This window comes from Anomalospiza imberbis, chromosome 1, assembly GCF_031753505.1.
Source record: "Anomalospiza imberbis isolate Cuckoo-Finch-1a 21T00152 chromosome 1, ASM3175350v1, whole genome shotgun sequence".
Taxonomy (NCBI): domain Eukaryota; kingdom Metazoa; phylum Chordata; class Aves; order Passeriformes; family Viduidae; genus Anomalospiza; species Anomalospiza imberbis.
Window position 1 is genome coordinate 16,052,468 of NC_089681.1, and position 1,153,433 is coordinate 17,205,900.

Sequence of the window (1,153,433 nt, forward strand, 5' to 3'; positions counted from 1 at the left end):
AAAAACATAATCATTATATATATAAGAAGCCAAGTAAATGAGAAATTATCGCAATACTAAAGTATTTTTTTTTCTGATTCAGAACAACCTTGTAATATTTACATTCTTATGTTACTATCATCACTACTATTTTTAGAACCAGAACTTTCACAGTGCAAATTTCATGGTTTTCATCATGATGGATTTAGTTTAAGTTCACTATTTGGTCAAAGCAACCAAAATGGAAAGGCATACCAATGAACATTGAAGGAAATAATGAAAAGTTTACATGATAGTAGTAAAATCTATAAATCTGTGACCTGAATATGTCTTAAGTAGCCAGATTTTCTCTTCATAAACCTGCACACTCAGGATTAAGTCCTGCAGCAGTAACATCACAAGTATATTAAAAATTAAATTCAATCTGAAGTGTTGCAGGAATGTTTTGGATCTCTGGCTTATCACCGTGATAAGGATGTATTTATATGTGTTCATGCTTCTTGAAGAGGTACATGAAAAGTGAGGGAAGACATGTCCTTGCCTTAGAAAGCCACCAAGGACTGAGAAAGCCCTGGATAATGTGATTTGGTGAAGGAGCATCCTTGCATAGTCCTGAAGCCAGCCTCTGAAATAATGGAAGATCTTGCCAACCTATGGGGCCTTAACAGAATGTGCTGCTACTCAGAAAGATTATTAAAGTTGAAATGATTTGGTTATGGTATGACTACCTGGTATGATATAGGTAGGCAGGAGATATTGCGTGTTAACCCTTTGTTAACTTACAGCAGGAAAGTCAATAATTTATAAGCATAAGCTTTAGCCAGAAATTGTATTTCAGTCAATGTTCTTTGTTATCATCCATTTCTGATGGTTTGCATTATTTTCCCCCAAGAAAACCCTTATTAGAACCAGTCCCAAAAGGCAAGGGTAACTTAACTTCTTCTTAATAGATTCCTTGCGGTGGATTAAAGTGAAGAAGCATTGAATGATCAATGTTTGTAAATATTTATAGGGTTTATTTTAGAATTGGTTACAAAAGAAAGCAGATACATAACCATTTTGGGGTTTATTATCTATATTAATGTAGAAATAGACTAATATAAGAATAACACTTAGGAAAACACATAAGGAAAAGACAGAGAAAACATAAACATTGAAAGATATATACAGTCACCACCCCTAGGATCCAGTGGCAAATCTTGATTGTAGCAATTTTGATTTTCATTGGCCAAAGTGACTCTTGATCAATCAACAGTAGAAAAATTCAATAATTTCATTAATTATATACACTCAGGTTTAGGTGGAAACACCCAGTACTTCCTACCCTGAGGTGGGAAGTTTTACTCTGGATGATCCAATGCTGTGAGTCACAGGATACTCTTAGGAGTCTTTGATGGTCTAAGTCCCTAGAGCTGCCTGGTAGGTCAGTGCAGTTGAGTCTATTATCACCCATTATGGTGTGTCAGCAGAGATGAATACTGTCAAGCTACCTGTGAATGTCCTAGTATGTCCCAGCAGGAGAGTTATCACAGCTGAGTTCATATGTGTAAGGACAAAAAGACAGTACCAGCCTCACAGGATTTGCCTCATTCCTAATCTCAGTCAATACCGGCTGTAGCCTGAGGTGGGACTGTGCTTGCCCTCTGCACCTGGGCAGTTTCTTTACACATCAGCAGCTTGTCTCCTGGATGTTAAGGCCATCAGCATTCCAATCTCTCTTCCAGTATCACCTGTGGATACATTCTTCTCCCCAGACCTGGGATGATTGGACAATAACACCTGCTTTATCTCAAGTTCCCGTCAGAGTCCAAATTCCAGTTAATTGGCCTGTTTAGGGAGGGGTGGACTTCAGTAGTCACAGATGAACAGTAGTCACAGTAGAACAGCTGCTTCTTTGCAGTTTTCCATACTGGGAAAAAGTCCACAATTTTACCAATGTTTAAGCCATTAACTATTTCAGTGTCTCACAACCAAGATACATGGAACAACTTGCCAGAACTACGTTTGCCTGTGCCAAGAATTCTCACATCTTTACCTGTGCTTGTTTCACTGCAATACTCACATAAAATCTAGAAACTTTTAATAATAAAACCAGCTGAGTTGGGCTTATTATTTTATTTATAAATTGTTTTAAAAATTTTGCACCTAACTTATCATTATAACTAAATACTAGTACTATAGTCACTATCATCTCTTCTTTTTCCTTCTTGGGTTCAAAGGGCACATTTTTCAAATTAGATGTTAATTCCTAATGAAAGCTTTCCTTCATATGCAGAGGACTACTGTCTGTAAAGGGATTTTATGTTTATTAAATACATTCATTTGAGGTCACAGATGCGGGGTCTCTCTGTGTTTTCCCATTCCCAGGGCAGCTCCGGCACCTAGAGCAGTACCATCTCCCACCGGGACCCGGGATCGCTGCGTGTATCTGGACTTGGCTCCGTGCTGCAGTCCGGGTGGGTGTGCCAGCGGGTTCCTCACCACTACGAGTGAGAGACACCTGTAAAGAGTGAAGGAATGTCCGGATTCCCCACGCGTGGAAGGCTGAAAGTCTTTTATTGCCACAGGGAGCTGTGCCAAGGCACCGCAACCCGCTCCTAGCTTGCGCGTGAGGAAACATGGCCTCGGGCACTCTGAAGCACGGGATTATATAGGGGAGAGAGCGAGGAGAGCAGGGACCCTCCTGCCTAATGAGGGCAGGCACCGTGGCGATGATGTGGACCATGGCGCCCAACAGGGATACGACCGGGGCAGACCCTGGGCTCTGGGGTGGACGGGGGATGGGAATTCAGAGTGAGGGGCATTGAATCCTCCGGGCAGGACGGGGAGTGGTCACAGCAGAAGCTCTAGCAGCCAGGACCCAGAGTGAACCGCTGCGGGGTGGGGGGAAAGGGAACAGACACAGGGGGTGTGCGGGGTTACACAGAATACGGCTAGCTAAAAGATCAGAACCCCTAACCTAAACCCCAAACCGTGATGCAACACACAGATTTCCTTGTGAATAGCTAAATGACACTAATGTCCTAGTGCTTCATGAGTTCACAGAGCTTCTAGTTCTATATAATTTCCCTCTATTTCCCCAGAACTGGGAAGGCAAAATAAAAACTGATGTGGGATAAATCAGGAGATAAAGAACCCAACTTTATAAATAAATTAGCATTAAAAACAGCTTAGAGTTCCAAATTTCAGCAGAGGTAAACAAAGAACACGAGAAATAGCTCATTGTAATGAAAATATTTTGCAACTTTTACTGTATCATAATGTTCACTTCCAGCTGCATGGCTACAATAGAAGTCTTCATCTTCAAAGGGTGCTGGATAAACATAAGCTATATGTTTAAATGCCAAAGCAAGTCTTTCAGAATCAAAGAGTAAAGAAGAGATTTATGAATGTATTTTTTTGTGTAATGCTCATTCAATGCTGATTCCAGAAAAATGTTCTAGATGCTTTTACAGACAGTATCTACTCTGTCCATTACCAAAGATCTTGCTTTGGCATTAAAATTTAATATTGTCATAAATAATTTTTGTACTATATTTATTTATGATGTGTCAGTGCTAAAGCTATTCAAATAATAAAGATCATTTTCATAAAAAGGATCGATAACTTACTTTGGTTAAAGTCTCAAAAGTACATCTATAAACCCTCAACTTACAGGAGCCTCACTTTCTCATCCTTCTATCCTTCACAGGATGACACCACTTAAGACAATTTCCTGATAACTTTGTGTGTATTCTTCTCAAAGAGGCCAACCATTCTTTTGCCAAAATCCTACTCACCTTTATCTATTTCCAGGTAGTCCTTCCTCTGAGATGAAAGTATTGCTTACTTCCACAGTGAAACAATGTATATATAATTTACAGCACTTTCTACACTACATTTCCAGTAATTTAGTTGACCTATAAAGTCTTTTTCTAGACCTTCCTGGATTTTTATGACTGTATAAATATATTCATACCCTAGCATCTATATAAGGAAGCTCTGCAGACAGGGATAAATCTTAAATTCTGATTCTGTCTGCATCTTGGTGTCAACCTCAGCAGCTTTTGAAGGCAGTTGCCAGAGTAAGAGATCCATATGTCAGGCTTTTCCCTGAAAGTAGTTGTTCTTGTTCAAGTCTAACTCATGTAGGATGCATTAGATTCACTGTTGATATGAAAATCAATTGCTGCTTGGACCCACTTCTCGTGTGCTGATCTGCATGCACAGATCAGCCATTTACTCATCACTTGCCGAAATCAATAGCTTGTTGCCTGAAAATAATAATTTAAAAAGCACATCAGATTGCCAGTACAAGGAGAAAGGTTCACAAATCTGCTTCTGAAAATGGGGCAGCTGCTTTCATCTTTACCCCCCTCTCACTCCTTCTCCAATCTAGCAGGACCGAACGCAGAGCAGGTAATTGGGTTAAACATAGTCAGATCAGCATCTTCTGTGCCTAACAGAAATCAAACTAAATTCTTTTCTACAGAAGTGTTTGAACCATGTGTTATTCTAACTGACCAACAGAAAACTTCAATGATAATAAAAAGTTTACCATGTGCACTGATGTTATTATATGATATAAACAGACATATGTGCTAAATAACAATGAAATTAGGGGAAACCTGCTTTTTTTCCATTTTAAGGACATAATTGAAAGAAATATGTATCTTATATGCCACATAGGGGCAGCAGTCTCTGACCATATACCATTAAATCTTTGAATCTTCATATTTAAAGCTGTCAGTCAGACATAGGATATGGAAGCATACTTGCAGAAAGGCTGAATTTTCACAAAGAATCTTGGAAAAAATTAGGTCTTGATTCATTGAGGTAGAAATTAAGTAAAGTGACAGTAGAATCATATTTTATGTTAAAAAGTTTGGCTAGACTTTTCAGTACATGTTACAGAGAAAAGAAATGTCTTGAAACATGAATATAGTAAAGCTTTACATAGCTTACCATGTTCATGATAGCTGGAGGCCAAATAACTTCTATGTTACCAAGTTCCTAGCACATGCATTTATTTATACACACATACATGGACACATATATACATGCAGGTGTGTTTGTATTTTTCTAAGGTCTAAACACAGATAACACCCTTTTAGAGAAGATCTGCTTTCCACCAAATAAAGTTACAGAAATGTATGAACAGAGTAGATTTTAGTCTTATGGTCAAATTCTTTGATACCTAACAAACTGGTGCCTAATTAATTTGGGAGCACAGATCCCTTTTGTTTAACCCAAAATTAGTAGAATTTCACAAAGAAACCACTGTCAGGAAGCAGAGATATGACTCAAGCTTAACTATAAACAGGAAAAAAATGAGTGAAAAGGATGGCTGTCTGGGGAAAAAAAAAGAAAGATGTAGAAAAGTTAAAAAAAGTCAAATAAACAGGAAGGTTGCAGATAAGTGTTTCAAAAGTTCATTGACGGGAAAACAAACCTTGCAAAAATAATTGTAATAATTCTTGAAATAATATCAACTTAAAATTTCAGACAGGACAAATTTGAATATTTGAATAGTTTGATTCTCTGAGTTGTCATGTATCTATTAATGATTCATTCCCCACCCCACTTTCACACCACCCCCCCAAAAAAAATCTCTTGAGATATTTCAAAATAAGTCAAATAAGTCTAGATACTTATGAAAGTCTTTGTCATACTTTTGCATTTTCTAGGTGAGTTACGGTGTCAGACCTCCAAATAACAGTTTTAAATTGATTACTCTTACAGTAAGTTCAATGATAACAGATAAAAGAAATCTCTCCTATCTCTCCAGCCTAAAAAATGGAATATTTTTACATGGTGTACTTAGTATTCCAAATTTGTGTATCTTCTGATACATGGACTGACCAAATGTTAAAGTGAGTGACAAAGTTATTTTCTTAAGTTTTATCTACTACCACAGTGAAGTCTTAGAAATGTATGCAAATAGATAAAGTAAAAGTAATTCATTGCAAACACAAAAATCATCTTTCTCTTTAAAGAAAGACTGCTGAAATTAATATATCTTTTGTTCCTGTACTTCTCCATAGGTAGCTATGAGCATTCAGCTCATTATAATACATGACTTTGGTTCAGATAAGGGGCAGATTGTGGTGTGTGATGGGTAACAATGTGTGACATAAGAGCAAAGTGAACAGAGGTCAGTAATTTATCTGTGAAACACTCATATTTGCAAATCAAAATATCTCATGGTCTTCTTTTAGAAGTGGAAAATAGAAGATAGAAAAGTATTTCAAATCAGGATCCTGGCCGTGAATTCTTATCCAAAAAGCTTATTTTTAAAATGCTTCCTAGTAATATATGAGAGGGATTGATGCTCTGAGCTTGAGATGCAGTGCTTGTAAACATCGCCACCAACTCTGTTAATTTGGTGTGGAAACTCTCTGGTCACCCTTAGTCTGAGAAGAGTGGGATTTTGTGTGCTGGTAATATAATGTTAATGCTTTTCATTTGCTTGTGAAAAATTTTCAGTTTATTCACACACTTGTCTACTACCTTGTTTATTTTTTTAATTTAAAAAAATCATAATGTTGCAGAATACATATTTGGACAATTTTTTGGAATTGTCTCAAGCCTACATATAGGACAGAGGTTTCTCTAAAATAAAAACCATAGAGTAAACTTTCTTCACTGTTCTTTTGAAACATTTTGAAGAAGTATTATCTCTAGAAACAACTGTATTGATCAAAAATATAAAGTTCTTATATGTCCTTTTCTAGTTTTTGGTCCTATTTGCTTTTATCTACTTAGACATATTCAGTCTTTCTCTCTCAGCTTCAAAGTAGAAAGAGAAACTACAGTCAAAGACAGTATCTGGAAAACCATTCCATTTCCTGCTAATGAAGATAAAAGAAGTACTTCTGAATTATATTGGAATAAAACATAAAGTCTCCAGTAGAATATTATTGCTAAGGGTCAACTCATGGCAGTTGGAATGTGTGTTTAGATCAAGATAATTAGCGTAATGAAAAGCGTATCAATACATATATGTATATACATATATGCACATTTTTATTATCTATTTCTAGCTTACTAAAGTGACGTTTAATAAATTTTCATTATAAGATGATTAATTTTAAAATGTATTTTTCATAGATTAATATAATAGGAAAATTGCTCTGTCTAATGCATAAAACAAATCACTGACCAGCCAAAAAAAATCCTCACAAAACATACAAAAAAAGGAGTTTCAAGACAATAATTAGGAAAGGGGGAAATGGTATAAACCCACAAACCATTAAGAAGAAAGAGAATACAATGCTTCTTCAGTTCAGATTTTTCTCATCAGAGCCTGACACACATGACCACCTTGAGTGGAGGCAAAGAGCCACCAAGGACTGCAGTCAAAAATGCTCAATAAATGGAATCAGCTGTGGGATGTCTTGTTTTTACATCTAAAATAGTGTATGATTCCTAAAGAGTAATAATTTTTTTTTTTCCTACTGGTAGTGATTATGTTCAATAGAAGCAGGAACTATGAAACTGCGAAAGTGTGCTGCTTAGGAATTAATTCAATTAAGTTTAGGTATAAATTGGTCTGATTTGTCAGTCTTCTAAACATTCCAATCCAAATTACCTCTAATTTCTTAACTGGCATATTGATAAATATGTATGTATGAAAACATTCATTTACTTGCAATAATGGGGAGGTAAATATTAGTACAGAGGAGCTTGATTAGAGAAAACCAGACTGACTTAGTGTGTAAAATAATTTTTTTCATTTTATCATTTTTCTGTGGTGGTTTATATTCTTGGAATAGGTTCCTAAACTAATGCATGTCTAACACCTTTCCTACATCCTATTAAACATTATTAAATAATACAAGCCTAAATCACCTGAATTAACTTCTGTAATACTTAATTTCTGGATATAGAAAAAAAAAGTTATACATTAAGAAAAAATAAAGAAACAATCAGAAAACACATTATTTTGTGTAGATTCCCATTCACTGTAACTGACTAGCTCATAAACCTTCATCTCTTTCTTTCTCACATTCTACACTGAATGCTTGCTAATCCTCTACAATTGTGTATAAATGATGGTTGATTCTGCCATAGTATCTACTCCACTGGGAGAAAATATAAATCCATTCTGATTTCTTTTCTGGCCCTTTTCACCTGAGTTAGATTTATGAGTTCTATTGTAGATAGCTGTGATCCTTTCTTATACCTATGTGCCGGAAAACTAAAAGTTTTCCTGAATCTAAGTGATTGCCCATCATGCTAGATTTATACAGATATCAAATTAATATAGAAATATTAATTCTATAAAATGGTGAGGTTGAAAACTAAATGACTATCTGCAAAGGGTGTTTTTTTTACAGATCCTTTAGATTAATGCAGTCTATTGTACAGAAATTCAGAAAGTTTTTTTTTACAGTAGATTAAAATGTTCTGTTATCACTTTATCCTGAGTTTCCATTTTCTGTTCTTCTGATAAATTTTTACTTCTTTCTTGATTAAATTGGTATTTCTAGTAGAAATATTCTCATCCAAAGCCAAAATCTGCAGTATCACATGTCCTTTGCAACCTTATTAAACATGACCTCAGTAAAACTAAATCAAACACAGTTCAAATATATTCTTTACTTTTTGGTTAAATTCTCAGTTCATCCCTCTTGGTGAAAAAGAAAAAAAAAGAGAAAAAGAAAAACCTGAACCATTTCACTATTTCATTGAATGATGATGTCAAAAGCTGATCAATTAATTATAACAGCTGACTAACTTAGAAAAGATTACTATATATATTGGGAGTGCCTGGCAAGGTTTAGGTGGCAGGGGGACTAAAGGGGTGACTTCTGTGAGAAGCTGCTAGAAGCCTGCCCTGTGTACTACAGAGCCAATACCAGCAGCTCCAAGAAACACTGGCCACTGGCCTAGGCTGAGTACATTGGCCACAGTGGTAGTAGAACCTCTGGGATGTATTTAAGAAGGAGGGGGGAAAGGGGAACAAACAAACAAACACCGCAACGTAAACAAGCTTGCACAAAAGTACTTGCAGCCCCAGGAGGAGTGAGAATATGTGAGGGAAACAATTCTGCAGACACCGATACCAGTGAAGAAGGAAGGGGAGAAGGTGCTCCAGGTCTCAGAGCAGACATTCTCCTGCAGCCCATCATGAAGACTATGGTCTTGGAGCTTAATAATGGAGCAGATACCCATAGAGGAGGCCACAACAGAACAGACGGATATGTCCAAAGGAGGCTGTGACACTCAGAGACTCCTGGCAAGATACATAGACCCATGGAGAGAAGAGCTCACACTGCAGCAAGTTCCTGGCAGGACTTGTGACCCCATTGGGGAACCACATTGGAGCATCCTGTTCCTGAAGAAATACACTCTGTAGAAAGAACCCATGCTGAAGCAGATTGTAAAGAACTGCAGCTTATGGCAAGGACTCATGCTGGAGATATTTGTAGAAGACTGTCTCCCATGGGAGGGACTCTGTGCTGGAGCAGGGGAATAGTGTGAAGATTCCTTCTGCTGAGGAGGAAGTAGTGGCAAACACAAGATGTGATGAACTGACTGCAACCCCAGTCCTTGTCTTCATGTGCTGCTGGGCCAGAAGGATGTAGGAAACTTGAAAATAAAGCCAAAGAAGAAGTGAGAGGTCAGAGGAAGGAGTTTGACAACAAATGAAATTAATTTCCCCAAGCAAAGTCTTTTTTGCCTGTAATTGCTGAGTGATGTCTCCTTGCCCTTATCTGGACCCTCAAGCCTTTCTTTATATCTTCTCTCCCCCATCTAGTTGAGGAGAGGAGTGATAGAGTGGCTTTGATGGATACCTTGCATTCAGCCAGTGTCAACCCTCCACACCAAAATTTCCAATTGCAAGCACAGTAAATCAGTGAGGAATTGATGTCTCATATTTTAGCTTCTCTGTCATTTCCAACATAGGGTTAAAATTTAAAGCTAACCATGACAAGGTATTTTGGATTCTGGAAAGTGATAAAAATACTCTTTGCATTTTGCTGCACCACAATTTTAGGTATTTGCCTTCTAAATGTAATCCACTATGCCTATTAAACATGCTAACTCCACATCTAAAGCCCAGAAGCACGTAAATGCATTAAGAAAATTGAATTGCCAGAAAGGCCTTATTGAATGGAAGATGCCTGAAGTAGCCAGAAAAATTGCTGAGGACCAAGGCCGATGTAAATTTTGCTGCGCTTCAAAGTTTGTACTACAGAAATATACCTTTTCTCATTTTGTTTACACCTTTTTGGAACTAGGGGCAGAAGACCTTATTTTACAACAGAGAGATGGAAAAACTGGTACTATCTCATTTGCTGTGCCCTGTTAATCTGTATCTGAACACTCACCCAAACCTGGTTTCAGGTGCCAACAACACCCTGATGAAATGAAAGTCACATCCACTATTCAACAGAAGCCTGACCTAGCTTCAGTGGTGTAGATCACTCCAGACTGCTTAAGATGATCCATCTTCTGTAATATAATTAAATAGCTACAGGAAAGTGTTACACTGGAGACGCTCTTTACTCAATGAGTAACTGGTGGAGTTACCATCCCTGGAGGTGTTTAAGGAAATTTAGTGTCATCAGTTGTGGCATAAATGCACTTAGTGCTTTTAGTGCATTTAGTGCATTAGTTGACATGGAGGTATTTGTTCACAAGTTGGACTTGATGATCGTGGGGTTTTTTCCAACTTAATTGATTCTGTGATTCAGTGGCTTGACCCCCAAATGGGCCAGAATCACTAATGATCTTTATGTCAATTTTTAGTCATGAGAGTGAAAATTAATGTCAAACATCCTTTGAAATAAGAGAGAGCATGTTTGTTAGCTATAAAGTTCAAGTAGACCCTGGGCAGTGATTGATAGGCATATTTTGTAAATTGTAGCACATATATAAAACTGTAGATATGTTAAAATTGAAGAGGTATTGTGAATATGATTTGTTATATAATTTATATTTCATTAAAATAAAATTTGATACAGATTGAAGAAAATTTACAGGGAGATTTTTTGATTTATTAAGTCTAACTGAATGAATTAAAGGACAGGCTAACATGGGTGACACTATGAGTTTTTACTACCGGTCAGCTGAGCAGGAAGAAGTCAATTAGGCTTTTTACAGACATCTGGATGTAGCCTCATGACCACAGGCCCTAGTTCTCATGGAACGCTTCAGCCACCCTGATATCTGCTGGAAAGACATCATAGCTGAACACACACAGTCCAGAGGGTCCCTGTAGAGCACTGATGACAGCTTGACACATGTGGCAAAGGAGCCAACAGGGACAAATGTGCTCTTGGACCTTGTACTAACAAAGAAGGACTGGCTGGGGATGTGAAGGTTGCAGGGCAGCCTTGGTTGCAGTGACCATGAGATAGTAGAGTTTAGGATCCTACATGGAGGAAGCAGGGCAATTAGGTAGGACTGCAACCCTGGACTTCAAGACAAGTAACTTTGTCCTCTTATGGGACCTATTTGGAGAAATCCAATGGGATAGGTCTCTACAAGGCAGGGGAGTCCACAAAAGCTGTTTAATGCCCAAGCATCACTTCCTCCAAGCTTAAGATCAGTGCATCCCTATCAGTAAGAAATCAAGCAAAAAGGGAAGAAGACCTGCATGGATAAGCAAAGAGCTTCTGACAAAACTCAGATAGAAGAAGAAAATGTATGGAATGTAGAAAAAGAGACAGCCAACTTGGAAGGAATATAGAAACACTATCAAAGCTTGCAGAGATTCAATGTGAAAGATGGATAAGGTCCACCTCTTTTATAAGAAAGGGCTGAGGGAGCTGGCCCTGTTTACCCCGGAGAAGAAATTATTTTGAAGGGATCTTATCAATGCTTACAAATATTTTAAGGGTGCATGTCAGGAGAATGGGGCCTCTTTTCAGTGATGCACAGCAACAGGACAAGAGTCATCAAGCCCAACTGAACACAGGAAGTTCTATCTGAATGTGATGGAAAACTTGTTTGTTTTGAGAGTGACTGAACACCGGAACAGACTGTCCAGAGAGGTTAAAAAGTCTCCTTCTCTGGAGGTACTCAAACCTGGGCATCATCCTGTGCAACATGCTCTTGTGGACCATGCTTTTGATGCCTTAGGTTTTAGCTTTTATATTTTTCAGATTCTGTACTGCTTTAGTGTATAGTTCTGAGCTTCATATTAAGGGATGGTAAGCTCTCTTCACAGAATAGCTAGACAAAACAATTCCCTTTCTAGCTTGGGACCAAGGACAACTGATCCAAATTTCAGGCCCAATATCATAAACAATATGGACTGAAGAGAGAAAAACAAGAAGGATGGGACTTCATAACCTAAAGCTGTAACTGGACAATTAGCTCCAGTATTCTGATGGACCAGAACTTATAAAAGTGAAAGACCTTATGACCAGTCGTCCATTTTTTGTGACCATTTTGGTTCATCTCGGGTGTAGCCCTGGCTGGGCTCTTGTGCTGCCCAAGGTGTATCAATTGAGGCCTTTTAATTAATACATACTTTATTCTTTAGCTCCGTCTAGTCTCTTTTCTAGGTCAGCCTTGACAAGGCATCACTTTAACAGCAGGGTGGGACTAGATGATCTCCAGAGATCTGCCAAACCCAACCATTCTGTGATTCTGTAATTCTGTGACTAATGGAAAGAAAATAAAATATTTACTGTCCAGCAACTAATTACTTGGGTAAGGGAGGAAAGCAGATAGTAGATCCATAATTTATGCTACCTGGTTTATCTATGACAAATGAAAGCTTTAAATCTTTAGAGGAGTAAGATGGACATATTTCCTGTAGTTTCAGTAGAAATCTTCCAGCACTATGTATGTACTGTGCTTTTATTTCTAATAGATAAAGTGTAGTGCATGCTTAGAAGAATTCCAGAGAATTTTGTTCTTGATGTTATAAATTAAATCCAGAGTAACTCCTCAAAAGCTGATGATACTTGGCATCTGTGTCTTACCAGGCAAGTGCAGCAAGCCACGGTTTTATGAAAATAAATAGTAAGTGGAACTCGGTATCAATATCGTTGGGAGAAAGTGCAATACAAATGTTTTCACAAAACTGTATGCAGTCTTAGCAAGAAAATGACTAACTTTAACCACATTTTTGAAAGAGTTATTAAATTGGGGGAAAAGTCAGAATAAGTAGTCCAGAATTAAAACATCATGTAGGAATTTATGTATAGAAGAAAAAGTGATTATTTTTTCAAGATGGACTTGAATAAGCAGTGGAATGAATTCAGACTGTAATACAATAAACATGTACAAAGTAGATGTTACAGTTTTAACTATAAGATTTTTGCAGTGTAAACATCTAAAATTTACTTATGTTCATCAGCTGGGTAAAATGCAGAGTTTAATAACCAAAGTTTTCTATTTTGGATTGCCGGCATGATTGGTTGTTTTACCCTTCAGGTAAAAGTGTGGAAAGGTACGAAACTGACATAGTCAAGACCTCTAAGTTGTTCCTAAAATATCTCTTTCTTTGTTTCTCCCTCCCACCCTGTAATCCTGAAAAGAATGTAATATAAACTGTTCAACTTGATCTCATCAAACCGGTTGAATTTTGTGATTTTGCCATGTTTTAAACTTGCTACAATTAAAAAAATGTGTGTAATTTTGTTTGTGTGTGTGTGAAATTCAAAGACCATTAAGTGATACAGGATTTTATATTCCTTGAGTTTTCTAACTTCATAATTTTGATTATTACACATTATCATTATGAGCTGAGTGAGCAATTGCAGCATATGGTCAGCCCTTGATGCAGATCTGCTCTAGTTAATGTTTATGTTTTACAATTTCTGAATCAATAAAAGTAAATAAAAGAAAATGCAACAACCACAAAACCATAAAGTATCTTCATTATTTTTACATTCATTTTCTGAAACTTTTCTAGAAAGTGAACTTTTTCAATCATTCAGTCCCTAATGTAATGTAAAACCAATGAGTACATTGACATCAAGTGAGCATTTAATTTCTCAGAAGCATGGTAGACTGGTTTGCAATTGTGAAGGCTTAGCAAGCTCACCTGGCAAACGTGTTCTTCTTTGAATAGTTAGAACAGCTTAAACTGTCCAAAATCACACACCAATGGAGAGATTAGCAATGTTGGTGTCTGTCATTTTCAAATATTCATTAAATCTATTAAAAGCTTTTCAGTCTTATTCACTCTGGAAATGTTGCTTGTTTTCCTCTAGATTATACAAACAATGTTCTGCCATACTAATTGGAACAAAATAGGATATTTGCTGAATCTCCTTCTACTATAAAATTGCAAAGACTCCGGATATTACTCAAGCACCAAAATGTTGATAGAAAATGCCTGATACACATCTATCATTCATTCTGAAGTAGATGGACTGACTGATAATTTTTAACCAATGTAACATTTTGAGATATCAGAGTTCAATAGGATTTGGAAATATATTAAAACAGTAAAAATCCAGATATACTGGTCTCATATCAGATCCATACCAGCTAGGCAGGATTAGGATGAAATTTATATAAATAAACAAAACAAGTAACCTACCACCCTTGAGAGTCTTGGTGTCAGGCTGCTTGAGGTCAGACAGTGTACATTACATACCTAGAGTTAAAAATATCTGTATATCTCTTTGCAGATAATAAAACCTCATCCTTGCTATTTTTTCATCTTCTATGATTTAAAATAGAACAAGTGGGGTTTATTTCTCATGCATTTTCCTGGAGGTATATATATTACACATTTGCAATTAACATCAGAGAATCTGGAGATACTAATATTGTAAAAAAAAGAAATTATTTGTGAAACCTTATAAATATATTAATGCTTTCTCAAGTATTGTTAGCATTAAATAGCAAAATTCAATGAGTAAGACTCAAGATAAAATAGTTTAGCTTAATGGATATTCTCATACGAACAAGTATTGATGTGTTTATTTTAGGTGGTAGAAGCTGTTACATTTTGTCTTTTTGACAGAAATTTTGGTTTGATTGTATTCATAAAACAAGTCTAAACTATCTTTCAAGTCTGAAAACTCAGCCAGCTACTGACATATCATTACAGATAAAATAATGAGATTACTGCTATTGATACTCTCATACTCAATTAAAACATTCTTCTTCCCTGTCTATTTTCTGCTTGTGAGAGAGAGCTCTGGAATTCTTCTGAGGATAATCCCAGACTCTGACATCTGACTTCTTATGTCCATATATTACCTAAGAAAATGATGACTATTTAGTGTTGCAGATGAAATCGAGCCTCAAATGAAAGGCAAAATTCTTTAAGGCAAAAACACACTGGTGTATGTATGATGATAGAATAAAATTCTGGTTTATATTAAGGCAAATTTAAAAAAAGGGTATTTATCTCACTGCAAAGGACATGTACAGGCAAATTAATAACTTCAAATTTAAAACTAAACTTCCATTATTTCAGTATCTTGTTCTGCCTCACATTTAGAATTAGACTTGCATCCAAATACAATTTGGGTTTTCAATATGAGATGTGAATTAGCTCTGGAAGTTGGGGGGATATGGCTAGTGATGCTCTGGCTGCCCCCTAGCCCATCTCTCTCTACTTGGGATGGCAAGACAGTCCTGGCTGCCAGACACAGCCCCACTGCCCCAGGGGAGCCCCCCCTCCCCAGGGGCTGAGGACACTCGAGCCCATGTGCCCTGACACACCTGCACCTTGACATCTGCCTTGACTAAAGTTTCACAGTTCAAACACCTAAATGCATATCAGTAGAGTATAAAATGTTTATTATTATTATTAATTTACATTCATCCCATAAATGTCATGTAAGCTTTATGGAACAGATAAAAACACATGGTCCATGAAATGAAAAGCTCACCATCTAATTTTAGAGAAGAGAGAGCCAGAGTAAGCAAATAAGTCATACTGCTGAAGAGAGTCATCAGAAAAGGTTTCCAGCTGCAAAAAAAAAGGTAAGCTGGTGTGTAGCAGCACATGTAGGCTAGGAAAATGACAATATGAATTTCCTTAAGCTGAAAAGGTATACTGCCTAAGGCTCAATAGGAATAAAAAAAATACATTTTCATGTGTTGGCACTGAAATCAAGCAAATGATTCTTTGTATGGGAACATCGTGCATAAAAATAGGATTAAGGGAATACTGATTGTATCATTCTGACTTCATAAATGTGCGAATTAATAATAAAATGCAGCAATTTTATTTTAACAGAAAACACACTGTGAGAATACATGGAGTTCATTTCAGACAAATCCATTGGAGGAAATATGAAAATCTTACACTACTGGCTCTTGCTAGGCACCTACATAATGCCAGATTTTTCATATCACACATTAAATAGTCTTTGGCAGCTCATACTAGGCAGTGTTATTAATGAAAAACTGTTTTAAAAAATTGGCAGCAATGGTGTGAAAATGAAACTAATGATAATGGTGTGCTGTGGGAATTATTTCAAAACTGACAGAATTATATTTGTTTCATTAACAGAGAGTAATTTTAAAAGGTAAAAATACACAAGAAACATTTCTTGAAATAAACTGATCCAGTAACCAATTAGATGTGACAACAACTTCCTGTAAATTTGTAGTTTGATAGATACTCTGTATTGAGCAACCTATAAAAATATGACATGGACTAAAGCAGTTGGATGATTTCCAGTAGCTATTCCAATTTTCCAAACACTTTTCTTAATGCAGACGGTCCCTTAGCCTTATTCAGACTGTCTTTGATTTCTTCTGTACATCATATAAGCATCAAGCTCAGTACATGCTTCAGGACAGAGATCAAAGTTCTAATTCTTTGGAAAAATCTATGGACTTGCTTATATTTATGCACTGAGGGTAGTATGTCTGTGCTTTATGGGTAGTACTCAGTGCATGAGGAGCAGATTTAATGTTTACAGTAATGGTGCAAAGCAAAGCAAAAACAACACCAAGGAATACTGAAAGCAGAGATGTTAAAGACAGGAGGGGCCATCCAACCTGTCAATTTTTCACTGCATGTTGCCCACTCTGGCCATTTCTTATAGGTTTTCTGTTTTAACAGGTAACTGTAGTTTTTCTTTCAGATCTTTATCAGATCAGATAATTTTCCAGTAATAGAAATCATTATCTTCTTGAATCTTTGCCACTATTAACTTTAGCATTTGTATCTCAATAAAGTATACATTGTATCTTAATAAAATACTTATCAGAGTATTCCTGATTATTGTCTGGAATATCACCCAGCTCATGGATCGTTTTAGCCACATCTCAGCTGTGAAGTTCAGACTTGCCATAGGCCCAGGAATAGAAAACAGTCTTTTTCAAACTTGGAGCTGCTGTGGATGTTGAATGTAGTGTTTCCTATCTCTTTTTGTTATGGGAATGTGTTGCAGTGGAGTATCTTCTGCAGTCTTCTTCCTGGGGGGAGAAACCTGAAGTTAATCATCCACGAGTGCTCCAAATGAAACTTTCTGCTCTTGAAGTTGCTCAATTTCTCATGTTATCTACCACATCCCTGTTACCACATTGCTGCCAGCCTGCCCACAGCTGCAAGGGGGAGCAGAGCAGCTCCTTCTGTTGCTGATGCTGCAGGAAACAACCTTCATTCAACATCTGCTTGATCTTCTGCCCGGCCAACTGCAGCCACAGCTCTTCCCAAGTCCTGCAACACTGAATTGCATGGAAGATTTTGCTCTGTGTTTGATGGGTTGATGATATATGTTTCACCCATGTTTTGTTCTATGTCTGAAGAGACTTTATTACATTTTTTACTGTGCCTCATGGTTTTTATGTTCCTTATGATATTTTGTGCTGTCCAGATGATGTCCAGATGACTTGAATCCAGCACAGTTCTCATGTGCAGCGCTGAAGACCTACAGTATAAATCATGACTCCTGGTGGTTTCTAAAAGATACTAAGTCCTATAAAGGCTATAAAGGGATAATTTAGGACATGTCCATTTGGCCATCTAATTTTTACTGAAATAATCCATATATAACACAGGTTTTAAGATGCAGACTGTACAAACAATACATGTTTGTAAGAGGAGTTTTGTCCTTCTCTAACATGATAATAATTCAAGCTAAATGGTATGAACTCCTGAAGAATAGGCAGGTATAAAAAAAGGGGGGCTGTTACATACTGTGAGCATGTTAGTCTTTTCCTTTAAATGACATGCATCAAATTCTCAAACATCATTTTACCATTATGTTCTAGGTCTCCAGAAAGACAATGACTTACAGTGGGATTGCTGACAAATAGATTAGTTCTAACTGTATTGGCATAACAACTAGATGTCTCTTTAATTATTTTTGTAGCTTATAGCGAATTCTTAGAAGTTTCAGGTTTTCACATTTCCAATAAAAAGTGAAGTGGACATATTAAATACCTAAATATTTTCCATTACAGAGGCTAATACTGTTTATTTATGAACACTTTTGTTGATTTATGATATGATGATATTTTGTTGATTTATCATGTGTTGTAAGGAGCTTATATTCATCTGATAGATAAAAATTAGAGGCTAAAGGATTTTACAGCATACCTTGAAAATGTGCTTAAGCCTAATAGCAGAAATGAAACATTATCTCAAGTACAACCTCAATAATGAAGGATGAGACATTAATATTACATACAATATTCAGTAATATATTTGGTAGCCCTTCCTTACTTTTTTAAGAACCAGTATTTTGACAGTGCCGTTGTATTTTAACTTCTGTGGAAACAGACTCTCAAATAACATCCTTCTAAACTTATAAACCATGCTAGGAGATGGAACCACTCTGCCCACATGTAGAATCTCAAAGGTTATGTGGTGCCACTGTTATATTCTGTCTAAGAGATTTTACTAAGGGGAGCTAAATTCTGATTAGTTTTGGCTTCTCAGTGGTCTCACAGAGATTGCAGAAATGCAATTTCAGGTGAAAAAAAGCATGGTGAGATGTATCAAGGTTCATATCTAAAATACAATTCTACATTATATATATAAAAGAAAAATGGGAAAAATAAATAAAAAGCAATCTGTTCTGAAACTACCACAGCTCAAGAGTAGCTGAAGATTTATTGACACCTCCCTACAGGAGAACATACTAGAGAAGCTCACATGCAGAGGACACAGTATCCCTCATGCCCTCATTTTTGTTTTCCAGCATACCAATAGTATTGCCAAGACATTGAGAACCATCTATGGTCTAAGAATCTAAAAGATTATAAATCAAGGAACTAACTCATTTGCTTAAAAGTTGAGTCTGTCACATCTCATTTCACATAATACAGAGTCACAGAATTGTTTAAGTTGGAAAAGACCTCCAAGAACATTGAATCAAACCTTTGACTGATCACCACCTTGTCAGCTACACCATGGCACTAAGTGCCACTTCCAGTCATTTTTTAAGACTTCTGGGTATGGTGACTCCTCCACCTCCCTGGGAATTCTGTTCCAATGCTTTAAAAACACTTTCTTAATATCCAGTTTAAACCTCCCCTGGCACAACTTAAGGCCATTTCTTCTTGTCTTATCACTTGTTATTTGGGAGAAGAGACCAACCCCCATCTCACTATAACCTCCTGTCAGGGAACTACAGAGACCAATAAAGTGGTCTCATAAGACTTACTGTTATGATCTGTGGGCATGATGTTCATTGTAAGTTCTCATCAGGCTGAACAAAGACACCCAACCATGTGTCAGAGAACTCTTGCACTTTTGTTGTATAGTAATTTTACCTCTGGCAAATAGCCTACTATGAAGCCTCAAAGGGGTTGGCTAACAAGCCATTAAATTCTCAATACCCTTTTTTAAAAAGTGTAGACTAACAAGCCCTTAGATTCTGTATAGTACATTTCTGTAAGTTCTCAACTCCCACAACACCACTTCTCAAAGGTGTTGGTTGACAAGCTGCAATGAACCACCAAAGGTGCTGGCTAAGAAACCACAACACACCAATACTCAAAGGTGTTGGCTAACAAGCCACAACACATTTTTAGAAGCTCTCCACTTCCAGAAAAAAATTCAGTACAGAGTATGGGGTAGAATACAGCAGCTGTATTTTGGACAGTCAAAGAAACAGAAGAGAGAAATAAAGCCAGAAAAAGGAGAGAGAGAAGAAAGAATATCACCAGTACTTAGATATCACATTCATCCTGCTGTGAGCATGGTCCTGAGCTGGGGTGAAAGAGAGGGAAAAGAGAGCGAGGGGTCCTAATCCTCTTCCTGTTATAGTTAAATCGGTGCTTACCTATTATGTAAACTAGACTTTTTCTGCTTTTTGCTCACATATGCTCAATCAGCCCTCCTCCAGCAAGTGAGTTGGGGTATGGAACATGATTGAGCACAAGTCTCAAGGTAGAACAGGAAGCTGTTCAAAACAGCACTTCTCCACTTCCATGGGATCCCCTCTTCCGATCACATTTTTGCTGTTGTAACAGACAGAATGTTAGAAACAAAACATGCTTGGGTCTGGTCCTTCCCACTTACCTTCTAGACTAGTCACCACCTTCATTGTGCTTCTCTGGACATGCCCCAGCACTTCAATGTCTTTTTTGAAATGAAAGTAGACAACAGTACTCAAGGTGTGGCTTTGTATGGGGGAACAATCACTGCCCTGGTTCTGCTGGCCACACTGTTTCTGATACAGGCCAGGACACCACTGGCTTTCTTAACCACCTGGGCCCACCACTGGCTCATGTTCAGTCACTGTCAACCAGCACCCCAGGTCGTTTTCTGCTGAAAAGCTTTCCAGCTACTCTTCCCTCAACCTATAGCTCTTCATGGTGTTGTTGTGACCTAAGTGCAGGACCTGGCAATTTGCCTTGCAAATCTTCATACTGTTGACCTCAGTCAGCTGATCCCATATGTTAAAGGGAGACATAGGGGCACTGTATATCGAAACAGGTTAGCCATTCCACTCAGATTCAGTCACTCTTCTCCACTACCTTTAGCATTCCAGATATTAACTCTTACCAGGGTTAAAAATATGTCTGTATATCTATTTTTCATTTTTCTAATTTTAACCTTGGGCTCTTTCACTTGATTAAACTGACAATTTACAGTAAGGTATTTCCTTGCTACATATGTGTTAGCTGCTCGGACTACTGAATAAATTTCTGTTCAAGAAAATAAATGGATTGATTTCTTATATTTGTGTTAGAAATTATGTTTCCACAACCAAATCCTTGATGTTGCAGTTTTCTGCATCTATAACATTATTAAAAATTTTGCCAAATATGGGCATTAGAACAAGACTGTTGCAGTATACTCTCACACAAGCATTGTTTTACCTATAATACTTTTTAGCTACCAAAAGAAGATGTGGAGAGTTTCCTTGGTCTGTATTTTTCATGAGCTGGACATCAGTATAAGAAAGGATAAACTATCTGGTTTACTTACAGGGTACCAGGTAGCTTCTATCTGCTACTTTTTAAATTATTTTAAGATTGCTTTTGTCATGGTTATTTCTGAGAGAAAAATAGACTTGTCTTTGCAGAGTAACCTGAGAGAAAGAGCAACTTACCTGTTGGAATTTTACTTTGAACTGAAATAGGTTAAAGTAGATTTCAGTTCAATTTTTGTCAAGAGGGAGTTTTTTAGATTTCTAAAATCATATTCAAAGCATTTCTTTTGTCATAATATGTAACTAAAGTTGTAAGCCTAAATTCAATTCTATCTTATTTCTTTTTCTCTTATTCTATACTCTAAATGTCATTCATCTAAATGCGAGCTTCAGAAGAAGCTTATTAAAAACTTTATCAAAATGTAATACCCATTGCAGAAAAGAGATGGACTACATCTCTCAAGGAAGAGCATTCATCAGAAAGTTTTAAAATGAAAGGCAGGTTTCTAGTATCTTTCAAACATATAAAACAAAGGTAAAAGTAAATGTATGCACATTAACTGTTTTCTTTTAAAAATATATTCACATTTTGAATATTTGAAATAAATATAAAATATGACACATAATATGGTAGAAAATTTACCTTTAAAACAAAATCTTTTTCACTTCACTGCAATATTTTTCACTAAAGAGCAAACTCAAATATTGCCAGAAAGGCATACAATGGAATAGAGTTTACATGAGAAAACAAATAGCAATGAGTATGCTAAATAATTATTGGAATATAATCTCTTACTACAATTCTCCAATACTTCTGCCAACACCACACATGTATTTTAAAGTTAACTCAAAGTGGCACAAGCAAGTTATGTTCAGTATTAAAATATTGCATAAACCTATAGATTTGCCTCTATTCTTCCACAACTATACCTAAAGGTATCATTGCCTGATTGGCTAGCCATTTAATGATGGTTTGTGGTAAGCTCCCTCTAATGCACACCTAGCACAGCAAATTTGATGTGGTACCTCCCTCCTAAACCTCATCACCAAACTGCCTGTGGGCATCTGATGATGGAAAGTAACTGTACAACAGGGCATACGAACAGTGTGAAAAATATTTAATTACTTTTATTTTTCACCTTTATGTACTAGATATGTGAAGTAGAGGGTGATTTATACAACAGAAATAACCAACAGCAAAAGAACTGCTATAATGTTTCTCTTTCTTATTTTTTCTTTTAATAAAGATGGGTATGTGATTCAGCTAAATGTTAGGCACATGAGGTAAGAAAGAAAAATAATGCAATAAAAGCCAAGGAGAACAGGAAGAAGATGTGCCATTTCAGAAGGCTCTCCTGATGTGAAGATACTTTGTAAGGGATAGTGATCATGGACTGTATTCACTACATTCATAAAGTTGTAAAATCATTGCCTTTGGTTAAAATGCAAATTTAATAAAAATTATTGAAAGTAATTATTTAAATAAAGGAGAAGATATTTAAAAAAACATAATTCCAAATAACACTCTGACTGCTCAAATTTTGGACCAGTGAAAATATCATCCTCTAATTTCATTTTGAGTTTTAAGGAAGAGAAAAAAAGAAAGGACAAGATTGGGCAAGAGAGAAGAAGGGGTAAGAATTGGCAAAAGAGGAGAATATAAAAACACACAAACTTGTGAGTCTGTCTCAGATTTCAAGACCTGTTTAATTGTTAGTAGAATATATATCTCTGAATTTGATATATTTACAAGATATGAGTTTTGATTCAAGGAAAGTTAAATGCAAAAACTGCATGCAGAAATACTGAAAAGCCATCAATAATTCCAGTGCAAAGCAAGAACTGAAAATATTTTATTTTTCTGTAATATATTTAAGGTTTAATAGGACTATCATATAAATGTGTGAGCTACAGGCTGTTTTACCATTTTGAAATATAAGTCTGATTATAAATGGTGGAAAATCTCATAGCAGTAACTTGCAACATTCTTTAAAATGCATGTAAAGGCATCAAATCCCACTGCGCCTTGCTAATAAGTCGTTCATACTCTAAGGGTACGTGCAGGTATAGAATTCAAGTTTTTTTCCTGAATATTAAATAATTGTTAAACATATTTTTACAGACAAAGGAAATTCACCATGTGTTTCTGAATTGCCAAGCATTATATTAATATTCAATTTGTGAGTTGCTGTGTAGAAAGAATGACTTGCTACAGGCTTAAAATGCTAAATGCATGTCTCAATTTACTGTAACTGCATACTAAAAGTACTTCTCTGTCATACATTGGAAAGAGAAGAGTTCAACAGCTGTTGTAATGTAGGAAAAGTCCAAGTGCAAGGTACTTGTTTTGAGTTCTTAGAATCAACTGAAGTCACAAGCACACTAAAGGAAGAGGGAAAATCCTTTGCCTACATGAATATATAGTACTTTTGTTCTTAAAACTATATATTTTCTAGGCTTTTGCATTAATCAGTACTTTAAAGGATATCTGTTAGAGTTGAGTGAACTGTTTGGGTTGAATTAAAGCTGATTTGAACATTTTGCCATGACTTGCACTTTTTGAACCATACGTGGTAGCATTGAAATATGCTTGGCCACAGACTTCTTTGTGTTCTACCTGGGGAAAACAGAAGAAAACTAGAGTCTTCCTAGTATGCTGAGTCCATTCAGGTGAATTCAAATGAGATCATATGAGCTCAAAAGATGCTCGGGGCAACCATAAGCAAAGATATTCCCTGTGATGCCAAAAGAGCACAACCATGAACTGGGAGGCATGCCCAAATTTCATGCAGGTCATGTGCAAATCATAAGCAAAGTCTGATTAGTCTACTTCATAATCAGCATTATCCTTGCAGGTTGTCATTATGTAAGTATCATAGTAATGTTAGTGACAATGTTATTACCTTCCATGCCACTCTAATTGACTCTGAAGTTTACAGCACACTCATCAGTGCATTGCACAATTCTATTCAAATATTAAGGAAGACTTTAAAAATTTTATTTTCTTCCAAGAAAAGAAGAATGCAAAAGCCTGAATAAAACTAGTATTTTATTTCTTTGGAGGTAGCTTGTCTCTTTCTTTGCAGTTCCATCTAAAAAGAAGCATATAGCTGCCTTGCCTTAGGAAGCATCAAGAAAAGATATTATTCTCTCACAAAGGCATGATTTCCTCCCTATTCTCTCATTACTCCCAGAGGTTAGCAATTTGTTACTAGCGCTGAACAATGCCAAATGCTGTCTCAGCAACACTGAACACCACATGGAACTTGGAGGGAAGGAGAGAGGAAAAATCATGGTTCCAGTTTTCCTTTTGTTCAGTTTCCTTACAGATACAAAGATTAATCAAGTGCTAACTCTGCCCTTGCTCTGCTCAGATTAGTTGTTGCTGCAAAGTTTGAAATTTTATTTCTCAGCATAAAAAAGGATAATAGTCTGAGATTCAGAATAGATGCTGAATTAATAATTCTCAATACATTTAGGATAAATGCTCTACCATAGAATTCTTCTACCTTAATTCATATTACTTCTATATTTATTGAAATTTCTGTAAATGAGAAAAAATTTTATTTGTAGTTGCTTGTTTGGGGAATATGAGTGATTCATCCCCTCCCCTCCCCTCTTTTTCTATTATTTGAGGTTGAGGTTGGGTTGGTTTTTTTTTTGTGGATTCTGGGAGGTTTTGTTTGATTTGTTGGTTTTGTTTTGGGTTTTGTTTGTTTTTTCCAATGATAGATGTGTGACGTGGTCACTTTTGTAGGTAACATTTCAAAGAAATATTAGCTATGGTATATAACTACATTTTAAACTTTATGGTTAAATTTTACAATTATTTATTTTTATAATGATAGATCTGAAAGAGAGACCAAGAATTTCAATTAAAGTAATTGTAAGTACAGAAAACTTCTTATGAATAGTATATTGAATTCCTTTGGGAAAGAAAAAAAAAGTGTTAAATAGGTTCATGTTTATAGTCTTGGCCAAATAATAAAAATGGGAAAATTGACCAATGCCCCAGAGTGCTCTGCTGCCATGCAGGAGGATCATGACAGCCTGGAGAGATGGGCTGAGAGGAACATTTTGAAGCTCATCAAAGGCACTGGCAAGGTCCTGCACAGGTGGCAATAGCTCCATGCCCCAGTACAGGCTGGGACTGACCCACTGGTGACCATCTCTGTGAAAAAGGACCTCAGAGTCCTGGTGGACAACACACTGTCCGTGAGTCAGCAGTATCCTTGCAGCCAAGAAGGCAATGGTATCCTGAGCTGCATTAGGAAGAGCATTCCAGAGGTTGATCCTGCACCTCTTTTTAGCCCTGGTTTGCCATACCAGGATTGGCTGGGGTCACTTGTCTTGTTCAGCCTGGAGAAGAGACTGAGTGGAAAACTCATTGCAGTTACAACTTCCTCATGAAGGGAAGAAGAGGGGCAGGCACTGATCTCTTCTATGTGGTGACCAGTAACTGGACCTGACGGAGCATCCTGAAACTGAGGGGAAATTTAGATTTAGAGGGGAGATTTAGATATTCTGAAAAGAGTCTTCACCCAGAAAGTGGTTGGGCACTAGAACAGACTCCCCAAGGAAGTGGTCACAGCACCAAGCCTGACAGAATTCAAGAAGCATTTGAAGAATGCTCTCTGGCACATGGTGTGATTCTTGATGTGGTGCTGTGGAGGGCCAGAAGATGAACTTCAGTGATTCTTGTGGATCCCTTCCAACTCAGGATATTCTACAGTTCTATAATAAAATGGAGTGAAAGGCTGTGCAAGCAGCAACGGACTTGGCCTGTGCAAAGCAGTAGATCTAGCTAATACCTTTCAAAGATCTGTGTGATGAGCGTAAACTGGAGTCTGAAAGTCAAGATTAATTTTGCTCAATGATTCTACCAACAATAAATACACCAGTAAATATTTAGTTGAGTCCTGTTGTTTATATGACCAGAATAGAATACAATTCATTTGCCTACACATATATTGACATCACAATACTGACACAGCAAGAAAGATGTCGATGTTGATCACTAAACCAGTAGATATGAGCCTGAACACACGAGAGATTTAGACCATAGGGGAAACATTGCCTTTTATGTTTTTCCAATCAGCCTAGTTAATCTACTTTCTTCTTGTTTAGGAACAGATCCAAAGAGTTACCACGGTAAGTTTTAGAAAGCATGACTTTTAAATACAATCTTCTCTTTTTACAAAATGTGTGAAATCATTGGACTATTCTAAGAGCATATAAGAACAGGGCTGTGCTCTAGGCTTTAGAAATGTTCCAGTGGAATAACACTCTCAATTTTCAGTCCAGGTTTTAGTGACAAGTGATTAAACCATGAGAAAATAGCCTTCTTCTGAAACATCACTGCCCGAAAATATATTATTTGTTATGATTAATGCAGTGAAGTGTGAGCTGTAAGAGGCCCAATTCAGTTGTGTGCATTCAGAGAACCATCATTACTGTAATATATTAAAAGATTTAAGCTGACACTGAAGAATGACTGTGAGTTACAGAGGAAAGGATCTCTGAGAAGTCTTTTATACAAACAGGAGAACTAAATGCTTTTTCTGAAAGATGTTCCTTTGAGCCATACTGAACATAGATCTGTGCACCAGAGTATATTGCACAGAAGTTCCACAGACGAGCAGCTGTGGCAGAAGACTTCAGAGGAATTCAGTTTCCTTTTTCTTTACAATGAAATGTAATGTAAAGAGTTGTCAGCTTAAAAACTTTTTAGGTGTAAATGTCAAAGAGTTGTCAGCTTAAAAACTTTTTAGGTGCTACAAAATTACATAATACCAGTAATTTAAGTACATTTAGAAGGGATATTTTGTCCATTTGCTGTTCCTATACTATCATTGATATAGGCAAACCTATCAGGTTTAAACCAGAATTATTTTAAAATAAGGAATTACAAACATTAATAATATTTTTTAGAATTCTCTGATATGAATCAGAGTATTTCATTCTCACTTCTATAGTTGTAGGGGAAAACACATAAATCATAATTTATGCTGACAGCCAGACAACAGCCTTTGAACAGGTTAGTTTTATAAAACCATCAAAACACTGCTGAATTTCATTGCACATAGGTCTCAACACTTTCAGTTTCTAAAGGATTAATTTTCTCCTAAGTCTAGTTTTTCTATAAGCAATTTTAGAAAGGCCTAAAAAATGAAACAAAACTTAAGTTTTAAATTTATTCTCTCAATGACCCTGTCGTTTTTGTTATGTTTAAACAACACTTTAAACAACAGTATGGTGTCTGGGATGGAGATAACTTTCTTTATAGCAGCCTGTATGGTGCAGTGTTTTGAATTTGTGAGTAAAACAGTGTTGCTAACACATCTGTTTTGTCACTATTAATGAGCATTATAATGTCAAGGTTTTCTCTGTTTCTCACTTTGCCTCTGTACCAAGCAAATAGGCCAGGAGTGGGCAAGAAGGAGTGCGAAGGGACACAGGAGGGACATCTCATCCTAAACAGTCAAAGGGATATTCCAGGCCATGTGATGTCATGCTCAGCAATTAAAAAAAAAAAAAAGAAAAAAAAAAAGAAAAAAAGAAAAAAAAGAATAAAAATAAGAAGAAAAAGAAGTAGGGATCATTCATTCAGTGATTCAGTGTAGCTGCATTTCACAGACAGATTGTAGATCAATCTGCTAATGGCAGATAGCTACTTCCTTTGGACCATTTTTATGGTTTGGCTGTTGGTGGGTTTGGTTTATTTTTGTTTTTTTTCAGGGAGCTGGGGGTGATTTGTCTCCCTTTCTTTTGTTTACCAAACTGTCTTTACTTCAACGCATGAGTTTTCTTGGTTTTAGTCTACCTATTCACTTCTCAATGCAGAAGTGGGGGAAAATGAGTGAGTGGATGTGTGGGTGCTTAGCTACCATTCAGTCAGCCTACTGTAACTCCTGAAGTGTTTGTCAGGGTTGCAAGCATGAGACTGGACTGCTGACCTGACCTTGGGCTGAAGTTAACTAAGCAGGATGTGATAAAGTACCAGAAAAATCGCCAGACATGACAAATAGCAGTCTGAGAATCAGTCAGGTGTTAAAGACAGTGCCACGAAGCAGAGATGCAGCTCAAGAGTGCTTAAAGACAGAAAGAGGAAGGGCCTGAGCCTCATTGATCCTTTCAGGGAGTACTGAGTCCCGCTGGGAGTATGTTAGCCCAAGGTCAGCACTGCCAGGATAACTAACAGTAATGCTATGCACCTCTGTCACCCATGTGGTAATAGCAAAAATACGAAATTGAATATGGATATAATGGTGCTGGGATTGAAAGATAAAAAAATAAATAAGGGCAGATTCTTTATATGAGGGTGTATGAGTGGTAAAAAAAGGGTCAAGAACCAGAAAAAACAATTATGATTTACAATTTATGTAAATCATGTCATCTGCACTGTACAGAGATTCTTGACAGGCAGCCCTGTGTTTGATGATACAGGCTGTGATGGACTAAATCTATAGGAACATAATGTGACCCCTATAATGGGAGAAGTGGAGATCCACAAGGGTGATATGGCTGTGAAGCTTAGAGAATAACTCAAAGAAGATAACTTTATCTCAAAACAAAGAAGGAGGTTGTTTTAGTAAAATAGCTATCAAGGTGAGTGTTTCAGCTGGTGTAAATGTTTCTCCTTGAGTTCATTAAATGAGTGTGAAGTGTGATGCTCCCTCAAGAATATTGTGTAGAAAACTCCGTGTCTCCTGACTGCAAAATCAAGTCAAACACCTGTGTTCTCATCAGAACAGGCTTGTTGTTCTGCTGCAGGCTTTGTTGGTCAGATCAGGGTTGCTCATCAGGGATGTCCAAAAAGCCCCACTCCCAGCCTTTACTTCACCTTATAGTTGGGCTTTTTTGCCCTGTTTCTTTCTCACAGATAAACAATTTACCTCCAATATGGCAAAACTTTTTTGCCATTTATTCCAGTTTCACTGATTTTACATACCCGGTTTAATTTTGGCCTTAGACAGCAAACCCTTGGTGAGCCAGCAGCATATGTTCCACTATTTTTTTTTTTTTGTCTTCTTCGTCTTATATTCAGCTCCTGATACTACCACAACTTCCGTAGTTTCTGCCTTTCCAGTCTTAGTAGCTTAGGCCCTGGTTAGATAGGGCAGCTATTTTTCCCCTTATGTTTTCTGCAGGATACAGAAAATTCTCATCTTGAAACCCTAAGATGGAATTCTGTGGAAATCTACTCGTGACAGGTCACCAGTCTAATGTCACCCAATTCACTGTAATCCATTGTGCCCAACCTGTGAGCCAGCTGTCCTCCCATCTCATTATGCATTTTTGCAATTGTGTGCTAGACATTTGAATATAAAGAACAGTGAACTTCTAAGTGTGCTTTGTGTGATGCTGGCAGGCACAGATGGCATTTTCCATAGGTTTAGTATATTCCAAGAGTCCTGCATGTCTAGCTCCTTACTCGGTGATTTTTATTTTGACTAGATGACCTATTAAAGAGGGAATGCCTGCTATCACATTGAAATTGTGTCCCATTGCTGTGAAACAGCAATTCAGAATATAAGGCAGTAAAGAAAAGCACTCAAAGCTTTATATTTTGCAAGTTAAAATAAAAATTCTGTTTATTTGTATTTATTGCCGTTACTAATCATAACTTCAGATCAGAATTCCATTGTTCAATAAATAACTATAAATAACAATGCTTCCTTACTTTTTCTGAAAAGTGTTCACCTTTAACAATGACAAAAATATCATCTGTCAATCACAGACATACTGGTTGGAAGGTGAAAAATTACTTGTTTAGTTTCTTTCTTTGCTAATTGTTTTATGTTCTTTTTATAGCTTTTTTTTGTTTGTTTTCTTTACATATATTTGCAAGGCTGATGAAGCAATTAACTAGATAGGACAGAGGCTAATTTCTCTAAATTACTCCTGAGGGACCACAGAATCCTGTAAAATCAGCTATAAACTGAAAAATCAGCTTTCATGAGATGCGAGTGAGTATTGAAAAATCACTGGAAATTAGTCCTGAAAAAATATTAGCATAGTAGGACAATAAGAAAAAGCTGAGAAGTAAACTAAAAGTCTAGGGAGAAGAAAGTAAGTTTTTACTTTAGTGGAGGTTACTTTTTGTAGTGGCGCGTTTCAAGGGGGGGCCCCCCTAAGCTGTGAGTTCGCTGGTATCAGCAGGCAGGCAAGGAGACTCCACACGGCTTCTGAGGGTGCTCATCAGATGAGGGTTTATTGGGTGTCCTACCTCTGGGAGGCAGCATGGTTTCTGAGTGGGGTGGGGGGAAGGGGGAGAGAGAGGGAAAGGGGAGGGGGAGAGAGTGGAAAGAGGAGGGGGAGAGAGCACCGGGCAGGAGAGCCGGCGAAGAGAAAGAGAGAACCGTCCCCCCGGCACACTTAACAGGGAGATTCAAAGTGGCGCGGAACAGATTGGACCAATAGGATTACAGACACAGGATACTGCAGGGGAGGATCACAGGCTTGGAATAAACCATACATTTTTGAGGGGTGAGACAGAGCATACCATTTAACTAAAATATAACACCACAACTTATGTGGGATATGATGAACTTTTTCTTGTGAATTGCAGCTATAAGAAAAAACTGAGCTATTGCTCAGACAGCAATAGCTGTCTTGCAGTGATAGTGATGACAGCAGGTGATTTTTTTTCTTAAAGAAACAGCTACAGAGAAGAGTTAGTGTGAAGCATAAATAGCAACTTCTCTCCATAGTCACTGAAATTAAAAAGGTAGGTAAAAGACCATGTTAGTTGATAGATGAGTTTTGTGTTAAACAGCACATTAGCACAGATCAAATAAGTCAAGGAGCTTATTAAAATATTACTCAAGAAGGTATATTAATAAACTTGAATATTATGCTAAAATCTTTTTGGAGCTGGATGAAATTTCACCTTCTCTGTATCACAAATTGGAATAAAAATGTGAAATTTCAATATTTTTTTAAAAAAGTATTATTGTATATGACATTTTGTCTTGACAAAACACTTGTTTGGCAAGGTCAAAAAATCTTGTCTAGATAAGATGAAAAAGTTTTACTTCAGTAGTATAATTTAGAAAATATTATACAGTAGTCTAAATACCAGTGCAAATATTATTGAGTTGTACAGTCATAAATGTTAAAAGATGTCCAGCACCAGTCCCGATACCGATTCTTGATGAACACCACTCATCATTGCTCTGCACTTGGACGTCAAGCCATTGACAGCAATTCTATGAATGCAACCCTTCATCCTATTCCTTATCCATTGAGTGGTCCACCTGTTAATCACAGAATCACTAAGTTGGAATAGACCTTCAAGATCATTAAATCCAACCCAGCCCTAACACCTTGTCGTGGTTTGACATGGAAGTGATTTTTTTTTTTCAGGAAGTTGGGTCAAACCAATCAGTGGTCAAGTTTGGATATTGGCACCTGAAGTGACCACTGAAGATAGGGATACGCCTCTGAGAACACAGGGGGTTAAAAGCAAGAACTCCCAAGAGCTCGCTCTCTTTTGGTTCTGGTCAAGGTGCTGTGCAGACCTCCCCTGCCCAGCCATGGGGCTGGGTGGGGGAGGGGAAGCCATGAGGCCTGGTCGAGGTGAGCCGAGGGGTAGAAGGACTGGAACCGAGACAGCTCCTGTGGACGGAAGGGTGGATAGAAGCGGAGATGTCTTTGTCATCCCCCCCCAGAGGGAAGAGACAGAGAGTCCGGACGGCACCTTTAACTTTGCTGGCGCCGAGGAGAAGGAGGGGGGGGGGAAGGCGCCCAGCCTTGGCCTTGGGAATCGGCTGCTGGGCAGAGATATCAGCCGTCCAGGGAGTCTGAGCTTTTAACCCTTTCCTGAGAAATGAAGGCTTTGTAAAATATTACTCCTCCTTGATTTGAAGTAGAAGAGATACAGTCTGGGATCCGAGATGATGGAAGAAGAAATTCTCGAGTTGGAAGGAGATGATGGAGTGGCTTGTGGCTGGACTTCTCTTGTTAGCCATAGACTGAACCAAATTCTCCTAACAGAAGCTGCAATTAGGGTGGTGCGTTGGTGTGCCAGGAGACCTGTTTCAGTGATTACCAGCAGAGGAGTAGAGAGGAGGTGTGGAGAAGCCCTCTATCTTCAAGGAAGAAGAAGAGGAGAAGAAGACCTCTGTTCTTGGACCCTCAGCCCCAGGGGAAAATGGGGGGGACTGTAGTCCCAAAATGAGAAACTGAACTGTTGTCTCTTTTGGTTCATGGCAAAGCATCCTTAAAGGAGCCCTATGAGCAGTCTGTCCATGCACGGTGGTGAGAGCACTGTGACATGGAAAGGAGAGTGTCACCATGGCAAATTTTCTCCGGGCAGTTGCCATGTGTGACATGGAAACACAAGGGTGGCAATTGTGTTTCCTGGGGGGGGGGGGTCTGTGGCACAGGAGAGACTCCTGTCTCCCTTGAAAGACTGAGTATTTGAATATCTGAAGGGGAGCAACTTGATCAAGATCCTGGGTGGTGTCTCACTGTTAAGTTTGTTTAGAAATTAGGTGGGAGGAGGAGGGGTGTTTTAGAAAGTCTTCATCCAGGATTTAGTGTTCGTAGTTTTTACAGTAGTAGTAGTTTAATAAAATTCTTTTCTTTGTTACTAAGATGGGCCTGCTCTGCTCTGTTCCTGATCACATCTCACAGCAATTATTTTAAAAAGTGTATTTTCATGGGGGCGCTGGCATCGCGCCAGTGTCAAACCATGACACACCTCAACTAAACCATGGCATTGAGTGCCATATCCAGTCTTTTTTTAAACAAATTCAGGGATGGTGACTTCCACCACTTCCCTGGGCAGAACATTCCAGTACTTTATCACTCCTTCCATTAAAAACTTTTTGCTAATATCCAACCTATATTTCCCTTGACACAGCTTAAGACTGTGTCCTCTGGTTCTGTCAGCTGTTGCCTGGAAAAGAGACTAACTCCCACCTGACTACAACCACCTTTCAGGGAGTTGGAGAGAGTGATAAGGTCACCTCCGAGTATCCTTTTCTCCAGGTTAAACAACTCCAGCTCCCTCAGTTGTTCCTCACAGGGCTTGTGTTCCAAGGCCCTCACCAGCCTCGTTGCCCTCCTCTAGACATGTTCAAGCATCTCAATGTCCTTCTTAAACTGAGGGGCCCAGAACTGGACACAGCACTCAAGGTGTGACCTCATCAGTGCCGAGTACAGGGGAAGGGTGACCTCCCTGGTCCTGCTGGCCACACTATTCCTGATACAGGTTAGGATTCCATTGGCCTTCTTGGCCACCAGGGCACACTACTGGCTCATGTTCAGTTGGCTGTCGACCAGTACTCCCAGGTCCCTTTCCACCTGGGCACTGTCCAGCCACACCGTCCCCAGCCTATAATGCTGCATGGAGTTATTGTGGCCAAAGTTCAGGACTTGGCACTTGGACTTATTAAACTTCATCCTATTGAACTCTGCTGATCCATCCGACCATTCCACGTCTCTCTGCAGAGCCCTTCTACCTTCCAACAGATCGACACACGCTCCCAGCTTAGTGTCATCCACAAATATACCAATGAAAGACTCAATACTCTCATCATGTGGTCAATAAAAACGTTGAACAGAACTGGCCCAGCACAGACCCCTGAGGGACACCACTGGTGACTGGCTGCCAGCTGGATGCAGCACCGTTCACCACCATGTCTGTCCAATTTAGAGACAAAGATGTCACGCAGGAGAGCATCAAATGCTCTGCACAAGTCCATGGAGATGACATCAGTTGCTCTTCCCTTATACACCAACACTGTAATCCTATCATAGGAAGGTCCAAATTTGTCAGGAAAGATTTGCCATGAGTGAAGCCATTCTGCCTGTCAACAGCCAAATTCCAGATTTTCCATGTGCCTTAGCATAATTTCCAAAAGGACCTGCTCCATGACCTTCCCAGGCACAGAAGTGAGACTGTAGCTCCCCAAAGCTCACTTTTTAAAACTAGTGGTTACTTTTACAGTGTTTATCCTTCCCTCTTTTCAATTTGAAATGTTTTGACATTACTGAGGCTGTTACAAAAATTCTGCCTATTTGTTTTGCAGTTTGGACGTGTGGGAGAGAATCTCTCAGAGTACAATATAATAGTGAGAAAATAAATGTCCTAGAAAAGGTATCAGCTAACAAGTCAGCTAACAAACTTTTATCAAAAGTTTTAAACAGTGACATGGCAATTTCTATCAAAGTTATCAAATTAGAAGTGCAAGTGTTTAGCATTATCAAGTGTTGATATTAATAGCTAGAAGTGATCTTTTAGGGATTAAATAATAAGTTGTGTTATAATTAAGGAGAGGGAAATTGGGTAAATTTGGGAAAGTAAAGCAGTATGGTGATCCAGTAGGAAATGTCACCACTTAAATAAAATTTCTTTCTCTTCTCTATTTAGACAATAAAATTTACTAATGAAGTTTCACAGAAAGGAGCAAAAAAATAAAACTGTGGTGTTTCAACAATTATGTTATCCAAATCATTGCAGATGAGCTATGGATCATCAATTAACTTTAATTTTTAGCCTAATTATGACAGTTCATGTGAGGAGAATGGCTAGTGCAGTGGATTGGGAAAGGAAGCATTTCTTGATTAAGTCATATCTGAAGAGGCAAATCAAACATAAAGATCTAAATCAATGAAATAATTCAGTCTCTTTTAAAAACTTGAGTCACCAGTTCTTAGATGAGTCATCATTGTTTTTAACATTAATATAGCTTCATAGATGTGCATAAGACTTACAGTGTTCATTTAGAAAAATATTGTTTCATCATCATGCTCCTAGTTTCCAAAATGTCTGCATTCTAATCAACCTTGACCAGATAAATTAATAAAATGTTTCTCAGAAATATTAAGAAAACACAATTATTCTTGGTTGGTAATAAAACAGTTAGGAAATCAGAAGTGCCTTTGGTATGACCAAAACATTTCTGGAAATTAAAAAAAAGGCTAACAAAACTCAACTTTACAATCCATTTACAGGACAGCAGTATCATTCTAGCAGAAGAGAGACAATTTATTATGATCAACAGTGATCCATGTCTATATGTTATCCTTTCCACACATATCTTTGAACTCATATACTGAACACAAGTGAAATAAAATATTTTCAATTAAAAATACAGATAAGAAACTTGGTTGAACACAGATGGTTGAAATTTTAACTTACATATTGTGTGAAAAGAATAGGAAATATAAAAATTGAGGTGTACCTATTGTTAATGCACTCTACTGCTAGAAAGACCACCTGACTCTATAGGCACTGGTCACAAGGTAACTAAGACTGCTCTCTGTTTAATGGGTAGATAACCTTCCTCCAGACAGAAGTAGGAACAATCTTAAAAATATTCTTAGCAAGGAGTATTACACATATACTAAATGAAGAGATTCTGTAAAAAAGCGCTAAATTAAAAACTAGAGAAATTTTATTAGGACACTACAATGTCCATTTAAAAAGTAAAAACAGTGAGTCAGATTAAAAACATGGACAGATAAAAGGAATTCATCTTAGAAAATGCAAATTGATGTAGTTGATTGAAAAAAAAAAAGTGATACCAAAGCAATAACTGTACCATCTCAACAGACAACCCCGTAAGAATATTTTCCTTCAAAAAATAAGAATTTTTTCATGAAAGATGCCTTAAATTGGTATTCAAGGGGAGGATTGAGACTAGCTGTGCTTTCAGTTCTGCTGACTGACACACATATATTTGACAAGGCATTGATTCTAGTAATTCCTTTTCACCCCAGAGACAGTCATAGAAATATATCCTTGTCCTTAGGAATGACGTTCCAGTCTAGAAATTCACCAGAAGATTTTGGTCTGACAGTGAGACCTGAGGCACATACTTTGTGAAGAAAGGAAGAGATATTTACAAAATAGTTTATTCTCACTAAATTTCTAAAACATAGGCTTTAAAAATTTAGAATTCTTTGTTGTTTTAGAAGCCAGTGTTAAGCAGGAGGTGGCAGAAGTTTTGGCTAAAAGCATTGGCTGTCTTGGAACCCAGTTATAGATGTACTAAAAGATCCTCTGTACTTTCTGTCCAGTAACTCCTTTTCTATCTTGAACTGGACATCCCAAAAGTGGAGACAGTACTTCTGATGCAGTCTCACCTGGGTAGAATAAAGGGGCATGTAACGTCCCTCAACCTTGTGGCCACACTCTTCCTAATGCACTCCAACATTCAGCCACAGAACTTCTTGCTGCTGTCACTGTCTGCCTCACTGACTGAGTTTGTTCTCCTGAATTGCCTTTCTCTGTAATCATAAATGTCAACTAGATTAATCTTCTTGATCATGTTGTCAATATGCTTTAGTTTTGAAAGGCTGATACTTTAAAAAATGTTCTTTGATTCATTAACTTTAATTTGAAAGGCAATAGATGACATACCAGACTTCTAGTACCTGAAGGAAATCTACAAGAAAGATGGAGAGAGACTTTTGACAATGGCATATAGAGACTGGCCAACAGGGGATGGCTTCAAATGGAAAGAGAATAAGTTTAGGTTAGATGTTAGGAATATATTTTTTGCTGTGAGAGTAGTAAGGCACTGGAAGATGTTTCCCAGAGAGGTTGTGGAGCCTCCTTTCTTGGAGACATCAAAAGTCCCTGGACAAAATCCTGAGTAATCCACTCCAGGGGGCCCTACCTGAGCAAGTTCTGTGGTTCTATGACCATGGTTTTCAAAAAGCAAAAATTCCATCAATTTGCAACTAAAAGTATTGTTACTGTCTATTTACATATGTATTTTGAGAAACCAGCTTACCATTAAATCACTTTGTAAGCAATATATTGAATCCAGTCCATTCATTCTGCAGAAAGATGGGCAATTCACATATATATGTCGAGTCTTAATGTCGAGTCTTACTCAATACATTTCTGACATTGATTGTAAGTTTTCAAATTTTATGTGGATTTATTTCTATTTTGGTAGGTGAATTTCACTTCTACTAGGAAGAATGACTAGGGTTACGAAAATCTTGTAGGTAGTTTGTGTCCAATTCAGTATAGTGGTGCAGAGGATGCAAGCTTCTAAATGTATTAATAATTTCAAAAGAACAAGTGCATCCACAAGGAGCAAGTACTATGTCTATAATTAACTTTAAAACAAATTCACATACTTTTTCATTTTCCTTTGGTCATGTAAGCTACATCTCTTGTAAACTCAAGCAATTTTCTTAAAAACTATATGAGCTAGCAATTAAGGCAAAAGACTTCTGTTGATACAGCATTCCAGACAGCAATTCAAGTCAGTTCCCTTTACAAGCAGTAACAACAATCTCTCTCTCTTTGTTGCATTTTCAGCTACAATTGCACTTGAAAAATATCCCTAACTTACTACTGTGAATTGTTGTAGGTTGGGTTGGTTTAGTCAGGAGGTTAATTTATGTTACTTAGGTACGTTCCTTGTACACCCCTATCTTCCCCTCACCGTGGTTTGCTCCAAGTTGTTTACCCCAAGATTTTCCGCTGCTCGGACCCACAGTTACCTGTCAATCTTCTCACTCATCCCGGGTTTATCCTTATTTGGTTCTGTCAGTCAAGGGTTGTTCACTCCCTATTGAGTGACAATCATGCAACCACTCCCATCTTCTTCATGAAAGTTCTGTATCAATCACCCCACCTTAGCCTTTCTATTTGTCCCAGAACGCTGTACCCACCTCTGTTATATCACCATTGGTTGTGAAACCCTATCTCAGTTGTCCCCAATTGGGTGAGACAGGTTTCTGTTGCATCCTGGGTTTGGGTTCAAATTATGGGTTTGCCGGTTCTGTGTACCCTCGTGCACCTCCCGGGTTTTCCCCCAACATGGTTGGCTCCAAGCTGCCTGCCATTGAAGTTTCCCCGGTCACTTTTGTAACCTCTCCAAATCTAATCCTGAGGTTTCCATGCCCGTCACCCTGTTCTCGCAGCTCCACTCGCCCCAAAGCCCCGTGTCCACCCCACCATGTTCCCGTTGGTCACTGTAGTACACGTCATCACCACGACATCTGTATCCATTGGGCGGAAGGACTCCCGATCTGCCCTGTCCCACCCCTATATCTTCACACTCCACTGCATGCTCGGGGCCATTTTCGTCCGTGCGATGTTGGGAGCGGGCTGCAGCTTTTCCACCGCAGCTCTCGCAGCCAATAAAGCATCCAGCCACCACGCGGACAGATTTGGACGAATTCCCTGTCTCTTTGTTTCTTCCCTCGCACCGATGGTGAAGCGCGGCCAGCAGCCCACCCTGGAGCACGGCAGCAGAAGCACCTGGGAATTGCGGCGAGCCCCGGCCCTGACCAGAAGCTGAGACGCCCAAGCCAGGCACTCAAGAGCTGACCAGGGCCAAAAAAAGCAACGCACAGCAGTGAGTGGCGACCAACGCTGGGGCTATGGCCAGCGCAAAGCCGCGGAGCAGGAAGAGAGTCACCACAGAGCACCTGGGAGCCACGCAGAGAGAGCACTGCCGCCGTGAAGCCATGCCGCCGACCAGCGAGTGCCGCTGCTGAGATGAGCGAGCGCGATCCGTGCAGAAAACTGCCGCCACCACCGCAGGGTCGCGATCTGTGACATAAAAGTGCTCCATGCTGGACTGAAAACAAGAGCAAGAGTCCGCTCGAAGTAAGTCAGTGACGTCTCTGCCACCCACAGGAAAACATGCTGTGTTTTCCCGCGTGGGACTGGAAGCACAACCATTCATGGCCAAGGAAAGCCAAAGAATGGACACTTCCTGGGAAAGAAGACCCTGATAGCATCTTTTATTTGCGAAGATTCCGGTTTGGTGAGTGTTTAGCGGCTTTTTGTCTGTATGATTCAGCCTGAAGGTCCAAGTGAAATGTTAGCTTTTTTTGTATAGAAGCTTAGGTAAATGAAAGAAATCTTTAAAAATTATGTGTGTCATGACTATAACAAAACACTTTTTGGCACATTGAATTTCTATTGCTATATATATCCTGTGTATAGGTGAATTTGCCTTACATTACGCATGATTTTCAGTTAAGTCTTTGGATTTTATCACTGTTGTCACATAAAAAAGTTCCTAAGAAAATCACCTAGACGTAAGAGTCTAATTTATGTAGTTTATGTTCTTGGCTGCATTCTGTATTATTGCAAGGCTAAAAGAGGAGAAAAAAGAGAATATAAATGTCACAACCTGAGTCTGAGACCAGGCTCCTGAGAGCTTTCTTAGGTCTTCAAATTTAGACATAGTGAATGTTGTTAGAGAACAAGCCAGCCATGTATATCCAACATCACTGTGTTGTTTTATATCTGGAAGAGCTAGATTTGGGAAAAACATATTCAGTGTTTACATTTTCAGGTATGGGCCAAATGGGTTGCAGAAGACTGACATATTCCCCAAAATCCTGTACAGAAATGTAAACTCCTCAGGAACTGACCAAACACAAATTTTGGAGTAGAAAAAGTATCAAGTGGATGCTTAATCATCCCATGACATGGCAAAAATTATAGAAAGATAGAAATTAAAAAGAGAATAACTGAAGTAAAGAGGGGAAAAAAGGAAAAGGGAATAAATTAAATAATGAAAAATATCAGACTTGTAGTCCCTAAATTTGTGTTTCACTGCACATGATGTGAATTTGGTTTTTTTTAAGTCAGAAATATCTATGCACTATAAATTTAACTAACTCATTTTATAGTGGGTTGTTTGATATCTGACCTGATGCAGATGTTACCTGCAAAGTAAAAGACTCAATGAATTTGCACAGCTCTGTGCAAAAATGAGTTTTCGCTTTGTCCCAATGCTTCAGAAGCAAACACATATCATCATTTCATCCCTTTAGTACTGAGAAAAAAATACTACATTGAGCATTCCTATTATACCCAAAGAAGTTAAAATAAACTCCACCTTTCAGGAAAATATTAATTGAAGAAAGTGAGAGTATAGTGATCATTCTTTAATTTAGAAAGTGTAGTACTAGAATTCTGAGTACTTTACAAAAAAAATATTGTGGGATAGTCACACTGCAAAGAAATTAAATATATTTTAACTCAAATAATTAAATTCCTGTGAATTACTTGTAAAAGGAGTACCCAGCAAATTTTCCCTCATGATTAATATTTGTACATGCAAATAGAACTAGTAAGACATGTCTAGAATATCTGAAAGTATTAGGCAGAGGGAGTTTTTTCTGACTAGCTATTTCTCCAGGGTTCAGTGTGAGCCTCATTTCCTCATTAAAATTGTTAGGTTCTAGTTAAACAACTTTACATTTGCTTTCTTAAAACCCTTCCATTTTTTTTCTGAATTCTGGAAAGCAAATACCATGTTTATGCTAAAAGATAATCTTGATGGGTTATTTAAATTTTGCCCCCCAAAGTGTACCTCCTTACAAAAAAAATCAGTTCTTATGCTAGATGTTGAATTCTACATGGTTTAGAAAATAGTTTCTGTGGTGTACTCTATGATTTACTGACTCAGAGTTTGAAATTCCTGCAAGGCACAAATCCATATCATGTTTACAAAATAAATTACTAACATTCCCCAAACTATGATGACAATCTCTTAATAGCATTGTATTATAATTAGCTGGGTGTAATGAATCTGAAGTATTAATTCTCATTAATTAGCCAAAAAATTTAGCTAGGTTTTAACTTTAAATTCTATTTTTAGCATGTTAATGATTTTAGTTAAAAACTCATGGTTACAAATGCAAATATATCAAACAGTATGAAAACCCATCTCTACCTTTTGATGATATTTCTCTTATTTGTCTCCATATGAATGATTCATTAATTGTAACGCACATACCTGTGGCAGTTTTGGTTCCAATGGATCCTCATCTTTACAAAATTGTTTGAAATTCTTAACCTACTTTATTTCAGTAACACCATGCAAATTTACTGATGTCAAATCATATTAAATCACAGTAGGCAAAGTCATAAGCATATTATATCATCAGCTAATATGTTTAATTTGAAATAGCTTCAGTTTGCAATTTGTCAGTTGAGGTTTTACATGAGTTCTTTGTGGAGCAGGAGTTTGACATTGAGTTATGCTTGTACATTGTGTAGTAATGTAAAATGTTCAGAGCGTTTTTCTCCATTTCAGGCAACTGTCCATGATGTATCTATTGACACTGATGTTCTAATACAGATCATTCCTGCCAGACATTTTAATCCTATCTGCCTGAAAAAACATTTAAGTATACATCTATACTGGCTCATACTACAATCATTACAAGGGTGAGAACTTGTAACAATGTGCTGTAGCCCAAGCATTATGTGTTAGTCATCAGCTTTGATCAATGTTTTGGAGCTTCACTGCTGATGGAAGGGATAAAAAGCAATTATATAGCATTACCACTGAGGTGCTATTCCAACTTCATAATAGTTTTCATTCTTTTTCTTCTTTTGCTCTAGAAATTAAGTTTTATGATATTTAATATCCTTCTACATTTTCTCAATCACTCTTTTCTCCTTCAGTTACAAATTGTCAATAACAATGCCTTAGTTACTTAATGCAAATGTAAAATATCTATATAAGTTATAGAAGACAGGTACATGCTTCAAAATGGTGAGGACATTTTTATTTCTTTGTAAGGACACCCATATCCTTCTCCTCAGGGCTACTGTCAATCTCTGTCCAACCTGTATTTTTGTTTTGGATTGTCCTAGCTGCAGAATCTTGCACTTAGCCTTGTTGAGCATCATGAGATTTGCACAAGCCCATCTGGATGGCATCCCCTTCCTCCAGAGTGTTGGCCACACCCCACGGCTTGGTGTTGTCGCTAAACTTGCTGAGTGTGCACTGGATCCCACTGTCCATGTCACCAACAAAGATGTTAAACAGCGCTGGCCCAATACCCGCCCTTGAGGAATGCCCTTGGAACATGCTTAAGTATTCTTTATTCTGCAGCTTTAGGATGTGGCTATCTTTACCTTATTGTTTTGATTACTGTTTTGTATTACATGCAGCAATCATAGGGTTTTTTTAGTTTTCTTTTCAGTGTATTCTGCAATCTATCATAGTTTCAAACATCCTTTCCCTTTTAAATTATTTATTTTTCCAGAAATATTGACAATCACACCACAGTCTCTGTCAAGCACTGTGAGATTTGGTACTGTGAAATCCCTTTTTCCCCCACCCCAATCCTGCCCATAAAAGTGAATGAAAAGATAGGCATGACTTCTGTGATGAACTTCACCTTATCAATAGGAGAAACTAAATTTATAAATGTACTATAACAGATATAATATTGTTAGGTATCTAAGGTCAAGGCTGACCATTACTAAAGACTCAACTCTTAACATTGCTAAAAAGATATATCAATTAGGAGTACCCCATTATCCTGACCATATCTAAATCAATAGATTTAGTTCAGGCCAACTCTTCAAACAGTATGACAAATCACTCCAACTGTGTTTCAAAAACGAGTGTATATTTCTAAGAGACTTGGGACTTTTTTCTGCTCAGAATTAGATGTAGGGGTTTTCCTTGTAACCTAGATCCTCTGGATGTTCTCTGTGCTATGTCCCCCAGAGCAGAGAGGTGTCTCATGGGAAACAATCATAGACTTTAGGAGAAAATACAATTTCCAATATCCAAGCAGTCTTTATTACTCGACTGTATCATCATATATTTTATGTCCTGCTTTATGTCTCCTAAGATGTAAGGAAGGTGAATCTATTGTGAAAAGAAAAATCTCAAGCTCAAGCATTAGATTAGAACCTATATTCTGTAGTTGCTTTGAAAAGATTAACATGATTTAAACATACACATCTGTTGGGTTCCATGTTTTCTTTAGGAAGGAATATAGGATTCAGAAGCAAGACTTAGAGGAAGTGATTTCTTCTTCAAAGCATATGTACATTTATAGTAAATCCAAGAGAAGAAAACAAATCGAAAAAGGGATTTTCTAAAGCATTACTTGATATAAATACTTTGGAAAAAATGTAAAGAAAATCCATCCCAAAAACGGGATATACTATTTTTAAAATTAATCCACTCAGAATTGAAACCCATTATTTGCATAATTTCATACATATTTCCTGGATTTGAATGTAGTAAGAATGAGGAATTTCTGCCCTATTTAAAAGAGATTTAGTTGCTGACAGGAATCAAGTACAAAAATGCAAGAATGCCCAGATCATGGAAATGATGTAACAGAAAAATTAAAATGTTAAGAAAAGTGGTTTGCATCATGGACTTAGAACTAATTTTTAAAGACGAGGTTAATCAATAAGATAACCAATGAGAAAAAGATCAGGTGGGATATCCTTTAAAATGGTAAAATTTTACTGTTCACATGTTCCATATTAAAAACAAGTGAGAGTAATGAAATCACATAAGAAAAAATCAGTTTGAAATAACAATATATACAGTATTAAGAATATTATATCATTGTATTAAAAAATAAAAAAAAACAGGGATGGATTTCAAACAAGAGTACATTTGTTTCTGAAATGGAACCAATATTACTGAAAATATCACAGGAAACCAGCAGGTATACATATGTGTTTAAAAAGTACAACTTCACTTTAAAGATTCAATTTATCAGTGAAATTCAGTAGAGGATCATTGGAAGGAGTTAAGAAGATGAATTAAATTTCTGAAATTCATGTGTGTTAATAGACAATATAAGAAAGGTTTAAGTAACATTGTTAGGTTTTTCTAATATATACAAAATCTCCTTATGACAGTTATGATTTCTAAAACATTTTAGCTGAGATATCAAGCTTAATAAATTTGTGCGAGCATAAGAATAGCTGTTATATTCCTATTTAATTTACATTAAAATGTAGCTTTTATACATCTTTCTTTGTATCCCTACGTGTTAAATAATTTTAAACAATAATTTAAATTACATTTTATTATTGATACAAGCAATGATTTTCCATCAGAAGTGCATTGTTAATACATCTTTGTATTTCTAATCTTACTCTCTGATAGTTATACATTTGCTAACCTTAGTGAGTGAAAATGTCAATTTAAACAATTTTGTTCAAATGAAGAATGGTAGCTAGTAATTGCTGAATGAAATTAACTACTATTTTAAAACTTGGGGTTTGTTTTGAGGTATAATAATAACATCACTACTCTTTTAGAACAAATGGATTAGGTTTTTAGGTTTTGCATGTTATGAAGTGTATTTTTAAACAGTAAAGATACAAACCACAATTTTTAATTTATTCTTAAACTCATGTCCTTTTAATACTTATTCCATAATGTCTATCCAAGTTAAGAATGGGAAAGAAAGAACTTGGAATAAAGGCAACTGGATGCCTCTGGAAGGAAAATGCCAAATTATAACAAACCTCTCCAAATTCCACCAGCTGCTGCTACTTCATTGGGAATGCTCTTGCTCTAGGGAAGAGGTGTTGCCAGCCATATCTGGAAAAGGCTGAAGGAACAGAGAAACAACATTTTGTAGCAATTCATTGTTGCTAACCAGTAGGTCTTAATTTTATAACTTCCACTCTTTGAAATTCAAAGAATACAAGAAATAAATCTGTTATCCATGTATGCCAATACCATACATGAATGAAAACCTCCATTTTGTTACAATACAGTTGGGAAAGTGTTGTCATACAAGTCCAGCTACATAGTGTCCTAAGAGTAATTTCCTGTCAGAGTATAGATGAGATATTGTGGGTGATAAATTGTAGTCAGCCCCTTAAACCAAACTGCAATTCTTATTCTATGGATAAATACCCAACCTTTGAGTTTATTATCTGACACTGCACATAGGAACAACTCAGACAACACTACCAACACATTTTTAATTGAAAGCCTCCAGAGGAATGAAATAAACTTATACATGGAAACAACACAGTGGAAATCTACTAATTTCTTATTTCAAATCTCTTGACTGTTTAGTCTTAAGGCTTCATATTCCACAGCTGTCGGTAGAATTATAAGTATATTGGTAGTCTAGATAAATCAGATTAATGAAGAGATAAGCCCTATGAAAGAAACAGTTTCTATATATTTGTCTAAAAAATATTTTTTAGACTCCAAATGCATCTACCAACTTCTGCAGCTTGTACAGTGAATATTAATAAAACTGAATACTCATATGTTTTTGTACTGGATATACTGTGCAGGGGAGTTTCATTTGGGTCTACAAGTCTTTAGACAAAAGTGTCATCTTTTAATAACTTAATGTCTTTCCATTTTTTAAGTGGTATTTAAAAAGGATATAAAGGTCCTTGAACATGTCCAGATAAAGGCAACCAAGCTGGTGAAAGGGCTGGTAGGCATATCCTGTCAGGAGCAGCTGAGGACTTTGGGCTTGTCTGGTTTAAAGAAAAGGAAGCTGAAAGATGAGCTCATCATTTGCTACAGGTTCCTGAGGAGGTAAAATGGAGAGGGAGAGGCAGACCTCTTTTCCCTGATATCCAGAGACAGGTGTGTGGAAACAGTTCAAAGCTGCATCAGAGAAGGTTCAGACTTGATGTGTGGAAATCTTTCTTTACTGAGATGATCGTCAAATACTGGGAAGGGCATCGCAGAGAGGTGATCAGTGCCTGTTCGTTCTCAAAAGGCATTTGTGCAATGTCCATAATAACATGCTTTAGCTTTTGGTCAGTACTGAAGTGGTCAGGTAGAAGGACTAGAAAATCATTGTTGTCACTTCCAACTGAAACTATTCTATTCTATTCTATTTTTGAGATAAATGTGCAGTTTTTTAGATTCAGAAAAAGTCTTAAATGAATACTCACATGTAAACTCAAAGGTTCAAACCTGGAGTAATGCAAAAAATCTGTTATCAATTCTTTCATTCAGGTATTCATTAAGACTTCTCGTAAATCTAGAGGCTTGACTAAAAAAATCTTTTAAATTTTGACCCTGGCTAATCTTCCCTGTTAGAAGAGTGGACATGTTATTTTCTTGAATTTTAGCTGGAGATTTTGGCCTGGGTCACAAGGTTCTGACACAAGTGTTAGAACAGCCTCAGTTTGTAAGTTATGCATCTTCTGACATATGGTAGGATCCACAAGGAGAGAAATGTGTTCTTGTGACAGCTACAAGTTAACCATATAATCTTCCCAGACAATCTAAATTTTCTTTATGCAGTCAAATTATACAGTCTGTTCTATGGTCAAATATCCTGAAAACACTTTTCCCATGTTGCTCTCTGGAATATTATGGGTCAAGGTTCATTAGATTACAATGGCCTTCCCTCATTGACATTTGATCACTGGGCTTCATCACAGTCACTGCATTAATGCTTCCTCTCTAAAGGACTGTTGGCATTTTGTGAGATGTTAAGAAATTCTTCTTATTGATAATCCTTTGTTCTTGATATAGCTGTTGCAATAGGAATTATCTAAAGAAAATTAGCTGGTTGATAAAATTTTATACTGTCCTAGTAGCAATTATGACACTTTGATTTTCTTCTTTTTATCAAAGACAAAACTTGCAGATTTAGAAAAATTCTTTAGTGAATGGTCCTGTATAATCTTACTTTTTTACCTTCTCTAAACTGATTTTAAACAAAGGGTAGTGTTTTGTTTATGATTTGTATAGCGCTTTCATTTGCTTTTCTTTTTATGCCTCCCTATGTTTCTGCAGAGTTACAACCTTGATTTATAGCTGGTTTGCCTTGATTAAGTCTTTTTAATATTCTAGAAAGTGTGGTCCCAGAGCTCAGACATTTTTTTTACGGTAGGAATTTGCCAGCTCAAATTCTCCTTTTTTTATTGCATTCTGTTTTAAACACTTGCTTCTGGGAAATGCTTGGATGCTTTTAAGCAAACTTCATCACATAAAAGACATTTGTAGTAAAAAGAGTGACTTGTCTCAGCAGGAAATGCAATTTTCAAAGACATCAACCATAGGAGATGTCCACATTCAACTATGTATTATGACAAAGAATTTGGTTTCTAGCAGCAGGAGTATCTCTGAGCTGAAAGAAATCACAATGCTCTTTGAAACTGGAGAATATGCAATCTGTCCTGTGCTGAAGACATATTTAAGAAGTGATTAGGCTTCTTTGTATAAACGGGTAGTTGAAACAATGGCTTCCATCACACAAAAGGTGAAGCATGTGAAGGTCATCAAAAGCTAAGTATATGGAATAAAAACTGGTTTCTGTAGAATGTAATAAAAATAATGGATATGGATATGTCTGAATGTGGGAGCAATGCTAATAGCAGTAAGAGAAGAAAAATAAGATGAAAAAATGCACAGTGTTCTGGGTGGAAATACATTTGGGTTGCAATCCAGGAAGGTTATTTTGCTTCCCTTTATGTTAATAATCAGAAAAACTGGATTTTTTAACATTTTATGCATATAACAAGAACTCTGCCAAACATACTTCATCACTAGTTTCTTCCTTTCTTCAAAGGGGCTTTAGAGCTGACATTCATAGTAATTAGTTCAGTTGATTAGAGAATTATGCTAATAAAGCCAAGGCTGTGGATTCAATCCATGTGTAGGCCATTCTCTTATGGCTTATGGACTCAGTATTCTTGTGGTCCCTTCCATCTCAGAATATTCCCTAATTTTAAGGAATTCAGCTGAGTGAGGTGCTGTACTAGCTCACAGACTGCTGAACTACTGCTCCTTTGGTTTAATTGTTAGGGATTCCCACTCTGCATGATTTATCCCACACCAAACCTCAACCTCCTAGACATTGCCTCAGTGTGGCTCAGGAGAATAATGGGCCAGAGCATAGGCAGCATGAATGAAGATACCTGTTTTTTACCCTGGAAGAGAATATAATCATATGGAGGATCATTTGTTCTCTATCAAGCAAGAGGGCCTTTTACTTACTGGAAGAGACATAAATGATGAGTCTTCTTATAAGTCACCTGGAATCTGACATTATGTTAGGTGCAAGGTTGATGTTGCACAATGCCAACCAGTTATAGCTTTAACACTTTGTCTTTTCAAAACTGTTAATACTGCATATTTAATGTATAGAAATATTTTTTTTTAAGTTTCAAATAATAACTGGCTTATTACAGAATCACAGAATCATGGAATATGCAAGTTGGAAGAGACTCACAAGGATTATTGAGTCCAACTCTTAACCCTGCACAGGACCCTCCCCAAGAGTTATACCATGTGCTTGAGAGCATTGTCCAAATGTTTCTTGAACTCTGTCAGGCTTCAGGATCACTGTGGCTGAGGCAGCAGCCAATCTCCACTCATTGATGAGATCCTCTCTGTTCACCAGCAGTAGATCAAGGAGGGCATATTTTCAAGTGGTCTCCTTTAGAATCTGTTCCATAACATTGTCATCCAGGTCTTAGGAATCTTCTGGTGGAGGTTGTACCAGCTGTGTGATGCTCTCAGTTAATTTCTGGCAAGTTAAAGTCCTCCATAAGGACAAGGGCAGTTGACTTGGAAGTGTCCCTTAGTTCCTCAAAGAATAAATTCACCAGCACCATTATCCTGGCTGGGAGGACCACATCAGACTCCTACAATGGCATCTACATTACTTATTTGCCCCTTGATTCTCACACAGACACTCTCAATTGTGCCATTGCCAACTGTGAGCTCCATACATTCAAACACTTCTGTTATGTACAATGACAACCCTCAACCTCTTCTGCCCTACCTGTCCCTCCTGAAGAGCCTTTAACCATCTAACAGGGCACTCCAGTCACAGGACTCATCCCACCAGGTTTAGCTTATACCAGTAATGTCAAATCTCTGGTCCTGGGACAAAGCCTGAAGCTCCTCCTGCTTATTCCTCATGCTATGTGCAATAGTGTAGAAACATTTCAGGTGTGGTGCATTGGCACTAACACCTCATGAAGCAGACTGAGAGATCCTATGAGTGCTCATTTTCTCAAGTTCTGGCACACCATACCATCACTCATCACTGTTCATACTGGGATTGTCACTTTTCCCCTTTTAAATCAACTTTTAAATGAATACTTCTGAGGATGACTGTTGCATCACGGTTTGGGGTTTAGGTTAGGGGTTCTGATATGTTAGCTAGCCATGATCTGTGTATCCCCATGCACCCCCTGTGTCTGTTCCCCTTTCCCCCCCCTGCAGCTGTTCACTCCGGATCCCTGGCTGTTAGAGCTTTCGCTGTAACTGCTGTGACCACTCCCCGTCCTGCCCGGAGGGTTCAGTGCCCCTCACTCTGAATTCCCCATCCCCCGTCCGCCCCAGAGCCCAGGGTCCGCCCTGGTCGCATCCCCGTTGGGCGCCGTGGTCCATGTCATTGCCATCGCGCCTGCCCCTATTGGGTGGGAGGGTCCCTGATCTCCTCGCCCCGCCCCCGATATAATCCCACGCCTCGGCCTCGGAGTGCCCGACGCCGTTCTTCCTCACGCGTGAGCTGGAAGTGGGTCGCGGTGCCTCAGCGCAGCTCCCCATGACAATAAAGGACTTTCAGCCTTCCACGTGTGGGGAATCTGGACGTTCCTTCACTCTTTACTGGTGTGTCTCGCTCGTAGTGGCGAGGAATCTGCTGGCACCCCCACCCGGACATCGGCACGGAGCTGAGTCCGGAAACACGCGGCGATCCTGGGTCCTGGAGAGAGACGGTACTGCTCTAGATGCCGGAGCTGCCTGGGGACCGGGAAAACACAGTGAGACACCGCAGACTGTGTTGTTTATCCACATTTTTTCAAGATCTATTACATCAGCATTTCATTTCTAGGTTTACAGAAGTTTAAAATAAAAAAATAAAAAAAGAAAAATAGCAAGCAAGTTTTTTACTTTTTCTGTGTGTGTGAATTCAGTTGACCTCAAAATAGTCTCATATTTACAATAAGGTTGGTTTATGCTGTAGTACTACTACACTGTAGTATTCCTGAAATAAATCAAATCAGTCTTCATTTATAGCAATCAATGTATTGGATTTAAACTTATATTCAGAATGCAGCCCCCTTTGTTCCAAAGAGGTCCCAAACTGTGACTGTGGAGATATCATGCTTAGTCCTACCTTACAATATTAATTCAATCATCTTTCTTGGTTTTGTCCTGGTGTAAGAGTCTAATAATTACATTCACATTTTAGTCTAACCTGTCACTACCAATATTTATCCTGACATAAATATTAAATACTTTGGTACCCAAAATATTTTTGACTGGCCATTTTCCAGTGGGAAAAAAGTATAGATCCCAACCTGAAGAATGCAGAGAAAAGAATGATATCCCAGAAGAGCAAACTAAAAAAAGGCAGTAAGTTCTTGCCCAGCTTTTCCTAAAATTAAGTTTTTTGAATGTCCCTTGCTACATTCATCACTCTGCTATATATAGAGCTGCCTTGCAATGAGGTTTTCTTAGCTGGATGACCAGAAGGGTACAGCCATCCCAGTAAAGCTTCATATATCAAAAATTCTAGTGATGACTGCAGTAAAACTTGGAAATCCAGTTAAATATATTTTACACATATCTCATATAGTGACAACCAAAGTTCTCATAAGGCGTTGACATAAAAGCAGAGAACACAAAAAATTGTTGATCTTCAAACCAAGTAGTCAGTGCCTGGCATCACAATAAATCCATTGTTTTCCAGAAATGCTCATTTGTAGCAATGTATCTGAACAACTTAGAATAAAGGGTGCACCAGACATTTCGCTTGTAACTGTTCTTATCAGGATTTTCTCAGGGCCCCCTGGAATTCATCAAGGTTTCTAAGACATAAACTGTGCTAAAATAAGAAAGAAGAAGCTGAGGAACAAAATTCCAAGACCACAAGAACTTGATAACAGGAGGCAGCAAAGCAACTGGACTGTAAGCAATCACATATTCCGAGAAGTGCATGCAAAAAACCTGGACAAGCAAAGGCACCAAAAAGAAATGCATGATCAGGTGTGCAGTAGAGTTAGAATGTACAAATAAGTGCATAATGTAAACAATAAATGACTTTTGCTTAATCATACTGGTTAGCTGTCCAGGAGTCCTAAATTTCCCACACTTGTTAGAGTTTCTACGTGCACATTTGTCCTGTGTTTTGTGGATAGAATTAAAACTCAGCCATTTCTACTGGTCACATGGAGAAAAATGTAAAGTACAAATATATCCCCACCAGAAATAGAGGAGGCCTAGTCAAATCAGCCTCTTGTCCAACCAGTTATCCTCATTATCAGTTTACTTTCGTGTACAACTCTCTAAGTATTATATCCTGCTAGTCTTCCTGGTTATTTAATTTTAAGTCAGATCCATGAAGTTGATGTAATTGATGAAAACAGATAGAAATGGCTAGAAGGCAAATAAGATAGTAGAGGTAGTGATTTTTCTTTCTCATTCTTCATTAGATTACTACACAACATCTAATCACAAAGAAGGGATAGACTTATGAAGTTCCATGCAAGATTTAAAACACATCATGTGTAACAGTGTTTCTTTCTCTCTCATTTTTTCTCTGACAATGAAGTTCAGAGAAATGACACATCTCTGACCCTACAGGAATCCAGGAGATCAGAGAGGCAACTGAAGACAACCTATGACATTGGCAAGATGAACTCTTTAGACAGGAGCTCTGTTAAATTGGAAGACAGTACTGTTTCTTTTAAGCATATTCTTAATTTAAACAGATGTCCTTTAAATAATTGACAAACAATCTTTGAATTTGTATAATAAGGGAATACATACAAGCAGGAGGTATTGTGATGGAAATTAATAGAAAATGTCATGCAGTTCAGCATCTTACACAGAACAAGTTATGACAAACTAAAAATTCTTGCAGCCTGCCACACAAACCAGGCAATAAGGAGAGATTCAAAATAATTACACTTATTTGATATTAAATATGACATCACATTGTGTCTCTTGTCTGACAGCTAAGGTTCTGAGCATCTGATTAAGGCCTCTGAAAAAGTCCAGAGAACGTAGATCCCTGGAAAAGAGAATTCCAGATTTACATTAATGTGTTAGCCAGGGGCATCTGCAGTTCAGTCAGCATTACCATTCTGGAGCAAGAGCTGCAAGCACCTTGGCTACTTTTATTTTTACATGGGGCTTTTTATTAAATTAATAGAGTCACTAAACATTTCTGTGTTTCAGTTCTGCTGTTACCTTCTGACAGAGTCTACAGAGAATTTCAAATTCCCAAGAGGGTTTTGATATTGCCTGGACCTACTCAAAATATATTGAATTATTGAATTATATTGAACAAAAAAAAGCACATTAGGTATTGTTTGTTTCATTAACATTACAGGCTAGCAAAATTCTAGCCTATATACAGACTTTAAAACAGTGCATAAATTTTGGAGACTGGACTTCAAATGTCATTCATTTGTTAAAGTGTCTCCCTTCCTTAATATATAGCAAGTGTGTAGTTTTCACTTCTTACATGAATCTTCTAAACATATAAGCCTTTTAAACATATAAGCCTGCTTTCCTTCCTTCCTTCTTTCCTTCCTTCCTTCCTGGCAAGGAATATTGAAGAAATAAGCAAAAGACTAGCTCCTTAGCTCAATGACTACTCCTTAATTCCTTTTGGAGTGGTTTAGTATATAATTGGTTTAGTTTCTGACACGTCACTGACTAAAATGGATGCTTAGTTATGGATTCAGGATCAGAATGTAAATATATATCTCTAGAAAAGTGTCATAAATATTATTATATAGACCTAGGTTGGTACTTCTTCACAATTCTATTGCACTTATTGCCTCTGACTATCACATCTTTAGGTATTAATTGTCCCAAGCAAAATCCAACAGAGTTTTTTTGTCATTCTTATTTTTTTCTTTTTTTTGTCTTCTCTTGGAAAAAGCATTTTTTGGAGGGGCAAGAATTTCAGGTGAATAGGAAATTATAGGTAGAATTTCTGATGAGTAACTGGTGCAGTGTCACGAATCAGATTGCTGGAACACTGAATCACCTTTCCCTGCACCTCTCTCCATCCTTCAGATGCTTCAATTATCTAAACAGCAAACACTGTGAATCACTCAGTCATAGGCAAATAGGCATTTTAGGAATGCCCATATTAGTATTCTTTACATAGGGATTGTATTGACAGTAATAGATTTATTTCGGTCACAATCAAATATGTAAAAAAATTGTATGGATATAGCTGAGCATAACATTTCAAGAAAATGCAGACAGTACCAAAGATCAAGACAGTATCAAAATCAGAACTGATATTTGAAAACTAAACTGAGCTTGTCAGATAAAGCAGTGACAGGCATCTTTAAGAGACTTGTGTTTAGATGCTAAGAATTCCGATCACTTAGCATTTGGAAGAAGTTCCTGAATTGTTCCTGATACAGCAACTCCAACAAGAAAAAAACGTGTTGGAAGAGGTTACAAAGAAATAATTAAGAGATATAATGTGAAGGAAATACACTAAAAACTAGGTGGAGAAATGTAAACCTACACACACACGCATACACACTAATGTGCTCATCAATCCTTGTAAAGTCTTAGTGTAACATCAAATAGAATGAATGTTGTATGAAGGAATTTCTAGGTCCAGTTTTCAAATACAGATTTCTAAATATAACTTCTTAACTGTTTATTTAGGCATCAACCACATATGTTGGTCATAAATTAGTACTGACTAGCTAAAACATATATTTGGATACCTAAAAAAAAACCCAAACCCAACACCTCCTCCCCCCTTCGCAAGGAATATTTGAAAATCAACAATAAAGAATTATAGGAATTCAATGTCATAAAAATGTAAACAAAGTACGATCTGGATTTTATTAAATTATGCTTAAAATAAAATACAGCTATTAGGAGATTACATTAGAAGGTGTCAGTAAGAGCATTGACCAAGAATATCTCACCCACTCTCATTCCTTCTAATTATCTTAAGGTCACTTAAAGAAAATAAAGAAAAAATATGAACATGAAGGAACCCTATGAATTTTAGACATTAACAGAGTGTCTTATGCAAGAAGTATTTGTAAAAGTGTATTGAAAGGTTAATATATCATAATAAGGTTTTACAAAAAAGAAACCCTAAGGCAAAACTAAATATGATTGCTGATCTGGCTTAAAACAGAGCAGAAAAACTGACCTAACTAAAGCTGCACCTCTTCCCCTGCCCCTTTCCAATAACAGAGGAAATACTAGGACAGATCTCAAGTTGGAATCACAATTTTACTAAAAAACTGACAATAAACACAAAAATATTAATAAAAGAGGGTACAAAAGAGGGAGTGCTCTACCCACAAGAGGGTATTAACCAGCTAACAAACAAAACCACTTCTGAGAGAGAGGGGGAAAAGAGAGGAAGAGCCTGGCATTGTTTTCTAGACAAAGACAAAATGCCTGTCCCCACTCTACCCATCACATGGCACCCGGGAAAACAAGGTCAGGTCGCCGGACAGGCTCTTCCCGCTCACCTTCCTCTCCCCAGTCCGCTATCACTGGCAACCAGGGGCAGAACAGAAGCTGGACAGCTGGTTCGAATAAGGAGTATTGCTGCCGAGCTGCTCGCTTTGTGCTGCCCGGCAGGGCTCGGGTCCCCGGCTGGGGCTGGGGCTGGGGCTGCTCCAGCCTGTGGTGAGTGGCTTTGTCCCAGCGCTGAGCAGCCAGGCAGTCCCGATCCTGGCCTGCCACAGACCTCCCACAAAAAGAGCCGAACAAATAGATGGAGACCCTTCCAGCAGCCCCCGGCTCTTCCTGCTGAAACCACGGCCCCACTGCGACGTGTGTGATATGGAATTAAACAGGGCTAGAAATCCTACCCCTCTTTCCCCCTGTAACAGGGAGAACTGCAATAGCCCTTCACCTTTTGAGATTATCAGATGGTTTTATGTATTGGATTTATTATTATTTTTCTCAAAGTCATAGCTATTGTGAAAAGCTTCTATTTTGTCATCTTTGAGGAACTTCACTTGGCTGAGAAAATTGTTTTTGCAGTGCAAAGGTTTCATCTCTGCATCTCTGCAAAAGTTTTTGACTTTATCTAGTGCATGATCAATAAGACAAGAATTAAAAGACACTACCATTTCTAAACTCAATCAATTGTGTACTATAGCATTAAAGATTAGTCTCAATCTCATCTTAAAGTGTTCCAGATATATCCATTTAGAGTATATTTAATTTTATAAATGATGCTCTAATTATGTATATAAATTCCAATGAAGCAGAATTGTAAGCACCTAGAATGTTGCGTCAGCAAGGGCATCATGTATTTGAAAAAACAATACGTGACACATCTGGCTGAGTTACAATACCAATATCACTTAAAAGATCTTGAAACAGTGCAGAATTCATAGCATCTCGTCACAGCCCCAAAGTCATTAAGAGCATCACCTGGGGCCTTCAGCCACCCTTGCACACAGACTTAGGACATAATTTCATCTCAGCTTTGGGGCCATCACAGCTCCCCAAACAAGACTGCAGAAGCACCAGTCTGCAGCCCAGTCCTAGTCCCCTGGCTATATCCCCCAGTACTATGATTTGGCTTGCCTTGATTTCTTCTCCTTCTGCTCCCAGGTGAGATCTTGGAAGGTCTCTGAACCTGGTTCATTGCTTGTTCTACTGATGGACCCTGTCCCCTGTAGTCAGCTCTGCCCCTGTGTTCAGGCCTAGCAGGATTTCCCCCCACCATCAGCAGGTAAATGTCCTGCCAGAGCTAGCCTTGGCTCCCAAATTCCCATCCCTTCAAGTATAGCTGTCCCTCACTGCTCTGTGGCATTCCACTCTTAAAAAATCTTTACCTTTATGTAGTCTGAATTCCTCTAGTTTTAGATTTTTGATAGCAGTTTTCATTGTGCTACAGCCAGCTAAGCCATCTTCTTTTCTGTTGCAAGCAACTACAGATCCAATGTTTGTTTTTACTACTTCCCTTAAGTAATAATGCAGAGGTAGATAAATAAAAATTGGTCAGTTTTGTTCCCCTTATGTGTCTGTTTTTATTGAAAAAGCATGCCATGATACAGATTTTGTGGTACAATCTGAAACAAAATGTTGGGAATGTTACTAAGAATTGAATTTTGCTTATGGCTATAGATGAGTAAGCAGGATTGTTTGAAGACTTTCCTACTTCTGAAAACTATTCTTTTCCAATGACACTGTAAGGATGGAAAACACTGTTGGTTCTGCTACTGCTATAGACAAAGGGAGTTAGTGACACACAAATGCTACACTTTGGAATCTGTACTAAGCTAGAAACTAAAGTATGGTGCTAGAGGGCACAGACTTGCTAGAAACATCACATTTTTGCATGAGGCACAGAAACATTAAATCAATGATTGTGAAAGTCTCAGCTTTGTCCAGACATGAACAGCATTAAAAAAACCCTTTGGAAACCCTTTACCTTCTTATATTGGAAATATCCATTTCCATCTTTTTGCTAGGGTTCTGAAGTCCTGGAATATTTAGATGACATCTTTCTTAAGTAAATTTCTAATCTTGCTTAAGACCATTACTTAAGATTGCCTTACAACTCTCTCTCTGGTACTGAGCCCTTTGTTACAACCCAAAATAAGTCATATATGTTCAGTACAGAGATAAGGAACCTCTCATAATTGAGCCATGCAGGTGTAAAATTTCTTCTGTGCATTCATGAGTATTTTCTCTGCAGTGTAACAATACAAGTGTGTTCCTCATGCAAGTGAGGACCCAAGTCCATATGTGGGTCCTTTATTTAATCAAATTATAATTTTTTTTCTACAGAAAATGTTCTAGTCCCGTGAGGGGACTGTGGACTCCCAAATGTGGGACTGTAGGGAGACAGTAGAAACCAAATCATGGAAAGCCTTGGCAGTACCCTGCAGGCATGCTACTACACCTGGCAAAAACAGCACTGAAGTTTTTACAGTAGGGATGAACAATGAGATAGACCAATTTGTCATACTACAAATCATCTTAGGAAAAAGCTATGCTGGAGACCTGTCCGCAGATTAGACAGCACAGAAATGGTGACAGAATTAAAAAAGAAAAAAAAAAAAGTGTTGAGAAATAGTAGTTTCACATTAAATTAAATAAATTGAAAGGGGAAAAAAGCATCAAGCTTCACTTTTGTTATCTGTAACTAAGCTTTCTGCTATGTATAATCATCAGCATCATGACAGTCATAATGGAAAGAGGCAGGTGAAAGGGATCAGTGAACTGATAGAAAAAAGTTATTGTAATAGCATGCTAACAAATGGTCATCAGCCTTCCTGCTGCTTTATATTGCATCATTAACATAATTGAAAATAATTTGGGAAAATTATTTTACAAAATGATTTCTAAAAATTTGCTTAAATATGTCCAGTAAGGACAGAACTCTTCTCCATTTGAAATCACTCATGGCAGGAAGAGGAAATGATCTGTTTATTTTAACCAGAGACACTGGTCAGAATCATACCTCTGTAAAGTCAATAGAAACACTTGTTATTTGGCATTATTTTTGCTAAATCATCTGGCTTCATTGCTTAGAAGTTGTCAGGAGAGCCCTCCTTGGGATATTTTCAAAACATAAGTTGTATTTCAACTGACAGTTGATGTTAGTCTACATATAGCTACTATTTTTTGCTCTGAAGATTTGTCTATAGCCTGGTAAAAATTGAGAAAATTTATCCTTTTCTTCCATTCCTAACTCTCCCCTTTATGTTTCAATTGCCAGTCATCTTTATCCTCATGTAATCTAATACATTAATGTAATTAACTTAAATGTACCATATATTTGGATTGAAATTTCCTCTTCTTGACTTTAGAGAAGTGGAAAGATTTTCTTGTTCAACCCTTATATTCTTTCTCTCTTCCCCCTTGCAAGCTATTTTATTTATATAGGAGTTATTACCTTCTACAAACTCTCACTTTTATCCATAGAAATCAGTGGCTTTTACAAAAGCAGCATCTAAAATTAGAACACTTGGTTACAACTACCTTCTGCAGATCAAATGAAAAACACCAACTATATTTGTTCGTGACCATTAGTACTCTCCTGCTGATCAAATCATTGTGTATTTTTGCCTGCATTCACAGGGTGTCCTTTTAAAATAATACAATTTAAAGAAATAAAGTTTTAAAATTTTTGGATTTCCAATATGATTTCACTTTGTTAATTATTTCCATGGGGAAAGACAATATTTTAAATAATGGAAAGATAGTGATGAGCCTGAATTAAAAATGCATGTCAGAGATCCATTTTCCAATAAGTTCTTTGTATTATTTCTTAAGAAATAATTCAAGAATTCTTAATATACTGTAGATATTGTGAATGTTATACATTTCTTGTAAATAATGTAATGATAAGCAAGAACTAATTAGATCTACTAACATGGCTTTACTTCTTTTTCTCTTATTATTGACATAATTTTCCTGTAATTATAGAAAACAAACAAAATTACCAGTGTAAATAAATAGGGAAATTTATATAAAGATTCAGAATTATTAAGCTAATGCAAATTTTTTAAAATTATGCAAATTTCAGGCATTTCAAAGGAGAAAATAAATAAATACAAAATCTAGCCAAAATTTTCAAAGGATTGTCACACTAACAGTGTGGAATTTTCCATTAAACACATACAAACAATTTGATTTCAAATACAAAGTGCAAAGTTATTTAATAGGAGGACTGTCCTCTTCTACTGCCCTCAGTAATGAATAGACTTCAGCAGAAGAAATTAATTTCTTTATTTAAGAGAAACAATGTTATCAGTTAATACTATGTTGTGAAGTTGCATCATAACATAGTTTTTTTTGAGGATGGGACTTCACATATAGAAATGTTTAACCATGGAGAACATTTATGTTATGTGACGTTGTGGTACAGATGCACAGTATGTAGTTAAAAATGAGAAATAAATCCTTTATCTGGACGCTTATACTGCTGTTCTACTTTCAATTACAGGTTTAACTGAAGAATTTCTTTCCCTTTTTTTTTTTAATAGTTTAAATACGATACAAACAACACCTACTTCAATCAAAATTGAAGCCAAGGTTTATGTTCCAGAAGATCAAACCGACCCCTTGGCAGCCAGTGTTATGAACCTTGATGTCACAGTTTGCATCTTGGGATTTGGCTTTGGTTTTAACAGTCTTGACATTTCTGACATCCAGTGACATTCAGCAGGACTTCACTGAATTATATCAGAAACGAAACTATAACTAAAACTAAGAACACATGCCAATCCTTAACTGCCTGTTTTACCAGTTCACCTTTACATGGATTTTGACAGTAAAACAGCAGTAGTTGAATATGGCCCCTGATGCAAACACCATTGCATTGGGTTTGCATAGCAAAGTTTTGTTAGTGGGGCTACAGGGGTGGCTTCTGTAAAGGCTGCTGGAAGCTTCCCTTGGGTCTGACAGGGTCGGTGCCAGTTCTGCTGGCCAAGGCTGAGCCTATCAATGACAGTATTAGACCTCAGGAATAATGTATTTAAGAAGGGAAGGAAAAAGCTGTGGAAAAACAGGAGTAAGAATATGTAAGGGAAACAACTCTACACACATTGAGGTCAGTGACAAAAGAGTGGAAGCAGGTGCTCCAGGTGCCAGAGCATTCATTCCCCTGCAGTCCCTGAAGGATCCCACACTGGAACAGGTGGATGTGTCCATCCCACAGATGTGCTGTGAGACTTTCTGATGTGTTTATTTGTACAATATAGTTCACTGATTCGCTAGTTTTATAGGAAACAAGTGAACTAATTCTGAAAGCAATTTGGATATCTTTGTGTTTGGACTAAATGATATTGTGATTTTTTTGTTGGATCCAACTAAAATCTTTGAAGGGTTAAATTCAGAGGGTATGGTAATCACCATAACAGCTACTAATTTTTGGTCACCCTAAAACTTGTTTTCATTTCTACTGTTCTTGTTATTTTATGACTAAGACTATTAAAAAAACTGCCAAGAATAAAATTAACAAAAACCAGAACACTAGCTAAGAACATCAATACCTACAGCTTCAATATTTAGATATATAAGAATATAATTAAACACTTCATTCCTCAGAACTTCATAAGCACACCCATTTCATCACCATTAGCCATTTCTTATCTTCATATTTCCCCCACGGTACCTTTGTGCTAAACCCCCATGTATGTGTGAATAAGTTTCACAAAATGACTGGAACAAAGAATTGACTTGAAAAATAACACAGCAAAATGCAATTAGTCTCCACAGAATTTATCCAGCTTTTCAGTTTGTGCAATTTATAGTTAGTTCCATGCTATAAAGCCCAAGAAATCCCAAAATACCATATAATAAAGGCATTAGAGAACTTTTATGTGCAACATGAGCCCATGTTTTCTCAGATGAATAAAGGATTTGAGTTTATATCCTCCATGTTTCATCTAAATATTCTTTTCTTCCCTAGAGTAGGTGATTGGTACAAATTCTTCTCAGAAACATTTTACTAAATATTTTTTCTCTGATTGCTTTTGTTTTTTACTAAACCCCTGACTCTTTAAAGGAGTCTACCTCTGGAGAAAAGAGATTAGGCCAACCCCAAAATAATCTCTTTTCCCAATAAAAACAATGAAGACAGCAGCATTCACAATCAATATAGTTCTTCTGAAAGCAATAAGTTTTCTTTTTTGTTTATTTTGTTTTGGTAATTGTTATACATGTATAATATGCAGTCACGTCAGAGAAATTTTTTTGTCATAATCTTGCCACCAAGAATTGCTCTCTGTGATAAATGTAAAGATGTGCTATACTTTTTCCAGTAGTTATCTTTACTGAATTATTCTGAGTATTTTAGGGAAAATATTGATTGCTGAAAATCTATACTGCTATTAAGAGACTGCAACGAAAACTGAAACTTCTTATGCTGAAATGTTTATTCTACTGAAGTGGTGTCTGTATAAAGTAAACAAGTTTTCATCCCCGCATTATTTTAAATAGTTTTATTGCCATTGTAAGATAAGCCACTCAAATCAGATATAAATAAACTGGTTTACCTCTGAGTGAATTAAAATAGCAATTATGCAAAAAAGCAAACAGGAATAAAAATCAGAAAGCTCAGCCAGACCACTATTTTTTTCCTCAAGGACACAAATGTGTCAAGGACACAATATGCCCCTGAGGGGTATATCAAGTTCACATGCAGTAGAAAAATACCCTTTTTCTTACCAGTATTACACATGAGATTGATTTAAAGATTCATATTCCCATGTTACAGGTTGCTGGATTGGGTAGCCTGATGGAGATGAGGCTGCTGTGCTCCCTGTTTCCAGAGAAAAGGCTCATCACACAATCCCCAATAGGAACACACACACTCACGCTGCACTCACAGCCTGCTACATGAACAGCCTGTCACATGTACACACATCCAGCATGCACACAGCTGGCTGCACAGACAACACAGAGGGAAAACTTTGCCTTACCAGCACCTATGCAAATGTACAGCATTCACACAAATATGAACAGCACAGATGGCTTGATCCTTTTCCTCCACAGGAGCAGGGTTAGGAAAGTCTGTTGGTAGGATGATGAAACCCAAAGAAGTCACTGACTGGGAAAAGGCAATATGTCTTTACTAATGCCAGATCACCTGATCACCTTCTACAGGAAAAGAGCATATTCTGTCAACATGAGCAGAGCACTTGTTTACTTGGACTTCAGCAAATCATTCAACACCATTTCCCACAGCCTTTTCCTGGACAAACTGCCAAGGCACAGCTTGGATAGGTGGTCTGTTATTTGGATATGGAATTGCCTGACAGGCTGCACTCAGTGGATGGTTGGTGATCAAAGGTTTTCTCTCAGGCTGGCAGCCTGTCTCCAGTGAGATCCCCCAGGGATCAATAATGCTAATCAAAAATGGGCCCCATAATGTTAAGTATCTTCATAAATTATCTTGATGATGGGATTGAAAGCAACCTCAGCAAGTTTGCTGATGACACTAGACTGGTGGAGAGGCAGACTGTGAGAAGGAAGAGACATCTTACAAAGAGATCTGGGCAGGCTGGAGGAGCAAGCTAGAAAGAACTGTTTGAGGTTAACTAAAACACCTGCAAGATTCTGCTCCTGGGATGACAGAACTAAAGAGCCCAGAACAGGCCATCATCTGTGTAGCTGGGGAGCAGTGTCACTGAAAGGCACCTGAGGGTTTTGGTGGACAAGAAGCTGACTGTGAGCCAGCAGTGTGTGGCTGCAACAGTGAAAGCAAAATGGATCCTGGGTTCCATCTGCAGAAACATTATTAGCAGTGATAGAGATGTGATCATCCCACTTTACCCAGAATTTTTAAGGCCACACTTGAAGTACTCTGCCCATTTTTGGCACGTGACATTTAAAAGAATATGTGGACAGACTGAGAAGAATTCAATGGAGTGTCACCATTAAGATCAAAGGCACTGGAGAAGCAGCCTTAAGAGGAACCAACTGAAGAAGCTAGGGCTTTTTCCCTGGAAAGAGAAGGCTTGTGGAAACCTCATAACACTATTCCTGTACTTAAAGGACAGTTACACAGAGGGATGTCACTCTTCATGACAGAAACCACATGAAAAAATCCATGCCCAGTGGGTACAAGTTGCAGAACAAGACCAATTTAATCTTGATACAAGAAAAAATTTTTTTCAGTGAGAACAGGCAGTGACTAGAACAACCTCCCCAGAGACATGGTAGAGTCCCCATCATTGGACTTTTACAAGACACGATTAAGAGGATGCTAGATAATCTCATCTAGGCTGGGGAAATGTCATATAATTATGTCAAAAATTTCACTATGAATATCCTGAAAAGCAATACTTTCAAGTGTGAGAAACAGAAACCAATTGCATTGTTAGCATTTTTGTGGGAAAGATACCTTGAAATAAAAGTTATTTGTATTATATATTTGTTTTATTTTATTTCTCATAATATTGGAAATTTGATCATGTTTATTCATTCGTATATATCACATCATGCTAGATTACATTTTAATATTGTTTATATATTATTCTGATTTTAATTTATTTATAGCAGGAAAAAATACTATGTATTAAAACTATTGGAGACTTCTGATGAAAATGTTGCTTACAAATTGGAATATTGATATGACTCTTCTAAGCAGTTTGAATGGTACCATATATGTTGACATGTGAAGTAAATACTGTATTGACTTCTTGCTGACATCCCTGACTGCTCAGGATTAATGAGTAACTGCTTTATAAAACTATTTTCTGAGAAATAACAAAAGCTACTTAATATTAAGCTACTGCAAAAACATGAGAATCGTCCAGATAATCTTTCCAAGCCATCAAAAGCTTCATTTGTTACTAATAAAAAAAATGACAAATAAACTGTTTCCCAGATCTATAAAGAACTTTTAGTGAAATTAAAACTGAAACGGAACTGAGTGCTTGATATCTTGATAAACCGATTTTCCTCAATGCTTTAGCCCAGTGGATTGTTAGGAAATTAAAAGATTGGGAAATATATTTAAGGTATGTAAAAAAATATGAAAGCATTCAATAACCAAAAGTATTTTTAGATGATTAGCTGCCCAATTTAAGTCTAGGCACAAGAAAGAGATGGGAACATACAGAGACCAGCTTTGTATAGCTCTCCTAGTATGGCTCAGTTTTATCGAATAGTGTTTCCTTAGAATGTCTCTGCTCCCTAGCCATGCCAGGGTAAGTCTAAGTTGTCCTCCCACTGGAAATGTGAAAATATGTATCTGAGTATGTGGACAGTAAAGGAGCCAGTACATACCCTGAGAGGAGTGGTAGGGAACCAAGGCAGCCAGGCTCACTGGGTCAGTATTGACTCAGCTTCCTACCCACTGCAGGAAAAGGTTATGTCCCCATGGTAGCTCTCCTTCCAATAGGCAAAGCCCAATGGTTTCATTAAATATGAAATTGTCAGATAATCTAACTTTTAGGTGAACCTAATGCCATCTTTATGCTAAGCCACTCCAAAAAACTTGAGACAAGCTTTATTAGAAACTGAGCTTTATGCAGATACATTCTTGACATGTCAGCTGTCCTCTGCAGTTGGCTGTCCCGAGTTTCTGGATCAATATGGTATCATACCAGTGATATTCATCAAAAGATTAAGAGCCTCTGAGGAAAAAAATTACCACATTTTACAGTGTTAACAGCTATTGCATATGTATAATGTAATATATGAGTATTCTGGATTAATATACAGTTTTGCAGAAAACTAGACTACCCAGCAGAAAGTAATAACAACAGATGCAGAGAATGAATTTAGTCACGAACTGCAGAACATGGGAATTTAAATCCAGCTTCAGTTGAAAGATCTCAAAAAACCTTAAGGACCTATTAACTATGGATTTAATACTTATGCCTACATATTTTTCTTTCTAAGTAGGACATTTTTTTTCTCTCTGTAAAGCATAACTTGATACTCATGGAACACTGTGGCTTTACACAACATGTGAAATTTTAATGACAAAAACACAATTCACAAATTAGACATCTATGCAGATGTACATGATTTATGCATTGAATTATTTCTGTGTTACACAGAAAGGACAAGCAGGTCCTTTTGACCCAAATTTGACTTTGATTTTGCTGTTTTAGCCATGACCTAATTTAGAGCTGTCTCAAGCATGTTTATAAAATGCTCAGCATTTAGACCATATGGTGTAGTTAGAGGCACAGAGCATCATTTGAACCTTCCCTAGAATTAAACTTAAAACTCTTTGTAGTGTTAACATTAAAACCTAACTTTTTAATTTAGCAAATACTATACAACATAGATGTAATCCTAAAAGCACAGAAATCCACCATTAAATCTTCATATTCCCTGAAAAACAGTCCATCACTTTCTGATGTCTATAAATAGCATTGTTCATGAAAACACAAGACTGATGCTTCTTAATTTATGTCTCAGTAATTAACTATACATATAACTAATATATGATTCTGCCTTTGACCTAGGAATTGCCTGCAAGTACTAAATCACATTGTCTTTAACCAACAATTAGATGTGTTTACAAAAACTCCAGAAAGTAATGCATTTAACTGCAAATAATCCCATTGATACTCTGTTATCAGCATAAGCAAATAGACAAATAAAACCTGTAGGCTAAAACATTGCCACCTATTCTTGCATCAATTTATATATGCTAAGGAAAGAAGTCACACAGGCAGGCATCTCAAGAGATTATCCAATCTTTCCAGCTGCCTCTGGCAGGACATTCTGTTCTATTATGTATAGACTCTATAGATTTAAATTTGTGAGATGCTTTTTATTCCACTGTTGAAGATCTAGTGAGAAGAATCCAACTCATTTCTAAGCAGGATTTTTTAGTGCTTTGTTTTATTTACTTATTCCTGCAGACCCCCATTTTTTTGGCAGTGAAGTCAAGACTACAACAGACACAATTTCCTGGCCAGACTTGCTGGAATTCCACCCTCAAGCTTTTTCATTCAAACATTTGCTTTTTTTTCTCAGCTTTCTTAGTACTACCATGAGGCACAATGTTACAAGACTTTAAAAGCTAAGTTATATGACTCTACTACTTCTGTTCTGTGAGGGCTATTATCCTATTGCAGCAGTAAATCAGAGTGTTTTGAGGTGGTTTGTTACTGATAAACCTTTTTTTTGGCTATTGCTCTGCTCTTTCTTATTTGCAGTTACTCCAGGTTTGTTAGATTATTTTTTCCAGTTACTATTTAGAAATTAATATTAAAAGATGCACAGTTCCACAGCTCCTCCTTCTCTGTATTTTCTTTAAATGTGGCACAGTGATTACCTTTTTGATTTGTAAATTCTCAAAATAACTACTATTTGTGGTCTGATTTCACCAGTCAAACCTTTAACTACATAGACTAAAAGACATCACTCTTACAATATGAAAATCTAACTATGTATAAGTAGTCTCTAACCTATTCTTGATTTATTGAAGGCTGAAATCTTTCTTTGCTCATTTTAACTACATTTATTTCTAGGCTACAGCTGATATTTTAGTCAAGAATTCTAAAAAAAATAACTTAGCACGTTGACCTTCTTATCATCATCTGCCAACATTTTCCTACTCTCTTAGGATAGCGGACCCAGTATCAGTAAACCAACTTTTTCATTCTCTTCATAACTTCTTGTTATTGCAGTCAGTTAACAGTCAACCCAGTGATCTATTACTATATTTTTGGGAGGGTTTAATTAATTTGATGACACGTAAATGTCTATTATGACTTCACTTTGCTGTACAGGTAATATAACAAATCTGATACTCCTAGAATGCAATTCAGCATATACTGAACTGCAGCAGAGAGTGAATAGCAGTTTTCTTCTACTGCCAGGAAGAGTGCTTAGAATTACCAGCTCCTATGCAAAAGTCTTTACTGTGTATATCTGTAGTTATGTGAGATTTCTCACAACAAGCCTAATTCATGTGATCTCTCAGATTTACTGATCTGTGGGGACTTCTATAATGTCAATGTTCCTTTTGTCCTGAATCATTACCCAGAACATTTCCAAGAGCATCATTTAAAGTTTTAGTGTAAGAATTTTTTCTTTATGTTAGAATGCTGAGTTAGTCCCTCTTCTGCTGCCTTTCTATTCTAGCAAACCATACCCCTCTCTTGAGCACAAGGGCACACTGCTGGCTCATGGACAGCCTGTTGTCCACCTTCACAAAACTGCTTTCTAGCAAGTCTTTCTTCCAGTCTCCTGATTGTGGCATCCCGGATTTGGGTGTAGCTTAGGGGTTCTAATCTGTGTTTGCTAGCCAAGCTCTGTGTACCCCGCGCACCCTCTGTGTTTGTCCCCAACCTGCGGCAGTCTGCTCCAAGTTTCTCACTGTTGGAGCTTCAGCCTGTCACTCCTGTAACCACTCCCCGTCCCGTCCAGAGACTTTGGAGTCTGTCATCCCAATCCCGCAACCCCGTTTGCCCCAGTGCCCGGGGTCCGCCCCTGTCGTATCCCTGTTGGTTCCCGTGGTCCTCGTCATCGCCACAGCGCCTGTCACCATTGGGCGGGAGGGCTTCTGCTCTTCTCAACCCGCCCCTGATAAAACCCCGCGCCTCCCGAAACTCGGGGTCATATTCCCCCACGCGGGCACTGGAGGCGGGTCACGACCTGTCCACTCCAGCTCTCCACAGTCATTAAAAGACTTTCAGTCTCCCTCGTGGGTGAATTGGACATTCCTTCGCTTCTTCGCCAAAGTCCCTTGCTTTGGGGGGTCGAAACCACGGCCAGCCCGCCTGGACGGCGGAACAGAGCCACGTCCGGGAAAAGCAGCAAAACCTGGGTCCCGAAGAGAGACGGTGCCACTCCAGGCACCAGAGCTGCCTGGGGGCCAGGGAAAAGAACAGAACGTCGCACCTGATCACCATGAGCCTTCCAAAATAATCATGAGTGGCATAGCTACAGTGTCTGCCAGCTTTCACAACACTCATGGATGTATCCTGCCAAGGCCCATGAACTCAGGGCCCAAAGAAAGGACAAAAATATAATATAAAATTATAAAAATAAACTAACCCAATTAGCTGTCCAATTTAAGACTAGGCACAATAAAGAGATGGTAACATACAGAAACCAGCTTAGTATAGCCCCCCTAGTACGCCTCAGTTTTATTGAATAGTGTTTTCTTAGACTATCTCTGCTCTCTAGGCATGCCAGGGTCAGTCTAGGTTGTCTAACTTTAACTCAACTTTGTATCGATAAAATAGTTAGCAAATGCACTACATCATCTTTGCAGGTTTTGTACTTTTAATTCTTCACTGATAAATATTTTCTAAACAAGTATCCTTTCCACATTTTATTTACCCTAGCATTTGCCCTTTCATATTTTCACTCATGATTAATGAATGGTTACTGAATGCTTAGTGTCATAAAATAATTGTTGGTGGTTAGTTGCCATAGAAATGAGAAATACATCTATGCAGGTTTATCCCCAGCCTCTGCAAAAAACTAAACATGGGAGGAAAAACCCAAGCCTTATTCTGTTCCTTCTTAGAAAATCAATATTTTTAATGATTTTTCGGTGTCTGCACAAAATCTTACTAGTTTTCTTCCTAAAGCTGCTTAGAAAAATGGATTTTTAAAATTTTATTAGAACAAATCTCTGTTACTTATGACTTCAGTGGAAAATTCTATGATACCTTATTTGGATAATGAATACAAAATATTAATTTGTTTTTTCCATTGGAAAAATCCCACAAACAAATGGAGTTCTAAAGAAAGATCTTGGTAAAAAAATAGCCTGAAGTACAAAGAAAGTATGAGTTTTAAGTTCTTCCCAGTGTCCCGTTAACTGCTTTCATATGCGTTGAAGCAGCAAAGGATGCATGACTGAAGTTTTGGTTAAAATGAATTCATTATCTGTGGTACATTAAGTATCACATTGCCCTATTCAAATTATGCAGATAATTTTATATGTTCCATACCTAAACCCTATGAATTCTAACTAACAGAGATTATGTTTGCACTGGCACAAATGAATACTACCTATAGATCTTGCCCTTTTCCAGTCAACACAAATTGCTACAGATTTTCTTCCCTTCATTATTATGTTAGAATTAAATATCGACTAAAGTTACATTAAATATCTGAGGTGACACATCTAAAAAATAATTGAAAATAGAGTTCAAAATTTTGGGAAACAATAGAAAACCTTTTTGTTTGTTTGTTTGTTCGTTTAATCCTGAACCCTCTTCATAACGTAACTTCAAAGAACATTTGCAGGCACGATATTTCCCTTTGAAATGACCTGTTGCTCACAACTCCAAATGAAAATCTTGATTGCATACATTACTTCAGTTGCTGTCATATACATGTTCTGGTTTGAAAGCAAAACCAGTGAGAGACTCCAAGTCAGAAATACAATTTATTAGGAAAAGGAAAAAAGAAAACAAAATACATGCAATAATACAAAAGGAAAACCACTGACAGAGTCAGAATACAACCTGACACCCTTTTGGTCAGGGTGTTGGTAGCAGTCCAAATTGGAATGGCTGCAGTCCTCTTGGAGTGGCAGATGTGGTTCTGTTGGAGCAGCAATCCTGTAGAAGGGCGTAGTCTTCCTCTGAAGATCTAGTCAAAAGACTCAGCTGTTCCTCTGGGAATCCAGTGGAAAAGGCTGAGTCTGGTGTTCCAAAAGCTCAGACTATATCCAGTTTAGGAATATTTGGCTCCTCCCTCTGGGTGAAGCATCTCACAATGGGATGTTATAGTTCTTATCAGTCATGCAGTGACATTCAATAGCCTATTATCAGCAGATGTCTCCCTGGAGGGAGGATTGGTTGTGGAAGACATAAGAAAAACTGCCCACTTAACAGAAGACAACTGCCATACAGATGGCAAATAGAATACATCTTGCCTTGCAATCTGGGACAATACATGAACATATGCATTTCTCTCTTTTTGTATTGTACTTGGTATACTACTGGATTTCTATAGGGAGAGAAATGCTCTTGACTTGTTTCCAAAAATATTTTAACACACTTTGGGAAATCTGCTGGTAATGTAAATCTTACAGGGCTCACGAGATCACTGCTGAAAATTTTCTTAAATTTCAAACTGAAATGGTCATTAGGCAGACATTTATTATGTTTATATTGCAAACTTATACAGGAACCTTTACACAAGGTCTTTGCACAAAAATGCTTCAACTTTGGCAGCAGATTAATTTTTCTGATGAGAGTTGAGATTTCTCACTGCATTTTATAACACATTTGTATTATTTCAACATCTCAGTAGAAAGGTGTCATGTGACAGTAGCTAAGAGTCTTAATGCATTGCAAATGTCAATGCTTATTAGATTCTTTTTGATAATTTACTCTTCTCTGATGTGTAGAGCAGGTATATATACATACAGAGACCAAAGAATATAAAAATATTTAAATTTTGCTGCAATTTACATAGACATTCAAATTTTCTAATACTTAAATTTTTTTATGCACCTTCATAACTGTGAATGAAGGAAAGAATGACGGGCAGAGATTACCTGAAAAGACTCTCACATTTTTTGATCTTCCCTTGGAAAATGTGGTATATGTGGTAGTAATACATTTCCAGGGAGAGAGCAGGAAAAACTGAACCAAATGAAAATGTAAGCTAACATTTCTCTTCTTGAAACAAACAAAAAAATCAAGATGCTGAGAAGAATTAATATGGACAGAGTGATAGCAATGAAAACTTATATAAATATTTCTCCTTTATCTCCCTTATTTGCCTTATCTTTGCCATCTCCTGCAAAGGAATGTTATAAAGTTGGGGAAGACTTTGCATTCCTATTAAACTCCCAGTCTTTAAAGGAAGGTAGTTTAGTGTGTGGTTCCAGCCAGGACAGGGTTAATTTTTCAGTAGCCAGAATGCTATCCCCACCTCTGTTATGTTCCCATAGGTTGCCGTGGTACGCGTCATGCCCCTGTCGTCTGTCCCCATTGGGCGAGGGGGGGCTTCCGCCCCTGTCTGCTCGACCCCTATTTAACCCCATGTTCCCTTTGTCCAATTCACCATTTTGCCCACGTGCACACCTGGGAACGCTGCTGAGACCACCACAGCAGCAATGCAGGAAATAAACAGTTCTCAGGCGCGGGGCAGGTTGTGCCTTCTCTCTCCCTTCGCCTCCTCTCAGCGTGTGGCTACGAAAGCGGCCAACCCACGCAGAGGCTCAGCCCTAGAGCTCCGCACCACACGGCAGCCCTGGTCTCGCTGAAAAGCAGCGTGCCTAGCCGGGCACCTAGGCTGCCTGGGACCGGGGCAAAGAAAAACCTAACGCCGCACCCAGTATATATATAATTTATATAACAACATAAGTAGTATAACACTGTAATATAATAGCACAATAATGTGTATAGGAATCTTCTGATATTGCTGTGATATTGATATCTGTTTAGCTTTTGACCATGTACTGATATGAGGGACAACTTAGTTGCTTTCTGGATGAAACTAAGTGTATATATCCATGCATATATCTTGCCAAAATAAATTCTTGTTCCACTAAGATTTAGCAGTAGTAACACACAGTGATTAAAAAAAAAAAAAAAAACCTGTATAAGTTTGCAATTACTGGACACTCTGTGAAAAAGGATTTTTCATTACTTGTTTACTGTTAGTCTCTTTCATCCCCAGAGATGAAACAAGATGGTTCTGTTTCCTTGGTACAAAAACATGTCTGTTCTTCTTTCAGGACTAGAGAACAGCTTCCCAGGCAAAATGTCAAACATTCTTGGAATAACATGTATTGAGAAATTTGCTACCTCAGTCATAAATATCTGCTCCAAACAAGTGCTGCTAGACTCCTCCTGAAGGGTCTACCCAGAAGCAAAGAGTACAGAAGTGTTTTCCTTTGCTATTTTTCAAACCTTTTAAAGTCAAAGACTAAAACAAACATTAGCATGCTAATGTAGCTGCTAGATTGGCAGTTAGTTTTCGGCACCATCTTGCTACTCTTATTTCATTATCCCAACTGACATTTTATTCACTTAGTCACAATTACACTGCAGGAAAAGTGTAACTGTGCTAACTTGGAATGGAAAGACATAGAGCATCATACATTTCCACCTATTAACAATCAACAGTTGTTGGCTTTTCCCACAATGTTTAATGCAAAAAACTTTAATTCCTAAATTGTATAATATGCTTAGTCTTTACAACATTTGCATATTGAAATGGATGGAAAATAAGAATAATGAACCATGCTGGGAAATCTGAATATAAAGAATAAGGAAAAAAAAATGCTTAAACTTCTTTAGTCTTTTAATCATTTCAGGATATGGCTTCTGTATAAAATGTTTTGCTGGTGACAATATATTTAATTATGTAGGTTTCAGTAGACATTTAGACATGTCCAGATTAGACTTCAAAAACTTTCCATTAGAATGCAAAACCTCAATTCATCCCATGATTATAGTTTTTTGTCATTTTTGGAGATATATTTCCATTTAGCCCTTTCTCAGCTTTTTCAAGGTTCCTTTCTGCATAGTCTCCAATATAATTTTCAACTTTTAATTTCTAAATTTTTCTGCATATTGATACCCAGTTTTCATTTAAAATTAACTTTAGAAGCCAAAGAGTACTGTTTCTTTCCTATTGATCCAAAACTAGAACCAAAGCAAACATAATGACAGTAAGAAGAATGTGAATGAATAAAAAAACCACAACCAAACCAAAATGAAAACAAACCTCCCCACAACTTGAAGAGGGTTTTTTCCCCAAACAGAATATTCAGTCAGTTCATCCCATTTCGTTCAGATTGTATTACCTAAATCTTCTGGCAATTTGAAACTGTCAGCCATTGCACATTTTCTGCGCATAACTTTAGATTACCTACTCACAATCCATAAAATGATAATGACTCTTAAGAATGTGGACTCTTTTCTCCTCCTTGCATTAGATATGTACTTCTTAGAACCAAAACTGTATTTTCAACCCTTCAGTAAATGACCTGTTTGCTGGGCTCCCACAGCTTCTACTTATGTGAAGGTTAGTTACCCTTTACATTGTCCTATTTCTTTCTGCAATACATTTACATGGCAAAGCTACAACTTTATGATCATTAATAGCAGTTACAACTACGCAAGCTAACGTAATTACAATAAAATTGTATGCTTCAGGGCATAAACTGATAATCTGTGGGAGTCATGAAACAACTTTTCGTCTCTCATTATGACAATAAACAATGGACAGGTGCTTTATGGTGGTTTTTGCTGTCATTTGAAGCATCAAGTACAGGCAACTACTTATGGAATCAGAATGCCAGAGTAGGTTTAATAAGTCAGTAATCCAACATTACCTCTTTTATAGTCTGATAAAATCTCACCCATTATGTCTCTTACTGTAACAAATAACATTGATATTAGAATGAATACAGAGGTAATTTTTATTCTGTCCTTCCTATGCCAAAAGTATTCCTTAGTGTTTCCACTGGCAAGGTTGATATTTTCAAAAACAGGGGTTTTTTTGTTGTTAGTTTTTGTTTGTTGTGGTGTTATATTTTAGTTAAATGGTATGCTCTCTCACCCCTCAAAAATGTATGGTTTATTCCAAGCCTGTGATCCTCCCCTGCAGTATCCTGTGTCTGTAATCCCATTGGCCCAATCTATTCCGCGCCCACTTTGAATCTCCCTGTTCAGTGTGCCGGGGGACGGTTCTCTCTCTCTCTTCGCCAGCTCTCCTGGCTGGTGCCGGCTCAGCCCCGCTCTCCCCCTCCCCTTTCTCCCCTCACTCACCCTTCCCCCCCCTCTCCCTCAGAAACCATGCTGCCTCCCGGGGGTAGGACCCCCAATAAACCTCATCTAATGAGCACCTCAGAAGCCGTGTGGAGTCTCCTTGCCTGCCTGCTGCCACCAGAGAACTCACAGCCTGGGCCCCCCCCCCCCAGGGACACCCCCGGGGGGTCCCCCCATGAAACGCACCATGACAGTTTGGGGTTTTTTTGTTTGGAATTTTTTTTTTTTAATAAGTTAATTCCAAGTGAATAGTTCTGAAAGAAAATCTTAAAATGAAAGGTGAAAAGTTGCTGGGAGGCAATGAAACTAAGAATGTTAACTGTGCATGATAAGTTTGTCAAATTGACTCCCAAAAATGTGCTCCAAAGCCATGCTTTCCTTTATTCCATTTCCCTTAGAATACAGGGAGAGAGTAAGCAAGAAACAAAAGTAGACAAAACTTTTTAAAAAAATTTATTATAGAAACCATGACAAAATGAGAGTGTAATACAATATACACATCCTTGATGAACTACTCCAGTTTTTTGGAGGATCTGTTTCCGGTGACAATGGATGATTTTGGACAACTGGGAAAATAAAATTAAAACTTTTTGCAATTATAAAATTATTTATTTTTATTCCTTCTAAATTATTATCCTACAACATTACTTCACTGCTTTGATCAAATGGTCAGTGAAATAAAAAATTAAGTTCAAATCAGTAGATTTTCTTCTTAGAATTAACATTGTTAACTTGATATCCAGACAGGATTTTTCAAATCATTAACTACATTTTCCTGGTATCCTCAATAGTGTACTTTCCCTTGGGATAAATGCCTCGTTGTCTTTATTACTGACAGAAGAATCAGATTAGAATCACTGGGCTACAGTTAACCTTTGGAGATATTTCCATAGATTCTTAATTTTGTTGTTGAAATCGGGTGAAGTAAATTCTGATTCTGTATATGAAACACGGAAAATTTTATTATTAGAAAATAAATCACATTATTATTGCATGTGGATCCATAATAAAACAGTTCTAGTCTCGGAGGAGGAGATTATCAGGAAACTGTTACCTTGGCTCCCCAGCAGCTTTATCTAGTAGCGAAACTATCCAGTACCAGACCATTTACCTCTCTCCCATCCAGAAAATTGTTCTCATATCACAGTTTGATATTTAGTTCCCAAATGAGGAATATATTCAGTCAACTTCTCTCAGGTCTCTTGAGAGTGCCATCATCATTCTCTGTCTTCAACATGTTATAATTTCAATTTCAGGTAATGCTTGAAAGAAAAGATAAAATGAGAGTTTGCTTAATTTCACTGACCTATCTAAGCACTCAGATCTCAAATTTCTGTGATACATTAACCATATTATTGCTATCAAGGTTATCTCTAACAGCCCTTTCCAATCCACATTTTTTTTCCATGTCAGGCTGCCTGCATGAAAAAATTCAAGCTTGCAGAAGGTATTAGTGCTTTTAAAAATGAGATTAATTCCTGGTTAAAAACCTGCACAAATGAAGCCTTCTTGATAGCTCTATTTTATGCTCCTCTCACATAAAGAGAAGACAGGTTTCTTTCTTTCTGAATCTCTGTACATCTGTATTTTCATTAAATTATTTAGGCAAACAAAAGCCTCTTGGTCATTTTCCCAGTGGACCCACTAATAGGAATAGTTGTTCTTCAAAACCTGAGAACAAAGATATGGTTAATTCATAATCTTGTACCCTCAAATATCTGTACCTTAGTCAAATCAAGAATTTGCTCTAATGTGTCTATAATTTGGCATACCCAATCCACAGAACCCAAATCTGAAACATTGTATATTTATAAAATCCGGTTTGCTATTATTCTGTGAAAAGAAAATCTACTTTTTTTATAGACAAGCTTTGAAAAAATCACAATGTGCTCACTAGTACTGAACAAAAGAGAAGGATTTAATTACCAAAACATTTAAATAAATTTCCAAATTCTGGACAGGGTGAAGGCATTTACTTTTGGTAGGGTCTCATACAGATATTTTTAGGCTGCAATTTTCATGAAGATTCTGTGTATCTATGTATAAAAGAATAATATTCAGTTTAATTTGGGGGTGTAGAATTTTTACTGCATCTAAATCTATTCACTTGATCTTCATTTACTCAGCTTGAAGTTGAAGCAGAATCCTGATTAAGTTTTCACAACTAAATTACAAACATAAATCTGAACAGACTCTAAATTCAGGACCAGACTTTGTGGCTTAGGTATATTATTGTTTTAAAAACCAGCAGGAATTATTTTCAGAACAGAGAACATAGAAACACATTATCTATCTGAGTCAGTTATTCCTTGAAGAAATATTTTATAATAAAAAATCCCTTCAGAATAATATCTGAGAGATCAGATAGAAGAACACATAAAGATTCTCTTTTGCATGTTGCTTAATTACCCCTGATTCACACAAGAAAAGTTAACTATTCCCTTTAGGATGTGATGTGCAATGCGAGCTATGCTAATCATGAAGGCTACTGGTGCTGATTTTTAAGGCATGACTACAAATTTTTTTCTGAATTCAAAAAAGCTGAAATTGAAATCATATGCATCTTGGATCTCTAAAGGTTTAACAATGAGTTAATTTGGTTAGAAGGCATTGCTACCCACTTTAAATTTTCAGTTACATTTTTTTTTAAGTCAAAGTATGTGTACCTTGCAAGTCCACCTTGAGGAGACTGCACAACTACCTTATCTATAAATTCATAAAGATGCTTATAGATTTGTCATTATATGTATTTTTACAACATTTATTGGTGCATAGGTGTCCTGACTGTTTTCAGTCCCAGTGAACACTAACTGATTTCAGTCCCAGTGAACACTAATAGCACCTTATATCTGGCACTCTGATAAATTTAGAGGTCAAATACCTCCCCAGAAAGGTTCCATCATTTCAAAGGAAAATGAGAAAAGGAGCAATGCTGTAAGCAGTTGAGCTATAACTCAAATAGAAACTACTGTCAATCTTGCTTTGGATTAAAGAGAAATTTCTTTGCCAAAGACAAGAGCTGGAAAACTGTAATTGTTAGAGAAATTACAATATATATTATGCATTGGTGGTTTGATATGAATACTTCAAGAAGTAAAAACTGACTCTAAGGTACTCAAATCTTTGCAATAAGAAATTGTATTTGCCTGGAGAGTTTGTGTAGTCTCCCTCACTGGAGATAATCAAGAACCATTCAGACACAGTCCTGTGCAGTATGAGCTGGAATGAGCTTGCTTGTGCAGGGAAGTTGGACCAGATGACCCACTGTGCTCCCTTCCAACCTCACTCCTTCTGTGATTCGGTGGTTTTTGCAAGAAGTTTCTAATGAACAGATACAAAGGCTTTTGCAATTCAGGGAGAAAAACAATAAATAAAGAAAGGTTTAAGACATTGGCAGAATCATGCGTGTATAAATAAAAGCTATTCAGAAGAAAAATTATCCCATGCAGTTGAAGTAAAAAATGGCAAATGCCATTTCCAACATAAAATGGATGCACTAAAATATACAGCAGATATTTTATTGAAAAAAATTTTACATTCTGCGCAGTTTTTAATTTGTATATTGCAATTTATTGATAGTTGAAGTTACTATGCCTGGGAACTGGCCCACTGACTTTCCATGCATTACTACAGTATAAGCAGTACAACCAAGTCAGGAAATGGAGTCTTCTGGAATTCACATAACAGGCTGAGGAGCTATGGAGGGACCCAGCTGCCAGTGCAATATTAATCATCAACATTTTTCTTTCATTTTTACCCTGGTGTATCCTGTAAAATAAAAAACAAAAAACAATTGCAATTTTTTAAAATCTGCTCCTTTCTACTTCATAGAAGTCTTGTGGTTAGATAATAGGCATCAGACATAAATTTAATAGGAAACAGGCTAGACTTATTCAGTTAATCTGATTTTACTGTTGTTATTCTCAATCTTTTCTCTGTGTGGCACAGAAAGAAATAATATAAGAATAAAGTTGTTCTTGTTCAGTGTAGTATCCTCTAAAATAGAAATAAATTCCTCAATGTTACCTCATTACAAATGATTATTATTCTCAAACAGTAAATGGACTTGATATCAGATCTCTTTTTAAATGTATATCTTATCATTGCATCATCATGCAAAATATCATTAACATTAAGATTTTTAGCATCTGTCATTCAAATGTAATATAGATTGTTGCATTTAAATGAAATAGAATTTCAGTATTTTGTCACGTATGAAAGGAAACCACTCACCAAATGTTCAAATCTGCACATTTTTACTTGATTTTCGATGGGTATGCATTGATGCATTTTTGTGTATTTATTCAAATACTTGTATATCTTCTGCACTAAAAGTTGATTCTATATTAACTACAAAAAGTACAGACCTTTTACTAAGGAAATCAGTCCTATGGAAATTATCAAATCTTCATATTATGTTTTTTCATTTTGTATTTTAAATAAATAAAAAATACAATAACTTTTATACCAAAAGATTTCTTTTTCCTACAAAAATCAACAAAATCAGCAAGAGGAAATTAACACCCTACTCTCTTCTACTATCAGAAGTATATTCTGAAATAAAATATTCTACCTCTAGCACCGTGTCATCAGTTTTCTGTAAGTGGGTATATTTAATAGATAGATTTAATTAATTTGAAATCAATGAATGTATTCTTATTTTCTTTAGCCACTTTGTGTAAGGCCCAAAACCATTTGTTTCTACCATTTCACTTTTTTGTACATTTAACATATCCAGTTTACCTTTAGAACTGTTGCATCCTGGGTTTGGGTTCAAATTATGGGTTTTTTCTTTGTTAGTTTTCCAGTTCTCTTGTGTATCCCCCGGGTTTTCCCCTACTCCTGTAGTTTCCGTGCCCGTCTCCCCGTTCTCGTGGTCCCACTCACCCCAAAGTCTCGTGTCCACCCCTGCCGTGTTCCCATTGGTCTCTGTAGTACACGTCATCACCACGATGTCTGTATCCATTGGGCGGGAGGGCTCCCCGTCCACCCTGTCCCTTCCCTATTTGATCCCACTCCTCTGAATGCTTGAGGCCATTTGTGTCCGTGCGAAGCTGGGAGCGGCTGCAGCTTTTCCACCGCAGCTCTCGCAGCCAATAAAGCATCCAGCCGCCACGCGGACGGATTTGGATGAATTCCCTGCCTCTTTGTTTCTTTCCTCGCACCGACGAAAGCGAGGCGCGAGGAAAGAAACGCGAAGCGCGGCCAGCAGCCCACCCCGGAGCGCGGCAGCAAAAGCGCCCGGAAACTGCGGCAAGCCCTGGCCCCGACGAAAAGCTGAGACGCCCAAGCCGGGCGTTTGAGAGCTGACCAGGGCCGAGAAAAGCAAAGAGCAGCCGCGAGTGGCGAGCAGCCACAAGAACATAATTGATTGCAACTAATATTAGCCTTTTAAAGTGTTAGGTACTTAGGAGGCCTCTGTGGTCACTTAAGACACCTGCCCAGGATATACATTGCAGAAAGGTTAGCTGTGCTTGTCTCTTCCTCCTAAATACCAATGAGGCCTAGATAGGTATGTCACTAGATTTGTGGCAAGTAAACATTTCTAAATGGATCCCAATCTGTTTATTTTAGAGGTTTCTGCATATTTTGAAATTACATATCCAGAGCCCCTAAACAGACAGCCCAAATTTCATATCTCCATAGTAAATTGTACATTGATGATAGATAGCACTGAACTATTGAATAGGTAACCTGCAGTACATGCTAAAAAAAGTATCTTATTTTTCCTAAAGATGGTCTTTTGATTAACATGCTAGACAGAGACTCAAGCAATCCTTACATTCACATACAACTTCACTGAACAGGAAGAGCCTTTTGTCAGTCCTTAAAGAATTGTTTTAAAAGAATTTCCCTTCCCTCTTTCCAATTCTTTTAACACAGACCTCTTTACAAATTCAAATCCTTTGGCTTGTGGCATTTTTATTAGTGCCTATTAAATTAGAACCAATCACACTTGGTAATATATTATCATGCATGGTTATATTGACATGTTCTCTGGTTTTTCAGATATAATTTCAAAATTATGTTAAAATATCTACATTTATTCATTAAAATTAGGATAGAAGTCATCTTTTATACCACATATGTTCTATTATTAAAGCACACAGCTAATAGCTAATGCTCTGCAATTCTGTAACAATACATGTCTTTTTTTTTTTTTTTTTTTTTTTTTTTTTCCAGAGTGGTAAAGATTAACACCATTTTTTTCCTGGAACCAGACTAGCAAGTGCAAATGATGTATGAAATGAAAAAAAAATTCCAGTCCAATGTGTAGACAGAATATGAACAATGTTAGGCATTCTTAAACATTCTTAGACATCCACAAAAAAAAAAAAGTGTGGAGGGAAAAAAAAATATAATAAGCCAGAACACTTAAAGAGACAACAAAAGCACATTGTAGTCACAGAAAAAGACTCTTATTAACCTCTGTAGACTTTGAATGTAGTGATTCTAGATGGCTTCTTTGAAAGGGTATCTTTTCTTTATCCCTTCTGTCAGACTTCTTTCTTTGAATCTTTAAAGCTTCTTGCAGTCATACAGCTCTAATACCAATGTTCCTTTAGACCCTGTATTCCAAATCACCTTCAACTGGAATATATATACAAGAAATTTCATAGAAAAATGACATAATCATAGAAAAGTCCAGGTTAGAAGGGAGCTCTGGGATCAGATGTTCATCTTTCTGTTGTAAGGAGGCATTAAATTAGACTCGACATGGCTCTGTCAAGACTATCTTGAATATTTCCAGCAAAGAAATTGAAGTACTCCTGTGGGCAACTTATTGCAATATTTTGTTATTCCCATGGACATGATTATGTTTCTTATATCCAAATGGGATTTCCCCCTGAATAAACTCATGCATATAGTCCTGCTACCATATATTCTTGCGAAGGAAATATCCCCATCTTTACAATAATGGTGTTGGAAAGCAGTGATTAGACTCACACATGTCCATCAGCAACCTCCTCTCATAAGGAATGAAGCTACTTTCTTCAACATTTTCATGCATCAAATTCTTCAGTCCTTTAATCATCAGAGGGGTGGGGCTCCATTGGGCCCTTTCCAATATTACAGTTTTTCCTCTTATTTGAGCTGGGGGAAGCCACAGCTAGACACATTTTTCCAGGTTTTGCCTATGATGTTCCAAGTAGAGTGGACTAACTGCACACCTTTATCTTGTGGATTTTTTCTTACAGGCGCAGCACAGGTTTGCCTTCCTTGCTGCCCTTCCACACTTCTAATTAATGTTCATTTTGCTGTCCAAAGAAGCACTTCAGCAGAACTATATCTCAACCTGTATTTCCTTTGGGGACTATTCTCCTGTGCAGTACTTTCCATATACCATTGTTAAACCTCATAACATTATTTCTATCTCAATCTTCCAGCCCATTGCAGTGTCTCCATGCAGTGGCTTGTCTTTGCAGTGTATCTACCTCCCCTCGCAATCTGATGATGCCTGCAGTCTTTTTTAGGAGGCATAGAGTCCTGTAATCCAGCTATTTTACAAGGATTTTGAATAGCATTGGACCCAGTATTTATCCTTTTATGGGGAAAAAACCTTTTCTGAAAATGCTGGTTTTTTCACAGCATGAGGATCAAAGAAAGCAGAAACCATTTTCTTCTGATGGAATGATGTCTAAACACAAAGTCCAGAGGCATGAATGAGTACATCTACATTATACATCTTGTGTGTTAGAGAGGGATCTTTGGTGGCAATTTGTTTGTATCCATGCTCATAGGCCTGCACCATGTGCCCGAGGGCACCACTGATATGCTCAGAACAGTTTCACTACCAGCAGAAACAGAGCCAAAGCCACAGAGCAGTCCCTTAAAGCACCTCACTTGACCCATGGATGAAAGGTTCTCCAGCTGCTCTTTCCATGTGTGCATGGCTTGTGCACCAGGATCTTATGCAAAATTTGTTGCTAATAACTACATGATGGTCCTGGAACCATAGCAGACCATGTTAAATCAAGTGTTTGACCTTCCTTCCCTGCACTGCACCTGACAATATTGTATATGCATCCACAAAAGACTACTGGATTCACTGTAATTTGATTGGGCTGAAAACACCTAGAGTAATCCTGACTAAAAATCAGGAAGTCTTTATTTTTTCTTGTCTTAGATTCTTCTGCATAAAATACCTACTATTTTCTCCGGTAGATGAATTGTAAACCATTGTAGCTCTGAAAATATGATGCTGCTGTCCACACTGCCTAACTCTTCAGGGCCTCAGGAGTAAAAATTGCCCAACTGATCTTGGCCTGCCTAGAGGTAAAACTTGCTTGATTCACTGCAACAACTAGGTTGAATACTATCTAACTCAATCTAGCTCTAGTTGAATTTTCTGCTATTATTACACCTCTTCTTATAATAATTTCTTAAAAATTTGTGTAACAAATAGATCTTCATAGCAAGTAGGTGGTTTTTTTATAACCCTAGAATAAAAGTGAAATGCAGAAAATGGCAAGTGTGAGATGTTAGCAGAGGCTTTGAAAATGGGGACACTACCTGAGCCTTCAAGTATATAACATCTAAAAAATTATCAAATCCTGGTCAACAATGTAATACAGTCCTTGAATAATTTCCTTCAAGAAACAGTTAAAAGACTTGCACCCTGTGTGAAGGTACCTCACTAGACCCATAAAATTAGCTCAGATCTCATATTCTCAATTTCTTAGGTTTGCTCTGTGGCAGAGTGCACTAGAAATCAAGAAAGCACTTTAAGGCTTTGGATCTTGAGTAATTTGAATCATAGAGCGTTTGAGCTGGAAAAGACCTTTGATGGTCATTTAATCCAATGCCCCTGCAATAACAAGGAACATCTCCCACTAGATCAGATTGTTCAGAGCTCCATCTACACTGATATTGAATGTTGCCAAGGATGGCCATCTGCTTCCTCCCTGGGCAAACTCTTCTGGTGTTTTACTGTACTCATGATAAAAAATTTCTTGCTTCTATCTAATCTGAATCTACCCTCTTTCAGTAGAAAACCATTATCCCTGTCATATGGCAACAGGCCCTACTGAAAACTCTGTCCTCATGTTTCTTATAACCCCCTTTTAAGTACAGAAAAGATAAAATATGGTCTCCTCTCCTCCGTCCCCTCTCCTCTCCTTGCTTCCCATTTTCTCAATGGGAGACACAGCTGGGGCTCACAGCTGGGGCTCACAGCTTGGAGCACCAGCTGTCTCAACCTTTCCTCACAGGAGAGCTGATCAGAATCCTCTTCATGGGCCTCCTCTGGTCCCACTCCAACAGGTCCATTTTTTCCTGTACTGACAAGTCCAAAGCTGGAGTCTCAGAACAGCAGACTAGAAGGGGCAGAATCCCCTCCCTAGGCCTGCTGCCCTGTCTGCTTTTGATGCAGCCCAGGGCACGTTTAGCTTTCTGGCCTGTGAGTGCACATTGCCAGCTCATGTCCAGCCTCCCATCCAGCTGGGATGGGCAGCTGGTCCCAAGTCCTTCTGGGCAGGGCTGCTCTCCATCTGTATTGATACCTGGAGTTGTCCTGACCCAGGTGTAGCACCTTGGACTTGGCCTTGTTGACCCTCATGGTTCACATGGATCCACTTCTCCACCTTATAACAACACAAAGATATCATGTGGTTATAAGGAACTCAAAAAAACTATAAAAAAATTCTCAGCTTTGACAACATCCTACTATCACAATTTTTCTTTAATATATTCCAATTAAAATACTGGTGAACTGTAGATCTGTGGCTAAAAGGTTAAAGATACAGGAGATGAAAGAGTTTCACAGGGAGACATCAAGGCTACCCTCTCTTTTACTTGGAACAGCATAATTTCAGTATGCATCAAAATTTGGACTATTCATAACATTTTTTCATGGTATTCAGTATGACTGGCAAAAGAAAAAGTGGTGTGATAGCTAACATCAAAAATTTTTGCAGATTAGATCACAACTAGTGTACAATATGAAAAGTTCACTCCAAAAATGAAAATATTAATCTCATCCTTGAGGTTGTAATGATGTAGATAAAAGGTTCATGTGGTTACACCAATACCTTTATTTTTTCAAGATAGTAATATTTCTCTTTAGAAAAAATTATTTCACTGTACATTTTAATATTATATATGTATATGATGATATACCTCTCCCATGAGTGGTTTTCAGCTGTCATTTAATGTCAGATCAAGTGAAATCCAGTTCCAAATTAAAACATTTATTCTTTTGCTCTCTAATGTAGATTGGTTTATATCACAAATGACAGTCAATGTTATATTATTATACTATATATATGATAGTCAATATTAACAGTATATTTTATAAAATCTTAAGATGTTACTGGTTTTTTATTATTTACTTCATAAACCATGTGCACATCTTCCAGACAGGTATTTTGTGAATACCTTCTACTTGAATGGTGCAATAATAAGAGGCAACCAGGTGATGGGAATATTTTTTCTATATGATTGCAAGTTAGAAGTAAGATACCTCTTGACAAACAGGGACTCAAATAAAGGACTGATTGTTTATTGCATAAAAAAATTGTTTGATTTCTCTCCAATTATATTTTGGTTATTTAAACATTTACAATACAACTTTAACAACTTTTAGCACATTGTGAATTCAAAATAATATTATGTAAAATAAAGATGTGGATCTGCTCTATATCACTGAGCGCTTTAGGCTGACTACTTTTTCTGTCAGTTTGGATTGTAGTTTAACAACTTTTATTTTGTTAAGCAAACTTAGTTGACAAAGGTACACAATAAACTTAGAATTCTGGGATTCTAGTCTTAAAAGAAAAATTGCATCCAATTTTATTGATGCATATTATGGCTTGCAATCTTCCAAAATTGGAAATATATGAAAAATCATCCTTCTAATTCTTATTACAGTCAGAGCTTGTATGTCCAGACTTCTACAGGGGGTACCATACCTTTCTATCATTTAAACTGTAAAAGAATACCATTGAAAAGTTTAAAAAAGAGGACTAAATCAACAAATAATAACAAATGATAATGCAAATTTTAATTCAGAAGTTATCATTTTCAAAAATTATGATTAGAGTCAAGTTCCTAAGTTTATGTTTAAGAGCAATTAAATCACAGGAACATTCTAACAATTTTATTTTCAGGAGCCTTTGTCACTTCAATCAGTGCAGAAAAAAAGATTAATTTATACATATTTTAAGATTTTTTTTTTACTTGGTGAACATGTTAAAGGATCAATGCATAAAATGCGTAAAAATTGATTTTTTCCCCCTGTACATCTTTTGTGCAAGGTGTTTCATTTTTCAAAGCTAGTGGGTTAATTTAAGTAACTTAGAATATTATTTTTAAATTTTATTTTATTTATTATTTATAGCTACTTTTCCTACCTTGGTTATAGAAAAGGCTGTGACATGACAGGGATTTCTCCTGCCTGTATTTCAAGTGTCAAGGAGCCTCCAAATCCAGCATATGGCCTTCCCTTTGTAGTACCAGCTGTGTTGGTAGGAATTCTGGGGAGCTGTGGAAATGCCAGGTGAAGGAACTGCATAAAAATAATTTGGAGAGAAAAAAAAAAGTGAAACAAAAAGTATTTTTCCCCCTAATCCTTCCCCAGGGATAATTGTATCAGCGGAATCAACTGGGGCAGGGCAACTGAAATGGCAGCAATGGAACTAGGTAAAGAATCCACATCAATCCATTTCATGACTGTAAAAAGTTCAGCCCTTTGTGGCAGCCAGTTGATTGCATTTTTCCCTTGATATTTGAAACTTATAGTATAGTTTGAAATATACTATACTATAAGTGTTACCTGGGCTAAGTAATAGCTGTTAATTCAACCTTTCATACTGAAGTGCCATTCAGGTTGGTGCCAGTAAATGCCATATGGGTACATTAAGGATTATGGCACTGGCCTGTCTTCCATTTGTTCACAAACTGTTCAGTCAGCTGACATTTCTGCCATATAAATTACTCTGAATCTCAGGAGTTTGTTTGGTTTTCATTTACAAAACACATTCAAGTAGATACATCCAAGGCAAACAAAATTAAAAGTTAACATGAAAAAGTCAGTGAATCATTTACTTTACTGACTCAGCAGCACTTGAGATAGTAAACATTAGTATTAAAATGGAATAGCACTAGTAGTCCTCAAGTAGGATAAGAGAGCTACCTACTTATTTCAAATAATGCATTACCTTATCATGCTCCACCCAAAGAAGGGGAATGCTTGAAAAGGACTCCTCCAGACTCACAGGAAAAAGGAAACAATGTTTACTCTGAAAAGGAGCTTTGAAGAATGAGACTTATTAAGATATGGATGGTAGAATCTAAAAAATTTCAAAAGTTTTTTATCATAGAAGAATGAAACATTTCAAATTTTCCTAATGCTTTTGATTATTTTGCCTCCGTGGCAGAGGACATATGAATTTAAACAGGTAACTAACTTTTATTGATCTGACACTGAGAGGAAATACTCAATGCTTACCTCTTGCAGTTACTGGTGATTTAATAAGAGTTTGGTGGAAGATTTCAAAGCGCTTCCCATAACCAATAGCTTAGCTTTACTCTGCTGCCTCATCGAATTGATTATCTGTTTCACTTTATACAATTTTATCCCATAAAGGACAACAAGGCAAACATAATTTTTTCAATGATTCTTTGTTCCTCTCACAAGCTAAAAAAAAACTAAAAAAACCAATCCTGGTCCCACCCTTAAGGATTGGGCCATTCAGATTTACTTCTGCTGGATATTGTTGACAATTTACGGTGAATGAACCATCATTAGAGGTACATTCCTGTTGGTTTAATATGAACTCTGTTTCCTAAAGCCCTGATCAGTTATTAATCAGTTTCCTGTAATCTTGAAAAATGAATTTGTATGAATCAGAGCCACAAGGAGAGGAGGGTGAGAAGGACAAAAAAGGCAATTTGGCAAGCAAAAAAGGGCAAAGAAGAAGGAAGATGAAGGACTGTAATCATCTGGGAAATAAACATTAGCAATAAATGGAAAATGCTGGTAGCAGAAAAATATTATTAGAAATTTTCTATCAAATAAATGGTTTTTATGAATTTATTATTAAGGTTATTATTTACTGTAGAAATTAAAAATTAGTGAAAATATTCCAGAAGCATCTCAGTGACAATGATGTAGTGAAAGGATATAAATCAGAAGGAAGCAAGGAAGGATGAAGGGGATGCAAAAATTGCTTTAATGATAAACTTCAATTTAAGAATAAACTTCAATTTGTTGGTGAAATAAATTATCTGGGTTATCTGTCACAGCAGATGACTCAAGAAGTAGAAGGGTTTTCATAGTTAAATGCTCTGATCTGCGGCATTGTGTTCTTTTCCCCAGCCCCCGGGCAGCTCTGCTGCCTGGAGCGGCACTGCCTCTCTCTGTGACTTGGGTTTGCCGCTTTTCCCGGACGTGGCTCCATTCTGTGGTTCGGGCAGGGCTGGCCACGGTTTCGACCCCCATGTGTGAGGGACTTTGGCGAAGAAGCGAAGGAATGTCCAATTCACCCACGAGGGAGGCTGAAAGCATTTTAATGGCCGCGGAGAGCTGTGGCAGAGAGGTTGCGACCCGCCTCCAGCGCCCGTGTGGGGGAATGTGGCCCCGAGTTTCAGGAGGCGCAGGGTTTTATCAGGGGTGGGGTGAGAAGAGCAGAAGCTCTCCTGCCCAATGGTGACAGGCGCTGTGGCGATGACGAGGACCATGGCGACCAATGGGGACATGACAGGGGACGACCCTGGGCTCTGGGGCAAATGGGGTTGCGGGATCGAGATGACAGACTCCGAAATCTCTGGACGGGACGGGGAGTGGTTACAGGAGTGACGGGCTGAAGCTCCAACAGTGAGAGACTCGGAGCGGACTGCCACAGGGGGGTGAGAAACACGGGGGGTGCACGGGGGTACACGGAGCTTGGCTAGCTAACACAGATTAGAACCCCTGATTTACACCCAAATGCGGGATGCCACACTGATCTGATGAATACAGAAGAGAGAGGACATGAAGAAAAAAAAAAACAAACCAGAGATCTTTTGACCAGCTTTGAAACCTGTTCATGTGTCGTATTAGGCAATCAATGTCATTGTAGCAATACAAACATGAAAATTAATAGGTTAAATTACAGAGAGCATTGTACTTTCTTTTCCTAAAATGACAGAAAAAAAATCTAAATTACAGTTCAAGTTGTAAATCAGGAGAATTTATGCCTTTGAATAGGTTAAAATATGGGAACATGGAAATTAACAAAGTTCCAAAATATTAAAAGGATAAATTACATTAAATTTTATAGGGTTTTCAATAAGATGTTGAAAATATTAGTTTTTCTGGCACATTTGGCGTAAGATTTATCATTTTATTTTTCTACCATCACAGGATGGATAATACTCTTTTGCCATTATTAAATAGCATGGATTTCTATATCACTTGCAAAGCCCATATTTGTGGGCCTGGATCAAATGTACTTGCCATTTAAAGCCTGGGTTGATGAGTTTGGGGACAAGGATATAAGACATATTTATGTATCAGCAAATCCTGTTGCAGATTTCCTTATACTTCTTTTGTTTCATTTCAATTTATAATTGCTTTACTTTGGAAATTAAAAGGATTTTTAAATTTTTTATTATTTGAAGGTAGTAAGAAGAGTCTGCTTATGATGTAAATTACATCTTTCTCATAGAAGTAGGAGCAACGGAACACATTAAACTGCTGCATTCAATTTATTAGTACAATTTATTTGCTTTCTTTTTCTAAGCAACAGATGCAAGGGACAGTTGAGTTTATAAGGAATCACTCACAGTTTCTCTTTGTCCTGGAACACAACAATGAGGCTGAACTTGAGTTTGAAGATCTAACTAACTTCCAGCTTCTCTTGATAAATGCACTGTTACAGAATACAGTGCAGAATACTGTTACAGCAGGAGGTGAGCTAAACCACCAGACATGAAAAACAGATTTGAAGGAGGAAGAAAAACCAAATCCTTCTAGTTCACAGAGGCATTAGTTAATTAGAGAAGTTCTAGGATTCCTCTGAAACCTTGCATGTAAGCTAGAACAAGCTGAATCTTCAGCAAAGGAATCCTCCAGGACAGGCAGAGGGGAGGGGAGTTTGATGTTCTCTAGTCTTGTGGTATGCATTGCCTGTAGTGTCTCATAAAGTCCTCTTAGCAGTGCTCCTACTTAATTCTTCACTCATATGATATCTCTATCAGTTCTTCATTAGGAGATGCAAAGCATAGTCATCTATAATTCACTTATTTCCCTTTTATCACCCACAGTCTCCTCATTTCTCAGGGAGTTTGCTACAGTGCCAGAGGCAAAGCACTCCAAATCCAGTGCAGGTCCTTTCTACACATTTAGGCCTTATCCTGGATGAGCACTAGTAAAAGCAGTAAAACATTTGCAAAAGCAAACCTCATTGTATTCAAAATAAAGTTATGATTCAGTCCATTTTTAGCTCTTCAGAAATTACCTCATAGAAGAAATTAAAAGACACACAAATTAAAAAAAAAATCTATACCGGAGATCTTTCTCTCTCTAAAGCACCGTAAGAAAAACTGACAGCTGAAGGGAAATACATTCTTATCAGTGGTCACTGGGGAAATCCAGACAAGGTTTCAGAAAAGGAAACAATATCTTTTTAGCTGTCATAAATAAACTTCCTTAGAAAGAGTTTAAAACAGAGAATCCAAGTGACTTTAAGAAATATTTTAGTTGGTTTATGGGTAGCAAGAGATGAAATAGAAAATGATGATTATTACATCACTGAAAAAGACAAGTTTGCTGAGACAGATACCCTTTCTGATCTTTAAAGTGTTCTCTGTTAGTATATACTGGAGTAAAATTATGGAATTGATAAAATAAGCTGCTTTATCCAAATGACTCATCACTTCATATTTTTTATTTGTTTTTAAAGATTTTTTCCTTTGCTTTTTAGAAGATGGATGATCTATTAAAATTTATTGATATATTTATTTTTATTAATTTATACAAATTTAATATCAAAGACCATGTGAATTGGTTAAGAAGCAATGCCATTTTCAGTATAGATTTTCTTCGTGTTTAACACTAGCAAAACATGCTGTGCTGGGAATGGAAGATAGGAAGCTTCTGGTGAGCTACAATACAATGATTGATTATACTTATCTAAAGTGAACACAATTTACCTGCCATGCTAAGATTATTTACTTTATTATTTACTTAGTATTTTTTGTTGATCAAAACTGCTGGCAGTAATTGCTGTCAATACACAAACCCATTGCTTAAATCTCAAAACCTAAACACTGTATTTCTATGTCATTATTGGACAAAAAATGAGTACACAGAAGCTTGGTAAGTTCAAAAGAGAAAAAGACCCCGTTTTATTCAAATATCTGGTATTTATAGAATTCCAAAGGTGACTGTGAATTGGAGAATGGAATTACCACCTCTCCAACGACACTGGTCCAAAGATAAATCAATCATTTCTCTCCACCCACAGAGAAACATGTAAACTATTCTATTTATACATGAAATTGTGTGGGAACTCTGACTCTCAAATATGTAAACATTATCAGAAGGCTAAAGAAGTTTTATGAGAACTTTAAAGCTTTCAAAAGAACTATAAAAGAAAATTACACTTTAAAAATCAGGGCAACATTTCTGATCACAATTTTATCACCAATGTGAGTTTTTCTATACTGAATTTATGCTTACATCTCTACAATAATTTCTATTTTGGAGAATGAAGTTCATTTCTTTTTGAAGATTTCAGAGATTATAAATTAGAAAAGATACTTCCTTAAATTTCTAACAGGAACAATTGAGTAAATGAGTAAGATGGCTATTGAGTCAGTATGAATCTCCTTGATCATATGCAACAAAAAACCTAAACAGCAACATAGGGCCTCAAGTTTTTATTCTGCTACTTGAGTGTGTCAGAAGTAATTAGTTGTAGGAACGTTGTTGTGTTGTTGGGCCTCCCCCCCTGGTTGGGGTGGCCCGGAAAGGTGGAGGTTGTCTGGCTAATTGGCTTCTTGCCACTGCCCACTCGGGGAGGCCAGTTGTAGGAACTCACCCCTGGTTGGAGTGAGCTGAAAAGGTGGAAAAGTCTCTCCTCCAACCTGTGTCTCCAAAGAAAGACTCAGTAGTCTTCAGTCGTCCGGTCTCAAGGTAGTTTATTGTATGCTATCTAAAAGATAGCATACAATAAAAGATTTTCTCCCTGAGCTGCTGCAGTCTGTTCAGCAGTCAGGCAAGGGCACACTTCGACACCCAGGGGGCTGGTGCCCTCTTTTATATCATACATTATGCATTAGATGTTTATAGTTTCTCCCCAATGCCTATCACCTATATTGAATAGTGACTTTCTACTCTAAATCAATCTGTGAATGCCAACATCACCAAGAACATGGAGGAAGAAGAAGGAAAGAGGACAGGGCACACCCAAGTCCCTCCATCTTAGAACTTCTGACTCCCATGTACAAAACTCAGATCCCCCTGTACAGCACTCAATAATTCTTCCTTTCACTTTGTGACTACTTCTACTATAATATCTAAACTTTTGTGATTTCTTGTTCTTCCTGCAAGGTTGGTAAATTGTTCCATGGATCAGGTTCAAAGCCACAGGAGTCTGTGGCTGCATTCCAGGGTCTCAGATGCTTTTGACCTGGGCCTGGAACATCCAAGAGTGTCCAAGAGACATTCTGGGTTCTGACAATTAGTTACACAGCCCTGCAGTGGTTTTTGCATCCTAAGACTATTCAATTATTAAGGAACATGCTATTGCTGTGTTTTAGAAAGTTATTGAAGTCTTAAAAACAAAAATACATTCATTCAAGAACCACCAGTGAGAAGGGACCATAATCTGGTAAATAAAGAGAAAATTAATTGTATAGAAAATTCCAATGATCTTCCTTTCTCTATTTTCTTATTCCCAAATAGACAATTCTACATACTTTATTTAATAGAATCATGGAATCATTTAAGTTGGAAAAGACCACTAAGATCATCAAGTCTGATCTTTGGCTGAACACCACCATGCCAAATAATCCTTTAGATGCAGCTAACTAACAGGGCATTTCAAATTCCACAATATTCCATGTCTCATCACAGCAGTACTGTGTAGTGGACAGCATCATGTTATTCTGTTTGCAGACAAAGAGATTATTGTGGTTTTACCCCAGGGGGCAGCTCAGTTCCCCTGACGGAATGGAGGAGAGAATCAGAAGAGTAAAAGTGATAAAATGCATTGAGATAGGGACAATTTAATAGGAAAACCAGAAGGTGCATGTGTAAGCAAAGCAAAACAGGGAATTCATTCACCACTTCCAAATGAACAAGAAGGTGCCCAGGAAAGTAGGGCTCCAGTATGCATAATGGTGACCTGAAAGACAAACACCATCACTCCAAAAGCCCCCCCTTCACTCCTTCTTCCCCAGTTCTATGTGCTGAGCACAATGCCATATGGTCTGGAATATCTCTTGGGTCAGTAGAGACCAGTTATCCTGGCTGTGTCCCCCTCCACAGCTTCCTGTGTTCACCCAGAACCCTCTCTGGTGGGGTGGTTGAGAAGCAGAAAAGGCCTTAGTTCTGTGTAAGCACTGCTCAGCAATAATGAAAAAAATCCCCATTTTATCAACACTGTTTTCAACACAAATCCAAAATGCAGCCCCATACCAGGTACTATGAAGAAAAGTAACTCTATCCCACAAGAGAGATAAAAAGATAAGTGTTTTATTGCATGTCAGAAAAGACAGCTATAATATTTAAGACTCTGAAATTTGCTATTCCAAATGCTACATTTCTATTCAGTAAGACTTTATAAATTTAAAGCCTAACTTTTAAATGAAAATGTTTTTTTTTCAATTCAGCATTGTTCCAGAAAAAAAGAAATTATACCAAAGCTTAATTTGCTTATCAACATATGCATAAAGACTAGTATTTTAATTTTAAAGGAAGAACTATGTCTTCTTTTCATTCTCTTCAATAATCGTCATCATCATCAATGTCATCATAGTATTTTGTTCTGTTACTGATTGTATAGTTTTTACAGGCTGCTTGAGGAATTCCCCTGTAAATATTCCCCAATATTTCATGCCCTGTGAAATACATAAAAAACCTGTTCACTCAAAACTGAAAAATAAGAATTCAACCTGTATTAAGAAAAAAAGGAAAGGAAAAAAATGCTACTGTATAGAGCAAAGCAGAATAATGAAAAGATAAACGGTTTAAATTACAAAACACCTATCAAAAAGAAGAAAACACTTCAACAAAAGTAGATGTGAGAATGTAGACATTTTAAAAGAATTTCACTTGGTGGAATTTTGCTATTGTGAAAATAAATATAAAATGCAAAATGAGCTTTATTTACTTTCCTTTAGCATTGAATCACCATTGAAAAGCAGATTTGAAAATACAATTTGAAAACAAAGTTATATGCTAAACATCAAATAACCTTAGTACCATGATCAAAAACTATAAAATCCCTGCAGACAAAAAGTAAAAAAACAAAGGTGTCAAGAGATAGGAATGAGAGATAAGGTAGTCTGGAGATTTTGATAACAGAATAAGCACTGCAGAGCATAGAAAGCCAGTGCACCATTACAGGAACAAGATTCAAAGAAATAAAGGAGTATTTCCAAAAGGAAAGAGGGAAAGTTTGTATGTTTTACACTATAACATGGATTATAAAATACATTAACAATAGTAGTAGATAGTTATATCAACAAAACTCAGTCCAGTTCCTTTTTCTCTTTTTTTTTCTTGTAAATATAATAATTATTCAAAATCCAAGTTTTGAATGCTTGGCTGTTATAGATAAGTCATAGCTAAACTCAGACATGCAGACAGAACACCTTAATCAGCATTCAGACTGTTGTACATTTTGTAGCCTCTTTGAAGATAAGCAAACATGGTATTTGAGAGCCGTCTATCTGGAATCCAGCATGAAATCTTCACAGAGAAAAAAAATCACTAAAAAAGAATACACAAGAAGAAACACACCCCCTCCCTTCCCAATAAATAATTCAGACAATAAAATCCTAGGCAGACAAAACACCATAATTTATCCTGCTTCTACTAAAGATCCCTGGGTACATACTTTTTTTATAGCTTTGTCCTAACAGGATATTGAAATTATTTTCTGATTTTGGTATGACTGACCTTTTGGAGTCTTCAAAGCTGCCATATTTTAGTCCTACTCCTTACAAGTAATTGTTTCTTTCTTCATCCATAAAGGAAATAGACTCTTGAAAAGCTTGGATTTACCCCTTACTTAAATGCCTAAATTGGACATGTAATTAATTAATTAGTAGTCATTTCAATTATACTAAATACTGCTCACTGCATTAATCATAATGTTCATATTAGTCCTTACAGATTAGACGACAGAACTAGGAGGCATAGAAATTTGAGCAGGTTTCAGATCTCTCACAGAGTGAATTTAGATACCAAGGGCAGGTTAAATGTGAGCCCCCAAACACACAGGAAAAAGAAAAGGCATTAAATGAGTCCAGATTTTGACTTTGTGCCACTATGAAAATTTTTCATCTGTTCTTTGTTTCTCCATATTATTCATTCACCAGATCTCAGCTGAGGAACCAAGTCGACTTTTGGAAGGATGCTTTCAGGAATTTTGTGTATTAGTTGAGACTTTTCCCAACTACTTTTGTGATTATGTTTCTGCTTACAAAGGTAAATATGACAAAGTCAGTTGATAAGAATGCTTTAAAAAGGTGTCATTTATGACCTTCCAACTTCCACAACAATGCCACAACAGACTAGCTTTAAAATAAGGCAGAGCAAAAACATAAAATGGAATGTGGAAATCAGTTCTCTAGATGTTTGAATTCAAAGTACATAAAACTAGATCCCAAAAACTAATGAATACTAATTTCTTCACTGGAAAGTAGTAAATTAGGACTAAATCTTTCTCCTTTTTGCAGATTTTAGAAAGACAGTGATAAATCTTCTTGCGATATTGAGCACTGATAAAACCCAGAATAATCACTTAAAAGGTCTATTCTAATAACTTATCAATGCTTTCTTTTCCTTGTGTGAAAAAAATGAGTGTTTTATTAGAGTTCTTGTCCTGGGCATAAAAAGTACACATTTTATTTGAGAATCCAAGAACTTAGTCAATTAAAATCCTTTTAACAGTCTATTCAAAATATGGCACATACAAAAATAAAATAGAGCGTCATAGCAAGCCTTCAGAGTGCAAAGGTGTCTTCGAGCAGCTTGGCTCTGTCAGTTGGCGTACCCTTGGTTGTCTATGTGTCCTTTTGTTCAGTGATTCCTGATTATTCAGGCTTTCTATGCCCCTTGTTAACTTTAACACAGATTTTATCTTGAACAATACCTGGCGTGATTTGTGAACTACCATTTTTAGCTCTGTAGCTCAGTAAAAATTCTGTTGATATTGTTAGTAACAGGCTGTGTAATGACTTAGTTGGGACCTCCAGACTGACTTACAAAGTCTATTTTGTCTGAATTTGCTTCATCCTACCTGGAAATTTGGTTTTATTTGATTTCTTTGTAACAGCAACTCTTCCAATGACAGGGGCTATAGCAAATTTGGTTTATTTTCACTTATATTTGTAAAGTGTAGCTGTACTTTTTATATAGAGAGAAGTACAAAAGTGGGGGTGGCAAAGAGACAGAACACAGGCTCCAGACCTCGGGGCTATAAACAACTCAAATAAATGCAGACATAAGAGTTGGTTTTGGGGTTTGTTCATAAAGAGAACAAAGGAAACCTAAACTCTCTCTCTCTCTCTCTCTCTCTCTCTCTCTCTCTCTCTATATATATATATATATATATATATATATATATATAATGCACCATATGTATGAAATGGTTACAGACCACAGGAGAGAGATCAAACTGCAAAGTGGGTTAACAAGGGCATAAAAATAGCCCTAAATAAATTCAGGAGAGAGAAGGAGGAAGAAATCATCATAATTAACACCATACTCCTCCATATGAAAGGACTTAGGATGCTGGCAACTTGCAATACCCCAATTATATTGAAGCCATTTACCTCAGGATACAGAGAAACAGTGAAAAGATAGTCAAAACTCAGAAAAAATGGGTTAGGCACCAGGATGTGTGCATAATAACTTCGACAGTATTCTAAAAGATTATTTTTTTTATAATGGCATTAATCCTTATTTTCTTACTCTGCAATAACTGAATCTGATAAGAAATGAAATGAAATGAAATGAAATAGAATAAATAAAATAAAATAAATAAAATAAAATAAAAAATCTTTGAATAGACTGTTAAGATTTCAACTGTATGAAAAGCAAATTATTGGCTACATATATTAAGTGTTTACCCATAATAAGATACCCCTAATAAGATTTCAGTACTAGAAAGTAGCCTCTGGTATCATTCTGTGTCCACTCATCCATACCATATTTTTTTCAGAGACAATTTAATCCACACAGAATAACTACATCTTCTCACTATAGGCTAAAGCAAAAAAATTCAGTTACCTGATAACTAAACAACTGCTAATATATCTAAAAGGAGACAAGTACAATCATGCTGAGTCTCCAAAACTTGTAACCCTTCTACCTGTAGTGGAAATAATTACAGAAGATTGAATAAAGTGAAAAAAAACACAGGAGAGCTGGATTAGAAAAGTAATTGATAAGGAGAAATAGGAGAAAAGGAGTAAAAGGTGCAAGGGATAGGTGTGCTGTGAGGGTGAGATGAAGAAGCAGTGAAGAGCCTTGTCAGTGGTTCTGGTACTGAAAGGACTGGTATTAGTGCACTGCACCCAGCACCATGTCAAATACCACTGCAAATGCCAGGGAGGAAGAGGGCATCATTCTTCATTCTGAATTTGCAATCATCACATGGGGTGTCATCAAGTGCTATATTCATAATTGTCACCTTTGCCAGTTTAGGAACACTTACCATTAATTTGCCTACTTACTTGTTTTAGATAAAAGATTTTGTTACTTGTTTTAGATTTAAGATCTACTTGTCAAAAGAAAAGCTAGTCCCAGCTAAAATTAGATTGGGATTTTAATTCTTTTATCCTCAAGTGTGTAAGGTTTCTTAGACCAATGTTTAGGTTAAAATGTATTCCTTGCCTCTCTCCAGAAGATTGGAATCATGATAAATGAACTGAAATAACTAAATGGCAAGGTCACCAGTTATTCCTTAGTTATATGAAACATGCTGATTCACCAAAGGCTATAGAAAATGAGTAGATTTATTCTAATACATATATTTCAAGGATAAAATATAACTAAATAAATTCTAGTAATTCCTGCACTTTTAAAGTGTAGCTCAATATACAGAAGAGCTCTTAGTTAACAGTGGGAGCTAAGCCCCACTGGAATTCTTTTCAATTCCACTGAAGAGACATATAGTTCTTGGTAATGATAAATCATTTCATATCTACTCAGAAAAACTTCACAACCTTTTCTAAATTAATTTTTAAAATCAATATAAAAAGCCAGCTGTAGATCCAAATACTGGAAATGATGTGTCACCAGAAAAGAAAGTTAATGAAGATAAGATACCACTAAAAGGATTCAAGGTGTTAGAGGCTCCAGCTTGACATCATCCAGACTTACATCAGATTTTTATCAGCTCAGGTTCTGACCATGAACTTAAAAACAACCCAGGGCCAGATGCAGCCCACCTACCACAGGAAAGTGGTTTCCTAGCTCCAGCAGGACCTCCTAATGGGGCAGCCAGACTATTTTCACAGCTTCCCCAAAAAGATCTTCTGGAGAAGTTACTTTTCTCCACAAACATATTTCTGTACCTGCATTTCAGAAGGCTGTATCAACGAACAAACCAAGCAAGAGAAAACATGAGTCACATCAAAATACTCTTTTAGGAAAATTGCGTCAAGTACTTTTTTGATCAAACAAGACCAGTGGAAAAAATATAACAATTCTTTCACAGAGCAGTCCTGCAGTAATAGGACGTTAAGTACTGAAAGTAACAGAATTGAGATATTAAGTCTTTCCTGCCCAGAGCAGCCTTAAACCCATAGCTCTGCTTTCTGAGAAAATGTCTGAATTTACAAACTGCAGAGCCTGGGGCTGAGCAGTTAGCCTTCCTGATAGAAAGGGAATAAGCAAAAAGAAGACTGATGGCTTCCATATGACAAGGCCTCTTCTGAGATTTAAGATTTTTCTTTTTTCTGACCAACATTCCAAAGGGTAATCATGCATTTTCTCCAATTAACTTTAAACATGAAGTTCATAAACAATCTTTGACATAGAGTTCAGGCTCTCAATCCCTCCAACCTCCACACCCACCTTGCTGAGTAAAACACAGTAAGAAATACATGTTGGGAAGTATCAAATCAGATAGAATAGCATGATCAAGGGCAGATTAAGAGCTTCCCATTATAGGATTTTCTCCCAGGTGACACTGTTCATTGGATTTTTTGTCTCAAATTCACAAATTTCACTGCTTAGCACGTTTTTTAAAATATTGATCATATTGGTTAAGCCTTTTTTTTTCTTGACTGTAATAATAATATATCTGATTATAAATAAAACTTATATAGACATTATCCCTTTTATTTGGATTTTAGCTTTCGTGGGGGTTAGGGTTTTTTTAGTGGTTTTGGTTGTTTATTTGGACTTTTTTTGCAGCATTCCCTATAATTTTAAGAACTTATTTTGGCATATGTGAGTACATTTATAAAATGTATATTTTGTATAGAGAAACATTATATTAAAGTTAGACAACATTTCTTCATTATCAGTTAAAGGAGCTGTAGTATGTAGGCATATTTCAATGCGTAATATGCTTAGATTCCAATAGTCTTCTCACAATATAAGATTTTAAACAAACTTTTCCATACTATACCATGCACTCTATAAATGATATACAATATATATTCATAATATATATGTTTTTTCACATAACTGGGATATGCACAATGCATTATATTATTTTTTTATTCTTTGAACTTCTTTTGCACTTAAAGCCATGAATTTAATTATCTTCTATCCTAGATATGAAAATTAATTGAATATCCCAAACTCATAACAAAGTTTTGGTGGAGGCTTTTGAGTCTGATTTTGCATTTTTTAGGTGGTTTCTTGGTTACATCAAGGTAATTTAATTCTGTTCCTATTAGAACTGGCTATACTTCTGAATCAGCATTATCTTAAAAAGTTGCAAATAGTCAGTTTGTAACTATGACTTCATTCATAACCCTGGTTTTCCTGGTTTGAATAAAGAAACTCTCAAACCAATGTAGGAAATAACTGGCATAATTTCAAATACTTGCCTTGACCCATTCAGTTGAACAGGATATATCTAACGTCCATAACCCAGCCACATGTTATATCCTGTGAGCTATGGGTTTCTCTCCATGATCTAGTCATCACATTCCACTGATCAGGAAAAAAGACTGAGAAAAGCAAGACAAACCAGTCAAAGCAAAATCCAAAGGTCAAAGCTATTTTGTGATTAAGATTCCTTTAATGTGGGAAGACAAAATAATGGGAAGATTTGACCTGAATGTTTTCAGTTATGAAAACATATTAAGGTATTCCAAGGTTTTATTCAGCTTCACTGTTTCATGATCTTGAATTTTTTTGTTCTGAAATTAAATATTTGTCTTGGTTACATTTTACAGAAAATCAGTCTGCTTCTCAGGAGGTCTCTTGTCTTCACAAACTTGTATTTTCTAATAGAGTACATTTTATTGTTATACCAGTGTCTGCTTATAATACTTGTGTCTACCAATTCTAATGATAAATGTATATCTGAATGATGGGTTTGAAAGGTCCTGAAGGAACAGAGCTAAAAAACCCCTATCTTTAGAGTTAGAAACATAAACAAAGAATCCCTACTGCAAGCCTTTTAGACAATAGAAAGGAAAATAAGAAATAAGTAAACTAATAGTTACTCTAAATTATTGTTTTATATGCAGTGTGACAGTTACTCTTGTAACCCTGGTGTAAGTCTTCAGCATTTCAAGACAATCTTATTAGACTGTATGATAGAAATCTGTGTGCAAATAGACAAAACTCTGATAATCTAATACAAACTCCCCATTTCAATGAAGAAGATTTCAACATGTGTAAGAAAATGAAAGATTTATTATTATAAAGGCCCTCACAGCAAAAAATTTCTGATTCCAGCTATATTCAACTCTAAATCAAATTCTTAAATTCAGTCGATGGATTGAATATTCTAGGATAATATCTGAAAAGCCAGATTAAATACTCAATGACTTCTACTTACTCCAGTATCTTTTTGCAAACTAATGTCTTTATCAAGCTATATTAAATGGTGAGCAGCTCTTCTTGTGGTGGTCTGCTAAAACAGATTGTTTCCTCTTCTAATTAGAGTTTCATTTACATGAAGAGTATCTTTGATTAGAAGCATTTACATCTTATTTTTTACCATGGCCTTCTGTGAAATTATAACCATTTTCATAGCAATAATTTGAGATCTCACAAACAGAAGATTATTGATTCAAGTAGAGACAATAAGCATATAAGTTCCTGTTTTCATTCAAGGTTGTTGGCCATATGGAAAAAAAGAAAATGGGTTACATAAAACTGCACAGCAACAGCAGATACTGCAGTGAGACTGATGTTTATCTGCAGAGCAGGTGTCACTACTTTTAGCCCCTCACACAAACATACTGGTAGGTGTTTCAGCCTTGTTTTGGAGAAGCATATCCAAGGGAGTGTATGAAGGTTGTTGACTTACTTTGTTCAACAAGAAAGGGTGACACAGAAGCCAGTTATTGTGTGAGAACAACAGTTTCTTCTGAAAAACATTTGATGAATCACTGTGTAGCCTGAGAAAAGTGGAGATAATATAATTTATTTTTTATTTGCAAATTCTAATTCGCAGGAACAAATGAACACTCTGTAGCACTCTTTAGACAATGTTTTTTTGATGAACAATGTAAACATTCTTTAATGTCCTTTTTAAAAAAACTTGTTACTTCCTGTAGCGTTATTAAGCAGTGTAAGTATAAATAGGATCTTTTTTTTCGAACAGGTCATCTGTTCAGCCTGAATTTGTAATCATCTGTGGTAATATAAATTGTTTGTTTAGCTTATAGTTTTGAACTCTTAAACATTTTGCACTGTTGGAAAATATTTTTATTGTAGTGCCTTGTAGTATTCTTGAATTTTAAGACCTTTCTGATCAAACCTTTTCATTAATTTTGTTTACTCTTGAGGTCATCTGTTATGAAAAAGATTGTTTTCTTTAAGTTCACAAGGAGTAGACAGTGGATTAAAAATATAAATTATTTTATCAAAGGTCTTAAAGTATCAAATTGTATCAAATGCATAGCATTATTACCATTTATAAACCATATGATTTTCACAAAAACTAATCCTGTAACTAATTTAATACAGACCTACATTCATTTGTACTTAGAATTATAAAATTGTAGAATTGCTTAGGTTGGAAAAGATCTCTAAGATCATTGAGTCCAACCATTTATGTAGACAAGTACTCCAAATCTACCTCTAAACCATGTCCTTAAACACCACATCTACACATCTTTAAATACCTCCAGGGGTGGTGGCACAATCACTTCTCTGGGCTGCCTCTTCAAATGTTTTAACAATCCTTTCAGCTGAGAAACTTTTCCCAATATCTGAATTAAACCTCCCCTGGTGCAATTTGAGGCCATTTCTTCTTGTCTTGTTGCTTATTATTTTGAAGACTGATCCCCACCTGGCTACAGCCTTCTCTCAGGAAGTTGTAGAGATCTCCCCTGTGTCTTCTTTTCTCCAGACTAAACAATCCTAGCTCCATCAGCAGCTCCTCATCAGACTGCTCCAGACCTTCCACCAGCTTTGTTGCCTTTCTTTAGACACACTTCAGCCCCTCAATGTCTTTCATGTAGTGAGGGGCACAAAACTGATTTGTGTTCCTATTTAAAAAGTACTTATTCCCATCAGAATTACAGATCCATCACATCTCTTAAAAATGCTACTGCCCATGGTGGGCCAATCTGTAAAAGCTTTTAAGTGCGGAGTATTTCCTGTTCATGGAAACATAGGGGCACAGAATGAAAAGCTAATGATTTACAGCAGCTTTACAAGTCGCTGTTCATGAGGTGAGTTACAATTGCCCATATGTGCACACTTATCTCACCCTATCTTCTGAGGTAAAATGCATTAGTTTAAAGCAATTTCATGGGGGTATAAATTTTACCTTATCTTTTGGCAAGGTTAAGATGACATGTAGCCCATTGCAGTGATATAGCATCTGTCTGCTGACTTGTTGGAAGGCTGTAACTCAGTCTGGATTGATCCAGACAAAGCTCTTAGACTATCAGCTTGACTTCTGTAAAAGGTAATTTTTATTGATCTCAGTGATTGCATAACGATAAATCATCTCTTTAAAAAAGAAATCCAGACTTTATTCAAAGAGTCAGAAAGAGGAAGCTTTAACATTTGTGAGAGACTGGAGAAAATTATTACTGGCTCTAAATAACTGAAATGTGAGTTGGGGGGTAGCAGTGCAAGTTCTGTGAAAGTAGGACATGCCCTGCTCCACACCATATCCCCCTGGAGCCTCTAGCCCAGCCCAGAAGTGTCAATTGCTGGCACACCTGGCACATGGGACACAATGTCCCCACCCCACCCCTGCAGCCCTAGCTGAGCCCCAGAGTGGCCACATGACTGGAAGCCCCACCTGGGTGGAGGTGGCAAACAATAGGCCAGAGCAGATAAAACTCATTGCCCTGAGACACACATGGTTGTATCCCTATTGTACTTGGATTTTATGGCATCTGAAACCACACCAGGATCCAAGACACTAACTGTTTCTTGCTTTCCCCTCTTTCCTTTTCTCTCTTTATCTTCTTTCCTATTCCTAATTTGCTCGTCTTGAAATATAGGTAATTTAAGGTTGGATGAGTAGAGTTTGCTAAGCCTATTCTCAGAGAAACACTTTATTTTGTTTGAATGGGGATTTTTAAAGTTTTGCCAAATTTCTGATCTTCTGAAGTTTGCCAGCAAAGTTTGGTTTTTTAACCTCCTGAGAATGTTGTTGCATTTCTCCCATGCACCCACCGCAGGGACCTCAAGATCCTTTTAAATAAACTTGCCAAGTGAACACTGGGGCTCCACACCATTTTCTACTTGATTTAACTGCATCTTGCCTTCATCAAAAAATATACCTTTTATTTCTAATTTCACTAGATTTTATAATTTCTAGCTATGACTCCCTTTATACCTGTTTCAAGCAGGTTAAAAAAAAAGAAAACAAAAAAACACAAAAAAACAAAAATTCACCAGAATTTTCTGTACATTGAGATATTTATACATTTTTTGCAGTTTCTTTGAAGATTGCCTCGTGATACATGTAATTTCTATAATAGCACCAGCTTCAGCAAAGGAAATCACTTTCACAAACATTTTTAAATTCATTTTTCAAACCTGCATTTGTGAGACACATCTTCAGCTCTCTTCATCACTGCCCAGATGGATAGGAGGCAAAGTTTAGTACTATGTGGGGGTGACCAAATTGAGTATTCCACACCCATCTAAGTTACCTTAATGGACTGTCTCTTTGGGGCAGCAGGCAGAAGCAGAATTCTTCACTGGCCAGATTGAGGAGAGGTGGCTCCTGCTGGAATCACACTGTGGTGTTGGGAGAGCCCTGCCCACACCAACACCCCGCTGCTGCAGCAATACCGGCACCGCTTCGCTGGCCGCTGCTGCAGCGATAGCTGCACCGCTTCTCTGGCCGTTGCTGCAGCGATAACTGCACTGCTTCTCTGGCCATTGCTGCAGCAATACCTGCGCTGCTTTGCTGGCTGCTGCTGCGCTGGGCTGTAACACCAGCGCCTGGGCAGAGTAAATCCCTTCAGACAGAATAGCCTTCTTTGGCCTCCCAGCCACATGGAAATTTTGGTTTTGGCTGAGATGTGGGGGACCAGGTGGTGTTTTGCCTTTGCTGGTTTTGTGGGTAAAACGTTTTTCTCTGTACTGTTTGTGAGTTTTGCTTCAGTAAAAATGTGACTAACATTTTTAACCTCTCACAGTCTTGTTTTATTTGGTTCCCTCTATGGATGGGGCTTGAGCAGACTTAACTTTTCTCCAGTGAGTTTTTAATACCAGTACAATCATCAATACATATTTTTGAGTTGTTACTACTGATGATAAACATCAGTCTAAACACAGCTTCCCAGTTCAATAGCGAAGATAGACATCTATGAATAGTTTTTCCAGTATATTTGTAAAATGAGAGATTTTCCACAAATACAGGAATGTAACAACACAATTTACTTTTTTTCCTGTCTTCATTTTTTCCTGGTTTCCTACTTTTGGAATTAAGAGGATCTTGTTATATTCTGCTTAAAAGCAGATTATGGATGCAGTTACTGGTGAAACCGTATGGAAATATATCTTCCATTACTTTTATCAGCTGCATCTGGTAAATCAAATATAAATTTTCATATTCCATAAAAATAAAAATAACACAGATATTTATCAGTCTAGGCACACCAATTAACTTTTCATTTTCCCAGATTTTTCTTAAAATTTTCTAGTCTACTTTTATTTTTAGTCCAGTATCTTACAATCATCAGAATAATCAGATTTTTATACCTAAATTCCCTATACAAACAAAGGAGTGAGAATATGAACTTGTAAGCAATATTACAATGTTCCTGAATAAAGTACCATGAAATTCCTTCAGCTTGAATAAGAATATCTTAATTTCTTTGTGAGATTCCACAGGGTAAAATAGGAGTTTCTACAGTAAATTGAAGACAGTAAGAAAGCACATAGCACATAAAAATATGGTTCTAATGATAATCAAGCCATATATGAGTTCAGAGAACTGCTTGTTTGAAGACTGTAATCAAAGAACAACTGTTGTTCTCTCCTACAGCCGGCTTTTCCAGGTAGTTAAAGGTCTTGTTAATCCTCACTTAATATCCTGTGCTTATTACGACTGTCTCCTCTCAGGCTGGTAGGAATGGGCTGAGAATGCATTAATGCCATGTTACCTTTTTTTCCATTGTACAATGAACAATTACATACAGCTCAGTAAATGTTCATCTACTTAATTAAAGTGTATTCTGGCACATATTGAAGAAAGCATGATGTGAGACATGAAACCTATGTTCCTAGAGCAAAAGAACAAATGTACAACATGTAAGATAACAAGTTTTTCTTGCTGTGATGAGATGCAATGAAATCTAACATCAATGTCTTCAAGATAAAGAGTTAACTAAATATAAGTTATGTTTTTCCGTTGCTCTGGACAATGACCAGTAAAAAAATCTGTAGCATCAGAGTGCCACTTTATCAACTTGAGAACTTTCAGAGCTCTATTGAATATTTAAAATTTAGATTATTTTATAATTTAGATACTGGATCTAGCCATGATTTGTTTTATAATAAAGTAAATTATTTAAAAGAAAGTCTAGAGTTTTCAAAACAAATTGATGCTTTGGAAAACTGCCTTGCCTTCCAGTGTCAAGAGACTTATGTAAAGACAAGTGTCACTAGAGAAAGAATGTTGTAAACCACTAGGGTTTTAAAAATTTTAAGTTTTTCAGGCATCACACTGAATAAAGCAACAAAAAAATGTTAGCTCTTCTCCTTATTAAATCCTGTCATATTTTCAAGAACTGTGACAAAACACATAATAGTGTTATTCTATAAAACATCTGCACACCTAAATATTGTCATCACATATCTGCATTAAATACTAAGATAACGGGCCTCTAAAGATTCTACAGAGAGATTGATGACCTACAAGTAAGGTGCTAACTATGTGATATTAAAGGGATGCATTTTTTCAGAAATTGGGAACTGTTGGTTGAAATTGTTTCTGAATAATTGGAAAGCAGTGAACTATCTATCCCTAATGCTATTCAAATAAATTGATTTAATTGACATTCATGATATACACTAGTTTCAGCAGAAAGCTGAGCACATACTTATGTGACCTATTGAGTTGAACAAGATTATTCAGCACAACACAAATGCTACTTAGCAGATGACAGAATTCGCCATTTTGTAAGACAGTGAACAACTATAATATTGGAGCATTAGTAGTCCTGTTAAATGAAAACAATTTACAGGTACTCTGAAGAACAGGTTATGAAAGTTGTCTAAGAGATTTTACTTTGTGTTTCTCCAAAACATAGATGCCTCAGAAAAAATAAAAAAGCATCATTAGGTGTAAATAGAATCTTTAGTACAATATATCTTGCACAAATATCAAATTTTATGCTTGGAAGAAATTATTCCGCAATAAATTAAAATGAAACATAAAAGACAATATTTTCTAAACAACTAAAAAACCCATCTCAAATATTTTAACATTTTCTGTGTATTTAGAGGTCCTGTAATTTTTTAGTATTTCAAAAATTTTTCAGTTTAGAGGCTGTAGTAAAGAAAAAAAATCCTAATATTAGTGTCCATGGGAATATGGTATTTAGTTCTTTTGCATTTTTACATATTATTTCTAAAAATTAATAGCCTTTCTTAAAAGTTTCAGTTATTCACATAGCCCTTATACAAATATCCAATTGATTAGCCAAGCTACCCAAGAGGAAGCAATAATGATGAACAGGAAATAATTAAACAATAACACATGGAGCATTAATTTGGTCATCTGAACTGTGTCACTAGAGGACACAAGGAAAAACAATGCACCGCAGCTCTGGTCACGATGAAGAGACTAATTTATTTTTCCTGACTCCAATCATTTATAGTTCTCAAAAGGTGCCAGTGGATTGGAGGGTGAACGTGCCACCTCTCCAATGATGCTGGACAAACTACCAGTCTATCAAATTTCTCCGCCTCTATGAAAGAATGCAAAACAATAGGTTGTTTACAGAAAGTTGCGTGAGAAAGTTCTCTACAAGAATGTAAACTCAGAAGGCTTTAGAAAATCCTAAGAAATCAGGGTGACAGAACTGTTCAGCAGAAAGATGAAGGAAAAGACATTCAGTGAAATCAGGCTATTTAAGTAAATAATCCTCAAACACAGGTTACAGGAGTGGGTTTTTTCCTCTCCACATAACAATTTATTCTCTTTTACTTAGGAATTTTTTTTAAACATAACTATTAACCTTGATAAAAATAAAATTATAGGCATACTTAAAAGTCTTTATACAGAGACTGTATATTGATTCAATTCACAGAACAGCCTGATAGCAAACAGACTGCAAAGGTAGCTCGTGCCATGCTTAAATTTTTAATATCCTTAGAGCTTCTGGACCTCTAATTACAGTACTGCTGCCTGAATTTCTGAAAAAGAAGTTACTTATTTAAAGGTTGTCCCTACAAGTACACTGTGTTGCATCAGACGTATTAGCTGTATGGATCATATCCTCATGGACTAGAAGATCTTTTAATTTAAAGTTACTGGCTACTTTTAAAGTCCTTTAAACAAATAATAATTTATGATACTCTTTTTTATGCAGGTTGGTCTACTGATTCCATAAACTACTCTCTAAGATCTGGCTAAGCAAGTCTTCAAGAAAAGAGAAAGGAGGTATATTTCCACAGTCTTTAAGACTGCTGTTGAATTAAGCATGTTCCAGCAGAAAAGAAGTAGATAATATAATGGTTGAAGACATCCCTATTCAGGGAGTTTTGTGATTCTCCAGAAAGAAAAGTTAATGTTCCTCTTGATTTTTTATGAAGTAGATATCTTCTTTTACTAGAATGCATGTATGCATATACATGTGTACAGTTTAGTGTATCTGATATCAAACACTTGACCTACACAAATTACAGATGCAAGAAGAAAAGTAAGCAATCAGTTGATTAGTTTCACATGTTGAATGTGTGCAAGGAAATCACATATATCTCAGTTTCCTTAAAAGGCTCAAAATACTTCAGTGAAATTTGTATCATATTCAGTAACTTTTGAAAAAACCTGCCAGGTATTATGCAGTAAATTTCTTTAGTTAAAGAAGTTAAACTTAATAAAAAGAAACAGCCATCTGATAAAAAGTCATATTGATGGCTCTATGGTTTCTGTCTGATAACACTTAAGAATGCAACCTATGCACTCCTTACAAACATTCTATCATGCTTCAGCTAACAGTACTATGAGCCCAGAGGATAACTTCATTAGGTATCCATCTAGAATTATTTCCAGATAAAATGTATTGATCCATGGAAGATGTACTCCTAGAAAATACACAGTTGGCTGGGCTGCCCATACTCAGTATGCTAATTAATATTTTCTTTCCTCTAACTTTGTCAATCTCTGTGTTTGTACTCTCCAGAGAAAGAAAAGAAGTCAGTTGGCAGTTTGAGTCAGAAATATAAATCAAGTGGATGTCAAAAAATTCAAAAAGCATCTTCAAACTATTTTAAAGGATCACTTTATATTCCAGATTTTTGATGAGTGATTCATATTTTTAAGTTGAGCAACAAAAATCCATCATCTTTGCAAAAGGAAGTCTTTGAGCTCCTAGATGAAATTTCTCATTGAAGAAATACTTTGCACTTAAAGGCCTCGGAAACTTAGATGTTACTTCTTCTTAAACACTTTCCTAAGATGAAAGCTTAGGCTTTGTACCACCTAGTTATATAAAAAAAAAATTAAAAATCACATGAGAAATGTATCAAATCAAAGCAAGTATGTTGTCTGCCCAACAAAACTATTCTACATCTCTTGCATTTGTAGTCACAGGGTGCTACTGAAGATACAGATGATGTTTTACAAAAGAAATACAATATTTTAGGGTTTAAATAAAATCCTAAAAACTTTAAACATAATTGGACATAATATTGTTCTTATTAGCTCAGAACTGGCAGTTTGCTTACCAGATTTGGACCTGCAATTAATTTATTTAATGTATATAACATGGGAAAATCCATTCTAAAAGGAAAGGGAATGTTAAGATTGTTCGGTACTATGCAATGATTTTATGTTTCTGTTTTCTGCTTTTTTTGTGGTCTTTTCTGTTTTCATTCTCCAATATCATTTTCCTTAGGCCTTTCTTTTGATCCTGTTAACTAACCCTGAACAGCTCTATGACAACCTTACCTCTTTGTAGAACTCTAGAAAGTTAAACAAAGTCTTTATGGGCCTACAAATTGGTTAAGTGTTTAGTTTACTAAAGTTTAGCAACCATTTCTTTCATTTATCTTTTCCAATTGCAGTCACTTTTTCAAAAAAAATAAAACTGGGGAGTTTTCCTGCTCTGTTTTAAGACAAAGAACATTTGTATGATTTTGATAAGGCCTTTAGGTACAATTGTAAGATTAACAACATAATTCACAATAACAGAAAGATATTAAGCATATCACCTTAAATAATATTTGCGTATTTTCCTCTACTTTCAGTTAATGGACTTCATATACAGTGTCAAGCAAAATTCACTCTGTATTCTGCAAGACAAAGATAATTTATTTACTTACCAGAGAAAAATGATGAAGTAAACTACTCAAATCATAACAATAGGTGATGAGAAAGGAGCTATTGCTCTGCATTTTAGATGGCATGCTGTGGTATGGGATACTGTGTATTTTTTAAAAAAGGGATATGTCTTGCACTCTTGTTGCTAAAATGAAGCAGGTACAAATAAACAAAATAAACAAAATCCTTGGACCTAAGTAGTATTTTATGATGAATGATCAAATGGATCTTGCATAAATGTCTTCTCTCAAGGATATATATACTTACAGCTATGTACTTATGTATGTAGACACATAAACCTTAATAAGTTGACCTACACACATAGTAATGGAAATAGCCCTTTTGCCATTACAGACCTTAAAGCTTTGTAGGCATATTTCAATGAATTTGTGTAATTAGCTGTTAAATCTCATTAAAAAGCCCCCATTGTTATTCTGAAGGCTTTACAATGGAATTCTGGTTCCATTCTAGCAATAACACTGGGCTGTTTAGTAAGTGATATTTTTAGGAAAGGAGAGAGGATGAGTCTTCCCTCAGGGTATTAATGATGAAAGAGCTCTAAAATGCCCAGTTATTATAATCACTTTAGCATCAGCAGGTAGAATCTATCCCACATAGGAAAAAAAAAGAAGAACAGAAAGTATTAATTTGATTATGTGGCTCTCAGATTCTCTGAGAGAGTTTTTCAAATTGTTCCATCTCCTTAAAGAAATTCACACATTTCATTAGATTGTTGCTGTAACTGTAACCCATTTAAAAAGCTCAGCTATTGCAAATGACAGACATTTTACCTTTATTTCAGTAATATTTTACCTTTAACCTCTGAATTATTTCTTTATTTTGCAACAGTTAGGTCTCAGAACAAATATGTCTGTATTCTTTTATATAGTTTCTTAGTTTAACCTTATAAAGATAATTATATATTTCCAACGACTAGTGAATAGGAGCCTCTTTAGTATTTTAGATGTTGTTCCTTAAACTCTGAAAAAGCTCACACTTTGCTGGCATTCATTACCTGATACAATATTAGGTCTATTTTTAATTAAAAGTCAGTGGAACCACAAACCACTCTGCCTTCTGAAAACTAGTAGATTTCTCTGAATTCTCAATCATTACTTCTGCTAAAAGAACATATCAACCAATTTCTGTTCAGGAAAAGAGCAAAGAGGTATCACTAAATATATACTTAAAGAAAACTCTATTGAACTCACTTTGCTTTCTTCCACAGTTATGCTCTTCTGAAACACATTTGTTTGTGCTCAATTAGCAACATTACCCACAACTACTATTCTTACACAATATATCATCTGAATCCTAAACTGTGAACTTAGCCTATTGAGTAAGTCTGTGTTACACCAGATGAATTGTTCCAAAAAATACTGATTGTAGTAAAACACCAGTGTTTTTATGCACACATTGTAACATAAAAATCTCTATAGCTAACACGGTCATGTGAAAATTTAAGAGCAATATAAGAATTTGAAATATGCCTTACTGAAAACTTTGATAGGTGTTGTGTTTTAACCACTAATGGCAATTTAGCCCCACACAGCTGCTGCCTCCATGGTGGAGTGGGGGAGATAATTGGAAGGGTAAAAGTAAGAAAGCTCACTTTTAAGTAAGATAAAGACAGTTTAAGAGGTAAAGCAAAAGCCATGCACAAAAGCCAAGGAAAGCAAGAAATTAATTCACCACTTCCCATGGGCAGCCCCAGGAGAGAAGAGCTCCATCATGAGTACCAGTGACTCAGTAAGACAAATGCCATCACTCTGAATGTCTCGCACCTCCTGCTTCTTTCCTCAGCTTTCTATGCTGAGCATGATGCTGTATGTTATGGAATACCCTTTTGTTCATTTGGGCTCAGCTGTCCTGGCTGTATCTCCTCCCATCTTCTTGTGCACCCCCAGCCTCCTTGCTGGTGGGATGGGTTGAGAAGCAGAAAAGGCTTTGGTGCTGTGTAAGCACTGCTCAGCAATAATGAAGACATTCCTGAATTATCAACACTGTTTCATCTGAAGCTGCCCTGGAGCTCCTTTGAAACATTCCCAGGTGTCCTGTCACTGGGTATCAAAGGGAAGAAGAACTCAGCATCTCCCTCTCCACTTCCCTTCTTAAGGAAGCTGCAGAGAGCAACAAGGTCACCTTTCAGCCTTGTCCTCTACAAGCTGGGCAAACCCAGTGTCCTCAGTCACTTCCCAGAAGACATGCTTACCAGCCCCTCCACAAGCCTACTTACCCTCATTTGGATGTGTTCAAGTACCTTAGCATCCCTTTTTATTGTGGAGTGCAATGTATGAGATTGCACTCCCTATAGTATGGGAATGCAATTAGTACAGCTACAACTATTTCAGTGTGCGTTGTGTCAGAATTCCTTTGCCTTTTATGGCCCTCTGCAGAGAGCAAAGAATGGTCTTAAAATACACTGGCTAGGACTTCATTTTCAAAGCATATGTTTTAGCTCATAAATTCTAAATTGTTTGAAATCCTTGCTGCTTAAAGTTGGTCTTTTTTCTCAAAACCCTCTGGATAGTGGCCACTCATGGCAAGGGAATTAACCTTTAGCCTCGCTGTACCTGCTGACATATCAGATCTATGTTTGGACACATGTAAGAGCCCATCTCATCACACTCATCTTGTAACAAAATGTTGAGATTCTTTAACTGAATACACATAGTTTGATTGTTTTCTCCACTTATTGAACTGTTTTGAAAATGTATTACTGTGTATGTACTAGAAGATTGTTTTATTTACTTTTATTAATTGAAAGGAAATAAACCAAAAAAATTCCTTTGTATCTGAAAAATTCATCAGTTAATTTCATCACACCAAGATTCTCAAGGTTCCAGGTGAGCATGTAAAAAACAAAATCTTCTGTCCTGTTCTGAAGATATCTTAAAGGTGCATAAGGACTCTTACAGAAAAGTAGATGTCTTTCAGTGCCAGGTGACCATCTTGCCAGCCACCTCCTCACCCTCATCAGTATTATCAATGAGAACCCTACTCTTCACTAAATGTCTTCAGAATTTCTTTAAAATTTAGCAATCTTTATGCACACTTCTGGGGAATAAAGAACATCCTCACTAACCACATCACACTGACCACCACTGTTTCATCTGTTGTAGATTTCTCAGTGTTTGGGCTGATTTGGCACTTTTCCCAATAAAACTTCCAAATGGTAGCTCACTAATGTCAGCTGTGGTTATTTTCTTTCCTGGGGAGAAACACCCATTTTTAAAGTGACTAGACTGACATCAGCAGTGGCATGTTCAGAGTCCACCCACACAGTGGGTTCTTACCCAGCCAGTGGAAGTCTGGATCCATAGGCTATAGTCACGTGGAACTGGACTCTAGCTGGCTACTAATGGGTGTTGGTATCCTTAATATATCTCAGGTGCCACCCTTCATGATGTGATGTTATCAAATGTAGGTAACAGTGAAGTTCTTGCTCAGGTCTTCTGAATTTAGATTGAAGAAAACTATAGTTCAAGAAATATGTTTCCTTGTCTACTTCATAACCTGGATTTCATGGCATCCATGAGACAAAAAAAGAAAGCTGTATCTCCACCTTTTGTAGTGGGAGCAAGCTCTGCACTTCCTTCAGCTCCATTTCCCAGGTGTTCTTACTCATGCAAAACAGCCTGAGCTTGGATGGGCTCCAGGCTTGCTGCACAATCGGGAACTGCCACTTTCCAGCTCTCTCTGCATGCAGTACAAGCACGGGGCAGGCAAGACAGTACTTCTCATGCATCACTGGCCGAGACGCACAGCAGAGCAAGTTTTGAAGGCAAAATGTAGGCTTGTTACCAGTATGTGTCATACTTTCAAAAACACCCCAGAAAACCACACATCTCCTCAGTCTGACTATGGTTAGTCCTGGTCATCATTCTTCAAGTTTCCACTTCTTGGGAAACAGGACCAATAGGTCTTATCTTGCTGCTGCATTTTGCTGCTCTGCGACTTGCCTTTGTCAGACTGCAAGAGATATTTTTTTCCAAGCAAAACTGAAGAATGAATCAGCCTGCTCTTGGCTACATCACCTTGTGTTAATGCTAATGAGCATCGGTTCTGAAACAGATTTAGAAAAATAAGATAAAAGAAATAAAATAAAGTTTCCACTTGTAATCTTTGTGATATGTGTCCTTGAAAATTTTTTTGGAGCTCAAAAACCCTGGCATTTCAGACAATTAATAATCTCTTCATCATTTGACTTATGGTGAGCTCAGGGAATAGGATGGGATAACATAGAACAGAATAGAATAGGCTATGCTATATAATGCCTATGGTAATACATGACAATCTAAGACCTAGGTATGAGGGGCCCACCCAGGAGCAAAGGTATTTGCAGTGCAGATCCCACCAAGGAGACAAGATCAGAGACAGGTACACATACAGCATACTTCCAGCAGGGACTGAAACATTCCTGTATTGTCAACACTGGTTTTAGCACAAATCCAAAACACAGCCCCTAACAAGCTACCATGAAGAAAATTAACTCTATGCCAGACAAAAACAGCACAATAGGGAATGATTGTTGGTTTATAATATCCCTTTGAAAATACATCTTATTTTCACATTGTACTGAAAGTATTCAGAATACTTTTTCTCATTAACTGCATTTCTGCTAGCATTAACAATATTTATAGTAAGAACACTATATAAGCATAAATTGTATTTGTACTTGCATTTCCTTCATCAATTTTTCAGTGTTTTGTCAAGCCATAATAAATCATGCTGAAATTCTGTTTTCTGTGACAGTCTCTGAGGACAAATCTAGTGAGAAACACACCTATCATCAAGCTGGAGACAGCAGGTGAAACACACTTTTGACCATTTTGTTTGAGTTCTAGTTCTTCTTTGTGTAGTTGTGGAAAGAAAAAAAATGCACATTCACTGTCCCCTGTGGAGCTCAATATATAGAAAAAGATTCAGCAACACTTGCTCTTTTTTTTTGGCATATAGTATGTTTGTACAGGATAGATGTGTTAGACAGGAGATTAAAAAAAAATCACACTCCACAAAACAAAACAAAACTTTTATAATTCAAAAATGTCTAGGGCAATAAGAAATTATAGTATGACATGAAGTTTTTGTCTGCCAGTATTCCAGAGTTTAAGAAGTTGGGATATATACAGGTTCAGAAGACAACACATCATGAAATAAAGTGCCATGATCTGGTGAGCCTGTTCCAGTGCCCAACCACCCTCTGGGTGACAAACTTTTTTCTAATATCCAACCTAATCACCACAGACACGGCATCATGCTGTTTCCTTAGGTACTATCACTGCTCACCAGAGAGAAGAGATTGATGCTTTCTCCTTTTCTTCCACTGGTGAGAAAGCTGCAGAATCCTCTGAGGTCTTGGTCTCCTCCAGGCTAACAGACCAAATGGCCTCAGCCACTCCTCATATAGCTTCTCCTCAAGGCTCTTTACCATCTTTGCTGCTCCCCTTTGTGTGTTCTCTAACATCTTAATATCGCTCTTATATACCAAAAACTGCAGACAATATTCGAGGTGAGGCTGCCCCAGTGCAGAGCAGAGCAGGACAATCTGCTCCCTTGCCCAGCTGGTAATGCTGTGCCTGATGCCCCCCAGGACAGGGTTGGCCCTCCTGGCTGCCAGGGCACTGCTGGCTCATGGACAAGTTGCCATTGACCAGGACCCCCAGGTCCCTTTCCATGGTGCTGCTCCCCAATCACCCATACCCCAGTCTGTCTGTACATCCAGGGATGCCCCACCACAGGTGCAGAATCCAGCACTTGCCCTTAGACTTCACATGATTGGTGATTGCCCAGTCCTCTAATTTGTTGAGGTCTCTTTGCCTTTGAGGGAGTCAACAGCTTCTCCTAATTTTGTATCATTGGCAAACTTACTTATGACAGAGTAAGATTTATTTTGATTGTCCTTTAAAATATTTAGTACAAAAAATATTTTTCTATTCTTTTTTGTTTAAAAATACGATTAAACATATTATGAAAAAGACCAGCAAGTTAGGATCTACCTTCTTTGTCTCTGCTGGGATCATATTGATTTATGCTAGTTATCTATATCTTAACTAAATTAGAATGATACCATCTTAAATTAAGAATGTACATTTCTTTGTATGCTTTGAAACCTTGCAGTAAGTAGCAACTATGAGTTGAATATGGAGCATCTAGGTTTTTATAATCTCAATATGTGAATGCTACAGGACAAACACATGTTCCTATGTCAAAAGAGAGCTTACGAGTATCAACTCATGTTGAAAAGTCTGTCAATTATGAGAGAAAATTAAAAACCCAGAGTACTAACACTTTCTATTAATTACTGAAGAATAACTTTGTATAGAATAGTAAAAGAATCCTTTACATAAAAGATACTAGTTATGCAACACATTGTGTAGAAATACTGTGATATCAAAGAAGGTTTGAAGACAACTTACTAGTCTATTTTTAATTTTCTGTATATATTTTGCCCTGTTGATTTTTTTCCTGACAATTTCTTAGGGGAAAAAAAAGTAATTTTCCTTTAATTTTTAGCTATGGTACATTGAGCTGTAGTATACAAAAATGTGTGAAAATTTAAACTCTGTTTTAAGGTCCTTGAACATCATAACTTACTTCAGAAAACTTGACTGAAATCTGAGTCCGTGCCTATAATACATTTGAGTACTCATGTCATAGAAATAATTGTTTCTGTGGCTTTTATTTCTTAGACATATGCTCAGGTAAATTATTCCATAGTAGTCACCTCCTATTAAAATCTACACTTAGGGATTGCAAGTACTGGATAATTTGATTTTTTTATTACATATAAATGTTTTCATTATTTCGCTATTTTAAGAAACTCTCCCTAATGAGCATCAGTCTCACACTTGAGGAAAAAAGATATGTATCTCTAAGGTTTACAGTGTTGGCTTCAGGCTTTTAAAGCAGATTACTTTTTTTAAGTCCCTTGTGAAAGCCCTTTCCTTTCCCCCCCCCCCCATTTTTCTTTAAACCGTTTGAAGATAATTTAGTGTTGATGAAAAGATGCATTGTGATAGTAATGGAAAGTGGGTTTCTTCTATGCTTAGAGCAAGTATACAAAGAGACTAAAATAAAGTAAAATTTAAGGCAATTAATTTACCCAATGAACTCATATCATATGTCAGCATTTAATGATTTAAATGATGCTCATTTAAAGTTTTCCCTTTCTTCTTACTTTTTTTTTCCCCAAATATGGAAGTAAAAAGATCTGTTGATAATTAGACTCCACAGGTCCTAGCATTTATGCATCTAACAACATCTACTTCAAATCCACTGAGGGGTTTATGATCCCTTTCAATTTGACATTACCTTTAAATTTCCTGGTAAACCAACCATCAGAATGGCTAGATTCACACCAGTAGAACCTTCAGAAACATATTGCTGATAATGTTTGCAACCAGTCCAAAACTGGCTTCCAATTGAAAATGTATGTCTTTGTTTTTCTTTCCCCTGCTAACCCAAAACAGCAAATTCTGCATTTTCCTTGCTGTGGTCTTCCTACTTTTCACTGAGCATCACAATCAGACACAAAAGGCTTTGCATGGATTCATTAAGGTGCTAAAAGCTGTTCCAGCTCCAAACTGGAAGGCAAGGAATCATTGTGAAAAGATACAACAGCATGAAATTCTCATTCATCAATCTACAGAGTGATACAGAGCCATTCCATGATTACTATCTGTGGACCTAAAGTTGAACCAGAGAAAAGATATACCCTACACAGCATCCTTAATATAACCTGTTTGATGCTGTCTCTATAATGATAGCAAAGTTAATTAATTCCTTGCTCAAAGGCAAAATGGGGTCAAATCAAGAGAGGAAATAATTAACAAACCAAAACCCTCCACCAGAATTAAATCTCACCTTCAGTCTTTTCTAGAAAAAACATATATTAGTAGAAGACTATGTACTCCTTAGTGAGCACTGTAACAACTTTTTCTGCTATTCAGATCCCTTATTTTCCTCATATGAATTTATTAAATTATTTTCTTACCTTGTTTGTTAGTTTTTTCATTCTCTATCCTGTGTGTCAATGCTGCACACCACAGGAGTGGCAGCAAATGGAGGAGGGGATGTAGGTCACAATGTCCACAGATAAATGTCCCAACAACTAGAGAGACTGTGTTTATCTTTCCCCAGGGAATGTAATCCTGAATGTTATGTATGTGTGTGTGCTTGCATGTGCGTGTGTGTGTGTGTGTGTGTGTGTGTGTGTCTGTGTGTGTGATTTCTTAGCAAATGTTTGAGTCCTTTGTGTGTGTGTGAGTGTGTGAGAGTGTGTGTGAGTCCATGTGTTCACACATGGACTCTCTGGTAGACAGGCTCAGCCTCACTAGCTGCCAGACCTGCAGACAGGAACAGCAACAGCAACAGCAGAAGCCATGGAAGTGGGATGGAGAAACCCCTGGGTTCCTAGGCTGCATATGAGAGGGCTTCAGCAACTGAAAAGAAGAAACCCTGGCCGTGGAATCCACAGATTTTAACAACTCATAACTTGCTAAACATTTTGACTTTTACCACCTTTGAATTAAATATGCTAGTTTTGATTTGATTTGCTTTGAACAGCTTTTACACAGATCCATTAAAAATACAAAACAACATTATTTTCATCTGTTTGACTAATATCTTTTTCACAGGAACACAGCATCTGATGTAGAAGATCAGAGGTCCATTTAATCTAATTTTCAAACACTTTGTGCAGTGAGATGCTATGAAAGCTGTCATGTTCAATGGTTCTGCTAACAAACCTCTCATTTTAGAAATTATTAAATTATGGATCTAGGATTCTCTGAAGACTGGTAAGAATAGAAAATTCAGCACTGAGCATGGGACAAGTAGAGTGTCCTTCTTAGTAAGCAAGTATCCACAAGCTGAACAGCTGCTGCTTCAATGAATGTTACCAGCAAAAAAAGAATTCCCGGGTCCTTAGTGACAGCATGGAGAAGAGGCGACAGCAGCAATGAAGAGTCTGGGTGAGAAAGAAGAGAAGGTACAAACTGAGACCTGGGGGATCCAGCAGTGGAAACAAAATCTGCAGAAGATGAGTTGGCTGAAAGACAAAACACAGTGCTTCTTCTCCAATGGCCAGTGCTTCAATGTTCCATTTTTAGGTCATTGCAATTGAACATGTGTCTATATATGTATGTGGACATATACAATATATGTATGTGTATCTATTTTTTAGTTAATTAAGAGAATGCTATATAGGCTTTAGAAGACTGACAAATCAGGTCAGTTTTAAGCTTTAAATGCAAACATTACTAAATTTATTTATTAACAACATATTTTGTGCTAATAATTAGTTTTTCCATATTACCAATCACTGCAATGTACACAAAACTGTCAGTCAGTAACTAATATGCTCTTAATACTAACATGCTAATATAACTATGAATATGCTACTCATTAATATGTATATAATTTATTATGAGTATACAATACCAAGGATTTAATGATGACACTGTTGGCTATGGTCGTTATTGGTTCCCAGTTGCTGAGATTAAGATGATTAAGACCAAGAGACTTTGATGAGAGAATTTATAACTGAACGGCATTAATCTTATGTCTTCTATATATTTTCACTGTGTCTAATGTTTCTAGGCTATTTGGTTCTCCCAAGAGGAAGCAGGCTCTCAACTGCTTCTAAAACTGCTACTATTGTTTGGTTTTTTTTTTTTTTTTCTCATTTTGTAAGTCATGCTTCTTGAGTATTCCCCAAATCATCCTGTATGCAATAAATCTTTGTCCCTTTGATGATCACAGTCCTCATATACTTTGTGAAGCGGTTATGCACAGTTTGGCCATCACAGCACTAACCAATACATAGTATTAATGCCTTATTTTAGTGCATTTTAACACCTTTACACTTGAGTTCAGGATAAATTAATACAGATTACAGCATTTGCAGTTTCTCATTGACATAGGCCTCTGCTTTGGCTACAAGGTATCTGGCACCAAGATAAGCTATTTAAACCCTAAGCTCAAAGTCTTTGCTCCAGGCAAAACACACAAAGAGACCTGGGCATTCAATAATCAGATGTACAACTGTCCTCTGACTAGAGAGTTTCCAGAATTACCAATTATAGAATGATGAAAAAATGCATCAAGAGTTTACACATCTGATTCTCATCCAAAGGGAAATTATTTTATTATGAGGATTATCAGCCTAGAATTCTCTCATGGACCTTGGTTCCTAAACAATTTCTTTAAGAAACATAGATGAGTCATTTATTTCAAAGGATGCCTGAAAGGGATTCTGCTTAGCAAAAAAATCTCAGGAGTAGGCAGCTTGCCAGGATTTGGGAGTCAGACTGGATGCTTAGCATAGGAGACAGACTACCTAGAAAGTATGGACACTGATCAAAGGAGAAAAGCATGCTTAGTCCCCTTGAGAAAGCCTCATGAATAAGTATTAGATTATTAATTCACTTAAGAGAATAGAAACATGTGTCTAGTCCTAGTAAGTATGACATAAAAATCTTACTAAATAGTCATTGCAGAAAGTAAAATTTAGTAAGTTCCAACTTTTTCACTGTATTCAGAAATATTTTCTCATCTCCTATATTTTTTCCATTCTATAGTCATGCTATTTCCCCTAAATTCTATATGTAATGTTGTGGGCCTCACATGAGTCAGTGGCAGCTCCCAGTTTGGTATCATCAGCAAACCTTCAAAGGGTGTATTCAACTCCTGCACCCAGATCATTGATAAAAATATTGAACAGAACTGGCCCTAGATTTAAAGCCTGAAGGACACGTGGTACAGCCAGATGTAGCCCCACTCACTGCAACCTGTTCAGCCAGTTCTTCATTCAGGTCACCATTGCACTTGCTCATCCTACAGGTGGACAAGTGGTTGAGAAAGATGCTGTGAGAGACAGTATCAAAAAGCCTCACTGAAATCCAGAAAAACTACTTCCATGCTTTCCTTTAATCCACTATGTGGGTGACCTTAATCAGAAAGATACTAATTAAGGTAGGGCTTTCCCTTTTTAAACCCAAGTTTAATGTGCCTGATGATCGCATTGTTCTGTAAATGATTTTCAATACCACCCAGTATAATCTTCTCCATAATATTTCCAGGACTTGAGGTTAGATTTACATGTCTGCAGTTCCCTGGGTCTTCCCTCACACCCTTTTTGTAGACTGGAATAACACTGGACAGCTTTCTATCAGCAGGGACCTCACTGAACTTCCAAGACATTTGGTAGATGATCAAGAGGGGTCCTTCCATAACATCCACTCCTTCAGTATTCTGGGTCAAATCCCATCAGGCTCCTGCACTTACAGACATTCAACTGATACAACTGCTCCCTTAAAACTTCAGTGTCCTCCACTGGAAAGTCATTGTTTCTGTAGCTGTTGTCCTCCAACTCAGAGGACCAAGCAGCCCAAGGGCTTACCAGTATTATGAAAGACTGAGGCAAAAAGCCCCCAACATTGAATGCCTCCACCTTTTCTTCACCCTTATTTGTCAGGTGACAATCAAGTATCAATCAAACATTTTCCTTAGACCTCTCTTGGTATTAGTATATTTCAAAATGTCTCTTTTGTTTCTGGACATAACACTGGCCAGTTTCAACTATAACTGAGCTTGCCCCTTTTTCTCTCTGCATCTGTTAACTACATCTCTGTAATCTCCCTGTGAAGCCTAACCTTGTTTACAGAGATCATACAATTTCTTTTTCCTCTTGATCTCCAAGAGGAGTTCTCTGTTTAGGCAAGTTAGTCTTCTATGCCACCTGCTTGCCTTGTGATACTCTCTATTAATGATACTGAAAAATTATAAAGTTCCTATGGTGCTGTGGCGTGGTTTTTGCTTTAAGTTTGTGTTTGCCTACTATTCTCCTCCCTAATTTCCTTCCCTCCTGAGCTGCCAATTTCCCCAAGCCCTTCCCTAACTTCCTCCCTCGCAAGTTGTCAATCCTCCCTATCCCTACCCCCTTTTCCAGAGTGTTCCTTGTCTATCCTGTAGTATTTGATACCCCATTTGTTTCTTTGTATTATCCCACTCCCTTGCTCTCCCTGAGAGGTTTATAGAATGTTAGTCCTGCACTAGACTCCTCCCCTGCCATGCCCTCACTGGTTGGTTGCCCTATAAAAACCTCTGCAAACCTCCTAAGTTTGGTCTTGGGGTCCCAGGTCATGGACTTAATAAATCCATCCAGTTCTACCCCAAGACCCGTGTCATTGTTATCTGTTCCTGCACCGAACCAAGCGATAACTGGGAATACCAGAGCTCATGGGGGGAAGGTCATGCCCCTGCTGTTGCTGCCCAGCATGCCACGATAGCACACTGCGACAGATGGTAGCAGAGAATGGTTTCCTCCTTCGTCTTTTAAAACAAATGGGCAAATCTGTGGGGGCACCCGCCTCACTGAAGAAGAGGGGAAAGGAACACCAACGACAAAGATCAGCGAGCTCTGCTTTGGATTCTAAGAGGAGCTGAGTGGCAAATTTGAGGCTCCGGGACTCTCGTCCTTGCCAACGTGCTCTCCACCCCCAACTTTCTTCTTTTGCCATCAGGTGCCTTGAGGAGGTGGACTTACACAAAGGACAGAGAGAGAAGGCTTGTTGGACAGCTCACACTAAGCTGAGTCAGGGCCCTGAGCAGTGAGAGGGAAGACCCCAGAATCTCTGCGGGGCAAGGTGTTCGCACTGGGACGAGCACACCAGGGGCTGACAGTGGCCACGCTCAAGGCCCCAGGGATGGGCCTTGAAGCACCAGGAACACCCAGGTCCCTGGCGGTGACAAGCTGAGAAAGAAAAAGTCCCCATTTAATTGCAATTCCACCGCGGAAGCCGGCTCCTGAACTGGCTAAGGAGAACGACTCCGGGCCGGCACTGCCTGATAAGAAGCTGATCTGAGGCGATTTCCACCGTCACTCCCTTGAATCCTCAAGGTGAATGGCCAGAAACACGCCTTCACCCGCGCTCCAAGGGTAAGTGCACCAAAGCAGGGCATATCCCCGGTGGGTGGATTTAGTCTCCAAGAGCTGGTGGCCAAGCTTGTGGAGACCACAGGTACTCTCCACTTCTCCAGCATCGGGGCTCTTCCCCAAAATGTTGGAACATTCCCTGAGGGTACCCTCCACTTATCAGGAGAGTGCCTTTTCTTTTCTCTCTTACCCAAAGCTGGGCTCTCCCCAAAAAAGCTGGGGCATCCCATGAGGGCTGAGAGAGTAGAAAAACCAAGAATGGGACAAAAAATTTCCACCAAATGATGGCACATTCATAAGTATAGGGGAGAATTTAATACTAAAAAGGCCCCCGACATCCACACACACTATTGAGATCTTGTTGTGGCGGGCCCCTCCCCTGTAAGTTCCTCTGTGGTTTCTGTGAAGCCCCCCATACCCTCTGTCCCTCGGACTTCCCAAAAACCTTCCCTATCCTCCCTTGGAGATGGTGTTGGCCACGCCATCCCAAGTGCCCTGCTGGACACTGCTCAGGACGTACGAGGGAACTGCAGTATACCCAGCCCACCCTTTCCAAGATGGCGATGGCCACACCGCTTGGAGCTCACTTTCTCGCCATAGCCCTTCTTTTCTGGCCCCAAACTTACCGCCAGCCCTGCCCCTTCCGCAGAGGCCACTACTCAAATTCCATGTAGGCCAGTCCCCTTTGTCGGAAGGCGAAACTGGACCACCCCCTACTCCTTCCTCTGACTCTTTCTCTGATGGGAGGTCCCATCTTTGGGAGATCCCTCCCCTGTTTGGGGGGGACTACTTCGGAGGAAGGTGGAGCCAGAAACCCAGACCGGGAAGTCGCTATTTTGTTTCCCCCCAAGATGGTTGAGCCCAGGTCAATCACTTCACCGATACCCCATACTACTTGTGGCAGTCACCAATGTGATCATTGTTTTTCCTGAGAATTAAATCAAATTCAGATTCAATTAGCATTCAGTTTTTGGAAGGATCTTCTGAAAGGTCTTGAGTCTTCAACGCCTCTCCGAAAACCCCTCCGGATCATAGACTTGCAAGCTGCAGCAGTTGCAATAAATAATCAAGTAAAAAAGAAACAAAAGGAAAATAAAAAGTAACAGTCAAAATAAAATTACTTCTTGGAACTGCAGAGATGACTGCTCAAGTTCCCTATCCATTTCCCTAACTATACCCTACCTGATATTCCTTTTGATTCCTATATTACTGCCATTTAGTATTATAAGTAGAAATTAAATATTGATTTATTAATCAACTCCCCACATTTCAAACCAGGTTTTTTGTACTATGCAATTGTCCTTTATGTTCTAGACAATTTTGAAATAATTTATTTGTTATGTATTATAGAAGGAAGAGCCACCCAATCAAGTTAATGCCCACCGTTTCCATGTAGCCATCAGGTGAAAAATAAAATTAGTAAAACTACATCACCCTTCAGTGACCATGTCTTGCAAGATGATTGGCCCCCATGAAGTACTTTGTGTTCTCTTTGGTAACTTGTCAAGCCCCTGAAATCCCAATACCCCAAATTCCGCTGTGCTTCATACATCAGATCCACTTGCTCTTCATGAGGACTTTGTGCATTTTATATTTCGTGAAGAAGATTTTTATCCTATACGTTGTAGCAATAATAAGTTTATCCTTTTCCTGATAATTTCTGAATCTTCTCTGTTGTTTTAGTAAATTGTTATATGTTGTGAAAGAATAGTATCTGTTATGTGGAATTTGCTGTATCTGTTATATGAATGTTGTATTGTCATACACCCATACCCTTCATCAATTTGTTTGAACACACGGGCTCTCCCCTCTCTTTATTTTAAAAGAAAAGGAGGAGATGCTGTGGCGTGGTTTTTGCTTTAAGTTTGTGTTTGCCCACTATTCTCCCTAATCTCCTTCCCTCCTGAGCTGCCAATCTCCCCAAGCCCTTCCCTAACTTCCTCCCTCCCAAGCTGTCAATCCTCCCTATCCCTACCCCTTTTTCCAGAGTGTTCCTTGCCTAGTGTAGCAGTGCGTATCGGGGTGGGGGGGGGCCCCCTAAGGTGTGAGTTCGCCGGTAACAGCAGGCAGGCAAGGAGACTCCACACGGCTTCTGAGGTGCTCATTAGATGAGGGTTTATTGCGGGTCCTACCCCCGGGAGGCAGCATGGTTTCTGAGGGAGAGGGGGGGAAAGGGGAGTGACGGGGGAAAGGGGAGGGGGAGAGAGGAGCTGAGCGGGCACCGGCCAGGAGAGCTGGAGAAGAGAGAGAGAGAGAACCGTCCCCCGGCACACTGAACAGGGAGATTCAAAGTGGGCGCGGAACAGATTGGGCCAGTGGGGTTACAGACACAGGATTCTGCAGGGGAGGATCACAGGCTTGGAATAAACCATACATTTTCAAGGGGTGAGACACAGCATACCATTTAACTAAATTATAACACACAAGTCTATCTTGTAGTATTCGATACCCCATTTGTTACTTTATATTATCCCACTCCCCTGCTCTCCCTGAGAGGTTTATAGAATGTTAGTCCTGCACTAGACTCCTCCCCTGCCATGCCCTCATCGGTTGGTTGCCCTATACCACTCCCCCTATAAAAACCTCTGCAAACCCCCTAAGTTTGGTCTTGGGGTCCCAGGTCATGGACCTAATAAATCCATCCAGTTCTACCCCAAGACCCGTGTCATTGTTATCTGTTCCTGCACCGGACCAAGTGATAACTGGGAATACCAGAGCTCATGGGGGGAAGGTCGTGCCCCTGCTGTAACTGCCCAGCACGCCCTGACAGCGCACTGCGATACTATGGTATATTTTATAGTGTGCTATTTATTTTCCATCTGATTCTAGGCATACTCCAACATTTTAATGTGACGAAACCAAATTAATTAAGTAGTCTTTCAAATATTCAACATTATTTCCAACATATTTTATTGAAATAACACAGAAATATTTACAGTTAAATTTAACTTTTTCCATTTAATGATTGTAGAGAATATTATTTTACAGTCACCTGAGTTAATTGCCAATTTTTCAATATATTCAATATCTAAGGATGTCATTATTTTCTTTACTTGTATCCCTTCAATGTTTCTAGTGCAATTTTTTCTCATTTAGTATAAAATACTTGTATACCATTAAATGGATCTCTAAAATACCTCTGCCAGAGGGCATTGAGATTTCAGCCAAAAAACTACTTGCTTATAAATGAAACAATGAGATGCATATAGTCATACATTCAGCAGTCTTATTTTTCTTTGTTTCTATAATAATGACAAACACATATACAGATAGACAATATGCCTGAAATAAAAATGTAACTGATTACTCTTTCAGAACTGTAGCTAACACTTTAGTGGGAACCTGGAAATCTCAAAGCAGTAAACATATATCAGTATGGAAAATAAAAAATTAGTGCCTCTATATATTAATACTATACTTTATTGAAGTACTTTATTTTTAATAACTTTTATTTTGAATAACTGAATTTGGAGGACTCAAAAAATTATTTCATTCATGAGAATGGGTAATATAATACATTCTATATTTTTATGTTAAAAAAAAGTAATTACAGAATAGTTATAGAATCAAAACTAGTGCACACATCATGTCAACAAATTTTGCTACTAATGAAACCAATAAATAGGTAAGAAAAAGCATATTCAAATGCATCAAACTACATTAACTATAGATGTATAGGACTGAAAAGCATAGCCCACCACCTGAAACACAGTCTAGGGCACCAATCAGCAAACTGTCAACAGATTCCCTCTATCTTCTTCTCTCTCAATTTTTGCACATTTGTTCCTACCCAAACTGGCTTGATCCTCCATCTGCCCACATTTGGTTTCATAGTAAGTCTTCCACCACCCCAGCATGCTCTTTCCCTGTATCCCATAATAAGCCCTGTCCCCCAGGGCAGGGATCCCTCAGCCTGTGTGTTGTCCTGGAGGGTGATCCCCAGAAATCCAGGGATCCCCAGGGACTTGTGGTGCTTTGTCGCACCTGGGGCTGATGCTCTCCCAGGACAGCCCTGAGGAGCTCTGGGCAAGGGCTCGTGACTTCATGCTCCTCTGTGAGGAGGAAGGTAAGCTTTTTATCACATCCCTTAACACAGGTCAGCTCAGATCTGCATTTCAAGCTGCACAAAAAATTACAGCATCACCACATCAACACTCATTACTTTTAGCTCATCATTCTCCAAGTGACGTGATGCTCATATAGAGAACAAAGCAAGAGAAGAGCTGCTTGTGAAATGCTATTTAAAATCAGCACCGATATACTCTTCACTGTAATACTGCACTCAGCTAAAAAGGGGAAGGGATTGAAACATTATAAATCATTTTAGAATGGAGTACAGAGAGAAATAGATAGCAAAAGGGTCTAGCTATGTTCATGCATACCAAGTATCTAGCTGAAACAAAATAGCTTGATACTAGTCCAATATTCTTTCCCACACACTTTTTTTGACCCTCCCTCAGCTTCTGATCAATGTCTAACATTAAATAATATTAAGGTCTGAAATATTTTACTAGGCTGCCTTGAACACTGCGACAAATTAATAATGCAGTTGTGAATCAAAATTAAATCTTAGCTGTTTGTCAGATACCCCTTAAGTTCGTGTTTTGCCTGCCTTTTCTTCAAGATTAGTAATTACAAACGCTACCAGAATTTCCTAAGCTAACTGTAACTTTAAAATCTCAGCATATGGCATCTAAAAGTCATCAGTATATGTTCGCTGTGTGTCCAGAAATATGTCTCTAAACTAGGTTATCAATTGTCTGTAATGTCAACAGACTTTATATTCTTAAGTGTTTATTAAAGAATATATGGCAGGTAGAAGGCCTGTCTTCTTTCTAGCTACAAATTACTTAAAAATGTTCTTTATGTAATTTTTAGTCTGAAATTAGAGTCAGGGTTACCAATATTTTATGGGGCTTAGGTTATGTACAGCTCCATGCACAGAATTCTGGTTCAAGCCAAGGAGAATCCTTCATGAAGAATAGCAGAGAAACAGAATTTGTTTCTCTTCTCTGGCATATGCCAGAATATTTATATCCATAACTTCTGCAAGTATTATCAAGAATAATGAATAATTTTATAACTATAGTGCTTATCTTTCCTGAAACTTCAAGAACCATACAAGGACATTGAAAACATTACAAAAGATAATACAGGAAAAAAAAAAAAAAAAACAAAAAAAACCAAAACCAAAAACAGTCACAGAAATAATTAAAGCAAAACCTGAGATGCAAGAAAACATTTTGTATAAACAATTCTTTTCACCCCACCAGCTAACAAATAGAAGTTTACAGAGAAAATCTACGCTCGCCAGTGGAATGCATTTCAGATTTGATCAATGAAGAATGATTGTACATACACTGCATTTCATTATTACTGAATTGCAGTAAATAACTGACATATTTAATATACCTTAACTATATCTCAATCCAATGCAAACAGAAAAGTGGAATTTGGAAGGACAGTTTAACATCCTCCCACCAGCTCACAAACTTCATTACCTACACAATACACTAAATAAACATAATATTTTTCTTTCTGTTTCAGCACCTCACTACCCTTTCCTGATTTCTTTTCCTCTACATAATGCAGTAGTACTATTATGACAGAAGGATAATATTTGATGAAATTCTGGATAATTCTCTTTTGCTTATTACATTAGTGACAAAGCATAGCAATTTCCTAGCACACTTTTTTCCCCTGCAATATTTACCTTTTCTTCTCTTTTGTTCTACTGACACCGTGTGCAGTAATTTCCTATTATGGAAAATCCCTTTTTTATGTCCATGGTATACAAACCTCAAGGTGATAATCTGTCTTGAAGTATATATTAAATAATTTTATTTGGTGTAATGATCATATTAAATGTATTTTCTAAACTTTCAACATTCAAGTGTCCCTTGGAAAGCTTCCACTGCACAATGCTGTACTGTATCACATTCATGTGGGAGCTATCACATTGCTGTTATACTCTCTTTTACTTTGTATCTCCACAAAAGCAGTGCATTGGGCAGAATAAACATTGGCATTTTTGGTCACGGACTAAAAGTCCTAAATTATTGGAGCTAAGGCGTAATACGGCTAGTGTTCAAATGGGCATCTGAACAGAAATCAGTCCATTAGTCAAGACAGGGGGATCAAGATATAAATTCTGCCAAAGCTAATGACATTGCACATATTATGTAAAAAGTAATTCTGCCTGTGTAAAGAATTCAGACACTTCTGCTTTTTACATACCCTATAAGATTCCCAAATCATCCAACTCTGCTGACAAGAGATGGCAGAACATTACAGTAGTGACGGCTTTTGCTGAGAATGCCCATTGTCTAAATCTCAGACAAACACAACTACACACCAACATCCTCTTGACTGATCATGACCGATAAAATGCAATACAATAAATTGAGTCACTAAGATAAGAAAAATCTTGTAGCAGTAGAACAAAACTAATTCCTTGGATTCCACTTGAGAACTAAGTGATTTATGGTATAACATCTAAATCAGGAAACATTGCATAAAAGAGAATTGCATTCTCTTGTCTGCAAACAGATTTCACATGTGGCCTCTAGCAGAATACAAGGGACATTTAACAGGGAGTTAACAAAATCACAGCTAATTCTGATACTGAAACCTATGAACTCCATCTCCCTGTGCACAGTGTATCTGAAGGAAATACTCTTTGTTTTTTAAGTCAGAAATGTAGTGGGTACTCTTGAATATTGCTGCTAATTAGTTTTCTTGAACAGAGATATTCTGTGTCAGAGGCAGCTTAGAACCTTACTTGTGAAAGCTTAAGTAGTCAAGAAGAGGTCAGTGATACTGCACTTTCCCCTCCAGCTGTCTCCATCACTATATTTGCTTTAATGCATCTTTTCATTGTTTGGGTTGTACTATACTTAATCTTCACACTATGACTGTATCCTGTACTGTGAATATGAAGCAGTAACAGCAGCACATCGTAGTATCCCAATATTTGTGGAATGATCTCAATGCACTTTTTCTATCAAAAATTCATTATCTGTTTCATGCAGTAAAATTATTCTAGTCTGAGTGAAGTGGGGGTGGCACAACAGTGTGCCTCTTTGTGACCTCCCCTGAAGGACACCAACACATGTTCAGAAGCCTAAGTGAGGAAATGGAAGTTTACAGCATATTTGTAATATTCTCCTACTGTTTTCAAGAATGTTAGGTCTCACTGATAAACATGCAGTCTGGGTTCTGGGTCAGAGTTTGGACCAACAATCATACGTGTGTTTATAACCACATGGCCTAAGTTATGGGAATACTGAATATTCTGCATTCGGTCAGGATTTTCAAAAGAATTATATGATATCAGTGAATGATTTTTTGTATCCCAAGTCAAACACTCATTTTGAAATATCACTGCCTATATGCTTTGCACATGCCTACATATGCTGTCTGTGCTTGCAAGCATTGTGCACTGCATTATTCACAGCATTATTTGTCACAGAAGACCCCACTGCATTTTTTAAAGCAAAGCAATCAGTCTATCCAGAATTAGAGGGAAGTTACCTGGAAGCAAAACGTAGGAGCTATTTAACAAAATACAGCTGCCTCACACAAAAGTATATGACAGTGAATGAAGAGTAACAAATGCAACTGAAAATGTAGAAGGAATTCGTAATGTAATTATAAAACTTAAATTTGATTTGCCTTGGCAAAGTGAGCAGGGAAATGTGAACAGGGAAAATGTGAATACCAATAGTAACACGTTATTCTGTAGAACTATTTTGGTGTATTTACTTCTTGGAGCTTCAGAAGCAAGAGTGCCTGCTTATAGATAGTGTAACTAAGGCATCACAGCCTGTCAGGTCTGTGATACAAGTTTTCCACTAGCAATGCTGATATTCATGTGCCTGACAAATCAGAGAGTTAAGTATCTGCCCATTTCTGATTTCAGCACATTTTAAAATTCTTGGGAGTATTTAATCATAGTGATTGACTTAATGGGCCTTGCCAAGTCACTTTCATCCTTGACTGATACCCAAATGATCAATAAGCTTGACCATGCCAAAAGTGAAAGGAGAGAAAAGAAAGAGAAAAAAAAGAGGGTGGGAAAGAAAAATAATAAAGATGAAAACATAAAACACAAAGGGAGGAAGAAAAACAGAATAAAGAAGCACGAGAAAGAAAAAGAGAAAGAATGGAAGAAGGGAAGGAAAGAAAGAAGAAATTGAGGGGAGAAAGGAGAGAAGGAGGGGAGAGACAGATAGGAAGGAAAATAAGATGGAGGAGGAGGAGGACACATTAGGAGCATGAAACATACAGCATAATCTACAACTTGAACCCAGAATCACACAAAAGGTTATGGGATGCTAGTATTGAACAACAAATCAATCACAAGAAAAACGCAACATCACAGGGCTGGAGTGTTGGGGTGGGGGGCGAACTATAAAGAAATTCCAGTCCATCTCTAGCATTAATACTACCAAATGTGCCTAACATTTGCCTTAGTAGCTGAAGTGCTATTTTTAAAATGCATCTAAATTACTTGAAAACCTAAGGGTCATTGAAAATTAGTAGGAATTTCAACACAAAAAAAATCTTTGGTTCCTTTTGTAACTGTAAGCAATTCTTCATTCATGTTGAACATCTAACTGATGAACCAAAAGTTCATTTTCAGAAGCAATACAGATAACTTGCAGCAAAAATCTTGCTGGATATCAAAAAGATGTGACTTCTAATGACATTAATGTAAGACCTCTAAATAAGTTAGGTATTGAAGTACTGAGCAATGCAATGCATGAATTAGAAATAACAAGCCTGTACCTTCAGTATCTATTTCTTATCCTCTACAACTGATAAAGTATTTATCCCAAGAGATTTTGAATTTCAGAACCAGAAAGTGTTCTTGGGGGAATAAAGGCAGAATTTTATTCTGAGGACACACACCCCAAAATATGAATACTTGAGTTGTGTCCATCTATGCTGTTCTGAAAGCACAGGTCTCCAGTTTTGAATTTCTCTTGAAAAAATGGATTCCAGTTACATGCATAAATGTAAATACATGTATATAGTAAAGAGAGAAATTCTATAATTAATAAATACAGTTGACAGGTTTAGAGCAGAGTAATTTTCACCTATCCCACTTTAGCTAAAACAAGAACCACTTGTTTTAAAATTTTTGAAAATTTTAAATGAAATTTTGTCATAACACTGATCCTACCATGGCACTGCCCTTAACCAACACTAGGCTCACATAATTTCTGCCATCACATTCTTGTGTCACTGCAGAAGAAGCAAAAAAGCCTACCAAGTTTCAATTACAGCAGTCACACTTCAGGACTTATGTGTCAACAAGAGAAAGCTGTGGATGGTACACAGGACTGTGAAATATATACCTTGGCTTCTCCCCAATCAGCCAACATGTATGGATCCAATGGGGCTGGCTAGTGTCAGCACTTGTAGCTGAAGTATTCTTTCCTCATGCATGAGAGCTATAGAGGCGAGTACAGCCAGCCATATGCAGAGCCATTCTCTGAATTGCTGCTGGCCTCACTGAAAGAGGGTTTGGTTTTAAGTACAGGTGGAAGAAAGGCACATACTGCTCACCCTGACACCCACATGGGAGCAGAATTACAGCCATGCAAACCTCCTCTTTTACACTGTCCTCTGGAAGTAAAAGGTGAATCGTTGCCTTTCCAGATTTCTTCAATACTATTATCTATGGTGTTGTGGTACTATTACATAGATCGTGTCTATATACAAATATGCGGTCATACAAATTCATACATGCACCTACACCTATATAGAAAGCCTCAGTTCACATTCAAAGTCCCTAACCAAGATAGATCTTTCCAAAAATGCACTTCATGCATGTAAGACATGCCCCCGCACAGTTCAACACAGGGAAATGCAAACCCCTCTGTGAACACACCTGCAAAGATCCAGGCTTTGTTACTGGCTGCCAAAATTTCCCAGCTCACACACCCATGTCCATCTGCATCGGCACTTCAGATTATGCATTTACACAGCTCATGCATTTAATGCATGTGCACACATGCACCATATGCACATCCAGGCAACAACTTTTACACACAAAGCTGTATGAATTAACAGCTGTGTGAACAAACCTGTGTGCACACACATGCAAGACAAAAGCACATCAGAGGCACACATGCTGACATGTAAGAACACATTCACACAAATACACGTACACAAAACACACACATACGCAGAGGCACAGGAAAGAATCCAGGCACACTCACACAAACACAGAAGTGTGCACATATGCACAAAACACGTGTGCACACACACCCGCACTGAACCACACAAGCACTAGCACACACATGCACATGCACACACACCACACGCGTGCACACGTGCACTCACATTCAACACGGCAGCACATACAAGCACGCACAGACACACACGTGCAAGCGCACTCACAAGCACACGCGCACCCAAACACACACTCCGCCCCCAAGAGAAACCGCCCAGGCACGCACTGCGGGGCCCGACACACGCGCGTAGCCCTTACGCGCAGAAATGCACCCCCACCGCCCCCGCACACCTGGGACAACACCCCCGCACCCACCCACGTGCGCGCCTCCGCACGCCTCCGCACCGCAGGCGGTGCCTGCCCGCCCCCTCCACAAGCTTCCCGCAGCGGAAGAACCGCGCAGCTTGCGCGGTGGTTGGCCGGGCAGAGGAGGGCAGCCCCAGGCCCGGGTCCGAGTCCCCCAGGCCGGGGCAGTGCCGTTCCCGCAGCCCCCTCGCTCCCCCGGCCGGACCCCCCCAGCGCAGCGCCCCCGCCCCCGCGGAGCGGCGCGGCCCCGGCGGCGCGGCGGCGCGGCCGGTAGGTGGCGCCAGCGCTCTTCCTGGCGGAGCCGCGGCCGCACCGCCCCCGCTCCCGCTCCCGCTCCTCTCCTCGCCCGGCCCGGCCCGGCCCGGCCCGGCCCGCTGGGAACCACCGCCCGCCGGGCCCCGGCCCCCGCCCGACGCGGCAAGGGGCCCCCTCAGGTGCGCGCACGGGGAGCAGGGCTGCGCCCGTCGCTTCCCTACGCCCGGCCTGTAATTAATGTCCCCGCGCAGAGCAATCAGCCTGCGCATCCCCGGGGGCCGCGCACGCTGCCGCGGGGTGTGTGCCCGAAGGCGCGGGCGAGCCGGTGTGTGCGAGCCGGTGTGGCGATGGCAGCCCCGAGCACCGCACGTGCGTGGTTAATAACGAGGCTGTGATTGCTGCCGCGAGCGGCGGCGGGATGGGCGAGCCCCGCCGCGCCGGCCGCCCCAGGCTCCGCCGGGCGGCGGGGGGATCCCGCCACTCCGTTATCTCCCGAGCCGGTCTCCCAGGCAGAACTGATCCTCTTGAGGGAACAAGGGGGTGGTGGGAGAGTCTCAATTGCAAATACTGTTTGGAGTTTATTGGAGAGAGCGTCTGAGCGTTGAGGTGCTCTCCCGTGGCTCCCGGTGGATGCTGTGAGGAGGCAGGATTGTGGTGGGTTTCGGCTGTGCAGGGAATTGGGGTAGCGGGGGGGGGGGTGGGGGGAGGAAAAGACACGATCGAGAGTAGCTGAGACTTTGTGCCCCCGTTGGAGAGATGGTTGAGTCCTCGTCAAGGTTGCTGTGGTATCCCAGAAACACCATTCACTCCGAGCTGTGACCGCGCACCATCAACAGCAACAACTCCGCTGCGCCTGGCCGAGGAATAGGAATTAGGAGCTCTCAAGAATAATATGAAAGGGATCTGCAGAGGGGAAATCCGTGCAAAGGAATCGAAATTAGCAGACTTTTGGGAAAGGGGATGTACTAAATGTGGCCGGCTGGACTTCATCCTGGTGAAGAAAATGGAGATTAAAAGTGGATTTACATTTTGGAACCTCGTCTTTTTATTGATGGTTTCGTGTGTGAAAGGTAGGGTAGTATTTGAGTGGTATATTTTTAGGGGTCCATTTGCTTTCTGTCAGGGCGTTGCAAGCTCTCGCCTTGTATCAAGGTGTATTTCAAAATATATTTATCTCTTATTTTATATTTTTGCCCTTGGTACTTTGCAATGGAAATATATAAACGATTGCTAAGGCGGGGAGGAAAGAAGGAGTTGATTCAGAGCTCTCTTCGGAGATAGGAAATGTATTTGCTTGCCAGAGCTGGCGTTCAATGCAGTGACTGAGCTGGGGCTCAATAAATATTCTTGCAGTATGCTCAGACGGAGACGTGAGTTGGTTCATATAGCCTCTAACTAGTGTATATTCAAACAAATCCCACTGGTTCACTTTTTTAAGGTGACGATGATGTTAGTGCCGGGTGTGTGGGGGGATTACCTACAATTCTGGTTTTCGGTCGAGCAGCGGGATCTTTGCGGGAATGCCTGTATCGATGCACTTATTAGTTTAACCCGTTGCGTGGGGAAAGTTACGGAGGAGCCCAGCGTACGCGGAGCCGTCTCACAGCCCGAAATGCTCTTCACGCTCAGCTGTCTGTACGCCTGCAGGGCTCCCAGGCTGTCGGAAAGGTGCGTTGGTAATTCAGCCTTGGTCTGTCGCTGGGTGCAAAGACCGACAGATCGACACCTTTTCTCTTCCCTCCCTTGGTCCCTTTGCTCTGATGTATGTGAGGGAGTTTGGGTGGTGGTTTTTGTCTCTATTTTTTTTCCCGAGGCAGGGGTTATTTTGCTTTCTTCTTTCTTCTGTGTTCATGAAAGGAGGGCAAAAAGGAAATGTCTAGTTAGCGGCATACATATCTTCACTAAGTCTGTGCTTGCAGACAGTTAAGGGGAATGCTACACACAGAAAGAAGAAATATGTGGCTTGAATAATGTGCACCTGCAGAATTACACAGGCATCGCTAAACAGTGAAGTGCCGATCCCATCACGCGTGCCTTCAGTAAAAGGATCTATTCTGCTAGTCCCCACAGTCGGCTGCCTACCCGAAATAATCTCCCCTTGTTTGTGGCCAGTGATTAATATCCGATTAATCACCCTTTTATCCCCCTCCTCATCCTCATCCCTCCTCCCCGCCACACTCATACACTCCCAGAATATTTAGTAGACATTATCGATCCTCTCCGAGTTTTTAGACTTGGTTATCGCCTACAGAGGTTGCCTGCACGGGTGGGAAGGAGGTGTCTTGTGGGGGTGGCATTCACAGGCGTGCCTTCCTGAGCTGGCGCTGGCTCGGATGAAACAGTTTATTGTAGAGCTTTGCAGCTGCTTTTCCCCCCATTTGCATCGCGTTGAAAAAGACAATTCGCGTTTCACGGGGAGGGTCTGGAGGGCTGTTACCTCATCCCGCGTTATCCTGACGCGGGGTATCCAAGGGGCTTGCCTGCAACGTTTATGCACATTGTAATTAAAGGCAGCCTTTCTGTGTTCGCATCTATTGAAGGGAGCCGCTCCCGGCGCTCTGCCCCGGTCTGGAGACGATTTGCTGGCAGCACCGACCCGGGCCTTTGGGGGGCATTTCTTTTCCCTGGTTCGGCCTTCTGCCATTAGCGCGTTCTCGGTGCCGGGTGCCAGGGTTCGCCAGTCCCGGTCTGGACGCCGGCCAGGCGCGCCGTGCGCCGCGCGGGGCCCCGCGGGGGCGAGCGGGGGCTCTGGCGCGGCTCCGAGGCGGCTGCGTGGTGAGCGCGAGTCGCGGGGCGGCAGCATCCGACCGAGGGACGCGCTGGCGCGGCCGCGCAGCGGAGCGGCTTCCCCAGCACCTGTTGAGAGCCGCCGCTTGCCCTTGGGGGTGGGGTAAGGAAAAAACGCTGGGCAGAGAGGACAAAAGCTGCGATGAAGCACCAGAAATAGCCCAAGAAACAGGGGGAAAAAAGGGCTTTGCAAAACTAGCCGTTTCTCCTTCTTCCCATTGTTAGGGCCTAAACTTCCCCGGTGCCGACCCTGTCAGTTTCCATAGACTTCCTTTGGACTGGGGCGGTTCACCCAGAAAGTGCCGACCCCGGAGGTGAGATTTTACATTCTGGATGTGGGTTCCTTTAGGCAGCCATGCCTTACAGAGCTGGCTTACACTCACTGCAGCACTGCATCTATTCTGGACGTTTATTTTAATTCTCTCTCCACTCCTGTGAATGAAAGCATTTTAATTCGATTTACATTCCCATTATGTCAACACAGCTCCTGCTCCCAGAAAGCAGAGGCAAAGGATGAATGAATACCTGCCCACGTAAAACATTCCAGATGTTGGGAGCAAGATGACTCCCCGGATCGTACATCTGCTCTACCATTGCCTTGCAAGGCCTTTTTACTCCACCCCATCTCTGTAAGCTCTAGCCCATACCCTTCGTTGCTAAAACACTTCTACTGAACAGTCCAGCACCACATCATAACACCCAAACTGTTGCTGTTATTCCTGTCATCCAGACCACTTCCACAGCTTTGCTTGATATCTTACTCTCAGGCTTTTCCAATTTTTTTGTCATTGTCCTGTCATCATCTCCCCATTCTTGATCCACAGCTCTCCCATCATTACAGGTGTCGAACTATCCCAGGATGCTTAAGGAACCATGCTCACATCTGGATAATTAGGCTTTCCATGGATATATTAATATGGACAAAACAAATCCTTTGTGTTTATCTATAAATTCATGACTCTTTGGAACCTTCAACTTGAAAGGGGTTAGAAAAGGGAGAAAAAAGCAGGAGAAGGTGGAAGAAAGGAAATTGTCAGAACTGCTGAGGAAGGGGTGATAGGAAGAGCTAAGTAAAGAGGAATGGTTCCTTTTTCAATGAAAATCTTGCTTATACAATATCCTCTTTATGCCATAGAACCATTTCCAACAAAAATCTTCCTTCAATAGGCATGGAGTAAAAAAGCAAAGAAATTACATCACTGACAACTGAGTGGCATGAAAGGCATTAAAACAAACAAACACATCCACGATCCAGCCTTTAGAAAAGGCCACGCAGAGTGATTCCTGATCTGTTACAGGGGGTGATGAATCCTGTGCTCTTCCCTTTAGATGAACGAGGCACCCAGGAAAGCTCCCTCCCCTCACACCATGGGAGAAACAAGAAGCACCATTGAGGCAAGGGAGATACAAACCAAGTTTAGAGGAGTAGGGAATGGAAAACTCCAGTGTCCAACTCCCTTACAGAAAGTGGGGAAGAGGGCATAAAAGAGAGGGAAAAATTAGGCAGCATCTGTGAGCTTTGCCTCCTGGGATTTAGGAGAGAACTTGCACGCCTTCGGTTTGGCACCTCCTTCCACAAAAAAAAAAAAAAAAACAAAAAAAAAAAAAAAAAACAAAAAAAAAAAAAAAAAAAAAACTTGCGATCTGTTAGTGGACGCAAATCTGAGAGGAAATCAAGCAAAATGACCAGATTCCACAAGATTCCTCCATCTCTTCTATTTGGCTGTCTCTCCGAGAGAGAGCACCAAGGTCGACTTTTGTCTGCCTGGCTAAAATGAAGCTTTGCCGCTGCTGTTGTTCCTCTGTTCCCTTCTTGCAGTTGTGACAAGCGGAACAAGGGCAGCTTTTAAAATGAAAGGGAGATGAAGCACTGAGATTTTAAACGGCTCATTGACAAGAGAAGTGATGAGAAAATGAAAAGCATTTCCATTTCCAGTGATGGGTACGTGGCATGTGGGAGTATTTATCAGGGACAAAGCGTGCCCTGCTTCTTTTAACCATCTCTGCAATCTCCCTTTTCCCTCATTCCAACCTCAATCCCGCTCCCTTCATGCTCTGCCAGCTCCTCCCCACAGCTTCCTTGCCAGTCACTTGATTTATGGTGTTCCTGACGATGGGTATGGGATTACTGGTGGATGGCTTTCCTCAGTGAGGCACGGGTGGGCGCAGCGAGATGCTGGCTCTGTCCCCGAGGCGGGAATGGTCGGGAGAGTAACAGCAGGTTTAGGTTTCCTCATACCCAGATGGTAATGCCGGTGCTGCATCTTTGTGTGCATGTGTGTGTGTGTGTGTGTTGTGTTAGTTCGTATGTTTATGTGTATGTACTCATGCAGGAGGGCAGGGACACATTGACTGGAGCAGGGACAGCGTCGTCCTTCCTTTCCAACTCCTCCACACCCGCTCACCTCCTCTAGGGTGCCTTTTTGCCGTAAGCCCCCGCAGGTGACACAGGGCTGGCTGTGCTCAGCGGGCTGCGCACCGCGACTCGCCGTTTTTTCAAGCTACGCAGTTCTTCTGGGTTGCAGGCAAAGTTACCCTCTCTCACCCCCGCCTTACTCAGGACTAAAACACGGCATGGCTGTGCCCCCGCTTAGCGTTCGGCTTCTCCGCCTCCTCTCCTGCAGGGAAGCTGTGAAGAAGCACCCGACCCCTCCCAGCAGCACCAGCAGGGACTGTTTCTCCTTTCCCTGCCGATGCCACTCGGGACTCGCAAAGGGCCCAGGAGAGCCTCACCTTCGCTTTCCTCTTTTTCCTTGTGAGAGGCAGCAGCCTAAAGGCGGAGCCGGCTCGGAGGGCGGCTGCCCGCCGGCAGCCTCCACCCGCGCCCGGCATCGGCACCGGCCCCCGCAGCCGCCTGCGGTGTCCACACCTCCGGGCAGTCCTTCTGACAGTCTTCCGCCCTTTGCCTTTGCTTACTTTATCTCGGTCACTCCTGCACGTCTTCGGCTGACAAGTCTAAGGCAGCTCTAGGGTGGTCGGTTGATTGGTTTGTTCGACTGACGCACAGCAATAGCCCCTCACTCCCTAAGCACAACCAGCCCGTTCCTCTGCAAGAGGCTAAGCACTCCAGGCAGCCATACAGGATGGAGAGGGACAGGCTGTACCTTCAACTCCATTATCAGCATCTCAATTTGCAAGCCCCACTGCATGAGACCTAAGGAATTCTGTGGATGTGCTTCAAAATTCCTCCTTTTCCAAGATTCCTGTGCAGAAACATAGCAGAAGCTTGTAGTCTACCGGTGATTTTTTGCTTGTTTTTTTTTTTTTTGTATTTGGGGGCGGGAGGGGGGAGGATGTTTTTGAGCAAAAAGTCTAGCAGGATGATTGCCCATCTAGCTTAGTGCCCTTTATCTCCAACCATCACAATTAGCAGCAGGCTAGTGAAAGATTGGAGAAACACAGCAAGTGGAGTGACTAGCACGTCCTGGATTTCAGCAGCCAACAGCTTTGGAGCTCCTATACAAGCTGCTTTTGAAACATCACATTTGGAAAGGCATGGACTGGCCTGTGTTCCTCTCATTTGTCCGTTGTCTTTCATTCTGCTGCCTTTTTCCCTTGCTTTGCCCTGCCTTGCCTTGCCTTCCTTCCCTGTTCCATACCATGGCATTCATATAAATCCTGAATTCTTTACGTTCTTCATCTGGCTGAAAGCACTGGCTTGTCTGAACATTTGTGATAAAATCGGTTGTCGTTGACGTGGTGTGAAGGTCTACCCACAAAATCTGAGGTTTGAAACCATTGAATGCACATGTATCTAGTAACAAGAAAGAAAATCACATACTTGTTCAGGGAAGTTTGAAAAAGTTTTAAAATATCCTGTGGGGATGGTTCAATTTGCCTGATTGTAGCAACTTCTCAGAGAAAATGTTCTGAAGAATAAGACAGCCTTGCGCTGCAGCTTTTTTTAAAAAAATTACTGTCTTAGACATTGTCTGATTTTCAGAGGTATTGAGCATTTACAATTTCAGGTGGCTCTAGTAAGAGTCTGGGGAATATGTTAGCACCTCTGAAGCAAGGCCAAATGAGTCCATCGTTGTGATACTGAGACACAGAGAAACAGTATAAGTAAAAAAAAAATCTATAAAATAAATTAAAATTATATATAAAATTTTAATTGTACAGAATCTGATAAATTGGAATGGCAGGAATAAGAAAAGCTTTATGATCTGCTGTAAAATTAGTTGGTTTTGTTTTTTTTTTTTTTTCCACTTATAGGAAACTTAAATTCTAATTCCATGGGGCTGTGATATCTCAGCTTCACCTACTTGCTGATTCGTATCATTCTGCTTGTCTTTCTGACCTTAATGGTTAAGCTTGGAAGGATAGAACAAAGCCTTTGAGGGAAATTAGCTTACCAGTTACTACAAAGCAATTTCCAGGAAAGAGCAGTCAGAGAACAGACAGCTTGGTCTAATCTGTTGGGTTGTTTCCTTAAACTCTTATATTTTTAAGACAGTTCTTACTTTGTGAGATATTTGAAGAAGCAATTTTTAAGTCACAAATCAGAGACACATCTGATAAACACAATTATTGCAAGGTTTAAAACCTTAAATAATAATTTTGTTTATGTAATTTCCATGCTAGAATTTATTGCAAAAATCCAGAACTTTAACAAGATTTAGACACATGCCTTTTAATCAACTTTACAGAAGAATGTTTCCTTGTCAATGAAATGGTACAATTTCTTTACAAAAAAAGGATAACATTTGTCTTTATCTAAAATTCAAGGGACAATATTTGGCAATTATCTTAGGCCTAAATAGAACAGGGTGTGACATGTAATGTGCCAGTTTTAACACTCCTTTAAAAAAAAAAAAAACAAACTAATAGTAGAAAATGTTGAAGGTCTCCTTCCCAATATCCAGCTTATCTTCTGTTAAGTAGAATGGAGAAGGATATTGGTCTCTAGGGAGGATTATTTAAAATACACATATACACACAGACATACCATTTACATTTGTACTTGTTTACATTCAGTTGTTTACCTTTCCTGGTCAGATTTACAATCATTGCTGCAGTGCTTTGTTCTCACAGAACGTGTAAGATTTAGTATGGCTTCATAATTTCAGCATTACAGATGCTTAGTACTGTTGTAAATGTCAAAGATGGAAATACTGGGAGTTCATCATGTCCTTTCCAGGGTCTGAAATCTTAGTTGGGTAAGTTTATAGATTTAGGAACAGTGTTACTCAGAAAGGGTGAGCCCCAGGGTACTGGCAAATGACAAACAAGGGATTCCATCAGGGCTGGTCCTCTTATAGAACTCTGTCGTTGAAAAACAGGATGGGATGCAGCCAGCACAAACACAGAGAGGTGGACTGCCCATTTTCCCTTGGATTCTACAAAATGCTTCATAGCATCATGTGTCATATTTGCATTGTATCATAGAAATAAGGAAAATAACTGTAACTTAACCACAGAAGCATTCCTGGGGTGATGAATTCTCATTGCCCAAGGCCTGTAAATAGCACAGACTATCTTTGCAATAGAACTGAAAGAATTTGGAGGCTTGGGGCAGAATGACTGAGTTGATTACTTGGATTATACTGCTATTGAATCACTATTTCTGACCTTGAATTCTATTCCGTCTGTTTTCCCTATTTACATATCTTATTAGCCTTATGCATGTAACTCATTTGATTTAATTCTCATGGAAATATGTACACATATATGTTTACACATGCAGATATAATATGCATGTGTAGAAATTATATCTACATATTTGATTATGTTGTAAAGAAATTCAACAGACTGCATTGTTACCTTACAAAGGCACAGGTAACAACTTGAAACTTATGTGCTTCCTAAGTTATCTATTACTTCTTAATTTATTGTGTATTCCTAATCTCAGAAGGAAGTTCCACTATAATACATAATTGATTTCACTAACAAAAGAAGAGTGATAGTAATGATAGCTAGGAGTACTTGTTAGGAGGAAAGCTTGATGAAAAGAAAAAGCACTAGTTACTAAAACCAGTAATTAAAAACTTAAATTAAGAATTGACCATCATATTTATTCCTAGTGATTTAGGGTTTTTTTACCAAATATAGTTTCTATAAACTGTTTTTAGTAGATTGAAAACCCCTAATCACCTTTCAAGTATACAGAAAACGAACATTTCTATGCTATTTTCTGGTTTATTTTAATACTGGTATTATCATTTGAAGAGACTGACATATCTCAGAGGTGGCTGTATTTCAGTGGCAGTTAAAATGAACCCTCTGCCATCATTATCTCCTCATAGAGCCGTTTTCAAACCCAGCAAGCGGATACCTGCAGGTGTAGTTTGGAGTCCTTAGTGAAAATGAACCACATAAATGCAAAGTACACATATTCTCATTGAACATAGTGTTGAGATGGAACTACTTGAATTACAAAACCTTTCCTCCACTATTTAATCTGGCCCAGAACAAAAACTTCACAGGCTGCTATAGTTAGCTTTCTTGGTTGCTGTGCAGTTTTTCTGGGAACCAAAGCTTAGTCTAATTAAAAATATTCTTTTAAAAGCCTATACTAAAAGTTGCATATTTGCTTCTTTGTATGAGTTTTGATCCAAAGATAAATAGAAGTTATAAAACAGGATGTAAAATGAACCTCTAAACTGTCGTTTGAGCCCATTGAAGGCAAAATGAGAGTCCAGAATAGGATCTCTGAGAGTAGATTTTCCTGTTTCTTTTTGTACTGGGTTTTGAATTACAATGTTCTGTACATATATTTTGTTTGACTCATAAATATTAATTATAAAAGAAGTCATGTATTTCACAATATATGCTAGATATTTTAATTAGAAGTGAACTTTGGAAAACTCTTATGGCATTGTCGACCTAAGGATTACACAAGTAAATTGTTTATGATTAAGGGAAAATAAATTATATATTTGGATACAGTAGGAAAATGCTCTTTCCACATTTCATTGATGGTCACATCAGTTCTCAGGATGAGTCCACTGGATTCAGTGTAATGATAGTATTCTAATATAATGTCAAGTGTAGTCCTTAGAACTCCAGAATAGTCCTCTTTTTTGTCAGAAATGGTTAATTTCAGCAATGTTTTAACCTAGTTTCGAGATTTCACATTAATTTTTTTGTTTTCCAGTAAAGCATTTTGGAATTTGCACAATGCTGCTAATGGCTGCAGAGGAACTAGGAGGACTTAAGAAAATAGATTGCAGTTTAAAATGCTTCAAATTTAATTATAAATTCAACTTGGTTTTACTTGTATCAGGTTATCATATATTCCACTATGGAGTTACATTTGAAAATGCTGAATTAGCTAGTAAAACCATAACACAAAAATCGGAAAGTTAGTTTTATTGTATCTTTTTTCTAACACATTCTTTGTATTTGCCACTGCCTTAGTTTAAAGACATTTAATATGCTGAGTCAAAATCAAAAGAACTGAAATATAGTGGAAAACAAAAGTTCAAATCCTGACTTTTGGTAAGCCCACATGGTTAAACAAAGATTAGGAGAAGAAAATAATAGGTCTTTGGCCACCTCACATAATCATGTCTGTTGGCTTTGTGGTAACAGATGCTTTTTTCTTGCATCTTCAGGGGCATGCAGGAACACAGACACACCAGCACTCCTGGTAGCAGGCATCTGTAAGTGTGTCCTCTATTAGGAAGAATTCTGCCTAATTCATGATTATGCTCTCATCTTCTGTTATTTCCCTTGAATACGTCTCTGCTGACACTTCAATTATATGACTCCTACTGACTTGAGCAATGCTTGTTGCAGAATTGGGAGGGTTGGCAAGGACCTCAAAGACCATCAAGTCCAACTGTTAACCCAGCAGTGCTGAGTGATGAGTGCTATGCATGACATGGCAGTTTTAATGGCCACAAGAGAAGAAATGCATATATTTATTAACTCATAATAAAAGGGCAATCTTTGCATCAATATAGTGCTCACAAAAGTTCTCATCTGATTAAAGAGTTTTTATTGATATAATATACTGAAGTATATTGGCATTTGCACTGTCAGCAGTGGAAAGTTGTACCAATCAACCATGTAAGACTCAGTCTTTTTGAAAACGTACTGACAAACTTTTGATTCACAAAGCTACTTATCTAATATAGAAATGAGCAACAGAATCATGTTTAATATAGAACAAATTCAATGGCATTGCTGACTCCTGCATGCCTACCTCCATAACTTTCCTAAGGATATGCTTCAAAATTCCTAAATTTTTCTAGTACTACAATTGCAATCCATTGAAACATGTGTGAGTTTACACAATATTTTCAGCTACTTTTAAATTAGACTACCCATAAAAAACCCTACCATTCTCCTAAGCTCTATCCATATATTTTTACTACACTCAAATCCAGCTCATCAACTAGCTCCTGTAATTTTTCTGAATTTATTCAGCCTCCTCTGCACTTCTGGGCTCCCTTCCCAAATTCTCTTCCCACTCCACAAGTACCGCTGGAGAAGTCCCAATAACATAAAGCCTGCAGAAAAATATAGAAAGTTCTCTTCAATTTCCATGTAATTTGTAAAGTCCTTTTTTGGCCCAAAGTAATAATCATGTAAGGGTAATAAGCTAGGAAATGAAATATCCTCCCAGCCTTAGAGTCATAGATTAGACTTACTAACTTTTTCAGGAAGTTCTTTGAATTTTATATCATCTTCAGGAAAGCAAGATTGGAAGAGTGGTTTTTCAGTTATATTTATTTTCATTCTTAAGTATCTTTTGCCTGTTTACCTGATTATTGTTTGGTAACCAAAATAATTAATACCCATTTACCCCAAAAGAAAACTTCAAAACACATTATTAAAAAAAGTCCAAAATTTGATAGTGAGATATTCTTACACTCACTTGTGTATAAATGAACAGTATAGAATCAGATAGTTAAAATTGGAACACTTGATATATTTTTGAAATCCAAAATATATATTTTGGTTTTTCAAGCTATAATGTATACAGTTAAACTGTCCATGTGACGTGGTAAATGAAATTTTACAGATCTAATTTTACTCATGTTAATCTTTTACTAATATCATCATTCTGGGATGACCACAACTGACTTATTGGGATTATATGGATTGTATACATAATATTGTAGAATAGTAAAATAATTAAATAGAAAAGGAAAAAAAATCACATACGGTACAACAGGGCTAGATTTATAGGGATGCTGTCACACGCTTGTTCCCATTGACTTTGTGTATTCTAATGAAGTCAGGAGAGTTTGCTGTGTATCTGACTTGTGAAAGGTGCTGTTCCAAATTGCTCCTTTTGGGGTCTCCTGTATTCGTCCCCTCTTTGAAATCCATTGACAGCTGAGTTAACACAAATCTAAGAGTCAGAGTGTGCCACAGATACCAGCTAAGGAGAGAATCTGCTCATCAGAACCACTGTAATTATTAAGGAAACATGAATTACCTCCTGGAATTTACGATAAATCTGAGGTAACTATATGGAAAATGGATAGTTTATTTTAGCATATTGTATGCAATACCATGAGCATTGAATCATCACTTCTGAAAACATAACTGCATTGCAATGTTGAGGTGTTTTCTGAAGAACTTTTTCTTAATTCTTTTGAGTTTTAACATTTTGCATTATTAAGCTAGTACAAAGTGTCCTGTAGGTAAACATCCTCTGGCCAAACTAATATGGATATATTTATTTGATCAACTGTTTCTACTCATCTACTTCCTCCAAGCTTCATGTGTACAAAATTTATTTCCACTATCTCTTTTGTATCATACCTTTTTTGTGCTTTTAATTCAGATTGCTCTGGGCAAGGTTCCTATTCTTTGTCTGGCACACTTGGATGATTGTGTACTTTTTGAGGTTTTATCTTTGATTTTTCCTCTTTTCCCATCTCCTTACAGTATTAAAAATATGTCCATTATCTACTTGAATGTCTGTATTTTACAGTCTTAGTGTCTTTTTTTTCCTACGTGACAATACTATTTTTAAATTTCTTTTCTATTGATGGCTCAATTAATGTTCCTAACAGTGTTTGTATTTCACACTGCTTGGTGGCTCTAAGTCTTCCCATTCAAAGCTTCTTACTTCTCAAGTGAGAAGTGTACTTTTGAAAAGAGTAATCATCCATTCAATTATAACCTTATTGAAATATTTACCAGTAGATTATTTTAGAGCTTGTCCTCACTGAACTGAAGATTTGTTATTGACTTTTAGCAGAACAGAGTAGATTGATGCAAAAAACCAAAATACTCATTTCAATACAGAGGAGTTTATTTAGGAAGTGACAGCTCTACAAAACTGTTTATATCTTGCATGGGACTGAACTGATGAAACTGAAAAGCTGTAACAGTTGAACTCCACCAGATTTTTTTTGCCAGTACCCTAAAATGGTAGTAGAACAACGTGGGTAAGTTCTTGACACTCTCAAAAACCTTACAGGCTTTGGTCCATTCCTGTTTAGTCTTATGAGAGTAGTTAAGTGAGTCAACAAAAACAATGATGAGATGATTAATATCAGGTTTTATTATAGTTTTCAAATCCTATTCTAATTAATCATTCATTTATAAAGATGGCAGGAGTAAGGTTACAGTTGCAAGATGACCAAAAATCTAAAATCCTTTTTAAAGTAAATAATATCAAAATTTTAGAAGACAATGAATTGACAGTTTATTAACCAATCACTTTTTTTTTTTAACTAATTTGGCAGAAACACATGAGGAGCCCTGAGAGTTTAAAGTTTCTGGCTGATCTCTAAATCTAAAACAGCTGAGCAGATTTAAATATTTTGTGTAAACAAATTTGCATCCAGGCTACTAATCTGCATGCCAGCTTTCAGCTTGACATTTTCTGAAATGATGGAAAAATGCTAAGCCCTTAATACTAAATGGAGTTCATAATGGAAATGCTGACAGACCCTTAATTACCTGTATTGTGATTCTGCTGAAAGCTTCTTTATTTGTCTAATCTTTCACAATGCAGTTAAATATATAAATTCTTGGAAGGAGGAAAAAAAGGAAATTTGTCTTGGAAATACTAAACTGTAGCAATGCTATATTTTCTTCCAGACATCCACTTATGGAGGCAGCAGTTACAAAAAAATTATTTGAAGAAAAATATAGCATTATCTGTGCAAATGCAAAGGCAGCCAGTGATGCTTAAAAGTTTAACTTAACTTCCATTTTTCAATCTTTTTGAGTCACCTTTCTGGCAAAGTATGATTAAACAGATACAATCAGCCATTTTTAAGATGATAATGGGGTATTATCACAGAAGAAATTTCTTATTGACTTGACATGGTAAAAAAATCACAACCAACAAAACATATCCAATTTATCGTTCCACTGCCCTAATACTGTGTACTTAAGATTAACTCTTCCTCATTGAATGGAGGAGGAAGCAGAGGATAATATGAGAGAAAGGCCATTGTCTGGACACTAATTTACAAATTCTGTAATGTAGAAACTCCACTATCTGCCAACTTTAGAATAGAGTCTTTAAGATTCTCTAGAAGAGATTTTTTTCAATTTTTTTTTTTTTTTTTAATTCCCACCATGAAAATCTTCCCCCGTTTGTCCAGGCTATAACCACCTGAAAAACTAGACAGCATTTGCTCTGCAGAGATTTCTTAGGGTGGATGACTCAGACATGCTATCCTTGCTCCTGCTCCACACAATATCTGTGCTCCAGCCAGGGCACACAGCTATGCCTGTAGAACAGCTTTCACACATGACAGTGGTCCTTCAAGGAAACAGAATATCCTCTAGCATTTTTGCCTTTGTGGTTTTCTGGGTGAATGATATCTATTTATCCAAGGTTCCCACAGCAACAACTGACAAAGCTCAAAGAAAATATTCTGAATGAAAATGAGAAACATACCGTTCTGATACCTTCTTTCCAGACTGCCGCCTTCTCCAAAAAGACACCTGGAATTTTAATTTTTCCTTATGAAGAAACTACTTCAGTCCCAAGATCAGCTATTTGCCCATCTCTGTATCTTCTTTAATATCATTCTGCCTTTCTTGACATAAGGAGATTAGAACTCCGGACAGTGCTCAAGATAGGGGTGCATCAGTGTTTTTTGTAGGGAATAGATTTCACTCTCTTTGTCTTACTCTTTCTGATTGTGGAAGTGCCATGGAACATGAAGTCAATAATTCCAAAGAAATTTCAGTGGTGTGCCTGAGGTCAAAACTTCGAGTTCCAAGTTCTGCATCATGCAGGTATCATTTAGTTATATTTCCCTATATGCATATTAATCTCTAAAACTTGTCTACTTCTGCGTTTGCACACCTATTGATTTTGTGAAGACATTCTGGAATACCTTGACATTAGTGCATAATTTGATTACCCAAAACATCTTAGCATCTCCAGTCTAGCAAATTTCCCTGCTTACTCCTTACTCTGTTGAGGATAGAGATGTGAGGAAAGCTCATCACATCACTTATCTGAAAATGGCAACTCCACTTTTAATTCATCATCTAAGCAAGTGATCATCACCTATTCTGTGTTTTATATTTTAACATCTTTAAGTTCATAAAAGGATCTTTCCATCTGTCCTGTGGTAAACTATTTTTAATAGCTTTTGATGGTGAGCCTTGTCAAGAGATTTTTGCATGTTCACAATAACTAAACTTAAAAAGATTATTTTTTCTGATTAATGGACCTATACCCAGAATTCCCTTCTCTGGTGTGACAGCTTTAACCAAAGGCCAAAAAGCACAGGAGAAGAGCTGCCCGTATATGTTGTCTTCTCTGTTACCCAGAAGAACCATAAATATTTTCTAAATCTGGGCACTTTTCATAGTACTTTTGAGGTACAATGAGTCTGTTTAGTACTTTAATAGCTGACTTAAAAATATAGTACTGGAGTTGCAGAAAATGATTCTGTTTCTGTTGGAAGCATTTTCTAGAATTTGAACTAAATTACTATTCCAAGCAAAATGTTAGAGACACTGAGCTCTTGCAATTGTCATGTTTCAGATGAGATGTTGCTGGCATGTCTGGTCCTGAAAGATTGCATGGTATTTTTCACAGAAGATTGTTATTAGCCTTCATCTGCTGGCTGAATTCCAATTTGGATAATTACAGTCTGCTATCTAAATTCTCTAAGCAGAGTGTGTTAAATAACCTTCTACACTTTCTTTTCTAATCTTCTGAGAAGCATTTCTGAGAATTATTAAATAATAGATCTATTTAATCTAAAAGGCAGCTGCTTCTAAATGCAAGGGGAAAGTAACTGTTTTAGAAGGTGTGTTGACTCTCAGTGCTCAGTGATAAATTACACAGCAACACTGGTGTAGGAAATGCTTCTTAGCACTGTACAAAAAACTAAGGAAACTACCTCCTTAACAAAATTGTTGTAATTTAATTAAGAGTTCATGGAAACATTTTAGATAAACAATACAATATGGTCTTCCAAGATGAGAAGTACAAGCCTGGAGAAATTGACATAGAACGTTCTGGAAAAGTTACAAGTTATTGAAGGTTTAAATAAAGATTTCTTATTCAAGATGAAGGATTAATACACACAACTGTAGTACACAGGAGAAAATAGAAAAGTGCAAAGCTGTGCAAAGCTTTGAACTTCCTCAGATATGAAAAAATCAAAGGGAGAAAATGGGTCAGTTGGACCAGTCATGAAGTCAAGTCCCAGATTTGAAATAAATAGATGAAAATGAAATATTTCAAATGTAGTTGAGTACATTTTGCTGATTACTAGTTCAGTTGTTTGTTTCAACATATGAGAAAAGAAGGGAAGGGGATTCAGTATTAATCACAATTGCTTGACATGTTTTTGAACATATGTAATTATTGGACTAGTTTCAGGATAATTTGTTAAGCTTCAGCTCATTGGTCAATCAAAAGTGGTGCTTGCTTTTCCCTTTTAACCTCATGGTAAGTAGCAGCATTCAGCAAAGTAAAAAAGAGACAGGAAGCAAAGAGATGCCAAAGAAACATCTTGACTCGAAAGATATTCTCATATTCACTATCTCCATCTTTCCTTGGGACTTGTTGACACAGACATGTTAAACTAGAAGAAACCCTCTCCTGTACCATTTCTTCCAAACCTATTTACCTCTCACAGAATGCCCTTTATCAAGCCCAAAGATTTTTACTCTCCATGAAGAAAAGATGACAGTTTCAACATTTTTGCTCATGATTGTTCCACCCTGCATTTTGAAAGCTCTGTACAGGTTCACGGTAAAACTTTTTTGGGGCCGTTTTATAGAGAACAACACTACCACATAATAATTCTATGACTCCTGTTACTGTTTGGCATTATTTTAGTTCAAGAAAAAAACATCATATCCACTTGTATGCTTAAACTATTCTAAGCTCAGTCCAATCTATTTAAAAAAGCACAATAACAAGATCATTATATGTAATGTTATGTTCAAATTAGGTATTCACCAGGTTGATTCATGTCTGGATGGAATAGAAGCAGAGGTTGTTTACAGCCCTTTGAGAAACCATTTAAATCTGGTTCTAAGAAAACTCTGTTATTACAGTGCAGGTGGTTGAGTTGATTGCAATCTTGAAGATTAAGGATATCTCTATTTCTATGATGTTACAGAAACACAGAGAACTTTTTGGCCCGATTGTCACTATGATTTACTGTTGCCAAAAACTGCATTAACTGCATAACTGCTATTTTGGAGCCTCCTCAGTACAAAATTTTCATTAGCTTAGTTTTTTGCATGAATACAAAATTAGTAAATATGAGTGTAATATAATAAGCACAGTTCCAAACCAAGTAGCAGTATTCTTAAGGTAATGATCAGGAGAAAAATGGAATGATTTTATTTCTCTGTTAAACAGCTTCATTATCTGTTGGTTAGTGAAACTTCAGGTACTTTGGTGTGCAATTTAACACTACATTGCCAGAAAACTCAGTATATATATTGCAGTACGAAATGCACTTTGAAGTCTTCTGTTCTTTATACTTCTGTAAGAAATTGGCTTCAAGGGAATTGCTACTATCCTTTGCTAGAGAAAAACCAAAAATAAAATCTTGAAGTTAGTGGGTCAAATATCATCTGCTTTAATTACTTTAAACAGATGGAAACCATGAATAATTATTCATAAAAGCCTTTTTATATGCTTTTTCAAGGCGTACTATTGCAAGATTTTTTTTCAGTTACATAAATAGCAAAGTGAAAAAGAGCAAGTAATATCACCTCATATCTGCACATTAAGAAACAGCAATAAGTGGTTTGTTTTCTAAATGCTCTGAGAAGTTGCATGGGTCCAAATCCATTCCAGACAGCAGAAAAAAAAATCTAATGTTTGAAATCAAACTTGATTGAAGGATTTATTTCCAAGCTTCTAATTATTTCTTCATTTTTATCATTGGGTTTCACTAATGCATGGTGCTAAGAGGGCAACTGGGAATTAGTTTCTGGGAATTAGATTTTTCACTAGGAGAAGAAAACACACCTCTTTTTAGATAAACTTTCAGATAAGCCTTGATTTCTACCAAAGAAAACTGTGCAACATTTTCAAAATTCACAGAGTAAGAGTTCATTCATATATGAAAGATTTTTTTCCTGATGATTACCCCGCTTTCATAATTGTATAACATTTCAATTTGCATTTATATATGTATTATTTTTGATTTTTGGCTCATTAACATACCATGTTTTGCATCTAAAAATCAAACATTTTCCTGCTGACTAGTGGAGTAAATATTCTTATATAAAATGTTGAAACATATAAAAAATTAAAACCATGGCCAAACAACTGTGTCACCATGGCTATTTAGACTGACACATCTGCTCAGTTTCCCACACTTCTGAGCTTGGTGGCTGTCTGTATCAGCTTCTGAAAATTTCTCCATGTCCATTCTTACAATTCAGGTAATACCACAGTATAAAATAACTTACAGAGTTACAAGTGCTGAAATAATTTACTTCATACAGTCCATCAGCACATTTCAACTAAGAGGAAGCAGGTTTTTGAATTGCTGTTACACAACTACAAAATAGACATATGAGAATGTCTGCTTCCTCTTGTCCTCACTTATGGCTATGAATTCAGTCCTCTGTAAGAGTGTAGTTTTCTTATTTATTTTTATTTTTTACTATATTTCTGGAAGTTCCTAAAAAAAGAGTTTGAATTTCAGAAAATGGAACAAAAAAGGGAGGATTCCTCAAGTGCCTCTCATTCTACAGATTTCAAAGACTAAAATAAAAATTTGAGAAAATAAGTTTTATATTTGCAAAAATAATAAGCAAAAGCAATTGTTTATTGTTTCTGCACTTTAATAAGAATGCACTGTACATTTCTAGTTAGCTTCAAATAAATTACAAATTATGGTTTTGCCTTTGATATATTATTTTTCCTTCCCAAGACAATTCAACACCTGTTATCAAAACTGGGTAGGAAACCTCACCAAAATTAATTTTTTGTTACTCTGCATTATAAACATTTTGGCAGGTTTTTCGTTGGTTGGTTGGTTGGTTGTTCTGCTCTTATTTGAGAAGTAGTCTAGGGGTTCTTTTTTGTCTCATCATTACAAGATTTCACAAACTTTCCATATTGGGAGTGAGAAATAAGGAATAAAAAGAGCCAAACAATCCTTGTGAGAGCATTTAGGACAACATGTTCTGGTTTGACTCCACAGATGCTGCTATATAGACACTTAAAGGGCAATTTAAATTTCAGTGTGTTGTACACTTTGTGGTCCTTTGCATTAAAAGTTGTGACTTCCATGTAAGCATTACTCAATAGGAAGCCATACAATTGTTTTAGGTATCTCCTAGTGTTTTCTCTGCCCAGCTGGGAGGTTTATCTGCCACTGAGGCAGCCTAGCTGCTCACCTGTACAGAGCAAGAGGACCTGCAGGAAGCACTGGATGCTCCTCCACAGAGCAGAAAGCAGCCATGGAGACTGGAACATCCTCTGTGCTAACTAGGCTGTTTCCCAACCTATTATAATAATTTCACACCACATTATACTGTGAGTCTTAAATGATTGAATGTCTCCTTTGAACATTCAAAGGTTCCCTACTCTACTAGCTCACTGTTATCGCTTTCTCCATTGCCTTGTGGCAAATTAGTTGAATGTACTGTAAGAAAAGGGAGATCATCAGCATCTTATTTGCATACAAACTTCATATTATTTTCAAATTATCTTCTTTAAGCTTCTCATTTTCCTAGGATGTTTTATCCTGCCTGTATGAAGTTTGCTCATTATGTATGCACTCTTCTGTTAGTGTTTTGTTGCATAACATAACAGATTTTCCTTTCCACCTTTATTCTCTCCCTGGATATAAGTGCTAAATTACACAATGGTAGGAACATCAGCAATTCTTCACAATTAAGTTTTTACTGATTTATACCAAGCTAGTCAGAAGAGTTAGGACAAAAATTATACAAAATTAAAAAAAAAAATAAACTCTTCACTTTCTCACAGCATAAGAAATGCTTGGATGGCTTGAATATTCCTATAATTGTCACTTTGCCTAAGACTTACAGAAAATTTCTCAGGCTCATGATGCCTTAGGCAGCAACCCCTATGCTTTCCCCTCCCACAGAAAAGAAAAAAAGGCTTGCTTACCCTACAGTCTTCATGGGTGTCTTTGGCTCATGCCAGTAATTCTATTGTTTTTGTGTTGTATGAAAAACTTGTATTTTGAGGGACACATACTTTGAGGGATAAGGGAATGGGAGGTGATTTTTCTAAGAGGAACATGTTGAAAACAAGTTAATCTACGTACAGTTACCAGTGCTTTCACTGTTGACAATGTCTGAACTGCAGACATGCTGAGATGTAATGGGGAATCACAGCTTCAGGGAGCCATCTGTGGATCTCAATGCAAAATCATTCAACCCAGTGAAGTTAAAGCAGAAGCAGATCTATTTGAATTTTTTTTCTTCATCTGGAAATAGACTTTCTAAGGAGGATTACAGGAGAATTAATAGAGTTCATCTCTACCTTATTTCTTCTTTGTCTTGACCAAACTCGTTTATGCAATGATCTGGTTTTCATGCAGTACATAATATTAGCATTGTACCTCTCATTGTGAAAATGTTAATGTAATTCCTAAAAGAAATTTTCATTTCAGCTTTTGAAACATAGGGAAATGTGTAATTAATACATTCCTTAACTTTTATATTCTGGAGTTCACTCCCTGAAAAATATCTCAGGTGCTATTAATATTGCTAAAGGGAAGTGTCAGAACCTTACTGTGTTAGGACTGAGGAAAAGTAAAATGTTTTTTGAGGCAGAATTCTGTCCATTGCTTCCTATCTCTCATGACAAATTAACAAGGACCTAAAGTATGTACAGAATTAAATGAAATACTTATTTTATGAAATTGTTATTTGCCTCATATTCTACATATGGTAAGAACTTTAAAGTGATAAAAAATATAATTAAATAAAAGATTCCATGGCAAGTCTTTAAAAAAAAGTGTCTCACAAAGATGGCCATACATACCACACTGTTTCTGGATTTCATGTAGTTCCTTTCACTGTCAAGTACTGAACCAAACATCACTATACTTAGCATTGCAAAGTTCATAGGGCCTGTCGCTGACTTCAAAGGCTTTCAGGTCCATAGCAAAACACACATCACAGATGTGAATAGTGAAACATATGTAAATCCATCACTAATTACTTAGACCTATAAAAAGACAAAGATATTTCCTTTTCATTGCTAAAAAGGAGTTAAAATGTATGATCATATAATCATGGTTTGACATCCAAAATAAACCACAAACATTCTATGTTTGAAGTCATGGAAAGGAAAATAGATGTGTAGGGGAGAAAGTGGCACCCAGGCAGATTATCTGCCCAGTGATTTGATTATTTTTATTCCAAAATACAAGTTCTCTCTGCTACTGATTAGGAACAGCATGTTTAAAAGCTGCAGTTCATGTGGTGTCAGCTAAATATTGTCACTGTTTTGAGATGTGAGTAAAGAAACATTATCTTTCACATAATGCTGGTTTTCTAATAATCTCTGGCAGTTAACTTTTTCTTCAAGGATTTTAATAATACTGCTTAGATGTATAAAAATGCAATAGTCATTTCTAGTAATTGAATGTTGAAGTATGTTTGAAAACTTTTAAGCTGGTTATGAGGGTTTTAACTGCTCATTTTTCCAGTCTTTGTCAATACATTAACTGTTACATAAATATATACTATTAGTGGGATGTAACATTTGGTGGTAATTAAGACTCAGCTCCAATTTTCTTTGTGATCTTTCCTCATTGTATTCTCTATTTCAAAGTGATTTATTAAAACTGAGATTATTTTTTAGATCCACTCTCTTTCCTAATAAGAGTTGCCTTACCTTACCCATTTCAAGTGGAATTGTTTTACTTACATACCAAAAGCGGATTTCTCCATTTCAGGATAACAGCCTTACTGACAAAGCAACAGTGACACAATGATGCTGTTGTGAGAAGTCCTGGTCCAAAAGACCTCTAAGATAATATGAAGTGTTAGTAAAATACAAATGCAGTGTTTGTGAAGCAGAACCAGTAAGAAGAAAAAAAGAATATTTCCACAAAACTTTCTAAAGGTAGCTGATCCAGAACAGATTGGTTAGATATAGTCTGTCATGTTGCAAGAGTTTTTATGACTTTTTAAACTCGCTCATGCATTGCATTTTTTATTATCTTCTATCATACAGTTTATTAACAGTGATTTCATCAGTACAATAATTCCATGCAAAATCTTCAGTCATTATCAGTGCCATGCAATAAATTCACACCTGTTTCAATGGTCATTTGAAGTGTTCTTTTGATCTGACCAGTAGTTATAGAGGAAAGAAGATGGCCAACTCAGGACAAACAAACAGAACGGCAGAGGCAAAGATATGCTTCAAAATTGAACACATACATATATTGGCCTTTAATGAAAAATACCTTTGTTACTACAGAATAGTTGATAGATAAATAGTGCATCAAAATGAAAGGAGAAATGGAAAATACCTGGAGCTGAAGTGTTAGTCTAAGGTGTGAATGCAAGTAAATTGGTATAAAGTACCGGTGATTAGAACAGTGAGCATACAAGATAATTTAATATCTTGGTTGAAAGTTCAGTTTCTTTTTTGTTTTTCAGTCTCTGTGATTCTTTCAACTCCTCTCAAGTTTCTGTTCACACCTTTTTTTCAATGCACTTAACCTTTTTTGTTGCAGTCTTTAAAGCACCTTTAATTCTGCAGTGTCATTTCTGGTACAGGCTGGGCACTACTGTCTGCAGTTTTCTAGGTACTACTGCATGATTAATATTATGCAATGACATTTTTTAATGATCTGTCTTGCATATTGATATACTATCCCATGCTTTAATATATAGCAGTGTTATAATCTTTAATGCATGTTTCCTTCTACCAATGCCGTAAGGGAATACTATTACCTGTTACCTTGCTTGCAGATAGAAAATCTTTCTGCAAGTCAGTTATGGGCCAGATTTGTTCAGGATATTTAGGTACCTAATGATCCAGGCAAGTTCCTAGCGGAACTGACAGAAGCCTAAATGTGCAAGACCCATTATTTCAATAGGTATTAGGCACTACATTTTTCAAAGTCACGCTGTGCCCTATCTGGAAAATACCTTTTAAAAATCTTAAAGAATTAAAAAAATGTCCCAAGTGGCTTCCCAAAGTTACAGAAGTCTTTTGTCAAGTAGAAAGCTGAAGCCATGTCTCCTGATTCCAGGACATCTCTGTTAACAGTGATCCATGAAAAATCCTCTCATTTTCCATGAGTAAACATAAAATACTAACCATGTTTGTACTAGGAACATTGTCCAAGGGGGTTTTTATAAAATTGTAAATTGCTATTTTTTTCTAATAAGATGTTAGGTTTTATGCTACTTTTCAGTACTGATCTGCCTTACATATTAAATAATCAGCCTAGTGCTATAATTCATAAAATAGAAGAGACACAAGTCTTTAATTGCTAGGCATTACTTTCTCTCACAAACATTAAAATTTGAGCAGACATATAAACTGATATGCAGTCAAAGCCATTGGAAAGGGACACATATACAATGAATGCATATGAGAATTATTAGTGTTGACTAAAATATACAAATAACTGTACTTCCACAATATATATGCAGGATCTGGTAAATGAGACTAGTAAAAAAAGGAATTAATGTAGAGGTTTTTAGCATGTATTAGGAATGATTTCTTTTGAGATGTTTCTTTGCTACAATTTCTCCAAACCTGGTACATATCTGGCAGCTGGTGAACTGAAAGCACTGCATTTTATAGTGATTAGCACCATCTCACTGTTTCTTTGTGCTCCCTAGTCTGCACATTCTTGTGCTGTCTAGTCTGCATGCACTTGCATTATTCTGGATTCTGTTTAGTCTGCAGTCTTCTCAAACTGAAATTGGTGTCTTTCCTGTCTCAGGGCAGTATGTAGCACAACATGCACCTTGCATATGTGAGTATTTTGGAAATATTGTCACAAAATAATGGCTGAAACTATGCATGTAGATGATTCAGTGGGTCTAATTATTGACTGCTTATCGCTTTTGAAAGGAAGAGTTGTTATGAAATACAACAAAATCATAATTTTGCATTTCCAATGACAATAGCAATTTATCTCCATTTTTCAAAGACATTAATGGCAAAAGGATGTTCATGGAGATAAAAGATCAAACCTCATCTCTGTGGAGTTCTTGGCCTGTAAATAAACTGGACTTCAAAAGTTTTTAATCTCTTAAGCATGTTTCAGTAGACTGATTAATGATTAATCAAAATGCATGTAACAATAACCTAATTATCTTCAAAGTTATTTTGGTTTTTGTTGGGATTTATTAATGATATTAAAGTCCAAAATAGAAAATATTTCTTTTGAATGTCACAAAAAACTTCTTACTTTAACTGGAATTTTTTCACATTAAATCAATATCAATTTTCAATGAAGAAAAATTTGGTGGTTTCTTGAAGGTTTTTATTTTTAAGCATGAATTTAGAAAAATGTATTTTCACATTATATGCTACATATGCAGTAAACATATGCCTACCAGCCTATAAATATTTTTATTTCTCAAATATGCATTTTGAAGGTCTGCATTCTTGTCCATATTCCATTTAATAAAAGTGGAACACATCTTTGCCAAACATTAATGATAATTTTGATATATACACACCAAACTTCCATCCCTGGATTGCAGAAAAATGCAACTAGCTACAAAATATGCTGAAAGATACAGAAATCTCAGAAAAAAAAATGGGCCAAATGTTCTTTACCCCGTTGGTATCCATTCCAATATGTATGTAAAGAGGCCAACCAAACAGTCGGTATGGAATTCACTCTTGTAATAAAGTATATACTAAAGTATTTATTATTACTATGCTTCTCCATTACATTGATATTGTTTAGTTATGTCTGTAAAATGCTAATTATTTTTTAGCTCCATTCTTACATTGTTCTTATAAAAATTTTAGAGTGAGAAAAGGGGTTACAAGGCTGTAGAAAATCAGACCAGGTGCAAAGTAACAAAGAATTAGGTTCTGGTATTTATCTTGCACTTTTATTTAGTGGTGTCTCAGTTGTATGTAAATGTTCTATCTTGCTATGTATTTGCTATATCTGTGACAAGTTCAAATAATATAAACTTTAAATTATCTTTTTTTTTTTCCTGAAGTTTGGAGAGCTTTGTCCATGTTTGCTATAGTTGTATTGGCCAACAGCTATTATTAACACTCAAGGCAGATAATTCTACTTATGATTTAATAGTCATCTTTAGGTTTGGTGTATAACTCATGAGACACAGAAAGAAAATTTATTTAGGTAATTATTAGTGCTTGAACCAAGGACATTTTCTGGCTTGTATTCTTGATCTTCCTTTTGTGTCCAAATGTATAATTGTTTTCTTTTTTTTTCCCCTGTACTTTTTTTGACAAATCGCAATAGAGTGATTACAAATGAAGGACTGGAGAATGTCCAAAAATCATAGTCTTGTGTTTAGGAAAATATAGGAGACAAGTGAATTGCTTCATGAAGAATCAACATTTTCTGAACCAGGAAGAAGACTCTAGTTATAAGCTTCATTGTAGCGTTTCTACTTTTTTTTTTTTTCTATTTGGGAGGTTTTTGAGACTAGGAAGTTTCAAACTGAAACTGCCACAACTACAAAGAGAAACAGAGCGTTACATTAAATTGAAGTATTTTGAGTAAAATTGTGACTCTATTAATGTTTTATAAAAATCACAGAATCATCAAGGTTGTAAAAGACCTTCAAGATCATCTAGTCCATCTATCCAGCACCATCAAAATAACCCCTAAGCCATATTCACAAGTGATATATCCAGACCCCTCTTGAACACTTCCAGAGACAGTGACTTCACATCACCTCCCTGGGCAACTTCTTCCAGTGCCTAACTACTAATTCAGTGATTTATTTTTTCTAATAACTAATCTGAGCCTCCCCTGGTACAACTTAAGGCTCTCTCCTCTCCCTCTTTCGCTTGAGACATGCCAGAAGAGAACAAATCCCTACTTCAGTACAACCTCCTTTCAGGTTGTTGTACAGAGCAATGAGGTGTCCTAAGGTCTCCAGACAAAACTATTCCAATTCCCTTAGCCTGCTAAGATGTTTTCTAGACCTTTCACCATCTTTGTTGCCCCTTTTTGGACACAAAAGATCAGTACAGACTAGAGACCTAGTCTATGAGATATATTTTGAGAACGCCTACTAGATGTTCTGAAGGCAGGAGAAAAAGGATGGCCTTAGTCCACGGTAAGTAGCGGAGAACTTCTCATTGTGTCAACTCCATCATACTAAACCCCAAGCTTTTAAGTTTATTCTGTCTTTGTTGTTTTGAGGTTTTTTAATGGTGCCAAACAGACTTTGAATGTTTCACATTCAAAATGCTCAAATCTTCAGAGGCACTTCAATGCCAGTTCCAGTTGCTTCAGTAGCTTTGAAGTAATTTATTTAATCCTTACCTTAGCACAGAACCTCTCTATGACTAACATTTTCTAAAAATCCTGTACCCAAAAGGCATATTTGGATAACATCAACAGTTATCCAGTGGACAGAACAAATCATGAACATGATTTACTACATATCTTTATGTATGGATTCATCACTATATGTTTGGGAGATCTGTGGGTGGAAAAATATTAAAAAATGTTTTATTAAGATCTTTTACTAAGTCAAAATAGCATGTAGTAGTGATACATATTAATAATTATGTAAAGTAGTTGAATTTAAATACCTTGGCTTAAATTTCTTACACCGGAATTTTTTTAAATAACAAGGATTAAACAACTATTGCCAAATAATGAATGGTTTGTTGAAAGAATTGCATTTAGTTATGGGTTTTGGCTGTTTGCTGGATGTGTATTTAAAGACGTGTATGTATCTTGTCTTCCTGTGGATGTTTATTCCTTCCTTCCCTCTGGTTTTGTAAATTCCCAAAATATGAATGCTTCAGAAGTAATTCACTGGCTGTGCATGAAGCAGCTATGTGTGAAAACACAGTAACTACTCTGTTTCTCATAGCTGAGTTCAAGCCAGTGCAACTCTTTGTGCTGTTAGGGATTAAACATTCTCTATTTTGTGCTACAATGTCTGCAAAAAAAACTTGGCATGCACATGGACCTTGTTTGTCATCTATATTGCTGGGAAAGGGAACTGCTTTCATTTACTGTACAGGACTGCTGAAACTAAACCAGCTGGACCTCTGTTTTGGTGTGAGTTTGTTGTTTGGGATTTTTTGTTGGTTTGTTTGTTTGATTGTCTCTTTTTAAGAGCAAATGTTCACAGCAATATTACTAAAATATTTCAGTATTCAAGAAATAGTAGATATGGTTACTACTCTGTTGTCAGTGCATTTTGATAATGGGAAGTCAGTCTCTCAGCTCATTACTCTGCTGCTCTTGTCAGGCTTCTGATATTATTTATCCTGCATTTGATAATTCATCCTCATATAGCTGACTTTTCTAAAATCCTTGTTTGTGGGTCTAAAATGTGTGAGATGAATTCAGCATATGAATTCTGAATTGCATCAATTTCATCATCTATAAACAATCTTTTTAGTAGCGTCACATAGATTTTCTTATGTAAAGATTCTAATGCATAGTTTATAATAAAATAAATGCTCAAACCTTTATGTACATTTTGATAATTCATTCATGCAGCTTCACTTTTTTTGAAAAATTTGTAAGCAGAAAAAATTCCTTTTCATTCCCTAAAAGTAAATAGGGACCAAATAATATTTGCAAAGGATTCTATGATTATGAGCCAAAATGTTAGGGAAAAGATGAAATATCCATTATGCAGCATAACACCTCGCTGAATGTTCTTACTTCTATGTCTGATTCTGCACACAAAAGTTTAATTTAATTTACAGTGAAATAATCCTACTAACTCTTTCCTGTTCTCTTCCTGTTGATCTAAATGGCAAAATTCCCACAGGACTTGAAGAACCAGACAAATTTCTTAATATGAAAAGTTAATTGTGTGGCTAGATTCAATTAGACGGGTATCATAGAACAAACAGCATTTACTTGCTCCTTTCTTGTTCCCTTAATACTGTTGCATTCCCTCCTTCACATCCAGAGGCCATCTAAAAAAAAGCATGTTGTAAGCTAGAACAGAGCTGTTCTACTCCTGTCTCTGTGTGTCTTGTGTTTAACTTAGGTAAAAGCTTAGATTGCCTCAAGCCTTTTTTTTTTTCCCTACAATTCAATGGTCCTTTCATCCAGATTTTATAGATTTCACAGAGATCACCTGACAGTCTGTGCATCTACTTTTACCAAGCACTTAAAAAGCAGTAAAAGGTACATGCAATGTATGCATATGTACAGGATTGGTTTTCTCTTCAGAAATTAACCAACATAATAAACAATAGTACTGACAGAAAAAAAAGCATTGAGTAAGAATATTTTTCATATACCCATCAATTATACAACTATAAATCTGAAGTGATGTTTTAATTATTGTACCATTGAACATTTCAGTGTTACATGCAAGAGCATATTTCCCAGAATATTTTAGAGCAAAAGCAATTCCATCTGAAAAAAAAAATCCAATTTATTGTCTTCTTATTTTTTAGAAGATTATTTTCAAAGCTTATTATGTAAAGTGGAGATATAAAAAGCCACTTGAAAGTACAAACAAACAAGCAGGGAGGAGAAAAGCAAAGGAAAGCAAGGAAAATCAGAGTAAACAATTATTAACCCTTTACAGCAATACCTTGCTCCTATTTGGCAGCAGAAAATGTCTTCAATAGCCTTACATATAAAGCTGAACTTTCATTAAAATAAATAATGGTTCAGCACATACTTAAAATTAGGCAATTGAATTTATGTACTTCCTTGAATTGCAGACATTTTTTCTACTTTTTCCAGAAGTTTCTTAGTTACTATCATATGAAACATCTCTGTGCAACCAAGAGCTTTTTCTTCTCATGTGGTATTAAAAAAAAACCTGTGGTGGGTTCACCCCTGGTTGGAAAGCAGGTGCCCATTAAAGCTGCTCTATCACTCCTCTCTCTGACTGGCAGGGGGGAGAAAATATAAAAAAAGGCGCATGGGTTGAGATCAAGGCAGGGAGAGATCACTCACCAGTTACTATCATAGGCAAAACAGATTCGACTTAGGGAGGATGACGAGTGGGGCCTATGGTCAGTTCATCACATGTCTCTGCCAATCCTTCATCCTCAAGAGGAGGACTCCTCACACTCTTGCTCTGCTTCAGTGTGGAATCCCTTCCATGGGAGACAGACCTCAAAAACTCCTCTGATGTATGTCACTCACATGGGATGCAGTTCTTCACAAACTGCTTCAGTGTAAGTCCCCTCCAGAGTCACAAGTCCAGCCAGGAATCCTTCTCCAGGGTGGGCTTCTCTCTCCATAAGACCACAGGTCCTGCCTGGAGCCTTCCTACAGAGTCCTACCATCTTTCAGGCACATCCACCTACTCCAGCACTGGGTCTTCCATGGGCTGCAGGTGATTATTTTCTTCACAATGGCCCTCCATGAGCTGCAGGGAACAGCCTGTCTCATAGAGTCTAAGAATCATAGAATAGTTTGGGTTGGAAGGGATCTTAAACATCATTTGGTTCCAAACCCCCTCTGCTATGGACAAGGACACTTTCCACTAGACCAGGTTGCTCAGAGCCCCATTCAGGCTGGCCTTGAACACCACCAGGTATGGGGTATCCACATCTCTGGGACGTGTGTTCCAGTGTCTCATCACTCTTACTGTGAAGAAATATCTAATCTAAACCTACACTTTTTCTGTTTAAAGCCATATCCTATTATCCTATCACCACATGCTCTGGCAAGAAGTCCCTGTTCAGGCTTCTTGTGGGGTCCCTGACAGTACTGGGAGACTGCTTTAACGTGAGCTACAGGCTGTGGAATCCCAGCTCTCTCTGCCCCTCTTCATAGGAGAAGCATTCCAGCCCGCTGATCATCTCAATGGCCATCCTCTGAACTCTCTCTTTTTATACTGGGGACCCCAGAGCTGGATGCAGTACAAATGAAGTCTCAAAAGAGCAGACAAGAGTAGGAAGATTACCTCTGTGGATCTGCTGGTCATGTTCCTTTTGATTCAGGACACAGTTGACTTTCTGGGTTGCAGGTACTCATTGCCAGCTCATGTTGAGCTTCTCATCTGCCAACACCCCTGTAGCAGCAGCTCTCTGGCCACAGACTTTCCCAGGCATTTTCCCAGGGAAGGCTGTGAGAAGATCAGAGGAAAGAATGAGAAACAATTCTTATCTCCCCTTGTTGCACCTGCTGTTGTGCACATGTGGAATGTGTAGTGGAGATTTGTTTACCAAAGGGTGATTTCTTAATTAGACATTGGGTGGTGTTTGGATTGATTGACCAATTAGGTCAAAGCTGCATCAGACTGGCTGTAAGGGTTACTGAGTTTCTTAATTAATATAGTATAATATAGTATAGGATGATATAATAAAGCAATTGATCAGCCTTCTGCAATCATGGAGTCAATGCTAATTATTACCCGGCTGAGGACCAGCGGCAACACACCACCACATGTGGCTTCTCCTCAGGGCTGCTCTTAATACATTCTCTGCCCAGCCTGTATTTGTGCTTGGGATTGTCTTGATCCAGGGGAAACACCTTGTCTATGGTCTTGTTGAACTTCATGTGGTTCACAAGAACCCACCTCTCAAACCTGTCCAGGTTCTGCTGGATGGTATCCCTTCCCTCCAGAGTGTTGACCAGACCACACAGCTTGGTGTTGTCAGCAAACTTGCTGAGAGTGTAGTGGGTCTCATGCCCATGTCACTGACAAAGATGTTGAAGAGCACCAGTCCCAATACTGACCCCTGAGGACGAACACTCATTACAGGTCTCCACTTGGACAGTGAGCCATTGACAAAAGTTCTTTGAATGTGACCATCTTCCCAATTCCTTATCCACTGAGTGGCCCACCCACCAAATCCCTGCCTCTCCAATTCAGAGGCAAGGAAATTGTGCAGGACAGTGTCAAATTCTCTGTTCAAGTCCAGATAGATGATGGCACTTGTTCTTCCCTTACCCATCAACACTATAGTCCTGTCATAGAAGGCTATCAAAATTTTTTGGCACAATTTGCCCTTAGTAAAGCCATGTTAGATGTTGGTGGTCACCAGTCATCTACTTATTTACTTTTGCATAGCTTCCAGCAGGTTCTGCTCTGTGGTCTTGTCAAGCACAGGGGTAAGATTGACCAGCCTGTAGTTTCCTGGGTCTTCCTTATTGCCTTTTTGAAAATGGGAGTTTTGTTTCCATTTTTCCAGTTAGTGGGAAACTCGCTTTTTCACTATGCTGGATAGTGGCTTAGCAATTTTAACTGCCCATTCCCACAGGACCTTCAATGCATCTCATCATGTCCCATGGACTTGTGCATCTTCAGGTTCCTTAGGTGGTTTTGTACTTGATCTTCTCATACACTGGACATTTATTTGTTCTCCCAGTCACTTCCTTTGCCTTTTGTGACTTGGGTGTTGTGTCTGGAGCACTTGCCACTGAAGACTGATACAGAAAAGTTGAGTACTTCAGCCTTCTCCGTATTCTGGGTAACCAGGTCTGCTGTGTCCTTCCACAAAGGGCATACATTTCCCCCACTCTTTCTTTCACTGCTGACATACCTGTAGAAGCTTTTCTTCTAGTCCTTTACATCCCTGGCCAGATTTTTGTCAAGGCTGTAGCTTTCCTAACCTGATCATTTGCTGCTCAATTTCTCTGTATTCCTTCTAGGCTACCTGTCCTTGCTTCTATTCCATATCTTCTTGTATTTCAGTTTGTCCGGGAACTCCTTGCTCATCCTTGCAAGCCTCTGACTTGCTCTTTGTTGGAATGCATAATTCCTGAGATTTAAGGAGGTGATCCTTGAATATTAACCAATTTCCTTGGGCCATCTTGCCTCCAGGGCTTTATACCATAGTACTCTACCAAGCAGATCCCTGAAGAAGCCAAGGTTTTCTTCCAGAAGTCCAAGGGTGAGCTTGCTGCACATCCTGCTCAATGCCCTAAGGATCTGAAACTCTACCAATTCATGGCCAGTGCAGCCAAGGCTTCACATTCCTCACAACCTGGACCTTCACATTGCCGGCCAGCCCCTCCCACCTTTTTGCTGAGAACAAGGTCAAGCACAGCACCTCTCTTTGCTGGTTCCTCTATCCCTTGGAGAAAGTAGTTACCATCAATGCATTCCAGGAACCTCCTGGACTGCTTATGTCCTACTGTGTTGTCCCTTCAACAGGCATCTGTGGTTGAAGTCTTCCATGACAACCAGGACTTGTGAATGTAAGGCTGTTCCATTTATCTGTAGAGGGCCTCATACATTCAGTCTTCCTGGTTGCATGGCCTGTAGCAGACCCTTGTGACTATGTCGCCTTCCCTTGCCCTTCCTTTTATTCTGATGATCCGCAGGCTGTTGGTATGTTCCTCAATCATTCTCAAGCAGACCTCCATGAGCTCCAGCTGGTCTTTGACAAAAAGGACGACACCCCATCTTTGACTCCTCTACCTGTCTTTCCTTGTATCCTTTCATTTCAACACACCATTCATAGGAAACACCCATCCCACCAGGTCTGCATGTCATACAAGTAAGATCACATCCCTGTAGGCATGCGCACATCTCTAACTCCCTTTGTTAATTCCCCATGCTGCTTGTGCTTGCATAGAGGCATTTGAGTTGGAGCCCCAGTGAAGCTGCCCTACGGTCTGGAGTTTCTTTGTGCTGCTCTTCAGGTGCTCTCCTGCTGACCTGCAGTCCCTCTCCAAGCTCTGGGTATCTCTTGCTGGCATTGGCATCAAACTGGTAGGGATGGGATGGACTGAGGTTCCCTTTCAACTGGCAACTTCCATTGTTCCAACTTCCATAGTCCAACTGACTAATTAGAACAAAATCTAACAATTCATTTCACTGAAAACAGCCAAAAAGGGTGTCTGAAGAAGGCATGATACCTGCTTATGTAAACAAGCTAGTTTATAGTCTACAGAGTTAGGGTTTTTTTTCTAAAAATTGAAGAATTATTTTCTTTGTGGACACAATATCAATATGTAGATATTGTTCTGCCTTTTTAAGGTGTGTACATTTTAGCTTAGCATAATATAGGGGGTAAGATTTTGAAAGCCCTTAGTATTGACCTAATCTTGTTATCATTTAATGTACTTATAGTGGCTGTAAAAGAAGGGATTTCTGTCAGGCCTGAGTGCTACTGCAAATCCTATCCATTATTTTTAGGTGTACTTATGCATTTTGTGTTGTTTTATGAATACAAAATCTCATATAAAAAACTTAATGGAAAGATTCATGACTTATGAGTTAGACATTTCATTAATGCCAACAGTGAGTGACAAGAAACTGCATCTTTAGACAAGCACTTCAGTACTGAAAGTGCCACCTATCCATTTCAGTTAGAATTGCCTATACTGAATGAGGATAAATAAGTTGATACGGTTTTGAGAGACTGACAGGAAAGATCCTTGATTGTCACAAAATGTAGGCTTGATCTAATAATTGTTTTTATAATCAGTTTCTTATGCAGATATAATTTTTAGTTTAATATAATGCAATTTAATTGAATTATTAATAAAAAATTACAGTTTTTAAAAAATTAAACACTTTATAGTGTAATTTAAATGAGTAATTTAAATAAGTAATTTTCAAGTAAAGGTATAGAACTGTTAAAACTCTTAATCAGACATAGACCACTATATTTTCTTTGTGAATTTTTATGCTGTATCCTCTGATCAGCATTTGGAATGAGTTCATTAAAAAGTATATTATGCAATTTGAATTGGAAAACTCTTCAACTGCATAAAAATATCACTGTTGTACCTATTAGAGGTTGTCTGGATTTATCTATCTCTAATTTAAATTTCATTCCACTGTCCACTGGTCTGTCAGTCAGATTTACTTCTCTTCCCTCTCCCAGTGAAAGTACTTGAACAACATGAATGACACATAACTTGGTCTTTTATAAAAAAGAACATTTATATTGTTACAAAAATTTTGGCATGGAGGAGCTCTTGATCAGATTTCTTTAGAATTTTCAACATTTTGAGATATTTCAAAATCATAAACACCAGAGACCCTGAAAGTCTTGAGAGTTCAAGTGTTCAGGGAATACTGAGAATGACAACAAGTGCAGAGAGGGAGTAAAGATGGCGAGCTGCCTGTACATTCTACATTTGCAATTTTCCTGAAAATTGTCAGCAGGATTCTTAATGAAAAAGGCCCTTTTAGAATTAATTCCATCTTAGTGCTCTTCTTGTGCTTTTTGATAGTGAATGCCTACTTTGTTTCAGCCCTTTTTTTATCCCGTTTGTGTCATACTTTATATAATCTAATAAAACATTGAGAGTATCCACTGCACTAAATTGATTCACACAGCCAATATTGCTGTTGCTGACAGGACTCATATAAGGAAGGATGGGCCTGGGAGGTGGCCACTTCAGGTCATACTAATGTGGGTAGGATTGAGAAGTTTAAATTGCTGCTTTTATGTAGAAAAACAGAAGCATGTAGCTTCCAGAAAAGTCAGTCTCTTTTAAGCTGTAGAACTCACTTATTTATTCCTGGTTTTGTTTAATTCTCTGTTTCTGTGCTTCTTTCTGTTTGTGCTTCTCTTTATCCCCTTTTCTCAAGAGGTATTTAGAGCTCTTCTCACCTTTCTTGGATATTTTCTATACACAGCAGACATTTATTTCAGAGTGTTTATACAAATTTCCAAAGGTGAAGATACTTAGCTTTGGCTTAAATCTGTGTTGTAGAAGTGACTCTTCCAATGACAACTGTGGAGCAACTACATGCAGAATTCCTTGTGTGTGTGTGTGCTGGGGCAACTGTCAATGGTAGAAAGGGAAAGCTGCAGGAATAGGAGAATTAAAATGGAGCTTTCAGATTTGATCTAGATAAGAAATCCTTACCTAATCATTTTTTTTCTGTTTTATTAAAAAAAAAAAATTCTATTTATTCTTATTTGGAAACTGAATAAATAAGAAGAGGATACACTAACAACTGTCATGTGGGTAGAATAATATAGAAATAATTCTGATTATCAGTATCAACTTGGAAGTCTAGATAAAAAGAGTGAAAAACTAGGACTTTTCAAAATAATAGGCAAATTTTTATTAGATATAAATCGGAATAAAAATTTAAAAAACCTTGTGCAAAATCCAGGTCAGTTATGGTGTGATAATAAGGAAAGCTGAGGTAAGAAAAAGGAAACCAAGAATAGTGGGCCCTGCATTAAATTAATGCTTTCCCCCAGTGGAAATGGTTATTAATCTTTCTCTCTTAGAAATATAAACGTTCTTCACATTTCACCAATCCACTAGCTCTGTTTTATGGCCCAGATATTTGTCTTATTAGTTTGTCAGGTATGTAATGGTGCTGCAAGCAGTACACGTATCACTTGCTAAGGTCAATGACATTGCTAATTTATTCTTACTTCAGGAATCCATCAATGACCAGCTTAATTTATTGCATGTTGGTTTCTGCTACTGAAATATACTAATTTGCAGTATGGAAATGTAGCATTGTTTCCAGGACCCATCAAATTTACAATTAAAAATATGTTGCAATTTAAGTGGCATTGATTTAAACACTTTATTTTAGCTGTCCCATTTGAAAAAAAAGTTACCTATGTCTAATTCTAATTAAAAATTTTTCAATAGTTTAACTAAATAACATGTTGAATACTAAAATTATTTTTTAAATGGATGGTAAATCATTACATCTATAAAATTCACTTGCATTTATAATAATCTTCAATGATATTTACTTGACAATAAGGTTTCAAATATGCTCTAAAGATATCCACTTGTGTCTACTTTTAGCTGTTCCTTTGGTTACCTAATCACTGTGATTTATTTCCATGAAACTTCTAGTGTTTTTAAGTCATAAAAGGAAACAAAGGGTCCTTTCAATGTTGGAATGACTTCATCGTCATGCAGGTAGCCTTTATGTTTCTGACTGCCAATGTATACTGTACCAGCACTAAAGTGACTATGTTGTATATTTCAGAAGGTTGTTACTGTTGCTGCAACTTATTTCACCTCTATTATGGAAATTTATTAATGCCATTAAGAGAACATTGTTCTGGATTCAGTTAATCTTCAGCCTGGAAAAAAATGCTGCAACTTTACACATAGTGGTATCCTTGACACAGCTGCAGAGCTGATATAGGTTAATGTAATTGTTTGTGTGCAAGACCCTTGGTATTGACCTGAGAGACATCAAATTCTGCATTTTCTAACACTCATATAAATCAGGACTAGGTCCATTGATTTCAATTACTCAGTATTTACAGTGAAATGAAACTGAGAACATAATTTACCTGATATATCTAAATTTAACCTTGACACAAACTCTCACAGTCCCTATTTACTTGAATGAAGCAGTTAGAGAATTCCAGAACTGTATTGTAAGTGGAAAATAATGATATCCCAAATAGGTAAAAGTTAGAAAAAGTAGCTGAACAGCCATTAAAATTTAGTGAAATCACAATTTTATCTTTCCTTCTGTCCACAAAAATATCATCTGCTTTTAATTTCATAATTTCTTATCAGATGTAGCTGTATTTACAGTACAGTCTGGATTACTCTTTATTTTGTCTTCATGAAGAACTATTCTCAATTATGTACTTTTGCATCCAGTTTCTGCTACTTAACTCCCTGAAAACAGAAGAAGTAACCCTCCCGTCTCTTAGAAGAGATTGAAAATTCATCTAAACCAGAAAGCAATTATTCTTAACATGGATTTTTAGTATTTATAGTGAGCATTGGTTAATCTAAGCCTTAAAAAATACAAAGAAAAACTGAGATTAGGAAGATATGTTAAAATGCAGCTTCAGGTTTATACACAATGTGTACAAAACACAACTATTGTTGTCTTTCACCCTGTTTTGGAGACTAAAAATAAGGATTTATCAGGTTTTTATATCTAACAAGGCTATAATTACTAGTCCTATAAAATGTTAAGGTTTTTCCAATGAAAGAATCCATATTCTTGCTTATGCCTGCAAAGAACTGTGCAGATAATAGTGATCTATAAATTATGATATTGTATATCCCTTGTGCCTCAACTTTGACTGTTTCAGCTGACTAAAACTGAAAGTATATTTTGAAGTCTACAGTATTCTCCATATAAATTATTTTTATAGCTTTTGTTTTCAAAATTTATTCTGTGTTCCATAAATAAAAATTCCTCTTGATATGGACATAATGATGTTTGCTAACATTACGTATATGTGGTTAATATTTTCCCATTTTCTGTAGCTGTTTTTAAACTGTATTCCCTGTCCAGAATATAACAAAAGATGATAGCATGAAGTACCTATCTGGGTCATCACAATTAAATTGTATAGAAATAGATAAAAGAAAACTTTAAAGAAAATTGGTTCCTTTCCTCTGCAGAGACTTGTTCCTCCAGGGTTTCCTAAGGATGGGCATCTTTTATCTTTAAAACCAGGCGCTGTACTGGAACTATGTTTCAGAATAAAAATATTTTTGTACAGTAAATACATTTTGCAAAACTGAGTACTGTAGCTGTCATATTCATCAGGAAAATCTCAGCATAGAAAGCTATTTCTTTGACTTTGAGCCTACACGTACATTCACACACATCCTTCTGACTGGCAGATAAAAACTTGTGCTGGTCAAGCTGGCTCAGGTTTTGGGGTTTTTTAGCCTCTCCCTCATGCACATAGGAATAAACCTCAACTATTTAATTTTTCATAAAAAAGAATGTATTTTTTGCTATAATAATCCTCTTTAAAGTAAAAATCTGTAACTGTAAGATTTTAAAGATAGAGAGGTGACAGAAAACACAAACGTGCATCTAGTAATATCTATAGTGCTTAAATCATTAATTTACAGCTCCCTCTGCATCAGTAGAACCCTAACCCTCAGTTCAAAGATCACTAAATTTTATGTAGACATAAGAAGCAAGTGGTAGAAAACTCAAAACTCATATTTAATTCTTAGTTTGAGGCTGAATGACCTGTTCTTTTATTTAGACATCATGGTATCAAAAATCACTGAGCTCTTTCATTGATTTTTATGTGGTACTGATAAGCATTTGCACTGGTAATAACATTGCAGTCCCTTTTATGTGGCCACAGAAGTGCTTCCTCTTTAAGAGTCAGGTATTTAATCTTGAAGAAATATATTCTGTATATCCTGATGTTGTGAATTTGACCTTATAAAACCATATCAAATTAAGATTAATTAAATTTGAACATTTATATCTACTCAGTACCTTAAAAGTTTAAAATAGTCCCTTCTGCCTGCCTCAGATTTCACCATCTTCCTGTGGTGAGCAAGTTGAACAAAATTCCCAACATTTTACAAGGCTTCTTGAATAAGGAGGGGCTGTAAAATCAGAACAAAAAATTGGTACAGGACTTCAGAGGATGCTAGATTGCTTTCTCATATGAATAATTCTGCTAGTAGGATGCTGTTTTCAGGACTGAATGAAGATAACAGAAGTACTTAATTGCCCTTCTAGTTTATAGGTGATATGTAGATAACAGCTAATCTGTACCACATACCTATATGTACTAATCTCATAATGCTTTGCTTTGTAAATTTTACTAGCTAAACTTGAGGCTGAAATATGACACTGTTTGATAATGCATTGTTTTCACCCTCTGTGAAGTAATGCAATATCAGAAATCTAATGCCATCAAACCCTCATAATGGAAATTTCCAAGAAAATTAATTCCAGATGTACTCACACCTCAAAACTAGATGAATTTTGATGGGAAATGAAAATGAACATATTAGAACTGAATAGATTTTTGACATGCCACCAAACTTGGAAAGTAACAAAACCCTGAGAAGAAAACTGAGAAACAATACTGGGGGAATATATAGTTACAGTGGAAAAGTTTTCAGAGTTTCACAGCAAGGTTATAAGCTAAGGAGTGTCACAGGCACATTCTTTTCTCTCTCAGGATTTTTTCATAGAGGAGCACAGAGGAAAGAAAGAGAAAATTTATATTTCTGCTCCTTGTTTTTCTCATGTGGAATGTGTTTGGAGAATTGTTAGCAGGGGTGATTGCTTGATTGGATTCTGGTGAGGGTTGTTTGAGCCTGATGGCCAGTCAGATCCACCTGTGGCTGGACTCTCCAGAGAGGGTCACGAGTTGTAAGTGAGTTAGATATGGTAGTTAGGAAAAGTAGGTATGTAGTTTTAGTATCTCCTTTAAATAGTATATTAATGTATTTTAGAATAGTTATAATAAAGAAATCATTCAGCCTTCTGAACTGGAGTCAGACATAATCATTTATTCCCACCGGGTTCACCTGCATTTACAATAAAGGAGCATTTTCATTATTCATCCACAAGGCCAATGATTAGGGATAAGTAGCATTCACACTACTGCTCAGCCTGAAGATAATGTTGCAAAGAATTATCTCATGAGTATCTACTATATATGTAAGGGGAAGGTCTATTGCACACAAAATCTTGAAGCAATCTACAAAGTAAGCATTTAATTACTAGAGAGTTAAAATAGATGAAAGTGAATGCAGAAGGAATACATAGGTCAAAATGCTACACTGCAAGATACTTCTGCTTCTCTTTCATCACCATAGAATTTGTTTTTCATCTACTGCAATTTATGTCTCAGTGTGATAACCACTCAGAGCAACAATCCACAGCTTAGGTATTTCCCTCAGTGATTGTAATGCCCACCCTCATCAAGCACTTAGTATCATCACATGGAAGAATGAACTGGTTCATAAACTATGGAAAATAGTGTGTCTCTAATGTATGCAGTCAGGACCTGTGGGATACAGATGTTCCGCTGCTTAAACTACAGTGCCCTAACAGCATATGTTGGGTACAGGCAGGGAAAATTAATCTTAATTAGAGAAAGAGTTTAAAAAATTGCTATATACTCACTGCCTCCAACTTTGATTTGAAATAATTTGAGTCTTTAAAAAGGAAAATTAGGAAATAAAAATATAATATCATGTCCTCATTTATTAAGGAAGTAGAGGGGAAAATATCTAAAATATGTAGTTCATGTATCCATGAGCCCTCTTGATGTTTTTAGTATTTCTTCCTTGACCTGCTCTCCTTTACATATTTTTTGTATTTCTTCTTGATTAGTTTCCATGAAACAGATGTTTTCAATGCAAAGCAATGCTCTCATCCAAAATCATTTGGACTATTAGAAAAAATAAACCAGAAAAAAAAAAGATAGCAAAATAAGAGCAAATTAGCACTTTTAAATAGTTTCAGTTTAACATGAGTATAATTAAAAGAAATCTTATCAATTCAGCAGTAGCAAGCAACAGAATTGTTTATTGTGGTGGTTTGAATCTGGCTGGGCGCCAGGTACCCACCAAAGCCACTCTATCACTCCTCTTGCAACTGGACAGGGGTGAAAAAATACAATGAAAGACTGGTGGGTTGAGATGAGGGCAGGAGAGGTCACCCACTGATTACCATCACAGGCAAAACAGACTTGAATTAGGGAAATTAGTTAAATTTATTACCAAAAAAAAAATCAGAGCAGGATAATGAGAAGTAAAGTAAATCTTAAAAAACACCTTCCTTCCAGCCATCCCTATTTCCCAGATCTACCTTCTCCCCCTCAGCAGCACAGACAGACAGAGATGGGAGTTATAGTCAGTTCATCACAGGCTGTTCCTCCTCAGGGAGAGTCCTTGCCCTGCTCCAGCCTGAATATGTCTCCCACGGGAGACAGTTCATGAACTTGTCAAAAATGAGTCCTTCCCATGGGACGCAGTTCTTCATTAACTGCTCTGTGGGGTGCAGTCTTTCAGGAACAGGTTTCTTCAACATCAGTCCCCCACAGGGTCATAATTCCTACCTGCAGTTCTGCTCCAGTGTGGGCTTTTCTCTTCACGATTCTCCAGATCCCTGCCAGGAGCCTGCTCCAGCATGGGCTTCCCACGGGGTCACAGCCTTTTTTGGGTGCATCCACCAGCTCCAGTGTAGGTTCCTCCAGGGGCTGCAGGTGGATCTCTGCTGCCCCGTGCCCTCCGAGGGCTGCAGGGACACAGCAGTCTCACCACAGGCTTCAGGGGAATCTCAGCTCTGGTGCCTAAATCACTTCCTCCCCCCTCCTTCCTCACTAACCCTCATTTCTCTCATATACATCACTCTTATTCTGCAATTATTTATGTGCAATATTTTTTTCCCTTCTTAAATATGCTGCTTCAGAAACATTGTTACCATCTGTGATGGGCTCAGCCTTGGCCAGTGATGGGTTGTTCCTGGAGCCGGCTGACGTTGGCTCTGTCAGACACAGGGGGAGCTTCCAGCAGCTTCCCACTGAAGTCAGCTCTGCAGGCCCCCAACCTCCACCAAAACCTTGCCATGCAAACCCAGTACACTTATTAGGGAAAGGGATTATGGTGATCCATGGAAAGAATGGAAAGTATTTGTTTACATATAGAGTAAATTATTACTATGATACATCATATGTTTTGTTCCTCTACTTTCCTTAAGAACTGTGTTTTGGTTTGCTTTTATTATCCCAACTTACACAAGTAATTTCTGTTGAGATTTTTTAAAACTTGCTTTTCGTAGTATCAATGAGTTCATATACATCACATCTTTACTGAATGCTTGTCTTATCTTTAAATTGGATGTTCTCTTCTCCCCTCTAAAACTGCAGGGAAATAAAATCCTTGAGAAATATTAAGCATAAAAGAGCATGACTCAAGTTCATAAATTTCCAAGGAATTTGACTGCAGAATATGCCAAGGAAGTTTTACTGCATGCTACCTTGTTTCATTCTCTTTTCCAAGAATTTAATTTACTGACTAATATATCATGCGTATAGGCCAATCTAAGTTTTACTGTGCTTCTTTTTTAGGGACGTAATAGCAATGTGAGGAAAATTATCATTTTTAACAAATGTATGATTTTCAAATGCAAAAAACATATGTGTAATATTACTCATGCCCCAGTCTATATTAATGGTGCTAAGAAAGCTTTTATTATTTTCCCATGATAAAAAAAGCTGAGATAAGAACATAAATTACCACTTACTAAGAAAACACTTACTGTAAAAACATAAATTGCTTTAAAGGAATCCATGCAAGGCCCATTAAAGGAATTGACTTTGTTGCCTGATGCACACCTGAGGGGATGAATACATTTATGGGAACTTTTTATGCAAAATGTTTGCTTTTGAACCATGTGTTGTTATTAAATCACTAGTAGCAGAGGATTCATAAACCTGGGAAGGGTAGTTAGTAGCCATTTTTTCTTCTGTACTGAAGCTGGTGAGAGTCTAATACTAGTGCTTTCAGTCTTTCTTAAGTTATTTCCTTCAATTTTTCAGGAAAGGTTGTGATTTAAAAACACCCTCATTAAATAAAACTCTGTGTTTTCTTATGTTTGTGAGAAGTTGTCAATGTCTGTAAACTGATGTGCTGATTTTTCTCTTGTGTTTTTTGGTACCTGCTAGAGCTAATGGATGCATGGTTTCATTCAACAGCTCTGCATGTGTTGGAGATTTTCTACCTCTTCCTGGTCTTGTTTTGCATTTTGATGCCTATGAAAATAATACATACATAGTGTCATGTTCTTTATTCTATTCACAGTGTTCCAATTTCTTCCTACACTGTCCTCATCACAATTTTGGTATGTTATACAGGAAGAAAAATAACAAGTACCACTCTGCTAGTATTTACTCTGATTTCATCAAATTTGCTGAGGGTATAATCTATACAATCATCCAGATAATTAATGAAGATATTAAAGAGAATTGGGCTCAGAATTGACCCCTGGGGTGCATCACCAGTTACTGTACTCTAAGTACTCTAAATTCATGCCACTGATCACCACCCTCTGGGTCCAGCCATCCAATTCACCTCACTCTCTGCTCATCTTACCCCTACTTCATCAACAGCTCTGTGAGGACTGGGAGACATCACTCGGGGAAAAAGAAGGATTTCAGGAGAACCTTAGGATGGAAAGATTGTCCTGCAGAAAATGCAGTCACTATATCTTAATTCATAATGCATGAAGTAAAAAATAAAGAGTAATGACTGTTATGACCCATCAGTGAAAAAAATGGAAAAACATTAGAAACCTTTTATCTCTACTGGAGGTCTGTTTAAGAACTATAATGGGAACTTTTTACATTCCAGTAATTTTCAGATACACAGAGTTTTTTTACTAGTTTCTTTTTGAAAATTGTTGCTAACTGTAGTCAAATTATCCAAATTCCACAGTCTTTCAGGAAAGCATTAAAAAAATACTGTTCAAGGTATCAAAATAATAAAAAGCCCCTAAATTAAATTTAATTTTTTTTAGAATCTAAATTTATAAATTGCTTAACAAAAATTAAAATCTAAATCTGTTAACTAAATAGTAATGTATTTTTTAAGAACCATAGTAGTCTGTGAATGGTATAATGTTTTTTGAGGGAAAGGTCTTTGATGTCGCTTGTTCTTTCTTTGTACATTTATATTTCTTTCTAATGTTTCTGGAATTTGTCAGTGAGTAGATAATAGATGATAAAGAAATTTTAAGGTTTAATAGAAAGATAGTAAACACCTTGTAGTAAATATTAGCATCTTAAGCCAAGTTGTGTGTGAGTATCTTTTTGCACTCTATCACAATCCAGAAGCAGGAGCATGTTCTGTATTTTTTGGACTCCCTCTGCTAGTTTTATACCGAGAAGCTAAACACGACAGATGCAAAACAGAGAAAAGATACCCAAGTCTGTATGAATACAGTTAAAAATACCCAGACATCTTTAATTTATGGAATCCCAAGCAGATGGTAAAATATGTTTACTGAACTCTTGTCTCTTTTTCTCTAAAGAACCAGAAGCTTTAAATATCACATCATGTTTCAGAATTTGGCAGGGAGGAGGGAGGACATGAGTTTTCTCTGTTTTTTTTTTTTTTTTTTTTTTTTTTTTTTTTTTTTTTTTTTCCGAGTCCTAATAAGATGTTCTTAAATTTGGAACACTGTTAAGATTTTTGATAGCTACAAATCTGACTGAAATTATTTCTTTGAAATCTTTATGTGAAAAATTTACTTTTAAAAATTATATAAAAGAAAAAAAATATTTTCTTGCTATTTTCAGTGTCTGTACTACAATTTGATTTAGGAATTATAATTTAACACTGTCAGAATTAGGCTGCTTTGAAGGCCAAATTTACAATTAAATTATATAGTTTTTATTCTTGCATAACAGGATTAGAATAAGATAATTTCATTATTTTTTCACATAGGGCAATGTGGTGTTTGTCTGAAACACATATTCGAGGTAGACATTCATTCCTGCACTGAGAGAACAAAAGACTTGAGTCCTGCAGTCACTTACTGAGGATCATCTTAGAACATTCCTTTCTTTTTATTTCCTTCAGTTCATTCCAGTCAAGATGGTTTATTTCATTTTTATTGTTTTTATTTCTTTTCTTGTGTAGATTCTTGATCATAATTCAGTTTCAGAAGTTGAATAACATTAATTTAAGTGATTAAAGGAAGAGTAGTAGGAGAGAATCAGAACTATTGTTACCTCATTATCAGTAGGTGATATCAGATGCCAAATATTGGTTGCCTTTTGTACATCCATGTGGCTCCTTGTAAGGTTGTTGTTCCAGAAATGTTTTCTAATATTCCTGTCTGAGGACTTTACAATAGTAATGATCTACATACCTAGATAATTATTAATAATTATACTGAGATTTTGTGTCCTCCCAGGTAGTTGTGTACTTCTTTTGAATTTTTCTGAAAATGATGTAATATTCATGAGTTATTTGATATTCAGCAGTTCCAAATTATTCACATTTTTTATTTCCACAAGCTTCAAGATAATGGAGAACGCATTGTTGGACTTCCATATGAGGTTGTTGCTGTTTGAAAAGTGGTTAGATGCAATATGTATGAAAAGCTGTGTGTACAGCCTGTGTGAATCTATCTGAGAAGATAAAGTTACAGTCTAGATCTTCTGAATATTTCTTCACAAAAGTGACTGTGAGAGCTTCCTTAGAAACCTGTCTAAACCAGAACAGCAGAGACCAAGCTGTGTGGCTGGGCAACGTGAAGGAAGGAAACAGCAGGCAGTTTCTCAGGAGACCATTCTTCAGGATTATTTCTCTGAATAAATACCTGAAGCTCAGTTTCCAAATGAAAGAAGGAAAATGGATTTTTGCATGCTACATTTTTATGAGATTTTTAATGGATTTTGAAGGAACAGGCAACCCGCATGTGTAGCAGAAGTAGAGTACTGCTGTCATTACCTATGTTTCCAGGACTCAAAGTGAAATTCCTGTCCTTTGTAGCCCACCTTTCAAAAATTTTGTGGGTATTACCGAATTTAGATTTTTCTTCTATCCCTGAAGATAGATAGTATCATGAAAACCAACAGGAGAAAGTATTGTCATGCAAATAACTTTGTATTCTGAGTGTGCTGAATGAGAGCTATAGTAGCAATTCAGGGATGACTAAGTCTCAAAGTTGGAGTAAGGAATGTGTGTGCATGTGCATACATGCGTACATATCCCATTTTACATGTTGAAAAGTATTAGGAACTGTATGAAAGCTGAATTTGATCTACCTCAATCTGCAGGTTATCCATTCAGCAAGTTTAATCTCAATAAAGAAGAAGAGTATGTTTAAATATGTAGCAACATGGAATCGAATTTGACAGCAGAGAAGAAAACTGTAGTTTGGGGAATGAGGTACAATAATATGTAGAAGTGGGAATATGCACTTTTTTGATGGAGACACATGCATTTCAATATATGCTTTAATATATACATTATTGTGATCTGTTTAAAGACTTCATTTTTTTTCTTATGCCTTCCTAAAATTTACATTTCTTTGATTCCACAAATTTTTAATAATAATTTGTTTATTAATCATTATATTGATTCTTTAGAAAGTTTTCTGACCTTCTGACAGCCTACAGTAACATCAGATATAAACATAGGGTATAAACATAGGGTTATAAATAATATTTGACATTATTGACATATGTAATTTAATTTATTCCTTTAAAAATGTCCTCAAATGCTGACATTCTAAGCTTTTGAAACATGAATGCTGCTCTGTGAAAACTTGTACATAATGTTTTTGGAGAAAGTGAAGGTGTGAAGAATGAACATTTAAAAGGAAATTTGAAAACAGTTTTCCTGAAAAATTAGGTTGTGAGTATGGTATTAATTGTCCTCTTGAATGTTCCATTAAGCATAAGGGTGAGAATTCACATCTTTTATTTGCTTTAAGAACTTTTAGTACCCTTTTGTGATTGCTAGTTAAAAGCGTTTGAACTGCACACGCAATTAAATATTTTTAAAATTAGCAGTTCTGGAACTCCAATCTTTATTCTCAAAAATGTCTAGAACTAAATGTCAAGAACTTGACTATAAAGAAAGGTAGGAGTATGAGAACTGGAGTTATGAAAAGTATGTCTTTAGCTGTGTCCACTTTTAACAAAGATATCAAAAGCTAATTTCCTCCATTTCATCCAGTGAATTATAAGACAAGTGAGCCTTTTATTAAGGCAGTGACCTTAATGAAAAAAGGTAAACAAATACTTTACAGCCTAGCAGGTATCACTGCCTTGGTGATTTTAGGATATGGAAATGTTGTGGTTAAGCAATCTGCATCTTAGTCTTTCTGGAGGAACCAAAACACTTACATGTGGTTATGAATTACTTCATAGCAAAGCTCTGTTTTGTTATAATCAGGGTGGGGAAATAAGCTGGTCAGATGCCTTGTCCCTGGCTTGCCTATACCTTGCATGCAGGTTTTGACCAGAACTGCTGGAATTCCTTTCAAATTAGTTAAAATTATAATCATTTCCTTTATGAGCAGTTTACCTGTACAGTCAGATAAGTTATGGATTCTCTTATTTGGTTTTGGATGCATCAGTTTGTAAATCTGACGTATCTATTCTAGGCACATCCTCTTTCTACTCCTGAGAGTACAGAAGGTAGACTTGTAATATCTATCTGAATACATTTTCTAAAGCTTTTTTTTTTTCCTTCTTCAACCTTGTTTCTTAACCCACAAGTCTTCAACAAGCCAAGAAAAGGGATCTAGTCAACTACTTATCTTCTTTACTTAATGGTACCTGGTTGTTGCTGAAAATAGTGCCATAAGGGGAAAGGAAGGAAGCACCCTCTGCAACCTGATGATCTGAGAGATAAAAAAAAATCACTTAAACATTTTCTGATTTTCCCATGAAAGAAGCACTATCAAAATGGGACAAAATATCAAAGCAGTGGAAGAAAAATAGTAAAATGATAAAAATAGAACTCTGTTATGAATAGAATGTCTAAATATTTATGTGCGGACAATGATTAAAACTTGTACACATGTAAGCCTGTACAGTGCACTTCAAGATCAAGATGGTAGATATTCTAAATCTCATCTATGTAGGACGAAGCTCCTTCCAAATGCTGACTTTGTCTTTAAAACCCCATTTCTGTATCAGTTCCGAAATAATAATACTAATTAAATGTGTTCCTTTTGCTTCTCTGATGATTTTTAAGACAAAAAACTAATTTCAAATCTACCTTGTAATTAAGTGCATTAAGCATTGTTATACAGTATTTACACTATATTAGGGGAATTGCAATTTTTTGGTTCCTAATTTATTTCTTTAAATTGTTATTATATCAAAGCCTGCACTAAGGAGTCTTTTCTTGATGTGAAAAATTCTTTCTATATAAACATGTATTTATGTTCATATGAGTATATAGCCATAGCCTTCAGTGCAGATGTAGTTTGGATAGCAAGGGATGCAACATCAAATAATCATTATTTTCTGTTACATTAATGTAAATTCAGCAACTATATATCAATTTCTTTGCTTAAATTATCTGAGAGACTTTTGGAGGGAAGATGAAAAAAGGAGGTGATCAGGACTTCTTGAAGTCAGTCCAAAGTAATTTCAAAGAGGAAAAACATGATGTGCAACTCGTCAGAGAATCTGGGCCATAATTACCAGGCGTACATCACACCTGACTGATCTGATTTTCTTGTATGATAAAATGACTGGGTATGAAGATGGGGAGAGAGCAGTGGATGTCACTGACTATAGCAAAACCTGTAATACTCTCAGCCACATTAAACATTACTGTCTGGATCGGTGGAAAATCAGATGGGTAAAAAGTGTTTGGATGGCTGGACTCTGAGAACAGTGGTTAGTGGGTTAAACAGTGCAGAGGCTGATAACAAGGTCAGTGTCTTGGGCCTGTCTTATTTTCCACCTTTATCTATGACTGGAAGAAAGTTGTGGCATTTCTAGGAGACACCAAAGAGGGAGGAAAATAAATGTAAAAATCAATACTTAGTAAAATCTCCTTTAAAGTACTGTAATTCACTACAAAAACTAAATAACTTAGGATATATTAGAGAAAGTAAAGTGAATTAATCTGCATGTGAGATTACTTCATTAATCTATTATAAAATACAGCAAATTCAGAAAGATACAGAATCTACAGAAAGATAAGCATAGTACATCTACAACTCATAGGTCATTCTCTGTGTCATTTCATTTAATAAGAATGTAGGAGATATCTCTTTCTAGAACTCAATTTTAAATGATCATGTTTTGGAAATGTAAATAGGACCTAAATAAATCTGTTCCAAATACGTAGGTAATGATCTGAATATATGACTTAAATTTCCATTTTGGGAACACTCAGAATTTCACACTGAATTTGTAGATAACATTCTAAAAATGGCTCGTTTTTCTCTACTTTTTTTTTTTTTAATAATTATTTTCGTATTTACCATGTGAAATCCATATCTGTCTTTTACACATTTAACAGCACAAGTGCTGCTAATGCAGCCCTTGTTTTAAAAACCTTATAAACTATTATGAACCAAAACTGCTTCTGATTAATCTCACTCAGTGCATAGTCTTTCAGTGGAACATTTCAGCATGAAAGCTTTTTTAATGTGTGAGAAAACTAAAGCAAGGTATGATATCACAGCAGATATGACACAATTAGTGATTATAGAGATTGCTAGATTTGAGGCTTAATCTATTATGCTCTTATAAGGTAATACAAAATTAAATAACTTTTTTTTTCTTGAATGCCAATGTATCATAAGTTAATTTTGGATCTTTTTGCTAAGTTTTATGCATAATATGGGCATAAAGCTATATTTCTCCACTATGATTTGGGTTTTATTGCCATAAAACATTCAGATTTGACTTCACATGGAGTTAGTAACATTGGTGCCAGTTCTTGGTAAAATTAGATGGTACCATATAATTTCCCATAAAGTATTTTGTAGGTTATATTATCATTACAAATGCAGGTGAACTGAAGTAGCTTAGAGACTGCATGCATTACTATAAAGTTAAGCTGCTTGTAAAATTGTCTGTAAAAACACCGAAAGAAGAAGGAATAAAGACCTGCAAGTAGACTTCCCCAGGCATAATAGCAAAAGATCTTTCAGTTCATAATTCAGCACTTTTTTTTAATAGAAAAAGTGTGCTTCATTTCTATTTTAATTAGAAATGTAACAGTCAATGAAATAGAGATCGAGGTGCTGGAGAACCAAATGAAAGCTCCTATTTTCCTTTTCCTTATTTTCCTATCTTATTCTTCCTCTTATGTTCTTATTTTCAGCTCAGCTTCTTTTTCTCCAAATGGGAATACTATTGGAAATGTAGGTTTTACAGGATGTTCAGGAAAAATAACATCCTGTCCAGTTTTTGTTATAAGTAATTAAAAACCCAGTACAGATTCAAATGAACCAAGTGCTATTTGTCTATTTGTATAAATTACTGATAGAGATTGTTTTTAAGATCATGTTGCCCATGGTTAAAGTATCTTCCTGTCTTTCAGTTTTCTAGATCTTTTTACACAAATTCTCTTGACTGAAGAGTAAGCTGAAAATACTGATAAACCCTCCAAAGCTGACAGCTCTTCTCCCCACTTTGTGCATGAAGTACAGGACAGAGACATTTGAGCTCCTGGGATGCCACAGAGGTTGCATAGCAACGGATGCGAGAGGCAGCTCATCTCTGCTGACTGTCAGACTCCCAGGACAGCAGAAAAAGTATTTCAGTGATTGCAACCTCAGATCTTTTAGGCTCTTTAACCTTTTGTGTTTAAAAGAAAGAACTATTTTTAAACAGCACTGGATAAGCATACATAGCTTTTTAGGTTCCACCAAGACAAGGAGAGTTAAACGGAATATTAATATAACTTTTCAAAAAAGCTTTTTATTCTTCCTTGTACTTTCAGATAATAAAGCTACAGATGGGACAAAAATGTTAAAGGAAAATAACATAATCTCCTGTCCCTTGGCAAAATGGTGCTACAATTAATTTTTTGTCAATGATTGAAAACCAATAATTTTTGTATTTTTCTGCATCAATGAATCTTTTGTTGTGTAGTGAGATCAGTCAGAGATGCATGACATGCATAGAATAATGAAAGGGTTGGAAAGGACTGACACTTAAACGTGACAATGTAATGGTTGCATTTGGGACAAATAGCACTGGTCACTAGGTAGGCAGCACTTAGAATTCTTAATATTCCTAATATTTTTGTTTCAGGATTTTCATGTTTTACAAAGTAGAAGTTGGATTTTGCAAATTACTTTCATTTCTTTAGAAAGAAAATGTGAATCCCAGTAACATTTCACACATCTATAACAGTTTCTTTAAAAGATTATAAAGCCCCTTAACAAGCAACTGATCCAAGGTCCCAGAGGCTGAGTTTTCAGGAGACTGAGACTTACAGTTCTGATGGAAGTTGGCAGTACAGTGCTTTTGAACTTGTATGAACTCATGAAATGTTACAGACTGCTAAATAGTGTGAAAAATGAGATGGCTTCAAATACAAACCTTGTAATTATTTTTGGATTTGAAGGCTATGTGAATCAATTCCTCTCCTGTAAACCGTATTAGCTAATCTAGCAGGGATATTTTTTGGTGAAGACATGTTTATTGTTTTGGTAGCCGATACTTGTAGAAGGGTTGCTCTATCTGAGGCACAAGAACAGACACTGTATTTCAGTAGTGAAATGGTCTCTGCCATTTCACGTGTAGGCTTTTTCTAATCTTTTCATATTGTTTTACTATCAGATTAAAAAAAAAAAACAAAAACAAATTCTGGATGTTCATGCCTGATCTTTGCTTAAGAAGAATGTCATGCAATTCAAGACATGGCCAATTTGTTATAATCCCTGTCAACCAAAGGCTGGCCCAAGTGGGAATGTTATCTCCATGGCTGAAAATGACAGGTTTTGAACTGAGCAGACACAATTAGTGTCCTCATATCCCAAGATGAGAAAATTAATTTCCATGCCTGTAAGCAAAAGTGCCAAGTATTGCAAGTGCCCCAATGTGCAAGGACTCCAAGGCATCCTTAGACAGATAAACAAAGCCTGGGATGCATTACATTAGCTGCTAAATAGATGGAGTGCAACACAATAGTAACAATCTTGCCCACATAATGATATCATATATTTTTAAAGAACTATATTAGATAACATACATAAAAAGCTAATTAAGAGAAGTGTCATTCACAAATGATTTTGAAGTAAATATTGTGATTTCAGAGCCTGCGTCCATTTTGGAAAGGAACAAAACATTGGAACCTTCAGTTTTTCATAAAATTAACTGAATAAACTAAACTAACATTACTAACTAATTTCTCTTGTTTAAAAAATGTGAAGTACAGTTCATATTGACCTATGACATTGAATATAAAAATAGCTATACTATTTTAAACATAAAAAAATTTTGGTAAAGCTGACCATTTGATTGTTGTTGATTATTGCCAATATGACTTACCATATAAAAAAACCCAAAACAACAAATAAAAAAACCCAAACAACCAAACAAACAACCCACAAAAACCCCAAGAAAATAAACAAAAAGAAACAAAAAACCCCCACACAAAAACTCCAAAACAAAACAGAAAACCACCAAAAGTCACCCACCTTGGTTCACATTAAAAAGAAGTTAAGATTTCTTAATATTTTAGTGTAAGTCTTGAAGATTATTGAATTTTTAATATTAAAGTTGTGCTCACAAAAATTTATCCATAAAAAATAAGGTTACTTACATGTTTATGGACGTGGATTTTTTGAGGTTTACAATAGTATCTTTCCTAGCATCAGATAAATTAGCAGCAGTGACCTTTAATATTTGGCAGTAGTACCTTCTTCTTAAACAGTACTGGAGGAAATGAAAGACATGAAAAAATACTTAGCTTGTGCTTTGTGGAACTAACAATTTAAATATCTAAGCCTGAGGGACAGTTTTATTTTTAATAACCTATTTCTGTAAATGGGATGCATAGTCACAAAAATTTATTTAAGACCACAACATGGTACAAAAAGTGATGGAATAAGAACTGAGAGTAAACTTTAAAGAAATCTCAGCAATTTACTTGTTATTAAGTTCTTTCAGTCATAGAAATTTTCTCCTATACTCAGTGCTCTCCTTTTCTAATCCTTGTTTGTAGTCATAGCACTTACCATATTCTTGCCTTTCTTAACTTGTTTTCATATTTATGCTTTCTCTCCACTTCTGCAATTGCTAAGAATTTTATAAAAGCACATTCACACAAACAGAAGTATGTAACTAGCACGAAATTAACTGTACATGCAGTATGAATTGTACAAGTAAATACTCACGTTTTCTAGCATTGAATGACTAGAATAATTGTGAAAATAATATAGTTTTTTTCTGCCTCTAATATTTCAAGTAGAAAAGACTAAAATGCAGCTTTTGTTTTCCTTTTCATTTTTCTCTTAAATTTATCTTTCACATAGATGTAAGATATATGACTTGTTCTTAAAAATACTTGAAATATGTAAAGTCTGCCCATGTAAAGTCAAACCTCCAATGATTTCAGTGGAAGTGCTCAATATGATTAGGAAAAGGAGAATTATGGATCCAAACTGAACACCCTTTTCATACAAATCCCTGTTTATTATTTTCTAACATTTGCTGTATATGACAGCTTACTTTATATTATTTCAACATATCTAAGCTTGCAAATTAAAGAACCTATAGTATCAGAGCAGTTTTGAAACCTCTATGTGCATTTCCAGATAAAGTTTGGTTTTCAGTTTTAAAAATATACTAGAGAAAGTAATATGTAGCACAGGGTAGCTGCACAAAATTTTCATAAATGGGTTTTCAATAATTGTTTGAATTAAGTTCATGGTACTCTGCCTTCAAAGAAAAATCAGAAGAAAATGCTGATGTTTTCACTATTATGAAGTACTAAAATGAAAACTTTTTATAGGCTTCTAGTTGAAACCCCACAGTCATTTTTCTCAGACTCTTTCTGTAAAATTAAGGCAAGGATCCAGTACAGATAGATAGTGATGCTTGCAAGTGCGCAGTAACAACATCCTTCTCTATTGTTTAGCAGTTCCTACCTCTGAAGTGCTCTTTTCCTCTTGTCCCTTGCTACATGACATGAAAGTTCATCATCTGCACTTGCCTAGAACTCAAAAGTAGAATCTACATATAGAAACTTCTGTCTGGAGATATTTTGACCTCTGATGTAATGCTGATTTTTCCTTGGCTGACTAGTCCAGCTCTTTATTGTTACTAAATCTATTTACTCCCAGAGCTGGGTTTGAGGTCCATCAATAACATTATTTTTCTTAGTAAATACAAAAGAGAAGGAATGAGGTGAGGGCTCTTATTGGTAGAAGGCTACAAGGAACACATCTGTCCCAAAAAAATTTGTATTACACAGTGTGGGTTATTGAAGTTTTACAGCCATGATCATTTATTAAATTAAATTCTGATCAGGAAAGTTACTCTGATAGAAATTGGACAGAAGGGGAGATAAAAATAATTCTGGTATTTTAGACCCCGTTAACTTTTCCACATGACTGATTCAGATTTTTTGGAATTTCCATAATTCTGTGACAGAAATAAATAGTATTCTAGCTTCTGGAAAACTTAGAGATTGGCCCATTATGAGTGGCTAAATGTGCATCATTTGGCTGACATACAATCCTATGGATGCTAGAAGTTACAGATGTCCGCTAGTGTGCTTGTGACAAGCATTACTGATGCTACTGCGCAGCGTGGGTGTGCAGAGGAAGGTGAGAGCATCCTTCGCTGGGAGCCAGCGCGGTTCTGCATCTGTGCCGCGCCCCCGAGAGCCACCAGATGGAGCGTGTCACTTACCGGGGAACGCGGCTCCTCGCAGCTCCTCCAGCACAGCTGGCACCGGACCCTCCAGCACAGCAGTTACACTTCGCCTTTTAAGCAGAAAATTTTAAATTCAAATGTGAAGCGACTGTGATGCAAAACTTCTTACATTTCGAAATATTATTTGTATAACATTATTGCTAAATGTGAATTCATCAAGTATACTTTCTGTACATTCCCAAAATTTTATCTGGTTTATGTAAATGTTATGCAAACATCTAGTCCCTTGCAAAAATCTGTCTTTCTGTCTTTCAATTATACTGCATCTTTTCTGAAAGGACCTTTCCCCCGCCCCTCTCCCTAATTTACATCATTTTAATTGTCCTCTAGTCATAGCCTTTTGTACTCTTGATTATTTTAGGATAGATCTTCCATGTGCCATCTAGCAGAAATTATGGTTTATCTAATTTCTAGAGCCTAAAATAGGCTTCACCTTTAATATAGAGCTAGGGTTAAACAGTATGATGAGTAAAATTTAATCTTCATTTCTCTATTTGTGCCACATATAATTTTACAATTAATTTGTGCTTTAAAATATGAATCACACTGTGAATCCCCCAGTAGCTAGTCTAAAAAACTCAGACATCAAGAATCCAGCAACCCCTTGCCATCCCTACCTCCCCTCCCCACTGCAAAGCAATCTCTCAATGGAGAGTAGCTGACTGGGACCTCTAACTTGTTGGTCATACACTAATGTAAAAACAAAATTGTGATGCTACTCTATCTTGATATGTGTTTGAATTCTTATGAAGAAACATCCGTTATAATCATAGTATTAAAAAAAAATCCTTCAGAAATGCAAAGGCTACTTTCTACTTTTAAATTGAAAGTAAGCTTAAAAATTTTCATGCAGTTGTGGGATATTTTGGTTTTGTTTGAGGGGTGGTGTTTCATTTCATTTGGGAGAGGAAAAATTAGGTTTTCAAAAATTAGAAACATAGACTTTGTTTTTCCCCTCCCTATTTGGATTTATATCTCCTGGGCCTGTTTAAACTTAGGGAATTATCAGAAAACATAAAAGTGCTTAATGGCATTAACCCCATAACACTCCACAAAGAATAAAAACCCCTTCCAAACAAAGTCTGGATATTTTTAGACTAGTCATTTTTCAAAGACAAAGGTACCTTTCATTCTTAACATTTATAATGATAGAAGGAATCATGTTAATATATAACTTTCCTTATCTGACTAATATTAATTTTATCTGAAGGAATGCTTCTGTGAATAAATGTCATATGCAAGGCTGAACAGAAACATTTTTGCAATATGATTTTTATCATGTCAGATATTATTTTGTCTCTAATACATAGTTTTCTACTGACATTTTTTGTATAACTTACTGCATTCCCTGTTCTTACAATTTGAATTCATAAAACCAAAACTTGGATGTTTTATCTCAAAAATATTTTTAAAATTAACAGTGATAACAAAACAATGTTAACAAAATGTAAAGCTTAATACCATTCAGATCTCTGAAAAGATTTTCACAATCAGATTTGAATTAAAATGCTGTATCTTCTCTTGAGTAAAATTTAATCAAAAGAGTAATAGCATAAGAAAAATATATGATTAATAACAACGATGATATCTATTGTTTTTTTTGTAGGAAGATATGAGTTCATGTCTTTTTCATGGTTCATTGGTGGAATTATTACTTGGAGGAAAACCAAAACAAATGTTCCTATTCTGCAGGAGTTACTATACAATTGTTTTCCTCTCTCTTTAAAACCAGAGAAGGAGTTGTAAAAAGGCAATGCTGACAGCAGATTCAAAAATCAGTTCAAAGTTATTCATACAGAAAAGGTCAAAACTTACCCAGATATCAAGATAAGCATTTTTGAAAAAATAATTTATTAGAAATCTCCAAGATTTTATAGAAAGGGATAAAGTTGTTAAAACATTTTCTCCTACATGTTTATGAGAATCTGGACGAAGTCAGACATATAAGTCTTCCTGTTATTTCAGCCAATATAAGAAGTTTTTCCCCAATTCTTTATTTCCTTTGATGTCTTAGAGGCCATCAGTGAGAGCCTCTGCTGTTTGGTTGGGAGGATTGTATGCAATAGTAAGGAAAAGAGAAGGCAGCTCTTTGTGTATAGAATAAAGTTATCTAAAAAAATATAGCAGAATATTTATTAAGAAAAGGAAATCTGAAAAAAGTAGGAATGCAGATCTTAAAATAGCAATGGCAGCCATCAAATGAGTCTGTAATCTGGCATAATGGTGTGGTATCACACACATAGAGAGAAGAAATATAAGATTAACATATATAAATTGATATTTTATTTCATTATCTTTCATTGAATTGATTAACAATATACAGTGATTCAGAGACTTTGACGGAGTCACAATAGTTGTGTTTCATGTATTATTTAGACTGTATAATTTCATGCTCACTATCATTGTGTAATTGCAAAAGGAAAGAATAATTCATAGAAAGTTTTATTCTAGAGTGCTTTGTGATGGAGCTACACCTGCCAGTCTGCAGCTTCAGTTAGGTTTTATAGGATGCTCTAGGTTTAGGAAAGGAATAGATTTCTGAAGAAAGGGCTTTGGTATCTTTTTTAATCCAAGAAAAATTAGAGATATCTTATAAAACTAGAGAAATTATACCAGAAAATTCAGTGGCTGTAATTTTGTAATCACATGATATATTGATAGGCAATAGCATTTGGACCATGACTGCTTGCATGCCTATGTAATGTAATTGTGGGAACTATTTTCTATCCATTGAGATAGCTAATCTTGCATTTTTATTAAATTCATGTGCTAAGTCTTTTCTTGCATGAACAACTTCTACAAAACACTGGTTAAACAGAACTTTACAATGTATAATTATCTTCTTTTAACATTTAAGGAGTAGGCAAAATAATAATTTCAGAGCATCTTTTCTGAACTTTCTGACCTATCATTTAAGCACTCCATCATTTTATATACCCCATTCTTATTTATCTCTTTTAAATTGCTTCCTTTCATTAATTTTCACAGTATCTCTGCACATATTTTTTTTTCTTATAATTTCTGTATTATTTCTGAAGAGAAATGAATGTAATTGATCAGTTATCAGCTGTCTTATATCAGTGTAACCTTTTGGGCTTCACTGGATTTATTCCAATATGTATCAGAAGAAGATGTGATTTAGTACTTCAGAGGAAGAATTTTCAGGTGCATTAATTAAAAATAAAAGCATTAAATGAATTTTGTGTTTTCACACACAAATTAAAAAAATATTTTAGATCACTGTTTCAGTGTAATTAAGATTTTATTCAGATAATCAAAATTATGTCCAGTTAAACCAGTTAATTTTCATTCAGAAGTGTGCTAAATCATATCAAGCTATGTTCCTTTTCATCCTCTTTCATTTTCTCAAATACATTTTTGTGGTTCTTACAAACATCCTCCTGACTTTTTCCATCCTCCATCTCTCAAATTATTTCATCTCTGTGAAATTCTGATATCACTTCCTTTGTCCTTTTCAAAAATCAGTATCCATTTAAATTAAAAAGAGCTGTGGTACAGCATTCTTTCTCTCCTCTATTACACTCCACACAACTTACAGCCTGATGCAAGTAGGTATTAGATACACCAACTTTTGAAGGTATCTGTATTCATACAAATTTAGAATACAGAAATGAAATTCGATTTTTGCTTTGTTTATAGATGGTATAAACTCCTAATAAAGGATAGGCAAAGAAAGAAAGGCAATGGTGTAGCTCTTTATATTTAGAAGAGTTTCAGTTTTCTAGAGTTTGATGCTGCTGATGATAGGTTTGAGTGCTTCTAGGTAGGAATCAAGAGAAGACCAAGAAAGCAAGATAACAAGGCAGGAGGCTGTTATTGACCACACATCAGGATGAAGGGATGGATGAAATATTCTATAAGCAGATGGGAGAACTATCATGATTACTAGCTCTTGTGGGGGGCCTCCACTTTCCAGAAGTCTGCTGGAAATAAAATACAGCAGAAAGAAAGCAGCCTAGGAGATTCCTCATATCTGTGGAAGATAACTTCCTGAACAGTTGTTGAGGGAGACAGCTAGGGAAGGAACCTGTTTAAGAATGAAGAATTTCTGGGAGTTGTGATGGCTGCAGACCAACTTGGACATAGTGATCACAAAATGACAATTTACGGTTCCCAGAGATGATAAGAGTGGGCCTGATAGAACTGTTACCTTGGACCTCAGAAAAGCAGACGCTGGCCTGTTTGAGAGACCAGTTGACAGAGTCCTTTGGGGTGTAGTCCTGAAGGGCAAAGGAGTCCAGGAACACTTGACATTCTTCAATGAGGAAATTCTAATTACAGGAGCAGGCTGTCCCCATTCAATGAAAGACAAACTGGAGGGCAAGACCATTCTAGATGAACAAAGAGCTTTGTTTAGAACTCAGGAATCAAAGGAGAGTTTATGACCTTTGGAAGAAGGGACAGACAACTCAGGAAGATGTCAAGGATGTTGTGAGTTTATGCAGGGAGAAAATTAGAAGGGCAAAAGCCCAACTAAAACTTAACCCAAGTACTGTTGTAAACTACAATAAATCTGTTTCTAAAAAAACACAGTAGCAAAAAAAGAAGGGCTAAGGAGAATCTCCATCCTCTTTTGGATCTGGAGAAAAGCCTAGTGACAAAAGATGAGGAAAAAACTGATGTAGGTAATGACTTCTTTGCCTCGGTCTTTAATAGTAGGACCGGTTCTTCTCTGGTTATCAGACACTGGAGCTGGAAGACAGGGATGGGGAGCAGAATGAAGCCCCTATAATCCAAGAGGAAATGATCAGTAATGTGCTACACTACAGCAAAATATGAAATCTATCTACAAGAAGGGTCAAAAGGAAGATTCAGAAAAGAATAGGCCTGTCAGTCTGACCTCTGAGACAGGGAAGGTCCTGGAGCAGATCAAGTTTAGTGTCATGACACAGCTTGTCAGAGGATGAGGCCCAGTCAGTGGGGGTTTATGAAAGGCAGCTCCTGCTTGACAAACTTGACCTCCTTCTGTGACAGGATCACCTGCTTTGTGAATGAGAGAAAGGTTGTGCACATGTCTACCTGGACTTAAGTAAAAAACATTTAACAATAGTTTCCCACATAATTCTCCTGGAGAAACTGTTTGTTCATGGCTTGGATGGGTGCACTCTAAACAACTGTATCTATGTCTGGGTTCAGACGGTGGTGGTGAAAGAAGTTAAATCTAGCTGATGGCAAGTTGTAAGTGGTGTTCCCCAGGGCTCAGTATTGGGGCCAGTTCTGTTTAGTATCTCAATGATTTGGCGGATTGAGTGATCTTTTAGTCAGTTTGAAGATGACACCAAGTTGGGTGGGAGTGATGATGATAAGGAGGGTCGGGAGGTTCTGCAAGGGATCTGTACAAGCTGGATCAAGGTCAATGCCAATTGTATCATATTCATCATGGCCAAGTGTCATATCCTGCACTTGGGTCACAACAAACCCATGCAGTGCTGCAGGTTTTGGACAGAGCATCTTGAAAGTTGCCCAGCAGTAAAGAATCTGGGACTAAACATGATCCACCTTGTACTCAGGTGGCCAAGAAGGCCAACAGCGTCCTGGCTTGTACGAGAAATAGTGTGGCCACTGGTACTAAGACAGTGATGATGCTCCTGTGCTCAGCACTGGTGAGGCCACACCTCCAATCCTGTGTCCAATTTTTGTCCTCTCACTGCAAGAATGATAATGAGGCACTGGAGTGTGTCTAAGGAAGGGAAATAGAGCTGCTGAGGGAGCTGAGAGTGTTTAGTCTGGAGAAAAGGAGGGTCAGGGGTGACCTTATCACTCTTTACAACTACCTGAAAGGAGGATATAGTGAGGTGAGAGTGAGTTTCTTCTTCCAAGCAACAATTGATAGGAGAATACAAAATGGCCTCATCTTGTGTCAGGGAAGGTTTAGATGAAATATAAGGGAAAGGCTTTTTCCCCAAAAAGGTTGTCAAGCATTGGAAGAAGCTGCTCAGAGAATTTGTGGAGTCAACATCCTGGGAGATACATAAAAGATGTGTAGATGTGGTGGTAGATGTGATGTTTAAGGACATAGCTTAGTGGTGGACTTGGCAGTGCTGTTTTGGACTTAATGATCTGACAGGTCTTTTCCAACCTAAATGATTCTCTGTTTCTAGATGCCACCATAATAAACATGATGAAACATGTACTTCTATTCACCTCCTTACTAGCGTCCGTACCATTGTATTATCTTTCACTGTCATGTGCCAATTAATTTATGGTCTTGCAAGGCTTTTGTAAAGGACTTTATCCTAAGCTTTTTGGACATTCAGATAAGTCATACCTGCTCTTTCTCCACTGTGACACTTCTTTGAAGACTGCCATCTTCAAACACAATTTTTCTCCATTTTTTAAATTTTTTTTTTACTGTCTGGATTGTGGTCTTCTGAATGTCATGATTTTCATTATTGCTTTTCTCAGTTTTCCAAAATCCCGTGTATGAATGGCCCTTTAGATACCAGTTTTGCTTCGTAGTCTTGTTGAAATTATAGTGCTATCTAATTCATTGCATCTTAAATGTCTTTTGAATGTCATTTGAAAAAAAATAGCAGAGAATTTTATACCAATCTTACTGCAAAAGAAATAAACTGAATAATGTATCATTTTTCTTTTCTTTTCCTGAAGGCAGAGGAGTGGAGTGAGGGGCATGAAAGTTACCCATTGAGCATTTTTTGAGTAGGTGTCTTCCAAATCTAATGTAAATGTTCTACTTGCTAATCAAGTCCCTATAGCCAGACTGTGTAAGACTGCAACACATGCAGTTCTGCTGTCTTGTTTGAACTGTATTTTAGCTTCAATAATAAACAAATATCATGAATTTTGTAGTGTAATAAAGGAGGAAAAATAATATGGCAGAAAATAAAAGTGCATCTCATTTGGAGGTGCTTTGTGATTTCGCAGGTAGGAATTCTTTCCTTTCCTTTCTCTTGGAGAATTTTTTTGTCTAATGAGTCATTTACAGCTGTTTGAAGGGCAGTGAACTTTATAGATATCATTGTGCTGTAGTATCTTTTCTTCTCTGTTTTTGTTTTTTTCCCTAAGGCAAGGTGGCAATGATTATCTTAGTTCGAAGTCAATGTTGCTATGTCATGCTGTTATCAGTTAGGTCTGATCCTTATGAATTAATAATAATGATCTATAAACTCCTTCGTCTTAACTTTTTATATAAATGTTTTGCCATGTAGAATCCAAAGGAACGTTAAGTTAGAGAAAATTAAAGAGAAAAGTGACCACGAATGTCATAATTTATGAACTCAGTAACAGCTCAGTGTAAATCTTTAAGAGTTCTTTCATCTCTCTTGAGCTCATTAGCTGTAAAAATCTTCCTGATTCTGGGTCAGTCATTGAAGTGTAAAACTCTCAGGGATGTGATTATATTTACCTGTTGTTAAGACAATTTTTTTTACATCCAAGGACTGATGAGAAGGGTAACTGTAGCTAATGCTTCTGCTTAGGCATTATGGAAATCTTGTAACTCAGCTAGATGGAATATTCCAGTATGTTTCTCGACATTATCTCAATGTCATGTTCCCCTGTAGCAGGTAATGCAAGCCACAGAAAGGTTACTAGCTTAAGTAGGCAATAAATTCCCATAAAACTAAATTTAAAAGGCAGATTAAGAGAAGTCTTCTCTTGTATGTTTTAAAAGAATTGCTGTTGACAATCATTAATGTTTTCTATCTCATTCCTAAAACTACTTATCTCTACTTTTTTTTCCATTTCCACAGTAATAGGAAAATTAGAGAAGTAGTATTTAAACAAATTGTTCAAAAATACAGCATACAATTTATTACAATGAAGACTTGTTTGAGAAAAGAATTCATGCAGAAGCTAGAAGAAAATACTGAAAATAAAAATTGAATAGCTGATTACAACAAAAATGTGATGAAACAAAATAAAGTAGTAAATATAAAAACATAGTATTACCAAGATGTCAAAACATTGTCCATCATACACTGATACAAATATATCAATCTTTACAATTTTTTTTCCTTATATGGGAATTTTAGTATTTGGTGTCCTAAATTAAATTAACTTTAAACATAAAGATAGAAATAAACTGTCAATAAGTAATAAAATTTTAATTAATTTTTTTTTCTTATATCATTCATAGTATAGTAAGGTAACTGGAACAGAATATTTGTACTTAAATGTTCATCAAAAAATACATTTCATAAATTGCACAAAGTGGGTGCTAGGTTATTTCAAAAATTGAGGTGAATTTAGTCCAGGGCTTAACATTTCGAAGGAAATCAGCTAAGCAGGCTGGAATTATCTGGTATTTTTTCCAAAGCACGGGTTTTGTATAATTTTAGAGCCATCAATCTTTATGGATTTTAAATTAAAATAAAATCAATATCGTGTCTCTTTATAAAACTAGAATCTTTAATTGATTGTGAATTGTAAGAAACAAGTTGTTTTGATTTATTCCTGCTCACATGAAAAAAATCAATTTAGAATTTCAAAGAGGCATGGAAAATTTTAAATAGATTATTTCAATTATTCTTGCTGTTTATTAGTCTGTGTGGGGTCATTAACCCTATGAACATTTAGGATTACAAATTTACACAAGGAAAATATTAAACAAATCTTGAGGAAAAGCTGAATAGAATGTTTCATGTTGAGAGTTTGCATAATTGTTTTGCTGAACAAGACCATCTAGGAAGGTGTTATCCATAATTATTGATAAATTGGTTTTGACAAAGCATTGTTAATGAGAATAAACACAGATTTTTATGTGGTGTTGATAAAGTACAAAGAAAGTAAGTAAGTTAAATCTTCAGATTTTCTCCATGCTAAATATAATTTTGCAATATGCCTCAGTGTTGTTCAACTGTATGTTTTATTAGATAGAAAAGGTTGGAGTTAATTGTTTTAAAAATCCCACTGGACTATAGGGATTTTTGAGTGCAAGTGAAGAATTTTTGTGAGGTTGTTTTGTGAACAGAATCACAAAGTATCAAAAGGATCTACACAACCTGTCCCATGCTTTCTAAATGAAATCTAAAAATATATTGACTTTTTAATGTAAATAAATAGTCTTATTCTTATCAGGAACAGCCTTATTCTCAGCATTTATGAATATTTCGTACACACATTTTTGGTATCTAATCTTCTATTTCAAATTAAAGCTAATGGGTTAGTTTCATTTGGTGGCTAATATGTTAAGACCAGTGGCACTTAAAAAATTAAATCACAATTAAAATTGATTCTGTTCTCTCCTTTTGTTCTTATAACATTTATCAGACAAAGATAGATGCAATGCACTCTAGTGTTACTCTTTTAAAAGCTAAAAACTTAGAATGGTGATTTGTTTTTTTTTTCTGAAGTACTGAGAAATCCTCTCTGAAGTTTCTTATTGCACATTTGATGAACTTTCAGAGAGCTTTAATGAACTTATAAGCTTTGAAAAAAGTAGCAGAATCTGTGCATGGAGATATCTGTTCTTTAAATGGAGACCCTCTCAGCTTTCTGGTGAGTTCTGAGTTACTCTATTAATCAACTCAAATCAGTGTTTAACCTTGATATAGCAGCTCATATTACATATTCAAAAAGTCTTTCCAGTATTAATGACCGCAGTGTCTTATTGGGACACAATTTTTTATAGCCCAGCAATCAGGATTTTTGAATGCACTGAGCAGCAGTGGTATTCCCATCCCTGCAGTGTCAATCATACAGAGTTTGCCACCATAATTCAACAGTCAGTACATTCTTTACACCCAAGAAGTGCTATTTTTTAGAAGTTGGGTTGCATTGTCTTCAGCATATTATAGTGTGTTAATACCCTAGTCACATCCCTCAAATTACAACAAAGTAATTAAGAGAAGCATAAAAATATAATTATGTTTTGTTTGAAAATTCTGTCATTTCCATGCAGACTAGGTAAAATACTGGATGTGGATTTCATTTTTGCTTTATTGCACTGATAGCATAATCACATAGTCCTAATTATAGAGAGAGTAAATAAGAGAGGAAAGAATATACCACCCCCTAATCCTAAAGAAATTTCTTCTGGCACACTAAGGACTAATTAAAATTCATTATTGCATCACATTTTGCACCAATACAGAAGGTTTGTAACAAAAACCTGTGTGGGAAGGAAGGAGTCAATGGGTTACTGTTAGGATATTTTTCTGTGAGTATTATTCTTTCTCTCTAGCACTTTTTCAAATGCTTCAGATTGTTACCATAAAGCTGTTGCTGTTGGTCACTGGTGTAATGTGGGCTGGGAAGCTCTCCAGCATGGAGTATTCATTTGCAACACTTGCAGAGCTAATACAGTTTTGAATTTCTCTTGAAGAGCTGGTTAAGCTGTATTGCTATTATGCACTGTTTTCTTCATTGCCATGTCTCCATCAACTCCAACTTGCACACAGAAAGATCTGATTTAGCATTTGAGACAGAGGCAGAGAGCAGTTGAGCAGCCTACTTACCTCCTGCACTTGGATCTGGGGGAGAAACTGTTACATAGAGTTGAAACAAACCAGCTTGACGGTCCTGCCATTACCAAGATGTGATGGCTTCAGTTATTACTGTCAGAACATGCTGACAGATTTCACATTGCTGTGCTGGCCATGTTGCATTCTTCTGCACATTCTACAGTGATGGCACCAACAATGGCAATGGCTATGCTGTAATGTGTGAGTAGGAAATGGAGACCAGACATTGAGCATGCACTGCTCAGGTACCTGGCCCTCATCTCTTTCAGAAAAGGCAGAGGAAAAGAAAACACTGTGGCTCCCTTACAGGCAAAATTACAAGTATATATTGAGGTTTATAAGCAACTGTCCACTTTTCCATTAATTTACTCCTGTCCTTGTCTTGCTTAAGAAGAAAAAAGGCAGTAATATAATAATTGGAAAGGACTCAAGAATAGATGTATCTTTGGCAGGATTCTCTCACTTGATCTTAGGCACCTGTGGAACAAGTGTCTAAGATGACCTAGATATTTAAATTTCTGTTATAGCCAACAGAATGGAGTCAGTTTATTTGATTGCAGTCTGATATACAGGACTAATCATCACTAAATCTATTGTCCAGGACTTTACTTATAATAACAGGAGCCTTCCTGTTAGGACATTGTAAACACCCACATTTAATCAAATTGTGCTCTTTATATCTCATTTTTAAGCAGACGAGAGAAGAATAAATGTCAGTACTGGAACATAAAGATGACTTAAGCCCCTGGACTGAATTCAGTAGCTCAAGGACTCTGGATACACTGGCAGAAAAGTTACTGACATGCAGTTAAGGCTGAAAAATAAATCTGTTTTTACAGAAACACAATTTGCAAATTTGGATTCAATCCTAAGGAACATATTTAATGAAAACTAAGACACTCTAGAAGATACAAGCATGAAGCTGACTTGCAATTAACCTGTGTCAAATACTCTGTGGGACACATAAATTGGGAGAACACGGAGATTCAGGACTTGAAATTGAGTTTAGTATACCCCAGTAATTACTGTGAACAGCTAGCTATTACATGGGATGTCACTCTTAGTTAGACCAGAAGTTCATATTGGCATGAAGAAACCCTAATAAAAAAATGTATTTGGATATACATTGAAAGAGATTTTGATTGAACAATTTTTTATTATAAGGAAGGGGAAAAAAGAGATAAATAGTTATACTCAAACATTCCAATCAATTCTGTTTCCAACTGCACCAACTATCTCTGAAGAGAGCGTCCCACAAGGTGGTCACATCTCCTCTGAGACAGGTACTTTGATACAATCAAAGGTTTTTCACTCTGTTGCAGTCTTTTACCATGCCCCACTTTTCTGGTATTTTTTTTACCAAAAATCATTCCAAATTCCACTTCTACGCCACACACAGGGCGAGACTGAGATGGATCATTTCCTCATCACAAGGATCATTGTGGGTTATTAAAAATAATATTTAATTCCCTAGACAAGTATTATAGCTATGCTTCCTTCCTTCCCTCCCTCCGTCCCTCCCTCCCATATATACAGAAATCAAATATTTTAAAAATATTCCCATGAAAAAGACTGTCTCTGTATTCATATTTGCTCTTTTATAAGCAGACATTTGGCTTTGCTACAAAAAAGTAGAGAATCAGTAACTAAAAATAACATATCTTTGGTTTAGGGAAAGAAAACAGCATAAAAAAGAGGTGAGGTCCCTAATATTTATACTAAGAGGATCCACTGCTTATTTTTTAATGCCAAAATATAAATCAAAGTAAAAAAAAAGTGCATCCCTCTTGAAAATTTTTGTTAGGTAAGACACTGCTATTATCTGATATTTAATAAAGAGAATATGACCTGAGAAAGACACGAAGGTTTCTCTCCTCCTTGTTTTCAGTTGAACAAGCTTTAGTACTCTATTGAGATTCTTTACTACTGGGGATATTTCAATGCAGTACAATTTGTTTCAAAGTAATAGCTTTCCTGTTGGAGCTAGTTTGTCATGTCAGAGGGGATGATTATTCATGATAAGCCACTGGCAATATTACCAGCAATTTTTAAAAAATGTAGGGTACTGATTAATTTCAGAAATATTAGCTACTGAAAGCAGACATCAGTACTGCAGAATGGATGAGGCACTTGGAGTAACAGTTGCCAAAAGGTGAAATAAGCTAAAACTTGGGAACACATCAATTACAGATATAAAGTCACACAATTTAATAGAAAATTATGTGTTTTGCCTACTTGATCAGAAAAAACCACTGGGCCCTGCTGAGTATTAATGATAGGGAGGGAGGAACTGAATATACGAGACTTGGGCTATTGTACAACAAATTTTCATTAAGTCTCAAGAAATAATTAGTGCTTTTTTTTTTTTTTTTTTTTTTTTTTTTTTGTGCTTATAGAAGCTGAAACCCAAGAAGGAAGACTCAGTCACATCTGCATTTTTCCCATGCACAAATTGTTGGCATAGGAGTAGTTATGTAATAGTATTTAAGAGGCATTAGTGAATACATTATGCCTAGCATATTAGTAAAATATGTCCAAATTCCAATCAGCAGATATGGCAGAAAGTAAGTAACATGCCAGACTCCTTTGTCCCATACAAATGAACATGTAGACATTTTGCTAACAGTATCTCAGCATTTGCAATAATTTTTTTTTTTTTTTTAAATAAAATGGTGTAGCTGTCCTCTAAAACAATTTTACATTCCAAGTATGTTATCCAAGTCAGAACTGCTTACCTAAATATTTCTTCTTCCTATTTCTGTTACTTCTGTGCTGGGCTTGGTTTTTGCTTGTTTCTCTGCTATTTTCAATGGAGAAGGGAAGAGGGGACGCCATTGGTGCTGTTAAATATTTACTCCTCTTTCCTATTTCTACAAATGGTCACAGTGTAGCTTCAAGTTTTATCAAAGCAGGTAGAGAGATAATTATTCTTTTCTTGATGGTGATGACTCTACATGGGGATGTTTATCTCATATAGTGGGCTGGAAACATCAGGTGGGGTAGATGAATCAGTTCATGTTTTCTCTCTGTACCTCAAAGTCATAGTAAGGGCAGCTGGCCAGGGGTACTTCTCATCAGCTGATGTTTAAAACCTGGCTGTTCACACCAGCTCCTAACGTTTTGCCATAATATGCTGTTTTCCTCCTCAGCAACTCAGGGTATGAAGTTCACCTATCTGCCTCTATAGTGAAGCAGGTTTTCTCTGGAAAGAACCAGAATAAATATATAGAGTATTAGCAACATCTTCAGTAGTCCTGTGATTACTGGGACCCAAATAAAATCTGAAACAACACTCAATTGTATTGCTCAGCTCTGTAACATTTTAGCATTCTTATCTCTACTAAATAGTGTAAAAAAATCAAGAAGCTATCAGTGCCAGACAGTTGGACACATTTGTACACCTTTTCCTGTAAACAGTTTAACGTATTTTCTAGAATTTTTTTCGTGACTTTGAAGTGCTTTCTATTGTATGGAGAAATAAACCTCTGATTTATTTTTTAGAAAACTATTTTATTTTTTAAATACTGCATATTTTAAAGTCAAACCCTCCGGGGATGATGTTTGCTTTCTAAATGGAAATAATGAGAATATATATATAAAATATATATTAGAGAATATAGACATTAGATAATATAATTATAGAAACAATATTGATAATACTGAAGTTATTGTTTGCATGATATCAACAAATTAAGTACCATTAAAAATCTTAAAATGTCAGATATTACTAACAATCTTACTAAGACTGTTAGTAAAATCTTAAAATCTTACTAAGCTCAGATATTGCTAACTAGATGTAGCTAACAGTGGTCTTTATCTTTTGATCTTTCCTTAGCTTAAACTGTCTCAACAGACTACTGAAATTTAGATTCTGGCATATGAAAAAATATACACACATACACACACATGTATATATATGTATATATTTATGACACATACAAGTACATGGTAAAGGAGTTTATCCTTTGACCTCCTGCAAATTCAGACATGTATAATGTGAATAAATTCAAAGTTAAAAATTCAATAGAACTGACAATATCTAAAAAAATATTTTTGGATTCAGACACCTGAAATGATTTAAAAAAATCATAGCAGTAGATTTTTAAATGAGAAAAAAATAATTTTTAAATATATTAAATGGCTGCTTCAATCAAAATTTAGAAATTTTAAGTGTAAAAGACAGAATTAATTTCTGTTTATAAAAGGTGTTTAAATTTTTCCAAAATGTTAAAATGGTGCTCCCTTCATTTTAAGAACTGAGAGAAAGTGTCCCATAATGTCAAATTCTTCATGAGAAGTTCTCCTGATCTCCTTGCATTCAGTTGACCCTTATGTAGTCTGTGTCTCTTTGAAGTGGTTTTGGGATTTTCTCCCACTATTATGTGATCTAGAAAATGAAAAGAAGAAAACCCCTGGAGTATATCAAAGAGTATAGCTGGATTTTCCTGCTGCTGCTTCCTTTAATTCTCAACACAACTTTAATTTTTCTACCCTCAGATTAGGTTATTGTAGAGTACATGGAGTGCATTTGGTACAATGGTACAAATCTTACAGTAATGGCATCGCAGAGTAGCTATTGACATAAGTTTTATATATGCCTCACTGTGAAAGCTGATATTTCACTGAAGAAGGTAATGTTTCAGAAGCATGAAACACCAGGTAATTATTTCTTAAGTATTTAGCAGAGTCTCAGAGGTCTGAATTTTCATATGATCTAAAGTAGGAATACCTTTATTTTTTAAAAATTATATATTTTTAAGGTCATCCCTGTGAGTGAATGAGGAGAATTTCTAGGTTTTTTTTTGTCTAAAGTAAACTGAGCTGCCACAGAAGTCTGTCTTTCACTTTTTGGATTAAGGAAACAGAATATAGGAAAACTTTCTTTGGTAGTATTCAGTAAACACTGTTCAATTTCGATTGGCAGAAACTTAGCCTTAATTTTGTCCTGATTTTCCAAGCCCTGAGTCTTCAAAATATTTTCTAGTCTTGCTGAAGTCATTTCAAAGCAGAACTGTATTTATTTCATAGTGCTTATTTCCTATCTGAATGTTTACTAGAAATTTTATCCTTATTTTGACTTTTTTTACCCCTTCTCCATACTCCTGTTTTGAGTTTGACTAAATCTATGATGTTTTAGAAGGTTTATGGGGACTCTTTTTTTCTTTCTCTAAATCTATATATGAATATCAGCAGATTACTTAGATTTATAATAATTTTTTCTGTCACTTACCTGAAACAACTGCAAGATTTCCAACACCAGAGGAAATATACTGTCCTTCCCTTCCCTTCCCTTCCCTTCCCTTCCCTTCCCTTCCCTTCCCTTCCCTTCCCTTCCCTTCCCTTCCCTTCCCTTCCCTTCCCTTCCCTTCCCTTCCCTTCCCTTCCCTTCCCTTCCCTTCCCTTCCCTTCCCTTCCCTTCCCTTCCCTTCCCTTCCCTTCCCTTCCCTTCCCTTCCCTTCCCTTCCCTTCCCTTCCCTTCCCTTCCCTCCTTTCCTTTCTTCTCTTTACTAGATGATATCTCTGTATAAATCTCTTTGCAGTGGTCCATACCCCAGATCTGAAATTTTAATAAACCAGGTATATAATGTCAGAGGTTTACTGTCTATGCCAATGGGCTTTAAATTTAGGGAATTAGACTCAGCATTATATTGTCTGTTTTCCTGTCACATTACAATTAATTTGAAAACTAAATAATGCTATGGGACTTTTGAACTGTAAAAGTGTAGCACTAAATCTTTCTTAATTTCCTCAGAAGTTACTTTTGTTTCAAACATTATTTCGTAAAGGGTATTTCCACTATTGCCAAGAACAAAGACTCTTCAAACACCTTATTGACTGTTTCCCTTGATTAAGAATTTTCTTATTTACCAATTTTACATTTGTTAAATTTACATTTGTTAAATTGTACATTTGTTAAAATATTTTTAATTAATTATTCTGATATGGAAAACTCAATTTACTCATTATATTTTTGCAAATAAAATTTCTCCAAGCCCTGTTACCTATTTATATCCTGGAGACCCAAAGACCTGTACATTTAAGCAAAGTAAATTATAAACCACTTTAGAAGCAGTTTGACCTGCTACTGCAGTGGTTGTATCTTACAATTTTCTTCATGAGGTTCTCATGAAAAAAGCTGGCTACTTATCAGCATGTTTTAATAAAATTAAAATTTTACTCTAAGGTATTTTATTTACAAATCAGTTAGGAAATCTCTGCAAATTAAGATTTAATTTCTAAAAGAACATAACACTTTAAAATATATTACCAGTACATAGTATTCTGTGAGTGGTCTTTCCTGTAATTTTGACTTGCTGGGAGATGGTTCTAGGCTACCTTTACAAATATCACATTTTGATTATGAAATTAACAGTTTCACAGATCACACATATGAATTAAAAAAACCAGCAAGTAAAGAGCATTAAAATCTTTGGATATGTGTTTGGCTTTGCAGAGAAAGAAACAGTGAAAAGGAAACGTAAAATAAATATATTTCTTTCAACAACTTATCTTTGCAATGGAATCCCTGTTTCTGTCTTTTCTACAGAGTAAATTTCCTATGTTATTAAACCCAAAATTTGTATGAATTAATTTTCAGATATGCCTTTGATATAGTGTTCTCTTTAGGGCTGCTGGGAAGATTCTTGATACAATTTCTGATTGTATGATGGTTACTTTCCACTTTTCAAGTGGAAGAATTGCAGGAAGAGCAGGTAGATGAAGAAAGAGTGTAAACTTAGAATACTAATGAAGACACTTCACAGTTCTCCTAAAATAAGGAAGTCATAGCTCATAATGTTTATTCTTAAACACAGGAATGAGAAGCAGGATGGCCAAATGCCACCGAGATGAGAAATTCCATTATTTGAAATCAAAATTATCTTTAAAAAACCCCTCAAAACTCTTTAATATCTATCTAAATTCTCCCCAAGCATAAAAAATATGATTGCCCCACAATTCTGTAGTGCTCATATCCATGAAGAGTATTAAATATGGCAGGATTTCAATCCCAGAGAGTATTTTTAAATTGTTTTGTGATGAGATTCCAAATGTCTTTTCTTGTTTTTATGTCTGGTTCTATTGCCAAGATGCTTTTCACATCTGAGAGATTACCCTTATCTGGCTGTTGTTTTGGAACAGATGATCCCTTGTCTACAAGGCATTAAGGTATTATGTGAGGACTAGGAGAGAAGTATTGAAATATCCTTAGAAGGAAAGTTAATTACATACTGGGGTTAAAATCCTGGGTGTATTTCAGCTGACTTTGTTGAAACCAGACTTTTACCTGTAGTGGTGCTACCAATGTAATTTAAATAGAAGCAGAAGACTATTCCATGTCAGACAGTTATGTGTAAACCAAAGTAATTAAATGCCTAAAGGTGAGTTGAAACCCCCTCTATTTTTCTGTGAAGGTAATAATCTTCTACTGAATGACTTAGAGATTTCTAGATTTATGTTTCATCTTTTTTAAAATTCCTCAATGACTGACAACACTATTGAAGCTAAACCTTCTTTGTTTTCAATTATAAGAAATGACAGTTTTCTGTTGTAGAATGAGAAATATAAACAATGACAATAAATCTTTATTTCCATACATGTAATAAAAATGGTATGGGTACTTTTGTTACATGAGATCCAATTTCTTATTTTGCTACCTTTCCAATTTAAGCCTCCTGCTGCTCAGAATGTATTCCATGTCAACATGAGTAGTCCTAATGTTTCCTAGATCTTACGTTTCTTCAAAGAAGTAACACACTCAAGGTTGACAGGAGAGAAAAGAAACTTTTTTCTTCTAGTGGTTTTCACAACTAAAACAAGAGGAAGACAAGATTAAAAAATATTTCTAAATGTGTTCCAGAAAATGTGTCTGTAACAGAGATAAGAAATTACTCTCTGGAGGAAAAACAGTACCTCCAGAAAGTGTTTCAAATGTGGTGATAATATACAGTGTTTGTTTCCTTTTTACTGGTATTCTGTACCAGTTCCACTGATTAAGTCAAAGAGTTTACAGCCAACCCTACCAAAAGATTGGAAAAGTCATTTTGGTACCTTGTTATAGCTTATGCAAGGGCAAGACAATCTATCTTACTCAATTATTTACCAAAATTTTTTTTTCTCATAGCCTTAAAATTATACAAATCACAGATAAAAGTTAAACTTCTTTTGAAAATTTCATGGTGTCTAAACTTCGTAATGTCCCAATTTCCAATAGGTTGTGCAGAGAATAGGCATCAGAACATCTTGCTTGAGAAAGCAAATGCTTTTAAGAAAAAATTGAAATAAAATGGTTATTTAGTTAAAAAATTGTCAGTTACTTCAAACTCCTAAGAGCTGATTTTTAGAGAGGTTCTTCAATGTTCTTTGTGTACTTCACAAACACAATATTTTAGTGAGTTTTTGGTTTTTTTTGCAATAAGGCTTTATGAAGCAGGTCTGAGATTTCCTGGGGCTAAAGAAAAGATTCTTAAATCAAGGAAATTTGCATTATATGTCAAAACCCCCAAGAATTATTTACAAAAATAGAAAGTAAAAAACAACCCAAAAAGATAGATAATACCAAGACAGAAGAAGTTGTAACCGTGAGAGCTGGAGTGGTTTAGGTTCCAGGGACACCTTACAGAAGCCTTCCAGGACCTAAAGGAAGTCTACAAGAAAGCTTGAGCAGGATTTTCTTGAAGGATATGTATTAATAGGACAAAGGGAAATGGCTTTAAACTGATAGACGATTAGATATTAAGAAGAAATTCTTTGCTGTGAGGGTGGTGAGACACTGGAATAGAGTCCCCCAACTTGTGGGTTTTCCATGACTGTAGTGTTCAAGGCCAGATTGGGCAATCTGGTCTAAAGGAAGGTGTCCCTGCCCACAGCAAGGGTTTAGAAATATATGATCTTTAATGTCCCTTCCAACCCAGACTATTTGATGATTCCAAGTTTTTATTACTTTTGGAAATTAAAACATAAGACAGTAGCAATTACATATGGTCAGGCAAAATATTAAATGTAGACTTTTCTCAGCTGGTAGAGAGCTCGTTATTAAAGCTGCAATTGGAGCTGAGGTAGAAGTGAGAATTACTTGAAATACAGAACATCAAGTTAAACACACAGAGATTTATAGGAATGCAAGATAGTCTTTTCTGAAATAGCAGGAGCTCTAAGGCCTTGTGGCTTGCATGGTGTCCTGGTTTAGAGCAAATATGGGAGAGAACCTCCAAATGGGGTTTCTCTAGAAAGCAGATTCAAGCAGCCCTTCCCCCAACTGGTTTGGGAAAATATTTCCTTGGAGAAAAGTGGAAAAAACTCTTTATTTAACAGGTAAAGCATTCACCAGCACCAAAAAAAAAAAAAAAAAAGGAAAAAATACTATAAAACCTCTTGCTACTTCAAAAGACAGACAAACACAAAAAGTCCCCTGGTGGGCTGTAGCTCAGCTCACCCAGTCTGTTCTCAGTCCCTCGGGCACTGGAAATGCCACGGCCCAGGCCTGGCCCAGTGGGCCACCGGTGAGAGCATCCGGTGCTCTTCTGGGTTTAGTCCAGAGCAGGTTTAAACAGGTCCAAAGAAAAAGAAAAAACACAGTCCAGGGAACTTCTCTGCCTCAGCTAGCTAAAATCTAACTAAAAGCAAAGGAGAGCTCTGTCCTGCTGTGTGTCCATCCGCTGACAACACCGTCCAGGAGCAGGAATGTGGAGAAGTGAATGCAGTGTTTGAAAACAAACTCCGCACTTCTTCTCTCCCCTGCTTTGCTCTCAGAACCAGTCTTAATGGTGCAAAACTTATTTCTGGGCTAAACAGACAAATGGAGATACGAGCATCATAAAGTCACCTCAGGACACGTGGATCCCTACTCCACTGAGAGCTGCTACCCAGGTGCAGTGTATTTCTGTCCTGGAGTGCTGTGGTGCAGGGCTGCTGCTTGCATGTACACCCGTCTGCCAGCACAGGGGAAACCAGAGAGCTGTGAAGGAAGAGGAGGCTGTAATGTTCTGGTAGGAAGGGACACCAGTGAGTGTCCTTAACAGTGTCCTAGGGTGTCTCAAACCGGGACAGTCAACAGTCTTTTCATATGAAAACACATTAGGATAAGAAAGAAACTTGCAAGCTGCTGGACACTTGGTGTAGGGAGACAAAAATGTGGAGGGTAGGAAGGAACTAAGTCCAGTACATTAAATGAGATTATTACCTTTTATATTTGTACTCATGTGAAAATGTCAATAAAACTATCTTATTGGAAGTTAAAGTTAGTGAAAGGAGGCTCACTTTATGCAGAAAAGAGGCATAATGAGAATGGAAAAGCATAAATTAAAGAGAATTAAGACATGATGAAAAATAATAAAAAGGTAAATTCCAAACACACTTCAAAGTAAAATGCAGTCATCACATCTGATGAGAGCATCCTATTCTCAGTTTTATAAATGGTCTTAAAGATCTGGGAGTGAGGCATGTCAGGACAATTAATGTTCAGGTAGAAATATATAATAGAATATTAGAAATCAATATTGAGTATATATTTTCCAAAACTAGATAAGACTGATTGCAGAAGAAAAGGATTCACACCAGAGGGATGAGTTCACATCACTCTGAAATCTATCTCCGTTGAACTCCAGTAGGTTCTTTGAAGTGTTAACAAAAAGAATGAACATAGAGGAAGCACAAAATCTAAGGTGATGATAATATAAGTTAACAGAAAAAGAATCTAGAAAAACAGAAAAGAATTAGCAGAACAGTTTGTACTGATTTATGGTCAGCATGAAAAATAACTACTCTTTGCTGCCAAATACAATCAGATCATCAAATACCACAAACAGAAAAAGGTGTTGCAGAAACATGTGATGAGCATGAGGAGAGATAAATAAATAAAGTAGATGTAATCTGAATAGAACTACCATTGAGGGGGACAAGAATAATTTTGCCAATAGGTATATTGCACACAATAAAGGAACATGAACATGGAAGACATGGCTAAGGAATACTTTAAGATAGGACTGACTATGTTTTAAGATAGGTGCAAGTGAAAGAAATGAAACATCACATTATCAGAAAAGATATTGAAAGAAAATGCAGCATATGAACAAATCATCTTCCATTTCCCTGGTTTTCTCTTAAAATAAGAGAATATTAAAAACTTAATTAAAAGGAAATACACAAGCAACTTAGAAATGTACAAGTGTGTTAATCAATGCAGACAGTATAATTATGTTAACAACTATTATTAAAGAACACACTAAACAGGGAAATTAAATGAAAGGTGTGGCATACTTGGAAGGTGAAAGGTGTAGAAATATGTTATTAAACAGTATAATTGAATGGTCAAGAGGAAGAGAAAAAGCCAAAGACAATCTTGTTGAGTACTGAATGAGTGTAATTATGGGACATTCAAGGGCAAGGGGTATGGACATGATGTAAGAAATACTTGCTTTTTTAGAAGGCAATGAATGTTGAATAAATGGATTAACTGTTGTTACTGATGCTCACAATAATCCAACAATGAATCAAAGGATGACTGAAATCAGGAAGAGGAGCTATGTTTTCTGATTTCAATAACTTTTTATCCATGTAAAATTGATGAGAATTAAACATCTGAATTTGAAAATCTGGTAGAAAACAATGCAACAGAAACTTTGAATCATACTAGCTATTAAGAGAATCTCATAAGTGGTGTTGTTCATCTTCATACTTATTTCATCAAGAATTTTTCTTTTCTAGTCTAACTTCAAGCTTTTCAAAATTCTTTATGGTGTGCTTTGAATAAAACCGTCCCTTTAATGAAAAGCAGTTTGAAAGTAAATTCTGCTTGGAATGCTGGTTCTGAAATCTAAATGAAAAAGATCACAGTATATACTACTAGTTATTTCAGCATGAATTTTACCTCTTGAAAATAAACGTCATGTTTTCCACATTTGATCAGACTAGTCAGTTAATGCACGCTGTCTATTCTGATCATACCCAGGTTGGACTGCCAAGGTGAAGAGCATCACAGAATGAATTAACATATGAAAGCAGAGATTAAAGTGCATGTTGTGCACATGCACTGTTGGCATGATTTTTTATTTTACAGACTAAAAGAGTAGACCTATCAAAATCAAACTTCACTGTTGGTTGTTTGGATTTTTTTTCCATTCTTGGAATTAAAAATGTGTCTTCTGACACGTGCATAGCTGTGCTACATTCTGCTAGTCATCTCTGAGAAACATCCAAGTTATATCATCTTGCAGCATATGAATAATTATCTTTTGTTACAGTTTGAATATGGAATAAAAGGAGCAATTGGAACTTTTATATATCATGGATGTTTACATTTCATATTTCTGTATGAATAGGACTAATTATTGGATTGAGTATGAAGCATTACACTTCTTAATAAGTAGCATGTTATCTCACAAGACTCTGTTCCCTTATAATTGTGGCTCTAGGGTTTTTTGGTTGGTGGTTTTTTATGGGATTTTTTTGGTTGTGTTTTTGTTTTGTTTTAGTTTTTGGTGTTTTTTTTTTTTTAATAATTTTATTTTGGTAACAGTAGACCTTTTATAGATCAGTTTTTCTTTGTAGCTTGTATTGAATTGGAAGAATAGTCCATATGTAATTGAAAGTTTTCATGAAATAGGTACAGCAACAAAGGTTCTGAATTACAGAGCAGGATTATGATCTTGAGTCAAAGTTCATACTATGCTTTCCACACTTGGTCTGGAGAGATGGATGAAAAATTAACATTGTATGCTATTTAATTTTCAAGTCTCTAAGTTTTTTTTTTTCTCTAACTCTATTGAAATAGGCCTCAGCAAGAGATTTCTAGGAAAAGCTAGATTAATAAATGTGTGCACACAGCTATTTAAAAAGACACATTACAGTGATTGTATTTGGTAGTAAGTGTTAAATTTCTAGGATGTAGATCTTATGAGTAAATAGTTTGATTTTCCAAAATATCTTGTGCAAAATTGCATTCCAAAATGCTAAACAAAACAGCTGAGCCTAAATAATAAATAATAACACATAAAGAGGATTTAAAAATAGTTCACATATATGAGGGAGATGCAGAAAGAGATAAATAAAACAGACTCCTAGTAATGAAGTTTGTGCAGGCACTGATATGAGAATGAATTCTCTAAGGCAACTTGTGATAGAAGGCAAAATTTGCTATACATGTCAAATGAGGTAAACAAAACTCTAATTACTTTCTAAGAGTATGTTCCCTTCCCTTTTTGTCCCATATATCTATGATACATGGATAATTGTATTTAAAAAGCAGTCATACGCCAGAAAAGGCACCTTTTCTCACCATTATAAATATATATGAAAAAGCCGACATAAAAAAAAATGTACATGCTACTCTTCTGTTGTCAAGAAAACACAAATAACAATACACAGTGTAAAATCTCAAGAAATTTCTGCTTAGTACTTCAGGGAAAGAGGCCTCTGTACATTTAAATGCTCAACATGAAGACAAGCTTGTGAATGTGCCATGAAGAAGATGATTTAACAAGCTCAAATATATACATGTTTGTATAATTTAAGAGTTGGCGTTTGGTTTGTTTGTTTGTAGTTTGTTATGAAATGTACATCATGTTGCTGTGAAAGAGCAACTCAGTGCTTTGTGCTTTTTCTCAGATGAAATCCCTCCACTAGTAGAGGAGGCTTGCTCTGAGCATTCCTGGGGAAGAGAAGCTTCAGGAGGCCAAAAGGCAAAGCAGGAAAGCTGATCTAATATTTAAGGTATAAGAGAGCAGAAAGCCTTGAGAGGGGATGTAGACCTACATTCAGACTACAAAGCTGGTGGAAAATAAAAAATATTCTGAAGTCCCAAAAGAGTTAAGAACTGCCATAACTGAGAATTTGAAATTGAAAAAAAAGTATAGAAATGACCTGCCCTATCAGCACACAGTGACTTGGGAAAGGCCTTTTTATAATTATTCTTGTTCTCTTATTTTTCCCAGGAAATGGATTTTCTATATAAAAAGGAAATGTGTTATAGTCCAAAAATAGTTAGGGTTATGATGTAGGGGTAATTTCTGACATTTAAGAAGGTTCATTTTAAAAAGGATCTATCTGCAGAACAACTTTTCAGCACTGTACTGAATTTGGCTGGGATAGTCTAAATTTTCTTTGTGGTAGATCCTATGGTCTTATGTTTTAGATTTGTGACCAAAACAATGCTGAACATTTTATCAGTGCCTACACACCATCCAGGCTTCCTCCACTTCTCCTACTTCTGGGAATGAGCAAGAAGGTGGGAGGAGACACAGATGGGGCATAGATAACACCAACTAACAAAAGGGATATTCTAGAACATATAGCAGCATGCTCAGTGGTAAAAGCAAGGAAAAGAAGGAGGAAGGTACCACACTTATGGAATGAAGGAGGAAGGGACCATGTTCAGGGTTATGGTGTTTGTCTTCCCATGTAACCATTAGGCCTGATGTGGGCCTGCTTTCCTGGAGGTGGCTGAACATCTGCCTGCCAAAGCAGCCAATGAATTCCTTCATCTGCTTTGATGCATGCACAGCTTTTGCTGTACCTATTAAGCTGTCTTTTTATCAAACCACAAGTTTTCTTACTGTTACTTTTCTTTCTTTCCTCCATCCCACTATGGATGAATGGAGGGGGGATGTGAATGTGCTGTGTGAGGGACCAGCTCTGGGGCCCTACCTGATTACTGCAGTTAAACAACATCCACATAGGGTCAGTCAAAACATGTAAACCATTAATATTTACATGAGATGATATAATGATGCAACAGATGGCTATTTCAGATTGAGCCCTTAAGGACAGAGTTTTCATAACCCAGAATTATTGATTGGGAAAAGCTTCTTCATAATAAATAGACTTTCAGACTTTTCCAGAGCCAAAATACATGGAGGAAAAGCACAAGGTTAATAGGTTTCACCTGTATCAGACCTGTATCCAAAGAGACTTATTTAACCATTAGACAAAAAAAAAGGGAGTTGCTATGAATACTTTGCTTCATAAGCAAACAAATTTAGTCATAGATGTTGTTATATTTAGTATCAAAGATGCTACCATATGTCTTTAGATAAACAGTATGGAAAACACATTTGTTAGGTAGGTGGGATTGTTTTGCATTAAGTGGCCAGCATTTGTGTAAAGACCATGGGCTTTACCTTTCTAAATGCAGTAGTTGCTAAAAAATATTTTGATATTTTTTCAGAAATCATGAATTCTAGAGATGTATTCTATTACAGGTTGATATAAAAAAATGTATTACTAACTTTTTTTTCCTTGGTATTTTTTTAGGATTTATTTATACCTGTGGTGGAACTTTAAAAGGACTCAATGGCACTATAGAAAGTCCTGGCTTCCCATATGGATATCCAAATGGTGCAAACTGTACCTGGGTTATAATAGCAGAAGAAAGAAACAGAATACAGATCGTCTTTCAATCTTTTGCTTTAGAAGAAGAATATGATTATTTGTCATTATATGATGGGCATCCTCACCCTGCAAACTTTAGGACAAGGTAAAGAATAAATATTATTAAAATCTCACTTATAGCAATAAATAAAAAGTATATGAAAAAATAGTTAAAGCTAATGTTTTAAAACTATGGATTCTTTCTTAGTCTTTAAGAAAGAAGGTGTGCCTCCTTTAATTTAACAGGTGTCAAAATGTACATCATGCTTTAATTCTAGTTAAAGTAACTGCTGAAATTAATCTAGCCCTCATAAAATTAGTCTCAACAAAATGTAATTAATGAAGAAGCATACGAGCATGGATAAATTTAATGTAAAGTGAATATGAAATTTTGGAGGTTTTAATTTGCATGATCCAGTGGAAAGCAGTGGAACTTTTGTAATTTTTACAACAGGAGGTTTTTTATAGAGATCAGGAAAAAAATTAATTAAGGGAGACTAGGTAATTTTTTGTGTGTGTGTGTTTGTATATGAACATCTTCTGACAAAAAGGGTTTACAAAAGTGAAAAATTCCATTTTAGATATTAAGAGTGTGATGTGCCACAGAACATTTTCTATCAAAGCCTACTTCAGAGTCTTAACCCAGATGTTCAGTTCTGGAAGGCTGAGGTTTATGGCATATGTAAAAATTCTACAATACCAATAGATATATTACTCATACATTTGTTAGTTATCTTTGCTATCATCTAACTTGACATCTGTAAGTCAGTTTGTCATCTACCTAGACTACTGAGAGGCCTTTGGCATTGCCACACAACATCTTTGTTATTAAAAGGGAGAAATTTGTATTTGATTGGGTGGACTGTTTGTTGAATAACACAGTGGCCATGTGGCCACATCCAAAATGTTGCAGTCAACAGCTTGAAGTCCAATTAGAAAGCAGCAACAAGTGGCATCCCTCAGCGGTCTGTATTCAGACAAATACTATTCAATATCTCTGTTAATGATGTGGACAATAGAAATGATTGAAGCCTCAGCAAGCTTGCAGATGGCACCGAGATGACTGGTGCAGTTGATTTGCTTGAGGGGAGGGATACTATCCAGAGGGACATCAGCAGGCTGGAGGAGTGGGCCAGTGAGATGAAGCTAAATGTAGCATCCTGGTCAATTCTCAGTATCCATACTGACTAGTGGATCAATTGAATTTAGAACAGTCCCGCAGAGAAAGACTTGGTGATATTAGTAGATGAAAAATTGGATGTGAACCCGTAACATAGATGAGGACTGGAGCACCTCCCCTACAAAGACAGGCTGAGAAAGATGGGGCTGTTCACCCTGGAGAAGAGAAAGTTTTGTGGAGACTTGCAACCTCGAAGTATCTGAAGGGGGTCTACAGGGAAGTTGGAGAGGGACTCTTCATCAGGAACCGTAGTGATAAGTCAAGGAGGAATGGATGCAAATTTAAAGAGGGGAAATTCAGGTTAGATTTTAGGAAGAAATTTTTTACTGTGAGAATAGTTAGACACTGGAACAGCTTGTGGATGCTCCAGCCCCGGCAGTGTTCAAAGACAGTTGGATAAGACCTTGAGCAACCTGGTCTACTGGGAGGTTTCCCTGGGGGCATTGGGACTAAATTATCTTAAAGGTCCATTCCAACCCCTTAAAAGTCTATGGATCTATAATAAGGTTGGATATGAGGAAGAAATCCTGTGTAAAGAATGCAGTAAGATCCTGGAACAAGTTGCCCAGAAAAGCCTTGGCTTTGTGTAACCAGAAAGATGACCCTTCCCATGACAGTGGGGTTGGAACTAGGGGATCTTCCAAACCAAGCCATTCCATGATATTATCCTGTGATAAAGAATATAGTACCTACTCCTATTCAGGGAACATCCAGTTTCATTCTACTTTCCATAATGCTGCTCAAAGAAAGGGATGTATTTTCATAATATTTTATTGTAAGTGTTGATACACTGGTCGTGGTTTTTTTTAAACTCTTGCATAACAATCTGGCATCTGATCACTAAAAGGAATATGTAACTTGGTACTACAAGGAAATTAGAAAAGTAAAATTCTACATCTCAAATTTGTGCAGGATATAAATTTGTTTAAATGGTTAACAGTCAACAGTTGCAGAGAGATGCATCTCTAATGAAATTGTTTTCCTTTGTACTTCTGTGTTTTCATTTCTGTTTCATGAGTGCTTGAATGCAATTTTGATATCAGCTGCAGGAAAGAGGGAATCCACAGATAAAGGATTTCAGAGCTGTCATCCACAAGTTTTTCTCCTTTCTATTCACTCCTCAAAAGATAAAACTGAGATTTTCTCAAATGTTGGAGCCCGAAAAGGCCCTTACTGTCAGTCAGAACTTTGGTGGTGAATCTACTCTAAACTGTAATCTCAAGGAGTATGTGAACAATGTTCTGCTCAAATGCAAAGAATAAAACTGTGATTCCAGTTAGGAACCAATGGTCCTCACTGAGTTACAGTTTAAATAAACATGAGGAAAAGCAGATGAAGATAGTTAGCAGGCTAAAAGGAAAATGAAAATAATATCTTGTAAAGGCAAAACTATTTTTCTTTATGCCTTGTTCAAGCTGCTGAAATGGTTTATATATATTTGTGTGAACACATACATTCATGTATATGCATGTGTATCGATGCATAAATATATAGATAGCTATGCACTTATATGTGTGCAAGATTCTTTTGAAATTAAATGAAATTTTCAATGCTGGAGCTTTAGAATACGGGGTTTTTTAATATCTTAGAAGAAAGTCAAAGAAACCTGTCATGTTTAAATGTTTCAGTATTGTATATTTAGGATGCCATTAGATTCTGGTGAAGAACAGTGTAAGAAGTTATGTGGAAGAGAAAAGAATCAGTCAGTACTTAAAAAGGAAAAGGTGAGTAAGCCTCAATATAGGGCTTGAAATAGACTACTTTTGCAAGACTTAAAAGATCTATCCAGAGTGTGGGTGTGGAAGAATAGTACACATTTGTTTGAGTGGAGAATTGGCTATAAAATTAATAAAGCATGACAGTAAAATTACTGAAGCTTTACTAAACCTTTCATAATGACATTTTGTAGTAATTAGTGAGGTGATGTTTCCTTAAGTTTTCTTTTTTACAAATAAGTGAAGTTGTACTGAGGTACAGTTGCTTTGGGAAACTAGCCTTCTAGCGTAAAAATGTATTTTGATATTTTACTTAGTGGCATTAATGAAAGTGTAATCAGATTTCACTTTTCACATTCCCTTTAATTTTGTAACAGGCAAAAATATTTTCAGGTGACTACATATATGTATTTGAAAAAATACATAACTATACAGCTAAAAAAATTGACTTGGATAGACAAGACCACTACTGTATTTTACTTTAATATTTTGCCATAACTGTCTATATGAATGAAATTATTTTGCAGTTCAACTATTTGTGAAGCTCATCACCTTTGACTCCCTCCTCATCCAGTTTTGTATTTTGTCTAATTGGTCACCACAGAATTAAATCTTATTGAAATTGCGTTACATGTCTTCAGCAAATGCTTAACAGCTTTTAACTGATTTACCTGGCACTTAAATGGCAGCTAAACAATAATAAATGGAAAAGAAGCATGTGAGGTATGACCACTATGGAAAGTGTAGTCAGTATTTCACTTGCATCTTTGTGTTACTGTGTATGCTTGATTTAGTTTATTTCACATTATACTCTTTTCTTCAAACTATAAATACATAAAAAAGCTCTGAGCTTTATGCAATTTTTTCATAAATCATATTCATATACATTTTTAGTTAATCACCTAAAAAAAAGTTTGTTTTCGGAAACACAGTTTTGCTTCCTGTATTTGAAACAAGCTTTTGGCAAATTTTCATAATTGGGAGTATTTCTGGGTCATCTCACTGTCTATTTTTAGAGCTTTCTTGTTGCCTCCCCAATGCATATTTGTGATTCTTGTCTACCCTTTCTTTCACATTTATACAATTAGTTCCCCTCAAAATAAAAAAAAATAAAAACTCCTGTTCCATTTTTTTCCAAATTTCCATCTTTCTCATTGTTTTTGTGTGGCACAAGAAGAATAATTTTCAGCTATGCTTATATTATGTTTTCAATTTTCTGAGTGCCCAGCTTGAGAAAAAAGGGGGTTTTTTGCACTAGTAATAAGAAATCCTATGCTTTAATGAAATTAGCAGAAGGTATGCTTAAACCAATAAAACATCACATAAATCAACTGCTTTGCAAAGCCAGTAGGAGTCATCTGATGATACCTTTTGCATGTTACGAAAATAGTCTGTAGTGCAACTTGTAAGTAATTCACTGTACTAGCCTAATCTATTTTAGCTGCTCCACATAGGCACAAGGCAGGAGCCAAGGAGACCCTGCTCATGTGCAGCCTGGCAGGGGCTGAGCAGGGAGGGCAGAGCAGGGACTCTGACAGGACCCAGCACAGCCCCTGCACAGCCTGAGCCAGGTCTGGGGTCCCTCCAGACAGTGCAGCTGTGAGCAGAAAGACACAGGGCTCCCCACAGAGGAGGGTTGAGGGGCTCATGCAGGAGGCAGGGATGGGGACAGAGGATGGGGATCCTGCAGCAGGATGCTTCAGGGTGGGTTGAAGCAGAGGCCCAGGGACCATGGACTGTGGTGGGTGGCAGTGCCACCAGCTGAGGCTTGTCAGAGCCAGGAAGGGTTATTGGTTTTCTCTGAGTCCTGACTCTGCATAAAAGAATCCAGGAGAAAAGTATTTAAGACTTGCCTATAAAGCAAAAGGTATGGACCTAACTATAGGAATTCTTCTTTGTGTACTTCCCTTGTCAGTCCCTGGAAAGTCACATGGAAACCATTATTAGTTTTAAAGCACACACTCTGTGGCAGTGATATGGTGCATATGTAGGTGGATGACTGAAGGGCAATATGAACTCTGACATTTCCTTGCAATTATTTTACTTTGCAACCTGGATAAAAGCTTGTTTTCTTATTTCTTTTTAAAAGACATTGCTGAGCATATGACATAATATGTTGTTAGTAAATATCAAAAAGCATGTTGGTATTTTTCCTTTTTTTTTTTTTAAATTAAGGAGTTAGATGCATATAATTAAATACTGAATTGAATATTGAATTTGAAAAGAGGTGTCGTACTCAGCAGTTGTCTAAAACTCGTTTTTTTTCTCTAATTAGCTACCCCAGCTTGCAGTGTAGTATTCAAAATAGCTTTAAATATTTGAACAATAATGTAACTATATACCCAAACTCTGTTTGCAGTTCCAAGGAAATATATTTCCAAATTTACTATTACTTAACCAGTTAATTAATTTAACCAGTACATTTATTTGCCAGTTAAATATTCATGACAAAATTAACATTGCGTTGAAATCAATGAAATAAATTCAGATCTAGTTTAGACTGAGAAATAAAATGCATCCCTTCTGCAATTGTACTTGGCTAAATTGAAGCATTTAATCCAGTATATTTCTGTCTCTGTGTGTTGATTAAAATAGTCTTTCATATCTTTATGCCCAGAAAGCCATTTTTAGTAACTGAAACTATATATTTTACAAAGTTAAAAATAAAATTATTTAGAAAATTATTAGCCTACCATAATGTTGCAGTAAAAATCATCATAAAATTCCATCATGTGTGTCTTCATAAGGACAGACATCGTACAGAAGTTTGGAAAGCTCTGCTATTATAAAAATGGTATAATCATTTGTGATTCATTTGTTTATATAAGTGAAAAGGACTATGAATATGTTTTTTTTAAAAAAATATAAGTGGAGTTGTGAGAAACTACCACAAAATGGAATTTTTGATCACTGAGTAAATATCTATATTTTAAATATATATTTTTTCATTGTATTGAGAGCCTGCAAGATCAGCATCTATCTGCAGAGATATTTTTAAATGTTGATAATATCTCTGTGTCCAAAGATTTAATTATATTAAAATCTTTTCTCTTGTGTCTTGTGGTTAATTTTCTCTCAGGAACTTTAATGGAAGGAAGATTTAAACATAGTGTTTAAAAGGGGAGTTAATAGTTATAGTTTTTAATCTCTTGTATTTAAGCAAGATAAATCATCCTTTCATCTACACTCCCTGCTGAGGCCACCAAGAATTAAATGTACAGGTTACCTGATCAGTGCTGCTGAGCTGAATAGGATAAATTAACTGAAATTACTGGAGACATCTGCTACCTTTCCTCTGTTGGTGCATTGCTCTCCGAAAACATCTGACTCCCTGATTATGCCTACATTTTTAACATTTACTCCCCTTACAGAGAAAACAACATTTTCAGTAGATTAATAAGTAGATCTTTAAAATTTCAGCATGCTCCTAACGTTAAATATAATTTGGTATTGGCTCTTCACTCAAGTACTTCCAAAGGTTTTACTGTGGTAGTTAACCAACAGACTCATACTGACTGTAAAATTAAAATCAATTTCTTTGTTCCAGCTTTGGCAAAGCAGAGAAAAAGATGAGTGAAAAAATATGTAAAATTGCAATTAATTATTAATATTTATGCATATTAAATACTGTTACAATTGCAGGTAGGTGAATTGTCTGTTTACTTGGCTCTGGGGCAAGGTGATGGTAACTAAGAAGGGGATGGAAAGCCATCAAAGATACCAGAACAAGAAGCCAAACTGGCTTGTCTTACTATGCATAGGAGTTAGACCTGTCTGAGTGGTCTACAGGACCACACAAAGAGCAGAATAAGTGCTTTCCCAACCTGGTGAGAGAACACTCATCTGGGTGAGCTAAGCACTCCACCAGAATTTGCTCCTGGCCTGAAAACCTTCTCAGATATCTGTCTCTCCATAATAAATGTGCCAGGTATTACTGACAACATGAGCAAAAACTGTGTTTTAGCTCAAAACCAGTTACAAATCTAAGGTATATTGTCTCTGAATAATTTACATTATTATTATTATTATTATTATTATTATTATTATTATTATTACTATTATTATTTTAGAGCTTTGAAATCATAGAATTATCCATCCTTTTCTCTACATCTAAACTTTAATTGAAAACCATTCAGGACATTGGATGAACAAAACCAAATCAAAACAAAATCACCAACAAAATCCAAAGCAAAATCAAGAATACTTTCCTAATTTCATGTTTTTACTTAAAAAATAAATAGCACTAAGTTAAATGCTAACAATGCCCAGTTTTAAAAGGGGGAAAATATGTTTTTGGAAGACTAGATTTTGCCTTTAAAACTTTCCATTTTTAAAGTGAAAGAATTACAATTTACATCTTTCATGTGCTAAATTGTCAAATTTATCTTACAAAACTTGGATGAAGAAAGGCTAGCAAAAGAATAATTGTTGTCACTAGCAGAACCTTCCAGTGTCCTCCTTTAGTAATTCTGCTTGCTTTTGCATTTCTTATTCTGACTCATTTATGTTTCTTCTTTCAGTAGATATCAGTCTGTGTAACACAGGCAGCTATTAGATTATTCTGTTAACATTGTTCTATCAACTACTACCACCCTGGTGGCCCCAGTAAGCATTTTTTTCTGACCCTGACCCTTTCCTTCTCCTGGTCATTAGAAATTTATCCATATTTCTTTATGAACATTTATATGTATCGTGGATCCTTTACTATCTCCCAGCCAAACTCCTTATCTTACTTTTTTTGGAAACAATTAGGCTATTATGTATTTTTATATATTCACTATATATTATTATTGGAGCAAGTGTTCCACTCTTTCTCATACTGATTCTCATCAAAACCAAAAGTCAAAAAAAGGCCCACATTTTTGCCTTGCTTTTGCCTCCTTCTTTCTCCATTTCTGCTATGTCAGGGTTTCCACTTCTAGAATTTCCTGACTTTAGGACTTGTTTTACTTGCTCTGTCTTTTCCCATTTCCTCTTCCTTTAGGTGATCTACAGTACTACTACAAGATGTAGTGCAGGGTGCAGGGTGCCCAGAGCTAGAGCCAATGTCTTGTCTGGGCAAAATACCATGAAGGTGTGTTGACTCTCCTTCCTGAATACAAATTTTATTGTATGTAGATCCATTTTACTTCTTGTATGTGTATCCTTTTTTGTCTTTGTAAGTTGTTTCTCATATGAACAATTCCTTCTTAAACCATATAAAGACCCTTTCAGAGTATTTTATCAGTTCATTTAGATTATTGCCATTTTAAATAGCAGATGGAGTATCTAACTCCAAGTTAATTCTGTACTTTACATCTACTAATATAACAGGTGCTCAAGTTAGCAGAGTACTAATAAATAAAGAAAAATGTCAGTTCTGTGAGGTTCTAGATTAAATCTGTCAGAGACAAGCTCTCTGACATTTAGCTTATTAGGGCTTTAAGACATGTCAGAGTGGAATATTTGCAGTCTTTATTCACCACTAACGTTGACAATTAAAACTTACAGAGCTTTCTTTTTCACTCTCCTGTTTACCTCTTTTCAGATATTGATGTAGACCAGGACTTGTTGATAGGGAGACAATTAATCATTGTACCTCAAAAAGTACTGTACCTCAAAAAGTTTCCAGTATTGAACTATACCTCAAAAAGTTTCCATTATCAACCGTAGCTCTGATTTCTTTCAGCGCAGACTGTTTATTATGCCCTAAGAATACACATTTTTCTTCTTTCACCACGGTTCGCTTCCTGACCAAATTTTCAACTAGAGGAGATACTGTCAGCTGATTAGGATCAAATTAGGGATTCTCCATTTTGGAAACAACTTCAAGTCTCTTATCACAGTGATTTTTATTTCAGCTACTTTGTTGTTTAGATTTCTCCATTATTTGCCTGGAAAGCGAAGAGAGAAAGGAATTTTATTTGAGAATTTAGGGACTAGTGAACAAAACCAACTGCATTATATTCTCCTGTCACAAAGAAAGTGAAAATAAAAAAGGTATAAATCCTAGACAAAGACCAATGAGTAGATAAGGGTACAGAAAGCAACAGGAACAAATACCAAAGGAGATGAAGGAGAGGACAAAGGGCATTAAAAAAGGAAAGAAGGAACCAGCAATCAAAGTGGAAAACTATGAGATAAGTAACAGAACTAAATGATTCTTACTAGGAAAATTTTCACTGCACAAACAACCAAAATAAATCCTGCAAAATAAAGAAATACAGTGTGAACAGAAGATATTTGGAATCTTGAACTGAAAATTGGTAGGGACACAGCAAAAAATACAGCAAAACTTGTAGATAAGCGAAACAGATAATTGAAAGAAATGCAGCAGAATCAAATGTATTGGTAAAAGGATATTCAGCTCTGAGATGGATTCTGAGTAGACAAAACATTTAAACAGAGAGGGTTTATTTAAATCTGAAAAGTTTGCTTTATGAAAAAAATACATTGAAGCAATAAAATTTTTGGCAGTCTGCTTATAAATGCAAAGCTGAAAGAACATATCAATTGTTTTATACTCTTAGGAATATTTTTATATGATGTTAAAAGTCTAGACACTGACAGAGAGAGAAAGGTAGATAATTAAACTGATAAAAGAATGTGCTTGTCTGGACAAGGTGTCACTTGTCACTTGAATTTATGCTGACATTACTACGAAGAAGCCAAGGTTTTTGCTGGTTTTGAAAAAAATAGTTAGCCAGAAAGGAAATCTAAAGTTGAGTGGTAAGGATTTAAAAACCAAACCCAAAACCAAACCAAGCCAAACTAAATGAAACCCAAGCAACCAACTAAAATTTCAGCTTTATTTGTAGGTGGAGATAACTTTCTAGTTAACTGACCGTTGAAGAGACTTTCCCATTATCAGCTTTCCATAGGATATCTTTCTCTGAACTGGATGGACAGTTTGGCTGCTTTGAATTGACTGATGGATATTGGACTAGCTTGTTTACTTCTCATATAATGCAAGAAAAACCTCTTTTACAGCCTCTGAGATTTATTATTTGTCTTCTTTGGGTAAACATCTTTGGGTAACTAATTTAAACTGGTAACCACCTATATATGAAGAGTGCAGTTGCCAGTTTTATAGTGAGATGAGTATGCTCATTTCTGAGAAACAAAAACTTTACTTATTCACTTTTTTTGTGTGTTCTAAATTGCTTCATGGCATTTGAAACAATCTAGGAAGAAAAGTTGACTTTTGTTTTGGAGGTCCTTTATACACAGTAACACAGCCTACCAGCGCTCTCTGTGGCCATTAGTTTTTCACCTATTTTTCAGTTATAAAAAGGAAAAGAATGATCACAATAATAGTCTTGTCCCAGAAAGTTATAGTTTTTGGGAAAGTATCATTCTGTTACAGGGTTGTCTAACTGTTAGACCTGTTTACATGACAGAAAGGTAACTCTTAAACCAGCTATTAAATTCACCTTGTATTGTTGCAGTTGTCAGCATCAACAAAAATACCTTATAAAGTTGATAATTGAATCAGAATATATCTGGAACAACCATATATTGTTACTAAACTAAACTCTGTGCAATTTGTTACTGTATGAATTCAATATTTCTATTATCTTTGAAGAAAGGCATTCTATTTTACTGGTATGTCTGAAGAAAGCCTAAAGAATCCTTTGAGGTTTTGTGCAAATATATCTTTGTGTGTGTGTATTTACATATACACTAATTAGAGAGAACATCAGGCATATGGCTTTACCTGGAGAACTTTTCTCTCTGTCTCTATAAGTCTTGTATTACATTGTGATTGTGATACCTTATTGCTGAAAAGTGACTCCTATAGATTATGTTACATTGCACAGTTTGAAGTGAATGTTTTATCATTCAAATTGTTTTGATGCCTGGAACTTAAGAACAAATAAATTTCAATAATATACTGTAAATCTCTGAATATGTTGATATGGATGAGAGACTGCCTACCAAAAAAACCCGAACCAAAAAAAAAACTCAGAACCCCCACCCCCAAACACAAACACCACAAAAAACAACAACAAAAAAAAGCCAAAAAGCAAAAAAAAAAAAAAATAAATAAAACCAAACCTCCCAGAGATCCTTTCTAAGGGTTAGTAGCATAAAAAAATTATCTCCAAATCTGATGTCAGTTCTCCTGTAGTCAGAGCAAGTTTTTAGGACCTAAATGTAGTAACACAGATAGTTATGCAGAAATGCCTTTTCCATTAGGATTTACAAATTCAACCATTAAATTATATGCTTTTCTTATATGGTCCAATATGCATCTATCTTGCACTGTAAAGTATACATTTTACCCATCTAGTTTTTGAGATGTATGAAAAAATAACTTCTATACATCTGTAACATACCTACAAAGGACTGACATAATTTTCCTCATTAAATGTTGCTGCCTAATAATATGAAACAAGCTGTGCATGGAAATGAATGTGTATTGTATCTAGTTTTAAACAATATTAGAAGTTCCTTTAAGGTAAAGTAGATTTGCTTTTCTTGCTGACACCTTTCATATATCTGCCATGATAAAATTATATTAGTAGAGTAAGTTTAACTGAGATTTTCTAATACTATAAAAGAGGAATCTTTCCTTGGACAAATGCTGTTCATTCTATACTGTGATTTGAAAGAAACCAATAAGGCCTTCCATTGCTCAAGTCTGCAGGTGGAGATTTCTCTAACACTTTTTTACAAGGTGATTAAGGCTGTTGATTAGAGAGCATCTCTAGAGTAAACAGCATCTATATAGAAAGAACTGAGCTCATATATTTTGTGGAATATTGGGTACTGGAAAAAGTGAAATGAAGAGGGCCGAGTGTGATGATGTATATGATCTAGCAAATGATCCATACAAAAATGAGGAATGTTTTAGTGAGATCTCACATTAGTGAGATATGAAAGTAATGAGAGGAGATGCAGTGAAGGGCATAGCAGACCCATGTACTCCTAAAGGGAACTGTCAACAAAATGTCAACATCATGAGTGGTGAAAACAACTGTTATTGTATTTTTTTTTTTTGTACTGTAGATTTTCATATATTGCAGTATCTCTGTTGTCATTTAGAAAGTAGTTGTCCACAATTCCAAAAAGATTCATACAGTTTGAAGGAAACAGTAATTACTAAAGGACATAATTTTCAAACAGAAACCCCTGACACATATTTTCTACCATGGCAAAATCTGGAATTTATTCAAAGTAATGTTTGGAGTTTTTTCCTAATTTGAAGATAAATAATTTCTTAGGTTACTGCCTTTATTACATAGTACTTGATAATCCACCTCTATAAATATAATCTGGATGAAAAAAGCACACTGACATGCTAATCATGGTAATTCATTTCATAGCCATTTGAATACTGCTGATTGAAAAAATATTTTTTGCCTAGTTGCATTGTAAGCCTGATATACCAGATCATGTGAAAAAGAATCATGGCTCTAATTGTTTCTATTAATTATTTTCTCAGTGATTTCAAATTAATATTGGAAGTGAAAATATATTTAAATATAGAATTGAAAAAATACTTTAAAAAGTCCTTCATGTCCACAAACACACACACAAAAAAATTACAAATCAATTAAACATCTTGACTTTCCAAAATCCAAAGAAACGTAAAAAATAATATTATCCACTACATAAATAATTTAAAGTTTTTTCCCCAAATGAAAGACTATATTAAATATTACAAAAAAGTACTGTTTCCACATATAAATACAATGGACAAGTCTCATTATCTGTATGTATGTTATAAATTCTACAATTCTGGTTATAGGGAAGGAAAAATTAAAATTAAAATGGAACTATCTTGCTTTTCTGATGTTAAAAAACAAACTATGGATTTGACTATGGTTTTGCATGAAAAATAAGTAATGAATGTATTTGCAACTTCCTCTTTTCATGATATTACTTTTACTATCAAACTATTTTCTAAAGTTTCTCTCTTATTTCATTCCATTTCACCCTCCTCTGTAAAATTATTTTACCCATTTCTATCCTACCTTTCTAAGACCACCTTAATTAATCGTCACATAATCTTCTTTTCTGACAATCATTTCCCGTTGGCAGTTCTCTCTGTGAATAATTTTTTTAACAACACCTTTTTTTCCCAGGATTTCAACTAATTCACTAAAATTACAAAATTACAAAAATCCCTCAACTACAAAAACTCTAGACCAGTTTCTTATTCTTTCATAGTGTTTGCACCTGTAATTAGAAATATGCTGGTAGGCTTTCAGCTTTGGGCATATTGAAAGTTAGAATTGCATTCAACATGATTCAATTTTATGTAGAGTTTTTAAACCTTTTCTCTTCCCCTGTCTTTTGGGTGAAGTAGATTTAATCTTTCTGTATCTCAGGTTTTCTTGATGGCTGTCTAGGGAAATTAAGTCTTGTTTGTTTGGATTTTTTCCCAGTCTATTATTGGACATAGGATTTTGTCTAAACATTTTGTTATATAGAACTGCACTATGCTATCGATCAATATGCTGTAACACCAGGTTTCATTATTATGCTAATGTGTTTCAGATATATATGGTTCTTAACACTGTTTTATGAGGTGCAGCTGTAAGAAATTTTTTAGCTGATAGTAAGCCATGAAGAAGTCAAATGAGAAACATGAATTGCTTAAAAAAATAATGATAAGCTTCAGCACACAAACAGATTTATTTATTGTGCTCTATATTTGGCTGGGATTTTTTAGTAAAAAATATGTTTTCTTAAACAAAGTGGTTTTTTTAGATTGGTATTTAGAGTAGGGCCCAGTTACTCTTGATATTGAATTAAAAGATAAACATTTCAAGAAGTGTTCAAAGCAAGGCCAACTTTGAATGTCCTAAAACCCCTATTCACTTTATGCCTTGTTAAATGGGTTATTAGAGGAATAATTTTGAACTGATTTCTCACTTTGTATTATGTGATGCTGTGGTTTGAAAAAGTTGCATGTAGCATTTTTTTAAAGCATAGATCCATAAAATACAAGGAAAATGGAAAAGTTTTAAACTTTCTACGCAGGCCTTTTATTGTCTTTATCAGATACAGTACTAAAAAGTAACAACTCTAACTCTTTATTTTGATATGGAATGTGGGTAGCCAACTCTTCTTCTTTGTGAGATATCCTGTGTGCAGTAACAACTGTTTCCTTTTAAAAGTCTTGTTTACTTCACTATCTGATTCTGTTAATGTCAGTTAACATGACTCTGATTTGGAATCAAGATAGCACAGACAACCTATCCTTTGATGATTGCAAAACAGATCAGCTAAGTGGACTCATATTTCTATTATAACTTTATTTTTATTTATGCCATTTATTAAAAGGCAAATGCTAGCTGCAAACCTGTCAGTCCAATAATTATTTACAGATGTTCATTTTATGTGCCTGTAGCTATTATCCACTCCTAAATACAAACACTAGTTGCATTTTCTTGTCTGATTTCAGCAAAAGTAACAGAATCTTTTAAAATCTCTTTTCTGAAACTATTATAGTATTTCTTTGTCCCTTTTGGAAATATTGCATCTATGTTCAATCAGTTATTAGAAGATTATGAAAAGTGGAGGTTAGAGTAAGGTACCTGACACATTTCTGTAATATTTTCTATGTTTTCCAAGTCCAAATTTTTAATTTAGATTTTTTTTCCCTTTAAAGTGGGACCTTATCTTCTATTTTAAACTCAAGTATTCTTTCCTTAAAAAATGCTTTTCATTTTCCTGCTATAAGTTTTTCTACAGTATTTCATATGTAGTAATAAATATAAAATTAATAATTTACCTTCTAGGAGAATGAAAATTATGTGTTTTTATTATTTATGGTTATATAGAATAGAAATTGTACTTATGTAATAGGTACGTTACTTTAAACCCTTTATTTCACCACATTTGTAAAGACCAATATAGGGTCACATTTCTGGTTTGATAGGATAAAAAGCACCTCAAGTGCCACAACCATTTTTCCTAGATCTGTCTTTTGCAGAATTTTGGATGTGTAAATGTAAAATATTTTCCATTATAACCTGTTTTTCTTTTCTTCTAATTTGTGTTTAATTTGATTTTCTGTTTTGTTACTTTTTACCTACCCAAACCCCAAGGGCATTTCAGAGAAATTCAGAGCTCAGTTTCTTATCCCAGTAGTCAAAAAGAAAGACTTTATTCACACTTATTTCCTCTCTGCAGTGGATTCCGGCTCTGCCTTAAAACATCATAGGCTCCAGACCTCTAAGTATAAAGATAGACATACCCAGTGTTGGAGGAGAGACACCTTTACTCTAGCACCTTCTCTTCCCTCTCTTGCTTTTTCCGGCATGCTCTCCTTATATGTTCTCCTCTAAAGTGAACAGGGGCCTGTGAGAAAAGTAAGTTGTTTCTGACTCAGTGAAAGTTTTCTGAAAGGAAATGAATGAAATAAAATCCATGGAGTTTTTTGTTTGCTTGGTTTTTTTTAGATATCGCAGCTAATTTAGCTGATGAATTGGTTGGTTTAATTCTATTTGTTGCCATTACTCTGTTTTAAAATACTGAATTTTTCATATTAAAAGCATAGATTCTGAAATATATGCATATAGATGGTCCTTTTTTACATGGCCTGCTACTACAAATTTATCTCTATACCAGAACAGAAATAAAGAGTGTGGTGATAATGTCACAAACCTTTTGCTCATGGATGAATTCCAAAGTGATACAGAATATTTAGTTTAAGTTGAAGCTCTTCTGGAAGTTCCTGGCACCTACAATGGTGAGAAGCAAAATATGGCATCTCTCCTTTCCATATTGTGCTATTTTCACACATTAAGGCAAAGTTACAAAAGATAGTCCAACTCATCTAAGAGCTTGTTGTCACTCACAGGAGCAAGCCCATCTCCTGTGTCCCTCTGACTTTGGTTGTGTGATACTTCTCTTTTTTCCATTGGCTCTAGCACTCATCAGGCATACCACTTTGAGGTTATTCTTCCCTTTGCTAACTGAATTGACTCAGGTTTATTTTTAAAGCAATAGTTCTTCATCAGGGTGGTTAAATAAATTCATAGAGAAGGGTGCAAATGACTAGAACCAGTGTGAAGTCAGTGTTAAAACTCTGGGAAAATTGGAAGGAGCAGGTTCCTCTCCTTTGGTGCTTTGAAAGCTCCAAGATCTGCTAAAATGTACCATAGATCTTCACTTAGCTTTAAGATGAGGACAGTAAACTATATTGTCACAATGTTCCGGATGTCCAAGGTTAAAGATATGTACTGTTTGCTTAATTTTTTCCTTTTATAATTCTAGTTACTTCAAGGACCTAGGATGCTTTCAAAATATTGTCTTGATATGTTTTTTTCTTAAGAGTTTTTCTCTCCAAGAAGCTAGCAAATACACATCCTACAGATTTTTAAATACTATATGTATGGTACTGCAATATCTGATTCTTCTTATCATTTGAAGTTATTCTTGATAGTTTTATGTCCTAAAACATATTGAATGCTTTAGGAAAGAGAATTATTTATAAAATCTGTTTCATTTCTGATGATAGAAAAATGTTATATAGAGAGTTATATAAGAAAAGTTTTACACTGATAATGGATGATGGCAGGTTTTAGAAACATGTTTTTTACAGAATATAATGATCATACCAGAACCTGATGAGTACTTTATTGTTTAGTTCAAAGCAGCTGTTCAATTAACAAAGTACAGCCTTGACCTATGATCATTATTTTAAAATAATAGATTGCATGAGCAGTTTTGCATTTTGACAGGGAAAGATTATCATTTGACAAAAAATAAATTAGTTCATAAATCATATGTCAATTTGTTAATGACTTGTTGAACAAAGCATATTTTTATTACTATTTTTAATGAGAGTAAAACTTGAATCTATTTGACCACTTCTGCTCAATCAAGTTTGTCTTGTTTCATAGACTATTAAATTCTGTTTATTTATTTTAAACCAGTTTAAAAGACATATAAATATTGTAGGAGTTACTCCTATTAATATTTTAATTGGAATACTCTTAAGTAAGCCTTTAAATTTCTTACTTTCTTTCTGATTCAATGGCTAAGCAACTGTTTCTTTAGAGAGAAATTTGAAAGACCAAAGATAAGCTGAATTTTATCAAGATGTTGCAGTCCTATCTTGCAATACTCTCAACTGCAATTCAATACCTTTATTACCTTCTAAACATGTACTGATGAATGCACACAAGCACATCCAAAAACATAAACCCTAAAGAGAATTGAACTTAATTGTCTATTACTCATTAGATAAGTGTTATCCTTTTTTAACACATTCCTGAGATTTAAAACATATTTGTTCTGAATTGATGTGTAAGAAAAACATTAGAGGTTGTGCTGGGTTGACTTTGGCTGGCTGCCAGATGCCCATCAGGCACTCCATCACTCCCCTTCAACAGCAGGACAGCAAGAGAAAATAAGATGAAAAAATTCTTGGATCAAGACAAAGACAAGGAGATCTTACCTTTACACTAGAACCCAATGTACACATGATATTTACACATTACAGAGACTCAGTTTAATTCACTGCCTAAAAATTGATTGATATCTTGAATTATGGGATTTTCATATCCCATGAATCGCTTTAGCAATTCTATCAGTGATATATTGTTGAACTCTCAATTTACTGGTTAGTTACATGTCTAATCCTTATCTGAATGCTTTTAAACCTTTGGATTAATTGAACAACTAGTTCAACAAGGTGATTGAATTTCATCTTACCAGTTTTAGTTTGACACTTTTCAGTTGGATTAATAAGTGTGCATATATAACAAGTGAGTGACTGATCACCATCATGGGTGATTGTGTGATCCAAATATCAGAATTCTTTTGGAGTCTATTTGATCTTCACTTGGATTAGCTACTAATGTTTGCAGACTTTTTGACCCTTGTGATTTTTTGAACTTGCTATTAGGGTATGGTTTTTTCTGCTCAAAGCTCAAAAAGGCATGATTGCATAGGTGGGTGCATAAAACATGAATGTGAGAAAAGGCCAAAGCCTTTGGAAGCCTATGGAAGAGTTAATGGGAGATTAGTTTTACTCTGGCAGTTGGAAGAGGCATCAGGAAGATATAATCATGGAAACACTGTTGATGCTATCATCAGATTACATACACAATTCTCAAATCTTCAGAAACTTAATTTCATATCTAAGATGTAAACAGTGTTATTTATCTTGAAGAAATATTGTGGAGTACTAATATTAAAATATTGTCTTTTTTAAAAAAATGTAAAACTACTTTTCATTCCAGAAAAGCATTTATTTTCTATCTAGAAAAGGAAAAAAAATTAAAAGTAACTAAGAAAACCCACCCCAGACATATACTATAAACTAAGGAAAGAAGGATGCTTTCGTGTGCAAGTAGAATCATGGAACCATTGTGTTCCCTTGGGTCCTGTCACTGGTCACCACAGAAAGAGACCAGGGTCTGCCCCTCCTCTTCCTCTCATGAGGAAGTTGTAGACTGTCATGAGATCTCCCCTCAGTCTCCTCTTCTCCAGGCTGAACAGACCAAGTGATCTCAGTCTCTCCCCATATGGCCTCTCCTCAAGACCCTTCAACATCTTTGCTTCCCTCCTTTAGATGCTCTGTCTAGTAGATTTATATCCTTCTTCTATTGTGGTCCCCAAAACTGCACATGGTACTCAAACTGAGGCCACACCAGTGCACAATAATGTGGGACAATCTACTCCCTCAACTGGCAATCAATGCAGTACGAGATCCACTTTGTAAATCTACTTGATGTAGAAATACTTTTGTAAAATTTATATAATAAATAAATAGTGGTAGTATTAACAAAGACTTGGGATTTTTTCCCTGCCCCCAGTTAGAGGTTCCAGGGACACCTTATTGTGATTTTTCAATACTTAAGGGAGGCTTTTAAGAAAGACAGGAACAGACTCTCAGTAGGGCCTGTACTGATAGTACAAAGGTTAATGGATTTAAACTAAAAGAGGTTAGATTCAGACTAGATATAATGAAGACATTTTTTACAGTGAGGGTGGTGAAACAGTGGGCTAGATTGCCCAGAGAAGTGGTAGATGTCCCATCCCTGGAAATATTCAAGGTAAGGTTGGATGGGGCTCTGAGCATCATCCTCTAGTTGAATATGTCCCTGCTTATCACAAAGGACTTGGACTAGATGACCCTTGCAGGTGCCTTACAACCCAAAGGTTTCTATGCTCCTATGACTTTATTTATCATAAGGATTGTGAAAAAGAATTCTCTACAGAGATTAGGGCTTTTAAAATAAGCATTTATCCTGGTATCCAATTCTTTGTACCTGTTCAATCACTGGAAGAACAGCACTTTCTGACTTTGGTATGTGCCATCAGACTCAGCATGTTAGAATTTCAGGGTTTTCTCTCATGTGGTATTTGTGATCGCTTATGTCTGTTACTTAGATCAGGTGACAGAGTCTATTATCACACAGAATAATTTAAATCTGATATACTGTGTCTCTTGAACAGTTAAGGATTGGATCTGATTGCCCAGAAGGCTGAGACACCTCCTTCTTTGCAGATTTTCAGGACCTAACTGTATAAAACCCTGAACAAACTGTTTTGACCTCAGACCTGCCACTGCTGAGTTTGATATCCTCTTATCTAGTGCTGTGAAATTAATATTTTTATATCCAAGCAATATTTTTACAGTAAATTTCACATATATTTTTCATATTTTCAACATGAGAACTTTTCTATTTATTTATTTGGGATGATGAATGTAATTTTGGTAATGTGAAAGGGAAAAATATAACAGGAATGAAAAAAAATCTCCTTTCTTTTGTGGCATTCATGGTACTTTACAGTGGATATGGAGACAGAAAAAAATGCTGAAATCATTAGAGTTGCATCTCAAGCACTAGGCTGTGGAATTTGATATAGAAATCCAATAGCATGAGATGTACTTCAAACTGAATTATCTGTATGCATTTGTGTATGGAATATGGATTTCTGAGATAGAGAGAAGCACAGGTAAATATGTTCTGGACCACTTTAAAGGTTTTGTTCAAAAGCAAAGATATTTGCAGTTAACACTTATAGGTGACTTTACTTTTAAAAATAATTTATTGATTACTCTTTCATATACTTAAAAGCATTGTTGATATTTAAATAATGTATTTAATAACATAGAAGATATTTTGTTTCATCATTTTTCTGTAGTGAAATACATAACTTAGTTTTTAAAAGCATATTACATTACCTTGCTTTTCTTAGCTTTTCTGTTGACTGCCATTTATAGATGACTGCTATTGCTCCTTAAATAGTTTTCAGAGCTTTTGAAACTTTCTACTGGTAGATGCTCATTTTGCTGTTTAGAGATTAGACATTCTGTTGTGGTTTAACCCCAGCTGGCAGCTAAGCACCACACAGCCACTCCCTTATTCCCCCACCAGTGGGAAGAGGAAGAGAAATGGAAAAGTAAAAGTGATAAAACTCATAGTCGGCGACAAAGACAGTTTATTAGGGAAATCCAAAGCCACACACACGTGCAAAGCAAAACAAGGACTTAATTCACCCTCAGGCAGGCAGTCAGGCATTCAGCCACCTCCAGGAGAACAGGGTCCCATGAGGAGTAATGGTGACTTGGGAAGACAAATGCCATCATTCCAAACATCTCTCCTTCCTTCTTCTTCCCTAACTTCATATGATGAGCAAGACACCATGTGGTTTGGGATATCCCTCGGGTCGTTTGGAGTCAGCTGTCCTGGCTGTGTTTCCTCCCGGCTTCCCATTCACCCCCAGCCCACTCGCCAGGCTGGCAGTGCAGGAAGCAGCAAAGGCACTGCCCAGCAGGAACAAAATCATCCCTGTATTATCATACTGTGTTCAGCACAAACACAAAACATAGCCCATATTAATCAGTGTGAAGAGAATTAACTCTGCCTCAGTCAAAATAAGCACCGGTGCTTACATATCTGATGAATTATTATGTAAGTGACACAGAAAAAAAAAAATATCACAGAATAGACTGAAAGAGAAAGATGCTAGATTTTGCATTCCCATTGAAGAGGGCAACCAACATAATTAACAACCAAAATATGGGATGTCAAATTTGATACATTCAACATTTAAAACCCATACTTTATTAAGTAATCATATATTTTCTTTAATATCTTGGTATTAAAAATAAGAAAATGGCATGACATGTAGAAATAAGGGGATCTGGTCCTCAGAACCAAATATTTGATGAGTATTAGATGAAAATAAAATTGCATATAGAAAAAAATACTGAAGAATATTGTTATTTTAGTTGAGTAGATGCTGGCCACAGCAAATGCAGCAGCAAATTGGGTGAGAAGATCATGCTTTTATCTTAGAGAATGCAAAGAAGCAAACCCTTTTTTTTATTATTTTTTTTAATAATAATTAGAGCTAGTAGGAAAATGTCAAACAAGTATCTGGCAGGCAAAAGATCTCACTAAATTTGAAATTGAATCAGTATAGCATCAGGCTAGTCAGATGTTAAATCTAATCATCTGCTACTTAGAAAATTAATAGAAGTTTGTATGCATACAAAATCACACAGACAGGACTCCAGCAGCTAATAATGGATTCATCAGTATGTGGTCCAACAAACCAAGCCCCAGCAGTACCTAACTAAATTCAAGATGTATTTATTTGCTAAGTATTGACTGGTACTGTCTGCATAAATAACAGATAGCAAGTTACTGGACATACCAGCAAATAAAATGACTGGTAGAAAGATTATAGCTAGCTTAAAAAAACACTGATGATGAAGCTTAATTTGTATATGTGCTATGGATTTTAGAATAATATTTTCTGAAGATTATCAACTTAAATATGTATCATTAAAACCAAAATTTCTTAGTGGAAGGAAAATAAAAGTTACATTCATATAAAAGAAAAAAAATAGAAATATTTTATCTGTTATTTGAAAATATCAGATATTTCAGTTTCCTGTAAACTGCTAACAATAAAATTTCTGTTATCTTCAGAAAGTTTTCCTTTACTTGTGGGGAAGATTCTCAATGAAATTATACAACAATTTATTTTACCTACTTTTATTTTATACTTAGGATGTTGCTTATTATGCATATTCTTTTTCAGAATCTATCTTCTCCTTTTTACAAGAATAAACAGTTATTTGAAGATCAAACTAACAGTGAGAATGTATAGGCTTTGATACTCTTTTTAATTTTACAGTCAAAGTTACAATAACTTTGCATGTTAACATGTTTTATGTTTCTGCATCATTCTACATAAATTAGGGACAAACATTTCTTTCACCTTTCAGATTAGATTAAACTCTTCCTGCTGTAAAATTTCTGTGACCGAATAAAAAATTTATTGAGATTAAGTGAGACTGCTATTCACTTAAAAAAACTTTTTGGGTGAATTTCTTCAGATTATATCCAATCTAAGTGGAAATATTCCTGAGGAACTATATTTTCTTTGGAAATGATTAAGACACTGTAGAAAAGCTAAAATATTGTGAACCTAAAAGAAAACAAAACAATACAAAGAGCCGTTAAAATACATGTAAAAAAAACCATAAAATTTATAAGCATAATCAATGTCAAACAGCAAACATCTAAGACACACAAGCAAAGAGGAAACACAGTCATCTTATTTGTCACATCACAGTCTCAAGTAAACAATTTATCTAGGAGCACTTTTGTATGACTAATCAAGATTTCTTTCCATAATTTTACCTTTGCAATTATGAAATGATTGCTCTATTTACATTCTGAAGCTGAGAGCTGGTCTTCCTCAAGGGCTGATGAGTTTAAAGTTCAGCATGCAGCTTAAAGTGATATATGATTTAAATTTTATTACAAGGACCAGAGTAAAAGCAGAAAACAAATGATTGAACAAACTGCAGAAATTTCCAGTCAGAACTCTAAAGTCTTGGAAACCACAAATCTGAGATGATTTGTAATTTTAAAATTATGTCATATGTGATTGAGAAGAGATGGTGTGAGAGATTAAAATAGAGAGATTATAATTACTCTTGGAGTAGTAATGTTTTAAAATATACTTAGAAAATGAAAACAGATTCAACTGTTTAATATAGGTGCCTTCTTCTTTTTGAATCTATAGCATGTGACAGAATCAGGAAGAAGAGACACAGGGACACAATCTTTAAATTACATGTTTGAAAGAAAGTAATTATGTAATTTTCAATCATTTATAATGCCAAAAAGTATTACTACAAATTTAGGTTCAAACATTATCTCTACTGCCCAGAATTTATTTATTGTATTTTAATTATTATTGAAATAATATTTAGAAATTCCTGTGTACATAAGACAATGTTTTGTTTCAGACTCCATTTGACTTTTTCCATTACTGAAGAAATAAATGAGGATGGCATCAGAAAACACATAAGACACAGATTCCTTCAAAACTAGTCTCTCACCTGTAAAAAGACATCCTTTAGCCACTTTATTTGTACTTCAAGAAATTGTATGCACTTGCACCCTGAGTACTTAGAGACATCTGAGGACTCAAACAAAATCTGTCTTATTTCACCAAGAAGTCTTAACAAATAAAAATATAGTGCTTACTATAACAGCTATTATTACTAATCTGCCTACAATATTACTAATACTCATACTCAAAGCAACTAATTATTAAAAAATATGCAGTTAAAATTGTACAGAATTCCACTAGAATCTACCTTTTTTTTTTTTCCGGTGGTGGTCTGTGGTACTTTTTATGTCCATTTGGATCCTAAGCCACTTTGGTTTTCCTTGGGAGGATAAATATGACACCATGGGGTAGTTATGGCAAACAACCAGCAAGATTAATTATTTATCACAGAGTATGATGGTGATGATTTTCTTCTCCTCAGTCTTGGGTCTACATGGAGTAATTTAATCACATATCTTGTATGTCCTTTTCTCTGGTTCCAAAGCAATGGGTGTTTCTGTTCTCCATTCTTATCCTCTGAGATGATTGTAAAAACCATTCCAGATTCATGTTACTGAAACTACATAGCATTGTAGTTTTGCATGCAAGTAATATATAAATTCTGAATACATATTTTGTCTCCAAATGACATCTTTAATTTCACTATATCTACTACTGGAGTTTTAGAATTTCTATATACAATAAATTTTTCAATACCTGGTCTTTCTGACATGGAAAAGTTGAATAAATAAAAATACCTCTTAACCTTTTCCTATGCTCCCAGAAACATCTGTAGCCTTGCACTACGTACATAATGTGTCCATTTCCTGTGGGTGTTAGGTGCCTGGCAAACTTGTTAGACACACCAGGAAGAAAAAAGCAAATATTTTAATTCATATGCAGTGTATTCATTTACAAATTTATATCATTGTTCTCTGTTTGATAACACTCTGTAGCTAAACTGCATCATCAAAATCAAATACTCAAGCAGAAGGTCACAATAGAAAAGCTGGGTTTTTAAGAGTTGAAACAGAAAAAAATAGACATTGTCTTTTAGTTCCCATGGTTTCCCATTGCTACCCAAGCCAGTACAAGGTACTTATAGGATCTCTTAATGAGGTCTGAGAACACTTCAAAAATCAAAAAGGGAAAGAAGAAAAGGAACAGATAATCCCACCAGAAAAAAAAAAAAAAAAAAAGGAGAAAGCACATCTGCCATATATATTTTTTTCTGCCAAAGTAGTAGACTATAAAGGAATGATTGAAGAGCCTAGCAAAAGATGTAGGCACGTCTTGCCTGGCCTCCATCTCTCCAGAAGCATATGGATCTCATGGTGGTACAATGTCATACCTACCAACTCTGTGATGATGTTTCAAATCTAAAACAGCAATAGAGAGTCACCTGAGTAACTCCATTAGGTATTTTAAATTTGAAAAAGTTGATACAAATGAAATGAGATATGCAAATGCAATGTAAGATGGAAAATTGTTGTAGATAAAAAAAACTTCAGCTACTAGAGGAAATTTAAATTTTAGATGTGCTAATATGCGTATGAAATCTGCTTAACGAGATGACTGCTTATTTTGCATAATTTTTCCACCTAAAGTTTCAATTTTACCAGAGTACTGAGTTAGACATTTAATTGTCTAACATTTAGTTGGACATTGAGACTGATCTGAATAAGTGACAATCAGATCTATGCCCATATATTATCTTACAGGTATTTTATTGTTTACTTGCCATCTCTGTCCTGCAGTTATGATGAGCTTGTTATGTTTCATTTTACAATGCAATGAAAACTATTGTAGCTTGTAAATGAAGTTTGTAAGTTTGTAGATTTTAACATACAAATAAGACCAAAGCTCTGAGGTCAATATCCTTTTGTACCTAATGAATAATACTCAAGTATTCAATATGGATTACATTAAAGTTCTTTCTAAAATCTGTAATATTTTACTGAGTGATGTTTGCATGTTGAATTTTTACTTACCAAAATTTTTGATTAATTTTGCATCCACTGAACCAGAAATATCACCTTTGAATTTCCTCATATCAATTTAAGTGTAGCAACCAAATTAAAGAAACAAGCTTATTCTTTTTGACTAAATGCAACATAATGATGGTTTTAAAAGGCCTACTGCTGAAAGCTAAATGGTATCCAACAGCTCTTATAATGATCTCTTTTGCATCAGGAGCTGTAATATTTACTATGCTAGTAACATATGTGTTCATTTTAAAAATCCATTACCCATCTTTGGGATAACTGTGTATTTCTTTTTTGCTGGGTATATGTTTATACCCAGAATTCATTTAAATCATTGAGTACTTATATAGATAGCAGGTAAACCTACTGTGAGTTTCATTCTAATTATTTGTTTGGTATTACATTAGGCCAGCTTATTTTAAAGTATTGATGCTAACCAACGAATTTAGTTATTTATTTATTAATGACCAATCTATTAGAAAAAGTGCAGATACTGACTTATTAAAAAAATTATGCATATGCCTGTTTAGGAGATGTGAGCATTTTATTTCCTTTTTTTATTAATAGAACAAAAATATACCCTCCTCATCAAATAAAAAATGCAATTCCTAAATCATAAATATTCTGTACATAATTATCCATCTTTTCATAATAACATAAGTTCTTTATTCTTGTTTTAATGATATTATTCATGAAGATACCAATAACAAAACAAAGAACAGCTTTCTAAGTACACCCTCTAAGGACCTGCTGCATATATATATGTGAATATATACTTCTTTAGGGGCCTTTCCTTCTTTTTTTTCACGTTTTTAATTTTTATGGTTATGTGATGTGAGTACTATTATCATTTGGCTTTCATATCTGTCATGACTGTAACATGGCATAAATTGACTAGTGTACTGAGGAGGTTTTTTTTTTAAATTTTGTGTCATTTTCCAAAGATTGCTTAAGAAAAAACTAATTGCTTAAGAACAATTATCAATATAATACCCTTCAATTTGCAGAATCTGTTAAGGACACCAAGTACATAGAGATCAAAGAAAAGCATAAAACTTTTTATGATCCCCACAGCAAATAATCTTCATGATGAATTACTGGTACACTATATAGAACTCAGTTAAAGGTGTCTTAAAGCTAAAAATAAGTAAAATGTTAAATAAATGCTAATATTGCAATTTAGTATTTTTTAGCAAATCATTTCCTGACCTTTTGAATTCTAGGCTTCTCATCACTCTATATCCTTCTCTGAATGAGACTAGAAATGCTGATAATGGCAGGACATAACTTATCAGTTGAGTTGTAATTTCAGAAGACTGAGACTGAATTTCAGAATAAGCAGCAGTAAATGTATTAAAAAGTCAGTAAACGCCATTGGTGTTTGTTCCTACATCAAGAAAAATCAAAAATATATCATCTCTTCCAGCAAAATTATCAGAGTTTACATATTTCCTGAGGTGTGCTAAAGACCACCCTATATAGCTGTATATATATATGGCTGTATTAAAAAAAAACCTAACCAAAACAAAAAACTAAACCAAACACAAAAAATCCTAGCAAACAAAAAATCACCGTGAATTTGTTCTAACAATGAAAAGGGAAAATGTAAATCTTGAGTAACCCAGATTAACTCTGCTTTTAACCCACATTGCACAGTAGGTTGAACTATGTGGCTTCTACGGGTCCCTTTTGACCTACATTTTTCTGTTGATCTAAATTCAAAGTAAAATGTAAAATAAGGGCTTATCTAAAAAACACATGAAAATAATTTTTTTCTCAATCATTAATAAAGTATATCATCCCATCTGCTACACAATTCACCACACATGGCTAAGTGGATTCCAAAGGTATGTCTAGATTTCACTGGTGTGTGTACACAGCTGAATTCTTCAGCTTGTTCTTTACACATTTTTTACTGTTAAATATTATGGGCTTTGTTGGTCTGATATGAACCCTGATGAGGTTATTCTCCTAAAACTGAGGAAGATAAGAGTTGTCATATGTACATCAAATGAGCATGTAGAAATTCGTATCAGCAGAGCTTATCAACAGTACTGAGTACACAAAAATTTTTCCTTTATTTGTATCTCAAATGCAGTGGTTTTAATATAACAAAACAAAACCTCACATACAAATGACAAAACTTCAAACCTTAATGACCTAGTAATTCCTTTCAAGAGAGCTTTTTGTATGGATTTATTATTTCACAATGACTCTGCTCTTCAAGTTGAAATTAAAAATTTCTTCTCTGAGGCCAAAGTGCACAGTTTAAATAATACTAAATTCCCTCATTAAAGTGAATCATGGTCCTGTTCTTTCATCATACTAGTGTGGAAAAAATCAGCTACTACAAATTTTAGCAGAAACCTGTGTCAGACATATAGTGCAATAAATTTTTGAACATAACCCCAAAGAGTCTAAATTGTCCGGTGTATTGTGATTTCTTTGGTTGTTTTATTTTTTCAGCTACTGATAATCTCAACTGTTTTTAAGTCCAGTTTCTACATCTTACTATCATCTATACTAACTATAGTGTCCATCAAAGACAATCAAATTTGCTATTAATTCCTCATTTACTATATAAAATAATTTTTTCAAGTAATGCAAGCTACATATTTTTAAGACAGTTGTCCTTTCCATGATTAAATATAATTGGGAACAGCCATCTGTCCCACACAGTTTTATTTTCCAGACAACTAACCATGAATTGTGCTTTTTTGTTTCTTAGGTTAACAGGATTTCATCTTCCTCCACCTGTGACTAGTACAAAATCTGTATTTTCACTGCGCTTGACAAGTGACTTTGCAGTTAGTGCTCACGGGTTTAAAGTTTACTATGAAGGTAAGATATTCTTTACAAAATATTCTGGGTTTTTTCTCTCTGATCTCTATACATAAAAAAACGAATCATCCCACAGAAATATACAAAAATACACATATATAACCTTATCCAAGTTACTATATTTGCTTTTCACGTAATCATTCACAGATACAAAGTAATATCTCAAGCCAAAATATTTAGAACTCTACAATCTATTGTCCCATCCAGACACAAATACTTTATGATCTCTAACAAGTTATTTTAATTCGGAAAAACTAAATTGTTATTGAGCAACTGTTATTGTTCTGGTCCTTCTGACACATGTTTATTCAAATTGATGTCAATTACTAGTTAGTCTTGAATTTCACTGGATAGTGGCATCTGCAAATTTTATGGATGGAAGCCTTCTTATATGTTTGCGCAGGAGAAATGCTGACTTGGGTCTCTGAATTGACATAAGGCTATTTCTATATTGCAGTTTTCACAATTGTCTTTAGTTTTCACACAGACACCAAAGTTAATGAGCTGGAACATGTATTCCTGAAGTCCAGAAGTTCATAGTATTGCATATATATACATTCCAGGAAGGATCTTGTTTATGATCAAGTTCAGTATAGTAGTATTTGAAGAGTTGGTTTATATCATGCATTCATTTTTAAACCCATTTCTTGGTACCAGGGACTAGGAACTCTAACAAGTTTTTATAAAATATAAACAGAAACCGTTGTTTGTCTATTTTTCTTTGCTATAGTGTTTTGTGTTTGGGGTTTTTCATTTTTGGATTCCCTGCCCCCCCCCCCCCCCCCCCCCCCCCAACCCCACTTTTTTTAAGGACACTTGGTGTAAAGGCACTTGATTTTTCTATTCCCATGCAGTATGTCTGTCTGCAAAGTCGCAGCTATAGTAAACTGCCTGGAGCAGTTCTGAGGCCATTGTTGTGCCCTACTTGGTCCCACCTGCAACAGAAACTAATCTCTGAGAAAGTAACCTGATGAGTAACACTTTGATAGCTAGGAAACTATACAAAAATTGGTAATGCAATGAGGGTTGCTGTAAAAATACAGTCCAGAATCACTCTTTAGTAAAATGTCTTCAGCTGTTGATATTATTTACCTTCAGGTATGATGCATTAGAATTCTATTTCATAGAGAAATTCCCTCGTATATACCAAGATATGAAATGAAAAACATAAAATAATTTTTAGGTCCTTCTTGTTCCTTGAGTTATTAGGCAAAATAGCTGAAATGATTAAACACTATATTTTTTTTGGGGGGGGGGTTGCACATAAAAGAGAAATTCAGGCTATATGTAAATGGTTTTATCTAAATTATAGCTACTCGGCAGTCTGTTAATTTTTCAAGCATTTGGTAACTCCATTAATCAGCAGCATAATTTAAACTGTTATATTAAAATGCACTATGAAACTCCTATGGATTTTTAATTATGCAAATTATATGCTTCTCATGCATTAATTGAATTAATTATATATGGTATCATCTGTCCTTATAAACAATTTACTGAAAGATTTTGCACTGCTAATGCTAACATACAACATACTATGCCTCTCAGTTATGATAGAGAATTACTAAGACTAAATTGGAAGATCAGCTATAGACTTCAGCTTGCAGATATGACTAACCCCTCACATAGTTCCCTTCTAGGTGAAAATAACATGCTTGAGCCCCTAGGTCAATATGAAGTCTGGGGAAATTTTATCTACAACCACAGCAATCAGCATTTTAGAACAAAACATAAACTTATTGCCTTGAACTTGATGCTCATCTATTTTGAAACTGATGTTTTAGTCTGTGAAATTAGGAATTTTCAAAAAAGTTAGGCTGGATACCAGAGTTTTAGTTCAATGGAGTCTCCCTTACCACAGCCAGACCTACAGTTTTAAGACCTGAATCAAGGTAACTTCATTCAGTCAGAGAATTTTTCTTTGAATACTTGTTTTTTTCTGACTTCATATGAAGCTATCCTCTTTATACCTAGATAGCAAAGAAATGAAAACTCATTAAATTACATTACATTCATTTAATGCCTCTTTCCTTGATGTGAGGAAATAGATGTATTTAAATGATAATCACATCAGGACAATTTCCATTTCTGTTCTTGTACTCTTTGTGAACATGTATAACCCTGCAATCAACATTTTAGGATCTGGTTCTGCCTAGTATCCAGTTTTCAATAATTTTGATTGCCCAGTAGCTCCTTTTTAGCTTCTTGATGAAACGTCTGCATACTTAGTACCCTTAAATATCAGGCCTCATAATTTAAAGCTTCATTATGGATATGTAATTTGAAATTTAAGATAGAAATGATTAGCAGCCTGTCATTGCAATAAAGCAAAATGATAGAGGTAGCATGAGAGGATAGGATGAGAAGTAGTGACATACATCTGAAGGGATTAGATCCAGTTGTAATTTGAAAAAGAAGGAACATACCTTTCGTAATCAGAGATAATTTAAAACACTTTTGAGATGCCTTGAAATAGATTACATAGGTAGATGGTTACATGGAATCCATTACTGTTCACTGTTTAGAAAAAAAAACATAAAATAAACAAAGCCTCCAAACATCTATTTTAGTGACTTCTCATCCTCTTGACAAATTTGCAGTTGAGCTGAAAGCTGACAAGAAACTCCAGAGTAACTGACAGAATCTGTGGGAAATATGAATCTATGGTATAATTTCTTGATCATAACAGGAACATATTTGTTTAGATAAAAATGTTGATTAAAAGATATAAAATTGCATCATTAATAGAAAGATTATTCTGAGCCGCCATATGTAAGCCACTCCAATTGCATTCAGTCAAACCAAGTGCTCTATAGACCAGAAAATATCAACTCTGGCCTGCTAAACATCAATATCATATGCCTCAGACTGCAATCTGTGTCATTCCATTCTTCTCTCTTTCTTTCTCTTCTTCTTACCCCCTTTTTCATTCCTCTATATAAAGTGGCATATTTGAGTTATCTTTGGTACCAATACACCCAAACTTCTTCATGCTCAGCTTCTTCATTATTCAGAAAAGAATACATCTGATAAACATACCTCTCTATATAGCACAATACCGCTGAAGAAAAATTACTTCATGAGAGAAAACTGGAACAGATTACTCAAAAGCAATAGACTTCATTTACAGTGACAACAGAAAATGGTGAGGCACACTAAAAATCAAGGAGGAATTTTAAAAATACCCTGGAACTAATTTTATCACTGTCTAGTAGTACAGCATTGCTGGTTGGAGTGAGAACTCGGAAGTTCTAAGTCTGCTGATTCTGTGCCTGTTTATTTTTTCTGGTGAAGTTTCTGGAGAGGTTTTTTAGTAGCTTTCAGGCTCTCTACAACATGTATAGCTATTCACATCTGGAGAAGGAATGCTATACTTAATCTCCCATTTGATAATTTAGGCTAAGTACAGTGTAGCTGTGCCCTTTATTTTATTTCTTGTGGGATAATTTGTTTTTGGAATAGAAGAGTTTGATGCACTTTCCCATTTCCTGTTGTCCTAAGATACATAAGCAGCTTTATTCACTGAGAGTTTGGGAGGGGAAATACAGCTGCTGAGAAAGAAAGCAGCATAGCAGCTTGGCTGCACAGCAAAGGGAATTCAGTTGACCTAGTCCTGCATTGAACAGTGCTTCCTTCTGTTCTCACTGTGGTATTTCACAGCTCTTAAACAGGTAGCTGACATTGCTAAAATCATTGAATTAATTAAGAAATGGACTGCTAGAATTTATGGCAGTCCTTTTTCAACTTAAATATGATAGACATTTTTGTGCTATTCTATTGGCCATGGCAAAGAATAGAAAAAATTAATATATAGAATTTCTCTTATAGTGAAAACTCTGAATGCTCAGGAGTGAATTGTAAATATTTATAATAGTGGTATGAAACACTTTATCTGGTTTGTACTGCTGCACATAATTTTAAAGCTGAGTTATAAAACTGAATTATTAGACACCATATAAGTAATGAAATGGTCTTAATATTTGTACTGGACTGCTGCAATGGAGCTCAGAAATTCTGCTGAAATGTTTTTGAGAGGGATCTGAGAGCAATGTTAAAAAATTTAAGAATGATCACAGCTTTATCAATAATGGGAGGTCGGGAAGCAAATAAGGGAGCAGATGGTGTTTATTAACAGAATAGGATTTCCATCTAGTGATTTCTGTGGATTTATTATGCATTTCTTTCAGCAATATTAAGAAAAACTGGTAGCTGATGTACAGCATTATTGAAGCATGTAGATAAGAAATACTAATAGGATTTGAATATGCCAGGATGTGGATGCTAAAAATAATTTTGGCTGTTGGTATAATGCTAGAGAATGTGAACAAATAAGATAACCAATTTTTAGCTCTTCTGCATTTCAGAATTGTGGCTAAATATAATCTAAATCCTGAATTCAGGTAAGATTAATGAAGTCCTAGCTATATAAAGCTAATAATATCACTGCTAGCTTAATATAAAATTTAAAGGAGTACTAATGAATTATTGTTTGATGTTGGAGTGCTCTCTACAAGAAATCCACTAAAAAATTGTTTGCCAGGTTGGAGTTGTAAAGACACCAAATTCAAGCTGTAAGTTTGTCACCAAGCTGATACCTGATGGATACTCTAGGCTCTTTGTTGCTGTTCACATTTTGCCATAACTGCTGTGGGTGTGGCTAGTCTCTGTCATTGCATTGCTTCAACTGCCCCTTAATAAAAATTGAATTAAATTGAAGGGAGGAAAGGAGGGGAGGGGAGGGAAGGCAAGGCAAGGCAAGGCAGGATATTATTAAATTGCATAAATAAATGCATTTAGATGAAACATACTATATCTAACAAAGCGACATGCTAGACATAAGCTAATATATATTGTCTATTTTTACTTCTATTCAACATGTTGGATAATAAGAAGAAAAAATAAAAGGTGCCTGGAGTTTCTGTATTTTTTCTGAATGTATGAATATCTGCCAAATTGTCTAGGAAGTCCCAGAAAATTGTCTAACAAATCCTTTTTGTCCTGGAATACTAGATTGGATGGAAAACATCCCATTAATTCCTCTTTATAAACTTGTTTCTGCTAAAGATTTTTATGCTGTTCCTAATGCTAGATGCATAGTAAAGATGTAGCATAGAATTCCTTATGAGATCAAAACCAGGTTACCATGGTGCTTATACCTAGTTTACCTATATGCTGTACTAGTACCATCATTCTTGTATAAGTCCAGAGGAAGTAGAGAAAAAAAATAGCTCTGTGGTCTTAATCTGGTTAATTTTTATCACTTCACACTATTTTCTTGATACCACAACCATTGATTTGGCTAAAGAATAACTTCTGGAAACAAAGTTAGCTCCTGAAGACATCAAGCTTTAAGAAAACTTTCTTTGATCCCACTGATCACTCTGCCTCACTTAGAAGTAAGACTTTTTAATTCTGATTTTTGAACTTCCAGCTACTGGCTTTTGTTCTGCTTTTATCTGCTAAATTATAGAGCCCTTATTATTAGCATCTGTGAGTTCTTATGGACGTTCTTAAGTACTGCAATAAAATCACAGACTTCAGAGTACTCTTTCTCTTTAATATGGGCTTTTGAAGTATTAACATAAAGTAATTTTCCAAATAATGAATTATTTTCTGTCATTCTTCTGCATTTTCATCATTTTGTTACAGCTGTGTGAAAAAAGGCTCTGATCAATACACTTGTCTGGCTGAGGCCTGCACCTGATCACCATAACCTTTCCTATGCTCCTATTAAATCTTTTTTTAACTTTCAGAGCAATCTCTATCTGTCGTGCATGTCTGAGGGTTGAAAGGGCTGAGTGGCAGCTACTGGAGCCAGGCTGGGGATGTAGGAAACCCTGGCCTGGTACCAGCTGCTGTGGAGACTGGGGTCTCTGTGCCAGTTACTGGAGTGGGTGGGGATCAGCTGCCACTCACTGGGGTGGGAATGGTGTGTGTCCCAAAAAACAGCTATCAGGAGGCACCTGCATGAGCGAAGCAAAGGAGAGGCTCTGTGCAAGTGCTTGGAGGAAGCCGTGTGACAGGTGCTGAGGCAGTGTGATGACAACTGTCTTCAGCTTCTCCACACTGGGTGTGCATGGGTCACTCACCGGCACACTTCCATCTGGACTAACCAGCAGGAAGGAGGTTCTGGATCGAGCATGAGGTATCAGGAGGATGGGGAGTCCATGTTGGACAAGTATGCCAGTTCTGCGTGTTTACTAGTAAGCATCAAGCTGGACCAGCCAGTGATGAGGGGACTCCTTGGGCCAGTAAGAGAGTCTGGAATCTGGGTGAGGTTGCCAGGCAGGCAGAGGGATAATGCTGGTACTTGTGGGACCCGTGAATGTACATGTGTCCGTGCAGTTGGGTAATTCTGTGTGTGTGCCTGCATGAATGGCCTCCTGTGTCTGCCAGACAAAGAGTGGGTTTGGCCACTGGTGCTCATGTTCAGGGGGTGCTGGCAAAGCAGTGTCTTGCCTGTGGCAGTCTGCAGCCCATCCTGTTGATATCTTCTGAGTGTCTGTGTGTTTCTCTGGGGTACTTAGCAGTGAAACTGGCTAAATCCACATATGGGAAAGCAACAAGAAAGTCTATTGACTTGAGTTACATCCCCAGGCCACAAGCGGTCCCAGGTCTGGGCTCCTGTGTCCAGGCAAGGAAATGACCAGATTTCAGAGCTGCTGGAAGCAGTGGCCAGTTGCTGCTGAAAGCAGTGGCAACTTACTAAATCCCTTCAGATAATTAAATATAATTTGCGTTCACCAAGCACAGTTTGCCCCTGGGAAGTCTGTGCTAACTACTCCCAATTAGAGTCATTCTTTAGGTGATGGAAAATGGATTAAAAAAATGTGCTCTTAAGACTACTTCCAGGAATTGAGGGAAGGATTATTTGTTTATAGTGCCTGTAGTGATCCCTCTTGCTTTCATTAGGACAAGTGTATCACTAGTCATGAAGGACTACTGCTGAATGCTGTAATTTTCCATGGATTATAGACAGCAGCTTTTCAGTCAGAGTGGGACAGCTCTTCTGGTACCCTTGGGTGAATCTGTGAATTGAATATATCCAACTTTTCAATGTAAACCCAGAACCAATTACCTCTCTACTTCCCAACTGGATGGATACATGAACAGGTTACTCCTTATGAAGAGCGATGCACACAAGGCATGGAGTTCTTTGGCCTCTTTTGTAAAATTTAAACCCCTGAATGCAGGGGCGATCTTACATAGGGCAAAAGTAAAAGATGAAAGGTACTCTTCTCCTTGGGACTAAAATCTTGTTTATTTAAGAACCACCTTGGATCCAGGTGATGCCTCAGGAGGTAACAGAGGCTGAGGCAACTGGTGGCGTCCAGAAGAGAAAAAAGACCAAAGGTGTCGTCCAGGGGGTGTTTGAGCCCAGAGAAAAGGAGGGGGGGCAGAGCTGAAGGGCCACATCCATTGGGATACAGGTGAGGGGAGGGAGAGGGAAGGGGCAGACTAGGGAGAGACCACCACACCTGAGGCTTACAGGGGAGGGGGAGGAGACCATGTGATACCAAACAACCAGTGCAAAACAGCAACTAAATAAACTATTCAGTGCAATGCGACACTTTTTCACATTGAATATTATTGTCTTTGCCACCTGGTGAATCTGCAATTTTCCCCATCCTTTTTTTGCCACTAGCATACTTGTCGAGTCCCTTTGTAAAATCCATGAAACTCCTCCCTAGTGTTAATGCCCCCTTGGACTTTGACCTTGGTTTTGTTCCAAAGTGCCATTTCTATACACCTTTCTTTCTATCCACCCTTTTTCCCTTTTTTATTTGTCGGTACTTCTTTGCATTTTAGTTCATTAAGAAGCTCCCTTGTTATCCTCATGAGTCATTTGCCAAAGTTCACTTCCCCTTAAAATAGTTGGGTTGTCATTTTAAAAAATCAGCCATCTCTCTGACTGCACTTCCTCCCCATAATTGCTTCCCAGGAGATTCTGTCTAACAGTTCCCCAAATAAATCCAAATATGATATCTTAAAGTCTAGTGTCCCAATTTTAGTACTTACTTCTCAGCCTTCCTTCTAAACCTGGGCTCAGTTTTCTTTTACTCTGTAGTTAGGTCCCTGTCCCCTGAAAGGAGTGTTTTTAAAGGCCCTCCTTCTGAGTTAAAAATGTCTACATACAATAAATTTCTTATTTGTGTTGATCAGGCAGTTTCATTTCTTCCCAGCAGTCCTACTTCGTTTTCAGATGAGGTACTATGATTATGAAGCCCAAACCTCTGGAGACAACAGTTCAACAAGGCATTGTTCTGCTGAATGCACTTGCAGCCGAAGCTTTTCTCCTAATCAGAAGGACTGAAAGAGATACCAACACCTTAAGGGATCACATGCGTTCGTTCTTCCCTCAGAATCCCATATCCACCTTAGATCAGCTTAAGGTTACCCTTGGCCGTGTTATTATCACTCAGATGAGTGAATAGCATAAAGTAGTGGTTGTGAGGCTGAAAAAAGAGCAATTGCTCTGTAAAATTATATGCCTGTGCTCCAGGCAAGGAGTACACAGTCCAAGACTAGAGGCTTGTCTTGCAAGCAGGGGACTGTGTCATGCAGCAGGGAGTATCTGACCACTAGAAGCTCTCAAAGGCTCATTATAGATGGCTGTGTCACTTTATTATCAGTACTCAAAAAGTACAGTTAAAGATTGTTTCTGCTGCCAAATATTTGTCATCCTATTTTTTGAGAGAATATGTCATAAATTCATCTAAATAAACTTGTCATTCTCTTCCCTGTTCTTTTGTTTGAAAAATAACATATAATTTTTAGGAAAAAAGCTGATGCACATGTGCTTGATTATAGATCTAGTGTTTTATTCTACCATAATTAGCAGTTAGACTTTAGTGGTTGTTGAATGCTAAATTTTCTTTGATAAATCTAAAAAAAAAAAAAAAAAGTTGATTGATTAGAGAGCCACAGAACATGCATGATATTGTTCCAGACAAAATGAATAGAAATATATTTATTTGTTTTAACTTTTGCAAAAAAAGAAAAAGTCATCCTTTGAAAGTTAAAAACCAATGAATAACATATCATTTCTTTTGCCTTGAGAAAAGCTTAATTATTGGGACAAAAAGAGATGTCTCTCCCTTACTCCGGTAAAAATCCACTTACTATTTCAATGTCCTGTTTAATTTATTTCTTTCAGAATAATGTTGTTAAATAAGCCATATTTGTCAACGTATGGTAGTGCAATTTATCATTTTGATACATGCCTTATATTGGAACTTAACTAAGACAGTGATTAATTTGAAGTCTTAATTATATGTCAGCCTTACTTTAGCAGTTTTTTTCTTATATTTTCAATATCATTTTTCATTTAAAGAATAATTGAATATATACTGCAAGTCTTTAAAGAAACTTCCCAAGAGAGTCCAAGGTTTTCTTGGTGAAGTTTTATTCTGTAGCTACTGGAATTTTAGGATAAGTACAGTACCCTGACAAAAGCAGATCTTAAGGTAATCTAATTTAAGGTTCACATTTTGATCCCATGTCTAGACAAGCAGTGATAACTATAATCCAATATAGCTGAAACAGTATTCTGCGGAAACCAGTATGTTCTGCTCATTAAAGTACCTAATTAAATGCAGCTCCATGTTTATAAGCAGGTGCTTCCTTCAAGTTTTAAGTTACAGCTCAATGAAATTTTGAAATAGTAATTCACAATAGCAAACTTTGAAATATCCATACAATTAATAAAAATGAAACTACTGCTAAGTACCACTTAACACTCAGAACTACATGGCTTAATTCTTCAATCTGCATTTGGTTTTTGATAGCATTTTGTCTTTAATTTGTGATAGCTTTGACAGAACTTCTGTAGCAATATTATCAAAATATAGAGATCTGCAAGAACAGGTTCAGTATGCCAGCATGCAATCTTAAAAACTCTTCAAAAGACAGGAGCTCTGCAGATGGAGAAATTTATTTATGAAAAGAACATAATACAAAATAGTACAGACCTGTAACCTAAAAAACTCATTTTGTCATCTTAACAGATTTTCAAATTTGCAAGTTTTTCACATGAGTTAAATTTCTATTTTATATTTGGATACTTAGATCTATAAAAGATAGTGATACTGTTGAGCACAAATTATGTGGCATGTAAAATTCTTGGCATTGGTGAAATTTAATCATCCAGTTATGTAAGTCACTAACATCATTCTGAACAATACCAGTATAATCATTTAGTGGTGATTACAACAAGTTTTATTTTAACATGAAGAGAAAAGCAATTGCTTACTCAGCAATGGAATTCTCTGCCTAATAAAATTAAATTAAATTTGTTAGAAGTGTATTTTGAAAGATATTTACTTTTTGATCAGCTCTTAGCAGAGAATTTCCGAATAGCCTATGAGGCCATCCAAGCAAACTCGGTGCAAATGTAGAGAGCTTTGATATGGGTGGATAATAATACTGTGAACTAGATGGTCAGTCAAATGCCTTAAAATTTGAAAAAAATAGTTTAAATGATTGAAAGTAATTTATAATTAAACTATATTTATATATATATGAAATAATTAAATAAAAGTAAATAGTAATCTTCTCTCTAGAAGAGCCTTTCTCCTTTGAAACCCTGAATATCATAAAGAAAAAGTCATTCCTTTGCCAGGTGACAAAAATCAACTAAAATTTCATGGACCACCAGTGGTATGTTACAGCTAAAAATTATTTAGCTAAAATAAATACTATAGATGTATTTGGAAAGATCACAAAACATTCATAAAATTTTAAAAATTCTTTTTAAAATTTCAAAGCTAACCTATTTTTCTAAACATATTTAATCTAAGAAAAAAATCATAGTAAATTCTTGATTTTGGATAAGTTGATGAATTTGTGACTAAGTCTTGATAAGTTTTTTAATAAAATCCTAGAAGATCACATACTAAAAACCCATTAGTACATTACATGTAGAGTGTAACGTGTAAAAAGAATTTTCTGAAAATAATAACAGTGGAATAATTAAAGGAAAACCCATTAAAGTATCAGCTGAAGTTTTGGTGCAGAATTCTTATGCCTTCTTTTATGTTGTTTTAAATTTTACATTTTGCTACTATAAAATAGCATCTGAAGTGTGTATTGAGACAACGAAGAAACCTGACATCAGAAAACAATCCTACTGCTTTCATATAAAAAAAAAAATTAGAAGACTAGGAGACATCCTTATATATTTTTTGCATGATTAAAGAAGAAATAAAAATATTAGAATGACAAAAGATTTTTTTTAAATTTAATTTAGCATTAATGTTCTACACTTACTCTTTTGTCAGAGTGCTTCTAAGCAATGTGTTCTTAGTTCTTTTAGGACCAGATACCATTGCCACTTGCAGCATTAAATTCCCAGTCTCTCTAAAGATATAATCAATATGGATGCACTTAGAGCCAGTTGTAGAGCTGATTTTGTGATGAAATATGCATCCTATGGGAAATTATTTGAAATCACAGGGTAAGAAAATGCTCCTAAATGATGGCTTCTCAACATGAAGTCTGGGTCTGAACTGATGATGTAGAAATAAAAGTCTGTGCTAAATGCCTATTCTTCTCAGCACCCTGTCATTCCAGATTACTAGTTAATAGTAAGTAGACAGATGACAAGAATAAGATGTTTATAGGCAAATATTTTTGTTAAATAACAACTTGCTGTGTCATCTTTAATTACAGTGCAGCACTACACAGTTCTGTACTTGTCACAGGTGCTCACATTGCAAGAAATAAGAATGTGCTATTCTGGGCATGAGGCATGTTCATTTGGAAAAAACTTTATTCTTCCACCCAGAATTCTGCTACTGTCACACTTAAAATACATTCCAGCTTCACATATTATTGAGATGAAATACAGATACCTCATCTAGTTCCAATCCCCAGGCATGGGCAGGGACACCTTCCACTAGACTAGATTTGTCAGAACTCCATCGAATCTGACATTAAACACTTCCGAGGATGTGGCATTCACAACTTCTCTGGTCAGCATGTTCCAGTGACTCACCACCCTCACAGCAAAGAATTTTTCACAGAATCACAGACTACTCTGGGCTGTAAAGGACTCACAAGGACTATTGAATCCAACTCTTAAGTGAATGACCCATACCAGGATCAAGCCTGTGATCTTGGCATTATTAGCACCATGCTCTTTGTCATAAAATCTAATCTAAACCCACAATTTGAGTCGCTTCTTCTTTGTCATTTAAGTACATTTATTTATTTACTATTCATAGGATGCATCTTAAATGCAGCATAAAATAACATTTAATAAAACCAGGGAAAATTGCTCAAAACCAAGGAGTTAATTAGAAAAGAAAACAAAAGAAGAAATTCTTCAAAGATTAAAATGAAAAAGGAAACAGAACCTAAGCATTGATAAAACAGATTTTGTTATAACTGCAAAGTGAAAGGAAGACAGGATAACATGCATGCCTCACTTTATTGTTGGTGGACAACAAATTTCAATTTTGACCAATGGACCAAGACAAATAAGCACAGTACTAGAGAAGTTTTCAGGTGGGTTACCATCAGCCTGGTGAGATTAAGTCAGAACTAGAGAGCAGAAAAAGGAATTGAAAAAGCAGTGAAAAGAAAATTATTTTAATTTGATTATCTAATGTCACTATTGCTTTTGAGGTCCTACAGACTTCATCTGATTCCTATTGTCATGTTTCTTTCTCCCTCTCTGCTCAGCAGGCTATGTAGGGAGCAATCTCAGGGAAATAATATGGATGAAATCCCAGGGCAATAATATGGATGAAAACAAATTTTGTTGCATCTGTATTATTCCCTCATCCTTTTCTCTGCTCTAGCCTGCTGTATGGTTTAAAAAAACCAGTAGGAACTCAAGCAACCAAAGTCATAAATGAGATACACACAACTGATGGTGTGAGAAAACATAGCTCCATTGACAACAGCACATTTACTTTAATTTAAAACATTGCATCATTATCAAATTGCATCTTGATGCAACATGTGTAATGCCGAGTGACAGTAGGAGGTTGTAACAGTCTTAGAGCTGTAAATTGACCCACTAATTATCTGCATTTCAGTGCTTAAAACCTGCTGACAAACTTACTCACACCAAACTAATGCTTGGTGCTTAGAAGAAAATGCATCACTGTATTTTGCATTCTCAATATTGTTTTGAGTTGAAAAGGCTCCAAGAAGCAAGTTTGTCATGTTTGTTTTTGGGTCTTTCATGACAGGATTACACAGCATGTCTGTTATATTCGCTTGAATACAGTTTAATCACTATGCAGACTTGAAATGATAGATTAAAAATGAAAAAAATAAAGTCCCAAAGATTAAATTTGTATTACAGATTGAAAATAGTTACAAAAAGAGAAACTTAAGAATTTGAAATCTTAACACTGATTTTCCTTCTGAACTGCTTCAATTTTCCTTGAGATTGAGATCTCTTTTTTCCAGCCTCTCATCTGGAACTCCTTTGGTTTTAAGTTTGGCTTTTCCATGTGAGATATTTCAAAGTACACTTTCACTACTCACTTCTATGGGATAGAGTTATTTGTCTTCTTCTGTTTCTATATTTTAGAACTTAAATCAAGTTTATTTGATAGATAGAATATCATGAAGTGTCCATGAAAATCATTATATGCATCAGTCTTCACTGCCATTACAACTTATAGCAAAAATGCAAAAGAAGGAAAAAGGATACTGCCCTGTTTTCTGGCATTGGTATCCTTTCTAAGGAGTTTTTTTTTAAACTTTCATTTTAATGGCATTGTTTCTATAGCTCTCTCCTTTAATCCCAGCACACTAACTTGTAAGAGGCATTTTTAAAGATTGCTGCATCTGTTTATAACTGTTATCATGTGTGAGGGATTAGGTGGTCAGGATTCACTACCCAAGTCTCCAACACACATTACAGTACTTACGTCAATATCCTGTACTGTCATTGCAGACATCCTGTACCGCAGAGGGTAGAGGTAAACAATTCCAGAGTACTATGCCCTTTGTTGTCCTTACTACTGGCTATAAAGTAAGCATAAATGACTTGTAGGTGTGTAGGTAAGTCATACCTAGCCACACTGCAAGACATAGTTTTTATTCCTCATTGTCATGATCACACATATTTGAGTATTACTGTATTTCACCCCATTCCCCAGAAATATTAATCAGTTTTACACTATTTTCACATAGGTGCATGTGACACGGTAAAAAAACATAAGTACTTGTAACATTATTGCTGTTACTGCCTTTGGGTCACAGATGAGCATTGCAGTGTCTCCTAGGGCAGCTGGGACTTGCAACTCGAGGGAGTGCTGAAAGGCTGCAGCAGTATTTCAATTAAATTCATCCTGTCCTCATTAGTGCACTAAAGTCAAAACCTCCTCCATACTGCTACCCTCAACCAACCTGTCTGATCATTTCACCTGGTATTTGCTAGTGGATTTTTGTCTGTATGCAAGAAAGGCAAGAGTAGCTTTCAATCTCTTTCTGAATTAGTCTGCTTCTTTGAAAGTCTGAAGCTAGGAAACTTATTCATAGAATTTACTTGGATTTGATCTGTATTTAATGTTATGATCTACAGATCTGGACTAAATATGTGCTTCTCTGTTCCTGATCAAAATTAGAACTTCATTACAGTTCATCTTATCTGTTAACCCTTTTTTGTCTTTGAGAATAACTAAATTAATTTCATTTCATTTACCACAGGAACTACACAGAATTCTAAGGATGGCTATCAACTGATTTTACTTTAGGAACAAGATGAAGGAACTAATTAGTTGTAACAGATAGGGCATCAATTGAAAGTCACCTGTTTTTTATTCTGTGGCAACAATTCAGTCTCTTTGTTTGGTATACAGAAGAAATGTATATATCCTTATATAACCACATATTAAAGCAGTAGATTTGTTAAAGGGCAATATCATTACAGTTTTGAAACAAATGAAAAGATTTATTTCAAGGCTTGTGCTACAAACCCTTGTCTTTCTGGTAAATATTGTAAGATAAATCTAGTGCTGATTTTCTTATTACAGAGAATGTCACTTTCAGGATAAAAAAGCACCAATAGCTTTTCTGTGATTCCAGTCAGACTCCTTTGAATATTTTCCTTTCTTTAGACCCTCACAGATAAGCTATATTCTTTTTTAAAAGAAAATATATCAGGAGCTCCTGTTCATGTCATTCATTTGGGCCTAAAATCATCTTTTCTCTTACTGGGTTGTTTTGGAAAAACATTAATAGAAAATTCTTTTCTTGTAACAGGATAAACATAAGCTTCAACTATTTGTTACACGATTCAACAGTGCACCCAGGAAGCACTGGCAGTTAATAGTATACTGGGCTGCATCAATGCAAGTGCAGTCAATAAAACAGGGAAAGCAAATTTTTCCACAGCTTTTAAATCTGGAATATGGCATTCATTTTTGGATCCTCAGTGTAAGAAAGATGCTGATACATTGCAGAAAGTTCAGGGAAGGGTCACCATGGAGCACTCACCCTTCAAGGACAGATGGAGGGAGATGTGCTTCTTCAGCCTGGAGAAGAGTTTCTGGGGACAGGGAGGTGTCACAGCATTCTTCAAATGCTTGTGGAGTATTAGAGAGAGCTTAGAGAGAAGGGTCTTCATTGATGTGAATGGAAAGACACACATATTTACCAAAATTGTCTAGAGTGGTTGTGAAATCTCCCATTTGAGATCTATTTTTTCTAGTTGACCCTGCTTTGAGCAGGAGGTTGGACTAGAGCTCTCCTGAAATTTCTCCAACCTGAATTATTTTATGATTCTATACTGAGGAACCCATAGAAAGTAACCAAGAGTAATAATTTTAATTTTGTAGTTTAATATGAACATTGAATGTGCATTCCTGAAGGATTTATTTCCCTGCAAATACAGACAGCTTTTGAAGTTGGCTTGACATAGATCCAGTTAAATGTAATTTTATTGTCAGAGAAAAGCAAAGGCTGGACAAAGAACCAGGGTCACTGGGTCAGTTTCACACAGACTGTGCTCTCTTCAAGGGGACATAGTCCCACAGGGGCTCAACATGGGTAGCAGAGCCAGGGGCTGGTAACAGGGTGAGGGCCAGGCTGGAGATAAAGTACCAACAGAGAGCTCCTTACAGAGCTAAGCCCACTACATCACAGGGCCAAGGCAACTGTGCAGCAGATATCTGAAGGCTGGCTGGAAGGCACTGATGGATCTAGACTGGGATGAAGTGGGACTCCTGAGCCCATGGAAATGCACATCCCAGTAGATGCTGATCAAGTTCTATTGCTGCCTTCATTGCCTTGGCATTTAATCTCCCTCAGGTTATTGAAGATATTTTTACTTTGTGTAGATATATTTTCCTTTTTTTTTTTTTTAACTGTGATAGCTGCAAGTGCACAGATCCTGCAGTTTTACTACATATCTTGAAATCTGTAAATAAGTAGACATGCTCTGTTAATCTTTACTACATTATTCATTCTTTATATTTCTGAATTGACAGGTCAGAAATACCATCATGTCAAATTCCACAGGACAATAATTTTAACTTTTATAACAAGGTGACTTCTACCTCCAAAATAGCTCTGAAGGCATGATATAAGTGTTTACAACACTAAATTTAGTTTATCTTAGAGAATTTTTTTTGGACTTTAAATCATCTTCTGAAAAGGAAATATTTTTCCATTGATTTTCTGGAAAGCATTTTGAGAACTTAATTTTGAGAACTAAAATAGGAACCTAACACCATGAGGATCTTGATAGTAAGAAGGCTCCACAGAGGAATCTGGGTAGCCTGGATTGATGGGCTGACACCAGTTATATGAGGCTCCACACTGGGGTCTTGCCCTTGGCTTAAAAAAATCCCCTGCCCCACTAGAGGTTTGGGGCAGAATGTCCAGAAGGCTACTGGGTGGAAAATGACTTGGAGGTGTTGGTCAACAGCCATCTGAACATGAGCCAGCATGTGCCCAGGTGGCCCAAAAGTGCAGTGACATCCTGGCTTCTGTCAGGAGTAATGTGGACAGCAGGACCAGGGCAGTGAATGCCTGATACTGAGCACAAACAAAACCAATCATTGATATTGATAGTGAATTTTCTTTCTTTTCAAAGTGCAATTTTACCACTTTGTTATCTGGTGAAATGAACTTAAGTGAATTATATTTTGGATATTGTAAAAGTGTCATAAATTTACATGTTATATTTGAAAGTTGCGTAAAACACATTTCCTACCCCTGGAAGGTTTGCAACTTGAATGTATCACAGACTATAAAATGGACAAGACAAAGGGCTGAGAGAGTGTATTTCTACTTTAAGTTTATAAACTTAGATTAAATGTCTAAATTACATTGCCAATACAGAATACCTTTGGAATGTTCATTACTCCTGGACCAGCATTAGAAAGTAAATTAATTAAATTTCATTAACTAAAGCTGCATAAACTCAATGCAGCAAATTATTTGCATACTTTTTAGCTAATTTTTCTGGCCAACAACCAGCTCTGAAAAAAATTAAATGTGGTTAAGTGGTTATCGCTATCAATAAGGACTTGTGCCTTTTTCTGTGTAAACACTATTATTGCTACCCTGTGGCACATTAGCACTTTAAATAGATGACTCATTCTTTTAACTTTTCTAGAAGTGTTCATCTACTTCAACAAATCATTGAGAGCTTATTAGCAGAACTTATTTGTCTGTGACTTGTTTTGTAAACTGCAGTAATTTAAAAAGTAAAAGAAAAAAAAGCAAAAGTAGTATGTATTTACAATAGTCCTAAAATTAAAGATTTTTTGATATTAACTTTTTTATTTTCTCTTCTTTCTTGTTTGTTTGTTTGTTTCCTTTAATAACGGTAACCATTCTGTCATTTACTAGGAGTTATGTGATCATTGACTTTTTTCAAGTGAAAAAAGTGAAAAAATCTCTGTAACTCATAGTACTATCATTAGAAATTCCACTGTAATATTAGAAAGACCAAATTTGCAAGAGCATGGTTTCACATCCTGAACCAGAAAAGAGGTTGTCAGAAAGATTGAAATATGACAAAAGGAAACAATCAATATCTGGCCTTATCAAAGAGCCTCAGCTAGGGAGAAAATAAATGGTCATAGATCTGAGACTTTATGGAAAAACTGAGCAGTTCAAGAAAGATAATTGGATTATTGTGAACCTGAAAGTGTGTTGAAAAGATAATAGGAATGGAAGTTTTCAAATTGTAGGAAAAAAATCTTCAGTTGATTTGTTGATATTTTAAACAGAAAAGAGGAATTTAAATCTTAGATGAGTAACTAATTTTCCTAATAAGGCTCAATCTTACACTAACATATGGAAAAGTCAAAATAATTTCTCATATAGAAGAACCAGATGCAGTAGGTTAATAGCTTTGCAATCTGAAAAAGATACCTGTCAGCAGGTTGGGAAACCCTTGTATTGATTAGAAAACCTCTTCTTAAAGAGAAGATCTAAATTTAAATTGCCACCCTGCTTGCAAATTCAGCTAAATTTGAAATGGGCACTTATTCAAGGTCTAGATTCTGTGAACCTGTTAATTAACAGATAATCTGTAGTGGTTGTCTCAGTCTAGATGGTTGCAGCTGTTCCACTTGTATGGACAAATAGGTATTTCTTTCATTAGGGATTTCAATCTCTTTTATTCCAGGTGATTATTTGGAGGAGCTCACTTTCTCAGCAAAATTCCATAACCCAGTTAGATATTACTGGGTTCTTTTTCAGCTTTATATAAAATGAGGAAAGTTTTTTTCTCATTCAAAAATTTGGCATTAATAACATTATTTTTTGCACAATTTTTTTGTGTCTGTTCTTCTGAGTTTGTTGTGAAGAACTCTAATAATTTTAAAAATATGTAGTTAAATGTCTGACAGAAAAGTATCAATTTATATGATCTGAGTAGTATTAAAACAGAAGAATTAAACACTTCATATATTTCAAACATTTAGATAATATTTGTAAGAAAATGCTCTTTGTTACATGAAAACTTTTTTTGTAGTGCAGTAAAAAACACAATTATATTGTAAAAAATCTTCTTGCCCAACTTAAACATAATTCCTTAAAACAAAAACATTTAAAAATATTGTCCTATTAGGGATTATATTAACAAAGGAATATGAACATAAAAATCATAGTAAGAAGGAGATGAAGATAAAGAAATAAAATTAAATCTTTACATTTCTAAATTAATTCTGTTGTATAGTATTATGATCTATTGATTATGGTTCTTTCCTGTATGAAAGAACCATAATCAATATGTATTGGTATGGTATAATTCACATTATTGAAATACAATTTTTATACTATTATATATTTATATTAATGTATTTTTCTTTCATTCAAAAAGCCAAGTACCACTTTAAATACCCTGGTTTCTTATAGCAAGGACAAAGCAAGATTCAGAAGTTGTGTGGAGTACCAGACCTTATAATGAAAAAAAAAAAAAAAAATCTGGATTAGTAGACTTGTTCTTATTTGCCATACAGCCTTACTGGTACGATTTGTGAATGGGGGGGGCCTGGTGGTGATTTCCAGTAAAGTTCCTGGCCTGTTAAGGAGCAGCAAAACACTAATGAACTTGAAGGCTTTTCTCATCCCCAGAACTCTACCAGCACCTTACTAAAGAACTCTTTGTCAGTACAAATGTCTCCTGATGTATGTTTTTTTTATTCTTTGCATAAAAGAGCTCTATATAATTTTATTGAAAAGTAAAGGAAAAAAAAGCACAGTCTAATTAACCATAATAAGATATTATTTGCAATTTGGAAGTAGCTAAATTAAACCAACCTTAGTGCCTCTTACTGCAGACCAGTCCAGGGGCTTACAGAATATTTGTGGGGACTGGAGACTGTGGTTCAGTAGCAGCATGATGTGGACTGAATCAGTGCTCATCACTGTTCAGGACTTAATCCTGAGAGTGCTAAAGTGCTACAGGCAAGGCAACAGCTGCCAGCACTTCTACCCAGTGCACTGTAACTTTCTCCCCTACTTTTGTTATGAACATAACTTTATTGTAATGTCTTTAGCCTGCAAACCAGGGAAAAAACTCCTAAATGCTACTATATCATATGAAGTTATTTCAGAAACATAAACAATATTGCACTTTAATTCTGCTACAAATGCAGTATTTAGATATTTTTAATCAAGAGCATAGTATTCTATTCAAGTACTTAACAGACCCATATTTCTATATGTTTTAGTTTAAATAAAATAATCATTTGTTCACAGAATTTCACTGTGGTGATAGAAATTGCTCTTTCATTATCTTTGTAGGTATTCAATTAAGCATTCAATGTTGAAGCAGTTTTTAATCAGCTAATGAAAGTAAACTTTAATAAAGCACCTTTTTTCAAATTGAATGCTTACTGCATTATTATATTCCATTCTTGCAAAATTCAATTAACCCTTCATGTGTTCTCTTTAATGTATTTATGTATTTTACTTGAATTCTCCTCTCCTGCAATTTAGTGAATAAATAGGAAAAGCAAAAGTGAACAAATAGCATTTAGCTGTACTAAGAAATGAAATGTTAAAGATGAGAAAACTAAATAATCACTAAAGCTCATATGGAAAGCTCACTATTGAAGCTAAAATTTTGTAAGATTAGGGGAAAAAAAAGGACTCCATATCTATAGTCACACTTTCCCCTATCACAAGTCTTTAAAAGATCCGGGACACCATAGGATTTCATTTCAGAAACAATGATATTTTAAAAATAATCTCTACAGGGTCCATAACTGCAGCATGTCTGTCATAGAAAATCTAGAGGATTCTAGGTCACTTCTCTGCTGTGAACTGTTGAACAAAAGCTTTGAATTAAAAATGCAATTTGTCAGCATTTCTACTGCCTGCAACGTAATGAGAGCAGCAAAATTTATAAAATACTTTTAAAATTGTGAAGGAGAAACCATTCAAGCCCTTTCAAGTTTCAAGTGTCAAGAGTTCCAGGCCTTCAGCTCCAGGGAAGAAACCTGTATTTTTAATTCTATAATGTACTTGTGTGGATGGCAGATGATCTGTGATATCTGGGAGCATTTGCTTAAGATGAAAAACACCAAAAGAAGTGGTCTTGTAAAAGAGACAGGAGAGTGAGCTAGGAGTAGTCTTTAAAATCCTAATTTTACCAGCTTCTTTTTTAATTACCATTTTTTCTCCAGCTTGCATTTGACATATGTACAAAAATCAAAATACAAAAACTAGCATGTAAAGTTAATGACAACACTCACACCTCTTACCAGTTTGTTCTTGCCCAACTGCTATTTCTGTGAAAAGCAGGCTTTGAGCTGTATCTGCCCTTCTTATCATTAATGCTGGCAGAGTCTGCTTTACATCGCATGGAGCACTTGGAGTAGCAAATGAGATGCATCAACTAAAGCTTTCTAATACCATGGCAAGGTAGAAATGTAAATATAGTCTCTGTACAAAGCAATCTCCCTTTCTGGAAAAGTGGTTTATTTTGGATATACATAGCTGGGAGAGTCTCTTTTTGAAGTGACAAGGAAGAAATTCTTCTTACAATAGTCAATGACAAAGATGGACACTTTGATAAGACAGTATTAATACAACCTTAGGCAAGATGGGGAAGTGGTATTTGATAGTTCATTAGAAAAATATGTCAGATAAAGCTGAAACATGACATGCTACTTATATTCTGTTTGCCCTGCTTCTGGATTGCAGGATTTTTTTGTTATGTCTAGACACCATTAATATTTGGACTGTGGTTTCCAGCATAGTTTCCCACAAAGCCTACCTGAAGGCAAAGATAAAATCTACCATTTAATTTGGAATAAATGACTGCAAGATGACCAAATTATACTTTTTTTTTGGAATGAAAATTATGTCAGAATATTCAGCAGTCAGTATCATGAAAAGAAACTTTTGCATCTAAAATTCAAAACTTCAGTGCTTTCACAGAATGCCAAAAGCAAGAAAATATCCCCTAATAAAAACTTGCTGTTTTACAGTGCTCCAAAGGGCCACAGGACTTCTTGCCCTTGGTTTATTTGTACAGCTCCCTGTTACATTAATGTGAATTGTATGGGTGAATTCAAGGCATGGTTATAGCCTAATTATGCTGACATTTGCACAGTGTATAACTTTTGCTGCAAAGAAACCACACCACTACAGTTATTTAAATGTATGTAAAAAATAAGTACATATATAAAGTAGAAACAAGTATTCTGCATGTAATTCAGCTCTTTACAGGAAAGGGTATGCAAAACAAGCTAGATCACATTTCTTGCTTCTTCCAGAATTCAGCTTCAATTTTTTGTTCTTTAAATATAACAGAAACAGATAATATATAAGGCAAATATTGTATTTTGTATGTTTCTAGAAAAGTTGTTATTATTAGTTTTATTATTTTTTTCATAATTTTGTTGGGGTTTTATTCATCGTGAATCAATAATTTCTTATTTTTGTATATGTTAAAAATTCATGCTTGTGCACTGAAATCAACAAGGTTTTTCCACCTTTATTAAAAGGCAGTTGTGTCAAAGACCCGTATTGATTTTGGCCTCTGAAGTCCCTATTCATGTAATGATTCTGCATATGTCTTTTGGTGTTTATAAATCCATTAAATATATTCTTTCTAGACATCCAGCTCTGACCTCTCTGTCAAAAATTATGAAGTTCAAAATGAATTTTTATACATGGCAAATAAAGTCAACTTCCAACAGGTGTATCTGGTGAAGACAGAGACTGTTTACCTATTTCCACAGGACACAGTACAGCTGCTTTTAATTTATTGTATATTAAACAGAAAATCCTATCTGCACTATCTCCGGTAGTTAGTAGTAGTAGTGGTTGTAGTATATCCGTACTAGTTATTCTCATCGACTCAATAATTTTGAGTGGAAGATATCTAATCTATTCTGCTATGTGTGTAGCTAGAGCAGTTTCTCTAACTTTACCTGTAAGCAATTTAAAACCTGCAGTATATGCAGAAAAACGTAATGTGTAACTACAGTGTTACTTGTGGGAATAAAGGACAAAATAACATGGACAAGACTTACTTTTTATATTCTAGTTTAGGCAAATTATGTTAAGGACTGTTATTACAGAATTGCTTACAGGCTGGGTTAGTCTTTTTTATTCACAGTCATTAATTAACAATATTGATGTCAGGAGGTGAGCTAATCACTGTTCTTTTTCTATAAGTGACAGGAAATAAAGCATGAGCCACCTAACTTGGTATAACAATAATGCCATTCATTAAGCTGATTAACTGTTCTTTAAAGATGCTGCTTACAACTAATTATAAATGGAATGCAGATGAACAGTTCATAAGTAACTACACTATATATGTCTGCATTTATTATAATCATCTGTTGTCCTGGAAAGTCTATTTTTTGAATCCTGTTGCTGTATTTTTTTTTTAGCTTAACTTTATTTTGCTTTCACACAAAAACAACATTTCCTATCACAAAACAATGATGACTAATGAATAGGACTATGGAGTAGGAGAAGCTTTTTCACCTGTTGTGCTGTCTGTCTGTTGAGCAGGACTACTATCAGCTTTATTAATCAGGACTTGGAAACAAACTTGAATTAAAGAGAACTCAGGTTGCATGGTCACCTTTGACTATGCTGAAATAACTGAATACAGTTATTTCAGCATAGTCAAAGGTGACCATGCAACCTGAGTTCTTGCCTTGTACCAGCCTTTACAAAGGGTTCTTTAGGGTTAGCCATGTTCCTCAAGTGACTTGTTTGTCATCTCTGTAACTCAGGTCATGCTTGCACAGTAAACGTCCAGAAGTGTAAATTAAAAAAAAAAAAAAAAAAAAAAAAATCACAGTGAAAGAAATAAAAACTCTGAGCAGGGATTTCACCTAAAAGTTCTTTAACATTTAAACTAGGGGAGAACTTTTTGGCTTACCATAACCATAGAAAATAATTATAAATGGTTTAGGCTTCTTTTGCAAATAATATGCCTGTGTTAGTGTTCACTGCACTCTGGGCTTTTTCCAAACCTGACGCATTCTTTAGTGTTTCTACTCTCTGATACTTTGTGATATTTGAAAGGATGTGTAGTGTGGTACTTGAAGGAAAAAAATAACAATTTGTTTATTTTAAACAACTTGGTTTTTGGTCGTGGGAAATCTTATTGTGTAACAGGAGTGTTGTTTTTATTTCTTGGTCTGATAAAACTGGTTCTGGAAGCATTCTGGATAGTCTTAGGCATTTAAAGTTCTGAATTTATATGTCAGTGGGTATAAGATTAAAAAAAAAATTAGTTTTATAGTTTTGAGTGGTAGAAATCTTTCTTGGTAATGTCTTTTTGTAATTTTTTTTTAAATGGAGGATCTGGATATAAATGTTGATGTAATTTAGAAAATTAAAATTTAGCAAAGCATCCGGAATTTATATGTTCAATAAATAGTTGGGAAAGAGTAATTTTTTAATTCAAATAAAAACAAGCAAACAAACAAACACCCAAAAAATACAAAACAAAAAAACAAATAAACAAATAAACAAAAAACCCAAAAACCCAAAACAAGTACTAAGTCAGAAAATTTTATGTTTTCTTAATCTTAGGAAGAAAATGCCCAACTCCATACTTTTTCTATTTCAATTGTCTGTAAAGTTGTGTAGAAACCGAAATGGTCTTATTAGAGTCTAATGAAAGAGATAAATACCATGTCTCCTAATTTAAGACATCTATGGTGTACATATAATCTAGGCACTGTATGTTTTTTTTTTTAAGTTGGAGGAAAAAGAGGTGTGCTTCAAGAATGCAATTTATCCAGTCTCTGTACTCATCTACATTAGGAAGGCAAAGTCCTCCCCCAGCATCTTTCATCAGCCCCAGCAGCAGTCTTGCTGCCACACAGATTTTATTTCCCATCCAAATGGTGTCAACACAAATAAATACAAGTATGTCTTCCCTCCATATGGAGTGCTTGTCCCTCAAAATTTCCATTGTTCTGGAAATTTAATTTCAAATTTTTGCTATAGGGGCCTTCCTTCTGCTTAACACTGCTATTAACAGTGATTCCCAGAGCCTCCTACATAGAGTCTTGCTCAGGGAATGCATTTTCTTCATCCAATCACATCTGCCACTTGCAACTGCATCAAAGTTAAAGATAAAACAATGATCTCAGCTTGAGCTTTGTAAGAATAGTTCCACGGTTTTAATTAACAAGGAACCTGATTAGAGCAGATGGAAAGACATTTATGCAGCACTGACTGAATCACTGCAGTTGTATACACAGTGGTAAACTAAATTTCTATAGGGTTGGTCTAGATCAACCCTAGTAGGTGATCATCTCTGCTATTTAACTGTAACAATATTTATTCCCTAACATTTTTTTCCATTTCTGTAAATTAGTGCCCTGATACAATTCAAAGGCATGATGGAGGGGACTTCATGTGTGGATGAGTCTGTCATAGTTTAGGAAAATACTAGAACATAAGGATTTTCACTATGGCTTTCAGGGGTAGAGAATGGTTGTTGACCCATTTCTTTACTAACATATATGTAGCCCCAATCTCCCACTTGACAAACGTATAAAAATCATTTGCTTTGCATGGCTTTACCAGCTAACAAATTCTGTATATTCCCATGGCAAATACCCATATCTGGGAACTGTCTTTCCTTGGTATTAACTTTTTTATTGTGTAAGACATGGAAATAAGACATGGAATGCAGCTTTTTAGATTTTTTGCCTTGGAAGATGGATGTTTAAAATCTAGATAAAGCAACAGAGAATTTCAACAATCATTGGATTTATTCTCAAAACCATTTCAAAAATTATTAGTTAGGGATTTCTAAATTATGGCAAAAGAAAAGGATAGTCACTTTTATCATGGTTTGGTAGCATTGGAAAAAACAATCATTCCAAGGCACATATTCTTGGAGATGAAATAAATTGTTATTTATCTTCAGATGGAGGGCTTTTATTAATTACTTTCATGATTTAGAAACAGTCCTTAAGAAGCTAGGAAAGCTGCATCTTTATGCTGGAAAATGGGAGCAGATACATGTCCAGCTAAAAAGCAGAGTCATGTTAAAAAAGAAAAAAAAAAAAACAAAAAAAATGTTTAGGTGTATGGTAGTTTTGCTTCCTGATTGATGATTGAAGTTAATTAATATGCTTGTAGGTCATTAGGAAACTTTGCTTTGTCTGTAAAGTTTCACATGTTATACATCAAACAGAAGAGAACAAACAATTGCTGGCATAGTATCACAAATCAATTGAATGCTGCTTAGCAATTTTCATTTCACGCAAATCACCACTACTAGTAAATGAATTATGTTAAGATAACCATAATTGTTTAATAAATAAGGGCTTAAATTTCAAAATTTGTGTTGTTATGTATAAAGCTACCAGATGGCATCTTAAAATACATCGAAATCTGTTGATCTGAGGTTTAGAAACTCCAAGTTTTAGGATGTTCATGACATGTCACTTCTAACCTTAAACTCTGATTTCTCAAGTCATTCATGAGATGACTGTTCTGGCAGACATATAAAAAGAAATGAACTAAAAAACATAAAGAGGTAAATGAATGGGATGAGGGCAAATTATATTCTAACTGTAGAGAAATAACTGAATATTATATTAAGCTACTAGCTTCTTTTAGTCTGTAAAATATATCAGGCTAAATCTGGTTTAATTTGAAATTGATATAAATGCAAAATACTTTACAAGTTAGTGATGCTGTTGATATTAATTTAACCTATGCCTTGGGGCAATTGCCCCAGTTTGAAATCAATACATCTGCATAATTTCAAATTTATGGCAGCATTGATGAGATCTTTGCTTTGCTGTTCAACATTATGATTAATATGAATAATATGAAGCATATAGCAATCAAAATCCTGAAATATATAAAGATCTGCATGATCACTAATATTGCAAACCTCTGGCATTGCAGAAAATAAAAAAAAAAAAAAAATAAAAAAAAAAAAGGAAGTTTGCACATTAGGACACCATGGCTCCACTTCCAAAGATATATTTTATCATGAAAACATCACAGAATACCAACAAATATAAGCAACTTATAATAAATATAAGCAAATATAAGCAACATCCTCTGCTTCTTGTGATAAAGAGTATATTGTCACTCCTTTCACTCCTACATTCACGGAAACTGGACCCTGACTTCCACTTTCCTGCCTGTGAGAGTATTTTACCACCTGTCTGTGTAGTAGAATTAGTTGATCATTTAAAACAAGGCCCAGTGTTAATTAACATCAAAGAAAAAATAGAGGAAGACAGACATGAAGGTTATAGTGATAAAGAAATTTTCAGTTCTGCTGCTCCTGTAACAGACCCTCTTCTGTTTTGATCCTATTTACTATGCTGGGGACATGGAAGTATGTGCATTTTGTAATTGAAATAGTCCCTACGTTAAAAAAAAAAAAAAAAAAAAAACAAAACAAAAAAACAACATTTTATGCCCTCAAAATCTCTTGCTGTCACCTGTAGAAGCTTCATGTCTGTGGCAGCAGGATGGGTAGCAAGTTGCAATGAACAGCATGGCCTGATGATAATGAGAGAGCTACAGCAAGCCTTTGTATGTCTCAATTTATATGCAAAATCTCTATATTCTCTAGATTGCTGCTCAAAGACCTATTTGCAATAGTTCTATTCAGCTGCAATTTTTTCCTTAGAGATAGCACTAAATTATGGGATTGCTAAATTAGTGGTATAATCAGAAAAATAGAGGTAGAATACAGATTCCAAGGAAACCTTCAAAAATGTCATGATACCTTCATGCAAATACCAATATTAAATCCTTTATCCCAGCCAATTATAGTATGAGTAATTCATTCTGCTGAACTATTTTGAAATGAAAGATATTTTCAAATCCAAGACACAATGCCCTGATTATGTTCTTCATTTTAAATAGGATGTTTTATCTCGGATCTCAAGATATTACCCTGAGTAATGACATTTTGGAAACAGACAAGTGAGGAAAAATGGGATTTATCAGCTTCATAAAAAAACATTTATGTAATTACTTAATCCAAAACAGTATCAACAGCATAACCATATGCTATCATGTGTTTTCAAAAGAGAAATTGAATTACATTTCCAGAATAACAAGGTTGTAGGTTTTTACCAGGAAAGATTTCTGAAAGCAAGACTGTTGGAAGTAAAAAAATAAACAGACTAAACCCCAAGCTAACTCTGAACTGAGGAAAAAGTATCTCTGAATTTTAGGAAAATGTACTATTAATACAAATACCAAAGCACCTTTAGCAAAGTAAAAGCTAATTAATTTCACCAGGTAAACATTATTCAAATTAAAACCATCTCAAAATAGTGTGACTTCAATCAAAATAGTAATCTCTTTAAGAAATAGTCAAGGACAGATAAGAAGTATTTAAGGCAAAGAAAAAGTTTGAGGTAATAATATATAAATGCCTGAAACATACAATGATAAAGTTCTTTAATAATACAGCTCTTATCTGAATATGTTTCATGCATATGATATGTTTAAATGATTAAGTGAATCTACTTGCCATGGTGTGACATGTTTACAACAAAACTTCATGTAATGCTCCTTTAGAACTGACTTTAAAAGTGAATCTTCTTTAAATTGTGTCCAGGTTATTTATAGTTTCTATATGTAACATTTTGCTTCAGAAATAGCTTTCCTTTGAAATATTGCAGAGTGGATTACTTACCATTATGTAGATGTATTTAATAAAAGGGTGTCATATTTTCTGTTGTTTATAATGTTAAACTTTATGTTTAAAGTGAATTTTTCCCATTTTCCAAAATTTAATTTCTGGGAGGAAGTATTTTCTTCCTGTCTGAAAAACTTGAAATACTTTGTAAGTTTTCTACATTTAAGAAGATCTTGAAACTTTAATAAGGTAAACTTTGTGGATGTTATTACCTTGTCTAATTATGGCTATCACACAGAAAAACTGCAGAGGCCAAGTTCAGTGGGACTGTCTGGGCAACCTCTCAGGGACTGTGGTTCTGGAAAGGCCACTTACCAGAAAGGACTATATCTGTTCAAAACCTTTGGGGTAAAATTTCTGCACTTTAATGTTAAGGCTCCTCACTGATTCCTCAAGCTCAGTTAGACCAAACACTGGGAGTGAGATGAGGGGCCTTCCTCTCCTCTGATCCCAAGGATTCTGCTGCTGACACCAAGGACCCATGAGACACTGCAAGGCCTACGCCTGTTCTAAATGTTAGGAGGTACATTTGGATTGAAGGAGGATGCAACTGAAGAAACTCCTTGCTCTCTCTTACAAAAACTGGAATATGATCAGCATAATGAGAAGGAATGAAATAATAGGCTACATTTGACAGATTTTTTTTTCCCAAGCAATCACAACCTCTTTGTGCTTTGCATATCTTAAAAATAATTTGTCCTTTCATATATTTTTTTTTCTTAGAAAATGATGAAATTCGTGCCTAACATCTAACATTTATAACTGAATAAAAATTTCAGTTTTCTTCCAGTAATTTTGGTTTTCAGCTATAAAATCATTGGATTTTATAGCAGAGTTTCAAAAGCATGTGGGTAATGTCTGTTATCTACTTATAGTATGATTAGCATTACAGATCTTAATTAGTCATTAAATAAGCAGCATCATTCTTGAGCAACTAAAATAAGAAAAGTATTTTAGGAAAAAATCCACTATATGAGCCTTCTAGACATTCTGGTAATTATGCCACCATTTTCTACTGTATATCTTGAAAACTTGACTCATATGATTTAAAATCCTCTAAAATGACCTGGGGCTAGTGTGGAGTTGATACAGAAAACAGATAACCAAAAAGAATAATATCAGAAAGAGCTGATATGAGCATATAGATATATGGATTTACTTCACAAACTAGTGGGGTTTTTCTTATTCTTCTTACAGAGGTTATATTTTCAGAAGAAAATTCTAGATGGTTAATGTTCAAAAGGAAAGCTTGTGCTGTGAAGCATGTCTTATATATTCCACATACTAGGTACATACTTGTTAAGGGTAGGGAGATATTTAAATGAAAATACTATTTCTTAAACTGGAAGCAATGAGGATCCCCTGAATTAAAGAATTTTACTGTGTATAAATTTGAAAAAGTTATTAATTGCATTGTCCAGTTAAGATTATGTAATTATCAATAGGTCATTTAAATTGATCTGGGATTAGTTAGGACTAAAATATATAGAATGGATCCATTATTGATCATAAATGGATGGCATTCAGGAAAGGATTTCACCAGGAACTGATGTGATGTATTTTGATTTCTTGAATTCAATACGTGGACTGAGATGCATTTGAGGTTGCCTTGACATCTGTTTCTAAACCCTTGTAAAAAAATTACCCTTTATTACAATACTGTGGTGAAAAAGGACACTTCATTGCTGTGTGATGCTCTGACATGGACAAATTCAAAACAGTTGTAGTTATAAACAATAACTAGCATTTCTGGACACTGATAATACTTGGAACTTGAGTTTTGGCTATGAGCCAAAGGACTGAAATGCTGAAAAGAGCACTCATTTTGGAAGAGCAAGCAAGAATATTTGATGTTGCAGTCAAACTCTTGAGGTGTTCTGGGGATTGTTTTCCTTTTATACCATCAGTAGCAGAGTGAACTCAGTAAACATTGAAGTAGAAAGCAGTGCAGAGAGATGAATGTACTTTTCCAAGGAAAGATATTATACTAGTTTTGCTTTGCATAACCAAAAGTACACTTGACCCATCTATTTTCAGGAACAAACTATGTCTGAGAAATTTTCTATCATCTCTACGATTTAAATAAGTTTCTAAATACAAACTCAGTATACATATGCATAGAACTATAGACAATAATAAAAGAGTTTTATTCCTTTATTCAGCCACAATAATTTTCATCACCAAGTACAGTAAGTCCTCATTCATCGGCAGCTTGATATCTAATCACATATTTAAGCTTTTGTTCAAACACAACTAAATAAATTAACAATTTTAATAGCTAAATAGTTCCATAAATTGTAATTTTGTTGAAAAATTACTTATATCAGCACTGTAGCAATGCAATGAAACAGCTGCTAAGGAATGTTTGTAATTTCTGATTTTATTAAACCACTTTGTTTCCAAATATCTTTTATTTCACAAAAGCAAATGAAAAATTTTAAACAAATAATAATTTTTATTCTTTACTCTCAATCTAATTTTTGATGTTACAGAGTAATGCACCAGAATTACCAGTGAAGCTTTCTCAACTTTATTAAAAACCGCTCCTTAAAACTGTGAATGAAGTTGGATCACAATACAAATTTGACATGCCAATCTAAAATTTATCTCCAGTTTGTAAATTTGATTAATTTAGGTATTGTTACCTTTTTAAAATAGCACTGTTGACTACTAGTCAACTCTACCATAACTGTAGACTTTATACTTAAATCCCCTTGTAAATATAACATAGGAAAGCAGAAATATGCAGACGCATTGCAGTTGAGATTATACGTTTTTTCTTATGTCTCAGCATATTCCCAGTATCTTTTTGCAAAAGCTGCTAATGTAAGAGAAGGTAGAGCATTGCATTAAATAAGTGAGAGATTTAAAATGGAATAAACTACTTGGAGAAAAAAAGAGAGACACAAAAGTATAATCAAAAGTTTCACCTTATATATGCATACAGATCTTTTATAATAAGAGTTAATAACTCAATTTTCTTAATATAAAAAATATGTAGAGGGAAGAAAATATGTTATAATGAAGCCATGTTTGATTTTCCTTGAAATAAGGTAGATACTCCAGAAATCACATCACCACTGTGGTCCTGTCTATGTAGTGTCATATGTCTTTTAGTAAATATTGAATTAATTTATAAAGAATAATTGTTTTTCAGGACTTCCAGATGTTATCCCCAAATAGCAATCTTATTACAGCAAAACATATTACAGCAGAATGTTGGACTGAGCATTCAGGGTGCTGAGACACAAATAAGAAGTCTGGACATCTGTAAATTTCCTTGCACCTGACTCAACTTTATTTTTTTTTAAATTATTTTTAATTTTCCTTATAGCCTTCTGTTTACATTTGGCCAATACATTAATTCAGATAACATCTGATAACCAAGTAAATGTTAATAGCAAAAGTGCTTCAATTGCTACAAATGTGTCTAAAGAAAGATTTTCCCTGAATGAAAACCCGTCTTTTTAAACTTGTTGAGAAAAAAATTAAATTGCATTTTTCTCTGCATTTTTCTTGTTCACCTTTACTTTGCAGGGGAAATAAGAGGAAAAACCTGAAATGTTCATCAGTTTGGAACTCTGTGTCCAAAAAAAAAAAAATAGAAAATTAACTGAAAATAGGGGGTATTTAACTGTCAATTGACTTTGGCAATTTTTTGCTCCTTACACATTAATGTAGAACTCTGTATCACGTGACTGAGCATGTCAGATATAGATCAGAGGATAGATTTCTGCGTATTCCCTACCATTTCACACTGTGTTAACAGCCTACTTGTATAACATATATTTCTTTGACGCTGTTTAGCTCTTCTAACACACCAATCTGTCACTCTTTAAAGAAGTTTTGCAAAGATCTCTGTAAGATATATGATCTTTCAGTGAGTTAGCACCACAACGAACACTTCATAAGCTCTGTCAAACAGAGATTTGTGCAGTACTGCAGCAGGCTTTTCCTAGAACATTTTTCTTTTTCTCAATAAAATCAGAAAGTATTGAAAGTATTTAAAAGTAGAAGCTGACAGGGTGTTGTTCAAGCCATTTTTCAATACTGAAATACCAGTAAGTTCAGAGGCATGACTGTCACAGCTGTTTCAGTGTTAACCTGTCATGTAGAGATAGCCAGAGAAATGGTGAACTACACAGATGTTTAATGTGAAGTTAATTCAAATCTTGAGTTATTTTAATGATAATTCTTTCTCTCCTCTCAAATTATGACCACTTCTACTCAATCTAGTAACAAATTACTCAAGAGAGGAATGACCTACAGAAGGTAACATGAAGGGGTAGGAATAAAAGCAGTTTTTATTCTGGCTACCAATATGAAGGCTGTCTATGTTAATTCTAGCTTATATTAGTTACAAAAGGAGACTTTGAGGAAAGAAAGTTTACATATTTATGTTACATGAATTACTCAGCTGTTGCTCTCCATGATTACATCTATAAAAGTAGATTAAATACCTTTTACTACTTGTGTATAAAACCAGCTATTTTAAAGCAGGAAAAGCAAAGCAAGTTGTTGATCTCTGATCCTACAAGACTCAGATTTGTAGAAACTGCAGATAACACTTTTGATATTAAAATGTCTGGGGAAAAAAATCTATACCCGTAATAGTCCATAGCCCAGAATCAATAGTGTCCTTAATCGTTCACATTGATATGTTATTTACCTTTTCACAATTAAAAAGAGAAAAAAATCTTGATTAACCACTTTTCCTCAAGATCCACGAAAGAGAGCTTATAGAAATCAGTGCCCACTATGCTAAGTGATACTTGCTTATGGAAGAATGTTGGTACATCAATCAGCTTGAAAGTTCTTTCTTTCTTCAGACATTTGAAATAATTTCTGCATAACAAAATCATGTTTCATCAAAGAATACACTACTTTCACTCTCCCATGCTTCAGAATTCTGAAAATGTTTTTCCAAGTGTTCCAGGGAACTTGAGAACTTGCCTTCAGCATAAGGCAAAGCACACAAATTTTGAGACTCGAGAGATGTTCTCTAAGAACTGTTCCCGAAGCCCATGCAACGAAGGTGATAATAGAATGCTGAACACCAACACGAGGAAGAAATTCTTTACTGTGAGGGTGGTGAGACACTGGAACAGGTTACCCAGAGAAGTAATGGATGACCCAGTCTTGGCAGAGCTCAAGGCCGGGTTGGATGGGGTTTTGAGCAACCTGGTCTACTGGAAGATGTCCCTCCCCGTGTTAGGGGTGTTGGAACTCGATCTTTAAGGTCCAGCCAAATCACTCTCTGATTCTGTGATACTAATGTTAATTCCTGCAAGAGGAAAATTATAGCATAATGCTGAAATAAAATAACAATTAGAGTTGATTGCTTCTCAAGTGAAGGACATCTGAATATTCTTACTGAAAGTGAAAAGGAAATTTGGAATAGGCAGGAAAAAGCAGATTAAAATTTTTTCTGTTTGCAGTATAATGTACCTTTTCTCCCATGGGAAAAGATGACTTTTGGAAGGTAAAATATTGTGGGTGCACATCTCAGCACTGATTCATAAAACAACATTTTTATGGAATATAAGTTATTCAAAGGTTTTGTGGTTGGTCTTGATGAGTGGCCTGTGGCAGATGTTTATTCACATTGCTATCCATTAATTTGATCACACTGTCTTTCTTGGTTAAGTAATCATCATGTAAATTGGACAAGATCAGTAATGTTCTATTATGAAATGGAGTCAATAAGCCATAATGCATTTTAGTCCTGTAAAATTATCAGGGCAAGTACCATTAAAAGCAGAATAATGCAAATACCCCTGATCTAGTATTTTTAAATGTTCTCTCATCTGGACATTTTTAATGAAACAATCATATTACACCTGAGATGAGCATTAGCCAGAGAGACCTTGTCTAGTAAATAGGAGTTCATTAGGTAGCCTTCTGCTTTAGACCTTGAATGTATGATTGTGCTAGAAAAATGAGAATAGCACTTTATTATGCAAGGTTTTGGATGTATTTTTGAGTTGTATTATAAGCACTTAAAAAATGATCAAAATAAAGGAGCTTTACTACTATTAGTTCCACAGTTTTAACCATAAATTTTCTCTTGCTTAATGTATCAACACTGTTTTCAGCCATATTCTGAATGCATGATCTTTGATACAGTCTGATGTAAGCAAGCAAGATTACATTTCCATCCTAATCTAGAGTGGAGATTTTATTTCAGTATTTTGATAAAAAATATTTTCGTAAAGAGTAAGATGTTGTATTTTAGAAATAAAAACATTTAGCTCACAATTTTTCTACATTACCACGAATTTGCTTTATTCAGAGTATGAATAAATATTAATGACAGATATATAATTTAATAAAATATGTCTACCTGAATTAACTGTATGATGGCCATATATAGCCTGAAAGATATGCTGGTGCACCATGGAGCATTCACAAAAATACTTTAAATGGAAGCTTGGAGTAAGGGTTTTAAATTTCAGTTGATGTTCTGAGACCTTGAGACATACAAGGATAAAGAGTTTGTGTCTTCTAAAAAAAAAGATTTGTTGTAAAAAAAAAGAACATTCAGAAAATTTGTCCAGTTTTGGCTCAACGAGGGCACTGCTCAACCACCATGTATCCTACCTACTGAGCAAAATTCTCAACCCACCAACTGAGATGCAATATAGAATATATAAAAGACCTCTGAAGAGTTGGGCAATGTCCTCATGACATCCCAGAAAGCTGATTATGACCCTTCGCCATCAAATAAAGTAAATTTCTTAATTCTATTAAGAAATGGTGTGCTGCAAAAACAACTCTGATACATATTTTGGAGAGAACAATGATTTAATCTTCTAAAGGAAAATTCTAAACTATAAGACTTTCTAAATTAAAATTAAATTACAGAGCTAAAGCCATCTTTCTTTTCTCAAATTTTATTCTTTTCCTTCTTCTTCTAAACCAGAAGCATTTAGAACATAAACGCAGGAATGTAGGTCTAAACTTGTTGACATGTCTCCTGTAAACAATGTTACAGGTTTTTCATACCAAAAGCAATGGTGGAAACCAGACTGAAATTTCACTGTAAGAGACAACATGGCATTTGAGTAAAAGAAGCAGGCAGTCAATGAAGTGATCCAATTGCCCCAAAGTTTGGACTTCTAATAAGGCACTACAGTGTCTCCTAATAGTAATTCTACACATAAACAACCACAGATACATACAAAGCATATGAAATCTATATGAGAAATTGAAATATTCTTACCTCTGAGATATATACAAAAGGAAGTGCTTGTTACTCTACCAGATCATACACTAGCTGTGAATGTTTCAGATGCCACCTAGTGCCCAGTTCTCATGTGTCAAAGTTCCCTTCAGGAGAAAACTGGTTTTCTTTGTGTCCTTTCATGCCACCGTCCAACAACATGTCTATGACATCCCATATCCACATCTTATGCTTTAAATTCCACGTTTAAACTCTGAGTGAGTCACAGTAATAGAAATAACTTTCTCTCTCTCTCTTTTTTTTTTTTAATTAAAAAAAAAAAAAAAAAAAATTGAAAAGTTCAACATACCATGAGTTCTGCCTTCATGTTAGGACACAGTTTGTAAAGAAGGCCTGTAGCAGGGAAACCTTGACTAATAAGTCAGACATGAAGCATGATTGATTAGCCATGTGGTTGTATCCTCAGGCTACACATTGGTCAGTTCAGATGAGCTTGGCCAACAGGAAGGTCAAAGAGAAGTTACATTCTTTTTAAGGTTAGTCAGTCTCTAATTTACAATAATTTAAACCATAAATCTTTCAGATTATCATTACAGATGAAGAGTCAATACATTAAATAGAAATGTCTATCAGTGCTCACTGAAACTTCTATTTCTTCTTTTTTTTCTTTAGAAGTCCCAGTACTTTTACATTAAATGTGCCATTTTATCCTGTTCTCTGATTTCAGAATTTCTATAATCTTGAATGTAAAAATGATGCATCTTCCTAGTATTTTTGTTACACCTTGGAACAAAAAATGGAACCCTAATTTCAGTAGGAAACTAAATATGCTAGTACATCAAATATATAAAATTCATTACATTTATTTGACATATTTATCTATTATTGTTTGTAAAATTTATGTGGAAATGCTGCCTATATAATAACACATAACTTGTTTGTGCCATGACATCCTCCTTCAGTGACTAAACTGTTTTTTTTTCTGAATTAGTTAGCTTTTTACATTTTTTGTTTTTGTAAATTATTTTGGTTACTGTCCAGGTAAGAACAGCCAGTGATCAACAATGCAACATTTGTATTACCTAACACAAGGTAAAATCAGATGAAGCATTTAGGCTAAGTTGGAATGAAAAGAGGTAATGCAATGAGATAGTTGTTGCCATTATATTTCAGAAATTGAAAATTAAATTCTTTTATAATTATAAAAGACTTACTAAGAAATATATATTGCAGAAGGATTATCAATAAAGTATAAATTTTAGGATTATTTTTACTTTAGATTGTCCTGGGTTCTGAAATTATCTTTTTTTGGTAATTTCAACAGCGTCTTCCCAGCTGCCTCCAGAATACAGCCATATTAAAAAAAGTACTCAGAAAACACTGCAGTCTAAATAGAACAATCCGTATTAGGCACATACATAGCCATATCTACACAGCCTTTGCATGGCAGGCAGGGTGCATCTGTCTGGACTTCATCCACCTGAGAAGCTGAACAACCATCACATGTGGCAGATTCAGTATCTCAGGACTCAAGTTATACTGATTTGGTTGAATAGCTTCATAACAGAGTGGATGCAGCAATCTCTGTGCTACTTGCATTGATACTCTACATCCAGGCCAAAACCTCATGTAGTTTCCAATGGTCTTCCTCAGTCCATGCACTATGTGCATCTACTTTCCAGCCATACTCAGGATTTAATTGGTGCCCTCAGCAGCTGTGCAGGAATTTATTGCAGCTAGAGCTCTATTTCACTATAAAAGTGGAATTTGGTAAAGGCAAGTAAGCGTGGCTGGTGCTGTGAAGTGTATAGCTTTGCTAGCTACCTGGTACTTGCCTGCTTGTCATTCCCTTCAGGTAGCACTTCAGAAGTGTGTCTGATGGGGAAGCATCAGATTTAACCATATCTACTGAAGAATGTAGTCATCTTTCTTTTGCTTTCACTTGGGCCCAGGTTATGCTGCCCTGTGGTTAAATTAGTGACTGCCATTATTTTTTTGGCACAGTCCTTCAGCTGTAGTGCTGTTCTGCATCTGCAGCTGATTTAAGCAGATATCCTGAACACTGTATTGCATGTGAAGGGAATACATTGCAAACCCTGGACATTTTTCATGCTCACTGTATTAATGTGACTACACTATTGTAATTATCCCTTGCTTCCCTCACATATCCTGGAGGGTTTTTTTTTCTGTGCTTCTTCTCGCTGTTCCCTTGCTTGTAGAAGAATTATGTTAATGCAGTTCTAACTTAATGCTTAAACAATTTTGTCCCTATTAAAATAGCATATGACTTTATGCTATAAATAGAAACATTCTTGTCTTACTGGCAAGGAAGACAAATCCAGCAATTGTTTCAATGTACTTAGAAACAAAATCAAATTCAGTATTAAAAATCTACATTGAAAATTCCCTCAAGACAGGGTCCTCTGTCATTTTTTTGACATGAAAATAATCTCAAAGGGAACAAAAAACCAAAATTATGTCATTCATTAAAGAATAGGTAAGAAACTGCAATGTAATTAGCTGTATTATCTTTAGTGAACAGTAGAGACCCTCAGTGAGGTTACTATTGCAGATATATTAATCAAGAAAGAGCAATTAGAACAGGAAAAGAAAAAATGTTTTTTTCCTTTGGGGAAAAAAAAACCAACCCAAAACTCCTCGCACTTTCTTTTGCTTGACTATTTATAGTTAGACACCAGAATAAGACAGTCTCTTTTGACCGATCCACAAAAAAATGCAGAAATTAAAAGAACTTCAGAGAAGTTTAGATTGTTAGACAAACAGTTTCTGTCATTGTTGTAAACAAAAGTGAATTTCCGAATAGTGACTGTTCATTCTTTGCTTACATCTTAAGGTAACAGATTTGTTGGAATCAAGGGATAACCATTTTTGCTGTTGGACTTCTACAAAGGAAAGACCTGGATTTTGGGGGAGGGAATTTTTAAAATTCAATAACTATTTTAATATATCTGTGCTGTTTATGATAGATTTTTCAAAGCATTCATTTATAATGTGTCTTTATTCTCTGAATCTTACATTTTTGTGCAGTTAAATTGACATTTCGTTATTAAGTTTTTCATTTTTTTCCTTCACTGCACTTATATTGGCTACTCCAAATTTTTCTTGTGTTTTCGTTCGTTCTGTAATCTCAAGTGAAACATGCATGTATATGTATATTTCAATATGTGTGTAGAAAGACAACAGTATTCCTATACTCATCAGTTAATTCTTCTAGATCCTATTAGATTTGAATCTAGACCATGCTTACTCATATATTCAGAGCAATGTGAATGAGGACAGAATAGAAAGTAAGCAAAATAAGCAAAATATTATGAGTTAGAAGCTATGTATCTAAGTTACTTTTTTAGTTTATAAAACCTTTAGAAAACAATGGACAACTAAAATAAACTATTATAAGATCCAATATAGATGAAATTTTGGACAAGGTAATTTCAGGCTACTTGTTATTTTTACTAAGACATCGCCTGTCCTAGTATTTGGGACCTTTAGAATGTATAGCTCTCCCTATAGCCACACACATACTACATGCAGCACTTGTGGAATCAGCCTTGAGTCTTCAATACCAAAGTGTTCTTGCTTGTCTGTAAGCCAAAGTACATATTTCCAAGGGATATCAATGTACAGACATATTCTAGTGTTTCTAGTACACCATGTCCTGTCTCTAATGACAGCTGGAGTGGCCCCTAGAATAATATATTCATACTCATGTTTGCATGGCAGAGGAATTGCAGTTTGGGGTAGCAGACACAAGTGAACAGTCTAGGACTGGTATCACTCCCATAGGGGAAGATCTCAGACCGGGAGCGTAGGGATACCAGGAGTATTTAATTCATCATCATAGTGATTTGCAATAGCTGCAACAAAACCAATGAAAATATATGGATCAACCCTTTAAAACAGAAAAATTATTTATATTCCAAATGTTATAATAAAATAGTATGTGAACGAGATTAGTATTCATAACTAAGCTTAATATAATGCAGTGCTATGACAAATGTCTTCATTGCTGGGATATGAGAAAATACTCATTTTGTATATTTAGACAATAATTATAAATTTCATGGGTAAACATTTTAGGAAGGATAATGTTGGTCTTGATTTCATAAATGTCATAACAGAAAAAACCCCAAACACTCCTGACTTAAAATCTGAATAAAAAGCAAGTAAATTTGAAATTTCCATATCTAGTTTTGATTTGTTTCCTCCTAGATGAATGTTGACAAAAATATTCTAAATTTCTTCTAGCCTTGTTTTTTGAAAAAAAAAAAAAAGTCAGAAATAAATTTTATTTAATGTTATTTAATTTGAATATCTTGTTAATTAGCATCTATAAGGAGCTGAATTTCTTCTCATTAAAGTCTTTAAAGGAGTGGGTCCACTCCTGCTAAGCAAAACTCTCCCAGATATATTTTACCCATAATTTTTTAACAGAATTTATAGTGATGTTAATAAGAACTAATTCTATAGAAACTTATTGAACAGCATTGAAGGATATTGCAAGCTTCATGTTCTAACATTATGTTAAAAATAAGAGGACAAATATCTTCATATATACCTTGTTTACAAAATTAAATCTAGGACAAAGAAAATTCCTTCTTGGAGAGAGATTGAAACAATTGGGGCAGCGTGCTTTGAAAAGGAGATGAGAAATAATGCACAAAAATGAAAAAAAGTGAGAAGGTGTAAAAAAATTCAAATATGCTTATTTTCAGACTACATGAACAAGGAGAAGTTCAACCAAACTACAAGACAGCAAATTTAAAAGGAAATATTTTCTACCCTTCCTATCATTAGTGATTATCAAAATGTCACTGAAGACAAGAATATGTGCAGAGCTGAATAAAAATTACAATTTAATTTGGCAATTCCTGTGTTCCCTGACAGATGACAATCTAAGGGTAACAATCTGTAGCTTTAAATGTCAGGGAGTTTGTAGTACAGTGTTGCATTCTGTTTGAAAATAGATACTACCTATCAAAGAAGACAAATGCAGTTACTTGGTAAATTATCTCCCTCTCATCCCTGAATAAGGCACTTGTAGATGTTCAAAACGAAAATATTCACAGAATAAATTAATATACTTAAAAGTGTACAATTTATTTTTTTTACTTTCTTATCTAGAATCAGGAACAAAGTGGCTTGAAGGGTTAGAAGTAGTTGCATACTCCCAGGCCACTTTTTCATAAAGTTAAAAAGTTAATGAAAAATGCCAAGAATTCCTTTTAGATGAGTCGAATAGTATTGCAACCGTAAAATTAGTTTTATTTTAGAAGAAGGGTGATTTTTAATTAGTTCTTTAAAATATAATGTAATTTCACAAGAATAAATTGTCTTCTGTGGGTAATTCTTGGTGAGACAGCAGTAAAAGTAAAGGAAGCAATTTTAGGTAGTGACATTGCTAATCTTTATATTTTTTATTTCAAAGGACAAGGAATCTTTCTGTGACCTTTTTATAAAGCCCTAAGAGATACAGGCTTCTGAAAGACTTCATCTTCTGGGAGAAGTTGAAAATGAAAACACTGTCTATAGGCAGAGTTTTCAAGTTAATATAATATGATTCCTATCATAACCAAGATGCCAAATAACAAATTGAGTAGCCTTGAAAGCTGTTAGAGGATGTAAAAGAAATTATTTTGCACAAATCTGCAGGAGATGCTGTAGTGTTGCCTTCTTTGTAGAGATTGCAAACAGATTGGTGGGTAGTGGAATGTTTCAGTACAGAACATTTCAGTAAAAGAGTGATACCAATATCAGTTCTTTAGGTGAGCTTTCAAGTGACCAAGGTGAGATAGGCTACTTTCTTACTTCTGTGTTGTTTCATGGGGCAAGGTAATAAAAGTCAAATCAAAATCCACAGTTTATTACATAAGAGAAAGCAGGAAATAGCAGCAATGAGAGCAGCAACTAATGTGCATATTTTATTTAACATATTCACATCAGAACATGATTGGTAAATAAAATCTTGCAAATAAACTCATTGTTAGCATATATTTTACATATAGTGTTTATATATGTATGGACATGTAGTATAAAATGTATTTATGAATATAGTGGATTCTGCCTTTTAATAACTGTTACATACTATTTTTTCATGGCTGGTATCACAAATCTAGTAGAATTTCCTAGTTCTTGATAGTTCTGGGCATTGAAGTTTGAGAATGTAATGAATTTTGGGAGACATACTGATTGTTTTAATAAGCATTTATATATTTTTTATTAAATTGAAACTTATAACAGCTTAGATATTTAAATATGTTGTGCACATACTACTGAGCAAATCAGGGCTACTGAAGAATGTTTTAGTCACACGGAATTCAGGAAAAGAAATCAAAACAATACATACATAACCCCTTCTTGTTCCATCATTTTCCTTTTTAGATTAGGGGAATTTTATATGAATCCAAATACAGGTTTACCTGATTTCCCTCTTCCCCATTAGCATTAGGCTGGTAAGTATACTTGAGCTTTGAAGAGGTCAGGATGAGATTATGAAACATCTTTTGTTCACACTTGCAAAAATATCTATGTTTTAATGTCCATTAACTAAAGGAAATTGGTAGTAAATGACTGAAAATGTTGTAATCAAGCTATTTATGACGGTGAAACACCAGTCAAAAGGGTACACAGTCAAAAGAGTACCAGCTACTGAAACTGAACTCTAATTCATCTCAGAGATCAGACTAAGAGCAGCCATGAGTAATTTTGGATTCTCAGTGCTTTAAAGCTCTGCATTATAGAAGTTATCAGACCTGTGGTATTTCACATGATTAGGTTAACTAATTCTTTGCTCAGAAATCAGTTACCCACCTTATCTCATCCATTTTTCTCATTATCTAAAATCTGTTAAATCATTAAATAGCTTCCTGATCATGCTCAGGCTTATGCTTGTTACAATTTCCTCTTGTCTTGATTAATTTAATTTTTTCTTCCAAATTTTGTTCAATTTGAATCTGATGTTCTTTCATGTTTGTATTACAATTTTGTTTGGTTTTTTTTTTTCATTTGTATAACTTGAAAGTCAGAAATATATCAAGATGCTTTGTTTCCTGTTCGTATGTAATTTTATGTATTTGTATGATATTCATATGTAATTGATACAAAATAAATCATTCTTTTGTATCAATTTAATTTAAAATTACATTAATATATTGATAGCTGGAGCTTAAGTAAAGCCTCATGCTTATTTTCATCTGCCTTTGGATATGTGGGTACTTAAGCAAATGTTAAATAGACTAAGTCAGCAATGGATTTTCAGTGTTGAGATTTGTATAATATCCATGAAAACACTCTCTGTCCAAAGACACCCTGTGTTCTATACTCTTAAGCAAAATAAAACATTTAATTAGAACAACATTTTAAGTATAAAAACATTTTAAGTCATAAATACGTATCTTTTCCAGAATTACAGAGTAGTTCCTGTGGCAATCCAGGAGTTCCACCAAAGGGTATCTTGTATGGTCAAAGATTTGATGTTGGTGACAAAATCCGATACAGCTGTGTAACTGGATATATTTTGGATGGACACCCACAGCTTACTTGCATAGCCAGCTCTGTCAATACAGCATCGTGGGACTTCCCTGTTCCTATCTGTAGAGGTAAGAGAAATCCTAATGTTCTTGAATATATACATTAGTATTAACAAATTTACATCTCTATATTAATAATTAAGTTTTAAACTACGATTAAATAACCCTTCTTTTGAATATTTTGATCTCTTGCTCATATATATATGATGTATCTCAGCATATATATCTACTAAATTTTAGGTCAATATTCTACTAAAATTATAGTTATCATTTATTTAAAAATATATGTTATGTAATAAGAACTAGAAACCTAGTAATAAGTAGAATATAAATGTCTGTGTACAACATACTTGCAACTATGGGAATGTAGATTTGGGATCTATTAGTGCTTCCTAAGAACTGACTTTTTGTTTCGTAGCAATGGCTATTGAGTAGACAGAAATATGAAACTGCCAAAACAATTGAGTTACAGGGTCTTACCTCATTGTCAGTCAGGCTTGATTATCTTAAGATTTCTATATAGGATATTCCTTATATTCTAACAAGTATTGTAGGTCAAATCCTTTTCCCTTGCTCTAATTGGAAATATAGTAGTGGTAGGGAACCTGTATTACAGATAAATCTTATTTTCTGAGGGAAATATTGTTAAAGATAAATAATGTTTGCAGAGCAGCAAAAGAAGGTTATGCTGATAAAATGAAGGCACTATCACTACTATACGCAACCAAAGACAATATGTCAGGTAACCTTGGGATCAGTTTCTAGATTCACAGGTTAATTTTACAAAATGCAACTTATATACTTGTCTAATATATTGATGAAATATTGCAGAGTCTACAAACAATTCCTGCTGAAATTACCCTTCTAATAAGTACAGATTGGTTAAAACATGGTTAACCAGCAGTGCAAATAATTGATTATGTATGAGAAGAGTGTGTCACTGGAAATACAGTACTTTCATTTCCAGTTCCTGGATTAGAACTATTTAATATGCTTATTGATGGTCTTGAAAAAATTACAAACTTATTTTTAATAATACTATTTTTCAGTAAAAATATTTATAACTTCTGCATCTTCTACTCCTACTTCCCAAAAAAATGCTAGCTAATAATGAAGAAGATATAAAATCAAGGCATATATCCAAATTTTGTTTCTGGAGGTGAGAATGCAAAAGATATGATGAGAATATGTTTGCTTGCAAAAGAGTTATATTTGTCAAATATATCAAAGCCTATTATATTTGTCAAATCAAAGCCTAATGGACTCCATTGCTCAAATTTTCAATCTGCCAATTTTGAAATGAATGGCATAAAAATTGTATTCTTGAATGAGTTACACATTTTTCTTTTTGATACAGCATTTTTCAGGACATCTTTGGAAATATTTTGGTTTTGTTCCAAGGGAAGATAAAAATATACTGTGTAAATTTGAACTTGTATGATAAACTCCCAAAATAGCCCTGTGGTTAGACATTACTAGTTTGTAAAAAGAAGACTACTACATGAGAATATGAAATCCAGGTTTTTTTAACTCACAATTAGAGAGGTCACTATCTGCACAGTGTCATTTCTTGAGGCAAAATAAAGTTTAAAAATTTGAAAGAATTCAGAAAAAGAGGAAACAAGTTCTGTTAGGTTTCAAAACTGTCATTTTGTCTAGAGACCGAAGGACAAACTTTTCCATGTACGTGAAAGAAGATTAAGGCAAAGGCTTGATTCACTGCAGAAACTCATGCAGAAGAAAAGCATTTTTCTTGAGAAGATAATTCTTTAATGAATAGCAGTGAGGAATTTAATGGGTAAACGTTTGATGAACAAAAATTAAAAAAAAAAAAAAGGTACATATTTTAATAGTGGTGGTTACAAATTACTGAAACATAACCTAAGAATGTGGCAGATTCTTGATTTAAGTCTTAACATTATGGCTTAAAGCCTTAATGCATAAATTGCTGAAAAGGTATTTTTGGACCATGTCCAATAAAAGAAAAAGAACAAATTATTTCCAAGAATTTCTTCTGTGAGTCAATGTTTTATATTAGAAACATCTAACTTTACATATAAAATGGACCCTTGTGATTCCATTCAAATGAATCTCTCCTAATTTTGCCTAATACAATTATCCAACACAGAATTCTGCAAAAGGTTGCTAAAGATGATTAAAGACTAATGAGCTTCTTATCTCTTTCTCACTCTTTGACATGGAGACTCTGATTAAACACTCATCCTTAAAGATTTCCTTTGATAAATGTCTTATTGTTTCCTACCAATGGTCATTACATCTAACACAGAGGATTCTGACACAAGCAAGAAAAACCCTAAAAAGAAAACAAAAGTATATTTTGTTCAATATTAATTTAAGGGTTGTTTATTTGCTTGTTTGTTTTTACATTTCAGAAAAAAATTAAATTTGAGGCACACTTAGAAATCAGCAGACATAAGATCACAGATGTCTGTAGACCAGCTGTGTGTAAATATCATTCTCATCTGCCTCTTCTACTTCAGAACAAATAAATTTGAGGAGTTTTTTTTTTTAATTTTTATTTTAGATCATTCCTCTTATATTGCCTTCACTTTAAATAAAGAGATGAGGAAGAGGTCATACTTGTGCTTCAGCATTATGATTATTATGGACTGATGCTTCAAAATGGGGAATTTCATTGAAAACAACAGTGTTTTGTAGTGTCACAAGCATATATACAGGACACCCTACTAAATGTTTTAATTTTTATTTGTTAAACTATAAATAATTTCCATTTTTAGAGTTATTCCATTTTTAGAGTTATATATTTTTGGGCCAAATTTTATTCAAAAAGAAAAGAGTTATTCCTCAAATAGGTTCTTATTCCTTTACTTGTCTCCATAGGATTTTATTGAAAAATCAGCAGACATATTTAATGATTGCTTTATTTCATATTGTCTTTCTAACTGAACATTGTTTGAATGCACAAAAATTTTCACCTGTATGTTTTGGTATTCATTAAAATATTGTTAGTTTCTTAGATTTATTAGAAGTGATAAAAGTACCTTAATTATAAAAAAGCTAAATTGTATTTATTTTTTTGGTCAACTACATGGTGTAGTTGCTCTCTATATGAGACAACACTTGAAATGTACTGACATCTGCCTTGGGGTGGATGACGAGGGAGTTGAGGGTTTATGGGCTCAGATCTAAGAGTGGATTAATAAAGGTGACCCGTCTGTGGGTGCTTACTACAGGCTACCTGCTCAGGTGAAAGAGGAAGATGAGGCTTTCTCCAGGCAGCTTGAAGCAGCCTCCAAGTCATAGGCTCTGGTTCTTGTGAGGGACTTTATCTGCCATGCCATCTGTTGGAGAAGCATCACAGCAAAGCACAAATAGTCTATGGAGTTCCTTTGAAAACATTGATTACAATTTCCTGTCACAGGTAGTAGAGAATCCCACAGGGAATGGTGATCTGCTCAACCTCATTAACAGCATCTCCTTTCTGGAGATGTGAAGGTTGGGGGCAGCCTTGGCTGCAGCGACCATCAAAATTTGGAGCTATGTATCAGGAAAGGAAGAGCAAGTAAGACTACAACCATGGACTTTAGGAGAGCTGATGTTACCAGCTTCAGGGATGTTCTTGGAAGAATCCCATGATAAAAAGCACCACAGGGAAATGGGGTCCAAGAGAGTTGGTTGATATCCAAAGTTGACTTCCTGCAAAACCAGTAATGCTGCATATCAGTGAGGAAGAAATCAGGCAAAGGGGGAAAGAGACCTGCATGGATGAACAAAAAACTTCTGTTATTACTCAAGCATAAGCAGGAAATATGCAGGAGTTAGAAGCAGCATCAAGCCACATGGAATGAATATAGAGATTGTCAGAGTAAGTAGAAATGGGATCAGGAAGGCCAAAGCCATCTGCACTTAAATCTGGCCAAGATGTCCAGGACAACAAGAAGGGCTTCTTAAAATACATCAATAACAGAAAAAAAAAAAAAAAAAAAAAAAAAAAGGATAATGTGGGCCCATTAGTAAATGGAGGGGGACCCTGGTAACAGGGGATGCAGAGAAGGCAGACTTATCAAATGCCTTCTTTGCATCAATCTTCATTGACGTGATCAACCCTCAGGGTTCTCTGACACAGACCAGGGTAAAGGAGTCTTGGAAAGAAGACTTTTCCTCGGTGAAGGAGGATTGGGTTAGATAACACCTAAGCAAACTTGACATCCACAAGGCCATGGGCTCTGGCAGGATGTGTCCATGAGAGAGCTTCTGGACACCATAGTGAGGTCACTCACAGTCATCTTTGCAAGGTCAGGGTGATCAGGAGAGGTGCCTGGGGACTGGATAAAAGCAAATCTCACCCTGGTCTTCAAAAAGGGCAAGAAGAAGGACACGGGGAACTATTGGCCAGTCAGCCTCACTTCAATCCCTGGGAAGGTGATGGAGCACCTCATTCTGAAGACCATCTGTACCCATATGGAAGACAAGAAGTATTAGATTAGAAGTATTCAGCATGGATTCGCTAAAGGTAAATCAGGCTTGACCAAACAGATTGTCTTCTACAGTGAAACAACTACCTGGATCAATAAGGGGAGAGCAGTGGATATTGTCTACCTTGGCTTCAACAAGGCTTTTGACACTGTCTCTCAAAAAATCCTGATAGACAAAATCAGGAGCTGTTGACTGGATGAGTGGACAGAGCTAGATTAAAATCTGGCTGAATAGCAGGACTGTAATCAGTGGCATGGGGCTTGTCACTAATGGTTGTCACTTGGGTTGGAGGTTTGTCACTAGCAGCGTCCTCCAAGGTCCCATACTGGGCCCAGTATTGTTTAACTTGCTCATCAATGACTTGAACAAAAGGGCCGATGCCTCCTCAGCAGGTTCACTGATGACACAAAGTTGGGAGGAGTGGCTGATACCTGAGTGCTGTGAGCTTCAGAAAGACCATGACAGGCTGGAAAGATGGACAGGGAAGAACTGCCTGAAATTCAACAAAGGCAGGTACAGTCCTGCACCTGGAGAAGAATAACCCCATGGACCAGCCCAGGCTGGGGACTGATCTGGAAATCAGCTCTGTGGAGAAAGACCTGGGGGTCCTGGTGGATGCAATCCTGTGCCATGTGCTCTAGCTGACCCAGCCTGAGTAGCAAGTTTGGATCAGATCACCCTCTGTGTTGCCTTCCAAACTTAGCAGTTCTGTGATTCTTTGAATTATACTGTGCACAATCCATGACAAATTTTTAAATAAAGCCTTCTCCCCTGAAAAATTAATTTTGATAAGGTTGTTTTTAATAATGAAATGTGACAGAAGCTTATTTATATCACCTATTCCTGAGCTAATGTTGCAGCTTGCAGTTTCTCCATAATGCAGCGAGCTAGAAACAATTTACTGAGGGTAATAAATAATGCTCCATTTGTATATAATATTTTCATTCTATAAAGATTATAAGAATTCGACACTTTAATAATCAAATAAGTAATCTGACTTTAATGTCTTCTAAAAATGTCTTATTCCATGCTAAAATAGGTGTTGTAAGATTCTCCATTCTAAAATTTATTTTTTTAGAATTCAGAAATTTCAAGTGCAGAATACACTGTATTCCTAGATGTTCTAATAAAATATTTTGACTATTGCCTATACATTATTATATACTATATATTATATTATATTATATGCTATATATTATATTAATAATATATATTATTATATATACTATTTATTCCAAATGAACTGAATTGAGATACTTATAAGCTCTTATTTTTAAAAGTGATCTAACACATGTCAAAATTGAATTAGAATATTCAGCTCACTATTTAAATATTTTGCCATTTCCTCTATGCAGAACCCACTGGACTGAAAAATTTGTTAATTGCAAGTCACTGGTATAATTGTGTAAGTACACAGATACATGACTATACATATTTCAACTCCATGAGGTAAGTTTTAGGTCAGATACAACAGAGAGTAGCTTCAAATTAAATTAAAGTGTCTTGTGGACCTTCCAATACACTTATATTTAATGGTTGTGTTTGTTTATATATGGCATAGAATAGTGAGGAATTTTGAAAAGAAAAAACTATAATGAAACTTTACATAATTACCAAGAAATAATCATATAGCAGTGTAAGCATTTCACAGACAGATATATTTGGTTGCAGATGGATTTATGATTTTATGAAATCATGTCAAATAGAACCTAGTAATATAAACAGAAAATAAGATGACTGCTTTTATATCTTTATTATAAGCTGGTCTTTTTAGGCTGTGTAAAGAACAAAGCAGGATATAAAGTACTGCACTTGATGCCATGTAATGCATTAACTATTGGAAGTGACAATATACACAGAAGAAAATAGAGTGCACTAACTTGAAAGCAGGAATAAATTACATCTCACAGGGAACAAGCTGTTTTCTGCCTGAAGCGAGTTCTTATACACAAATAGTCATTCTTGCTTATTCTTGGGAAAAGCTGTAGTATAGCTGTGTGAGTCTGGATAAGAAACATCTTGGATTATTTGAGAAAATTGAAAAGAAAATAAAAAATATTTTCTAGAATGATGTATTTATACATCATTCAATTATATAAGAGTAGTTTTCCAGAGCTTTTCTGCAGATCCCTTTTGGGACATAAGTAATCAGTGGCTTAGAATGGTTAACACTCTTATGTGTGGTATTTGAAAAAAATATAAATGCCAATGCTGCTACCTAGAATTAGAGACATTAACTAAGATTCTTTGGGAGGTGGATATGATGAAAAAGATCTACTATTTTATTGAAATAGTAGAATAATGTTTGGTTGTTTTCAAGTACCATGCTGTGTGCTTTCAAGCAGGGCAGAGATGATCTCCAAAATAATACCCAGAATGACATTTTAAGTAACAAAATATACAATACCTTTTGTTGCTTTGAATTTTTGCAATAAAAGAGCTTTGTGAGTTCTTTATTTTCGACTTCTTTAAAATGTGTAATTTTTTATACCAATAGAATCAAACTTTTCCATTTATGAAAAGCATTGAAATTGCTCCCTTCTGTACCCTACCTCACTTATATTTTCTCATTATATTAGTGTTATTCTCAGGATACTCACTATTCTTACTGATACTCACTATCAGGGAAATAATGCACAGTCTGCTTGTGTGCAAAAAAAAAAAAAAAAAAAACTGATCCTGAAGAATAGAGAATCCCCATGTAATTTTTATTGTGTGACCAGAACCATGGATTTCTTATCATTGCAAATAGTGGTAAAACTTTGCTGAGTTATGTGAAACTATTTTAAGTCGTTACTTATGTGTTGTAAATCAGGAATTTGTACAGAAATAGAAATGCTTACCGCATTAGAATTACCATATATTCCTAACACTAATGGTGAAATATTCTAGTTTTACTGTATTAATAATAAAAGCAATATTAGTGCTACTGATATATATAGTGTCTGTTAAATGCATTCCTAACTCACTGAAAATATACCAGCAATAATAATGATCTAACACTGTACATGCTCCTTAAGCAGGCAACACTACTTACGAGAGTTCCAATTGGGTTTAATACAATCAATTCACGTCTAGACTCTGTGCTTCTTCATTTATGATAATGGTGGTCAAATAACAAAGTCCTTAAGATGGATGGAGAACTTCTCCCATGTGAAAATTTATGGCATGCAGTGATGTGCTACCATAGTAGCAATGATACTTGAAAAAAATTACAACTTTTCAGAAAGCTATCTGACTTCGGAAACTTTTTTAACAGAAAATAATTAATTTTTCTTAGCTTCATTTTTTAATCAGGATTTACATTTTCAAAGCTTTGAATATCTTAAAATGTTCTTCTTACTTGTCCTTCCTTTAAAAATGTATACCTCCACATAAGAATATTAATCAGAACATCATAATCATAATTCTATTTGGTTAATGTACTTTGGCTTTGCATATCTTTATGTGATTTCGATAATTCCTATCAGTAGTGAAGATAGTTCTCCTAAGATCCATTAGAAACTTGTATTAGCAGTGGAGTAACCTTCAGGTGGTGTGATATCATCCATAATGAAAAGGTATATGCATCAAAGTAATTTAAACTCATCAGTGCAGTAACCATGTTAATTTGGAAAACAAGCCTCTTGCCCTACATCTCCAAACAGTGTACAGAGGACTGAGGAAAGAAGCCAAAATTAACTCTTTCAAAATAAATTAAATTCTGCCTATAGAAGAAAGAAAGTATATGTAATTATTCCAGGAAGAGAATGTTTGTGAAAAATTGTAGTTAACACCAAAGTAAGGAAAAGACAGACATAGCAATGCCTTATCTTGCTACTTTTCACAGAAAAAGTACCAATAAGATAAAATTTAATTACAAAAGATTGTTATAACAATTGATAAAGGCAATGAAGAGGAAAAAAGAAAGCTCAGATTTTAAATTCAAATAATCTAACCCAATACTGAACACCATAAAACTGCTTGAATACTAAAATCTTCATTCCTACCACTTTAAAGATGGGAATTAGGACTTCTTACACAAGTGGGTGGAAGTACGTTGGGTGCTTTATGAAAAGCTTGAAACACTGTTTTCATCTCCTCTTTTCTTAAAGTTTTTCTTAATAAAAGAAAAAGGACATAGAAATTGTGCTAATTGTTAATGTTAACATATACTATTGAAATTATGGTGTGAAATTTTCACTGAGGACAATATAACAGTCAGAATTATACCTGAAACTGAAAGGGATAAGGCTTATTCTGAAGAATCAAAATGAGTGAATGGGAAGAAGGAACCTGGAAAAGTAAAATATTGGTTTAACATGATGATTAGCATCAAAGCACCATACTAGAATTATCAGTTACAACAAAGACTCAGTCTTTCACATCTGATTTAAAACTAATACCTTTATTTGTTAGAAACACCTAAAGACTGTTCTAAGAGGATGGGTGTTAAATGTATAACTAGCTTAATCCCAGTTTGGGCTAGTAAATTCTGCTTTTGAAAGGTAATTGTTTCCCTTCAACACCCTTCTGTTCTTCTATGGTTCATTTTCTAGATGGCATTCTTGGATAAATCCTTTGTAGTTATCAATTAGCAGAAATAATATTTGTAAAATAATTTGAGATACTTTGAAAATAATTACTGGTAAATCCCAGGTTCATTAACTCAATTTACTAAACTGCTTAATCTAAAACCTTCGGCTGCCATAGGCTTCTAAACAGACTAGTACATTTTCCTAACATTATTGAAATTATGGCTTAATATACCTTTCAATATTGCTCAATTTCTGCCTAAAACGAGAATTTGCCTGGATATAAATGGGAATTGTATGAATATTGTTCAGTATTTTGGTATAATTTTGCAAATTCTGATTTATAACTAAGTTTTAATTACACCTGAAATGCAGAAGTCATAGCAAATAAGTTTCCTGGGGAGTATTTAAAGCCCTTCAAATACTTCGTCAAGAGAATAACTGATGGCCAGTAGTGTATTTTGCAGGTGAAAGATTTCATTGCTAAAATTCTAGCATGACATTTTAGCATTCCTTAAGACTACATCTGTCTAAGACTGCATCTTTCTTAGCCTAAAGATTGATTCACCTATGGATCATCAATCTTCATCTTAAGCATTAATGAATCTTGTTCTCATAATTAGAGGAAGTGTTGCTGGTTTATTTAAATATTAAGACATCACTTTTGGTTTCTTGTGGGATGGTTTTCAAAACTGTAGCTTGTTTTAAGTTCCAATATTTACAATTGTACACTGATGAAGTAATCTGAAGATGATGTAGTTGTGTTACTAAAATAAATTTGAAATTCCACAAAATTTATTCATCTTTTCATTCAACTCTGCAAATTCAGAGGCTAAAATAAATTTGCCTTAAATCTTGACTCTGGAAGGGCATTTAAATTTAATTTTTGCTACATGTATATGAAAGATTCCATCAGCAAAGATTTAATTTCTCACAGAACTACTGTAATGAACATAAGGGTAAACAGTGTGTTTTGTTCATTCATTCATCTTGTATGTTGGCTTTCTGAGTTTTGTTCAGGATTAAACCTTTGATGGTAGATCTGTACAAGTGTAGCACATAAAATTTCTTTTGCATTTCTGTTAACCAGTAGCGGTAACCTTATCTCAGCTGCACAAAACAGTTCATGCATAAAAGTTCTCTTTGTGCTACATCATCAAGTTAATTCTGGGTTCTTTTAAGGCAAACTGAGAGGAGGTAAAAATTTTAATTGTGAGAATTTAGGATCATTAGCTGCCTCATCAGTTTAACCTTCCTAAACCAAATACACTTAACATTGGCTGGTATTTTGCAGTTCAGAGAAAGAACTGGAGTGGTGTGCAACCACCACTTCCTGGTGTGCAGTTATGCATCAATTCTCCCCATGCCACAGTTCCCTCACCTTTCATTTTGAAGATTTAGTATCATATCACAATATTATATATTTGACATAATCACAGCATCATCAAGGTTGGAAGAGACCTTCAAGGTTATCTAGTCCAACCATCAACCAAGCAGCACCATAACCACCCCTAAACCATACCCCCACGTGCCACATCAAGATGCCTCTTGAACACTTCCTGAGATGGTGCTTCCATCGCCTCCCTGGGAAATTTGTTCAAATGCCTAACCACTCTTTCAGCAGTTTTTTCCTAATATCTAATCTGAGCTTTCTCTGGCACAACTTCAGGCCATTTCCTTTAGAGATGTGACGGAAGAGACAAACGCCCATATTTTGCACTTTTTTTCTTAAATAATTGTATGTAAATTTAAATTTTTGTATATATCTTAGAACATGTAAAAACTTTATAACAAATAGCAAAAAAAAAAAAAATAGTCTTTTTTTTGATGCCTGCTAGTTCCCAGTTTTGTCATCTTTAGAAAACCATGAGGAAAACAGATTTTTTTCAATATCAATACTTACATAATCAAGTTGAAAAGAAAATAATTTTAAACTAAGATCAATGGGAAACGGACATTTTGACCCACATTTAGGTCAGGTAGCAGTGGACAGGGGTCATAAACAAAGGATGCAGAATGATGGGCACATGGGTGACATCAGAAGTGATAAGGCAAGGTGAAAGCGTATCTGCCTCAGGTCAGCCTAGGACCCAAGCAGGAGTCACAGAAGAGCGACACTGTTGGAATAATTGAGATAGCAGGACAGCTCACATGGCTGGAGTGTAACAAAGGATGTATGCAAACTTCTCAGAAGACAGAGATGCCGAATGGATTGGTGGAGAGTTTGTGGATCAGGATCAGAGAACAATCAAGGAACTCATATTGTCAATCTGTTACACACCAGTGGATAAGGGTGAGTAAAGGTGCGAAGTGCTCTTTAAAGAGCTCAAGGAAGCCTCTAATTCACACACTGTAGTTCTCATACACATTAACCTTCCTGTTTCTTGTTGAAAAGGCAATAGGGAAGGATGAAAACTATAAGGATTTCAGAAGATCTTAATTAATTCATACCTGCATTCCACTGCAAGATTTATTCCCACTAGATAATTGTCCATACAGTTTTTAAAAACCTTCCCGTTTTTCAAAGACAGTGGTTTTCTATATTTTGTATTTAATATTATTAGAAAGAATTTTTATAATTTACTCCACATGTATTTTTCCCATTAAAATGTACACCTACTATCTTCCACCTCCCCCTTCCCTCCCCCCCATATATACTTTTGCACCTATGCACATTAGAAACCAATTCTTTTCTTATCTTTACAACTTCCTATTATATACTTCGTTTTAGTCTTCTTTAACTACTATAATACTAATGCTTTCTTACTTCTCAACTCATGAGACCACTAGTAATGTTTGCTAATTTCCTCTTGATTTTTTTTAAAATTTATCTATGCTTTCTTTTGAAGTATTGGACCCTGATTAGCAAAGACTAGCTAAGAAGTTTTGTGCTTCATGGATCGCAGCTCATAGTTACAGCATGCTCTTTCTGGTCTCTGGATGTGTCCAGTTATTCACCCAGTTAATCTGTGAGAGTAATTTTAATTCTTGCCCCACTTTTTAGATATTGTCCTGGTTTTAATGAAAAATATTTAGGTTTTAGTTTTCTTGTTGATTGGTTGGGTTTGGTTGTTTTTTGTTTTTTTTTTTTTTTCAAAACATTAGTTGTTGAATTCCAGCTAGATAGGCAAGGCTTTTATCCTTCTGTTTTGTACATGGAATAAAGCACTTTTGGTTAGGCAAAAATTAAAGTGCTTCAGTAGACAAAGTTGGCCTAAGTCCCAGAATAATATGGTGTTTATTTACTGCAATCTATAAATCTCTAGGGCTGGCCAAAAATGTGGTGTCAAATTCCCATTTTCTAACTATCTGAAGTAAAAAGCAAAGTGCATGCATCTATAGGAAAAATGCTGTGATTTAACTCTTCATTTACTCTTATTTCATTTAATACAAATACTGAAAAAGCAGTATTTGGAGATTCAGTCCTCATGCATTTTTGAGCACCAAGTGAAAATGCTGAGGTAGTTACTTCATGTCAAACTGAAAGACTGATGAAAATTTTTTTTCTACATTTGTTTATCTGAACATGACTTAAAAAGCAGAGGTTTATTAGTAACAATAATGATTGAAACATCTTGAGCAAACATTCAGGAATTTTGTTTTAATTGGAGATGAAAGCTCAGAAGTTTCTGTCATTTATCCAAGTCATGTGGATATTATCCATACACCAAGGATTTATAAAGTGTTCGGTTTCCACTAGGAACACCAAAGACTGAAGTCAAATTTTGTAATCATTAACAAACACTAGGCTTCCACCACCTAAGTAAATCAAAACAAAGTGACTGATACATACTGAGCTAGGGTTTATCACCTATGAACGGCACAGCAAATGGATTAAGAGCACTCCTTCAATGAAGGGAGAAAGCAGAGGAATGGAGAGCACAATAATCAATAGCTGGCTCTCTGGATTCTCAAGACAATAATGATAGGTTTTTCTCTTTCTTAATTCTCTGATAGAGAAGACAGTTCTTTCCAGATAACATACAGTTATGCATTAGTCATAGTATAAGATTAATAACTGCAGAAGAAGAATAATAGCTGCATTTTAAATACAGCTAAGTCAGCAAAGTAACTTGCCAACCATTTGCTCTTTCTAAATGTTCCAGGCACCCACAGTAGGTCCAGTTATTCTTTATGTCTAAGTGCATGGTGACTCCAATATCCTCTTTTGCAGGTAACTGTAGCTGCTCAAGTAAGCTTGAACTGTGCAAGAAAAAGAATTCTATATAACAGCTATAAGTGTGTCTGAGGAAAAATTCCTACTATTTAAAGAGACCTCTTAAAAGAGACTTTCATGTCCCATTTTGCAAATTTATGACTTGCTTTCTGAGTCTGTAAACTCTTGCCTTAAATTAAATGCAGCGTCATATGTCTCACACAGTTTGATGGCACTTTTGGGAATTGTTTTTCATGTTATTGCAGATTTAACATTTGATCACAGTCTTGAGCAGTTTTTTGTCTTTTTTTTTTTTTTTTTTTTTTAATAAATAGAGATGTACTCAACTATAATCAGAAAATAAAATATAGGTTCAACATATGGTAAATATGCTCATGGTTCCTTTCAGTTATCTCATGGTTCCTTTCAGTTATCTTTTCTTCTGACAATCCTATATCAGTAGAACAAGGTCCTCCCCTTTTGATCCTGTTTCATCTGGAGCTGTCTGGAGGAGTGGCTGGGTATTCCAGTCATGTATCGTTGACACAGTAAGGCATGTTTCATTTCACTTTCTAATGGCCTTATAATTATTAGATGAAAGATATAAATATAAATTAGATATTTTCATTAAATATGTGAGACACAACCTGATTACTATAATTTTGTTCTTTTTACTTCTGTAGGTACCAATTAAAAGGCATTTCCTTCTCTGTGCTAAGGATAATTCTCTTAAATTTAAACCAAGAAGTCCCTCCCAAATTCCTTTATTGATTCAGCTGTTTGCACACGATATACTCAGTTCATTAGCAAAATAGAGAAAAACCACCAACCATCTTAATGATTTTTGCATTATTTTTCTCCACTTCACTCCCAATAGTGACACATTTTTCTGTTTGTCCAAAAACCCTTAGTAAACCAGGTGTTTATTTTCACATACGTACTAATTTCCAACTGTTATTTTAAGAAGTGTAGCTATCAAAGAGACCAGAGTGCAATGTATACCATGCTCTTGGACATAGTATACCATGCTCCTTGGACTGAATTTCAAACATTTCAGGAAGGCAATTTAACCATTCATTTTGTGTAAGAATAAAGAAACTTCATCTAAGATTGAGATCTTCTACACTTTGAAAAGTTTATTGTAGTATTCAATGGCTTTTCTGTGGTGAACCTATCCATTCATAATTTCCTAAAAGTACAGGTGCTGAAGACATTTGTAAGCAAGTTATTTATATTCATCAGTGAGAATTTTTCCCTACACTCCTAATTATTTTTATTTGGAAATTAAAGTACCATATTACATTTAAACAATGTAGTGGGTAAGTGTATGAATTTAGATTTCCATGAAGTTTAACTATGCAAGTAGTCTCCTTGGACAGACATTGAGTTTAGTATCTGTTCTAGTAGCATTAAAAAGCTAAAAAGTAACTAAGGAAATCAGTTTCATATATCTTATAGTCTGAGAACCATAGCAGGAATGTATTTTTTTAGCCAAATCTTTTCTACATTTTTATGGGTATTTTATGGGTATTTTAAATTTTTTTTTAAAGTAAGGTGATATTTTTATGGTTATTTTAAAAATTTTTTTAAAGTAAGGTGATATTAAAAATCTTGAATACTTAATGAATTTTTTCTCTCATTTTTAAAACAAGAAAAAATGTAATTAGTTCAGTGATGTTGAATGAATTTACATTGTAAATATATATTAATAGATTTCTAGATTATAACTGCCATATTTTGGAGCATTTGTTGAAGCACATGAATTTTTTCAGGGGTTTTGGAGGTTTCCATATCAGTCAGGCTATCCACTGAATATGCTGTTTACTAAGTTATATTTAGCTGGTCTTTCAGTGTTCTATTACTGTTAAAAACAGCATTAGCATGTTTCAAACATGATATCTGACTTTTCTTCTGAATAGTGACTCTCCTTAAAGTAATCATATCTCTGTGTAAGGGAATATTCATGTTCTTGCCATGCCAAGCTTCCTGGTAACCTTTAGTTTTGACGGTTAATTTTTCTGCATAATTATTTACCAAGCGTATTTTTAATAGTACATAAGCTATGAGAACATTATGTAAAAATCTGCAGTTACAGATCAGATAAAAACAGCATAAGGTGAAATTTCCATATAACAGATACGTTGGGAGGGTAAGGAGAGATTATTTGGAATATCACTTTTCCTTGCCTCAATGCATTGACACAGTATTTGGAACAGAGATTTATCCTTCTGATCTATCCTGAAAGAAACCTCTATGAGTACCTAGGTATCATAAAGCCTTGCTGTCTGTGCCCCTCTACCACCTCCCTGGGAAGCTTATTCCAAAACTTGACAACCACTTGCATGAAGAAATTTTTCCTAATAGCCAATCTAAACCTCTTCTGCTGTAACTTGGAACAATTTCCTCTTGTCCCATCTCTTGTTACCCGGGAGAAGAGACCAACAGCCACCTCTCTACCACTTCTTTTCAGGCAACTGTAGAGAGTGACGCCTCCCTGGAGCCTCCTTTGCTCCAGGCTAAACACCCCGAGCTCTCTCAGCTGCTCCTTATCAGGCTTGTGCTTCAGTCCCTTCACCAGCCCTTCTCCGGACAGACTCCAACCTCTCACTGTCTTTATTACAGTGGGAGGCCCAGAACTTAACAACACAGGATTCAAGGTGTGGCCTCAGCAGAGCTGAGTGCAGAGGTACAATCACTGCCCTGGCCCTGCTGACCACACAATCACTGACACAGGTCAGACTGTCATTGACCTTCTTGGCCACCTGGACTCACTGCTAGATCATGTTCAGCCATTGTCCAACCAACATCCCCAGGTCCTTTTCCACCAGGAACCTTTACAGTCACTTCCCCAAGTTCCAGTGAACTGAATGGTGATAGTAAGAGGCAAAAAAGAATAACAGAGGAAATGGGAAAGATGAAGGGATTCAAAGGATTATGCTACAACAGAGATATTGTGCTCCTGGGAAGGGTAATATATATGCTATTTTGGTAAACAAAGCCTTTTTCTAGGAAGACTTTCCTTTTTAGCATAAATCTATATTAATTTTGTATGTTGGATGCATGGTCCCGTTTTCCATCCTACCTTTTACAGAACTCCTAAGATGATTCTGGAAAAGAGTATGTAAATCCAGGATGATATGAATCTGCACATAAATCTGTCTTTCAGAAGTGTAGTTTTCAAGCATTCATTCTGTCAAATTTCTGCTTCTCAACTGTGGGGGTATCCACAATAAATGCAATAAATTGCTTTAATTATCATAAGCTAATGTTGCTTTACAAACAATATTTCTTCAATAGCAGTAATCTAATTCTTAAGATTCCAGATATAATTTCTAAGTTTGATCAGTCAGGGAAATGATTTTACAGTTTTTCCAGGCTCTGTTTACTGGAAAAGCTACAAGGTAATCTGGTTTTTCAGTATCTTCTTCAGTCTGTGATAGCACATTGTTGTTTACATGCCTTGTTTCTCCATTATGAATACTACTGCTCACCACCTAGAACCTTAGATAAATTGCTTGACCAAAGGTTCATATGGGCATAGAAGAGTCAGAAATATGTGTCATGTATCATGAATTGCTAAGTCTGACACCGCATGTTAATTCTGTTTGTTTTGTACTGTTACATATAGCCTTACAACCATTCTAATTTCAAGTATCTTTGGATTATATTTGCTTGTGTCTCATGTCTACCCTGCTATTTGTGAGACTACCTGCCATTTTGAACAAGGATGTTATAATGATCTTGTTATTAGCCAAATAATTTCCTCTCAGACATAATTCCAATGCTGCATATTATCCGCTTTGTGCCAGCACTCTGGGAATGTTTTACAGACAATAGTGATTTCGTAGCCCTCTAGTCCAAGAATAAATTAATGCATAATCTGCACAATGTCAGCACAGGAGCTGGCAGGCTTAGTAGATTCTACTGCATTTCAGCCATTTTCTGGCTAGGGTAGTACATAGAAGGTTCAATTAAGAGATTTTCTAAATACGTACAAATTATTACACTAAAAGCTCCCTTTTCCATCATCCCCAGTATCTGATTCTTCCAATCTTTCTAAAGATCTAACTTTTTTTCTTAATTTTTGTACAATAATTTGCATGACAGTCTGAAAGATCCATGGTCCAAAGCAAGAAGCTGCTGGCAATCAATATTTAGATACTTGCTTGCCATCAATATTTAGACACACTTGAAGAATAGCTTGAAATTTATAGGCAACTCTCGCATGCTAAGAGAACACATTTATTTCTGGACACTGATCAGGTATCTCTATTTGGTAAAGCTTTCAGTTTGTGGATAAATATTACGCACATTTATAAAAAATATATAAAAAGTGAAGATAAAAATAAGAGCATTAAAATCCTACAAACAAACAAACATCATGAAGTTAATGATGTCTGTCATAACTTGCACATTTAGGAAAGAATATGGAATTTTGGGACAAAAATGCATTTGTTCCTCTCCCTGTCATCTATTTAGGGAGTTCTGATGGCATACCATTCATGTCTAATTATAACATTTGTCATAGCTACCTCCAAAGATTTCATCTTGTTAAACTACCATTTCATCTTTGTATCAAAATCTAAAGCAAACCCAAATAGCAAATGAAGAAAAAATGAACTGATTAAGTGTTGCATCCCACACAGACACTTCTAGTAGCTATGTAAACAGTCAACACACAATTTTCAAGGTCTCATAACAGCCCCTGCCCAGAGGCTGCAAACCTCAGTGAAATCTATTTTGTAACTACAGATTAGAAACTCTGAAAAAAAATGACAGTATTTAATGTGAACAAATATTTGACAAGCAAAATAGGCCTATGCATACTGAAGCCTTATGGAGAATCTGAAAATGAGGAGCCTCTAAAGACTGCTTTGCAGAGCTGGCTGATGAGGACAAGTATGAAAGTTCATCTAAGAATAAGTGATGCACAGGCAACCCCAAAGAAAGAAAGAAAGAAAGGAACTCAGGACAGCCCTGTTTCAAGGCACAGGCCTCAGACATCTAATTGCAAGTACCTGGAGAGGTGGTATGTGCTATGTTTCAGACTCAAATCCACTGACAGTGATTTTAGGTTCAGTGTGTATGATGCAGTGTTTACCATGCAGGAAGTAAATCTAAAATTTTGTACATGCATATGTGTATATGCAGATTATTTCTTCTACTAAATATTCAGACAGGTGAAAGAGAGTATTCTCACTGAGGTTCTATTAAAAAAAAAAAAAGCTGCAGTTTTTGCATAGATTGTATTGATACCAAATGTGTCAGATGGCTGGGTGCAATTCAGCTTGAATAGATTTAGGAGGTTTCTACAGGGTCACTTGGAACATTTTATATTCTATTGCTTCTTAAAAATTCGATTGCTTTAAATATTACTTGATTTCTTATTTTTTAATATACTTACATATATTTTAATATAATTAAAATGTGAGAGAGTAGAGTTAGTGTAAGTCAACAAAAAACATTATCTTGTCCTTCTGTGTAGCGTACTTTCATTTTGTATTGTTCTTCTTTTCATGAAATTTATCCTGTGTCCTTTGGCAATATATGTGTGGTATTAAGTGAAGATCTATACTTGAAAAATAAAACAAGTTGTTGCTAAACAATTAGGAAGTATTATGTGATCACCAGTTCCCTAGAGGAGTCTATCCAGCACACTGGCAGGGTTTCCATGGAAACAAGACATTATTAAAGACTCCAAAAAGTCCTGTCTTTTTCTGGTTTGTCCCCTTTTCTAAGTAGTTTGTGTTGTGCATAAGCATTTCATTTCAAATTGTGCATTAAATGAAAGCATTTAATCCCCTAATTAAATGGAATTTATTCCTTTCTATAATAAGCTCTGAAATTCTGTGAATCTTGAGCTGCTGTCCTAATTTTTTTAGGCAGTTTTACATTAAGAGGATATGTTTATTCATTTACTGAGAGTGAATGAGAAATGTGACCTAGACTGCTATTTTTCTGTCATGCTTATTTTTTCTAGTAGCTTTAAGAAAAAAGAAAAAAAGAAAAAAGAAAAGCAAGAGGAATGTGGTAGGGACTTGTGACTTACATCAGCCTAGTAACTTGCTTCCTCCATATCTGAATTTCCATAGCTCTTAAAGAATAGCAGCACTTAGAGGGTGGGGGTTCTTTCTTGGACTGAAATGTTTGCATTTAAACATTTCCTCTGGGCTCGGAACTGTGTATGCAATTGAGATGTTCGTTGACAACTGCAGAGAAATCATATTGCAAAAATACAATGTTTCAATGAGAAAACATTTTAATGAAATTCATTTAACAGGACAGCAGTAAATATGTTGTTACATCTATCTTGGTAATGGAAATGAAACTGTGTTATCTTACTAATAGAAGTATCATGTTCTCTTCTTAGATCTTTGAGAAACAGAGCTTAAGTAAGACTGGTTTGGTTTTTTCTCCATTTCTCAAATGTCCCTTTCTTCTCATGACAATTCATTTTCATATTATATGTCTACTAGACATTAAAACCACATAACATTTTAAATTCATTTTGTGGCAGTTCTCAAAATTTTTAGTATTTAGGAATACTGTTAGATGACCAAAGAGTTAATCAGCCTTCTGTACTATCAACTTAAATGAAGTTACAAAGCAGAATGGTGTTTAGCTAGATTTGGAATAGACAGGATGAGAGGGATTCCTCCAAGCATCTTCAATATAGACATTTACACGTTCACTATATTTCTTATGTTCTCTGCTAAAAGAAATCATGATATCATGTAGGTTGGAAGGGGCCTCAGCAGGCCTTCTGTCCACAGCAAAGTCAACTACAGTAATTTGCTTGGGCCTATGTCTACTCTCAGTATCTTCAAAGATGGAGATACTGTCTCCAGAGACTGTCTCTGGGCCCCAGTTCCAGTGTCTGACCTCAATCATGGAAAATTCCTTTTACCTTACATTGAACCTGAATTTCACATATTTCATTTTATGTTCATTCTCTCTTGTACTTTTTGCTATTTACCTTTTAGAAGAAACTGGCTCCATGTTCTCAGTACCTTCCCATTAGGAACTAGAAGACAATAGTAAGGTGCCTCATATATTTTCTTTCCTCCAACCTGAACATACCTATTTTTTTTAGCTTCTTCTCTAGTCATATGCTCCAGCTCCCAAATCATTGTGTCAACCTTTGACTTGACTTAGTCCAGTATACCTTTGTCTTTCCTGTTGTGTTGGGCTGACCTTGGCTCTATCACTCTCCCTTCTCATCTGGGCAGGTGAGAGGAAATCTGAAAAAAAGCTTATGGATCTGGACAAGAACAAGGAGAGATCACTCAGGATTACTGTCACTGGCAAAACGGCCTCAGTTTGGGGAAATTACTTTATTACCAATGAAATCCAAGTAGGATAATGAGAAATAAAATCAAATATTAAAACACTTTCCCTCCACCCATCACTTCTTCCTGGACCTATCTTTAATCAAGATTTTTTCTACCTCCTCCACCAAAACAGAGCAGGGATGACACAGAATGGGGGTCAATGCCAGTTCATCGCACATTGTCTCTGCCATTCCTTCCTCCTCATGGGCAGGACTCCTCAGACTCTTCCTCTGCTCCAGGGTGAGGTCCCTACTTCAGTACTGTTCCCATGGGGCCAAGTCTCCTGCAGGTGCATGCACCTGCTGCAGTATGAAGTACTCCAGAGGCTGCAGGTGAGTATCTGCTCCATTGTGGACTTCCATGAGTCCAGCCTGCCTGATCATGGTCTTCACCATGGATTGCAGGGGAGTTCTGCTGTGGTGTCTGAAGCACTTTCTCCCCCTCCTTTTTCACTGGCCTTGGTGTGTCCAGGGCCATTTCCCTCATGGTTTCATACCTCTCTCCAGCTAAAATTGCAGTTTTTATGCCTTTCTTGAATACATTATCCCAAAGGTCCTGTCGCTGTCACTGTCACTCATGGGCTCAACCTTGACCAGCTGTGGGTGCATCTTGGCGCCAGCAGGCATCGGCTCTGTCAGATACATGGGAAGCTTCCAGGAGCTTCTCCCAGAAGCCACCCTTGTAGCCCACCTTGTTCTAAAACCTTGTCATTCAGACCCTTTACACTCATACTTGTCTTTTTATATGATGCACTGTAAAAGTGTCTATTTCTCATAAATGATTACAAAAGAGAGTAAGGTGACTAGCTCAAATACAGAAGTCTAATGCTTATGTATATGAAAATTAGGTGAGATTTCCAGTTCCATATATTAAGTGAATCCTGCAAATGCAAAGCAAAAGAAATTGCTGGCAAAACCTGTCCTGAAGTATCAGACTATGAATAGGAATTATGAGAGAACACAAGATACAGCAAGCAAGAAGATTCTGAGAAATGGAACAGGCAATTTTGAAACTGCTAATGGAAAAAAAAAATCACCACAATTCAAAGATGGAACAGAAGATAAAATAATGAGTAAGAATTATACAGTGATTATTGGGTATTGTTAAAGGACCAAATGAGAAGGTCACATCTGGGGGAATGGAGAGGGTGCACAAAGGAATATAAATATATACAACTGGAAACAAATTTTTCCAGGGCAACAACAAGTTGTATGTTTCCTTGAATCTATATGAAACTGTTTTGAGAAATAAACAACCAAACTTTTGAATATGAACTAGTCTGTATTTTATTTTTTCTTTTTTTTCTTTCCTTGTCAAATAACATATGATCATATTTAGAGGCTGCTGGTCTTCATTTATCAATAACCACTGTACTGTGTTCTGCCAAAAATGGTACATTTCCCTTTGCAGAAAAGAGATGAAGATTTTTAATGTGTCAGGAGGACAAATATGAACATTATCTTGAACACATATTAACAGATTGAATGGCAAGTAATCTAATTGAATCAAAGAAGCAAGGAAAAGATTCATTCATTACAGCACAGAATTTTCTCAAAAAAAAACTTAAAAAAAAGATAAACTTCATAAATCTACTGCATTTTTAATGACTGTTATATATTTGCTTAAAAAAATCTAACTGTAGTCTTATAAATTTTTCATACAGGTACTTCAAATAATAAAGATATGAGTACTGAATACATTATTTTTACATATAAAACACATTTATTAATAAAGTACATAAATATGTATTTATATAAACACTATAATGAAGTGACCTGCTGGATGTATCTATGGTCTTGTGATATTATTTTTGAGGTAATTTACTTTAATAATATTTTTGAAATTGTATACTACAGGCTGAGAACTGTACTTTTGATTTTCTACAAGTTTTAATATTTCAAAAGTGTAACTTTCTGATCTTAATTTTTGATAATTTCTGCAGAAGTATAGGGAATTTCTTCATTAGAGAGTAGAGTAGGAAGTAAATAGAACATGGCTTCAAAAATAATAGCAATTTTTGTAAGCTTTCAGTACCTAGAAGGAGACTACTAAAAGAAAGATAGAGAGAGGATTTCCACAAGGGAGTGTAGTGGTAGGACAATAGGGGATGACATTAAGCTGAAGAAGGATAGGCTTAGATGAGATATTAGGAAGAAATTCTTTACTGTGAGGGTGGTGAGGCACTGCAACAGGTTGCCCAGAGAAGTTGTGGATGTCCTATCCTTAGAGGTATATAAGCCCAGGTTGGAAGGTGTCCCTGCTCATGGCAGGGGGCTGGAACTAGATTATCTTTAAGGTCTCTTCAAATCCTATGATTCTATGATTGATCCTCATTTGGCTGAGGTTAATGTAGATGCAGAGAAATATAATCACTTTTGGAAACAACATCAGTTTAGAATATATGAAAAAAGCAATTAATAGAGTCACAGGTATCAAGGGTTTTTTTAACATTTAAAATCTAAAGTAAGAAAATTACTTAGCTATCTTCAGGCTCTTATCTAACCCTTCAAAAACAAGAAAAGAAAAAAAAAATAAGGTGAAAAATCTTTATTTTCTGTGGAGGTCAGCTGTAACAAAATTATTGGCTTTCTAGTCCTTTCCCTTCTGTGAATTTTCATTGTCTAATAATATGATTGTATTTGCTCTCCAGTGTGTGAATTTTGGAAAGGGATTAGCAATTTACAATTATCTAGTTGCCTATTTTCATCAAAATTTTAGCAGTGTTTTTCAGAATGTGTCACTACTGCTAAATTTGTTAAAAGCTCAGCTATAGATTTAAGAGGTGCTGGAGAAGGAAGAAGACAAACTGAAATTCTTAGTGATTGTATTGTCAATTCAGCATCAAGTTTCAACAGAGCAATTCAGGGCTTCTTTTGCATTTTGCTATAAAAGTAATCATGTGCACTGTGTTCTCCTAAGCATAATGGTCAATTTATATGACAATAATTTATTCTGTTGTTGAATTATTTAACTTTCAGGTAGTCTATGCCATAATGTAAGGAATGCATTTTTCTTTGATTCTAACTTTTACACTCTCATGAAAATATGAAAATAGCACATTATGCATTTTATTACTGTATTATTACATTGTGTGCTTTAAGAATTGTCACTTGATGCAAGTACTTTTGCAGCCAATTAATTGTATGAGGTTCCTCAGACAATTTGTATTTTCTTGTTGATTTTCTTTGCTGTTACTTCACTGAAGGTGCCCAGACACATGAACGGTATTTGCCTTGTGTCAGCATGACATTAAAAGCCAGCTCATTTCAGAATTAATGATTTAAAATTATTTTGATAGAAATTTAATCTGTTGAACTCAGATTTTTTCCTCATGTTATCTCTAAATACCTTCTTTTACTGTGTAAAAATATTGCTTTTGTAAATCCTGTGTAACGCCATTGGTTCGGATGGAATTGCAAATCTATCCATCAGTAAACATAGCATCGCACCATCTTCATAAACAATGTGATCTACCAAGTATTGGATGAGAGGTGTTACAAATGAATCTATATAAATATGTCCACATGCATTTATCAGAGTGTTGGGTTATGAAAATATACCTTTGACAGCCATTCTCATATAATGGACAGGACAGAAGTTAGTAGTTACTGGTGCTTATCTTACCTTGCAGGTTTTTTATAGGGATGCTCCTATGAGCAGCTACAAACATCCTTGTCCCTTTGGTGAATCATTCACATACTTCTCAAAGCCCCTTGTGTATTGTGTCTCTCTGTGGTGATACAATATCACAAAAATGCTTAGGTACTACTTGGTTGTGCTGTTACATTGGCTACACAGTTCCAGTGCATTTACTCTGGGGATCAAGGTAAGCAAATAATTTTATCTTGATTAGTGCACTTTAATTTATGGTCGTAATAGACCTCAGCTCAAGCTATGGGAGTCAGAGTATAAAGTTGGTTATATTGAGACAAGATGTTCATACTGATTCCCTTTTGATATTTATTTTGTCTAGGCACTTCGATAGCATGATTCCATTGTAATATGATATTTCATTTTCAACATGCTACCAATAAATATTTATCACAAATAATATCAGGACACTGATTTTAATTGTCTTTATCAGGAGAGAAGTTTGACAGCAACCATATGTATTAATTTTTTATTTTTTTTCAAACCCTGGGAAAGTTTTAAACTTAATAAGATAGAGTGTACTTCACAAGAATTTATAAAACAAAATACTTCCATGTCTTGTATTTTGGAGGTATCCCTGCCAGTGGTAGAGGGGATGCAACTATATGATGATCAAGGCCCCTTCCAACCAAAACAATTACTGGATTCTATATCTTGCTAGAGTGTTAATAGGGGAATAAAAGATGAATATAGCAATAAAAAGAAGCTTTTTCAGAATTCAGAATTCTGATTTCAGCAAGGTGGTCTACTACAAGGTCTGTCATCAGGGACTTCAGAGTTTTAATTTTGAGATTGCTGCCTCTCTAAATACCTGCTCTTCAACTCAGCTCTGTTTCATTTTGGGAAGTCTCTGAAACAGCTGTAGTCACACAGAGTGCTGCGACTCTTAATAACAACAAACATATTGCAACTGATTTCAAAACAGTACTAGAAAGATGTATGGGTTGTTTTTAATTTATGATTAGCTCAGATCTGCTATCATTGCTTTTTTCACAAGGTCATTATTACAAGTTTGTGCATATTTTTTAGGTCCTGGCAATTGAATCTTTGAAGTTTTCAAAAGCTGAGACCAAGATAATGAAAACAAAGAGATGAATGTTTGGACCATGATTCGAATAATGTTTTAAATCTGAAGTAGTAAAATGGACCCCGACCTGAGATTTTAAGTTGACTATTAGTCATGCATTATGATTTTCCAGGAAAAAAATCTATAATGACTTCTGCCACACATCTTTAATGCTTTGGATTTCTATCATAAACCAGAATGGCTCCAAAGATGCCATGACTACCTGTTGACTCGATGATGTGTGAAATAAGAAGGATGCATATTGTAGGCCTCAATGGCTCTAAATGCAAGGTTTTTTAGAAGAACTGTTCTGTATAACTTTTTTGATTAATGTTGAAGGGACAAAAAGCACAGATATTAAAAAACATCTATGTGTATGTATATATATTCACTGTGAAATTTTTCATGGGGGGAAAGGAATACCAAAAAATGTACTTGCCAGAGCTCAATCTTTTAGGTAGAAAATCAGAGGAAAAAGGTGTGACAGGATAAATATTTTACCTTACTCACACTGTGGTACATTGTGATTACCACTCCAGAGTGGATGTTGGCTACATCCTCAGAAGTCAGTGTTCCTTCCAGCCACCCTCAATGCTGGTGTTCATGCGGGGACTGGGCTTCAACGCACAGCAGTTCCACTGTGGGCACTTTTCTTCTATGTGATTTCATATGGGTGACTTAAAACATTTCCAGCGCATCTCTACAGGCAAGGGTCTTTGTAGGAAATCAGATCAGTCCACAACCACCCATGTTATGCACCTTTTCTCTGTTTTCTGGTATTGATCCGACAGTTGTTGATCTGTGGCTAATGTCAAGACTCATGACACTAAATTTGTGTTTACAGTATTGTCCTGGGTTGACTGTATGATGCCTTTATCCCCAGTCATCTGTTCGGTTTATGCTGTACTCCAGTAAAGTACTCCAGGTGTAAGGGAACTGTCACTGTCTGGACTTTATGCTGCTTCTTGCATTTCATGACCCTTCATGCATTTCACCTCCCAGGTCTTCAGTCACTTTTCAACACACATCACAGACTTGTCATCTACCTCATACTTTATCAGTTTGTCTATGAGAGTGTTACTGGCTAAAGTGAAGAAGATATATTCAACTTCTACTTGAAAAACTTTGTTCATCACTCAAGCACAGCACTGAAATTCCTATTTCTAAATGCTTCTGTGGTGTAAAAATCTTTTCCTTCCAGTTCTGATTTTAGTTTTCCAAATTTGAATGTCTCTGTGAACTTTTCAAATGCAGGCAGACTTAAGTTTGATAAATTTTGGCAAATAAGATAACAGCTGCCAAAGCAGTCATAAATTGGCTGAGAAAATGTCTTCACAAGAGGTTAAGTCCTGCTCCTCTCTTCTGGTGAAGCAGTAGTCACAGTTCACATTCAGGAGTGCTGAATTCTAAAGTCTCTGCATAATTAAGCCACTACAGAAATCTTGACTCTGAAATCTTAAAAACATTTTTTCATCATTTAGGTATTTTGTGATGCAATAAACATAAATTCTTGTAGAAATGTAACTTTGCAGAAGTAAAAAGATCACAACTATGCCACAGAAAATGAGCTTCTTATTTTGCATGGTGCTTAGTAAGAATACAGACTGTTGTTTAGAGGTTTTACAAAAATGAGTATATGGAATCGCACTTTTTATAAAAAATTTTTAATGAACATTTGCATTTTTCTTCAGTTCATACAAGTAAATTATTTAAAGCTACATTCTCCTTGCAATCCAGTTGTCATTAGAACAGAAGGTTCAAAGGACTAGACAATGAAAGTTATGATAGCCTCTTATGCCTCTAAAATCCTATACTGAATGTAATACAGGAAATTAGTGTGAAATCTTGCTTGATGGTTTAGACACTGAAGTGGTCTCATTCCAACATTTTTAAAGCTAAGATAAAAATAACTGAAGATGTACCCATTGAAATCCATTCTCCATTGAACTGTGCAAAACTTAAAATAGTGCACCTGTTCTGAGGAAAAAAAAATACAAATTTTAATCAGGTCAAGAAAGTTGAAAATAAAACAAAGGAAGTATTCTTTTTCCCATGGTCTTGCTCTAGGTGTTCTACTCAGTTATGTGCAGGAAAATTTAAAAAATAGTAAGTGAATTCAAACAATACAAGTTCTTAACTGTTTTAGTTTTTCAATTTTCTTGGATGTTATTTTTCCTTTCTCTCTCTAAGCTATCGTAAGAGAACTATATTGAATGATAGGAGAACTTATTTGTGGACCACAAGAGGTTATCAAATCTAACAGACCTCTCAAGTCTGACTTTAAAGACAGTTATATTTTCTGTGGGTCTTATGTAGCTCATAAGCTTTTGAAAAATTTAAAGGCTGCATTCCACAGCCTCTCCAAGTAAACATAATCTTCAAGGACATAGCATGCATCAACACAGTCTTCTTCACCAGCTACAGGGGAACTTTTGCACTTGTAGCCTATAATACCTTCTTCTTCTTCACTGGACTTGGTGTCTTGTGGCAAGCACATTTCTCTCTCTCTCAGGATTTTTCATTGAGGTACACAGAGAGAAGTGAAAGAGAAAACAATTTCTATTTCTGCTCCTTGTTTTTCTCTTGTGGAATGTGTTTGGAGAATTGTTTACCTAGAGCGAATGCCTGGTTGGATCACGGTGGATTGTTTGGGCCTGATGGCCAATCAGATCCACCTGTGTCTGGACTCTCGAGAACAGGGTGACGAGTTGGGAGTGAGTTAGATATGATAGTTAGAGAGAGTAGCATGTAGTTTTTAGTATCCTGTTCTATATAGTATATTAATGTATTATAGCATAATTATAATAAAGAAATCATTCAGCCTTCTGAACTGGAGTTAGAAATCATCATCATTCCCACTGGGTTCGCTGACATCAACAACAGTGTCTTTAGGTTTGCATCTTTTATTTTTCTTACACCTCTCTCTCTCTGTCTCTCTCTCTCCCTTTCTGCTGCTGCACAGCATTTTCCCCTCTTCTTAAATATGTTACCACAGAGGCACCACCAATATTGTTAATTGCCTCAGCTTTACTCAGTGGTGGAGCTCCATCTTGAAGTATCCTGAACTGGCTCCATGGGGACAGCCCCTGACATCTACAGAGGCCACTCCTGCAGCCCCCGATACCAAAACCTTGTCACACTAACCCAGTACAATCTTTATTTGTGCAAGCTTTTTTCTTGGTGGCTTTCGTATCCTGCCTGCTACACTCATCTCTTGAGAAGGTCCTTCAAACTAAGAGGTGGAAACTGATCCCAAAGGAAGCGCTAACTCTTCCTCTCTGCAGGCACTGTCTGTCAGATGACGCTGGGTGCTCAGGTTAGGATTCAGCCTTCTCCCTGACTCTACCACCAAATGATTTTCACAGAACAGAAACAAACTTCTTTTATACAGTAAAATATCAACTGATAAATAAAACAAATGCCAATTCAACTACTTAGTTACTCGTTTGGAGCGAGTGGATGTGTGGTGCTTTGTTGCCAGCTGGATTAAAACACAACATTGCCATTATTTCATACATTTCCATAAATATTTGTTTTTAAATTTTAGTAATTTAATTATAATTTTTTGTGGTTCACAGGCAAAACTGCAAAACCAGGTGTAAAAATCAGCCATTTCCAAGTTCATACTTTGATACAGTTTCTCTCAAGAAATAAAAAAACACCAACAAAAGCCATGAGATCCCTAGTAATTTCTAAAATCTCAAGTATTATGTTATTTATTATCTTTCACATTTTTCATGCTTGGTTTAAAGACAAGACAAATTTTAAAGACAAAATTACATTTATAAATCATAGTAAAAACCATTCTTCCTTGTAGATATTAAAAATAATGAGAAAGAAAAAATAGTTGAATTTCAAGTTGATGAATTGATGTATTTATTTCTAGGGTTTTTTTTCCCTTTTCTTTGTTGAAGCAATCAATTAAAGTAATTTCTGCTTTCCTTTGCATTCCATTTTTAATGAATTCACTCTTATGTCTTCTGCTCCTCAGCAACTCAAACAGTAAATATCGGGGTTGAGAACCATGAAATCTAAATTAATATCTTGATGCTGCAGAGCTTCTAAGCTTTATTGTTTCACAGAGCAATAGGAAATAGTTTGATCATCAAGAAATATTGATATATTTTTCTGTTGTGTTTATATTCATACAAGGCCTGCCCACACATTTTAATTTAAATTATCTTGGTTTGTAAGCAATGAAAGCACTTAAATTTTCCAAAAGTTCATTTGATGTGAGAAAAAAGTGTAATTTATTTTTTTGTTGGAAGACAGCAGTAAAGGCACGGTTGACTGATATGTAGACTGGTTTATGTAGACTGGTTATTCTTGTTTAAAAAATTAAAAAAAAATTCTATGTACATTTTTAACTAAATATATAGGTAAGAGTTCAGGAGACTGCATCCTTTGGGGTTTTTTTTGTTTTGTTTTTGTTTGTTTTGGGTTTTTGTTTGTTTGTGTTTTGTTTTGGTTTGGTTTGGTAAAAAAACCAAAGTATTGGCTTTATGTGCCAAGACTTTACTTGTGTTTAAATCTTTCCTTCCTTTTTTATAGAATAAACAGCGATAACTGAGACCTCTCTGCACCATTTTCTAGAAAAAAGTTACTTTTCTTATCAGTATAGAAGAGTCCAACTTGCCTAAATCAAATCCAAAACATGACATTCCCTTGGAGAAAGAAGGGACAACTCTGAGGATATCATTGAAGTTTATTTTATTGGCAGGTACACATAAACGTTTAGTTACTGATTAGGAATTGGTGAAAAAGAAAAAAATCTTAGAGCACTTCTAGAACAGAGATTTCCTCTGCTTTCATCTGGTCTCCCTCTGTCCCTTCCCCTCGCTCCTGCCACACTTCACCTTCTGCCGGCCATCGACTGGCGGCGAGGGGACAGCGCCCACAGCTCCCCTTTTTCCCTCATCCTTTGCTGTGTCCTCATTGATTCTTGTCCTCCCCTGCTGCCCTTGGTGCCCGCCCGGCCCCTCTGTGCCTTCCCTGCTGCCCTTGGTGCCGGCTGTGCCTCTCCTGCCAGCCTTGGTGCCATTGGTGCCCTGCTGTGCCTCCCCTGCCACCCTTGGTGCCATTGGTGCCACTGGTAGCCTGCAGCCCCCAGCATGGCCAGGCCGCGGTGCCGGTTGGGCAGTGCCGGGTCCGGGCAGTGCGTGGCTGCCTTCCTCACGGGTCAGCCCACACTGCCCAATCCAGGCCTCCAGGCAGGCACCGGCTGTGTGGAAAAACTGTAGTGTTTTTCCCCTGGCACAGGTGGTTTTTGTGGTTCTATCTCAGCAGTGGTAGGTGGAAAGGCAATTTATTCCGTTTAACCTAGGTTCAAGCACCATTTAAACTCCTCACCTCTTTAGCTACAGATGCATTATTTCATTTTTTAATTTTTTTCTGGCTGTCAAATATATATAAATTTTACTGGTATACAGCACAAAAGTGCAAAGTGAGAGATTTGAGGATCTGAATCATGTCAATTTATAGTCATCACTGGGTTTATTCAGAATTTAAAATCTGTGAGTTTTACAAATCAATACAGACAATAAGACTTCCGTTTGTCCTCAAGAATTGTTTTATATCCCTCTACTCAAAAGCTGGATGAAATTTATGTAAGTCAAAAATGAAAAATCTTGAGCAAAGCTGTCCTGAAAAGTTTTCAGTTGATACATGTTTTTCAGTCTTTATATTTCAATTTCTGAAATCTGTAATGTTATTCTTTGTGCATAAATAATGAGGAAAGGCTGAAATATTTTCATTGCTATAGATTTGTAGAAAAAGCCATCATGTAAATGTTTCTCAGATATTATATATTTATATATCTCTCTTGCATTATATTTTGGAGTTTCTATAATGTATCAGAATATTGTATAAAATAAATATAATATATACATTATATTAAAGAAACTGATCTCTATACTTTACAGATCCATTCTTTTAATCTCTGACTCTAAACATCATCTTATTGACACCAAATTGAAGAGCTAGTTTTTATTTAGCAGAGCAAGATCTTGCTAATCTAATGAGGAGGTCTTTGACCCAGGTCCACTGGGTTTTTGTGGTTGGTTACCAAAGCTTGAAGGTTTATTGAGGATCAGACAGAGTGCGCACAGAACAGACTGATGAGGGATTTTCTTGCACTCTTTTTGATGAAGGTGGGTGACCAGAAACAGCTCTGCAGTGTCTGTATGCAAGCAAATGTGGCATGGGAAGCCCAAGAATTGCAACTTCACATGCAGTCAGAGATCAATGACAATATTAAAATCACAGAGCCACAGCAAAACAGTTGGCACTGTTGGAATTCTGCTATAGACATATACAGATTCTCCAAGAAAAGTGGGCAGGAAACAAAAGTAGTAAGTGTTTGTGCGAAGGAGTAAGCAGAAGCAACTGGCATTGCCTATAGAGCTTCCTAAAGATATTTTTGTTCCTATGTGATCTATTACTGCACTCATTAGCGAGTTTCATTATCAGACTGTAATACTACAGACTTTAAAACTGAGTTTAACTTTTTAAGGTGCTTCTCACTTTAGACTTTAGACTATATAGTTTCTACTCTGCTGATTGTAGCACAGCCAGTGAAGCAACAGAATAAAAAACTAAATCAAAGCTGGGAGTTTTTTTGTGAAGGCAGTATAGGATGTGCAGAAAATTTAACTGTTTAGTTTGCTATAAATATCAAGATGGATAAGATGATGTGTGTGATATATTGTGTACCAGACTAAAGCTTGATCTAGCATGCAATCTCATTGAATTCTCAATGAAATCCACAAATTTGCATGTCCTATAAATCACTGATGACATTGTCTGTCTTTGATCATCCATTTTACAGAAATTTTCAGTTCAATATTTATGTAACATTATTGTGAATATCACTGAATTCCTCAAGAATAAGCAGAAAATTAAATAAGATATCACTAGAGAAATATATTTTCAAAATTTATTATGAAAAATGAACAGCGAAAAGCAAACCAGGAAAAAAAAAAGATAAAACTTTATGACATCAGATTTCACTTGAGATTATTTGAACTTGTAAGCATCTCACTTTTTTTTTTTTCTGATGGGCATTTAATCATAAGACTGTAAAAACAAAAAAAGAATAGAGATAAAAAACTGCAGGTATCTATGAAAATAAATAGAAACAGTCTATGCCCACAAAAAGAAAAATGAAAACCAAACCCCCAAAACATTACTTTCATAATCATCACTCATCATATCAGTGATACTCCCTCTGCACAAGATCCCTTATGAATATTCAAACAGAGATCTTAATTTGAATTCATAATACCTTGAAAAGCTTTTTAATTCCAAGTCCCCTCTTGCATATCACTTTGAAAAATCTTCCCCTTTCAGCATATGGTTAAGATCAGAGAAATATGTTAGGAAAAATGACATCTTGGCAGTAAGTGAATTTTTTGCATTTATGCCTTCATATTACATTTGCAAGATTGTTATTAGATAAAATTTCCCAGTACATGACCAATTCAATTTAATTTGAAAGTATGAAGTATGAATTTTAAAAGTAGATCTTGAAAAAAAATCTGTATTAGCTATGTATTTGTAATTGAACAATGTCAGACGCTATCAAGTCTTAACTGAAGTGTTTCTTACAATTTCTGTGAATGTTTTTCTTCATATTTGGTAACTAGAAATTAAAAGGATAGGGATGCACACAATTCTTTCAAGGAATTTAGGTGCTTTACTGCTGTTTAGCTGATACATTTTGACTGTAGTGATTGTAGTGTGTATTGGGTGTGGAAACATGCAGCACATACGCATAGAACTTAACTACATCCTTAAATCCTCTTGATGACCCACAAACAGATAAATACATTCTCATGAGCTACTATCTTCCATCCTTTCACAAGCAGGTATTATTTTCCCATTTCATGGACTTCATCCTCCCCTCCAGATGCTCAAAAATAGGTTAAGATTTGGGATCTATTCATAAGGATGGGTGCCTATGACAGGAGAAGCAGCACACTTGATGATTGGGCACCAGCACCAGCCAGATCCAGGTCACTGCCACACTGTCCTTGATCCTCACAAAATTCACTCTTCATTGGTTCATGTTTTGCTCCCTGCAACATACAACTTGCACCACAGATTATTTCTCCCCAAGATTAAATGTCCTTGAGGCACACACACAGGTTCCCCCATCCCGCTGCTTTAGCTACCAAGTATACAGTGGTCCTTGAGCAAAGACAATCCCATGAAAGGGCTTATCTTTTCCCATGGAAACAGGGGGTTAGGCACTTCCTACCTTGGTAGTTTCTTAGAGGTAATTCAGAAAGTTACAGAAAGGCAGGGAAAGAGATTATTGTGGATCTGTACCAAAATCACAGCAAAGCTTATCTTTCCTCTTTTCCTTGTTCACATCTCCTTACTGGGCTTGTTGCACATTGATGAAGATCAGCCACTGTAACTCTTCCTAAATTTTCCCGCACCAGTTATTCTTTTATTTGCAACATTTCGTAGCTGACATCTAAGAAATTATGCTGCTTCAATTGTGATAGAAATAGGGGTGCTAAAAGCAGGTTGCACAAGATACAATTACTACATTTTCTTTTATTCATCAGGGTATTGTGCTCTATGAATTTAGTGATAGAACTCCTGTCAACAGTGTTTGTCAATTTACTTGAGAATCAAAATCATTTTTTGCACTGTCTTCACAACTTAAGACACCAAACATTTGCATTGGCATAATGCTTTTTCAGTCTTCTCACAGATAGGAGCTTTTATCTATGGGGATCTGATTGAAAGACATCAGCGTGCTTTTGGTTATATATGCAACACTTAAATGTAGATGATAATTGTATTTGTAGCAAATTTGCTACATGAATCAGAATAGAAACCATGATGATTTGTTTGGGCCATTTTGCAGATGGTAGCAAAAATCACACTTTGGAAAAATTCCTAAACAGCTGTGGCTCAGAATAAATGGCACACACATTGACATTGTTTATATTTTTAAACAGTGCCACACTAATTTTTTAAGTTTTGGTATCCTATATCAATTTTATTAGTAAACAGTTTGTTATATTTCTAGGAACTAAGATATGTTTCTCAGTAATTCACTTGTGAAAAGCAGAGCATGAGTTCTGCAATACAGTAAGAAGGTTTCCTACTGTAAACTAGCAATTTAAAATTATTTTTCTGAATGTTTGCAATGTTGCAATGCAGGAAAACATAATATTGTTATTTATTTATATATATTTATTATTCCTTTCACAGTATGGGGCCAGAACCTGTGATGTGATGAGGTTTCTCAGTTTTATTATATTTAGTGTATTCAAAGGGCTTTGCCTAATTAGTAAGAATAAATTTAAGATATGGTTTTACTTTGTGTTTGGTTTTTTTTTAATCTGGCCATTGCATAATTTAGCAGAACTTTTAAAAGACACAACCTGGTATTTTAAACTCATAAACTGCTGTAAGAAAGAGTCATGAATTTTTTTCTTTCGGTTAGAAGTGAGCCATTATGTGTGTCAGAATTCTTTAAACTTTTTGTTCTGAGATCCTATACTCCTTAAAGTTGGTTTTTTTTCTATCTTTATCAGTCATTTTTCATCAGTATTGACTGGATTTTCAGACTCTGGGGCAAGTTTTATTCATACTCGCACTCTAATTGAGCAAAAAAAATCTTCAAATATTCTTCAAACATTTAGGTAATAAACTGAATAAGTAATGCAATATGATATTTTCATTCAAGTTATTAGAAAGATATTTCCATCTTTGAAAGAAAAAACACTAAATTTACAATTAATTTTGTTAGCTCACAAAAATAATTTTAACAGATCCTCAAAAATAATTTTTGAGTTATTAGGCATCTATATACTATTAATAAATAAGATACAGAACATCAATCATTTGAGAATTGTTTCATCATAGAATAAGTTATTTTAGGACTGATTTTGTGAATATCCAATGTTTGGTATATCCAGCATAAGCTCACATGCTAAAAAACAGAGTAATTTTGGTTTCAGTCACCATAAAAAAAAATCATTGTGATAATTGGTGAAATAGCTTCACTGTTCACAGTTTCATATGACATGAAAAATGTATTCCTATAGTAAAATAGTAAATATTTGATCTATTAAAACTTATTACACTGATGTAAACATCTTCATTGTGAAAGCATCTTGCATCTGACATTAAGAAATCTCTCGTGAATGGCTTTGGTTTAAAAACTGATCAGCTGTTTGAAAATGAGAAAATGATTTCTCAAGAATAAAACTAATGATTAGATACTCAGTAAAATAAAATACGACAATACAGTTATTATATAATGGGTAAGATTTTCATGCTTCTTTTCTCAGTATAATGTGACTGCTGCACTTCACATGTGAGACTGTTTATTATAGGGATTAAACTCAACTTGATTCATGGAAACATTTTTGGTTAAAGAAAAAGAAGAAATAGTGCCATTTTTGCATGCTGTTGTAAATTGACCGAAGCTATGCTAATCAAGATTTATAATTATTAATAAATAATAGATTATAAAAATATGTGCTGGCACAAGTATAATCATCCTTAAGTAATTGGTAACTTGAAGCAATTACTTTTTTAACACCTTAATTTTGCAGCATCATTCCAAGTCAAACATGTTAAAAACTTTTAAGCAATTGTTCACCTAAACACTAATGAATTTCTATTCTCAGCAAAAAAGCGTACATTTTTATGGGGTAATTTTAATTTTTTTTTTTTTTTTTTTTTTTTTTTACAGCTGAGGATGCTTGTGGAGGAACTATGAGAGGATCGAGTGGAATAATCTCGAGCCCCAACTTTCCTAATGAATATCATAATAATGCAGATTGCACATGGACAATTGTGGCAGAGCCTGGTGATACTATCTCACTCATATTTACAGATTTCCAAATGGAAGAAAAATATGATTATTTGGAAATAGAAGGTTCTGAACCACCTACCATAGGGTAAGTCAAATATTGTAATTGTAATGTGATAAAGAAGATGATGAAATGTGAAAATGCAACTTTTTGTTACTTTTCCTTTTGTGAATATGTAGTCTTGCTTAAAAAAAAAACCCTTCCCAGTAATAATTGTGAACATGGCATAAATGTTGATATTCCAATTGCAGCTGTAAAATGGTTTTTAAATATATTCCAAATATGTAGCATCAAGATGAGGGGCACTGTAGACTCATTTGCCTCATTGTCTATGCATCTAACAATTTAACCACTATTATATTAAGAAAATATATATTTAGAAACAGAATGGATTGGACTGTTGTACTGGTAATGATTGGTGAAGCCTTCAGACAGATTCATAATGTCAGAAAGTGAATAGCATGGAGGCTTTCAGCACAGAGCTAGGGGGAATTAGCATTGGCCACACCTGTTGGTCATGGGTTGTCTCTGGAGGAGTTTCTGTGCAGAGTACTGTATGCATGGTATCCAAATAATGTGAGTATGGTTGGTGATATGCTTACCTAGAAATATCCATCCTGATCTGTGAGATAAAACACCTTTAGCTGAGTAGTTGCAATACTTTTTGGCTCTGGTTTTACTCCAAACATAGCACCTTTAACGAGAATTTATGTCTGTTTTTTTGTTTGTTGACTTAGCAGTAGTAACAGTATTTTTGCTAGTCTGATTTTTGTAATTATTAATCTCAGTGTAGATGTGTTATGCAGATGTTGTAACACAAGCACAAGAAATAAAATAGTAAATAACCTCTTTCAAGATCAGATTCAGTTAAATAGGAAAAATAAATTTTATACATTAAATATACATTCTGTGGCTTTGTGATCTGGTAGTTTTATGGTAACACGGCATCACACTACTCAAGAAACATGTCAATATGACAAATCATTTTGTTTTTTTTATTGGTTTAAATAGGCTGCTGATTCACAGAAAGGGAGTTGTATACAAACCCATAAATCACAGTTATGGTCTCCAGTAAAATTTTAATCTCTTAACTGGCTCATAAAGCTTTCTGGAGGTTCTCTGTGACAGAGGCATGTGAACAACAGGTGATACAAATGGTTGGCTAGATACATTAAGGTCAGTATAGTCTTGTTTTCTTCATATCAGTATAAATCCCCTCCAAATGTAACAGGGACCAAATAAAATGGTTTTGATTTCAGAATAAGAAAATATCTAAAATTAGGTAATTATATTGTTTTAAAAGCATCGGACTAAATTTCTTTAAGTGTTGCATATAAATAATATATTTTTATTCCTTCAGAGTGTAATAAAAGTCAAAGATTTAGCAAATAGTGTTTTCTAATTTGAATTAATTTATACTGCCACCTACATAGTTAATTACCTGTATTAGAATATTTCTTAATTGCCATTGAGTTTTTCAAGCTCTTAAACGGAAGTCTTTTGAACTACCTGTCAGTTAAAATAAATTTTAAATAATAATTTATAATAATTAGTGAGATAACACCAATGTCACACACATTATGAATCACTTGAATAGCCAAATGTGTATTAGATTTTTCTTGAATATGTTTTATTTATTCATTTATGAGCTTCAAACAATGATTTCAGTTTTTGTTCTATAAATACAAGGCTGTATTCAAATGATATAATAAGATTATATATGGAAATTCCCATTATGTGTTTACTAAACATAAAAATTGACGATGCTAATTTAATAATTGCTCATGTAGAGAAACAGACTGAGAGCATATTCTTTTTTAGCTTGTCATTTATATTCCTTAAATAGGACTGATGTGTTCAATTGCAGAAAAGTATCCTCCCATATGTTGGGAAAAACAGCTTGGAAAGCTTAATTAACAGCAATTAGTTAATTCGATTTAGAGTGGAAATACTATATATGCCCTTAGACTATAGCTAATCTAAAACTAAACCCTGGTTCTTTATCTTTCATTCTGGAAAAAATACTTATCTAATTTTCAAAATTACAAAAAACTTACTGGTTGCTCCAGATAATAAGTATTATAAAATAATGTCTCAGAAAATTTGATGCTTTATATGACTATTACACCTATTGATTAAAAAAAAAAAAACAAAAAAACCCTCAAACTTTTCTTCTGCACATCTGCTGTGTAAAAAAAATATCTCTACTTTTTATTTTTAACTGAAATAAAGAGCCAGATTATGCATCAAGTGGACAGGCTGGTGTTATCCATAAGACAAGACTTGGAATTTTTTATGAAGTGTTAACTCTCTGTAGTTTTGTAGTCAGTTGTTATAATATTTCAGATATGGCAGTCTTTTCTCTCAAGAAAATCTTGATAAGCCATTTTCATTTAAATAGCAGTAAAAAGTTTTGTAGATTCCCTTCCAAGTTCTTGTTGTCATGTTGCTAATTCTAACATTTGCCAGCTTGAGTTGAATTATGGCATTTCTTAAACTTTGGAAACTGAAGGAAAATTATTTGTTTGAGGAAATTATTTTCCCCGTTTTTTTCAATAAAACAAAAAATTGAAAGTAAATAAGATCTAGTGAAATGTTCCTTTTGGTCTACCAAAAGCCAAAACAATACACATTGACAGCTGTTCTTCCTCTGTATTTGGAGAACTTGGCTGTTAATTAGCATTTCCTGTCTCTTAATCCCATTTTATTAGTGCTATGAAAGAACAAAATGATAAACAGAACCTGTAAGAAATATTTGTGAAGAATATACTAACTAATATGCTAGTATACTAATATACTAACTAATAGTGGTAATTAAAGTGAGGGTGAGCAGGCAGATAATATCTGCTATGGAAAAGGGTATCATCTGGGATTGGGTTTTTTTAATGTGGAAAATGCAGTTATCCATGTTAGATAAGTATATGGTCACTTTTATTGCCAATTTGGTTACAATAAAAATTAGCCTTTAGGAGGCATTTAAAAATTAAGTGTACTGTCATGACAATTAATCTTCAACAGACACATGCATTAATAAAACAGATTCTCAATCAGATATTTTTAAAAAAGTGATTTTTTTATTTATCTAGAGCCCAAACAGGTTAGATTTGTTTTCAGTCAGTGTACTTGATTAAATAATGCTCATATCAAAGGCTACAGAGGAAAACCTCTGCCTGACATAAATATGGCAGCACAGGGATGAAAATCACACCTCAGTAGTACAAGTGTCAATGAAAGTAATAATATGTTGAAGGAAAAAAAAGCAAAACAGACATGACAAGAAGCAGAGGTTCTCATAACAAGAGATTAAAATAGGAGTAAAAAAAATTCTGCCTCAGGCCCAGCATTTATTTTCTTGAAAAATCAGTTCAACTGAGAGAGTGACAAGTATAACAGTCTATTTTTTAGTAATGAAGCCTGTTGGCTTGCTTTAGATAATTATTACTGTTCTCTCACTAATAAAAAGTTTTTAAATCTATGCTTAATGCTCAGAGGAAGGACTCAGGAAGGTAAGGTTTAGGAGTAATATGAATTTTATAAGTATGCTAAGAGCCCCAGATGAAAAAGTTTGTAATCTGATAATGGTTGAATTTAAATATAAATAATAGTAGCAAAATTGATACTGCTTATCATAGGAAAAATTATTTCAGAAGAATGTTATGGTTGTAGCCAAATAGGTAGAAAATTTTATTCAATTAATAGAGCAAACAAAGTACAGTCATAAAAAACTCCTGTAATTGTCAGAGTATTTGTTTACTGATAGTGGATATAATTAATTTTTACTGGATTTAATTGCAAAAACAAAACAAAAAAAAAACAAACACACACACAAAAACAAACAAACAAACAAACAAAAACCATAAAAAAAGGAAAAAAGTCACTGAAAATAATTGCCAAGTTTTGGGGTGCCTAAATCCTTTTCTTCTTCTTAAACAGGGAACAGAAGGTAACAGAGATAATGCTTAACTGTGGGACAGGGAGAGCAGAAAATCAGGAATAGAAGGAATACCAATGCTAAAAATATTATCTGGTTTGAGCCTTTGATAATCCATCCATTGTGTGTCATCATTTTTATCTTTTTCTGAAGGACTGAGAACAAAAATGAAGTTCTTTGCTTTCTTGGAAACAAAAGCTTTCCATAGAAACCAGGTATTTCTGTCCTTTACTGTTTGCTTCTGTGATTTATTTTTTTGCTTGGTAATTCAGCATTCCACCTGTGGTATTTCCATGAGGTCATTTGGAGCCCTCCAAGAAGCACAATGCATTCTGTAATGTGTAGGGTTCAGGTACAATGAGTGTTTAGGAGGGGAATTTGTTACAGAGACTGTGGAGGTTAATTACATGTTTTTCATTGCTCTATTGTGTGATTCTATTTAGCAATCATCATCTGAAAAGGACTTTGAAACTGGTTTTACATCTGGTACTCTCAAATTCCTACTGAAACTGAGAAAGATTTGAATGTAAAAGAGGAATAAGATATCAAGTCATATGTTTAACAGTAGAGGCAGAGGCTTTTCTTGTTATTTTGTACTATTTGTTCTTGTGTGTTTTTGAAGAAATAGAAGGCTCTTCCATAGTGAGTACCCTGTTTTGTTGGAGTTTTCTGCATTAATTTCTCAGGTTTTAGTTTAAAGTGCAGTGACAAACATGCCTCAAATTTTGTAGGCAGAATAGACACATATAAACATGAGTTACATGATGAAAATCTGTCACTTAAGGATAGAAACCTTGAAGTCTATGCTTCTTATAAAAGTTCCTTTGTGGCATTTTGATTTAGTGCTTGGTAAGAGGAGAATATGATTTCTAGAAATTGTCATATCCATGGAAATAGAAATCAACCAAAGGTGTACATCCAGAGTTTAATCCTGGAATTCAACATGTTATGTATGTGTCCACATAACTGGTTGTAAAGAAACACCAGGCAGAATGAAAAAACCTTATAAGCAGAATAGTTCCACATGGAACTCAGGAGCTGACTTGTTCAATCTACTGCTGAAAGCAGACTCAGCTTTTAGGTGAGGCAAGGTTTCCCCAGCGTTTATCCAAACATGGAGTCTAAACAATCTGTGTGGATAATCTTAATTTCCTGATTGTCCTCATGGGAAGAAAAGCTTTTCCATTTTTTCCTAATTTAGAAATCATTATTTTTCGTCAGAATCAACACACAAGAATGTATTATTACCTGTTGGAACACAGGGCACAGGGAATATTTCGCTGCCTGTCCTGAGGGGTCCTGGCTTCCAAGGAAGCAATGCCTTTAACCTTCACCCATGGAGAGGGCTTCCAAGACTTTGGGATGGCTTGGAGTCTACAAGTGTGTAAAATAGATAATAGAGAATAGTGTAGTTTGTCACAGGGTGAGAAATTTGGGGTTTTGGGGTTTTAGTATAAAGGCAGATAGGAGACAAGATGGAGGGTCTTGGGTGTTGTCTGAGCTGCTTCTTCTTCTTCATCTACTCCATTTTCTGCAGTGTTGGTTGCACAGGGTGATTGGCTGTGGGAAGCCGCAGTGCAGAGGTTATGTGGACAGACAAAGGATCAATTATTGGTAGAAAGGTAGAAATAAAGTACGTTTTAAGAGTTAATTAGATAAAACAGCTATAAGAGACCTTGAAACTGTACATCTTGTGACCATTTTTGCTGTACTTTCTTGCTCGCTAAGTCTGCTGCAGATGGCATGCCAAACTTCTGATAAGATAAAAATAAACAGCAACTTGAAGACCGAAAAAAGTCCCATGCATCTCTCAATCCTGGCACAGAACTGTTAAAAAGAGGTTTTCCCTCATCAGGGGAGTCTTAGGGGCCCTGAGGGGCCGCACAACTCTGCCCCGGTGTCAGTGTAACTCAACTAAGAAAAAATTGTGCCAGGAGTCCCTTGAGGCAGAGCCAGGAGCAAGCAAATTCCTCTGGAGGTGAACAACTTGGCTATTGAAAACCTAAAGAGGTTTCCCCCATTGGGGTCCCCAAGGGGCCGCACAATTACCAATTATCTGTTTGAGGTCCAAACATCTCCTGCGTTCTCTTTCTTCCTTATGGATAGGCAGTGGTATGACCTTTCTCCTGTGCAGGTTGGCTGATATGGCCAATCCTAGCTCATGGGTTGAAGATCTTCCTTCATCAGGGTCAAGTTGTCCTATTCATCTTACAGGGATATGTACATGACTAGAGACATGATTTGTCCTGTCTTCCTCTAGAATACTAAATGCTAAAGCTTATCGGCACACGTGATTTATAACTACATAATGGAGCCAAGCCTCAGTGAGAAAACTATGTGTTAAATTCCAGCATGTACTTGCATCAGACAAGGAATGAGGTGCAGGCACAGAATCCCCTTGGCTCACTGTGATACAGATGAACAATTTACATGGCCACTGTGATGCCGCTTTTGAAAAAAAAAAACATATCCCCACTTCTATTTCTGACTCATCCCTTACCTTGTGGTAGCTCAGGCATTTACCCAGTCACAGAGGAACTGCACCAGGAAGTGATACAGTTAAAACCATGCCTTTTTCCCCTGTGTTATTGAACAGGAAATACAAAAGTTGAAGACAGCAGTGAGGCACATAGCGGGGGGAATATTGTTTCTTCAAGGAACAGAATAACTTTATTGTCAAAATAAAGCCTGAACTGTTGTCTTCTCAGTTGTATGTTGAATAACAGTTCCCATGCAAAGATCTACTTTTTTTTTTCCACCTTTAACAGTAGACTCAGAAACTTCACAGAGTTATTGTATTTTTTTAATATATTTTATACTGTATCCTTAATTTAATGCATTCTTGTGATGGTACAAAATATTTTATTTTGATTAATGTACACAATGTCAGGAAGACAGTACTTGGTTGATGCTGTTGCAAAAGGTGGTTAAAAGCACCTATTTTAAGGAAACTTTTCTGAAGTTGCTCCTGATTTCTTACACTTTCTATGTTCAGGAGTGCTGCAAATGGAAATATTTGTAAGCCTTCTCTGAAGTCACATGTTTTCATTATTCTGATAGTATTTTTTAATATGCATGAAGTTATTCTCATCTGGAGTCAGTTATTCAGCAGTTATCAAATGAGCAGTTATACATTGGATGGGCTTTTTATGCATATTCTGCTCAACAGAGATAGGATTATATTATTTCACAAAGCCTTATCAACATTTAGAAACGAATTGAAAAACAGTTCTCTCGAATCTTTATATGCAACAGTACTCTGGTTTTCCCACATCCCTCTTAGACAAAGACTACTGCTTTTGTGCTTCCATGGGTCACTTTAATCCACCTTTGATGAAACAGACAAAATGCTTCCAGTGTGGTTTATTTGTAACTCTGCTTTGTAGAAACCAGGTAAGTAATAGTCTAGTCCTGGGGGATTTTGCTAATGAATACTTAAAAAGTGTAACAAAAAGAAAGAAAAGTAGCAAAGAAAATCGTAAGTCTCTTACAGCAGATTTAGGGAATAAAATGGATGTAGGAAGATGGCTGGATGATTTAACAGGGAGCACTTTCAGTGTGCTTACTCCAGCAGAATACTGCACTTGGTTTGACATGGTCATTCGCTATAGTCACAGGATGGCATTTCTGGAGTAGTAAGGGAGACATTGCTCTTGTCTTGACTGAAACATCAGTGACTGAACTCATAACTAAGTTTTATGCTGCATGAGCTGTATAGTGGGGGAAAGTGTATTAGGATAGCATAAATCTCAAAACAAGGCAGGGAAAAAACATAACAACCAACCCAAACCCCAAAGAACAACTAAACTGCAGAATGTATAATTGTTTAATTCCAAAGCAATTAAAAATTCACATTTTCTTAGAGTATGTTCTGAGTCTTTGCCATGTTTACTATATTTGGCAAAGTAAGTGGCATGTTGTGGGTGAACAGTAATACCTAAAGAGATAATCCCAAATCACTCTCATTTCTAGATTCTGAATTAAAAAATTTAGTATGTTTTGTACATTGAGTAAACTACATGCATTCATAATTCCATCTTTTATGTCTCAGGTTAAAATAGCTAAAAGTATGATATTTTGAATACATGAATGAGATCCTTTGCGTTCATTAATAAATTCTGACAAAATAAAGCATTATTTATGTGGGCCCTATAGGCCCATATAAATAATATAACTTCACAATAAATAATCATAACTTCACAAACTGATGCTTCTTTTTGTGATTGTCCATCTGTTTTGCCTGTGAATATCAAATTAGGATACATAGGGTGCAAATTTACTTGTAAAATGAACAAGTGAGTAAAACAAACAATTAAGCATTCTTTGAATCTGTTAATACAATTCCATTATATTAAGGATCAACACAAGGTCAAACTAGTGTCAGAACATTTTTTTTATAATTACTTGCCATCCAGTATGTAGGTGACTAGTGACAATCCACAACTTTCTGGCCATTTTTACTGACTAACAGTCAGTAAGAAATGAAAATAAACCAGTCATGTACATTTACTGTAAGTTTATTTCTTTTGCATACAGTAGGTCATGAAAAATTTCACTCTTAGCATGGTCACACCCTAAGACATGTTTGATCTGGTGCTGGGTGATATAATTTAGTGGTTTAGGGATTAGAGTGGTAGTGCTGGGTTGATGGTTGGATTTGATGATCTTAAAGGTCTCTCAACCTTGATAATTCTCTAATTAAGTGATGTCACCTGACATTATCTAATGTTTAATAATAATAAATGATGACACATAAACTATACTTTCAATGGCAGCTTTATTTGGTTTTCTTGTGAGGCTTTTTCATAGTCAACTACTTTTCTATACTCTACTAAAAAGCTTATTAATGAAGATATATCTTGATCAAGTGAACTCGATTCTTCTTTCTTTGCTAAGTAAACTTTTTGGATATTTCTGTATGAGTCCATAAGTAAGTTGTTGGCAGCTTCACATCTCTCTCCATCAGCCTTTTTGGTGTCCAGACTAGTGTCTTTGAACCTGCAGAAAAATTGCCTACTACATAGTACATACTCTTTCTTCCTGAAGCATATAGCACAGGTTTTGACATCTTTCATGTGGATATATTGCACTGCTGCAGAAATTCTTTTCACCATTATTTTTTATGTCAGAGGACAAACTTAAACCATCATCTCTATTTTCTGAGCAAGAATGTGCTGTCCTGGATGTCCTAAGGGAAGTTAAAGGTAAGGTGAAGGACTGTTTGTATAAGGCTTATTTTCTGTTTAGTAACTGACACTATGCCTTTCAAGAAAAAGTATCAAAACAATTCTGAACTGAAGCTTCCAACTTTTTAATTAAACTTTCCAATCCTGTATAACTTATAGAATATGAGATTCAATCCCAAAATGCATGCATCTTTGCTTGTTTGTGTTTTGATTTTTTTGAGGTATGTGTTTTCCATGGAGTTAATTATAAAAGGGGAATTCTGTAATAAGGTAGAATTAAGGAATTGCTTCAGTGTTGAATGCAATTTAAAGCAGAGTTCAGCTCCTGTGGGAGAGAAATGAGAGATAATTACGACAGAAGCAAAGGATAACAGTCCTTAGAGTATTTTTTTTTTCATTTAGCTTGATTTACAATTAATCTACTAGCAAGACCTTCCATCAGCTGTTAATGGATTTAATCCAGGTAGCTGAAAGTTACATTTATAGTGAAAATTTCACTAACTATGAAGCTACAGCTTTGCTAGATGAGCTGGAAATTATTTTTATTACCATACTGTGTGCATCAGGCATATAAAGACATAAATTGGAGTGTTACAGAAATGTTGCCATTCCATCTGGTTTTGGTGATTTTGAACACAGGTTCCCCAAAACTGTGAAGCAGAGCAGCACATTTTATTATTCAGTTCTATAACAATTCCATAGAAATAAAGCTTAAATTGTTAAACTTGTAATTTCAAGTATGTGTTGATGTTTTAAAAGTCTGATCTATGTAATATGACTTTTCCTGTTAGTTTGTGAAAAGGTTGCTACTGATACATGAAAAGGGTAAAAAACGGACCTGGAGGTTTCCATAGCCCAGTCCAGTTTACACAGTCGAGTCCAGATTACTTTGCAAATTATCTTCTATTCTTGGTCTCTGATTTTCCTTTGGGAAAAAGAAAACATGGGACATAGATTTAAACTTTAGTGGTTCAGAATACATCAGGAGTATCTGTTGTGGTGCTCAGGTTAAAAACCATTTTATACAACCAACTGGGTCATTCAAGAGAATATATAATTTTTCCCATGAAAAAAATCTAGGGACAAACACTGCGAACCGAAGTTTGCAACTAAACCTGAGAGAAATCAGTTTAATGTAAGATGCCACTGGGGAGAACAGTATTGAGCCAGATAAGTAATTGTGGGTTTTTTTGGTGCTAAATCAAATAGAGAAAAAAAGAAGGTACTGTATAAAACATCAAGTATATATGTTTGTCTGCACTGATCTAAGCAAAATAAAAGTGATATATCCTGTGGTATTATATTTTAATATATATCCAAATTAAAAAAAAAAAAAAAAGAAAGAAAAAACTAGTGCTGCCAACATTGAATGTTGAAGTAGAAGAGCAAGGCATTCTTTGTATTCTGAAAAACTGAAAAAATAGCTACATGTAATAGACTATTTGATGAAAAGGATGATTTAATTCATCTGGAAATTGGTTGAAAGAGCAGAATGGCCTTATAAAGGCATACTAAGATGTTTCATTTTTATGCAAAAAAAAGTATTTGTCTAAAAATATGAAGGATTAAGGCAATTTGAACACAATTTCATTACTGTTTATGGGTAAATAGACATCAATACTAGGGAGAAGGATATCAGGCATTAAAAAACTTACCAAAACAGCTTCAAAAAAAAGGGGTTAACATAATCCACAGGAGATCTGGCAGTAAGTGGAAGTGAATAAATCAAGTACATAATAACAGGCTATCCTATTTCAAAAGAAAGATATAGATCATTATAAGAGACCTTTAAAGCTCCTGGTGCAGTCATAAAGGTATACAGAGCAGAAAGAAATTTTGCAAAAGGTGAGAAAAGAACCACATGACTAATGAATAAAAGCATAAAATACTAAGAAGCTTTGACAATACAGTAAGAAAGGCTATCACAGTTGCTGAATTACAATTACCAAAGGATATAAAAGACAATGATGGAGAAAGTTTGTAACTACATTACAAGTAATGAGAAAACAAGAAAAATTGGTTCCTCAGTGAAACAAAAGCTGCTGGTATTTTCATGTCTTTGTCAGGTTAGAGAAAAAGATCTTCAGTTTTTTTTACACTACTTTTCCGAGGACAGCTTGCCTCCTCATTTACACAAGCTGCAGGGGAAACTTCTCCAACGTCCAGGGCACCAGCTCCCTCTCTTTTTTCTGTGCCTTGGTGTCTGCAGAGCTGTTTTTCTCACATATTCTCAATGCTTTCTTCCAACTCCAATTCTGCAGCAGTTTCCCCCTCTTCTAAATATGTTATCCTTGTTGGGATCCATCCCCGTACAGGCTACCAATTGTTGGCGCCGGTGCTTGGCACCAATCAACGGTGGATGGAAACTGACTGTCATCACCAGTTTATCTTACTGTAAAACTTTCAAACCTTCACTCTGTGAGTTCTCATGGGCAGCTCCTTGCAGAACTGACTCCTTTTTTCTTTCCTCCGCATAGCTGGCTGACTTCTCCCTGTCCCTGTCATGACTACCTAACCTTTTCTGTCCCTAGCAGCACACACTAACCCTTACTGTCCCAATCACCTGACCCTTACTCCACAGCACAGCCAACTGACTCCAACTACTCCTCAACCAGCTAACCCACTCTTTTATAACACCCATCCTTATTGGACCATCCTTTTTGGATACTGCTGTGACCTATTAAAGGCAAGGCTGCTCCTACTATTTGGTAATTATTACAGCTGCAACTCCTCAGGGGTGAGATTGTCATCAGCACTAGCTCTCTTCTCTCAAAATCCATCCTCCTACATATCCTAGAGGTGTTACCACTGTTGCTGGTGGGTTTGTCCTTGACCCTCAGTGGATCCATTTGGCAGCCAACTGGCATGTGTTCTGGCGGACATAGGGCAAGCTCCTAGCACTTCTCACAGAAGCCACTCCTTCTACCAAAACCTTGCCACTCAAACTCAGTCCAATCCTCCAAGTTTCACAATTTCTGTTATGAAAACCTCCTTTGACAAGATCCCCAAAGGGAATTTAGATTACTAAATCTCACCTATTCATATAAATAGAAACAGATAATGTGTTCTTAATGGTTCACTATAGAGGTTCTTTTATTAGGAACCATCAAACAAGAAATTAGGGTCTAAAATCTTGTAAAGTGTAAAAGTAATTTCTGTCAAAATGAGGTGTTCTGCATGCATGCTGATATAACTTGCCCAATCCTCTTCTTCCTTTTTAATTATTATCTAATAGGGCTAAATGTAAACTATCATGACCCTTATTACTCAGATAATTTCAAAGCTTTGGTCCTTAGTTTTAAAGGAATTTTGTTGCTTATATGTCTATGAAGTAAAAGTGATGGAGGTGTATGATATCCACATTTAATTTTATCATAACTTCTTAAAAATCTCCATACAGAAAAAAATGAGAAGTGTTTCCCTAAATACAATCAGACAACTTTTGAATATGAAGGTTACAAATACAGTAAAGAGAGGTATGATCAAGTACACAGAATAACAGTAAATTCACAGTGTTGTTTAAAGGACATAAATTTCATAGAAAGCAGTTTTAATGATTAGACCAGTTTAATTGGGAGATTTGAAATCTATTTCTATGGAGAAACAACAGGAGCAAGACAGGGATAACTGAGAGCCAAGAGGGACTCTACACAGGCCACATTTCACAGAATTCACAGAATGTCTGGGTTGGAAGAGACCTTCAAGATCTTCGAGTCCAACCCATGCCTTAGCACCTCAACTAGATCATGGCATCGAGTGCCATATCCAGTCTTTTATTAAACACATCCAGGGACGGTGATTCCACCACCTCCCCAGGCAGTCCATTCCAGTACTTTATCACCCTTTCTGTAAAAAACTTTTTCCTAATATCCAACCTATATTTCCCATGACGCAGCTTGAGACTGTGTCCTCTTGTTCTGTCAGTTGCTGCCTGGTGAAAGAGGTCAACCCCCACCTGACTACAGCTACCCTTCAGGAAGTTGCAGAGAGCGATAAAATCACCTCTGAGTCTCCTCCAGGATAAACAACCCCAGCTCCCTCAGTCATTCCTCATAGGGTTTGTGTTCCAAGCCCTTCACCAGCCTCGTTGCCCTCCTCTGAACGTGCTCAAGCACCTCAACGTCCTTCTTAAACTGAGGGGCCCAGAACTGGACACAGTACTCAAGGTGTGACCTCACCAGTGCCGAGTACAGGGGAAGAATGACCTCCCTGCTCCTGCTGGCCACACTATTCTTGATACAGGCCAGGATGCTGTTGGCCTTCTTGGCCACCTGGGCACACTGCTGGCTCATATTCAGCCGACTGTCTACCAGTACCCCCAGGTCCCTTTCCGCCTGGGCACTGTCCAGCCACACCGTCCCCAGCCTATAACTCTGCAGGGGGTTATTGTGGCCAAAATGCAGGACCCGGCACTTGGACTTAATAAACTTCATCCCATTGGACTCTTCCCATCCATCCAACCGATCCAGGTCTCTCTGCAGAGCCCTTCTTCCTTCCGATAAATCGATACAAGTTCCCAGCTTAGTGTCATCTGCAAATTTACTGATGAAAGACTCAATCCCCTCATCCATGTCATCAATAAAAATATTGAACAGAATTGGTCCCAGCACAGACCCCTGGGGGACACCACTGGTGACTGGCCGCCAGCTGGATGCAGCACCGTTCACCACCACTCTCTGGGCCCGGCCACCCAGCCAGTTCCTAACCCAGCAGAGAGTGCTCCTGTCCAAGCCATGTACTGCCAGCTTTTCCAGGAGTATGCTGTGGGAGACAGTGTCAAAGGCCTTGCTGAAGTCCAAATAGGCAACCCCTTCCTGCATCCACCAGGCAGGTGACCTGGTCATAAAAGGAGATCAGGTTGGTCAAACATGACCTACCCCTCCTAAACCCGAGCTGGCTGGGTCTGATAACCTGGCCATCCTGTAAATTCTGTGTGATGACACTCAGTACAAGCTGTTCCATTACCTTACCAGGTACTGAGGTCAGGCTAACTGGCCTATAGTAACCAGGGTCCTCCTTCCTACCCTTTTTGTAAATGGGTGTCATATTGGCCAGCTTCCACTCCTCTGGAACCTCACCAGTGAGACCAGGACTGTTGGTGAATGATGGAGAGTGACTTCACAAACTCATCTGCCAGCTCCCTCATCACCCTGGGATGGATCCCATCTGGTCCCATAGATTTATGAATATCCAAGCATCCCAGCAGATCTCTGACTGCCTGCTCCTGGATAATAGGGGGACCATTCTGTTCGCTGATGCTATTAACCAACCCAAGAGAACAGTTGTCCTGAGGACAAGCCATCTTTTCGCTAAAGACTGAGGCAAAGAAGGCATTAAGTACTTCTGCCTTCTCCTTATCTACAGATACTAAGTTCCCTCCCTCATCCAATAAAGAACAAAGGTTGGTCTTACCCTTCCTTTTACCATTTATATATTTGTAAAAACATTTTTTATTATCCTTTATGGAATCCACCATCTTAAATTCAAGCTGAGCTTTAGCCTCCCTAATTATTTTTCTACATGCTCTAGCAGCCCTCTTAAATACTTCCTGAGAAACCTGACCGTTCTTCCAGAGATGATACATCCTTTTTTTATTTCTAAGTTCCTCCAATACCTCCTTGCCCATCCAGGCTGGACGTTTACCTCGTCGACTCATCTTTCAGCACACAGGAATAGTCTGTTCCTGTGCCCTCAAGAGCTCTGTTTTGAAGTATGCCCACCCTTCCTGAACTCCCTTGTTTTTAAGGGCTGCTTCCCATGGGACTCTCTGAATAAGTCTCCTAAACAGGCCAAAGTCTGCCCTCTGGAAGTCCAATGCAAGAATCTTATTAATGCTCCTGCTGATATCACCAATTATTGAGAACTCTATTATTTCATGAACACACTGCCCCAAGCGGCCTCCAACCACCACATCTCCCACGAGCCCTTCTCTATTAGCAAACAACAAGTCTAACATAGTCCCTCCCCCGGTAGGCTCACCCACCAGTTGCAACAAAAAGTTGTCGTCTATACATTCTAAAAATTTCCTGGACTGCTTCTTATCTGCTGTATTGAGTTCCCAGCAGATGTCTGGCAGGTCGAAGTCACCTACAAGAACAAGGGCTGATGATCCTGAAATATTGTCTAGTTGCTTATAAAATAAGTTGTCCACCTCTTCTTCCTGGTTGGGTGGACGGTAACAGACTCCCAGCAGGATGTCAGCCTTGTTGGCCTTCCCCTTAATTCTTACCTATAGACATTCAACTTCATCTTCATTAGTTTCAATACCTATGGTGTCAAAAGCCTCCCTAATATAAAGGGCCACCCCTTCTCCTCTTTTCCCTTTCCCGTCTCTTCTGAAGAGCTTGTAACCATCCAATGCAGTGCTCCAGCCATGTGAGTCATCCACCACGTTTCAGTGATGGCAACTACATCATAGCTTCACTGCTGCACCATGACCTCCAGCTCTTCTTGTTTGTTGCCCTTGCTGCATGCATTGGTATACATGCACCTCAGCTGGGCTACTGATTTTACCCCTAATTCAGGCTTACTGCCCTTGGGCCTGCTTTCCTGTTCACTCACCCATGATATGCAGTCCTCCAGAGGCTGAACCCAGGGACTTAGAGTCAGGTAACAGCCTCCAATGTGTTAAGTGATAAGCCAGGTCCAGAATCCCTTCAGGACCCCAGTCAAACAGAGATAGCCAAGGATAGACTGAAGCAGCCTTAGGCTGAGCTAGAATGGGTTTCTAGGGTCCAAGGCAGAAACTTAACAGAATCCCCAGGCAGACCTAGCCAAAGTCAAGAGGGTACCCTTACAGCCCAGGCAGTTTCTGATTTTTTCTTAGATTTTTGTGGTGGAGATCAAAATATTGTCTATGTGTTAGAAATTTATAAGTTATTATTATTATTATCATCATCCTCATTATGTAAAGAATGCTACAGTTTCTTGGTATTTGTTCAACACTTTGAAATGAAAGTTGCATAAAATTATTAAGAAATTTCTTATCTTTAGATATATTGAAGAAGGGGGAAAAGTCACAACAGATAAATGTAATCAATTAAAAAATTTAAATATCTAATGTGATAAATCCAGTAGAATTAGAAGGAGACAGAGTGTTGGATATATAGAAGAAAGTTCTTCAACAATATATAGATGAACAAAATATTAATTCACCTTCCATAGAAGGTGAAAGATAAGGTGAATGGTTCTGTGAGTAATCAGCATGGATTCCTTGACTACAATTATATTTAAACTATGCAGAAAAATGAGTCTTTCCTGGCAGATTTTGCTATCTATCTTCATACATTTTCAAAGAGGAGAAACAGGAGGAAGAAAGAGGAAGTGAAGTCTCAGAAAAAGATCACCTGTAGTTTGAATTGAAATGTTTAATGTTTATCCTCTTAATTTGTATTGATGAGTTGTTCTTTAAAGGCATTTCAGGACTGTCTTATTATCACCCTTAAAAGATGAAATAATATAACTGACTCAGACTTAAATGACAGCATTTTAAATTTTTATTCTAATGTTAAGGAACAACTCTTTTAAGATACATTTGCATTTTGCATATCTAAATATGAGCAATTAGAGTGGCAGATACTCAGGAAAACTCAGAGTCAATAAGTAGTTTTTCTTATAAGACCCATGGGGTTCTTAATTTTTCTGCAGAGTGGGAGTAATTTGACTAATATTTTAAACTTTATCACCATCCAGAGATGCATGCCAATTTCCCTTCATGCACTACAGAAAATATAATTAGAGTCTTTTACCAGTTTGACCACTGCATACCTATATGAGGCGTTCATTTTAACTACTTTTGTCACATGAAATACTAAGGATTATGGGAAGAATTTAAGTGAGAAATAGCTTTATGGATAAGTACTCTTTGCTTCCTATTTCTAGTGCCTCCAATTTCTTTAGTGTGCATCGGGCCATATTGATAGCAACTAATAAGTCAGCAAACACGACTTTTGCCTTATCACTGGGAAGTGGCCGCAGGCCTTGTGTGGCCATGTATTGATCTTACAGCTGGACTCTCTTAGGACTCTTCTGAAGTGTCTTGACCTGAACTGTTTTTATCTTTTCTTTGTCTACTCTTCAAGTGACTATATGAGTATCATGTATACTAAAGGTTTGACAACCCTAGCCAGTTCCTGTGCAATGCATGTTTGGCCTCTATGATAACTGGATCATGAGAAGGCTGGGAACCAATGAGAAAAAACAAAGATTCTGTTTAGGAAGCATCAGATAGCCCAAGGATGACTCAAGACTGAGGAAGGAGAGTGGTATGATGATGCCAGGATACACTGGTCATAGAATCATGGAGTGGTGTGGGTTGAAAGGACCCTAACAATGGTCTAGTTCCAACCTCTCTGCTGTGGGCACAGACACCATCTGCTAGACCAGGTTACTTGCAGCCCCATCCAGCCTGGCCATGAGCAGTCTCAAGGTTTGGGAATACACAGCTTCTGGTAACATAGTCCAATGCCTCACCATCCTTACAGTAAAAAATTTCTTCCTAATATCTTATCTTAACCCATTCTCTTTTAGTTTAATGCCACTTTCCTTGTCCTATTACTACATGACCTAGTCAAAATTCTTTTCAAGCTTTCTTGTAGGTTCCCCTCAGGTACAGAAAGGCCACAGTCAAGTCACCCGGGAGCCATTCCTTCTACAAGCTGAGAAATATCAATTCTCTCAGTCATTCCTCATCCCTCTAATCATTTTCATGGACCCCCTCTGTAGTCCATAAGATTTATGTCCTCCTTGTGGTGGGCACTCCAGAGCTGGATGCAGTATTCCAGGTGGGGCCTCACCAGAGAGCACTAGAGGGGCAGAATGACTCACAATAAAAAATTTTCCCTTCTATTTAGGAAAGAATGAATGCTGATCTCAGGATACAGAGGGACACTTAAAAATTGGACATGACACCTGAGGGAAGAAATAGATGTTAGAAAATTTTCTTTAAATAAATAAGTTACTGATAGTATTAATGAGACTTTTCCATATTTAGACTGTTAGTCTGTTAAAGCATTAATTGGACTAATAATAATTTTGACATGGGGCTCTTCTTTTCTATCTCAAGATTTTCTGTGTAACAAATACTATTGCAGAACATCAAATTGTAGGGCAAGTGTAATATTTTTGAGTATTTTGTTTCATTCATTTATTGACACTTACCAGAAGACTCAAGAACAAGCTTCCTTCTCCTATTCAGGCAATACTTGTAAGTATAAAAATTTCTTATATAGAATTGAAAAGAAAACAGCCAGTTCAGAAATTGAGCATGACAACATTTTAAGAGAGGTAAATGATATAAGCTTCTCACAGGTAATAGTCCCAGTTATTCAGTTTGACTGTTACCTAAAGAAGTATTGGTCACATACAAGTTGTATTCAATTTAGTTTTATTTAGATTAGCTGTGAAAGTAAGGGGAAGAAATGTGCAGGATTCCACGGAAAAGGCTCAGATGATCACATTCATTTTTATACCTGTCCAGGGTCCTTCACTCTCCAGCCAAGGCCCTCAGATTTGGGATTCTTGATGGAGACAGTTTGATTTAATATGTGCAGGAAAAAAACATCCTGGGACAGTTCTTGGTGTCCACCTTATCATAGCTTCTGGGCCAGCAGGATCAGTGCCTTTGTGTGAGGCACTGCAAAGCCTGCACCAGGTGGGCCTGTATCTTCTCAGTGGTGCATCCACGCTCGTCTGCCTCTGCTCTTAATTGACTGCCCTGAGCTTGGTGTCACCAATTACACCAATGAGCTTCTTGTGAAACTTGTCACAGCTTGTGTGGTACAAACACCCATGTATTAACCACCATGTACAGCCCAGGTGAAGTTAATATGTATTTATATTATTTCTATAATCTGCTCAGGGAAATTGAGTTGTGAGTGCAGGGTCACTTTGTACACCAGGTATTTGCATCACATTTATGAAAAGTTACTCCTTCTAGGACCCTGACATCTATATGAAAATCAGAAGCTTTTGCTAGGCCTGCAGGCAATCAGGATGCACCACTGTCCATCAGTGTTATTTTCTTATGTCACAAAGACAAGATTACATGTATCATGAGCTAACAGTTGTGTGTTTAGAAGGCTCCTTTCCTCATACTTTATTATTCTGTCAAGTGAAGAGATTAGTTGGAAAACTTTGACATAGGAACATCTGGCTTTATAGGATGCAATCAACTTCTGAATTTAAAAAGTATTTCTTAATCTTGACACTTTTCAACATTTCATATCCACAGTACTATAAACTTCCATTAATCATCACTTGGACCTTTATTAAGTCCTTGATGATCATACACAGGCTTCTCATGAAGCTGCTTTATATGACAGTAATTCTACTCTAAAATTGAACTTTTTCCAGCATTGCAAAGGCAAGAAAAAGCTTTCATATATTTCAACACTGACATTTTTAAAACAAAGACATTTTTTTCAGTCTTTCAGACACCATAATGTACTTGACAAAAAGAATCAAAGGGTGAATTATTTTTATCCATCTAGATGAATAAATCTAAAATTAATCAATAGATTATTAAAGTACTTTACAGAACAAGTATTTTTTTCAAGGTTAAATAATGTAGAACTTTTTTCCTACTCCTCCCAAATACTCACTTATTTAAGTTTTCATTTTTTTGTTTAATAAATCAGAAATAAGTGGTTGCAGTGAAGTTTCAACCTAAACCCTTAGTTTAGTTCTAAATAGCTCATGAGTCTAAATTTGAAGAGTGGCAATTTACTGTTCTAAAAATAAAAACCTGCTTTTTGTCATTCATTTGGCTGCAGTTCTTAAATACAGAAACAACAATTAATATAATATCAAACTTGTGAGTGTTCTCATTCTCAGATACATAAAATGCTCAGTCCTGCTATCAATATTACAGGGACTGACCATAAGAATTAGGTCTTTTACTAACTTCGTAACCACTTAAAACTTGGGTTCTATGTTGCCCTCAGAATTCTAGTAGAGTGGTAGATTTTTGGGCATTTTTCCTTTACTTTTCTAATGAATATTTACCATTGAGAAGGAGCTTGTTTTAGGAAGATACTTTTTTTCCTTTCCTCTTTAAAGACTGAATTATGACTGTTTAATTTCTCATTAGAATGATGTGTTCTGTCATTTGGTATGACTGGTCAATGGATTGTGGCAATGCAGAAGAATAACTTAATCCTCCTCTTCTTTTGTTTTCTTCATGTATATGCTTGTTTTATTTCCAAGTTAATATTTTCCTGTGTTGTTTTTATTTTCATCATTTGAAGTCTCATCTGGGAAACTGCTTAATTTGATATTGTAATTACCTTTCAAATTAATCTCTTTTCTGTAGCCAGTCTATCTCACAAGATGGACAATTCCTCAATCATGCAGGGAAATAATGACTTGAATGTACTGACACAAGAGCAGCCCTGATGCTACCCATCAGCAGTTTGAGTTTCACACATACAATTAAATGAAAAACTCAATTTACATTAAAGTTCTATAGCTACTGTCACAGAGATGTCTCATTTAGTCTTTTTCTGAAATACAGATATACTAATATTTTAAATGTTAGTACTGCAAAAATGTAAGCTACAATTAAAACTCTAGGGAAATCACAGCTCTTAAAATACTTACTTTATGTTGGAAATTCTTCACAGAAGCAAAATTTGCAGGCAATTATCCATTTTGTTGACTTTTGTTGTTATCCAAAGATAACTGAAAATGCCTATTGGCATTTAATATTTATGTGATATCTTGAAAAAGATTTAAATCCTGAGTTATCAGTTTAGACAGCAATAGATTTTGTAAGAAACATAAGAAGTTGGTGGAGCTTTCTTTGCTTTTTGACAGTGTAGGTCAGAGAAGTGTCCTTGCTCTGAACTGATTTAATATAATTTGGACAGAACATTTCCAGGAAAAAAAAAAAAGGCCAGTAACCATAGCTGTCATGCAACAGGCACTCACATCTATAATGAATGCCATTAAGACCCATTAAACTCATCAGTGAAATTGGAAACATAAAAAAAATATTGATATGCCTAGTCATACAGAATACTTACTCTTGTAGTGCTTGACCAAAGAGTTAGGTTAGTGTCTGAACTTCAGTGTAAACATCATACAAACTGACTTGGTGCAACAGGAGAGATATGTTAACTTAATCATTAAATCCTTCAGGATCTTTCAGATTGAGTAATATATTAAATATTGAGTTGACATCAGCTTTGCTTCTCTAGTGTGCAACTGCTTGTTTTAAACAGATATGGATTTATTAGATGAGAGACCTGAGTTTTAATCTGGTGCCCTTAAATCTGCATTGTCGGTTGGATCCTTTGCAAAAGATGTTTATTATGAATCTTGTAATGTGAGGTGTTGCTTTATGGGGTCAAGGCAGTCATGAAGAACAAAAGAAAGGGTCCCAGAAGTCTTTGGTAATTAGTATATGTTGTATACAAATAGAGACACAATAAGCTGTATGTTGCTACTTCAAATCTATGCTTAATACAAGTACTGCCTAATTTAAGCATAATTTCACCAAACCAGATAGGTCATTGATCAGATACCGTTCTTTTGAGTATGTCTTTCCTCTTCTTTCAAGGGACAGGTGGCTACTTTGTCCTTTACTGTATTATGCTGTATAAGTATTAAGCCCCAATAGCACATATACGAACATGCATTGGCCTTATCAAAATGTGTGATAGTTTGCCCTTTTTTAATCAAAGCTTTATATACAGTAGTTTTATTTCAACATGCAAATAATACCAGCAAGAAAGAATGCACACAGCTGCAATTTGCATCAAAACAAGCACTTGGGATTTTGTAGTGCATATATATGAGTAATGAGATCTATGTATGCACTTAGTCATGCTTAGATGTAAATCTTTGTCAGCCTAAGGCTTTGGTACAATTAGAAAAGAGTTTCAGCACTGTTTATAGGTGTGGTATCAACCTAATTTTTTTCTTTTAATTAATTCCATTTCTGCGAATCTGGCATATGAGGAAATGTAGAAACTATATGCTTCATTAAGAAGTTTTGGGGAAAGTTTGCTGTGTATTTTTTAAAGAAAAGCAAAACATTTTTCTCTTTGGAATATTTTTGGACATATTGAATGACTAAATTAAGGACTACATTACATCATAATAATCAGTGTATTGACAATTGTGACAATCAGTGACAATATGTTTGTAAGAACTGTCATTTTAGATGACTTTTAGAAATTAAAGCTAAAGTCTGGTAGATGAGCAAGAAGGGAATGTTTAAATTACTTGCCAAGATTATAGCTATCTGACAGTGTACATTTCAAATGTTAAAGTAAATGTATACTGTTCCTTTTCTGGAAGAAATAGAGGATGTGCACTATGCTATTAAAAAAAGAAAACACACCAACTCTGAATTCCATTTTGCAACATAAGGTGGGAATTATGTGTTAGAATTCTGAGGGCAAATAAAATACTAATTGACTTCACTGGATCAGAATTAGCCTAAAACAGGTGATTTTTTAAAAATTACTACCTAAATAGTGTATAAAGGAAGGGAGTAGAGGCATATTGTTGTAATGAAGTGCAAGAATGAAATTTTGACTCTCAAAAATGTTAGTCCCTTATTTCTTCTGTAAACCGTGGTTTACACACAAATTAAGTGCATAGATAGGAACTTCCCTGACATATCTACATGCAGTCTTACACTTCCATTAATCCCTTGTTTAGCAACAAAGGTGCATTGTTTCAGAAAGCACTTACTTTTTCAAATACATTTTGCAGTAGTCAATACTGTTGACTGCACATAGGGGTAAGTTACTTTATATCTCTGGTTCACAGCCAAGATTCTCCATGAACATTTCTAAGAGTTTATGAAAGACATCTGCAGAAGGGCAGCCTACCCTCTGTTGACTGAAATTTACTATGCAGGATTCTGGGCAGCTTGAGAGGGAGCTACATCTTTTGAATTATAAAAGAACATGAGACAGCTGTGTTTCCATTATGGAAGATATGGTGTTCTACTTTGAACTTTAGGAAAATATTGTAGATGATGCAGCATAACTATGCTTGGAATAGTAACAGACACAGAAGTAGGTTGGGCTGCCAATGTATTATTGTAATGGTGAACAGCTTTATAATTTGCTGAGAAGATAAATTGAGATGAGAAAAGGGACACTTAGATCCACAGAATCAATTTTTGTTAGTTTGCAAATCTACTTTCTGGGAAGAATCCCATAGAACCCTTAAACTGCAAAAATCAGATTGCAGGAACTGTGAATTTAATTAGAAGTCAGCATAGAATTAAGGATAGATATATTCATAAATACCTGATTTGATAGGTAAGCTAGATTTTTAGCTATCTTAGAAAGAAAAAATTAGTCTTTTCCTGGGAACACATTTAAATGTCTAGGGTAATATTTTCTCATGGCTTAGACAATAAACTTGCAATTTATTTTTCACATAGTTTTGTAATTATTGAAGAGAAACCTTCTTATAGGCAGGATATATATAAGTCAAAATACATGTTAGGAAATGTGTTTTACAGCCTTATTTTATTTCAATTGTTTAGTAAGATCTCTTCCACTAATAGGTTTATTCTAAAATATGCAAGCAGTGAAAGGTTGTTACCTCTATCTCTATATTGCCTAATAATTATTTATAGAGTGAGAATTTAAATAAAATAAATATTTTCTCTTGCATTATTAGGTAATATTATTGTAGAGAGAAATACCTGTACTGAAAAGGATATCCTAACCCCTACCTTCCAAAACAAAAGCTGCAAATTATAGTATACTTCTTACATTTGTAGCAAAAAATTTGTAGCAATTAAAGCCACTTTATGACTGTTAGAAAGTGTGTTTCATTCTAAAATTCACAAGGAAAATGCAGAAATATTGCATGTTTCCTAATTGAAAGATGTAGGCTTCTGCCTCTAAGGCTTTATATATATGCCAGTGCATATAACTTTAATTTGTACAGGGCAATGTGCCTTCACCACTTCCTGTTGCAGTCTAATAGCACTATTTTTTTTTTTTTTTTTTTTTTTTAACTTCGTCATCTGGATTTCTTGGATTTAGAATTTGAAGTCAATTTCATAAGCTTAAAAAACTTAGATTCTCTGTGTCGTTCAACTGAAATGAATTGTGTGAGCTAATATGTTAATATGTTTCCACGGTATAAAAACATTCTTTTGCAAGTATGTGAAGGAGTTTTAATAGGCCGTGGTGTCAGTCAAGCCTTTTGTCAATTATATCAGTGCCTGAGGGAACAAGGGTGCCAGTACAGCTTCAGAAATTTGGAAAGTTTTTTTAAGCATGTTTTGTTTTGAGGTGAAGTGGGCGGGAAAAGATGAACACAACCTCTAAACTGTTATTATTTCAAAAGTCTCCCTCACAGAATAGTGCCTATACAAAATTATTAGGTATTTATTTAAGCAAGGCTTCGTGTTTTATTTCACTTAAAAAATCACTTCAGAATTGTTTTATTATGAATAAAGTTTTTCTCAAAATAAAACAGGAATCCATTATGTCTGAACATAAAATGGCATACTTCTTGGCTAGTATTTTATTTTAACTACAGGAAGAGTTCTGTTTATAACTAAATGGAAGAGCATAGATAATATGTTGACATTCTGAAGGTGTGACTTGTCTTTCTGGTTTTGGTGAGAAATATATATTTTGAATTACTGGCTTGATGGAAGAATTTTCTCTCTGAACTTTATTCACCTTCTTTATAACAAGACATCTAATTTAAAAATAAAATAACAAAAACACCCAACACATAAAAAAAAAAAAAAAAAAAAACACAACCCACAAACCAAAAAAACCACTAAAATCCCCAAACAAAAAAGAACTTAAATTCAGACTTTCATAATGAGCCAGTCAAGATGAAGGATACTATAATTGGAGCAATATCCTTATGCTCCAAACAAACAGAAGAGAGACCATTTTGATTGATCTATTTATGGAATATGGTGAATGATTACTTTTGTATCACTTCCTTTTATTCTCAACTCTTCACTTATTTAACTGTCTTTTGAAGTGTCTTTCTTGCTTTTGCTCTTCTTGTTCTCTCCCCTTACAATTGTTTGGGGCAGGGAAGGGAAAGAGTAAGCAGCTGTGTGGTGCTTGACTGCTAGCTGGGGTCAATCCACTAGAATTCCCTACTCTTCTTGTACATCTAATAACTAATTTTCAAATCCACACAAGTGATGGAATATTTCTTTTATCTTTATACTCTGAAAATAGAAAATTACTTACTCTTGGAAAATAGATGTCTATTTTATCATTTTAGATGGTGGTTTGCATAAACTAAGCTCTCTTCTTCCATATCTTGAAGGTGAAAGTCACAATGTACAAACCTTTCCCTGGTGCCCAGAGCAGTGTTCTGTATAGCCCATTATCTGACCTGTGTTGACACAAATTCTTTCTAGCCTGAGTGCCATGTACTTCTATCTTTACAGTGCTGTGCCTGACTAATAACATGGTTGTGTGTTACTGGCTTAGCACTGATTTGTATCCCATCACTTGGTTGGCATAGTGTACAATTTTGTCTGTTCATACTTGGTAATATGCTACTAACCAATAAATAAAAAGTCCCACAGAGGGCATATCAATGAATGCTAGTTTGAATATAAAAATTTTCCTGATAATATTGAAATCCTTTATTAATATGTTTTATTTATTTGTTTTATTTCAGGCTCTCTGGAATGAATATACCTCCTCCAGTTATAAGCAACAAAAACTGGCTCAGACTACATTTTGTAACAGACAGCAATCACCGATACCGTGGATTTAGTGCCCACTACCAAGGTACATTTAAATAAATAAATTTTAATTGTGGCTGTATTTGTTAGAAAAAATAGTGCCTGAAGTTTTAGGAAATGGGAAGGGTTACTTAAAAAAAAAAGCGCTTCATAAAAGTATTGTTGGTTTTTCAAACTGCTATATCAAATTACAATCTGTTAGAATATGGGTGGTGTATTATCTAGTATATCTATATTCAGTTACCAAAAAATATTACGGGAGATACCTGCTTTACTTTAACCTATTCAAGTACTTAGCTTTTAAAATGGTCCTAATATTCTGAAAAATACTGTGGAACAGTAACAGAGAGAATGTCTTTATCATTAAATTATGGGAATGACTCTATAGTTGCATTAGTCGTATTTGTAAAGGAGTAAGTTTCTGTTTACTAAAGTAGCATTTAAGCACTATTACTTTTTACTACGTTTTGGAATGCTTTGCATCATTAAAGGTTTAAATAACCAGAAAGATTCTTACCCATAGTTTTTATGAACAAACATTTATTTTGAGTAAGAGTCAAAGCATCTGAAGCATAATTTTGGGAAAGTCACTGTTTGAAACAAGGACATTCTAATGATGAAGTGCTAATGAAAACTAAATGTCAATAGTGCAAGGTAATACCATAAATAATATTTTTCAATATCCACAGTGTATCAATGGATCTTCAGGGAACAGTAACTTCTTGTTGTGTTTTTGTACTTTTTCCATTTATCTGATGAAAAACAAATCATGGCATTCCTATCAGGATCTAGTTCAAGAACTTATTTTACAGTTTCTTATAGAAAATCTAGCATAGGAAGAAGTTAGTATAAAGTTAGTTAGTTATAAAGTTTTGCAGAGTCTGATAAAATTAGTCAAATAATGCAAAAATTGCAATTATCAAAAGCCTATGATTAATGTTTATAATTTGATCTTTGATATTAGCAAGTTTTACAGCTCTATGTGCTTGCCTCAGATAGTATATTCTAAACAAGAACAGAAAAAATTGAATACCATTTTCAGTAGGTATTTTATATCTTTATTTGGACTTCCTGAGTTCATAGATGTTCTGGAATGTGTATTCTGAATGAATTTATATGAAAGAAGCTTTCTTAATATAGCTTCAGGGCTGCTATAATGAAAACACTTTTATGAAAACACTGACTCATTTTTTGCATGATACCTTTAATACCACATATGATAAACCAAACTCTTTACTAAGTTGCTGGCTTATGGGACTGTAAAAAGATAGGAAGTAGGAATTCTCTGTAATAAATCTATCTCACAATTGAGAAAACCTGTGATAACTACTTTGGTGGTTTAAGTGAAGCGTTGTGGATTGTTGAACTGTTTCTTTTGAGCTAGTGAGAAAAGAAGAACAAACCATGTCTCATGGTAAACATACATGCATTCCTGCCAAACATATGAGGTAATAGCTAATGAAAGATAATAGGTTTATGTTTATTTTTAAAAATATGTTTCATCCAAGACCCATAAAACGTGCGAGTTGGTAGGTGTAAGAGATTTGAATGTGCTGTGTGTCTTCTATTTCTCCTTACTGTCTTAGAATGTAGTGATTAAATAATAGTGGTTTCACTATTTTTGTTTGCTTATTTAATATTTAATTGTGTATTGCTGAATGTATGTTAAAGTGGACTAAATACCAAGTTGTTAAATGCTGCAACAGCCCACCATACTCAAAATGAAGAAAATGTCTTTTAAACTCTAAAATAAATGTAGGCAGTAAAAAAATTCAGCATGTAAAAGAATTAAATGTGCATACTCAAGCCTATATGATCAATAAAAAATAACTTTGATAGTAGAAAATAGAAAAACACATGGTCAGATAATAGGGAATGTGTATTTTCTGGTAGGTTAATGGTAGACTAAAGGAGAGAGTGTAAGGAAATTAAATAAATATCATAGAATCAAAGAATGGTTTAGGTTGGAAGGGACCTTTAAGATCATCTAGCTCCAACCCCTGTGCCATGAGTAGGGAAACTTCCACTAGACCAGGTTTCTCAAACTCTGCCATGAACACTTCTATGGATGGGATATATTCAAAACCTTCCAACATTTAGAAAATAAACATTAAATATATAAAACAAAATATTTCAGTTTTTTGAGAACTGTAACCTTAATTTTTTCAGTTAGAGATAACTTTAAGCCTTTTTGTAATGACAATTTTCAAACTTTAATTTCACTTTTTTTCTGACATGAGTTTTCTGAAAATCAGATAGCTGATAAAAATTTTAAAGTATTGCAAAATTTAATGTAGTACAAGGACTTGATTTATTTTCAAGAGGTTTTTTCTGCATTACTTTTGAGAGGGAATATGTTAATTCTTTCAATAGCTTTTTTTATCAGAGTGCTACACAGTAGTAGCTGTGTTAAAACCTTGGTCCTTCCCGTGCTTAATTGATGTAGATTGACTGTATCTTCTTTCTGAGTCCCTGAAACATAGTATTTGCTACATATTACCACTATAAACAGAATTACTAATTTCTTAGTACTTCCTCCAGTTTAAGTTTCTTTATCCTATTATTACATATTTTTAAGGTCCTGGACGTCAAATTCTGAACTTCAGAACACTGCATAATTTTAGTCTGTCACTGTGTGGCACTGCAGTACCCTTTTCAACTAATCACTCCCTTGGTTTACTAATTTTGTTTGCACTAGTGCACATTTTGTTAGTGTATTTGGGTCATGGTTTAACCCTAAGTAGCAATGAGGCCCTCTCACCACCACTAACTCACTCACTCACTCACTCCATCCTCAGAGTACTGTGGCAGCAGCTTTCTGGCCACAGAGAGCAACAGACAACTTTCCCAGGAATTGTCCTGGGGAAGACTCTGAGAATCAAAGAAAAAATGATAAACAATTCTTATCTTCACTTGCTGCACCTGTTGTTGTGATCATGTGGAATGTGTTATGGAGATTTGTTTACCAAAGGGTGATTTCTTAATTGGACACTGGTGATGGTGTTTGGATTCAAGGACCAATTGGGTCCATCTATATCGTGACTGCTTGTAAGGGCGATGGGTTTCTTCATAAGTATAGTATAATAAAGTGATTGATCAGCCTTCTGAGAATCATGGAGTCAATGCTAATTACTACCCGGCTGGGGGCATGCAATGACAGAGTACAATAGGGCAGAAAATAGGAAGAACAAGAGTGAAAAATTTCATGCTTGGAATGAAGATGTGGCAAATCACTCAACTACTGTCCTGGAAAAAATGGCCTTATTATAAAAACTTTAATGACAATTTTGGGTGTTGGAAAATAAAGACAAATAGTAAAGAAATGATGAATAACTCCTTTACTCTCCTCTTTTGAAAGCTTAACTTCATTCCAAACACATTCCCTTCCTCTATTCTACCACAGATTACTCTTTGGCTCTTTGGTGATGTGATAGCCAGTGCAGAGGGTTCAGGTCAAAGTGGAAGAGTTCATTTCTGCTGTTCCTTACTTCTCACTCTTTTCTTCTGCCATTTCTTCCCTCTTACTCATTTCTTCTGCCTTGATGTGCATTGACCATGGACCATTGCCTCTTAGGGGAAGCACCTGCTTCTGTATGGGTTATCCATGAAGTACAACCCCTTTGAGGGTATTACTAGCTCTGGAATGGAGCATGCATGCTCTAATCTTGTTCCTTTCCCTCAGTGTTTATTGCCTTATCTTAAATACATCTTCATAGAAATGTCACAAATTCTACTGATGGACTAAGTCTGTCCTGTGGGTGTCTATTGTGGCCAGTTGTGACCAGCATGGGACAGCTTAGTGCCTGCTGAAGGGAGATGTGATATGTTCAGCCCTATACCCCTCTGCTACCAAAACCCTGGCATTTATACTAATTACAGTCTTATTCCCTTCTATTCTCTTAAGTTTGTGAAAACTGTTTTTTAAGATTCTTTTTCATAAGGCAGACTCACCTAGCTGAGCTTCAGTGTAATACCTAAAGCTATTGTGGCCTAGACATTTGAAAAGAAGACTAAAAGTGATGCACTGCAAAGTCAAAATATAGTTGCCTATGGAAAAAAACCCACAACAATGAAAAAATAGAAAACTTAGGGCATTACATAATTTTTTCTAAACACACTTTTAATGTAATTAAATATATTTTCCTAATTTTCTGTTTAAGACCTTGCAAATAGGCCTTTAAGGCCTTTAAAGTTTTTTTTTTTAATTGACTTATACAGAAAAAATGAAATCTGATGAGGTACATGAAACTGGGAAGCTCTCAGCTTCGTTGAGGTACACAGTCATGTGAATTATGTGTATTACTTTCTTTTAAAAGGCAATTTTATTCATGAAAGGTATTCATTTATACAATATTTAAAAGACATTGGTAAACAATAACCAATGTGGTTAGAAGAGAGATTTCAATAAGAAATTTCATTTAGAGGAGAATCAAAATATTTCCCTACCTAGGCTGTGGTGTCATAACCCACATATTCTTGCTTGTCTGGTCATCTGTGTTTCAGCACTTCTTTCTATTCACTGAGAGTTCGTTGCCTTGATACTTTCTCTTCTTGTTGCCTTGTTAGAACTCCCTTTGAATCAGAAACTGTTAGCTGAAGTAGAACAAAAGCTTCTTTGGATCTTCTTGAAGCAGCTGCTTTACTGTTTCTTGGCTCCAGTAATACTCTTCTGCTGTTTCTAAAATTAGTTGTGCTCTTTTGTTATTTCCATTTCCAGTTTCTTTTGGTTGCTGCTTTCTTTTGGTTACTTTTAGCACTCCATAATTTATGTATGAATCCATAATATTATCTAAGTGGACAGAAGGGATTAAGTATTGATCAGATTCCCTCTCAGTCTTCTCTAAACTAAACAGTTCTAGCTCCTGCAGTCTCTTCTCATAAGAGGAATGCTCCAGGCCCCTCATCATCTATTTTGCCCTCCACTGCACCCTCTCCAGTAGCTCCTTGTCTTGTACTGAGGAGCCCAGATCTGGACACAACAGTCCAGCTGTAGCTGCACTAGGGCCAAGTAGAGGGGGAGGATCACCTCTCTCGATCTGCTGATCACACTCTTCCTGTTGAATGGCAGCCCAGCCTTCAGGTGTATCAGTCACTCCTTCCAGTTTTATATCATCAGCGAACTTGCTGAGGGTACATTCAATCCCTTCATCCAGGTCATTAAAAAGCTAGTTGAATAGGATTGGACCCAATATCGATCCCTGGGATTCATCACTGAGTATAGACTTCCAAGTGGATTTTACTCTGCTGATCATGACCCTCTGAGTGGCAATTCAGCCTGTTCTTGATCCATCTCACTGACGTAATGTATTCATTCACCTAACCTGATTCATCTAACACACATTTCCTGAGTTTACCTGCTAGGATGTTACGTATGATAGTGTCAAATTAACGTGTTTTTAGATTTGCCAATATATTTTTTCCTGTAGAAGTTTTCTTTGTCAGCATTTCTCTGTGCAACATAAAAGTGAGAAAGATACTTGTAGTAACCAAGCTTTTATGGATATTAGGAACAATTTTGGCTATTGAACAAGAACACTATCATTTTTATCATTGTATTGTGGTGCAAAATTGCCTGAAATGCTCACTAAGGCAATGCATATGTAATTCTTCTTAAAATGATTTTGAAATTTTAGTGTGTAAGCATTTACCTTAGGACATATTGAAATTGTTGTCTAATGGATCACTGGGGTCCTCTCATAGGGAAGATTTTCCTCAGGCAAAGCTCTTGTTTTGCACTGGATGTCACTTCTTAGCTTAAAAGTTTACTTACTGCCCACTTGATGCTGACAGCACACAATGTTCTGCAGGAATAGCTTTATCTCTCTAAATTCTAAGTGGATTTTGAATCTGTTTTTATACTGAAGAAACCTTTTTCCTTGCCAGAGAACTGTTTTCATCTCACTTAGGTCCTGACCTTTCTTTAAAAGTATTATTTTTGAGTCTGTCCTGACCTTTTAGATAAAACCAAAACATAAAAGACGGTATGGTTTCCTTTGTAAATCATTCTACTTTGCTTTGCTTTATAATTAAGATTTATTCTGCTTAGAGATTAACTATTTATTCTGAGTGAGAAATAAGGAGAAAATAACACTTCTTGTTAAATTAAATGTATTGCTTTTTTCATAGGCATCATATTTTTCATGGTGAATAAGAGACAAACACAGGTCAACAGCTCCCTGAAGGCTGGTGAGCTCAGAGATCAGGGTTGAGGCCAGCAGTACAGGGCTTTTCAGCCAGTGTTGGTCCCCCTGCCCCCAGCCAGGGAGTAAAGCAGGCTTTGGGCACATCAGGAGGCAGACCAAACCCTGGGCATTGGGCATCTCCATGGAAAAGAGGACAGGCCAAGGCCAGGCAGGGACATTAGCCCCATGGCTAGGTAGAGCAGTAATAGGGGAAGAGGGGGACAAGCACTTCTGTGGCATCACTGGGGGAGGGACTCATGGCTTTAGACTTGGGGCCCTGGACCCATAGGCATGGGTGGGGAGAGGCACCGGGAAGGCTGGCCAGTCCTGTCTAGGCCCATTAGAGCCCTAGGAGTCCCGACAATCATTAGAGAGTACTTCAGTGGTGTGGGGTACATAGAAAAATGGTGTATGTTTGGTATACAGAACTTCAGACCAGAAGTTAGTTGGGTTGTAATGCACTTATGTAATATTACGTTAGCCAGATAATCTTGTTATTGCCAAAAGGAACAGAATTTATTGTTATTCTAATTAATATTATAATGATCTGATAGTTTGAATTATCAAATATAGAAAAGCATAAATGATAATAATACACTTATAAAAGTTAAGAACTGCCTTTCTACTTTCACTTGTAATTCTTTTGTCTTATTTTTACCCTTTTCTCTGTGCTCCTGGGTAGGGATTACAACCAATTAAGAGCATCCAAGGATCTGTTAGGAGAAGTTTGACACTCTTGGACATGAAGTGAGCCTCCTCTTTGGTCTTGGAGTTGAATTATTCATTTTTTTTAATATATTTTCTTAACATAGTCTGCTTCTTTCTCATTGTCCTTTACTAAAATCTGAAAGTTGCACATTAGCCTCCCTCAGACTCTCTAAGTATGTTTCTTGCTATGCAAGACCTATGTAACTTTATCAGATCATTACTGTATGCAGTAGTATCAGAGCACAATATTTCTGAAATGCCACCAGCTCAAGAAATATTCACTTGACACCTATGAATTATCAAAAAATAGTGAAAACAAACTCAGGCCAAGGCAAGCCTACATGATGTCAACATAAATTCTGTGGCCTTGTATTACTAATGGGAAAATTGTACTTACAGGCTGTGTTCTCTATGAATTTTGTGTGACATAAGTAAGATAAATGAAAAAAAATTATGCTAAATAATTAAGATTTGTATTCAAGATACCTTTTCTGCAACCTTGTCTTTACCATTTGCCAAGTAAATAAACAAACTTTCTAAGAACTTTATATAATTTATAACAAGCACTAATCAGTTTAGAAACATGCGATAATTAAAAAATATATTACATATATTAGCTATTAAAATAATCTTCTGTATTAAAATAATAATCTGTAATGAAGGTTACTATATCGGATAATTTATTATTTTAAATTTGTTTAGCAATCTCTAGTAATAAGTTCAAGTCAAATAGCTTATTGATGCTTTAGACTGGATTTAGAATAGAAAATGTGGGCATTAGCCTGCTTAGGGCAGATATTAGACACTCAAGAGCAGTGGTACAAAGATTTTTGTCATTGAGAATAAGTGAAAGACATTATTACTGGGTTTAAGATTCATTATTTTCCCATGTATCTGAACTTTACTGAAAATATTAAAACTATGACTGTCAGTCATATCAATATATAATTCGAGCTTTAGCAAGTATTGTTCTATCTGAAACTGTATATTTGATTTATAAAAACCAATTTGCTTGCTAATAATAATGAACACCTTTGTCTTGGTTTGAAAAGATTGGTGTCTGCTAAGGAAGGCAGGAATCTCCCTTGAAATGGAGAATGTAAACCCCCTCCCTCTCAATTATTAAATTTTGAAATTAAGGGGTTCTCAGGCAAAGATATGGGACTAGGAATGACAGTTCTTTATTGGGGAAAAAATAAAAATAAAATAAAAATGCACTAATACAAAACAACACTGAAAGAGTCAAATATGACCTGACACCCTGTTGCTCAGGTTGTTGGTAGCAGTCCAATTAAATGGTGGCTGCAATGCTCCTGGAGTGACAGATGTGGTTCTGTTGAAGCAGTAATCCTATAGAAGGGTGTAGTTTTCCTCTGAAGGTCCAGTGAGTCTGGTCTTCCTCCAGGAATCCAGTGGAAAAGAAAGCTGCTCCTCTGGTAATCTACAGGAGGAAAAGACTGCCTGTGGTTTTCCAAATGTCAGATTATACCCAAATAGGAATGCCTGGCTCCTCCCCCTGGTCAGAGCATCTCACAATGCGATGATGTAATTTTATCAGTCATGCAGTGAGACACATGGCCCATTAACAAAAGATGTTTCCTGGAGAGAAAATTGGTTGTGGAAGAGATAAAGAAAACTGCCCAATTAACAGAAGATAACTGCCCCATCTCTAACAGTTGGCAATACAATAAACAACCCCATTTGTAACCTAAGACAACGCATTAGGCAACTAACATAAATATTAGAAGGAAGGTGAGAATTTAATTTTAGATTTATCTTTTTCTTAAGTGATTGCTATATACATTTTAGTGTACATGGTCTGTATAGTAATTTTCTTTCAGATTTGCTTATTTGATGCTATCCTATCCTTGAAAAAGGAAAATAACATTCTTGCGCTATGATTCACAGAGTCAAATTAGAAAGAAAATAAATCTGTAAGACAATATTTGCAAGGTTTTTTACTTTATAAATTCAATAAAGCTACTCTTTTTAGGGCCAATAGATGTGATTGCTTTCCGTTCCCAGCATTATATTGCTCATTTCATCAATTCCTACAAGATTATTGAGAGTCTTGGAGAATTTTTAAGTTGTATTGTTCGGGGTTTTCTTTGTATGATTATGTTTGATTATACAGATCTGTGTTACATTGATGCATATCTCTTTTGAAAAGAAAGCTAAGTATGATTTTGAAATTAATTATTTTGTATTTTGAATAACTGCTTTCTCATTTGCTAACATTCATTTGTGTTAAGTTTTGTTGTTTTTTTATTTTTCTTAAAAGTAACAGGCCTGTCATGTCAAAAAGTACTTTCTCACTTTAAGTAAACCGACTGAAATAACATTATCCATATGTGAGCTTATGTTGGAATTTTCATATTCTTTTCTATTCAACAAACATATATTGCTGTAATAAATTCTATTATTTGGAAAAATATATATGTGTGTATATATATATATATATATACACACACATATATATATATATATATATATATGTAGTAGCTCTGTCTATGTCCTGATTTTTGTAGAAAAGAAATAAGTAATGTTAGAGATGTCTGGCATTTTGTCTGAATTTTCAGATTTCCAAATGTAATCAGTTTGATAAAATTAAGATGCATAAATTTACCATATTTTCAGTATCTACCTAAAAAATGTAAAGTGACCTTAAATTTACCAAGGCATATGGAAGATCATCGAGACATGCATTTGTGTCTACTGAAGTATGACATACCTCCTGCATCTCTGATAATTTCTGGGTGATGCTTGTGATTTTCGGAGTGTTTTGGTATATGTCTTACTATAGCAATTGATTAAATTTAAAACTTTACATAAACAATAGAGAAAAAGAGAAAAAAGAGATATCAATAAGGAGGTTGAAAAGAGAGAGCGGAAAAAAAGAGAAGCTGGAAAAACAATTGTAAGAGAATGCAATAATGCAAAAAGGTAAATTCTGGTACCAAAAGGAAATAAAAATGAAATTTTCACTCTAGTCCCACAAATGTGGACAACATCAAAACAAAAGGAACCAAAAGGATTTTTTTAAACTTCTGGCTAGATAGATTTTGCAGTTTTTGCTGTCTGTATAAATCATTGCCTGTTTGAATTAAGTCTAGAAATTGGATTTGAACCCTATCTTTTTCAGTCATGTATTTCTTTAGAACCACAGTTTAATTGTATTTCTATAAAACCACATTTTCATTTATTTTCTGAACAGCTGTGAGATGAAAATAGATTTTGCAGAAGAATATTTTATGGCAGCCATTAATACTGATTTTGTGTTCTAAAATCTATGTTTATGTATCTGTTTCTTTTATTTTCTATTACAATTTGATCCTAAGATCAAGGTAAAGATACTAGAAATTTTTGAAGAATAACTTAAGTGATTTTTAAAAATAGTATGTCTGGAATTACATATGTTAAAAGAGTCAAATAAGCTGCTATATCTACACAAACTTGAACATTCCTTTAACAGATCCAGACTATATTCTCCTAATTGGGTTTCTAACTTTACTGGAAATTTTTTGCAAGCATCAGATATTTAATGACAGAGAAAATTAAAGAGAACAGGTAATTAAGATAGTAAAAAAAAGTGTCTTCTTAATAGAATGCAGGGGTCACTCCAAAATTAGTTAAGTATAGGAAGGTTTTAAGTGAGGAAGCTAAATAAGCCTTGACTAAAAGTCCTTGAACATCTCCAAGAAGAATGAAGATGGAATATAGTTATTACTCTTTTTAAAAATTCTGTTTATAATTGTAACTCTCTTTTTTCCTTTAATGAGGTATGAATTTATTTTTTTGTTTGACTGTTTACACTTTTTTCTCAATTAGCCATTGCAAAATAATTGACTGGCCTCTTGCTAATAAGATACACAGGAAAAGTCCCAGGCTGGCCTCATGGCAGTCACCTTATTAACACTTAGCAGTAGTAGTCTGAGTGCCATTTAGGGTCATCTGCATTAAGGATCTTTAGCTTTATTTGGGAGTGTGTTCCTGAATCATATGTGCCACAAGACCTAATAAAGTCCTGTACCTTTATTCGTCCTGAATAAATAAGATAGTGAATATTCCAATTTGCTTTAACATTTTGAACTCAACATGGTTTTAGGAATCAGCAAAAAAAAAAATCTCATGAATTAGAATAGCTGTTGGATGGTACCCTTAGGTCCCATTTGGTCTCATGAGCAATTTGCATGTTTTTATCTGTTCTTCAACTACTGAAGTTAAAAAAATTAAATTTAGAAAATAGTCAAAAATGGGGCAGACTTTCTACCTAGAGTCCAATAACAAGTGGAGCACTACAAGTGTCTGTTCTGGTACAAGTGTCTGTTCTGGTACAAGTTCTCTTCAACATGTTTATCAATGAGCTTCAGTCAATGACAGAGAGCAGTCTTTTTGGATTTGCACATGCCACCACAATTTCAGTCATTATAGTCAATGACCAACAATCAAAATAGCTGAGGACAGGGTTGCCACAGGGACACAGACAAGCTGAAGGAATGAGCCAACAGGAATCCTATGAAACTCAACAAGGGTCAGTGTAAAGTTCTGTAGCTGGATAAGGAAGAACCCTCGGCAACAGGAGTGTCTGATAGCAAACCACTCTGCTGAATCAGCCCTGTGTGTTGTGGCAGACAGCAAACTGAGTATGACAGCAGCGTGCCCTGGGAAGAAAGAAGGCCGACAGCATCCTGAGTTATATTAATAAGAATGTGGTCAGTAGATTCAAAGGGAAGGATTTTTGTCTTTGTCTTAACTCTTCTGTGACCAAAGCTGGAATAATGCCTCAAGATTTGGGCTTCATGACAGGGAAGATGAGTTTTTCACTGAAGCAAGTTCAGTGGAGGGTCACCAAGATGACTGGGGGCTGGAGCACTTACCCTGTGAGGGAAGACTGAGCAACCTGAGCTTTTTCAACCTGGAGAAGAGGAAAGCTTTCCAAAGTCAGAGTCCTTTAAAAAAAAAATCATTTTCAACAAGCATTTTCATTCTGTTAGATACCATTTTCTGCCTTATTTTTATTTCTGCTGAATGCTTCTCAGAGTGGGCAAAGCTATTTATTATTTCCCTGGATTATTCCCTAAGGAATTACTCATAAAAAGTTAGTGTACTAGATTAAATATTAATTGAACTTCCACTATGAGTTTATCTGGGGTAAGTTTCCTTTGGCATCATATTTACAAGAGGAACCCTGTGTATACTTGCAGCATATTGCATATGCAAAGTGTGTGCATCTAGCACAGATTCATAATCTATTTTTGGAGCTTTGTTTCAGGCAAATGTCAAAGGCTCTTGCCTCTTTTCTTTACTAAAAATGATCCTGGAATCAAGAGCAACTTCCACTCCTATATAAATAGAAAGGCTTATGGGTCTCCCATATGTTTGCATTATCCCAAGTTTTAACAGTTGCAACACTCTTGAGTGGTGTCTTGTTAAGATTAGTTTTCTGAACTGAATTTCTCTGTAGATCATCAACTTGATCTTTTTTCACTTCTATATAGCTACAAGTTTTTAAGTGTAAATACCGTTTTGAATCTTTCCTGGTGTAAGCGGGCTAATTTGACACATTAAAGGCCCTCAGTTTTACTGACTTTCATCTGTTCTCCTTCCACAGAGACTTAGAAAAATGCTGGTCCTGTCTAGTAAGTCTCAGAGTGATTTAGTGTGAGCTGGTCAGGTTTTCTTTCTTTGTGAACCCATGCCCTAAACAGCCATTATACTTTTTGACCCCATGTCCTTACTGCTTCCTCATATGATTCATCCTGTCAGTTCCTCAAACTTCACATCTTCTCAGTGGCTGATTGTGAATTCAAAGTGATGCTCTGCCTCTGAGTTGACTTCAGTTGGCTGCAAAATTTTGGTTGAAGCTTTTCCCAAAAAGCAGAGCTCAGTCTTCTTTTTTTCCTTTTTGTGCCATTTATCATTAAAAGTTTTTCTTCCCTTTTTTCCTTTTAAATTTTTTTAAACTAGAGTATTAAAGTAAAATAATATTTCTTTATCACATAGAAAAATACAATTTTTAAAATAATCTCTTTGACAAACCGAAATGTCAGATGTGATTGCAGAAGACTGAAGTGGAGAGTATGTTAAAATGTCCTTTCAACAGATGTGTTTCAATTAATCTAAGACCCTTTTTATAAAATAAATACACCAAAATTCATACTTTTGCAGATTACAAATGCTGTTTATGGAAAACATTGATTCATCTACTTTGTGTGGTAGCTGATACTTACAAGATTGCTTATACATAACAATATTTTTCTCTCAAAATCTTCCACATAAATCAAGTTATATTGTTTAACTTTACTGATCTTCTGCATGAGTTCTTCAGCGTAAATCAATGTGGAAGCCTAACAACTTTCTGTTCGAAAATTGCCTCTGTATCAAAGCAGTACTTTCCAGTGTGTAAGCTTTGTAGCTTTAAGCTTAATTTTTCTTGTTTTTTTCTTTTGAGATGAACTTTTTTTTAAGTTGTTCTCATTTAAAGTTCTATGCCTATTTAAATAAATAGGATAGATGATGCCATTTGATGGAGATTTTGAATATAGTTTTGCTTTGACCTTGATATTGGAAACAGGTGAATGCCTGTTCTTGTAAATTTGCATGCATGATAAAGATATGTTCACATAGACTTTGTTTTAATAGCAGTGGTTATTTAACATACATTGTTTTCTTTGTTTTAAACAACAATTTTCTGTTTCAAAATATCTCTTGGCCATGCATTTGTGTTTTCTGTGTTTTAAACTTGATACCAATCTGTCAAAAATTGTTGTATACTGAATCATAAGTAGTCCAGACTTTTGATATTATGCATATTGTGACAATTTTCTTATTTTATTGTGAAATAAAGAATATAACATGTCTAGATCTATTTTAGTTACTTATGCCACTGCAATAAGGATAGCAAGTAGTTTTTGGTTTGGTCTTTGACATATAAACCTGGAGTCTTACATGGCGCTTCTAAGGTTTTTTAGTTTTGCAGGGGAAACCACCACTATGATTTACAAGTGCTATACTACAGAAAAGATGTTAAGACATTAAATGTCAGATAGCAAAAATAATATGCACCCATATCAGCTTTATTTTTTGTCTTTATAAAGCTAACATATCCTCTTATCTTAGTATTTTAATAGTATGATAAAATTAACTATTTTTAGCCTAAAATTTCTGCAGTAAACAAGAGACTTTATTAGCAAGACTATTTCTGATATGAGGATCTCTTCCATTAATTTATACAGAACATTTGAGAATTCTGTCAAGAGATCTGATATACCTTGTGCCTTAAATATACTATATAATGCTTAATTCCTCTGTGAGTCTTATTTCCATTTTCTAGTGGACAGATTTTTCTAAAAGTGTGGAAACTCTTGTTGCTTTCCATCCTGACATCACCCACGACATTTAAAAGACAAGTCTCAAAGTATGAGAGGAGAACACAGAATCAAAAAGAGAAGTGTGGAATATTATTGTTTGAATGACTGTTCAAGGTCCCCTAAGCATTATGATGGAATAAAAAAGCCATGTTTTAAAGATACTAGCAAAACATAGTATAGTTCATGTTACATCAGCTTTGTTTATGCTATTTTTTATGGTCAATTTTGTTATTCATTGCCCAGTCATTTGTTTGTTCCAGTCAAGATGGAGTTTCTACTGTGTTAAGATGTTCTAAATGCTCACAGGTGAGAGAATTGGCTTCCAATCATTTGCAACCAAATATGTGGGATGGGGAAGGATGAAAATATTAATAAAATATTGAAAAATTTGCTATATATTTTAAATACTCGAGAACTTAAAAGTGCTAACAATGTTTTCACAGGCAGGGTATGGACAATTTTCTTAGCTTATCAAACATTTTGTGTGTGAGGGTTTTTAGTAAAATAATCTGGTCTATTACATAAATAAAGCAGCAAAAAGAAAATATGAAGTCTTTTTACCATCTTAAGTATAAATAATAATACTGACAAGTTTTGTTTAAATGGGTACCTCTTATTATTCATCTACACTTGGCCTCGTGTCAAGTCCAAATGGGCTTTAGAGCCCTGTCAAGCTTTGATGAAGAGAATGAGCATATCTGGCAGCCTTATTAATAGCTGGATTAGTACCTTATGGTAGCTTTTTCTGCCACTTAGGTTACTACAAAATGCTGCCACTTCACTCCTGAATAGGATGGTTGCCACTTTTTGAAGTGTGGGGCCCCTATCAATAGTATAGCTGTATATTTTGATCTAGCCATGCTGATTCAGGACTGAACATGCAGAGGTGGAAATTATGTGTTGTCATTATGAGTGGTAAAAAAGTTTAAGTTTTGAGGACATTTAAAACTTAACATGTATTATCACTATTATTACAAAATGTTCACTAGCATTAAACAATGTTCTGATTGCTTCAATTTTTTAAATAAAGCCTATTGACTTTCCTCTTTTCATGTCAGTTGTCTTTACTATGTTAATCAGAGGGAAATTTAATCTTTTCGATTGATCAAGAAAACACAATTCAAAAGAAAAAGTTAGCATCCAGTACTACTGTGTGTCCCACAGGTTCTTCTACTTTCATCAAAACTGCCTCCACTGGTGAGTTAGAGGAGCATATTGCAGCCACTACTGGTGCCATTACTGTTGCTAGCACATCTGCTGATGTTGCTGTATCCAGTGCAGTGACCACCTGTAGACAATCTGCTGAAGGAGAACGAGTACAAGCGGTGAATATAAGAAAATCAGTTCTGGAGTCGGCCACGTACAAGGGAACGCTCTCTCTTCATCAAGCAAATTTACAAAGCACAAGACGACGACCAAGAAATGCTGAACAGATAGAAAGAACTAAAGACCTTGCAGTTGTTACTCATAGAGGTATTGGATATTATTTTACTTGTGCCCATGTAGTTATGAAATAATATTTTGTATAGATTAAAAATGAAAGTTCAGGTATCCATTTAGGAAATGTAATTGAACAAAATGGTAAGGGGATTAAATCTGTCTAACTTTGAGTTCTAGTAGGGCAGTCAGATGGAAAAACGAAATTAGTAATAATGTTGTCTTGGTTATTTAGATTGATTTGATTTATAAAAAGACAAAATGTATGTATAAGGAATTTTCTTTTGATGTGACTTTATAGCTTGCATCATTATATTTCACAATAAAGCCTAGTGTAAGAGATATCTGATGAAAGTTTAGAGAATTGAGGTTAGACTATTAATCTATTCTGCATATGTGATTAGATGTAAATAACCATAGCATTAAGAATGTACTTTATAAATAGCTACTGTTCTAAACTAGTAGGTGATGCAGTTGTATTCACCTCCCATCTGGTTGAATCTTCAGCAAAAATTTTGTTTTTTAAAACATCTGTACATATTCATTCTATCAAACATGAAATCAATGATCAAAGTAACATTTAGAACACTAGGATATTCAGCAAATATCAAAGTGTTAAAGCTAAAAATCTCATCTATTTTTACATTGAGATCATCTAATCTGCATGCTAAAATATTCATAATGAACAACATTTGGAGTATAAAACTAGCATTGTTTGCTGTGTTAAAAATAAATATCTATATCTGAAACATGAAGCTGACAAAAAGAAATGCTGGAATGTCTTAATTTAACCAGCAGATATTCAGAAAAAATTTGCATGTGGTGTGTTTTTAAACATGCACAATTTCAGGAAAGGATCTGCTTAATTTTTCAGGCTAATGTTGTTGAAGAAAATTTATTTTATATTTTGAATTTTTATTATGTGTTTCATGTTAATCAATTGTACATGAAAAATTATAAAAACAAATATATTGATAAGAAGCACCTTTTATAGCCCAAGCAATTTACAGAAGTCTTATTCTATGATTGATATTTTGTACAGACAGTTTTATTTGGAATCTGTTGTCTTACTGGATAGTCACCTAGTGTTAGTTATTGTAGCTTCCTTTGCTAACACCTTTTGAAACAGGAGAGCTGCAGTTCTTCAGAATTTTAAAATATATCATTAAATAGAACAAATGAAAAACAAACACTGTCTTTGGTTTGCATCTAAAATAGAAATCATTAATAGATGTTTGTGTTTCATTTGTATTAATTTCAGTGGAGATCTGAAGTATTTTCTTGTTATTGACTGATATAAATTAATCAACAGTTTGGTTTGTACTAGTTGTGTGGCTGTGCACTCACTTCACAATGTCTTTGGTCAAGTTAAAAAAAAGGGCTTATTTTCAGTTATGAGGGAGAATACAAGGATCTGTAATAACATCTTCTAATTTAAAGATGTAAGAATGTACTACTTTGGCAGTTAAATATGGCAGTAATTGTGATACACATAAAGTGTTTTTCCCTTGCCTCTCTGGAATCATTACACTGCAGTGTCTCTCCACTGTTTTCTCAGTGCTCTTTTCTTCTCTGACCTATTCCTTAGTACAAGACATAGGTACAGCATGTACTTCTAAATTATTTTATTAAAATAAAGTGTTAAACATTAGATTATAAAAAAAGAATAATTTAGACATCAAGATACTGCTACAATAATGTTATGGTGCTAATTTTTCACATATAAAATTAGTACTACTACTAAATTAGTACTAGGTACCAAAAGGTATGACATCCCACAAACAACTGAAACCAGACTTGTATAGACCTTAGTGGAGAAGAAGGCCATGCGTAGTTCCATGTCCATTTTATTCCCTCATGCAACACTGAAAGTCTTGCTTTGGCTAGCACTCATTATGCAAAAAACTTAAATTTTTTACTGTGTCTCTTACTCATGGAACAGTATATGTGTGCATGCTATTAAAGGATATTCCTATACTGAGTAAAAATTTACCATTTTTACTCAGCAAACACCAATATTTAATAACGGCCATTAAAACATATCAAATGACCTTGAATAAATAACCTATAATTTTCTTCCATGTAATAATCCCTACTAAAAAGACACAGACATATTCTGAAGGAATTTTTATGAATATGAGATAATTGTTAATTGACTTGAAGGAATTTTTATCACAGAGGAATTTTCCAGAGGTATTTCTATAGAATTTCCTGTAGGCTATTATTGAAGTATTTTAACCTCTCTTGGACAATGCATTATGCACATAAGTCTAAAAACTCTGCATATTAAATAACTATGGAACTATATGACCTATATAGGAATTTTATATTAATTACTTTTAAAATTATTTCTCTATTTAATAGATATTCAAAATTAGTTTTTGCTTTGGATTTTTTTTGCTGTTTTTACTTTAGGAATTACACTCCCAAGTTATGCAAATTAAATAATAATTGAGAAGACAAAATTTAATATACTAAATATAGTTACTAAAACTTACTATATGTAAGTGTGAATATTTAAAATTGTAAAAATTTATTGTACGTATAGACCTAACTGTAGGCTTTTTTGAGAATATTACCAGTAAGACCCAAATAGTGCAGTTTTATGATACATTATCATAGATGCAAAATTATAACTGCAGAAAAAGAGTAGTACTGTTAGCCTTTCATGAGATTGTTCTGTGAATAATGTGTTTCAGAGTGAGTAGACAATAACAATACTCTATTGTTTTGTAAAAGTTTTTGTAAGTTTATGCATGAACAAGATCTATCAAGAGAACTGGAGATTTATATATACCCAAAATTCAATTGCTAGCTGTAAATTGCTGTAATATATACTCTACTAGGATCTCAATAATAATTTAAGTTGTGTCAAAAGCTGACTGATTATTATCTTCTCTAAGCTCATTAGCTGGAAAAAGGAACTTTAGGTGCATTTGGTGAAATAATTTCCTTAAAGTTAGGGAAACACAAGTATTATTTTACAAGGCAGTAATGAGATCTCTTGAAGAATACTGTACATGATTATAGTTTCTTCATCAACAAGAATTCACACTGAATCAGATAAATAAAGGTACTATAATGGTGTCACATTTCCCTGATCATCCATCCTTACAAAATAAAATGTAAGACGGGATGAAAGTATCAATTTTGAAGTGAACGTCAGTATGTAGAGAACTTAAGTAATGACAAGTTAGTATGTAATATATAAATATTTTTATTAGGGAGGTGAGTAAGAAGGGTTCTTGTTATTGGAACACTGAAACCTTTTAGAAGGAGGGAGTAGATGAAGGATGAGAAGCTTACTTTGAAGATGCACCTTGACAGGCTAATGAAAAATATATTTAGATAGGATAGCTGGTAGTGAAAAGCCGCACCCAACCCAAGGACTTGGGTCCTTAGCTCTAATGAAACCAAGTGGTTAAATTCAGGAAAGTTTGTTTCCTCAATTCAAAAGAAGAGGGGAGAAAAAGGAGATCCCTAACCCCTTTCATTCAGTTAAACCTAGGAACTTCAAATGCTGAGATTTAGTAGAAATTATTTTGAATGCTACAATCACAGTTTCTAGTATGATCTGTATTTCTCAGATGTGAAAACCAGAAGACAATGAAACATGATAGAAACATGATAGAAACATAATATTTCCAAGTATTTTTTTTATGGTTTTTGTTTGTTTGGGGTTTTTGTTTTGTTTTGGTTTGGTTTTAGTTTTTGGGGTTTTTTCCCTCTTTAAATATTTAAGAATTGTTGGCTTCATCATGACTAAAGAATAGAGGATAATCGGACATATTTTTTCTTACTGCTATTTTTGTTTCATACGGTGAATTCAGAGTTTAGCAATGCTTTTCGTTCTATTGAATTGTTCAATAGGTTGTATCAACTACATATGTTACTTATTAAGGTTTTAGAATTTTTATTTGTGTATATGAATACATCATGAGAGATATTTTAGAACATTTTCTTGTGAGAGCTTATATAGCATACTTTTACTATTTAAAGATATGTTAAGAGGCATACGGGCAAATGTTAAAAGGCATTTGTACTGTGTGTTTAATAATATGACTTAAATTTTGGTCAGCCTTGAAGTGGTCAAGCAGTTCCATATTGATTGTTGTTGGTCCCTTACAACTATCCTATAATTTCTATTCTATTCTATTCTATTCTATTCTATTCTATTCTCAACATTCATTTTAATATGGAAATACATGTACACATAATTAAATGCCCTTGAGAAACAAATGAGTACCAGATGCAAACACTGGAAAAGACCTCTAGTACAGTTTTTAAGTTATAAATTAAATTTAGAAAAAATAAACAGTCGGAGAGATACAGTAGTTGAAGGAAAAAAAAATTGCTTAGCAGACTCAGGATCAAATAGTGCCAGGAAGTCTTAATGATTCTAGTCATCATGTAGCAGTTCACAAATGTCTCAGTGCTCTTCTTAGTAAAATAATTTCAAGAGAACTCTGGATTCCAAAAAAATTTTATGACTCCAAATTTCTCTTTTTAAAGAAATGCCATTAAGCATTTATGCATTTTTATATATTCTCATACATATATCCTCAGTTTGAAGAAATATATATTTTTGATAATTCTACTTTTTTGTTTTACAACATTTTAGAATTCTATTGATATCTCCATTCTTTATCTTTCTTTATGTTTTTATTACTTTTTTGTGAGCCTTTATAATTTCTCTGTCATTTCCCCTTTCTTCTATAAGAGTACTTGCCTTATGCTTTTTGATATCTGGCTTAATGTAGTATCTTAGTAATGACCAGGAAAAATGAATCAGGGAGAAAAAATCTTTCTACTGGGTGTTCCCAATTAAACCAGCATTTCTTTATCCTCCTGTCCTACAGGAGAATTTATGACAGTAGAAAGCAAGAAGATTTTAAGATTTGTTAAAGGAAATCAAATGATATGCTAATGAAACTTTTGAGAACAAAAGAATGCTATGAGAAAATTATTTGTCATTAAAAATATATTCTGATAAAAGTGTATGACAGATCATTACTTTGTGATTTTTTCAATATAAAACTTCTAAGGATATATTAGAAGGTATATATTCACGTATTTTATTTTTTTGAGGTTTCTTAGAAGCAGGAAGAAGAAATGAGGAGTAAAGATGGAGAGGGTTTTTAAAGAGCTGTTAAATATTTTTAAGTCTAGTAGGTAATATATCTGCATACGTCTTCAGGGTTTTTGGTTTCTTTGTTTTTGTTAGTGAAACCCAGAACTACAAAGATGGGAGTCTGAAGAAAGTAAATGTGTTTGGCAGTAAGATTTCTAAAATTATTTGTATATAAAAAAAGCTTGTATATAAGAGGTCCTAGAAAATTTTAAAAGTTTCAAGAAATAAGCATAACATAAATGTAATCTAGCACTCAAGCATTTAATCACGGAATTACATCTGTTTAATATTTTATTATACTTTTGGAAATGCTTATTTAATATGTGCAACAAATCACAAAGACATGTTCTTTTTGGTGGATGAGCTCTATAATGAATGGGTCGTTACTGTCAAGACTTTTGTTAGACAAAAAGTGATAATAATATCCTAAACTTTTTGATGTGTTCCCACTTGGAAAGTAGAAAGGAGATAATTTTTTCATCCAACAGTCAAGTCTGGAGTGATTAGAAGGAAGAAAGGGAAAAATTAAATCAGTCATACTGATTTTAATGAATAAGTTGTTTTAATTGAATTATTGCCTCTTATACATCCTTGTCCATTTTCTTCTCAGAACTATTTTTTCCTATTCATATTTTTTGCACTTCCTGCAGTTCTTAATTGTTTTTCACTACATTATCAATGTTTACTTCTATAATTGATATTTGTCTGATTTTTTGTGTCATTACTTTCCCTTGGTATTTCAGGTTTTCATCTTTTGACCACAAATTGTTGGTATAAATTAGAAGTATTTTAGTTAGAATATTAAAAAAAGTAGTGAAGTTATAATTTAATATTAGAAAGCACATATTAGATGTATTTCCTTTTAAATTTTTTTCTCCAATTAGGGAAATTTTATATGCATGTAATATAGTAGAAAAATTGCAATTTTTATAATTTTAAATTAGTAATACAGCAATTTAATGCAGTGTAATACAGCAAAATAATGCAGTGTAGTAATGCAGTAGTTTCAGTAATTTGAAATATAAATCTTCTATACAATTTGATTTTGCCAGGGTACTTTAGAATTTAAATGGGAGAGGAATTTGGAGAAATGGGTGGAGTGGGTGGATAGTAAATAAAAAACTAAGATAGCTCATGTAAAAAGTGAAAAATTAATTAGTATGAAAAGTGTGTGTTTCACCACTTTGTAGTCTTTTCCTCATCTGTATGGCTCTTCAATTTTAAGAAATTGTTAACCCATACAGTTCATGCTGTACTACAAAAACGGATGAAAATTCATGTTCTCTCATGCTGACTTTCAAGGTGCAGAAAGGTTCTAGAAGATAGTGCTACCTCAATTGGTGTGTTGGGTTACAGTGAAGGTCTTCGGGTAATCATTAAGTTTTGAGATTTTTTTAGTGGTGATCTCTAAGATACCTGGATATTTAACACTTGCATTGTTAGAATTTGGAAATTATGAAGTTAGTTGTATCACATGGATAGAGAATATGATGTAAATGCAAAAAAAAATCCCTCCAAACAAATTTTTTTCTCCCACTTCAGAAGGCATTTGAAAATTTAATTCCTCTTTATTTCCCACAGTATTATGCTTTTGCATCAGTAATTTAAGTAGTGCTGTATATACAATCTTGAAATAATGGCTTTGATGATGTTATCATATTGTTCTCCATGTTCGTTAGCTGGGAGATAGTGAATATAAAGTAAAAGTAGTTCTGGAGAAGGGAAGGGCTGTTTCCATTGTTCTGTATAGTTACTTGAAATAATGCAACCTGAGTGCCTGCTTTACACAGAACAGTGGTGGTTTAGTCCTTAGCATTTAAAATATTGTTTATATTTGATTTGAAAATTTACAAAATATAGAAAGGACAAGCTGGATACTTCTGTAACATAAATGACGTTGCATAACCAAAAGAAAGATGTGAATTTGTGGGTTGACAGTGTTTTAAATAAATATCCTTCAAATGGCTATATACACTGATGCTTCCATATTGTAGAAGCAGATTTTCCTTTTTGAATTTTTTTCTCATTTGGTCCTCAGGACACACTTTGTCAATGAAGTTAGAACTGTGTCAACTGAACAATCTACATTCACAATGAATTTTGTTTCTAGTGTTTAAGAGCGTGCTGTACTTTAGGTTGTTATTCAAATTTTACATCTAAGTGGATTTTTTTAATGAAATCTATGCTTAAAACTCCTTTACTTGAGGCCCTTTTTTAATGCATTGCCTATCCTGAAGTATAAAATGCTGGAATTGTCAGTCTTAATCCTCTCTTACAAGTGTCTGTATGTAGCATGTCTGCATATATTGCATACATGCAAATAAGAATTTGGATAAATATACATAATTGCACAGACTTTTTAATAAAGAAAAGAAAAAAGAAAATATTTTAGTCTCTATGTGTGCCTAAAATTTTGCCTGTAAATATTAGAATCTTCATTATCTTACATGAGAGAACATTTTTGTTAAAAACTTCAAGAAAATATTTCTGAACACATTTCACTTTAAATTGGCTGCTTGAAAAGTGTGCATGTCTCTGGTGTGCCTATTGACTGAATATTAGCTCACACATCTGTAATGAAAAAAAAATCTTACCTTTATTACTGGGACTTCCCTCCTTAATAAAGCATTCAGATCCATTTTCCCTCTTTACAGAAAATATTGGGCCTTCTAACCTTAGAAAAAGTTACAGAGAGAGATTGAGGGGGAGAGAAAGGTGGAACTTTTCAGTCTGAAGAAGTGAAGGTTTTGTGGGGACTTTGGAGCACTTTCAATTCCTTAAAGAGGACCTACAAGAGAGCTCTAGAGGGACTTTTCACATGAGCAGGTAGTGATAGGACAAGGGGGGTTGGCTTTAAGATCAAGGAGGGTAGTTTTAGATTAGATATTTAGATGTTATTTACCTTGAGGGTGGTGAGGTACTAGAACAGGTACTTGGTACTAGATGCTCCTTAGGTCCCTTCCAACCCAAACCATTCTATAATTCTATAATAACAATAATTCTGTATTTGTATTAAAGAAACTTGAACTAGGAAAAAAACATGAGCTTGAGCAGAAATCCCAAGGTGGATGCCTAAATTATTTTCAGGGTTTTGACATAATCTCTGATTTGGTTTCACAGAGTTCTGATGCTACTCACAATGCTTCATCCAGTCATGTGATCAAAAATAGATTTAGGATTGTCAGAGATTTATTCATATAGCAGATGTGCACCAGTGTTCCTTCTTCTCCAAAAATAAACAATAGAAATAAACAATCCTGCTGTTATTATAAATTTAAAACCAACCAACCAACCTAGAAGCCATATACATTTAAAGTATCATTAAAAAAATTAAGCCTCTCATTGCATTATAACACTGGAAAGATGGTTTTGTCATATAGGTTTTTATAAATTTAGATTATTTATAGAATATACTTTTGTCTTACCACTACCTTTTTATTATATTTGTATGTCTCCACAGGAGTATCCTACTTCAATGGTATAATCTATTCTCTTGGCTCTTGTCTGTTCAAATATATGAGAACATACTAATCTGACTGTATTTAAATATTTGTACTCTTGTTACTTCTGGACACTTTTTCTTGAGATAAATGGGCATATAATTTCATTTAATGCAAAAATAGATATTTTAACTGATCTCCTAAAGTGTCTGCTTTTCTTTGTGGATGGGCTTAGATGTGTACAACTATACAGTTTGCTGTCATTAATCCATCCTCTGAGACTTCTGAAAAGCGAAATCTGCTTTCAGTTCTTACTGTCATGTGTTTGACATGCAAAAGAATCCTTATTTTGCCAGGTATAAAATCATCTATTTATTGAATAGGGGAATATTTTTGTGATGGTGGGGTTATTTTTATATATGTTCATGCATTTGCAGCCCAACACATAGTTTAGAGTCGGCATGTTTGCCATATAAATTTCTATAACTACTCCTTCACAGTGTATTCAGAAACTACTGTTCAGTAAATCAACATACAAACCCCAATTAAGAGTAAAATTCTTCTCTTGTAAAGGTGCTTTAGAGAACTGGAATTGCTTGCTTTCCTAGTAGTATTTAATAGACATGGCAAAGTGATGCAAATGATTATAAGAATCTTTGACTGATTTCACTGTGGTCACTAAGACACTCTTTTAACTATTTTCAGTTCCATTTTAGATCTTGTGAACTCTTCCTGTGTACATAAACTAGGGATATGCCATGTACATATTTCAGAATCAGTAGAAAAAAAAATGAAAAAAGAAATACAGGACAGTCTTCTTTCTTAGTGTGTGGTTTTGATGACTTCTGAAAGTAAAGGACAAACATATCTCTAATGTGAACATTTAAACTCATTCCAGCATCTGTGCTCGTATATTCAAGACCACTCCCATCTTGCTTAGGTGCTGGAAGAATAACTAAGCCTATCTTCTGATTCATGAGGAGTTATTTTATACTGATCCTCACAGAGAGCCAAAAGAGGGTTAGAGTTATAGTCCAACCTGCCTATTTACATAGAAATAACATTTTAGAAAGCTCAGACTATGACAAGAGAGCATTGCTGTTATTCCAGTATTGTTCTGCTCTGTGAAGGTAGAGTTCTTGGGTCTATGATTTCCCCTGAGAATAAAATTGCTTATGGACTTCAATTAATTTGGAGAGGGGGAGGGTCTTCTCCTATTAAGAGTAAAAAAACCCCAAAATCTAGAACTTTGTGGTAACATATATGTTTTAGTTCTGCAAATAATGTATTTCTCAGAATAATTATGAATGCTTATATGTTACATTATAATAATACACAAGTAAATTTACTTTTTGCCTTTTGAGATAATAGTGTTTCTGTATTTATTAGAAAATTCAATCTCTTTAATCAGAAGTATAAAAATATTTATTAACACATCCTGTATCTATCCTATAAATTGTCTTTCCTCGTAGAATGCTCTTTCTTCTGTATCTGGTTCTTCTCTTGTGCTTAGTAATGATACTTTTATTTATAAAAATATGTCAATAATATTTTGCTACTGTGGTATTTATATCCAATGTAAAGGTTCTTTGAATATCCATTGATTTTCTGTAAGAAGTAATGGGTATGAAAAATTATTTGATGAGGTACAGTGTATCTACTTAGGTTAAGTTCTCCTAGGCGTAGCTCCTTTAATTTATGCTGTCTTCATCAGCAATATTTGCTTGTAGCCAAGATAAAACATCTTATATAGTTCTTAAAAAATACCTAGTGGCTGTATCGGCTACAAAGCCACTTAAGTATATTGTACATAGAGTCAGCTTAGAATTTACAATTTTTAAGCAGGTCTATTTTAATGTATAATTCACTGCTTACAGGCCAAGACTATTATTGATGAGGCATTTAGTTTAATGACTGAAAAGGAAAGTTTCTTGTAGTGTGTTTGCTTATTCTTGATTACATTTTTTATATATTCTAAGTTTTGGGTTTATTCTCTTTTTATTAGTTGTTTTCTTTCAAAGATCTATTGAGGCCACAAGGTTTGCCTGGATTAACTTTTTATATCCAGCCCACAGAAGGACTTTTACAGAAACAGATGAGCTCTGGGCTTAATGGAGAGGTGGGAGACAGGTACCTTCCATACCACATTTTGCAAATAACACTTTTCAAGCTAGAAGGAAGACCAGCTCCAGAACCAACAGCAGAACAGCAGACTATATTTTATTTTCTACATTCAAATACCTTTTTTCTTCCTTTTTTTTTTTCTTACCACAGAAGAAACAGATATTTTAGAGCAAACATATTTATAATTCTTTTCATTTTCCAAGTTCCATAAATGTGTGACAGTGTTTTCCACAATTATGTGGTGCATGGAAATAAACACTTTTGGCCATATTTTTAAAATTATTATTTATGAATAAGAAAAATTAAATTTTTTCCTTTGTCAGGTATACAAATTGGTCTCAATATTTATTTTTGTAAATTGTTTATCACCAAAGGTGCGAAAATCTGAATTTGTGAGGTAGCCAGTACTCTAATTTGTATATACTTCCATGATAAAATTTGTCAAGTGAAATATTTTAGATTGTATTGCCTGATACATGTTTTTGTTTTTGTTTTTGTTTCAACTAGTGAAAAAGGCCATAGATTTTAAATCTAGAGGATTTAAATTGTTTCCAGGGAAAGACAACAGCAACAAGTTTTCTATCTGTGAGTGTACTCCTTTTTGTTACTTTTTTCTAGTGCAAGAGTGAAGTTTGTGGTGTGCTGTTTGTGTGTAATTATTTATGTATTCTGATAATAGAACTGGTTTATCCAGTCTGCATGGTGAATTTTTAAGTATGGTTCTACTCCAAAGACAGCCTTTCTATAAATCTGGCATTGTATAAAGACTTGTTATTTTGTCAATAATTTCACAATAAATTTACAGTATTTGAAAGGAAACAAATATTCAACCTTCTAGGTATCTAGCTGTAAATTTAGCTGTGAGTAGGAGACCAATTTTTTAAATTGTACATTAGAAGTAGTATCAAATGCCTTGCAAACTAAAGCAAATCCTAATTTACAGGTGCACAACCACAATGAGGTCATTTAAAAAAATTTAAAAATTCATTAAGTTTGACATTTTAGCATATGTACTAGGAGTAGCTTTAAAAATTCTGGAGTTGTTTGGTGCCTTCAATTTTAGCTACAGAAATTAGAAACTCAAAGTGTTTGACATCTCAGTGGACAAAGTCCTGATTAAATCATGAGGAGTCAGGCAATTTTTTATCATGAATTAAACAGGTGTGTATCTAAATACATTGAAAGAATACTTTTGAAAAATAGTGTGCCATTTTTATAGAGGCCTTTTTGGAATGGAACCACATTTTATATATGTAAAAGTCAATAAAATGGACTAAATGTTTAGCATATGTTGGATTGCACTACCTTTCATTATTCTTCACAGGACTGAAAGGATTTGGTTTTGAAGCTCCCTAGGCTGGACATGTTTAAATTAATTATTTGTTTATATTAACAGTGATGGAGTCAGTTTCCAGAACTTAGCAACATTAGCACATGTTTTTATTTTCAGTGTTAGATTTTAAACTGTCAAGGTATTATTTTTTTAGACAAAAATATCTCCAAGCAGCATGATCCTTTACCATTCACCAAGTCAGAAAAATAGAGCAAAACACACTTCTGTTCAATTTTTGTAATGTCATGTATTACCATATTCAACTTCTTTGTAAACTGCATCACCTAAATAGATCTGTAAGACATTTCTGATTTACTTGAAAACTTTGTATCAAGATATTTAAAAAAAATATTCTCTTTATACCTATTGGGTGAGTGGAAAACAGACTGATTATGCAGAAGATGTAACAGTAAGATAATTATAGTAGTGTTTATAAAGTACATCAATGAGGTCTCTGTCTAATGGCCCATCTGTGAGTCTGTACTTACAAATAATAATACAATAATAATACAATGGATGATAAAAGATATTATTTTGCACTAATCATTATATTTTCCACTATATGAACTTTAATAGGAATTCCATATTTATAATGAAGTACCAGATACTCATGATATCCAAGGCTGATTGTTATGAAATTAGTGATGACATTTATCAACATATTTTTGAAGGTCTTTAGATAATTTCATGTTATGATATTCTGTGTGAAGCTGGAAACTTATTTATCTTTTTTGTTATTGATAATGCAGAATAGATTACATATATGAGTCAATAATAAGTGAAGGTGAAAACCATGGTGATTTGTACCTTTAGTGATCATAATCTTTTCATAAATAGATAACTAAGGTTTTATATTTTATTGTAGCATTTGATTCTCTAGTCACTTTGGTAGTCAAGAATGTTGAAGAAAGAGTATTTCATAAGAAGCTTATGTATTTGGCTGTTGAGAAGACAATTTTCTCAATGTGGCCTCAGCTGGGTCTAGTGTCATTGCATTACAATCACAGATAGCATCCTTTAAGAAAAACAATGACCAACATTCAACTGTTAGTGAAAATCAGGATAACTGAATATCTGTTTTACATTATGCCTTTTATTGGCAATGTCTTTAGAAATTTTTGTCTAGCATTCTCATATGTATGTCTTTCATTATTTTGCATCTCTTTTTTTTTTTTTTTTTTTTTTTTTTTAATGTATCCGTTGTATAATATTCAATACTAATGCACAGGTGATTTGCACAGAATAAAGCTAGAAGATATTTGATATGGTGATACACTTTGAAACAAGTATGCATCAGCTTCAGTTTAGAAGTGTTGACACTGACAAATTAGTTACTTGGCAGACCTAATTCAATCTTCATTAGAACTGTGAACTTTCTTGATTGCAATTTCATGACCAGATCATGAATGAATGCTTTCCCTAGATGCATTTAATTTACTACAGGAAACCCTTTAATTGCATACTGCGCATAAGCATCTGGGGTGTAAAACAAAAATATATGGACAGATATCTGTGGAATTACATAGGGCTGTAGACTGAAAAGTCAGGCATTATGTCTATAAAAGTAACATCAATAGAAAAATCCTAACTGTGAAATTACTTTTCACTAGGCACTTTACAGAAACCAAAATGGGTTTAAGATTGTGTAAATGTATTTTGGAATTGGGATCAATTTAGAAATCAATGTCTACCTATAAAATTTTCCTCTGTATTTTTATTGCAGTATGTATCTTATTTTTTAAAAAATTAATTATTTCATTGGTTTTCTGTTACATAAACCTTTATATTTTTGTTTACGAGTACTGACAATTCCATATATTATAATTTAAAATTATATCCATAGAGTGTTTCTGGGAATGAAACTTTCTAAGGAAGGTGTCCAAAATCAATAGGATTTTCAAGCTTCCATTTCTGGTAGAAATCAAAATGTATAATAGCTCTTGTGTCTTGCAATCCAGCAGAATATTCTTTTTGTATGAATATTTGCTCTATTACCTATGTATGGGGAAAAATAATGTACAAAAATAAAATAATTATTTGAATTATTCAAGCATGAACTATAATAGAGATAAGAGTATTTAAACACTATTTTTTACAGTAAAAATCTCTTCGGTATGCATTGATATACAATGGATGGCCAAATGGCACCATTATAATTTCTATACTATTATTATGAGACATGATGAATAATTTTTTAACTATAGTTTTAATATATATTTAATGTCAGAAAAGTTTGAATGTTTTCTATATATATATGCAGGCTACTTTTGATGATTCTGAGTTTCTCACGTTTCAAAATGAAGCACCCGCTATTTCAACGAGAGCGTTAATTCTAAATGCTTATCCAACAAGATGGCTTTGCTAAGTGAAGTCTGTGGAATGGTAGTTGTCAGAGAAATATATATATTTCAACACTAGCATGAACATGGGTTTCTGTAGCTAGCATGCTTTTGTCACATGTGCATCTATTGGAGAAGACTGAAATCTGAAACCAGGAGGAAGATTCCTCCTGGCCCAAAAGTCCCCTGAACATATAAATACAGAGATTGCCTTGGAGTGTTTTTAGAGCAACAGGTGTCTTGGGACAGAGGAGAGTAAATACTGTAGTTCCAGCTGACAAGCACTGAGCTTGATAGGTTTTTTGAGCAGTGTGCTGTGTTGAAATGTTTTCTGTTTAAGCCTGTACATTTGCCTTTGGCCTTTGGCTTCCTCAGGGGTACCAAACCAATTCTTCTGTTTCTGTGTACGTAAGAAGACAAATTTCAAGGAAGAGAAACCCTCAAGGATTCTGAATTATATTCCTCTTCATTAAAAGCTGAAAGTTAATGAACAGCCTTTAAAAGTATAGATAGAATCTACTTTTTTTTTTAACCAGCAGTGTGGTTGCCCTAATTATATGCAAACTTTTTCCATAAAGGGAAGTAAAATTCTAATACTGCAATTCCATTGGTCTAGTTCATCAGTAATATAGATGAATAAAGATTAAAATATTTTTCTGATTAATCCAAATTACTTGGCCTCATGTCAACTTTTTTTTTTTTTAATTTTTTCTGTCAAGCCATGAATTTATCATGTATCAAGTAATAGCAGACTAACATCCTTTACTAATTTTCCAGTTTTGTGATTAGGTGATTGAATATACTGAGATATGATTAGATTGTTACATACAAATTTCTGGAAAAATACAGAGAGTAGTTCATAGGAATTTTCTTTCTGAAGATACATTTTAGTTTACTCTAAGATAAATGTATGCAAATCAAACTGGCATTTTGAGTTTATCTTCATATCACCATATATTGGATATATATACATTTTCAATACTGATGGAAACAATTCTCTCAGCAGGAGTTTACGCATTCAAGTTTTACTGTAATTCAAGGAGAAAAGGTCAGCTCTTAGTGGAGATTCCATTTATTAGCGTATGTTCAGAATAAAATCTTACAGCCCTAAACCTGATGAACATTCCTTTAAATGTTAATGTTTCTAAAAAAATAATAATAACATTTCCATATGGATTCAATAATATTGTAAGTAAACAAAATAGCTGATTATACATCTGATAAAAAACTTATTTTTTTGGAAAAAAAAAAAAAGCAGAAAATACATTCTTTGTTAATCACAGGGAGGACAAACTTACATATTGAAACCAGAGTTTATATGGGTGATCATATTCTGTAGAAAATCTGTTTTAAAAGACCTAAAAAGAAAGGAATATACTCTCATATTTTTTAATTGCTTACTTCTGTATTTTCTAAAAACTTTGTTCCTTTATCTCTTTTTTTTGTTTATTTTGTTGTTGCTTGTTTTTGTTCTTTTTTTCCAGTAAATGAGGGAGGTATTAAACAGGCATCCAATTTGTGTCCAGATCCTGGAGAACCAGAAAATGGAAAACGGATAGGCTCAGATTTTAGGTAAAATATAAATTCTACTATCGTATGATTTCTCTAATACTGAACTTGGAAAATGAATATGTTGAAAATGTATTTGTGTTGCTGAGTACTTTTTCAAAATGGACTTTTTTACTAAAAAGTGCAATATAATTCTGTATAAAATTATGTAATGCTATATAGCATGCACCTAATATGCAAAAAGATAAAATACTTACCTAGGAGAAATCATATATCTCTGAAAAGCTGACAAAAATAGGATTGAAGGTAAGTTTATGATATTTTCTCATGTAAATACTGTGTTAGATTTATAAATATTGAGCAGACATATTGTACTGGAGGTTTTTGCAAGGGACAAAGCAAAACTGAATATAATACAAGAAGAACAACCTCAGAGAAGAAATTTCAGATCTTACAGAAATATTCATTCAGTCTAATAGAGAAATTACAGTCCCTGCAGTATGTTTTTCAGGAACCCAGAAATTTATACATGCAGATGTATTTCCCTAGTAGTCCTCACACTGGCCTAGAACTCTTAATCCAGACCATTTTTTATTAATTTTTCTTCTATTCATAGCTATCTTTCAAATTCCTTATCTTGTAGATAAAAAAGGCTTTCAGTACTCTTTCAAAATATTCTGTGTTGTTTTATCAGTTAACTAGACTCCTTATTCAGTATCACCAGTGGTTGATGAGTAGAGACACACATAATTTCTGAAAATGTTTTGGATTATTTTAATCTCTTTTCTGAGTTTCTGATTTTTTTTCCTTTTCAATTGTTGAACACTTATTTAAAAGGGTTAGCATGCATATTATTTTATATTTGACATACAAAGACACTTCAGACTGTATAAAAAAATTCAAATCTTTGTTATTGTTTCACATCATATGCTAATTTCACATTATATTTAAAAAACATGAAACATCATAATAATGAAAGAAAAAAGACAGAAAGAAGTAGAAGGGTGATAATTTTAAAATTATTTGGTTTTATTACATTCAAGTTTGTTTTCTATAAATTTTGTATTGTACATATCACATAGCACAGTTTTAAGCATTTGAAGAAAACTCTTAGAGTAATCTGGATGCACAAAGATTTTACAAAATTATGATATTTCATTATTTTACATAACTTCTTGTACCTTTTTATGTGTGTGTTTTGTCTTTTCTGCTTGTAATCAAGCAGAAGACAAGATTGAATATTACATCCTAGGTAAATATGCTAGCTAGAAAACAGTTATTACAATTTCTCAATTTTTCATAAGTCTCTTTATTTCTATAGTTTTGAGAAAAGCAAAAGTTAAATGTGCATCAATATATATAATACAAATAATTTTATATTTATATAAATATAAAATTATAACTAATTTTATAAAAATGCAAATTCTAATGTTAGCTTTCAAAATAAAAAGTTTATATTTTCTGAGAAATAAAAAAAAGCTGTATTTAACTGTCATACTTTCTAGAATCATTACTTTGGATGGTATTTTGTATTTTAACTTCAAAAATATGGCTTGAGAGCCACAGCATTTGACAGACAACCTGCCAGTTCTTTTCTAGTGCTCTCTCTGCAAGTGATCATGAAAAGACCTACATACAATGATTATTCTAGTTAGACGTATGTGAGGGCAGTACCTCGAAAAAGATATGATGATGATCATGCTCTCATTTTTCTTTTTAGACCAAAATGTTAAGATTTCGGTTAGCATTATTTTTAACTGTACACTTGGATGATGTATCAGGCTTTCTTATTTCAAATGCATTGATGAGAAAATGAAAGGAGAAGGCATTCAAATTACTGAACAATACTATAAAAGATAAACAAGTACCAGAGTCAATATATTTTCCAGTGTTTCTTTTCCCTAATTTCTCATTAATCTTGGTGGCATTTTTTTCTCTTAGAAAAAAAAAAATTCCCCAATAATCTTCATGGATTTATACTTGTAAAAACAGCACTGGTGCATATTAGTAAAATATGTGCATTTAGCTCAAATTGAAAGCTTCATACATTGATAAAAGTATTACAGGGAACAAAAGACTAAAAATATTCAGCAGAATTAATTAAATTCATGTTTAAATTAACCTGGTTTCAATTCCTGCCATTATGATAATGGTTGTTCAGTTGCTTCATAGGCATCCAAAGTAAGAATGTTAGAAATTATTATTGTGTTACATTTAGTTAAAAACATGTAGTACCATAGAAAATCTTTTCCATTCTGGCCTATGCCTGGGAGATAGAAAAATAGCACACTTTCACCTTTTCTTTCTCGAAGTCACTCTCTGTAATGAAGGAAATAGCTTTACTTTAAGCTTGCCTCTTTTTTCCTTCCTGAAAGGAAGGTACAATTCCAATGCCTTCATTTGAAAACACAATATTTTGAAGAAGGGTTTTGTTCTATCTCTACTAAGATCAATCAAAATTTGATTTCTGTACAATTTAATATATTTTAGAGAAGAGCATGTTCTTGTCACATCTCCTTAACTTTCTTCAAATGTGAAAAGCACTAGAAGCATTGTATTGCATTTTTACTTTTGTTCTGATTACGAACACTACGTGCTCTCATCACATTAGTTTCCTCTTACATGGTTCTTACACAGATTTACAAATTCGGTAATTCAAGCTCTTAGATAAACTGAAGCATTCCATGACATTATTTGGGGCCTGTAATTCCATATTTACCTTTTTGAATATTTTTTCTAACACTGAAATTCCCCAAAGCTGTATTTTGGTGTATTAAAGGCATTGTTTCTGATTCTAGATGCATATTTGAGCATAAAAGGTTTTGCAAATTGAAATAAAGTCAAGATGACTTACTTACAGCTGCAAGCTTTTCCTGTACTGAAAAAAACATTCTACTTCAGAAAGAAAACTTCCCTTCCCTAGGAGTTTCTTAAAATTTCAGACACCCTAGCGATTATTCAGCTGGAATTTGCAATTTTACTTTACTTGTCAACCACTAAAATAGATCTTTTTAAATTTAATAATAAATCTTTCTCACGTGTCCAGTTTCAGATTGAATGCCACTATGTAAAAATATAAGATGTAATAGATCAAGAGAAAAAGTCTTCACATGGGCTTGTTTCTCTTTTTCTTTATTTCTAGTGGAATAAACACATCCATATTCATATCCTGAGTTATCCTTGAACAGGTGTTTTATTATGAGACAACCATGTTCTTTCAGCACCATCTCCAAGTTCTATCTTCATGACATGAATGAACGTGCCCATCTCTATCCCTCTACCTCTGTAGTGTGGTCCCACTAGGATTTAAAGATGAGATTCTGATCAAACCTGTAGCGTAACAAAGCAGTCAATACTGTTGGACAAAAATGCTGATGCAGTCTTAAAAATATATATTCTACTGATAGAAGGAAGACTATGAAGTTTATGATAAGTACAGTTCATTTTACCAACAGGTTGACTTACAGTATAACTAATGATAATATATTTCATTTTATATAATAAATTAATTTGTAGTCATTTTATTTGGAAGAATGAAGTTCAGCATTAATTGACTAGATTGACTAGACATTTCACACTAGATTTTCCTTAAATCTTCTCTGAATCACCTATCCTTCTCTGCAGATATGCAAGGTGAGCTTCTAAACTCAGACACTTGAAGCTAAACATCCTGAAAAATAAACAAAACTTGGTTTGCAGTGTGAGATATGAGGCCAGTTTATGGGGGATCTGTGCACCTATCACTTTTTAACAGTTAAATGGTTCCTTTGTCAAGGACAAGTGTGATAGTACAAGCTTTGTGAGAAAAGATGACGCTTTTTTTTTTAAGTTGACTTACCAATGACCTCCATAGTGTCAGGAAATCCTCTGAAACTGAAATTTAGTCATCAGTTTAGTTTTTTCAGCATACAGTAAGGATTTTTCTTGGTCAGAAATTTGGAAGATTTAAATATTCTAACATTATATAATAGAATCATAGCCTTTTGTAGTAATATTTCCAAGTAATGTACAAACTGATCTGTGAAAATGTTCCTGTGGATGTTCTAGACAGAGATGCTGTGACTTAGCTCAGCTCTGACTGTGACTCAAAGACAACAGTTGAACCTATCTGTAGCTTGCACATAAAAATTATGGATCAGTAGTGTGTAGAAAGTTGCTAGGTTAAAAAAAAATTACTGTTAATAATCTTGAAAACTTATATGTCTTTCTTTTGCTGCAGGTGGAAGAAATAATATATGTGCTGATTGTTTCTTTATGCTAGGACTAAAATATATGACATTGCTAAATTTACAATTTGATAGAGATGGACTTTAAGAACTGATTAGTTATTTTTGGCTGTAAATTTTCTTCTATGGCTAAAAATGATGTCCTCTCTCAAATTTGTTTAGTTGCAGGCATGAACTGAACAGGTTAATATATCAGAAAGATGGTTTTGATTCCTTGCATAATTAATTATTTTTCAACAATAATTTTTAAAACTTATCAAATAATGGAGGAATATAACCTAAAATGAAGTAGTTTGCTACACAAATGCCAACTATTAAAATAACACTATTCAGTAAAACTTCCTATGAAGTTAAAAATTTTAAACTTGTTCTTTCTCATCCTTTAAAGGTTCTATAGTTCATTTTTGGACTCCTTACTGCTGTTAGTTTCTGTTGTTTAAAGAGGAATCACAAATTTGAGGCAAATGGTGCAAATGTTAAAAACAGATACTAAATTAAAATTTTGTCAAACTTGTATACTAACTTCCTTATTTGTTATTTATTTATACATTTTCCCCAATAAAAATATATCCAGATTTTGGGGTTTTTTATGAAAATGCAAACCTAATGGCAATCATCTTTTGTCAGATTACAAACATAAATTTGCAGATAAAGTTACTGAGAGTCAGGTCAAGCATTCATTTTTCAAGTTATGAAGTGCCTTAGCACATTATGTTTTATATACAAAAGTTTTGCATTATTCAGGACAAATTAAGCAGTTTATATGAGTCATAGAAATATTGATTGGAAGGGTCCTTCAGAGGGCATCCAGTCCCTCCTCCTGCCTAATGCAGGACTAGTCAGATCAGCACTAGCTTTGTTTAGACAATCCTGAAAACTCCCAGGATTAAAGATTTCACAAGAGTTTGTGTATGCTGTTCCACCTCTGCCCTCCTTTACTGAAATTTCTTGTAAAGTGAAATCTGAGTCTTCCAAACCATCCCTTGTATATTAGATGGCACATTTAGAAAAGTTTGGCCTCATTATCTTTGTAATGGTTCCTGAAATTGTTATGTCCTGCTATTAGGTAGTACCTTAGCTTTCTCTTTGCTTTCTCTAATTAAGCCTAGCTGACTTAACTTTTTACTGTAGTTCATGTGCTTTAAGCCTCTGACTGATCTCCAAATTCTTGAGTTTTTACCAATATTTCTCTTGAAGTGGGAGCCAAAACATTAGGCTTAATATTGCAGATACAGCTTCACCAGCTGAGTAGCAATTTCACTTGATCTGCTGCCACCACTTCTAGTATGGATAAGTAAATATTTTGTTCTATTCAGGATGAGAACATGTTACTGATCAATAGTGCAGAACATTGTACCTCTACTTGTTGAGTTTCATGAGGTTTCTGTTTGCCCAGTGCTAGATTTTGCCGGGCTTCTGGATTGAAGGTCTGATCTTCAGTGTGTCAGCTACTTCTCCTACTTTAGTTTGATCCATAAATTCTGTCTCCCCATCAGGGTTGAGGATGAAAATATCAGACAGCATCAGACCTTATGTTGATTTCCTAATGCTTAGATTATTACTGTCCAGCAGCTGAATATGAAGCGATTGAGTCCTACTCTTTAAGCACAGCTGCCAGGCCGATTTTGAATATGTATTGATTCAGTGTGTATTTTGTCAGCTCTCAAAACACACTGCTGTAAAAGGTGCTCTCAGAAATGTTGCTGATGTTGAGCGCTGTTACACTGAGCACTGCTACATCTGCCACTGGGCTATGTAGCCAGTCATTTTGTCATAGAAGACAATCAAGTTGATCAAATACAACTCAACTTCGGTAAATTTGTGTATGTGCTCTTGATTTCCAGTTCATGCTTTACTAGACCACATGTTCTTTCCAGAGATCAATGTAAGATTCCTAGCATCTCCTTGCCATTTTAAAAGTTCATGTAATGTTAGCCTTTCTACAATCAGTCAGTACATCTCATCAAAGTTTTTTATAGATGATGCCCACCTTGCACAGACTCAGAGAGATTTTTCAGCAGCCTTTGGAGAAAAATGTCTGGCCACCTGCCCTTGAATACAGCTGCCTACTTTTACCTGTTTTTTCCGAGTATTGGCTGTCCCTCTTCTTCACAAATTATGTTGGTACATACAGATACCTAGGAGCACATCTACTGTAGAAATTGCTGCAGAAAAGGCTTTTAGTGCTTTTGCCTTTTCCATATTGGATTTCAGCACCACAAGATTGCTTCATCCATTTACAAATGAACCCAAACTGTATACGAACTTGCTTTTGTGACTAATATACCCAAATAAGCATTTTTGCTTAACAGTGTGCCTTACTAGTCTTAGCTTTAGCTAAGGTCTCATTCAAAAGTCTAATTTAGTCACGCAGGGACTACTAAATTAGTAGTCCAGTTCAGAAAGTTCATTAATCATAAATGACCAGAAAAGTTCTCTTTATAGAGGACTATAAATGGTTCCTGTATTCTAAAGATTTTCTCTAAGCATTAACTTTTCATCACTTTCAGTGTTAACATACTGAATTCAATGGCCATAGACTGCATCCACAAACAATTTTTTATGAATATATTCTGATTCTGAAATTTTATAAGATTTTCATTCTATCATTGAGATTTTTTTTGTGATGTATATCTATGTTGTATACCACAATGAACAACTTCATAATTATATCATGCTTCAGTTCTCTTGAGATTTACAAAGCAGAAATAGTTTGCTTTTAGAGGTCCTCATCTGGTAAGCAGTTTGGACCAAATGTAAGTTAGGACATAAAACTTTCTTTATTTTTTCACACTTTTTTTGGTCATTTGTTCCCACAATCTGTTTTCGGACTACTCTGACAGTTTTCTCTAAAATAATACCTGTCCACAGTTCAGAGGTTCCCCTAAAACCAACTTCCACGATTTGATTTTCTGACTCCACAATTTTTAGTTCTCTAACATACCGGAAGGCTGGGATCAGATCTATCACATGTCCTCCTACAGTAGCTCTGGATATGTAATAGATGTCATCAATTTTATCCTATCAAGGTTCTGTCTTTGTCCTATAACACAATCCTTCCATCATCTGAGATCCTGTCAAAGAAAAAGAAAATAGAAAATAAAAACTTAAAATCCTACTGAAATTGTTGCTATGTCACCACACCACACAAACCCTCATCAAACCCTTGGCCTATCCTTTATTTAATTTTGTCTTAGAGCTAATAATTATTTCCTGGTAATTTGCATGTCCTCTTTGAATTTTCATCATATTCACCTCATGGGCCTCATGCACCTGCCAATGGAGGGAAGTGACACTTTGCCCTTTTGTACTCAAGTAATCAAACTGTTTTTAGAGAAAGTTGAATTTCTAACTGAATAATTCTAGCTCACAGATTAAAGGTATTGGAAAAATAATATTGTCATCAGAAACAAGAAAAATCTCTCCTTCGATCACTGTGTGGGCCATTCACTCAAGAGTTGGACTCCATGATCCTTGTGGGTACCTTCCAGCTCAAAATATTCTGTGATACCAGATTATTCTATGTTTCTCTGATACTAGAAAATTTGGAAATAATTGAAAAAAAAATCCATTTTTAGGACTGGAGTGTACAGATAGATAATGACAGCAAAATATATAAAAATGGTAATCTTGACTATGCTTTTAAGCTCCTGAGAGACACATTTTCTTAAAATTTTCTTGACAAGCACTCTATTATTGCCTTTTTTTAGTTTATCTTCTATAGGAAATAATCTCCTGCTCTTCCTTTTTCTTTCTTAGACTGGTACTTTATCATCTGCTTATCTAATTGCCCTTAGTAGGTCTCACTCACACAGCATACAAGATTTTGTAAATTATACAGTCCCACTCTGAGTCCAGTCATATGCTTTTAGTCATATACTATTAAATATCAGTTTAATATCAAAACTGATTTGGACAAGTAAAGTGGACCTCATAATGTGAATGTTATTTATACTTTTGTAGGTGATAGAAATAATTATCATGCTTGTACAATCTTTATAATCATTCAGACCTCTGGGATTTTTGCCTGTTACAGTTTTTTTTCTTTACCAAGAGTTTAATTTTATTTGTAAATGGTGTACTTCCTGCTCAGCATTTCCTCTTTAAATCAGTCCATGGCTAGTTAAAGGAAATATATTTCCATGTTATTTTTCTTCAAGTGTTCCTTTTTTTTCCTAATAATAAAGATGCTCAGATTTTCTCAACATGACTTTCTGAAGCAAATAATTATGAAAATCTAATCTTGAGAAAGATATTCTTGTCTTCCCAATTGCTACCTTTTGAACTTTCCTAACCATATAGTTCCTGTAGCAGCTGTGCATAATTTTTTAAATTAGTTATAGACAATCTTTGTGTTTCACAGTTTTGAAATATCCTCCAACTCTATGATCTGCCTGGTGGGTCTTCTTCCTCAGTTGCCTATAAAAGCCTTTTATCCTTACATTTCAAGGGCCTTTACATTTTGTTTCCTTTTATTTTTTTCAGTTTTTCAGTTTTATATCTCCTTTTTTGGTGGATTCTGCAGCTATTCTTTATCCCACTATTTCACAAACATTTTTACTCAAACAGGAACTGTTTTGGAACAGTTTATAGAGCTGTTACCCACTGTTAAATCCTCCTTTTCTGAGATGTCTGTTCAGGTGACTGCATCATTCACGTCCGCATTTTCTCAGTAACTATGTCTCTGTAAGGCCCAGGTACTTCCCAGATTTCATCAGCTATTTTGTGCTGACACCATTCCTTTTAAAATATCTAACATTTCTAACTCCCATAAATTAATTTTTGTTCTAATAAGTATCAATCTTTTTTAGTAGTTTTTTCATCATAGATGCATTTGAATAGATTACCTGACAAAAGTTATTCTCTGAAATGTGTGCTCAGCCTTTTTATTTTTCTCTCTGCCTTTGTGAACTGAAGAATTGCAATACTAAAATGTCCATAAGGAAAGAAAAACAGGCCTCATTCTTTGCAAGCCAAACCCTTCAGAGAAAAATTAATTTTAGTATGTCTTTTGGCAAAAATGAATGTCATATCTTGTGGGACCAAACTCAGATTTGAAGATTGGGTCAAGCAAAGTGTCAAGTAAATATTGAACCATTTTTTTTACTAGTATGTAACGTATCAAAGACAGGGAAATGTCATCCATCCAAGGAGGGTCAGATAACTACAGTGTTATACAGGAAGTCTGCTATAACAAACTCTTGGGGGTACTGCACATTTAATCTTAAAATACCCAGAGAACTACATTCACTGTGTAGCCAAGATCTTCTAAGTCATGTGTATAGCATGACTTATTTATTTATAAATAATAACATATTTATTTATAAAATAAAACATTTTACACTTTGCAGCTGTGACAGCAAAGCCTTTAAAGACAGCAGACTGAAATTATGAAGTGTGAGGTACTGATATCAGAGAAAGGCCTGATGTATTGGCTATTTTCAGCTATAATCAGGATTTGAAACCATAATGATATTTAAAGGAAAAAAACTTATCTCAAGAATATACATTTATGTAATCAACCAACCAAAAAAAAAAACAAACAAAAAAAAAAAACCAACCAAACAAAAACCAAACCCAACAAACTAAAAACAAACAAGCAACAAAACAAAACAAACAACCAAAAATGTTTTTCTGGACTTCTTGTTTTTTCCTGAGCTGTTTCCAGCACCAGATGTCAGCTTTATATGAAAAAGTACAAAACCTTTTCAAGCCAGCATTATAACTTAATAAATAATTACAGCTAAACACCTACAAATATGCTTTTAGAAATCTTTTATTTTCTTCTATTAATGTGAGAAACATATGCTGGTTAAATGAGCAAATCCTCATATTGTAGTAACTTTCATTTCTTGTAACTTATCTAGTAGATGTTGCATTCAAAATCTTGTTGCTGGCAAGAGTAGAGAGATCACTTCTATGACTTCACTACAAGATTAATTAAGACCTTAACCTACTAATCAAAATATAAAACATTGCTATAACTAGTATTTTTACAATAATACAAAATAATGTAGTATACTCTTATTAATAATAAACTACTTTTTAAATACAAGAATATAATTAATATCTAGCCCTTTTTCTCTGGAATTGTGCTCCCCCTTCCAATGCCCTCCACTTCTAAAGTCAAAAGCGCCACATTTCCTCGAGAACAATCAGGGGTGCAAGATATTCACAGCATATTATTTATATCCTGAAGTTTTCACTGAGAGAAATGAAATATTTTTATTGGGAATTTCTCTTTAACTCTTGTAGTTGACCTTTGAACTTTTCCTCTAGGTGACTCCCTTATATCACTTTTGCATTCTTTCCTAGTTTCAATTTACATAAATAACTACTTTTAGTTACACAAGGTCTAGGTTTATTAAATTTTTACTGTATGGAGGTCTGAAGTTAGGTTAGAAAATAGTCAGTTTACCTCCAAATGACTGTTAAAAGAGGTAAATCAGCTCCAGCCAAAGTAGGCCCAGAGAGGGCTGAACATTGTGCACTACCAGGGTAGTCCATAGCCTTCAGCCTTTTACTATTGAGAGCAGAAATTTCTGGATTACATATTGGTATTTTTTGTCAAGACCATCATATCTAAAGGAATGGGAACAATGGACTGCTATCTATTTGTTAAAAAATGCTTCTTTTTATGTCATTGTTTGATTTTAGCTTGGGAGCAACAGTACAGTTCTCCTGTGATGAAGATTATGTGCTACAAGGTTCCAAAAGTATCACCTGTCAGAGGATAGCTGAAGTTTTTGCTGCATGGAGTGATCATAGACCTGTGTGTAAAGGTAAACAGAAATTCTTACCCTCACAGTGATTATTCTATTTGGCATCTATCTATTGTTTGATAGCCAATCCTATTAAATTTTTTGTAAGTACCTGAAATTTTAATCCTAGTGTCCCCACTTTCTTCATAAAAAAGGATTCTCCTATGCTGTTTTGTTTAACACAAACTTTGTATTTCAGTATGCTCGTTTAACTAAGCAATTTACATTATAAACTTTGATTTATAAGGAGCTGACACAAACCTATCACATGCTAATTATTAGAACTTATCAACATGGATATCAAAATTGCAGTGATTTAATATAAAACCAGTAGTTCATGAATCTTCCTCATTACGCATTTTATAAGCAGATAAGAAATTCTTGAATTTATAAGAGGTAAGTAGTGGAGAAGTAAGTCTACACCTGGTTTTGACCCTGAGCAAATGGATAAAGGGCAAAAAATTCAGTGAAAGAAGAAAATCACAAAGAAATTTTACTGAAAATATTTGACGACCTAATACAACAGCATGTAATGTGATGAATACCTGAATCAAGGAATTAAAGTATTAGTGTGTAGTTACAGATCAGATATTAATATATAATGAAAATATTAATGTGCACAAATACACAGAAAATTGTCCTAATCACTACAGGGGTTTTTTCTGTATTTCAAACTTAAAGTACTGGAAGCAAGTGTCTGATAGGAATATTTAAAATCAGTATAAATAATAGAAATTATTGTGGGGGTCAAAGACTTAGATTTCATTCCACTATAGAATGGCATGGTTTCTTTTGAGGCCTTCACTAGAGGCTACACCAAGAAAAGGCAGCAAACAGAGCTCATAACTCTTCTGCAGCACACAGGCATAGGAGCTGTGCTTTACATCCCAACTCTGCCCCAAAGGATGGACTCACACGTTCAGATGGAGCAGCAAATTGTCTAGAACAGTCACTGTTTTTCCCCTTCTGACTTACTTCCCACACACAGATACAAGCTGCAAGGAGACATAAAATTTCTTATCAAATATATAGACAAAAACGCTTGGCATTAGTGACACTCGTGACCCTAATGTCTTCAGCTACTGATCCTAAATGAGGAGCCCTCCTCTCACCTCTCTACCCTCTACTTCTTTCCAAGCATCTGGTATGACTTTGAACACACTCATCACTAGAGTATTGTTTCTCTGAGGGTGGTGCAAAAATTATTTCTAGAAGCTAATGTGAGGGAAGGAACAAGTTTTCATCCAGCTGCAGCTGAATCTTCCTGTGTTCAGTATTGATCAAATAAACATGCTTTGTGAAAGTGCAATGCAACTCTGGGATCATTTTTTTTTATTCAATTATGCAAGATGGTCTGTCATAATACAGTGGAAGACATAGTTCTTTAGCTTTTGCAGTTTATGTGGTGTCATGATAATCACTGGAGAAATAGGATAGGCTCATGTTTAGTTGAGGTTTCTAGTCAGTTTTACATCTTCATACAGGAAAAGTTAACCAGTAGAGCATTCAGCAAAGATCTCAATATCAAGGAAAGAACAATAAAAGTGTTATTGACTTAAGAGACTAGGAATTTAGTACCATTTGGCACTAGGAATTTGAAAGTGTCATTTGAAAGCACAAAGGACACAGTTTATATCCTTTGTATTATTTGTGACAGAGATGCAAGCTACGTAATTAAGAATATGGGGTTTTTTTTACCTGATATGCTATTGTAAATACACATACAGAATTTGATTTGAAAATAAATACCCTTTGTAACATTTAGAAATAGGTAACACTGCTTTGTGTTAATCTAACTTTTACAAGCTTCCTTTAAACTTTTCAGTGCTTCGGTCATTGTTTCAATAGGTTGTACAGGGGTTATAAGAGAAAAAATGCTGACATGCCATACACCAACACATATGCACAAAAAACCCCACATATGCACACTGATAAAGGTGATCCTTTTTTTTTTTTCTACTATTTAGATTTGTGTTTCAAGACATTAGTGAAGGCGGCATAAGTTAGTCCTTGAATAATTTTAAAAATAACTAAGGCAGTTTCTGTTCCTGTAGTTACTGTTTTTCTTCGAAATACTTTCAACTTTTTTTAAGATTATAAGTTTAGACACAAGAGAAGGTCGATTTTATTTTGTCACAAAAATTCTCTTGTAAGAAGCGGTTCTGGTTTTGTTCAATGGTATTTTAATTCTTCATATCTTAATTATAGTAAGAGATCAGTTTATGAATCTGCTACATGTATTTTCTATATGAATTAAAAAGTTAACTTTCTTTTTGCAGTCAAAACTTGTGGGTCCAATCTTCAGGGACCTGGAGGCACTTTTGCATCACCCAATTTTCCATTTCAATATGACAGCAATGCTCAATGTGTGTGGGTCATCACAGCTATCAACACTAATAAGGTAAGTTTAATATTCTGGCTAGTCTTTAAAAACAACCCAAAACAAAACCCCTCCCCCCACCCACCCCTCCAACCCTAAACCAACCAAACAGAAGCACACATAGACCATAACATTTTTCACTTATACGATTTACCTTTACAGTCCAGGTTTTGTACTAGGCACATTTCAGATATTTTTAAGAAATGTCTGAGACCAGATGAGCATGGGCAGATGTTAAAACCTCTTGTTTCCCCCAAAATATTTTTAGTTTTTGTATGCCTAGTGGATGCTCTCATGTTTTTTATGTCATTCTCTAACTTAATTGCCAGAAGCAACTCTTCAATGGTATGAGGCAATTTCATGGGCCCACTAGTTCTGTGTTATAAGCAGAAGGGCTACTTTGTGTATGTTTATATCATATTTGCCCTTCTACTGTATGAGAAATCACTGAAGTTCTTGAATTCACTTCCCCTTTGTGAGGAACTGTTCTGAAGATGTTTATTCTATTGTCTGAAACACTGTATTAAAATCCTATGTACTTTATACCTACGCTTTAAAGCCAAAGTACTGAGAGCTCTGATAATGTCAGATGAGTCAAAGTAGAGCAATTAAGCTAAGTTATGACACCAGTTGTCTTTAATTTCAAGAATTAAACACCTGGAAGCAATGGCTATATTCTATTTCCAGGTGTATCATTTTGTGTGAGCTGAGTGTAATGGACTTGTTTAGATGTAATAAAACATGAATTAGATGTGCAGCTCAGAAATGTTTTATAAGAGACTATCATCATCTGTGCTTGCTGGTACAGGGATATATTTTACCTCTAAATTTTGTTTTATATTGCCATCTGCATCACACTCCATTAACTGATCAGACAGGCCTATAAGGCTCATTCCTTTGCACCTGAATTCATCAGAGGACTCAGTGAAAATCTGACTATTTTTAAAATTTCAAAAACCATTTAGCTACACTGGTTTATTTTTCACTCTAATTTTGCAAAGTCCTGGATCGAAGCCATCCTTATGTTCTACTTTGGGAAAATAAAAAAGGATAATTATATAACTGATTAGAATTTGATAATGAAAATTATAAATTTGTTTGGGAATAAGGTAATTTGTTTGTTTGATCCTTGTTCCAAGGACTGCTAATCAGATTTATCTAATTTATAAGTCATAAAAAAGTGTCAAGAGTCCTTGAAAAATTATTCAGTCTCTGTTCCACAGATGGGCAAAAAGTTCAAAATTAGAATTTAAGATTTCTCATTCCAAAGAATTTTCATATTTTTATTTCTTTAATTAAAAACTATTTGTGAGCAAGATGAAATCTGTATACATATCTAGAATTTCTGAAAGTTTTGTCAAATGTGTCAGCCGAGAGAATTTAGTATTTCCTATTTGAGGGAATGAAGCACAGCTACAACACTTCGTACAAGTTCTGTAAATGGCCTGAAAATCTCCACTGAGCAGTTGAATGAACTTAAGACCCATAAGGCCACATTTTGCATAACATGATTTCCTTTCTTAAATGCACCAAGGGCATGTCTACATTAAAAAAGAGAAAAAGACAAATAAGATTTTAGACATTCTACCACTGGCAGAAGCAAATCCTTGAGCACATAAACTGGTACGTATTTACTGACAAGTCACAGGTGACTGCAGGTTTAAGATATTAATGACTTGGAGATTGTTAAGGATGATTACACTCCACTGGTGGTATTCACGTCTTAATGCTGCCTTCCTTCTCCCTCCCTGCCAATTCATGAGATGGTGGCACAGTGTTAGCTCAAAACCTCAGAACTTTATTTTTACCAAAATTATTTTTATGGGAATATTTAAAAACATAAGTCTTATTTTCCTTTGAAATTTCCGCTTTCTGCATTCATAGAACTGCAGAAAATTAATTGAACAAATGCTTTGTCTCTGTGTCAGCGTGGTTGACAGAGTTACAGAATGACTGAGGTTGGAACAAACCTCTGGAAATCTTATAGTTAAAGTCCACTGCTCAAGCAGAGCTGCCTAGGGGCAGCTGCCCAGACTTGAATATCTCAGAAGATGGTGACCCCATAACCTCTCTAGACAATCAGAGCTAGTGCTCAGTCACCCCCACAGGGAAAAACTGCTTCCTGATGTTCAGAAAGAACCTCCTGTTTTTTAGTCTGTGCCCATTGCCTCCAGTCCTGTCACTGGTCATCACTGGAAAGAGTTTGGTTTCATCTTCTTTACATCCTCCCATCAGGAGTTTATAGACATTGAGATTCAGTGATCCTCTTCTTCTTTAGAGTAAGCAAGCTCACCTATCTCAACCTTATATGAAAGAAGTTCCAATCCCTTAATCTTTTTAGTGCCCCTTCACTGCACTCTCTCTAGTAGCTTCCTATTTTGCTTGCACTGGGCAGGAGCAGTTGTTTTCCTTTTTCTCAAAACATTTGAAAGAACAAGTTATTCCACATATAAAAATTCCAATTCTAATGAAAATGGCCCTCTCTTTAGTCAGAGATCATGCCTGCTATAGTTCAAATAAAATGTGCTTAAGTGTTACACTACACTGATATTTTTTTCTTAAACTGTAAATACTGCAGAATAGCATATAACCATATAAAAACTGTCCTAGTACCTGAATTATAACATCATATAAGAATACACAGTTTTAATATTTGGGGATGAATCAGAATTCTTAGGTTTAACCTCTGCTGGCTCAGTAAAATACTTCAGTATATGCATGCTTCAGTTTGATTTGATTAGTACATGTATTTTGATTTTATTTACAAAGCAGAGTTTCAGTAGCAGGGATGGCTGTAGGAGTGACTTTTCTAGGAAGAGATCAGAAGTTGCCCCCATATCAGACTGAGGCAGTTCTAGCTAACTCCAAGACAGATCCACTACAGGACACAGCTGAGCAAATCAGACAAGCTGGTGGCATCTCTGTGATAACTTATTTGAGTAAGGGCAAAAAAAGCTGTACAATAGCAGCTGAAGGACATGAATAAGAATATGCAAGAGAAATAACCTCACAGACACTACAGGCAGAGCAGAAGGAGTGGAAGAAGGTGCTTGGTGTGCTGGATCAGAGGTTCCCCTGAAGCCTCTGTAGAGTGCTATTGATGCAGGTTGTCCCCTACAGCTCATACAGGTCCTTGCTGGTGTGATCCACCTGTGGTGTGTGCTGGACATGTGTCTGAAGGAAGCTGTCACCCTGTGGAGAGCCCAAGGAGGAGCAGGTTTCTGGCAGGACCTGTGACTCCTTGGGAGGATCATACTGAAACAGATTTTGAAGAACTGTAGCCTTGTGAGAGAGACCCATATTGGAGAAGGATGTGAAGAACTATTTCTTGTGGGAGGACTCTAACTCTGGAGCAGGGAAAGAGCATGAGGAGGAAGGAGCTGCACAGATGAAGTGTTACAAACTGACTGCAGCCCCCATTTCGTGTTCCCCTTTGCCACTTTGGGAGAGAGGAGGGGGCAGAAGAGTCAGGAACAAAGAAGTGAATTTGAGCTCATGAAGAAAGGGGTTAGGATGATGGTGGGTTTAGTTTTGTTCCTATTTGTCTCTTTCCTACTCTATTTTTAATTGTCAGTAAATAAAACTAATTTTCCTTAGATTGAATTTGTTTTGCTCATGACACTAATTAGTGAGCAATCTCCCTGTCCCTATCTTGACCCATGGGCTTTTTCATCCAGTTTTCTCATTCTGTGCTGCTGAGGAGTAGTGATGGAGTGACTTGGTGAGCATCTGACAGCCAGCCAAAGTTAAATTAGCGCACCTTGCATATTTATCTGTCATCTCAAATATTTAAATACTCTGAAGATATAGTGTGAAAACAATAATTAAGAACAGGGTGCTCATTTAAAATTAAATATGAACATTAAGATAAGGCCATAACAAGGAATGCCTGTTTGTTAGTGGTACATTAGTATTATATCAGTAATAAGAATGCAAAGAAGTAATGTTAGGTTAAGCAAGTAATTTTATTTCAAAATATAAGTTGGACACTGTTTCTGAACTTCTGTAATATACCACTGAAATTACTGTACTCTGAGTTGTATTCATCATGGGCAGATTGTAGTGCTAGGATCTATATTATAATAGCTTCAATATTACGCAGAAAATACTGTTCTTTGTATGGTATTGGTTGGATTAATTATAGTTCTTTCATATTGCAATGAAATGCAGATACACAGGAATTATGTAGTTTTTAAACTAAGGAAAGGTTTACAATGTTATGTGGAACAATATTCAGATATGTTTATAGTTTTCAGAAAAGGTGTCTAGCACTGAATATAAGAACATTAACTTGTTGAGGTTAAAAGAAAAAAGAGATCTTTTCACAAGTTAGATCAATTTCTTTTTATGATATATTGAGGAACTTCCATGTATAAAGTCTTTGCTTATATAAACAGTGGTTTCATGTCTTTAGTTTTGGTTCATGCTAATGTTGCCTTACTGTTCTGAACACAATATTTCTGGCCTTGTATGACTGCTAGAAGGCATACTAATTGGGAGAAATAGTGGGCAAAACAAGTATTAAACCATGTTATGAGGTAGAATGAGAGTGGAGAATTTGTATCATAATTGTAGCAAAGGGTCCAGGGGTGGATTTTTTGTTATTTGTCCTTTTGTTCTGTGTTGTGAAAATGTTGTTTTTGGATTTGATGTAGGAAACTTTTTTTGTTCTATTTAGTTTAGTTGGGGTTATTTTTGTTGTTCTGAGTGAAGATTGTACATTGACTGTGGATTTTAATGGTAGTTTGTGCCTTGAAATCAAAAACCTCATTGATGTATAAATGAAGATTTGTCATTAAGAGTTTTTTATGATGACTACAACAAATAAGGTGATGGTATTGATTATATAATGACAATATTTACAATATTCTACACCACAGCTGTAAGAACCACTATGACTTCATGATCTTGGTATTTCAGGGCGTCTACTTGTTGCATCATTTGCAACAAAATAGCTCAGGAACTGAGAATCTTTTAAGGGAGAACTCAATATATGAAAGAACCTGAAAGGCTCTTTAACTCTAGTGTAAATGGCTTTATCCAGGACTGAATCTAGCTAATTTTCTCCCGAACTCATTTCAGAAATAAGTTTGATAACAGAACCATATAGTTGAATGAAATGTTTTCCCAGTCAGTTATCTGCCTCCTTTGCTTTATACTGTATTACAGTTGGTCTCTTGCCTCAGACAATTAGATATACTGTTCATGCCCAAGCTTTGTTGACAGTGGAGTAGGGCCATAACTAAAAACCTCAAACATGGCCAGAGATAACAGTGACATGATTACGACTGAAAGTAGAATAAAAATTGCTTGTGAAAAGTAAGTCATGTGGATGTAGTAAAAAATAAAACTCATTGATGAAGGTGCACTGACACATCTGATCTTATCAGTGAGATCCCCATATTTTCGTTGTGCATGTTTTTTACATTCTTATTCTTATATTAGGATCCTGTTCTCTGGAGCTGATCTGTTTAAGACAAAACAACTATTTTTTCAATAATTAATATTATGATTAGAATATTTATAATCTATGATGTATGAGGCTCTGAATAATGACTCAGTGGAGAAAGAAATATGGGCAATTGACACATAATTTTACAACAGTGAAATATCTATGGCTGCCTGTACGGTATCACACCAATATATTCTTTAAACCTTCTTGATGCCTTGTACCTTGCTTTGTTGCCCTCTTATTAGGGAAGGTTGAAATTCTCTGTGAAGATCAGTACCTGCACATGTACTGCTTCTCCAACAGTATATGATAGAGGAAATCATGGACAGTTTTCCCATTTCTGGGTTGTCTTAACATGTTTTCCATATAGTGTTTGATATACACCAATGAAGTGATTGTTGCCACTTTCATCCATGGCTACTCTGGAATCAACAAAAGCTTTGTTGATCAAAAATAGCAAAGTTGTAGGTACAGGGATCTACCTGAAAGAACATTAATAATCATACCTTTATGTGGAACTCTGAAGAAGCAACAAAATTTAAACTTCTTTACTTGTCTTCAATTGCGTTGCACATATTATTAATCCTTGGGTGCCTTGAAAAAGCTCTTGTGAGTATCTGAACAGAAATGAGAACAAGAATTCCTCAGTCTGGACTCCATTTCATTACATCTCTCACATTTAGTATGGGAAATGATACCTGAATATCTTCTGGGATATTGCATAAACTCATCAGTTAGGTTCTGGACCACGCTATGTATTGCCAGTAATTTATTCTGACATTAGGTAATGGGATAATGTTATGTTTATATTTTGAGTAGTAAACCTTTGTATTTTCAAGATTTAATTCCCATCTCCTCTCCAATGCATTTTTTGTACTTCTTTTCTCCTAAAAGATTAAAACCTATTTTCCATTCATTGTTTTATTAAAAAAAAAAAAAGAAAAGAAAACCAAAAAAAAAAAAAAGTAAGGGAGGACTACAAAATGATGAATTTTAAATTTAATGCCAGGCTAAAATACCAGTGAAATCTGAATTAGGGCTAAAGTTAACCAGAGTTCAAGTCTTATGGATTATACTTGCTGATTTTTTTCTAACCCAGAGTGACAGAAACACTGTGGAAAATGTCAGTGCTAGAATGGCAGACTTTCTGACAGATCTCAACCACATTCACACCACATATCATTCATCACCAAGCATCAAGAAGGAGAAAAATAAGCAAAAGCGTTCCTTAAAAAACCAAAATAATCAAGCTTTTTTTTTTTTTTTTAGAATTGTAAGAAGAAATTAAATATGGTGAGCTAACTGCTAAATTTAGGTGGATCAGAAAACTAGTTCCTGGTTCTGTTAATTTTATATGACAGGAATTTTTTAAAGAAAATTTTACCTGTATGTTATCTTTTGTCATCACCACATTCTATCTTGAATGCATTTCAATCATAAAAGTTGCCTTACTGCTTATATAAATACATTCTTTAAAATTAATTCTTTAGAATATAGGTTTTTGAAAGTTTGACAGTGTTCACATTCTTATCCTCTTATCTATCAAATTTTGAAATAATTTTAAAATTAAGAATGACATGCTTAAGAGTTGGGAGATAGCTGACTTTTGATTTTGGCTTTAGGGTTTTTTTTACTTATTATGTTCGCTAAGGTTTTTTGGTTTTTGGGGGTGTTTTTTTTTTTGTTGGGTTTTTATGTGGATGCCAATTGTCTATTAGGAAATGTATAATCTGAATTTTGTTGAAATGGCGAGCTTACTGAAAATTTATAACATCTGTTTCCAATAGCTTTAGTCCATTACTTTCTAAGAAACTGTTGAAATACTTCAAAGTATGTGGGAAACTCCTCACATTACATTTTCTGCAAGTGTGGAGAACTATACTGAAAGAATATATTGCAATTATTACCGAAATAATACTAAATATTAAATATGGTTGTCATTTAATTACTTTGTATTAAAATAATGTTTTTTAAAAATATGTTTTTACATTCAATTCTTCCCTTCCTCCTTCCTCATGTCATTAAGATGCTGTTTTCTTCCTGCAAAAAAAATAAATCTTTCAATTTCTGAGCTTTTTTGCTTTTAGACTAAGACAAAAATAAGCAAAAAAATTTCACCAAACGCTGAATATTTGTGGTTAATTTTCTACATCTGTGTTATTTTGTTAACCATGTCAAAACTGTCAGTGGAACATTTTCTAAGCTTGCTGGTAAGCCCAAACCCAGTTGCCATCCATATTTAATCAGGTTAACAGCATAAATCTCAAGCAGGCAAGGTGCTTCAGCATGAATACAAAGACCCATTTAATGAGGTTTCTTTTGTTCAGGTCTGTTGGAACAAAGCACACTGAACCTCTTTTTTTGCAAGCAAATGCCTCAAACTTGGATTTCCTAAGCCTAGTGTGAAGCTGTACTATGGGTGTTACAGTCAGTGAAATTATTAAAAAAGTGTGAGTATTCATAAACTCACTCTAAACTTACATTTTTACCCATAATTTTGTTCTTCATCCATTCAGATTAAAAAGGCTACTCTTTTATTTATCAATATTAGATAACACATTTTTATCTTATATGAAACCAGAAAGTGTAAATATATTTTGGTTCTGTTCAGAACATAATAAATTTCTCTGGAGTGTTGGCTACATTATTCTTCTATATTGTTCATGTTCATTTTGATCCAGTTAAAATATCTGAGTCACTTATATACTACAGTGAAAAAGTCTTAGAAATACATGTGAACGGAGGGGAGATTCTTTCAGCAGAATAAGAGCACAGTAGGGAATACAGCTATTCCTAGGACAGGAAGCTAACAGGTTTGGCTGTGAGGGAGCAGACTAAGTTGTTAAATAAAAGAATTTGGAGTCAGGAAGTATGTGCATTTGTAGAGGGATAAATTACTTGTCATTCCATCCTGAAATTTTCCTATAGGTCTTCATTATGAAAGGAGGACAAGTTCATTATCTTAATTATTTTTTTCCTGCCATGTCTGTGACTATAGGAGTGATGTTTCACACTCTGAAAATATGAGTGACCATATAGAATGGGTGAGATTGTGCTTATTGCAATATCTACAGCAAAAGCAATTATATCTCTTTGAGCCATTAGCAATATTAGATTCTAGTTGTTGCCTGTATTTACTATACATGGAGCTATTAACTCCACCTTTTGATAAAACCTTTTGTAAAATTAAATGTCAAATTTGAATTTTATTTCTGTTTGACTTTCTATAAGTTCCGAAATTGGGCCTCAGTTACGTCTCCCACCAATTCTAAATGCAAACATTTTTCTTACTTTTACTTATCATGAATATCCACACCCAAGCTAGAACTTTTAAAAAGATATATGTATATGACTAAGGGACTTTGATAACAAATTTCCAGGGCTTGCACTGTGAGCATTTGAGATCTTTCAGTCTTTTTTGTTTGATGAATTTTTGGCACAGAACTTGTCACTTTTCTCCATGGTTGAGTTCACTTGGTTGCTCTTGTGAGTGCTCTTTACAGGAAATTGTTCTGCTCAATATATACCGGTTTTTTTTTTTTTTAATATTAGGCTGGGAAATAGAGCTGATAGTAGTTTGCTTGCTTGTTTCTGTTTTCTATGAAGGGACTCCTTCAAAGGGTTGTGGTACCATTCTACGGTGTGCTAATCTTGGCTGCCAGATACCCTCCAGGCTGATCTGTAATGCTTCCTCCTCAACAGGACAGGGGCAGAAAATATGAAGAAAAAGCTCACAGATGAAGATGAGAACAGGGAGATCACTTACTAGTTACTCTCATATGCAAAGCAGATTCAGCTTGGAGAAATTAATAAAATTAACTGCCAATTAAATCAGCATAGAATAGTTAAAATAAGAAAAAAATCTAAATCAGCACCTTCCGCTCACCATACGCTATCTCTGCTCCCAAAATCTTACCTTGTAAACCCAATACACATTTGGAGTGGAACCTGAAGGCTTGCACTGAGACTTAAGTCACAGTATGATTCCCATGTTTCCATCGCTTTCAGGATGTGTGGCTGCCCATCAGGTTAGGCTGACACCAGTTAGTGACCTCTATGCTTTCTTTTGGAACAGATGGCTTACCCTCTGTGGGATTAAAAAGTGCAGATTTCTATGCTGGGTGCAAGGATATCCTTCTTAGCAATTACTGAAAGGAAGAATCAAAACAGAGGCAAGTTAATTTGAAGTCCTCAGGCCCTTCTTACGATTGCAATAATTTCCCTATTTGAGAAAAAAGGTTTTTTCTCTTTGTGAACTCTGACACTGAGCTTAGCTTTGTGAGGGAAAGATGAGTGTGATTTTTTCATTGTGTTTCACTAATATAAATTAGTTGATTTATTTTTTCCTGCTTATACCTGTTACTATCTCTTTATAAAGGTCCTGGCTAGTCATACTGCCTTTCAGGCTATCTAGAACATCTTCATCTCAGTATCTGTGAAAGTAAAAAAAAAAAAAAAAAAAAAAAAAAAAAAGAAAAAAAAAAAAGGAAAAGAAGAAAAATTCTGCAATTCTGCAATGCAGCTTTCCAGCTGGCCTCCACTATGTATTGGTATGTGGCGTAGTTCCTGCCCGGAGACTTGATTTTGCACTTCCTTTTGTTGAACTTTGTGAGGTTCTTAATAGTCAATTTTTCCAGCCTGTTGATGTCCTTCTTCATGGCAGCATGACCCTCTGGCCTATTTACTGCTCATTCCTTCTCACTGTTGTGCAAACTTGCTGAGAGTGCAGTCTGCCCCGTCACCTAGATAACCTATAAAGATGCTAAAGAAGACTTGTCCCAGTATTGACCCCTATGAGTTATTGCCCCCTAACAAGATTTTGTGTCACTGATAGCCATCCTCTCAGCCCAGAGTTTCACCCTGTTTTCAATCCACCTTGCTGTCTGTTGAGCCCACACATCAACAGTTTGTCTGTTAATACTGTGACAATGCCAAAGGCCTACCTGAAGCCCAGGTGGAAAATATCCACTGCTTTTCTTTTGGCCATCAGGCAAGTCATTTAATTAAAGAAATCTATCAAAGTTTGTCAAGCATGACTTCCCCTTGGTAAAGCCATGCTGACTACTCCTGATGATTTTCTTGTCCTTAATTTTCCAGGATTAGCTGCTCCATGGTAGCAGTAATATTAAATAAAATTATACCTAGTATAAATAATTTAAATAATATGATAGCTTAGTCTTATAATAAATGGTTGATTAAATATATTTTACTTCTGAAACTATTCTTCTATAATCAAATGTATGATAACACAATTATTTTGATGGAGGGACCTGTGATTCTATGGAAAATTATGGCAATAAACCCGATCAATCAGACAGAGGCATTTGCTTAGCTTCTACCATCAGACATAAATGTCCATTGTTTACTTACTCTGAAGTATTCAGACATCCTCAGCACAAAAGCAATTAACAATCCTGAGGGCAGATGAGGACACTCAGATACAAACCGGATGTGTTTTCTTCTCCTTGCCTAATTTCACTTCTTCAAGTAACAAAGGCAACCAGACATCATTAAGAGTCTTTAGGTAGCTTTTTTCTCGCTAGAGTAACAGTGAAAAATGGAGAAAATGGGTATCTTGTGAATATTTTTCAGTGAGGTGGATTTCTTTGGTGTTGTTCTTATAATATGTAACTGCAAAAGAACAAATTAAATTATTGTTATGTTACACAACAGTCTTAGATATTACATTCTTGGAAGGATGTTTTAATTATATTTATTCCTTAATATTATCTAATATATAACTCATTTAAGCTGTATCTTAGCTTAATGCTTTACTACCCTTGTAAGGAGAAAAGATTCATTACATCTACAGAAATTTCATCATTGTTTTACTGGTAGAATGCCACATTTTATGGAGTGAAAATGTTTCTATACATCTGAAAATATTTTTAGTTACATTTGCATTGGAAGACTCAGGATAACAGATGCATAAGTACATGCAATTTTGTATCTTTACTCTTTCCCTTCAGAAGCATCTCTGAGGAACATATACTTGCCTCTGTTACACACCATTCTTCTTTGGATGGTTTGAAATTATTAAAAGTTGAGTATTCACCTGGAACACTACCGTCCTTGTAAAACCTTCAGGGAGGTAATTTCATCAGGAACTAGATACACATATTGAACAACTGTCTGGAAAATCTGTTGTCTGGAACACATCCTTCTGAGCATGCTCTCTCTGAAAAGCTGCAGGAAGTTCTCAAAGTAGTCATTAACTATTCAATAAAACCTTTTGCCATTTTACATCTGAGCTGATGTTTTGCCCAAGGTGTGGGTTCTAAAGGATATATTCCAAAGCACCAAAAAAAGGTACACCTACAGAAATTTGTTAGAAATTAGATCTCTGCTCCCAATGATTCCTTTGAAAAATTTCCTAAAAAATAATTGAAAACCAAAGTACCTAATTAGAATTTTCAGAAAATTATTTCCAAATAGGACTTTTCTTTTTCCCTGTAGAGACTGGATAATATTTTTTAGTTTTACTGCCTCTTATTACTATTTCTGTCTAGATTTCTAATTTCAATTTAAATCAGGCATTTAGACTTGTTAATTGTTTTTGGGTTAAGAAATAGCAAGAGCAGCCAGGATGTAGAGAGACTTTTGCCTTCTGTTTAGCTACTTCTTAATTTTATTTTTTTTTTAGGTAATAGTGCACAGGTCATCATATTTTATTTTTAATTAAAAAAAACAACAGGTACAGGTTTTTATAAAGTGTGTATATGTAGGAAGAGAAAATACAAAATTCCTTTTTCCTCACAGTAGTATATAGGGATGTATTTAATAATGTTGTCTGGAACAAAATTCAAGATATTATTGGCCTATATCAGAACAATTGTAGCAGTCTGACACCTGCTGAATTTATCAAAATGCTGTTATAAAGGCACAAAACTTTTTGAGACTACTGAGTATCTCTTTCTAAAAAATAAAATATAGTTATTAATATATCACTTAATTTTAAGATATTCTTCTCAGTTCTGAAGCGATACAGATGCATATCTGATATCATTAGCTGACTCATTATGTGTGAAATGATAGCTCAAGAATGGTGGCAAACTGTCTCAGATGGAATCTTTGAAATTTTCTTCTGCCTTCCAGAACCAACTTCTGGTAGTATAATCCTTTTATCAAGGATCTTATAGCTCAGACATATTATTGATGAATATTTTTGTTCATAATATTGTTCCCTGATGTTATACCTTGCTATTTGAAAATATTTTGTGGTCCCTCATTTTTTTATATTCAGCTTTGAAAGAGACTGTGGGGCAGTGGATAAATGCAATAAATGCATAAATATATTATAGCATGATCAATGTTTGTATACATCAATAAAACCCATGGATCTTATTTCATTCATATTAATGTTTTAGTCTTGCTCTGGGAAACTGGAAAAACAGACTTTACTGGAATGTATAGATCAAGAAAAATACTTGTTCCTACACTTCTGATTGCTATGCATCTACTAACGAGATCAATAGCACACTTTAGTAGTGCTAGTCTGATTTAAAAATATGTAGAATAAAGTAATAAATCATCACAGTTTTCCTGGAAGTGTTTATTCTTATGAACAACAGACTAAAAAGGTTAACTCTAAGGTTTTACTCTAATAATAAAATTATTCAAGGATACTACCCAACTTTGGATAGCCATTTATAGATTTTTCAGAAAAACTAAAAAAGATGCTGTTAGATTACTGGTAAAAGCAGATTTTTGGGAAAGTTTATTAAAAAAATTAAGTTATTTACTCATCTTACCCAATTTTCAGTTTTTGTTTTGAAAGGTCCCATTCCATCACAATCAACTTTAAATGCTGATATCATAAAAAAAACTTTTCAGTATTCTAAAGGGAATAGTCAATATTATGAGCACCGCAAATACGACTGACTTTGGGTGTGATCTAACTAAAGCTGACATTGTAAAACAAGGACTCTGAAAACACGGCCTTAAGTCTACTTATTCTCTTGCCCGCTGGCATATTTGGAAGGATTTGAAGTACATTTTGTATTGTACATTGTGTATGTACTTTGCATGTCAAAGGATGAATTTCCAAGTAGTATACAGGGGTATTTTTTCAGCAGGAATATGTAAAAGCTTGTATAGTCCATGTGTAATAAATTAGCTTCCTGTTGGATATTGACAGCTCTGCTGTTTCTATATATTGCTTTTGCTCAATCTGTGCAAATTCCCTTAAACCTAAATATCTTCAATATCAGCTGACAAGCACATTTGTTAAATAAATGACAAGTTTACTTTACCAATTCCAAAGTTTGTGCTGTAATCATGTAAGGTTATGTTAAACCTAAGTTAGAAATGGGTTGTGTATTAACTGTTACATACAGCTCATTTACCTTTTAATGACCTGGAGTTATGAAATACTTCATTGATACTATAGAATGTTTAGAGTAGGCCTTAGCAACTGGTTTTAACACTCTTCAAGCAGGGGTATGCATGGCAAACAAAATGATTTACTGTCTCACTAATATTTTGCTTTTTACTGTACATAAAATATGCTTCTATTTGGTCCATGCTGTTTCTGATTTTAATTTACTAGTGTCAATTTTGCACAAAGATGAAGCATTTTCTAATTTTCAGTTGAATCAGAAACTTTTAAGAGACAATCCAGGTAATAGACTCACAAGAATAAGATTATCAAATGTTAATATTTCAAATTACGTATAGTCGGTTCCTATAACATATTTTTTTAATATAATCCCACATTTTTGAAGTTGTTAATGACATTATTGCTTCTTATAGTCTTAAAAATGTGACTGTTTCACAGAATAAGATACAAGAAAAATGCAGACTATGCTATGCTCATGTGACTTTACAGTTTTCAATGTCCTACCTATCCCATTATCACAGTTTTAAGTGAGTTACAAAGAAAGTGAGACAAAAATCTTGTAATTAAACATCCTTCTCTGAAAAATATTAATGGAGAAAAAAATATATAAACTTTTTAAATGTACATCTCTTTTAATTAAAAACAGAAAATAGCTCTGTTTATCATAGAAAAGAATTTCAGATTGTAGAAAACTGAGAGATTATATCAGAGCAGCCAGATTAGAACCGAGTCATCAATAATTTGGAGATTCACTACAGACAAGTGGAAAGATTGAAGCTGAAGCCTATGCTTTGAACAAAAAAATCAGTTGAGTGAAATATGTGTCAGCCTTAAATGTAGTTATGGATTTCAGTTTAAATTCTATGTCTAGTGTTACAAATTTTGTGGCTAGAGCAGCACAAAATACCCAGAATATTTTTTTAGACTAAGAAGATTAAGAAGATTTATGTGTGGTTTTCTCCTCTTTACTCAATTAGAACAAATCAGCTGCTTGCCTACACAATTTTCAATATCCTTTCCATCTGCGCTCTCTTAACTCTCTGTACTTGACTGCAGTCGCTGGAGTATGGCACACATACATGTGCACACATATACATGCACACACAGGCATTTATACATGTGAATGTGCCAAACTAGCTGTTCTTCAGTGTACTTATATCACCACTTACACCTGTAAAGGAAAGTGTTTCTCCTCCCTTTGGAACAAATTGCAGTCCTTGGAACATGCATCAGTTTTCCAGCTTGCCTGTACTGGCTTTCGCTCATAGAAGCACATCCTTCAATTACCAGAAACCAGGTGTAACAAAAGAACAGGAGCTTTCAAGGACATGATAATAATACATCAGAATGGCATCCACATCTTTAAACACAAATGCTCTCCATTCTCAATTATAACTGTAATAAAAGATTATTTATTACAGTATTAAAATTCCTACATATAAGTATTCTGTCATTTTTATCCATATGAAATTTTGAGGAACTATACATGAGTGGAAATAATGTGCTGCTTTTTCTTTTCTTTTCTTTTCTCTTTTCTTTTCTTTTTCTTTTTCTTTTATTTTCTTTTTTTCTTTTCTTTTCTTTTCTTTTCTTTTCTTTTCTTTTCTTTTCTTTTCTTTTCTTTTCTTTTTTTCTTTTCTTTTCTTTTCTTCTTTTCTTTTCTTTTCTTTTCTTTTCTTTTCTTTTCTTTTCTTTTCTTTTCTTTTCTTTTCTTTTCTTTTCTTTTTTTCTTTTCTTTTCTTTTCTTTTCTTTTCTTTTCTTTTCTTTTCTTTTCTTTTCTTTTCTTTTCTTTTCTTTTCTTTTCTTTTCTTTTCTTTTTTTCTTTTCTCTTTTCTTTTCTTTTCTTTTCTTTTCTTTTCTTTTCTTTTCTTTTCTTTTCGTTTCGTTTCTTTTCGTTTCTTTTTTTTTTATTTTCGTTTCTTTTCGTTTCTTTTTTCTTTTCTTTTCTTTTTTTCTTTCTTTTCTTTTCTCTCTTCTCTTCTCTTCTCTTCTCTTCTCTTCTCTTCTCTTCTCTTCTCTTCATTTTCTTTTCTTTTCTCTTCTTTTCTCTTCTCTTCTTTTTCATTATTTTCTTAAAAATTTGCTGAAATTTTTATCCTTCAGCAGAAATATGCATAGAGCAATTTAATTTAAAAGATATTAAAAGTATCCATGATTCTGATAGTTGTATTTTACTCAACTTCATGAATTAAGAGAATTACTTTTACTTTTCATGCCTCTTTATCCTACTTGAGACAGATTATACATGTCAGTATTTAATTGTATTCTTCACCTCCACTGCAATTATTCAATGATGTACAATTATTTAGTTGCTATTTGTAGACAGTGGTACTGCACATAATGCAATTAGTTATTTTGCCTTTTGAGTATATTCTAATCAAAATGTAATGTGATTACCCATAACTGTAATAAACATGTAACAACTACATAAATAAGTGAAATCATGGTGCTTTAAGGAGGTCAGCAGAGTGATGATGCCTAAAGGGTTATTATAATTCACACTTCATGAATCAAAACCTTGGGGTTAATTACACTAATTTATTGTGAAATATGCTAAACTTACATGCAATTATTAATTGGAAGATTGCTTTTATTTACTGCTGAAAAGCTTAATTAACAGACTCATCTCTCAAGTGCATTTTTTTATTTCTAAAATATATTCATTTATTTTATTTTGTAGGTTATTCAGATAAATTTTGAAGAATTTGATCTGGAGATTGGCTATGACACACTGACAATTGGTGATGGAGGAGAAGTGGGTGACCCTAAAACTGTACTTCAAGTGTAAGTCTTTTGCATTTAAAGTTTATATACATTGAAGAATGTCATTAATGTGTTTTGATGAGACTAAATAATTATTCGAATCAGATAAATCTGAACAAAAACTAAGTGAGCTCCTAAAATTGCTAGAGGTGAAAGTTTAAATATATTGCTATATATTTACTGTTCTGAAGTCAGAAAGAGATGACTTAGACATCACAAAAGAAAAAGATGAACTCAAATCAGAAGTTTGAAAGGTGTGGTGTGGACACATATTTAGATAGGTAAATTTTAGGAACTATTTTGCTTCCTTTTTGCTCAAATTAAAAATGTATAAGAACATAATTGAAAATAGATATATGGACAACTTGTGCACAAATTTTACAGTCCCCTAGCAAGGTTAGCATGACAAACGATGTACTATAGTGTCTTGACCTTAATTTTCTGTTTGACTGCCATGGATAACTCAGAAGAGCAAGTTAACATAGTGAAGAAAATTACTACAGAGAAAGCCTAAATAGGTTGTTACCTAAACTACATTTTGCAAACCAGCACCGAGTATTGAATAGATTTTTATCATTCATGTACATTTTTCTAGAATGGTTGAGCCCAGATATATAATATTCTTAGCAATCATAGGCTAACTTTAAATCCATATTTCTCATATACTTAGCTTGTGGCAATAATACTAACAATTGTCTCAAGAAGAAAAATCCTGAATTCTATTAGTTTGTAAAATTTTCAAGACAGTGTTCAGTGATTCTGTTTGTTCCACTGTGACTTGAAAATATGCAGAACTCTGTAATTAGTCCTTATAATGAATCATTTTATATAACTCTAGTTCTAGTCTGAATAAATCAGTCATTTAGGAGAAATTAATGTCTTTTAAAGTACATTGCATTTACTTTTTCAAATCTGAGTCAATTTTATTTTTTAAAAAAAGTGATTTAATGCTTGAAAACCGTAATTTGCCTGTAAGGGATTATCTGCTATTTGGAAAATATTTTTAAAGGCCAAAAATAATATTTAGCTTTTGATTTTAAATAAACTGACCTTTCAGCAAACACCTGATGTTATAATTAGTTCAAATGAGTTAATAATTGAAAAACAGATAAGAATATGATACAAGTTTAGTACAAAATATATTTAATCATAAAACAAAATAATAAAAAAATTAGGATTCTTTAGAATTATATTCCCTGCAGCATATTTATTGGAAATGTATTAAAAAAAATTACATATTGCAGTTTTCCATTATTCACCATAAGAATGATATAATGAATTAGTTTCATTTAAGCACACTAAACCCAAGCTTTGCCTCTTTTTCTGTCCAAATTTTACCTCAATCATATTAGTAATTGCAAAACTTCAAACAGAACATACATTTTTACAAAGATTTACAGATATTTCAAATAAATTACCCTTTAGATTTATCCTCCAGAGGATAGATTATCTGGCCTTCTATTTTTAATTGGTTTTGTAATCATTCTGTCCTTTCTGTTTTGTTCTATTTTGTTTAATATCTTTATTAATGATCTGGACAAGGGGTATGAGTGCACCCTCAGTCAGTTTGCAGATGACACCAAGTTGGACAGGAGTGTCCATCTGCTGGAGGGTAAACACAGAGCTGAAGCTCAGGGATCTGTAGTTCCCTGGATCGATCTTCCTTTCTCTCAGGAGTGATGTTTTCCTCCTTCCTTCTTGCAACCATGTGACTGCCATGACTTTTCCAGTGATGGAGAGTGACGTGGAAACAACATCATCTAGTTTCCTTATGATCCTGGGATCCATGTCATTGGGCCCCTATGACTTGTGACTTTTCAGTTTCATCGAGTGTTCTTGAACCTGCTCTGTGCTTACAGTGTGAGTGACTGCTCTCCCACAAATCCCATGCAGAGGATTGAGGACTTGAGAGAAACCTGACAGCCAGTGAAGACTGAGGCAAAGAACTCTCTGAAGTACCTCAGCCTTCTCCATATCTGTCGTCAGCAGTTCTCCCCTCTCACTTATAAGGATAAAGACTCTCTTTGGCTTTTTTTTTTTTGTCAGGATTGGACATTGCTCCAATGTCAAGTACTGGAAGAGACTGCCCAAGGTGGTGTTGCAGGCAGCATCCCTGAAGGTGTTCAGATGTGTAGATGTGATGTATAAGGACATGGTTTAGTGGTGGACTCGGCAGTGTTGGTTTAACCATTGTACTTGATGATCTTACAGGTCTTTTCCAACCTAAGTATCTGATTTCAGGATTATTATTCATGAAAAGTCCAGCATCTGGCCAGGTATTTATGGTGCAATTGCTTTAGGATAATGCAGTCTCTTTATGGATTGCAGATGAGTTAATTGCTACCACTAATAAATTTCAGACGTGTGGATGTACTGTTATTTCTACTTTTTTAGCAGTAGTAATCATTAAAAAAAATATTGCTGATAATGCTATAATTCAGTTTCAGCTATTCTTAAATTCCTAAACTATATGGAGTATGCTCTCATGTGGAAAGAACCTTTATTAAGTGCCAATTTATAAATTCTTATTAAAGTTTAACTAAAGTATTGTTACTAAATTACAGTAATGCATTAAGTCAAAATGCAATAATATTTTATATTTTGAATAACATGGTAGAACAGTCTGCCCAGATTGTATTTCATTGAAGATGTTAGCATTTCATAAAAGCATTTCTGATGATGTACCTTAGGCTGGGGAGAAATGATGGAATTACACTATTAAAATTGCCATAAATATAAAGAATCCTGAGTATTTTTTAAATTAAAAAAGTTAATTATAATTTTGGAGTGTTAACATACAATAAGAGAATCTGTTCTGTAAATAACTAGGTAAATAATTTAAAAGAATTATTACTATTAAGATCCTGGAAAAGCAAAAAATGCCCCATTAATTTATGGCGGTTTAATATTAAGTAACATTATACAATAAGCCACAATAAGTATAATTTTTGTTTACCCATAGAATCATTATCCTGTGATCAGAAGTATCAATGGTAAAGTTATGAGGGTTAAAATGCATAAAAAAATTACACAGAAGATGGAAGATAATTAAGTACTGTAAAAACCATGTAAATCTTTTCTTCTGTGAGCCATGCAGACTTTGTCTGAGATATGATGCATAGCTAATAAATCAGCTGTTGTATCATTTAATTTTTGGGTTTTAAATTTTAAAATAATTATCTTTCCCCTGGAAAATTGCTAAAGAACATTGGTTTAAATATGTCTCGTTTATGTGTTAATAATGTGAAAACATTTATCTTCCAATTTATCAGGGTTAATCAAGAAACTTATCCAAGTGTTTAATCTGCTAGTTTTACTGGGCACTGCTTGATAGGAAGGTTGAGAAACAAAAACGGAAGTTAAGTGGCATTTCAATAGAATTAGGCTTCCTAAATTGGTAATTGCAGTCCTGATTATTCCTATTCTGCTGATGTTAATCACAGAAGGAGCTAAACTCCAAAGCATTTTCAGTACTTGCCAATAAGTTTCCCTGGGTGCCTGTGATTCTGAGCCTGTATATCCATGCACCCAGCAATGTGACAGTCTGCTTCAGCCTGGTAAGCCTGGCACCCAAGTGAACTTAAACATGATTGCTATAATATTTTTAGTGTGTTTGAAAAGATGACTGATATGGCAGCATTCTTAGTGCTTTCCTATGAAACTAAAATCCAAGGTGGAGCAGTGTTAAGTGTTATTACCAAGGGATAGAAGGGAAGAGGGAAAATAAATGGTGATTCCATACATCAGTCACAGCACTTTTTCAGGGTGTTTGGAAGTTTGCTTTCAGCAGCTTGGTCTGACAATTACTGTGGGCGACTTTTAATGCAATATCCATCTAGGCACTGGTTCCTGTAACATACCTTTTGAAAATCCAGTATAAAAATTATGAAATCCAATCTTTTAGTATGCTTGCTGTGTTGGGTGTGCATGTGTCCAATCTCATATTTCAGGTTGTCTTCAGCAAATGGAGAGTGTCACAATCTTCTGAATGTCCTCAAACCCAGTCTTCAGTATACTCTCTCAGGGGGAGAATATATGTCACTAGGACGTGGGAGGAGTAGTTCTGGAGTTGTAGAGGAAGAAGTGGAAAACACCCTGCTGAGTGTTGTAACTGTTAAGCTGTTTAATAAAAAGGGAGACATCATAATCACATACTTCCATTTCTACTGCTGTCAGTGTTCACTACTCCACTCTTAAAAGGGAACATGTACTTCCAGAAGAGGAATCTAGGTACTGAATCCAGGGTAGAGGAACCTACATAAACCTCCAGAAGGACAGAAAGAATAATTCTCCACTGCAGACTTTTATTATTTTCTTAAACATCTTCCTTCATATAATATAATAATGTTTTTTCTTTTCTGGATCTTATTGCTCTGTGGCCCATTCCTCATTGTTTTACACGGATTTCTAAGGAGTTAAAAAATAGATCAACAAGTGATTTTTGTGTTCTCTTGATTTATTCTTTTTCCTTTTACAAAAATGCATTTTCAATTTTTTTCCCTCCTGTAGTATTTAATTGGAAAGTATTTCTTGTAAAAACTATGGATGAAAAAAGGTATTTATAATTCAGATAATGGAAATGGTGAACATTGTGATGGAGGTTTATCACAGAAATTATTCTGTCTGACACAACAGAGAGATTAATATTCTCAATGCCCTTAACATTCAAAATACATACTGTCAGTCACCAGTGACAATTACAAAACTCTGTTAGCCATTACATCAGTGTGGTTTCTCAGAAACATCCTGTTAATCTACTAATTTGGCAAAGACTGAACTCACTGAAGACACTTTCCTTTAGTGCAGGAATGAGCAGTTAATATGTTATTTTGGCCAGGCATTTACTTGTTCAGTTCTGGCAAGAGTCTTTCTAGTAGCTCCATCTGTGAACACAGATGTGGGAAACAGACATGATTTTTTTTTTCCCCACAGCAGACTATTTAATACAGAAGGAAGCTAAAAAATAACAGAGGGAAGAACTAAAATTAACTGTAAAATACTTTCAAAATAGTCTATTTTAAGTTTCAGCTAGCTTTAAAGAATGGTTAGAAGTTAAAAAATGAACAATTTTCACTGCTATACTGTATTGTGCTTGTGATCCACTTTACAAGAATGAAAAATATCTAGAAACTTTTCAGCATTTCATTTCAGATAATAAACTATAACCAAATTTGAGACAAAATTTTGGGAAGAAAATGCAATATAATATAAAACTGCAGCTTTCACAACATTTCCTTATTGCTACCACACTCTTCATTCAGCAAATAGAATCAACATTTAGAATTGTGCTGATTTACAAATTTTTGCAAACAATATTAAAATTAAAATTAAAAAAAAGAAAGAAAATGAAGTTTACTTCTTTCTATTAATCAGCACCCTGTAACAGTAGAAGGTTTTAAAGTTGTGATATTTGTTACTTTTCTTAATGAAGGAATAGACAACAGCTGATTCTTGTCAGGCTGTTCTTCCTTTGTTGTAGAAGAGGTGATGAGAGCTGGTGAGAGAGTGCAGGGAAAACATAAGCCTTCATAATAATGCTGCTACTTAAAAATAACAACTTTCTTTTAAATATGAAAGGCATATATTTCAAAGTGGGTAGTTGCATAGTAGAAAAATCAAAGAATCACTCTAATGCCTCATTATGGGCTTCTAATGCCATTGATATTCCTTCATGTACCTGAGTAATGGACACTGGATTGTCAGATAAGGATTAGGGATTTCTTTCTGGAGTAGCAACTGAAAGAGAGATGAAGTATTTCAATACAACATAAACAGTAGTTGCATGTGTTTATAGAATGCTATCAGATTTCCAGTCAGTGGAAATGTGAGAGCTTTCTTGGCTGGCCAGCCAGTAAATAACTACTTTAGTGTGTGCTGAATGCAATGAATTTAAAAGTAAATATTAAAAAAATGCTTGGCAGATATTTAGATTTCTTACGAAAAGAAAAAAAAAATCTCCTTACTTAATGCTTACTGGCTTTACAGAAATTTTCTTCTATCTGTAGGTTAACCGGGAGCTTTGTACCAGACTTAATTGTGAGCATGAGCAATCAGATGTGGTTGCATCTTCAAACGGATGAAAGTGTGGGCTCAATTGGTTTCAAGGTTAACTACAAAGGTAATGACATCACTGGAAGCAAATGTAATGGTGTACCAAAAATTAGGACAATATTATGGAATGTTTTTCTTTCATATTAATGAGTGCATGCATTCTATTTCCAGTTCTGTCAGTTTTAAAAAGGAAAAAAAAAAAAAAAAAAGTTACTTTAAAGGTGTTATGTTGCATGAAACTGCACACATTTTGTTTGATGTTTTGTTACAGCAATGGACTTTTGGCATATAACTTTACCCTTATTTTCTATTATTTACTATTGACAACTATTAAAGTGAAATAGTTCTTTGATTATTTAAAGATGAATGAGTAAAAGAAAATTGAATAGTTCCTACATTCATTTGAAAATTAATGCCTATCATAGCATCACTGCAAGGGAATAACTTGAATTGCTGCTAAGTTTTGAGCCAAGACAAAGAAAAGATTAATAATGTTGTATTTTATGGTCTTAACATGCATAATGCACTATATAAACAATCTGTTGCTATTTGATACTTCTGGAATGACATACAGTTTTTTATAGACTATGAACAGAAAAATCAAAAAAAAGCTAAAGTGCAGCATATATATACATACAGACACATTTCTGTATTATTAAAGATTAGGGTTATTTTAATATTACTTTTAACATAGATATATGTCTTTCTTACAAAAACTTTATTAATTGCATGGTTTCTGTCTAGCACAAAAAAAAACCCAGATAATAGAAAGTATGTTTATTCATCAGAAAATGAGAGAGGAGAGGCAAAAGTTAAACCAGTGACTGTGTGTATTAGAAATGGAGCGGATGTTGCTGAGAATCAGCAGTAAGTGAATGAGCATATTGTGAATAAACCTGCACAATATTTTTTTTTTCCCATAACTTTCCCATAATGTAAAGTAAAGCTCCATAGTGGTATGGTACAAGTGCACTTGTGCACTCTTGATATTCATATCTAGTGGACTAAGATAGGAAGATCTTAGTACTTTGCTGCATGGTAATCATTAAGACCTAAGATTTCCACATTCAGAGTACTGAAAGAGGCAAGAGAATGATTAGTATAAGCAAGTTTAATAATTTTTTAATACAGCAAAACTAGAACCGTATTTGAGTGGAAAAGGATGAGTTTTAGATCTGAACTCTTACTTGCAGTGGTCAAGTTGTCAATTCTTTTATTTACATAATTCTTTCCTGATAAAATAATTTTACTTGCAATAGTTTTAGTTTGAAGAAGACAGAGGATTACTGTCTATTCTTATATGCTATGTATTCTTTTATTCATTAGCTACATTTATTCTTAGAAGCTATAGTTCTGCAAGAATAAAATTAGTTGAATATGAATAGGTAGAAGGGTACTGAAAGGGTGAACATTCACAACAGCATCTCCATATAATCAACCTCGTGATTGTATGCCCAGATATCAAATCTATTTCTCTCTTGCCCTACAATGGTAATTTATGTTAGTTCACTAAATAGCACTTGAATGCAGCAAACACACAATGAATAGGTGCTCTGTGGTGTGGTTGTGGGAGGGGATTGCCTTTTTTTTCTCTTTTTATTTTGGTTTGAGTTTATTTTGTGGGATTCTCCACCACCCCTTTGCCGCCAATCCAGAGTGTGGGATAATTTTTTTATCTAAGTTGCCTTCGTTTTGATCCCTAAGAGGATGTGTTCATTAGACATCTCAGAAATTGGGCAATGGTCATAAAATAAAATGGAATGAGTATCAAAGGCAAGTCATGTCTTAAGGGGTTGCTATTTCTGTTTTTTTAAAAACCATCTTAAGGACTTTCTAGTAACGATGGCAGGTACTGAAAACAGATGCATAAATGGATAGTATTTTGGATTAGCAACTGTTCTGCAATTTAAGTTTTGAAATTTATTATTGGAAGTTGAGAGAAAGTACAATGAGGTAAACTTAGTATTTGCACTAGAACAATGCATTCAGGGCTGTGACATAACACTGAATTATTTACTAGAATCAAAAAATTGCAAAGACTTCTCCCTTTTTAGAGAATTTTTAGAAATACTTAAGAGAATGATGATTTCTAGAAGTCAGGGTCAAAGGAAATTTCAGTTTAGGTTATTTCATGAATTCTTTAGAATGTATGCTTAACTTGCTTGTTCATCTCTTGCCTAGATCAAATGTATTACTTTAACTTGACCTCTTCCACCTCACAAATTCACTTAGCCAGCTATGGCTGATACTCTATTTATTTTTACATGTATTTATTATGTGTTTAAGACTTGTCAATTTATGCTTACATGACAGGCACAATTACATTAGCATTATACATTAGATCCATTGATTTTCAAACTGAATCTTCTTCTGATCATTCCCACTGCCCTTGATTAGTTTTCATCATGGAGCAATCTTGAAAGGCATAAATTACATTAGTTTGAGGTAATTCATAAGATGCGATTGAATAGCATCAAGAATAGCATTCATTTGGTGCTCCAGCTGCTAAGGGGCATTTTTCAGGAACTTGTAAAGCTTTTTTCAAAGTAAAACCACTAAAACACAATGAAATGCATATAGATAATACGGGTACTTTATTGTTTCACTTTACTGATCTGCTTATGCTGGAGTTAATTACTTGATATTGTACTTGATAACAGTACTTACTAACACTAAAATAATTTACTACTAAAAGGTTTTGATGCCTGAATATCTGCTTCTGTGCTTCTCAGACTCAACTTACTAGATGTAGTGGAGATATCCATGCCTCATCCCATCAAAATTCACAAAGACATTCTTAAATTTAAGTGACATTTGCATCTGATTCTGCCAGGCATTTTGAAGATCATTCCAATTCCTACATGGAATATGAAGAACAAAAGACTATGGGATGTCATCATCCAGTGCCCTACTGTCCCCCAAAATGGTATACTTGCTTACAGTGCAAGATGGAAGGACACCTCCTTTCTGACTGGAATAGAACTGAATATGCCACTTAATTTTAGTGATAGAAATAGACAAATTAATTTTTAAATACATCTATATTTATCAGTTTTTAGCTGAGTAATTATTTTATGTTATTACAAGAACTAATAGATGATCCTCTTTTATGTATCTGCCATTTGAGAAAATCTAGGAAGATTTTGTGAAATTTTGTTTATGTCAACATTGACATGTTGCACATGGAGTTATTTTATGGTTTTTAATAGCTTGATAGCATTATAAATATTTAAATATTAAAAAATAAATATTTGTGAGACTATTTAAAAGTAAATATATATTCATCATTGTTTTGAAATCCCTTTTCCAGTATCCCATAAAATAACATTACTTTAAAAGGTAGAATAATTATTATAGAGATTAGACAGGACAGAAATACAAGCACTGCCTAACTGTAGATACTATTTTATCTGTTATCCACTAAAATATTAACTGTTTTGGGTCTGTTTCATGCTTCAAATATATATGTAGCATTATTAAGTAAAAACACGGAATATTTAGAAATGGTAAGTGAATTATTTTCACATCATAATTTTAGAGATCATTTGAAAACCTTTCTTTAGAAATGAGATCAGACTTTGGTGGTTGTGTAATTACCAAGTAAAACAAATAAATAGTGGATTATTTTCAGACTTCCCATATCATTACCATGAAAAGAAACCACAAATTAATAGTCCTAAATGTAGAGGGGTTTCATGAATGCTTAGGATCATTCAATATTTCAGGAAATGGTGTCATATTGTCAAAGTAGCTCTTCTATTCTCAAAGCCATGGTGAAGAGGAAAGAAGTATCTAGCAAAACAGTAGCAGTAGAGAAACAATCTCCAACATACTCAAACATTGGAACTGCATGGTTTTCATCTATAATTGAATAAAAATCAGTTGCACAAAATCTGAGACAAACAAATCTATGGCAGAGCCTTAGAAAGAAACCCATTTTTCTGAGATAAGATTTTGCAAAATTGTGAATTTATTTTGATTCACAAAAAACTTTTATAATCTAGCAATTGAATATTATAGTTCCTGGAAAATTATATATTAGAATATAAAGTGTAATAGCTTTCATACACGCTTGTCTCTTTTTGTAACTTTGGTCATGTAAGATTAAATACAAGATATTATGTATATAGTCTTCCAACATAAACCGGATGACAAAATTTTTTGGGATTAACAAATACTGTAAATAGTAATGGTGTAAATTTGTAGGAAAAGATGCTGTGGATAATTAAATCAGTAATGTAAACATAGTAAAAATTGGCTTCATCAGCATTATGTGAGAAAGCTGAACTTCTCTTTAGGTCAGATTTGAGTCTCCTGAAACAGACAAAACTAACCTCAGGACTGTCTTCTTCTCTTAGGTCCTGATATCACACCCTCAGTTTCTGTGCTGTGGCCAAATCTGAGGGAAATTTTTCTCTGTTGGTATAGCTTTTATTTTTAACTCTACTTCTTAAAAACTCTTAAATCAGCAGGTTCTCCTGATAGTTCTGCCTCCTATTAGGACAAAAGCTGTTTATTCATACATCAGACATACTCCAATCTAATTGCATAAGAAAATAAAGTTAAAGAAGGTTGCATTGACTAAAGTGCAATGATTGGTTTAAGTAGAGGACTATTTAAGATGCCAAGCTAAATAGCAGTGTTGGTAAAAAGTGAATTTGAAGCAAAGTAGACTTGCTTGTTCACTTGTCCACAATGATGATCTAACTTTAGGATATGGGATTTACACTCTGACATCCAGTATTTCAGAAGATTTCTTTTTGCTTAAAGCATGACATTCATCTTTGCTTCAAGCACTATGGCTTGTACCTGAGTTCTTGTGATACTAGTGAAGCCCGGGGCAGCTGTCTGGAGTTTGTGATCCACATTTCATCTTCTTTTCCTAGCAGTAAGCACTGAGTTTCAGACACATCTGAGGTTTTTTGTCGCAGATGGCACAGAGATATTTTTCCATGACTAACTGCCCAACAGCGATTGTTTTTCTATTGGTGACAGAATATTGAATTATCTGAATCCATTGTTAGTCCCCCATGTCTAGAAACATGAATTTCAAATGTGTGAAATAAGAAACATTTGCCATAACACAGACTTCAGGAAGGTCTCATTTTGACAAACTGTTAAAGTAGCTTATCTATGAAACATATGCCTTTATGTTCATTCTACCAAGAGAAAAATATAGCTTTAATTCTTGCTGTTATTATTGGCTAATTAAAAAAAAAAACAAAACAAAAAAAAAAACCACCTCTAAACCTCAATAAGACTATGGACAGTTTCATTGTGTAGTTTTGGGTTTCACAAGACAGTTGTGTTTCTTTAGTTAAATACTATGAAATTCCCCTTTTGTGAGGATGGGGAAAGTAAAGCTTTCCTGCTTTCTGCACATCAAAATCAAGAATTAAATCTATGACACATTTCTACTTTCTGAAGTGTTCAATTTTATAAATATATATAAGTATATCCTCTTGTGGTATTTTCACTGTTCTGATGATTTCTGTTGCCTTTCTAGCCACTCTTCTCTGTATTTCTCATCATGTGCTTGTTCTCTTTGTGTGTTTTGTGGTGCATTAACTAGACAGGATCATATTAATTACTTATTTAATTGGATTCTAGCCCCAGTTCTATTCCTTGTGCATCATAACTTTGTTTTGCAGAAAGAATGACATGCAGAAATTCACTCTAATGGTGAAAATCCACGCAAATTATTTTAATCCATGTAAATCTCATGATTAGTTCAAATTCTTAAATGAAAATACTGCTTTGTATTTTTTTAAAAAATTAAAATCTTACTTTGATGAAACACTACTTACCAACAGTTTACTAATATAGGAAAAAATTCTCTGTACTGATTCCATTTCTGCTGAAAGTTGATGCAAGTTTTAAAATTCAAGATCATTTCTATTTCAGATATTTCTTGAACATATTGAGGAAAAGTGTATCCATTTCAGAAATTTGGGGCAGTTCCCCTTGTTGACTTAATGCCAAGATAGTAATTGGTTTTGTATTTTACTCTTGTGTTCTTCCTGCTTCATTGGCCACAATTCACCACTGACGTTTTCTGACCCTACTCAGTCAGCATTATCCAAATATGTTAATAATATTTTTATCTAATTTTCAAACAATGCATTCAACATAAAATTTCCTGTTTGTAATCCCCAGATTACAAGATTATGAGAACAGTTGTAAAGAAGCATAATAAAGATTAATTTAAATTGGTGCAACATAAGGAAAAAAGAGCAATATCCAAATATGTTAATAATATTTTTATCTAATTTTCAAACAATGCATTCAACATAAAATTTCCTGTTTGTAATCCCCAGATTACAAGATTATGAGAACAGTTGTAAAGAAGCATAATAAAGATTAATTTAAATGGGTGCAACATAAGGAAAAAAGAGCAAGCAATTATGTAGTGATACTTCTACAAAATGTTTTCTTACTCCCTAACAGTTTATGGCATAGATACTTCCTAAATCCAGTGTATTTAGAGTAAGTAAAACTTGATGGATTTTTTCATTCCTTATTTCATCAGTTTTTTTCCTCTCAAGCTCACATATAATTTTAGTATTCTAAATATTTTTTGGCAAGGACATTTCAGTGAAGAAGTATTTCCTTCTGTTCAGTGTAGTTTTACTAGCTTTATCTGACGCCTTTTCATTTTTTTTCCTAGAAAATACAATGTATTTAATCTTCCACTTTACTGCTTATTCGGTTTAGCAGGACCTTTATTTCTTCGCAGGTAACTGTCCTTATTACTGTTGTGTGCAAGCTATCATCAGCAATCTTTGTCATTTCACTGCTTGCCTTGTTTTCCATCTTTTAATATATTGTCAGACAAAACGTTTAACTACTCTTACATCTGCTGGACAGGCAACATGGCAAAGCAGAAACAACCTAGGAGGATCCTGGAAAGTCTTGATGGCAGATTTCTGACACAGGTACTGGAAGACCCCACAAGGAATGGTGTACTGCTCGACCTCATAATAATGAGCTAGGAAGGCCTTTTTTGGTGATATGAAGGTTGGGAGCAGCCTTGGCTGTAGTGACCATGATATTGTGAAGTTCAATATTGTGTGAGGAGGAGCCAGAGCAGCAAGTCAAATTACAGCCATTGACTTCAGGAGAGATGACTTCAGTCTTTTTGGAGATGTTCCTTGAAGAATCCCACAGAAAAAAGCACTACAGGGAAATGGGGTCCAAGAGAGCTGGTTGATATCCAAAGATCACTTCCAACACTGCACAAGAACGATACATCCTAACAAGTAAGAAATCAGACAGAAGGGACAAGAGATGTGTGTGAATAAATCAAGAACTCTTGTAATTACTCAAAGATAAACAGGAAATACACAGGAGATAAAAGCAGGGATGGAAGTGGCCTCTTGTAATGAATATAGAGAGATTGTCAGAATAAGTAGAAATGAAACCAGGAAGGCTAATTAAATTAATCTGCAATTAAATCTGGCCAAGGGTGTCCAGGACAACAAGAAGAGCGTCTTAAAATAATAACAGAAAAAAAAAAAAAAAAAAAAAAAAAAAAAAAAGGATAATGTGGACCCATTATTAAATGGAGGGGGACCCTGGTAACAGGGGATGCAGAGAAGGCAGAGTTATCAAATGCCTTCTTTGTATTAATCTTCATTGATGTGATCAACCCTCAGGGTTCTCTGACACAGACCAGGGTAAAAGAGTCTTGGAAAGAAGACTTTTCCTCGGTGAAGGAGGATTGGGTTAGATAACACCTAAGCAAACTTGACATCCACAAGGCCATGGGCTCTGGCAGGATGTGTCCATGAGAGAGCTTCTGGACACCATAGTGAGGTCACTCACAGTCATCTTTGCAAGGTCAGGGTGATCAGGAGAGGTGCCTGGGGACTGGATAAAAGCAAATCTCACCCTGGTCTTCAAAAAGGGCAAGAAGAAGGACACGGGGAACTATTGGCCAGTCAGCCTCACTGCAATCCCTGGGAAGGTGATGGAGCACCTCATTCTGAAGACCATCTGTACCCATATGGAAGAAAAGAAGTATTAGATTAGAAGTATTCAGCATGGATTCGCTAAAGGTAAATCAGGCTTGACCAAACAGATTGCCTTCTACAGTGAAACAACTACCTGGATCAATAAGGGGAGAGCAGTGGATATTGTCTACCTTGGCTTCAACAAGGCTTTTGACACTGTCTCTCAAAAAATCCTGATAGACAAAATCAGGAACTGTTGACTAGATGAATGGGCAGTGAGGTGGATTGAGAACTGGTTGAATGGCAGATCCCAGAGGGACATAATCAGTGACAGCCTAGTTGAAGGTTTTTTCACTAATGGTGTCCTCCAAGGTTCCATACTGGGCCCAGTATCATTTAACTTATTGGTCGATGACTTGGATGAAGGGCCAGATGCCTCTTCGGCAAGTTCACTGATGACACAAAGCTGGGAGCAGTGGCCAACAACCCAGAGGGCTGTCCAGGCCTTCAGAAGGACCTTAAGAGGTTGGAGAGATGGGCAGAGAAGAGTTTGAAGTTCAACAAAGGCAAGTGCAGGGTCCTGCACATGGGGAAAAATAACCCCATGGACCGGTACAGTCATAGGGCTGACCTGCTGGGAAGCAGCTCTGTGGAGAAGGACCTGGGGGTCCTGCTGGAAAATAAATTGACCATGAGCCCAGCAGTGTGCCTGTGTGGCCAAGAAGGCCAATGGTGTTTTGGAGTACATTAGGAAGAATATTGCCATCAGATCAGCAGAGGTGATCTGCCCCTTTACTCAGCCCTAGTGAGGCACATCTGGAGTGCTTTGTCCAGTTTGGGAATCCTTAGTGAAAAAGAGACATGGAGCTCCTGAAGCGAGTTCAGTGGAGGGCAAAATAGTTAATTAAGGGCCTGGAGCATCTCTTTTATGAGGAAAGACTGAAGGAGCTGGGCTTGTTTAATCTTGAGAAAAGATCTTGGAGAGGGGATCTCATCAATGTCTATAAGTATTTGAAGGGAGGGTGTCAGAGGATGGATCCAGGCTCTACTTGGTGGTGCCAAGCAATGGGACAAGAGGCAATGAGCAAGAACTGGTGTACAGGAAGTTCCACCTGAACATGAGAAAGAACTTCTTTAACGTGCAGTGACCACGCACTGGAATCTCCCTCACTGGAAATATTCAAGAGCTGGAAATATTCAATATATAGACATTCTCCTGGGCATTGTGCTCTGGGATGACCCTGCTTGGCAGGGAGGTTGGACCAGATGACTCACAGTGCTCCCTTCCAGCCTTACCCATTCTGTGACTGTGAAACAGTTTAGATACTGAAGAAGTCCATTAGTGACTTCTCTCCTCTGGCAGAACTGAGCATTTATTTTACCATCAACTAACTATATTTTAAGTAGACATGCAGGAAAAAAGCCTGTCATTTTATGAGAGAGTTCATAATATCTGTAAGAACCTTCCATTTGGGCTTCTTCAAATGCCCTTTTAGAACTGCAAATAGTATACCTAAACTGAATTTCTCTCATCTCTATGCAAGCTAATCTTTCTGGAAAGCAGTAGTGGATTTATAATGCAGGATTTTGCTCTAAAGAAACCATGATGGTTTGTGGATGTAATTTTTATCCATGTGTCAGCTAAATTACAGCTTAATTATAATTTCTACACTCTTGTTACATCTCAGGTTTACATCTCTGTACTTTCCAGATGTCCTTTGGAACTCTTTCTGAAAATAGAAATTGTATTTGCATCTCTGTCCTACAGTACTAAAATCACCTTAATAAATTGGACATTTCTTAGGCTTTTCAACCTGCAATTTAAGTCACAACCCAAGTTCTTCTCATAGAATCATGGGTATAGAAAAATTACATATGTTTTCTGCTATTGCTTTATGGCAGCTAAGCAAGTTGGAAATTTTTGTTCTCTCTGAGGGAGTACCTGTCTTATTTAATTACTAGTTTTTGGTAGTTTTGGGGTTTAAGAGAAGGCTGTTTACAAATGATCATGTGTTGTTCCCTAGAAAATAAGTTCTTCCAAAACTTTGATGCATACCTTCAGAGCAAGTTTTGTGGTGTATTTTTGGTTTAGGGTTTTTTTGTTTGTTTGTTTTGGGGGTTTTTTGTTTGTTTTTAGAGGGTTTTGTTTGTTTTTTAATCGTTGTTTTTCATTTTGCTTGCTTTGTTGTTGTTATTACGATATTAGTTTTTAATTACTAATTTCTTCCAACAAGTTTTTAACATTTCAATCTTCAATAGTTCATCTTCATTATTAGAAAAGTTCATGTTTGTTGTACTGCTGAAAAAAAGAATTTCCTATCTTTATCAGGATATAGGTTTTGCCTTTGGGTTTGAATAAAAAGACTACTGTTGCTCTACTAGCCATTTTCTACCCTTAATCAAGAGACTGTGTGTAATTTGTTTGTGTACATGTGTATTTAAACATACACAAATGTACTTTTAATCCACCAAATAGTCAAATGTTACTATGTAATTTGTAATTTTTCAATATTAAAAATTATATTCTTATTTAATAAATTTTATAGGGATAAATATAAATCAATGTTGCATCAGATGTGATCTTTCATAATACTTTAAGTGGTACTTCTGATATTTAAAGCCTATGCAGGTTACATTATAAAGAAGGTCTTTTAAATATTGTGTAGTAGAGGGTTAAAAAATTAAAACATTTTATGCAGCCACTAGAATTTAGTTTCTCAATAAATTTTTATCAGTATTTCTTGTAAGTCTCTTTCAAAACAAATATATTGGTCTCAGGTCATTTAAAACTAACAAGCTGTGTCTCTAAAAGTCGTTGCATCAGAATCTATTTTTATGGGGGTTTTTTGGATGTCTTTTAAAATAATTTCTGGAAGGGGTATCTTTTTGGTATTGAGAAACTTTCATTTTTCTGTTAACGTTCCTAGATTGGTGAAAATAGGTCTTTGGTCTAAAAGCAAGTTCTTAGATAACGAAATTGTATGCTGTTTCTCAATTTCACCTCTCTATGTCCCAAAAGATTTATTTACTGGTGCTCTTTGCATATAATTTTCTCTTTGAATGTTGAGTTTTAAATCTGATTTGGCTATTGGACTAGGTGATTTCGGGTTGGACTAGGCCATCTTCAGAGATCTCTTCCTACCCTAATTATTCTGATTCTCTGTGTTAGTGCTGTTTAATATTGTATTCTCCAATTTGATTTAAAAATTAGGTTTTTTTTTTTTTCAACAAGTCAATTTAATATTCATAATTGTGCTTAATTTTGTTTGGTTTAAAGGAAGGTAGCATATGACTTAGGATCCTTTTCTACAATTCCCCTGTTGTCAGTGGAGAACTGGTCAGACAAGTTTTTATTTGAAGGTGACTCCCAGGACTTTTTAATTTTGTTCAATAAAATTGTAGGTCATTCTTTCTGCTTTATAATATTTAATTAAAAACATTTATCAATTCAACCTTTTGTGATAGTGTTATTCATAAAGAAGCAGAAGGATTTTCACTGCTCTGACCTTAGTCTGTTGGGCAATTTGAATACATTTCATGTAGAAAGGTCATCTTTTGCTTTGTCCCTAAGTATTAGCTACTACTTAAACCAGGACACCAGGCAAATGGCTGTTACTCTAATTTGTTGTCTGCAGCATTTTGGTGTGTATTTAACTGCAATCAGTTTCGTTGTCTTCTGCATTAAGCATGTATGTTATAAGAGAGTAACTGTTTGTCTTTGATTTGGGAGTAAAAAATATATTCAAACAGTTTAAGTTAGAATTTTTTTAAAAACATTTTTGAGCCTTATCTCTGTAACTGAAAGCAAAAGCAAATACAAAAAAAAAAAGCAATTCATGCTTTTTTGAAGATTCTCCTGGGCAAAGGGTAGAATTTAAAAGCCCAACATGATATAATAGCAGTTAGGATATCTTGACCTGAAGAGCTCTAAAAAGTGGCAGGAATATAGAATTCTTTGTCCAAACTTAATACCTTTCTTATATCTGAGTGAATCTACCTCCTTATCTGCAGTACATGATTTTTGTGTTCTCCACCAACTGGCCATGGTTCCTGACTTCAAACCTCTTTTATCCACACATTTTACAACACTGAGAATTTGCCATGCCTGATTAGTCCATGCCTTTTACTACACTTGAATTTGAGTTGATGGAGGCTCCCCTTCTGGCTGCACTGCATCAATTTCCTTGCAGTGGTGAAGGCCTGTGTGTGGCAATCTCTGGAGATGTCAGCTTTCAAAACACTAAGATGCATTTCCTGCTACATCAGCCTGTGAAAGGGTGACAGAAGTAAGATTTCCATCTGTTTATCTACTGAAGTAACAGCATGGCATAGTAGTTGCTTAAATTTCTTCATCTGTTAGCATTGCATGGAACAGAGGGCTGAAAATGCATATTGCTTGGGTGAAGAGGGAAGCAAGTTGCTTTGTTCTGTATATTTCAGTATGTCAGGTAGCTGCAAGCAGGTCAGCACTACATTTAGAATAGAGTCAGAACATAAAGTGTATGTATGTATAGATTCTTTTCAAAAATTTTCCATATGACACATTCAAAAGAATAAGTACAACTGATTAAGATGCTACACTTTTCTAACTTGGAATTCTGGATTTTCCATATTGCTGAGCATATGTCCTGAGAATATTATTTTTTTCACTTCTTTTTCCTCCAAGTCAGTAATTAATTTCTGTGAGGGCTATTATGCTAGAAGACAATTACATCAGCAGGCCTTTTCATCATATACTTCATAGTCTGAGAAATTTCTATTAATTACTTGTATTAGAGTTTATCTTGCATTTATTGCTGGCATTTATTTCAGTTTGCTGTTGATTGGCATTTTCTGTAACATTTCCAGAGAAAATGCCTACAAGCTATAATGCTTTAATGCTATAATGATTTGCCTGTTTATATTTGACTATTGCAGTTAACCCCAGCAGGCACCTAAATCCCACATGGCCACGTGCTTGTACCCCTTGCAGCAGGATGGGGTGCAGAATCCAAACAGAAAAACTGAGAAAACTCATGGACTGAGACAGAGTTTAATAAGTAAATCAAAAGTTGCACATGCAAGCAAAACTAGGCAAGGCACTCATTTTCCTTTTCCTGCTGTCAGGCAGATGTTTAGCAACATTATTCATAATGGTTACTTTGGAATGCAAATTCTGTGTCTCTGAAGGTCCCTGTGTCCCTCCTTCTCCCAGCTCTTATTGCTGAGCATGACATCAAATGGTATGGGCTACCCCTTGGGTCAGCTGGGATCAGCTGTTCTGGTTGTGACCCCTCCTGCTTGTGCTACCACAGCCCCTCACTATGAGGGTGCTGAGGAATACCCAAGGCCTAGATTTGGTGCAAGCATTGAGCAGCAGCAGGTAAAACATCAATGTCTCATCAATGCTATTTTCATCGCAAATCCAAAACAGCACCACGAACCTCTGGGAAGAAAACTACCCCTTACTCCAGGCAAAACTATTACACCAGCTTACTTCCAAAGATGGTACACAGATAGTGCACTAATCATGAAATTACCTTGCATTAAATTCATTTATTATTTTTCTGAACTGATGAGCCTGTACTTTCATAGTAATTGGTGTTATTGGCAAACTTTTACTAAGTTTTCATCATTTTTTTTGGTGCTGAAGCAACAGTTTACTAAAATCTAGTTTCTTTGCCACAGGGGACATTACGTGAATTTATGTTTGATATTATTTTTTTTAATATTTTTTTTTTTTTTAATTTTAGTTTTTTTTAAATTGAGAATTATATGAAAGACTATACAAAGATAGCTTTAACTTAAAAGAAGCCTTATTTACGGTGATAATTCATATTGGCTATCTAAAATATATGCTGAACAACCCCTTTCATCATTATATTTAATGTAAGAAATGGAAAATAAATAAAAATCCATAATAATGCTTTTTCTTCTTTCCCCTTTCTTTTAGCCCTGTGTGGTGTATTTCTATGCCTAAAGTATTTAATGTTGTCATTATCACATTACTGTGTTTTAGTATCTGACCATATCTTTTATCATTTGCAATTCATGGTTTCTCCAGATGTTGAAGAAAAGTCCTTCCATTTACACAAAAAGGTCTACTTGCCAGGGCCACTATGTTATCTCCTTTAATCTCACCTTCTCTCCTACTCCTTTTCACTATCTCTTTCCATCACATTCTTCTCTCCTTTTCTTTTCCTTTTCTCCTCTCCCTTTCCTCTAGGCTGAAATATTTTTCCTTTTGAAACTCTTGCAAATCATGTAAAAAGTGATCTGCTAAGCTGAAGTAGCACAAGATGAGAGTAGCTGATCTGAAATTCCTTGTAACTTCAGGAATATTCATGAAGTCTGATTGAACACCTGAGGAAGTGAGTGGCAGAGAAACCCTAGGAAGACCCAAGGTGATATACCTAGGCAAATGTTACGGTTTTCCAAGAAAAAAAGCTGTGGAGTTTAGTGTTTCTGATGCAGTCTTTGGTCCCATTCACTCTAAAATACAGTGAATAATCAGAATTAATTTTAATTTCTAGAACCTCTAAGTTAAAGTGAAAGAAAAAGTAAAAGGAGGGTAAAAAAAATTTATCCTGTGATCTCCATGATAGCTTCCTTTTATTACTCTATTTTTAACTTCAGGTATCACAAACCTCAGGTTCAATAGAATTGTCAGCATTTATACACTATGTAATTCTGGAAATAATCTGGGAAACAAATTTTTTTGCTTTTTTTAATCAGTAAAAAATTAGGATTTTGAAATATAATCTTGCACTTCTTTTTATGTCATTCCTCTAACAATTATTTTCAGCTTTTTCTTGTTCTAATTTACTTATCATAATACTGACAATAAAAACATTTTATATAAATCCATTGCCCATTGGAGACAGTTTTCTGTGGTTTAGTTTTGTCACATTGAGAACTACCAGGAAAATACCTAGTCCTTTATGGTTTGTAACAATCAGAGTTCTATATTTTTCCTTTACCATGATAAAAAAAAAATTAGACTCCCTGAAGTTGGATCAGCTTTCAATATAAAAAAAAAAAAATGCACATAGAGAAATGTTTTTGCAGTTGAATAATCCAACACGTATGTGCAATTTCAATTATTTCACCTACATGAAAGTACAGCTGCATTGTGAAAGTAAAACTGAACAAAGTTGTAGTTCTATGGTGAAAACTTTAATGATGCTGATTGACAGGTGATGGAGACAGCTAATGAAAGAAGACCACAGCTAACTTCTCAGCAAAACTGAGTTTTGGGATGCTGTTTTGAACTACTTATAACTGGGGCTTAGGAGAAAAGCACTTGAAATTAAAATTACTTGGAAATTTGAAATAGTTTCAAGAAACTTCAGTGATACAGAAAGGAATTTAAGGTCTTTGTTTCAATTTCTGCAGATAATAGGATTTTTTTTTCTTTTTAAATGGAACTGGAAATGGTAGCCGATTTGGGTTGGTTTTTTTAATAATTAACTAATATGGAAAAACATATAAAACCATAGAGTATAATATCAATTAAATTTGCATTTTAAACTCATAGGGAAAATATAGAGATAAGAGGATGTGCCTCTAAACTAACAAATCTTGATTGCTGCTTTTGTTAGTCACTTAAGACTATTAAGTTGAACTGTTTGGATTGTTACAGAGACCCATTTGTGAAGAAAATGAACTTTACTAAATAGGTGTCATGACCAATATTTTAATTAAATGGTAATTAAAGCAATATCATGACAACTTTCTCTGAGTATTAATGTAAATTATTGAACAAATACAGAAGTTAACCTGATGAAATTAATTAGATGACATGAAACAAATGAGTTCACAAGTCAGCCTTGGAAAGTGCTTTTAGTAGGCAGTTAATAATAATGGAAATTAGAAGGTCTGTTAATGATGATATTTAAAAGTCAACTGAATTCTTGGAAGCAGGGAAACAAACTGACATTATTCCAAATTTAAAGAAGGAATTTCAAAAATTTTTACTTGGTGAAATTTTGAGCAGCTTGTTTCTAAAATCATGGGGCTTGCAATTCTTCCTCTTTGAGGAGGCATTCCAGGGAGGTGATCTGAAGACTGTCTCATCTAAGATGATGAGGGCTGTGTCATCCAGACAAAGGAAGGGATAAAGAGCAACTTGCACTTCAGTGGAGTGATACATTCAGTATAAGCATAAGCAAAAGGGAACACAATATAAAAAGAACTAAGAATTTCTTCTTTGTCTAATTCATGTTTTAAGTCTAGCATTCAGATTGTCTAATTAACACAGAGGAACTTTATTAATAATACAGATAGGATGCTACATAACTTTTCTAGTATCTGCTTCTTTTCCCTGGATTTAAGTTCACCTTCGCAAATGTTTTTGTGCCCTAACATTAATATTTGCCTTCCACTTGCAGAGGGCAGTGGGGAGGAACATTCTACAGTTTATCAGCATCCTGACTTCAGTGCTTGGAGGAGTAGGAGGATCCTAGTGGGATTCCCTTCTCCTGTGGGTCTCCTTAGGCAACTATCCTTACATACTACTTTAAACAGCCAGCTTGTTTGTGGTTGGGGCTTTTGTGTTGTTGGATTCTTTTTATTTCTTTTTTGATTCCCAGTTACTGTTTTGAATTTGCAGAATCCACTTTGCACCCCTATTTCCACAACCAGCAAGGGCTGTGGAATATTATACAGTGTCTACCCCCATTAATCAGTGCTTCCCTGCACATGACTGGCACAAAAGCTCAGACAGGATAAGTAATAGGTCACACCATGACCAAACAGCTTCTGTTTTGGCTCAAACCAGTTTAAAAGCAGCTCTGGCCAAGGCAAACCCAGCCAGACACTGAACCCTGCCATGGCAGGTCTTTGCAACACTAGTGGCAATTTAATGTTAATAGGATAGTAACCACACTATATAACCTGCCTAAAAAAAACTTTAAATGCTTTTAAGACTTGGCCTTCAGAATCCAGAGTTCTCTCCAGTCTATTGTCTATGCATTGCAAACAAGTAGTCCACATATAATTTATGTATATATATAGTGGCTGTGTATTAAAAATTGTGAAACATATAGGTGTCTGAATTAATTCTATGGAGAAAAATGATGTTAAATGTATTCTTCAGTCTAAGGGGATAAAAAAAAGTAATCACCATCTCACATATGATGAGTTAGGGATAAGGGAAAAGCCAGACAAGTCGTAAAGTTCACTATAATTAAAGAAATTACTGCTTTTATAGACCAGAATTACAGTAAATACCTACAGGTGCACAGAGAAAATGGTTGCCTTAACAACTAGGAATTTCAAAAGGGGGAAGAAATTGTCCTTGACTTTCTGAAAAAGAGTGAATTATAGAAAAATTTTAATATTTTGGTAGTAGCATTGTCAGTGGTAACAAAAGAAAAAAATAAAAAAGACTTTGCAGTTTAAAATTTTGGCTAAATTGAGGGGAAAACAAAATGTGATGGCCTTAATTGTGAGTGACAAAAATGGAGTTCACTATTGAATAGAATTACTTTCTTGTTGGTAAGACCTCGAGGCTGTCACCAATTTATTATTTATTACATACAACCATGAATTTTTTAGAATTCTGTCCTGCAATTACTTAAAACAGATATGAATGTAATTAGCTGTAGGTTATGCACATAGCTGCAATAATAAATCTTATCATAAGCCTAACTGTAAGAAGTATGAAAAAAAAAAACCTTGGAGCATAAGTGTTATGGTTGCTTTCTGCATGATATTGCAGATAATATTTAGGTTAAAAAATGACTTCATATCTGATGATAGAAACCATTGAGCAATATGGCTACCTAAAGATACTGCATTGCAATATTTGTTTATTCAAGTGTACTGTGCTAATATAATTTTCTCCTCAAATTGGTTATTTTTCTCCCTATACTTAACCTCTTAAATGTATAGTAAGAAACAGATAAATTAAATCAAAAACAATCCTGAAAATGTACATTGTGTTAGTGTACTTATAATCTGGGAAAATGCCTTATACTTGGATGGTAGTGAATACACTATGTATTCAGTTAACATGGCAATTACTACTGTTGACTTTTTATTTCAACCTAAAGGACACCTGTAATCTGACAGTGCAGCCGCAGGCTTCATAAAATGAAAGCACAGACACAGTGTAATAAATAACATTTGGCATAGTGGTATGGTGCATTATTTCCTGCTTTAGCATTGCATTAAAAAAGACTAAAAGCTGCACATGACAGAATTTAAGCCCTGGGCATAGTTTTTTCTCAAAATAAAAAAGTGTCTCTAAAATATTACAACCAAGAAATAAGAATAATCTAAAAGCTTCAAGGCACCTTTTCTACAAATCTGTAGAAACCAACTCTCTTCATCTAGTGTGACATATGTACTGTAATATATGGCATGCCAAGTCAATTAAATCGTTAATTGTTTTTAAGAAAAACAGATGGTGGGTCAAATTTTATTCACTTTCAACAATTTTAGGTCCCACACCTATTGGTGACATGCTCATATTACCCAGCAGGGAGTTGAGAAAAGATTGTCAATGCCTTTTTCAAACTGCCTGCTTTTCCTCCCTACTTCCACCCTTATTTTAAGGAGTATTTAAAACTGGTTTTATTTTGTGGGTTTTTATACAAGTATCCTGGGATTTTTTTTCTGTTTATCTATTCAAAATGCAGCTAGGTTAGAAATAATCATATAGAGTAGTGACTGGAAGTTTTCTAGTTCTGATCTCTTCAACCAGTTATTAAGGATTATAAAATTAATTTGCTTTAACATGGCCTTATTACCCAACTTCCTGGTCCTGGATATATTTTCTCCATGATTTTTATAGTTTATTTTCAAGTGTTTTTTGCAATAATTTTACAATGGCTATATTTTGGATATCTGGCTAGACATGTGAACCATAATTAAAATCATTGCATTTGTGGCGTCTTCAATTTTTAAGGGTTTTGTTCTGTTCTCTTAGTAGTAACCAGTTATTACCTTCCATGCCAGGACAACATTTTCTTAGAATAGAATCATCAAGGTTGGAAGAGACATTCAAGATCACCCAATTCAACTGTTCACTCAGCACTACCATTGCAAACACTAAACTACCAAACCAGATCATCCAGTGCCAGATCCAGACACGTCTTAGACATCCCCAGGGATGGTGACTCCACCACCTCCCTGGGCAGCCTATTCCTGTTACCTATTACCTATTACCTGTGGTAAGCCTGACAACCCTAACAATGATTTTTTTTTTCTAATAGCTACTCTGAATCTCTGCTATCTCAGCTTAAGACAATTTCCTCTGGTCCTGTCACTGCAGACACAGCAGAAGTGACTGGCCCCACCACACTACACCCTCCTTTCACGTACTTGCAGAGAGTGATGAGGTCCCTCCTGAGCATCCTCTTGAGATTAAACAAAAACAAGTCCCTCAGCCATTCCTGCTAAGGCATATTTCCTAGACCTTACAAGAGCTCTGTTGCCTTTTTCTGGACACACTCCAGCACCCTATTGTCCTTTTTAAAATGAGTGGCCCAGACCTGAATGCTGTACTTGCAGTGAGGCCTCACCAATGCTGAGTACAGTTCTTCCTGAAGATGCCCTTTTTTTCATAGGTAAGTCTACTAAAGCAGAACTGTCTGTTAGCTAAATTCTGGATTAAATACTTTCATTTAAATATTAGTCTAATAAGACTTGAAATTGGAAAAGTCTTATATTCTGTCAGGATGAAGCTTTGTGCAGGTAATGTATGGACAGCCAGCACAAAACTAGCTTATTCCTTTTGTCTCTGTGCTTAGCAAGCCAGAACTAACCTGACCAAAAGGATCACTATCAATTTGCTGGCCCTACACTGGGCTTCTCCCTGGGGGCTCCCCTGATGGGGGAAGCCCTCCTGGAGCAGTTCTGTGTCAGGAACAAGAGACGCATTTTTTTGGTTTTCATGGTCTTCAGCTTCTTATTTATTGTTATCTTATCAAAACTTCAGCAGCTGTCTGCACCAGATTTTGCATGCAGGAAAATAGCAGAAAAATGGCTCCAGATGTAGAGTTTCAAGGTCTTCTAAGGCTGAACTAAAGCTAAACTACCAAATTAAGAAACGACACCTAGATTATTTTCTCTTTTAACCCAATAACTGATCCCTCAAGGCCTGAAATATGGACTTTTCTGTCCAATTACAAGATACCATCCAAACCTATGAACAAGAAGGAAGAAGAAGGTGGAAAAAAAACAACCTGCCTCCACCCTAAAACCTCCATCTTGCCTAATATTTATTACTATATTCTAAAAACCTAAACTCTAAGTTTTCCACCCTGTAATATTACACACTTCTAACCAACTACACACCCGTAATCCCAGTGCTATTAATCAATTTTGGAAGTCTTCTCCACAGCCTCAGGTCAAATGCAGTGCTCTCTTGTGAGTCTGTGCCTTTCAGCACAGAAAGTTTAAAATTCTCCGCACCCAGGATTCCAATAGATCACCATTCCAGTCTTCCTCAGTGACTGTAAGCTTCCTGTTTCCAGTGAGACCAATACTACTGAAAAACTCAACACCGCATCTTTATTTTAAAATATGAGGTTTAGCTATACCTTTCATTTGCCAACTGGGGAGGGGTGTGGGGAGGGAAGCTCAGACTTAGTAATTCAAAAAGATAAAAAAATCTAAAGATTTAGGTTTTGCCCAAATTAGGCTATTCTTAAGACATTTGGAGAGACACAACAATAAGATAAATAATTACCTAAGATAATTTTGTTTCAATAGAATTCTGGTTGGCTTTATGCCCATGGAAAATTTGGTCATAAGGTCAGCACTGTTATCTCTAGTTTTCAATCGTTAACGCAGTCAAAATTAAATCTACTCTTTTGATGATAAAGGGGGTAATTATTGTCATCTATGATGTGCATCTGTTTACAAAAATTCATTTCCCCACTTTTTCTACTAGTTATGATATTTCTGAAAAATCACATTTATTGTAAATAGGGAAGATTTCTTGTTGCTTGCTGACACATTAGTTATTTTATTTTTCTGGAGCATTTCAAGTAGTATTCTTGCCAGACTTAAATGCTCATTTTATAAAATTGTCAGAATTCTAGGATGTGGTTGAACCCTAGACTGATGTATTGGAGGGAGGTAAAGAAGATCAAGAAGATTTTGGTACTGTGTTGTGACCCAAGCAGATAGTGAAGATGAATCATAGCAACATGGCGTGATCAGGGCCCAGTGCAGCTGCAATTTCACATTACTCCTGTACCTCTTCCACCATTATTAAACTACCAGTCATATACTTGAAGTACTCAAGAAATTAATGTGGTTCAATAATGTTAGGTTTTGTTGTCACAGAAACCTCTTTTAATGAGCAGATTGCTTTAGTGTATTTCAAGTATAAATTTACTTTTTATCCAAGTTTCTTTTGTTCAGTGAAATGCATGTATACATACAGTTTCCATATGAGATAACTGCTTCAGTCACTTGACTAAAGGATAAAATGAGGTAGCTGTTTTGTTGGGTTTTTCTTAGATCCTTTTCAGCTTTTTATGGCAACTTATCTTCAGAATTTTTCTGTGAAAGAAAATATTTCATGGCAGATATTACGTTTTAGAGAAATAATGAACATTTGACATAAGACCTAATTTCAAATTCCTGTAATTTCATTAAAACTATTGGTAGAAAGTGAGGGTCAGTGTGAAGGAGAGTTGACTACTCTTAAAGCAATGGAGTTGGTTTGAACAATCAAATTTAGATCTTGAGCAGTTTCATAGAACTGTCTGTTGAGAAGCAGGGGTGGCACCTCAGAGTAAAACACAACCTCTCAAAATAGGCAAAACAGTTTCCAGCTGTAGAACACAAACAGTCCCAAATTTGATTCCTTTCTCTCCATAGAGGTTCCCTTCAACAAAGGACATTTCTTATTTCTTTTGTCAACTTCATTAAAACACTCGTCTTCACAAAGGGAATGGAATTATGTCTTGCAGAATTTGTAAGTGGCATTGAGACCAACTTATGATAATATTATGTATTTCCTTCTCTCACTCTTTCATTTTCTATTTCTTTAGTTCATTTTCAGGCTTCCATTGGATGACAGTGGACATATACATGGTATATTCTTAGTCCCTAAACCCATGGTAAACCCAGTTTACACTTTACCTCCTGGGCCAGTGAATGTAATTCAATGAGACTTAGGAATCCCCATTTAACTTCTATATCTAGAAATTATAGGGAGCTGTCACTAATATCACTAATCTTAATAGAATGTTATAAAGTGCAACTTAAATGCAATACTCAGCACTTGATGTTTTCTGGCTGGTTTTAAATATGTTATTTTGGTTGTATGCATGAGTTCCAAATCACTAGAAACAGTAAAGGCACTTAAAGGAATTCCAAGGGATGCAAGGAAGTCTAAATTATCTGAATTTAAATATCTTTATTGGTGGTCATGAGGGGAGTAGTTTTGTTTGTAAGCTGAAGAGGAGCACGTGCTATTTGTTGGAATTCATTGTTTTATATGCTTTTCCCTACTTTGTCTTTGAGGTCATTGTCTGCTTTTAATTTCCTTGTCATGACTCCATAACTGTCACAAATGTTAATGATCTTGAAATTGCAGGAATGATGTAGAGATAATTATGTCACACTTTTTTTCCGCCCTGATTCTTACTGTAGGTCCAAATAATTTTGTGTTCTGTGGTAGCTCAAGAATTAGGCACACAATTTTAATTTCATTTTTGTTTTGAAAAATGCATGATCCATGATTTTGCAGTTCTAGAAAATGAAGGAGGTTTGCAGGGTGCATAATTTCCAAAGTACCTCACATGTCCTTCTTATAAAGTAATCTACTTAATCTACTTACCTTACATGGAAACATGGGAAAGTTAAAAAATGTGGTGGCTCTCTAACAGGTCTTAGTTGTGGTAACAGTCTTGCTTACCAACTTTATTGCAAAATTTGGATTCTCTGAAAAAAAATATTAACAACTGGATTCTGCCTATCATTGAAAAGCAACATTTATTTTATTTTTAGTCAGTCTGTGTTCAAATGGTGGTCGATGAGGGAGATTTTGTCCTATTGTAGTAAATTTTTTATACATGACTGAAGAGTCTGTCTATATTACATTATGCACATCAATAAATATCACAGTCATTTAAAAATTCCTGACAGCTCAAGTTAAAGTTAAAATAAATATTCTGGCAGTAATTTTGGTATCTACTTTCTCCCCATAAACTATTGTTATGATCCAATTAGTGAGAGATGCTTCTGCCCAAACTGAGGTGCCAATAAGACCAAATGCTGAAGTCAAAGTACAGAAAATAGTTGCCATCCATGGATCCAGCAGCATCCTTTCTTCACCCTGGGCTTTTCAGTGGTGGGGTTCCCAGAGTTGTTCTTCTGGGGGTACCACCTTTATACAGTCCAAGTTCCAGGTATACTGTGAGATTAGCTTACTTGGTGCTAATAATGCCAAGGTTGTAGATTCAATATCTGTACGTGCCATTCACTGAAGAGTTGGAGTCAATGATCCTTGTGGCCTCTTTCAACTCAGGATATTCTTTGATTCTCTGTATGAGCTGTTATTTCTTTCCCACCATTTGCCACAGTGGGAATTTTTGCCTGGATACATTAACCAGGATGTATTAACCAGACACCTCTGTCGGGCCTGGAATAAGCATCTTCCTGTTACAAATTTCTCCCTTCTGGTCTCATCACAAGTTCCTGCTGTGATGGCTTATTTTATGGCAAGTTCCTTCTGTGGCCTTCACAGTGTTTTGAGAGAGGCAACTGTGCTCTTTAAGTCCTTAGAACTAATAAAAAGAACAATATCTTAATTGGTAATATCCTGCCACATAACAAAAAATATGACTACAAAATCTAAGCAGACCTTATCTGATAACTGCTCATCTTTTTCTGATATTTCAAATCTTTAAGCCTTAGTTTTGATAGAGATATTTGAATAGGTTTGCCATAAAAAAGCACAGGGAAACCCCAAAAATTGATTTTATCTAAACGTTATTCCTTTGCAGACCTTAACTAGATGTGTGACTAATACCTAACATAAGCATACACAAACCTAATTGAATAACAGTGTTTTGAAAGCAAGACCATTTCTTCATTAGATAACTGTCACCAAAAATTTCTATTTTTAAACCTAAGTGAGATTGGCTTTGTGCTCCTTCTCTTAAAATTCAAACATTTTAGATTTGTTTCTGATATAGAATTATCTCTTTCATGATTTAAAAAAAATCCTATTTCTGTTTAGAAAATTAAACTCAAATGTAATTAATATTTTAAATTCTGACAGAGTCCATAATTACAGCTTTGATGTATTTAAAGTGACCTCTTCATTTTAGTAAAGAGATAACTCATATACCCAGTCCTATTTAATAAATCAGAGCTGTTTCTGTAGAAAGAAAAGCACGAATCTGAAACCTCTTTATTCTCTCAAGACTTCTATGTTATTTTGGCACCTGAATGGGTGATGTTTGAGTGATGCACCAGCACAGGTCACAGTGATCTTGTTCCACTGTGCTGGAATTAGGATTTCTCCACAACCTGTTTATCATTAGACCTCTGACTCAGTCTGTGCTGTTTTCAAGAACTACTAGTGAAATACAGTGTGATAGAGGTGAAAAGTTTATTTAAACAATATGTGATATTTCTGTCTTTACTTAACCTACCTATGGAGTGGATGGAAATAAAAAAAAAAAAAAAAACAAAAAACGGTGGATGGGTTTTATAGAAGGCAGTCTTTTTGCAAAGCTGATTTTTCAAAAATTAAGAAGTGTCAGTGTGTAAGTTATTCATGAAAGCTTAATTCAGTCTCTGTGCACAAATTCATTAGCATAGTCTTTAATTACACAGTCACACAGTATTTCCCTCAGGCTCCCTGCGTCCTTCATTGCATTGGATGAATGGTGTCTTGAGTATGTGGCAGCTGTTTAATATTTTTAAGTTCATCATTCAAGTGTTGGCCTTTGCCTTATTTACTGCACACTCTTTTGAAGCCTGAAATAGGTACACTATTATTTTCTATCAGTTTAAACATATATATGATCTTATTTTTTAACAACAATTATAATAATTGCAAAAATTGCCATAATTTCTTCTCCACTTCTAGAGAAAAAAGATATTATCCTAGTGTTATATGTGGAGAAAATGGGATAAGAATAAATCAGAATTAGTGGCAAAACTCCTGTTATAGCTTCTTATTGCACGATGGCTTTATTGCTGATAACCAAACTGCAATATTAGGTGATGCCTTTTATCTCTCATGTACTTTCCTGCTATTTTTTTATTGCTCAGGCAACAGGATCTCAACCTAGACAAAAATTAAATACACATGAGAGATGACCACATGTTAAAATTGTGGTTTTTCTTTCTTTCCAGGCTTATACATTAGTTATTATTATCCTTTTATTAGTGTTATCATTTATATCACATCACAGCCTTCAACTTCTTAGATTCTTCTCATCACAATTTTAACTGCAACAGTGTGCTTTTGTCTCCATGTGTCTAGAAGGACATTTTATTAGTTAGTTTCTCTTCCCTGCAGAAAATAGATCAAAAATTTTCATGTCAAGTTGATTTAAAAGCATAGTCTAACTTTTTGAACAAGAGTAACAGATATACATAAAACTGTGTTCATCCATAAAACATGTATTTAAGCCACATTTTCCCTACAATAATCCTTTATGTCTTTTTTTTTGTTATACAGATTTAATACCTAACTGTCAGTATACTGATCTGCCTGCTGAGCAGTAACCTTTAGAGCCAAAGGAATTCTGCTTTCTTTGTATTGTATGTATCTGTTAGTTTGCCTATATGCTTATTTCTCAGACCAAGCTTACAGTTACTTAATCAAGGAGTAACACATTGTCCTAATAGCTCCTGATAGCTCCTCCAAAATTAGTTGTCCTTCAGGTGTTTTTCAATAACTCCCAGAACAGTCTTCTCCATAATTTTACCAGGCACTGAAGTGAGATTGACAGTAGCTTCCAGGGTTTTCCTTCTTGCCTTTCTTGAAAACTGGGATGCATTAGCCAGCTTCCAGTCAACTCTTACCTCTCCAGATTCCTAAGAAGATTCAAAAAATCACTTAGAGAGGTTTCCCCATGACATTAGTCAGTTCTTTGCATGCTCTCAGATGAATCCAGCTGGGATCTAGATGAAGCAGCAGATCCCACACAAGTTTGGATTTTGCTGGGAGTTTATCATACTTGCAGTCAAGTTCCTCCAGCTCAGGGCAATGGGAACCCCATAGCCCATAATCAGTGTTTAAGGCTGAAGCAAAGAAAACATTGACTATCTCTGTCTTGTCTGTGTCCCTGTTTTTAGGTGATCCTCATGCTGTAACAGGATGATGTTATTTTTCACTGCCTTTTGCTATCAATGAGTTTTAAAAAGCTCTTTTAGCTGTCCCACATAATTCTGGACGGATTCAACTCTAATTGAGCTCTGGCAACATTAATTTTCTCCCTGCAGTGAAGAGTAGTCTTTCTGTATTCCTTCTATGTCACTAGACCTTGCTTTCACAGGCAATACACTTTATCTTTTTCACCTGAACCCCAGAAGATCCCTGTTCAACCAAGTCAGCCCTCTGCCTTGCCTGCTTGACATTTTGTAATTGCCTGGTCCTGTGCACTAAGGAGGTGGCATTTAAAAAGTGACCAGCTGATGAATCTCAGCATTTTCAAAAGTGTCTGCTCTTCTTTTGTCCAGAGGTGACGTTTTCCTGACAGTTCTCCTCCTGTCACTGGAGATTATAAACCCAACTGCTTTATTATTCCTATAGTGAATATGCTCATCAATCACAACTTGACCCATGAGCCTGTTATGATCCCACTTCTGACTCTAAAACAATGTTAGGATAAGAGTATTAAGAGATGCCTCTGCCCGAATTAAGGTGCAAATAAGACGATATGCCAAAATCAATAGTACGGATTTTATTTAACAGTAAATGTGAGGTGGCAAGATAGATAGGAAGAGAAGAAAGGAAAGGGGGAGAGGGGAAAGGAAAGGGTAGGGGGAAGAGGAGTGGAGGACAGAGTTGGGGGGAGGGAGGGAGGGAGGGAGGGAGGAGAGAATAGAGGTAGAGAGTGTATAAACAACAGATATCACCACCTGGATTCCTGCAACGTCTCATCAGCCCTTCTTCTTCTGGTCCTCTCAATGGGAAGGGGAGGAAGGAGGGAGAGGCACTTTTATACAGTCTGAGTCTCAGGTATCCACAGAGTGAAAATCCTGTTCCCACAGCTTGGGCTAATGTGTATAAGGACTTGCTTACTTTCTCACAGTTTGCCGTGGTGGGAATTTTTGTCCAGACAAAAACATCTGCCTCAAATCTGCCTCACCAGGCCTGGCATCTTCCCGTCGTTGCCATCTGTGCTTTTCCCACAGTCTGCACAGTAGAATTTTGTCCTGTGTGCTAATTCCAATCCTTCACCTCTGTTAGGTCTGGTATTAATGCCATCCTGTTTTCCATCTGTGCTTTAATTCCTGTATGGTGGCTTATCTTATGGAGACGTCCTTCTTTGACAGTACTTGAGACAGTTCATTGTGCTCTTTAAATCTTTACAGAGCCCCTCTCTATTAACAAGCAACAAATCAAACAGAACATTTTTCCCGGTCATTTCCTTTAGTACCTGAATCAAGAAATTATCAACCAGGTGTTCTTCTGGACCTGTTTCTATCAGCTGTGTAATGTTCACAGTTAATATCTGGCAAGTTGAAGTCCCTGACTTCAGTTTGGTTGGAGAGACAGCCTTGATGCTGTATCAGGACCTCTTAGGAGTAGCCAAAACACTGGTGTGTCATCAACATATTCTAGCAACCAATACAAAGCACAGCCCTATGAGATCTGCTGTGGGGAAAGGTGACTCCATTCCAGCCATACCCAATACACTTTGCACTGCCTACTGTTGGTGTAGAAAGTCTGTCTTGCACTTTTTTCTCCTGAGATTTTTCCATGTCAACACTAAGATTAGTTTATTCTGCTGCACTAGAAAACAGCTTGTCCTGAAGTTACATTCTTAGACAATTCTCTTTGGAGTATGTGCACCAAAGTGATAGCTAAGAGAGAATTTAATTCCTTCCTGGAAGAGAAATATACAGGAAAAGGTTTCATTGTTCTGAAAAGCATGAGCTCATTGGGGAAGCAAATCATTTTCTGGTTCTTGTCTTACATTATAAAAACCAAACCATACTGTTGCTGATTATTAATCACTGCAGGTGAAATCATGTAACACTTTTTTTTCTTCTGGAAAAAAAAAGTTTTAAAATCCTCTGCAGTCTTCTAGCACTTAGTGAATATTACAGAAGCCTAGCCTAAAATTTGCTTGACAACCTTTGTATTAATTTAGGATAAAGGATGACTATGTTTATTTTACTTTGTGCTGTGAGCATCTCCAGAAATATTTTATCACAACATGCACACCTTTAATTTTAGTTTAGTGTTAGCATTCTTTTACTGTTTTTCCTAATGTCCCTATGCTGACCTTCAGCAGCCTAACTTCATTGTAACTCAAGTTTTAAGGTTGGATATAAATATTATTCACCTTTTTAAATTATTTGGTACATTTTATAAACAATTTCTAACATAAGAATATTTCTTGACTTACTATTTTTTTTCTAGTGGAGGAAGAAATTCTTACGTGTAATTTAACAAGAAGCCTATGACACTACAGAATACCAACTTGTAGTGAATGTCTTTGAAGACATTTTCTCTGAGTTTTTGTTTCTTAAGCTTTCTTTCAAATGTCTTGTGAGGTTTTCAATCTCTGTGTTAGCTTAAAAGTAGCATAGTGACATTTTTGCAGGAACAACTTATTATCAGGAAACTGTCCAGTACTAAGGAGGTGATCTTTGAATCATTGAAACTATGGGCTCTTTTGAATACAATACATAGAAGAGTGGACTATAGCATAGCAGATGATGTAGTGACAAAACTACTACTTCTGACCATTTATGGTAGGGCAATAATCAAATGTTTCATGATAAAATTTTCCTATTATGCTAGTTAAAAACTTTTCCTAAATATGATAGTGTAAAGGAGCAGATTGTAAAGGCAGTTCAAGCTATAGGTCTTGCATGAGATTGGAAAGTAAACAGCAATTTTTATCAGCTTCAGGCTGAACATTGAGTTCTGACAATGAGGGTAATTGCTGGATAATTGTTGTTTAGTTCTAAGAGTTTGTTGATTTGCTGAGGCCCAGGTGTATTTTATTTGCTGGCATCTGACTGAGTAATAAATCTATAATTATCTCCATCTACTTTGTGGGGAAAAATGCTGTACTCATAGTGTTACAGTGGATGTGGCCCAAGGTGTTTGAGATTGTTAGGCTACCTTGCCAGGAAATCATGCTCTTTGAGTCAGAAACAGTAAACAAGAAGCTATAGTTGCTCTCTTGACTCATAATATTAATCACTGTTTCAAAATCAATGAAGCTTCTGAGAAAGATAACAGATTTCTAAGTACTGTTTATATTCACTTTTTTCACTTCATCATCTGTATTTTATTTTCGTAAGTACATGAAAATGGTAATAGGCAGTGTAAAGTAAACTTTATGCTTATCAGGCTATTCATGCTGTCATTTGCTTGAATCCTTTCCATTCAGCTATTAAGTGATGTATGCACAATTTGAATAAAAATTATTGCATCTTCAAGTGCTTTGACATAACTCCTTTAAATACATTTTTTTTAAATAACATAGAATGGTTTAGCTTGATATTTCCTGAATTACATGAACTGTATTTTCTCTTTCTTATCATATTTAATGGAAATGCCATTAACAGAGACTATGAAAAATGAGGTCATTAGACCTAAAACAAAGACGTTGTATTGTGTATCAAACAAAATTAAAATGTTAATGAACTATTATAGTTGAATATGTTTTGAATCAGTCTGAATCAGTCCTTTTGTTTGTGATCCTAATTTCTCTTATATTTCTGTTTCAATAAATAACATTACTATTTATATTCAAAGTTGTATAAGCTGTCAGTAAGGTTTAGTACAGCAAGGGGGTGGACATGAGAAAGAAAAAACAACAGGAAGAAGAAATGAGGTGCTTGTACATTTTTTACATGGTTATGTTCAGTGTCCTGTAGTTGATCTAAAGCTTATAGTTTAGAAAATCATTAAATGATCCATTAAGTATCATTATAATTTAGAAGCCACACTTTTAGTTTCAGTCATTATTGATTTTTATCTTTAAAAATTTGATATTAATCTGGATGTACATGCAACTTGGAATGCTACACTTTCCTCTCTTGCTCTTTAGGTATTTCTTAGTCTTTTATTTCATGCGCAAATATACAGTTAAAGCAGATCACATGCAACTTATAGATAAATTTATTTCAATACATGGACTGAAAAATTTACTCTCATCATCACATTGACATTTTTCCAATATTTTAATATTACAGATTGGACACACAATCACAATAGTAATCTTCCTGGTGTAGATGGGAAGTTCCTGTTTAAATTTTAGTTATTATTCTCCCATCCATATGCAAATAAACTCTTTTCTCTAATTTGTATATTTTATATTTTAACCATAATAGAGAGTGAAACAATAAAACATATTATTGGCAAAACCAATTCATTACTTTGAAGTTGAATCATAATTTCCTAAGTAAGATATGGACTAGTTTAATTATTCTTTACAGTTTAGAAACTCTGAATTTTAACTGTTTTTTTTTTTGACTGAAGTTATCTGTACTCAATAGCAATCTCACTTGAAGTGCTTATGAGTAAATTCGAGCAAAACACTTAGCAGCTTTATATACCATGATTATAAACCCAAAAAAACCCAATAACCTTTTTGATAAGTTCTAACTTTCTTGCGCATTGAATCGGTGACCTTAAATTTGGCAAGGGGATATCTAATCAGATTCAGTTGGTAAAATTCTGATTTGCATAGGCTTACTCACTTGTTTAAGAGGATTTAGCTTACAGAACCTGAAATCCCCAAGAGCTTAGTCTGAGCTGCAGTCTTATCAGAGCTCCTAGAAAGGTTTCTCTCTCTTATTATTACTTTCTTTTTCTGGGGGTAGGGAGTGCGAGAGCATTCCATTTCTAACTTGAAAAAAGTCTACATTTGATAGCCGGGTTTAGATGAAATTTATATGCATCTTTGTGCTTGATAACCTCGGCTGACTGCAGTATGTCCACAAAGTCGCTCCCACTCTCCCTCCTCAGCAGAACAAGGGAAGAAAATAAGACAAAAAAACTCATGGGTTGAGATGAGAATGGGAGATAACTTACCAGTAATTGTCATAAACAAACAGACTCAACTAAAAGAAGCATAATTTGATTTATTGCCAAATAAAAACAAACTAGGATAGTGCAAAGTTAAAACAAAACTAAAAAAATTTTCTCCACCTCATTTTTTTCCCCAGACTCCATTCCTTTATTCCAACCTCTTCTAACTTTTCCTTCACCTGAGCAGTAACAGTGGATTGGAAATGGGGAATGGGATTTGTGGCCAGTTGGTCTTTGGTCTTTGACACTTGGACATTTGGTCTTTGACACTCCTTCCTCCTCATGCTCTTCCCCTGATTCAGTATGGAGTCCTTTGCCTCATCTGTAGTTCTTTTAGAGCTGCTCTAGCATTCATCCTTTCCATGGGGTGTGGTCCTTCAGGAATGGACTGCTCCACTAGTTGCAGGTCCTTTCAGGGCTTATCCACTTGCTGCAATGTGGGGTCATCCACAGGCTCCAGCAGAGACCTCCATGCGCTGCAGGCAGCCAGCCTCCTTCCCTGTGACCTTCACCATGGGCTGCAGGAGAATGTCTGCTCTGACACCTGGAGCACCTCTTCTCCTCCTTCTCTGACCTTCATGTCTGAAGGGCTGTTTCTCACATATTTTTATTGATCTTCTGTCACAGTTGCTTTGCAGCATTTTTTTACTCTTTCTTAAATGTTATCACAAGGGCACCACTATTGTTTCTGGTGGGTTCCACTTTGACCAGACGTAGGTCCTTCTTGGAGCTGGCTCTGCCCAATATGGGAGAAGCCTCTTCTCACAGAGGTCACTTCTGCAGACCCCTGACTACCAAAACCTTGTAGTCTAAGCCCAGTATAAATGTATTAAATGACTTTTGGAGAAAACCCTGCTTTGTGTTCATAGACTTGATCTGGGAACTCTTTTGTGTGTGTGTGTTTGCCAGAGAACAGTATTTGTTCTGTGTTTTGGGATTGGGGGTTTTTCTGTGTTTGGTTTTAGTCTGTTGTAGCCTCCTTTCGGAAAGATATAGTTGCCTGGTCTCAGAAGGGAATAACTGATCAAATTAGAAAGAATCAGATTGATGGATCATTGGACCAGAAGCTTGGGAAAGAAAACAAGCCACATAAATAAGTCTTGGTAACTGTTTCTATAGAGACTTTCCTTTTTGTTCTGTTCTATGACCTGAAAAAGGCAAAAACGAGGTAGAACTAATTGTCTTACATCTTGACTAGATGTTTAGCTCAGCAAAACTGAAAATCGTTTAAGTGACAATAAAGTTGCTACCAAATTAAAACCTTGGTAGTGATGTATAGTGACATGTATATTCAGAACATGGAACAATTATGAAAGGTATCAGAGGACAAATTTATTGATTGACATTAAAGAAGTGTTGCAGAGCTGGTGCAGGTTACCTTGATCAATAGATTTGAAAGGTTCAACAGATAACATACTAGCTGCAAACAGATTCAATGTTGACACAGACTAACTCTGTATGTATAATGGATACATTCTTGATATCAGCTTCAACAGAAAGAAGTCCAACAGGTTTGGACTTCTATCTGCACACATTTACCATTAAAGATTAAAAAGAAGAGCACTATTTATGACAAAAGGATCAAAATTATCTGTACAATGCTGACTCCCATATTGCCAGAAAAATATTCCTTGAATTATTTCATTTTCATTTATATGTTCCTCGAAAGCATACTGAGAGTTGGAGATAAAGCTATTTAATCCAGTGAAACATTTTATTTTCCTAAAGATTTTCTAAAGTGGAGTGAAAGGCCTTAGTCAAATCATCAATGACACAAATGAGATTCCTGTTACTGATATTATTAAAACAGGGTATTGCATGTTCTTATCATAACCTAGAATACTTCGTAAACATCAAAGAAACACATTTTCTACAGCTCAATTTCTTTAGAATGATTAACAAGATGCTTACATTCTATTTAGTCTATGGAAGAAAACCAGTCTTATTTTAAAATGAGAAAGGCCCCACCACTTAAATAAAGATGATTCAGACACAGAAATTATAGAATTTGTGTAACTGCTAATAAATGGATTTCACTCTTAATGCTACCTTGAAAATTATTTCAGACATTTCTGAATATGGTGATTACCCATTCACATTGTTTTTTCCTTTTGACAGGTCAAGCAGTAATCGCTGGTCTAAGGGATGGTCCATGTATTTGCATTAAAAGTGTTCATGTAAAGGATTGCAGACTTAGATAAAATTCCTTACTATTATTTTTCCATTTATTCTTCCTTGAGAGTGCCTAGTGTCTATAGTTCCATAAAGAAAGAGAATAATGTAGTTTAGTAGTTGTCTACTAGTAGTTGTCTACTAATGTAGTTTAGTAGTTGTCTGCTACTAAAAGTCATACTAAGGGAGAACTGCTGAAATTCATAGATATTCTCTTTCTTTAACAAAACTACTTCATTTTTTTGAGGTTTAACTATGTGATATAGCACACCAGAATATCTAACTGCATTTTAAGTTTTAAATTTAAAAAGTTACATGAAATGTTCTTCAAATTATTAAGTGATCCATCTTTGGTCCAGCTAACGTCATGTGCATTGAGGAAAAGTCATCCTAAATTAGTTAACTATGCCCCAATGTAGTTGCTCCAGATTGAAGGAGCTGCATAATGAAAGCAAATATAATATGCCTCCTTCCATCCCATTGTCTAGGTTCTTGGTAGAGGGAGATTAGCTGAAGAAGAAAGGTGTGTTTGATTAAAAGCTATAGTGTTTGGGAAGCAAAGGGGATTGAATAGGCAGACAGGAATGTAAAGATACATATACACACTGCAGTTTCAGAAGAACACAATGTCTCTCTCGACATGCATCTTCACATCAAAATTATACTGAAACAAAGCAAGTATTACCTCAATATGACTGAAGGAGAAAGATCATACTGACAGGGTTTGGCACAGTATAGTTATGAAGGTAACAGAAATCTCTTGAAGCAGCATAGGTGAAATACAAACATTGTCGCTAATTCTCACAACTTTAACTGAAATTCTTTACGTGATAAAATACTAGCTGTTTTTGCAAGCAAATCTGGAATTAGCAAGATACTGTGATTTAGCAGCATTTCAACAGAAATTTAGGAAATACCCCAGTTTTTGTTATTTTTTTATATGAATGAGACATCTTGTGATTAAATTGTGTGGATAGAGTTCTACAAAACAGTTCATTTTCTAAACCTAAAATAAGAGAGTAACTTATTTGATTGGAGGTGTGGTTATTATTTAAAACCGCACAGGTCTCATTCATTAGCCAGGTCATCTTATTTCTGGGTGACTAGTAAATAACTCAACTTTAGATATGGAACATATTCCTGAATAGGAAGAGAAGGAATATGCGTATCCATAAAGCCTATAAGTACCTAAAATATATGACAGAATGTAGTTATTAAATATATTATGCGAGTAGTAGAAAACTTCAGATAAATTATGGAATAAAAATCATGTTGATATATCTGGTGTCCCTCTGAAAAATCTATTGTCATAAAGAGGCTGTAACTTGTTTTCTATATACTAGAAATATTGAGTGTTTGTGATATACATAAAATATTTCTTTTAACAGTGTCTGACATTGTTTTCTTACTTCATTCTCAGAGGATTTTCATCTGACTTTCCTAAGAGTGTTGTTAGAAAAATTATCCTTCTTTAATTAATTATCCCTAATTTTTTCTTTGTGAAATTTTTACATTCTGGCTCATCAATTTATATTATCAAGAAATGAGAAGTACCCCGACAATTGGCACAATTCAGGAAGGGCAAGGAATGTTATCACCACCTACATAGTAGGGAAAGAATAACTCTTTTTTTATTGATTTCTTTTCTCCCCAAAGAATTTGAGCAGAATAGAACTGACCCTATACCCTTGAATGGCTGTTCTGTATAGCACATTATAGCCTAAACATCTCATGAATTCATATAAGGAAAATATTGTAGTCTTAAATCCTCCTCATCATCTCCTTTCCTCCCTTTGCATACCTGTTTCTTCTGTAGAGGGACTCAGGAGCACAGAGAAGGTGCTGGAACACTGCAATGAATATCTCATCTGGAGCAGTTAGGCACAGATGGATTTTTCTTATAGTTAGGCTATAGGCATCATTCATTTCTGTTTGTATTTAAAAACAATGCAAGATTAATTCCCTATCTTTACACTTGCCAATTGCTAAAAAAATAACCCCACTACAGATTAGACAAGATTCTTCTTTCTTATCTTTTAGACAAATAAGGAAGGAAAAAAGACAATAAATATCAAATAAATATAAAACCAATTCTGGTCAGAACTGAGGGTGAGAAAATCACACTAGCTGTCCTGGGTAAAAATAGTGGTTAACATGAAAAATATTTTTTATATATCTGGATTTCCCAAGATATGGAATCTGATAAAAATCTGATAATTAGAAGGAAGTAAGGGTATTGATAACCTTTAAAATGCAACTGAAAATCACATGGAAATAGACATTTTATTCTCTCACAAATGAACTTCCATCCTTTGTTTATAAAAATACTCACACTTTAACAGTAATAAGTAATACACAAAACTATCTCTTTTATTTGAAGATACATACAAATATTATAATATTTAGGAGAAGGACTGTTAGGTGATTCAAATCTGTTCATTTACAGATACCTAAACCCTATTAAAAATAAGTGTAACCAATCTCCAATTATTACCATGTAAATTGGTTAAGAATCATCTAAGACTGCTGAAATTGGTCCAAAATTGTTTGTCGGCTATACTATTTAAGATTATGTTTTTTTGAGTATACATACTATGAAGACACACGGTATAATTTACATTCTTTATTATCCTGGTTTACACTGATAAATGTATATGCTCTTCATTCATAAATTATTAGTTTTTATTTTCCCAATTTCTGATTTTTCTGTGGATTTTCTCCTTAATATTTAAGTTTGAATTTTCAGGATAAGATAGATGATTGATTCTGTCTGAATGTCAGGTGCCCACCAAAGTGGCTCTATCACTCTGCTCCTCAGGAGGAGGGGGGAGATTAATTATTAAGAAAGGTTTACACATCAAGATAAGACCACAGTTACCAGTCACCGTGGGATGAAAATAGTCTTGACTTGGGGAAATCAATTTAATTTGCTACCAATCAAAATCAGAGTAGGATAATGAGAAATAAAGAACTAAATCTTTAAACACTTTGCCGCGCCGCTCTGCACCACCCCCCCTCCCCCCGCACCCCCCTCTGACTCCTCCCTTCTTGGTCTTTACTTTATTCCAGAATTGTCTCTCTTCTCCCTCTCAGTGGCACAGGAGGACAGGGAATGGGGACTGGTCAGTTCATCACATGCTGTCTCCGCTGTTGCATCCTCTTCATGGGGAAGGACTCCTCACACTTTTCCTCTGCTCCAGCATGAGGTCCCTCCCATGGGGGGCAGCAGTCTACCACAAACTTCTCCAACGTGGGCTCTTCCCACAGGCTGCAGTTCATTTCAATGTGCTCCACCATGAGTTCCTTTCATGGGCACAGTCCTTCCACTATCAAAACCTTGGCACACAAACGTAAAGGTGATTATACTAACACTGGCTCCTTGGCCTTTGCAAAAAAAGTTACACCAATTGCCTTCCTTATTTGAGATATTCAAGAACGGTCTGGACACAATCCTGAGCAACATATCTGGGATGACCCTCCTTGAGCAGGGATGTTAGGCCAGATGATTCACTGTGCTCCCTTCCAGCCTTACCTATTCTGTGATTCTGTGAAATATATGATGGTATATTTTTCTAAATTTTTGAATAAGAAAATCCTGCATTGGGAACATAAGCACAACAATTTCACAACTAAGTTAGTTATATGTATTCAGTAATGTGTATATAAATTGTACATACATACCATGGTATTTCAAAGTGGGATTATATAAATTTTTAACGCATTATCTTGCAAAATGTCAGTGTGTCAATATATGGTGGGGAATGCTTATAGCTTTTGCATAAAGAATTCCAATACCAAACAGCAAGTTTTATCTTTTTTGAATTACATACTTGAACTTTCTTTTCACATACTAGTATTTAGCTCATCCAGTATTCTTTGTTTCAAAAAATACTATATAATGAATTCAAAAGCTCTTTTACTAATGACTAAACAAATCTAGTTGTGTGTCATGATGCAGTCAGTAAAACAAATAATGAGCATTATTCTGAGATGTTGTTAAAGAATGTTTGATCTTGCTTGGTGTATCCCTGAAAGACTACAGATTTAAAATCTCTGCTGAAGTGATAACAAGTCTTCAGTATTGCACTTTTCCAGTGTGCACCAGTGATCTCTTTTCTTTGAAAATTGTTTTCCTTATAGGAATCACATTCTTATCTTTTATTTATTCTTGAGTTACAGGAACTCAATAGAGTTATAGACAAGTTACCTCTTCAAACCCTAACTCCAGTGCATTTCTGTCAAAATGCATTTGTGTAGTAAGTGACCATTTATTTTCCCCAAGGCCACCTTTAGTCACCTCCAAAACGGGCTTGTCCTTCATACAAAGAGAAGGGTAAGAGAAAAAACCCATTCCTATCTTGCTATACTAGGGGCTATTGTAGCCTGGGGCTCTCCCTTCAGTACATCACTGGTTAGAAATCTGCAAAATCTTTCAATGAGATATACAAAAAGAGTGTAAGGATAATTTAAAATGAAAGGAAATGGTTATCTTAACTTTCTTTATATTATTCTTTTACTTTTCCCTTAACCTGATATGTTTTCTAGATATTTCTTGTTAGAATACTTTGGCAATTATTAACTTAACTCAGTGCTGTGAAACTGCTAACTGTATAGATTTTTTTAGGACAATTGCTTTTTTCAAACTTAGTATCCTAAATAGTTTCAACAGGAGTTTATCTTTTAATAAAAAGATTACTTTCTAACATCACAAGAAATCATCCCTCCTTTTACTGTTAATGTCCTTCTTTGTGAAATAGTTTCTGAAAACAAAAATGGATTTTCTTTTCTATCTCAAAAAACTTAAAACACAAAATAATATGCCCAATTCATTGTTAACACTTTTAACACATTTTATTTATGAGTAGAGGTTATTTTCCCTCTTTATAAGGCTACAAAAGAAAAAAAAGGACTATTTACCAGAGATAATATTAGCATAAGATGTTGTTTTTTTCCTTAGGCACAAATAGCAATACTTATCTTTTGTATCACAGTGGTAGTTATCACAGGAAAACAAATATCCATCCTAGCCATCTCTTTATAGCTAACATGAAGTACAAATCTCAAAAAGCAGAATGAATCATAAAAGAGAACAAAAACCAATACGTAACACTACAAAGTAACCAAAATGTAAAATAAAATACAAAAATGTGCCTAACCAACAAATTTACTTTTGCCTTTTCAAGGTAGCTGATATATATAATAAATGTATTCCAAATGCCTATACTAATATACTATAGAAATAAAATATACTCTATAACAATTTCTGCTGTGAATTGCACCTTTTTTTCGCATCTGCATTACATGAAAGAGAGCATTATAATTACTAATATTTTAGTCCAACAAATACACTAAGCAGTGGACTCTCACATGCAGTTTTATTGATAGGCATTCAAGTTATATTTCAGAAGAGTAGCCCATATACATTCTCTTTCTCTTCACTATTTGGTTCCTCACACTGAAATTTCCAATTTTGTAGTTGTGGAGCTTTTTATGTTTATTTATGGCATTATTAATTAAGCTGTCTGAAAATTTACTGTTTGTCTGCTAATCATAAAACAACAGTGAATTATTTCTATTTATCATGAATGAATTATTTAAAATGAGGGACTAGTATGAGTTTTTCAAAAAGAGAGTCTCTGTCAGGCTCTGAACTAAATTCTTAGGAATTTTTGAAACAAAATGTGTATTGCAGGGAAACTGAAACACAAGTGGTAGAACTAGCAGTAAAAATGTGATTTTAATTTAATCCTTAGTGAATTAAAATAAATATAAATTTAAATAAATAACAATACACTTTCCTAAAATCATGCTATTTAAAATGTGATTATCTAACAAAAGCCCAGGAAGCAGCTTGGCTTTTTCCTCTCTGTTTTAAAGGAATTTAATTTACATTCTCTAAAGAAATCTAAGAAGTATTTGCACTTCAATTAAAAAAACAAAAAAAAGCCCAAACAACTAAACAGCAACAAAACCCCAAACAAAACAGAAAATCAAGCCAAATCATTTCTGCTCCTATGGAAAACTAAGTAATGACCAAAATAGTCTGTTTCAAATTCAGAGATGAACTGATGCTAATACAAAATTTAGAAAGTGTATAAAAGTGTTGCAAGCAATGCATCCAGGAAAGTTTTAAAAGTAATTAAGGAAATACTTGCTATAAATTTAAATTAATACAAATGGGGTTTAGGGATGGTTTAATTAATTTAAATCCATTATTCATGCAACATTTTGTTCAACTTTGTTTATGAAAGCAAATTCAGCATAAGGCTATGGATGTAATCTCTCAAATACAGCAATCACATAGAATTTTTTTTTTCCAACTAGGTCCTGTGAATTATTTTACTCTGCCTAATAATTTTTGAATGCAAAACCAGTTCCTTTAAGTCCTAAAAGGGATAATTTTGGTCAGCTACATATATTTACAAATTTGAGAAAAAAGCATGGAATCTCTTGCCCAGCTACATCAGAATAGAAGCCCCAAAAGAGACTAAATTGAAGTAGGTATAAATACATTTACTGTCCAGTATATACTGTTTGAGAAAACTACAGTAAGTTACATGATGTAGTCACTTGCTGGAGAACTAGCTTATAGAATACATTTGTTTATAGAATGTTTTCCCAAATGAAATATGAAATGACGTAGAAAATTAGGATAGTATTTATCTACCAGGACAGCCGAGGAAAACTTTATATTTCTTTGGCAGTTAAATACTGAGCAGTTCTGTAGGCTTGACATTAACAGCCCCATGAAAATTGAAGACAGGAGAGTGAGTTTGTGTGTTCTTTGGGATAGCTTATGTTGTTTCCTCAGGAAAGCTGTAACTTGTTTTTTTTGAGGTCTATGATCTCATGATAAATTGAACCTGGTTTTATCCTTTTATAATAACAAATTATATCAATCCTTTCCTATAACTCTTTGGAAAAACATACAAATAAACAAAAAAAGAAATGTTCTTGGTTTTTTGAGCTTTTTATTTGATGGTTTTCTTTTGTTGTTTTTGTTTTCTTTATCCAAATAGAATAATAAGGCCTTTCAAAATTCTGTGGAGTATTTTTTTAAATAATCTTGAACTCTTTTTCAGTTTTTCATTAAAATGGAATGTTCTTTATTTGCTTCATGTCACATTTTAATTGTATTTAGAATGTTAATATCTGAAAGCTTTGAAAAATCAAGTGTATGCTGCTAAAAATATTACCCTAGAAGAATTTTTTGAGTGAAAATCAAAACACTTGTTATTCTGTTTTTACCGTGTACTCTAACAATCATATATGGAAATGTGAGAAAAAGAGAAAAAGCTTCAAGACCTTTAAAGAGAAAACCTCAAACTATGGTACAGAGATGTTTGTTGCTGTCATTACATGTTCATTTTTAGAAGATTCTTCCGTGCCTGTAACCAATGAAAGTTCAAAACAGGAGCAGCTTGAATATCATAGCTCAAATATTTTTAGAAATAGTAATCATTCAGATTCCTTGCAGTTAAGACTACTGAGGTAAAACATTATTTGACTATAGAGAAATTATTTTTTGCATATGATTACACAATGTATGTGTATAAAAATTGTATATATATTTATGTCTAGCCTCATTTTTATTATGGGCAATTCTTTTGGTACCACCACTCCCTTATATGCCATGTCATTGTCACCTCAATTTGAACTGTATTGCAACATGGACAGTATTTACACACTGGGGAGCTGGTCTCTGTCTCTACTTTTAAGACTTCATGTTCTACTAGCAGTACTTTACTTAATGATATTACTGTTTAAAATTTTATGAAATTAAATAGGGTATAAATATTTTTTCTCATATCCTTTAATTGTCAAGTATTTTATAAACACAAAGAATTTTGATTTTTCTAGTCCCTTGGTTAACTGTAGCCAATAACTAAGCACAGCACAACACTCACTCATTCCCCCTGGTGGGTTTACTAATGCAAAATTACCTTCCTAAGAACCTGGGGTATAGAATCAGACTCCGTGGTGCATTTTGAAATCTGTTCTTATGTAGATGATTTTAATTTACTTAGAATTTTCTACCTGTCAGCATATACATGCAGCAAGTTTGTTTTATTCTTCTATAAATATATTCCTTATTTATTTCAACAGAAATTGAAAAAGAAAGCTGTGGGGATCCTGGAACACCATTGTATGGTATTAGAGAAGGGGACGGATTTTCTAATCGTGATGTTTTAAGGTTTGAGTGTCAGTTTGGATTTGAATTAATTGGAGAGAAATCTATCATTTGCCAAGAAAACAACCAGTGGTCTGCAAACATACCAATCTGTATTTGTATGTACCAAATATTTTCTTCTTTTTATTTTTAATACATTGTGATAAGCTTTACTTTTAGGTAATTATTTGTGTGATTGATTTCAGAGTTAGTAAAATGCTATTAACTCTCCTGACTGGATGAATTTACTTCTTCTTGGCAGGTTTGCATAATGGATATGCTCAAAGAACAGGTTCTAAAACTGCTAAAACTGTTTTTCTCTTATACCAACTCTTAAAGCAATTCTCTTTATGTGCTTTGATAAAGAATTTTATTATTAGCTTTTTTGGGTAGGATTCTGTTGATTTTATTATATAAATTAGATATGATACAATTTTGATAGCTAGTCTTATAAATTAATATATTTCCTCAGATTAGAAGTTGCTGAATTGAAATCAAGAGTTTAAATTATTTACCTTTCCCCCATGTATTTTATATAAATACCTATTAGCACTTAAATTATCATAAATATTTATAGTTCTCTTCCAGTAGCATTATATAGCATAAGTAAAACAGTTGCACTATACAGCATAAGTTGTATTATATAGTGCAGGTATATACAGTGTTGTGATACTTATTTGTGGCAACACCATTCTTAACTTTTCCACTAAATAGTATGGATCAAATATATTCAGAGAGCAATTGGTTGCTTTCATCTCTGCAACTCAATTTAATATGGCTCAGCTGAATTTATTGAATATAATATGTTATCCTGATAACAACAAAACATCTTGTCTCTTTGAGGCTTCTTAATTTCTTGAGCCTCTGTGTGAACAACAAATGATAAGGGCACTATTGACTTTCTGCCCCTTTAATGTGCTCAGTGGGAGGTCTGCTCATCTAAGCAGTTCCTTACAAGAGAAAATAAGTGGTGCCAAGTGATTGTTATCAAGGGTAAATTGTAAGGTTTGCCATGGATTTCCAATGCAAAAAATATGTTCTTTATTTCTTGTGGGCTCTGCTTGAGAGGTAGTTTTATTGAGAGGAAGGGAATATGAAGATTGAAAAAACAACCTTCTTTCCAGATTCACATATCACCACAAATAATAGATTATTCAGTTGAGGTACTCAGCAAGTTTTAAGATTTCTTGCAAAAAACTTAGCACTAAACCAGTCCTTATTGAAGTGTTTTATTCCATTATCTAATTTATCTCTTCCTTTTTTGGCAGTTCCTTGTCTTTCCAATTTCACTGCACCGATGGGAACAGTTCTTTCACCTGATTATCCAGAGGGATATGGGAATAATTTAAACTGTATCTGGACAATAATTTCAGACCCTGGGAGTCGAATTCATCTCTCCTTTAATGACTTTGACTTGGAATCTCAGTTTGACTTCCTTGCAGTTAAAGATGGCGACTCTGTAGATTCCCCCATAATTGGAACGTTTACTGGTGCTGAAGTTCCTTCCCATCTTACCAGTAATGGTCATATTTTGCGTCTGGAATTTCAAGCTGACCATTCAATGTCAGGACGTGGATTTAACATCACTTATAACAGTGAGTAATCGTAGTTTTTTGTGTGTGTGTCTTTGTTTTCAACATACAATCTAAGAAATAGGTTTAAGTATTTAAAAATTATGCTCTGGCAATACAGCTTCAAGTAAATCCTATATACCTAAAAATTCCTAATATAGATGTTTGGATATTGTTCAAATACTGTGCTAGGGCTGAAAATACATGTATTCTTCTCATTTATGGTTTTAGAGGTCATTGTGATAGTAGTGTTTGGCAGACTGACAAATCAGGCTAGTTCCAAATTGTATAGTAGGACTTTACTAAATTTTCTGACAATGCAATGCTACATAATATTAATCACCATTACTGCCTGTACAAAACTCTTTTTGAAAACTCATATGTTCAGCTATGAACATATGTAATATCCTGGAGCTGATGGCTGCAATCTTTGCTAGCTCCTAGTCACTGCAGTTCCGTGAGTAGCTGTAGGAGCTCTTTGATCAGTCAAACCACAATAGACTTTCTTTTTATTTTTTTGCTGTTTTACCTTCCTTACGTACTGACCACATAATAATAATTGAAGGTTATATCAAATATCCTCTCCACTACTAAATACCATTAGCATTTATTCACCTTTTTGCTGCCCAAACTGTTACATTTCTTCTGAAATACATATGAAGAGCTGCCTACCTTGCATTGGTAGCAAGTAATTTGGTATTTATTCCACACTAAAATCCAGACAGAATATAATCCCAGATAGTGAGGACATGGTGATGCAAGGCCATAGCATGAATAATTGCAAGATATGCTGTGAAACTTTCCTGGGAACTTATGCAAAATAAAATTTTGCCACTCCAGCAGTATCCTGAAGTATTAGACTTGCTGCTGTGTGTAAAGTGTGATAGGAAAAAGACAGCATCTAGTAGGGGGTACCCTTCAACCAGAGCTTCTCCACCTCATCAATCCCCTCACATCTGGATATTTAGATTTCTTTCCTTTTCTTTATTTCTGGTGGTAAGGATAGCAGAGTTTTCCATGCCAACAGATAGAAAAAAAAAAAAAGGAAAATACAATAAATATTTTGATATTTCCAAAATGTGATGTCATGTGCAATTAGTCCCATTTCTGTCTTTCTCCCTGACATGAGAGTATATATAATTCCAGAGGCTTACTTGAGATGTAAGAGAATATACAACAGCATGATTCGAAGGAGAGCATATCTCCCTCCCTGTGTTACCTGCTAGACTGTATGAAACATGTGTTATCTACTGGACTGTATGAAAAAAATACTTTGTTGTTAAGGTGTTTTTACTCTTAAAAAACCTAAACTAACCCTTAAATCAAATTGGAAATGAGAGATTAAGTGAGGTTGGTCATTCTGAGACCCAGGCTTCACATTTTTCTCAAACAAATGTTAACAGCTAATATTATTTTCATAAAAATCCAAGGACTGAATTCCCCTGTGCTTTTCTCACATCATCTTTCACCTCTCCATCTTTATTTTTTTCTCTTTTTATTTTTGTTTTGGTTTAGGTTGTCATTCTTTCGGAAAATTATTTATTAAGATCTACATTAAACATTTCCTATCTCTCAATAGGAAAGAGATAAACTGACACCAGATTGTTCTGCAAACATTATTTTTCTGATATTGTCTTACATTTCTGCTCTCAGCCATCTGATTCCTCCTCAGATCATTTGTCACAAATGTAGAATGTAAGCATGAAGAACATGTGGTATCTTCTTACTGATTTTTATAGGGACAGTCATTGCAAACTAACCTTTGACTGGTAGCTACATATCTCTGTACTGCAACTAAATATTGGAAAGTCAGGGGTTATTCAGGGCTACTGAAATATGAAATCACTTATAAGGAACATGAGATACTGAATCCATATTTCTTTACAGAAGTTTTAACATTTGCTCTTTATTTTCTTTTGTCTCATGTCCTTTTAACATTTATAATGGTTCTCTTTACTTTAAAGTTTCATTGTGGTGTGATCAATGCTGTCAAACCTAAATCTAGTGATATGAAAACCAAAATCAGTTATTGGATGATCTAAGGTAGTCTTCTAAGATGAAAATTAGGGCTATGTATAATTGGATTTTCTCAAGTCATCCCATTTCCCACAAGTATAACTAAATATAGGTCAGTTCATGTAGAATTTATCATGAAAATGAAAGATGGAGAAGATTAGCATGGAATCTCCGTATGTTTAGTTCATATTTTGAAATGAATTAATCAAATACTCTCAATACTTCAGATCTAACATTTCAGTGACATAGACATGTTAGTTATCAGACAAATTCAGCTTCTTTAAAAAATTTGCAGACTTCTTTGAGCATGTAGTAGTTTGATCATGTAATTTAAATTATGCACTAATAGTATCAAGTGATACCGTTTTAATTTTAAAAAGAAGCAACAATCCAATATTAACTTTTACCTGTTGTATATTGAAACCAATTAACTCTGTAAAGAATTTAAAATGTTTTACATATTTGAGCAGTTTAATGCATTTGTTTTTATTTATTTTCATGGGTGTGTTTGTGTATGTGTTTGTTAAACTCTGTAGCTAAAATCTACTTACAGAAACAACAATACCTCAAAATAATGTCCCTACTATTTCTTCAGTAAAGACAGGTGCAATCTGATAAATTACAGAAGTAATCTTTCATATTAAATAAAGGCCAAAAGAGACGATAAGAAAGGAGTGAATAGAAATTTAGTCTGTCTTAGCATTTGTAAACCCAAAGTTAATTAAAAATATCTGTTTTCTGATAACACTCCAGTTGATATATTCCAAAGCTGTCAGTCTCTTTTTGCCCCTTTCAAGAGTAAAAACAGTATATCACAGAAAGAGTATGTCTTGATCAATCTTTTCTAATAAGAATGTAGGCTAGCAATGTAAATAACTTCATTGAGGTTTTTGAGGTGCAGAATGGAGAATAAAACTGAGTTTTACATAAACTGATTATTTAATAGTATTTCTCTGAAACTATTTTAATGCCATATGTTTTTATTACAGAAACATGTGTGGTCTCAGATAATTACTCTCCTTCCAGTAAAATTGAACATAAATCTAAATTTTGTTGGAATTAACCAAAAATTAGATTTCAGGTGTGTCATCTTTGAGTTATTACACTAAGTCTAACAAAGATTTCCTATTTAATTAAATTTCGGGACTATATCATAGAAATATGTGACCTGAAAATGGATGCTACAGAGAATGCTCCAATAAGCAAAGGAATAGGAACTGAAAGGCTGTGATTTTCTGCTTGGATAAGGAGGCAGAAAAGTGTTTCACTAGGTGCAGCAAAACACAGGGACATAGCAACCTAAAAATGCATTGGTTTAAGTTGCTATGGAAATGCATACTTACACCTGATTCCTTGTTTCCCCTTTATATCCCAAATACAAGAGCTGTTAATGATATTTCTTGTGCCTGTGAAGATATTTATAAAGTCAGTCGTCCCCTAATCCTGCCAGTAATAAGCTATATGCATTGAACTACTCAGTTCAAGGGAAAGTACGAGCCTTTTATCATATTTATGACTCTTTTATGAATGGTTCCCACTTTATCTTTGTTTAATTATAGAGAACAGAGCTAGACATAGTATTGAATATAGTCACATAAATTACAAGGAATAAATGTATATAGACTCTTTGCTTCAGTATAGATTTCCTAGCTTAGGTTAGAACAGACAAAATGCACATTTAAAGTTGTCATGGTTTGACACTGGCGCGATGCCAGCGCCTCCATGAAAATGTACTTTTTAAAATAATTGCTGTGAGATGTGATCAGGAACAGAGCAGAGCAGGCCCAAACTTAGTAACCAAGGAAAGAACTTTATTAAACTACTACTACTAGAAAAACTTCAAACACTAAATCCTGGATGAAGACTTTCTAAAACACCCCTCCTCCTCCCACCTAATTTCTAAACAAACTTAACAGTGAGACACTACCCAGGATCCTGATCAAGTTGCTACCCTTCAGATATTCAAATACTCAATCTTTCAAGGGAGACAGGAGTCTCTCCTGTGCCACATACCCCCCCCCCAGGAAACACAATTGCCACCCTTGTGTTTCCATGTCACATATGGCAACCGCCCGGAGAAAATCTGCCATGGTGACACTCTCCTTTCCATGTCACAGTGCTCTCACCACCGTGCATGGACAGACTGCTCACAGGGCTCTTTTAAGGATGCTTTGCCATGGACCAAAAGAGACAACAGTTCAGTTTCTCATTTTGGGACTACAGTCCCCCCCATTTTCCCTTGGGGCTGAGGGTCCAAGAACAGAGGTCTTCTGCTCCTCTTCTTCTTCCTTGAAGATAGAGGGCTTCTCCACACCTTCTCTCTACTCCTCTGCTGGTAATCACTGAAACAGGTCTCCTGGCACACCAACGCACCACCCTAAGTGCAGCTTCTGTTAGGAGAATTTGGTTCAGTCTATGGCTAACAAGAAAAGTCCAGCCACAAGCCACTCCATCATCTCCTTCCAACTTGAGAATTTCTTCTTCCATCATCTCGGATCCCAGACTGTCTCTCTTCTACTTCAAATCAAGGAGGAGTAATATTTTACAAAGCCTTCATTTCTCAGGAAAGGGTTAAAAGCTCAGACTCCCTGGACGGCTGATATCTCTGCCCAGCAGCCGATTCCCAAGGCCAAGGCTGGGCGCCTTCCCCCCCCCCCCCCCTTCTCCTCCGCGCCGGCAAAGTTACAGGTGCCGTCCGGACTCTCTATCTCTTCCCTCTTGGGGGGAGGGAATGACAAAAACATCTCCGCTTCTTTCCACCCTTCCGTCCACAGGAGCTGGCTCGATTCCAGTCCTTCTACCCCTCGGCTCACCTCGACCAGGCCTCATGGCTCCCCCTCCCCCACCCAGCCCCATGGCTGGGCAGGGGAGGTCTGCACAGCACCTTGACCGGAACCAAAGAGAGCGAGCTCTTGGGAGTTCTTGCTTTTAACCCCCTGTGTTCTCAGAGGCGTATCCCTATCTTCAGTGGTCACTTCAGGTGCCAATATCCAAACTTGACCACTGATTGGTTTGACCCAACTTCCTGAAAAAAAAAATCACTTCCATGTCAAACCACGACACTAGTGCAGTGTGACAACTGAAGCCATGTGAGAGAGAATGCATATTCACCTCTCCTGACAAGGGAGTTAATTCAGAGGAAACTCAAAAGTTGCTAGGTCCTCCATGGGCAGGCATTCCACAAACCAGACTCATGCTAACCTTCCTTTGAGCTGAGGTTGATGAGTATTTTGAGGTGGAATCATCTTCCAGATTGCTTGATTTATGCTTGCTGTAGACTTCTTTGAGCTGTTCCTCATTGACTGGGGTATAGGAAGTGCTGGACAAATATCTTTGAATAAGTTTGAATGACCTGCTGTTTCTTATTATGGATATATTTTTGTTACTGTTTTTATTGCAGCTGTTTTATTGTGCTAGCAAAAGTCTGATGAATTACATAGCAGCCTGACAAAGGTCAAACTATAGGCTTCTGATATCAGCCTAATTACTCCAGTCATTTTAGCTCAGTGGACCAAGACATCAAGGCCTCTTATATCAGCCTAATTACTCCAAGATATTTCAGTCAGTGGACAATCCCAGATGATGTGTTTATATCTAAAAACTGATTTAGTGTGGTTTATTGCTGTGTTAGAGTATCTTCATCACAGCATGTTTTTCCTGCCATGCTCCTGTTAAGACTTTTTCAGTCTCAGTACTTCTCAAGCTAGAACTCTTCAGAGTATAGTGTACTAGAAAGAAGTAGGAGCTTACATGTGATGGTACTGAAAAAGCTGCCACTTGTTTACACAGCTTTAAATAGACTTTCACAATAGTTTTTAGTAGGAAATATATTGCTATTATTTTATATTCCCTTAACTTTTGTTTTTTCTCTGATATTTTCTTCTGAAAGTGTTCTCTTTACTTCAAAGCTATTGCTATACTTATCAGCTGAAACTCTTAGTAGGGCAATCCACCAAAACAATTAACTGCGCCAGTGGACCGCTACTTTCTAGTCCTATTTGTAAAGACTTTTCAAAGCTGTGATGAGTTGTGATTAGCTAGATACCTGCCTTCCTATCTCATGAGATCTCTGCAGCCCCTTCCCTTCTCGTTTTTTTTTTTTTGTTGTTGTTGTTGTTGTTGTTGTTGTTGTTGTTGTTGTTGTTGTGGGTTTTTTTGTTGTAGTTGTTTTTTAATATAAAATGCATATTTTAATATCCTTCTGAGTTTACAGCGAAATATCACCATTGCCCTAATCTGTATTTCCTGACATTCCAGATCTATATTTCCTGACATTTTTCCAGATATCGCTTTATATACCTGTACAGTCATGACAGTTGATGAAGATAAATGCCAAGAAAACTGTATCTCCTCTTTACATGTTCATAAGGAACTTTTCTGTTGTTTCTTGATTTGTTGATAATAAGTAAAATATTAATTAATCATATACCCATGTGTTCTTTTTCTTTTCGGCCTAAGGCTAGTATTTAATATTACAGCTCCACCATGAAGCTTTTTAGAAGTATCAGCAGATGAAATTTGGCTTATTGAATAATATAACTGTAGCCAGGCTAAGCTACAAGTGACTACTGTTGGTGGGACAGATTGTCTTTCACTATCTTGCCTCCCAAAGTCATTCTATGCAGTAAAATTGATCACATAGGAGCAGCAGTGACAGCATTTCCTGAGCTGAAATATAGAACAATGAATTGATTTTTCAACCTTAATAAACTGGTGTCACACACAAGCAAGCTAAACCTGGAGTCAACATTTATCTACATTTATAAATAACAATATTGAAAATCTATCTCTGGGTTGTCTGAAAGTAGTAAGAAAAACAGACAATCAATGCCTACACTAAAAGTGATGACTGTGAACAAAGAATTGGAAAAGTTTTTATAACTCCTCTGAAAAAGTATGAGATTGCATCACTTTTTAATGCAATCTTGGAATGGTATACAATTATTCAATGAAAGCACTATTTTCATTTCCAATATATATGGCATTGCCCAAGTCAAAATGTCGATAAATGCATGCTTTCTCTTGTCTGTTATAATGATTTAAAATACCTCTGCAATGGAGCATCTGAGAAATCTTTCTAGTAACTTATTGGAATATTACTTTTTTAAAATAATTCATTAGGGCATTTGTATATGTTTTGTCCAGCAGACACATTAGTAAAACTACTGGGGAAAAAAGTGAAAATGTGCTTTTTAAGGACTTAGTAATTTCTGATGTCTCCACATGTAAACACATTTACAAAGATACAATTTGCAGTCATCATACATAAGGAAGGTGGATATTTGTTCTCACTGAAAAATCAATATTTAAAAAAAATAGAAGATGAATGTGCAGTATTATTCATCAATAAAACAAAATACAATAACTAACTACTACATAATATTTAATGATAATGTTTTAAATATTACTTTGGTAATTTCTGTTAGGAACAAGGTCTTTCTTTTCCAAAAGTAAGGTATATTCTGTGGTAAAAGACATGAGCAGTCTTTGTCATAGTATCTACATGTATACAGGGAAATTAATTTTTTTCAATTTATCCAGACCTTTCTTTGGCCAACATAACCCTTTTTTTCACTGTTCACCAGCTCTCAATACAGGAAACAAAATTAACTATGGTAGGATCAAGCCCATGAAGGTCAGCATGGCTGAAATGGTGTGATGGTGAATTACATGTACAAAAGATGAGTAAAGTTTTTGTATCATAGACAGATGCTTGCCCTGCCATTCTGAAGGAACATTCTGTCCCATTTTAACATTAAATAGGATGAGTGTTGTTGGAAAAGGAGAATTTAGCCATTACTGAAATCTGCCAGCAACAAGCTGTCCAAGCTGAGATCCATGCTGGTATTACTTCATATTTTAAGCAATTATTTATACTGCTTTGCATTTTCTGCTGTTGAGCAAGTTCTTGTTTCTTATTTTTCCCATCAGTTTCCTAATATAAATTGTTTATTCTTACTAGTGAACAAAATCTTAAAAATGTCATCTTCCTTGCAAGAGTTCTATATCCTCTACCACTTTTCTTTTTTTCTCTTAAAAAGCATTTGGACATAATGAGTGCCCAGATCCCGGAGTGCCAATCAATGCTCGGCGTTTTGGTGATAACTTTCAGCTGGGGAGCTCAATTTCAGTTATATGTGAAGAAGGATTTATTAAAACACAAGGAACTGAAACAATTACTTGTATGCTGGTGGATGGAAAAGTAATGTGGAGTGGACCTATTCCTAAGTGTGGAGGTATGTATAACATTTCTTTCTAAATCAGGAGAACTTGATGTAATGCATTTCAAATTTTCACCAAATGAAGTTGAGATTCTTGCAAATGAATAGCACAAAGCTTCTGTTATTGCTGATACAGTATTAGATTAGAATGAAGACGTTGATCTCTTCTAGGTCTTTGGCTATGGTATTTAAAACTGTTTAAGATGCTTTAGCTCTCTGTTGCAGTACTTGTTTTTCTTCTATCCACAGTGACTCTAGGCTGGGGAAGACTCTCTTAGCAATTGATTTTTCTTTTTTATAGAAATTAAGTCCTTCCATACATAGCAACCTAAAACCACAGTGTTAAGCATATTTCCTTTGACTTGTTTATTCTACATGACACTAAAATATAATCTTTGCTTCATAACTTGTCTATATTCTAGGATATTTGTACCTAAAGGAGGAAAATTAATTCAGCTTGTTTGTAATGAAAAAAAAAATCAATGATAATATAATCTCTGGTTTGTTAGCTTTTACTTTAAACAACAGTTTAGTTCTTATTTTCACTATGTAACTGCCTTTCTGACAAAATTTGAACAATTTTAACACATTAGTGCAACTGCTTATAATATGCTTTGCATCCATGTTTACTTCTTGTGATGAATGATTATTGTTTCATAGATATAAGGTATGTCAGTTCCACTAGACAGGATAGGCCATAATACCTTTTCTTTATTATAAGGCTCATGGATCTGTACAACATTGCTAATAAAATATAAGGTTGTACTTTCAATGTTACATAAGAATCTTAAATTACTGGGAATATTTTTAAGTGTCAGTCCATGCACAATGATAATATGATCCACAGGTGGTCCGAGACTCTGAGTAGAAAATATGCTGGAATCCTAAAGTTTGAGACACAGGTATATTTGAATTAGAGGGTTTTTATCAGCTGTAGAATTAGATATATTTTTTTAAATTTATAATAAAATTAGACGGGAAATGAAAGTATTTTTAAATTAAAAATTAAATTTGGTCGTTAGGGTGTTCAGAAGTTTTATTGATTATGTACACATTTGTCTCTAAAACAGAGTTGGTTGATACATGCTCTACATATACCTCATGATTTCATTGTCATATATATCAACTCAAAGGCATAAGCTCCACATACTGACTAGGAATGTGACTGCTGTGCAGTTTTCCCTACAGTTCAGAAATTTCAGAAATTACAGGATTATATTTAATAATCTGCTGCAGATGAACAGGGTCAACATACTAGTTTTTCAGGGCAATCCTGGCTAGCCTCTGCTGGGACTTCCTTCCAGCCTTTCCCACAGCCCAGGATTCTGTTCCAGCTCAGACAGTCACTTCGTTGTCACCAAACCCCTTCCTGTAACCAATCCAGTCCTGTTCAGCTTTCTCAGGTGGAATTGGACATGTCTGTGAAGGCACTAACTCTATGTGTGTGTGTGTATGTGCATGTGCACAAGTGAGCATCCCCAGTTCCTGGCTTCTTTTCTTTAGTGTAGGGGTCCTCCTTTTGCTGCTCTCTGATGATTTTGAGTTTGGGATTCCTGTTCTCATGCCTTTCATCTTTCCTGTGTGAGGGTTATAAGGAGGATTTTCCTATTATCTGTTCTAATATTGTGCTGTCGTACCCATGCAGAAGCTCTAACCTTGGTCTTCCTGCACAACTCTCATAAGTCTCAATATCATGCCATTCTGTAGCATTAGTGATAAGCTCTTCAAAAAACATTTCTAAAACTATGCATCTACAAGACGTTTAGTGATTTTGTGAATAGCCTGTTATCCTAAAGGCTTTTTTCATGCTCACATACAAAAATTTCCTGTTTCAACCCATGGACCTTGCTATACATAGAAATAAATACAAATGACTTTGTGAGAATTCTTAGATCAGACTAAGATTGTCTTTTACTATTTGACATAGGCCTGTGTTTGATAAAGTGATTCTGCTTGATGACCACCTCTAGCTGTGTTATATTTCTAGAGTTTCATTTTGAGCAAATGAACATTGGGTATGAATATGTCAGACATCCATTAAACAGGACTATAAGAATGAAGAGGGGATTAGAATCGGTGTAAAAAATGGTTAGAGAAACAATCCTTTGGCATGATGACTGGAAAGTTTTATTTTCTAAAAACAAGGGTTTTTAAGATAAGCCCAGTAGCTTAGCTATTCTGAAGGAAAGTACTCCTGGGTTTAGGAAATCAGCATGTAATGGTGAAAGTCAAACAAAAAAAAAAATCAATTAAATATTTATCTGCAAGAGCCATAATGAGAGGACAGATAAGAAACATTTTCTTCAAGGAAAACTGGCAGCAAAACTCTCCTAAGTAAAATCGAGAAACTATTCCAAATTAAGCAATCTTACAGTGTGCATTATTTTTAATGCACTATTCATAGCAATATTTTTGTAATAGAGGTTTGGAGCTTTTTGTATTTTAAATGCAATCACTGTCATGAAAATTTGGTGAGAATATGGAACTTTGTACAAGTTTAGTAATATTGTGTTGTAACTATGGAGTGTACTGGCTAAAAATAAGGCCATCTGGTTCCTATTCTTGTCAATTTAGTTTGTAGTTTATAAGCTCCATATGTATTATGAATATTTTAAAGTGCTTATATACAATAAAATATAGAGATTATGAATGCTCTAGAGTTAACCTTCTGGTTGTTGAGGTAAATATGAGTTTAAATAATTATTGTTTGACTGGTACTCTTTACTGAAGGCAGTATAAAAAAAGACTCTAAGCTAAAAGGTGAGAAACGCCCACTTTAAATCCATCAGTGAGTAAAAAAAGAAGTATACATCAGCATATTTAGAAGTGTTTGCAACATATCAAATTTTGAAGTCTATAACTTGTAGAAACCTTTTCTTTTCCCTACACAGCAGGGAAAGATGGTGCATTAAGTCCTTAAAACAAAAAAATAAATAAACCAAAACAAACCTATTTACAGTAATTCATCATTTTAATATAGGACCTTGGTATTCTCCTGAGAAAAATGAAGATCAGACAAATGTGTAATAATTCATGGTTTTCAACATGAAGTCGTGTCAAAGACAGCAAAATTAATCAATTTTTTTGTAATGGAGAAGCTCAGAATAATATAGGCAATTATATGTACTGTTCTACTTTGTCAAAATGAGCAACAAAAATGTTTTGCAGGCCTGCTAGGTAAAATAACTGCAAACAGAAATTTAATAAATAGCCATGTTTTTGTCAGAAAATATTGTATATTTTACACTATTTTTAGTAGAGACACTAGCTTGTCAATGGCACAGTAAGACCTTTCCAACTTCTTTGAGATATACAGTGATATGCATTGTTAGCTGTGACCCTAAATATGAAGTAGATTTTTTTTTTTTTTTGAGTAGCCTTGTATGCATAAAGGCCACTGAAACTCTGTGGTGCAACCTTCTCTTCCTGCAAAGTAATATGCTTCTGCTCTCTGTCTAAATGGAAAAGGTCTTGGGTGTCCAGGTGGACACCAAGAATGTGTCCTTTATGCAAAGAAGGTCAGTGGTATCCTGGGATGGATAAGGCAAACTGTTGAGCAGGCTGAAGCAGGTTATCTTTCCCCTCTACATGAGTACTTCTTGCAGAAGTATATATTGCAATATTTATATGTATTTTCCAATTAAAAAATACCAAATAATATTTTAAGAATGGTAAGTATGTCTTTTTCATGAATGAGGACTTTGAGCTGCTAACATGTCAAGCAAAATATATGTGGTATGACAGTGCATTCCATGATGTCAAACTTAAAATATCAGTTCACTGATTTCTATCTTTAAACTCAGCTGAAAATTTAGCAAGTTTTTCAAGTCTCTCTGCCCACAGTTAACAGCAAAAATAATGCTACTTTGTAGAGACTGTGTTTTGTTATGTTCTTTAATGAAGAAAATGTATTATACACATAAGAACACAGTAGGGAAAAAAACCTTTTTCAGAATTATTGAACTGTTTATTTCATCTTTTTAAAGTCTTAATTCAGTTAACTCCATCTAATTCTGAACACCACAGAGCCTGTCAGCTTTGAAGCGACTGCATCTTCCTGCAACTGGATTTTCAATATTTGTTCATTCTAATTGTCCTGCATTGAAATTGGTAAATATGAATTGCACCTAATAAATCTGTACTATTTACCTTTCTCTTTGTTTCATTTTTAGCTCCATGTGGTGGGCATTTTTCATCTCCAAGTGGAGTAATCCTCTCTCCAGGCTGGCCAGGGTATTATAAAGATTCCTTGAATTGTGAGTGGGTGATAGAAGCTGAACCTGGACACTCTATCAAAATTACATTTGAAAGGTCTTGGCTAATGCTTTTCTTACTTCATGTTTTCCAGTTTTTACCAGGAAACAAGAGTTATTAGCTTTATCATAACATTCATTTGCATTATCTGTAAAAACAAGCAATTGTTTTATCACGTAGGACTTTTGTAAACTCCTTCAGAGCACAGATATTATCTTCATGTGCTAAAAAGCTTTTGAAATTTCTACCCTCTTACCTGTATTTAAGCCTGTCTAGCCCAGTAAAAAATGTTATCTGTTTTTAAATATTAGCATGTTTCACTTGCTTTTAACTATATTGCTATGATGAATTATAATTGCTAAGTTCTTTTTGTTCCTCTCAAAATCACATAATCTTCAACTCTGAAAATCTCAATCAGCTGTGAAAACTAAACTAAATGTAGTCATAATTTTCCCCACTCTGAATATTTAATTATCATATCAAATGAACTACAGTTGTGAAAGGACTGTGTGCTCTCAGGATGGAATTCCAGTGTTCCCAAATTACTGCAGCGTTCCACTTTTCCTAGACAGATGTCTGTTACTAAGGTCCCTTCTTTATTCAAATGATTGAAATGTGCTGAAGCACCTTACATTTCTCATGGTAGCAAAATTTTGGCATTTAATTTGAAATTTTTATCAGAAAACAGGACAAAAAAATGCAATAAAGAATGCTATTCTTATTTTTTAGATGATTTTTAATTGTAAATATTAAAAAAATTAGTTGACAATCCAGTAAAAAAGTGACATTGATGATGAAAATTTTAGTGTAGAAATATCATACAAATACTTTTCAGTTAATATTTATGCAACATGTTTTGACTAGGCCTGCTCATTATAAAATAGTATATGCAAGTAATACTAATATTACTGATAAAATCTGACACTCTCTTTCATACAGTTTTTGTTTGTAATACAGAATACCTTGTCATAAAATTGCACAACCTCCTTTACTCTTGTAAGAAATATCAAAAAGAACAAGATGTGGTCTCTTTGGATCACAGAGAAAGCCTGTATCCTCTTTATGACACCTGTTTTTCCCATCGCTGCTCATTTTTGACACTCTTGTCATTTGTCAGAAATTGGTCTGGTATGCATATTGCTCACATGCAGCCATCCAGAGAGGTCCTACTTGCAGATACACGTGTACTCTTTTGTATCTCTGTGCAGAAATATACTTAAAAATACATCTATGTATGTTCACACAGATGCACTTAAATATAAATAGTTACATGTCTGGATGCAAAGAAAAAGTTATTCTATAAATTAAATGCTGGAATAAAACTTTATAGTTTAATGAAAGGAAACATTTTGTAAGTTACTGCTATGTTATTTACTTAGACATTATTTTTCACATAGTTTAAGTTTGCCTTCTGAGTAATTTATGCATTAGCTTTTTAAAGACTCATTCTAGTCTTGGTTACCCTTGTTCTGCTGCTTCTGCTTGCAAATTTTCAGCTGCACTTTCTTAAGAGAAAAGGAAAATTTTGCTGAAATACACAGTTTTAAAACTATAGCCAAATGGCTTTCCTATATGATTAAAAAAAAACCCTAATATTTTGCCCATTTCTTTGCCTTTTAACTTGGTTCTGAGAAACACACATACTCTTTCTAGCCTTTATTGGTGCAAATACCAAAACTTCTACAATACGTGTGGTTGTTTGAAAGATTTTGTATTTCTTGGTCAGGGATAAATATTTATAATAGATGTCTATTACTTTTAAATGATTTTTGGATTTTCTAAGTTTACCACTTGCAGGGTAGTTTCCCTTTAATCTTCCTACTTCTCTCTTCCTATATCTTCTCTCTTACATAATCTTCCTACTTCCTGTATCTTCTCTCTTATAACATTGGATAAGAGCGAGGTGCTGCATTCCATGACTGTATGCTAAAGAATTCTTGTGCCTAGAAGACAGAGACATGAGAAAAGAAGGAGATCTACAGACAAATAAAAATAACTATTAACTTTTGTGCTTTTGGCATGCCAAAAATAACTTTTTCATGTATTGTTATATGATTGTGCATGTATTTTTTAAAATAATTATTCCTGTTCCACAAGCATAGCTAAGATAGATGATCTGTTGATATTTTGTTATAAATCAGTATCTTTTTAGGCTCAATTGAAATGATAGAAGTGAGAAATGGCAATGCCATTCTTGATTGTAATGAAGTGTTTACCATGAAGCCTAATTATGAGTATTTAAATGTGAGAGATGCTGATAGAAAACTACTGATTGGAGTACTAGTCACGTTTGTTTATTGAGCATTTACTATGCAACAGGAAATCCTGACACTGCAATGAGTTGATAAGGGTGTCTCTTAGAAACAAAGACGTCTGTTATAAATATCCAGGCACCCTCATCTATTCAAATAAGGCCTCTTAATAAAAGTCTATGTGGGATCTCCTGTGCTAAAACTTTTTTCACTTCTGTCTGCTGGTGAGTCCTCCATAAGATTAGATGTCACATGGCAATTAAGACATCCATGTCAATTTAACAACAGTGATCATTTAAGTAGGAAAGAACATTGGAAGGGTCTTGCATGAGTGCAGGGTATTTCTTATTCAGTTTTCTAAAAGCCACTACTGTTTTGTTACACCAGAGGGAAAAAAAGTACGTAAATATAGCAGATATGTTGAGCAAGCATCAAGGGAAAAGATATTAAAGGAAAAATTGATATAAGCGTGAGATTTATAAATTAAATTGACTGGTTTTTGAGCTAAATGACCAAGAAAAAGCATTGAACATAATGCCCTCTTCAAATTTGTTTCAGTTCATCTCACTTAAAAAATAGTTCTAACATTTTCTTTCATGGCTGATTATTAATTATTTTCATCTTCATATTTTTCATATTTGTGGTGGTGCATATAGTCTAAGTAGTTTTGAGAGGATTTCCTTTATGTCTTTGGAGATTCAACTTAATTTCAACTTGACTTGAGTGGCCTGGTAGTTGCATTACATTTGTAAGATCCACAGCTTTTTACACCTTCTTTCTCAAGTATGCTTTTCATGTAGGTGCTAAGAAAGCTGAGCAAGACTAAATGATCTGTTTCCAAAATTTCTTCTGCGTTGCATGGATTGCTGGAAAAAAAAAAAAAAGTATTGGAAAGAGCAAGTTATTGCCTAGCAGCTTTTCAGCAGGATGTGATTGCGAGTTACTGGGGGAGCTGAAAAAAACCCAAATTTTCAGTTTTACTGCTTCTAGGATTATCCCAATTTTTCTACCACTTCATTTCTGTAACTCCCTCTTACTTTACTTATGTGCTCTTTTATACATTATTAAGTGGGAGCAGTATATCAATAAAAAAAGAAAATACATGTTTTGTAGGTTTAATTTGTCTTCTTGTCTTTTGCCAGAATCCTTTTGGCTCAGAGTCATGGGACATAAATACTGAAATATCGAGTTACTCAGTACATTGACTTTACTAGCACAGTTTTTTGAATGGATTTCACAAAGCTGAATTAGGTGTCTAAGTAAATCAAAGCGAGAATTAAGACTATCTGAGGATCATTGTAAAATCCTGCTGTTAATTGTTGCTTTTTAATTCTGGAAAGGTTTTTCAGTAATCCATCAGAGTCCATTATAAAGCATTATGACTTATCTAAAGTCTGTTATAGCAAGAAAGAGATAAACCACTGTCAAAACACCAACAGGTGTTTGGAATTGTTGATACCATCTAAAACAAGACAGACAAGGAGATGCTTAGCAGCACTATCACACTCAGTTTTTCCTTGCTAGGGAGAGCACCCATACTGTATTTAAACAGGCATTTTGTTTTCTAGTGCTTTCTAAAAAGGATTTTTAGTTGTGGGTTTTTCTTCAAATAACTTCTGTCTCTACTTTGGACTGAGTCTCAGCTGGCAGAAAGCCACTGGAGTCAAGAGTCAAGTAATTCTATCCCTGCTTATAGATGATTGTAAGTTAGGAACTCAAGAGTATGAGCCATTGATGACACATTGATGATACCTTGATATTTTTTCCAATTTCATCAACTTGCCCACCATATAATTTAATTAATTAATCAAAAAGGAAAAATAATATTATTATAAAATAGCATATGCAAGTAATATTAATATTTATAGCAAACTGTTTGTAGCATTTGTTTCCTGCTATACAAACCAGCTCAAGGAGTTTAAATTTATTTCTTATCTTTTTAAGCAACTAACTTGAAATGTTATTATTGTGTAAATTATATAGGATAATTAATATTATTTCAATGGTATTGAAAAATAGATATGTGGAGAAAAATTGTTTTCAGGACAGGTGCATAGTTTAAAACATATGGGTTTATTGAATTTGTTTTAACTGTCTCTTAAATTTGTGCCTCTGTGTGTTTTCACAATTCCAGATTTCAGACTGAACTCAATTATGATGTTTTGGAAATTCATGATGGACCAAACCTATTATCTCCACTTCTGGGTTCTTACAATGGTACACAGGTCCCACAGTTTCTGTTTAGCAGTAGCAATTTCATGTATCTTCTCTTTACAACTGATAACAGTCGTTCTAATAATGGATTCAAAATTCACTATGAAAGTAAGTACTTCTGTGAAGTATGTACTTCTGTGTTGTATTATTTGATCTCCCCTCCCCCTCAATGCTTACCCTATTCCAATACAGATGTCATCTTTGCTAAATTCCTGTTATTTCCCAATCTGAGAAAGATTCAGTAATGTTAAACTGCAAAAGGGATGACTACTAATTTTCTTTATATTTAATGTCATTGATGTACTGCTCTGAAATTTAAAATCAAAAGATGAGAATGAGAAGCAAATGCCTTTCATCTGGAGGCTGCTTTTATGTCTTAATATAATATTTTATACAATGCATTTTTGTGACTGTAAAATGGCATGAGATCAGGAAGATTATGAAAATCTAAGAATAAAACTGAATTAGTGTTCTGGTTCTGCAGCTCTAACTGAAGGTACGGGAAAGTGCAGTTTACATAATGACCTGAAAATCAAGAAATGGAATTGGTTGATTAGGGATCTTTAGCATACTAAGAACCTGCCTATATGATTTTTTTTTCTGACACAGAAATACTCTTTTGTCCTTATTATAGTCATATAAACTCTGTTGCAGAAAGTATCTGTAAGATTTCATACTTCATGAATTATTAAAATTCATATGTTGAAATACTATAATTCAATTTACATTTTGTCTTTCTAAATATAACTTCTGTTGTGATAATTCCTACTGGTATGATAAATAATAATTTTGCTATAATCATTATCTTATTTACTTAGTAGGGGTCATTGGCATGTTGCTTGTACTTCACTTCTACTTGTTGGAATTACCACCAAAAATTTCTGGATGTTCTTAATTTTTAACATTATTTTTTGCAATTTTCATTATTCCCATCCATTATAAGGATACTAAAAGGAATATGCATAGGGGAGATACTGCCAGATAAAATTTGGATTGATTTGAACTCCAACAAATGTTAAATTCAGGCTGTTTATTGAAAAAGTCTCTTATTATACCAAAATTATTGCCTGTCATAGTATTCAGCCACAAACGTCTATTTTGTATAATCTTCTGCATTATGAAAAATGATGATTTTTTTAGGTTTTCATCCATTCTGAGGTTTGAAGGAAGGCTCTCCTAACACATTAGGAAAACTAGATTAAGACTGCCAACCAGAAAACTAAATTTGTAGAAAGACTGTATAATGTTAAATAGTAGAAATGATACTATGTGAATGTGAAGAGCAAAAAGAGAAAATATGCACTTTTTGCAAATAATAAACAGTTTCAATTAAAGAAAGTTGGAAAGATAACCTGAAAAAAAATCCTTTATAAATAAATCCTTGAATTTCATTATAAAATTGTATTTTTGGTGAAACTGATCCACACCCCAGAGTTCTCTACACTAGTGGAGAAAAAAAGCTAAATTTATACTATCAGAGAGCATGGAAAATACATATTCTTATCACTTGTACACAAACAATATTCAGTATTTTCTGTTTAATAGCTCCTTAATACACAGAAGTCTAGTATTCATTTTATTTTTACTTAATTCTTACTGGTTTCTCATCTTGCATTATCCAGTACAATCCAGTTCTGTTTTCCTTTTCGGGAACACAAATAATAACAATCAATGGTCTTCCATTCATCATTTCTTCTCCCTTCAAATATTGTATTGAAAGCTAAGAGCTTTTATATATTCGTAACTTTTATGCTAATTATATATTTCCACAATTAATTTTCTTGTAATGAAGGATATTTTATGACTTCTGTGTAGGATTAAAAGGAATAACACCCATTAAAATATTCTAGTAATTTATTAACTTTAGCATTATCTGCAGAGGGTTGGAGTTTTATCATTACTAATTTTTAATGAACTTCTTTATATGAGCTTTATAAATGAACATCTCACTGGGAAATAATCTAAAAGGTTTAATTTTTTAGTACACATTGAATTCCCTTTATCAAGTCAACTTCTCTATTCTTTTCTGCTATTCTTTATCTTCTCAATGTCTCATATATCAAATAACACTAGGTATGTGTATGATTTATGTAAATAATTGATCTATGCAAATATTTTAAATATTTAAATATTTAAAATATATAAATATCAGAAGAAATGTAAACAATTTCAGCTATGCTAGCAAATTTTGATCAGGAAAAAATAAAGGCTGAAAATCAGAATTTTAAGTGATCATCAAAGCTTTTTAATATCAGCATCAGGTACAAAATAATTTAATGTCTCTAAGACAGGATCAAACTAAATATCTTGTAAATGATGGGATATTTTTCTCTGCAACAATGTCAGAATTCAAACTGTGATCAGTCTTTTAATGGTAACACAGAGAAGAATAGTGGAAAGATAATTCACTGTAAGTGTGAGATTATGAAGCCTTCACCTCACAACCATCACAACCAATTACTTAAATTAATTTTAAAAAATCTAAAGGTCCTCTGTTTAATTACTTTATTTTCCTTTTGTTTTTAAATTTTTTTTTAATCTAGGTGTAACTGTTAATACTTACTCTTGCTTGGATCCTGGCATACCAGTGCATGGACGTCGTTATGGACATGACTTTTCTATAGGTTCCACTGTCTCATTTAGTTGTGATCCAGGTTATAGGCTCAGTCATGAGGAGCCTTTACTATGTGAAAAAAATCACTGGTGGAGTCACCCACTCCCAACTTGTGATGGTAAGGATGAAAAGATTTAATACAGAGTACTTTAAGATGTACAAGTTTTGTCAAACTATTATTAGTCAAAATGAGTTAAATGCCAGGGCCTGTAAAACCTATATTTTTAGGAAAGAAAAAGAATAGTTAGAGGATATAAGTGCCATATATCTCTGTGATGAGACATATGAAACAGAGAATATAGAGTAATTTAATCCTGCAGATTACTGAAGGTGTGTCTACCTGAATTTATGTAACTGTGAACTAACTGATTTCAAACTTTGTGTATATCTGGTTGTAAAGCACTTATTGCAGCTTAAAGATATCTGTGGTTGGGTATCCATCTATGGACACAGATTGCTGACATAAAAACCATGAAATTAAGTTTATTTGCACCTGACTCAAAAACTTCATTTTCTCCCGTTTCATGATGATCACTCTGTTTATAGCTTTTTAACAGAACTTCACACCCTTCAATCATTGTGGAAATTTATTAGGACCACATTATGTCTGGTGATTATTCAATCAGACCACCATATCATTAAATCTAAAAAATTATCTAACATTTTCAATCATCTCTTGTAAGCTGATTTGTTAATTTTAATGCTTTCCCAGTTGGAGTAATATCAATTATATGTAATATTAAGGAAGTAGATTGTAATGTTCATTCAGTTACATTATTTGAGATATGTACTTCTTAAAAGTTTCCCTCCTTGCAGCATGGTGCATGTTTTTGGATATTAAAAATGCTTTCAGGAGTAATATAACCATTTAATTCTAAGTTAGTATTTAACCAAAGAAAGTATCTGGGCTTTTATGAGCTACAGAATGTACATGATACTGTATTTTTTCTAATATGGTTCTGAGTGTCTCAGGACACTAATTTTGAAAGAAAGATCTGAAAGAAGACTGATGAAGAAGCTCATTGAATCATGTGTGATTTGCCATATGGAAGACTATTCATTCCCACTGCACTACTTTCTTTAGAAAATGGTAGGGACTTCTTTGGCCTTCAGATTGTTTAGTTCAGAAATACTTTGAGATTTTATATTCAGGAAGTTGAAGGTGTCAGTATATGATAATACTCAAAATCTGTGGTAGTAGAAAGGGACGTGAATAATCAATTTGCTGAAAACGGCCCTCTGCAGTTCTCCACAACCATTTTCTGAAAGATTCTACATCTCAGTCAGGTTCTTGCAATGAAGAATTTCAGGGCTCCCACAGTTTGCAGTCAAGGGGACAATATTTGTTGAATAGGCCACAAAACTAGGATATGTTTTCTAATGGTGATAGGCACTAGATGGTAACCATGTAAAACAAGCAAATAAGCATACTCCCTATGAATACTGTGCTGTGTTGTGAAATGAACTTACTTATTGTGATCACTTTCTCCCTAAATATGCTGAACTAGTATGCAATTCATTAGGTAAATGAGGTATTTTTTCTCCAGAGCACATTGCTAAATGGTGATTTTCCATTCAATAAATATGTTGTAAAGGTAGGATTGAGTACATTTATTCTACTAAATGTAATCAGTTTATGGTTGATGCAATTTTAATTTCATTGCTGAATTTCTTTTCTGGTGGAATGTTTTTTAAAACAATCCAGAGTCCTTGCACTCCAGGCAAAAACAGACATTTGCTAAATGGGCTGTTCTTTGCATAAATTACACGTATGGGTTTGTATTAATCATACCACTAATAAACACATCAGTCACTATTACTGTGCATTCAGAATGTTACTCTGATGGTTTCGGAAGAGCCAAATTCTTTTTGATAACTGCATCTCTTTTTTTATAATTACATTGTGTAATGATGTGGAGATGGACCATGGTAATTGTGCAGATAGGTCATGGCAACTCATGAGTGGGTGTGGTTTGGAGAAGTGACTATAAGAGGAAAAATTTTAGACTTCTTAAAGCAAGTTCCTGTTCAAAGTAGAACATGGTGTTGACTAAAATTCGATTCTCTTAAAGAGTGTAAACTAAATTATTCATTATGTGTTTGATGTTGCACAGATAAACATCACCAAAAAAAGAGCTAAAATGGATGGCTACGAGATTTGCTGAGGAAACACTGCTTGTATTGCATCTGTACCGTTCCCATCTACTAACTACATATGATTAACTCAACCTGTGTATCTGGAAAGCCTTGAATTCTTAACTGTAATCACCACCCAGTGCTTTACTAAAAAGACCAAATTATATATTAAAATGTCCTTTCTACATGAATACTAAAAAAGAATTTTGCTTTTAAGCTTTGAACATATGTGAGGAACCCTATTCTACCCATTATATTAATTAATGTAGTAATCCCATCAAAAATTACAGGAAGATGAATGTAAAAGTTAGATATCTACTTAAGAGTGTAAAGTGCTCTTTATTACCTTCATCATAACATTAAACTGAATGCTAATAGGTAATTCTTATTCATTATTTGAATTAAAAATAAATATTGTCATTCCCCCAATCTTAATTTAATTAAGAAAATCAATAAATAGAATGAAAATAATTCAAGCAAGATAATAAATCAATAATGTTTATATTGGAAACTCCTAGATGTCCAAATGAATTCACAAATATGACTTATACAGTACATGAGGAACGTATTCAGGGAATAATGCAGAGGTGTTATGTCCTTTCTGTTGACATCTCTGAAATAAAAATAACAATTCCATCAAAACACAGCTGTTAAAAAACCTGCTTCAAATACTCAGTGAAGTAGAGGCTAGAATTAGAAATGGAGAGCATATCTGGTCTATGTAGATTTAAATGAGAAGGTCAAAATGCAAGTTTATATTGTGAGTAATCTAGGCTACACTAGTTTATATTAAATTAATCTCTTGTGTAATGTAACTCGAGTCCAAGGTTTATTTCTTGAAGCTGAGTATGTTAATTTGATGTCCATATACTTATTTATTTACCCCTACTGAACTACATCCCATTTTAAGATACATTACACTTTCTATAACTAGGGAAGACAAAGGCTGAAGTTACTTGGTCTGTGAAGCACAGTATAAAAGATTCAAACTCTAATTCACTGTTTCAATAATTTTAAAGTCTATTTGATATACCACTTTTATTATCCAATTGCACAATAAATGAAAATCATCTCAGAATTACATTTTTAGTTGGAAATTTGAGTCAATTAAAGAAATGAATGTAATGAGGCCTCTGTGTATGCACACATATATAATTGTATTTAGACTTATATATAGACAAACATATTTCCATATAAGTAGATTTTTCTTTTTTTTTCTGCAGTCCTTTCTAAACTAGCATATATTAATAGTCTTCTTTGATGATGCTTCAAATCTAAAGCTAATTGTTATTACTAATCAGTTATAATTGTGTGTTTTCTCTTCCCATTACTTCTGAAAACCAAATAGTTTTCAATTATGTGTACTTACAACAAATTGAACTTCTGAAAAAAAGTTGAATTTTTTTTTTCTGAAAGCTTTTCTTCTTCTTAAGAGTATTTTATCTTTCCTAAGAAAATTGAGATACATCATTTTATGTTAGTGTCTGAGTTTCAGGTGGTGATCTATGGGTAGTCTCTTGAAAAATCTTTACATAAGAAAATAATAGGTGATACCATTTGAAAATGTGAAAAATTCTAATTTCACAAATATCACCATTGTCAATCAGGCTAAAAAGTAAAACACTTTGTTTTGGTTTTTTTTTAATTAATTTCTATTGAACACTCTATGTTGAAATATGTCAAAAATGCATTTATATATATATCTGTATCTATTAATCTATACATATTTTCTCTTGATTTACTAAATATTTAATGCATTTTCTTCATATTTTCTGTTCTTTTTGGATATGGGGACTGTTATGATCTCATTTAAACCCAGACAATCAAAGAAAGTGAAGTCTCTGTGTATAAGCAGGAAAGAACTTTGAAGGTTCAAAATATACCCAAAAATTAGATAGAAACCAAATGAGGTTAGAGGCTGGTGCCAAAAAATTGATATGTTTTATTTAACAGTAAAAGAAGTAAAGGGAAGGAAGGAAGGAAGGAAGGAAGGAAGGAAGGAAGGAAGGAAGGAAGGAAGGAAGGAAGGAAGGAAGGAAGGAAGGAAGGAAGGAAGGAAGGAAGGAAGGAAGGAAGGAAGGAAGGAAGGAAGGAAGGAAGGAAGGAAGGAAGGAAGGAAGGAAGGAAGGAAGGAAGGAAGGAAGGAAGGAAGGAAGGAAGGAAGGAAGGAAGGAAGGAAGGAAGGAAGGAAGGAAGGAAGGAAGGAAGGAAGGAAGGAAGGAAGGGAGGAAGGGAGGAAGGAAAGGGAAAGGGAAAGGGAAAGGGAAAGGGAAAGGGAAAGGGAAAGGGAAAGGGAAAGGGAAAGGGAAAGGGAAGGAAAGGAAAGGAAAGGAAAGGAAAGGAAAGGAAAGGAAAGGAAAGGAAAGGAAAGGAAAGGAAAGGAAAGGAAAGGAAAGGAAAGGAAAGGAAAGGAAAGGAAAGGAAAGGAAAGGAAAGGAAAGGAAAGGAAAGGAAAGGAAAGGAAAGGAAAGGAAAGGAGGGAGGGGGGGGAGGGGGGGAAGGGAGGGAGGGAGCCACCACACACCGCTGCATGCCAAGCTGAAGAGTGCAGAATTCCGTGGGCTAATCTACTCTTTGGGCAGATGGGAACACCCTGTGCCTCCATTGCAGCCCACCAATTTGACACTGTCCCTTTGCAACACTGAGGGTCTGTTGCATCACCTCTGGCGCTCTGCTGCAGGGTCTGGGGACCCCTTTGGGGGGCCCTTTGATGGGCCGTGTCACCCCCTCTGCTGTGGATAAGTTTTTCCCTGGGTGAAGGACCCCTCAGCTGGGCTCCTCTGCACAGCGGAGGGTGGGTGGTCACTGCCTCTGACCAGAGGCTTTTCCAACACACAGCCAAAGCCTCTCCCCCACCCTTTGCTGTGAGGGTCTGTGAGAACATGGCAGCTGATAGCCCTGGGACTGTGGTCTCCACCCTGAAGGTACCAGGCTTGTGCTTTGTGAATGTCCCCAGCCAACCCTGAGCTGTTACTTCAACTTCTCTTCATCAGTGAACAGTGAAAGGCCTCTCAGAGCCCCGTTCAGGGTGTGGTGATCTTCTCTGCAGCTTTTGTAATTTAGTTTTAAAAGTCCTTCATGAAAATGTTTAAATCATAAACTATAATATTTCAATCATAAACTAGAATATTTCAGTCTCTGACAGGGACCCCCTTCCTCCCATATCCAGATTACTAGACATTTCATATCACTATACCCTTCATAACTTTGAGACTGACTTGTATCACATCAAAACAAACTAGTTTTAAATAGATAGTAAATTGTATTTGTAGATGTCAGGTGACAGCAAACATAATTAGTGGTTGTTGAATTTTCCTGATGGTTATAAAAAGCAAAATTTAAGAGTTTTCTGTGAATAACTGTTAAACTAGCTATACAGGATGATCCTGTGCAGGAAGAGAAAATACAAACTGACTTCCTACAGTAAAAATATAAACATGCTAAAACCTGAACAGAGGGCATGTGGGAATAAAATGGAAAACACAAACAAATACAAAAAAACCATGTCATTATCTAATGTGAAGTGTCCTAGAAATATGTTTCTGTAGCATAGCTGCTGTGACAAGACAGCTAAGTGCTTGCAATTGTTAATGCAGGGTCATAGAAATAGAAAACATATCTTATTGAAGTAGATTAAAAAAAAAAAACCTGTCTCATTACTGATCCAAAATCATAGATTCTTACACGGCTTGCTAGCCTTCCCAAGTGAGACCCCAAGAGGGAATACAACATAATGACAGTTTAGCAGAAGATCAAATGGGTAAAAATAGTCTATGAATAAATTTAGGCTGGAACTTATAAGGCTATTCCTAGTATTGTAAGATGATTTCCTATAACAGTTTTATAGTAGCATGAAATATGGTCTGAAATGGAAATTTGCTATGAATGACAAAAGTCAAGTTTTTTTATTAAAGTTATTAATGTATTTTTAGGATGAAGCATGGCCTGCATGTCTCCCACTGAGACATGAGTAGACCTGACTAAAGATTCTGAAATTATTTGGGCCAAAAATTATTTTCAAGATATATATTGGAACATTTTCTAAGCTAGGCTTGCTTGTTGTCACTTTTTTTTTTTTTTTGATTGATCATGTTACTGAGCAAAATGAATGCAGTTGCAACAAAACAGAGTGTAAATAATCAACCCAATATTGTAAGAATTTATTTCAGCAGAACATCTGAACCATGCTCCACTATTAAATTGGAATCCTCATTCATAGTTATCCAAAACTTGCTTCTTAAATTATTACATCATTTCTGATCACCACAGTGTATACTTCCAGATACCTATCTGTATTTCATATAGTCACTTTTATATTTTGTTCTCTTTACTTTTTGTTCTTTTATTCTTATCGTTGTTGTTGTTTTGTATTTTTAAAATTTTGTTTTTATTTTGATTCTCACTATTTGGAAAACAGTAATGTAGGCATGTCTTGATTCAACTTCTCTGATTGCATAAAAAATTTAATTAGTGTGTTAACATAATGTTCCATTTTTCACATTAGAAATCAAAAGTAGTGCTTCAGTTATTTTCTTAAGTACTCATTCTACTTTTACTCTTTCCTAGCTTCTATCTTGGTATAATCAGATAAAGTGAAGGAAACGTAGATTTTGGAAATACGTGTGTTTATCCTTTGCTGTTCTTATTTTTATGTGCTTCTGTTTTCCTTTGCACTCTGAAAAACAGTCAGATACTAGTAGTGATATTACATGCTTGGGCTGTTAGCCATCTTATCAGGACCAGTTGCACATCCACTATTTCAGATTTGTCAGTTTGGCTTTATTTTCTAAAAGGCTGCTCCCTTGATGCCTTTTTCTGCCATCTGCTAGCCTTCATAGACTTACACTGAAGGCCTGATGACATGCCATAGATGTTTTGTCACTATTTGCATTCCTGAAATGTTTTCCAAACACCCCCTGTAAAATAGATTATTTGGTCTATAGCCTATGATTATAAAAACTGACTGTATTTTTTTATTTAATGGATGAAGTAAATAGTTACCATCAGGAGCTCCAATAATATGCTGTCACAGCCTTGGCTGTATTTTGCTAATGTGTAAATATAGCAAGATCGGATGATAAGGTGGCAGTATTTGCCTTCACTGTCTCTTCATCAGAGAAGTTAGGAGGAAAATTAATATGGAAGGAGGTTATTTGCCTGTGGCAACACTGGAGAGATTGGGCAAATGTAGTCCTAGAATGTCTTATTTCAGCCTGTGGTACGGGATTTGCAAATTTCCATCTTACAATTAGGCCAACAAAGGCTAGAAAGTTGGCAGGAGAAGTAGCACATACAAAGCAATCATGAGGCTATCCAGACAAGTAAGCATGTTTAAAACAAAAAATATAGTTAGAATGACCAAACAAATTTTAGCTAGTCAAGATAGGACAGTCTTCATCCTAGTATATAGGATGAAATTCCATTTCTGATTTATAAAAAAAGTCTTATTAAATGTATACTTCTTTTAGTACCCTGAACACAATGATGATATGCAGTGCCATAACTGCATTATGAAAAACAATTGATCTTTATGAGAACATCCCACAGTGCTTCTGAAATGTCTGGAAAATGCATGTATTTCATTGACACAAGTGTCTGCTTAGGTACAGGGTGAGATTGAAGGTACATTCTGGATATTCTCTTGATTCCCTCTCTGTTGTGTCCTCAAATCAGTTATGAATTTACATCTACAAGCAGAAAATTGTGACATGTCCGTATATTCATTCTCAAATATACAACATTAACAGCAAAGGCATAATGAGTGTAACTTCAACCATTTACTCCATCAAAGTGTAGCAGAAAATGCCATAAACAGCATAAATATCAAGATATAGCAGAAGAAGCAGCATGATGCAGCAAATTACTAGCACATACTGAAAGGCCAAACTTCTCCCCCCTTTACGAGTCACGCTGTTGAGTGCTGCATGAGGAGTTGCTACAGATGTTACAGGAGGGGTAGGAGCAGGTTAAACAAGGTAGGGCAGGTGGGACAGCATCTCTTAGAAAGTTGGCATTGCTCCTCCAACCTTTGACAGGCATTGCTCCTCCAACTTTCTCTCACCCTCACTGCTGTGGCAGCAGGGTGGGAAGCACAGGCATGAGCAAGAAATAGTTGAGTGACCGCTTATAGAACAAGAAGAGGGTTTGATATTTGTATCAACTGGAGTTACAGACAAATAGCTGCCATTTACATCTCTCCAAAAGTACCTTTGAAGACCTTTAACATCTCCTAAAAATAAGAGAAGAATTTGGGTTTATTACTTTGGAAGGGCTGCTTTTATGGACAGCTGCAATCAACTGCTGGAACGGTCTAGATTATTTGACCTGTAACTTGTCACAATAGTTCACTGTTTTTGTTCTAAAATGTTTTCTGCAAAATAATTTTGGTAATGCATATAATGAGGCTAAGGAAAATAAAAGGAATAGATGCTTTCAACCTTGAGGAAAAACAAAATAGAACTACTCATTTGTTTTATAATTTGTTTTATAATTTTTTTTATAATGTATGCCCTTCTGAGATAATCTATATTCAGAGAACTCTGATGTAATAACTTGGTACTGAACTTTAATAAATGTTATTGATATATGATAATTCTAAAATGCAAGACTCTTCCTTGCTAAAAATTCCTTGATTAATGTTGTATTTCAAAAACCCTGAAACAGAAAATCATTGAGCTGTATATTTTTGCCAGTGTTCTAATGACTAAATTTTTGTATTTTGTATTAATTCAAGCTGTAATTTAATTATTGTATTTCTCAATTACCAATTACTTTTAAAGTTGCTAATGAAACTATAGAAATGCTTATTCTTATATTGGAATCTGTCATTAGCACTATCATAGATATAAACACATAACTAATAATAATAATAGTATTCACAAAACCATGTCAACCTTCCTTGCACAAATATTTTAAGTAAATAATTCTTCAATAGCCACGATCCACCATTTTGACTCTCCAGCCTTGGCTTCTGTTTAAGTGATATTGTCTGGCTCTCTATCATCTGCCTTCATCTCTCTGCTGAATTTAACAGTTTTCACAGAGGCTCCAGAAACCTAAAAAAACAGCTAATGAAACTTGATTTTGATTTTCTTATGCATATTAAACACAAATTAATTAAGAATTTTAGCATTTCTTTTTTGTATGAAAATGGCCTGTAGTCATAACTGAAATTGCTACATCATTTGAGTAGCTACTTTTAAGTAATTTTAAAGGCAGAAATTTTTAGGTTTATTTTTTCACATTTTCTCTTATCTGTATGGTTTATGTTATTATTATTATTATTATTGTTATTGTTATTGTTATTGTTATTAATTTCTTTGTTTCTAGCTTTATGTGGTGGAGATGTTAGAGGACCTAGTGGAACAATTTTATCCCCCGGTTATCCTGACCTATATCCAAATTCACTGAATTGCACGTGGACTGTGGATGTTACCCATGGAAAAGGTAAATAAATCCTTTTCTCTTTTTCCACTTTTTTTTTTTTTTTATCTATAAGCCCAGTATTCTCTTCTCTAGAAGGAGACCTAGGTTAGTACCAAAGCACTTGGATTTGCATTGCTGATTTTTGGGTTTGTTTCATTTTCTTGTAGTAATTCCTAGAATCTCAGAACTGGACTAGGCCCTTATACTTCCCACAGAATGAAAAGTCAGTGAGAAACAATTATATAATGGCTGATCACAGAAGCTGAAGGACAAAAGGCTTTTAAAGAAGAGGTGGTTATTTCTTGAAGTTAGATTTCAGGAAAAAGATGTAAAGCTGATTTTAACTCTTCTCTGAGAGGTTAAATAATGCTTAGGACACAAATGGAAGCTGGTATTTCCAGGGAGCAAAGTTCCCTAGAAATAATGTGTTCTAGTTGCTTTCAAATAAAGGTTTTGGTACTAGATGAGCTGGATCATACTTTTAGGTTTTTGTTGGTATTTTATATTAAATTTGAGAGTGACTCTTTTACTATTGGTGGAAAGAGCTAGAGAGGTATAAGACAATGTTAAGGGAAGGAGACAGAAATAGATGTCATAAGAGAAATTGAATACTAAGAGAATAAGCTGGTAAGAACACAAAAAGGACAATTATATTGTAACACTGGAAAGAACACAGAAAAAGAAATGAAAAGCAGAAAAATGAAGGCAAGTTCAATTCTGAATTTCATCAATGTTCTCTGTTAGGGCATGAAAAATGTGACAAAGTATGCTGATGATGTATTCCTCTAAGAAAGAGTTATTGATAACGTAAAAATAAGACTTCAGACACAGGGAATTGTGCTGATCTGTGATCCCCTTACTCTATTTCGTACAAGTAGTGTGATAGTTTCTCATCAAGACGTTAAATCACTCTGACTGGTTTTCCCACTTTAAACTCCTTAAAGCATTAAAGTGGTAAAGAGTGTCTCTCAAAATTATTGCTCCAGCTTTTCCATACTCTCTCTTATTACCAAGTGATGCCTTTGTGTCAGTGTAATTTGATTCTAAATATCCACAATGAAAAAGCCTCCTGAACCTACTGATGCTACACCACATGCTACATTTGCCTTTGTTACCTCTAGGTATGATACATGGCTTTTGGAGTTGTGGGAATATAAGAGACTGTGTATCTTTTGCTCTTCTGGATAAGCAAGAAAGACAAATAGAAAGTGCAAAGAAACTGTTAGACCTGTAGTCATTTATCTTGCAATCTGTCTGAGAAGTCATTGGATAACAGCACAAGCTTTATAATCTGAGAATTGAAGGCAAGTAGCAGAGATGGATAAGGGTTTAGCTTCATGGAGTAATACATGACAGAAAATTATGCAAATTCTACAGTAAAAATGAGGTCAGTTTAAGCTACATTTTTAAGGATTCTTGAAAGACATTTTATTAACACTATCCGTTCTCTTAAATTAAAAATAAGATTATGAAGAAAAGTACTTGGGAAGTTTTGTGAAGTTTTGGTTTTTTTTTTTTTTTTTTTTTAATTTCCTTTTTGGAAAATGAAGCACCTTTTTTGTGATTTATATTTTTCTTAGAACTTCATCTAGAGAAATACTTAAAATTTTGGATAAATAAAAGCTGAAATTCTTGATGTTACAATATTTTACATGAACCTGTTGAGAAAATCCACTATATATAATGAGACTCCTGAGAAAATAAATTTGCAGAAATAAAATATACAGGGGAAGACATACAAATACAATACAATACAATAGTACAAATATGCATATTTATAAGCACATATACACTGATACATATATACACACATATTTATAGGCTCACATTCTTGTTTGATTCAATGTCGTGCAATGTTACAGTCTTGGGGCAAAGTAGCTGGAAAGCTGCTCAGTGGAGAAAGACCTGAGCATGCTGGTTGACAGCTGCTGAACATGATCCAGCAGTAAGCCCAGGTGGCTAAGAAGGCCAAAGGCATCCTGGCCTGTATCAGAAATGGTGTGGCCAGCAGGACCAGGGCAGTGATTGTATCTCTGTACTCAGCATTGGTGGTCCTGTGTCCAGTTCTGGGTACTTCAGTACAAGAAAGACATTGAGGTGCTGGAGCATGTCCAAAGATTGGACATTACGAGAAAATTTCTTCATGGAAGGAGTTATCAGTCATTGAAACAGGCTGCCCAGGGAAGTGTCATCCCTGGAGCTATTTAAAAAACATGGTGATGTAGCACTTAAGGACATGGTTTAGTTGTGGACTTGGTAGTGCTGGATTAGTGGTTGGACTCAATGATCATAGAGGTCTTATCCAAACTAAATGACTTATGATTCTGTAATTTTTATATTGTTGTATGGAAATGTTATTTAGAAAAAAAATTAAGCATTAATGCAATGTCACAATTTGACTTGCTGCTCAAAGAGCTGCTGGAAAAAGTGTAGAGTGGGTTTGCTCTGGATAGGAAATAGTGTGTGAAATCGTCATATTTTGTACTTGTTGGCAAAAGGCTATTAATTCCTTAAGCTCTTCCTGATGTACTGCATGAGGAAGATAGCTGTCCTTTTATGATAATAAGTCACAAGCTTACTCAATTTAAATTTCTAACAGTTAAGTTGTATGTCACAGCGAACTAGTAAATTAGGACACTTCTGTATTTATTGGAAAAATGCATGTATCTTCAGGATATGAGTCACTGTACCTTGAAAAGGTATCTAAATCAGATGGAATGAACTATCCTCTGAAGGTACCTGTTCATCTCCATCCATCATGTAATGTCCAGTGGGTTAATATAGTCCCCAGTTGAAGTGTCTGTGGGGAGACTGAGTGACTAAGGTTTACATAGTTACCATTTAGAAAAATTAATCCCATACATATAAATGGGTTATTTTAATGAGAGGGAGAAATAAACTTTGTTCTGGATATCTCATTTTCTGCTCTATTTTATGGCTAGTATAATTTCAACTTCAGAAACCCAAGGAGTATCTTCTACTGGCTACTAACTAGTGAGATGGTTTTAACTTTAGATTATTTGGGCCTTTTTTCTACAAAGTTTTGTGGTTTCATGTCAGATTGCCAATAAAAAGTATATAACTCATAGCTCCAGAATGCTGTGAGGTAATTTCTAATACACATATCTTTATGTTATAACTTCATACTGCTATTAAATAAAAATAGGTAATTAAATGCATATATTTTGTTATGATGTATATTTTATGTCTGTATATGTTGAATTGCTAGGAAAAACAGTTTCTGTGTTTATATATACTGTTTTAAATAACAATATTGCAATATAAATATATGTGGTTTTAATTTTACTCTTCAAGTGGACCTAATTTTTATAATTAATTTTTCATTTGTGTTCTTGTGGACCAGCATTATGATTCTTGAGTTTCTTTTACAACTTGATATAATTTTCTTTCATATTTTTTAATTTATTAACTAGAGAATTGAACATTTATCTTAAATATAGTTAATATGTCTATTAATTACTATTATGAAGAGAAAAGGAAGCACCAATTGACAGTAATTATTGCACTTTGTCTGTGACTAGAATGCAATTTAAATATATGGAGAAATGAAATTTGTAGAGTATCAGTGGTATGTTTCAAAAGTTCTATTATGAGATCAGTTAATTAACCCATCCCCCAACAGTCTGGATTGTAACACAGAAAAGGAACATTTTACAATGGGATGTCTTCCTATCTTCATTTCAAATTTTAAATATTCCCCTTATAAAGAAAGGTGCATGTGAGGCAGAATGAGAAGGAATCTACCTGAACATATCTTTTAAAATTCTTCCCTGGAGAAGACACAATCTGTCACACAGCACTTATTAATGTGATTAGAATATTTTCTGAAGAAAACCAAATTGTACAGCTACTGCTGTAATATACCTTGGGGTTTTGCTAAGAAATGTCATGGCAATCTGGAAAATTGATTGAAACATTCCCTTGAGTTAAACCTTGAGTGTGATGTTTGAACAATACTCAGTGAAGCTCAACTATGATTCACAGGAATTTCATTATTTTGGGTTACTGCCATAACATTTTCTTCGGCATTTCTGAATTTGTTGTTTCAGTATACATGCATGCATAAAAAAGGCCAAAATTAAATTGGAGTGCAGTCAATGCAAAAAATATGAGCTGAAATTCAGTCTTATTTTGTATATATATCACACGGGTTTTTTTAAGAGCTCTTTTCATGTGAAATAAACACTACATCCAATATTAACTAAGTTTAAAAAAAACACAGACATTTAAGAATTTATTAATTCCAAAGCTAAATTTATATACATTAGTTCAAAAGATATGCAACCCAATCTCAATTCCAGAATTCTATGTGTGATTTTTACCAATTTATTTTCACAAAAGCTGGGAGAATAACTAGAATGATCAAAATAGATGAATGGCTTTGTTAATGTAATTAGCAAACGAAGAATTTTTAAAAGCAAGAATAATTTTTTTTAATTATTTATTTTTACCATAAGCATAAAATAAAATCTCATCCACTAATTTCTATATCAGTGCTACTAAGCAAGAATGTATTTTTCTAGATTCAGAGGGAGTATGCGATATGCGTAGAGTTTTAAGAAAAGAAGGAGGTATCTACTTGAAAAAGCTGAATGGTTCTCCAGTGTCTTTAAAGGGAAGTAAAATATAGAGGTCTCCAAGATCCAAGGTTTTTCTCTGATTGCTTCCATCTGTAAGTCCAGCTGATGGCAAGACTAAGAATGTATTCCAAAGATGCCACTATGTATGGCTGTTCACACAGATTAACAAGGATAGAGGCAAATGTCTTATTGGTCCACATAGAAACACCAGCAGCACTGAAACAGACATGAACACCACAGGCAACCAAATCCTATATCTCCATCCAGGCTGGGGGGAAAAGGAGTCTGTTAGAAGTGGCACTCATACATGCATGTGCTCCCCCAACCTTCCATACTGTGACCCAGAAGCTGGACTCCAGGTTCTACTCCTACTAGGTTCTGCTTGGGCTGTGACCAATGGCCCTTTTTCCAGTTGTCCTCTGATCTCATCCTGCTCCCCAGACAGTCCATACTAATGTTCACTAATGGTCATCCGTGTGCTCACTCTCTGGACAGGAGAGGCATTTGCACACTAGTCAGGAGTAGAGTTTTAAAATAATAGAGGAGAGGTTGCACTGGTTAGGTGCACTGGTTAGGTTAGGTGAAGGGATTAGAGAGCCTTAACTCTCTCTCTTTTCTGACACATTTTTCACTCTTACCTGGCATGATCCCTTCTCTTGTCTTCTTTGTCCCAAAACATCTCACGAAATGTTTTATGGTCTCTAACTACCATTTAAAAAAAACCTCATCTTCAGTTTTACTTGATCTCACAAATTCCCTCAAGTACTCCAGAGTAAATTTCAAATTTTCACGAGACCCAAGATAAAATTCCCCCATTATCATCAATTACTAAGATGTAACTGCTTTAAGATTACAGTAACACATTTAATTTACCATCAGACAGGAACATAAGAATTCTGGTCTTTGTTAGTAACTCCACTTAATCCTGCTCATTAAAGCTTATGTGTGTGTGTATACCATTCATTACTTCTCTTGTTTCCTGTCTTTGCTTCCTATACTGAAAAGTCCTTTACCAGGTTCATAAACCAAGTGTCCTTGCATTCCAGATACCCATACAAGCTGTATTTCTTAGGTGTGATTGAGTTGTATTAACATGAATGTTTAATGCTACTCAGGCAACCTCAGAAATATTATAAACAAACAAACAAACAAAAAACAATAACAGACAATTGTACTGAGAACTTCTAAAGCTGCACTTGAGGTCTAGAACAGTTAACCTACAACATCTCAAGGGGCACTATATTTCTTTATTTAGATAGCTTAGTCAAGCAGAGTATATCTAGTTTGGATTTTATTACCCTGTTTGGGAAATTTGGGGCTGGTGTTGGCAGGAGTAGGGCAAGTGGTGCAGTGTTCGGTCTGCAGGAAGGGGAACTATTTGCTTTTTAATTAAATTATGTTTACTATTAAAAATCTATTGGCCATGAGAGTACCCAAAGGTCATTACTATTCATCTGCTATGTTAATTTGCAATCACATGAATGGATCATCCTAAGTACATCATCAGATATATTTGAAGAGACTGAATTATTGGTTTATAACTTACATGATAAAACTGGAAATAGTATTACATTAGAGGTACCTGTAATCACTTAAGCTAGCTAATGGATGCTTCTCTTTATTTTTCTTGGCTTTTCTGCACATTCTACCAAAAGATCATGCTCTAACCCTTAGTTAAAAATGCAGAAGTAATTTAATTTTCTGTCTTGATCTTTAAGTCTTTTTATTGCTACTGTATTTCAGGAGATATCTTCCTTTCTAGATGTGCGATTTATAAGTGATGATTGGCAAAAAAAAATTGTACTGTTTACATATGTCACATCTTAAGAGACCTCCCCTTTTTTGGGAAGAATTTGTGATGTTACTTAGGTGTTATTAGAATTTAATATCATATATTTTATAATTTTTTCTTTCACTGGTGCTACTCAAGGATACTGGTGATTGTAAGAAATAAGGCTTACCTTTTTTATTCTGCCGTTAACTGTTTGTAGTTTTGAATATACATAGTATGTAATTGGATTTTACACAAAAATGGAAGCATTTATCTTTAAATTCTATAAATCAGATGTTCATATTTTGCAGCTAAAGGCAAAAGTTAAATATAGTGTCAAAACAAAACCTACTGCAAAGATATTTTAATTCCAAAATCAAGACAGATACTAATTTTGAGAAAAATTGGATTTTCATTTTCCAAATGATGATTCATAATGTGATGCATGAATTTTAACCTTGGCTTAGTTACATGGATGTTAATAGGGTGACATGTAAATATAGTTCTACTTTTTCTAATAGGTGTGCAATTCACCTTCTACACATTTCATTTGGAGGATCATCATGACTACTTACTAATAACAGAGAATGGCAGCTTCACACAGCCATTGGCACGTCTGACTGGCTCAGAGCTTCCTTCACCAATCAATGCTGGTCTCTATGGAAATTTTAGAGCTCAGCTGCGGTTTATTTCGGATTTTTCAATATCATATGAAGGATTTAATATTTCTTTCTCTGGTAAGGAAATACCTGTAATATCTGGCTCCTGAAAACGTTGCTGTTTTGTGTTTTTTCCTATATGCTATATAAATAAAAAAAGAATTGAAATTATTTTGATGAATATATATACTGAAAAATTATATTATATAGTTTTTTCCTAAGCACAATAATTTCAAAGCAAGTGAGCCTCTGTGCCTCTGTAAAGGACACATTTGTGCTACAAGATAAATAAGATGGCAGTAAACTTTAAGACACATTATAAAGTGAGGGGAGGAAACAGACTTAGTCTAATTTCAGTAACTGAAATTCCAGAGGAGCTGATTTTCAACTATTTAGTTTTTGTTGTGCCATTTTTAAATTTTGTTTTATTTAATGGAGTTTTTTATGCCTCTTACAAGAATGATAAATCATGTGGTGTCACGCATCTTTAAAACATTGTGAATGTATTAATTTGCCTTACTTTCAACATAATCTAATTATAAATTTAACATTCACACAATAATTTTGTTTTAAAATCTGATGCCTGTATTGATATTCAGGTGGAAATATACAGAAATTACTAGATTGCAAGATTACATATATTACTGGTAGAGAACGAGTTCTCATAAAATCTGACTTGCTTTTGTTGGCAGAGTATAATCTTGAACCTTGTGAAGATCCTGGGATCCCACAATTTGGTAGTAGAATAGGATTTAATTTTGGCGTTGGAGATATTCTGACATTCTCCTGTTCATCTGGATATCGTTTAGAAGGAGCTTCAGAGGTTATTTGTCTTGGTGGTGGACGACGAGTATGGAGTGCACCTCTGCCAAGGTGTGTGGGTACGTGGTCAGCTGCTTTCATTTGCTTGTATGTGTAGTCATTGTCCATAGACTTGCAGATTCGAAGCATGGAAAAGCATGGTACTACACCTCTTTTTAATGTACTCTCATATTTTCCACATCTCCTTAGTCATTTTTTAACCTTTTTAAAATATATTTGGTATTATAAGTGGACTTCATAGTCTATACTTGAAAGCAATTCAAATTGAGGGCACAATGATTACTCTTCTTATTTGGATTAATAGGTTAGGAAAACTGGGTATAAATCAGCATTTGCCAGTTCAAATGTCAGGTAATTGTTGTTTTTTTGTTTTTTGTTTTTTTTTGTCAATGCAAGCTTCCAAGTGATAACTGTATTATAAAATTGTAGTTAGATCACTTAGACCAGATTTGTTTCATTAAACTAAGTCCATTTATAGGAGTACAGTCAACCTGGACATCTATGTAAGAACCATATCTTCAAAATATCCTTAGAACAGTTATTCTAGCTTTTAAACAATAGCTAAGATAATTCAGAAGAAATACTTTCTGATGATTGCTACCTAACACTCTCCACTCACTGTAGAAGTAGCCTATATATGTAGATTTGATGAGAAATTTAGCTTTAAATGGCTAAAGAATGCCGATTGAGCTGAATGCTTCCTAAATTATTTGATTTTCAGTCCTGTTGAGAGCTGTTAAAACAATAAGGTCTCTGAAAAGCAGGATAGTTGCAAAAGTGTCTGCATTATTTTTATTTAAGGGTATATATTGCTGAAATTTATTAATGAGTATGTACTATATGGAAAGTTTTATACATGAAAACATCTGCATTCATGTGCATTTAAAATATTTTTTCATACTAAATTGTATGTTAGTAGAACATAAGTGTCTTTCAGATGTTGATTGCATAGTAACTATGGATTATGTTTTTCCTCTTATTTGTTGTTAAAAATCAACATTTTGATTTTGTTTGTTGTTGATACAGGTTCAACACGTACAGATTTGTTGAACCTGTATCAACATTTTTAGGTTCAAACCACTCCTATGTTTACATCAGTATAAGGAAAATTATGAATTTAGTTTATGCATTAGCAACATTTATATATGTTCCTATAGAAGAGATAGTTTAGAAACTGAGTCAGATCTATGGATGAATAAAAGTTCTTTTTGTGTTGAGGTTGATGCATTTTTAACAAGAAGAATAAAAATGAATGCGTGCACAGTCAAGAAGATAGGTTGAATTTCAGAAATAAATTTCAGGAATGGCTAATAAAAAAAGAATTAGTAAATTGTCAGCAAAAAGAATCTTTCACAGCAGCATAAATGTAAAAAAAATCCTATATAGCTATCAAGACGGAAAAATAATGTTTCTGTTTGTTTGTTGGGGGGAAAGAGAAAAGCTGTAATAAAAGGAATAAATTATATTCTAGTCAACATGTTTTCTTCTTGCTTTTGAAAATGAAAGATAGTCTCAACTAGAATGGCTTAATTAGCCATTTTCACTCTTTAAGTATCCAGTCTTTGTCAGTCTTGTGCTTAATTTATGTGTCATAGTAATGAAATTCAAACAAGACAAGAGTAGAAATTCCTGTCGTCCACTTATATTGGACTCAAATTTTATGTATTAGTACTGTTGCTCATGTTTGGCATTTTTTCTCAAAATGATTAATGAGAAAATGCTTCTGACACAATGTGCACTTTCACATACAAGCAATATCAGTTGGGAAGTAACCACTGCTCATAATATTTGTGTTCAGTTTGTCAACACAAGAATAAAATGCAAGGAAGACAGGTAAAGTAGAAGTTTGGTGGAAGACCAAGCATCCCTGTCTGGATACAACAAAGGCTAGTGTGTTGGGTTTTGAAACAGAGTAGTCAGTCATAATCAATTCTAAACCAAATAATTTGCCAGAAAATTAGCAGCTGTCTTTCCTTTTCTTAATTAGAAGATGGATAAATACTTGTAATTTATTAATTAATGTTATTATTCAATCTGTAAAAATAGTATTTTTAAAAATTGACTTAAGAAATGAAATTTTGAAATTAGGAATTATTAAATGAAAAATTAATTTTCAAATAGCAAACAAATATATTTTTACTGAATTTTTAAGGTTGAATTTCTCATATGATGGTGTTATCTCAATTCAGTAGGGCTTGATATTGTGCTGAAACAATTTTTATAATAATATTTTTCTAAAAAAGCATAAAGATTTCTCATTTTTCTGTTCACAATATGATGTGGCACTTCTTGGGAAAAATGTCTGTAGTCACTCATAGGGCAAGCATAGCCGGTAGCTGAAGCAACGTGGTAGCCAAAACTTTGGTGTGTAATCTACTCTGTGTTGGCTAACAAAACTAAAACACACTCTATGAGTTATTACAAAGTAACTGCCACACAGCAAACTGAACAAGCTGTTAATAAATGGGTGTACCTAATGATGACAGAAAAAAAGGCCACAATCTTGAAATTGCTTCCTTTGAAATTTTCTATGGATGGTGAAGAAAGACTCTTTTTGACTCTAAATAATATATTCTTTTTAAAAAATTCCTACAGTAAGTATGAATATGTGTTCACTTTTGACTTTATAAAAAGCAAAATCTAAGCTCTGAGTGGTCCTGAGGAGCTGCATCCCGAGTGGGTTCAGTTAAGGGTTTTAATAAATGTTAGTTAGATCGGTTCTATGTACCCCTATTTTACCCTCATAGTGGTTCGCTCCTAGCTGTCTGCTACAGGAGCTTACATATGTCAATCTTGTAATCACTCCCTTCTTCTCCTCGGAAAGTTCTGCATCAATCACCCCACCTCTGTAACCCCATTTGTCCCAGAACCCTGTACACACCCCTATTATGTTCCCATAGGTTGCCATGGTCCGTGTCACTCCCCTGCTGTCTGTCCCCATTGGGCGAGGGAGGCTTCAGCCCCTGTCGGCCTGCCCCCTATTTTATCCCCGGTTCCCTGTGCCCCAGCGCCATTTTGTCTGGGAGGGCTTGAGAACAGCTGCATTGTCCACCGCTGCAGCCATGCAGGAATAAAGAGTTCTCAGCAACGTGGACAGAGTGCACCATTCTCTCTGACCCTTTATCTTGCCTCAGCGTCTGGCTACGGCATGGCAGACCCACGTGGAGGCTCAGCCCTAGTGCTCTGCACAAATGTGGCGGCCCCGGTCTCGCTGAGAGCAGCGCGCTAGCCGGGCACCCCCAGTTGCCCAGGACTGGGGCGAAGAAAAGCCGAATGCCGCACTAAGGAATCAACATTTTCCACAATATACTAGGGGTTTGTCTCCAGCTTGTAATACAGAGCAGAGAAATGGTCTTAAGTTTGTGAATAAGGAGCTGCTTTTACAGGGTTGTAGTGCCTCTAAAATGTTCTGATGCATTTGGAGCTCAGACATCTTTGCCTAGTTCTCTTTATAATTTTCAATTCCATAGATAGCTTACAAGAATTTTTCTGTAACTGTGTTACAGATAGGAAAAAACAAGAGCAATTATTATTGCTTTAAAAGGAAAAATAATGACATAGATAAAATTAAACTTTTCTAATCATCAATAATAGAAGGAAGATAATTAACAATCTTTTAGAGCACTGTCATTCCTTAGTTTCATGATTTATTTTCATGCTATACTCAAGTGATAACCAAATGCAGTGTTCATATTCAGCACACATATTTCTTTCTTAGAATTGCTTTTCTTTTCAGTGAAATGTGGAAAGTTCTTTCTATTATACCAGGATTTCTTATGTCTTTTTTTTTTTTCTTTCACCTGCCCTTTTCTAGTTTGTCTTTTTATTCCTTATAAGGCTATTCAATAGCCATATTGTATTACCTTTCATTATAATTGTCATGTTTGAATTTATAGACCCTAATTGTTTCTATGTCTGCGTAAAATAATCTGTGTCTTCATAGCTTCCCAACCGTGTCAAGTCTTTTTCTTTGGCTTTCTTAGGGCCATACGGTTTCTTTCCAGACTGCTAAACCTTCACTAGAAGACATTGACTTTAAAACTTTTTTCTCCTCTGCTACTTTCACTTTTTCTGTTCATTCTTCTCAGTATGTCCTAAACAGTCTCTAATTCTGGATTTCTAAGGAACTATGCCCCTTGAAACTATAAAAAGCAGACAAAAAGACATAAAATATCTACAGACAAACTCATTAATTTCTGCCATATTGCATACTTTTCAGATAATATTGTACATTAATTTTTTCCATCAGAGATTTTTTGCCAAGGTATTCACTGATGCAGCTTCTTTGCCAAGCTTTAGTTAAGGTGCTTTTCAAAGAACATTGATAACAGACATTTAAGAAATGTCTGAAAGGTTATATTGTATGAAAGGAAAATAATTTCAGCATTGACTGGATATGCATAAATATGGAACCAAGAAAAGGAAGGTGCTACCACAAATACATATGTAGTTTCCTTATTAGAAGAACTATTAGTTACCCTCTGTGCATCTTATTCTATATCCCATTAATCTTACTCCATCTACATGGCTCTATCCATTTCGATGCATACAAAATATTCAAGATAAAGATTGGTTTTAATATATTTTGCTTCAAAAAAATGTCCTTTTGCTACTTTTGAGATTTCTTTTAATATGTGGAATGTTTAGGCAGCATGAATTCTGAGTTTAAGGATTGTGATATCCACTTGTAAATGTCATTTATTCATCTCAGAACAAATGAATCTTAAACTTTCTTCTGTTCATCAGAAGTAATTTTATTCCCTTTTATATTTCTTCTGTCAGGTGTGAAAATGTTATATGTCTATTATTTTCTTTAGGGATAGGATTCCTGTAAAAAGCAAAACACAGTCATTGAGGTCTCACCATATGTTAGTATAATAGCATTATAATGTGATAAGACATTTTTTTAATATTTATGTATTTTTAGATTTTGCATCAAATTTTAACTGTTCCTGTTCCCCATGTGGAAATTTTTACTAAGTTCCAAAAGTTCCAGGACTTCCTGAGTTATTTTGTGGAGGTTTTTTTTTGGTTGTTCATGTTTTTGGGATATTTTTGTTAGTGTTGGGTTTTTTTATCAGACTATTAAATTAGTTTAAAGGAAAATCAGGCGCATTGGTCGTTTAAAATCTTCTAATATAGAACGTGGGTTTTTTAATACAATTTGCCTTGTTAAAATTAATTTAAAAGCTCATTTGTCATGCTATTTCTTCATCCTCCTTTGGCTGATTGCAATTCAGGAGAATATTATTTAATGTATATGGGACTCTTACCCATTCTTGTCAGCCAGAGCGATCAGTTATGAAAAATAACATTAATAATGTAAGAAATTCTTTCTAAGAAAGATTTATTTTGTATTTGGCCATTGGCCATTTGGCCATTGATGTAGAAATATCTTTTTGTAAAATTATTTTTGGGTCATAAATACAGGATCATCCCAGATCTGGAAATATTATTTTTCATTATAAGATAAATAATGTAGTCATAAACCAGCCAAAGTATAATGAAAATAAGTTTAATACACACCCACATGAATCTTTTGATGTTCAGATCAAATAGGAAGTAGATAACCTGTATTGCAGATACATAATAAGAAATTTCTGTTAATCATTTTTGTCTATATGAAAGGAAGTCTTGTATTTTGGAACAATGTAAAATAAAAGTAAACCCCACTATTCTTACTGATGGAAGAAGACAATGTTCTTTTTACTTTTTTCATCAGCATAGGGTTCCCTATATTTAACCTGTCAGAATATAAAAACTACCTGGAAAACTTATGATAACCTTATGATTCATGCTATTCACAGAAAGAAAGCTTTAGCAACAACCTAATCCTTTCAGAATTTTTGTGCTATTGTCTATTTTGCTGCTGTTTTGACAAGAAACTATTTTCTGGTTTCTGCCAGCCTTCAGTTGAAGAGGTAGAATGTCTGAAGACAAATGGCTTTATAAGAAACTCTTTGTTGAGCATGGAATTTAGATACAGTTTCTGAAGCAACTGTTTATTTACAATCTAGTACAAAGTTGTATAGAGATAAAATACTTTTTGGAATGTTTCTGCGTACTTGCCCAGTCAAGCTGTTGCAATACACAATCTCCTAACCAAGAGATACCATCTTTTCAAAACACAGGACTCCTAGATGTAGCTCTTATATTTTGATTCTAAAGGATTGTATTGAAGAAATCAATTTCCCTCTGTCTGAATTTTGATCTGTAGGAGCACATAGTGTGTTTTTGATTCATAATTATATATGGCAAGAATTTAATCAGCTAAATTGTGAGAAATGTTGCAATATTCTCCTTTTTATTTTAAGCCTTTCAATTAATTGAAGAATTGAATTCAAATGGTTAAGTTACCCAAATAGATGTATTTCATTCCTTGGTTACAATCACAATGACATTTCACTTGCTTACAAAATTTAAATGCATTATTAAACAGCAGTTAAAATTCATCTGTTTCATTATGGAAAGGTGCAATGAACACACATTCATAACCAAAAGCATCACAGTCTTTTACTGTAATTATCTTGTTAAAGAAGTTTTTACTTTTCATTATTTTTCTTTTGATTTTTTTGGGTTTTTTTCCCTTTTTAATACTGAAATGAATCTATTATTTCTGCCACAGTCTGGAAACAGTAATTTACTTCAGTAATTTATTTACTGTTACATCCTTCTACTTTATATTAGGCTGAATTAAAGTCTTTGTGAAAATATATGTGGATGTGGAATATTTTTCCTATTTTTTTTCATACAAGAAAAGTGTGTAGGGCAGGGTCTAAGTTTCAGCTGAAACAAATAGATTTTTTTTTAAAAACCCAAAATTTATTAATAAAGCACCCTGATTTTTATCTCTGTTGAACAGGGAATATTATTAAAATGAAACATTAATACAGTAACAAAATATTTGTAAATTCTGATAACAGTTTTACGTATGATTTAAAGAATGGATACAAACTCTCGGATCCACTGTAATTTTTCCTTTACTTCTCAAGTACTGTTTTGTCACCTCTTTTCTATGTTTCCCTGTTGTACGTTGGGTTGGTTTAGTTAGGTATTTTAATGATAGAACTATCTATCCTGTAGTTTGGAACACCTTGCAATATTAATTGTGGACTTTCCCAGTTCGATTTAGCACTTGTTTCAAAATATAATCCTAACTCTGTTTTTTGTCTGAGCATACGTTTGATGCTTTGTGGTTAGTTGTTCTGTTGTGGTTTTTTAAGCCATAAGTTACACTGACAGGAGGCAAGGAGAGAAGCCAGGAACTAACTGTTGATTTTATAAGAATTCTGCTGAGAAGTGTGCAAAAGAAGCAACTGGAGGACTGTGTGCCTCCATGGAACTGTGATCATGCTATGGGAAAAATTGTATTATACTGTGGTTTTTGGCACTGCTTTTACTAAACTAGCTTTCTTGTCTGCTAACACAAGATACAAAGAATCACAGAATGGTTTGGGTTGGAAGGAACCTTTGAAGATCATGTGATACATCCATTTGCCATAGGCAGGAACATTTTTTAATCAATCATGTTGCTCAAGTCCCATTCAACCTGGCTTTGGACAGTTCCAGGGATGGGACATCCACAACTTGGAACACAATATGATTTCTTTAAATTCAGAAAATCATATTGATAAATACGATGACATGAAACACAATGACAAGATTGCACCCTTCTTCTTAACAGAAAACTTAGCATGATTGTAAAACACTAGTTAAAATTGTCTTAACAGTTAGCTTACTGCTGTGTTCAGATTTTTAAAAATTGCTTTGAATTACAGTTCTTACATAGCCCAGAGTTGTTGGATCAACTTAATACCATAATTACCTTGTGCCTTTTGGCTTTTATATCCCTCTGGATTGGGAAAAGAGATCTCACAATCCTAAAATTACAATCATCTTACTCCTTTCTTTTGTAATTCAAAGTGACCTGTGCATCTTTGAAATAGCAAATACCCATTTATTTCAGAGTGCAATAAAAGGATAGCTGTGATCATGTGGAATAGAAGGTTTTCCACTTCTGCCTGGATTGTGTGTATCCAGCTGTTCCAGGACAAAATAATGTCACCTGAATTATTTGGGTACTTGTTCTATATCACTGAATTAGATGTAGTCATCAAGCATTTGTTCTTTGATCTGTGCCTGATGTGGCTTTCTGTGCAATTTCTGCTTTAGCTGCATACAGAAAGGGTAGTTTATCAAGTTGTTTTTTTTTGTCATTGCTGTCTTTTAATTTCATGTACAAAATATATATTTCAATATCCTGAATATTGCTCAAACAAGTTTGCGGTGGAAATTATAAAAATGTTAATAACAAATAAAAGCTTTCAGAATAGACACCATAGTTTGCCTAAACCTCTTTCCAAACCATTAAGATTACCACATGGTTTTGCACAACAACATTACTTATTCAAAGAAATTATAAATAAACAGTTAAATTCCCAGGTTAAAATAAATTAGATGCATTCTCATGAGGGTAAAATAAGTGGCAAGACTATTGAAATAATCCTAAAAACAAACATAAACTCAGAAAATTTAGTGTTACAGTTAAATTTAAAATTAATCTAAATTTGTTTAAAAGACAGGAAATACTCCTGTACTTCATTATAATAGCTGCATAGCAAGATTAAATAAAAAGGGAAGCAAAAAACTGTAATCATTTTTCAGTGTCTATTTAAAATATGTGGTAAATAAATGCTAAAAATTACTTACTTAAAATTATGTATATAGTCCAATATATGATAGGAAGTGAAAGTTAGTTTATAATGCCTTATGAAGCATTGCCACAAGTGTTTATGTGTCTAGGGTTTTTGGGTGAATAAATCTTTGATTATAAGGTTTACTTCTTGAAATAATAACTGTATTACTTGAAAATAACTAAATTAATTATTTTCTCCCCTCAGAGTTATGTTTATCTTCTTTTTTTGTTATTGAAATTTTTTTTTCTATATTTTTCTGGTAGCTATAACATAATATTTTACTACTGTAATTTACACCATTGAGTATGTTGATTATCTTTGCTAAAAAATACCACAGGAAAAAAAATCTTTATTTCATTAATCTATGTGAAAATGTATGTATCTATATATATATATATATATATATTTATTTATTCATGTGTGTGTAAATACTCATGTATATTTATAGAATTCTTATACTTTCATTTAATTTGCACATCTTTATGAATTTCAGTATTGAAGAAATTGAAACAAATACAAAAAATTCAAGGAAGATCCTATAAAATAATATGATTATGAAATGTGTCATTTATATGATTTTAACTCTCAGTGGTTTTTGATATACTTTTACTAAAGTATTGCAATTTAGAACTATTTTTGTAGCCTCCAATCACTGTCATGATCATGTACTTAAAACTGGATTTTAGATATTAATAAACCTTAATAATGTTGAACTAGGTTACATTAACATTAGCATTATCACCATTACTAAAATATTTATGTGTTCTATTAAAGCATGCCTTAATTTTTTTCTTTTAATTGCAGCTGAATGTGGAGCCTTCACGACAAACAATGAAGGAATCTTACTGTCCCCCAATTATCCTCTTAACTATGAAAACAACCATGAATGTATTTATAGCATTCAGGTACAAGCAGGGAAAGGAATCAATATTTCTGCCAGAACATTTCACTTAGCCCAAGGAGATGTTCTTAAGGTATGTAATCATGTAACTTATTTGTTATTCCTGAACTTCTAGTACCTCCCATCATTGAGGTTTATCTGTAATAGTATAGTACCACGTAAGTGGATATAAAACATCTCTTACAAAAAAACTTTCTAAACTGGTTCCATTATTAAGAAGCTAAAAATTAGGCACCCTCAGGCGTTCCTAAAGCCTGTTTTTAACACATGTTTTTCTGATCAGAGATAATTAAAAAAGAGCTTGAAAAAATGAATCAAATGTTGCCTTAATTGTTGTTTGTATTGTATTTTTAGTGTTAAATATTCATCAATTACATCTTTGGATTTGTTAACTTCCAAAGTATCTTCATAACTTGAGCTGCAATCTCAATATAATGAAACATAAAACCCATAACTTTAATTTAACACAATCTAAATACTGCCTTTTGTACATAAGTTTTCCACTTTAAATTACTTTAATTTGGTGTGCATGGAAAAAAAAAAAAGCAACAAAAGGGAAAAAAGGATACCACAACCTACCAGAGTTTTAAACAGTGATTTCCCCCATCTTTGATTTGTTCATAGATTTTATTATTTTACTCTAAAAAGTACAGCTCCAGATACATGTGTTACTTAGCCATCTACACATTTAAAACTGATGTTGATCAGGGTGTCTTTTCTCATAAACCATCTGCAATAGCACACCAATAAAATCTGATATCTGTGATTAAATAATTGTCCAATTGTTCAGAATATGTAATTTAATTAAATTTGCCTCTGTGAAATCAAAGGAACAAATGGTACCATGCCAATCATGTTTGATTTTAAAAAGTTTTTCTGCCATATTCTTATTACTTATGTAATAAGTACTCTGTACTTATTCAATGAGAAAGATTATGAAAATATGTATTCCTAAGAAACAACTCTGATTCACACTGGAGTTTATTTCATCTAAGTGTAACCATCTGTGCATTAGGGTGGGATTTCTGTCCTTAGTTGTCAGACGCAAGCATTTCCAAAATGGGCTAATTATATGTACAGTACAAGCAGACCTAAACCAATAATGTAAAATGAAATTCAGTATCAAAAAGAAAAAGGAAATCAGATTATTTTATAAAAAATACTATGCTCTTCTTAAAGCAAAACAGAAGCAAAGAAAAATGAACCCAATGGTACTAGATACCCAGAATGCATAAGTGTGTTTATTTTATATTAAAATTGTTGCTTATTTGAGAACCAAGTGGATGCCCTTTAAGTGTTACATTAATTCATTTTGAAAGATTTAATTTGAAAGCTCTGTAGTATTTATTATAATTTAAGTAGTATGGGAAAAAACCTCAAACCAACCAATGAACCAGTTGTTCAAGTAACTGCTAGCCAATAAAAGCATATGGATGGATTTTTCTCAAGATTTTTTAGGTTGAAACCATTCAACTCTATTATCTTAATTTAAAATACATACCACTGTGGGAATGGAGATACAGTTATGTACAGTTAGGTAAATATAAATGAATATAAAAATAAAACAATTCAACTTTTTTTCTTCTTTTTCTGATCTATTAATTTATAAATTTTTAAGGGCCATTTGAACCATATGCACTTCAGATGTTTAACTAGACAATCTTAACTCAGAGACTTAGAGAAAAAAATTCTGCTTTAATACTGCTACTCAAGTAATGTGAAATTAAAAGCAATGCAAAATAAATTATAAATACACAAAGGCCAGCACTCAGCTGTAAATGTCAGTGGCAGAAATATTTGCTGTATATTGCAGGTGTATTTTTTAAATGAAACTAGTGTTGTGCAATTAGAGTGTTTTTCAAGTCAGCAGCCTTGAATTATAATGAGCTGAAATTCCTCCCTATTAAAAAAATCCAAAACAAACTCTAATAGGTATTCTTGATTATGACTGTCACTTTTTTTTAGTCTATCTGACATCATAGCAAGACAGAGGCACTCAGCCTTAACAATTGTGGGAAGAAATATCTGTGGAACTCATTGGGTCTTTTCCTATCTCCTTTCTTAGATGAAATTCTCACAAACTGTCTTAATTCTATCACACTCTTTTTTCAGTGTTCATTTGATAAAGAAAAATTCTTCAGGAAACGCATTACCAGTCACACATTCCAAATCTTTTCTCCCAGAATCAATTCTGCAGTTGTCTGTTGATCCCTTTCTATGATCTTATTCTACTCTGAAAAAGGAAATATTTGACTGCTTTGCTGATTGTGGAGAATAACCTTTTGGGTATAGGAGTAGGACATTAGGGTTAAATCTTAGTTTTAAATTAATCATTGTCTTCAAAACAGCCAAGTGACACATAGTGAATACAGAGTTCCCTGTCAGCTGTGAAAGAGGGAGGGTATAGTAGTCACCATTTTAAAGTCAAGATACTTAAAACACCAGCTTCTAGAGACGTCTTCCTTCCCCCAAACACAAATGAAGCAACTCCATAATATTTCATAGTTAAAACTCAGGTTTTTAGTGACAACCTTTGCTTGGATAATCCATGTCTTTTCATCAAAAGCTAGAGATGAAAATGCTGGCAAGGAAGTTAGTAATGTACTTTGTGTTACTTTTTCTTGCAGCTAGGATTTTTAGATCACTAGAGATATGCAGCTAAAAATTCATTCAAAGTCTGAAAAGACTGAGTAGTCTAATAAAATTTTGACAAGTTCTTTAATGAAGCCATGAGGTCTGCTGCTTCACATGTGAGTTAACTGCCCATGGATGATGTTTGTATCTGACAAGCATTGTGATTTAAACAATGAAATGGCTGTAACTGGGAATGCAGCCTTAGAGTGAAATAGCATATTTAACACAAGTAAATCACCACCCTTACTATTACTTCAGGGGCAGAGAAGGAGGAGTTTCCCTTTTGTCAGTTCTGAACTGGTATAAAACAGAGGTTTCAGAGCATATAATTTGTTTTTCATTTGTTTCATTTATTATGTAATTCTCTTGTTCTCCTTCCAATGTAGCTACTCTGGGTACCTACATTAATGGTGTAGTTCTTTTTTAGTTTAACGACAAACTGTAACAAATATATAAATAGCTCTACTTTTTTTGTGTATGTGTGTGTGTAGGGATATAACCTGCTCTTGAAAGTGCCATATATTGTTCTTATATTTATGAAAGTTATATGAAGACATATGGAGAATTTAGGTTCTGTACAATCGCTACATGCCAATCCATTTAATATTAATCTCAGAAACTCTGTAACACTTGCTTCCTTCTTTGCAATTGTACTGATAATTGAGTTTGTGCACTATATTTCTGTAATTCAATATTTTTAGAGTAAACTACCTATGTGAGAGGCAAAGATAAATAATGTATTTTTTCCCAAGTATAAAAATATTTCTACCTGTATTTTTTCCCTGCTTTTATCTCCATCCACCTATTTTGCTCATAAACTCTCTAGTCTCTGCTAGCTGTAAGCAAGTCCTTGAGATATACACAGAGTTATCATTGTTCTGCTTCCCTGAATAGTCCATTGATAGTAGTGAACGTGTTATTTGTGTTGAAAACTGTTGAGTGTAAAAAATATTCATTTATATCAAGGCTATTTTAACATACTTTTTAATTTACAGGTGAAAAGGACCTTTATTAAAATTGAAACTTGTACATGGCTAATATAATTGGTTTCTTTATTTTAAGTAGATTTCAGCATAAATAAAAAAGTACCTGTGCATGGTACCAATTAATGCATAGTTTTCTGGTAATGTTTAAATTAAAAAAACAAAACAAAACAAAACAAAACAAAACAAACTACCTCCAAAAATTCTGCAGACATATTTCATTTAATAAACCTAAAACAAAAGAGAGGAACACTGACTATGAAAAGGATCTTTTTTCTCTTTTGTAGCAGACTGTGTGCTTGGCTTTTTGTAGCATGAGAAATGATACCAAGTGGTAGGTGGTATTGCATCTCTATGGAAAAAAAAATTATGTAATAATTATTTTTAATAACATTATAAAGCAATCTTTTTTTTTCCCTTTTACTAAAGCACTCACTGCAGCAACAGGCAGGTAACAGAGTGTCAGCAAACAGAACTGGCACTCAGGGTTCTCTTCGGCTGTGCTTGGCTCAGCTCTGTTTGTGCTCCTGCCAAATACAGAGGATTCAGTTTTTACTGCATTTGTTCATTGTCTCCTTTGTGGGCCAGATTTTAAATGTGTGCACATGATTCAGTTTTTGAGGGGTTTGGGCAAAGACTTTGAAGGGATGTGATATTCGGACCTTTTTGCTAATTTATTGCTTAAAAATCTTCATGTTTATAATAATAATACTTTTAGCAATATCATCCTGAATATGACTGAGAAAAAGGTAATAAATGTTGGGGACAAACCCCCCACCCCCTCATCCTCCCAAACATATGGACCCTTTACTGTCTTTATATTAGTGCTTCTATTCACATGTGATATACATTTGACAGGGCGTTGACAGCCTCAGTTCTGAGCTGCTGATTTTATGTTATTTCTTCTCTTTATAAAGAAACAGATCTTCGTATCCATATGCCTTTTATGTTTCAATGGAAAATCTCAAAAATAGCTTGATTAAAATGCACAAATTTTATACATTCACTCATGATACTCCCTTGCTAAAATTTTATATAGTTAAATAAATTGGCAGAAAAAAGGGCATTAATTTCCATTTAAAATTTGTTGATAGTGGAGCCACTTAAGAGATGAGCAAGTTTTATTCGCCCTCTGATTGTAAATGTGAACAACACTTCCTTCAAAAATTGAATATAGCATCTATTAGTTCAAATATTTAGGTAGAGTGTTTGCTATTATCATCTTTCTCTATAACATTTTAGCATATTATTGTGGTATGAAGGACATGAATACAATTTTATGTGCCTTTTTTTTCCTTTATGAATTAATAATTTAAAAGATTGAGCTGTTAAATACCTAATAAAGATGGACCTCTGTTTTCTAAATAGTTTGTTACTGGCATATCAAGCATTATCCAGTCATGAATCAATTACCTTTGAATTAATGTTACAGGATGACTTTAAGAAAAATATATCCAACTGAATAATATTTTTATAATGATTATTCTTGGACTTTAGCAACCAAGTGACTTAAATCTAGATGTGCTGGCAAGGCCTATAAGAAAGTATATTAATATATTTAAAATAAGCTAATTGCGCTGCCTTAATTCACATATAATATTGCCCTCCGAAAAAATTATGAAGCTGAATTACTAACTCATTCTAATTATTGAGCTCCCACCTAGTTTCACAAGGTTAAAAAGAAAATGTTGGTTCTGCAAATCTCAGAAGGGTCTGCTACCACTTTATTGGCAAGGTAAATGGTATCATTTAAATGATTCTATAAATTTCCTTTTTTTTCTCCCATTAACTCAAATGAAGCAGAGAAATGAAAATATGACCTAAATTGAGGGTTACTACAAAACATGCATTCATTTATTGTCCTAAGGGAGACCACAGTATCTTAGGAAGGGGGATACTTTGAATGTCTGAAAGACAGCAACCAAAAGAAAAAAATAATTCAGTTTAGTGTTTAGATGAATCACAATCCTGCCTCAACCAAATGCAGTTCTCCTACTCAAATGAATCTGTTTCAGAAGTGTTAGATCCTTTAAATTCTCTTCCTTCATAGAAATTACATAGGTTTAAAAATATTATACAGTGTGACAGCTGGTTAGCCCATGAAATAGAATTAATATTAACTAATGAGAGATGTCAGTGGACTAATGTGAAAGATTTAATATGGTAGGACATCTAACAAAATTGGCAATAAAGTGTGTGGGGGGTAGTTCTAACATAAAGAAAATTGGTATCATGACACGGCTTATTTGAAGTTCTGGTGAAATGTTGAAAATAGTTGGTATAACTTCTTACCAGCTTCCTTTGGTTAAGTATTAGTGATACACACATAGCAGGAAATGGTTTACTCTTATATAGCTTTTAAAAATAGAATAAATCGTGAACCTAGTTTATTATTAATTATAAGTAGATTCAAACTGGGTTTTGCTTAAGTTTGTCATGGTGTAAATTCTCTGCTGGATAGCAGTAATTGTGAAAAGGGTATTTTTCCATTCAGTTGCTAAAACAAAACTAAGTGCATTTCAGAATTAATTTTCTGGATTGGGTGGGTTTTTTTGTTTGATTTTTGTTTTGTTTAGGTTTTGGTTTTGTTTGTCTTGTTTTGGGGTTAGTTTTGGGGATTTTTTTCTTTTTATGGCTTGATTACTGATCTCACTATAGTTTAAATGAGTTTCTGAAAAAGATGAGACATCTATTTTAATACGGCTTTATATATATTGAAATTATTTTTTGGTTGATATGCATTAATGGCACTTTTTTCTCCTTCTCTGATTTCTTACATTTAGTCCATATGAGGACATAAGCTTTTAAATTTAAGTTCACTTGGACTTTATTTGCTTGGGTCACTAAAAACAAAGGAATTATATGAAGTCATGTTGTGCATCTTAAACTCCTGTACAATTTTACTTATTACAGATAGCTAGAAATCACTTATTTTTTTATTTCATCATATCATTAAATGTAAAATCTTTGTTATTACTAGAGACATGAGGATTTCTGGAAAATAGGAATTAGGTGTGTAACTCATTCTTACAGATAGGGAACAGGCATCATAATACTTCACATTTACTTTGTTGCCTTACTTCTATTGCTGGTATATTTGCTATGATTTCATTCTGGTGAAGACTTCTGTCTAAAAATGCAAACTTTGTAATTAATAGAATTAAAATAGAATTTAGAACTGCATACAATTCGGTACCTTTTAATAAGGCTTTACAATTTCCCCTTACTGCAATTTGAAAATTATTCAGAGGTGAATTTACTGATTTGCAAGTGAAATTTTTCATAAACCACATGAATCAAAGTTTTAGTTATTTTAGAAGTCCCTAAATAAATCCTACAGGAAATAATGTTTGGGTGAGTAATTATAATTGATAATTATAGGAATTAAATTATGAAATTATTTAATTAAATTATAGAAAGTTTTGTTAGGAATTACAGGAATACAACAACCAGTGGTGTTTTAAAGCAAACAGATTTGTAGGGAAATTTCCTGAGAATTATTAAAAGATTGTTCTATATATTTGGTATTCTGATAAATGGAAAAGAACAACACTTGAAGAAAAATAAATATTAAAAATGCAGTACTATGATTTACATATAGATTGCAATACTCTTTCAGCTTACAGAAGCAGTGGTTAAATTTATTTCCTAATCTTCTTTTACTTCACAGTTGTATTTTAACCTGTCTTCAAAGCATAAAAAGCCACCTCAGGTTTATTTAAGGGGCTGAAGTTGGGGATATGTAAGATTTTCTGTTGTGCCACCTCAGACTAGAGGCAGATACACATTATAGGTGCTTGCTGATAGGTTGTGATCAGCATTACAATACTGACAGTGAGAGAAAACACAGAGATCTATACAATCTGAGCTGATATGGAACTTCTACCCCCTTCTATTGTTGTGTATAAAAAGAATTGACGTATTTTAAACTGCATTTGAAAATTCACCCCACCTAATTCGGCTTAAGTCAAGAGAGGCAAATAGCATATATAAATAGTACTTCAGGTTGACTGGCAATGGATCTCCCTTGAGAGAGCTGTTCTTCCTCTTAATGCAGATGTACAGAATTGTTTTGTAAATAAAATATATCTTCTTTTCTTTCTTCATAACTGTAAAACTCACATTTTTTTACAGATCTATGATGGCAAAGACAACACTGCTCACCTGCTGGGAGCATATACTGGGGCATCATTAAGAGGCCTGACACTAAGTAGCACTTCAAATCATTTATGGCTGGAATTTAACTCAGACATGGAGGGCACTGATGAAGGTTTTCAGCTTGTGTATACCAGTAAGTATTTGAGAAAATGGTAGAAATAGATTTATACTTTTAAAGGAATGAAAATTCTTCACTCATAGGATGAAAATGCAGTTAAATGACAATTATGGAAGAAATTAACAGCAAATTACTCATCAAAATAATATACTTTCATTGCTGTAACCCAAAAAACCCAAGACACATAGCATACTGAAACCTGGCTTTGACATTTAATCTGATACATAAATCACTGTCGTTTTTCTAGAGGGGTATTTTTCTATTTTGGAGAGCATAAGAAAAAACAGGTTAAGTTTAAGTTAATTGTTTTAGCACATAAAAATACTGAAGTATGTAAGTAGTTTGTAAATGTAAATGGAGTTTGTAAATGTAAGAAATGTAATCATAAAGCATTTCTTCATGAAGATAAGTCATAAGTAAGGAAATTCTCCTTTTTAAGACTCATCTCTGATATTTACTTTGCTTTGGTTTCTGAGCTTGGATTATTGTTTAGAATAACCTAATTTGGAACCAAAATGGTAAAGAAAAGTTCCTAACAAAAACCTTTATATGGACTTAAACTATGAAGATGAGGAAAGGAAAAAATATTTCTGATCTCCGGCTTAGAGGGTATACAGAAGAAGCTACAAACATCTACGTTATCAAGTGTAATTTTCTGAAAATTGTAGCACATGACTATTGACATGTAGTCTATATGACTTTTTAAATGTGTAATTTTTTTGCCATCATTGAATTATTATGTAGAACTAATTTTTATCAAGCAGGACAGTGTTATAAGGTAATTCGGCAATGCAGCTATGAACATATTTTCTTTGTCCTTGTACTCAAATCATTCATTTTTCACCTGTTCAAAAACTGTTCATTTAAAAGCTCAACATAATGTTTTTAAAACTAATTCTAATAAAAAATAGCATAATTCTTGCAATATGAAAGGAAAATACTTCAAGATAATAAAAGAGTATGTAATTATTTTTCAGATGAAAGTTGCATAATTATACTTTGTAATAGCATGTGATAGAATAGGACTGTACCCCATGATTAAAGATAGGATGTTCAGTACTGTATTACTATGCAAGTGTCAAGGAATTTAATTTTTCATATTTTTATAGGTAGAACCAAGCCCAACACTTGAACCGTATCAATAACATTTCCTGTCTTTTGAGACATTCATATTACAGTACACTTTCCTAGCCTGAAGAATTCTTAGCCTGAACAGTGATGAATCTTCTTTTGTTGATACTGGTAGAATTTGAAGAAAAAAATTAAGTCCAGAAGAAGGTAACAGAGATGATCAGAGGCCTGGAGCACCTCTTCTATGAAGAAAGGCTGAGAGATTTGGGGCTCTTCAGCCTGGAAAAACAAAGGCTCTGGGGAGACCTTTTAGGATCTTCCAGAGCCTAAAGAGAGCCTACAAGAAAGATGGAGAGGGACTCTTTACAAGGATATGTGATAACAGGATGAGGGTACTGGCCTTAAACGGAAAGAGGGCACATTTAGATTGGATACAAGGAAGAGCTCAGTCTGAGCTCTGTCTGGGTGGATCCATAAGCCAGGAGAGATGGTGCAGACCTCCCAGTCAGAGCTGCAGCCTTAGCTCAGAGGAGTGCCCACCAGTCTGCCTTGAGGGTCAGGTTGGATGAACACCCTTCAGCTGTGCAGATGGTCAAAACCATGGCCTGTTTGCTGAGTTATGAGGAGTTCAAGTCTCTCTACTGGGCCCGTGGAAGCTTCACCCTTCAAAGAGGTGTTCTCCCTGTATGCTGTCCCCCACAAACTGCCCCATCATACCCTGGCTGAGGCACCATGCCCTCTGCCTGCTCTGGTCACAAGCAGTTAGGGCAGCAAGGATGCTACTAGTTCCCATGGTTAGACAATGGAGTGACATGTTCACTCTCAAAAGGGTGATCAGTTAAAAAGTTGCCTTTGGTTCTATGTCTGTAAGGAGGCTATCCAGAAATGAGGACATATCAGGGATCAAGGCAGATTTGAACGTCTTTTCACAGTGTGGTCAGAATTCTTCTTAGAAGACAGGTAATTCTAACTGATCAAAAAGTGTCCAGACCAGCATTGTCAAAAAATGGTTCTTCATCTGGGACTCACTTTAATGTCTTTCAGAGCTTCTGTAGCACACAATGCACTAACAAACAATAGTTTAGGAGTGAGAAGGGTTCAGCTTAGAGGTTGTGGAGGCTGAGACATGTTCAGTCACACATGAAATGAGCTGAAGGAAGAACCAGAAAGATATGGCATTTGATATACTTCTTTTTTTTCGGTATTTTTTCCTGAGCAGCCTTATCCAACATTTACGATGCATTTACAAGTATTTTGTCTGTAAAATACAAGAACATTTTTTTTCAGTAAGTAATGGTAATGCAACATCTGAGGAGAGATTGTTAAGGGCTACCAACTGTTGACCAGATGGACAAATACTGTGTGAATGATTTGTTGAACAAAGCAGACATAAAAACCCCTTCATTTCCTCACATATTAGCTATGTATAGGAATAGCAATCTGATACAAAGGCTCTTTTTTTTGCCTATACACATTCTAAGCCACATGATATTGGTAAAATTATTTCGTTTGAAACAAAGTGAGATTTCAAGTTGCTTCTCGGTTAATATTAGAAAACTTGATTTGCAATAGAAAATTTTTCTCCCAAATTGTAGTTTGTTTCCCCATAAATTAGTTATACCTCCCTGTTTCCATGTAATGCGTTGTTTTGTTTTCTTCTTGCTTCATGTCTCTTAACTCTCAAAAATGTCCAAGTTGTTTGGTTTGAGTTCTCTCCATCATCATTATCATTGATTCCTTAATGCAGTTCTTAAATTTATGAACTACTGAACAAAAAATTAGGATAGGCATTGATGAAAATAGCAGTTTTTCCTTGGTGCCACAGGTGCTATTGTGGTGCTCTTGTTACAATGCAAAATAATGAGAAATCTGCTGTTGTTTTGTTTATGAGCCTTTAAATGTCTATTCACAAGTAAGTGGACAGTCCTTTTAGCTTCCAGTTTATAATTTATCATAAAATTTAAAAGCTTATTGATATTGATAATTGTTTTTTTCTGCATTTAATTGAATTCTTAGGAAAATTGAATTTATGACACAGCTTGGTCATGCTCTGGAAAAGGTGTGTAGGCAGTTATCCTACTTAGACTGCTTAATAACAGAGAAAAAAATCTTAAAGATGTTATTATTTGTAGTTTGAAAATGATTGATTTCTGCTGAAAACCAGAAAATCTGAATTTCGTTAATATATTTATGTGTTTGAATCTGTAAATACAGCATTTTATTCCTCACACAGGTTTTGAGCTGTCACATTGTGAGGACCCTGGTGTGCCACAATTTGGATATAAAATCAGTGACCAAGGTCATTTTGCTGGAAGTACAATAATTTATGGATGCAATCCAGGTTACACTCTCCATGGAAGTAGCCTTCTTAAGTGTATGACTGGGGAAAGAAGGGCATGGGACTATCCTCTACCATCCTGCATTGGTATAACACTCTTCCATTTGTTTACTTCTTTACTTATTTTTTGAATGCAAGAAAGAAAAAATATTATAAGGATTGTTAGATCTATGTAAAATCTGATGTGTATGATCTGATATGATCTGATATGTGTAGAGATCTATTTACACAGGCACTTATAGTTTTCTCTGCATGTATCTCATCTAAGTCTATCTAAGTAGTATTGCCTTTTTAGGTTAAAAAAAGATAGCAATTCTTAAACATTTGTGCACATTGAAAGGCCTAATACATGCAAATCTAGTTAATGTCAGCAAATAAACAACATAAAAAGTTTAATCTGAAAGAGATTGTAAAACTAGTATTTTTTTACTTATATATAAATATCAATAAGATATAAAAATCTCCTATATTTATGTGGAATAGATTAAATAAAATAAAACAATTAAGATATGAAGAGATAGAAAGTTATTTTGTATTTTTGTAATTTCTGTTTCTTTACAATATTACTATAACTTCCTAAGTTTTGCAGCTACCTACAGGCTCAATTGTTCACATAGAAAAGTGATAAGAAGACAAGACTTAAATATTATTGTAGTTTTCTTTTTCATCTTCATTTAGAAGAAATTGGGATTGAGTAAGCAGGTGAAGCAAGGGGTGAAATGCTTATATGTGAGCCCTTATATGCTGTTTTTAATATTATGGCATATGGTCAGTTTAATTGTGTAACCTGTTCAACAAAAGAGTAGATCTATAAATTGATTGCTGGATGATTAGCTGTAAGATCATTCCACAATGTTGTTTTTCATTAGCTGAATGTGGAGGGCGGTTTAAAGGAGAGTCATCAGGAAGAATCTTGTCTCCTGGCTATCCTTTTCCCTATGACAACAATCTGCGTTGCATGTGGGTGATTGAAGTAGACCCAGGAAATATTGTAAGGTAATGAAAATAAATATTAACATTTTAACAATTTTTTTACTATAATAACTAAATCTTAGAGCTGTTATAACCAAATCACTCTCTAGAGAGGAGGAAAAAAAAGGGATTTTGGGTTTAAAACTTAAGATGCAGATTACAGGTTTTGGTATTTTAAGTTTGGGTTGAAACTGTTGATTTTTTAATAAGCATTATCCAAAGAAGACTGAGCTTTAAAATTAGTTATAATTTTGTGAAATGCTGGAGGCGGGAGAACTCTTTAGTGAAAGACTATATTAAAAAAATGCAAACCAACAAAACAACACAACCTGCATTTTCACAGTCCTTTTAAGTTAATTTGTTTTGATGGGAATGTGATTTATAATAGTGTTCTAGAAAAACTGAAACTCTCTTCTGAAAAGATTGTGTAGGTACTTATAGATTATTTGAATGGCTAAAGTAATATATTACTTTATGGCGGACAAATTAAAATGTTCTAAGGTTCTTTTCTTTCAAATTAATTTTTGCATTGGGTTCTCATGCATTCAAAGATAAATGTATGAAACATTATAAAAAAAATTGCCCTTTGAAGTTAAATTTTATTTGCTTTTTTCTGTTGCTCGTTTAGTTTTGTTGTTAAAATTATGTTGTTGAGTAATATTAAAGCTGCCAATAAAATCATTATTTTCTTTCAGCCTCCAGTTTCTTGCTTTTGATACTGAGGCATCCCATGACATTCTTCGAGTTTGGGATGGTCCACCTGAGAATGAGATGTTGCTCAAAGAAATTAGTGGCTCACTTATTCCTGAAGGCATTCACAGTACACTCAACATAGTAACTATCCAGTTTGACACAGATTTTTATATCAGTAAATCTGGATTCGCCATACAGTTTTCAAGTAAGTTGATTAATTTATTTTTTAATTTATTTTATAAGATAATTCACTCACAGATAATTGTTGTGCTGGAAACACTTGAAATCAGTGACATTTCTGTTTTAAAGGAAAGAATTGGCACAGACTTGAAGATTTGTTGTAAAGCTGCATTTTTATCTTAAAGAAACAAACAAAACCAATAAAATATCATATTCTTTGCGAGTTTTGGTTTTCAAGGGCAGCTGGGGCAGTGCAAGAATTCTTATAACTATGATTAGTGTTTTTCACAAAGGAGGTGATGTAGGCATGTTAAAATCTCCATCCTTTTCTAATCAGTAAGAGTTTCTGCTTTTAGAGACATCTGTGGGGAGTTTTCATTTCTTTTGTGATTGTATGGGATGAAACAGAAAATAGCTCCACAGGAACAGCAATGTCCTTCTCCCTTTTGCCTTCTAGTGTTATATCATCTTATTACAGGCAGCAGGATGACAAATCTAAGCAGTAGCCTAACTGTTATTAAATTCCTTTAGACATTTTTTTGCTGAAACAGAAGAAATCACTGAGCCAGGTCCATTTTGACCTTCTTTTTCCTCTGGTCAGTGCAATTTACATATATTTTTTCAAGATTAGCAAGATCTAGTCTAATATAATTTTGTGTAGTGGTAGCAACATTTCTAACATGGGTTGACACAGAGACTCAATGTTAACACTATTTACCTCACTGTGCTTCCTGTGCTTGGTAGTTGTATTAGCCCTTGTTTTCCCCTACTCTTATTCTTTCCATGTGTATGACAAATACATGTATGTGCATACAGTAATTTAACGGAAGAATAAATTGTGTAAATGAGAGTACGAAGTGAAAGATATTTTATTTGTAGTAAAAGAGTGCTTCTGCTCCAACAGCTTATTTTTGAAGCCATGAATAGAGGTTTTAATCCCTTGGCTCCAAGGTATTTTTGCCATTTTACAACCTTCCAGAGCCTGTTTGGGAGATTCTCACACGTGTATTTCCATTCTCAGACATGCTTTTATATTTAATGTTGAAGCCAGAGAGGAAGACCATTATGCACTGGACTTATTTAGGCAGTCATTAAAGATGAGTGGAAAAATAGATTGACGCAGAATAAGAATGGAGTTACAAGGAAAAATGGATAGTACATGGGACTAAAGTTATAGAACAGCTACTGATGCAGTTGCAGTGATTTATGTGAAAAGAGGGTTTAGAAATTTATCTGATAGGCTTTTTATTTGTTTCTCCATGCTTTTGCAGTCTGTTGAGTTCTAATGACACTAAAGAATCCATGAGCTCAGCATTTCTCTTTGTCTTTAGTCCACATTGTCAAAATCAGAGTGATCCTTCTCAAATTGTTGATGTGGCACAGTTTGGGTGTATATTGTCAGTAGAATAACAAATTTTTTTTCCCCCTATATAAAGACTTTAAAAGTAATGTGCAAATAGCTACACAACCTGAATAACACAATTGCTCTATGGACATATTATTTCACTAATCAATAAAATGTATTTCAGGAGATGGAGGAAAGAAAAGGACAATTCTTTGCAACATTGTTCTAAGTATTCATATACTTTCTTTGAGTACATAATATTGTCTGAGTGAAACAGATGGTGTCTTCATACTCTAACTAAACTGTAATTAACCAACAGAAAGTTCACATAAGGGAGGTAACTACTTTTACTTTCCTCTTGCCTTTTCATGAAGTAAAAGTATTGAACTGCATTATCAGCCCTTTTACCTCATGAGGAATGTTATTCAATGACAACATATACTTTACGTTCAAACCCTTTTAAGACTTTGAGTGCTTTATTTTCTTCTCTATTATATTCTTACCCTTTAAAGAAAAAATGTGTTTCCAAAAATGGGCTAAACCTTCCTGTTAGTTCCTTACAGTTTTTTATTTCATTTTGTTAATTTTTCTTACACAATTTTGCATCTGTCATTTAATGAGTAATCATTTTCACCATTGATAATGTTGTATAATTTAAATTTGACTCCTCTATAAGCCATCCAATATGATCAGAAAAACAATTTTTATCTGGAGATACAAAAGGCAGGTGAGATAGCATCCTTCATCGAATTAAAAGGGGAAGAGTGGATGGGAAAACCTAAAGAAGATGAAATGTTATATAAAAAGTAGAAAGAAAATTATATTTAATTAGTAATATGTATTACAGCAGGTAATATTAGAATTGTTTCTATCTAGGGCTGCCCAAAGCAATCATTTAAAAGTCATGGAAGCTGTTATTAATTTTGTAAAATTTAGAGAATCTGAAAGGAAAAAGTTTCACAATGAGATTTTTCTTGCCCATTATGTCAATTAGTCTATTTTGTTTCTTTTTGTTAGCTTGCCTTTTTTGTGGAGGAAAAAAAATGAAAAAAAATTTTTTTTAGTTTTTTCTACTACTGAAATAGTAGAACTATTTTGATGGTTTAAACATTCATAATCTCTTTCTGTAAGAAAATAATCACAGAATCATTGAATGGTCTGTCTTGGAAGGAATCTTAAAGACCATCCAGTTCCAACCCTCTTGCCATGGGCTGGGACACCTTTCCCTAGAACAGGTTGCTCTGAGCTCCATCCAGCCTGGCTTTGAACACTGCCAGTTATGGGTCACCCACAATTTCTCTGGGCAGCCTGCTCCAATGCCTTGCCACACTCATAGTAAAGAATTTCTTCCTAATATGTAATTCAAACCTACTCTGTTTCAGTTTGACCCTTGTCCTGCCACTCCATGCCCTTGTTTGTGTTTCACGTGGGCTTCTTTCAAGTACTGAAGTCCACAACTAGGACTCCCTGTAGCCTTCTCTTTTCCAGATTGAACAATCCCAATTCTCTGAGCCTTTCCTCACAGGAGGGGTGCCTTATCTCTCTAATCATCTTGGTGGCCTCCTCAGGACTCACTCCAACAGGCTGATGTCCTTGGGGACCATGAAGATTGATGTAATACTCCAGCTGGGGTCTCACAAGATCAGAGTAGAGGGGCAAGAAATTATTTATTTTATGCTGAACTAAGGAATACTGGAGACTTTTTTATGGTTGACAAGGACAAGTTTTTAAATTTAACAAAATTGTACATTACTATGAGAGGAAGAAATAAAAGTGATGAATTTCGGATGAAATAAGGGAACTCAACCTGATTGTTCTTCACTACTTTTCACCAATTATCAAGGCCTAGTGAAAGTACAGCTTTTTATACATCTAATGTAAACAAAGAAATAAATGACTTCACAAGTCATCACTAGGCAGAGCAGAATTTTGGTCTAATATTTCTTATATGTGTCTTTATGTCTTTCATTCTTGTATTGAACCTCTGCAAATGACCATGAGAGTATCTCTTAATTTAAACATTACAACTTTTCAGTTTCTGCAGTCTTCTTTGAGACTTCAGTGAAGTAACATGGTAGAAAACAGAGCCCACAAATCCTGAAAATAAAAGTAGCAAAAGATGTATAATAAAGCAGAATATTTCAAAAACTTCATATATATGGGTAAAAGGAAAATAAGAACCTCTGGTGATTCAACAGTAAGACAAAAATATGAGGATTTTGGAACATGTCTAAATGGGTTGTGAATAATGCAGCTATAGAACAGATACCAGAGGTCTGTCCTCAAAAAAGTGTGGAAAGTTGACAACAGACCAGAAGCAATATGCAAATAGTAAATACCTGTTACAGCATATTTTCTCTCAACTGACAGAGACAGAGCATGAAGACCCCAGTACATACTGGAAAAACATCAATTAAATCAGCAGTAATTTCATTGGAACAGTAAATTCTGCACAAAATAGAAAACTAAACTTTAAAGAGAAGTTAAGGAGAAAGTGAAGGGAGCAATCATGTATTTGCCAGAGACATGACCTGTATTTCTCAGGGTCAGACCAAAATATTAGGCACAGGAAAACATTTTTATCAGTTGATATCACTTCATGTCACCAAGATGAAAGTAGTAGCTGTGAAAAAAAGACTGAGAACTGAAAGCAGTTGAGTAAGAAAACTAAAATGTAAATAATCTGCTGATAATAATTGTGTGCATGTTTAAAATAATATTTTAAATCACTTTAATATGTCTGAAGTGTGTAATATTAGATCAGATCCCAATGAAGTTAATCAGATCCTTTCCACAGATTTCAATGGCTTTTGATTTTGGTATTACAGGAAAGTTTTCTCTCTGCTAACTTTAGCATTTCAGGTGCCATTTAGCTTTCATGCAGAAAGGAAGGATCTATATTCATCTTTAGTAGGCCATTATTTCACCACTAATAGCTGCACTACTGAATCACTCAGCATTATAGAATACATTCTGCTCAGATCTCAGAGTGCAGTCACATTTCTGACTAATTAAACATCCCAGAGGATAGAGCGTTTTTGAGCATTATAAGGCAGACAGTGCAGAACTAAACTGTAAATATTTTTTGAGTATTGGGAAGGTTTTGTAAATAGATGCTCTAGCAGTATTTCTTATATAACAGGATATGCCTTTAAATGCTTGGATTTACTGTCAAACTGCAGCTAGTTGCTCCTTCTTATTTTAAGACTGGAAGAATAGTCCTTTGGAGTTACTTGGCTCTATATAGAAAAAGCCTAGAACACTTAAGGCAGATACCTGCTTGCATGGCTTAAGTCTGACAATATTAATTTCCAGTCTAGAATTATAATGCATCGTATTGCTTACATTGATTACTGCAATGATTAAATGCTTGCAAGTCAAATTTCTGTATTTATGATTTATAGCCAAAATGTCTTCTAAATGTTTTGTGTTCAATTTTTTTTTTTTTCATTGTTGTCTTTTTCTTCTTCTTGTTTTTTGGTGGGATTTCTTATGTTCAAAGACAGACCTATTAGCCACAGTCACATTTAGGAAGATTCTTGTGATGATGAACACCCTCCTGTATTTCTATTTTTTCCTATTCTTCATCTTTCCAGTAACAAAACTCTCTATTTCTGACATATTTACCCTGAAGGTGATTAACAAATGCATATGGGGAATTTTGCAGGTTTCTTTCTCAGAATGCTTTTTCCTGTCACTGCTGGTATAGGGATCACTTCCTGATATAACGTTTTCATTTTTCTGAAGTCACTAGCATAGGGTTTATTCTTTCTTGTGTCGATTCCATAGCAGAAAGAAGTTTTAATCTAAAATATTTTCACACTCTGGTTTGCTGATTTCTTTCAACTTCGAGCAGAATCCTTTGGATTTATAAATTTCAGGATCATTACTTTCCTATCAGAAATATCTGTGGATATGCACATTTGTAAATTCAGCTCAGTGATTTTGTTTTAGTTTTGTAGGGGGTGGTATTGGTGTGTGTTTTCTTGTTTAGTTTGGGATTTTTTTTTTTCTTTGATTTTGGGGGTGGGGGTGGGTTTGCTTTGTTTTTAGCATCAAGAGGCTTAAAAAGAAAGAAACCATTTAATAGATTTTTTTCCTTCTATCTGTTGTTGTCTTTCTTTTAATAAGCAGATATTAGTAAAATGAATGACTATTTATGTCTTTCAATGTCAAAAATGGCATTCCTGTCACAATTTTAAAAATGACAATAATTTCTTAGTAGCTGTCATCTCTTACTTCAGTAGCATAGAGGGCATGTGCATTTTATGCAGGCAAATGCTATGAGTGCTTCCATGTAAAATGCCATGGAGATGAGTTGCAGCTAGAGAGACCTGGAGTTATAGTATTAATAAGTGAAAGCTGAAAGGAAATATAAAAAAAATTGGTGACATTATAAGTAATTTTAACTTTATAAATAAACAAATCCTCCTCTCCACCATGTCACCATAAAAGTAACTTATTTTAATTACATTTGAGATTGAAATGCCTGATTTTTAAACCCCGTGCAATATAGTTTGTGCAATCCCTTTTGATTTGTATGAATAGAAAGTCTACTCACCTGTCCTAAATTTGCATATGAAAAGTTGACTTTGTCTGACTTGTGACATGGCATTTCAGAGAGATCAAGCTGTTACAGTTCCAAATTTAAATGTTATGAGTCTCAGACTCATATTTTAATTTCATATTTCAATTTTATATGTGGGAAAGCTATTCTTTGAATCTGAAAAATCTGATGCTATGTTTTCTGTTAAAGAATAATAAAATTCAACACTCTGCTTTAAGTTTCTCAGAGAAAACTTTCAGTTCCAATGGGTTATTTTATTTGCAGAAAAAGTCCATTACAGATATTTATAATTGTGTATACAGCAAAGTAAATTTGGAAGTGCAAAACTATACTTGTGTGGTTCTTAATATTATAAATAAAATTTCTTTTCTATTTCAGAAAAGGTTCTCTAACTTCCTTATTTTTAATTTCTTTGGTTAATCCAATCTCTTTTATTGAAATCTTTTAGGTCAACTATTGATCAAAATAGAGCATGAGACAGAAAAATATTTATGTAGTAATACAAGTCCTTGAAATTATTTCAACTAAGATACTTTGAAGATTTAATTAATAGCACGTATTTTATTTTCTGTTTTGTATTAGTCACTAACAATTTGTCAAAATTATACAAGTTAATCTATTTTGTGTGCCAGATAATTTCCTAATATTTAGGTGTGACACCAACAGAAGAGCATTACAATTTGGTCTATATCCACATTTACAATTATATGATTTTACTCAAAGTATCAAATCATAGAATGAGGATATGAGGAAGCCGTATGATCAAATAACCTATGCTTAATAATATAGTTTTTCTCTTTATGCTCCTTTGGGACCAAAATTATGTGACTCCATTGACTGTATAAGGAGTATAATCTCAATTAAGCTAATACTACCAATAAATGGACAAAACTGCATGGGACCAAGACTTATCATATTTTGCCTTCTATGTACAGAGAAAAATAGCTCAAACCACTTGTGAAGATTTCACCATGGAAATTAGTCTCTGCATTCATATGCTAAATTGATTATTCATCAGTCCTTATTTGCAGTCTTATATAGAACATCAGGCACAATACTGTGGGACTGACAAATCCATCATTCGAGGTTTACGTGATTTATTTTTACAAAACTGCACACGAGTGACAGGTTGCACATCTTTAAATGTACATGGAGTTCATCTTCTTAAAATAAGTTCTGTACCTAGGAGAATAGTATATTGAGCTTTTTTTGCAGAATTCTCCAGAATGGTATTTTGCTAAGTATTTGATAAAAAAGAAGAAAAGTGTGGAATTGCCATTCAACCACATGACTGGGGAAGACATTTTCCAATGGGAGATAAATTAGATGCCATAGTTATTCTGTCTTCTGTAGTCACTGAGAAATTCTGGTTTTCATTCATTCTAGTTAATGCTACTTTGGAGATAGATATTCTATTAATCATTTTCAGTATCATTAGTCTCCTTTGTTTATCATTCATGTGCCATCCTTTACAGATACGTGCACATGCACATGTGATGGGATCTTTTCTGCAAGTACAGGTACATCTTCAGGACTGTTACCTTTTTTCTCCATTCAGCTTAGAGTACAGGAGGGACAACTATTTTGGGACTTCTGTTTCTCCAAGGTCTTACTCTCTTCTCCTTTGAACATCTCTCTTTTTTAGTCAATGAGTGTAAGAAAAGTGCACATTCTATTGTTTACAACACACGTCAAAGGAAAGGAAAGTGTTTTGGAGGTTTTATTGCAAGCTTGTAATTGACTGAACATCACAGAAATGTATCTAGAGAGAAGTAATATTTTGAGAGAATGGCATATATATATATATATATATATATATATATATATAAAATAATTAATGTTGAAAAAGCCTTCTAAGATCATCAAGTCCAACCATTAGTGTAGTACAAACATCGTGCTACAATGGAGTTGACTTCAAGTTTGTCAGCTTATTGTCTGTTCTATTTTCCTTCTTACCCAATTTCTGGCCAGGAATAGCCATTTTGGAGCACAGTAAGATAAAAGAGAGATTTTTGCTGCTATTTTTTTGTCAAGCAAATTATATTTTTTCTTAACAGCATTCCAGTAATCTGCCTGATCTCATAATTGACAGATGGAGAAATGAATGTTTGTCTTTCAGTCCTATGTGTATGAATGTGGAAAAAATTATTTGTGGGCTGGTGTCTTTAATTACAGGCTGGACATATTCTGATATACAGTATGAGATAAAATTCATTTGCATAGATGAATTTTAAAATCTTGCTAAATATATAAATATAGAATCTTTATTCTTATTAATATTCTATTGTTGTTTTGGTAAGATGTAATCTGTATAGTGCTAAAGAAGACAGAAGCTATTCTTTGACACTGTTCTTCAAATTTACTAAGTGACTACAGTATAATACATTTTTCAACAGAAAAGCATCATTGCCTTAGCAAAGAGCAGGGTAATGACACTCAAGTGTATGGACAGAATATTACCAAATGATGAGGCAAATTCTACATCAATGTCAAACTTATCAGTTATAGTACACCCTATCCACCCTTCCCCAACCCAACCCAAGCAAACAAATCAAACAAATTATTGGAAAAATTTAACAAAAGTAAAAAATTCAGACAGATGAAAGATTTGGCCATATCTTTAAGAACTATCAAAATATTCTTGGTGTTTTGAAACTATAAATCTATAATGTATATATACAATTCGAGAAACTAAAAGGCAAAATAAAAAATTTACCTTTAACATAGGAACAATCTACCCCTCTCTACAGAAGATTTCAGTTAAAAGACAAGGTAAACGAGAAGTGTTGTTCTCTGTTGTACAACCATATCCTTAACAGTTGCAACAAAGCAGGTTGCACACTATTCTGAAGACCAACAAATGAAAGACACATATTTTACCTCAAATCATCTTGATTAATCTTTTAATAGAAATGCTATTAAGAACTGAATTACCATTAGTAAGATTTTTCACTGCATGAGCAGCCCTTTTGTGTAGTCCAAGGTTCTCATAATTTCTTCTTTTTGAGAAGCTACTTCCATCTCACCGTAATCATATGTACACATAAACGAATACGCGGTCTGACAAAGTATAAAAATCTTAAAGGAACCAAAAGGTTCCAAAAACCCCAAGCCCTAAACATGCAATCTAAATAAAATTCAGATTTGAAAACACTTCTTCTCAGCTGGAATGCATTGCCAGCATGATTAGATATTGTCATAGTGTCCATTTTCTCCTGAGTTTCAGAAAAATATCTGAAACCGTATGTCAATTTATTTATTTGGGCCTGAGTTTCATACTCATTGCCAAAGCTCTGAGCAAATATTTAAGAAATAATACCTGTTCCAAACTGGAGAGTTCATATTAATGAAAAAAGATTATTACCTATGAACTGGAGATAAAATAGCCCTTAAGGTTTCCAATAAGACACGGTAAGAGAAGTGTAGTGCTTTGGATGGTTTTAACAACTAGTATAAACTGACAAAACAAAAGCAATAAGAAAAAGTAAAATTATGTTATCTCATTAAACCAAGGTCAGTTATCTCGCTAAGAACTACAGTGTATCTAGTAGTATGACCCATAACTTTTCCTTTCTGATAACCTATTATCCAAGCTTATCTGATAGTAAAATCAGATAAAGACCCTTAAGAAAAAGCTTCACGTCCACTGTTGCCCTCTTCCTCCATTTGCCATCCTCCACCTGCCCCCTCAAAGAAGAGACTATACCAGGTTACAGAATAAACAAGAGTTTTAAAACAAGTTCAGTTGATGTCTGACATGGGGTCAAGCTGGTGAGGAAACTTTTTCTGACCTTGAGTGTGGGGTGTGTAGCTGTGAAGAAGTCTTGGCCCAAGCTTTGGTTGTGCAAGTGTGACTGCCAGAGTTAGTCCAGGATGGTTGGATGGGGAAGTTTCCTTAACACAGAGACCTGCCTATACAACCAAGAAAATTGTAGAAGTGCAAGATGTTAAACTTCTTTGTTGGAGGGATGTGTTGTCCCCAGTGAAATTCTCATTCTATTATTTATTCCTAATATTTTCCCATTTTAATCTTCAAACAAAAAGTGACAAACTTAGAGAGAATCCATGAAGTCATGCAAAATCAACAAATGGAGTGTATGGTTAGAATTTACTTAAGAATTACAATGACCATGCTTCTAAATCTCTGTTAGATCTACAGCAGAAAGAAAAGTAAAAAATAGATTAAAGAAATGCTATCAGCAGTGCTTCTGTTGGTAGAAGACCAAAAAAACACTGTAGATAATTTATTCTTTCTTTTTCAGGAAAAGTTATATAGAAGGCTGGATTTGAGATAGTAAATACCAGGCTTACCTGGTTCTCAAACAGCATTAGAGATTCGGGGAGACTGCAGTGCCCACGTGGGTAAAGGTATTATGTGGGTTCTGAGACAGCTTGAATTTTGAAGGTGCAGTCAGGCTTGGTTCAGGCTGATGCTTTGAAAGGATTGCTTTGAAAGACCAGCAATACTATAAAGCCTTTAATTAAGGTGATAGGAGTTTGGAAGAATATGTTGGTTTAAATAAGTTTATTATAATATTTTGGACATGATTTGTGTTATGAGGAGCTTGAAATTTGGAAGGCTTGAAGCTGCTGACATGATTGTGGGCTCTGGGGAAAGAAAAAAAAAAAGGAGGAAAAAACGGAAAAAAAAAAGAAAAGTTTTTTTTTCCCCCTTAATTCTCCAGGTTTGGGATTCAGACTCTTTGATAATATTGGACTTGGCATTAGGACATCAAATTTACAAATCACTGTTAACACCAAGAAATCTCAAGACATTTATTATATTGTTTCCAGCATCAATGGAGTCTCTTATAACCTTGTCCCACTTTTAATGCTATGTTTCAAGGTATCTTTCCTGCATGAAAATAGAGCTGTCCTTTTAGAACATTTCAGCCACCTGTTAAATTGCTGGGGCTTATGAACTACCAGAAACTTTTTGACCCTGGTAGTAACTTATTGCTTTTGTAGCAGGAATAATCAATTTAGAGCATTTAATTACCTGATTTAGGGATTAAATATATATTTTTGCCTTATTATTAAAAAGATGTATCAAAAAATTTTATACCCCACATAAAGGACAATTGTAGATAGATCTGTGTTGACATCTTTTCAGGGTATGACTGAATGCTGGTTTAATGGCTTCTGTGGCTCTGTAGGAGCACAGTATTGTACTGCTCATAAAGAGATGATTTGCATCATCTCTACTCCTCCACTGCTCAAAACATGAATCTGTTTATATGAATGCTCTGAGGAAAAATTCAAACAAGTTTTGGGGGAAACAGAAATGAATTTTTAGCATGATTTGGCTGCTAAGATTCTTAACAAGATTCTGCCCCACTTCATTCAAGTCACCTAGCAGGAACTGTTTAAAATAAACAACTTTCCAGAATAAATACTTCTGCCTATGCAGTGGCACTTGTTTTCTGGAGGATTGGTGATCTCATATTCAAAGTCTGATTTAGAGAATATGGTTATATGGCTATCTGAGATACTAAGTCTCACTTGTGGGTCCTTCAGTTCTTTCTGTATTAGCATATCACACAGAACTTAGAGGAGCTGATACATGGATTGAAACAGCTGGTACTGCACCACTGCTGGCAACGCTGTTCAGAGATATTCTTAGTTCAGAGTCATTCTAGCGTAGTTCAGTACTGTATCTTCAAATTTAGCTTCATCCAAATGCAAACAACTCATCTGCTCCAAAACCACGCCCCATTTCAAAACAAAACACAATCTGGAGTTTTATTTTAAAAACATATTCAGCTCAGAAGTGTGTAATAATTATGTTGAAACATTTTCTGTCACTCAGACCATATAGAGAGACATACAAGCTCCGTATATCTAATATATTCACTAATCTCTCACCTAGTGAACTGTTTGAGCATGAGCTGCATTCATCTCCATCCTGGAATTTTTGGTCAAGAATTGTATCTTAATTATTTATCTAGCCCAAATGGTTTGACTGATTGCATGTGATTGCTCTAAACTAGCAGTGCTGAGAGAAAAAATGAAATAGGTTTCTGCATTTCTCTCCCTTCATTAGGGCAAAAAAGCTGTCAGATGATCACTCACAGGTTTGTGCTACACAGAGTCACTCTTGCACCTGTTAATAGACACATCTGAGATTTGTCCATTTCCCATAAAAATGTATTTAATAGGAATTTAATGGATTACATTCACAAATCACAGCTTACTAGTTATTCAAGACAGTATTTCCTAAACTCTGAGTTTCCAATTATTGAAATAGAATAAAACATGAGGTGTTCTTTCCGTACTTTATCAACTCTAATATGTCACAAAGAACTTCAGTACTTATACATGAACTTATGGGGAACTGTGATAGCCCACTCTTTATTTTGCAGAAAGCTTTCAAGATTGCATTGCAGGTAAACTATCAAAGGCATCAGGAACTTTATAATTCCCAAATTTTTGCTTACCCACAAATTTTCATGGGGAATGATGAAGGCAGTGATTGAGGTATACAACATGATATTGAATATATAACAGGAAGGAAAAAAATATTGTACTGGAATATAGAGTTCATAAACAGTATTGACACTTAAAAAGGAAAAAAATATGCTGATGGTAGGTAATGAAAATAAATATTAAAAAAAATAACAGATTAAAAAGGCAAACAGAGTTGAGAATGCAGGGAAGAATATGCAGATAGCCTCTCTGAAATAAAAAGCCTGCAAACATACATAGCTTTTAACAGTAGTAATGATGGGCTAGAGTCAGGCACATGAAAAAACCCTTATGGCTACAGTACACATGACAGAAAGCTGTGATTAAGAAATTCAGTTTGAATATATAGGGAATATATGTTGACTCTCCAGAAATGCATTAATTCTAAAATTACAAGCAGTATTGAGATATTCTTTCTCCGGTCTCCTTCTTATATAGCTATTTTTTTAATTTTCCCCTCAAAAAAAAAGATATTTATGTGTTTGAGGATTCTTATTCTGACAAATTTATTTCTAAAAAAAAAATCCACCTCCTCTTTGAGGTAAATATATGACAAAAAACAAGTAAAAATAGAATTTACTAACAGATTTATTCTTAAAATAGAGATTACACTTTTAATATAAATTATTAATACAGCATTTCTATCTCAATTAAAAAAAAATCATGTGTTTCCTTCTGTTCCAGTGAATGAGGACATTAAGTGCTGAGCTTGAGTAAAAGTTTCTCCCTCGTGATACTGATTGTAGAGGGAATCTGGGGAATAAGCTTATTAATAAGACACCTAACTTTTGCATGGCCAACATTAAGTTAAATTAATCCCACTCCTAATTAAGAAAGTTGATTTAGGCATGTGCTTACAAAGCAAGATATGTGCTGTTCAGAAATACCATGAAGGAATAATTTATTTATGTGTTAATCTCCCTGTAGTTGTGGAACTCAGGATACCTTCTCCTGGTTTATTCTCTTTAAAATGAATTAGACGGGAAAAAAAAAGAAAATTAAGGAAACAGTCATTTTTAGGAATTCTGTAATGCTCACTTATTTCCACCACAAAGTATGGTGACATTCAAGAAAAACAAATAACCAAACCAACATGCATATATATATATATATATATATATATGTGTATATATGTGTGCATAACAGCTGAAATTTAGTATCTAAATCTCTCAGCTCTAGTTGTTGGAATGCTCCATGGAGGTATGTGTATACATTGAAATGAAGATGAAAGACAGAAAACACTGGAGTTCTTGCTTTCAAGTAAAAAAGTAGATTGTTATATAGATACAAATTAAAAATTTAGAGCAAATGATATTTCAAAACCTTGTATATATATTTGAATCGTCCAGCATGCATACCTATCTAAGACTATTACCTATTTTTACCCTACCACATCTCCAAAGGCTGTGTGAAAAATTGTACTAAGTGCTCCAAGTCAGTAGCTTTATAGCTCTGCAGTGTGCTTTCACTAAATGTTTGATTATCCTGATGATGATATTTAGGATAATGTCATGCAACTATGTGAATAAATATATATTAAGAAATGAATAAAGTGAAGAAATAAGTGAATAAATGACATATCATGTAGTAGCTGTATTATAAAGGTTTTTTTCTCTCTTCTTTTAAGTAGCACTTTAAAGAGAAGATAGAAGCAAAATTTCCCAAAGATTTTAGGAAAATCTAGCCTAATAAATGATTATTTATTTATGATAAAGCAAACTATATTCAGTACTTTTAATGGCATGCTGCATTCTTTCCCTTTCTTACAACCTGTTCATTCAGAATAAATTTTTTATCAGCCTGTTGACAAGCTTACCCCGTCTGTCAAACCAGTTCATAAACCCTTCTGTTAGATTTCATATTTTTAATAGACCCTTTCAAAATGCTGAACAAACTCTGGGAAAAAAAAAAAAGAATTGGACTTCTAGAAATCATCTACTTAAAATTCTAAAACCCACATGATGACATAGTGGGAACAGAGAAGCTCTCTTTTGCATTTTAGTGTTATAATGCAAAAAACAGTCTTAAAACAGTGGTTTTATTTTAAAATTAGATCTGTGTGTATTTAGTGTGAATTTGCAAAGTTTAAAAATATTCATGGAATAATTAAAGTTGGAAAGTACCTCTGAAAGCCTCTAGTCCAATTGCCTGGTCACAAACCAGTCAAACAGATAACAATTACTCTGTAAAAAAAAATAAAATGTTTGACCACACTTGAAGTGAAACAGTGTTTTCCTTTATACATCTGGAGTTTTGCTTGTTGCATGTTCTGATTGCTATCTCTGTGCTTTTGCTACACACATGCTTTCTAGAAAAGCTTTTGTCTTCTCTATTCCTTTTCTGTACAGCTGCTTTATGGTAAATTGTTTCTTGGGATTCATTTGTCCCGAATGAATTTCCTTTTTAGAACCTCCTGAAGTTTCTCTCAGGCTTTTTCTCCAGCCTACTGAGACCTTCCTAAATAGCATCACTGCACTAGAGCATATTAACTGATCAGCCAGTCTCTATAAACTTGCCAAAAGCTAACTTTGTCTCATTGTTCCCATCATTAATAAATATTGAAGTCAACAACCACCCCTGAGGAACACTGCTGCTAATCAGCTCCTGCCTAGGTTTCAGATCAGGGACACTCTTTGAACCTGGCACACCAACCTGTTTTCCATCCATTTCATACTCCATTTATCCAATCCATGCTTCATCAATTTGGCTACAAAGCCAAAAGACCAGGAGGTGGGTTGAGCAAGCGTGCAGCCATGCAAGATGACTGTGCTACACAAGGCAAATAAGGGTAAGGTGATAAGATTGCAGAGATCTTATAAAATTAATTTGCATAAATATTAATAAGTGATTAAAAAACTCAAAGAGATTGTATCAGAAATTCCTTCACGACCCCTTTATGTCTTTTTCAGCCATATCAAATTTTTTTAAAGAATGATGCAATCTAGTAAGAGCAATATGATGAAAAGACAATAACAAGTTTCATGCCAACATTCTCTCTTTGGCCCTTTAAGATCAATTGCAAATTCTGAGTAAGAATCAGCCCCCATTCTTCTGGAATTGCATGTTTTAGATAAAGCAGAGAGCTTCTTTTCTTGTTTATGGAAAAATTCAAGGCAGATAATATTAAAGTGAGCAGAACACAGCAAATTTAGTAATTTCATATTTTTGTACTATTTTTTCTAAATTTAAACCCAGTAGCATATTTAAAGCTACAAACAGGAGTCATGGTAGTGTCTAAAGTAGAAGTTTTAAAAAATTGTGTGACAATATAAAAAATAATTATCTTTCTTTTATTATGAAACATTTAAAAGAAATATATATTTAATCTTTGAGGACTAAGAAGGAAAATTTTCCCCTTACTTCTGTTCATACTTGATTTTTGTGAGTATTTATTTGTGTGCATTTTTTTCCTATAGTCAGTCCTTCCTGTGTTTGAAGCACTGTAAATCCCAATAACTGTAGAGCACCAATTATATCTTTATTGAGTACGTCTTGGAAAGGAAAGTCCTTGGAGGTTTTTTTTTTTTTTTTGTAGAGAAATACAGTTTAGACCAAAATTTGCTCTTAAAAAACATTGTAAATAGAAAACCCAGACACATTTTGGATTAATAGATTGCTGTCTGCTGGTATTACCTTCCCAGAAAGAGGGCATCTGAATTAAATCTCAGTACTGCCACTTTGTGTTTATGTTACACATGTTGCTGAGCTCAGTGGGACTAGTTCCACAGGCAAGTCTGACATTTGGTATTTATTTGTAATACATATAGCATGTTTCAGTTCCATAATGTTAGTAGGAAATAATATTTACTCTAAATAAATATTGATGTACTTACTTTTTGCTTAAGTTTTCATATTTTTGTCCATAATAAATTTTATTATGTCGATCAAGAGGAAAATATCTTTAAATTTTTTATGCTTTTTTGTAATATTTGTAATTGTATTTTATCTTAATAATAATCCATACTTATGCATTATATATAGCTCTACATTCTCTACTAAATCCATGTGTATTTTTTGTAGTGATTCCTTTATTATTACTACAAAAGTCTAGTGTTATAGATAGTAGATGTAGGCATGCAAGGGTATAGATATGAGTGATCAATGAAATTCACTTCCAAGGTCACCTAAATGTTACACAATAGATATATTTATGAACTATAGAACTGGGGAGAATTGAAGATATGGGCAAGTAAACCTTAACTGGAAAACCTGAAGACCTTAATCTGCTTTTAATTTTATTCATACTAAAAATTGCTCTAAGTTAAAAGTACTAAATGTCCAGGGTAATAGGAAATCTCCTCCTTTCCTTTTTGCATACTGCAGTGCTTCACAGAATTAAAAAAATAACTAAAAGAAAAATTAGGCACTTTTAATAACTGAAGGAGATTGAAAATTTAATAGGATAAAAGCAGCAGATTGTCAAATGATTTCTAAACATTTTTAAGTTATTAGAAATTTTTGAATTTGCAGAGCTTCCTGATTAGAAAAATGTAACAAAATAAAAAAATATTGAAAAGTGGGTTTTGTTTCAAAAATTTATTTACATTTTTTTCACTGTGCTGCTAGGTTCTGTAGCCACTGCCTGTCGTGATCCTGGTGTCCCCATGAATGGAACTAGAAATGGTGATGGAAGAGAACCTGGAGACACTGTCATTTTTCAGTGTGACCCTGGCTATGAACTTCAAGGAGATGAGAGAATAACCTGCATTCAGGTAGAAAACCGGTACTTCTGGCAGCCAAACCCACCAGTCTGTATAGGTATGCAGAAAAAAAATTAAATAATGCTCTCCTTAAACCAGAAAACTTTATGTAATTAATTACACTGTTCTAGGAACTTGTTTAAAGAAAATACATGTACTGCATATCTTAAAAATTATTTTACATCAATCTCTGATAGTTATAACCAAAATCTTTCCTCTGTAGTTGTTAGTATAATAGTTCTTATCCTCTTCCACTCAGGGACATCTCATTTAAAATTTAATTATCTTGGACAGAGAAAACAAGTCAGTGCCAATGACTATAATCCTTGGTAGTGTATTCTTGGACAAACATTGCGGGGAGGAACTTGACAGAGATTAAAACTACAAGGAGGACTGTGCAGCTTTCAAATACTCTCATTTAGTAAACTTGACTTGACCATAGCTGTTACAAATAAAATCTGCATTCTATTTGCATTTCCTCTGCATGCATACCATCTACCTTGTTCATGCATATCTGCAGACAGGTGTTTGCAAACACTACAGTACTGACTTGGTGTCTTGGCTATTCTACTTAATGTGTTAAAGTATTATTTTCTCTGTTCTTACTCTCCTTACTATGCCTTTGTGGGTCATGTGAGTTTATGGGCTTGAAGACAAGAACCGTCTAGACTATTTTCTGTAAGACTGCAGTAAAGAAACATTTATTGCTCATCTCTTATAATTCTTAGATGTGAAAATATGCATATTATAGTAATGGCAACTGAACATCTGTAGATATCCAAGTGAAAAAGTAAAAGGAATTCAAGGGCTCTGGGCCCTAAACTTAAAATATTCTTCTATCATGCTGGCCTTATTTGATATTGCTGTTTTTAAAATATATATCTCAACTGAAAAATAATTGCCCTATTATAAAGCAGTACTAGCAGTTTTAATCACTATCGATTGTGAGTTGATGATATTACAAAATAGATTAAATGTAGGTGTAGGTGCTCAACTGACATTCTGTCCGTGGCACATATTAAATATGCATCCACTTGTTTTTTTAGTTGCATGCATCCATTTATCTAATACTGGTAAGTTCCACACTTAATGAAAAACACCTACTGTACACAGAGTAGTAAGAATGCTTATTATGATGATTTATTTGTCCAAATGTCAAGCATGAAGTTATTCTCTATTGATTTCCTATAATTATACATTCTTGGGGAATATGAACTGATAATAGACTAGAGTGTGTAAACCTTGCCTTGGAGTTAAGGGATTTCAAAATTATGTTGTAGCTCAGTACACCTTGAAGTTCATTGACTTTTTTTTCTAATAACTTGTAATATATTTTTCTCATAACTAGTAATATGTAAATCCAAACTGTGCAATACTTACCTCACACATAACTTCAACATCATCATTGTTTATCAAAGTTTTAGAAAAAAACAAATATAATTTTGATGAAAGAATGAGAGGCAGGATTAATTCCAAAGGTGTATAGTTGTACCATGTTCTAGATCTATTTTATTAGTTCTTTACACATCAAAGTGTCTTTTCGAACCTCTTAATTATTAATGCTCAAAACTAGGTAAATGTACTTTTTAATTGTTCTTACTTGTGGGAGTGCCTTGTTTTTTTTAATACCCTTAGTCTTGTCTTGCAAAATTTTAAGAACATCTTCCTTTCAAAGGTAGTAGCAATGGGAAAATAACAAAGAATTAAATAATGATTCATGTATTTGAATGATAGATAGTAATTAGAAGTTCTTCTATACTAAAGGTATTCTGAGAAACTATAAATTTGAGAGCATGTTTCTGCCAAAAAGACAATCCTTTGGTTTATGTCTGTGCTGCACAAAATAGCTCCATGTTTTCCATTCCAAATATTTTCTGGATCCAATATTGCTTAGATACCAGAATCTTAAGTGACTCTTTTTGCTTAGTTTTCTCAGAGATGACATTAAAAATTCTAGTATTCAAAAGTAGATTTTAGGATTCAAGTTAACCATACATTTAGGAAAAGTATACACTGTCTCCCAGAGGTTTCAGACTTTCTTCAGAAATTCATATGTCAATTTTTTTTTTCTTTTGGCTTGATTTTGCTTGTTTCTACTGTTTTGATTCAGGCAAGGTCTTGTTTTTCATATTTATATCTATAAAAAAGGTTTTATTGTAAACACTTAATTCCAGTGATAATTTCTATTCAAAATAAAATAACACAATGATCCTTTATTTAATGTGTTGGGGTTTAAAAAAAAAGGAAATAAAAAATAAATTAAACCATACATTCTGTTTCATTTCTTAAGAAGTAATTAAATAAATAAATACATAAATAAATGTCTTGGGTTGATAATGAAGTGAGTTTTCTTGGGAAGTTATAGTCAAACTAATTAGTGGTTAGATTTGAATATTGACACTTGGTGTGACTACTGAAGACAGTGGACATGCTTTTGAGAATACAGAGGGTTAAAAGTAGAGAACGCTTAGGGGAGCACTCTCTTTTTTTCTGGTCACTGAAGAGTGCAGACTTCCCTTGCTCAGCCACAGGCTGGGTGGGGGAGGGGAAGCCATGCAGCTTGAGAGGTAGGCCAGGGGGTGAAGGGGTTCAAACCTGGCCAGCCCTTGTGGACAGAAGGGTGGAGAAAACCTGAGATGAATTTGTTCCCCCCCGCCCTCCTAAAGGGAGAGAGAGAGACAGAGAGGTTGTGCCACCTGGAAATTTGATCTCATGTGCTGACAGTATGCTGGTAGAGGAGAAAGAGAAGGTGGGGGAAGGTGCCCAGCCTTGGGAGCTCTGGGCAGACAAGATTTCAATCGTCCTGGGAGCCCGAGACTTTTAACCCCTTCTTAGATAAAGAAAGCTTTGTGAAACATTAATCCTCCTTGATCTGAAAGAGAAAAGAGACAGCCTAAGACCTGAGATATTAGAAGAAAAAATCCTAGGTTGGAGGAAATTATAGAGTAACCTTAGCTAAACTTTTCTTGTATAGCCATAGACTAAACCAATTTCTCCTGCAACAGAGACTACATTTTTAGAGGGATGCAATGACTTGAGCCAAGAGAGTGGCCTGCTTCAGTGAGTGACGTCATGTGCAAGAGTTGAGTGAACAGAGAAAAGTTGAAGAAGGTGTAGTAATGCCCTCTCTTCAGGGAAAAAGATCTCTGTTTTCAGGACCCTCGGCCCCAGGGGAGGAGAAAATGGGGGGGACTGTTGTCTCGAAATAAGAAACTGTTATTCTTTAGTACTTAGCAAAGCATCCTTAAAGGAACCCTATGAGCAGTCTCAGTCCATGCACAGTGGTGAGAGCACTGTACATGGAAGGAAGATGTCATGATAGCAGATTTTCTCCAGGTGGTACCATGTCTGACACACAAACACAAGAAGTTACAATTGTGTTTCCTAGGGGAGTCTATAGTACAAGAGAAACTCCTCTCTCTCTTAATAGACTAAAAATTAATTATCTGAGGAGTAGTAACTTAATCGAAAAACCAGAGTTTTTGTCTCACTATGTTTTATTAAAAATTAAGTGGGGGTCGGAGGAATGTTTTAGAAAGTTTTCATTCTAAATTCTGTGTGTTCCTTTTATTATAGTTGTAAGTTAATAAAGTTTCTTTCTTTATTTCTAAGCTTGAGCCTGCTCTGCTCTATTTCTAGTCACATCTCACAGCGCTCATTTAAGAAAAATACATTTTCACGAGTACATTGGCATTGCGCCAGCATCAACCCATGACAACAAATAAATAAATAAAAGCCAAAAAGCTGTGCAATAAGATTTTGTTGCCTCCTAGAGAAAATAGTTTGTAAATAAAAACCTCCCCAACCTATACTTCCTTATATAGAAATAATAAATGCTGAGATCATCACAGAGATAGTAAGGCTCAGTGCTTGCTTACCACTGTGTCTACACAGAGGTTTATATAGACAGGCTCACATAACCTACATCTAATTTTTACTGCATAACACATAAAAAATATATTTTTCATAGTGTTTTGACATTTGCCTTTCTTTCTAGATGAGCTGTTATATTTGTTCAGTCTTACCTCATGTCTAATACTGTCAAAAGTGTTCTTTAAACTTTGTTTTCAGAGCTGGTCTGTCCTCAGTTAAAAATAGTGTTATGGCAATAATACCTTTCTACACATTAAATTCAGAAAATTATGGATTCTGAAACACATAAGAATTTAATTAAAACACTCAGAGACAGAAAGTCTATGACTAAGTTTAGAGAAGATAGTAAACTGGAAAAGGAAACAATCTAATAACATTTTTCACTAGGTTATGTTAACATTCTCAACTTACTATCTTATGAATTGAAAATTAAAATAATCTGAAACCATTCTATCTGAAGAAAATTCTGTCTGGGAGATATTTTGCAAAGTTGAAGATTATATTTTTTATTATTTTTTTTACTGCTGTTAAAGGCATGACTTGAAATAAAATATATTGTGGCTGTCTGTCTAGCTTAGTATACTTTCCATTTATTCCCTTTTTGATTATTAACAGACCTTGGGAAGAATTAAATGGAAACACTGTAAACAGCAAAGGTAACTGCTGATGTGTGTAAAGAAAGAATAGATATATAAGAAAGAAGTTACTAATATGAAAATATTCTATCAGTGAACTAACAGGGAACTAAACTAAATCAAGACCTCAGGAAAATATCATGAACGCAGACTTTGGCAGAATTCAGTCTGAAACAAGGACATAGCATTTAACTTCCTTGTATCATTATATGACAGGTCAGAGTACTTCAAAAATATCATCAGACTCCTACTGTTTAGTGGTCATTTCAATGAAGTCTGGTTACAGTAAATAACCTAAATATCCTCTCTGGTATTCTTCACTATTTCATTCCTAGGATATACAGAGACTGCAAACTAAACCATTAAAGTACATGAAAAAGAGGAATGTACAGGGTTATATTGAAGAACATTAGTTCCAGCTGATGAGCAGCCTTTACATTCCATACAACCTAACAGTTCCTTTTTTACAGAAACTTTTACTTCAACAAGGTTTCAGAAAGTTACACTGAGCTACTGTACAATTAATAGATGTGTATTGTTTTGTAAAAATTTAATTTTACTCATTTTGGAATTGTGACAAAGGAACATTCAACAGCATATGATTTTAATTAGAAATAATAAGAATTTTAATTTTTTGAAGATAGAAAAATTGCAATTATTATCCGTATTGTAAAACTAAGTAAATGTTTCACACAAAATGAAATTTCTCCTGTCTGTTCCCTTGTAGTTAATGGAACTTTATCTATCAACTGAAAATATCTGGGAAAATGTTATTGTGATAAAAATTGTATTTGTCACTTGTCGAAAAAAAGCAAAACAAATTATGCTAGGTCTGGAATATATATTTTATGAACTTGCTAGTACTATTAATTTGTGGTATTATTGTGTAACTAAAACCATCCCAATGTCTGCCGTTTCCACTTCTGTTTTTACACAAAATGATGATTTTATGATTCATCATCAATTTTAATACTGAAATGTAAATGAAGATTCTAAATTTTGGTGTTTTGTTTTGTTTTGAGTTAATTTTGCTATTCATTACTCCCTTTTAATTTAAATAAATATGTAAAATGTAGAAAGACTATAATCATATATACTGCAAGTGTGGATATGTTAATATACTTAAGTATTCTACTTGCTTTACTTGAATTCATAAATGACCTGTGATTTAATTCATAAAATCATGGATTCACAGAGTGATTTGGGTTGGACCACCTAATTCTCACCCTCCTGCTGTGTCAGGGGCACTTTCCATTAGACCAAATTACTCAAAGCCCCATCCAGCCTGACCTTGAACATAAGGGATAGCCATCCAAAAATTCCATGGACAACCTGCTTCAACCTCTTCTCACCACCCTCCCAGTAAAAAATTTCCTCCTAAAACCTGATCTAAATGTACTTTTAAGTTTAAAACACTTCCCCCTTATCCTGCTACTGAATGACCTTGTGATAAATTCCCCTCCAGTTCTCTTGTAGGCCCTCTTTAGGCACTGAAAAGCACCATAAGTTCTCCTGGAGCTTTGTCTTCTCCAGGCAGAGCAATCCCAACTCTCTCAGATTGCTTTCATAGGAGAGGTGTTCTATCTTGCTGATCATCCCTCCTTTGGACTCTCTCCAAAGGGTCGATGTCTTTCTTGTGTTGGATGCCCCAGAGCTGGATGCAGTATTTCTCATGATATTTGGAAATACTCTGTAAATTTCCCAGTAGGTTGAATTATACACGTACATATCATCTTTATCTGTACAAATCCTCGAGTACAATCACACAGCACATACAGAACAACCAGAGGATCAGGCCCAGACAACATTGGCTTATGAAATGTAGGTTCTGCATGAGCAGCCAGATCTCCTTGTATAACAAGGTCAACTGTTTGGAGGGTGTTAACTATCCAGCATTTGGTAAAGTGTTTGACACTATTTCCTACATCATTCTCATGGAGAAACCGAGCGTTCATAGGTTGGACAAGTAAACTCTTCACTGGATAGCTACTGACTGGATGGCTGGACCCAGAGAGTCAGGGTGAATGGAGTTGCATCCAGTTAGTGGCCAGTCACCTGTGGTGTTCCCCAGGGCTCATTACTGGGACCAGTCCTCTTTAATGTCTTCATTGATGATCTGGATGAGGCGATTGAGCGCAGTCTCAGTTTTCAGGTGTCACTAAGTTGTGCTGGAGTGTTGAGCTGCTGGAGGGTAGGAAAGCTCTGCAGCAGGATTTGGAGAGGCTGGATCAATGGGCCAAGGCCACTGCTACAGGGTTCAATGAGGTGAAGTGATGAATCCTCCGCTACACTATATAGCACTCCAGGCTTGGGGGATGAATGGCTGGGAAGCTGCCCAGTGGGAAAGGACCTGGGGGCATTGGTAGACAGGTGGCCAAACACGAGCCAGTGTGTGCCCAGAGGCCAAGAAATCCAATGGTATCCTGGCTTGTATCAGCAAGGTATGGCCAGTATGACCAGGGCAGTGATCATCCCCCTGTTCTTGGTACTGGTGACATTGAGGTGTTGTCATAACTCTCTCTACACAGAGCAGCAGGCACAACTTTCCCAGCCATTCTCCTGGGGAAGCTTGTGAGAAGATCAGAGAAAAGAATGAGAAACAATAAGTATTGTATAGTATAGTAATATAATAAAACAATTAATCAACCCTCTAAAATCATAAAGTCAATACTAATTATTACCCAACAGAAACCATACTACGATATTGAGGTAACAGAATGAGTCCAGAGAAGGGCAACAAAACTGGTGAAGGGTCCAGATCAAGCTTTATGAAGATCACCTGAGGAAGCTGACGTTGTATAGCCTAGAGGAAAGGAGGCTCTGGGAAGACATTCTTGGTCTCTACAAGCTCCTGAAATGAAGTTGTGTTGAGGGTGGTGTTCATTTCTTCACCCAAGGAACAAATGACAGGATGAGAGGAAATGGCCTCAATTTGCACCATGGGAGGTTTAGATGGGCTATAAGGACAGATTTCTTCACCACCCGTAGGGTTATCAAGCATTGGTACAGGTTGACCAGGGAAGCAGCTTAGTCCCTGACCCTGGAGGTATTTAAAACGTGTAGATGTGACACTTAGGGACATGGTTTGGTGGTGGATTTGGCAGTGTTCGGTTTATGGTTGCACTCAATGATCTATATGATTTTATCAGAGATTTAAATAACCTCAGAGCTTACAGAATATCTGTTGCAGAAGACCTGAGTAATCAATTACCTTCCTAGGCCTAGATCATCACTTAGAAGAATTAAAACTTTGAAAATTATAAATCTTTATAAGTCTTATCTGGAACCTTTTAAATAACATTAAAAGTTCTTTCAAAAAAGATCCTTAAAAAGCTGATTATTTTCTTGTTGCTGCATGAAGTCTCTCATAAGGAACGCTGAAGAACAAAATTTAATTATATCTTCCTTCTTTTTTACTCTTTATTTTTTCTGGACTGAAACCCCACAAAATTTGGGAACCTCAAAATCACATAGAAAAATGTGGGGTTTTTTATTCTGATTGTGCTTAAAGCTATTTTATTTATCTCTGAGTTTGAAAAGTGCAATTATCTGAATATTTTTTAAAATTTAATTTATATTATATCCATCTTGATCCGAACTACAAATCACTGTTATCTGGTGAAAAGGCAGATAATTGCATTACCAATGTAAGTATCATGTTACATAGCCTAATGAGGTTCTTTCAGAACACCTTTAACTAACAGTAGAAAAAGGAAAGCTTATCCAGTCAAGTCTTTTTATGTGTGCAGCCAGAGCATTTTTCAAGTTCACAGTATATTCAGAAAAGCCTTGAAATGATGCTATGCAAGCAAAAGGACAGATTTCAAAACTAAGTGTTCCACATAGTAGTATTAGTATTTGTCTAAGGCAAAATGTGAATATATTTTTGTTTGTTTCTATTAAAGCTTTGTAAATACCTGACTTGTTTAACTTTTGGAGGACACTAAAGGTCAGTGAACAGATTGCTGCTACTTGCTTCTTTGTCTCTTACCTTCTTTCCTCAAGTTCAATCTATTTTTATTCACAGCTCCCTGTGGAGGAAACCTGACTGGCTCATCAGGTTTTATACTTTCACCAAACTTCCCTCATCCTTACCCCCACAGCAGAGATTGTGACTGGACTATCAATGTTAATAGTGATTATGTTATATCATTAGCATTTATCAGGTAAGCTTCCTTAAATTTTTAAAATCATGTTTATAATTTTATTATTGGCTTTATTATTATAACTTTATTATTGTTCAGATCTCTCACAATATATGAGTACTTAATATCACTATCAAAAGTATTAGTAATCATTATCTTTGTTAACAGTTGCAATAAATACGTCAGAGTCATCAATACACATACAGGTGGAGCTTGCAAACTCTTTGCTGTTTCCTTAAAAGCATTCTGTTTGCACTGGCTAATGTTGAGGTAGATGATGCTCAATTTAACTAAGATTCATTTCCTGAGAAGGTAGCATGGAGTAACTCACTGAAATTTCTGCAAACCAGGATGGTCTTTAATGATGAAAACTATTGATTCATCGATTTGTACGTGGCACCTGCTATTTAGACAATATTTCAAAAGTAGAATTTAAATTTAGTTTTATTACTCCATATAATTTTAGGATACTCAAAATACTTCCTGATGTTCTGGCTATTGAATGGAATTGTTCTAGAGTTTTATCACAACAGAAGACTAAATTGAGCTTAATAGAATTCACAAAATAAATTTTGCTTCCTGCACTGTATGTAACACATGGTGTAAATTAACATATTTGTTATGTGTGAAAATTATGCATTCCAACTAGGAAATATGTAACAAACAAGGTAAAAATGGTAATTATGATGTCCCATCAAATTTAAGTTCTCCTTATGCTGGGTGTTCTATAATAGTGTCTATATTGTTCATATCAGTGATGACTTCTTTAGAGAGGTAGGTCATACAGTTGTCTGTTCTTGGTGCTCAGTTACATAGTATGTGTTTTTATGAATCCATCTTAAGGAAATTAATTGCATAATTATATTTACATAATTAACAGTATAAATTTTTTGTTGGTGATTTCAGAATGTTGTAAGTTGGTAAGGAAACTCTATTGTGTACTAGTACTTCTTTTGTTGATTTGACTTAATATCATGAGTTCAATATATTTAAGAATATTCTGCTTTTTATATTCTGCATTTAGATATGAGATCCTCCATCACAGAATTTAAAAAATATATATTTTTCAGTGTGACTCCATATACTATGAACAGTTTATAGATCCCAAATACTGCCAAGTTCTCAAAGTATGATCTGTTGCTATGAATCTTTGATAGAAACTCAGAAGCTTAGTCCTGGTCAAAGTAGATTGCATCTTTACTGAGAATTGCCTCATTTATGACACACAGACTGATCTAGAGTGAGAAACACTGAATACTCCACTAAGTACTGTATAATAGTCTTTTGATTGGAACTTACTCCAGCTAAACCTTTTAAACTCAAGATGAACTATGGCACTTTAATAATCAAAGCTGTTGACATTTTACTTTTGCATTTCTTTTATAAGGAAAAAAAATTGAAATAATCCGAAACTTAAAAGGGGAGCTCTATCAGGTCTTCAATGCCTACATTTATTTCAGTGAGGGGCTACTGTCATGTAGAAACATAATAGTATGGATTTTCATTCTCTTACTAACTACCTTTTTAGAAAACTTTCTTTCTGTATGGGGACAATCTTACAAGTGAAACTGGTTAAATCTCTGCCCTTAACTAAAATTAAGTTTGAATTTAACTAACTGAGTTATTTAACAAACTATAATGTAGTAAGAAGAAAATGGGAGGTTTCAATACTTCATCTTTTTATTCAAATTGATCATAGACAAAATGCTTCTTGCTCTAAGAGATATGGGAAGATCATCCTCTGGCTGTCAGAAAGAGTTTAGTCTGGTTGGAAGCTGAGTGAATTATATCACAAAGCATTTCTGCCAAGGGTTCCAATAGATCTAGGTTATTTATTTTCCTAAGTCTTTAGAATTATGTTGTTATTATTTTCTCTATTTAAAAAGCTTTCCTTTTTTATGGCTAGCAGGAATTTATTGTTTCTGAGGTGTGAACCAAAAGATATAGTATTTCTGTGTTTTCTTATAAAACACTTCTACAAATCATTTTTTTTTCTGACAGTTGAGGGATTTTTTTTCCTTTTATTAAAACAGTGATAGTAAATTTTGAATTTAAGTTAATAAGTGTGAAAATGTTAGACAAAGCATATTCCATCTGATGTTTCTCTTTTTTGTTTTCTAGCTTCAGTATAGAACCAAATTATGATTTTCTTTATATCTACGATGGGCCAGACAGTAATAGCCCACTGATTGGGAGCTTTCAAGACAGCAAACTGCCAGAGAGGATAGAGAGCAGTTCAAATACCATGCACCTGGCTTTTCGGAGTGATGGATCTGTTAGTTTTACTGGATTCCACCTGGAATACAAAGGTAAATATAATTATTTTTCTCTATATTTACAAAGATCAATGCAAGAGTACAAATTCTGGCTTAATGTCTCATAATTTTCCGCCTGGTAATGTTTTTGTTTTGCCTGAGAATATGATAATGGAAATTTTCTAATCATGCAAGCACAATGTTATAAGATTGCTAACCTAAAATAAAGTTTCTAGTATGACTTCATTTACCTGTAATGTTGAATGTATGATTCCTTTCAGTGTTTGAAGCAGGCTTACAGGAAGGCTGGGCAGGCATTTTTCATGAAGGCATGTAGTGATAGGACAAGGGGGAATGGCCTTATGCTGAAGGAGGTCAGATTTAGATTAGATATGAAGAAGAAATTCTTAATATTGTGAGGGTCATGAGGCACTGGAACAAGATGCCCAGAGAGACTGTGGACTCTCGATCCCTAGAGGTTTTAAAAACCAGGATGGATGCAGCTCTGAGCAACCTGGTCTATTGGAAGCTCTGAGCAAACTGGTCTTCCTTGCTCATGGCAGGCGCATTTGGAGGTAGATGATCTTTAATGACTCTTGCAACATAAATAGTTCTACGAGTCTGTCATTCTATGAAGAAATAGGAGACAGCAGTTTACAGGTGTCAAAAATAATGTTGCAGTGGCATGACTTAACAGCATCTATCTATCTATATATATATATATATAGATAGATATATATGTTTTATCCAGAATTTAATTTTTTTTTATTTTACATAGAATGTCATGTTGATTTAGGTGCATTTAAGGTCTTGTTAGATGAAATGACATGCTAGAATCTAGGAGTCCTATATTGAAAATAAAACACTATTTTGGCTAGACCTTTATATGATAGACCACAGTAGAGCTGTCCACCAGTCTCAGATCTGCCTGAGGTCATAGCACTGTAAACAAGAAAATGTAGACTTGTAGATACATTATCAATATGAGTTTTCATTACTGCTTCTGCATGGCTTGAGAAACAGAAACATTTGCTATTAAATGAATATGAAAATATTCTGTAAAGACAACCAGAAAGAAAATAGGGGTGATATAGACCTCCTTGGTCTTATTTTCTTCTCCATTTATTCTGAGAGCAGTTAGTAAGTGCAAAGCTATAGAATGGAAAGAATAATGTATTTATTGCTTCGTAAAGCCCGTGAGGCCTCCATATACTTTCCTACAGTCATTGTGTCCTACAGATGGCAAGGAAGTTGTCTCCACAGTATGAGCTAGTGCTGAAAAGTTGAAAGTAGGTCTCAACCATGTTGATGGTATGCCCAGATGTATGAAGTGTTTCAGTTCACTTATGTATATTTGTTCAACTAAATTGAAAAATAATAAATGCAGATGAACTGCTACAGGGAGTGATTCAATATCACAGAACTTCTGAATAACATAAAAATAAATTATTTTTAAAAAGGCAAGTCTTTTTTTATGTGCTGTTGAATTAAGCCTTGTGTCACAGAATCAAAGTGTTTCTCCTTTCCACCAATCCAAGTGTGAAGGATATTTGTGGATGTGACAGTTAGGTCAGAGAGCAAGAAAACTAGATAAGTTTTCCCAGAATTGGCTTGTGAGACTTTAGGGAGTTGAAGATAAACAATGATAGCTTGTTATTATAAACAGGTGTTGTTTTCCTACTCTCTGTTTTCCTGTTTTTCTCAAAGATTGTTTATAAAAAAGGTGTTTCGTTAATTAGCCAATCCAGTGAAATGTATTGATTAATTGACCAATCTGGTCTGTTTGTATCAGAGCAATGTATAAAAGAATTTCGAAGTAAAGCGAGATGCTGTGCAAACCAGCCTTCTGGTGAGTCTGTGTCATTTCTTACTCAACAGTGACAGATATTTATTAGGAAGACAGTCTCTTCTCATGCTGCTTTGCTGGGAAGGAGTCTGGGGAAGCAGAAGAACCTGGGAGGGAGTACAGCCACAACAGCTGACCCCATCTTTCCAACATTATATTCTGGCCTGGGGGAGCCTACTTAGGTGCTGGCTGGGCATCAGTCAGTTGGTCATGAGCAATTATTTTTCATTTACATATCTTGTTATTCTGGGGTTTTATGTCCATCTCTTTGTTTAAATTTTCCTTCCATTACAATTTATTATTGTTTCTATTATTGTTATTATTAATATTGTTACATTTTATTGAAACTATAAAACCATTCTTATTTCAATCTACAAATTATCTCAATTTAACCTTTCTAGCTCTCTCCCCATACTACTGTCATCCCACTGAATGAGTAGTTGCGTGGCCCTTGGTTGCTGACTGGGGCTAAAACTCAACAGTCCTTTTTAGCAAGTTGACTGGAGGTCTGACCACAGTGTTTTTAAGCAAATTTGTTTTAATTATGCATTATGTTAATTCAATAATCACTGGTCACAATTTTGATTTATTTGGAGTCAGAGTTGTCATGCTTGTTCTGAGAATTGGGTTCTGTAACAACTTAATTTCTCTGTATGTTCTTTTGTTACCTCGGGACTGGATTAAGGATATAATTTTGATGGACTGTGTAACTGGCTCAAAATATGATAAAATAATTCCTGTTTGTGAGACTAATATTGTATTTTTACTCAGTTTGGTTGTTATATATGTACTTTTATGAAACCACCTCTTGAAAACTATTAACAATCACAGCTTTTATCTTTTCTCGTCAGAGACCCAATCTATGGGGCAGATGAGGAGGAACACTTGCCCCACTCCTTCATCTTTTCTTTCACTTTCACCTTTTTATTCTCCTCCAGGCGAATTTTAATAGCTCTTGAGAATTTTGAATATCCTTGAGATGTTCAAAGTAGCATATTCATATTGCTATGTCTCCTGTATGTGTTTCAGGTTTTGCTTGGGGTTAAACAATTATTTAAGAATACTGCCTAGAGATCTGCCCTGATAAGTTACAGAGTACATGGGAATGGGTGGGCAAGTACCAAGGACAGTGGGTACCTCCAATGTTTTGGTAGTTCAGCCCTGAATAAGTGTAGAATGCTGAAAAACTACTAAAATATTTGAGGAAAGTTGTGGATGTGACAGTCTGAGAGAGAAAGTCTCAGAGAGAGTCTCAGTCTCAGAGAGAGAAAGCCAGATAAACTTTCCCAGGAATTGTTCTGGGGAGTTTTGAGAAGGCTGAGAGAAAGAATTAAAACAATCTTGCAGCTGATGTTTTGAACAGTTGTTTTCTCATAAGATATTTACCAAAGGGTGTCTTCTTAATTAGCCAGTGGTAAAATGGGGTGTTGATTAAATGACCAGTCAGGTCCACCTGTATCAGAACTATGTATAAAAGAATCAGTTTCTAATAAACTCGGATTAGCTTTCTAAGACCTAGAGTCTATGTGTCTCCTCATTCCTGTTCCTGACTCAATGGTGACAGAAAGTATCTTGTCACACTAGCAATTCCAGAAATACACAAATCATTGTAATGTGCTGGGACCTTGCCAAGGCCTACTAAGCCCTATTCAACATAATTCACTATCCTCAAGGGGGAGAGGTCTCTGGATCTGACAACAAAACGACAGGAGCTCTGGCTACTCCAGCTGCCATGATAGGTCTTGCAACTGAACCAGAGGAACAACCCATGCTGGTATCAGTCGCCCCTACACAAAAACAGAAATATTGGATGCAAACAGCAGCTTGTTTTGTAAGGAAAGAAACTCCTACTAAGAAGGAAAAGGAGGAGGAAGTGTTTGAAGAGGGCTACTCTGAAGGGCCATTACAAAATGAGGAGGAAGAGGAAGAACTCATAAAAAAGTCAGTGACCATACAATCAGCTTGGCTGCACCAATACAATACCATACAATTGGCTGCACCAAAGCTGGGTTAACAGGGTCAGTAATCTGGAATTGGAGGGAAAAGCCCAGCACCTTTCTAGAATCCCTTTTCTAGGGAAGGGAGCATTGATAAACTGATTGAAAATGGGGCACAAGCCCTCAGCCTCTGAAGGTGATGTCTTCCAGGCATAAGGAAAAGGTATCCCTTCTAAGATGTTATAATCCATTGAGGCAAATGGACCCCTATGAGGAGAGTTATCCAGTACCTGAAGGAATTAGCTATGCTGCAGGTGATTTATGATGACCTTGATACTGAGCAGTATCAAGGATCCAGAAGTCCAGTGAAAATGATCCACATGCTGTAAGTTTTTACAGAGCACATCAAATGTCACCTCATTGGAAGAAAGACCTAGGAAGATAGGGAGGGACAATCAGTGGATAAACTGGACACGGAGAGAACATGAGAAAGTGAGAGAGAATATAACGCTCAATCCTAGAGACATGGGAATGTGAGTTGCAAGGAAAAAAATCACAAAGTGAGTTTTTCCAGTAAAATGGCCACTCCAGTTTCCAGCAGGATGGGGGAAATAATAAAAAGAATATAAGCAAGAAAACTCATGGGTTGAGATAAAGGCAGTTTAATACAGAAAGCAAGAGCCATGCACACATGCAGAGGAAAATAAGGAATTCATTTCCATGGGCAGGCAGATGTTCAGCCATCTCCTCTAAAGCAGCTCTCCATCACATGTAATGATGACTAGGGAAGACAAATGCATAACTTCAAATGTCCCTCCTTTCCTTCTTCTTCCCCAAAATTTATATCCTGGGCATGGTATCATATGATATGGACACCATACCATATGGTAGGATCCAACTTTGGTCATTTGGCATCAGCTGTCCCAACTGGGTTTGTTCCAACTACCAAAGGAGGGAGAGTTCCAAGGGCATGTTGAAAAGGCTGAGCCAAAGTCTTATCAGGTGCTCATAGAGATAAGATGAGAGCTAATGGACTGACAAATTGACATAACAGAAATTTCAATTACATATTAAGAAAAAATTAATCTCTCTGATAGTCAAACGCTGGAACTGCTTTCCTTTCGATGATGGCATCGGAATCCTTCAAAATCATAACTGGACTGTGAAAAGGCTTAAGTAACCTAATCAAATTGGCCCTGATTTGCATGGGAGTTGTACTACATCACTTTCAAGCTAAATTTTTCTGATTTGATGAACATAAACTTTTCATACAAAACTGTAACTGATGCAGTTCTGCCTTATATGTACACTAATACTATTTAAAGTGACAGTGTACTCAAATTATAGTTCATTGGTGGACCCTGTTTTTCAGATACAAATCTCAGACTGAACCATGTCCCAGGTCTGATCTGTAGCCACGTGGTTGAGTTTTATTCTCATTCTCTCTCCCTCATTTCTATGTTATAATGGAGGAAAAGCTTATTAGTTCTATTAAGTATTCTGGAGAATAATTATTGAATGCTTGCTATAGTTTGGTATGTCTGTAATATTATCTTCAAGAAGTTTATTATGCCTTTATTATCTTTGAAACTTAGGCAAGGAGTGGTAAGTCATCACATTCTGAAAAAAGCACTTGCTTCTCTTGGGTTTCAATACAGTTTTCCACGCACTGAGATACTAGTTTTCAGGAGGATTTTGGCATCATTACACTATGTTATTCAACAGAGAATTTCTTGTTGCATTTGAGATTGAAACAGCATGTGTCACTGTTTTCAGCCTGTATTTCAGAACCTTACTTGATCCATTGTGTGACAATATTGTCAGGGAAGTAAATGCTGGTTTCTTTAAAGCTTGTTGCAAAATTTTGTTATGTACAGAAAGAACTGGAACCTGGTATGAACAGCCAAGAGTATAATGTTACTGTAACCCAGATCTGAACTGCCTAATGAAAAAAATTATTTCCTGCCTACTTATTTCAGAAAATAATTTTTAAAATGCTCCAACTGAAAAAAAAATCTTTGTAATAATACAGCATTTTCTCCGATGTTCTGCTAAATCTGTCACTGTCCTTATGTGTTTTTAACTTAATGATACTAATATTCTTAGTTAAAAAAGGCAAAGGGCTGCAGGGGTAATCAATGTCTTGTGTTCCTCAGTTGGAACAACATGACATCAGTGGTGAAGAGCTTTCCCTCCTGTCCCCTGGGAGCACTTAAAAATTTGCTGAAGCAGTTTACTTACTTGGTCTTTTTTTCACTGGTTCTCAGCTAAATCTGAAGAATTCTTTTGCCTAATTTGATTAGTTCTTTATACATTGTAACATATTCTACTAACTTTTTCTACAAGTTCACTTAGCAGCTCCTTCGGATTTGCAGAAATATTTTTAAGGTGCTTAGTATTTCAGGCTTTATTTTTCAGAACTGGTATTAAGAAACTATTTCTATAGTGACATTGTTACTGTTTAGTCAGCAATTTCAGGAGAGTGTCACAACTATAATTTTGGGGAAAAGAAAATTACAGGGTGGTATTTTTTCCCTAGAGGTAATTTGTGCTGTGACAGATCCTTCTTTTCTCAATTTTTGATTTATGCACCCGACATAACGGATTACTTTATTTTTTCTCTCTTTATTTTTTTCATCTAGTGCTAATATCTGCTTTATCTGTGTACCTTCTAGAGTACCTTTGAAATATTTTGAATTATTTTTGTCATAAACTCAAGAATGATGATCTCACAAAAGAAATTATGAATCAATACAGTTATATCAATATTGGTTCAATAACAGGAAAAATGTTATTGTATTGATTTTCTAAAATATTGGTTATAATCCTAAATAAATTTATTCTTTTTTCCCCTAAGTTTGATCATTTTAGAGTTGAAAGAGTTTGAAATTTGCCCTAAGACCTGCCATACTTCTCAAATGAATGTGTGGATGGTTTACTCAATAATTATTAATATCTGTGTGATATCTTATAGACTTTCTACTAAATTGCATCTTTTGACTTTTCATTGTCCATCCAAATTTTTGAATGAGAGTTAAATAAGTTTTAGACTACACAGTACTACTACCTATATGAATCAATGTGAATACCTAATACTTGTTCTTAATGATTAAAATGTATTGTAATTATTATTTGTTACTGTGTTGTTCTTCATATCAGAACCATGCTCTGTAGATTATATATGCAAATCATAATAAATTTTTAAACACATTAGGAGATCTTGACATTCTTTTGAAAGATGTGAAGTTGAAAATTCAAAAGAATTATTCTGTGTTTACTTCTTCAAATGTAACCATGATGTAATTATTTATCTCCTCTCAGAAATACTACAACATAAAAGTGGCCTTAAGGGATGTACTTAGTTCATTAGCTTGGCTCAAGTAGTGACCAATAGTTTATGTGTGGCCAAACTATATAAAAGTCAAATCAATAATAATTGTTCCTGCTTATCTATAATTTTTCAGAAATTTTAGTTTAGGTACTGACAGGATCAGATAAAGCATCTTTTTATATAAAACTCTTAAAAAGACTTCCAGGAAGTTCAAAGCTCATATAGTTTTTTGGCAACCATACCTACTTGTAGCAGAAAGTTCCACAGTGCAAATATGCCTGGTAAATAAACATTTTTTTGATGTATTTGAAAGCTGGTGCTGGTCTTGTAGAAAATTAAGAAGTGTTCTCTTTTGATTTTCTCCACAACACCCTTAAATCTTGAAGAAAGTCTGAAATTTCCATCTTCTGCTTGATAAAATATATTATTGCAGACTCCATCCTGCACAGCATAAAATAATCTGCTTTACTCCAGCTTCCACATAATATATTTATTCTTTTTTCCTTAAAGGAAATTACACTTTTCCCTAAATGTTTTACTTTTCTCACCTTCTGCATAATAATGCTGTTAATTAGAAGTGTTGAGTAATTATTTTTGTTCAATGTGTTACTGGACATTGCTATTCACATTAAAGAAGTAAAAGGGAAGCAAATATAAAAGTGTATGCATATATTTAAATTTATTTCAATAATTTGAAACTAATAGATATAAATGATAAAACATGAGATACATTTAGGGAATATTTTTATATTTTTTAGTCCACTGAGGGATAAATATGTATATGAAAATATATACCATCATATAATATATGTGTATATATATATATATATTAAAAAAAACCCGTCATCTTAAGTTTATTAATTTTGAAGACATTCTGGTTTGCATACTTCTTATTTTGCAACTGTTATGTTGGTTTCCTCTATTTACCAGTTTTCACACCACAGATTTTAAAACTAGGATGTGCCTTATCTACTGACAGAAAGATGTCTAACTACATAATTTTATCATTGATCAGAATGAATTCTGGAAAAAAATGGAGCACTATAGGAATTATCTTAAAAAAAGGACAGAAGACATAGTTTCTGTCATTATATAGTAATTTGTACAGTTGTTAAAGTGAAGTAGAGAAGACATTTGATGGAAAGTCTTCTTAAAAAAAACCCAGGTTCTACAGGGTGCTCAAAGAAGGCCGCAAAAGAATTCCAGGAAATATTCAGATTATATTTGGTTTTATTTGTTTTTATTTATTCATTTTGGATTATATTTAGAATTATATTCTCATTTGTTTCCTCTACAGCAAAACTTCGTGAGTCTTGTTTTGATCCTGGAAATATAATGAATGGAACCAGACTTGGAATGGATTATAAACTGGGTTCCACTGTTACATATTACTGCGATGCAGGATATGTTCTTCAGGGATACTCTTCACTAACATGTATCATGGGAGATGATGGAAGACCTGGATGGAACAGAGCCCTGCCCAGCTGCCATGGTAAGATCAGTTTTTAATTAATTTTAGTTGCCATTGTCATTACTCTTGCTTTGTAATAGGGAAGAAACACGTGAAAAATTTGAGGTGATTTTAATAATATTCTCTTTCAGGAAAAAAAACCTTTCCAATGATATATGTAATAAAATACATGTGACAACTCAGGAAACTATTGATTCCTGTTTTTATTAACATTGGATAAATAGTGTTGTTCTTTTGAATAGAGCTTAGTAGCATTGTCATTTTCCATGTCAACATATGTTCTTGAATTAACTTACGGCAGAGTATAGAGATATATACTATATATATATATTTAAATACAACAGTAAGTATACTTTGGAAGTCATAATACATGTTTGTTTCTTTTGGTTTTTACTGGTTTTGAAAGCATGCAGATAAAATATTTTGTATATACCACATTACAAGATTTAAATTCTTGGGCGTGTGGAAAAGTTAAGCCTTGAAATGCAGGAAATATCCAATTATTCAAACTTTTACAGATATGAAGTCTGCTCATTTCAAGATTCTTCTGACTTTAGTTGTATGACCATTGACAATCTCAAGCATCAGCATTTTCAGATTTACACTCTAAGAAAAGATTAAACTTTATTTTACTGATTTCTTAACAGAAAATGATAGCCACTTCCAAATTTAATTTTGTGAAAAATCACATATTCTGTAAGACTTAGCACAAAACCTCTCCCATGTATGCAGATATTAATATAAGAAAAATAGCATTTGCTTCTTAAGTTAAAATAAAATCCAATTATTATGTTACTTTCCATTCCTTTTCACATTTTGAAGACAAAATACCTGTTAAATCCATTTCCAATTTGAACAAACTTAGATTTTAAATAGAATATGGATTTTCTCTGTTGTGTACTTAAATTTCTATTGCAAAGTGGATGGTAGAGTACCAGCAAAACCAACAAAAAAAATTTCAAATCTCAAGAATATCCAATATTATAATCATTTGAAGAAGTTCATTATTTTCATTATTTACCAAAACCATCATAGCACTGCATTCAAAAACTCAGTGGCCTCAAAATGGGACACCAGCCCTTGCAAATGTTTGGAAGTGTGTTCAAACTTCTAAAATCTCTGCATTAGAAGTCAAATATTTTTCATCATTTTAAAATGAGGAATGAATGTTGTTTTTTAGTGAGGAGATGGTGAGGAAGGTTGTTGCATACAATAGGGGAAAGATTCCCTTGTTTTGGAAAAACTTTTTGATAGGTAATGAAAATTAAAAAATACTTTATTGATGTAATAATTGTGTCTATTAGTGTCACTTATAATCTACTTAGCAATCTTCCAGTGCTGTCTGTTGTAACTTTCAGTAAAGGGAGAGTATTTTGCTTGGAAGTACTGCGATTGTAATAAATGGAGAAAAATAAATTTTATTGTAAAAGAAGTAGTGGATGTCTGTCACTGATTCCAGCTGGATCATCCTCTTTCCTGGATGAGCAAGGCCCTATTTAAAACATGAAAAACACCATACTTTAGGATATGATGACACAGAATAGATGTTTTCACTTGTTTTTCTTTTATTACTTTTTCCTCCAGAGTCAATGGAGTTTTGTAGCTATGTTGCTGGGGTATATTATGTTATATTTTGACCACATTATCAATGCTTTCCACTTTTGTATGATTTATCTCAAGAAAAACAGGACTTTTATATAGATATAAGAAAGATCATATCAGTTAATTAGCTTTCAGTTACAGAGCTAGCAGAAACAATTTGAGAGCTGAATTTAGCTCCTGAAAACCAGTCTCACCTACACAATAAAATTTGCATAGTAGAAATCAGATTCCTCCATTCTGCAGTTTGTATTTTTGCAGGTGCTTTGAAACTGATAGAGTTACAATTAAATATGATATAAAATACCGCCTCAGTGTATATGGGGGGTTTATAGTAAGACAATTAGTTGCAAAAAAAAAAAAAAAAATTGAACAGATGCTAAGATTATCTAGGCTAATGTTCTAAGGTATTCGGTATTTCACTATGGATGTTTAGAACAGGATGTAATGAACCTATGAGGATGTTCATTATTAGTATGACAGAGACAATGATGAATGATTTTTTTTCAGTTTCAGCAACTGTAGGTAGTTTTAAATTTTTCGTAGCAAAAAACAGCAAAAATAGAATAGTAAAAAACCCAGTAATGGGAAATCATATTAATAACTGAATGTGAAAATCTTGTTCCTACCAGAGAAATAATTTATTGATCACTAAAACATTTTACTACATTTCATTTCAGTTGAATCCTTGGAAATATTTGAATCCAAGCTTCAAAATAACTCCATCTGTAAGATATGTCTAACAATATCCAATATTTTCTCAACTGCCTATAAGAATATGCCTATGCTTATGATTTATTCACTTTTTTATTTGGTAGCAAAACCAATTCAGCATATTATTTCAGTTTCTTTTGATCTGATGGCAATTTGAGGCAGCTCAGATCAGGTTTATATCTGAAAACTTTTAGGATAGAAAAGAGATATGCACAGAATAACATAATCTTACTGCTTATTGTTTTGTAATATAGGAAGTGCTGACAACTTTTTCATAAATAATTCAACATTGTTTACTTAATCAGAGGCTTTATAGCTCATATTTTTATGCACTTTTTACATGCTGACCATACAAAGAGCTGTTATTTAAATCTATTTCAGAATTTGAATGAGGAATGAGTTGGGCAACTGCACAAGCCAGACTATTCCTGTTAATGAAGGAATATTCAGCAGTTGATGAAGCTGAATGTTACTGTTAATGAGATGCTCTGTGACTCCGTGTTTTATAGTTCTAAAGTAACGGTCGGTTTAGCCAATTAAGTAGCATGCTTTACTTAAAATTGTCATATGTGGACTATTTACAAAGTATTTCTCACTTTCTTTTTGTCCAGAACATCATGTTTGTTTTGTAGAATCACATAAACAATGACCCAAGTACTTAGAAGTAGAATTGAAAACAGTTAGGATTTTGCTTTGAATACAAAAATGATATTTAAATTCTAAATACTCTGAAAGGTTAATTCTTAATAGACAAACTTGAAAAAATGATTGAAAGTATTTCGAAAAAATAGGAAGGATTTTATTTTATTGTCATTGAACTATCTTCTGAATTTTTATTCCCAAGCTTCCACTTCCCATTTTTTACAAATTTATGTACATTGCTTTACCATTCCAAGCTTTCCTTCCATATAGTCAGTAAAGAGAGACAGCCTTCTTAAAAGGTCGTCAAGGGGGATTCAAAGAGATGGTTAAGAAGGTATATTTTTCCATTTGCATCTGGGCTGCATTAACAGGATTTAATCTGCTTGCATGTTCAGTAGACTATGATTTAGAACAGCAGCACAGGAAATACTAGATCTAGTGAAATATCTGAATATGTTCTGTGGAAGCAATACTGTTTGCACTAAAAGCATACAACTCTATTTTGGGGGGATGGATGTGTTAAAATTTAGCTGTTAGATTTCTGAGTAATTGAAGAAGTAGGCATCTAAGTCTGAGTGTACCTTAACCTATAAACCTCACCCTACAGACCCTTTTCTGTATGAGCACACTCATTATTCCTCATCCATGCAAAGGAGACCATTGTACACTAAGAACTATCAAGTCAAAAAGCCAAAATGAGAAAATTTAGCTTCCACGTAGAGGAATTTGCAGTAACTGACAAGGGATTTAGTTATCAGTATATACTTCTCAGAGATTGCGGTCTATTTTCTGCTGATGTGTGACTGATTCTTTACTGTAAATTACACAAATAATTTTGTAAATAGGAAATGAAACTAATATCTTTCTTTATGGCTATTCAGACAGCTGGTATTTTGCTGAAAACCCCACAGTTTTTTTAAAAATGTGATTGAGCATTTCTTACAGATGTTCTCTTCATATCAGAAAAAGTTTGAAAGATTTATTGGAATTAGCTATAAGTATTAATTCTGGAAAGATCGGAAAGCAAAAATAAATACAGACACATGCTTATATTCACAGCAAGAACTACTCTGTCTGACCTTTTGCATATACATTTGGAATTCATATTATGGTTTTACAAAGTCCATTGAATAATAAATGTTTTATGTAATTATTCCAGGCTTTCATTTAAGCAGTAATAATATAATGGTAAGTAAAGTATTAGGAAGGAAGAAAGTTGTTAATTACAATGATCTTATTAAAATCAACTGCCAGAGAATCCTAATTCCCAATGAATTTAAGGGATTAGTTAAGTGGAGTGCATCATAAAGCCAGGTATTTCCTCTTCTGTTGAACTAAATCTGCAGCCAAATTTTGGGAACAGAGTTTAATGAAGGAAATGTTAAAAGAAGGAGAAATATTTTAAGCTATATAAAACTGGGGTTTTTTCATCTTTAATTTTTTTACACTCTTTGCTATAAAATAAATTATTTGAAATCAAGCATATCTATTCAAACCATAATTTTAAATATGTTTGCCTGTATGCAACTGTTAGTTTGAAACAACATCATGAATTAGCCGGGAAAATGTAACAGCAACTTTAATAGTTTTGAAAGCAATGTATTAATTATAAAATATGTAAATTAATTAGCAGAGTTTCTAATTTGTTTGGCTATAAAAGTATACAGAAAGTACCAATGAAAATACAGAATAAATTATGTGATTTTTTTTTTCTGCTTTAGAATATTAAAAACTGGCACTTGTTTGTGTGCTTTGAATGTGTATATTTTCCTGTAGAAGATTGAAAAAACATTACGTTAAAAAAAATCTTTCATCATGTATTTTGAGGTGCAGAGAAAAATTGTTTTTAGCACTAGTTTACATAAATATATGCTTGTTCCTGTATGTAGTGTTAGAACCATAGGTGCATATTTTTCTTTGAAGACTTTTTTAAACAGACAAGGTGACTTCAGGGTATTCTGTTCTCAGAAGGAAAAACATATCTCTACCATTTAGTCACACAGAGAAGCAAATATTTATTTTCCAAAGTCTGCAAGACCCTGAATTAGGACAGGATTATGTTGTATCAGTTAATAATCATGGTAAATTAATTAATTAATAACTGGAATTAAAGAAACTGATCCAGTCATCTGCACTGGCTATAGCTGACAAACACGCATATTGCAATGTTGCTTTCTTTTCCCCTGGCCCCCAGGCAGCTCTGGTGCCTGGAGCAGCACTGCCTCTCTCTGGGACTTGGGTCTCGCCGTTTTTCCCAGACGCAGCTTCCTTCCATGGTCCAGGCGAGGATGGCCGTGGTTTCTGCCGCCGCGAGTGAGGGACTTTGACAAAGAAGCGAAGGAATTGTCCAATTCACCCACGAGGGAGGCTGAAAGTCTTTTAATGGCTGCGGGAGCTGCGGCGGAGAGGTTGTGACCCGCCTCCAGCACCCACGTGGGGGAATGTGGCCCTGAGTTTCGGGAGGTGTCACAGTGCGCTGTATTGTTCTGGGCAGCGACAGCAGGGACACGACTTTCCCTCCGTGAGCTCTGCTATTCCCAGTTATTGCTAGGTCCAACGCAGGAACAGATAACGACGACACGGGACCTGGGGTAAAACTGGATGGGTTTATTAGGTCCACAACCTGGGACCTCAAGAAAAAGCCCAGGGAGTCTGCAGAGGTTTTTATAGGGGGAGTGGTATAGGGCAACCAGCCAATGAGGGCATGGCAGGGGAGGAATCTAGGGCAGGACTAACATTCTATAAACCTATGAGGGAGAGCAGGGGAGGGGGATAATACAAAGAAACAAATGGGGTATCGAATACTACAGGATAGACAAGTAACACTCTGGAAACGGGTAGGGATAGGGAGGATTGATAACTTGGGAGGGAAGAATTTAGGGAAGAGAATAATGGGCAAACAGAAACTTAAAGCAAAAACCACACCACAGCAGGGAGGCGTGGGATTTTATTGGGGGCAGGGCGAGGAGATCAGAAGCCCTCCTGCCCAATGGGGACAGGCGCTGTGGCGATGACGAGGACCGCGGCGACCAACAGGGACGTGACGGGGCAGACACCAGGCTCTGGGGCGAACAAGGTTGCAGGATCGGGATGACAGCCACCGAAGTCTCCGGACTGGACAGGGACTGGTTACAGGAGTGACGAGCTGAAGCTCCAACAGTGAGAGACTCAGAGCAAACCCCCGGGGTGGGGGGAGAAACAGGGGGATGCGCAGGGGTACACAGAGCTTGGCTAGCTAACACAGACTGGAACCCCTAATCTACGTCCAAACCCGGGATGCCACAGCATATTTCTACCTTAACCTCAGGCAGCAGTCAGAACGTCCTCACTCTTGCTAAATAAGACCTCAGTAATGAACTGGAAGAAGATTTATTATGTGGAATATGCTGGTGGTTACATCCATAAGACTCATATTTCATTGCTTGCACAAGTTTTGTCATCTCCATTTTGTCTGTAACAGTGGAGACTGGGGGATGGATGGTTCTGGGCAGCAGAAGAAACCTGCAATTGAGAGACTGCATTTTTTTAAAATTGAATTCTATTTTGTTTTCCTTCTTGACTGGGCTACATAAAGCATTTTGCCAACATACTATAGGAATGTAGACAAGGACATTGTCTAGCATAAAGAGGATAGCTCCCTTTTATAGATCCCACATCTCTTGACATTTAACTCAGAAGCTGCTTGTGTAATAACTTTTTTTCCTGGTGTTGCACTCTTATGAAGGAACAGCGTCTTCCACAACAAAATTGAACTCCTATTTTTGAGGTTGTTGCTGGAATCTTTTCGTGATATATTTATCTTTTATACCATAAAGAGTAATTGTGTTTTAAGAAGTTAATATTAAGCATCACAACACCATGCATATACAATTGTGTATTCCATCTATTGCAGAAATAGTTTTGTTGCTATAAATTTAAAAGGTTACAATTTCTTCCCTGTTGTACTGCATATTTTACATGTTTCTTTTATTTTGTTAATCCATTACTGACTTAAATGGTAGTTTAAACCTTTATTAGGTGACATGCTAGGAAATACACTGATTTCGTTTTTGGTTGAATTTTTATAAAACAAGTATTTTTTGACATTAAGCTATATTTATATTTGCAATTGAGAGCAAATATAAGTAAAGTGATATTTTAATTATTTTCAGTTCAAATGCTGGTGATTCAGTTACTATCTTCTATTTCAGTGTAAGATAAATGTATAGAATGAATAGAGAAACAGCTGGCCTAAAACAGAGCAAATTTTTGCAATGGGAGTAAATGTGACAATAATATGCTCAAAATATATCTGAAGTGTCTGTAATGAATTCAATTTGGACACCCTGGGAGGAAAGAAAAAGGAATTTTTTTTTTTTTTTACTTTGTATGGGGAATAATATCAAACTAGGGAAGGTCATTGAAATAGATTTGAAGACAACAGCAGAAAGGTAAGTATTTACTGTTGACTTGAAATCATGCAAAAACACCATCTTAGAGTATTGCCAATCAGAATAAAAATTTAAATGGATCACCAAAAGAGGTGATGAAACAACACAGTTAAGGGATCAAATAGATATTAGGATATGTATTTCAGGAAAATGAAATCCTGTTTAAAAGAAGGTAGTAGTAAGTGTGGCCAACAGGGTTTTGAGAAAAAAAATTAAAATCTAATTTAAACATTAATACAGTTTTGCATAGATTAAAAAAGTAGAAACTTACTAAACAGTTAACAACAGGTCAAGGCCAAAATATATTCAAAGACAATGTTATTGAGGGGAAGGAAAAAAAAATCCTTATATATTATGTTATATTTCTTCTATTACCTTACTGAGGTCACAGGATAGGTAGTGCATTGGAACCATTCCTTTGGTTTGAAGGAACCAAGTCAAAATAAGGAAAATCAATAAACAGAAGCAAGTTGCTAGGATAAGGCAGTCTGTTCTGTGTAGTTCTGAAAGAGATAGATATGAAGCATTTGAAGTGCAAATGTTGACCTTGAGGTTAAGTTAGCCTTTCTGTCGAAGCAGTGGGAGGTGATGAACCTGTCAGAAATCTTCCTTGATGATCAGCTGGCCAGTTTTCACAGAAAATTGGTAGAGATTAGTTAAAAAAAAATAGAGCTAGGAGACACATTATTCAACAAGCTGAAGAAAAATCAGTATAACTTTTGAAGAGGGATGTGAATCTTTTTGGGATGTCTTAGAGCTCAGCAAGCATATAGGTGAAATTAAAAATACTTGATACCATATAATTGAATTTATAAGGATGTTTGGCAGTGTTTCATGAAAAAATATTATCTTTTAAGGGAAAGTAATACAATGCATTAGGATAATATTTGATTACAAGGTAAGAAATGAAAGGTATTCATGTGATGTCCAGTTTTAAGTTGTCTAGAAAATCAGTAAAGGAAGGCTACCACAAAGATCTCATACATATTTTTCCTATGAATTGTGTAACATTTGTGTTATTCCAATACAAATTCACATAAAATTGAGAGGACAAAGTACTCATTATCACAAAATTATATAGTATAATCATACCTAGAATCAAATGCACGGAGTAAAAAGTACAACAATTTCACTTCTGTTAAATGCAGATAAAATGCTTACATAAGAAATAACCTTAAGTATATGCATGTGACGATAATTAGATTTTGGTTGTGAAGTAGCACAATATCACAGAATGAGTAAGGTTGTAGGTGACCACAGTGGGTCACCTAGTCCAACCTCCCTGCTCAAGCAGGCTCATTTCAGAGCACGTGGCACAGAATTGTCCAGATGGTTCTTGAATATCTCCGATGAGCAAAACTCTGCAAGCTCTCTGGGCAGTGACCTGAAAGTCAGAAGTTCTTCCTCATATTCAGGTGGAACTTCCAGTGCATCAGTTTCTGCCCATTGTCTCTTGTCTTATTCCTTGGCACCACCAATAAGAGCCTGAATTTATCCTCTGTCACCCTCCCTTCAGGTACTGATAGAAATTAATGTGGTTCCCTCTCAGTCGTCTCTTCTCAAAGCCGAATAAGCCCAGTTCCCTCATCCTGTCCTTATAAGAGAAATGCTTCAGTCCAAGATAAATTACCTTGAAATCATTTTTACTAGTCTTTTGCAGCGTAGAAAAATTCTATCAGAATTATATTTAAGGATATTTTTCCGTCACAGAACATGCTAGCCCATAAGATATACTCTGATGAGGCAGTGTTAACAAAAAAATAAACAAATATAACATGAAAGTCATATTTACTTCTTGCCTACAGATATAGCAGAGTCTATTTCTCAGCATTTATAGTTCAAGGAAAAATAGAATTGGAGTTTTTATATATAGTCCTTATTACAGCAAAATAAAAAAGTCTTACATTTTTGAGAAATGTAACTAAAAATCATTCCAATAATGAGAAATAGATCTGTACCTTATGCAGTATTCAACTTGGTGATTTGAAATGTAGTAAATAAGATTCTCTGAATTGCTGATCCCTAGAAATCCCAGCAACATGTGTGAAAGTTTCCCAGACACAGAAGTTTCATGAGTATTTTTTCTTTCTTTGTCTTCTGCATGTTTTAAATGTCAATTCTGTATTATTTAATTTCATATTTTCAATTGGTATTTGTTCTCATAGCTGTTAATTGACCAGTTATTTTGACTATTGTTCCATTTTATAGTTCTTTCTGACCCTACTTTTCCTTCCTGTGTTTCAGGAGTCCCTGTTCCCAACTTTCTTGATTAGTTTTATTGACTTCTAATCTGAATGTGTCTTTAATTATGGATAGTGTATTGTTTCAGTCTTTTTTTTTTTTTTCATTTCATTACCTTCTTTTTCATTTTCTTTAGTTCATTCTACTTTAGTGAGTTTGAAAAGTGGGAATTTCTGTCTTTTTAAAGTTAATTTAAAATTCTGTGTGGCAAACCTAAAAAGCAGTGATGGAAAAGAAAGCTGAGATTGAGAGGATTACAATGACTTCAGTGAATTTATCATTAACTGTCAGATCTCAAATTTAGAATTACAATCATTAACTGTTCCTGTAGTTTCCTTTTAAACTGCTGATGCACACGCACCCAAAATATTTAAAATCACTTGGGAAAAAAGTGATCATCATTTGGAAACCTAAAGTGTCATTCTAGTATTGTAATATTATTTGCAGATGATTCAAGAAAAAGCTGATTCTTTGTTCCAGCTGTGATTACCTGCTAGTTCTTAAAAACTCATTTGGGTAAAAGAATATTCTAGAGACATGCAACTAGGCAGTATACAACAGCATAAAGGGTTTTGAATGGGCAATATACTCATTACAGAATCACAGAATCACAGAATCACGAGGTTGGAAGAGATCTTCAGGGTAATCGAGCCCAACCCAGCCCTAACACTTCATCTAAACCATGGCATCTAGTGCCATATCCAGTCTTTTTTAAACACATCCTGGAATGGTGACTCCACCTCTCCCTGGGCAATGCATTCCAATACTTTTTCACCCTTTCTGTAAAAAACTTTTTCCTAATATCCAACTTAAATTTCTCTTGGTGCAGCTTAAGACTCTGTCCTCTGGTTCTGTCAGTTGTTGTCTGGAGAGACTAACCTCCGCCTGACTACAACCACTTTACAAGAATTTGAAGAGAGTAATAAGGTCACCCCTGAGTCTCCTTTTCTCCAGGCTAAACAACCCCAGCTCCCTCAGTCATTCCTCACAGGGCTTGTGTTCCAAGCCCCTCACCAGCCTCGTTGCCCTCCTCTGGACATGCTCAAGCATCTCAGCGTCCTTCCTAAACTGAGGGGCCCAGAACTGGACACAGCACTCAAGGTGTGACCTCATCAGTGCCAAGTACAGGAGAAAAATTACCTCCCTGCTCCTGCTGGCCACACTATTCCTGATACAGGCCAGGATGCCGTTGGCTTTCTTGGCCACCAGGGCACACTGCTGGCTCACGTTCAGTCGGCTGTCGATCAGTACCCCCAGCTTCTTTTCCATCCGAGCACTGTCCAGCCACACTGTCCCCAGCCTATAACATTGCAGGGGGTTATTGTGGCCAAAATGTAGGACTCGACACTTCAACTTATTAATCTTCATCCCATTGGACTTTGCCCATCCATCCAATCATCTCTCTGCAGAGCCCTCTTATATTCCAACAGATCAACACAAGCTTCCAGTTTAGTGTCATCTGCAAATTTACCAGTGAAAGACTCAATACTCTCAACCATGTGGTCAATAAAAATATTGAACAGAACTGGCCCCAGCACAGACCCCTGAGGGACACCACTTGTGACTGTCCCTAGCTGGATGCAGCACCGTTCACCACCACTCTCTGGCCATCCAACAAGTTCCTAACCCAGCAGAGAGTGCTCCTGTCCAAACCATGGGCTGCCAGCTTTCCCAGGAATGTGCTGTGGGAGACAATGTCAAAGGCCTTGCTGAAGTCCAAATAGACAACATCCACATCCTTTCCTGCATCCACCAGGCGGGTCATTTGGTCACAAAAGGAGACTGGGTTGGTCAAACACGACCTACCCCTCCTAAACCCGAGCTGGCTGGGTCTGATACCCTGGCCATCCTGTAAGGGCGGTGTTATAACACTCAATATAAACCGTTCCATAACCTTACCGGGTACTGAGGTCAGGCTAACTGGCTTATAATTACCAGGATCCTCCTTCCCACCCTTTTTGTGAATGGGTGTCACATTGGCCAGCTTCCACTCCTCTAGACCTCACCAGTGAGGCAGGATTGTTTGTAAATGATGAAGAGTAACTTCGCAAGCTCATCTGCCAGCTCCCTCATCACCCTGGGATGGATCCCATCTGGTCCCATAGTTATAAATATCCAAGCAGCTCAGCAGTTCTCTGAGTGCCCCCTCCTGGATAACAGGGGGACCATTCTGCTCCCTGACACCATCTACCAACCCAAGAGAACAGTTGTCCTGAGGACAAGCAGACTTCCCACTAAAAACTGAGGCAAAGAAGGTGTTAAAGCACTTCACCTTCTCCTCATCTGCAGTTACCAAGTTCCCTTCCACATCCAGTAGAGAGCAAAGGTTTGTCTTACCCTTCCTTTTACCATTAAAATATTTGTAAAAACAATTTTTATTATCCTTTACAAAAGTTGCCAAATTAAGCTCAAACTGAGCTTTGACCTCCCTAATTTTTTTTTCCTACATACTTCCTGAGAAACCTGACTCTCCTTCCAAAGATGATACATCCTCTTTTTACTCTTAAGTTCCTTCAAATTTAGAGCCTCCTTAGCCCTAAAATGGTGAAAGTCCTATTACCAAAACAGGATTCAGGAGCTGATTTCACTTATGAGCTCTATAGTAATAAGTAGATTCTTTGTTCTGTGAAGTTTGAAATGAACTCATAAAGTTACTGAGTTCTGAGAAAGCTCATAATTTAACTTTCATCCTAACATTTTTTACATTTCTTCTGCTTAGAAGCACTCATCATGCTCTTCATCACATAATAGAAATTATTCTTAAACCAAATAAGTAAAGAAATGTCATTTAGATATGAAGAGTGCACAGATGAACAAATAATAAATAGGCTATATGACCTTCAAAAAGAAAAAAAAAAATTTCATTGGAAGGGATGATTATTTCTTGTGAAGAGATCTGTAAATCCTTACACATTTTTGATTCTTATTTTCTGATGCATCAATCTCTCAAATCTGCTATTGTAGCTAAAATGTGTTAAGCTTTGTTAATCTCTGATTTATTTTTACTTCTACACATCTGTCATATAATGCTCTTTTCCTCTTGCTATCTTAATATACTTGAAAGACTCTGAAATGGTCTTCCCCAGAAGACTGCCAATTTTCTTTTCTCTTCCTTTTTATTCATTTAGTATGTTGGCAGTTAAATTGTTTTAAAATCATTGTTCATTTTCCCTCAGATGTTCCTTAAATATCACGTCAAGTCTGCTGCAGGCAGTTGACTTGAAAAGCATGTTCAAACTCTTATTTAGTAACTTTCTTTCAGCTGCGGAAACTATAACACTGGTGTGCTCTTTGAAAGGAATGAAGCTGTGCTGAGGCATAGGCTGACTGCAGAGACCTATTCCACCTCCATTTATTATAAGCAGAGAATGTTTCACTACAAAGATCTTTATTCTAGCACAAAAGATGTTAGAAAATGTTTTCTATTATTTGATGGCTCCCTTCTCAGAGCCTGCTACTTTAATTCCATTTTATTGGCAAAAGAAAACAAAACATTAAATGAAAGAACACAACATTATTAAGTGAGTGTTTATGCAGTGAGATACTCCTGGAAAAATATCACACGGTATTGTACTGGTTTTATCAACTGGAGCAGTGAGAAACATGAACAAGAGGAACTCCAGCTCCCATGGGAGCAGCAAGACAGGGAGAACTCAAATCCCACCCCTTGCTCTAGAGGCAAGCAACGTAAGAAGTTTTCATCATCTGCACAAAATTCCTTCATAACAAAAATATTAATGCATTAAACATCACTTGAGATTCTAGAAGACTATACCAGATTGGAAATTAATTTAATCCACTGCTCCCTGTTGAAGAAAGCTTTATTTCAGGAAGCTATTTCTTGCAGTATTAGCAGAAAAAATGAAGAATTAAGAATAATAATTGTCTTCAATTTAGTTATTTTAAATTCAAAATTTACTAATGCATTTGTTAAACAAGGATTTAAAAATTCCTACAATTTAGGATTAATTTTAATCTGATTATTTTTAGTTTTATTTATTAACTATTAATATATTAACAATACTTATTTGTTTACTTATTTGGTATCTGATTATGCTATGGAATATTTTGACATTTACATGCCACAGGCCTTGATAATAAATAATTCATGATGTGTAGCTCTACCCTGACATTTAAAAATGTAATCATTATGTAGAATTAGATTTTGGATTATAAAATTGGAAATCTGAATCTTCAAATCTCCTTTAATATTCCCTCTAGGGCTTTGACAATTGAAATAGGAACACACAATTTTTCATTTTTGCTTGTTCACTTTACTGCTCATCTAGAATGGACTTGAATTTAGTCAGATAGGGCAGAAACCAATTAATTGCAGCTAATTGCATTTGTTCAGAAAAATATAGGAAAAATAAATAAAGAAGAAATAATTTTGCAAACTGATAATATTTTGGATATATGAATAACAGCAATATTATGAAAGAACTATCAGAGGTGAATCTATTCTACAACACAAAAAAATGTAGGATTTTTGCCCTACCACATCTCAATTTCTATTAAAAAATTAATGTCACACTTTTCTCACACTTGGCTAAAATTATTAAATTTAGTAAAATAATTTTGAGCAACATATGATTTCAGCACTTGAGAAAACTGTATGGAATTTTTGAAAACTCTATGCATCACAGTTCCTTAAGGAAAAACTGAAAAGAACTGATATTTATAATTAATCATTAAACTGGGAGCAAACATTGTTTCTAAAGTTAGGATTCCCCTGAATATAGAAGTGTATCTCATAATTGTCTGTATAAAATCTGTATAAAACCATCTAGGTTTTTTTAAAAATATTTCAAGAAACAGAAACTGAATGTACAAAGTTATTTGGCTTATTTGGCTTTAGTAGTAAAATTTGATGAACTGTTAAATAAATTTACAGAGGAATAATTTTATAGTGTGTTTAATTGCATTTTATGTATTTATATAAACTTTATGTATTAACCTCAAAAGCACTGCTAAATTTTCTGCTGCTTCTCTTTATTTAAAAGAAAGTGGCACTTTTCTCTTGAAATGTACTTCTTAAAACATATCTAATTGTGTTTCTCTGCTAATTATCTGCTATACAGATTCTAATCTCTTTGATTTTCTTCTCACAAGACATATTTTACTGATTATACATCTTTTAGAAAACTTGGAATATAGTTGTAGGTTCTCGGGGATTTTTTTTTAGGAATTGCCATTAGGTGTTCTCCCATTTTGTACTTTTTTATTCATAATCTTTTTTCTTTATGAGTTCCCCTTCTAGAAAATATTAAAAAAACCCATCATGCTATAGCAGCTGATTTGTGGGTTTAGCACTGCCAGCACTAAAGATATCAAACAAACTTCCTTGCCATCTTAGAATCAATTAATATGGATAAATCCATAACCAATTATAATAAATACAGTCTCTTGTCTACTTTGATATCCTTAACCCATTGTGACTGATATATATATATCTCTTTCTTCCAGGAATCACAAAAAAATTAATAACTTCCCAAAAGTATTTATGAGAATATCTAAGATTATTTTATTATACTAGAATTGCTGGCAATTATTTCTCTAATCTTTATCTTAATCTTAAATGGAACAAAAATGTTACTTTCTGTGTCTACATTAAGCCTAGCTTAGATATATCTTTCTCTACAGCAATGTTTCATTGAAACTCAAAATCTATCTTTTATCATTTAAGTTTTTCTGCAGCAGTTGCTAGCTGCTTTTGATCTTGTGTTTCTACAATTGCTAATACTTTTTTTAAGTTGCTACTTAGAATTTCTCTTTTTGGGGGGCTTTTGGTTTGGGTTTGGTTTTTCTTTCTCTTTATTGTTTTGTTTTGGGGGTTTTGTTTGTTTGCTTTTAAATAATGCCATTATTTCCCCATTTTCTGTTAATGATTCAGGGCCTGCTTTAGTAAATTTCTAAATTGCCAGCTTCTACTGGCCTGTTTTAACTAATTACATTCAAATACTTTTACATATTTCTCAGTTTCTCAGTTTCATTTTTTACATCAGTTTTGATTGCATAATTCTGTTGTGAAGACTGAAGAGACTACAGTATGGAAATCTATATTCTTCATTATATTTTTTTTCTTTCATACTGCTTTACAGCATTATGATGTTGCACTGTCTCTCTTCTCTGTATTTTTGGTGTCTTTTTATTTCTAATGTGCTTGCCACAATAATGTATTTCTGCTTTTCCAAGTAGCAATTAAAACATACATTTCTATATCAGATTGTCTTTTACATATTCATTGTATTATCAAAGCAGCTTTAGGTTCTTCATCAGCTTCACATTTACATACTGATATCCACAATAAAGATATCTGTAATTTAGAAATTTGGAATAAATGTCTACCACTTTTTTATGTTAGAATGTCGTTCGTATTAAAATTATTTTATAAGGTGATATATCAGTCACTGTATTAGTTTTCTTTTTACTTATAACCTCTACAAGAAATCATTGCCACTGAAAATCTCTTAATTGGACTACAAAGGATAAATAGAATTATATTGTATTACATAAGCCCAGGAAAAAAAGCATCCAATGATTTAATATATGTGAAAGTTTGGGCTAGTATACAGTTCATTTTCTTCACAGTAGCTATTAGGAACTGGATTTTTGCTGGTTTGATAATACCAGGGGGTTTTCATTACTGCTGAGCAGTGTTTACACAGAGTCAAAGCCTTTGACGCTCCTCATACCATCCCACCAGTGAACAGCCTGGTGAGGCATAGGAAGCTGGGAGGGAACACAGCTGAGACAGCTGATCCCAAATGACCAAAGGGACATTCGGTACGTGGCATCATGTTCAGCAGTAATATAGGGGGAAGGCTGGCCTGGGGCCACTGATGAGTAACTAGCAAGGTATCGGTTGCTTGATGGTGAGCAAATGTTTCCATTGGCGTTACTTGTCTTTCATGGGTTACAGTCCTCTTTTATTTTCCTTTTCTTTACTATTTCCACTTTTATTCTTTCTATTCTCTCACTCCCCTGCAAGGAGAGATGAGCAAGCAGGACTGTGTGGTATTTAGTTTACAGCTGGGGTTAAACCACAATAATATATTAAATTTTATAAGCATAAATCATGTTACTAAATATTTTTTTTCTGAGCCTACTTATTTAGATGAATTGAGTACTAGGTATCTTTGACTGGATTTTGATACAGTGATGCATTAGATAAAAAGTCAGTATACCATTACCAGTTCTTCAAGGTATTTTTTGCCTCCTTTTCCAGACTGCATACACAGTTCTTATTTTTTGATTGTATTTGTAGCTATGTAATCAAATTTATCTCCATGCCATAAAGCCATACTGTGCCATTCATTTTTAAGTAGTGTTCCCCATTGATTCCATTGAGAACTGCAGCTTAAAAATGGATGGTGCAACATGGCACTTAAATCTGCAAATACAATTAAATTATATTAGATCTTAGCTGTAGGAGCAAGAAAGTAGGTGATCTGAAAGCAAGAGTAGGAATTAAAAACTTCAAGCTGCATTAAAAAAAACTTGATAGCAAAAATATTAATTTTTAAAGAAAATTAAGATATTTGAAATTGTTTCTCATGCTTAGGTAGTCCATTCTTCACTTTTTTATTACTAAACATTCACCTTGTGCATTATTTCTTTTGGTTAAACTGCAAGGCCGGATGAAAAACATATGAGCAATAAGCACATGATTGGGGCTTTTAATACTGTATTGTTTAGCTGGAGGCACAGAAAATTTGACTTTATAGCAGTTGTTAGGCATAGATTATAAGAACCTATTGTTCTGCTGGGTGATTTTCCCTCTGTGGTTTTCAACTATATTTCTTTTACAACTACTGAAATTTGAAAAAAGATGTCATTCTGATGGTAATGCAGTTTATATTGCATTCTCTATTTACTAATACACTGCCATAATTAGGTAGAATGTAGTTCTTTGACAAAGGTGAATGAATGCTAATGATCAAGGTGGGTAATCTTCGAGCTAAAATGCTTGCCAATTTACATACAGAATGGGACATGCTCTTATTTTTTGATAGAGTTTGTCAAGGGCTACAGGGGATGCTATTTTACAAAGCAAGATACAATTAGGTTCAGCACACACAGGAATTTTTTCCATTAATGCTAAAAATGTTTCAAGGAAATAGTGAGCAATGCATCAACACACTGATCTTTATCACATTCTTACCATAATCAAGTCCCTTGCTCTCCCACTGGTGTTCCATGGCTGACCCTGGAAAGCAGGACAAGGGCAGCATACTGCATAACATTTGGTGAATGAACTAGAATAAGATAGATCATAAATAACTACATAAGGGAATACAGTGTTTCAGAATCTAAGCAAACATTATTAAAAAATAATGAAATACTTTTGGAGAATTACATTAGAAAATATCAGTTGCCCCTGGAAAGTTTTTTTGTTTTTGCTGGTTGTATGGTTGGTTTATTTTATTCTGCAAGATGTTTTACATTCCCAGGGGAATGGTTCTTAGCATTTGTTGCATTTTTTGTCTGTTTTAACAAAGGGTAAAATCTCTTCTCCTTGAAAATTTTTAGCATTTTAAATTTAACATTTCCCAAAATGCAAGGAAGGAAATACAGTCTGTGAGCTCTCTAAGTTTACTAAAATACCAAGCAAACCTCTTCCTCCTCCCTGACACATTCAGAAATGTCTTAGAGGACCGTCCGGTTACTATAAGAGTTAAATTATTCACTACCTGATGATTTACAAAATTTAGCATTTTCTCAGCTTGTAAAGATCAACTAGATGCTTATGTCTTGAGCCAGCTTCCCTTTATACTAGTTGTTTTTGAGACACGGGAATGTGAATTCTTGTGAAGAAAAAAGAGTCATTGCAGAAGCAGTTGGAAAATAAGGGACATAATAAGGGGAAAAGTAAACTCAGAAAAGGCTGAGTGAAAAAATCCAGAATGAGAAGACAAAGGAAAGAAATTCAAGGAAAGAAATATTTAACACAGGTATTAAGATCTTACTGCTGATTGTATGTTGCATATGCCAGAGTGACAAATAGTTCATGTCTAACTCCAGTCTGTACTGAGCACATTGTAGCAAAGGCTGCAGACAACTCTTGTTTAAAGACCTTGTACCTATCACTGGAAATCCTGCTTCTGACTCGTACTGTGTCTCTTCTCCCCTTGTGTGAACAGATATATGCCAGCCACTCTTGTATGAACATATGTATCCCTGTTATAAATCCAGTGCAGATATATGTTACTTTCATGGGATTCATTATGTGGGAAAAATGTTTAGATGTTTCAGACAAAGTGTCATATAAATATTTTAATTATCAGCTGTAAAAGATAATGGTATTTTCATCACCCTTTTGAGAGTTGGAAACTCTCTATTTTAACCATAGTTCAGTATTAATGAGAACTCTCAGATTTTTGAAGGTGCTAGACATTTTTTTTCTTAATTTACAAAAATTTTTTGGTTTAACGACTTTTAGAGATCTATAAGCTTTTTTCAATTAAAGTATTTTGTGACTTTTCTTTAATCAGCAGTCATAATACTACCTTGCAAGTATCATGATATATTTTATCTAGATCTGTATGTAGATACATATATTTTGCTCTGGTTTAAGCATACTAGTGTAAGAACCCTTTTTTACAATTAATATAATGCCTTTACTAATTGTATAACCTGTAAGAATAGAAAAGAAACAGGGTATATGAAAATCTTTATTTTTCTTTATAAGTAAAGGTACATTATATGCTGAGGACTATATTTAGCGCTTAATTTTAAGTACTGCTTTTATGTACAATTACTTCAAATTTCATTAAGGGTGAAATTATGTTCTTTTTTGTGTCAATGCTATTGACTTTAGTGGAATTGTAGTTTTACCTTAAATTTACACATTATTTATATCTGCTGATTAGGAAGGTGCAATAATGATGTGAGTTCTAGAGTGGGACAGTGGTATTGGTGATTGTAGCTTAACTGTTCAACTCACAAACAGTAAAGAGGGAAATGGAGTTGGGGATGATTTTTTTTGACAATCTTATTTTTCTTATTTTAATGCTTTTGTTGCTTATATTCTTCCATATTCACTTCTGTTTAATCCAAAATCTGGAATAGAAAATCTTGAGTATTTACAAGCTGGTAAACAGATCTGTTTTTATCACAAAGATTTGCCACATTTCAATAGTGAAGTTTTTTTACTTCGTGTTTTTCCAGTGGAAAATAAGTCTCTGCAAATGAGACTCAGCCAAGACACTCACTGCTTCTTGAAAAAGTCCCAGTAGTTCTATTATCTAAATATGTTTTCACAAGAGATCATGAATTTCTAATATTTCACATGGTGGTGGATTGAGGGAAGGCATTGAGATTACTCTTTTAGCCACAGAGGGCAATATTCTGTGTACAAATAGAAGTCAGTGCTTACTCCATGTGTCAGGGTGTGTGCCCATCCGCTCGCTGTACTGCACCTCACCAAGCTCTCATCCTGATCTGGGTCCAGATGGATTTGCTTAGCTCCAGTATATATGGAGCATGTGTGTGCATGTGCCACATCTACCACATGCGTACACATGTGCACAAGCAAAAGTCAAGACCCTTCTGTTGACATATTTCAAATACCGTGACTTTCACGATGATCCATTAAATAATTTCCAAATTGCCTATGCAAACTGGAGCAATAGGTGCCATCTGCTCCTCTTTCAGGTACACAACCTGCCAAACTCTAAAGTTACACCATACTGAAAGGAATCCATGCTAATGCAAATTGCATAAACCTGTTCTCAAAGTGTTGGGGCCTTAACTCGCTACATTTTAAAGATGTGTTCTTTTCATGGTATACTCCACCAAAGTTTTTGTGTAAATTAACTAAAAGTAGTGTTAAAATATGTAATTTGTAGCTACACTAATAAATATCTTGAATTTAGTATGACAGGTACTGAGATAAAATCTTCTGAAATAGTACTAAGAAAACCATCTTTTTCTTATTTAATACAATTAATGAAGTATTAATGTTTTGAGAGAATACCACAAAAAAACCCCAGATGTGCTTAGCAAATGAAACATTGAGTACTACTTCATTTATAAATTAATGTCTTAACAGGAAATAAATTTGTTAAATAGATAAGTTAACACTAAACTCATTAAAAATGTTTTATAGTCTAAAAGTGAAAAATTATTCTAAAGAGATGCCATAGTCTTGAAAAGAGATTAGGGTTAAATCTAAATTAAACCCCTAAATTACAAAGTCTCTGTGACAAGCAGATAATAGACATAGGAAACCACTAACATTGAATAATGTTTCACATAATTGCGCTTGTACATCTGATGAAAAAAAAGAAATAACACAGTTTATTGCTTGACATTTTTGAATAATGCCAAATGATAAGTTTTGTTATAAACCTTAGAAAAATACATTGTTGTGATAAAAAGCATTTGTATCTATCTTCCATTTGATCAAGTATTATGGCTGTGGTAGCATAAACATGATGTTTCTGTGATAAAGAAAAGTATGTGCTCATAACTTTTTATATATAAAGTTATAAATAATTGAGATATAAGTAAGTGGTACATCATGTTCAGTCAAGAAAACCTGACTTTCTTATATCAGTAGTTGTAGACATTATTTTGCATGATGAGTGTATTGGGATGAGTAAGAATTTACTAGTGTGCAGAAGGGCTGTATAATCTTAACATAGTATAAAGCATCATAGGAATGAGTAATAGTTTTGTATGCTGTAAATAATAGCATACTGCATATAAACCATATGATTACTTTTATTAAGATGGTTTATAAATTTTAAAGAAAAAATAATTGATCTGGAAAACTGCAGAGTGCCATCAATTTTCATTTGATATATGAGAAAATTGCACATACTCGGTATGTCACAGGATGTACAAATTCAATCCAGAGTAGAAGTGTAATAAAATTTCCTGTAATATCATATACCAACATACAACAAATGCACTTGCCTGGGGACTCTGCATTGCTCTGCTTTGTAACACAATTTAAACTGATTTTTTAATGATATTACATTTTTAAAAACCAATTATCTTCACTTTCTAGCACCCTGTGGAAGCCGATCAACAGGCTCTGAAGGGACTGTATTATCACCAAATTACCCCAAGAATTACAGTGTTGGTCACAATTGTATTTACTCTATCACTGTTCCTAAGGAATTTGGTAAGTAGGTCTGGTCTCATTCATATCTTTTTATTGCTTGGATACTTTCAACAATTCTGGATGATTTGTATGATTGCTTTTACACAACATTATTAATGTGAATAAGCTGTTTTAAGCTGATACTTCTATTAACACTTTTATCATATTATAGTGCATTATTTTCTCAAAGCACTTATGTTTGCCTTTATCTTTTGAAATTAGTGTTCAGTATTTTTGTCTCACTGTGATAACTAGCATGTAACTTAGAATACTGCTATGCTACTAACCAAATATATTTGTGGTACCACTTCAGGTTTCTTTTCACCCAGGTCATGTGCCTATGTTCTAGAAATTGAAGCATAGTTCCAGTAAGTCAATGTAAATAGGGGAAGCAATGTTTATCTTAAATATTTGATAGTGTTGCTCTTTTGCCCCTTGGCTTCTCTGCATCATGAGGCAATGTCATAGTCTTTATGGACAAATGAAATTAGAGCAGCGGGTGTCTACTTGGGTTTTGTAGATTCTCTGATCCTCCATCAAAACTCTACTCCCATACTAACATTTTTTCTGTTGATTAGACAAATATTTTAATGGTGTCTTCTGTCCCATACAAAGACAGCTTAACCTCCCTGGATTTATGAATTATTCTATCTCACTTTATTACTAAATGTCTATGATAACAGCTGATGGGTTTTTTGTTCACTTTGACTTTATGGTGAGCAGTATGCCACATATTGAATATCCTTTAAGCTTTAAATATCCATGCTGTAGATTTATGCTTGGATAAACAGGACTTCATTATGACCCCCAGCTCACATTTCAGTTTGTCAAATAACAGGTGCCTGGGGATGGGGATGGGTATTTCTTAACCTTCCTTCATGTTGATTCTGCAAACATCTTAGCCAAATTAAAGACAGTGCTTCAGCTGCTTTGTGTCCATCTGCCATACTCCTGATATCTGAACTCCCTTAATATCCAATTAGCTTTTTCTTGATTATAGTGTAGAGGTGCATAGACTACTACAAAATATATAGTTTTTTTAAAGTATTGTCTCCTAAGTCATGCCAATTTCTCCTTATTCCAAAAATATGAAGAAAAAAGTAAACAGATGTGCATAATTCTTGATTTATTTCTAGCTATTATAAACATGGATGTTTGACACTGCTGTTTTTAGATAAACTGTAAAGTTTATATCCTCCCATTTTCATCAAATCTAAAGTTACTAATTTAATATCATTATAGTGGTACTTCTTAGTTTATGAAACAGATGTCATAATGTAAAGCCTTAAAATTACTACAATAAAGGATTCAAAATGTGTAGTTTTGTGATTTCCAGATTTCCCAAAACAGCACATGGAAATGGGGAAAAATCCCACTGCTCTGCATAGTTATTTGGAATAATTTGAGAAATACTGGTTTTCTTACACACTGAACATTATTCCTTAAAAAACAGTATTAAGGAATTCTGTTTAACTGTTTCACAGTGATTAGACAAAAAAATCACTGGTGCAAAAAAAAAAGGTTTAAATATGTTTAATCTTAGCATACAAGGATTCATTGACATATTGTGGAATATAAATATTATAGAATACCTAAAATTTTTGTTTGTCCTACCTTTGGATTGACCTTTACATTTTTCTTGTATTTAAATAGTGTATTTTGACAATTAGTTCAGGTACCTGTAGAATATATCATGGATGATATTTGATCCACTTTTTTGAATGCAGAAAAAAAAAGTGTGTTGAAAGAAAAAGGTATCTGGTAATAACCACTCAAAATTAGGATGACATGACACATTGAAACAAGCGCCAAAACAGATATTTCCATTTTCACTGTTTTTTTTCCAGTGATACTCATACTCATACTCATAGGAAGCAGAATTCCTCGCACCCAGAAGCTCACATTTTAAAATCTGAGTCTTTGTTTAAATTGTACACTGGTGTGCAATTTTTTTTTGTAAGTTATTAATATAGATTTTTTTCCTGACTTGGACTCTTTCTGTAATCTATCCTTACAAAAATTATTCCAGGAAAAACCATTAAGAAAGGTAAAGTAATTTTGACAATTGATTTAACTGCAGTTTTTTACATATGATGTAATTATTTATCTCAGTCTGAAATTTTACAGTAATGAATCTTTTTTATCTAATAGCTTTTACCTCTCACTCATCAAAATTTGGTAAGTACAGTTTCAGAGAAGAATAGCCATAAAATTGCAATGCTGAGGTCTTTCAGATCAATTTTAGTGAGTAGAATCTTTGTTCCTGTAACCCTGTTGTTTTGAGTCCTGATAGAAGATATTACATTAAGAGTCTTCACTTGCAATTCTTGTTATGTAGGGATCACTCACTGACAAATAGTCACAAAAAATCTGGCCTTTGTGGAAAAAGACACCAGATTTCATATTTAATTCACTTGGTAATGCACACCACATCATGTAGATTTGACAGAGATTACTCACAACAAAAAAGAGTCAAAATAACCTTTTTGAGAATGAAGGGGTGTGGAAAACAGGACTCCTGTGCGACTAACCAATATGATTGAACAGAAGCCATTTATTGTTTACATTACGCACTTACTGAGAGATTCCACAACTACTGCACACGTTGATCGCACATTTCTTGATTGGTGCCTCTATCTTGTCCACGCCTTCTGCACGGACTCTCCAGACTATGTGATATGTTACAGCCCAGGTGGCTCACAGCCCTCTGTTACTCAGTTATTGCAGTCTTGATATTCTGTTTCTCAGCCTCTTCTTTCTTATTTTAGGACAGTTTATGTCTTTGTAACCTTGATGCATTCCAGAGGGCTCTGATAAGAAGAACTACAAGCAGTATGTCTGGTGCACAATGTAGTCTAAGTTGTTCAGATACTTTGCTACAAAGGGGTACTCCAGCAAAGCTGGTAACATATGATAATTTGATTCTCCTAAAGAAAACAGCAACAATCTGTCATCTTCTATGTGGCTCCAACTTTCATTGTGAAATACAGCAATGAAATATTTGCTGAATGGAAGCTCTTCAAGAACTCTTTTTGGAATCCAATACAGTATATGAGAACTTAAAACAAAGAAGAGTTAGAGAAAAAATACTGAAAACCTGGTCAATAGAGACAAAACCCACAAACAATGTAATATCATATTCAGTGTGTAGAAGGGAACTCATTGGCCTGGATTAGTTTTTGATGGACTGAAAAGAAAACCTATTTCATCTGCAGCATCTCAAGTTCTCGAGTCAAAAATTCTGTGGAAAAGTAATTTCAGTGTGGACTTTTTCCCAGTGTTTCATTATTCTGTCATGCAGAATCACAGTTACAATATTTCATACCATGACAGGTTTAAGCTACAAGATAAATGATTCACAAAAGCACACAGTGTGCCACAGGCAAAATCTTCTGTAAACATGGAAAACTCAGCTTCTTTGACACTCTCCCACTGATATTTTAAAGTGGTGTAATGACTGTTAATTGTTCAATCCTGAAATACAGCTTTGGTTTCATTTAAAATGCAGATGTTTCAGACTTTATTTTCCCTGATGAACATGACCTAATTTGTATGCTCTGCTCTCTATTATGGTGTCATCTATACTTCTTTTTAAATTAATATTTTTAACAGTAAAATAGATTTGATATCAGCTGGCCTCAGCAAATGGCTTTCCTTTTTGTTAGAGCAAAAAGATCAATTGAACATACACAGTAAGGTATGTAAGTGTGGTCTTGAGCTATGCTATCAGATAATAAATATATTTTCTCAGTTGCCATCAAAAATTATGAAATTTAAAGCAGAACTATCTATTCCTACCTAGAAGCTAAAACATTAATTGGGAAAATGTCTAGTTTCCATGGAATCATTCACATTACACCTAAAGACAAATATAATTTTAAAATTTCAATAAATTTATTGATACGAATGATATTTTGGGACAAGACTTAGAATTATGGCAATGAAGGTAGATCCAGTTTCCTTACTGTAAACAGGGAAATTTGATTCCACTATTCTCTTCAATTCCCAAATAACTGGCTTATATTCATAGACACATTTATGCCATTTTCAGCTTTTGCTTATGTCTTGAATTTCTAGGAGATAGACCTGAGTTATTCCATATTAGAAACACAGGAAAGAAAGAAGAAGAACCGAATAGCTGAACTTTGGGATTATTGTTAATTATTTTTATTAATAATATCCTTAAAAAAAATTACCAATTACTGGAAGGTAAACCTACAGATTTTATTCTGCCAGTGAAGATACACTGATACAGTGAAAATATACTGAGCAAACAATGGTGTTATCATACGTTGCCCTGCTACAGTCATATGTTTTCTGTTAGGCAGCTCACTGCATCTACAATTGTTAGACACCTTAACAGTCGTGTCACAGTAAAGTTATTTCAGTATTGTTTGACTTGATTACAAACTCAATTTACATTTGGAAAGAAAAAGATAGGTAAGGACAGATCATAAGGAGCAGAATGTGCCAAATGGCAACCTCACATCAAGAGGGAATGAAAACCAAAATTGTATTTATGATACTACTTAGCTGAATTACAGTAAAACATCTCTTTTAATATCTTGAATCCATCATCACTGCTGTGTACATCTTAATATAATTTAAGAATTGTAAAAGATGCATATAGACTGATATTTTTAAAATGTGGAGGATTTAACTCTCCATCTTAAATAAAACCAGATGGGAATGTCTGGCTAAATAGCTAGAGTCAATATTTTTAAGCATAAATGAAACAATTATTGAATTAAGCAATACTTTGCTGAAATGGAGATAGAAAAGAAAGAATATTATCTAAAATATCAAAATGCCACCATAGGCAGGAATCTGATTTTGCTTCTACCCTCTTTTTATACAAGCAACCACTTCCAAGTCTGTGAGACTGCACTGTTCAAACAATGATTACTTGTCAACAAGATGGAGCAAAGCCACAAAGACTGCTCCAAATGCTTGAGTGTCCAACTGTATAAAGGTTCAAGACACTAATTTCAGAAGACAGAGACAGTGATCCAGCTTGTGCCCTGTATTTTATAAAAATTCAGTCAACTCACCTTTCCTTCCCAAAAAGAAAATGACTTAAAATCAAAATTACTTCCAAGAAAAGGGACCATTTATTTATTTATCTTTTTTAAAATGTAGCCATAAAACTGTTTTTAAGGAAAAAAAATTATATTTTTGTATTTGTTCAATTTTTTTTTCATAAAAACATAAAAAACTGTCAGAGGGCACTCCATATAAAAACTAAAAATATTTTAAAGACATGTATCACTTAATCCAGAAATTTAACAGAATCCAATTTAGTTGAATAATTCAGTTTTCTGGTTTGTTTTCTCAGCTTTCTAAAGTATAAAGTGAGCATCATGGAATACTGAGAATGTACATAAAAATATTTATTGTGAACAATAGGAAGAAGTACCTGCTGTATAAGTAATACCAATAGTTGATAGAAAATTAATACCTCATCCTTTTTTCTTGGTATTCTTTTAACTCTGTTGCCATGTTGTCATTTTTGTTAACACCATTCTGTTACTGCAATATTTTCAAAGGATCTTATATTAGTTAGATTAGAATGATTCTTAGTAAATTCTTGATACTGAGCTTCAAGAGCTCAGCATTAAAAATTTTATGGCAAATTCTTCAATTTTCTCCAGTAAGCTTCATTCAAAAGTACATAAGCAGGAGTTTAATCTGTGATAGACTTTAGAAACTTTGGCCAGAACTGAGAGATTGTTGTGCAAAGGATATCAGGCAGACACAGAAGTACCTTTCATGCCAGAAATAATAAGCTTAATAAAGGTAATATTTATATGTAATATTTAATTACAATTGCTGAAGTAATTATTTTAAATGAATTAATGAAAATGAGTGTTTCAGTATGGAAACATTCACAAGATTGGTATAAATGCAGCTTTATGTTAGTTTAGCTCATTGCAAGAATATTCTTTGAATTTGAAAATTCTCTGAGTGGACTTAACATGATAGGTATATGTCTTTTCATTTGACTCTTTTTCAAATTTAATTTTGAGAGTTAATGAAGAGCACAGAAGAGGGTTAAGCATGGAGTCAGGTTGCTTAGGGCCAGAAAAAATGTAGATTGTGTGCACTGTGCTTGAAACAACTTAATGCACCTTCCTACCACAATAGAAATTGAATATTCTCAATGTTCATTCAATGTGCATTGAATGACTATGAATTTTTTTCCACTATTATTTTGACTAAATATGATAAACGAACAATTTTTCTGAAATTTACAATGCATAAAATTAACCATACAAAGACATGGTTCATTTCTTCCTTAAGGATTGTATACCTATATAATGAATACAGTAAAAATTGGTACAATCTGACTCTTTGTATTCTGCGCAATTTAGCAAGCAAAGAATGTACTGGTGTTGAGCCAAAAATAAAAAGCTTAGAAGTCTATCTTTTATATACTAAATGGACATGAAAATCCTAATGAAAAAAAAAAAATCTTCATCCATAAATGTAAATTCTGGACTTTTGGAGTTAGATACAGTGACAGGATTTGTGTTTTAATCTGCATAATCCAAGTGGGGATGATCTAAATCTGTGAATGTCTTCAAGTGCTACCCTTAAACACTGCAGATTTATGTGTACATTAATTTTGGGTTTGAATGCAAAGCAAATACGTGTGTATACATGTAATTGAATCTTATGCTGGAATACATTTCCTCTTGTTTTAGTTATACACCTAATTAAATAGATATCTAATCTAAGCCGTTCAGATCCTTGCTCTAATCAACAAATAGGAATATATATTCCCGTGGTGTGATTCAACCCATCTAAAACATCTATCTGCAATTTTTGTAAGAACAGAATTTATTTGTAATTTAAAAGAAACAGCACAGCCTTATTTTATCAGATTTGTTCTGGCAGCTATGAAGGGTTAAATGAATTAGAGAACATTGCATATGTGATCTCTATCCATCCTGCAGTCACACTGCACACACATAACTTCATGATTTTATCTTATGCGTATGTGATCAAGCTGGCAGTTTCTGATATGTTTCATTGAGCAGTCAGTTAGTGTCTTGGGATTGGTCGATTCAAATTCAAGCTATTCTTAGTGATTCCTTGCCCTCAAATGTTTTAAACCTAATGGTGCAGGTGAACAAAATGTGTGTCTTATTATTAAGTGTATATTTGACAATAATATTTCTCCTTCTTAGAGTGTTGTTGGACACAATAAGAATTTCAGGTGATGGACTGCATTATGTTAGTTTTTCTGCAGGTACAGGAAGCCATGCCCTATAGCCTGATTTCAGAATGAATACCTAATGGTTTATGTTTCCACCTGAAAAAGGAAAATGAAAGGCAGGATTGATTATATGCTGGAAAAAATTTTTGTTGAGGTTCTGGGAGGGACATTAGTGAGTATTAAGTATTATCTTTTACAGAATATATAATATTTGTACCTTAAAGTTCTATTTAAAATATAAATATTTTCAGAATTTGGTATAAAAATAGTTATAGTACAAGAATTTAAGTTAAATGCACAAAATGTGAATTTTTTTTATTCTTTAATGTAAGAATTTATTACTTTGATGAATATTTTGCTACTTTTAACAAGGTTGTGCCAAATATTTTTATTTTTCCTTGTATTTCAAACACAAATACTGACTACTTTTATTTAAATAGGAATAGTCCAGTGGCAAAATATTGTCTATCAAACATACCTGATAGATAGTGAATATGCTTTTTTATCATAATTTCAAGTATACATGGATTACTGTGCTACAGGCTTTCAATAGAATAGCTAGAGCTTGCAGCCTAAGATTTTTTGAAGAATAGAGGTGAGAATTAGTTGTATAACTATTAACTTCTGGTTTGCTTTTCTAATTCAAGGACAAGTTTGTGTCATTATGATGATAACAATATAAATTACACAAGTACCAGAAGGTCATTTTGCATCACTTTCCACTTAACTATGAATCTCCTAGGTTCTGAGAGGAAGAACTAGATGGTTTTATGTACTCAAACTCACAGCTGGGGAGTACTTCATTCATTGGTTCAGTGCTTACCATGCTTGCCAAGTGAGCAGATGCCCATAAAAAAGTCACCATTGGGTGACATTTAATAGACCTCAAACTATTCAATGTATTTTTGAAATGAAATTTAAAGAATTTAGTCACTTCATATGATCTGAAGTCAGTTTTTCTGTGCTGTTTTTAGATTTTTTTCAATAAAATTGATTAGTTTTGGCTCAAATATTAATGATGTGTTTGAATATAATAATGACCAATTAAATACAGACGACAAAATAGCTTAAGCTATTGAGTTTGACTATAAACATATGGCACCAATAGAGCTGTCTTTTTAATGCCCTAAACCCAAAGTCAAATAAGACCACATCTGTGGTCTTCAAAGAAATTCACAGTTCCCCAATAAGTAAAATAATTTGACTGTAATGTGATTGAATTGATGAAAGATTTCTAAAGACTTTTTCTTGGTTTTTTTTTATTTTTAATTTTCTAAGCACTGTGACTCCAGCTGCTCCAAATATTTAATCATCAAATCTTGTTCACAGAAAAGGCTGTTATTAAAATAGCTGAAATTAGTCTGGGTTTCTGGTTATTCAAAATATTGGAGGAAAGACTACATTGCAATCATTGCTTAAAGCTTTTCAACACATGTTACTGTCCCATGGAGGAGACTAAATGGTAACGTATTCTGAACAATTCTGGTTTCTGTTGGATTTACTTCTTAGGACAAGATTGCAGTACTTTGGAAAGTTGAAAGCAAAATCTTGAATCTCCATTTGTTAGGAAATCTTATCACAAAGTTATATTAGTAATGAAGGTGTCATTTTTACTGTTAATCTCTGCATGAGTAAAAAAGCTGCTTTCTCAGTCTTTAAGCCTGCCCAGCTGCGGTGACCAGGCCTTTCTTTCCCTTGGGGTTTGTGTTTTTTTGGTTTTAGTAGTTTGGGGGTTTTTGCTATGTTTCTCCCCTTTTACTGGATTTTCCTATTTTGTAGCTCCAAAAATGAGTAGGAAAATCATCCTAACAGAACAACTGCAGAAATGCCCCTCCCTGATGCATGTTTCACTTGTTGGTAGTAAGAGACAGTGAGATCTGGACAGAGATACCATGAAAGTTAGTGTGACCATAGCCAAATTTCCATCCTGAAATATTCTGATATATTTCAGGAAAGGAGCTCATTAGGATCACACTAGGATCAAGAAACTGCAAAAATTTCTCTTACAAAACATCTGCTTGTTAAATGGTTCACTGTTAGGCCCTGTTTACATACTTGTAATCCATATTTCTTACTTTTCCTCTTCATTATATTCCTTTGGATATAAGCCAGTTCTCTCTCAAGTAAGATTACCTATATTGACTCAAATATTTGTGTTCACCACTGTGTACACAGATACAAACTTCAAAGATATGGGATTTCTCTCAGCGATTTCTATTTAATTTCCTTTGTTTAGAAAACAAATAAAAAGGTCTTTGCAGTCCCCACTATATTTTGCTTTGTGTTTCTTCCATATGTATTCCTGACTGCAGAATGGGCTGATTATTCCACTTGCTTAGAAACAGAATCCCTGAACAATCTGTTTTACCGGAAAAAGGGGAGGGGGGTATTAGCCACTTGCTGTCTGTATCCAGTTGTTTATTTATAGTGATTTTTGAAGACATTTTCTAATCGAATTTTAGGTAGAGATGAATTGCATCTGCTCTGATAACATGAGTAAATTTCAGGAAAATGTGAATAAATTCTCTAAGGGGGAAAAAATTTGGAAGTCGGTAGTTGCCCATATTTTGAGGCAAAAAATAATCCTGTCTATAAGAGTTTAGAACTTGAGGTGTACTTTGGGAAGTCATTGAAAGACTGTCCAAATATGGCTATTTGGTGAGATTAAATTATTTTCAGTTGTTACTTAGTGAAGATGTTGAATTTCTGGTTTTGGAGGCCATCACGGAAACAACTGAAGGATGAAAGTCCTATTGTTTCTGAGAGGTAGCACCTAGTGTATGTCAGTAAGGCAGGAAAATGGAGGAGGACCATATAATTTGATCATTACAAGGGATGAATAGCGAAAGAAGAAATGGGAAGAGTAGGAAAAGTAGTGTGCATATATATCTATCTATATATGTATGGACACATATACTTGTACACATACCTATATTTTGTGAAAGTGTAAAGCCACCCTGAAACGAACACTTGGCTAATGAGTCTTGCCCAGCTCTAACTGATTATGTGAGAGTTGCATGAGAAGAAAAAGGCAAACATAAACATTGTTATTGACATGGGGTGAGACCATGCAAGAGCACTGGTCTGATAAAGTGCGTGTACCACATCTATCCAGGTTTTGTAAATGTTTGGGATGATGCCAGAGCAATGTGATTCTTTTTTTGTGACTATCACACCTCAAGTTCCACTCTAACAGTGTATGTATTATATGTAACTTTGGATTAAATATTCTGTTTTTGCTTTAATACTTGAGGCTTGGAGAGACCTATCATTTTAAGATACATGTAATGGTAAGCATCCACTTGCGCTATTTAGAAATTATAATAGACAATCAGAAATAGGCTTCTAAAAAGCCTGTGTTTTGTAAGGTTGCTCATTATTGAATCACCAAGTCAAACTTTTGTTTCTCCAAGCCATCTGTTCCTCCTGTTCTCATCCTCCTTTCTCCCATTCCCATTTTCTATAAAGGACTGTAGATCCTGAAATGACAAGCTGATTGTTATGCAAGATTTGCTTTCTCCAAAAACAAAAAAGTTTCTCATTTAGGTCTTGAAACCCTCCCTAGACTCAGGCAGACTGGCAACACATCTGTTGCCAGACTGGTAACTCATAAGTGGTTCTATTCACTATAAGGATCATATTTATGAAGTCCTGCTTCTCGTATTTTCTGCCATCAAATGGCTGGAATATTTTCACTTTGATGGTTTTGACTATGAAGGATTATTTCAATGTTTTCTCTCTTTGTTTTTAATTTTTTTTTGTGTTCCACTGGGAGTTCTATTGGGTTTGCCTACTAATGAAAAGAAAAATAATTACTGAAATATTAATTTCATCCATATGATTCAGTGTGAGTTTGCGGGCCCCACATCGAGCAACTCCTTGAGGGCTCCCCTGGCAGAGGGAAACCCTCTTGAAGCAGTTCTTTGTTAGGAAAAGCAGACGCATGTTGTATGCCAGGTTGGTTCAGTTAGGGGTCTTAATAAATGTTACTTAGGTTGGTTCTCTGTACCCCTATTTTCCCCTCAAAATGGTTTGCTCCAAGCTGTCTGCTACAGGAGCTTTTACCTGTCAATCTAGTAACCACTCCTCTTCTTCCTCACAGAAAGTTCTGTGTCAGTCACCCCACCTCTGCATTCCCATTTGTCCCAGAACCCTGTACCCACCTCTGTTATGTTCCCATAGGTTGCCGTGGTTCACATCACTCCCTTGTCGTCTGTCCCCATTGGGCGAGGGGGGCTTCCATCCCTGTCCACCCGCCCCTGTATAACTCAATGCTTTCTTTGTTCAAACCGCCATTTTGTCCTCACACGCGACCTAGGAAGAGCTGCTTTGACCACTGCTGCAGCCAAGTGGGAAATAAACAGTTCTCAGCCACGCAGGGCAAAGTGTGCCTTCTCTCTCCCTTTATCTCCTCTCAGCATGAGGCTACGAAGGCAGCAAACCCACGTGGAGGCTCAGCTTTAGAGCTCTGCACACACGGCAGCCCCGGTCTTACCGAAAAGCAGCATGCCTAGCCGGGAACCCCAGCTGTCCAGGACTGGGGCAGAGAAAAACCAAAGCTGCAGATGCACAGGACTTTTTTGGTTTTCAGGTTCTTGTTTTATTGTTATCTTATCAAGACTTCAGCACACTGTCTGCACTCAGACTTTACATGCATGAAAACAGCACAAAATGGCTAACCAACTCATGCCACAAGGTCTTTTTAAGTCTAATCTAAAACTAAACTACCCAATTAAGAAGTGACACATAGATTATTTCCCTTTCTAACCCAATAACTGACCCCTAAAGGCCTGCAATGTTTATTTTTCTGCCCAATTACACGATACCACCAAAACTCAAGAAAAAGAAAGAAGAAGAAGAAAAAAGAAAGGAATTAGAGACAACACCCTGCATCCTCCATATTGCATCTATCTACAAAATGCTAAAAATCCTAAAATCTAAATTTCTCACCCATGTGACATACTAAACTACTCTCTACAATCCCTACAATCTGTTTCACCCTTTTGTGGTCTCTAGTTTACTTTGAGGCTTAAGAGGCATGCTCCATGAATGAGGGTCAAAGTCAGTATTTTCCTGGGAGTCACAGCACCCCAGAGCAGACAGGGGGATATCCCCCTTGCCCTGGGTTTCCACAATTCAGTAAACTGAAGTGATAATTTGCTTCAGAAGAATGAAGTGATTAATCATCTGATCTAAAAATTAACATTTACTAGTAGGATGATAAAAGATAATTATTTTTTGTAGAAAGCTGTTGTACTTTTAATTAGTAGCTTAAATTAGCTGAGAGATGACTGAAGAAACAGAGCTTTTTCAAAGGGACTTTGCCATTAAATCTAGAACCCTTATTACATAATTATTAGTATGGTTTGAATTAAACCTCCTATATTAATAAAGTTATTTTTTATTTTGGCATAATAGTGTTCTATTGTTGCATTCTTATTATTATTACTATTGTTACTCCAGAGTTTAAATTGTTTATTCCTTCTACTATGTATATTACTAAGACATTAGTCTCCCTGTGGTCCCTCCATAAGCATTAGAGACAGACTTAAAAACAAATTTATCAAAGGAAGACCAGCCTTCAAATTTGGGCACCTTATTTAAATACCTTATTTACCCATTTCATGGTCCCTTGCTGCATTTTTTAAAAATAATTTTCTTACATTAAAAAGTCAGTTCTTCCCAGAACTATAATAAAGGGGTTTGAAAAATACAATTAATTTGAACTTCATGTAATTTGTGTTTCTATAGATAATAGTTTTATGAATTATTTTGTTATTACCATCACAAGAGTTATCAACAAAAACAATTTTTCTAGATCTGTTATATCTTTGGATATCCCTTCTGTTATATACAGGCTACTGTTAAGATCTACGGAAAAAAAAACAATAAAGTTGCAGATCTTTCCTATTACAGATCTTTTCTATTACAGAGACTGTAATAGAAAAATTAGCAATAAACAAAATTCAGATGTTTTACTTCTACCAGTTTTTTTCTTTTCAGAAAATCTTACTTAGACAGTCAGATGCTATCAAAGTGTGATTGTGGTTTGTTTTCTAAAAGCATGTAAGCAATTGTGTAAGAACACAATGAAGCAGGATTGGAAAATGCTGCCCATGTTCAAGATTACCAAGATATTCACATTTCTGTGGTTCAGAACACTTTTGTAGTAGCAGGGTGATGGCCTCCTTACTGAATGCATCGTCTAACCTCTTCCACTCATTTTTCTCAATATAATGGACCAATGAAGTGATGGATCATGCAATGTGCACAGCTGGTCTCAGAATGTTATTATCTGAGTAGTACCTTCTTCATGATAAAGTACATGTCACTAGTTGTTAGCTGTACAGTCTTGGATTCTTTCCCTTTTCACACACTATTTTGTAAGAGACTAAAGAAAAAAAATCTTTAGGTTACAATCACTGGGCCCAAGTGAAAAGCATTCCACCTAATTGTCTTTTCCCTTTCAGATAATCCTAAATACTTGCACATCATAACAGTCTTTTATTTAGAAGAAGAAAAATAATATCATTAATTATACTTTCAATTTTTTTTTTCACTACTGTATTGCTCACTGATGTACTTTCAGAGAAGTGAACGCATAATTTTGTCTCCCTTGCTATTCCCCTTAGAGTAGATTTGAAGCCAGAAGTGTAAACTGTACAAAACAGTTAATTTCAAATTAGCAGCTTGGTCCACAGATTTGACTACTGCCTTGGTAAAATAATCTCAGAAAACACAGCCTGTGCAAAGTAGATGTGAAGCATAATTCTCACATTCTTCTGTTTTTATTTAGGTTTACAGCATTAATCACTGATGGATTTGTTAGGCATTATCATAGATTTAAAATGTGTTGTGTTATGTATCACAAAAATACCTAATTAAAAAACATTTGTCGTGACCAAAGACCTACTTTAGTTTTTAAGAAAGACTACATATGGGACTGACATAATGTAGGAAAATGTCTACACACCTTCATTAAAGCTTTTCAGTAGGATGTTTTGAAACTAGTATACTTTTATATCGAGCAATATATTGCCTTATTTATTAGTAGGTTTTCTCCATGCAGCTTTTATTCAAATTAAATTTCTAATTCTCAATCTAGTCAGTGCTACAGGTCTGTTAACTCACTCTCAGTCTATTAAATAAAATATAATTACTGCCTAGGGCCAGCTGTATTTTTTTTTTTTTGTCAAACTGTTCTACTTCAGCTGCATAATTACTTCAACCCTCTTTCCCTAGTTTAGAAACTACATTGGCAACATATGAGAGGTATATTTTTCATGCAAGACATTGAGAATGACATTATTTTAAAAATTAAAAAAAAAAAAAAAAAAAAAAAAAAAGGAAGTCAAGCAAGTTTCACAGTGTCGTGATTTGGGAAATTTGGTCCAATTTAGTGCTTCCACTAAAACCATACCACCACCTGCTACTGCATCCCCCTTCCTTCTTGTGGGTGACTGGAGATAAGAACTGGAGGCTCAATAGATCATGGTTTGAGATAAGAACAATTTACTGTAAACAACAATGAGATAAGAATAAGATCAGTAACAGAAACAGTATTAATGACAGGGGGCATAAGAAAAAAAACAATTCACATGGAAAAGAAGCCAGATGATAATAAACAGTACCAGATGGCTCTCTCTGCCAGGCTTGCTGGACCTGAAGGAACCCCCTCTCCTCAAAGAGCCTTCCTTCCCTCCAACCCCTGACAATCACATGAGGTGGTAAAGAAAAACCTCCTGTCCTGGCCATGCCCCTCCCAGCGACTGCAAAATGTAATCCTGTCCAGAACAGATGGGAACAGAGGCCTTTTTTCTTTTTAAATGTGGTGTTACATTTCCTTCCACTAGCAATAATATTAAATAATAAGGCACAAAAGCCATCTATGTTTAGGTAGGTAAGGCAAAATGTGATTAATTCAACATCTCAGATATAAAATAATAAATCTGAACAGTATTAAAGGAGTTAAAATTATAAGATACAAATTTTTTTGTTCATAGGGATAAATAAATCTGTGTTACCTTTTTAAATGAATTATAATAATAGGTGTTTAATTTCAGTTGAGTAAAATCAAAACAAATCAATATAGAGAAAAGAAAGTTGTGTAGTTTGATGCTTCCTTCAGATTTCTGTGATAGCAGATGTACACAATAGTAATTTTTAGGTTATTGCAAATAATATACTCTGTGATTAATAATATAATATAAAATAACATTATATAACTAGCAATAAATAAAAAATACTGTTTTAACTGTTTTCCCTCTACTATTGTGTTGCAGATCCTGAAAGAGCTCTACATGTATGCATGATGATTCAGGTCAGGAGAGAGGGATGTGAGTTGCAGGAAGGGAGAAGAAGAGAGGCAGAGGTTTGAAGCCAGAGGAGAACGATAATTTATGTAGTGTAATAAACTCTGCTGATTTTAGGAGAAAGCAGAAAATGTGTTAATTAGGAGAGTTCACTCCTTTTCCAGCTCCAGGAAAACTCCTAAATCTCACATTTTATTGTGGAATTATGCTCATTTGTGGGGAAATATGCATGTAAGCTTTTTTCCTGTGCAGTTTGACATCACTTCCTCATGCTGAGCTTCTAGTGTTAATAACTGCCCCATCTTCTGTCTCCAAATATATTCCTATTGTCTTTTTATACAGTCAGATAAATATTTCCTTTTTTCAAACATGAGAAATCAGCAGATGCCATCTCCTTCCTCTCTCAGCCTGAAAATGCAGGAATATAGTAACAGGACAGAGGACAAATCATCATGTTTCTGTTCAACATTTCCTTTGTAGAATTACAACAAAGGAAGAACAGCAGAGCTTGCAGCTTGCAGCTCAGTCTAGATCTGTGTGCTCTGGTTTTTTGAGATCACAGAATGGAACAGCTATTTTCTTCACCTTCGTCTGTGAGAGGAAAATAGCACATGTGAGCTTTAAGAACTAGAACTCTTTCTTGCCCTTCCTTACCTCTTCCTTGTTTGCAGAGAAAATAATTTATTCTGCCTTTTCCTCCCTAATCATCTGGATATCATGCCAGGAAATGTAGGATTCCATTTGCCATCTCCAGCTGAGACTACCAAAGGAGCACCAATAACAGATAATTCAGTAAAGGCTTTTTCCCCAGACCTTAATGAGAGTCTCCACAGAGATTAGGGCTAGACAGTAGTGTAAGTCACAAACATTGGGAAGAAATAGTATATATTCAAATTAATTCACCATATTCAAGTACAGCTAACTGGCACATCTTTGTGAGGTTTGGAAAGCCTCCATGACTTTTCTGTTAATCAGTCATAATAATTTGCTAATAACAGTAAATGTGTGCTATACATATGATGTTGAAATAGAATTCTGTTATTTTTGAGGACTTTTGTAGGTTTGTCTTGTATAGTCATACTTCTTTACACTGGGAAATTTGTATAAAGTTTCTGTACTAATCTACAGTTCAGTTACTATAGAAAATGCATATATATATATATTTATTTGTCATATATATATATATATATATATATATATGAGGGGATCCTTTTACCTATTGGCAGCTTTAGCAACTTTTCAGTTATATAATTATTCTCTTTATTTTAAATCTGATTATTTTTTGTAACATTAATATATCGGCTCAATTTAGTTTCATTGCTCAGTCACTCAGCACCTCTCTGTCCTTAACTCATGCCAGTAAGAATATCCCTTTCAGTGGTTTACACATAAACCCCTCTCTAGCCTTATTTTGACATCCAGTCTGTAGTGCACCCAAGAGGCTCATACAGGTGGAATAATTTTTACTTCTTCCAAGATCAGGAACACTAGACAGCTGCTTTATTCTGTTGCTTTGAAATGAATCAAGATTTACACAACAGGATACTATTAGCAGAGACTCTACTTTGTATTCACAAACAATTAATAATTTTCTTGTTACAGCATATGATAAGTGTCAACAATTACAGAGAAATGTAATGATCACTAAAGATCACTGTTACAGACACAGACTAAACTGAATGTATTAGCAATAACTGGCAGACAACCAAATGTTTGGAAATGTAAGAGGAGGAACATTTTTTTTTAAATGAGACCTCTGCTACTATTTTCATTTAGAAATGATAGCAGCAGTGCTAACTCAGACATAGTCAGTGTTATGTCAAACTTAAGTATTACACTGAATAGTAAAAGATTAGATCTTCTAATTATTTATGTGAGCTGGTCAAAATTAATTTAGGTTTCCTTACTGAGAACAATACTCCTACCCATGAATTCTGCAAGATCATCTCTTTTGGGTGTCATCTTTCAATCTTTTCCTTCAAAAACCTTCTCAGAGATTATTGAACTACTTCACTTCAAAAATCCCAACAAACACTCAGATTATTTTGCAGATTTACTGGACATTTTTCTGATGGGCAGAAAGGGCAAATATCTGTTTATTTGGTGTCTACACGAATATAAGTTACTTTTAAAATAGTGAGTCAGTCTGTCATTTGTATTTCTAGTTCAATGCATCACAGTGTATTGCTGATTCATCCTAAATACAAAGGAAAATGTAATCAATTTTTTCTTATCTGCTGTTTGTTACGAAGCTGAATACTTAAATAAAGGGAGGCATTTAAAGAGAAAGTCTATGTTCCAATAAGAGGGGCAGATATAAATTGCAACAGTAGGTAGACTCTGACTTTTTTAACATTATAGTAAAAGTAATTTTTCTGCTTTTTTTCATAGATTAAGACAGCAAAGGGTCATAACAAGCCTTTGTAGTAGATAATCTCTGAGTTTATTAAATGCAATTTCCATTATTAAACTATGTTATGCAAAACTCTTGGCTTGCAGAACTACTTCATATATAATGTATGGACCTTTAAAATATTTCTAGATGTAGATATTCTGCTATTCATTTATGCATTTTATTTATTTCAAGGCTACTCCGTGGCTGGTTTGAAATGTCTTGAAAGTGACATCCAAAGGAAATTGTAGAAGTGAAAAATTCAAAAAAGTTCAATTTTTCACAAAAAAAAAACAAAACACAAAAAAAAAACCAAAAAAAAAAAGAAAAAACAACCAAACCAAACCAAACCAAACTAAAATACTCTTTTCTGCCCTCCTCTTCCTAAAAAAAGTAATTTAAAAAAATCTGTAATTCTTGCAAAGAAAACTAGTTGAAAGTGATTGTAATCATACTAGGGTAGTCAAATCTTAATGCAGGTGTCTATTTTGTGAAGATGCCATCTCTTATGAGAATGGGCACAAGGTTTTTGCTATCAGTTGATCATTTGATTGATGACACTAACAAGGTCAACCGCAAGGACTTGCTGAGCCTTTCTCATTGAGAGAAAACACCACACAGTAGTTTCCTGCTTCCTCGAGTTATGCCTGAATCCTGTTTAATTAAAGCATAGATTTTCTCCTTTGTCATTTATCATTTGTTCATGGCTGGCTGACCATGAACCACCACTTCGCACAGTGAATGGGATTTCCAGACTTGGGAGTTAAGATGCATGAGAAATTTGCATTTCTTCTTTCTTAGTGCACACTTGTTATCCTTAATCACCAAAGAGACTATCTCTCTAGTGAGAGAATTCTCTGTTTTTAAAAGAAGTTTCTAAAAAATGTGGACTTCTTCCTCTTTTTTATTTTCTTCCCCAAAAAAGAATTAAATATGGTATAGTAATTCCTTTATAAGCATTCATAAGAAAAAAAAAAAAAAGCTAGATCATAAGCAAAGAGAGCATATCATCAGTGGGCCAGACAGATTTTTATGGGGTTTTTTCTTTGTGAAATAAAATATTTATAATTTATTTGTTCATGTTGTGAACAAAACTCTATTTTGGAAATATTATTTGGACTGATTACAGAATTTTTTTTTTGAAACTATGAAAAGTTAACTTCTACAGAGTAACCTCAAATTCTGAGAAATACCTCTAGCTCTAAAATTAGACCTATTTTATACCACAAGTGGTAGACAGCTGAACACCTTAATTTTTCATTCACAGTTAGAAGAAACCTGTTTTTTAGAGGAAGTTATCTAAACTACTATTTTAAAGCACAATTTTAAATTCTCATTCTTAACAAATAAGTTAATTTATCTGGGTCTTTTGATTGTTGGGATTGCTCAGTTCTTCCAACTAAGTTGGTGCTAGAAAAACAGTGAAGTTATTGTAGAAAATAATGGCCATGATATAGATCATGTATGTCTTTTCCAGACTGAAATAGATTCTGACTGGAGACATATATATGGAGAAAATAATGGCCATGATATAGATCATGTATGTCTTTTCCAGACTGAAATAGATTCTGACTGGAGACATATTACAAACTGTAAAGGTAATTTGGGTTCTATTATAGTTAATATTGCTGATTTTCATATTTCTTTGTCAATTACTAAGACCTATCACTATAAATGCTAATTCGGCCTTTAAACAAATACCTAAAGTCTCACCAGCAGGACTTATATGAATTGCACATTTCAGTTTCTGTAATAACAATGCTTAAACCATGTTAGTCCTTCTGGTGGTTATTTTTTAAGGCATGTGAATTACAACAGTAGTGGACTTGATTTTACACTAAAGCTTACTGATTTTAATAAATCATTAGGCACACAAAATATCCCTAAGAAGGGAAAACTCAGGGTGAAGAATTATATTATCATCTTATTCCATTATTATCCATGTAAGTTTGTAAGAGCATTTCTTTAGATCCCCTAGATGGCATAATATATAAAATAAATATATTTTATCCAGGTAAATACTGCTTGATCAGTACTAGCATTAATGGCAATTACATGCTACATGTTTGAATTTTGAGTTAGGTTTAAGTCTTTACTGGGTCAGTGTTGTGGGTTGATCTTGGCTGGATGTCAGGTCTCACCAAGCCACTCTATAAGTTTCCTTCCCAGCAGGGCAAGGAAGAGAGAACAAGATGGAAAACAACTAGCAGGTTTAAAGCAAAAAAAAGTCAAGCAAAACTTTGTGTCTGCAGCAAAGGGGACAGTTAATCTCTACTTCCCATCAGAGAGCAATGTTCAGACACTTCCCAGGAAGCAGGGCCTCAGCACATATAGTGGTGGCTCCAGAAGGCAAACACTGTAGGATAAAAAATACTCCTCATTCCTCCTCTCTCCCTTAACTTCTGTATCTGTGCTGCCATCATAGGGTATGTAATATCTCTTTGGTTAATTTGGGTCAGCTGTCCTGGTTCTGTCTCCTCCCCCAGGATCTTGCCCACTCCCAGCCCTTGTTAACCACTGGTGTGTTATCAACACCCTTCCAGCTACCAATGCAAAGCACAACACTGTGAGGGCTGCTAAAGAAAAATGAACTCTATCTCAGTCAGACCCAATACAGTCAGATATGTGAACAATTGAGGGGTCTCTTTTGGAAGTATCTGATTGTACATGGCCCTGGAGAGATGAGAAGTCCAGGAAATACATTTCCTTTCAGGGATGACTGCTTCAAGAAAGTAGTGGTCCATGTCAATGATCAGACTAACAAATGTGGCAAAGACCCTGCACAGATGAACAAGGAGCTGCTGATAAACTTGAACATAAAAAAAAAAAAAAAAGAAAAATTCAAGAGGTTGAAACAAGGTCAGATGTTCAAGAAGGAATACAAACACTTGAAATACATTTAAAAGATGGAGTTAAGAAAGTCAAAATCCATATAGAATTGAATCTGGGGTGAAGTGTCTGAATAAAAATGATTCAGAGAAACATGAACTAATAAATTTCTTCTTAACTACAGTCTTGAACAATCCTAGAACCCTGAGATCAGCAGAAAAGTCTAGAGTAAGGATGACTTAGAGGAGGACTAGGTGATGGAGCACTTGGACAAACTGGGCAAACCCATGGGACATGATGGAGTGCATGGGAGGCCAGTTACCCTTGGAAGGTTGTGGCAGCTGAGGGAGGTTCCCAAGGGCTGGAAAGACAACAACATTCCTATCTTCAGGAAGAGCAAGGAGAAGGATTGAGTGAACTAAAAGCTAGTTGGTCTCACCTCTGTACCTGGGAAGGTGATAGAGAAAATAGTCCTGGTCACCTTCTGCAAATATTGGACATGACCAAGATGATTAAAAGTAGAGAGTTGTCACTGTTCAGCCAAGGGAAAGAAAGGCAAGTCAAGGCAAGGCAAGGGATAAAAACTGTAAGGGAGGCAGGATGCTGGGTCAGGTTGCTCAAAGAGGTTGTGGGTTCTCCATCCTCACAGAAATTCAAAACCTGATTATACATGGACCAGAGCAATCTAAATGGCCATTCTGTCTGAAAAAGGAGTGTACTAGATAATTGGTGAAGGCTTCTAGTCTCAGTTATTTTCTAATTTTGTGATAGGAATTATTCTGAGAACATTGTTCATAATATAATACTATTTAAATTATACCAGTATTTTATTTTAAACAGGCAGATGTAAATTCTATACATGTTTATTTCTTACTCTAAAAATGAAACTAAAATTTCTTTGATGAAATTTTTAACTAGCAAAGTATTTTGGGCAATTCCATCTGTTGTTAGCTACTTTCCAAACTCATTGAAAGTGTCCACATGTTACAGTGATGAAGGCCACAGAAACATCTAGATATTTAGATGCATGGAAAGTCTGCTCATCTAGCTCTTGCCTGTTTAAGAGGGAGCTTTCTTGTGCTGTCATAATTTGAATTAATGGATTCCCTCACTATCCTAAATTATTGGCAGCATTAACATAATCATTTACCAGGGATTTTCAAACTTAAAAAAATCACACAAATGGAAATGTAAAAAAAAACCTTAAAAATGTACTTTGTTTATTTTTTAAGAAATACATAAATCAGTAATTATCAAAATTTCGAGAGAAAGTGTTTTTTGAAAAACCTTGCATTGTTTATCTGGCAAAATAAAAGACAACTACATGTATAAGCAAAATGTTAAACTACAAAACACAGGGAAAAATGTATTTTATTTTAAATAGAATTGTAACAAAGCATTGAAGGCCAAGATGAACATAAATTCAGAAATAATATGCATCCCAACATTAGATGTCAAGTTTGGACAGATGACTTTCAGTTGACAGGGGATAGCAGAAGATTAAGTCATTATTCAGAGAATGCTTATCCATTCATCATTAGAGAAAAAAAAAATCCCACCCAAATTCTTCAATTGAAGTGATTTGATCTTTATTTGAGCTGGATAATAGTTTTCAATGATTTGTTTCCCAAGGGCAGACTGTACTGTATGCTTACATAATATTTTATCAATGTTTCTTAATTTAAAATGTCATGTTTCTCATGACATTATGTCAATTAGTCAGGCATCAGTCACTATACATTTCAACATTTTGCAGTTTAATTAATAAAAAGCAAGTATCCTGGCACACAAAAAGGAAGGAACAGGGTCTAGATTATTTCTTCCCCAGTGGCTGCAGCATAGTCCTGCTTAATTTCAGAAAGCAGCTTGACTCATTTAAATTGCTCATAAAGGGCTCAAAACCACTTGACCTTTCTGCTGTTCCATGTTAACCCCTTTCTGACAGTAATTCCTCTTTGTCACTTCTTTTGATGTCTCAGCCACCTCAAATCTCTGTTAAATATATTTTATCTTAAGTCAATGAAAACTTTTGGTTATGCTCTTATATTTTTGTCTATATTTTATTAAGAAATGCACAAATGATAATGAAAAAAACCCAGTTACCAAAAATTATATGTGGACCTTTCTCTTTCCAAAGTGGCTGATTTTAGATCATGTATTAGTTCACTTTCTTCAGTGTCATACTTTTAGATCAAAGGGTTCACAGGACAAAACTAGAGGCAAAACCAATATTGAAATACTTACAAAACATACAAAAATATCTTGGAATTTGACTCACTATATGGTGAAATTGTGGATAAATATTTTATGTATTTATTTTATAACACATTAAATACAAATATAGCTTAACAATATCATTTTTACAATTTTCCCAGGATACAGCTCTTGATAACAGCTATGTGTGCTTGTTGCATGAGCCTCAGCCTTGCCTGAATTTTCTATACATAGTTTGAAACTTAATTCAAAATGGGAAATAGCAGTGGAAGTCACAAGGAACTTTTCTTCTCTCAATGGCAAAATGAAATTCATAGAGTATGAAAAAAGATTTCTTAAAGTCAAAACGTGACAGAAACAATTCACTGGATTACAAGCTTGTTAGTTGTCTTTAACAACACCAAGAAAAGACTTGAATCCAGATAAATATTATTTTGAAAATAAGCAGAACTATGAAAAACATCAATTATTAATTTTCTGGAAATTGAAGGAGAAATTATGACGATAATTCAGCATCTCTCTTACAGTTCCTCTTAAAATATGGACAAGAATCTTTGGAAGTGTCTCAAAAAAAACTTTTGTTTCAAATTTTCATAAATATAACATTCAGTCTTTTTCTTCAAAAAAAGGCTTTTAAAAACTAAAACAAATATATGATGAGATCATGAGTAAGGAACATGGATCTGCCTTTAAAAAAAAAATCAGTCAAAAAAGTCTTCAAAAATTTGAAGATAATGCAGTTTTAAAGTACAATTTTTAAAGCTTTAAGTGTGTAAAATTTCTTGAAAGAATTGGAGGCGAGAGCTTCATCTTCTATAACTAAAACTACCAAATGAAGATACTGCATAACTTTTGGCAGGCAAAGAGGACCTAGTAGGAGCACACTGGAATATTTATTCCAAAATGTCTAACCTGGAAAATGAATAATAAATGCTTCAGTTTCTCTTTTTAGGTGTTCCAGTACCTAAAAATCTCTTACTGCTTCCACCTTTATATATGTATAGTTCCTAAGTAATTTTCCCCTTCACTGCTTACAGTGTTGGATATAAATGTTTTCTAGGTACTAGGGGCAGAACTAACCCAAAAATCTCTTTTTTTTTTTTCACTAATTACTTGTATTGAAAGGGAAAACACCTGTAATTCAAATGGGTTGTGCAAACCTTTTAACTTAAGTGCATAAATAAATCTTGCATTGAATTGCTCTACTAGAATGACTTTAAAAATAAAGATGTTTGTGATTCAGTAGATGTATTCTAAAATACTTTTGTAAACAAGAAGTATTTGTTGCCTTCAATCAGTTGCTCCTTTATTTCACAAAAGCAAACATATATGGAATGTTGATATTCTTAAAAAAAGGAAACATTCCAAGGTAAGTAAAAGTTACAGAGGGTTATCAACAAAAATTATTAATAAAGCTATAATAATATGCCTGGAATTAAAAAGGAGAAAATTGCACTGAGAACTTAGATGTGTGGTGGAGGGCACAGAATTTGAATGTAGAAAAGAATTCAACATCAGTAAAGTTTTTTTGTTCCATAATTACTAGCATATTTTAATGATTATATGTATATGTATGGCTTCTGTACCTTCATCGTCTCTTTTAGATGTATTTTCATCCTTTTACTGCTGTAATGGTATGAAAAATAACCTATATTCAGCACCAGGACAGGTGATGTAGTTATTTTTAAAACATACCTTAATATATATTTTGTTCTTTCTCTTTTTTTCCCCCTTTCTTTTTGAATTCCATGTGTTTGGCTTTTTTCTTTTACTTATTTATTTTTTTGTCTTTGCTACTGGTGCCTCTTCCTTCTTTTCCTTTCTATTTGTTCAGTTGTTTTTGGCCAGTTTGTGTTTTTCCAGACATCACTCCATGACGTTGTTGAAGTATATGATGGCCCAGCTCTACAGTCATCTTTGTTATCCTCTCTCTCAGGATCTCATTCAGGTATCATTTAAGAGGACTATCAGTATATCGTTATTTACTTATTTTTTGAATCAAGAAATAAAATGTAGTCAAAAAAAAGAGAGAAAAAGGATTGTTGTATTTGCTTAAATTAATCTCAGGTAAATATGTCAAATACACATTTTGAACTAAAGGCTTCAAAATATTTGCATTGATGAATGAAATGAGATAAAATCACTTTTTTTTTTTTCTTTTTATATTTAGCTAATATTGTCAGTATTTGTGACTTCTTACTCTGTGCCTTTATGGCTTTATCTAGCAAGTAATTTGAAATAAGTAGTAGACATTTTAAAGGGCAAGCAGGGCATATTTGTACCAAAATAAAATTAAATACATTAGTTACATGTTGAGTCTATTTTAAGAGGTAGGGGGGGTTAGGATTTTTGTTTGTTTGTTTGCTTGTTTCTTTGTTTTTCCATTTTCGTTTAGGTTTTCTGTGTTATTTTGGGGAGTATATGTGTTGTGGTGTGGGTATTTGTTGTTGTTATCGTTGTTGCTGTTGGTTTGTTTGCTTGGTTTAGGTTTTTTTTTGGGAGGGATTGTTTATTTTTGGTAAAGGAAAAAAGCAAGATGAGTTTAAACTCCCCTTTCCTAGAATGACATAATACCGTCAACATAAAATATTAAAAGTGCATATGTCTTGCAAAATTTACTGAAGCAGAACAAGGTTTGGAGAGTATTATTTCTAGTTGCAAAGATTTTGACAGGTGTTTTCTTTAGTAAAAAGTGGCAATGATAACTTTGTAATTTCATTGTTTGAGTAGGTGAATCCCTTCCATTGAGCTCGGGGAACCAGATCACAGTCAGATTTACCTCAGTTGGACCAGTAACAGCTAAAGGATTTCATTTTGTTTATCAAGGTGAGACGACCTAGAGAAATGTGAATTCTGTTCATCATAGTGGTTTGTAAATCATCAGAGAGAAACAGACTGAGAATGAAGAGGAAACTGATAGCCTTTTAACAATAGAAAATGTGTCACTATTTCTACATGTTTTAAAAAATGTTTTAAACTGTTATTTTATCTTTATTTTAAAGATGAGATCAAATATTTAAGAAACATAAGAGGGGTTCCAGATTTAAGAAGATACTTATACAAAACTGCTGGTTTTGTTTGCTAATCTGATTGACAAATGTTAGATCCATCTGGGTTCTCTAACTGGTTTATCTCTCAATTTAAATATGAATGGCTGTAAATGTTATTTCCTGTGGGTTAAAAATGATCTTACTGTTATTAAGATATTTTTCTTGGCTTACATTATTTGCCTTTTTATGGGTCAAATGGGAAATTTTTATATACCAACACTTGCAACAGTAATTCACTCTTTCATTGCATGTAAATCCTCATCTGACAGTCAGAACACACATTTAAAAATCCACATGAATAAATGTAAATATCTGACACAAAATGTTATTTTGAAACCCTGTATTAGTTGAGTATCTCATGGTAGTATTTCTTATAAGTGTCATTTTAGAAAGGTTTCTGTGTGGATTTTATGCATTACTTCCAATCTTGGCAAGGATATCAGTGCTATGCTCTCCTAAATAGTAACTCAGCCATCAAAAGTAAGCAATCTCTATTGTGAAGATTCATTTGAGGATTATGGAAATGTTCCCAGCTGGGAAATAGCTGAAAGTTTCTTCCAGATATTTTAAATATTTATGGTTCAATATCTGTATTCCCTCACCAAATCCAAAATTAAGAATCCACAATTGTTTGTATGTTCACAGCTGTTCCAAGAACAAGTGCAACACAGTGTAGCTCTGTGCCTGAACCAAGATTTGGAAAAAGGATTGGAAATGAATTTGCAGTTGGTTCACTTGTTCTTTTTGAGTGCAATCCAGGCTATATCCTCCACGGGTCAACAGCAATTCGATGTGATACAGTACCAAATGCATTGGCACAATGGAATGATTCACTCCCTACATGCATTGGTGAGTTCCTAAGGCTTTTTAACATAAATAATTACTGCCTAAAGTGTAGACTATTCTCCTGTTGAATATGCTTATTCTTTGTCATTGGTATAATATTTTATTCTTACTTACTTTAATTTACTTTCTTTTTTATTCAAGGTTAAGTTTTATTCTCCTTTCTATTCTAACCTTTCTATTCTATTTCTATTCTAACCTTGCTGTAAGCTTTCAAAAGTTTCATGAACATGCTCTTCTGCCATAATTTATGTGATAGCTTCTCTTACATTAACATCCCTGGAAGTTCCTGGATGTCCCTCTTTAATCAAGAATCAGATATGTTAGTTTGTGCCCTGACTTCTTGCAAGACTAAGATGCTTTTACACTGCAGATCTCTAACAAGATATCGCAAGCTATTAGGAAGAACAGTACTATATTAAACATTTAGAAATAGCTACATTAATATTTTGTTACTTGTCAGGGAAAGGCCGGTAGCTTTTCAGATGAGAAAACATATTTTTTCTGGTTCTAGTCACTTTGAGATTAAATTCTCAAAATTAAATTCTTAAATTGAGGTGCATCCATTAATATTTATAAATTGACTTGGACCAACTGGAATTCTAGTAATTGTAATGAAATTCCCCACTTTACTTTTCCTGATAGGAAAGATAATTTTTTATAAAAAATATCATAACCCATTGCAAAAATGGCATTATGATACTGACTCCAGCAGAGTACCTAAACAGAGGTTTAGGTGAGCAGATGAAAAGAAAACAAAGAATGTATTTTCAGTAGGCTGATGTTTCATCTGCCATGCTAACTAACTGATGGTGCCTGGTAGAATATGAGTGGTTTTTAGTAAATTAAAAGATTATGTCCAAAATACCAAAATCCTGATAGAGATCAAGGCTAAGTACCAGTGGGGTACTATTGATAAAATATGATTAATCAAGTTTTAAACAAATATTGTTGATTTAGACTGTTTCAGGCTTAGCAGTAGAACCACAATTTATATATCAATAAGAAGGTGAAGTATATAGATGTACCTCATTTAGTCTCATAGATTACAATTTAATCAGTACAATTGTACTACTTTTCCCCTTGGATTATATTCCCTTTGTTTTTTCAGTTATAACAACTTGACAAAGTTTTGAAGTCTTTCTTTTGGACAATGATCACAATATATTATTGTTATTTTAGTACATGATTTAGTCTATTAAGAGAAAGCTACCTGTCTCTAGACTAGCTAAATTGTGGAAGGGTTACAGGCCACCTTCTGTGTGATAATTCCTGTGTCAGTAAAGGTGATAAAATACCTATGAGATGAAAATTGCATTAAACTATACCAATTTAATAATTGAAGCGGTAGACATGACCATATTAAATTGCCTTAATTCTGGTGAATGTTTTAGTATTACATATTCAGATAATAGACATATAATCATTTAATCATAGAATCATTAAGGTCAGAAAAGACATTCAAGATCATCGAGTTCAACCTTTGATCAAACCCCACCGTGTCATCTACAGCACAGCACAAGGTGCCACATCCAGTCTTTTCTGGGACACTTACAGGGATGGTGATTCCACCACTTCCCTGGGAAGCATATTTGAATGCTTAACCACCCCTCCTTTGAAGAACTTCACCTGATGTCCTGTCTGAAACTCCCCTGGCAGAGTCTAAGGCAATGTCCTCTTGCCTTACTTGAATGGGAGAAGAACCCCACCCCACCTGGCTACAACCTCCTTTCAGATTGTAGTGTGATAAAATCTCTCTGAGCCTTCTTTAATCCAGGCTGAACAGCCCCAGCTCCTGCAGCCACTCTGATAATGTACTCTCTAGAGCCTTTGCCAGCTTTGTTGCCCCTCTCTGGACTCACTCCAGCACTTCAACGTCTTTTTTTGTAGTGAGGGGCCCAAAAATTAACACAATACTCAAGGTGCAGCCTGGCATCAACCATTCCATCTGTTCATCCTTTTATGAGTAATTGTTTAAAAACTTTAAGTGGCACTAGCTTTTAATTTATCCATGTAGTTCCAAACCAATTCGATTAATTTTATGTCATGCAATATGTAGCTACAATATTTATTATTAAGGTAAGTTGCATCCTATCTATTTTCTAAATCCTTATATTTGCAGCTCCTGAAATCCCTTCAGAACTTAGTGGTGTTGCATAGAAGTGATACATTAGCTTTTAATGGACTTGATAAACCATCTCATCAATCTTTTCCTTCAACTTCTAAAATACCAACAGAATATCTGTATGCAGATTAAGATGTAATATTATTTGTCTCTGTTACAGCCTCTAATGATGTAGACAAGATGTATTCAAGTTGAACATTCAAAAGAGAAACTTGATGGTACTTAATGTGCCTATACTATTTCATGCATAACACTTTTATTAATCCGTGAACAGATGTGATGAATGTAGTCTTGCAAGGATCTTGTAAATTCTTTACTGGTGCAGTAGATGCACAGACTGTGCTGAAATAACTCACACAAGCACAGAACAATCAAGGAGTTGAGACTGGTGTTATTAATTATTTAGAGGAGCAATAATAGAAAGAAAGAATGAAAGAACATTAAAAAGAAAGAAGAAAGATGGTTCCCTTTTTTTGTGACATTTTTATCTTTTATAGTAATACAATACATAGCTTTTCATACTTCAATCTAAGCCTTAAAAAATACTTTATTTTTGTAAGATTACCAGGAGACAATAGAATGGATTTCACTCTGTAAAGGTCAAATAAACAAGGGGAATATTAGCATGATTCTGTCAGGTAAGAAACTGACATAATTCTAATTTTCTTCTACTCCTTTTTTGGTCAGTTAAAAGAAGAGTTTTGAGATATATAATTTTATTTTCCTGAGGCATATTATGTATTTTTTAATGTAGCATCAATTAAAAATGTTTTCAGCCATAGTATAAGCTTTTATAAAATGTCTTCTCACTTCTGAAGCTTCATACTTCTTTTCTTCCCTTATGCATATCCTTTCAGTGCCCTGTGGTGGTATTTTAACAAAGCGCAAAGGGACCATTTTATCTCCTGGTTATCCTGAGCCTTATGACAACAATCTGAATTGTGTGTGGAAGATCACAGTACCAGAGGGAGCTGGGATTCAAGTAAGTTTACATGCTATTTGCTTGCTATCATCATATTTAGAACTGCTTTTCCTGACGCAAAAGATGAAAAGATCATTTATCTGTACAATTTTTCTATCTCATCAATGATTCTGAAAATTGACTTTATTGCACATCTTTTTAATTATGTCATGATTGAAAGTTATAAGATTTTTAAAAATCTTAAAATATGTACTTGTAGCCTTTTACTTAGAAGAATATCACAATAACTTCCAAATGTATTTCGATAGATCAGTGACTCCTTATAAGCCAAGGGAAATGGAGACCCTTCCTAGTAATTCTTTTTTGCTCTCCCCAGATTTATATCTCTCCTTTAACACAGTGAAATTAGGAGAGTTGCTTTCGAGGACAAGTTATATATGTTCTCCTAGAAACTCTGCTATTTACTCTTTGTTTATGGAAGTTCACAGTGATGTAAAGATGCTTCATTATGTTTCAACATGAGATGGGAATTTATTCTTTTAAATAGTTTCAGAGTTATTGCTTAGTTACATAGATTAAGAGCCTCGTAGAACACATAGTAGGAAAGTATCCATTAAGCTTAGTCATGCATATCTCTAGAGTTCACTAAAGAAACAGAAATCTGGTTATTGCACAGGCAGTTGAATTTAGTAAATTAGAACTTCTAAGTATCATCTGAACAAATTCCTAACAAAACGCATATCAAGAAATAATGATAACAAGTTTTCTGTCTATCCTAGTTCAAAATATAACTGCTGTAGAAAACAAATAAAGGGCTCAGTTTATGTAGGTAAAGACTTAACAAAGAAAATCAGAAAAAATCTTGACAGTGCTTTAAAGCCTTTAAATAAATTTCATTACAGAACTTTTAATAATATTTAATAGCCTAAAGAGTTGACTAAGACAGCTCACAGTTAGGATACTTTGTTCTTTGCATTTCTTATACTAGGATGATAGTTCAGAGGATTTAAATTAGGCAGTAACTGTCCTCCTGACTTAGGCCATCACTGTTGCTTTTTGAAAGTGCTTATCTCTTATCACAGGCTGCATTTTTCAAAATCATTAATGAGGTGATTAAATTACTAACTCTGATTTCAATTTAGGTGTTTAATCTTCATGATACTCTTTTGCCCCAGAGTTGTAATAAACAAATAAATATATTTACTGTCTCCAAGTATCTAAAGCATGCTAACAGTGAGGCCCTCTTCACTGATTCACTTAAGAAAAAGAAATCCATTGGCTACAGTATCTGACCGATTCCAACAAAAATAGGTATAGTATTTGAGGTCCCCATCCAAGAAATAGGTAGCCAAACTGAATATTTATTTTAGGTAGAACAAGGTCCAAGTCATATATTTCACATAGAAAAATTACTTCATTACTTGGTTTTACTGGAACTGGTGTTTGTTTCTTCTTCTGAAACTATTCCATTCTGGGAAAAAAAAAATGAGGAAAAAGAAACATTATTCTCTAACTTAATGACTAAGGCACCCCTTTTTGATGGTTGTTGGGGTTTCATCATGCCTCTTTCTTTTTTAAAGCTTTTCAGTAAACAGTTGAAACAAACAAAAAGCTAACACCAGAAACTCTCCCCTACTAATCAGAAACAAGAAGCTGATATTTCTCTACTTTGTAAGGTGTGATTTCACTATATGAGAACAGTATAGCCTCCCTCTTGCAGTTTATGTCCTTGCCACTTTACATCTCCATATGAGTGGAAGAATGTTTTCACCTCTGGAAGAAAGGAAGTGACTATTCTGCCTTTTGTTTGTAGCATGCTAGTGACTACTCCTCCTCAGGAGATGAGTTGGTAATGAAGGTAATCAAACACAGCAGTTTTCTCTTACCTGGAGGCAGAATTTAAAATGGCAAAATAGATGAAGCATCATGCATCCCTGTGGGACTAGTTTAGTCTTGGAGAAAATAAAGAGAAAAAACATGCATGTATTGAAAATACCATGTTTCATCTTCTCCTCAATGTACTCCAAACAAGAGAATCATATTCTATATCTATCTGATTTTCATGGCTGTGACTCTTGACAGAGGTAATATGTGGTTATCACTAAGGGTTTGAATATAGTTTGAATTGGCAATCAAATAAAAAATAGTTGCCATTTTATTTACTTAATGATGATTTTCCATTCTCTTTGACAAGGGGAGCAAGACAACTTTTCATGACTGAGAGTGACAGAGGCTACAAGGCTACAATTTAGAGTCATCTTTGAGCTTGAATAAAGAGAGGAATAAGTTTATGTTCTTTGTCTTACATTTTTCTTCATAGGTGCAAGTGGTGAGTTTTGCCACAGAACACAACTGGGATTCCTTAGACTTTTATGATGGTGCTGACAACAATGCCCCAAGGCTTGGAAGTTATTCAGGTGACTGAGAAGATTTTACAATAAATGATTCACAGATTCAACTCTTTACTGTAAACATGCAGCTCTTTCTATGTGTGTAAGCATGCTTGAGCATGGTATGTATATTTGTTTCTCCTATAATAAGCAACAGGTATTATTAGTTCTTTTTTAATAAGCCATCACTTAGGAAACTTTCATAAGCCTGTATATTTTAAAATGTTAGAAATGAAATAACACTCAGAGGCTTCCAAACTAGACCTCCCTTAATCCAAATTTTTTCTTACACTTGTAGTAGGATCCGAAAAACAGACCTCAAAAATAGGTATCGCTTGATATTGTACATGAAAAAAGAATGCATTCTTTATCTTTGTTTTAGACAAAGAAGACAGTTCTTTTTGCCTTACTTTTTCTTGTTTTCTTTTCTTTTCTTTCATTATACTAAATATATGTGTATGTTAAGAGACCAGAGGCAATCATATTATCTTGGCTTGTGCTGAAACACAAATAAATAGTCCATCACATTTATAAGAACAGTCCAGCAACATATTTTCAGAGCTGCTTGATATATGTGACTGTTATGTTTAGAATCATTCTGGTGACAGGATTTGCTCTTGCTTTTAAAAAGACCCTAGTGAATATTTCTCCTTTTGTGGGTAAAAGCAAATAATATAAATTTATATTAGCTTTTCCTTGTCTATTGTTCATGTGTCTGATATTGTGGTGCACTGAAAATGTAATAAAACTTTTAGAGGGAAGGTATTTTATAGCATCCATGATGACAGAAAATAAGGAATTGTTTATGTGACCTATCTCCTGCTCCCACCCTCTCCCCTGTTCCCTCTTTCTCTTTTTCTCTCCTTAACTCTGTTTATATACACACACAGACATCACACCCTTATGTCTGCATTTATGTCACTTTCTGTGCATTTCAATAATATTTTGAATTCTCTTTTCAGGAACAACCATACCTCCACTTCTAAATAGCACATCAAATAATCTGTACCTCAATTTTCAGTCTGATATCAGTGTTTCAGCTGCTGGATTTCACCTTGAGTATACAGGTAATTCAGAAATATTAAATTAATAAAGAACACTTGCTGGTTTCAGACATCAGTTCTGTCTAAATTATATAATAGAGGAATATTTAGTCCTATTGCACATAATGAGCTACATACTGTAACTTGAAAGTCATTAGTAAAATCCTCATTTATATCCAAGTGATGAAATTCAGGCCTGAAGACTGTACTGTGAGCACTGAGGAAATTTAGTTTGTCTTGCTTTCATCTTTAAATTACTTTTGCTCTCTGAAAAACTTTCTGAACCTACAGCAGACAGAAATAAATGCAGATTGCTCATGTGGTAATCCTAATCCATTGTGTCCAGTGCAGCCCTGGTCTCTTCCCACAGATGCCAGCCCTGCAGCTCCACGCCCCACCACTCCTTGCCAAAATCTACAAATTATGCTCAATACAAATAACATATGTACTATACACTATGTATGTGTAGGATACAAATACTAGTCACCCTTGGCAAAGAGGAGAGAAGGAATAATCTGAAAATAGCAGTTGTGCATATTAAGTGAGAAATGCCTGCAGGTTGGTGAGAACACTGAATTATTTCAAATAGTTATTATTATTGCTGAGTACTCCACCAGTGGAAAAGGCTGTAGTTATAAACATGCTTTTTGTCTGAATGACTTTGTCTCAGATGACTGACAGGAATTCTGGCAATCACCAGCTGTGTGGTTCCTTCTGCTTATATTGGTTCTGGTGTCTGATCTGCATAATTGTGTCACAGTTATTTCTTGTCAGTTTTTACCACACGCAAATCCCATGCTCTGGTTGTCTGACTAGCCAGCTGGAGAACACAGCCTTGCAAAATTACTGCCTGATCGCTTGTCTATAACTAAACATTAATTATAGGTAGAATTATCCTGCCATTTCCTTGAAATGCGGATAGTCTCTCAGCTGCTCACAACTTCAGATGAGAAAAAACGTCAGGAAGTTATGAAAATGAAATAAAATTAGTCTGAATCCAGTGAAAGTGAAAATGCACCTTTGTACTCCCACATGTCCAAATAATATGTGTAATATAATGCCCATGTACAACTTCCACCTTTAAAAAAATATATTAACCATACACTATTTAAAGTGTTGGTCCATGTCAAAAACAATAACCAAATACGTGTGTATGGATTTATAAAGGGATGTAGGTGTGAATCTGAACAAAAGCAATGTTTTCTGTCTGAGTGTATAAACCCAAAGTATATTTGGGTTGAAAATCTGTGATTCAGGAAATAATACTGATGTTTCTCAGTAGATATCCCATTAACCAGTAGTTCAGTGAAATATGCTGCTTTGCAAGATAAATGATTAATTTACTTTTCTTGTGCAAGTGATAGAGATATGTGATTAAAACATTATTCAGTCTCTTGTGATTTAATTCAGACAGCAACTAAGCACCATAAAGCTACTTGCACACTTCCCTCCCCTTGCTCCCAAGTAGGATGGGGAACAGATTTGGAAAAAAGTCAAATTTGTGGGTTGAGATAAAAACAGTTTAAAAGAACAGAAAAGGAAGGGGAAATAATAATAATATGAAAATAAAACAAATAATAATAATGAAATAAAATATACAAAACAGATGAAGCACAATGCAGTTGCTCACCACCCACTGATACCCAGCCAGTTCACAAGCAAAAGTCCCCAGCCAGTTTTCCCCTTAGTTTATATGCTGAGTATGGGCTCATATTCTATGGAACTTGTTCAGTTGGGGTCAGCTGTCCTGAAACCTTATAGTTAGTTGCTTAATGTAGATTTCAAGTCCTAGGCACCAGCTGTTTCACTCCTTGAATCCATGACTCTTACTCCTCCACTCTTCTCCAAGAAAGACATAGTCTCTATTACCTGTGAAAGATTTATGATTTTTTTCCCATCTGTTGTTCAATTGTTTTTCAAGAAGAGACTATAGAAAATTCTGCATTAATCTGAATGATGAAATTGGTATGGGAGATTAAGCTAAGGGACCACACTTTGTCATCATTGCTAGAAGAAAGACAACAGAAGCTGTACCTTGTCTATCTGTTGGATTTTTGTCTCTTGCATTTTTCTACAACAAATAGGATGTTTGCTTGCAATTCCAGAACTCACAAAACTGCTGTATTTATGAAGAAATTTCTCTAGAAAGAAGGAGATGCAGAGTTGCTCTCTTCAATTGTCCTAGACATATCTGACTCTTAGACAGCACTTCCTGCACTAAAATCTGTGATTATGTTTACAAAGATAGTTAGTAAATGGAAAGTAATGGCCAAATTTTAATGCCAGGGTTTCATAAATTTATTTCATTTAATTGGAGCACATGCTGGCCAGGGACATCATGAGGAGTCAGCTAAATTAAAGTCTTGGTCTTTGAAGTATTGGTGCATGATTCTCATGCAAAATCCCATCAGAGTGGAAAACTTATATCAAGCATTTTTCAGGTGAGCTTGCCATACAGATTGGTTTTGTCCAATTTGTAGTTCATCTTCCAAGTTTATTTCACCTATTCTAGGAGACACAAGCCTGAGGGGAAGTCCGCCCCATTTGCCAAAATGATTACTTTTTCATTTCAGCAATAGATTTCTCTGAGAAGGTTTCATTCTGTTTCATTTCCAATATCTCTTTTCATCCATCTCTCATGAATTGTTTTTTGTCCTGTCTGCTAGGGATTATCTTTTGAGCTTATAAAAAAAAAAAAAAAAAAAGTGAATATAAAAGAAAATAAAAGGAACTTTATTTGTTGAAGAAATATTTTGACACAAGTAAATTATATTTTGACATAAAGAATTAAGTGTTCAAGTGTAATAGTGTTCTTATCTCTAATGTGTTTTTTTCTATCATATTTTTACTTCTCTGTTGAATTCTTTAATTGTTATTTTATCCATAACATTAATTTTCTGTATTCCCTTGAATATCTTAAATACAAAAATATATTGCATTGAAAATACATTATATCACCTAAACTTTTCTAACTAAGAATGCCACAGAATGGTTTGTTAAACACTTTCATAATGTTTATATGATTTTACACCACTATAACAGTTTTGATTTATTGCTCATTTTCTCTAACTAAGGTTTTGTATTATTGAAAATCTTATTGGTATGTTTTTGAGTTGAGCATCATAGGAGCTTCTGAAGAAGGGCAAGACAGCATCAAATGCTTCTTTTTGTTTATACACAATTATTCTTATCTGAAAAGTAGAAGATACTGAAAGTATGTTTTCAATTAATGCCTACGTTAAAACCTCTTTTTATTGCCATTGGCTATGAAAGTTCAATAATTTAGCACATTTTACTGTGAGAGTAGTACAAGGTAGTTCAAGAAAGTATTCATACACCACAAATAAATCAGTAATGAACAGACTGCAGTTTATTAATATATTTATGAGTACAGTTATGACCTGAATAAATATCATGACACTCCAAAGACACAAGTTCTTAACTAATCTTCAGCTGAGAAGATGTCAAAATTTGTTTCAGTTTCTTGAAAGGTATTGTAGATGTTCAGACTGTATTTTTTTTACCAAATATTATTTTATTAATTAAAGTGAGAGACAATAGGATGAATACCTGTGAATGTGGTTTGGGCTGCTAAGGTAGCCTGAGAAGGGCATTTAGATGAACTCATTTAACTTTGCATGGCCTGAGTATTCACACAGTTACGCATTTCAGCTGAAGGTTCAGTAACTGGAAACTAAAACCTGCTAATTCTTAGTTTAACTGTTCAAAACAGATTATAAGCAATCATCTATGTGAGCCAAGAACACTTGTTATTTTGCATTTGTGCATTGCACATTAACTGGATCACACTCTAGATGTCTGAAATGTAAAAAGAGGATCTAAGTACAACAGTCACTTCCAAAACAGGTTCTTTGATCTTCTCTAGACAACAGAAAATAGAATTTGAAAACTAAAAATTTTCTTTAACTTTCATCTGTCATACTGTATAAAAATGCACTATTTTAAGATGGTAGTTTTTACTTAGGGAGAATCTTACATGAAGTGATCAGTTACTTTAGTAAGTTTTAAAACATGCAGATTTTGATAGTGTTCTGAGGTAGTAAGTGGCCATAATTGAATCCCACAACATTTCTCTATTATCCTGTGTACTGATGATTAGTGGTGTAATAGTCCTTACTGCACAAGTAGGACAAGTAGGCTGTGATTCATACAGGAGGCAAAGAAAACAATTCTTTTGATTATACTTTCTTACATTCCTGGACATTCCTGGGTAGATGCAAGGAAAAAAATTTCTCATTTTGATGATCATGAAGAAAAGTGTGTGGTATCTTGGCAAACAAGCTTCCATTGTAATCAGAAATTCAAAATATTAGTGTTTATATCTCTATAGATACTTCTTTAAACATAGCAGATTAGATGAAGTCTGATGCAAATATTTATTCTCTGTGTGTGTGTGTTTGTGTGTGTGTGTGTGTATGTGTAAATGAATGAAGGAGTTGAGTCAGACCTGTGGAGGATGGAATGCCGGAGAGCACTTTTACTTTGCACTGTTCTTCCAGTGTTTTGCAGTTGGTGTGGTGTTGGCCAGCCTCCCCTAGAACACATGCTGGATGAAGCATAGTGGAGGTGTTCCCAGTCTGAATGATGAAGGCTGTAATTAGGAGTGAGACTGGAGGTAGAAAATAATAAGTCTGTGCCAGGAGATAGTGGAATTTTAGAACTGAGAGTGCAGGTTGGGAATTGTTTGTTGTCACACTGATCCTTTTCCTTTACTCGGGAAAGAAGATTTTTTTTTCCTTATACACAGTTGTTTTGAAATAATATGCGACTTGTCCACAGATAACTGCTGATTCCCAAAAGCATCCTAAAGCTTATCAGTGTGCCTATGTGCACTGTACACAGTAATTTTATGTTCATTAGAATGACTAAACGTCTTTATTTTTCTCAGCTATAGGTTTGGACTCTTGTCCTGAACCGCAGACCCCAAGTAATGGGATCAAAATTGGAGACAGATACATGGTTGGAGACGTGGTGTCTTTCCAGTGTGACCAGGGTTATTCACTGCAGGTAAGCCAAGTCTCCTATTTCAAATGGTGCCTTTCAATTCTTTAACATGGCTATGTTTGGGTCTGTCAGTGCAAAATGGATGCTGGACTCTTCAGGAATTGTGTACACATGATAATTTTACAGGACTGTTTGCTTTTCTTCTAGATAGTAAATTAGAAACTATCCAAATATTCCAACAGAAGTGTATGGCTTGGTGCTTCTTCTGCATTAGTGATTATAGGTTGTTATCTATTATTGATAGCGTCTTTGATAATTATAGCTGAACCATTATGGCAAAATTAAGTTATAATCACGTGATGAACAATTAACAGTATTTCTGTATGCACAGGAGGAAAAAAGAGAGTAAAGAGGGGTACTAAGAATAAAAATAGGGAAAGAAATAATTTCTTGTCTTAGTAAATCAGATAGTGTCAGTTGTTTCCTTTCAGCAATTTCTTGGGGTTTTTTCTCCAAAATGTTTATCAAATAAGGGCGCATTTTTGCCAAGTAAATTTGCAGTGTCCTTGCACTAGCAAAAGGTATATCCAGGGGAAATGCAGTGATTTTAAAAAACTAGTAGGAACCTGTTTGCTTTTAGGAAAGAAGTAGAAAATATTTTCAAAAGCTTCTACAGTTATGCCATAGAATCAGATCCAAAACCAATAATTGTTTTTACTTGAGACTCCCCAAAAACAGTTTGCAGATTCTACAGTCTTCTATTATTTAGCTCTTTGAGAGCCAAAAGGACAGAAAATGACTACATTACCCAAGCACTGCAAAAATTAAAGTCTTATAGGGAGAAAATAATTTCTATATAACAGCACATTATAAATTGCTAATGGAGTTATGGATACTTTTGGAGCAAAATAGCAAAAGATGCCAGAATGAGCAAAATGCCATTAATATCAGTCTCACCTATAACATGTGTTGATGTCAGACTAAATTAAGTTTTAAAAATGCTAATAATTTCAAACATTTATTTTACATAATATTATGAAAACCTAGATACTGGGTTTATATGTGCTGCATCAAAAATAGAAATTGAATTATATTATTTGACAAAAAAAAAGGCCTAGTTTATGTATAGTGATTGAAACAAAGTAGTCTTGTCTGCTTCCAGATTTCAGCCGCTGTTTGGATTTGGGACCTGTATCCCAATTTCTCCTTCAAGATAGAATTCCTAGTCACGCCTGCAGATTTCTAGCATTTCAAGAATAGATGAAACACATGTTCTGTGATTGCAGCTCTGAGAATGACTATTGAAGTTTTCTTCTTATGTTGCCTGGTTTTAACTGGCCACTCTTGGAAACAGCCTGAGAAATATTTCTTGCTTCTTTGCTTTAACTCCCACCTTAAATACAAGTGGATGTGAACAGATAAGCCACAGTAAATGCCTGAAATAAAGAAAATAAAAAATATAGAAAATAAAGCATTTAAGAGCATAGACTGTGCAAACACACATGTAAAGTTTCTTCCCACCATACAGTTTTTCTGACATATGCAGTCTGACTAGATGGTTTTGGAAGATATCCCAAGTACAGTTTTCTCTTAAGATTTTCCATTTTTGTTTGCTTTCTCTGGAAGACAATTAGAATTACATGAGGCCGATGAACAACACAGAGGGTCTGTCTATGATGAGTTTAAGATGCAAAGTCAGCACTTACATAATTTATATAGTATGTATAGTTTAATCATGTTGAACAAATGATGGACATCCATACTATGCAAACATTGCTTCAGTTAGACCTGTAGTTTCCAGACCCTTGTTTTATACTGAAACAAGCATAAGATTCAGCTGGATTCTGTGATACGGTAAGAAATAATATTAATGGCATAGACACCATCATGTAGTGAGCTACCAGTCACAATCTTCTCTGCTGTATTGAAGGCATGATACAATTCAGTGTACAATGTAAATATTCTACCTTTTTGTTTTTGTGTATTTTGATGATTTTTTAAATTATACATTCTTTTTGTTGAATACTAATGTGCTGTATACTGTATATTTTTATATTAATTAGCAAATATTGTGTCATTTTAGGGACATTCACATATCACTTGTATGCCTGGACCAGTAAGAAGATGGAATTATCCCATTCCAATATGTTTAGGTATGTTCAGCTTACATAATTTTTCTTAAATATGCCAGAATGAGGAAACCAGAAAACTCAAAAATAATAGACACATGTAGTGGAAAGAACTGGGTAAACTGGAGGAACTTAATTAATGTGAAAATGGTCAAATTAAATTAGAGATTTTCAAAGGCTGCTGCACACTAAGGTTGGCAAATCTTTTCTGAAATGTCTAAGCAGTAAAAGAAATACACATAGTCCCTTTCAGCCCAAACTATTCTATGATCTGAATCTATATGTTCTAGTCGGATAGATCATCAATCCATTATCAGGAATGACACCTCCAGAGACCCTTGCAACACGGCTAATTTATTTAGGACTCATTTCCCCTGAAGTGTTGTAGCGGCGCGTCTCGGGGAGGAGGGTGACGCACCCCCCGGGGGTGTCCCCGGGGGAGCCCCCCCAGGCTGTGAGTTCTCTGGTAGCAGCAGGCAGGCAAGGAGACTCCACACGGCTTCTGAGGTCCTCATTAGATGAGGGTTTAGTGGGGGTCCTACCCCCGGGAGGCAGCATGGTTTCTGAGGGAGAGGGGGAGAAAGGGGAGTGAAGGGGGGAAAGGGGAGGGGGAGAGAGGGGCTGAGCCAGCACCAGCCAGGAGAGCTGGCGAAGAGAGAGAGAGAACGGCCCCCCCGGCACACTGAACAGGGAGATTCAAAGTGGGCGCAGAACAGATTGGGCCAATGGGATTACAGACACAGGATAATGCAGGGGAGGATCACAGGCTTGGAATAAACCATACATTTTTGAGGGGTGAGACAGAGCATAGCATTTAACTAAAATATAACACCACATAGAGTATGGCAATTGTAGAAGATACTAAAATTAGAATAGTATTACATTTTCATCTCTAATTAATTCAGCATAAGTATGTCTACCCAATTTCAGAAGATACATTATTTTTCAAGTTAAATTATATATATGTCCATAATATTATTGGTAAAAACACTGAAAACCTGTCAGAAACCGAAATGAAACCTGTGAAGTGTGTTTAAATATACTCTTTATATCATAAATAAATGTGAGGAATGTGAAACTCTTTCTAGTTGTAATCTCTTTCACTGCATAGAAATGCCTTTTTGTTTGGATTCTCTTAGCACTAAAAGTTATCAGGATTTGTAATCTTGAATGTATGGAAAGCAGGATGCTGTAGATCTCATTAAAGATTTTTTTTTTTTGCTTTGCTTTTCTTCAAGGCAGTTAACATATATCCTCTTCAGCTGCCTCACATAATCCTGTTCTTAATACTCTAGTGTTTTAAAAACCTCTTGTGAGGTACTGAGCCCCCTCAGCTTAGAATTTATAAATATTCAACAAGGTTGAGATATTTGTAAGAATTTTTTAAGGAGCTGGTCTTCAGTTTTTGTCATTATGCATTAACATATGGTTAGGAAGTGTGATATTATAATTGCACTGCTCTTGGAAAATTCTGAAGATAAAGATGCTGTGCTGAAATTTTAGAGGTTTTTTCATATATTTTTCCTTTTTTTTTTTTTTTGTAAGTAATGATTTTTACTTGTGTTTCAAATGCTGTAGTAAATTTTATTTGGACAAAACTTCTAAACAAAATTCTATTTATCAGAATTACCACCTTTAAATGTAATATGGATGCCTAAGTAATTTTATTTACTGTTATCATGCCTGAAAACAAAAATAAAATTTAAATATGAATTTAGCTTAATTTCTGGAAGTATCTGTATGTTTACTTCTCTAAGCTTGTTTATCTCATTTTTAGAACAAAAGGATACAAATGCAGTTTTTAAAAGGTGTCTTGAATAGCTTTCAATACAAAGTCTTGTTATAATGTATTATGTTATATTATTAAGATTCTGCTTTACAAACATGCCCAGTTGTCTCAGTGCTGCTGTAAGCTGGTGTGTGCTGCTTGCATCTCACAAGGACAGTTCTTGCAAACAGATTGCAGAGTGAGCGTTGGGGAAATGACACTGGTGGAAGCATAAGCCTCATGAGGAGTGGCTGAGCGAGATGGGGATGTTTAGCCAGGAGAAAAGGACGCTCAGGGGAGACTTTATCTCTCTCTACAGCTCCCTGAAAGGAGGCTGTAGCCAGGTGGGATTGGTCTCTTCTCCCAGGCAGCCACTGACAGGATGAGAGTGCATAGCGTCAAGATGCACCTGGGGAGGTTCAGGTTGGACATCAGGAAGAATCTCTTAATGGGAAAGGTGGTCAGGAATTTCAGATCATTTCTTCACAGAATGGGCTGCCCAGGAATATGGTGGAGTCACTACCCCTGTGGGTGTTCAGGAAGTGGCTGGATGTGGAATTTAGTGCCATAGTCTAATGAGCAAGGTGATGATCAGTCAGAGGTTGGAGTCAATAATATTGGTGGTCTTTTCCAACCTAAATGATTCTGAGATTCTGTAATCTGTTCTATTTTGGGTGCATGTATCCCCCAAGTTAAAATCTACTCAATTCAGATACAAGTTTGCAAGGTACCTACCTGTAAATTAATTTCTAACAGATATTTAGTGGTAAAGATATGTTTGTGTATTTGTTTAAACATAACCCTAGGTATTATTATATTAATAATGCTCTAAGGATCTTCAATGTTATGGATTAATCTTTTGCTCATTTCACTCCTCTGAAATTTTTGTTTTGTTTTGTTTTGTTTTGTTTTGTTTTGTTTTTAGCACAATGTGGTGGTGGCATGTCGGACTTCAGTGGAGTGATTCTCAGTCCGGGGTTTCCTGGTAACTATCCTAGCAGTTTGGATTGCACATGGACAATAAAACTGCCTATTGGGTTTGGTATGTGTTGTTTTATGGATTTAAAATTGCTTGTTTATGGGTGTAAAACACTGAACATAGATTTTAAAATATCGCTGTTCTTTATGCCAGCAAAAAACCAAAAGTAATTATAATTCATTTGAAAAAGTTAACAAAGTCTTAAAAGAAAGATTTAAAATAGAAAAGCTACAAATTTCTTGGGTTTTCATTTAATATATGTCAAAACTTTCTGATAAAGACAAAATTGTTTGATAAAGACAAAATTAGAATTCAGCACAATTTTCTAACTTTACAAGACTGATTTCTATTTTTGTGAAATCATAAACCCAACAAAAAAATAGCTTTCATGAGTATTTCACACCAAGTCAATTTAGAAGTTAAAGCTACATTTTAATTAAGCATTAATTTATCATTAAGCTTCTTTGTATATCCTGGGTGAAACTCATAGCAGCATAGAAATGTAGAAGCCTCCCACTTAAAGCTTTCAAACTTCCCACTCAGAGTAGAATTGTCAGAAACACTGGATCAATCCCACGACTGGTGCAACTGTCTTACTGGGGCTGCTAGTCACCTAATAAAACCCCAGCCTGTAACAGATAAGGATGTTGTACTCCAGATGTAGAATTTTGCACCTCTTCTTGTGCAAACCTTTAAGAAGCATTTATTTACTGTCCATAAGTTTTTTAGTGTTCTTCAGACAAAAATTGTGCCATTTAATATATCATCCATAAGCCATCCATAGTTTAGTATCCTCCACACGTTTGTTGAGGATGCATTCTCATTTTCTAAGTCTCTTCTGATGGCATAAACCAGGGTAAGCTACCATAGCAACCCACAGAAACATGTGCTTGTTACTGGCTGCCAACCATTGAATGGCTGATTATCACCCTTGGAGCCTCAAAGTTATGCTAATTTTTAACTGACTTCCTTTCCATTCATCAAGCTCATATATGTTCATCTTTCAGATGAGAACGTTATAGACCGAGTCAAAAGCCATAGTAGGGTGAAAGTATATTATATACACTTTTCTCCCTTTGTCAGTTTAATAATAGAAGGCTACAATGGTTGATTAACTGTTATTTTCTGTTAGAAAATCCATAATTAATGCTCCTAAGTGTCTTTTTGTCTCTTATATGTTTGGAAATTGCCTCCAAAAAAGCCAGTTCCATATTTTTTCCAAGGACTGCAGCGAACCTGTAGTTGCCATTTCTCAGGTCCTTTTTATTGTCTTAAAGACGAGTATATATTCAGACTTTTTCAAGTCACTAGAACTTCTCTTATTTCACTAAGGTTTTGTATAGGTACTATCTGCATTTTAATTACATTGGCTAACACCTTGAGCGACTTTGGGGAATCCTATGCATATTTTATTGTGAAATCTTTATTTGAAGCTAGCCAGTAGAGTTATCCTATCTAATTTTTTAACACGTGGCACTTTTTTAAGGAGCATGTACACTTGGATTTTTTTTTTCTTAATATGCTAGTTTAATATGTTGGTTTTCTTAGACAGGCCTTGTTGTTTTTTATTTTATACTTGCCCTCTTCTGCCATATTCTTGATGATACAGAATCTCTGGGTCTTCCAGGATGAGTGTGACATTTCAAATAGCATTCTCTTTTGCATACGTTCAGATTCTTTCCCTCCTCTTTTTAAAATCAATTCTGTGGTATTTTTGATTAGAAATCCCATGAGCCTAGTTAACTTATGATTTATATGAAAGCCAATTGTTCTGCATGGGTTGTTTATATTGAAAAATATTAAATGTTCTATAAAATTAATTTAACCAAATTTATCTGGGGGAAATTCATTATATTAAAATAGGGATTTCTATATAGAACCCAATTTGTTTATTTTCATTTTGTTCAAAACACACAAGATTACAGTCAATAATTGATTATTTTTTTGAGTTAGCATTTTATAGAAATAACATTGACACTTTAACTCTGCCACTACCTGAATTTTTAGATAGCCTGATGGGACAATTTGTAGTTCCTCATTGTGAGTCACAGTCCTGTCTAGAATCACAAATAGATTTCTGCTTCTTATGTTATCAAAAAAATTATAGCAGTAGTAGGCGCATTATTTCTGGATCAAATCCACAGGAAAAAAGAATATGCAGTGATATAAGGGAACAGAATATTTTGACAGATGATTCCAAAGACATTTGCTAATAAAGAAGAAATAAAAATCTGAAATATTTCTTAAATTTCAAATTTAATAACATGGTATGTTCACCTGCTTTCAGAACCTGCTGTCTTTTTATCCCAAATACATTGGCATCTGCCTCTTCCCTCACTTTACTGCTATCCTGTCTCTCTTCCTGTACTGACTCCTTACTCCGTTTTCTTTGCTTGCATTCTGCCAGGCTTATGTGTCCAATAACTCTAACTTAACTCTTCAGACTGCTATTTACACACTATGTTATTAACAAATTTTTTAGTTTGACTTCCATTAGGCAGGAGACTCAACTACTGAAACATTTTCTTGGATAAGTAAGTTTAACTACCAAAATCAATAGTTCTGAACTGCTTTGTACCAACTGAAGTTTATTCACTGGATTTATGAACTGTTTTCCAGTTCATGTATAGGAAAATGAAATTATTCAGTCTCTACTAGAAAACTAGGGAATGCACAGATTGAAATATGCTTGATGTTTTTTACCTTTTTTGAGATATGTTTGAAATTAAATTGAATATTAAAATAAAATTTCACTGAAAAAAAAAATTATATTGTAAGAAGTGATGGCTAAAACTGGTTTTAGTGATGCTGTGACTCTGATCTAATGGAAACACATCCAGCTCTTCTGTGGAGTAAATAGAAAAAACTCAAAAATACCATCATGGGAACCTTTCATATACTTTCATTTGTTTAACTCTTTTTAGGAAGACTTTCTCGCAGTTATAAGTTACATAGCATATGCTTCTCCACTGTATATTAGCTAATGGTGTAATGTTTTTACCAAGGACACTGTGCATATATAAATATATTAGCTACTCTTTCAAGCAGGATGTCCAAACTGCAAAAAGGCATAGAAAAAAAAAAATCTGTCTAACAAGCTGAAGTCTCAGACAAATAAAGGCAGGTACTACTGGCAGAGCAATGGATAAATACTTTTGAAGATTCATATGGTTCAGAAACTTGAAGAGAAAGACAGCGCAATACAGAGAGCAGGATGATTTGTGAAAATATATTTCTACTTTTGTATCAAAGAAAGTTGGTGAAAGAGGAAAGAACTGACAGCAAGATCATATGAGCTGGCCATTATTAATGATGGCTTAAAATTTGGAAAAGTGTATGGTTCACAGGATCAAATGAAAGGCCAAAATATCATGACAGAGAAAGAGCAAAGATTGAATACAGCTTGATTCTCTATATATGAAATATTTGGAAGGCTGACAAAGTCAAAGAATGACACTTAAAAAGCTTTCTTATCACTTATAGACTCTCTTTAGATAAAGCAAGACAGAAATTATCAGGGTAAGTGTAATTTAATTATGCAGCTAACTTGCATATAAAATGTTTCATGCTTCAGAAAATCTTTCATAAACTTTGCATGGTATCTGGGGAAAAGTTCTAAAAGACAGTGAGAAACACTATTTAGGTATTACAGTTCAGGAGTTACAGAACTATTCACGACTTTCAATAATTTATCTGACATTATATCTTTTACTTTCAGTTTTACATGAGATTGTATTTTGTCTGGATCTATTGCAACTGTGGCATGATAATGCAGTAGTTTCATTAGAAAGATGACTGAGTCCTACTGGAGTTTCTGGCAAAAACAATCAGCACAAAGTTTTTCTTGGTTGTAACTTAGATAGAAATATGTTATAAACAGGAAAATGTTTAAGAGCCCTGTAACTATTCAGTGCATAGAATTTTCTACTCATGCTGCATAATTTTTGTAATCCATCACCTGGTTAGGAGAGATAACTTTCTAATGGATAGTCAGCTGCCTTCCTATTCCTTAATGAACCAAATAATCAGAAATTGCTGTCACCATAACTATTATAGACCAGAGTGAGTGTGTGGAGCACTCGCATGTGTTCCCCATGCACTCTGCTTTCACAAGTCCTTGCGGTACCAGCAGAGGTTCTGCCTGCCTGGTACCCTGAGCTGGATCCGAGGCCTTTCTGCTCACCACCTACTCCAATTTAAAGTTTTCTGGCAGATGTGCAGCCCCACACACGTCAGGACTGCGAAATACACAGATGCTTGCCAGGTAGCACCTGGTTGTTTTCTGCAATTATCAGTGTAAGATATACACACTTTATTTTCCCTCCTGGTTTTGGTTCTAGTGGTGTTTATTTACTGACAATGTTTTTCAGGTGTCCATTTGCAATTTTTGAATTTCTCAACGGAGACCATACACGATTACTTAGAAGTTAGGAGTGGATCTACAGAAACTAGCACTGTTATTGGGAGACTAAGTGGCCCTCAGCTACCAGCCTCTCTGTTCAGCACAACTCATGAAACCAGCCTATACTTTCACAGTGATTACTCACAGAACAAACAAGGATTTCATATTGTATATCAAGGTGAGATTTGGACATTATTATGAGAGAACAAGGTGGCTATTAAAGATTTTATGGGGTTTTGAGGATTTCTAAAAATAAATATGAAAGGTTTTATGTGCTTCAGTGCCAAGCTTTAAACATTGAGATAAAACAGAAGATTGAAGAAAGTTAAGATGAAAAAAACAATTAATTGCATATTTTTTCTTTAAAATCAGGTCAAATGTCAGCAAACAGATAATTACCAATATCTGAAGCTGACTGGCATATTAATTTACATTGCATGCTTTTACAAAAGAAACACCTCTATTCAATGTTTAGAAGCATACTGGAATTTTAATTTTGTGTAATGAGTTCTGGAAGATATACTTCTAAAAACTGTTTTGTATTACTGGATGGATGTAGGTTTGTGCAAATTAATGCCAACCCAAAAATCTCCAAATCCATTTTATTTCCTAGTTCACCATTTCCCTGAAGGTTCTTGTTCTTTTGTACCCAAGTAGGTCATGCTGAGCTGGTGAAGATCATGAGATCATAGTTCTATTTATAGAATTGCATTTTCATTTAAAAGGGATTAGATCACCACTGTTCGTGAAAAAAGGTTAAATGTGTATTTTAAAGTAGACCTGTTTTCATTATATGAATAACACCTAAGAGTGATTTATAGAGATTTTGCATTAGAGCAGTCCCCTATTATTCTTTTAATAGTAACAAGTCCAAATTGACTTGAACTCTGTGTAACATTCTGGAAGTGAGCCACTTTAAAAATAATTACCTTTTGAAGAAAAAGTCAATTTGTGGCCTAAAGTGCTAAGGACAGTAAAAACCTAAGACCATATACTATTAATAGTAACAGTAATAATTTTGGAGATCCTGTCATTTGTTAAAACACTGGTAAGTTCTTTTCTTTTTTTCTGTCTGGTTTTAACCACAGAAGACAGAACTGATTCTTTCAAACATATACAACATGATATTACAGAATCACAAAATCACAGAATAATGAGGTTGGAAGGGACCTCTAGGATCAAGTTCAACCTATGCCTTAACATCTCAACTAGACTATAGCACCAAGTTCCATGTCCAGTCTCTTAAACACATCCAGAGATGGTGATTCTACCACCTCTCTGGGAAGACAATTCCAATATTTTATTATTCTTTTGGTGAAAAGTTTTTTCCTAATATCCAACCTATCCAACCTTCCCTGATGTAATTTGAGACTGTGTCCTCTTGTTCTGTCAGTTGCTGCCTGGAGAAAGAGACCGACCCCCACCTGTCTACAACCTCCCTTCAGGAAGTTGTAAAGAGCAATAAGGTCACCTCTAAGCCTCCTTTTCTCTAGGCTAAACAACTCCAGTTCCTTCAAACGTTGCTCATAGGGTTTGTATTCCAAGCTCCTCACCAGCTTTGTTGCCCTCCTCTGGACACGCTCAAGCATCTCAACGTCCTTCTTAAACTGAGGGGCCAGAACTGGACACAGCACTCAAGATGTGATCTCACCAAAGCTGAGTACAGAGGAAGAATGACTCCCTGCTCCTGCTGGTCACACAATTCCTAGTGCAGGCCAGGATGCCATTGGCTTTCTTGGCCACCAGGGCACATTGCTGGCTCATATTCAATCGGCTGTCAAACAGGACCCCCAGGTCCCTTTCCACCTGAACACTGTCCAGCCACACTGTCCCCAGCTTGTAACATTGGAGGGGATTTTTGTGGCCAAAATTCTTATACTTCAGACAGTACACAGCTTATTTGTTCTCACATTGGTAATAAGAAGACAATGCTTCAAATCTTCTTGGAAAAAATCACCAAGATGTGTGAGAAAAGCTTGTTTTCAAATTTGTTCACTATAAAGTTCACAAACTTGTTCACTATAAAGTCTTTGATATTCTAGTTCAATATAGAGCCTTTTAGTTCTTCTGGAGAAAATAAATAAAAGTATAGACATATTTATTTCTCTTTTTCCTTAAACAAAAAAATGTCAAACCTGACAACTCCTATTAGATCAGAAAAACACTTAATCTATCTCAGAATAGTATCTTCAAACAGCAAAAATAAATGTTATTTAGCAGCACAAAAGCGTAGCTAGTTTCACCATACTTCTCCAGGTGTAAAATTTGATCACCACCATAAAGGAACTTTAGTTCCCAACATATGGGCTGTCCATGACTTTTAATTTTATTCTAATTAAAATCTATTATTTTTGAGACAATCAGAATTTTTATTTTACTGATTTTTCCACCATTACTATTATTTATTTCAGCATATCAGCTACAAAGCTGTCCTGATCCTCGACCATTTCGTAATGGTTTTGTTATTGGAAGTGACTTTACTGTGGGACAAACTATTTCATTTGAGTGTTTTCCTGGCTACACACTGATTGGAAATTCAGCTCTGACTTGTCTTCATGGCATCAGCCGCAATTGGAATCATCCTCTCCCCAGATGTGAAGGTATGTTCCAAGTGATCTATAAAACCTTCATCATTAGAAATTCTTCCTAAGACTGTTAACTGAAGTAATTTCAGATTTTTGATTTACAGTGGCCCGTATTTTTAGAGTGTGGTCTTTGCAAAGGAAGTATTCGATTTTGCCCATTAAAATTTTAGCAGAGAAGCTGAAATGTTTTATGATATGAAATCTCTGAAAGCTTATCCTAGATAATAAGTTTATTTTTGGAAGGTTAAGCTTTAATTCTGGAATGTGGAGACCCATGCTGCTTTTAAACTAGGTGAGGCAACACAGTAAAAACTGTGGACTAAATTAAGAAAAAAGGATTCAGAAGTTGAATTTACCAATTCTGGCCACTTATAATCTTTCTTATCAGTTAGAAAGAAATATTAAAGTTGGTCTATAATGAAATTGTCCTCCAGCCAGTGCTCCATGAAATCGTTTGTACATGTGTTTTTTCTGAATGGGATTTTTTTTTTTAATTACTTTTTTTTAACCTTTTACATTTGTTTTTTTCACTTGTGCTTGAAATAAAAAAGAAGATTCAAGGAACTGTGACTTGCACACAGCTATAATTTTAAGGAGACATTCAAGCTATAATTTTAAGGAGAATTACTGTGATGGTTCTGTAGAAGTGTTTATCTCTTCCCTAGCTATGCTGAAAGGAACCTGTCTCTAAGCAGCAGGCCAAAGAATGTCAGTCCTCCACTTAAAGGCTTAGTTTCCCTCTATATTGAATGGTGAAAAAGCATTGAGAATGGGATCCTCATGATCATGTAAGAGAGAAATGCCCGAATAAAAACCCCCATCAACAACACAACAGAACCTCATCCCCAAAAAACCTACAAAGCCAAATGCATCCACCCAAATAGAAAATAAAAAGCTCCCCTGTTTTCTGGATTTTTTCATTATATCGTGCACCATATACCCAAATTTAGATACTTAAATGAGAAGCCTCATTATTCAAAATTCCTGCTGGACTCAAATGAGCCTTAGGAATTTCGGGGGGATGTGGTAGCTAAATTAGGACCTAACTGGTACTGAATTCAGAAGGGGAAGCCTTATAATATAAAAGACAGATGACACCTACATTGTCTGCTTTTTTTGAAAAGGGAAGAAGTTAATTCATTATACTTAAGTTTCTCCACCTATTTTCTGGATCTTGTGGAATAGTAATGCTTTCATAGTTCATGTCATACCTGCTAAGCACTTAACTTTTCCTGTTAGTTCTAGCTGTATTTTCTGTGCCCCAAAATCAAAACAATTTATTGAATGCAGGGATTCTGTTTCTTTGAAATACCTTATTGAAGGCAATAATTTAATTTGCAAATTCTAAGATGTCCAAAGCATGTTGTTTCTCTGAGTATCAATTTTGATGAAGTTCCTGAACAGTAGGTGAATGTTCTTTGTTTCTACTTAATTTCATATGAAAAATGAAGATAAAAAAAAATCTACCACCTTGATAATAGAGATCTAAGATGCATGTTTGCTGCATGATTACAGACTGTCAACACTACTCAGCTCCTAGACAAATTTCTTAAATTACATGGGGTTTTGTGCTGATACTTACTGTGGTATTTTTAATAAAGGGTTTGTGACATTTTGATATGCTACAGATATTTTTGAGGTTTTTTGTTTGTTTGTTTGTTTGTTTGTTTTTTTGTTTTATTGTTGCAGGAAAATGATAATGAGTTATCTTCTAGTTTCACTCAGTTTTATTTAAGATAAAAGATTTTGTTCAAAAGCATTAACATGAAGTTGGCTTTTTTGTGTATGCCTAGTACTAGAAATACGCAGCATGTCTTAAATTTGTATTTACTTTAATGTCTTTATTGTAAGACAAGATATACCAAGGCTTTTTTAATTCCTCAGACTTCTTGAAGCAGACAGTTTGAATTAAATATGACTAAACCTGCTTCTGTTTAAACAGTTTTGTTCTCTTCTTGCATACCCATGCACCTAATATGTGCTCAGCATCATCTAACACTCTCTCACCCTTCTTAACTCATCTCCCTTGCTTTAACGTGTTTGGATTCTGTTCCCTCTCCTTTTCCTAGTCTTGTTCTCTGACAGCCATCAGACCATGTCTTCACTCCCCTAAGAGCTGATTGCAAAACCATTTCTGTCTGTACTACTCAAACCCCCTTGGGCTTTTAAGGTTAAAGCTGAAGAAAAGCAGTGCCCAAGCTGTTGAGTCTGAATGGTTGAAGTGTCACTGTGCATCACTTCTTACCCTACAGTTCAGCACGAAAGTTTATAAACATACACCATAACATATGCTTTTGCTAAATACAAACAATGCATAATTCCTATATGTTAAACCTATATGTCAAAACTGCTCTGGTTAAAGATTTTTAAACATATTTTAGAAAATCTGTGTTGCCATACCATGCACCTTGTGGGGTGGAGTGGGCAAAATAAATGTATGCAAACTAAAGCAAATTATACAATTTTAAGCTTTGCTTACTTTTCCAGAGCTAAGTTTGTATAACATTTCTCTTCTGTAATAACTGGGTGGTGTCATATTCAACATACATCTGAAATCTTTATGCAGAAAATAATCTAGTTTGGACTAATAGTTTTCCAGAAATACAGTTAGGAAAGTCCAGAATCTGTATGGTCACTCTTGCACTGTATGATGTCTAAAATTAGCACTCTTGGACATGAATTACAGAAAGGACTCTTACTTTATGTACCAGAATTTATATCCATGAATGCAAAATTGCTATTCATACTGTTGGACACAATGTTTTAATTTTGAAGTTCCCCTCTAATCTTCACCTACCCCTCAAACTTGTATGTGTCTTCTTTCATGTGTTAATTTTTTTGGCTGTCTTCTTGTGACCATACATGAAAACAATTAGTGTGATTTGTTGCTAATTTGTAGCTGGAGGTTACACAAATCCCTAACAAAGTAATTTTCAATTGGGCAGGGAAATTCCCCCTATATGTATATATATTTCTTTAATTTCACTTCTGATAGTATTTGTTACATTAGAATTATTATTTTTTTTACTTTTATATTTGACAAATACTGTCAAAATATACTTCTGACGCTGCACAAAGCTGAATAAATCTGTTTTCTTTGCACAGGAATGGTCATATGCAATGAAGTTTAATGTACCAAATGTGTTCAAAACTAGAGCTTTTATATATTCTAAGTAGAATGCAAGAAGCATTTACTGGCTATTTTCAAAGAGTGTCTTTTTTATAGCTCTGTGTGGAGGAAACATAACTGCAATGAATGGCACCATATACTCTCCAGGATACCCTGATGAGTATCCAAATTTTCAAGACTGCTTCTGGCTTGTAAGAGTACCACCTGGGAACGGAATTTACATCAATTTCACAGTTCTCCAAACAGAGCCAATATATGATTTCATAACTGTCTGGTAAGAAAACACTTTTGGATTTTGTTTAATCTTCATGTAGCACTATATAACCAAATATGAATTTAAAAGATTTGGGATTTTCCCCTTGAAACTTGGTGTTCTCTCTAGGAGAAATGACTGAGTTGCACCAATCCATGTTTTCCAATGGACCATTCTCTAGATAACCCTGGACAAGAAATCAAAAACAATAATAGTGTTTCTCAGTTTGTCAACAAAGAAAAGCATACAGAGGTATGCTATAATAGCTCATCAAAAATCAAGAGAAATAACACTTAAGAAAGGAGCGATAAGGAGTTTAGATGAATGTATTAGTGTTTTAGAAAAGGACTACTAGAAATTAAAGTAGGGCAACACTTCATTCATTTCTTCCAAGCTGGTTTCTTTTATTCTCAAAAGTACATCAAATGAGAGACTCTTTTTGTATTCGGCTGTGAAAAAATCAATTAAGCTAACAATAACTGTAAACAAATTCTATTCTCTGTGTACTTGGATCCACCCACATCTGTCATGGCTCTGCATGATGACTCTCAGCAGCAGCCTATCACATTAATCCCTCTACCACATATTTCAAGACATTTAATGGCTTTAGTCCTCATTTGTACACATGTGTAAAAAATGTATTATATACATGATGGCTATTTAATTATGTAGCCTATACCATTTCTGAGATACTTTTTATTTATAGTGCAGATCAAAAATTTCATAGCAGTTTCCAATGCAAAAAACCCTTATTTGATTCGCAATTCAAATGCTTCCAAACATACAATTTCCCTGATAAAAAAGAAGGGAAAGGTTCAATGTGCCATAAATTGGACAAACATATTGCTACAAAATTTTCAAAATAAAATATATCCATATTTTTATTTTGATTTTTTAAATTTATTATGCTAATAACTATTGAAAAAATAACTTTAAATTAAAACATCTAATGCTTACTATTTGACAATTCTAATCTGGAAGGAAGCAAGGATGAACATTTAATACTCTTGTATCTGTGCTGTTCCACTGTTGTTTAGTACTAAATTTGTTTCAATTTTTCTATTGAAATGAGTATTTCAATAGAAATACTCTACTCCAGAATACTACTACTCCATAAGGTAGTAATGATCTTTCGAGCATTACATGTATTGTCTAAATCATAATAAATAGTACAAAATAATATCAGTACATTCATATGAAGAAGGATTCAAGAAATTTATCAGCTGCATATCATACTCAGTTTTGGTTAAAGCTACCAATAATTATATTAATTCCTACCTGTAGTGGTAAACCATGACACTATCTGAGTCAAAAAATTTATAAAATTCATAACACAGCAGCACATTGATTGAGAAAACTTTGAATCACTCATAAAAACAAAACTTTAAATCAGTTCTTATCTAGCCATACATACTATAAACTATAAATAATAACATTAAAACTGTTAATTAGGCGGGAAAACCTACGTTAAAAAATGCTGTCAACAGAGCATATCTAAAAGTAACTTAGAATAAGAATTGCAAATAAAATGTTCATTTATTAATGTCAACATCCAGGTTTCAAGGGGAATCTTGTATTCAGTAGTCTGTGAGCATTTTGGGTTTATTTTTGCTAAAGCCAATATTCATTCTTGTCTTTTTAATTTATGTTATTAATTAATTATAACAGCACTATTTATCTCTTAAATTTCCTAGAAATTATCAGATTCGAAAAACTGGAGGACACGAGCAGTTATTAGTTTTATATTTTTTCTGATAGCCATATTTGAAAGCATAGATACAAAAATGTGATCAGAGGTTGTATGGCAAGTAGATGAAGTACAATCACAAAGTCCGTAATTTTGAGTTGGCTGAAATTTTTATTAGAAAATAAGAATTTGACTTTCAATAGGTGGTTGAATTAGTATTCAGTCTACATACAGGAAGGTCTTCAGCGCTTGTGTCTGTTTTATCTTATTTTAGTTGTATCATGCCTTTTAGCCTAATCTAGGGAAAATTTACTGCAATCACTTAAAATTTGGAGAAATCATATTAATTTTTTGAAGCAAAGAAATAAAGAAAATAAACAAAAAATTTATTCTGTTTGTTTTTCTTAGGGATGGACCAGACCAAACTTCCCCTCAAATTGGACAATTTAGTGGCAACACTGCACTAGAATCAGTCTATAGCACTTCCAATCAGATTCTGATAAAGTTTCACAGTGACTTTACTACCAGTGGCTTCTTTGTACTTAGTTATCATGGTAAGTGTGACAAATGAAACTTTTTCACTGTTTTTACTGGTCACTGTAGGAAGACAAGGCATAAAAAAAATCAGTTGTTTTTTCTAAGAAGAGTTGCTATTATTAATATGATTGACCGCTACTAGGGTAATGTAAACATATGAAAGACTAACATGAATGATGAAAATAAGTTATTTTCTTGACCAGATATTAAAACTTACTATTATTCAAGCAAAAATAAAAAGATTGCACTATGATGAGACATGAACAAAGAAGGCAGCATCAAGACCCTAAAGTTCAAGGTGCACATAGTTTTACTTTTTACAATGCTTCTAAAAAGCATTTGAAACCTAAGTGTTTTGGGGGAACATTAAATTTCTTTTTGACATTTGCATATTTTGGAGTAAGTTTTCTTTTTGTAGAGATGCCAGTAATAGTGAACTATACCTATGATATGTTCTTTACTACACTATATAGTTCAATGATAGTGAGCTAAATAATGTAGTTAATGTTAATTAACTTGAATTAAATACTGATTGAATGAAAATGTGTATAAATTAATTCACTGAATTCTACCTCATTTTGTAGTCATCCAGACCCTCTGTGTCCAAGTGTCTTGTACATTTCTATAATTACAAGGAAACAGATTGAGAAGTAAGGGTGGGTTTAGGTGCTTTGTGAATGCCCATTGGATTGAACATCCTAGGAAACACGAACAGACTACATCCTGTTTTCTGGATCCTGGTCCAGTTTTGTGACTAGAAGACTTTGGTTTTGACTTATTAAAGACAGTGGTGAATATAGATAGACAGAATTGATGGGATTAAAGGAGCTTTAAGCTAAGCAAAACAAAACAGAAAAATACATAAAGTCTATAATGAAAAAAAAAACCATGAGCAATTGATTGTGGCGTAGAGACCCCAGCAGGGCTAGGCAGAGAGGAATCAGAATTTCCATTCCAAATCTTGGCATCTATATTGCATATAACAAATTGCAAAGGACAAAATGACATTTTGTATTAATTAATGAATCCATATATATCTACTAATATGTCAATATATGACCAAACATATGCTAAAATGCTTATGGAATCATAGAATTATTCAGATTGGAAAAGACCTTTTAGATCATCAAGTCCGACTATGAACCCAAGACTGCCAATTCTACCACTAAACCATGTTGATAATTAGCACATTACATGTCTTGTAAATACTTCCAGGGATGGTGACTCCACCTCTTCCCTGGACAGCCTGTTCCAGTGCTTGGCAACCCTTTCGGTTAACACATTTTTAGTAATATCCAATCTCATATGGAGTAACTTGAGGCTATTTCTTCTGGTTTAGTAATTTGCTAGTATTAAAGTGTTTCTAAAGATCTCCTCTTACTTGTTTCTTTTGTTGTGAAAATTGTCATACACATGTGTGGGCCCTAATGCGCAATAAAGATGCAAACTGAGCAGCACAAAGATTACTTATAAAGAAACTTAAAACTATTTTTGTACTAATGCTGTCAAGATAAATAAATCTCTCTGTATCTTTGAGTCCGTGATCATATCTGAACAAAAATTATAGTAATAAAGGAAAGGCAGTCAAGGAGTCAAATGAATGCAAGGAGTAAAATTTATTTAAAATAAATAATTTTCTATTAAAATTAATGATACTCCTGATACCCTAAAATGAGAGACATTTGAGATAAATTGTAGGAGTTCTTTATTAAATCAATTTTTAATTATGTTCATGATTTTTATTATTATTTTTCTTAAGATATAAACAGCACAGCTGTTTCATGTTTAATTGGTGTGTTTTATTGGTTTGGCTTTCTGACTGACTGATTTAAGTAGATCTTCATTACCTGACTGCAGAAAAGGAGTGTAATAAGAAGATATCAAATAAGGGTGACTCATTAGTAACAAAAGGTCTTATTTACAGTATAAATTTTGTGATTTTCAAAAGTTTGACCAATTAGAGTACTAAAGGATCCAATCACATGAAGCAACCAAGAATGTGTATTACTGAAGCTGAACTGTCATCTGCTATAAATAGATGGTATTTTGTGCTGAAGAGAAATGCTATAAACCAATGCTGTATGAAAATGTAATATTAATGAAAACCAAGCGTACTTCATCCTGAACGTACACTTTAACACAGGGAAGACTCCACTGTAGGTAAAAAATATGTCAAAGTGATTTCTTTTGTCAGATTTATGTCCTGATTGTATTAAGATCAGGTTGTATTTTGTCTGTCTCCAAACATGGGCCCATTTTCATTGGATCTCTGGGGGAAAAAAAATCAGTCTATACCACTTCTACATACACTTCCTATTTATTTTTAATTTATTTGATGTGGTTACCTTGCCTGGCTGCTGCATCATGTGCTAAATCTCAGAACATTATTTCGTGTCAAACTTCAAATGAAAATTTTGAAAGCAGGATTATTCTCTGATACTATCTACAGGTTATGTGTACTCCACAACTGTTTATTTATTAGGAAATTTCACATTCAAAATGCTTCTGTCCATTAGTTATGCCTCTGTGTAGAATCTTCGGGATTCCAAAACTTGTATTTATTGCAAAATTTCAAAAGTGGATGAGTTCAAAAGTAAAATTGTATCATGAAAAGAAAACCATGCAAAGCAATGATTGAAAATGCAAAAATATTTTTGACTGGAATTGCTCAAGTGATAAAATTGGCAACCACTTCTAAACTTCTTATGTTATTTATAAAGAAGATTTCACCACTAAAACTAAATAGCTAATTGAGAATGCAGACACAATGTCCAATGTTTTCATTTCCTTTATTTTGATTGTTTTGAAAGTTTCAATATAAATTGAGTTTTTATGTTTATTCCGCTAATGTGGATATTAAATCTGTTATTTCATGGCTATGATAACTATGTTTGAGAATGTCAACTGTGCTTTGTTCCTGTTTATAGCCTATCAGCTCCGTGTCTGCCAGCCTCCAGCAAATATACCAAATGCTGAAATTCTAGCTGAGGATGACGAATTTGAAATAGGTAATATTAAAACAAAATAAAATAAAAGCACACAATTTGTTTACGAAATAAACTTACTGTGCACAGGGTGCTTTTCAGAATGGAAATCGTATTTGTAATATTTTAGATTTTTATTTGAAAATACATTTTTTAAGAAATCATTCCTCTTCCTTAAGCATCCTGAATCCCATCCATGTTTCAGAGATAACACATAAGTAATACAATAACTCTTTGTAATTGACCTAATTTCAAGATACATTTTTCATAGTATTTAATATAAAACATTATTTTACACTGAAACAAACAAACAAAACCCATAAGAAAACATGTAGAAAATGGTATATTCTGTGCTAGAATTAAGATTCTGTGACCTAAAAAGTAAAATCAAATTTGTAAAAGTTATGAGGATCAGAGAAGGGGATGACATTGACTTTCTGAGACATGTTAATAATATTACTTAGCCACCTATACTTCAAAGAAATATCATTTATGATCTGATTTCAGATGTCTGGTGAGCTAGTTTGGCTCATGTGATGGCAAAGAAAATAATTTTTTTAGTATATGCACCAATATATGATGAGTTATATGGTCACAAAGGCAAATTACTTTTTTTTTTTTCTCTGTACTATGGGCCAAAGAGAACTGCTGGGATATGCAGTTTTTTACTTTTATTGGTATATAAAATTGTATGAATTTTTGGTTTCTTAATTAAAAAATGGAAATGTCTTCTTTTCAAGTGTCAGATCTCGATAGCATCAACAAATCCATTTGCTATTTAATTTTTTTTCCCTCAGGATTGTATGAATTACTGACTTGATCTTAGACCTTTATTTCGTTCCATAATGGTTATCCTATAAATTATATTGCTTAAAGCTCTGTGGACATTTGGTTCACATAGCATTAGTCAAACCCAGACAACTTAGCAAACTATCTAATAAATAATGTGGTAGAGAGGAGTGATAGATGCAGCACAGTGTGCAACACAAAGCTCATTTACCACATTTCTTAGACTAATCAAAGCTGTTTATGCCAGAGGTCATTTAGCCCATTGTATAATATGATGGTAAGAAACTTCATTAATCAATAATGTTTTCAAAGCTAAAAGTCCCAGTTAATTGCTGTTTAATGTTTCTTTTGTTTGTGTGTTTTGCCCTGTGTTGTTTTTCTGAACAGGAGACATAATAAGGTACCAGTGTCAACCAGGCTTTACACTGGTTGGTAACGAGATTCTGACATGCCGACTAGGGGAAAGACTTCAGATGGATGGAGCACCACCTACTTGTCAAGGTTTTTTTTCCTTTTTATTTTCTTGCTGCCAGACCAGTTCAGTAGTGATTCCTTAAATAACTGCTACATCTCTTTACATAAGACAGCATACTGAAACAATTTCAGACTTTTGATAATTTATCACAATATATCACTCTTTGTTTTGTTTTGTATATGTCAGATATTAATGCAAAATAATTAGTAATCTTTTAATAAACTTCACAAGTAAAAAAAGGCTGCTACTCTACTTTGTGAAAATAATTTCATAATTCCTTTTTTTTTTCAGGGAGTCTGTTAAATAATGAGACTCATTTTCTCTACAGCATAATAGTATGAAAATTTATGTGGGAATTTTCAAAAACACTAAATTAACTTAGCATGGATTTGGGTGAACAAGCTCACAAAATAATTTTTCAGTGAAGTTTTATGTACTTGCATTTTTTATTCAATGTATTCTAAAAAATTATGTTTTCTGCGTGTGTGTTTGCACGTTTTTGTTCACTTTTTCTCTTATTGAGAACTGCAAACAGAGAGATAATGCCATCTCATTGCTAAGGTCAAAACGATTACAGTCCTGCCAGCCACTAACATCACATTTTAAACGAGTCTTTATTAAGCTGAAATTTGATATGTTAAGGTAGAATAGAATATAATTTTTCTTTCATACCAAAGTGCTTAGGGAACAAATAAACATCAGCCTTGCACATGTTTCATTAAAAAATGGAATCTCTTTGTGATTCTAGTGATGGGCATGAGTTTATGTTCTCTTACTAATTCTTGCATTTTTATCTGGAAGGATAAATAAGGACCTAGAGTTATAAACATGTATGATAAAGCTTTTTCAAGAAAAAAATATCAAACCAAAACACCACAGCCTCATAAAAGTATAAATTATGTAAACAAAAGCCATTTTGAATACTGCTAGTTTCTGTGATATTCCTTTGTTATCCATCTGTTCCTGAGCTTAATATTCTAACATCTACCGCAGGATTAAAATACTTTACCAAATCAGTCACAATAAGTGTGTTTGATTTACGTTTGTATTATACGAAAAATACTGCCATCTGGTTTTTTCTACCAATCTGACATTTTGGTGTGTCCTTCTCCAGTAATTTTAATGCATTAACATATCCATTAAACAATCATGATGAAAGATTTATTGGGCAAAATAAATTAATTTTGAATAAATCTACTAAATTTACAAGTAAATCTTTGGTATTTTACTGTTTCTTAGCATTTTCTAAAATTACAAAATGGTGCACAATATAGATGTTAAGAAATTAAACATCAGTATATTAATTTTTAGGACTTTATTATTACTATAATATTCACCTAAGCTTTCAGCTGAGAATTAAAAAAAATGTTATGTAAATATACTTTTGCTTTCTTTCCTGGAAAGCTGGAAGGGTCTACACTTACAACTGAATAAGCTGTTTTCCCCTGATTTTATGGATGAAAATATGCTGAAGTCAAAATCATTCACAGCACTATGTGTGGTTCTTAAAAGTTCAAAATGAAATTGAAATGTGAGCTTCATAAGAACTTTTACACTGATAATTTCTGAAAATCCAGACATTTAGTTAGATACAAATGTGTCTAGAAATAGCTTCCAACAGCCCAATTTAAATTTAAATCCTAACTTGGCAGATGTATAGCATTTAATAGGTGGAAAGCCATAGTAACCTCCAGGCATTGCTTTAAATGTTAAAATGATGTAATATTAGATAGGGAAAATGGAGACATATGTGCTGATCCTGAAATGTTCTCTCAGTGCATGTTGCTGAAGGCATATTTGTATTCAATGCAAGATCCAAGACAAAATCTCAAGAATGATGACTTCATTTACCATAGCTAATCTTTTATCTGCCAGATATGAATGCTAAACATTGGTTTCAATGCTAAATATTAATTCAGTGCTCTAATAATTTCTGTTTAAAGCAGAATGAAATTAACATGGTCTTCAGAGTTAGATTCAGAAAATTAAAAAAAAATTTGCAAAAGAATTTGTCAAATTGTGTTAAAAATGACCAGTCCTATTGGCAACCTAGAAAAAAAAGGTAGCATATTTTCTTTTATCTTTATTAATCTGATATTTAAATTTGAGGATCACAATATATCTTACATTTCAGTAATGAAAGATGAATAGAGAGCTTTGTGGAATCTAAAGGCAGCAAAAATACATGCCAAAAAAATTCTTTCATGATTTTACTATATCGCATTTGTCTATGAGTAAGCTACCATACTTCATTGTGCAGAGTATAACACACTACAAAGGAGTCACTTTCAAGGAAAAGTCTCAGTTCTTCTGTTGGTTCATATTAATATTAGTTTATGAATTCTTTTCACTGGGTAGAGCATTTTTTTTTTAACTTAATACTGTTAATTCCTGATGCTTTAATCTTGCGCACATGTTATATGCTTTAGCCAGTATAGTGGCATTCAGATTAATTTTTCTTTAATTTTTGACTTGAAATTAATTGATACCTACATTCAAAATTAATCCATAAGTAAATCTGAAGAATGCTGCTGAGCAAAATTTAAGTAACATAAGACTACTATCAGTCTTGAATCCAATACATTGCAGTAAATATATACTAGATAAATTAGGAATTCCTAAAAAAAAAAATTGACGCAAACTATATTTAATATTTATTTGGTAATTTTAGTTATTACATGTTAGTTTACATCATATTTAGAACTGTTGAAAACTATGTCACTTTTTTCCTCAATTTTTCTTCTGTGTGTGCCAGTTGATTGAGCATTTCTTAAAATTCTTGTAGATTTCCTTTAGATGTGAAAATACTAAATTCCACTAGTTTAGCCTATTTCTATCATCTTACTTAGTTAAAATAGAGTATTTTCCTAACAGAGCATGGGACTTAGCCTTTAATTTTCTTTCAAATTTGCTTCTACTTACAGGATAAAATGAAAATTTCAGAGTAAGAAGATTCAAACTATATTTTGCATCATAATAAGGGGACGCTGAGAATATTCTTTAATTGTATCTCTTACCTGTATACATTTTATGTATACAGAGATACATTTTTTCTGATTCACGTGAAACTTAGCTACTCAATTCTCAAGGGAATCTGTTCAACAGAAACAGTCTTTAAATTCTCTATACAATTCCTGAAGGTTCTTTAGCTGAAAAGCCTGAAATTAAGGACAGTTGGTAAGGCAAAACCAGCTGCAGATGAATGTAGCCAGATTACTGTTATGCTCTTCCTGCCACATATTTTTTTATAAATATATGTCTCTATGTACGTATAAAGCTGAGAGGATTACTTAATTTTCTTGAGATATGTGTCACAAGTGGTACAGCACTGTAATTTGACAGCCAGATTTGGGCCATATGAGATTTGTTAAGTGGGATGGAGGTGCTGTATTCAATCTCTTCTTGAGTAATTGAAACAAACACAGGACATGAGAAACAACTTTTGAAGTTTAGCAACTAGATGGTAATTTGCAACCGATATATAAATATTTTTTAAAATATGTGGGCAGATACAGTTTGTCAAGATCAGTTTGGATGAGTTTGCGGAGGGTTGGACTAGATGATCTTCAAAAGTCACTTCCAACCCAAATATTATATGATTCTTACAAAGTTTTTTATGAAGATAAATACTCTTTTCTGCTTTCCTATGTTCTTTATCTCTCTTTTTAATACAATTACTTTTTCAACATAAAACCTGATTCTTATAATTAATGAGACAAGGTTATTTCCAGCGTTCTTGAGAAAACTAAGATCCTTTTATTTTTCTTGTGTAACTCAGGACTAACTCATTTTCATGTAGGAGTTAGTTGTCAGTATAAAAAGATTTCAAAGCTCCTGTTTAGCAGTGTTAGGTTCTGAATGTACTGAAGGCATTTGATCATATATCATGAGGCAAACATATTTTTTTAAAAAAACTTCCAATAACATGATAATGCTAACTGTTTCTATTTAATGAGATGGTTATTCTTGTAGACCTAGTGAATCCAAATAAATTCAAATTTAAATCCCTTCATCATATTTTAATGAACCATGTTGCTCAATTTAAAGAAATAGAATGAATTATGCAGTTCTTTATAATTCAGGAAAATCTCATCAATCACATGCAATAGAAATAATAGCCTTTAGATTTTTTTGCCAATTTTTCTGTTTCACAGTGCTCTGTCCAGCCAACGAAATGCGTCTGGATTCAACAGGCGTAATACTGAGCCCTGGATATCCTGACAGCTACCCAAACCTCCAGATGTGTGCATGGACCATTACTGTGGAAAAGGGTTATAATATCAGCATGTTCTTTGAATTCTTCCAGACAGAAAAGGAATTTGATATACTTGAGGTTTTTGATGGTAACTATAGAATACATAACTTTGGATGATACCTTTTCTATATCATTGTTTTTTATATTGCTTCTGTCTAATTACTATTTTTTATGCATATCATAATTTTTCAGTATAAAAAAATCTTAGGCCATTCTTTTGATTTGTTATGCTAAAAAGAACTGTTGGATTACTTTATTTTAAAATTGCACTTCATACTGAGAAATAATTTTTTTTGAGCAAATATATCACTTCCAGTTATAATGTATTTCAATTTTTTAATTCAAATTATTCTGCCATTTGCTTGAAGATTGTTTTGCATATATGTTGTGTTCATATGTTTTATTGTATGTTATTTTATACTTTGTAACTACTTCTTCCCTTGTTTTTTTTTTCCTTCCTTTGTACCAAGGACCAAATAGTCATAGCCCATTGCTCATATCTCTCAGTGGGGACTATTCATCTTCTCTAAATATTACCAGCAATGGCCATGAAGTATTTCTCCGGTGGTCAGCAGATCATGGCACCAATAAAAAAGGTTTCAGGATAAGATATATAGGTATGCAAATGTGACTTTTTATAATATGCATAAAATTTTAATGTGCAACAATTTGTTTATGTGAAAAGGGTAATATAAGCTATGTTTGGCATCCTTAATTATCAAACTGAAAGGAAATCCAATCTGTTCTATATATATGAATCTAATGACCCTTATCTTGTGAGGAAAAAAATCCCCACACATGTGCTCTGAAGAGAATTAATAAAAGACAGGGCTTTAAATGGCATAAGCCTGTACTAAAGAGAAAAGAAGCAGCTTTCCCCTTCTACTTCCCATTCATTCGCACTTCGGTGCCTCTTCACACTAGGGTGTTTTTCTAACAAGATCTTCATGCTATTCATCATTAAGAATTTTGGTGGGACAGGGAAAAGCATTGCAACGAGGCAGGAGTTAACAGCTAGAAAGCAGAAAAATATGAGACCCTGAAGGGTTGAGCTCTTTAATTTAAGGTTCAACACAAGCAGCAATCAACATTAAAAGAAATAAATTAGTATGTAAAAAAGCCGGTATTTTATGTGTTATTAATTCAAATTAGCATATTTATAAATAGTGTGTGGAAATGGTACCTGACAAAGTCAGATTTTAGTAAAATTGCTTTTACAGAATTATTATATAATATTTATTTTACTGGAAAATATTTAATTAGTTAAGCTAAAGTATATTTGTTGCAATTTACAGCAATTGCACAAAATCTATATTTGAATTTTTTGATGATGACCAAAGATATGAAATACACAAAAAGAAGAATACTGGGAATAGTATCTGTAGATATTAGAGAAGTTATTGGCATAAAAGCTGTTTCATTTCACCAGGTGGATAAAGAAATAAAGAATAAGTATAAAATTCTTCCTGCTGAGTTTTTTTTTTTTTGGTTTTCCTCAGTTTTTGGCTACTTCACAATTGGTGAAAAATAATTACAATCATATATACCACAAAAGTGTATCAGTTCCATCTTTCCCTTTAGGAGAGGACAGTTTTCTCAAACAAAATGTTTGTTGTTCATTAGGTAAAATTCACTGTTTACTAGGCATAAAATAATATATGCTATCGATTTTCATTTCCTGTAGTCCATTTTGGATCTGTTAAAAGAGAAAGAAGAGAAAATTCTTCAAAGTCTTTCCTTACAGGCAGTGAGAGAACTGTTGAGAGGCAGACAGGAAATATTTTCTTGTGATCGGTTTCACATAGCAAATACTGGTATGTCACTGTATCTTTGGTTCTTTCAAAAAGTGTAAGTCAGGAGACATTTAGTGTAAGGAAGAAAATACTTTCATAGTATGTGGTCTGAAAGATATATCAGTAGTTCGAATTCTGCTCTTTGCTTTAGTATGTTTAATAAATATTTTCTGTAAACAAACAGCTATATGACTCCATTCTGGTCAGAGGAAGCTTTCACGTGAGAAAAACATTGACCTGAAGTAACTCATGAGATATGGAAAAGTTTAAAGAGCAACTGAAGCAGCAGTTCTCTATTTTCCTGAGAAAACAAAAATCAAGTTATCAACCTATCTTCAAAGCATAAAAGAAGCACCTGGAAACAAACTTCCAGCACATTTTTCTTTCCTACAAAAAGGGAAAACAGCCTCTATGGCTAGCAACTATTAATCAAATTAATCAGAGACCAAATTAAACTTTTACACAATCAAAATTCATCTTAAAGTGGTTATCAGCTTACAAGAGCCTTCTGGTCCACTCCTATGACGAGATAGCCAAACCTAAGTTACTTGGTACTCAATAAACAAGAGTGATAATGGAGACATAATAAGTAACCAGTATTTAATGTCAGAGTTGTTACGTACATAAATAATTTCAGATTATAATAACTGTAATTCTTAGATATATTTTTTGCTCTCATACTGAGTTATGATTTTTTTTCATAACCTCTAGATAAGAATTCTCTAAGACTTAATGTGTTCTAAATAAATCAAAAACTAATAGCAGATTCGGTATTTTTGCCATGGATTTATGGTGATAGTCATAAATATCATTAAAATCTATTTTTAATGTTTTACTTCAGTTCAGTGTATCACAGAACTTAAATGAAAGAACTTATTTAGGACCAGAAAAAAGGACTATTTAAAAAGAGTTATGTTCAGGATGCACTAGTTGTTTCCTTCTTTCTAAAATTTATATACTACTGAAATGTATACAATTGCAAAAAATTTCATCATAAACTAAAGTTCAGTAGTTATTTGATTTAAAAAGAAGATGGTAAAAAAACCCCAAACCTCAAAGTTATAGCCAATTATAAAAGTGTTCTATCACTCTGGTTTTTTGGAGTCTACTGAAACCTGAATCTTGTAAATAGATGTCGTGGTTTGACATGGAAGTGATTTTTTTCAGGAAGTTGAGTCAAACCAATCAGTGGTCAAGTTTGGATATTGGCACCTGAAGTGACCACTGAAGATAGGGATACGCCTCTGAGAACACAGGGGGTTAAAAGCAAGAACTCCCAAGAGCTCGCTCTCTTTGGTTCTGGACAGGGTGCTGTGCAGACCTCCCCTGCCCAGCCATGGGGCTGGGTGGGGGAGGGGAAGCCATGAGGCCTGGTCGAGGTGAGCTGAGGGGTAGAAGGACTGGAACCGAGCCAGCTCCTGTGGACGGAAGGGTGGAGAGAAGCGGAGATGTCTTTGTCATCCCCCCACAGAGGGAAGAGACAGAGAGTCCGGACGGCACCTTTAACTTTGCCAGCGCGGAGGAGAAGGAGGAGGGGGGGGAAGGCGCCCAGTCTTGGCCTTGGGAATCGGCTGCTGGGCAGAGATATCAGCCGTCCAGGGAGTCTGAGCTTTTAACCCTTTCCTGAGAAATGAAGGCTTTGTAAAATATTACTCCTTCTTGATTTGAAGTAGAAGAGAGACAGTCTGGGATCCGAGATGATGGAAGAAGAAATTCTCAAGTTGGAAGGAGATGATGGAGTGGCTTGTGGCTGGACTTTTCTTGTTAGCCATAGACTGAACCAAATTCTCCTAACAGAAGCTGCACTTAGGGTGGTGCGTTGGTGTGCCAGGAGACCTGTTTCAGTGATTACCAGCAGAGGAGTAGAGGGAAGGTGTGGAGAAGCCCTCTATCTTCAAGGAAGAAGAAGAGGAGCAGAAGACCTCTGTTCTTGGACCCTCAGCCCCAGGGGAAAATGGGGGGGACTGTAGTCCCAAAATGAGAAACTGAACTGTTGTCTCTTTTGGTCCATGGCAAAGCATCCTTAAAAGAGCCCTGTGAGCAGTCTGTCCATGCACGGTGGTGAGAGCACTGTGACATGGAAAGGAGAGTGTCACCATGGCAGATTTTCTCCGGGCGGTTGCCATGTGTGACATGGAAACACAAGGGTGGCAATTGTGTTTCCTGGGGAGTCTGTGGCACAAGAGAGACTCCTGTCTCCCTTGAAAGATTGAGTATTTGAATATCTGAAGGGTAGCAACTTGATCAGGATCCTGGGTGGTGTCTCACTGTTGAGTTTGTTTAGAAATTAGGTGGGAAGAGGAGGGGTGTTTTGGAAAGTCTTCATCCAGGACTTAGTGTTTGTAGTTTTTATAGTAGAAGTAGTTTAATAAAGTTCTTTACTTTGTTACTAAGCTTGGGCCTGCTCTGCTCTGTTCCTGATCACATCTCACAGCAATTATTTAAAAAGGTACATTTTCATGGAGGTGCTGGCATCGCGCCAGTGTCAAACCATGACAATAGATTATAAAGCTCTATTTTTATCACCTTTATATTTTGTAAAATTGGTCAATGCATGCATTATTTTACATAAATTACAACTTTTAGCAATATTTTCTCAGTGTCCAATCAGATGTTCACTGAGTTCAACAAGAATTTCTCAAGAATTGCTATGTGAATTATGAATACATATTTTATTCCTTTAATGTTTATGTTTAAAGCTCTCTACTGCAGCACCCCAGAGTCGCCCCCGCACGGTTTCATTGTCAGTCAGACAGGTGGACAGCTCAACAGCATGGTCCGCTGGGCTTGCGACCGCGGCTTTCGGCTCATTGGGAAAAGCACTGCCGTGTGCAGGAAGTCTCCATATGGGTATTACTCATGGGATGTTCCAGTTCCAGCTTGTCAAGGTAAATTCTTTGGGTAAAAAAAATACACTCAAAGAAACTTTCTTTTTCTTTATCTAATGTAAGCCATCGGTTTTCTGACTTAAAATGAATAGAAGGGAAATGTTTTGCCGTCATACTTCTGTGCTAAAATTTTTCAACCTCATAAAAACAAATGCATTTTTAAGAAACAGTATTTAAAGAGGAGGAAATAAGACTGACATACAAATACCACTGCTTTAACATTTAGTGAAGAATATTTAAGAACTTCATTTTGGTCCAATAATAATTTCTGAAATTTCACATAACTCTTCAAAATTCTGGTGCTCTTTGAGAACTAATATGATTAAGGTTTTCCAAGGACTGTGTATATTTTTAATGTATATCTTTTGAACTGGAACTATGTTCCGAAGTTTGTGAAAAAGGAATATATTTTAATGTTTCAGTTTGATTAACAATGTTGTCCAAGCTGACATATAGTGACCAAACATTTCTATGATAAATCTATTTTTAGGGAATTTTGGATATTTCCTATTTGTCATTTTTTTTCCTGTCAAAGTATCTGATGTGGCAAGAACTTTTCCTGATTATTTTTACATTTTCCCCTAACTAAAAAGTAATTGTCATAGAATCATACAAGGGTTTTCTTGGAAGAGACCTTAAAGATATAGTTCCAATCCCCCTGAGATGGGCAGGAACACTGTTCACTCGACCTGGTTGCTTAAAGCCAGTCCAACCTAGCCTTGAACACTTCCAGGGATAGAGCATCCACAACTTCTCTGGGCAACTTTTCTGTGCAAGTTTCCACAAATGTGAAATTCAGCTCAAAGCTGCTGTAAACTAAAATGTCATTGGGTGACCTTTGGGAGATCTTTTATTTATTTAAAAGTTTGTTATCAAGCCTTGATGGTTTGCATCTTGTTTCTTAAAAATGTAGGGTTAAGGGACAGCTATATTTTTCTTGTGCCACAAGACTGACTGTTAACATGAATAATATGACTCAGAATTTATCAAGTCATTAAAGGAGATTTTTTTAATAATGAAGGAATAATTAATTTCAATTGTAGATATAGAACATCTCAGGTTGCAGCTAGAATGTATCTATTTTACTGACTGGTAATAGAGACGGGATGTGAATTATGTGCGTTATGTGAATAAGCAATATTGTAGAATTTGTTGGTGCTTTGGATTTTAATCAACACTGTTTACATGTTACAATTTTTTTGAAAGTGGATATTAATTTTATGCACTGCTGAATACTGGCCCTCATGCAACCCAATGGGCATTGTTCAGGCAACTCTTGAAATTGTCTCAAAGCTCTTATTATCATTAACGTGCTTCTGAAGGAATAGGTAAAGCTAGGCCAGTTATGCAGTGAAGAGTGTTACTTGGTTATACAAGCATATAGTTATCATCTTGGAATGGATAGATTTGCCTAATCTGCAATCCAAGATATTGAGGAATTTAAGAAGTAATAAACATGGTCACATGTTTTCATTCCAGTGTCATATAAATTGTTTCTTTCTTTGGTGATGACAAGTGAAATAGTAGTTTTATCAGATGTTCAGTAAAAGATGGAAGGAGAACATTTCTGTTTAATTAACTTGTTACTTTTTATCTCTCTGGGGTCATGTTCTCATACCCTCTAAAGCTTTGAATTCAAATATAGTTTCTTGGGGTCTTCAATTTCTTAATCAAGGTTTTCTTATTTTTTTCTAAATATGTGTTTGTCTCTACTTGCCAATAGATACTGTGACAGTTATTTGGTATATGTTCTTATGGTTGCCAAGACAGGGTGACAGCAAATTAGAAATAGTTTTCTGTGATCTTTTCAGCTAAATGTGTCTGTACTATGGTTTTTCTTTTTCTTAAATTTCCATGTCATATGCAAAGTTTTTTTTTCTGGCAATGCAAGCATATTTTAACATTGATTCTTGCACCTCTGTTCTGCAAGTTGTTATAGGATTGGTGCTTTACCTGTGTCTTAGCTGTGATTATTAGCTTTGGTACTGTGCCACATAGTTGTTATATTGCTTATGAAGCAAATCAGTTTTATGTTAGATCAGCTCCCAGCAGGGGCAAAAATAGATTGCACTCTTTTTTTCCCCAAGTATTTATACATAGTCTGAGAGGATTAACCTTCCTGTGTGGGCAAGATAGATACTTTCTTAGGGCTCAAGATTTGACTTCAAAGTAAGGTACTTCAGACTTAAATGTCTAAGCCCTTTTTTTCTTTTTTTTTTTTTGGGGGGGGGATCTGACCTACATTAGATATATGGTTTCAGAATGTAGAAAAGGATTAGTTTTTATTTTTAGCCCCAAAACAGACAGAGAATTTATTAGAACCACATCTTCTCTTGGTAAATTATTTTTGTTAAAGAAAATAAATAAAATAGTAGCTTATACTTTTTTTTGCAGTTTTCAACTTTCTTCTCTAAGAGATAGAGGAGCCAGCAAGGAGAGGTGGTGCTATGCTGGATCTTTTTCTCAGCAACAGGCAGGGGCTGATGAGGAATATAAAGCTCAAGGGTGCAGTGACTATGAAATTCTAGGATACAAAATCCTTAGAGAAGAGAGAAGGGTGGATGCTAGCTAGCCTTGACTTCAGAAGAGCAGAATTTGACCACTTCAGGGATTTGCTTGGTAGAGTACCATGGATTAAAGCTCTAGATTTATGGCTTTATAGACAAAGATAACTGGTTAATAGTCAAAGGATTGCTTCTTCCAAGCTCAGAAATGTTGCATTCTCAGAAATGTTGTAAAAGAGAAAATCGGGTAGAAACTTCAGGACACCTGCCTGGATAGCAAGGAGCTCCCGGACAAAACAAAATACAAAAACTAAGCCTAGAGAGGGTGGAAGTGAGATCAGGCATCCTGGGAGGAATACAGAGAAGTTGTCCAAGCAGCTGTGGGTAAGGTTAGGAAAGCTAAAGCCTTGATAAAATAAACCTGTCCATGTTTGTCAAGGGCAACAAAACCAGCTCCTAAAGATACATTGGTGATAAAATGAAGACTAGGCAAACTGTGGGCCCTGTCCAGAAGGATACAGGAGACCTGATTATCTGGGACATGGAGAAAGCTGAGGTACTCAGCAGTGGTTTTGACTCAGTCTTCGCTGACAAGTGCTTCAGTCTCTTTTCACAAGTCACAGATGACAAAGATGAGGACTAAAAGAAGCCTACAGGAAACCTGGAGAGGGACTTTTCACAAGGGTATGCAGCAATAGGATAGTGGGAATGGCTTTAAAATTAAAGAGGATCAGTTCACATTACACATCAGGAGGGAATTCCTTACTGTGAAGGTGGTGGGGCACTGGAACAGGTTGCCCAGAGGAGCTGTAGATGCCCCATCCCTGGAAGTGTTCAAGTCCAGGCTGGACTGGACTTTAAGCCCAGTAAATGTAGTAAATGATGTACCTGCCCATTTTAGAGGGATTGGAACTAGATCTTTAAGACCCCTTTCACCCCAGGCTCTTTATGATTCTATGATTCAATATTTTCAAAAGGGTATTTTCCTTCTGCTTTCCAAGTAGAAAATATAGAATATTGAAAGGTCATTTCATTATAATTTTATTATCATTTTATTTATTTTATTTTAGTGCTTTTCCAGAGGTTACAAAAAACAACTGATGGAAGAAATCTGAACATAAATCATATGACACAGAAACACAGAAAGAGTGTTTCTCAGACTGGTGCCTTACTGATTCAACCATGCTGGTCATATTTTTTCCAGATATTTTCTGTTTCCTTTTCTTTATTATCATCTGCATTTTGAATTCTTAGCTGCAGAGTTATGAACCAATGTTCGTATTTTTTACTTTCTCTATCAAAATGCAAAAGCTTCATTGGACTCAGTTCCCTAAAATTTTAAGAAAATTTATTTCCATGCTTAAAACACACATTGATGAGTTAAAAATTAATTTTTATGAATTTAAGACTAGTGATTTTGCAATGCATAAGCTCTCTGAGGTCAGTGGAAACTTATATTGAAGACATAAAATCTTTGTCTTTCTCTCTACTCAGCAATATCTTGTGGAATTCCTAAAGCTCCCCTAAATGGTGGAATATTAACTACAGATTACTTGGTTGGCACCCGCGTTACTTATTTTTGCAATGATGGATACAGGCTATCAGCCAAAGAGCTTACTACTGCTGTCTGCCAGCCCGATGGTACCTGGAGCAATCACAATAAAACACCTCGCTGTGTAGGTGAGTAACATGTAAAAAGTCTCTGGTGAGTAAAAACCTGTCTATACATTTTGTTATTTATCTCTGGCACAAATCTTCACATGACTTAAACTTTCATATTCAGGTAACTTTGATCTATTAATTATTTGCTGGTATTAAATTCTTATGAAATACATATATGAAGTATATGTAATTAAGACATGCCAAAACTTAACAGCATAAGCAGAATAAATATGCTAGAGCTTATAGAATACAATCAAACTAATAATTAATTTACAGTTCAAAGCTAATGATTGCAGAGGTTTTCTACAAAAGTCATCTCTTCAGCAATAGCTGCATAATTCATGCACTGTTAGCAAACATTTTTTACTATCCAGAATTGCAAAACCTGTGATAATTGTTAGAAACTGCTGCTTATTATTTATATTCATCCCATTATAGTCCTACACCATCTAAACTTGGGGGAACATCACTACAGGGAAAATGCATTTAATTCCCAAAATGAAGTGGATATCAGCAGTTGCAAATGGGATATGAAAACCCAGGTGATTGTAAGAGAGATATGGGGTTGTCAGTTTCTCATGCACATTAGGATTTGGTTTATCTCACCCAATTAATTTTGGAAATGAAAGTAAATTAAGACTGGAGTGTTTTTAAAGGATTTCCCCTTTCTCCTTTTTTTTTTCTTCTTGTTCTTGAAAATTTCATTCTGCCATGAATTTTTCTCTTTCCAAAGAACCAATGAAAATAGAAAAAAACAAAGTGGGAAAAATTGTTATGCTTCTTATACTATTTTTTTATTCTATTAGTGTTGTAGAGAGTTTTTGTTCCATTTCTGGAGGAAGAACACTTAGAATTAAGAAATTAGACAAAAATATATAGCTGTTGAAAAAACAACCTGTATATGGATATTATTTCTTCTGTGACCAGCGTGCAGCCTCTCAAAGAACTCTTTCATATTGAGTTTACTTGTGAAGAAAAATAATTTCTCCATTTAAATGCACTTAAAATTTTAGTAAAGATTCTGGTGCCTGATATAAAATGTCGCAGAAGGTCCACGTACAGTGAATTCAGCTATGGTATAGCTCCTATCTACACCAACTGCATCACTCTGCATACACAATCCCTTCTGTTTCTGGATGATTATTAATTCAATGAGACAACTCATACCCTCTAGCACAGGCAATTTCAAGTACAGCCTTAGTTTTCAAAGATTATGGCAGTCACTGACATAATCTTTAACACTGTATCACTGTTAAAATACATTTTTGATTAATAATGATATAGATTTTCCCAATTTGCCTGTACTAAGCCACCAATATCTATGTCTTTTTGTTATTTTGGAAGTTGTTACATGTCCGAGCATCAATTCTTTTACCCTGGAACATGGAAGATGGAGAATAGTAAATGGTTCACACTATGAGTATAAAACAAAAGTAGTTTTCAGCTGTGATCCTGGGTATTATGGTTTGGGACCAGCATCTATTGAATGTCTTGCTAATGGCACCTGGAGCTGGAGAAATGAGCGGCCTTACTGCCAAAGTGAGTACATCTTTTATCTGCATCTGCTGTACAGATTTCAGGAAAAAATACTTTACTGGGTGAACTAGAAATTAACTATTTAAGTATTCAAAACCATAAATTAGAAGAAGTGTTTCTTGGCTGGAATTCCAGAGTATCCTAAAGATTGTTATTTACAAATATAATACATTAGATTTAGTGAGAAGGACATACCTGTAGGCACACTTCTGGAGTTTAAAGGTCCCTAAATTTATAAAGGTACAAAGAAAATATTTTCCTATATGTTTATTTTAGATGAGGAATGCTGTAAAGTCTTGAAAAATGCAAAACCTTTGTATCCTGTCTGCACACTTGATAAATAAAATAATCTCTCCTTTCAGGTAGTTACCATGTAGTGTGCATTTGCACATATCTACATCATTCCTTCATTAGCTGGTATGCTGGTAACCTGAAATAGTTAATTAAAAAAAAAAATTAGTATTCAGATATTTAAATCAGCTAAAGATGTGGCTATAATTTTGTTTCCCTCCCATACTGCCATGAAAAGCACATTTCTTTATAAATTTACATTTAGACATCTCTTTTTCAAAACTGTGGGGTTTTGGTTACACTTTGAAACTGCAAAACTCTTTCTCTTTATGGAACAAGGTGTGACGTACGCTCTGACACAGTGGGATACAGCTATGCTTTTGGTTCCTATATCAAAAATGTGTGTATCTGCATGTTTTTGTATAAATACAAAAATACCTAAAAAAGCCTGTAGATAAACTAGATAACTGTAGCTTAAAATACATTTCTAATTTATTGACAATATATATAAAAAAAGAGGTTTAAAAATGCATTTTCAAACAAAGATTAGTTATACTGGAAATTAACCTTAATTTTGAGTTCTTTATAATTGGAAATCTAATATATAATTTAGAGAAGTTTTAAAAGCTAATTGCAATATTTAATCTCTCTAGTGTTAAAAATATGGTGTAATAATATAATATGGTGTAAATAAAAAAATATGGTGTAAAAATATGGTGTATGTGTCTGTATCTATATCTCTGTGTATATTCTACATACTAAATTTGTATTTGTATATTTTTTTACTTTAAAAGACAAATTTCTTTTAGCTATGTTTTGAGAAGATTTGTTTGAAATATTATGGCTTATTTTCTCCTGGGCATAAAGTGTGTTACCTAATTTCAGCCTCTTATTTACTACTAATAAAATGGTTTTGTTAATTATCAAAAGAAAATTGACAGAGCAAAATATTATTTTGTTTGAAAAGATGATTTCAATTGTAAATAAATAGCAGTAAATTCCATCAATATCATTCTCTCTTTATAAAAATGTAATGTGTGAATGCATTTCATTATGATATAGAAGACTAAAATGGCCCCTTACCAAATAAGCATAAATAAATCTAATAGCAATTATGATGTTCCAGTATGCAGAATGTACTTGATAAAACCAAGGTAATTAAACAGCATTCAATAATGTTCTGAGTGGCTTTTTTAACTTTGCAGAAATTATTTCCATTGTTCTTTCCCCTCTCTTAAGTATCATTTTTGGGGAAGGAATAGTTTTTGTTTGCAGGTTTTTAATCTATGATTTCTACAGATTTCTCCAAAATACTTGAAGGTATGAAAATTATTTATCTGATTGACTGGTTGATAAGTATTGTTGGTTGATAGGAAATATTGTATGGGTGTTTGTGATTCTCAGCTGTACACTTATGTTTTGTTTTTGCTTTGCCATGAAGTTATTTCCTGTGGAGAACTTCCTACACCTCCAAATGGGAATAAGATTGGAACTCAGATCACATATGGATCTACAGCTATATTTACTTGTGATTCAGGATACATGCTAGTTGGCTCTGCAGTGAGGGAATGTCTGTCGTCTGGACTCTGGAGAGGAATTGAGACCAGATGTTTAGGTATGGATATTACTGTCATGACTTGTCAATTTTCTTTCTCTCTAGGAGGCAAAAGTCCTTTTCTATTAGCAGATACATTGAAGAGAGATCTGCATGTGTGTGGCTGGGCTGCATTGTTTTTCTCATCAAACTAGAACTATTTTTATATTTTCAAATATTTTATTATCTTTGCAACTTGCAAAATCTGTGTTACTGTATTTTTGTATATGTCTTTAAAGTACAACTATACATAAGCAGCAAGACAGATTGATTCCATGTGTGCCAGCTCTAATAAATATCTTCAGTAAAATATCTGCATAGTAAGTCTGAACTAAGTGGTTGTGTCATAGAATTAAACTGTATTCTTGAAAAGATACAGAAGGAGACAAAAAAAATTGTGGAAACTTTGACAGGACCAGTGAAGCCTTATTTATGAGAGAAAGCCACTATCCAGATGCTTTTTACAGAATTTGAGACCCTTTATTTGTACAAGGTTAGGCATCTTCTCTTATTTAATATACTCAGACATTATTGCCTGAATTATTTATAATAAAATGAACACATAAAACAATTTCAGGGCTTTTTCTGATTCATTATCATGTATACCTTGAGCTGGGTTATTGTATTTACTGTAGAGACATAGGTTTTAACTCTATATTTAACCAAAATTTTAATTTCAGTTGAAATCAAAAGTATATTAGTATTCTGATTTAGAATGAAATATATAAGTCATATTGTATCTCATTTGTAGAAGCATGGATATATAACAGAATATCCTTAAAATGATACGCTCAGAAAACTGAACTAGCATATACATTAAATATAGGGGTTTGTTGCAATACATCTTTGTACAGATTGTACATTCACCTTTTTAAACTACTTTTAATCCTAAGTAATTTTTCTTCTGTAAAACAGCATTATTTGCTAATATTCACTTAAGTGAATGACTCATGAATGAGCAAAAGTGTTGCTTATCAGGCTACAAGTCTGCAGCTGGAATGTTCCCTGACATACAGCAGAGAGGGATAGAGGCTTTGTTTATGTTTCATTTTAACAATGGAAACCCTTGATATTCTTCATCTTCCAAATTGTCAGCAATCACAAGATGTTCTAAATCTAAATTTTTGAAGCATCATACTATGCGCGTAATCAAAATTTTCTGCTTTTTTCTTGTTTGCCTGTTTGTTTGTTTTTATTTTTACTGATTTTTCTGCAAAAGTTACAGCTGATAAGTTTAGAGAAATGTAAAAATTTTCTTCAGAGAAATAATAATATAAAAACAGACAAATTGGATGCTATTTGTGAATAGCACGTTGGAAAAATATTTGCATTTAAGAATTTTGCCAAAATAACTTCATGCCAAGTGAAGATCAGCACAGAATGAATTGAATTTCTCCTACATTTGCCTGTAGAAATAAAATTGTAATATAATTTAATAATAATAACAGATTACATAATCTTTACTTGCAACTTAAAAGAGGACTGATACTTCTCGAAAGAGATTCATTGTTATTCAGTTCATACACTATAATGTCCAGTACCAATAAAAAGTTAAGAAAACAACTATATAACTAGAGGACAAAAACAGTAATCTAAACCAAACCTATAGTATCAGACTGATAGTACTGTAGTAAATCTTATAATGCATATCTTTAAAGGTTTATTATGGCAAATTGTTGAAGACAGCATGAAAACAGTATTACTCAGAAAAATTAGAATATACATCATATACAGCACACAAAAAATATATACCTTGCTTAAAAGAAAAAAAGAAAAGCTAGTGACAGACTAAATTTATAAAAGGGAGTTATGGCTGTCATAATTTCTCTTGCAACAACGCTGCCTACTGTGTAATATCATTGCGCAGGAATGAGCGCCCTGCAGACTCTGAATGACTCTGTTCAGTTCTTGTTTCTTCCATAATAAATTTGAGATTTAAGACAGAGGGATGAGATCAGCTAATGGCAAATCAGAAACAATAAATATTTTTAAGAAAGTTGTTGTAAGAAAGTGGAGGAAATGGAGGAAATTAAAGTGTTAGAATGTGGGAGAAAGGAGATCAAATACATCAGGAAGACCTACAGGGTGGTTATTTTAATGGTTCAAGAAATTAATTTTTGTGCAACTTATCAGTCATATTCACTATCTTCTTCTAATGTTTTCATGCTCTCAATTGTAAACATTTTTACAACTGAGCCTTTCCAGTTTTACTTTCTGAAAAACGTGGTTGTTCTTGGACTGAAGTGATTACCGATGTATTTCTGGTTTTAGTTTTGAAGATGCCCTTAGGAATACACATAGATGATATACATTAAATCCTACAGGATAAAATAATATCCTTTTCATGTATTTTGTTTAAAAATGCACTTATTTTTTTGAAAGTGCTACTGAAATAATTACATTTAATTGTTGTATTTGATAGCCTGATTTTAACTCCAGGTATGTATAATTTTAAAATGTTATGAAAGCTAAAACAAACAAGAATCTAAATATCTGCAGTAGAACTTTAAAGTAGTTTGTGGTGAAACTAATCAGATATAGATGAGAATTAGAAATGAGGTAAGCTTTAAATCACCAGAAGTATTGCCTAAACTCCAAGTTATGTTATTCCATGACATTGTGAACAATAGTGCATGGTTTTGATGACAGCCATACTAGTGTGAGAATTTGATGATAGGTTTCTCAGCTCTTTTTTGTCTTTTCTCATTCTGACTTCTTTTATTAAAGGATGGATAATTTATAGATAATGAATACATTGCAAAAACCAGAACACTTAACCCAACTGCCTTCCTTTCTCAATCCCACTTTTTTTTTTCTTTAAATAACACCTAAATGACAAAGTAGTACTTAATGAGTAATCACATCATTATAATAGTAGGAAATTGATTTCTTGGTCCTTATTCTCCATAGCTGATGAGAAGAAACAATGTTCAAATTGAAAAAACAAATGAAACAAAACAGAGTAGAGCTTCTGAAGTTATTCTGTTGTCAAAGTTTAAAAAATTAAATGTTTCAGGACATCTTATTGTGAAAAAATCACATTAGTCTTTTAGAATAAAATAACAAGCAAAGACTAAAATCACGACAGGTGTGTCTCCTAGGTTACAAACTGTCTCTCCCTATTTATTATGCTGGATCTTTTTCTGTTTTGGTAACTCTGAAATTGTCTATGTAATAAATCATGAGAAACATTGGAATAGATTTTTACTGAATATCCTACTTTTAAAAAGAGACCGACAAATCTGTGATTTTGTTATACATTTTTTTCTTGGAGAAATACTGAAATATTCAACAAGAACTTGATTATTCTTTTGTCTGTTTGCATGAAAACGTTGTATATTTACAGTATTTACAGATTACATATTAACAGTTTTGTTTTATTTGGTTATTTGCATATTTTGCATTATTTCCTTTATTAATGGCATTGATTTTGTTTGCTTTAATTTAAGTTCAGGAATAACATTGATCATAAAAACATATCATACTTTGATTTTTTTTAGTGTATTTATTTTAATGCCTGTAATCAGGTATTTAGTAAATTGGGCATTTCCTAGAGTAGAAGTAAATTGTGCCTACTTTAATAACTCTATAGTACTTTCAGATAAACTTTGGAATTAACTAGTATATGAATGGTGAAAAGCATTTCCTAAGATTTCTATCATACAGATTTTTCTTTCCCTATTTTCAGAACATTACTGAGTATTTTTTGCCTTTTAAAATGTTTTATGTAATATTTTGGTTAACATTTTAGACAACTTAGTCCAAAACAGTTGACAAAGTAAAACAGAGAAAAGTATAGCATGCTTTGAAAAGTCTTAATGTTAGATACAGTTCTTCTTATATATAATGGAGCAGCTTTTTTCTTAGATTATTACAAAGAATTCTGCTTTCTTCCTAGGCCCGTACTCATTTTTAATGTAATGTACAAAATTCCATACTTCTCTTTGGGGGTTATCTAACTGAGCTTCTCTCATTTGTGCTAGTTACATGACTGATAGTAATTTTAAATGTTGTTTAGACATCTCATCAATGAAAACTACATGAAAAGACAGCAAAAAATATGATTTTCAACCAATACTTTAACTCAGAGCAAAGATATTTTATGCACATTTCTCTCTTTTGCTTACTGTTGAGCTAACTCCAGGTTTTCATATTTCTTGGAATATTTCATATATCTATCCCCTTCATCTGAACTGTAAAACACCTAATACTTGTTTCTTAATTCCTTCTTCTTTTTCAGTTCCTCATTACATCTAAACATCCTGATAAAACTGATCTATTGATATTCGCTCCCTTGTTTACCAAAAGTCATTACTGTTATTTCATATGGGATAGAATCAGCAACTTCTGGAAAAATAGTTTTGTTCTCTTCTACATATTAATATTAAATCTCAAATAAAGATAAATGATGAAATATGATTAAATTTTTAAAGGTCTGTAAGATTTCATATTTTGTTGTAAATTGTGACATGATTAAATGATGTTAATTCAGTTCATTTGGAGAGCACCTTTATAAAGTGTCCCTATGAATTAAAATGCAAAAATGAAGAATGAAGTTTATTTGACTAATAAGGCATAAGGAAGTGTGCTTCCCATATATGGCTAATACTAGAGGAGCTTTCAGTAAAGGCAGATGGATAGGAGAAAAGAGCTGTTTAGGTTAGTGTGTACATTAAATGTCAACATTTTCACTTCCCAAACAATAATATCAGGACTACCATTCATCTCTTCCCCTAAAAGAAAGGCTACACTTCGCATACTGTGTCTTTGTCTGAATTAAAAAATAATCCATCAGACTGAGCAGATCATGAAACAAATAATTGATTTGGAATTATCTACATTTGCATTATATATGGTTCAGAGAAATTTCTGTGGACTATATCTGGTCGAGTCCTCTGGGCTAAATGCCAACATTACTTATATGATTCTAAGTTGTCAAAAAGATCTGTCAGTAATTTTTTCTCCAAAGGGAGATGAAACATGTTTTGTGCGCCTAGTTGAACTTCTTAGTGTGCTTCCTCTGCAAGGAAGCTAATTTGTTCATAGTAAAACCACTCAGCACATTTAAAAGAAGGAAGATCTGAACCGAAGGCCTAATATGAACACAAGCTTTGATTTATTAGCTGGGGAATATTTATCCCAGTTTTACTCAACTCTTTTTTCATATAAAAATACTGCTTTAAAATGATAATGAGTCATTGTTGGCAGCCTGTTACTTGTAAAGGAAAAACCAGTTATCCATCAACTCTGAGAACAATGTTGTCCATGGAGTTAAAAAAATAGCAGACATACCATCTGGGGCAAAGCAATCATGTAAGCTAACAGCAAAGAAAGTTTAGTGCATTAACCTATCAGTGATTTTTTTAATATTTTCTCAATAAGCCTTCAGCCACTGGAAGTTTTTTGTGTCTATGTAACCTCTGAAGTGTACCCTCTCTGCCACTATTTTCATACTTGAAACTTCTGGAAAAATATGTATGCAACTGCCTTCTTCATCTTCACTGTTTTTAAATCTCTTTTTTAAACTCTTGGTATTTCATTTAAGGGGGATTTTGTATCTCCAGTGTTACTGAATTAATATATCTGGAGTTAGCCAGTTAGCCATATGCTTCTCTATGTTCTTCAGTACTACTATGTAATAATAACTAGACTTTCAAATTAGGTGTATGATGTTTCATCTTTAAAGAATTATTCAGCTGTTTCAAGGAATTCAGCAGAGAATTTCCCTCTGTGGGCCATGGATTAAAAAATATTTAAAATAACTTTACCATTCATCCTGAACAGTTTTAGTACAGGTTAAACAGCTGTCAAAATGAAACTCTTCTGAAAATAGCAAGAGAAATGCCCCAAGCCCTGTTTTGTCCAGAGCTGTGCCTTTTTATATCTTTTTATGAAATGCAAGCCCTGTAAAGAAGAAAAAAAAGACAGGAAATTATTCTTCCCTTTTCAGCTGAGGTAATCTTGACAGGTTAATTAACTTTGTTGAATAATAAATAACATAAATCTCTGTTTTCAATAATACATGTGTATGCACATTTGTTTCACTACTGTGCTCATTTTTGACACTACTGACAACTAAAGTAAGTATAGGCATGTTTTTTGCCATTTAATGTAAAGATTCTGTATTCATTTATTCCTGTTCTCATAGAACAACCTGCAGAAAAGAAATCTCATTTACAGCTATGGTTTGAAAGGTTCTGACACTAAGTTATTATGCTCATTCCTCATTGCTAGAACAGGATTTTATGTCAAATTAGGTAATTTATTTGGTGGTAATAGGTTATTCATATCCTTCATTCCCAATCTTTGACTAATTTTGTTTTTAATAATATTTCATTGAATTATTCTTCTCAAGTTTTGCTATACTGGAAATTAAGATTGTTATATTTCTTATTTTTCCTCTCAAATCTGCTACTCAGTAAAACCTTCACTTAGCCTCTTTTAATACTTTTTCTTTTTTTGTAATTTTCACTTGTCTTTGCAAAAGTGGTATCTTTTGATTCAGTATTACAAGTTACAGGTTACATTAAGACCCATGGGTCTCATCTGGATTCATAGAACTGCTACAAAAATCTTTTACATCTATATCAAAGAAAAAATGGAACTACAACTGGTCTTAGGGTACAGCACAAAAATAGAAATATTGACAATGGACAAAGATGTAATAAAAACAGTCTAGAATAGCTTAGCCTAACGTAGTCTATAATCCTAATTTAGTGGGAAGTCAGCTATTTACTACCAGGATATTAGAATATATTTATTTGTCACAAAGCCCTTATAATAAGAGTTTAAATGAAAGTCCTGAGAAACAATTACCATCAGAATTGATAATAAAAAATGCTAGAATATACAGCAATAATATTAGCATATCTTTAATCTATAATTAATATCTTGGAATTGTTTTCTTAGCTTAATAGAAAAATATTAAAGGTAAGAATTCTACTAAAATTCATGAGAAAAATAAATAACCTTACTATTAAAAGAAATGCAACAAACCCAGAATAGAATTGAAGTAATAATTGCTCTTCCAAACACAAGTGTTGATAGTGATAGAGGTTATTTGTTGGTTTGAGAGATGTTTTGCTTTTTCTTCCTCTATGTTTTCTTTTCTCTCTCTTGACATTGGAGAAGTAATGATAGCAGTTATTATAAGCTGAGGTCTTAATTTCCTCTGGCAGAGAACATCTCTACGGCTGTGTAAACTAGAGTGGGAAAATAAAGCAAAAAATATAAGTTCTGGAAAATATTAATGAGCCTCTAAATTTTTGGATCCTATGGAATTTACTCATCTGCATGAGTCAGTGGAAATTCCAGTAAAGTTCTCCAATATTGTCTTAACAGGAACTATATACACCATTATTTAGACTTTTCATAGCAAACATAGTAAACTTCTTACCACATGCACCTACATGACAGTTGTCAGGTATGTTTTTTTGAAAATAAAACAAATAATGCTGAACCCATAATTTTAGGGTGTTAGATTGTTTTGGTTTTGGGGGTTTTTTTTCCTCTTTCTTTTGTTTGGTTTGGTTTTAATGCTTTTTTATATATCACTCAGTCATACTTCCTCTGGAAAGCAGAGTAAAAACTAGCAAAAAATCCCGCAAATTCCCAAGTTTTGTTTGTTTGTTTGTTTGTTTGAATCTCTTTTTTAGATTTGAGATAAAAAATGTGTCACGAGTCTGGTATATCCTGTTTTTAAATCATATTTACTTAACACTTTCACTGATTGATTTAGAATTCTGTTATGACAGAAGTACAGTTTTATAATACAGCATTATAATATTCTTCATTAATTCAGCTTTATTTCTCAGTTTAAAAATGTTACATAGGGATAGAAGTAGTCTCTACTGATTTAAAAATATGTTTCATTACTAGTATTGGGAAGTTCACAATTGGTCATGCAATATAGTTAGTGCTCCAAAGATATAATTGTTATACAGAGTGAGAACAAATAATCAAGACAGAGAGTTTTGAAGTAACAGACTCATAGAATAGCCTAAATTGGAAGGGAATTTGAAAAATTATCTGATCCAACATTTCTTGGCAAAGGGAGCTGAGATGGGATTACCTAGCAACCTGTTTAATCTCATTTTGCAAACATCCAGGGATGTAGACTCCCATCACATCTCTGAATAGATTGTTGCAGGGAATGCTTGTTTTTACTGTCAAAAGAATTCTTTCTTATGTCACAATGAAACCTTTCCCAGTGCAGCTTGCACCCACTGCTCTTCATCCACTCTGTGTTACTCCATGTGAAGAGAGAGCCTCCATTATTTCCATAGCCACTCTCTAAGTACTGGAATTCTGTGATGAGCCCCCCTCTGCTTGAGCCTTCTCTTCTTCAAGAACTAATGCCTTCAGCCTTTCCACATAGGAGAGATTTTTCAGCCTTTGATTATTTTCACGACCTGCCTTTGCAGTCTGTCTGAATCTTTCTGTATCTTTCATGGGCAGCCTGGCAAGATCTGAGTAGAGTGTGATGATCACATCTCTACGACTGCTAATTATTCTGCAGAAGCAGCCCAGGATCCATGTTGCAGCCACACACTGCTGACTCACAGTCAGCTTCTTGTCCACCAAGACCCTCAGGTGCCTTTCAGTGACACTGCTCCTCAGCCACACAGATCGTGGCCTGTTTTGGGCTCTTTGGTTCTATCATCCCAGGAGCAGAATCTTGCAGGTGTTTTTGTTAACCTCAAACAGTTCTTTCTAGCTTGCTCCTCCAGCCTGCCCAGGTCTCTCTCATATGTCTGCCTCACCACCAGTCTGGTGTCATCAGCAAACTTGGTGAGGCTGCTTTCAATTCCATCACCCAGATAATTTATGAAGATATTCAGTGTCATCAGGCCCATTACTGATCCTTAGGGAACCCTGTTGTGATAGATTTCCAGCCTGAGTGCAAACCATTGATCACCACCCTTTTAGTGAAGCCTGTTAACCCATTCTCTACCCACCTTGAAGACCACCCATCCAATCTGTATCTTGCCCTTTTTGTGCAGGAAAAGGCTGTGGGAAATGGTGTTGAATACTTTGCTGAATTTCAGGTAAGCAACATCCACTACCCCTCTCCTTGTATATAGTAGATGTTGAAGAAATTCAAAAGAAAATAAGAAAATAAAGAAACAAAGGATCTCAAAAGGCAAAAGAAATGAAGACTAGGTTTTAGAAGTTTGAGAGGTTTATGACAAAGAAAGGAAGTAGGGTAAGAGGATGGGATTTTTAAATGACTAAATTTCTGGAGCAAGACTGGAACATTGCTGCAAGACATACAGATGATTTGTAATAAATTTTCACCTGTTAAAATTGTATGGGTTTTGTAAAGTCCATACACAGTTGCTGAAACTGCACTATGATCTCAGTTACCTCATGTTGAATTGCTTCAGTTTTACTCTTTCTGCACAGGAAACAGAGATTGACCTTTCTGGTGAAGTATTCTGCTTCCACTCTGCCATAAAGCAATGCTAAATTCTTAATTAAGAACCAAACCGTATATTTTAATTAAATGAAACTAGAAAAATATTTCCTTGAGCATGATCTGAATCATTGCAGACTGTGTGATTGCACTTTTGATAGAAACTAGACTTTTACAGTTTAGTTTTCATTTCTCATCTGGTTAGTCCTGTTTATAGTCAGAAATATGATAGGATAGGGAAATTAGTTCCTTTGGATCGTGTTCAAAATAGTCTACTACATGCTGAATGGATTATGAATTTCTTGGAAAATCAAGAAATACTCTGACAAAAATTTTTAAACATGTTATGCCATCTTATCCTGGAAAACATAAAATTCATGTATGCCCTTTTTTACATAAGACTGAAGGAAACAGGGAGGGAACAAAGAGGGGATAATATAGCCTTGAACAGTACCAGATTTGGACTCCTGCTAACTACACAGAAGTCAAATTGCAGTCATCAATCTAATATATGAGGAGGTCCATATACTACTAATACTGAATTGGTGAATTGGTAAATTCTGATAGTTTTATCATGATCCGTAAAATGAAATGCAACACAAAACTAAAGTTGTAAGAAAATGTAAGATTTTTTTTTTTTTTTAATTTCTAACCTCAAATGAATGAGGCAATATGCAGAAAAATACACCAGGGTATTAGAAGCACTTAAAATTTCAATGGAAAAATAGTCCAAACAATATGTCCAAACTATGTCTTTTCTTATTAGCAATCCCATGCTTTGGAAATTTGTTTGTGGGGGGCTGTTTGAGGAAAATTAGAAGACAAAAGGAGAGCAGAGGAGTTTGGCTGGCTGGTATTTTTTTGGTTTTTTCCCTAAAAAGTACTAGCTGAAACACTGCTCTTTTTCTTTTTCTTTTTCTTTTTCTTTTCTTTTTCTTTTTCTTTTTCTTTTTCTTTTTCTTTTTCTTTTTCTTTTTCTTTTTCTTTTTCTTTTTCTTTTTCTTTTTCTTTTTTTTCTTTTTCTTTTTTTCTTTTTCTTTTTCTTTTTCTTTTTCTTTTTCTTTTTCTTTTTCTTTTTTTTTCTTTTTCTTTTTCTTTTTCTTTTTCTTTTTCTTTTTCTTTTTCTTTTTCTTTTTCTTTTTCTTTTTCTTTTTCTTTTTCTTTTTCTTTTTCTTTTTCTTTTTCTTTTTCTTTTTTTCTTTTTCTTTTTCTTTTTTTTCTTTTTCTTTTTCTTTTTCTTTTTCTTTTTCTTTTTCTTTTTTTTTCTTTTTCTTTTTCTTTTTCTTTTTCTTTTTCTTTTTCTTTTTCTTTTTTTTCTTTTTCTTTTTCTTTTTCTTTTTCTTTTTCTTTTTCTTTTTCTTTTTCTTTTTCTTTTTCTTTTTCTTTTTCTTTTTCTTTTTCTTTTTCTTTTTCTTTTTCTTTTTTTTTCTTTTTCTTTTTCTTTTTCTTTTTCTTTTTCTTTTTCTTTTTCTTTTTCTTTTTCTTTTTCTTTTTCTTTTTCTTTTTCTTTCTTTTTCTTTTTCTTTTTCTTTTTTTTTCTTTTCCTTTTCCTTTTCCTTTTTCTTTTTCTTTTTCTTTTTCTTTTTCTTTTTCTTTTTTTTGCCTGTCTTACTCTTCTTTTGGCAGTGAATTCTCTACGAGATATCACAGTCTTCATGAAGTCAATCATTCTTAGAAGACTTTCCCATTACCACATTTTTTGCTGAATCAGTGCTCATTTTCCAGAATTCATTATGAAAAATAGCAACTAAAGAGTTTGATTTTTTTCCAGCCTCTCTGTAGACTAAATGTCTCTTTATGACTTTCATGGTGAAAATACAATATTTCTCATATTTTGAGAATACAGAGTAAAAGACTGGGCATAGACAGATTTTTGGTTGCCATTTGGATGCTGAAAGATTTGGAGGCTGTTGTGCTAACTGCCTTCAATGGAAGGATGTTAATCTCTTTGGGATTCCACTGGGAAGGAGAGAAAGAAAAACATTACAGAGAGTCAAATTCCAGCAATAAATTGTTCAAGTTAATTTTTTTTATATTGTTTGAAGGCTATATTTATAAATTCCACATGGTTTGTGATCTATAATATTTGCATTATTTTTATTTATGTGGATTTTTTCTATTTAGTTAAATGTATGATGTTTTAATGTTACCTTATTCACTTAATCATAACCAAAATAAAACTAAGGTAAATAATACATATTTTTACATGTCACAGTAAAAAGGAATTACTCATACTTTTAAAGGAAATTTGATTATATATAAGACATTTAATCTCTTTGCTACATCATCTTTTTGTAAGTTTTATATGTATATAGTTATACCTATACATATGCATAACTGCAGTTTTCACCAAGCTAATAAAAATAAAACTTTGAATTAGGTCAATAAAAAACCTTGAAAGATATTCACCATTTCTTTGTTTTAGTTAAGGAGGTTTATTTAAAATTTCTATGGCAAATTTACTGATTTTTTTTTTCTTTTTTTTTTTTTCTTTACTATAAATAAATCTAGCTGGTCACTGTGGTATCCCAGACCTTATAGTCAATGGACAAGTAATAGGAGAAAATTATGGATATAGAGACACAGTTGTTTACCAGTGCAGTCCTGGTTTTCGGTTGATTGGCTCTTCTGTAAGAATATGTCAACAGGATCATAACTGGTCTGGCCAACTTCCATCCTGTGTGCGTAAGTAAGCATGACAACACATACTGATTTATGTTACAGGAATATCTGTGTCAAACGAGATGAAGATTGAATAGTCCTCAAAAGTATGGGGCCACATAAAATTTATGATTCATCTATCAGGTGAAGTTAAGTGTTGTCATCTAAAATTTCCACTTCATCTTTTAGCTGTTTTGGATATGAAAATTCTTCAGAAAGTGATAAGACTTATGAATGCCACTACTCAAATCTGAAAATGTCTTTATAACCTATAGTGGCTTTTGGAAATATTTAATGTATATTTACTTTCACTGTTTCAGTTAGATAAGTAAATACTGTTGAACTGTCAACAATGCAGATTAAAATGTTTTCTTTACCAATATTTTTTTCTTCTTCTTCCTCACAGAGATGCTGTTACTTTGATTTGTAGTTTTGGTGCTCTTTTAAGTGAATATTGTGCTTTGTTAATGAGGTTTCTTTTGCATGATCAGTGTGTCAAACCATCACGTGAAAGACCTTTAAGTAATAACATAAAATGATGCATTTAATTTAGGAAAATTTGATATTTCTCTAAGCACTTTAAAGTAAATTACCACTATTTTACAGGTTCAGTAATATTAGTGTATTGAAATTGTATTAATCTGTCTCAAAATATTCCATCTTTATGGGATAGGATAGGATAAGTTATTTTTCAATAGCTCTATCTTTGTAGCAGAAATTCTCTTAATGCCAAGTCATAACACACAATATTAATTCATTTATTCTGTTTTAATATTTATTTTTAATTACTTATTATCCTTTTTCTTTTTTTTTACCAATAGTTTGTTACAAAATAGAAGAAAATGTTTGCTAAGTGTTTTTGGATCATTTTGTGAATATTAATTTGTGTCCAATTTTCCTTACTTTTCTTTCATCTGGTTTTTGTAGACACAGAAAATAAACTTTACCCTCTTTAGAAAGATTTTGTATAAACATTAGAAAAATTTCACTGTGACAATAGTTCTGGGGCTTTTTTTTCAAAAAAACAAATAAATTTATAACTTCAGTAAGTATTTAGGCCACAAAGATAAAATACTGAGTTGATAATAAGACAAATTTGTAAGAAATAATACCTGAGGAACTAAGGAAGTGAAATATTTCAATTTCAGCCTATACATAATGAAAATCTAGTGCTTGCTTTTCTCCTGCTTCTTCAGAAGACTTTTCTTCATTTGCTTTCATTACTGCATGTCAAATTCTATTTAGTTTATTAAAAAATTTAAGTGCTTGAACATGAATACATAATGGAAAATATGCAGTATCTTATAATATCAAAGCTTGAAAATACTATTATGTGATTATTATCTATTGTATAATATCTAAAGAAAAGTGATAACATGCTCTGTTTTTGGGGTTTTTTTTTGACTGGTGCTATGCTAGCGGTCAGCTGTGGTCACCCTGGTAGTCCAATTTATGGAAGAACAAGTGGAAACGGTTTCAACTTCAATGATGTTGTGACATTTTCATGTAATACTGGGTATGTTATGCAAGGACCAACCAAAGCTCAGTGCCAAGCTAATAGGCAGTGGAGCCACTCACCTCCAATATGCAAAGGTAAGAATGCAGCATTTTCAGGTTTCTAACAAAATGTTGTAAAATTAAGGCTGAAAAAGAAACAGAGGGTAAAGGAATACAAGACAGAATGATTCCTTTCTCACCAACAGAGGGACTGATTAACTGACATATTAATCTTATAATTAAAGATGTTTTGTCATGCTATGATTTTTTACAGTCAGGTTGCCAGGATAACAGTTGCAGAGAAACTTTCTTACCTGTCTGTAGATTGTATTGCTTTTATAAAAATTGTTTCTGCAAGTTACTGAAGCAAAATTATGGAAAGATAATTAAGAGCTTAAAGGCTGAAATAATTTTCTCTGCATTTTTAGCCAATATAGTTCTAGCAGACTCATAAGAAAAGCTACTTTTCTTCCTTTTATGTTTCCATTGGTGCTCCTCTGAGCATCATGACTTTGAAAATTTTTATTCTAATTTATGAACATTGTCCATTTGTGTTGGTTCTCAATGCTTCTAGATATTATATATAAAATCCTTTCACTTAGAAAAATAATACAATGAAATTAGTCCTATTTGAGTTTTCATAAACAGTTTTAGGAAGGTTTTGTCACTTATGTGCTTTTTAAATAATTGGTTTTATTTAGAAAAATGTACTTTTTGCTGTAATCTGCATGTATATATGCAGAAATTCTAATGATTGGTTTTCAGCATCTTCTCTGCAGCTTCTATGGATTTTTATCTGTGCATAAACTAAATCATGTGTTTTTATTGAAGTTTTATTGACTGTATTTTCTTTTCAATAGGTGTTCTCCACTTTCATTTGATCACTTTCCCCTAAGAGATACTGCCAAGTAGTTTGCACAACTTAAATTTCCAAGGACTCTTTGCTGATGAGAAGACATTATTTTCTAAATTTACAATACTAAACATGTACTGTGTGTTTAGGGTACCTACTTAATCTCATTTTCAATCTGGTTGCTATCAGTCACCTTGGTATTCTCGTATTGCAGAGTAATGTGCCAAAGTGCTGACAACTTATTGGCATGTAGGGATTGGTAAATAAGTTGATCAGGTTACTCTTTGAAACTTTACACAGTCCTGAAATTGTATATTGGTTTTAGGAGAGAGTTTAAAAACAATAAATACTAATCTGGTTTTGGGCATCATTAATCATGTCAGCAATGTACAGTGAAATCCATTCTAATATAATTTTGTTTCATTTGCTTTGAAGTTAAATAATAATAAACTGTTACCTTGCATATTTGTAAACTACCAAAAGTGCAATATTATAGAAAACGCTGCACACTGTTGTGAAGACTTTGCTTTTGTCCTATAAATTTTTCATATAAATTTGGTGCACTTGCTGTTATACTATTTACAACTTTGTTAAATGTCTAGCTTCTTAGCCAGCCATAATAATTGTGCAAAACTTTTGAAATGGTCAAAGTTCCTTGTATTTTGTTTCAAGAGCTCACTACTCCTGAATAATGAATAAATTCTTTTCATTACTTTAAATATATGCTTAGTAACATGAACATGGACAACATTCTTGGGCACATGGTGTGATTCTTAGGGCTGTCCTGTGCAGGGTCAGGAGCTAGACTTCAATGATCCTTGAGGGGGAAAAACAGAAAAAAAAAGTCAGAAATGTACCTCAGGCTTTCCTCTTGGGAAAGAAAAAAATCAATATTGACCATCAATGAGCTAACAAATCGTCCTGTCCTTACTGCTGAAGAAGTCAAATACAAGCAGAAAGCTATTTCTGTCCTTGGAAAAGGTATGTTTCCTAGGCTTGTAGAATCAATATTTGAGACCTGCTAGAAGAAGCACACAAGCAGGCTACAACATTTAGAATAGTGGCTAGAGAGGACATGAGCCATAAAATACATTAAGTGATTTAGGTATGGAAAATGATCTTGAATTACATCTGGCAATACCATTTTTCCTTTGAAGATTACAGAGCTTTTCAGCATATTTTAATAATTTTATATACAGACATCCATGCACATTTATCTCTGAAAGTCAAGAAATGTGAATGCAGGGTCCTGCACCTGGCGAAGGAAGAGTAACCCCAGTAACCCCATGCACCAATACGGGCTGGGGGGAAAGCAGCTCTGCAGAGAAGGACCTGGGGGTCCTGGTGGACAACAAACTGTCCACAAGCCTAGCAGTGCCTTTGTGGCCATGAAGGCCGGTGCTGTCCTGGGGTGCACTAGGAAAAGCATTGCCAGCAGGCTGAGAGAGATGATCCTGCCCCTCTTCTCAGCCATGGTAAGGAACATCTGGAGAACCTGGAATGTGTCCAGTGGAGTGCTACAAAGATTATTAGAGACTGAAGCATCTCTCTTACAAGGACATGCTGAGGGAGCTGGGCCTGTTCAGTCTTGAGAAGGGGTGACTGAGAGGGGACTTCATCACTGTCAGTAACTGAAGGGAGGGTGTCAAGAGGAAGGACCCAGGCTCTTCATGGTGTTGCCAAGTAAAAGGATGAGAGGCAATGGGTGGGAAATGATGCACAGGAAATCCCACCTGAATACACATGCAGATATATGGATTTGCACACAGATGTGTGCAAGTGTATGCATATAAACATGCAATTGATTATAAGGATATAGGGATAGTAATTTTTATGGGAATTTTGGTTTTCTAAAAAAAATTTTTTATTCACTTTGGATAAGTGATGATGAGTTTCCTTGACCAGAGGAAACCATATGAAAACTGTAAAAATAATCTTCATGACCCACAAAATAAGTATTATACTGAACTCACAGGTAGCTGTAAGACACAAACAAAGGGGGAAAAAATCCATATTCAGAAATTTTCAAAAATATAACTTTTAAAGTGCTGAGGACTCAAAAAATTCATCACTATTCTTAACCATTAAAGTTAACCTCTATTTTTAAAAGCTCCTACGCACTTGTTGGGATATGTTCTTATTCTATGAGATTCACCACAGTCTTACCTAACTGACCTTGTGCCCTTTAGCTCAAAACATCTGTCTTAAAGGTGATCCATTATCAAAATGTTGGTATAGCAACATAAGTGTGTTTGCATTTCTGTATGTGTTAGACCAAAATCACATCTAGCCCCAGAATATGTTTCTATTTGTGGACAATAGTGTGTGTCAAGACAGGAATATAAATTCATTTTATTGCTATGTTCAGTAACTTTTAGTGGCCAATAATTTTACGGTATCATCACACTGTAAAGAAGCATTTCCTTTTACTTGCTCTAGGTTTAACATCTTCTGGCTTTAGTGTCTTGTCATTTTAGTTCTTCTTCTTAATCCACTACCATTACATAAAAAGTAAGGTTATATAAAACCAGCAACACATTGGATATTCCTTATACAAAGAATAGGACACTATTTTAGGAGACTGTATTAGTATGGCTCTCAAGTCTGTGCTCTTTTTCTTTTTAGTGGTCAACTGTTCTGATCCTGGAATTCCTGCAAATTCTATAAGAGAAAGTAAAATCGAACATGGCAATTTCACGTATGGCACAGTGGTATTTTATGACTGCAATCCTGGATATTTTTTGTTTGGCTCCTCAGTTTTAATTTGTCAGCCAAATGGCCACTGGGACAAGCCTCTACCTGAATGCATTAGTAAGTAGATAATGAGTTTGCTTCTACAAAGAATGTGGATGACTAGATAAGGTACTATTTTACACAACATTTTCATCCGTCTCATGACAGCAAATACAATAATCATATTTATATACATTTGTTTGTGTGCAGTACTGATGGAGGGTCTCAGTAGCTGCTGAAGTAGGAGTTCTTGTATGTATTGTTCTTGTATATATATTGTTCTTGTATGTAGAAAATAACATTGAATACTTATGAAATGCAATAGCCAGAAAACATTCCTGAATGCTCCAGCATAATAATCCCTGATAGCAGAGATGCAAGGTCAAAACGCATCTGTTGACTTCACCAGTAACAGCGCTGTAGAACACCTAAGATGTCCTCTGGACAGTGTCCTCCGTTTACCACACTAATAGATGTACCTGAACATCATATTCATATACAACCTATCCACTAAGGCAAATGGATCAACACAAGTAGGTTATTTTTATTCTGTTTTGTCATGAACAACTTTCTAACTGTGATGCAGATATAGCCAGAGATGTTTCTTAGACTTTTAATTGGCTGGAACAGTTGATATACCTGGTTCTCTATTAGTCTGTGAAAAGGGTTTCGTTTAGGATCAACATTTTTCACTGAGAAAGGCTTCTTTTCTAGAGATTAAAGGGAAAACAGTCTAAAGGTTACTTATTCAGGAACCATGGACTTATAGTTGCAATACTGTAGCTATTTGTTCTCAGGAGGCTTCATTAGTTCTACTATTACCTCTCAAAAATAAGAAAAAAATAAACTTTTTTTCTTATTAGTGATAAAAATTTCAGTTATGGAACTTGTCCCTTTCTTTGATAGGATTAGCAGCTTGATTGCAAGTCACAATTAAATTTAAGTGTCTGTTGGTTCAAAGTAAATTTAAAGGCAACATTACAATTTGAAAAAGATAAATATTCCATAATATTAAAGTATCTCCAAAGGGAAATGAATTTAAAGGTAAAGTTGCAAAGATTTCTTCTTTCTACATTTATATTTTAATCTCTTAGTCATTTTTATCTGGATTGTCACAAGCAATTTAATAATACAGCCTTTATTCTTCTTTTAAAAGAGCTTTGGGAGTAAAAGTGATGTATATATTTTTGAAAGGGCATCTTTTGCTTTATTTGTATCATTTTTATAGAGGGGTCAGTGAATTCTACCTAAGTGGTATCCATGATATTTTCTAATTGTAAGCTTACCAAAAGTTTTTAAGAGTCTTTTTTTAAGAGCTGCTGTAGTGTTTTGCAAATTATTGTAATGGGACTTTTTACAATGGCATGCATTGATAGCACAAGGAGTAATGGTTTAAATTAAAAAGAGTTTATTTAGATTAGATATAGAGTTTGTTTTTTTTTTTTTTTTAATGAGGGTGGTAAAGTAGAAAGGAAGAAATTAGTATTAGAAAAGAAAAAAAAAGAAATTCAATCAACTTCTCATGTGAAATCCCAGACTGAAAACATTAATATCAAATTAAATTGTGTAGTATGCATAATCATATTAAGGGCAATATTAAGGGTGCTATAATTTTTTAAGTCAATTATTAGGGATCCAATATTCTAGATATAAATGTAAACAGAAAAGTGTGTACAGGAAAGCCCAAAGGTGGAAACTGTAAGGTACCAGTATGAAATTATCTGTGTCCTGTATGACATCTGACCAGGGCAAAAGAATCAGTCAAGAATACCACAGATAATAAAATATTCTGAAAAATTGTGAATGTTCTTCACAAGATAAAGGTCTCATTTTGTTGAAGCCTGTATGACCAACATGCCTTTTTATTGACAATGTTCTGTGTTTTCATTCTCAGTAATCATCCATAAGTGATAGTAGATTTTAGTTAGAAGCAATTGATTTAAAAAATAACAGGCTGACAACAAGTGCTTGTTATGTAAAGTTGACTGTTCTGGCTGTTGATTTGAGGGGCTTCAGCCCCTCAAATCAAAACAGTCACAGGGGTCAGCGACACTACGCAGGAATCAAAGTTGTATCAATAGCTTACCACATTCCTAAATCCTTTGTGATCCTGTCAGGAAGGTTCTGCACTGTGAAGGTTGGACCTTTGGGAGAACATGTCCTTAAATGCAAATCATTATATACATAAATTAAAGCTCTAAGACTATAATAATAATTTAAGAAAGAAAAATTGCCATATATGATTTTGGTCTCATGCTGTATTGTAAATCATGGTACTGTTGCATGTATCTGAAATACCATGGAATTGAACACATCCTCGACCCTGATCAGGCTTCTGATCTGGATTTTTCTTTAATGAGAAAAGTCCTGCTTTTTTGAATAATACATGATACATAAATACAAATATCTGTGGCAAAGATAATATACATACCATGGACAGATGTAAGATTGAAAAAAAAATCAAACATCAGGCCTAGATTAATTTTGTGTACATAGTGGATCGGTTTATGAAATTTTGGATTATGAATTTTTGTGCATTTTCCAAACTTGATTTATTTAGCTTGCTTTTAAATTAACTCCTTGCCCTGAATTATTAAAAGAGAGATGAAGTTCTGTATATTCTCTACCACAGAAGTGACTTTGGCAGATACTGTGTTCCGGTAATTTTTCTCTGAAGAGTAAAAGGTGTGTGCATGTGTTCATGACATAAAGATCAACTTAGTGAATGAGTGGTTTTGAACATAAACATATGTATCTAAAATATCTTTTTTTGACACCTCAAATAATTTCTTTCACATCTTTTGGTCTGAAGCATATTTTGCATTCTAATCCCATGATCTTCCCCCTTCCCCCAAACCCTAAAAATGTTAACCCCTTCACAAAGTTTATGTGTGCAGTTATGAAAATGAAAACTTAAAATTTTTTGATCAGTGATAATAACCTTCTTTTATCTCCAATAATTATGCATTGTAGTGATTGACTGTGGACATCCTGGAGTTCCTCCTAACGCGGTCCTGTCTGGAGATAAATACACCTTTGGTTCTACTGTTCATTATACATGCACAGGGAGACGATCGCTGTTAGGGCAGTCATCTCGCACATGTCAGTTAAATGGACACTGGAGTGGATCTCTTCCTCACTGCTCAGGTAATATATGTGAATTAATGACTGTATCCTGAAGTTGTTTTAAATACATTTTTATTTTTTCAGAAGGCCTTTTAAAAATCTGTAAAATTATGTATCAAGCTGAATTACCATCTCAGTAGATGTTAAAACAAAGTAAAGCCAAAGCATAAAGTATTAGAAAGAAAATAATCTGGAAGAAGTAGACTTTCTTGTTGGCAGTTAATATGAACAAGAAATTTCACAATCAATTGACTGTTAATGAAACCAGTTTGCTTTGGAAATATTTTTTATGTGATTTCTGGCAAGTGTTCATTTCCACAGTGAAATCTTGCAACATTGTCTCTACAAGATGATGGGTTAATGTTCTTATTTTTTTCTTTTAACTTGCAAAAAATCTACTGGCTTGATGACACCCCAAATATAGCTTGATTGTGTAATACATCCATCTGTATATTAAGGCCAGGTAGGCTTCACATAATTTCAAGACAGGGTGCTCAGTTTTTGAGGGAACACCATCTAATCCTCGTAATTGTTTAGCCCTCACTGAAGTCAACATATGTTTTCTGAAAAACTTATTGCTTAGGAATATTGTATTTCACAACTTCAGTTTGATTCACTTTAAGAACAGTGATCAAGTGAAAAACAGAAATTCAAGTCACACATTAATTTGGGATTTGGTTAAATCCCTTTTGTTATTGCAGACTGTAAACAAATACTGTGATGAAGGTTAACCATGTTATCAGTTTTAATTCTCAATAAATACTGGTGGAAGTTCTTTCTTGTCCTGCATATGTTTCATAATTTAATTGAAGAAATCAGAAAAGTTTTGAATCTTATTTAAACCAATGTAATTCAGAGAACTTAGACATGTTTAATGACAGAAAATAATAAGAAAACAAGTTACATGGTTTTCTTAAATTAGATCTATGCCAAAACTAGAAGTGAAAATAACTGATGTGTAAGACTGAATATGATCCACTAGTTTCACATTCAAAATCCAAGGTTCTTTAGAGTATTAGCAAATAATAGCATCATAAAATGCTAGAATGCTGGGTGGAAGTCAGAAGGGCCTTTACAAATCATCTAGTCCAACCTCTGGATGTAAATAAGGACATCTTCTTAATAGCATCATAGAATGGTTTGTGGTGGAAGTTACCTCCAAGGATCATCTAGTCCTCCCTTACTGCAATGAGAAAGGATGTGTTCAACTAGATCAGGTTGCTCAAAGTCCTGTTCAACCTGACCTTGAACACTCCCAGGGATGTTGCATCCACAAGTTCTCTGGACAGCCTGTTCCAGTGACTCACTGCACACATTGTAAGAAATATCTGCTTTATTCCCAATCTAAATTTAGTCTCTTTCAGTTTAAAATTGTCCCCTCTTCTCTTGTCACTACAGACCTTGATAAAAAGCCACTGTACATCTTTCTTCTATATTTTATGTATTTAAAGACCACAATGGGATCTTCAGGAAGTCTTTCTTCAGGTTGAAGAGCCCAAATTCTCTCTGCCTTGTTGCACAGCAGACATGTCCTAGACCTCTGACAATATTTATTAAATTCTTCTGGACCTGCCCTAACAGGTCTTTGTTTCTGTTGTATTGGAAACCTCCAAAATTGATACAGTAGTCCAGGTCGAGGTCTTTTTGATTTTTTTTTTCTCTCCTGCCCTTATCTCTTCAGTATAATCAGTTATAAACTGATTTTCAGCTGCAGTTTCAGAATGCAAAATTTTACACCCCAAGGCACAGACATAGTTAAAAATTATTATGAAATATTAAAATAGAGCTTCTTGGTTAAAATATTACATTAAATTCTTAAGTGTTGGATGAATTTTTCAGTATCTGAACCTTCTCCTGCAAATTTTCAAGAATTTAGAATGTTACAAATCCTAGAATAATGTACACCTAATTTAGTCCTTAAATTTTCTATTAATAAAGCAGAAGGAAATTTGCCACAATGAAGCAAAGATCAAGTTCTTATAATCTGTAATTTTAAAGGTATGCACTAGAAATCAAACTCTAATGTAAAATAATCTTATTTAATAAATAATGACATGTTCATGTATTTGCAAATTGAACCATTTTAATAAAAAGTAATTTTACAGCTAGCATGAATCCATATTTGTTTGGGGGAAAAAATCCTCTTTAGATAAAAACTAAGGCTACTTATAATTTTTCATAGTGTTAATAAGAAAAAGATATTTAAAAATCTAAATTGTGAATTGCAAATATAATTTAAGAAATAGACAAAACTATCAAGGAATACAGCCTAAAAATACACATGAAAATATCGAAGCAACCCTACTGGAAATAGGACTATTCTATAGTATTTCTCCTATTAAATTAAATAAGTGTTGAAATATGAAAGTGTTGGGATATTATGAGGGATGTACATGATTTTTTTTCTAATTCTTGTTTTTCTACCTACACATAGGAAACTCTAATCAGATTTAATTAATTTTTCTTAATACATGAAAAAAAATTCCTTGACATAGGAACATTTTAATGTTAATCATAATGAATCAAATTGTACAGAATAAAACTCTTATTTTCTTTAACGGTACTGTACAAAACTATAATTCTTAGCAAAATGTTGAGATTTTATTTTCAAAGCTTATATCTGAAATGCTTTCTCATTATGAAATAATTTTCAGTTCATGACACAGAATTTCTATATTTTGCATTTAAAATACGTTAAGCCATCAGCTTTCATTATTAGACTTTAAATTGGTTTCTTAATTTTAATGCATATTAAAACATTAAAATTTGCATGATTTTTGATATTATCATATTATATAATGTAGCATATTTAACTGAGAAAAGATACAGCATACCTGTCCTTTTAGTATATGAAAAAGAATTAAAAATGGAAATGCTAGATCAGTGAACATAAGGTAACTAAATTTTGTAACATCATCCTTATGACACTTTCTTGTCACATGACATTGAGCTAGAAGGAGTTTTCATGTCCCGTTGATATATACTGGCATTCAGAAACAGTTTTCAATCATCATATGCACATCAGGTGGAGTCAGAATTTTTTTACAATATAGAATTCCTCATAAATGTAGCAAGGGTTATAAATAGTCTAAATATCCTCCATTTCATCAAGATTAAATGTCAACTGAGAATTTGTTGCACATGTGAGTGAAGGATGGCTCATAACTAACTGTAAAAACAATTTAGTTGAGTCTGCATGAGGTAATAAAAATATGTTCTCTTAGACTTCATCACAGTCCACAGCTTCCTGATGAGATGAAGACGAGGGGCAGACACTGATCTCTGTGGTGAGCAGTGACAGAACCTGAGGGAATGGCCTGAAGCCGTGGCAGGGGAGGTTTAGGTTGGATATTAGAAAAAGGTTCTTCTCCCAGAGGGTGGTTGGGCGCTGGAACAGGCTCCCCAGGGAAGTGGTCACATCTCCAGCCTGACAGAGCTCAAGAAGTGTTTGGACAATACTCTGAGGCACATGGTGTGGCTCTTGGGGATAGTGCTGTGCAGGGCTAGGAGCTGAACTCAATGATCCTTGTGGGTCACTTCCAACTCAGCTTATTTTGTGATTCTTTGATTCCATCACATCTGATGTGATTAGTAATTTAGAAAAATTATTTCTGTAACCTTCAATCAAAAAAGCTGGTGGTTAACCTTCCTAAAATAAAAAGTCTAATAATCCATAGTAATAATTAGGCATTAGAAAAGAACACATGATTTTGCTTAGAAGAAGAATATGTGATTTCTATTTGGTATAGCAAATAACCCATTTTTATTTTTCATCATAAAATTCTTTTAGGCATAATGTTAAATATGCCAAAACTAAGCTGTTATTGTGGAGACTTTACAAGTGTAGAATGATGAGTAGGCCCTGTTCCAATTTTGTCATAGCCTGACTAAATACTACTAGAAAATGTAAGATACAGATTCGCAAAACAACAAAAAACACGCTTGATCGAGGATTTTTTCTTCTAATGATTTCAAAAATATGAAGCAGTCTTTTTCAAACTAGAAGGTTGTTAAGTCACCTAAGTGCCTTGAACATAAATCATTTTGAAAGCTTATAAATGTTTTCTGCTATAATTTGGAACTATTTGCAATTTTGCAATTTCTTTTTAAACAGGACTGCAAATCTGCTTTACTGATCTGTGTCACATAATGAAATGGGTAAACAGAGAACAGCCTAACTTCTGAGTCTGGAATTTTGAAGCAGACAGCTAACCCTTTTACTTACTTGAGTTCATTTGTTATTTATGAAATAATTTAAATACATAGTACCACATACTTAGACATAATGGACTAAACCAAGCATTTTCTCATGCACCGTAGTTTTCAAAGCAAAGTAATCTAGTTCTATTCTTCCGCCTTCACTATTCAGTTCTGTACACACTTCATTCCCAACAGCATTTGTAGACATAGTGCCAACTAAGGCAGCAGAACACTTGTTTTTCTCTGCATGTAAAACTCCAGGGTGCTAACTTCCCACAGAACCCCTCTCCAGTGAGTTTGTCATTTTTGGTCTTTTGTATATTTAGAGTTTGCAAATCTGTTTACTATTTCTTTGTAAAAATTGCTCTTATTACTTCTATTTAAGCTTAGACAAACCCCAGAAAATCTGCATTACAGATTATATACATAGTAGGATTTATTCTTTCTATCTGATTATTGAAATATTTCACCTTTATTTCAAATAGTGTAACTAACTACAAAGTAATGCAGATATTCTCTCAAAAATTTTGATATGTTTGACATATTTTTTGTCTAGAAGACATTAATTTTGTTTGCAAGTTGTTAGAAAAACAGATGGGCTATGGGGAAGAAACCAGAACAGTGGAGCTCCAAGAATTCTAGAATTCAACTCTTCAGTATTGAAACTCAGGAATATAATATACCTTCATCTCTTTTTACATAGAAAATGATCTTAAAGTTCTCTAAAAATATAAAGTAGATGATCCTAAGTAAATATTAAAAGATTCAATGAGCTGCTGCTCATATAGAGTGTTAGCTAGAACTTCCTAAAAGTTCTTACCATAGTTGGAAGATTTAGATGTATAATCTTAGATATTATTACTTTTTAATGTTATCATTATTACTGTGTTGATTATTCTAACATTTATATACAACAGATAGTATTTAACATTATTAATTTGTTTGTATGTAAATACAAACATATTTAACATTAACCCTCTATCTTAGAATTTTCTGAAACATTTATATCTGAGGGAAAATTTAGCTGTCAGGCAGTTTTGAAGTGATGTTTCAACATTTCTAAAATTCAGGAAAATCCTTCATATCTGTTCCAACTCTGGTGATATCATAAAACTAAGAAATATTTTATGAACAAGAGTTATACACAAACAAGAAAATTGTCTTTGCAATCAGGACCTTGGTTTTCCTCAGAATTCCTTATTTTAAAATGAAAAATTACCAAGGTTTTGTGCTTGTCTTTTTCCCTCCCTATTTTGTTTGATAATTCTATTATCAAAATTTTAGCATGCTATTAGGGGAATTTGAGAAAATTATACTTCTTTTTCTGTATTCCTATAAAATAAGTACAAGAAAATTTGTTGAGGATCAAGTAATTTTGCAATTTTAGGGACCCACAGATTTATATGGGGATTTAAAAAATTATATATATTTATAAATTTATTAATAAATACATAGAGACATGCTTTATAAATGCAGAATCATAATAATATTTCATACTTATTCTAATCTTTGTACTCTAAAATCTAGGTGATACAGCTGGTTCTTGTGGTGATCCAGGTATCCCAGGCCATGGGTCTAGGGAAGAAAACAATTTTAAAATTAAAAGCACGATACATTTTAGCTGTGATATTGGATATATCCTGCATGGCTCAGAAGAAAGAACCTGTTTGGCAAATGGAAGCTGGACAGGAAGACAACCTGAGTGCAAAGGTAAGTCAAAGATCCACTCAATTTTTAAAGCGTGTTATTAATACTGCTGATCAGAAGACCAATTTTGCATTGCCAGTTTTCTGTTCTGAACAGGGTGCAGTTATTTTGGACTGACAAATTTTTTCAAATAAGTTTTTGCACTATTAGCAGCAGCTTAGCATCAGGTGACAAATTTGAAACCAGTTCCTGGCACCCATGAAACTGAATGTTTACAGGAAAAAATAGATAAGACTTTAGAACTCAATTTTTTGATGAATATTGTTTCACTTAAAAATGTCAGCATAACCTGACCTTTAATAACAACCATATAACACCTGAATTTCAAACAGCATCCCTAGTTTTAAGAAAATGTTAGTGTCAGGATTTCTTTATATTTATTCATCTATGTATAAATGGTTGACTTAAAATGTCATTTAATAATACTCTTGACGTACTTTTTTTTCAATAGAAAACAAAATGCTGAAACAAGTTTATTTGTAAAATATAATTCTGGAAATTTCAAGGTAGATGAAGTATCATAAAAGAAAGCTGTAACAGGACATTTCTGAAGAATCATTTATTGCCTAAATTACCTTGCTTCAGAATAGGAAATACTTCCCAAGAGATTGTTTTGCAAAACAAGGTGTCTTGAAAAGAAGAAAATAATTTGAGGACCTGTACTCTTATTTTCTACTTTATCGCTATTGACTGTGTTATCTGTATGGACTAGTAATTTAATTTTAAAAACCTGTTTCATAATATCCTTTCTGCTGAATGATTGCCAACTTTACACTGCATTAAAAATATAGCGTGTGTGTGTATATATATATATATATATATATATATATATATATTTATGCTGGTATCGAAAGGGATATGCTTTGCCCAACTGTACCATCTGCTATTTTCCTTTGACATTATCTATTACAGAAATAAATCAGCTCTTATACATTTTAAGATAGTTCTGATGTTATTTCTTTTTTTAAATTATAAATATAGTTCACAGATAAATATAGGTGTGTGTAGTGCATGCACAGGTATATTGTTCTAATTTAGGTCATCTAGATTAGATGTATATGTATGTAATCACATCAGAAGGACACATTCAAATTCGCAAGTTGAACATTAAAGAACTGGGATACATCAGGATTCTACCTGCCTGTAAAGTTGAATCCATTCAATGCTTTGAATTAGGAAAAATATTTTGTTGATGTTAGAAACACATGATTCAAATTAAATCTACAAATATATTGTGGTTTAATTTTTTTTTTATAATTTGAAGGGGGTTTTTTTTTGCAGCTAAATTTTCCTTTTCACTAATGCAGATTATAAAGCTAAATTTGTAGGTTTTGTTTCTCTACAAACCCGAGGAGGAAAAATAGTAATTCATGCACACAGTTTTTTCCTATTCAATGTGCCTTATCAGTAGGTGGTGAAACTTACATTTTTAAGGACAACAGAATGGATTTCTACTGAGTAACACTGCTGGAAGAAGGATTGTTCCTGCTCCATTTTTTCCCATTTCAGAAATCATCTTTACTATGTTATGAAAATATTCCACATCTTCCTTTATAGCTGTGCAGTGTGGTAATCCAGGAACAACTGCTAACGGAAAAGTACTTCGTATTGATGGAACAACATTCTCTAATTCAGTAATTTATTCATGCATGGAAGGTTATATACTTTCTGGATCATCTGTAAGACAATGCACCGCCAATGGAACATGGTCTGGATCCTTGCCAAACTGCACAAGTAAGACACATTTCTAATGAATAGTCTTTGTTTTTCTTTTCCTCTGAAATTAATAAATAATGTAAAGTATAGAGGTCTCATGCCAATAAATTTTCAGCTTTTTCTTGCACTATTTCCTACATAATTTTGTATGCTAAATACTTAAAAAAAATAATTCTATGCAAATGTGAATATGTTTTTTAAAGGAAGAGTGTAGTAAAATGTGTAGACTGCTGTTTCAGTTTAAGGCTTACATGATCTACCTACTTTAATTCTTTACTAGTATATATAGTCAGTCTTGTTTATGTTTTGTGGTATGACATATCCAGAGATTTTTTATTTTTATTGCTTTACTTCATCTTGAAAAATTAGCAGTATATTTTTCCGTTCTTCCATAGAGTAGAAAATAAAAACCTTGTAATGAACACTTGAGGATTCTTTTCATAGTGAAAAGGTCTTTCCAAGATCAAAACTGTTGTCCCATTTTGACATATTATCTTCTGTTTGGCCTCTTCATTAAACTTAAAACTCCTTTGGCTACCCAACTAACAGAAGCTATTACAGAATCTCTAACATTCATAATGAGCATTTTGCAACACTTTATTTTCGAGCCCATCTGTTCTTTCTTTATTACATGTCCTAGTTCATCTTTTAGTAGTAATTATGAAAATTTTACATTTATGTGATGCATGAGACTGCCTATCATTTTGAAGAAACATATCCTCATCAGATGTATAGCAAACTGTTTTTTAAATTTTGAACACACTTACAGCAACCTAAATAGAAGCTAAAAGCTAGATAATAAAACTTCTTGTGTTTTTAAATTCATCTTCAATGGATTTTTGCAGTCATAAAGCCTGAGAGAGAGCCCAGTGTTTTTGTTTATTTATTATTTTACAAATTAGAATGAGAACCAGGTTAATTGTACCAAAGATAAAGGTGGTTTGTGATGCCAACTGCATCTATATTTTTTTCTTGTATTTTAAAATAACATTTTACTGAAATACATGCCAAAACAGTCTTCTCAAGACACATTACTCAGGTAGAAACATGAGATTTTAACTTGAAATATGTTGACAGAGGAAGTATCATAGTAAAACAAAGAGAAGGGGATTCAGGATATACCACTTTTGTTTAGTCGAGGTGTTATCAAAATTTAGAGGGTTTAGAGCTGACACTGTGAGAATAGAATAGTGCAGATAATTTTATACTCCTTTACAGGCTGGGAGCCCTGGGCAGTGTACCATCAAACAGGACTGACACGTGCAATGTCATGCAGACCTAGACTGTAGCAACCTATTGTAGGATTTTCTTAGAAAGAAACAATCCTACCATTTCTGCATCCAAATAGAAACAACATTCCCATGAGAGCTTCTTGTTGCACTGCTCAATAAAAAGCAAGGCCGTGCAGTCAGCAAGGTGCAATCACTGAGTGCCTGCAGCACCTCTGTTGCCAGGAGCTGGCTGAGGCTGTGCCCAGACAAGAGATCTGTATGGGACAGCTCAGCTCTGAAGGCCACCCTGGCTGTGCAGCGCAGGCCTGGGGCTCCCCACCTCCATTCTATTGGAATTCACAGGCTCTAAACAGGAAATGCCCTTCTGGTCAGCATCACTGCTATAGTTTAAAATGTTTTTGCCTAAAATAGTGACTTGAGTGAAGGTGGTCCAACTGAAATGAAATAAACATCAGAGGAAAAAAGGATAAAGGAATTAGCTTTATATTTTAATTCAGTCAAAACAATAGTATAGCTGTAAAAATATTGAGCATTATTTCAGTAAAATTTACACATTAATTATAGTAAATGGAATATTTAAAATAATAAAGTTTCAGAGTATTTGAATGTATGTGTGTAAATAAGATAAACAGTTCTGTCTTTCCCAGTTCTATATTGTTTGAAAAGTGACCAGGAAAAATCTATGGTTTTTTAATTTTTGAAAAAATTGGATTTATTCTGTTACCAGGTAAACTAAAATAGACTGATCTCCAGTTTTCATTAACAGTATATTAGCTACCTTTACAGTAATCCAAATAACCCTGTGGTATGTTTTCTAGTCTCTTCTGTGTCCATACAGTGATTGCATGGGACATTTAAAGATTTGATATATGCTGTGTAATTAGTATCTGCTCACTCAGACCATGGTAAACTGTAGAGAAGGTATACTATATATATCTTAGATTCTCAGGTCCTGAGTTATTAGGTCAAGGGAGCTACACCACAAATATGTAGTCATGGATTTTTGTGATTTTGGAGATCCAGATCCAGAAAGGGTGACATTCACATCAGCCATGATTTGGCATGGAGTTAGAAGTGACCAGAATGTGTACTCTGTCCAGAAAACTGCTTCTCACACTTTTCCAGAATAAATAGCAATGCCGTCAGATGATTTTCAAGTTTACTATAAAATAAACCATAAAACACATGGGATGCTATATTTCATATGAAATAGATTTCACCTGAATATTCTCACCTGTTTAGGTACTTAACAACTATGTGAGCATTTATAAAGTGGGAGGCTTTTGCAGGCATACATTTTAAATTTTCCAGATTTTGTTTCCTTTCAGGATACCATAGAAAAGTAAAGTAAGTAATGGGCATCTACTTTTTTAATAATGACACTGAATTGATAGGAAAACTTCAGCATATGAAAGGGTGGTAGTGGCATATGTATTCTTTCTTGCCTTTTTTCTTTTTTTTTTTATATTGTATTCTTGAAGTTTTGTCAATCAAGAATTGTACAGTCCTTTGCTGCTACTGTTGAACTAAAGTATTAATGTTCTCCAAATATAACTGTTATATAGCTCCACATATATTTGACAGCTAATTAAGATGACATATCTATATGTTCTCTTGGTGGAGATAAGATTTATGTTACTTTTTTCTTCTCCTTTTTTTTTCCCAATCAATGCCTGGTTTTGTCATGTTTTTTTTTTTTTTTTCCCCTCACAAATATATAAATCTCACATAGATTTTAAAACATGTTCCTCAACTATTTACTTGCAGTTATCAGTTGTGGAGATCCAGGAGTCCCAGCCAATGGCATGAGATATGGTGACGATTATGTTGTTGGACAAAATGTTACTTATATGTGCCAACCCGGTTACACAATGGAAGCAAATAGCTCCTTAATTCGCACTTGTACTAGCAATGGCACGTGGAGTGGAGCAATCCCAACTTGCAAAGGTACAACATTTATTTTGCTTGTCAGCTAATTTTTCTATGACATTTATCTGCACTGTTTGTTGCAAATTGTTAACTTATTGTGTATTTCCACAGAAATCAAACTTACTTTTAGTATGAATATATTGAATTGATTTCTTTGGCTGCAGAAACAATGACTTCAACCTTTGCTTCTTTTCTCTTTTATATTCCTACAAACACAGTATATTGAAAAGCTTTTTATAGTTCTGTAGAATACTTTATTACTTTGCTGGACGGTTTAGATTTGTTAATTGTAGTTAGCATGCCATAAGAAAATAACCATATATATGTCCCTGCTTTTACAAACAGAACACTCAAACATGTAAAGGACACCTCTGGGATAGATCTAAATATATACAAACTGAACTTTGTCAAAGGCAAATTCAGCTGAATTACTCTGTCTATAATACTAAGATTTTTCCCTGATCCCTCCTTCATTAGATGGGCACCTTTAAGCATCACCTTGCTACCAAAAGATTAAATCCTTCTTTCACATTTCCCAATAAAGATTTTTCTGCTTCATGTTATTTTCTCTACTGTGGAAGTCGAAAGGATTAATCTCAAGTTATTCCTTCTTTCTCTTCTTCAAATTGCATACCTGATTTTTATGGGTTTTTTGTTTGTTGGGGTTTTTTGTTGTAGATGAGTTTGGGGTTTTTTAATGTACCCTGTTAAAATTTTAACAGCAAAAAATCTGAACATAACTGAAAGACAAACTTATCTGTCTGATCAAAAATATTTTCTCTGAGAAACTCACTTGCTCAACTCTAAAATTCTCTCTAGAGTATTTTTTCTCTCTCCTTGATAATACATCTCTAAAAAAGCAGCATTACCATTTGGTGTTTTTTTTCTAGGTTCACACTAAGTCCATCTGATCTCTATTCTTTCAAAACTTAGTTAGCTACCTTTGTATTTACTTTTTCTTATCCATCTTCCTTCTGTTTCATTTTAAGGAAGTAAAGTAACATACCTGCTAAGCAGCGCTCATTTTCCTCCCATGAATTCATTTGTCAAACTAGATCAAATTAATTTCAATTCTCCACCACATTTGCAATTATTTTTCTTGCTGAACAGTTTTCCCAATATCTTACCAAGTCCAGTTTAATTCTAATTCACCTTTGACAATATCAATTTTTAAGTTATCTTCCTGATGCATTCTTAAGGATAAAATCCTTAAGACATTTCAAGCATTGAAATCCTCTTAACATTTCACTTTTTTTTTTCCTATTTGCATTGTGCTCATAGATAGCCTCAGTTTCAATTTAAAAATTATTTTAAGAACTGAAGAATGGACACAGTGGTAATATTGACCAAGAGTCTGTCTGTCTCCAAGAGTGGCTGTAAGTCAACAGCTAGAAGATCATAAGACAGAACAAGTGTTTTTGATAAAATTTCTCAGCCTCAAATTCTTATGGTCTACAGGACACTAAACTGGGACCAGGAGATCTAACTCTGATTTGACTCAAGCAGAATCATACAAAGAAAGAATTTTACTGTCAATTTTATCTTTGAGTATTTGAGTCTTTCTGGTTTTGGGTCATACATGTTTAAGGCTTGTATAAATGCTAATTAATAATCCTGTGAAGAATCTTTAGTGTTCTCAGAACTTCATTCTACTTTACATTAGTTTGTGTAAGTACACTAGGCAAGTTAATAATTTAATTAAAATAATGTATAATATGCAGTATTGTAAAATGTGTAACGATTAGTTTTTACTGTCAGAATGAAGTGTCAGGGTCCTTTGGTACTATTGAGATAAAATAATTGGAAAATGAACTGGGCAGAAAACACACGCATAATTGTCACTGTGCCATTGTAAGAGAAGAAAAATACTGCTCTGCTATGCCAAGTTGGAAGAGGATGCATGTTCATCTGCAACTAAATATTCAAATATTCTAACATTGTCTTTTTTACAGACTTGTATTTGTAATATACTTGTAGTTCTTAAACTGAGAATGTCGTGGTATATATTTATGTCTAAGTCTCTGACTAAAATAGAGAAGCATTCTGGCTTGTGGCTGGGTATTGTTTTGTTTTCCTTTTCTGACCCTAAAATTCTGATGTTACATCTATTTTTTTCTACTTCTTCTCTCCTTTCCGAGTTATCCACCAATATTTCCTCCCTTGTTAGTCAGCTCAGGAGTTAAAATATATAGACCCTTTTAAAAGGACTATTTTTGAAGCTCTTGGAGAATGAAGACAGAATTCTTCTGCTTAGAGCACTAATTTTGAATTACTTTTTTAAAAACATCATAGAAGTGTGGCAAAAACTATCATGTCCTTTTCTGGAACAAAACTAAGGTCCCAAAATCTAGATTTGATTTACTGACTGGCAAAGAATTATTTGATACTAGTATTCTCAAACAGCCATGAATGCTGCTGTAAAGGATTTTATGGCCTACATAACTGAGATTCTCTCAGTGAGGAGAATAATAAGAATGTCAAAATGGTTCATAGTGAACCCTATATAGTGCATAGTGAATGCAGGTTGCATTCAAATACATATTACTCATCACCTAGTACCTCTGAATTCTTTTAAGCCTTCAAGATGACAGCTGTTCTAAACATTAGTTTAAAGGTTATGGATGCAGCATTTAACTTCCTCCATTGCTGTGACCTGTGTGTTCTCTGCTTGATTTTTAATCACCACATCTTCTCATTTATCCCAACTGGCTTTACCAGATTAAATAGTATTAGATTTTTTTTTGCTTTCTTTCTCTTTTCCTAGCACAGTTTGCCCTTTTGTCTGTTGCATTAATTCTATCAACTTGGTCTAAATTTCGTCCTTTCCCTTTTTGGTTCAGGTTTTCTTTCATCTAATTTCCTTAATACCTTTTCCCTTTAAGCTTTCAATTAAGAGTTGTCTGTTACTACACTACTATCCAGTGAGTAACACTATTATCTTTATCATAACAGTTGTATCTCTTTATTTCTACTGCCTTCCTGTACTGTTTTTCAGTCCTCTTCCTACAAGCAAATAGAAGATGTTTCTATTTTTTCCTAGGAGACCTGACAATTACAAAATATACTGAAATACTTCTTGTTGGCTCTCTTAGATGTAGCAATACTAACAGTTTCAAGGAATTGCAAATCCTTACATTTTCTCCCTATTTCTGGCAACTAGATGCTTTTTGGTGATGAACTACTCACAAAGCAAATAGTAATCAAACTGTGCTACTTAGAAACAGGCTTTCAAGTAATATTTTGGAACAGTTGTCCTGGAATTTCATCCCTATGCATTAAATCTAGCAAATATCTAAGCTGGTCAACAGGAAGAAAATATTTTATTATTGTAACACTAATAAAATATGATTGTACTCTATGTTGTCTTAACAGAAAAAAAAAAAATTGTAGTAGATTACCAGACATATCTTAAATGATGTACACGTCATAGTTTCCATACTGATTTTTAGGTAGTCTTCCTATTTGGTTTGATGCAGCATCCTGGTTTATTTAAGACACTTCATCAATCATCCACTGCCTCTTAAATGAAGGAAACCAGACGTGCTAACTTCAGGAAATGTGGCAAGACTATAGTGAGAAAGATAGCATGCCCTGACTGTGTTGTCCTCTAAAAAAAGGTGAAATTAGCCCATATGGTTCTTCTAGTAATTGTGTACATCAGGGATATTTACAGCATCTGGGCCTAATTATTTTGAATATTATTGCAGCTGTTACCTGCCCAACTCCTCCGCAGATCTCTAATGGAAGGTTGGAAGGAACAAACTTGGACTGGGGATTTAGCATTAGCTATGTCTGCTCTCCAGGATATGAACTCTCTTTCCCTGCTGTTTTGACTTGTGTTGGGAATGGAACATGGAGTGGTGAAGTACCTCAGTGCTTACGTATGTATTCATATCATAGTCTGTATTTTGTTGTTCAACTATTATGGTTTTTCTCTCTTTAAAATTTTCACTTTTTTCCCCCTCCCTCCCCCAGTAGCTCAATTAATTTCAAACCTGGGGCAATTAGAATCCTTCTAAAAATTTCTAAAATTTTCAAAAATTTTAATGTTTCTAGTAGATTGAGAAGGTCATGGGTCATCTGTAAACCCTATGTGAGCATATAGGAGTTCTTAGACACAGACGCAAAAAAAATATTACAGGCAATGTGTGCAACATAATCCAAGGCAATTCAAGATTAAAAGCTGCTGTCTTGTTTTCAGATCCAACTACATATATGATAAGGTAACTTTCATTATAATCTCCTTTATTTCCTCATACTCATCCTATACTTCCTGTGATGTCACAGAGAAATTTTTCTGGCTGTAATGTTGACTGGGTCCTGGATGATTCTGTGACAATTACCTATTTTTCACCCTGCACTAAATTAACCGATATATTGTATGCAGTAAATTTTATTAATCTGAACATTATAAATAACATTGATGGATTTTTGTATTGCTACAAATGTCATTACAGTATCCAATCCCATTCATTAAAAGTGATTGTGATTCTTCTGAGAGATATTAGATTGATTGCACTGAAGAAGGAAGTTTTGTAGTTATTTGCCGAATAATTATACCACTCTGTAATAGTCTTCAGAAAGGAGTCTAACTGGAAGAGGATAATTTCTTATTCATGGCTCTGAAATTTAATTTGAACTTGCCAAATAGCTGTGCTTGCCAAGTAGCTTGCTATATGTTGCAAAATGAACTTCTCTGTTATTTTACTGGTTTTTTTTTCATTTTTCATCTCTTCCTGTCAAAAATTTTCTCCATTTTGGCTATATCCCAGTACCATGAAAGCATATATAGATCACCAATTTTTTTTCCTTTTTTTTCCAATTATATTCTCATATCATCAACAATTTATGACTGCTGCTGAGACTCTGTGTACCAGAGGTGGAACATGATGAAAGGGATTTTTTCTGGAAGAAAAATAACAAGACCACTATTTGTTGCTTAAATTCTCTATGCAGAGCTTTTTTAAAGTCCATTATACTGTGAATATCAGAAACTATGAAAAATTATTTTCATTATTTGTTCTTGATTGAAAAATTGTGTCCTTTATTCATTTTGGATACCACAAGCTATTTATGATTTTTAAAGTTGGAATGCTCAATACTGCAGTATACTCTGAAAAATGGGCTCTACCTTTAAACTTTTTTAAAGGTATATTTAGCACAGAATACAGCTGCCTGGGAATTAAAGGCTATTTCATGCAGATTACATTAACTGAAAGTTGTTGATGGGCAATGGTTATCCATTGGCCTGCAAGAGAAAACAATTGGCAGCCAGTGCTTGTTGAAGAGCTTAAGCTAGTTGCCATCTGGCAGAAATGAGGGGGAGCTGGTGAAAGTCATTCTCAAAAAGCAGTTCCTGTCATCAGAAATTTATTTCCTAGCTTGGTTCCACAGAGCCTGTAGATGAAGATATGCAAGGTACAGTTATGATATAGAATAATTATTCAGAGTGGAATATGACTGTGTCCTTGGTTGAGTATTTGTCATCTATTACCCAGTAAATTTGTTTGCTTAATTACTCATGCAGTAATTTCAGTACTACTGGTTTTATGTTTGACAATAAATGGCAAAAATATAGACCTGTGCCAAAAAATTCCTAACTGCAGATATAACTTTGAATCATAGAATTATCACAGAATATAATGAATTGGAAGAGACCCATAAAGATCATTGAAGTTCAGCTGCTGGCCCAGCACAGAACAACTCAAAGAGTTGTACCTGTTTATCTGAGAGCATTGTCCAAAGATTTCTCAAAACCTGTTAGGCTTGGTGCTGTGACCACTTCCCCGAGCCTGTTCCAGTGTCCAGCCATGCTCTGGGTGAAAAACCTTTTCTTGATATACAACCTCAACCTCCCTAACCTCCATATCATTCCCTTGGGTCTTGTCACTGGTTACCACACAGAAGGGATCAGTGCTTGTCATTTTGCATTGTCTCGGGAAGAAGCTGAAGATCTCAATGAGGTCTTGCCACAGTCTCTTCTCCTCTAGGCTGAACAAATCAAGTGACCTCAGTCAATCCTTGTGCTGCTTCCTCTCAAGGCCCTTCACTATCTTTGTTGCCCTCTTTTGCATACTCTCTAATAGTTTTCCATCCTTATATTGTGTCACCCAAAACTTCACACAACATTCAAGGCAAGGCTGCCCCAGTGCAGAGCAGAGTGGGACAATCCCCTCCCTGGCCCAGCTGGCAATGTTGTGCCTGATACCCCCAGGACATCCTGGCTGCCAGGACTCCTGGCTCATATTAAACAAGTCACCAAGCAGGACCTCCAGGTCTCTTTCTGCAGTGCTGCTCTCCAGCAGTGTTTTCCTATTCTGGATGTACATCTAGGGTTGTCCCATCCCAGGTGCAGTGTTCTTGTTAAACTTCATGTCAATGGTGATTGCCCAGTCCTCTCATCTGCCCGGGTTTTTTCGTACCTTTGAGTCTAGCTGTTTTAGGATTCTTCTGGACCTGTTTGTACCAGCTGTGTGGTATTCACAGTTAGCATCTTGTTGCATCCTGGGTTTGGGTTCAAATTACGGGTTTCTTCTTTGTTAGTTTTCCAGTTCTCTGTACCCTCGTGCATCCCCCGGGTTTTCCCCTACTCCTGCAGTTTCTGTGCCCGTCTCCCTGTTCTTGCGGTCCCACTCACCCCAAAGCCCCGTGTCCACCCCTGCCATGTTCCCATTGGTCACTGTAGTACACATCATCACCACGATGTTTGTACCCATTGGGCGGGAGGACTCCCCGTCCGCCCTGTCCCTTCCCTATTTCATCCCACTCCTCGGCATGCTCGAGGCCATTTGCGTCCGTGCGAAGCTGGGAGCGGCTGCAGCTTTTCCACCGCAGCTCTTGCAGCCAATAAAGCATCCAGCCGCCACGCGGACGGATTTGGACGAATTCCCTGCCTCTTTGTTTCTTCCCTCGCGCCGATGGCGAAGCGTGGCCAACAGCCCACCCCGGAGTGGTGCGGCAGCAAAAGAGCCCGGGAACTGCGGCGAGCCCCAGCCTCAACAAAAAGCTGAGACACCCAAGCCGGGCGCTCAAGAGCTGACCGGGGCCGAGAAAAGTAACGCACAGCCACGGCAGCGGCATCTGGCAGGTTTAAGTCCTCCAAAAGGACAACAGAAGTTGATTTACAGGTCTCCCTTAGTTTTTTGAAGAATAATTTGCCAGTGACAGCATCCTTACTGTTGTAGACATTCCTATAGTAGACCTCCATAACAACATCTGCTTTGTTTGTGTGTCCCTTAATCCTTACCAAAGGCTCTGAGCATGCCATAATGTCTTGGTTTTGGTCAGGACAGGGTAAATTTTTTGCAGTAGCTGGGAGGGGGCAGGGCTTAGTCCCAGGTGTTATTCTATAACACCTCACTTCACTGCCAGGTGTGGGGGAAAGGACTCCTGCTTCTGAGGAGAAAGGTGGTCCTTCCAGTCAGAAAAACATGACTGTGGTCGGCTCAGATTGGGTTCTGCAGTAAATATTTTGCAAGTAAATCACCCTCTCTTTTGTACAGTTTTGTAATTAATATCGTTGCTGTTTGTTTTCTTATCTTATTGTTATTGACAGTAAATTGTTCTTATCTCAACCCTCAATCTCTGCCTTTTGTGTCTGTAATTCTCAACCCCAGCCCAACACAGACCAAGAGGAGTAAAAGTGAGCAGCAGGGTGCTTTTGGGGAATCACAGTGGGCGACCCTGAATTGGGAAGTACCATTCCTAAATTAAGACACATAACAAACAGCAATCTCTGACACCTCTATCCCCTGCCTCATCCCCAAGTCACTTGCCCTGCCTATCTCTCCTGAAGAGAGTAACCCTCCATACTGGCCCACTGGTCACAGGACTGATCCCACCAGCTTTTGCTTGTGCCAAGGATGTCATATTTCATGGACTGAATTAAGGCTTCTAGGTCTTCATGGAGAAGACTGAAGGATCTCACTAGTACTAAAACTGTGTCATGCCTTCCCATTTCTTATCATGGATGAAACTGATTTTGTCTCTTTCCCTCTTCCAGTGTAGATTAAAACTTTACTGGTCAGTCCTTCAAACTCCTGCATAAAAAACATTTATCTCTTCTGAGAAGAGAGTCTTCTGACTGCCATTGAATAGCAGTTGATCCGATGTTGTATAGAGTATAATATCATCAAAACCCCCAAAGTTGCTCTGAGGACACCATCCTCAGAGCCATCTGTTGATCAGTTGGGTCTGCCTGTTCCTTTCGGTATTCTTCCCTAAAACTGAAAGGATTGAAGAAAACACTAGATGTCCTCCTGATCCTACAAACAAGTGCACTAAGGCCTGAAATCTCTTTTGGTTACCCTTGGATTTCTCTTTGCTACCTCATTGCTGTGGCCATAAGCAGCAGCAGATAATATTCACAGGGTTGTACCAGACTAGAGAGTTTTCTGGTAGTGTCCCAGGCTCCAGAGAGGCAGCAGGCTTCTCTGTAAGTAAGGTCCGGTTGGCATATTGGGTCCTCAGATTACCTCAGAGGGGTTCACCTGTGAAAACCACTATGCTTTTTACCTGACAGAGGTGGTCATGATGCAGGGGATAGGTTATTTTGCCCTCCAATTCCAGAAGGACCTTAATCTGCATCTTAAATTGTCAGTCCATCTAGTTCCAACATCTTATACCCATTGTATTAGGGCACCTGGGAAGATGAAGCAGGCTGGATTTGCCTGTTCCTGCAAGTAGTATCCTACTTCCATTTCCCCTCCTCTCTTAGATTCCCTCCTTCTGCCTGGTGGTGAGAGGTTAGGGGATCCTTTGTTTTGTGTGTCAAGATTGGCTGGTATATTCATCTCAGAGGTGGTAAAATATGATACCACAAGTCAATCTCCTTGTCAGCTCAGTCACCAGGCTGAGCATCTCCTCTGCCTGGGCACATCTCGGACAGGTGCACTCACTGCTGCCATCAGACATTGACAAGAAGTGTGCTGTTAATCAGTTAAATTTCTTCTAAGAATGAAACTAGCCTCACAGTCTCAGTGCTCTCAGAGTCCTTAGGAAAATATTTCCATTGAGAGTGGAAACACTCATAAAGTTCCAGTTCACTGCAACTTTAATTTGTTCTGTAGTCACCTGTTCTAGTATCAGAGGGAAGCTGCTGTGTTTTACCATGATGCCTGTTTTCCATACTTACTGATATAAAAAGAAGATATTCAGTAGATATTCAATGACTAGGTCAGCTTGACAGACAACTAAGTGGTGGAGTTTACTTAATTTTAGAAAAAAAGAATAAATTTACCAAAACCTCATTTTTAAATGTGAGAATTGTTTTACGCTTCAGAGTTGTTGTTACTTTGTTGGTGCAAAGAACTGTTAGGAGACAATTTCAAATCCCTGTGTTAAAAATTTTAAGTGTTTCACGTATTCTCAAATTAAGACACAGAATTTTCTAGTGAAAGTATAAAAACCATGATCTGTCATTCACAAATGAAGTACACTGTGTGTACACTATGTGGCACTATCCCGAATTCATAGATCTTTCCAGAATTTGGCCCAGAATTCTGCACACAGTCCCCTGTCACCTAAAGTGATGAAATTGCATATCTTTGTGGTATGTTGCACATTTAGCCCTTTTTCTTCACCAGTGTGGGTGGGCACGGATTTCCCATACAGTCAGCTCTGTGGTGACTCTCTGCCTGCTCCGCAGCCTTGCGCTGGCCGTGGCCCCACATTGGGCGCCACCTGCAGCTTCTCGTTACTTTTCTCGGCCCCGGTCAGCTCTCGAGCGCCCGGCTTGGGTGTCTCAGCTTTTTGTTGAGGCTGGGGCTCGCCGCAGTTCCCGGGCTCTTTTGCTGCCGCACCACTCCGGGGTGGGCTGTTGGCCACGCTTCGCCATCGGCGCGAGGGAAGAAACAAAGAGGCAGGGAATTCGTCCAAATCCGTCCGCGTGGCGGCTGGATGCTTTATTGGCTGCAAGAGCTGCGGTGGAAAAGCTGCAGCCGCTCCCAGCTTCGCACGGACGCAAATGGCCTCGAGCATGCCGAGGAGTGGGATGAAATAGGGAAGGGACAGGGCGGACGGGGAGTCCTCCCGCCCAATGGGTACAAACATCGTGGTGATGATGTGTACTACAGTGACCAATGGGAACATGGCAGGGGTGGACACGGGGCTTTGGGGTGAGTGGGACCGCAAGAACAGGGAGACGGGCACAGAAACTGCAGGAGTAGGGGAAAACCCGGGGGATGCACGAGGGTACAGAGAACTGGAAAACTAACAAAGAAGAAACCCGTAATTTGAACCCAAACCCAGGATGCAACAAGTCAGTGTCTGAAGAAAGAAGCAGAGAGCAGGAACATTTCATGTGAGCAGGTCCTTTGGAAAGCTTAAAACATGGGTGACAAAGATAGAAACATTACAAATGTATTTTGAAGATTGTTGTTTGAGAGACGTAATTTAACTTATGTTTGTAGACGAGAAAGATGGAGTACCAAATTACACTGTCTGTACAGCATATCTATTTAGTAACATTATTGAACATGCACAGGTTAGGGGATTTTATTATTACTATTATTATTACTACACCATTTTCTGTCTGATATGAAATTAGACTACACAATACTGGAATTCTTGATGTGTCATGGAATAATATAGTCTGATGACATAGGGTTTGCCATAGCTGATTTAATTTCCTGGATCAGTTATTCAAAATCCAGCTTCTGACATTATTCAATACTTCATACTGCAGAAGGCCAGTAAATTTGCTAATAGTACATTTACTCAGTTATGACATGCTATAGACATAAGTAATCCTTAGGTGATAGGAATAAGGTAAAAATATTCATTTAAGAAAAGATTTTTATGAGTGAAATTTATCCTGTCTAATAACAGTTTATGAGTATCTGACTTTTAGGTTGCTACAGAAGTTACTTTATTATGTTTTTTTTTTTTTAATTTCATTATTGTTAACTGTTCTAACTTTGAAGTATTGTACTTCCATGCGTACCAAATCTTACCTTTCAGTGAAGGATGAGGAAGCAGGACTTCATAATTCCTAAAATCTATCTGCTAAATCCTTTAGTCATACAAAGATGTTGAGCACTGGGTAGGTGGCAATAAAGCCACCTTTCCCTCGTAGGGGACGAGGGAAGATTAATATGAAAGTTTGATACACTCTTTGATTGCTCTCTAAAGATTTGCAGATTGATGTGGTTTGGGGCATGAAGGAATTGTAAATATTTGGACTTAAATAAAATAAGTTGTCAATTTGATTTATTAAGTGTGAGGTACTGATCAAGCACACTATATAGTCATTTTAAACAACTATCAGAACTAGTACAATCTAGCAGACTAAATATTATATATCTAGTCTCTCTGAATTCCTATTAAATGTTTCCATATTTGACCCATGTTTAATAAAATAAATACAAAATTTGGAGTAATTTCTTCACTAAAATCAGTTAAGTGTTTCTTTTTTTTTAAATAAATTCCACATTCAATTTCTATCATGTCTTTTTTCACAGCGACTTTTTGTGGTGACCCTGGAGTACCTGCTCAAGGGAAAAGAGAAGGCAAAAGCTTCATCTATCAATCAGAAGTCTCTTTCAGCTGCAACCCTCCTTTTATTTTGGTTGGCTCTAGCACCAGGATTTGCCAAGCAGATGGAACATGGAGTGGTTCTTCTCCTCGATGCATAGGTATGATTATGCCCATGAATTGAAATTTAATGCTTATTATTCCTCTTCTTGCAAAGTCAATCTAGGATTTTTCCATTATTTTGAATTATCTTGGTGTTATTATACTCTCTAAGAATCAAATCACTTTATTTTTGTCTTTGTGATTGGCTTATTGCATGTTGCTGAACAAGCTTAATTTTGTCATACAATCATGTATTTAATTAAAATATTGTAATTTATTTTGTCTTTAATATATTGCAATTTTTTTTTAGAACCTACTCGCACAGCATGTGAAAATCCAGGAGTCCCAAGGCACGGGTCACAAAATAACACATTTGGCTATCAGGTAGATTATACTTTTTTATATTAACTTGCATAAATATTTAAATATTTCATACTACCTCGAAGTCTAAAAACATTCGATTAGAGGTTCAGAGACTGCTTCTGTAAGAGTTGTTTGCTGCCATGTTGCTCTGTTTCCTTATTTCTATCTGTTAGATTACACTAACCCTGTGTCCCTATCAGCAGTGCACTACATGAAAAACTCGTGTTCAAGTTCCACTTGATTTCACTTTGAAGGCTTCCAGTATCTCCTGCCAATATATAAGTGCTTCCTGCAATTTATTAAATAGTTTTTTTTTCTCCTCAAAAGTACGTATACTGTGTGTCAAACTGTTGGTATAGACATACTCTAAAAAATAGGCCTTTTTTCTTGAGAGAAAATCTGTTTGGAACCACAAATGAATGACAAAGTCTCAGACCTGTTAGGAGAACTTATAGTCCACTCCCCCTTCTCAAAACAGGGTCAGCTAGAAAAGGTTTATGAGGGCTGTCTCCAGGTGGTTTTCAATATTTGCAGAGATGGAAACTCAACAGTGCCTCTGGGCATCCTGTTCCAAACTGATGCCTCTGGGCATCCTGTTCCAAACTGATCACCCATACAGTGAAAATGAACACTTTTTTCTTAGTTTTAAAGAAAATTTCCTATGTTTCAATTTATACTTATTTCTTCTTGTTGTATCTCTGGGCTCCACTGAAGAATATCTACTTCTGTTGCTTGTCCTGCCCCCAGGGTAGTTTTTTTTTTTTTTTTTTTTTTTTTTTGCAGGCTGGATAAACCCAGGTCTTTCAGCTACTCCTTGTATTTCAGATGCTATAGTCCCTTAATCAATTTTGTGGCCCATCACTGGACCAAATATAGTAATGTCCTTGTCTCTTTTGCACTGGTGAGCCCAGCACTGGACCCAACACTCACTTGTGACTCACTGGGGCTAGCAGAGGAGAATAAGCACTTTCCTTGACCTGTTTTCAGTGCTCTGCCTGATGCTTCCCTGGAGACGGTTGACCACATTTTATACAAGGCTGTGTTGTGGCAAATGGTGCTTACATATGTTTCTGTTGGAAAAAGAATTGTGAAACTGAAAATTATTTTGAACTGTTGATTTTCTGATTCACACAAAACACTTATGTCAGTGAGATGTTTTCATGACTGAATGGTTTAGAAGCGCAAAAATGTATCTTATAATTTGCTAGGAATCTTGTGAACAGAGAGCCTAATCTATCCTGTGACATCTGCATTTGATGTCAGGGCTGAAAGATCCAGGCACAAGAAAAGGTATAAACAGAAGAGTACCTAGCAGCTACACAGCTGTATGGGGTCTCTGTCTAGCAGGAGAAGAATAAAAAACTGCAGTTTGCTGGAAATGCAAGAATGGGCTGGGTGAAATTTGAACAAATTTGCAAAATTAAATTAGTTTTTAAAAACAAATTGTAGCTAAAGACTTATGAAAGTTTCATGACAAAAAATTTCTTTGGTTTATCATTTTGGTGGCCTTTATGCAGTACTACTCTGGCTTGGTTTTTAACAATATTTGGGTTTTCAGATTGTGCTAGATCATGATCATATGCAAGTGATAATAAAATTGTCTAAGTTTTCTCTAGGAACTAAAAGTGCAGCTTTGTGCCAAGATAGGATAAGTAGGGGCAGACCTTGGGCTAACTTTGTTTAGTTATAATACAGTATTATCCTAGAGGACAACTCCTTATTCAACTATGTATCAAATAAATAGTTTATTAAACATTTGTTATAATTTTATTATCACAGTTTCACATATTAAAGAGCTTTCATTGTAGAGGGTAAGGCAGTCTCTCATTTGTGCTGTAGTTTTTGTGAGTAAAATATCACTCACAGCTAGCATAGAACTTTAAAAATATCAAACAAAATATCAATTAACAAATCATTCTTAAAATAAGTATAAATGCTGGCAGAGTTTACAACCCTGTAAATTAAAAAAATTTAAAAATTGTAAACAGTTATAAGGTTAGTGCCCAGTATTTAAGGTGTATGTGCTATAGTCTCCTTACCCAGCCAGCAACTTATTCTCATGTTCACACAGTGAATTTGACTTTATGTAGTAACTAAATGTGCAGCTTCTGGTTACTCTAAGAATGATTGCTTAGTTAATATATAACAGGGTAGAATTATCAATCATACAGATGAAGCTGAGCTTAGTTCTTGATTGGGTGGAAACAATTGTGAAAATGATTGGTTTTAGACAAGTTATTGTCTGTAGATCCCAGAAAGAAATTTTGCATTATCATATATTGTATAATGCTATGACTCCTTTAAAACCACAAAAATATTATTATTTAATGGACATTATGCTATAATTAGCTTCCTGTGTGAATGGAATAATAGGGATTTTTGCTTCTTTCTGTAGCAGGAAGGTAAGGAATAATTATCAATTGTTCCAAAATACAGATGTGGGTTTTTTATTCGTTTTATTTGGATTTTGCTTGGTTTTTTTAGCTCTCTTAGATACTTTATATTTAAACTAATATTAGTAGAGTAACTTAATTAACTTAATTGTCAAGTTTGAAATTTATTTCTCTGTCTCATAAAAAATACCAGCTATAGCCTCACACTTGGAATTCAAGTCTTCATATGTGGAATCCTGTTTTAAGTACTTTTCAATTAATAGCACTACTTCTTCTTTTATCTGACAAAAATCACTCACTGACATTTGCTTTTCACAACACTGATGTCAAGTTATGATCTTCCACAGCACCATTGCTTTGTTCCTGTTTTTTCCGCTACTCATGATTATCTGTTTTCCTATCTCATTGATTGCACTGAAAGTTCAGGCAAACACAAGATAATTCTAGGCTTGACTAAAAGGCGTGTCTAAACCTGACCTTCTGAAACCTACAATAACAAAAGCACCAGTATCACCACATCACATTTGAATGCTTCAACTATTAAAATAGAGCTTTGTAAAAAAAGAGGCAACATAATTTTGCATGGACTTTATTGTTCAGTATTGAATTCTTCAGGCAGAAGCAGATCAGTTTCCTATGTGCTCAAATAACATCAAAATACTAGTTTAGTCCTACTTGGATATCTGGCATGACATGGAAATGAGTAGCATCATCTGCTTTAATTGTTATGAATACATAAGTCTAGAATGTTTACCTTTCATCTGAGCCATTTTTATTTGACAGATCTACTTCAGCAGTGTGTTACAATTGAGACAATATAACTTTAGAACTTAGTGAATACTGCCTTCATCTCTAATCTGGAAAATAAATCACTCCTTGGGAAGAAACTGTGGAGTTTGAAATACTTCTTCAGCTCTATTGCTAGAAAAAGGAAAGTGTTTATAGCACTTCCACCATAAGCTATTGTAACACAAGGTACTACTCAATTGAAGAAACAGTTTAGAACTGCTTAGATCAGTCAGTCATATATATGAGATTTACTACTTCTCATGCTTTTCCAACATGTTTTGTAGAAATTCACCTATCTTCCCTTATATTGAGGCCTAAACTGAGCCAAAGAGCAGTCTTAATTTCAAAAGGAAAATAGACACAATGCAGTAGTGATATACCTCTGCTAGCTCTTGGGTTATATTTTATGAAATTCTATATGAAACTTGATCTGCAGATGTTGAGCAGCCTTGCAAATAATCTCCTTCTGTGAATGTAATGCTTATAAAAACTTCAGTGTTGATTAAATTGTAAGATGAAGTTCCAGAGAAGTGCTGTATTACCACAATATAGCTCTCTCCATTAGCACAGTTGGCACCACCACTGTATCAATGAAAATGTAATTTAAGCCATATCAGACACCATGTATTTTCCTGCTTCCCTGCTTCTCATTGTCCTGAGATCTCTGGTGTCTGTGTGTCAGTGTCACAATCTAGAGTGCTTCACTGGCACGAATGTGATTTTTTTTTTTTTTTTAGTCTCTGTCATTCGAGTTTCACCTGAAGTTGTTTGTAATGTTTCTAACACACTTTTACATCACTCACACTACAGCTCATTATTATACACATATATTTCAATCTATACTATAAGGTACATTTCACCTCTGTTATATAGTTGTTCTTTTTTACCTCTGAAATCTGCTCCTGTCCAGGCCTGTATGTCTTTAAGGGTGAGTTGTTCACAGCAACAGGATCTTCAGTGCTAAGACTGTATTGTCTTAGCACTATTTTATCATAGTCACACTGTAGTCTTTCTCACAGCATCCTGATGTCTGCATTTCTCAAAGGCTTTGCTGTCGTTCCAGCACCAGGCCTATATTTCCCTGTACCTCATCACATTAGTGGGAAATATATCTTTCTGCACATATTAGATTCCTTTTTTTTTCTGCTATGGATATAAATCTGTGGTTGTACCATACAAAGATAAAGAAAGGCATAAAACCTGATAGCTACCTGATCCAGGAAATTTAAATTTTACAGCTAAAGCAAGTTTAGAAACAAAACAAAACAAAACCAAAACAAACACAAAACTCCAGGCAGCTCAAGACTCTTTCAGACAAAGAAAGCCTGTCAAGCTTCTGCCTAGCAGTCTTGCAAACTCAAAAACCCTGTTATAGGAGTAATAATGTATTAGTGGGTTACCAAACTACAGATATAGTGAAGAGTTAATGAGGCATATTTTCATTCACTTAAAATGTGATGCTAAATGTTATTGAAGGTAAATAACTGGCATTCCCTTAACTTCTCAATTCTTCAGCACAAATTACCGGGGATAGAGAAATTATTAGTGTATCTTCATGTTCTTCGGTGAACTGAAATCTAAGAAAAAAGTTGACTGTGGAGTAACTCATGAGAGTTAGAAGTATCTTCATTCTTAAAAAAAATATAAGAAATAAGAAAGATAACAACTTATTATTTTGATAATTGTTATACATTATTTTCATTTTATTTGGTGAAAAAAATGGTCTAGTGTACTTTATAAATGGATGCAAGTTTATGTTTATGCATTTTCTTATCAGATTTATGCATTTTCTTCTCAGATTACCCTGTAAGAGAGTAACAAATATACCCTCTTAGGGGTTTAGCAAAAAAAAAAAAAAAAAAAAAAAAAAAAAAAAAAAAAAAAAAAAAAAGTAATTATTATGCTAATTTTGGGACTATCCAAGCTATAACTGACACTATAGAAAAGTCAGCTATAGAACAGACATCAAGCACTATTTTTTTTTATTGGATGCAAATACTGTTGCCCAGAGTACTAATGCCTCTTCTTGAGCTGTAGAATAAAACTTAGAGCAAACCTGAACATCTGAGGACTGGGATTTTTTTTCAGCACACAATACTGTATTGTAGCGCCATCTGGTGCCCCTGACGCAAGAATATTGCAAAGTAGACCACGAAGCTTTTTAAAATTACTTTTATTTGTTTAATAATTACTATACATATCCTATGTCATTAATATAACATATGCAATTAATATAATATATGCAATATTTTATTGCATATTGATTTTAATATTAGTTTCATTTATTTGTAATCTTGAATAGCATGGCAGCGCTTCTTAAACATCTTAATCCCTTGGGCAACTGTTGCATTTTTGATGCTGCTTTGGTGCTTACATAAATAAAGGTTCTGTTTCTTGTAAAACCATAAAATCATGGCATGGTTTGGGTTGAAAGCTACCTTCAAGATAATCTAGTTTCACCTCCTCTGCCTTGGATAGGGGCACCTTCCAGTAGACCAGGTTACTTAAAAGCCCCATTCAGCCTGGCCTTGAATACAGCCAGGTATGAGGCATCAACAGATTCTCTGGGCAACCTGTCCTAGTCTCTCACCACCCTCACAACAAAGAACTTCCTCCTAGTATCTAGTTTAAACCTACTCTCTTCTGAATCTATTTCCACTTGTCTTATCACTACATGTGTCTGTAAACAGTCCCTCTCCAGGTTTCTTGTAGGCTCCCTTCAGTTACTGGAAGGCCACAGTGAGGTCAGAATGAAGCCTTCTTTTTTCCAGGCTTAACAAACACAGTTCTCTCAGGCTTTCCTTATGGGAGGATTCCTCAGAACATTTTGGTGGCCCTCCTGTGGATTTCCTCCAACAAATCCATGGTTTTCTTCTGCTGAGATACTCAAAGTGGGATGCAGGACTCTGGGTGAGATCTCACCATAACAGAGTAGAGGGGCAAAATCACTTCTCTTAACCTGCTGCCCCACGCTTCTTTTGGTGCCTCCTTGGATACAACTGGCTTTTTGGGCTGCAAGCGCACATTGCTGTCTCATGTCCAGCCTTCCATCCCCCAGAACCCCCAAGTCCTTCTCAGCAGGGCTGCTCTTGATCTGTTCATATCCCAGCACATGCCTGCTATAAGGTGTAGTGCAGCACCTTGAACTTGGTCTTACTAAACCTCAGGATGTTCTTATGGGCCACTTCTCAAGCTTGTCCAGGTCCCTCTGGATGGATCGCATGCTTCAAATGTGTCACACACACCACTCAGCTTGGTGTCATTTGTGAATTTTCTGAGAGTGCACTCAATCCCTTCACCTGGGTTGTTAAGGAAGATATTAAATAACACTGGTTCCAATACTGAACCCTGAGTGACACCATGTGTCATTGATGTCCACTGGGGGTCTGACACATTGACCACTACCCTCTAGATGTGACTGTCCCATCACTTTCTTATCCATCTAACAGTCCACCGATCTAATCAATCTTTGTCCAATTTAGAGAGAAGGACGTTTTGGGGGATTCTTGTGAAAGGCTTTACAGAAGTCCAGAAAAATGATATCTGTAGTGCTTCCCTTGTCCACTGATGTAGTCATATGAACACATCTTTCTTAAGGCTAGTACTTTTTAAAGGTAATATATTGATGGTGATTGTTTTAACTAAGATCTTTACCATGAAATTAAAAATAAAAGCTTCTATAGCTACTTGGTGCAATTTCTAAAATTTGTAGTACATTACTACTTTGTGCTTAATCATGCAAGTGATTTAGTGTATTTCCTTCAAATCTTTTAAAAGTAATTACATAGTCCAGTGAACACAGAAAAGAGCAAAATAAAGAAAGATTAATTTTAAATCACATCTGTGTTGATGAGCTACTATCTGTAGTTCACGAGTTATTATTAAATTTCATTCTGATGAGAAACTTGGGCTGAAATGAAATAGTACTATAAAGTTTCAAATTAATACTTGTAGCAGTGAAATGCTGTTTCCCGGTACTAAACTATCAAGAAATAATCCACATTTTACCTTTGGGCATCAGCCTGAATCAAGTGTTACACATGTAAGCAAAAGAATTAAAAAATCATACCCAAACCAGAACTATAAATGTGCTGTCACAGATAGTTTAATATATTCAACTTCTTGTTTAAACATGAGTTGATAAATATATTAATACAGGTCACTGCAGAACAGTAGGTATGATCTATGCACCTTAATATTTGAGTTAAGCACTCACACTATGTAATACAATACTCTCTGAATGATGTACTTTTAATCTAATTTCCTCACTTTTGACGGAAACTAAGAATTATTTGCATTTTCATCAACTTCACCATGACTGGACATGCTGAACAAGTTATTCCATTTTATGTTTGTGCAGAAACTGTAAGAATTCTATTTTCCTTTTAATGCAACACATACCCATAATGAGGATAGTAATTAAAAGCTAATCTCAGATGAATTGCTGTTGTAAATTTTAATGTACTTGTGTTCCAGTTTCTATTATCAAAGTGGTATGAAGAGCTGTTATTCTTTACCTCCTCTCATCAAAAAACAAAATTAAAATATCATAGGAACATTCTGAAGCATGAGACAGTGTTGTTGACCAGCCCCTTCTATTCTAATCAAATATTTCTCATTATAACCTCTGAATATATCCAGCATTCCCCAAAGGGGGATCTAGTTCAGCAAAAGACCAGCATAATCTAATACCCATTTCAGTTCTGAGACTTCCCTTGTTTGTGGCAATTTTGCCCACCTGGCTCTCCTTTGGCCTAGAGTGGGGAAGGCACCATAAGCTTTGTTTCCAAACTCACTGTTCATCAACTGTTCCAGGCCCAAAACAATACACTAGAGAGACCACAGAAGATGAGTATTCGATTTTCTTCCATGACAGATCTAATTTTGTGGGGAGAGTAATTCTACTGAGAATGAAGCAATTTTTTATTTCATATCAAATTGTTCTTTAAAATTAATTTACTTTCCAGAAAAAGGGAATCACAACTTATCAAGTCTGTATTATGCGAAGGAGTGATCAAATTTAGGAAAAAAAATCCCAGCTTGATAGTTGCTCATAACAATATTACTGTGTTTTCTACTTTTCAACAGGTGGGAAATGTTGTTCAATTTCAGTGTAAAAAAGGACACCTGCTCCATGGCTCAACAACACGAACTTGCCTTCCTGATCTTACATGGAGTGGCATCCAGCCAGAATGTATACGTAAGAAATTATAAATTTTTTTCCTTCCTCAAATTTTTAATCTATATTATTTAGCTGCAGTAATATTGTCATAAAGTTAATCTATATGAATTTATTAACTGAAAGTTAACAGAAATCTGCATTACTAGCTTACAGCAGCTAGAAATATGATTCTGAGTTCATTTATATATAACAATAGAACTCAAAAAAAAAAAAAAGAGATAAAATAGGCAGATCTTCATCCAAAGTCAATTTCTATCTAAGAGCATGCAACCCTTCCAACTCAGAGAGGAGATGGTGAGAATAGGACATATCAGAAGACCCTATTCTAAAATACACAGGAAAGCATATAATTAAAATCAGTTCTAGTAAAGTGTTTGAACTGTTTCCCAATCAAGGAGTCACAGTATTTTAAGATCAGAAAAAAGTGTTTGCAATTGGAAATTTTGAATCTGAAATAGAGAGAATCTTCTTTGAGTACAGACAGCAGCACTTCATTTCATAGATCTTTTACACTTTGTTAAATAATGATAATTTACTGAAGACATAGGATCATGGATAATCTTTCTAGTTCAGCTAGTCAGCGGAATTTTTTCTGGAAATAGTCTTACCTTGTAAGGTCTGACCCTATAGAAACACTTCAGTGAATGGAGAACATATCCACAGGAGGAAACAGTGTTACTACTATTTCAGCTGGTGCTAGCATTAATCTTAAGCAAACAGCAAATCAGTAGCTTAGAGTGTTGAAAGGCGAACTCTGCTCTTGGAGGTATGCTGTCTTTGAGATAGCACATAAATCCCACATTGTGGTGATTGTTAAACATATAAGACCCTTCATATGACATTAGAAATGGTAACTTCACTTTTCTGATATGTACAGCTCACATTAAATTTCTCCTTGACCTTTCACCATGCTTTGCAATTGACCATTTACTTAGTCTTATACAATGCTACATAGATATCATAAGTGGTATAAGTCACAAGCCATGATCGCTTTTAAGTCTGGTATGGTGTGTGCTCTTTCTGTTCTCATATGCAGACAATTAATTTTGCTCATGAAAGTGCATTTCAGTCTGTTCTTGGTCCCTTGGAATTGGAAGGTCCATGTTTAAGGATGTATTTACTGACTCGTGGTGATATTTTATAGACTATATAGTAATTTATAATGTGAATTAAAATATATTAATATGTAATTTCTAATGATTTTTTACTTTGCTAGTTAACTGTCAGAATGGGCATATATTATCTTTTCCGAAATAGTTTCACCATTTTGACAGAAGGATATTTTATCATTTCTTTGTAGCTCACAGCTGTAAACAACCAGAAACACCAAGTCATGCTAATGTTGCAGGAATGGATCTTCCGTCACTTGGTTATACATTGATTTACACTTGTCAGCCAGGCTTCTTCTTGGCAGGAGGATCAGAGCACAGAGCCTGTAGGTCTGATGGCACATGGACTGGGAAGGTTCCAGTTTGTGAAGGTAAGCTCTTCTGTTTCCCACTGCATCTGCCATCTGTCATATTTCAGTGCTTTTCTTTACTTGCACTTGGCACATGCACATCAGCAATTTGATTTGGCCTGGCCAGCATGTTTTTATGAAAGGCAGGTCCTGCTTGATGAATCAAATCTTTTTCTACAACAAACTGACTTGCTTAGTGGTCACTCAGTACTTGGCACTGGTGAAACCACACCTTGAATAGTGTGTGCAGTTTTGGACCCTTCCCTCCAAGAAAGATTTTGAGGTACTGGACTGTTCCCAAAGAAGAGGAATGAAGCTGGTGAAAGGTTTGCAGCAGAAGGCTTATGAAAAAAGGCTGGGGAAGCTGAGGGTCTTTATCCTAAAGAAAAGGATGCTGAGGGGAGACCTTATTGCTTTCTATAAGTACCTGAAAACAGGTTGTAGCAAGGTGAATGTTGGTCTCTTCTTCAAGTTAACAAGTCATGAGAGGAAATGGCCTAAAGCTGTGCCAGGCGAGGCTTAGGTTGGACATTATGAGAAAATTTTAGGAAAAATTAGGAAGAATTATCAAGCATTGGAACAGGCTGCCTGGGAAAGTGGTGGAGATAGATGTGTAGATGTGTAGATGTGGCATTTAGAGTCATAATGTAGCAGAAGACTTGGTAGTGTTAGGTTAGCTATTGGACTCTAAGATCGTAGAGGTCTATTCCAACCTAAATGATTGAACGATTTTGAAGTCATTTTTGAGAAAGATGCCTAAAGTCCAAGATGTCTGAATCACTGCGTGAAATTAATCCAAAAAGTTACTTATTACTTTATATTTTTATGTAAGGAACTGTATACTACTAGAAATAAAGTGTATCTACTTTGTCCTTGCTGTTCCCACCTTTGTTTCTAATTTTTACTACACATTTTGTCACGATAGGACATGGAAAACACCATAGCCAAGTCATGGCAAGCAAGGAGGTTTACATGTGAGATAAAGAATACACTCAACTGTAGGAACTGTTTGGAATTTTATTTCCTGAATATTTAAAGGCCTTTTCAGATTACTGTTACCTAATGTTTCAGATGTGGTTATCCCCAGGGCTCTTGCAGAGGCATTCAAAGGCTTTATAGCCAAACACTGCTACTTGGAAGGGAAATAGGAAATGAATAGTTTGTATTACTAAAAAACAGGTGTCCTGGAATTGCATGCCAGGCAAGTGCTGGGGGAGAATAAAGCAGAGCTTTGGGAAAGTGCTAGAAAGCTAGCAGCCAGGAAGCTTATGACTTGTTCAGTAGTTGGAAAGTATTATGGCAGGCCAAATGTGATTCATAGATTGTATTTTGATTCAAGAATTTTCTGCTGCTGCTGTTAGAAGTTCACTTCTTATTGTGAACTTCACAAAAATAACTTGGAAATACATGAAAAGGAATAAAATGTTTAGAGCTGAGAGCTCTACAGGGATGTGTAGGGGAATTAAACTAGAATTCGATGCTTTAAATACAAAATTGAAATCTTAAGAGTCCAACTCAAGTATCTGTACCTAGAAACTTAAACTTCATAGTTAACTAGTTTTAGTTTTGGATTTGTATCTAACATTCATATTTAAGTTTTATTTTGTATTTCAAATTTCAATTGTGAACTTGACTAGAAATTATTCAACTTGACAAAGTAAATTGACTCATCATCTTTTTATGCTAAAGCCCAGCTGGAAAGTGTGATCCAGATATTTCTAACATGAATTTAATGTAGTCAGAAAGCATACACTGTTGAACCATGCCCACCAGGTCAACAATGTACAGTGACGCTTAGTAAGTTTCTTTCAAAACAGAGAGGAAATGGAGGTTAATCAATCAGTAGTAATAGTCCATGAGAACCTTCAGTTGCATTTCAACCCCACCCTTGCTTCTTCACAGTTTTAACATACACGACAAGAAAACACCTTTTAAAAAAGCTAAAATTTATTCTCAATAAAAATATTCTCAGTCCTCCTTGCAAAAATTTCATTTTTATACAGAAAGATACTCAGTTTAGGGACAAGGTAGTTTCTTTTCTTATGTATTTTTTTAGAACATGGATTGGAGAGAAAAGGCCTGGGTTCAAGGCCAACACCCAAAATACAAAATATTGAAATCACAGTTGGAGCAGGAGTCTACTGCTACATGAGAATATTTTACATTAGGAGGCAGAATTATTTGTCTTCTTTATCTTCCAATGAATCCAAATTAGTTAAAAAAAATAGCTTAATCCCTAGGAAATTATAAAGTCCTAGTGCATTTAGTTCATCATCTTCAGTGGTGGGAGAGTTTCTGCTCTAAGCAGAGAAGAAATTATATTCTCCAACTTCCAGTTCTCATATCACCTGAGTAGTTGGAGATACTCTGGACAGCCTCTTTTGTTTCTTTCTTTCTGTTGTGATCTTTTAAAGAATCAGGGACCTTCTCCTTCAATATTAAGAGATTAAAACAGTATTTATGGTTTGTCAGTCTTGAACATAAGACGTCTCACTCAGTACTGTTGAAGATAGTTAAGTCCTGGAGAGAAATTATTTCAAGCTCCTTTTGTTATGTGTGTCTTCACTTTTTGGTCTTACATTGCAGTCAATGCACTGTTCACTGTTCCTAATCCAAGTGACATAGCCAGGATTAGATGCTATATTAGAAGGCAGCTCACATATTAGGTGCATGGTCCAGGACTGTAAATTCTGAAACATGGATTCTGAAGTGAAACCCTGCACTGTTTGACAGCTGAAAATGACTTAATAACATCCAGGTGCCTTATTTAGGTGGATATGGGGGAACAGAAGAAATTTATGTGCCAGTGCTCCTCTGATACTAAGGTTTGATACCAACTGAGATCTCACTCATGTTTGAATTTTAAACATCATCCTATATGCTTTTAAACAAATAAATTCCATGATGGAAATTATTTTTATTGTTTCTGAGTAACATCTTGCTATTGATTTATCTTTATATCTTTTATTATTTCTAACAGCTGGTTCTAAAATATTAGTGAAGGATCCCAGACCCGCATTGGGAACACCAAGTCCCAAACTAAGTGGTAAGTACTCCAAGGTTTGTATAGCTATAAACCATTTCTGTAGAAAAAACAGTGAGGATCAGTTTAGTGAGATTGCACTATGTGATTTAGAATGTGTAAAGGATATTAGATTAACCACTGGATTAACAAGGCGGAAAAGATAATTTAATTATTCCCTAATTTTGAAGTTCATCTATCATATGGTGTAATTTATATCTATATACAATTTCTGTTATGTAATGAGAGTTTTACTGGTTTCACTGAAATCACTGTTTTCTGTGTAAGATTCTATGCAATTTACCTATTTAGAAGCTGTACTACTCACCTTGAAATAATTTAAAGATGTTTTGCATTTTTCTTCAGTCCTGCACTATTTTTCCATATCTCTATTTTAAATTGATTTACCTAAATACTTAGTATTAGCCTTGAATTTAGCCTTTAGGAAAAAAAGCTAATTTTAGCTGAGACAAGGTAATCTCTCCAATTCTGGCTCAAGTCTCCAGTTTTAACTGATTTGCTGAAGACCATATTAGGATGTCCTGACAAGAGGAGCTCTCTGTCCACTGAAGAGATTTTTTGAAAAGATCAGTCTTCTTAATTAAAATTAGCCTTTGGCTATAATAAACCGATTGAATTTCTACTGATAATGAATAAGATTCAAAAGTAGTACTTCAGCATATGGAGATTTGGGGGCTTTTTTTTAACATTTTGTGTACTAATTCAAAACAGTGTTTTTCAATGATGTTCTGCTGAATGGTAGACATCAAGCTTTTAATTCAGAAAATTTTCAATCATTTTGTGCAGTTAACTGCCAATATAGCACGTAAAGATCAGTTTTCCTAAAAGTAGGAAAATATATTCCAGGCAGACTATAAATCAACAGCATCAGAGCATTTCCACCTTGCTTACAGGACCAGTATCTAAATGTTTTTCTCAAGAAACATATACAAATATACATACATGTACAGAGACAAAAAAACTAGAAAAGATCCTTTACCCTTCATGGAGAAGTCCTGTCTTTGTATGGCATAAAATAAATGATGAAGGAAAACTGTGGGTATTCCAGTGTGCCCCAGTCTTGGATTTAGGGATATCCTGAGAGCGAAAAGGGCAAATATTCTTCTCTGCTTATCTGACGTGAGATGCCAATGCACACATGACCACTGAGCTTTAGGTCCAGTGTGAAACACTTCAAATAATGTGGAAGTGCTGATTTTGAATAGTGATTCTTAAAGGGATAACTCTGGTATATTACTTTGGAAAGTGCAGTTAGCCCATTCTAAATCACTTTTAATTTAATTGTTCGAAAGGTATCTCATGTTAAGATTTTAAAGATTTGCATTTATCACTTTTTATATCACAGGTAGCTTTTTGTTGTTTTGGTGGGGTTATTTTCTTGCTGAAATAGCATTACTTAAATAATTAATTTTTCAGTTCACTAATTGTAAGTATTAAATGTGACGTTATAAATCTAGCATATTTTTTCCTGGCAGACTATGATCTGTTTTAAATCTTAAATTAGAGAATTAATTTTTTTCTCCTGGTAAATCTCCTAATGTTTTTAAGCATTTGAAGACAAGACAAAACTTATATATTTTTTTAATTAGAAAAGTTGACTAGTAATAAAGAAAATTATTATAGGTTTTGATGTCATTTAAAGAAATTACTTATGAAAATTTTTTATATCTAAATAGATACGAATTTCTATAAAATTTCATGTTAGCCATATGTCCCTAGCTGCCTATGCTGGCAAAGAAAAGATTCTACAGTGAGTGGAGTATGCTCTTCTAGCTAAAGCTTTTAGAATTTGTGAAACTGGTTAACTCTGGGACAGGGCCACATTTCAGGACAAAGGCAGATGAAGGTGTAGTTGTGGTTGTGTTCTTCAGTGCAAATACATTTCTTTCATAAAAGCTTATGCCAGGTTTCTATGTTTTATATCTGAAGATTATGCCTAGTAGATATATAAAGAGTAAAGGAAGGAAAATGCTGTTATTTATCATACATTTTGTGGGTTATTTGACTCTTTAAGTACTAAATATCACAAAATGTATTGAAACATGTTTTCATCTGTATAGTTCCTGATGATGTATTTGCCCAAAATTATATATGGAAAGGATCTTACAATTACAAAAGCAAGAAGCAACCCATGACTTTGACAGTCACCAGCTTCAATGCAACTTCAGGAAGAGTAAATGCAACACTTACAAACAGCAATATGGAATTGCTGCTATCAGGTATGAGCTAAGGAAAACTAAATTTCCTTTTTTTTTAATTTTTATTTTTCTGTCTTGCATACATTGGTTTCCTGTAACTTTCTGCATAACTTAAATTTTATTATTTTATCAGAGAAATTTTCATTGCATTTCAGTTCCTTTCCAAAGGCAGGGATTTTTCCAGTTCTCTCCTTCCCCTTGTTTTTTTTTTTTTTTTGTTTCTGTTTTTTTTTTTTTTTTTGGTTTTTTTTTTTTTTGTTTTTTTAACTTTTAGCGGTTTTACTATATCTGGAGTTAATAGTCAATAAGGAGTGAAAGAATCATATTAATTACCATGTTTCTCTTTTAAACATTTTAAATAAACTTCAAGTACTGTTCATGAGATTTTCTTATTTCTTAATTATAAAATTTCCCCACAGTAGCCTAATAACTAATAATAAATATGATGAGATTGATAAATGTTGACCTAGAAAGTCAGAGATACCTAATGAACCTGGAAAGAACTAGAGCTGACACTTACTAGATTTTCTAAGAAAGAAAAAAAAAGTTAGAATCCTAGAATTATTTAGGTTTAAAAAAGACTTCTAAGCTAACCAAGTTAACCTACTACTGCCAAATCCACTACTCAACCATGCCTCTGGAAGTGCACATGTGCACATCTTTTGAATACCTCCAGGGACGGTGACTCCACCACTTCCCTGGACAGCCTGTTCCAATGCCAGACAACCCCTTTCAGTGATGAATTTTTTCATAAGATCCAATCTAAACTTCTGCTGGCACAACTTGAAGCCATTTCCTTTCATCTAGCCGCTTGCTGCTTGAGAAAAGCACCAGAACACACCTTGCTTCAACTTCTTTTCATGTAGTTGAAGAGAGGATGTAGTCTCCCTTCAGTCTCCTTTTCTTCCAGACTAAACAACCCAAATTTCCTCAGACTCTCCTTGTAAGACTTGTGCTCCAGCTCCATTGCCCTTCTCTGGACATGTTCCAGCACTTCCATGTCTCTCTTGTAATGAGGGGCCAAAAACTGAATGCAGGGTTTAAGATGTGGCCTCACAAGTGCCAGATACGGGGGCATGATCACTGCCCCGGTGCTGCTGACCACCCTATTTATTATATAAGCCAGGATGACGTTGGCCTTCTTGGCCACCTGAGCACACTGAAGGATCATGTTCAGCCATGATTAGCACCTCCAGGGCCAACAAGCCTGTAGAGTTGCCTGGGGTTGTTGTGACCCAGGTGCAGTTCCATTGATCCAAACTGTCCACATCCTTCTGCAGAGCCTTCCTACCCTCCAGCACAGCACATCAACATTCCTGCCCAGCTTGGTGTCATCTGCAAACTGACTGAGATTGTCAGTTATCCAGATTGTTGATAAAGATATTAGACAGGACTGGCCATAGCACTGAGCTCAGTGGAATACCAGTTGTGATTGGCCCCTAACTACATGTAACACAAATCATTACATATCTCTGAGCTCATCCAGCCCGTCAGCTTGTTACTCAGTGAAGAGTCCACCTGTCCAACCCATGAGCAGTCAGTTTCTCCAGGAGGATTCTGTTGGAAATAGTATCAAAGATTTTACTAAAGTTCAGTGAAACGACATCCACAGCCTTTCTTTCACCTACTAAGTCACCTTATCATAGAAAGAGCCCAGAGCAGTCAAGCAAGATCTGCCTTTCATAAGCCTATTTTGCTGGGCCTGATCTCCTGGTTGCGGAGAGGGGTGGTCTACAGGAAGGATCTAATGAGCCTCAGAATCTGTGTTTCCTCTGAGTTGAGTAGAATGGTGAATTTTTATCACTAGGTTTGCCTTTTAAATTATTTTGTAGGTGTTCTTTGAAGAATCATTCTTGAGAGTGGACTGAATGTTTTCTGACTGATAACCATTTTTGTCTTGGCTGTGTGTGAATTTTTTGTGTTGTATTAATTTCATCCATGTAGTTTCTTTGATGATATTAGGAACAACAGATATAGCATTTTGTATTTTTAGAATTAGAAAAGTAAACCACTGTGTTTTCTCACTCAAAACACTCGTCCTCCAAATAAAAGTTCCCTTCAACTAGACACAAATGTGATTCCAAATGCCCTTTACCACTCTATATACAGGCATTACACATAATAAAAATTAATATTTTTAGTATTTTAATATTAATACACATGTCAGGTAATTAGTATTTTTTTATTTCCCTGCTCTAATAGAACACTGAGATCTTGTATGCTGAAAGGGTATATTAGGGCCAGGGAAGTAGTGATGGATCAAAAAATACATTTACATGCTCGGAAGCTGAATTCACCTACACTAAATTTGTAGTTTTCTCAAATGAAAAGTAGTTCCCTCTTCCTGCATAATTTACTTTTTTGCATTCCATCATTTGATGCATCTATCTTTACTTCTTTTTATTTTGACACCTGTGCTTGCTGTAATTATACATAGAATAAACACATCTTGCCAAAGCTCATTCATCTGAGCTCAGTGCATGTTTATATGAAAGTAAGTCTTCTCATTAGCTCAGAGATTATTTATATGTAATGATACCTCCTACGGGGCAATCACCAGTCCTCAATGTGGAGAAGACTTTTGTTTTTTCAATATAGGCATGTACACAAGAGACATGAATTAGAAATGGAAGACTAAATCACTAAACATATTGTGGTATTTAATTTTCATTTCCAAATTAACAAGGAATGATATTTGGGTTCTAAATAATTATTCTTCAGGAACAAGAATGAGTCAATAATTATATCTACAAAGTAAATAGGGTTGCTTACAACTCTTCTCATTTTATGGAAGAAACTGGATTGTAACTGACCATACTAACTCATGAAGAACAATCCAATTGTAAAAAAAAAAATTCAAATTAATTATGTTTTAATTTAGCAGCAGCTTTTGGAATTGAATTTGTGTGCGGATGTTCCTATTATCACATTTTCTATGTAATGACTAAATTATATATATTGAAAGTAAATATGTGAGGTTTAAATACACTCTTCCTGATTCAGAACAATATTTTCAATTTCAAATCAGATTGCTGTCAATGTTCCGCCTAAGGCTTGAAGTAACAGCTGTGTGTATGGAGTTTCTCTTCTCTCTTCTCAACAGGCTAAGCTAAAATCTGTTTCTCTTGAAATCTTATGATTATTGAAATAATTTCAAAATAGAGTGCATCTTTTTAAACAAACAATGTTGAAAATTGGTACCTATTCTTCCTGCTTTTCCTCTTAAGGACAAGAGATGAAGTGTTTATTCTCAAAGATAACATTATTTTTCTGGTCAACACAAATATGAATTTTTAAACTATATTCTACAGGAGTGTATAAAAGCCAGGAAGCTCGGTTAATGCTCCACATATATCTCATTAAAGCACCGTCCCATACATCTGCAAGCAAGTTGAAAGAGGAAAAATGGGCTATGGATGGTTTTGTGAGTATATTTCTGCTACACAATAGAGGGAATTTTTTTTGTACGATTGAAATCATGCTTGTTTTTAGATCCAAAAAACCCTTGAATTATCAAATGGAATCTTTTTAGCAAAGCTGATTCATTAAATTACATGAAAATTTTCTTGAAAAATGCAGGAGACCAGTCCAAGGGAAAATATGGGAACAGTCATAGAGTGTAGGCAAAATTATAATGCGTGTTAGTACAGAAGCCTTTCTCGCAGGTCTCTTTATCTCAATATATTTAGAAATTTTATAATAGCTAAATATAAACCCATTATATGATAATATTATATTCTATTAATACTATAACAATTCTGATCATTATATTAGGATACATGTTTTACTTTTTGGTGATTTTTAAAAAATACCTTGAAAAACATGAATTTTTACATGTATAGGGAAAACAAAATAGATTACTCCAATTTCGCATTAGGCTCCTTGTGGTTCTGGATTCGAGTTTATTCTTTAAAACAGAGAAGAAGAGAACACATAACTGAGAGGAGGAGAGGTAAAAGAGATGATTAAATAACCCAGGTTTCTGGGATGTGATTAAACCATGAGTAAGAAAAGCCTTCCAAGAATAAATAGAGACAAAAGTAGAGTTATTAGAAAACAAATAGCCTAAAATTTTTTGGATGAGGATAAACACTGATATATCCTTACTACACCATTTGATTTTTTAAGGAATTTATCTGTTTTCTTATGTTTCACTTATTGATTAAGCCCTACAGGGACACCACTATGTTTGCACATGCCATGTGTACATTGAATTGTACGCACAAATTTATATTTTTATAACAAGTGGCAGTGGTTGAACAATAATTTTTTCAAAGGTGCAGAATGAAAACCTTAAACTAAACTCAATAAGCAAGAAATGAACTAGTAAAAAGGCTTAACTCTCTTGGCTTGTACAAACTTACGGCTTCACGAACATACTCCTGAGGTAGCAAAAGCAAAGAATTCACTTTCAGACTTCTAAGTATACAAAAATAGACAGCATACTCCCTACATTCCATATGCTATTTACATACTGTTCTTACTTGACCTTTTTTTCCTTTGAGTCTTGGAATAGCACAAAGAAGCTGCTTTAGCCCAAAGTAAAAAATTCACCTAAGAAAAGCACCCGGTCTTCAGTGAAAACATAGCTTCAGGTCACTGCTGAAGACATACTGTGTCTTGAGAAAGGGAAGCTTAAAGGAAAAGTTTGAAGGAACCTACCTAGAAAACACTGAATTTAAACCTAATTAATATTCTTAAAAACAAGTATCTGTCGAGTTATATACAGTACACTACTTTAGACTGTACTTACTGTAATAAGAGAGATAATAATGGGATCACAACCATCCCCTCACTCCCACAAGTCTTTTAGTTTATACTAGCAGGTTTTGCCCTTGTACCTAAACCTTATTCAATATTCTTCTGGTCCATGGCTATATAATTAAGTGCTCTTTAGGACAGGCACTGAGAAAAATCAAAAGAACTTTTTTAATTAATTTGAGTTTTTTTATTAAGTTTAAAACTAGCTATTAAAATCTCAATTCTTTCATCTTTAAGATTATATGCAATATAACTTCTTCAATCTACTTCCTAAACAAAACAGAAAACTATGAAGTATAATACTGACATTTGAACTACCAGAAACTTTAGGTCATAGTGGTTTTAAAAAAATACAGTTAAAGGTAGTATAAGGTGTCATATGTGACCATAAACCACCATGCCTAATTTGTGCCTATAACAGTCCTGTGTTTTCTTTTGAAATTTATATATAAATTTCCTAGAAAAAGAGGGTGTTTATAATGGGGAATAACAGCAACAAGTCAAGCATATTAGTATATAGAATAGAGGAGCTCCCTATCAAATAGCTACATGCAATTTGCAACAGTTTTCCCCATTTAATTCAAAGCATTTTTTGTTTACAGGTTTCTGCTGAACCTGATGGAGCAACGTATGTTTTTCAAGGATTCATCCAGGGTAAAGATTATGGACAATTTGGGCTTCAAAGAATAGGTATTCAAAAAATTCTAATTCTTCACTAGTTCATTGTTCCATATTCAGTTTTCTTATATCCAGTAGTATGAGGGTATCTTCAGGATGTTACAGGATTGATGTTTCATAGAATATTGAGATGTTAATACCTTTAAACTGTCATTTAGGTAGTAGTTACAAATGAATTGGAAGGAGCTATAGATGACTTGCAGTCTACTGCTTAGTATTTATATTAATTTGTAATATTTTGAGCAATTTTTATATCCAATTATGTGTAAAATGCATTTAGTTTCATATCCTAATAGCTATCTAGAAAACCCATGTTGTAGAATGCTTTGATAAACTGATTTCTTGCTTATGGTGCTGAAACATTTCACCTAAACATTTGTTGGAAGAGGGAAACTGCTAAATATTTGCAGGTAAATACTTATATTACTTTTAAGAAGAAAAAAGTCTTGGTAAGTGTTTATGTCATAAAAATTAACTTCTTGTTTCTATACTAAGAGAGCTTTAGTAACAGAGCTCAGGTGTAACAGAGTAACAGATCTCACAACATTCTGTTATGCTATTTAAGAAAAGAAATTAATTTTCTTTTCTAATGTTGTCTTAAGAACTGAGATATTTCTCCTTACATGAGAATTTGAATTTAGTTTATGCTGAATTTTAAATGATAAAATACTGCTGGGAATGCCTTAGAAGAGGACTTCCTTTTTACTAATATAATGGCTGTTTAGATAAAGTTCTTAGCTTCAGGTAAAATTCTTATATGTGGATGAAAAATTATGTTCTTTCAGCCACAAAGTATTGTTCCTTCTTATTTTCTTTCAGTAAAATCAGGAAATTCTTTATTTCCTGAATGTGATGGAAAGAAGGCATCTAAAGTCAAATTTTTCTCTTTCACAGTTCTAAGTCACAGTAAAATATACTGATCTTGTTTTTCACTGTGATTTCATATGCAAATTACTTTGCCAAAATTTTTAGAAATGTCTTTGTCAAGAAATGTTTTCTTTAGATGAATATCATAAATTATTTCCTTTTATTAACTTCTTTAAAATATTTTAGAGTCATCTAGGAAAAAATAAATGCAAGACTACCTTGGCAAATTGTTTTGATAGATTATTACAAAAATTATATTTCTTCATTTAATTTTTGGATGATATGTTTGAGATTCTTTTCTGTAATATATTGAAGTTCATTTTTATTGGCGCATAACTTCGAGGAAAAGAATGATTAAGAGTCAAATTCTATACAAGATTTAATTGTAGCTAATATAACCAATAATATCGCTATAAAGAGATTCACAATCTTGGAACAGATTTTGTTTAGCATGCTTACCACTTCATTATTTCACGCTCACAAACTCAAAATTACCTTCTTTGAGATAAAATTTTTTGACTATTACTCTCACACAACTTTCCTCACATGGTTGGTTGTTTGAGGTCTCAACCATGGATGGTTGGTTGGGACCTCTTTTGTGTTTTGTTCTGTTTTTTTAAATTTCTGTATATTGTCTTATACGATCAAGAAATTCAGAAAACATTATGACCTAAGCAATTCATAAACAATTCAGTTAAAATCTTGAAAATTAACTTTGAAGATGCATTAGAGGATCACAGAATCAACTAGTTTGGAAAAGACCTTGGAGACCACCAAGTCCAACCTATGACCTAACATCAGCTTGTCAACTAAGCCATGACACTGAGTGCCACATCCCATCTGTCTTTAAACACCTCCAGGGTCGGTATCTCCACCACTTCCTTGGCCAGCCCATTCCAATGCCCAAACACTTTTTCTTTAAAGAATTTTTTTACAATGTCTGGGCCATTATTATAACTGTTCTTCACATTTAAAAGAGGTATAGCTTATCTATGTAGATAATGTATTCTTCAGCCATGCAGGAGGTCATATTTCTATTTTTTTATCAATATCTGGCTTTAACTATTCAAAATTGTTTCTATCTCTTTTACTCTGTGTATCAATAGCAGCACCTAAGGAAGTAATGAGTTTTCAATTTGTTTTTTCAGGTCATTGCCTTTTTCCATGATAGTATGTTTGGGTTTTATATATGTAGTATTTATTAATTACTGAAATATACAAATAAAACCAGTAATATAATCAATATAACATATGCATTATTATAAATTTGACTTTTCATATCACTGTACAGTCATGTGTTTTCCTTACATACAAAAGTTGAATCCCATGCAGAATTATGCTGTAAGATATTTACTGTACCAGAGTAGGTGTACTGTTCTGCCAATATGTGGCATCCACATATTGATCAGAATATGGTATATTGTCAAATTCCAGGCGGCCTCAGCATATAGCTGTATGTATGCAGCAGAACATATGTTAATGATTCAGTAACAAGTTGTGATTGAATTCCAAAGACTATGGAGTAACATGTGCTTCTGATAACAGACATGTATACAATATTACTTGTTTTTTCTTCTTTTTTTTTAGGTCTTAACATGTCTGAGGGTTCAAATTCTTCTAATCAACCACATGGTACAAATAGTAGTTCAGTGGCCATTGCTATCCTTGTGCCTTTCTTTGCCCTTATATTTGCTGGTTTTGGCTTTTATCTTTATAAACAAAGGTAAGTACAAATTATTTATACAGAATTCCTCTAAGTATTGGTGATGTTTTTTGTCTTCAGTTTTTGCTAGTGTAAATAAAGTTTTCTGTAAAACAAAAAAGGCTTTGCAAAATATGCATGTAGACAGTTCTTCCTATGTCTATTAATATCTGGTATAATAACTAAGACATGAGTTTATTATATGGTGCTGTAGTTTCATTCCTACCTATTTAAAGTCTCATAACTTTATCTCTTCATGATAAAATAGATGCTGTAAATTATTGGCATATGCTGAAAAATATAATTGATAGATTTTTTTTGTGTATTTACAATAAATTACTTTTATTCATTTCTTCATTTGACAGAATTGAGTCATATCCTGAGTAATTTATCTTAATGCTTGACCAGTTTATTTGCATAAAACTATATATGCAAACATTATGTCATTAAGAGATTTCATTGTGAAACTTTCTGCATCTAAAATCATTAGTTCATATGAAATTATGTTAAATAGCCACCAACCTTTTCAGTTTCATCAGTCTAAATTCATCAGGTTTTTTCATGTTACCGAGACCAGTATTAATTATTTGGATGCAGTAAGCTTCTCCTGTAGCTTTAAATCATTTGATGGCTAAAGAAACCTTAATTCCTTTAATGCCATGACAATTCATTGCATATTAACTGCTAAAATGGTGATTTACATCTGATAGTCTGACAATACTATGTTACAGGATAACATTAGTATAAACACTTTTTAATTAGCAGTACTTGTTTTCAACTGCTCCAGCATATGAAAAATTGCCCATGTAATTTTTTTTATGTATTTGCTATTAGGTGTATGCTGTAAGCACTTGTCTTGGCTTTTTATATTGATGACTTAAAATACTGTATGCATTTTGTATAGCAATATAGATCAAACATTTTAAGGGTTTGAATTCTGGTATTTTGAGCTATTTAGTGAAAAAGAGCACATTTCAGCAATAAACTTGTTCTTGGTAGAATTGCTGAGTCTCCAAAGGGAAAAAGGAAAGCTCAGTCATCTGACTGGGGAATTATTGTGCCTTTACAAGATTTTGTTGTATTCTTTATAATCTGATTATCAAAGTGGAATGGGTAACAACTTGGATAATGGATAATGGATACAATAACAACGGATAGCCTCTTCTAAGGTTGTTAACTAAATTTCTAAGTGAACGCCATTTCCAAGGAATCATAAAGCCTTTAAACATCAATAAAGATGGTACTAATTCTTAACATAAATACTGTAAAAAAATCAAGATGTCATATTTAGCTCCTGTAATTGTAATTGGGAGCTAAACTCTGTTCTGATACTTAAAACATATTAAGGAAAACTGCAGTTTCAAATGTTCTGTCTTTATTCTGCAGGACTGCACCTAAAACACAGTACACAGGATGCTCTGTACATGAAAATAATAATGGACAAGCTGCTTTTGAAAACCCCATGTATGACACAAATGCAAAGTCAGCGGAAGGAAAAGCAGTACGATTTGACCCCAACTTGAACACTGTTTGCACAATGGTATAATGTGGTAATAATTTGTCTTCAAAGTCTGGGAATTGACATACAACACAGTGCACAGACAGTTCACTGCTTATAAAAAAAAAAGAAAATAAATTAAAAAAAAATTTAAAGCACACTTTTCAGGATCTAGTGGGTCACCTTTTCCTGAGGATGATAGGCAAGTTTGGGTTGTAGTTAATTTGTTTTGATTTTGTTTTTCATAAACTGGATCAGAATTCTTCTTTGTGTATGCCACGGAGAGTTTTAAAAAAAATTTGCTGCACTCCATGAGTGCTACTCACAGTTTATTTGCTTTTTTAAAAAAGGAGGTTATTCTAAAACATAAAACATATTTGCATATATTGGAGGAGCATCCACTATCAGTATTCTGTGCTTTATAAAAACTATAATAGAGAGACTGGGTTAAAAAAAAAAAAAAGATATAGGTAGAAAATAAGAGCTATACTTACAGGAGACAATAGGTCACTTATTTCTCTTTAATAGTCATATGCTACATCTTTCTCATGAGTTTGTATCTATTTTCCTTTTTCAGCCCATTAAGTATTTTATTTTTTTCAGAACAGTTGAATTTCTGAGTACTTTTATTTTTTTCAGAACAGTTGAATTTCTGAGTCCAGGATGTATTATTTAGAAATCAGCAAGTATAAATTACTCTTTTCATATCACAGAAAAAAAATTTAAATTTCACGTCCTTATAAAATGAATTTTCTTCCCTGCTTTACATCTTGCTTCGTTTTCATGTTCCAAGTCAAGTTCATTTTCTGTTTCTATTAACAATATCCACAAATCGTAATGTTTATATATTTCTTTTGTCAATCATATATCTAGACAAATTTTACAATGAAGAATCTAATATGAATTTTATATGTGACTATGTTCCTTTAATGTTGAAGAACGTTCACAAGTGACCATCTTACATTTGTTTCAAAAGTTAAAACATTATTTAAAATTTCCTATTAAAAAGTGCAGTTTACAGTAATATTAATAATGAAATCCCTATATCAAAAATAGGAGTCCATTTTTCACTCCATGTTACTTAAAACTAGAACATATCCCACCTGTTTGTTTCTTCAGCATTTTGACAAAATGTATGCACAAAGCATGATGCAATCCCTTTGAAACTGATTAGTTCTAGGAGACTTCAATGAACTTTGGATCCTATCTACAAGGCAACAGGAAGTTATAATTTGGAAATACTGTGTTTTCACATCTATTTTATCTATATATTTCATACTCTATGGAAGCAAATCCTTACGGCTTATTTATAATTGAATATATTACCATAGTGCAATGAAAAATAAAAATATATAAAGCCATGATTTTATTAGGGACAATCCATTCATTTTAGGGACAATTCAGATTCCACAGCCCTCAAATATAAGTTTTAGACATTCCAGAATCACTTTTAAGGAAATACAGTTTTTAGTTTTACAGTTATTTCATATCAGGATTATTCAGCAGGAAGTCAGTAATTTATTTGGTGTAGGTCATTGTCTTCCATTCATAGCATGACTCACAAATGCTGTGTGTTAGCCAGTGTGAATTATCTGTTATTGTCCCTTTCCGACATTCATAATTCTGTGAAAATAACCTTTTTATTACCGTAATAGAGAGTGCCTACCAAAAATCATTGTACCCAGGATTGCTGCTTGGATTTCTATAATGTTTGATGAATTTCTTATAAATCATTTTACAACACTTTGTTTTGAATATTCATACAACTCTGTCAAACTGTATTCTACTAAAAGGATGCTGTTTTATATTTTATACCATTGGTTGTTATTTATTCTTGTTTATTCAGATGACTGCAATAACTATTATTCATTCATTAATGTTAAGGTTAATACATTTGAGATCGTTTAAAATGTTTCTTCTGCAACTGGCTACTCCTCTTATATTAATGCATACACTTTTGTAAAGAAGTATATTTTTATGAAAAAGGATTTGTAAAAGTATGATGTAAATTTTCAGTGCAATGTAAACGAAATAAAACTGGACAATTGCTTTTTTTAATCCCGTCTCTTCTTTGGAAGATGAGCTTTAACCTTATTTAAGTTGGGAAGATGAGAAAATAATCAAATTAAGAATTCAAATTTGGTATTCTTGTGGGTCTTAAAATCATATTGATTTTTCTGAATCTTTCTGCAAATTTTAGGTGAAGTTGTAAGATTCAGATTACTTACAAAAATAATTGATAAGCACAATGTTTAAAGCTATTTACTTTCTAAAATTAATTTTTGGTTTTACTTGAAGAAGCAGTTTTACAGAAAAAATAGGCATACCATTGTCAACCCAGTGGAAAGTGCAGGAAAAAAATTAAAAGGAAAAACTAATATAGAAAATTTTGGCATTGCTCGTGATTGTAGACAGCCTTTGTATATTTTTTTCTACCTTTTCTCAGAAATGGGCAGGACAGTACAAGTGCATACAATATTTTCTGGCATTAAAAACCCCGAGTGATTCTTTTAGGACATTGAACTGGAAGGAGGGATGTTAATTATGTTAATATAATATTGAAACTGTCTTTTAATGACCCCTTTCACTTACAAGCATGGAAAGTGGACGGCAAATCCTGATCTGGAATGCTAGTTGTAGAATGGGGACATAGGGGAATAGTCTAAAATTAATTTGTGAATTTGATGCTCTATATAAATTAAAAATGTCAATTCAGATCCATGCTGAAATTGCTGAAAATTGTGTTGTTAAATACATTAGAGAAAGAAGCATGGATTCTGTGTAAAAAGCATTAGGATTATGTTTTTAGAGGGGGAGAAGGTGGTGTTCTAGAGTAAATTGGTTCACTCAGCAAAACCAAAAAAATCCTGTTTCACAGTAGCCAAACTAGAATATGAAGTTAAGCTCTTCGATTTTTGTTTATGCATTATATGTTTCAACATATAAAAGTAAATAAACTTATATCAAATTAGTTCCACAATTATGTAAATTAGCTTAGCTAATATATCTAGTTTGCACTTTACAAGTGTTATGTTGAGTTCATTGTTATAGAAAATGCCCTATGTATAATAGAATGAATTTGGGGTTTGGTTAGTTTGTTTGCTTTTGTTTTGGATCTGTTTGTTAGTTTGTTTGTGGATTTTTCTTTTTTCTTTTTTTTTCTGGTTTTTGTTTTTGGGGGCAGTGTGGAGGGAGATTGTTATTTGTGTTTTTTGGGTTGGGTTTTTATTCCTGTAGTTCCTGACATGTTTGACTTATAAATTATGTGTGAAGTGTTTGATTTTCTAGTAGCAAAGTGGTCAATTTTTACTCTGACAGATGGAATTCCAAGTTTTGGACAGCTCATTGGAGGTTGTTAGCATAGTCTACTCACTGTCTTTTGTTTTTCTTGGGAAGGTAGATTTGTAGAAGATACCACTTTGGCTGCCTTATTCAAGCAAAGAGAGTACACAGAGAAAATGTGCATGAATAGAAATTGTCATGCAACTCTTTGAGTCTTCAAGATTAAGACAGCTTGTAGAATATTATGGACTGAGGATTAAAATTTTCTTTAAGAATCTATAACATTGAGCACTTTTATTTCTACATTATTTGCATGTCAAGACCCATATTGTCCAGTACGTGCCATTAAAGCTCACCAAGATCTGGTTTGTTACAGGAATCCAGAAACCACACAATTCCAAGTATACTCACCAAAAGAGCAGTTCTAGTAGAATTTCTCAGAAGCATCGTAAAATTGAGTTTAAATTCTCATATTTTACTTTGGCTTGTGAAACAGGACTGCCATTGATATTAAGACAGCTTAATATGGAAGAATTCTTTGACAGAAGTAGAACAAGCTGTTCTTGTCAAGGAAATGGTTTAATAGCTACAAATCTTATAACTTGCTATGGAGAGCTAATGGGAAATAAAGTGAGCCTGTGGCCAAGTTGTTAAGTTATTAAGTCCATATGTGTTGCAGCATCTTTATTTATAGGATGATCAGAGTTGGAGAAATATGTCTTACATCATTTGTTATATTAAAGCTCCACAATCATTGTTAGATTAATTTATGAAAATATTTTATAATTTCAAATTTTCAGTGGGGATTGATATATGTACATGAAGAGCCTGGATGACTACTCAAGCAATGGTAAATTCAGCCACCATGTTCCAGAGCTCCTGTTACACATGTTGCTTGTAGTCTTACTAGCCTTTCATGGTACATCAGAAAATCTACATAGCATCCCTCAAAATCCCTAACTTTCCTTTCATTTCTATGTGTTTCTGTGATTTAATTTTGATTTGGTTGCCAAAAGTTCAATTAAACAAGAAGAAAGATGCACTAGGTTGGTTTTCTGGTAAACTGCATTGCTGGTTAGCAAATAAACATATTCACCTCCTTTTCTATCTTGCTCTAGGAAATAATCTATTCTTACACAGGAGATTGTTTACATGAGGCAAGCACGATGCAATGTTTAGGAATGAGATTAGGTTTTAGGATTCCTGTTCTGTATATTTATTTTCCATAATCTTTTTGTGATTCCAGATGTTAAACAAACGAAGGCCTGTCATTTCTGCACTTAGTTTCAGACTGTCTCCCATTGCCTGATCATTTTTTTCATTATCTATGTACTGATGTCTTAAGTGACAGTTAGGAAAATCAAAAAGGACAATGTTAGGACAATGAAAAATTATTCATCTTTAATTTCCTTTTGTAGTAAATAAGTGAAATTACTAATAGCTCAGTAAAATAATTTTGAATAATTTTAATGCCATATATTATGCAGAACCTATATTAAATTAGCATTTGATTACACAAAAAATACGGAGTATTTTTTGCATAAAATATAGTAGTATATTCTAAAAAGAAGTAGCTGTGTTCCCATTGATTATCTTCTTGTTTCTGAAACAAAGACAACATAATATCCTGATTTGTTGAACTAGGAGTAAGTGTAGTAATCGTTCTGGAATGAGGTTTCCATCATTTTATGAAAACCTGTTGTTTAAGACACATATCGCAGTAATTATCCAGTGAATATTTTTCAGTGTTCCATATTTTGCTGCATACCAATTCATGCTAAAGCAGACAGTTTAAGCTGATCAGGTCAAAACACATTTTTTCTGAAGTATATTGAGAACATACTTGTAGAAAATGCCCTAGCGGCAAAACAGGCTGAAGAAAAGGTAACTTCCAACAAAGGAACTCAACATGCATTTTTAGGTAAAAACCACATTAACTAGTCCAGAATTTTATGCTTTACTTGCATGTTCACATTTCTAAGTATAGAATTATATATCTTTGTATGCTGAAGCCATGTCAATGTGATACAGATTATCTCTAACCATATCTAAAAATGGCTAGTTGTGCCCCATCAGTCATGCCTGTAATTTAACATAAAATGATGGTGGATTTTGTCATTAGTAAAAAGCAAAATTAGTATAATTGGCCTGGTGTACAAAGCTTTACAGAGCTTTCTTCAATAAAGAAATTGAAAACACATGTGAATGAGCTAGGATAAATTGTCAATTTCTCTCTGAGAAAGAGATTAAACAGCACAAGTAGAATTAATGAGAACAGGCAACTGTCTTCACCACAGCCATGGGCTCCAGAGAATCATGTAGAGTGAAAAAAGCAATTAAATAAAAAAAAAAAAAGCTGATAGTTGAGGAGCCAGTTAATGGGAATGCCTTGTATAAGGATGCAGAAGACACTGATGAGTACATATTTGCATATGCTGGATGTATATTTATGTGTACACAGAGTATATAGATACTATTCAATAAATAATATAATACACCAGATATATCCATGCACATATCTAAATTGAAATCAAGCCAGCTGTGATGAGATTTTCTCTATTCTTTCTAATGGAAAGACAAAATATATACAATGTAAAATATACACTATATAAATATATAATTTATAACTAGTATGCTACTCTACACATTATAGGAAGCATATGCAATATGTAGATTATATATATATTGCATATAGCTGAATAAATATACATACAAAATATAAATTTTTATATATACTCATTTATTTTTAGTTATGTGGCTAAGTTAATTTTGCAAGTGGAGGATCCTCATAAAACACATATTGCTTCAAATTATAGTATATTTGTATTATATTGATCCATAATATCAATAAGAGTATCCAATGTCTGAAGTAATATATTTTTCATGTTAAAATAATAGAAAAAGGTACTGTAACAACTACCATAGCATTAATAGACACCTACAGAAATCTGTATATCAGAAATAATTAGTAGCTTCATATTTAAAAAATCTTAAAAGCTTTTAATGATCCTTTTAGTGTAGTAGGATAATTCTAGCCTTCATGCTTTAACTCTATTCTTCCATTTTAAACATTTTAATAGTTTTCTTATACCACAATAAAAATAGTGAGCTACTTGACACTCTGTACTTTATCATAGGTCTTGTTATCTTTAAGGGTAAGACCTAGATACCTGCTTATGTGGGATGCCATGACCCTGACATAGCTAGCTTTATTTTCCCAAATAAATTTAGATTTTAGAAAGATACAAGAGATATGAGCCGTACTCTTCTGCAGTGCAGAAATATGATGCAACCAAAAGTAATGTGCTGTATGCCTTTTTTTATCTATTCTTTTCCATTTTTAACATACCAGAACTAGGTTAAAGAAAACAAAACAAAATTCTCTTCTTTTCCATATATGAAATTGGCAGAATATGGTGCTTAATGATAAAGCATTTTCTTCTTTCCAGCGTTTTTAACTGCTGCTTTCTTAGTAAGCACAAAAATGAAACCAAAATGAAAGTTTAAAAAAGAGCACTATCAGCCAATCTTTCCCTAGCTGAGACACTAGTGAACAGATAATACATCTGATGTTGGACTTGATGACCGTAAGGGTCTTTCCAACCTAAATGATTCTATGATTTGATGCTGTTGTGCAACGTGAACAATAAGAATTCTAGGATGTCCGTATAGCAGTTGTAAGCGATACATTAATGTTGATCCTAAAGGAGAGCAGATTGTCAGTTCTTCTTCCTTGTCATGAAAAGGTCCATGAAAGTCAGTAAGAAAACAATTCCATTCCAGGTTTTGAAATTTCAGAAGCTTTTTTAGAGAGGAGATATGTGTTCAGCTAGAATCACAATCTGCATATTACTCTCTTGAGAATGCTTGCTGTCCACAAATACTTCCAGTCTTTGACTTCTAGAGTCTGGGTGCTGAGACTCTACGTACTAAATTAAGCTAACAGGTTTCTGGCAGCATTGTGTTAGCATTTAAACTGCTTTTGTAAAATATTTCTGTTTGGACAGAGCAACAAATTCTGGGGGGAAGAAAATGGTTTTGTGAAAATGGTCTGTCTTGAGAAGATGAGCCTATATAACTCATGCTAGCTAAAGAAACAAAATTGTAAGTTCTCAGAACCAAAATATACATATAAAACTCAGTATTTCTTTCTAGTCAATTTTTAAAACTTCAAGTTAAGACTTTTCTTAACTATTGTGCAATAACGGAAAGTTATAGTAGCTAGGAATATTACAATTGGGTAGGAAAAATTCAGATTATTGAAATAGTTTATTCTCCATCACAGAATCACAGGATTATATTATCACAGAGTAATTGTGGCTGAAAGGAACCTCAAAAGCTTTATCTAAAGTTTCTCAGGTAACCAGCCAGTTGGGTCTTATAAACCTCAATAATTGGAGACTGCACAACTTTTCTTTTAACCTCTTTAACCTCCCAACTGTCCTCATTGGGGAAAAGTTTACTTGTTGGTAAAGGTGGAGTCACTCATGAATTTTGGCTGTTATTTATTGTCTTCCTGACATGTATTGCTGCAAAAAATTTGACTCTTGTCTTCTTGAGGCCATTTTTTGAAGGTTTTTGGATGACTAGCATTAGGTCCTCCCTGCAAAGTTTTCTTTTTTCTAGGCTAAATGAACTCAGGTCTCTGGAGCCTCACAAAACAAATTTTGCAGCCCCCGAATTCCTTGCCAATTTATCAATACCTCTCTTGCTTTCAAAGTCTCTAAACTGGCTGCAGCATTCTAGGTGATATATAACGGATATTGAGTAAAAAGGAAATCCCTCATTCCACTGCCTCTACTACTAGTAACTCAAGCCAGGATTCCTTTGTCCCTCTTCTGTGGGGCACACTGATGGCTCATAATCAGCTTGCTGCTTGCTGCAACTCCTAGAGGTTTTTCAGGAGAACTTTCTTCCCCTGCTGCTAGCTCCAGCTTGTACTGTGGCCAGAGGAATGCCTTTTCCAGGTGCAAGGTATCCTATTTGTTCTTGTCAAATTTCAAAAAGTTCCTGTAATTGTGTATCAGGTCCTTTCAGATGGCAGCACTGCCCTCAGTAGTATTGGCTTTTCTTTCACTCACACATTGTCATTTGCATATTTGTTGAGAATTCAGTCTGTCAGCTCCTCTGGATCACTGATATGGATATTAAACAGGACAGGTTCCTGAATGGACCTACGAGGAGCACCACCAGACCTCATGGTTAGGGTAAAAACTGTCCTTTGATCCTGACCTCTTAAACAATTTTTTTTTATTCAGATAGTTATCCACCCATTAAAACTATAATCTTAACTCAGATACAGTAGTATTTTGGGTCACTTTAAAGACTTACTAAAGTTAAGATAAATTACATTAATACTCTTTCCTTATCCACTACAAATATAATAAATTTTTATTTTAAAAAGGCAATCCATTTATTTGGGCAATATTTTTACTACGGGGGTGATAAAATACACTTAAAGGCTGCCCAAAAAGGTTGTAGAATCCCCTTCCATCTCTGGAGATATTTCAGAAATCAAATGGACACATCCATAAGCAGCTTGGTTTAACTGGCCCTAGTTTATATGTGTTAGTCTAGGTGATTTCCAAATGATCCTTCCAACTATTTGTTTTTATGCTTCAGTAGAAGTCACAGGAGAATGGTAAGGTATTCAGGTAGAGAAGAAGTCAGGGAAAATGTTGCTGAGTGCAGTCACGCTATTAATTTACTAGAAATGAGGAAACAAATCTTTGATGCTGGATTAGATGAGCTCTGTTCATTCTTTCTCATTCACATTTCATTATTAATATGACAAGTTAATAGTTGTCTCCTTTGTCATGCCTTCTTCATCTATAAATCTGGTCCTCTCCACCTTGAAAAAGTGGATCAATGTGGTAAGGAAAAGAGAGTAAGTTAAGGGCTAAAGTCATTTAAGTTGCTATCCAATTTGTTTGACCATTTCCTGGGAAGAACCCAAGAAAAGGCAACTGAGCAGGAATGGAAAGATGTCATAAGACTATGAAGGGAGAAAAATTAGAAAGGCCAAAGAATTAGATTTTAATCTGACTACTATTGCAAAAATATTTAAAAATATTTCTGTAAATAAATTAGCAACATAAAGAGAGCTAAGGAGAATCTTTATGCTTTATTAGATGTACAGGGAAACCCAGTGACAAAAGCTGAGGAAAATACTGAAGTATTTGCTGTCATTTTTGCCTCAGTCTCTTATAGCAAGACTAGCTATTCTTGGAGTACCTGCCTTCCTGACCTGGAAGATAAAGATGGCGAGCAGAATGAAGCCCCCATAATCCAAGGGGAAATGGTCACAAATCTGCTACACCACTTAGACACACACAAAGCTGTGGAGCTGAATGAAATTCACCCAGAGGTACTGGTACTGAGAGAGTACCCAGAGAACTGGTACTGAGCTGAAGTGCTCAGTGAGCCACTTTCAATAATTTGCCAGCAGTCCTGTCTAAATGGGGAGGTCCCAGTTGACTGAAGGTTAACAAATGTGGCAGCAATCTGTTACTAACCAGTTTAAACATAGAAGAGCAAAGAAAATGAAGTCTCTTTGAATAAAATTGAAAACTTTGAAGGTACAAAATATTCCCCAAAAAAAAAGATAAAAACCAAATGAGATTAAATATTGACGCCAAAATTGATATATTTTTATTTAATAGTAAAAGAGGGAAAGAGAAAGTAGAGAAAAGTTAGAAAAAGCTAGGGTTACTTTAAAAAGCACTGGAGTGGTCATCACCACATTGTGCTATCTTTGTTGCTGCTGAGACAGGGGCGCACCATCATGTGGCACATACAAGAAAATCACGTGCTGGGTTGACCTTGGATGATGTCAGGCTCCCACCAAAGCCAATGTATTGTTCCACTCCTCATCTGTGCAGGGAAAGAAAATATAACAAAAAGCTTGTGGGTTTAAATAAGGACAGGGAGAGATCATCTCCCAAATACCAAGAACAAGTAATAAAGAAGACAGACTTGACTCAGAGAAAATTAATTTAGTTTATTAAGAATTATTAAGAGTTGAATAATGAGAAATAAAAACTAAATCATAAAGCTTAAACTTTTGATTCTTTCTACTTTCCCACCTTTTTATTCCAAACTGTCACTAGTAAATATACTTGAAAATGATAAAAATATTAATTTTTGCTTTTTCAGTCAGGCAAGTAATAGCCTTCAGTGTTATACCATCTAGGCAGCATACTTGCTTGTTTATTTGAGGCATGCAGCATTAAGCTTTAGGGGAATCTGCAGAAGTAGGTAAGAAAAAAAAAAGCTGAAGGAAAAAAAACCAAACCAAACTAAAACAAAGCAATCAGACAAAAAAACACAAAGAAAAAAAAAACAAACAAAAAAAAGGAGACAAAAACAAGCCATGGCAGACTGACAATTTTTTCCATCATTTTACTGTTGTGACTATAGTGTACCTCTGTCTATTTCCATCGTTCAGGTTCTTATTTTGTTCTTGAGTTGGTAGCATGTGAAAACTGAATAACATTATAAAAAAATCAAGTACATAAGCTGGACAGACAAGATGGAACTAGATGATCTTCAAAGCGCCTTCTAATCATAACTATTCTATAAGTCTTTGTCTCTGTAATTGTCTTAAGACAGGAAGTATTAGGGTTCAACTGACACAGTAAAAAAAATTCTGAAGAAGATGTTCTTGCCTTATTTAACTTTGGCACTATATGTAGGCAACGTCTTATTAATATCTTATTTAACTGGGGGATTACCGCGGCTGCTCTTTACTTTGTCTGCCCCGGTCAGCTCCCGAATGCCCGGCTTGGGCTTCTCAGCTTTTCGTCGGGGCCGGGGCTCGCCGCAGTTTCCGGGCGCTTTTGCTGTCGCGCTCCGGGGTGGGCTGATGGCCGCGCTTTGCCGTCGGCGCGAGGGAAGAAACAAAGAGGCAGGGAATTCGTCCAAATCCGTCCGCGTGGCGGCTGGATGCTTTATTGGCTGCGAGAGCTGCGATGGAAAGGCTGCAGCCGATCCTAGCTTCGCACGGACGCAAATGGCCTCGAGCATGCCGAGGAGTGGGATCAAATAGGGAAGGGACAGGGCGGACGGGGAGCCCTCCCGCCCAATGGGTACAGACATCGCGGTGATGACGTGTACTACAGCGACCAATGGGAACACGGCAGGGGCGGACACGAGACTTTGGGGTGAGTGGCACCACGAGACCGGGAACACAGGCACGGAAATCGCAGGAGTAGGGGAAAACCCGGGGGATGCACGAGGGTGCAGAGAACTGGAAAACTAACAAAGGAAAAACCCATGTGAACCTAAACCTGGGATGCAACAATTCCCCGCTTTAAATAATATAAAAAAGACAGTTGTCTCTGTTGGGATTCTTTCGCAGTGGCCTCTTCTCTTAGCTTCTTCTGCTGCTGTGACCGCTTTGTAGATGGAAAGGGCTTGGGGATGGTACTGCAGCTGCTTCTTCCTTGGGTGTTTGGGGATAGGGGAACTGGGACAACAACTTTATTATACACGATTTGGAGACATACATGGTCTGAGGTAGATGTGGGAAAAGTGTTTTTTAGGGAGATGTTGAGTCTCTCCCTTTTCTGCGGCGCTTGCGAATGGATGCAACCCCTTGGTTGGTGGGATCATCAGTTGCATCCACTGGCACTGTATCGCTCCGACTCACTGACTGTCCTGGAATGTAAGGTTTGACATGCCTCCTGGGGATCCACTTGACTCCTGAGGGCGTGGATACGCAGGCATATCCCCGTCCCCAAGTCAAGAGTGGGAATGGACCCTGGATTTCTTTAGAGTCTGGATCCCTCACTAATACTGGAGGCCTGTCCTCTGGCTGGAGCTCCTGATGTTGTTTGAAATGTCTCAGGGCTGGCGGTTCTTGCCTGTCAAAAGAGCAGTTTAGGAAATTGATAGTAAACAAGGCCTTGCAGAGTCTCTCGTGCGGTGACAGCACTCGCACATCTCCCCGCTGTTTCCAGAGGACTTGTTTCAGCGTCTGGTGAGTCCTCTCTATTATGGCCTGGCCGGTGGGGGAGTGAGGAATTCCAGTATTATGCTGGACCCCCCATTCCTGCAGGAAGTTACTGAGCACCCTGGAAGTATATGCTGGACCATTATCAGTTTTTATTGTGGCTGGGACCCCTAAAGTAGCAAAGGCGTGTATGAGGTGTTTTTTCACGTCTGTGGCTCTTTCTCCTATGTGGGCTGAGGCGAAAACTGCTCCCAAGAAGGTGTCCACGGTTACATGGACATTCTTGAGTTTCCCAAATTCGGGGACTTTGGTGACGTCCATCTGCCATACCTCACAACTGCGGAGACCTCTGGGATTCACACCTGCTCCCAGTGTTGGTAAAGTTGCCTCCTGACAGTTGGGGCATGAGGCCACAATTTCCCTGGCTTGGTCACGCCGCAGATGGAACTGGCGTACCAGACCTGGGGCATTTTGATGGAACTGCTGATGGCTGAGCCTGGCCTGCTCGACTATGTTTGGCTGGCCTCCCAGCTGTACTGGGGCTGCCAAGGCGTCTGCTCTGCGGTTCCCTTCGGCAATAAAGCCTGGGAGATCCGTGTGTGACCTCACATGTACCACATAAAAGGGATGCTCATGGTTAGAAACCAGGTGTACTAATTCTGTGAGCAACCTGAAGATGACTTGATTTGGGACCTCTTTTACAATTGCATGTTCAGCTCTAGACACTGCTCCTGCCACGTATAACGAATCTGTGACTAGATTGAAAGGTTGATCGAATTTTTTAAAAGCCCTCACGACAGCATCCAACTCAGCTACTTGTGGGGAACCTTCCACTACCTTAACGTCTGATTCCCACAACTGAGTCTCGGGGTCTTTCCACGTCACTACTGACTTGTGGGACTTCCCTGACCCATCTGTGAACACTGTCAGTGCTTTAAGTGGTTTTTTACTTTGCAATTCTCTCGGCAACAATTTGAATTCTGTATTGAACAGATGATGGCCAGGATGCCCAATTTGAATTTGGCCTGAGAAGCTGTCTAGAGCAAACTGCAAATTTTCATTTTGTCTGAGAAGGTGTTCAAAGGTCTCCTTGGTCATTTTCCCCGTGGATGTTTTGATGGGGAGGTGGATACATGTGAAGTCACAACCCGCTAGTACTTGCAGACGAGCCCTGGCCCGTATTATGAGCTGCGCCATCAGCTCTTGTGGCTTGGTGATACTTTTGGACTGTCTGTGGCCAAGGAACACCCACTCAATTATCAAGAGGGGGTCCTGTTGGCCCTTGTCCCACTGGAATATCATACCGTATAAATGGGGTAACTCACCTAAGATGATGAAGCGGAAAGGCAGCCCTGGTTGACAGCGATGGGCTTGCCTACTCGCGATGGTGGTTTGGACCTTCTCGAGTGCGGCTCTGGCCTCCCGGGTAAGGACTCTTGGGGAACTTAAACCCTCATCCCCCTCCCTTTCTGCTAACAAGTCAAAAAGAGGGGATAGTTCTTTCGTGGTGAGTCCCAGCCATGGCCTGATCCAATTTAGTGATCCACACAAGCGCTGGATGTCATTCAGCGTCTTGGGGTTGTTACTTATCTGAATTTGTTGAGGCCTAATCGTTCGGTTATTAATTTCTAGGCCCAGGTACTTCCAGGGTGGCAGTAACTGTACCTTCTCTTTTTGTATCTCGAATCCGGCCACCGACAAGGCCTTAACAGTGTCCTCCAGAGCTGCTTGTAGGACCTCGCTGTCAGGGGCACAAATCAGCACGTCATCCATGTAATGATAGAAAATACAGGATGTCCACTTGGCACGCATTGGGGACAGAACTCTGGCGACATATCACTGGCATATAGTGGGGGAACATTTTAGCCCCTGAGGTAGTACTGTCCAGTGGTAGCGCTTCATAGGGGCTTCCCTGTTGATGGAGGGTACAGAGAAGGCAAAACGGGGAGCATCATCCGGATGGAGCGGGATTTGAAAGAAGCAATCCTTAATGTCAATTACAGCCAAATTATAATTTTGGGGTAGCATAGATGGAGATGGCATACCCGGTTGGAGAGAGCCCAGATTTTCTATGGTTTCATTAATTTTCCTTAGGTCATGGAGGAGTCGCCACCTGTCCTTCCCTGGTTTTTTAATTACAAACACCGGAGAGTTCCAGGGGCTGTTAGTTTCGACTATATGTCCCTTTGCCAATTCCTCTTCCACTAGTTTTGTGAGCGCCTGTAGTTTTTGTTTACTCAGCGGCCACTGCTCCACCCAGACAGGCTTATCTGTGAGCCATGTTAATTTCTGTGTGGGGCGCTCCTCAGTGGCCGCACCTAAAAATGTTGGGGGGCCGGAAATTCCAATTTGGCTCCCCACTGGGACATGGCGTCTCTCCCCCATAGTGTAAATTTACAATCGATCACGAACGGACGTACTGAGGCTAGCAGTCCGTTCGGACCCTTAATTTGGATAATATTTTTTGATTGCTTTGCTGGCTGGGGCCCGCCTAGTCCTAAGACTGGCGTGGCCACCCTATGCAGCTCCCAGTGTGACGGCCACTTATGTGGTGGGATGACCGTCACATCTGCCCCTGTGTCCAACATCCCCTGAAGGTATGCAGAATGCCCCTCGCACTTGAGTTTACACCATACGAGGGGTTTTTCCTCTCCCAACTTCCCAGCATAAAAGACTGAGAGTTCCAGGTCATTACACAGAGCACGAGGAATAGGAATTGCCTGTGCAATAACCTGGCCCTTAGGCAGGAAGAGGGGGGGATGGACACAGCGTGCCACGAGATAGAAGAGCCTTGGATTAAGGGTGGAAATTACCGGAGGAACCTCTATCTCCAGTGGGGTGCTTTTTGTGTCTCCGACCACGAGGTACCTGCAGTTCAGAAGGTCCTCCTTCCTCCTGGTTTCACGGCGGCAGATGTGTGATAGAAGCTCTGCATCTGCTATGAAGAAATGCCAGTCCTGGGAACGAAAGCGGACAGAATTGGTGAGTCGGAGCCGATAAGGCTCCCTGATGTCAGTAGTTGAGAGGCAGCCGCTTACAGATGGGACTAGATGGTGTATCACGGCTCCTCTCGCGGCACCACGACTTGCCTCATTTTTGTCAGCACGCGAGGCAAGTGCGCGTTCCTTTCCTAGTTTTTTGGGATTGTGGGGCTCCCATCCCTCCTCCCTCCTCCCGCAGCCCTGGGTGGTATAGTCCTTAGAAGTGGGCAGCGATCCTGAAAATGTCCCTCCTGATGGCAGTGGAAGCACCGGCATGTGGATGGAAGTCGTTTCGGAGCTGAGTTCCTTGGAGGAGCAACAGCAGATGCGACCAGCTTGTCTTTAGGTCTCTTTGGGGCTTCCTCCTCTATCAGGTGTGATTTCAGGGTGCACTCCTCGATGATCTGGTCGAGGGTCGGCACTGGTGAGGCCGGCAGCGACAGGATGATTCTTTTGCACATGGTGTTGGCATTCATGTGCACCACTTCTAGGACTAGTCCGTCTCGGTGTTCAGGTCTCTCCACCCGTCTCTCGACTGCCGCCCGGACCCGGTCTACGAAATCTACAAAAGGCTCTGCGACACCTTGTTTAATCGCTGTATAGGGAACCATCGGGTCCTTGGTGGGCATGCCCAGGAACGCACGCTCTGCTGCACCCCTGGACATGTCCAGCATGGCCGTTGGAATTCCCCGAGCTTGAAGTTGCCCTTCACTCCATTCTCCTTCACCCACAAGATGGTCCAAAGTGATCGGTTCTTCCGCGAAATCCAGGCTGTAAGGCCCTTCTAGGATTTCGGGAAGCAGGTCTGCTGCCAGTTTCTTCCACCTCCTCTCCCACAGGCTGTATTCTGATGGGAGAAGCAGGCAGCTAAACAGACGCTTAAGGTCTGCTGGCACTACGGTTCTAGACGTTAAAGTCGCTTGTAAAATGCCTTTAAAAAAAGGGCTTTTTTGTCCAAAATCGCGTGATGTTTTGCAGACCTCTTTTATGGATTCATAGGGAAGGGGTGTCCATGTAGGGTTTTCCCCTCCCCTGGCGTAGGAGGCTGGAGTGCGGAGCGACTGCTCGACTTCATAGATTGGGCCCCGTCCCCTCCCCTCTCCCCTACTCCCCCCTCCCCCCCTGGGTATCCGAGGAGCGGGAGGACGTGGGGGCGCGGTACGTGGGACAGGGCAGGGAGAATCTTCTCCCTGGGACAGCGGGGCGGAGGTGACAGACCCCTCCCTGTTGGGGGAGGGTGGGGCTGATGTTGCGGCAGGCAGGACATGGAAGAAGGGAACGCCCACCCGAGGGGGAGCAGGGGGAGGGGTGGCAACCCGATGCCTGGAGTGGGCGGTGCCCACACCCACAGGGAAACAGGAAGGGGTGGGGTCAAAGGTGGGGATACAGGGAACAAAGGGGACAAAGGGATTATGGGGAGAAGAAACCTCTCCACGTGGCCGCCCTCCATCTTGGGAAGACAGAGGCCCTAGCCACGTGGCTGCGGCTTCCTCAGGGGGACAAAGAAAGGGATTCAGGGGAGCAGAGCAGCGCGGGGTAGCGCCAGAACTAGGATTTCTAACTGGGAAAAAGGGATTGGAAAAGGGGTTTGGGATTAGTTCCTCAGCAGAGTAGCTAATTCCACCAAGGCGGGGGTGCCGGGACGGCTCGGGGGAGCCAGGAGCACGGTCCACGTCTGTGGAGCTGCCCTGCGCCTCAGAGCGGCGGAGTACTCCCCTCTGCCTACCCGGTTTAGGGGAAAAAGGGGTAGGAGAGGATGGGGAAATGGATTCGGGGGAAACAAGAGTTTTGCCCGATGGCTCTTTCCTTTCCTCAGCCGCTTCTCGCGCGGACCCTGCTTTTACAGCCTCCGAGATCAGCAAATGGAGCTTTGGGAAACAATCTTTCACAGAGGGATCCCTGTCCATTCCTTCTGCTAACCTGGCTCCTACTTGCTCCCAGAACTCTGTTCTGTGAGCATCCTCCGCGGTTACACGTGGAAAGGAAAAGCAGAGCCATCGCACAAACTGCTTGACTGAATTTTTGGGGTAGGGATGTTTTACTGATAAAATCCCCTTAATTTGGGTATAGAATTCCCTTTGTTGGGCAGATAGCGTGGTCCCCATGCTATTTCTACCCAAAGCCTCACCCCTGGTGCAGAAAAGGCGAAAGAAAAAAAGCAAAAAACGCGAAAGATCCCGGCGGCCCGCCGCACACGCTGCGCGCTGCGTGATCCGTACCGCCGGAAACGCGGCAGAGCCCACCCACGTGAAGTATCAGCCGGGTACCCCCCGCGGCTAATCACTCACCAAACCGGAATCTTCGCAAATAAAAGCTGCTACCAGGGTCTTCTTTCCCGGGAAGCGTCCGTTCTTCGGCTTTCCGTAGCCGTGAATGGTTGCGCTTCCAGTCCCACGCGGGAAAACACAGCGTGTTTTTCTGTGGGTGGCGGAGACGTCACTGACTTACTTCGGGGGGGCACTTGCTCCCGTTTTCAGTCCGGCACGGAGCACTTTTCCGTCGTGGACCGCGACCCTGCGGTGGCGGTGGCGGTTTTCCGCGCGGATCGCGCTCGCTCGTCTCGGCAGCGGCGCTCGCTGGTCGGCGGCGCGGCTTCGCGGCGGCGGCGCTCTCTGTGCGCGGCTCCCGGGTGCTCTGTGGTGACTCTCTGCCTGCTCCGCGGCTTTGCGCTGGCCATGGCCCGGACGTTGGGCGTCACTCGCGGCTGCTCTTTACTTTGTCTGCCCCGGTCAGCTCCCGAATGCCCGGCTTGGGCTTCTCAGCTTTTCGTCGGGGCCGGGGCTCGCCGCAGTTTCCGGGCGCTTTTGCTGTCGCGCTCCGGGGTGGGCTGATGGCCGCGCTTTGCCGTCGGCGCGAGGGAAGAAACAAAGAGGCAGGGAATTCGTCCAAATCCGTCCGCGTGGCGGCTGGATGCTTTATTGGCTGCGAGAGCTGCGATGGAAAGGCTGCAGCCGATCCTAGCTTCGCACGGACGCAAATGGCCTCGAGCATGCCGAGGAGTGGGATCAAATAGGGAAGGGACAGGGCGGACGGGGAGCCCTCCCGCCCAATGGGTACAGACATCGCGGTGATGACGTGTACTACAGCGACAAATGGGAACACGGCAGGGGCGGACACGAGACTTTGGGGTGAGTGGCACCACGAGACCGGGAACACAGGCACGGAAATCGCAGGAGTAGGGGAAAACCCGGGGGATGCACGAGGGTGCAGAGAACTGGAAAACTAACAAAGGAAAAACCCATGTGAACCTAAACCTGGGATGCAACAGATTACATTTAGGGATACACAGAATTGTGTGTTTGATGTGAGTGCAGGTGGTAAATAAATTTCCTTGCTGCTGTCATCAGGAAGATAAACCAGCCACAATCACTTTACCACATTTTACACCCTATAAATTAGCAAAGAGTGTTGATAAAATATATTTAAATGGTAAGATTTTTACCAGAAGTAGTTACATCACATCAAATTAGGAATAAAATAGACGCAGTTAAACTCATGAAGCATTTATAGGTCTAAGAATCAAAATCACCCACATGTTATTGACTGGAGATGTTCCTTTTTCCTGGGATTATCTTGCAGCTGAGTTCCTTGTCTTCCTGGAAAAAAAAAAAATCATTTCACCAATTGCACTTAAACTAGCAGCCTACATATACACCACTTTAGAAAACACACAGACTGGTTTGGATGACAGTTTCAGTGCTTGATTTTCCCCAAGCCAAATGCACTTCTTGGCAGATCTCCTCACTGAAGAACAGCTGAAGAGTCATCAGGTAGAAATCATGAGTCACTGGCATTCCTCTGTGGGGAAATCCCACGCGTGCCTTACTTGCAATGTGTATGGAATTGATTTATGGGCTCTGGCAGCTAAATCCCATGGCCCACTCAGCAGATGGCACGATGACAAAGCCTTTCCTGGAAAGACTCCATAAATGTACAGCAAAGGCTGATGTGCACAGAGTTATGGAAGTGTCTGAACTGCTCTTTGCTAATGGTCTCTAAGTAGTGAACTGACCAAAGGACACACAGGTCAAAGAATATATTGACTTTTGTCCAATATTCTACTTTAGGATTTTTATTTAACACTAGGAGGATTGCAATATTTTAAAAACAGCAAACTCTGCTTCCAGAACAGCAAAACTGTAGTGAAAGTATACTTTTTTTTTTTTTTTGGCTTAGAAAAGATTAAAATATTCATGTAAACCAGTTACAGCTTTAGCATCACAGCTTTAGCTTATGAGACAGCAGGCTGTGGAGTTTTTGTGAGTTTTGTTTTGTTTTTTTTAATCTACTTTCACTTGGTAACCTTTTCTGAGAAGACAGATCTTTTGTTTTGCTTCATGTAAGCAGGATTCTGCAAGCTCTGAACTTTCATGACAGTATCTCCATTACTCTTGACTTCTTCCATAGTGGCTACTAAAGAAGGATGCTGACCATCCACAGTATTTAATAAGATTAGAGGAAAAATTAAAAAGTATAGAGACCATAGACAGATGCTTTTGGGGATTTTTGGGGGGGAGGTTTTGTTTGTTTGTTTGTTTGGGTTTTTTTTGCCTTTGCTAAGAAAGAAAATAAAAAAAGAAATGTCTGCTGTGGAAAATCAGGAAGAAAAAATCCCTAATTGCATGAACAAATGTCCCACCATATTTAACAGAACTGTACTTCCTCACTGCTTTGGCACATTCTGCATTCATTTCTGGATCACATCTGGAAAACAAGCCCACTGTAGACATCAGAAGGAAAAGCAAAGAAGGGAATTCCTTGAACGTGGAAGCTACTACAGGCAATAGTTGGGCATTATGGGATAACAAAAGATGTCCACTAAATTCTGTCTAAGAGCAAGATTAATTTACTTATTATAGTAAAAAGTACCATAAGAAAAATATGTCTTGACAGGGCTACAGATATGATTTTTTTCAAAGTCTGAAATATGAAACTTTATAATTTAATTCATGTCCTCATAGCAAAACAGTTGCTATACAAAATAGTGAATAAAATTGCACATAAAGAACTCATTTGCACTGAATATATCAAGAAATATATTTTATTTCAATAAATATGGACATTTAAAACAAACAGTTTAGCATTGATCTGGAGAAAAAGATATCAGAGAAAAAGATAATAAGAGAAAAAGGAATTACTCATAAGCAGCTGGTGGCTTTGCTGATCAAATCCCTTGCAGAGAGGTATGTACACAGTTTCATAATTTAAGATATCAGGAATATCTTTGCTTTCTGTAACTGTGAAAAAGGAATGTATCATTTCAGATCAACTTCATCCTTTTGACTGAGAACATTGGAAGAGAATAAAGTGATTAGAAGGTTTACTGCAAAATTTTTGAAGATTTGTGAAACTCAGGAATGCATTAAGCAGGAATCCTTGAAATACAGTAAAGATTTGCATTGAGATATCTAGGCAATATTTCTTCATTAATTAACAATTATCTTTATTAGAAAATAGCGTGGTTCTAAACATTCTTCCTGTAACAAAGGACCCAAATACTTGTTTCTTTGAAGAAATTTGAATTTTTTTTTTTTTGCTGTTCCTTATGTATTAGAATGCCTATGGTGTCACATTAAACAAATTTTCCTGTCAGAAATAAATCTCCGGAAATTTCCCTTCCTCCTTCTTCCATTCCTCCAAAATTTGAGTAGTGGATCAGGAAAATAATAAAGAACAGCAACATTCCATTTTTTCTTCCTCTATTTTTCACCCCAAACTGACTGACTGTAGTCAGGAATGGTTAGAGAGCTAAGTAAAATAAATAGTTTATAGACTTTTGGGGTAATTTTGTCTGTAGAATTTTAGAATGCTCAGTTATAATGATAAATCCCTGCAATGTTATCTCATTATTATTGTTATTATTGTTATTATTATTATCTCTGAATTTCCTTAACAGGTGGGGAAGTTACCAGTCAGTTTTATGTAAATGAAGCTTAGAATGGGTAAGTGTGTGAAGGAAAGCACACAGTTTCATATGGAATAGCTACCAAAACATCACAATGCTGGATTATCTAGTGTCTATAGAGACATTGTAAGATTTTTAAAAGAACATATTAAAAAAAAAAAAACCTTTTTAAATTTATATTATAATTTCATGCTTATTTCTTCTTATTATAATTTTTGGGGCTTTTTCTGGCCTCCATAAGCAAGTTATCAAACCACTGATCATGTTAAAAAAAGGTTCAGTGAGATAATTTCTGTTAATTTTACTCTTTACTGGTGAATTCAGAAGGAGAGAGACCCTAGTTGTGCATAATCTGAAGTAACAATTTTGTGTTATACAATATAGCTGACAATTTCACAGGAAAACCTTTGTCTTTCATCATAAAGAATCTCCTAATATTATGGAGAGTTAAACTTCCCTCTGCAATTTTTGAGATTTTTCCATAGGATTCTGTGCTTTACTGAACTAATCTGTGGCAGTAGAGAATTAATAATCCAAACAAAAATGGATTTTGATACAGCACTGTGTAATATTTAATTTGCTGCTTAAATATGTTAGACATGCATATGTTAAATATCCAACAAAGGACCCAGATGTCAAAAAAATTGCTTTGGTAATAAATGTGACAGGTTGCTAACACAGTTATAAAACCTTATTCTTTACTTATTATTAAAAAAAGGTTATCTCTGGAGAGTGGAAAACCTTATTGCGCACAGTTGTGAGTTGGAATGAGATGAAACAGTAATATGCAGCTTTCTAGTGACTTAAGACTGAACAAGAAAAGGTGATTTTTTTAATGTACTCCAAATACTCAAGTCTTGTTTTAACAAATTACTTGAGTGGAAAAGCTGCAAAGCTCACAAAAGCTTCAAGGCATAAAAATCTATTAAATAGCATTGTTCTTTATAAATAACTTCATGTAAGTGGATTTGTATGACTGAGGGCATCAAACCAGCACATCAGAAACTTGTTTCAAATTGTCATGTCACTAAACTTAGCAAAATAAATTTCTCTGCCACAACAAAATGATTCTATATTTTTTGAAAGTGGATAAATATGTGTCTTTAGGTACTGTTTGTACTGCATATTTTACGGGAAAACATACCCTGAGTTTTAATAAATAAATTAAAAGGAAAATAATTTACCTTGCAGTAACAAGACCAGTAATTATCCTTGTCTTTCTTTGTGTACTAATGTACAATGGTCTTGGAATCTTACTATTCTCTACTCACATATAATGAATAAATCTACTAGTAATAGCTCTACTAATTACTACATACTTCACTAAAAACACAGATTTGTGAGACAGAAAATTTATTAACTAAATAAAGCAAACTACTAAAAGAATTTAGCATTTAACAGAGTAGCTAATTAAATTTATTATAAAATGTTGATACAAATAACTGAAATGAAAAAAAAAAAAAAAAGACAAAAAATAAGTCTGGGCCTTAAAAATCCCAGATGGATGTCAATTTCAAAAATTTTTAGGAAAACTGCATACAGTTATTACACTAAAAGCAAAATACCTAATTTTTCTAAGTTTCTAGTTCCTGGAAACTGTATTTCCAGGAATACAGTTATCCTGGATACCATTAGATAAATAAAATTATACAGGTCTTTCTGAAGTGTAAGATTCTCATCAACTTTTGAAGATTATTAATGAAGAGGATTAATGGAAAGACTGTATAGATTATATTATGCTATACCACAAGACCTGTGGTATATTCTCCTGTAATGGAGCTAAATTCAAAAGTGGCATTCAAAATACTTAGGATTCTTTATTCAGACTTTTTATATTCATCTCCATAACCCAAATTACCTTTGATGAAACTTTTCCATAGAGTATTTGTAGAATCAAGGATTTCACCCTGTGCTAGATTTTGTTATTCAAAGCTCAAAAGCCCTGATGAATTTCTGATAAAGGTCTGATAAATTTCTCATAATGACACTATTCTGCATGCTGCCTAACAGTCTTTACATTTGTTAATCTTTATTTTGTATGCAGGAGAACTTGTTTTTGATTATAAATACCTTTTGATGTAAAAAGGTGTAATTGTCTTGACTTCAGTTAAGTTTTTTCAGTGGGGATCTATACTGCTGTGTGGAAGGTGACCAAGGTGACCTTGTCCCTAAATATAATTCAACAGCTTGAGTCATTGTTGATATACACCGAAAAGGGCAGGATGTTACAAGTTTCCATTATTGCAACCTTCGATTTGCAGCTTTTTTTCATTTTAGAGACCTCCTGTAAGATTCTAATTCCAGAAGGAAAAGGTAGAACATGCAGTTCATGAAGATAAATAAGAGCCTTACACTTAGGTTCATACTCTATGCTGATATTCTCCAACATTGTCCTTTTTTCAAAGGTCTGAATATAAATGCAATAAAACCTTGTTAGGCGTGAATACATTATTGAGAAACTTCAGAAATATATCATGTTAGCATTTATCAAAGTCTTTAAAAATATCTACTCTAATTTCAACCTTATAACAGAAAAAGAAATGATAAAATAGAACTTGTCATCACTATTGAAAATCAGCATTTCTGTAAATATGGGAAAAAATCCTGAGAGGTGGCATTTTAATAACAATTTCCTGTTGTTTAGCTAGAAGCTATGCTAAGGCAAATGGAAAACAGGGAGGTGATTTGAGACAGCCAGCAGGGATTCACCAAGGGCAAGTCCTGACTGACCAACCTAATGGCTTTCTATGGTTCAATGACTGCATCAGTGGAACAGGGAAGCACGGCAGATGTCAATTTTCTGGACTTCTGTAAAACCTTTACCATGATACCCCAAAATATTCCTCTCTCTAAACTGGAGAAAGATTGATTCAATGAGGGGACTGTTATATGGATAAGAAATTGATTGGACAGTTGCACCCAGACCGTAGTGGTCCATAGCTCTGCGTCCCAATGGACATCAGTGACAGCTGGTGTCCCTCAGTGGTCTGTCCTGGGACCAGTGTTATTTAATAGATTCATTAGTTACACGGACAAAGGCATTGAGTGCACCCTCAGCAAATTCACAGAAGACACCAAGCTGAGTGGTGCCATTAACACATCTGGAGGATGGAATCCATCCAGAGGGACCTGGACAAGCTCAAGAAGTGGGTCAATGGGGATCTCATGAAGTTTCAGAAAACCAAGTAAAAGGTGCTCTCTGTGAGTTGGGGAAACCCTGAATGTCCATGCAGGCTGAGAGATGAACAGATCAACAACAGCCTTGTTGAGAAGGACTTGGGAGTGCTGCAGGATGAGAGCTTGGACATGAGATAGCAGTATGCACTTGCAGCCCAGAAAGCCAAACATATCCTGGGCTGCATCAAAAGCAGCATGGGCAGGAGGTGGAGGAAGGCCCACAAAATTAACAGAGAGAAGGGGAGAGAGACAGGGAGATGGAGGAAACTGAAAAGGGATAGCTCTTCCCAAGTGCCCTTCTTGGGAGAGGAGAAAGAGTACCACATGAGCATTCCCCGCTACAAGCTCTCACCAGTGCAGCAAGTGACAATGAAAAAGATTATGAAGATGATGATCTTTTGTAGATGTTGTTCTTTACCTCAAGTTCAATAGACTTTCCATATAGAGCAGCATAAATGTGCAATTGGTTGTGACTATGATTTTGTTAACATTAATTGAAGTATGTTAATCAGAATTAACACTGATCAGCTCTTAAGCTTTTGTTCACAATATTATTAGATAACATTTGTCAAGTATTGAAATTACTATTATTTTCTCAGGTGAGAATTGTGTTTTAGTTTCTTTAAAATAAGCCAAAGAACACAAACAAGACATGTAAAGGGACAAGGTGACTCAAAGACAACAGTTATGTACTTCCCATGCATCACATTAAAAAACAAAATATAAATGCATGTGTGCATGAGAATGAGGGAAAACATATGAGACTAACAGCATAGGCATTCTAAAGCAAGAGTGTTGCTGTGCTGCAAAATGCTATCCAAATAAATAAAAATAAGTCATGGAATATCACAAGATAAAGAGATGCTTTCTCTTTCTCTGAGCCCTAACTAGAACCCTGATCTGTCCCTTGTGCTTTAGCCAAAGCCCCAGCCATGGTTCAAGGAAGAATGTCACATGGCTAGGGCTCTTTGGAAGCCTGCTGTTCTCATTCATGGTGCCATGCCAGCTCTGTTTTGCAAAAGTAGCTCTGTGTTTTCCTGAACCCAACCACTAACCCTAAGTTCAGGTTGAGCCCAAGGCGCTGCTTATGTTGTAGTAGGGCTAAGTGTAATAAAGATTTAAAAAAAAAAAAATTAAAAAATTTAAACCAAACACACAGTCTGTATGTAATGCATATTTTTTCCTCAAGATATTTAATTTCGTAAATGTTTGTATTATTGTGTTTCCATTTTTTAAATTCATGGACCTGAAGAGGCAGATGGCTAAGTGGTTTGCAGATGTTTGAAAATGACAAATGGTGATGACAAGGTTAGTAATAGTACTTTTGTTCACTGTATTAGTGCAATCTGTTTCTGCCTAAGAAACCTGAACTCTTAAGCAAACTTAAATTAACAAAGTATTTTCCTCTGCTTTTTGCTCTGATATTTTATGGTTTGGTTTTCAATATAATTCATATTTATCTGTACTGAGTGCTATTTTAATACACTTGTAGTTTTACAGCTATTAGCTGTGTCTTGGTTGACACCAGCTATTTTATCTGTGTATATTATCTAAACTTTTTTCAGACATATTTACAGGTTTTTGAGTTCATGGCATGCTACTAATGAAGAAAGAAAATCCATATGGTCTCACAGATGCATTCCATAACTATCCTGTAAAACTGGTAGAGGGAAGTGCCTTGTATTTGGTTTTATTCCCTTTGAATTAATGTCAGCTGTGATAATTTGGAATGGCAAGGTCACTGATAAAAAGTATTATGTGTTCTTATTTTTTTTATATATTTATCAATTGTTTTCCTTTTCCCAATTCACTAGACTGAAAATGAAGAAAGTAGCAGGAGATAATAAAGGATAAGTAGGTAGCCAAAACATTGGTAAAAGGTAGGGAAAAGATTATTATATCAATATGAGAATGGAGGTTTCCTTTGATTCAAACCAATGGCTTGTCAGGTTAGGCCTCTTACACATGACAGTGTACAGCACCATTTATTTTCAGAATGAGGTAGAGGAAAAACAGTGACATTCCCACTAATTCAATGTGGTCCTAATTTCATTTTCATTCCATTGCTGGGCAATAGAATTTTTACTGGAATAATTTCTCAATAATCTCTACATTAAAACAAACAAACAAAAAAAAATGAGTTTACAATAAACAGGTATTTTTCCACACACTGCTTTGTATTTTGCAAGGTTTTTTCCTAGCATTCCTAGCAAAATTTATGACTGGCCTTGCCATTTTTAACTGGGAACTTTTTCTATCACTGTCCATATGTTGCAGGATGTCTACCCCCTTTGCCCCCCTCCTCTCTACCACAGATAGTTGTTGCATAAGAGATAACCCAGCCTGAAAGTCCAGCAAGGGGTCATCTCTGGTGCCAAAAGAGCTCAGGCCTCAGCTAAGAATCAACATCTTAGTCTGGAGAGCGGATGTGGGAAGAGATAAAAGAAATATTCTTGACTGAGAGACATGGTTTTACAAACTATAAAAGAGGCAGAAGCCTCTTACACCCTGAAATGTTCAAGATTTCTCCCTGGAGTTTGGATGTAGATTCTGTGGTTACTTTCCTGAGAACTGAGGGAAAGGATCTTGATGTGTGCCCCACCAACCATTGGATGGTAAGATACATTGAATCCTAAGTTATATTATTTCTTCTCTAGCTGTGAAATTAATAGGTCCCTTTAACCTCATGCCGTATATACCTACTAGTAGTTTTATTTTTGTCTTTATTCCTGTGTAGTATTAGTTTAAGTCTTAGGTCTGTTAGTTTTATGTCTATTAAATAAATAATTCTCTTTGTAACACACTGAATCAGCCATTACTAAAGAACTTGTGAATGAGAGTGGGTTTTGGAGTGCTGGCCACCTCAATAAAGCTACCAGAGGCCTGGGCAAAAGGCAAGGACTTATCTAAACCCCTATGTCCATTTGTAACACCATATCAGAAGTGGGTGGGGCATCCACAGTTTCTCTGGGCAACCTTTTCCAGTGCCCCAACCTACAGTAAAGAATTTTTTCTAACATCTTACCTAAACCAACCCTCCATTTAAAGCCATTACCCCTTGTTCTATTATTACTTCTCCTTGTAAAAGACCCTATCCAGCTCTCTTGTGGGCCCCTTTTATATAGTAGAAAGCTGTTATAAAGTCTTCCTTTACTTCAGATTAAACAATCTCAACTCTTTCAGCATATTTTTATAGGAGAGATATTCCAACTCTTTGATCATCTTCACGTTCCTTCTCAGGACTCACTCCAACATGTCCAATTCCTTCATATATTAGAGGTTCCCAAAGCATATATTAGGGGGACACAGGGAGAGTCTCACAAGAGTAGAGTAGAGAAGTCACCTCGGTTGACCTGCTGGCCATCCTATTTTTCCTGGGGGTGTAGTCAATTCCACGGTCCGTATCACCAACAAAGATTTTAAACAGCACCAGGTCCTAAGGAACACCACTCATCATTGGTCTCCACTTGGACATAGAGCACTGAGTGACACCATCCAGACAATTCCTTTTACCACCAAGTGATCCATTTATCAAACCCATGTGGGGTTACACAAGAGCTTAGAGACAAGAATGTCATGTGGAAAAGTGTCAAATGCTCTTCACGAGACTGGGTAGATGATGTCTGTTGCTCTTCCCTTATCTACCATCACTGTAAGGATTGGTAGATCATCATAGGAGATTGCCATATTTGTCAGGCATGATTTTCTCTTATTGAAGCCATGATAGTGGTCACCAATCACCTCCTAATTTTCTATGTACCTTTGCATGGAGGATCCAGGAGGATCTGCTTCATGATCTTGCTGGGCATAGAGGCAAGACTGAATGACCTGTAGTTCCCTGTATCATTATTTTTCCCTTTTTAAAGACAAGTGTTATATTTCTCCTTCTCCAGTGAGCTGCAACTTCGCCAAACTACCATATAATTTATAGTTATACAGTTATATGCCAAATCTTTTTTGGTGTAAGGGAAGAATGAAAATCTTTAGGACAGGTAAAATATCCTTGCAATGAACCCAAACACGTCAGTGGCAGCTGTGAAGCTGCACTGTTTTGCACAGTGTAAGCTCAAAATGCTGCACATTCTGTCTTTCATTCCCTGGTCTCTTTGTCCTGGTTATACACTACAACTATGTTTGGACTATCTAAATACTTTTAACTTTCATTACTGAATGCCATAATTCTACCATGGATCTTTCTGCCGTTGCAGGGAACATGGTACAGGTCACTGTGGGGTGAAGCCGTATAAGCAAAGAGACACAGCAAATACCTGATAGGTTTGACCAGCAGGGTGACTTTCAGACTGGAAAGAAGGAAATGGAGAACATTAAATATCTGAAGAGATTCTGGCATGGAGCCAAGACAGCGAAAGAAACATAATGGAAGTACCTCTCTACTTTAGTAACTGAAGTCAAAATAACTTACTTTCTGTTTTCATTACTATGGCATTTGTTGTGCTTTTCCCCCCTGTGTATGTTTTGTGGATTTTATTGATTTTATAATGAAATTGAGAGGAACAAAATGATACTACTTTGATTATATCACTCTGGCTTATGAAATGTAGCTCTTTTATCTGTACAACTGAATGTGCAAACATAAAAAAAGAACAGCCTGGTACAAGACAAGGTGGGCTGACCTGTCACTGTATATATTTGTATTTGATATCTAAACAAGGGGGAATTATAAGCTAGAAGTTGGCCACCATTTCAAACATACAGCTCTGTCAGAACATCTGCATTGAACCAATAATGGTTTTAACTTTCCATTTAAAATAATTCTGTGCCTTTTTATATTTTTACTAGGTGGTATTCCATGGTGTATCAAATCACAATATAATTACAAACTTCAAAATAATTAAATTTAATAAATTATCTTAAATTGATTTAAATAATTAAATTAACTTGCTGCTGGAAATTTGAAAGCATTTATTAGCAATAAATATATTTTTTTGCAATAATATTCCTACTCTGGGAATTCAGGTAAAAGGTCTTTTTAAAGACACTGACTAAGGTCTTGTCCCTCTTGGAAAGTGGCTGTGCAGCCAAAATATTACATAGCACCTCTACCTCAGGTTAACAATTTATTTCCTATGTGATATAATTTAGACATTGGTTTTTATGGTTCCACTTGGAGTAATCAAATATAAAACTTATTTAGCTGCTTGGCTACTGCTCTGTACTGGAAGCTCCCCAGTTCATGATTCTGCCGTTTGAAAAGAACATGAAAGAATTGAATCTGCTTCAAACAAAACAGCCATCTTGTCTAAAAATATACTTTAAAACTTCAACACTCTGAAAGAGTAGAAGGTTATCATTGCAACATCTGTTAGAAAAGAATGTTTCTTCTTTCTCTATTGAGTAGTTTACCCTCAAGTCTTGCCTAGTTAGTCACACAGAGTAAGGTATAATAAGTACTTGGTCGATTTTTGGAAATTTAAACAGAGCAAGCTGCAAGAATGAAAACAGATAAGATTTTTTTTTTAGTAGCAACTTTACACATTATTTTATTAAGAAAAAAGGTATAAGCAGACAAAAATTCAGTAAAAGTGTATAAAAGGATCATCCCTTCTTCTTTAAGGTACCAAGTGATGTACATGTAAAAAAGGTTTGCATGCAAAGAAGATAAAGAAAAGGGGGAAAACACAAAAACTAATCACTGATTTTAACAAAAAGCATTTGTGATGCTAACTTGGAAACAATAGATTTCAGTCACAATAGAATTTAGATTATTAAAATGTCACATGTTGACCAGACTGTAATGATCCCTGCATTTGTGATCAAGGAGTGAAGATGTTGCCCATACTTGAATAGGATGTCAATCCTCCCTGAGCAGAAACACTACAAAGCCAGCTAAAAAAGAGTGCTATGCTGGCTTTAAGCACAGTAGGAAATTTGCCTAGCTTTTTTCAGTGATAACTCAATGTTTTGTACTTCACATATATCGCATTTGGCGGTCTTTATACTCAGATGAGAAATTACATACCAATAACTTTAAACAGATAGTTTTAAACGCACATTATACAATTGTGAAGTATTTTCTATGTAATTTTATCATTTTCTCCTGTTAACTGATATGCCATTAACAGACAGTAATGATGTGCCATTAACAGACAGTAACATTTTTCTGAGTCTTGGTCTACTGTCATACTCGTAATAGAAGTCCCAAAGGAGAGTCCTGTGTGACTTTATATGAATTTTCAGAAAAATATTTTTCTCAAGTCAAAGTCCTCTTTAGTCTGCCTCCAAAAGGGTCAACGGCCTATCCCTACATCTTTACTTAGACTTTGACGATATTCCTATTTGAGGCATTTCTGGGTGGTAACATCACTTGTTGACAGAAAGAAATATTTATCCAAAGTTCTGAAGAAACTGTATGATTTTTCTTTTCCCTGTGCAGAGACAATCTCTGGATGCTGAGGACATTGTTGGTCAGATTTAAAAGGATTTCAAATTATTTAACACTATGGATCTTGGATTATAAGCATAAAACTTGCTGGGCTTTTTCTCCTTTGCTTTAGGCATTTTTTCCTTGAAGAGAGCAAATTTCAGTGAATAGAGATTAATATAATAATATCAAATGTCATCCTTTGTTTCTCTTCACATATGTACCAGGCTAAATGTCAGGGCATTCAGTGACTCCTTCCTTACACTAGGAAATGAAAGACCCATTTTCCTGAAAATGTTTGGTCCTCTTCAGTGCCATTCCAAACCTCATGGAGAGCTAAAAAAAAAAATCATTTTTTACAAAAAAATCTATATAAATGGGTGAATGAATTCTAAATTTACTATCTTTATTTATACTATTGAACCCTATTTAAAAACTTCAAATATATTTCACTGAGATCTTAGTTATTTAATATGGTGTGCTCAAAGCCAACCTCAAATTACTGTCTTTGACATATCCAAGTGTAGCAGGTGTAGAGCAGAACCATGTTGTCACAGGCACAGTACAAGCAAGTCGATGCTTATTGTGTTTTTTTTTCTTACATTCTATTCAGTATCTGGACCCTCATGTGAGTACTGTATACTGGTTTTCTTACTGCCATAGAATTTTGTTATTGTCCTTTGGTTGCCTTCTGATTGAAATATAAGCCATTCTGTATTCAAAGCAAAATATGTTTCAAATTCATCAAGAATCTTTCAGTCAAAGCATTAATAGCTGGGTATGAAAAATAAAGAAAGATAGTAAAGTTTAAACACTGGATTTCTTCCTCAGTCATTCAAAAATTATAATGCATATTTGATAGAAGATTTTTAAATGTGCAAAAGAGTAATCTCATTAATTCTGCCTTTTTCTTCGTATTCCTGATTGCAAGGTAACAGAGGTAATTATGAGAAAATAAGTGAAGGTAGCTATTCATAATAACATAAGTTATTTGAATTAGCTAAACCTTATCTCTGTTCTGCACTACTTATGAAATCTTCTCTGAATTTGAAGTGAGAGTTCGTCATATCCACTGAAGTAGGTAGAAATCACTGGTAAAGTATTTGAAATTATACTTTGCTACTGTTGTTCTATAGCCAATGGAAATCATGTTAAAAGGCAATACATAAGGAAACGGTATATTTTACCTACAAAATAACTCGGGTTGGGATTGAAGACGCTGGTCTGGGTTTACACAAGGGAGTTCTGTGGGAGGCTGTTTCAGGACAGTTAAGTTTCATACGTAACTGCTTTGAGAGTAACTTTATGTAGTAACTAAGACTATATAAGGCTACCATAAAAATAAACATATTTCTATATCTATGGAAATATAGAGGATCATGCAATAATTTGGAATGACGTAGACCATGGGAGGATGTTAATTCCACCTCTAGCTCAAAGTAGGGTCAGCCATAAAGTCAAACAAGGATGCTCTGGGCTGGAGATCGCACAAACTCCCTAGACAAGCTGCACTAATTCATGACTGTGATCATTACTTGCCTGTGATCATTGCTTGTATGCTGGGTTGGTTCAGTTAGGGGTCTTAATAAATGTTAGTTACATCGGTTCCATGTATCCCTATTTCCCCCTCAAAATGGTTTGCTCCAAGTTCTGCTACAGGAGCTTTCACCTGTCAATCTTGTAACCACTTCCATTCTTCCCCACAGAAAGTTCTGTATCAATCACCCCACCTCTGTAATCCCATTTATCCCAGAACCCTGTACCCACCTCTGTTATGTCCCCATAGGTTGCCGTGGTCCGCGTCACTCCCCTGTCGTCTGTCCCCACTGGGCAAGGGGGGCTTCCGCCCATGTCTGCCCGCCCCCTAATTAACCCCATGTTCCCTTTGTCCAAGTTTCCATTTTGCCCACTCACGCACCTGGGAACGCTGCTGCAACCACCACGGCAGCCATGTGGGAAATGAACAGTTCTCAGCACTGTGGGGCAAGTTGTGCCTTCTCTCGTCCCTTTATCTTGTCTCAGCATGCGGCTACAAAGGCGGCAAATCCATGCAGAGGCTCAGCCCTAGAGCTCCGCACCCACAGAGCAGTCCTGGTCTCGCCGAAAGGCAGTGTGCCTAGCCGGGATCGCATCTGCCCAGGACCGGGGCAAAGAAAAACCAATGCTGCAATTATTTACAAGTTTTTATATAGTCTGAACCTTTGCTCTTTTAACTTATGCCTATTGTCTCTGTCCCATTAGAAACACCTAATAGGAAAGCAGAGATACTTTCCTTTCTTGATGACCTCACTATGGATGTTTAATGGCTTCCATGAGGTTTCCCCATAGTCATCCCTTCTCCACACTGAATCAGCCTCTCCTCACAAGGAAAGTGCCTTGGCCAGCATAGTGGCTTCCCACTAGATTATGGATTTCCTTCTGTTTGAAATGAAAAATTAGACGTAGGATTCTAGATGTAGTCTAATGAGAGCTGACTAAAGAAAAACAATAATTTCCCTTGATATACTGACTGCACTTCTGTTAACACAGCACAGGAGGCTTTTGGCTCTCTTTGCTGCCAGTGCGCACTGCTGGGTGATGATCATCTTGCTGTCTGGCAGGATGCCCAGTGCCTTTTGAATAGAGCTGCTTTCCAGGCCATGAGACCTACCCTGTAATGCTGTCAGGGATTCTTTCTTGCTAGGCATAGGATGTCCCACTGTGGACAACCCATGGCTCCTGTCCCCTCATCCAGCCTGCCTAGATCTCCTTGATGGCTCTCCTGTCCTCGAGTGCAGTGATGAGTCCACCTACCAGTTTGGTGCCATCTGCAAACTTGATAAGGGCGCACTGACACCCCTCTCAATCTTTTATAAAGACATTAAATGGGATCAGACTCAGGACAGACCTCATGGCACTGCTCTTGTTAGCAGCGTCTAGGTAGAGTATCACCCATTAAACATTACCCTGAGTCCAATAGCTCAAATACTTTTTTTTCCTTTTTCCTTTTCCTAACTGGTTGTCCATGCATCTAAACAACATCATTACCTGGACACAAAGAATACTGTTGGGACTGAGAGAAAATAAGCGTCCTAAAGAATGAAATAATTGCATCTAGTGCCCTTCTCTTATCTAGAAATCCAGGCATACCATAGAAAGCAACTGAGTTGGTCAGGAGTGATTTGTTCTTGATAAATTCATGATGGCTATTCCTAACCAGATTTTTCTTTTTCAAATGCCCAGAAATTTCAAAAGTGACTGTAGTGAGGCTGACCAGCCTGTAGCTCTCTTCATTGTCTCCAAGGTTTTTAGTAGATGGGTGAAACATTTGCATTCTCCCACTAACTGGAGAATCCTCTCATAAAAAAAAAAAAAAACTCTTCAAAATGCTAGTTGTTACCTTGCAATGACACAGGCCAGCTCTCATCAACCTTGGATATAAGGTGTTTGTCTCATAGACTTACATTGCTCAAGTTCTCTGAAGTGATCCTTGACTCATACTTCATTCACTGTTAACAGATCTCTTCCTTGAATCCTGCCTTTTAACACAAGGACCAAGGACACCTTGTAGGAGGAAGTTTTTCCTTTGCAGCCTTTTGCTGACCCAAAGAACCCTCAGTACCTCAGCCCTATCTGTCCCCATTTTTAATCTATTCCTCCAATATAGTCCAGAAAATGCTTCCTTCCACACTTGGGGTTTTCAGCAAAGTATCAAACCCTTAACAAAATTTGTAAAAAATTAATTTTAATAATTTTAAAGTGAAAGGGGTTTACTTTGAGTTTTCTGTAATACTCTACTGGCATACTAATTCTAAAAAGTGGCAGCATTACGCAGATGTTGAAAAAAATGTACAACCTAATGAAACTTAGGAAGCTTTCCAAAACTGTTGGTGCTCATAAATCATACTTGAAGTAAAATATCATTGTAGTTTTGGAAAGCCTACACTTAATAAATCATTGCTCAGCAAAAGATTTTCTCCATGCATGAAAGAGATACTTATATGAAGTGGGTACACTTCATATAATTGAAGCTTTTCCTTCAGAGGGAAGAGTGGGACAGAAGGATTGTAAACCATACCCCTTTTTAAAGGATATGCATTTAAAAGACTACTGAAAGTAATGGACCTATTTTGTGACGATTAGACAAAGTTACTCCACTGCAAAAATTTATCAGTTGTTATTGCTCTTGGTAAAAATATATAATGCACATCCCTATTTAATGATCACTTCAGTGATCACTTTTCACTTTACCAGATCTGTTGATTTTAAAAGCATGTTCACTCACATGTGGAGTGAGTAGATGACTGGATGCACTCAAAATTTTTCTCTCAGCAAATTTCTGTCCTGTTATTTTGTAAATATAATAAACTATGAATATTTTTCTATAGATTCACTAAATATTCAGTTACATACAAGTTCTTACTGTCTTACGACTATGAATACTCAAGAATGATTTCTTGTGCCATTTACAACTTATTAACTGGTCATGTGGCAAAACGTGATTTCTTTGCACATTCTAGTACTGTTGCTCACTGGCTCAACATAATGGTGCTTTTAGATAAAGAAAATTACTCCAGAACTGAAGTGGTGTAATTGAGGCAAGCAGCTATTAGGGCTTAGCTGATGCATGATAATTCATTAAACCATAGTAATTCAATAACTTTTGCTCATATGATAATAAAGTATATGTAGCCCTTCATTTTGTCAATGCAAATTTAAAATCAGGGGTTAATTCTTTACATTTCTACTGCAATCTTCTTCAGTATTGTTTTTGTGATAGTAAGAAACATATTTTCTCTATTTTTTTAAGTGTTAGGCTAGAAATATATTCAAATTTTGGTGAGAATCAATGTCATTCACAGATTTATAATAATTGTCTCGGTGTAAATGGAAATTTTTCAGTAACTGCTGCAGGCTAATTTTTCTGCTAGAATTATGGTGCCATACACCTTAGGATAACTATGTCCCACCAGAATTTTTTTTAGCAGTAATAGGGTGAATTTAATGGCAAGCAATACTGTGTCTCTGCATTACTTCTTTCCTTAGAAAAAAAATATTGATCTAGGTAATGAAATGTCCATCGCTGGCAGTAATAAATTGAATTCGGTGCTATTTGAGGTACATTTGATGCTCTATTAATGTGAAGTCTCAGGAGGAAATAAATTGACAGTTTTTTAACACTTTTTCCCAAAAAATGCTTATAAGAAAAGCTTATGATTTCAATGTTCTTTCAAAGATAGATAAATGTGCAATCTAATATAAATTCTTGAATGAATAAAAGATATAGAAGGATAGAATATTCTTGCATGTAAGATCTTTATAACTTCAAGGGCAAGGCATCAAAGCTATATCATCATGTATTGAAGGCTCCAATATAGAGAAGGGGATGTACCCTCGCTTGTCTGGCCCCTGCTGCTGGACTAAATGGCAGGAACTGTGGTGTTTCACCCCAGAGACACCTTTGGCTAGCTGGATGCCACAGCTGGGCGCATGGAGACAAGCCCAGACGTGGCGAAGCTCAGGTGGCGGTGGGATGGATCTGCTCCTCAGGTTTCCTGCTCTCAGAGAATCCTTTAAGGTGATGGTGAAGGAAAGGAGTCGGTTCTGATGGAGGGTTTAATCCAGAGCTTTTATTCTGGCCTGCAGGCCTCCGACTGTAGCAACAACTCCAAGCAGAACTCCTTGCAGACCTCTGAATTCAATCACTGCTCCATCAGAACTCCCCAGGCCACGTGGTTCCCCTCTCTTTTACCTGGGGGAGGGAAGGGGGGAAGGGATCGGGAGCCCACCAGCCAGGTATGGGAGAGGAGGTCTCAAGGGACAAAGGACACCTGGATGGCCCAATGTCCCCCGGGCATCCTTTGAATCTACCAATCACTGATGCACTTCTGGAATGCCAGGAGTGACATACAGTGCTCAGCAGGGGTCAGGGTGGGGAAAGGAGGAGTGATTGATACACCTGGGAAGACACCTTCAGGGGATAAAACTGGGGTTCTGGAGAAACCACAAATTCACACGGTAACAATCATGTTCTTAAATATTTTTTTTTCCTCTGTATAAACTTTCTACAAGGGAAAAGACAACTTGCTATATTAAATTGTCTATTTACTCCATTATCAACAGCTCCTCAGCCATTTATAGTGAAAGTGTAGCTTGCTGCTGCAGAGTACACTTAAAAGGGTTGTGCAAAAAAAAGCCCAATAATTTTATTTCACCATTTCAATATCCTTTCCCTTCATATTTTTACTTATTCTCTCTGTTGTTGTCATTTCTTAATTAAGAATCACAGAATTACAGATTGGAAAAGACTCTTGATATTATGGAGTCCAACAAATGACCTCCTGCAATTGCTAATAAGGAGAGTTTAAATTCTATTCTCCTTCTATAACATTAGTACAAACAAATGACAGGACATCACTTTGAAAGACAGGGTTCACAGTAGGTAGATCATTAAACATTTGCATTTTTCCCAGCTGAAAGAACATTAGACTTGAGAGACCAACTAGCTTCCTACTTAATTTGGTTTCAGATGTTGTATTAAAACAATTTTGAACAATAACTGTGATGGTGTGTTTTTCTTCCCCTGGTCCTGGGCAGCGGGGGCATCCAGCTAGCGCGCTGCTTCTGGGCTGGACCGGGGCCGCCACGTGTGTGCGGAGCTCTAGGGCTGAGCCTCCTCATGGGTCTGCCATGCCGTAGCCAGACTATGAGACGAGACAAAGGGTGAGGGAAGATGGTGCACCCTGCTCACGTGGTTGAGAACTCTTTATTCCTGCATGGCTGCAGCGGTGGATAATGCAGCTGTTCCCAAGCCAGCAGAAGCCCCTCTCGCCCAATAGGGACAGAGGACAGGGGAGTGACGTGGAACACAACCTGTGGGAACATAACAGGGGTGTGTACAGGGTTCTGGGACGAATGGGGTTACAGAGGTGGGGTGATAGATACAGAACATTCCGAGGGGAAGGGGAGTGGTTACAAGATTGACATGACCGAGCTCTTGTGATACAGCTTGGAGCAAACCATTATGAGAGGGAAATAAGGGTACATAGAACCGATGTTACTAACATTTATTAAGACCCCTAACTGAACCAACTCGGGATGCAACAAACAACTTATCTATTGTTACTGCTGCTGCTGTTGTTGCTGTTGTTGACACTGACACAAGCTGCCCAGAGAGCTTCTGGCTGCTCCATCACAGGAGTTGGTTAAGTCCAGATTGGATAGCACCTTGATTAAACTCCTCTAGTAGTGGCATCCCTGCCCATGGTGCTGGCCTTGGAACTGTATGATCTTTAATGTTCCTTCCAACCCAAATTATTCTATTATTGTAGTGTAAGGACAGATAATAGCAATGGTAATAGTTGGAATAAAGAACATATAATAAAATATCAGAAATAAAATTTGAACAAGTGAAGAATTTTGTGTTTGATTCTTTGCAGCTGGTATAAAATAGTTCAGAAGAAAACAAGCAAAGGAAGGATAAAAAAGATTTTCTTTAAATGGAAATTTTACAATTTATTTTCTTTTAACATTAGGTATTATTAGTCTCCTTTTATGAAATTGCTGTCTTCTTCCTAAAATTCAGCTGCAGACTATCTGTGTGTCTATTGTAACATTTTCTGAACAAGCTGCTATTACTAACATTCCTGTAATTACTTCTAAAATACATCACTTCAGCAGTGCTACAACTTCCTGTAATTACTTCTAAAATACATCACTTCAGCAGTGCTACAACCGTGCAAATATCAGTCTAAGTGTAATGTTCTCCATATTAGCCACAGGACAGGGAACAGAAAGCAAATAAAAGATGAATTTCATATATTATCTCTAATAGGTAATCAGTGACAGATAATTTGCAAAAAAAATGAAGAAAACTGATAGCAAATTACATTAAATTGTTCTTATATACACATTTTAAACTAACTTTAAAATGTTGTTCGTAACATTAATTATTTTTAAGGGACTTTTGCACCCCTAGGAATTAAAAGTACATGTACGGCTTTCTAAATTTGTGAAAAAGAAGATGAGTATGCTCAGAAATAGTGCAAAAATAATGTTTAAGGGAATTATCAGTGAACAACGTTTACTGTTTATAAAGCGTAGACCTAACTTACAGCTTAAAAGATGTACTTCCAGTAGTTGTGGGTTGGAATAAAATTTGAAGAAACATTAATAATGAAAATTATGAGAAAGATTGTAGAAGTGACAAAGGAGCAGTTGGTGGATAAGAGAAGCTTGTGGAAAAAAAATCCAATTGGACAGTGACAACAGTAGAGGAGAAGAAAAGAAATTATTTTACTGTGAATAAACTTTACTAAATTAATTTATTTATCTTGTGCAATTACTTCAATTCACAGTAATATAATCAGCATATTTCTGAAATGTTTAATGATCCATTTCTTTTTGCACATATGCACCAATATCTACGGTTATATAATACAACTTAATCACCATAGCAAGTCATAAGTCCTTGATGTTTGTCTCTAAAATATGTGTATTTACAGGCAAAAGAGAAGTGTCTTTCTAAGAAGAATTATGCATTTCAAAACAAATATACATACCAGGCACAAAGAAATAATCAAAAGTATTTTAAAATGTTATTTTATATTAAATATATATATATATATTATATATATATATATATATATATATTATATAGCATATATAATAAATAAAAATAAAGAGGAACCTGTTTCTCTTCAAGAGTACATTATACAATAGTGTTGCATCAAACGCAATAAGGTGTTATTAAAAAAACCAAACAAACACACAAAACAGAAAACCTAAGGAAAATAGGTAGCTTCCAGTTTAGGCTGCTTTCCATTATTTCTTAAACTGAAATATTTCAATATTTCATATTTCCCCCTCTACTCTGCCTTGGTCTAGACTCACCTTGAGTCCTGAGGGCAGTTTTGGGCACCACAGTAGAAGATGGATATAAAGCTATTAGAGAGCATTCCAAGATGGGGCCTGGGAAGACGGTGAAGTGCCTTGAGGGGAAGCTGCATAAAGAATGACTGAATTTTTTCAGATTTTCAAAGAATCACTTGTTTTTTCAGCTGGAAGAAGAGGAGACAGAGGGAAGACCTCACTGGAGTCTGCAGATTCCTTGTAAGGGGAAATGAAGGGGCAGGCACTGACCCCTTCTGTCTGGTGACCTGTGGTAGGATACAAGGGAATGCCCAGAAGTTGTGTCAGGGGAGGTTTAGGTTGGATTTTAGAAAAATTTTCTTCCCCCAGAGGGTGGTTGGGCCCTGGAACAGGATCCCCAGGAAAGTGGTCACAGCACCAGCCTGACAGAGCTCAAGAAGGGTTTGGACAATGCTTTTGGCTACACGGTGTGACTTTTGGGGGTGGTGCTGTGCTGGGTCAGAAGATAGATTTTGGTGATCCTTGTGGTGCCTTCCAGCTCAAGAATAGTCTATGATTCTAGAGTTCTGTGATTAATCACGAATTCCAAAGTATGATTTTATTCAACTTTAACTCATTCTTATATAGATAGGAATAAATTTCAAGTGTGCAAATATTTGTAGTATCAGTGGGTTTTGTACTTACATTATGATGCCAATTCACACAAGAATTAAACTGGACACCTGCAGGAATATGTAATCACTGATTTTTACCATGAGTGATTATAAAGATGTCATCCAGTGTAAAACAATTTGCTAATTAATAAATTAATGCTTTGAACAAATGAAGGTTTTAACAGAAGGGCACAGTAACCCATACAAATGATCAACATAATGATATGAGAGATATACAGGCAGTGCAGACAACATCGATGCAACTGCCTGAAGAGTCTGCCAATGAACCAGATGCTGCTGTGGAGAAAATATATTTCTCAGATGGCATCGGGTAGTGTTTGTCATCTGAAAGTGAAAATTACTTATGTTTGTAATGTGATAGGGCAAATAACACTATTCCATCACCATACAGTAATCTTTATTAAGTGTCTTTGGAAATCCATACTGTATGTGTATTTTATATTTCATTTTTCAGTAGTGGCAGGAGTAACTCATGTAAGTAATCATGGGAAAATGATTGAAGGATAGGTAAATGATAACACAGACAAATGCATTTTCTATTTTATCCTTAGGAAAAACTGGACTCTTCCTTTACTCTGCATTTCAACGAATGCTTTTTCAGACTGTATGAGAGTAATAATTAATGTTCTTAGTCTTAAGACCGGACAAAGATGAAGTTAAAGTAGTATCAATGACATTGAGATTCAGGGCCATTTTCCCTAGTTGAAAAATTCAGGAGCAGAAACTTCACAGTTTGTTTGGTTTTTTTTCTCTCTGTATATATCTATCTAGATCTAGACAAATACAAATACAGATATATGGATTTATATAAAAACATGGAGAATCCCAACTCCCTTCTTAATCTGTATGAAAGGAAAATCAGACTTCATCTTTCAACCTTTCTTCCATTAAAAAGCCTTCAAAACAGAATTATCAGTGACCAAGTTGCACTCTACTTCTGAAATTATGACAGATATGGAATTCTTTGGACTATAGCAGAGTCTTCACAGCTTGGCAAGGACTTATGAACATAAAAAGACCAAAAGTGTGAATTAATGATATAGAAAATTTCAGTAAGACTTATATATTTTTAATATCATCACAGGCTAATTTAAGATGTCACTCTGTGCTCCTTCACTGTAAAGAGATTCTATGATAAATTAAAAGAAAAAAAAAAAGGCAATGGACAAAGTGAAATAGCTTTTTTTCTGATGGATTAGGTGTGACAAGTGAATGCACAGCATAGAGTTAATTTTAAAAAATACTAATGCTTTTATACAGCTGATAAGTTTTAAGAAATTCACTGCATAGTGCAAAATTGACCATGGGCTTGTTTGTTTGCAATAACTCACATCCTTAGCCAGGTTGCATCACCTCTGTGTGAGTATTTTTGAATGTTTTAGCTGTACTGAAGGTGAACATACTTTTGTATTTCCCTAACAGTGAGTTTCTGGGGAGTCCTGAGAAAACTAGGGTATTGTGTTTAGCAACAGAAAGTCTGGAATTGTAATAAACTATTTAATTGATTAACATTGCCAGTAACTTGACCAAATGGGTTGTTGTAGGTCGGGCTGGTTTAGTCAGGGATTTTTTTAATGTTAGTTAGACATGTTCCTTGTACCCTTATTTTCCCTCATAGTGGTTTGATCCAGGCTGTTTACTCCAAGATTTCCCATCGCTCAAATTCACAGTCGCCTGTCAATCATCTCACTTCTCCCAGGATTTCTCCTTACATGGTTCTGTCAATCAGGGGTTGTCACTCCCTGTTGGGGTGTCAACCTTGTAACCACTCCTTGCTTCTTCATTAAAGTTTCGTGCCAATCACCCTACCTTTGCATTTCTATTTGTCCTAGAACACTGTACCCACCTCTGTTATGTCACCATTGGTTGTGAAACCCTACCTCGGTTTAACCCCATAGGGCGAGACAGATTTCCACCCCTGTCTGCCCACCCCCTATTTAATCTGATGCAATCTATTGTTCGTCGCCATTTTGCCTTACCACGATCTGAGAGCCACTCTCTCAGACCATGCATGAGGGAATAAAAGTCCTCAGTTTTGTAGGCAAAGTGTCCATCTCTCTTCCCTTCGTTTCCTCTCGGTGTCCAGCCACCAAAGCTGCTTACCCACACCAGGATACTCCGCAACCCCGGAGTGCCTGTAAACGTGGCGGCTACGGCCTCACAAGGCAGTGCTAGCCAGCGCTTTAGCTGCTTGGGGTCGTAACAAGCAGAAACGCTGCAACTGGTCACAGCAAGACCATTTTTGTTATTAGATATAGATAGAAACAGAGAAGAAAGTAGGATACACGGCAGACTGAACTGCACTAGGACTGCCCATCATTTAGACAAACTTCCAGTGGTTTTAGGGCTTCTTTCTCTGTTCTTGAAAAATGACTACACAATAGAATCAAACCCAAAAACATAGAAGGCCAAATCTAAATTCATTAAGGTAACTGTCATATAATATTTTCTTCCCATTTTGAAAACATATAGACAATAATTTTGCCATCTGAGAGATTCATCAAAGTAGATCTATGTTTTACCATGCTAATGATAAATGTAATAAAAATTTTACCTTCCAGAATTACATTCTGGGTATGAAGCACAATTACTTTTGTACTAGATCATAGGATCACAAAATAGTTGAATCATAAAATCATTCACCAGTTGAGTGATCAACTACTGCAACACATCAAGGGAAAGGGAGTCTAGATGAGAGTACCCAGCCCTGTTCACTCACCTCATGAACAGTGATGACTTGAACAAATGGTGACTTTCACCCATCCCTGGGGACATTCTTCCAGTGATTAATTGTTATCACTGTAAAAAAATCCTTCGTTTATCACTATGAAACTGCGCAGTACAACTTGCACTCATTGCCACATTTTCTATCCAAATAACAATCAGCTGTAGCAGATTAGCACAAGTTTGTTGAAGTAAATGGGACTGCACCATTTGAAGGTTTCCAGTAGCCATGTTAACCTTTCTACTCATTCTAGTCTCCATTTTATAATTACATCAGGATCCAGATCTGTTCTTTAAAGTCCTAGAAAAATTTCTTTTGCCTTACTGACAAAAATCCAAATAGTATAACCATTTTTATATCAGAAGTTGACTCCAGTGAAGATTTCTACTTAAAAGCTCGTGCTGTAAAATATTCTAAAATTATTTGGTTGAGTTCAGTCTGTTGACAAGATACCATCCATGGAATAGTATCTTTATGGCTCTGGGGCTGTAAATAATGTCATGATAGAGTATTTTCTTATGGGGATCCCAAAATCATTTGCAAAGATAGGATTTTATGTTAAAATTTAAGGAAAACCAAAATTCAGGAGCTAAAAAATGTTTCAAGAAAAATAATATTGTCATTTACTTGTTATGAGGTTTGTTGTTTGTCTTGTCCCTCATACAGCTAACTTACAATAGATGGGGGGAAAAAAAATGAAATCAATAATTCTGGTTTAGAGAGTGAATTTTTTATTCATCTGCAATAAAACATTTCCAAGTCTATCTATTTCACCTATTATTCCAGTTTCTATATGAAAAAATGAATTCTTTCATTGTTCTACTGTGTTAATCCATTCTTGTAAAGCATCAGCTTTTCATAAACAAGAATTTTGTTCGTCTGCATATTAGAAAACTTCTTCCCATTTATACTGTAATATAAAAATAATAAATGATATTTTTTACAACAGTTACAAATGTTGGCAATGCTTGTGTTACAATATTTTCTGATAAATTAAACAGCTGTGTAGCATAACAGTTTCCAGTGGTACCAGGAGATTTCAAGGATAAAACAGGATAATCTCAGTTTAACCACCTGGAATAATTTAATAAAGTTAAAACACTTTCAGTGAACCTGTGTTTCTCAAGTTTGCTGAGGGCAGAGCTCCACCTAGAACACTGCTTTGTGAAGTTAGCAACTTGGAAAGGAATTTGTCAGCTTTGTTCAGGCTTGATAAAATATGGGTTCATTGAGAGCTTTCCAACTGACAAGGGTTCTACTTAAACAAAAAAAAAAAACCTCTATGTGGATCAATTCCATTAGAATACTTGTGTTATCAAAAAATACACCAGAAATTTCCAGACTAGACTGCTCAGAATAACGGAAGCCCATAAATAATTTATCTTGTAAATAATTTAAGAATAATAACTAATTGTTCATGTAGTATTTCCAGAAATATAATACAGTGTCTTCAAACTAGTTTGCATCAGGAATCCACTGATTTGCCACTAAAATCTGCTTTTAAAATTCTCTCTAGAGACTTTTAAAAAAATAAATTAAATATTTACATTATTCTAAATGAAATATAAATCCCCTTAATTGAAATTAATAATGATAAATTTCCTTGTTTGCATGAAATGAAAAGGCATAATCAGAGAAAAATAAAGTAAAAAAATTAATTTGTTTAAAAAATTGGGAGATGGGGGGTATGTCAAACAGATGCAGGTAAAAAATTTTTGAATGAGTAGTGAATTATCAATTCATATGGAGGCTCTTCTGCAACAGGAACAACCACCTCTTTCAGTTCCATAGGGAATCATTAAAAATTTCAACTAAGTATTAAATTAGTGGGGTTTTTTTAAAGAAAAACGAATATACAAATGAATCTGACAGAATACCTGATATGTAAATCTAATTCAGCCTTATCTTTTCAAATTTATTTATTAAACTCTTGAGAAAACAAATGAAAATGAGAAAAATATTGATTAAATGTCTCCCTTTTTTCCAGTTTTTCTTTAAAAGAAGGTGGTAAAGTTTCAAAAAATTGAGGTGCTTATTTCTGAAATCCATACATGATTATTTCACAAAGTAGTTGTAATGCAGACTCTGAAATGCCTACCTGTGTGTTTCTTCTGTTTTCTGATGAGCTGACTTTGTAACTAATGAACTCAATGGGAAATTTGATTATCATAATCAAAATACAACATTCCAAATTGCTTTCTGTAAATACAGGGCACAAGAATTTAAAATGTCCATGAACACTCTTTCTAATAATGGCTGCTATACCTAGCAAGTCATAATTTGTCACCAATAACAATATTTTCTCACTGCATAACCTCATTATCCTTTTGCTTTACGTATTTTTCTTCCACTTATTCTGAATCCTCCAAAAACTTTATCAATTCCAGCATTGCATGATATTTTCAGAATGCTCAACACTTCATATTGCATGAGGGATACTCTTTGCTGCTGCTATAACGCAAACAGGAAATAATGAGTTTAAAATTCTATTCAGTTGCTAGGAGTACTTGACACAGTGATGAATATGACAGAATATGACTTTATTTACATGTGATTGGGAATGATGCTCCACTGCCATAGGCACTGTACAAATAAGGGAAATCTGAATGAAGCAGTGGTGTGGATGGAGGTGTGTGGCCACCTTTCTGTCATAAGCAAGAGGACATGATGTGTCAGGAATGACAGTAAGCAGTAGTAGGACTGCTGGCTGCTCTCTGGCCAAGAATTTAATGCAACAACAAAGGAAAATCTTTATCAGTCTCGTGACTTGAGCCATTGGTAGAAATTGCCTTCTGTGAGTTTCCGTGCTATTGGCTACACTAGGTTGTGATTTGTCTGCCTCATCATCTGTACTTCATGTTCCCGAAGACACGAGAATGTTTAAAGCACATTTGCAAATACTGACTTTGTTTATGAGATGGAGAACTGAAAGGTCTCTTTGAGGTCTGTTTTTAAGGAATTTCTTGGTCTTTGATACTTTAATTTCCTGTAAGGGAACAATCCAGATACATTTTCAAACTGAGTCAGTGCAAACAAAAATCTACATGACTAGGTTCTTACAGAATAATATCAGCTCAGATTACCTGGTAGCATTTTGCAACAGCTGTGCCAAGACATTTTCCATAACAAATTTATAACCATGGGTGACTTTAAAGAAACTGTTCATGTGTCTTTAAGTAAAACTTGATTTTCTGCAAAAAACAACAGAATTAAAACTATGGATCTCTTTTTAAAACCTATTGCCTAGCAAATTATATTTGTTCTGAATAGAAGTTCATTGCAATATAAACCAGTGAAATCTTAGAGTTACGAAAAATTAAAAACAAAACCAAACCAAAAACTGGTGTGGTTTAAGCTAATCAGGTAACTCAGCATCATGCAGACACTTGCTTGCTCCCACAGTGGTATGTGGGACAGAACTGGAAGGTAAAAGTGCAATCAGAAAGCCTTTTGTAGCTTATTTTTCAAAGGATGATATTTATTAGAACTAAATTTATTAATTTTTTTTTTTTTACTCAAGCGTGGCTGGTTTGATTTGGTAGAAAATCAAGGATTTTCAAAGAAAAGATAATGAGTCACATTGTTCAGATATAAATTGAATTGCATTTATTTAAAGCACATGTTTATCACCCAGATATAAATCACAAGGAAAACATTTAAATTATAACCAAAAAATCCTTGATAATGTGCTTTGAAGCCTAGTTCCTCTGATCTGCTATTTGTGAAAATAGGGAAAATTACTTAAGCAAGAAATTCTTTGTGAGGAAAAAAAACGTTTAACTGGGATCAATGGTGGCCCAAAAGAGTCAATACAGTCTGACTGAGCAGCTGTCTGAGCTGGGGCTATTTACTACAACACAGGAAAAAAACCAAGGATATGTTTATAGTCCTGGCAAGCAAGTAGAATAACCCCAGAGCATGAATAAAGTTACAATATTGTAATCATTTATATGAGAAAAAATCATAGAAAATATATCATATTTACTTAATCCTGTCACCCCAGGCTTGCAAATGTAAAGAAAGTGACTTAGTGATAAATGATTTTTGTTATTCAGTGCTGCACTGTAGTCAAATGAGTGATATTTGACAGACATTGAAAGACAGCAGCATTCAACTTTTCCCTTCATCCCAGATTATGCAAAACAATTAGTCTTTCTGCTTCATTAGGTGCCTAAATCTACTCCTTTGGCACCTGTGATATCTTTCAAGTTATATGTTAGTTATCACTAACTCAGTAGGTACTCACCTGTTTGGTGGATGTGAACCAAATTATTTAAGGCGACAAGAAGATAGAAATTTCAGCTGAGACCTCTCTGGAGAGAAAATCTTAAGTGCTCCCCAGGTGTTAGCCTCAGAAAAGATCCTTCCATCTACAACTATATAGCACTGTTTGGCTGTTTGAGGAGATACTAAAAATCTACATTTCTCTGTGAGCTGAAGCCTAACACAGATTTCCAGGATGATTATTAGGCTGTCAGATATCTGTTCTGAGATATCTTGGTATATGCCTCTGGCAGATATGTTCTGGTTTATAATCAAAGGACTAAAGGAATTTTGAGAATACAGGAGTTGTTAATATTTTTTGTAAAAAATGGTCTTTCATATCCTTTTGGGAGGATGCTATCCAAAGATAATGAATATTCAGGGATAAGGTGTTGACTCTTCTTTCAATGATATGAGAGATAGAAACCTAAAAGATGTGTAATAACAGTTTAGGAGTAGAGGACCATCATCATCCTTGGTCTTTCCAAGCAGTTTTCAATTTTCCAGGCACATTTTGGCGAGGATCCAGTATCAAATAACAGTTTTCTTTTGCTAAAAATATTTTATTAAAAAAAAAACGAACCACCTTATACATAAACACGGGAATTTACTATTACTATCATTAAAATTATAACAGCTTCATCATTTCTAGACTTGCACTTGCCCTTACACACACATTTCCCAGTAGTTCTTCTTCTATGGGTGGCCTGGAAAAGCTCATTCTTCATGGAATTACAACTTGCTAATGAGATAGGCATTTCTTTCATTACTTCAGTAAATTCTTTTAAGAACAGAGCCTATGTGACTTTCCTGTCTGTTAGCTTCCTTTGAAGCCTGGGATGAAAATTTTTGTCATCCCAGGCTTTGTTTCACTTCTTCAGCCTGGTGCAAGCTTAGTCATTAGTTGTGTTATGTTCTCAATACGTGGGCAGAGTTGGAGCACTATGGAGGTGAGGCTGGCAGCCAGGAGGTGCCAGGAGAATCTGAAGCTGCTGACATGCACTCACTAGTCTGGCTCTACCTTCCGTAATACTTGCAGGTTGCACACAGTGGAAATGGTGTGATAATCACATAGCATGATCGTGAACTCAGTCCAAAAACTATATATCATGGAAGGCAGAGAGGTGTCATACAATGCAAGGCAATAACACCAGTCACAGCAGTGGCAGAGACAGGAGCCAAGCTCACAGTGAGCTCTGCATGTTCTCAGACTTTCTAAGAAGGTGGGTTTTTTTGTTTGTTTTTCATGTTTCTACATTTCTGTAGAAAGCTATTGGTGAACACTACATGTGTGCATCATTTTAGATTATATAAAACCTCTTTATTGATCATCCAGACCCTGAAATAAAACATTTCCAGTATCTAAATTCCTATCTATGTGAACAGATTTACATGTGACAACATAGTAAATAGTTGCATGTAATTTGAGACTACAAGTGTGCAATTTTAAGCTTCAGGGAAGCTTGGATTGTCAGGATTCCACTGGGTAAAACATTGTTTTAGTTTGATTTCTTGTACACTCTGGGCTGCAATTCTTTGTGGACTTGAACAATCTTCATTTCTGTGCATGAGTTCTGCTCAGTTCCCATTTCCTGTGCCCTGCCGACGACTGCATTTGAAGGGGTTTTTTTATTCTGCTTCAGTAATTGGAGTGTGGGATTATATGCTACACCTACTGAGTTACTGCTGAGACTGTATTTATTCATGGAATTTTGCTTTCTGACAGGCCCTGTTATTACCTGGGCTGCACTCTTTGTGTTGATATGTTAGCCACAGGGTGTCCTTCTACAAAAACCATATGACCACGCACAGTCTTCCTTCAGAAGAGAGATATGTCCTTATGAATTCCTTATGCGCATTTACCTAAATGGCTTACTGGATTGGATTTCCTTCACCAAAGATAGAGAAAGTAAGCAAGAAACAGCCTTTGCACTTTCTAGCATGCAGGAAAAGATGCTGGATATTACTTAAAACTCAGCCAAAGGAAAGAACAACTGTTCATATGCTTTTTCTGTCTACCCTTGGCTTTTCTACATAACAGAAAATGTAGCCTTATGAGAATGATATTTATTACAAATGAGTTTGTCATATTAGAGTACGTTCAGAATGTAATCTTTCAAGATACTGCAGGCCTTTTGATAGCAGTAGTGAATTTCCAATAACATTTAACAATCTAAAGATCAAGTTCTCATGAAAAATATGATAGCCATGAATACTAATACAGTTTTAACTATATTCATATTTCAAAACAATACTGAAACATGGAGGAATGAGGAATTAAGACACATTGAAGAAGTTTCATAAATCAATACCTAAAGAAGAAATAGTTCAAGTCCAATTGTATTGGAAGTTTAAAACAGACTGCAGCAAGGAAAGTATCGCTACTTCCTACAGTTTACAAGTCTACCTTCCATCTTTCACACCAGATACTAGAATAAAATATGAAGATTAGAGGAGAAGAGTAAGAACCCTGGATTCTTTCCTATTAAAATCAGATTATGAAATGTATCAGGAGAACTGTTCAAATACCCCAATTTGTCAGTCATCAAATCAGCAAACCAGGGTTAAATAGATACATGTAGAAATGTGCTGACATTTGTATACAAGCAAATTTATAGGCTTTTTAAAACATGCTTTATATAATTCTTGTTTCACATGCAGCACAACCGACCCTTCAAGAAGCATCTCCTCCTTAAGTGAGAAAGAGAGAAAATTTTTTCATGTGTGCTTCTGTAGCACTTCAGCCATGAACTGAATGGTGCTGTCATCTTTTGGATTTTCTAATCTGTGACTAGTAATAAACTTATACAGAACATCTGAGACTTCAGACATTTGGAGGAGTATAAAATGTCAGTTAGGTCTTTATTTACTATCATTAGCTTATGATCCAGTAAGCCTTCATCAGAGACACTGTTTTGGGTTTGTTTTTCTCCCAACAGCTACAACACCTGGTCTCTCTTGGCAGTAAGTTATATGTGTTATACAGCAATTACCTCTGATATATAAAAAGCTTCCCTGAGATCTGGAGTGGAAAGCTAACCCATCGAGTCTTTTCATAGTCACCAGAATTATATATATATTTCATTGACTATTTTATATAATTTCCAAAAAAAATTTTTATGAATTCAGCACTTTTTAATTGTAATTTCCAATCTATTTGGAATTCTTAACAGGTTATTGAGGTACTCAAGCACACCTAGATAGGAGAAGAAGAAAAACTGAAGTCAGGGACTTTATATTTTGCATTGACTATTAGAATTCAGTTCACTAAAATAAGCTGACAAAATGTTCCTGTAGTATATTTTTTGTGTGTTTTACATTTTTAGTTGGTTGTTTTGTATTTTAGACTTGTTCTCAGAAGAGTGGAAGACAAAGTTCCTGAATATTCAGAAAGACATGCTTGACACCAGAACAAAAATTACTAATTTTTCAGAAGCAGCTTTCTTTTACTAGAAATATATATTAAAATATTATTGGGATTCTATGTGTGTACCATTTATGCATTGTATTATTAGGTACTGACAATAGGATGATGATGTTGTGCTTAATGTAGCACTTCCTCCACTACTATTACAAAAAAACCCTTTTAATTGTGAAGACCTGGAGTTTCAATGAGCTGTCAGGGAGTGAGATGCAGGGCTAGAGGGCAGGGACAGTACCACAGGGGATCTCAATGATCGCAGGGAGGAGTATAGCAGAGTTAGAAATTACATAGTGTTCATCAGCCTGAATAGAGAATAGGCAGAAAAATAGAGAATAAGTGTAAAAAGCCAAGGGGATATAAAATCAAAGTCAAGTCTAAAGATACCTCTTGATCAGGGATGAGCCTCAGGGTAGCTTGCATTACTTTTAAGGAAAAAAATTCAAATTATTTTGCTGATGTACTAGAGTCTTGTAATTTATTTCCTTCATTTATGTCATATTGTTATTAATTAACCACAGAAGTGAAATCTGGACATTATCTTAAAAGAATTGGAACATACTAACAACTGTGTCAGAGCTGGAATTCTAGGACTCTCAAGACTTCTTCCTTCTTTTGCAATGGTGTCCTAGCATTAAGCAGTTTGTTATTTCTCCCTTTCTGGTCAATGCCTAAATTGTGGAATCAGAAAACCTCTCCTCAACTCTTTACAGATGTAAAGGGCATATGGCATATGCTCTGCATAGGTGCTGCTAATTTGCTGACCTCTTGTCATCATATAAAACTGTGTGGTGATGTAGAGAGCTATCTTCTTGAAATTTAGGTGTTGGAAACAGCACTTTAATGTTTTAAATTTGGCAATGTTTATTCTTTAAATGGATTGACAGTTTTGTCTCTAGGGATAGACAAAATTGGCAATATGACACCCTGTGACAACAGATTGACTGATTTATGATTCATTTAAGCTAGACTGGTTGTTCACTTATTGATGGGAAAATTCAAATTGTAAGTTCTCAGCAGTGGTAATTTGTGACACTAAAATAATCTGGAATGGAGAGTGAGAAGGCCCACCTACAAAAGGGTTTTAATTAGCTAGAAGCAGGAATTCCATAGCCAGAGGGACAGACTCCATTGAAGAGACAAGAAACAGACAGCATTTATCTGTCCTGTAGCCGTCCTACAATGTGAGCACATAGGAGCAACATTTGGGCAGCAGAGCAACCTGGAGTTTGGACTAAAGGCTGGACTAGGTGCCCCACATCAGCATTCACAGGACTGGTGCTAATACAAGCAGATATAAGGAATCAGCTTAATGTAGGACTCAACTGGGTTTGAAACAGGGTAATTTTTTGCATAGCAATGACTGGAGTGGATTAGGGCTTGCCTGTTGCTTTCCTAAGAACGCATCAATAGCAAAATATTTATTAACAATAACAAAATAACCTTTAAAACTGTGAGGAAGAAAATATGTAATTATGCCATAGGTTCAAGTAGAAATATGAGGTTTCCGAAAGCAATGAACATCAAATATTTTTGGAAGTTACATACAGGTATTTGTGACAAGGATAGCTCCAAAGCAGGAGAAGTCCAAAGATAATGTGCCATAAAAGCTTGACTCTTTTCACATATTGATGGCAAAGCAGTTCATAATTTGAAATGGGTCTCAAGAGAGGTACAGATTCTGGAATGCAACTTAGTCTATCTTACATCAAAGAAATTGAAATATCATTAGCACACAGAAACCATCACTCCAAGGTATAATAATGCATTCTATATGTCAGCCTGCTGCCCACAATGAATGCATATTGTCCAATTTAACACTTGTTGTATTATTTAGGGTCTTGAAATCAAATTAAAATAGATATACTACTCCTTCCCGCAGCTTCGCGTTACCTTTCTCGGCCCCAGTCAGCTCTTGAACACCCGGCTTGGGCATCTCAGCTTTTCGTCGGGGCCGGGGCTCACCGCAATTCCTGGGCACTTTTGCTGCCGCACTCGGGGGTGGGCTGTTGGCCGCCCTTCACCGTCGGCGCGAGGGAAGAAACAAAGAGGCAGGGAATTTGTCCAAATCCGTCCACGTGGCAGCTGGACGCTTTATTGGCTGCGAGAGCTGCGGTGGAAAAGCTGCAGCCCACTTCTAACTTCACACAGACACAAATGGCCTCGAGCATGCCGAGGAGTGGGATGATATAAGGGAGGGACAGGATGGGCAGGGAGTCCTCCCGCCCAATGGATACAGACATCATGGTGATGACGTGTACTACAGCGACCAATGGGAACACGGCAGGCGTGGACACAGGGCTTTGGGGTGAGTGGGACCGCAAGAATGGGGAGACAGGCACAGAAACTGCAGGAGTAGGGGAAAACCCGGGAGATGCACGAGGGTACAGAGAACTGGAAAACTAACAAAGAAAAAACCCATAAGCTTTTGAGTACTCCCTCCATCTTTCCTCCTACTCCTAGCATCATCAACTATCGAAGCCAGAGCAGGAACGGGCTGAACAGTTTACCCACCACTAGCAGGCAATCTAACGCATGCTGGAGCATCAGTGGACCTAGCTATCTTCTCACTGCACCTCGCAGGTATCTCCTCAATCCTAGGAGCAATCAACTTCATCACAACAGCAATCAACATAAAACCTCCTGCCCTATCACAATACCAAACCCCCCTGTTCGTCTGATCAGTCCTAATTAGGACTGTCCTGGAATGTAGGGTTTAACATGCCTCCTGGGGATCCACTTGACTCCTGAGGGCGTGGATACGCAGGCATATCCCCGTCCCTAAGTCAAAAGTGGGAATGGACCCTGGATTTCTTTAGAGTCCAGATCCCTCACTAATACTGGAGGCCTGTCCTCTGGCTGGAGCTCCTGATGTTGTTTGAAATGTCTCAGGGCTGGCGGTTCTTGCCTGTCAAAAGAGCAGTTTAGGAAATTGATGGTAAACAAGGCCTTGCAGAGCCTCTCGTGTGGTGACAGCACTCACACATCTCCCCGCTGCTTCCAGAGGACCTGTTTCAGTGTCTGGTGAGTCCTCTCTATTATGGCCTGGCCGGAAGGTGAGTGAGGAATCCCGGTTTTATGTGAGGAATCCCGGTTTTGTGTTGGACCCCCCATTCCTGCAGGCAGTTACTGAGCACCCTGGAAGTATATGATGGACCATTATCAGTTTTTATTGTGGCTGGGACCCCCAAGGTGGCAAAGGCATGTATGAGGTATTTTCTCACATCTGTGGCCCTTTCCCCTGTGTGGGCTGAGGCAAAAACTGCTCCCAAGAAGGTGTCCACGGTTACATGGACATTCTTGAGTTTCCCAGATTCAGGGACTTTGGTGATGTCCATCTGCCATACTTCAGAACTGCGGAGACCTCTGGGATTCACACCTACTCCCAGTGTTGGTAAAGCTATCTCCTGACAGTTGGGGCATGAGGCCACAATTTCCCTGGCTTGGTCACGCTGCGGATGAAACTGTCGTACTAGACCTGGGGCATTTTGATGGAACTGCTGATGGCTGAGCCTGGCCTGCTCGACTATGTTCGGCTGGCCTCTTAGCTGTACTGGGGCTGCCAAGGTGTCTGCTCTGCGGTTCCCTTCGGCAATAAAGCCTGGGAGATCCGTGTGGGATCTCACATGTACCACATAAAAGGGATGCTCACAGTTAGAAACCAGGTCTACTAATTCTGTGAGCAACCTGAAGATGACTTGATTTGGGACCTCTTTTACAATTGCATGTTCAGCTCTAGACACTGCTCCTGCCACATATGCCAAATCTCTGACTAGATTAAAAGGTTGATCGAACATTTTAAAAGCCCTCATGACAGCATCCAACTCAGCCACTTGTGGGGAACCTTCCACCACCTTAATGTCTGATTCCCACAACTAAGTCTCTGAGTCTTTCCAAGTCACTACTGACTTGTGGGACTTCCCTGACCCATCTGTGAACACTGTCAGTGCTTTGAGTGGCTTTTTACTTTGTAATTCTTATGGCAACAACTTGAATTCTGTATTGAACAGATGATGGCCAGGATGCCCAATTTGAATTTGGCCTGAGAAGCTGTCTAGAGCAAACTGCAAATTTTCATTTTGTCTGAGAAGGTGTTCAAAGGTCACCTTGGTCATTTTCCCCGTGAATGTTTTGATGGGGAGATGGATACATGTGAAGTCACAACCCGCTAGTACTTGCAGACGAGCCCTGGCCCATATTATGAGCTGCGCCATCAGCTCTTGTGGCCTGGTGATACTTTTGGACTGTCTGTGGCCAAGGAACACCCACTCTATCATTAAGAGGGGGTCCTATTGGCCCTTGTCCCACTGGAATATTATACCGTATAAATGGGGTAACTCACCTAGGATGATGAAGCGGAAAGGCAGCCCTGGTTGACAGCGATGGGCTTGCCTACTCGCGATGGTGGTTTGGACCTTCTCGAGTGCGGCTCTGGCCTCCCGGGTCAGGACTCTTGGGGAACTTAAACCCTCATCCCCCTCCCTTTCTGCTAACAAGTCAAAAAGAGGGGATAGTTCCGTCGTTGTGAGTCCCAGCCATGGCCTGATCCAATTTAGCGATCCGCACAAGCGTTGGATGTCATTCGGTGTTTTGGGGTTGTTACTTATCTTAATTTGTTGAGGCCTAATTGTTCAGTTATTAATTTCTAGGCCCAGGTATTTCCAGGGTAGCAGTAACAGTACCTTCTCTTTTTGTAGTTCGAATCCGGCCACCGACAAGGCCCTAACAGTGTCCTTCAGAGCTGCTTGTAGGACCTCGCTGTCAGGGGCACAAATCAGCACGTCATCAATGTAATGATAGAAAATACAGGATGTCCACTTGGCACACATTGGGGACAGAACCCTGGCGACATATCACTGGCATATAGTGGGGGAACATTTTAGCCCCTGAGATAGTACTGTCCAGTCGTAGCACTTCATGGGGGCTTCCCTGTTGATGGAGGGTACAGAGAAGACAAAATGGGGAGCATCATCTGGATGGAGCGGGATTTGAAAGAAGCAATCCTTAATGTCAATTACAGCCAAAATATAATTTTGGGGTAACATAGATGGAGATGGCATACCCGGTTGGAGAGAGCCCAGATTTTCTATGGCTTCATTAATTTTCCTTAGATCATGGACCTGTCCTTCCCTGGTTTTTTAATTACAAACACCGGAGAGTTCCAGGGGCTGTTAGTTTCGACTATATGTCCCTTTGCCAATTCCTCCTCCACTAGTTTTGTGAGCGCCTGTATTTTTTGTTTATTTAGCGGCCACTTCTCCACCCAGACAGGCTTATCTGTGAGCCATGTTAATTTCTGTGTGGGGCGCTCCTCAGTGGCTGCACCTAAAAATGTTGGGGGGCCGGAAATTCCAATTTGACTCCCCACTGGGACATGGCGTCTCTCCCCCATAGTGTAAATTTACAATCGATCACGAACGGACGTACTGAGGCTAGCAGTCCGTTCGGACCCTTAATTTGGATAATATTTTTTGATTGCTTTGCTGGCTGGGGCCCGCCTAGTCCTAAGACTGGCGTGGCCACCCTATGCAGCTCCCAGTGTGACGGCCACTTATGTGGTGGGATGACCGTCACATCTGCCCCTGTGTCCAGCAATCCCTGAAGGTATGCAGAGCGCCCCTCGCACTTGAGTTTACACCATACGAGGGGTTTTTCCTCTCCCAACTTCCCAGCATAAAAGACTGAGAGTTCCAGGTCATTACACAGAGCACGAGGAATAGGAATTGCCTGTGCGATAACCTGGCCCTTAGGCAGGAAGAGGGGGGTATGGACACAGCGTGCCACGAGATAGAAGAGCCTTGGATTAAGGGTGGAAATTACCGGAGGAAGCTCTATCTCCAGTGGGGTGCTTTTTGTGTCTCCGACCACGAAGTACCTGCAGTTCAGAAGGTCCTCCTTCCTCCTGGTTTCACAGCGGCAGATGTGCGATAGAAGCTCTGCATCTGCTATGAAGAAATGCCAGTCCTGGGAACGAAAGTGGACAGAATTGGTGAGTCGGAGCTGATAAGGCTCCCCGATGTCAGTAGCTGAGAGGCAGCCGCTTACAGATGGGATTAGATGGTGTATTGTGGCTCCTCTTGCGGTACCGTGACCTGCCTCATCTTTATCAGCACGCGAGGCAAGTGCACATTCCTTTCCTAGGTTTTGGGACTGTGGGGTTCCCGTCCCCCCTCCCTCCTCCCACAGCCCCGGGTGGAATAGTCCTTAGAAGTGGGCAGCGATCCTGAAAATGTCCCTCCTGATGGCAGTGGAAGCACCGGCGTGTGGATGGGAGTCTCTTCGGAGCCGAGTTCTTTGGAGGAGCAGCAGCAGATGCGACCAGCTTGTCTTTAGGTTTCTTTGGGGCCTCCCCCTCCATCAGGTGTGATTTCAGGGTGCAATCCTCGATGATCTGGTCAAGGGTCGGCGCTGGTGAGGCTGGCACTGACAGGATGATCCTTTTGCACATGGTGTTGGCATTCATGTGCACCACTTCTAGGACTAGCCCGTGTCGGTGTTCAGGTCTCTCCATCCGTCTCTCAACTGCTGCCCAGACCCGGTCTACGAAATCTACAAAAGGCTCTGCGACACCTTGTTTAATCATTGTATAGGGAACCATTGGGTCCTTGGTGGGCATGCCCAGCAATGCACGCTCTGCTGCACCTCTGGACATGTCCAGCATGGCCGTTGGAATTCCCCGAGCTTGAAGTTGCCCCTCACTCCATTCTCCTTCACCCACAAGATGGTCCAAAGTGATTGGTTCTTCAGCGAAATCCAGGCTGTAAGGCCCTTCTCGGATTTCGGGAAGCAGGTCTGCTGCCAGTTTCTTCCGCCTCCTCTCCCACAGGCTGTATTCTGATGGGAGAAGCAGGCAGCTAAACAGACGCTTAAGGTCTGCTGGCACTACGGTTCTAGACATTAAAGTCACTTGTAAAATGCCTTTAAAAAAGGGGCTTCTTTGTCCAAAATCACGTGATGTTTTACAGACCTCTTTTATGGATTCATAGGGAAGGGGTGTCCACCTAGGCTTCTCCCCTCCCCTGGTGTAGGAGGCTGGAGTGCAGAGCGACTGCTCGACTTCGTAGATTGGGCCCCATCCCCTCCCCGCCCCTCTTCCTCCCCCTACCCCCCCCGGGTATCCGAGGAGTGGGAGGACGTGGGGGCAGGGTACGAGGGACAGGGTGGACAGGGCAGGGAGAATCTTCACTCTGGGAAAGCAGAGCAGAGGTGACAGAGCCATCCCTGTCATGGGAGGGTGGGGCTGATGTTGCGGCAGGCAAGACATGGAAGAAGGGAACGCCCACCCGAGGGGGAACAGGGGGAGGGGTGGCAACCCGATGCCTGGAGTGGGCAGTGTCCACACCCATAGGGAAGCAGGAGGGGGTGGGGTCAAAGGTGGGGATACAGGGAACAAAGGAGACAAAGGGATTATGGGAAGAAGAAACCCTTCCACATGGTCACCCTCCATCTTTGGGATACAGAGGCCCTAGCCACGTGGCTGCGGCTTCCACAGGGGGACAAAAGAAGGGATTCAGGGGAGCAGAGCAGCGCGGGGTAGCACCAGAATTGGGATTTCTGACTGGGAAAAAGGGATTGGAAAAGGGGTTTGGGGTCAGTTCCTCAGGTAAGCAGTTAATTTCGCTAAGGCGGGGGTGCCAGGGCGGCTCGGGGGAGCCAGGAACACGGTCCACATCTGTGGAGCTGCCCTGCGCCTCAGAGTGGCGGAGTACTCCCCTCTGCCTACCCGGGTTAGGGGGAAGAGGGGTAGGAGAGGATGGGGAAATGGGTTTAGGGGAAATAACAGTTTTTCCCGATGGCTCTTTCCTTTCCCAACTCGCGTCCCGCGTGGACTCTGTTTTTACCACCTCCAAGATCAGCAAATGAAGCATGGGGAAGCAATCTTTCAGGAGGGATCCCTGTCGATTCCCTCTGCTAACCTGGTTCCTACTTGCTCCCAGAACTCTGTCTGTGAGCATCCTCCATGGTTACACGTGGAAAGAAAAAGCAGAGCCATCGTAGAAACTGCTTGACTGCATTTTTGGGGTAGGGATGTTTTACCAATAAAATCCCCTTAATCTGGGTATAGAATTCCCTTTATTGGGTAGATAGCATGGTCGCCATGCTATTTCTACCCACAACCTGACCCCTGGTGCAGAAAAACTGAAAGAAAAAGCAAAAAACATGAAAGACCCTGGTGGCCTGCCGGACACGCTGCACGCTGCGTGTTCCGTACCCCTGGAAATGCGGTAGAGCCCACCCACGTGAAGTATTAGCCGGTAACCCCCCTCAGCTAATCACTCACCAAACCAGAATCTTCGCAAATAAACGCTGCCACCAGGGTCTTCTTTCCCGGGAAGCGTCCGTTCTTCAGCTTTCCGTAGCTGTGAATGGTTGCGCTTCCAGTCCCACGCAGGAAGACACAGTGTGTTTTCCTGTGGGTGGCGGAGACGTCACTGACTTACTTCAGGGGGACTCTTACTCCCATTTTTAGTGTGGCACGGAGCACTTTTCCGCATGGATCGCGCTCGCTCGTCTCGGCAGTGGCGCTCGCTGGTCGGCGGCATGGCTTCGCGGTGGGGGCGCTCTCTTTGTGGGGCTCCTGGGTGCTCTGTGGTGACTCTCTGCCTGCTCCACAGCCTTGCGCTGGCCATGGCCCCACGTTGGGCGCCACTCACGGCTTCTCGTTACTTTTCTCAGCCCTGGTCAGCTCTCGAGCGCCCAGCTTGGGCATCTCATCTTTTCGTCGGGGCTGGGGCTCACTGCAGTTTCCAGGAGCTTTTGCTGCCGCGCTCCTGGGTGGGCTGTTGGCCATGCTTCGCCGTTGGCACGAGGGAAGAAACAAAGAGGCAGTAAATTCAGCCAAATCCGTCCGCGTGGCGGCTGGATGCTTTATTGACTACGAGAGCTGCGGTGGAAAAGCTGCAGCCCGCTCCCAACTTCGCACGGATGCAAATGGCCTTGAGCATGCTGAGGAGTGGAATGATATAGGGGAGGGACAGGGCGGATAGGGAGTCCTCCCACCCAATAGGTACAGACATCGTAGTGATGACATGTACTACAGTGACCAATGGGAGCTCAGCAGGGGACGACACGGGGCTTTTGGGCAAGTGGGACCGCGAGAACAGGGAGACGGGCACGGAAACCGCAGGAGTAGGGGAAAACCCGAGAGATGCACGAGGGTACAGAGAACTGGAAAACTAACAAAGAAGAAACCCATAATTTGAACCCAAACCCAGGATGCAACACCTTCCCTGGTTTCTCAGTACAGTTATTGTAGAATTATTTTTTCTTTAAAACAAACAGATAAAAACAACTGAGATAGCCAGTTGCTGGGAAGTCTTATATTAACATCTTGAAAAATAACACTAAACTATATATAAATTAAACACGTATATATTTTATTAAAATATTTTTAATAAAATTTATTTTGCAAAATTATAACAATAATGTATTAATAAAAATATTTTTTATTAAAAGTAATTTTTATCACAATTGCAATTGGTCATTTTTACCAGTGCAGCCAAATTGTTCTTGGCTTAGGGCTATGAAAGGGAAGGACAAAGTATTGATACTATTACCACTGTGACCCACAGCTGCCAATTAACTTGTTTGACTTTCTAAAAGCTTGATCGGTTTGTATCATGGGCATATTGTATCAATTGAACAGTATGAAGGCCTTAAAGCAGAAGCCATCTGGCTATATCTCCCTCACAAGGAAAAAAATCTCACTACTATGTTCAACAGCACTCTGTCTGCTTTGAGCTGTTGAATGTCCCAGAGATATTGAGCTCTACGCTAGCATTATGTCTCTAACTGATAATGCATGGTTTTTATTTTGTGGGACTGTTGTTATGAGGTCATACCACAGAATTACAGAATGGGTAAGGTGGGAAGTATCCACAGTGGATCATCTGGTCCAGCCTCCTTTCTCAAGCAGGGTAATCCCAGAGCACATGTGTTGTGGTTTGACATGGAAATGATTTTTTCAGGAAGTTGGGTCAAACCAATCAGTTGTCAAGTTTGGATATTGGCACCTGGGGTGACCACTGAAGGTATGGACACGCCTCTGAGAACACAGGGGGTTAAAAGCAGGAACTCCTAAGAGCTCGCTCTCTTTGGTTCTGGACAGGGTGCTGTGCAGATCTCCCCTGCCCAGCCATGGGGCTGGGTGAGGGAGGGGAAGCCATGAGGCCTGGTTGAGGTGAGCTGAGGGGTAGAAGGACTGGAACCGAGCCAGCTCCTGTGGACGGAAGGGTGGAGAGAAGCGGAGATGCCTTTGTCATCCCCCCCCCCCCGCCCAGAGGGAAGAGACAGAGAGTCCGAACGGCACCTTTAACTTTGCCAGCGCGGAGGAGAAGGAGTGGGGGGGAAGGTGCCCAGCCTTGGCCCTGGGAATGGGCTGCTGGGCAGAGATTTCAGCTGTCCAGGGAGTCTGAACTTTTAACCCTTTCCTGGGAAATGAAGGCTTTGTAAAATATTACTCCTCCTTGATTTGAAGTAGAAGAGAGACAGTCTGGGATCCGAGATGATGGAAGAGGAAATTGTTGAGTTAGAAGGAGATGATGGAGTGGCTTTTGGCTGGACTTTTCTTGTTAGCCATAGACTGAACCAAATTCTCCTGACAGAGGCTGCACTTAGGGGGGTGCGTTGGTGAGCCAAGAGACCTGTTTCAGTGATTACCAGCAGAAGAGTAGAGAGAACAGAGGAGAGTTGAAGAAGGTGTGGAGAGGCCCTCTGTCTTTGAGGAAGAAGAAGAGGAGAAGAAGACCTCTGTTCTTGGACCCTTGGCCCCAGGGGAAAACGGGGGGGACTGTCGTCCCGAGATGAGAAACTGAACTGTTGTCTCTTTTGGTCCATGGCAAAGCATCCTTAAAGGATGGCAATGCTCATTCCTAATGCAGAACACCATTGGCCTTCTTGGTCACACAGGCACACTGCTGGGCTCATGGTGATTTTGTTTTCCACCAAGACTCCCCGGTTCTTCTCCACAGAGCTGCTTCCCAGCAGGTCAGCCCCCAGCCTTGTACTGGTGCACATGTTTTGCAACTCCAAAATACGTACGTTACTTCCAACTCTTAGAATGACTATAGACTATTTTTGGAAAGGAAAGAGAAGAAATTAAATTATAATTACATCAAAAATTGAAAAGTAATGCATATGTATAAAAGCTAGTTAGAATTGAGATAATAAATTTAGATTTGGATGAAAATTGGTAATTACATTTATTCACATGCAAAATAGATTTTCATATGCCAATCTGCCAGCTGAATAACTAGCTTTAGTATGTCCACTAATATGAAATTCAAATAAATCAGTATTTGAATAAGACAAAGTAAGCAAACAGATAATTTTAAAATATACTACAAATTTACAGGAAACATTAATCTGATGCCTTGGATTCCTTATTTTTTTTTTAATAAACAGAGTTTCTGACAACCTCAGTATAAGGTTGTTCCAGATTCCTAACACTGTTTTATCAAAAATGATGGCATAATCCCATATATTGCAAAATAAATGCAAAAATAAGTTACACAAATGGATTTACAAATATCATGAATGTGGTATGCAAGTCATTCTATGATTCTGTAGTAGATAACATAAAAAATCAGAACATTTCAGAAATTATCAGGAGCATGTATTACGGATGTCAGACCAGGTTTTTTTATCCTCTATTGCTTCAAAGGATGCTATAGCATTTTTTTAATTAACCATAATGTTAAGTAGTGTCAGTTTTCTGGAATCCAGGAAGGAAAGAATGTGCCAGCCATTTGAGAAACTCTGCAATGTTAAACTGAAGATTGACACAGTCATCACTGGAAATATAAGTATGCCTTTTTTTTAATTAAGTGGGGAGGGTATCTACTAAACTTGTGATCAAATTTCCCAAAAACTAGTGCAATAGTCAGCCCAAGTAAATTTCTCTATTCTTTGTACAGAATAGAGAGAATAGTTAGGGCAACAGAATCTCATCTGGAATTCTTTATAAAAATTAATCTTATCCATTAAATACAGAGCCTGAACTATCTAAGAAGATTCAGCTGCTTCCAGATATTTATTAAAATAGCTGTGCCTTTATAGTTAGATAGGAAGATGGGTTACAATTTAAATTGCACTTGAAATTGAAAAGCTCATTTTATAGTTAACTTTGCTGCACATGATTTCTATGGTGATTTTTGTCATTTCAGTGAGAAACACAAACCTCCTACTTCCGACTGCAGATATTTAAATGCACCTGAAATGATTTTGTAATTTGCAATTTTCTACTCATAAAATATTTTTTGCAACCTTCAGTAATTGGATATATTTTTCGTATTCCTGACTTCTTGTTTTGAAGATTTTATATCTGTGTCTAAACTAAATTTTTTCATCTGGGATCTGTGCCTGAAAAATTATTAAACTTTCATGTCAGGTAATTCAGTTGCTTCTTCTAGTTCTAGAAAGTTTTACCTTTTTTATGTTTGAATCACGACAGCATAGCTAGGATAGAAATTTAGAATGCCTTTATCTGAAATACATCTTTTGAGGTCTTCTTGGAACCTGCTTTCATCTTATAGAACTCACTAGCAGTTTAAAAATGTAATTTTTTCCTCAAAAGAATGGCTTTGGGTTTTGCTGCTGTTACTAAGCATTCTTAGAACTGTTCTGTTGCATCCTGGGTTTGGGTTCAAATTGTTAGTTTTCCGGTTAGTTTTCCTTGTGCACCTCCTGGGTGTTCCCCTATGCCTACGGTTTCCATGCCCATCTCCCCGTTCTCACAGTCCCACTCACCCCAAATCCCCGTGTCCGCCCCTGCTGTGTTCCCATTGGTCGCTGTAGTACACGTCATCACGACGATGTCTGTATCCATTGGGTGGGAGGACTCCCCATCCGCCCTGTCCCTTCCCTATTTCATCCCACACCGCTGCATGCTCGGGGCCATTTGAGCCCGTGCGATGTTGGGAGTGGGTTGCAGCTTTTCCACCGCAGCTCTCGCAGCCAATAAAGCATCCAGCTGCCACAGGAATGGATTTGGATGAATTCCCTGCCTCTTTGTTTCTTCCCTCATGCCGACGGCGAAACACGGACAGCAGCCTATCCCGGAGTGGTTCAGCAGCAAAAGTGCCCGGGAATTGCAGCATGCCCCGGCCCTGACGAAAAGCTGAGACGCCCAAGCCGGGTGCTTGAGAGCTGACTGGGGCTGAGAAAGGTAACGCGAAGCCACGCTGTTCTGCTCCCCAAAGATCTATAAATACCATTCCTTGTTCCAGCGTCACACAGCTCCTTCAAAAGTGTCAGTCCACTAAGAATGTGATAAGACATAGGAACACTGATCAGACAGGGAAGCTGGAAAATCAGCTAAAAGCAACTGTAGGAGTTCCTGTAACCCCGTGATAGTAAAAAATGAAAAACGTGACCTAATTGTGGATGTTTGTCTCATCTCTTTCACTAGATACTATAAAATTTGCACCTCAGTCCTACATAGGTGTAGTCCTAAAAAAATAAGGTCCCTATGTCCTGACCTTGAGGAATACAAGTTTTTCTCCCCAGAAAGAAGTAGAGACTTCTCAGGATATGCACTTTGGATGGCTGATGGAGATGAGCAAAGGTGAAGTTAAGGTACTTTAGAATTAAAAATTAAAAAAGAATTAGGCTTTTCTCTGTTGGTTACCCTTGACTGTTGTAATTTATGGTGGATACCTTACAGGCATTTGTCCATAAGGGATTCCTCACACCTATGCCCCAGCAATCTGTATATACCCAGTAGCTTAAACAAAGCCAATAAATAGTTGTTATAATCCTTATGGTTGAAATCTTAAGAGTTTTAGCCTACAAGTTCTTACCAAATTGTTACAGAAAAAGAAAGAATAATAACATGGTTCAACTTATTACATAGATCCTTTCTACCCCTTTCCTTTTACTATGTTCGCCCTTGCCCTTCTCTGGATTCTAAGATTGGTGGTTTCATTCTGATCATAGTGGTGTTGGGGTCAGCTCCAGTGAGTTGTCAGCTCCTGGACACCATCAGCACAAAGTGGAATATAATGTGCAAGTTGATGGTTTCTTCTTCCTCACTGTAAGATCCAGGTGAAATAATTTTTTTTTGTATATTTTCCAACACAATTTTACACTTACACTCTTTTTTCGTTGGTCTGCATTTCTACATTCTGTTCAAATTTACTAATTATGGTGGCTTTTACCTATGCTGGATTAATTTTTCTCCTTGCTCCTCTTAAGAGGATAACATTTTTTTCTCATATTTTCCATCTGGCTTCATAGGAATACAATTTGATGCTAACAAATAAATGTGTATCCATTTTAGCATTATCCACCTGTGCAATGAGACCATGCAACTCAGTTTCACTTCTGCTATTCATATTCCAAGTTACTTACAGGCATTTTAGGAGGACCATCCACATTTCTTAATGCATCTTTTACTATGTATTAGTATCACATTATCTGTTAGCTTGCTTTTGGCTCACTAGCTGAGGAAATCTGTTTCAATTTTGTTGTCAATATTTGAGCACCTGATACCGTGGGGATAACGACATTTTAAGCCTAATAACACTAATGTTGCGTGTTATGTCCAGCTGAATAAGGATATAAGGATGACATAAAATGCCTGTGTCAGGCACTTACTTGCATCCTTTTATTGGATGGAAATGGAGCACTGTTACACCAACAAAAAAAGCATCTATATTTTTCTCCTCTTTCCTGTGTTGTCCTATGCTTGCAGGATTTTTTATTTTTCAATCTTATTCAAAGGTTTAATAATTTTGCAAATTAATTTTACCTTCTTTGTTTAAAATACACATTTCCCACACAAATAACATTTTAAAAATATCTGTGGAAATTCCAAAATGTACTAAAATTTTCTTAGATCCTGACTATTAGTCATGATCCTTTTCTTTTACGTACATATTTTTACATGCCTTTTTTCTTGCAGGAATGAGTGTCTCTTTTTTCAAATGATTTATTGCAAATAAATAATATTGCAAATATAGGCATAAAGTCTTTCTCTCTTTCGTAAACACTTATTTTCAGAAGCTGGCCTTTTTGAAGAGAAAAAAAATGATACAAAACAAACAGAAAATTCAAAATATCTGAAAAAAAAAAGACAATTGCATGATGAGAGCTGACAACATTTCAAGCGAGCACCCTCTAGGCAAGCAATTAAGATGGGTCAGGATTAAAAAAATATATATATATTTGAAGTGAACTTTTTCTCAGAGATCCATCTGCCCCCTGATGGTGGGAAAGTCAGATTTAGAAGAGGCTCCAGCTGTACAGCTGCTGCAGAAGAGCTCCCCCTGGCAGCCCTGGATATAAAACTCGTCTAACAGCTTAGCATCTGAAAGTCTGCAAGCATTCAGTCTATGCTAAACAAAGCTTCTATTTATTTCCACTCTAGCTGATTTTTTTTTTTTTGCTTACGTGTTATTTTAATTAATATGTATTTTTGCATCTCTCTGCACTCCCACAGAAAAAAAAAAAAAGAAATTAACGCTGATAAAAAATACATTAAATATTCATTTCAGTATTTTTACTAGTTTTTTTTTCCCCAATATGCAGGAATGAAATACTATGATATGCAAATAATAATAGGCTAAAAAACCATCAGGAGATTAAAAACAGTAAAGATATGGTGTAAAAAATAGGAACAGGAAATTCCCAGAAGGAGGCAAAAATGTAGAAAAAAATAAAATCGCTGAAGGTACAGTGCAATTTACAGTATCAAAGTAAATCAGTAGTGTATTGGGAAACTTCATGTATTGTTATAGGAATAAATGAAATAATAACAATGAACTCTATATATTTTCAGTGTGAAAATTCAAGCTTCCTTTTTTTTCAATATTGCATTTTACATCTCTCTTTGACATTACCTATTAAAATCCTGAAAGCAAGAAGCCTGATATCAGTACATAGCCGTGTTTCACAGAATTAAAGATTGAAGCACAGCCCATAGACTGAGAAAAGTGATTATCCACCATTATTGAGCACTTATTAGACCACATCTGGAACACTGTGTCCAGTTATGTTCTCCCAGTACAGAAGAGACATGTATAAACTGTAGTGAATTCATTGTGAGGCCACCAGGCTGGCTGAGAGTGGAGCATCTGTCCTGTGAGCATAATCTAGTGGTCATGATTGGCCTGCAGAGGGACCAGTTTTGAGTGGGTGGAGGACTGATTGAAGATGGGGCTTGATAAGAACAGTGCTTGGCTGATGGATGAGAAATGATCATAAGTTGAATTTTTTCCCCACTATGGGAAAAGGCTGCTGAGACAGTCTGTGTAGTCCCCACCCCTGGAGGTTTTTCCAGATCTGATTAAGCCAACTGAATAAACCCCTGAGCAACCTAAACTGATTTCACATCTGATCTTGATGAACTGGAGACCTCCTGATTTCTCTTCCAGCCTAAATTATTCTACCAATGCTATCTTCAATCACCATATAAGTTGAAAGCAATATTCTGAAAGACCAGCCAGGTTTTTTTCTGCTTATTCCAATTTCACCTTCTAGCTGTTAATTTTGTACTCAGCACTTTTACTTTTAATGTGTATTAACTAGCATGAAGTCAGTGTCATCTTTTCCATGACCCAGAAACTCTCTTCTGTGTAGCAAAAAATCTCTGGCTTCCAGCCATCTACTGCAATGAATGGCCAAGCAAAAAGCAAAAGGATGCAGTAATAAACCATGACTTCTAACCTTTTCCACACTATTTTCATTAAAAATACATAAATGATACGGCTAAAAGACACACCACTGAAGTGACACATAATGTTTCATTCTCAGCCTCTAATATGCATGTTAATTTAGATTATCATTATTAAATATTTAACCTATTTTGTTTATATTTATTTTATATTTATTTCATTATTTTATTTTTGTTATTTTGCTTAAAGTGCATGAGAACAAGCAGAACAGCAGAATAATCTGCTGGTACCACGAGGTAAAGATAGATACAATAATTTCTGAAAAAAAATTTACCTAATTTCTTAATTTATTCCAGAGTTCTAAAGATGTAGTCATCAATTTGAAATTAAATTGCCTGAAACACTGGAAAAAAAAAAAGTATTGATGGTTAAATATCATTAAGCTGTTTTAAATACAACAGTGTACTGAATGATGTGGTGTCCCACCCTTAAGGTGAAAGGGTGATTTTCTTGGGGGAAGCCCAAGATTCATAAAATTTAGGACACGGCTCTATATGTAAATTAAGTGGTACTGCGGGGTGTTTTCCAGTACTATTTAATTTAGTGGTGTAGAAATAGCCTTAATATGTTGAATGACAGGGGCTACCCTTTCCAAAGATTTTCCTCTGATGTAACTCTGTGCAACTGACTTCCAACTATATTCAGGTTTAGTGAATTCAGGTGGAATATGTGAGGTAAATGAAGATACACTGTCATTACACTGAGAGTAGGAGAAATTGTCTATAGAGTGTTCATCAGATGAAGAAAAATAAAAGCAGATGCTCTTCCTTTTATATGTGAAACTCAACATCTCTGATATCACGTCATCTGAAGGGTAAAATGAGGTGTTTTTGAAAAATAGTATGAGTTTCTTAGTAGATAAACTAAACTTTCTTCTGCTTATACTTAGTTTTTAAATACTTTGAGAGCTTAAGTTCAGCTTTTCTATCTACAAACAGCTTCCTACTCACCTCTTCAAAGGATTTTTTTTTTAAACAAAGCGTCCTGGAGAACAATATGTGAATTATGCACAATTTCTGAAGCTAGTTAATGGGTCCCATTGAACTGCCAAAGCTTTGGAAATGCATCAGTAAAATGCCAATTAAAAAAAAATATATAATTAGGCTGATATGAATTACTACATTATTACACTTTTTTTTTTTTTTTTTTTTAAAGAGAATAATGAAAAAAGTGCAGAGGACATATTTGTTTCTCTCTATGGGAATCACATAGAAATGAAATGGTGTCCTACCTTTACTAGCTATTTTTCATCTACCTCAAGGCAAAATAAAGTAGTAAACTCTGTAATAATCTGTTAAATAGATAATATCAGAGAAAAGTTCCATATTAGCAACAAGGGCTGATTTTATTTGCCCCAAGTATTTGACATATTATGGTATGGAATTTTGGGTTTAACTCTTGGTTACTATTTATCCTAACTACTTCACAAAAGTTTTCCAAATAGATTGTTCGATTTTTCTGTATATTAATGCAGAGTACTTTAATTTTTGAAAGCATTTTCTACTATTTTTTATATATAGAATGTTAATAATGGCAATTTTTAAGGATGACAGTGTTTCAGAAATGAAGCTCTGTATTTGCTAGTGATCAGATATGTCCTCAATGATTTTTCATCTACAGTTTCAACCTGATGAGAGAAGATTAATGTGTAAGTGAAATATTTGGCAGTGGAGATTACAGCAGTGCATGAGTGAAGCTGTGGTACATTTCCCATGATTATCCAAAGATTCCAGATGTCTCTCACAATCTTCAGGTAGTCATAGCTCTATTCTTATACCAGTGGTGTATAATGTCAGTGTCATTATATGGTCTTCTACTTCTGAAATGGAAAAGCACACATAGATTAATATTTATCAACATTTTTTTTTCTTTTTTTTTCTTTTCTTTTTTTCTTTTTTTTTTTTGTGGTGGTATTTGTCTTGTTTTGTTTTTTTTTTTTTCTTTTTCCCCAGCTTGATACAAGTAGTAAAAAACCATTTGGTTTTTTGGTTTTTTTGGTTAATCTCCACTCTGATAAAATAATGCAGCATCTAGGCAAACCTACTATTAAAATGAATACAAGCAAACCAACACAGATTAACCTGGCATGCCATAATGCACACACAAGTACTCCAAGTGTAGGTGTTTGGTTGTTTTGTATGAATTGAATGAAAGTTACATATACTTTGACCTAAAGTGAATTAGGATTTTAATAAAATTTTAGGACCAAACTCCCCTCCTGGAGTCACCAGAATTATTCATGAGTCATTGAACATATTACAATAGAAACAGTATCACTATTTGGCTTTAAGGAAAGGATTATGATCCTGTGGGTCAGCAAGACTCTGGAAAGGTAAAAGAGAATTTATTTCTAATCCTGCTTCTTCAAGTATTATTAAAATGCATAGAATCAACTACTAGATTATGTGGTTAAAATACAGAACCAGTGTTTTAAAAATGTGCAATTTCCATTTGTATTTAGTGTTATTTTTTCCCTCAGTCATAGCAAAAACTTTATCTAAATTTCTTGTATTAATTTATGTACTAAAGTAATAACAGTAATTTTAAGACAAACATTGAAGTTGTTATGCTGAAGGGTTAAAATTAATTAATCAGCTCTGCCTGTTAAAATCTTGAGATTTGAAGAAAAAATATAACATAATTTTTAATTATTTTAAAGTGTGGAGTTTCAGTTAATTGCTTTTTTTGTTTGTATTTGACTTTTATATTTTGATTTCTAAGCTGTCAGGATAAACAAACAAGGTCATATTTTCAAAACTGTCCAATTTATGTATTTATCTAATATTTTTGAAATATTTGTAATGAATGCTGAAAGAGTAAAAACAAGTTACTGAAAAGAGTGCAATCAAGAAAATAATGAAGAGGAAAAAATTTACATTGTACTTCATTAAAAAATCTGCATTAATATCATGAAGGATTAGCTAGTGAGCTCATTTCAGAAATACTAAATATATATATATGCATACAAATATATACTAGTGTTAAAAATCCAGTTTAATTATCAGCTACACTATTGTTTTTGATCCCGGTGGTGCTCAGTTGGTCCGGCTGCCTTGGTGTTCTAGGGTGCGAAGGGTATCTGCACACCCTCCTGCCCAAGCACCTTTGGCAGAGCTCCCAGGCACAGGCTAGCCCCAGCAAGCTGTTGTAGTGATATGCAGCTCTTAAGCAGTGTTCAGCTCTTTTAGAAGTGATTTCAGCTCATAGGCTTGCTGGGGTGCCTCGGGCAGACGCAGGGAGAGAGAGACGGGGAGCGCTGTGTGAGGTTCCACCGGAGGATCTTTATTTCATCTTCCGTGAAGGGTTCAGGGACAGCTTTCTTCCAACGAGCTAGGGAAACTGAGGGGTTTTTATAGGGTACAGGGGTTTTGAGAAATGGTCCAATGGTGTGGGTCAGGGTACAAATTGACCTATTGTCTTACAGGAAGATAACAGAGGGTCTGAGGCGCGGAAAAAGGGGTTCTTTTGCTAGTCAGCATGACTATGCATTTTCTCTACCCTTAGGCAGCTAATCTCCAGAGGGGCCTAGCAGGCCTATCTGCTGCAACAACTCCACTTTCTGTATTTAATAAAAAGGCATTCCCAATGGTTCTTTTAAAACAATGGACAAGGCATGAGAACATAAGTAATACAATGACAATTACAATGAAAATCAAAATAATTCCCTTAACCAGGGATGCAATCCATCCAGTTAACCCCCATCTACCAAAAAGGTCATTGACCCAGTCTGGGTTCTTTTCTATTTTCACATCCTTCACAAGTTCTTTCATTTTTTGGATGTTTGCATGGATGGATTCTGAGCGCGACGAGAGATTGAAGCAGCACATCCCTTCGAAGTCCTGGCATCCGTGTCCATGGGCGAGCAGCAAGAAGTCAATCGCTGCGCGGTTCTGGAGAGATGCATGTCTTGTGGTTTCCTCATCCTTTAAAAGATCACTCAGGGCGGCAGATGTAGCGTTGGCTTGCTTACTAAGCCAGCAGCCTAGGTGATTTATTCCACCAAGGGCCTTAGCTGCAGCTACCCATGGTAAGAATAGGGAGACAGCGATTCTTTTTGGTTTATTCCAATTGTATAATCTGGGATCACAATTTTCATCAAATTCCGTATAGGATCTTTTGTGGCGATTTTCCTCCCTTTCTTTTTTCCAATTATGCAACAAGGTAATATTTGGTATGAGGGTAGAAAGTTTCCCAAGGCTACAGGGACCTCCCTGAAGGTGTGAGGGGATCCCAGCCCATACTCGGTCACCACAGATGAGAAACATTCCTTTGGGTAGTACTTTGGGATGGAGAGAGGACACAGATAACACTCGAGTGGTGTAATTGCACCAATCAGGATAGTTATAGGCTTTGTCAATAGGTGATATATCTTTTCTGTATGTGTTTTTTGGCTGGTTAATTCCTGGGCCATTATTTTTTGGGCGTCTATAGTAAAATTTGATGCAGTATGTTGCTTTGGTGGACCCCAGCAAGTCCAATTCTTGGGGTTCATCTAGGGCATTAGGTAACATTTTTGTCCATTCATCCCAAGTATCTACCGGGTTGGGTCTCTTACCTGTGGTGCGGAGGAACTCTGAGTTATAGACAGGCCAGTCATCTGCTACGAAAGGAATTCCTACTAGGCATGTGGAAAGTGGGTTATCAACGCTGCCCATGGATAAGCACAGGTTATCCTGATTCAATGTTTTTGCTAAGGTTACCCAAACATTATGGCTAGGCTGTGGGCTAATCCAGCTGCAGGCATATGGTATGGTGAAGAGCATCCAAGCAGAGGTGAAGAGAGCACCAGTTTTCATTTCTGGACAGGGATAAGACTTCTGATAGGGAATATAAGCAAAATTTGTTATCTTTTATGATGGGAGGAGGGGGTTAGGGTTTTTTTTCCTCATTCCTTTTCTCTGTTCCTTCCCCCCCCTTTTTTGTAATATAAGCAAGGGATGGGTAAGCAGGTGTGAGGTTAAGAGTTTTTAGTAAGAGTTGGGAAAGGGAATTATAGGGGTTTTTAGGGGAAAAATTTTTTAAAACAGATAATAACATGTAATTTAGAGAACGATTTTGTGTTTAAGCTATGTCTGGCTTATAGCTTGATTAATGCAGCAGAATGTTATTCATCTTTTCTGTTTCTTCTGCTGTCGTGTGATGTGTCGGTTTTTTCTCAGGTATGTGGTTATTCTGCGACGTCTTCGTCTCCAGGCAGAACTTGTCTGGTTTTGAGGCGGTCCTGTATCCGGTTCAGAGGAACTCTTGTCCGTGTCTGACTGAGTAGTGTTTGTAGTGCCTAGGTATGGTTTTATGTGTTTTCCTGGGTACCACCTTGGGCCTGATGGTAGTGAAACACACGCATATCCTCTACCCCAAGTAATTAACTGGAAAGGCCCTGAGATTTGATGAGTCTCTGGGTCCTTCACTAGCACCGGTGGTTTCTCAGCGAGCTTTGCTTGGGTGGTATTTGCAAAGTGGCGAAGCACTGGAGGATCAGGTTCTGATGTTGTGCCATTTAGGAAGTTGATGACATAGAGAGCTTTGCAGAGTCTTTCAACTGGAGATATGATTTTTGTTTCACTTCGCTGCTGGTTGAGGACTCTTTTGAGGGTTTGATGTGTCCTCTCTATGATGGATTGTCCTGTGGGATTTGCAGGTATGCCTTTCTTGTGTTCTATTCCCCACTCACTGAAGAAGTCCTTTAACTTACGAGAGGCATAAGCAGGTCCATTATCTGTTTTGATCTGTTTTGGTACTCCCAGGGTAGCAAAGGCAAGGAGGAAATGCTTTATGGCGTGCTGTGCAGTTTCTCCTGGATGAGATGATGCAAACACTGCTCCAGAAAATGTGTCAACTGACACGTGTACATACTTTGACCTTCCAAAAGGTGGGAAGTGAGTGACATCTGTTTGCCACAGCTGGCAGCTGTTGAGTCCTCGGGGGTTGACTCCTGTTCCCACAGATGGTATCTGGTAGCTTTGGCAGTTTGGGCAGGTGGCAACAATAGCTTTGGCCTGATCTTTTGAGAGCTTAAACATTCTGATCAGGGCAGGCACATTTTGGTGATAAAATGCATGTGACAACTTTGCCTGGGCAAAGATGTCTGGGATGTTGGCAGTCCCTATTGCCATGGCCAATGCATCTGCTTTCCTGTTCCCTTCTGCAATGAAACCTGGGAGGTCAGTGTGTGACCTCACATGCATTACATAGTAAGGTTGTTTTCTGTGGGAGATTAAGCGTATTAATGCAGAAATCAATTGGTGTAACTTTGGATTGGGAACATCTTTTAGAAGGGCTTGTTCTGCCCTCATAGCTATACCTGCTACATATGAGGAATCTGTAATGAGATTAAAAGGTTCATCTTTGAATTTCTCAAAGGCTCTGACAACGGCTGCTAACTCTGCAATCTGTGGAGACCCTTCCACAATTTGGACATCAGATTCCCATTTTTGGGTCTTAGGGTCTCTCCATGTCATTACAGACTTGTGGGATGACCCTGAGCCGTCTGTAAAGACTGTTAGAGCTTTGAGAGGTGTTCTACTTTGTACTAATTTTGGGGTCAGATTAAAGGTTATATTAAAAAGCTTATGTTTTGGGATATGGGTAGAAATTTGGCCTGTATAGCTATCTAGGGCATACTGGAGATTTTCATTATTCTGAAGCAAATGCTCCAGGTCTCCACTGGTTAGTGGCAAGTGTATGCATGTGAACTCACACCCTGCGAGAGAACGGAGGCGAGTTCTGGCCTTTTTTATTAAATGTGCCATAATTTCTTGGAAGGTGGTAATTGTCTTTGTAAGTTGGTTATTTGTAAAGATCCACTCAAGTATCAACAAAGGGTCTCGAAGCTGAGTATCCCACTGGAAAATCAGTCCATGGAACCGAGGTGCTTTTCCCAGGATGACGAACTGGAAAGGCAGGCTGGGCTCGAAGCGATGGGCTTGGTGTAAAGATAGGGCTTCTTGTACTTTGGTGATGGCATCTCGGGCTTCTGCTGTCAGAGTGCGTGGAGAGTCCAGGTCTCTGCTGCCACGGAGAAGGTTGAACAGTGGAGCGAGGTCCTCTGTTGTAATTCCTAGCAAAGGACGTACCCAATTGATAGATCCACACAGGCTATGTAAGTCTCTCAGAGTTTTTGGGTCGTCTCGGATGACGAGCTGCTGGGGTACGATGGTCCTCTCCCGGATCAGGAATCCAAGATAAGTCCATGGGTTGGTGTACTGTATTTTGTCCTCCCGGATTTCGAACCCTGCTTTTTCGATGGTTTCAATAGTCTTTGTAACTGCTTTGTCCAGGTAGGCTTTGTCTGATGCACAAATCAAGATATCGTCCATATAGTGGTAAATAATTGCCTCTGGAAATAGGCTCCGAACGGGAGACAAAACACGAGAAACATACCATTGGCATATAGTAGGCGAGACCTTGAGACCTTGGGGAAGAAAAAGCCAATGATACCTTTTGAGTGGAGCCTCTCTGTTAAGAGAGGGGACTGAAAAAGCAAACCGTGGAGCGTCCTGGGGGTGCAGTGGGATGCTAAAGAAACAGTCCTTAATATCTATGATGGCAAGTGACCAGTCTCGAGGCAACAATGATGGTGAAGGCAGTCCAGGCTGAAGAGGGCCCATGTCCTCAATTACCTCATTGATTTTACGCAGGTCCTGGAGGAGCCTCCACCTGTCCGTTCCAGGCTTTCGCAGTACAAAGACGGGGGTGTTCCAAGGGCTGGTGGTCTCGACGATGTGACCTTTGGCAAGCTGCTCCTCTACGAGGGCTTGTAGTGCGCGTAGTTTTACCTTAGGCAGGGGCCACTGTTCTTTCCAGATCGGGGTCTGGCATTTCCAGGTGATCTGAGGGGTGTCTGGTAGTACGCGCTCCTCAGTGGCCCCAATTAGAAATCCCGACTGGGAATTTGTAGAGAGGCTCCCCATTGGGATAGAACATCCCTTCCCCAAAGGGTGACGGGGGCCCTTACCACAAATGGACGGACAGTAGCCAGCTTGCCTTCAGGTCCTTCGACGAGGATGTTGTGCTTGCTTCGCATGGAAGCTGTGGCACCACCAATCCCTGAAATCATACCTAGTACGGGTTCCAGTTCCCAGTTTGCTGGCCATTCTGAACGTGCCACAAGACTTACGTCAGCGCCCGAGTCCAGGAGACCTAGTCGGTGGGTCTTCTCCCCTTTGCAGGACAGGCCGCACTCGATGGTAGGCCTATTAGGTCCCAAAACCTGTGCCCACATTGCTATAGGGTTGAGAGGAAGCTGTTCCTTGTGATTTCTGGGGAGTAGAAAGGCTTGTGCAATTGGAGTTCCCTTTAAAAGAAAATATGGTAAGTCTGTGCAGCACAGCTGAACCAATATTTCTTGACCCGGGTACACTGTTTGTACTGCTGGAAAAACAAAAATTTCATTTGGGCAATTAACAGTATCACCTATAATTAAGATGTCAAAAGGACCTCCTTTTGGCCCATATTTGCCAGTTGGGACACGATAAACATCCCTCTTTTTTAAGTCAATGGATAAAGCAGTTACCAGCTGACGTCGGGTTCCCGTCTGTATTGCTCTGTATGCTGGATCCCCTTCGTGTGAGGTGGCTTCTCTTGGAATGATGCATGGTTGGGTCTGCATGGCTTTTGATTTGTTGTCTTGGCGTGGAGCCCGACCACGCTCCGCTGGTAGTTTCCCGAACGTTGCTGAAAGCGTGGCCGGTTTTGGTGTTTCTGGTAGGTATTACGGGGAATCGGGATAGGTGACCTTTCTGGACAGTCTTTTATAAAATGTCCAAAGTTACCACAGTGGAAGCAGCGGGTCTGGTCTTTGGAAGTCACTACTGCAAATGCACCGGAAACTCCTTCTGCAATGCCCTTAGCAACTGCTTGTGCTACTGTATTTTCAGTGGAAAGGTGTCGGGTACAACTTTCCACCATTTGTTCTATGGTAGGTTCTGTGTCCAAAGGTAAGGCTCTCAGAATGTTTTTACATTGCTCATTAGCATTGCTCATGGCAAGTTTGCATAACAGTTCTTTTCTTGCCTCTGTGCTCTCTATTTGTTTATCCAGAGCATCTTTAATTCTGTCCACAAATTTAATAAAGCTTTCATCTATTCCTTGTTTAATATTAGAGAAGTGTTGGGTAGGGATAGAGTCATCTGGGGTGAGAAGTAGGGAGGTTTTTGCTGCGATAGCCAGGTCTTGTATTACTGCCTCAGACAAAGTTTTAGCTTGCTCTGAAGGTTTCTGCAAATTGCCTTCTCCAGCCAGCTGTTCAACTGAGAAATCTTGCCTATTAGGATCTCTTGCATATGTGTCTGATAATGTTTTTAATTGTTTTTTCCAATGCCTTTCCCATAACATGTATTCTGCTGGGGATAGGAGGCAATGAGCAATATTTTTAACATCATGTGGTATTAAGACGTGTGATGAAAAGATTGCCTCTAGAAAATTTTTAAAAATATGTGAGTTTCTGCCATGTTCTTTGGCTACTTTTCGAAGTTCAATGAGCTCTTTGTTTGTATTGGGTTCCCACGTAATCTTAGTAGAGGAACCCCCTCTTTTTCCCTTAGAATAAGTTACAGGGAAGGCAGAAATTCTTTGTGCCAACTCCCAATCCCCTGCTCGGGTGGCTTCCATCTTAATTGAAGCCCATGGATCCAAATCATCTGTGTCGGAACTGTACTCACTATCACTACTATCCTCAGATGAGGAGTGTTTTTTCTGGCGTTTTGGAATGGCATTTTGCAAGGGTGTGGGGTGCTGGGAAGAAGACTGCAAGGCGTGGCTATCGACCGCACAGCTGGGGCAGGTTTGAGGCTGTAGGGTCTGGAGCGAAGGGACCGGCGGGGGGGTGGGGTGGGTAACAGCAGGAACAGATACAGTTGCATTCGGGGATATCGTGGGTGCGGGGTGTTGACCACACTTGAGACAAGAGACCTCCGGAGGCTTAGCAGGCACACAGGAAGGGTTTGGTAGCCGCGCGAGGGAGGGGGAAGGCGGGGGACGCGCGGGCTGGGTGGGCGGGGACCGCGCGGGGGAGGGGGAGGAGGGGGACCGCGCGGGCTGGGTGGGCGGGGACCGCGCGGGGGAGGGGGACGGGGGGGCTTGTGGAGGAGGCGGGCGGGTGCTGGGGGCCGCGGTAATCCCGGGGGGGCAGGGCAGGAGCGGAGCAGAAGCGGCAGGGGTGAGCTGGGGCCCGCCCTCCCTGGAGTCCGGGTTTGTAGATAAGGTATTAGCACTTGAAAGGGAATAGGCTGGTGGGAGAGATAAGGCTGGAACTGCTTCTGCCGCAGAACCCGTCCTATTTCTTTTTTCTACCGCTTTGGTAATTTTGTGAAAAATAGGTAAGAATCGTGTAACAGAGAAATCCCCATTAATTTGGGAAGTATATATTTGTATGCCCACAGAGTCCCAAAAAGAATCCAAGGTTATGGAGTGTGTATTAGTATCAGGAAACTGTGAAATTATCCATTTTATAAACTTTTTTAAGTTAGGTTTCAAAAGTTTAGGGTTAGAGAAAGAAGAATTATTAAGGGAAAGAATTTCTAAGAGTTTTAAATATACGTCTCTCTCGTTCTGGGGTTGTTTTAATTTACTATTTTTTGATCCCATAATATTATTATTCCCTTTCCCCTCCCAGCAGTAAAAAGAGAAAAAAAACAAAAGAAAAAGAAAAAGGGACCCAAATGTAAAAGCGCGCGAAAAAAGGCTGTAATATACTTACTCCTCAGCCGAATGTGGGTCGGAAGCTGCTGGAGGGTGGTCTGCCACTGTCTGATTCCTCAGGGCTGGACAAAGAGGGTCATTCAGACACCTTCTGCAGAAAATTTCTTCTATAACGGAGAAGTTATCTTCAGAAGGATTCTGGCCGGACCCAAGGCAGTTACTCTTCGCGAAGAAGGCTGCTCTGGTGGGTTTTATCTTCCCGGTTGGGCGGCCAGATTATTGTTTTTGATCCCGGTGGTGCTCAGTTGGTCCGGCTGCCTTGGTGTTCTAGGGTGCGAAGGGTATCTGCACACCCTCCTGCCCAAGCACCTTTGGCAGAGCTCCCAGGCACAGGCTAGCCCCAGCAAGCTGTTGTAGTGATATGCAGCTCTTAAGCAGTGTTCAGCTCTTTTAGAAGTGATTTCAGCTCATAGGCTTGCTGGGGTGCCTCGGGCAGACGCAGGGAGAGAGAGACGGGGAGCGCTGTGTGAGGTTCCACCGGAGGATCTTTATTTCATCTTCCGTGAAGGGTTCAGGGACAGCTTTCTTCCAACGAGCTAGGGAAACTGAGGGGTTTTTATAGGGTACAGGGGTTTTGAGAAATGGTCCAATGGTGTGGGTCAGGGTACAAATTGACCTATTGTCTTACAGGAAGATAACAGAGGGTCTGAGGCGCGGAAAAAGGGGTTCTTTTGCTAGTCAGCATGACTATGCATTTTCTCTACCCTTAGGCAGCTAATCTCCAGAGGGGCCTAGCAGGCCTATCTGCTGCAACACTACACTAAATAGCTATGCTACTTTTTTGCTTTGTCTCCCAAGGATATATATTATTGGTTTATTTTTCTGGAACAAAATATACAACACTTTTAGTAAATACACACAATGTTTGCTGTTTTTTGGGTATTTCATAGATTAGATGCATCTGTTTAATGTCACCTGTAATGATAATGCTTGAATTCACACAGTCTGAATCAATCTATAGATGAATCTTTATAAATCTAATTTTAACATATGCATAAGTCAAATTGATTCTGATGAAACTGAAATACATACATATAATTAACTCTTTTTCTGAATTGTCTGATAAAGAGGAACCTCTGTTTCTTTGTCTGAAATTTTGCTTATTTCAACATTACCTCTTTACTTCAATTTTCTCTGTTTGGGCTATCCATCAATGATTATAGACATGTCTTAGAGGACTGTATTATCAGGTGAATTTGATGACTATAAAATAGCAAGTGTTTATATAAATTCAGAGCATATCAGAGTGAACTTTGCTTTTTCTTTTTTTTTTTTTTTTTCCTCTACTGTTCCTGGAGTCTAGCCCAGAATTCTTCAAAGGTCATGTATTTGGCCTGGAAAATCTTCACAATATCTTGAAAGTTACTGAGGTACAGCACTGGAAAAAAGGCAAAGTACATGGTGCTCAACATGTAGCATGTTGAAAACCAAAATCCCTAAATAGATATGATGGTGTTTGCTGTGAAATAGAGTGGGCTTTGGATCATTCACTGAACTTGAGGATAGGAGCCTTGTAGTCCTTTAGCTAAACTCTCACCCTGCTTCAGCCAGGGATCTGTCACTCATCCTGCCTCAGAGGAACAAGCCCTGGGGTACAAAGTCACCAAACATCATCTGGAAGAGCACTTGTTGATAAAGGCCAAAAACATTTCTGGAAGCATTTTGAAGTGGTGTTTAAAACGTGCATCCATGTCTATTAATTTAGGAATAGACCCTCTATACAGCATATGCTCAGAATGGATCCATAAAAGCCAGACATTAAATTGAGCACTACTTAATTGAACATTCATAGTCAAGAGGAAACACCAAGGAAAAGGGTTCTGTGGCTAACTGTGCCTAATCAGTCTCTGCTACTACAGTGAGTGCCTCACTCTGAAATTAAAAGTAGCATCTTCCTGGAATGAGAAGCAAGAGATTCACAGTGATCCATGTGTCCATGGATCTTGTTACTGCAAAGGCAAAGTTCCATGGCACTTATTCAGAAGATCAAAATTCTACTGCCACTTCTCTTCTTGTAACTGGGCACAAGTTAAGAAATATACAGTAGTGTATGTTTCTTTATTTTTTTTTTATACTATGAATATTTAAATAGTTGCAAGTTAGTTGTTTCTGTAAAGGAAATTAATGAACACTTGTTGGGTGACTGCAGTGGCTAAGAATGATAACTATTTTTTTAAACTGCAAAAGTATATGGCTAAAGAGTAGCTTCTTTCATAGAATTTAGAACCCATGTAGAAGAGAGACAATGAAAAAGAAGTAATACACATCAATAACATATTGTAAAACCACTTCAAGCCTCATTTAATATATATTTCCTCATTAAGAATTTCCAACTACAAAGTGAGATTCAGTTCTTGTGACATGGAGGATGAATCAAAAAAAGAAAAAAAATTAAAAGCTATGATAAAGCTGTGATCTATTCTTTTGGAAGAAATTATTTAATTAGGAATTTGTTTTGTGTGCACACAAAACTTACATTGAAGTCTCAAGTATCAAACCATAGTCCATTGATACATTTTAGTAGGCCACCTGTATCTGAAATTTGACAAAGCCAAACGTCATGGTCTTTCTTTGTAAACCCTTGTTTTAACTTCAAGATATCAAGTTTTGCAGTCTTACACAGTGTTGTGGTTTGGGTTTATTTAGTCAGTTGTTTTATTAATGTTAGTTAGGTTTGTTCCTTGTACGCCCCCATTGTTCCCCTCACAGTGGTTTGTTCCAGGTTGTTCACCCCGAGAGTTCAAGCCACTTGGATCCCCAGGTACCTGTCAATCTTCTCACCTCTCCCTGTTTTCTCCTCATTTGGCCCAATCAGTCAAGTTTGTTCACTCCCTGTCGGCTGTCAATCCTGTCTCTCGTTTGTCCCCATTGGGTGAAACAGGTTTACACCCCTGTCCGCCCACTCCCTATTTAATCTGCTGCCAGCCCTTGTTTCTTTGGCATTTGTTGCTGCACCCACCCCGAGAGCACCTATGTTCCTGCCCTGCCTGGGGGAATAAAGACTCTTTGGGCTCACAAACAAGTGTCCTCCTCTCGTCTCTTCATCTCCTCTCAGCGTGTGAAGCTACCAAAGCTGCGTTACCCACGCCGCAGCACTCAGCACTACCAGGGCAGCAAACGCCATTCCCCTTGGAGTGCTCACTCACGTGGCAGCCACCCGGCCTCACACGGGCAGTGCTGGCTGGCGCTTCTTGTCTGTTTGAGGTAGTGGCAGGTAGCTGCCGCAACACAGCTGTCTACTGTTCTGAAACTTAAAGCCATTTTTTCCTTGAATATCGTCTTTTAAGGGTTGATGGCTATCCCCATCCCTACTGTTCTTTAGCCATGCTTCATCTGGGCTATTAGATGACTGTCCACACTCAGTGGGAATCCATTGTTTTACTCTTCCACTCTTCTAACAGTGCTTTTCTCCTGAATATACTGTAAAAGATATTTTACCATCCAGTACTGTCTATTCTGCCCTCTGGTAACAACTCTCCTCCCTCACTATTCACAACAAAGACTCTGTGTGTCTCCATTCTGGTTTTAATCGCTATCCTATTTTATTCCTCTGCTCCAAATTATTTCATTTCTTTCCCCTTTTATCCTTGTCATCTCTTCTTTTCATCTTTAACTGCTTCACTGAGCTCTCATGTTCACCTTTCATTTCCCTTTGACTCAGCATGGAATAAAGTTCCACCCATTGTCCAGTAGTGACCTGGGATTGAGGCTAAAATGTCTCTGCTAGTCTGACAGTGAAGTATATGTCCAGATATTTTTATAGTGGACCATAAATTGGATCTTTATAAAACCATTAGCATCGTCCAGCAGGTCCTTGCTTTTTTTTTTTTTTTTTTTCTGTTCGTTGGTTGGTTTGCTGGTTGGGATTTTTTGTTGGTTTATTTTTTGTATTTTTTATTTTTGTTTATTTTTTTGTGTTTTTTGATTATTTTGTTTTGTTTTGCTTTGTTTTTGGGGTTTTTTTACTTCCCGTAAAGTCTTCGGTTCTTAGAAGATTTTCTTACTGAGAAACGGTCATCAGGACAACAGTTTTGTAAGACATTGTGTATGTCTTCATAAAGACTAATCCGAGTTGTGTAACTTAAGTTTTAATTTTGTTTTAAAAATACCACAGAAATATCTACCTTGTTTTGAATGGGCTGTGGTTAATGATTTGTTAAGGTAGCTCCTTTTCTATTTATAAGAGTTGAAGCTGTATACATGGTGTCTTTCAAGACACAATTCAAAAAGAATGAAACTCCAAGCATTTTTTTTTCACTTGAATGATAGTTACACTTAATATTCTGTCCTGAAACCTCAACAGTTAAGGAACTGCTTTGAGGAATGCTTTGGTTAAGAGAAGGTAGTATCATCAATATGGTCACTGTAACTTTCACATGGATAAAAAAGTAACATTTTTATCTTGGACAGTCTATAAGGATAGTGGTTTAAGAAAAGAGCAAGAAGATGAACAGAGAGATACCAAGAAAATAATTAGAAAATACCAGAGACATGACAGACGTGTTTAAGAACATACCTCAGTTGTAAGGTCAGATATTTTTATCACAGTTTATAGACTCCTGAAATGGAATTCTCAGAAGGTAATGTTAACCTAGACACAACACCATGCTCAGAAGGCTATTGGGCATTTGGATCAGAGCTAGTTCTATTTTGTCAATTTAGAGCTCAGCCAGGCTAAGCTCAGCTGAGGTGCATGAACAAGTAGTTATGGCTTTGAGTGATTTAGATAAATCAGCCTTATCAGCCGGGCAGTTCATGGGCTAGATAATTTTGATTGAAATTGCATTTTATCTCAGTAGTTACTCTTAAGCTATTAAAACATTGTAAAATGCCTACCTTAATACTTAGTAATTTAGAAAGTTAATAAATATCACTGTCTTTGGAAATTTGCAGACTATAGTAATGCATTATCTGTATGTCTTCATCCTAGAATTACCCTTCCCCACGCTTGGCTTTGATTTGAAAAGAACTTGGATTATGTGCACTGCATCTTCCCTAGGCCTCAAATATGAACATTGTATTCAGATAAGAGGAAAGGAGAAATTAAGTTTAAATGGATATTTTCTTAACATGTGTGAAACATGCTTTCTATTTATTTTCTCTAAAAATAATTGTTATCACAGTTTTTTAATCTCCAAAGATGTTGCATGTCCTCTGTTCTTTAAGTTCTCATTATTTCATAACTTATTTTTTGTTAAGAAAATGTTGCTTACATATATACCGAAGAAAGGTATTTAGTGTAAAAACAAAAAGTTTACCTAATTTAATCCATTGAATTATCACAACATCTGGCAGACCTGTTAAAGATACAATTACAGATTGAGAGATTTGCATTTCTAAATCAGCATATGAAAGGGGTTGGAAGTTTAGTAGTAAATTCAGAGAGAACGGATTAGGTCACTGTACAGTGGGGTTGTTGTAACCTCAGTCATTTTAAGGTCAGAAGAATCATAATGGTCTTCTTACTGAGTTGATATAATAACTCTGTTGTATAGCTGTTTTGGTAATTTCAACAATAAGATGAAATGTGGATCACACTGAGTTTTTTGGCTTGTTTGGGAGGTAGGAATGTAATTTTTGAGTTATCTATTCATGATTAACACAGTGTTAAATATCTGAAGCTTATGTCAAATCAGAATTCTCTAATTCCTAGTAATTGGATTTTGTTTTGCTTTTGTCTACTAAATGGAGTAGCTCAATTATTCAATAGTATGTCATAGGATTGGGATGAAGCTGCTTCTGTCTTAATTGCAACAAATTATATAGTGATTTCCTTACATTTCTTATTAAGAAGTGCACTAATCAGACCACAAAATACTCTAGAGACAGTTTACAGGTACTTATTAAACGTTTTCTTATCCCTTTTGTAAAGTTGCTTTTCATCTCTCCTGCTCCCTCTCTCCAGTACTTAGTGTCACAAGTAGGAAAGGCCTTAGCATTGTGATAAAGGCCTGGAGAACATTTTATACTTCATACTGTGTGAATGTAGTTTAACTGTGATATTCTGTCTTCTCTAAATTTCATTTACACAGCAAATTGAATTACAAAAACCTTGCCTCAGTGATCCTGCTTTGTCATTATGTTTTTGAATGCCTAACTCTGTCCACTTTTCAAGTACTTGTCAATACCATGTAGGTAGATGTTACCCTTCTTCATCACTGAATAATGTCCTATTTTTTGACCTTTTAAAAGTCTCACCTTCATACAGAGAGATGTAGTTCTACAGTCAAGTATACAATGATACCTCTTCCCACAAAAACATTGAGCTTATAACTTTTGGTCCAGTATCATGGCAACTTATTATTTCTTTCCCAGTTATGTGTAGAATGGCAGCTGGAAAGTCAGCAGAAATAAGAGCAAAAGAGCAAAGGATTTTGGAAAGTGTCCTTTGATTTCTGATCCTCTGAAATTTCTTTCTAAGCATTATTTTCATGTGTTTTGGCCAACTAACAGAGAAATAGAAAGAAGAATTTTCTCATCTGGATTCAAAGGCAAGTCTGAATTCAAAGGATTTCAATAAATGAAGTAAAATACTGTAGCATAACTCAGATGATCTATCCAAAAATGCCTCTGTTAAAAATAAGCCTTTTCCCATGCTTTAATGTCTTGCAGTCAAGCTTTAGTCTTGCGATATCCTCTAATGGGAAGAAATTAAAAGAAAATTTAATGCTTCCTTCTCAGATATGCTAAACTTTCTTATTTCCTTGCTGGACCATTTGCCCAACTAGACAACTTTGTATTTCCTTTCTTCCCTTCCCCATAGCTAGAAAGTTCATCAGGTGTACTGCAGTCTGTGTACATCTTGTCTTATTCTGTATTTATCTCCCTGAATCTAGAAGAAAAATAATGCAACCTTTCTTTCCATACACACAGAAAAAAAAAAAAAAACAGATATGGAGTTTAAGTTAAATAATTTGTCTTCCTCTAAAACATAGAACAGATTTGATTATGCCGTGTAACTGTTCTATGTATTTGATTTTCACTTAATGTGAGTAATGTAATCATATTTTGACAGTGAAATACATTAAAACGTACTGTTATTTTCAAATTATGATTTTTTTTAATTAAACATTTTCTCATCCAGAAAATATTATTACACAAAATCTAGGGTTGATTTATTTACATGTGGAGTTATCTGAATTATTTATTGTGAATTAAAATAATTTTCTTTATCTAACATGCATGTTTGGTTAAAAACTCAATCTGTTAATGACACTGGAGACAGCTTTGATCGGAGATCAATCTTCAGTGTAAACCAGTGATGAGGAAAATGTCAGATTCTTATAGGTCATTTAATCCCTCACTCACTAATGAAGAATTGTTGGATGCTTTATATTGTCAAGCATTTTGACCAGTCCAATTTTAAAATGGCTGAGTGATTGAGTACTTAATATTGACACAAAGTTAAGTAGTATATTTTAGGCATGGCTTTATTTCTTTCTTTGTATTTCTGTCATTGTTCATTGTTCTATCTCACTAAAACAATCATTAGACTCTTGTGCTCTGTTTCAACCTACTTTTTATTTGCTTTATTTTTTTATGAGGTACACATCTTTCTTCAGGTAAACAGAATAAAACAATGCAAAGCAGTCATATCAGCTTAGCAAGAGTAGAGAGAAATCTGACTTTCATACCTTCTGTGTGATGAAAAGTATCAACTATTCTGTGTATATGGCTGTGGTGAGTTTTCATGGTCAATTTTTGGTAATTGGATGGATACAGGAGTGGTTTCAGGGAGAAGCTGCTGGAAGCTTCCCCTAAGTCTTCCAGATCCAATGCCAGCTGACTGAGATGGACTCACGGCAGGCCAAGGATGAGCCCATCAGAGAGGATGGTTAAACCTCTGGCATGATTTTATTTAGGAAGCAGAAAAGAACCTGTGCAATAGTAAACACAACTGAAGAGAGAAGTTAGACTATATGATAGAAGCAACTCTGCAGATTCCAAGGTCAGTGAGAATGAAGGGGTAGAAGATGCTATAAGTAGCACAGAAAAGCTTCCTTTGCAGCCTGTGGTGAAGACTGTGATGAAGCAGCTGTGCCCCTTCAGCCCACAAAGGTTCACAGGTGTTCAGAGATCCACCTGCAGCCGCTGGAGAAGCTCCCACTGGAACAAGTGGATGCACCAAAAGAGGTCTGTGAAAACATGGGAAGCCTGTGCTGGAACAGAGTGCTGGCAGGACTTGTGGAAGAGCCCTACCCTGGAGCACACTGTTGCTGAAGAGCTGCACATCTGCACTCTGTGATGAACTGCAGCAGACATGAAGGATTCACACTGGAGAAGCTGATGGAGAACAGTCACTTATGGGACGAACCCCACAGTGGAACAGGGAAAGAGTGGGAGGAGTCTTCCCCCTCAGAAGGGTGGACCAGCAGAAACAAAGTGAGACCACAACCCACATTTCCTGTTCCCATCTGCCACAATGGGGGAGGAGATATAGAAAATTGAGTGTGAAGTGGATCCAAGAAAGATATAGAAAATTGAGTGTGAAGTGTGGGGTGAAAAATATTTTATATTATTTATTTCTCATTACCTTACTTTGATTTGATTGTCATAGATTAAATTAATTTCCTTGAGTCTGTTTTGTCTGTGATGGTAATTGGTGAGAGAGATGTCCCTGTCCTCTCATGATCCATAAGCCTTTCATTATATTTTTCTTCCCCTGTCCAGCTGAGAAGTGATAGAGCACATGTGGGTACCTGGTGTCCAGGAAGGGTCTAGCTCACCACAATGACCATTTAAAAATCAGATGTTTCACATCTTCATAAGTGTTAACAGTTGACTTCTACACCCAGATCACCTTCATGGCATTCACTTTTCTTACTAACCAAACTACCACAACTTAATTCCAATACTACATCAATATATACTACTTATTCTGAAAATTATCATTAGGAGCAGGGACTTGGACTCAATGATCCTTAAGTGTGCTTGAGATGTACTCTGTTCACATGATACTTTTATATAACTATACTATTATATGTATACTTATTTGGTTTTGCTAAGAAACTGCTTTTAATTTAATTTAATTTAATAAATATAAAAAACAAACATAAATAGGAATAAAATTTTATCTATAAGTGCTATAAAGAGGTAGTGAAAGAGAGATCACAAGTAGTTTACATGAATAACATGTGTAGCTACAAAATAATCATTAAGTCATATTAATAAGAAAGCTCTGAACTCTTGAGAAAACAATTGGCTAAGATAAGCAAATATAGTGCTTAATTTTACTAAAATAAAAAACCAAATTTGAGGCGTCAGGAACTCATGAAAACTCGATGACCTGCGCATCATTCTTTATGTTCTGGTTCCAGTAAAACAAAATATTGAAAGGGGAAAGAAGGCTTAAATGTTAAAAAAAACCATGATACTTAAATTTACAGAAAATATATATTTTTAAATTAAGTTCTTTTTTTTTCTCCAAGTTTTAAAAAAAGTAGTTATAGCTAATATGTTTAAATGTTAATAATATTTTTAATAACTCTGGAAGATATGGGAGGAAAAAAACCCTCTGAATACTGCAAATGATTGTTTATTTGGTCTGGGGAAGAAACAGACACTAAAAGAGAAATAACAATCAAGAATTTTATGGTTAATGATGGCCATATTGCACAACTATTGTGCTTCACAGAATAACGACATGGAAGGACGGAGTAGACAGCCTGTAACTGAAAATCACAGATTATCTCAGAAGGAAAAAAAGAGCCAATAGAGAGAACATCAAGAATGTTAAAAACTGGATAGGAAAAAAAGCAATATGTCCCTTTGTGTCTGTATGTATAAGGTATACAGAAACACTTGCAATTTCTTCCATAATTTCCCTTGTTTTGGTTTTCCATAATATAAAATGGAATATTTAAATTTCAGTCTCAACTTAGAGTGGAGAGATGAAACAAACTATGTTTCAAAATATATGTCCTCCTGACCTTGAACTTGCTGACAGTTCCACTTGCTCGCACCAACTCTGTTTTTCAGTCCATCAGTAAGTGTTCTAATGAACTCAAGTCTCTCAGGAACAGGAAGTTTTTCTAGAACTTTGAGACTTGAGAGGAAATAGAAAATAGAGTACCAGAGAGGAAATAGAAAATAGAGTACCAGAGAGGTACTGTATTTGGAAGGATCCAAAACTTGCAGGCATAGTGTGGCACTTTCATGCCTGGTAAGTTCTTTTGAAACCATACCGCAAGGTATGCTTTGACTCTTGAGTTTGGGAAGATACAATATCAAGAGAGTAAAGTAGTGGAGATGAGTGTCACATGGTGAGCTGACAATATCAGATAAAATAAAATTGTTAAACTGTTGTTTGGCTAAAACAGGTCTAAGTTTATTTTGTAGCAGTAGCACAGACACTAGCCTGAAGCTGCACAATGGTACTGTATTGAACAATGGGGTAAGACTGAAAATTAGATTATTTTCACAGAAGTTTGTCTTTTTCTCAGTGTCATGTGCTTTTGCTTTCTGTAAAAATGATCTGATAAGTGCCCTATGCCATCAAGAACAGAACATTCCCTATCATCATAAGGGAAAGAAGGTTCCCTGAGTACTTTCCTTCCTCTGACATATTGGAAAGGTGACATACTGCATATTCCGTGGTGGGCTGTACTAGCATTCCTTTCCATTTCTTCTATTCATTTTTTGTCCCACTGATAGAACTCATTGGTTAATTGAGATACTTTACCAAAGTGTTTTTCCCTGAAACGCTGTAAGCACAACAGTCAATTACTACATAATGAGTCTCAGTTTGAAAATATTGGAAGAAGAAATATGAATTAACCATGGACAAGAACTGTCCTCCACCATGGCTGATTAGTATATAACTATGATGTACTATGTTTGGCAGTAGGATTTATATGCCAAGCTGCCATTAAAATCTTATGATGTGAGATCTCAGGAGTCAGCACATTAGTCTTGCTAATGTTATAACCTCGATAAGCATCAAATGAAAGCAAGGTTTTGAAGTTCAAGCAAAATTTTTTTCCATGGTATTTAAAACTGAAACTTAATAAAAAAAAGACAGAGTAATATTTTCTGAAAGCTTTTTTTTATAATTTAAAAGGTCTGGTTATCTTAACATGTATAAACAGGTTTTATGGACTACAGATTAACTACAAACTAATCCAGAAATACTTTTGAGTGTATATTCCCGAATAATTCAATGTTAAACATTTATTTGAAAATTTTTCTACATTTCTATAATGGTTATCCTTTGGTTCTTGCTGTAGTCCTCAGAAGACAATAAAAAATATTCAGTAAGCATAAAAGATGTTAAAAAGCAGGAGAAGAATTAGCAATGCATTCTTTATGTGTTTTGTTTATGCAGGAGGTACAAGTGAGGGGAAGAGGAAACAAGATAGAAAAAGAATCAGAATGAAAATAAACCCCCTATATTGACAGTTTGGATGAAGTCCACAAATAAAATATTTGTCTACCTTTCCTATGACCTGTTGGGACATGAAAAAACTCACACACGCTAGATATAAAACAGAGAAGAGCAAAATGAGGGAACTTTATTTCTGACCTCAAAATATATAGAATTCTAAAAGTGACAGTGGATTGGAGGGTGAAACTGCCACCTCTCCAACCACACTGGTCAAACTAACAGTCTGTCAATTCTCTCCTCCTACAAAGAAGAATGCACAGCAATCATTATTTATATGAATAGTGTGAGAAAACTCTAGTAGAAATATGTAAACATCAGAAGGCATAGAAAACTTTTAGAAGAACTTTAAAACTCTCAAAAGAACAGGGCGACAATGACCAAAAAAAAAAAAATTAACAAAATGGAGACCATTTTGAAACAGTAAAGTTCATAGTCCAATCACTTCAGTGTGACTCAGGGAGTATAGCAGCAGCACAGAAACAAAAGCTAATTGTGGCATGGCTACTTCACTTAGCCTGAAGGATTTTTTTGCCTGGATTAATTTTTCACTTGTTTAAAAAAGTGCCCATAGTTTTTAAAAGTCCAGGCCCAATTCTGAAAGAAAACTTATGTGCACATTTTCAACGGAAATATTCACCCAGCTAGTGAATTATAGCTTATAACTAGTTTCAAGTGTTTGCTCTTATCTGGCTGTATTTGGTTCACATGAAATAATAGAAAGGCAGGCAGACAGAAAGAAAGATCTTTGAAAAGGTCATGAGACCTCAAGCAAAAGCAATGCTAAGCTCTATCCTGAAAAATATTAAGTTATTAAAAGATCAAGTGATCTGTAAAAATTCCAAATAAATTCCAGGTTTTATATGCATGTATAACCAATACACAACATTGAAAATGAAGTTTTAGCATGCAAAGGAGATGCAAAGTATTAAAATCTGTAGTCAAAATACAGTTCAAACTCCAACTGTACTGAGTTATTGAATGAAAAGCATAATGTCATAGATATATTTAACATAAATTCAATGCGAGCATTGTTTCTTCATTTAAACAGTGCAATGTCATCATTAGCTATTAACACCATAAATAATCTTACAGTGCCTTAAAAATTCAATCCCAGATTTGGAATGCCCTTTATGTCATAATTGATAATCAGCATCAGCCTATTTAACCATAACATGGCTGGAACAATAAAATTTCAGTAGGCAGAATAGATTTGAGCACAGACTGGTTTATGGATCTTCAAAAAGCTCAGTAAATAATATTTAACGGGGTTGAAACACCATTCTTCTAATGTGTAGACAACCTTTCTCTTGATGATACTTTATAATGAATTTCTATGTTCCCTGGCAATTGTATGTCATAATGACAATAGCAAGAACTGTAGCCTATAGGTTGCATTTTCAAATCAAAAATGGTTCCTGCTAACACTACTGCTGTTATTTTTACTATTAATGCATTATCTATGCTGACACACTTTTGTGTATAGTACATTTAACCTAAGAATCATGAATAGTTTTAACATTTTTGTTTAAATAGTAATTAAAATTATTTTCTCAAGTGTTATTTTGCCATATTTATGCCAAATCATTTTAATTCTCATTTACTGCATTCCAAAGCAGTAGAACCTGTATTTGGCCACCAAAACAAGAGATGTAGTCATGCACCCCAAAAATTTCAGTTAATATTTCTCTGCTGTAAAGTATGAAGTAGAATAGTTTTCTCTCTCAGGTTTGGTCCATTCTTTTCACTGTGACTAAGAATCTACAGATATTTAACACAGAATTAAATGAGGCATAAAAACATATCTAAAAGGAGTCTTGATTTCTTTCTACATAGGAAATAAACAGGCCTGTAAGGCACATCCAAGGATGTGCATGTGCTTCCAGGAGAAATGAGAGGATGGGCATCTATGACAAAGTGTAAAGATGTCACATGCTATTTAAATTATATTATGAGAAAAGACACATTATCACCCAGGAGGTGCTCAGATGTAAATAGGATTCATAGGCTTTAGTCATGTACCTTTATTGTCACTTTGTATTATTTAGAATTACATGTTCTGCTTTGGGTTGGTTTCTTGGTTTGTGGGGTGTATGGTTTATATGTTGAAGAATCAGAAAACAAATGAATCTTTTTTGAGGAAAATCAAAATATTGAAAAAGCATTTCTATGAAATAAAGAATGGTATAAAAATATTTTCATGTGTATGATACATCTGTACTTCCATACATTAGTGTATGTCCCATGTTTCAGTACTGTATGATGTGTTTTTGGTTTTTTTTTCTATCTCATGCTTATAATAAAAGTCAGCTATAACATACAGTTGTAATTTGACACTGTCTCTGGGCAGAAGAAATAATCTGTTTGCTCTGAATTTCATTTACATGTTTCTGACTGCCTCTTGGAAATACTATGCTGTAAATTTTAAATTTAAAATTATTTATATTTCAGGACAGCCTATAAAATAGTGAAGAAAACCCCACCAAAACAAGTCCAACTTTTTCTAGATAATCAGCAAAATGCAAAACATATTCCTCCAGTCTGTTATTTTTTTTGGAAACATGCAGAACAATGAAAAAAAAATTGACTGAAAGTAAAACATTGTAGAATCACTACTTTCTGAAAACTGGCTTCTTACACAGCTGTAACCTAGAACCCATTAGTCTGGTGCTCATAGAGAGCCTGCTGTCTTTTGCTGTGCATTAATAAACAGCTTTCTGTTTCTATTACGTTGTTTAACTCTGAATATCTGTCTTCAAACAGTGCTATATTTTTTCTTTTGTCTGTCCTCAAAAAAAAAAGGGACAACAATAAAGTCTGAATTTTTATTTTATTTTTAGGTTTTCTCAGGCATAAATAATAAAATTAGAATATTTAGAAATTTTTATTTGGAATTTTCTTGTACTTTATGTTTATATAATTTCACATAATCCTTCCCAACATAGTTATTCACACAAACCAACACATTATAATAAATTAGATTTTCAAAAGTAGATCAGGTGAATTTTTACATCCTTATTCTGAGAAACACGTTCTCAATTTCTGACACAACAGATACACATAAATTGATTTTTTGGAAACAGAACTAATGCGGTTAGAACAGTTGCAGGGAGCAGGACAGGCTTCCTAAAGCAGCCCCAGCCAAGGCGTAAGGCACCTGTCTGGGGACAAAGCAGGTTGTGGCCAATGCTGGGGTCCTGATCAGGTCCAGTAACAGTGGAACTGGGGTCAGACACAAATCTGGGACAACTGGGCAGCTGAGGGGGTGGGCTGAAACCAGGCCAGGATGGCAGTGTGTGGGTGAGGATCAGGATCAAACAGTCTGGGCTGTCCACCATGGCTGGGTGGGATCAGACTGCAGCATGGCAGGAGCTGTATTTCAGCTCCATGCAGCTGAAATCATGTCCAGGACCCTGGCAAGACATACACTGTGGAAGGCAAAGTCTTCCACCTACTGCACCAGGCTAGTGGCAAACATCTACCACTTTCTAAAGCTTTGCTAAACAAGTACTAAGTGTTTCTTCTAATGCCTGAAGCATTGCCCACACCCAGTCATGCGGTGACCTGGATTAGAGTGACCTAACAGAAAAAGATCAGGAAAACAGATGCCAAAATCAGGACATATAATTATCTTCTTATCAAGTTAGCTGTAGCAGCATGGGGGGATTCTGCATGAACCCTTTGAATGACTGCATTTGCCATCTGCTGTTATCTTGCAAGACAATGTGCTTCTGCTTAGCACTGCTCAATGCACGCAAGCAGCATCCAGCTACCTTCAGCTACGCACAGGAATGGTGTGGGCTATTCCTCTACGCAAGTAGTGGTCTTTGGAAATATGGCATGAGATAGTCATGAGCAGTTTGTTTTTTTTTTTTTAATTGTTAAAAAACATCTACTCTGACTATAGTTTTCAGTGTACAAAAATCACTGGTGTTTTGTGAACAAGATTTCCTTGTTTGTACATTTAAACTGGTAAGGGAAATGACATTTGTCAATTATCATAATTCTAGCCATGCTTTAGAATATTATTTGTTGTACTTTTAAAATAGGTATTAGTCTGCCTAAAGTTTCCGATCTGTCAGCCTTTATAAATGAAGAAACCTAAAGTTTGAAGACTCTGTGTTGATCTGAAGACTGAAAAAAGAAGCTGCTGTGGTCCCTTGACAAGATATACACTGGGATGGGATTGGTTTATGGAAGCACAGATCAACATTTTGACTTTTCAGAATGTGTTAAAAAAGGAATCAAACCTCAGGGCAATTATAAGCACGCAACAGTAGTTCCCTGCTGCCTTTCAAACTATAATTTTTTCCTGTCAAGAAAAAAAAGAAAAACAGAAATAACCTACATAGAAAATGTTTTTGGTACTTCTAAAGATATTTTGTATTACGGAGAATTATTTTTAAAACAAAAATTATTCAATAGTTTGCTAACATTCTTCTTATACACTACCCAGGCTTCTTGTAATATATATGATAATGTATGACTTCAAAATAAAGTTTGCATTTGACAACAAATAAAACAAGTTTTTATGTATTTTTTCCCATAAGGCTGATTTCTTAATCTGTTTTTTTTTTTTTTTCCTCCCAGAAACGTTGCTTGCAAATTCAGATGTTAAAAATAATTTCATAGCAACTGACTTGTCTTCACATCCTGTGCAGGACCACTCTGGAAAACCTTACTGTCAGCATTCCAGCAGTCTTGTCAACAGCTACTTGCTCTCAGTTGCTGATGAAGCCATCTAGAGCAGTTCAGTTATTAGAACATGCATGTAATAATGTTAACTTTGTGGATTTCTATAAATTAAAATAGAAATCTACAAAGTAGAAGCCAAATAATATTTTAAAAATATGGCTGGGTTTAATGTAGAAGAGAAACTAGCAAGCTCTTAAATACTATTTTGAAAAATATTTGTTTTCCAGAGTAGAATGCTTGCACAAATTATTATTTAATTTTGAAACACAAGAAATAATCTTTTGGAGTAGATTAAGCGAAATTTTCTTGACAGTTTTTCCTGAGTCAAACAGCAAAAATATATAAGCTTCCAGATTTTTTGCAATAGAGCTGTTCTGTGAAGATTAACGTATTGTCACTACTTTTCTTTACTATTAATAATAATAACAACAATAACAACAAAAGTAAACATATACTGGGATATAATTTTGCAATAAGTTCTTTGCCTTTTTAATGGAAGATGACATTTGAGATATGACTTTAGTAGGTTTTCTCTAATGTTCAGGATCCCCATTTTACAAAATTTGAATATACAGTATTTTTTTTATGACAAATTGCCTTCATGCTTTTATCCTGTTCAACGCTCTTCATCCGATTTGCTGCTAGATTTTAATAAAAGAGTCTAGATGTCAATGAGGAATTTAATAGCATTGAATTATTATTAAATAAATGGAGCAAATATACTCTTAATTAAAACAGAATTAAATGAACAATGTTTTTCTCAACTGTTGATGACATGATATTTTGATATAATTTTTTGGGGAGGTTGCATATTCATGTTATTAAACCAAAAAGTTATCTTCTATCAAATAGGCTGTAAATCTCCTAGAGTTGAGTTCTTGTTTCACTTGTTTTTCTGAGGCCTGCATTGGGAATACTAGGAGAAATAATGTTTGTGCATATAGTGTATTTGCTAAAAACTAATTTTGCCTTCAAAACCAAGTGTGCAGTTTTATAAGAAATGTGGATGCATGGAAAGGAATTAGGATCTTTAAAATTTTGGCTGTTCGGCCAGGTCAAAATTCACTAGTACTTTTTACTATTCTGAAGGTAATTGTAAACTCATTCTGTTCCTCTCACTGCAAAATACTTGCACTACTTCCACTTTTTGTCTCATTAAAAAAATACAACTTTTTTTTTTTTTTCCTTGCAAATTATATTTTAAGATGATGCATATGTGCATAACTATTTTTTCTTCCCTTCCACCCTTCCTAGGGTAGCATTCCCTAGAAATTATGGAAAACTTAAGCTCTGAGTCTGCTGAATAACTGAGCACATAGTCAGCAAAAAAAGTGAGTTTTGTGACTCTGGTTATGCAGATTATGCAGCTTTCAATAGAAGATGAAATGTGATTCAAAATAATCTTTTCACCTTGCACCTTTTCACTTTAAAAAGTGACTGCTGTAAATTTCTACTTGCATAATGGAATGTGAATGTTAATTTTCCTATTAATTCTTGAAACCAAAGTTAGCACTTTACAGAGGTTTTCCTGAGTGACCAATTCAGTGGCTAGAGGACAGCCTTTATTATTAAAAATATATCGTTACAATTAAACCCATGGTTCTGAATATTTTCATATCACCTTGGTTCCTTAGAGTTATTATTTGAATCTGGCATAGATTCAAGTATTTTTAATATACCTGCAGGTAATATACAGATGAAAATGAAACTAATATCTGATCTAATGATGCCTGTGGCTAATTTGTCATGGAAAAACTGGCAGAGTTGCACAGCTATTATATAATTAGGAAAAAAAAATGCTTAGAATAGGATGTGGCCCGTCCACAGCAATACTGAATTACCAAAATGGGATATGAAAATGATTCTGCATTGAACTATGTGACTGTATTGTTTCCAGTGGGAGATAACTAACCAAAACATAACTATAATGCTGCCTTAGGATTGAGCACAGTATCAGCCTGATTTAAAATGAATGCATGTTTGAAATAAAAGTGTGCATTAATATTTTCATGTGGTAAATCTGAATTAATAAACCTAGTTCCTTAGTCAGGGGTGGATTTTGTGCAAGATAATAAATCTAGCAATTAATCTACTGACCTCTACCAGTTGTGGAAGTTTGGTCAGTTTTGAGAAGAAGATACAAAGAGTCTATAAATAGACTCAGTTGGTTCAGTATTTCCCTTTGCAGTTATACTGAGTTTTCAACATGCTACTGGGTCTATTTTAATATAATTTTGGAGTACTTTCCTACACATGAATAATGTATGGCATTACAGTCCTTTTATTTCTAAAATCCAGGTTATTGTGTCTATTTAGAGTCCATAAAAAAATGGGAAACACTGAATGTGTTACTTTGACCAAATTATCATAAGGAATATCCAAAGTGTCAATTTATTTCTAGATTAAAGGAGTGACAGCTTATCTGTGGAGATAATAATATATAATTGGTCTACCTAAAGTGCAGAGAGTTTAATAAAAAAAAAAAAAAAAAGCTAATAGTTAGAAAAATGCAGGTGATTTCCAGCTACAACACTCAGTTTGAGTGAACTTGGGAAAAAGCTCGTCAATAACAGTTAAAACTGTCAAAAAAAAAAAAAGGAAAAATCCTATAAAACAAGCCCAAACAAATTAAAAAAAAAAAAAAAAAAAGATGAGGGGTTAAAGCCATCCAGAGAGTTCCTAGTTCCTTCAACCTAGTATGGGCAGGTTAGTACAATGTCTGGGGCATTTTCTCAGGGGTGGGACAAAAAAATCACAAAATCACCTTTAGTGGCTATGTTGGGAAATATCTATGGGTTATTTTCTTCTCAACATAATAAACTAAACTGATGATAAAGTGAGATTTCAGATGAGATTCAAAGAGGGATCAGGGAAGTGTATTAGTGTCGCAATAATAAGCGGACAGAACTCAGTTTCTTCAAGCAGAAAAGCCCAATCTTTATTGCATAGATCATATTTTTATAGGATTATCAGAAGGCACAGTGTTAGATTTAATTGGCTAACAGTGCACTGTCACTCAGTTCATTGATCAGTAAATGGCATTTTGCATATCCATATCCATTTAAACCTCTTTATTTTTGGTTAGTTTAGATATTTTATTCACTGATTCTCATGGGACGGATTTCTTGTTTTTGCAGGTGTGAATGTTTTTTTTTACCAGAATGGATTTTTGTGCTGACTTCCATTCTTATGATTTTTTCACATGGAAAGTTACAAGCTAATTGCTAGCTGCATTCAGCCAAAGAAACAGGCACAAGTCTGGATTTTATAAGGCTTTTCTTTTGTCAGCTATTACCTATATGAAACATATTAGTCTTTGAGTAGGAATATGGCATACCAGTAGTTATTTCACAATTCAGTTAAAATGTAAACCTAAATTTAATCTTGATGGAGGCTTCATTTGACTCTTCCATACAATTTTAGTCAGGATTGGCCAAATGTACATCTTTCCCCAAGCTCCAAGTCATTAATTTCTACACTTTATCTAAAAAATTGAATCTCAAGACCTAGATCTGTCACAAAAATGTAGAAGTGCTTCTGGAAACCATAATATATTTTTATGAGTTTGAACTGATATCACATATGTCAGGTAAATGTGTAGTTAACCAAGAACAGTTACACAATTTGCAGGAGCAACGTATCAGTGTGAGAAGAGAAAGATCATGTGGTAAATGGCATACTCACAGTTCAACTTTGGAAGACTAGAGAAGTTTCCCCAGGATGTGATTTGAAAAGACACTGAAAGCTGATGGAGAAAGAATGAAGGAAATAGCATTTTTTGACTAAGAAGAAAAATGGTTGTATTAAATTCATCTTAGCTGTTTGTTTCTGTGTGTCCAGAGGTCTCTGTTTAATGAGTTGCTGTGCTCCATTTAAATTTTTAATTTTTTTGCATTATATTAAGCATGGTGCTAAACAAATGACCGGAAACTTCATTAAGCTTCTTTTTTCATTGGATATGTGTGTGTGTGTGTGTGTGGTATGTTAGGGGTGGGAGGGGGAAAATTTTCATGTCAAGATCTAAAGGTCATGTCACAAGGCCATCATCATTTAGGATTGTAGAGACACACAGGATATTAATTTTATGTAAAAATTCTTTTTTTGCAACCTTTGATCAAAACCAGATAAAATTAATTACAAAACATTTCTGTGGACAAGTTATTTCCTAGTAGCTGCTTAGTAAAACTGACTTTATTGTCAATGTTTTTGCTGCCAGAAACATTTGGGGATGTGAAAAGAATGCTGATTTTATTTAGCTTTTTAGAAAGTTCTAACATGAATGGCTAATTCTGTAAACTTAAATGAAGCCACTGAGTTTGATCTGAAATTAGAGGTTTAGTAAATTTGGCAGTGGTAGATCCAGATGGGTTTTCCTCAGAGATTTAGAGATGAGCTAAGCTCCAAATAGAACATGAATTCTCAGGGCTTTCAGATGCCAAACATCAAAGGAAACACCTTAGGTTACGGATATCTTAAGTATAGGCTTATAAGTAGTCAGTGGTGTAAAAGCTTAAGAAAGATGTTGCAATATTTTGAAAAATAAAAAAAAAATATGCATTGCACTAAAATGCCAGAGGAATATACCCTTTAAATATGAAAAACTGCTTTTGATAAGATAATAGAACATTCTGACTACAGACAGTCCTTTTCTCGGCTATATATCTGAAGTTGCTGAAAGACTTAAACTCTATTGGATAAAGTTTTTATTACAGACCTAACATAGGGATCATCATTTTAGCACACTTCAGAATTTGAAAAAATATTTTGGGTTTTGCTTTAGGACAGATCCAAAAAGTAGCACAAAGAAACAGTGTAGCATATTAGGAAGAACAGCAAGTTAAGTTTTTACTTGGCTCAGAAGCAAAATGCCCAGTGATGTCTTTCTTATTTAATCTGAGGGTTTTCTAAGAACTTGAACGTCTGCAGAAAAATAGATACATAGCACTTGGTATGCTGTATTATGAACTGAACTCAGTTCTAGATATGTCTAATCACTTTTTCTTTATTTCTGAGATGTGGCTAATCCACAAAGCATATTCAAAGCATACCTGAAAAGAGTTAGACCTCTTTCAATTTGTTTCCAAATACTTATTCTGTGCAATTGTTGTCTGATAAAGCTGTTGAAACAATGCTGGAACCATGACCACCAAAATTTCCCCTCTGCTGTCCAGTGTCATACCCCCTGCTGGTAAGGCACCTACTCACAGAAGATGTGTAGGGACAGCCCACGGACTCACTGCAGCATCACTTGCATGAAGCCTGCTCTGTCTCAATGGTACAGAGCAGTGGAGTTTGCCCTTGGCCAGTGCTCGGTGGCTTATCAAGGCTTAGGACAGTAGAAAGCCTTGATACATCAGGGCATATTAGATACCAGGGGGTACAGCAGGTGGGAATTTCTGAGAAGGAAAGGATTACATAGAGAATGGTAGTAATAACCCAAATTTATTTGCAGGGTTGGTTTGGAGACTGTCTGAGGGTTTCATGTTTTGTTTTGTTGTTGATTTGGGGGCTTTTTGGTGGGTTGGTTCTTGTGGTTTTCTGAGGGGTTTTTTTGCATTGTCCCTCACTTTAAATGACTATGTGGAGGTTTTCTAAAATTTCAAACTTCATAGAATCTTCTAACAGAATTCCATTTTTAATACTACATAAAATTATTCCCTTTTCCTGTCATGTGAAAACTCACTACATTAAACACACATAGCCTTCATTTATAGAATAATAATTTACTTAAAAAAAAAAAAACCTAAACCTCTGAGAAAATATCATTACCTTTTTTCCTATAGGTGAAATATGCTAAATGACACAGAAAAAATAAATCCAGACAAAATTCAGCAGTTCCCAGCTGAATCTGAATTTAATTTACAGGGACACAAAAGCAATGTCCTTTGAAGGGAGAAGGAGAGGAAAATTTATTTTCACCTAATTAGCACACCTAAAAGTAAATTGTCAGAATTAATCCCTTTCAAATTAGTTTCAAGTTTTTATGGACACATTTCACATTAAAGTGCATCAACAGACAAAATGAATTAAATACCCAGGACCACAGACAAGGTAAATCCTGCTGTCTTTATCAGCTTGCTCATAAAAATTGAATCTTGGTAAATCAGCACAAGTTCTCGGGGGTTCCATCATGTACCATTTCATTTAAATTTGCTATACTTCAGTAGTCCCTCTACAGTCTGCCATTCCCCCTTCATTTATCAAACATGGCATATATCCAGCACCCTAAATTGAGAATTAAAGTAAATTATCTTTATCCTAGAGACTCTTCTTTGTCAAGACTAATTGTCAAGACTAACTGTCAAAACTAAATTATTTGTATGGAATCAAACATGCTTAGAAAATAACAAACTATTTGGAGATTCTAAAAAGGTTATTAATGACATTATTGTAGGTAAAAATACAAATGCTATTATATAGAATCCTATAATTTTTATTGTCTGTCTGAGTGATTCAGAAAAGTAGGAGAAAAATAATTTTGAAGTACTTTTTTGGACTTCTTTTTCTGGGATCATGCAGCAAGTTGCTTGATATATAAAGAATTTTTAAACACTTTCTCAATTGTTTTAACAATTGTATTTCAGGAAAGAAAGCTGTATTCTGAAGATCATGTTCCAACTTTGAAAATGGAGCAGGATGTGATTGTGTCTTGAATCCTCTTTTTGCCTGAATATTCACTATCACTCTCCACAGATTTTCATTTTGTTTTGTTTTGTTTCTTTTAAGATATTTTTCATTATGAAGGAATGTGAAAGACTTTTATTGAAAATAGAAATACAGATTTTTTTCATGTCAAAGACAGATAATATTTTTTTCAAATTTATTTTAAATATTTTCATAGTGGCAAAATACCAAATGTGAAAATTTTATGGAATGCAGACACTGTGATACAATTCCTACTGTAGAAAACTTCACAATCAAAGTACGGATGGAAATATTCTTTGACATATCTGCCAATGGCATTTCAGTTGTTTGTCTGTAGAGAAAGCCCCATACACTCCATATTTAAAAAGCTTTTGTAGGTCATTGACATTTAAGCACAACAGTGTAGGGCACTCTTACATCTGAAATAAACTTCATTCATTGACGTTTATTTCACATTGAGAAAAGGTCTATCTTTATTTCTTCTGTAAGGTATTTCAGTAAAAAATTATTGGGAAAAAAGTGATAGTCTTACTTCACTTTTATGATTGAAAGCAAAGTATCTACAACCTCAAAAATGAATAGTTTTTTCGAAGTCTCTCCTCCAAAAATGAAGTGGAATTGGAGATAGATTTTGCTAATACCCATGCTGAATATCATAACAGAAAAAGCTGAATAATCAATGCTACATTTGTAGTTGCATGGGTCATTGGATTTTTCATGCGTGATTGATGATAATGGTGGATGAAAAAATGTGGTGCAACAATTCTCAGCTAACTGAAAAGCATAGACAGCTTAATGGTCTGAAAACATTTAAAGAAAAGTTCTTCTTGCTTTTTTTTCCTTTCAAAAATTGCAAGGAAATGTGAAAGCTATTCTTTTTATCAACAAGTTTTGCCTTTTTCATTAATTATGGTATCACATTTTGCAAGAATACATAAAATCATGTTATAGAGTATATTAAAAATTAACAGGAAAAACGGTCTTCTTGTGACTACTGTTTGGTGATTGCAGCTAAGACACAAATGTGATAGTTGTTTATGTTATCAAGACTTTCTTAAGAATTTAAAGTAACCAGAAATTCAATATGCCTCCAGACACATTTCATCAGCATTAGGTATTTCTAAGATATTTAAATTTTCTTCTTAAAAGAGAGGAACAATTTACTTATGGGGTCTTACATAACCATATGTAAGGATGATATGCAGGATGTTGAAATTTTTTACAGTATGCTTTATATAACAGTATCTTATCCATTTGTTACGGTAAATCCCTGTAAATTTAGTTTCATAATATGACTAATGGGTGGGGTCTTGTTTGCCCCTTCTTTTCTGTCAGTGAAACAGACCATGAATAAATAAAAAGCAAGTTATTGTATTAGAATTTCCTTTGGTGATACAGGAACCTGCTGGGATTTTCTGTGACATTTTCAGTGCTTGTCTGTCTCTCACAAGTCATGACTTATTTTCAGTTCCTGAGTAGCTGACTTAAAGCCTGATTATTTTATTTATTTATTTTAATACATGAACAAAAATAACAAAGGGACAATACAGAGGAAGATTATTATTGCAAATACATTTCAAACACAGACTGCAGCTATCTATTACTGCTAGGATAAAAAAGTTTTCCTAACTGCATGATACTGAGTTATTTAATGCTTTGTGTATGTTGACAGTAAAGGGGGAAAAGTGTGATTAAGTTCATGGTTTTATTTTCAAATCTTATGAACAACTCTACTCCAAGAACTAGACTATGATGAATCAACTCATTTTGTGTGGGTCAGGAGATAGCTATCAGTCATAATTTTAGGGGTTTAGTTAAAAGGAAAACGCTGTCAGTTTTTAGAAGTCCAATCCCACTTACAACACAATGTGTTCAATTTGTGACAGAGACCATTCTATGCATGTCTAGTCTCCTGTGGAATTTCTAGTCTTGTGCAGCAGATGTAAATTCTGGCAAGAGGTATGGCCAATTCCCCGTCTTGCTACACTAGTTATATTTGATGCTTTTTTTCATAATTTCTGTGTTTCATTTCTTATTTTATTTTCTTAGAAACAACCTTGAGTTTATCCACTGTCAGTTTGTATTATTTTGTTGTCTTCATTTTCCTTTAGCTCTTTCTATTTGCGTTCCTAGTTTAATTATAGAAAGAAACCTACATTTCTTTTCAACTTTACATAAAGAATAGTTTTTAGATTTATTTTTCTTTTTCCTAAAAACCTTTCTTTACCCTGCACTTTTTAACAAGCTTTTCCTTCATTTTCTCTAGCTCAAATATATGTTTCTTAAATATTGGTTAAACTGCATACTATACTACATAGATAAGTTGCAATTAAGGCTTTGTACATTGACAGTAATATTACCTCATATCTAAATTGTGTTTACTATATCCAGACATTGCATTTCTTCACTTTCAAAACTTCATCATGTTGATAATTTACAGGCATCTTATTATCAGCTCATAAATCCTGGTCCTATTTCTCCTCTGCTTCAATCCAAAAAGTCCTCTGTTCTTATTAGCATCAATAAAAGAACTAGGTATTGTTCCACTGAATTTCATTCTTCTTTTTCCATCCCTAAAGATTATCCATTCCTTCATGAATAATATTCCAATTCTCTCAAATCTTGTTCGTTCCTTTTAAATGTATGTTATAAATTAAGTACATTATCATTCTTCTTCCACCAATAATGCTAACAAATTTTTTTATATTAATATGAGTAGTCCCAAGACAGACAGAAAGTGCTGTCTCTGTGAAACAATGTACATCTCTCATTGCATTTAAGGTTTGATAAACCATATTCCTCCTGCTTTAAACTTTGTAATACATATGTTGAAAGACTTTATGAAACTCTTAAATGACAGTCTCATTTTCTACATTGTTTGATAAAATGTCAAGTTAATAATTTTTGTAAGTAAAGAAATTCATCCAGATTTAAACCTCACAGTGAAATTCTATATCAAGCTCAAGCTGACTCTGTTATGTCTGTTTCCTTGAGTCTTTTTTGTAACATACATATTGTACAGGGAAGACCCCTGTATGCCTTCTATGCATGTGAATATGAAAAACAATTCACTGGGCTGTAGAACACAGAAATGTTATGTCCTCTGTGTGGTACATTGGCATTTAAAGTGGGATATGTTAAATTCTATTACAAACACATTAATTACCTCAATTAAAGGAACTAAAAATTATGTTCCAAGATTTTAACAGATCATAAACATCTTTTCTAGTCATTCTAATATAAGAACAATCAAAATAGAGTGTTAAACATCCAGTTTAAGCAGAACTCCTAATCTCCATTAATTAGCTCTTATCTGACTATATTTAAAGAAATTAGTCTAAATCCATAAGAAATGAGTAAAGCAAAATAAACCTTTTGTGGAAAACAAACAGACAAAGCTCAAACCTCCATAATTTCATTAGTTATACAAATAATAAATAAAATTGTTTCATGTTATTATTATACATTGGCCAGTAAATTAATTGTCATGGTAATACATAAAATTATCAGATCTTACTAATTTTTTCAACTCTGTATTCTAATCTTTCATTTTGAGGTTATCTGGGTCAGAAAACTGTCAGCAAAGTGGTTGTTATTGTCTCCATGTGTGATTGATGGCTAATTTTAAATAAGACAGCAGCATGAATCTACTAGCAGCGACACAAGATATATCAGAAAATTTTAATAATATACACTGTTATTTTCGCTGCTTTGAAAAAAAATTTTGTTCCATTTTTAGCATGCAGTTTAACAGAATACGTGTTTCTTAATTAGGCTATGCCATTAGTATCTTTAATTTACCTAAAATGTTAGTAAATAGCAATGTATATAAACAAAAGTATATGGTTTAAGTACATGTACATAAAGTATATGGTTTAAAATTGAAATGAGAAATTCTCTTCCTGGAGGTTAAATAAATGCAATGATTGACCAAAGTTAAATTCCCCAGCAAAAAAGAGAAGACTCAGGACTATTTATTTAATCTTTCTATATTCTTAGAGATTATATATTGATGAATATTTTAAGAACTTACTATATTACAGATTTTTTAAAAGTCTCAAATATTTTAAACCTATGAAACACATAGGTATTAGATATGAAAACAATTCTAACTTTTTAGTCCATCTTAATGAAATATCTATATGATCTATATTCTTAATTATCCAGCTGTACTGCTTTGTAACCTAGCTGCTAAACTAGGTTACTGCTTTAAACTAGGGTTCTACTGCTTTAGAACCCTAGCTGAGGGTTCTAAAACCCTCTCAAATACTTGAAGCAAATGGGCTTTCTTATGTATGTATGTGGTTTCTTTTATGCTTGACTGTAGAATAATTTTAAAATATTAGTTATGGAGCATTATGTAGACTTCAGCTAGAAATTCCAAGGAAGGGATTTCACCCATTTCTTTCAGTTCTCCAGGAAGGTAGTCAAAGATACACAGAGCCTGAAGCCTTGTTGGTTGTCTTTGGAAGGCTTTTGAAGTAGTTTTCATGTTTCAAATGGTGATAAACCCCACTTCATAAAGATTTAAACTTCCTTGTCCTCTTTAGCTAGCTTAAGTACAAGACTACTTTTTCTCATTTGCTTATAATTAACTTCTTCCAGCGTATTTCACTGCATATTTCACTAAGCCAGGAGAAGTCCTAGAGACAATGATTTTTTAGAAATACAGCTGTAACGTGTTCAAAGTCATGAGTCCTGAATCATGAAGAATATGACATTTATGTTGTGGCTTTCTTCCTCATCAGACTTGGGTCACTTGGGTCCATTTTTATCCTTGATGAATGCAGTCTGTTTGAGTCATCTCTCTTTTCTTTGTTTCCTAAATATTGAATTTTTCTGTTCTGTTATCGACAAAGCTGTTTTTATCTGATTCATAAAATTGCACTGCTGCAGTGACCAGAAACTGAGCATAGTATGTGGGACCATCTAAGACCTGTGGTATCATCTTATTTCTCTGCTTTTTTGTAACAGGGTCACAGCTAGTTCATTCTACAGAGAATAACTACTCTTCCTATAAACTCCACCAAACTAAAAACAATTAAGGCAGAAATTTCCTATTTGCAACACAGTTTTTAACATAGATAAAGCAAATTCAGATTGGCTTAAATTCACAATAATCTCATGCCCTGTATGGTCAATATAAAATCTGTGGCCCTGAACTAGCTAAAAACACCAGGCTGCAGCTGATGAGTTTTTGAGTCAATTTTAAAAGTAGGGAGTCCTACTGGCTATGTTATATTTATATTTCAGTGACCTTATCAGGAGCAATTTTGAAATATTTTGGTACACTAGCCATTTGCTACTTCATTTAATACAGTAAATGAGATCTAATTTACCTCTTTAAGTTGGAATATATCAAAAATATTATTTTGTCTATCTGTTTCACAATTGCTACTTGAAAATGGAATAACACTGAGGCACAAGGTTTTTGGATGTCACTTAAAATTTTAGTCTTTGGGTATTTTAGGTTGATCATTCTTTTCATCACCAACATAACAATTTATCTCCTTGTCCTCCTCATGACTGCTGTTAAACATCCTTTATCAATACTTGTTAAGATCATCTTGTCTTTCTCTCCTTTTGATTTAATCCTATGAGTTAGTCATGCAAATTGTCAACCCTGATAAGACAGAGGGAAAACACATAAATATTACGATAGCAACTGACAATGTCCGTCTTCTGACCAAGGGTTTTTATTCTTTGGCTATAGGTAAGTCTTTATCTGTATATCTGGAGATTCATGCATTCACTTTTGATGGTCAAGGTACCTATATGCTTATTTTATAATTTTTTATAACCTAAAAAAAAAATGTTATATGGTTTGAATTTATGATTTCCTCCTGAACACTGTAATCAGACTGTATCCTTTATCTGGAATTTTAGGAGATATAAGTCTTTATATCTTTAAATGATTGATGTAAAGGAAGACTCTTTATGGAATCTCAAGACTCTTCAGATTAAAAGAAACTAGGATCTTAATAAAAGTATTTTTTTATATGAAGAGCTAATAGTCACATCCATAGTCATAGGCTATTAATGAGATACCTTAATGTTATTCTCTTTGCTTACAGAAAATATAATTTTCTCAAGGTTTAAAGGGACCTAAGATTTTTCAGGCATTTGTAAGAAATATTCTAAACTAGTAATTTGATGGGGATATTGAGAAAAAAATACCTGAAATGCAAATGAACTGCAGTAGAATTAACCATGTAAGAAAGCAAACTGGATTTGGGCCATTATGTTTTCTTTTTCATTTCCAAGACCAGATATATTTGCCTGCACACTGTTCCTTCAGTATTCATTTGGTTATATTCTTTCTGCTGTGCTAGTGATTAGGAATTCATCTTTGGTTCTGTCAGGCACTGTTTATGATTTGGGCTTTTCATCAAAATTGCCCTTGCTACTTTCACTCAATTCTAGATTTTGATGTACTGCCACTTCTCTGATCTTGAATTAATTAAATAGATAAGAGCATTTTCCCATCATAAATATCTGCAATATAAAATTAATAGAATATTTAGAATGAAATATGTACAACAACCAATAATTTTCCTTTGATTCATCATATCCTAGACACCATTTCTGCCTTTTAAATATTTTGAAGAATATTATCACCTTGGTAGTAACTTCTATTTGTACTAGATTATAATATGTATCAAAAATTCTACTTCTCCTCAGACTTTTACTGGAATATTGTCTAATGTTTTATTAGCCAAAAACCAATTACAAAATTTTTACTAACACTTAATGGAAAACTCAGAATTAATAATTTATCCATAGCATCCAGAACTTTCATATTAATTAAGCATAGGCAAAGGCTTTGGTATTTGTCTGTTTAATCACTTTTTCTAGTTTTTCAGTAAGAGTTTTGGCAAATGGACTTCTAGAACAGGGGTCTAAATGGTTTTGATGGTTCTAACATGAGAACTGAAATTTCACATAATTTAATTGGAACTGTAAAATTAGTAACTTTACCTAGAGGACATTATTTCTTTTGCACTGCACAATCCTTATGGAAATGACTGTGAAAACGCACATTGTTATCAGAGATAAAATTTTGAACTCAAGATACCTATAACGTGAGATAAGACAGTTGGAGTATTCAAGATGGGCATTTTGCAATGAGAGTCCACTATTTTGCTTTAATTTTGCTTTATTCAGTCATGACATAAAATTTTAGTTTCTGGATGCCATTCAGGGAATTACAATTGCCATTCTGCTGAATTACAATTTTCAGCGGTAAAGAAAACTATCTCTGGAGACTGAAGGACTTTTTCAGACTTCATTCTTGTTAATATAGATTCTTCAAATTTTAGTGTCCTAGCATAAATAATATTTCTTTAATTTGTTCTATTTTTTTCAGTACTTCAGATTAATGCTGATGAAATTTGCACTTATGGTATTTATTTGAAGTTTAATAGGGTAATTCTGCCTATGAAGGTTTGATTTAAATGTTGAAGACAGAAAAAAATAAAAGAAACATTGAAAGAAATATTAAAGAAAGAGATTGAAAGATGAAATTGCCAACAGTGCTGAGGAATCAGGGACTGGACTAGATGATAGGGTGTCTTCTCTTATGAAAAACAAAGAAACTAACATGAAATTAACAGTGATGTTAAGCAGGCTATGGGCTGAATTCACCAAGATGAAAATAGACAATTTAGTCTATTTTGTGTAGCACTATATATTTTACTGTGATTCCTCATGCCCCAGATGGGAAACATGGAAAATAGGACTGTTTTCTCTTTCCTTCCACCCATCTGCTGCTGACAGTAAGTACCTCTGGTCAAACAACTTCTAAAGTTAGCCTGCAAGACTCTTGAAATAGCCCTTTCTATAGAAACAATTAAATGAGGCTGTTTGGAAAGCAGCTAATATCATCCACAGGCTTCAGTGGGAGCTTTTTAGCATTTCTAAAATTCCATCATGCCATGTATTAAACAAACATTTAAGTAAAGAAAACTTCCAGAAGATAGAAATGTGTCTAAAGAAATCACCTGAAGAAAATATATCAGCATCTTAAAAGATTGAAACTAAGGATTCAAACAACTAAAATTTCTAGGTATGACAAAGAAACAGAAGAAACTTAGGAGACAAGTATATAATAGGCACAAATCTACCCAAGATTGCCCCAGGAGCATCACATCTTCTGTAACATACTAAAAAGACCAAAAAGCTCCACATACTTCTGCAGTGTTAATTTTGTCTGAGGTTACAGCTACATGCAGAGATCGGTTACGGCTTTCTTTCTCCAAAAATTTCCCAAACTCTTCAAATTATACCATAAGCAACGGAATCACTAAAATATCAGGAGACATAAAAAATGATTGAATGCATTAAATGAGTGAACATTTTTTAATATATTTGCTATATATTGACATGAAAATACTGCAGATTATTAGTTATTTTTGTAGAGGAAAGACATTTTTGCAATGATTATACTTGAAATATGACATCAATTAACCAATCCTAAGAAGATATTATTTCATTCTTATAAATGAGAGCAGGACTGGATCTGCCTCTTGTGACTATTCATCACAAATACTTGAGGGTATTCTTTTTACTATTCTTGTTTAATATTCCAATACTTTGGCTTCATTTCAGTAATATTGTCCCTTTTTCATGCAGTTAGTCATTTGCTATTTCAAAACCCTTCAAATAGAGCAATTTAAAGTATTAAAATGTAGTGTTGTGTATCCTCAGTAAAACCTCAACTCTCCTACACAATTTGTCCAGATGATAAAAATAAGTTCAGCATGAAGATAAAAATAAGCTCAACATTTCAGAGACAGTAACATTGCTACAGATCTATACTGACTCTATTTTTCTGCCAGCAGGATCAAGAGTACAGTCTGCTTTGGGGGTTTTACAATGCTGCTATGGCTCTTAATGTGCAATTAATAAACTATCCGTCCATAAATATCCCTTAGACGGAGGAGCAAGGATTTTGATTGCAAGGACAGATAACTTTTTATTAAAATACATATATTTTATTTAGAAAATACCAAAACAAACAGCCTGACAGGAAAAGATCAAATCTGTGTCTCATGTAAATAAACCTAACAGACTGAACGTGCTAAGTGTGGTTTTTGTTGACACAACCCTAATGAGTGTGGCATAAAGGAAAATCAAAGCAAATTCCTCCCCATATCAGATGTAAGGCTCCACTGGCTGACCTGATCTAGAAAGGTTCCCTGTTTGCCAGGGCTCAGACTAAGGGCAATCTATTTTGCCAATCCTCATCCAGACCTCAGACCATCAGGCTCTGCTCGTCTTCCGTGTAGGTGCTGATACTGCCATGGGAAAACCTGGAGAGTATCAGTCTTGCTTGCATGTCTCTACAGGTGACAGCAAAGGGTGTAGAGGGATCAGGTGTTTTTCTTCTCAATCCTGTTGTCAAAGGGAAATATCTTGAGATGCAACAGGGTTCTGCAGGTCAACAGCTGCTTGCACGCTTGGTGTTGACCAGAGTGTAAGGATATACGAAATGTCAAAATATCTGCTTAAGGACTATTCAGTACAAAACGAAAGGAAATAAAAAGGAAACTGCTTAATTAGGTCCACACACCCACAGACTCAGAGTCCAAAAACCATTAATATTATGGGGCAACAGGGACATCAGAGAAGATCAGAACCTATCAGCCACTGAGGGGAGACGGTCAGGCACTGTCTTGAAGAGGGTTGACCTAAATTCATCATTCATACAAAGGGAGAAACTGTGGCAAGCACATTGCCGACATCTACAACAAGAAAAAAAATTTGCATTAGTATTTTGGTATATTTGCTGTTACTTCTGGAAGTGCATAAAACTTACTGTTGGATATTTGAGGGAATTTGTGGAATATTCACATGAAGAACAAGTATGGTAAAAGGGGGACAATGGCCCTAAAAGGGTTAATGTTTTGTAAGCCTGCAGTCAGCCAATCAACCTGTCTGACAGACCTCTATATCTGAGGGCAACAGTCTGTCCTATCTTATGAGAAAATACTATTTCTTAAATTTTTTTTTTGTAATCCCATTCTACCCTACATGTTAGAGCTACAAAGTGTGTGAATGGTAGGAACTGGAAGAGAGGCTTTAAGTTAGTTTGATCTGTCTTGTTTGTCAGTCTAGTATTCAGCTTAGTGGGCAGGAGGTAGTGATCCATACAATGGCTACTCCAGGATCATATATCTGTGTGATGGATAGCACCTGACCACTACTTAATCAAGGTATATTCAATCAATAGTATGAGTAAATTTTGTATGCATCATCACTACATAATTAGTCAATGTATATTCCAATGTGCATTTAAAATAACTGTATGCATAGAGTATTGTATTTTCCTCTTGAAATATTGCAAGAATTTGTACATGACCTAATTTTTTATAAGAACATTCGAGTGTATTGTCCAAGGGAACATTCAGAATTGTGCCCACATTCCAGATTTGACTGATGTCTGTGACTGATGGTTCTGTTTCGTGAGCAAGGACCCATCAGAATACTAGTGAGTTTAATGAACAAACCACATCACAGATAGAATCTGTGCAGCATGCTACACCCTGACCAGAGGTATGCTCAAGATTTTATCATCTTGGGATTCCAAGCATTAGAATCTACACTCAAAGCTTTAGCATCTATGTTCCCAGCATCAGAAGTGATGCAAGATTTTATACCTACCTGTCACCCTTTCTGGGCTACTGATAAATATAGTATTTATCTGTAAATAATATCTGTAGATATTTATCTCATAAATAGCTATTTGCTTTACAAGATGTTATGACTTATTAATTAACATCCAAAAAGAATCAGCACTTCCTCAGTGTGAAACAGCCTTGGTCTTAACATATGGAGGGACTAGGCTATCAATATATATGCAATACAAAATGTATTAAAAGGTATGAGTGCTGGCAGCTGGAGAGACAATGAACCACAGAACTCACAGGCTTGCATGCAAGCACTGAAGAGGCCAGGATATGTGTGAAAGTATAAGAGGTCTAAATGCCAAGAGCTAGGATTGTCTGAAAGTATGTGCGTTTCCTTGGTGTATGCAATCCTGCATGCATGTCAGTGTGTTTAATCCACTATCACTACCTTCTTAGTCCAAGAAGGACTAATTGAAGAATGGGAGAAGACCTGCACCTGGAAAGATACAATTCCTGAGCCAGTGATGGGGTGAGCTCAGTCTCTGAGAATGGATATTAGGCAGATCAAGAGTCTGTACAAATATTACAGAAGTGCTTCTGAGATGACTGTGCAGCATCAAACTGGACTGTCCAGAGAGAAGAAGACCTGTGTACTCGGTAAGGAAGCCCAGCATCTGGACATGGATATTAGCTGAAATTGCTGTGAAATATAAGCAAGATCCTTCCCTGTCCTATGAATGTAGCAAACTTATTTAGTCTTTAAAGCACAGACATGTGACACTAAGTCCTCTAAGAACAAAAAATTATTGTAGTTAAAGCAGAGAAGTAAACTCACAATTTAAAAATTAACTTAAAGCAAATAGAGGATTGTTCTTCCCTGTATTTCTTGAGAAGTATATTTCTAGGGCTAAGTCTGAGCAATTCTTAAATAGTTTATTAGAACAGGAATAAATGTTTGATGTGTGCTATTTTTATGCTTAATTGAGCTATCAACACCAGGAGCACACAAGTGTTATCAGGCTGCAAGTAGGCCAGCTATTTTAAAATCAGATACTTCTTTAAGATTATTAAGTAAACTATTGCTTAAATATAAAGTTACTTTTCTACATATTCTAATTTAATTATAAGTACTTGTAGCAGTTTGATGTATTTATGTCTATGTTTTTGCAACTGGGTTTCAAAAGAAATATCTTCTACTAATCTGAGACAGTAAAAAATAGATGTGTTGATGTCTCATGTTCTTCACAGTATGGGGCTATGGGCTATGGTTTGGATTTGGTCTGAAGACAGTATTGGTAATTATTACTGAGTGGTGTTTGCACATCACCAAGGCCTTTTCTGCTTCTCACCCCAGCCCACCAGTGAGGGGACTGGGGATGCACGAGAAGCTGTGAGGGGACACAGCCAGGAGAGCTGACCCCAGCTGGACACAGGGACATCCCATAGCATATGGCATCATGCTCAGTATATATATCTGGGGGAAGAAGTCAGAAAAGGAGGGATGTTTGGAGTGGTAGCATTTGTCTTCCCAAGTAAGTGTTGTGTGTGATGAGAACTTTCCTGGAAATGGCTGAATACCTGCCTTCTCCACAGGAAGCAGTGAATTAATTCCTTGCTTTGTTTTGCTTATGTGCATGCCTCTTACATTACTTATTTAACTGTCTTCATCTCAGTCCATGGTTTTCTCACTTCTATCCTTCTGATTTTCTCCCCATCAGAAATGTCCACAGTTCCCAATATATTAAATGCCAAAAAATTCCTGTAGTCATACAAATGCTCAGAAACAGAGCAATATTGTCTCTGATGAATAATTTCTTGTTCTTTCTAAAGCTGTTTTTACTATTGTTCTTACTTTATGTAAACTGAAAGAGCTTGTATGGAGACTTGAATATACAGTGTATACTTATTCCTAGTGATTCTACACTATTTTATATGTTGAAAATATCTCCTGTTAAAAATTTAAGTTATGAGCTGTCATCTCTCAATCATCAGAGATTTTTGAAAAGAATCATTCATGTTAAGTCCCTTCATATTCACAAGAACAACTATGGAGTTTTTCTTGGCATTATAATGAAAATCATATCCTGATCATCTTCTGAATAGTACTATCTTTTATCCTGACAATAATTACCTGTAATATCAAGTTCCAGAGCCATTGATTTTAAAATTTAGTTTTTAAAAAATTAAACCACTTGCTCCCTCTCTTTCCTTTGGCTATATTTGAGACATGCTGTAATTCATCAGTCTTTACTGTAATTTCTTCATGGTTAAGTAGTACTAACTGCAAAGACTACAGAAGGTCAAGAAAAAAATAAATTCTGAGATCAGAAACTGAATATGTAATTCTGTGTGCATAAAATAAAACACAAGATATTATTGTAACATACATTTTTACAAATTATTTTTACTCATCATAATATCTCAACAGTTTAATCAAAACTCTAAGCAGTTATGATGTTGCTAACACTCACAGTCTGAATTACTTAATTACTATGAAATGCCTCTCTTGAACATTGTTGCAGTGAAAAGTTTACTGTCCTAGTATCTCTTATGTTTCCTTTCTGTTGCATTCACTGTTTTACTGCTCCTGTGTACTGATAAAAGATTGTGGAGCATGGCTATAATAAATTGTGAGCCTCTTGTCATAGTAAGAATTTCTTCTTTCTCTTTGCCTGAATGGCCACGATGTCAATAATTATAATTTGTTATTCTTTTCCCGTTTAAGTCTATTGTTAACCTCTCCTCATAAATATTGGTTTTTACTTAGTAGTTTTTAGCTCTTTGTTATTTTCAACTTAACTGTATGCATAGCTTTTAATATATGCTAGATATTTATCTTTTCATTGCCCCTAAAAATGAGGTTTTCTCACCTTCTGAGTTTACCTTGTTACCAGTAACTTACCACGCAGGAGCTCTTGATAATTCCAGAGCCTTTTTTAATCTCTGGTGTCATCTGGCCCATTTAAGGTCTCTGTTGTCAAGCCAGTCTGGTATTCCTACACATACATCATAACTTGTGTAGAGGATAGCAGAAAGGCCATGGGTGTTATTTGCCTGAACTTTAGTTAAGCCTTTGACACTGTTTCCCACAACATTATCCTGGAGAAACTGGCTGCTCGTAGTTTACACAGGTGTATTGTTTGCTGGGTAAACAACTGGCTGAATGGGCTTAAATTCAGTTGGGCAGAGAATGGGCTTAAATTCAGTTGTCTGGTCAGTGAGGATGAGTTCTCAAGATCTCTTTACTGTGGCCAGTCCTCTTTAATACCTTTAGCAATGATCTGCATGAGGGAATTGAGCACATCCTCAGTATATTTGAAGATAAAAGGAAGTCGTGTGGGAGTGTAGATGAGCTGGAGGGTAGGAGGGCTCTACAGAAGAGGCAGGATTGATGACCGAAGGCCAACTGTAAAACACACAAGACCAAGTTGAGCGAGATCCTGCACTCCGGTCACAGCAAATCCATGCAGTGCTACAGGCTGGGGGCAGAGGAGTTGGAAAGTGGCCCAGCAGGAAAAGACCTGGGAGTATTGGACAGCTGGCTGAACATGAGCCAGCCTGTGCCCAGTGGCCAAGAAGGTCAATGACATCCTGGCCTGCGTCACAAAAAGTGACACAGCAGGACCAGAGTAGTGATTGCTCCCCTGTACTCACCACTGGTGAGGCAGCATCTCAAATACTGTGTTCGATTTTGGGCCCTTCTCGTCAAAAACCATATGGACGTGCTGGAGCAGGCCCAGAGAAGAGCAAAGAAGCTGATAGAATGATCTGAAACACAAGTCTTAAGAGGAGCAGCAGAGGGAACTGGGGTTATTTAGCCTGGAGAAAAGGAGGCTCAGGGGAGATCTTCCTGCTGTCCATAACTGTCTGAAAGAAAGTTGCAGTGAGGTGGGTGTTTGTCTCTTCCCCAAATTAACATATGATAGGACAAGAGGAAATGGCCTAAAGTTGCACCAGGGGAGGTTTAGGTTGGATATTAGGAAAAAATTCTTTACAGAAAGAGTTATCAAGCTCATTAGAATGAGCTGCTCAGGAAAGTCGTGAGTCCTTGGACATATTTAAAGGACATGTAGATGTGGTACATGGGATGGGGTTTAGTGGTGGACTTGGCAGTGTTAGATTAATAGTTTTACTCTGATGTTAGGATTCTTTTCATATGTTAATGATTCTATGACCCTATAATTCTGTTACTCTAGGACCTTAGACAGTTCTTTCAACACAGTGCAGCCAATTGTTACATATATCACAGATTTAAAAAAGACCTAAAATGCACAATTACAGAAAGGTGTAGAAAACATTGCTGTCATCAAAAAATGCAGACTTGAGCCCCTGTTGAAATTCTTGACCTTTTGTAATTATCTTCTATTTTTCTCTTTTCCCATCAATCACAATACTAAGGCATTTTTCACTGAATGTATTGCAAAATTAACTTGTCAGTACAGCCATCTGAAAGAAATGAAGGCTCATTAATACCCTGTTTGACCTCAAAGATTTGCAGCAGAATACACTACAGGACAATTTAAGACTCTCTGATTGATTTTGGCTGACCTTGTGTAAATAACAAGAAATTAAAATACTAAATAACCCACACAAAAGAAAACACCCCACAGTGCAATTTTTTTCACTACTTTGCACATCATGTATGTCTGATTAATTCAAAACTTTTTTGTCTGTAATGCAAGTTAACAGCAAGTTTTTTTAAAACTGACCTAAGAAACTTTTAATATGGCAGTTGAATCCTACAGCGACAAGCACTCAAAAATATCTGAACATGGTTTAGATTCAAAGAGAAAAAAATATATCATTTTACTGGAAATGGGAAAGTAGAAGATAGATATAAATCAGTACAAGAATCTGTCTTGAAATACACCATACAGGAAGCCTGGAGAAAGAAATCAGGCAAGATAGCTTGTGAATAATAATCCTATAGGCATCATTCCTTTATTTCTTTCTATTCAGTGTATTTTTATTTTCTCTGCATTGACACCGAACCTGTTCATCATAGCTTAGAATCACCAACTTTTATTCCAAATTTTCTGTATGAAGGAAGAATCTTCTAGTATTACTTTCACAATAACATAGTTCTTCCACCTACAGAGTTTAATTAGATCGATGTCATTCATCATTTTCATTCTGCTTCAAAAAATAAATATTTCCATTTTTGAAGCCCTCCTCACAGTAACTGAATTGTGCTAAACTATTTTCCTTCCTTTCCTTAAAAAAAAAAAACAAACCAAAAAAAAAAAAAAACCCCATGCTTTCCTCACTCTAAGGTGATAATCAGCTTTGTGCCATGCTGAGTTGCAGAGAAACTTCTACTTCTATATGTTCATAAAATATTCCAGGACTTAAGCTTGAAATTTTTCATGAAATTAAGCTATTCATTTTCTTTAATATTTAATGTTTTCAGTCATTTTGTTGTAAGGACATTTATTGTAAAATCTGTTCATGACAAAGATGTGTGTATTGGGTTTGCCTGGCCTGTTTTTTGGAGGCATGAGGAGCTACAGGGGTGACTCTTGTTAGAATCTGCTAGAAGCTTTCTTAGTGTCCAGGAGAGACAATCCCTGGTGGCTCCAGAGATGGATGTGCTGCTGGCCAAGGTTAGGCCAATTTGAAATTACGGCAATACCTCTGTGATAACAGATTTAAGAAGAAATCAGAACAAAAAGTGGTGGCACAGTTTTAATTTCAGCCAAAGAGCAGAGTGAGATGATGTGAGAAGAACAGCTCTGCAGACACCAAGGTCAGTGCAGAAGGAGGGGCAGGAGGTGCTCCATGCACTGGAGTGGAGATTTACCTGCAGCCTGTGGTACAGACCATGGTGAGGCAACTGTGCCCTTGCAGCCCATGGAGGACCCTGGAGATCCACCTGCACCCCATGGAGGAGCCCCACACCACAGCAGGTGGAGAAAATGTTCAGGATAATATAACTCTGATGATGAAAGCAAAGGAAGAACTGGAAAATAAAAAGTTAAGCACTTATAAAATAATGGATGGGACAATAATTAATGCATAAAATGATGGACAGGCAGTTTAAAAGTCATGGTTAGAGTATTAATAAGAAGGAAACTAGCAGTAATGTATAAAGAGAATGAGCTGCTGGTCAAAACAAATAACCTTCTTAATAGAAAAGCCTGAGGATGAAATGTTGAAGAGTGGAATAGAAGGGTGTGATTAAGAATCACACAAGAAAATAAGGACAAGGAAAAATGGACTAGAGGGACATTTATGACATGAATATGAATGTGAAAATCACCATCAATGAGGATGGAAGATTAAATTGTTCACTCTCGTTCTTACTCTCAAAGTCCTACCATATCCCAGCTGTGTTGGATGAACCAAGTTCTTCTTGCAAAACTTTGGCAACCTAAGCAAACAACTTTGTAAGTGTAGGATTTTGCAGGTGACTAAGAGGTAAATGTACACTCAGAGTCCAAAAATGAAGCTGATTTTGGACAAGTTGTTCAAAACGTGTCTGCATTTAAAATCTCTAAGTTCAAGGGTAGTAAACAAGAAATTTAAGGTCCAACTACTCAATAAAACACAAATATGCAGATAACCATATTCATTAACTCAGAGACATGTTTGACAAAGACCAAATTCAGGAACATGGATATACAGGAATATATATTTTGTTATAGATTTTCTTGAAATATTGCTGATAAGCTGGTGTTTCAGCTGAAAACAAAAAAAACCCATATATTTTGTTAGTCCTTTGTAAACCTGGCAACTATTAATTTCATCAGACCAGAAATAATCCCAAAATTTCACTGACAAGTGAGTGTCCTAGAATCTGAAAGATAATCCTATTAGAATTTAAAGAAATTTATAGCAAAGATGATTGACTAGAAGTCTCTGAAATGAGTAGGAAAAGAGATGGAAAGAGCACTTCACTTTCTGATGTGAATAAAATGAGGGGAATTGTATGTCTTTCAGTGTTATGTTGAGTGGGAAAAATTCCCCTCTCTCTCCTTCTCTTTCTCTTCCTTGACTTATCTCTCTCCGTCCTCACTCTTCAAGTGTCAGTCCCATACTTATATGAAAAACTTTATATTTACGCATTAAATAAAATATGCTCCTAATGTAGACACACTATTTTGAGTGATATTAACAGAAAATTAAAAAATCAGTTTTAATCCTGGCCTGAGTAAAGGGAATGGCAAGCAGTTTCTTTTCCTGGGAAGAAAGAAGGACTACTTTGAAAATCTCATCCATACCAGGATTAACAGAAGCTAGCAGCTCCTTATGAGCTAACAGCTCTTCCTAACTGTCTAGGCACAGGGAGTTGTCGACATAAGGAAACTGTGTTATCAGGGCTGAACAGAAAACTGCTTGATCATGCATTTCCATCCTATGTTCATCAAAGCTATTGTGAACTCTGAACTAGTTGAGGGGACTGTCCAATTGATTCAGAAGCATTTGAGATTTACTGTCGATTAAATCAATTTCTTTTTTATTACTAATAGCTCCCATGCAACTCATCCTTGAGCATGGATGGAATAACCTTGCTTTTTAAAATTACAGCTTCAGATCTGAACTTCTATTTCAGACACTGTCTCTGCAAGTCAGTAGATTTCCTGGACACAAGCAGGGAGCTCACCTTAACAAACTCAGTCGCGATTCCACTGCTGAAAGTAAAAATTGTTTCCATTCAGAAATGTATGGAATCAATGTAAGAAAGGACATACCAGAGGCCTTTGAAAGCAAGATCCATAGTTTACGTAACTTTCCTATAACAGATTTTCTACAGCTAATAGAAACTGCTGATCTCTCCAGTATCTAACATATTGCCCATACCTGGTTTGATCTTTGAGATGCAGTCATTAAGCTTAGTACACTGTTCAAACAAATGTGAAGATTATGTAGAATGGCAAAATAGGAAGAGTTCTCAAACACTGCCATCTTGAGATACTGTAAAGAAGAAAAGCCAAGATTTTGAAGTTCTTCATACGCAAAAAAATTAATGTTTTCTAATCCGAATGTACACGTTTTGATTCTTGTCAAGCTTCTGAATGCTGCTCTCAGCAAAATGAACATAATTTTCTTTCAAAGTAATTTATTATCATACTTAACGGCTGAAATATATTTTGGCATTTCTTGAGAAAAAGAGGAACCCAGAAACTTTTTGAAGTTTACACATTTTTCTTTAAGATTACAATTGTTGCAGTTGTATTTGGTTTTCACACAATTTGAATTTGTTCCTTAAGAATCTTTTTTTTCTTTTTACTTTTCTTCTAATCATTTGGAGAGAAAGGCAGGCAGAAATTTTTATAGTTTTAATTGTGGCTTTTTTCACCAATTAAACCAAAAGAAAATCATTCCCTACCATGAAATGCAGCATATCTCACAGTAAATCACAAAATGAAGGAGTTCACCTTCAAGATATTTAGACCCTTTGAGTTGGTAGTCTGCACCAGAACTTGGAAATGCAAAATATGATCTGTCACATAAAATAGCAGAAATGCCAGTAATTTACATCACAATGGAAATACTGTTTCACACTGTTTCAATAATTCCAATAATTGAAAAAATAGTCAATTTCCTCCTAATAATTCTATCATCCAGCTGGCATTTGCAGTTTAAGCTGCTTGTTTTCTACTAAGCTGCTTTTTCTACTAAATATGCTTTGACGATCTATTTGCTAACTGGTTCAAATCATAATGTGCAGATGAACAAGAATTATTCTTTTCACCTGCTGAGATATAACAACTTTGGATTGGAATTTAGTTTCTATTCTAAGCATTCTGTCAAGAAAGTAGATTAGTTCAGGGATATGAAGACATTTATTATAAGGAAGTACAGAAAAAAATAATGTCATGCCATCTATAAAGTTAAAATAAAAGGTATATTGGGATATTTCTTTTCTAATCAGAAGAAGTAAGTAGAATGTAATAAGAAACCTTCATCAGAAAACTTAAAACAGACATCCCAAGAGGAAATGACAATTATGACAAATCTTCCCTTATGTGGCATATTTTATGTGTCAGTGCGAGATGAAACTATGCACAAATTTAATCTTGCAGACAAGACCTCACTGTCATTAGCAGCACATGGAGAAGTACAGAAGCTCACTTTAATCTCTCACTGTCAAATAGGTTTTGCTGCTTCCATGTTCTTTCGCAGTCTTTCAAGTTAATAATCTTGATTACTTCTACTCTACCGAATCCACAAGGTCTCCACTGACTCTTCCTATTACACAAAATAATCACAAACATAAATATTGTTCTAGAGGAGTCTTTTAGATGCCTGAAGTGGTTATATCTATCCAAACAACACATTTCCTTTAAAAAAGATGGATAGCTATAAAAAAGAACGCAGAACAAATAGTCAGCTATTGGCACTGTGTTAACTTTCTTTCCCACACTAATAAAATATACTTCAATATACTTCAAAAATATTAATTAAGAGATTCTTTCCCCTCCCCCCCCAGGTAGTTGACAATTCTTACGTACACTTTCTTTTCTGGAAAATTTGCTTCATGTTGAAGGGGAAACTGGAGTCAACTGGAGTCATAGTAGTTCGAGTAAACATGAAGACAAAATTATCTTTTAGACTTCTTTTTCAGTTGTACTTCTAAACAGATAGGATGTACACATATTTTTTTATACATTTAATCACTTGGGTACTCACATTTATAGAAAATTAACTAGAAAAAAAGGGAAAAACAAGCCTTTAATTTTCACATAATTGAACTGCAAAGGAAGTTTATTATAAGAATATAAGACCTACAGCTTTTAATTGGAGAAATCAATGTGTAAGAATTTTGTCACTGACTTCAGTATCTCACATGGGTGTCAATCTAGCCAGCAAATCTTTCATTTCTGAATTACTGTACTTCTAAAAAGCCTCTGATCTGGAGAAAAGCCATCTGAATCAGCAGAAATCTTAAACCCCTGTGGAATTTCACTCCTTAAAGTAGATAAATAAAAAAATTAATGTATTTTAGAATCAATATTGTGGCAAACTATAGGCCACCTAGAAAATGTGCTTAAGAAAAGATTTTTTTCTGTTCAGTCCTTTGTGATAGAAACTCCCAAGATACTGCTAGCAGTTCAATTCCCAATCTCCTAGCAGGTCCCATGTGAAACACATCCTGCATTCCAGCTCAAAATCAGATTTTCCACAAGACTGCTGCCCTTTTCATTTATCACAGAAGAAAAAGTCAAAAACTTCAAAGATGGCAGAGCAGCATGTAGTTAAGAATACTTTCCTTTACTTTTCTGACTTAGCTGGCTGAAATAAGTTGCTTCCGAATATTTCTTAACAAATGTGGCATTGCCTGGTGTTTGAAGAAAAAAAGGTTTTTTTCAGTTCATGACATAGGACTAAACCATTAAAGAGGTTAAGTTTAAATATTTTCTTTTTGAAATTATTAGTGAGGTTGAATATTCTTCTTTGTACCAAGACAGTAATAGCTTACTTCAGAGTTTTTAGCAGTTATAGCAAAGCTGGAGCTTTTTATGTCTCTTACTTTCACCACAAATAAGATTTAAATTAAACTTTTTTCTTCTTTTAGGATAACAAGGGAATTTAAATAAATTCATTTTTATTATGTCACCCTGATAGGCCTGTGTTTTTATGCATTAGATACAGTACATATGTGTAGATCCAGCCTCTGACCTAGAGTTTCCTTTCTTTTCTTTGTTTTAAGTCAATATCAAGTGCCTTAAGTGCCATAGTACATTTGAAATCAGTTCATTTCCAATACAAGCAATTCAAGTCATAAACCCAAAACCTGACACATCTCTCATATTGCTTAATTTTTAATGCATTATAGCTGCAATGCCAGGGAATCACATACATATAACATTATGGAATATACCATGTCCTAGCTTTTAGGAAGTTTGGAAAGAAATTTTGATAAATTCAACAGGTTCCAGAAATACCTTAGGTATTGTTTGTGCAGCTATGTACATATGCATGTACATATGATCCACTTGTATAATTTAAATTCATCTGTAATTAAAGGTTATACAGGTGTGGGAAACTGATAAATAATGATTTGTCTGCTGGTGCTCATTGAAATTCTGACTGAAGGAAATTATAAGGTAAATTGAGGACATCTGGTGCTATATAAGGAACCTTGCAGAGAAGAATTTGTGAAAGCAAATTAATTTCCATTATACTCTTTATTGATTTTTCATAATAAAATAATGATTTTTCTCAAAAAAAAAAAAATAGGAAGTGAAAATCTTAAGAAACCCCATAAGAATGTGAGCAACTGGAGAGAAACTTGATTACTGAATATTTGGTCAGTCACATATGAGTGTAGGAAGCTATTTATTTTCCTTTTGGACTTAGGAAAGTTTCAATATCCATCCAACTATAAAAATAGTGGAACTACTCAAAACTAAGACCATGAACATCAGAGGAGTCAATGGCAATGTCAAGATGATGGACAACTCATGAGATAAGGGTACTTTCATTCAGAAAATGAACTCCCAATCTGATTCTGGAGAATGAGGGCTTCCAGTACATCTATTTCTAAGATTTAAGAGCAACAATTCTAAAAATATAAATAATATATTATTTTGTTAGAAGCTTTTAAATAAAGGTTTTAGAAAATTTTAAATATTTCTTATAAATTATTTTAAAGTGATAATGTTTCAGTTGTAAATATATATATATATGATTGCTATTATATATATATATATTATACTAGCATTGTTCACTGTTGAAGAGAAAGTCTCTAGCTGGAAATATTAGTTTGACTTTATTTTTGCAAAATACTATCATATTTGTAGCTTTTTTCATACTTAAAACTTTTTTCTTTTAAATCAATTTGGAAATATAAGTTCAATTATATCTTTATTTTGAAAGAACTCAATTTATGAACTTCACAGAAAAATAGAGAAATGTACTGCAGCTATGCTGAGTATATGCAACAACTGGAAATTTTGAAAAACACTGAATGTGCAATCAGTATCACACTCAAAATGCCTGGCTGACTTGAGATCAAATGAACACAAAATGGAAAGGAAAATAAAAGCTCCTTGTGTTCAACGTGGTAAACATAAGGTTGAAATTAAATAAACGTGTGTCACAGGACTATGCATTCCAGAAATGAACTTGAACTAGATTTCAGACTTTAAAAAAGGAAGATGCTGGATTCATCTCCTAGGAGAGACTTGACAGATGAAGAACAGTCAAAAGCAAAACAAAGAGGAAAGAAGATGCAGGGGAGTCAGGAAATGCATAAGACATGCCAGCAGGGAAAATTCACAAGAATTGTAAATAGACCTTAGATGGCACTTGAGGGCTATGAGACTACACCTGACTGCAAGTCAATAGCTATTCTTATTAATACAATAGCATCAAAAAGACAGTTTAAATTGTCAAAAAGTCAGCAAAAAAAAGTCATGAATGCAAAATAACTTGTGCTTTCTGTTTACTGTCTTTAAAATCAGACCTGTATTATGACAAAAAAAAAAAAAAAAAAAAGAACATCCCTCTTCCTCCAAATCATAATCAAACCCTTCCTGTCTCTGTTTTTATGGAAGACAAAAATTATAAGCAGCAGCATAAATTCTTATGAATTCTTTCATGTTTTAATGCTGGACTTGCATCAAAACGAATTGTCCAAAAAACACAATTCTTTTTCATGTGCTGCAGATGAATGAATCCTGGCAAAATAAAAAGCAGACATGTGATAAAATAAGCAACGTTAATTGGCCAAAAAGGAAATGGAGAGGAATCAAATAAAAATTAATTAATTAATTAAATAAATAAATATTAAAAGATACAACTTTTCTTCTGTCACAAATCAGGTATCATTTAAAGAACTTAAAAAGATGGGAGAGCTTTAAAAGATATAATAAGAAGAAAAGAGAAATTTAGGCAGAGGCTAATAAGGTCATCACCACTAGCGCCAGAAAATTGAGATCATAAATACTACTGTTAAAAACAGTTGCAGCCATATGTGATGACAACAGTAGAAACTGCTGATCCTTTTACCTCTAAGCAACCCATTCTTTTTTTTCTAACCATTCTTCTGAGGTTACAGTTCTGTAGTCTCCACTTCTATCCTTAGAACTTTGAATACAGTCAGTCTGTCATATTAGCATATCTATCATTTTCACGCAAAGCTAGAGCTTTCATCAGAAGCCTAATTATTTTAAAACATCTGATCAAAACCAACACATCATCTTACACCTGCCCTAAAGTCCAAAAGTGAATGGGGCTTAATCCCATGGTCATCTTGGAAGTTCTTGGAATTTTAGATATTTGGGATACTGCTTCCTGTCCAGACAGATCCTGCATGTCCTCACCTTTTCTCTTCTTACTGTTTGTTCACATGCTGAAGTGACTGACCCTCAGTGACAAACCCTTAAAGCCCAAAATGAGATGTCTCAGCTCACCTTTTGGTGTGTGACAAGAAATAAGAATCTTGGGACAGAACTAAGGCCAGCTATTTCAGTGAGCAGTTAGGTGGTGACATCAAGCTAATATAAAATGATTCTGCAAAAGATTTTACTGAAATTTTCCCAAAGATAGAAAAGGAAGCATACAAAGAGAAAAGCAGGAAGGAAAAAATATGCACAGTAAGGACATAAATCATTGTTCTAAAGTGAAATTACACATACCCAAACTTCAGATTATGAGGCAAAATAAAATTGACCTGTAAAGTTACTAATTGTGAAATTAATCCCACAGTCCTAAAAGAAAAGTCAAAATTGCTTAATCAGTAAGTCAAAATCTTGACAGAAGTTATGAAATGTTCCTTGTAGTGCTGGGCAAAATTATTTCTAGGTATTTAGACATCTGCATAAAGTAAAAAGACAATATTATGGCTTCAAAAATTAATTATTAATTGCTCCAGGAAAAAAAAGAGTTTCTGGGAAGCCCAAAATAATATGGAAAAACTATGCTTTCTTTTGTCTCCTCCTTCACAACAGATAAAAAAGCTTCCAGTGTACAAAAGCAAAAGAGGAGAACACAGTTTAGAAAAATTGTTATGTCTGAGCTCCATTTTTTGCTTTTGGTAAAGTTAACTCCATGGTGTTTTAATTAGAATCGGTGTCCTGATTAGAATTGCTGTGATTTTAATTCATTTTCTTACAATCTTGAAATAAATCGTACATATGTAATATTCTACTTCTTACATATAACATGTCATTTTACTTTACTTTACTTTACTTTACATGTAATACAAATAAAACACTAAATGATTGTAATTGCGTGTAACATTTAGCTCTTTGGTAGAAAGTAATTTTCATTGAAATGTATGTCATTTGTAAGCATCTGGAAATAGTCATGTTCTTAAGTTATATGATTGATACTAATAAAAATATAACTTGGCATTTAAAATGTCAACTTTTTTTTCCACAGGGTAATAATAATTCCTGCAGTTATATTGCTAATGAAGCTTAATAGATCAATAGAGGTAGCTAATACAAAATTTTCTCTGAGTGCAAGTTCCATTCCATTCTTCAGTTATACATTATTCTTATGAAAACACAAAGTCATTTGATAAGAAAAATTGTATGTGTTTTTATTTTTTCCCCACATAATTACAATAATCTGGTTGAATATAAGAACAAACTGTCAGTACAACTCTTAAAAATCACATATGAGATAAGATTGTCTCACAACCTGTTCCAAATTATCTAAATATATTCAACATGTATTTACATACTCAAACATATGCACAAAATTCAGTGGGGTTTAAGTGTTGTAGTATTTTTTTAAACAGATTATTTCACAGAACTACAAAAGGGTTAAGGGACCTTAAAGATCATTCAGTTCTTACCCTCCTGCCGTGGGCAGGGATCCTTGCACTGTGTGCATCCCATCAGGGACCATGGACTAAGTGTATACCCATTTTGCATAAGTGTTGCCTGATCTGGTGTTCTTCACCCAGTCTATATCTTCTTTGCTCCTGTCTCATCTCTGGGATCTTAGTTTCTTGAAGGACAGTCTTGTTAGCAAAGGCTGAGGCAAAGACGACCTTTCATACCAGAGCCTTTTCCAGGTCCCCATCTTGTTGAGCAATGGGGTCACATTTCCCCTAGTTTACCTTTAGTCACCTATGTGCTTATACAAATTCTTGTTTACTTTGACATCTCTGCTGGCCAGATGCAATTCCATTTGAGATTTAGATTTCCTAATTTCATCTCTGGGTTCTCTTACAGTGTTTCTAGATTCCTCCCATGTTATCACACTCTGCCTGCTTCCTACCCCTGTATGATTCCCTTTACCTGTTTGAGTCTGATGAGGAGCACCTTGTTCATCCACATATGCCACCTGCTATTCTCTTCTATCTTTGTATTTATTAGAATTGTTGGACACCATTCAGTATCAGTTAGTGTAATCATGCAAGCTGCATGTCTGTGTTTTCTTTTATTCCTTCTGGACAACATTTTGTTCATCTGGAACATTTAGAAACCTCTTCCAAAATTCTAATTTGTGAAGGTAATTGGCTTTTTTTCTTTTTTTTTTTTTTTTTTTTTTTTTTTTTTTTTTTTTTTTTATAAATAAGATTTTTCTGGCACAGAGAGAAGACTGCTCTCAGTAGTTTATTCATATTTCCATCAGGCATGATTCATCTGTTTTATTATGAGGTGTTACAGAACTAAATGCAGTTTGTGCTAAGTGCACAATGACTCGGAACCCTGCATAAATTAGAGTCTATTGTGCTCTGTGCTGTCACAGGGAGGAAAAGCAGCAGTGAGCTTTCAGGTGCTTTTAAACATTGTTTGTTCAGCATGAAATAACTGATCTAAAATGCTGTGGTTACAGTGTTTGTATATTTTTTTTTGTCTTTTGGAAAAGATAGCTGTACCCAATTATAACCTTGCCATGGTGTTCATCTTCACACAACACATGAAAACATGTAACCACAGCAGCATCAGTGACAGAGTAGTTTAACCTTTCTATGTGTTCTCCTACACCTACAGCTCAGAGCAGCCTGCAGTTACTTGCAGTCACGCTACAGATAGAATACAGAAGAACTTGCAGCAAGAACATATTCAGTGAAAAAACTCTCAGGACTTTTGGCATCTCTCCATTTAAGGCATAGTGTTATAATGAGACAGCCTCCTTTTTTGCCCTTCATGCATTAAATTTTAAATGTTTAAATTTTTCAAGTTTAAAATTTAAATTTTTTTTAGATATTGTTCTACCTACTGCTATAATCCTCCATATAATTTGTTTGTAAATCTTTAACAGGAAAAAAAATGAGCAGTTTCAATCAGATTTTAAAATTACTAGACAAAATAATTTTAAATTTTAGTTTTAACTCTGTATGCATGACAATAGTTTTGGTCAGAATCCAAATCTGAAGTAAAAGTTCCACCTTCTCTTTTGAAAATATATGTCCTAATGATATCAACTATGAGGTATTACATAAAGTTATCATTCTTCAGAACAGGTGCTTTTGTCTGGGCTGAAACACAGAGTCAACACGGGCAATAAAAGATGACATCACCTTGACTAATTTTTTATATAAATATCTTGACTAATAAGATCCTGCCCTGGCAGCTAGAAGACATTCATTAGCACCAGCCTGACAGGATCAGCATCTTTTCTCTCCTTAGAAATTTTTAATAAAGTCACAACTTCTGTTTTGAAGGAAAGGTCAGTCCTAAAGTTGTGTTAGAGAGATCCTAAACATATGATTCAATGCCTATGGCTATCTTCCAGCATGGGGAAAGCACTCTGGGGGGAAGGAGCCGCATATCCAGCTAGCTGTAGATATATTTCCCTTCTAGCTCTTTCAGAAGTGGACTGATCACTAATACAGAGCCAGTGGCATTTGAATTGTGTTTTTCTGAGTCATGTTTTTCATGTGCATTTTACAGTTCAAAACACTTAACATTAATGAAAGAGTGATGCCTCTAATGAGAGGGCAATAGCTGCATGTGTTGCCTTAGGGCACAGTGTGAGGGTAATGGTGATGTGACTGAAGTTCTGTTCAGACCTTAGTAGAGGATCATGGCAGGTGGAGGAAGTCATGCACAACACATTAACAGCATGTGTTTGAGACAGAACATGGAAGCTATTTTGCCAATTCTGCCTTGATTTTTTTGGGAAGAAATTTTTGTGTCAGTCCAGGGGGGAACCAAGGCCAAACAAGCATGTGCTCCCAGGGGTAGGAACCCAAGGGACCAGGGCCCTAAAGAGAAAAGAGGAGCAGGGCAAGCAGGCAGTGAAAAAATATAGACCATATCTATACCACTAAGGTAAACATACTAGCTCTATGTACCATTACTTCATATTATCAAGTTTTCTGTGAACAAATGCTCTGCTTAAGTAGATTATACTATGAAGAAAACTAACTTCACCCTGTAAAACAAATAGTATCAGGAAAGTGATAAGAAGACTGTCGTGGCATGTTTGGGGGAGGGGGCCCCAGGGGTGTTCCCAGGGGGCCCCCTAAACTGTGAGTTCACCGGTAGCAGCAGGCAGGCAAGAAGACTCCACACAGCTTCTGAGGGTGCTAATTAGATGAGGGTTTATTGGGGGTCCTACCTACCGGAGGCAGCATGGTTTCTGAGGGGGGGGGGGGGAAAGTGGGAGTGAGGGGGGAAAGGGGAGGGGGAGAGAGGGGCTGAGAGAGCACCAGCCACGACAGCCAGCTAAGAGAGACTGTGCCTCGTCCCCCCGGCACACTGAACAGGGAGATTCAAATTGGGCGCGGAACAGATTGGGCCAATGGTATTGCAGACACATAATACTTAGGGGAGGATCACAGGCTTGGAATAAACCATACATTTTCGAGGGGTGAGACAGAGCATACCATTTAACTAAAATATAACACCACAGAAGACTACAGTTCAATTCTGGAGGAAAAAAAATAGCCATTTATTGACAATATTTCAAGGTTTTGAAGGTCAGGGTGACCCCAAAATTGTAAGGAGTCTTTGCTTCCTAGCCTGACGCAGCCGAAGAAGGAATGTAGAATGCTCCCAATTGTGCTTTCAAGGTTGTTTATTTCTTCTTATCTATAACATTCTTTCTCTGACCTGCCGAGCTCTGTCTAGCAAGTCCACCATAGCATTCTGCTCCAAGCCTTTGGTGGCTCTCACATTATATACTCAAAACTACGTGTACTATGTTTACAGTTCCTGTACGAATATCTAACATTTATGTTGGACAGTGTGTCTCTACCTTAAATCAATAGAAAAGTGCCATCACACCAAGACATGGAGGACAAGAAGAAGGAAAAGAAGGCTAGGACACACCCAAATTCCTCCATCTTGACCCCCTGAATTATATTCTAAAAAAACCCCAAAATTCTACTTTTCCACCCTGTGTTAATTCAAGTGTCACACTACTAAAACCCTTGTGGCTTGTAATTCCTCATACAAAATTGGCAGCTTTTTCCACAGGCTAAAATCGAAGCCAGAGATGTTCTTGACTTCTTGCCAAGGTCTCCAAGACTCCTGCCAGGGTCTCGAGACAGCCAGGGCAGCCAGAGGGATGTCCTGGACTCCGACAATTTATGATGATAACAGAGTTGCCATAATCTTTTCTCTCTTCTTAGAGAGGGTGATGGCTACATCTTGCATCCCTCAGTTTTGTGAGGGTCCAGAAAAGTGAAACTAAATGCAAAAGACTGTTAAACAACTGCTGCTATAGTTAAAAACATTTATAGGATTTAAACTAAAATGAACAGGCCAAAATTTAGTTCCTTCCTCCTTCTTGCTTTTATTTTATCTGCAATTATGTCAGAAAACAGGATGATGGATAGTTGAATTCTCAAAATATAATGTCAGAATTTTCTTGTATTTCTTTAACATTATTTTCTTTTTGTTTTCCTTCTTAAAATTATAGAATATTTTGAGTTGGAAGGTACATTTGAACATCATCTAGCTCAAACCCCTGCAATGGACAGTGGTGCTGCATCCGGATTTGGGTGCAAATTAGGTGTTCTGATATATGTTAGTTAGCTGGTTCTGTGTACCCCTGCGTATACCCCCATGTTCCCCCCGCAGTAGCCTGCTCTGGGTCACTTACCATTGGAGCATCACCATGCCAGTCCTGTAACCACCCCCCCGTCCACTCCTGAGAGTTCTGTGTCTGTTACCCCGCCACTGCATTCCCATTTGTCCTAGAACGCAGCACACACCCCTGTCATGTTCCCATCGATTACCATAGTCCACGTCACTCACCTGATGTCTGTCCCCATTGGGCGAGGGAGGCTTCCACCCCCGTCGGCCCGCCCCCTATAAAATCCCACGTGCCCCTTTGTTCGGGGCCATTTTTGCCCATGCTGGCTTGGGAACAGCTGCATTATCCACCGCTGCAGCCATGCGGTGTGGCATCCCGGGTTTGGGTGTAGATTAAGGGCTCTAATCTGTGTTAGCTAGCCGAGCTCTGTGCACCCCCGTGACACCCCTGTGTTTCTCCCCCACTGCGGCAGTTCGCTCCGAGTCTCTCACTGTTGGAGCTTCAGCCCGTCACTCCTGTAACCACTCCCCATCCTGTCCAGAGACTTCAGTGTTTGTCATCCCGATCCTGTAAACCCGTTCACCCCAGAGCCCGGGGTCCACCCCTGTTGCATCCCCATTGGTCGCCGTGGTCCTCGTCATCGCCATGGCTCCTGTCCCCATTGGGCGGGAGGGCTTCTGCCCTCCTCGCCCCGCTCCCGATAAAATCCCATGCCTCCCAAAACTCGGGGCCACATTCCCCCATGCAGGCGCTGGAGGCGGGTCGCGACCTCTCCGCTGCAGCTCCTGCAGCCATTAAAAGACTTTCAGCCTCCCTCATTGAATGAATTGGACAATTCCTTCGCTTCTTTGTCAAAGTCCCTTGCTCACGGTGGCAGAAAACGCGGCCAGCCCCACCCAGACCGTGGAATGGAGCAGTGTCTGGGAAAGGCGGAGAAACCCGAGTCCTGGAGAGAGGACGTGCCGCTCCAGGCACCGGAGCTGCCCGGGGGTCGGGGGAAAAGAACGGAACACCGCATTGCGGGAATAAAGAGTTCTCAACCACGTGAGTAGGGCGCGCCATCTTCTCTCACCCTTTGTCTCGCCTCAGCGTCTGGCTATGGCGCAGCACATCCACAGGGAGGCACAGCCCTAGAGCTCTGTACCCACGTAGCGGCTCCAGTCCAGCAGAGAAGCAGCATGCTAGCCGGACACCCCCACTGCCTGGGACTTGGGGGAAGAAAAGTAAAACCCCACAGAGTGGCATCTCCGACTAAATCAGGAGACTCTTGAAGAAAGACCAAGGATTCTCTCACCGCGGAAAGGACAGCTTAGCCTTCATTATGGTAGTTTCATATAAGCTCAACTGGTTATCCTAACTAGCACACTGATTCAGCAGCTGTGCAAACAGAATACTTATAAGAATACTTGATTTTAATACTTTTGCTAATTTTCATAACTGACAATTTTCATTACCTTTTGTCTTGGTTTGAAAAGACAGGAGTCTGTAAAGGAAGGCAAGAGTCTCCCGTGAAATGGAAAAGGTAAACCCCCTCCATCCGAATTACCACAATTTCAAAATAAAAAGGCTCTCAGGCAAAGATATGGGAATGGCAATAACAGTTCTTTACTCGGAAAAAAAAAAAAAACTAAATTTAAAAAAAATGTAATTAGTACAAACAAAACTACGGATAGATTCAGAAACCTGACACCCTGAGGAGTCAGAGTATTGGTGATAGTCCAGTTAAATGGTGGCTGCTCCTCCTGGAGTGGCAGATGAAATGCTGCTGAAGCGGTGGTCCTGTAGAAGTTTTCTCTGAAGGACTGGTGATAGAGTAGATGGGTTTGGTCCTCCTCTGGGAATCCAGCAAAGAGGCTGTTCTGCTGTCCCAAAAAATGCTGATTTTATGCAGGTAGGGATGCTTGGCTCCCCCCTCTGGGTGGAGCATCTGACAATGGCATGATGTAGCTTTATCAGTCATGCAGTGAGTCATTCAATGGCCCATTAGCAGAAGATATCTCTCTGGAGGGACACATTGTTCTTGGAAGAGATAAGAAAACTGCCCAACTTAACAGAAGATACCTGCCCCACCTCCAACAGATGGCAAATAGAATGTATGCTTATCTTACAAGCCAGGACAATTTTCCATCCCTGTTTCAACAGACTGTTCACTTAATCTACTTCTTTATGTATTTCATATACTTCTTCTGTTTTCTGGAATGTTTCCATTGCTTGGGATATTGGCCTACAGGTCCAATATTTTAATGGTCATGATTTGATGGAATAGTATGAAAGCTCCTTTTACCTTTCTAAATTATGTCTGGCATCCTGTAGAACTTGCATCTTGCAGTCCATTGCTTGTTCCTACTATTATTGAGCACAAATTACAAAATAAATCTTTAGGTACTTCTGCAGTTCTAAATCCACCACTTTGTTTGAGTCTCACAATTGCTATTGCTAGTGGTTATAATAGTAAATCAGCATATTCTCTGTGATTTACATTCATACAATGAAGTCCAGGTGTTAACATCCTTCACTCTCTGTCAGATGACGTGGGACAAAAGGTAAAGATAATTAAAATAATTAGAAAAGTTCAAGTATGAGATTTGTGTTAAATATCACAGAAAATCCCAGTCTGCAGTAGGATATTGATATGTTAATTAACTTGTACTTTCACTAAAAGGAAATGTTAAATAAGGTCTCCACACACTTTATAAGCAGAACAGCTTGAACAATGCTTATCCTTAATCTAAGAAATACTTTCATTAAATAATTCTCTGGGTTTATTATCTCATTTTATAATAATATAGTCTTATATTTGACAAAGGTAAGTAAAATTATTATTAAATTTAATATTTGAACAGAAATATTTCTTTTTAGTTATATAGAGTGTTCATGATAGTGCTTTGGCTGAATAAGGGAGATAGGAATTTTAAAATAATTTAGACATGAGTCTGGGAATGTCACATCCTTGCTTATTGGACTTAAGATGTAAACCAAGTTTCAAGGACTGCCTTTTGACTTGCCACTTTGTGCTGATCTGCCATATTAGACATTTGTCTACAGTTGAGATAAGAGATAAATTCATAATGCAATCAGTTTTGTTATTGTAAAGTCCATTCTCATTCATTTAAAGAGAAATTTAGAATGTTTGCTTTCTGGAACTTCAGGAGATAGTGCTAATGTTGATGTACACAGATCCTGTTCCATTTTGGAAACAAAGTTCAAAAAATTATTCTGTGCTGTTTTAGTTACATTTCTCTTATTTATTTTGTGTCTTTAATGTCTTTCATTTTGTTTGTTATCTTTCAACTTAGTCCTTTGGCTCTTTCATATATAAGAAAATTCCGTCAAACAATATTCAGTAAAATATCTAAGACAAAATATGGTTCATGAATTTATCTTGTTTATTGATTTAAGATACGCTTGAAGATTCCCTTTATTATTAATTGCCTCTGTAGCAGGTTACCTGGTATGTAAAAAAATTAGATATGTTTTTACAATTAATTAAATAAAAGGGTGCTTAATTATCCCACATCCACGCCAGCTCTTATTTATTAGAAAATGTGATCTGCTTCTTAGATTGCACAGGACCATGTGAATGAAGCCTAACAGCCTTGGGAAGCAGTAGGCATTTGGCTGTGAAAAGAGCTTCCTTTCACCACTGCAGCAGCTGTCATGTGTACAGCAACCAGCATGCTCATATCCTTGAACATACACTTGTATACCTTTACCCTGTGACTATGCCATTTTCCTCTAACAAAACACATAATCTGTGTCTGATTATCTCTTCTGTGTGCATTCAGCTTGGGCGGATGACAAAGGTAAACAAATTCCAAAATATTTGATTTAGTTTTTATTTTTTATTTATAAATAATCCACTGAGAACTGCAGTATCTGAAGCAAAGCGGCAGCTGCTCTTGATTCTAGGAATAAATGTGTTTTGAAATATTTTGATATTATAATAGTGCAATATCCCAATAATTTTGTCCAAAGCTAGGCTAGACCTAATTGATAAAGCCTTTTTCCTTTAACATTGTTGTTACCATATCTCTTTCAAAAGATAGCACCAGGTTTTCTGTGTCTGCGAAGTTCTTCAAGCCAAACTGTTACATGGTATATACAAAGAGATCCTTGTATAATTCAGTAAATGACTGAAGAGAGCCAAATTTTCTCTTTTGCTGCCAGTTCACTTACACCAAATTTCACACTTCTTTCTTTTAAAATAAGTATGCTTTTATCTTTATAAAGCCTTAATAAATTCTTGATAAAGACTTAATGTTCAAATATCAAAAATTTCTGTAAATTTAAAAAAATCTGAAATTCAATGAACATCATTGGCTGATTTAGATCAAAAAACACTAAAATGTAATTTAATTGTTTCACACACTGCAACCACTTTCCACTGCCCCCAGCCTTTTTACAAAGCATGGGACAGGTTTTGCCTTATTTGATTAATTTGTAAGAACCCTGAGGGTTTGGTTTTTTACTCTTTCTGTCTCAAGTCACTCAAAATAGTAACTGAAATGTGTGATTCAATTTAAGATCTATTAACAGTTTTTCTGGCATGTTGCAAAGTGCTAGATTGTGAAATAGAAACACCTAAAAGTATAAACACAAAATGATAGCGACTTTTTTTGAAAGTACTATGAGACAAAAACAGAGGGTCCAAGGTAAAAAATACTTATGGTCAATTGCGATCACTAAAACAATACAACCCTGGGAGATGGACATACTTGTTCTCAAGGATAGCAGCAAGGAGCAAGCCTTTAATATATACAATACATTCTCTGGGTAATAAAGGCCAGCTACAGACTGGAATTTGTTGAGCAGTGTTGACAGGGAGAGCAATAAGACAGTGAAAAAAACACATAAAAAACCTCTAAACAATTTCATTGATATCCTGGTTTTGACTATCTTTGGTTGAAATTAAGAAAAGCTTAATCTACTCATAAATTATTTTTGCTTAAATAAGGAACCTACTGGCTGCACATCAATATTCTTTGGTGAATAAAATGCTTCAGAAGTGTTCAGACACATGACCTCTCAGCTTGGTATTTTTTAAAGAAATTCAGTAATTTCCCAGACAATTTTCTGTGAGACTCAGAGGTGAGGGAAATTTTGCACAGTTTGGCAGTGCATCAGCATGACTGGACTTGCTCACATAAGTCTGTCTATCTGAGCTGCCAAATTTAAACCCACTGGTTTGGAGGAATCATGTGTGATGTCCCACCCTTAAGGGGATGGTAGCACTCAAGATTTGTTAATGCTTAGGGTTGAAAGGAATGACAAAATTCAGAAGGCTCACAAAACAATTAGAAAGTTTTGTTAGTAAATTATTCACATGACATGGAAATTGGTCTGTGGTGTGTTAGTCCCTGACCTATTAAATAAGTACATAACAGAAGCTTTTGGATAAAGCGCTAGGGTGAAAGGGAAGAGAGAAAAAAAAGAAATTAATTCAACGAAGAGGAAGGAAGAAAAGGAGGTAGACACACACACACACACCCACCCCGGAGATAGAGAAGGAAAAGAAAGAAAAGAGAAAAGAGAAATCAGAAAATAGAGGAAGAGGAAGAGGAAGAGGAAGAGGAAGAGGAAGAGGAAGAGGAAGAGGAAGAGGAAGAGGAAGAGGAGGAGGAGGAGGAGGAGGAGGAGGAGAGGAGAGGAGAGGAGAGGAGAGGAGGGGAGAGGAGAGGAGAGGAGAGGAGAGGAGAGGAGAGGAGAGGAGAGGAGAGGAGAGGAGAGGAGAGGAGAGGAGAGGAGAGGAGAGGAGAGGAGAGGAGAGGAGAGGAGAGAGAGGAGAGAGAAGAGAAGAGAGAAGAGAAGAGAAGAGAAGAGAAGAGAAGAGAAGAGAAGAGAAGAGAAGAGAAGAGAAGAGAAGAGAAGAGAAGAGAAGAGAAGAGAAGAGAAGAGAAGAGAAGAGAAGAGAAGAGAAGAGAGAGAAGAGAAGAGAGAGAAGAGAAGAGAAAGAAAAACTAGGTGCTTCAGCATCCTGGAGGCCCCAGCTGGGCTTGGGGAGGGTTTTATTTTATGAATAGATTTATCCAGTTGGAAGACAGATTTCTTGGGTTTTATGCAAATTAGCTGTCATGTGCAGTCTGTTTTTTCAGGCCACTTTGGAAATGGGTAAAAGGGTTCTTGGTTATTTTTATCCACCCTGACAGTTCATGCCCATTTCTTGGCCTAATTCTTGTACTTGTGCTGTACTGCATTGTGCTTATTGCCAGGAAGGATGTTCTTCCCAAAAAAGTGCTGTTTGGCCTCTCTGTCCACTTGGATCCCCTTTTTCCAGCCAAATCTTATTCTTTCTTATGACATTTTAATACCAACAGTCCTTGGTTGACTCCACAGCCATCCCGTTATCAGTGCTTGAGACATACACTTTAGTCCATAATCTTCTGGGAATTGAGAGCTCAAAGGGCCTCACTTTGGACCACTGTTTATAACATCCCAAGAGTGGGCTTTAGTCTAAGTAATTTCCCATCCTGGACTCAATTTGACTCAGTAACTTTCTTTGAAGTTCAAAAACAAAAACATTATTCCACTTGGGTTTTTATTCAGGCAAGAAATTTAAGTTTTCAAAGCTGTTCATTAAAAAGCAGGTTCTCATTAAGGCAGCTGTTCTGGATCACACACAGACAGTGACTGCAGGTGTGGCCTCACCACTGCTGAGTACAGGGAGATGAACCCTTACTAGTCCTGCTGGCTGCACTATTCTTGGTAAGTTGTGCACAGCACACACTGTTGGCTCATACACCTTTAGGGAATTGCTTAAATTGCTCATCAGGAGCCTACCATATCTTTACCTTGCAGTCCTATAAGCATTAGGTTTATTGTCTCACTTCATTTCCTACTTGGAAGGACGAGTTGTGAGCATCTATCTTACAGAATGGGACTGCAGGCTAGTTTTCACAAGTGGTGTCAAAGCGTCTTTCTTTAGTAGTATGAAGTACTAGACTCAAGAGTTTACAAAATTTATAAAGCAGCCTTAGATTTACATTTTTTGCTGTTGAGATGCAAGACTTTTACAAGCTGAACTTGCCTATTTTAGTTCATATACCTGTCCAACTTAAAGTTTTGCAAAAGATAGATGCTGAGACATTAACCAAAACAATATGAATAGTTCCTTCAATTATTGCTCAGTTTGGTTTTAGTTTTTGAAAATTTTCTAGAATGTTTACCTGAAGATTTTAAAAAATCACATTTACTTTTATAGTTTCTGTCTGCAAGGTTTCTATATTTAAAATATATAAATTAAAAACAAATTCAGGAATATGAAGAATCCCTTTACTGTCCTAATTATTTTGTTTATTTGGTAGGTTGGTTGGTTGGTGAGTGGGTGGGTGGGTTTGGCTGTTTTGACATGATATTTGTTTTCTTTGAGGGGGTCTTGGGGGGTGTTGTCTGTTTGGTGTTGTTTGTGTTTTGTTACAGATTTTTTAAGTGATTTTTGGTTAGTTTTTTATTTTTCATTTTTCTCTGAAATACATTTAGGTGCCTGTTGTAGTTTGGGTTGATTTAGTCAGGTGTTATATTAATGTTAGTTAGGTTTGTTCTTTGTACTCCCCCACTGTTCCCCTCACAGTGGTTTGTTCCAAGTTGTTTACCCTGAGACCTCCCACCACTTGGATCCCCAGGTACCTGTCAATCTTCTCACCTCTCCCTGTTTTCTCCTCATTTGGCCCAATCAGTCAGGTTTGTTCACTCCCTGTCGGTTGTCAATCCTGTCCATCGTTTGTCCCCATTGGGCGAAACAGGTTTACACCCCTGTCCGCCCACTCCCTATTTAATCTGCTGCCAGGCCTTGTTTCTTTGGCATTTGTTGCTGCACCCACCCCGAGAGCACCTATGTTCCTGCCCCGCCTGGGGGAATAAATACTCTTTGGGCTCACAAACAAGTGTCCTCCTCTCGTCTCTTCATCTCCTCTCAGCGTGTGGAGCTACCAAAGCTGCGTTACCCACGCCGTAGCACTCAGCACTACCAGGGTGGCAGACGTCATTCCCCTTGGAGTGCCCACTCACGTGGAGGCCACCTGGCCTCACATGGGCAGTGCTGGCTGGCGCATCTCGACTGCTTGAGGTCGTGGCAGGTAGCCGCCGCAGTTGCCTAAGTCTTGTGCTGGATCTGGTCTTCTATTTATTATAAGGTTTGGTGAAATACAAGACTTTGAAGAACATGATAAATAACTAAATGGTTGAGTTTTTTTTCTCTCTCTATTTATCTATCACTGAGAGAGACACATCCAAATGTGCATGCCTCTGCCAATCTCATGTGATTTTGGGTTTTTCCAAAATGGTTCTTAATTTGAAAACTTTTCTGTAAATCTGGTTCCAATAGTCTGCATTCTGATAAATAAAAAATAAACGCTTTAACAGTAGGAGTACTATAGAGTTAAAAAAAAATAAATAATAACTTTTCCAATGAAAAAAATGTTAACTTTCAAAGCTCAGTTTTAAAACCAAAACCTTGCTTATTTGCACTACACACAGAAATTGTACTTTTTAGAAAAAAGTTAATTGGTTATTACTTTATCAGTATCAGTCAACTGGTTTCCAGAAGAGAAAAAAAAAAAAAGAAAACCACACTGTACTATAAACTGCGATTCTAAGTGACTATTTTCTTCAGACTTTATTTCTTAGCACAGCAACATTTCTTCATATTGGTCTTTAAAAAAATCTTAATTTCTTTCATTCCCTTTAAATATAGCACAAAATTCAGAGGAGTAAGTATGCATACCCACACACAAACACACAGAAAAAAGATACTGTAATCTCTTTTTATAATTTGCTATTAATATCTGATAGCTCATTACTATCAGGAGGGCAGCTGCTGGTAATGAACTCATTCTGAAAATAAACAAAGATGGGAGATACTCCTATAATGCCTTAAGAGGATCTTTAGGTCTCATTCTAATTCTTGTGATCTGTAAAATCAGCCATATGAGAACACCATAGACATTTGTCAACTATGAAGCACTAGCAGTCACACTAATAACTGCTGTAATATTGCATATTATTTGCATTATTAGTGTATAAAAATGCTTTCAATTTTATGCAAATCAACACTTAGCAATAGTGTTTGAACAGTATTGCACCTGTGAACATCTCAGTTCAATCACAGAAGCATTGGGTAAGACATCATATTGGAATAATTTTGACTATATTTTGCTTATTATTGTAATGACAGTGAAAAAAAAAAATCCATGCTCAATCCATTAAGATTCAAAATAGACCACGAAAACATCATAAAACACCCACTGTGTATGTGGTATTGTAACTTACATTTCTTTCATGTCATAGTTTTTGATCTGAGTGACAGTTAATTTTGCAATTGCATTTGTTTTTGCTTATTATAGACCAAGTCTTACAAAGAGGTGTCTTCAACTTACATTGACTTCAAGGGAATAATTCCTTACAGTTTGCTATGGTTTCTTAGAAACACAAAGATGATTACTATTTTTTGCTCTGTTTTCCAAACACTCTGATGGCTTTAGGACCTAGAATCTTCTGGTAGAATTTTGTGTCTAGGACTTAATGACTTAGATCCTCTTTATATATATATATATATATATATATATATATTTTTTTTTTTTTTTAACTTTAACGATTCCAAAAGTGAGACTGAGACATATTTAAGGGAGGAGAAACTGATATTTTTTGATCCATGTGAGTCAATGTCTTGAGGAGTTATGTTCAGGATCAAACAAGACAATGGTTTCTGTGTTGCCATGGTTAAATAAATTCTGTGGGCATTCAAGGCTGGCATTTCATTAGAAGAAGGACAGTGGTAAACAGGGATAAATTTAGATTAAGTGGATAAGATAACTATTGAAAAGATTTCTACAGAGACACAAGTGAAGACAGATGTTCAATGCCATAGGAAAAGTTGCAAAGTTTTCTGTGAAAGAATAGAATGGAAAAACATCAATTTTAGGCTAAACATTAAGCTTTTCATAACAGTCTTTAAAGAATGGAGGTTTTATATTAAGTTGCTTTAGTGGAACTCATTAAAAACAGCTCAGAATCTGGTGTAAATATATGCTTTCTGTCTAGTAAATCTTATCAGTCAATTGGATTCTAAATTGAGAGTTTATTATCATTTTGTAATTATATATTTAGAAAAAATGCCATTAAAGTACCTCTTAATGTATTTCTGGAACAAAAATAAAATTAATAGGCTATTTTTGTTCAGAATTATGAGTGAAAAGGAAAATTTAGTCTAAAACTTTATGTAAATATAATTGTGCTAAAATCTAAACATGTAGAACAAAGACAGAAAATAACCTTTCCTGAAATGCAAAAAACTGACATGTCTCCTTGATCACATTATAATTAGGTCACTTAACTTTTTTTGCTTTCACTTAACTTTTTTTGCTGTCACTCAACATATAACTTCCCATGGGTGAGTCTACTATCTGCAAATCTTTGCTTTAAATCTTTAGATGCAAGGAGATGTTGCTTAGTTTCTTTTAAGGCAGATTTTTTTAAGTCCAAAAGCTCTCAGGGGTGTTAGGGCTTCTAATTACAGGCTGTAAATAAATTAAAATTTTCCCCTTTATCATGCTAGCTATCAGCAATATTCAGGTTTGTTGCAGTATTGCTTATTTCTAGACATGGAGTAATCTGGATTAAAGTCTGGAATGACAGAACTGAGAGTGTACTGGGGATCTGTTTGTGGACCCCATAGAGGGAGAACAGATTGGTAACTCTATAGGTCTATCAGAGGTGAAAAACAAACCAGATTTCTCTGCAGACTACGCAACACCATTTTATCAGCATGGCATATTGATCTGCAAAACACAGAATTGGTTCAAATAAAGAGGGATACTGTGCTGTGACCAAGGGTATGTGAGAAGGACTAAATAATTTGCATGTTTCAAATTCTATCAATTCATTGACACTGATAAATACAGTTTCATATTTTTTTCTTAGAATAAAAAATCCTGTAGCATGCATAATGACTTGAATTTTGCAAGTCTGGAATTAGTTTCAAGGTACTTTTCTGTTGTAATAGCTCTGATAAAGCCATTCTTATTGGTCATAGTAATATTTTAGCAAATGGCAGGGGCACTCTCAGAACTCACCTCCGGTCGGGGTGAGCCCAGAAAGGTGGTAAAGTCTCTCCTCCAACCCGTGTCTCCAAAGAAAGACTCAGTAGTCTTCTGTTGTCTGGTCTCAAGGTAGTTTATTACATGTTATCTAAAAGATTTCTCCCTGAGCTGCTGCGGTCCGTTCAGCAGTCAGGCAAAGGCACACTCCACTGCCCAGGGGCTGGTGCCCTCTTTTATATCTTATATTATGTATTAGATGTTTACAGTTTTCCCCCAATGCCCATCACCTATATTGAACAGTGACTTTCTACTCTAAACCAATCTGTGAATGCCAACATCACCAAGAATGTGGAGGTTAGGAAGAAGAAGGAAAGAGGACAGGGCACACCCAAGTCTCTCCATCTTAGAACCTCTGACCCCATGGACAAAACTCAGATCCCTCTGTACAAGGCCTAAAACCCCCCTGTACAGCACTCAAAAACTCTTCCTCTCACTTTGTGACTACTTCTACTATAATATCTAAACTTTTGTGATTTCTTGTTCTTCCTGCAAGTTTGGTAAATTGTTCCATGGAACAGGTTCAAAGCCACAGGGATCTGCGGCTGCATTCCAGGGTCTCAAATGCTTCTGACCTGGGCCCGGAACATCCAAGAGTGTCCAAGGGACATTCTGGGTTCCGACAGGGCACTTTATGGGGGATTCATGTCATATTATCCCCTCTGTGTGTGTGTTATCCCTGAATGAAAACAACACAAAACAAAACAAAACAAAATTGGGGAAAAAATGAATCAAAGTGAAAAGAATAGAAACCATATAAAATTGAAAATAAAGGGGGAAATTCATATTTATTGGGCATGCTGTGTAAAGAGTTTTTGATTACTGAGGGTCCTGTTCTGTCATAGTCTCTATATATAGCATTTATGTACAGTGCAAGTTTAAAGACAGTTCTCATTTACAGAAGGATAAAAACTATAACATATAAAAACATCTTGAGTTTTTCCATACAACTTTTCTATCTAGCCTTGCATCCTATTTCCAGCAATGGCTATATAAATTCCCAGGGGAATGTATCACTTTAGAATAGTAGAACAGTTGGAAGGGACACTTTCCACAGGACCAGATTGGTCAGAGCCCATCCAACCTGACCTTGAATGCTTCCAGGGATGCAAGGCACTTCTGGGCATATTTCAGTGTCTCACCACCTTTAAAGGGTTTTCTTCCTAATATCTAATCTAAATCTACTCCCTTTCAGTTTAAGGCCATTCTGTCTTGTGCTATCATTGTATTCCATGAAAAAGGGCCCCTTTACTCTAACCCATTTTAGGTATTAGAAAGCCACTCTAAGGTCTCCTGGCACTCTTCTCCAGGCAGAACAGCTCCATCTCTCTCAGCCTCTCTTCAGAGAATATCTGCTTGACTCAGTCTCTGATCATATCATGGCCCTCCTCTAGACATACTTCAACAGTTCCACATGTCTCTTATGTTGGGGGCTCTAGAGCTGGATGCAGAATTCCAGGTGGGGGATTGAGAGGAGCAGAGAAGGGAGAATGACATCCTCCCAGTCTGTTGGCCAAGCTGCTTCTGATCCATCCCAAGATGCGATTGGCTTTCTGGGCTGGGAGTGCACATTGCAGGCTCATATTATTTTTTTTTCATTCCCCAATATCCTCAATTTCTTCTGCTCAAGCTACTTTTCACCCAGTGTGAATCAACATTTGGGATTGTCAAGAGTCAGATACAGGACTTGGCCTTCTTGCCTTCAGAAACTACCTGAGGTTCACACAGGCCCAACTCTCAAGCCTGTCAAAGTCACTCAGGATAGCATCCCTCTAGAGTATAACCACAGCACACAACATGGTGTCATCCCTTTTTCCAGTCAGTGAAAGCTTCACCAATCTGTCATAACTGTCCAAACACGATGGACAGTGGCTTAACATTTGACTGTTTCCTCGGGACTCCTGGATACATCTTACCAGATCCCATGGACTTGTGCTGTTTCCAGTTCCTTAGGCATTCTTGCACCTGTTCTTCTACTGTGGACAGTACTTTATTCTCCCAGTCCCTGTCTTTTAAATTTCTGAATTGAGTAGTGTGGCTGGACCACTTGCTGGTGAAGACTCAGGCAAAAGTGTTATGGAATATTAAGACTCAATAGACATTTGAATTAAAATATGCAATCTTACTGCTATTTTTTTTTTGACATGTTGGGTGCCTTTTTAAATTACTACAAGCTTTTAGAAAATACAATGTCAATAATGTGATCCTCAAAACTCAGAAGAATACCAGTTATAATTTTTTGCTGTACCTTAAAGACAAACTGTTTCTTTATAAGAAAATTTTGCCTATTATGTAAGAGCTACTCAAGTCAAAATATTGAAAACAAGTGAAATAAATAGTTTTTACATTGTTATGCCCTCCAATGCAACCATTAGAGATCCACTAGACTCCACAGGTATTTTACATGTCATGACTGTGAACTGCTGTTATCAGAAAATACAACGCTGTTTTGGAAGAGATGAACCGTTTAATGATTTATCTGACTCTTTTTGCTGGTTATATTGTTTGAACTCAGTGAGCTAAAATAGAAGCTATGACCCTGGTGTGATACAGACCCTGCATGGCATCAAATTCACCATAAAATGAAAAACAGGCAAATTTGTAACAAAAGACTTGACACTAAGGAATATATCTTGGATATTCAGGATCTAAAAAAATGCAAACACATGTGTGTAGTCTGCCAAAAAATACAATGGCATGAAACACTGACCAGCAAATATCCTTCATGAGTACTAACTACTTGCAATTCTCAGAAAGGTATCAGCAAGATTAACACAGAGAAATGAAGTTCCAAAAGAAAGCCCTTCAGGAATAATTATTTAATTTTAATTAACTGACCAATTCTTTCAAACTTAAAAACCAATTGGTGGTAATAGAATTTCAAACACAGATAAAAACACAAGATGTATTTACAAAAGAAAGATATAAAGTGAAAGATACATCAAAAAATAGCAGCAACACCAGAGAAATTCATGAAATGAGTGGTGTTGCCAGTTTTGCAGCTGAAGATAATTACACTTAGACTTGTGCATTCAGCTATGAAGTCATTAAAATTGACTCAATTCCCACCCTACTACAGCAGTTATCACCTTAGCCACACTGCTGTAAGATGACATTAATCCCTTTGAGGAGCTCCGAACTCTCAGCAGATAGCACGCTTCCCCTGAAAATAGGACACTTGGATGCAAACCATGTTTCTTCTCTCCCATAAGAGGTACTTTAAACCTCAGGTCATAGCAGAGACTGGGCTAGAAACTCTAAAACACTTTTGTTTACCTTCTGACCGTGTTCGAAAAGAAATACCTATTCATGGATTCAAGACGTGACAGACAATGGCTTTATTGATTTTGTAAAGAAATATGTTTGAGAAAGTGAATGGCTTTGAACCTGACCTGAAAGACTTTTCTGAATCTTATCCATTAACTCTTACAGCAAAAGGGTCATCACAATGTTCGTAAATTCAAAATGTAGATGGCAAGATTCAATGTGGAAAGAGCTGATTCTGTAGATAATTATGGTAGATAATTTAGTGATACACTACTGAATTTGGGTTCTGAGGGTTCTTGAGTACCATTGTGTCAATCTACTGGGCCCAAGTGAATTAGATAGAAGTCAGCTACCAAGCTCCTGAGAATGTGGAAGCGGTTGAAAATGTAGAGATAAAACCATTGAGGATTTCTAAGTCAAACTGGAAGATATCTTTTAGGCTTTGGAATATTATGACTAGGTGTCAGCCATCCTTTTTGTTTTTGCTTTATTGATGCACTAATACAGCTTTTGAAATCATGATCCTTCTATTAAAAATACATAATGTAAAGGGACTGAGTTGGATGCAACATTAAGTAGAAATAATGACCAAATACACAAATTTATATATTCTCTAGAATCAAATTAAATATGCAGATTCTGAACAAAAATCTGTTACAGGGAAACAGCAATAACTGAACAATACTTTAATGATAAATACTATGCATGATATTGTAAAAATTGAGATAGTTAAATTAATGCAGGTAATCTCATAAAATATGCTATATATGTGCATGTATATATGTGTATGAAGTAGATGCAGCTATAATGGATCGATCCACACAGCCTAGTTCTGTGGCAAACCATTGCATGTAAACTACAAGACCAAACTAAGCCAGAAAATGAAGGGTATAAATAATTTTTTCGCAAAGAAATCAAGATGTGAAAAAGAAGACATGCATAGGGATGTCTAGAAATTAATATGAATATAATCACAGTTTCATTTTAGGGTAGTATAAATATTTACTATACTCTTTTTTCTTTGAGTATGTTCATCAGTAATTATAGAACACAAGCATTTTGAAGAAGATGCAATAAAAATGTATAAATATTGATTTAAAAAGAAACATTAATTTAGATTTGCTTTATATTTTGATAGGTTTGGTTCAGCTGTTTTGGGAGTAGAAGATGAAAAGAGGATATAATTGTTTCGCAATATAGTTTGATTTCAAAGCATTTAGGGACAAATTTTTTCTTCTTAATTTGTCACTAACTTCAATTAATATTTTTTTTTATTTCCCCTTCTATCTTTTTATCCCAATGGTCTTTAATTATTCAGAAAGTTGTTATCAGGGTTTACAGAATGATAACAGGTGATCACAATGCAATCAACATAAACTCCTGCTTTATGATGGAAGCTTCTCTACCTTTGATGAGGATTCACTACTGCTTTCAGAATACAATTTTGAAAAGACATTTCTTAACTCCATATTTGACTTTCATTATGTGAACACTGCATAATCGCAGTGGGATACTGATATCAAAATGATTAAAATTAGCCATTATTTCACACTTTTAGTGTTAGCAAAGAGAGACACGCAGTGGAGTAATAAAGATACAGACTCTATGGTTTAAACAATTATATTATTTTGTCTTCTGGAGAAAAATTAACAACTTAAAATTACATCCTATTAGAAGAATTTGGTGCTGCAGTAACTTGATTATGCAATTAATCACTTTCAAATAAGTGTTGGGTGAAAAAAAATCTACTGGAGTGGAATTCATATGGTAAGTTAGTATATAACCATGCCCTCCAGGCGTTAAATTTGTTTTCTTTTAGGTGTTTTTAATTTCACTTGCAGTGAAGCTATTTGAAAGAACATATGATATATCACAGTGGTCAACTTTTCATAAATGTAAGGTCTGTCATACCCATTTTCTTGCTATCTAAGCATATACAAAATTAAGGAAATATTTTTGCTAACATTGTACATCTTACTTTAAAAATACATCCTTAGCTAAAAAAAGTAATATGGAGCTTCTCAAATTTACATCAGTTGTTCCATAGTAGTCATGGGTAGATAGTTTTGCTGTGTAGAATGTGTACTGCAGAAGGCATGTCTTAAGAAAGGAAAAGTTTGGAATTCTGACTGTACATTGGACAGGGAAGTGTCACAGTGAGTTAGAAAGGTTAGGATTAGAATTGCTTCAAAGTATTAAAAATGGGAGTGTAAATTGTCAGTAGGAATTTATCTTGGAAAACGTGATTAAACCACCCAAAATATTTTCTAGAAAGTCAGAAATTAACCTTACAGATCTTTAGCTTACAAATATGATATAAATTCTGACAAACTTTTTTTTACTACGTCTACCTACGCAGACAAAAATTACTTGATTTTTCTCTAAATATTACTCGTTGTTTGTTTTTGGGGTTTTTTGCTGCTAAAATTCTACATGGTGTGTGACTTGATATATGACTAGTTTCTAACCACACTGTGCAGAACACTGGAAAAATTTCAACCATTATCTGTGCTCTTTCTGTTTAACTGATTGCATAGCCTGACAGGTCTTCAGAAAAAAAAAATCTCATAATTTCTACTGACAATCTTTTAAAATATTTTATATGTTCTGTGTTTGCAAGCTACCCAGACCAAAAAGATGGAGTGAAACCCCTTGGAAGATGTACAAGCAGGTTACACCAGCATTGGTTTCTATTGTACCAGGTAATAACCATCAGATCGTATGGTTTTTTAGGACACTTGAGTTCCTTTACATTTTATAAGCAGTAATTGAGGTGAACTACTGCATGGAGTTTAACTGCACACTGTAAATAAAGAAGAAATGCTTCCTTTCCAGGGGGTAGCGTTTTAGCGTGGTTTTAATGTCTGCTGTACATGGTCATGGGCACATTTTAGAACATGTGTTTCATCAACTGATCAAACCAGGGCCAAGAAAGTGAAAATTATAATCCTGAAATAGCTGACTTGAGCTGCTTTTTATGTTTAGTTTGGTTGGTATTACGGTCATTTTCAGTAACAAATGCATCTTTTCACTTCTGATGATAAACTGTTCTTCCTACCAGGATGTTTACAACTTCAACAGGAATCAGAATAATAAAACAGTCAATCCTTTCTGAATGAAGCCTACTGACAGATGAAGTTGGCAACCCTCAGTGCTTAAATGACTGTTTCACCAGTATTCTAAATGGAAGCAGATGGCAACTTCCAGGAGAATGTGCACATTCCCTGGGGGAGAGGAGAAACGTTACAGCACTCCACCAGTGCACTGAAGCAGATAATTAGGCAATTAGATCTATTAAAAGCTGACAAAAGGAAAAGTATAGATGAACCTTCTCCTTAGGTTTCAATATGGCAGCACTTGTAATAGCCTAGACAAATTCACAGTGAACACATGATTTATGAATTTTAAGACTGATTTATTGCAAATTACATATGTACACTAAATATATACTAGGTATATTTTTCATATATCCATATATGTTTGCACATATAATACAGGTGTGATTACAAATAATTGTCATTTTTCAGACTATGATGAATTTGTTAAAAGTCTGAGGCAAATGTAGTTTATGCTCTAATTTCCCCCAGTGGACTTGATTCCACACAGATTTGTTTCAGAATGCCAAAATGTGAAGACTGGGAAGTATTCTGCTCCTCATGGAAGCTAGTTGTCTTTTCTAGTGCATCTGGGAGAGACAAATGTTTGCAGTATAATGAGCAGAGAGAGAGCTTCTCCACTTCTCAAAAAATAATTTTCTAGGAAATGAACACATCTTCAGCACGGACTCTGTGTGTCTGCACACATCCTTCAGCAATACTCAGATAAACCCAGCTTAAACACTCACGTCACAGAAAGAAAGATTGTGGAAGCAAAGATTTAGTAAGAATTATAAGTTTTGGGATGTGGCATAAAGATACTTAAAAACCTGGGAAACTAAGTAGATTTTAGGAAAGGGGATCCTTGTCAGTGTAATGTCAGAAAAAATCCTTAAATAAGATCTGATATACGAGCAATTTCTTATTCATATGATTTTGAAAGATAAAAAGATTTTTTTTTTTAATAAAAAGATTGGTGGAACTGAAACTAATTAAACTCTCATATTTGTTGGGTTAAATGCTAGCACTATAAAAGGTGCAAAACAATTGTGTCAGTTAGACCTGCTTATTTTTGGTGTGTGAGTACAAGTAATAGATTTCACAATTTGTTTCTTGCATGTTCCTTCTGGTACAAGAAAAAGGCCCTTCCCAGTCTGCTCTTCTTTTAGCTGAAAAATGAACGTGCAACTATACATTTGTCTGTCTCTTTCCATATATTCGTGTATACACAGGCATGTTATTAAAATATATTGTTAATTAAATAATAATATACTGTCTATATTTTAACTGTATTATTTACTAATAATATGTTATTATTATCATTTTTATGTTATGCCATGACTCAGGAGTTAGTCATTGTGACAAGCAATACACAAACACAGGAGAAAACAAATATGGATTAACGCACACTTCAAAAAATCTATACTACACAGTATTTTAAGACATACATGTAGTTATAGGAACACAAATAATAAATTAATTACAGACAATACAATAAAGTAAATTCACATCAAATAAATTAGAAAGATCCTGATTATAAGGAAATTCAAGGAACCCAAAGTAAAGAATATACCTTGTGATAGCTGATGCAATGTGGCATAGAATGAAGAAATGAAAATACAAGAAAAAAAAAACAAAGCCTTAGAATAATAAAACAATAAAAAGACTAAACAATGTTAGAGGAAGAGATAGCAAACAGTCGCTATGAGACAAAGATGTAGATAGGCAATATCATCAGCTTCTTAAGACATTTCAAAACTAAGTTGATTTAAAAAACCTTTTCTTCCTAAGAGGCCTGTAGATTTTATGTTGCTTGAGTACATGGTTTATTCTACATAGATATTCTCCCTCTTGACTTGTTCCTTTGCAAGAAAAGTGAAAAGTTACTTAAGTTATTTCTCAGCAAACAAGGAGATCTTATTTTCTAAATTACCACACAGTTTTATTTACTTTTTAAAATATGGCATCCTTGAACTATTCCTACCTTGTTCTGTACATCAGTGGCAGTTTTGCATTCTCCTCCAGTAATTTCTGGATAATTTCCAATTTTTATGACTTTTTTGTGAGGCTAAGAATACAAATGTTCTCTCACCACTGCATTGTAATTCTAATGCCCAACCTTTTGCAGGTTTCAAAGAGATAGTTCACATGCATGAGCACATAACTGGGTTTTATATGTATCTGGTTGTCATTGAGGAAAGAAACTGAGAAGGTGTCATTGTCCTCCTTGTCTCTCTCCCTTCCTCAGTGAAAACTACTCATTGCATTGGCAAATGCCATTTTAATACATGAAATCGAATGTCTCTGTATTCCCTCAGAGTGCCTTTTGAGAGTTTGATTTCCTTTCAAGCAAGGAGACTGAATTGACCTTCATCAGATCAAGCTAGCATCTTTGAAGTTTCCTTATATGACTTCTTATTGGAAAAAAAAAAAAAAGTGATAAAAACTCTGAGACTCTACAACTAATTGGTTCTTATACAGATTAACTACGAAAAAAAAAAAAAAGTAGTTCAGGCCACAAAACACAATGATTCCTTCTGGTATTTAATTCAATGTACCTATGACTTATTATTTTATTATTTCTCCTTTCTGCTTAAGCATTATGAATATATTACTGCACAATTGAAAAGGCACAAATGGAGTGAAAATTCTGTGTAAAAAGCAACTAGCTCACATGCTGCTTTAGTATAATTAACACATAGTTCTCTGAACTTGTACCAAGATATAAAAGCTATTTGTTTATTATATGGAGGGCAATCTATGAAATTTTGGATAAAAGGATGCTATAATTGAGCTCCTGTAAGAGACAGAATGGGTTTTAAAGCCAAGAAATAAAGACATTTTCAAGCAGGTTGAAATAATGTGGTACCCATTGTAAAGTCTAAAGTTGAAATTGTGATAATTAATAGAATTTCATGCAGTTTTAAGTTAGAGTAACATGAGTAGCTTAAAATACTGTAATCAATTAAAGGAAGACTTTTCTATCCCATTTGAATTTAATGGTTTTGAATGAGAAGATTTCATGTTATATTTGTCAGCTGCTACTCAGTTAAAAAAGTTACATTAAATAAATAAATAAATAAATTTAATTCCTTTTTTAAAATAAACACTACTGCTATGATCCTATAGAAGCTTGGTTGTGAACAGTTCTTTAATGCTACTAGAATATTTCTGTTTCTATTGTTTTTATTCAGTTCATTGCATGTTGTGATTGGAACGGAGATCACAAAGGTATCTCACGAAGTTATCTAACTCAGTTTCTGCTTAAGTATAAGTCATTTTTGACAGATGTTCTTTTTACTCTGTTTTAAACAGTGGTGGTGGAGGCTCCAATCTTGCCAATATAGTTCAGAACTGTTCTATCCATACCACCAGATGTCTTATCTGTTTAATTTCTTGGCTATGGTTATTACTGATGTTTCACATGCAAAAAAGGAAAGAAGGAAAACTGGAAAACATAGTTTGTTTGATTACTTGTTCCTAATAGTTTTCAAGGAACATTTATTAGCCAGGTATATCTATATCTAATAATTCCTCTTTTTTTTCCCCTCTTTTTTTCCTCTAGTAATTCCTCTTTTCTGATTTTATAAAATTAGAGACCATAGAGCTTTACCCAGTCCTTCAAAATCTCAACAAGTATCCCTGAATTCTAAAGAGATAAATTACTTAAACTCTGAGACTTCATTACCCAGAGTCCAACTGTTTTTATATGAAATTAACCTATAAAAGGAAAATGTGTGAATTATCCTGAGCACTTTTAATGTTTTCTTGCTTATTCCTGACTAAGATTTTATCTTTCTCATTGTAATTGCCGTCTGTTCTGTGTTCATCAAGTTAGTATAATATGATTTACTTAATTTTTGTGGCATTAGTATAAATTTCAAAGTTTCCACGTTGCTGTTAACCTACTTGCAGAGTAACTTTGTACCTTAGTATATTTAATTTGCAAAGTGGTTTTCCTGATTTTGTTCAGGTCAGCTTATGCTTAGTACCTTGTCCTAGCCTTCAATTTTTCTACATAATCTCTTCTGTGTAACAATAAAGTACAAAATATTTATATTTCCATAGCTCTAATAAAATAATGCAATGGAAACAAAAATATTTAGGTCCTTCATACACTACATTTTTTAATTTTATTTTGCTTCTTAACACAAGAATTATGAATATATCCTCAATATTCCAAGCTTTTGAATGATATGTAGGACAACCTGCCCTGCAGGCGTTACGTAAAACGATATATTCAAAGAATTTTGCTGGGATTCAGTTTACAAAGCATTGCCTCTTTGTCAATAGCTGCTACAACTTCATCAGTCATCCAGGTTATATTTATGGTCTGTAAAGAAATGAAAAAGACAATTTTAATGTTGTGAGTGATGTGATTGAATCTGTTTTTTTTCCCCCCAGAGCCAGTTCAGCTGATAATCAATAACCACTCATGCACCCAGAACTGGTAAGGCAAAATCCTACCCTACATGTCATGCTGTCCTACCTCTCACAGTACCATACCCTACTAAAATGTATCCCAACACCTATAATACCAACCCTTCACATGATTCAGACAGTTTATCAAACAAAGCTGCACCTCCCCAAATTTCTAGAATTGCCAGTGAAATCTTGTTATACAGTAATTTATTAATTTTCTTCTCAAATATCTATCATGCTATATTTTACATTCCAGATGACTTGTATTTGGCCTCAACATACAAGGCAAACAATAGCTGTTTATGATGTCATCAAGGTCCATGCATGGCCCAGTAATGAACCTCTTCATCTCCACTATTTTTGGTGAATTTTTTTTGTATTTCCTTACGCTTTTGCTGAAACTATTTTGTTACTTACATGTAAGAAAAAGTATAATTCTACTCTGTGCTTCCATCATTCTTCCAGAGGAATGCTGATTTTCTGCCTCCTTCTCCTCTCATATGAGCAATTATGTCTGTCATCTCCACCATAATTTCACTTCTTCTGTATTGTGTTTTCTCATTTTAAAGTTCTTTTCATCTCACTTTCATTACAACAGCTTTCTTCTTCTAGCTTTCTTAGCTTTTGTAAAGCCAAAAGGTTTAACAATGTAATGGCTGTATGCATTAGTACCTGGCTCTGCATCTCTTACTTTGTGTTTAATATATATGCATAAACATATAAAGCTTAAAGTATTTTATAATTTCATATATATAATATTATTTTATAATTTTTATATGTATGTAAATATATATATATATATATATATATATATATATATATAATTCACACATGCATACATACACACATGCTTTTGGCCTTCCCTGGCTTTTTTTTTTCTCGTTTTTCAAAACTTTAATGTTTTATTCATTCATTCATTATTTCACTTAAAATTTAGATTTCATGAACAAGCTACTCTATGCCTCTTTTAGACAGTGAAAAGACTAAGAATGAAATAGAAATTCACATTACTTTTTCCATAAACATGTTTACTGTCAAATACTCCAAATGAAAAGCTAATTTATTAATTAAATATTTTCATGCACCTTTGAAATAAATTGTAGGGTGGTTTCAGGAAACTAATGCACAATAATTCAGAAATAAGCCTCCATACTAAGGCAATGATTCACTTCATGGTAAAAGTTGAAGTTTTGTTTGATCCCACTTATGACATTAATATATGTTTGTGTTCAGAAGTTTTCAGAGGTGTTAATTTAAATGGAAAAGTCAGACATGGGATTTTTTCTTACTTTAAGTATAATTCTTATATTTTCAAGTTAAAACATAAGCTGTTATCTATGTATCTTAAATTATGACTTAAGCTGTACCCTCAAGGATCTTTTGACAAAAGCTTACTAGGTATCCTCTGAAGATCTAACTAGCTATTCTAAAATTCAATATATTGAATGCATTTTCACAAATTACTCACAAAAAACCCCAAGACAAAGGTCTGTCTTTTACAAATACCGATTCACCTATAACAATATTTTTAAACAAAAATAGATACTTTCCTGAAAAATGGGAACTATCTCAGTTTTTAGGGATTTCATTATTTTTTTCTGCTAATTGGTTTTTTTAACTGTTCTTTTCCTAGAGAAAAAATTTATTCTCTTCGTTAAGTGTGTGTCCTAATCCTTCATCACAGATGCCTTAACAAACCACTATAGAAAAAGACAACATTAAAGAGAATGCAAAGCAGATTCTAATGTCTCTCGTGCACTAGCTTCAAAACATGAATGAGGCACATGATATTGGCATGTTCTACAAATGCTTATGTTAGCAGCTTTACAACAGGTAGCACTTTCATTGATATAGCATGAAAATGCTTCGTTTTCCCCAGCATGTCACAGTACATTAATCAACTCAATTATCATTTGCTGGCTTCATTTGTTAGTTCCTGGCATTTAAACTGAGAATTTTTAGCAGCAAATACTGTATTCAACTAAAACTTTTTTACTGTATACCTTGTTATTTGGATTTAATGATGATCTTAAATCTGAAAATATAACATCAGCCAATACACATATAACTATGATGACTTAAACATCAAAATTCTATTCTTTATGTTCCTAACTTTACACATTAAGTCCACAAAACTTAGAAAGTGTAAAAAGAGTTGTTATTATTTTCATTTTTTAAATTTATTTCTTTAATTTGCTTACATATATGCTTTGCAATGCCATTTTAATGAGACTATAAATTTCATGTTTTCTACAAGATCTCTGTCTTTTTGACAGCAAAAATAGAATTGTTAAGTATGTGAATCTTGATATTACTTATTATTTGGTAGAACACATTGTCCCTTTGTTACTGAATCTTAAACTGAGTGGTTAGAGCCAGGAAATTATGGTACTATAAACTAACTTTTATAGTTAGTCAAATATTATTTTGAAACTCTATATTAAACTTGAGTTTGAGACAAATTTAGCACATAATACTGGAAAAAGCAGCCATAAAAAATTTTATGTTTGTGTTTGGAATTTTGTGAATAAGTTTTTGAAAACCTATAAGAGAAGACAGCCAAGATATTTGTTGAAATGATATATTCACAGCTTTCCCTGAAGTCTAGAAAACTGCATGCATTTCTAGGAATAATTACACATAGAAGCATAAAATTGTTACAGCTGGAAAAGATCATCAAGATCACAGATCATCGAGTCATACCAGTGAAATAACACTGATACCTTCACCAATAAACAATGTCCCCAAGTGCCACATCTATATATATTTTGAATACTTCCAGGGATGGTGATTCTACCATATACCTCAGCAGCTTTCTCCAGTGCCTGACCACCCTTTTCGTGAAGAAATTTCCCTAATATCCAATCTAAATTTCCCTTGAAAGAATTTGAGGCCATTTCTTCTCATCCTATTGCTTGTTACTTGGGAGAAGAGACTGACACCCACCAAGATTAACTTCCTTTCAGGCACTTGTAGAGAGAGAGAAAGTTGTTCCAACTCTGTTTTACTCCAGAATGTAGAACCCCAGCTCTCTCAGGTGCTCTTTATGAGATCTGTGCTCCAGTCCCTTCACCAGCTTAATTGAGATTCTCTGGACACTCTCCAGCCCCTCAATGTCTTGTTTGTATTGAGGAGCTCAAAACCAGACACTGCATTTGAGGTACAGGGGGATGATCTCTGCCTTCTTACTGCTGGCCACACTGAAGGCCAGGATACCATTTGCCTTCTTGCCCACCTGGGTCCACATTGGCTCACACTGAGCCACTGTTGACCAGCACAACAAGGTCCTTCTCTGCCAACAGCTTTCCAGACATTCTTCCCTCAGCCTGTCCAAGTGCAGGATCCAGCACTTTGCCTTGTTGAACTTTAGAAAATTGCCTTTAGCCATTAGGCTTTGGCCTATAAATCCAGCTTCTCCAGGGTTAGAGCCTTTCTACTCTCCAGCCGGACAAGACTCCCACTCAACTTGGTGTCATTTGCAAACTTACTGGAGATGCATTTAATCCTCTCATCCAGGAATAGAGATATTAAACAGGACTTGCCCCAGTACTGAGCCCTGGGGAGCTTGTGACTGGCCACTAACTGGATTTAAGTCCATTCACCACCACTTTGTGGGCCTCATCATCTAGACAGCTTTTTTACACAACGGACATTCCACCTGTCCTAACCATGAGCAGCCACACTCTCCAGAAGAATGCTGTGGGTGACAGTGTCAAAGACTTTAATAAAATCTAGGCAGACAACATCAACAGCCTTTCCATTATTGACCAAGTGTATCACTTTTTCACAGAAGTAGATCAGGCAGGTTGAGCAGGACCTGTCCTTCATAAACCTATACTCTCTGGGCCTGATCCCCTGGTTGTCTTGTAGATCTTACGTGATGGCACTCAAGATTATCTTCTCCACGATTTTACCTGGTACCAAGGTCAGGCTGACAGACCTGTAGTTCCCCAGATCCTCCTGCCTGACTGTCTTGCAGATAGGTATCTATCATATTTACTAATGTACAGTCAGCTGGGACCTCCTCAGTAAGACAGGACTGCTGGTAAGTGATTGAAAGTGGCCCAGTGAGCGCTTCCATCAGCTCTCTCAGTACACTTGGGTGAATCTCAGATGGCCCCATAAGTTTCTGTGTATCTAAAATGCATAGCAGATCTCGGATTATTTCCTCCTTGTTCTGTGGCAATTTCATTCTGCTCCCAGTATTTCAGCTCACAGGGTTGGTCAACCTGAAGACAACTTGTTGTGCTATTAAAGACTGAGGCAAAGAAGGTGCTAAGTATGTCAGACTTTTCCTCATCCTGTGTTATTATGATTCCACCCCCTAACCTGCGAAGCATAGAGATTCTCCTTAGCACTCATTTTCTCCTGATATATTTAAAAAACATTTTGTTTTTCACAGCTTTAGCCATTTTAAGTTCTAGTTGGGTTTTCACCCTTCTAATTTTTTCCCTGCATAAGCTCATGACACTCTTTTGAGTTCTGACTCAAGATAGTCCTCCTGAGTTGCCTGTCTGTTTTTCCAAAGGTGATAAAATAATGAACACAAGGTGTCTTTAAGCTGGGAGAATTTTCCCACTTATAATAAAGACTAGAAACTCGCACTTTAACTTTGATATGGATTTGCAAAACCTTCTTTAGATAAATCCCAAGCAAGGCTCATAGGTCACTACTGCTTAGAGATAATTTCCAAAAGGCAGTCTTGACATGATAAAATGCTATTCAGAGAAATAAGATGAGGTAATTTAGACAATGGATGTTCTCAGTGAAAGAGAACAGTCTAAGGTGAATGCAATTTTCTGTTGTAGATACAGCATTTAGGGCCTTTATATTTACCATTTCTTCTTATATAAGAAGAAGTCCAAAGGACACTTCAAGTTGAAAAATATTTTTGGCCATGAAAGAAAATGAATACTTATAGTCACAGAATATATATATTTTTTTTTAATCTAGACTGGAAATATTTTTTCTTTCTTCTGGGTATGATAAGAGTAAAATAAGATTCTCTACTGAAAGATCTCCTAAAAAAGACTCTGTTTTCATGGTCTGGTTCAGCTGCTTGACAGAATGTTCATTATCAGTATCAATATTGTCCTGCTGTTTTTATCTCCTTTATGCCCAAGAGTAAAAAGATGAGAGGCTCATAGCAAAGTTAAGAATATGACAGTACAATGGAAAAGATAGCCATTCCAGAATAGCCAGCCTCACAGTCAGAAACTAATGTCAGGTACATTGAATTTACAAATATGGATATAGGTATATGCTGCCTACTAATGCAAAATATTTTCCCCCAATTCTGGGTCTTCAAGCCTTCAGACCATAAAATAAAACATATTTTTAGTGTTAATCCCTAAGTGCACAGATACAGAAAAGTACTTCTTCAGGCCTCAAATAAAATAAAAGCTGAGCATTCCTTCTGCTCAGTAGGTCCATGCCCTGAAATTACCGAAACATGTTCCCCACTTCTAGCAATCTGGTCTTCAGAGAATATATATCTCAGCAGATGCAGGCTATCAGCATTCAGTCTGTGTTTCAAAAAATGTAATAAACAGCTAAGCAGAGAAAAATAGCATACTCTCAGGTGCCAAATTTTAAAGATGTGATTAGAAGAAATATACAGCATGCCAGAAGATTCAAAACATTTCAGAGATGAATTCCATACTGTATTTGCTTGTAAATGCAGCTCATTGGAGAGGAGGAAAAAGAGACACTTTTTATGATGTCCCAGTGACCCAGTGTTTAGACCTTCTGTTCAAGAATTAGGAGAACAGAAAATTCAGTGCTCTTCCTGACTTCAGACATGTCCAGCTTCTTATAACTTTTTTAAGCACTTTTAGGTGTGCAAGTGCTGGATTTTGCACCTGGAATAGGACAACCCTAGTTCTGTGTATAGACTGGGGAACTAGAGGCTGAAGACCAGTGCTAAAGAAGGGCACCTGAAGGTCCTCATTGATGGCACATTTAACATGAGTTAGCAGTGCCCTGGCAGCCAGGAGGGCCAGCTGGGGGAATCAGGCACAGCATCACCAGCTGGGCAAGGGAGGGTGTTGTCCTGGAATGCTCTGCACTGTGGCAGTCTCACCTCGAGTGCTGGGGGCAGTTTGGGTGCCACAATGTAAGAAAGACATGAAGCTATTTGTATCCAAAGGAGAACAATGGAGATGGTGAAGAGTCTGGAGAGGAAGGTGTGTGAGGAGCAGCTGAGGTTACTTGATCTGTTCTGCCTGGAGCAAATCGAGGGAGGACTTCACTGAGATCTTCAACACTCTCATGAGGGGAAGCACAGGGTACTGACCTCTTTATTCTTAAGACCAGTGATTGGACTTGAGTAAATGCCATGAAGCTGAATCAGGGGGGGCTCATGTTAGATATCAGGAAAATGTTTTTCACCCAAAGAGTTGTTGAGTACTGGATCAAGCTCCCCAAGGAAGTAGTCACAGCATCAAGCCTGAGTTCAAGAAGCATTTGGACAATGCACTTGAGCACATTATGTGGTTTTTGGGTTTTCCTGCACCAGGCTAGGAGTTTGACTTGATGATAGGGATGATGAAGGGAGTCCTGATAGTTCCCTTCCAACTCAGCATATCCTATGATTCTATGGTTCCATGCTTGTTGTATTCCTAACTTTTAAGCTTTTTAATTCAAAATCAAGAGTAACCAAGGCACTGGAAGCTGTTAATATTTGTCTTCTCTAAACATTTGAATACTCTGACTCCTACATTAAAGAGTCATGTTTTTGCTTGTTAATATTTCAGCCCATTAAAATTTTCTGGGTGTTTTTTTTTGTTTGGGCTTTGTTCTGTTTTGTTTTGGTTTTGTTTTTCCTGTGTAATAGCACAGCTTTTTAAAGGTATGGAAGAAGAACCAGGTGGTGCCTAACAAAAACAAGCAAATATTTAAAGTATGTCCCCTGGGAACTGCCTGATTGACTTTACCTCAACTAGCAGATATTTTAAAACCATTTTGTCATGGACGAATCTTCATCTTCTAAGTTGTTAAATATGGGACAAAAGCCATCCATAGTTCCTGCATCTGTTTTATTTTGAACAACAACTGCAACAGCTAAATATTTATGCAATAAATGAACTGTTTTAAAATCTACTGAACTGAACCCCAACATTACCTAGATTTCCTTAAAGTTTTGAGAACACTTAGAATTTTCTGAAAGGTAATACAAGCTTAAACTTAGTCTACTCATCTGTCTTCTAGCTTTTGAAAGGGATACCCTAGAAAATTTTGAAAGTCTGTCACCTAAACTAAAAATATCCTAATCCAATAGTTTGATATTGTCACACATAATGTAGCATCTCAGTTTGAAAATCTAACTTCTGGAGAAGTAGCAACCAATTGAAAATGAGATCTTTCAATGGAAAATTTCAGTTTCCCTCAGCATTATGCTGGTAACAGCATTATGCTGGTAACACCACAGTCAACATACAGGATTCTACAAATAATTTGATATCAAAAAGTACACTCAGAAATATAGAAATAATGAATATTGCACATACACCTGGAAGTAAATAACTGAATAAAAATAAGTAAAATCCAATCCCCTGATGGGGAGAACAGTAGTCTAACAGTTTTTAATTTGTTTTTAAGACATTTAAACAAATGAAACATAAAATAATTTTAATATTAATAACATACATAAATTTATTCCCATAAATTTATTAAAATAATGTATTATTTTTTATAAAAATATTTTATTTTTAAAATAACATAAAAGAGACATTTTGTGGTGAACTCAGCTGATTCATAAAGATGAAATGGCACAAATTGACTCTTAAAAAATTATAGACTTGAAAAATTAAATTTGTGAAAACTTAATCAATTTGTCCTTCTAGAAATATTTTCTGAGGATTTTTAAATCTCTTTGGTAATCAAAAAATAAATATATATGCCTATTATCTGATTTCTAAAAGTATTTATACTCTTAGATCCTGTTTAAATCAAAGAGAATTTATGTTCTTCAATTACTTTGAAGTTGTGATTACAGAAGTCTCATTGAATATATAATTTTTATGCAGCTTAGTCTCAAGTTCTCATGAAATTTCCTCCCATTCCTGAGATTAAATTCTACTGTTTCAGGCCTACTTTACTGCAAGCAGCTGTTTTTCTATGCCTAGCCATTAATGTTGACTGAGGAATATTTATTACTTTTCTCTAATATTTATTTTTATTTTGTTAGAATTTGATCCACAATCAGGTAATGAGAGTACATCCTACAGCTTTATTTATTTATAATGTGGCAATTTCAGTCCATATTAAAGTTAAGTTTTTCATATCTGCCTTATACCTTAGACCTGCATCTCTAGTCACATAACAGTGGTTCATGCTTTAGTGTTTGTCCAGCACCAGAAGGTCAATTCTATAGACCCAACAGCTTCAAAAATGGAAATAACCATTTATCATAGGATTTTGTTTCAGATCTCTGTTTTAAATCCATCAGAATATTTCGTGACAGAGCTAAACATTGGTGTGACTAATCATTTATATTTTCTTTCCTTCCTAATTACCTTTATGCCTGAGCAGGTGTACCAGGATTAGCCTCATTGTTGAAACCACTGAGACAGTATCTAATTTTTAAATGCTGCTTTAGATCTCCCAGGACATTGACCTAAAACTGGGCTTTTTAGTAGACTGCAAGGTATTCCTAAATTCTGTATAAGTACTTCAACAGGACTTGGATGGAACACAATGGTGAAATTCCTAAAAACGTAGTGAACAGTAGGTAAAATTTCAGAAGTTTCCATCTTAGGCATGTGAAAATATTTTAAAATATGAATTGAGGAAATAAGGGATTTTTGAAAGCAGAGCTTTTAACTTTTAATTTAATAAATTTAATATTTTTTCATATATTAAACTGAAAAATTAATCCCTGCAAAATTTAATAATGCTAATTTTGGACCAGAAGTCACAGATGTCTCAGGATACAGGAGAAGCCTGTTCAGGGCCATTTCCACATGCAAGGTTGGAATCTTTACTCATACCTCATTGGCCAATATTTATTACATTAGAACTGTGACCAGCAGGTTGAGGGAGGTGACTTTTCTCATCTGCACTGCTCTTGTGAAACTTAACCGGGAGTAATGCATCCTGTTCTGGGGCCACCAACATAAGAAAGGCATGGACCTGTTTGATCAGGTCCTGACAAAAACAAAGATCATCAGAGGGCTGTAGCACCTCTTCTATGAAGGTGAATTGAGAAAATTTGGATGATTCAGCCTGGAGAAGAGAAGGTTTTAGAGAGAACTTATAATTGCATAAAGCCCTACAAGAGAACTGGAGAAGGACTTTTTATGAGGACATGTAGTGACAGGAAAAGGGCTAATGGCTGTGAACTGCAAGAGGGTAGGTTTAAATCAGATATTAGGAAGAAATTCTTTACTGTGGGAGTGGTGAGACACCAGAACAACTTGCCCAGGAAAGTTGTGGATATTCCAACCCTAGCAGCGTTCAAGGCCACAACAAGGCTGAACAAGGTTCTGAGCAACCTGATCTAGTGGGTGGCATCCCCACCCATGGCAGAGGAGTTGAGACTAGATGATCTTTAATGTCCCTTCCAACACTTAACATTCTATGATTCTATGATTCATAAGCTTCACACAGGCCCACCCCTCAGGCCTGTCCAGGTCTCTCTGGAAGGCATCCCTTCACTTCAACATGTTGACAGCACCACAGTGTCTCCATGCCATCACCAGATTTGCTGAAGGTGCACTCAAGTCCACTGTCCATGTTGCTGACAAAGGTGGGAAGCAGATCCAGTCCCAATGCAAATCCCTGAGAAACATCAACCATCTCCCATCTCTGGTTTCTACTTGGACATTGAGTTGCCAATCACAGCTATAAACCAAAGAAGCATGTAGAATGCAATATCATGTAAATTGTTATTTATTTAAACTTAGTTGGAACATAAAATTCTCTTTATTGACAGTTCTAAGCAACATCATGCTTTGATATTAAGTAGGGTGCATTGGCATCAGCAGCTGAGGTGGTCCTCTGCCCAACCCATCAGAGAAGGGTAGTGGTACTGAATGCTGCAAAAAAAATGTGAACATGGCTGCTCTAAAATTTTGCAGTGTATTTAGAGAAGTTGTAATTTCTTCAGTTTCTAATCTAGGCAAGAAAAATTCCATCTTCTGTAGCAGTGCTTGAAACACATCCCAGACCCTTTCCCTTGTTTAAATTCTATTTCTATGCATGAAAGTAATCTCATCTATTTTAACACTAGTCATAAAGTGATGTAAGACTATAAACTACCTGAAGCAAGATGAAGTCTCTGGTTCCTACTCCTGTGACTCTCTGGAAAACCTACAGGAACACCAGATATTCTCTGCCTCTCTGTCTTTAATCATGACATGGAAATGTAAATGCTTCCATGTTAACGAGATGATAAAAGAGTGCTTTATAACATTACAATGAGTAAAGAATCCATGAGGAAATATTAAAGCTGGTTCAGAGGTCCTGCAGGGGCAGGAGCACACAAAATACTTACTGGGGGTCTAAATGCTCTGTAAAATGCATTTTGCAGTACCTTGAAGAAAAAGACAGTAATTATTTCAAAAATTTGTTGCAGGCGTATGCAATTAGGAGAAGAACTGAAATATGAACATGGGAGTATATGGCTAGGATGCTGATGTGTTTAACTCTTCCCTCTACATTGTTTAGATAGCTACCCCATGGTTTTAAACTCAAATAAGGACATTGGCTTCTAGCAAAATCACATTTTTACAATTTCAACTTAGTTTTCTTTTACTTTTAAAAACCATCTTCGTAAGACTTTGTTTAAAGAAGCTGTCGTAAAAAATTTAAATCATCATGATTGCATTGCATATCCAAAAGATACAAGAGAACTTATCCACTATCAAATGATTGAAAATATCAGGTTAATAATTAATTTCTTTCTCCATGAGGCAGAAAGACTTAGTAGCAATTACTTAATATCATATTTGCAAAGTTGTTTAATATACCAGCACACATATGTAATTACATGATTGAGAGTATTAATAAAGCTGATTGATAATTTTTATGAATATTCACGTTTCATAGTATGAGTTGGTGAAGCTTTTTTCAGGATTAAAAGAGTGAACCTAAAATTTATACAATGAAAAATCTAAGAAGCCAAAGAGTTAGTTGATTTCCATTGTGTTTTTAACCCTACCTTGTGTCACCTGATAATTCAGGCAGTCAGCAAAGAGCACAGTAGGAGAAATGGCATCAATTAAAAGAACAGATACAGCAGAAAAACAAATGCCCTATCTTAGCCCTTTATAAAGAATTTTCATCACCTACAGATATTTTAGAGGCTGCGTTTCTTTCAATATGTTATATACAGTTCTTCTCCTGTGTTTTGGGCTGAGGCTAATAATCTTTTGTGTGATGTTTTTTTGTTCTTTACATGAGAGTGAATATAGACAATAACATAAGGATAACATAAGGATTCTCTATTTCTCTGTCTGAAACAATACTCTTCCAAGTTAAGAATAAATATAAAAAAGGTAATCTTTAATAAAATGCAAATAATGGAATAAAAAGATGAGTAGCTTGTTTTGTAATGTAATACAGACATATCAAATTACATAATATATCAGCTGCTGATGTCATTCCAAAAAAACAAAATATAAGCCACTGGAATAACTGCAAGTTCTGTGTTAGTCTATAGCCTAATCATACAGTACAGCATTGCTAGAAGCAGTCTATGAACTGTATACCAAGATTGCAAGAATAAGAACTATGGTTGACCAGGCTTGCTCTAAGTGAATCCACCAGTATCACCAAAGTTCTCCTTCACAGGGCTGCTCTCAACATATTCACTGCCCAGTCTATATTGATAGTGAGGATTGGTTTCCCTGACCAAGGTATAGGATCTTGCAGTCGGCCTTGTTGAACTTCATGAGGTCCACATTTCCCACTCCTCAAGCTTGTTCAGGTCCACCTAGATGCTATCCTGTTGCCCTGATTTTTAAAAGTGTTAAGTTTTCTTTTATAGTTCTTTTGAAAGCTTTAAAGTTCTCATAAAACTTCTTTAGCCTTCTGATAATGTTTACATATTTGAGAGTCAGAGTTCCCACACAATTTCATGTATAAATAGAATAGTTTACATATTTCTCTGTGGGTGGAGAGAAATGATTGATTGATTGATTGATTGATATTTGGACCAGTGTTGTTGGAGAGGTGGTAATTCCATCCTTCAATCCACAGTCACCTTTGGAATTCTATAAATACTAGATGTTTGAATAAAATTGGTCTTTTTCTCTTGTGAACTTACCAAGCTTCTGTGTACTCATTTCTTGTCCAATGGTGATACTATCCATTTGCTCAAGAATATTGACTGAACCATTCAGCCTGCTGTCATCTGTAAACTTGCTGAACATGCACTCCATCCCATCATCTGTGTAATGAACTAAGACATTAAATAGTATTGGACCCAGTATGGACACTCAAGGAGCACCACTAGTTTCCATCTGGGGATTGACCTATTGACTGCAACTTTGGATGCATTCATACAGCCAACTCCTTCATCAAATAATTCATTCTTCGAATATATATCTCTCCACTGTAGGGGTAAGAATGTCATGGACCACGATTATCAAGACAGATGACACCAGCTGCTCTTCCCTTGTCTTCTGATGCTATTCATTCCACTGTAGAAGTGATGTAGGGTAGAGTAATGCAGGTCTGATAGGAAAGCAGAGTCCTTGAAAAGTGTAGAAATGCGATGCAGCATAGAGGAGTATAGGCATAGGACATAGGCTTTTCACCAGACACTCCTTGGCTATAAACAATTTATCCATAAGCAGTTACAGAAACTGATTCTGAGTGTAACAAAGAAAGCAGGCAACATGTACTAGCATACCAGCTCGCAGAGTCAAAGTGGAGATGGAAGCCACTGAAGAAAGATCATGCTGCTAAAGACTCCTTGGGAAATGTAGAGAAAAAAACTGTAGAAGAAACTATCAGAATGAATATCATACCTTTCTGTCTGGGCAATGTAGCTCAGATATTAAAAATTCCCGATAACACTCCATCATACACACCACACTAGAAAGAAACTTAGGACATAGGAGCAGGGGGAGGGTGACCATAACACCAGGAGTAATAGTAATAGCTGTGAATAGAAATTAAATAGAAATAGAAATGTGTATTAAAAATTTTAAGTGCATTAGTATTTTTCATAATCTATAATAATTATCTGGCCAACCATTACTAGATTTAAGGTATATCATCAATATTTGTTAAATGTACAAAAAGTGATCTTTTTCTTTGCCCATAAAAAAGATTTTAATAACCCATGCATTTCTCATCCTAGTGTGTTGTATTGTGTTTTTATATCTTTGTAACAGTTCTGTAATGGTTTGCCCTTTCACCCCCCATTTTCCCACAATGGTTCCACCCTGAGCTCTCCCACCCTTCCTCCAATGCCACCCCTCCCTGGTGCCTTGTCCATCACAAAGCTCCTAATCCCACCCTCCCAAATTTTTCCACCTTGGGCATCAAGTGAGTGGACAAAGGCCAGGGGTCCCTCCCTTAACCTTCCCCCATTGGTTTGTGTTTCTGTCTGTCCTCCTGCCTTCCACTCCCCCGAACTCCCCCACTGGGCAGTGGGCATCCTTCCCCCTTGTCTCTGCCATGGTACTTAAGGTGATTACAAAAGCCATGTGACTCACTTTCGGCCACCGGGACATGGAATTCAGAGCTCCCTGGAGCTTACAATAAACCTGAGACTTTTCCCCGGCCATGAGTTGACTCCCTCATTGCCTCTTCGGACGCCGCCTCTCCTCCATACAAGGCAGACAGCAAAGCACTATGTCTTAGCCGCTCCCCAAATCTGCCACGAGACACAGGGGAGTGTCCCTCACTGCTGACCGTGCCTCTGCGGGGCAGGCGAAGCCAGGGGGCTTCAGAGAGAGCACAGTGGCATTGGTGTTAAAATTCTTGGGGATCTTTTTTGAGAACTTTTTCATCAGGCATATTCCTTAAAACACATGCAGACATAGTAGAAACTCTGGGTGTGGGAGAATGACTGGATGACTCACGAACACAGGAAAGAATAGCTTTGTTTTTTACAGAAGAAAGAACCAACACACATGCTGCAGAGATCTTGGATAATTTGACATGTACCTCTGTGTCAGAAAAGACTCTTTAGCAGGTTCACAGAATTTATTCAGTGAGTTTCTTTCTGAACTTAGTTTAGCTTCATAGTATGACACTCCAGCGCCTGGTCTGGAGTTACTCTTGATTTAAACTGTGGTAACTGTGATTAAAATTTGCTCCACTGCTTATAATAAACATTCAAGAGGAACTGGTCATGCAGGAAAAGATTCATCTGACATCCAAAATATCTGTTATGCAACTGGAAAAAGAAACAGTTAACAGTTAAGCCCAGTGAAGCAATAATAAACTGGAACTTGACATTCCTCCCTTGTCTCCAGGCTGTTGGCTTGTGCAGTAAAAAGCACTAACTGACCATTCACTGAATTTTGTCAGTCTGATTATCTTTTTTTTTTACCTGCAGGGACTATCCAGTGTAACAAGGACTTAGAAAAAGATCATCATTCTTTTAGCCTTTTAAAGTAATTGAAGAGACAGTTTCTAGATAGTTTAACCCCCATGCCCTTTTACAAGATGAATTAGTGGATGCCAGTGGGTCTCTGGAGTTTGTTGCTCTTTTATTATCTAGCTATATTATAACTCAAAGACTAAGACCTCTGTAAAATCATTTGTCCATTTTTTTTTCTGACAGTAATTTTAGTGTTCCTATTACTCTTTTCAGTATCTGTCTCTCTCTACACAATATGGAAAGTATAAACATGTAACAACACTTCCCAGTCTTTATCCAGTATGAAGCATTTATATCTGTTAAACTACACAGGTATTGTCTGTACCTTGCAATCATACTCTAAAATCTAGATTGTAGACCTGCTTGATCATAAATATCTCCACAGATAAAGCATTTGCTTAAATGCATATCAGAATGGCCTTATCAGTTTCCAGTTAACAGTGATTCATCCAGAATCACTGTTAACTGAAACATAGCTTTAGTCTAACTTTGTCTCAGTGAATATCTAATTAACAAGTAGTATCTCCCTTGAAGATTATGAAGTAATTTATTTACTTTTATTTTTATGCTGTTGCTTTCCAGGACCTTGGCCTCTTGAGCTCCTTGAAGACATTTCCCCCTATCTTATTTTTCTGTTGATAACTTGTTTGTTATTAAGCTGAAGATGGTCAACAAAAAGAAATTGAGCAGTTAAAAGGCAATAGATTCCCAGGATTTTGTTATATTTTCATATGTCTGCTAAACAGTGTCACCTGTTCTATAGGTGGTTTCTAAGGAGCTATCACATTTCATAGCACAATAAGGTAGTTAAAATGAACACCAGAAAATCTGAGGCCACGCTGTCAGTTCTTTGTTAGCATTTCCATCAATTTCAACAGTGCTTCAGTATGTATTCATTGGGAGGGAGATTGTAGGTTTATAATAATTTTATATCCTGTTCTTTTCAAATAACTTATCATGTGCTTTATTAATTGACACTGAAAACTGAACTGATGTTTACATGAATAATGCAATAATAGATAGCTATTCTATCCCCAAGGTTTCCCTTCTCATTATTAATAATCACATGATTTAAATACATATATTGTTTATTTGACTCATGAACAGAGAATTGTAGAATCATGGTATCATACAACAGTTTGGATTGGAAGGGACTTTTCTCATAAGCCGCCTTTCTGGACCCAGTACTCCTGCAGGGATTTAATGTGAGAGTGAGAAGGAGCATCACCTCCTGGCTACACTGCTTTTGATACAGCCCAGGATACATTTGGCTTTCTGGATTGCCAGTTCATGCCCAGTTTCTCATCCACAGTATCTGCATATCTAAGTAGTGATCAGAGACATCAGTGTATCCTCTGAGTGATAAATCTATTTATCTTCTCTCAGACTCATGAGTGGTAAACACAAAAATTTTCGAGCCTGCTAAATAGATATGAATAAACTGTGACACCTTTGGCTTGTTACCTTCGGAATCAGAAAAAAAATCTTCATAATCTTTAGCAATCAAAGTTGTGTCACTTGAGTGTCCTTGCAGATCATCCTGAATAGCATTCAAACCATATAATTTCAGGAAAATGATGCTGAATGCCTTTTGACATTTTAAGGATGAAAAATGCCTGAAAAAGTGACTGACCATATAACAATCACTTTCAAACATAACTTCGCTAGGAAAACTGAAATTTTACAGGTAATTTCACTAGGAGAAGATATGAACATGTACCTTCAAGGTGTCACAAAAGTCTTGTATAACATGTATTTCACAGTGGTTGACAAACCAGGTAAGCTTTGCTCAGGGACTCTGCAGGAGAGGTGTGCCTCAGCAATATTTCCAATTTGTGATTTTCTCTATGTTCACCTCTTCCCCTTAAACACAAATGGTGAAAAGTGCTCTGCTCTATTAGTAAATCTATTGCAGGATTATATCCATATAAAATGCATAATCAATCAAACCTAATATTCCCCAGTATTTTTTTCACTATTTAGTGGCTGCAGTATTTTATAGTCCTGCTATATGGTCAAAGATCTGAATAAATACTTATTTCATAATCACTCTCACACTATATATATTTAATTCTCCTTGCCTGGAATCAGTAATCTGGTCTCAGCTCAGAATAAATTAATTGCTGGAAAAATATTAGTTTTAACATAATTTTATCTCTTCCAAAAAAGCAAGACTGAACTGAATATGAAGTCATTCAAATTAAAAAAACACTCAAATTATGTATTTTAGCTTATTGAAATGTGAAATTTACATTCTAAGCTAGATTTGTTTAAAAGTTTTCAGGGTGCTACCCACATGTAAACATACTCAATGAGCAAATGTGTGAAAAATCTTAAATAGCTTTTAAATTTTAAATACAATGACTATATAGAAGTTGATTGATTACTGATATTCTGCTTAGGAGACTATAATTCAGAACTTTGGGACCTCCACCAATTTCATAGCTGACTCCACCAATTCACATACTCTGACTGTATTTTAATAAATTATCTAATTGTCCAAGATGTTAATCCATTTCCTGTGACTCACAATCATCATCTCCCTCCTTTCTGAATGGTAACTCATTTTTTTTTACATGACAGTGTGATATTTGGATTTTTTTAATGCTGTAAGTACTTAAAGAATATTGTTGCCTCTCTCAGAACACTGTCAAGGCCACAGAAGGAAATTGCCATAAGCTAAACCACCACAGCAGGAACTTGAGATAAACACAGACAGGAGAAATTTACAACAGTAAGGTACTAATTTCAAGCCTGGTGAAGCAGATCTGGTTAGCACATCATGGTTAATGAATCCAGACAAAAATTCCCACTGTGGCAAACTGTGAGAAAGGAGGTGACTGTTTATACATATATCACCAGTCACACAGAGATCACCCCAAGTTATGGGCACAGCCTCTATGGAAAACTGGAACAGCCTAGGAACAGCCTCTATGGATACCTGGAAATTAGACTGTAGAAAAGTGGTACCCTCAGAAGAAGAACCCTGGGACCCTCACCACCTAGAAGCCCAATGTGAAGGAAGACCAAAGGGATGCCATTGGATCCATGGGTGCTGATTGTCATCTGCTTGTCTCTCTCTCTCTCTGTCTGTCATTCTCTTGACCATTTTCTTGTCCCCTCTCTTTTCTATTTCATCTTCCTAACTCACATTTACTTTTAAATAGAATCCACATTATTGACTTCAGCATATGAAAAGGTCCTTCATAATCCGTTGTCATCTAAGTTGTGCCACTCGAGTGTCCTTCTGCAGATCATCTTGGAAGCATTCAAATCATATAGTTTCAGGAAAATGCTGATTGCCTTTTGGTATTTTAAGTGTAAAAAAGGCCTGCAAAAGTGACTGAACATATAACAATATTATTCACAGGCAACTTCAGTAAGGAACACTTAAATTTTAGCTTAATTCAGGCAGAAGCACCTTTCATTAATCGGATCATAACAAATATATTTTTTTCCTACCTGCAAGTGATATTTTTGACAAGAATGCAGAGACAAATATTTTGAAAAATAATTGTATTTATTCCTGATGTCTTTTAACTTAAGGAACACAATATAATGCCTCTTAAAAATTCTAAATAAAGCCAGTGATAAATTTAGTTTAATAACTTTAGCCATATGCCACTATTAGAGGGCAGTGATGTGGATTAACTCCCATCAGTACCCAAGTACAAAACAGCTACTCATTCACTTCTCCCAGGATAGAATGGGAAAGAATTGGAAGAATAAACATGAAAAAACTTGTGGGTTGATGTCCTGGTTTTCTCTGCAATAGTTGTGTTTTTTCCTAATAGCAGCTACAGTGCTGTATTTTGGGTTTACTAGAAGAATGATGCTGATAATATACTGATGTTTTAGTTGTTGATGGGCAGTGCTTGCACTGAGCCCAAGAATTTTCAGTCTCCTATTCTTTACCAGTGGGGAGTCACACCAGAAGCTGGGGTGAAGTATGGCCAGAACAGCTAACCCAAACTGGACAAAACAACATTCCATACCATGACATCACGCTTAATCTATAAATTAGCGGGACCTGGCCAGGAGGGCCTTATCAGTGCTTGGGGAAAGGCTGGGAATTGGCCAGCAGGTGTGAGCAAGAGTATTGTGTATGTGTATCTCTTGCTTTTCCTGGGTTTTGTGTTTTGTTTCTCTCTCTCTCTTTTCATTATTTTTTTTTCCATTATAGGTAAGGTATTATTTTTATCCTGCTTGTTCTTCCTCTTCTTCTTAAACTGTTCTTAATGTTCACAGTTTTTACCTCTATCTGATTCTTTTCTCTGTCTCACCACATATGTGGGGTGAGGGGAAGTGGGCAGGTGGCTGCAGTGGTTTAGTCACTGGATGAGTTTAAACCATGGTGGTTCTAAAGACAAAGACAGCTAATAGGTAAAGGAAAATCCAAGCATACAAGCCAAGTAAACCAAGGAACTAATTGACCACTTCCCATAGGCAAGCAAGTATACATCCATCCCCGGGAAAGCAGGGCTCCATCACACAGAACGATGACTTGAGAAGGCAAACACCATCACCCTGAATGTCTCCCCTCTCCTTCTTCTTAGAGCTTTATATGCTAAGCACACCACCATACGGTCTGGATTGTCCCTTAGGTCAGCTGGGGTCAGCTGTCATGGCTGTGTCCCCTCCCAGCTCATTGTGTACCCCCAGCCTCATCACTGAGTGTGATGCAATTGTTGAATATGTACATTACTTATCATTCCCTGGAATTAGTGACTTTATAAAATCTTTGCACAAATTATTATTATTTATTCTGTTTCTTTCAGTAAATAATGCTTACAACTGTCGTACTATGACATGAAATAACTCACGCATGCACATTAAGATCGAAATAGAAAAAGGAAGCAAAAGGAGGGAACTTTATTTCTGACCTCACAATATATAGAATTGCAAAAGTGGCTGTGGATTGGAGGATGAAATTGCCACCTCTCCAACCACACTGGTCAAACCAACAGTCCATCAATTCTCTCCTCCCACAAAGAAGAATGCAAACAATCATTATTTACATGACAGTGCGTTGAGAAACTACAGTAGAAATATGTAAACATCAGAAGGCATAGAAATTTTTTTAAAGAACTGGGCAACAAACAACAACAATTAAAAAAAAAAGATGATTACTATCACATATTATTTTCCTGTAATTTTTTTAACTTGATACATTTTTTTGTGATTTCAAGTAGGTACTCAAAAAACTTTGGATTTAGATAGTTCAACAAATTTTGAATTACCTTTTGCTAATATATCTAGAAACCACAATCATAGGCTACTCAACAGTAATTGAATAAAAATCTATATTGCTAAAAAGTCAGATATAACATTCTTTTATTATAATTCTCTATTATATTCTTTACATTCATACAAATACACTAAGTGTTTTGCAGTGAGGTTAGATATGAATCTAGCTGTCAGTTGGCATGCACATTATATCATTTTACTTTCCACTACCACTGAATGCATGGGACAATGAATAGTCTCTACACAATATCATGTTGTACATGCTATTTTCACTGACACTAGTTTATAATTTGAAACAAGAAGTTATGATGTAAAACTGAGTAAACTGATGTGAACTCTACTATAGAGCAAGAAACTGGCATTTACATTTCTATATAGTCTGTGAAAGACAGTCCCTTTCAACACTGAAGTGCTGCATTGCCTGCATCTGTCTTCTCAGCAAGACAAGTAATTATTTTCGAGGATTCAGTATATTTAACATGATAGCATTCACTAAACATCCTTCATTGTCTTTAATTTTGAAGTTTCAACAGAGTTGAATTGACTTCTTAAAGGCAACTAGACTGATATGCTAAATTCAATAACATAAATTCTGGAAACTAAAGGTATCTTTTTTCATGTTTTCTTTGTGAGTACTGTACATGCTTTGTAAGTAGATAGTTTTTTCTAGTTTAGATTATACTGTAGATTCTTATTCATGTTTTGTCACACCTTTCTTACATCTTTTTTGAAATCTTATAACAGGTTTTCTTTTTATTTTTACTAATGAGACTTTTTTCCATCCTTCTTGAGTTCTTCAAGATTTCTTATTTTGCATCCAAAAAATAAGTCAGAAAGATAATAAGATAGTCCAGAAGCCATTAGAGTATGACACATCAGTGATGAATATGTTTATAGGGAAGTAGCATTAAAAATATGCATTTCTCCTAAGAGTTGTGTGCATTGCAATTAGTTATAAAAAGTACAGTTACATTTTTTTGAAACAATAATGAAGATTATGAAAATGAAATAAGCATTCAGTTCTAATCAGTCACGTAAACTGGTGTACAATACAAAAAATACAGTCTTGATGAATTTGATTTTTTATTCCCATTTCTCTTAGCAGGTCTGTTCTCTGTTAAATATTTTTTCCAGACAGTTTTTTTTTTTTTTTTAACATAATTCCACCTTGCTTAACTAAATTTTAAGCAGCTTTATTTTGAAAATTGAAATATGTTTTTAGTATTTTCTGGTTTAGGATAATCTTCAGCATAAATTTTTACCTAAAAATCCTGACATACTTCTGTGAAAGATGCATCAGATAGGATCTGGTTAGCATCCGCTACCATCTTCATATATGAAGACTAAAGTAGCTGTCTGTAGTCTCAGTCTTCTTGTGGAATTATCCTGAAGATTTATTCATTTTAAGGTTTGTTGTAGGCTTCTTTAATCATAAAGTCAAGAAAGGAGGTCAATCTCATGCTTATATTTTAATTTTAAGTAATCTATTTAGTTTAAAATCCAGGTGTATTTACTTGAAATTTATACTTGTTTAATTAAAAATATTAATTCAAGAAAACAATCTAACATATAGTTACTATCAATCCTTTAGGAATAATCAACATTAAACACCATTCCACATGTCGCTGTTTTAGTCTGAATTTTATTATTGTAATATAAATAGCCATTTGTATTTTCAGATGAAGGTGTTACTAAGGTTTTTATTAGTCCAATTAGTCACCGTGGCACAAAAGCTGGTAGTGAGTGATGAAGTCTTATGACAGCACTAAGATGAGACACAGGAGAAACAGGATATCACAGAAGAGGAAAAACTGGAAAATGAGAGGATAAAAACAGGAAAAAAAATTGTATTAGAAATGAAAATTTACAGTCCTAGGTTCTATTAAAAATGCTATAAGCTATTGTGTTCATTATTTGGAAATAATTGAATTGTGGGTAAGCTTTGTGATGAAAGGGGGTTACACAGCCAGAATACTCCAAGACAGATACATCAGGAACTGACAAGTGCTACCATTCTCACCACTGAGAATTCTATTGAAATTCTGTATACAGCTCTGGTTCTTTGTTGTAATGAAGATGAGCTGAACTGGAACAAGTGAAGAGAAAGACAGGCAGGATGACTAAGAAAAAGAAAAACCCATCTTCTGAGATAACACTGCCAAAAATAGTCTAAGAAGTCACAGAATATATATGATAAATAATCAGTCATTACCTCTTTTAGGTAGGAACAAATTTTATGGCTTAAAATCCATATTAGAAATTTTAGAGAGTGATTTACAAAATCCTCTATTTCAAATATTGTCTGCCTGTGATTATAGCTTAGATATTCTACATTTTTTGTTCTATTTTACATAGCTGGCTATAATGTCACTATATGTGATAATAATGTTGCTAAAATATACTGTATCTATAAATTTTCTCGGTCTTGTAAAATCTTGTTTGTAAAATAAAAAGAGGTAAAATTATCTGAATACAAGCTTGAGGATATTATTTATGATTTGCTGTAACTAACTAAGACCAGTATTATGACAAAATAAACAGGGTTAAAAGCCCTATCTGCTTTGACACATCAAAATGAGTTGTTCAGGTGCAAATCCTCTACATTTGAAGCTTTATCCTTTCATTGTCCCTTGTTTTAAAGACATGGGATGAAATAAAGCTTTTCTAAAAGTAGCTAGATTAAAATCAAAACCAAGGGCCATCAGTGGTTACAAGTCAAATTTTTCATTGGATATTACTGTCAAATTAGTAGTATAGCACTGACTTAAAATTTTCAATAACTCTCAAAAATGGTATTAAATTTCTTTATGTTTTCAGGAATGGAAAGTCTCGTTCTATTAATATTTTACCTTTTTTTGCCAATTTTTAAATTGCAGTTTTTGTTTCAGTTAAATAATTATTTTTAATAAGTAATGTCCAAATTAATGTTGTTAATGTAAGGCCAAATCTGAGACATAGAGGAGCTCCTATCCCCAGTCTCTTTGCTGATGTTCCTCTTTAGATGACCCCATGGCAGCAAAACTAAGCATGTCCAAAAATATAGATACACATGCACACAGTGCAGAGGTACATCTGTATGGATTGACATAAAGCAACATTCTTCCCAGAGCCCACTTAAACCCCATCAACAGTCCCAGCTGTGAACAACTCAGGCAGATCTCTTTTCTTCACTTTATCAATAAAAGAGTTCCCCTGTTATCAATTTCCCCATCCCCAACTTTCCCTTGAGCAACTGACACATGCACAACTGCTGGTTTCTCAAAGTCTGAAAAACCTTTGCCAATCATATCTTCCCAGAGTCCCAGCCCATGCCTTGGGCTCTGTTTGTCCAGGCTTCACTTCTGACACCAGCTATTTTAGACTCTGAATAGCATTGACTTGCTGTGCAGTTCAGTTTGAGGAAAAAAGAGAATTCCATACACAAACAGAATCCCCATATGCAAACAGATACACTCATACAAGAACAGAGCGGGTTGAACCTTTTCATGTCAGTGCTGTACCATTTCTTTAAAGTCCCAACTGCTAGTGACCTAAGCTGTAGGGTTTGTTATTTTCTTTAAAATGCACTTTACATCATGGTTTGTATATCAGGGATTTTTAAATGTATTGAGTTTGCCTTTATTGTGAATAACTATCACCAAGATATTCTAATAAACTATACTCTTACAAATATATTGATGGGCACATATTTTGTCTTGAAAGTGCTCATCATAAAGGAATAAGTTTCAGGATGATTTTAGAGAGCAATGCTGCATAAAACACTCAGGATGTAGTGACAAGGTTTTATCTACTGAAAAAAAAAAGTTAGAAACTTGGAATCTAAATGGCTACTAGAGAGGATAATTTTCTATATCTCTGAGGTCTGGCTAAAGTCATGTTTTAAAAAAACAAACCGCATCAGCAGCTGATTCCTAGAGATCCAATTTAAAAGCATTACAAAGTAATTAAAATATAAGCTTCACCAGGTCTTGAACATCTTGTCCTTGTTGGTAATTGTACAAGAAAGAAAGGACTGCCAATAGTGAAAATCATACAGAAAATTTTAATAGGCTAACAGTCTGTTAAGAGGTTGATCTTATTTGTTTCCCAGAAAGAGACTTTGAATTTACTGCACAAAAAGAAACATTTGCTTCAGTCTAACAAAATAATTTTCCAAATTGGAAAATCACTCAATACTTATGTATCTTATGCTAAAGCACACGCTGACACTAGAGTAAAATTTCTATATTAGCCCCTTGTAGGGGGAAAAAAAATCTGGAAAAACAGAAAAGCCGTTTAGTTTTCTTCAGTGTATCAGCTACTGAGGTTGTAAATTCTTGTTTTGGTTGAAGACAAGAGGTCATTTAGACAATCAAATGTTTACTTATGCATGTAAAGCTACTCTCTGTAGTGGCTCCCATGTTCTCCCTGAATTTTATAGAAATAGTCACAAGCAAATTTTTTCAAGTCAATGTGAACGACTTTTTCTCTGATGCTAGCAGTGGCAGAGTTTCACTCAGGAATCATTACTTGTTTTAAAATGATCTTCAGTTCTGAGATTTGACTTTTTTATCCCCTTGGTCCTATAAACTGATCTCCATGTCATTTACCTTTGATATTTTTAAGCTGGTCAGCTATTGTGCACAGTGCACAATAAATTACAAGATCTTCGTGATTCATTAAATACAAAGTACCTTTCATAACTGAAGCATCCACATAAGTGACAAATATCAATGAATAGATATGGGAGAGAAATATCAACTGAGGGCTATACTCTAGGGTTTTATGAGACATAACACTGATTGAAGTTTCCTTGTGTTTAGAGAATGATAAAACTCTCCAGTGAGCTTGATGAGGTTTAGTAAAAATGGACTTTATACAGAAAAAAAAAAAATCTATAGGAATACCAACAAAGTTTCTGGACAAGAAGGCAAATCATAATTTTTTGCATTCTACAGAGTTGCTAGTCAAAGTCTACTTGCAATTTTTCAAAGTCTGCATGAACATGAGAACCGGAACTTGAATTCTATCAAACTTAAATGACATCAAAAGAAGCAAAGCTAAGAAAGAGTAGGAGATAGAAGAAGAATCTGGAAGACAAAAAAAAAACCAAAAACCCCACAAAAAAAACAACCAAACACAAACAAACAAAACCAAAAAGTTACCAAATAGGATACCTATGAGAGACATTCAGTAGTATCACCGCCAGAAAAATGACACTATGGCTGAAAAAAGTTGCAGTTTTCAAAAATTTTCAACACTATCTTTTATCTATGAGTAAGAGGGTTGATAAAATAATTTTTTCCCCTCTGGTTCTAGTGAGAGCTGCTAACCATGCAATATTTACTATATTTGCATCTCTATGTCTTTATATGATCTTTTAATTTTTCAATATTTTTTTCAGTAAACATAGGTAGGATATTTGAAGTTTTCCGATCGTCTATGAATCTTGAATAGTTCTTTACTAAAATTAATCTGTTAGTATAGAATTTAGTTATAAATTTTAGACTAAAATTGTGCAGGTCAGAGTTTTCCAATGAACTCTTTAATAACTCAGTTCATAACTTTTATAATAGTATTTTAAGTTATAAGGGTGGAGAAAAAGGCACAATTCCAAGATATTTTGTCAAGCTCTAATTTTCAGTAATATTCTTACTTAAAAGTTCTTGTTCTCTGACCAATGACAAATGCCTGAATCTGGTTGGAGGCCTGATCAGCCCAATTCTTTTCCAGAATAATGTGATAGAAAGAGAACCTCAGCTTCTCTTCTGTTTGGAAATGTCATGTTTCTTAATTAAGTTACTAATATGTCTAAAAAAGTGCTATACATGATAATAACACCAAATCCAATAACAATGATAGAAACAACAACAGAAAAAATAACATATATATTAACCAGCATTATAGTGTGACTGTAACATGAGAGTAATACTTAGTGCATTAAAAGTGGTATAGAGAGTAATTAGCACCTTTGGCCTAAAAATTTATGCTCAGGACTATGGTTATTGCCTCGTAAACAAGAAAAACCCCTCAAATTATCATAATCAACTCTGTTACTTACCATGACTTGAATGATAAAATCTCTACACTGATTTAAAGTAAAGTGAGGCATAAATTCATTCCTTTTGTGGTTTGGATTGTGCGCTTTTGTATATCTAAACAGAGAAATCTGTGTACTAACCACCAATTTATTGGAGCATTGCTAATTTGCATATCTGTTTCAAGCTGTACTAATTGCCTTTGAAAATGCCAAGCTTGTTTATTAGCCATTTCTTATTTTCCTGAAGGAAGAGTCTATTTACACAGAAGCATTCTCCATAACTGGAAAATCATTATCCTGAGACCTAAGGGAAAAAAATAAACCAACATTTCAAATGTATCATGGCTAGGTACAGTTCTTTTGTCTTATATAATGAAATTTTACAATTAAGTTAGCAGATGCCTTCAGGCATTTCAGCGGGGGCATTATTTCTATTGTTTCATCTGCTTTACGTATCATAAATTTGAATATTTCAAATCTTTGCAAGCAGCACATAAATATTTTGCTTCTTTTTAATGTGTCTCATTTAAGGGTATAGGTCCAGACAAAAAGCATTATGAAGTTTAATTCATGTGTGCCTATTCCATTAAAAATAAATTGCATATTTACTAAGATGTCTCAGTCACAAAATAAATTTCCATAGCTACCTTCTCGGGTTTAACAGAATTCCTTTATTTGTTTACCTACTAAAAAGCCCAACCATAATAAAGTCAGTTTTACTATGGCTCCAATATAAATAGTTATGTGTTTAATGTTCAAGGGTTCTTTTTTTTTCCTGTGATCAGATACAAATTTCTAAATTTAGTACTGTTGTTACTATACTAGAGACTAATATGTAAATAGAAGCTACTGTGGTAATAAAGAAGTAAAGCATGCAATAGACGACATTATTCTTTCTAATCAAATTGGAGTAAGTGTAATAGCAATATTTTAGAAGAATCTAGAAAGCTTTATACTACACTATGTCTCTGGAAAGAAAAATTGAAAATTCACTTTCTAATTGTTATAAGACTATAAAAGAGAAAATTTTGTCCATGGTTTTAAAACTGTGAAAAACAAGAAGCAAAATGAGAACAGTTTTTGTAGAGAATTTTGATATTTACCTTTATGAAAAATTCAGAATAGATACAGAAGCCCATCCTCATTCATCAGTTCTCACTATTAACACAAGTTAAATTAACAAGGTGGCAGCAACTGGTTTTAGTTGTGTTTTTACTACTCATCTTAAAGCACGATATTCACCCTTTCTCATTTTCTCACTCATGTGCTTAGAAGACAGGAAGGAAGGAAGGAAGGAAGGGAGCATTTTTTTCATTCATTATATGAAGGTGATACAGTTAAGAACTCAAATTAAAAAAAAGGCAAAATTTAGGTTTTATTGAATCATAGAATTGTAGAATCATTAATGTTGGAAAACACTTCTAAGATCAACTGGTCAAACCATCAACTTAGCGCAATCACTATTCACCACTAAATCAGGTCCTCAAGTGCAATATCCACAAGGCAGTATACATTCAGTCACACAACTGGTGGTGGAGGTAAGCGCGGCATCACTCTGTGTTTTCCCGGTCCCCGGGCAGCTCCGGCACCTAGAGCAGCACCGCCTCCCTCCGGGACCTGAGATCGACGCATGTTTCTGGACTCGGCTCCATGCCGCAGTCCGGGTGGGGGTGCCAGCAGATTCTTGCCACTCCGAGCAAGAGACACCAGTAAAGAGTGAAGGAACGTCGGTATTCCCCACGCGTGGAAGGCTGAAAGTCCTTTATTGCCGCGGGGAGCTACGCCGAGGCACCGTGACCCGCTCCCATCTTGCGTGTGAGAAAACACGGCCTCGGGCACTCCGAGGTACGGGATTATATCAGGGAGAGAGTGAGGAGAGCAGGGGCCCTTCTGCCCAATGAGGGCAGGCGCCGTGGCGATGACGTGGACCACAGCACCCAACGGGGACATGACCAGGGCAGACCTCAGGCTCTGGGGTGGATGGGGGATGGGAATTCAGAGTGAGGGGCCCTGACCACTCCGGGCAGGATGGGGAGTGGTCACAGGAGTGGCTCTAACAGCAAAGGACCTGGAGTGAACAGCCGTGGGGAGGAACAGACACAAGGGGTGCGAGGGGGTACACAGAACACGGCTAGCTAGCAGATCAGAACCCCTAACCTAAACCCCAAACTGCAATGCAACATATCACTCTTTTTCAATATATAAAGAAGAACGGCGGCTTGGTCTTCTTCACTGCTCATCTGGTTGCTGCTTCTTCACTCAGTTCCTGCTGCAGCAACGGCTGCCCTTTGCAGATGGAGAGAGCCAGCTGTGATGATGCTGGGCGTGTTTTTTTTTTTTCTCTGGGTGTTTGGGTTTAGGGGAACTGGGAAAACTTTATTACAACACATGGACTGTGGACACACATGGACTGGGGTAATAGGAAGGATTTTTCTGCAGTTTTGGTGGAAGAAATATTTCTTTTTAGAGGGATGCAGCTTTTTCCCTCTTCTCCTTGCATCGCCTGTGGTTTGAAGCAACCCCTCGATTGGTGGGGTCATCTGCTGCTCCCACAGGCACTTTGATGTTGTAAGTCACTACCTGCATGCACAACTTCATAAATCACAGCCCCCCTTGAGGTGCTGTGAATTGCCTTATTTCTGTCCTCATGCGAGGCATATGCATGTTCCTGTTTCAGTTTTTTGGGAAAGTGGGTCTCCCTCCCCTCTCCCCTCTCCCACTTTCCCTGGGGGTGTCCTCCCCAAAAATGGACACTGGATTAAAAAACATCCTTTCTGATCACAGTGGAAGCATTGGAGTTTTGATGGAGGTTGCCTCGGAGCAGCATTCTTTGGAGGCACGGCATTCACAGTGACCACGTGGTTTCTGGGCTTTTCAGGGATCTCAAGCTGTGTGTCAGCATTCATGGATGTCGTCTCTGGGATGAACTTGTCCTGGACCTCTGATCCCCTCTACATGTCTCTCAAGTGTCCTTTTGACACGATCTGTGGAATCTGCAAAATGCTCAGAAACCAGTTCCTGAACCCCCTTCCCACTGCTTCCCTCCCTCTCGGCTCTCCGGGAACCATGGGAATGCAGAAACGGGGGCTCTTGCTCCCCCCTACCTCATCTTCCCTCCCGCCTAGATTTCCAGGGCCCATGGGATGATAAAGGTAGAGGTTCCTGCTCTTCCCTCACCCCTCTTCCCCCCTGCCCGGATTCCCGGGACCCATGGGAAGATGGGGATAGGGTTCCCCTTTCCTCTCTCCCCCATTTTCCCCCCCACCCAGATTTCCAGGGCCCATGGGAAAATGGGGACAGGGTGCAGGGAACAAGACAGGTGCTGCCTCTTCCCTGAGGCATCTGGACAGAGACAGCAGAGCTCTTCCTGGAGAGAGAGGGCGGAGTCGATGACTCAACTGGGAGAACATGTAAAGGACTGGAGGGAACGCCCACAGGAGGGGGAACAATGGGTGAGGGAGTTGACCTGATCTCCCAAGGGGGCGGCGCCCACGCCCACAGGGAGGCAGGTGGGGGTTGGGTCAAAGGTGGGGATACAGGGAACAAAGGAGATAAAGGGATTATGGGAAGAAGAAGCCCTTCCACGTGGCCATCCTCCATCTTGGGAAGACAAAGGCCCCAGCCACATGGCTGCGACTTCCTCAGGGGGACAAAGGAAGGGATTCAGGGGAGCACAGTGGCACGGGGTAGCACCAGAACTGGGATTTCTAACTGGGAAAAAGGGATTGGAAAAGGGGTTTGGGGTCAGTTCCTCAGCGGAGTAACTAATTCCGCTAAGGCAGGGGTGCTTGGGCGGCTCAGGGGAGCCAGGAACATGGTCCACATGTGTGGAGCTGCCCTGCGCCTTAGCGTGGTGGAGTACTCCCCCCTGGCCACCCGAGTTAGGGAGAAGAGGGGTAGGAGAGGGGGATGGGGAAATGGGTTCAGGTGAAACAACAGTTTTGCCAGATGGCTCTTTCCTTTCCCTGCTTGCTTCTCACACGGACCCCGCTTTCACAACCTCCGATATCAGCAAATGGAGGGTGGCAAAGCAAGCTTTAATGGAGGGATCCCTACATTCAATTCCCTCCGCCAATTTTGCTCCCACCTGCTCCCAGAATTCCTTTTTGCGAGCCTCCTCCGTGGTTACATGTGGAAAGGAAAAGCACAGGCATCGTACAAACTGTTTAACAGAACCTTTGATGTGGGCGCCCTTCACTGAGAGGATATCCTTAACTAGGGAATATAGTTCCTTCTGTTGGGTAGTTAGCAAGGTCAACATGCTACTTCTGCCCACCCAACCTCACCCTTGGTGCAGAAAAAGAGATAAAAAAACCAAAAACACACAAAAGACCCAGCGGCCGCCGCTCACGCGCTGCGCTGCGTGTTCCGTACCCTCAGAAACGCGGCAGAGCCCACCCACGTGGAGTATTAGCCGGATACCCCCCATCACTAAATACTCACCAAACTGGAATCTTCACAAATAAAAGCTGCCACCAAGGTCTTCAGTCTCGGGAGGATAGCATCTCTGTGGGTAATGAATACATAGTTCTGATGCAATGAAATACTTCAAACTCATAAAGTTAGTAACAATATACTGCACTACACCAAAACATATGCACTGAACCATATTCCCACAAAACCAGAAAAGCAAAAGGAGAAAATCAACTTTCCTTTTGATGCTGTTCTCTACATTTGCTATGTTTTCCAGAGTCTAGCGAGTACTTCCTAATGATTGGCTCCAAAATGGTAGCCTTTATTTCCAAAGATATTTTTTGTGTGTGAATATGTTATGAAGTCCTCACACTTTTTTTTTTCTGACATCTGGTTCACCGGATTTGGATTACAAATAAAGTAAGTATCCTATATTCAGTATTTTATGTTAGTTTAAATCCCTCTGTCCAAGAAAGACCACATATTCAATCATAAGTTGGACTGAAAAAAAATACTTTCTATAACAAAGATAATCTCTAGTCATGAATTTTTGCTGACATACGTTAGCATTGAACTTGATATTCTGGTAATGACATTTTCTTTAAATTCCATACAGGTAATAAAATATTATCTGTATTGACACCTCTTAAGCTGTTACTAAAAGGCAATTTCAAATGACAAACAATTTACACCAGATCTAACCCTCTGTAGTTTAAAGAATTGCAAAAAGTCGCTTGAAATAACCTCAATACGTGGTTTGCGTATTGTATATGCATCTTAGAAACATATTGTGGCATTCCGTTCTTTTGCCCTGGCCCGCGGGCAGCTTCAATGACTGGAGCAGCACCACCTCTCTCTGAGACCCAGGTTTCACCGCTTTTCCTGGATGCGGCTCTGTTCTGTGGTCTGGGCGGGGCTGGCCACGGTTTCTACCGCCACCGAGAGTGGGACGTTAGCGAAGAGGCGAAGGAATGTCCAATTCACCCACGAGGGAGGCAGAAAGTCTTTAATGGCCATGGAGAGCTGTGGCGGAGAGGTCGCAACTCACCTCCAGTGCCCGTGTGGGGGAATATGGCCCCGAGTTTCGGGAGGCACGGGATTTTATCGGGGGCGGGCCGAGGAGGGCAGAAGCCCTCCCGCCCAATGGGGACAGGCGCCGTGACGATGACGAGGACCACGGTGACCAACGGGGACGCAACAGGGGTGGACTGTGGGATCTGGGGCGAACGGGGTTGCAGGATCAGGATGACAGACAACAAAGTCTGATGGGACAGGGAGTGGTTACAGGAGTGATGGGCTGAAGCTCCAACAGTGAGAGACTTGGAGAAGACTGCTGTGGGGTGGGGGGGGGAAACAGGGGCGGTGCACGGGGGTACACAGAGCACAGATAGCTAACACAGAGTAGAACCCTTAATCTACACCCAAATCCGGGATGCTACAACATATTTTACGGAAAATAAATCCAGGGCCAATGGATGAATCAAAATTTCCATTTCTTCTTCACAGGAAGGTTCATCCTCCCTTCCATTCAGAATCTGATGGAAACATACATAATGCTGACAATAAATAGCATGCGTAAAAGACTATTATTACTGGTCACTAGCTCTTTTAATATTCTATTTGGGTTTTTTTTCTCTTTTTTCCTCCTGTCTATACCAGAGAAGTGACTCAGCTTAAGGTCATCTTGAGGCGATGCCTCTGGCTCAAAGATTGCAGGTACTTATGCTCTTCAACAGCTGTCAAGGTGCTGTCTGAAAAAGATGGAAATACTTTTCTTCATTTACTGTTTTAATTAAAAAATACCTATTTCTCCCTATTTCTGTCAAATATTGAATGTTATTTTCCTATGCACTTAATAATTCTTTTTTGTACTAAACTAAAACATTATTACTTTTTTGCTAAAGAAAGTAAATAATATGCATTTTATTTATCTCTCTTTGTACAAATGACCATATAGTTTATATATAAATATATAAAAATATATAAATATATATAATATATTTATATATTATATATATATATATTATATATAATATATTTATATAATATATAAATATATATATATACATATATATGACATATATATTACATATACATATATTACTGGTTCCATCCTAGACCATTATCATACACTTTTGCTTAGTTACATTTGGCTATTTAAATTTGAGTCTCCCTCCAGAAGTTTTTCTTGCTTATATTGTCTAATAGTCATCTAGAATGGCTCACCTAGGTGAAATAGTACTGTAAAATCAGATCCTGAACTGCTAGAATTAACTTGACATCTCAATTGAATGACTTTCAAGTTGTCACAATACTTCCAAAATATCCTGTACAATCCAGGATGTTAGGACAAGGGACTTCCGTCTTTACTTTTTATATTTTGGTAAATATAAACTGAAGACTAGCAAATATAAACTCATAGACTAGTTAGCAGAACTTCTTAAAGTTATTTCTTAATGGGTAATATAGGTGTGCTCCTAATCAAAAATACTAGTAGTACTTTGAATTCTTTTCTATCTGCACACATTGTTAAAAAATGGAAGAAAACACACACAATTACACCCATTCCTCGAATTTCCCAACAGATTTCAGCTCAACTATCTGGCTTCTAATCTCTTTAATTTCATTCAGAACAAAGCAGCAACATCTACAATTTTTTCAGCATTAATTACTCAACTTAATTAAATAGTTCATTTTAAAAATAAAGTTTAAAATATGCTAAAATATTTTCTAAAACTAATCTTTTTGGAAAAGCATGCCTTTTATTTTTTTAATTCCTTTATCTGAGAAACCTTAATTTTTTGGGCAGGCTAGATTAATTTCTTAATTTTCTATCTATTTACCAAGCTCTTCTTTCCACCTATATGCATAAACAAAAACACCTTTCTGATTGTAGAGACATTAATCATTCTCTATTACAGCAGCCACTAAGCCATGCTAACATTTGACAAATCTATGTTCTAACTTACCAGAAAATAAATAACATGTTACCTGTCCAAGCTGATTCTTATTTTGCTTGTGCCATTTCTTATTGTCATACAAATTTCTGACTCCTTGTTCCTTGATGGTTTTTCATCATGAAGGCAACAATCTGGTTTCTCGTTCTTCACAGGATATGAGGATTCTTCTTGTGTGATCATTTCAGGCAAAATATCCAGTGGAAGAGTAAATATTGAAGTGTATTTAGAAGTGAAATATGTTGTGTTTCAGAGGTTTTCTGTACAGAAATGAATCTGAGCTAATTCAAGCACAATCATGGGACCTCAAAGAAAGGTTCAGATGACTCCATGTCAACTGAAGAAAGAATGAGAGCACTGGTGGGAACCACAGCACCAGACTGAGATGAAAAAAATTTAGGTGCTAGAATCTCTCGTTCTAATATCTGAGTATAAGCTTAAAACTAGAAGGAAAAATTACATTGCCCATTGTAATATCATGGAAATAGGTTTTCTTCCAAGGTGGTGAACATTCAGTGTATAGTATCAACTTTTAACATTTTGTTTAAGCAGGTTGTAGCAGTGCGTTTCGGGGGGGCAACCCCCTGGGGGTGTCCCTGGGGGGGGCTCCCCTAGGCTGTGAGTTTGCTGGTAGCAGCAGGCAGGCAAGGAGACTCCACACGGCTTCTGAGGGTGCTAATTAGATGAGGGTTTTTTGGGGGTCCTACCCCCGGGAGGCAGCATGGTTTCTGAGGGAGAGGGGGGGAAAGGGGAATGAGGAGGAAAGGGAAGGGGGAGAGAGGGTCTGAGAGGGCACCGGCTAGGAAAGCCAGCAAAGAGAGACCATCCAGTACCCCCGGCACACTGAACAGGGAGATTCAAAGTGGGCGCAGAACAGATTAGGCCAATGGGGTTACAGACACAGGATACTTCAGGGAGGATCACAGGCTTGGAATAAACCATACATTTTCGAGGGGTGAGACAGAGCATACCATTTAACTAAAATATAACACCACAGGAGGTAACATCAGACTGATGACCTGCCACTAGTGGGGTTCCACAGGGCTCCATATTAGGTCCTGTGCTCTTCAACATTCTCATCAATTACTTGAACACAACACTGGACGGGATACTGAGCAAGTTCATAGATGATACAAAACTGTGAGATGGTGATACCCGTATAAAATCTGTTACTCCAAACTATATGATCACAGATGATACAAAACTGGGAGGCTGTTGTATTGTGTTTTTATGTCTTTTTAACAGTACTGTAATGGTTTGCCCCTTCACCCCCCATTTTCTCACAATGGTTCCACCCTGGGTTCTCCCACTCTTCCTCCAATGCCACCCCTCCCTGGTGCCTTGTCCATCACACAGCTCCTAATCCCACCCCCCAAAAATCTTCCACCTTGGGCATCGAGTGAGTGGACAAAGGCCAGGGGTCCCTCCCTTAACCTTCCTCCATTGGTTTGTGTTTCTGTCTGTCCCTCTGCCTTCCACTCCCCCGAACTCCCCCATTGGGCGGTGGGCATCCTTCCCCCTTGTCTCCGCCCCGGTACTCAAGGTGATTACAAAAGCCATGTGGCCACTTTCAGCCATCGGGACATGGAATTCAGAACTCCCCGGAGCTTACAATAAACCTGAGACTTTTCCCCGGCCGTGAGTTGACTCCCTCATTGCCTCCTCGGATGCCGCCTCTCCTCCATACAAGGCAGACAGCAAAGTGCTCTGTTTTAGCTGCTCCCTGAATCTGCCACAAGAAACAGGGGAGTGTCCCCCGCTGCTGACCGTGCCTCTGCTGGGCAGGCGAAGCCAGGGGGCTTCAGAAGGAGCACAGCAGCAGGAGGCCCTTCAGAGAGACCTCAACAAATCATAGTACTGGATAATCCCAAACAATATAGAGCTCAAGAGAGAAAGTGCTGGATTCTGCACCTGGAATGGGTCAGCCTTGGATGAAAGTCCAGACTGAGGAATGAGATGCTGCAAAGCAGTTCTGTGCAAAGGGACCTGGGGATCTTGGTCGATGGCAAATTGAACATGAGTCACCAGTGCCCTGACAGACAGGAGGGCCAAGTGTGTCCTGGGGGGCATCAGGCACAGCATCACAAGCTGGGCAAGGGAGGGGATTGTCCTGCTCTGCTCTTCACTGGGGCAGCCTCACCTCAAATACTGTGTGCAGGTTCGGGTGCCACAATATAAAAAGGACATTAAACTATTGGAGACTGTCCAAAGGAGGGCAATGAATATAGTGAAGGGCCTTGAGGGGAAGCTGTATGAGGAGTGGCGGAGGTCAAATGGTCTGCTCGGTCTGGAGAAGAGGAGACTGAGGAAAGATCTCTTTGCGGTCTACAACTTCCTCTTGAGGGGAAGAGGAGAGGCAGACACTGATCTCTCTCTGTGGTAACCAGTGACAGGAGCCAAGGGAATGGCCTGAAGCTGTGTCAGGGAAGGTTTAGGTTGGATATTAGAAAAAGCTTCTTTGCCCAGAAGGTGGTTGGGCACTGAAACAGGTTCCCCAGACAAATGGTCACAGCACCAGCCTGACAGAGTTCAAGAAGTGTTTGGAAAATGCTCTCAGGCACGTGCTGTAACTCTTGAGGATGGTCTTGTGAAGGACCAGGAATTGGACTCAGTGATCCTTGTGGATCCCTTCTATCTCAGCATATTCTGTTATTCTGTGATTTTGTGCTTTTCTTAGTACGGTGCAGTAGTTGAGACTGTATTTGAATATTTCAACATTAATATTTAGCTTATGTTAAAAAGCAAGAAAATTCCTTCCAAAGGGTAATTGTCCTGGTTATGTTGACAGCCTAATACATGAATATTAGCTTCTATATACCAGCATTTCATGATTTACTAAATCCCATTGAAAGAGAAATCTGAATAATTTTATATGCCCTGCCAATTTATCTTTTCACCGCACCTACCTGTTTTCTTCTGGTGTTCACTACTCTGACATGGTCAATTTAATCATACTTATTCTGACAATATATACCAGGACCACCTTCCTAACTCAAACTGTGTGTACTATTAAACAGTTCTTTCAATTCAAGTATACCTTGTCACAAGAAACACTCAGGGTTTTTTTTTTTTTTTTCCCCTAGCTGATTGCTAGAACAACTACAAAAAAACCCCAACTTCCCTCCAAGAAATCATACCAACCAAACAAAACCAAAACACAAACTACTGACACTTAGAAATGGAAGCCTTCTGTCATCTTGCAGTGCCTTGTGAACATATTTTAATAAAGCATTCTAGGTTTTTAGTTGTTAAGCAAAAAAATAAAACCAAACCTAAGGAAAGGAAGAAAGGGAAAGGGGAAAGGGAAAGAAAATGGGAAGGAGAAGGCAAGAAGAAAAGAAAAACAAGAAAAGAAAGGAAAAGAAAAAAAAAAAGAGAGAGAAGAGAAGAGAAGAGAAGAGAAGAGAAGAGAAGAGAAGAGAAGAGAAGAGAAGAGATCCTTTGAAGTTGAGTCCTAAACTATTTAATTATGCAGTCCAAGACAGTTCACAGAACTCTATAGATCAACAGTTAATGGTTGATTTAGCTACAGAAAACACTGGGAAGAAATTTCCAAATATTTCAGATTATAAAAAAATTTCCAAAATAAATCATAGCTGATGAAAAATAGAGGATGTATTCAGTCTGCTTTTGGAAGCAATTAATTTACTCCAACTATGTTCATGATCATCAAGATCTTGATTGATCTTGATGATCTAGGGTTCCTAGACACAGTGCAAAAAATGTTTTTATTCATAACAGCTTGATTCTAAGTCTTAAGTCCATTAAGTCACCAGATGATAATGGTATTATCAATTCTGCATCTTATTTTAGTACAGAATAGCAATTAACTTTAAATGTTAAATGCAAAAGATTGTTCAAAGATGTTAAGTGGATGTTAGTGAAATAACAGCAAATTAGAAAAAATAAGGACCTTTACATATTAAACAAATTATATTTGAGAAGCTGATGTCGATTTTTTTATTTGCTTATTAATGTTTGGGATTTAAGATCCAGAAATAAAAGTATTTTCATTTCATGTGTGGTTGTGTCTGGTTTAAACATATGGGTTCTTGCTGTTTCACAGTGTATAGCTGGGCTTATGCAAAATAACTAAGTGGGTGATATTTAAAATAAGTAATTATTTCTGTTGAAATTAGCAAAAAGTATCATGAATATATGTATAAATACCTGCAATTATGAATTACTTGGAGAATCTTAATTATTCAATAATCTTGATATATGACAGTGAGCATGACAAAGAAAAAATCATAATTCTATATTTAAAATTATTCTGCTGTTAGCTGTTCTATATTCAAATTTTGTTTTATTTCAGTACTCAAATCTGTTACTCCAAACTATATAATATTTTTATATTCAATATCACTTAAAAACTCAATTACATATAAAATACTTTAATGTCTGTTTTAAGCTCTATTACTTCTATATAATATTTGAACATAATGTTTGAATGGCTAGTAGTGGTATAATTCACTGAAATCTGTCAGATGAGGTCTTATCCATATTAATTTACAAATAAGTGCATTATGAACTGCCTTTATAAAAAAAGTAAATACAATAAAAAGAGCAAATGTTGTCTCTTACTATCTTGTTTAACAATAATTGTTTTATATATTAATTAGGAAAATTTATTAACGGTATTAAAGTAGTGATTTTTCAAAATTTAGTTAGTTAGAAACATCTTATGATCACTTGCTCAAATCATGCCTTAGATATTCCTAAAAAACAGAGAGAAAGACTACTGAAGACTTATATCAGTAATTTGGACAGAATTAGCACTTTTCAAAGCATTATATTCAAGGAAACTACTAATTTTCTAAAGGAAATAACAGTTTTCATAGGCAAAAATATAAAAGCTCTTTTCCCCAGAGATCTCTAATCGCTCTTCATTCTTTGTTTGATTTTAATGAAAGAAACAACCATTTCTCAATCCAGAATGTAACGATATCTTCAGAACTCCAAACTCTATCTTCTTTCCATGTGTTGTGGGTGAGGACAGACAAGGTTGGTTTGGGTGAGAATGTAGTGGGTGTCTGCCATGGGTCACCTGCCCAGGAAGGTGACCTGTAACCGATCGGGTGGGCACTGCGCAGAGTCGCGAGCAGCCACACATTCACAGCCCCTGCCCTCATGAGAGACTCCAGCCAACCTGATACCCACTGGAGAGAAAACAAGCAGTGCGTAAGAAAATCTCCAGGAGGTTGCTGGAGGGCTTTATTCACAACTTCTTGACTAAGGTGAGAAAGGCGCCAAAAGAGAGGTATTTTGCTGGAGCTTGTACTCAAAAGATGCTTATTGGGCACATAAAGGTGGAAGGTAGCCTTGGCTGCAGCAACTGTGAGATGATGGAATTAAGGTTCCTGAGAGGAGGAAGCACAGCAGAAAGCAAGATCACAGTGTTTGACTCTGGGAAGGTAGACTGATCACTTCAAGGATCTTTTTGCCATCGTCCCAGGGAATAAGGTCCTGGAGGGAAAAGGCACTTGACAAAGCTCGTTAATATTCAGGAATAACCTGCTCTAAGTTCAAAAGAAGTCCATCACAGCAAGGAAGAAATCAATAAAAAAAGGCCAAGTCTATGTGGCTGGAAAAGTATTATCTATTTAAAGACAAAAAGGAGGCATTCAGAGGGTGGATGCAAAGATAAGTAATCTGGGGCTAAATGGAAAATTAAAATAAAATAAAATTATGCAAATATTCAGAAAGGATAGATAAGATTACTTAAATAATTCTAAAACTAATTAGCTTAATCCTTTATTTCGAGTATATTAATAGAAATCCTGGTATAGAATCAAATAAGGTATTAAAGGAAAAGAATTAATAATAATTAGAATGGCTTTCTAGATACTTTTTCTTCTAAAATTTGGATCCTTTTTCTGAAAAAGACAGAATTTATTGGAATATTGGTCAGGTCACAATTCAGTGACACAGTTTTAATATTTTGATTTTAAAGACCTATCATGTTTTAAGAAAAGTAAAAGATGGTCAAAGCATTGGACATGGGAAGTTGTGAGAACCAAACCTTGGAGAGATTGACAAGAGGCTGCGCAAGTTATGGAGTCTCCTTTCACTCTGGTAATGTTCAAAACCTGATTACACCTGGCCCTAAGTAATGTGCCCTAGTTTTAAGCAAAAGAGTTTGGACTATGCAGTCTCTGAAAGTGTTTTCAAATATCATCCATTCTGGGATTCTGTAAATAATAAATGATATTACTTGAAATAAGCCTTATTTGACTGACATATTTAAAAGCTGAGTTTTCAGAGGGGAATCATGTTTGAATAACATTTTTTCTAGGGAAAGTCCAAACTGATTGATATTAAAACCAAACCTGTTAAGACTTTAATATATGCTCTTGAAGTAGGTGTCAGTTCAATGTGGATTACATTTCCAGATGGTGCAAAGATTGACAGAACAATAATTAATCATGAAGGCAGAGTAATCATATAACACATTTTGTATGGAAAAATTAACTCACCTCATTTGAAGAATAAAAAATAAAATAAAATGTTCTAAGAATAACATAGGGAAATTATAACTAGATTAGGAAACAGTATTATGAAAAGTTGTGAATATAACAGGCTGTAGGGGTCATGTGATATCCTGGGCAGAACTGCAGAAAAGCAGGCTGATCTTTAAAAGAATAAATAGAATAATAAGGAAAATAAAAGTTAAGAGGAGATTTGTGACTAGAGTTTAGTGGGCACATTTTTAATGACAGAAATAAAGGATTTTAAGAAATAAAAATTTCTCAAAAGAAATAGCATGGGCTCAATATCTTGTGAGAAATAAGACAGATTTCTGTAGAACACAACAGAAAAAGTCATGTTGAAAAAAACATAGTGTCTCTGGCTTAACTGAAAAACTCAAAAACAAATGAAGACTAAAGTTGACTTCGTTTTTGTTTTGTAGGTTTTTGTTTTGTTTTGTTTTTTGTTTGTTTTTGTTTTTAAAGAATGTTGAACTTCGCTAAGGAAAAAACACAAGAAAGGGTGAAATACCTGTGTTTTTGGTAATTTCAAAGTGTACAAGATAATTTCCTGGATGTATTCTCACACAAATATATGATCATGTGTTCCATACTCATACTACTGAGCAAAGCAAGAAGCAAGAAGATACACAGGAAATTGGATAAATAGACCTAGGTGCATCTGCTTGCCTTATACTCTGTGCCTTGACTTAGGATAACTAGTAAAATCAAGAAACTTTCTACATTTTATATAAACATATTTTATATGCAAATACTGTGATCCTTCTGAAATCACAGAAATATTTTCAAGCATAAGATGAAGTATTTCTAATCAGAACAGAAAAATCTTCAAGCACTTTCTAATAGGTAGAAGAAATAAAACAAGCCCTATGTCTTAAAAGCCAGTGTGACTATGAACCACTGCTCTAGGAAAGATAGAATACCAAATATCTAGGCAGTTGAAATTCACTTCACTTTATTCATAAATTAGTATCCACAGTATAAAGACCTTTATATAATCTAGTTTGACTTTCTGAAAAACAAAACTTATAATAATTTACTTTATCAATCTTGTATTACTGTTACAAACTGCATTAGAGTAACGCTTAAGCTTCAGAAAATCAGTTTCATCGTATACTGACATTATTAAGAAATTGAGACCTCAGTGCAACATTTCCAATGTAATTTTTTCCAGTATCTCAGTATTATATACTGCCTGTTTTCAGCTGGGATAGAGTTCATTTTCTTCTCAGTAGCTGGTAGTGTGCTATATTTTGGTTTAGAATGAGAATAATATTGATAAGCACACTGAAGTTTTGATTGTTATTAAGCAGGGCTTTCCCTGAGGACTTCTCAGTGTTTTACACTCTGCCAGTGAGGAGCTGCACAATAAATTGGGAATGAGCATAGCAAGGACAGCTGATCCAAACTGATCAAAGTGATATTCCATGCCAGAGACCTTCATGCCTGGGATATAAACTGTTTTATATTGTAACATAATCTCTTTAATAAATTAAATATAATATAATAAGGTTATATTATATATAACCTTATATAAAATAATATAATAAGGTTATATTAAGGACATCTTTATAGTTCTTGTCTTGAACTGTTACTTATTAGTTATACCATATTTATGTATAGCAGTAGAACCATATTTAATAGTTATTGTACCATCACTTTTTTTTTCTCAAATCTTCAGTGTTTTTGCTGGAGATATTAAAACTAAAAGCTTAATATTGGTCTTCACATTTATCAACATGCTCACTAGTCTTGTATTGATTCAACAAACTAAGTTATAAATTACCAGTCTATTATAGCATTAAAGAGAGTCCTTATGGTTTCTTTATTGTTCAGGATGTCACCTAAATCACTTTCAGAGCCTCTGCTCTTCAATGTAATGTTCAGTGTGCTGTTTAACAGATTTCAATCATCTGATATATTATACTAGATCTTATTTTATATGTTATTTTAGAGCTTATCTGGTAGGCAATTGATGTTGCTGCAGAGATCTTCCTGACCAAAAAGCACTGCGGGATCAAAGCCACAGCTTCTACAGTATTGACTTCAGTAGAATGATCCTAAAAGAATTACACCTTCCACTATCCACTACTTCTGAGTTAGTGGGCATGCTGAAAAACTATGAGCATAGAAGAGCACATGAGTTCAATTGTTCCCCAATAATTCTGGTAAATTTTGCAGTACCAAGGTGTATATTTGAAGTCTACAGTGTTCATTGTTAAAGAAATTATCATGAATTATTTTAATTCATAAATGTAATAAGTATAATTATACATCATTATAACTTATTATCCTAATTCCGCAGATGGTGAACAAAGGCAGACAGATTAACATATAAAAAGATCTCACTGAGGAAAGATTTAAAAAACTTGTTCACAATTTCTTTTCATTCAGTTAAGAGAGTACTGTGGATTTTCAGCAGGGTCTCTATCAGTAACAGCAATCCCTTCAGATCATCATTTTTGTTCCAGCCTTGGGTAGCTCAGCATGTGCTTCTCCAGTCTGCCTTAACTCAGGATTTCTCACAGTCTTTCACCTTTATCCACAGCCTGCACCCAGCTCAGCCCATCTCAGAAATCTGATTCCCATTCTAACTGATTAACAGTGCAGTGGAGAAAAAACTCCTTTCACCTTTTCTTGTGCAAAACTTTCATTCTCTGAATGAAAAAAAAGATACTGCCTATTTCCAGGGTAGAGACTGCTTAATCTGCCTGGCATCTTGGCCAAGTTATTTGTGATGTTCTGTCAAAAACTACCTTAAAACAAGTAAAGTTCAACTTTTTCCATCCACAGTTTAAGATTTTTATGGGGAGAGACATCAGGGAAAAAACCCTTCTTTCAAATGTCAAATTGCAACTTTGAAATTCAGCATTGTTACAATTCATTAAAAACCCACACAGAGGAAAAAAAAAAACCCAAAAAAAAAACGGCCTAACATAAAAACCACCAAACTCCAACATCCCTATAAATCTTCTAAAAAAATTCTCAAATTCTCTATGCTTATGGACAGGTTCTGAATTTTTAGAAATAAATGTAGCTTACTCTGACATAGAAGTGCAGTGAAGAATTAAACCCAAACAAACGTTTAAAGAAAAGTTGGTAATATATGGAACGAAAAATTGCAATAGCTTTATGTTGTCCTTATAAAAAAAGAAAAGTATCAGAAAAACTCAGCAATGAGCAATAGAAGAGATTTCAAATGGTAATAAGTCAAGAACATTGAGAACATAATTTATGATGCTGTGCTGGTATTACAGTATTATTAAGTAAATCATGAAATGCCACACAAGCTGTTTTCATGCTGAGACTATTTTTATAGTAACTGATGAGTTAATGTTTCCATTCAATTATATAGGTGAAAGTCTTTAATAATTGCTATCAGTGACAGAAGTGAACTGCAAATAGCTCTAAATAAAATATTAATGCTGCAATTATTTAGAAGCATAACAAAAGCACCTTTTTAAAATTCTCATGGGATTTATGCTCATTATCATCAAATTTATGATTAACTAAAAATGCCACCACTATTAATTTATTGTATAAAATACCTTATTTAAATGCCTGAAAAAAATTTTTAATTCATATTTCATCCACAACCATCGGCTGTAACTTTCCAGCATTTGTGCAGTTCTAAAATCATATTTTAATATTGAGACTAGTAAAAAGAAACTATAATTTCAGAAATGAACATTCAGTTTATGTTGGTATGAAATAGCTAGATCATTCCCAATTCATAGAATTTAAAATGTTCATTGTTTCTGCCATAAATATGATATGGGGAAAAAAGCAAGTTTTCTATTAATCTTTTCTTATTGCATTTTAACTATAATTTTTGTAGAGAACTTGACACTCTAATACTATCTCTTAAAACATGTATCTTATCATATTTTATACATATATTTATGAGCATTTAGTTTAACATTCTATCATTTTATAAAGCCCAGAGTTATTGAAATGGCAGTAAAATGCACAATAAAAAAGCATCAGTTACATGAATGTACATTAAAACATTTTCTCATAAAAATATAAAGCAGTATTGTTTGAAGTCACATAGAATGAGAGAATCTCACTACATATTTAATTTGTAAAGATGCTTGCTGTAGTTGCTCCACAACTGTCTGTTAGAGTGAGAAATAGTCCTAATATCTGATCTTCTTGGATTTCTATGCCTAAATTCCCATGATCATCTGGTTTCTTTTCCAGGAGCCAAGGGTAATATAATTTCTGTAGCAGTTTAAGGGTAGGATAAGGGTATAGTTTAAGGATATAGTTAGAACATCATGAAGTTCAAATTAATGATCTAACTACCTAGTGATATATGTCTGTCTCTCTTTTTTCCCAACTGCTTCCTTGTAGAACAATTTTGTATGTGGTATCAGGTAAATTATTTAGCAGCAGAAAAAAAACAAAGGGTAGTTTATTATATGCTGAGTAATTAAACCAAAAAAAAAGAAAAACCCAAAACCAAAAAAAAAAACCCCAAAAAACCCCAAAAACCAAATAAATGACCATCAACAGTACGAAAAAGGTTGCTAGAAATGAAAATTAAAATAAATGAGCAGTTTCTCACTAAGGATTTTAGACACTTTCCTACCCCAAAAACCATTATTTGTGACCAGCCCTGGGCTGCCTTCTCTTCAGCTCATACCAGTATGTTCCTGTGCTTTTGACTTGAGCTTAAAGACACTTCCAAAGAAACAAACAACTCAACCTAAATCACAGAAAAGGATTCACCATATTTAAAGATTTTGAGCTCTTCTCTCTTTGGTAACAGTCTGGAAGATGAGTTTTCATAATTTCTGATGATTTTGTTAATCAATAGGATCTGTGCTGTCAAAAGTATGTTTCATTTTGAAATGGTTGTAGTTTTCCAATGAAAGTTGGGGTTAATCAAGTTTAAATTTATTAAAAGGTTACCAAGCATAAAAATCTTCATAAAAATCTTCATAAAAATCTTGCCTGTCAACTAAGGCAAAATGTATAATTTTCTCACTGTCAGATGCATATTTTGTATTGATTAGTGCCAAAATAAGAGCTCAATCTAGGAGCATTTGAAATTAATCAAAAACCCTGCTCCTTTCACTTCTCTATTTGGGTTTTTTTTTTTGTTTATTGTCATTATTACTATTGTTATTGCTATTATTAATAATGATAATTGTTATTATTAATTTTCCATCTGATTATAAACCACAATCTCTGGCTTCCAATGGCTGATTGAAGAGGTAAAGAAATTTCTCTCATCTTGCCAGAACTCTGTGATTATGCAAACTCCTGTCTTGCATTTCTTATTGATCTCTCATGAACTTTCAGCCTGAGAGAGAATCCATTTTCTTTTGGGAGAATAAAAGTAAAAGATAAATAAAGATAAAATACAAATTACAAAATATAAATAAACATAAAACTAGCACACAAGGGCAGCAGTAGGAAGCAATGTCTCCTACACTCCTCCATCACACCGCTTTCCCACTATTATCATTTCTCTTGCAGTTGAAGCAGCCAAAGAAAAATGTATTTTTAAAAATGTGATTTGTTCCAATACCAAAATTTGCAGATACAATAGGCTGAATCTGAAAGAGACACAAATGGAGTTATTATTTCAGAAGATTGTTTTACATGTCAGAAAATATTTCTGTGTGTCAGAAAAAGAATTTTAAAAAATGTTGAGATACAGTGTAAAACAGCAAAGAATCACAAGAAAAGATCAGTGAAAAGGAAGATTATTAAAATAAATTTATTAGCAGCTGAAATGCTAAATGTTTCAAGATGGCTTCATTTTCCACATGAAATTTTAGTTCACTTTATACATTTTTTACCTGGTGTGTTTGCATTTCATTGTTTTAAGTAGAATGTAATTTCTGCATGCTATTAAATTCTAAATCAGCAGCACAGAATATAGGAGTAGATAGTAATTCAGTATGAGGAAAAATTGACTCCTTGAATTTCAAATTTCAAGAATAAAAATGTGATAAGCAAAGAGCATGTTAAGCTGATACTGTATAACATATCTTCGTAAAAAGTGCTCCACACTCCAGAAAACACATGGAATTATGGTCAGAGGTGGCACTGCAGAGAATTGTCCTTCCACTGTTCCCAAGATGAAACAATATTTCATTTAGCAATGATTTTTATTGGCAATGACACAGATCTTCTGCTACCTATGTCTCCTGTGTGCAAACTGTGTAGGTAAAAGAGGTGTGGAGATATAAGCTGATTTCCTAACATCTATTAATTCAGCCCAGAACCTGTCATTTTTTTAAGATATGAGCATCTCCATCCCACATTGTCCTGACTGGCCTGACAGAGAACTGTGGAAGAATAATAATGTGATTAGCTTTGGACATGACCAGCCTGCAGAAGCAGCATAATCTACATCCTCCAAAACTTTAGGATTTGGGGATATGGATTTGGATTTTAATATGTCATTAGTGTGCATTGTTCAGATACATTAGTAAGTATAGTAAACATGATTTAGATCAGTTAGTATATACTGTTCAGATCTATAAAATATTTATCTCAAGCTAGAGAACCTATTTGTATTGGATATTATCTATTCATGATGAAAGAAAATACTAACTCTACACAACTAGATGAAAGGCTAAGACTAGCAGGTTGATCTGAAAACAGACGCTTGTTATGGCCTTGAATAATGTTTAAAGTCGTTTTTACAGATGATTAGTAGACTTTGAAAAATCTGAAAGGTATTAACTAATATTAGATGACATGAAAGCTCATTTTCTAGGACTAACCTTTTAAAATGGGTTGTAAACCTTCCTTCAGAGTTAAAACTGCATAAGTATTAGCATCAGAAACAAAAGGAAGTGAAAGAAATCTTAGCTTGTGGGTTCCCTCAGGATTTTGGTATGTATTGGGTATCAATCAGATCAGAAGATGGATTTGACAGATATAAATTAATAAATAGCTGTCGGATTTTTAATCTGTTGGATTTCTCTAGTAGACTCCTGAGTAATAGCAGTGTGATACACGGAACACTGAAAGTGATGGAAAAATCACCTTGGGAAGTGACCTGTAGCTCCTGGACGTATTTGAAAATCAGCTAGATAACAAAAATATCCTGCTAAGGATATATCTATTGATTTTGTGGTGTTTTGGTGTGTGTTTCTCCACATTAAGATGTATGTGAGAAATCAGGATCCTAAGATCTATGTGCCTTTTAGGACACACAAATTCAAGACATCCAGAACTGCTGATTTAAAAATGTTTATTCCTATCAGACATCATCTGATAATCTTCTGTATTGCCAGAGGACTAGAGAAATGTTTTGTATGCAAGAGAACCATTCTTCTTTTCAAAAACAATTTTTTAAACATAATCCTTAACATACTTTCTATTCCTTTCTAATAATTGACTAAAAGCATTGCTGTAACTGCTTTCCTGACATAGGACTACCCTCTTACTTTTATCTAGTTAGAGTATCATGCATGAGTAAACCAGTGATATACAAATTTTTCAAGACCAGGCAAAAGGATATTGTGCCGCACCAATAAAATTTGCTTTTCTACAATAATCTTCCTGATGTTTGTTTGTGAATATATATATATATATAATATATATGTGTGTGTGTGCTAGTAAGTTAGAAAAATTTTAAAGAAAAGCCTTATAAAATCAAGCCTGCTCTCTAAAATTAGGGCTGGCCTTGTCAAGTTCCCATGTTAATGCAATCCTGGTGTGAGCAGTTTGTTAACATGAGAATCTATTCCTGGTTGTATACAGGAACAAGCACCTGTATAAACCAGTTTTACACCATTAGATAAAGAAATGAAAACTATGTCTCACAAACAAGTTTTCCTGCTTGTACACACTGGGGGTTTGAGTGACCAATAGGTACAGGATAACAACTTGTTTCTAACCAATAAAGTAAATGGCAAGAAAGCTACTAACCAGTTGGAGTTAGACAGGAGGTCTGTAAAACTGTATAAAATGAATTACATGAATAAAGAATGCTTTTTCCACCGTGAAGAAAATGAAGTCTGCATGAGTTATTCCCATATGCATGTATTTATATATACTTATATTAGAGAATCTACCAGGTCTACCACATCTGACAAACCAGATACATATGTAGTCAAAAACAGTTTCCATAAGGCTACACAGTCGTATTTCTTTTCTCTCTGCCATAATGAGTCCCAAATACACTGCTAAAAGGTCAAAGACATATTCTAAGAAATAAAAAATTATTTCAATCCTTTAAGCAGAGAGAACATTAATTTCAAATATTTCATACCCTAGAAATTATTTTAACATGCTTTACTTTCCTGTGTTTTCGACGTGATAGTCACTTTTTAAATTTACTTTTACAAGAAATAGCTGAAACGGCTACCCCATTCCAAAGCAGTGGTATGTATCTAAGGATGATGTACATGTTTCTTCTGTTCCTGGTTTCTTGGCTATGGTGTATTTCTATACAGCTGTATGGCTATTGCAAACACCACCACTTTTTTGGCTGAGTTATTTTGTTTGTTTGGGATTTATTTGTTTGTTTTGGTTTTGTTGTTTTGGGGCTTTTTGATTGGTTAGTTTGCTTTGGTTTTGCAGCTTTTTTAGTGACTATAGACCTTAAAGACCAGTCCAGTCCAGGGTTTAAATGGAACCTTAGATTAAATCAACTGCAAGTTAGTTAAGTGTGACTTCTTTTGCTAGGCACCCGTGGTCAAAGCTATTGCTGAGCGTGTATCTAATTCTTACCAAGCCATACAGAACTCCCCCTGCCCCGAAAAAGATAATCCAGGATTAAAAACCTCATTTTTTGGAAAGCCTAATAAGACTTACAGAATAATATAGGGTGAAAGGAACAGCTGGAAGTCCTCTAGTCTGTTTTCTTAGACTAAGGCTGTCTTTGAAGTTATTTAATGTTTGTCAGGGTCTTATTTAGCTGAATTGTAAATATTTACCAGGGTAGAGATTCCATATACACAGGCCATCCTGTTGCACTGCTATTTGTATGATTTACTTTTCCTTATATCTAGCCAAAATTTTCAGTATTGTAATTTGTTCCTTATATATTTTACATTAAACAAAAAACATTAAAACCCTTCTTTGGTAAGTAGTGCTACTTTCTAGTCACCTTTGGTCTCTATGAAATTTGCCACCTGTTTTTGTAATGACCCAGCATCACTGGGAAAGATTTAAACTTTTTAATCTGATTACAAGGTCAGCTTCAAAGCACACATATGGTAGCCAGTTGCATAACACAACAAAGTGCCAGAGGCCTGACAAGCAGCAATAACAACCCATTTAGGCTATTATGCAAACCACTCTTTTCAGATTAAAATAACAATGTGCCTAATTTAATAACAATGTTTGAGATTCATTCTGTTTTTCAGAAAGGCACACAGCAAACTTGAGGAAGTCCTTTCTCTGTTGTTTCTTCCAGGCTTTTCAGCAGCTGATAAATGCTGGAAATCACAACAAAAACTTTCTTTTTCTTTGCTGTTTTTTTCATGCAGTTTTATGCCAGCTAACTTTTAATCATGTTACTTAAATGTATTTGCTTAATCTAATAGATTTTGTTTTGTTTTTAGAAGGAAGAGTTAGACACATTTCTAGAGTACAGCTGAATACCACAACTATGACAGACAAATGAAACTAAGTGAACGATTGTCTGACTTTTTTCAGTGATCATTTAATCTATGTTATTGAGTTGGTTTATTTTGCTATTTGCTGATGTGCATGCACAGTGCATTTCTCAGAACAAATTTTTTGCCATTTACTTGACAGAATTCCCTTTTGTACACCATAAAGTGAAATATTTTAAGTAAAAGACACATGTTCCCAAAAAGGAGTGTAGAGAAGAGGCAGGAGGAATAGTTTAATACTTCTATCCACATGGTGATAAATAATTTCCTACTTTATCCTGTCCTTTCTCAATGAATTTTAATGGCTTGCATTTAAAACCTTACTGAAACATAGGTCTTGCACTTAGACCTACTTCCATTATTCTCCTCCTTTTATTCTACCTCCATTGAAAAGATTACAACTGAGACAGGTAAAACCATGAAATACATTTTTTTATATAAGTTTTGTTTTCTGCAAAAATAATTGAAAAGGCTGACAGTAGAGGCTCTGTCCATACCCAAGTCAATATCTGGTGATAAAAGAAGAATACCTACCAAACTTCTGTATGATCATCTGGGAAATGCTGAGTGTTAATGAAGAACAAGACTCACCAAGTGCATGGATGTATAAGACTTGCGATTTTGACTTGTGGTGCAAGATACTGCTGTGGCTTAGATTTGCTCTTTATGTTGTGGTGGAGGTTTGTTTTGTTAATTTTTTTCCATAAGAAGTGTTTACAGGCGTGATGATAATTTACATGTTAGGTAGTCAAGCATTGGAATAGGTTGCCCAGGAGGGTGGTGGAGTGACCATCCCTGGAGGTGTTTAGGAGGTGTTTGAATGTTTTAGTCATTTAGGTTACAGAGGTAGTGCTGGGTTGATGATAGGACTGGAATAATCTCTTGTAGCATTTTTAAAGGTTCTAAAGAACAGGGAACTGAGAAATTAATTCATTCACATGCAGGATTGCTCATGAGCACAATAACATCAATAACAGTTTTTCTTAATCTAAAGAAGCAGTATTTCATACTTCTGTCACATATGTTTTTAATGTATTTCTAGGAACCTCTAATCTTTAATTAATACATAATATTTTTCATTTCAGAAATTCTCAGACATTTTTAAAGGGGATTAATCTAGTTATTCTGATTTGAAAATACCCATTAATATTTTTGGGCTGGATGTAAAATTTTTGAAAAGGCATGTTACATCATGTATATGTCAGACCTTCTAATTTGCAGTTAAAAATCCAATGAAATCTTAAGATGAATGGTGTGACAGGCATTAAGAGATCCCAGAACATTCAGATATCATGCTGATCTTATAAACACTTTTAAGAATATGTTAATTATTGGAACCTGAGAACAGCTTACTTTCTTCTGTGGAATTAAAATCAATTAGAGACAATCAAATTAAAACATCCAATAATTCAATAATGTTGTGTTCCCTTCCTTTTCCCAAAAGAAGGAGCAAAACCTACCTTTATCTACCTCAAGAATCCTGAATTTACAGTTCAGCCAGGACTGACAACACCTCCTGATTCTGGACTAAAGCAAAATCCCTCATAACTACTAAAGATTTCACAAAAAAATAAGACAACAATTAGATGAGCACTGGTACACAAGTGTAGAAACTGTTTATAATTGTGAAGTTATACTGAACAAGGATCACATTAATTAATGGCATTTTCCATAAGGGGAGCAGGCCAGACACGGGGTAATTTTATATCTACTGAGACAAGCACAATTTAATTTGGAAATATAGATATTTATAATTAGAACTCAATTATTCAATTGACTCAACTAAAATTCCTAAGAAATAAAACAGACTCTAAAGGTACTTGATATAGTTGTCAGAGCACAGGCAGGTATTGAAGAACTGAGACCAAATGTATGACTAATGTAAAGAAAAAAGGGGAAAAAAAAGAAAAAAAGAAGTTTTCAGTTGTGAGGGGTGTGCAGCAATCATCTAATCCACCTGCTTGACTACTTCAGGGCTATGCAAAAGTTAAAGCATGTTTTCCAAATGCCTTTTGAACACTGACAGTCTTGGGGCATCAAACACCTCTCTCAGGAAGTTTGTTCCACTGTTTGATGATTCTTTTGATAAATGCTTCCAAATATCCAGTCTAAATCTCATCTAGTGCAGCTTTGAACCATTATGTGTGCCAACAAGAAAAATTCAGCACCTCTATCTCTCTGACCCCTCTTCAGGAAGCTGTAGAGAGCAATAAAATCTATCTTCAGACTTCTTTTCTCCAAACCAGATAAACACAGAGTCCTCAGCTGGTTGTCACAGGACATGCCTTCCAGCTCTATCACCAGTTGTGTTGCTCTTCTCTGCCCTCCTGCTTTTGTTCCAATTAATCATACTAACAAGGAAAAAAATGTAAAGCCAGATAAAAGACAAAACTTCATCATTGGAGGAAACACTTGGAATTGTTCAGCCTATAGAACAGAAGGCTTTCAGGGGGATCTTATTCATATATACAATTACTTGAAGGGAAGGTATAGAGGGAATGGACCCAGACTCTTCTCAGTGCTGGGGAGTGACAGGACCAGCAGCAATGAGCACAAACTGAAAAGAATAAAGTTTCCTCTGAACATCAAGGACATCATCATTGTCCTTTGTGTGTCAGTAACAGAATCTGGCCCCTACCTCCAGCTGACAACACCAGTGCCAGGCAATAATGAGCTCAACATGGCAACCTTCACTAAATCAATCATTATGATTACATAATTTTAAGAAGCTATATTTGCCATATGGCTTTATAAATTTGGTTAACATATACTTATATCCTATTTTAGTCTATTACAGTAATTACCTAAATGATAAATACATGCTTCTAACAAATATTTAAAAATAAAAAAAACTAAAAATCCTCCAATTTAATAATGCTTTAATTTTCATTTTATTTTTCATTTACTTTGGCTTGAGGAAAATATTGGAGAAAATATGTAAGCATAAAAGGACTAACCTTTATGTGGAATTTCTATTTTCTGGTAGCTGATACTAAAATATATTTGTTTACTTTTAGTTAAAAGGTAGTTTATTACTTGTGATGCATCTTCTCTTTATGCCTCACATCCACATGGGCTTCAGGCAAAATGTGGGATGAAAAATGGAAAGGTCAGAGACTTTTGTACTTTAGAATACTATGTGAATCTTTTGGTTCTTTCAGCAGGTTACAGAAGTTGTGATAAATATTAAGATACAGGCCACATTACCATGTCTGCTTTTTTTTTTCCTATTATGTTTGCCTAAGTGGATTATATTTCACTTCTCTCTATATTCCTAGCACTGAAGCCATGAGAGATTGATGGATAAATACCACTTTTATTTCTTTGAAAGTCTTGTTTTCCTTAGAAACCATTGTCAGCTGCACATAGCCAATATTGTATAAATCAAGATAGACATCAGAGAACATTGGAGTGATATTGTCATTAACAATCTAAAAAAAACCCTGCTAAGTTAGATAACTTAATCATTTTTCTCTGTGTGTATTTACTGTACAATGCTTATAATGAACTGATTTTATGATAAACTTCAAATAGAAATTTTCTGATACATACTTAAAATATGTGTAATATAGTTAATAACAGTTCTTGCAATAGGAATGGCACTGTGTGACTTCATTGATAAATACACACACTGAGGTGCTGAAGAAGAATCTGGTTTATTCACATCTCTACACAGATAATACACATGGGATTGAACAGCTCATCTTCATAGTTACAATGCACAGATATAACTATGCACAGACATATATGCTAGATAATTTCTAGTTCCAGGAAAAGTCAAAGCCATGGTGACCAAGTAAACATGGAGAAATATAGGACTTTATTTTTCACTTTGCATGATGCAACAAGAAATAGCTACTGCAACCAGATTACCAGGGTTTCTGGATATGCCTCATACAGCTATATTTTTGATAGAAAGCTTTTTCTGGACACGATTATTTTGGTTATTGTCACCAATCAAATTTGCTTTAATAGCTCATTAAATCTAATTAAAATTACAAATCTGCAGAAAATAAAATAAAAAACCCTCAACAATAAAAATACCATACCAACAAAACCCAAATCAAACTATAACACAAACCAAAATTAGTAATCACAAGAGTTCTGTAAAGCAAATTGAATAAAGACACTGAAAAGGTAAGTATTAGTTTTATTATTTCACTCATTGATTTGAAAGTATACAGTCAAAATATACAGGCTGTGAAAATTAAGGCAAAATTGACTACAAACCTAAACCCACTTGTGAAATTTTTTTTTAGAGTTTATCTACAAGTGTTATGCTACTATGACTAGCAGGTACTGCTTACAGATGTGCTATATTTTTCTGAAAATTTTAAGTATGGCGCCACAACCCAGCCATTGAACACTGTTTTTATTTTTAGAAAAACTACTACAAAATATGAAAGAGGAAGCTTTGTGAGAAATAGAAGGAGTATATAACAAATAAACAGCCATTACAACTTTATTCTTCCTATAACAAGATCTGAAAGAGAACTTTTAATTATTCTAAGTACATTTGGTAAGGGGAAAAAATTGGTTTTGTGATACATATAGCACATAAACACTTATTAGGATTGTCAGGTTGCTATCACAATATATAGTCAGGTATTTTGTTAAGAAAAGTGGCATGCTTATTTACAAACAAAGGATATTTGACAATGAACAAAGGAAAGAGATAAATTTGTTGGTCACTTATGATTTCCCCTCAGCAATATTTAATACAAGAGAAAGACCACTTATGATATCTAAACGTATGTGACACGAATATACATTCCTAAGGCAGTCTGTTTGCAAGCAATCTGTGACAGAAAAATGTGTTATGAAATAAACTGAAGTTGACAGAGTCCATAAAACAAGATGTGCACTTGCCTGAAGATGTAAAGTGGCAGACAAAGGTCTGTAAATGTTGAAAGTCTAAATGCAGGGTACCATGTCCTGTGCTTTTCAGGAGGCATGGATACATATAGGCAATTTTTTATATTTTCTGATGGAGCAAAAACAGACTGTGTCTTCTTGATCAGAACTTAAGGTTAAGAGAAGAAAACAACAACAGAAAACCCTAAATAAAACAAAAGTTCCAAAGACTATGCGGGCTTGGGGAAATTGGGACTTGTCTAGTCAGTTCAGGCATCTTGACTCTCAATTCGAGAGAGTTTCAGTCATACAGAAGTGATTACCCTCAGAAATTTGATATTTCTGTAAGAGGTCTACTTTTCACAAGGCTTCTTTAAACACTTTCTGAAAATCAGAATTTCAATATTTTGAAGATATGTATTCTGAGTTATAGAACACACTGCTCACTCCTTTTTTTCCCCTCTCCAGCCTTAATTTTTGTGCAGCTGGAAGAGACTCCAAATTTAAAATTTTACTAGCTTACACCCTGCTCAAAGATAATTTTTTAAGATAAACAGATGATAATATTCTATCAGTAGGACTGATTATGGTTAGTTTTTAACAGCTATCTTCCTTTAGACTTCTTTTGGATACTGTTTCTGCAGCTGTACAAAATCCTGAAAGAAATAATTATTTTTGAATTTGTTCCTTTCTGTTAGTGGTAGGAAAGAACACCATTTGGAGTTTTGCCATAAAAACACAGAGGGAAATTTGGACTTTAAATCAGGATAAAGCTCTGAGTTAGCATGATGCTGGAAGCTAATAATAGGTTTGATGAACAAATCTATTCTGATCTGTTTGGTTTAACAAGTGTTTCTACTTTTGGTGGCTGTCATAATGTTTGAAGCAGATTTCATATTTTAACAGATGGTGAAATTGTAAACTGGACACAGAGCAGGAGTTCTGGCACAGTCCTACCATATGAGAACACTGTAAGATTCAAGACCAATTTACATTTCCAGGATGAAGCATTAAGTATAAGCTGAGAAGGATGTATATCATAATTTTTTGGTATACATAAGAAGCCCTGCTTGTTCCCACAATACTTCATTCAATGTTACTGCTTTTATTGACTTCCAAGTCTCATGTAATTTAAACATAATAGTTTTATAGCAACTACATTCTCTTGTAACAAGTGACAGTGACAAATACACTATTGAAATTTTTTTATAAAATCTGTCAAAGGGAGTTTTGATGAGTGAATGATGACCAAGACATCCTTTCTCGGAGAGAGACTATCTAAAAGTACTCCAGATTAAAAATACTACCATCACTGTAATTTGAATAGCAATAAATTTTGAATCCACTATTAGCAATCTAATGAAACTATTAGTAAATTTCTGAATTGATGAGTGAGATATTTTCCTTTATCCTATGTAAGTGTCAGGTGTTTTTTGGTCCAACTGAGACTTGGTTCTAATTTGGATGCAATGGTTGAACTACTCTGGAGAGTTTATTGTAGTTTTGTTTGTTTATTTCTCTGTTTCCCTATTTTATTTTTATGTAGTGACTTACTCAGTTATTCAGTGTCACATCTTCTGGAATAGTGCTAACAATGAAGAAATAAGTTTAAGAAAGAAGTATGGAAAAGAGAGATCATGGTTGGCACTGATTGATGGATCATTATTCAAAGATATGTGGTAGTGCATCTTTGAGTGCAGTTAGGCAGAGAAAAAGATACATATTTTAAATTATATTCTTAAGAAAGATGATGGATGGGCTTAACTAAAATGACAGTTCTTTTGCTGGGTTAATGGTTGGACTTCTGTTGAAGACTTACAACTATGGAAGAGATGGCTTTTATACCCAAGGAGGGTTGTATTTTTTTGGAAGACTATACAAACACAATTATCCTTCATCCCTTCCATCCCTCTTCTATGGCAGTATTCATGTCATGCTGTTCAATTACTGCCTTCAGCCTCAAAAGAGGAAAAAAAAAAAAACAAAGCAACAAAACCCACAGCTAAGCAAACACGCAAGGATTAAAAGAAAGTTTACTATAATAAATGAAATTTGTAGGCAGCTCTCTGTTAAAAAAATATAGAATTATTTTATAGCTATAAACATTCTTATGTTTTGATTTCACTACAAAGCTAAAAATGTATTCAGAGTTCATTATTTCACAGTCCATTTTTTTATGGGGGCCATTTTGTGCACTTCACTGATAGTTTTTTCTGTTTCCAATCCATTTATTACCTGACATAATCTAGATATTTTAGCTCAATTTTTTGCCAGGAGTTCTTTTCTCTCCATTACCTACTATCTAGCTTGTTAGCACATAAACTTGCTTCTTCCCTTGTGAAATGGATGTCTATCATATCATTAGAGGCATGACTTCCTAGTCTAAATGCCCTTTTTTCATTACTGTGAGATTAGTCATCCAGCTATTTCTCCAGTTTCACATCCATTTTTACCCAGTGTGCATGTTAGACCAAGAAACTATTACAAGACTTCCCATGTAGAGCATGAAGGAAAGATGCTGGGCAGCATTTTGGTGACAGCAAAGAAACTAATTTTTTTATACCACAACTCTGAAAACAACAGTTTGATTTGTATAATTTAACAAAGCAAATGACAGACTTGATGAAAGTAAGTTGTAATGTAAAAAAAGTAGGTTACCTAACAACAAGACTGAATGCTGAATTTATAATGCAGTTTTAAAAAAACCCAAACCCCCAAAAACCCCAGAAATAAAATAAAAAAAAAAACCACAAATCCCCAACCTCACAAAGCTCTCAACAAAACAACACAAAACAAAACCAAGCAAATCCTCAATAGAAATGTTGTCTATTTCTTTTCACATAGATATTTTAGGAAATGAACCTTCTCCCTTGGTAAAATCGTTTTGGAGAGGAGATGCTTTTGTTTTCTTAAAGAGGGGTATTGATGGGTTTAGTATAGATGGCAAATGTGACAGATATTTATTTGCTGAGTGTGTTTGCACATCAGGAATATGATTTTTGGAACAATAACCTTGAAGAAAGATTTACAAACAACTTGATGCTCATATATTTTTTTAGCTTTTGGTGACATTAGTGGAAACTAGATATGAGAAGCAGTTTCTCCCTTGATTATAATCTTTGTTTGCAGAACTACCCTAGAAACTGAGCGTGTCTTTGACCAGCATTCCAAAATACTATAAGAACAGTGATACACAGTTGTTCATTGAAAAGAAAAACAATCAGAAGTAATACAAAGGAATTTAAAATGCTGTTAAAGATATGTAGCCTGACAAAGGAAAGTCAAAGAACTGATTGCATAATCTATTGACAGGTATCCAATACATACTCTTGATGTCTGACTACAAAACTTGGAACAAAGAGGAAGATGGCATCCCTCAAATACCATCTCTGGGGACTGATTTAGTGTAATATTTCCATTACTGATATGACACAAAAGAATAATAATCAATACCTTTAAAAAAATCAACAAAAATATTGTATTTAAAAATGGGCTTGATTTTAAGAAAGAAAGGAAATAGAATCAATATATTAGGTAATGGCGTCTCAATTTCAAGGACTAGTAAGAATTTATCAGATACAATGAAATTTCACATTCTTAAGTATAAGGAGGACATGAATGTATTAATTGATCAGAAAAGGACTATATAGTGATGGTATTAGGCAGTTATGAAAAGGACAAATTTAAACCTGAAATGAATTCTAGTACATATATTAAAGTATTTTGATTGCAGTATATTATATTTTCTGAGGCTTGTATTTTTAATAATTTATTTTTAGGAGCAATAACTCCCATTCAGAAGTTTAGAAAGTCATATGTGAAATGTGACAGCCCCTGCTCAAAACTCCCCTGCTCAGTCTGCTCAAAACTAATTGAAGAACACATTGACCACATGCCATTAAGATTGTTCAATCTTCATAGCAAGATATTTTCTTTCGTGGTTGTTTTTTGGTTTGTGGGTTTTTTTTGGGTTTTTTTTTTTCTGTTGTTTATTTATTGTTATATTAGAGGCTTCAACTTGAACTCTTAATTGATATGCTTTATTTTTTATGATGTTCTCCATATCATGGACGGAAGTATATGTAATACAGTAGGATAAGTCAGCATATTTTCCATGAATAATTTACAATAAATTTATCCCCAGTGTCAGATGTCCCCTCATCTTCTGTAATTGCTTTGTAACAATATTTCAAGAGGCCATGCCATTTGGTGTAAGACTTCTGTTATCAAGACCAAGCGCCATCTTTTCTTTGTCTGTCTTTTCTATGGTAGTATTGTAGTTCAGGCAAGAACAAAACTCAATTCTCATAGAAATATTTAAAAGGCAGAAGGAGCTTTCTTTTATCAAAGCCCTTTTAGCCCTGTAGTTATACAATAAAGTAGTGATATTTACAGTAACAAGCTACTCCATGTATTCAGCTGACATCACATTCATCAGGTCTGGGATTATCACAAGCATTTTCTCTGAACTTGTCTTTGTTATAGCTTTCTTTTAGTATATTTATCTATAAAGTCATTTGTGTAATAACCATGTAGCTGTTACCTAGCTTGCTTTAGTTTTGTTAAACTTGGAGTATGATATTCTTATATTTGGGTTGTAATGTTTAATTTGTGATATAATATTTTTAAATTTTAACAAGCACTGTTAGAATGTCTTATGTAGACAGTAATAGCAAGTAGTTGTCCTTTGTGCTGGGCACATGAACAAAGACACAGGAATGCAGGCATAAAGTGACAATGGAAACTCTTAGCAGAGGATGGCATTGGAGAACCAAAGTCTGTCAAAGTCACCAATGGCCATATATTGACAGTAATGTAAAGCTGGACAAAAGTAGTTTTAGGTGCAGTAAAAAGGAATCCCAACCTCTACCTAATACATGTAAAACACTCCAAAGGCAACAAAGTGAGATATAACTTGGTGTTTCAATGAAGAAGACCACAAAAACAATCAGAGGACTGGAACATCTCTCCCATGAGGATAGGCTGAAAGAGCTGAAGGTTTTCAGTGTGAAGACAAGCCTATAAAATTCTGCTGACCTTACTGCAGTCTTTCAGCACTTAAAAGGGGCTAGTAAGAAAGATGGTGACAGGCTGGTTTTAAACTAAGAGAGTAGCTTCAGAGTAGGTTTAAGGATGAAAGATGATGAATAGGTTAAGATGGTGAAAAGATTGCCCAGAATGGTGTTAGGTGCCCCATGCAGGGAAACATTCAAGGCTGGGTCAGGCCTCTGAGCAACCTGATCTGGTTGAAGATGTCCCTGCTCGTTGCAGGAAGTTTGCACTTGATTACACTTAAAGGTCCCTTCAAAGTCAAACTATTCTATCATTCTGATTCTAAGAAAGAAGGTGTGAAACATGCAAATCAAACAATATAAATAATCCTAAGAAAACCCTAAGCTGAGGAAGAGAAAAAACTTGAATATTAATGTCTTCTTCCTACTATCAAAAGGGAAGGAACTTACCTCTGCATACCTCGTGCTTGGAATACTGAAAACTTGTTATGATTGTCTCCTCCCTGCAGAACCCTTGACATTAAGATTCTGAAGAGCAATGAAAAGCTTGAAGCACAATGCTAGCAAAAAAAGGTGAAGACATTAGATATTATATTTTTTTGTATGAGAACTTGCAATTTCAGTACTGGTAACCAAATTTATTTAGAATTAAAAATCTAGATAACAAGTGTTTGCATCATTGTAACTTGGTTAATAGTAACAGCTATTGTATTTTGGTTACATTAGTAAATAGTTCTTAAAAAAAGGTAATAAATTCTTGGCTTCACTTACAAGTGAAGTGTTTACCTTTTTGCACATCACTGTTTGAATAAAGAGAATACAAGTATCTATAGAACCAAAGTAAACCAAATGCATATATCAAATACATCCAAAAAGCAACATTAATCTCCTTTAAAAATCCTCTGAGAGGCAATATATTAGAGATGAGGACAGATTAACTGAATTAACTGGAAGAGTAAAAATAATAAGAAAAATAATTAATCAGCTCTTGAGACAGAATGCTGCCACTAAAACCACTTACAACTGTCTGATGACACCTGTGATTAAAATCTCTTACACAAACAGCCTTTTCCATTCCTCCTGAAAACTTCAGGGTCTACTTGGTCATTTGTAGAATTTAATTCTAATTCCATGGGAAGTAATATCCCTGTATTTGTGAATTTTTCTTACACAACAGTATTGGTATCCATTGCCATGGTCACCCTTTAGAAGTATCAGAAATATCAAATTTAGGTGCAGATTTGGGTACAAAGCTGGAACTAATGGGAAAAATAAAAAGTAATTGAAAGAATTTATTTGGTAGGTCATGAAAGTGGTAAAGAAGGAAGAACCAGAGAAAAGAAACAAAGGAAATAGGGAATATGGGGAGTAGAAAATCATGTGATCTGTACTGTTTGATGGTCCTTTTAAAAAAGCTCTATATCTGAATACAGCAGTTTGGAACAGGACAGTAAATCCACTGTTCCAATCTGCATATGTCTGACCTAGTTCCAGTGAGGAAGGACAATGAAGTACTACAGGAGATCAGAAAACCTGCCAACACTAAAAACAAATAAAAACTGCAAACTGGTAACATACACATCAGAAAAATGGCACACAGGTCATGACGAAGATTAAGTATTTTAAAGCTACACTCATGGTTTCTTGGAAAACTCATGCAGGAAAAAATATCTAATGTAATCCTGAAAAGTTCTAGTTCAAGATGTTAGACTATAAAAGCCACCTTATATTAGAAAAAAAAGAGAAGTATATAAGCCCAGCTTCCTTGTAGCTGGGAAGGCCAAAATTTCTACTTTTGAGCTTTGAAGATGAAGAGATGCATTAGAAAGAAATTAAAGTTTTCATCTGAAAGAATAAAATTCTTATTCATTGCAATCTTGCAGAAGGATACAATATTAAAAGCTCACGGTAAATGTAGATTGCCATCCAGAATGGCCTTTAAAAAAACACATAAAGAAGGAACTAATTTGTCAGTATGATTAGAGAGAAGCCTACAAGAGACTATTAGTGGATAAAAGGCACCTTTCAAAAGTAGAAACCGTATCAAAATGAGTAGAACAGAAAAGAACCTTTTAGAGATTTTGGGAAGAAAATTCTCAAGCTTTTAAAACTAATAATACAATGTTTCAAGCAAACAAGCAAAAAGCTTTCTACGAGCTAGCACTAATCCAGTGTATATTTGAGCTGAAAAAGTAGCATAAATAACAAAAAACATACTCAGAAAGATAATTTCAGTGTTTACTACAGGGAATTGTAAGTAGTTTATGCAGCAGGGAAAGCAGTAGAAACCCGAGGTATTTCCTCAGATAGATGTGTCAATAAAAGGCATTAAAAATTACTAATTCAAGTAATAGTCATGTGTCAACTCTTGAATATATTCACTCAAACATTTCCTTTATGTGACTTCCCTATCACTTCTTCAAGTAGAGGTTCCTTCCTCATTTATGTATCACCAAGCTGTAAGTATTGTAACTTCATCCATAAGACCAGGTCCTGAGTAGTCTATAAGGTGTATTTGATACATAATTCATCAAGCATTAGTATTTATCATCACAGAAAGCAATACTTGCAGAAGTGGTTGTCATAGCAATTAATTATCAGCATTTATATTTAGAGGTGAAGTAGGCTTGTCATCTGTGAAACTTTTTCACATCAGAACTCTGCATCAGATTCCTGAGGTATTAATTCTAAGGTTTCAGTTTAATTAAAGTCAATGGAATGAGTCTTTGTGTTTGCATCTGCTGTGTTCAATCAATGACATGAACCATCTCTGCACAAGCTAGATTTTTGATTAGTAATGGATGGAGAGCATTTGTTCAATATACTTTTGTTGTCATAAGAGAGAATTAGATATTTACTTTGTCATTTATGATTCATACACTATAACAAGAATTAGATTTTATAGACAGTCCTGTTTTATCTCATTGTCCGGAAATCCCAGTGTTGCACAGTTTTGCTTTCTTATTAAATCATATGCTCAACTTGTACTGAAAATATTATTGCACATTTAAATAAATCTATTTTTGGGGCTTGACTTCCTTGTAGACAATCATGAGTTTGCCAGCATTCTTTTTACACATATAAAATTTCAGATATTGCACAGTGATGGGTCCAATTACCCAGAAAAAGAGTTGTATTTTGAGATAATGATTTTTACTTCATGAAAAAAAAAAAGGTGCCTGGGTATCTGACAAGAAGATCTCACAGAGAGTTTAGATATGTGTCTTTCATCAGATTTAATTAGGTTGAACAGAAATATTGAAATGCGCTTTTGCATATTTTCTTTTCAAATCAAGTGGCAAATCTGAAGACTGAATTATTGTCTTCTCTAAAAATTGTCTATCTTTCTAAAACCAGATATGATTATACTTATTTTAAAACCGAGGGATACCTGATTTAATGGTGTCTTCATTGCTTAGTGCAGACTTGAATATCAATCAGATGTGTGAGATGTGTGAAATGCAATTTTTTTACCTTAGTCAAGTGCACAGAATTATCTCAGCTTCTCAAAACAGATACAAATTTGTCACTGCCATAAACATACTGCATCATCTATCAAAATATGCAGTTCACCACAATGTGTCCCATAATTAAACTATAGGAGAGAGATCCTACAGAACATCTTCGACATACCTTGGCAAAATGCTGGAAATAATCTTTCTGGCTTTTCTGGCGCTGCCATTCATTAGAGGAACACTCTGCTCTGTGAAACACTGTAAACAAAGGAAATGAAGCTGAAGCTAACCAGCAGCTAGATGGAGAGTGGCTTTGTGCATTCTGTTTGCCTCTGCTGTGTAGCTGCTTGAGAAACAAATGCTTCATTATATACACTGAAAACCTCAGAAACTACAAATGATGTATGCAGACCACAAATCATTCCCTGTGAAAGAGAAAGATCATAGCATTTTAGTGTTTAGGATTTTAGTTTTTTGGTGCGACTAATTTATTTTTTTAAGTGTTTCATTACTGTACTGCTATACAAAGTAGGATCAGAAAGCTCATGGTTGCTGCAGCTCTTTAGAATGTGTTTGGTACATGTTTCTTGTCTATATATCTGGACTGAAAAAGCTGACATTCATTGGGGCAAAATAAGCAAGTGAAGTTAGTGTGGACATGAAGCAAATTATTATTTTAATTCTAATTATAATTTAAAATTTTATTTCAGAATCAGATGTTCAGAATTAGATGTTTTTGTACCATCCCCTTATATCTAATGGATATACATAAAACTGTAAATAGCACCAAAGTGTAGCTTTTAAATTTCGATTTCAGCTTAAATAATTGTTCCTGAAAGGATTTTTTCAATAGGTTGTAGTTTTTTTTCCTGTATGTTTCTTTGTTTATGGGCAATTTTTGAGATGTTTTTAGGATTCTCAGAATGGAGGTTTTCTATTTTCATTTACAATGAACAGAGCAAAATATTTTATGCAAGGGACATGAGGAGCTTTCTTCTAACTCAAAACAGTTAATAGCCTATTTTTAAAACACATACATATGTGTAACTGTTTTATTGTCCATTGTTATCCAAAAGTTTGTAAAATTATAGGGAAGAAAAACTGGGCAAGAAGTAAACTTTCAGAACTCAAAGAGTTTGGAGGCTAGATACTGTGAAATGAGGTCACAGTAGTGAACAGTTCCTCATATGCTTGGAGTATTTTAGAATAATCAGTATTGCATAAAAAATATTTTCATTGATGTTTTCTCCTTCCACAGATTTCTAATTTTAAGCAAGTAAATAATAGCAAAGCTATTTCAAAATTCTGGTGCAGAGTGGGTACCTACATATACCCTTAGTAATTCTAAAGTCATCACTGAAGACTGGAAAATAGGCAGTGAGGTAAAAATACCTTCTGGACAAATAGTAAGAAATTAAAATTTATTAATGAAATTTTGCACCACCATTTCTGTGATTACTTGAAACAAACAAGGTTGTTCAAGAATTATTCTAAGGAAACCAAACTAGTGTCCATTCAGAAGCATTGGTTCTGCTCATCTGTGTTTTGTATCTAATTTCCTGAGATCTTTATCTGTAATGGACATACGTGGCTTTGCGTTATTTTTCTCAGCCCCGGTCAGCTCTCAAGCGCCCGGCTTGGGCATCTCAGCTTTTCGTCGGGGCCGGGGCTCACCGCAATTCCTGGGCGCTATTGCGGCCGCGCTCCGGGGTGGGCTGCTGGCCGTGTGTCGCCATCGGCACGAGGGAAGAAACAAAAAGGCAAGGAATTCGGCCAAATCCGTCTACGTGGTTGCTGGATGCTTTATTGGCTGCGAGAGCTGCGGTGGAAAAGCTGCAGCCCGCTCCCAACTTCGCACAGACGCAAATGGCCCCGAGCATACCACGGACTGGGATGATATAGGGGAGGGACAGGGCGGATGGGGAGTCCTCCTGCCCAATGGATACAGACATTGTGGTGATGACGTGTACTACAGCGACCAATGGGAACACGGCAGGGGCGGACACGGGGATTTGGGGTGAGTGGGACAGTGAGAACAGGGAGATGGGCACGTAAACCACAGGAGTAGGGGAAAACCTGGGAGATGCACGAGGGTACACAGAACCGGAAAACTAACAAAGAAAAAACCCATAATTTGAACCCAAACCCAGGATGCAATAGACATACAATATTAATGCTGAGCAATTTAACACACTGTTTATGAGAGGTTCTGGAGAAAATGTGTATGAAATAGCCTTACAGATGACTCAATTAAATCTTACAGTTTATATGTATCAAATAAGCCTGTGAAATATGGAAATATCACTGAGGAGTGGAAACCAGACCTGCAGCTAAACTGCAAGTGTTTTAACAGGTAGATGAAAATCCACTCTCAGAGAACTGACAAAGCCTAAAGGCAAATCATTGTCCAACTGGATAAATGTGACTTGATTATATCAGTTAGGCACAGCCCAGTGCTGGAACAGTACGTAATATTCTCTCATCTAAGAAGCAGTTTTGTAAGGAGCTGAAAAATAACTAGCAGGAAAATCTCACCAGCTCACTGCTTAGCACCAAGTCCATCTCTCCTGGTGATCAAAGCTACCAGGAAAAATGGGGAAGTAATTTTTTTTCTTTCCTAATTTGAGGCAGCAGGAATATTTTGTGCATAAATAAACATGACAAGGAGCTGAGAACAGGAATTGTGTCCTCCTGTTAATTTTTCTGTGCATTAGCATGATTTCCCTCCTTGCTTTGCTGGAAGTTTCTTCTTGGGAATGATTAGAGGAATTATTCTTGTATGAGTATTTGAGTAGTTCAGCAAATGTTGGGGAAAAAAAGCCATTATTGGAAAAAAAAAATGGGCCAAGTAATTTGCTGTTTTGTAGTACTGACCCAGCTTATCCTTTCTAGCAAAAAAAAGTTGCTTTCATATCTCCCATGTCATTATTCTTCCATTCTCACAGAATATATGGTAATAAGGTGATGAATTTCAGCAGTTTTTAAACTTTGTTTAAGGAGTACTAATTATATTATTTGTTTGAACCTGTTTAAGGTGGACTAATTTTATTATTTTCTTTCTCTTTGTGGTACAGTAATTGAAGAAGAGCTGGTACCAACATTCTGAACTGGTGAGGCAATACTAGTTCTTTTCAGATAAGCACATTTTCCTAAGAATTTGTTTATGTCTGCCTTAAATATTCAGAGTTCTTTTTGACATTCTAAATGCAGTAATTGGATCAATTATGAAGAGAGAGAAGGAAAAGGTAATTTCATTTTATTCAGAATGATTCCCCAGTACTCTATTATCTAAAGGCACAGTGCTCTCCCATGGTAAAAGCATCTGCCAGGGCAGGACTCAGGAATGTCTTGGCTCTGCTTGAACTCTGGAGGACACAAGTCCTTTTCACTGGTTGCCAAGTCAACCTAGCTCATGGAATATGACCCCCTGGGCTCATGTTCCTGAGCTCATATTCTTGATTATTTGCTCTTCCACAGGGCTGGAGGAATTAAAAAAAAAAAAAAATAGAAGAAAGGGTTGAAAGAATTCCTGGAACAAAAAAGCAATATATTCTACAATTGAAGTCAAGCCTTCTTAGATCATGTGCCAAAGAAGGCATAGTAACATGAAAGACCAATTATGATGATATTAGCCTCTTCAATAAGACTGATCAAACAGCTCATTAAGTGTGGTGTATAGTGTAATAGCAATGCACTATGGTAAAACAAAAGGAATTCAGTATTACTGCACATATCTTATCGAGATAATTTCAAAACTTTCCTACATTCAGACTGAAAATATCTTCTGTAAAAAATTACTGATACTATTACAAGTTATTCCTCCTTTTACATGGCACAACCCTCATTTCATTTTAATTAAAAATCATTTTCATAAAAGTTGGAAAAGACCTCTCAGGCCATTTAGTCCAACTGTGAAGCTAACAAGTCCACCACTGAACCACATCCCTAAGTACCCCATCTACATGTCTTTTCAATACCTCCAGGAATGGTGATTCAATCACTTCCCTGTTTCAATGCTTGACAACAATTTTGGTGGAGAAATCTTCCCTAATATCGATCTAAACCTCCTCTGGTGCAACTTGAGGCTATTTCCTCTAGTCCTGTCACTTGTTACTTGGGATAAGACACCAACTCTCCGCTCATTATAATCTCCTTTCAGGTAGTTGTCAAGAGCAAGAAGGTCTCCCATGAACATCCTTTTCTCCATGCTAAACAACCCCAGTTCCCTCAGCTGTACTCTTAGACACTTCCCCTGCCTTTCATAAATCCATCCTGAACATACCTGTTCACATGGTTGTTCTTACTGCACATAATTTTTAAAATAAAATTCAATCCAGGTTTGGTTGTTTTTTTTTAATATTTATTCAAAATATTTTTATTTACTTATTGGTTAATCAAAACCATCATTTTCTCACCTAATATGACTTCTATAATACAAGTCACTAATACTCAAGCTAGTAATAATATCTAAGTGGTATTTTTATGTTTGCACAATAGGGGTATCTAACAATATACCTTATGTTAAAATTGGCTTTGCTCTTAGAAAACACATTGAATGATTTTGTGGCTAAGTGGTCTTCTATTCCTGCTCTAGTCTTATTTCTTGACATTGTGTAAGTCATTTAGCTTCTTTTTTCTTCATGTCTAGTCTGTAAAGTGACCAGTATGCATATTTCCATTCTACATTCCTTTTAGTGCAAGGGCATTAGTTCATAGTATTTTTCTGCATGGAGGTTCCTGGTCTAAGCTACATAGTCTGAATGCAGACTTATGGCAGCAACGATACATGAAACCTTTCCTTCTGACTTGAAAGAGATCTGAGAATGACCTCATCAAATCAGACCTTTATTTAACTATTCCTCCAAACCCCTAAATCTTTACCAATGTGTTATATATGATCATGGAAACAGGAATTACATTTGAATTCAGTGTGTTGGCTGTATTGAATAAATCTCGTATTTGTATGAAAATGCTTGTGCGCTACAGGAAAGACTTGGAGAATTCAGGCAAGTAACTTACTTGTTGAAATCTGCCAAGTATAAAACTATTGCATTTATTCTTCTAATGGGAATCCTCTTTAATAAATGCTGGATTACTAGAATGTAATTTGTGATCATATTAACATGATTACAGCTCTCAGAATCCCAGTGGAGACTCTAGAAATATTATTAGGATTGTCAGTAGAAAGGAGCGCATGGTTGAAAAGGTTCTAAACTAATCATGAACTTATTAGTTATGGCCAAATTCCTGCTAACTCCCAGATGAGGGAGAAAAACTCAACTAATTACTACAGTTGTGCACACAGGGGAAAGTGTCTGTATTAGGAAAAGTAGAATAAAGCAGTTCTCATGGCTATAATTACTTTTTCCATTATGTCATTTTGAATTATTACAGAAAAAAAATAATAGTAGCATAGTAATATGATGTGCTGATGGGATACAGTAATATAAAAATGGGTAACAAGACAGCAGCTGCAGAATGTTACTCTGTGAAATAATCTTTATAGTTAGTAGAAATAGATTTATGAACCCATTTAGCACGACAAATAGGTGTAGATCTGACTTGAAAATAAGTAGATTCAGGAGCTCTAAGACTGATGATTTCCATGTTCAGTCTTCTTACTTTAAAAAATGCCAGAATAAAAAGTTTTTTTGTTTCAGAATATGAAACAAACGTGTACCACAGAAATAAATGTTGAAGGGAAAACACTCTTTTCAGAGACCATGCTGATAACTTCCTATATGGTAATGCAGCTTTTAAAAACCAGCATCTAATCTTATTTTTAATAAAATTATGATACTTTAAGAGCAATTATGTAATAATAAAATCTAGTCATTTAGATTTTCCAGGAAGACCATTCTTAAAACTTAAAGTAATGTCCTGGTTCCAGCCAGGACAGTGCTAATTTTTTGCAGTAGTCAAGAAGGTTATGGTTAGGACCCAGAAGTTATTCTACACCATCTGTCATCATTGCCAAGGGATGTGGAAATAGACTTTCTTCTGGGGACAAGGGACTCTGTCAGTTGAGAAAACATGGTGTAGGGAGCCATCCGGTATTGTCTGTTGTTGTGTTTATTTTTCCACATGAGTTGTTTCTTATAACTTTTGTTATTAATATTGTTGCTGTTACTGTTAATTTTCTTCTCTTGTTGCTGTTTCCAATAAGTTGTTCTTAACCTGTGATCTTTGCCTTTTGTGTCTCTAGTTGGAGAGTGAAGGGTGAGTGGCACATGGTTTTAGTAAGAGAATACCATTCCTAAACCATGATAATCTATAGAAAATAAATTCCTCTTAATTTTATTCCACTATACTCAGCACTGGTGAGGCCACACCTTGAGTGCTGTGTCCAGTTCTGGGCCCCTCAGTTTGGGAAGGGCATTGAGACTATTGAGTGCATCCAGAGGAAGAGGCTGGAGGGGGGCTTGGAACTCAAGCTCTGTGAGCAATGGCTGAGGAAAATGGAGTTGCTTTGTGGCATCCTGGATTTGGGTGTAGATTAGGGGTTCTAATCTGTGTTAGCTAGCCGAGGCCTGTGTACCCCCGCGCACCCCCATGTTTTTCCCCCCTCCCCATGGCAGTCCGCTACGAGTCTCTCACTGTTGGAGCTTCAGCCTGTCACTCCTGTAACCACTCCCCATCCCATCCGAAGACTTCGGTGTCTGTCATCCCGATCCCACAACCCTGTTTTCCCCAGATCCCAGGGTCCTCCCTGTCACGTCCCCATTGGTTGCTGCGGTCCTCGTCATCGCTACGGTGCCTGTCCCCATTGGGCGGGAGGGCTTCTGTTCTCCTTGCCCCGCCCCCGATAAAATCCCGTGCCTCCCGAAACTCAGGGCCACATTCCCTCACCTGGGTGCTGGAGGCAGTTTGCGACATCTCCGCCGCAGCTCCCCGCGGCCATTAAAAGACTTTCAGCCTCCCTCGTGGGTGAATTGGATATTCCTTTGGTTCTTCGCCAAAGTCCCTCACTTGCGGCAGTCAAAACCGCGGCCAACCCCGTCTGGACCGCGGAACGGAGCCACGTCCAGGAAAAGCAGCGAAACCTGGGCCCTGGAGAGAGGTGGTGCCGCTCCAGGCACCAGAACTGCCCAGGGGCCGGGGGAAAAGATTGGAATGCCACATTGTTTAGCCTGGAGAAAAGGAGACTCAAAGGTGACCATATGACTCTCTACAACTCCCTGAAAGGTGGTTGTGGTCAGGAGGGGATTGGTCTCCTTCACCAGGTAGCAACTGACAGAACCAGAGGACAGAGTCTTAAGCTGCACCAAGGGAAGTTTAGATTAGATATTGGGAAAAAGTTTTTTACAGAAAGGGTGATAAAGTATTGGAATGGTCTGCCCGGGAAGGTTGTGGAGTCAGCATCCCTGGATGTGTTTAAAAAAAGACTGGATATGTCACTTGATGCCAAGGTTCAGCTGAAGTGTTAGGGCTACGTTGGACTCAATGATCTTGTAGGTCTCTTCCAACCTAGTGATTCTGTGATTCTGTGTAAAAATAAGAGATTAAGTATCAGAAGAATAAACACAGGGTCTGTGTTGCATCCTGGATTTGGGTTCAAATTATGGGTTTTTTCTTTGTTAGTTTTCCAGTTCTCTGTACCCTCATGCATCTCCCGGGTTTTCCCCTACTCCTGTGGTTTACATGCCCGTCTCCCTGTTCTCACTGTCCCACTTGCCCCAAATCCCCGTGTCCGCCCCTGCTGTGTTCCCATTGGTTGCTGTAGTACACGTCATCACCACGATGTCTGTATCCATTAGGCGGGAGGACTCCCCATCCGCCCTGTCCCTCCCCTATATCACCCCACTCTGCGGCATGCTTGGGGCCATTTGTGTCCGTGAGAAGTTGGGAGTGGGCTGCAGCTTTTCTACCACAGCTCTTGCAGCCAATAAAGCATCCAGCTGCCACGTGGATGGATTTGGATTAATTCCCTGCCTTTTTGTTTCTTCCCTCGTGCCGATGGCGACACACGGCCAGCAGCCCACCCCGGAGCGCTGCAGCAATAGCGCCCGGGAACTGTGGCGAGCCCCGGCCCTGATGAAAAGCTGAGACGCCCAAGCTGGGCGCTTGAGAGCTGACTGGGGCTGAGAAAAGTAATGATCAGCCGCAGGTGGCACCCATTGTGAGGCCGGCAGTGACAGGATGATCTTTTTGCACATGGTGTTAGCGTTCATGTGCACCACTTCTAGGACTAGTCAGTCTTGCAATTCAGGTCTCTCCACCCATCTCTCGACTGCTGCCCGGACCCAGTCTACGAAATCTACAAAAGGCTCTGTGACACCTTGTTTAATTGCTGTATAGGGAACCATCGGGTCTTTGGTGGGCATGCCCAGGAACGCACGCTCTGCTGCACCCCTGGACATGTCCAGCATGACCGTTGGAATTCCCCGAGCTTGAAGTTGCCCTTCACTCCATTCTCCTTCACCCATGAGATGGTCCAAAGTAATTGGTTCTTCCGCGAAATCCAGGCTGTAAGGCCCTTCTCGGATTTTGGGAAGCAGGTCTGCTGCCAGTTTCTTCAACCTCCTCTCCCACAGGCTGTATTCTGATGGGAGAAGCAGGAAGCTAAACAGACGCTTAAGGTCTGCTGGCACTATGGTTCTAGATGTTAAAGTCACTTTTAAAATGCCTTTAAAAAGGGGGCTTTTTTGTCCAAAATCACATGATGTTTTGCAGACCTCTTTTATGGATACATAGGGAACCATGGGAATGCAGAAACGGGGGCTCTTGCTCCCCCCTCCCTCATCTTCCCCCCCGCCTGGATTTCCAGGGCCCATGGGAAGATGAAGGTAGAGGTTTCTGCTCCTCCCTCCCCGCTCTTTCCCCCAGCCTGGATTCCTGGGACCCATGGGAAGATGGGGACAGGGTTCCCCGCTCCTCCCTCCCCGCTCTTTCCCCCAGCCCAGATTTCCAGGGCCCATGGGAAGATGGGAACAGGACAGGTGCTGCCTCCTTCCTGAGGCATCTGGACAGAGACAGCAGAGCTCTTCCTGGATGGAGAGGGCGGGGTTGATGACTCAGCTGGGAGAACATGTAAAGGACTGGAGGGAATGCCCATACCAGGGGGAACAATGGGTGAGGAACTGACCTGATCTCCCAAGGGGGCGGCGCCCACACCCACAGGGAGGCAGGTGGGGGTTGGGTCAAAGATGGGGATACAGGGAACAAAAGAGATAAAGGGATTATGGGAAGAAGAAGCCCTTCCACGTGGCCGTCCTCCATCTTGGGAAGACAAAGGCCCCAGCCACATGGCTGCGACTTCCTCAGGGGGACAAAGGAAGGGATTCAGGGGAGCACAGTGGCACGGGGTAGTGCCAGATCTGGGATTTCTAACCGGGAAAAAGGGATTGGAAAAGGGGTTTGGGGTCAGTTTCTCAGTGGAGTAGTTAATTCCAGTAACGCAGGGGTGCTGAGACGGACTGGGGGAGCCAGGAACACTGTCCACGTCTGTGGAGCTGCCCTGCGCCTTAGAGTGGTGGAGTACTCCCCCCTGGCCACCCGGGTTAGGGGGAAGAGGGGTAGGAGAGGGGGATGGGGAAATGGGTTCAGGGGAAACAACAGTTTTGCCAGATGGCTCTTTCCTTTCCCTGCTTGCTTCTCTAGCGGACCCTGCTTTCACAACCTCCGATATCAGCAAATGGAGGGTGTCAAAGCAAGCTTTAACGGAAGGATGCCTACATTCAATTCCCTCCACCAATTCTGCTTCCACCCACTCCCAGAACTCCTTTTTTGCGAGCCTCCTCCGTGGTTACACGTGGAAAGGAAAAGCACAGGCATCGTACAAACTGTTTAACAGAACTTTTGGTGTGGGCGCCCTGCACTGAGAGGATACCCTTGACTAGGGAATATAGTTCCTTCTTTTGGGTAGTTAGCACCGTCCCCATGCTACTTCTATCAACCCAGCTTCACCCTTGGTGCAGAAAAAACGGAAAAAAAAGCCAAAAACATGAAAGACCCCAGCGGCTGCTGCTCACACTGCGCCCTGTGTGTTCCGTACCCTCAGAAACGTGGCAGAGCCCACCCACGTGAAGTATTATCCGGATACCCCCATCACTAAATACTCACCAAACTGGAATCTTCACAAATAAAAAGCTGCCACCAAGGTCCTCGGTCTTGGGAAGTTTCTCTTCTTTGGCTCTTCATGGCTGTGAAGAGTTTCACTTCCCCTCCCACGTGGGGAAAGCACCGCGTGCTTCCCTGTGGGTGGCGGAGAGTTTACTGACTTACTTTGGGGAGGCTTTGCTCCTGTTTTCAGTCCAGCATGAAGCACTGTCCCGGCTCAGATGATGGCTCGGCAGCGCAGCCACGTGCCAGCAGCGGCGGCTCTCCGCACGGCTCTTGGCGCTTCGTGGTGATTCTCTGCCTGCTTCAGTGGCTCCACTGGCCCTGGCCCACCAGTTGAGCATGACTCGTGGCATCTCTCTGTGTTTTCCCGGTCCCCGGGCAGCTCCGGCACCTAGAGCAGCACTGCCTCCCTCCGGGACCAGGGATCACTGCGTGTTTCTGGACTTGGCTCCGTGCCACTGTCCGGGTGGGGTTGGCTGCAGATTTCTCGCCACTACGAGCAAGAGACACCAGGAAAGAGTGAAGAAACATCCGCATTCCCCACGCATGGAAGGCTGAAAGTCCTTTATTGTCACAGGGAGTTGCGCTGCCTCGCCACGACCCACTCACAGCTGGTGCATGAGGAAAACAGCCGCGAGCACTCCAAGGCGTAGGATTATATCGGGGGCAGGGTGAGGAGAGCAGGGGACCTCCTACCCAATGGGGGCAGGCGCCGTGGTGATGACATGGACCACGGCGCCCGACGGGGACACGACCGGGGCGGACCCCAGGCTCTGGGGCGGACAGGGGTTGGGAGATTGGGGTGATGGGCACTGAACCTTCCGGGCAGGACAGGGAGTGGTCACAGGAGTGACAGTGGAAGCTCCAACAGTCCTGGAGCTCCAACAGGGACCTGGAGTGAACAGCCGCGGAGGGTGGGGGGAAGAGACACAGGGGATGCGCGTCGGTACACAGATCACGGCTAGCTAACAGATCAGAACCCCTAACCTAAACCCCATACCGCGATGCAACAATTATAAATCTAAAGACTTCTGAGGCAGAATAAGGAAGGTTAATACATGTTTTGACAAATTCCTCCCTTATGTGCTTAAGTTCCTGCTTCAGTGGCATCTCCTATGACATATTGTTTCTGTTGCCCTGAAAATGTTTGAGACAGGCAAATGTGATCTTTAAGTCCCCGCAACCCACTGAATAGAAAGAACTCATTAGGATTTAAATATAAGTATAGGCACTAGGTATAATATGACTAATGACTAAAAGAGGATGATCTTAGCACTTACAGGGTGCTCTTGCAACTCACTGAATCAAAAACTGCAGGAACAGGAGTCAGAGATGTTTATAACAAACACACAACATCTATTAGAAGACACAGGCCTGTTTTCTGTAAAGGTTCCTGATTTGAAAACTTTCAGGAAACTTAAAATTTTAAAAATGAGTCGAAGCTCCAGCCAACCTGATGATAGAACTTCCCTTTCTTTCAAATTCCAAGACCCTTTTACTCAAAAATCTATAATTCAACATATGAGGCAAAGGAAAGGGGACACCCAAGAATGCAGAATTTTTCTTTGCAGTAATAGCATAATTTCAAAAGTGTATGGCACTGTACAGTGTCATAATAATGCAGTTCATGACTCAATAAATCAACACAGCTTAAACCTCAAAACTTTATAGATGTTTTCTAAAAATTCCTGTTATGAGAACTGGGTGGATCACTAGAAAAACTGCATCACATCAACTTTAATATATCAGATTTCAAAATTACATATAATTGTAAGAAAGTGCGTTAAATACTTTAAAAGTGGATTTTTTCTAAATTTCAGTCAAGAAAGGTCAAGCATAGAATGCATAACTTGGAAACAGGAGAAATGTCTTAAAAGTAAGTAAACAATTAAAAAAATTCCGTACATAAAAATGAAAAAAATATTATAGCTGAAGATAATTTTAAAGTTCTGCTTCCCAGTTTTCCTCCTGATCATGAAATACAAAATATAGGTTTTAATACAGAAAATAGTGCTTCTTACTTTTTGTTGGATGTATAAAATTAATCCTTCTTTTCAGTTAACATGCAGAAAAACCGCAACTTAATTTGGCAAATATATAAAGAGTAGACTAAAGACTGATATGTTAATTCATATCATACTGAAAAGCATGACACTGGTGCAGACACATGAATCTTTCCTTGCAATTTTAATTCCTGCCTTTGTGTTTATCTCCATCCCTGAACACATTCTTCCCTACCCTTTCCAAATCCTTACTTTTAAAAAAGTGTATGACAGAATTAAAACCAAAGCAATTACATTAAAATAAAAATTAAAATCTCTGTTTATTTTTTTTCAGACAAGTTATTATTTCCAAGACTATTATGGGATAGTTTACCTCAATATTTACTTTTGGTAGATCATCTCTGTAAAGGAGTAAGACCTACTCTTTTTCTACACGACAACATAAGGCAAACCGTCTTCTGCAGTAATATTTAAAAATATTTTATTTTTTTAATTGCTCTGCTTTAAAATACTTAGCTATCAACTTTAAATAAGAAATTGCTTGCATGAAAATAATTTCAAATGTATTTTTTCTTAAGACATATTGAACAGCTTTATGCAAAGTACTTTGTATGCTAAAAGACATATATTGATTTTAATTACCATAAAAAACCACGGAAGGATTGCTGAAATAAGAAATTCTTGAGAACAGGCCTCAAAATAAACTTAAAGAAATGGCTGAAGCAATTGCTCAAACTGGTATTAAATGTAAATGTTCTAATCCATGATGTACTATTATGTACTGATTGCAGAAAGCTTTTCCAGTTGGGACCAATACGCTGAACATGTATCTGACAGAGGCCTACATGGGTACAATATTACTTCACAGTTAGGTGATCACAAGCTGCCAAGTAATTTGTAGAGATAGCCAGGGAACAGGACACAGACATGTTCTGCCCTGAGGCTTATCAGAAGGGCAGGAGAGTGATACCGACTAAGAAATGCAGAACTACCAAAAAATATTTCCAGTATTTTACTTGCTCAGTACTGAGAAAATCTCCCCTTGCCTGGAGACTGGAAACCAAATATACCTCAATACTGAAAAGGAGTAGGGAATAAAGTGGTGTCTAGATATTCTTCAGAGTTTGCTTGCTTTTATTTCTGACCTTTTGCGTGAAGGAAAATGATACTTTGTCTAGTTTTTAAGATAAGTCAGCAGACTGATACATGCATGAAACTTTCACACACAGCCAAATGATAGAGGTTAGATAAGATGGAGGACATCTCTTTCTCCATCGGTTAGAAAAAAAAGAAAAGAAAGCAAGAACTATAAGAAAAGGTATGCAGGTTAGGTGCAATTACTGAACCCAATATGTAAAAAAGGTGCATTAGAGAGTGACATCATCTCCTATACTAAAGAGGAAATACATTTATGAAAAATAGAAACTGTATGTGAAGAAATATTATAGAGATCTTATGAACCTCTTAAACTGTCAAAAATACTAAATATAACATTTTTCTATTTTTTTTTTTTAAAGAGTTACAAAAAATTAAATTTCCCCCCATTTTTTATTTTTCAGGGTTTGCTTTTTGAATTCTTTTTGGAATTTATGAAAATCATTCTTTAATTATTTGTATTATTTTCACCTAAGCTACTACACTCATTACCAATATCTCATGAAGAAAAAATAGAAAAGTCAAGAATTTGTCTCTTACATTCTACTATCTCTTTTTTTCTTTACAGTAATAATGAGCCTGAAGTTCTCATTAAATGTGATGTTAAACCAAAGTAAAATCTGGTTTATTTGCAGCAGAGAAATCATTCCACCCCTCTCTTTCAAATTAGAAGCAATTGTTAGAGCAAGTATTAAGGTCTAAAGTGGCATTATCCTGGTCCATTCTCTGTTGTGTTGCCCTACAATGTCTTGCAGCCACAAAGAAACAGTGTAAGTATTTTAATGATAATACTATTTCAGCCAAAAAAAAAAAGTTCCAAATTACGCCAAGTTTGCATCCTAACAGAATTTTTAAGTTGGACTCAGAAAAATTAGTATCATGGCCCCTAAAAAAACCCTTCAAAACAATTAAACAGAAAAAAAAAAACCCTATGATTATTTTAAAAAGAAGTATGCAATATTTTGCTAGGGAAAACCAAAAGCAAATACGCATGTAAAATGTTATTTGGACCAAAGGCCTCAAGTCACAGCCTCAAACAGGAAGGTTTTTTTCTCCTTTGTTTTTTTTTTTTTTTGGTTTGTTTGCTTTTTCTAAGGTGCTTATGACATTTACTGCCTCAAGCCTGTCTGCCTTTAGTTGTAGATGTACAAAAGCATAAAAAGTGATCCTATTACATTCCCACTTATCTGAATCCTTGTCTAACTTGTGCAATCTCTTTACAGCGTTAGTCATCCTCTCATTCTTATGGTTATCCCAAAGGGATAGGACTCTGTCAGTGCTCTGAACAATGACTAACTATAAAACTCTCCTGAGGCAAATAAAAAAAAACCTTTTTAATCTTTTAGCAGAGATGTCTAATTACAATATGAACTAGAAGTGAACTTTAAAAAGAGATACAGAAAGAAACGTGTCTAGTAGTCAGATGAAGAATTCAAATAAAACAATTAAAAATAATAAAAAACCCTTGGAACCAAATACTGCATTTTCTCTTTCCTGCTGCATCTTACAAGACTTTACTCAAATCAGTAACTTTCAGTCACTTTAAAAATAGCAATAGAAATAGAAATAGCAACAGCAGTAGAAATAGAAAAGGTAGCAATACATTGTGTACATGTACTGGTTTTCACTGTGATAGAGTTAAATTTTTTCTATATATCTAGGATGGGGTTATGTTCTGAGGATGAGATTAAAACAATGTTGATAACACAAAAATGTTTTAATTTTGCTTAACAGTCCTTACAGAGCATCATAGCCTTTTCAATTTCTAACATCAGCCCACCAGTGAGTAGGCTGGGAGTGCACTAGAATTTGGGAGGAGACACAGTTGTGGGGAAGAAGGGGAAATGGTGGAGATATTCAGAATTAAAGAGTTTGTTTCCCCAAGTCACTATTATGCAAGATGGAGCTTTGCTTTTCTGGAGATAGTTGTCAGTGAATTCCTTAGATTTTCTTACTTTTGTGTGCAGCTTTTGTTTTGCATATTATACTGTCTTCATCTCAATTCTTGAGTTTTCTCACTTTTACCTTGCTGATTTTCTCCCCCATCCCACCAGGGGTGAGAGAGCAAGTGGCTGTGTGGCACAGAGTTGCTCACCAGGGTCACACCACAACTACAGAATAACTTCTAAAATCTTTAATTTAGATTTCTGACACTATAGTAATGATCCCCAACCCTGAGATGCCTCGTTTCCATGGTCACACTCTAGAACGAGGGGATGCTGGCTCCATATCAAGTCCAAAGGTGTTGCGTCATGGTTTGGAGTTTAGGTTAGGGGTTCTGATCTGTTAGCTAGCTGTGTTCTGTGTACCCCCACGCACCCCCTGTGTCTCTTCCCCTTTTCCCCTTCCCCCCCCATCACGGGACCCTGGCTGTTGGAGCTACTCTTGTGACCACTCCCCGTCCTGCCCGGAGGGTTCAGTGCCCATCACTCCGATCTCCCAAACCCGTTCGCCCCAGAGCCTGGGGTCCGCCCTGGCTGTGTCCCCGTTGGGCGCCGTGGTCCACGTCATTGCTATGGCACCTGCCCCCATTGGGCGGGAGGGTCCCTGCTCTCCCAACTCTCTCCCCGATATAATCCCATGCCTCGGAGCGCCCAAGGCCGTGTTTCCTCACGTGCCAGCTGGGAGCGGGTCGTGGCGCCTCAGCACAGCTCCCCGTGGCAATAAAAGATTTTCAGCCTTCCATGTGTGGGAAATCCAGACATGCCTTCACTCTTTACTGGTGTCTCTCACTTGCAGTGGCAAGAAATCCACTGGCACACCCACCCGAACTGCAGCACGGAGCCGAGTCCGGAAACATGTCGTGATCCCGGGTCCCAGAGAGTGCGGTGCTGCTCTAGGTGCCAGACCTGCCCAGGGACCGGGAAAACAGAGAGAGATGCCGCACAAAGGTTTTTCCCAGATAAGTTTTAATACTTAAATCTCTCAGGAGAGAATTAATGTCATTCACACCCACAAGAGAATGGCCTTCTATAGCCTTCTTCTCTACTGTTCACCTTATTATTTTATTGAACAAAGTTTAATATAAAACTGTACAGAGCAGATAGATAAAGAGAAATTAGGTCCTATCTGTCACAGGTGACATGCCTTGCCTGACAGGCAGGATCCTGACTGACACAAAATTAAGACTCTCTTCCCCTAGTTCTCCTAGAGCACTCTACCCCATGGCACACCTACCACACCTGACAGAAGCTAGCTACTCACATATCATGTGGTCTTGAAATTGCATATCCAAACAAAGGGCACACAAATATATATTTACATCTCCCACATGTCAGTAGTGTTCAAAAATCCTGTCATAAGTGTTTCCTATTCTTATCTCCAAATTTTTTGTGTAGAGAATCTCAGAATCACAGAATGATGGGAAGAGACCTCTGGAGGTCATCTGTTCCAGCCCCCTCAACAAGCAGCATCATCTAAAGCAGGATCTCCAGGACAGTGTCCAGACAGCTTTTAAATATCTCCAGGAATGGAGAAGCCACAAATTCTCTGGACTTCCTGTTCCAACTATATTATTCTTCTTTTATTCTGTTCTTGATACACAGACAATACAAAATTGAGATTCTATGCTGAGTAACACCATTTAAAATCCATGCATGTCAGTGCATACGATTTAGCAGCCAATTAAATGCTTTGTTTCTTAAGGATTTCATTTAGAATTCTGATAATATACTTAAGAGATCCTGAATCAAGAGCCTCCAAATATATAAGTACTTCAACATTATTTTTGGGTCTATATCACTTAGGTGTCATCATTTCATATTTAGAGGCTTAGTGTTACAAGAATGAGTTACATAGAAACACAGAACCATAGCATCATTAGGTTGGAAAAGACCTTTAAGATCACCGAGTCCAAACATTAGTCTAACACTGTAAAGTTCACCACTAAACCATGTCCTTAATTGTCTCAGCTACACATATCTTAATTACCTCCAAGGATGGTGACTCAACCACTGACCAGGTTGACCTGGTTGACCATAACGAATACAAACCTCCTCTGGTGCAACTTGATGTAATTTCTTTGTGAGAAAAAAGGGACAGGGTCATCATTGAAAACTGGACATATGAACCTTTTTTAATACCTCAAAAAATGGTGCCTAAGAATTTTCTCGTTTGTGTCTAGCCTCTTTTCCTTCTATTTGTCATGTGGTCCTGAAATGTAAGCAAACAGCCTCAATCATGCAATATTGTCCACAACCCTGCTATTTAGAAAGTGCATTTTGTTAAGTGTTTGGTTGTTAATAATGGGTAGAACTTGTTTTAATTTTCTCTGCACTCTGGAGTCATATAACTTGCTCTTCTCATTCAACCAAGGACAAAAGTCATTCCTGCTTCAGGTGATATTAGCAGCCACTTAATCATTTCATATGCAGATTAAATACTGCATTACAGCCTTCTTCATGCCTAGAATACCAAATAATTAAATGCCTAATCCATAACTACTGCACCCTCCAAACTGTCATGCAAAATACTGAGTTGCCCTGCCTGTTACTTCTGGTAATGCCTATCCATTATTATAGACTATATTATATTATTACATTTGTATTATTGCTTACAATGACATTGAAAAAAAAAGTGTTGTAATTATTCTGACCTTTTTAGAGTACACTGTCTTATTCTTGGAGTACTTTTTAGTGATTTTTAGGGGTGTTTTTAGTGTGATCCTTCTTTTCAAGATTCGTATGTATGCTAAATACCAAGCATTTTCCATCCCATCCATTCTTCTTTTAATAAATAAAAATGGATTATTAACTAAAAATAAGGCTTTATGTCTGTTTATGCAAAGCTAAATATAATTACCTGTTAGGTTTTTGAAATTTATCTCAAAGTCTCCAAAATCCTTCCTAGGTGAATGCTTGTTCAACCAATATCAGAAAACATTGAAATTATTAATTTTACTCTTGCCATTGTCCAGTCAAAGATATACAAAACAAATAGCAATCATTTCCTATGAAGTGAAAATTTATCAGCTCTTACTAATACTACCTCTAAATCTTACAGTCTTACAGTAAATTTATTTTTGATGTGTTTTATTAATAAAAGCATTCATACACAATATTGCAAAAGAGAATATTTTTTTTAAATATATATCATATCAATTCTTGAAGACTACTCCATGGAAATCTGTGACTGTACCAGAAATCTCACAAGAGTCATATATTCTCTGACATCAAAGTACTTTTCACTTAAAAGTATCCAGATGTCAATACATATATCTGAGTTTGCTCTTTTGGGAGTTACATTATTACTCTTAAGTAAATCAAACATAGCTTTCTTTATCCTGAAAATCTTTCAAACATGTTTTTCCCTGGAATGATTAAAGGCACATTTATGAAAGAAGGTGATGATTTGGATTATAATTAACTCAGCATAGTCTAAGACACAAGATCATTTCTTCGTGAAATCAGCACTTGGGATTTCATTTAATAATTAAGACATTCAGGTAAGTTCTTTCACATAATGCTGCAAACCATTAAATACTGGGAATTTTTGTTTAAAAAAAAAAGAAAGAAAAAAAGCTTTTTATTGCAGTTTGAGGGACAGTTCTAAAATTTCAGTAATATCCAGTGCTGTAGAAAACAAGCTGTTAAGAAATTAGGAACTTGTTTCCGCGGCGTCTCTCTGTGTTTTCCCAGTCCCTGAGCAGCTCCGGCACCTAGAGCGGTACCGCCTCCCTCCGGGACCCGGGATCGCCGCGTGTTTCCGGGCTCGGCTCCGTGCCGCAGTCCGGGTGGGGGTGCCAGCGGATTCTCACCACTGTGAGCGAGAGACACCAGTAAAGAGTGAAGGAACGTCTGCCTTTCTCACACTTGCAAGGCGGAAAGTCCTTTATTGCCGCGGGGAGCTGCGCCGAGGCGCCGCGACTCGCTCCCAGCTTGCACGTGAGGAAACACGGCCTCGGGCACTCCGAAGCACGGGATTATATAGGGGAGAGAGCAAGGAGAGCAGTGACCCTCCCGCCCAAGGGCGCAGGCGCCGTGGCGATGACTTGACCACGGCGCCCAATGGGGACACGACCGGGGTAGACCCTGGGCTCTGGGGCAGACGGGGGATGAGAATTCGGAGTGAGGGGCACTGAAGCCTCTGGGCAGGACGGGGAGTGGTCACAAGATTGGCTCTAACAGCCAGGGACCCGGAGTGAACAGCTGTGGCGGGGGGGAAAGGGGAAGAGACACAGGGGGTGCGCGGAGGTACACAGGACATGGCTAGCTAACAGATCAGAACCCCTAACCTAAACCCCAAACTGCGATGCAACAGTTTTATCTGAACAGAAAACTGCAAGACTCAGCCTTACAATTTCATTCCCTAATTCAACCACTTGTTTCTTCTGTTTCTTTTAACTCGGCAATTAGGGAATCTGCTCAATTACCAAGTGCAAAACACTTTGGGAAAATTGTTTAGGACCTTGATGACCTTGTGATATTTTCAATTTATCACTCTATTGGGATGGAGGAGAGAAAATCTGTTACCTTACTCTCATTGACTACTGGAATTTTGGAATAATCATATTACTGGATGCTGTGATTAGAAAGAATAAATAGGAAGAAAATATTAATATCTCTGTAGGCAGTAACTTGGGGAACACTGATTAAGTTTCTTTCCTTTTCCCATTTATTCTAGCAATCAAAAACAATGCTGTCCTTGCTTTAGAGACTTTAGGTGCTTATCTGTACTTATTCTATACCTTTATCACTGTTGCTAGAGGAATAAATAGGTATGAGATACCCTCTATTTTCAGTGAGAGTGACCTACTAAAGCAGAGATGAAGAAAGTCCAGAATTCATTGGGAGAACACACTCCCAATGAGTGACAGACACGGACACACTTGCACTGACCCTGGACTGGGATGAAGGGTCCTGAGGAGGGCTGGGCTTCTTTATCCAGGCAGTCACATCTCACAGCTGTGCTTGACCTCAGACTTCTGTATCTTCCAGGCTGCCATGCCAGGGACCTTCTGGAAGTTGGGTGCTGCCAGGTCGAGACTTTTAGGGGTGATTGCCTAAAAACATCCCCACCAGACACCATCAGTTGTGCCAGTGTTGGACAGCTTCCTCCAAGCAGTGTAGCCAAAATTCCCGGCCACTTCTTTCTGCTGATTCCCCCAGTAGTAGCCAGGTCATCCTCTACTCACACTTTGTCAAACTACCCATCAGCTCCAGCTCTCTTCAGTCATATGCAATTAGAATATGCTAGAATTTTCAAGGGCAGAAACACCAAGGACTCTTAATGAAAAGTGGACACAGAGAATAAAACTTGTTCATGAGCTTGATCCAGCTGCTGCTGAAGTAAAAGAGAATTTCCCCATTGATTAAGAAGGGTACTAGTTACATTTATCCCTGTCTAGTAAAATTTGAACATTACGTTTACCTTAAATAGAGAAAAAAATTTTTATATATATGATTAAAACTCCAAGTGAGCACATTAGTCAAAGGAAGGGACATTTAAAATCTGACTAATTAGATGGAGAAAGTTAGAAGAAATTATTTACTCACTCCTGGATACAAGTAGAGAGAAGCATACTTTTCTACCAAAGAAAGAGAGAAACAAATATGTTGTTTTCAATTTTCTCCAGACTAAGTGATCATGTATTCCAGCTTGCAAGAAAGATATTGGTCCACCTCTGATTGACTCCTGAAACATGTGTCATCTCTATAATGAAAAAAAATAAATGTAGCTATGGTGAAATCCATTAGTTCTGGTTCCCTTTATATTTTCTTAGAATTAGCCTGGTAAAATTACCATGTTCAATATCTAGACAACCCTCCCTATAAGTCAATATCACGTCACAAATTTTTGTTTCAGAAACTGTACTTTGGTTGCAGAAAAATAAAGCTGACTACATTGATCTTTGGTCTTGATCCTGTATCATTTTATTGAGTGCTGAAAGGAAATTATATCCTGACTTCCACTGGGAAAGTCTGAGCCTTGTGATGCTGTACCCAAAGTTGTGTACTCCCTTTTCAATATATATCAATATACTATTTCACTTTTTCCTTTTCTGACACTTTAAGTTTGTACACAGAATTTTATGTTCATACATCCTCAAAGATTTAAACCCAGAAATGGTGCAGATTTATTGCAACTAATGCAAATTTCTAACAAAGAGTATATTCTTAATGCACAGGAAGACTCATGTTCCAATGACAGGTAAATGATATTCTTAAATTCATGGTTGTTGTGTTTACATGATTATCCAGAGTAATTTTTCTCACATGTATTTCTGTGTGAATTTAGGAGCACAGAAAAAACCTGAAGTATGGTTAAGAAAATACAGCAATTCTTATTTCTAATGAAGTTCATTAAGTTATTATTACATCTTATTTTGAGTATTCCTCAGGACTTTATCTATTTTCAGTATTAGCCTTCATTTTTAGTATAAGTGAATATCTGCATTGTTTTATATTTTGTATTATTTTATCTACTTACATAATTCCACAGATAAAAAAGAAATATGAAGTAAAGCAGGAGGCGTTTTGAACAAAATCCTTATGCTTAAACAGAGTTAGTACACAAATTCATGTGCTTTTTGCAGGCCCAACTGTGAACTTCATTTATATATATTTTATCTGTAATTATCTATGTTGATGGGATAAATTGCTTTTGCATAAAAATAGGCACTTAAGCCTACAGTTACCTGACTGGCATGTGCAATCAGGGTAACTGATCTTGCAATTGCATATATCTACAATGCAGGTCAATAAAATTCAGTTAATTCTCAATAATGTTTTGATATGAAAACCATGTACATATACTTTCCTCAAGTAGCAAGCTGACAAAAATAGAATACCTGAGATGCTTTTTCTGCACTGCCTTGTAAGGACAGGCTAAAATTTTTGCCATTTAGCTGCACAAGGCAAAACCAATCTTTTCTACGGGTGTTGGCAAACACCAGTAAAGTCAGGAATTTTCTTGGTTTTAAAAACTACTTTACCTAATAAATAATTTGCTTAACCTCTATTTCAACCTTTCCTGCTGAACTTGGTGGAAAAATCCACAAATTTTCTGTGTGTACTGTATTTTTATTTCCCCCTTCAAATTTTAATTGAGAGTAAAGGAAGTTTTAAATAAATGTGTTATAAACCTGCAAACTATTCTTATTACTGTTAGCATTGATTAAAAAACAAAAGTGAAAAAATTCATTTTTAGTATATTGCCAATAGCTGAGATTGGCTACAGAAGAGTTTCTCCAAGATATTTCAGGTTAATAAGCATTTCATTATAAAAAAAAAAAAATAGGTTCTTCATAAAGGAAAAGTAGCTGCAGGCTGAGGGTGCTTCTCCACAAAAATGCATTTTCTATAGATGCTGGTCCCTTCAAATAGTGTGCCCAGTCAGATCACTGGGGGCAGGTCAGAAAGAATGCAAAAATATGATTTTAACTCACCTTTACATAACCTTCTCCTCAGAAAAGTCCATTTTCATGCTGTCTTTAAATAACCTAAGGGCTCTCCCTCCTAATACGAGGCTGCAGAGGCCACTGAGGAGCATAAACATTGCTCAGCAAGCAGCACAGGATAAATGCAAACAAAATATGCTCCTTTTTTTTCAACTTACATGCTGACAGAGATAGGCAAGAGCCAAGTGTCATGTCAATCTACTGCATGAAACATGATGCATTTTGGAGAGTTAAGCACAAATAAATTTGATGAAAGTATAGAATATTTTTAATATTGTATATGTATATGTATATGTATATGTATGTGTATGTGTATGTGTATGTGTATATGTATATGTGTATATATGCATGCATATATATCTATACATACATATATATAAGTCTTACCACACTCTCCTTCCACAAAAATCTATGTGCATGTATTCACCTGGTAAAGCTGTCTTTAAGACTGTCTATAACCCCAAGATCCATGTTGGAGCTTTGACTCATCTTTCATACACCTGGGAAAAGTTAATTCCTAGAGCATTTGCACTCTGGCCACATCTAGACCTTCCCTACATGGTCAGAGCTATTATGCATTTTACTGTTATCACAGAAGTGAGAAAGGAAGGCTAAAACATCCGGGAAATGAGCTCATACACATGGGAAGAATGACATAGTCCACATACTTACATTAAGGGAATTCTAAATCTAGTCAGTGAATTAGAACAAAAAAAATTACCAGAAGCATGATGTGGCTGAACAACTTAATGCTTTCTTATATATTTTAAGCCTTGGTGGGAGCCAAGCCACAGCACAATGGTTTGTTGGGCCAGAGACTGAACTTTTTTGCTGAACCATATGATGCCTTCTGTAGCATTTAATTTATTGTTTTTCTACGGGATGTACTAACTTTGTGAAGAGTCATTCAGAAAGGCTGCTTTCAAAGTGATCTATAACTCAAAACCAGATTAAAATATTGTTATAACATGTGAAAAAGAGCATGAAACCATTTGCTAAAGCTAAGTTCAATTCAATACTGCACTGTTGGATATAGCAAGAAATTCTTCCTGTTGTTCCCTGACACCACCCCATGACAAGTCTAATTCCACTTGATATCTTCTCATGATGATCTACTCAACTAGATAGTAAAATGCCAAGAAATTGATATTTCATTATTTTAATTGTCTTTCTTAAGTCACTATTCCGGCTGTGGGAGAATATCTGAACCACTCTTCTTTCATGTAGAGACAAGACTTTCATTCATCAAGGATTAGTTTATTAGTAACAAACTGACCCATTGTACAGTAAAAATCGATAGAAAAAGCATGTATGTCACACAAAGCACCAAGCATAAAGAAACAAAATTTATTTGGTTCATGAAAGAAGCTGCATATTACAAATTGCAAAGCAAGCATACTGTCAACAGACAGAAGGGAGGGGTGATACCTCTTCCTCTCATTTTGGAGTCAGTCATGGATCATCATTGTATGCTGATCTTTCATTTGTCTCTTATGTGTTATATAAAGGCCTGAAAAGGAAATGTATTTGTACATGAATAACAATTAATTAATTTTATAGCCTATTTCACTTTGTTGTCAGCTAATTAAATTCTGTCACTGAACCAAATATGATTGATTGTTACCTGCAGCTGTTCCCTTTAAATCTGTCTACAAATAGCTGCTCCAAGATGGTAAGCATTCTGACACTCTCTAAAATACAGTCAGCAACAGAAACAGACAACCGTTGAAAATTTAATCTTAACAAGACTTCCACTAAACTCAGGGGGATACCATTTTTAATTAGAAAGAGGATGCCAGACTCTGAGTAACTAGCTTAGCAAAGTTCACTAAGTAACAGCTGATTAAAAGACATAAGGTAGACAGCTTTATTTTCCCTCTAAGAAATGCAACAGCTATAAAAATGATTTCCTTCATAGGATACATTTAGTCATCAAAATGACAGCTTGTCAGACCTGTGGCAGATTACCTTTTACTTTTTTGAGTTTGTTTCCTACTGATGTGTCAATAAAGAGAATACACTGCCAGGGAATTTTGTTATGAACAATATCTTTTATGATGGTGTGATGGGACAAAATGCACTCTCAGAAATACTGCAATGACACAAATCTGGAAAAAGTAATTCACCAGTGGTGGTGCTGCCATTCAGACAGACCTTGAGAGGTTGTAGAAATGGATATTGTAAAATGTCATACAGTTCAACAATAACTACAAATTGAACAATCATAGAATTATAGAATGGCTTGGGATAGAAGGGACTTTAAAGGTTATGTAGTTCCAACGCCCTTGACATGGGTAGGGATGCCACCCACTAAATCAGATTGCTTAGGGTTGCATCCCAGCTGGCCTTGAACACTTCCTTGGATGGGCCAGTCACAACTTCTCTGAGAAGTCTGTTTCAGTGCCTCACTATTCTCACAGTAAAGAGTATCTTCCTAACATCTAATCTAAATATCTCCATTTTTATTTTAAAACATTTTTCCTTGCTCTCTCACTACATATCATTGGAAAGACCCCCTCTCCACCTCACTTATAGGGCCTCTTCAGGCACTGAAAAGTTGCTATAAGATCTCCTCATAGCCTTCTCTTCTCCAAGTTGAACAAGCCCAACTCTCTCTGACTGTCTTCATAGGAGAGATGTTCCAGCCCTCAGATTGTCTTTGTGACCCTCTTTGGACCCAATCTTACAGTTCCATGTCTTTCTTGTGCTGAGGACTCATTACTCCAATGGGGGGTCTATGGGGCATAGTAGAAGGAGAGAATCTCCTCCTTTGACCTGCTGGCTACCCCTCTTTTGATGCAGCTGAGATTGTGACTGGCCTTCTTGGCTATGAGCGCATGCTGTTGGCTAATATCCAAGTTTTCATCCACCAGTACCCCCAAGTCCTCTGCAGAAATTATCTCAATAAGTTCTTCTCCAATTCTGTACTCACATCTGGAATTCCCCTGACCGAGGTACAGCACATTACACTTGAACTTGTTGAGCTTCATGAAGTTCTCCCACTTCTCCAACTTATTCGGTTTGCCCTGGTTGGCATCCCATCCTTCTGTTGTGTCAACTGAACTGCTCAGCTTCGTGTCACCAGCAGACTTGCAGAGGGTGCACTCAATCTCACTCTGTGTGTCATTGATGAAGATATTGAACAGTACCCATCCCAAGACAGAGCCCTGTGGGACATAATTCATCACCAGCCTCTATCTGGACACAGAGCCATTGATCATAATTTTTCTCTTTTGATTTTTCCCAATCATCTTTATACCCCTCCTAATAAGGACAGGAGTTGTCTTTGTGGTTCCTACTGGCCTGTTTAAATTCTGAAAGATAGAGAAGTTGATCACACTATCCACATTACACTATAGCACAGTTTAGCTTTCTCTGCAAACTGTGGACAAACACATACCATTGTGATAGCGTCTGTGAAATTAGTGACATTTGGGGTAGGCAAAGAACAGAGAGGTGATAAAATATATTGAAACTGAATTTTAACTTTTTTGAAAATAGCCATCAGATGAGGCCTCCAATCCTTGATACAAGTGATTATTCAGTTCGGATACCATTAATTATTCACAATACCTAACAGGAGCCAACTGGTAATATCTTCAATATGGAAAGGTGAAAGTTTCAAAAGTTTCCCTCTTAGTGTAGATACAAAGCAGTATGATCCCTGTTCCATTTATTCTGGTAAACGTAATTTCTGTTTTCATACATTATAAATGATGTATGGAGATTGACTCTACATAACAGGAAATAACAATATTAGTAATGAAATGTTAATACTGCCATCTGTCTTCTTTAGTGTCTAGCTGAACTGGAAATGTAAATCAGACATACACATTGTTTCTCAAAATGCAGAGTTTTCACAAGGTAGCTATCTTAATTCTTGGCTATTTTTCTTTTGTATTTAGTTGAAGAACTCTTTGGCTATATATGATAGCTTTTACAAGAAAAAATTAGCTAACTCTCACATTGACTTAGAAGCTTGCTAGATCCTTATCTGTCCAGTACTTACCCAGAAGAAATTCAGCTCTGTAGCTTACTCATATTAAATTGTCCTGTACTCCTCAAATGATTCCCAGTGTTTAGCAGTGGTATTTCCAGAAAAAATTATCACCACATAACTGAAGAAAAGCATAATCGTGCCATTTTATGAATGTTTGCTTTACTGAAAATTATTATTCTTCTATCAAAGTAATTGCCATTTATAATTTAAAAAATTGTCTGCTCTCACTGAAGCAACCATACTCTCTGATGTAGAGTTGCAGGTGTACTCTGTGTGTACAAGGTTATATCCATGTCGGCGTTTTACAGTCTTTATACAATGCGGAGAAAAGGTAGATTTCAGGTCTGTGGAAGTAAACACTGGGTGTCATTACACATCTGTGAGGATATTCATACTAGGAAGGAGAATAAACTTATCTTAGGGGCAGTTATGTGAACTTGTGAGGTTGAGAGTTGTTTTAAGGGTGCTCTTTCTGGCAGTGAGAAAGCTAACAAAATAAAAGAAGGCACAGATTGTATAAACACTGGTAAATTATTTCCAGACTACCTGGTTCCTAGGAGTGTATGACCCTACTTACTCCATACCCTACTCTGTTCAGTTCATGATTATGTATAAAGAGCAATTTTCAAACAAGGAGTGAACAAGTGAGAAGCAGCCTCTGGACAGTTAAATAGATCATGCCACCAGCAATTTCAAAGCTGCTTAACTGCACTGGAGTACTTCTTCCCAAAATGCATACATGGCATCAATTTCAGTTAACTTATTTGGTCTTGTATTTTTAACCTGACTTCTGTTTTTTCTGTTTCATGTACCTTGAAATTGAGCTCAGATGCTCTAACACAGAAACCTATGATCTTTTGCATGTACCTACACTTCTGTAGACATCCCCAGAATCAAAAGCTGAGATAGGGACTCCATCATCCCTAAAATTATAGTGCAAATGCAATTTACTCAAGATTAGAGAGCTTTTGGTCTAGAAAAAAAAAACTGGTTTTTGCTGGGGAAAATGAAGAGAGGCATGCCTACATAACAACTGAAACAGAAAGCTGTTTTGAAGCTTACACTATTTAAAACCAGAAAGATCTATGCTGTTTGCCCATCTGCGTGCTGGTTTGGCTGGGGTAGAGTTAATAGAGCAGTCTTAAGCTGCACCAAGAGAAATATGGGTTGGATATTAGAAAAAAATTTTTTACAGAAAGAGCAATAAAGTACTGGAATGATCTGCCTGGGGAGGTGGTGGAGTCAGCATCCCTGGATGTGTATAAAAAAAAGACTCGATGTGGCACTTGGTGCCATGGTCTAGTTGAAGTGTTAGGGCTGGGTTGGACTTGATGATCTTGTAAGTCTCTTCCAACATAGGGATTCTTTGTGATCCTGTGTAATATTCTTTGTAGTAGTTAGTATGAGGCTATGATTTGGATTTGTGCTGAAGTAGTGTTGATAATACACTGGTGTTTTGCTGCTGCTGAGAAATGCCTACATATCATCCAGGCCTCTTAGAAGAGGCTTCTCACATTGCCACACCAGTCCACAGCAGAGATGGGACACAGCCAGGAGAGCTGACTCCAGCTGACCCAAGGGATATTTCATGCCATATGTCATGGTGCTCAGCATATAAAAGTGGAGAAAAAGAAGAAAGGAGGGGACATTTTTAGTGATGGTGTTTGTCTTCCCAAGTAACTGCTCTTTCCTGGAGGTAGAAAATCTGTCTGCCCATGGAAAGTGATTAATTAATTTCTTATTTTGCTTAAATTCCTTGTTTTTCTTTGCTTGTGTGCATGGCTTTACTTTTTAGACTGTCTTTATCGCAACTGCTGAGTTTTCTCACTTATTCTTTCTCACTTATTCTACCAATTTTCTCCCCATATCACCATCTCAGCAGGTGAGTGAGCAAGAGACTGTGTGTTGCAGGCTGGGATTAGACCACAGCGATCTGGATTTAAACCTCTCTCAGCAAAGGTCAAAGATTTGCATAGTGATTTTTGCAATCAGCTCTTCACCATTTCAAATAAAAATAATTATTTTTCTGCTCTTGGAAATACTGTTTCCTTCCCTGAAGGACCTGGCAGTAGATTTTTTTGGTCTGTTTTGTTCTTTGTAACCCCTAACACTTCTACAAAACAACAGGCCATGAATTTGAACCTATGGAAATGTCCTTCCACTGACTAGAAAATAACACTCACAAAATTACTTCCTGTGTGTATTTTTGCTTTATTTCAAAGTGTCTGCATTTTGCTCTTTTCAGAGAAATTACTACCTTTTTCTTCCTTCATTAGTTAAAATAATTCAGAGCCACAGAAAACATGTTAATCTATATCGCATTTTCAGTAATTGTCTAAATCTGTATTACCTCAATAAATATAGATTTCATGTTAAAGTTCAGTTTTACAATGTCTGACAGTTTTGAAGCTAGAGATTCTACACCAAAGCAACAATTCAGTAATTTTGTAATTGTTTTAATTTTTGGGAATTTCAAAGCTGAAAATGACTCATTTGTCTTTTTTTAATACTATCTGGGTCCAAAGACTAACTTATTTCTTTGAGATCCTACAGTTAGTCAGTGGTGAAATAAAATCCTTATGACCTCAAAATTTAATAAATTGCAATAATCTGTTCACTAGCTAGCACTGCATTTCCTTTTTAACGCTAGATATATTTTATAAAGATGGCTTTTGCTGTGAATGTTTCTAGAAAAAAAAAATTCTTTCCTCTACACTGTCCCAATGGCACTTAAAGATGCATCTGTGGCTCTAAATGAAAATGGGGAGAATATCTAAACAGTTTCTGACGACATTGTTGGTATGTGGTAAATTGCATGGAGAAGACTTAGGACAGGGAGATGTTTGTCCAAGCAGAGGTGGATTTTTGTACATCAGAGCAAAATCAGAAAAAAACAAACCAAACAAAACAACCCCTTTAAAATTTAGATAAGGGACGTGAAGCAATTATAACTCTCAGATAAGTTCTTATCAGGTCATTGAAAACCATGGCCATCTCATTAGGCACTGTATGAAATGGGCTTATAATTCTAGTCCTAGAGAACTAAATGAAGAATTATGATTTAAAAAAAAAAACAAAAAACATATTGGTAACAGTCAGAAAATGAATAGGAAGCTTATTGCAGGACAGATCACCATTTCCACATCAGTGCAGGTTTGCCTTATACCAACTTTTATGTGGTCATTGTGATAGTGAAGTCAAGAAATGCAGAAGAAGGCAGAGATTTTCTGTTCTTTGTCTTAACTGTGAGATTGCCTAACTGGATATTTTCTACCTCTTCACTTTGCCTTTGTTTTATTTTTTTCCCCTGATTTATTAACCTGTCATTTATCTGTATATTGCAAATTCTCCTTTGTTTTGTTTTGGTTTTTTTATACTAGGATATAGAAACAAATTTGTCTTGTTTTCTAATTTACCTTTCTTATTATGTTTCATTGTCTGTTTCATCTCTGACCCTATTTTTATTTCCAATAAGAATGAATTTATGCTGAACTGATAAAATCTGCATATGAATGTGCAGACTTTCAGTTAACACTGCAGTTTTGACATTTAGGCTTTTCAAGCATAACCATATTGCTTATTGTTTGGTGTTCCTTCTTTTTCTTGCATCCTGTAATCGGTTATTTCACATAATTTCCTGACCTTTTTTTCAATTTACATGAAAAATTGTGATCTTGCTCTACTTTTATGCATCAAGAACATGAAGTTCATATTCATCCTAAAGCTGGAAACCATCAACAGAAGAACCAAGTATTAGGTTCTAGAAATTTATGGTTCATCTATACATTAATAATTTAACCTTTTATTTTAATTCCATGTAACTAAATGTAATGCTTAACAGTTAATAGGTAGTTGATTACTGTGAATCATGTTTACAGTGTGGAACTATATAACACTGTAACATTTTGTTCAGTGGATGAGGAAAAATAGCAGCTGCAGTAAGAAGTAAATTGTGGTGTTATATTTTAGTTAAATGGTATGCTCTGTCTCACCCCTCAAAAATGTATGGTTTATTCCAAGCCTGTGATCCTCCCCTGCAGTATCCTGTGTCTGTAACCCCATTGGCCCAATCTGTTCTGTGCCCACTTTGAATCTCCCTGTTAAGTGTGCCGGGGGTACTGGATGGTCTCTCTTCGCTGGCTTTCCTGGCCGGTGCCGTCTCAGCCCCTCTCTCCCCCTCCCCTTTCCCCCTCACTCCCCTTTCCCCCCTCTCCCTCAGAAACCATGCTGCCTCCCAGAGGTAGGACCCCCAATAAAACCTCATCTAATGAGCACCCTCAGAAGTCATGTGGAGTCTCCTTGCCTGCCTGCTGCCACCAGGAAACTCACAGCTTTGGGAGGCCCCCCGGGGACACCCCTGGGGGCCCCCCGCCAAAACGCACCACTACAGTAAATGATGAGGGAGCTGTAATAAATTAAAATTCCATGATACCTGATGTCTAAGTGTAACCAGAATAATTCTTTTACTATAATTACTTTTAAAAGTCAAGTTGAGAAATTTTCCATAAAATCTTCAGAAGATAAAAGTAAAATATTCTTTATTTACCAATTTAAAATATTCTTTACTTACCCACAACCTACTACTTAGAGGTTACAGTGTAAGGTAGAAACATAGGGTTAATATTTTATTCTTCTCATATTTTAATTGGTTGAATATTGTCTGTCAGGCCATGAAATATATTGAATTTATATTATTATATAATTTTAATATTTAATATAAGATTCTTAACATAGAAATGAAAGAGTTCAATATTTTTGAAATATGTAGTATAGATGGCCTTACTCTTGTTTCACCAGATTTGCTATTTTGTGGAAGAGTGGCTTTTGAAACTCATTCGGTAGCACTCAATACAAAATTAAAACTAGAAATTTCCCTTAGAGAAAAATGAATTCTATTTTTACATAGTGGCCTCATGAAATTATTAAAATGTTCTAAAACTGTTTTGTTCTTAAGTTACTAATTTAGGTCTATGTTCCTAGGTGTATTACTGAAACTCTTAAAAAGTCCTGACTAACTTCTTTAAATTTTTCCACCTTGCACGTCTACAGGTGCATAGAGATTTTTCAACATTCTTGTCACATGAGTCTCAGTTTTGCCATTAAACTGGAAAAAACACAAAAAGAGTTTTAGTGCAGAAACTTTGGTTTCCTTAACCTCTCTGTAACGGTGTCCTACTTTCTAGCCAGCATGCAACATTTCCTTCATCCTTTCTCCAATTCTGACTTCAGTTCCTTTATTGAACTTGATTTATTTTCTTCATAGTGGCAAAGCTTTCTTTAAAGAGATGGATAGTGTTTCTTTATGTGAATCAAACTAGCATATATCTAAAGATGATGGCATATTATAGAGGGAGAAAAAGAACCGGTGCAATCTCCTTCATCTGCTTTCCTGAGGTTGAACTTTAAAATAATGCTTTATGAAAAAAAAAAAAAAAGTGTTATTCGGATTTCACTTTTAAAATATAAGTTCTTTCAAAGAGTTATCACCCTTCTTTGATAAGTTTTGTGGCAAAAGGGCAGGGCACACTCGGGCTGGTTGGGATGAATTATCCTTAAAAATATTCTAATTACTCATAAGAGACATAAAGATAACCTTATCAGATCAGAATTCAAAAACCCTCAATCGCAGCATTAGATGCTATGTTTAGGGTTAGGCATTTGCAATGAACTGTGTATAGTTCAAGGAATTGCAGAATCCAGCTCATAATTGGGAAAATTTAATATCCATCTCAAGTAAAATATCTACACATTGATTCTGAAATTAAAAAAAGGAAAAAGAAAAGGTAATATCGTCTAATATAATGCATCTGTTTTCTTCCTTTTGTTTTATAAGAAGCTGCATTTGATAGTTAAGTTTTATCAAGACTAAATCTTTCTCTAAAAAAGCTTCAGGTCCTGAAAAATATTTCCATAATACATACAAATATATATTTTTGTAGAAAAAGATGAAATAATAAAATGCACATGGATTACTGAAAATAAATATCAGGAAAGCTCAGCAAAGGTTAGTCATGGCCCTGAGTACCAAGGATACACTGAGAAATGGCACGTTAATGACATAAAACAGAAACAAAAATTCAGCCTTAGTGATGTCTAACACTAGTAAGAAAAAAATATCTCAAAATTCAATATTTCTGTAGCCTGCTCATTTGAAAGACTGTGCAGACATCATAATTACATTGCCCAACTGTAGAAAAAAAGCATAATTATGATCGTGCTTATCTAGCACCTTTCTTCCAAGCATCTTAAGTTCTTTGTAAACAATAACAAATTAAATATGCTTATAACTTCCTTTCTGCTGCAGACAACAGAAACAGTTCCCTTTCTTTATAAATCTCTTTTATTTAATGGTGTAGGGTGACAGGTGGGAAGTACAAAATTTCTTCTGATTAATGTTACATCAGCAAGTTCATCTTTCATGCTTTGTCATTTTAGGAGGCTACACAAGCACTGTTTTTATTCCTTTAGCACATCACACACAAAAACATCTCTGGGACTTCCACTCTCCTTTGTAAAAAGCTGTTTTGCCTCCTAGACATGTAGCAAGTTTCTGTATTAAACTCATGCTTTTGTTAGCTACCTCATTTTACAACTGTGGAATGTCATAGAAAATCTTCATTAGATCATCTGTGATGGCATCCCTATAAAAATCTAAGGAAACAAAACACAGCTTTAATGCAATATAGATCTTCTGAGTATTCTGGATTATTTTTGAAGCTCATTACATAAAAAAGACTATTTACAGCAAAAAGCACAAAAGATCCGCAGAAGATCCAGATGAAATAACAAATGTGTACCATGCCCCCACTTCAGTTTTGTAACCATTCTACAGCTGGGCAGGATTGAACATGTCCAGAATATTTTCACCAGGTGACATTCAGTTGAGTCACATCAGAGAATAAAAAAACGGGTAATGCTGCATACATGTGCAGTCAAAAGACATTTTTCTCTCTCTGGTTGTAAATCTAATGAAGGCAACATGGGAAGAGAGATTTGAGGAGATATAAAGGCCTGGGAAACAAAGTAATGAAGTGTATGCAAACTTATGACAAATATATCTCTATACACATATGTTAATAGAACATTAATCTGTGTCTATGAATGCATATAAACACACACACACATATATATGTAGATATTAATTTATTAATTTATTAATTTATCCAAATATGCAATAAAAATAATTTACAAAAGAAAGTTAAAGAGCAAGAGAAGGAAATATTCAAACGTCATAAGTTCATTGGGTTTCCTTAATAGTTTTATTTAACTTTAAGGGCATATTTTGTCTACTCACTGGAGTAGGTGGTTTACATTTTGCTTTGACGATTTATGTCTTTTTAAAATTTCACATTGATTCTTCTGAGATATGCTGTTTGTCCCTTTTGTGGCTTGGAACATACCTTTGTAAGTGCTGTAGCTATATTCTGTGAATATTTAATACAATTGCTGTTTTCTTGTAGGAAAGATGAATCAGCTAGGTTTTACCTTAGGAGCTGAGAGCTACTCTAAATATGCAACTATTTTCTTCAAGTCATTCCTGTAAGCAAGAGGGAACACATCTGCTCCCTCGTAACTGCAAAAAATTCAATAAATGAAGCTTCATAAAGCTATTTTTTTTCAGGATTTGCATGAGATTCTTACAAAAGAATATTAACAATCGCTGGAAGTTATTTTTCAAAAATAAAATATTCCAAAATGAAAGAATGCATACTTGAAATATATCAATATATCTGGGGTTTTATTTTTCCATTATTATTCTCTGTAATGGGATTTTTTTTGTGGGAAATAATCAAAAGGAAAATATTTATATTTACTCTTGATGTTCTAGTCAAAAAAAATAGAAGCCATAAGACTTGGTCAAATTTAAAGACTAAGCTAAAGAACAGTTTAAAAGAAATGCAATTACTACTGACCAGATTTATCCCAAGTAAAGAATTTATATTGGCAGTTTGGTGGCTCACCCAGGCAGTGAAAAGCCTTCCAGTGAACACTTGGGTGACTTGTAGGCAGTGTTTTTGCTGCAATATTCCACATACCAATCATTATCAGAGGCAAGAAACAGAGTAATGAAGACTTGAATAAAATCTTAAAATTGAAGCCTAACTCTGATATATGTCACCGAGCTTGATAATTCAATCAGTCAAGAAAAATAAAGACAGTAGAACCTAATATTTTGAGAGCTATTCTGATCCACCACATACCTTAAAAATACTATGAATGCTTTCTGCAGCAGAATTCAGGTCAGATGCAAAATTACTGCCCTTCTGCCAGATGTTTTTAATACAGCACCATTGTTACAGGAGTGCCCAGATTGTACACTAAATTGGGAGCCATTATGTACATACTACATAGTACATTGCACAAAATGGTATTTGACTGCCTAAACTGATGGTCTAAACTGTCAGGATAGGTGGAGGTAGGAAATAAAGCCACAGAAAGAGGCCAAAAATTGGCTGATTTCTCAAAGGTGGGAGTGAAAGCCAAAGAGGTGAATTCTGACCCAGCCAGACAAATACAAAACAGTATTTTCCCAGGAGCGGCGGTACCATGTGGCTTTTCACCCCCACGGACTCAAGCAGCTGGAAAGCCCGGCTAGAGCTGCCCTTGCAGAGACTGTAGATGCCACATGGATGGGCACTCCAGGGCTATGGTGTTTGTCTCCCTGCTAGTGCTGAGCACTCCGGTGTGGGAAAGCAGCTTTGGTAGCTACACACTGAGAGGAAGCGAAGGGACAATAGAGGCACACTTTGCTTGCGAGCCTGAGAACGTTTATTTCCCGCGTGGTTGCAGCGGTGGAGCGGGACCATTCCCAGTGGAGTGCAAGGCAAAAATGGCACCAGGACAAAGACTTGCATTAGATTAAATAGGGGGCGGGCGGACAGGGGTGGAAACCCCCTCACCCAATAGGGACAGACAACAGGGGAGTGACATAGAACATAACCTATGGGAACATAACAGAGGTGATACAGAACTTTCAAGAAGAATCAGGGAGGGGCTACAAGATTGACATGTAAGTGCTCCCATGGTAGACAGCTTGGAGAAAACCATTGTGAGGGAAAATAGGGGTACAGAGAACCAATCTAACTAACATTTATTAAAATCCCTAACTGAACCAACCCAACCTACAACAGTACCTCTGGGAATGGAATATAAGTGATTGTGCCAATACATCTCAAAAACTCTCTATGTCTTCTAGACTGTGGTTGGTTCACACTGAGCTGCAGTGAAACATGGACAAGGCAAGCTTCAGTTTTCATTGTACACACTTCCTCTGAGCTTCTAAAGGCACCATCATAGTATCCGAAATCACAGTAACATGTTCTAACTCAATGCAGAGATGACTTTCACATAATGTAAATGGCCTAAATATGTCAGAATAATAGACCTTAGAAACTGACTAAAATTGAAAGATTTTTATCAAATAAGCAGAAATTAATAAATTTTTGTTTTAATAAAATCAGCAAATCATAGCATCATTTAGGTTTGAAGAGACCTTTAAGATCAAGTCTAACCAGTAACCCAGCACTGCCACATCCACCACTGAACCATGTCCCTAAGTGCCACATATACATGTCTTTTAATTACCTCCAGTGATGGTGACTCAATCACTTTTCTGCCCAGACTATTGCAATAGAAAAGATTTGGTGAAACTATTTCTCCTATTATCCATCTAAATCTCCCCAGGTGCAACCTGAGGCCATTTCCTCTGGTCCTGTCACTTGTTACTTAGGAGAAGAGACCAACCTCCACCTCACTGCAACCTCTTTTCACACAGTTGAAGACAGTGATAAGGTTTCCCCCAAGCCTCCTTCTCTCCAGACTAAACAATTCACTCCTTCAGCTGTTCCTCATTAGTTCCTGCACTCCAGAAACTATGTCCTTCTCTCAACACACTCCAGCACCTCAATGTCTTTCTTGCAATGAAGAAAGGACCAAAACTGAAGACAGGATTTGAGGTGTGGCTTTACCAGTGCCAAATACAGGAGGATGAACACTGCCCTGCCCCTGCTGGCCACACTATTGCTGATACAGGCCAGGGTGTCAGTGGCCTTTTTGGCCACCTGGGTATATGCTGGCTCATGTAAACTAGCATACCTTTTTCCACTGGGCAGCCTTCCAGCCAATCTTCCTTCCCCAAGTCTGTAATATTGCTTGGGATTGTTGTGACAAAAGTGCAGGACCCAGCACCCAGCACCCAGAGTTGCTGAACCCAATTCAATTGGCCTCAGTCCACCGGTCCAACCTGTCCAGATCACTTGTAGAGCTTTCTTACCCTCAAACATATTAACATTCCTGCCCATCTGTCTTCAAGCTTACTGAGGACGTACTTGATCTCTACGTCTGGACCATTGAGAAAGATAGTAAACAGGACTAGTCTTAAAAATGAGTTAATTCTGGTTAATTGCTTCTAATTCTAACTATTTACGTTTTCCTTCTCGCTTTTAATATTTAGCATGGACTAAATTACAAATCAATTGGCTGCCAGTGGTTTAAAACAGTTCCGACACCTTCCTAGATACAGGAGATAGCAAAATAATTAATATGTACAATGTTTTAATCTAAGAAAATGGACATACAGAAAGGAACAAATGTTCATTGTTTGTTTCTGTGGTTTTTAATCAAATGAAATTTTGTTTATGTTTGCAAGTTGCTGACTTATCATACATGCTCAAGCTGTCAACTGCTAGACTTCCAAACATGATAAGATTGAACTCTACATCAAAATATCCAAAAAGGCAATTCTAAGTACTTTAGAATGATAAAGAAATTTTGCTCCGCTTTGTTTTGAGAGAAGTTAAGAACAAATCTTGTTTTCATAAGTTGAAAATGTATTAAAATTTGGAAAGGTAATGCAAAAAAGAATATATGTTCAGGAATTTCCCACTCTTCAAAAAAAAATCAGTAATGAAAAGCTATGCATACTGAATTTTAGTATTTATTATCTTTATATGTAAGCAAAAATGTAATGTTTCTCCCTGAAATAAAGCTTTTTCTACATTCTAGATGTGGGTGTGTATATCCATTATATACATATAATGACTATAGCTGTTATAAACAATGTTAAGGACATTAAAGTTGATATGAAAATATATAATTTTTATCATGCATTATAGCTCTATATTAGCATGCATTCAAACTATGAAATAGCTTTATGAAGAATTACATAGATGGTTGTTCTGTGTACCCAGAAGAATACCAATTTATTGACCTATTTTGATTTTTGCAGAATTGGAAAGACATTAAATTATTTCAACAGTATTACTTTTCTCAAGGATACTGTGCAAAATTTTTATATGTATTAAGATTTTCCAAATTTTATTCTAGAATATGCTTCGTATTCAGTGCTGGCACTATGATTTTACTCTTCCGCCTTACTGTCTCTGCAATCCCTAATTACTAAGGTCAAGTGAGTGAGTTACATTAATTGATTTTATTTTTGCTGCAGAACACAATTTTTCCGATATTATCACATTGGCTATATACTGTTACTACCACATTGCAGTTGACCAATGCAGTAATATTTCAGAAGTTATTTCAACTTTCTTTAAATCTGTATGTATTTCTACTTAAACTATTAATCTTGTAAGTAAACTTAGGAAAATGTTAAAATTGCTCATGTCTGTAAAAATTGTCATAGCTGAGCTCTTCTCAGGATAAGTAATTGATGCAATTATTGAAAATATGAAGCCTACTATATAGGATCCTTTTAAATTAGATCTTTACCATGGTCTTTTATAATAATAGGTAGTGGAATAATATTAGTAGGAGTCATATAAAAATAATATGTTCAAAGGTCCCTTAAACTTAATTATAAATTATTTTAATTTAAACTGTGATAGTATTCAGTTAATGATTTATTACAGGACTATTAAATGTTCTTCTACATAGTATAGCAATTTTCCACTTCATTGCTGCCATTTGAAAATGACATCAGAAGTTGCTTTACTTATTTCTTGTTCTTAATGATTTATTGTCATGGTTGCAAAGCATTTCAGTTGGCTACTATAGTTTCTTCTTTTCCAGTGCAGTTAAAAAACACCTTGGTGTTTTCTCAGATTATGTTAAAAAAATATTCACATAATTCACAGAATTCACAGAATGTCTGGGTTGGAAGAGACCTTCAGTATCATCAAGTCCAACCCATGCTCTAGCACCTCAACTAGATCATGACATCGAATGCCATATCCAGTCTTTTTTTAAACACATCCAGGGACGGTGATTCCACCACCTCCCCAGGCAGTCCATTCCAGTACTTTATCACCTTTTCTGTAAAAAACTTTTTCCTAATATCCAACCTATATATCCCTTGACGCAGCTTGAGACTGTGTCCTCTTGTTCTGTCAGTTGATGCCAGGTGAAAGAGGTCAACCCCCACCTGACTACAACTACCCTTCAGGAAGTTGTAGAGAGCGATAAGATCACCTCTGAGTCTCCTTTTCTCCAGGCTAAACAACCCCAGCTCCCTCAGTCGTTCCTCATGGGGCTTGTGTTCCAAGCCCCTCACCAGCCTCATTGCCTTCCTCTGAAGGTGCTCAAGCACCTCAACGTCCTTCTTAAACTGAGGCACCCAGAACTGGACACAATACTCAAGGTGCGGCCTCACCAGTGCCGAGTACAGCGGAAGAATGACCTCCCTGCTCCTGCTGGCCACACTATTCTTGATGCAGGCCAGAATGCCGTTGGCCCTCTTGGCCACCAGGACACACTGCTGGCTCATGTTCAGCCGACTGTCTACCAGTACCCCCAGGTCCCTTTCCGCCTGGGCACTGTCCAGCCACACCGTGCCCAGCCTATAACATTGCAGGGGATTATTGTGGCCAAAATGCAGTACCTGGCACTTGGACTTATTAAACTTCATCCCATTGGACTCTGCCCATCCATCCAACCGATCCAGGTCTCTCTGCAGAGCCCTTCTTCCTTCCAGTAAATCGACACAAGCTCCCAGCTTAGTGTCACCTGCAAATTTACCAATGAAAGACTCAATTCCCTCATCCATGTCATCAATAAAAATATTGAACAGAATTGGTGGCAGCACAGACCCCTGAGGGACACCACTGGAGACTGGCCACCAGCTGGATGCAGCACCGTTCACCACCACTCTCTGGGCCCGGCCATCCAGCCAGTTCTTAACCCAGCAGAGAGTTCTCCTCTCCAAGCCATGTACTGCCAGCTTTTCCAGCTTTTCTATTTACCTTTTTAGGTTCCAATTGCTATAGCTTTTCTAGACAATAATGGAAAATTAAATATCAATGATTATGATGAAATTTTAATATGCAGTACTAATCCTTAGATATGTTTGTTCACTATGTCACAATTTCCAATGCTTGTTAATGTCAAAATCTAAACAGTGTAAGAGAAAACATAACAGGAAAGAATTTGCAAAGGATTGTTCACACTCTTACCTTCAAGTCACAGTAGAGCTTCAGCTCCTAAATACTGGATTAATTATTAACAAAATCTGATTTTTGCAGATTTGAATGCAGCATTAGCTGATTCATTGCAAACCTGATTTTCACTTTTTTCATAATTTAGCTATGTTACATATATATACACATACATATATATATGTAATGCTACTACAACACCAAAAATCTGCCTTAGGATGGGTATTAACAATAACCTCCACTGAAGCATGTTGCAAAGCCAGTCTAATATAGTACTCAACTATCCTTGCTTTTAAAATATTATTCCTAGTTTCTAACAATAAAATCCTTTGCCACACATTAGCTCTTCAGCAAGTCCAAATCAAAGAGAATGCAAACAAATAATCTTTCTTATAAAATGTGAATTTAGTCGATAGAAAAGTGTGGGGTTTTTTGTTGATTTTCTTTTTTATTTTACTCAAGAAACCTGAAGAGTGGCTTTGTGAAATGATCTAATGGTGCAGTCCCATCTGTCAAAATTAACAAAAGACCAAGGATTTTTTGAGCACCTAAATCACCAGAAAATATTTTTATAATAGGCTTGCTAGTATTAAGAAAATTTATATCTTTTATGCATTCAATAAAAATGAGCATACTCAGTATGATGCTTATGTCATATAAAATTATGTGATTCTTGCAGGTATAAGCACATCAGAAAATAGAATTATGATTCTGAGTCTGAAAAATCTTCAGATTTTGAAGACTAACCTGAAATAATTTTTCATATCATAAAATGTACAGAATAAATTGTTAAATATTTTAAGATAAAAAAGCTTTTTCAGGAGGAGGGTACAAGAAAGAAAGTGGTAGAACCTGGTCAAGAGGAGGGAGGAGAGGGGACATAGAACTGTGTTTCTGCTTTGAGCTCCTCCATTACTGAGCTGCTGCACAATTAATGTTAGTACTGAAAGACACAGGCTACCACTCCCTTCAAGAACACTAACTTCTTACCTTAAGAAGCAAGATTAGCCTCTCCTGAATGATGGCATAATTTTTCTTGTAGATTAAAGACTAACGACTGTTTCTGAATTACACATGAATCTCTTCCAGGAAAAAGCAACATATCAGAACTGGGACTGATACCATAAATGCCTGCTTGACATGGAGTAATTTACTTGCAAGTGAAAGAACAAGAAATAATCCATGTGATTATAGATAGTTGATTAATCTTCATGCTGGAAGTACTCAGACATTTTGGTTCCTTGGCCATATCTAATTTTAGGGTATTTAGATAGTTGTTGCATCCTGAGTTTGGGTTCAAATTATGGATTTTTTCTTTGTTAGTTTTCCAGATCTCTGTACCCTCATGCATCTCCCAGGTTTTCCCCTACTCCTGTGGTTTACATGCCCATCTCCCTGTTCTCGCAGTCCCACTCACCCCAAAGTCCCGTGTCCGCCCCTGCCGTGTTCCCATTGGTAGCTGTAGTACACGTCATCACCATGATGTCTGTACCCATTGGGTAGGAGGACTCCGCGTCCTCCCTGTCCCTCCCCTATTTCATCCCTCTCCTCGGCATGCTCGAGGCCATTTGCATCCGTGCGAAGTTGGGAGCGGGCTGCAGCTTTTCCACCGTAGCTCTCGTAGCCAATAAAGCATCCAGCCGCCACGCGGATGGATTTGGCCAAATTTCCTGCCTCCTTGTTTCTTCCCTCGCCCCAACAGCGAAGCGTGGCCAACAGCCCACCCTGGAGCACGGCAGCAAAAGCGCCTAAGAATTACGGCGAGCCCCGGCCCCAACGAAAAGCTGAGACGCCCAAGCTGGGCGCTCGAGAGCTGACTGGGGCCGAGGAAAGTAATGCAAAGCTGCGGATAGTTAGCAAAGCTGTACTTCTATGTTTCAGAACATCTCCTGTTTTTAGAAGTGAGACTTTCAAACTGAGAAGCCTGGAAGAGATTCCTCAAGTCAGATGCAGAGTGGTACAGTCAAAAGATTAACCTAGAGGTATGCAGTTTATGAAATTATCCTCAAAGTCCTTTCAAACTAGAAAATAAATACATTTCGTCATTTATAAGTTATAATTAATTAAAGAATGGCCAAGGAATAATTAATCTGAAGACACAGATATTCCTCCCTCGTACTTTAACTATATTTAAAGTAAATATATGATACAATTTAAAATATTATACCTAGCCTTTTGTCTAAAATCAGTACACTGAATTACTAAATGTAAATCAACAAGCACTAATGCTAAGTAGGTATTAATTGGTGAAAAATTTTCTGTCACTATAGAAGATCAAATCACCTGTGGAAGAGCTCTTGTACTCAACAGGAGGAACAGGCATTAAAGAAAGAAGTTTTATTTTTTTCAGCATTCATTAATATACATGTCACTGGAACACTTTGAACACATATACAAATCCTAATCTTATTAAAGGCTAACAGTAGGTTCAGTGCTCTTGAGTGGTGTGGAATGCCGTATGGAAGCAGACACTTCTTTTCCTTGTCACATTTTTCATAAACTTTAGACTTGAAGCAACTGCTATAATCTTGCAGTTTGTTCTTTGGCTTAATGGGGTCCTAATGAAATTCCTGATATAATTTGTCAGTCCTGCAGCTGGTGCTAAACTAAAGCATGCTTTAGTTAAATGCTCTTGATATAAATGTTCCCAGCAAGAGAGAAGGCAGCAGAATTTTTGAGATGTTATTCCAATAGCTTGGAAAATGTAGTTGAATTTGTCTGCCAAGTCTGAATTTATCTTGCTTAGGTTGAAATTATAGGATCATGTTATATGCTTGTGATCTAGCATGAAGAGCCTGCTATTGCTATTTTTATTTCTTCTGTAGGCTTTTACAGGCTGTGATCATGGCCTCACCCCTTAGTTTTCTCTTAGATTTACTGAATAGGTCAAATAGATTGAGCTTTTCTGATTTATTTACTCAGACCCTAATTGACCCATCTTTAAAATGTGATAAAAATTCAAGTATTGACAAGTAATGCCCATATTTGTCAACTAATTTATAATCTGCCTGTCAGTAGATAACATACCAAAACATTAACAGTATAAAAATACCATTCAGTAATATACATGACAATAATTAAACCACATCCATAGATATTTAAAAGTGCAAAGATGAAGAAACAATTGAAGCTGCAAATTATGTTTTGGCATAACCACACCCCTCCACACTCACATCTTCTCGTGTATTTCTTCATTCTCCTTTTGTGCACAAATATATATTCTTATATTTTCAGCATACAGCACATTATGTCATGGCACAGACAACATAGTGGTGATTTTAAGTGGTTTGTGGATGGTTTTAGAGGCAGCTGTAACTTTATGGCTACATTTAAAGGTATCATGCAAGTAGGTCTCTAATCACTGTCCAGTCTCCCTGTTTGCCTGAATCCTACTGTAGCAAAATAAAAGATATTAATCCCTTAACTTAACATTAGTATTTAGCTGTGCTGAAGCCTTAGTCTGCAAGCTGTGATATGTTGAACTTTTAACTAGTTGACTTAAAAGGAGGCTTGAAGCTGGCTGGCGCTGGAAGAAAAGGAAGCAAGGCAAGTTGCTACACTCCTCAGCAGAAGCTGCAGCCTTAAATGTAAGAAAATAAATGGCTTGCCTAGAGGCAGTGAAGGATCCAATGAGGAATAGACCCCAGACATTCATACTGGTTGGAACTCTAATGAGAGAGGTCGGGAATTTAGATTGTATGGTAGAATTGCACAGGGATTTCTTTGTTCAGGACCCATTTCTGGAAAGACCCAGCTTGAGGTGTTTCTACTGTTGTATTACTCAAATAAATTAACTTATTGGACCTAAAGCCTGAGACTGGGGCAGCATAGAGTGGAGAAAATTCTTTAACACCTACCTATTTTTGTCCCTCACAATTTCATCTAATCCTTGCACATTTTCCACTTACTTTTTCATGTGAAAGCATCAAATTTCCCTCTACTGTGTTCTAATTAATTCCAAAGATATTGCTGAAATTATTTCGCTACCTGTTTACCCCATGACATCAATGAATGTGTCATAGCTACTGGGTTCTGGTGCATGCTCCATGTGTGATTGAGATCACTCCTTCCATTACTTGCCTTCCATGAAAAAGATCTCAGCTCCCCTTGGCTCCTTACACCTTAGACTTTCTACTCTGTTGATATTTTTAGCTCTTCTGGAAAAAGGACTTGAGGTAGCACTTTGTTCGTACACTTAACAGGGGAACTCAAGAGAAGTTACAACACTGAAGGAAGCTAGTATAATTTGGCAGAAATGTCTTTGTATTGTCTAAATCACCTATATCTGGATTTTATGCTTCTGTTATGCTACAAAATGAAACCCTTTCTTTTTTCTTTTCTTCTTTGTTTGATTAGAAAATGGATATTCCTGATTATGTTCTGAACAGCTAGAATTCCTGTTGTGAGATTAAATGAATTCCTTTTGTCTGAGTGTAAGAGGGAGGGCACCAATCTTCCCAATATTAGAAAGCACACAATATAAGGGTATGCAATTTAAAACACATCAGCAGCTGGATATTTCCCAAACCTTCATTGAGCTGTCTGTAATGCAAGAGAATTGTGTAATAACCTCTTTCACTTGCTTATGCTCTGTATGATGGCAAATCTGAGGAGTGTTTTAAAGCAAATCTCTGATAAGTACAGAATCTAGATTGTAATCAAATCTTTTGATAGGAAGTTCAATAATACAGTGAAATGGCATAAAAATTATGAAGGGTAGTTCACTTCAGGAAGAAGAATAAGTTTTCTTATATTTTGAATAACCTATGTTAAATCTTGGGAGTCTGGTATGTAAATTAGATGAGAGTTCAGGAAAAATCAGGCAAATCACATCCTTTGAAATAAAACTTCAGGCATTAGGTTTTTAGACTTCTTCTCATGCTTCTAATTATTTTCTCAACTTGCAGAAAACAAGTGTCCTAGCAAGGCCCATAATTAATTATTTGAATTACAGAATGCATTTAATAGGTATTTTGAATGTTATCCAATATAACATTGATGACTGCAAAAGCCGAAGCTTGTAACCAACAAACCTATCTTAGCAATCCAAGATCATTATCTGTTTTCAGAAAAAGTCACAGAATTTTTGTAGTTGTCTTCAGTCCCTGAGTCACAAAACAGAAAAAAAAACCTAATACATGCAGCTAATATGTCTTTTCTACTTCTGGGATATAAACTGAGAAAGAAAATCAAGCGAGATTTGGATTTCTGTTTCTTCATGCACAAGCACTAGATCTACACTTATGGAACAGGGCCAACAATTCCGTGATGGAAAACAAAAAAACAAAAAATTTAAAAAATAACCAACAACAACAAAACCAAATAGGCAAGTTGTCCTCACAATCTTAGACCTGTCTTTAAAATTAAAGTGTCTTCTGATCATCTTGCAGCACCTAGTATTCATCATATAAAATTCTAGTGACTTATGGATGCCCTAGAGGTCTTACACCATCGTTTGTTTTTCTTGGACCTATTGAAGGCAGTAACAAAACTGATATTTTTGAGGAAATTTTTGCTGTTCTTCTTTACACTTACATGTAATTTGAAGCAAATACTCTTGCTGCCTTTTCTTCCCTTCCCTTTTACTTGCATGCAACTTGAAATCACTTGTCTCACTAACAACCACAAATGTTTTTTCACATTAAACATAATGTCTATGTACTTTAAAATTAAATTCAAGTTCAACATGTCTGAACTTTATTCTTTCTTTTTTAAAAATGATAGCCTATAACTTCATCCCAACACATATTCTTGCATCTAAAATATACATAAATATTGCTAAGCAACGCTTAGCAGATGCTGTTTTTAGAAACTTCTGCTTATACAACAGCGACTCTTTAATATTAATCATGCAAATTGTCATGATGTTCTTCAATAGAAATAAAATTTTAGCCTGTTAATGACCTTTATAGACATTTTTGTGTCAGCATCAATCATCTGTGCATTCAACCACATCTGCATAAGGCAACTTTATAAGATCTTATATTAAAATCAAAATGAAATAACCAATAGTGACTCCACTAGTATCAGTCTAACATTGTAATGCAGTGGCAATTTATTCCTGCTTGCCACCACTGGCAGAACTAAGCAGCACAAAAATTATTGAGACAGATGCACAAGTAATCAGTTATGTCACCTTATTGATGCATTCATGATTATCCCTTAATGAGGCAGAATTTCTTAAGAGGGAGTACTTGTTCCTAATGAATGTTTCTTCAGATGCCAGACTTGTTTGTCTTATACACCTGCTTTCCTTATATCACCTGCTATTCTTAATTACTATTTATAGGTGCAGTGGAAAAGCAAAATTCTTGAAACAGTAGATAAAAGATCTCACATAGAGGAAAACAGACTTCATAATAAAATGAAATGAGATTCTGAGATGTGACTGAGGTCTTAACTCAAACAAAAACAAACAAACAAACAAGTTTTTTAAAAAAAGGAGGAAAATACAACATAAGATTTTAATGCAAAATAAAGAATTGGCAGCCTTCTAATGGACTACTGATGGCATTTGAAAAATCTATTTCTTTGTTTTCTTTCTCTTCAAAAGCTGGAGCATAATTTACCCTGTACTAATTTTGTTCAGCTCCAGTTAATAGTCGCTGGTTAGAAGTCTGATAAAATAGCCAAGAAGTCTGGTGGGGTGGAGAGGGGGCAGTGCTCAACAGCCCACTAACAGAGTGGAATCAGGAAGTGACTTGAATTGAGTGGAATCCAGAGTCCCATTATATCATAGAATTTCCTATGTAGTATTTCCTCCCATGAGAATGGGCATATCTTGACACATGAAATGAGATTCAAAAAATTGTTTATCTAAGAGAATGAAAAGTAAATTTGTTTTGTTTCAGTGTATGTGTGGGGACTTTCTTTTCTCTCCAAGATTTATAATATATCTATGGGTATGACTGTACAGAAAAACAAGTTTTCATCTTCAAAACCCTGGAGAGAACTCTATTTCTTTTAGAAACCCATTTATTAAGACTGTGATCCCCAAATGCAGGAAACCAGCTCTTTCTATTTTATGAAGATGTCATGATCATTTAGTTGTAATTACTGTCTTCTCTTTATGCCCTGCTATAGAATGTGCAGTTTTGAAATACCTTTTGATGTTTTTGTTTGTTTTTTTTTAATAAAAAAAATAAAGCTCTTCTGACCTTATTATTTACTTCCTATGAAGGCTTCTGGTTTATTCAGTTTCTCATAAAATGTCGCCCCAACAATTTTATTTTATACAGATCTATACTTGTTAGACTATAGTATTTAAATGATGACCTAATGAAGGCAGTGACAATTCATATTTCACTTCAAGGCAAAATAAAGATTTCATCTTATTCTCTATTTACTTCCTATGAAGGCTTCTGGTTTATTCAGTTTCTCATAAAATGTCACCCCAACAATTTTATTTTATACAGATCTATACTTGTTAGACTATAGTATTTATATGATGACCTAATGAAGGCAGTGACAATTCATATTTCACTTCAAGGCAAAATAAAGATTACATCTTATTCTCTACTTATCTTTAATGAAAAAAATTGGTAATTAATAATATTACTAATATTCTGATAGAGTATTCATAGTAAATGCTAAGTGGTTGTAGCAAAAGGAAATTGAAGAAAATATACATGCATAGGATAAGGGCCTTGCAAAGTATTTATTCACAATCATTCAGAATAATAGAAAAGCTGGAATTGGACTCAATAATCCTTGCTGGGTGTCCTCCAACTCAACTTATTCTGTGATTCTATGAACAGTTGGTTGGACATTGGAGGAGTTGATCTGAGTTCTAGGTCATTCAGCCTTGTTTTTTTTCTACGCAACTTGTAAAAAACCTCTAGTGAGAGAAACTGCATAATCTCTGGGCAGCCTGTTTCTGCATAACTCTCGGGGTTTTCTTTCTGTTTGTTTTCATTTTTTAAATGTACAGTCTGAACTTCCCAAGCCACAGTTTATGGCTGCTTGCTCTTGTTATATCATCTACCACAAATTGCTATGAAAATCTGCACTGAGAATGAGTTTCAGTTTTGAAATATAGACCTAACACTTGAATGGTCAAACACAAAAGAAGAATTCATTGTTTTTTGCTGCATACAATTTTTTATAACTGTAAGGCAGAATTTCTTGTGGCTGTCTGTGTCAACAATAGGATTTTGAAAGTACAAGTGCAGTAACAGTACGGATTTAGATCACATTTTGACCTCTCAGGAGCTCCCCTTCTACCAGAAGTACAGTCTGATCAAGTTCAGCAAGTTCCTTGCCTGTAAAAACAGCAATGAAAGTCACACAACAGTGATATGATCAGTAATTAGTATGCACCTGCTGGCTTTGCCTTGGCAATTCATTATCATGAAGTTATCATCAAAGTCGTGGTGTGTTGATTACACATTAACTTTCATACATTACCAGTGGACCAGTGAATTGATTATATATTACTATAGAATGCCAGGTAAGCAACAATAGTAAAATATAAGAGATAAACTTTGTTGTTTATTTGTTTTTGTCAAAACAAGATAACTTTACAACAAAGAAAGACACTAGCACAAGCATTATGCTCTAAATATCCTTCATCAATGGACATTAGATATAAAATTGGATATGGACCAGCAATGTGTACATTGGAAATAGTATGGCCAGCAGGTTGAGGGAGATGATTCTCACCATCTACTCTACTTTCATGGGGCCCCACCTGGAGTACTGCATTCAGATTTGGGGTATTTAGCACAAGAAAGACCTGTTGGTGTGTTCAGGGAAAGGCCACAGAAATTATAGGAGGATTTGAACACCTTTCCTATGTTAAGAGGATGAGAGGGTTTGGGTTGTTCAGCCTAGAGAATGCTCTAAAAAGATCTTATAGCAGCTTTTTAATATATAGAATGGGCTTGCAAGGAAAATGGACAAAGACTTTCATCAAGGACTGAAGTGACAGAAAGAAGGTCTAGCAGTTTTAAACTGAAATAATTTAGAGCTCCATAGTGGGGTTGCCTGACATAAGTCTCTGAGAAACTGCATTTCACAATCCTAAACTGTTTCAGAGCAAATCATAACACCTTTCTTCAGCCACAGCACCAAGCCGGGGCCAGCGGGGCCAGGGCTGCAGGTTTTGGTGTCCACTGAATCTATTTTCTTCCCCCTGCAATGCAGCAGCATCTGAGAAGTGCACTGCTGATGCCAGCTGGAAAGAAACAGGGAAACCTACACTGCAGGTTGGGAGCTGCCCCAGACAATGCCAGCACCCCCCATTTGCCACCAGAACTGCTCTGTAAACTCCTCCCTTCCCATTTTTGTTCCAGAAGGAAGGTTGGGCTGAGCAGGGGTTCTCTACCATATTGTCTTTATCCTCTGATCCACATGGTATTCCAATGCACCTGCCATTTTGGGGAAGGAGCTTTTCTGGCATACTGCCTGTGTCTTCTTTTCCATGCAGTCAGCTACGGAAGCTGCCATCTTGGGGGAGGGGCTTACCCACCATCTTGTTATCTTTGTTCCTGGAGAGTCCATAGAATTGAGCACCTTTGTATGTTGTCATTTTTACTGTTATCTTGTTGTTGCTGTTTGAGCTTTAGCAAACTATTTTCACATACATCTTCTTGCATTTTAAATCTTCTTGCCTAATTGATGAAAGGGGAGTGATTAAAATTATAAAAGGGAGGAAACTAATTTTGGAGTGTCCCCCCATACAATTGTCTTAAACTAAGACAAAGAGTGAGAAATGAGCCCCATATATCCTGGCCTTGAACAACTCCAGGTGCTGGTAGTCTACCACCTCTGTGGGTAACCTGTTGCAGTGCTTCACCATCTTTACAGTAAATTTCTTCCTAATATCTAATCTAAACCTCTTCTCCTTCAGCTTAATGCTGCTGCCCATTGTCCTATCATTACATTCCCATCTGAAAAGACCTTATCCAGCCTTCTTTTAAGCTCCCTTTATGTACTGGAAACTGCTCTAGGACCTTCCCTAGAGTCTCCTGTTCTCCAGGTTGAACAGCCCCAACTCTCTTAGCCTGTCTTCATAAGAGAGGTGTTCCAAACCTGTAATCTATTTCATGATTCTCCTCTGAATTTGTTCCAACAGGTCAATGTTTTTCTTGTAATGGGGTCTAAGATTAACCCAAAACACATAGATCGCGCGAGAGAGAGATAGATGCATACAAAGAGAATGATTTATAAGTGGAAATAAAATCTTAACAGTCCAATTCAAGAATAGTTACTAGTCTAGATCTACCTACAGAAAGTCAAGAATGAAAATCTAAATAGAAAATAATCCATAAAGGAAAATTTTAAGTAATTGTAATAATAACACAATTAAAATTGTAACACACACTCAAAAGTTTTTGTCCCTTTTTCTCAGTGTCCTATTCACCCTTCAATTGTTTGCCTGGGTAATAGAATCACAGAATTATTTAGAATGGAAAAGACCTCTAAGATCATCAAGTCCAATCATTAACCTAACACTACTAGTTCACTACTAAGTCATGTCCCTAAGTGTCACATTTTTTAAATACTTCCAGGTATAGTAACTTGCCTACTTGGCAACTCAGCTACCTCATTTTATGTGTGTTCCAATGTTTAAAGACTCTTTCCGTGAATAATTCTCTTTCTGGTATTCAATCAAAACCTCCCCTGGCACTTCTGGACATCATTTATACTTGTCCTTTTTCTTGTAATCTGGGAGAAAAGATCAACATTCTCCTTACTACAATCTCTTCTCAGGTAGTTATGGAGAGTCATAAGGTCTCCTCTCAGCCTCATTTTCTCCAGGCCAAATGTTCACAATGCTCTGAGCCAATCCTCATAAGACTTGTTCTTCACCGTCCTTGTTGACCTTCTTTAGACATTCTTCAGCATCTGCACTTTGATGGGGTCAAATTGCAGCACCTGGCACTTCATCTAATTAGCATTATACAACTGTATGCAGCCCATCAATCCAGCCTCTCCAGATCCCTCTGCAGAGCCTTCCTACTATCCAGCAGATCAATAATCCTGCCCCTTTTGCTGTTGTCTGCAAACTGGCTGAGGGTGCACTCAACCCCCTCTACCAGGTCATTGATAAAGGTATTAAAACAGGACTGGCCCAAATACACTTGTGAACAATCACCTGCTGAATCGAACTCCTTTCACCACCATTCTTTGGGGTCAGCCATCCAGCCAGTATTTTCCCAGTGACCAGTAGACCTGTCCAAGCCAGTGACATCATTGTGGTGGTAGTGAAGGAATCACAGTGAGCATCCAGAATTTATCACTGGAAGGAAAATGATGTTCATAGTGATGGTTCTTTTTTCTTGGCATGGGATATACTCTTGGTTATGTTTGTTAATATATTTTTATACCTTTGCTACTTCTTTATCATTCTGCAGATCCACTTTGCATTCAAGTTCACTAAATATTGTGTCTCTTGCATATGATATTTTTGCTACCCATAAACCCCATTTTGTCTAGCTCCATGTCTGCATAGTGTTAATGACCATGGCTGAGTTGTCAAAGCTGTATTTTGTGCCTTGACTTTTGAAGGACTCTGATATTGTACCTGTGTTTTTCTACACTGCATCACTATGTTGGAATTTAAACTATTCCATTCTATGTAAAGTGCTTGCTGCTGATTTTTACCTAGAATGATGGTTGTACCACACCAAGACAAATAAAAATAAAACAAATTAGCCATAGACTGTCATTTGGACAAACTGTTGTCAAAGCTAAACCAAGTAAAACATGACTGCAGGTAGGTCATAGCGTAACAGAGCACAACTTTTAAGCATTGGCCCTGAGGCCTGGCAAGCTCAGTACGGAGGTTATGGCCCATTATGGTAATACCTATAGGAATATATAGTTACACTCTGTGAATGTGGGTTTGTTACATTTTTATTTCAAATTAAACTTAATGCAAGATTTCTTCATCAGCATGGTATTTGTTTCTACAGTGGAGTAGGGAAGTTCAATACTAATAATGCAACTAGGAACAACTTCTGAAGATCATTATGATTTCAGCTGTTGATATGGTGTTGGAGCAATGCAGCTCATGCAAAGAAGATTGCAACACTTCCAATACCAGAAGATATCATCATTCTTTCAAGTTGCACCTCTTCCTTAAAGTAACAATAGTTGTGATCCTTTCTCTTCTATAAAAAAAAGAGCAGTAGGTTTGTGGTGGTAATAGCAGTTATCTTTATGTGTCCAGTCAATTAGCAAATATAACAAGGAGAAAATAAAGGATTCCTTATTTAAATATTATGGACAGGACTATAATTAGTTTTCAAGCAATAATTATTCCGAACTATATCAGTGCAAGTCTAAAACATAACAATATGGAAAGTCAGTAGAAAAATGAACAATTATAATTCATTAAAATTAATTTTGGAGAATTGAAGCGAGATTAAGAAGATACTGGAGAAGACACTTTTTCTGTGTAGAGGGTCCATTAATACACATTTCCTATCAAAATATCTCAATATATAGGATTGAGTACTGTTCAGAACAAAAGCAAGGAGTAATAAAGAGGACAAGAAAAAATATAGCTGCATCGGCTACCTGCCACGACCTCAAGCAGTCGAAATACACTGGCTAGTCTGCCCGTATGAGGCCGGGTGGCCAACATGTGAGTCCGGGCACTCCAGGGGTTGGCCACTGCCTCCCTGGTAATGCTGATTGCTGCAGCGTGGGTAATGCAGCTTTGGTAACTTCACACGCTGAGAGGCAGATGAAGGGATGAGAGAAGGACACTTTGCTTGCAAGCCCGAAGAATTTTATTCCCCCATGCGTGGTTGGAACAAAAACCTCTTAGAGCGAGATGCAATGCAAAATGCTGGAGAACAAAGGGTTACAGCAGATTAAATAGGGGGTGGGTGGACAGGGTGGAAACCTGCCTCGCCCAATGGGGACAAATGAGATAGGGTTTCACAACCAATGGTGACATAACAGAGGTGGGCACAGCATCCTTGGACAATTAGAAATGCTAAGGTGGTGTGATTGATACATGAGCTTTCGTGAAGAAGCTGGGAGTGGTGACAAGATTGACACCCGACAGGGAGTGAACAAACCTTGACTGACGGAACCAAATAAGGAGAAAACCAGGAGAAGTGAGAAGATTGACAGTTAACTGTGGATCTGAGTGGCGGGAATTCTCGGGGTAAACAACTTGGAGCAAAACACTGTGAGGGAAAGATAGGGGAGTACAAGGAATGTACCTAACTAACATTAATTAAACTCCTGACTAAAGCAACCCAAACCAAAACATATAGCTTTGCATCTTCTGACAAATAGTCTTACAAATTCTATCAGGTTTTGAAGAATACATGGAGTATGAATGTAATTCCTAACACCGTCTGGAAAACTTAATACATATCAGTATTTTTTACAAAATTTTGGAAGTAGTTGGATATGTTTGTCTTTTTAACAGCAAAGATACTCTCTTCTATGGTACCTACTGCACTTCTGGGCAAAATATTTTGTGATACCCTCCTTACCCAAGCATTCACATTTATATCAAAGTTAAAACTTAGGTCCTACAAAACTGAGGACATAAACTTGCTTAAATCTTTCTGCAGTTTCTGAAGGAGATGCAGGAAATATGAAAAACTATGACCAAGTTCTACAGGATACTGAAGACTTGTCCCACCAGGCAGCGATTTTCCTTCCCTGCCCATTACAGCAGATTACACATTGATACGTACAACACTTCATGTCACTCTCGCCATCAACAGGAAAATAAACTGAAAATTCATTCCTAACTCCCACTTCAGCTTTAATGTACGATAATCTTTGCTTCTAATTATCTTGTTTTTGCAGACACAAGTATTACATGAAGATCCACTCCATGCCAATTATAATTTCCATCCTTCAGTGAGACTACTGCTTCATCTGAAATTGAGAATAATTCAGAGGGATAGTTTATGAACAATATATCTCTGTAAAAAGTCAGAGAAGAGGGAAATTATACCATATTTTGACTTCAAGCAACCCTAGCCAATTGAAAGGACAGGTATTTAGTAAACATAAATTATGGTTAGTGAAGCAAGTTATTTTTTGTCTAACAACCAAACCAATTTTTAAAATAGACTTTATATTGTTTAAGACTTCAGTAACAGATAAGGCTTCCTAAATAATTTAGAAGTAGAATTGAAATAATTTTACAAGCCTCAATGTTTTTACTGAAATCTACCCAAATGTAATTACCTTTTTCTAATTAAAGCATCTTTTTCTAATTAAAATGTTTGAAAAGTGTAGATTAAGTCTTAGAAAAATGTAAAATTTGAGTTGCATCATTACTATTAGATGTCTTTGACATTTAATATGGAAAAGACTAATTGGATAACCCATTATGAAAGCAAAGTTTGGTTACACAAAATCAATAAGTTTGCATAAAAACTGAAGGAATTCTCTAGGAAATAGTTGAGTCTGTCTAAATTCTAATTAAAGCTTTTGTATATTCTTGGGGGTTACATTCAGGAACAAATTAACTGAAACTAAAATTAACCCAGCCTGGCATAAAATGCATAAATAAAAAGGCCATTTTTCAAAATCACAACTGAAACCAGCCAACGTTTCAGTACTTACATTAATACTGTAAAGTTTAAGCTCTTTTTTCAATATTTCACATGAACAACAACATTTGCTATAGGATGCATAATTCTCCTCCATTTATTACTACCTAAGGTGTGAGTTGTGTCCTTACTTGCTGTGCCACTTTGCTATTCAATTAACTTGTACTCACTTTTCCTGTGTTGGAAGCAGCTGCATGTCACAGCATGTCCATAACACTCTGGGTGATTGTGTTGGACCTCTGTTTAGAAGAAATGTATTCAAAAGGTCTCAGTGACAGATTGGAGTTTTCAGAAGTTTGATGTCTTTAAACCAAGTATGTAATAATCATGAAGTCTGTGAATTAGAAATGCAGAATTACACTTGCAATGTGGTACTAAAAGTTAAAATTAGACTATGGTCCAAGGTTAAGGCCACATGGCTTTAAGCCACTAACAGGAAATCTGGAATAAGATTTTTAAACAAAGGTCAAAGATTACATTTTTTTCCCTGTTATATGTTGTCCACTGATGTAGTCATCCAATCATAGAAGGCCACTAGGTTGGTCAGGCTGCATAATAAATATAATATAATATAATATAATATAATATAATATAATATAATATAATATTTATTTATTTGACTTCAAGATTCAAATTAAGCAAATCTATGAAAAACACAAAGAAAGTTGAGTACTTTAGTTTTAATAATAATATAATAATTTTAAATAGTAACCAGGTAAATAAATTTATCAGGTAAATTCATTACTCTTACAAATGTTTAGCTGTTTAAATATAAAGCACCATGTTGCACCTCAGCTTATACATATTTATTTTGTTACAAATAGTTAAAATACCTGCGGAGTTTTTATGCTTTTCTTCTGCCTTAATGTTTTTAAGCATTGCTCTACATTTTAGACAGTCAACAATAATTGCATAAATGGCGACAATTTGTAGCAGTTTTCTGTCTGAAACCACATTGTTCCTCAATCTACTTGAACACTTCAATGGTAAGAAAAACATCTCTGTCTTTTTTAATTTACAGATTTTGTTATCTTAAAAGGTAAGAACTACCCCTCTGACCAAAGTGGGCAGAATGTTACAAATGACATGTCAATCATAATCTTGTTTTTTGATTTTTTGTGCTCTTTGGCTTAGATTTATTGTACATATGAAAGCAAATACATATAATACACCATTGTTATAGCACTGTTCATTTAATCTTAGGTGCTAATGATGGAAAAACATACCACAGAACTTCCTATGGCATTTTTATGAATCTTTCCTTTAAATGAACTTTTCTTGATTTATTTCATGCAATCTCAATTGATTTCCATTGTATTTTTAATATATTTTCTCACCTTAATGTCTTACATATGAGAAGACTTCATGTCCTTTTTCCCTAAAACACAATAAATATTCGATGATTGTCCATACATTCAGAATGACATAGACTTCCATCCTGTAAGACAATTCAAGCCCGTTCCATGTTTCTTTTCAGAATTAGATTCAAATTAAAGAGTCAAATTCAGTTTTGCAAAGTTTTTTCTTCTTTATTATCTTACACTAGAATAACTGCCAGTGTTTATTATTTGCCTCCTTTAAAAAAAGTGTTATCTAAAAATATTGTTAAAGAGCTCTGAACAGATGGACAGAAATGCAAGTTTGATAAACACTGGTAAATGAGGATGCATTATTTTCTTTTGTTTACAACACAGAAAATTAAAAAGGGAGGTGTAAGACAAATAAAATATTGCTTGGTTTATTTGGTGTTTTTTTGCTTTTTCTCCTCTCAGTTTTAAGTTTTGCTTTTCAGTTTCAATTCCAAAACCATTATACCTCTTCTGAAACTCATATAAAATAGCTGGGATCTATTGGTGTATATATATTTACTTGAGTTCCAAAATACAATAATTTATTTGTGGACTTTGGGAAGTGATACCAATCTTCAGATTTTTTCCTTCTAAGGATTATGACAGCCTTCATGCTTTTTCATTTTGTGAGAACAGCTAAAGTGAGTTCATTATTCATCTCTTACCACATTTTCTTCAAATTTGAGTATGTTGGATTTCCTTAGAATTTGTTTTAGTAAATGGTGCTGTATGTAAGTAGCTTTTAGAGGAACAACTGGGATTTCTCATACACAATAATATACTTTTGTTAAAAGGATATTTCTTATTAAGCAGTGTACATGTATTTTAATAAGAATGAAGAATCTCTGACTTTGAACTAGCCTAAGGTGCTGAAGTGCTTTGTGACTATTTGGGATGCCAGTCACTTCACAGACTGAGAAGTAGAACAATTTCTGGTTTCCCCAAGGCATCACTGTCTGAAGAGTTGACTTTCTTCCCACCTTTAAGTCCTGCTGTCACTGTGTAAAACACTACAAAGTACAACAGTTATTGCCAAGGTGAGAAGCATTTTAAGTCATATTACCCCTTTGGAAAGAGGTTCAACCCATATAATTATATGAAAATTACTGCCATTCCCTAATATTGATTCTGAACTAAAAGTCAGAAACAATTTATAGATGTTCTTTCTTACAATCTCTCATACCTTTTCCTGTAAAACCCCAAAAGCACAAAAAGTACCACTATTCTACCCAATGTCAGATACCATCTTGGAAGGCATTTTCACACTTCTAATGTTTTTGCTGTCTGAACATGTCCATGGTTGAAAATTATGATTTCTAAAGCTGTTACTGTTGCTGAAAAACATCCTTGGTCTCATAATTTTTTTATTCCTGTATATTCTAGAGAAAAAAAATAATTGCAATAAAACCTGTGTATGAGTCCCTGTGTGTGCATAATATTGGAATGTGTTTCCTTATATATGTTTATATACTGTATTATACCCAAAAAATATTTACTAATACATTTCCTAAATACAAATGAAGAATACTGAAATTTTAATATTTAGTCTTCTTTCTGTAGTTATTGTTAACTCTTATGATATCAATTAAAACCATTGCAAAATAAACTAATCCAGAACAGTGTGTAAATTGTATAAAGAAAACTGTGTGAACATTTGTGGGTATATACAAGCATATATCTATATTTTCCCCTTCAGCTTTGTAAGAATCCTTCACTTAATAAAAATTTTTTAGCAATATCAAAAACATTTTTTTCAAAGGTGAGCTCAGCTCAACAAATAGGACATCTCTCACAGAAAAGTGTTGAACAAATATGCTTTTGTAGTCTCTTGGAAGAGAGGAGTAATACCTTAAAGGCTTTTTGGAAGAGTTTCGGTAGAGAAAAGGAGAACATGACAGGCATCATCCTTTTTTCCTCAGTGTTAGTGTTTTTATGCCCAAGGAAATGAGGCTTTGCCTGGACCTTGTCTGGAAAGCTAATCACATGGTGACATGTGTGTCATTTCTGATAGACTAATGTTGAGCAGCATTCATTTTTGAAATTTCTAAATGAGACAGGTCACATCAAATCCCATTAATCAAAAATGTCACTTACTGTTGCTAGTAAAGAATAGGGGAAGGCCTAAATAAATTATTTTTATGGAATGCACAAATCTTCACTTTTGAAACTCCTGAGCAAAGAGGGATAGCTCTAAGTGCCTGTGTACTCCTATGGCCTTTATAAAACAAAAATAAGTGGAATCATCATGCTTTTTAGAAAGACGGCAAAGATCACTATTCCATATATAGGCATCAAAACATGAAGACTCACAGTAAAAATGCCACACATTTGAAAGTAAAAGCTGGTTTTTGAGCTTCTAACTTTAAGAAAATTGATGAAATATAGAGGAGAGTGAAATCCATTCACATTTCATTGAGTAATTTTTCATTTTATCTTAAAATATAACAACTGGAATTATAGGGCAAAAATCCTATTTTTGTTAATATGATGGATGATTTAAATAATAAATTACCTTTTATATGATGTTAGAGAAAATAAGCAAGAATGTAATAATAAGTAGAGTGGATGATGGTTGATTCCATAGAATCCGCTAGAAATATAAAATCATAGAACACTGAGGGGTTGGAATGGACCTTAAAGATCATCTACCCCCTGCCCCCTGCTATGGGTAGGTACAAATCCCACTAGACCAGGTTGCTCAAGGTCTTATCCAACCTGATTTTGAACACTGCCAAATGTGGGATTGGGGTGTCCACAACACCTCTAGGCAACCTGTTCCAGTGTCTAATTACCCTAAAAGTGAAAAATTTCTTCCTAATATTTACCCTAAATTTCCCTTCTTTCAATTGTACTCATTACCCCTTTTTCTACTGATGCCTTTTCTGCCCTAAAATCATAAGCCAAGCAAGATAAAAATTATAAAAGCGGCTACCATTTCTTGAAAGTCCTCCAGGTGCATTTATGGCAGAATGCACACATGATGTAAGGCTTTAATGCTTTTATAAGTTTGGCAAATTAGCATAATTGACAAGAATCCCCAATTAGAAATACACTTAATGAAGTAATTCCCTCTCTTCCCCTACTAAGCCTCCCCCATTGCTTATAGCCCCACACTGTTTATGTCTAAATAGGAAAGTGACATAGTCTTTGTCCACTGAAAAAGCAAGATGAGAATAAGATTCCAGTAATGTGTTTGTCTAACAGAGTACTGGATTTAGCTAAGAAACTATGTAACTATACAATTATAGTCCACAGAGCTAAGAATATATGAAAAATATATAAAAAGCAGAAATCTTTTGGCATCACTATCACTATAGTTCTTGATGAAAGTCCCTCTCCAGGTCCCCTATAAGCCCCATTCAGATACCGGAAGGCTGCTATGAGGAAGATTCTTTTATCCAGGCCAAGCAACCCTGACTTTCTCAGCCTGTCTGCTGAAACATTCTGCTCCTTCACATCAGGGAGCTGCCTAGCTCAGACAGAATACATCAGGGAGCACGTCAGCCAAGCTGGTGTCTGGTTTGCTTTCCTAAACTGTTTATTCAGTCACTGGACTAGAGATATAGAGAAAAAAATGCCTGACTATTCTTTAAGTTTCTTTGTCTATGGGCCATCCCTGACTCTTTTTTTTTTCTTTTTTTCCACAGTTCTAGCAATGGACAGAAAATAACTGGATTTTCACCTTTCTTTGAATATGTAGTAATATGTGAGCACTTTCTTATATGAGTATTTAATAGAATAAGTCTTGAAAGAAACTAAGCCTGGTATTCATGAAATACATTCTTATATTTCATTATCACTAGGAAAGCTATGTCATAGCCTCCTTGAATTAAATAAAGGCATCTTGAAGATTGTACAATTAAAATTTTAATGTTTTATATTCACTCTTCAAACACTGACAATAAAAGGAGCAACCAAATACCACTGTCTCAGATTATTACTAATTTTGTAATGGACTAAATTTTTCTTCTATGGCACTACACACATTTCCACAAAATTCTACAGAGATGCCATAAAAAAAAATCAAAAGGAAATTTTGAAAAAGTGTGGAAAATAATTGAGCAAAGAAAAACATATATGTCCCTCATATTCAGGTACTCAGTTACCATTTGCTCTGTTGGATACAGCAGTCCCTGTGAAATTCAAGTCCTAAACTACTTGTGTCAATATTGTCAATGTCTACCAGGTGGACCCACAAAGTCTGTGATAAGTGGTCAGGTAGTGTACAACACCATAATGTTAAACGTTTCTGTAGGACATCACTTGATGAGTGATTATGACAGTAGCTTTTAACTATAGATTCTGGGGTTTCTTTTGCAAATATATTTCAGCGTATATAAATAAGGCTTCATCCTACCCACCAAACTCTTACTTAATGGTGAGAACCTAAGCCTACTGAAAATTACAAAGCTCATGTCTATCCTCCTTTTTGTTAGTATATATATGCTGATCAATTGAATTTTGCAGATATTTAAGAAAGGGTAGGACTATTCCTACCTATTTTTACAATAACTTTATAAATTTCAGTTTTGACTAAGATGGTAGAAGGAAGTAAGGGAGTTGTTCTCTTTGCAGCATCATGAAGTATAAATTATTTTCTGAAAGATGAGCAAGTTTTAGTATGCTTCCATGGTTTAAGTCCAATGTACATGTATGTCAATATTTTTCTCCCGTGCTTTATGGACAGAAAGAAAATGGAGAATGTTAAGAGAAGGACTACTGATTTTTTTTCTCTGCTGAAACACCATAGTACTAGGTTGCTTTTTATATTAATATTCTAATATACGGTAACAGTTATTGTTTAACGTCTCAAGAATATGTAAAGGAGCAAGGAGTACTACTGTCATATGTAACTATACAAGTGGAGAAAAAAAGATAAAGAACAGAAAAATAAAGAGCGCGGTAAAGAATGAAGAATAAAATGTGTTCATTGAAATCAATACAACCACCTATACCTTAAGAGATGAGAGCATGTATCAATGTCTTCCTTTAAGAAAGCTAACTTGATCAAAGCATTGGAGTGGTGAGGGTTAAATGTTATACAAATACTACCTACTCCACCTGAGATTGTTCTCTGAAATTAGTTTGAGTATGACTTGTACAATGTAAAGACATTTCCCTACTGGCACAGACTCATACCTAAGGACTGAAAACTAACAAGAGCAATCCATAGTAATATATGTACATCTCTTTATCTTGGTAAAAACAGATGAAACTCTCAATTTACCAGCTAGTTTCAAGTGGTACAGAAAATTATGCATTTCAAAGAAAATGTCTATTAGCCAGGGGAAAAAAATAAAAAATGAGAAGAAAAAAAAAAAGATAAGAGTGCCTATTTTAGATATGATAAGGAGTTACTATTATCTGGAAGCACTGTTGTCACTGATATTAATCTTTTCATTAACTTATTTAGCATGAATTCATAATCTGGCTGACATTTTAAGTAAGGTCTCTACTGTGTCTGAAATAATCAGTTTGTTCTGCATGGCAAAACTATTTACTCTTGTTATGTTAAAATGAATCACATTAAGAGAATCTGACTTCAGCTGGCAGTTAATTGAGATCAGGGATACGACACTAGTAATCGTTTTACAAATGAGTTCCCTGTTTGCATTCAGTTCTGACTCTCAGCTCCTAGCAACTGTCCGGTCTTTGTTAATAGATCCTTATCAATGGAATTCTTTAGAATTCCTGACTAAATGAACATATCTGTTACTATGCTTACTAGTGGCCTTATTGAATGAACTGTTTTTGAAAATCTTAACATACCATTAAGATTGCATTTGACCTGAGATAAAGCAATAAGATTTTAACAGTATTTTAACATAAAAACAAAGCACAGCTTGCATTTGATTTTGTAGCAAGTAATATTTTATTGCCAGACTGATTCATAAGAAAGCCACTTGTCTTTTAGAAACAGTGTAAGTAAAACATTTGAGTACAAATTGCAGCTCATGGAGATCTGCAGAGTTCGGTTTTCCTTTGACCCAGTCCCGGGCAGCTGGGGTTGCCCAGCTAGCACGCTGCTTCTTGGCGAGACCGGGGCCACCACGTGTGTGCAGAGCTCTAGGGCTGAGCTTCCACGTGGGTCTGCTGCAACCGTAGCCTCACGCTGAGGCGAGATAAAGGGTGAGAGAATGACGCAGTCTGCCCACGTGGCTGAGAACTCTTTATTCCCACATGGCTGCAGTGATGGACAATGCAGCTGTTCCGTAGCCCGTATAGGCAAAATGGCGCTGGGGCACAGGGAACCAGGGATTAAATAGGGGGTGGGCTGACAGGGGCAGAAGCCCCCCTTGCCAAATGGGGACAGAGGACAGGGGAGTGATGTGGAACACAGCAACCTATGGGTGTGTACAGGGTTCTGGGACAAATGGGATTACAGAGGTGGGGTGATTGATACAGAACTTTCTGAGGGGAAGAAGGGAGTGGTTACAAGATTGACATATGAAAGCTTCTATAGCAGACAGCCTGGAGCGAACCATTTTAAGGGGAAAATAGGGGTATATAGTGCAGCGTTTCGCTTTTCTTCTCCCCGGGCCTGGGCAGCGGGGGTGTCCGGCTAGCACACTGCTTCTTGGCCAGGCCGGGGCCACTGTGTGGGTACGGAGCTCTAGGGCTGTGCCTCCGTGTGGGTCTGCCGTGCCGTAGCCAGGCACTGAGCCGCGACAAAGGGTGAGAGAATGACACACTCTGCTCACGTGATTGAGAACTCTTTATTCCTGCATGGCTGCAGTGGTGGATAATGAAGCTGTTCCCACACCAGCATGGGCAGGAGTGGCCCCGAACAAAGGGACACGTGGGATCTTGTAGGGGGCGGGCCAACGGGGGCAGAAGCCCTCCTCGCCCAATGGGGACAGACAACGGGGGAGTGACGTGGAACATGGTAACCGATGGGAACATGACAGGGGTGTGTGCTGGGTTCCGGGACAAATGGGAATGCAGGGGTAGGGTAACAGACACAGAACTCTCAGGAGTGGACAGGGGGGTGGTTACAGGAATTGACCCGGAGCAGACCACTGCGGGCAGAACATGGAGGTACGCAGGGGTACACAGAACCGCCTAACTAACATATATTAGAACCCCTAATCTGAACCCAAACCCGGGATGAAACACATAGAACCGATCTAACTAACATTTATTAAAGTCCCTAACTGAACCCACCCGGGATGCAACAGAGATCCATGCAGTTATTCCTGTTAACAGAAAGCTCTTATGTATTACTTTCTAATTACAACAAGCTTAGTCACCTTGATCAATCTAGAAGGAAAAGATAAACACCGCCCATCTGACAGTTCAACTAGAACACTGTTGTAAGTCCCTTTCAACTATTCTATTCTATTCTATTCTATTCTATTCTATTCTATTCTATTCTATTCTATTCTATCCTAATGTTTCATTATGTGCCCATTAATTGTATATTCCTTCTTAGTAGACTATATGGATCTGCAAGGGAAGAGTTTAACAATAAATGCCAACAGCATTACAGACCAAGCAATCATGCTTGGTCATATTAGTAACTCAAAATCTTTCCTTATATAGTGTACACATAAATTTAAAGACACTGATATTTGCATTCATAACCTTATCTTTTATGCAGTGTGATATGCAGGAATAAAAAAAAAAGACAGATTATGGTGTCTCTTTAATAACCAATGTTAAAAAATCTTGAATTATCCATTTTAGCTCAAAAAGTAGCATTAAAACAGTGTTTACTCATAAAATAGCCCAATTCATTCTAAAATCACATGCTTGTGTTGAATTAATTTTAAGGGATTAAGACCCATTCTGAATAGTCTGTCATTAGTTGCGGATGGTTCAGCTCAATTCCTTTCTGCCTCTCATCTTCAAGTATCTTAGAGTACTAAAAACTTGCATCCACTTGCAGAGCACACACAGAAATCCTCCTTTCTGTCTTCACCTCCACTATCAACTGCTATGTAGGACAGCTATACTTTACCTGCTACAGCACTATGGATGCATTCTTGAAATTTTCTACATGATTTTGTAATATTTTGTTTCATGGAAGTGCAAGTTGGTGGCATATTTAGATACACTTCTGTCACCCTGCACAATTTTACATTCAGTCTGCCATTATAATGAAATACTCTACTCATCCTGATGTAGTCCACAGGTAATATTACACATAAAAATATATATTTTGGATAAATCCTTGAAATATTGACACTTACCTGACTCAAGCATTCTTCAGATTTTTTTAGCATAGCCAGTCCCTGTTTCATAAAATCTATCATTTTATGTCATGAAACTTCAGGCATAACTCAACAGGAACCATGCAAAATGTTTTTATGGCCCATACTGAAAGATTTACTGCAAGACTACTAATAAAACCAAATTGCAGTTTAGCCAACTACTACTTATTTTGTCAGTCATATATGTTTTCCTATCAAAGTTGTATCACTTGGAATTAGATTTTTTTGGAAACAAAATTCTCCAGTATTTTAATTAAGTATCATGAAGATATATTGCACGACATAATTCTAAGCAAAATTATGTTACACACTTTCACAATAATACCCAGAAGACTCCTGTTCTATAACACACTTATGTACCAACATTTCAGGACAAAATTTCCTCTCTGCCCCTTCTTTATTTCAGATGTGTGATGTCTTCATTTCAATTTGAAATGTTCCAACAAAGTTTACTGCAATGATGAAAACCAGAAATAATGCTAACCATGGATTTGTTGTTGAAATGACAAAAAGCTGGTTATAAATCAGACATATATTCCATGTGCTTTTTTTTCCTGTGCCATAACAATAACAAAAGGAAAAGAAAAAAATACGTACAACTGCAAGCATCTATTACCTTTTTAATACATCATTTTGTTCTTGGTTTTTAGATTAGAGTACAAGAATAAGAGGGGTTTTCCTTCATTTTCAGAGCACTAAGCATTGTGCTGCCATTTTCCTCTAAGAATCTATATCCCCATATAAGTGGACTGATTTGGAAATAGAAGCTGAAACAAAAAGATTCAGTAATTTCTGGTTAATCCTCATATGAAAGTAGTGCCTAAAATTATGAAGAATTTTCGTAGGGTTATTCAGAAAGATAATTTTTATACAGACATATTTTTAATCCTGATATTGTGTATTACATATGCATAAAAATAGTTTACAACTAAATAAATGTTAGTTTTATCTTGGCTCAATAGAGTAACAAAGTTGGATCTGATCCTAGAAAAGGCTGAGTCCCTACACTTGCATTTGACCAGAATGGAAGTGCTCAGCAACAGCCCCTCTGTATAAAGGATGATTTAAGATGCTAAAACATCTACTAAAATTTCTCCTTCCCCTGCACATCTTTTTCAGATTGTTGGCATATAATGTGAATATAAATAAAATGTTATTTAATGCAAAGCATTGTATTTTTCTGAGGACATGCAAAAATGTAAAAAGTTTTCTGTTTCCCTGTTTAGAAAGTTATAATATGAAAAACATTTAAACAGTATTTAATTAGAAGATTATTATTTTTATGAACTTCAGAACATGACTGTTTCATTATGTTCAGATTAAAGGAAAGAAAATTAATGGAAAATTGCGCTTATTTTTCCATAAAAAAAAGAAACATAGTTATCAGATTACTACAGAAGTCATCACTGTGTAAAACATGAAAATAGTACTAAGCCTAAGGATTTTGTAATAGTATTGTGGTTTGACACTGGCCAAAGCCAAGCACTCACAGAAACCATTCACTCATTCTCCTCTGCTATAGTTGAGCAAAGGAGGGGGAAAAAATGTAGGGCTCATGAGCTGAGATGAGGATTAGGAGAAAAATATTCTAAGAGCAAAAAATGTTTAAACTTACACAGTATTAAGAAAATTTATTATTAACAGAATCAGAGGAGGTTAATGAGGAATAAAATAAACCTTTAAAGCACCTTTTTTCTCTCCCAGCCCCTCTCTTCTTGTCACAAACAGCACAGGGAGACAGGGCACGAGGGTTTTGGTCAGTTTCTCACTCGCATAATCTTTCTTCAGTTCGCTTAGGGAGAGAGGTCTCTTCTGCTCTGTCGTGGGGTCCTTCCCACAGGAGACAGTTCTCTGTGAACTTTTGTACTGTGGTTCTAATTTTCATGAGTACCAGTCCCACTAAACCTGCTGCAACATGAGTCCCTCCCATGGGCATACAGTCTTCCCAAAACTGTTTTGCATGAGTCATTATTTCATGGGGTGGAGTCTTTTAAGGATAAGCTGTTCTAGATTGGAAGCAAGGGTCCTCTATCTCTGGAAGCAAGGGTCTTCTTTCTCTGTTTGAGTCTACCACTAGATTACAGCTTTTTTAGCATCTACTCACTACAGCTTGAGCACCTTTTCCCATGGGCTGTGAGGGGATTATTGCATTGTCCTCTGCACCGCATAAATTATAGGGAGACAATTTGTTGTATTGCAGTTTTCACCATGGCTTGCAGATGAATCTCAGCTCCAACACCTGGAGCACCTTTTCCTCCTCCTTCGATTCACTGACTGTATTGTCATCATGTTGTCCCTTTTCACATGTCTTCACTTCCTCCTTTTCCTCCAACTAAAAGGGAAAAAATCCTTCTGCTCCTAGGTACCATTGCCAATGAATTCCACCAGTTCAAAGATTTCTGCAAGACTTCGCAGCACTGAGAAATTGAGTTTTTGGGCCTCCGTGTTGGGGAATCACTTGCCATGCCCTTCACCGCCAGTCTCATGGCCCTGCCGTGGCACTGGCTGCATTCAGCACCTTTTTTCATGTTGGGCACTGAAAAGGAGAAGCCGCTGCCGCCGCCTCTGCCCTTCTGCTCGCAGCACGGCTGTTTAAAAATGGCTGAGCAGGGAAAGTTCCACACTGTGAGCTGTGTGGAGATATCAGCGGCCACATGGCCCCAGCAGCATGGCTGCTCCCAGTGCTGATTGTGCCAGGATGGCCCTGAGTGGCCACCTCCTCACCCCAGGAAGAAGAACTGCATGTGCTTTTTTCCTTCTTAAATATGTCATCACAGAGTTGTTACCAACTTCTCTAACTGGGCCAGAAACACGTCCATCATCAGAACCTTCTGGGATTGGCTCTGCAGGACATAGTAGAAGCTTTGAACAGCTTCTCTCTCAGAAGCCATGTCTGTGGCTTCCCCTCCCATGAAAAAAAAAAAAAAAAAAAACAAGAAAAAAGCCAGGTTGTGTTAAACCAACACAAGTAGTCATATTTTTGCTGTTACATATGCAGTACAACTCAGAATCATCTGCAAGTATCTTGAAATTAGTTTTCATCCTCTGTTATGATGGAAGAACAAAGTATCATTCACTGAAAATTGACCAAATGTAGAAATTTTGCAGTTGAAACAAATAGAATCATGATCAATTACTTGTGGTTTGCCTCTACAACTGTTGCATAGCAATCCAGTTGTCAGAATATTTATCGAGAAAGCTGTGTTTAGTTTTCAATTTGACAGGAATTATCCACTGAGCAGGACTGGGTTCTACTCACCAGAATGCATGCATGTTTTATAAAAACCAATTGGATGAAAACAAAAAATAAAAACAATATTGAATTCCTGAATGTAAGATTATTCTCAGGCTAGGCTGGGATTGTGCAAAACACAATTACTGCATCAAAGTAAAAGGCAAATTATCATTCCCCTTCCTCAAAAAAGCCAGAATAATGTCACTTACAATATCAAGGGGGAAAAAATTACAATTTTTAACAAAAATGAAGTCAAGTATACTGTCAATCATAATTACAAAAATCCTCTAACCCAAACCCAAAAACAAATGAACAAACAAACAAAAAACCAAAAATCCCACCAAAATTCTAAACACCAATTATCTTCCTATGATTAGGACTTACTGTAAGCACTAAATATCTGGGTTGACAATTCTGCTTTTTAATACTTTGCCCATGAGACGAATTTTTGCCATACTATTAAAACATGAATGTATATTTCATATTTAATTCTGACATACAAAACACAGATGAACAATATCAGAATTAATAATAAGCAGATAAGCTAAATCAATATGGTATATATCATCAAATTTGTAAATAGGACAATCGCTTACATGCATTTGTTATCTAAATAAGAAAAAATATTTTCAAAAACTATGTGCAAGGATATAACATTATCTGTGTAATAGTGACATTTATTATTTACAATTTGATTCTTTGATATGCATAAAAAGGACAACTGTATTTGAAAAAAAAATTCCTTAAGTCCCTTTGACAGTCCCCTTGTCCTACCAAAAATTATTGTAATTTATAAACTCTGAATGTCTATAATAAAAATAATAAAAGCAACAACTTTTCATCTTCTGACTTGGCTCAAAAATAGATTGACTTTTTGGCAACGATGAAAAAAAGCCTTTAGCATCTGGTATTTGTTCCTTATGCTAATTGCAAATGTACCAATATAGAAGAAGAACTGAAAGAACTTTAGTGCTGTGGTCTTATCAATGTTGGTCATATTTTTCTATTGTAACAAATAGAAAAGGATCTGTTCTGCTTAATGCATACACACAGATATTCTTATAGCCAGAAATATCTTTTAGTGAGGTAATGAGGTAGATTCGGGACCTCCTAAAAATGTATGGCAATTTATACAAGTCAACTAGCTCTCAGGTAGTCTACCAAATTATATAAGTCTTTAAAAGAAAAAAATTATTACTTTAATTCACGTGTCTGTGTCTGCACTGATGACTAAGGTTAATCATACAATCTTCTTTTAGCTTATGCTTACCAAGTGTTAGCCTCAGAAATAATTTAGCTGACCCTACAGTTAGGTGGTTATTTTCTTCTCTTGAAAATTCTGTTTAAATGGTAGGAATTAAGTCAAAACAGTTATATGTCTGTCTTGCCCTTATTAAACAGCAAACATATGCCTATACTACCTGAGGAGATGGCCAGCAAGAAAACTTCATTTTCTAACTTATTTTCTATTACCATTAAGTAGAGACAGTCCTTGAGAATCCCATTATCTTTATATGTTTAGATATCTGCACATTGATGTTTTCATGTGCTCTTGGTGTCTATGCTCCCACAATGTCAATGAATACTAGGGTTCATGAAAGTTATTTATTCATATGTGTGTAGGGCAATTCAAGATATGCCATGAAGTCCACTGCATCCCTGGACACTGCTGTAGAAGAACGTTATTATCCTCTATGTCCTTGTACCTCTTGCCAGATATACTAATGTCTTGTATGCTCTAAGTCATCAGAAGTGATGCTGGACATCTAACTTCAGGGAGCAGAATTGTTCAGAATTAAACTGGGAGAAACTGCCTCTTTGTAGAAGAAATTGTAAGGGAAGTAAAAAAGCAGATTTGTTAGAATGAAAATATGAACTGTTGCATCCCAGGTTAACCACAGAAATTTTTTTTTTGGGAAGGAGTTTCTGCTTCAAACATAAGAAAACTCAGACTTCTTATAAAGTCTGCTTTAAAATGATAACTCTAATCTTCAGTAATTATGAAAAGGAATTGAACTCTGGTTTAGTGTGAGTATTTTTTCCGTCCAGTAGATCCACTTCTCAGATCATTAGAGTGTTTATACTGTTGTCAAACCAAGAGGAACTGCTTCTTATTCACACTAGGAATTTTTTTTTATAACTATAACACTAAATGCAATGACTGAACATTTTGAAAATTTTTCATTAATTAATAAGATTCCAGACAATGAATCTTATTTGGAGCCTGATTTATCTGATTGAGCATGTAGATGATATTCTACATGTTCATTTGTATCTGTGATGGGTTGATCCCAACCAGCAACCAAATACCCATTCTGCCATTCACACATACCCTTCTACCAGGTGATAGAGTGAAAAATAATGATCACAAAGATACTTGGTTCAAGATAAGGAAAGTTTAATAAGAAAAGCAAAAGTCACTTCTGGATGCAAAACAAAATAAGATATTCTTTCACTATTTTCTACTGGCAGGAAGATATCTAGCCATTTAACTCAGCACATGGATGTGTTACCTGGGAAGACAAACAACAGGAGCACAAATATTCACCTTCTTCTTACCCTGGCCTGCGCATAGCATAACACAGAATGGACCACCCCGTTGTTCAGTTTGGGTCAGCTGTCTTGTCTTGTCCTCTCCCAGCCTCTTGCCCATCACCAGCCATCTGAGAGGATGTAGTGAAAGGGACCAGAGGTAAGAGTGATCCTGAAATAATGCACTGTATAATAAAATACAATAATTAATATGCAATAATTAAATATAGTATAATATTATATAACATAACAATGTACAATAATTTATAATATAATAATAAATATTTAATAATTCAATATTCAATATTTATTTCAATTTATTTTAGTAGTTTCATTTTTTCATATAGACAGTTGAAAAGCTTATGGGCTATAAATTACTACCTTGCTTTCGGTCTTGTAAGTTAAAGTGGAAGAAGGATTGCTGTTGCTTCTACCTGTTAATAAATTATTCAAGTCCTGAAATTGTAGCAGGCTAAACAGGAAAAGTAAGAAAATATGAAAGGTAAAGTGAATCTCAGGTAGCTACTTTAATACTCAACACAAAGGTAACTTGAATTGTGTTTGTTTGAATCTCTATCCCCAAAAGAGAGAAACTGAAGGTAATAATGGATTATGTTTTCTTTTCTACACAACTTAGAAAAGTAGGAAAGCATTAGCATAAAATCTTCCTAAACCTTTACTTGCCAATCTTTCTCTTCATCTTTGTATTATCTATTGAATCATTAAGCTGTTTACAACAGACATTATCCCTTATTATATATCTGCTGGCAGAGAAAGCTTTCTTGGATTTGCTAGATCTATTACAAGCCTAAGCTGCTGCTGGTATACATTCCTGAATATAAGTTATGACTTGGTCACTTATGCTTGAGCTATTTTCATCCAAATCATGTGTCGAGGTTCACATGTGGCTTACCACTGTCACATTCACATCACATTTTGGCAGAATGAACATACTTTTCTAGTGATCCCTTGTGCTTTTGCTCCCACTTATAAGACTCTCTTCTGACAGTCCTGCACCTGTTTTTTCTGCTGAAAAGGACACGGGAATGTAGAAATAAAGCATTTTTGTGGATATGAACTTCAGGCAAATCTGTGGTAAGGTAAGCCTGGATTTGGGGCTATATTCTGGGAATAGAACCAAAGTTCATTTTAGTATTGCTTTGCGACATTTGCACATTACGCCCTCAAGCAACTAAAGCGCCAGCTAGCACTTATTTGTGAGGCTGTAGCTGCTATGTTTACAGGCACTCCAGGGTTGCAGAGTGCCTCGATGTGGATAAGCAACTTTGATAGCTTCACTCTGAGAGGAAGCGAAGGGAAGAGAGAAGGACAATTTGCCTGTGAAACTGAGAACCTTTATTCCCCCATGCGTGGTCTGAGAGAATCACTCTCAGATCGTTCTAAGGCAAAATGGCCACAAACAACAGATTGCATCAGATTAAATAGGGAGTGGGCGGACAGGGGTGGAAATCTGTCTCGCCCTATGGGGTTAAACCGAGGTAGGGTTTCACAACCAATGGTGATATAACAGAGGAGGGTACAGCATTCTGGGACAAATAGAAATGCAAAGGTGGGGTGATTGGCACAGAACTTTCATGAAGAAGCAGGGAGTGGTTACAAGGTTGACACCCCAACAGGGAGTGACAACCCCTGATTGACAGAACCATGTAAGGAGAAACTCTGGAGGAGTGAGAAGATTGACAGGTGACTATGGGTCTGTGCGGAGGGAATTCTTGGAGTAAACCACCTGGATCAAACTACTGTGAGGGAAAATAGGGGTACAAGGAACATGTCTAACTAACATTAATAAAATCCCTGACTAAACCAACCCAACCTACAACATTGCTTCATCTCTAAGTTTCAGGTGATAGCACCTCAAGTTAGTAAATGAGTTGATGCACTGAAGTCATTGAGTTGGCAAACTTGTTTTGTGGACTGGAGCACAAAATGAGGCCACAAAATGAGCTAACATGCTACTGTAGACATAACCATCTGAACTACAAATCAAATAGAATTAAACTATTTTCCCTTACTCTAACAGGCTTTTAAACATAATCAATTATTCTGGTGGCTCTACAAGAAGTGATGCTACTTTTCTGTTTACTATGAAAGACAAAACACCTCATGCAGAACCTCTTCTCAAGGTAATTACATTTCTTCTATAAAACAGCTGGTCTTCTTAGAATTTCATGGACAGTTTAGGAAAACTACGCAATAATGAAGAATTGTCCAGACATAAATGGTACTAGCTATATACATGCATGACACTAAGAATGTCTTCTCTATGAAAAGTAGAGTTGATTGCTGTTCTCCACAGGAGTCTCTTCTGCCTTTCCTTATTGTGTTAGAATGAATAATGTAAATAATCTGTCAGAATTATTTACGTGCTCACCAGAACAATCTGACTGTAGCTAACTCTTGTGCCTCATTTCTTCTATTGAAAGAGAGGATGAGAGATAGGTATAGGGAGAAACTACAGAGATTTCTCTGCAGCAGAACTGAAAACCGTAGCTGTTAACATTTTCCCTTTATGTTTTATGGCCTGCGAAAACAATAAAGTTCCTAAGTAGAAAGCTGTGTGTAGATTTGCTAAAAAAATATTAGATTAACTTTCATTAACTTTCTGGAACTTTGGATAGCTTTAACCAGTCTCCATTTCCAGCTCCTTGCTAGGTTTTCTATATAATTTTTTTTCCTTTGCCCATTTGTTATACCTAAAAGCAGGAATGTGTTGTCAGTGAACAATCATTAAAATAATGATTCTTCTATTTGTAGTGTCATTCTACTACAAAAAATAAAGCAAGTAGAAGAACAGTTATATAGCAATATGAACAGCAAGTTCATGTTGCTGCTGTGACCAATAAATGAATGTCTACAATAGAAGGCAGCTCTGAGGTGGAAAGATGAATTTAACACAGATATGACCAGAAAATGGCCTTTTTTCTAGATAAATGGTTTCATCAGATGAGTGATCAACTAGCTGCGTGAGATGACCAAATCAAGCAGTTATATCAGCCAGATGAATCAACCAGTTCTGTAACTGTTTGTCCCTGAGTTTATCAGAAGATTGCAAATATATTCCCGAGTTAGTGAGACCAGCATGGAAATGTAGATTTAGCTCTTAGCTACTCAAAACATAAGAAGTGGACAATGATCAAAAGGAATTTCAAAGAAAGCTATTGTGGTTTAGCCCCATCCACCGCCCTCTGTGTCACTCATCTCTGTGTCAAGATGGAGGGAAAATCAGAAAAGTGAGTATTCTCATGGGTTGAGATAATGACAGTTTTTCATAGGTAAAGTGGAAGCCAAACAAGCAAAGCAAAACAAGGAATTCATTCACTGCTTCCCATGGCAGGCAGGTGCTCAGCCATCTGTTGCTGTAGAGCAGGATGGGAACGAAAATGACTCCAAATCAAAGGCTAGAGAATGGACTGATTTATTTCAAATGTGCCGCTCTATTTATAGAGAACATCGTGCAGACTAATTTCATTGGTCCTAGAGTAAAAATATCTCACACCATTGGTGTGCAGTGAATGACGCACAGTGGCAGACCATATCTATAAACAATGTGAACAACAAGATAGATTAGAGGATTATTTACATTCCTTTCCCAACTGTCTCCCAGGCTCTCAGCTGATTAGAAAACCTCTTTTTCTCTCTGACTGAACTGAGAATATCCACAGCCATCCACAGGAAAGCAGGCTCCATCACATGTAACAAGGACTTGGGAAGACAATTGCCATCACTATGAATGTCCTCCTCTTCTACTTCTTCCCCCAGCTTTAAATGCTGAGCATGATGCCATGTAGAGTGGAATATCCCTTGCATTCAAGGGTGGGGGTGGTGTGACAGAAAAGACGTTGATTCTGTGTAAAAGTCAGTCACTTCCCAGCAATAACAAAAATACCCCCATTCTATCAACATAATTTCTAGCACAAATCCAAACAATAGCCCCATACAAATTACTATGAAGAAAATTACCTAGGCCAAAATCAGCACAAGAGCAATAGGACTAAGCTTGTTTCAACTCACATATTCCTTCCTGACAATCAGGCTGTTCAACCTTATGAAAGTGAGCATGCAGCAGATAGCATATGGTGGGTATCGTATTTGTATTCCAAATCAGCTGTATATTTCCATTCCTGTACTACATTAATTGTATTTTGTACTTGTATTGTGGTACAAGTATTTTGCTCTATCACTATCAAGTCCTGTGTAGCATCATCTAACCTCAGGAAAGTAAACTTGGTATTAAACACTGTCTTATACTTTGTAATCTTAGTCTCATTGGATCATAGGACCGTCAGTTTTTGGAATGGATCTTAAAGATCATCTAGTTCCAACCTTCCTACCATGAGCAGGTGCAGCTCCCACTAGGCCTTATCCAACCTGGCTTTAAATATTGCCATGGTTGGGGCACCCACTACTTCTCTGGGAACATGTTCCAGTTCTCACCACACTCACTAAAAAAATTCTTCCTAATAGCTAACTTGAATTTCCTCTCTTTCAATTTGTACCTATTACTCACTGCTCTATCATTAAATTTCTTGATAAATACTTATAACAGTTCCCAACAAATATCTAGAAGAACCTGCTCACATAATATTAGACTCTGACACCTGCTAGTTTTAAATAGTACCTACTACTGTCAGAACTAAATTAACAAAAAAGAGCACTGATCCTGAACAGCAAAGAACATATCACACCTGGTTAATATGAAATAAACTGCAGTCACGGACTACATCAGTTGTAAAGGCAAAAAAACTACTGGGTCCTATCTTTGCCATACTTCTTTCAGTATCTAATTCTGGAATTGAAAAATCTGATCTGATTTCAATTCTTAGTATATGCAATTCAAATTTTAAAAAATTGTGATATTATACATAGTAGTAGGATTAATAATCAATATGATGTACAACTGATTATATAAATATTAATGAATCTTTAGGTTTACAGAATTTGTACCATAGATGACTTTAGAATTCAGCTACCTACAGAAATTTAGTGCTTACCTTCTTATGTCTCACAAATTATTTGCAATTTTTTTTAATTAGTCAGGTAAAAATTGGTGCTAAATGCATCATGACTACATCTGCAAAAACAAAGTTTAGCCCTTTACCTTAGTACAAAAGTTTACAGCAGAATATTCTTTGCTGTATGATTTAACAGTATGAGCATGGACTGCCATCAGTAAAATTTTCTTAACTTTGTCATAATACTTATTTTCCTACATATGTTTTTGTTCCCCAGAACTCCTATATTTTGTTCCCCAGTAATCCTATATTTATCTGATTAAAAAGGACACTAAAAGAAATTAATGGTGATAACATGAGTAATTGCTTTGTCTTAATGAATATCCTCAATACTGAAGCTCACTTCTTCACTACTGTGTTTATTGAGTCTGATTTGGCATATTTCATAGATGCGAGAGAAAGCATAGTTTTTCTTTATGTTATCTGCCTAGCATTGTGGCCTATATTAATATATTTCCTGGTTTTTACTAGTTTTAAGGGATCTTTTCCGCAGTTAAATGGCTATTTGGAAACAATGAGATCAATTCAAATTGCACTAGCAGATGGAGCAAGGATTGACAACTGGGGTGTCTAAGCTCAGCAGGTGATTCAGATCACCTACTGTTCATATCTGCCAAATCCTTGAGGAGCAGAAGCCTCAAATTGAGGTGTCAGCATCTAAAACTTCTTTGCAATTCTTAAATGAGTTGACAATTCACTCCCTTCCACAGGACACCCCAAGAGACAAAGTTCATTTGGTGTGTACAGACAGTACAGTGACAGGTAAACATTGAATTCAGAACAATATTCCATCTGAACTATCTATGCCTTGGAAAGAAATGTGTAAACATACTCCAGGGACTTCTCACTACTAGCACGTGACTCTACCACCATAATATTGTTCAGCCTGACTCAGGGATGGATGGTGCCATGGTGTTGTATACACACCTGAAAATAAAATGTTCTCTCTCCATGTCTTCTTCCATTATGCTATTTAAAACACTGCCAAGTGATTCTAATTCACCTTTATTTGTGATAAAAAAACCAGACCAATTCTAATATATTTCTATGCTGTGGTCAGTCATTCTTCAAACCATCATTATACATATGTATGCACACGTGCTAAATTATATAATAGAAAATCTCTAAATATTAGATCTGCCCCACCATTTAACATTTTTAATATTCCTCTACTTGGGTATGTTTCTTGCACATCCCAGTTACAGTTCCTGTGCTTGCTTCTGTTCCACTGTATTTCACTTATCTGACAGATATTATGTTTATTTAGAATGGATTACAATATTAACATCCCTTAATTCTGTACTTTCATGATATTCGCTTGAAGGTTGGACTTCAAGATCTTGTTGGTCTTTTCCAATCTGATTCTGATTTTTGAAAAATTCATGTCTGGAATTTAAACACGTGCTTTTCTCCTTTTTAAGCATAAGCCTTTTCAAGGCTTTGACTAATTTCCTTTGTCCATCTCTGTCTTTATTATAAATTAAATTGGCCCATTTTGCTTTACCTACAGCCTTGTATTTGGATTTCCAATTATTCAGCTGCACATATATATGCATATATGCTTTATGCATGTATGTATGTTACCTTTCTTAATGTCACTTCCATGTCTCATTAAGTGTACATATTTTTTTGATTGCGCCCTGAAATTTCTACTATTTAATTAGATATTTTACCAGATCACATTAACAAGACTGACTTTGACAAGCTTCTCTATTTTTTCCCTACAATATCGTTTAAACATTTTTTATCAATTCAAATTTCTATTACTCAATATTTCTATCACCTGCATGAGATATAGATAATGCCTGCCTCTCTAAATCCCACAGATAACTTTGCCTCATCCTTCAGTTCAATTTTTCCTCTGTTTCTTATAATCAAATTGCCATCTGAGCCTATAGAAGTCTTGTACAATAGTTCCTATCATTCCAAGGGCTGGAGAACTGCAGCAGACAATTGGCTTAATTAGAGTCTTCTACCAAGTTTTTTCTTCTATTGCATCTGCTTGCAAAATGTCCTAGTTACTTCTCATTTCTTACAAAAATTCCACAAAAAAAATTGTAATAAACCTCTTAAAAAAATATCAAAACTTCTCTCTTTTTTTTTTTCTGTTTTCCAGTGCACAGAATTTTCTACTAACACCACAGTTATAGCATACAAAAAGCATGGAATGAAGTGCTCCACAGCATCTTGCCTTTGCTTAAGGGGATAGCTCTGATAACACCTATCCTGACCACTGGAAACTTGTTCTCAATGCCTGCTTATCTCTAATGGCTTTGGATCCACATCTACATGGGAAAAATGTCCTGAACACCACTGAGGAGGGATTCTGAAGGGGAAAAGATGGACTATCCTCAAATCTTCCTTGTAAAAATCATGTCTTTGTGTTGCAAGCAAAGCAAGAATATATCAAGCTGGAAGGTAAATAGGCAGGAGTGTTCTAGCATAGTTAAAAGGAGATGCCTCTAGTAGGTTTCCTGGTTTTGTTCTGCCATTGAGCTGACACTTAAACATCATCTCACCTATACATACTGAATGCTTATATGCAGTCTGGGGCATGTTATAATAGGATGAGAATTGCCAATGAACTTGAATAACTTGCTATCATGATTCAGAATCTGGTAAAGAGACATAAATTCAGTTGCCTAAACATATGTATTTGGATAAATACAAACTGTATCCAAAAACATACTCACACAGTTGGTAGATAAGAAATAAAGAAAGTCATTAAGTTCCTGGACCACAGGCTGAAGTCCAAGCAGATACTATGAGTATCTCAAATGATGTGCAGATTTTGGCCTCTGCATACACCCTAGATTTTAACCCATATACATATATTTTTAGATAAGTAGCTTTTGACACCAGAAGACCAATTTTTGTCTCTGATTTTAGTGTTCTTCATAATGCAAATGAAAGAACCCCAGCTAAGAAATATTAATTTTGCTTTTGCAACAGAATGCCCTTTAGAATGATGTCTAACCTTGACTTAAAAGGCTGAAACTATGAGAATATATCACATCCCTACATCAATTAAACAATGATTTATTACTTCCATATTAAAAGCCTACTCTTGTCCAGTTTCAGCATCTAACTATAAAATCTCATTAGGCCTATTTCTGTCAATTTAAAGGCAACCAACAAACCTGCAACATATTTATTTCTAGGCCATCATCTTGAAAGTTCAAATGTCCATGCATAAAAGAGAGTGTGATTTTTTTTTACCTCGAGAAAATTGCAGGACTGTCCATATCGTGAAGGCAAACACTTTCCATAGTTCTTAGCCATATTTCCTTAGCAGTCTTCCTTCACTGCCTTATAGAGAGCAAGATTGGACATTAGGATCATCATTGGACATATATTTAGGACAAATAAAATTTGTGCACTTCATTAAGTGTGGTGTTATATTTTAGTTAAATGGTATGCTCTGTCTCACCCCTTGAAAATGTATGTTTTATTCCAAGCCTGTGATCCTCCCCTGAAGTATCCTGTGTCTGTAATCCTATTGGCCCAATCTGTTCCGCCGCACTTTGAATCTCCCTGTTCAGTGTGCCGGGGGGACGGTTCTCTCTCTCTCTTTGCCAGCTCTCCTGGCTGGTGCTCTCTCAGCCCCTCTCTCCCCCTCCCCTTTCCCCCCTAACTCCCCTTTCCCCCCTCTCCCTCAGAAACCATGCTGCCTCCCAAAGGTAGGACCCCCAATAAACCCTCATCTAATGAGCACCCTCAAAAGCCGTGTGGAGTCTCCTTGCCTGCCTGCTGCTACCAGCGAACTCACACCTTAGGGGGCCCCCCGGGGACACCCCCGGGGGTCCCCCCCCAAAATGTGCCACGACAATTAAATTATCCACATAAAAAGCAATGCATAAAATGAAACAAAATATCTATTCACTAAAAAATAGTCTTCATAAACATTTCTCACATTACTCCCTTGGAAGAAAAAAGTACAATAGAATTGTTTTAAAAAGCAGTAAAAACCAATCAATCAAAAAACCCAAAACAACCTAACCAAACTGAACAACTCCAAAAAATAAAAAGACATTTCAATTAGTTTCCATTAATTTTTAGTATTTGATGTGCAAAGGAATGAGGACTAAAATAAAAGGACAAAACTAATGCAGGAATTTAAACACTAATACCACAAGTTTGCCTTGGAGGCCTTGGGATCTAATTAATGCTTAATTACATTACATAAGAAATCAACAGAGCTTTCCAAGGTGATAAAGACCAGAGCTATCCAGTATTATATTTTGATTCATTTTATCAGAGCCACATTTAAATGCATTATCATGTTAGGTGTTTTTCACTTACTAGAACACAAGCAATCTGTAACAAATGGCAGACAGTTTAGGAATACAGAAGGAAAAACAGGTGGGGAAAGACTGATAAATGAATATTGGGACTGAGGAAATGAAAAAACAATATTAATTACAGTTAGGTTGGATTGAATAGCCTCAGAATGGACACGTGTACTTTATTTATTATCACAGAATCACACTAAATGTTTGGGATTGGAAGGGGGCTGAGGACATCATCCAGAGCAACCCTCTCCTAAAGCAGGGTCACCTAGAACACAGGTGTGTGTCCAGGTGGATTTTGAGCATCTCCAGAGAAAGAGACTCCACAACATCTTGGGCAGCCCATTCCCATGCTCAGTTACCCTCAAACTATAGAAGTTTTTCTTCATCTTCAGATGGAACTGCCTGTGTTTAATTTTTCATCAGGTGCCCTGCATTCTGTCACTGGACACCTCTGAAAAGAGACTGGTACCATCCTCTGGGTACCCACCTTTAAGATATTTGTATGCATTGATAAGATCCCTGCACACTCATCTCTTCTCCAGCATAAACAAGCTCATTCACTTTTCACATGCTGAGCCATTGTTTGCTGGCAGTGCATAAGAGATTAGCTAACTATTTTTTTTAAATTTTAAAGGAACATTCTTTTAATTTTGGTTATTCTCTGGTTGAAGAGAACCATACAGTAAAACATTAAATAAATACAGATGTAAAAAAAAATTCCAAAATGTGTCCTTACTTCTAAAAAAACCAAAAAATACTACTTTTACATGCAGACATTTTGAAAATATCGTGGAGGCACCAGTGGGCTCTCAAGATGGTTAATCTTCCATTCTCCTGTGCTTATTTACTTACTGGATGTAAATGCTTAATTTTATCTAAATATCTAAAATTGCAAGGTAACTACAAGGTTTTATGATGGTTCTTAACAGGATACAATCCACTATAAAATGAATATAAAGCTAAAATATTTTCCAAGATCTATATATGTAACTACTTTATTTCAGAGGAATAAAATTCTGAGTATTAATCAGAGTTTGTTCCTTAATACTTAACTTGATAAACACCTACCTCACAATTTCTTGAAAACAACACTAGAATTGTGTAAAATATAAATTACGGCCTAGAATTCCATTTCTATCATAGGTGCTGAATAACAGGATTTATAGGTATGTATTGAAATTAATTAGTTTGGACTGAGAAAAATATAACAAACCTTCTTCTGTGTTATTTTATTAGTTTCTTGATAAAACAAAAGAAAATATCCAGCATATTCAAATATGTTTTATTATGAGAGGATCTGTGAAATATCTCTGATTCTCACATTATTTTCAGTTCTTTGGGATTTTCATAGAAGAATTGAGGAATTTGCTTTTCCTGTCATCATTTAGTTAAAAGCCTCTAATAGAAAAAAGAAAAACAGAACCAAATGGTCACGTTCTCTAGTTTTCTATAAGGCAAAGATCAACTGGAGTTCACATTTTAACAAGGAGCAGGACAGACTATTGATCTGCTCTACAGGAAACAGAGTAGATAAGTGACTGATGCCATGGTGGAGCAGTGAGGATCACTCCATGGATGAGCCCAAATAATTTCGATGTATTTTTCTCATCTAGTTCTAAATCTTACAGTCCTCTTCTCCATGTCACAAGGTTACAACAGTTTTACTTTTACAAAGGCAAGTATCAGACCCTTAACCTACTGAATTTTTACCATTTTAGCTCATTAGAGTGCTCCTAGATCTCCCAGATCCAATTCTTGGTTCTATCAATAAAAATATAAAAGCTTGCCACAAGTCAGCCTAACCAGGAACACAGCATTAGTTTTAATATGGGATATAATAATGACAATAAAGGATTTGTGGATTTTGTGTTCTAGCATATGTTATTGAATTCTGGAGGGCAATAAAGTAATAAATGGTTTTGACAAACTCATGGGTATCTAGGGAAGTACACTGCCACTGTACACCGATCCTTTTGAAGTGTTTTGAGCATTTCAGAAGTTCTAAGATTTTGTTAACTTCATATGACTTCTGAGCAAGATGGAATAGGATTTTTCAATAGTCTTTCACAAGGACTTACAAAAAATATTTACTTCTTACTTGAAACTTAACTACTGAAATACCATTAGTATTTTGTAAGCCAGTGTAATTTTCAGTGATGGTCAGCAAGCTTCACAGAACAACACAGAAATAATAACAATCTGAAATGCTTGTTTGATGTTGGATGAGTTTTCAATTGCCCTGAAAGTTTCTGTCTATAATGCATATAATTACAGGATATTTGAGGTGGTAAGGGCTCTCTTGAGATCACCAAGTCCAATAAAAAAACTGAAGCAGAGTAGTTTCAAGAAGGTTCCCCAGTGTCATGTCTAGATGGGTTTTCAATATTTCTACTGATGCGGACTTCATAACCTCCCAGGGCATCTTGTTCTAGTGCTTAACCACCCTCTCCATGAAAAGTATATTATTCTGTTCAGATTGAAATTCATGTTTTCCTAGTTTGTGTCCATTACTTCCTGTCCTGTCACTGGGCACCATTGAAAAAGTCTGGCTCTGTCTTCTTTGCACACTCCTATTGGTTATTTAAATAGAGGGATGAGAGCCCAGTGAGCTTTTCTTTCTTCAGACCGAATAATCCCAACATTCTCATCCTTTCCTCAAATGAAAGTTGCTTCAATCCTTTAATCATATTCTTGTAATGAGGAGTCCAGCACTGGACATAGTACCCTGGATATAAGATAATCACATTGCTTTTAAAATTATTTATTCATTAATCAATTATTAAATTAATCCCCACAGTCCATCTTCCCTTGCTACATAGAATTATTCAACCTCAAATTAATGCTTCACAGGAACGTCATATATGCCTACTTATATTTCCTGTATTTTTTGTCTTTTACATGGGGCTGGAATTCCCTTTTCCGAACAGAACTGAATGCCCTGAAATATCTTAAATGTCAAGAAGATATAAGTTATTGTTCTAAAGCATTCATAAAATGGAAACTTCACATCCAGAAGAATTTTTTTGTTTGAACCATATGCTTACTTAGGCATAGCTTTATTAAAGGATAGCACCTCTTTTCGCCAAATCCTGTCTCACTGACACTGAAGTAGACATGTAAATATCTTTGTTGTTCTCAAGGTACAAGATCTCCAAGGTGACAGTGGAGAGTGCAGTAAAAGTTAAGAAAAGAAATTGCATTGGCATGTGTGAAGTAATGAAAGCACAAAAGTCTTGGCCCTTTTTTTTTTTTGATGTATTTAGAATTCTGATTTACAGTACCATGAGCAAGCAGACTAAATATATGAATTACTATATCTAATGAATTGCATTAGGGGTGGGAAAGAATCATGTCCAAATAAATGCAAGGATGTAAATGTTGAGAAAACCTGTGAAAAAGCATGCTTCCTTTTGCATGAGTTTAAATTGCAATACTGTGCAATCCCAGTCTCAGATATATCACAAAGATTTTCAAATATTTTGCCCCAGATCATATGAGTAGCATTAAAAGTTCAAATCATCTTGACTTCAGATACTATCAAGTGAATCAACTGGAATATTTATAATTTTCATTTGTAATTCCTGATTTTAGGTTGTTCTTCTAGTCTTTTTTTATTGCAAGCAGACACAGACATAGATATTTCCTATGGATATAGGAAAATAAAAGTGACCATATGTAACAAGTTTTGGCTGTTTGCAAAAGCAAGGTTATAAACACCTTTTAACCAACTTTTGCAGAGGAAAGGCATAACAGCTAGTCAACTACAGATGCCTTCGTAGGTATCATTCAGGATTTCCAATCACTGTAAAAGGCTGCCATCTACTGGAAAATATTTAATTAAATCTTAAAACCATCTTATGACTGTCCATCAAATATGAGAATCCTCTTATTGTCAATGAAAAAAAGAGAGTCCTTTGATATTTCAAGATGCCTCTTTTTGGTCCTTGAGATTAATGATTAAACAATTTGCATAGGACAAGTGATTTCAGATTGTAGAATAGCAAAAATGAAGAACTAAAATTTTACATTGGCTTTTATCAGAGGGCATAACTTAAAATTAAATACATGACTGCTTCATTAGTAAATTATTTATGGTCAGATAAATGCTAACTTCCTTCAACCTGAAGGACAGATATCCATTTTATATTAAATGACTGTGATTAATTATAAAATGTTTAGTCAGATTCAATATTTTGCAGTCAGATAGTGAGAGTTAGCATCTTCCAGAAGTCTTTGAAAATAACATTTAGAAAAGTTTGGAGGTCATTAAGTGAGCATTATACATGGACTTTGTAAAGATTACTTAATTGGCAATGACGTAGCACTGCATTTCTCTACCTCTGCTTTCTTCTGGTGAAGGAAAAGGTGGTAGTGTTGTGGAGACTAGGCTAGCTCATCAGGTGTACAGAGACAGTAGAGCCATGACGTTACTTGGTCCCTTTCAAGACAGAATTATTTCTGTGGGTTCTTGGACCTATTTATTAATAAGAATGATGCTTAGCTCTTTCTTATCATAGCCAGTGTCAACAGGGCAAAGCAATAATGGTGCATTCCATGCCACGTACAGTCCTTGAATTACTCCAATCTAAAACAGTCCCTAGACATGTATATTCACAAAGTTAAATGAAAAAGAGAATTCTGTGTGTTGGAACTCACTTGCTTATAGCCTCCTGTTTTAAAACTATGGTAATCAGGACTATCTAATAATTTCTTTCCTAAAGCAGCTGGACACTTAATCCTGCACATACTTAAAATGAAATTTAGGAGTTTAACTCAAATACCTTTATTAACATCTAGTGTGTATTATCAGTGTAGTTAAAGCAGTACCAATTAGTTACTATTAAATGACAATCATTTAGCAATTAAGTTAAACATACCCAAGCTTTAGAGAGCATAATCCTAAGTAAAACTGAATTTCAGAATGAAACCAACTGTGTATCAAGGAATGCAGATCTGAGGATGACTAACGACCATTTTAGGAAAGGGGAAAACACCCTGGGAAAGACCTCAGTTTTGGTGTTCTAGATTTCTATTTTAAACTATAGTGTAAACCTCTGTACTGTAATTGCTTTATGTCTGAGTCCTTGTATATTGTTTTGTTTGAGATCTGACTATTTGCTTGATTAAACAATCCTTTTGTTGATATTAAGTTTAGCTGATGAAAGAAGCAGTCCAATTGATTTTAATATTTTTTCTGAGAACAGAGAAGTGTTTTCTCATGTTTAAGACATACTGAAAAATGAAGTCCTGCCTTTAAAAGAACACCTCAACAGAAGCTTAAATATTTGCTTTGAAAACATGCAGAAAATATAATTAGAAAATCACATGTACAAAGGCTTTGTCAGAGAATTTTTTAATTAGAATATATTTTATCAAAAATTATATTTTGTCATCAATATTAATGGTATTTTTGAAATTTATTCATCTTAACAAAGATCTAGAAAGACGGTATTTACATGCAAAGGAATGTATGTAAATTGTCTTTTGTTTAAAAATAAAATTAAACCAAAACAACTAAACTCTTATCCAAAAATTATTGACTTACATAAAAATCAGAACTGGTTGAAAATATTGCATTATTTAGTCTATTTTAAAAAATCATGAATATAAAATATTTAACAACAAAGAATAAAAACAAGAGATTTTAAACTTTTTTAATAAGTGGTAGATTTCACACACACATGGAGAGAAAGTGCCTCAAGTAAAGATGCCTATATGATTTATGCCTAAAAGCTACTAATCTTGTTTTTGGAAATAAAAGAGAAAATTTGACAGTGAGACAACATTAACTATTCTCAGGCTGCAGCCTTGAACTTTCTTTGTGTTTTCTTTCCAGTTCTGTCATTACCCACAACTTCTCTAAGAAAGCTGTTCCAGTACCTCATCATCCTAGTAGTAATGAATTTCTTCCAATATCTCAACTAAACCTACTCTTTTTCAGTTTGAAGCCATTCCCATTGTCCTGTCACTACATGCTCATGTAAAATATCTCTCTGTAGTTTTCTTTTGAGCTTCCTTCAGATTCTGAAGGCTGCAATTAATTCTCTCTGAAAACTGAAAAATTCCAGACTGAACTAATCCAGTCTGTTGTAGGAGAGGTGCTCCAGCCCTATAATCAATCTTTTGGCTCTCCTTTAATTTTTTAAGGCCAGGTTGGATGCATCTCTGAGCAACCTGGTCTATGGTGCAGGTTTGGAAGGTGTACCTGTCAATGGCAGGGATTTGGAATTAGACGATCTTTAAGGTTGCATCCAACCCATACCATTCTGTGATTCCATAATTATCTGCTGCTAGAAATTTCTTCAGAGGAAATATTGGACCATTACATGTAAGAATTACTAGGAAGAAGACAACAGAAAACAGAAAACCCTTGTGAAAGAAGAAAGTTTGCAAAAATCCGAAATAAAACAAAACAAAAAACAAAAAGCCTGCCACTTTAAAATTTGTATATATGAGAGAAAGTAACTGGAGACCACAGAGAACCAAACCTGTCAGGCTGTCAGCTTTCCTGCTGAGATGGAGTGTGCTGACATAACTGCCTTAATATTTAAAGCTCTCATCTCTTCTGGCTATTGATTTGGAGAATAACTCATGCAACACAGATATACGCTGTAGAAGTCTGCTGAAGAAGTCTGCATACCATGTGGAAAATGTGACTCTCTTGCTGTTAACACTAACTGACACTGGTGACTGGGAGAGACTGATAAGATTCGCTAGAGGGAAAGAAGAGTTATTATACCAAAATAATAGGATTCAATTGTTGCCTCACTTGAATCTTACCCAGACTTGACAGAAGTAGCTCAACACAGTTTATAAACAGTTTAGAGGAAAAAAACAGGGAAACAGATGTGCTCTTTCTTACAAATGGCAAATACACTTCATATACTGGGAGATACTGAACTAGTTGCAGCAAATGCATCTGGATTCAGATGCTGCTACTTCTGCATTATGTTAGAGTTATTAAAATTTTTCATCCTAATCAAGTGTCTCAGCCCAAGGAAGTAAAGTCTGTATTTGCTCCTGTACTTTTATGCCCGATCCTTATACCAATACATCAACACTTTTTTTCACATAGGAGGGAAAAAAAAAAGTATTGAAACACTACACTGATCCTCAGAAAGCATGGTAGATACATGAAGCAGACTGCTCTATGTAACAAAGAGATCAAAATGAATTTGGGTGTGGAAGGATTATATTCTAGGGCAATTTACAGGCATATCCTTTCTGAATCTGTCTTTGAAGAAGGAACAATGAAGTCTGCGGTTCTTTTTGTTTTAGTTCCTTTAGTCACCAGTATGGCAAGAGCCACAGGCATAAGACTACCTTTTTATAGCAGATGTGACAGTAAGTGAAATCACTGTCTTTTAGAAAAAAGAGTTTTACAAAAGCCAGTTAAATATCCCAGATTACTGACACATTTTGCCCTGACAAAGTCTTAGTCAGTAACATATTCACCTGTTGTAGATTATATAAATCTAAGACGATTTATTATTTCTAAGCATTGCCTCCTTCACCCTGCCTTTAGCAAGTCCTGCTTGTTGTAGGTTGGGTTGGTTTAGACAGGGATTTTATTCATGTTAGTTAGACATGTTCATCGTACCCCTATTTTCCCTCACAGTAGTTTGATCCAGGTGGTTTACTCCAAGAATTCCCTCCGCACAGACCCATAGTCACCTGTCAATCTTCTCACTCCTCCAGAGTTTCTCCTTACATGGTTCTGTCAATCAGGGGTTGTCACTCCCTGTTGGGGTGTCAACCTTGTAACCACTCCCTGCGTCTTCATGAAAGTTCTGTGCCAATCACCCCACCTTTGCATTTCTATTTGTCCCAGAACGCTGTACCCACCTCGGTTATGTCACCATTGGTTGTGAAACCCTACCTCGGTTTAACCCCACAGGGCGAGACAGATTTCCACCCCTGTCCACCCACTCCCTATTTAATCTGATGCAATCTATTGTTTGTGGCCATTTTGCCTTAGAACGATCTGAGAGTGATTCTCTCAGACCACGCATGGGGGAATAAAGGTTCTCAGTTTCACAGGCAAAGTGTCCTTCTCTCTTCCCTTCGCTTTTTCTCAGCGTGAAGCTACCAAAGCTGCTAACCCATGCTGGGATACTCCGCAACCCTGGAGTGCCTGTAAACGTAGCAGCTACAGCCTCACAAAGAAGTGCTAGCCGGCGCTTTAGCTGCTTGAGGTTGTAACGAGCAAATGCCGTAAGTGGCGCCCAACACTGCTGATACTCTTCTTAAACCTAGTGAATATAGATACTTTCACAATCTGAATTCAAACCAGACCAAATCGTTATATTCGTGATGATAATAGATGTAGCAGATGCATCTAGTGTACATGACAATTATTTGAGTAAAATCTGTAAAATCCCTATGTATCTGGCAAGCAAAGTAATATTAACTTAAAATTCTAATTAAAATTAATATTAGTTTTAGCATTTTCATATTTAAATCCTCCTTACAAACTATAAAACTCCACCAAAACCAAACTGGGTGACATAACCACTCTGGTCTAAAGAGAACAGGATGTGGCAGGTGAACATTCTAAAAGCAGTTACAAAACTACCATCTGAATCAAAGAAATGTGAAGAGCATTTAAGAAATTATGTGGATATGTGATGTTTGCAATAATAATAAGAACATGTTAACTTGCTTTACAGGTTGAAAGATATCACAAATTGGCCTTTACAGTCCTCCAACTGGACTGAATTGAATAGATTTTCCGTGTGAGTGCTGTAGCGACAGGTGTTAGATATATTTACATTTTCATTAGTGATAAGGAGAAGAACAATACACTAAATATTACCTAAATTGAAATATTGCCTTAAAGTAAGGTATTTTGTAAATATCTCCAAGATATAAAAAGATTATAAATACTTACAAACATGAACAGCAAATGATCTTAAAAAGAATTACACTGGAAGATCTTGAGAAAAAATTAAACAGAAAAAAAAGTAATTTTATGTGTTTCTGTTTAACATGTTAGTTAGGTAGAACTACTTACAAAAAGCTATGGTAAGAGTCTTCTTGTTTAAGTATGAAATGGAAATAATAATAATAGAATTAGTAAAGATGCTCCTGCAAAAAGCATCTGAAGTAGAACTTAAAGCCCTTGGAAATATTTATTTGGATAACATTAATTACAGAAAAGGGAATGTCTAACTGTCTATTTTTTGTATGAGGTCATAATGAAAATACTGCAAGAGATGTTCACAGTTTCTCTTCAAGGTTAATTTTCCAAGTTCATATTGCAGATTATGAGGGTGCTTGCACTCAACAGCAAATTACTTTTGAACAATATTCCTCATTTTTGATATGCCAATTAATTGATGAAGCAAGTTTCACTACCACTAACTCTTCTGGACAAGGAGTGGTTTTTATTCAAACCAAGACATTACTGTTTTATTTGAAGGGGCTGTGAAATACCTTTTACTCTCATGGAAGACCTAGCTTCTCATTTTGGAATTCAGTTCTGGATGAGGCGAGACCTAGTGGTTGAGTAAGAGAGACAGAAAGAGTAAGTTCTTAAACTGAGATGTGTTTGTGTGCAATTGTTAGCTCACCATTATTAGTTCCCATTTTCCTTGAAGAACAATGAAACAGAACTACACAAAGGTTATTATACATTAATGGCCCTAACGAACCAGATAGGAGGGCATATTTTAAACTAAAAGTTAAGATGTGGGAGGACATTGTGTCATCTTACCCCTAATAAAGAAGAAAGTGCCTAGAATTTGTAAATGCTCATGGTCAAAACGAATGCCAGAAGTCTGAGGATCCAGAATCAGAAAGTTCTATTAGTAAATTACACACTTGACATGGAAATTGGTATTTTAGTCCCTGGCCCAGTGTACACTGTCAGGAGGGAGGGAGGGAGGAATCACCAGTCCTGGTTCCAGCACTTCTCCTGCTGATGAGATGTCCAGCACCCTAGCACCACCTGAGCTTGGGGATGGGTACTTTCTTATGAATAGGTTTCTCCACCCTGAGGATATGTTCCTCACTTTCTATGCAGATTAGTTATTGTGCTCAGTCCATTCTGGAAAGAGGTCAGAAGTTTTCAGGGGTTTCTTGTAGTTTAGATCCCTCTCTGCAGTCCATGCCTGTTTCTTGGCCTCATTCCTGCTCTTGTGTTGTATTATTTTTTTGCTGTGTCCCTGTGGACTAGAATAAAGATGTTCCAGAAAAGTGCTGCTAAAATCCACCTGGCCCCTACCTCCAATCAAAACTCTGTTTTTTTCTCACGGCATATTAATACCAACTGATCTCAGCTCTATTACCAAAAATTCTTAACTGCTATAACTGTCCTTGTTTGGATTTACTGCCATCTGGCTATTGAGACAAACAAATTAGTCCCTAATTTTCTGGGATTCTACTGACATGCCTCCAAGATAACTGGTAAAACCAAATATAACAAGGAATATATTTTATGTAAAATACCAAGACTCCACTTAATTTAAAGTTAAAAAATTACTTAGAGTTTTGCCTGGGAATAAGGAATTGGGTTCAATTGTTGAAGTTGCCATAAAATCAAGAGCAAGCAATTTTTTTTCATGGTACTTTTTCAAATTACTACCAAGCATTCCTGGAACTTCAAGAAATATTTTTTTTTTTAACTGTTCAGTTTACTTAGTTGTTTCAGATCATCTGTTGACTCCCAGGGATAAGATTGAAATAACTTCAGCACAGCAGGCACAGTGGGCAGGAGGAACAATGGCAAACAAGTTCAACATGTGAGAATCATACCTATAAAGTTCCTGGGGAGTGTTCATAGCTACATCGTTTCTAGAAGATTGATTAACTGTGGGAAATGGTAAACTGCCTGGAAAAGCACATGCTGTGGAGGCAGGATTTTCAAAGACATATTTCTGACACCAAAGAGACTACTGCACCAAAGCACTGCATTGCAGGTCCAAAGAAAGCAGACAGTTCTGTTTGAAGATCATAAGCACATTAGGTTTGTTCTTGACAAAATATAAAGAAATCATTCCATGGCCAGACAAAACATTTTTGGGTTTTTCCCCTTCTACTTTTTTGTTGAAACCTAATTATTATTTCCAAAATGTATCAGTTATATCATTTAGGCAAAGAGTCTGAACATTTCTAAATTCAGATAGATTTTCAAAGTAATGCTGATATAGACAGGAAAATTATTTTAGCTTTCAGTTGTATAACCTTCATCTGTCTTTGTAATAAAGGAGTAATAATAGTGTTTCAGTTTCTGTTTAAAATAGCTGATAACATTTAAAGCTATATATACATGTATTCTGTTTCTTTCTATTGAAACACTTCTTAGTTATTTGAACTCATTGAAAAGTTTGTTTTAAAATAAAATATATCATGGGTTATTAAATTGCTTTTAATACCTTCTTTAAACTCGTATCTCAACCAACCATAATAATATTGTCAGTCTACCAAATACATCAATGATAATACTGATATTTTCTTGGGCCATTACAGTTTTAATATTTCTCAATTTTGTGTTCCAGTTGTGGTTTAATCGTAGTCAACTTACTGCCATGCAACTGCCCACTCACTACCCTCCACACCTTATGGGGGATGAGGAGAAGAATTGGAAAAGAAAGTAAAACTCGTGGGTTGAAATAAGAACAGTTTAGTAATTCAAATGAAATGAACTACAAGAATGCTACAAGTAAGATTAATAATATTTAATAAATATTAAAAATAATCAAAAAGAGCAAGGGGAAAAACCCAAGAGAAACTAATGATGCCCGAAGCTCACCAGCCATTAACAGATGCCCATCCTGTCCCCAAACAGTGATTAGCCCCTCCCAGCCAGCTACCCCCAGTTTATATACAGGGCACAATGTTCATGGTGTGGAACATCCCTTCGGCCTGTTTGCTTCAGCTGTCCCACCTCTGCTACCTATCACCTTCTTGTGCATCTCCAGCAGAGCAAGAGGCACTGAAACATCCTTGATTCAGGGTTAACACTGCTTAGCAACAACTGAATCATTGTGTTATCAACATTATTCTCATACTAAATCCAAAACACAGCACTGTACCAGCTACTAAGAAGAAAACCAACTCTATCCCAGATGAAACCAGGGGAGTTGCTCATAAATAAGAAAAAAAGAATTGGGCAGTTGCAGACAACCATTTAAAGCACTCTCTTCTGCTCAAGCAAGGTCAATACAACCTAGATCACCTATAAAATGTTTTGGGATATTTAGATTTTTTACAAACTTGGTTTCTCACTCTATTTATCCTTTTTCTTTATACTAATATCATTCAGTTCTGACAAACTTTTGCCATACATTACAGTTATAACTACTTTGTTGGTCTCTGTTTTCCCTTAAAAAAAAAATTATAATTAAGACATCTATTAAATTAGGTGCATTCGTAGCCAATCTTCAGCCAAGTTTTAATCTACTCTGTTTAGCAGAATGTGGATAGATTGAGGATGCTACATGATTTTATGTCTCATATTTAATTCTTCTTTCTATTTTATGCCTTTGTTTTTTATTTTTTTAAACTAATTTCTGGATGACAAAATATATGATACCTACCATGTTGTAGTATTCTGTTGTACACAGTAAGAGAAACTCACTTCAAAATTAATAACACAGGCAGACTGTGAGAATTAAAAGGGAGTGAAGTAATTTACATGTCAGAGGCCATAAATTAACTTTTTTACACTTAGTTAAAAACATCATGTTTTTTAACTTTGCTGCCTCTTAACTTTGTTTTTCAATTCTGACATAAATTAAAGCCTCTCCAATTAAATCAAGTTTGTTCAAATCAACAGAAAATTGAATAACCTAGAAGTGAAAAAGAACATCAGGTTGCAAACTGTTAATTTTTATAATTTCTTGAATAAATCATCATTTTAGTTCTAGACAGCTGCTGGGCAGCTACCCTATTGTGTGATAGTTTCTATCACTTATAATGTGACCGGCCTCCAGAAGTGTGTTGCATCAGAAGCTCACATTATTTTCAAAATGAAGTCATAGTCTGAAAATTGTGAAATGCCATTATCTAGTAACAATAGAATGGAAAAAATTTGGAATGACTACACTATTCACAGTTTATATCGCAAAATTTATTGCAAGTCATTTAGAAAAGCAATTAAACTCTGTATTTGTGTAGAAAATTTTCTCTCCTAATCTATGCAGGAAACACTTTCAAACACATACCTGCTCATTCTTTTAACAATTTAGTTTAAGTTAATGTTTTAGGTAAGTTATTTTATAAACATGAGACTAAACTTAGTTTGGAAAGTTATGTTTTCCCAAAACTATGCAATTCATCTTTTTCTTTTTGCTTCTATGTTTTTTTCTATCAAGAATGACATCATTCAAGCATTAAAAACAACAAAAAAATTAACCCTCAACTGCCCCTTTTCTAGCTTTCATGAATAAAAAATAATAATACTGTTAACATTTTTGACTGGAAACTGATTAAGCATCAGATAATTCAGAACCATTTATATAAGTATTTAGCCATAAATTATGAAAAACCTCTTCTGTTTCTAAAAAATAAAAATTTTGTCTTTTAATTTCTTTTAAAAATAAATACCCTCTACAACTAACTCATTGGAAACCAAACTGAAGCAAACTCAGGATAACCAAAAAATTCCTAATAATACTCCAAACTCATATTAGTGTTTATGCTTTTTCTGAGAAACATGGTAAAATGGTGCATATGTCTACTTGTCTCATATCATCGCCATATAATTTCTTCATTACAAAACCATTTTAAAGGGAAGAGAAAGTTAAGTTTATCTTGGGCACCACAGAGTGACACTAACCTGCTATCCCTTTACCCCCACCATCATTTACCACCTGTTTATTTGCAAGACAACTTGTAACTAAGGAATGATATTGTCCTTTATAGGTACTGTGCTTGATTTTTACCCAGCCCCTCAACCCATTCATGGCTGTTACTCAGAGGCAGCTCTTCACAGTCTATCCTTTCCTTAACATAGAGAGCAACATCTCTACCCCTGCTTCCCAGGCTATCTCTTCTGAAAATCTTGTGGCCCTAAATTACAGTGCTTCCATCATGTAATTCATTCAACCATGTTCCTGTGATAGCAAATAAATCAGAATTTCCTAATTTCACCATGCTTCCCAGCTCCTGTTCATAACCCATCTTTGTGCACTGTTGTAGTGGCACTTCAGCTAGGCTGTTGGCCTCTTCACTTTTTGTGAGGCATGCTCTTTAATTGGCTTGATTTTGAGTAATGATTCATAACATAAATTTTTATTTCCACATATACACAGTATATAAAAATTTTGTTTCAGCTACATCAAATTTAAAACTTTAGAAAAGCTCTGACTTTTTGCTTTCTCTGTCTTTAGAGAAAATGTTTCAATTTGAGATTTAACAAAGGCACATTACAAAGCAATCAATCACAAGAAGGTAGATTTCTAGATTTGACTCTATTCACATCTCTTGTAGTAAGTGTTTATTCTGTGCTTACTATTATAGCAAATCCCTAACTGGTGCTAACTGCAGGTTCTTAATGAACAGCAAAGTACAGTTCTAACTATAAGTAAAAGGAGGGTTGTTTGAGATACAGGGAAAAAAGAAACCCCAACAAACTAACCAACCAAAAAAAAAAAAACCATCAAAATTTCCCAAACAGAAAAAATGAGAAACAAGATTTAAAATAAAATGAAAGAATAAATCAAATTGAGATCTAAGTGACATAAGAATTTAAGAATTTTTTCTGAAATATTGCAAAAAAATGAAGTGCGAGAAGGCCGAATAGGCAAAGCCTCCATCCTCATGCTGGCATAAGGGTATTCCTTGGAAAAAAATTTACAGTGCCCATATTAGCACTGTACTCTTGGCAAAGAGAAAGCTACATTTTAAATTTGCAGTCATTAAAGCATCTTTCATTGTGTCTTTAGGGTATCATAAATATTATTTTAATAGATATTTTACATGTATTTGAAGAAACAGTGGTTAAAAATGGATAAATTTCTATATGCAGCTCTCTTTTTAGTTTATTTCCCAAGTTGACTGTGCTGCCAGAAAAAGTTTATATAAATTATATTCCTGTAATGAGAATCATTCTTAAGAAAATGATGCTTTTGTACTAAATTTAACCTTTATTATCTGTTCTATCATCATGAATGTTTCCAGTTCTGTAATCATCTGTACTGAAGGCCAGACATAAATCCAAAAAATTGACTATGAAAATTTCACCCCATTCCCTATGGGCCGATCAATATTCTTCTCTCAAGCAATGCTATTTCTATACCCTTCCCAGGCATTAAAATTGCCCAAACTGAAACAGTTTGTGATGTACAGACAGAATTTGCAGTATTAACCTGGTTCTGGAATCATATTCTCCAATTTAGCACTCCTGCTAAAACCACACCACTGCATTCTTCCCCTCCACCTCCAAGTGGAAACACAAAAGGCAAAGATCACAGGTTGAGATAAGAACACAACTGGAATCAACAATGAGGAAAGACAAAAACAATGACAGCAACAATATTAATACAAAAGGTTTAAGACAAATAAATTATTTACATGGAAAGCCTACAACAATAAGCAAACACTGACCTGCTCTTCTGCACCACCTTTTCTCCTGACCAGTCAGAACAGCCTTCCCCTCAGAAGCAAAAGTCCCTTCCCCCATCCCCATTATTGGCATGAGGTGATAAATGAATAATCTCAGGGTTCTGGCCACTCCTGGCTATTGCAAAAAAATTAACCATGTACTGGCCAAAACCAGGTCAAATATTCACTAATCATTTTATTTTCTTAATAAGTGAAATAAGAATAAGGAAAGGATATCCATAAGGTGCAGGGTTTTAGTGATTGAGATTTTATGTGACAATGGAAACATTTTTGAAATAGTCAATTTATTTATAGCAATCCTTTGAAATTCCCTGGGTCTAGTTGTTTGATTAATACAAACCATTGCTTCTATTTGCACTAAAATTACACCATTCCTTCTTTTATTATTGGCACCATAAATATTGCTCTCATTTATGCATAGTTTTTTAAAATATTCTTAATATATTTTGTTTCTCTTGTATTATTGCAAAAAACCTCTGTGTTTTTTCTTCCCAGTCAGGTCTGTTAATTATGGAAGAAAATACAACCAACCTTTCCTTTACTTAGGGATCTGGAAAAGAAGGTCTTCTCATTAATAGAATACATTTTGGCAACAGTGAAGTTTCAAAATAGTGATATCAGAAACCAAATATCTTCATTTTAACCTGATTAATCTAGCACACTTCCTTTTACCTAAAATTAATTATTTAATAATAGAAAAATATCAACTTAATATTTTACAAGAACAAGGGAGATCTCAAATGGCTCTTTGGAGCAAGACTCACTTCACACTAAGTGATCCAAAGCTAGTTGATATAACATATATAGGAGGTATTTTATTCTATAGTATAAAGCTGATAGCCATGTGTAAATGTTTCTATATAAGAAAAAAGTGTTATCAAATACAGCAAAAGAATAGGAAGGTATGGATACCTAGTGCTTCCTTATTTCATCCACTTCCCACCAGAAAATGAATGCAATCACCAGAATTTAATAGTTTATTTGATTAAATACTGATTGTGAAGCCAAATATAAGGTGCCAACAGTACAAATTATTTGGGAAAAATGTTAAGGTTTATAGGTAAAATGCAATTTCCAATGGTTTCTTAAGTATCCATCTTCCACTACATAGCCAGACGAATAAAATAAGAGTCCAATGAAATAATTCTTGATTACCTGTGGTATAAATGATTTTCCAGCTGACAAAAGGTAGACCTTCACTGTAAAAGTGAAAGGTCAAATTTCCCGAGAAGACATGTCATTCATGCATTGGAAGGACATCCTTAAATGGGAAGAAAAAGGTTTCTTTTCATCCACTTGTCATACTGTAACAAGTCACATAGTATCTCATGGATAAATCAAGCTCATGTACCGAGAGAGGTCTTAGGACATAATGTCAGTAAGGTTAAAAAGACAGAAAACTTGGTTTTTACAGATGTGTTTTCCGTGAGTCCTGCCATATTCTACACAAACCCTTTCTGCCACCTAATTGATTTTCTTTGTTTCTAACATCCAGCAAAGCAAAAAATCTAAAACATGTAGCTGTACTTTTGGGCTGATGGTCTTGAATAACATTTGCTCATGATACTGCAAGACATATGTAACTACACCATGGAGAATACCAGGAATCAGTTCTTCATGTTTAAACAAAACTCAGTGGTGTTTCTTAGAGCCTGATATGCATCATCAAAATGTTTTTGCTCCACTTATACTGCTAGCTGTGGTCAACTGCAGTCACCACACACATGGTTAAATTGCATGCTCCTTCAACATGAATATTGCTATTTTCCCATGGGAGATTTCTATTTTCTTAAATATGGCAACATTAAAATACTTTGGAGCATATATTTTCAAAAAGAAAATGGCTTTTAAACTTTCACTTCAGATGTAGATTAGTCTGCTTTTAAAACTTATCGCTGTTTTTTTTTCCAGGCATAGTTCAAGTAATCCCTAGTAAATTTTTTGCTACACATAATTTTTACTGTCTGATTTTCTGATTCCTCAAGGAGTAAAAGCAACATGGAAATAGTAGAAGAACACACACACACATATCTATATCTGTATAATCTATATCATCTATATCTATATCTATATAATTTTCTATATTTTATTTTTAAATACATAAATGCATGGATATATATTTTATATGCATCTTTTAATAAATATGTAAAAATTAGTTTTTAATAAAATAATTTTAATAATAACAGTGTGAAATGTACATGTTTTTCACACTTTGTATTCAGCTAACGAAGAATGCTTAAAGCAATGGCATTACTGGTAAGCTTAGAGTTTGCAGAACTGGATGTCGGAGAGACAGAAGTACTCTCCCCACCTCCCAAAGCAGTGGTTTTCTAAATTAGTCAAGTAATTTACGGCCTCAGATTTCTGATCTTTTTACTGGTTGTGTTGGGTTTAGTTTATTTTGGTTTTTTTTTTTTGGTTGGGTTTTTCATCGGGTTACTGTAACATGTAAGAACAGACTTATTAATTCCCTCTATTGTACATATTTGCAAATCTTTGTTATTATTTGCACAGCATTGTTTCTCATTTATATTTTTATTTTTTCTGTTTAACCTCTTTAATTTTCATTTTTACTACTAGGCATTCCATTACTTCCAGCAGCAGTAATTTCTCACATGCATTTTGACAAGCTACTAACTATAATCTAGAAGTTACAGAAAAGAAATATCAAAGAGTAAGTGAGAATAAACTAGTTTATTTTAAAACAAGAAAAATTTGTATATTAAAATAACTTTGTTTTACAGTTTCTACAGAAAATGAAATCTATTACTTTCTTTAAGAATCCCAGATAATTAGAAAAATATTTCATTTCACTCACTCCTTAATATTTCATGGCAACAAAGATGGAAATATATATGAAAACATATATTTATACTTCAAAAGATCAGATTCAGGCCAATTTTGATGAAATCCTGTTATGTTATATTTGCATTCAGTCTTATTCAGTTAGCAAGAGCGTTAGCCTTGCTAATAAAAATGATGCTTAGAAAACAGTGTAAATATTTGTACTCTTCAAAGTGTAGATAAAAAGTCACATTACGTCATTGCATATACTGTACACACTTGTCAAAAATTGCAAAAAAATGGAAACTAGTATTTACCCTGTTTCCTTTGAAAACAAAACCATAACAAGAAAGAATGTGCAGTTTTAAGTGAACATAATGATTCTGAAATAATATTGGGCTTAACAGCAGAAACAATATTGTGCTTTTTGCTTGTTTGAATCATCTCTTGGTTTTAAACACAGATTAAATTCCAAATATAGTTTCAGCTGCTACAGCTTGACAGTTTTTTGGAAACAAACTTAGAAGAGGAAATCTTAAATGTCTGATGAATCACAATTTCTAATAATTTTCTAAGGAAAAGTTATGAAAGTATTCAAATAGGCATAATATAAAAACTGACCAAAAAAATCTTGATTAAAAAAATGCCACTCCCCATAAAATCTCCAGAATGACTGCTTAAAGTTGGTTCAGTAGAGGTTATTTTAGATTCTAAATTCAAGTTAGAGGGCTGTAGAAGAAGAGAGATTTTTAGACATAAGGATTCTTCATCTCCATGTGTGTTATGGTTTGACACTGGCCAGATGCCAGGCACCCACAAAAGCTGCTCACTCACCCTCCCCTGCAATTGGCCAGTGGAAAGGAAATACAATGAAGAGTTCATGAATTGAGATAAGGACTGGGTGAAAACACTCATCAATTACCACCAAGTGCAAAACTAGCTCAACTTAGAGATATAAAGTGAGAATATAACTAACAAGATCAGAGTAGATGTCATGATCCGCTGGTGTGGGGTGTCATGATGTTTCGTTAACCGATCCCAAAAGTGCGAAAAGGCAAACGGCAGGGGGCTATCAGTTTAATCACAAAAAATGCACCTTTATTTTGGTACCAACAGCGAATGTGATAGAGGGGAAATAAAAAGAAATAAAGAATAGACAGAAAAGAGGGGAAAGGGAAATAGTTACCACTCATCGAGACGAGGTCCCCAATGGTCCAGCCACATTGATTCATTGTCCATGGGGGTTAACCGAAGTCTTGGTTAACTTAGGGATCTTTTATAGTCCTCTGCCGAGTTGGGGGAACAGGTAATGGAGAAATGAGTCTATTGAAAAGCGGATACACACAGTCCATGTTCCAAAGCAGGGCAAGTCAATTTCAGCAGTGAGCGGGACCCATTGTTTTCTTGGTTCAGTGAACACTCCTGCAGGCAACACTCGGCAAACATCCTGTTTCAGTCAGGCCAGCGCCCCTGTGTTAGGATTATAGGGTCTCAGTCTCAGTCCTTGGGAGAGAGTTTCAATCTCCATCCGTCACAGTGCAGATGAGGCAGATGAGGGGTCTTCTGTGGGAGATCTCTAGAGTTACCACAGAAAGTTCATTTGGCCAAGAGGTGGGAAAATTTGTGGGTTGAGCAGGTATCGTGAAGCAGGTGCCGGCATATAGGGTGAGTCACCCCTTGGCAGTCCTTTGCTGAAAGCAGTGTACTTTCGAGGCAAATACACCTGCAGGCTGGCAAGCGTCCACCTCTATCTAGCTGGAACTGCAGTTGGGGATTTCTAGGATCTCAGTCTCTGCCATTGTGGCTATCGTGAGGCAAAGAAAATGAGGAGGGGGGCTATGGACTGTCCTCCACAGTAGGAAAATAAGAAGTAAAAGAAGTCCTTAAAACACCTTTTTACTCCCACCTCATCCCCTCTCACCTTTCCACTGATAGTGGAGAGAGAGAGGGAATGGGAATTTTGGTGGTTTTTCTCACTGCTCAGGGAGAGGAGTCATTCTCCTGATGCACTGTGGGGTCCCTCCTACGGGACACAGTTCTCCATTAACTTCTTTAACATGGCTCCATCTCACAAGCAACAGTCAGCTCAAAACTTCTGCAAAGTGAGTCCATCCCACAGAGAGCAGTACCTTTCTGTCACCAGAGGACACAAGGAAAAATGACGCACCACAGCTTTGGTCACCATGAAGAGACTAATTTATTTTTTCTGACTCCAATCATTTATACTTCTCAAAAGGTGCCAGTGGATTGGAAGGTGAACGTACCACCTCTCCAATGACACTAGACAAACTACCAGTCTATCAAATTTCTCCGCCTCTATGAAAGAATGCAAAACAATAGGTTGTTTACAGAAAGTTGCGTGAGAAAGTTCTCTACAAGAATGTAAATTCAAAAGGCTTTAGAAAATCCTAAGAAATCAGGGCGACACCTTTCAATCTGCTCTAGTGTGGGTCACTCTTCCACAGGGTGCAGTCCTCCAAGAATAGGCTGCTTCAGCCTGGAACCAAGGGCTCTCTCTCTCCACCAGGTCTCCAGCTGGATCACAGCCTCCTCCAGGCATTCACCTGCTCTGGCATGGGCACCTCCCCACGGGCTGTGGGTGGATCTCTGCATCCCCCATGGTTACCCAAGGGCTGTGGGTGGATGTCTGTATCCCCCGTGGATCCCCACAGGCTGCAGATCTGCTTCACCATGGTCTGCACCACAGCCTGCAGGGGAATCTCGGCTCCAGTGTCTGGAGCACCTTCTGCCCCTCCTTCTCACGGACCTTGGTGTCTCCTTGTTGTTTTCCTTCACATGTTCTCACTCCACTTTTCTCTAGCTGGAAAATTAAAACCATGCCACACACTTTGTTTTGATTTCTTCTTAAATATGTTGTGACAGAGGCATTACCACCATCTTTAATTGGCCCAGCCTTGGCCAGTGGCACATCCATCTTCAGAACCATCAGGGATAGGCTCTGCCAGATATGGTGGAAGATTTTAGTAGCTTCCCACAGAAGCCACCTTACAAAGAAGCCACTGGCTGTACAAAACCAACACAAAGCACCTTAGCTTAGCTTCCAGGAGGATCTTTTCTGTGATCTTCCCAGGCACAAAGGTCAGTAGATTCTCAGGTCAGTAGTTCTCAGAGTCCTCTTTTCTACCCTTTTAAAAGATGGATACAATGTTTCCCTTTTTCCAGTCTCCTGGGCCTGCACCTGATTGACATGACTTTTCAAATATCACAAACAGTGACTTGGCAATAACATCAGCTAATTCTCTCAGGACTCTTGAGATGTATTTCATCTAGTCCCATAGACTAAAGTACCTTCAGGTTCCTCAGGTGGTCATGAACCTGATATTAGAGTGTGAAGGATTTTTTCCCCCCAGTCCCTATTCTGCTGCCCACTCCCTTTAGACTTATACAAAAGCATAGGGAATGAGATCTGGACAATGGAATGTGGAAAAAAACCCCAGTATTTTATAAACATTAGAAAGAATCATATCTCTTTGAGACTTAAAACATAATTGTTTGAGATCCTTTTACCCCTTTCGTAGTTCTGCCAAGACTAAGGAACACATGCCAAAGCCTCAAGTTTTCTCAGGAGGATATGGACTTCTGTCTATTGGAATCTGCCTAATTTTTATTTCAATAGAAGGATAAGAGTTTTGAGAACATACACTGAAAAATCACTATAAAGAGTCAGAAACTGCCTAAGTTAGATAGTGAGAAATGCTGACAACAAGGTGATAAAAAGGTGTCTTTAGTCACTTTACTGTCATCTTCAGAAGAAATGGATCACTGACAAAATTCATAGTCTTTGCAGTCATCCATTGATAGAATCCATTCTCATCTTTAAACTATCTTTTCAGTGGTTGCCACAACTGTTCAGACTACAGGGGAGTTTGGATTATTTTTTCTTTTGCTTAACAGGATAAGATCTCATCTTCTGTCTCTCAAGTATAGTAAATGCTTTCAGTAGCCCAAGAATATCTTCAGGCATCAACATAGTAGTGAATGGCACAGGATGGTATGTAGAAAAATTATATTTGTGTAACTTTGCTTATGTGGTATGGAAATCAGCCTGGAAGGGAGGTGGGATAATTTGTGTAACAACTTCTGTGAATGACATTTCCAGGTAGCAGCTAGAATTGCTCACCCCACTTCTCTTCCTGTAAAAGTTTCTGCTACAGAAGGTCTACACCTCCTAAGGAAAGAAAGCTTCCCCTTCAAACAAGTTGAAGAAACATATGTTTCTCCAAAATTCTTCGAATTGGCTTTACATGAGCTCAGTGCTTCCCTTGAACTGTTCTTCTCCCCTTCTCTTTGCACACCAGTGAAGAAACACAGGAATGACTTCATAACGCAATGTTAAAAGACTCACCTGCAAGTGAATATTTTTGCTCTATTCCTTCCTGAAGTGAATACTTAAACATCTGATGGTATATATGCACTGGGTTAATGACTAAAATCCACATGGCCCTATTTCAGAGTGAAGTGTCTAATTATAATGCTATATAGTGTCTTCTTTTGCTTGCTAAATGAATATTGAATTAGCTTTTCTTCTGAAAGAATAAAAGCAAGCACTCTTCCCACTCTCCCTCTGCTTTGTGATATTAGTTTATAATTTAGAATATGTATCTGGCAAAAAGAGGATTTCTCTAGGCAGAAGATCATCTGTTTCTCCAGATGCTTTCTAACCACTGAACTACTGGATTAAGGAAGAAGTGCAGAGAAGTGGAAATAGGGCATTTTACATTCCTGCTTTATATGCTGAGTTCCATCTTATAGCGGTTTCTGAGAAAGCCTATGAGATCAATTTTTGGAAGCAAAAATGTCAAAACAATGCTCAAATCTGATCATATTTAGGCTGACTTTGATCTCTCTAGTTTCTTCTTACAGTCAAAATGGTGAGATAAATGTCGGGTGGGATAGAAAATGGAATGAAAATTGATGGGACTCTAATGATTTATTCAATATTCAATTGTCACACAGTTGTCAGATGGCACGGTGCTGGGGCTAGCACAGTTTTAGTTAATTAATTATCCTGGAAGGTGGGACAGAATGCAGTCTCAATAGTTTCATGGATGACACCAAACTGGGGGGGGTTCTCTCAGTGTCCAATTCATTAAAAGATAAGTTATTCTATATTCTGATTCTATGAGTCCAGAAAACAATGAATGATAACATAGTGAAGGTAAGGTCTGACACACTTGATTTGTCATTTGGCAATGGCTGCATGTAGAGATTCTGGTATGAATTATAAAGGAATAAAATAATTTTCACTAATTTATAAGAAAATAGCACATTTACTATTATTAATATAAATATAGCACTCCCATAGTAACAAAAAAATTACTGAATTACAATTTATTTATATTATTTGGTGGTATGTCCTACAGTTATAAGTAAATGTGACACAAGCCTCCCAAATAAAAAAGCTTGGAAAGCAAAAATAACTATTCTACACCCTTTTAGCATGGCATAACAGTTTGAATGCTGTCCAAATAAAATGTTAGCTATTTCAGTTTAAATCTTCACATGAATTACTTCCAATTTTAGTAGGTGAAAAATCACAATGCATTCTGCTCCAGAAATGTGAATTTTCAGTTTCCCATGTGGAGAAATTGGAAGATGTCTAGAAAACTCCTTACTGAAGAGTTCAAAAGTAAGTCCATTTTATTCTTCTAGCATTAAAATTTTAAATAATCATAAAATAAATCAACTTTCCAAATTGAAGTTTAACTTTTATGTTTTTCCGTATCAAGGAACATGTTGTGAAATTGTGACATATTTAGAGGTAGAACTATTTAATCTATTAAACTAGTTTTAATCTATTAAACTAGCTGCTGAAGTTCCAAACTTTAAAGAACTTCCCTCCTTAGAAGTTCTAACACAGAATTTTAGAAATATTTTTGTAAAAAAAACAGTCTCTATGACATATGAAATGTAGCTTATGTGATTATTTTGCTTATTTGAATTTTTAGTTTAGGCCTATGGATTTACTACAGTATCCCTAAACAGAGAGAAATCACTAAACAGATGCTTTTTGCCAAATATGTTGGAAAAACGTTAGCAATTCAGAAACACCTAAAGGCAGCTAATAATCCAAGCATTTTTAATAGCAATGAATAATTCCACATCTGATTAAATGCAGCAGGGACACTTCTATCATATTTTCAGTGTGTGTAATTTCAAACAACAAATTAGCTAAAACAAAAATATTCTGATGAGCAGAAATAATTTATACTTTAGGGGCTTTCTCTACTGTATCTTCACAATTCAGATAAATTGCTGTGCAAAACTGTGCCGCTGGGGTGTTATGCATCCATCTGATAATACAGGGATTGGAAAAAGGTAAACCTTATGAAGAAAATCACAGAAATTAAACATTTGGTATGTCAGAAAACAGAAAACAAAAATTGAATTAAAACATAAGCTTTTTTTTTTTATTTCAGAGACCTAATCAGGATTATTGCTATTGCTTTCATAAGAGACAGAAGCAGCTACTGCACTTCTATCTTATTGTGTTAGCAAAGCTTGTTACTAAATCAAATATACTCTTTAGGCTTTTTTTCTGGAGTGCTAGAGTTGTAAAAAGCTGTGGGGCCACTTGTGATTTGTTCATGAATTTGCCCTAGGATCCATGAAAATGGAAATTTTTTCATAAAATCAATTAAAAACCCCAAACATAGCTATTGCTTGCTTTCTATAGCTATTATAATATGGCAGCCAATGAACACTTACAGCTAAAATAAAAAGTAATCTTCATACCTAAAATAAGGTCAAACAAGACCCACTATTTTACAAATGTCTAAATTATTTTTAATTTTCTCTCCATAGGTAGGAGACTAACCACAAAACATCTCACACGCTTTGCTGTCTGTACTTGTAGCAATCTAGTGGCCCAGAATCTATGCAAGAAATCTGTTTCTTATCACTTAGATCATCCAGATAAGATTTGAAAGTTTCTATCAATTTCTTTCAAAATTCTGAGCCTTTTGAAATTCTTCTATACCTGACAGGAATGTATTTTTTTTTTTCTTTAAAGAAATTCTGCACCATGTTATTGGAAAGCACCAGCTGTAAGATACTTCTGTACCAGTAAGCATGACTGTAGTACTGATTAATTTCATTACTACACATAGGTCTACTTCTGGGCATTCTTATTGTTCTGAAATAAATACAGATAGAAAACCATTGCTACTGGAAGAGATTCAACATCTTGTTTATCTAAAAACTGCATTAACAGGCTTCCTTAATATTTCTGAGAACATATTCTCAGGGAAAAGTTTCGTCATAAAAGAATGTAGTTATAACTTGCATCAGAAACTTAGTTCAGTACCATCAGTGATGCTGAAAAAAGGCAAGGATAAAAGTGAAAACAAAAAGAACACAAGAAGTTTCATCTTAGTGTTTAAGAAAAAGAAGACTTTTTACATCAGACCACTGTGGGAGTCTTAACTTCTTTTTGCCAGGGTCGGGATTAAATGCAGGAGATGCTATTTCTTCTTCGGACTCAGATGTTTATTAATTCTTATCTATGTTATAGTCTCACAAACAGTGAGTTCTACAGCACTTCACTCTAACAAACTAAGAATGGAGCTGTATCTCTCTCTCTACAAGGCCTTTTAAGGATTAACTATCCAATTAAGAAATGACACCGAAATTATTTTTACTTTTGAACCAATAACCAACCACCCATGACCCACAATGCAGACCTTTTTATCCAATTACACAATACCACCCAAACCCATGAAAATGGTGAAGAAGGACTAGCCTCTGCCCTAAAACCTCCATCTTGCTTTATGTACATATTACTATATTCAAAAACCTTCTAAAACCATGGTTTTCCACCATGTGATATTACACACTTCTATTCAAACTACACACCCATAATCCCAGCTCTATCATTCAATTTCGGAAGCCTTCTCCATGGCCTCAGGTCAAATGCAGTGTTTTCCTGGGGGTCAGTGCCTGTCAGTGCAGAAAGTCTAAAATTCTCAGCCAGGTTCTCAGCCAGGTTCTCAGCCCGGGTTCCAAAAAACCATGACCAAGAAAAATGGTTCAGACCTGAAATTGTTCCGACCTTGAATGTATTTGGGAGGCCTTTCAAAAGAAAAAGAAACAAGAATCCTATTTTGTGAAAAAACATTAAGATGTCTGGAAAGTTAAACTTCTAAAAAATATTTTAAGCTGAAATACATGGGAATGTTTCACCTTTTGAAAAGTGTGACTACAGGCTACATGTGGCTACAAATATGTGGCAAAAAATAGATAATAATTGTTTCTCCTACATTTTTCCTGTGTGCATGTGTATATATGCCGGTAACACCTTAAGGCTATTCTGCTGACTTCAGTTTCTCAGTATAGGAATCACTATAAGTATCTTCTGTGTTTGACTATAACAGATGTCAGCACCTAGATGTACTCAAAACATAAGGCATATTTTCTGCAGTCCTTGTGTTTGTATGGTCAGAAGACACCTTAGTATATGAAAGGTCTTAGCTACAACTACTTTGCTGGTAATACTCAGAATTATATTTTCATTTACTGAATTCTCTTTTTATGCTACCAGGATAGCAGCTAAAAAATGTATGTATTCTGTTCCACATGAGCAAGCAGACATGTCACACACTAGACACTACAAGTTGTTTGATTTATATATGCAAATCCCAAATACATAATGGTAAAAGCAGTCTGCTTTTGTTTTGATAAGCTTTGTGATTCACACCAATAACACATAAGACACAAGTGCTAGACAATTTTAAAATTTCATTCATAAAGTTGCATTTTCTTCTAAAATAAACTACCAACTGATAGGATTATCCCATTGGACACTACAACATTTATTTTACCTAATGTACAAATCATTTAAACATCCCCACTTCTTAAACTTGATTGAATTTAAATATTGCTTGGGGTTCATAGTGTCTTCAAGACAGAATGTATAATGATCAGACAAAAGACTCTCAAAAACAAAACTGAAAAGCAGAGAATAGAAAATAAACTAGCAACCAAACAGAAACAGAATTAAAGGAAAATGTAAGGAAAATGGCAATTCAAAACAGTTTACCTCAATCATCTGAAAGACTGAAACAAATACTAACAAACATGGGGAGGTACAATAGTCTCAAGAGTGTAGTAATGGTTGTGGACTTTAGGTAGCTTTGAGCTACAGAAAAACAATCATGACAGAAGGATATCAGCCTTGATCTCTCTAAGGATACAATTTTATGTTCAATAATTTTTTGTAAGTTTTATCATGCAGCGTGTAAGGAGATTTACTTGCTTACCAGACTTTATGTGATATATTTCCTGACCTCATAAATTAAGCAGTTTGATTTTTTTTTAATTACCCATCTCTATTGAATTTCAGAAGAGTGTTAGTAGTCCATAATAACCACATTAAAAGATGGAAAGAGCTGGCCTCTGCTTTATCATCAACTAAGTTTTCAAGTAAATATGATCTTACCTGCTGTGCTTTGGGATTAACCAAATTTAATGTTCTGACATGTTCTACAGTACTATTCTCCATAGAAGTTAATAGATGGGGAAATGCCCTGCTTAGAGGCCTTGAACAAATTTAGGGGTAAGATGATCATCAGTCTGTTCAGTCTCAGCAAGATCATTTTCACTTCAAACACATCCATGACATGGCTTAAGGGCCCCAGAAGCCTTGGAGATGCAACCTTAATTGCACAGAATATTTTGAAGACAGAACGTGGATAATCACAAGACAAGAAAGAGTAGGAATATCGAGGTGGGGCATTGTTATGCCCAAAGGATTCTCTTAACTTAATTTCCTATTATAGGCCTTACTTCCATTTCATTTTAGGCTAATTACAGATATATTTTACCTTAGTAACAAGATACACCTCAAAGTGATGTATGGTTCTAAACTTTAGAAGACAGTGTTTATCAGTCAAGATTCTGAGACCCATATATTTCCAAAGTTTTTCATTATTTAATTCCCCATGAAAATGCTGAAGTTAATAAAAAAAAAAAAAAAAAAAGACAGGATATTTCTATATCAAATTTAGAATGGCTGGAAAGAGTAGACAATTATTTCCAAGCTCCAGCTAATTTACAGAGGTCAGCATCTGCTCATTCAAATGATACTAGAAGTTGGCACAACTCCATCACAGAAAAGTTGTATTGGCAATGCCTATAACATATTAACAAGAGAAAAGTCAGTGAGATCGGAATGTCAGAGTTATTGACAAATGTTCATCAAGTAATACCTCTCTTAATCAATAATACTGCTCGAGTAATACTGCTATTAACAAAGGGCAAGGTAAATCTAGGAGTTTCTGCTAATTGTGCTTGAATTGACTTTTCAGCTGTAGAAGGAGGACTTTCAGGAGGACTTGTTGCAGCCACTTATCAGGCCAGACAGATGTGCTAAAGAAAAAAAAATGTATATACTTTGTTCTCAGAATGCTATCTCCACCTTCTTCCTGAACCAAGCAGAGTAATGACTACCCACATTCCTCATAATTCCAGCTTGTCAGAAGCCTAAGAAACTGCAGATTCCTATAGATTTTTTCCTCACATTACCATAGACAATCTGATTACAGGCAAGTCAATAACTATCGATATTTTAACACATGCAAGCTAGCACTAATGACCGTGCTATGTATAACTTAATAAATCATTATATTTCTCTTGAAATACCAAATGGTTCTTCCAATATTTTTAAGACTGAGATAATACAAATTTATGTCAAGTTTAGTCTTTGTTTATAGATCCAAAGGAAACAGGTTTTTTTCACATTAGTTCTTGCGTAAGTATTTGAAAACCTGCATGTTTCAGTTATTCCCTCCTGTGGTATCCAAGCTTGCAAATTTATCTAATGATAATACACATCATAGTTATTTTCTGTTATTTTCCTCCTGCCTCAGAATGGTCTCCCCTTTAATGTCTACTACAATCCACTTGGCCCTGTCTTTAGAAGTTTCAGTGACATCCAGTTACACTTTCAGTTTTGTTCAACATTCAGTAATAGTTGGGAGAGGAAAAGTTGTTTTTATGAAGTCTTTTAAGAGGGAGAATATGGTTTTTCAAAGCAACTTATGTTAGTCTCATTTTTCTTATTATATGTATCTCTTCCTAATAGAAATTAAAAATGCTCTAGATTTGCAAATTTGTTTTTCTGCATTAGTAATGATACTTGATTTTGAATCTATATTCAACACTGTCCTTTTACCTCCTCTATTATGCAAAGGACCAACAAGCCACCAAAAAGGTGATGGAATATGCAACCTACATATAGCTTCAAGCAGCCTACCAGCTACAGTCTGATCTTCACTGCATAAAAATCAGCTGACTTGAAAAATCCTTGGCAATTTATCAGCTGAGGTTATGATCTTTGTTTTTCATGATGCTTGCAAAGAAGACTGCAAACTTTAGTGTTACATATCAACCTGAAGGTTGAAGTATAGTACCAAAATTTTACATATTACCCTGGGAAACTTACTTTCAAGAATGATAAGACAGACCATGAAAGAGAAAGCAAAGACATATCCCCATAATCATAAAATGGTCGTAAGCCCACTTCACGCATTCACATAATATATCTGTTAAATAACATTCCTTCCTAATAAATAATATTGTATATAAAGCAAAATGCTAATTAATTTTACTGACTATATCTTTTATATGTATTTGAAATTACAGGTTAAAATATACTTATATCCTATTACAACTACATATATTATGGAAAAATATGCTTTAATGTGAAAAATTACAGACTGCTGGAGTATATACCCCGAAATATTCTGAAACATCAATAATTAATAGTCGTTGAGAATCATTGTAGCAGAGCATTCATTTCATGAATGGCTCATTTCATGAAAAGTAGGATTTAACTGTGACTGAAAGTGCACTAAGGAGAGAAGGAGCAAAAATGACAGCAAAATAAACTCTTAAATATCTAGAACACTATTATTCATATACATCAAAACTCATGTCATGCTTACTATAATTAGACTAAAATCCTTACTTAGTCATAAATTTTGAGCAGATTAGGAACCTATATGATTTGGACTCTTGCCAGCATTCAACACAGATGTAAGCAAACACCATTTTGCAGTGTGCAGGCTGCTTTTAATTGTAATGTCTCAAAAATATCTATTCCATTTTTTAACATCTACAGAGGTTTAGAAAACCTTTCACAGAATGCTGACCAAAAAAAATAATCTGAACCTCTCCTGAACTTTAGATTATAAAAAGATAGGATCGATGAGTAATTTCAGCTTGCAGGGAGCATCAAAACATTCCAAAATGAGATGGAAAGAAAGATCAAGATAATATATAAATATTAGGTAATATTAGAGAATAAATTTCTTTGGAGTTCTATGAGGCCAAATTCAAGGTCCAGAACATGGTCAGGGCAATTCCAAATACAAATACAGACAGAGTGGAGAATGGATTAAGACCAGCCCTGAGGACCAGGACTTCTGTGGAGAGAGTAGAGAATGAGAAGGTCAACATGTCCCAGCAATTTGCACTTGCAGCCCAGAAAGTCAACCTGTCTTGGGCTGCATCAAAAGTGGCGTGGCAGAGGGATGTGATTCCTCCCCTCTAATTTGCTCTCATGGCAGCCCAGCTGAAGTACTTTGTTCAGCTATGGGGCCCCCAGCATTGGATGGACATGAACCTGTGGGATAGAGCCCAGAGGTGGGACACGAAGATGGTCAGAGGGCTGAAGCACCTCCCATATGAAGACAGGCTGAGAGATGGGATTGCTCAGCTTGAAGTTACCATGTGGCAGCCTCCCACTACCTAAAGTGGACCTACAAGAAAGCAGGAGAGGTACTTCTTGTTAGGACACGTTATGATAGGACAAGAGGGTATGATTGAAAACTGAAAAAAGGTACGTTTAGATCGCATATTGGGAAGAAATCTTTTACTGTGTGGGTGGTGAGGCACTGAAACAGATTGGCCAGAGAAGCTGTGGGTGTCCTGTTCTTGGAAATGTTCAAGGCCAGAGTGATCAAGTGGCTATGAGCCATTTGAATCAATCTTGCATTGACATGGAAGATGTCTTTGCCCATGGCAGGCAGGTTGGGACTAGATGATTCTTCAGGTTCCTGCCAACCCACACCCTTCAACAGTTCTGTAAAATAATGTTCACCTGTATGAAGATTTATATATAAGCATAAGTATAAACATATACTTCTATGCATTACTTAACAACTAAAAAGAGGAAGTATTCATTAAATGGAAGATACTCAAAGAGCACAAGTACAAACACTGCCATGTGAATGCAGATGCAGTCTATAGAGTAACATCTTTTTCTTAACAGCAGCTATTTCTTCTGCTATATATGCCTTTGTTTCTATGAAACACCTGTAGCATGCTACTATGTGTCCCCATCACAACAATTTAGAATACGTGTTTTGCTTATATAGATCTTGCCTACCAAGTAGTAGACACCTCATAAATATATTTATTCAGCTTTTCTTTACAAATATCTGAGATAGTTTTCATATAGCTTGTTCAGCCACGATGTCAGTATAGTATAAGTGCCATAACAGTGCTGTAATAAAGCTTTCTGGGATTGCCTCATTTGCTGCTTGGAATATTGTGCTACCATACTTATACTGATAGCTGTACCTGAGAGATCTCATTTATGTCTGGTTCTGTCCACACAGTATGCATTTTCTCAATTTCTATGCAGACAATACTCTCAGAGATACATCTTAATTGAGGCAGGGTACAGTGTATGCTGAATTTAAGTATTCATAGCCACCTATTCTCCCAGTAATGCTGTAGTGTAGTTCTAAAAAGCGATTTATTAAAGCCTTCAGGAAGAAAAAATATAGGCAAATTAATATTCCACAAACCCATTCCTGTGACCCAGCCTTATGTAATGCAACTGTTCCTTGGAGATTATGAATTATTCTTAATGCATTCACTGACTTCTGATACTGTGTTTTTCAGCAAAAGTTCCTTCTTTTATACCCAAGACCTCTTTAATAATAAACTACTTTCCATCTAAAAAAGAAATAAAATATATGCATTAAAACACTATGACTATAACCCAGACATCTCCACATGATAGTGTAATGCAATTTGAAATGGAAATAGAGGAAAAAAAAAACCAAACAGGCACATCTTGTATTCATCAATAAGCTTTACTATACAGAACAGTTTGTATACACAATAATTATACTAGCTTGCCAAGAAAGATATCTTTCTTAAAAAGTGATTAACCGAGGACATTTAATGGAAAGACACTGAAAAAATTTCTATAATTCTGTTACTGCTAGTAAGAACATGTACTGTGTACTTACCTTCCACAGCGAACTCCTTGTCTCCTTTATGTTGTATACTGAAAGTTTTAAAAGGTCAATCTGTGTTCATGCTCATTTGTCTTCATTCTCATTTGCTTCTTTGCTTTATGTTCTGCAAAAAGAGTCTTAAAATGTTTTCCTTATTTATTTGCTTTACATCATCAGTTCCACAAAGAAAAAGTCAAGTGGCAAGATAATAGATAAACAAAGGTGATTGGAGCAGAACATTGTCTAAGACTGGTAAAATACAAGTCTCTGTTGAGATAACAAAAGCCCTAAAAATGGTATTCAGCTGGCATAATGTCTAGAAAAACTGAAGGAATAGAGGATTATAGTTATTCTGCAATAGCTCCTCTCCACACTACTCCATTTTTACACTTTTCACCTGTTCCAGTGTGGGTCCTTCATGGGTAGTGGTTCTGACAGGACCCTCCTCTGGGTCTCCATTGTTTGCAGCTTTCTCAAGCCTGCTCTAGCATGGGCTCCTTTATGAGCTGCAAATGGATATCTGCTTCACCATGGTCCTCCACGGGCTGCAAGGCAACAACTTTCTGCACCCTGGTCTTTTTCATGGTCTGCCAGGGAATCTTGGCCCTGAAGCTGGGAGTGTCTCATCCGTCTTTTCCTCCTTTGACCTCGGTATTTACAGATATGTACAGGGCTGTTTCTCCCACATTTTTTTCACTCTCTCAGAGCTGGTTTCTTAAAAATATTATCACAGAGGCATTGGAAGTATTACTTGAGCTCAACTGTGTCCTGCAGAAGCGCCACTGGATCTGAATTTAACCAGATGGAACCAGCTGTACTGGAATGGGGCAGTCCCTCTCCTCTTTTCTCAGATGCCCCCCCAGTAAACCAAATACAAAGGCAGGGAACAAAGACCACAGTTCAGCAACAGAATCTTCTGAGGACCCCTATTTCAGAGGGGTCAGGTCTATGACAGAGCTTTCCTTACTCCTTTTACTTCTTTTTTAGGCTTAATTACATGTTACCTAGAGAAAGGATGAACAGTAGTACAGTTATTCAGCATTTTTGATAAGATTCAATTAGGGACTCTCCAGTAATGGCTGCAATTCTCCAGAACTCTGTCACCAAGTCCTTTAAAGTGGCTTACATTTTTGTGGGTTTTTTACATACCCTGATGTTGCATCCTGGGTTTGGGTTCAAATGATGGGTTTTTTCTTTGTTAGTTTTCCAGTTCTCTGTACCCTCGTGCATCCCCCGAGTTTTCCCCAGTGCGGTTTCCGTGCCTGTCTCCCCGTTCTCGCAGTCCCACTCACACCAAAGTCCCGTGTCCGCCCCTGCCGTGTTTCCATTGATTGCTGTAGTACACATCATCACCACGATGTCTGCACCCATTGGGCGGGAGGACTCCCCGTCCGCCCTGTCCCTTCCCTATTTCATCCCACTCCTCGGCATGCTCAAAGCCATTTGTGTCCGTGCTAAGCTGGGAGCGGCTGCATCTTTTCCACCGCAGCTCTCGCAGCCAATAAAGCATCCAGCCGCCACGCGGATGGATTTGGACGAATTCCCCGCCTCTTTGTTTCTTCCCTCACGCCGATGGCGAAGCGCGGCCAACACCCCGGAGCGCAGCAGCAAAAGCGCCCAGGAACTGCGGCGAGCCCCGACCCCGACGAAAAGCTGAGACGCCCAAACCGGGCGCTCGAGATCTGACTGGGGCCGAGAAAAGTAACGCGCAGCCGCGCCCTGATTTAGATGCAAGGAAGAAATACTGACAAGATATTCTCAAGAGATCAAAACAAAAACTTTACTAGCAAACTTCAGAAAATCAGGGAACTCTGGCAAAAGTTTAAAGCAATATTCAATTAACATCAAGTATTTCACAAAACATTAACTTAGTAAGCTCTAAGCCCATTTAATTTAGCAAATTCCAACCTATCTGAATTTAAGTTTCTCAAACTTCATGAAGAATGAATTAGAAGAGAGATAGAAAAGAAGAAATATAGCTGCCCCTCATGTTTCAGCTGATGTAAAATCCAAGGGAAGGTTGGCTCAAGACATGCTTGTACTCTTCTTCAGCTCAAGAACTCTTTTGCTTTCCTGGGCCCTTCCCCCATGTGGTACTTCTGGTCTGATGTCCAGTCAGGAGCTGGGTTAGAGGCTCCAGGGGAAGGTGAGGAGCATTGCTTGCCAAAGAGCAGGGCTTGGTGACCATCGCAGAGGCTGGGATGCAGACCCCAGTGGGGTGGGGTGTGTGGAGCAGGGCATCACCTCACTGGAGCAAGAACCAACCTGTTCTTTCCACACACATATGTGCCCAAAATGTTTCAAGCCCAAAATCTCCTCCCAAAATCTCTCACAATGGTAGATCACCAAAATTGCTTGAGTGTTAAAATATAAACCATGTCTGAATTCAGGAGTGCACAGTAAACACTATCTATTTGTGAAATTCGTCTTTTGCCAAGTTTTGTATTTCTGATGATTTGGTATCACAGCTAATTGATCTCAGAAGCATTTCAGCTCTCTGTGAAGCTCATAGGGGTTGGAGCTGTTTAAACAAGGAAGATGCTGAGACCATTTTTTAATTTTATTTTTTAAAACAAAGGTTTCCTTCCTTCCTTCCTTCCTTCCTTCCTTCCTTCCTTCCTTCCTTCCTTCCTTCCTTCCTTCCTTCCTTCCTTCCTTCCTTCCTTCCTTCCTTCCTTCCTTCCTTCCTTCCTTCCTTCCTTCCTTCCTTCCTTCCTTCCTTCCTTCCTTCCTTCCTTCCTTCCTTCCTTCCTTCCTTCTGACTCACTCTTTTCTTAGACAATCTTTACCTGAAGTTCATCTTTCTCTGAACTGAAAGATCCAGCACACAAAGTAAATTTATACCTTCAATAGAAGTAGAAAATAAACTATTTTGAGGACTGAGCAGGGCTGAAATAGTAATGTCTCATTGCACAGAGTTCAGCCCTGATTCTTTCTTCATACTAAGAACTAGACTGGGCAGCTCAGAAAGAACACAAATGTTTCTTTTAGTTCAGTTCACAAAGCTGTAGTTATAAAGTAAACATGCCTGATTTATATGTAATCAGCTGAATTTTATTCTTTCCATCAAGAGTCGATACAGCTGGAGGTTGTAAATAAGCTTATGTTTCTTAAATAAAACTAAAGGATGCTAGATATTACTTGTCCATAAGAATACAAAATTTTAACATATATTTCAGTCATACACAGGAATATGTATTATCCATTATAGTGGATGAGAGTCAATGCAAATTTGACACATTTAATCATCTAAATTTTAGATTTGAGCAATTCAAGTCAGTTGCCTTGGTAAAAGTTATTCTCATTTGAGATTATACCTGACAGGATCTACAGAAGACTGATGCTGTCCTGGATTGCCAGCTGAAGTCCAGTACTTTCAAAGACAATAGATGGCTACCTTTTGTTAACAAGGTCTGAATCTAAATAGGAATCAGAGCATTGAGCAAGTCAGTTCATGTCAGTTGCTTAAACACAAACATAAATTGCCATTTTAACAGCAGCAGAGTATTCAAGTCATCTAGATAGATATATAAAGATATAAGTCAAATATAGTACAAGAAAGAGATGCACACGTGAGAGATGCCTAAAATTTTTGACCTACAGTTACAGACCAGATAAGAACAACTTGTAAACATTTAAATAGTGCCATAAGTCTGTGTTTGATTAACTGAACATGCAAAGCAATTGAGCTCATTTTAAAATATGCATTATCACGTCAAATTCCACAATTAATTAGCTGTATTGAGAAATACTGTGTGTGCTTATGGGATCAACCAGCTGAGGAAATACTTTCAGAACCTTCACCAGTTGGTTCTTCAAGGAGATGAGAAGGGCATCTCTACACAAATGGCAAATTACCTATTTTAACTAACAATGCCACTTTAAAGCCTAGTATGAGTGACATACAACATCACTTATGGTGAGACTTTACCAGTTACTGCAGATTTTTTCCAGTTAGATGTATGCCTGTTATGGATAAGATAATCAATGTTTATGTGAAATTTGATCAGCTGTTGTACATGTTGATGGAGAGTATGAGTTCTCAAGTTGTTTTTCAGACCATGATGTTGTTCCTTAGTGCTGCACTATCACTTGTTGAGGTTAGATTTGAATTTTCCTTTCCACTGCTTTCTTCTCCTCATACTTCTATGGGGCCATTCTTTGCAGTCCTTTTTCATAAGATCTCAGCTTTTATGCAGAACTCATTTCTATCTGGTCTGGAGCTGTATCACACACACCACGTGCAGGTGACCCTGAATTCTGTCTTACCTACTGTGGCCTTCAGTATTGCCTTAATCCAGTTAATATTCTCCCTGCTTTAATACTATGAGTGACAAAAAATGTAACAACAGAGAAGACAATCAGCCTTCAGAAGAACTAGCTGCTAATTCAGGAAAGTGAATGGGACTTAATGGAATTATGGCAAAGGATTTATGTCCCTGATATTAATACAGCATGATCTTAAGAATTTGGAATAAAAGAAAATCCCAGGATATCAGGGGTGAAAACGTTTAATCTTTAGGCTTCTCTTCTAAGTAATTTAAAAGTTCTACTTTCTTTTGTAGTGTTTCTTAAATTGCTCAAGAAGAACGACTGATATTCAGTTTTCTAAAAGATGCTTAGGAACTGTAAAGAACATTTCTTTTCAACAATGATCCCTCTATTGGCTCTGTAGTTTCAGTCAGAGCTCTTCCCTTTTTAATCTGTGGTAAAATATCAGCAAGACTGATCCCATAGAGATGGTGAGTTTCCAAATCTGTTAGTCCATAGCAGCTAGTGTTGGGGCACTCAGTTTTATGTACAAGCACTGGTGCAAAATAACAGAAGGAAGCACAAATGCTTCAGTCTTTTCTTTTGGACTATGTAGGAAGACTGATCAATAACCTACACTACATAAGCCACAGCTCAGTGTTCTATTCTAATTAAAAGACAAAAAATCAGGCAGACAAAAGCAGGAATTTGACTGAAACTTATGCTAATGTTCACCAAGGGCAAGTCTCTTTTTAAAACCTCTTGCCAGCTTTCTTCTCCTCACTCATTTTCTAATTAGGCATCAATCACAAAGAATAATGTCTGTAAATTTCCATGGTGCCAGGAAAGCTGCAGTAAAGATGACACAGAGAAACATAAACATATTGTCACACTATGCAAAAAGTCAATAATCTCAGAAAATATGCTGGGGAAAAAGCAAATTCAGAGAAAAGACACAAGTTAATATTCTGTCTCTCTATGACCTGGAGACCATAGAAGCAGTAGAACAAAGTATGGGAAGCAATGAGCACAGGATATCATTTTTGTAGAAAACTTTAGTGGTTAAATTTTGAAAGTATTTCAAAGAGTCTTGTCTATTTACAAGAGTGGTAGTTTAAATAACAGAAGTTTTTTGATAACAAATGCTGTGTCATCTAATAAGAATCCCACAATTACTGCATTCTAAAATATTATTTTGTACCTAGCTTAACAATTATTTTTCCTCTTTGAATGTTTCATGTTATTCTTTGATCCTTATATTGTAAATTCCTGAAGTCAAACATGGACAACTTGTTTCTTTGATGTCTTTACCCACCTATAGAGCAGCAAGCTGACATTTCCAGTAACCAGCAACGTGTATTTTCCAATCTAATACACACAGTCAGAATATTGTGTCTATGTGACTCAGTAAAGAGATCAGCATTTCATTTTGTAGCAGGTGCTGATTTTATTGATTCAATTGGTTGATCTGTACTTTTGCAATGAAAGTAATATGAATGTCCTGCTACACTGTTACAGTTAATGAGTTAGTTCAACTCTACATCTGTTTAATGCACTTTGAAAGATGCAAACTGCAGGGCTGAGCAGAATCACAAGACAGAAGAAGATTGAAGGTGTTTGCATTATTGAAGTTTCTTGCCATATGAATTTTAGAGATTTTTTTGGGGATTCTTTTTATTCATCAGTATCATATCCCAATCAAGTACATGCTTCATATTTTAATATACTCTTGTATCTGAGCTTCATAGTATGTTTGAACTATGTTAGTTTGCAAAAATATAGACAGTTTATTTCATCTAGTCTATTTAGAATAAATAAATTTTAATCTGTATTTAACAGGTCTTTGATAATGAGATTCTGTTCAACATGTTTTTCCATTTCCCTACAGTCCTGTAGTGCCTGACAAGGATATTTTTGGCAATTATGATTTAATTAAATATTCCCTAGAGAGTTGTTATATAAAAAAAAGTAATATAAAAAACTGACAGCCATTTAAAACCAATCCTCTTAGAAGACATAATTCCCACAATTATCATCAAAGTCTTGAAAGAAGGCTTTGATTTAGCATGGATTATAACGTAGGATGGAAAGTTAAACTTCGTTGTTGTTTTCAGAGTCTCCAGAAATGTCATCTATAAAACATATCAGAAGCTTACTATTATCAATAAATATATTCCTAAAGAAAGTTTATCTTTCAACTGCATTTGTATTCAGCCCTACATTCTTATAGGAGAGGAACTATAATATCTACTTATTGATCAAACTACACCAACTAAAATATTCTTAGTTGAAAATTGTCACCCTTTTTCACTGAAAATACATTTTTGGAGCATTAAAGAGAAGGTAGAGAAGAATGAGTATGAAGCATCAGTGTCATGTAAGAGTGTAATAATCTAAAAGTGAAAAAAACCACCTCTAAATTTTAGTTAATTCTAAGGAGTAGTCCGAAATGATGACTAGCCTTTGCTTTTTCTTTATTTCCAGTGAAGCTTGTCCTTTTAACTTGTCTGTTCCTATTTCCCAAACGATTTTGTAATTTCAATTTCCTTATACTGATAAAATTGTTTTTCAAAAAGACAAAAATAATCTGAAACTCTAAAATGAAAAATGTTATATGTATTTCTCTTTAGTGTGTAAACACAAAAAATATCAGCAAAAATAAATGGGGAAAAAAACTAACTGAAAAGAAAAAGGAAATTTATTGTCCTAAATTGTGGGCATATTTTTGTATTAAGTTAGGGCTTTCTGCTAATGAAAATTCTGCTTTGACATTTCCCACTGTTAATCTTTTCCCATTTTTAAAATGTGGTCTTAATTTCAAACACAATAAACTAGAAGGATCGCTAAGATTTGAGGAAGTTCTCAAAAAGACAAAGAAAGTCTTTGCTGTTGAAGTCTAGAAAAACTTGCTTATGAGGAAATTGTCTAATTCCTTCTTATCACTCTTGGGTTGAAGTATTGGCAGATTCCTTGATATTAGTTTGTAATCCTTTCCGAACTTTTGGGTTTCATTTTGCTGAACCCTTGATACAGAATTTTCTGATGATGAGTTAAAGAGATTAATTGCTTAAAAAAACATTTTTCAATCTCCTTCAAATTTTCTGTCTTCCAATGCAACTGAACACCCACAACTTCTTATGAACTGTTTTGAACAATGCTATTTCACCTCTTCATCTACACCACACACCCAACATGCCTGTTACCTCTTATTTACCTCTTGCTCTAGCCTTTGCTGGATCACTGCAATTTTAGCTACCATTTCAAGCAGAAGATTGCAACATCACATTTACTAGGGATCTTATATGTTGTCCTTATTTAGAGCAGGTGAAAAATGTGAGTGAATTCATGCATTAACTAAAAAAGGGCAGGAAACATTCAACATCCACACTGACATATCAACACCCACAGTGCTGTATAAACTGATAGGAGTCTCAGCTGTGAGCAGAAAACTAACTAATTATCTCAATTTCAAGATTAATAAACTTTAGTATCAGCTGCTTCATTTTCAAAAAAGACACACTGAACTCAAATGAGAAGGAAATGGAAGAGAAACAGTAATATTTTCCCACATAGAATATGCAAATTGCATTTAACACCACTGCTAATTCTAACAAAAAAGGGGAAGGCTTGGGAATACCCAATGCCCTGCAAATCATTGCATGTCATGTTAACACCAAAATATGAACTAGAGATATTTGACAGCTTCTTACATTCCTGTCTATGAATGTTGCTACCTTAACTACTGTGCCTGTACATGAGGAAGAAGCAAGGACTTTCAAAAGTAACCAGCCACACAGAATACTATTGAAACTTCTGTATATAAATGTGTATTGCATCCTATATATGAAACGCTAAATAAGAGAAGTGAGAAACTGGTATTACAGAGAATAACATCTAGGATTGTGGATGGCTCCCAGTATCAGGGAATATCATTATTTCATGGCATGGAAAAGACATCAAGATTAATAATGTTACTATTGGTATTTACATCATTTTATGGTGGTGATGAGAGCTGACTACATGTAGGTATGAAGTTTCCAATGCCAAAAGGAAAGCAATTTTTTTCATAAATTGTGTAAAGTATTAAATATTTTAGAATAAGCATTTGAATAATAGAAGTGTGATCCATCTGTCAAGATGCTGAGCTTCCAGAGAGGAATGTAAGATATGTCTAGGCAGACATCTTTAACTGAGATAGTTGCTGAGTTTCCTGCCAGCAGAGAGAAATGGATACATGTGGGAAATAAGTCAGCTTAATAAAAATGTTTAAGTCAGCTTAATAAAAATGTCAGAGTAACTGTCACCTGAACATAGTCTCGTTTTACATAAGCCTTTTTTGCATGATTATTTTGAATAAAGTACTGCTGGCTAGAGAGCAGAGAGAGGAGAAAACTGATTTCATTTTTGTGACCCGTCAGTTCCACAATTGCGAATAATCACTTGGAGTTTTCTGCAAGCTATGGTAATTTTGCATGAGTTTCTCAAGGAATAATGGACATTCTTCCTGTACTGGTATATTTGTGGTGTGTTTTTTTGAGGTTTTGCTTAAACCTCAAAAAGCTTATTCCTAAAGCTAGGAATGCTTTAAGAACAACTGCAAGCCTCTATCAGTATTTAAATGCTGTTAGCTTCGGGAGTTGAAAATAGTCCCAATGAACATGTGGATGGTGACAGACACAAGACAGTCCTATCTCCAAGAGCTGAATTTTTATCCTGCTTGCCAAAGGGGAGTCTGCATTGGCAGCTTTTCTATGCCAGTGCAGGTGTTTTCCCCTCTGCCCACGGCTGTTGTGCATGACAGATGGATCAATAATGCAAAAAAAGCAAATTCTGAACTAAGAATTTAAGAATGTTTGATGGTTATTTCTGAACAGAAAAACAGTTTGTTTATAGTATTTTGATTATCTGCAATTGCTTGATTTTTCTGTTTAAGGATTTTAAGTTAGGGATAATCTTATGTTACCATACAGACTCAAAAGAGGGACTCTTCAAACACTGAGTAGCTGTTGTGCAAAATCACTTTGCTCAAATTAAGATGTACACCATCTGGCAGGTGTCTTGTACCTGTCATTGGGGATGGAGATCAAAATAAAGACTCTTTTTGAGCAAGGTTATAATATACTTATCTATAAGTCTTAACTGTTTGGGATTTAGGGGTGTCATTTTTTACAGATAGCCTCTCATAGCTTGTCGTTTTCATCAGCCCAGATTCTGAGACCACATCCCAAAGAAAATAGACAAAAACTGTTTTATTTAATACATGTGAAACTAGTAAAACTTATGTGGGTCAGAGCCTTGTTACATACTTTTTCCATATTTTTAATGACCGATATCTGTTTCTCACCTGTCCTAATGCCAGTATAGAAGCTCTCTTTTCCATCTTTCTAATCAGCTCCCTGAGACAGTTGGTGATATTATAAATAAAGTTCTCAATGGAAGTTTTCCATTATGAACTCACTCTATGAGGTAAAAAAAAAAAAAAAAAAAAAAAAAGAATTAACAGTTTTGAATTAAGGATCCAAAACTTTACATGTAATTTTCCAATAAATATTTGATCTTTAATCAACTATCAGATGAGCATAAACTTGGTATTAACTAACTACCCTATGAAAATATTTATTAATTTCAATTTTCAGTTTAATATTTTAATTCCAATGAAGTCTCATGTTAACTCACACTCTCATTTCTTTAGCATTCATTGATTAAGCTTTTCTATTATCTAAGTTGTATATGGTTTCTGAATATACAAGCTTCTTTGGAGTGTGTCATGAGACATGTCAGGCAATACAGGTATAAATTGAAAATATTTTGATTATATTTTCCTAAACTAATTTCTTTCCTTCCTAAACTAACTTCATTCCTTCCTTCCTTGTCTCCCTTACACACAGCAGTCCAAAAAGAAAGCTCTTCTCCATTGCCTTACTTTCTTCTGCTATGTTTTGGTATTCTGTGAATTTGTTTTTTCTTGTTGCATAACAAATTCTATGAGTTTCCATGAAGACATAATTAAGACATATTGGAATCATAGGCTCTAAATTTTTAACTCTGTCGCACATTTTCTATGTGTCCTGGGCTGAACCAATATTGCTGTTTCTTGTTTTGACCTAATAAGTTTGTCATGCTATTTCTTGCAGACCCAGCTGTTTTGTTTTATTCTGTTGGTAACATTTCTAGTGCAAACATAGATTCCACATATTCAGCTTGTCCCACCGGTGTCCTGCATCAAAAGCTGTAGGAAATATTGGAGATCTGATTTCACACTAAGAAAAGGATTGAATAGCAACTCCCTGGGTCATCCTATACAATCTTCTCCCCAAACCCCAACCTGTCATGTTACAAAAGTCATTCTCTGAGAAATAGCAGTAGGAATCTATTTCAGCATGAGTAAATTAATTTGGGTGCCTGTCTATCCATGCTAAAGAATTTTCTAATACAAACTTCCAAGTTAAAGAAATATAGACCACCACATTGTTTTTAAAGCTTGTAAATTATGATTGCAATATGTCAATAAAATGTAAATATTAAAGTTCAACCAGAAAATATATACCCTTTTCAATATATTTAAAGGTATTCTATGATAAGTTTCTTAAACAATCATGTTGATCGAGCAAAGCTACTTTCTCAGTTTTCTCTGAAATATGATAGCAAATTAACCCAGTTGCATTGAGCATTATCTAGCCTCATCTGAAGCACATATTTTATATGAGCTTTAAAGGCTCCTCCTTCAGGACCAAAAACAATAATATGAGTATTTTTACTAGAGTGTAAGAAAACAATTTTTAAAATAATATAACATTGAAGCAACACTTTTCATAATTCTATAATGTTTTAGAGTGAAAATTAATCTGGTAAAGAAATATCATACATACAATTATGTGGTACTTGAATACTTTGAGTCACTACTCTGGAAAAATAAATGAAAAAAAAGGAAAATATTTTGGAATAAAAAATGGAAATCCAACCAAAAACTTTTAAATACCTTCAAAAATTAAAGTTTTTATTTTTCATGTTTTGAAAGTCTCAGTGTAATGTTATTTTAATCTAAGAGGATTCAGGATTTCAAGTTAAAGTTGGAAATTTAAAGTGGAAAACAATTTCAATACTTGAAACTATAATTCATGTGGCACATAGCTGTTACAACAGTTCTTACTCTCTATGAAGACTGCTAATACTTCTAATAAGCTTAACTACAGCTTTGTTTGATTTTTTTTTCTGGCTTGCTTTGTTTTTTGGGTTTTTTTCCTCTTTTTTTTTTTTTTTGTAGTCATGGTGATGTCTGTTCTTTGTTTTGGTTGGTTGACTTTTTTGGAAACATTTGTTAAACACTTCTCTGTATCCTACCTACATCTTGACTTAATGAATCTCAGACCATTAAAATTTGTTCTGAATTTACATGTAAGTTTGCAAGATAAGAAATATGATATTTGTTAAATATGGATCCACTGCCTATTTAGGTGGTGATGTGCTTGCAATAGGCTCTGTCTGCTCCTTTGCCAGCTACAAATCACTGGTGAAAAATGCAAGTAATTCAAATCATCAAAATAACATTCATGTTGATGAACTGGCATGTTAAAACCAAGCCTGTATTTCCACTGCTATATTTTTATTCTTTTAGAAGAATAATGTTTTTTAATCATAAAGTCTTACTCATTAGATTCTTAAAAATCTCTTGTCTAAATATTGAGGTAGTAAAGTCTGGTAATTTTTAGTTGACAGAACTATGGTCCTTCAAAAGGAGAAACAAAAATGCCTAAAAAAATATTTTTGTGGCTTTTTATTTTCCAAAATAATATCATGCTTAGGTGTGTATAATTGCTATGTTAAAAAAAATAAAAGCAATATTCAAATAATCTTAGTTTAATAATATATATTTAACGAAAATTTTGACATATTCTCTTTCTCTATAAGCACTGTAAAGAATGCCAGCTGAATAAAGTTTCTATAAAAGAAGATATCAACCATAAAAATGTATGTTCTATGATTACTGAATTATAAACTCACTAGTTAGTTTTAATGGATTCTGACAGTTTCTGCAATGAAATTCAAATGTAGATGAGAAAATACCTCTTTGAAATCTTTACAGTTGTTCACAAACAGCAATGTTCTACAGCTGCAAAGCACTGTAAACACACTGAGAACAATGGCATAATGGCTGTTGCTGCGAGAATCTATGCAGAAAGAAAATGCAAGCTCTTTAAAGATACTGAAGAGTATTTCTAAATAACCAAAATACACTGTATTACTTTAATGACTTCTATATTCACATAGCTTTGGATCCAATATCTTGTGGTTATTAAAATCTGTTATAACATTCTTCTCTGCACAGACATCTCTAGTGACTAGAGCTGTCTCTTTTACTGTATGCTTCACAGCTTTTTACTTCACATTGCACATTAACTGGAAAACTTGATTGATCCAATTGGCAATTCTAGGTGCTCCAGGCAAACTACAAGCCCACAAGGTTATTCTTTTAAAATATATAATATATTGGAATGAAAACTGGCTGAACATCCAGACCAAAAAGCGTGATAATGAGTGTCTCAAAGGCTATTTGGAGACAAGTCAGTAACAATGTACCCCATGGGCCAATACCACGTTCCATTCTGTTTTCATTTCATTTTAATTTTCATTAATGATCAGGATGATGAGACAGAGCATGGCTTCTGCAGGTTTGCAGTTGACACTATGTGGGAAGAGTGGCTGGTATGTCAGAGGGTCCTGCTGCCATTCAAAGGGACCTTGACAGGCTGGAGAAATGGGCTGACAGCAATGTCAGGAAGTTCAGCGAAGTCCAGCAGCTAGGGAAGTGCAATCCCGTGAACCAAAATATGCTGAGGGTTAACTGGCTAGAAAACTACTTGGCAGAAACAGCCCTTGGCCTCCTGGTGGATCCAAGCTGATCATGTGTCAGCAATGTGCCCTTGCCACAGATAAGGTGTTAAGATCCAATTAGTGAGAGATGGCTCTGCACAAATTAACGTGCAAGCTAGATCATATGCCTAAGTCAATAATACACAATAAATGTGAGGTAGACAGAGAGGGAGAGAAAGGCCCAAAAAAAGATGGGGGAGAGATTGAGAAATCGGGCAGAAGATAGCCACTATCCACAGATCTGTGGTGTGCAGTTGATCCTTCTTCACCCTGGTCTTCTTAGTAATGAGGTTCCCAAGGTAAAAACTTCACTATTTATACATTTTTGCAAACAGAGGAATTAATGCTCATTGGTTATAGAATTCACTCATTCTACTGGCTAAGTGATTCCCTTGCTTCTAATGCTAATTTGTCAAATGCTTAGTCTTTCTCTTCTTTTGACTGTTGGTTGTGAGGAGGTGGTTGCAATCTTTCCCTGCCAGAATTACCTTCTGCTCAGTCCAAGCTGATTTCAGCACAACCAGGGAGCTGGTGTCCCTGTGGCCCATAAATTCTGCCATTATCAGCAATACATTCTTGTTCCTCTGCTTTGTTTACCTCCCCCTAGGCCTGACAATAGAACCACCTTTATCTTATCTCAAGTTCCCATCACTGGTGGCTTAACAGGGGGTGGGAGGGTTTTGGTGGTCACAGATACCATCTGTCCCATAACTGTGGATGATTTTTGTTTGACCAGTGATATGTGTACAACCAGTTTCTTCTTGACACGTTTTGCCATTGTGTGAATTTTGTGTGGATGCATTATCTAGTTAGGATGTGCTAACCAGATCTGGCCTCCCCAGGCCTGGAGTCAGAACCACCTCACAGCTCCATACTGCCAAGTCCTTCTGTGGTAACTGCATTTGAGACAGGCAATTGTGCTCTCTAAGTCCTTACTTTGGCTAATGTTATACTGGGCTGCATTAGGAGGAGTATTGCTGACATGGTGCAGGAAGTGATCCTTCACCAGAACTGGTGACACCACACCTGGAGTTGAAAAAGCAAATAATAATAATAAATCATGAGCCTGTCAGTTTATGCATAACTAATGATTTTCTTGATCCTGAATTTACAATATATTCCCCTGATCACAAAGTATTTTTTTAGAATTTACATATATAATTTATTTTGCTGATCAAGACATTGAATACAGCTTCAAGAAAAAAAAGTTTCCTACTTGCACCCTTTGAAATCCTTTACATCAAAGGAGACTGCAAAATTTATGACCTCTAGAATATATCTGCATAAATAACAGGCAGCTAATTTCTTAAGGAAGTATATGCTCATTTTCTTGCTTTTCTTATATCTGAAGGTATTTCATAAAAAATCAGAGGTAGGAAATTTATTGCAAGGCTGTTCTTTTTCTCCTCCCTTAGAATTCACCTCTACTATTGTAGGTATTAACTGTCTTGTTAAGCTAATAGAATAAAAACAAATGCATATCATCAGCTTTTTCTGCTTATGAAAGCATTTGATATTACAAGTTATACTTAAAGATCAAATTTCTCCTTCTCTTGAAAGATTGGCACTACTAACAATGATAGTGTTTCTGTTCATAGATCCATTTTGATTTTCTTTAAAACTGATGTGTCAGGACTAAGAAAAAAAAACAAATATCCCAGGAGAAATGTCAGCAGCACTTTATTTCTGTAAAAGTGTTCAGTAACACTTTTATTTCTTTTATTCTTTTTCTCTCTTAGTTGGTTAAATTATATTTTGAATTTTTTTAATTCTTTACTGTTCTTGAATTAAAAGCTTCTTTGACACTAATTTTATAGTAAAATCTTTACACAGTAAAATTCCTTGCAGAGTAAATAAAATTTCAGTTCCTCTCCATATATTTACTATTTTCATTAACAGGAGAATAGAAAACCACATGAAATTCCTTTTGTTTGATCCTCAAAAGCAGATACTGATCTTAACCAACAAATGCCTCATTTCAAACACAACTAATCATGAAGGAAAAAAGAATTGTAGCTGTTTTCCAGAAATGTATGCAGTGTTTATCCTCACCTATCATTAGTAATTTTGTATTTCATTTTCACTGAGAAAATATTCTTGATTTCCATTACTCATGGATATCCCAGGTCATGATGTTTCCAGACACGGGTACTGTATTTTACTTTCCTCCTGTGGTACTTTAAGAACATTTACTTCATCACCCTTTGCCTCTTACAGCTCCTGACTTCATCCTGTTCGCTCACAGATGTTTTCTTAATATCTCAATTTTTTAAGGCTTCTCATGTTCTCAACTGTTCTTTGTCTTCCATATTCTTCTTTAGCTTCCTTTTCTGCATTTCATAACTGTAAAAAAATTGCAAGTATCCTCAGTTTATCAGAGTTTTCCTTATTTGCTTTCTATGCATATTTATTTAATAATATTTTCTCTTTTTTCAGGACCACTGCAACAGCTTCTGCTGGTGTAAATGTCTATTAGGAGTATGCCAAAAGCAAAAGAATTTGGACAATATAACCAAGTAAATGTATTTCTTGCTGTCAAGGGAAGTTCTCTGTCAGTTAGTTTATGTTTTTTTTTTTTTCCCATGGCAAACTGTGCCTCATAGTTGCATGTATTATTGTATTTCTCACATGACAAAATTCATATTCATATCAACCTGATTATAGACGAGTCAACTAGAGCCCAGCTTCCATCTCAAAATATAGTGAAAAAAGTAAAACTTTTTCTGGAAAAGTATTTCTTTTACTTCAACTATAAGTTTAGGTGTGGAATTTGCTATTTAAATAACTAAAATATGCAAAAAAAAAAGGTGTCATATTAACTGAAATATAAGCCAACACAACTAGTATATTATTCACGATAAAGTGACTTGTGTGAAAAATTCTACCAATGCTACCATTAGGATATCAAATCAAAGTAATGTATAGACTTAAACAATAATATCTTTGAACTTTGTGTGCTGAGAATACATCTGAGGATAAACAGAAACCTGAACAAAGCAAGCATGCTAAAATCATGCTTGTTCTGTTGATCTAGAATTAGGGAGCATCAGCAACTATATAGACCCATGTTAAATTTTGGGAAAGAAAAAAAAAAAAAAAACAAAACCACAGTACAGTTTTATAGTCCAATTAATAAAATATTGGATTTTTATCCAATAGTCAAAAAGAACCAGATAAAAATTGAAACAGCAATTCACCCAAAATTAAATATGAGTGACAATTTTAAATAGTCAAAAAGAACCAGATAAAAATTGAAACAGCAATTCACCCAAAATTACATATGAGTGACAATTTTAAAAATAAAGAGATGCTTGAATATGTTTTTAAAAACTAAGAAAAATTTACTCATAATAATTTCATGTACTACTATAGTACAATAACATTATTAAGTATGCAATCCTCTGCATTTTAAATGTGGAAAAAAATCCAAGTTAAAAAAGAAATCACATAGACTGTAGGTTTTCAACAGAGGGAAGAATGAATATATTCAAAATATGAATACACTTTGAGCATCATGACAGTGAAACATAAATGCATCTATTGAGATTACAAGTTAAGTTCTTTCGATGAACTACCTTTGCATTTCACTTAATAGGGAATAAGAAATAACAAAAAAAAAAAAAAAAAAAAAAAAAAAAAAAAAAAAAAGAGAGCTAGAACTTCTGATGTAATCACAATTCTTTGTGGTAGAAATGAAGAATGCCAGTGCTGATCAAAGGGTGCAAAGAAACAAGCGCAAAAGACCACTGCTGCTTGAAGGTTATAAAGCTGCCCAGCTCCCAAAGACAGGTAATCAAGGGGGACAATAGCAGAAATGTGATCTTACAGCATATTTCAGGATGAAAAGACCACATGTAAAATGATGAATATCTCATTTTGGAATCTCTAAGTGGAGGATTATCATGACTAAATAATTGATCACTTGTTCATGTTCTCTTTGTAGTGAAAGAATCCATGTGAAGTGGCAGAATTCCATCAGAAGAGACTAGGAGAAACTTATCACAGACCTATCATAGTCGTGGTTAGACCATTTATGTATGAGCTGTAATATCTAGTAAGTATATTGCATCTAAAATTTTCAGAGTGAGTATTTCTTCAATGCATTTTAAGTGTCTGATTAATAGGTTCTTATGTGAAGATAATGCCTGGATCATTGAATGATCAGCAAAGAGTAGGAGAAAAACCAGAGTGGAATGAACCAGTATATTGGAAGAAGGATAACACAGTTTTCAGGAAAACCTTAGATAACTAAAATCTAGTAGAACTAACACAGAAGATATGACTGAGGCTTCTTTTGAGAGTTTTTATTACCACTTCAATCTTTCCCTCAGATTTTCTAAATTACAATAAAGTGCTTGTGCTCCTTAGTGAACTTAGCCTTATGGCTTTAATTAATATACAGATCCTTCACAACGAGTTCAAAACATAGACATATTCTAGGGGGTGTTATTCCAGCACTTCTACCTGTAGCAGAGAGTGCTCTGACTAAATTTCCAAGGGTGCTTCAGATGCATGATTCCAAGCACCCATATAGCAAATTGTTTTGAAAAGTTATTTCTGTATTCTCTTAGAACAATTTTGATGCTGTCCTTTACCCACTTCACATATACTTCCAATATATCTCAAGGCATGATGGCTATAAAGTGTGTACTTTGGAATGGCCGGTCTAAACAAGGAGACACCTGAGCAGTCACACATGATAATGCCAGTTTAGAGTATTTTATTCTCTTCACTCTCAGTTTGGAGATGCCAGAAGGGGGAAGTTGAGTTGAGCACTTTTATATTTTTATAGAAACATTATACAAGGCTTAAAATTCTGCTTGTCAGTTAGTTAGAAATCTACATGTGAACCAACATGCAAAAGTATGAAAGTTAATGGAACAGAAAATGGAGCTGCAAGACATTAATACAGAAAATGCCTATATTTAACATTCTGTTCTCATCCACTCCAGTACCACAGAATTTTACCTTTAACTTTGAATTACAAATCTCAAATGTAAAATTGCACAATATCATTTGAACTACAAAGGAACAACCCTTTAAAAGCCATTATATTTTCATTTCTAGGTAATTTATCAGAACACATTCAGTCGATTGCTTTGTTTACATTTTTCATACTGTGAAAGCAGTGATTAAAGCCACAGACAAAAGAAATATATTAAATGTCATTATGTTATGCCTCTTTTCAAAACTGCAACACTATAGCATATAAGTGAAGCTGAATGTGTGCCAAAAAGCATTTAAGATCTATTTTTCTTAACATTACATAAGGACATAACTAGGCAATTTTGACTACCTCAACTGTATAAATCAATGCTGACTCATTAACAACCCACTTAGAACTACCACCAATAAATTCAGATACTATAAAAAAATTAAATTAAAAAAATTTAGAGAAGTGAATTATTCTCTTCTCTCTTTGGCTGTCTTTTTAAATTGTTTAGTCTTCAGGGCAGAAAAATATACAGAAAATTAAGGAACTACCACATGAAAAATTGTTATAAATTGAAAACTGCCAAAGAAAAATCTCAGAGAAAAATTGACAAAATAAAAAGTGAAGATTAATCCATTAGTGAAAGACACAGAGACGTGCACACTGAAGTGATAAGTGAAACTTTGTATCAAATGTGATCAGCTCCCAGTTATAAAACTTGGGGGGCTTTAATGGACTTTTCACTTCTCCAAAAGTCTTTCCTGGATTCATTTTCTGAATGATTCTTTAAATTGTAACTATAAAATTATATGTTTCTGAGGACTTTACTGAAAAGGTATGATCATTACCCATCTTAAAAGGAAACTACAGGAGTGTTTCCAGTGCCTAAGAGACTACAAAACAAAACATAAAAAATTGTTTTGCAAAGAGAATATTAAATATTGCATCTCTTAGTTTTTTATCCATTTTTTGCTTACATTATAAATTATAGCAGTCATATTCTGAGGTAAATTAAATATTATCTTAAGAAAATATTGATTTTTAGGCTGCCAACTAATGGGTTTTTTATACCACAGCAAGAGGGAAATGAGTGAAAATGATAGTTCTATCCCATGGAGGTAGTCCCTGGTGCAGACAGAAAACAAGATAAAATCAGTCATCACTACAGCAATCATCTCATTTGAAAAGGATCAGTCAAAAATATGCAGGCTGTCATTCAGGCAAGATCTCTGTCATTTTAACTTGTATTTCTCTATATTTACATTGTAGGTGTTTGAATTTAGGCCTGTTTCATTAGTGACTTCTTACATATGCCCACTCTAATGAGAAGTTTCAGTGGTTAATTACTTAATATCTGTAGTGAGGAACAAAATAAATGAGTGAAAACTGGCAAAAGGGGCATTCCAAGACTCTCAGAAAGGGTATCTTCAGCACCTAGACTGCATACTGTGTTTCATCAAAAAGAGTGTGACCAGAAAATCAAAAAGGCTGACTTTTTCCATTCATACAGCACTTGCAAAACAGCTGAAGAATCAGATACTATTTTGTGCCACATTGTACAAGGCAGGTGCTAACAATCTGAAGAAAGTCCAGTGAAGATCTTCCAAGGTGATAAGGGGGTCTGGAACACATGCCATAAAGGCACTGATTCAACCATGAAATTAAACCTGCCTTAAGCAAGAGGTCAGACACAATGAGTTTTGGAGGTCTCATTCAGGAGGAATTTTATTGTGATCCTATTATTTGCAGAATGAAAATCAGATTTCAGATCTTTGCAGGCCATCCAGAGAAAAATATATAGTACCTTGGAGAGAATAAATACATGCAGGTGAACCCATTCAGTAATCTGTCTGTAGGACAATTCTTTATTACAGGCAAGCATTACCAGTTTAGGAAGACTGCAAGTAATGCATTTTGTGTAGTTCATGCCTGTGAAATACTTGTACAAATAATTTAGACATACTGAAGGAGACTCAGTTCTCCTATATTCCCAGCATTGACAAGTGCTCATATATTTCTCATCTGACTTTTGTTGTGGCTCTTATTTCCTCTTTGTCACTCATTTTCTTATCCAGCTTAGCCATGCTGGCAACTTTGACAGTCTGACTGCACCCAGTCCGAGTTGAACAAGTGAAGCTTATCAGAAGTTATCCTTTTTTTTTTGTGCCTCTGATCACAGAACTTGAACTTTTGTCCCTTTATCTTTTATCAAAACAAACCTTCAAATCCTTTGAAGAACAGCAGCCTCAAGAGTGCTGGTATCAGCCTTCCTCAATCACACATGGCTACAACTATTTTCTCACTGCTCCTTTGTGCATGGTGTGGGAAAGCACTGCTTGAATGAGACAAATAGAAAAATGTTACAATACCCCTTTACAGCAAAAGCATAAAAAAGGAAGAGTCTGCTGAGACTCATGCACTTGAAAGGATGTCCTTGAATGATTTAAGAATGGTCTGACATTATGGATACAGCACAATTCAAAGATGAATTGAAGTTAGGTATTTAATGGAAGCTGTATCAGAACTGTGAATAGAGTTTTTGGATGAAATCTTGTCTCATTTGGAGTGTTCTTGCTGTTTAAAATTGCATATAAGGCATAATATTTTCTTCTGTTTAGTGTTTCATCTTTCAGAATGCATTGTCAGGCAGCATCTGTACTTCCCAGATGAGGGTGAACTGCTGAGGACTCTTCATTATTTTCACAATGCTCAGCATCTTAAAGAATTGGCCAGTGCCCTCCTGGAAATGTTCTTTATTTTGATGAAGGGAAAAAAATTATAATCATGCATGCAGAAGAGAAAGTTTAACCAATCACATCTGCTAATATGTAGTGCACAAAAAATCAAAGCAGAAGCATATTATGGGCATCTAAAATAAGGAATATCACTCAAAGAGCCATGGATGACACAGACTGTAAAGGTACTGAGGGAAAAAAAAATAATAACAACACTGATTGGCAATCTGTGACAGGCCAAGTGAACAGCAGGAGTGTGGGAAACAGTGCATGCTTTTTAGAGGGAATTTACTGTGCAGAGGTAGACCTGCCAGTTGAGCAGGAATGGAAGCATGAATGTGAGAGATTGATGCAGAGAGCATTAGTGAGGGTTGCTATCAAGTCTGAAAAATAATGGTAAAAAGAAAGTAAGGAAAAGAACACCTATACACAATCTCAGAGGCCTTAGGACAATAAAATCATTATTAAAGCGTATTACCAGATATTTTCCTAGTTTGGCACCGTATTTATCTGTTAAATCAGTATTTTTGTGGATTAAGCTAAAGTGGATACAGTACTAACAGACATGAAGGTAAATTGCAAATTGCTTGACGGAGGAAGTCTGTAAATACTGTTCATAATAAATGACTCATAACAGGATGAAATATAATGAAGCGTTTTGTGCAATTATTTAAGATAAATTACTAAGTTTTAATCAAGACTAAAACATAATCTCTTACTCTTCTTCTTAAGAAAGTACCTTATGCTTTTCTTGTATTTCTCATTTTTAGGATTCTCACTTTGTTGATATTCAGCTTTCCATGGACACTAAATTCAAGTCATAAATATTTATAGTTTTTATCTGATCATACATTCAGGATTAAACTTAATGGGTCAAGATTCATAAACCATCAACATACATGTCTATACAGATAAATTAAAGAAAAATTTCACTACAGATATGTGAGTATGCTAAAGATTTTCAGAACACATGAGAAGAAGAATGATTCATTCTCATTCTTCACATGAATGAGAAGAAATATGAAACTTTTTCTTCTGCTTTGTGCTATACTGAGATAATCACGCCTCTATTTAATTTTATTAAACACTTATTAATCCAATTTCACCAGTGTCATGAAGACATATCAATACAAGGGACTATGTGAATCCTATTTTGTTATTACAAAAATTCAAAGCATATCCTAGAAGGATAGATGAAGAATATTTTTACCTGTTTCAGTGGTAGAACTGCAAGCACTGCAACCAGAAGGATCACTACAGAATATTTCCCTAGTAAGAAATGTGCACAGGTTTTTCAGGGTTAATAAATATACTCACTACAAGTTATTGTCCCTTGTTTCCTGTCACAGAATGCTATGAGTCCAGGTCTTGTCTGATTTTGAGAGACATCATGGAATGATTTTGTGTCTCTAAACTTCTCAGGAAAAATTTATTTTCTAGGTACTGTTAGACTTAATAGCAGTAGAATTGAACTTGTTGATTACATTAGCAGACATTTGAATGTCTCCAGTAAAATCTTGAAAACCTATCTTATCAGTTACAGCGATTTAGGGTTATCTGTTTTTGTTTGGTTGGCTTTTTGTTTTCTGACAATGTATTCAAATATTGATAGCTTTTGTTTTACTGAGAATAGATTATAGATAAAGCATTTTGGAAGCCTACTATTAGATTTTTATTTCAACAAAATGTGAATGTGAAACATCTGTGAGTTTATATCCAGAAATAAGTAGCTATTCAACCACAGACTGACATTTGGTGATCTAACTAGCTACACAGTCAAACAATTCATATAGCAAAGTAATGAAATAACAATAGCAATCACAATGTTTACATTTGTGAGACAAACATATGCCGATTTCCTGTCAATATTTCAAAGCTGGAAAAAGCTGAGACATGACATTTCTTATAAGAGATTTCCAGTCTAAACTTTAATACAGTCAAGTTCATCCTATGATGAAATATATAAGGGAAAATTCTATTACAGGGAGGTAATTCCATGTTCCCTATAACCTTATTCATTGAATGCATTGATGTAGAGATTTCTGCAATGAATTTGACCATTCCCACAATAAATTTAGCCACTGCTCAATGTCCAGATGGAGATCAATGATGAGTTGTGTTCCTTACAGGTCCGTATTAGGACCAGTACTGTTTAGTGTCTTCATCAATGACATAGACAGTGGGATTGAGTGAACCCTCAACAAGTTTACAGACGACCTCATGAGTAGCAGAGCTGCTGACATGCCAGAGGGACAGGATGTCATCTAAAGGGACTTGGAAAAGCTTCAGGAGTGGGCCCATGTAAAACTAATGAGGTCGAATAAGGCCAAATTCAATGTGCTGCACCTGGATTAGGGCAACCCCCAGTAACAATCCAGGTTGGAGGATGAGCAGATCAAAAGAAGCCCTGCTGAGAAGGACTTGGTGGTGCTGGTGGATGAAAAGCTGGACATGACCAAGCACATGCCCGTGTGCTTGCAGATAGAAGGCCAACTTCTTCCTGGGCTGCATCCAAAGCAAAGTGGCCATCAGGTTGAGGGAAGTGGTTCTACCCCTCTACAACATCTGGAATATTGAGACCCTACCTGGAATACTGCATCCAACTCTGGAATTGCTAGTTAGCATAGGAAAGACATGGATCCTTTGGGGTAAGTCCAGAGGAGAACAAAAAAAAATTGTCACAGGGGTGGAACACCTCTTCAGCATGAACAGGTTGAGAGAGTTGGGGTTGTTCAGCCCGGAGAAGAAAAGGTTCCAGAAGACGTCATTGAAGGTTTTCAGTACTTAAAGGGACTTACAATCAAGATAGAGGCAGATCTTTTAATAGGTCCTGTAGTGATAGGAAAACAGGTAATGTTTTTTTAAAAAGAGGGTAGATTTAGACTCCATAATTTTTTATGAGAAGAGTGGTAAAACACTGGAACAGGTTTCCCAAGGAGGTGCCACCCCTGCAAACATTCAAGGTCAGGTTGGACAGGTCCCTGAGCAACTGGATCTGGATGAAGCTGTCCATGGTAATAGCAGGGGGATTGGATGAGGTGACCTTTAAAGCTACCTTTCAACTTGAATCATTCTTAAATTCTATTATTTCAGTTCAAAAGAACTTGGCTGCTATAATTAGTTCTAAGGCAAACAGCATCTGGGGACGACCAATAATTCCAGAAGAATATAAATCTCCAGGTACGTAATCAATTCAAGAGAAACATTAAACTCTCAGCTTGCCCAGTGTAGGACAATAAAGTCATGTTAACACTGTACCTTCTGCAGTATTCAAGGGGTGATGTTTATTAGACTCAAAAAAGGAAGCTATGATTTCCTCACTGAGCACAGTCTTTCCTGTACATTTTCTCAGTAATTTTCCCTGTGGCACTCTTTACAACTCCTTATATTCTAGTTCTTGCCTTTCTTCTCTTTGTCCTCATCTGTAAGGTCACTGAAGTAGCAGAGTATTTTGTACATCTCCAGCTCTATTCAATAAATAATAAAAGTCAGAAAATAGACTTTCTTTTATATTCATTTGCTGAAGTCATAAATACTAAGCTTTACTACAGGAAGTTGTGGATGTTTTTAAGATGAGAGAGAGAGAGAGAGAGAGAGAGAGAGAGAGAGAAAGGATATCTTAAGTCTGTCACAGAAACTCATATGTAATCAGAACTGAATACTGAATGAAATGAGTGAAATCTGTACACTGCCTTTTGTCATTGCCTATAATATCATATACTTCTCAATTGTCTTATTGCTTTCAGGAAGGAGGAGGAGTGGCTTAAATTTTTGATAATTCACAGAATCACAGAATGACTACGTTGCAAGAGACCTTAAAGATCATAGAGTTTAACCCATGCCCTAACACCTCAACTAAACCATGACATCGAGTGCCACATCCAGTCTTTTTTTAAACACATTCAGGGATGGTGACTCCACCACCTCCCTGGGCAGACCATTCCAGAACTTTATCATGCTTTCTGTAAAAAAATTTTTCCTAATATCCAACCTATATTTCCCTTGGCGCAGCTTGAGACTGTGTGCTCTGGTTATATCAGTTGCTACTGGGAGAAAGAGATCAACCCCCACCTGACTGCAACCACCTTTCAGGGAGTTGTAGAGAGTGATACGGTCACCTCTGAGTCTCCTTTTCTCCAGGCTAAACAACCCCAGCTCCTTCAGTCTTAATGCAATGCAGAAACTTACAATGATAGATGTCTAGTTTGGACATCACAAAATGGCATATAAAATCGCAACATAGTTGCCTTAAGATATCATACAAAGACAGTAGTGGTGTTTTTCTTTTCCCATTTATTCATTGTTTTTAGTGCAATAACAGCTTAAGAAGTCTGGAAAATAAGTCACTGTTAACTTTCAGCAAGTGCTGCCATTTACTACTAATAAAACCATGTGGACTATATTCAGTAGTCTACCTCCACATACTTATATCCTGGAAAACTCCTAGGCAGAACTGCTTTGTATGTCTGCTGGCATTGTGACAAGAGGTCAAGTCTGAAAGCTGAACCTGAAGGATTTCAAAGAAATCTTCTCCAGGGAACTTAACACCTTAATATTTAGGTCTCTTTCATGAATTAGCATTTAAATGTGGGTCAATTGTTCACATCTGAGTCAAGCATGTGGACCATGGAGAACTTTTGAACAGGTTCTGTGCCCCCAGTCATGCTGTTTTGCTTGCATCCTTCATTGTCCATTTTAAGCAGAAATGCTTACTCTTCTTGCTGCCTCAAGTATTGCAGATTCTAAAAAAAAAAAAAAAGCATTAGAATATTTATATCTGTTAACATCTTAAGTACATAATTACCTAATCTCTGAGGAACTTCTGAATAGATTAATCCCACACATGTTTAAGTGGTATATCAGGTTCTAAAAGAATAATACCCTTTCATGACCACTGATTACTGGTCATTATAGGGACATTATAGGGATACTACCTTGGGTCCTGGGTAAAATCAGATAAAGGATAGCAATGAAAACAGAGAATAGGCATTAAATGCATGCCAAACATACTTATGTAGCTATTTTCAAATGGAATGTAGATTAGAAAACCAGTGAAGATACAGCAAGGTGCAGAGTATGTCACTCAAAAGTACAATCCTCCATTTTTGCCAAAAGAAGTCCCCACTTTGCACTTGTCTTGGAAAAGTGAAGTACAGATTTTAAGGAACAGTTAATTATATCCTAGAATAAATGCATAAACATTAATTTTTAATTCTGTGCCTATTTCTAAATAATGTTGCTTCAATACTTATAATGTATTCTACTGTCTATTTTCCCATGTGTTGTAGATGTCGGCGAACCCAATGGGAAGAATGATGATGTCTGACTTATTTCAGAAGGCTGAATGAATTCTTTATAATAATTATGCTATGATACATTAATATACTATATAAAAGAGGATACTAAAAATTACATGCTACGCTCTCTAACTATCCTATCTAACTAACTCACCTCACAACTCATGACCCTGTTCTCCAGAGTCCAGACACAGGTGGATCTCATTGGTTATCAGGTCCAAACAATCCACCGTGATCCAACCAGGCATTCACTCTAGGTAAACAATTCTCCAAACACATTCCACAAGAGAAAAACAAGGAGCAGAAATAGAAATTGTTTTCTCTTTCACTTCTCTCTGTGCACCTTTATAAAAATCCTGAGAGAGAGAGAAATGTGCTTGCCACAAACATGTACCAGGAACACTTTGTAAAAGCCAATTAAAACCCCTATTGTCCCCAGTATGACCAGTTTGGAATTTGCTACTAGGACCAAGTAGAAACCCCACAGCAAAGTTTAGCAAACGTCACCCCAGCAATGGAAGAGTTTAAGATTTATACTGACACTTTAAGGACATTAAAAGGAAATGGAGATACAATAATGAAGATGCTTAAGGCAGCAGAGGAGAGCACAGCAAAGCCAAGGATTGGGTTGATATATCTTGCACCTAAACAATTGTTTCATCCACTATTTCATCTAAAGAATAGCGTTTTAAAAGCCTTGGAATTTTAGACCGGATTTTTATTATTCCTAAAATTAAAATATCAGGAAAAATATTTAGTGAGAAATACTCAATTGAAAGATCATGATAAGCAGTAATGATCTCTGGTATTTACCAGAGTTTAAATACCTTTTATTCTAAAAAATGTGTGCAAAACAAACAGGAGACAGAAGTAATTTAGTGCAGTTTCCTTCTAATATAATCACCATGCCTGAGAATTTGTTTTACATTTAATTAAATGATTGCAAATTAGAGTTAAAAAGAAAAGTAATTGCCATTTGATTAATATTAAATTAATGGCCTGAGGGAATTCACCTTTGTTTAGACTATGATTTTATTAAGAGAAAAATAATTTTCAAAGAATGCATGATTTACTAGGTATAGAAAATGTGGAAATATCTCATGTAATTAGATGATCAAAGACAAAGTAGTATTAAATCAAACTGCAAAGCAAGTCAAGTGGGATATGCAGTGATATCAGTTCAGTGACATAAACTCACTGTTGCTAGGAGCTTTGCTATCAGCCAGAAATATGCCAAGAAAATTAATTAGAGAAAAACCATTACTGAAGACATAATACCACTGATCATCATTACCCATGACCTAAAAAAGGACTCACATAATTTGATACATTTTGGTATTAATATGGAAACATGGATTAATGTTTGCATAATAATGGTATATTTCACCAGTTGCTGTCAGCATCCTTTAAAAAACCTGGAAATGTAGTAAGTTAAGAAAATCACCATCTAAATTAAACTAATTTGCAATGACAAAATATTCAGGTTTTCCACCCTGGTTTGTTTCTTTTTGGTGTGAGTGCTGCTTAAATATTTATCTCATTTGGGTGTGCTTCCTGTTTGTTTAATTTGCCTTTGTTGACACACTTGCAATTACTTTATAATAATTCCATCTTTGTTGTCTCTTTTGCTGTCTTAGAGCAAGATTTTATAACTATTCAAAGTGACAAAGGGAATAAAATTTATTTCCCATTTCTTCAGAAAACTTGGCCCCTATTGACAGTCAAGACAGTGTAGAAAGTCACCACTAAGAGTTAATAGGTTTGCAGCACACTCGATCTGCTTTAGTATAATAAACTAAATTGTGAGTAGTAGCAGTGCACCCACATGATCTGTATGAAAGTTCATCATAGCAATGGTCTCTGTACTGGAACAAAAACAAAGTCATTAAAGACATGATTCCCAAGAGGAACCAGGAATAATTAGATCATAAATGCCACCACAATTTTTCCAGACCATGCAGCAAGGCATAGTAAGAGCAGTATACAAGTTTTCCTGTAGATTTGAGTTTTTTTCCATGTATATACCTCATTCTACTTTTTGAACAAAAGGATCAATATTATCGCTCAGAAACTGTATTTTGGGCTACCATAGCAAGTACTGTCAGTATATATCCAAGCTTTTTTGCACTCTCTCCAAGAAGGTACTAATATATAATCCTAGAAAAAGAAATTATAAGTCATCTAGTTAATTCCCTGGAAGCCTTGTAGGCCCAACTCCTAGTCAAAACAGGACTAACTGGAAAATTAGATAAAATTGTTAAAGATCTTGTCCATCTGAATTTTGAAAACCTCCAAGGATGGAAAGTCTGAAAATTCTTTGAGCAACCTGTTTCATGGTTTAACAACTCTTATTATGAAATTATCCTTACATTCATTCCAACAGCTTGTGTTTATTGCTTATGGTAATTTCCCTGTGAGTTCCTAAGATGAACCAGGCACTATCTTCTCCAAGCTGGCAGGACCCTCCTGTCCTCCTTAAGTCATAGAAGACTGCAATTGGATCTATCAGGATATAACAAGTGGAAGCAGCATGCAAGGACAGCACTAGGGGAGGCACAGGCAGTTGTGTCACAGGCACTGCCCAGCAAGGCAAGCAGAGCACATCTGGTGATGGTAACCAGGATCAACAAGAATACAGGCAGCCAAACAAGTCACTCTTGAAAAAGCAGACCTGAAGCCAACTCAGGAAGTTGAGTTTACAAGTCAAAGTCAGGACAGATCTGGAATAATTAGCCAGGATAGACAAGGCCATCACGATGAAGCAAGTCTGAGGTCAAACCTGGAAGTCAAATCTGTGAGTTAAAATTAGTGACTGAATGAAGGATCTCTAAAGCTGATACAACAAAGCTTGGGCCAGACCCATACAAAAATCTCAAATTAGAAACAGCTTTCACATCAAGAAAGGGAGAAGACTATGATGAGGCTTCTTAGCAGACTTATTTGAGGCAGCTAGTCTTCTGATCCTTCTTCCAGACTTTCCTTGAAGATTTCTAAGAACATCTGTAGCTTCTCAAATAGCCCTGATTATACGGGAGGTGGCTTTTGAGTGTAGGCTCCCAAATGCCCTTAACTACTGTCAGTGAAAACTGCTTTCCTGAGCTCCTGACTGGTAAGGAATAAACAGCATTTCACACCACTACATGAATTTACCAGCTTGGAATTCCACTCACTAGTGCATTCCTACACTTTTGTTCATTACATAATGAAAACAATTTGAGAGAATGCTTTTGGGGTTTTTTCCCCATGAGGTTGTGATGCGAACAAAATTTAAAAAGGGACTGACTTTACCCAAAACTTTACCCAAAAGTAGATAACTTACATTGAGTTATTCTTCGGGTTGTATGTACAGATATAGCTATTGCCTCCAAGTGCACTCATGAGTTGATGATTTCCATGTCTTTTCCTTCTTTCTTCCAAGGAGACCACTACTGAGTGTGAGGCATGAGCCTACCTCATGTATTCTCATCCCAGTGTAACTACTGAGTTTAGTACTATACTTATATACAAATATTTATGAGAACACATTGAAGTACATGCTCTCTCCACAAGGTAAAATTTAATATAATTGAAAAAGCAGATGCTGAATATCTGAATGTTAATTTTGGTTTTCATCATTTATCCCTCTCCACACAGCCGAAGGTTACAATGTCACATCTGCTCATCTACTACCACTCATGGGCTTATTTTGCTTCACAGGATTAGTAATATTTTATGCAGCTAAACTAAATGTTAGACCAGTAGGAATGTTTATCCTATCAGTCAGAAGTGGCATCTCCCAGAGATGTATGTATTTCATGCAAGCTAGATGTATTGCAAAACATTTTAGAGAAGAGTGGTATCCAACTTATACACTTTCAGGGCCAAACTCTAAATGTCACTGTTTCCTCAAAAAAAGGTAGGTATACTCTTTTCAGTGAAAGAACTCCAGGCAAAGAGTATACCTGAGTGCTTTGATTTGGTCCTGTTGGTTTTTTAAAACAAAAAAACTAAACAGCATCCACTTGTAACAACTTCCATTTTTAAGAGTTTTTCTTTAAAGGCCAGAAAAGTTGCTTATTAATGCTCCCCTAAGTAAAAAAAAAAAAACTAGAGAAAACTCTTATCTATCTTATGCTTTCATAAAGTAAAAAAAAAATAGAGGAAACTCTTATCTAGTCTTTTCAAAGCTGCTACAATATTGAAAATCATAGAAAAAAAAACAATACAGTATCACGTTATTTTTTAAAAATCTGGTTTTTTACACATAAATATTTTTTTTACAAATTCTGCCTATTACAGCATTCTTCAATTTAAGTCTAGAAGAAATTTTTGTTTAAATAAAAAGGAAGATTCTTGTAATGTGGGACTGGTAATGAACTCAGGATATGCCCTTTTTCCTACTCTTGGGCACCTGCTCAGTGGCCCGTGGTTGTTATTTGAGATACATATGTGCATAAACAGATAAGCAATCTGTGTTAAGATATGTATTAAGAAATATCATTAACTGTTTTTTTGATCTATTTTATAAATGTAGATACAGTCATTGAAATGGACTTAAACCATCTCAACCTAAATCAATTCAGAAAGTATTAGTAGAATTTTCTGTGGATGGAAAATGAGGCAAAAGTTTGGCATCATGTGTTTTTCTCCTATAGTTGCAGATCTTTCTATTCCTGTTTGATGATTACCCCAAGAGTGACCAGATGTCTCAATGCTAAATGGAATGTGTGCACATGTATGTGCTATTAAACTTACATAACAGGAAAAAAGAAGAGATCTGTGGTTAAAAGCACCAGGCAAATGGATTTTTAAGACACTTTCTTACAAGTATTAGATAAATAGAGTTCAGACCACAAAATTATATACCTGTGAATGCATTTTACACAATTATATGTGTTTTTACGTCTTGTAGGTATATGCATTTTTGAAGATTTATACAGGTGCAATAATTTTCTTAGTTAATAAGTAGCAAGCACTAATACTGACTCTTTTCAAAGAGGTATTCTTTAACATTATAATATTGCATCCAAAAAACAAGCTTATAGCTGGGATACAGTGGTATTTCCAGCATTATAACAGAGTTTTGTTATGGTGAGAATCACCAGTTTATGAGACATTAATTTTAAACTAATCATCAGTTCTACAATCTTCCTCTACATATTAAAAATAACTTTTGCCACTAGTGGATTAGGGTTACTTTCCATATTATTCCTGTGATACACACAGGCTATCAGAATTACAATGACTCAGCTGACAGAAGTTGAGGTTTCTCCCCAGGAACTTTTACTATATATCTGATCATGTTCCAATATGTTTAATCTAAAACCTTTTCTCTTAAGATGTACAAGTGCCTAATCTACAGGAAGCTTTTAAGGCACACCTATATGCAATTATATGGCCCCCATGTAATTAAGTGTATCTAACAAATTGATTAAACAAACTTTAGAATTCTAAGTAAACACTGACTTAAAAAGGGGATTTCTACAATGTCCTGTATTGTCTGGGAACATGTGAAGTTTTCATTCTCATCATAGCCGAAAGGAGTGTTTCCATGGATATATAATGGCTAATTCAGTAAGCAAAACACAAATTTAACCTGCATAACATTTCTACCTATTTCTCTCAATTGTTTACATAAGAAAGGTGCTTAAGACAGGCTTCTGAGACCCACTGAGGGACCTCTAAAAAGGAGTCTCTTCATAGTTCATTTCTGAACTATGAATGCTGCATTAAGAGGAGGCATTCTTATGGTTTTCTTGTAGGTAGAAAGTGCTCTTTCCTTTCATCATATACACATATTGTCAGTATATGTCAGAATGACATGGACATCTTTCCTTATCAAAGCAGATGCTTACACGCAGGCACAAGCATACAAGTCAATATAGAAACTTTAGTCATTCAGGAATAAACTTGACATTTTACATTTAAGCCACATCACCAGCATCTTCTGAAGAAACTAAAAAATAAGTGGAATGAAAACATATATATGTTTCCTTCTTTCATATTATAAAAAGTAAATTTTTGAGTAAATACATTAGTGAAACGGGTAAGACTCCTCTTCCCCTGCTGTCTCAAATTTTGCCAGTAGTAATTTACACTTTTAAAATATGCATGCCTGAGAGAAAAGAATATTATTTCTATTTTTTTAGATTTCAGTGAGTTCTGAATCAGAGATTCTTTTTAGCCGTGCTAATAGCCTCTGCACTACATTTTACAGTAAATTTCTTCAATTAGTCCTTAATTAATTAGAAATCATACATTAGGGTTGACAAGCATGAAAAAGTTCTGTGAAAAACATTCCTTAATGAAACCATGTCCTTATAAGAAGCAATGGTCAGTTTTGCATTTTTCTAGGCATCATCTCAAAAATTCAAAAATATGAAAAAATGGTTGATGTTCTTAATCTTTATATGCAAATTTTTGCTCAGATACTTTAAGACACATTCAATCACATAATAAGTATATTGCTCAGATAATAACTAACGATTAAACTCTAATTCTTTAACATTTCTACTCTATTGGAAATGGTCACATAAGCAAAACAAATGTTGATTCCCTCATTCAAAACTCATCCTTTTTTTCTTGCCTATTGCATGGGAAATAAAAAATTATCCTGGTATTCTATTTCAATGCATAATTTTACATCATCAAAAAGGCTGTAAAAAGAATGCAAAAAGAAACGTCAGTACTTTAGATTAGGGTTCTTCAGTCTAATATTTTCAGATATATTTTGGTAAGACTGAACAGTAGAAAGAAGCAATGAAATTGCCCCAGACTCATTAGGAATATTGTTTGCCAAATCCATTTGCAACTGAATCTTTTTTCTTCTCAAACCACAATGCACTAAATATATATTATTGATTTGACTGATTAATATTTTAAAACACTGTGGAAGATTTTATGAAAGGTAGATCCAAATAAGAGGTAAGGAAATTTTTAGTTTAACTCTCAAAGAAATTTGTTGTGCTAGAGAGAGCCAGGAGGGTGCAAAAACAAACAATGGATCTAGTTGGGAGAATGAGGAACAAACTGCATTACAAAGCTGACATCATAAGCTTTATGAGAGAGAGGATTGGAGACATAATCAGACATGATGGTAGTTAAGATGAGGACAGAAACATTAAATGCAAAGAAAATCATCAGAAGGAATAAAAAAATGTTTTCACGTCAGAACAAAGTACTGAAGATTGCAAATTTGTCATTGCTTTATTGTTGTAGGTTGGGTTGGTTTAGTCAGGGATTTTATTAATGTTAGTTAGACATGTTCCTTGTACCCCTATTTTCCCTCACAGTGGTTTGATCCAGGTGGTTTACTCCAAGAATTCCCTCCGCACAGACCCATAGTCACCTGTCAATCTTCTCACTCCTCCAGAGTTTCTCCTTACATGGTTCTGTCAATCAGGGGTTGTCACTCCTTGTTGGGGTGTCAACCTTGTAACCACTCCCTGCTTCTTCATGAAAGTTCTGTGCCAATCACCCCACCTTTGCATTTCTATTTGTCCCAGAACACTGTACCCACCTCGGTTATGTCACCATTGGTTGTGAAACCCTACCTCGGTTTAACCCCATAGGGCGAGACAGATTTCCACCCCTGTCTGCCCACCCCCTATTTAATCTGTTGCAATCTTTTGTTTGTGGCCATTTTGCCTTGCAATGCTCTGAGAGCAATTCACCCAGACCACGCATGGGGGAATAAAGGTTCTCTGGCTCGCAGGCAAAGTGTCCTTCTCTTGTCCCTTCGCATCCTCTCAGCATGAAGTTACCAAAGCTGCTTACCTACACTGGGACACTCTGCAACCCTGGAGTGCCTACTCACGTGGTGGCTACGGCCTCACAAAGAAGTGCTAGCCAGCGCTTTAATGGCTTGAGGTTGTAACGGACAAATGCCACACTTTATCAGTTTAATTCTTTGCAAATCTTTTTGTCTCTTAAGTTTGAAAATACTGCTGTCTGATCAGTGAAGCCTTTTGCAGATAGCCAAGCACAATTGTTCTTCCTTCTAAATTTACAGATGATTTATACTTATTGATGCCACATGGGAAATAGTATTAATAACTCAATACAGAGTGGTTTCAGGTGTGAATGGCTTCTTTATTCTCTCTGGGTTGAATCCCTGCTGTGGATGTTCTGTTCATGTCACAATTTCCTTGATATTTTTTTTCCTGTGATATAAGCTAAGGTAGTTCAATGTGCAGTGACATTCCTGTGTCAATTCCTCAGAATTTATGAACTCCTTCTTCTCCCAAACCCACCTGTTACAACCTGTAAAAGGCTGGCAAAATGAGAATATTTTGCCTGTTAGGTCTGTTACAGAATCCATTAACTTAATTGCACACACTTCCAACCTAAATAGATAGAATGTAGGAAGGCACATCAGTCTAGTCTAACTTCTTTGTCCAGTCAGAAATACTTCCAGGTCACCACACTAACTTCTGGTTCAATCCTTCAAGAAAAAAAATAGGCAGAAAGTGGGGAAGACATGAAAGGAATTTACCAACCACCTAAATTAGTATAAGAGGGAATTTCATGCTGCGTCTTCTTTTTTTCTGAGTGTGAGAATGCAAATGAATTAAAAAATCAGAATGTGGACATGGAAAAATTTGTTGATAAAATTTTTCTGCAGCCTATTTTGTATTGTGTTAAATGTGTATGGTTATTTATGCAAGTGACAAAGGAAAAATATTTAGAGTCAAAGGAAAGACTGTGGCTTTCTTGAAGAATAATAAAGGTAGTATCTTTGTACAAGTTTTTGAAGATTCATATCTAGAAGCTTCACTAAAAAGAAGAGGTACGAAAAATAGAAACCGTCTGATATAAACCATCTAAAATATTTGCAGAAAACAATCTGCCTATGAAAGTCAGTTAAAAAAAAGACTAAAAAGCCTGGATTTTTTTATAAGCTTACTATTTTTAGGAAAATAAATAACAAACCAAAGCAAACAAATAAACAACCAAAAAAGTCCTCTCTGACACCTGTGATGAATAGATATCTAAAAATCGAGTTATAATCTGATATCATGTTTCATAGATGGGAATAAGGGTACTGAATTAAAATGAACCACATCTTAGGAAGATGGATAGAAGAGAAATAACTAAAGGTATTAAACTGTTACAACTTTATAAAAGAAACTGTGTTTAACAATACAAAACAACTAAATGATCCATGATGTGCTAGAATGAGAACAAATTCAGAAGATCAGTTCCGTATGTAATATAGAACAATTGTTGCCGTGAAACTGAGGGTACCTTCTTTAAGTGCAACTGTATTCATTACTGAAAGTGTGATTTGTTCTGTTCAGGTGTCAGACAAGAAGAATATCTGTACTCTTCCTTAGTTTTTAGAAAAGGCCTGAAGTAGAACCAAAGTAGGCACAAGATGACCTTGATACAATACTTTTAAATTCAATATAGGATCAAATTTAAATCCATAGAGTGAAGGGCTTATGTTCTGCTACTATTATAATCAAGAACACAGATTCTAAACACATTTGTTAACACAGAGCTTATTTTGCTCATGCGCTGTCAACTGCTTTTTCTCAATCTCATAGCTGAAGTCCTGAGAGCATAAAGTACTCTTAAAAATATTTTTTTAGTAAAAAACCCCTATTTAACATATTTTATCTTCTGTAAACTCTGAAGTAAGGACTCTAAAAATGTGTTATTCTGAAAAATATTTGAAGTAATCAGAAAAATATAAATCATTGTTACCAAATATCATATATGAGCTTGCTGAGCTTGCTACCAAGCCCTGGGATTAACTGACAGGGGCTTCTCCCAATCAGATCTCTTATGAAGCTGCAAGCATTTCACAGATCCTAAGGGGGCATGGAGTTCAGACCAATGAGAATAATATCCAGACTGGGTCTTTCAAAATGCTGTATGTAAGTGAGGGATGGGGAAATAAATCTCTCTGTGCCCCATGAACAGCTGGGGTGAGTAGTCTCTGTCTCCTTGCCCCTCAACTCCCACACATGACTTAACACGTGTTTGTGTAAATCACAAATACATTATTGCTTGAGAAGTGTAACATCATTTCCTCCCCTTGTTGAGTCCAAAATTTTTCTACACTTCACTGTCTTCTGGAGTCATTGTGTTTGGGTGAATAAATTGTCCTCTGCCACTTTTTGCTATGTCCTTGCCTGGTAAGATTTTGTTCAGGTCCACCCATGCAGAGAATCTATTTCCCTCAAAATATGAGATACTGGCAAAAAGTCATCAAACATGAAATCCTTAGACTGCATCTGAATAGTTACTTTGGTGATTCTTTGAACAGCTACTTACTCCTTTGCTGTGGGGAAAAGTTTGAGCCATGTCATTGCCCTCAGACATGCTGGTGTAGATACTTTGTTTCTGCTGTGCTGCTATCACAAGTGAAATGACAGTCATAAAGACAGACAGGGAAATGCTCTGGATGTTGAAATGAAAACAGACCTTAATTTTGAAGCTCAAATATGCCTGACTTATACACAAAATTCTTTTCTTTGAGAAAGTTCCAAGTCATTGAAAAAAGGGTAAAGCCTTAAGTTACCACAGATGGGCTGTGCAATACAGTGGTTGTGCTTACTTAGACAAGTTCTCCCCATATTGTCTTGGAGTCAACATTACATGGCTGAGATTAGATTAAAAACTTGTTGCCAGTCATCTAGAACCTACAGGTAGCTAGCAACAGATATGTCCATAATTGTAATGTGGGTGTAGTGATACAATAATCAATGCTATATTGTAAAATAGACTGCTCCACTAAACCCAAATAATTGCCATCAGCTGGGAAGACTCTGCCTCTACATAGGTGAAAGACGTCACAGACTGGGGAAGAAATACCTTCTCCCATTATTGCTTGGTAGTTCTTAAACATTTCTAATGGTCCTCGGGTCCTTGGCTACTTTTTGGAAACCAGGGAATGGTAAAAACCCAAGGCATTTGTTTAATATTTCCTCTGAAAGATATTTCCTTTTATTGAGATTGTGTCCTTGCTATAATTATCTATGCCTTTGTCACATACCTGGTTGCTTTGGCAACTGATGGGCACAGAAAATATTTATTTTGTGTTTCGTTTGGGTTTGACTTTTTTTTCAGCTTAGTAAGTGTCTTGAGGAGTCTAACGATTAATTTCTGATTGATATCTGTCCGAATTTCAACACTGCAGATGACAGCCTATCTCCTACAGAAATATCCTTTTTATGAATTGAAGTGTCTAATGGAGCCTAAGTGCATCTTATTTTTAAATGTGGTGAAATTTGATACACATTTGATCTGTGTACATAAGTATTCAGCAACTAAAAAGTCGAGGTAGATGGCATTGGTCAGTCTCTGCCAATAATGGCATTGGTCAGACCTTGCTGACCATTGCCATCACTCCATCATGGAAGACTACTAAACTGGTCAGGCACAGTTTGCCCTTAGTGAACCTGTGCTAGATTTTTTGGATCACCTCCTTGTCTTGCGTGGACTTTAGCATTGCCAGGATTTGTTTCAATGAGCAGATTCAATCATGAAACAAGTCATGAAGCAGTTGTCTGCTGGGAAGGTGGCACAGAACATAGGAAAAAAGATACACACATTTTTGCATTCTCTGTGATTTACCTGACTCTGATTTATTAGGTTAATATACTAATCAGGGAACTCCACAATATTAGTTAAAAATGGTCAGAGGTAAAGTATACATTCTTAAAACAAGCATACCATAGTTAAAATAATTTTGGCAGACTTAAATTTAAAATAGAGAAATAGTGAAACTATTTGGCAGTTGACTAAAAAGCAAAGTCACTAAATTGTATTCTAAAGAAAATGGTAGATATTAAAATCATGTAGAGATATGTAGTATATAGTGGTCTTTTTTAACTGCAACTTGAGCATTGTAGCTCACAAGATATAGCACTACTTCATGTAAATGTAGATTAAACCTAGACAGTTGTTTCCCTAGAGTCTTACAATATTGTTAAATATTTTCATAAGAAAGAAAGAACATTTCAAAAGTGATGTCTGAAGCAGAATTTTGGTGATGGTCCTGAAATGGTGGAGGCTTAGCTAAGAAACATCACTGTAGCCCCTTTACTAAACAAAGCAACAAGCAGATAAGATAATTGGCAGCTACAGTAATATTGCAACACTTTTACTATCCTAAAAAGCATTATGACTGTTGCTCTTGACCTTGGTGACTTTTTTGTTGGCGGAGTTATTCCTCTGGATAGACAGAAAAATTTATTTATCAGCAATCAGAACTTATTATGTTCTCTCTGTGTAAATCCCTCCAGTTTGGAGCTAGAAGAAAATTGCAGTATTAAAATGTAGGAAAGTAGAAAGGAATTAAACCACTAGGACTGTCAATCTAACACTTGTCACAAATAATACTCATGAAAAAATAAACATAATTTCAGGAAAGGTACACTTTGGTAATATTTTCAAAGTAATTTACAACTTAAATTCCCATTAATATTGTGCTTGATATTAAAAGGTTGATTAAACCCTCTTTGAAGCCTGCATAGACCTAATGCTAATGTATGTTATGTAATCCATAATTTTAAAATCTGGTAAGCAATTCTTATCACAATAATTGATTGTTACAAACAAAAATCTTCATATGCAGTAAAAGAAAATACAGTTCTTTATATGAAGAATAAACTAAACTGTTTTGTTGCAAGGACACTAAAAAATAGTTTTTTTCTATTTTGAACACTATCAAGCATCTGATCCATCATATGATTTCTTTTTTTCCAATCTGCATTTTGTAGGGCATGTCAGACTAGCTTGGTTAACTGCAGGATAATAGCCTCTTCAGTATTGTTCCTGCTGTCAAATTGAGTGACTTGGCTAGAGGGTTGATGCTTTTAGCTCATGTAGTTGATGAGAATGCAAAAGTATTAGTATTGACTTTCCTCCAGAAGCAATCAAAATTGTCTACATTTACCTTCCAAATTTAAAGCTATCTTCACTAGACTGATATAAAATGATCAGTGTATATCAGTATGTAGCAATTGTTAACAAAACCTCCATTTTAAACACTGTGTTTTAAAATGTCAAGATCTGTGAGTCACTTGGCACAACACTTCACTCCTAAAGTAGACCATGAACAGGGCTTTCAGCACTGTTGAAAAATCAAGTCAGTTGTAAGCTCCTGGCTTAGGAATTTCTATTAGGAAGTGTAGTTCATATGTCATCAGGTGGAATTTGGCATCCTTCAGGTAAGACTCTACAAACACACGCTAATCATGTTTGACAATGTCTTTGGGAATTGCAGTGCAACTTCTAGAGTCTGGATTTAGGCCCATTTTTACAAGTTTTGGCCATTATATTTTCCCTTTTTCTTTAAAGAGTTATGATAAACACTCGCTTCTGTGTAAACACCTCTAAATTTTTTACAGTAAAAAAGCACCCAGTGTTTGTCAGAAGAATTATTACAATTCAAAGCACAAGAGCATTGGACTGAAAGTGAATCAACAAAGGGAAAAAGAATCTTCAAAACAACCTTACAGAAAGCAAATTGGATTGCTCATTTAACATTTTGTATTGTATGTAGGAGTAAAGGAGGCATGACAAGGTAAAAATGTTCAACTGGAGTAAAGAAAAAGCTGATACGATCTTGACTTATTTATGAAAAAGTCAAATTTTAAGAAAAGTTGAATATTGATTTAAAGATATTGGGGAGTTATCTTAACACCTCTGGTATTCCTTTAAGTCATGTTACCTGCAGGAAGGTTTTTTATGATTTTCTCTGAAACAATCACAATAAAATTAATTAAATTATGAAATAATGGAACAAGCATTCTGAAACATTTTGATATAACCAGAGTTTGTTGAGACATTGTAAAATTTATTACTGTGTTTTGTACTTTTCTTAAATGGTCCTTTTTTGGAAATTTGATTGTACTTTAATTCAAAATCTTTAAACATCCTAGTAGAGAAATTCCTTTTAAAAAGTAACAGAGAATTCACTTTAAATGTATAGTCATTCACACTTGTTTTCTCATGATGAAGTTGCTCAACATTTTATTGAAGGAAATACAGAGGATATATAAAATTATTTGTCTTCCACACTGCACACATTAATGGTTAAGATTTTGGGTCTGAAACATCAAGAAAGTCTGGTCCAACTTGTTCACAAGTACTTCACTGTAAGAAAGCTGACTAGAGTAAAGCTTATACACAGAACTATATTATACTCTATGCGTCTAAGAAAGAAAAGTAAATTTTTTCCAGCTGTCTTTGCAGGTGATTTTTCACTGGCTTGATGTTTACACTAGTAGGGATGTGATAATTTTTGGTTTTATTTTTAAAAATACAGCTGAAAAAGGAAAACAAAAAAAAAATTTTTTTTTAAATGGCACCTCTCATGGTCTTGGTTCTTCTCTTCCAGTTCTTTCCCACTGAACGCAGACATGGACAGAAGTTATCAGAGGCTGGAGACCATTCTTCTCACTGAATTTAGATGTGGCTATGCTGTTTCAGAATGTCTGAGAATCTGAAACGGTGGGTGCAGGCTACATTGTGCAGCTTGGTCATCAGACATTCCGTGAACATTTATTTTACAGATTTACAGATGCGACTTCAAGTTCTTTGTATTTCAAGAATGGTAGCTCTTAATTTGCCTCTATTTGTGAACTGCTGTCAAAAGGAATCCATGCTAGCTGTTCCAAGACAGAGGTAAAACCACCCCCACCTGCAGCTCCTGCCACCACTGATGTGGTCTGATTCTGGTATGGAATCAGTTTGGTACGCCTGCTTCTAATCTAGCAGGGCCTACCTGCCAGGTCTGCACACTACAATGAAACCTCACAATGCTAAATTCATTTTTTTTCAAATGTCTGCAAAGGAATTTGCTATATCCTTTGTCCTTTTTTTCACCCTACATTAAGGAAGACGAATTTGATTCATCTAACTATGCCAGAACTGCATTTAGCATTTTGCATTTTTACAGTTCCTTAATCCCTCTTTAGGCAGCAAAATCTTCTGGTCCTTCCTTTCTGTTCAGAGCCTGTTCATTGTCTGCTCCCACTGCAAAAAACTGGAGTTTTTTCATTGACGAAAACAGTAGTTGTTTTGTGCCCAAAAATAGATAAATTCTTGCAGAAGATTTTAAAGCAGTTTAGTCCATCAGAATCTGTCAGTCAAATTAATGTTTTTGCATTAAGTCTAAATTAACTTTTATGTAGTAATAAATATGTGATTTTATCTGTTTAATTTTATTTCAAGATATAATACTTTTTTCAAATTTATATGTAAAATATTTCTCAAAAATGCAAACTGTTCTGGTGAGGTAAACTCTTCAGTCAGTCAAATCTCATCTTTTCTATTTTATTCCCCTAATGGAAATTGTTCATACTAGGGGATGGTGATATCTCAGCAAGTATGTAAATCTCACAGTACCTTGGCCTTTTTGCAAAATTGAAAAGTCTGAACAAAATTTGACTAAACATTTGTGGGAATTGACCTTCTCAGGTGCTGCATGTTTATTTTTATGATGGCAGCTGTAATTATTCCTGAGATACAGCCACCAGAATATTGTCATTTGCTCTGTGTACAAGAATAAGCCTTTCTGCACTGCAGCTCCTATCATAGTGTGCTAAACATAATGCCAAAGTTTTACCTGAACCTATATTTGCTTTCAGCTAGGGTTAAGAATACCCATTAACTGTGTCCTCATAAATGATTCCTACTTATTATTGACGAAATATAGTGTGGCATAGTAAAAGGAAAAGTCATACAGCATGAATATACAGATGGAGTAGCTAAAATGTAAAGAGAACATGTTCAGGATTCTAAATACATATTTAAAATAAATTCTTCACTGACTTGCTGTGATTTCAGCATGACTGCTCTGAATATAAGACAAAGTAGAATTTAGGTGTTGAGTTTAGCCATCAGTCTTTTGATAACAGTAGTCAGAAAGCCTAGTTAGGGTTTCACAGAAAGGATGATGGGGGTGTAAATGGTGAAAGAGCAGCACTCTTTGAATTTCACATTTAATCTTGTTTTTTACATTTCCTGACTTTAATACCCTAGCTTGAAACCTGGTTCTGAGATCTTCTTTATACTCTATATTTCAATTTTCTGTAGTCTCTTACTGTAGCTCTCTACCAAAGATCATTATTTTAAGCATTTTTAACATTTATGCTTGCAGTTTTGATTTTCTTGGCTGGTTTGAATATGTTCCAGTACAGAAGTTTATGAAAACAATATATGGATAATGTACATATACACACACATAGTTATTGCATAACACTGATAACATCTGTAAAAGAAAAAACAATAAAAAACAATCTTTTTCTCAGTTCTAAAGAAAAAAAGTCAAGAAGCAAAACCTTCATTAGCAAAACTGATATTAAAGTTCTATGTCTATTTTCTTTTGTCTAGTGCATGACTCATTCCATCTGTCCCCTTTCTCACCTCTCCTTGTTTAAAATTTTAGTGTCCTTTTCAGAAATTTGCCATCCAACTATTATAATTACTAAGCTAAATAAATACTAGAAGAATGGCAGCAATACAACACTTTTGTGGACTTTCTAGGAAAGGATGCATGCAGTAACAATCAAACTGTCAATGCTCAATGATGCATTGGTGTGGGAGCTTGTCCTGGAGGGGACGGGCCAGGAGCTGGCCATGCAGCAACACACTAGACAGTCAATAATCAACACCGAGCCTTGGGAAGAGAGGCCACGGATGATACCCTGACAACTTTTGGTGAGCCTATCATGGAGAGCAAAGAACTCTGGGACTGATGGGGAGTGGCCATGCAGATCAACAGCCAGTGATTGGCCAGAGGGCTTCTGGAACTTTCTATGAGAGACTGTATATATCTGTGATGACCCTACTTTGAGGTCTTCTGATGCAGCCCCTTTATGTTTTGCTTTGCACCCTCGTTTGTGCTCCTTTTATTTATTTAATAAGTATCTTCAGTTTTGGCACCTCGGTTGCACTTGTATCTTCTCTGTTGCTGCACCATGCAACCACACCACCATCATGCTCCCAAGACCAGTTCCCCGTGCGCCCCAAAGATCCCCTGGGGCGTTTTTGCTGACCCATCTCCAGCTGCTCCTCTGCTGGCCAGGTTGGAGATCACCAGGGGCCAGAGGTGTGCAGCACAACACATTAGAAATGTCCAAGAAGAACCTGCACAGCTATAACACAGCCCTCTCTTGCACAGCTTTACCCACTAGCTGCTCAGACTGTTACCTTTCTAAAGCAATCTCTGGGTGGATTTTTTTCTTCAAGTCTGCAATGGATCTCATGTTAGAGCTTAGATGAGGCTGACCAAGTGCAGAGTGCCTTGTGCATCACCACTAGATTTATATTTACATACCAGTCATTTGGAACTTATACAAAGCTTATGCTTAAAATATGTGTTACTTCGTTTCTCAAAAACTTTAAAATTCGATTTTAAAATATTTGAATTAGTCTTCTGTATTTGTTGCAGGAAGAAGCCAATCCGAAACACTGCTCAAACAAAGACCTGGACTACATCTGTTCTTTATTTGTATACATATCAACCCTAATTGATTAGATTACAGCTATAATTAGATTACTACACAGAGAAGCATGGATGGGTTGTGCTGTGCAACTGTCGCCAAATTTACATTCTTCTCAATCAACTGGGACAGAAGCTAAAGGAAAATAGTCACAAAGGTAACAGTAACAATTTGGCATTATATAATGGGAAAGTAAGAGAGATCAGCTTGAAAATAACTAACTTATGAGTAAATTGGCAGTTAATGCCTACAATCTGCTTTCAAGCAAAACAAAACAAAACATTGCAAAATAAAACAAAAAAAAAGAAACAAAGCAAACAAAAACAAAACAAAGAACAACCAACCAAACATACCAACCCCAAAACTGAGACTGCAGCCCTGTGTGGAGAAACATATTCATCTGATATGTGACACTTTACTGAAATCTAAACCCAAGATGAAACCACTTCACATAAAAGCCCAGACCATAAAGGATGGGGACACAGCTAGTTATTATTCTGCTTGGTCCATGGGCCTCATCACAAATGAACAGGAGAGGCTTGGCATGTATTTGACATGAATGTGAAGTGTGTGAGTAAAATATCATGATGAGACTCACAAAAATTAACAGAGACAAGCACAAAGTTCTGCACTTACCAAGGAGTAACCCAATGCACAAGCACATGCTGGAGCCAGGCAGTTGGAGATTTCAGAAAAGGCCTTGGTGTTCGTGATGGGCAACAAGCTGAACATAAGTAAAAGGGGTGCACTTGTGATAAGGAAGGCCAACAGCACCCTGTGGTCACTCAGCAACGTAGACAGCAGGTACAGGGGGGTGATTCTTCCTCTCACTACTGGTGAGACCCCATCAGAGTTCCATGTCCAGTTCTGGCCTCTCCAGTAGAAAAGACATTGACAAAATGGAAGAAGGCCAACATGAAATCATAAAGATGATTGAGGGACTGGAACATCTTTCATTATAAAAGCAACAGAAGGGTCAACACTGCTTAGTCCAAAGAGGAGAAGGTTCAGGAAGAATCTCATGAATGTATGAAAATCTCTGATAAGGGGAAGCCAAAATCAGAAGCCAGACTTCTCTCAATGAGGGAATAAGGGGCAATTGAGGGAAATAAAAATAGAGAAATTTCCTTTTTTTTTTTTAATTGTGAGAGATTTACACTCTAGAACATGCTGTCTAGACAAGTCATGGAAGGTTTATCCTTGGAGATATTCAGAACCTAACTCAACACAACCCTGAGTATTAAATCACAACTGAGCCTACTCTGTGCAGTGTGGCTGGACTCTGTGATCTCCAGATATCCAGCTTCAAATATTTTGTGATTCCATGATAAGAAATAAAAATATATTTTTGTCTCAAATAAAATCTGCTATTCACTCACTTTGCCCATCCTGCTTAGGAAATAAATTTAGGTTATACATTACTATGTGGTATGGTCTAGCCCTTGCACAAAATCCTCAGTGACAGTATTCCATAAATAATATTTCCAGAATTTTTATTTTAGAAGAAGTGTTTCTCTTTTTTATATAAAAGTTTTATTTTCTTTAGCTGTTTCCTTAAGAATTCTCTGAATTAAGCCATGCCTGGAGGAATCTGCAGTTTAATAATTCTTGAAAAATTGCATGGCAAGTTGTATTGCTTATGAAATTCAATTACTCATAAATAAAACAAGCTTCTCATTCCTATCCAATTTATGTCTCTGTCTAGCACAGGACTTCAAAATTTTGTTTTGTTTACAGAAATAGTAGCAGAGTTCCTCCAAACCACAAACCTATGAAGGTTGAGTTTATCTGTATAGGCAGCTCTTTTGCACTGTATCAATTTTGCAGAAGTATTGACAATAGCATAAGAAAGGCTAGCCTATTAATCACAAGGCTTCTATGTGGATTGAGTAGATTTATACAAACTCAGGGCTTTGTTTTCCAATAATAATAAAAGTCAATCATATAATGTTTTGTTTTCAACATAGGAATTGAAGCAAAAGTTAAAAAATATGTAGCAAATACTCTCTTTCCAAATGTTGGTATGCCTTTTTATCTGAACTCTACTAAGTGACCATTGGCTATAAGTCTTGTATACAAATCCTCAAGTGAGAACTAACTAATTTTATTATTGACAGGTTATCCATAAAACACTGAGGACATTCCCCAAAAAAAGAAAAAATTAATTTGAATATTCTCAAAACTGGAGATCCAGAAATAAAATTATAGAGACAAAAAGAAAGACTAAAAACAACACTTCAAACCCCTTTCAAACTTAGTCTTAATTTCTGTGATTACCGTATTGCTCTTATCCCACTTATCACACAGTCTTTTCATCTACTCCCACTGGCAAACCAGACAGTGTTATTGTTAATATCAGGAACAGGTTTTTCTGCTTTCTCGATTATCTGAGCACATCATAGCAAGTGTTGTGCTCCTTTTTCTCACTTTAAAGATATTTCTACTCATGTTGATCTTCTTAGCAAATGTCATATGTGTGTATATGGTCCTAGAAATTTCCATAATAATTTCTCAGTAGATTATGAAAAACTCAACATGAAAAATCTTCTAAACACAATTATGGCTCCACTCTGTGGTAGTTTGTTCTGTTTGGAATGTTTTATTACTATTTTACTTGTATTATTTACACATATTTTGACACTTTAGAAATCCATCTTTACTGTAAGTCACAGAGATCAGTTATGTTTCCAGCAGCCATGTCTCAATTGATGGTGATATCTTTTTTATTCATTAAATCTATACCTATTTCTTTTATCTTAGATAGAATTAGATTGCTATAGTCATTATAATTCAAATTTGTTTATGTTTAATTTCCATCATTTTTGTAATAAATTTAAGAAAAGCTTACAAGAAAACTTAGAGCTAATCTCATTGCTATTACACATACAGAAAAATATTTTGATGTTGAACCACTTCCAAAAAAAAAATAAAACCAAACTAATAAAATAGAAACTTATATTTATCAATAAACCTGTGAATATGATTACAAAACTTTATCTACCTGCTGTGATTTACAGTAGGGTTTTTCTTTGAAAGATGTATTTTGCTTCAGAGATGTGTGAAATAAAGGAAAAAAAGAAAATATGTTCACTTTTGAAACTGTCATGGAAAATATTATAAGTCATGGGATATAAAGAAGTCATGCAAAATATTTTGTATATAAATGCTCTTAAAATTTTGTTTCAATTATTAAGAAAGCTGGAATTTACTAGATTTATCCACTGACTTTTACAATTTTCTCCTATTATGAGTAGTATTTTCATAATAGCTGTTTTGCTTCTCCCTGCACAGGTAATTGGGTGATATTCCCTTCCTTACTGAACTCAATGGATACTTTCTATCTTCCCCAATTCTTATTTTGAACAGAATGCATCAGAACATCATTTCCTTCTCCAGTTAAAAAACTTGGGCTGACAAAACAGTATTCCGAGTATTTTACACTAAAAAAGACCCCCAAACACTTCAAAGACTAAGGTTGGAAAAACTGAGTATTCAGAAGGACTTTGAAGCTAAAGGCAAGTTCTCATGCTCAGCCTCATAGAAGACTGAATACTGTGGGAGACTAATTCAAGAATTTGAAGCTAAGAAATAAATCTCTAATATTTTGGGTTTAATTAGGAGTGAGTTTTGTCTCTAAATTTTATTAAGTGCAAATTACAGATATTTCCATTTGGAAATGTTCTTGTTTCAGAATGCAAAATATTCTTATGCTGCAGTACTGAGCAGAGATAATATTGTGAACATTGTCAACAGAAGAAAACCTTTCTCAGTGATTAAAAAACAGATATTCCTAAGGCACTGAGCCTATATGAAAAATAGTAATTAATATTTGCGTTGAGCTTCTCCCTACTACATTGTGTTTTTCACCACTTATTCCACATGCTCTTTTAATTTTTCTTAGATTTAAAAGAAAAAAAATATAAGAACTATATGCTTATTTATTTTAGCTTTTATTTCCTTGACTTATATACACAATGTGATAAGATATACCAATATGTTAATAGACAAAAAGAAGGATTCAGAAAAATAATTTTCTTAGTGAAAAATTTCCATGTAAAAAGAAAATTTTATTTTTACCATTTAAAAAATTAGCCTTTTTTGTTTTATTTTTTACCAATAAAAAAAAAAAAAATTGTTTTAATTCTGTAAGAATAGCACTTGGAATACAAGTGATAACAATACCAAAATATTCTTCAAAAAGAAAGACATGCCAGTTTGTTGAAAAACAGAGAAATTGGGAAATTCTTCATTTTTTAAATGGGACTTATTTCTATAACTGGAAAGTCAGTGAAGCAGAAGCATTTCCTCAGAAGTGTCTTTAAGTAACTTTTCTGTCTTCTGGACAGCAGTCATGTGAATGAGCACTGAATGTACATGACCAGCATCACATCACAGTATGTAAACAGAGGTATGATCAATATCTGAGAAAATCAAAATCTGTTGTAAAAATATATTGAAAAAATGCAAATGTATTGATTCTCATAAAGCACAAGATGAAAGTAGTTATATTTTGAGCAATTTCATTATATTTTATTTAAAGTAAAACAAATGTACAAAATTTCCCTAAAGAAAATATATGCAGAATTCAAGGCAGAATCATATTTTTACCAAAAATATTGGTTAAATAAAATTCCTTAACAGCAATGTAGCATTAAGAATGAGGCATTCTTTATTCATCCAGATCCACAATTAAATTATTTTTTATTTGAGTTTGGCAAGCTTTGCTGTTGGTACATGCTAAGGCTTTTTATACCTCTGTTTTATTTCTGTCTATGTGATATAGAATATTAAGACTGTTTATTTTATAGCAACTCTGATAAATAAATTCCTTTCTACTTTCTTAAGGAGACCTTCAAACAACCTCATAGCTTTCTACTGGATTGAAACAAGACAAAAAAATGTTTTCAGAAACATAGAAAGATCACACGTTTGCCCTCCAGAACTTGGGAAATTCATACAGTCTCCTCAGGGAAACAGTCTCATTAAGTTAATGTCATTTTTAGTGAATCAGAAACAATTCAGAAAACACACACAAACTATTTAAAACATTATCATTCTTAACTTGAGACAAAGCAGTTATTGGAGCTTTAATAAGCATGGATTTGGAAAAAATTTCCCCTTTGTTTTTTTGCTGAATTTTATTTCAATTTACATGTTCATAATCAAGATAAACTACTAATTCATATCTTTTGAGATATGACAGGTATCTGGAAGATACTGCATTTTTGACCATCATTTTAACAAACTAGTGGTAGTACCCACACCCAGATTGATGGAGTTGATATTTCTTCCCTTTTGAAATATAAAAAATCCCAAGTAAATATTTTTAAATTAGTTGGATACAAGACAACTTTAAAGAAGTTATTAGGGACAGAGGAAGAATGATTTGAAAATGCAGAAATACAGAGACTTGATAAGAATCCAGGATTCCTTAGGGTTTATCTGACTATATTTCTGAAGTAAGTTTATAATTAATTTTCCTGGAAAAATATTTGTCTAACTTTTTTTTTTTTTCATCCAGAGAGAAATGTCAATCCAAACTGGCTGTGCACAAGTGTCACTCAAGCACTGAAGCAGATAAAAGAGGTTATGTCCTTCTCCAAACACAAGAGTTGCTTTCTTTCACCTGAATAGTCTTGAAATATTTTAATTCTCACCTTATTTGATGATACTTTTGTTTGACTTCAACTGTGTAAGCCCCAGAAATACAGACTTAAGTTTGAAATTTCAAATTTTGCTGTAAAATTATTTTACATCTTTCTTCTATCCAAAACCAGTTATCTTTTCTGTGTGGATGATGGTGTTGTGGAAATAGGAGAATTAGGAGGATACTTTGAACGTTTGTACCTTACAAACACATATTTTATGCAAGCAATGACAGGTTTCTGAGGATTGGCACAAGTACTGTGGATGCCTAGGGCACATTGTCATGTGACAGTGGGAGGCTGACACTGGGACCAGAAGAAAAACAGCTTAAATATCATTATTAAAGTCATTATGATTTTTAAAAAGAGGTGAAGAGAAAAAATGTGGGTGCCCTGAATGTGTAAGAAATGTCAGACAACTAGATATTTCGAGAAGATAATACATAAACAGAGCCCTGAGACAAACAGTGATCTAGTTCAAAGCTGAGCCTGTAGTATTTTCCTGCCTTAAAAGCTAAGCCTGTATATTGCCAAATACGTTAAAACCATCATGAATTTCTGTCATATGGATAAAAAAAACATATCAATGTCATAAATGTCAGTGGCAATTTCAAAAAGTTTACCTTCAAGTCTTGTACTCTTGACTTTTTCATAGATTAGGAATTTACCTACCAGTGATTTAAGCTTGACTGCACTCTCTGTCACTGTCTATTATTCTCTACTGTCCAAGAAATATTTTGACAGAGGTCAGAGTACCACTCTCAGTTTGTGCATGTATGTTTTTGTCCCTTCCTAAATATCTTTTTTAAAATTCCTTCTTAAAAGTATTTTATTCTCATTTGCTTTGCTTTACTTTTTCATTTAGGCCGTATTTAGGATTAATTATTTCACAGTAAAATTTGAATTTATGCATTTCTGGGGGAAAAAAAAAACTCTACTGTTGTCAAAGTGAGAAAGTAGAGAAGCAGAATGAGACACTAAGCAATCATCTCCTTAAATGCTTTGCCTAAGAAGAATTTGCTGTTCTATTTTTCTTTTTGTAGGGCACAGACATTGGATCATCCTGAGCACAAATTACTGAGAAGAGATTTTCAAAAATGGGATGCTTAGTGTCGAACTCAAAATTATTCTCCAAAAACTTGGAAGTGTCCATATTTTTAAAATTTAGAATTACTTTTTTTTCCCCAGTATTCCCAAAAAAACCCTTTTTATTAAATATCAGAAACAGCACCAAGCGTGACAGAGTTCAGAAGTGTTTGAACAATCCTCTCAGGCACATGACATGACTCTTGGGGATAGTGCTGTGTGGAGCCAGGAGCTGGACTTGATGATCCTTGTGAGTCCCTTCCAACTCAGCCTATTCTGTGATGCTGCAACTCTGTGTAAACGAAAAACATAAGAAATATTCTTATTAAATATTCTCTCTCTCCATAAAATACAATTTCCCTTAGATACCTTTTCTTAAAAATATTCAAAGTGTTTGTTTCTCACTGTACTCTTGAATGATTTGAATTTAATAAACCCATTTTTTGATTAACAACATGGAGTATAATTTAAAAACCAAAGGAGGGAGTCCTGAAATGCTGTTTAATAGAATGAAAATGAAAATACTGTAATTAAAAGTTTAAATTATACACACTTGTATTAAGAGTTTAGAAGAATTCATACTTGAAAATCTTAGAAAAAGAGGCCTCTGATGACCTTTATGATGACCTGAAAGAGTAGACATCAAGCTCAGTGGTGCAGTTTACGTGCCTGAAGAACAGGATGCTATCCAGAGGGCCCTGGACAAGCTCAAGAAGTGGGCCCTTGTAAACTTTGTGAGGTTCAACAAAGACAAGTGCTGGTACTGCATCCATGTCAGTCAGGGCAACCCCTGGTGTCAGTCCAGGTTGAGGGATGAACAGAGAGCAGCCCTGCCCAGAAGGATCTGGGGGTGCTGGTAGATGAGAGGCTGGGCATGACCCAGCCACCTGCACTTGCTGCCCTGAAAGCCAAACATCTCCTGGGCTGCATCAAAAGCAGTGTGGCCAGCAGGGCAAGAGTGAGGATTCTGCCCCTCTACTCTGATTGCATGGTACCCCACATGGGGTGCTGCTTCCAGCTCTGGGTACCGTAGCACAGGGCATCCACTTGTTGAAGAGAGTCCAGAAGGTCCATGAAAACAATTAGAGGGCTGAAGCACCTCTCCCATGAAAGAAAGGTTGAGACAATTGAGATTGTTCAGCTTGGAGAAGAGGTGGCTCTGAGGTGACCTAATTTTGGCCTTCCAGCACCTGAAGAGAACCAACAAGAAAGGTAAAGAGAGAGTCTTTTCAAAGGGCGTGTAATGATAGGACAAGGGGGAATGGCTTCAAAATAAAAGACATTAAGTTTGAATTAGATATTAGGTAAAAATTCTTTACTGTGAGGATAGTGATGATACACTGGACCAGGCTGCTCAGAGAAGTTGGGTGTGCCATCCCTGGAAGTGTTCAAGGCCAGATTGGTTGAGGTGCTGAACAACCTGGTCTAGTGGAATGTGCCTCTTCCCATGGCAGACGTGTTGGAACTTTATGATCTTTAAGTCCCTTCTAACCCAAACCATTGTGTGATTCCATGATTCTGTGCAGGATTGGAAAAGATAACCCGAATCATTCAATCAATTTACTGTAACTATCTCTAGCAGGTCATCTCACTCCCCCACAAGAGTTAATCTGTTGTTTGTTAACTGGTCAGATAACTTAGGACAAGCTGCGTTGGAGTGAGTTTTTTTGGTGCCATGGGGTTAACAATGGTCTGGCATCTCCAAACTGTCAACAAATACCTAGTATTATTAGTTGCTATATTCCATTTTACAGTTGAAAAACAATGTTGCAGGTACCAACCAGATAGTCTCTTTTTATAAGGATCTGCCAGTATGGACAAGTTAGAAAAATACTGACTCTACACAAAGAAACTGACGATCCAGAGTTCCATATCTTTGCCATATAGTGACAAAGGACCCACGTTAGCTTAGGTCCTGTCAAGAAATAAGAGTTTTCTGGACTGAGGCCATTTCCTCCCAAGGCTCCAGGATGGGCTCTACAATGCAGCTAAAGTAACAGGAGATTTAAAATGCTTATAATTCTGCTATTGTTAATGTGTCTAAGAAGGTCTATGAAAAATGCATTCAAGTCCAATAGTAAGTAAAATACTTCCTTACAGTTACATTGCTAAACACAGAACCAAACGGTGGTACAGAATAATGAAAATAACACTGTAATTTGAGGACAAATACCTGGATGAGAGTTGTTTTTAACAGAAAAATGTGTTGAAAAAAAAATAGGAGGTCCCATTTTAAACTTTTTGTCTCATGCTTCTGAAGTGAGGAAAAGTTGAGTGGTGTTATTCAGCTAATCTATAGTTAATTTTAGTTTGTAATTGTCTCCTAAACCTTTAAAAATCATTATGAAGTCTGAATACTAGAAGATATAGTGAATATTTTTATTGCTTGAGAATGCACAAAGAATATTTTTGGTAGAAAAACTCTAACTGCCTGGAATTTTATTTGACAGTTGAAGCTGTCACTGCCACAGCAATGAAATTACAGTAATTTACAATATTGCATTTTGAGAACTTCTCATCTATTTTACTGTAACTCCCACTCAGCTGCTCAGTCACTCACACTCCTTAGTGAGGCAGATGGCACAAATAAAGAGAACAAGAACATGAAAGCCAATTGAGATAAATACAATAAAGTTGCTTGCAGAATTGACTTTGGCTAAATTAATTTATTTATTGCCTATTCAGGGAAGATTCAGATGGGCAAACACTGGAAGAGGCCCCAAACCTGTCAGTGTTTAAGATGTATTTGGACAATGCCCCTAATAGCATGCTATAACTTTTGAACAGCCCTGAAACAGTCAGTGATGATATGGTCTGATAATAGTTGTACATCACTTCCAACTGAAAAGATTATTCTATTCTATTCTATTCTATTCTATTCTATTCTATTCTATTCTATTCTATTCTATTCTATTCTATTCTATTCTATTCTATTCCATTCCATTCCATTCCATTCCATTCCATTCCATTCCATTCCAATAGAGTAATGTACTGAGAAAAAAGATATAAAATTAAAAAATCTTTCCTCCACCCTCCCCCCAAGCTCAACTTCACTCCTTTGATACCCATTACTCTCCCTACTCTCTCCTAAGGGACACAGATGGTATGGAGAGGTTATAGTCAGTACTCAGTGGTTACTCTGACTTCTACCTTTTACACTTTTCCTCTACTCTGGCATGGGTTCTTCCATGGGCTCTTCCATGGGCCACAGGGGGAGCTCTCAGCTTTGGTGCCTGCAGCATCTCTCTGCTCCTGCACCTCGGTGTTCCCTCTGCCATTTCTCACACTTTTCCCTCTCTTCTCTGATGTATTTGATGTTTCTAGAAAATGTTAACATAGAGGTGCTGACAGCTTGGCAGGTGAGATCAGCTGTGTCCTATGCTGGGCCTTTGTCTGGCATCCTGTAAACCTTGACCTCTTCTCCAAGCAGGCATCCCTGCTACAAAAATCTTGCCATGGACAGCCAAATCTCATATAAATTTTCTTCCATAAAATGAGAATATACAGTCACAACACTTAATTACATCTCAGATTGCATATTTCAGTTCAGATTCAGAAAGAAAATTTTATATTAAGGGAAATATAGAAGATAAAAAAGGTAACACATTAAGATAGGATGAGAGAGCAGAATTTAATAGAGAAAAGAATTATAACTATGCATCTTACAATCTCCCTTCAACAGCAATAAAAGTAAGTTTTCCATGTCTTCTATAACTTCTGTCTCTCCTATGTAGACAAAACATGTGAAGTACATTGCCATTCTTTTAACTTTGACAATGTCTAGAGATGTTATTGAGGATAATCCTCCTTTTTATATAATTTCATAAAGTTTTTTGTCCCATGTGGAAATAAGGTCACTTATTCCAGTCAGGAACTGGAGGAGGACAATATGGTGTGGCTAGAAGATACACTTTATTGTCAGGGCAGAGGATAATAGTGGTCTGATACGATGCTTCTATTATTCAAGAATTATTATTTCTAATTGGTTAGAGTACAGTCAACTTGAATACACCCATACCATAAACTTAATTTGGTTTTAGTTTAATTCTTAAATTCTTATGCAACTATTAAGATGTGGACAGTGTCTGTATGACCTTGATTATAACATTGTATTCCTCAATCCCTTAAATCATGGGTTTTTGATAAATATGTAATGCAGCATTAGCTCAAACAAAACATGCAAAGCACCTTTTATTCAGAGTATCTGCAAGAACAAATAATGAAGCAAAACATTTGAAAAATTTATTCAGACATTAATTGAATTATTAGGAGGTACAGGTTTTCAGAACTAAGAGCAAGCAGAATACATATTTTCTTCTTTGGTATATTTCAAGACCCATATGAATTCATATTACCTCTTCAGTGGGATATATATTGACACAAATGCATTAGGAAATTTTGTTACAGTATAGTGAGATGATGATTTTTAAAAAATGTGAATACATATTTATCAGATGGCTTAGTTACTCTGAGACAGCATCTGTAAACAAGATTTTAAAAATAAGGACTAAAAAAGTTTATAATAATTAATAATAATTTAAACTATTATCAGAAAATAACATTCTAGAATACAATCATCATATGAGTTGCACTACACTCCTAGTGAGAATCAAAATTTGCTTTGAAAATAATATCTGTTTTGGTTCAGAAAGTAATCAAGATAAAGTTAAACTAATAGATATAAATGAGATTCTCTCTATCTGATATATGAAAATCTGAGAGTACTAGTTATGAATAATAGCAAAAGAAATTTATTCACATCCTTTTTTCTGTGGCATAATTCAGCTTATAAAGCCATTAAAAAAAAAGTGTGTCCTGTTATCATATTTATGTCAGTGAACAGTACATTTTCTATTAAGTTATACAGTGATTGTCATTGGCTGAATAACATAAAAATAACTTCAATACTAAAAGATGACTAAAGAATTCCTAAAATATACTAAAGCACCATACATACTTAAATGTGCTATTTAAGTTGGGCCATGCTTTCCAGGTTTTTATTTAGGTTTCCAGAGTGAAGCTTGATTCAGAAGCTGATAGGGTTAGTGGGTCTCACTTACTGTAGTTCTTTGGTGTTTGTTTTCTAAAATAAATTTCCACTAATGAAAATTACTTATACAATGTACTAGGTTATTACGTTTTTTCTCCTTTTTCTCATTATTCCTAAATGTAACCATTGCTTGATGCTGTATATTAAGTCATTCTGTTCCATGAGTTCTCAGAGAAGCTTCTAGCAAAATTAAAGATCCGTGAATAACAGGCAAAAGTCTGGTTTCAAATAATTCAATGACTCGTCATTATTATTGACCACAGTCTTGATGGACTTACCTCCTTTATGCTACTAGCCTCCATTTCTCTTGAATGGAGTGCCAGGGAAATGGTGAAAATACAAGTTCCATTACAAATTACAGCTGCATGAAGATATAGATTGCACTTAAGAGTTGGGGAGGCCATGAAGACACTTTTGTGTCCTTTAGAATGAATAAAGCTCAGCTAAATTTCCATTGCCCTCAGCGTTGCACAGAAGTCACCATATGTTTATACTTTAATAAAAAGTGTTAGAATTAAATTCATCATAAGTAGCAATGAAAATTTCTGAAGTAGCATAGTACTCTACATTAACATTTTCATAGTTTTTGCTTTCTTAAGTGGAAAGAGAGATTGCAAGCTGGAGAAGGAAAGGAATTGCTTTTGTTGAGCATTAAAAAAAGTTACCAGTGAAGATCTTATTTCACAGCCTTTGATATCAGATTTGAGAAGGATCAGAAGAAGCAGCCTTTAGTGTATGTAGGAATAAATTTGACAATTTTCTTGTTTGTTACCTCTTTGAATTTTTGTTGATTATAACACCCCCCCAAACCAGAATGATTATAAAGTGACTTGTTAGCCATTTTTTCAAGATTATTGAATTCATAATTCTTTTTCAAGATAATTGTGTAATTGATAAACACATTTACCTGAGTATTGACAAGACCATACTAAATGGGAATTTCTGGAGGCCAGTAAACTTTTGTCAGTTAGGAATACGATCTTGATGCACACCATCTGCCAGATAAATGGGTACAAATATTATTTTTTTTTTCTAGATAAAGGGAGGTAATATTGTTGCGGACAAAAGCATATGCTTCTAATATCAAAATTGCTTTTTTTTCCCTTCTTGGGAGTTACTTTTAAGCTACATAAGCACAGAGTAAGGTGGCCTGAAAACTGGCTCAATGATTTTCAGAGCAGCACAGAGGCTAATGATGAATAGTTAGAAGACTGGTTAGAGACGAGTCACCAGTGGTGTGTACCCCATGAGTCAATACTGATCTACTGTTTAACACCTTAATTAGTGAGGGGCAGAATATACCTTCAGCTGTTTGCTGGGAGGAGTGACTGGTACACTAGAGGGACCAGTGGCTGCCATCCAGAGGGACTCTGACAGGATGCAAAATGGGCCAACAAGAACTTCATGAAATTCAAAAGCTGAAGTGCAAAATTATACCTGGGAGATAACAAACCCACATGACAATATACACTGGGGGGCACACAGCTGGAAAGGAGCTTCTCAGAAAAGGGCCTGGGAGACCAAATTCATCATGATCTGAAGGAAGTGTGCAAAGTAGAGTCAAGCCCTTTTCAGTGGTGTTCAGTGACAGGACCAGAATCAGTGGGCACAAACAGAAACATGGGATGGGTTGGACTTGATGATCTTAGAGGTCCCTTCCAACTTCATTATTCTGTGATTCTGTGATTCTGTGATTCTGTGATTCTGTGATATTTCTTCTGAACCACATGAAATATTTGTAAGCATGATGGGGCACTGGAACTGATTGTCCAGAGACACTGTACCATGTTGCTCCCTGGAGATATTGAAAAGCCATCTGAACGTTGTCCTGGGCAGTCATCTCCAGGTGGCCCTGCTTGAGCAGGGAGGATTGTTGGACCAAATGAATGGCAGTATCTACTCCAACCTCAAACTTTCTATGATTTTGTTTCTAAATTTATATTTATGTGGGCAAGACAAGACTATATAAATGTTTGCATTAATTTATTGTTGTAACAGGTACATCTAAAAAATACCTTAAAATAGCACGATGCTACTCATCCTCATGGGTGATTTTTTTCCTCAAATTACTTAAGAATATTCCTTTAGAAAACAACTATTTAAATGGGAAGACGAAAAATTCTGAGGTACATCGCTATTTTCTTGGTCATGTTTTGTGCTTCAGAGAAGGATTTTTCTCCTTTCTTTAAGTAATTACTATATCTTTGCTCTCTCACCTGTCCCAGCCACATGTTCTTGTCATTCACTGGAAAGTCTTTTATTTTACTTTTTTTTTACACATGCTTTTACTGGTACTTTACTCTCACAGTATGGTATATTTTCTTCTGTTTTCTTCTCGATTATATGGATTAATATAAATTGAAAGCAGAATTTTAGTCTGCAAATTAATGCATTATCTGTGCTTCACCACAGAACATCAATGATTATACCTTGATAGAATGCTCTTGGCTATAAATGTCCTCTACTGAAACTTTAAATTATCAGTCATAGTGCAAATTAGATGCTAGATAACATGGATACAGTGTTCACTCATTCATTATACTCAAAAGATAATTCAGACTCAATAAAAAATAAAATTTTACTTATAGGTGCAATTAGATATATCTGCAAATGAATGAATTACTGCTTTGTCTCTTGACAGAGTCTTGAGATCTACAGAAAAATGTTAAAAAAAGATAAAACAAAGCTCAAAGAGGGGAAATCCATCTTAGTTTCTAAGTGATCCTGATTTAATAAGGATTAGCCTTTCTCATGCAAGTTAACTTGTTATTGACTAGTGTCAGTAGCATATATAGTGGTTTAAATGGAAAATATTAATGTTAATGCATATATATGGATCAAGCTTCTTGCTATCTTTTGGCTATTTTCCTTTACTGAAATATAGATGGGCAGTTGCAGCTCTTTCCTACATTTTATTCCCTAAGCTTACACATTGTCCATCACATTTACTGTCCATATTAATTCTTGGGTCATTGTAAAAGCAATATCTAAATGTAAATGCTAGAGAGGTCCCAGTGAAGGGAGAATAGATTCTGGTTTTCTTTTCTTTCTTCTTTCTTTGTTTCCTTTTTTTTTTTTTTTTTCTTATTGTCTTTATTTTTCCTCTTCTATGTTTTTTTCCTATATTTTCCTGGTGCATTTTTTCACTTTTCTGTTTTAAAATTTTCTCAAGGGCATGGGCTTTTAATCTCTGAGTTGCACCTTGTATTTTATATATAAAACATTACATTCATTTACTGCTTTGAAAATCAGTATTTTTTATCTTTTAGCACCATTTAATGAGAGCAATCATTCAGTTCACTCCATGTTTCTCCATTGCACAATGGCATGTCTTGAGTGACAGGCTGTCTGGTTCCTTTCTTCTTTTATTCTCCACAGTTTTGTTTTCTTTTTCAAACAATTGTGGAGATAAGGAGTTGATGAATCACAAATCTGATAATTTATCAACAATCACACATTTTTTCTTACCTATATCTTACCTAAAAGGTTTTCAAGAGTCTGTTCTGTGGGGGACATAAAATGGAATCTGATTTTTCTTATGTAATCCATTCTATCCTGCCAAATAACTGATGGATGTTTTCATGATACTGAATAAAGTTTGCGCTTAATAAGTACATAATTTGCTCATTAAAACTATTGGTCCAAATTTTTACTAGTTGTGAATTACCTTGAATAAAATCTCTTAATTTGCACTATCTTTAAGTTCATTGATTAGTTCACTGACTTGATTAAAAATGACAAAATAATTTTAACTGAAACCTAGTTTAAATCTCCTTTGAAAATCAAATTATATTAAATTCCATAGTTCTGCAATTTCAGTATTTTCACTAGAAGGCTAGAGAAAGGTCTCAAACTTTCTGTGACATGCTTCTTGCCATAAAGTGGAGTAAAATATGTGCATGTTTTATTGCAGTGCTTGAAACTTCACAGGCTGACAAAAAAGCTAGATAATTTATTACTGAGGAGATTCAGCTTAGATACAGAGTATGGCAGTGCAGTGTACCTACTTTGTGTGTGCTTTTGCAATAAAATGTAAAATTACTCCTGTGGTATTTTGTCCTTTGCTATTCTTTTTTACTACTTTTTACCAGGTCATTTATTCAGCTTTCATTTATAACCACAGTAAAATAATAAAACCAGTATCTTGTATTAGGTAACATTCAGGGTGTTCTGGTAATATACAGAATTATTACAGCATGCCAGATATTACCCTGAATGTCTGGTGCATGTGTATATATATGATTGCACAGAACACATCAAATGATTGAAAGACAGATACTATGTCTAGATTTCTGTTTCTGCCTACATAAATCCTTTTATCCTTCCAATTTTTTTGTTCATTTTATTTTTTTTAATTTCCATTTCCTTGCAGCATGACTTAGACAGTTTAACTTTCTACGTCTTGGATGATCTATTTTGCTATTATCACTTCGCCAGAAAAGTCAATACAGGTAAGACTGATATGACTCTTCCACAATCAAAGTCCTGAGTACAGGTCTTAAAATGACTCAGACATTTCAAATTGCATCAGGCTTAAATTTGATAAATAAGCTGTTAGTATAAAGTACTTAAGAAACAAAACCAAAAGAAAACAAAAAGCCCCACAACAAAACAACAAAATAAAAACATCTAAAATTAATAAGCTGTATAAAAATATGAAAGAACAAACATCTAATTAGAGAGCTTCAATTTACCCATACTTTTGAAAAGCTATAGAAGTATTTTTAAGCATCCTATTTTTTAAGTACACTTGGCTTTAACTATTAACAAAAATATATGTGAAATTTATAAATCTTTAAAATTATGAAAATATTTTAGTCATATTTGCTTGCATGACAATTGTGTTTTCTTTCTTCTAGTTTTTTGATTGTTTTAGCAGCACAATTTATGGCTTGAAAGGCAATGATAGGTTAAAAAATCACTCTTCTTCTTAACAGAGTTCAGAAAGGACTACTGAATTCCTTAGGAGCCTCATAAATTCAAATTCTTTTTCATGAACTCTATGAGTAATGGTCTGAATTCTTTTAAACTCACTGTACATAAAACAAACATGAATTGCAACAACTTAGAATTATTTCATTGTTACTGTTATTATGATTATCTTGCTAGGTATATAGTATTTATAAAATGCTTCTTTTCTGGATCTTCAGAACCTGCCTATCTCTGATGCCTTAGAGATCCAAGATCTATGTATTCTACCAATAAATTCATTGCATATGCCCAAAACAGTTTCCAATAATTTATGCAAGTTGATGCTTTTTTTTTCTGTTTCATTGTAGAGCAGTAGATGTCTTAGATGTCTGTTGCCTCCTGTAGTTTTCTGATATCCCCTAAAGCAGCTGCTAGTATTTCCTAGAGGTCTATTGAATTATGCTGTGCCTTGGGCAGCTGGGAAATACTTTACAGAAGGAAGATCATAGATTTCTTGAAATCATGAATATGGCCTTGAAAAAAGAAAGAATAATCAGAATAATAGAAACGTACTAATTGCTAATATATAGGAGGTACTAATTTCTTAAACAATATGGAAGATTACATTGAAATTTCAAATGAAAAAATATCCAGCTGACCACAAAATATTTATTTATGTATTTTCTTATTAATTTGTGTTTTTATTAAATAGTAGAAATTATTTCCTACATAGAACATTAAATGGTAAATTTTACCTATGCCAAGACTCTTCATTGTGTCCTCTATAAATTCAGCTTTCTTTACCTCCCCTAAGATCTTTTCTTTTTGCCTCCCTAAGAAATTTCCTATTTTCCTTAAGTTTTCAACTTGGTTGTTAGCTCTATTCAGCCAACCTCAAATAGCCAATATATCTCTATTACATAAGATTACATTTATTTTTTTTTACTATGAATGGATTCCAAAGAAAATCATTCACAAAAGAAAAATAGAACTCACAATTATCTATTGTGCTGGATTTATGAGTGTGTACTAAATCAGGGTAAGCTGCAAGAAGTCTCCTTCTGGGAAGAATGGAAACAAATTCATGACTAAGCTCAAGTAAGTTAATTATAAATGTGGCTAAGTATCTCTGAGAAATTTAATTTGTTCACATTGCTCTTAATCGTATTTTTCCTACCAAAATTATTTGAAACATTCATAAGCTAACCTGCTCAAGGTAAATTATATACAAAGAATTACCTTCAAAACATAAAAAGCTGGGGCTGTTAATCTTCTGTCTAAGAGACACTTCAGAATCAAAAGGTCACAGCATTGTATAAAAATATTTTGTTAAATGGCTGCATTTTCTTTTTAATACCCAAATTTCAACCATTTGTGTCTTCCATGATAATATTAAACTTTTACCTCAATTAATTAATTTAATTAATGTAAATATAATTTTTTTAAAGGGATCATTGAAGGTAATAGGGATTTGGGATTCCTTAAATATACCAAAGGCATTAATTATATCCCTTTATTCTTCATGATTATCTCCATGCATATTTAGTTGGAAAATATTCCTTAAATACTATGAGACACTGCAATAAAAATCAGAGTCCCAAACTCCAGAGTTTATGGTATGAGTTACCAATGTGATATACTGATTGCCATATCCAGATCTCTGGGCCCATATATGTGCACTAACTAATTTTCCAGTGTATGGATTGATTGATTCCAGCAGGATCAGAGCTGTATCCATAATTCATAAATGAAGTATTGTGGAAAGTATGTGACAAGAAAATCATTGAGTAATATAGATTCACAATCCTAGGTTTGGTTGTTAATTTTCCTTTATACTGACTTTCAAGAACATTTTGTTATCATCTCAGAGGAAGAGTTGATAAGTTCATGGTACAAAAAGGTTTGCTTATAGTTCTCTGAGCAACTTGATGGCACACACACTTTTGTTACCAGACATATGTTCTGTCCAGGCAAAAAAATGTGTGCTGTTCATATTCAAAGAACTGCACTGAACAACTTGTGAAATCAAACTTCCTTATGGAGAACTTGAGGGAAGACAAGTAGCAGACATTGTAGAATGGGCAAAAGCCCATCCTTTGAGGTGTTCAGATTAACTGAAAGCCGTGATACAAGTGTTTAACAAACAATAGCAATATATTGTATTTGTTTTTAATTATTGAATTTAAAATTCATGTTTCAGATTTGTCTAAGAATGTTTTGCAAAAGTTTCATGGTTTATTCAAGAGTTTATCCATGGTATTGAATAAACAAAATTAATTTGATCTTCAGCTGGTCAAATGTGGTTAAAACTAACCCCCTTTTCATAACAAAACACAACCTTCGATAATAACAAATAGAGTCAGTGATATGGTAAAGTGATATTCAGGAAGACTAATGATAAAGCCCAAGAGATTAATGATCATTATGTAAAAAATACCACATCAATAATTGACACTAAATGAAAAAAAATGAAGTTAGAACAATTTAAAATTCACAAACCTTACAGGAATCTTGGTATAATTTCCATAGATGCCAATATTTGATAACATCTACAGTATGTAGATGGTAACATCTGTCATGATCTGCTTGTTGCGGGGTGTCGTGATAGTTCTTTTCACTGATCCCAAAAGTGCAATAAGGCAAACAACAAGGGACTATCAGTTAATTACAACAAATGCACCTTTATTAGGGGCCAAAACAGTAAATGCGATAGTGGGGATCAGAAAGGAGATAAAAGGATAGAGAGAGAGAGAGAGAGAAAAGGGGGATGGGAATAGCTACCAACACAGGCGAGATCCTAAGTGGTCCGGATGATGTGGATCCGTCTTGTCATGTCGGGGCAGTCTTCCAAGTTCTGGTCAACTCACGGGTCCAGTTATAGTCCACAGAGGAAAGAGGGGGGAACATGCAGGACAATGAGAGTCTATTGTGATTGCTATGGGGGAACAGGTGAGTCCACTGAAACCACCAAAGCAAGATGAATACGATGAAGAATAAGTCCATTGAAATTACTGAACGGAAACAGGTCATGTCATTAGTGGTCAGACCGCCATTTTCCCCCCTCCCTGTAGTAGGGGTCTCAGTCTCAGTCCTTGGGAAGAGAGTTCTCAATCTTTGTCTGTCATGGTGGTAACGAGGCAGATGAGGGGTCTTCAATGAAGGACCACAGGAGTCACCCCAAAAGTTCATTCGGCTTCAGGAGGAAAGTGGCAAATATGCAGTTGGCCGTTCCTTGCTGGGTCCATGCCAGATTCTTGCCGATTCTTTACCAAGTCCTTGCCAAGTCCTTTTCAGGCCTTATTCGGAATAGCTAATGTAACGGTACAGCAGTTGCACCTGCACTGTTGCTTTCTCCAAGCCGGAACTGTAGTGGAGGACGGAGTTTCTCCTCGTGGCAATCAGTAGGTAAATGTGGGGGCTTCAGACGGCCTCTTATAACATCTTAATTATGTAAACCTGTGTACTGCATTAGAAATATTTGTCCATTTATCTAGTACAATTATCTCTTCCATTACTCAACAATTTTTATTTTGTATTCTTCCCTTGATACTATTCTATATGAATTAAATTTTGCTATTAATTAAGTATTGCTTCCCTTGAATTACATATTTATTTTTTCACATTTTGTGTGTGTTTGTGTATGCATACATTGATGACATATGACATATACATTGATGTGTATATGACACAAGGATTTGTCATACATGGTCTCTGACATCTCTCTTTAATTGCTTGTAATAATCTCTTTTCAGAGATTTAGGGCTGGTCCTCAGGGAAATATGACTTGACACTTCAGTGCAAAATGCCCATTGAGAGATGCTGCCAAGATTCATCTTTTTTCTCCAACATTTTACTTATGAATCTACATGTAGAAAGTCTGAGAGCAATGCCTTCCATCAGATAAAATCCAAATTTGTCCTTTTGATTTTCTAATTAAGTTCTCTTATAATTTTACTGTGATATGCAGATACTGTACCTGATTTCTGACAGTACCCTGATTAAATATGGTCCATCAGCAATGTCTTTCTAAGTAACTACTGCAGTCATTCATATATGCTTCATTAACTTTAGTGTGTGAGTATTTGAAATTTCAGGATGAAAAGAAACCAGGCTAATCATTTAGGTATAGTGCATTTTGCCTTAGCTCTCCTCTGTGCATGGTTTAATAACTAAATCAAAGGAAATGGAAGCAGAAATAGCAGTCTTCTGGTTCACTTCCTATTATTTCTTCTTGAGAAAACCATTTCTTGTCATATGTGAGTACATTTTTAAGGTCAAGTGATGAGAAAGATGTGGCCTCAGAAATAAGACCATGAGTTTTAAAACCAATCCCTAAATAAGATGGAAAATGAAGACAATAATTAAGAAGAATAATCAACAAGACTTAGGAATAAACACAAGTAAACTGAGTATGAACAAATTAAAATGGAAGAAAAAATACACGAAGCTACTGAAGTGAAATTATGGGAGATAAAATCTACAAGAAACTTTAGATGGAATGTTAAATTTATTTTAAAATACAGAAGAAATAAGAAAAACTTAAGATCTGATAATATATGGTGTCCAGGTCGGATGACATACAGCAGCTGAGAAGAACTAGATCATAGTAATAAATAGGAAGCAAAGAAATTGTCATTATTTACTATTGTTCCATGTACAAATGAAGTAGACCAATATATTCACATGATATGTGTCTTTTAATTGGCAAATAAATAATAAGAAGGTATAATAAAGCAACAATTCAATACTACTTGAAAGAAATATACAGTATTCAGCTATGAATTTTCAGGGGAAATAATGTGCCTATTATCATTTTCAAAGTCAAAAAAAGATTTTCAGTGATTTCTCTGTCTTTTACATAAGTAGACACAAATTGCAGGTGTTTAGTCTTGCCCTTAGTAGTTGATTTTTGTTGTAGGAAAGTGTGTGCTTTTAAGACATGTTACTGGGATTTTTTGTTTGGCTTTTAACACAAAATATTCCAAAGTATATTCTCTTTGTACCAGACCAGATAACAGAAAAATATCTAACACCTCACTGCCTTTTAAAACTTGCACTCTTTGCCTATTTAGCCACTCACTGTGATATCATAGAATTTCTGAATGATTCAGGCTGAAAGGGATCTCAAGAGGTCTGTAGTCCAGTGTCCTGCTCAAACAGAATCAGCTGTAAGAGCAGACCAGGGTGCTCAGGCAAATCTTGAAAACATTCAGCAAAAGGTACACAGCTTCACTAGGCAGCCTCTTTCAATGAGTCATGATCTTTGTGGAGTAGAAGTTTTTCCTTGTAAGTCAGAGTGCTTTCATTTCAATTTATGATCACTGTCATTCATTCTCCTATTACTGCTTCTCAGTAAATAACCTGGCTCTACCTTCTCACTAACTTCTTCATAGGTACTGGCAGGGCTATACTAGGTACCCCAAACACATCCCTTCAGCCTGAAAAAGCCCAGCTTCCCCTGCTGTTACTCTGAGGGTAAGTTCTGCAGCCCCATCCAGACTTGTGTCCTTCAACTAAACACATTAGAGTTTACCTAAAAGTGAAATCTGGATGCAGTTTCCCTTATGTGGTCTGTATCTGAGATTAATAGTCTGTTTTCTGACCTGAGAACAACTATTTCCATAAAAATCTCTGCATTGCATAACTGCTGCTACAGAAGCAGATGTAATAAATATCTGCTATGAACTTAATCTAATTCAAATCCATGTAAAATACTGCATTCTGTAATTAATACATTTTTCTAAGGACAAAAAACTTAGAGACAGCTTTTGCTTCAAGAAAGCCCTATGCATAAAAAAACAACATTGCCTAGGAAAGGACACCTCTTATCTCTAATCAGTAACAAATTGTGTGTTTATCTGAACGACAGAAGCTCAGAGTTATAGAATATAAGGTATTTTATGCTTTTTTTTATACACTGAATTTTACATCTGTAATCAAGGTCATTTACTTATAATAAGGAACTCTGTGGAAAGAAAAAAGATAATACTACTATTTTGAACTGATAATGATATTTAAATTATCCCTCTTCTTAAGAATAATCTTTGAAAGATAAGTAGAAATGTCAAAAAAAAATTGCCTGGTGTGTACCTACAATACTGTAAATTGCTTTAGGATGCCTACTTAGACCTTTTTACTGTCTTGTTATTCCAAGACATTAAAACCTTTATTTATGGAATTTTTATTTTAGTTTAATTCCTTATTATGCAAGAAGAAATTAACAGAAACTTTATAAAGTGTAAGAATCTGAAAATTAAGAAAGTAGAAAGAACTCTTGCTTGGAGACTGGCCAATTTTCCACCTTGAAATTTCCCAATAGAAATGTGTCATAAGATTATGTGAACAAAGCATTAAGACACACAGTCACAGTAGATTTGTGATTTGTGGACTTTTATGTTTATTTCTTTTTCTTTAAAGCCAGATCAATTCCTTGTTATGATTTATTGTATAACAATGTGTGCTGGCACAAATGAGATGCTGAATATCAAAGAGAAGTCAGCATTGTCAACAGCACTTTTTCCTTCTACCAGGTGGGATTCAAAGTTCCCTAATGGCAGTTGTGACAGCTAGAGATCATCTGCCTTGGAGCAAATAGGCCGAATTGTCGTAGATCCATGTTTAAATGAGCTCACAGGGTGGAACTGGGAACCCTGGCTGACTGGGTGGGCCAAAAGGGACATTGACAAGAGTCCTAAATATGGGCTGTAGGTCACTGATCACACCAATTTGCTGTTTCTCCTGAGTTGGGATAATGGATTTTTTAAAATTTCATTGTTTCCATGGAAACGGAAAGAAAATCTCTGTTCATGCTTTCTTTAAAACCCTCTCCTTTGCATTCTTCATTCAGTTCACACACCTTCAGAAGTCTTTCCCCACACTAACTCATCTTTTTATCTTTCTTCTTTAAACTAAAGTTTTTGGTCTTTTTACAAAATGTCTACATTTTCGACCTATCTTTAGTATTTGAGTATACCTATATGTTAATACATATTCCTTATTAACCTATATATTAATACATATTCCTTCATTTCCTTATGAGAAATCAATGGGCTTAGATCATGCAGATAATTTCGTATGTTACAATGACCAGCCCTCAGGCTGAGGACTTTCACTACATACTAATTTACTTTTCATCTGAAACTCCCAGCACAGTGGTCATAACATAGAGTTAATCTAAATTGTTACTTCAGTGTGTAGCTGTTGATACAAAGCTTCTGGATATAACTCTAATTTTGACAATTTTTGTCATTATTGGACATGAAATGAGTACATAGAAGTTTGGTAAGTTTAAAAGGGAAAAAGAGGAAGTTTTATTTGAACATCTGGTATTGATAGAATTTTAAAGGTGACTGTGGATTGGAGGATGGAATTACTACTTCTTTAACCACACTGGTTAAACTAACAGTTTATCAATTCTTTCTTCTAACAAAGAAGAATGTAAAACAATCATTATTTACATGAATAGTGCATGAGAACTCTAGTAAAAATCTATAAACATTATTAGAAGGTTAAAGAAGTTTTATGAGAACTTTAAAACTTTCAAAAGAATTATAAAAGAAAACACTCTTAAAAATTAGAGCAACAAATTCTCAAACTATTTACTGTTCCAGTTGTGTTGTCTTTTGTCTATTGTTTACAATGTATTTAAAAAACAGCCTTTCAGGATATTTTACCCAATAAAATTCATCAATTTATTCTAAAAAGATCCAAATTGAATAAATAAATAAATAAACTACATCCCCATTAACAAAACATAGTTTTATATCATAAAGCTGGAGGATTACTTGAAGTGTGGGTTATCTGAAGTAGGTATTTATATTGTATTAGTAAATTAAAGTTCATTTTGTCTGAGTAGAAGCTGAGGAGAACTGAAAGAGCCAAACACATAAACTAAGGATTTACTGTCTTAATCTGCTTTATACTGTGAGATATACCTTCCTTGGCTACTTTTCTATCACAAAAGTTAAGAAACTGAGGTGATAGGCTATGAATCAGAATCACTTTGATGATTTCACTCCTGATGAATAAGCTCTCCTGAGAGCTCTGAAAAGTACAACAGAATAGAGTCTTATGGCCAGGGCTAAGGTCATTGTGGGCAAATTTGTCTGTGAGCATCACAGACTGCTCAGGATGTTGTGGCATGCTCAGGTTCTTGCCAGCATAATTGAAAACTGCTGTAGACCCTGACTGGATGGTTTTTGTCTAGACAAGGCTGCATGACTCTAATGTGAAGCAGCAGTTAAGGCATAGATGTGAGCACAAACATTGCTGCAGTTGATGGTCTCAGGACAAGCCTCCAACAAAGAAGTCCAAATTAAAAAAAAAAAAAATCACATAATTCAGATAGTTTTCCTGTTGAGATCCAGCCTAAATATCAGCAGGTTGTCTCAGTCAAGACAAAAGGCTTCAGACATGTCTGGGTAAGTGACACCTGAATATAATTTTGCAAGGTAGTGACTTTAGATGACCAAATTTCATCAAAATTATGTGCCTTTTGGTTAGAAGAGTACTTTTGAAGAATGGGATCTAAATTACCTATTGAATCTAGATCTCAGACAGCTCTATGGGGACATTAATCATTAAAGTCCTCCAAGACAACTTCCAAATAGTCAGACAGACTTTTGATGCAAATGCAGGCAAAAGATATGTATGGGTGTCATTGAACGTTGTATCACTTACTGATAAGGAAAAGTTTTCAGTTGCTTAAATTTGCTTTATTTACTTCAGGTTTACTAATTTTTTTTATTTAAAAAATGTGGCAGCTGAAAAATGTTAAAACAATTTTAGTACAAAAATAAAAAGGCGCAAACACCATGACATACAAATCAGGTTTTATTAGCTATATGTTTAGAAAGAGGAAAAAAAAATAGAAGAAGACATTCCAGGTTTTATTACCATAGGTTCTCACACTCATTCTTTCATATGATGTGTTTATAGACATGAGAAATGCAAGTGAATACATAAATACCACACATCCATATTTTAAAGATGTATTTAAGGTCAGAGATGTTTCTGAAGGTTAATACAAGTTATATTCATTTGACTATCAGTTATACATGGTATAGATTAGGTATAATATATTTATATAAATATTTAAAGTAGAATATTTCTTTCACCCTCCTCTTGGAAAGATAGCAAGAATTTTTGCTATTAATATATTTACTGAGAAAAAATATATAATTTAAATGCTGATTTACTAATGGAAATCTGACACCTCATGAGCAATAACAAGTAAAAGGAATTTTTGAATCAAGAACTTTATCAATGATTTATTTGATAGAGGCATCCTGCAAGTGGAAGATGAGCTCTAGATGTTGTTGCCATAGATTAAAGGAATGATGAAGCAAGTGCTTTTGAGATAAGGGAAGGGTAGGAAGAAGGCACTAGGGAATGGGAGTGAAAACAGGGCTGAGCTGTAGTTCTGAATGTAAAAGATAAAGTTTTTCTGTTTTCCCTGTCTGTGCTTAGTCTTCTTAAAATGCAAAGTTTGAAGTCTTTTTACATTTTTTTAAGCTTCCTTAACCTTGCATAATGCAATGAAACTTCTGCACCAGCTTTTTTACCCTTTTTTATCCTCTTCCCCATTCTAAAATAAGCATTCATTGGGAACATGGAGGTCTTAGATTTTTGATCTTCAGAATTACATGAATATTGCATTGCTACTGTAATCTTTGGATCACATTTCCAGACCAAAAAGAAAGAAAAAAACCTCAAGAATCAATATAAAATAGAGAGCATGTAGATGTGATGGCTCTGTAGGGGTGCAGCATGCCTTGTCTGAAACTACCATCTACCAGACAAAATAAAACAGGGCAGCACAATTTCGGCAGTCATTTCCAGGGAGGAAGCTAAAAGCCTGGCAACAGTAAATAAGGACATTCATGACACCTGGATGCAATTAAATCACCAGAGATTAATCTAAATTAAAATCTTCCAAAACACTGAAAGTAGATCCTAGAGTAAACTTGACAGAGGGAAAATATTTTTTAAACTAATGGTACTTTAATAGAGTAATCTAATCCAGTTAATGCCTAGAGGGTTGTTTCTGAGCCAATTATAAAGGAAATCAATAAGAAAACAAAAATTCTAATGAATTGTAAGTGACAGAACCAGGAAGGATTTCTCTCATTGCACATTTTGATCCTCAGCAATTTCTGGAGAACTTATTACTATTTAATGTGAGATAGTTCTGAGCGATCCTGATTGTCCCAATTTCCTTTGCAATTTGAGAGTCTTTTTGACTACTTTCCATGTTAATGTCTTTCCCTTTTTTTCTTTATCTTTTTCTTTTTCTTTTTTATTGTCTCTTTTGCTTTTTGTATAGTATGGAGTTCTTTTTTTTGGATTTTGCCATTGCTTTTTCTCTTGTCATATTCTAAAACTCTGAATAACTTCTTTCCTTGATTTATATTGCAATGGTTTAGGATCTTAAATTTTAGGCATTGATCATATGATATGATATATGATATGATATCATATCATATCATATTGATTGAACCTTGCTAAAATGCATCATGTTCTGATCCTTCACTCTCTTTATATTCACAACATTTATATCTGTATTTCAAATCCTTATTTCCCACTATATTGTCATATACTTCAAACCATGAAACAAAGAGCTCCATATGTGAACACCAACTGAAAGCATTAAAACTATGTAATATATCATTATTACTTTACTGAAACACAGCATTGGTGTTGACTTCATGTCAGCATCACAGTGAACCCTTGCTTTTTTTTATTGTCATTGTGGAATTACTGCTGGATATTTCAGACTTATTAGGTGTATATTTGGCTGTGCTGTTTATTTCTTTCCCTCTTACCATGTGGTGATCTAGAAGAGAAAGATTATACAGAAAGTGTCTGGATGTTTTGCATCAGGGCTTGTAGTGACTACTGCTCTAAAAAGAAATAACTCTCACATCCTGGCTCTAGGACACACTGGCTATGTAGGAATCCTGCCACAGTCAGCTGTCATTTTTATAGAAGCAATAGAACACATGCAAGAAGTTACTCTCATCTCCAGTTGAGATTCACTTCAGAAGGAGAAGTAATGATGCTTTGATATTTAGTAAAAAAACCTTAATTTTGTTGTTTTTTCTGAGAAAAAAAATTAGGGGTTGAGCAAAGAAAAAAATTCTACTTGAGGGGAAAAATTATTTGCTCTTCAGAGAAAAGGTCTGTTATTATTTAGTGCATAAAGTCTTCTGAATTCAATCATCAGCATAGTTATAAATTTTATAGCATAGAAAAGAAAGAGAAAATATTAAAGGAGGATAACCCTTCTATTCATTGTTACCTGTATCATTTCTTCAACTCTGTATTGTGTTACTTTTCATGGTACCCAATTCAGATGATTCATTCCAGTTTTTGTATATAATTATTTTTCTATATTGTTTTGCAATAAAATACAAATATATGTTTAAGTAACAGAAGAGCAGTTCAGAATGTCTTTTGAGGTTAAGGAAAGTATGCAGTAAGCAACACATGAAATAAAAATCTAACTTTAAATACAGACTATCAATGCTTTGCTGGAAGAGATATAGAGCATTTCTAACAGAAATTCAAATATAATTTAAGTTGAACCTAGTGTTCTTTATAATAGTATATGCTTGAAAATGTTCTCAGATTTCCTAGAATCATAGAAAGATTTGGGTTGAAAGGGACCTTAAAGATCATCTTGTTCCAAATGGGCAGGGGTACTTTTCACTAGAAAAGGTTAGTCAACTGCATAATCTGAATCTGCAGAATATACAGTTAAAGCTATAATTCCTGGTTTTCTTTGCTAACATTATCATCTTTTGAAGATCAGGGGAGAAAATGTATGTATGCTTTCATATTTCAAGGCTAAAAGAATATGTATCTTCTTAGTAGTTCCCTCCAACTTAAAACTTTTGGGTTTGGGGAGTTATTCACAAAAACGAATGCTAGAAATACGGGTCTGTAGCAGGTCTGCCTACTTGTGCCTTGTAAAAGATGTGCTTCAACAGCAACCCAGTACTTTTCATCCTCTACCATACTTGATTATTCAGCATAGCCTTTACTTCAATGCAGATATTATGAACTGGGGTTAAAAAAGGGGGATGTATGTGTGTATGTGTGTGTGTGTGTTTGTGTGTGTGTGTGTGTGATTTAAGATCAGAGGAAGCGCAAATTATACTCTTGGTGATATGCTGAGTGGTGTGAAGTGACTAGACATCCCAGAAGAGGTTATCCACTCTGTACTGCTCAAATTACTAGCCATAAGAAGAGACTATTCCCTAGGATTAATGCTCTTAGCAAAAAGAATGAAGTCAAGTAGCAACCCTGTTATCATATATAATAATTTTCTTGAACATGAGCCTACTCTTAGTGCTGAGAAATGATTATTTTCATCACATAGATTCTCTTGAATCTCTCCCATTTCACTTTCTATATTCAACTCTCTAAAAGATAAAATAGAAGCTGTATTTCCATAGCATTTCTGTGTCTCTTTAAAAGCAGCATTGTGATAGCTATCTTCTCACCATTTGGGTTATGGAATTTTAATTTGCAACATGAAACAGAAGTATTTAGTGTTTAAGCAGTTTTTGAAACATATTTTTTTGCAAATATTAAGATTAGATTTATGCCTTTCATTAAAAGCCTGCCATCAAGACTTACAAAATTTTATTTCTAGAAAGGAAGCTATTTGCCTATTTTTAATGACTTTGCTAATAATTGTGATAATATATTCTGTAAACAAGCAATGATTTATTTTTTTAAACTTTATTAAAAGCATAAAAGACAAAAATTAAAGGAGATTACAAATGTTATTAACAGTTGATTTTAGATGTAATAGAAAATCATTAATCATTTTGATGATTGTTCACTTTGCTTCATGATAAACTGTTGTATCTCTTAGAGGGAAGTGTATCATATGAAGAGATTTTTTTAAAATGCAATATTAAACTACAGTACAATACTGATGTTCTAAGAAACTTAATGGCTCTTCATCCAACATTAATAAGCATTTACAACCACTTCATCTTGATTTTAAAATCTTAATTGTTTTGCAATTTGTTAAGACATAAAAGAGGTATATTGTGTATCTTTGATATGAGATCTTAATTGGATTGTATTTAGCAGTAACAGAACAGGCCAAAAAGGGTCTAGTTTTCTGTCTTTCTGTTTTACTTTGATTTTTTTCCTCCCACTAAAAAAAAAAGGAAGGACCAGGTCACTTGAAAATAGAAAATTTGATGTTACAACTAAAAGCAGAATCTATTTGACTAACTTTTCCTGGAAAGAAAAAAAGACAAAAATAAGACGACTGTCCTGTCATGGTTTTTGTTCCTATTTCCCAAAAATTCTCTTTCACTCTTAGTGGGACTCTGATTAAGCAAAACCTTTAAATGTTTAGTGGGACTCTCTAATTAAGCAAAACCAAATATGAATGCTCATTTGTATATCTGAAGATCTTCTCAGTCCTGGCAGAATATTCCAGAACAGAAAATTAATTTCAAAATTATAACTTGCTTTATGTTTTCTAAAATTGCTTTTAATTTTTTTTTAATAACTTGTGATACCTGGGAATCATTTTCATTCCAGCTAGAGGAATGTGGATTACTGAAGGCACTTTTTATTACTAAGGGGTAAGTGAGGAGGCAGATAACTAGTGCCTCAGATTCACATCTTGATTAACATTTCCAATAATTTGGTGATTGCAGCTATTCCAAGCCAAAGCTGTGGTTTGTAATGCAGAAAATGTGGATTTTCCCTACTCATACTGATATTTTTTGAAGGAGTTTGGAGACTTCTTTAAATGTAAAAACAGTTACAAGGAAACAAAATTGTCTTTTTATAGTTACTTCTACAGCTTGCAAGTGCAATTTATCTGCAGGAAACAGGAAAGTAGGAATGTTATTTGATTATCATATCTACTTCCATATTTCCCAAGGTGGTGTAAAGTATCAGATAGGTCTAGAGAAAGGCACTCCTTTCTCATGATCATTTTGTCTATGTCAGCAGGGTTTCCAGCTTTTCTCACTATATTTTCCAACATGTAGTCTTCTATTTCACTAAGGTATTTCTACATTTTATGGACTATGCAACTGAATTCAGCTCAGAATTTTTATTTTTTAGATATTTTCTTCAATTAGTCTGAAATCTAACTATTAAAGCTTATGGCTTCTTTGACTCAAATAGGACTGTGAGTCCTACAGACTCTTGTAAGACTGTGAGTCAGAATACCTCTTTTTATTGGCTGAACTGTAAAGGGATTCAAATTCACTCTGAATAAACTGGGAAGTTTAGCTGATCATCAGTGATTATTTCTAAGAAATAGGTTTTTCCCCTTAAACCAAATAATCATTAATTGTTTGGGGAATTACAAAATTAAAGTTCTCAGAGACAAAACCAACCCAAATAATATTTTAAAACTCATGGAGGCTTTAAAAGTCTCCACTGCTTCTGGTGTCTGCATCCTTTTTCTCCTGCTTTTCTTCTTAAACTTAGTCTACATGCTTCTTTTGAAATGCACTCCAGGGAAGCTCAGTGTTAAAAGTTAATGGCCACTGGCTGAGGCTTCATACTGTTTCAGCAAAGACAACTCTCTAAAATACGTTGCCTATTCAATTCTAAAGTTTCTGGTTAGACAGGCTGTGTTTTCTTCTCTTTTTGCCCAAAGCAAGACTTAAATCCATTCTGCTCACATCAAATGTAATTTGAAAGTCTGGAGAGAAAAACTGATTACATGCAGTAAATAAATAAACTAAAATTATTTTCCTATTTCCTATATTCTACATTTCCTACATTTATTCACAAGACTTAAATAAATCATGTATACATCTATATATGGAAATATCTTTCATGGTGCCTTTTTTTAATTGATTTTTTCATACTTAAGCACAAAAGTATATATTCAAAATTAAAAAACAGTAGTTACATAAGGTCATAGAATAATTGCCTGTGTTGGAAGGGACCATAAAGATCATCCTTGAGGAAAGGACACCTTTCACTAGACCAGATTACTTGGACACAACATGAATCTCACATAAACTGTTCAATGTCTTCTACTCAAACTGGCAAAGATAAGACCTTTTTTAACATGGAGCAGATACACAACTCCCTTCTGACTGGTCCCTATGATTATACTTTTGCTGCTAAATGAAGTATGAGGAGGCATTTTCCTAGACACAAAGGCCAATGTATCCAGAGAAGTGAACACATAATTTTTTAAGATCTCTCAGCCTTCAAAACCAACTAGGAATGTTACTGTCCTAAACTGTGACTGAGAAGCATTTGGGGAAGTGCTAGTTTATGCAATCCCAAAGTTTTAAATGTCAAGGACTATTCTGATCATTCATTAGTAAAGAAAAAGTAATTGCTCTGCCCAGTAATTAAGCATGGCTCTGTTTATTTCATTAACCCAGACACAGTTCAGGGAGACAGTGGTGCCACCTGTGTTACCCCAACAGGTGTAACAATTCAAATTATGACTGAGCGGCTGAACCCAGCACAGGCACCACTTACTAAAGTAAGAACACCTTCATGACATTGAAGCCTGACTCTTTAGCCTGGATCAGCAACCTTAGTAACAAACTGCTGCAGCAATTCATCATATAGGCTGTCTTGAGTCTGATTTACAAAGGAAAGCCTCAGCAGGGAGGCTGGCACTTGGTGCTACATAAAACAGACTGAAGGTGAGTTTCCCTAAAGCAAAACTTCAGAGTGTGAAACTATCCCTGCCTAGCTAACTATCCCTGATCTCTTCATACTGGTAAATGATAGTATCCAGTTCATTAACAGATTTGAGGGTTCACCTGAGCTCTCAATAAGGATGAAGTATTTCATAAATTAGGAAAATTGCAGGGTTTTTCAATGATTTTTTTTTTTTTTTCCACTGTGATATTATAAGCTTTCCAAAGTTAGTATCTTATGTCCAGATGTACAGAAAGTATTTAGAGGTGACACTTCAGTATTTTATATATTTATATCTCTTGTGTAAAGAAGCTAGATATATGAAGATGTTAAGGGGGTTATTACAGTGTTATAAGGAATAAAAAAAAAAAAAAAGTGTATTTTATGATTCTTAAGGTCACACTGACATTAGTTATATTTATTGAGGAATGTCCCCAGCGGCTGAGGCTGAAAGTCACCAAATGGCCTGAATTGATGCTCACAGATCATGGGCTGAACCAGGGGCTGGCTGCATGCAGCCTAACAGGAATGAACCTTGGAATGGTCTGACTCCTAAACTGTTCTCAGGAAGCTACTCTCAGAAGTGTAAAGCAGTTGACTATTTCTCATGTTACAACACAAAAGAAGAGAATGAGTTGTATGTATATACCAGTGTACATCTTTACCTGCTGCTACTACTATTAATCACATACAAAAAACACATCAGTCTAAAACCAAGTAATTTCTCAAAAATCTGAACATGATATACCATGATATACAGTAGCATTATGGCTAAACACAGAAATCTTTCAGTAACTGAGATATTGTACTTCATGCGTACATTACAATGCATTTTAATGTCTGTAAACTGAAAAAAATCTCTGCTTTGCTTATGAGTATGCTTTTGGCTGCAAAATAATTAGCTAATATAATTGTCTAGTAATGAAATATTAGTCTTTTGCACCTACATTCTCTAAAACAAACAAAAAGTTCCAGAAGGAAACAAATTTTAGAAAGGCTAAAATTGATGCATTTGCTGATATCTGCAAACATTTACTTTGTATCAATATATCCAGTGTTTAAGATTTCTATGTAAAAAAATAAGCTCTGTCAAAATGAATTTAAGGATCCTAAAATGTATTTTAAAATATATAATTTGATTATTCTGAAATACAAAAACTAAACTTAAAATGTAAAATAGTCCAGGTTCATAATCTCATGGGTTTTAAACTGCAAGTATTACATTTATGTAGATCTTCAAAAAGAAAATCTGATTCATCCAGCTGAGCCAATGTGCTCAGCTAAACTTCTTATGTTAATAGACTCATCTTCATAGCCAATACAGAAAAATTAGGTTTTTCTAGAAGTCATTGCAGATTTTCTCTCTTCCAATGTGCTGAACAACAATTCACAGGTGAAGTTACCAATTAGATCCAAACTTCAAGAGAAACACTCCAAATTTATCTTCCTTTATTCTGTCAGTAGAATCTTTCTTTGGGAGAAGATTGTCACCAAAGAAGGCCAGCTCCTTCTCACCTCCTGTCTGTAGCAGCATCTTCTGCAGTGTGACTCAGTGGAAGTTGATTCTTTTTCTTCCCACCTTTCCCATTTCTCACAGCTCAGCCCAATTCTATTCTTTTACCTGGGATTGCTACTGAAAAAGACTAATTGGATACAGACTAGCAGAGCAGAGTCATTTCTCAGGAACACCTTAATAGTTCTGATCAACATTATCCTAACAACACATTATCTTGACCCTCTGTACAGTTGTAAGTTTGGGAGCACTTACATCCTCTGTGAAGAAAATAGTACTTTGAAAAATTTAGCATGTGAGTTTTGTTCAGCTGTGTATCTCATTCTCTTCACTTCTTATTGATCCCAGATCTTCCTATTATAATATCTCAGAAATTATGTAAGAGTGAAATAAACACTAGATATCATGATCTGATTTCTCTTTAGCGTTGACAAAGACTACCAGCTGCACAGTAAATAGCTGTCTTTGCTTAAGCATAAACCCCATTTGTTTATCTAAGATTGTAATACCTACAAATTTAGGAATTTCCAGAAGATAATATTCCTTGGAACCTTGTGAGATCTTAAGTTGCACCCTAAACTCTGAGTTATGTTTTTAAGCCAATGATTTTGTAAGTGTGTAGGATATTGGATCTAAAATATTAAGCAAAGGGAAAGAGATTGTTTTGTTTAAAAAAATATTTCATCCAAGAGCATATAATAGTAAAAGGAAATAGGTGAAGAATGGCAAAAATTAAGAAGTGTATTTTCAGAATTTGAAAGTTGAGATCAGTGGTGAAAAGGACACCACACTACTACATTTGCTTTACAAGTACCTGGTGTCTAAAGTCAAATAATACAACAGACTGAAGAACTGGTGTAACCCCTTCAGCTTTCATAACAAACATGAGACTCAGGCAGTTTAATATTCCTTCAAATCCCCTGAAATGTGGAGTGTTATTTCCAATATAGGAGCAATATAAGACTATTTATAATAATTCTCCTTATCTTCATAATGATGAAAAATAACTGTTCTGATATTTAACACCTTCCCTATCAGCTGAAAATTTTCAAGAAGCAATCACTCAATTCAAAAACTGGAGCAGACAATAAATCAAACTGTTACTGGCAATCTTGGTGGAGAGCTGGGAAAATGGAAAACACATCACCTTAGTAGTTCCACAAGGTCAAAGTCAAAGTACATTTGGAATATTTACAGAAAATGTATCTGAATACACAGTTCCAAAGTCAGATATTATACAAAGCATTGCTTTCTAGGCCAACATATAGCCCAAAAAAAATTATTACTCAGAAGAATCTATTCTCAACTTTGCACAAAGAGTTCTTATATATGTATAGTCTTTTTTCAAGTTGAGAGACATGCCTGAAAAAATTACTCCAAAAAACCAAGTTACATACAAATTCTTTGAGTAAAATTACAAAATGATCTCTTAATTATCCTAGTTATTGCAAATAGTTATAAAATTTCTGAATAAGTCACTGTTTTCCCTAATGAGCATAAAACTAATTGGCAGTGAAAACAATTCCATACTTATGGTAATAAATGAGTTTTCAAAACTACTAAGAATTGTAATGGTAAGTAAAGGCAAGTAGGTAAAGTTAGACTTCTCAGAATGCAAAGTTCAGTCCTTTTTATCTTGTTCCAGAGAAGATGTGATAGAAGTAGATAATACTCTATATCCAAGCAGTGAATCTGATCAGGATTCAGTTCTTTCATATTTTACCTAAATAGGTTTGAAATGTAAAATGAGAGTTCCTAATTTTTCTTCCATAAAATGTGCAGAGAGGAATACACAGAATGAACAGAAAATGGATACATGCTTTAATTTCTAAGAAAAAACTATTCATGGTATGCCATAATAAGTAACAGAATGTACTGCAACAGAATATTAACAATGTGAAGAGACTAACCAAATAATTTATTACCAGAAAGGACACTGGCTTCCCTGGATTAGGAAAAAACAAATGAACTAAAAATTGTGTAGTGAGGCCTTCCAGTATGCCTTCTGAACATTCATCTGTCTCTAAACATTTAATATTGGCAAGATTGAGGGACTGGACCAGTTTGAAAAACTATGGCAATTTGAATATTTTTTAGGCCAGAATACTGTCAATTTCTGTAGTACTCATACATGCTTCGCCAAATACATTTTCCCAATATTTTTACCCAAGTAGAAATGTTAACTGTACTGTATTTAGAAAACAGATTTTTTTTTTCCTCAAGAAATATGTAATTGCAATAAAATCAGAAGAAACAGGTCTGAAAATAGAGCTAAAAGATGCAGTTTCCTTAGCAACAAAAATTCTCAGATGTTCTCCAAATTCCAAAACCTTGCAAAAACTGGATAAAGCAACTCCTATGTTCACATTCTCCCCTCCCTTTTATTCTAAAGCCTTACTTTGTAATCATGGTTATTCATACAGACAAGTGAAATAATCTCTGAAATTAAGTGCTTCAGCTCCTAATAATTTGCCTTACTTCTATTTTAGAGGTGGCTTATAAAAGTGTACAGATTGACTATTTTTACACAATGGCTGGGAAAAATGGAGGAAACTAAAGAAGATGTAATTTTATATATGTGCATACACACACAAACACACACACATACATTTAATGCATATACTTTTATACATACATTATATCTATATATATGAAACACAGAAAAAAAAACCCACAGAAACAAATAAACAAACTTAAAAAAAAACAAACAAAAAACCCCCAAAAAACCGAAAGTCAAATAAATTAAAAGAGAAACAAAGACTGATTATCAGAAGATGATACAGGGGAGAGAATAGTAGTAAGGGGCTACTTCATGGCAATTTTTGTGGGAAAAGACTAAATGTAGCTCACAAGAAGTAATGCACAGAAACGAGAGAATTAGCACAGAGAAAAATAGGAAATAACTGTACAAATAACTCACAAGTAAAGGAAGTAAGATTTAAAAAAATATAAAAGGTAAATGTGTTTAATATAAAGGTTGATAAGAAAATTCAAGCAAATATTGCTTTTCTTTTGTGGTTTCCTGTATGTTTTCTGCAGAGTTTGGCCACAAGCCTGTGCTGAACTACAGCCCTTATATGAGCTTTGAGGGAAGACAAAATGAATCTGTATAGGTTTTCTTCTGGTATTACCCAGTGGTATCCTTACCTCGAGTGCAGTGGACAAGAGATACCATGTACGACCAAGTTTCTTCCAGAAGGAAGCTCTCTGATAAACAGGCAAGGAAGTTTTCCAAGCAGCTGCCTGTGTATAACCTGGGTACTGCCACCACAGCAACCCTGAGGATTAGATAATGAGCCAGACCTGAGGTCACTGAGCTCAATCAGTTGACAGCGGGACCAAAATTCCACTTCTTAGGTTACTTGTCAAAGTAAGGGTTTTTTTTGCAAGTAGTCTTTAGTTTAGTGTTAGTTGACTCAATTTGAAAATATTATGTACAATAAATACCAAGTGAACAGATTAAATTTTTCTGACTCAGTTTAAGATATAAAATCCCTATTAATATCAGAGATATGATTGATAAAGATGTGGTAGGTCTCTTGATTTCAAACCCTAGAATGTCTAATGTTTTCCTGCTGTAGTCAAAAATTAATTGGGAATATTAAAACAATTGACTTGGATATGAGATTTATTTCCTTTCTTTTTTTATCATTTATCAAAATCTAAATGCTTCAGGCAGTCAGCTGGATGTTTCTTTCCCTTTTTTTTTTCTCTGAATTCTTCTTTAAAGTACCATTAATATTCATCAAAATATTTAATTAGAGTTTTTTTTTTTTTACTGTATGTGTATTTTTCAGCTCAGGAATTAGTAACCCTATGTCACTTTTTCCCTTTAGTCACTGCATGGAGCCTAATTCATGAAAATTCATGCTGAGGAATGAAAGAAATTAGCATATTTTCTAGGAATTCTAATTCTGTCCAATACCCAGATAATCCTCTTTTTATTTCCAGGATGATTTTTTTAGTTTATATACAGGGTGAAGAAAATATTTAGGTGGAAATTTTATTGTTTATTGTTTATTGTTTTGTACCTCCTCTCCTCTTTCCCTTGTTGACACCATATTTTGCAGAAATATGTTTTCACAAAATAGTCAGAACTCCATTACATTGTTATTGCACAGTTAAAAAGAAATATTTTCCTAACTTGTTCATTTGAACATGTCAACTTGGATTATTTTTAGAACATTCAATCAAAATTCCTTAAAATCAAACAAAATTCGGTTCTTTGTAGTCACTACTAAGATAGTGACTCTTGATGTTGCAAGGGACAAAGGATATGTCTGCACTTAAATAAAACAATTTAGATTAAATCTGCTCTGTGGCAATCTCTGTGACTATTGTAGGAAATGGTTTAACTGCTTCTGTCATTTTTTCAGTGACACTGTGAAGCGCAGTTCAGTGCAGTTTGTCTTGTTCTGTACAAACTAAAAAACCTCTAAGCCAGGAGACATTGGCTGAATCCTTGACTACATAGTATATTTCTTGGATTATTTTATATGGCTTACTTAAGGTCAGCTCAACAAAATTTTGGGTTATAATTTACAATCCTGAGACCAAATTGCTATTGCTTTCGATGAGAAACCAAGAATTTAAAGGGAACTTTTCAACAACACACTTCACTGTTGAAAAGATTTGTTTTATCACCAGTTAATTGAATTTTTATCATAGACTTTTTTCCAAGTCCAAGACAGAGTTTCTGGTCAGAGGAAAAACTGGAGGCAAAACCAGACCAATTTTTAATCATAACAATTTCTTAAGTATTTGAGCAAAATACAGGTCTTTCTTCCTCCAATGTTGATCTCTTGCCATGTGAATATTTAGCAGTATCAAAATCTGAAAAAGTTTTCTGAAACTAAATTCATCATTTCCAGATGACACTAATCAGCATACTTATTTTCCCTCATTTTTCCTCTCCTGTTTATTTGGACTAAGCAGTTGAGGAGCTTAAAATGGGGCCTTTCCCCACTTGGTACTTTAACTTATTCTCATAGAAACTGTCCCTCCTATCACTTGCTGCTTCCCTTTGATATGTCCTAGCTTTGTTCACTTTAAAGAAAAAGACCTTTTAAGCTATATGTTATTTGATGGAACTGTGTGGCTTTATGAAACAAAGACACAATAGGATAAATTCATCAGATTCTTTCTCCAAGTCAGAGGAGTCATATATTTGTCTTGTTATTTCTAGTAGAAAGAATTCTCCTGCAGAATTTTTAAAGACTTTGACAAGCTTTTAAATCCAAGCAAATCTACTGAGAAAAAATTACGTTTTTCTGCAGTTTTTTGCATGACTTTTGCTTTACTGCAGGTGGCTATTACTTGGGTTTTTTTCTTTTTCCTAAGCACTCTTGTGCCTAGACAGCAGTTTCTTTTATCCCAGAGCAGGTAAATAGAAAATTAAATTAAAAATCATTAGCCTTAAAAATATATAGGGTTTGCTTTAAGTTTTTATCAATAATATTGGAATGGGTGAAGCCTGTGCTCAGTAATGACTCCTTTTAGACCTAATTGCTTCACTGTTCCTCTCTGGCTTTTGATTTCAATAGAACTTCTGTCATAGACTACTATTCAGCGTGAGGAAAACAAATTACATTTATAGAGAACTTTTCATATATTTATCGTTACTTTTATTATCGTCTTTTTCACATTGAGCCAGTAAAATATATGTAAAAATGCCCTACAACATACCTAACTCTATAGCAGCACACAATAAATACACTGTGCACTGTACATAACTGAAATTTGTGTCATGGGTAGCATCTTTAATATTAACAATGAAGAATTTTCTGAGAAGAGAAGCCTAATTGTCTATGTTGGTTTTGGCTTGGATAGAGTGAATTTTCTTCACAGTACCTTGCATTGGACTGTGTTTTGGATTTGTGATGGAAGCAGACTTTATAACATCAAAATGTTTTTGTTATTTCTGAGCAGTACTTACAAAGCATGAACACTTTTTCTGCCTCTCATCCTACCCCAGTGAGGAGGCTGGGGATGCACAGTTAGGACAGCCAATATCGGTGATATTCCATTCCATACAGTGTCGTGCTTATGCATTCCTCATTTTATTTTGCTTGTGTGCACAGGTTTTGCCTTACTTATTAAACTAGCTCAAGCCATACTTTTTCTCACTTTTTCTCTCCCAATTCTCTTCCCCATCCCATCAATGGGAGTGAAGGAGTGGCTGTGTGGATCTGAGTTGATGGCTGGGTTTAAACCATGATATTGTCTGAATTGCCTAAACTTGAAATCACAGACTCACACAATTGCTGACATTAGAAGCGACATATGAAGTGATCCTGTCCAACTCCTTGTTAAAGCAGGGCCATCAAGAGCCAGTCACACAGGATCATCCCAGACTGCTTTTAATTTTTTCTTCCCCAAGGAGGGAACCTCACAAACCCTCCAACCAATCTGTGCCAATGTGTTTTTCACTCACACAGTAAAAAAGTGTTTCCTGATATTGAGAGAATCTCCTATGTTTCAGTTTGTGCCCATTGTCTTGTTTTCTGTCACCAAAACCACTATTAAGAGCTTGAGTATGTCTTCTTTGCACACTCTTTTCAGATTTTTGTTAACATTGCTAAATACTCCCCTGAGCCTTCTATACTTGAAGCTGAACAGTCCCAGCTATCTCAACCCTCCTTATAGACAGATGCTCCAATCCCCTAATTATCCTTGTTGGACTCTCTTCCATTTGTTCATGTCTCCATTATGGGCCATGAAACTTATTTTTGTCTTTGAAGGATACATCTAAGACTGACTTTTTTTCCACATTTCCATAATATTAACTAAAGTTTCCCCTTTAATCAACATCCAAGCATTTTTTTTTTTATGTAAGCACAGGTTCTTAAGGTGACTTAGAAGTTGCAATGCTATAACCTAAACCTTCTTTTCAGATGTCTTTCAAAATCAGATGCAATACTTGCTACTCTCAGGAATTGCAGAAATCTCTGAAACTTCATAGTAGAAAAGAAGGGAAAGAACTGCTTGTTCTTATACACTCTCATTAACCACTTTCATTACTTACCAAATGAATAGAAAAAAAGGGAAGTAACTTCAGCAATTGGATTTTCCTTTACATTGGAAAACAGGAAATAAACATTGACAGAATTATAAAGAAACACTAATTTGTAAAAGTAAGATTCCTTTCTGAGTCTTTGAACTCAAGTGTCTGAATTTTCAGACAACTCCCAAACTCTCTATATTCTTCTTCTTTGTTTATTTCACTTTCTCTTTGAAACAAGTAAGGAGAAAGAGAAATCTATAAGTAAGAAAGAAGAAAGATAAACTTCAAAAGATTTCCAGTTCACAACATCTGAGTAAAAAAGTACCTGAGGAAGAATCCGAAGGGGGTTTGTGATGGTGAAGTTTTTGTATGTGTTGTTGTTGCTTTTCTTGTTCTTGAAATTCTAAAAGACATACTTCTGTGTTTAAATTATGAAGATGAATGAGGTAAAAGTCATATCACACATAATGCAAATTAATATAGCTATATCTACATATATGACCATATGAGAAGGAAAGTTTTATTTATGACATTTTGAAAGATTTACATTTCTGATGTTTGAAAAAACAAATAGGAGAAATGCTTACATTTTCCTGTCTTTGTCTATGAAATATATAGTATTTCTATTTAGAAATTGTTTACTAAAGTCCAACATCTATAAAACTTCATTTACAACATCTAATTTTTTTTTATATTGTTAAAATATAATGCAATTTATGACAAACATCTTCCAATTGGTTTTATAGTCTGGACAAATAGGAACAAAGAAAAATTTTTCCATAGCTTCTTTTTTCAGTGGTGTACTGATCATCAAGTCTAATCGTCTCCCTTTAAAAACATTTTCTTCTACAAATAATACCAGGCATCAGTCAGCTACTATGCCCCTGAGAAAGTTCTGACACTCAATTAGGTTATGACAACATATACATCCAGCTACATGATGTAAACTGTTAATGGTTATTCTTGAGTAAATACTTGAGAGAACAGATTTAATGTTTAATTTACAGCACTTCTACATAGTAAATGAAAACACTTTTCCACTCTAAATAGCAGATCCAGTAATTTTCAGAGTTTCATTCTAAAACACGCTGTGGCTAGCAATAATATTTCACATAAAAATCTTTATGCAATATATTTTTCTGAACATCTGAAGCATTGCAAATTTTTAAGCAAACTTCGGCAATGGACAGTCACATTTTTGAACTAAATTGTGCAGGGAATGAGGGAGAGGCAACCCTTACCTATGGCTTGTGAGACAAGAGCATGCACACTATATGTATATTGGTGCTAGGCAGAAGGGGTCAAGTGGTTCTAAAGCCCTCTGTGATATTCCCCAAATCCCACAAACTGAATGGAGATTCATAGTCTTAGCTTTTTTCCCCTTAAGATTTCCTTGCTGTTTCAATGACGTTCAATGTATTTTGTCACTGTGTAACTGGAAATAAGGGTATCTCTATAGAGGAGGAAAATAACCTCTCTTAAACAAAGATCTCATTGCCTGGATAAGGAGAGAAAACAATTTATTTCAAAAGTATCACTCTCCTGAGAAGGCTGCAATTTAACTTATAAACCAAAATTTCTCATATATTTTGTAGGCCAAAAAAAATCCATAAAGTGTGAGAACCAAAGCTTTCATTATTTGTAAAAGATTTTTTGAAAAAGAAGCCAAAATGAAGAGCACTTTCATTTTTTTCTTAGTTATAGAATCCATTAAGAGAGAACTATTTTCACTGTCTGCTTAAAAAATATGTTTGTTTTTTATTGACTCAAGTATTTGGGAAAATGAAATGGGAAAAAAGCTTACTTAATTTCCAAGGAGAAGGAGAAAATAGGACAAACAAGAACAGTCAAGAATTTGTCTAGTTATCTCTTCGGGTAATCCAGGACCTCAGAGTATACATAGCAAGCTCTGAGCAGACAAAATAAAAGAACAAGTTTAATTACAAATGTCAACCCGTTTTTTTTCCTCACAGGCAATAATTTTTTGAACCATCATATTTGTATATAAGGGAACAATGGAAAACTGGTGACTTCCATCTTTTATTCATGCTTCAGATAGAAATATATTCCTGTAACGTGTGAAAAACTGGAGGAAGTTTTCTAGCCAAAGACAGTCCTGCCAATTCTTATGTGATTAGTTTCATTATTTGTTAAAAGTTAATATGAAGATCAAGGGAAGTATATTAATATCCTAAGATAAATGAGGGAATAGAAATATAGCTTTGGTATCTGAAAACATACCACAGTCTAGTTTATGAAAACGTACTTGTGTTTTGTTTGGTGATTTTTGTTTGAGTTGATTGGGTTTTTGTGTGTGTGAGTTTGCTTAAGATACAAGGGTCTTTGTGGAAGATATGATTACATAAGGTATCTAAAATATATTTTTTTGTCTGTTTCATAGGATCATTTCAAACTAAAATCTTCTGGTTTTCAAAATTTTGCATATTAAATGAAAAAGTCTGCTTGCTATAATGTTTGCTCTCAAATCAACTGTTGATGATGTTCACAATGATATAAAATTTGAGAAACAAACATTTTGATGACTGAGTTACTATATTTTTGTTTCTTATTAGCTATTTTAGACTGGCAATTAAAGATAAATTAAAAAAAAAAAAAAAAGCCAGGAAGCACATTAGCTGTGTGCGAAAGAAAATACACACATGCAAAAAGGGTACAAAAACAATATAACTGATTCTTCTCACTTGTTTATTATGTTTATTATAACACAAATGTTATAATAAAAATATAAAAGCTATTATACTATTTTACATTGCCTAGTCAGAGACATGATACATTGATCAATTAAAATAAAATAAGCTCTACACAATAAGTTTGGGAAGCCTAAATTATTGCATTTTTTGATACGCAGGCAATATTTTAAAATGCAGACATGTAGGAAATTACCCTATTCTGGCTACTTTACACACTCAATTCATTTATTCTCTTCCATGGAGATGTTAGATGATATATTGCCCTTTGCTCTTTTTGACATCAAATTATGGACCTATCTCCCATAGTTTAACCAATCTTCAAAACCTACTGATACCATCTCTGTCCACAACCTTCTGCACGAACAGAAGGCTTCATTGGCTTACAAATAATTTCTATCTTTCATTCTTTAACTGACCCCAGATTAGCATAAACAAATGCCTTTTTTGTTCTCATATTGCAGGATTTCATGAATAACAGTTCTGCACTCACCTACTCACCACTTTGGACTGGTTGATCAAGATGGAATTTTGTTCATTGCAGCACATACAGCATTATGTTTTGGATTGTCACAGACACACAACAATGTTTTTGCTGTTGCTTGACAGTGATTACACAGCATCAAGGCCTGCTCTGTTTCTCTGTTTCTCTGCTGCCCCATAAGCAAGAAGACTAAAAGTGAAAAAGAAGTTGGGAGAGAACACAGCTGGCACAGCTGATCCCAACTGACCAAAGGAATATTCCATACCATATGTACTGTACTTGGCAATAAAAGCTGGGAGAGAGAAGGAAGAAAGGAAGGATTGTCAGAATTATGGTGTTTGTCTTATTACAGTGTTTCTAAACAAGTGGCTGGGCCAGGCTAAGCTGCTGACTGAAGTTCACCCACAATATACCCTTGCAATACTGTATGTGTAATTTTTTTCTATGTTTCTTTTTGAATTATAAAGCAAATACCTCCGTGAAGAGCTAAGATGTTTCAGGCATTGTAATAGCCTGCCCAGGGAAGCAGTGGAATCATCATCTCTAGGAGTGTTCAATGGGCCCAGGGATGAGGCGCTTCGGGATATGTCTTAGTGCTAACACAGCAGTGCTAGGCTAGCAGTTGGACTCAATGATCTAGGAGGTCATTTACAACCTTAATGATTTATGATTCTTTAAGCATTTTTTCTCATGTACTACTCTTCCATCCATTCATTATATATACATTTAATTATACATATATATTATTCTGTATTTTTGAATAATATATATCCTACCTTTTTATTATACATGGTTATTTTCATCCAAAATGTTTAAAGCTCATAAATAATTATCAGATTAAAACCAGAAATCCTTAAATTAGAGAAGACTAATATAGGAACATATTTATTCTAAATCTTAGAAATTTGGTTGTCTCTACCTCCTTATGTCACCTAAGTGGCATTTTATCAGCATGCCACTTTGCAAAAATTCAACATTAAAAAATACTCTGGTGACTAAAGGGTGAAATAATGGACTAATTATTATGGTACATCTGAGCATTCTGGAAAGTGTCATTTGCCCTTTTAAACTTTGCAGACACTCTAACTTAATTTTCATGGAGGCTGCAGGAATTACAGCAAGATTATGAGAACACATGATTTCACGTCTTATTCTCCATGAATTGCTGAAAATTAAGATTAAGCCCTTTCACCTTCATCTCAGCTAAAAAACTAAAAAAAAACCTCTCATCAGTTTCAGTGAGGTTCTTCCAATAGTTTATCCTTTCATCTCTTCACTCCTCTGTTGTAACTGAATATATGTATATACTTAACAGCAATTATGAAATTAAAGATAACCATAATGGGAGTGTTAAGAATACTGAGAAACCAAGCCTCTTTAAAAGTGAACTTCACACAAATCTTTTGTTAGCAAAGCACTTTGTTTGAATGGTCAGTTCTTGCAAAATATTGATCTTTAACACTGTTTGTACAGAACAGTTGGCCTCTAAAACTTAACTGTGAGTATACATTATAAAGATACATTATATAGTTGATGCTATATATTTAGAACTGGTGACTGGCATTCTTGGTAGTTATTAACCACTGAAGCTAAAATGATCAAGTCTAGGAGCTGGAGAAGTTGCAACTGAAGTAGATCTACTTTCCTCCTGACACTATTTATATATCACTCAGTTTTTATATGAATTTTGGTAGGATGTTCAGCCTATTTGCTTTCTCTTGTGCTTTATTCATTTGATTTTGAACATTTTTTTTTTCTTGGATGTCTACTAAATACAGGAGACAGATTTCCATCTTTCCTTTACTACTTTGCTATGATTTCACAGTCATAATGCTTATTGCTATCAATCTCATAACACCAGTACTCCAGTATTGCTATTTGTTTGGTAAAGTACTTGTTTAGTGCTTTTGTAAACTTATATTTATTTTCAAGGCAATCTAATATCAATTAAATCCTCCATAATTCATTTCTATGTCTCATGGGTCTCTGTCTTGGCTACACTTCACTCTGATCTCTGTTGTTGGTATGTTTCAACAATGCTGATTTTTGTGCTTGAGATATACAAATCCCTTATTGACTGACAGAAAGACAAAGAATGAATTGCAGAGTTTAAGAATGTATAGTTTCCCAGCCAGCATTTGAGACTGAATTACATGTTATTCCAAAGCTATCTTGTTAAGTAAATCTTATTGTAGTCACCTTTCAGCTGCTAAGATAATGCAGCCAGGAAATACTTCATAGTGTCTTACTTCATAGACACTAAATATTATGACAAAACATCAGATATCTTTCTTTATGTGACATTTTGTCTTCATGTTTTGTTTTTCTGCTCTAAATAGAAGGAAACTTTAGTAGTGAATATTAGTTTTATAGTTGCTCCCCTTCTACTATATCCTTTTCTTGTGAATTGAAAGACATTTAAAGCAAATTGCCTAATGACAACTCTTAGAGTTTCACAATAAACAAAAATATTTCAAATGGAGTGCTATCAAATCAGGTTTCACCTCGGAAAAAAAATTATGGTAAGATGAATTCTCTATCAGCCTGACTCTTTAAATTAGCTTCTTATTAGTAGAATTATACACAACTGAAAAGTGTTGAACAATTCAATTATGGGTCATGTATCTCTAATGACGTCCATCTGGAAAGAGTTATGAATTGAACTAAATTAACTGCAGACATCTGTTCCCAGAAAACTTTTTGTGATTCTATGATACTCTATTACCTTTTTAATCATAATCCTTTCTTCTTTCAAAATAACCATCTAAATTTAAAATAAAACAAGAAAAAAGGTATATTTAAGATAAAAAATCTTCTGGTGTGTTGAAGACAAACTCTTCTCCAAAGGCTGGTGGAAGACAAGGAATGAAATGTGAAGAATAGTATCAGTTGGTTTCATTTGAATACAAACAACAACAAAACAAATTCATTAATTTAATTTGATTCATAACCTGCAGTTCACAAATTAGGAGGATCAGAATTCCTATGTGTTTCACCACCATCCTGCCAAATAGCCACATTCTGCTGTATACTGAAATTCTCATTGATGTAACCCCAGGACATTTAGAATTAGAAACCACATAATTATTAAATTTATACCATTTACATTCAATTTGACCTTTCTAATAATTTATTTACTTTGGGTTTACTGCTATCAGATTTCCTTCTCATTGATTGTGCAGTATCCCACTTCAGGCTGCACTTTGAGACAAAGAATGGTTTTATTTATTTATTCAATTTCTGAAATTAATAACTTTTTTTTCTGATATGATCTCAGTCCCCTCAAAAATTAGTTTCCACCTCTAGCAATTTCATATTGACATATACTGAAAATCCCAAAAAACAAATCCTCTTGGATTTTCCAAAATTATTGTAACATTTTTCCCTTCTTCCTTACTATCTTTTCTGGAAAAAAAAAATCACTAGCTCTTTTCACTAGATCCTCTTTCTTTCCAATGTCTACCTTTTTCTTTTAACCTTACAGATAGATCCTTTCCTATTAATCCAAAGTACATTCAAATCAGAAAACTTTTCCTTTTGCATTTTTTGCTGCAGCAGAACAGATCAGAAGTCACTCCAGCAGTATCAAGACTAGAGACCCACTGAACAATTTTTGAGTCTTAAAATATCTACCAGAGGAAGCCAGATTAAACTTGTCAAATTTGAACAGGTTACTGTCTTCAACAGTGATCTGCCATTGCAACAGTGAGCTTTATGGTGAAAAAGATGTCTTTGAAACAAAAATCCTGAAAATTGCTACATAAATTTTGTTGATCACAATAATAAAAGGCTGAGTTCCTTTTGATAAAATAAAATTACCCCAAGAAAAAAATATGTGAGAGAGGTAGATCACCACACAGAATGTTATTTTTAACGTTTTGTTACAATGCAAGTCTTCATAAAAATATTTGTATGTTTATACAGGTTATGTGATAACCTGTATTTTCATAGGTTTGGATCTGTGCAACTCACAGGGAATATAGCTCCTTCGGAGTATTAAAAATCACATATACACTCAGAAGTCTCTCTGATAAAACTGCTGGACAGAAAGGAAGGCCACAAGAGGAGACAGATATCTAGTAAAAATATTTGCAACACATTAAATATTATAACAACAAAATTTAATTTAACAATCTCTTGAGGACATGCTTGTTTTAAAAATTGATGGAAATGTCATTCTCTAATACCCAAATACTGTAAAAGATAATGGCCCCATTCATGACCTGCTTTAAAACAAGTGCACAGAAGCATTTCCTGTTCCTGCATGAAATATTCGTAGATAAGACCAGTAGCACCATGACCTGCCCATGGTCCAAATAAACTAGAATAAGTCCACAGAGCATTCTCTTGTCAGCAGTTCCTGATTTCGTCATAGTTTGTTCCCCTCCAAGTATTTCTTCTTCAAATTGCATAGGTCTAGGTTACTCAGTAATTCGATTCATGGAAGCCATTTCTTGCCATCTTTATAACCATTAGTTCTCATTGAAAGATTGCCACCATGACTGCTTAAATATTTAAAATGTTTTGTGTCAGATTGTATTCAAGCTCAGGAATGATGGAGCACTTGGAATATCTATTATGTAAGGTGGTAAGAGATTTACACATATTTATATAGTTCACTGAATGAATATCAGAGAAAGAAGCTGGTACAAGAAAAAACCCAGGGCTATTAGAAAGAAACAACAGCACAAGCTGTGTTGGTTTTGGCTGGGGTAGAGTTAATTTTCTTCACAGGAGCTTGTATGTGGCTATATTTTGGATTTATGCTGGAAACAGTGTTGATAACAGATCATATAATATTGCTGAGCTACACTTGCACAACATCAAGGTGTTTTCTGCTTCTTGTGTCATCCCACCAGTGAGGAGGCTGGGGGTGCTCAAGTAGTTGGGAAGGGACACAGCTGGACCATGACTCCAACTACCTCAAGAGATATTCCCTACCATATGTCATCACGTTCAGCATGCAAAGCTGGAGGAAGAAGGAAGAGGGACATAATCAGAGTGATGACATTTGTCTTCCCAAGTCACAGTTACTCATAATGGAGCCCTGCTCTCCAGGGGGAGGCTGAACACCTGCCTTCTTGTGCGAAACTGTGAATTAATTCCTTGTTTCACTTTGCTTTCCCTGTTAAACTGTCTTTGCCTCAACCCACTAGTTTCCTTTTACTCTTCTGAGTCTTTTCCCTATCCCTCTGGTGTCAGAGTAAGCAAGCGGTTGACTGGGACAGTTTCCAGAGTTTTATGGGGTTAAAACATAACATAAGGATATAGCTGAACACCAAGAAAAATATGAAGGGAAGTAGCAGACACAGAATGCAAATATTCAGGAGCGTGTCTAGATCAGAACAGTTCAAGTAAAAAAGGCTCAAAAGCTAATCCTGAATCAGATGAAAAAGTATGTTAGAGACCAACACCAAGAATCAGGTTTAAAAGCTATCAGGTGCCCCAAGCCCTTGAAAGGAGCTTTCAACAAAGCTTCTGCTATGTATTATTATGCTGTATTCCATTATTATTATTATTATTATTATTATGCTGTATTCCGTGAATACAGCTAAACTCTGTATTCATGGCAACACTAATAACCATCCCTGCACAAGGAAGGAAAGACTCACAGATCCTTCTAAACATAGCAAAGAAATATGCGTATTTGAAGACAAAATAGGGTAATTCCTTTACTAAGTCTGTGAATTGAGCCAATTTCTATTGCATTATTTTCCCAATTAAATGGTCAAGAAAATATTAGTTTAAATTGTTGCTACTCTTTCTAAAGAATACAATAATTATGCCAAGTGTTTATTAAATACAAAATGTTAAATCTATAAGACCATTATACCTGCTACAAACTCTTACAGAAATTTTAAAAGTACAATTCTTATGACAGATGGGACAACTGTATGAAACAAAAAAGATGATTCTGAGTTAGAAATACAAGATTACACCAAAACAAATTCATTCCTGGCAGAAAGAATGTGACTGAGAAGAAAGCCCTGGAACTAGAAGAATATCCAAGTACTTCTGACTAGGCTCACAACTAAAAGATTTTTTATTCAAAAACTCCATAAAGAAAAAACCTTTTTATTGTTATTCTTTCATATAATCTAGAGAAACTTTTTGTGTACTGCATGTTTCTATTTTCTGTCAAGTTCTGTTAATTTATTCTTCACTCATCTACTGATGGGTAACTTGCCAATGTCTTGATTTGATCCTGAAAACATACTGGTCATACTGGAAAACATTTGATTCAACATCAAATTCTCAGTCCCAAATCTTAAATCATATTAAGTAATAGTGACATGATATCAAGAATAATATCACAGTTTACTCTTACAGTTTGTGCATAGGGAAAGGTTGGCCTCTGTTTTGGAGCTATTCATCACAGAATTCACCCAAATAGGAGTTCAGTATCAAGTCAGAGTCATTTAAATTAATGTTCAAAATGCAATTATAGGACCAGCTCTATGGTATATGTGCAATAATAATAAAGAGAGAAAACTTTGGGAAGGTTATTCAGACCATGAGTTTAAATTAAGTGGTGTATTTTCATTGCTACAGGTGAAACCTCATTAAATTCAACAAAGGAAGTGAAAAATCCTGCACCCACACAGTAGACTAAGTGCCAACAAGCAGAAAAAAAGCTTGTCAGGAATAGGCCTGAACGTGAGCCAGACCAGCAATGTCCCTTTGACACAAAGGTCAGCAGCCTCCTGGGCCACAGTAGAAGTGTTACTAGTAGGCCAAGGCAGATGATTCCTCCTCTCTACTCAGCACGAGTGAGACATACCTGGAATGCTGTGTCTTGTGCTGAGCTCCCCAGTATAAGCAACACATGCTCAAGCAAGTCCAGTGAAGGGACCGAAAGATGACAAAAGGGAATGGAGTAACTTGCATTAAAGGAAAGGCTGAGCTGGGACTTCTTAGCCTGGAAAAGACTCAGGGATTTTATCAGTATCTATAAATAGCTGATGAGAGGGAATGTAGAAGAATTATATAGGATCTTCTCAGCAGTGCCCAGTGACAGGACAAGAGGCAATTGAAACTGATTGAAACTGAAGACATTTAGAGGTAAGGCCCAAATTTGTACTGTCTAGATGGTCAAATCCTGAAACACCCTGCCCGATGAAATTGTGGACTCCCTATCTTTTTTAGTGTTATTGAAAACCTGACTGGACAAAAACCTGAATTCGTCCTGCTTAAGCAGGAAAGTTGGATTTCCAGAGATGTTTCCGAGCTTCACAGATTCTGTGATTTTATGAAAATTCACTGGAAAGTTTTGAAATTGCTGCTCTTTTGTATTTTATGCACTTCTCTTATTATTCATGAAATTTAGATTTTTCATAGTAGGCCTGCAGTGGCAATTCATTTAACCTGCCAAGCCAAATGCACTCCAAATTCAGGAACATTAAAAGCTGCACTGCAAAGTAATAAGGGCTTATTCTGCCTGACCTCCCTCAAGATCTCTAACATAGAACCAGATCATAAATATGCACAGCATAGCAGATGTCAAGCCTTATGAATACTTATAAATATTCATCAACTTATGGAATTTTTAGCTATCCACTCAGAGTTTTTACGTTTGAATAACACCAAGTTAGGCAGAAGTGTTCATCTGTCCAACAGTAGGAAGGCTCTGCAGAAGAATCTGGAGGCTGAATCTATGGGCCAAGGCCAATTGTATGAGGCTCAACAAGGCCAAGTGCCAGGTCCTGCACTTGGGTTGCAACAATTCCATGCAGTACTACAGGCTAGGGAATGAGTGCCTGAAAAGCTGCCTGATGGGAAAGGACCTGAGGATGTTGGTCAACAGCAGCTGAACATGAGCCATCAGTTTGGTTCTAAGATTTTTTTCTACTTGTCGTCCTACTCTGATTTGATTGGTAATATATTAATTTAATTTTCCCAAATCAAGTCTGTTTTGGCCATGATCCTAATTGCTGAGTGATCTCTCCCTGTCCTTATCTTATTCCACAAGACTTTTGATATGTTTTTATTGCTCTGACCAGCTGAGGAGAGACATAGAGTGAAAACTGCATCTGTACACTTAGAAGCCATTACACACTGCCCAAACGACCCTTTTTTCAGGATCCAAGGTATATATGGAACATTTTCTAATCAATCCGTCCAAAGTCTGATGTCTTGGGAAATTAAAGGCCAATTATTTTCTTTCCTATTCAGGCAGCTGGCTGATTGTGCCTCTGTCTTTTTGTGCATTAACAGGTTCACATTAAGTATTGTGGGAAACATTAGATAAACCTAATATATTTCATGGTCTCTGGCCTGCAGAGCCTTCTGCAAAAACCAACAGGAGACATGATTACACACTCATAAGTAAGAAACTCTCTTCCTCAGTCCTCTATAAATTTTAAGGCATTTTCTGTCACAGCAGTTCCAGCACTGTTTAATATAACTTGTGCTGTGAGTTCTCAGGCTTCTGAAGGACAGACCTCATAGCCAATGTGTACTTTGTTGGCTATAGGGTTGTATTCCAACCCTGTCCAGGCATCCGTTTGAGTCTCAGAACTTTCAGATATGCATCACTATAGCATCAATATAAATAAATTGTATCTCTCAATTGATTTAGCTACTCTTTTCCAAATATTTTATTTTAGACATTTCCTCACTGTTCTGTGCACAAATTAATAAGTATCTTTATGAGAAATGCCCCAGAGAAATGGAAGGGGTATTTATGTGTGTAGTGTTGAAAAATCTCTTCCACTTATTGACAAGAGCTAATAGATGAGGCTCTACAGGGAAGAAGTTTTATTTAAACTTAGCCTGCAACCTGAAGTAATCCTCTAATAATAAACTTAGTTCTTTCTCAGAATGAGAAAGCGTCTAGATCACAATTACTTTAGGAGCTGTCCAGTGTACTTAATCTCATTCTTCCAAAGGGTTGGGAAATATGCCTATTCTTCAAAAACAGATATTCTTAGAGAAAAAAAATAAAAGTCTATTTATTCATCCTGAAGCAATGAAATGTCTGAGCACAAAGAAATGTATCATTGCTGCTGTATGACCAGCATGTTAAAAGGATTTTGGAGGGGAATATGTCAGAGCATATCATATTTTTAAGTGATATATGTCAGCTGCAGAATGCATTTAAAGGTTCAGTGGCACCAACAGAATAAAATCTAATCCTGCAGGACAGAGATGGGACACAGATTTTTACCTGTAGGCAACATTATGAAGATGACAATTTTAGATTAGACTTAAAAATGACCCATTTAGCAGAAGATTTTTGCATAAGGAAATTCTTGGTGTGCTTAAACCAAAGAATAACTTAGACACACATGAGATCTCTTTCATTTGGAATCTGAAAACTATTCCCACCACTGAAAATTTAATCAAGACTTTTTCTCTGAAATACTATATACTGACACTCACTTGTGTATTATTAGTACAGTGAGTAGAGTTAATGTTCATCTGGTGTATATTCATCACACAGGCCTCTGCCTCACCTTGCAAATGGAGTTCTTATTACATGGTTACTTTCACAAAACCTAGTGGGTTTGATTCTTTTAAGAGGTGCTTGATATAAGAAAAAACAAATTCTATATCATATTCAGACTGGAATATATGATTACACAACATTTCTGCAAAATGATTAAATGTCTTCCTGATTTTAATATGAAAAAGAAACTCTAAAGAATGATAAATACACTGTATAATCAGTATTTTCAGAATATTTCCAAATTGCTTAAAATGCACATATGTATTTTGTAGACAAATTTTAAATGTAGAACAGAAATTGAAAATAGAAAAAGTGATACATACATGAGAATGTACTGACGTCATCTTCTAATCATTTTCTAATCTTTTACACAGTGTATAGGTGTGTATATGTATAAGACATTTTATTTTATGTTAATAGTGAAAATTTGTGAGTAGATAGAATGTGAATTTCTGGAGGATCTTTAAGAAGCCCAGAGAATAATAAAATACCCCCAAGAATGTAAAGTAGGAAAACCTCTATTTGTTTCAATTGTTCATCTGCTGCTCAAGGACAAAAAAAAAAAAAAAAAAGTATTTTATTCAGATCATTAGAGTTACATGGTAAGCCTGGTAACCCATGAACCATGCATTTAATAATGAGTATTTGACGTCCAAGAATGAAAAAAACCCTTGCTATATTTAGACAGATATTTGCCTATTGTAAATACCATGAAGCAAAGAAAAACAACTTCTTAGTCTCTTAAGCAGCTTCTTGAAGACTCATTCTTTAAGTTAAAAACCAGCATTTGGTGGACATACTAGCAATACCTATAATGACATCCAGATTGAATTAAGATTTGATTTAGGATTATAATTAAGCACTAGCATTTAAAAATATTTGTGTAGATGTTGATTGTGTTGTTTAGCTTGGAACACAGATGTTATGAAACTTATACTGGTAAAACATTCTCCTTGTGACTCTGTTATAGAGATTCTCAGATAAAAACACAATGGATTTTTCTGCCTTTGTTGAAATGTTCTTAATATATTCTCTTATTCTTAGCAGCATGGGCAGCATGAGAAAAGGAAATATGAAAGAGCTTTTTCTGAAGTTATACTCCGATATTGAATTTAAAAATTATCTGCTCTATATATGTGTGCCTGTTAATACACTGATTCATTCCTATCAATTATTACTATATACCCAGCACAATTTCAAGAAACATTAAGATACTTTATGTAAACAAACTTGTGTTTTAAAAAATGCTACACATTATGGTATTTATGCACTGGAACAAAAGCTTGTCTACTATCAATGGTTAGTGACATCACATAAGCCCCAATACTTTTTATACCAAATAAACATTTGAGGGAAAATGGTTTACATTACAAAAATCCTTAAGGCATTTTGAGCAACAGTTCTACTTACAGAATTCATCAAATAAAATTTCACTGTCATGAGACATACCAGTTAGCTCAAATGTAGTGAAATGTTGGAGAAGCAAAGTTGTAGAGATATAGAAGCCACTTAAAATCACAGAATTAAAAAAAACCAAAAAAACCCCAAAACAAAAACCCAAAAAAAAACAAACTAAACAAAGCAAAACAAAACAAACAAACAACCAAAAAACAACCAAAAAAAAACCCCTTAACTTGTGTGTTGGAAGGGATTAATTCAAACCCCTCAAAAGAAGGACCATTGTAAAGGTAGATCCCATTCCCAAGTTAAAACTACTTGGGATTGTATTCACTCCCATTTTGAATATCTGCAAGAATAGGGATTTCACAGACTCTCTGGGTAACCTGTTCTAGTGTTTAAACACACTCATTGTAAGTACATTTTCTAATATCTAATCAAAATTTCTTTTGCTGCACCTTGTCCCACTTACATTTCATTTATTTGCTTCTATTCTCCTGTTCCTGAGAACCACAATGAAATCCTTCCTCAGTTTTTCCTTCCAAAAACTGAGGAAACAATTTTTTCATTATCTTTCTGTATATCACATATTTCAAGCCTCTAATCATCTTTGCAGCCCCTTACTAAGCTTACTTTGTTGTTTTTCTTTCATGTGTGTTTTCTAGTGGGAAATAAAAACTTGGTGCAGGAGTCTGAATTTACTTTTAGAATTGTCAAAGGCAGGATACCTGCTGTCTCTACTGTTGTTAATACAGTCTATTATGCAATGGACTTCCAAGGTGAAAGCTCTCCTTGACAATTCATATTCACCCTGTTGTCCACAGGAAGCCCAGCTCCTTTTCTGCAGAGACAGTTCTCAGCCATTCAGTCCACAGGTGCATGAGATTATTCATATATTTGCCTTTGCTGGACTTCATACAGCTTCTTTCAGCTCATTTGTGAATCCTACCGTGGTATTTGATATCAGTCCCGTTCTCTTCTCACAGGCTTTGTTTTTAACAACAACATTTTCTAAAGGTCTTAATCTCTGAGGAGCACCACTGTTAATAGTATCCAGTAGATTTGACACAGCTGACCACAGCCCTCCTGCCCCTTTTCCAATTTGGCTACAAGGAATTTATGTGAAACACCTGACTAGTCAGGATAAACAGCTTCCACTGTTGTTCACAGAATCAGTTACTACAGAAAGAAGTCAGGTCCTTCAAGTAAAATTTGCCCTTGCTATATCTATGCTGGTTCTTCCCATCAGTCTTTGGTTTTGTCCAATCATCATGAGGAACGCACATCACTCAAAAGAGAGAAGCAACAACTTTTTTTTATTGAGGGAAACTAATATAGTTCAATAAATTTGATTAAATTTAAGACAGTTTAACAGCAGTCACCGAGATTTCATAACTTTGGTAGCAAGGTTCACCTTATTAATTACTGCATCAAAGAATGACACAAAAGAAAATCAAGTTAGATTTGAGTTAGAAAGACTTGCACACAGAACCTTCTATTGAGTCACAAGTTTGACAGTGGATCATTCTGCCTTCTAAACTTAGAGCATAGCTGCAGCAAGGTCCACTCTTAGTCTCAGACTAGGAGGATGGTTTATGATGAATGGAATTATCTATACAAGTTTTATAATAATATTGAGCAGCTACATGAATTAGCAATGATCACCAGGGATCTGTCACATCCAAGGGATCTCTCTGCCTTGTGCTAGGAAGAATCTCATAACCTCAAGTAAGGGAGCTCTAACCATGAGAAACATCCCTGCTCAAGGACAAATTTACCTGGTGTACAGTACAGATGCAATTCAGGAAGAGCTCAAATGAATAATTACCATCAGGAAGGCTTCATCCTGATTGCAATATTTATAGAATGAAGGAGTTGGATGTTAGACAATAGTATAGACAGATAGATGTCTTTATTTTAGCTTTTGTATTTTATTCTGTACTTCAGTTATTTTGTGGTTTTGGGCTTTGAAAGAAACTTTCAAAATATTTTTCTGAGGCATCTTCACTTCCTTGTATGTGAGCCAGGATCTCTTCATCTCACAGATTTATTCCAGGGCATAAATCCTTTTGCTTATTATTCAATCCAATCCAAAGTATGGCTATGGATCAGGTATATCTATCGCAAGCCTCTAGTGACCCTATTTTAAAGTTGTTCTCAATAGGTTAAGAGGCCTATTAGCAAATGCATTTCTCTGCCCATGAGGTGTATCCTATCTTTCCCCAGTATGCCTAATTCTTCAGAGAGTGAGAGCTATAGTCAGAAAAGACAAAGTGTGGTTTGAAATATCATGTAACCAGCCAGGCCCTGACTCATTGGATCCATCAGCTCATATGTAAGCCCTTCCCTTTGATGGAATTGAGACGTTCCTTGAGCTGCTATGTTGCATGCTTTACAGCCTATAAACTCCCTTGAGAGTATCACTGATGTCAATGTAGATGAGCAATAAGACATAAGACGGAATTCAGATGAACCTCAGCAATTTCTCTTCATTGCCCCAGATTGAGCTCATGACAAGCCATAAACTTCACAATACAGAAAATCAGTTTGGGAGATAAATTCTGATCCCTGCAAAACAATGTCTTCTGCTACTATCATTTGCTACTTTCATTTGGTTCTGGTACATGGATCAAGCTGAGCTGGTCCAAATGTCTTCTCTGAAACTTCTTTTTCCCTATAATAATTCATAGCTCTATACCTGTTTTAAAAGTGCACATCAAGAAGTGAAGAGAGAAATGTCCTTTTTTTTGCCAGAAATCACGACAGTCTATGACACCCATTTTAGGAAAGTGAATCCTCCACTTGTTTACTGCAGCCATAAGATGTCCATCCTTCTGTACGGTGTGACAGATCCTCGCTGGGAAAAGCACTAGGCACAGCCCATAACCTGAGACCAGGGCAGTTCCTGCAGCCAGGCCCAGGACTGTCCACTGTAACACAGGACTGCTGTAGTCATGCCCACTCCATCAGTCCCTTCGAGCCTCAGGTACTACCACCACTCTGTCCCCTTTCTCACAAGCTATTAAGGGCTTAGTCTCTCTTTGGCAGCCCTGTTTGCTGAACTCAGTATATCTGACTAATTCAAGAACTACTTTAAAATTTTATGTTGGATGCTTCATTTTTGGCCTTCATATGTGCTTGTAGTTGGCTGACCTTGGCTGGCTGCCAGTGGCTCACTAAGCTGCACTCAGTCCCCCTCCACCAAAAGGACAGAGGGGAAAAAACATGACAAAAGGCTTGTGGGTAGAAACAAGGGCAGAGAGATTATTTCGTAGTACTACCACAGGCAAAACAATCTCAGCTTCGGAAAATTAATTTAATTTATTGACATTTACTTGTAAGAAAATAAGAAAGTGAGAAATAAAAAAAAATGCTAAAATATTTTCCCATAAACTCTCCCTTTCTCTCAACTTCCCTCTCAACTCTTAAACCTCCTCCCCACCTGGGCAGTGTATGGGGATGGAGAATGGAGACATTTGGTCTCTGCTGCTCCTTTCTTTTCACATTCTTCCCCCACTCCAATGTAGGGTATTTCCCATTGAATGCAGATACTCACAAACCTCCAAAACAGGCTCTTCCTATGGCCTACAGAGCCTCAGGAACTGCTCCAGTGTAGGTCCTTCTCACAAGGCACAACTCTTCAGGAACAGACTGCTCCAGCATGGGTCCCCCATGGGAGAGGTGTCCTGACAAAAATCTGCTGTTTATGGCCTACTTTCCATGGGCAACAGTTCCTACCAGTGCCTTCTCCAGGGTGGGCTTTCCATGGGGTCACAGGGAATATATGTCTGTTTTGTGGGGCTCTTCATGGTCTTCAGGGTGGGTATCTGCTCCTCCTCAGTTCTCCATGCGCTGCAGGGAAATCTCTGCTCTGGCATCTTGAGCACCTTATCTGCCACCCCCCACCTTCTTCACTGAAATTTGTGCCTGCAGGGCTGTATGCTGTGTCAGACATTCTTACTCCTCTTTCACAGATGTTGCAGTATTTCTTTAATCTTTCTTAAATATGTTATCATGGAGGTACTACCAACACCATTGATTTCTTCTGCTTTGGACAGCAATGGGTCAGTCTTGGAGTCAACTGAAACAAGCTTTCTCCAATATAGGAGCAGCAGCTTCTGTCATCTTCTTACAGAAACCACCTCTGTAGCCCCTCTAAATCCAATACAGTGTCAAGTACTCTGGTATCTCTCAGATATCACATATGGACTAGTGCTATCTTGTTCATCTCAGCATAAGGAGTTCAAACCAGGAAAATAGATGCTAACAGAAATAAGAATCTTACCTGAAATGAAATAAGCCCACTGTACAGGACAGTGAACATGTCAGCTACTGGTGAATTTTATTAGCTGTGGATTCTATCCACACTGCCTTAAGTGTACCAGGGAGAAAGACCAGCACTGAGATGTTCTCTAAAGTTACTAAAGTTGCAAACACAGAAAGAAAATTCTACAAACACTAAAACTTCCAGATGTAGGGCAGATGAGAAACGAGATGCATAAACTAGCAAAAACTCGAAAGGCTCAATATTAATATCTTTAAAGCAGCTTGGCATTCAGTACCAGAAGTTTACAACTTCACACACACCTATAGAAAAGTATGTCAAAATGAATTGTCTTATTTCTTGTTTTCCATATGGACAGGAAAAACCCACTCTGACTAAGACACTGTTATCAAGCATAATAATACAGTTCCTCTCCAAAACAACTGGAGAAGATGCAAGGCCTGGAAGAATAACTTTGTATTGGCAAAAGTTAAAGAAGGGTAGGGAGGGAAAGTTCACAGTTATTGTTGAATCTCAGTTTGGGGTTTAGGTTAGGGGTTCTGATCTGTTAGCTAGCCGTGATCTGTGTACCCCCGCGCACCCCCTGTGTCTCTTCCCCCTCCATGGCAGTTCACTCCGGGCCCCTGACTGTTGGAGCTTCCGCTGTCACTCCTGTGACCACTCCCCATCCTGCCCAGAGGGTTCGGTGCCTGTCACTCTGATCTCCCAACCCTGTTCACTCCAGAGCCCGGTGTCCGCCCCGGTCGTGTCCCTGTTGGGCGCCGTGGTCCATGTCATCACCACAGCGCCTGTCCCCATTGGGCAGGAGGGCCCCTGCTCTCCTCACGCCGCCCTCGATATAATCCCACACCTCGGAGTGCTCGCGGCTGTTTTTTCTCACGTGCCAGCTGGGAGTGGGTCGCGGTGCCTCAGTGCAGCTCCCCGCGACAATAAAGGACTTTCAGCCTTCCACTCATGGGGAATACGGACGTTCCTTCACCCTTTTCTGGTGTCTCTCACTCGCGGTGGCAAGAATCCGCCGCCAACCCCACCTGGACAGTAGCACGGAGCCGAGTCCGAAAACACGCGGTGATCCCAGATCCTGGAGAGAGGCGGTACCGCTCTAGGTGCCGGAGCTGCCCAGGGACTGGGAAAACACCACAAGACGCCGCGAGTTATGACATTTGTCTTCCCAAATAACTATCACAAACTATCTGTGTTATGTATCACAGAGCCCTGATTTTGTGGAGATGGCTTAATATGTGCTTACTGATAGGAAGTAATGAAGGAATTCTATTTTGCTTTTCTTGTACACAGAACTTTTTTGTAATTTACTAAACTATTTTTACCTCAAACCACAAGTTTTCTCACTTCTGTTTTTCCAATTGTCTCCTCCAACTCACTGGTATGGGAGCGAGTAAACTGCTCTGTGAAGCTTAGCAGCCTGCCAGGGTTGACACAACATTTTAGTTGGCTGCATTAAGCTTTGAAAATTTGAAATGTTCATATCTTGCACAGATGGGAACAGAGACTGACTTTCCTTCAGGTTCTCAGTGGGATAAGATACTAACAGCTATCAACATTGCGCACAAAGAAAAAAAGGTTATATTAATTACTACAAAATCTGCATTCAAAGAGGAGAATATCCCATATAAATGTAATTATCACAGTGATTCCTATTTTGAATGAGCAACTTAAATTTTTAGGCAACAAAATAGATTTTTCCTTATGAATATGATTTCATGGAACAACATATTGTTGCATATTAGGAACTCCTGCAAAACCTTGCAGAATAGTTTCTTTCTCATCTCTCCCTATTATTTTCTTTGTTCTGTTTCAAAATGCTACAAGAGGTACATTCCCAATTTTATGGCATTAGTTTCTGAAGTAGAGTAATGCATGTGGAGGTTACAGAGTAAAAATGTGCCCAGATCATGAGACTTAAACAAAAAAGGAATTCATACTTTCTTAGACTTCTAAAGTGTTTGAATCATCATTTTGATTTGTTCTATTGCTTATGCAGCAAAATTTTTCTCCACTACAGCATGTTATATCCTCTATTTTGCTACCAGAGGAACTCTGATAAAAAACACATTAAAATATAACATTGTATAGGAACAAGGAATTAATAATTTATATCAAATTTAGATAATTTATAGTTTTAAAATCAATATATAAACTATATGGAGTTTTAATAACAAGGAAAACAATCAATTCAAGTACTGTAAAAATTTTTCATGTAGAATTTGAGTTAGTTACCAATTTAATTAGGTAATGTATAGACAACTCTGTCATTTTAAACAGAGACAATAAAAGTACAGAAACTTCATATTACAAAGAGCTAAATAATTGTTATTTAATAGTGAGGGTGTAAGTTTTAATTCAGCAATTAAATTACATTTTAAATTAACTCTTTATTTTAAAATGCACACCAGAAATCAATGCAGGATTACTGAAATTTTCAGATGTTATTCAGATTACAGATTCTTCAGCTCTGCTTTGCTGTGGTACATATGGGGCTCCTCTAGAATTAAACAAAGTACGATTCTCTGAATGACTTTCAACAGAAGGATAGTGAGGTACACTCTCCCTATTTCACAAAAATGCCTACTACACAGCACTAGCATATTATTTGCACCAGAGTTTGCTAACCTAGATTTCCAAAATGCAATCATTTTGGATTTCAGTAAAGCTTTTGATACTGTTTCTCACAGCATCCTTCTCAACAAAATGTCCAGCACAGAGCTGGATAAATATATCATGCCATGGGTGAGCAACTGGCTCATGGGTCAGGCAAAAATGGTTATAGTAAATGGGGTAATATCAGGCTGGCTGGTCACTTGTGGAGCCCCACAGGGCTCCATCCTCAGACCAGTTCTCTTCAAAATCTTCATTAATGATCTGGATGCAGGACTCAAAAGAATACTAAGTTTGATGATGACACCAAAAACAGAGGAGCTGTGGACTCACTTAAGGGCCCAGAAGCCCTGAAGAGAGACCTCAACAAATCAGAGGCCTGGGCAATCACCACAAATTCAGTCATAAATTTTTACAAGTGAAAGTGCCAGATTCTACACCTGAAATAGGGCAATCCCAGTTGTGTCTGTAAATTTCAGAATGAGATGCTGGAAAGCAGTGCTGTGGAAATGGCAAAATGAACATGAGCCAGCAGAGCCCTGGCAGCCAGGAGGGCCAAGTGTATTGTGGGAAGCATCAGGCACAGCATCACCAGCCAGGCAAAGGAGGGGATTGTCCTGCTCTGCTCTGCACTGGGGCAGCCTCACTTCTTGGCTGGGGGCAGTTTTGGGTGCCACAATACAAGCAAAATATTAAGCTATTAGAGAGCATCTAAAGGAGAGCAACAAAGATGGTGAAGGGCCTTGAGGGGAAGCTCTGTGAGGAGCAGCTGAGGTCAATTTTCCTGTTCAGACTGGAGAAGAGAAGATTGAGGGGTACTCTTCTCTGTCTGGTGACCAGTGACAAGACCCAAGAGAATGGCCTGAAGTTGTGTCGGGGAGGTTTAGGCTGGATATTAGAAAGAGGTTCTTCACCCATGCAAAACAGCATGAAAATGTGGTTGTATTTTGTGTAGAGTAGAACATCTTTTGATTTGGAGTTGGTTGTAAAAGGGAAATAAAAAACCCCATACCTTCTGAAAATACATTATTTTTCAAAAAATTAGTTTTTGTCAGAAAAGAAAATTCAAAATTAAATACTGATGTTCCTGTATGAAGCATGCAGCTTTGTTTTTCCCAAGTTAAATATTGGTCAAGGCAAGCAATGCTGAGAGTTTAACACCTTGAAGAAATTTACTAATCCGGCATGGGGTCTTCTCTGAGAAAAACCTTTCAGATTTTGAATAGTTTGTGACTTCACAATGGGACATGATGCAAAACTTCTCAACTTGTGACTCCTCTCAGGGATCCTAATGGGTCAAGTGTTGGCTTTGCCTTTTATTTTGGGGAGAAAATTTTCTAGAAAAGATAGATATATATAATTTTATATCTTAAGTAAAAGATACCATCCAACTTGTACCATCAACAATGAAATTATAAAATGAGAAGCAAGTTTAATGACTGGATATAGGTTCTTGTTTTAATCACTTGATTCACAGAAAAATATCCTAATTTTGATGATCCTGTGATTCTGTTGTGGACATTATATTTGAAATAAGATAGTTCCTTAAAAATAAATTGTTTCAAAACAAAAAATATGATCTCTACAAATGAAAAAAAAATCTTTAATTTTGTAAAAAACCTGACAAATTACTTGTAAAAGTTTACAGAAGGAAAAGAGAATAAGATCAGAGTAGAAATCAATCTTCTGAGCTCTCACAAACTATAACTTCTATATATAATGTTTTTTCTCTTTGATATAAAAAAAAACCAGGAAGTCATGAACGGCAGGTCAGCTCTGTTAAAAACAGAAAGGGAAATAAATTTGATCAAATGGGCATTTCTGTTGAATGGGAAGTTTCTGGGAAATTTAGTCAAAAATATCCACAAGAAATCAATATGTAGCTGGAAGTATTTAAATTTAATGAGCATTACAAAAATATAGTTGACATGGGGAAAGAAAATCTGCAAGTATGGAGGTACATGGCAATAAAGGCCCTTTGCAAAGAGAAAAAAAAATTGAAAAATCTTCCTTTTAAGATGATGAACAGTAAATACAATAATTCACATAAATGCAAATACGATATAAGGTTAAATTTTGGTACAGTGTTATAAGGAATTATTTTATAATACTTTTTTATAATATGGTTAAAAAATATGACTTTTTTTTAAATGTATGCAAGGATAGTGAAAAAGAAAACAGAGGAAAAGAAGACTTAAAATAATTGAGGATTGCTTGAGGAAGCTCAAGTTTAAAAGGAGTTTAATGAAATTATCATAATTTGAAACATTTTGCTTAAATTGATTGCTTATTCTAAAGGAAAATCTTATGCCTAGCTTTTATATTGAAATTTAGCAGGATTTTGAAGAAAATAAGTAATAAAGAAAGTTACTTTGATAAATTCAAATCAGTAATCACGTATGAATTACAAATTAAATCAGAAATAAATCTTAAAATAAGAAAAAAGCATATCTGTTACTATGCAAATATCGGTATATAATGGAATTTAAAATGAGTCAAATTTCTTCTGACTTGTTCCTTACAAATAAAAGACAGGTACAAATTCAAAATTAGACAGATGATACTGAATAATAATCTAGCAGAAAAACCCTTTTTTTTCTCACCTGACTCCTGTTATGATCAAATTATTGAGAGACACTTCTGCCTGAATCAAGGTGCAAATGAATTTTATTTACCAGTAAATGTCAGATAAAGAGATAGAAATAAATAGGAAAGAGTCAGGGAGAGGGAGGGGAAAGATAGAGGTAGAAAGAGAGAGGGGGAGAGAGAGGAGATTAAGCATAAGATAGTTCCTACATGTAGACCCAGAGGCATCCCTTTGGTCCTCCTTCACTCTGAGCTTCTCAGTGCTGGGGGTCCGAGTCCATCTCCTGGGGCTACCACCTTTATACGGTCCCCATTCCAGATATCCATGGGGTGCTTGCAGAGGCAGTTTCCATAACTTTGGTCATCTTTGTTGACTGGTGATATATATTAGCAATTGTTTCCTTTCCCACAGTGGGAATTTTTGTCCAGATATGCTAACCAGGATGTACTAACCAGATCTTACATCCACCACGTCTTAAATAAGCTCCTTCCTGGCATAAATTTCTTGTCTATGATTTTTTAAGTTGCTGCTGTGGTACCTTAAGAGGCAAGTTCCTTCTGTGGCCTTCACAGTGCTTTGAGACAGGCAGCTGTTTTTTTTTTTATAGCTCCATGCAGAACATTTATGCCAATTTACACCAAAATCTACACTATAGGCAGAAAAAAAAAAAAAAAAAAAAAAAAAAAAAAAAAAAAAAAAAAGAGAGAGAGAGATTAAAGGAAATAGGACTCTTAG

At 35.6% G+C, this 1,153,433-nt stretch overlaps 1 protein-coding gene across 3 annotated transcripts; it reads left to right on the forward strand.

Annotated features, from left to right (window-relative positions):
* Window positions 1-132,347: 132,347 nt before the first annotated feature.
* Window positions 132,348-718,419, forward strand: CSMD3 (CUB and Sushi multiple domains 3). 3 transcript variants are annotated; one of them, XM_068182735.1, is made up of 71 exons: window positions 132,348-133,230; window positions 212,198-212,420; window positions 240,233-240,345; window positions 283,547-283,741; window positions 319,569-319,776; window positions 345,445-345,557; window positions 360,936-361,244; window positions 372,411-372,488; window positions 377,060-377,147; window positions 387,968-388,092; window positions 390,351-390,472; window positions 406,923-407,026; window positions 413,011-413,123; window positions 454,472-454,654; window positions 455,804-456,130; window positions 464,164-464,358; window positions 468,516-468,654; window positions 472,984-473,171; window positions 475,607-475,795; window positions 485,143-485,259; window positions 492,132-492,347; window positions 492,962-493,150; window positions 502,592-502,761; window positions 510,440-510,596; window positions 513,886-514,077; window positions 514,860-514,986; window positions 515,658-515,860; window positions 532,779-532,970; window positions 541,448-541,586; window positions 543,687-543,874; window positions 552,232-552,426; window positions 574,048-574,164; window positions 598,944-599,057; window positions 599,840-599,935; window positions 600,805-601,008; window positions 603,985-604,109; window positions 606,370-606,466; window positions 607,402-607,506; window positions 612,392-612,510; window positions 614,531-614,600; window positions 617,270-617,386; window positions 621,694-621,903; window positions 624,137-624,325; window positions 627,537-627,714; window positions 629,789-629,934; window positions 632,845-632,925; window positions 634,078-634,191; window positions 638,320-638,508; window positions 638,891-639,037; window positions 642,913-643,101; window positions 647,100-647,285; window positions 648,612-648,806; window positions 650,536-650,709; window positions 662,615-662,788; window positions 664,184-664,357; window positions 667,740-667,925; window positions 670,821-670,994; window positions 676,701-676,883; window positions 678,438-678,614; window positions 681,596-681,775; window positions 685,465-685,638; window positions 693,217-693,390; window positions 693,642-693,715; window positions 701,965-702,076; window positions 703,359-703,538; window positions 706,498-706,563; window positions 708,621-708,779; window positions 712,070-712,182; window positions 714,122-714,209; window positions 716,652-716,787; window positions 718,153-718,419. In XM_068182735.1, exons 1-71 carry the CDS (start codon window positions 133,053-133,055, stop codon window positions 718,310-718,312), a joined length of 11,121 nt encoding a protein of 3,706 aa, XP_068038836.1. In that variant the 5' UTR covers window positions 132,348-133,052; the 3' UTR covers window positions 718,313-718,419. The 3 variants fall into 3 exon arrangements, with proteins under 3 accessions (XP_068038836.1, XP_068038816.1, XP_068038827.1); XM_068182715.1 differs by lacking the exon at window positions 360,936-361,244 and having other exon boundaries at window positions 132,349-133,230; XM_068182726.1 differs by lacking the exons at window positions 360,936-361,244; window positions 372,411-372,488 and having other exon boundaries at window positions 132,349-133,230.
* The last annotated feature ends 435,014 nt before the right edge of the window (window positions 718,420-1,153,433 follow it).

Bases quoted from the DNA above. Each gene is read 5' to 3' on its own strand.
- CSMD3 (XM_068182735.1), top strand. From the start codon at position 133,053: ATGAAAGGGATCTGCAGAGGGGAAATCCGTGCAAAGGAATCGAAATTA. The intron at 574,165-598,943 runs GTAAGTAGGTCT...CTATTTGTTCAG, and splicing joins CACTGTTCCTAAGGAATTTG to TTGTTTTTGGCCAGTTTGTG. The intron at 607,507-612,391 runs GTAATTCAGAAA...TATTTTTCTCAG, and splicing joins ATTTCACCTTGAGTATACAG to CTATAGGTTTGGACTCTTGT.